The sequence below is a fragment of the Camelus ferus genome, chromosome 35, assembly GCF_009834535.1.
Source record: "Camelus ferus isolate YT-003-E chromosome 35, BCGSAC_Cfer_1.0, whole genome shotgun sequence".
NCBI lineage: Eukaryota > Metazoa > Chordata > Mammalia > Artiodactyla > Camelidae > Camelus > Camelus ferus.
Window position 1 is genome coordinate 12,594,628 of NC_045730.1, and position 1,014,375 is coordinate 13,609,002.

The 1,014,375-nt window shown below is 38.8% G+C and overlaps 10 protein-coding genes, 4 long non-coding RNA genes, 2 other non-coding genes and 9 pseudogenes across 57 annotated transcripts; 10 read left to right on the top strand and 15 right to left on the bottom strand.

Moving 5' to 3' along the window:
- Window positions 1–226: 226 nt before the first annotated feature.
- SLC39A12 (solute carrier family 39 member 12) lies at window positions 227–63,736 on the top strand. Its single transcript, XM_032473705.1, is given in 14 exon segments — window positions 227–535; window positions 3,212–3,373; window positions 3,375–3,423; window positions 9,053–9,225; window positions 13,273–13,444; window positions 19,292–19,370; window positions 19,372–19,460; window positions 22,321–22,475; window positions 24,352–24,459; window positions 26,937–27,003; window positions 30,822–30,980; window positions 32,581–32,634; window positions 32,637–32,767; window positions 63,170–63,736. Coding segments are annotated over 14 exon segments (1,668 nt in total). The 5' UTR covers window positions 227–394; the 3' UTR covers window positions 63,299–63,736.
- Window positions 63,737–64,509: 773 nt separating this feature from the next.
- LOC102522679 lies at window positions 64,510–65,853 on the bottom strand (annotated as a pseudogene).
- Window positions 65,854–143,561: 77,708 nt separating this feature from the next.
- On the top strand, window positions 143,562–491,290 carry CACNB2 (calcium voltage-gated channel auxiliary subunit beta 2). Of its 11 annotated transcripts, none has more exons than XM_032473644.1 (14): window positions 143,562–143,832; window positions 153,469–153,561; window positions 376,162–376,281; window positions 447,508–447,630; window positions 449,311–449,447; window positions 452,890–452,966; window positions 458,161–458,294; window positions 462,022–462,102; window positions 462,561–462,619; window positions 474,222–474,331; window positions 483,011–483,162; window positions 484,534–484,629; window positions 485,702–485,887; window positions 487,268–491,290. In XM_032473644.1, exons 1-14 carry the CDS (start codon window positions 143,713–143,715, stop codon window positions 487,760–487,762), a joined length of 1,983 nt encoding a protein of 660 aa, XP_032329535.1. In that variant the 5' UTR covers window positions 143,562–143,712; the 3' UTR covers window positions 487,763–491,290. The 11 variants fall into 11 exon arrangements, with proteins under 11 accessions (XP_032329535.1, XP_032329537.1, XP_032329536.1 ...); XM_032473646.1 differs by lacking the exon at window positions 458,161–458,294 and adding an exon at window positions 458,440–458,459; XM_032473645.1 differs by lacking the exon at window positions 458,161–458,294 and adding an exon at window positions 458,933–458,994.
- LOC102522422 lies at window positions 214,131–215,544 on the bottom strand (annotated as a pseudogene).
- On the bottom strand, window positions 322,035–325,077 carry LOC116661465 (annotated as a pseudogene).
- LOC116661466 lies at window positions 373,280–383,655 on the bottom strand. The gene is made up of 3 exons (XR_004317329.1): window positions 383,382–383,655; window positions 382,982–382,986; window positions 373,280–373,290 (listed from the first exon to the last, which is right to left on the bottom strand). It is a non-coding gene; the product is annotated as an uncharacterized LOC116661466 (long non-coding RNA).
- Window positions 391,833–392,686, bottom strand: LOC116661464 (annotated as a pseudogene).
- Window positions 476,614–476,720, top strand: LOC116661626. Its single transcript, XR_004317579.1, has one exon. It is a non-coding gene; the product is annotated as a U6 spliceosomal RNA (small nuclear RNA).
- A 2,699-nt stretch (window positions 491,291–493,989) lies between the features above and the next one.
- NSUN6 (NOP2/Sun RNA methyltransferase 6) lies at window positions 493,990–533,100 on the bottom strand. 5 transcript variants are annotated; one of them, XM_032473650.1, is made up of 11 exons: window positions 532,603–533,100; window positions 530,331–530,486; window positions 519,389–519,465; window positions 514,459–514,568; window positions 513,572–513,725; window positions 509,779–509,860; window positions 506,407–506,526; window positions 501,300–501,444; window positions 499,216–499,364; window positions 496,160–496,285; window positions 493,990–494,594 (listed from the first exon to the last, which is right to left on the bottom strand). In XM_032473650.1, the coding sequence occupies exons 1-11, from the start codon at window positions 532,675–532,677 to the stop codon at window positions 494,367–494,369; spliced, it is 1,422 nt and encodes a 473-aa protein (XP_032329541.1). In that variant the 5' UTR covers window positions 532,678–533,100; the 3' UTR covers window positions 493,990–494,366. The 5 variants fall into 5 exon arrangements, with proteins under 5 accessions (XP_032329541.1, XP_032329540.1, XP_032329544.1 ...); XM_032473649.1 differs by having other exon boundaries at window positions 519,389–519,468; window positions 532,603–533,099; XM_032473653.1 differs by lacking the exon at window positions 519,389–519,465 and adding an exon at window positions 531,767–531,857 and having other exon boundaries at window positions 532,603–533,096.
- Window positions 530,965–531,036, bottom strand: TRNAD-AUC. The gene has a single exon. It is a non-coding gene; the product is annotated as a tRNA-Asp (tRNA).
- Window positions 533,101–533,558: 458 nt separating the features above from the next.
- Window positions 533,559–538,378, top strand: LOC102508412 (annotated as a pseudogene).
- Window positions 538,379–538,406: 28 nt separating this feature from the next.
- On the bottom strand, window positions 538,407–539,594 carry LOC102508655 (annotated as a pseudogene).
- A 311-nt stretch (window positions 539,595–539,905) lies between these two features.
- ANKRD26 (ankyrin repeat domain 26) lies at window positions 539,906–613,789 on the bottom strand. Of its 8 annotated transcripts, none has more exons than XM_032473632.1 (34): window positions 613,368–613,788; window positions 610,295–610,409; window positions 609,959–610,132; window positions 606,838–606,944; window positions 603,877–603,947; window positions 600,913–600,955; window positions 600,465–600,537; window positions 597,771–597,831; window positions 597,483–597,682; window positions 595,854–595,983; window positions 595,334–595,395; window positions 594,356–594,449; window positions 592,510–592,608; window positions 591,877–591,905; window positions 591,618–591,690; window positions 586,840–586,913; window positions 585,674–585,828; window positions 577,568–577,738; window positions 575,740–575,773; window positions 575,310–575,451; window positions 571,445–571,658; window positions 570,106–570,289; window positions 569,346–569,513; window positions 567,021–567,977; window positions 565,425–565,577; window positions 562,510–562,580; window positions 562,090–562,183; window positions 558,390–558,502; window positions 556,612–556,741; window positions 550,190–550,480; window positions 549,401–549,615; window positions 547,636–547,864; window positions 541,329–541,374; window positions 539,906–540,176 (listed from the first exon to the last, which is right to left on the bottom strand). In XM_032473632.1, the coding sequence occupies exons 1-34, from the start codon at window positions 613,598–613,600 to the stop codon at window positions 540,043–540,045; spliced, it is 5,139 nt and encodes a 1,712-aa protein (XP_032329523.1). In that variant the 5' UTR covers window positions 613,601–613,788; the 3' UTR covers window positions 539,906–540,042. The 8 variants fall into 8 exon arrangements, with proteins under 8 accessions (XP_032329523.1, XP_032329524.1, XP_032329527.1 ...); XM_032473633.1 differs by having other exon boundaries at window positions 540,043–540,176; window positions 586,840–586,910; XM_032473636.1 differs by having other exon boundaries at window positions 540,043–540,176; window positions 569,346–569,483; window positions 577,568–577,735.
- Window positions 582,038–583,252, top strand: LOC102508361 (annotated as a pseudogene).
- A 5,921-nt stretch (window positions 613,790–619,710) lies between the features above and the next one.
- YME1L1 (YME1 like 1 ATPase) lies at window positions 619,711–647,912 on the bottom strand. The gene is made up of 19 exons (XM_006191899.3): window positions 647,700–647,912; window positions 642,952–643,083; window positions 639,530–639,692; window positions 637,379–637,477; window positions 634,843–634,952; window positions 633,238–633,388; window positions 632,789–632,872; window positions 631,506–631,588; window positions 629,717–629,807; window positions 628,839–628,991; window positions 628,099–628,231; window positions 627,130–627,192; window positions 626,150–626,262; window positions 625,119–625,274; window positions 624,373–624,524; window positions 623,629–623,755; window positions 623,461–623,534; window positions 622,586–622,672; window positions 619,711–620,085 (listed from the first exon to the last, which is right to left on the bottom strand). Exons 1-19 carry the CDS (start codon window positions 647,730–647,732, stop codon window positions 619,942–619,944), a joined length of 2,148 nt encoding a protein of 715 aa, XP_006191961.1. The 5' UTR covers window positions 647,733–647,912; the 3' UTR covers window positions 619,711–619,941.
- An 803-nt stretch (window positions 647,913–648,715) lies between these two features.
- On the top strand, window positions 648,716–680,543 carry MASTL (microtubule associated serine/threonine kinase like). 4 transcript variants are annotated; one of them, XM_032474066.1, is made up of 13 exons: window positions 648,716–649,016; window positions 653,258–653,395; window positions 658,242–658,381; window positions 659,041–659,129; window positions 663,067–663,173; window positions 663,367–663,517; window positions 666,756–666,928; window positions 668,547–669,683; window positions 670,712–670,853; window positions 674,707–674,721; window positions 676,560–676,673; window positions 676,772–676,873; window positions 679,576–680,543. In XM_032474066.1, exons 1-13 carry the CDS (start codon window positions 648,834–648,836, stop codon window positions 679,731–679,733), a joined length of 2,649 nt encoding a protein of 882 aa, XP_032329957.1. In that variant the 5' UTR covers window positions 648,716–648,833; the 3' UTR covers window positions 679,734–680,543. The 4 variants fall into 4 exon arrangements, with proteins under 4 accessions (XP_032329957.1, XP_032329958.1, XP_006191964.1 ...); XM_032474067.1 differs by having other exon boundaries at window positions 670,715–670,853; XM_006191902.3 differs by lacking the exon at window positions 674,707–674,721 and having other exon boundaries at window positions 670,715–670,853.
- LOC102508166 lies at window positions 650,963–651,691 on the bottom strand (annotated as a pseudogene).
- A 2,781-nt stretch (window positions 680,544–683,324) lies between the features above and the next one.
- Window positions 683,325–709,617, bottom strand: ACBD5 (acyl-CoA binding domain containing 5). 5 transcript variants are annotated; one of them, XM_014565354.2, is made up of 15 exons: window positions 709,518–709,617; window positions 708,050–708,218; window positions 704,418–704,538; window positions 702,731–702,803; window positions 701,383–701,497; window positions 701,249–701,281; window positions 697,690–697,824; window positions 696,543–696,746; window positions 694,664–694,770; window positions 693,425–693,692; window positions 691,851–692,050; window positions 690,876–690,920; window positions 690,444–690,553; window positions 689,665–689,728; window positions 683,325–685,152 (listed from the first exon to the last, which is right to left on the bottom strand). In XM_014565354.2, the coding sequence occupies exons 2-14, from the start codon at window positions 708,123–708,125 to the stop codon at window positions 689,701–689,703; spliced, it is 1,515 nt and encodes a 504-aa protein (XP_014420840.1). In that variant the 5' UTR covers window positions 708,126–708,218; window positions 709,518–709,617; the 3' UTR covers window positions 683,325–685,152; window positions 689,665–689,700. The 5 variants fall into 5 exon arrangements, with proteins under 5 accessions (XP_014420840.1, XP_032330037.1, XP_032330034.1 ...); XM_032474146.1 differs by lacking the exon at window positions 709,518–709,617 and adding an exon at window positions 708,407–708,588 and having other exon boundaries at window positions 708,050–708,208; XM_032474143.1 differs by lacking the exon at window positions 709,518–709,617 and adding an exon at window positions 708,407–708,588.
- Window positions 687,301–715,016, top strand: LOC116661611. Its single transcript, XR_004317562.1, has 4 exons — window positions 687,301–687,374; window positions 699,977–699,983; window positions 703,218–703,222; window positions 715,005–715,016. It is a non-coding gene; the product is annotated as an uncharacterized LOC116661611 (long non-coding RNA).
- A 14,471-nt stretch (window positions 715,017–729,487) lies between these two features.
- Window positions 729,488–830,631, top strand: ABI1 (abl interactor 1). 12 transcript variants are annotated; one of them, XM_032473718.1, is made up of 12 exons: window positions 729,520–729,770; window positions 769,249–769,416; window positions 803,214–803,390; window positions 807,980–807,994; window positions 808,721–808,821; window positions 810,096–810,236; window positions 812,879–812,979; window positions 813,882–813,962; window positions 817,730–817,906; window positions 821,047–821,133; window positions 824,898–825,083; window positions 828,663–830,631. In XM_032473718.1, the coding sequence occupies exons 1-12, from the start codon at window positions 729,654–729,656 to the stop codon at window positions 828,836–828,838; spliced, it is 1,527 nt and encodes a 508-aa protein (XP_032329609.1). In that variant the 5' UTR covers window positions 729,520–729,653; the 3' UTR covers window positions 828,839–830,631. The 12 variants fall into 12 exon arrangements, with proteins under 12 accessions (XP_032329606.1, XP_032329608.1, XP_032329609.1 ...); XM_032473715.1 differs by lacking the exon at window positions 813,882–813,962 and having other exon boundaries at window positions 729,488–729,770; window positions 828,663–830,341; XM_032473719.1 differs by lacking the exon at window positions 821,047–821,133 and having other exon boundaries at window positions 828,663–830,341.
- On the bottom strand, window positions 830,620–868,567 carry PDSS1 (decaprenyl diphosphate synthase subunit 1). 3 transcript variants are annotated; one of them, XM_032473720.1, is made up of 11 exons: window positions 867,822–867,976; window positions 863,997–864,061; window positions 863,044–863,164; window positions 860,570–860,700; window positions 852,091–852,232; window positions 849,420–849,531; window positions 849,207–849,316; window positions 841,383–841,463; window positions 841,165–841,278; window positions 834,023–834,103; window positions 830,620–831,077 (listed from the first exon to the last, which is right to left on the bottom strand). In XM_032473720.1, exons 1-11 carry the CDS (start codon window positions 867,969–867,971, stop codon window positions 830,937–830,939), a joined length of 1,248 nt encoding a protein of 415 aa, XP_032329611.1. In that variant the 5' UTR covers window positions 867,972–867,976; the 3' UTR covers window positions 830,620–830,936. The 3 variants fall into 3 exon arrangements, 2 of the variants coding, with proteins under 2 accessions (XP_032329611.1, XP_032329612.1); XM_032473721.1 differs by lacking the exon at window positions 867,822–867,976 and adding an exon at window positions 867,683–867,739 and having other exon boundaries at window positions 830,937–831,077; XR_004317382.1 differs by lacking the exons at window positions 830,620–831,077; window positions 834,023–834,103 and having other exon boundaries at window positions 849,203–849,316; window positions 867,822–868,567.
- A 2,563-nt stretch (window positions 868,568–871,130) lies between these two features.
- APBB1IP (amyloid beta precursor protein binding family B member 1 interacting protein) lies at window positions 871,131–965,367 on the bottom strand. The gene is made up of 15 exons (XM_032473706.1): window positions 965,058–965,367; window positions 964,662–964,880; window positions 927,598–927,669; window positions 923,758–923,845; window positions 920,220–920,512; window positions 917,510–917,587; window positions 910,499–910,658; window positions 909,197–909,318; window positions 898,208–898,294; window positions 895,260–895,403; window positions 891,395–891,505; window positions 880,998–881,096; window positions 880,279–880,393; window positions 874,487–874,578; window positions 871,131–871,951 (listed from the first exon to the last, which is right to left on the bottom strand). Exons 3-15 carry the CDS (start codon window positions 927,667–927,669, stop codon window positions 871,460–871,462), a joined length of 1,953 nt encoding a protein of 650 aa, XP_032329597.1. The 5' UTR covers window positions 964,662–964,880; window positions 965,058–965,367; the 3' UTR covers window positions 871,131–871,459.
- LOC116661501 lies at window positions 909,482–931,093 on the top strand. Its single transcript, XR_004317384.1, has 4 exons — window positions 909,482–910,382; window positions 913,834–913,840; window positions 930,167–930,178; window positions 931,083–931,093. It is a non-coding gene; the product is annotated as an uncharacterized LOC116661501 (long non-coding RNA).
- LOC116661500 lies at window positions 961,407–979,808 on the top strand. The gene is made up of 3 exons (XR_004317383.1): window positions 961,407–961,418; window positions 974,324–974,327; window positions 979,745–979,808. It is a non-coding gene; the product is annotated as an uncharacterized LOC116661500 (long non-coding RNA).
- A 19,574-nt stretch (window positions 979,809–999,382) lies between these two features.
- LOC102507657 lies at window positions 999,383–1,003,060 on the bottom strand (annotated as a pseudogene).
- Window positions 1,003,061–1,014,375: the final 11,315 nt, after the last annotated feature.

The window sequence follows — 1,014,375 nt, forward strand, 5'->3', positions numbered from 1 at the left end:
CTTGTGGTATTACAGTTGGAGCTCGAGGGACTGCTTTTAGGGAGTGAGGACTTCCTGTGAGGGCATCATTGTTATATAAAAGTCCAACCATGGCTGTCTTATTTGAATCAGGCTATTGAGACTGCCCACTTTCCCCTCCTATTCATAAAATAATGAACAGTGGAAACTGTGGTCGTCAGTGTTCTAAGGCTATTTGTCAAGCTTTGTTTCTGTGTTTTACTTTTTAAATTATTTTTTTCGTTTTTATTTTGCACAGTGCTTCAAACCAGATGCCCTGTTACTAATAGCTGGGGGAGATTTTGAGGATCAGCTCAGAGAGGAAGTGGTCCAGAGAGTTTTTCTTCTCCTCTATTACATCATTCATCAGGAAGAGATCTGCTCTTCAAAGCTCAACATGAGTAATAAGGAGTATAAATTTTACCTACACAGCCTTCTGAGCCTCAGGCAGGATGAAGACTCCTATTTCCTTTCACAGAATGAGATGGAAGACATCCTGGCTTTTACCAGGCAGTACTTTGACACTTCCAGAAGCCAGGTAAGAAAGTCAAAATAGCTAACTGGCTCTGCTGCTAAGATACAGTCTCAGAGCATGAGTTTTTAGTCCCTTGTTTTTTACTAAGATACTCAGAAACTTCTAAGAGAGGTAACTATTTGTGATTTTTACTTATGGGATGTTAGGTGATGTAATTTAAAATTCTGAGTCTAAAGGGGGAAATGTAATGACTAACCAGTTGTCAGATGAGTTTTAGCCAGAAGCTGGGAGGGTGGGGGGGGGGGTGGATGGGCAGGCAGGCCGGGTGACAGGATAGCTCTGTTCTGAGTCCCCTGGGCACTAAGGTGAGTGTGACTCATGGCTTTTCATCAGTCTCCAAGGACTGAACTGGCGTGGTGAGAGCAGCGTGCCTATTCGCCTTGCCTTTTGACCAGGGAGGGAGAAGGCAGTAAGAGTTTGAGAGAGATTAATTTATAATTAGTTACTTCCCTGAAGGTGCAGCTTGCAAATAGCATTATTCATGACATTCAGCACAGACGGTTTCCCTTTTGTGGCTTTTGATTGGTGCTGCATATGTATGTTCAGGGGTCTCAGGTGTGTTTCTTCTCTCACAGCTCCCACTATTAGGAACTGGGCACCTTGCTACCGTCATTACTATTCCAGCAAAAGCTGCCTTTCAATTACCTTTTTGCTTTCTGCTCTGTGGTGGGAAGTTTGAGCTGATAAAATTCTCTGAACAGAAGGAGTTTTTTTGAGCCCTATTTTCTTAAAGAATTAATTGAGGCACCACCAGCACATTTTGAAGTGTGTGAGGAAATGTGGTTTTTTTGTTTTCTCTCTCTCTGTCTCTCAAAGTATTCATTGACATGTGTCTTAGTCTGTTTGGGCTGCTGTAACATAAATGCCATAAACTGGGTGGCTTTTCAACAACAAGTTTATTTCTGACTGTTCTGGAGGCTGGGAAGTCCAAGATCAAGGCACTGGGCAGATTTGGTGTCTGGTGAGAGGTGAATTTTGGGTTCATGGAAGATCACCTTTTCATTGTGTCCTCATTTGGTAGAAGGGGCCAGAGAGCTCTTATTGAGGGTCTTTTATTGAAGGGCATTAATCGCTTTCAGGAGGGCTCCACCCTCATGACCTAATTACCTCCCAAAGTCCCCATCTCCCAATAGCATCACTTTGGGGGTTAGAATTTCAAAATGTGAATTTTAGATTGGGCACAAAAATTCATTCTATAGCAACATGTATTGATGAATTTGATTCTTGCCCTCAGTTCTGGCTTCTAGGAGTTCAGAGGTGTCTGTGCAGTCATGCTGCAGCTTAACGCCAGAAAACATATCCTCCAGTTTGCTGTACATAGGTTTAATTTCTCTTGTTATTGGCAGAACAAATGGAGTGACTACAAGGATGTTGTGGATGTCACCTTAGTAACTCTAATTTCATGAATCTCAAAATTTGGCCATATTTCTTTGTTTCTATTTCCAAATGAGAAAATGGAGTTCCTTTATAGAATTCAGTTTTCTATGTAGATAAGGAGGTGTGCCTACACAGAATTCCCTCAGTGCAACGTCTGTATGGTATGAGATCAGTTCAAATTAGCCACTAGGTTTTTAGTCATCCTTTGTGTTACTGTCTTTTGATAAAGATTAAATGCAAATGGAAAGCCAGTACTCCAAAGCAGATGGAGTGTATATATTCAATACAGATTTCTGGTTATCTAACGCATACTGCACATACCTAGGCTTCCCAGTGTGTGTGTGAGATTAAACATTCCTGGAACAGAAAAAAGTAATTCAGTATTGTATGCAGACCCTTTATTCATCAATTCAGTCAAGTTGAACTGAGCTACTGATAAGTCATAACCCTAAACTAGGCCTTAGGACAACTATCTCCTGGAGGACACTACTGTCCTCTCTAGTTCCTGGGAAGGGGCCTGTGGCCCATTCACTTGGGCTAGGATTTCTCTACCAAGACAGTCAGTCCAGACTTTGGCAGGAGGCCCGTTGGCACCTCACTGCAGGCTGCTGCTGTCTTTGACTAGAGAGTGTGAGGTCACACGAGGTGCTGGCAGACCAGCCCCGCATGACTCTTTCCAGGTCTTGGTTTGCATAGGACTCAACCTCCGTTGGTCAAGCCACTACCAGTAGCTCCAAGTGGGCTTTAACCAGATCCCCAAGAGAAACAACTTTATACCGTCATTCCCTAATCTAGCCACCCTCCCAAATAGTCGAGAATGCAAGCATCCCTCTCTTTCTTTATTCCCTTTTGTCCAAACTACTCTGTTTTGTCTTCTTGACTCCAGCTCTTAATGCACCCACATCCTCCATTCTGTCCACGCCTTTGCTATCTCCATGGTAAATGAATAGTGATCTGCACATGGTTCTCCACTAGTCCTGCCTCTTATACAGAGGATGTGTACTCATGACAAGGGCAAGAGTCTCCTTGAAGAAGAGACATCTTTAAGGGGATAATGGAAACAGTTAGAAATTGAAGACCAATGGGGAGTTTGAAAATTCAGTGTCATGTCAGATAAATGAATTTTTACCAAATAGAGTTCCATCTGAGACTGGGGAATGATGGTTGTTGTATTCCCACAGACAAGTCAATCCTCTTTTAGATGAAGAACTATTTCTTGTCTTTGGGGGAAATCCTAGAGATGTTTTAATCAGAGTAACTTCAGAGGTTAAAATTTTCTTTTTACTTTGTCTGTGATTTCAGTGTATGGAAACCAAAATGCTGCAGAAAAAATCTGGAATCCTAAGCAGCGATGGTGCTGATGAAAATACACTTCCTCAGTTGGCAGCGACAGTCATTGCTTTGTCTCTCCAAGGTGTTTGTCTAGGGCAAAGAAGCTTGCCTTCCTCAGGCTATTTATTTATTTTAATATATTTTCAGTTCCTTGAATAGCACAAATACTCTCCACTTATCAGGTAAGAATGCTTTTGGTGAATTCAACTTCCAAGTTACACCTACTAAATATAAACTGCACAAAAAAAAAACAAGGGCTGAAGTATGGCAATGACTGAATTTGTTCAGGCATGTTTTAAATAGCATTTTTTTCTCAGCATATAGTAAGACAGCCCAGGGGGCCTTTTCAAGGCAAACATGCTATGATATCTATGTGGTGATAAGGCAAAAATATTGCATTCAATTCATTTTAGCAGGGATGATGAAATTATAGATGGAGAGTCAAAGGGAGAGATTTTTACAATCTACCACTAGGACTAAATGAACATTTTCCTCTTTGGGACAAAGTGCTGGGCCAGGGGTGACAAAGTATTGCGTAGAAGGGAAAAATAGAGTATTCCAATTGGTGTAAGAGGCTTGATAGCAGTTTGTTTGTCGTCATAAAAGTAAGTCATCTCATTTTAAATAAAAGTACTGTGTAAAGTATGCATTGTGGCTACATTCGTGACTGCCGCCTTTCAGGGATCTGAGATAAAATGAGACGTCAGGAATGGAATCAGAACGTCCATTTTCCACATTTCTTTGTACTCAACAAGCCTTGAAGAGTGAAATGACTTATTTTTTTTTAATCTGTATCAGCATGCCCTGCTTTGCACACCAAGGGGACCGGGTGTGTCACAATAGCTGGTACTGCCAAAACACTTCCTCCTGGGAAGTCACAGCATAGAGCAGAGATATAAAGTTTCAAAAGGACCAGCAGCAGACTCATGATCTAGTTACATCTTCCAGTTCTAAAAGGGATCAAGAGCTAGGCGTCACACAGTTCCATGCAGAACTTCCTCTGATTGGTTTGTCCAACACATGAAATGACAGATGTGTCTTCCTGCAATTCGTTTGTATTTTCTTTAAGAAATGAAAGAAAGAAACCTTCATTAAGATAAAAGTTGAAGTACAATTAAATCATGTTACCTAGGTGTCATAATTAGGAAATAGGCCAGGGAAAAGGATGCTATGCCGAGAATGATTTTGACGTGGGAAACGGGAATTGTGAAATTCAGATTTCGAGTGATTGAGTGTGAGCAGTCCAGTTTTTGTTTCAACTTCAGGAATGCAATGATTCCACTTTTCCAAGAATGTAAAAATGTGCGCCACTGGAAGGCTCAGTCACTCTAGAAATAGGACGAGTCATCAGACTGGAATACAGAACATAGTTAGAGGCCAGCTGTCCTGTAAGATCCAAGCAGATTGTCTAGATATTGATCATTGTGGACCCTGGTTTAAAAAAAATCACATAATTGTTCATCAGAGGTATTCAGTATCACCCATTTGGGCAAAACTCAGCCACTTTGCATTTGAGAACTCAGAATTCCATATCAGAGCACCATTCCATCTCAGTACAATTAGATCCTCATTCCAGATAAAATTTACTGCCACTGATTGTGTTTTTGGATAGGAGAGGGGAAAGTATGCTAGTTTTAAGTGTGTTGTAAAATACGTTTTTATTATAGATATTCTCAAACGTAAACAAAAGGAGAAACACTAATATAGTGAAACCCCAGCTACACAGTCTCCTGCCTCAACAATTATCAGCAAGTGGATAATCTTGTTTTACATTTGCCTCCCTTCTCTCTCATTACTTATTTTGAAACAAATAATACATCTGTATATACTTCTGTGTGAATCTCTGAAAAGGATTTTTTTAAAAAAGCATCTATTACCAATATCACAGCTAAAAAATTAATGGTTCTTTAATATCATTTTTAAAAAACCCTTTCATGTTCACATTTTTCTGATTTAAAAATGTTTTAAAACATTTTTATTGAACCAGGATCCAATAAAGTCCATAAAATTGTCAGTATGACTCTGAAGTCTTTTTTATAGGTGTTAACGCCCTTCCCCTCCACCCTTATCTTCTTTATTTTGTTGCAAATTTTTTGTCAGAAGAAAAAAGGGATTGTTTTATCCCATCTGGCTTTTGTTGACTGCATTCCTATTCATTTAACATGTGTTTCTATGCACTATGTTTCATATATGTTGATTTTTTAATTTCATTTTTTTATTGAAGTGTAGTTGATTTACAATGTTAGTTTTAGGTTGCATATTGATTTTTATATGTAGAGGCTTGGATACTTTTAGGTTATTTATTTATTTGGGGGTACCATCTTAGAGTTGGTATCTCCCATCAATGGCACAAAACATCTGCTTGTCTCTTTCCGAGAAGTTATAAGCTATGGATGTTCCTCACCTAGATGATGAATTGTTTGGGGCTTACCCAATGGTCATCTTCCAAATCTCTGTTTTTCATTAATCAGTATGATAAGTCTATGGTGGAAAACCTTCCCCTCACCACAATTTCATTTTACTGAGGTTCTTAAAGGAACGTGAGGATGCATTCTTGATTCTTTAGTTTACTACTTTTCAAAATAATAACATCTTTTCCTTGCATCCTTCAAAGAAGAATGATGAGCTTGTCTTTTTATATCACTATGATTTCTTATCTCTCAATCTATTGCCTTTACTGTCTTCCTGGTGTTCAGATTGTTCTGTCTTTGACCAATGGAATCTCATTCAAGGTGGCTCTAAGTCCTCTTCACAAAACCTTAAAACTTTTCGTATCCTAACCCTTGATCTCCAGTTTAAGATATTCCAGGTTCATCTTGTACATTTTCTGCCTACATCTGGGATAAGTTATTTCTCCAAATACTTTTGATTTTTATATAAATCAGTTAATCAAACTTTTCTCTAACTGCTTTTGGATTTTGAGTTACAGTTAAGAAATTTCCCATTTTCCTAGGTTGTAGAGGAAGTTAACTGAGTTTTCTTCTAGTGCTTCTATGTTTGCATTTCTGACCCCCTTAGGATTAATTCTGGTGCATGTTGTGAGGATTAGATCCAGTTAATTTTTTCTATATGACTATGCAGTTTTCTTTATACCTTTGATGTAAAATGCAATGGAAATTATTTCCTCCATTGATTTGAGATGCTGCTTTTGCATACTAAAAGGATAAATGTAATCAGGTCTATTTCTGTTTTCTATTGTGTTCTTTTGGCCCACTTGTCTATCCATGTACCAGTACTGTGCTGTTTTACTTTAAGGGCTTTATGGTATATTTTACTTTCTGAATAGAGCTAACCTTCTTCACTGCTCTTCTTTCCAGGGTTTTCTTGGTTTGTTCATTCTTCCTAACAAATATCATGTAACTATTAAGCTCTGAGGGGAAGACCCTATGATAATTTTATTATAATTACAAAAAAAGTTGTAAATAACTTATGAGAAATGACATTTATAAGATGTTGAATTTTTATATGCCCTAATATGTCTTTCCATTTGTTCATGTCAACATGTGTGTTTTTGTAGAGTGTCCCTCACATAAGTTTTAGAAAATTTTGGCTACATTTATGCCTAAGCATTTCACTTTCTTTTTGTCTCTCTTAACTGAGGTCCTCTGTTTCATTATAGCTTCTAACTGGTCTTTGCCTATATAAAGTTTAGTGGTTTTTTAGATTAATTTCATAAATTGAATAAAATATAATTATTTTATTCTTTCCATAATTTTTGTTTATTTGTTTGTTTTTAACTTTAGGGGGGAGGTAGTTAGGTTTATTTATTTATTTATTTATTTTTAATGGAGGTACTGGGGAGTGAACCCAGGACCTCATGCGTGCTAAGCATGCACTCTACCATGGAGCCATACCATCCACCCTTCTTGCCATAAGGGTTTTCAGATATATAATTATACCATCAACAAATAGGTATAGTTTTGCATCTTCTTTTTTAATTCATGTGTTCCTGTTTTCTCTGTCATCTAATTACATTGGTTAATAACCCCAATAAAATGGTAAATATTTTGAGGATGGTCTGCACCCTTACATGTTTTTGACTTTGAAAGAAAAGCTTGTAGTGTTTCTTCACTGAGTTTAGAGAACAAATGATAAATAAATTTGCGTTTTTTATATTAACTCACCTATTTACATTCCTAGTGCTCTTCATTTCTTCCTATGTAGTCAACTTACCATTCAGGTCATTTCATTTGATGTTTCTTGTCAGGCAGGTCCACTACTGGTAAATTTTCTCATTCATTGCTCATCTGAGGATAATTTTATTTCACCTTCATTTTTGAAACAGTGTTTTGTTGGATATTAAATTCTTCATTGACAGGTTTTGTTTTGTTTTGTTTTTTCTTTCAGGATTCTTATTCCATTACTTTCTGGCCTCCATTGTTTAGATGGGAGGTCACAATATTAATTGTATTAATATGTGATGAGTTATTCTTCTGTGACTACCTTCAAGATATACCAACAGTTTGACTATGTCTGGGTGTGGATCTTTTATATCTATCTTACTTGATGTCTGATGGACTTCTTCAACATGTAGATTAAGGTTTTTACATCAAATTTGGAAAGTTTTTAGCCATTATTTTCTCCATTTTTTAATTTTCTGCTTCTTCCTCTTTGTCCTCTCTCAGTGACTGCCATTAAATACAGGTCAGTATACTTGCTGCTTTCCGCAGGTCTCTGAGACTTGTTCTCTTTCCTCCTTCTGTTCTTCATATTGGATTACTTCTATTAATTTATCTTCATGTTTGATAATTCTTTCTTCTACCATCTCAATAAGCTGTTGTACTCTAGTAAATTTTTCATTTCACTTATTCTGTTCTTTAACTCTACAATTTCCATTTGGACTTTTATATAACTTTTATCTGATTGAAAATTCCTATTTGTTAATTTATTATTGTCATCCTTTAGTTTCTCAAGTGTTATTTTCTCTAGTTCCTTGAACATACTTGAACATAATGGCCGTTTTGAAGTCTGCTGAATCCAACATCTGGGAATACTCAGAGATATATTTCTTGACTGCTTTTTTTTATCCTGACTCTGGGGCACACTTTCCCATTTCTTTGTAGGTCTCATAACTTTTTGTTGAAACTGGTCATTTAAAATAAAATATTGTAGTAACTCTAGTTTGTAATTTTTCTATTACTGTGGTAACATTTAGGAAAATACCAGAGATACTTTTTTCACAAGTAAGAAGATAAATAAATCCAAAGAAATTCACCATTATATTCAGTTATTCTCTGTATCAATTAATTTTTAAAAGCCTACAGCTGTACCAAGGGAAACAAAACTGCGATCTATAAATTGACAACCATACCACAATAGCATTAGAAAACGAGGTTTAGTTTGTCCCCACAATCTCATTCCTTTTCAATTCCTTTCTCTTTTCTGTGTTAAACATTTAAGGGGAAAATAATTTGATTGGCTTTACATTAAAGTTATAGTTAACCTACTAAGGATGTATAGTGCCAAGGAAATAAATTTTCTAAGAATTAATTCAGTTTCATCTCTTGTTTACATTTTTATACACCTAGACAAAGAATTAGTTGACTTACCAGAAAGCACTCCTTTTATGGAATTACTCATTTCATCATGGTTCAGCCCTAAAGCTTAGCCAAGATCTTGTGAAGGAATCAATATTCATGTGAAGTATAAATGGTCTTTATTCTTGTTCAGAATAAAATCTTGACTTTTCATTAGAACTTAGAAAAATTTGCTTAGTAAAATGTCTATTCTGTGGCCATCTGAAATAGTGGCTATTCTGAAACTGGCCTGTCTTTATTCTGTGTGACACCAGATTTTGTATGAAATTTCTAGAACTAGACCAACTCCTCAACATTCTCTGGACTAAAAGTACCTGTATCAGAAAAGATAAAATCCATCAACTTCAAACGGAACAAAACAACCCAACAGTCCATGATTGGGACTACCCTCATCTATCTGTATCCATGGACCAAGAGTCAGAAGATGCTCCAGCTTCCTGGGATCAGGTATTGTCATTATTCCTCTTGTACCATCATTTGCCACTGAGAAAAGAAGTAGCTGTGACAATTCTGTAAGAGTTGTAGAAAACTTAAGGGGTAATGTGTATTTCCTTAAATGTAAAAAATATTCTAGTTCCACAGTGTGGTCAGGTTTTTTTTTTTTTTTCTTTTACAAGTGAAGCTTTGCAGACATAAACTTGAGGCCAAGCTATTTAGGAGAATGATATATATATACTGCTCTTTTGTCAATTGGGTCCATATTGAAGGCATGAATAATTAATTCAGCAAATATATTTGAGCATCTACTATGTGAATCACCATTGTGGGCACAAAGGGTAAAGTATTGAACAAAAACAGGAGCAATGGAGCCAACAGGGCAGTAGGAGGCTATGGACATAATATAAAAACTTCCAATGATGCATGAACACTTTGAAGTTAGGTTGGATTATGAAGAGATTACTTTGGGTTGTGAACAACAGAAGAATATTTGTATCTACTGAGAAGGTTTTGGAGGAAAGATAATATATGAGCCTATTTATCTCCTTATTTCCTGAAGTTGTGTTCCAAAGTACATTCACTGGTCTACCTATGTAATTCTTGGAAAGGGGTGTTCTGGTCCATTCTGTTTGGGAAAACTGGAGATGTATATTGCACTGTAGCATATTAAAGTGTCTGGGGAGGTCCTTTCATAAATACAATTTTTTAGTCTTATTGAATCAAGTATTTTTCAAACGCTGACTATAGAAACTTTCCCTGCCTGGATAATTTAAGATCTTGAAAAATTGATATTCCATGATAATGGCTTACATTGATTGAGTCCTTTCTATCTGTTGGACACTGCATAATTTCATCTGCAGTTCTTCATTTAATTATCACCAACAACTATATGAGATTAGGTTATATGCATCCTACAGATGAGAAAATTGAGGCATGGAGCTAAAAAGTGGTTCCTTAAGGTCACAGAAACTAAGGGTCTATACATAGGTTATCTGATAGCATATTCTGTGCTCTTAACAACTATGCTATTGTTTGAGAAGTGTTGATTTAAAGAAATTAAAACTATTTTTGTCATTTGTATTTTGGATGAGGTAATACTCTTATTAAGCATAATCTGTATTTTAAAAGAGCAAAATTTCTTACATATTCCTAACAATATTGAAGGTTGTTCCTGCAAGTTTTGAATACATGATTGGACAGTATCACATATTTTTCTTACTATATATTTTAAAAGAGTGAACTTCTGTTAATTATGCTGTATATAAAAGGCATCAATTAAAATTGATTCTTTCAAACTCACACTTAGTGTATTCAACTGAAGGTAACAAGAGTTGATGCCTATATGAATCCTTGTTTGTAAAGTCTCCTTTAATGTTCCTTCAGGGCCAGCTCTTAGGAAGGGAAGACATTTGTCTGATGGAGACCCTATTTGCATAAAGAGTATAAGGTTATTTCTTAAAATGTAGGGGTATTTAAGGCATACACCTTCTACTTAAGGCATACATCTTCTAAGAACAGTAATAATCATTTCCTGTGCTGACTATGAAAAAGAAACAGAGCAACCCCTTTCTCAGTCCTTCTCTGTTTCAACATGTCACTTTCTTTGTGGATCTTGAGGGGACCCTTAAGGTAGGATATTAAATCTGAAGATTCTGCATATATTATTTAGATCAGTGATTCTCAAAGTGTTGTCCGTGGACCAGCAGCTCAGCAGCACCCGGGATCTTGTTGCAAATGAAAATTCTTAGGGCCCCCTCCCAGAATCTACTGAATCATAAACTCTGATTGTGGAGTGAGGCACTCTGACTTTTAACAAGTCCTCTGAGTGATTATCAAAACTCAAGTTCAGGAAGCAACACTTCAGAATATGTGTGGAAAGTTTCCCCGGAAGTCTGATGACATCAACACAAGTGTGCAAGTATACTGAAGTTTTATGGAGATGAATAAAGATAATTTTAAAGATTATTGGCTGGAGATTCTAAATTTACATTCTGTTTCCTTTATTAAAAATATTTTGTGTACCAAAGTGTTATAGAATATGATTAATCACCTTTCAGGACATTTGTGTGAGTGATTTCAGAAGAAATTTAATACAATGACCTAAATGGCACAGGAGCAGCATGTAAGTATCAAGGACATAGACGCTTATGATAGAATAACCTTACTCTACGAGAAGGTATTCTCAGACTAGAAACTATTCAAATTCTTGACAATGAACAGGGAAAAGATGCATGGCATTACGTTCATGTTTATTTCTCCACTCTTTTATTTCCCGGGCATTTTTCAACATGAATATTTATTATGAAGGATTCTTCATCAAAATTTTGTTGTTAGTTTACCCTTATTGTTGTATTTTTAATGATGAGGTAATTATAGTCCACGAGTAATAAGTGGTGCAAAAGAGGATATTGTCTTGGGTGCAAATTTATTGATAAAAGGAAAAAAAAATCACAAATTTAGCTTTCTGTTATTGCTTCTTTTAGTGGAGAACTTTTGGAGTTCTTGCCCAATCCTTTACTGAGAAATGCCTTCCTGAGTCACAGGGCTGAGTCCAGCAGCCATATTTGAAGGGCATAATCCCCCCTCTTATCCTGGGGGCAAAACTGATGCGGCCCAATGAACATCTCATCCAAGAAAGCCCATCCATGGCTTGGCCAAACCAGGAATATTTATCAGGACTTGCAGACTCAATCCAATCTTAGGTTCTTGGACTGAAAGGTCACTTTAGAATTGGGGCTTATATGGCCATGTGTTTATTAAAAGAGAGAAGGCCAGACTGAAAGAAAATAGATTCCTGCAGTGGGAAACATAAAGGAGACAAGACTGAGCCCTGAAGAGATAAAGAAAAATATCTAATTCTAATTTTCCAGCTTCTGCTTGTGTTCCTCTTGAGATGTGCAATCCTTTTAATCTCAGACATCCCCTACAACCTTAATACATTCTCCTCTTGGTGTCTGCTGGTTTGAGTGGGTTGTGTTTTATGCAGCCAAACATTTCCTGACCAAGATTAAACCTTTTTACTCTTGGAGTCATCCCAAAGGAGTTCTTGATGGAAAAACCAGCACATGTGTCATCATTATTTTCTGATTAGTCATGTGCCTTTGTTAAAAGTTCCTACATTCTATAGCATGGCAACTCACAATCCTCATACGTCACTTTAAAAAAAATATTTTGTTGTAACTAAAAATCACAATGATTTGCACTGGGGCCGTCTTTCAGTAGAAGACAGCCATTCTGCTAGTAAAACTATACACCATTCTCATCCACATATTAAAACTATTCAGTGTAATTTTTGATACACAAAATGTCAGCGCATAACATGTCTAAGATGGACAAAGGCTTTGAGGTAGCTTTTAGGGACCTGTTTCATGTGTTGTTTGCTTATACTTATTCTCTCTCATAAATACACCTATTCAGTATGAAAAAATTGCAAAGATCTGAATCAAAATTAGTGAAATCAGTAGGCACTAATGATGATTCCAATTGCTCTTGTGGAGAAGGGATGTCAAGGGACAGAGGGAGCCATATCATTTAGTGTTTACACACTGGCTAACGACACAGCATTCACTTTTTAAAATATTACCTTTACTTTTATTGTTTTTGAAAATACATGTTGCCTACCCAGGCTTATTAAATCAGAGAGTATTAAAGACAATGATCTCCTTACCTTTAGAGTTCCTGTTTATCATATGAAATTTTAGCTTTGTTAACACAAAGACCCCCAACAAGAGCATCAGGGCTTCCTTAGGCTGCTGGTTAGAACATCATCCAACACATCATAAAACATAGTGCATCTTTTCAGAAAAGAAAAAAGTGTGCAAAACTTGTACTACATAGTACTCAAAATGACAGTGAGGTGCAGCTGACTTTGACCAGAGATTAAAAATAATCCTTGGGAATTATTCATGGACAAAAGGTTGCAGGGAAACACACATGGTAATGGCTCCATGTGTTGATGAGCCATTCCATTTAGTTCTGGCTCCTGCAGGACGGCAGTTGATGGGGAATTTGATTCACTGCTGAGGTTGGTAACCATGCATGTTCTTCCCTGGACAGACTTGCTTCTCTGCTGGGCAGTTGGTGGAGATATTTCTACAGAACAGGCTTTCCCCCATTTCTAAGGAGGACTTCAAGCAAATGAGTCCGGGAGTCATCCAGCAGTTGCTCAGCTGTTCTTGCCAGCGGCCCCAAGACCAACAAGCACAGCTGTCACCCACCACTGTGCAGAGTAAGTTCTGATTCTTCACTCAGAAAACGAATGCACAATATGTGTAATAATAATGGTAAAGGAAGGACACTTACCACACACCTGCTACTGTTCTAAGCATTTTACCTTTATCAACATATTTAGTCCTCACAACAATGCTACCAACTAGATATTATTACCCCCACTTTTGAGATGTGGAAACTGAGGCTTATAGTGTTTAAGTGACTAGTCCAGAGACACACAGCTGGTTAGTGATAGAGCGGGATTCAAACCCAGGCAAGCTGGCCCTGTGGTCTTTATTTTTAACCACCTATGCTATGCTACCTTTCAATTAATATTTTATATTTTGTGTATAACTTACATAAATTGATTTTGTCTCCTATATTTGACTCTGTCGTGGAAGTTGACATTGACCCCTATATTTGACTCAATTGTGGATCAGCTTAGCAGTCCATAGTTGAGAAGTGGCATGGTATAAAAGAAAGAACATCATTGTGGGGATCAGAAATGATGAGTCGAGTCATGCCTTCCATCTTCAGCCAACCCTGAGATCTTAAGCGTTCTCTATTTCCCAAGCCTGTTTCTTTCTCTGCACCATGGGGAAGCAGTGATCCTACAGGGCTTCCCATCCTTTCACACGGCAAGGCACATAGGAAAAAAATGCAGGCACATTGCGGTAAACCACAGAGGCTGCTCCAGGATGGAGGTGACCAGTGCATGGAGGTGCCAACCTCCCAAATGTGACTAAAAGCCCCAAGAAGTAAATGGATCAATATTCACACTCACCTGTAACCCACAGTATCATTGCAGTAGGTGAGCTGTACCATAAGACTTCACAGGGTACCAGTGAAGTTCCAATGGGATGATACGTACAGAAACATGTTCTGTGAATGTAAAGCACCTTTTATTTAAAAGACAAAAACAAAATGGTGGCCTAAGAACATCTATGATGGATAGTAAAAATATGACAGTTAACCATATTCTTTTTTTTCTTTTTTAACATTTTTTATTGATTTATAATCATTTTACAATGTTGTGTCAAATTCCAGTGTAGAGCACAATTTTCAGCTATACATGAACATATATATATTCATTGTCATATTTTTTCCTCTGTGAGCTACCATAAGATCTTGTATATATTTCCCTGTGCTATGCAGTATAATCTTGTTTATCTATTCTACAATTTTGAAATCCCATCTATCCCTTCCCACCCTCTGCCCCCTTGGCAACCACAAGTTTGTTTTCTATGTCTATGAGTCTATTTCTGTTTTGTATTTATGCTTTGTTTTGTTGTTGTTGTTGTTGTTTTTGTTTTAGATTCCACATATGAGCGATCTCATATGGTATTTTTCTTTCTCTTTCTGGCTTACTTCACTTAGAATGACATTCTCCAGGAGCATCCATGTTGCTGCAAATGGCGTTATGTTGTCAGTTTTGATGGCTGAGTAGTATTCCATTGTATAAATATACCACATCTTCTTTATCCAGTCATCCTTTGATGGACATTTAGGCTGTTTACATGTCTTGGCTATTGTAAATAGTGCTGCTATGAACATTGGGGTGCAGGCATCATCCTGAAGTAGGGTTCCTTCTGGATATAAGCCCAGGAGCGGGATTCCTAGGTCATATGGTAAGTCTATTCCTAGTCTTTTGAGGAATCTCCATACTGTTTTCCACAATTCCTGCACCGTACTATAGAGCTGCAGTCATCAAGACAGCATGGTATTGGTACAAAAACAGACATACAGACCAATGGAACAGAATAGAAAGCCCAGAAATGAACCCACAAACTTTTGGTCAGCTAATCTTCAACAAAGTAGGCAAGAATATACAATGGAATAAACAGTCTCTTCAGCAAATGGTGCTGGGAAAACTGGACAGCAGCATGTAAAACAATGAAGCTAGAACACTCCCTTACACCACACACAAAAATCAACTCAAAATGGATCAAAGACTTAAACATAAGACAAGATACAATAAACCTCCTGGAGGAAAATATAGGCAAAACATTATCTGACATACATCTCAAAAATTTTCTCCTAGAAGAAATAAAAGCAAGAATAAACAAATGGGACCTAATGAAACTTACAAGCTTCTGCACAGCAAAGTAAACCATAAGTAAAACAAAAAGACAACCGACTGAATGGGAAAAAATTTTTGCTAATGAAACCGACAAAGGCTTGATCTCCAGAATATATAAGCAGCTCATATGACTGAATAAGAAAAAAATAAACAACCCAATCTGAAAATGGGCAGAAAACCTAAACAAGCAATTCTCCAAGGAAGACATACATATTCTTTTATTTTTTATCCTTTTAATGTTTTTAATATATTTTTATTGAAGTATAGTCAGTTTATAATGTTGTGTCAATTTCTGGTGTACAGCACAATGCTTCAGTCTGTAGGAACATACATATATTTGTTTTCATATTCTTTTTCACCCTAAGTTACTAACGAGACATTGAATATAGTTCCCTGTGCTATACAATATACACTTGTTGATTAACCATATTTAAAATATTATACAAAGAGTTTAAAAAGGGAGAAATAAAAATTTTTGACAAATGTGAAAGATATCCACACCAAGAATCAAATAAATGAAAAAAATGTAAAACATCATAGAGAAGCTATCTTTCTTACACTGAACTACTAAAGATTAAAAGTAATAAAAACACACAAAATTGAAAACCAGGAGAGAGATGAGAAATAGGCTGTTGCTTATGCTGATGGAACTTGACTTTGTATAACTTTTTTGGAAAGTAATTTAACAGTCTATCCTGAAAGCCTAAAAGTGCTCCTAGTTTTTGAGCCAGCAGTTTTACCTACACTAATGAACTCATCTACAGAACAGAAATACACTTGAAGACATAGTAAACAATCTTACAGTTACCGAGGGAAAGGGGATGGGAAGGGATAACTTTGGGAGTTTGATATTTGTAAATGATAACCACTATATATAAAAATAGATTAAAAACAAGTTTGTTCTGTATAGCACATGGAACTATATTCAATATCTTGTAATAACCTTTAATGAAAAGGACTATGAAAATGAATATATGTGTGTATGCGTGTGCGCACACACTCACACACACAGACTGGAACATTATGCTGTACACCAGAAACTGACACATTGTAACTGACTATACTTCAGTTAAAAAAAATTTCTACCTCTAAAAAAAATAATAAAATATTACCATTGATCTGAGGGCCTTACATTTTTTTTTCAGAACTACTTTTCTTTCTCCTTGATGTATTCTGTGATGCCCATCACAGCAGAATTGTTCAGTTACTTATTTCTAACTTATAATGGATTCTGCAGCATCAGGTGTCTCATTAGAAGACTGTGAACTAAAACATGCCAGGTCTATGAGAGGGGAAAAGCTTCATTAAGAGTGAGCAGCTAAATAATTCAACAGCTTGTGGTCAGGGAGAGTGACTCAAAAATAGATGAGGGGGGCAGAACCGTGGCACCTGGGAGATTTTGTTTTTATGTTCCCTCTATCTGGCATGGTGTCTAGTAAGAGAGGCCATTCCAAAACAGGGTTTTGGACTGAAGATCCTTGAAAAAAGTTTTATTCCCCTTTTATCCTGTTTTTTTGTTTGTTTTTTTTTTGTTTGGAGTGGGGAGGTAATTAGGTTTGTTTATTTATTTTTAATGGAGGTACTGGGGATTGAACACAGGACCCCATGTATGCTAAGCATGCACTCCACCACTGAACTATACCCTCCCCCCAGTTTTCTGCTAACTTTTTGGGAGGTGGGGAGGTAATTAGGTTTGTTTATTTATTTAATGGAGGCACTCAGGATTGAACCCAGGACCTCATGCATGCTAAGCATGTGCTCTACCACTGAGCTATACCCTCCCCCCTTATTCCCCCTTTAATTAACTTCTAGGCCCTTCTAGGAAATAATCTTCTTGAGAAAAATCCAAACCAGCCATATTCAACTAAAGAACCTAGAAAAACATCACTGTCCTCAATAAAACATGTTGCATTCTCTAACTAAAGAGAAAGGCTTGCATTGGCCTTTTGAAATTGTAGGAATGTAAGATGTCATAATTAAAAGAGAAAGCCACAAGAAGACATCATTAAAAAAAACACTGTTCAGTCTGCTGAAACTCAACCCCTAAGTGTGACCTTCAGCTGAATCTCCAGGAAAGAATGTGATGGTTTCAGACCTATGCCAAGAAGCTGCTCAGAACTGCCTAAGATCTTAATTACAGGTCAAGTTCTGTTGTCATGTTGGGAAACATTTATATGGAACCTGACTCCAGTCAAGATGGCATGACGCTGTGTAGGGAACTGGGGTAAGTGAGCAGAGTCTGATGGCCACAAAAGTCAGTTTTCAGACTGTTCTTGCCACATAAGAGCAGGTAAAATCTGACTCACACATCAAAACCTAGAAAGATTTATAAGCTCTAAAGAAATGAACCATCCATTCTCTCTTTCAAAACCCCAGGACAAAGAGGAAAGTGAAAGAAATGAAGAACTTGAAACTTTGCCTTTTGTTTGGAAAATGTCAGCCGCTAATTTGTCCTTGTGAGTTCTCGACGCTTTATGATCTTTTGTAGCCACCATAAGAATGTGGCGACTTCGAACTTTATTAGACACCCAGGTGCTCATGTTTAAACCTCAAATGTCTTTAATTTATGTGTTAGTTGAGAAGAATGACATTCCTACTCAGAGTCTATTTGTGGAAGAGTGGGATATAAAACTTGGTTAAATATCTCCAGGGGTGTTTTTATAGCATAGGTATTTTTACTAAATTAGAGCACAATAAAACTTCAAGGCAGGTGTAGGATTATTCCAAAGTATTTTTTTATTTTTTTTAACATGGGTAAAAATTAAAACCTTAAAACCTTCTATCCAATGTAGCACTCACACGCAGCAGCATGGATGGACCTAGAGATGATCATAAGTGAAGTAAGTCAGGCAGAGAAAGACAAATATCATATAATACCACTTATATGTGGAATCTAAAGAAATGATACAAATTTTATTTATAAACCAAAATAGACTTACAAACTAGAGAAAACAGACTATGATTACCGAAGGGAAAAAGGCTGGGAAGTTTAAAATAGGAGTTTGGGATTAATAGATACACAGTACTATATATAAAATAGACAGTAACAAAGTCCTACTGTACAGCACAGGGAACTATATTCAATACTTTGTAATAGCCTATAATGGAAATGAATATGAAAAGGAATTCATATATATGTATAAATGAATCATTATGCTGAATGCCAGTAATTGACACAAACTTGTAAATCGACTATACTTCAATTAAAAAAAAAGTTCTGTGTCTGCTAATCCCCAACCCCTAATTTATCCCTCCCCACCCTTTCCCCTTTGGTAACCGTAGTTTGTTTCCTTTGTCTGTGAGTTTGTTTTTGGTTTATAAATAAAATTTGTGCCTTTTTTTAGATTCCACATATAAGTGATATCATATGATATTTGACTTTGTCTGACTGACTTCACCCAATATGATCCTTTTAGCAGACACACATTGCTATGTGTGGAATGGATAAACAACAGGGGCCTGCTGTCTAGCACAGGGAACTATATTCAATGTCTTGTAATAACATAAAATGGAAAAGATGTATAATATTTTATTAATACACCATTTATTAATCATTAATAACATGTAATCTGAAAAAAAATGTATGAATGTATATGTATAACTGAATCACTTTGCTGAGCACCTGAAACTAACATAGAGAATCAGTGACCCTTTAATAACACAGCAGTCACAAACAATTTCACATGCCTCCCCATCGTATTACAAGACGGAGTCTTCTTGGCATGTTCGCTAGCAGAGGCGCCCACAGAGGGCTCTGGCCGTCTTTGCAATCTCCTTCTGACCTAGAATATGGCTACAGCACAGTGGCCGTGATGCTGCTGATGCTGGGCTCCAAGCTAGGGACAAGTCTGATCCTTTTCCACAGCTGAGGAGAGCTATGGGCTCATTTTACAGCTGTTTGTGGGCCTGGCTGTGGGGACACTTTCTGGGGATGTTCTGTTCCACCTCATCCCTCAGATAAGCTGCTCTTGTTCGCTTCGATGACATGTTTCTAATTTCTCATTACCTTTAGCCACTGGAGGTGTGTATGCACCATTTCACAGTGACTTGGATGCCTAGAGACAATGGCCTGTGTTCTCCTCAGAAATCAGTGTTATTTCCCCAAAGTCCTTGCAGGAGCAAAGAGATGATCAATCATAAAATTCACCATATTGCTCTTATTTTTGAAATTAAAAAAATAGGTGGTCAGATATAGATTCCTATTAAGAAAGCTTCAGGAAGTATACAGTCCGTATCTACAAGTAAAAATGAATCAACTGTAAGATGCACTTGTCTTTCTCCTGTTGCCTCAAGCCTCAAAAATTCCACTCTCTGCCCTTCTTTGCTGTCTTTTCTGCCCCAGAAGTTTGTATCTCCTCCTGTATCAGCTCCCTTGCAGGCTGGATTGTTGTTTGAGGTCCCTTATTAGGGACACAACAGAAAAGCCAGGGTGGGAGGAGAGAGTGGCAGGGTTATTTCTTCCCCACTCCCCTCCCTCTGGTACTTATTCTCGAAGCAGCTGATTACCTGCAATATTGCTGCTCCCCAGCTCCACTTCTCACTGAGCTTCAGTAACATTGTTTCCAACCTCTGCCCTTTGCCCTTTCAGACCCAAGAGAGGTAATGATTTCCTGGGATTGCTCATTTCTGAGTGTCTCATTATTCCTCGTTTATACCCTTGACCCTGCCCACACCTCTGGTCATAGCACCAGCACTAACCTCTCTTCATCTGAACCATCAAAATGAATTTCTCTTTCTTGCCCAGCTATTAGCAGCTAGATTTCCTTTAAGAAACATGCAAACTCCAGGAAGCTGGCTCTCTGCTGGAGTCTTCTGAGGCTCTCTATTGATCAGAAATAAAAGGACTAGGACCTGAGATGCAAAAGAGTTCAGGGAGAAGGGTCTTCAGATGAGGTTACCTATTCCTTCTCAGATCCCTTATGATGGATAATGATGAGCAAATGATTTCCCCTCTCCTGCAAAGCCTGAGATGTTAAAATTTTCCACAAGCCCCTGGCAATTTCCTCCAGGGTCACTCTTGTTGCTTAGAGGCTCCATAGTTATTAGATTTTCTGAAAATTGCAAAGTGAGCATTGGAGAAATGAAACAAACCACTATTAGTCTTAATTTCCCTTGTAATCTAATTTTCTGGAAATATTTCAGGGCTTATTGGCTGGAGGCAGTGGCCCAAGCCTGTTTCTAGGTCACTGCAGTGGGTGCAGAGCTGATCACTGCCCAGGAACCTGGGATACAGCAACTGGATGGATCTTAAAGCTGCCTGGGTCTCCCCCCAGCAGGGGGAGCACACAGCTCAAGGCAGCAGGGGAAGACGTGGGTGAGTGGGACTGTCAGCTGGCCGTATAGAGACATATTACAGAAGGGAACTGAGCTGGGTTTCATTTAGAAGGCAGTCACTTTGAGGAAAGAAACGAGGACAAAAGTTTTTGGGAAGAGGAAGAAAAATGCAATACAATGTGGTGGACAGCTAGAAAAATCAGTGGTTCCTGAATATGGTCCAAGGCAAGTTTAAAGGACTACCCAGAAATGAGAAAATACTGCTGTCATGATTTCCTCTTTTAACTAGCTAAATTTACTCAGTTTTAAGATCGAGATTTTATCCTGTGGGGTTTTCTTCTGTTTTGTGACATTCCAGTGCCCTCTGTTTTGTGAAATGATGGTAATTACAAATATTAGGTGGGTGTCCTTCCATTTCTTTACCAAAAGAAAACGTTGACTAACATGGACTTGTTTTCAGTTATGTCCATAAACTCAATGTGTGTATGTAGATATGGATACTCACACATGTACACGTATGTACGTATATGTATACATACTTGTGAATCTACATACATATTCATATGAACATATACGCATAGAAGTTCTTTTCCTTTTTAAAATGTAGTGCTCAGTAACATCCTAAATGTGGAAACCACTGTGCTATTCCCCAAAGTGTCTTCTCCTGGGGAGGCAATGTGATACACAGTGATTTCCTAGCTCACAAGAAATCATGAGGTCAACCAATGGAATGAGTCAACCAAGGGGATGAGTCAACTAGAGGAAAAGTCCTGAAGCTTTTCTAGTATCCTTTTGTGTCCCAGAGAGCTGACACTATAGCTAGGTATACAGGATGGAAAAGTCTTTCAGGCAGATTTCTTACTGATCTGAACGTTTATTTATTAATGTATTTATGTATTTATTTAATTGGAGTATTTTCCTTTTTTAAAATATATTTTTGTTTTTATTTATTTGTTTTGTTTTGGGGGCAGGTAATTAGGTTTATTTATTTATTTATTTATTTATTTTTGATGGAGGTGCTGGGAATTGAGCCCAGGACCTTGTGCATGCTAAACACACACTCTACCACTGAGTTATACCCTCCCTTCCTGAACATTTATTAAACCTTGTATTTAACTGCCAGGGGGGCTGGGGAGAGAGAATAAACCCCAGATGAAATGTATCTTTATATTGTTCTGAATGTAAAAGGCACTGGTTTGTTACAAAGCATTGCTGTGCAAATAGACACGGATTGAATTCCTGAGAAAAAAATTCAGCTAAAGGGCAAAGAATGTGTGAAAATTTAGGCTACTTGCTGAAAAAAGCTTAGGCTATATTCTCCTTGTTAGTAGAAGCTATTCAAAGCTCTCCTCTCTTTTCTCACATCTTATTTGACCCCAGTTACATCACATACTAGATGTACTCATGGATGGGCTTTGAATGATTTCAGGTGTCATCATGGGGTTTCCTAGAATGGAAGTTGAATGTATTCCATGGTAGACCTACTAATTAATATTTAGGTCGTCAAAAGTTATGTCTTTCTGTCTCTCTCTTTTCTTTTTAGATTCTTGGTTTACGTAAGCAGGAAGCCTCAGAGCTGGGACAGTTCTATGAAAGCAAGGACCATATTTGGAAACTCTTGGGATTAATTGGAGGCATCCATGGATTTTTCTTGATAGAAAAATGTTTTATCTTTCTGGTATCACCAAGTGCTGAGGTATATTTAAAATCTTACTTATCTTTTGCTTGAGGGCATCATGATGTTGATCTTTTATTTCAGAACTACTTGTTCAAAAGGAATTGACATTGTGAGGTTGTCTATAAGGGATGGGGCTCTGATTTCTAGAACACACAGATGATTCTGACAGCTATAAGCCTGAGTGTTAATTTTTTAAACATCTGTTGCTGGCCCATTCATACACTTGTTACAACCTCCCTGGCTAGTTTAGACACAGGAGACCATTTCATGTCTGGGAATGAAGGGGTTTCAAGAGCTAGCTACCAATCTGTGTTTTGGATGTCTTTCCTAACCCAAAACACAGAAACAAGCAAGCAAAAACGTTGGGAAAAAATCCACAAAATTATGCATCGTTTTCTATCTTCAGGACATTTAAAATTATGAACACAAGAGGCTCAGGAATGGGAATTATGGCCCATCTTTTTATCAGTTTAAATAATTGCTTTCATTGTGCCTGTATTTGATCAATTTCTGCATATAAAATGAAACGTAAAATGCAATGTGGCTTATTTATAGATTTTTTGTTTCTTTTTGCTCTTATGCATTATCCTATCAGAAAATAGATTAACTGGTTGGGAGAGTGAAAAAGGTAAGCACTTGTGAAAAACTCTAGGAGACTAAAATAAACTTCTCTTACAAATCCTGGGGCTCAGCAGTCCTCATGGTTTTCCACGTATTCCCTGACTTTCTACTTGTTCACATACTATAAAATGTTTGGGCACAGGGCACACACATCAGTAGTCTTTTAAAATATCTGCATTTGTTGTTTACTATCTGCCCTAGGTTTTTCCAAAATTCTATTTTACGTGTCAAAAATGAGGTGGTTTTCTGGATGGATGGAGGGATGGTAGATGGATTGATGGGTGATAAAATACGAAATGTCCATGGTAGGAAATGGGGAGAGGATACCTGAGTGTTGACATCACAATTCTTTCAGCTCTTCTGTATAGTTGAAACTTTTCATTAAAAATAGATTTTAAACAAAATCCTGTAACTTTTTTCTGTTTTAATGAATCAGAGTTGTTCTTTGGCCTGGGACCCATGCTAGAATTCTGTAGTCATTCAGAAATTCGGAATGCCAGCTTCAATCCCAGTACATAGTCTAAAAGTTTAGGAACTTAACCTCCACAAAAGGAGTTCTAACCTAAATAAGTATAAAAAAATAAGATTCCCCATATACACAATAGACTAGTATACCCAGACTGGGAAAACTAAATTACACAGCCAACATATCAACCTGTGCATAATAATTAGAAATGTAACCAGATGGAAATGAGTGAAATAAATTCTGAGCATCTCCAAGTTAGAATTTTTTTCAGATTGTCCTTAGACTTGTCAGAAAACCTAAAATTAGTTTTAAGAACCTAATTTTAAGATGTATGATACTGGGTAAAATAAAAGGAATGGGAATATTTTAGAAGTTACAAGTACTTTAGTGGGTGGTTATCTTTCTCGAGATATAAATTTAGTAATTATGAGGTAAAATACAGTTTCAGTTATCATCCTTTTGGTATCTCCACCAGAAAGAATTCACAATTTAATTTTACAGTAAGTAAAAAAGACAGTAGAATAAAAAAAGACTGACTACCACTGTTTGAGCCTTTGTGAATCATGACTAGAATTTCTGAAGTTGTGTTCTTAAAGTATTCAGAATATGCGTGATTTTGGGGGCAGTCCTGTGCTTCTCCATTTTAGCAAGTGTTTATCCTGATGAAATTCTTCCCAGTCCTCATTTTGTGTCACCCATCACTTTGGCCAATAAGCAAAATGTTAAATAGAACCATGGAATTGATAAAGGCTGCACCTGTGTTCTTCTGGCTTCAGCAACTAATTTTAAACCATCCACATTCAGCAGGGTGTGTCATTGGTTATTGGGCATGTGGGACATTCCCACCACCTTGCATCCAAGCCTGAATTAAGTGACCAGTCAGGCAGAGGCAAATCTGCTTCCACTATCCAGTTGGTAGGTTATCGATCTGAAGTGTTCTACTGATTTGATTACCTTCTTTCCTTTATTCCTTGATAAATAGATGAAAATCAGTAGGCTAGGTGAATAGAATCCACTCCTGATTTGCCTATTCTTGACCGTGATAAATCCTGTTTGGAAAACTTTGCCAGGCACCTGCAAGCTGTTTCAAAGAGTGAAATGCATTTTCCACAGATTCAAGTTGCTGCTCTCTGCACCACTTTGAAACGTGTATAGATCAGATAGACATAATACACATATCCTTAATCACTGTGTTTGCACGCTTTCATAAACCAGCCAACCTTGAGCTCTTCCATTCTAAATAATCCTCAGTCATGACTAGGTGAGGCCAAATAAATGCTGAGCAAGGAATTAGTGCATCCAGGAGTGGGGTGTTCATTTCATAACATGGGAGAGAACTTATTCTGCCCAATGAGATGTCTCATTGTAAGTGCCTCCTATTACATTGAATTTTCCATGACAAAATCTTCTATATGAATTCTCAAAACACAACTGCCAATCAGATTCTAAAGAATATTCCCATTCTAATTCTTAAAGTAACAAGTAAGGGGACAGGAAAATGATGAAAGTACTATATTATAGTTAAAAAACTTGCCTCCTGTACCCATGGCCTTGGGGTAGGGGGTTACAGTTCAAGAACAGATTCCTGAGTAGGGATTAGTAAACTGTTCTTGAGACATAAACCTGGCTAAATAGAAGTCTGGCAGTAGGTTGCAGATCTAGAGCTGACTCAGAGACAGGGACAAAACTTTTTTCTTTAAAGATAATGATTTGAACAAAAGCCCTATTATTGTTGAGATACATCATGTGTGGTTTGAAAGAACATAACTTCAAGCTGAAATTAATTTTTAATTCACTTTAATGCTGACTTCATTCCTTCTGTGGGAATGAAGGGTCCAGAACCCCCAAGATGCAAATAAACAAAACTCTGATGCTAACTTAACAAATTTAGAACAACTTGACTCCTCGAACTCGCTAATAATGTATTCACCATTTCTTTTGTTATTTGAGCTGCCAGATCCACATAAAGAGAAACAAATAATACGAACTTTTAGAATTGTTTGACGGGTTCAATTTCCTGTTTTGTTTTTTAAGGAAGGAGGGAACTCACAAATCTTCCCAATCATCAAAGGAGTCTCGGATGCTTGCCTCTAAATTCCTTTACCTAGTGTGACAATAAATAGCTTTTTGGGAAAAAAAAATCCTAGAATAAATATTTGAACTCCTGTCTTTTTAAAGTAGAACTATAGAGCCTTTTGATTATAATCAGCCTTTTGATATAATGTAATTTTAAAATCTACATTTTGTTTGTTTGTTTGTTTCTAGATCCACAGATCTCAGGCAAGAGGGCTGTCTGCCTCCTCTAACATTGCATCTTTCAGCTCCTACCTTCTCAGCCATCCTGCTCCAAAAATAGCCTATTATTACATCTTTTGAGTAGCTGCTTTATTCTAACATGTGAATGTTAAGTTTACTTTTTCTGTTTTACATTTGAAAAATAAAAAGATGCTTATGTCTCACACTAAATTTGTCTCAATGTTTCCACAATTTTGGGTGATATGAATGTGCTTGTTCTAGGTTATCTTCCATACATGAATAAAAAGTATTCTTTTCACATAATAGAATCAGAATCTGAGGCCTAGGAAAGGAAAGTGACTTTCCTGAAACTGAACCATGAGTCAGTCTCTGAAATAAAATCATATCATCTTGGAGGGGGAGAGTATAACTCCGTGGTAGAGCGCGTGCTTAGCATGTACAAGGTCCTGAGTTCAATCGCTAGTACCTCCATTAAAAAATTATTTAATACATAAATAAACCTTAAAAATCATATCATCTTAACTCATAGAAGTAAATTTCAAAATTTCACTTCTCTGTCATAAGAAAGGATGAAAAATCTTTTAAATGTATTGTGTTCATCTTTCGTAAGGTTATCTACTTTCTCAATCAGCAAGAGTCTTTGACTGACTGGAAAGGCAACAAAAACAGCCTATTCTGCTGTGATGAATGAAATGAGATGTTGGGTTTACATAGGTTTCTCCTCCATGATCTACTTAAAGATTAGAAGGTGAACCCTAGAGCCACAATCTACCATATAGGAGAAGTGCCAACTTAGGTCAAGAATCAAAAATTTTTTCCCTACAGCTTTTGGGTTTCATAAAGGCTTACATGCTGGAAGAGTCTGAATTACAGACTATCTCAGTTGCCCCTAGCTCTCTATGGACAACTCTGAACTACGTAACAGTGCTGGTTTCATCTAAGTGTAGACAGTGGAGAGAACATGCTTGCAGACTTTCAGCTCTACCTTCTCTGTTTGTCTTTGAAACTTAGAAGTTCTAACATACTCCAAGGAATTAAAATGTCTTTTAATAATCAACAGAACGCTTCACATGTTTCATTTCATAAAATGATGACTATTGCTTATCTTTCATCTTTTCTTTTTCAATTTAAAATAGAGAGGCCCAGAAGATTCACAGGCAGCTGAAATTCCTATAGGCAGTATGACTGCCCCCAACAGAAAATGCATCAATTAAAGAAAGTAAAATATTAACTATAGAAAGTGTCATGTAAAAAAGTTATACCTGCTTTAATGTAAATACGTCAAAATCATCTAAATTTCATTTTGAGTATGTATTTCATTATTAAAACCTTGGCAATAATTTTTTTTAAATTGAGGTATAGTCAGTTTACAGTGTTGTGTCATTTTCTGTATACAGCATAGTCCTTCAAAAAAATTTTAATAATGACCCAATCCTATGAGTCTTTTAAACATATTACACATTAATATCAACTTTATTCTTTAAAAATGTTTTCCTCAGTTGCTTAGAACTGATCCTCTGGAAACTTCAATTAGCATGCATACCTATGTGGTTATCAAGGCTCCTTTAAAATCCTGCTTATTTGAGCCTTTCCCTTCCTACGAAGTCTGGAGACATAATTGGGTTTTTTGTTTTATATCACATCTACTGATAATTCATCACAAATGTCTGTCTCATTTGAGATACTGTCATTAAGATGGTAGAGTTCAAAACAGTGATTTCTCATTACTTACATCTTATTCTGTAACTCATTTGTTTGTATAATTTGCATCCAACCATTTTCTTTCTACCATTTCCACTATTTTTGAATTTAATCAACCAAATTGTGGATAGAACTTTATTCCCTTTTACTTATGTTTCTGAATAACTCTTAGAATTTTTTTTAAAGGTCTGTTTTGATTTTTATCAGTTGCTCCTGAATCTTTGCTCCATTTTTCTCACCAGTATTAACCTTTTGTGAACACCCTCTCAATGTTTTGATATTAAGCAGTCATGATTAGTTATCCCCATTCTACCATAAGTTAGTTACCTCATAAGAAAAATAGCTATTTATTGAGTACTTATTATATGCCACGTACAATGCTAAACACATGAAATGGATTATCTCATTTAATCCTCTTGCAACTTAATGAAGTAAGAATAATTAATAACTAAATTATACAAATGAAGAGACTGATCCTTAGGGAGGGTAGGTCACTGCTCTGGATTACATAGCTAGTAAGTTCTAGCATTGAGGATCTGAGGAATGCTACTGTGCCAACCGTTTCCTTGTGATCTCCATTCATGCATGCATCCATATGTTTTTTCACATTGTTTCATTCATTCAAGAAATGTCTGAAGATGTTTCAGGCACTGTGTATGCACTGGGGGATAAAAATAGGAATGATCCTTATGCCTAGTTTGCAATGTGGTTGAGGATGTAAATGCTAGTAAGCACAAACACAATTGTAACAATCACGATTCTGAATGTGTTCGATGTATTAGCTCCTGTAATTTATTTATTTGATTCAAAATATGTAATTACAGAGTCCATCCAACTCTGCTCTCAGAGCGTTGTTAGTGATATCTTTCCTTATAAATCTTTAGTTCCAGGAGACATTTTAGAATGTCTGGCACCTAAAAGGTATATAATAGACACCTCTTTGTTTTGGGAAGAAAGGAAGAGGAGAGAAGGCTATGCCTAGTCAAATTAGGAGCAGACAGCAGTTGCTCCATCAGGGAGTAAGGATGGTCTGACGCAAATATTTTGTGGACCTCATATCTTTCCACTTCACATATCAAGCTCGCCATAGAGAATGAACAGTGAACACATCCAAATTTGATTACTCAACTGCCCTTTTGCTGGGGACATATTGAATTAGCTTCAAATACTTGATTACTCGTTTCATATTACCTCATTGATGGAACTCAGCTTGTGTTTCAAAGACAGGATGTGAAAATTCTATCCACAGTCTGATTTAAATAAACAAAAAGCAACATGATACAGGTCCAGTGTACATATCACCATGGAAAACCTCTAATAGGTCAGAAATGTGGAACTCAATATGACTGCCAGGTACCGAAGGAAAGGTAAAATATAATCAGTAATTCAGTAATGAATACATTTATTTGCCAGTGAATGCTTATCTTATTTTCCACTGAAAAATGTTGAAATTATCTTAAACAATGTGCACAATGTGTTCCCAGTAGCTTATATGCAAATATGTATATTTGCTTTGTGGCTTGGTACATGTCCATGACGTGACATTTAGAAACCCACAATCAGAGATAATAAAATAACAGACAACCAAAGTAGGCCATGCTGGGTTTTGGCAGAGTATAAACTGGGTAAAGATTTTCCCATTTGAATATATGCTATTCATATCAAAGCTGTACGTAAGCATGTGGATAGCACAATTTATTTGTATGCTGAAATGCTGTCAAATGAATTACTTTAAATTATTTTACTTTGTTTTATTTTCACAAAGAAGAATTTTACTTCTGAAAGTCAGCAGGAATAGCCATGTGACCCGTTTGCGTTATTAGGCTCTGAGAGCTTCCAGGCAATGCCAATAAGCACTCCCTGAATTCAATCATTTGATATTTGTTCTGTATTTTTATGACTGTTGCCTAACATCGCATTTTTAATAAAGGACAAAATGGACCAGGAAACCACAAGAAGGATAGAAGTAGGTCTCACAGTGATGGTTGTAAAGAAAGCAAGATTTTTAGAAGTAAAATGCCTGGAGTATCTTTGCAACACCATCAGTAGAGTTATTTCCTGGCTGGTAGTCTGGGTTATATCTGCTGTTTACTGAAGTGACTTATTTCACTGTGGGATATGCAATAAGTCAAATCATATTCCCCCAATAAAATAAGAACCCGATTATAATGCAGTCCCTCTGCAATCAGGCCATGGAACAGAAACCAGAAGGTAACCTCTTCTTATTTTTATTGAAAGTAGAGTTATTAGAATATTGTGTGCCATTCTAACAGTAACAAGAGTGACCCCTCATACCTCTCACACAGTATACATATCAGTATACATCAACTGAGTGATTAATGAAGTTTTTAGACTATGGCAATTGATTTTAATGGCAATTCTTATCAAATAGTATACCTTGGTAGTTCAGTCAGAATGAGTGTTACCCTTGAAATACTTTTTGTATTTGTTAGAGATTCTGCTCCATAATTGGGTTATACTAATATACAACTTTAGTTTTTTGAAAACAGAAATTCTGTCCATTAAAAACTTAAACTCAATTACGATCTAATTATTTTACTAATGAAACCCATTATGGTCCTAATTTCTTTGGCTCTCTACTAATCAGATAATGTATATGATGTAATAGAATCACATGAAAACAGCTTATCTTTATTTTATTCAACTGCTAGTCAGTCTAGTACTGAAAATTATTTTTCAGAAATAATTTAGTCATTGTTCTAAAGCTAACTTCGGAATCAGAAGGGTTGGTAATGATTCTATCCTGGTCACATTTGGGGAGTGAACGAGGCACTGCGGGAAGGTCACTAGCACCAACTAGAAAAGGGAACCATCACAAAATGACAGGAGGTTGACATTTGACTCCAGCAGATTGACACGAGGGATATTCTGACTCCGAGGGGAAAGTTTTGGAAAGCAGACTCCATTTTAATGACATTCTGCAGGGAGGCTCTTAAATTATTTAAAAATTCTTTACCAAAGACGCATATGAAAAGGTCATTGGTGGTATTTTGGAAGGTCATAACAGTGTTATTTTTATTTCCTTCTTTTTGCACAACCGAACAAGTCGATAGAAAAGCAAATGCCCTAACTTATCTCATGATCAGTCAGGCCAGATAGAAAAACAGCAACCAAACATCCAAGTGTTCCATATTGGTTACCATATTTGCCTCTCTAGTCCTGACTTCTTTTGAAAGCTGAAACAAAGTGGTTACTTAATCTGATACAATTTTAGGATGTCGCAGATGGATGTGTTGAAGGATTCCATGAAGTATGTAGCACTCTGTTAATGCTTCTCACACTTTTATTTGGTTCTTTAGGCAAAACCATTAGCTTGTTAGCAGTAATGATCCTAGTTGGGGACAGCCTGCATAATTTTGCAGATGGCCTAGTAATAGGAGCGGCCTTCTCATCTTCATTGGAGTCGGGAGTGACAACAACAATTGCTATCTTGTGTCATGAAATTCCCCATGAAATGGGTAAGTCTGCCAGTAGGATCACTGTTTCCTGCTTGTTGAGAAAACTCATACTCTATTTCTAGCTATGGTTTACTAGGCTCCTTTTTCTACCACACAATTGAAAGATGAATACTTTCCGTTCATAATTTATTTAAACCATAAAAATCTGAGAGCTAGAAAAAAGAATTCCTGTACCTCAAGATAAAATTCAATGAAATTTTTTAAATGTTATTTCCTGGAACCAGAAGTGACTCTTTTTGAATTCTGGAGAATTCTATATGGGACAGAGTCATTTGGGGAAACCTCCTTTTAAAGAACTTCGGCAAAAACTTTAAAATCTGCATATTAAACTTGGGGGAAACATTCAAGAGGGAGTTTTATCCATTATGTCAGCAAACAGGCCAATGAGGTAAAATAACATTTAAATGAAAGCCAAACCATGGTTTCATCAACCTGATTTATACAGAATGTCTAAAGCGAAGCATGACATTGAAATGACAGGCGTGTGGTAGCAGATGGGTGTAAGACTCTTTTTCTGGATAATCTTAATAACCCATGTAATTCAGATCCTGCCTCCCAGGAACCAAGATGAGACAGGGTAGACATTTATGAACCAGGTCCAGAAAGAATAGAGGCTGGTCCCAGGCACATGTATGCCCTAGAAAGAGGGTTCTTGGTGGTCCATCTTTCTGCTCCCACTTTCATTAGCGGCTGGGACCACCCCTGACCTCTCATGTTCTGGGACTATTGTTCAGAGTCCTGTCACTGATCATCACTGACCCATTCCTCTCTGAGGAGTTTTTCCAGGGTTCTTCCTGAATCTGTTAAATATGACTTCCTCCTAGTCTGGGAGTCCTAGCATATGGTCCTATTTTTAGCTAGTATAATAAAAACCAGCTGGGGTGGGTGACACTCCATGGCAGGCCAGCAGAAATGTCTTAAGTCCTGTTCAAAGGATTAATTATGCAGTGGAACTAGGAAACTGAGTCCCCAGGCTGTCCCTTTGTTGAATTCCAGCCTCTTCTCAAATCCCAAAACTAAGAAAGGCTCTCAGATTAAAAGATCATGCTTCTTTGGGAGGAAAACTGTGGCGAGAATAAGGTCATTTTCCTATAACCATCGAGGCAGCAAAACATTTTCTAAAGGATAAATTTGTTTTCCTCACCAGCTTTTGCAGTGATTTAAGAATCTTATATTTAGTTGTTTTCTCTTTCCCTATAGCAGTTCCCACCTAAGTGAAAAAGAAAAGCCCATATAATGTTTACTATCTTGGGATTTTGCCTGGCAAGTTTGCAGGTAAAAAGATTTAGAAACCCCAGGGCAGCAAGGGCTTTATTTTGCATTTGTCTAAGTTAAAGATGTCACAGGACATTAGGAAGGAAAATATGTCACAGTTCTCTCTGTATATACTACCTTCAGGAGCAGTAAAAGGAATAAAACCCTTGAAATATCACTTCCAAAAGTATAATGAGATGGGCTATAAATCCTTGAGAAATATAGGAAAGTGTTTTATTAACTGATCGTTCAATTTTACTGAAATTTGAAACTAATAGCAAATGACTCTAGCAAAGGCATGATTAGTTAAATTAGAATTAAATTTTCCTTTTCCCTTAAATTTCAGGAGACTTTGCTGTGCTGTTAAGCTCTGGACTTCCTATTATTATCTCCATCTTGATAAATTTGTAAGTGCTCTAGCTGCCTTCATAGGACTGTACATTGGGCTCTCAGTCTCAATGGATCCATGTGTTCAAAACTGGATCTTAACAGTCACTGCTGGGATGTTCTTATACTTATCCTTGGTGGAAATGGTAAGCTTTGTGGCTTTTCTATTTTGTTTTTCCAAATGCAAAAAAAAAAAAAAAAAAAGTGAAACAATGAAAAAGCCACAAAATGGAAGGATTGATGGGGAGAAGTAAAGAATATAGATAAGAACATAGGAAAGATTGAGTTAATATTCTGTGCAATCCAAGAAAGTAAGTGGTAGGCAGAAGGAACATAATTTGAGATACAGAAAATATTGACATTCTTTAAGTGAATTTAAGGGGAATGAACAAAACCTCTTATCAAAAAGTGACCATTAGTTCATTCTGCTCCAGCTTCGTATCTATATAAGATGACTATACTTCCCGCTGAAAAATGAAAAGTTCTGTTAAACAGCTAGCTATTTTGTTTATACTTTGGGAAACAGTTCAACTTGATGTGTCATTAAATAACTGGCTTAATTTATCAACCCTACTTTTTAAAATAATGATTTCATCTTTATTTAAGTTTTAATTGCCAAAGTGCTATTATACTGGCAAAATGAGAAAGATGATTATAGTACTGAGTCTCTAAAATTACAACATATCTTTCCTAAATAGGTCCTTGCTGATACCAATGGTTAACTCAATCATCATTTTTCATCCTTTATAATCTTATGAAGGAACTGAACCTGGGAAATTTCACTTTTTTATTCCCCCTCTTAAATTCTGGTCTCTGCAGGATAAACTAGTTTTTTAAAATCACTTTTTAGTAGACTTGTTGACAACTTACATGCTTTAAGGTGAATGTCATAATGATCTTCTTGTCTCATAGGCAGGAATAAGGCAAATAAAAATGGCAGAAGTTTACAGAAGAAATATTTAAGGCTTAAAATTGATAGAAAGTCAATCTGAACAGAAATAAAACATGTGATTATGTGTATCCTGGGGCAGAAAAGTCAAATAAATAATCTTGGAGGTCATATGTGGAGCTGGACCCTTGGGATGGACTAGTGATGTCACAGAATCCAGCTATTGTCCTAGAAAGAAGTAAAGAGAATATTTCATAAGGAAAAAAAAAATCTGGAAGCCAAGAACCCATGTGAATACAACCAGAACAGCACATCCCATAGGTAGAATTCAAGAAGGGGGCTCTTCAAGTAAACACCATCATTTTAAACCCTACTGTAAATGCTTCAGACTTTTCAGTTGTTTTTCTTAATTCTCATGAGATTCAAATATATGAGGTAAACACCAAAAGGGACTTCCATGTTTGGAAATGTTCTTATCTATTATTTATGATATTTGGGAAATTTCCTTACTTTGATAGTAAAGATAGTTTAAAAGTGAGGCAGATTCTGCCCATCTTTTCTGAACCCCAGTCCCCAATCTGTGATCAGTGTTACAGAATCTGGCTAGCCTTCTAGTTTGAGAAACGTGGATTTCTAGCCTTGGGTGACTTAAAAGTCACACTGTGACTCATCACTGAATGTTATAAGCTACCCTTTGTTTGAAAAGTCTGTATATCAGTCCTCAGGTTCACTCTTGAGCCTCCTGATTTTCAGCTTTCTATTTCTAATTTCTTTTCTCTTATGAGTCCATTGGGGGACAGTTGCTATATTCTTTTGAAGTTTAGTTTGTTTGTTTTTTTAACACAGTCTAGATTTTTCTTTAACTATGATGGGTGTGTATGAATATAGTCAATCCTTTCTCTTTGTTACAATGTCTACTCTCCTGAAATTGACCTGAGAAGATGATCAAGAACCATTTGTCTGGTAGAACCCTAAGCTAAACACATCGTTTTCCCCTCAGTGATCCTCCTCCTGATCTTGTAAGTAGAAAGAATTGCAAGAAAACAATGTGGCTGATATCCTATGAGTTTCCAACTAGAATAAATCCTGACCCTATTGCAAATTACTACTGGCCAGAGAAAAACCAGCATCCTGGCAAAAAGACAGGAAAGAAAGTACTCTGAGTTTCCTGGGGTGACTTCCTATAATCCAGGTCGCCTGCTCTCACGGCCTTTTGAGTAACTTCTAAACAAACACAGCTCTTACACACAGCAGCAAGTTTACCTGTTGTTGTGCTCTGGGGCTGTGCCAAAGAAAATACTTTTTTGTCATTTCAAGGGAGGAAAACAAGGTTTCAAGGCTCTGTACAACAGCAAAGAAAATAAATGACAGCAACTCAAGGGTAAGCAGGAACACTTCCATACACGAGCTGTTTACCCAACCCTGGAAATTTGCCAGGCACCTTCTGAGTAAGGTTAATGTGAAAAGATTAGCTAGATTTTTGCCTTGCTTATTTGTTTCAAAGAAATTGGGTGTCTTGTTTGAACTTCTTAAAAGGAAAAGAACTAGGGACAAAAATGGGGCTATTAGCAATGATGCCAATGAAGCAGAAAGTCTTCACTAGGGAAGTTTTTCAGCCTAAATTCTCCAAAGCAGTATTGCCTTATCCAAGCACACCAACTCTCAAGTCTCACTGAATGGTTTCTAAAGAAGGTTAAGAGTGAATGCAGCTCTGGGTGGCCAGAGGAAATTCATTCTCTATTATAAACAGCGTATCCTAGACTGGGTTTCCCCCAAGCAGAGGCTAAGACAAAGGCGTGTGTGAAGTCAGTTCACTTGGGAGGTGAGCCCAGAGAGCAGGAGGGACGGGCAGGTGGATTCAAATAGAGAAGAATAAAAAGTCAATAAAACAATGGGTTTTTATTAAGATGAACACTACTATGGGGCATCCACCATGTAGGTCCTTCTGAGGGGGCTTCTGTCCCCATTGTTCAAAGTTGGTCCCATAAGCATCACCTCCACACTTCAGGTTATGCATGCTTCAGGGCCAAGGGAGTGGCATGGCAGTCCCTTGCAATCACATGGAAAACTGCCCAGGACAAGAGAAAGAGGAATGTCATATGGGCCTGAAGCAAGGCTCTGTGCAAAACTAGTTAATACTCTCTTGAAACTGGTCTCTGCAGCAGTAGCTTGTGTGAGACATGGGCTGAAAGAATATGAAATAGTACCCAGGTACTGTGCATTCACAGTTGACCCCACCCACCACTCAGATATGCTCATGGTCTCCTTTACATGTATGTTCCATCTATACCAAATTCCCTTCATGGTAGTAGCCAGCCAAACACGCCACAAAGACTTAATACAAAATACAAAGACTCTAAACCCTACTGGCCTTGAGGCAATATTTATTCATTATCTCTATCCTCCAACTCAATCTTGATTCACCTTACCTACCTTCGGCTGACCTAGATTTCTTTCCTAGTAGGGAGACTCAGGTCTTCACTGAGGTGTCTTCTTTGTCCTTGTCAGGCCATGTTTCCTGTGGTTGCCTGGTCACCATGGAAGCACCAAGACAGTCTCCAAGGAATTCTCAGGTTTCTAGATATGGTTCTTGCTTACTCTGTTGGCTACCAATCACCCTAACTCCTCTTGGTAACCAGTGACAATTACTCCCACCAGTATTTTGATTTTATTCTCTATTGGTTGATCCATTGGCATGGGGCACGCAAACGACCAGGTGGTAGTCATAACTTCAAGTTCAGTGGAAATACTCCCTGGTGTGTTCTCCTTAAGAACAGGAGATCTGTGATCTGATAGTGCTGAAGTTTGCAGGAATAGGAAGCACAAATTCCATAAATAGAAAAACTGGCCATGGTTGTACACTTCTTTTTTAAACAATTTTTTATTGATTTATGATCATTTTACAATGTTGTGTCAAATTCCAGTTTTCAGCACAATTTTTCAGTCATACATGGACATATACATACTCATTGTCACATTTTTTTCCTCTGTGAGCTACCATAAGATTTTGTGTATATTTTGCTTCATGATTTCCTCTATTGTTTCTGCTCTTATTTCAATTATTTCCTTCCTTCTATTCACTTTGTTTTTAATTTTCCATTCATTTTCTGGTTTTATGAGGTAGAATGATGAATCGCTGGTTTTAAATCTTTTCTTCTTTTCTAATATAAGCACTTAAAGCTGTAAATGTCACTCTAAGCACTGCTTTGCTGGATTTCATGTATTTTAATCTGTTCTGTTTTCCATATTCATCATTTTGAGATGTTTTGAAATTTCTCATGTAATGTTTTCTTATTTAACCCATGTCTTATATGGAAGTATGTTGTCTAACTTCTCAATATTGGTAACTTTAAAAAATATCTTTTAATGATTGATTTTAACTTAATTTTTGCATAGTCAAAGAATGTACTTTGTATTATTTTAGCCCTCTGAGCTATTTTGAGACTTGTTTTATGGCCTAGAATATGGTCTATCCTGGCAAATGGCCCCAGGTCTACTTGAAAAGTACATGAGTGCAGCAACTGTTGAGTGTGGGGTTCTGTGAAAGTCAATTAAGTCAGGTTGGTTGATAGTGTTATTTGTATTTTCAAATTCTGTACTGATTTTTTTCTCCACTAGTTCTGTTAATTATTGAGGGAGTGATTGAGGGAGTTAAAATACAGACCTATATTTACAGGTGTGCCTGTTTCTTTCTTAGTCCTATCAATTTTGCTTTCATGCATTTGAAGCTCTGTTGTTAGATGCATGCATACTTAGGGTTGTTATGTCTGCTTAATTGAGTTGATGCTTTTATTATGCTGAACAAGTCCTCTTTATCTCTGGTAAAACTCCTTGTCTTGAAGTCTCCTTTGCCTGATGTTAGTATGGTCACATCTTCTTTCCTGCTTACTGTTTGCACAGAGTATGGAAAGTAAGTCGTAGGGCTTTGTTAGAGTATTTGAAGTGTCACGTAACAGGAGAAGTGTCTGATATAATCAGCAATGTCTGTGATTAATATGTCAGTATCATTTATCTTTTTATCTATTTTCAGTAAATCTTATTTATAACAAAATCCTTTGGTTTACCATCTTTTTCATATTCCCATGAACAAAGATTTCATACTCCCTACAAAGATTTCATGGGATTTTTTTTCCCTATAGATATAATGGCCCTGCAAAAATATACATGTTCTAATATTGGGAACTAGTGAATATGTTATCTTACATGTCAAAAGAGACTATGCAGATGTGATTAAGGTTTAGGATCTGGAGATGGGCAGAATATCCTGGATTATCTCTGTAGCCCCAATCTAATCATCAGTTCTTAAAAATGGAAAGCCTTCCCCAGCTGTGGTCAGACAAAGATACGTGATGACAAGGGCAAGAGAGATTTGACATTGTTGAATTAGAAGTCAGAGGAAGGGGGCCAGGAGCCAAGGAATGCAAGCAGCCTCTAGAGGCTGGAAAAGACAAGGAAACAGATTCTCTCCTAAAGAATCCACAATGGAAAAACAACACATTGATTTTAGCCCAGTGAGACCCAGTTCCCACAGAACTGTAAGACAACAAATTTGTGTTGTTTTAAACCACCAGGTTAGTGGTGATTTTCTGAAAGTGGCCATGGAAAGCTGACCTAGCTCTGTGCTGCTAATGTTGGTTTAGGCAAGCTTGGGAGTGGAAGCAGCTGTGTAGAAGCATCTCACTCTGAGAATGGAAAATTTCCAGAACTGAGAAATCTAAAGGATATCTCATATCCACCATCTCTCAAGTTCACAGAATCTCTCAAATAGGAAAAGACAAACCCTGGAAGTATTGTTTTTTTTCAGCAGCTTGGATAAGAGAGACTTTATTTTTAATGATATGACTTACTATTTAAAGAATAAATTAATTCATTTTGAAGAGCATTAAGTAGGTTGCTCCAAGGAAAGGTTTATTTTAGATCTGAAACAAGTTTCAAACCTTTAGGCATTTTTCCTAAGGTTTTAAATCCTGCAAAACTGTTTCCATAGCAACAAGCCCATAGAAATCTCAAGGGGCCATTACTATGGCTATAACTGGAGATGTCCCTAGAATTGGAATAACTGGACCACTGCCCAGGATCCAATATGTTAATTGCACCCAATCTGATAGTGGAGGAGTTGTAACTCAGAGAGGTAGTTGCAGGAGAAGGAACTGCCTACCAGTTCATTCCAAAACAAAATAAAACAAATTTCCAGGGCCCCCTCCATGTACATCAAGGCAAATTAGTTGAGAATATACCTTAATTTCCAGCCTCATTTCTCCACCAATCTTTTTTACTACATAGATCTCTGGGTTGCTTCCTCTTCACTCTGCACTTGTTTTATTTTGGGGGGAAGATGATCTTATAAAACTTCTTTTCACTTGTGTAATAATGGGAGTGGAGACAGCAAGATTGAAGAGCAGTCACTCAGAGGAATTTGCTTATCTACCCGCTTCTGGGAAGCATCTTCTCCAGGCAGTACCACAGCCAGCCTTTCACCTGGAGCATTTTCCAATTTCCAACTAATCTTCTGTGTGTGAAAGGCAGGGTAAAGAGTTTTTTGAATTTGAACTTAAGATCCGCTGCTTTGAAAATATACTCAAACACATAAAAATGAGGTCCACCTATTAAACCCACTCAATAAGTAGGATCATTATTATCCAGATGAAGGGCATCCATTGACTTCCCTAGAATTATTTTAGTTCAGTAAATAAGACAGCTTCAGGAAAGTGAATTGGGTAAAAAGAATATAAATTGTCAAGGGCCACCTTCCTAGCTAGTTTTCTCATCTTTTGAAAAATCTATAATATTAAGCTAAAATTGAATCCTACACATTTAAGATATTGATTCTACCCTCTGCTCCCCATAATTGTTTCTTTATCTTCCAACTTAGAGCATTGGATTGAGTCTTTCTTTCTTAGAGAAATCTAGATAAATCCAATGCAGTTCAGTCAATAATCTGTAATCACCAAGTTAACTCTGGTAAGTGAGTTCTTTATCCAAAACACTAGTGAGCTCTCCTTTCTTTGAAGTTTGGCAATAGCTAGGAGTAATGCCCTTTAAACCATATCCATCCATAGAAAGGGGATAGTTTGTTTGAAAAGACATATAAAATAATCTTGATATGCATACTTGCTTTCAACAAATACTGTACTTGAAATCAATGAGTGTAACTGACATCATTTAAACAGTCTTTTGCTGTGAACAAAATGACAAGCATTTAAAAACTATTTCAGGCAGAAAAATGAATATAATTTAATATTCACAATTATTTCTTCACAAAAGCAAGAAGGGTGAATCATTCTTACCAACAATTTTGAAAGATTTCTATTCTCTTTCTGTGAAAATCAGTCAAACCCCACACTTTGATATTTTCTACTAAGAAAAATGATTAATAGGCCCAACTTTTTTTCATTTTTTATTGAAATATAATTAATTTTCAATGTTTCAGGCGTACAGTAAAGTGATTCAGTTATATATACATATATAATCTATTCTTTTTCAGATTTTTTCCATTATAAGTTATTACAAGATATTGAACATAGTTCCCTGTGCTATATAGTAGGACCTTGTTGGTTATCTATTTTATATATGTTAATCCCAAGCTCCCAATTTATCCCTCCCCTCACTTTCCCCTTTGGTAACCATAAATTTGTTTCCTATGTCTGTGAATATCTTTCTGTTTTGTAAAAAAGTTCATTGGTATCATCTTTCCAGATTCCATGTATAAGTGATATCATATGATATTTATCTTTTTCTATCTGACTTCACTTAGTATGAGAATCTCTAGGTCCATCCATGTTACTGCAAATGGCATTATTTCATTCCTTTTTATAACTGAGTAATACTCCATTGTATACATATACCACATCTTCTTTAACTATTCATCTGTCAATGGGCATTTAGGGTGTTTCCATGTCTTGGCTATTGTAAATAGTGCTGCTATGAACATTGGGGTGCACATATCTTTCCCAATTAGGATTTCTCAATGTCTGCCCAGGAGTGGGATTGCTTGATCATATGGTAACTCTATTTTTAGTTTTTTGAGAATCTCCATACTGTTTTTTATCACGGCTGCTCCAATTTACATTCCCACCAGTGAAGAAGGGTTCCCTTTTCTCTTCATTGTCTCCAGCATTTATTATATGTAGACTTTGATGATGGCTTTTCTGATTGGTGTGAGGTGATGTCTTATTGTAGTTTTGATTTGCATTTCTCTAAAAATAAGTGATTTTGAGCATCTTTTTCTGTGCCTGTTGGCCATCTGTATGTCTTCTTTGGAAATAGGCTAATATGCCCAACTTTGATGAATGCTGAGCCCTGTAATTTTAAAAAATTGACCACCAGAAATGTTTGTATCTTCTGCTGCTCATGTTTCTTTACTTCTAGCTAGTCTCTCAAACAATGTATGCACATGCATGCACACATACACGTGCACAAACACACATCTTCCAAAGTAATCCATTTCTTAGGAAATTACTATTGCTGGCTGATTATTCTCTTTGCTGAGCTATACAATTAAAAATTTGTCTAACTGAATCACTTCCCCTAAGGAAAATGGAGAAGTGAACTTTTAAAAAAAGTTAAAAGCAGGTTAACATCTTTGTCTCTCTGAATTGTGTGCAACAGTGATGTGGTCTTTGTCTTATAACTCAGTTTTCAAAAGAGAAATTTTCATCTATCTTCTGTTGCAAACTGTTTAGTGAATTCCCTTGGGATATCCTTGAGAAGGTAGAATCCTATAATATCCTGTATTGGAATATTTAACAAATGAAAATGGCTAATGCCATTTTTTTTTTAATAACCTTGAGATAAGCCTCCTGTTTTGTGATCTCAGATCCACTGAGAGCTTTGGTTCTTGCTTTCTTGCTTGATAAGGAAAGTTAAAACTGCTGTATTAAGTTATTTTATCAACATAGCCACTAATTTAAAAAGACCCAAATTCAAAACAGGGCTTATGTCAATGGGAACAAATCTCCGAGTTTCAGGATATTGTTGGGTCAACATAGTAATTTGTGTTGAGGGCACTGATTTACTTCATGAGGGCTCTGGCCTCATGAACTCATCTAATCCTAATTACATCCCAAAAGCCCTACCTCCTAATACCATCACATGTAGGGGTAGGGTTTCAACATATGGATTTTCAGGGCACAAAATCATTCACATTTATGCTCTGATACTTTGAGTCTTAAACATAACCCAGAACTTCGTGTTTCTCAGTACAAAGTGAGTGTAATGAATCCTTATTAAATGACATCTCTTCCTACTCTCTATTTTCTTAGATGTAATCTGAATGCTAAATATTGTAATACAATAAGCCAAACAGCTAAAGAATTAAGCAAAGCAAAGCTTTTGAAACCTTAGAGAGAGTGAGTGTGTGTGTGTGTGTGTTTATTGTGGTAAAGTATTCATAACATAAAATTTGCCATTTTAACTATTTTTAGGTGTACAGTTCAATGGCACAAATTACATTCACACTGTTGTGCACTCAACATCACCATCCATCTCCAGAACTTTTTTTTATCTTTTCAAACTGAAACTCCATGCTTATTAAATAATCACACCCCATTTTCCTCCTCCTCCAGCCCCTCTAACTACCGTTCTGCTTTCTGTCTCCACGACTCTGACTTCTGTAGGTACTCCACATTAGTGGGATCATGCAATATTTGTCTTTTTGTGACTGGCTTATTTCACTTCACACAATATCTTCAAGGCTCATCCATGTCATAGCATGTGTCAGGACTTCGTTTTTAGTGCTGAATAATATTCCATTGTGTATCACATTCTGTTTATCTACCAGTGGACACTTGGATTGCTTTCACCTTTTTGTCTATTGTGAATAATGCTGCTATGAACACGGGTGTATAAATATCTGCTGGAGTCTTTGCTTCAATTCTTCTGTGTATATATCCAGAAATGGAGTTGCTAATCATATAATAATTCTATTTTCAATTATTTGAGAAACTACTGTACCATTTTCCATAGTATCTGCACCATTTTACATCTCCACCAACAGTGCTGCAGAGTTTGTTTCTCCACATCCTCACTGACACTTGCTATTTTCTGTTATTTTGATAGTAGCAATCCTAACGGATGTGAAGTGATATCTCATCATGGTTTTCATTTGCATTATGAGGATTAGTGATGTTAAGCATCTTTTCCTGCACTTATTGGCCATTTGTATATCTTCTTTAGAAAAATAAACATGTCTGTTTAAGCCCTTTGCTCATTTTTTTTTTTATTGTGAGTTGTAGGAGTTCTTTATATGTTCTGGATATTAAGCCCTTGTCAGATATATGACTTGCAAATATTTTCTCCCATTCCATGGGTTGACTTTTCACTCTGTTCATAAAGTCCTTTGTTGCAGAAAAGTTTTAAAGTTTGATCAAGTCAAGTTTATGTATGTTTTCCCTTTGTCACCTGAGCTTTTTGTGACATACCCAAGAGATCACTACCAAATTCAATGTCATGAAGATTTCCCCTATGTTTCCTTCTAATTGTTTTATACTTTTAGTTCTTACATTTGTGTGATTCATTTAGAGTTAATTTTTGTATATGGTGTAACGTAACAGTCCAACTTAATTCTTTTGCTTGTGGATATCCAGTTTTCTCCATTTACTGAAAGGACTATTCTTGCCCTATTGAATTGTCTTGGCACTCTTGTTAAAAGTCAATTGCATGTGTATGTAAGAATTTATTTCTGGCCTCTATTGTATGCCACTGGTCTAAATGTCTGTCATTATAACAAGACCATATTCTTTTGATTATCATAGCTTTGTAGTAAATTTTGAAATCAGGGAGTGTGAGCCCTCCAGATTTGTTCTTTTTCAAGACTGTTTTTACTGTTTGGAGTCCCTTGAGATTTATATGAATTTTAGGATAGATTTTTCTATTTCTGCAAAAAAAAAAAAAAGTCATTAGGATTTTGATGAGGATTGCATCAAATCTGTAGATTACTTTACCTAGTAGTGATACTTTAATAATATTGTCTTCCTATCCATGAACATGGGATATCGGTCCCTTTATTTGTGCCTTTTTGGTTAAGATTATTCCTAAGTATTTTTTTTTTGATACTATTGCAGATGGAGATATTTTCTTTTTTTATTTTTATTTTTCAATGGAAATATTTTCTTAACACTTCCTTTTCAGAGTGTTCATTGTTCGGATATAGAAACACAATTTTTTTTTTGTATCTTGATTTTGTATTTCATAACTTTGCTGAATTTTTCAATTGTATTTTAACATCCTCAGAGTTAAAAAAAAAATTAGTACTGGGTAACAAATTTTTGTCCATAAGGACATGTATTATAAGCAGTAATTTTTTTTAACATTTTTTATTGATTTATAATCATTTTACAATGTTGTGTCAAATTCCAGTGTTCAGCACAATTTTTCAGTTATTCATGGACATATACACACTCATTGTCACATTTTTTTCTCTGTGAGTTATCATAACATTTTGTGTATATTTCCCTGTGCTATACAGTGTAGTCTATTCTACAATTTTGAAATCCCAGTCTATCCCTTCCCACCCTCCACCCCCCTGGTAACCACAAGTCTGTATTCTCTGTCTGTGAGTCTATTTCTGTCCTTTATTTATGTTTTGTTTTTATTTGTTTGTTTGTTTCTTTTTGTTTTTGTTTTTTAGATTCCACATATGAGCGATCTCATATGGTATTTTTCTTTCTCTTTCTGGCTTACTTCACTTAGAATGACATTCTCCAGGAGCATCCATGTTGCTGCAAATGGCATTATGTTATCGGTTTTTATGGCTGAGTAGTATTCCATTGTATAAATATACTACATCTTCTTTATCCAGTCATCTGTTGATGGACATTTAGGCTGTTTCCATGTCTTGGCTATTGTAAATAGTGCTGCTATGAACACTGGGGTGCAGGTGTCTTTTTGCAGTAGGGTTCCTTCTGGATATATGCCCAGGAGCAGGATTCCTGGGTCATATGGTAAGTCTATTCCTAGTCTTTTGAGGAATCTCCACACTGTTTTCCATAGTGGCTGCACCAAACTGCATTCCCACCAGCAGTGTAGGAGGGTTCCCCTTTCTCCACAGCCTCTCCAGCATTTGTCATTTGTGGATTTTTGAATGACGGCCATTCTGACTGGTGTGAGGTGATACCTCACTGTAGTTTTGATTTGCATTTCTCTGATAGTTGGTGATATTGAGCATTTTTTCATGTGCCTATTGATCATTTCTTCCTTGGAGAATTGCTTGTTTAGGTCTTTTGCCCATTTTTGGATTGGGTTGTTTGTTTTTTTCTTATTAAGTCATATGGGCTGCTTATATATTCTGGAGATCAAGCCTTTGTCGGTTTCACTTGCAAAAATTTTCTCCCATTCCGTAGGTTGTCATTTTGTTTTGCTTATGGTTTCCTTTGCTGTGCAGAAGCTTGTAAGTTTAATAGGTCCCATTTGTCTATTCTTGCTTTTATTTCTATTGCTTGGGTAGACTGTTCTAGGAGAACATTTTTGAGATGTATGTCAGATAATGTTTTGCCTATATTTTCTTCTAGGGAGGTTTACTTGTATCTTGTCTTATGTTTAAGTCTTTGATCCATTTTGAGTTGATTTTTGTGTATGGTGTAAGGGAGTGTTCTAGCTTCATTGATAGACATGCTGCTGTCCAGTTTTCCCAACACCATTTGCTGAAGAGACTGTCTTTATTCCAATGTATATTCTTGCCTCCTTTGTCAAAGATGAGTTGACCAAAAGTTTGTGGGTTCATTTCTGGGCTCTCTATTCTGTTCCATTGGTCTATATGTCTGTTTTGGTACCAATACCATGCTGTCTTGATGACTGTAGCTCTATAGTATTGTTTGAAGTCTGGGAGAGTTATTCCTCCAGCCTCTTTCTTTCTCTTCAGTAATGCTTTGGCAATTCTAGGTCTTTGAAGGTTCCATATGAATTTTATTATGATTTTTTCTAGTTCTGTGAAATATGTCCTGGGTAATTGGATAGGGATTGCATTAAATCTGTAGATTGCCTTGGGCAGTGTGACCATTTTGACAATATTGATTCTTCCAATCCAAAAGCATGGAATATCTTTCCATTTTTTAAAGTCTTCTTTAATTTCCTTCATCAATGGTTTATAGTTTTCTGTGTATAATTCTTTCACCTCCTTGGTTAGATTTATTCCCAGATATTTTATTACTTTGGGTGCTATTTTAAAGGGGATTGTTTCTTTACTTTCTTCTTCTGTTGATTTATCGTTAGTGTAAAGAAATGCAACTGATTTTTGAACGTTAATTTTGTAACCTGCTACCTTGCTGAATTCTTCAATCAGCTCTAGTAGCTTTTGTGTGGACCTTTTAGGGTTTTCTATATATAGTAACATGTCATCAGCATATAATGACACTTTTACCTCTACTTTTCCAATTTGGATCCCTTTTATTTCTTTCTCTTGCCTGATTGCTGTGGCTAGGACTTCCAGGACTATGTTGAATAGGAGTGGTGATAGTGGGCATCCTTGTCTTGTCCCAGATTTTAGTGGGAAGCTTTTGAGTTTTTCACCGTTGAGTACTATGCTGGCTGTAGGTTTGTCGTATATAGCTTTTATTATGTTGAGATATGTTCCCTCTATGCCCACTTTGGCGAGAGTTTTTATCATAAATGGGTGTTGAATTTTATCAAATGCTTTTTCTGCATTGATTGAGGTGATCATGTGGTTTTTGTCCTTTCTCTTGTTGATGTGATGTATTACACTGATTGATTTGTGTATGTTGAACCAGCCTTGTGTCCCTGGGATGAACCCCACTTGGTCATGATGTATAATCTTTTTTATGTGTTGTTGGATTCTATTTGCTAAAATTTTGGTGAGGATTTTGGCGTCTATGTTCATCAGTGATATTGGCCTATAATTCTCTTTTTTTGTAGTGTCTTTGCCTGGTTTTGTTATCAGGGTGATGGTGGCTTCATAGAATGAGTTTGGGAGTAATCCCTCCTTTTCAATCGTCTGGAAGAGTTTGAGAAGGACTGGTATGAGTTCTTCTTTGTATGTTTGGTCGAATTCCCCGGTGAAGCCGTCCGGTCCTGGACTTTTATTTGTAGGGAGGTTTTTAATTGCTATTTCTATTTCCTTTCTAGTGATCGGATTGTTCAAGTGTTCAGATTCTTCTTGATTCAGTTTTGGTGGACAGTATGTTTCCAGAAACTTGTCCATCTCCTCTAGGTTATCCAGTTTGGTTCCATATAGTTTTTCATAATATTCTTGTATGATATTCTGTATTTCTATTTTGTTTGTTGTAATTTCTTCATTTTCCTTTCTTATTTTGCTAATTTGTACTCTCTCTTTTTTCTTCTTTGTGAGTTTGGCCAGAGGTTTGTCGATTTTATTTACTTTTTCAAAAAACCAGCTTTTGGTTTGGTTGATTTTTTCTATGGTCTTGTTAATCTCTATTGTATTTAATTCCTCTCTGATCTTTATTATTTCCTTCCTTCTGCTGCTTTTTGGGGCTTTTTGTTCTTCTTTTTCTAATTCACTCAGGTGGTGGGTTAAATTGTTTATTTGAGATTGTTCTTCTTTTTTGAGGAAGGCCTCTATCGCTATAAACTTCCCTCTTAGCACTGCCTTTGCTGTGTCCCATAGGTTTTGAGTGGTTGTGCTTTCATTATCACTTGTCTCAAGGTATTTTTTAATTTCAGCTTTGATTTCCTCATTGATCCATTGTTTTTTCAATAACATATTGTTTAATCTCCTATGCTTTCCTTTTTTTCTCCTTTGTTTCTCTGTTGTTGATTTCCAGTTTCATGGCATTGTGGTCAGTAAAGATGCTTGAGATAATTTCTATCTTCTTAAAATTGTTGAGGTTTCTTTTGTGCCCAAGTACATGATCGATCCTGGAAAATGTTCCATGTGCACTTGAAAAGAATGTATATCCTATTTTTGGGGGGTGTAATGCTCTGAAAATATCCACCAAATCTAGTTTTTCTATTGTAGTATTTAATTTCTCTGTTGCCTTGTTTATTTTCTGTCTGGAAGATCTGTCTAGTGATGTTAATGCAGTGTTAAAATCTCCAACTATGATTGTATTCCCATCAATATCCCCCTTTATCTCTGTTAGTAATTCTTGTATGTACTTAGGTGCTCCTATATTGGGTGCATATATATTAACGAGTGTAATATCCTCATCATGTATCACTCCTTTAATCATTATAAAATGTCCTTCTTTATCTTTCTTTATGGCCTTTGTTTTAAAGTCTACTTTGTCTGAAATCAGTACTGCAACACCTGCTTTTTTGGCTTTTCCATTTGCATGGAATATCCTTTTCCATCCTTTCACTCTCAATCTATATGTGTCCTTCTCCCTAAAGTGGGTCTCTTGTATGCAGCATATTGAAGGTTCTTGCTTTATTATCCAGTCTGCCACTCTGTGTCTTTTGACTGGAGCATTTAGTCCATTAACATTTACAGTAATTAATGATAGATGTGTGTTTATTGCCATTTTGAACTTATTTTTGCAGTTGAATTGGTATATCCTCTTTGTTCCTTTCTTCTTCCTTTTGTGGTTTGGTAATTTTCCTTTGTATTATCATGGATTTTATTTAATTTTTGTGACTCCTTTGTAAATTTTTGGCTTGTGGTTACCCTTTTTTGTAAATCTATCAACCCATTACTATAACTGTTTTTATTAAACTGATAGTAACATGATCTCAAGCCCATCCTACTGTTAAAAAAAATTAAAAAAGAAAGAAAAAATATTCTATATTTCCCTGCCTCCCTCTCCCACTCTCAGTGATTTGTATGTCTTCTTTTATAATTTCATGTTTACTTTATTTGTAATTCATGAGTTATCACCTTTCCAGTTGTGTGTTTCTCATTTCTGTAGCATCCTGCTGCTTTTCTATTTAGAATAGCCCTTTCAATATTTCTTTTAGCATGGGTTTAGTGTTGCTAAACTCCTGCAGCTTTTTTTTTGTCTGTGAAACTCTTTATTTCTCCTTCTATCCTCAAGGATAGCCTTGCTGGATAAAGGATCCTAGGCTGCATCTTTTTTTCATTCAGGGCTTTGAATATATCTTGCCACTTCCCTTCTGGCCTGTAGTGTTTGTGTAGAGAAATCAGCTGAGAGCCTTATGGGGGTTCCCTTGTAACTTGCTCTTTGCTTTTCTCTTGCTGCCTTTAGAATCATTTCTTTATCCTTGACTCTGGCCATCTTGATTATGATATGTCTTGGTGTGGGTCTATTTGGGTTCTTCCTGTTTGGGACCCTCTGAGCTTCCTGTACTTGGATATCTGATTCCTTCTTTAAGTTTGGGAAGTTTTCAGTCATGATTTCTTCAAAAACCTTTTCAATCCCCTTTGATCTTTCTTCTCCTTCTGGGACCCCTATTATGCGAAGATTGGGACGCTTTATATTATCCCTATAGGTCCCTTATGCTATTTTCATTATTTTTTATTTGCTTCTCTTGTAGTTCTTCTGAATGGGTGCTTTCTATTGCCCTGTCTTCTAGATCACTAATTCGTTCCTCTGCATTATCTAGTCGGCTTTGCACAGCTATTAGATCATTCCTCATCTCTGTCAATGAGTTTACCCATTCTACTTGGCTCTTCTTTATAGCTTCAATTTCATTTTTGACATATTTTATATCTCTAAGCACTATCTCTTTTAATTCCTTCAGCAATTCGATCACTCCTTTTTTGAGATCTTGATCTAGTAGGCTATCGATGTCTATTTCGTTGATCTTTCTTTCAGGGGATTTCTCTTGTTCTTTTAATTGGGAAAGGTTTTTCTGCTTCTTCATCTTGCTCATACCTCTTTGGCACTGTGGTTTATGGAGTATCAGTTGTTTATTTTGGTCCTTAAGGATTTTATCTATCTGATGCCTATTTAGGAATAGAACTTAGGAAAAAAAGAAAAAAATAAGAGAGAGAGAGAAAGAATTTTAAAAGAAGGGACAAGAGGGTTTGAAAACAGTGTATAATGAATAATAGAAGAGTGAGTTGAAGCAGAGTATTAATCGGGTTGAGATGTCCTTTTGAAACCTTTACCAAAAAAGGGGGGGGAGATGAATAGATGTATTTGAAACCTGTGTCTAATCAATAGCAGGACATCAAAACCCAAGAGGAATAGAAATGAATTAAGAAGTAAAGATTAAGAGAGTAATAGAAAATAGAACAGGTAAAAACAGATTTAAAAAAAAAGGGGGGGGGGTTGTCAGTGTTCTCCTGGAGTCTGTGTGCTTTTAATGTGAAGTCTTTCTGTCTTCGTCCTGTTTTGGAAGCTCAGCTTGCCGTTTTCAGAGGCCCTCCGTTGGCGCCCTCTTCTGTGCTGCTCCCAGCACCTGTCAGCAAGCAGATCGCGCCTCCTCCTAACACTGGGTCAGGTACAGCTCTCTGCTGTGGGTGGGCGGGTCGCTGCCCCTCCGGATGCCGCAGTCAGATGTTGCAGACTGGCCGGGTAGGAGGGCGGGTCGTGCCCCCTCCCAGCACCTCGGTCAGGGGCTGTGTTCCTGCCCGAAAGGCGGGGGGGGGGGGGGGGGGGGGGGCGCTCTCCCTCTACCTGCTCCGCCGGTAGTTCCGCTCTCTGTGCGGCTGCGTGCTCCGCCCTGGTCGGCGCTCCGCGGGTGGGCTCGGGAAGACCGAGGGACAGCCCTGTCCCTGCTCCGAGCCAGAACCCAGCTCCTTGTTTGTCTTTGTGGAGCAAGTTCTCTGAGGGACCAGGATGGAAGGATCCTATCTGCCCCGGGCTGCAGGTCAGTCTCAGTCTGGCCTTTGAGGCTGCTAAGCCCTTCGGTGCGGATGCAGGTTTCGCCCCCGCCCCCGCCTGAGTGCTCAGCGCGGAGGATATGGCGGCTGTGCCTGAGCACCGCCTCTCTTCCCCCAAAAACTTTCCGCGGGTTTTCAGAGATGGGGGTGTGCACCCTTCCCCCGAGAGCACATCAACCTTGCTGTTTTATGGAGGGCCCAGGTTGTTCTGCCCTGTGCACCCACAGCCACGGCGCGCAGCCCCTTGCGTTCCCCCGGGGCTGCCTCTGTGCAGCCGCTTCCGTCCTCCGCCCGGCTTGTGCAGCCTGGCCCTGCCACTCGCTGCCGGCCCGTGTCTCAGGCTGGGTGTCGGGGGGGATGCTCTGTGCCCGTTTAACTTAGTTCTGTTAGTCAAGGGCTGCTCTGTACAGATCCGAGCCTCGGAGGCTCCCCCTCCGTCCCGCTGGCCTCTCAGTTGGAGAGGGGAGACCCAGCGAGCGAGCGCCAGTCCTCCTTTGCCGCTCCCTCCCCATGGGACCCGTCCTGCGCTGCTTTGCCTTTTGTTCTTTCTTTTTTCCTTTTCTCCTACCAGATTTTTGGCGTCTTTATCTTTTGAAGAGGGCGATGTTCTGTCGGAGTTCCACAGGTACTCTGGTTGGCTGAGTGGGTCTGTAGATGTGGGTCTTGGTGTATTTGTGGGAGAGGGTGACCTGCGAGCGTCCTTCTACTCCGCCATCTTCTCCTGGAACTATAAGCAGTAATTTTTAATGTAATACTATAGTGAATAAAATTGTGTAAGTTAAAAACATTTACAAGACAAAAGGATTCCATCATTAATCACATAAACCCATTTCTCTTCTTTTGTTTTTAAATGCATTGGAAACAGAAATGTGTTGCAGTTCTATCCACTATTTTTTCTTCTTCCTCAATTTTAAATTGTATGAATAGATAAACCTATTGATGAAAATAAGTAAATAAATCTCTATTATTTTTCAAAGTCGGAAGGGATGATATTTTCTTAAATTCTTAATGAAGACTGAATGACAAATTTGATTCTCGTGTGATTTTTCATTCACTATAGCAACTTCCAAGGTGTTTTCGTAAAGTCTGTGACAGTGAATGCCAAATACAACCTTGTTTGCCCATCAGGACTAACATAGGTTGTTTACAATGTATCTAAAGTTTATTGAATGCATGAGATGATCCCTGCTATGAAAAGCCTGCCCACTTATGTTAACAATCTGGAAGAAAAGCAAAAAGGCATTGCGACTGGATCTGTGGTGGAATATTCACTAAAATGAGTAAGTTGGTCAGACAACACATGGCAGAAGAAAGACAAACAAAATCAGCCCATCTATTTCTTGGATTCATAAAGGCCAAATAGTCTTTCTACTCTACCAGTTTTTCAGCAAGTTGTGATCTCATGGATGACATCTTTTGAAAATTTTCTTGGAGACAGTGCATAGATAAAAAGTTGTACAGACCGAGCGTTAAGTTTTGCAAGCACTGGATAGACTTTTGGGTCATTCACAACTGTAATAAATCTACCTACCTATCTATTTAACAGAAGAACTCCTACATGTCTCTTTGTAGTAATTTCTTAGATAACACGTTATAATTGAATAATCATCAAATGACCCTTCAAAAGTCGAAAAAACTGAAAAATTAACATTGTTGTAAATATGTGGATGAGTGAATATTCAAAAGTTAAATTTTTTTCATATGTTTAACAATATTGAGATGTTCCAGTGGCTCTTCATAGCTGTGATAACCATTTTTAAAAACTCCAGTTGTATTAGATAATAAGACTATGGAAAATACTTGGAAAAAGTCTTCCCGTCCTGAGTATAAATAAAAGGCTTTGAAACGGCTGTGTCTACTTTGGCTGTAGCCACCAAACAGTCCAGTAACTCAAAATATCCTTTAGCTTTCCTTACTTCTCCTTTTTTCCCACCTATTTTCACATTTAGAGTTATAGGAATGTGTAGGTGGAACAGAAGACATATCATTAGATTTGTAATCAATACCAGAAGATCCATAACCATTAAATTTTTTCTTTCTTTCAGTAAGCCTGTGGTTTGTGCTGAGTACTTCTTTAATTTTCATTGGCCTTACATAATAAAAAATTTTTTTGTCTGCACCATCTACAATGGTGGCCACATCCATATGACTGTCCTGTCAAATGCCTGAAATGGGCTTAGTGTAACTGGGAAATGGGTTTTTTTAAATTAGTAATCTTTATTTTTTAGCGCAGTTTTAGGTTCATGGTAAAATTGAGTGCAAAGTACAGAGAATTCCCATATAACATCTGACCCACACATGTACATCTTCCCCCACTATGTAATCCTGCACCACAATAATATGTTTGTTACAACTGATGAAACTACACTGACACATCATTATCACCCAAAGTCCATGGTTTATGTTAGTGTTCATGCTCGGTGGTGTACATTCTGTGGGTTCTGACAAAAGACATGTGTTCCACCATTGCAGTATCATACAGAATAGTTTTCCTGCCCTAAAAATCCTCTGTGATCTGCCTTTTTGTCACTCCCTTTCAATTAACTCCTGGCAACCACTAAGCTTTTTATTGTTTCCATAGTTTTGCCTTTTCCAGAATGTCATAGAGTTGGAATCATAAAGTATGGTACCTTTTCAGATTGGTTTCTTTCACTTAGTATTATGCACATCCTGATAGTTCATTTCTTTTTAATATTGAATAATATTCCATTTTCTGGAAGTGCTACCTGTCTATCCACTTATTGAAGGATATCTTGGTTATTTCCAAGTTTTGGAAATTATGAATAAAGCAGCTATAAACATCTGTGTGCAAGCTTTTCTGTTAACGTAAGTTTCCAATATATTTGGGTAAATAACAAGGGGTGTGATTTCTGGCTCTTATGATAAGAGTATGTTTAGTTTTGCAAAACAAACAAACAAAAACTGCCAAATGTCTTCCAAAGTCGCTGAACCATTTTGCATTCCCATCAGCAATGAATGAGAGTTCCTATTGCTCCAGATTCTTGCCAGTTTTTGGTATTGTCAGTGTTTTGGATTTTGGCCATTCTAATAGGTGTGTAGAGGTATCTCATTGCTGTTTTAATCTGAAATTCTCTACAGACATATGATGTTGAACATCCTTTTATATGCTTATTTGCCATCTTTATACCTTCTACCTTTTTAGGGGGAAGTGTCTGTTTAAATCTTTTGCCAATTTTAAAAATTGGGTTGTTTGTTTTCTTATTGTTGAGTTTTAATTTGAACAGTCTTTAATCAAATATGTCTTTTGCAAATATTTTCTCCCAGTCTCTGGCTTATCTTTTCATTCTCTCGATATTATACTTTGCAGCGCAGGAAATTTTAATTTTAATGAAGTTCTGCTTATCAGTGATTTCTTTCATGGATCATGTCTCTGATGTTTTACCTAAAAAGGCATCACCATATTCAAGGTCATCTAGGTTTTAACCTGTGTTACCTTCTTGTAGTTTTATAATTTTGTGTTTTCCATTTAAATCTGTAATCCATCTTGACTTCATTTTTGTGAAAGTTATATGCTCTGTGTATAGATTTTTTTTTTGTGAGTCATGTCCAATGGTTCCAACACCATTTGTTGAAAAGACTGTCTTTGTTCTATTTTATTACTCTTGTTCCTCTGTCAAAGATCAATTGATTGTATTTATTTGGATCTATTTCTGGATACTCCACACTGCCCCACTGATCTATTTGACTGTTCTTTTGCCAATACCACACTGTCTTAATTATTGTAGCTTTATAGTAAGTCTTGAAGTTGGGTAGTATCAAATTCTCCAACTTTATTCTTCTCCTTCAATATTGTGTTGGCTATTCTGTGTCTTTTGCCTCTCCATATAAACTTTAAAATCAATTTAGCAATATCCAAAAAATAACTTGCTGGGGTTTTTTAAATTGGGATTGTGCATTGAATTTATAGATCAAGTTGTGAAGAACAGACATCTTGACAGTATCAAGTCTTTCTATCCATAAAGATGGAATATCTGTCCATTTATTCAGTTTTTCCTTGGCACCTTTTATTTGAGTTTCATAGTTTTCCTCATATAGATCTTGCACATATTTTGTTAGATTTTTACCTAAGTATTTCATTTTTAGGTGCTAATATAAGTGGTAATGTGTTTTTAATTCAAATTCCACTTGTTCATTCCTGGTAAATAGAAAAACAATTGAATTTTATATATTGACCTTGTATCCTGCAACCTTGATGTAAGTATTTATTGGTTCCAGGAGATTTGTTGTTGATTCTTCTGGATCTTCTACCTAGATCATCACGTCAACCACAAATAAAAACAGTTTTATTTCTTCTTTCCCCATCTGTATACCTTTTATTTCCTTTTCTTCTCTTATTGCATCCACTAGGACTTCCAATACAATGTTGAAAAGCAGTTGTGGGAGGAAACACTATTGCTTTGTGCCTGATCTTAGCAGGAAAGCTTTAAGTTTCTCACCTTTGAGCAGGATGTTAGCTGTTGACTTTTTATAGATACTCATTATGAATTTGAAGACGTTTTCCTCTATTCCTAGTTTACTGGGAGTTTTTTTTTTTTTTTTTTTTTATGACTGAGTGTTGAATTTGGTCAATGTTTTTATGCATCTGTAGATGTGATCATGTGATTTTTCTTTAGCCAGTTGATGTTGTAATGTAGATTACATTCATTGATTTTTGAATGTTGAACCAGCCTTGTATGCCTCAAATAAATCCTACTTTGTCGTGGTATATAATTCTTACACAGTGTTGGATTTGATTTGCTAATATTTTGTTGAGGATTTTTCACCTCTATTCATGAGAAATATTGGTCCGTAGTTTTCTTTTCTTGTAATGTCTCTGTCTTGTTTGGTATTAAGAATGCTGGCCCCTTAGAATGAATTAGAAAATACTTCCTCTGCTTCTTTCTTCTGGAAGAGATTATAGAGAACTGACTTAATTTCTTCATTAAATATTTGATAGAATTCACCACTGAACACATCTGGACCTGGTGCTTTGTAAGGTTATTAGTTACTGATTCAATTTCTTTAATAGAAATAGGCCTATTCAGATGGTCTGTTTCATATGTTAGTTTTGGCAGATTGTGTCTTTCAAGGAATTTGTATATTTTGTCTAGGTTATCAAATTTGTGGGCATAGAATTATTCATAATATTCCTTTATTACCCTTTTATTGTCCATGGATTTTTCGTGATGTCCCCTCTTTAATTTCTGATATTAATAATGTGTGTCTTCTGTCTATATATCTTAGTTAGCCTTATAGAGATTTATCTGTTTTATTGCTTTTTTCATGGAATCAACCTTTATTTTTCTCTATTGATTTCCTATTTTCAATTTCATTGATTTCTGTTCTAATTTTTATTATTTCTTTTCTCCTTACTTTGGATTTAATTTTCTGTTCTTCTAGTTTCCTAAGTTGGAAGCTTATATTATTGATTTTAGATCTTTCTTTTTGTTTTCCTAATATATGCATTCAATTCTCTAAGTTTCCCTGTACTCACAGAATCCCACTAATTTTGATAGATTGTATTTTCATTTTCATCTAGTTCAAAATATTAATTTCTCTTGATATTTCTTCTTTGACTCACGTTATTTAGAACTGTGCTGTTTAGTCTTCAGTATTTTGGGATCTTCCAGCTATTTTTTCTGTTATTAATTTCTAGTTTAATTCCATTGTGATCTGAGATCAGACATTGTATGATTCCTATTAAGCTTTATGTTCCAGAACTTGGTCTATCTTGGTGAATGTAACATGTGAGCTTAAGAACAATGTGTGTTCTGCTGTTTTTGGATGAAGTCGTCTATAGATGTTAATTTTATCCAGTTGATGGATGGTGCTGTTCAGTGCCACTGTGATCTTATTACTGTTCTGCCTCCTGGATCTGTCCATTTCTGATAGACGGGTGTTAAAGTCTCCAAATGTAATAGTGGCTCCATCTAGTTCTTCTTTTGGTTTTATCAGTTTTTGCCTCACACATTTTGATATCCTGTTGTTAGGCATATACACATTAAAGATTGTTATGTCTTCTTGGAATATTGACTTTTTTTTTCTTTATTTATGTAATGCCCATCTTTATCCTTGATAACTTTCCTTGCTCTGAAGTCTCTCTGTTTGAAATTAATATAGCTACTCTTGCTTTCTTTTGATTAGTAGTAACATGATGTATCTCCCCCCATCCCTTTACTTTTAATCTGTATGTGTCTTTGTATTTAGAGTGAGTTTCTTGTAGACAGTATGCAGTTGAGCCTTGGTTTTTGATCCAGTCTGAAAATCTCTGTCTTTTAATGGGTAAATTTTACCATTGACATTTAGAATGATTGTTGATAAGGCTGCATTAATATCTCTATATTTGTTACTGTTTTCTAATTGTTACCCTTGTTCTTTGTTGTCATTTTTGTTTTCTATACTTTTCTGCCTTTTGTGGGTTTAATTCAGCATTTTATATGATTCCACTTTCACTCATGTCTTAGTACATTAATTATACTTCTTTTTTTCAGTTTTTTAAGTAGTTGCCCTAAAATTTTCAGTATACATTTACAACTAATCCAAATCCACTTTTAGATAACATTGTACTGCTTCATGGGTAACATTAAGTACCTTATAATAAGAAAATATTTCTAAACCATCTGTCCCACCCCTTGTGTCACTACTGTTATTCCTTTCACTATTATATGAGCATACATATGTGCACACACATGCACACAAACATGCATTTTATATATATATAAAATATATATATTTTAGTTCCTGGTCTATTAATTCCAAATTTCCTGCTGTACTGACTCTAGGTCTGATGCTTGTTTGGCCTCTTGAAACTATGTTTTGCCTTTTAGCATTCCTTGATATTTTTGTTGAAAAGATGACATGGTATACTGGGGAAAAGGAACTGTGGTAAATAGGCCTTTAGTAATGTAGTATGAGGCATGGAGGGGAGGAAAAGTGCTCTCTAGCCCTGTGATTAGGTCTCTGTCTTTTTTTTTTTTTTAAGTATAATCAGTTTACAATGTTGTGTCAATTTCTGGTGTACAGCATAATGTTTCAGTCATACATACACACACATAGATTCCTTTCATATTCTTTTTCATTATAAGTTACTGTAAGATATTGAATCTAGTTCCCTGTGCTATACAGTATAAACTTGGTGTTTATCTATTTTATATATAGCAGTTAGTATCATTAAATCTCTAGGTCTTTTGGCGAGCCTGTGCACCTGGGCCATGGATTTCTTGTCCCCTCCCTGCTTAGGTAGGATGGAATGGCGAGAAGGGGGCTAAGGTTGGGTATTTTCCTTCCTCAGGTAGATCAGGCTCTCCCCAAACCCCAGCGGGTTAGGCTCTGATAAGAGAGTTTCTCCTGAGGCCAGGCTTTTTTAAGGACAACAAAATGCTCTGGCATATTTCAAAATGGCTCCTTTTATCCTCCTCCTGCTGGAAGCATGAGGGGGAGGTGGTTTTTCTGATATTCTCTATGAGAATCTGGTGGGGCTCCAGGCAGAAAACTTCACAAAAGCATCGGGAAACCCCCAAGACTGGGTCTCCCTGAAGTTTTATCGCTTAGGCTAGTCTGCACTGAGCCTCTAATGATTCATCAGTTATAGTTCAGGTGTCCCCACCCTGGCATTTATTCCCACAAACATTTCTGCTTGTGGTTTCTCCTCCAGTAAATTGTGGTTCTCTGTATCTTCTTGTCTTTCTCTCCAGTGTTTACACCAGCACTTTCTTGCCCTGTGACCTCACTTCTTTGACATTTCTAAGAAGAGTGGTTGATTTTTGAGCTTTTCACTTGTAGTTGGGACAAATTGGTGACTTCCAATTATCTTATGTGCCATACCAGAAACCAGAGGTCTTTGATATTCAACCTTTTAAGTATATAGTTGCACATGCAAACAGATCATTGCAGATTTGCAAGCCAAATGGTGACTTCCATTTACAAGTTTCCATTTTGTTTTTAGATGTGAGTCTTCTGCAAGGATAAAATTAAACCATTTGCAAATGTGACAGGTAGACCAGTCCATGGAATATGTAAATCCCCTAAAGGGATTAAGCATCATTAGGACATCCTGCAAAAGAAGTTTCGGAGGTTTCTTTTCCTCATCATTTTTCTTGAGAACAAGCATGGGTCTTCTTGTCAAATGCAGATATTTAATATACCTGACTCATTGTGTGTAATGGGTTTTAGAGTCCCTCTGAAACCAGTTGTTAATTGTGCTTTGTGAATGGATAAACAAATCACTTCTCTTGAAAGTTGATGATGGCAAAAGATATGCATTCCTGAGAGGAAAAATACTTGAATTGCAATTTGCCTTCATAAGAGACATCACCAAGTGTCTTCAATAAATGAACATTTAATTTCTGTATTTGAATTGTGGATTGTTAACAATGAAAGGACTTTGAAATTTTTAGCATTTTGTAGAAACATTGGATCTTCAGCTTTTTCAGGATGTACATTTATGAACCATATTGCAGGTAAACATTGAAATATCCAGTAGTATATCTTTAATGTCATCAAGAAACCATTTTCAGAATACAGATGGAAATGGGCAGAGAAGTCTTTGTATGGAACAAGAGTGTGAAGTATAGGAGAGAAAAAAATCTTAGTCTCCAAGGATGGTTTATAGACCCTTTGTGATAAGTCCTTATCGTATATAATTACTATATGGTACATGATGTTAGTATTTATCCACTTTCCTCCCTGATGTGTTCTAACATTCTCTGTGAACATCCATTTTAAAGCTTCACCTTGACTAGGAATACAATTATGGGGATGGACTCAAGTTTAAAATATTTATTTACTATCACTTTCTAAAATGTTCAGAAATCCTAATTAGCAATTGACCGTCATAACTACCTCTCAGTTCATTAATAGAACTTGCAGGGATCATTATCTGTAGACAAGTCACAATCAATATGTAGACTTCATGCATCTCAGGGAATTTCTTTCTTGTACCTTATTGAATTTTTTTTTTTAAATTAATAATAGTATGTTATAGAGTTGCCTCTTAGTTAAAGATTATTTTCCAGAAAATTACAGCTCCTTGACTGTCATGTCTAGGCAGTCTCTGATCTGAGTTGAGGGACTTGCTAAGCATGGAGGTAAAAAAGGAAATTACTTTCTACTTCAAGGTTTCCAAATATCTGGGAAGACTCTTAGCAACATTTCTCCTAATACTACCTCTGGGCAAGGCTGTTTTGCTAACATTTCTTCTCTTGTTTTTTCCTATCTTTTACTTCAATGTTAACACACTTAATCTATCATTTCACCCGCTCTACTCTCAGGGTATAAATCAAGATCTGTAAAATTGTTCAGTAACAGAATTTAATTGCCCTGGAGGAAAAGGGGACTTTTCTCTCTTGAAAGCCAGAGGGAAATGGTGGCATTTAAACTCTTGTTGGGAATTTTAAAAAGAGAAAAAGCAAAATATATGCTCTTAAACATTAATTCATATGGACCTTTATTTTCCTTCAAAACTTGCTGACTGAAAAGATTTTTTTAAAACGTGGATGGATTCAGAGCAAGTGAAATGCTGTAATCAGATGTAGTTTGAGCTTTGGCATTTTATATTTGTACCTTTTGGAAAGACTTTCTGTAGAACTCTCTGGTATTTTAGTATGTATCCAAGAGAGATTATGGTTCGCATGTCATCCATAGTCATCCAAAAGAGTGCCAAGTAGTCTCAAAAGCAAGCTTAGCTGGGTATTCTTACCAAATGAGGCAGACAAGGAAAGTTCAGACAGTTCAGCCAAATTAAGATCAAAGCTTCCAGACCAGATGAGAATCTCCTTAAACTTTTTTGAAATATTGATTTTCATTGTTTGTCTCCATAGGTATAAAAAATTAGTCTGTTGTTATAGCTTTTGTCAAGTACATATTTTCTGCCTTAAAAACAGATTGGGGGGTGGAGATGAAAATAGATCAGTGGTGGAGCACATGCTTAGCGCGCAGGAGATCCTGGGTTCAATCCCCAGCACCTTCATTAAAAAAAACCAAACATAGAATCAGTCACGTGATATCTTCTATGACAAAGGGAGCATGATATCCACATATTCTATTGTATGTTTTCATCACATGCAGTGACTAGTTTATGCCTAATTGGACATTTTTAGTGTTGGCATTTTCCATTTTTTTCTAATTCATTAGAAATGTACTGGCCATAATAGACAGAAGTGAATTTTAGAAAATTAGATTAGATATAAAGGTGGTCTTTGTGGATGTTTGTATATCCTCTACAATAATGAGATGACCTTGCTTCTTGTCCCAGTTCTGACATCACATCTATGTGGCTTTGGATAAGTTATCATCCTCCCTGGGCCAACGTTCCCTCATAACTAAAAGGAGTTAATGATTTTATCTCTTGCAGTGTTAGGAGGAGTAAATAGGAGAGGGGGAAGACATGAGAAAGGGTAGGATACAATGGATGTCAATGAAAGTAAACGCTGCATTGGACTTTCAGCCGGAGCATCCTGAGAGACACAGGATCAGGGACTGACTTCTAGCAGCACATCTTTCCCTCAAGGGAAAGTTATCACAGAGCCAGTTATTTTGATCTTAAAAAAAAAAAAAAAAAAAAAAAAAAAAAAGCAAGGAAGCTATTACAAAACTCCAAAGAAAACATTGTATTTCATGTGAATGGTGGCTCCTGGAGCTGTGTAATACTCATGATGTTTTCCTGGGGGTGATGCTCTCTACTTAATCAAAATAAAGGATGCTTGGTTTCCTCACTGGGAGTGGGGCCATTGCCAGAGGCTAGAAGCTCTTATAAACATACATATTCAATTCTAACATGTGTTAGACACGATAAGCAGATGGAGGGTCTATAAGCTTAGGCTAGTGAGAAAAATAATTGATCAAACAATTGTTTTTAAAAATTGTGGCATTTTTGGATTTAGTCAGGGCAGGAATTCTCAAGACACAAATTCTATCTCAGTGTTTTTTGTATATAAAATTTTTTTTGCTATTAAATCTACTCTAATCAAACCTACTTCTTCCCATCCAAAGATTCTGAGTGGAAGTTTGAGGCAAAGATGGGAATTAGAAAACAAGCCAACTCAAATGTAGGTTCGTTAAGACACTGATGGTGTGAAAGTGTATCCCAAGATCTATCCGTTGAAGTGGAACTGTTTTCACCACTGTGTTTGTATCTTATCTGAAATATTTTGCCTCCACAACAATTAGCTCCAAGTAAGCATGATGGTTCAGTAGATGACCCGTAGTTTATGAGCATTTGTCAAGAGAATCATTCCAGAAACTACTTCTACTGCTTTATCAAAGATGAACAACAGCCAGGTGGCCCTAGAGACAGTAGAGGTGAGTAGAGGTGTGGCTTTTAATTCAGCCACATCTTGTAAATGATTATTAATGATCTCATGTGAAGAACAAAGAGGAGAGGGAAAAACACCGTGTCTTATTTCAGTATTTGAAAATAAGGTTAATCAACGTTTGAGTCTTTACAATGATGACCAGAGATGGCTTAACTGTGTCTCAGAAATACAGTCTGAGATACAGATTACTAAGAAGAAAGGAAACCCATTGTCCCTGTTGCCCAGTCTTGGAGTAAACTATTGAAAATTGCTTATAAACTATTGAGAAGTAAAGGTAATGGGGAACTCCAGTGCACAGAGCTTGTTAATCCCTCAAAAATACTCTCAATTGCAAGCTCTTCGAGAACACATACTGCATTCTATGGATGTTCAAAATATCATTTTAAATTTATAATGAACCATGAAGGATTTCTTTAAAGTAGCACGGTTAATTAACCTTATGTTTAAACACAGCAGAAAAATACCCAAATGGCACATAACTTACAGCTATCCATCTGGGAGGGCATTTTTGGGTCCTACTTTGGTTTCTTTTTTCCCCACTGCTCCATGCTAAGGTGTGAGGTGGTAGGTTGCAATAATCTTAATCCTTCTCCCATCTATTTTGCTAATTAAAATGGAGGACTATCCATCTCAAGCACACCCACACAGAACATTCAGGATGCTTCCATACAGGCATTAAAAATACATAAGGTTGTTTTCCATTGCCAAATTTCTAAAAGCCCTTGCATGTTTTATGTTTGACCTTTTTCCTCAGTAGGTAAAAGAATCCAGTAGTTCTCAACCAGAGGTGAATTTTACCCCCCAGGGTGTATTTGACAACGTCAGGAGACGTTCTTGGTTGTGGCAGAGGCACAACTAACATCTAATGGATAGAAACCAGCAGTGCTGCCCAACCCTCTATGATACACAGCAGAACCCTCACGGCCAAGAACGATCCAGCCCAATATGTCAATAATGCCAACATTCGGTCTCCAATCCATGTTGACCTGAGCCTGTGCTCCAATGGAAATGACTGTCCTGAAAGAGAGTCACTCTGACCTTCACAGGTTGAGGGATTCAAAAAAAAAAAAAAATGTGAGACAGAAACACGCTGAGGCACTTCACACAGATGCTTGAGTGCGCATTTCCCTCTAAATGGCGTTACGGCATTTGACAAACATAAAACAGCTGCCATTTCTCTCTCTGGGAATAAAACATAGTCTTAGGAGATGATGTCTTTATTCTTCTAAAGGTCAGGAAGACCTCGGTCATCATTTTGAAAAGAAGCAAACGCTATGTAACACTCAGTGCATTTGGCAGCTTCATTTACTGCACAGTCAAAAAACACTACCTTTCATCCATTATCTGTTTCCCACTTAAGCATTTTCTGAAAATAAAGGTAAGAAGAGTTGGGTTTGCTTTCAGCTGATAACTACGTCATTATAAGACTCCTGGCATCACTAGCATCCTTCTAATCACATTCAAATGGCATGATTTATCTTACGTTTTAAAATTTTGGTAAGAGTACATATTAAACATTTTGTAACTGTTTGGGGAATTTGAAAGGTTATTGAGTTCTGAATAACAGAGTCTCTCATGTTTTCCCACCAAACTTTTCCCAGCAGTGAATATATCTGGATCTTATTCTGGTTTTTTGTTCTTTTTTTAGCTTCCTGAAATGACTCATGTTCAAACACGGCGACCCTGGTTGATGTTTCTCCTGCAGAACTTTGGACTGACCCTAGGTTGGCTTTCCCTCTTACTCTTGGCTATATATGAACAAAATATTAAGATTTAAGAGTCTCAAAATCCTTCAGAAATCAATTTCTATGGCTTCATTTTATTTCTTTTGTTCTACTCTATAGTGACATGTAAATTAAATATTTTTATCTTAGGTGAAGTCTGTGTCTTTTAGTTTGTTAACTTATTACTTGTATAATGCAATTTTACTCCTGTAGTGTATAAATGTCAGGTTGTCCTTAATTGAAATTGTGTTTTTAGTTTCCAACACCGTGATAGAACTCACACCTTTTTAGTAATTAGTAAACTCTAAATTAATTCTAGTAAAACTTTCAAAAAATACTGTTTCCCTAATAAAAGATGTTTGTTGTATTTGAAGTGGACAGATGTCTATTGGAATAAAATCTGCTGCAAATTCTTTGATGTCAAAAATATATTGTGTGTGTGTGATTATAAACCATAAGCGAACTAAATTACAAACAAATATAATAAAATCTAGTTTCAATGTGATGGTTTGTATTACCTTCTATTACTGAATGTCAGATTCTGAATCAACTCTAACAAAACCAGTATAATATAGATCACCTGGAAGCAAGACCCACTAGCTCAGAAATGCTCATAAATAAGCAAACTTGGGAAGTTTAAAGGCCAATATGTCAGCACTTTTCTCTATAATCACCAAAGGAAATCTTCTCTAGGCAAAGAAAATGTGAAACAGAAGATGACATTTAAAAATTTTTTTAACATAACAAAGCTTGAGTCGGGGGCAGTAGATTAACATGTAAACTCGCTTAGATTTAACAGGGTATGTTTATGAGAATAATCTTACTGGCAAGTGAAATATATTTTATATTCTTTCTAAGGCAACATAGAACCCTAAGCATTATTTCAGTAGGTAAGCTCATGAAATGTACAAGGAACATTACTGATAACCTAGCAAAATTGTTAAAATAGAAAGTAACTCTGGCTTTAGTCATTTTTCTTGGAAAACAGATGCCTAATACTTTTCTTATTTTTTAATGACATATCTTGACAAGGGGGAAAAAAAGTCCATTTTACTGCCAAAATGACTCATAGCACTCAATCAAATATATCTCTCCTCTCACCAGTACATAATCTTTCTCACGTCTACCCAAACAAAATCTTTTTCTGCTACTTTTCTTTGATTTCAAAACGAGGTTTCTTCTAGTTTCCTTTAGAGCTTCATTCAAGGGGGCATTTTGATACAGTGCATTAATTCTCAGACACAGGCTTTTGTTTTTGTTTTTGTTTTTTAAAGGGACGACATTTATTCCTTTTCCAAATGTTACAGTAAAACCAGGTGGAAGAGAATGGTTTTAGCAGTTAGGAAAAAAAAAGTACAAATCTGGGGTTTGGCCATTAAAAGTTATTTACAACAATGGGAGGGGGGAAAAAAAAGACAAGAAGTTTTTTCACATTACAGACCTCCCCCCAACCCCAAAGCTTAGTACTTGCTTACCAAGTCAAAAAAGAGACACAGTTGATTCACAAGCTAGAGGTTTGAACTTGAGTAAGACATTTATAAAAACCTAGACAGGGGCAGTGTCCACCCCAGCCCAGGTGCCACTAGGCACAGCCCAAAGAGACTAAAATCTCAACAGGGAAAGGCTGGACACTCAGGGTTTGGGAGTGTAGGCACCCCAACATGTGGCTCAGGGATTTGGAGAGTAAACAAAGCCTACTTGGAAAAGAATTGGGGAAGAAAACCAACAATTGCCTCTTGAGAGGTAGGGCCAGGGCAGGAGCATGTCACATCACTAACCTAACTTGGGAAGCTGCAAGGGACCATCTTCAACTGGCCTTAAGAGGAAGACCAGATGGATGATGGGAGAACCCACAGGAGGGAGAGGAGGAGAAGGAACGTGGCTAGGGGCCAACAGCCCCTTCCTTTCTGGGCACAGGAAGGCAGCCAGGGCACCAGGTCCAGGCAGTGACCTCACAAGGACAGCACAGTTTTTGCAGCTTAGAGATCACCCACCTGCCCCCACCCAGCTACTCATTCTGCTCGCTTGTTTGTGTAGGGCCACTCTCCAGCCCCGAGGGAGTGGACGGCTCTGCGGCCTGGGGCCCTGCCTCTTCTTCTGTGTCTCCTCCCTTGGAGGCAGCGCTTGCCTCTGTCCCTTTAGCCTGGGGCTCCTGGCTCTCAGGGGTGGCAACAGCTTTCCCTTCCTGGGTAGTGCCTTCCTCGCTGCAGGCACCGACTTCCCCCTGCTCCTGCTCTTCCTCTGTGGGTGAGGAGGCAGACCAATCGCCCCCACCCTGCTTCCGATTTCTCTTGAAGGACAGGCCACTCAATTTGAAAGGCTTCTTGAGAGAGAATTTCTTCTTCTTGGGGGTCTCCTTGTTGGGGGGATCCCCCTTGGCTTCAGCGCCCTGGCTAGGGGGTGCTGGCTAGATGGCATCGCCAGCGGCCCCGGCTGCCTCCGCTGTTCCGTTCACTGGGGGCGGCTCCCGTTCACCTTTGGGGGACAAGTCTCCATTGCTTTTCACGTGCCTGTTCTCCTGTCCGTTGGCCTTGGGGGGGGGGGGAGCGCCTGCTGCCACCTCGGCGGGCACGTCGCCCCGGGGAGCCTTGGCGCTCTGGCTGCCCATGGTGGGGGGGGGGGGGTCTGCTGGGGGCGCCCGGAGCCGCCCTGGGCTCGCGCCGCAGGGGACAGTTCGGTCGGGTGGGCCTGGCCGGCGGAGGGGTGTCGGGGGGAAACCGAGCTGCGCGCCCCCCACCGCTCCGCGCCAGAATCAGACATAGGCTTATGTTAGGGCCAGCGGACGATTTGCTACTTGTAGGACGGCTGGGCTGCATCTGTCGAGTTTCTAATGCTGTAAGCCCGCGGTGGGGCTTGATTCTGAACAACTTGCAGGTGATACTGCTGGTTGCCCACCCCTCCCCCCGCCTTTGAGCGCCACAGGCTTGTTGGAGAGCAGACGCACCTGTCGCGAGAAAGAGCAGGCGCGTGACCCTGTTGCCCAAGAGCTGTGTGCTTTTGATTACATTGATTAATTCCCTCCAAACCTCACACCACGCCTGAGTTCCTGCTCTTCCGCCCTGGCTTGTGAGCATCGGATCGGTTGCAGGAGTCACCTGGATAAGGAGTCCACAGAAAGCACATTTATTCGTACTTGCCTTGAAACGTAAGCAGACCCATCTTGTGGAGTTTTGCCATTCTTTGGTTGGAGAGTAATATGCAGCTGAACAAAACCCCTTTGTGCTGGTCACCATGATGTGGAGATTGCCCACAAGAAGCGCCTGGTACCAGCTGTGTTTGGGTTTCTATGAGCAGGTTCTGATGTGGGCATGAAGCCTTAATTTAAGCCAATTTCATTAGAAAGGCACTGATGGATGACTTTGTTCCAAGTTCAAGTTTTGAGTAGTTTGGGGCTGGCTAAATTAAAAATCTTGGTGTGAGCTACTCACTCCATAACCTTCAAGATGGAGTGGGTTTAACTTGACCATTGGGTGAGGGGGTGCCTCGGGCGTGGAGAAGCTAACAGGAGTCAGCTGTTGGAAGAATTTGGAGGGACGTCCTCAGTGAGCATTTTGCAACCCTGTCACCAGTGTGCACTATTGTAAGCAGAGACCTGGTGTCAGAGGTCATCTTCAGGGGTCATCCGAAGAATAGGATGCCGTAGCTCTCAAGGGCATCTTTCTAGGCTCATCACCCTCCCACCCATCGTGCTACCTTATAGCTGGCTCTTTGGTAATCCACATCAGCAGCCCAGTAGCTTGAGAGGAACCTCCAGCCTCCAGCAATCAAAATTTCTAGAAATTCTCTTTTCCTTAAAACTGAGTGGTAATGATAAAAAGATTATGACAACCATTTACCTTCTAAATATGGACAGAGTCTAAATTTGGGGTGGCTGAACACGGTCATCCCTTGAAGTCATCTCAGTTCTGTGTTACTCACTGAGCTTTGGGGTAAATGATGTTTTCCTTGAAATCAGATTTCTCAATTATGTTAAGAGTATTTCTGTTTACGAGACCTAAATTTAGGATTCTACTTGGTGATTGATTTGTTTTTTAGTCACTGAACTAGAAAGGCGCCTGGAGGCAAAAAAACAAAACAAAACAGAGCAAGTCACACAGAATTCTTATTTGCCCATCCATCACCCACTGACTGAGCCCTCTTTAGGGAAAGGGGAATTGGCACCATGTCACTGTGAGGCTGAATTCAGGGCCTGGGAATGTGGTTCCACTGATGTGTGCTGACAGGAACCAGAGTGTTCAATAAACATATCCATAATGTACAGCCAACTACCGCCCCTCCATCACTCCTTCCAGAACCCAGACTTTGGAGGTGAGACTGCCTCTCTCTGTATGACCCACCTCTCAGAATACTGCCCTTTTACAAGTTCCTTTCCTCTTCCAAGCTGGAGGGGAGGATGCTGATCACTAGGGAGGGTAGGACTGGACTAATCAGCTTGGGACTCTTGTGTGATCATTGAGAATTCAGGCTGTAAACTGGAAACTGGTTCAAATCCCAGCAATGCCACTTAATAACCTTATATATTCTTTGGACAATTTTATTTTTGTAAAATAGGGATAAGAATAGACCCTATCTCATTAGGTTGTGGTGAGATCAATATGGGGTACTTACTGTTCAGGAAGCACTGTGCCTGGGGAATACCAATGGCTCAGTAAATATTAAGTCATCCTCATCATCATGTCCCCTTCCTTCATCACATTTTCACAGTTTACCTCTCAGGGCTGCACACTGGGCTATGAAATGTCTTTTCTTGGTAGAGAATGGAGATCAAACCTTTTTATGTCGTTATAATCTTTTACTGAAGCCTCCAAACTAGCCTCACCAGTCACTCAAATCTGTCCTTAATGTTTTGTTTTTTTTTTCACCTTGACTCACTTCCAGAGATAGAGAGATGGGGAAGGGGGAGCTCTGGTTGACCCCACTCTGCCCATCTCCCCCGGGACACCTTCCTCCATGTGACATAATGCTTACACCCAGCATGAGCCCCTCTCTTATTGTTTATCCCTTTAATAAGTGAAACCTATCGTGTTCAACTCTGATCACACATGTAAGGATATGGAATACAGAGTGAATAATGGAACCTGATAGAGAAGAACCTTTCTGAGGTCATGGTTGTCATCACAACTTGATTTCAATTCAGAATCCAAAGGACTTCAACTGGTTAACCCTGTTGCCAGTGCACCTGCTGAGGGAGTGCCACCAGCTCTGAGAAGAGTCCACAGTCAATGAGACATTTCCCTCTGGAGTCCTGGCTGGTTCAGACAGGGCAGATGCCCCTCAGATGGAGGCACACACAGGTCACCCTGGACAGGGAGGGCACCATGGACAGCAGTGCCACCTCATCCAGTGGATGTTCATAGGGCACTAGCACCCCTTTGTGTGGGAGGAATGAACCCCACATGGTCAAGCTTTTAACTTTCATAGGCACCTCAACAGGTGACTGGGTAAAGAAGTTGTGATATACTGAAAAGAATGGAATACTATTCAGTCATTAAAAAATGAATAAAAGAATGCCATTTGCAACAACATGGATGGACCTAGAAATCGTCATTTTAAGTGAAGTAAACCAGAAAGAGGAAGAAAAATACCATATGATATCACTTCTTTGTGGAATCTAAAAAGAAAGAAGAAAAAGGACACTATGACACTCATCTACAAAACAGAAACAGCCTCGCAGACATAGTAAACAATCTTACAGTTACTGGGGAAAGACGATGGGAAGGGATAAATTTGACAGTTTGAGATTTATGAATGTTAGCCACTATATATAAAAATAAGTTTTAAAAAAGTTTCTGCTGTATAGCACAGGGAACTATATTCAATAGCCTGTAATAACCTGTAATGAAAAAGAATATGAAAACAAATATATGTATGTATATGCATGACTGGGACACTGTGCTGTACACCAGAAACTGACACATTGTAACTGATGGTGCTTCAATTAAAAAAAAAAGGAAAATTGTAGAAAGTTTGTGAGGCCAAAGAGACCTTCCCAAATCCAAAGTGATTGAGCCCATATGTCATTGCTTCTTTGAAGGGCCCACGAAATGTGTTTGCACATCTGCCCTCTCTCCTACCACAATGTTCACGTCTCAGAGATAGATTCTGTCATAAGGACTTGGCCCTCAATCACCCAGCCCACCCTCCATGACACCGCGTAACCCACTTTGCAAAGCCTCCTGTTCCTCAGAAGCTTTCTCTCCTTGTAAGATAAGTCATATTGAACAATATAAAAAAATCTTCCTCTTCTCCTGCCCACAGAGACAGGTGTTGCCAGCTGTGACCCACATGGGTTCTCACCAATTCCCATCTGTACCCTTGACTTCACACAGAATTTTGGATAGTATCCAGGATTTCTGATTTATGGATTAGTTTTGTTTCATGATCTCAGCATTTCCCTTAAATAGCTATGCAGAGTGCCCAAAGACTCAGCCCATAGCATCCTATAATGCTGGTGCTAAAACCAGCTGCAGAGATTCAATTCAATTCTTTGATTTCATAATGGTGATGCAATAGCAAATATTTGTTATAGCACTTGCTGAGTGCCAGACACTATTAGAAGTGCTTTATAAGACTTGTTTTATTTTCTTTAGAACCCTGAAAGTATAGGTGAAAACATTCTTTCCATCCCACTTTTACAGATGAAGAAACTGAGGCCCGGAGGAGTCAGTTAATTGGCCAAGTCTACAAAGCTAAGGCAGGCTGGCTCCAGAAGGTGTGATCTTAATCCCTACATCACACAGCCTCTACAGAGAAGAAACTGAGGTTTGGAGAGTCGACTCATAGTCCAAGGTCTTCTATTTGTAAAGGAGTTGACTCAGGGCTCAACTCCAGATCTGTGACTTCTGGTCCAGCAGTCTTAATAATCTCTATTACCCTATCTGGTCCCAGTCAACCCTCCTCATCTATATGGCTTCAGTCCTTTAAGGTTGCTTTCATTATTCTTGTTCATGTTCATTTCTTCCCATGATGATCTACAGTATATGCAGCAATTTTTTGATTTTAATGCAAATATGATTTTAATACAACTTAATACTTAATATCATTTAACAAATACATCTTTTTAAAGTTCTAAAATTCCAAAAGGTTTCTAGACTTAAGGATTTTTTTTAAAATTAAGATATAATTGGCATATAGCATTATTAGTTTCAGGTATACAATATAATGATTCAATGTCTGTACATATTGCTAAATAATCACCCCAGAAGTCTAGGTAACATCCACCACCATACATAGTTAAAACTTTTTTTTTTTTGTCTTGTGATGAGAATATTGAAGATCTACTCTCTTAGCAACTTTCAATCATGCGATACAATATTATTAACTATAGTCACCATGCTGTATTACATTCCATGACTTATTTTATAACTAAAAGTTTATACCTTTTACCCCCTTTTGCTCACCACCTACCCCCTACCTCTGATCACCACTGACCTGTTCTAGGTACCTATGAGCTCATTTTTTTGTTTTGTTTTTTAGTCCACATATAAATGAAATCATATAGTACTTATATTTCTCTGTCTGACCAATTTCACTTAGTGTAATGCCCTCAAGGTCCATCCATGTTATTGCAAATGGCAATATTTTATTCTTTTTATGGCTATATTCAATGGACACTCAGTTTGCCTCCACATCTTGGTTATTGTAAATAATACAGCAGTGAACGTGGGTGTATAGATATGTTTTCAAGTTAGTGTTTTTGTTGTCTTCTGTTCACGCAGATGTGAAATTGCTAGATAATATGGTAGTTATATTTTTAATTATTTGAGGAATCTCCATACCATTTTCCACAGTGGCTCTACCAATTTACCTTCCTACTAGCAGTGCACAAAGGTTCCCTTTTCTCCCTATCCTCACCAGTACTTGTCATTTTTAAAAAAATTATAGTCATTCTAACAGATGTAAAGTGATATCTCATTATGGTTTTGATTTGCATTTCCCTGATAAGTAGTGATGTTGAGCACCTTTTTGTGTACTTATTGGGCATCTGTATGTCTTCCTTTATTAGATACATGACTTGCAAATATCTTCTCCTACTTGGTAGGTTCACTCTCCTTTTGTTGATGGTTTCCTTTGCCGTGTAGGTTTTTAGTTTGATGTAGTTCCACCTGTTTATTTTTGCTTTTGTTGCCTTTGCTTTGGTGTCAAATCCAAAAAAATCATCATCAAGATTGATGTCTAAAAGCTTATTGCTTATATTTTTTTCTAGGTGTTATATGATTTCAGGTCTTATATCCAAGTCTTTAATCCATTCTGGGTTAATTTTTGTGTATGCTGTAAGACAGTGGTCCAGTTTCATTCTTTTGCGTGTGGTGGTCCAGTTTTCCCAGCATCATTTATTAAAGATACTGTCTTTTCCCCATTTGTATATTTTAGCTTCTTTGTCATAAATTAATTGACCCTATGTGTGTGGGTTTATTTCTGGGCTCTCTAGTTTGTTCCTTTGATCTATGTGTCTGTTTTTATGCCAATACCATACTGTTTTGATTACTATAGCTTTGTAAAGTCATTTGAAGCCATCAAGTAGGATGCTGCCGGCTTTGTTCCTACTCATGATGGCTTTAGATTTTCAGGGTCTTTTATGGATCCATACAAATTTTAGGACTGTTTGTTCTATTTCTGGGGGAAAATGTCATTGGAATTTTGATAGAGATTGCATTGAATCTGTAGATTGCTTTGGATAGTATAGACATTGTAACAATATTAATTCTTCCAGTCCATGACCATGGAGTATCTTTCCATTACTTATGTCTTCAATTTCTTTCATCAATGTTTTATAGTTTTCAGGGCACAAATTTTTCACCTCCTTGGGTTAAATTTATTCCTACACCAGATGAATGTAGAAGCTCCTTTATGGGAAATACTAGCAGGCTGCAGTGAGGCAGAGAGAGAGCACAAAGCTGGTGTCCCCCAGCCTCTGTCCCTGGAAAGCACCTCCATAGGCTCCTATAAGTGTGCCAAACCCGAGGTCTGCCCCCTAGACCAAAGCTCCAAGACAAGCAAATAGGCCACCTTCACAGAAAGACTGGGTGTGTTTCAGGCAGCTGTCTGCACTGGGGTGGGATCTGGCCAAGAGCTGTCTTTCCATCTGTTCTAGTACCATGAATGCGTGCCCTGCTGATCACCAGAGCCAGGTAATCTAAGGGTGTTCCCTGGGCAGCAGCCACAAAAACGGGCACAGATGTGTGTACAGGCTCCCCTCTGGAGCAGGGCAGAGGGAAATTACAAAGATAGAATCCACCCTCCAAGGTCTCTGGAGAGGGGCCTGAAGTCCACCCTTGGACCTGTGTTTATTAGAAGCCTGCCCTTCAGGCTGCAGCTCTGAAGATAAGCTAATAAGCCCCTTTCACACAGAGACTGGGTGCCTTAGTCGGTTGCCTTTCTGCTGTGCCCCAGGAGTGTCAGCTGGTTAAGAAGTCTTTCTCTGCTTGTTGTAATCCTGTAGGACCCACCAGCACAGTACCACTGGCCACAGGAGCCAGGAGATGTAGAAGAGTCTCCTGGGTGACAGCTGCAAAACTCAGGGTGCCAGATAAGTTAGGAGCTCCTTTCTGGGAGACACCAGCCACTTGGAATGAGGAAGAGGAGGAGCACAAAGATGGCAGCCCTTGGCCTCCATCTTTGCAGAGTATTTCAGTCGGAGTCTGGATGTGTGTTCAATTGAATGCCTGCCCCTCGGTACAATGTTTTAAGATAAGCAAATAAGCCACTTTCACAGACAGTCTGGGCACCTCTGAGTTGCCTGCCTCTGCCTGGTCCCTGGGGTGAGTGGGTCCAAGCACCTGAGCCCTTTAAGAGTTGTGTCCCAGTTTGAAGTAGTTTTAAGGGTCTCATGGAACAAGCCCTCTTGGCTTCCTAAGCTAGACGTTTGGGGGGCTTATCTCTCGGGTGCAGGTCTTAAGAGTTGGGGTGCTGATGGGTGGTTTAAACCTTTGCTCCTCAGGGAGAAGCTCAAGGTGTTGAGTTCCCTCCTGACTGTGGGTCACCACTGTGTGGGTGGTGGGGTTTATGGTGAGACTATGTCTCAACCCCTCCTACCCGCTTCAGTGTGGGTTTTTTCTCATTTGCCTGATGTATAGGAATCACTCAGTTAGTTTGGTGGAGTTTTTCAGGGGAAACTGTTCCTTTCCTGTATATGTGGTATGTCTGTGGGACGAGGTGAGTTCAGGATCTTCCTAAATCACCATCTTGATCCAGAACCATTTATTCATCTTGAGCTTTGGACCAGTACAGGAAGCAATTGTGAAATGCTAGGTATGCAAGGGTACCTAATGTGATTATTGTGGGTAAGAAACTGGTCTCATCTGGAGTTTTAAGTGCATTATTCTTATAAGAAAAAAAAAGTGCACAGGGAACTACCTGGCTATCAGGTCAACCTGGAAGAGACGGAGTTCTTGTAACTACAAAGTCACCCAGCCCAGCTCTCCACAATAAGAGAATAGCTGGAAACAGAGGTCAGAAATTGCCTAAATATGTTTTCTGCTCAAGAGAGATAGTATTCTGTGACAGTGTTACCTGTGATGAACCCAGGTAATGAGTTCAATACTGGGACCAACACTTGGAGAAAGTTCATAAAAGGAAGTTTCACTTTTTTTTTTAAGAAGCAAGGGCAGAGGTATATCCAGAAATTATGGGTTAATAGTCATAGTAACTGCTATTATTTATTGAATTCCATGATGCCAGGTACTCGCTTATTGCTTTCTCTGTATTTCTCTTCTCATGTTAAGTCCCATATTAAACCAATTGAGAGATGAGCACATTGAGTCAAAGTTTAAGTGCCTCACCCAAGACCACACAGCTAGTAAACGGCAGAGCCACAGTGATTCTCTCATCCTGGTTCTATCCCATTATGCACACTGCCATGGATGAGGGTTAAAGGAACTGGAGAGCCATTACCAGAAGAGGCCACTCTGAAGTACTATGCAGGAATCACCTTCCCAGTATATCTACTTCCAACAGTGGAACAAGCTGACTTGGAAAGAGGTGATCCTCCCAGTGGGAAAGACTGTTATTAAAGAAATACGGAACTAGATGAAGTCTAAGGCCCCCACCAAGCCTGGGAGCTGATGCCGACACAGAGGCATTTTGTTGGAAGGAATAAAGAATGACGATGCGCTTGTGTTGCAAAGACTCAAATCAGTACATACAAGTCAGGAAAGAGAAGCATTTTCCCATCTATTTTTGGAGCTGCCTGGGGTTTGCCATCTATATCTGGGTATTCTTTTTGCAAATATCTAGGTCCTCGTCATAGTACACAGCAAAAGTTTTGAAGTCTTTCCTTGTCTATGTCTTCCTCTAGACTCTAGTTCTTTCAGGGTGAAATGCCAGCTCTTACTCATTTTTGTACTCTTCTAACTTAGCATACTACCCAGAAGGTGCTAAATAAAAGTTTGTTAAAATGAACTGTCTTAAAAACAAATCCGATCATGTCTTTCCCTGATTCAAAATATTTTGTTTCTCTCTAATGCCTCTAGGAAAATGTCCAAGTTACTCAACATGGAGTAAAGACTCTCCGTGATGTGTCCTCTTTCTGCTTGTCCTGTTGCATGTTCATCTCTAGGTCCATCCATGTTGCTGCAAATGGCATTATTTCAGTCTTTTTTATGGCTGAGTTATACTCCATTGTATTTCTATACCGCATCTTCTTTATCCATTCATCTGCCGATGGACATTTAGGTTGCTTCCATGTCTTGGCTGTTGTAAATAGTGCTGCTGTGAACATTGGGGTGCCTGTGTCTTTTCATGAGTGGGATTAGTGTTCTAATAAAAGAGACCCCAGATAGCTCCCTTGTCCCTTCCACCATATGAGGACACAGTAAGAGGGCAATCGTTTGTAAACCAGGAAGTGGTCCCTCACCAGACGCCAAATTTTCTGGCACCTTGATCTTGGACTTCCCAACCTCCAGAACTGTAAGAAATAAATTTCTGTTGTTTGTAAGCCACCCAGTTTGTGGTATTTGGCTATAACAGTGCAAAGAGACTAAGATACCTTCCTTTTCAGGAAAAGCTGTGATAATGAGCCAATGACTGATTCTTTAGTCCAACTCACAGACCACTGCTAGCTCCAGAACTCAGCTGTTGACTTATCACTGTTATGGAGTTTCCTTTATGACTAACATCAAAAAAATAGGTAAAAAAATGACAAGATCTCTCTGTTCAGTTATTTTTGTTAGAAGATAGTTATTTTACATTAGAAGTGAAGTTTGGAGTAGCATTCCACACCTACATCATATGACATAATGAGACTATAACTACACCCCGTACCACTGCTGGCACCATGACTACATCTTCATTTATTAAGCACCAGTTGTGTACTGGGCACTATTCCTGGTGCTAAAAGTATCTCTTCTTTAACCCTCAATGCAACTTTAAGGTAGTTATTCTTACATAAGTACACTGATGTTTGTAAGATATTGATTGGTGAAGGGTTGATAGCATCCATCTTTTAGATTTAGTGTAAGGAGTATGAGAAAATACATTTGAGAGTGTTTTCAAACAGTAAACCTCTACACAAATAGATGATTTTATTCCCAACAACTTATTTAAAGAGGAGACACACTAAAATTTGAGTATATGTAATATTTGTCTGATTGTCCAGTTATGTCCTATATCAAGACTATTGTTGATCTGGTAATTCATAACTCAGAGCCTTAAATGTCAAACGGAATTCTTCTCAGACATAGACATTAGATGTGAGTGAGATATCTTCACGTACAGAATCACAGAATGCAAGGTCTGATAGGAACCTTTGATAGCTCCCAGTTCAATGTCTTTATTTTTACAAAGATGGGACTTGAAATACCAGGAGGCTGGCTTAATGTAGTGTCATCAGAAGTCTGTTCTGGCAAGTCCTGGATGACAAAGGGTTGGCAACAACCCAAACATGGAAATGGGTTTGGAGAAACTGAGTTTGCTTTGGGGAAAAGGAGTCAGGGGAAGGGGAACAAATCATCCAGACACAATATCAGAAATGGTGCCACAGCCTCAATCCTCATTCCAGAAGCCTTCCCTCTGTGTGGCATCAAAGAATCCAGACAGCAGAGTCAGGTGGGCTGGGGTTCCAGACTCTGACTGGGAGGATGGCTGGGTCACTGCATCTCAGGCTTAGGCCAGTGTGTCTGAATTTCAACACTACACCCAAGTCAGACTCTACTGCTAACTTCACCAAAGGATTTGGGAGCTGGGGAATTGGAAGTTGGGGAGGCAGGATGGTCCTGGCCAAAGAGCTGTAGTTAGTGAATGGCAGAGCTGAGCCCAGAATCCAGCTCTCCTGATCCCTCCTCCATCCTCCACTCTGCCTGTCGGTTTTGAGTCTACCTTTTGCTATGGTCTTCTTTCTGGAACCTCAACTGTCTCTTTAGCAAAAGCTTTTCTTGCAGAAGAATTAACAATATTATTTATGCAACTCTGTAATTGGGAGAAGGAGAGGTTTGAGGAGTGTTACATCAGATCACATAATGGGAATGGGGATCCCTCCACCCCCCTGTCAGCACTGTGAACACCACCTACACGTGTCAAGCACCGACTGTATGTCAGGCACTACATCAGGCACTATGAGGGGATCTATTACGTGGTGGTGGTTATTCTTACATAGTGCGCTGGTGTGTACAGACCATACGTAACCACATACAGGGACCAAATGAATCTACTTCTTTCTGCAGTCTGTTCACTGATAATGAAATGTGTTTATTCTGCCTTTTATAGCCTGGAGCATTGAAAGAACTCAGGCTTTGAAGCCTGCTTCTGACACCTACTTGCTGTGTTAACTTGAAAAATTCCTTAACTTCTCCGAACCTCGGTTCTCATCACAGATGTAACACTTTCTGCTTTTCAAGGTCATTATGGTATGTGTAATTAACCTAACCTAACTCCTGGCATGTAGTGAGCAGTCTGTAAGTGATAGCTATTATTGTATTGTTACTTCTGTTAATTATACTTTTTTATCAGACCAGTCAAAAGAAAATGAATAAAGCTTAAATTGAGTCCACTCAAAAGCAATAATGATAATAATAATTATAACATTAGCAACTATTGCCAATCACTTTCTACATTTTGGGTGCTGTTTAATAAATAATTATCTGTATTATCTCATTTAATACTCACAACACCTTTGCTATCTGCTTAAAGTTCACTGTAAGAATCAGTGAGTAAATACTTGTGAGTACTGGGAATTGTTTGTGGCATATAGTATGTGCTAGATGTGTTTATTAAAATTAAAAAACATAATACTGTAATTTGCCCCATTTATCAGATAGGGAAACGTTGTTCCTAGGCCTTAATGGTGGCAAAGGCAAGTACCCCTGGAAAGGAATCCTTTGAGGCATGAGACTTTAAAAATTCAACAGCTTTCACATCCTTTCTTTAGACAATGATTTCTTCCAACCCCCTCACGTCTAGTTCTCTCTCTGTGCATCTGCTTGGGTGGTCCTTTGGCTCCACAGAGAGCACCTGGACTCCACAAGTCTCTTGCTGATCCCATAGGGACCTTTAAAAGTCAGCATTTTCTCTTAAGAGCCTTATAGTTTAAAACAGCCCCATGTCCGTCCACACAGTATGTAGCAGGTCAATGCAGATCAGCAATCTACCTGCCTGTTTTCCCCTCTCTGTGCGTTTTCCTGGACTGTAGAGACTGTTCCTAATCCCTGCTCTGCACACATCTGTAGAGTATTCACCCAGAGTCTCAAGAAACACATTCCTGGAACTGTGCATTCGTGTTACACGATTATACAGAAGCAGTGTGGGGACAGACGAGCCCTTATAGCTGCTTGCGTCCGGACAGCCAGGGATGTGACCGGACGCACAGTTCTCAGCACCATCAGTCAGGTCACCTTTTCCTCTGAGTGACCTCTACTGTGTGTGTCTGCACCGAAAGCCTCGCTTGTCTTCGGAGGCAGTGATTCTGATCTATTCGATAAGAAAACCACCATCGTTTGCATCCATGGTTCGCGAATCCTGCTTTGCCTTTCAAGTCTGCTAAGTTCTCAAACACAGGCGAGATGAAAAACATATTGTGCATCCCCCGGGGACTATTTAAAATGTACAAGATAAATATTTCTCCTTTGAATGTACTTAACTTAGCAAGCCCGTGTCTGGTTTGTGTCCATTCAGTCACCACGCCGACATGGTGTTTGCCAGCCCTTCATTTAGCGGAGTTGAAATGAGCTGGGAAAGCACACGTCAGCACCCGGGTCCTTTCTGCACAGCAGGGCTCACAAGGGCTGCCAAGTCTCCCTCCATCACACGATGCCTTTCAGATAAGGTTAACTCCGCAGCTAGCCCAGCCTCGTGTTAGTGTTTTATGGTGACAGATCTGCTGGCTCCGGGTCTCCCGTGGCAATAAATCCCTTGGGAGGAAAATCTACCCAGAAAGTCCACCAGCAAGCGGGTAGGGGTGGGATGCTGGGCCTGGGCCTGACAGCTTTTGTCTTGTCAGGGCCAGCTCCAAACCACCTCCTTCCTTTCCACCCTTCCCCCCTACCCGGGGATCCTGAAGAATTTCTGAATGTAGAGGGAAAAACCAAGAGAGCAGCAACACCTTCCTTCTGGCATCCTCTGACTTCACCCAGCTTAACTGCTGTAATTTTAAGTAAGACTGAGAATGACCTTGTCTCACACCGTTTCCAGAAAGCTAGCCTGTCCCTTCCTCCTGCCCTAATTTGGGACCCAGGGTGTGTAGCGGACCAGGGAACAGGCAGGGTGGGGCTCTCAGATTCCCTTCTGTGGTCGGAGTGTTTGATCACCATGCTTGTGGGGCTCAGTGTCTGATATTATCTTTGTGTTCTATTTGAAGGTCTTCTTTGGTTATGAGAAAAATTCAACAATAAAAGAAACCTCATTGGGTGCAGGAAAAATATGCCTTTGTTAAGACAGGGGATACTTAGCACTCCAGGGACAGTGCTCAGTAGGAGAATGGCTTCTGGGTCTCCCTGCCTTGGATCCCTATCTTCAAGGGAAATCTCATGAGGAAGCCCCACCTTTGAAGGAATTTTTCCTGTGAAAGGAGGGTGTTGAATGGAACATCAACCAATGACATCTCTGGAAGGCACCCAAGGCTTTAAGGAGCAGAGCTAGGGAAATATCTGGATGTAAAGGGATCACGCAGCCTGGGTTCTGGCTTTAGGTCTGCTGTGGCCTCCTTGGATGGGATCCAGCAAGCGATTCCATACTTTAGGGCTTGTTTTCATCTCTGTAAATGAGTGAGTGTTCAGATGAGAACAGTGGGTGGTATTCAGTTCACTAGGCACAGTGCCTCCTGCTTGACCAGGTTTGCAGAGGAGTGTTGAGGGTTGGTGCAGAGGACTCGAAGCCAGAATTCCCTCTGTTGTCTTTTTTCCTCCCCTTCCAGCTCCCACATCACTTTGGATCAGCGAGAGATGACATTCTACCTGGAGTCTCCTGGCATCCCCAGTATCTTGGTGCAAAGTTCCATGGACTGGATAGCTTACAACCAACGGAAATTTATTCCTTATGGTTTGGGAGGCTGGAGGTCCAAGCTCAGGACACCAGTATGGTTAGGTTCTGGTGAGGACCCTCTTCCTGGCTGCAGACAACACACAGCCTTCTGGCTGTGTCCTCACACAGCAGGAGGGGTGATGGATCTCTCCAGGGTCCCTTTAGTAAGGGCACTAATGTCATTCATGGGGGCTCCACCCTCATGACCCACTTACCTCCCCAAAAGCTCCATATCCTAATTCCATCACTTTAGAGGTTAGGGTTTCAACTTACAAATTTGGGGGGTACTCAAACATTCAGTCCATAACACCCAACCACCCCATATATTGTAGATCAGGCAACCTTAGGCATGTCCTGTCTTCTTCCCACTTTGGGGTTTCCTGTGGCTTATTTTGGGATGTATCTGTGGCTATACATCCTTCATTTTCCTTTTTACCTTTTCATTAAAAAAACCATGCAGTTTTGTGTTCTAGGGAACATGAGGTCTCAGTGATTTGCAAGAGCTGGGAGAGGGAGCTGGAGTCTAAGGCTGTGGACACAGATAAGGTGGGGGTGTCACAAGTCCCCAGCTTTTGCACAAGGCTAAAAGATGTTGATGTTTCTGGAATATCAAAAGCCATTATCCTTGACCTCAGGCCATCATTTCCGCTAGGCTCCTGCCTCACTGGGGGTCTCTGGTTCTCAGAATCTGCATTGATAAGATAAGTAAGCTGAGTTTGCTGATTGCCAAGACGCCTTCTAATTCTAACCTCCTTTTGTGATGCTGTTCCATATACCTCTTTAAAAAAATTATTAAAATGTAGTTGATTTCTAATGTTAGCTTCAGGTGTACAGCAAAGTGATTCAGTTTTACATACACATACATATTTTTTTTTCTTTTCAGATTCTTTTCCATTGTATGTTATTACAAGAAGTTGAATATAGTTCCCTGTGCTATACTGTAGGTCCTGGTTATCTATTTTATATACAGTAACATGTGTCTGTTAATCCCTAGCCCCTAATTTATCCCTCCCCTCTTCCTGTCCTTTCTCCTTTGGTAACCATAGTTTATTATCTATGCCGTGAGTCTGTTTTTGGTTTATAAATCGAATTTGCATCATACCTCTTTAAATGGGCATGAACTGGAGCTGATCAGAGCACCAGAAAAACAAAGCAGAACTTTGAGGAATGACGTTCAAAGGTCCTGCACTCTGATGTCCTTGGTGCTGCTTGGTTCATAAAAGAAAACATCACAGCATGAGTAAGATATTTTACTATCAATGAGGAAGATTACCCTTGGACTCTTTTGCATTAAATTGTACCAGAAATTCAACACAACTACAGATTTCTTGAAAATTTTATTTTACAAAAGCCACCTACAATCACATGACCCTGACATTACAGCCATTATTTTTAGTTTTTCTGTTTCAGAGTTATCTCAGCTACCAGATTATCACAAAGATGGAAGACTTTTTTTTTTATGCCTTTTTTCATTACATTGTATCATGAACATGTTTCTGAGTTTCCATTCTCTATCACCATCATTTTAATGGTGGCTAACGAATCAGGGTGTGGCTATATTTTAATATTTGCAAAATATTCCATTAACTATCGTAAGGGCATCAGATTTCCTTTAAGTTTTTGCTGCTGTAAATAGTGCTACAGAAAACATCTTCATATGAATAAATATGGCTGTTGAAATTCCTAACTCTTGAGGTACTGCTGATCTTTGCTCCTAAGTGTAGCACACGGCTGGCTGGCAAATCCCCAGTGTTTATTTTCCAGGTAAATTTGGCTCTAACAAGATTAGAGGCTTTGGGATCAGATAGCCACTTCCTACCTGTAGAAGTCTGGTAGTGTCTAGACCATAAGTTTCCCCATCTGTAAAATAGTGAAACCAATAGGAGTAAATAAAATAATATATGTAAACACAGGTAATGCAAAATTTGATAGAACTTAAAATATCACTGATGCTTAAAATATTAGCTCTGCCCTGCCTGCCTCCTGAATACCCCAGACAGCTGTTTTTGATGGCATTTCCTATGTCACTAATTGAAATTTGGGAAGAGATAATAAATCTAAATTCTGTGTTTTGTTTTGCCAAAATTACGGTGGTGTGTAATGTTAATCCAATCCAACATATATCTATTGAACTCCCATTTTGAAAGAAACTGTACCTTTTCCTGTGTAATGTAGAAAAAGCATGATCCTAGTTCTCAAGGAACTTAGCATCTCTGAGGGGAGATAAAACAAATGGGCAAATAGCTATCACCATGACGCCAGCAAGGTGTGTTGAGAGACAGAGGAGGGGCGTGGATTGCAATGGGCTCCAAAGTAGGAAGAGGGAACTTCTGACCAGAGACTCAGTTCTATCTCCTCCCCTTTAAATGAACCTGCTCACCGGCAGGAGCCCCCATTCTTTCGGCTCCTGTTCCTTGCTTACAAGAGCCTCTGGTTTCTTCACCTTGTTTAATGCTGTGCTTTCCCGTCTCTCCATTTAAACTTCTTGGCCATGTTTCTTTAAATCATTTTTCTCACGTCTGTGCCTGTGACATCGTGCCCCCTGACCACGTACACTGTGTATTCAGTAGGGTTCATCCTACATTACTCTGTCCGGAGCTCTACGAAACCCACCTGATCCGTTAGCCATGCCCCCAATTCATTAACCACTTTCGGATTCATCCCTGTCCTCATGCTCAGGAAGGATGTTTTGGAAATGTAGAGATTTGATCTATTCATTTAAGAATGGATGGTTTTTCAAACTGTAGAAGGGATTTCTAAGTGGTGGGAATGGAGCAAGCAAAGGTGCAAAGGCAGAAAAATTTCCCACGTTTGGGGAATACTGAGTAGCAGGGCTGGAACACGGGAGTACATAGAGGTGAGGCATCCGAAGAATTGTGGACAGATAAATTGAGGTGAAACTAAGGAGGCTTCAGAAATCTCAGTTAATAGTTTGAAACTTCATTTGACAGAGAGTGTGAAGCTACTGGAGATTTATAAATGAAATATGTTCCAACTTTCCTGACAAGGCTTTGTGGCATGGGAAGGATTATAATCTCACGTCTGTGGGCCCCATGCCTCTCTTGGGCCCTTCCATGGCCCACTGCTACCCCAGACATCATCACCTGAGGGCACCTGCTTCAGCCTCTGCTCTCATTTTCCCCTTCTGGCCAGGATGGGGTGGAAGACCCCTAGCAGATACTCCATTCTGCCAGCCCAGAGTTACAACCTGTCCCCTGTGGGGAAAGCGGTGGGTGATAAATGCTGTTCTCTGGGACACAAGCCTAGGTGTCCAGCACAAGACTGAGCCCAGGATGTACTATGGAAGTACTGCCCTTACTTTCTGTTTTGATTTCTGCATTATCCCCCTTCCTGCTTCCTGGGATCCCTTCCCCAAATAAACACCTTTGAGAAATGCCTTGTCTCAATGTCTGTTTTTCCTCGGAAAGCTGGGCAAAGACCCATGGGACTTATGTCTCTACCCTAGAGCCAGGATGCAAAAAAGATTTCCAAGTACATTTCGAACTCAATAGCCTGTTAAACGATGTAGGGTATTTGGTTTTATGTTTTTGTTTTTGTTTTCCCAAATTCTTTTGTTGTTGTTGTTGTTGTAAAATGTGTTTGACGTAATTCTAAGTGTCATTTTAACTATTTCTAAGTGTCCAATTCAGTGGCATTAGTTACACTCACAGTATGGTGCTAGCATCATCACTCACACTTCAAACTTCTTTTATCACCCTGGTGGGAACTCTGTAATCATCAAGCAGTAACTCCCTATGCTCCCCAGCCTGGGTAACTTCTGATTTCCTTTCTGTCTCTGAATTCATCTATTCTAGAGATTTCGCATAAGTATAATTATATGATATGTATCCTTTTATGTCTGGCTTATTTCACTCAGCGTAACATTTTCAATATTCATCAGAACTTCACCCCTTTTATGACTGAATAATATTCCATTGTTTGGATAGACCATATTTTACTTTTCCATTCCTCCATTGATGGACACTTAGTTTACTTCCACATTTTTGCTACTGTGAATAATCCTGCAATAAATATTGTACAAATCCCTACATTCAGATGTTTTGGGTATATATCCAAAAGGAATTGCTAAGTCATGTGGTGACACTATGGTTAACTTTCTGAGGAATCAGTAAACTGTTTCCCATAATAGTTGCACCATGTTAGATTCCCATCAGCAATGTAGGAGTGTTCCAATTTCTCTATATCCTTTCCAACATATTATTCTCCATTTATCATCATCATCATCATCATTATTATTTTCATCCTAGTGGGTGTAAAATGATACCTCATTGTGGTTTTGATTTGCATCATCTAATGATTAAGGACGCCAAGCATCCTTTCATGTGCTTTTTGGTCATTTGTTTATCTTCTTTGTAGAAATATCTAGTCAAGTCCTTTGCTTTTTAAAAATTGCATTGTTTGTGTTTTTGTTGTTGAGATTTAGGATGTCTTTGTACATTCTGTAAATACAATCAGGTATACATCAGATACACAATTTGCAAATATTTTCTCCCATTCTGTCAGTGGTTTTTTCACTTTCTTGAGAATGTCCTTTGATGCACAAAAGGTTTTAAGTTTGCTGAAGTTCAGTTTATCTATTTTATCTTTAGTTGCTTGTATTTTTGGTGTTATATCTAAGAATCCATTGCCAAATCCAAGATTATGACAATTTACCCCTATGTGTTCTTGAACTTGTGTTTTGAAGACTTATGTCTCAGATTCTTCCCATACATATACAGTCTTATTTAATCCTTGCAGGCAGCAAACCCATGTGGTATTATTGTCCCCTTTTGACTGATGAAGACATTTAAGCTCAAAATAGTAATTTGCCCAAGATTCTGCAATTCGTAAAATGATAGAGCAGGGATTTGAACCAGTGCTTCCAAGTTCCTGATAGATGCAAATTTGGTGAGAAGGGTTCAGGAATGAGAGATCATAATTTACAAGATTTTTCAAGAATTTCCCCAAATTGTAAGTTATTTTAAACTACTTCCAACATTTTTTATATACTTTACTCATTAGTATGACTACCTAAACCTTTTTGTTTAACAAATATGAAATTAAATTTAGTGGTATTTATAAAGTATAGTGAATGTTCAAACATTGGGAAATGCCAGCAAACAGTATTGTCCTGTGTTCAAATAAAGTAATATTTGGATTTCCTAGCAAGACTAACAGAAGGGCAAAGAATCTTGTGTAGAAACTGCCAATTTAAGGATTTATTTGCCTCTAAAACTTGTTATTTCTTAAATCATTATTCATAGGATTTAAGTAAAACATGCAATGTGTATAAACTTATTAATATTTATTTTATGTGCCAGAATGACTCATTGTTAGGAGTGGAGAGGGCCAGTAGCGCACACTCATAACATGCCAACAACTATAAACAACACTGATTAGATGATAAATTCTCCTCTCTAATGTTGATGGTTAAGCTTTAATTCTCACTAGAGAATTATAGTACTTTCCCCTTTTCCCCAATTTCTCAACTGATTTTTCTCAGGATGTAAAAAAACATAAATTTTCTGAGGAATGCTAAGAATTCTTGCATGGAAACACTCATTAGAATAAGATCTGGGTTTTTCCCCTTAAAACCCACATTCTTCCCACTGCTATATCTGACACCCTTCCAAGAGAGGTTAAGAAGGAAGAGGAAAAGGAAAAGGCCATTGGGCTTTATCATTAGGAGTTCTTTGGTATAACATTTTGAGAATGATTTTTGGTGAATTAGTTACCTATTGCTGCTATAACAAATTACCACAAATGCTTTGGCTTACATTAACACAAATTTATTATCTTACTGTTCTGGAGGTCAGAACTCCAAAATCAGTGCCACTGGGCCAAAATCAAGGCACCGGCAGGGCTGGTTCCTTCTGGAGACCCTGATTTTTTTGTGTGTTTTTCAGTGATTGCCTGTTACTCCTTGGCTTGTGGCCCCTTCCTGATCTTCAAAGAGCGTCACTTCAATCTCTGCTTCCATCATCACATCCCTTTCTCCTCTGACTCCAACTTCTCCTACATCCCTCTGTTAAGGACCTTTGTGATTACATTGGGCCCAGTGGATAATCTTCATCTAAAAATCTTTAGGTTGCTCACATTTGCAAAGTTCCTTTTGGCCCATAAGGTAACATTCATAGGTCCCAAAGATTAGGATGAGGACCTAATTCAGGAATCATTAGTTCATTTTCTGCTTTGGGCATTGTGGTCTGCTCTTCAAGTAAGAGTAAAAGGCAGATAGAGGTGGCCAGGACCTGACAATAGGTGAGCCATCTGAAACAGGGTCCTAAAGAATGTGCCCAGTTACCAGTTAGCTTCATCTCAGTAGGCAAAAGTCAAGGTCAAGGAACTCAGCAGGCTCCTACCCAGATCAAAGTCAGGAGCTGGTGAGAGGGAGAGGCAATTACAAGGAGCTCAACTTGGAAGAAAAGGAAGTGCGGATCCAGATGGCTGATGCTCTGAAGTTTACAGAGACAGCCATCATGGGGAGTTTGCAACAGCACAAGAGCTCCTGCCTAGGCTCTGATTTTAAAGGAGGTCTGATGTCTTAGAAGGAAAACAAGTGAGAATCAAGTGAGGCTTCATGGCTCTCAGGATAATCAGAGGAACCAGCCTGTTCTGCCATTAGAACTTCAGAATGTGGAAAAATGCAGAAACATAGCTTTCATGATTTGTGTGCTTTAGGAGACTAAGTTTTAGAAACCATGTTACCTGAACCTGGCGTGATCAGTGCCATGCAGGGTTCAGGTGAGCTGTGACTCAGAAAGAATATGAGGTTCTCTATGATTAGAATTAGGAATGAGCTCAGGCAAGTCAGAATTACAGAAGTTTTAGTTATTCTTAAAGCTACTGAGCACGTACACCTTGTATGTATCACATGTGTGCACATGGGTGCACGTACATTTTAGAAAGAGTCCATTTTACTTATCCACTGTCCCAGTCAGATACAGCAAGATTGCCTATCGCTTCCTGATACTAAAACCAACATTGCAATAATTATGCTCCAAATACTTTTCCTTATGGACCCATGTGAGGATTTCTTTGAATATCTATCGGAATGGAATTCCTAGGTCAGGGTGTATAAGTGCCCAGCCACTCACCCGAGTGATGACATCAGTCTGTTTTTTTTTTTTTTCCAGCAGTCCATGAGGATTCAGGCATCCCTGTTAACACTGGTCATTTTCTAACTTTCTAACTTTAGCCAATCAATTTATTAGGCAATGTCTATTTGTCATTTTAATTTGTACTTTTCTGACTGCTGTTGAGTTTCAACATTGTTTCACCTGCTTATAGTCACGTGACTTTCCTCTGAAATAAATTGCCTCTTTGTATCCTTTGTTGACTTTTAGAGCTGTTATCTTTTCCTTGGTTCATATGAAAGTGCCTCTTGTATTCTCGAATATTAATCCTTTGTTGGTGTGAGGCATTATAGATAACTTTTCCATTCTGTCAGCTATGAATTTTGTCTGTGACATTCTTTGCCAAACAGAAATCCTTACTTCTGATGTAATCAGACTGGTCATGTTCTAGCTTTATTGTTCTGAGGTTTTGTTTAAGAATTTTTCTCCCTTGCAAGTCACAAAAATATTCCTCTACATTTTCTAATAATTTTAGGTCTTTAATCCATGTGGAGTCCACCTATCTAGAGCTAGACAGTCATTCAGGTTTATTTTTCTTCCTAATAGTAGCTACAAGATAATGTATTCATTCCCTGTTGATTAGTGATGCCCTTTCACTTTATGCTGAGTTCCCCTCTGTGCATGAATCCACCTCCAACCTCTTCTTTCTGTTCTGTTGGTCTACTTTGTTGCCATACTGTTTTTATTACTGTGACTAATAGTAAGTCTTAATAATCGATACCTGTCCCCCTTACAGATTTTCTTTAAAAAAGAACTTAGCTCTTGAGAAGCATTCTTATTTCTTTTTAAAATTAAGATATAGTTCACATACCATTAAACAAACTCTTTTAAAGTGTATAATTCAGTAATTTTTAGTATATTTGAAATCATCACCACTCTCTCATCAGAAACTTTTCATCACCCCAAAAGAGACTTTGCACCAATTAGCAGTGACTCCCCATTCCCCGCCCTCCCCCAAACCCCTGGTAACTGCCAATCTACATTCTGCCTCTGTGGGTTTACCTATTCTGAACATTTCACTTGAATAGAACCGCACAATGTGTGATCTTTTGTGGCTGGTGTCTCTCACTTAGCATAACGTTCTCAGGGCTCATCCACGTTGTAGTAGGTATTGTAGTACAAAATATTTTTATTGCCAAATAATATTCCACTTGTGTGGATGTACTACAGTTTGTTTATCATTCATCAGTTGATGGATATTTGAGTTGTTTTCACTTTTTACTGGCTTTGAGTGATGCTGCTATGAACATTCTTGTACATGTTTTTATGTGAACATAGTTTTCAAAGCTCTTGGGTATATACCTGAGTCAGATTGCTGGGTGATACGGTAACTCTGTCCTTAACTGTTTGAGAAACTCCCGAGTTGTTTTCCAAAATAGCTGCACAATTTTATATTCCCACCAGCAATGTATGATGGTTCCAATTTCTCCTCCTCCTTGCTTATTATCAGTCTTTCTGATTATGGCCATTCTAGTGATAAGAGAGCTTACCTCACTGTGGTTTTGAATTCTATTTCCCTAATGACTAATAATGCGGAGCATCTCTCCAGGTGCTTCTTGGTCATTTGTCTATCTTCTCTGCAAACAGGTGGTCCACTTTTCAATTTTGTTACTTGTTTCTTTTTTGCTGCTGTTGTTGGTTTTAAGTGTTCTTTACATATTCTGAGTACTAGATCCTTACCAGATATATGGTTTGTGAATATTTTCTCCCATTCTAACCCATTTTTGATGGGTATTTTGAAGTGTTTCTTATGTCAATTAGTGGCTACTCTATTCTTCCATCATTCAGTCCAAAAAGGTTGGAGTCATTCTTGCCTTCTCTTTCTTAATCTACATCTCTTTGTCTCTTACATACATTTTTTTTTAACTTGGACTGGTTTTGCATCTTTATTGGCACTGTTTGTATTTGTACTTAATTTGTACACTTGAGGAGTCCAGCAAGCGACATAAACAATCTCTTTGTGTGTCTCCTTGATGCCGGGGCAAAGGTTCGGGAAAGCAATGGTGAACCAAATATGGTTCAGCCCGAACTGTAAAGTCTAGGTTTCTGTGTGGTGGCTCCTGCCGCTTCCGCACTTCAGTGTTTAAAGCTTTCTCTCGCACACAGTGTAAATAAACTCCTCCTGGCTTCGCCTTCAGAGTGTAGACAAGCTCTGACTCCTTTGCACCTCATCTGCTGTTTCCTCTGTTACCACCGTCACTGTGTGGATGTATCATGGTTTGTTTCTAATTCATCAGTTGATGGATGTTTGAGTTACTTTTTACTGTCCTGAATGATGCTGCTGTGAACATTCATGTAGGTGTTTTTATGTGAACATATTTTGCAGTTGTTTGGGGTATATACCTAAGAGTCAAATTGTTGGGTCATACAGTAACTCTCTACTTAACTTTTGAAGAAACTCCCAAGCTGTGTTCCAAAGTGGCTGCACAAGTTTGCATTCCCACCAAGAGCACTATGATCTTGTACCTGGATTATTGCAGGCTCCTAGCTCTTTTCCCTGCTTCTACACCTGTCCTCAAATTGTCTCTTCTCAATACAATACCAGAAAGAGTCATCGGTTTTTGATTTCTGTTTCCCTGATGGCTAACGATGTTGAGCATCTTTCTATGTGTTCGTGGACCATCAGTATATCTTCTTAAGAGAAATGTCTATTCAAATCCTTTGTCCATTTTTTCTTTATTACGTTGCTGTTACTGAGTTACAGCAGATTATATCACTCCTCTGATGAATTCCTCTCCTAATCACTCAGAGTAAAGCCAAACTCCTCACAGTGGCTTAGAAAACAAGACTGCTCACTCTGTGAACACTTTCCTTCCACTCACCCCTCACTCAACCCTGCTCTAGCTACTGGATCCTTCTGGACTCCTACCTCTGGGCCTTTGCACCTGCTGTTCCCCCTGCCTTGATGCATTTCCACAGATGATCATGAGACTCTTAATTTTTCAGGTGTTTGTTTAGATATTATCTTTCCACAAAGACTTGCCTGTTCACCTTATTTAAAAAGTCACACCTCACTTCTATTACCACCACCACAGCCCTCCCTTTCCTGGTTCCTTGGTTTATTTTTCTCCATGACCCTTGTCACCGTCTAAGTGCTATATGTCATGATCAATTTTGTTTTTGTCAGTCTCTCTCCACTGTCACTTTAGAAAGTAAGTTCCATGGGGGTAGGGATTTCAAAAGACATTAAAATGCCCAAGAACTTCCAGGACCCTTGGCACTTTTCTGTATGGAAATCAGTACGGCAGCAAGTCATAGATTTGTCTTTACTGCTTCACACAAATTTCAGTGCAGTCTTTCCTCCTCCTTCATGCAGGGCCCCTTCTCTCCCAGTCTATGGTTTCCACAAGGGCAAGTGGTGAGTTCATTGTTTTTGTTTTGTTGGCTTTTTAAACTCACAAAGAGAATATGTATTTAAATAAGAAAAGGCATCACTGGATTTTTAAAGATCAATTCCTTATCTCTTTCTTTAAAGAAATTTCTGGCTGCAATCTGGCTTCCTCTTCCCACCTAGAACATTCAGCTGTTCCTAGCAACTGCTGACACTCATTGGAACCCAGAGGGGTGAGGGACCCAGGAGCACTGGCTTCATTAATTTTGGGTTAAATAGGACTCTGCTGCTCAGCCATCCTGCTCCCTTTACTGAGAACACTCCCATGTTCTCATTCTTGGTCATTAGTGCATTTTTTATTTATTAGCATAACACACACAGGAAGCACACAAATCCTAAGTGTACAGCTCAATGAATGTTCACAAGGTCAACATACCTGCCCAGCCAGCTTTTGCATCAAAAATCCAAATGCTACCCAGAAGATCCCAGCTGGATTGGTTGCCCTTTTAGTTCACAGAGGAGGTCAAGGCAAAAGAACAAACAAATGGGCCATAGCATGATACATTTTCACCTTAATAACAGGACTGGACCTTTTCAAAAAAGGAGCATCCGCTGAAAAATGTGCCTGATATTCTTTAATTTTCATAATGAACACATCTCATCTGATCTCTGTGCATATATCTGATGTGAAGTTCATAGTAGCATTTTAGCTTTTCTCTCTTCCTTAAATATAAACTTAACTTTTTTTTTTTTTTTTGAGTGGGAGCTAATTTTGAATATGTGTAGCCAGTTTGTCTTTTGATACTGTAAGTGGATGGCTCCCAGGAGGAGAAGGGCAGCAAGGCGCCATCTGAACTTACTCTAAGATAACGATGCTCTCAAAATCTTGTCACCCTTTCTTCTCAAACAGCCTTTGTCTGGAATCCAGGCTCTCCCTTCAGGAAACAAAGCAGACAATAATCTATGCCCCAGAAGTGCTGAGAAAGCCCCACGCTCAAAATATCCCTTCTGAGTTTGCTAGTTGCTCTGCCAGTTTCTCAAGCTGACCTTTGTTCTTGGTGGCAAAGGCAAGTACCTCTAGAAAAGGTATCATTCGAGGCATGAGACTTTAAAAGTTCAACAACCTTCACATCCCTTCCTGGTGTAATGCTTTTGGGGGGTGAGGTAGAGAGAATAAAACTCAGAGGGAGAAAAGGAGTAATCAGGGAAAGTGACCTTTGTGAGCAAGGGTACGATTTCATGGTGAAGAGATCAGGCATGGGTGGCAGACAAGGGTTCAAACCCTAGCCCTTCCCCTTTATAACTCATGTGAGCTACGCGTTACTGCATTCAACTTCCCTAAGCATTGGGTTCATCATCTACACCATAGAAGAATGACGGTACTAGTGTAAGGAGACTCTGTCAAATGGGAATAATCCTAGTCATAGTGTGGTGAGGATCAAATGAAATAATACATTTGTGTTAGGCAGAAAAATATCCCCCCAAAGATCCCCACATCCTAATCCCAGAAATGTGTGAATGCGTCACTTTATGTGTCGAAAGGGACCTTGCGGTTTATTAGGGTTAAGGACCTTGAGATGGAGAGAGGCAAAGGGGAATCAAGGTGGCAGATGGCATTGAGGTTGCCAATCAGATGACCTCAAATAAAGATTATCCTGGATTATCTGTGTAGGTTCAATATAACCAGAAGGGTCCTTAAAAGTTGAAGAGGGAGGCAGAAGAAAAGGTCAGAGTGATGTGAGGTGTTGGGGAAATCTTGACCTACCACTCCTCTCTTTTAAATGAAGGAAGGGGCAATGAGCCAAGGAAAACTGGCCACCTGGAGAAGCTGGAAAAGGCAAGGAAATGGGTTCACCCCTAGAACTTCCAGAAAGGGGACACAGCCCTGCTGGCAGGGACATAGAACATTTCCATCATCACAGAAAGTTCTATTGGTCATTGCTGACCTAGAACACAGTAAATGGTCTATAAATAATGAAGGGAGAGAGGAAGGGAAGGAAGATAAATAAAATTCCAAAGGATGCCAGGAGAAATTGTCCAAGACTTGGAAATGGGGCAAAATGATTACTGAGTGTCCTTTCAACAAAGGGCTGGAACCCCCTTTGGAGATTACCTAAACCCATAGAGCTGTGCACCCCTGATTGTCATTTTATCAACTAGGTAATTTTACATCTCTATAAGGGAAGAAGTTAACTTCAGAAAACTGATCGCAAATGCAAATGATTCTTGCCCACAACAATGCAAATAAATTTTGTTCCACTAGGGAAGCAATTCATTTCTGTAATAAAGATATCAAAGATAACCTCAAACATTACATTTAATTGCCCTGTAGGATATTAAGCCATTTTTGCATCTGTTAACAAATTTTAGCATGGTTAACTGACATCTATCTATCTATCTATCTATCTATCTATCTATCCATTCTTCAAACTGACTTTTGAACTAGCCAATGTCTTACTGGTTCCTTCGCTAATCACTGAGTTGGTTAAAATCTTGGACACGTGCTGATTTTTGATTTATGCATGAGCTGTATGTTACATGTTTAACATTTTAAAAACTATGCTTTAAACATTATGATGTACACCAGAAACTGATACCTTATAACTGATCATACTTCAATTTAAAAAATAAAAAAGTAAAAAAACTATCCTGGAGGAATTTTGGAGGCTGCAGTACCCATCACGTGGACTGCCCTGAAGCCTGGTAAAATTTACTGCTTGACAAGTGAACCTCAGAGGCTACAGAAGGCCAGGTTTGTCTTCTCTTGGCTCACAGAGTGAATAACAAAAAGCAGTAGAACTTTAAGTTTGCTGACTCTCTGTTGCCACAAGTTCTTTTATCCTCCCCACTGTTCTTATTTTTTTGAGTGTGTATATGTTTAGGTTTGGGTCCTAGTTCATGCAAGGCCACGAAGTCATTTCCACTCGGCTGCAGTGGTGATTAGAGGATATGGTTTTATGGTCTTTCTGGTGATTCTAACCAGATGGATGATGTAGAGGAATGGGAGTCATGGTTTTAGCTTTTTGAAAATTACACTCAGGCAGAGCAAGGAGAGCGATGAATAGGAGGCTCCTTTGCAAGAGGTCCTTGTTGAGATGCTGGTACCTGTACACCTTGATAAAGAAAATCAGAATTTGACAATAAAGTGGTAAAAACAGATTTTATTCGGCGGCTATTGCAGTGAAGTGAGAGACCTCCACATAGAAATGGGCCAGTTCTGAAGACACCAAGGATGAGTGGTGGCTTATAGCCAAGGAGCAGGGTTGGGTGCTGTGGATGGAACATGACTAAGAGGAAATATCAGGAACAAAGGGATTCTGGCTAAACTGACCTGACTTTCTTGCTGAAGGCAGGCCAGGGTCAGACCTTACCTGGGGAATGGTGGGGGCTGAGGAATTTGATCAGGTATAAAGTGATCAGATATTGATGGTGGGAGAATTCTCTTATCTGGCCTAACAGGATTTTTGGTCAAACTGGCCAATACTGAGATAGACACAGAAGTCCAAAGGTTGAGGTCTGGTTCAGAGCAGCCTGACCAAAGTTTGGTCAAGGAGGAGAGTCTTGTTAACCTGAGCGAAGATGAGAGTTTGGGATAGCCTTTGGAAAGAAGAAATTTGCTTTGTCATATCTGTAATCAAAGATTCTCTAAAACAGTGAAAATTGGCAGAATGAGAGATAAAAGTAACATAAGGATGAAAATGTGCTTACAGTTCCTAAGTGGAAAAAAAAGGAGTCATTAATAATGGTAAGGGCTTAAAAGTGAAAGCCTTTTGAACTTATTTTTGAGTTTGAGACATTAACAGGAAGGAAAAGTCTTTTAAAAATATCCCAATGTGGTCAAGGTAGAAGTTCATTGCTTTTATATTGTACTTTGAAACATTAACAGAGGAGAGAAAGGATAAGAAATAAAGTGAATACAGCCAGGACAAAGACTTCTTTGATAGATACAAAGAGAAATATGAATAAATATAATAATGTCAGGAAAAGCTTTACCACTACCCTCTTACAGTGAGTACCTGGGGGCCTGCAAATTAAACTCACAAAAGACAGATTAGCAGGACAGAAGGCACAGAATTGTTATTAATATTTATATGTACAAGAGTTTATAGAAAAGAAGTGAAATTCAAAGTGGTTAGACTCTGGGGCTTACATACCCTTTTACCAAAAGGGGAACTGGGGTTGAACGGATGATAAATCATGGGGAAGTAATTGGAAATATCTGGGAGAACGAATGGAAGACAAGGTGATTTTAGGGGGATGTTGACTCCTCCATCTCCAGTGATATGAGTGACTCTTCTCTTCCTGTTACAGACTAAGGTAGGGAGAGAGAGGGGGACACCTTCACAAGGGGAAATTAATGCCCTCCTTTTAGGCAGAGATGGGAGGGTCAAGGAATTCTTGCAACCAGTAATTCTGAATTGTCTTCAGCTCAAAATAATCTTTATGCCAAAGTGGCATATTTGGGGAGGGCATGTTCTGATTCCCTGCAATAGCTTTCTAAAAGTGCATTAGGATTTGTTTTGTTTTTAATAATATTTGTCTATTTATTTAATATTATATCTATTTTATTTTATAATTTTATTTTATTTTGGTGGGGGGAGGTAATTAGGTTTATTTCTTTTTAGAGGAGATATTGGGGATGGAACCCAGGACCGCAAACATGCTAAACATGCACTTTACCACTTGAGTGGTATCTTCCCCCTAAAAGTGTATTAGGTTTTGATATGTTAAGATAAGCAAAAATTGAAAAAAGTTCTTATTCACTCATTTATTCATTCATTTGATGAATTTTTATTGAGGGCTCCTGGCATGCTGGGCACGTGTCCAGAAGCTAAAAATAGAGGGATGAGGCATGTTTTTTGTCCCTGAAGCCTTTCAAGCAAGTGGAAGACAGATATGGAAGAAAATTCACTGAAATACAAGGCCACAGGGGCTACAATTTAAGTACATGGTACAAAAGGAACCCAATAGGATAAATTATCTATCTTGTGTGAGCAAAACATATACTGAAAACTATGAATGTCACAATTATTTTCCATGGTTTCTGACAAGCTCTGAGCACAATCTGAAATCGGAGTCACTCTATGACTCAGTAATGACTACCTTCAAACAGCAGGCTTAGCTGGCCAACGAGAATTCAGTATGTTCAATAAACAATTCATTTGGGGATGTTACTTTGGTTGAGAATGCCTGTCTTTGGAAGTTTTACCAGTTGCTTATTTTCTTCCAAAGGGAAGAAAACCAACAAAATAAAAGTGATGATACACATATCTGGTAATATCCCACTGTAAAAAAAAAAAAGGGGGGGGATTTGGGAGATTGAGTGGAATTTCCAAAGTCTCCTTCAACTGTCTTTTACACTGATGGTTATGTATTCCAGACACCTGTGTCTGACTGACTTCTTAATCCAAGGAGCCTTTTGATGGAATATTTTGGATTGAATTTTATGTAGTGACATCTGCTCCGTGTGTGAAAACACGTTAGCCAGATTTGTTTAGTTATTTCTATGCCTCTGGTTAATATTTTTCTTAGAAGTTATCCAATAGCTTGCAGGCAAATTCTCGCAAGAACTCAGACTTATGTAATAGATTTTTCACAACTCACTAAACATATCTAAAATCTGCTCTTGTTTTCCTAACAGCTTGATAGCTTTCTACATACATCTTATAAACCAATCTCAAATCTATTACAAATAACCTTTGCTTTTCTTAAGCTATCAATCACAGGCAGGCTCCCTTTGAATTAAATTGGTTGCCCTGAGCAACAATGAAGGACTCTATATTTCGAGGAAATCAACACGGCTCGTTGAAGTAAACAGGGGTAATTTTCCATTCTTTTTTAGAATACTTCGTGCCAGTAGAAAACTCAAAGCTCAGTGTGACAATAAGATAAATGAGTTAATCTTCAGTAACAGTTTAGTTCAACTGCCACTAATGCAGGAGAAAGATTCTTTGGTATGAAAATTCTTTCTGCGTCTTTGCACAGACTGGAGTGTGTGTGGGCAACCAGGCTGGCTGTGCAGGTGGTCCTGTTAGGTGGTGACAGCTGGAAATGGCCATGTCTTCCAAAAGCCAAGCTGCTTGCTCCTGTGTGCAGAGAACATAGCAATTATTTGAAATTACTTTCCAGAACCTAATCTCTGGCTTCATCTTTTTTTTCTCTCTGAAAGGCTAAGTTCACTTTCACTCAGACCAATTTACAAAAGGTAAATTTCCAGAATTAATTTTTGTCTTCTACCATTTTTTTTTTCTGGGTCTTTCTATCAGGTTGCTCTGTGAGTTTCTTTTGAGCATGTTGTCCACTCTCCCAACCCTCTGCCATTTTACAGACCAGGCTACAGATGCCTGAGTGGTAACAGCCCCCAATTTCCACAGTTAGCAGAGTTGAGAAGAGGGCCTGATTACAGATCCCACTTGACATGGTAAGAAATATTTCTTCTAGAGAGTTTTGTTGAATCAGTCATGCACAGAAGCTTGTCACCACATGACATGGTCCTGATTAGGATCCTTGAAGCCTAAATGTGTGTGTGTTATGTGGCTGACACTGAAAAACACTGTTTACTTCTCTCTCCATTTTCTACCTCTAATGAGCCAAGAGGAGCCATTAAGCCTTCCTTCCCTCTTTCCCTCAAGAGTTCTCCCTTTCTTTCCTTCTCTTTCCTTCCCTTCAGGTCTTTTTTTGTTTGTTTTATTCTAATGGAGGTACTGGGGATTGAACCCAGGACCTTGTGCATGCTAGACATGCTTTCTACCACTGAGCTATCCCCTCCCCACCTTCTGGTCTTTTAGCCCTTTCCTCTTCTGCCTCAACCACTTCAATGGCTACTGAAAAGTAGCTCTCTCCAGTCTCCCTCTCACCCAGCCAGTTCATCCTATGTAGAACCAGTAAGAAATGGTCAAGTCACATTGACTCTCAGCCTCAAAAATGATAAATAACTCCCCGTCCCTAAAACTGGGGCCCACAGATCTGAAGGGGTTTTGTGACACCTTCTCAACGTTCTATTAACCTCTCTATAAACATTTCAACAAAATTTGTGTCTTCATTTTGATGATAGGATGCACAATTAAAATCAGAATTGAATCATCCAAGTGCTTATAACCTCATGTTGACTGCTGTTTTCAGCGTCCACATTGGTTTCTGTGTTTACTTGGCCCCTGCAGAACCACTTTAAAAAATTAATGTAGTTTTTCTTAAACTTGTGGTTAGAGTTATAAGGGACCTTAGACTGAGTGAAACAGTGGAGCAAAATTTTTTAACGAGGCCAGGTAGGCACAAAGTGGTGATTTTTCAAACTGGAGTCACATTTTACAGATTATTTGAGGATTGAATATAATCACGCCCAGGGAAGATGACTCCTTTTGAATTGTCTCCATTGTGAAAAGCCTCAGTCTGATGGGTGTTAATTGTATTTGCACTGAGAAATACTCTATGGGTCTATTGGCTTTATCCCATTCCTTGATTTGTTTGTTTTCTGAAGGTTCCAGAAGGCTGTGCATTTGTCCAGAGCTTTGGGATGGATGCTTGGGGCTGCAGAGCTTTATTCAGTATTCTCCCACCACCCTCAGTCCTTCCTCCCACTCTTGTTAACTGTTCTCAGTCTGGTGACTAAGTTTTTTGAATTAGAAGGTACACTTTTCAGCGGAACACTCACCCTCCCCCGTTTTCTGGCTCCTCGTGGCTGTGCTTTCGCTCCAGATCACTGTGTTTCTTCCCTCATTTCCTTCTGGTTTTAAGATAATCTGATGTTTTCATCATCTCTTCCCAGGAGTATTTCCAATTTCAGCTCAAAGTAGAGGCTGGAGACAGGAAGCACGTCCTGGCTTTTTAGAAGCATTATTGACAAAAGGATAAGTTTATCCTTTATCTGGAATATCCTTCTCAAACATTATTTCTCATAGTCTTCTCTCTCTACTTTGCCTGCCTCCCAATTCCTCCTCATCTGTCTCCCTTTCTGTCTCTCTCTCTCTCTCACGCATACACACTCTCCAGAGAAGTGGACTCCTGATTTCCACCCTACAAAACAACTCAAGAAAACACAAGCAATGATGAAACCTGCAAACGGTGTCAAGGACTCTGCTGTTGAATTTCACGCCCTGTGTGTGTGGCCCTCAGAGGAGACCCAACCCCACCATTCAGGCCAAAGAGGGCACTCCTTGGCACCTCTCTGTGAATCAGCTTCATTTCTCTCAAAAAACTAACACCTTTTGTGTTTTTCACCCCAGGATTTCAGCCTTGGGAGGAAGACTAACCACACACATTCTGGGTCACATGCAAAATGCGGGAGGGTGCATGTTGGCTTCACCTGGGCCACATGCCCACCCTGGAACTAATCAACCAGGGAAAGAGGCATGTTGTCTCAACATGGTAGCTCCCATGCGGACCCAGGAGCGGACAGGCAGTGGGCAGGAAGGAACAAGGGGCTACCAAGTAAGTAGTCTTAGGTCTCCATTTCATATATGTCCCTGTACGTGAAAATCTCAACGATCTTAAGTGGTCAATACCACTATTCCTACTTTATACAAATAAGGAAAGATTCTTGGAGAAGTTAAGTCACACAGATGATAAGTGGTTGTTCAGATCGACTTCTGAATCAAAATTTACCCCATTTCCACTATGACAGGACACACAACAATGTTTGATTGGAGATGAACATTGAGTCTCTTTAGTAAAATAAAGAAATTCTTAAGCAATTGTTATCCAGTATTATTCACTGAACATCACTAAAAGTCACCATTGACTTAATTGTTGGTTATTTTTATACTAAGTCCAAATAATCTTAGAGCTACAAAGACCCGATCCTGCCAGAATCTCAGCTGCGTTTGATACCCACACAAGCAAACTTACACCATACGGCCTGAGCTCCCAGGTCTTGTACCACCCAAATTCCAGTAGCCATCTCCTTCTCTCCACGTTCCACTCTCGTCACCACAGCAGATAACATGTCACTCCATCCACCTCCTTTATAAATCCTTACATCCCAACCCTGTGTTCTCTGACTGCAACTGGCCCTCATCCCACTCCACCTGCTGTGGCCTCACTGAGGTATCTAATGCCCAAACCTCCCCCACACCAACTTCCACTTCTGCCTTCATCCCCTCGGGTCCTCCCTTACCTCCCTCTACAGATAGAAAGAGATCCTTCTTCATGTCAAACATTCTTTACCAATTTCCTCCGGCCCCTGCTTCCATGGTCTTCAGATCATGCTTGGCAGCAATTTACCCAACTTTGAACCACCTGAATTGTGTGTTTTCCACTCATTCCTACCATCGGGAAAAGTCGCAGGAAGTACAGGTTGGCACAACTAAGCATTAATCCCTGGACTCTCATTGCCCCATTCTCCCCAGTGCCTATTTCAAGACTTCACTGTTTTTCTCACTCTTTCTACCCCATCACACCCTCCTCCTACTCAGCAAGTGACCTTATCTTGTTCTGGGGGAAAACTGAAGTTTTTTTTTATGACAATGACCCCACTTTCCAACCTGAAAACCTATGACCTTCATGTATTTTTATTAAATCTTTTATCACAAGGGAATGTCCATTTCTCCCTGGTGTACGGTAATATTTCAGTTATACATATATATATTTCTTTTCATATTCTTTTTCATTTTATTTCATTTCATTTCAGTATTACAAGATATTGAATATAGTTCCCTGTGCTGTACAGTTGGAGCTTGTTGTTTAACCACTCTTCATTTCGTAGTTAGCATCTGCAAATACTGAACTTCTCATTTTTCTCCCAATGCTCCCCCTTCCCATACTGGTAACCGTAAGTTTGTTTTCTATGTCTGTGAGCCTGTTTCTGTTTTGTAAATAAGTTCATTTGTGTCTTTTTTCTTAAAGATGTCACACATAAGTGATATCATATAGTATTTTTCTTCCTCTTTCTGGCTTTACTTAGAATGACAATCTCCAGGTCCATCTATATTGCTGCAACTGACATTATTTTATTCTTTTCATGGCTGAATAGTATTCCATTGTATAAATAAACATCAACTTCTTTATCCAGTCATCTGTCAATGGACATTTAGGTTGTTTCCATGTCTTGGCTATTGTAAATAGTCCTGCTATGAATGGGGTGCATGTGTATTTTCAAATTAGAGTTCCCTCTGGATATAAGCCCAGGAGTGGGATTGCTGGATCATAGGGTAAGTCTCTTTTTAGTTTTTTGAGGAATCTCCATACTGTTTTCCCTAATGGCTGCACCAAACTACATTCCCACCAACAGTATAGGAGGGCTCCCTTTTCTCCACACCCTCTCCAGCATTTATCATTTGTGAACTTTTTTAACGATAGCCATTCTTGACTGGTGTGACGTGATACCTCATTGTAATTTTTGATTTGTATTTCTGGGCAGATCAACTTCTGAATCAAAATTTACCCTATGAGAGGATAAAAAGCCATGTTGGGTTGGAGGGGAACATTCAGTTGCCTTAGTAAAAACCAACTTGCCTGGAAAGCTCATTCCCCAGGGAGCCACATGGCACACGTCCCTCATTCCTCTTTGCTCAAAAGTTACTTTCTCAGTGAACTTTAGGAAGCTCTGTATCAGTCACTGAAACTTAAAGAATTTCTCAGCTTGTAGAAAACAGTCAGGAGGACGTCTTCCTGGGGCATTAAGGTGGAAAATGGCGGCTACCAGGGACCTAGGAAGATGTCAAGGCAGGTGGATTTGCCCTGAAATGGCTCCACCTCCCCCTTCAGTCTCCTGAGCCTTCTCTCTCCATTGGAAATGTGATTCTTTCACACTAGTCAAAGCCTCAGGTGTCAGCACCCATCCAGATGTTCTATATCAAACCTGTCTGCCATCTTATTCTCTTGCATAAAACCACCCTGAAGTCATAACCTCCTTTTCCTCAGAGCCACTGAATCCACTGAGCATCTGTGGACATCTGTGGACACTAGATGTAATAAGTCTGCTGTGTTTCTTGTCCCCATAGATCATTTGCAGCTTAAAAGATGAGCTGATTTATCCAAACAAACCTTGAAGTGGTGGAGGATACAGGGACACTGTTTCTGACTAGGGAGAACCTGGTGAGGAGCTTGGCATCCTTGGGACACAAGATGACACAATGACAAACCAGCAGCAGGAAGAAGCAGCCTTACTTTTTGGAGCTGGTCAAACACCGATGTACAAGGAAGGGTCTTTTTAAAGGGCCATAAAAGGCAAGTCATGGATATACTAAGATTTTAAGAGCAATATGTCTCAAATAATATGATTCAGTTTTGCGTCTCATTTTTATATTTTTTTCAAGTGTCAGTTCCTGCAAAGCAAGTACGGTGAGTAGGGGCCCTCACCCTGCATTGTTTTTGGCTGAGGCTGTTTATTAGTTTCAAAGTGTAGCATTTGATGATCCTGGCCTGAAGGCTGTGTGCTGTTCTGAAAGGAAATGTTTAACCACAGAGCGGGATAACTTGTCACAGGCACTGAAGTTCATGTGGAAAGCCAGCTGTGACTTTCTCTGGAACTTTTTGTAACTCTGAAGGGAGGTAGAGTGGCACACCTGGAACCTGAGCTCTGATTCGTGGGCCAAAGGTGTTTTTAGAAAAAAAAAAAAAAAAAAAAAAAAAGACATCCAGTTGGCTTGGAAAGAGGGCTTGGAGTGTGGTGGGCAAGCCCTGAACATGGAGCTAGGGTTCCCAGAGCACTTCAAACTCACACACAGCCCAGCCTCATCCTCGAGCTGTCATGGCTTAGCCAGGGGCCGGGAGAGATATGTGGAACTCCTGGGAAGTGTGCCCAGCACAAGAGTTCAAAGCTCCCTTTTGGAGCAGATTGTGAGGACCAATAGATAAAAGGCCCTCATCATGGCGTAAAAGACAGGCTGCTTTGTTTAGTGTCCTGATCTCCAAATATTTCAGAATGTGCTGGTCTCCTATACCTCTGACCCATGTCTCGTGCCTTCCTTTAATCATCAGCTTTACCATGGGCTGTATTTTGGGGGTGGGCTTAACAAAATAGAATAGCTTTAGAAATTACAGAGTCATTAAAACAAGGGGCTAATGTAGAAAGGACCAGTTGTAAATAAACTTCCATAATGTAATTTTCCCCAGATGATTACGATTCTGACTTAGTGCATATGCAGATTTCAGGTTAGATGACTGGTTTTGATATGTGTGAAGTTGGGCAGACTAAAAGTTCTTCATTCAAATTTAACTTAATATCTTAAGAGAGTCCCCTGACTTGTCCTTTAACCTTCCTTTGAAGGTGAGCAAAATACAGTCATGATCTATTATCACTCAGTGTTTGGTTTTAAAATTTTATGAGCAACATTGAGGTGATAGGTGAGGGCATCAGAGCTACTCTTTGTGTCTCATTGAGGAGTAAGAAATATAACAAGACCATTAAAAGCTTTGTCCTGTTTACACAATAGGTATTGTGTAAACTCCTTGAAGGAAATGACTGTATTTTAGTAAATGATTTCCCTAGAGCCTGGTAAGTGCTCAGTGTTTGTTGAATGAATGAATGAAAAAACATTGGGGATTCATTTTTTTAAGAAGGTATAGTCCTTTGGGGTGTATAAGAGGAAATCTTTATGGTATTTTAAAACAATATTGGAAAGGCTCTCTATTTGGAAAGTTCAGCTAAATCATAGAGAAACTGGCAATTGTGTGAGCAGGCAGAACTTGTGGTGGAGGAGAGACAGAGAATGGGGAACACAATATAGTCTGGGTCAAAGCCCATTTAGGCCACAAATGGGATGCTGGATAGCTTGAGGGTGGTCATATGGTACCTTCTACAAGATGGGGAAATATTAAGAGCTCCTAAGCAAAGACAAGAGAGTTAAGACAAGTTGCCCCTGGGAAATATGCAGGTGAAAGCTCATTAGGGGTTAGGTCAACTTTTCTCTGAGTGTCAAGGCTCAGCTAAGGGCTTCCCCAGAATCCCTAGAAAATCACCCTGCCCTCTGAGCCTGGGCAGTATGGCACCATGCATTTCATATGCTCTTTTCTTACCATGACTAATTGAACTGGCAACATCAACTGTTTGAGTTGTTCCAAGAAGACCTTAATCTAGGCAGCCTCCATCCAACTGGTGTTCATTGTAGATGTTGCCTCAGTGTCCCATCTACCATTTTGGACATGTATCCTCATGGAGCCAGTGGCAAGCAAGATCAGTGTTCCCCAGATCATTTTCATATATTGTTGCATTCAACCAATATTAGAGACATCTTTTAAATTTCTATTTCTGTTTATTCCCATTTATGCTAAACACAATACAATTATTCACTTTTCAAAAACATTTTGTACTTTGTTAATATTCTGACTTTCATCAGTGAGTCCATTAGCACATACTGATCTTCTGCTCTGAGCTCAGCATGGGGCTGGATACTGCATAGACCTGAACAGTTCTTATATTCAGTCAGTGTAACAGGTTTCCTATTGAGTTTCCTTTCACATATTTCAATGACCTGACCTAATCTCCACTCCCAGTGTCATTATCCTAGCCCAAGCCCTAATCACTCTATGCCTGAATTGTTCTAGCAACTTCTTCCTGGGCTCTGTGACTCCACCCAGGTCAACCCTTCATGCCCCACCAACAATCGCACACCTCCTGCCTGAGATTGCTGGGCTCTACTCCCCACGGCACCTTTTAATTCTTATTCCAACTCCTTCTCATGGGACCATACCCAAGTTCCAGTTCCCCATGAAGCCTTCCCAGACAGGCCCATCAGTCACAGATACTCCTCTTCTCTGAATTCCTTTGAGTACGTTGGGTTCTCTTTCCCTAATTAAGTGATAATCTGTTTGAAGGGACTGAGTCTCAAGATGTGCCCTGTGGTATGGTCTGTCAGTGCAGTAGACATCTGGAAAAAAAAGAGAGAGAGAGAGAAACATGCACACTCCTGTATCCTGGAAGCAAATACAATTCCCAGGCCTAAACCTGGCCTTTCTATCAGGGATGTCTCTGGATTTGCTACAGTTGTGTTGTAAACAAATTCATCTTTTCCTAAGAAGTTTCATTTTTTCCTTTACAAAAATAGGAACCTTAACTTCTGCAGTAACAAGGTTGATTGTTTAGCATGTTATATTCTGGAAATACATCAAATAGCAATTATTTAAAAAAAAAAAAAAGATACACTGTGTTTGAATTATTCATTAGCTTTCTGATTATCATGATTTCAAATTATCAGCCAGGTTTCCTGCCTAACCCTTACCCACTACAAGGCTAGGTAAGGAAGGCAGACTCTTGAAAGGGTACTTGAGATGGAAGAAGAGGATTTTTTCACATCCATCAAGTGTAAGTTCTTCTTGGTAAGAACACTGTATCCACAGACTTAGAAAGTCAGAGCCAGCTCAGCCCCTGATGTGGAAAGCTCAGGGCCTAGCTTATAAGGAAAGACGTCTTCTGAGTTCAAACTGAACTCCTCTGGTTTTGTTTACCTAACTTATGATTTTATGGAAGGCTCACTGAGTGCTAAGTGTTGGAAATCTCAAGAATATTCTCAAAGAGCCTAAATGTTTGCGTGAGCAGAAGAAAAATGCTCTTATTGTCAAAGCTGATGGAGTTTTTGGACAGACTGCCCTAGAGGGATAGAATATTGTTTAAGCTGAAAAGTTGTCTTTATATGGAAAAACACCTAACAGGCCTGTAGATGCTATGAATAAGTTTCAGAGCTAATCTGGATGAGGGCGGGAGAGAGGTTGGCTTCCTGGTAGATAAAGGAAGGAAAATGTATGGGTGGGGAGAAGAGGTTAATGAGGACGGCCTTTCTCTGAGGACAGAGATGGCCAATGAGAAAATCTCTTTGCTACAGATGACTGGGCAGGGTGGAGGTTTCAAAGTGAAGAGACATCCAGCATTCAATTCTGAGTTATCACCTGCTTTTCTATGATGTCCTATTGCCCATTTCTCTCCCAATTTTTAATAACCCTAAACTTCAATAAAATATGTTAAAAAGAACAATTTTCTTTGGCGACTGAAGGAGGAAAATATACCCAGAAAAATTATGAAAGATTTTGTAGTGGAAAAAAAATTACTGAGTATTTAGAGCATCCGCTGTGTACTGGCCAGCTTCCATTATTTTTGAGCTATTTTGCAACAACCCTCCTAAGTAGAATGGCAGTGGCAACGCACGGTACTTGTTCACGAAAGTGAAAATTGTGGGGAGATGCAGTTGATTATTGCCATGTGGCATTGACCACTTTTGCTTTGATCTGTAAAAATTTTTTTCAGTGTATATGCATGTATTTTTTTTACTTCTTATTTGAAGCATTGGTAACATCCTACTGATTCCCTCAGCAGTTTAATAAGTTAAGTGAAATCTTTGGCATGTGTTCATTTTATACTTGCGTGAACATCACGATTTAATTTTTTAAAATTATTCTTTAACAAAGGAGAAGGAGGAGGAGAAGCAGAAACATAGGAGGGAAAATAGGGGCCATACTTTGAGAAAATCTGTGTAGACTGTGAACAAAGAAAGATAAATATTGAGAATATATCAGGAGTTAGGATTTGTAAGAAGGGATGACCATGAAAACAATCACCCTTCACCTAGAGATGCCACAGAATTCTTGGGAGTATGTGCTAGAGTTTTCACAAGGAAATTGCCTTAAGGTACTTTATTTGAAAACTAAAAGAAAGAGTAATCTCAGAAAGGGGAAGATCTGGATACTAACACATGTAAATAGATCATTATAACACAGTGTGATAATTGTCAGCTTGGAGACAATTGCAAGTTTCATGAAGTCATAGCAGGGACCCTTAATCTGCTGATTATATCAGCCACACTTTAATTTAGATTTACGTTAGCATTTGAAAGTTAAATCAATTTCTCAGAAATAGAGTTATAAATATTTACACCTATCTACTTCTAATTATCTATCTGATATATTCATCCATCTATCGTTCTGTCTGATGTATTCATCTATCATCTATGTATTGACCTATCTACCTACCTACCTACCTGCCTGCCTGTCTGTCTGTCTAGTCTATCCATCTATCCAGCCAGCCACCTACCTATCAATTGATCAATCAATCTATCATCTCTCTATTTTCTCTCTCTCTCTTTCCCTTTTTCTTTCTATTTACCTATCTATCAGAACTTTTCCCCTCAGATGAAGTCCTTCCATAGATTGGTGGACAGATCACTAAATGCTTTGCAGGCATAATCCAACATTGTCAGAGTAACTGAGAATCCTTTACTTGCTAATATATAATAAAGATATTCTTTTTGAAATAAAATAACAATGTCATTTCTATGTCAAGGGAGGAAAGATAGTCCTCTTAACCATGTTGACTGAAGTGATGCTTATGGAAATTGAGACGACAGAGATGGTTTGGTTCTTCAAGGAATCTCAGCCCTTCAAGGAGTCTCAGTCAGGGGAGGGGTAGAGGAGCAGGGTCAGTGTTGTTCTGTGTGGGAAAAGCTCAGGTCTTTTCTCAGACTCGGTGGTACTCTCTCCTTTTATCTGTGCAAGCTTCATTCAATTCTCACTGGGAATTACCACCCCAAATTGGCTTTACTCTAGGGGCACATTTATGGAACCCTACTAGAGGGCTCTCAGCCACAAATACCGAGATCAGAGATCAGAGATGCCCTTGTGACCAGGTAAAAATAACAAGAAATGTAAGGTCAAACAGACCAGTCTTTCCATCCCAGCTCCATGCCTTACCAACTGTCCAAATACAGTCAGCTCTTAACTTTCCTAGCAATTTCTTATATATGAGATGTTGAGATAAAATGCTAACCTTGGAAATAGATAGATAGATAGATAGATAGATAGATAGATAGATAGATAGATAGATAGATAGATCTTTAGAGAAGATAATTGACAAAAGTTGAATATGGTGAGTGTTCAGTGTGATTTCCATTGTCCCCTATAATGGCCAACTCAGGAAAATGAACTAGATCTGAGATCCTACAGATGGATTTTAGAAAAAAAAGGAAATATGAGATTTCCAAACAATATTTTTTGGGGGGCCATAACAAAAAGGAGACAGAATTTGGGGCTTGGGTTCACCCGTCTTTCTGTAATTAGGTTTGTATCTGTCCTGGGAAAGATACGTGATTCTCAGTGGCAATGAACACAGTTCCTTGTTTTCTAACCTCCTTCAGCACTGTTAAAATCATAATGTTATAATAATAAATGCAGTAATAAAAGCATCCTGGCTAATCAATAGTCTGCACCCCTGGGTGACTGACTGACTCTCTAGCAAGGGGGTTCTAGCCTTTGAGCTTCTGTGTAAAAGAATCATGAATGAAGGGGGAGTGAGAGCTGCTGTTTGTACTCACTTTTCAACACCAGCACATTCTGAATTTGTTTGTGGCAGGCAGACTCAGCCTCTAGATTCCATCACCCCCACGGCTAGTCATCGACTTGACTCCTACCCACAAAATTGCCTTTAGCTGGGAATGAGAGCCTCCTAATCAGCAAGGATGACTCAGTGTGACTTTTCTGTCTCTGATTATTTTCCTGGGATGTTGACACCCGCAGCATAATGCCATGGCCCTGCTAACGTGCCTGTTTCTCTTCCTAGGACTGTCTGTAAACATCGCTATTTCAGGGAGTGCCATCAAAGCCAGGGCTAGGAAAAGAATTCCCAGAATGTCCATGAGAAGGTCACAGTTTAAAGGGATTTTCAGGCACAACCAAGAGCGCTCACAATGTCGATACCATTCATCCTTCACGTCAACACTTTCTGCAGGGCTGTTAAGCCTCCCTGCTTCTGAAGGGGAAGATGACTTAGCTGCCTGTGCTGTGGGCACCCCTGTTTGTGTGGTATTTTAAACACCCTGAAAAAGAGATATGATTTGACTTGGTGTACTGTTCATTCATCTGTTTGAAAAATAAGTGATTTGTGGTCTTGGGACTAGGCTGAATGGGGTGGTTTTAAAAAGAAAGAAAAAGAAAGAAAAAGGAAGATAAAGTAAGATTTCTGTGAGAATAGGTTTTTCACAAACAAGGTGAGGCAAAGCCTTAGATTGTGTGCTTTCTTACATGGGAAGAAAAACCATAAAAGTTGCAGTAATTTTCTTTAAAGAGGTGACAGTCCCTTGCCCATGCTGGTGAATATTTTGAATCACTGAGATTTAAGCAGTTGCTATAGGCAACATTTTTTCTCAAACTATTCAACTCTGAAGGGAGGTAAAAATTGTAGAAAATCACATAATTGCTCTCCTTTGCAAAATAAGAGTATAGTCTTCATTTCTGTCTTTCAGGAATCTTAAAAGCTTTTTTTTTTTTTCCCTACAAAATATTTTGAATTCTTCAGAGAAGGAAGCTCTGGAAATACTAAGAGATTTTTCTTTTTTAATGTATTAGTAAAATACTCTTCTCGCATTAAACCATATTTGTACCTGTAGGTTTTCTCAGACTTTGTGTTACTTTCTTGCTTCTGACAATTCCCTTTATGTGAATTTTCAGATTTATGGCAGTCTGTGAAAATCAAGAACAGCAAAACCAAGTTATGAATAGGGCTTCTTTTTAACTTCAGCTGGTGGATGGGGACAGGAATGGTGTGTCCCCTAGAAATGGTCCACTGAACTCCCATGGGTCATCCATATTTCTTGCAGGTTTATCAACTTCTTAGAGGTTCTGGAGGACCAAACCTTGCTTCATCCATGACTGAAAAGAGTTTCTGTTATAAAATCTCAGTGAATCCTCAAGGTACACAGCAAATATGAACACATTCAATTGCATAATATATTACTTTGGGAGCAGGATTTCCATTTAAAAGTACCCAGGGTCCTCTAGAAAAGAGTGTGACATGAACTCAGATTTCATTGATTCATCAGAAGTGTGCAGATTAATCTTTGTACTCTCTCAGAGGCAACTAAGTACTTACGTCCAGTCAATAGGAATATTTCCTTTGCCAGATGTGGATCCACTGTTGTATTTTCCTTTGTACTTAATTGTTGAAACTTGTAGTTACAAGTGTGATAAGTCATTATAATAATTGTAATTATAATAATACTCACCATTTGTTGTGAACTCGACAGAGCAATGAGAAATGTCTTACATGTTATTTCATTTAACCTTCCTACTAACCCATGAAGTAAGCATTACCCCCACCACTTTACAGATGAGGGAACAAAGGCTTAGAGAAAGTAACTTGCCTAGGACATACATCTAGAAAGTGGCAGAACTGGAGAGTATTTATACAAATGATTAGGTGTTGTGTTTGGGGTTTTTTTCTTTAATTTTCAGCAATCCCACCTAGAAGGACAGAGTAAGATGTCTGTAAGTTTTCTGCATATGCTTGTCTGTTTCTGATCAGCTATGAGACCACAAATAAAGTCAAGAACATTAACAAGGACTAGTGTGTATTCTATTACTTTGCTTCATTGGTACTCGAAGATTTAGTTCACCTGGTGATAAATTAGCTAGTTCATTCCTTTACAATTGTTTCTTGTCTGAGTCTTCTGATTTTATTTATCCTCAAGCCCCTGCTCAAATCTACCTCCTCCACTAAACCTACCTTGGTATATGTTTATCTGCTTGTCTTTATAGTTACGTATTTGTTATTTCTTTATTCCCAAGATGTGATATGTGGACTGTTGGGGAGACATAAGATGGTACTAAATGATACCCAAACATTTTTAATAGTTGAATTTTATGTCGTTTATTAGAGAAAACCTACCACATTAAATCTGTAGTTCACAAATATTACTGTGTATGACAAAAATAAATTTATTTGTGAATTATAAATACTAAATAAATGACAGTAGAGTTGAGAAAATGGAATGTGACTTCTTAAATTAAGGAGAAGTTGCAGAATACCATATCCAGTGATACATTATTATGTTTCATATTGTTATTTAATGGTTACTAGTGTTTTATTTTGCAGACAACACCTGTTACCATCATTAACACTTACTGAACACTTACCACATGTCCACGCCTATACTAAACATATAGATGCATGATGGTAATTTGTATAATAACTCTTTGAGGTAGGTACATTATAAACACATTTTCTAAAAGAGGAAACTGAGAATTAGAGAGGTTAAGAATCCTGCTTGAGTGCACACAGTTAGACAATAGAGTCAGGGTGAAAATCCAGGTCTGTCTAATGCCAGAACACACCTTTTCACTCCATATACCTCCTCCTTCATGTACAGATATTTCCCAGATTAGAGATTCCTGGCAGGTGTTATGGCATCTGAAATTACTGCTGGAATATCTTGGCCTTTCAGTAAACATTTAGAAAGCTTGAATTTCTCAAAAAGAAGGAAGACTTTTTAAAAAGGAAAAGATTTTTCTTTTAGAAGAATATAAAATAAATATTTAGTACTGGGATAATATTGTGGCCTTTTCAGTAACAAGCTGAGTATATGTCAATTCTAAGATAATTCTTTGTGTCTTCAGTTTTTCTTTACACACTTCTTATTGGGTGAAGAACAACCTTCTAACACTTCCTTTGCTCCAACACACAGAGAGATAGAGAGAGAGAGAGATGAGAGATACATACGCAGTCTTTTCTTTAGCTATCAAGCCAAAATTCTGTTTCAGGCAAGCTGATCTAGGAAACATAACTGACTTTGGGGGCATATTCAATTTGGGGGGACATTAGCTGATTTTGTGGACTGCCAACTTTTCCATTTCATTGCCTGAACTGTCAGTTCTCTGTACACTAAACAAAAAGATAGGAACATCAATCTCTTAAAATCTGTGTTGGTTCAAAAAACAAAAGGAAACAAAACCCCCCAAAGCCAGATTGACTTCATTTCAAATCCTTTTCATTTTTAACAGAGAAAAATCTCCTTTATCTTTTATTGATGAACTCTGGAGACCGATTCAGATTTTTGGTACATGGCATTCTCAATTATTAAAGTAGGTTCATTATGGTGATTATGGGAAGAAAAAAGCCACCCTAGTTTCCCCAAGTCATCACCTTTCTCAATTTCAGCCTGAAATAAGAATGCTGAGTTCCTCTTAGGTAGACAGTGAATGACCCAATTCCTCTAGTCTTGGCCTGGGTATGTGTATTAGTCAGAACTCTCCAGAGAAACAGAATCAGTAAGATGTACATTTACAATTCACCCTTGAATAACGTGGGGGTTATTGGTGCTACCCTCTGGACAGTTGAAAATGCACGTGTAATTTATAGTCAGCCTTCTGTATCTGTGGTTGTGCATCTGTGGATTCAACCAGCTGTGGATGTGTAGTATTGTAATACGTATTTATTGAAAAAAATCTGCATATTAAGTGAACTCACACAGTTCAAGTCATGCTGTTCAAAGGTCAACTATACATATATATTTGATATAGGTAGGTAGATAGATAGATAGATAGATCAATCTGGAGTCCCCAGAGAGTCCAAAGGCAACAAGCTTAAGACCCAAAAAGAGCCAATATTTCAGTCCAAGTCTGAAGGCAGAAAAAAAAAAAAAATGTCCCTGCTCAGAGGCAATCAGGCAGGAGAAGTTTCCTCTTATTTATGGGAGAGTCAGAATTTTGTTCTATTCATGCCTTCAACTGATTAGATGAGGCCCACCCACATTCAGGAGAGCAGTCTGCTCTACTCAGTCCACTGATTCAATCTCATCAAAAAGCAATCTTACAGACACACCCAGAATGATGTCTGGCAAAATATCTGGACACCCTGTGGCCAAGTCAAATTGCATCACAGGATACTCTCAATATTGTAGTGAAACAACTTTAGACTCCAGTCTCTGCTAATTCTCAGTTCCCAAGTTTGCAGAATTTCCCTAAGGCCAAACAAGTTCTAAGCTCCTTTTATGCACTTCTGAACGCTAGGTCCTTAGTAAGAAATCAGTAAACGTTGCTGACATTAATTTGCTTACAGTGCCAAGGACAGTAAACGTTTGAGGCAGCACAAATGTAACAGTGGGCTCCATCAGCTAAACTTCCATTTCCTATACACTCATTTCAGGTGTTAAGAGACTAGACTGAGTCCCTGGAAGATAGGAACAGATGAGACTAGCAGAGTGTATAACACAGTGTAGATAAGAAATAAATGTTTATTGTATTGAGGATTCTAAGGGGAGCTCTAAAAGGTACATTAACTCCAACACATCAGATTTTTTTAACATTTCCATAATTATTCAAGTGAGATGGTAAAAGGTTTTTAAAGTGTGATTAGTAGAAGTTACTATAAATTAATAATACCTTCAGGTGTATGTTTGCTCTCAGAACAACCTTTGGTACTTTGTCCCAAAAAGGATGCTCAAAATACTTCTGCACGTTCTAGAAAATGAATGGGCATACAGGGTTTTGAGGATGAACTACAGCAATGATTTGCATTTTCTTCCCTGTTGCCAAAAATAATGTTAATGCCGCCTGGTGATCATGGCAGGGAAAACAAATGCCCTTTGTCTTTCCCCTTGTCAGAAACACACTCAATCATTCAGGGTTGTTTGAAGTAACTTCTTCTATTTTTGGTCCTGCTTTTATGAGCATGGAATCTCTCTTTGGAACCCGGGGAATGCTTCCCGGGAAAGAGTCATATTGCAATAGGTTAATCTGTGATGGCCATTTGTATGTGCCTCTCATGGTCTGGAGGGACCTGTGTCACACTTGGGAAAGTGATGAGTTTTCCCTTCTCCTGAGCATCCTACTGGATATATGAAAGCACACTGGTGCCATGTGTCAAACCTATTTTTAAGAAAAAAAAAATGATTGAAAAGCACCTATCCTGCCATAGGCAAATGACAATAACCTGGTGTCTCATACTCCAACAAACTCTTGCTATCCCAGTGTCATTTATCAAAGTTAATCAAAAGTCATCCAAGAAACTAATTCTGTGATCTGTCACACTGCCCTCTGCCGGCCTGGCCTGAACTTGCTGGTATGGAAAATGAAAAATTCTTCAAGACATTGGGGAGGGAAATTTGAGACTCTTCCTCTGGACTTGACCATTGGTTATATCTCTCCCACTGGAATCCACAAATATATCCCCCAAATGCCATTTATTCAACACTTACGGAGCATGTACTTTGCTAGGCAATATAGACACTGAGAATATAACAATCACCCAATTGCCCCTCTAAAGAAGCTTCCAGTCTGGCAGGAGAGATGGTCTGGTAAACTAGTAATGATAGAAGAGGTGAAAATACCCACATTTGGGTAATGAGGGTGTTGGTGGTTTTGCTGATCATGACTATGGACCGTACTCATTCTGTTGCTATAAGAAAAAGACCATATCCTGGTCCCGATGCACTTACCACAAATATTTAGCATTGTAGATTTGTGACACTCCACATTTCCTTTGAGTAGGGGCCTATCCCATTGTTTGTCTGGAAGATTAATGTTTAAGGATGCCTGGTCATAATTTGGAGGAATAGAGAAAATGTGGTGAATGGTTAGGCCCAATGTTTTAATATACAGTTATAGAGACATCCTCAATCACTGAGACGTGCCTGGAACAGCAACCCAATTTCTAACACACTTGGTGCTCTGTGCCTTCTGACCAAGATTCCTGCTTGAACAAACCATGTCAGCAATATAATTTGGTTGGTTAAAATGTAAAGAATAACAAATGAATCATTTGCAATTATATCAAAAGTATGGCCAAAATTTAACCCGAGGGTCTTCCAGGTAAATCTCGGGATGCAGGTGATATGAGGTCAGAGTAAAGGAGAGGTGAGCCGAGGTCTGAGATGGTGACTGAGGGAGGAGTCTTTATCTTTAACTGTACTTTGCAATATCAGAATCTCAAGGGGTCATTTTTTCTTCCTGCTTATTTCACTTTTCTGATGTTAGAATAATTGCCATTCAGTGGAATCTTGGTGCAAAGGTATTGGTTAATTGAATCAAGGAATTTCATTGCTTTCCAACTAATCGTGCTTGTTCTATGATAACAGAATTCAATTTTCATAAACTTCAATTAAGAAACCATAGGGGGAAGGGTATAGATCAAGTGGTAGAGCGCATACTGACCAAGCACAAGGCCCTGGGTTCAATCCCCAGTACCTCCTCTGAACATAAATAAATAAATAAATAAATAAATAAATAAATAAATAAATAAATAATCTAATTACCTCCCCCCAAAAATAAATAAAAATAAATTTTAAAAAATTTTTAAAAAGAAACCATTATATATCTATAAAAGCATTTAAAGCACGACTAAATGAACACAGTTGAATACATATCTATTCTCTCTCATAATTTGCATTAATAATTGCTTAGTTCAACCTGTTTTTCTCTTATGCTTGAGTAGAATGTACCTTTCTGATGCATTCTGATTTTTTTTGGTTTTCTTTTTGTTTTTGCATCTTTTTTTTTTAAACATGTCCGTGATTCCACATTCTCTATAGCTATTTTTTGATAAAAATTTCACACTAGAATTTTCTCCTTGGTTCTTGATTTTTCTTTTTTTCCCGATATTTGCTTGTTTCATTTTATTATTTATTTATTTATTTATTTATTTATTTATTTATTTATTTATTTATTAATTATTGAAGTGTAGTTGATTTATAATATTATATTAGTTTCAGGTGTTCATCAGCGATTCAATATTTTTCCAGATCATACTCCACTTAAGGTTATTACAAAATAATGGCACTATTTCCCTGGGCTGTACAGTAGATCCTTGTTTCCTACTTATTTTATACGTAGTCATTTGCATCTCTTAGTCTTTTACCCCTGTCTTGCCCCTCTCCCTTTCTCTCTTCCCCCTGGTAACCACTGTTCTCTGCCTCTGTGTGTCTGCTTCTTTTTTGTTATATTCACTAGTTTGTTTTATTTTTTTAGATTCTGTATGTAAGTGATAACACAGAGTACTTGTCTTTCTCTGCCTGACATAGATCGCTAGCATAACACCCTCTAGGTCCATCCACATTGTTGCAAATGGCCAAATTTCTTTTTTTGTGTATGGCTGACTAATATTCCATTGTATATACATACTACATATTCTTTATTTCTCTGTTGAGTTGATGGATACTTATGTTGTCTCCATATCTTGGCAGTTGTAAATAGTGCTGCTATGAAAATTGGGGTGCATATATCTTTTTGAATTAGTGTTCTTGTTTTCTTCAGATAGATATCCAGAAATAGAATTTCTGGATCCTGTGGTAATTATATTTTTAGCTTTTTGAGAAACCTCCATACTGTTTTCTACAGTGACTGCACCAATTTACATTCCCACTAACAGTGTAAAAGTTCCCTTTTCACCACACCCTCACCAACAATTGTTATTTTTAGACTTTTTGATAATAGCTATTCTGACAGGTGTGAGGTGACGCTTCATTGTGGTTTCAATTCACGTTCCTCTGATGATTAGTGATGTTGAGCATCTTTTCGTGTGCCTGTTGACCACCTGTATGTCTTCTTTGGAAAAATGTCTATTCAGGTCTTCTCTACCATAAAATGTAGAGCTATTTTTAGACATCTTGTGATCCAGAAAATAGAGGATTTTCTAATAACTGGCCTTCCCACCAGTTTGTTTCACCCCATTAAGATGGCAATATTCAGTAACAAAGTATTTTTAAGAATGTCCATAAATTGACAACTCAATTTCATCTTGAGAGGTAAAATGTTATAAAGAGTGCAGTTTGGGTCCTGAACAAAAAAAATCTCAGAATCTTTAATAACAGATGAAGCTAAATGGCTCTTAATTTATTTAAACTGAAAAATGCCCTTCTAAAAACAGACTTAGATCATGAGACCAGTAAAGAACGTATCTGAAGATTCCACGATCAGAAATAGCCAGCATAACACAGGAAATGTGATCCTTCTTTGGAAATGTGGAGAGGGCTTAAGTGCAGGTACTTAGACGTTCTCTGATAAAGTGAAAATGACTGAACATTTATCTGGATTAGGAGTTTAACAAGGGGAAGAGAAAAAGCCTTTAGTCAGAAATGATCTACAGGATAGGAATGAAGACCAGCTTTACCTTTTGTGTGCTTTGCAGATGTATATATCTGTGTCTCTAATACAATAAATAAATACTCTCCAGCACTTGGGATTATTTATATTACTGTGGCCCCTCTGTCATGTACTCATATTTCAAATCTCTTTTGTTACCCTCAGGTTTGCTGATTACCAACCTCCCTTCTCCTACACTGTGAATTTTTCAATTTTGCTTTAGATCGTCCAACTGTCTTACTAAGAAAATATATGACGTGAGATTCTTAATCTTTCTCATCCAGTGCAATGCTAGAAATGTAGCAACAGATGGTGGGGGCATACAAAGCAGGGACCAATGAACTGTTTAGATTTAAATCCCAGCTTGGCCCCTGGCTCAGATCTTTGACTCTTGGCCATTCGTTAAGAGTTTGAGCCTAATTTTTTGCATATTTCATAGAGATTTCAAAACACACACAGAGTTGTTATGAGGATTAGATGAGATAATCTATGTAAACCCTTAGCTCAGTAATTGGCCCTTAACAAAGGTTAGTTTTCATTGTTATTACTATTTCTTCATCTCTACAAAGAATCTGGCCCCCTGGAGATTGCTAAAATGTTAAGAAGTTATTGGGTGAATAGGCGAAAGTGGGGAGTGTTTGTTTTTGTTTTTGTTTTTGTTTTTACAATCTTTAGTGCTTGGACTCTGGACTTCACTTGATCATAAAAGGAGTAGAGTGTGTGTGTGTGTGTGTGTGTGTGTGTGTGTGTGTGTGACAGAGATACAGAGACAAAGTCAGTGACACTGATAATTTTGAGATTTGACACAACATCTGGAAATCGCTTAGTCTTTACACTACTCTACCTCTTTGCTGGCTTCATTTTCCCTGCCCACCCTCCTTGCTTCAACTGTCCTTGAGTCTCCTGTTCCCTTCCTCACACTGTCCCAAGATCACATCCATTCACACCCCTGGTTCCAACACTCACACATCTGCTGATGTGGCACCAAAATCTCTATTTCAAGCTCCCCTGAGTTTTAGATTTGCATTCTACTGGCTCCTAGGGCATCTCCCTTAGCACTTCCCTTAGTCTTTTTCAAACTCAGCATTATAAAATCTGTAGACGTTATTTTTAAGCCCCTCTCTCAGCTGCTAACATGCTTGCCCTGAGTTCCTTCCATGGCCAGGAGTGTCATCATCTACCCGAAACCTCTAGCTTAATGACCTCAGAGTCATTCTGAACCCCATCTTCTAAGTCAGCCCTACTTCTAAATCAACTCGCATTTCTTTGTAGTGCTTAGAGGGTGCTTAGTGAAAATCATCACAAATTGATGCCTCAAAGCATTGACTGCAATGTTATGCTTTACTCAAGTTTTCCAGTGGAGACAAAAAAAAAAAAAATCACTTTGCATAACTCAGAGAAATATTTTCTTCTGAAAGTTTCAGTCCTTGTGGCAGCTGCTCCCAGTCTCTCCAGCCTCCCCATCTTCCTCTTTTTGGCTCTAACCCCTACTCTCACCCCGCAGCTTCATTCACCTTCCTCAATCTTTCCCTCTGGATGTCTTTCTGTTCTTATATCATGCAGTAAATTTGGCCTCTCTGTACTTCTTCAGTTCAGGAATTAGGGTTCTAACGAGTCAACCTGACAGAGTCCACTATCTAACCAGAAGAATAAACAAAGAAACAAAAGATGAAAAGTGAAATCTCTACTCTGAACACTCTGCCCTTTCCCTGGGCTTCTGGTCCAGCTTTTCCACTTTTCCTATTCACCCTTGAGGTCTAACTCCAAGATTCCCCCCCTTCTTTTCTGAAGCGCTCAGCAACCCCCACACCCAACACAGTAAATAACTCCTTTTTCTGGATTCTCAAAGGACTCTGAACACACGAATTGTGCCCTTATATTCTCTCCCACAAGAGGTCAGCTCCTCAGAGATGACTCCACTAATGTAGTAGTTAATGATTGAATTGTCCTGTGTGCCAGGCTCCACTCAAACTACTTAGAAGTCATCAATGAAGAAAACAGGTGAAAATTCCTTCCATTCAGCGAGCTTCCGTTCTGGTCCAGGGATGCAGACAGTAAGCAATAGCATTTTGAGTAAGTCAATCACAGACTATGTGAATAGTACAGAAAAAAAAGTGGAAGACAGTAGAGAGATCTGAGGTCCTGAAGGTGCAACTTTAGATCCAGTAGACCAGGTAGGCTCAATGAGAAGAAGAGATTCAAGCAGAACCAGAAAGAGACAGAGGAGAGAGCCTTGGTGATACCTCAGAGAGAAGCGTCCTGAAGAATTTGAGGGTCACATCACAGTCAAGGCTCCACGTGGGAGCTCCCAGGCATCTCGGAAGAACACCAGCCTGGTGTGGCTGGAGTACGGTGAGGGAGGGTAGCCAGAGAGGAAGTTGGAGAGGGTGTGGGAACAGTATCACGTAGTGCCTTCAAGTCAAAACAGCTTTGGCTTTTACTCAACATAACATGAGAAGCCACTTCAAGGTATGAAGCACAGATGGACATGATCTGACCTACATTTCAGAAGGATCACTCAGGCTGCTGTGTTGTGAACTGGCTGTAAGAGCAGAAGGAAATCTGTTAGGAGGCTATGATAATAATGCAGGGGAGACGGTGGTGGTGGCTAGGACCGATGTAACAGAATCTCAGATGATGAAAAGTGGCCGGATTCTGGATATGTACTGAGGGTAGAGTCAGCATGAATTTGAGAAAGTGGAGCCAAGGAAGACTTTTAGGATTCAGGTCTGAGCAACTGGAAAGTCAGGCTGTTAACTGATGGAAGAAAGATTTTGGATGACGTACGTTTCAGAGGTTCCATGTCTCAGTTTTGAACATGATGAATTAGAGATGTCTCTCCAACATGTGGAATAAAAATTGGGGCGTCATGAGTAAAGAGATGATATTTAAAGCCATGTGTCTGGATGAGAGGGCCATGGGCATGGATGTCGATGGAGAAGAGGAGGACCTGACAGCTTCCCATGGATGGTTAAGACACAAGGGTGAATCAGCAAAGAAGACCAATGAGCCGCCAGCAAGGAAACACAAGAGGCTGTCCTGCAAGTCAAGTGAGGTGATTGACTACATCAAAAACTGAGGACTGGGACACAGGAGCAGCTTCTGTAGAATGGTAGGGGGGGTAGATCAACTTGAAATGGGCTTAAGATAGAATGGGAGGCGAGGAATAGACAAGGAGGGGTAACAGATCTTTGAGGGAAGTTTGCTAAAAGGAGTGGAGAAATTGGTTGGAAACTGGAGTCGGAGGAAGTGGGTTGAGAAGAATTTGTTGGTCAGTTTGTCTCCTTGTTTAAGATAAGAGTATGTTTGTGTGCTGGCAGGGAGGATCCAAAAGGAGGCAGAGAGATGGATGAAACAGTAGAGAAATGGAGAAATTCCTAGATCAGCATCTTTGAGATGACGAGAGGATAAAAACACTAACACCCAAGCACTGGCTGAATGAGTTCATCTTCATGAACCGGGTCTAGATCTATCTTTGTTTTCCTGAAGGAGCACAAAGCTTTGTTCATGGTCGCTGTTCCACAAGTGTGATTGTAATTGCTTGCTCTTTCGTTAATGTAGAAAAGAAAAAAATGCATACACTTCAAATTTTCCTCTTTCCTCTCTCTTCTATTATATTATTATAATCTAGTTCATTCCATTAGTTCACCCAACATTATTTTCATAAGGAGAGAAGAAGGTGGGCAGTCAGGGAGAGAACGGAAAAAAAGAGAGAGAGGGAAAGAGGAGAGAACCTATCAAACTTCATGAAACTTTATTGTTCAATCTGGGGACAAATAAAAGCCCAGCAGTGAGGGAAATGCTGTATTTCCTGCCCCTGTGTCACACATCACAGCTGGACAGTTGTCAGGGTCACCTAGCTGTCACCAACCAACGTGCTTCGTCCCTGGTGGCTTTCTTGCTGACGGAGGGGACTGTTCTCCCACCTACTTTCCCTCCTTCTGATGCTGCAGCGTTTTCCTCTCTTTGGCTCTGTCCCTGGGCTCCCAACTGTCTCTCCACCCACACACACACAGGGATTGATTTCCTCTGGGGGACAAACTTTTTTATTTTCCTTATAAAACATGAGTGCACTTTCTGTTGCTAAATTAGTTCTCTGTTGCATGTCTGGAGCGCCTGTTCGAAACACTGGTGAGAACTGACCTAGTACAGAAGACTTTTCAACTTCTCTTCTTAACATTTTCTAGTAATTATGTATCTTCATTAGCAAAACAAAACAAAACTTTGGCCTAAATCTTTAGTAATGAAGCAAATCAGACCACCACTAAACCTCCTTAAGAATAATTTAGTAGGGATTGTTCTCCAATTCAGGGAGGCTGAGACCAGCAGTTGGCTCAGAGAATACAAGTTGGTGCCAGACTTCTATGAATCTGGGACTTTGTCTTACACATTCAAAAGTTACAGATTCTTGCCACATCCTTATCTAATTTGTGCAATGAGTCTTGCATGTCCCATATTTCAGTCTCAGCCTTCACCCCGGAGCTGCGGTTCTCTGTTGCGTTAACTTTTGACTCCCCATGGGTGTGTTAGAGATGCCGATCAGAGCCCCCATTGAAGGAGTTGGCAGTGGGCCTTCCTGTGTCTGGACAAAGGCTGATCATGTCTTAGTCTGATCAGCCGTTTGTGATGGGATCTGGCACAGAAGGAGAAGCTGGACCAAGCCTGATCCTCCTCTTGTATTTTGACTGGGAAATATTGAAAGAATGAGGCACTTACTAATGCAAGAGAATCTGAAATCATGATGAAAACCAGAGTGGTCAGGGAAGCCATTTTGGGCATGCATGCTGAGTTCACGAGGAAGCAGAAATTATAGGCAATCATAGGTCACCTGGTGGCAGAAAGAAGACCATGAACCCACATAAGAGAAGCTTCATCGCCCAGGAAATGGAAGGGTTAGCTGGCTACTGGAGGCAACCCCAGGTATTCAAAGCCTGAAATTCACACAGTTCTGAGGGTCTTATATAAGAAAAAGGATATAAAATTACAAATATCAAATCACTGGATATTCTCACAGGTTCTTGGTAAAGATCCAACCCAGGCATAGATCTTGAAGTTTAAGCTTTATTGAGTTCACAGGAAACCTTTCCCTGCTAATCACTAAAAAGGCTTGATTTCTGCCAGTATTGAGATCTCTTCTCAAGTTGGTAAGCATCCTGAAAATAAACCCCATTTAACTTATGCTAGATGTTTTATCGCAACAAAAGCCTGATTAAAACTTGTGATGTGTACCTCAAGTACACTGACAGCAGGTCAGCGAATTATGAGATGTATTTATTTATCTGATCACCTTGGCAACAGGAAACACAATTAAAGTCCACTAATTAAAAAAAAAAAAGCTATCTGGGCTTCTAGATTTTTTTTCTCATTAGCAAGGTATTTAAAAGTCTCCACTATTGAAATACACTATCTTCATGCTATTGGAGTTCCATTCTGAGGTTATAAGCTGCTTCTTATACCTTCTCTGTACTCTTAGAACCTAAATCTGCTGTAGTACTGAGAAGGAGCCCAGAAAGAAAAAAAAAAGTAGAAAAAAGTATCTCAGTAGGTATGTGTTTTCTTTAAATTTTATGCCTCTGTAAGACTTGGTTTAATAATTCCAACTTTTAACTTTAATGTGGTCAAATTTATCCATTTTTCCTTAATGATTAATGTATAGAGATCCTTTTCAACAAATCTTTGGCTGTCTCAAAGTCACAAAGATCTTCTCCTGTGTTTCTTCTAAAAGCTTTACTATTTAACCTTTCATATTTATATCTATGATCCATTTAAAATTGATTTTATGTTTTGGTGTGAAGTAGGGCTGAAGATTCATTCCCCTCCCCCATATTATCAGTGAAATACAAATTAAAATCATAATGTACTTACCCTGCCACTGAGGGAGAAATCATTTATAAGTTTTCTGTATTTCTGCGCATCTTGCAAGCAGAGGTCATACTCTGCTTTGAGAGCCTGATTTTCTTCCTAATTACATTTTCAAAGATGTCTGTATAGTGCACAGCTTTGGAAGGTAAAGATAGTGCCTTCTTCTGGAGCAAAGCAGGAGAGCATACTTCCCGCTATAAAAGATTTGGGTGTCCTAAGCACAGGATTCCTCTCCTGTAATGCACTTCACTACTCACGTGGGTGCCAAATGGCTTTATCTGCATCGCTCTGTCAGATCTGAGGCTCAGTGTACATGGGCAGACATGTTGATATTCTGGTTCTATAACTGATATGGAGTAACAAAATGTCCTTCATCCTCTGACCCAGGAATTTTGAGTTTTATTCCAAGGTTCATGAAATTGGAGTAAGCTAACTAGTTTGAGTATAGAATAAAAACCCCAGCCCTTTATAGTTCTGTACATCCTCTAGAATTGCTAAAAATAATAAGATGAACGTTATCAACTATTGAAAATGATGAGAAGCCATTGGAACTCACCCTCTTGTTGGGGATGTAAATTGCCATATCTACTTTGGAAAACTGTTTGACAGTATCTGCTAAAGCTGAACATCATACCCTGTGACTCATTACATTTCCTCCCCGGGCATCTACTGGATAGAAATGTATCCATATGTTTACCAAAAGACAGGTACAAGAATGATCATGGGCACAGTCTCCATAATTGCCCGCAACACAAAACAAGCCAAATGCCCATCAACTATAGAGTAGACAGAGAAATTGTATATTCATATAATGAAATACTACATAGAAATGAGCATAAACTAACTACAGTTACACAGAGCAGCTTGGAGGAACTTTGCAAACATAACACTGAGTGGAGGGAGCAACATACAAACCAGTACATATTATGGTATATTCCAAACTAGGAAAGCTAGTATATAGTGTTAAAAATCATGACAGTGGTTTTCTTTGTTGGTGGTTAGTGCAAGACATGGGGCTCTGAGGGGTTCTTCTAAGGTGCTAATAATATTCTCTTTCTTAACCTGAGTACTGATGATGTAACTGTGTGTTCACTATGTAAAAATGCATTAAGTTATAGATTCACGACTTGTGCACTTTTCTGCCTATATGCTCTATTTCAGTAAAAAGACAGATATCACAACTCTGAGAACTTTCACTTAGTGTGTTAAGTTACCTCAAGATAATTCTATCTAATAATTATCTCATTCAAGATTAAACAGTGTAATTTAGAGTGCCATTGGTTTTGGAGGGCATGGTTTGAAAACTCCATCAAGAAAACAGCAATCATAGTACTAAAATTGCTTTAAAATGAAATGACTTAAGGCTTACATGTCTTCATGCATACTGTATAATTTTTACCAATTTTTTGATATGTTAAAATATTTTATAGGGTGAATAATAACTGATTCAGATTGTATTTATTAAGATAAAAAATAAGAAACTTAATTCAAGATTGTCTAAAACTAAAAAAACCCAGACATACATTTAGTAATAATAACTAAAATAATAATAATAGTAAATAACTTTTACTGAGGGCTTCCTATGTTCAAAGTAATCTTAGTCATAGATGGGTATGTTTCCATTTAATCTTCTCAACCAACCCATGAAGTTTTAGAGTCCTTGAACTCTACACACAATCCTGACCACAACACCACACTTGGATTAGTTCATTACTTTGCAGAGCATTAGGGATTACGTTATCAACCATCAAAATATCAAAATAAATATAGCAAATGTAATTTGTGAAATAACAGCACATTTTGGGAAGAATTTAAAAAATAATCTTTAAGTGAAAAGTGAGTAGAAATAACCACCATCCCCTCAAAACCTGCTGTGCAAAGCTTAAGAAATGATGGATTACTCATAATCCTTGCTCATTTGTGCTCTGACTCATTTGCCACTTAGCATTATGTTCACTGAAGGTAACAGCACAGGGAGTTAACCCCACTTATCAAAGTGTGCGGTGTAGAAGTATCTGTAACGCATTTTAAAGACGCTTGGGTTAATTGGCTGTGTTAAAATCCTCAATTGTTGAGTCTAGAATTTATTACTACACCAGAATACCAAAGAAACAGGAAAAATTACACCTCCTTTAACACTGTTTTTGATGTGGTGCTTGAAAGCTCTCTGCTGTGGGTTTTTAGTGAGGGCGGGGTAGGGGAGACTCTGTATGGTTCTAATTCTTATTTTTTCAGAAAAGCTTCAGAATCATTTCTGAGAAAATATTAAAATACAAGTGAAATAATTAATTTTGTCCATTTAAATGTGCCAATTATCATGTAAAAAGAGTGGGCTGGGAGAATCATTTACTGGATTCCATGCTAAGTCAAGAGATGTCTCATCGACCTGAGGTGATGAAATCAATTTTTCTTTTTTAACTGTGCTTGGGAATTGGTATGAAACACCCAAAACAGGCCTAGTCAGGGTGAAGTAATCTTTAAAAATTGAAAATCCTGTGCTCCGTATGCTATCCTAATGCAAGCATTTTGTGTTACGGACTTCAGTCATTAACCGAACATGCCGTGGTATTCACAGGACAGGTCTCTGAATTCTTGAAGACCCCACCAAATATCCTTCATCAGGTGCTTCACTGATTTATTTTGGTTCTCCTGTCACAGAAATTAAGGAATAATAACAAAGGCTTCTAGAGTACTCCATTCATTCTCTACATCTGCCTTTACAAGCTCTCCTCTTAGAAAATGTTCTTTAAAATAGAACACAGTGTATGAAGACAATAAAATAATTCACCCTCCTCAGACATTTCTAAGTTGTGCTATGATTGACCCCCAAATTCACATTTGTTGAGTTCAAGCAAGGGTGCATGGTCATGTGAGGTGACTGTGTATAAGACCCGCTTTTGAATACTGAGAAAAAGTTCAAAGGCTTTTTCTCTTCCTGTTTGGATGGTCTAGAGGCCCCGCTGATTCATTCATTCAGAGACTAAGGAAGGTATTTGTGTGATGACCATCTGGTAGGCATGATGCTAGAAATAAATACAGGGGATGGGGTGGTGGGAGTAACGATTTCCAGGCTAGAGGGCATAAGAGTTTGGGGAGAAAATGTGAGGTTGGCCAAGCCCTCCATGGATCCAGCAGGGGTTGACACTGCAGTGCTGGTCCCAGCAGGGAGAACCCAATAGAAAGTTCTCTACATGCCAGAGGGACCTGCTGCAAGCAAGTTTGTTCTTTAAATGAATCTGTTGGCAGTGTTCAGATGTGAATGGAGCCTGAGAAGGCTCCGGACCACCGCACAGCAGAGGTTTCCATATGTAAAGTGAGAAATCCACATTTGGGAATGTTGACTGGGTTGATGACAGGGAGAAGAGGAACACAGAATTTCTTTGAAAGATATTTGTAAAGGAAGAAGAATTCATGTAATTTCCTGTCTGATTGGATGGAGAGACCACGGAGGAGCAGATAATGTGGCGGGTTCCAGCTGAGGCAGTTAGAAGACCAGCATTTCTGCTGCTGAAAAGGGAATCAAGAGATTCTATATCCAGCTCTTAGTCAGATTTCTTGGTTTTGTTTTGTTTTGTTTTGTTTTGTTTTGTTTTGTTTTGTTTTGTTTTTATTGAAGTATTGATCTACAATATTATATGTTACAGGTATACAAATATAGTGATTCACAATTTTTCAGTTATACTCCATTTGTAGTTATTATAAAATATTGGCTGTATTCCTCATGTTGTACAATATATCCTTGTAGCTTGTTTTATACCAAATAGGTTGTACTGCTTAGTTTCTTATCCCAGCATTAGTTACCCCTTCCCCTTCCCCCTCCCCACTGATAACTACTAGCTTGTTCTCTGTATCTGTGAGTCTGTTTTTGTTGTTGTTGTTGTTGTTGTTGTTATATCTACTAATTTGTTGTATTCTTTAGATTCCACATATAAATGATACCATATAGTATTTGTCTTTCTCTATCTGACTTATTTCACTTAGCATAATGCCCTCCAAGCCCATGCATGTTGCTGCATTTGCAGAATTCCCTTTTTCATGGCTGAGTAATATTCCTGTGTGTGTATGTGAGTGTGTGTGGACACATGTACATGTATACACCACATTTCTGTATTCATTCATCTGTTGGTGGGCACTTGGGTTGCTTCCATATCTTGGCAATTATAAATAGGGCTGCTATGAACATTGGGGTGATTGGGGTGCATTTATCTTTTTGAATTACTATTTTAGGTTTGTTTTTTTTTTTTATATGTATCCAGGAGTGGAACTGCTGGGTCATATTGTAGCTCTATTTTTAGTTTTTTGAAAAACCTCCATACTGTTTTCCACAGTGGCTGCACCAATTTACATTCACATTAGAGCTGAATTCACTTATCAGCAAGAAGATATATATGTGATATTTTATGTTCTGAATCTAGAGCTCCTGTTGTAATTTAATTAAAATGAATGTTACCTATTCACAATTTGTTGGTGTCTGGCTTAGTGTAATAGCTTTGGGGTGGGAAAAATGTTAGCATTATCAGCTCTCTACTTTTTATGTATATCTTTTTTTCTCTCTTCTCATTCTTTAGGATTGTGTAAGAGTGTGTGTATGTGTGTATGTGTAAGAGATATTTGGGCAGCCACATCCATCACTGGGCACAAAGCAAGAGGCAGCGCCCTTATTTGCCAAACAACTGGCAAATTGGAGGCAGAATCATTGTATAAAGAACTCAGCATCTGAAGGGCACACAACCACCAGCTGATGCTTTCAGAAAAGACATTGAAGGAAATAATTATAAGGGAATTATTAATAAGAGTTTTTTTGACTGTGAATTTCTTTCACACTTATGCCCCTTTCCTGTTGCTACATGTAAGTGAAAGTGAACCGACCCTTGGGGAAAACCACCCAGTCCCTGTCTGCCAGTAGGAAGGCACAAGAGAAGCACGATTAATATTCATGGACTGGTTACCATGTGCTAAACGCTCCGTGCTTCTTAGTACTTTTAGTGCCCCACAACCTCGGGAAGTAGACGTTATTTTTCCTAATTTGCTGACAAGAAGCCTAATCTTCCAAGACGACAAGGATTTCTCCAAGGCTGCTCAGAGCAGGATGTATTTGAGGGTATTCAGACCAAGGCCAGGGCAATACGTTAGCCACGTGCCCTGAAGCATTAAGCCATTTTGGAACTTGTACAGCTTTATTTAGAATAGAGGACTCAGACTGTGTGGTCTGGTCAGAGCCAGGCTTATTTCATAACAAAGTTCATCAAATAACTGCCTTGATCCAGCAAGATTTCAGCAAATCATTCTCTCTACTTCCTTCTTTCCTTCTTTCCTTCCTTCCTATCTCCCTCCCTTCCTTTTTGAAAAAACATTACCTTTGTTTCAGAAGTGAAAAATACACACACGCTGCAGGATGGTGGCAAAATTTCACCATGTTGAATTACTATTTGTTAATCCATTTTATAATTAGATGATTCCAAGACAAAATCTCTAACACTAATAGTAGAAATGACTATAACCCAATAAATATATATACATACATACATGCATATAGCTATATACATATACATCTACATATACACACAATATATACATACACCTATATCTAAAATCAGTATTTGCCTCTGATTATCTGCTTGGCCTCAGGTGTGATTTTTCATCTTGCTAAAAGTCTCTTCCCCTTTACATAGTGGGGATAATAATGGAGCCCATCTCGTAGAATTGTTGTGAGGATGAAATTAAATAATGTGTGAAGCTCTCACACAGTGCCTGGTACATAGTAAGCACATAGTACAATGTTGTAAAAAGTTCAAATTGTACCTGCATTTCATTGAAACGTTGCATTTCTGTTGCTTAGGGTTTAACTTGCCTACTAACTTTTGTACACGATTATCTCTTAGGAATCCACATCCATCCTGATCTCCCTGTTGCAGAGGTAACTACTACTGTCGTCAAGTAGACAACCCTTCCCAAACAGTTATCTGGCGTTAATGTGTGTAATCAAAGGTGCCCCTCTGTTCTCTCCAGATGGGACTGTGCTTAAACCTACCCATTTCAGTTTACAAAACCCTTTGAGTGAGATCTTTCAGGATGAAAGAAGGGCATTTTCTATATTATTATTGCTATATGGTGTTTTGTGTCTGTTTTATGGCTATGGTTTTTGTGACAAGAGTATTTCCTCCCAAAGTCCTCAAGGTGCAGAATGAAACCTATTGGCCAAAATATTGTTAGGTTTCAATTATTTGTCAAGATCTTTGGAACACTTGGATTTAGCATACTATCTTGGTAAAAAAAAAAAAAGTATTATGAGTACTCTAATGATAAAGCCCCTTTAGGTGCCACTGCAAGTATGAGTGAGGCAACTTCCTTAAATACATGATTCAGAGAGCTGGTAATTCTGGCATCGGGATTTCTTCTCAGAAGAGCACAAAATACTTCTAAAGGTGCTGAGGAGTCCACTCATTACAACCTGTAGTATGAGGCAATTTGGCTCAAGGACATGTTCTTTTATTATCCCAAATCCATTAGAACAAACTTTCTCACTGAATGTGATAATGCAGGCTTTAGATTCTCTCTGATACTTTATTTGGAATACGGTGTCCAGATATTGAATGATCTGGGATTTTTTTTTTTTTATGAGAAAGTCCATGTTTCCTTTGAAGAAGGCATCTCCAAACAAGACAAGAATGGAAGCAATAACTCTGAAACAGTAATTCGCTTGCTTCAAATTATTTTTATGAAATCAGAGGACTTTAGAGCTGAGAGGAATCTTCAGAAGTCGTAAAAAAACTTACTCAGGCTTCCTTTTTTTAACAATGAAGGAAATTAAAGTTAAGTAGAATAGGTCATTAGAGTTTAAGTTTAGAACGTGTTCTCGAATCTTCTAGACCATAGTTATCAAAACTATTGTCTCAAAAACACTATGTAGGTTACCATAGGAAACTCCTATAATATTTTTAAATTTGGATACGTCACTTTTAAACTCCCCATACCTAGAAGTCTCAACTATCTGGAAACTGTTTTCTACATGGTTTTAAGAAAAGATGGAAAACAGTGGGAAGTAGAATAATTGATTCAGTACATTTATTTGAAATAACAATACATAATATTACCTAGAGTCATCCTGGCTTTACCATGATAATTGTTCATAGTCATGTTCCCTAGAACTTCAAGGTCATAAAATATTTGACTAAATTAAAATATTTTTAAAGATTTTCATTAAGTCTCCTCAGGATTCCTTTGAATTCAGTGAATGAAAATATATCCCCTGAAAACTCTGGCTAATAGAATATTTAGATAATGGCTTTTTTTAGTTTCAAAATTTTCACACTCTAACTTTTTAAAAGATGTGAAAAATAAGTATCTTTCCAGTGTTACCCACTGAAGTCTGATCAATGATCCTAACTTAACTACTTTTCTTTTTGTTAAGTGATCATAAGTAACTTCTTTAGTTAAGTTACAAACATAGGCCATAAAAACAAAGGCCACACAAACAAAGGCCACATACAGTTGGTAATGGATTCTTAGGTAAGATACCAGAAGTACAAGCAACTAAATATAAAATAGATAAATTGGACTTGACCAAAATTAAAAATGTTTGTTTATCAATGGACACTATTAAAAAAAATGAAAAAAGAACCTATTGAATGAGAGAAAATATTTAGCATCCAGAATATATAGAAGTCTTACAAATCACAACAAAAAGACAACTCAATTATAAATGAGCAAAGAAGTTGAATAGACTTTTCTCCAAAGAAGATACAGAAATGATCAAAACACACCTGAAAAATGTTAAACATCACTAGTCATGAGAGAAATTCAAATCAAAACCACAATGAGCCACCACTTGAATACATATTAGGAGAGCTATAATCAAAATGATGGAAAACAGCAAATGTTGGTGAGGATGTGAAGAAATGTGAACTTTGTACATTGCTGTTGGGAAGGTAAAATGGTGCAGCCATTGTGGAAAACACTTCACGGTGCCTCAAAAAGTTAAATACAGAATTCCAATTTGATCCAACAATCCACTCCAAAGAACGTACCCAAAGAAATTGCAAAGAGAACTTGAACATGAATGTTCATGGCAGTACTATTCACAACAGCCAACAAGTGAAAACAACCCAAATGTCCATAATGGATAAATGGATAAATGGATAAACAAAATGTGACTTATACATGCAATGGACTATGATTCAGCTATAGAAAGGAATGAAGTTCTGATAGATGCAACAACATGGATGAACCTTGAAAATACGATGCTAAGTGAAATAAGTCTGAGAGAAAGGGACAAATATTGCATGATTCCAGTTATGTGAAATATCTATAATAGGAAAATTCATGGTGATAGAAGAAAAAGTAGAGGCTACTAGGGGCTGGGAAGAGGGAGAAAGGGCAAATTATTATTTAATGGTACACAGTTTCCATCTGGAGACATGACAATGTTTTAGAAGAAGACAGAGGCGATGGTTACACAATACTGTGAACGTACTAAACGCCACTGAATTGTATACTTGAGAATGATTCATTTTAAGTTATATGAATTTTATCTTAATTAAAAAAGAGGTTATTAAAGTATCAAATTATATGTGGGCTGAAAATTTAAAAAAGGAGATTCACAAGTATGTCACCAAATATTGTAGGAATTGCTGGAATATTTTTGTTTTAAATATATGCTAGAGATTCAGAAAACAGTAAGCATTTGTTTCTGTATCATTTTATAAAGATAAAAACCTTAAGCTGAGTGAAGACTAATCATCTTAAAGCACTAGAATTGCAGTGACTGAAAGTACAAACAGAAGAGAAAATTAAGAATATTACTCTGACAGCTTGAGTGGCATTTTACTGCATTATCTGCTTGCCAGTAGAAATGTGGGAATGCTTAAAAATAGACATGATGAAGGAATCATAACAAATGGTAGGGACATGTCTGTAACTCAACTGAGGATGAATTATAAAGATAAGTTCTTTTCATTGTTTACACTAGTATTTATTCTAGTCCTATCAAAATAGGGATTAATATTTCTTAATGTTACAAGAATTTTACTGGTTATTAACTAAATATTTGGAGACAGATATTAACTAAATACCTGAGCACAGAATTTGTATCTAGCTGGGCTCCTGCATCACTAAATTTTCTGAGCCTCAGTTTCTCATCTGTAAGATGGAGATAACAAAACCTCTTCTTCTTGAGTGGGGAGAGTAACAAGAGATGATGTATGTAAATCAAATGACCTGGCACAGCATAAACAACTATTAAGCATTTAAAGAAAGACCATCTATATCCTAAGGCTGTCTCAGTGAGGTTTCTGTTTAACATTTGCTCCCTATCTCAGGTCTGGTGGAAGACTTACTTCAGTATTTAAAATGGGAGTTCTTTAAGGAACAGTGCTATGGAGCTTTGAAACTAAACATGAGCCTCTTCTATGTTTTAAGGAGTGGGCTACTCCATAGAAAACCCTTTGTACAGTGAAATCATCATAAGGGGTCATCTCTGAATAAGCACATTCCTATTGCTGGTTCTCAAGAATAGGAGTTTCTAATTGTTTAATCATCTAAGAAAATTGGGAATATTTGGACTCTTATCTTAAGCCATTTGCAAAATTAAAGTGAATCAAGGACCTCAAGGAATGAGCTAAAACTGTAAAACTCTTAGAAGAAAACATAAGGGGAAAGCTTTATGCCATTAGATTTGGCAACAGGCAATAAAAGAAAAAAACAGATAAATTAGACTTCATCAAAATTAAAAACTTTTGTGCATCAGAGGATAATACTAGCAGAGTGAAAAGTCAACCCATGGGATGGGAAAAATAATTGGAAGTCATATATTTGGTAAGGGCTTAATATCTAGAATATATAAGGAACTCACAACTCACAGCAAAACAAAAACAAAAACCCAATTAAAATGGGCAAAAGATTTGAATAACTATTTCTCCAAAGAAAATAAGACAAATGGCCAGTAAGTACATGAAAAGATGCTCAACATCACTAATAACAAGTGAAAACCACAATGAGATACAACTTCACACCCAATAGGATGGAAAGAAAGAAAGAAAGAAAGACAGGGAAGGAGGGAGGAAGGGAGGGAAGAAGGGAGGGAGGGAAAGAAAATAATTGTGAGGATGTGGAAAAATTGGAACACTTGTGCACTGTTGGTGAGGCTGTAAAATGGTGCAGACACTATGGAAAACAGTATGGTAATCCCTCAAGTAATTAAAAATACGATTACTATATGATCCAGCAACTCCCCACTTCTGGATTTATACACAAAATAATTAAAAGCAAGGATTCAAACAGGTATTTATACACCCACGTTCATTGCAGCATTATTCACAGTAGTAAAGGTAAAGGTAAACGCAAGCGAAGTGTTCAGTGATGGATAAATGGATGAACAAAATGTAGTAGATACATACAATGGAATATTATTCAGCATTAAAAAGGAAGGAAATTCTGGCATGTGTAATGACATGGATGAGCCTTGAAGGCATCATGCTAAGTGATAAAGGACCAACACTTTGTAATTCTACTAATGTGAGGTGTACCCGGAGCAGTCAATTCATAGGGACCCAAAGTAGAGTGGTGGCCACCAAGGAGCAGTGGGTGAGGAGAATATGGATTTATTGTTTAATGAATATGGAGTTTCAGTCTGTAGAAGATGAAAAAAGTTCTGGAGATGGATAATGTTGATGGTTGCACAACACTGTGAATGTACTTAATGCCACTTAAAAATACTTAAAAACAGTTAAAATGATAAATTGTATACTGTATATTTTATCACAATAAAAAAAAACTATGAGATGTGTATACTAATAGGTTCATCCTAATGAAAAAAAAGTAATAAACTATAACTTATAGTTCAAGAATATTTGTTTTCCTTAGGGAATCCAAGCAGGCAATGCTGAATCTTCCCAAACAGCCCTGTCCAGCAGAAATAGAATGCAAGCCACATATGTAATTACATAAGCAATTAATTTTTTTGGTAATTATATTTAAAAAAGAAAAAGAAGCCAGTGAAGTGGATTTTAATAATTCATTTGAATTATTTTAGTACCATAACATCTATTTTATTTGACACAATGTACTCAAAATATATAATTTCAATGTAGAATCAATATATAATTATTTATGAGATATTTTAGTCTCTTTTGGGTACATTGCTTTAGTTTAAGAACGTTGAAAGATGGCACCAGTTACATTTCATGTGCTCACTAGACTCCTGGCTATGGAATTGGCTAGCACAGAGCAATTATTCTGCTGAGCTAATTGAGAATTAACCCTCCATGTGAGGTCTGCACACCTTAAACTGTTCTAATGAACCACTGTGGAGGGAACTTACTCAAAAGACCTTCCTCAATTTGATGATATGACCAACTAGGAGTGTTAAAAAGAGCTAAAAAAATGCAGAGATCCAGAGAGTACCTGTTTATGAACCCAAAAGAGAGCCAGAGGGAGGAGAGCTCAGTGTGATCTCTGAGATGTGTTATTCATTTCTGGCTGGTCCAGGAGACAGTGAGGGGAGGAGAGAAATTGCGAAGCAGTGATGGTGGGAGGGGGTGGTGAAAGAACGATGAACAAAGAAGCATCTGTGTTTGGGAGAAAATTTTGATTTTATCTCAGAACTGTTTCATCTTTACATCACTGTATCCTAAGGCCAAATAAAATTTTTCTCCTCAGCAAGGATGGTAGAGGTTGAAGGAGGTATTTACCAAGTGCAAAGAGGCCACCAACAGTCCTTTTTCCTATTCCCCTGATAATAGCACAATACCTTAAAGATTAAATGATCCATATTATACATTAAAAAGCAAAGAATAGAAGTCAAATATTGAATTAATTGATAGCATGGTAACATATTAACAAGAGGGGTGATCAGTCTGCAATGATATCTGTTTAGCTGCTTCTGAACAGCTATGTCCTGATAAGTTTGCTTTAATGAGTCTTCAGGGAGGGTGGTACTAGGAACCTAGGAATGTGAAGATGTGTAAAAGGGGCTGATCTAGTGCAGAAGACAGACAATCTGTCATTTCATTCCAGCTGGTAAGTGCAAATAGTAGTAGTAGTAGTAGTAATTAATAATAATAATAATTAATAATAATACTTTGTAAAGCAAGGAAAGGAATTTCATCTCACATCTGAGTAGTGAGGATAAACTTCCTCCCACAGTATTCTAAAAGAAATCGGAGTTAGCCAAGTGAAGTAGGAGGAACGTCCTTCCAAGCAGAGGACAGAATGATCAAGCATGAAGCAGTGAGAAGTAAGTGTCCAGTGATGAGAAAGAACTCCAAAGGTTCAACCTTGTAAATTTAGAAGCATTAGTCACCTGATTTTCAGGAGGTTGGTTTACTTCCCTGAACCTTAATTTACTTTTCCATCAGATGCAAACAACAATACTAATATTTCAGAATTGCTATGTGCAGTGAATGAAATGCTCTATGTAAATTGTGTAGTATGGGGCTTGGTACAAATTAAGCATTTGATAAAAGGTGGCTTCTATTAGAAAACCTGGATAAATGCATGTTTTAAATGCAGAACCAATGCTGTCACTGTTGATATGGGATTTCAAACGTAGAAATATGTTATATCCTCCTGGGAGCAGTGATCTGAAAGGGCAACAAATACATCAACCTATATATGAACTTCTGTTTCTCAACCCAGTTTGCCAGATGGACCATACAAAACTTGGTGAAAATTACACAGAGATACCATCACAAAGAGAACTACGAGGGCGTTAGCTGGGGAAGGACAATTTTTTTTTTTTTTTGGTCCTATAATTCAATCTCCATAATGAGTTATACAGAGAATATTAGGCTGCTCCAGAATATGAGGGAAAAAACCTGCTTTTGCAATAGTCTCCCTAATGTCTTATCTGATTGGAGAGTTCTTTGTATTACTACTTCCTTAAGATCACCATAAAGATAAACACTGGAGGAAGGGATTAGGCCCATCCAGATGCTTCTTTGTCCACAAAATACATATACAAGGGGGTAGATGATGAAACCGTACCATTTTAAAAAATAAAAATTCACTTCAGATAGAATTCTTTATTTTTTACCAAATGATACTTCTCCCACTTCATAAAATTCTTGAGAGTCTATTTCTACTTTCTGTTGCTCTACTGACTTTCTCTTATGATGGCTTATTTTCTTGTGTGTTTTAATTTTGGTATTGGAGTTCATGCTCATCAAAGCTTTATAAGAGCAATCCTGTGATGGTTGAGTTTAGGGCACATCCCTGTAGACAGGCGTTTCATATGCTTCTGCCAGCAGCCATGGGACTTTAGCCATAAGACTACTAAAGCCACCCTGATACTCAAACAAGAAAACACTCTGCCCATAGGATTCTGTACCCAGTGCTGGCACAGCCCAAACTGAAACATCTGCTCTCATGACTAACACTCTTCACAGTCTAAGATAAGACATCCCCCATCTCTTATTCTATATCTTTGAAATAAGAATCATTAAGTCCCCATGCCACTGCTAATGCTGGTGATGGAAACACTGCTTCAGGGAGTGTGGGGGATTCGAGTAGTGAAAGCAACTTCACAAAGAAATACAAATAGAGAAACTGAATAGGCCTAGAACCAGTAAGGAGGTTGAATCAGTAATCAGAAATCTGCCAAGGAAAAGTTCTGGACCTGATGCGTTCACTGGTGAATTCTATCATCATTTAAAGAAAGATTAACATCAGTCTTTCTAAAACTTTTCCCAAGAAAACCAAAGAAGAGGGAATAATTCCTAACTTATTCTAGGAAGCCAGAATTACCCTGGTACCAAAGACACTACAAGAAGAGATGGGTACAGAATAACATCTCTTCTGAACACTGATGCAAAAATCTTCAACAAAATATTAGAAAACTGAATTCAACAGCATATTAAAAGGATTATTTATTCCTAAAATACAAGGAATATAAAAATAAGAAAATCAATGTAATATACCCTATTAACATAAAGAATGAGGAAAAAACCTATTTGACCAGCTCAGTTGATGCAGAGAAAGCACTTGACAAAATTCAACACTTATTTATCATAAACACACTCAAGAACCTACCTTAACATAATAAAAGCCATATATGAAAAACCCACAGCAAACATCATATTCAATGATGAATGACCGAAAGCTCTCCCTCTAAGACTAGAAACAAAGAAAGGATGCCTGCTTCCACCACTTCTGTTCAACAGAGTACCGCAAGTCCTAGTCAGAGCAATTAGGCAAGAAAGAAGAAATAAAAGTCATACAAATTGGAAAAGAAGAAGTAGAATTATGTCTGTTCACAGAGGATATAATCATAAATGTACAAAACCCTAAAGATTCCACAGAAAGACTGTTAGACCTAACAAACAAATTCAGTAAATTATCAGAATAAAAAGCCAACACACACAAAACTCAGTTGCATTTCTATACACTAACAATGAACAGTCTGGAAAGGAAATTAAGAAAACAGCTCTATTTACAGTAGCATCAAGGAAATAAAATGAAATACTTAAGAATTAACCATGTACTCATGTATATATACATATATACATGTATACTCACTTTGAGTTAATAATGGCCTAAGAGGATATTTGTTGGTTTTTAGTAACACCCACAGAACTGAAAACTCATCCCACATGTTGGTGGTCATTTACCCATTCAAAGCTCCTGAGGACTATAAAAAATATTCATTCCTCTCCTAAACTGCTGTAAAATATATCCTCTGAGACCCAGGGGTAAATCCTTATGAAGTTGGGCATTCCATATTTCAATATTCCATATTTCAAAATGTAGTCAGAAGTGGAAATGGATTTACTTCTCAGAATTTCTTTGTTCATAATTAGGAATACAAAAAAATTGAGTTCAGAAAGTGACTGAAATGCAGTTGAAAAGAAAAGCCATAGGGGGAAAAAGAATTAACTCAGGAAATGAAAGACTTACACAATGAAGACTATAAAACATTGTTGAAAGGAATTTAAAAATACATAAATAAGTGGGAGGATATCTCATGTCCAGATATTGGAAGAGTTAGTACTGATAAGATTCAGTATTATCCAAAGTGATTTACAGATTCAATGCAACCCCTATCAAAATCCCAATGATGTTTTTCAGAAATAGATCCATCCTAAAGTTCATATGGCATCTCAAGGGACCCCAAATTGCCAAAGCAATCTTGAAAAAGAAGAACAAAGCTGGAGGGCTCACACTTCCTGACTTCAAAACTTACTATCAAGCTATAGTAATCAAAACAGTATGGTACAGGAATAAGGAAAGACATATAGACCAATGGAATAGAATAGAAAACTCAAATAAACCATCCCATAATATATTCAAATGATTTTCAAAAAGGGTGCCAAAATGATCTAATGGGGAAAGGGCAATCTTTTCAACAAATGGTACCAGGAAAACTGGATATCCACATGGGAAAGAATGAAGTGGGATTCCTACCTAATACCATATTCAAAAATTAACTCAAAATAGATCAGAGACCTAAACATAACATTGATTTTGGCAATGATTTCTTGGATATGACACAATTATGCTTATTTTTGCCTCACTTAAAAGAAGTCTGAAAGTAGGCAGTCCAGTGCTGGTACCATGGTTTTTGGGACCATTAATGACCCTGGTGTACTTTTTATGATCATTCAACTTTAGCAAGGAGTTTTCATGTGGCTTCATTGTCTAAAATGTCCACTTGTGGTTCAGCCAACATTTCCACAGTCAGATCAGCAGGAAAAGGAGGAGAGTAAAAGCACTTCTCTCCCTTTTATGGGTACTTCCAGGAAGTTCTTCATCCACTTTGCTTACAGTCTACAGAATGCAGCCCAGGAACTGCATCTAGCTGCAGGGAAGACTGGCAAACACCATAGACAGTCTTTTATTTTGGATGCAAGTGTCCAGCTAAAAACAGGAAGTATGGCCAACTAGGAATCTCAGCTACAAATAAGCTGACTTCAGTGAATGTGCAAATTCAGATGTTTTCTTGATAAATCAGGTCTCATTTTCTATAATCCCATGACACATGAACATCTGTGTGTGTCTCCCATAAAGAAGTTAAGATCATTTGAAAAGAAAAGGCAGGAGAGGTCAGAGGCTTTGTTTGTAAATGGGGCATTCTTAGCCAAAGATGGGGGCCATGGGGGAGTGACAGGTAGAGTAAAGTGGATATTTTTCATCGTCAGTTGTCTGCCGTCCTTCTCACCTCCCAACCCTATTTTCAAGTTGTACTGAATTTCTTCACCTTCCATCGTTCTATTCTCCATTCTTTGTGCCTGGAACACTTTTCCTTGATCTTTTAAATTTCTGCCCATAGACTTTTCCACTCATGTTCATCATACTTTGTCTCCGTGTTACCTAATCTACTGTGTGTTTAGTACGAGCCATGGCTGTTCAATGATCCCTATTATCCTGAATAGTGCACACATTCATACAAACACACACACACACAAAGGTGTGGATTAATAACATTTGTGCTGTTCACAGCTATTTGTAAGAGCAGGCAAGTACATTATAGTCATCACAGCATGCGAGCAATAGAAATATGTAAATCTGTTTCTACAGCCAGAAACGCAGTCTTCACCTGGGTGGCAAAGCCCTTTGGAGACCACCAGACAGGCAAATGTACTGAACTGAAAACAAGGCTTAGAGCTGGAGTTCAAAAAAACACGTGTTTAATCCCTGTGACTTGTCAGCTCTTTGGGCTTGGTTAAGTCAGTCTGTGCTAACTCTTCATCAAAATTCACTCTCCTTTTCTTCCAAAGGCACAAGAATGGACTATTGTCCTCAGCTTGGCTTGGAGGTTTTTCATGTGATAGAGTTTCAGCCAAGAAAACATCAGTGAAGGGATCTATACCACTTCCAAGTTTGGCCAATAAAAATTTGCAAGCTCCACTGAGGTATGGATGTGATTTTATGTTGGCGAGATCATAGGCAAGTGTGGCATCGTTGGCTGTCATGTTTGAGGACCAGTCTTCAACATGTGATTGTATTTGGTTTATTCTTGGACCAGGTGTGATGGGACTGGTATTTGAATGAAATAAGGTGATATGCCAAAAAAAGAAAAACTATACGTGTTCCATCACCGTTTCCCTTTCTTCCAACTATTGAGGAACAACCATAGCTACATTTTCAAAATGGTAGTCACTCAACACTTGGTTCCTAAATGTCAGCCTGAAGCAAAGCTCCTTCTGATGGTGATCTTCTACCCAAGACCAAAGGGATGCATTTCTTGTCCTCTAATCCCCCAAATATTTAGGGTTTTTTTGTTATAGCAATTTGATCTATCATAACTTAGGGAACAGTGATACCTAGTTCACAGATGAGATGACATATATAAATCCTTAGCACAGGGCCTGGCACCTTGTATGTAAACCGAAGTACCAGTTGTTATGGTTTGGGTGAGAAATGAGTCAAATAACAAATGGATGTGTTTTATAAACTAAAAAGTGCTCTACAAGATTAGGGATTTCAGACCTCTGTCTCCTGGGGAGTTTTAAGAACTCATAGTTCTTATAACCATCTATGAAGGCTTTACTTTGGAAGTAAAGGTAACCTTTTTCCTGACCACTTCCACACATCAGCTGTAACCTCCCACCACATACAGTGCATACAACCCGCTTATACGGGATGTGCTTCCATCTTTATATGGTTTTAACTAACAATCGATAATGCAAGGCATTCACTTTATAGCAGGAGTTTACAAGAAGCAAATGTGTAACTCAGTGGAATGCATCCTACCAAGTTAGGCTAGCGGCTGGATGATACAGGTATATCCTTATGGAAATACTATGAATAATGGCAGAGATCTGGAACTGTAAATTGGGTGAAAAATGATTTACAAGTAAAATTGAAACAGAAAAGAACAAATCTGACTCCATATTAGACCTGTTCCTTTGGCTCTAACCCTGAGCCCTGTTTCCTAGGCTCAGTCTTGCTGGCTCTGCACCTGTTGTAAAAGAATGTTGCCTAGAGCCTGAAATATACAGGAGAGGCTATTCTCAAGGCTCTGACATTTAAGGATATTAACACTTTTGTACTTATATAAAGATAACAAGTTGCAGAATAGAAAATAACATTTGTTTTGATAGAGGTTTTACAAGGGCACCATGACCTGTCCCAGGTGGACAGCTACAAGAACAAAGAATTCCTGCACCAAGAAGTTTGCAACAACCAACCACACCCCACCCCCCCTTTTTAGTATAAAAGGAGCCTGAATTCTGACTTGGAGAAGTTAGTTCTCCAAGACGTTAGTCTGTTATTTGCTCAGTCTGCTGGCTTTTGAAATAAAGTCTATTCCTTGCCCCAACACCTCGTCTCCCAATTTATTGGCCTGTTGTGCAATGAGCAGAACGAGCTTAGACTCAGTAACAAAATGAGAAATCACACTGGTGCATATCTGTCCTAAAGAACTCCTACCCCCAGGTCTTAAACATAGTTATAAATTTGCCAGCAAAAGAGGAGTAAGTCATTATAATCATTGTTTCTTCCACTTATAGGAGGGGAAAAAAAAACCAACAAAAAACCCGAACTCTTTTAAACTTTTGGCTTCCTTGGTGAATGTTTCTTTCCAGCCTGTGTTCTCACTTCAGAGCATTAATAATGTGCAGAATATGCCTGTCCATTACGACTAATGAGCATACTGGGGTTCACGTTACAGCTTGAAGAAATTAGGCATCTGCATTTAAATGCCTCTACTGATGATTGTGCATCTATTATTACTGGGGTGCATCTGAATAATTTTCAACATTGAAAAGAACTAGGCTTTACACATTAAATTTTAGCTTTCATCTGTGGCTTTTAAGTACAAGCCAAAGTATGTTAAAAACAAACCTGACCATAATAGAAAGCTTTCATGATGTTTCTCAAACCTTTGTCCCTCTATAATTTATTCTGACGTTCCATTTTTTTTTTTTTTTTTTTGGTAGGGGTAACATTGTGTTAGTTTTTACTTGAGATCTTTTATAAGCCAGCCTAGTGTCTGAGTGGGTACATTGTATTGTGTTTACTGTTCAATATAGGCTAAATTAGCACTGGTTCTAAAGAAAGAATTAATATAATCCTTTCATGGGAGTCATAATTAGGTAAATGTCTTTGTGTGTTAAAACTTGCAAAGGTCTATGCAATGTTTAAGACACATGACAACAGATCACTCATTCATTCATTTAAGCAACAAGAGTTTTCAGGCTCCAACAAAAATGCCAGACACCATGCCGGATGTAGGGGATGCTAAAATGAATAAAACACAATCAGCTGCCCTCAAGAAACTCTGTCTAGGGGCAGAGAGAAACATAAAAACAATGAGTTCAGCATCATAAATTAATGAAATGAATAAAATATACTCTATCACATTTGAACATTTAATTCAAACTTGACTTGCCCTTTATAAGCAGAAGGGTTATTTAAAATGATTTTCAAGGTTGTTTTGCTATCTTTTGGTCTCTTAAAAAATCTGATGAAAGATAAAACTTTACTTCCCAAATGGTCATAATTGGAAGCGAACGCATGGATAGTTAAGGATATTGTAAGAAATCAAACAGATGTCATGGGAAAACACTAAGCTTCATCCAACCTGGCATTTTAAAAAACTGTTAGAATTCATCCATCACTCATTCAATCAAGCATGTATTTACTGGCTTCTAAGTGCTTACTAACTAGATTGTGAGCGCCAAGATGTCTGGTTTTTGTTGTCTGTGCTCGTCCAGTGGCACACAATAGAAGCTTGATGTATGCTTTATTGACTGGATATTGAAAGAATGCAGGGGAAATGAGTGAATAAGCATGGCTCCTACCCACACAGAGCTTACAACCTAATTGAGAACTAGATTTAATGTTATTCCTGAGATTTAAAGATGCTCTCAAGAAAACTGAACAGTTTCATTAAATGAATAGAAGAGTGATGTCATCAGCAGATCATGGAGCTAAAATAACTATAACTCCACAACTTTACAATGTCTTTCCCACTTTCATAGTTACATACATATAACATATGCACACACCAAAAGCACTGCTGATTGTTAAAAATACATTTTTTAAAAGACAAATCTTAGACAGGGCTTTGGAAAGGCTACCAGCCATAGCTACAAAGCAGAGGGTGCTCTCTCTCTTGCTGGCTGGCCAGCCAACCCATAGCCTAACCAACAGCCTCCCAGCTTCCCTGTCTGTTGCTTTTCAAAATGTGACTTTATTATTATTGTTGTTGCTGCCTTTGTTAACCAATTTGTCACTACCTCTGTTTAACATTCAGTAAGGTAAATATTTATTTACTTTTCTTCCAGTTTTATTGAGATTTAGTTGAAATACAGTACTGTGTAAGTGTAAGGTGTACAGCATAATGACTTGACTTATATACATCAGGAAATGATTATCATAATATATTTAGTGCACATCCATCACCTCATATAGATACAAAATTAAAGAAATAGAAAAAATTTTTTTTCTTTGTGATGAAACTCTTAGGATATACCCTGTTAACTATTTTCATATATAACAGAAAGCAGTGTTTTTTTTTTATATTTATCATGTTGTACATTACATCCCTAGTACTTAGATATCTTATAACAGGGAGTTTGCTCTTTTTGATTGCCTTCAGTTAGCCGCCCCTCTGGTACCCATTAATCTCTTATTCTATGCGTTTGTTTTTGAAAATTCAGGAAAATTTACATTAAAGTGTCCATTTTAACACCAAAGATTAGGCAAATCAATGACAGTTTGAATAGGCCTAAGTCTTTAATCACACCAACACCTGTTCTTTAAGCCCGACTCAAACCACTGTATGATGGAAATGGGTTTAAATTATCTACATTTGTCTTTGGGAAGAACAAGGACTGTATCCCACAGTGATTTTACACACCATTGGGAAACTATACAAAGCAGCTGAAGGCTATTGTAAATTTCCATATGTATATTTCAGTATCCAAAACTGTATATATTCTATTGTTATGAAACAATGCTGATACCAGGAAAACTTGTTCTCCAAGAGAGTTCCACTGTAGTAAAAGTTGTTGAAGAGCTACCCCATATGATTTTTTTTTAATGTGTCTTTAGGAATAGCTGAACGTTATGCTGTAAACAAAACATTATTGGTCAGGCCGCCATTCTCATATCAAGAGTTCAGGATCCTAAGGAAGCGCTTATTTTGTCCAAAATGTGATATTAAGACTTCTTAACTCTACAGAAAAGTGAATAAGCAGTTTCCAAAGATGAAGACAAACAGGAGTCATAGAGGAAAAACTTCAGATTTGGAAGTGGTCGATTTGGACCTGGTGGCCCAGGCCAGCTGCAGATTCGGGTGGGACCCGAATCCTCAGGTCCTCGGCCCCATTTCTTTTCTGGCGCCTCATTACTGCCACCATCCAGCGCCTTCACCTCCCAATGGGGATGGGAAGTCCTTTGTAGACACTTGCTCCTGGGTGCCGCCCGTGGCCTTGACAGATTGCAGGAGTGCAGTTGAGGAACCCAGCCTCCCCAGACTCCGGAGTGAGCGCCCTGCTCCCGCCCGCAGGATCGTAGAGAGCGGAGGGAGTGGAGCGCGACAGCGGGAGAAAGGAAGCCCCCGGGCGCGAGGCCTGGCTTTCGTGGCTTTGAAAACTTTCCAGCGCGCGTGCCACGGCGACGCGCAGCGGCTGCGCCGGGGCTCCAGCGGCCCGCGCCTCCCGCGGGGAACTTTTCAGCGTTTCGGTGGCTGTCACTCTCGCTTTCCGACGCACCTCCCCCTGGGCTCCGGCGGCCAGAGCGCCCTCCCTCTCCGCGAGGACCTGCCCCGGCGCCGGCGGCTCCCGTGCCCGCTCGGCGCTCGCTCTGTCCGCGCCCCCGCCGCCCGGCTCCCCTGCATCTCGCTTTGCAACCTGGCCCGGCCGCGCCCCGCGCCCTGAGAGCCGCGAGCCCCGGGCGGCCCCCGGAGCTGGGGGCGGGGAGCAGAGGAGGGGACCCGCCGCCGGGGGCTGGCTGCTGGCTCCCGGCCGACTTTTCGCCAATGGTCCAAAGCGACATGTCCAAGTCGCCTCCCACAGCGGCGGCGGCGGTGGCGCAGGAGATCCAGATGGAAGTGCTGGAGAACGCGGCTCCCGCGGGGGCGCTCGGAGCGGCCGCACAGGTAGCGAGAGCGCCGCGCCTTCCTCTTTCTTTGTGAGCCGCCCGGGCAGGCGCCGACCTCCATCTCTCCCGGCGCCTCCTCTCCTAGGATCCCTCGCCCAGCCGCTCGCTCCGGCCTGGGTCTCCGCCGCCGCCTCCTCCTTCCCCCGCGCTTTGCCACCCACTTCTCTCCAGGCGCCGGCGCCCGGGCCCCTCTTCGCTTTTCCCGGCTCTTCTCTGGCTTCCATTTTTCTCTGCTTCCCCAAAGCTAGTGGGAAGGGGCGGGGGAGACCTCCCGGTCTTCGGAGGCTGCCCCCAAGCCACCGCGGCCAGCCCTCCTCGCCCCTTCCCGGGAGAGGCACATGGAGAGACATGAACCAGGCGAGTGGACTGGACCTGCTCAAGATTGTGAGTCCGGGGGGCGGGAGGGGCCCCGCTTCCCACAGCTCTGCTCGGTCGCCGACCCTTCTGGACGAGCTCTGAGCCGGGGTGGGAACGGGGAGGCGTGCGACGGGGTGGGGGGTGGGCCTGGGGCTTGGAGGGGGGCGCTCTGCCCCTGCCTCCCAGGAGCGGCCGTGGCCACCCTCTGCACCTGGGCGTTACACCGTTCTGACCGCTCAGCTCCCCTCCTGGCACTGGCCAGGGTTTGCCCGGACCCCTCGCTCCCTGAAGAAGACAACCAGTTGGGAACGCGAAAGTTTTTATTTTTTTCCCTTGTCCCCGAAATGGCTAACATTTCAGGAGCTCCCGGACCGCCTCCTACTCTGATGAGTGTTAGTGGTTTCTGGGGAAATTCCGGTTTGCTGCTCTAGTGAAATAGGAGATGTCAGTTGTAGACACTGGGCAATGATAAGGTGGCTTTTACGTAAGGCTTTGGCAGGTACAGTTTGGATTACAGACACCTCCAGGTCTCAGTGGTGAAGAGTCTCTCAACTTTTATCCTAGCAGGGCAATGACTTAAGACTTCTGTGTTCTGCGTGGCGAGCCATGGTGAAGCGGTTAGGGTTACATTTCAAGTATCACTTTGGAGAAAGTCTCTTCTTTGCTTAGCAATATTGGTTTGTTGATTTCAAACGTATATTTACCAGATTTTAAATTGTGAGAAGATTATATCATTTTATATGTATGTAAAACATACAATTTATATGTTTTATATTTGTATGTGCTCAAGAGAGAGCATGTTGGTCTTATTCATTGTAGCAATGGGGGCCGGAGTGGAACACAGTAATAAATTGTTTTGCTGCTTTGTTGTTTTGATAGCTGGTGGAAATTGACTGCTTTAGATATCTTGATACTGTTAATGGTGGTGGTTCCAGTGGTATATTCGTGGAGCTTTATTGGACTTTCTTTTTCCACTGGGAAGTAAATGTGCTAACTTTAAACACATAATTCACTTTGATTTGAAATGGAGGAAAAATGTCGAAACCAATCACTTGTGTAATCAGAAAGCCATTTCTTTCATAGGGGAATTCATTTCTTTCCTAGAGGTAAGACAGCTAGATTTTAGTCAGCCTTGGGCTGTTTGGTGGAACAAGCAGAGTGGGGACATGTAACCAACCACCTACATTTCCATCTAGTCTCTGCCAGAGGATCTGAATCCTTACCAACACCTGTCACATTTGTTCTAGACTCCTGATTTTATCTGCATACTCACCAAGTAAGATGAGAGAGGGAAATACACTTGGGGACCACGGTTATTCTAGGATGAAGGTCTTGAATATTGATGGGACTTTTAGATGCTCTTTTCTCTTTGATCTTCAGGGATGTGTGTGTGTGTGTGTGTGTGTGTGTGTGTGTGTGTGTGTGTGTGTTTATTCTTATGATAAAAATAGAGTTCCTGAATTCCTAAGATCAAAGTTAGGGCAGACAGAAAGCATGACTGCATTCAGATAAGAGGTACGAATTTACTTAGTGATTTATGCAGTTCAGTGTAAGTCAACAAATACTTGTGATGCATCTACCACGTGGAAATGATTCAGACACGAGGAGAACATTTCTGCCTTTAAAGAACTTACACTCCAGTGGCTACAGGTGTGATGAATGGAAGACAATTGTGTGGCGTGGGACTCTGAGGAAAGTGCTGAATCTTTTATGGTGTCAAAGGAATAAAGGTCACAAATTTCTATTTGGAGTAATCTGTAAGGACTTAATGGAAGAGGGGGCATTTGAGAAGGGATTTGAAGAATGGGTCAGACTTCAACAGAGATTTTCAGAGAGATGGTGGGAGGCTATACAGGAAGCAAAGTCATAGCAATTACAAGTCTGAAGTGATACATTTTTAATCCTGAGTTCAAAAAGAGTGTGGAAAGTTAGAGATTGGGCAGAATCAAGCAGAAGTCTGACAAGGCAACTTGAGGCCACATCTTCGAGGCTTTGGAACCTGCAATGTATTGAACACCAGAGAACCTTGGAAGGGGTTCAAGGAAGAAGCCGCATGATCGCTCATTGAGAAGATTCACCTGGGAATGTTTGGTAGGGTAGTCTGGAGTTGTGGGGGTCCCCAGGTGGAGCTGCCAGGAGGGTGACTGATATAACAATTTGGGCAAGAGGTAATAAGGTATAAACTGAAAAAATAGATAAAAGAAATGACAGGACTGTGGATGGACACATTCCGGAGACCCAGTCCCCAGAAATCGCAAGTGATTGTATAGATCTAGGAGAGGGAGAGGGAGAAATGGGTATTATAAGCAGATAAGAGGTATAAATATTCAGCTGCATCAGCATCCAACTCCTTGTTTTCTCTGCCTTCCAAAAATGAAAGCAATTTTCCTTGAACTGTGTTCATATCATATTCATTATCTGAGGGAAACATTGCCTTGTTTGTTTCATATCTAATAAATAATGGCATCACAGAACTCTGAAAATTTGGCAAAGCATCTCTTCTGTGTCTCTGGGCAGGACAGGCCAGCAGTACTACCGCCTGAGAAAAAAGGCTGTCTCTGGAGCATCCCTCTGTTTGGTGATCCTGAGTAACTGTAATTCTACTTAGTAGTGGAATTTTTATTTGCAAATAGTACCTCTAAGCTATCATTGGTTTGAAGAACCCTGTCTGTTTCACCTCTGGATTATATTGCAAGTTCTGTATGAGTGAAGCAGAAGACGTACAACCACAGACTGCCCATTTTTCTTTTTTCTGTCAATAATCCTGCCTAGGGATGGGGCACCCTCATCCACTCCAACCCCTTCCCTCCAGCAGTGTCCTGAACAAAACAGATCTATTTCTTACGTGAGAAGCAGGTGCAGTCTAACTGCAAATTCTTGAAAGTTCAGATTTAAGCAGATCACATCACTTAAATTTTTTTTTTTTTTTTTTTTTTTGCAGGGGGAGGTAGTTAGGTTTAGTTTATTTTTGATGGAGGTACTGGGGATTGAACCCAGGACCTCATGCATGCTAAGCAGGTACTCTGCCACTGAGCTATACCCTCACTGATAGATGTCATTACTTTTTAGGTAACCTGTTGAACAGTTTGAAAGCAAAGTTGGATGCAGTCCACCCCTAAAGTCAAGGTGCTCATTGAGCACTCTCCCTCCAAAGCTCCAAATCTGTGCTGTCCAATCTGGGAGCCACTAGGCACATGTGGCTTCTGAGCACTTGAAACGTGGCCATTCTGAACTGAGATGTGCTGTACATGTAAAATACATGATAAATTTCAGAGGCTTCATATGAAATAAAGAATATTCAAAAAAGAATATACATATATATAAAACCTAATCATTATGCTGGACACCAGGATCTAACACAACACTGTAAATCAAGTATCCTTCACTAAAAAATAGTAAAATAAAGTACATAGAAAACTAAACTAAACATCATTAATATTTTTATATTGATTGCATGTCACAATGATAATATTTTCGTTATATTAGGTTAAGCAAAATACAGTATTACAATGAATTTTACTTATTGCCTTTCCCCTTTTTAATATAGCTACTAGAAAATTCCAATTACTTATGTGACTTGTATTATATTTCTGCTGGACAGCATTAGCCCAAAGTACCGCACTGGTGATTCTCCGGGGAGTTGAATAGATCTCAGTGGAGCCCTGATGGATGCAGAATTGGTGAAAGGAACTGAGAATAGGATGACAACGGAGGAGGAAATGGATGAGAAACAAGAGCAGTATCTCAGCACAGAAGGTCTCAAAGAGGTTGTAACCGGTGCCTCCAGTCACACCTGGAGGTGAAGGATCACTAACGAGAGGGCGTGTTTGTTTTGCTCCTAGCAACAGAGCCTGGCTGGTTCCACACCAGCTGAGTTTGCTAGCTGCTTTTCAAGCACATTGTAGTAATCTGGCCTGGTAATGGCAACATCCAAAGTCTTAGCGAGGAGCTTCATCTAAAGAGAGAAATTTGGGAGTCTGAAATTTGCAAATGTTAGCCACTATATATAAAAATAGATTATAAAAAACCAAGTATCTTTTGTACAGCACAGGGAATTATAGTCAATATTTAGTAATAACCTTTAATGAAAAAGACTATGGAAACAAATAAATGTATGTATATGCATGACTGGGACATTGTGCCATACACCAGAAATTGACACATTGTAACAGACTATACTTCAGTGAAAAGAAATTTTAAGTAAATAAATAAAAAGAGGGGCAGCGCTTCTCCCCAGGTCAATACCATTTTCCAGAAACTTTCTTGGGTCTGAGGTCCAAGTCAGTCTTTTGCAGTCTCCAAACACAATGGTCCCGGGTACTGGGTTTTATGTTTTGCTGCAACCTTCACTGCTGACCCCCATTAATTTCCTCTTTGGTGGTATTTTGTTCTGGTGTTGCACGGCAGAAATTTTAAAACATGTCAATCGGGATTTCTGAGTGTTTTGAAATGTGAAATATAAAATCTGACTGTTGGAGTGGTTTGAGGTTTCATTGGTCTTATAGTTTAATGTTCCTTTTGCTTTTTGTCTTGCCTTTTATGTCAAGAGTGAGAGTTTACCTGGTTCTCTACTTAATTTCATTGAAATATACACTATGCAGCCTGAGTCCTTTCAAGAAAAGCTGCGCAAAGTATGTTAACCCTGTAGTGGGGTGGTGGCCCTCTTTGATTTTGTGACTGTGGGTCATGGCTCTATCTTGCTAATACTACAGGGCACACGCTGACTTTCACAATTACAAATTGGGAATTCAAATTAAATACGATGCCACGTAAGTCAGTGGGTCTGTCTTAGATTTCTTTCCAAACCTGGCTGGAGGTAGATTGTGAAGAGGGCAAGCTGGGGCCCTGGTCATCGCCTGCCCTCCTTGTCTCTGCACATACCCACTGGCCACGTATCTGCTTCCTGGTCTCATCCCTTCTCCCTTCTCTACCTACCAGACCCCCACCAAGAGCTCTATTAAGCTGCTTCTTGACTCCTTTCTGCTTTCGTGTGAACTGATCCATAGAGAGGACTTGCTGTATTCCCCCTTTTCTAGGGAGGAACCTCAATGTCTTCTGTTCTAGTAAAAGGTCTGACAAGGTCATTCACTTGATGCTACAGGTTAATAAGGACATTTAATGTCTGATTCCTCTCTGGTTAGTTTTGGCTTGCTTTGCTTCAGACCCTAAGATGAGGAAAGTCTGCAGCTTGAAGGGATACATATCAGTGAATGCTGATCGAGAGGGATGGAAACTAATTTCAAGCATCAGCATTATGCTCATGGAGAACAATCTGTAAGGAGGAGAACTGCCTCCTTATTCATCAACCACAGAAGCAACAACATTTTTAATGCTGCCCCCAGGGGCCGCCAAGCCAACTTTGTGCCCAAGGCTGGGCTGCAGTCTCCAGTCAACTGGCAACTTCTGTAATTAACTATGACCATCTACTTCAGTCAGACAGAAATGAGATGTCAATTACTTGTGCAAACGTGCTGATTTTAAGATTACACTCCAATTTTTAGAAGTTATTTAGTATCAAGGGAGACATTCCCAGGAAGCTGATATTAACATCGAGATGAATGTTGGATATCTTTTTAATAAGTCATGTAGACATTTGTGACAATTTCTTAATTTTTTTCTAGTTTCTGAAGTCTTACTAGGTTGGTTGATGTTTTAAAAGAATTAAAGGAATTTAAATGTATGGTTTTCCTTTTACCTATTTGTTGTGGTGACATCATTTGTTTTTATTAAGCTGCATGTAAATAATAAGCAATGAGTTGAAATTAGTGACTGTTCAGACCGTGCTCTATAAGGCCGTAGAGGTCTGCATGAATCACGGAGAGCGTTATGGGTTACACCTAGCACTCTGGACAAACCCCCTGTCTTCTCTTTACTTCCTGAAACCCTGGCTCTGATTATTAATTGTTCCATATATCAGATGTTTATATATTTAGTGTTGCTAAAAAAAAATTTAGAAATCCCATTGGTTATAAAAGTAGCTGCATTTGAAGTAGCAAAGAAGACTATACTTCTTTTCCAAATTTAGGCAACTAAATATTTGAATGCTTAATCTTTTCTCTCTTTTACCATTTGAGTGAAGATTGGCCTTCATTTTTTTTTAAATTCCTCCATATGAAACACTCTACTCCTTATTTTCAAGAACTTTGAACAACTAATAAATAATTTTAGCAAGATGGACTTAATTTCAAATATGCATTGAACTGAAGGAAACATCATTTGCTCATGGTAGTATAAACTTTCACTAACATTTTTCAAAGTGCATTAAAGTGGACTACTAGCTTTAGAAAAGTCCTTTAGTTTTTTTCTTGATCCTGGATATTGTTAGAAAAAAATAACTAGCCATTGAGTCATGACCCTACAGTTAATTTTTTTTTAAAGGAGATTGTAAAAGAGAAATCACTGTTGAAATTAGTAAAATAGAACAGAGGTGTAATTCAGCATATCTGTTTATTTTGGATTTTAATAAATATGATATATAGTGAATAAGAATTTGCTATAGGAGTATTAAGCATAAACACTTTGAATAAATCATCCCTCATACATTTAAGTGATTGAAGAACAATATATTTTTCTCAAAACTATCACCAGTTTGCTGCATTTCAATATACCATAGTTTTTTAAGTGTATAAACTGTGACTTAATACATTTGAGACATGGAATCCAACATATACACATGGCATTGGCAGCTAAGCACACCTGAAATAATGTTTATGAACAGTTTTCCCCGGGGCCTGGAACAATTAGTGTGACTTTTTAAATGTGTCTAATTTCTTGCAGAGAACTGCAGTCCCCCTGGGACCAGATGTCTCATATATTGTGAGATTCTTACAGTGCCTGCTGGGTAGTGTGAACAGCCATGAAAAAGTTTCTCCTGCAAAACAGCTGAATAGTAAAAGCATAATCATCATTAAAAATCCAGAATAAATGATCATGCTAGAATTTCAAAAAAAGCTCTTTCCACCCATGGCAAAATGGTACTGGAGACATGGGGTCATGGGTTGAGAGGATAGTTTGTCTTTGTTCTCAAAGGTAACTTATGCTTGGAATGAAAAGGAATAGTGTATTTATGGGGGGGGGGGACAGTATAGCACAAGTGGTAGAGCACATGCTTAGCACGCATGAGGTCCTGGGTTCAATCCCCAGTACCTCCTCCAAGAGTAAATAAATAAATAAACCTGATTACCTCCCTCCCAACAACAACAAAGTAAAAATAATTTTTTTTTAATTTAAGAAAAGGAATAGTATATTTACCATAAATATGCCCCCACCTTCCTTCTAAGAAACAGGTTAGGCCTTAAAAATGCTTTCAAGGTGATAAGTATTTTTTTTCCTTTTGGAATAATGTAATTTTTTTCTTTTTAATTTTAAGGAAACTTTCAGACTTTAACGTTCCTACGCCCTGGAAGACACTTCTGTCCAAACCTTTACATAATAATTGGAAAAGGAAGAACGCTGTTGAAAGAATGTTATTTTTCAACAGTTTACGGAATAATGTTTACTTAAGTAAGAAAGATATGCTGTTAGTGAGGAGACCTGGTATTATGAAAGTCCAGCCTAGATTGTCTTTCCTTTTATGAAGTTGAGAGTTAATTAAATGCCATGGAAACACATTTGTATTATATAAATCCCTTAGATACTTGGTAGAGAACAAACATATTTAAGACAAAATTTTGCTTTAAAATTATACCACCCCTCTCAGTGATTGCAGATGCATCTAAGTTACTCATAACACAAATGTTTGTAATAGATTTCAGCTTGCCTAAGTGCTGCATATATTGTGGCTTATAAGATATTTCCATTTTAATGAAAACCAGATGAATGTATAAAATACAAAGTAGCATTTTCAAAACCCTGAACATGGTGATTTTCAAAAAAGCAAACTGTGTACGTTCAGATCATCTAATGAAGTCTCTGTGAGCCTAATCCTTTGAAATACACTACACATTTTAGCCCAGTTTTTTCTCCACCCTTCTCACTCTAATGTGGATATCGCTTTTTACAATATCATTATGAGTTCTTACCATGTGCTAGATCTTATACTAAATGCTATAACTACACTGTTTAATACCTACAACAATTCTGGGAGATAAATCTTAATATCCCCATTTTAAGGATGAGAAGACTAATGCTTGGAAAGGTTAAGAAATTTGCTCCAGGTCTGCTATAAGCCTATCTATATTTAACTGTAAACCTCAGGGTTGAGCTATTTTTCCCTTACATTTTAGTGTTTAATTTTCTCAATAACTTTATGAGTGCCTAGACTTAAACATAGATTAATGCATAATTTATTCTTAGTGCTCTGAATGTAAGCTGTAGATTCAGCTGTAGAAAAAGCAAGTTCATTTGTAGACATCTGTGCTTGGCCCAATCCTATTACTGAAACAAATTGTCTTACTTTTAACATCCTGTTCTTAAATGCTTACTTCTTTTTCTCCTTCTTGTTCTTCCATAAAATTTATTTTTCTTGCCTTCTCAGCAAAATAAGCAAGCGCTTAAAGAGCAAGCTTTTCATATCCTATTCAAACATGACAACAATGGGCCAGAAAATTTTTAAAGTATTTTAATTTCATCTCATTCACTACCATTTCTATAGCTTTTTCACTATCTCTCAAAGCAATCTGTGGATTCATACCATAATATGAAGGACTGACACCAGGCTCATTCATGCCCCACCTCGATCTATGTCTATATGAATGGAAGAGTAATCAGAATTCATACACCAAAATGTTGCTCAGCCACCATATGCAAGTAGCACCCTAAACTGGGAATGTAAATTATATATTATATTACCTGTGGAATTACAAATTAAGACATGAAAAGAAGCCAGAAATGGGTATTCAGCACCACTGGAAAACAGTATTTTGTGATGCTCGATCCACTGCATTCATGTTCTTGGAGGGACTTTGACAAGTTACTTTCCGCTCACCCTACTTCTGCCCCAGTTGCTCCTACACATAAATACTTAATTTTTAATGCTTTATCATTAATAATCTTTTACCTCTTGACCGCAGATAATGCCAACAGATAGCATAAATTATTTTCATTCACTAGTTATTAAATGCTTTTTCTAGAAATCTCTCTTCCATATAAACTCCCTGATTGGAAATAAATATTTGTGATTCCACCAATAACTTTTTAGTAATGCTCGTATCATGGGCAATTCATTCTTTGTCTTGATCTTGAACATTTTCTAGAACTAGGTTTAGATTCCTGCGAGAGAGTCTAATAATCATCTTATTTGTCTTGTCTTTTTTTTTTTTTTTTTTTTTTTTTGTAGTCTTATGGAAAAGGAGCGAGGAGGAAAAACAGATTTAAAGGATCTGATGGGAGCACTTCTTCTGACACTACCTCAAATAGTTTCGTTCGTCAGGTAAGAGTTCTTAAATTCACGGTTTGGAGAAGTATATTAAAGTGAATTTAGTTTTGTCTTTTTTAGAGGTGGCTTTACAGTGGCATTCTTGCGATCCATATAGTATTATTGCACTTATTTTTAGTTGAAGTGAAAATTGCACCGTTTGATGTCATAATGAATATATTACAATTTTAAGTGAGACTGTATGAGTAATAATTACCCTGTTTCCTGGCAAGTTGGGGAAAGACAAATGCAGAATTCATTACAAAGGATTTCTTCATAACAGAATGCGTGAACTCTGGCAGAAATGATTACAGGTTTGGGAGTTTTGGGGCGGAGGTAGGGAGGCAGGCGATGGGCATCTGTATCGCCAACTGTGAAGTCGACATACTGGTGTTCCTCCACTTTGAGTTTTCTTCTGCCCACTTTGGGCTGGGCTTCTGAAAGAGAAGATTGTCCCTGGTCCTGAACCGGCTGAGGCTACTCTGGTTAAATAGTGCACATGGTGTCTTGGAGACAGAAGCTGCCTTTGGAGAAACAGCCTTCATTTCTGTTAAGGGCTGGAGTGTCCCTGCCCAGGAATTTGGAGCTGCCCCCTAAGCAGTGTCAGGATCCCCAGCATAGAAACACTCCTACACACAGCAAGAGAAAGGACTTTAATTCCCAGAGGAAGAGGATAGGCAGCCAGACCTCTAAGGATGATGGGGCACAGGTGGAGACTAATGTCTCATCCTATCCGCTGTAGGTGAGCAAGTGTCTTCATCTAATGCATCTCAGTGGGGAGGAAACTGGTGGGGAGCATGCTCAGGAGAGCCTGTTTTCCTGCCTGAAGGACCACTACCTTCTGATCAGCTCCTGTCAGTGGCAGCTCACTCCCGAAAACAATGGTTGTCAACTGGAAGAGCAGCTCCATTTCTGTTGAAAAGGATGCTATTTTCCCCACTGTTTTGGGGGTCCTTTCCCCACGTCTCTCTCCCACCGCTGGTTAGCGGCAGTTCAGCTTAACCTTGTTTACCTGTTGCATCCGTGGGGATTTTGTTCTTGGCTGGTGGCTGCTTCCTTCCACTTTGCTGACACAGACAAAGGATGGTCTGTCTCCAACCTTCAGTCCCTTCCTTGCGGTGTCAAGGGTGCCAGTGACATGTCTGAGTTACTTACAGGCAACTGGAGAAACTTCGGTTCTGGTCTCGGCCGGTTGGGAATTGTTCTGGTTGCAGGAAGTTAGAAACAGGTAGTTGGTTGAGAAGGAGCGGAGGTTTTTTGTTTTTTGGTGTTGTTGTTTTTTTTTTTTTTTTTTTTTTTTTTTTTTTTTTGGCTAAGAAACATTTCAAAAGAGAAGGGAAGATGAAGCCAAGTGCATCGCTGCTGTGGAGCCATGTTCTGACTGTGTCAGAGAAGCTGGGATGGGAGTGGGGGCGATCCGTGTATGTGTTGGCCTGATGTTGTCGTGGGCAAAACTCAGATGTCACAGTCCTGAGTCTGAGCGAAGAGCCTTAAGAGAGAGTGACTTAGCTTAGGGGAGTCTCTTAGAGGAAAGTCACCCAAGGCCTTTTCCCATTTTAAGCATCCTTGTTTATTCTACCTCTGGGACCAGGAGACAGAGACCGGGAAGCCAGGATCCACAACTCAGAGTTATCATCGCAGGGCTGAGCCCTGGGGGACCTGAAGCAGAAACAAATAAGCTTCTCAGGATGCCTGGTAGCTGCAGTAAAGCCACATGAAACGACACGCAGCTTGTCAGAATCGCATGGAAAGAAAAATTGCAATGTTTCGAGTGAGCAAGATATTGTGAATAGAAATAAATAGTATAGAGCCCATTGTTGCTCACTTTGGCTCTGTGAAAATGTTTCTGAAAAGCAATCACCAGACCCCATTTTCCAGGTGTCTCTTTGACTGTGAATTCCCCATCGTGGAGTTTTGATAACTTACTTCATAAGGTTAGGCGGGGTTGCTAGACTGTATGTAAACTAAGTGGGATTTTTTTTTCCTCGTGGTAACTTCCTTCGGACATTGCATTCTTGGTGATGTATGAGATTATGTGCTTGAAACACAGTTATAAAGAAAGCTATGAGATGACTTACTGGAAATGTTGATCTATATTGCCAAAACATATGTGAGCATGTAAGAAGACAAAAAAGAGCAATCTCTCCTCAAAGTCTGTCTTCTTGAAAGAACCCCCCAACTCCTTGACTCTCGGGATGAGGTGTTCACTATGGCATGGATTTGGGGTTACGATTACATCGCAGACCCACAAGTGTCAGCTTGCTTCTATCACAGAAGGAAAACCAGTGTCTTTGGCAAGAATGCTGAGTTAAACACTCTATTTTTCCTTTCATAATTTTATCTTGAGTCTGTTAGAACCACTTTCATATTTTGGTATCATTTGAAAATAAGCAAAAGCCACCATGGCATAGCTCAATATTTGACAGATTATGCATAGTTTCATCGGAGGATTTGCAGAAATGCATATGGGATAGTAACAATAAGTATATGTTAGATTAAATAGTTTGAAAGCATTCCTTTTGAATGTTTTCTTTTTTATCATAAGTAGATATTTTGTTAAACAAGTGATGTGTATCAGTATATATTACTTGTTTGTGATTAGGGCATATATATAATTGATATGGAAAACGTGTTTGGTCAATATAACTGGACTCTATTAAAAATATCTTATAATTAGATTTTATTCCTGCCCTTGAATTAAAAATAATTTCCATATAATTTTGAAAACCCTTCAACTTATACTTTCACAAACTGTATATTATTTATAAAGACTTTTTAAACTATTTGGGAAACACTTGGTACTTTCAGGTAGTCTTAATAATGATGAGATTTAAATATTTTAGAGGTTGAAAGTGTGAAATTTTTACATAAAGAAAAAGGAATAGAAGCTTTGTTTATTTTCATTTATTTATTTTTATAACATTTTTTATTGATTTATAATCATTTTACAATGTTGTGTCAAATTGCAGTGTAGAGCACAATTTTTCAGTTATACATGAACATACATATATTCATTGTCACATTTTTTTTCACTGTGAGCTACCATAAGATCTTGTATATATTTCCCTGTGCTATACAGTATCATCTTGTTTATCTATTCTACAATTTTGAAATCCCATCTATCCCTTCCCACCCTCCACCCCCTTGGCAACCACAAGTTTGTATTCCATGTCTATGAGTCTTTCTGTTTTGTATTTATGCTTTGTTTGTTTTTTAGATTCCACATATGAGTGATCTCATATGGTATTTTTCTTTCTCTTTCTGGCTCACTTCACTTAGAATGACATTCTCCAGGAGCATCCATGTTGCTGTAAATGGTGTTATGTTGTTGGTTTTTATGGCTGAGTAGTATTCCATTGTATAAATATACCACATCTTCTTTATCCAGTCATCCATTGATGGACATTTAGGCTGTCTCCATGTCTTGTCTATTGTAAATAGTGTTGCTATGAACTTACAAGCTTTTGCACAGCAGAGGAAACCATAGTAAAACAAAAAGACAACCTACAGAATGGGAGAAAATCTTTGCAAATGAAACTGACAAAGGCTTGATCTCCAGAATATATAAGGAGCTCATACGACTTAATAAGAAACAACCAAACAACCCAATCCAAAAATGGGCAAAAGACCTAAGCAAGCAATTCTCCAAGGAAGACATACAAATGATCAATAGGCACATGAAAAAATGCTCAGTATCACTAATTATCAGAGAAATGCAAATCAAAACTACAATGAGGTATCACCTCCCACCAGTCAGAATGGCCATCATTCAAAAATCCACAATAAACTTTTATTTTTTTAATAACCAAGAGAGTGTCAAAGATTTTGGATTGAATTGTGAACCCTCCCCCAAATTCATATGTTGAAGCCCTAACCCTCAATGTAAATGTATTTGGAGATGAGATCTATAAAGAGGTAGTTAAGGTTAAATGAGGTCATAAGAGTGGGGCCCTAATCTGATAGGACCAGTGTCCCTATAAAAGAAAGACACCAACAATGTGTATGCACAGAAAAAAAGGCCACTGAGAGGACAGAGGGAGACAACAGATGTCTGCAAGCCGAGGAGAGAGGTCTCACCAGGCAGCAGCCCTACCAGCACCATGGCCTTGGACTGCAGCCTCCTGACCCTGAGAAAATAAATTTCCATTATTCTGTTATGGCAGCCCTCATAGACTAATACAGATGCAGAGATATGTTTACCACTGGGCTTGAAAGTAGGCCTGTTTTTTTTTTAACTTTTAAAGTAAACATTCTTACTGATACGTGTCAAATATGCTGAAAAACGTGCAGATCATCAGTACTCAGTCTGAGGAGATTTCACAAAGTAAACACACCTGCATAACCACCACCAGGGAAAGATATATTACCAGCACCAGAGATGTTCCCTTTGACCCTTGCCCATCGCTACTCCCTCTTTCTTCACTAAAGGTAATCAACCACTCTCCTTACCACTGATACCATAAATTTACTTGGCCTTTTTTGGGGGGTAGTGGGTGGTATATAAATGGAATCGTTTTGTGTCTGAATTCTTTCACTCAGCCTTGCCATTGTCATATTCATCTGTGCTGTATGTTTCAGTAACTGGTAAATTTTCTTTGCTGGATGGCATTCCACTATGTGAATACACCACAGTTGACTGAGTCACTCTACTGTTGCTAGGCATTGAGTTGTTTCCAGTTGGGGTTATTGACAGTATCACGGCAACATGTGTCCTTGTGTCTACTTTGTTGGACACACGAATGCATTCTTGTTAAATAAACAGAGTAGAATGCTGGGTCATAGGTTCAAGGTAAGTAAATACTGTGAAACACTTTTTCAAAGTGGTGAACCAGTCTGTACTCCCTTAGGAAGTGGAGAATGGTGTTAGTTGCTTTATATCCTTGTCAACACTTGGTATTGTCTATGGTTTTTTCATTTCAGTCCTTCTTATGATCACATAGTGGTAGTTCTTTGTAGTACTAGTATTAATTTATCTGATAACTAAGTCACAGTTAACCTGTGGCTGGATCTAGGGAGCATTGTGTAATATATATTTGATATATATATATACACACACACACACATACACACACACACACACACACACACAAAATATATAAAATACATAAATATATAAAATATATAAATTTAGAATCAGAAAGATCTTATGATAGAAGAGCATTTTATTACTCTCTGTGGTAAAGAGCCCATTAGCCTTTGTAATTAAGCCAGTGGGCATTTGATGAAAATTATAATGATTGGTTGGAATATGTTGAAACATACTGGAATACATTAGAGAGGAAGCATGAAGGCTGCAGTGAAATGTAAAAGACATGGTTTTCTTTCTTTCCAAACTTTCAGTTGTGTATTTCTAGCCATCATTTGTTTGTAGGGCTCTGCCTAATTCTTTCAGAATATTCATTAGTCTTAAGGAAAACTTGCTTTTAGATACATTTCTGCTTTAGGTCCTAAAGCAGGATAACAGCTGCTGTAAAAGAACTTCTGTATTCTAGATGAAGGTTCCATTTTGTTAGTTGACCAGTTCCCAGTAAGCTAACCAACGAACCCATCTTCTGGTCCTTCACACCATCAACCTATTTGAAGTCAGCGATGTTTCAGAGATGGGAATTAGAGGATGATTTCCCTCGTGATCTTGGTTAATTTCCCCCAGGACATGGTTTCCTTGCTGGAGCTTGGGGGAGGGGCTGAGTCCCAATGAGTGAGTGTCGCATCGTGGCCACCGTCCGCCAGGGTTGTTGATGCATGTGGCAGATATTAGAGGAGCTGCCCACAGCCATGGAATACAAGGATTCAACTCTGTATAATCTTGTTGCAAAGTCACAGCCTGGCTCACCTTGTATGTCAAATATTTCAAAGACAGAACTTGTTCCCCCTTGCAGTTTCTGAAAACATTAGTTGGAAGGAAAGTTAATTATGGTTTATCTGTTTGCTTTGTAAGTCTCATTCCTTTATGTTGTGGTTAAAATGTTACCTCTGTGCAACACAGGCTTACTATATTCTGAAATTTCCATAGCTCTCTTTTATGTAAATGATGACATTAGGAGATTTATTTCAAATGTTTTTCTTCGAGAAGCAGGGTAGTGATAAGGGCCTGGACTCAGAAGCCAGTCTGGGTCTGAATTCTGCTTCTGCCACTTATTAGGTGGCTTTTGGACAAGTGGCTGAATCTTTCTGCACCTTCACCTCCGCACCATCATCTGGGAAGTCATGGCTGCCTCAAAGGTTGGTTGTAAGGATTTGCTTGAGTTAAAACTTGTAAATGGCTTCAAACTGTATCTGCTATCCAGTAAATACTATTTAAGAGTTTATTATTACTTATAAAATATTATTGCCTATTCAGAAAATTAGTTAAAACCTGAATAATAATAATGTTTATTGACTGTTTACTGTGTATCCCGTCTGTATCTCCATTTTACAGACAGGGAAATTGAGGCACAGAGAGATCAAGTAACTTGTCCACAGTCACATGACAAGGAATGGAGTCAGAATTCGAATCCAGGGGGCTGACTCCAGATCCTTGCTTTTGTTGGTTATGCTGCACTTGGATATAAATGAAAATCATTTTCAAGTATATAATTCTTTCAGCTTAGGAAGATTTGTAGAAAGATCCACCTACCTGTGTTGAACGCATGCAAAGTTACTTTAACTTTCTTCCTTATACGAAGGTGAGGATGTCTTTAGCATTGTAAATTTTCCCTAGAATCATGATTTAAGGAAAAAGAAACAACAACAAGCATCATTCCTTTACTTCTTTCATCAAAAATTGCCCAGATTCCTAGCTGGTGTCACCATTTTGGTGTATCCCATCACTTTTACTGCTCATGAGAAATAGAGAACTTTTAATTGGAGGGGGGTTGATTTTTTCCTTCCTCCCAAGAAATTCAAAGAAACACACTCTTTGGAATTGTGAAAGTCCTTTCTGTTCTGTTCATTCTTTCTTTCTTTCTTTCTCTCCCCCCTCCCTCTCTCCCTCTCTCTCTTTCTTTCTCTTCCTTCCTTCCTTCCTTCCTTCAATAAACTCGGATGTGAACTCAAGTCTGAGTCACCTGCACCACCATGCTGGTTGGTTCCGAGGTTTGACTGAGGCTGATACAGAAATCATCCTTATTGTGAATCTGGGGAAAGCTAGGCACAAAAACAGTACCTAGTTTTAACATCAAGCCCCCTTTTGAAATGGTTTTTCAGTTGATTAGGGCTTACACTTTGTAAATAGGTGCTTTAATTTTAATTTATTAAGGGGTGGAAAGTGTTAAACATGGCTTATACACAGCATCATTAGAATTAATGAAGATTCTTGTTCAAATTATTCATGTACTAAAAGGTATTTAATACATAAAGCTGTGGTTATCTGGGGATTTATTATTGAGATAGTTGAGGTATCCAGGCTGCCTTTGATTGTGGTATAAACTCTTTGTACCCTTTGGCTATGTGCTGTGAACAGACCCAGGAATAAGAGAACTTCATTTATCATCATGATAAACCTGGAAAGGCTATAGTTCTTAAAATCCTTTGCATTTAGTGCCTTGCAGAAATTTACAGTTGATTAAGATAATTAAGTTTTCATGTAATTTTAGCTCTTTTCTCCCAACTTCATCAAAAGAAAGGGGGAAAAAAATCTGTGAGGTCTGTTGTCAAAGATGGAGAGGAAGGGAGAAGAGGAGAGAACTGGCCATTTATATTACAGCCAGGACCTCAGCAAGTAAATTAATTTACTGGAAGAAAAATAGGAGGCCAGGAGTAGCGAGGCCCGCCTGGCATTGAAAGATAGAACATTTGTACTGTTCTTTTCAGGGGATTGTGCAAGAACTGCTAACTGTATAAATTCTTTGGTGCTGCCAAGGTCAGGGGAAACTATGTACATGTGCAAGTAAGCACTGGTCATCACAGTTAAAGCAGCTCATGGGGGGCAGAGAGGGCAGGATTAGTAACTGCTTATTCAGCCCCGCAACTTTCCCCTTTTCCTCTCCTCCCCTCGTCTCTCTTTCTTTTTTTTTTTTTTAAATTCCGTCCTTTTCTTAAAGACGTGTTCTCCCTGACTATGCTTATGTACCTGGCAGTATTCCTAAGATGAACACCAAATGCTTAAGGGGATGCCTGCCAGTTGGCTTTATTTTGATGATACCAAAATGTGGCAATGTCCATCTAGGGTACCTGTCAGTTGAGCTCTACTATATGCTGTGCCATGTATGGCCGGGACTCACCAATAAAAAAGTTATTTTACTGATAATTTTGATAGGTCACCCCGTGGTACCAACTGGAGTCCTTTGTGCAGAGAGTTGAGCCTAAATAACTCATTTTGGACTTTGTAAGCGCCTTTTTGGTGGGTGGGGGAAGGGGGCTTGGGGAGGGGGTTGTTGATGGGGAAGAACTTTGCAACTGACTGGGATTTTGCTCACCAATGTATATTGTGTTGTAAGGAAACAATCCTGTGGTGTCTAAGGGCTTACAGGATACAAATCAGGATGACAAAATGGAATGAACCAAACTTTTGACAGAAGGTTGTATGACACGTTCAGAACATGGTATTCTAAACAAATTCCATCGCCTTCCAGAACCCTGTTCTTGGGGCTGCTTTTTTGGACCTTTTCTTCGTTCAGATTGGCTTTAAGTACAGATGATTAATCACAGAGGCACACAGTCTATTTTTTTTTTAGTTTTGTTTTGCAAAAGGCAGATTAAACTGTGATAATGATTACAGACTCCAGGCCTGCGTAGATATGTTTAAGGTTGGATAAATCTTTCAGCCTTTAAATGCTGGCTTGTTGCCGTGTTATGCTGTATTCGTCACAAACACAACTATAAATAATAAAGCGGGAGATTTATTGCCACTATGACTCCCTGTAAATGTCTTTCTATCTTATTCGGCACTCATTTAGATTTTGTGAATGGCAGAATGTGTTCTGAGTCCTCTTGAGAACTCTTCTTAAATATATCAGTATAAAAATACTGAGCTCTTCAATGAAGTCCATTGTTCTTTTTAGGGTATATACCTATATATTACTGAGAATGTTTCATTTTTTTCTTTCAGTAGACATAAATACTTTAGAAAGCATTTTTTTAAAGTTAGATTTTGTACTTCAACATATACTTAGCTTTAACCTGTCTTTTTTTGAACATAATTTTTGTGGGAGAACATGAGCATGGTTTTATACAAAATCTTTCTCATTTTCAGATTGTTTTTCATGTACTTGGAACACCTATCCTATAAACGAGATTCGATTAAGGTCCCTCGTTATTAAGATGATCTTGTGGATTTAACGCATTTTTTTTAATCTTTGCATATCTTTTTTCCCCTGAGATAAAAATATCACTTTACAACCCAGCATCATTTCTGCAGGTGTTTTTAGTTTCTTGGACTCTCAAATATGTTTCAAATTGTAATATACTTTCCACTGATGTCCCCATTTTCTTCCATTTTTATTCAAATCTTCTGCTTGGCCAATCCACACAAGGTCCTAGAAGTCACAGACTGAATTAGCTGCCCTAAATTAATTGAACCCTGACAAGTGATCTAATATAGACTTATTAGTCTGGCTGAGAAAATGGAGCTCAGTGAGTTTACAATAAGTGTATGTTTCAGTTGAACCCTAAACTTTTATGAGTAATGCTGAAATGAAGATCAGTTGCTTCACTCCAGGTTAATTATTCATGTGTCTCAGGTCTTCATAGACATTGTACCCAAGATAGTAGTCTGATCCAACCAAGGCATAGTTCGCTCTGTCTTTCATAGATGTAAATATTTATCATCTTCTTTTTGCTCTTTATTGCTTCTGGAAATCATCTTGCCTGATGATTATCAGATGCTAAAGTAATCCTTTTGGAGATTTTGGCTGATGTCTCAAAAATATTTGCGATGGTTCAGTTCAACAAGGAAGTATTCCAGTTGTATCTCATCATTATTTCACATTCGTGACCAAGTGTGTGTATTTATTGCAGAGCCCTGAGATAGAGAAAAGGAACTGATCCCTCCCTCACCCTAGATCTTACTATGATATTTCCTTTCACCCCCTGCTTACTTTAGAGTTTGAAGGTAAAGGAGGGGAACAAAACCCAGGAAGATTATCACAGGAGGAGTGGGGAGCCTTGGCAGAGTCTTTCATTGACTCATAATTGGGAGAAAATGGAGTTAAAGTTCTTCAAGAAGTCTCTGTCCCCTTCCACACCACCTCACCATCTGTGTCATCCCTAGAAGACAGTCATCAAGTTTTAGAGACATATCTTGGCTTAGGGCTTTACATCTCCCTCCATATTTCCTTACGTCCTTGGCACAGGTAGAAAAGGTCCAGGTAGAAAAGGTTCCATTCCTTCTTGGACTTGACTCCTGATGGCTGGAGAGCCCAGGAGACAGCTTGACTGTTTGGACTTTTGACAAGGACACTGCCTAGACTGTGCTCTCCTCTCCTCTGTCCCCTGTCTGAGTGTCTGGGCATTGTGACCTCATCAGTTTTTCTTTCCTGGAAAGTGCTATGTCCTCTGAGCCAAGGGGTCTTCTTTTTCATGTAGGCGTAACCTTGAACTTTACTCCCACTAACATGTCTTACTCCCATAGAAAGATTTGTTGATTTCTCTTTGGCTCAGGTGCTGTATCTGAAAATTGGAAAATGGCCAATGACTTAAATAAAAACAAAAACAAAACAAAACAAAACAAAACAAAACAACCCTCCTAACCAAAACAAGCAAGCAGTCTTTTCGTTTGAAAGAAAAGTAACACAGATGGTATATTCATTTGCTAGAGCTGTGGTAACAAAGGATCGCAAACTGGGTGGCTTAAAAAAACAGAAATTTATTGTCTCACAGTTCTTGAGGCTGAAAGTCTGGAATCAAGGTGTTGGCAGTGAAGGCAGGATCTGTTCCAGGCCTCTTTCCTTGGCTTGTGGGTGCCTAACTTCATGTTCACATGGTGTTCTCTCTTTTGTGTGTCTGTCTTGTGTGTCTGATGGATTAGGGCCCATCCCAATGACCTATCTCATTTTAATTTAATTACCTCTGTAAAGACCCTATCTTCAGGTAAAGTCATATTCTGAGGTACTGAGCGTTAAGACGTCAACATATGAAATTGGCAGGGGCATAACCCAACCCATAGCAGATGGCAACTCTGTTATAATGAGCTTAGTATATAATTTGTTTCCTTATAACTTGAGTGCTTGATGTGTTGATGGATTTATGCTAAAAAGCATTGACTCCAAAAGGCAGTATATATTAGAAAGACAGAAAAATATCTTTTACTAGAGTATTAAAGGAGTAAAGAGGTGTATTTCCCTCATATGTGTCAATATGATTTATACAGAAATGAAACAACCATGTATTTTTTTGTAATCAACCTTATAAACTAATATCTCATTTATGAACGCCCTTTATATTTTCTTTATTACATGAATGTCTATTTAGATTATTCAGTCTCTTCAGAGTATAGAATCTCTTCCTAATACCTTGGTAACTTACACCTAAGTGACATGTCAGAGATTTATAAAATGTTGAAAAGGCATGGGGCTTTTAAATATGAAACTCATCAGTATAACAGAATCTGGCTCACACTTTAGCATATGGGTAAAATACATATTGAATTGTTGCACATCTACAGTAGAAACTTTCTTTGAACTTGGCTTCGTGACAGCCATGGATACACACATATACAAACATGTATGTAGATGTGTGTATGTATTCTGTGACTTTGAAGTTTTCCTTTTACCCCTTCCCCTCTGATATTTAAAAACAGTGCTATATGTTAAAGTGCAATTATATGTGTAAATCAAATGTGTCAAGATCTGAGCTACGATTTTCAAATAATTTTTATATTTGGCATTTCTCACAGTGAATTATTGTCCATTGAGTTCTGGTGGTTGTTACCTCAAGTTTATAGACATTTAACAGCAAGAAGAGTGAAGAATTAACATCCTCAATTAATCTTTCTTTCTGACAATTACAAGGAGAGCTGGAGAAAGGAGAAAAGCCACATGATGGGTCAGAATGCCCCGCTATGGATTAGTTACTTATAAAAACAAAAACAAAAGCCAACAAAGAACATAGGTCTTCTCTTGTTGATTTATCTGATGATGTTGACTGGTTCACAAAGGTGAGAATCACACAAAAGAACATTATTTACTTTTCTCAAGGTCTTATGTCAAGTAATGTTCCGTTACTAAGCAGCATGTGTTTAAGGAGTCCAGATGAGATATCTCCATTAAAGGTTTCACAGTCAACTGTGTTGTTAGGCTCAAAGGCTGGACGTGTGCATTTTGGGAACAGTTCACAAGGTTTCAAATGCTCACTGGTGATTAAACACTGTTACCTGAAAGGGATCATGTGATCAGAATGGATCATAAGGGAAAAACTTAGGTAGAAAGCGGCTGCTAGGGAAGTAGTAAAGCAAAGCCTGACTTACTGACATCTGAATGACCATTTCTGAGCTGGAAGTATGTGTTTTAGTAGGTGAACAAAAGAAAGTTCTGTGGGAGCCCTGAGGATGTGACTTTTTTTCTGAATAGTAACGGGAGAGAGCATTTGAGCATTTATCCCCCAAAGAGTTTTTAATTGAAAAGTCCAATTTTTACAAACTAATGGGTGTAAGGTAGGCTCGAGGATGTATTGTACAACACAGTGAATGGAGCCAATATTTTGTCATAACTGTTAAATGGGAAGTAACCTTTAAAAATCATATAAACTAAAAAAGTTTTTAATAAAATAAAATTTAATTTTAACAACTTAATTTTAACTTCAAATTTTAAAATAAATTAATAATCACTTAAAATCTAAACTCCTAAGTGTACAGTGTCCTTCTGGGATGGTAATCACCCACATGTGTAGAACCCAGGCGTGTGGAGAGATGGATGGGGGAATACAGTGGAGGCGGAGGGGGGGGTCCCAGATCCCAGAGGCCTCTGTGCAACCGTGGGTTATGCTGCAGCATCACTGGGTGGGGAAGGGTTTGGAAGAACGCACTGATGGGCTGGCTAACTGGAAAATCGATCAGCGTCAAAGAGAATATTTGAATAAAAATGATGGTCATTGCTGACATTTACTGAATGCTGGTAATATGCCAGCCACTCTGCTGAGCACTTCATTCCATCATTAGCACGGCTCACTGAGGTGGGAGCCATTCATATCCCCATTTAACAGATGATGAGTTGAGGCCTGGATAGATGAATAATGTACTCCAATTAATAGACCTTCAAAGTGCATAGTATTTATTATGTCAAATTAGTGTCCTTCTGGGAATGTTTAGGTGTTTGTTGGGCAATGGAAAACTGGAGATGACAGTGGTGATGCTCAAGATCTGGGAGAACATGGCATGGTGGTCCTGGGTCCTTAGAACAAAGCCAGCAACTGTGACTGGGGGTGTGAGGCATGGGGTCCAGCCAGGACTCTGCCAAGAGCTGGACAAAGTGTTGGGTCCCAAAGGCTGCAGTGGTCTCTGGGTCAGTGCCATCAGAGACTCAGGAGGGTCACCTGTTTGGTGCTGAGTAGATATGAAGGTAGATGTTCACAGTTAGGAAATCTGAGTGGAGGTTATACAGGTGTTAATTGTACCTGTCTTCTCATTTTTCTACAGGTTTGAGAAATTTCAAAATAGCTCCCAGCAAGGAGAGGCAGTAGGTTGGGTGGGAGGGCGCCTGTCCCACAGGGCACGCAGGGAAAGTCATTTCACACTCAGAGGTTCTTGAGCCCTGTCCTGCCTGCCTGCCCCTGCAGAAATGCTTCTGGGCTGCACAGAGCAGAGTTGGGAAGCAGAGGCTGATTTTTCTACTGGCCACATTTTTAGAGTTTTGCCTTTTTAAAAAAATCTTTTAAGACTTCAATAAAACCTTGTACAAACACAATATAAATAGATTTTCCTCACCATTGTCGAGTTGAAGAAGGTTAGAGGGTTTATAGCCCCAAACAGCTGCTTATCTTAATGTCATATTGTGGGTTTGTCAGTGATTTTGGGCAAACCCCTTTAAACTAGGGCTGAGAATAACAGCCATTTCCCCTCAAGCAGAAGTAGTCATTAGTGGTCGTATAAGTCGAAAATCAACCATTCTTTCTCTGCCTTGGGCCATTTGTTTGTGAGAGAGCAGTTGTTTGAGCAAATTAGGTGATTCAGTTACCAAGAGACACTGCCCTTTGCCCCATTGCCCCATCTAATTACCCTCCTTTGGAAGAAGAATTGCTTAGTGTTTGTCAGACCAGTCTGCTTGCTAATAGTCTTTTGGGAGCTGTTAACAATATTCCCATAAAACAGGTCAAAATAGTTTTACTAGCATTTTCCACAGTTGTTCTCGGTTTCAGTTAATAGTTGAAGCGTCAATAAAAAAAAAAAAATAGTGGAAGCATCAACATCCTGAAATGTGATATAGAATATGAACATAATAAACTGTGTTTTACTGATTAAAAAAAAAATTTGCAGGTAGCCTGATTTTCCAACTCATTTGTTTCAAGACCACACATCAGTGTTTCATCTTTTTTATTCAAAGCAAAAAAAGTAACTCTGGATTCAGGATTTGAAGGTATCTATGATTTCTTATGAAATGATTTCTCTGACCATTTTTTTGTTGTTTATAAAAACTACATTGCACACAGGCCAGGCAGGCCCATACTTCTTGACTCTCCTAGATTTTATTTGCTAAGTTCTCTTTCCTGGACCTCATTTACTCAAATCTGCTTATTCATTCATGTATTCATTTATTCACCAACATGTGGCATGTCTGCCAGGCGCTGGGCCAGATAGAGAACAAAATCACAAGGTTCTTTCCAGTAATAAGATAAATACTAATAAGCCCTAGGGATGTAATGTACAGCATGGTGACTGTAGTTAACAATCCTATAGCGTGTATTTGAAAGTTGCCAAGAGAGTAGGTCTTAAATGTTCTCATCAGGAGGAAAACAATATTGTAACTTTTATGTGGTGGTGGATGTTAACTAGAATTTTTATGGTGATCACTTCACAATATATACATGTATCAACTCACCATGCTGTACACCTGAAACTGAGACAATGTTACGTGCCAATTATATCTCAATAAAACACCAAAGTTCCTAGATTAAAATATTCACATATTAAATGTCTTAGTGCTTCAGAGTCCATTGTTAGGAGTTCTGTAACAGAGGTGAGTGGACAGTGTGTTGGGTACACAGGGAAGGGACTGATGAATTCTACCACGGGAAATGGAGAAAATCTTACAAAGTAGATCATATGTGAGCTGGGTATTGAAAGGTGGGAAGAAATGTTCTAGGAGGAGGAATTGGGAAGGGATGTACCAGGCCAGGAATGCTCATTCTGTCTCAAGGCAGAAAGGAAGGTAGAAAATGATATGCTCTGTCTGCTGTGGCTGGTGGCCAGTGGGTGGGAGCTGAGGCCAAGCAAGGGGTCTGGAAGGTGGAGGAACAGCATCCCTGCACGTGTGCCCCCTGTGGGCACACCTGTGGCGTCATCTGGCTTTTCTCGCCAGGACTACTTCTGTATCAGAGGAAGTGTTTACACATCTTTCCAACACCTTACTCACAACACGTTGGTTCTGAATCAACTGTTCAATACCTACTGTCGACAAACACCAAGTAAGGGTTTTCTTTCATAGCTCTCTAAGTGTGGGGCATTTTAAAGGGCAGGATGTATATTAACAAAAGGCCATATATATGCCTATATATATGCCTCCTTACTTCCCATCAAACTGATGTTAGATTGACTGTGGATGTTTCTATTTCTGTGGTTCTAAGAGTTGTAGGTTTCTGGGTCAAAAATGTGTTTTATTTTAGGCTTCACATCAAAAGTGATCCATTGAGAAAGTTATGTAACTTAAAAAGCAGGCTCTAAATAGGAATTGATCCTATATCCATAATATTCATGACTATATGTGTACATATATATGTATAAATGTGTGTACACATTTCCCTCGAGGTATGACTTTAAGGATAATCTTTGTAATCTAACATTGTTATTAAGGTCATAACTAGTTCTGTTATGAGTTAGCAGTCATAAATCTTAAAAATCAAGGCAGTTCAAATCTGAATTAATTAATAATTACAAATATTTATGAGTTCCTTTATTTTAATCTCAAACCATAAATCTTCCTGGATATATGTCTAAGAGATTATATACACTTTATTATTTTGAGGACAGTTACTGGGGCACCAGTTCTTTTGCCTTATGAGGTCTAGTCCAGGGTGGGAAAGAGGAGGGGTAAAGTGTTAAGGGTCCCTGGACCTCTCCAGAGTCGGGGAGAGAAGAAAAGAAATGAACAGGTCTGGGAAGTGCTTTTAGGTCTCTAAAACTTCTGGATCCCAATTTCTTCCTATTTTTCCTTCCCAATTATTGAGACTAAAACTGGTAACTTTCTAGAGCCCTGAAGCCATCCATCCCCTATCCCCTGCTACCCCACCCCCACCCTGTTCTTAAAGGGAATGTTGCCTAGATTACTTCTTAGCTTCTTAGGATAAAGGAACAATGGTGTAGATTGGGGATGGGGCTGGTGCCAGGGGCTGGGAGGGCACACCCAATGGTTTCTCTCTCATTGGGTTGCTCAACCCTGCAACTCATCTCAGAAATGCTTGGATTGACTGTGGGAAGTTGTATTTATTCTCTTTGACACTCTGCTACTGAGTGCCTGTGTGACAGGGTAAAGTTATAGGTGCTCTCAGGTCCTCTGGAAAGAAGAGTAATAACACAGAATGGAGACACGAACTGGTGGGGGAAGCGGTTATCTTGCTCACAGTCTCCACCTTCACTAATACATCGATCGTCTAAGGGAAGACAAACATTCCCTAGATGAACACAACTTTAAGCCAAGTGTCATATCAAAACACTTGAGTGAAAACTGCTTGCTTGCCAAGCAAATGAAGCTTTTCAACAAGTCCTGCCAGCACTGCACCACCCAGCCCAGCTCCAACCTGATCCAAGCAGTTTTTGCCTCCAAGCCTCTTTGCTGTGGAAATTCTGGGGGAATCATTTGTGATACCTGCATGTCTAAGAAACACTCACGGAGACATTCCATATTCCCCATAGCTGGATTTTTTTTTTTTTTTTTAATTGTTACTGTTAGTTGTTACAGGAGGCCAGGGACTAGGCTGGAGGCACTGCTGGCGAATAAATCAGCTACTAGGAGAATCTTTAGTCCATAGATAATGTGATTTTTTTCCCCTGAAATTGATTTTGAGCAGAGTGTTTTACATAAAAGGGCCTTTCTTCAGCCAAAATGTGATTTCTTGATGATATCTTCATCTAGATTTGAATCCCTCCCCTCCAACCATTTTTTCCCCCTGGAGCTATATTTAGGAAGACATCAATCACTTTGCTATTTTTCTTTTTTCATTCTCTGACCTCAGGAGCTAAAAGATCCATTTTGTCCATTCAGTCTTCCACGTTTCACTCAAACACTGAACACCAGCTCCGGGTTCCTTTTATTCACATGCTTTCCTCTTTGGGTGCTGTGTTATCACGGAAGACTGGCCTAGGTGACTTAGTGGAGAAGTTAGTTGGACTAGAGAAATCCACTTTGAAAAACCACTGAATTATTTTCCCCAAATACAAGCACCTGGAGAATGACTTTTACATAGGCCCCTGGTGATACTTTGTGTATCAGGACTTGTGTTTTCCCGCAAAGACCCTATAAAGTCTGCTTAACCTGGAGACTGGTTTCTTTTCTACAGTCTACTCACAGCCAAGAGAGTTTTAAAAGTCACTGTTCTGTTTGGTTCTTTCATGATCCCCATCCTAACTGTAATAATAGACAGGGAACAGGCACCCAGATGAGCCACAGTAACCTTGTTATACCAAATGTGGTAGCATGGAATTTTGAAGAGATTCAAGAGTGATCACACGGTGTCATTGGTGGTAATTTAAAAAAAAACTGGTTGCTTTTGTTTGATAAATCTGACATGTCTGAGAAAAAGTAGGTTCTCTTGTACAAGGAGACATCGACTTACTTAGCAGATGGTTCCACTTAAAATATCTGGGGTTATCATTCTTGTTTTCTATTTCAAATAAATAATAAAATGTAAATATAGTATTCATAAACTTATAGATAATTATGTTATGCTTATAATTATATTACATTAACAAGTAATACTATAAGTTATATTATAACATAATTTATAAATTATATTTATGTATATTATATTATAAAATATTTATAAATTATGATATATATTACATAAAATATAAGTGATAAAATATAAAATATTTTTAAAATCTTAAAATATGTAGTATTCTTGTTTTATGTTTTAAATAAATAATAAACTATAAATATAATATGGATCAACTTATAACACTGTAACTTATAAATGCAATTTAAATATTTATAAATTATAATGATATATATTACATAAATAATACATAAGTATGATGAAATAGAAACTATTTTAAAAATCTTAAAATATCTAGTATCATTCTTGTTTTATGTTTCAAATAAATAATAAAATATAAATATAGTATTTATCAATTTATAATACTACAATTTATAAATATAACTTATAAAATTTATTAATATCTTATAAATTATATTTCTTTAGTATATATTTATATATTATATTTATAACTTATATTAATATATTAAATAAATAATGTCTGATAAAATATTTTTAAAATTTGCTTAAAATATCTAGTATTATTTTTGTTTTATATTTAAAAAAGGTGTTTTTTAATTATAAAATTAATCTATGTTCACTTAAAAATAATTCAGAAAAGAAAGATTGCCTATGATTCCATTACCCAGATCTATTTACATTTTAAAATAACATGTGGAGAATTGGTGATAAAAGGCATCATTATATGGTGAAAATATTGCCCTCTGAATAAAGTCCTCTGATTGCGTTCAACTTCAATTTGGAGTACTTTGCTCAATCAATTTTAGACTTTTGATCAAATGTTTATATTTTATATGGTGGATGTTTCATACAAGGTCATGTAGAGTAACTTCTTTATTGGAAAATATTACTACTTGGGTCACAGTGTTTCTTTCCTTTCTCATCATTTATATTTATGGACCCATTCTTCCCACTTGTTCACATCTTCCCTCCAATTTCCCCATGGTGATCTTCTGAAAGAAAGAAAGGTTCATCAGTTCAAATCCTCTGTTGCAGGAGACCGCAAACATGATTCAGGCCGGCTTAAGCCAGAAGGAGATTTGGGGGCTGTTGTAACTTTCAAGCCCAGGTGTCATTGACTGGAATGGCTCACCTGACCTTGGGCACCTGGTTTCTTTTCACCTCTTGCCTCTAATCTCTCCTGTGTTTGCTTCATTCTCAGCTCTAGGTGGTGGCAAGATGATTCCCAACAGCGTTAGTCCCTAGTGCTTCCACGTTCACGTTTCCTTGCACCTCATTGACTCTGATGGGGTCACCATGCAGCTATGGACTAATAGCTCAAGCTGTGGTCTCTGATCCACTGATGGACCAGACACAAGCCATGGAGAAAAGTCAGCTCCATGTAAAGCGCATGGACTATGAGTGAGAAAAGTGGTGACTTCCCAGGGGAAACATCCCAGGGCTGTTACCAGGGGAAGGGTGAATGGATGGAGGATGGTGGCAAAAAGAGCTGAGGTCCATGTTAGAAGATAAATGAGGCCTTTTCATCTGTGAACTCTCAGATTCCTAGGAGGCACTTGAGGGGGAAAAAAAAAAAAAAAACCACACCCCAGGTACAGGGGAAAGAATAAATCATTGGAAACCCTTAAATCTTCTTCAGACTTTACTATGTTTTTTTTTTTTTTCTACCTAGAAGCAAGTGGATTCCTAGTGGGAATGAGTGAATCTGTGAAAGTGTATCTTCCTGGGAAGATATCTGTAAATATATCTGTATGGGAATATGTGTTCATGGCCATGTTTGCGGCCCCTATCATTTTTAAAGTATCCAATCTTAGTCTTTGTTATAAAACCACTCCAAGTTACCAGTATAAAATTAGAACATTTCAGTATTGTATGTGTGTCTTATAAGTGTTTTGAGCAATTCCTTGTTGGGACAAGAGTAGCTAAATCTAATTATTATGATCTTAGTAACACTTGGGTAGCACTAATGTGCTACAGACCAACCAGAGAGTTACACTGGTTTTAGAAATCACTAAGTTGTGCTCTCGACAGTGGTTTCTTTTTAGCTTGAACGTAGTATTGTCAGGTTTTATCACGATGCTAGACATCTTAGGGGAATTTGAATGAGATGCTTGAGAATCTTACTCATCGGGGAAATTAACATATTAAGATGGAGATTGTATTTTTTAAAGGAGTGATGATAACTTTTGGTTGGAATCTTAATTCACTAGAGAGGAAGATTAATTTGCCAATGTGTAAGGTGTTCAACACTGTGTGTGTTGTATTCAGTACCATTGGAAGCACACTTAGCACACAGCTGGAGAAAATTGTCATCCTTGTTTTCAGGCCTTTGTAGTAAGGATTTTTCGGGTAGTGAGTGTCAGAGCCCCATCTCAGACTCACACAAGCAAAAGGGGATTTGTTGCCACTCATAACTGTCAAAGGCATGGATATTATTAGAGATAGTCAAGTTCTGGTAGGATGGTGTCTCCCTGCATCCGTATTGGAATCTCTCTTAACCACAGACAAGACTTCACTGTGTAGGCAGCGACATAACAGTTGGAAGCTCCATCCTCCCTTCTTGCAGCTTCGATACCAGAGAATAAAAGGCTATTTCTTCCTGTTCACTCTTTCCAATTCCCGTTCAGACAACCACTGAGAGGGACTCTTAATTGATCTGCTTAGTTCATGCACCACCTTTTGGACCAATCTCTGTGGACAAGGATGAGGTTGTCTGGTCTATGAGTTGGATCAAAATTGGGTGCATGCAAAGGTGAGCAGATGATGTGATGGATCAACCAAGGAAGGAGGGTGGAGGTTGTTATCAGAAGTCAAAAAGAAATACAGGACAGGCCATTTATCAGTGGGGAGAGATGACTTCCATTACACATGATGTTTCTATGAGTGTCTCTTTGCCCCTGCCCACTGTGCATGTAGAGGAAAGCAGACATTGCAGAGACGTGTGTCCTTTATCATACCCTCCATCTTCCCATGAAATAATGGATCCTGACGTTAGGCATAGATCCAGTGAAGATGAGAGCAAGGGGGAAGGATAAAAGATCTAGTATCTTGGGGAATTACATGACCAACATCTTTCAAGCCAGCACTTCCATCTGAGTAGCTGATGGAAAATGCTTTTCATCTACATTAATGAATCTTCACTATTCTCCAGAGATTCTGTTCACATTAAGCTTTTTTTTTTCCCATGCGTGTTTTCATGCATCATTTCTTTCCAACTATATGGTATCTTCTGAGGATATGGACATAGAAGTTCAAAGAAATGAGGTCTGAGTTCAAGGAGCTGGGAGATATAGCAGCAGGATTTAACCTCAGTGTCCATGCGCACTGCAACCCCACCAGGCTGGCTTTGTTGTCAAGGTTCGGTTTTAATGTTAGTGTCACCAGCATCCACTGCTAAGAGCCTACCCCAATTTTGCTTTACTGTCAACGTGTGTCTTAATTGACAAGTGTTAAGACTGGCGTGTCCAGGTGAGTCGTTGAGCAGCAAGATCCCCTGGTCATGATGAGCACAGACTTGGAATCAGACAGCCTGTATTCCAGTCCAGACTCTCTAGGTGTCTGACTCGGGGCAAGTTACTTAACCCTTGTGAGCTGCAGCTGAGCATCAAATCAGAATCTTAATAATAAGAAAACAAAAAAAGGACAGTATGAAGTCATCGACAAAACAGAAACAGATTCGCAGACTTAATAAACAATCTTATGGTTACCGGGGAAAGGGGGGGTGGAAGGGGTTAAATTTGGGAGTTTGAGATTTCCAAATGTTAGCCACTATATATAAAAATAGATTTTAAATAGTTTCTTTTGTATAGCACAGGGAACTATGTTCAGAATCTTGTAATAACCTTTAATGGAAAAATATGAAAACGCATATATGTATGTATGTGCATGACTGGGACCTTGTGCTGTACACCAGAGGTAGACACGTTGTAATTGACTGTTTTTCAATTAAAAAAAGAAAAGAAAAGAAGATGGAGAAGAAGAAGAAGAAACCTATCTTAGAAAGCTGTTGTGAGAAATGAACAAGCTGATGTAGATGAAGGAAAGATACCTCATCAAATACTGTGGTTTACACGAGCAGCTGGCCTGGCACAGAGTAAACTCTATAACTATTGGCTTGAAAGGTGCTAATAACAGGGTCAGATCAGCAGCTTATTTTAGGACAGTGTGTGTATCCTTACAGGATACTCAACAGGTGAGAGATGGATTTGGAATTGAAAGATTCAGAAACATGTTAAGAAAGAGGTTCCTAAGAGCTGTTGGCCCTCCTAATGTGAGATTTGATTATTGACTTCGCCGGGGGTGGAGGGGATGAGTTTAGGATTCCTTATAAAATCATGCTTGTGGTTTAATATCTTCTGCCTGTGCAGTTAGAGGTGGAGGATGAATCACTGAGGTTTCTGACTATGGGAACACGAGCTCCCAACTGTTGAATATAAATAACATGTTTTTTGAACATAAGAGCAGGAACCTTGTATGTTTTGTTGATATTAGGAAGTGTGTATCCAGTGGTTGGGCTGTGTCTCACTACATTTTTGTAGGATTTTAAAATGCTTGGCAATTCACTGAGACTTCCAAATGTTTAGATTTTACATTTCCAGAAAGTACCACAAACATCCATGCAAATTAGTGAGCTCAGAGGGAGCTGTGGTAGCAGAGGAGTTTGCCAGCAGAAAACTGAAGCTGGCGAGTCTGGAACAGCCTTTATTAATTGAGTACTTTATTGGTGCAAATGTAGTGATAGACACTTATGTAAAGTGAGAAGGAGACTCTTTATAATAGCTAGTGAAGAGAGACTCGGTTCTATAATAACTGCCTTCTAAATACTTTGAAAAATCGCCTTGCCTTTGTTTAACTTGGCCATTATTTAAGAGAATGAAGATTTAGCACCTTTTATTTCTGACTTCAGATTGGCTTTCCTATTCTCCTTGATTCAGGCCCTCCAGTGGGGTAGGCAAGCCAGAGAGCTGTTCTTTCTCACATTCATCCACATTTAAGTACAATTAAGATATGTTGAGCACGGCCTTTAGAGTTTTCCTTTGCGTAATACAAATGTTTCCCAAAAAATTCATTTTAAAGAATTAAAACTGAACCTTTCACTTTGGTTTCAAGACTTAAAAAACAACTTTAGGAACACAAAATCAAAATGAAACAAATTTAGGAACACAAATCAAGAGTGTCATAGCATCTGTGACATAGAATTATTTATAAATACAATATTAATATGTGATATATAAATAAGTAACTTCTAACCTTGTTCTGTTAACCACCTTCAGCCAGAGATTGATAAAACCATTTCCTCTGGCTGATGAGGATTTACCTTCCAATGGGGTTTTGTTTTTAAGTCCTTTTAAATAAATCTATAGGATCTTTGGGTTTTCCACCATTCTTAATATTGAACACAATGTAATTATGTTGATACCAGTGTCAGCATTTGAGCTGTGCCACTGGGAACACATATTTGAGGACACAGTTGCTGCTGTCATTTTCTGCGTTGGTGCTCATTTGGTGCTGTGGGGTCTCCTTTGACTGAAGGTTTCAGAGAGGTAGCAGAAACTTGAAAAATCTGTCCCCACAAACACATACTTGGTCACCTTACCCTCCACTGGTTTACTTTGTTACTTATTAACTGAACAAGAGGATACAAGTCAAAGGATTGGGTCAGATTAAAGCTATTATATATGAAGACAAGGTGAGAATGAGTGAAATATTAAATCAACATTAAATACAAAATGTTTTATGAGAAGCATTCTTTTCCTTAAAATTAAGGTTCTCATTTGCTAAGCATTCAGAGATTTCTCTGTCCACACACACACACACACACACACACACACGTACACATGCAGAGCCACTGCCAGGGGGGCTGGGGGCTCCAGTCTTCTTGCTTTTTAACATCAAAGCATCTCCCCAGATTATTGTGGTGTCCAGGAGCAAGCAAGTACATCGCATGCTTTTGCCCGGTAGAAACCTAGGGCGGGGAGCAAGTTCCTGCTGTTGGATTCACTGCAGATCCTTTTGGAGTGTTAAGACTGGATTGAATTCTGAAATCAGCATATTATAGATAAGGACACCCTTTACATCTTCATCAGAGTCCTTTCTGGTTTGCCATGGAAAATTATGCCCTTCAATTCATGACCACGTAGTGTTAACTTGTATTATTATGTGAGTGTATGTGTATTTGGCTTTGGACGAGCAGGGTAAGGAAAGGGTAAATCATCAGTGTTCATGGTGGGAGGATTTGACAGTAACCCAGCAGCCCGTACACAAGAGAAGACACTGCCTGATTTGGTCTCTGATCCCAGGGAGCTTACAGTTTTTCAGAGCAGCTAACATAAGCATGCATATTTTAATGGAAGAGTGGATGTGTCTTAAGTAGGGCAGTAGACAAAGTGCTTTAGGAGTTTAGTGTTGGAAGATTCTGTTCTTACCAGGGAATCACAAAAGGATTGCAGGAGAAATTAAACGTGATCCTCCAACTGTGGGGGAAGGGCATTGTAGGAGAGTGACGAGGTCACACAGGTGTGGCAGGAAGAGTGTGATTTCTATAAGGTAAGAGTGAGTAATATTTTGCCTGGCATTCAGGGAATACTAAGAATTAGTGGCAGGCAGATGTAGAAAGGTGGGTTGAAGGAATTGGTGGAGAGATAGAACATCCAATGAAGGCACTAGAATTCAGAGGGGGGAGGGTATATAGCTCAGTGGTAGAGTGTGTGCTTAGCATGCATGAGGTCCAGGTTTCAAACCCCAGTACATCCATTAAAAATAAGCAAGTAGGGGAAGGTATAGCTCAGTGGTAGAACACATGCTTAGCATGCACGAGGTCTGGGGTTCAATCCCCAGTACCTCTGTTAAATAAATAAATAAATAGATAAACCTAATTACCTCCCCCCTAAAAAAATAAAAAATAATTTTTTAAATAGGGAAATAAATAAATTTAATTACCTTGCCCCTCCCCCAAAAGAATAAAAATAAGTGGAAAGATTAAAAAAAAAAACAAAGCAAATAAAAAGAGTGAAAAAAAAAGTGAACGAGGGGCCTGGTGCCAGGTTTAAAAAAAAAAGTGTTTTCTTGGGAAGAGGGTAGAGCTCAGTAGTAGAGTGTGTGGTTAGCATGCATGAGGTCCTGGGTTCAGTCCCCAGTACGTTCATTTTTAAAAAAAAGAACTCATGGTGGAGACAGATGCTCTGGAAGTACAGTCCCTGTTGGGGAGGGCTGCAGTCCAGGGGTCCCCTCTGAGCAGCCATAACACAGAGAAGACAGGGCATATTTCAGCTTAACAGGTGGAGAATGCGGGGAAATTTGTTCACTGCAGCTCAGAGTTTCAGAGTACATAAAGTCAGGGGGAAATAAGAGAGACAAGGGAGGGGATGAGTGGGAATTTTGGTGAGGAGTAAAGAATTCCAGAACTTGACAGTGATGACAGTGAGAAAGGGGATAGAGGTGGGGGAGGGAGATAACCTCCGTTTTAGGCAGTGAATAGGGAAAACTGCTTCATTCACATTGCAGCCTCCTTCTCCCTGGGATTCAGGTTGTAAAACAGTGAGGGCAAAATACAGCAGCAGGAGTACCCTTTGGAGTCCTACAGATCACCTGTGAAAGATGGAATATATACACACTATTGAATTCATCTGGTTTACAGAAAGTAGCTGGCTTGTATTCCAGTGGCATACTGTGTGTGTTTTGAAGCTAAACTCCCATCTAACAGGGCAGGATGACTATCCTGTGAGGACCAAAGCCATGAGAGTGATGACAGGATGTAGTGCCTCAGCCCCCATCTCAGATTCCCTTCCCAGTGGGACACATACTCACCTGCATTCTCCCTCTCCTTCATTTAGTGGTTGCTGTTGAGTATGGAGAGTTGACTTTGGATAGCATAGAGATGATGTGACTTGGCTATATTTGTTACCTCTTTCAGGAGTAAAGCTGTAGGGACGGAGGGCTTGGTCTCTGTAATATTGCTACCACACCTGATCCTTGTGTGTATGTGCGATATGTGCTGTCAGTGATCTTCAGAGTGAATTTTAAATCATTTTAAATGGTCCTCTAAGCATTAAGCATATCTTATTAGTCTTTGTTAGAGCTTAAGTAGTAAAGCAACTTCTCAGATTCATTCTCAATCAGGAAACATTTCTTAGATATCTTTTGAGGACCTGCCTGTCATCATTTAAATGCATGCCTGAAAGACACTGAAAGTCATAGAGATTAATCAGAAGGGGTCACATCCTCAAGGATCTGACTGATCAACAGAAGCTCTTCTTTTTTGATTCATTGTATTCTCATTTATTTCATAAGGTCACACACACACAAAAAATAGTGATGGGGTGGAGCTGTGCTCTTTCCCTCTTTTTCTTTCTTTTTTTTTTTTTCTGTATGGGTGATAGAAACATCTTTGGCTGAAGATGAGAGTATTGGGTGTGAGGGTGCATAGATCTTTTAGATGTAAGGGCTAGCAGAAATTCCCATCAGAAATCTGAATCAGTGTTTCTGCATTTACAGTGTTCTGTTCTTAACTTGGTAAGCCCTGGCCTTGGTGTTGCCATGGGGATGGACACTTCAAAGGAGGCACCATTAGCAAGTCTATTTGAAACTCTGAGGACCTTTGGGCCACAGGCTAGTGGTGCTGGACAGGGCTGGTAATAGATCCCTGGGGGACTCCTTGGGCTTTTCAACTCCCAAACCTTGCAGGGAAGTGGGTGAGGAAATCACCAAAATATAGGGCAGCATCAAGTTCTTCACTCTGCCTTTTTAAAGAGAGAGAAACAGAGACCTTCTGGCGTCTATGTGTTCCAATAGTCATGCATCTAAACAAATTGTCGTTTTCTAGGCTTTGCTTTAGAATGAGCTTCTACCAGTTGAGCAACTGTGAACATTTCCATTGCAACATAAAGGAAGTACCGTGACATAAATGTCAGTGACTTTAATGTTCCCAGTCCCTTTTAAGCAGAATATCAGAAAACACGATAATCCTATTGTGAGGTCTGGCGTGAGAAAGAGCTTGTAAATAGCCAGGACAGTAGCCCCTTGCTATCTTGTAAATTGTTGTAGGAAAGTGATATTTACCCGACGACCATTGAGAAGGGTCATCTGTGCCTCCGGGTAAAAGGGAAGGTGATTGAATTAGGTCACCCACAGTGAACTGGTTGTCACCCATCCTTCCCATGGCCCTTTCTCCCTGCCCACCCCCACCCTTCAATACCACCTCCTTTCTCTTTGGTCTATAATACACCTCCTCACTCTTGTTGAGTAAAACTTTGATGTTTGGTGTCAGGTATGATTTTTTGAAATCTAGTCATTCTGAATGTGCTGTAACAAGCCATGAATACTTACTTCTTTTCCTTCAAGTTTTTGAGATCTTGGGGTAAAGATAAGCTCTAATCAGTAGGTGTTTCAAGATAGAACTCAAGAATTTCTTTTTTAAAATATATTTTTATTGAAATATCATTTACAACAATTTTTTAAAAATTTTAGTTTTTTTAAATGGGAGGAGGTAATTTAGGTTTATTTATTATTCATTTTTTAAAGCAGAGGTGCTGAGAATTGAACACAGGTCCTTGTGCATGCTAAACATGCACTCTAACCACTGAGCTGTACCCTCCCCCCTGAGAATCTCTTCCAAGGACCTGAGTTTAGCAGTTGATGCTTTACTGTGGGGTTTACATTTTCGTATGATGCCTTCTTGGATACTGGTTATTTTCTTTTGCTTATTAATCAACATATGCACACATATATTTAAAATGTACTTTAACAGGAATGAGTGACTTTAAAACTTGTTTAGTTCAGACAAGTCATCCTCAGTCCCTTTTTCCTCCAAGAGTCTCACTTGTAAATTTTACCTTTCTCTGACTTGCATTAATATCATTAAAAAAAAAATTTTTAGCTTATCATTGGCAAAGGTGGTTCTCTTCATGATCTATTCCTTAGGTAAAGATGAGGCTTTAAGAAGAGATGTGCTCTGAAGATTCCATTCTTATGCTTATATGTACAAGTTGGCATGACTACGGGGTCCGCTTCCTCTGCTGGCTGGAACCAGGGCTATTTATAGTTTCTTTTCTTGGCTTCTGAGTTAGCGTATCAGCGTGTATTTATACAAGGGAGAGCTCCGAGGCCATATAAGACTGTAGTTTAGAAACCTAGTAGCCTCATTTGCCTTCTGCATTCTGGAGGGAAAAGAGTGATATTATACTTTGCCAACACAGAAATGTAACGGGATGGAGTGACAAGAAACATTACTCCAGCTTCTCTGAAACCGTAGGTGGCGTGAGCAAGGCTGGAGGCAGCGTCTACACAGGAAGAAGTGTCATCCAAGGATGAGTGACAGGAGCATCTTCCCAGATAACAGGGCTGCTATCAGTGGCACTGGATTGTGTTTAATTCCTTTTGCAGGTGGACGATACCTCAAATTTCCTCTGATTACCAGAGGCATTGATGTTTTCATTGAGTGATTTCCCATAATGATGCCAGGCCAGGCACGGTGATGTCATGGAAAGAACATGGGCCAGATAAGACTGGCCTTTCCTCTTGGGTCCTGCAGTCATGAGTCTGGTGATTCTGTAAAGGTCATCCTCCCCAATCTCCCATTTCCTCATCTGCAAAATGGGGAAATGACATCCTCCCTCCACAGGGCAGTTATGAGGAACAGGGATCACGGAAACCATCAGTAAAGTCTGGCACAGAGCAGATGCAAATCATATCCTGAAGACTCAGCAAGAGAAATTATAGTAAATGGAGCAGAGATGGTCTTTTTCCTCAAGGATCCACATTAAGATTTTCAGCTAAGCTGGAAGAAAGAAGAGATCCAACATATATTTGGGGTCCCTTTCCCTTTTCTCCTATCTCTGACCATGGCATCCGTTGACCAACAGTCATCTTCTCTTCTGAATTTTCCATCCAAGGAAACACCTGGATTGAAATGACCTCACCAAAATCTCCTCTCTTCGCCCCTAGAGTTTCCCTCCTGGTAAAAGCAAACCCAAGACTTTACGGATTCTCATCATCTCATTAATAGTGAGCAGATGTAAGCCCACAGCTTTGGCTACACCTCTTTCCCTTTGTGGCACTTGGTACCTTTGCAGCTCAGCTTTAGCATTTCGAGAAAGAAACCTATTTGGAGGCTCTTTTGCCCTTCTCTTATATGGCCCCTAGTCAGAGTTTTAAAATTTGGGGTTAACTTAACCAGCAGCTAAATGAATTCTAAGAACACCCAGTGATCCCTGTAAGCATTCTTATAGCACACGGCTTGCCTTTGTTGGGCAGACTGACTTTATTTTATTTTTTTAAATTGAAATATAGTTGATTTGCAGTGTTGTGTTAGTTTCAGGTATATAGCAAAGTGATTCAGGTATATTCTTTTTTAGATTCTTTTCCATTATAGTTTATTACAAGATATTGAATACAGTTCCCTGTGCTATACAGTAAGTCCTTGCTGTTTATCTATTTTATATATAGTAGTGTGTATCTGTTAATCCCAAATTCCCAATTTATCCCTTCCCATCCCTTTCCCCTTTGGTAACTTTAAGTTTTCTATGTCTGTGAGTCTGTTGCAGTCTCATAAATAAGTTCATTTGTGTCATTTTTTTAGATTCCACATATAAGTGATACCATATATTTGCCTTTCTCTCTCTGACTTACTTCACTTAGTATTATAATATCTAAGTCTAAACATGTTGCTACAAATGGCATTATTTCATTCTTTTTATGGCTAATATTTTTATATATATATATACACCACGTCTTCTTTATCTAATTATCTGTTGATGGACATTTAGGTTGTTTCCAAGTCTTGGCTGTTGTAAATAGTGCTGCTATGCACATTGGGGTGCATGTATATTTTTGAATTAGAGTTTTCTCTGGATATGTGCCCAGGAGTGGGATTGGTGGATCACATGGTAACTCTATTTTTAGTTTTTTAAGGAACCTCCATACTGTTCTCCATAGTGGCTGCACCAATTCACAGGCTGATTTTAGTATCAAAGAGAGGGTCTGTTGGGGAATGACAGATGGCAGAAAGCTGATAGAGGTCCACTAGGTGTCTGGAGGGGCAGCCTCCCCTGTGTAGACCATTGGCTGCTGCCTTCCCTTTGATTCACTTGTGTCTGGAGGGCTTGTTCACCATTTTTGTAAGTTAGATAGAAAAGGTAAAAATGTTAAGAAGGGAAGAATCAGAAAACATTTTATAGCAATGTAATGTAAACTTTCAAAGAGTTGAGTCATAATTTGCTGCATTGCTTTTATTCTTATGCATAAATGTAACACAGACTCATAATAGAACATGTGAGAAGAGTAGAAAAAAAGCTTCAAGAGGGAAATAAAAGGCACTCATAATTTCCTCCACCATTACTAAAATCTTGGAATCTTCTTGCCGAAATCCTTTTATCTTAGTTTCTCACTCATATATGTTCACGGATGTGTAATTGTTACATAGCAGTTGAGGAAACAAATAGAATTGCAGCATCCTTTTTATTTTTTTCATTAATAAGAGACAGAGGAGGAATATGGTTGAGCATCTGTGCATCTGGACAGCCCTGTGTTGGAATCCAACAAAGTATTGTTTGATGGTGGGTGTACCTTTTGACATTCTCTTTTCTCCTCTGTGAATTGCAGAAGCCAGAATCTACCCACACACCATGGAGTTGGGAGGATTTGGTGAGAGGTTCTCTGGAAAGTGCTCAGATGTTATCTGTGTTCTCTAAACTGTAGCCCAGCCAGCCGCAGCAGCTGGCTTTCCTGCCCTGGTGGCATTGTCTACTCTGTCCCTTCTCTCTACCCTGTCCTTCTAACCATTAAAAAAAAATCTTAACGACCACTTAAAGTCCACCTGACACGTTGCTCTATCAGTGGAAACTTTCCAAGTGTGGGGGTTCTCCTAGACGTGACCATCTAGGTGCTTCCAGAAGGCTGTGTGGTCCACTGGTTGAGTCCAGGAGCCTCCCTAAACTCCCCAGGTTCAATGTCCACTCTGTCATTCACCGGGTTGCATCCTTGGAAGAGTTACATAATCTCTCTAGGGTACCAATTTCTCCTCTATGGAGATGGTAGAATTATAGGACCCACTTCATATGCCTGGTGAGGAGCTAAAAGAGTTAATACACAAAAAAATGCTTAAAATCATCCTCAGCCCACGTTAGCTATTATTACTCAGAACCCACTGTATTGGGGTTAGTTATTTGGATGTTCCACTCATCTTTTAGGAAAGCATGGATTTTATCTCCATCATCTTAGTCATCACTGTCAACCTATTCCCAGTGCCCACCCTGGGCTAGGTGTTCCAGTTACCCTTGTTGAGCTGAATTGCATGGCGTTGAAAACCGCACAAGAATATGTGTGTGTGTGTGTGTGTGTGTGTGTGTGTGTGTATATATATATATACACACACATGCATGACTGGGACATTATACTGTACACCAGAAATTGACACATTGTAACTGACTGTGCTTCAACTTAAAATTTTTTTTAATAAAAAAAAGAAATTTGCACGAGAAAGATGCTTCTTGAGATGATGGCAAACCTGAGATTTCATTGCTGAAGCCTCAGGGCTGTTGAAAGTATTAAGCACCTAAGTTTACAAAACTAAAGGAAACTAAAACCTTTGTGTTATCTTTTTGTTTTAAGATAGTTTTAGATTTACAGCATGACTATGAATACAGTACAGAGAATTCCCATGTGACCAACACCATGTTACCTGTTTGTGAACATCTTAAGTCAGAGTGGTGTATTTGTTACAATGAATGAACTGGAACTGATACATCATTACCAACTAGAGTTCATACTTTATTCAGATTTTCTCAGTTTTTCCTTAGTGGTCTTCTCTTTCAGAATCTCATCTAGAATATCACATTGTAGTCAGTCGTTATATTGCCTTAGGCTCATCTTGCTGGTGACAGTTTCTCTAACGTACCTTGACTTTGATGCCTTTGACAGTTTTGAGGAATACTGCTCATGTATTTTGTAGAATGTGACTCGAGTGGGATTTTTTTTTTTTTTAAATTGGGATTTCATTCACACGCTGTAAGATTCTCCCTTTTAAAGTGTACAACCAACTAAATTTAAGATAGTCCTTTGGCAGCTTGATTTTTGTTCAACTTAAAATTTGTTAACCAAATCAGATTACTCAAATTGTATGCAAAGTAATTCCAGATTTGAAATGTGTGATTTAAATTCCATTTATATGGTGAGCACCACTGCTGCTGGTGAGCATTTATTTGAGCAGGGTTATAATGCATTTTGGCAAAAGGGAACCAAGAAGGTCATCTTGGGTTTGCTGTTGCCCTGGAAATGTTGAAAGGAATGAATTTGTTCTGGCACCTTGGACTGTTTTGGACACAGTTTCTAGCAGGGTACTTGTTTTTATATACTAACTGAAATAGTACTGATGTCAGGGTAGCTTGCATTTGGAAAACAGAAAGCAAAATGGAAATACATCTTTTACCTTGATGAAAGGCTGGCCACAGATGGGCAGAGATGATCAGAAAGTAGAAATCAAGGGGTGTGTGTGGGTGTGTGTGTGTGTGTGTGGTGGGGGCTTCCCCTTTGTGCATCTTTCGCTGCATCCCCACAATGTTCCTCCCCTCATTCAGCAAATCTTTATTCAGCACCTAACATGTGCCAGACACTGTTCTTGGTGCTTGTGATACAGCAAAGAACAAAGCAGACCAGACCAGGTTCTCATGGACCTTACATACTGGTGGTGCAGACAGACTGTCCACAGATCAATGTGTGTCAGGGATGATAAATGGTTTGAAAAAGATAAGATGGGGTCAGGTGATATGGAATGGTACATGTGAGATGTTCCAGAAAGACCTCTCTGAGTTGACATCTCAACAGAGACACCGATTTATATTTGACTGAAAGTGTGTCTACAACATGGAGGCTCTCTTTGGAATGAAGTTCATTCAATTGAAGTCGGTCAAAAATAAAAATAATGGAGTAGCTTTAATACAACTGTCCCTGTGCTCTGTTCTGGGGACTTAATGGTCAGTAAATTACACAGTCCCTGTTTCCAAGGAACTTCCTGCCTTGAGTGGGAATAGGATGTTAATCAATTAAACTTAAGTCCTTTGGTGACAGACTGTGAGGGGTGCTGGGAAAAAAAGTTGCTATGAGGTTGCATAAGAGAGAACGAGAGGAAGCCAATCTAATGGGGTGGTCAGGGGAGGCTTCCTTAAAGAAGGGACACTTAAACTGAGAGGCGACAGATGAGGTAGAATGAACAGAATTGAATAGGGCTTGGGAGGGAAGACCCGTGATCCTGGGTACCAGATGCCAGGGAATTGTGAGAAAAACCTGCAGTGTCAACAGTAGCTACAACATCAGTTACTTAAGGGTGAGAAGGTCTAAATCACTTGATGCCATCACATTCTGGGAGCTAGGTGTTCTTTTCTATTTTCTTTTCTTTTATTATTTTATTTTATTTTATTTTATTTTATTTTTTATTTTAATTCAATGAAAGATTGTTTAAATTCCATAGTACTTTACAATGGATACTCTTATTATCATTATAAATATCCAGTAAATGGTAGTCAATGAAAATAAGCTAATCTGAAAAAGGCCAGCTAATTGATTTTCTCAGACATTTTTGGAATTTAGAGTGTATGTTGGATTTTGCAAACTTTACTAGAATGTGTTATTATGTATCAAAGTTCTGATTCTTTATTTGAATAGCCAAACATTAGAAGAACTAGATCGCATGATAACATAGTTTAAAATGATTGTTAATAAGAAAAAATAGATTGTTTTTAGGAAGACAGTTTTTAACTCAAGGCAGAAATGTTTCTTTTTTTTTTCTTCTTTTTAAAAAAATATTGTTAAGGAAAATTTCAGAAGAGATAATTACATTATATAATATGGTTCTTAGAGGCAAAATCGCCCTCAGGGAATGTTTTTAATCTAATAAAATGAATTATCTTTGTTTAAAGCATTTCCTCTAGTACATTCAGTTACTCAATGTTGTGCATCATCTTTTAAGACTGTTTTGAGATGACACGCTCAAAGTCTGATGACTTTATAAAGGCTGAACAATGCTTCTGCTAAGGATGCAAAAATGCCTAATCTCTGGCTTTTAAAATGTTTCTGCCTTTTTAGGAAAATCAAGATGTGATTGTGGAGTAGTATTCAATGAAGGGTTTACCATGGTGGTGGTGGTTAAAGATTCTGGGGGGTGGGGGTGATGAGTTTCTTGGACTGTTCAAATTATGTTTGGATTGTGACCCTTCCATGCAGGTAGACAGGGGACCCTGTTGATTGATATCTGCATACTGGGTTTCATATTTCCAATAGTTGAAACAGCAACAAAAGAAACACACCACCCAAAATTCTAATTATCATTTACATTTGTCTTTCCAAAGTGTCACAATATTTTGATCAACTTTGAAGCATAGGGCCATTTTGTTTGTATATTTCTAATCAATTTTTTTATTATGAAAATAATATATGCTTATTTTGGAACTTTTGGGAAATAGAGGAAAGTAGATAGAGACAAATATTTGATTACATCCCTAATATTTCCTTGTAACTTATGAAAAGGATATTTTAAATGAAAACAGTTTTACTACTTTTTCTGATTTTAAAAATAATATATACTTAGTATAAAAAAGAAAGATAATCTGTAATTAGATAACCACTTTTAATATTTGGGGTTATTTTTGCTATATGTGTGGCTTTCATTTTATAAAACTTGAACTCAGATTGTATCAGGATAGACTCTGGAAAGGGTTAAGGAATACACTTAAGAGGATTATCCAGTAAAAAAAAAAAAAAAAAAAAATTCTTCAAAGTAGCTGCATATTGAAAAATCTTGGGATTTCCCATTTTTATAATATCCTGATATTTCCCCAGCTGTCTAATTTCATAGCCTTAGGGGTGGCATTAAGGGCCTTATTTTGAAAGAGAACTTAATGCTTACAAATAGTCCATTAAAGATAGTTACTAAATTATTTAAACAATAATTATTATTAACTGAAGAGGAATTTGAAAATAAATAGAATAAAAAGGAGGTAAACACACATTACACAACTCCTTGGGTATTTTATTTTTATATCTTTCCTTCCTTTTTGGATGCACATATTTGAGTGTGTTTTTACACAAAATTATTTCATATTATTTGCATAATCTTGTAGCTTACTTTCCTCATTAAATTGAATATTGTGTCCCTTTTTCCATTTCACTCAACAAAAATTCCTGTTAGGATTATAGTATTTGACTTTGTAATAGTATTGTAGTTTAAGCAATTTTTATTGTAAAGGCATTTGGTTGTCTTTTATTTTTTTTTCTGTTATTACAAAGATGGTGAGCACTGGAATCAGATTATTGCCTGGATTAAATGCAATTTCTAGAAGCTGAATTGTTCAACATTAAGAGTATGAATATTTTGAAAGCTTTTGTTACATATTATCCTCCTGGAACAGTGGATACACCACCCCCACATTTTCCTTCACATCTTCCTCAACACTGGATATCACCATTCTTTAAAATTGTTGCCTACCTACTAGGCAAAGAAAATGTCTATTGGCTTTAGTTTCCCTGTACCCTGATCACCTTGCTACCATATTTTTTATGCAATTCATTTCATAAGTGTTCATGGGAAACCTGTTGCAATATTCTGTTAAACCTCAGCCTTTAGATGTTGACCCAAGTTCATGTAGCCAACAAGATGGCAGTGACTTCAGATTCTAATCATAGAGAATGGGAAAGGCAGATTTGGAAATTCAGAGTTTGTTCATTTTCCCTCCTACATCATGATTGGTGTACATGCCACTCAACTGGAAACTTATTCTTTGTGAGGGTGTGTTCCCATCATCAGACTCTCCAATTTCTGGATCTATATCCCATACACATCTGGTAGTCATTATTTGAATTTGGGAAGATGATGTGATTTGCCATAAAAATATTTAAGTTAATGTTTACTAATATTTAAGGAATATAGAATTGTATAATTTGGGGAGCTTTAGAACATATTTACCAGTATTCACATACTTGGAATCAAAGACACGGAAAAGTAAACTGGCTTGCTTTGAATTCAGAGGTGACCACAGAGCTCCAAGAAGGGCATGTCTGTTGCTCTTGTGCCCGTCCTTGCCTCTTATAGCTGAACATGTCAGCCTGCAAGAAGCAGTATCAGTGTCTCCCCTTCTGCCATACAACTGCTTCCAAGACGTGGACAGTCTTTTGATCAAAACAATTGAACAAGCTAAAAACTCCCCTTCGATGAAGTTGGTGTTGAGGCTGGGGAATGGGGTATGAAGGAGACCCTTGTGGAAATATTTTTTAATTGATACCATCACCCTTTAAATATTTTTCTCATCCTAGGGTTTTTTTTCCCTCCCATTTAGTTTTTCTAAGAATTACATTTTTATGTGTGTATACTTCTTAGGAGTCATAAATTACATTTATTGGCCCTATATTTCCTGACACTTTATGTGGCCCTCCCTGCCTCTATGCTTTTCTGTTCCTGTGAAGGTGACAGTTCTGACTCACTGCCTACAAAAGATATGGGTCTCCCTGCAGAAGGAGATGGTTTGAGGGGAGCCATTCTTCTGAGGAAGGGGTTTTGACTTGTGTTCCTTGAATAGGGTTTTCTTTTAATGTGAAATTAATCATCCACATAAATTTTGAACCTATGACCTTATTCTACTGAACAGTGCTCTTCTCCCAAACAAGCTGATGAGCTGATGCAATGGGCCATAGTCAGTGTCACAGGTTGGCAGATTCTGAGGGAATTTAGTAGGCTTTATTAGGTTTAGTATATTTTTTATGGAGTGCATTTGGGTTCAACACTGTTGGAAGGGTGTGATGGTGGGAAAGGAAGCAGGCTATGTGGAGATGCAGTCAGCATCAGTGATCTTGGGACAAGTTTTCTTGTGATGTATACAGACAGAGAAAGGACAGTTGGCCCAGAGCATGGAGATAGTGATTTTAACTCATTGTTTAACTCCAAGAATTGACATTTGTTCAACAGAGATAGAACACATCCCTAATGTGTATAAATACAAAACAAAAAGAGGTAGAGTGAATTGTGGCTTTAATACAGAGCCCAAGTCACCATCATTAATAAGTCTACAAGGAGAGGTCATTTCTTGTAGGAGTTTATAACAGTTGAGGGGAAGACTGACTCCAGGTCCCTCTCTCCTTCCAACCGTGGGTTGAAAACCTTGAGCACCAGGCATATCCCTCTTCCTGTGGGATCGTGGGTCAGTGGTCACAGATGAAAAAGGATGAGGATCAGCCAGGTCCAGAGAGGCATGTCCAGTTCACTGCACATGGTTGCGCTGGTCATGCCAGGAGGCTTCTACACAAGGACATGCTAGTATGACTTGATTTTATGTGTCCCTCTGGCTGGAGTCTAGAGGCAGGGTCTCCATGGAGGGGGTCAATTTTGCTAATTGAAACAAAGACACTGTACATCATGGTCATAGTCCTGTTCAGAGACCCTTGCTGAAGACCATTTTAAGTGTGTGTGTGTACCAAGGGTGCTTATATTTCTCTGTGTGTGTGTGTGTGTGTGTGTGTGTGTGTGTGTTTAAGGCTCCTTGAAAGCTCAGGTGAGCAGTGGGGATGTGGTAACTTACACAGAAGCACTGGGCTGACTTTGTTGCCCCTGATTCTCTTCATTGTTGAAGTTCCATGAGGCCCCAGCCTGTTTCACTCACGTCCGTATCCTCTGCACTTTTGAGAATAGCAGACTGTCAACAAATACTAATCAGAAAGGGACTGTCACACTAGCCTTGTACCCATGACCCAAGGGCAAGAAGATCCATGTAATAATATAGATATATTTGCATGGGTTTTCCCAAATACATAGGGCCTAAGAATATAACGGTATAAGGGTATCTTCCAATCCCTCAAGATTATTCCCTCCAGCTGTGCTTTCAATGGGAGAAGACCTAGTCGCCCACCCACTATCTTTTCTCCATCTGCTCCTGAGATCTGAGTGACCTCCCTGGACTAAGTGAGGGAGAGAGGTCAGGGATGTTTAAGAGTTTGGGCTGGAGTCACTGGAAGGATGGAGTTGCTGTCAATTGAGATGGAGAAGACTGTGGATGGAACAGATTTGGGGTGAATACATGGTGCTCATATTTGATTATGTTGAGTTTAAGTTGATTATTAACCCTCTAGGAGATGATGTCTGGTAGGGAAAAAATGCATACTTTGTTCAGACAATGACACAGAGCTGGTAAAGGAACCAGAATTTGAGACCATCTGCCTTTTGTGTTGCTTCTTTCACTATCCTGTGCTTCCTGTTTCCATGATTGAAGTTGGAAAATTAAACACCTCCAAGTCTAGTTTTCTTGATCTTCACTTGTTAAAAGGATTAAAATGTTCTCTAATATAAATATAAGATGCACTTGAGATAAGGAGACTTGAGGCAGGGATCTGGGATGTTCAAAACTGAGTCTTATGCAACAACTTTATCCATCCACAGATGGCTTCCACTGATGCCCGGAAGGGACAGAGGCACAGAGAATGAGGCCAAAGGCATAGTGTGCTCTCAGCTAGGTTTTGAACCCAAATCTGGTAGATCTGATGACTGGAACTTAAAGGATTCTTTGTCAATACCAAATGGCTTCATCTTAAAATTTTTGTTTGAAAATTCATTGAGGTATAATTCATATAACCTAGAATTAACCATTTTAAAGTGAACAGTTCAGTAGTGTTTTATACGTTCAGAGTGTTGTGCAACTACTATCTTTGCCTGTTTCAACACATTTTCATCCCTCTAAAATAAAACTCATTCCCCACTAAGCAGTTTTTGCCCACCCTCCTTTTCCACCTAATTGCTTTCAACTGCCAGTCTGCCTTCTATCTCCATGGATTTATCTATTCTAGAGTCTTCTGAGAAATGGAATCATACATATGTAACCTTTTGTGTCTGGCTTCTTTCACTTAGCATACTGCTTTGGAGAGTCATCCACACTATAGTGTGAATGAATATTCCTTTTTATGGTTGAATGATATTACATTGTATGGATATACCACAGTTTGTTTTATCCATTCATCTGTTGATAGACATTTGGGCTGCTTCCACCTTTTGGCCATTGTGATCAGTGCTTCTATGAATGTGCATGTATGTATACTTGTTTAAGTACCTACTTGCAGTTCTTTTGGGTCCATACCTAGGAATAGAATTTTGAGATCATATGGTAACTCTATGTGTAACTTTTGAGGAACCACCATATTGTTTTTATAGCAGACGCACATTGTACAGCAGTGTACAAGTGTTCCATTTTTTTCCCCATGCTTGCCAACGTTTGTTATTTTCTGGGTTTTTTTTTTTTTAATGTCATTTTAAATGTCATTTTTTTTTTAAAGTCATTATAGTGGGTGTGATGTATAAGTAGCTTCTTTTTATTAGGCCTTTCCTGGTTTCTGCTTGAGGAAAGAGCCCCCTTAAAGTAGAAGGGAAGCAAGGCCCACTTTATTTTGCCAGCTGTTATGTGAGGAAAGAAATCTTAAAGGAGATAAATTCTAGAAAGACCCTAAAAAGAGAGCATCCTTCTGGAACTCAGGACTTCAATCCCTTGGTCTGACCTCGTGATCTCCCCACTCTAGCATGGATGATAGATGTTTTATCTCTGATGGACTCACTCCTGCCCTCTCTTCTTGAACGTGGGATGAGCTGGCAGACTAGCGAGGAGGGTTTGTAGGAAGGAAGCCAAAGCCTTCTGGACATGGAACAGATCAAGTCTTAGATTTATTTATGTATCCAATAAATATTTGTGAAGCATCTATTATGTGCCAGGCATTCCTCTAGGTGCTCTTGCTACATCAGTGACTTAGCTAGATACATTTCCTTGCTTGCATGAGCTTTCATTCTGGTAGGGGGAGATAGACACTGAACAATTAAATGTAGTAAGTAAATAACAAAACATGATAAGTACTATGGAAAAAAAGAAAAAGTGGGGCGTGGGAAGAAGGCTCTGGAGAGCTGAGATGGGGGCACTTTGAAGTAATCAATAGTATAATGGGTAGATCTTTGAGGGAAACTGGTAATTGAGCATAGACTGGAAAGAGCTGGGCACAGAGGGAATCTCTGAATCAAAAGAAGATCCTCCGTGCCACTCGAGTGTCACAGCTATGGTTCCCTTGGGAAATGCCATCTTAGTCCCCACTTGCTCAGCTTTTGCATTTTCTTGGTCCTCTTTTGATGTTCATCTGTCTGCTCCGCTTTGCTCTATACACACGCAGGTCTCTCTAGTTATGACTCAACTGCTGATAAACCATGGGGAAGTCCAGGCAGCTCAGGACCTTGAGCATCTCTGGGCTCCTGGGACTTGGGAAGCCAGGTGTGAGGGAATGAAATCCTCCCAATTTAACTGAGATGGAGACTCAACCTTGTAAAGACCTGAGGGCCATCGCTGGATGGGCTAGGGTTTTGTTTTTTTTTTTAACTCTGTCCTCTGGAAGGGATATCTAGAAGATGTTGGACGTATTTACAGCTTAGAGTTCAGATCACGTGTAATTTTCAGACACCCCCTGTGCTTCTGGTATGGTGCCGAGGCCCACGACACAGGCTAGAAGCCCTCCAGGCTCCTCTGTGCTATTTCCTCTTTAGAGGGAACTGTTCATTTTGAGACAGGAGACAACAGGCATGTGGGGATACGGTGAGATGTGTTTGTCTCACATCATCAAGAGATTTGCACTTGCAAGAGGAGACTCAGAATTATTTTGACTCTGAGACCATATCCAGATTGGACCTTACCTCTTCAGGCCTTTGACTATTCTATACTGAAGTCTGTGTTTTATGAGATGAACGTACCTATAATTAGGCTTGTAGCAGCCCCAGCCATGCAAGGTCGGGAAATACAGCGTCAATATCTTGATGTCTGTTCTTTACAGCAATGGCTGACCTCGAGTTTGTCAGAGGATGGTTTGTTTCTGAAACAAAATCTGCTTCGCATTTTAAACTTGTAGCTTCACATTCAGCATTTAGAGAACGGCATGTGGGCCGATGATCAGTATGTGTATCGTCTCTAAATTTTATTTTTTCCCCCTAAACTAAAAAATATATAGCCAAGTATAATTAAAACAAGATGTTGCTTTAAATATTGTTTCTTTAAATATCCCACGATTGCAAAGAACAGCGCAAGATCGTCTGCGGAATACTTTTCCAAAATGTAATGGGGTTTGCTCTTTCTCATTTCAGTTATTTTAGGCAGTCATTAAACAATTGTTAGCCAGTTTAGTCAGTTTATATAAAACCGCATATTTTGCAGCTTTAAATGCCACAGGAGAAGTTCCAGTGTAAACAGAGGAGAACAGAATCAGTGCTTCAAACGGAAGCGCCAGGCACTGGACCTCACTCCGGCTGGAGAAATGCTTACAGGCCCACGAGCACAAAGTTGACTCACCCCAGCAGTTAAAGAGGGTCTGGGACTTGCGTCAGTTCAGGTTAGTGGGAGGGGCTGAGAGGCCAGGTCCCAGGTCAAGGTCCCTGTGGGTCAGATTCCCTTTGTTCTGCGGTCACAGATTGTGTCCCAGACCCTGGCAAACTTCTCACAAATGCATTCCATTCATCAAGGGAGTGTGGGTTAGGAGCTGCTGGCTCACAGCCAGAGAGATGCTCAACCACCCTCAGGCAGGAGTGCCAAGACTGTTCTTGGTTCAGACTGTCATTGCCTGAGGTGGCGGGGATGGCTCTAGCTCTGAGTGACACCTACCTTGGGTGATGAGCTCTGGAGCTCATGCTTGGATATGATGACTGGCTCTACCCACGGTCAGTTTCTTCCAGAGCTGCTGCCAAAAAAAGGAACAGAGGAGTAAAAGCTGCTGATGCTTCCTGTGTAACATCCATGACTTTGAATTTACCTGGATAGTCTCTCCTTTGGGACAGAGCATCCTGTTCCTTGTTCATTAATTAAAAGGCATTGAAAACAAGCTTTCACCTGTGATGTCTGCGATGCCTTTTTAACATTGCTGGTTTCTCACACCTCCTCTTCACAGTACAGAGAGTAGCAGTAGTAACACTAGGAACAGCTGACACTTACTGAGCACTTCTTATGTTCCAGGCTTCGTTTTGCAGGTTTTATATATATTAACTCACTTAATCCTCAAAGTAACCCTATCCAAAGGGATCTTCATTAGTATGACCATCTTTATGTTACAGATGTGGCACAGAGAGATTACATTGCTTAAAATCCCACAATTCGTTGGCAGGTTTCATCCACTGTATGAAGCTGTTTAGCTGCACAGCCCGGTGGCAGCAGCAGCAGCACATCTTTGCATCCTTTGTGTCGGTCTCTTATTAAAGCAGGACTTGACTTTTCTGGTGTCATCTACTCTCAGGGATGCCTAAAACAAACTCATCTTCCTAACAGAGGGGTACCCTTGTCTTCTCTTCCAGCCCCACCACTGTGAATGAAATAACTTTGTCTGCATGGCCACTTTGTTCTAAAAATAATTTGGGAAGGCTTGAGAACAATTGTCTTCCAGACAACAAAGATTAAAAGGTCAATTTCCCTATATTGCTGATTTTTCCAGGACAGAGGCTTTGATTCCATCCTATCATGAGTGTTTCTGGCTATTCGTGAATGTAGGAGGTTCTCTTATCATTCCACCACCCTCTCCCCTTTTCTCTTTTTCATTCCTTATGGGGCACTGCATTCTGCCTCTGAGCTGCCCAGGCATTACTCTCTTATAATGATCAAGACACGGGTCAGTAATTTTCAGTACTCTTAGGTGACAGGAACCATGTCTCATTCATCTTCTCTGCTCATCCAGCACTCAGGAATTCAGGCTGGTACATTGGGAACACTCAGTAAATGCTTACTGAATGAGCAAAATCCCTTCCTCTATCTTGTATTCCTCTGCCAATAACCTCCTCCAGACACTCATTATTTCCTGCCTAAGGTGTATCGGTTAGAATGGCCTGCAAGTAACAGCAAAGACAACTCAATCTGGCTTCGGCAATAAGGAATTTTATTGGCAGACAGAACTGGAAGTCCAGAGACAATGCAAGCCCAAAGATGGACTTAATCCAAGCACTCTAATGTTTCTCTCTGATTCCCTGGACCCTGTCCTCCTTCAGCCAACAGTGCTGTGGTTATAAGAGTTCAGATCCTCAGATCCAGCCCCAGTGACATCCAGCCAGCATCTTGGCATCTTGAATAGCTTTTTTTTTTTTTTTTTTCAGATTTTGTTCTGGAGGATGGGAGGGAGATAATTAGGTTTACTTATTTATTTGCTTACTTTTTTTTTAAGAGGAGGTACTGGGGATTGAACCCAGAACCTCGTGGCATGCTAAGCATGCGCTCTACCACTTTGAGCTATATGCTCCCACCCAGCCAGCATCTTGAAGAGTGTGCTTTTCCTGGAAGCATCTAGGAGGTATCACTTTGTGTTTCATTGGTTTGGATGGGGTCCCGTATCTGTCCCTGAACCAGTTCTTGTGGCCAGAGTATTGCCAATTTCTCATTGGTTTACAGCTGGATTGGTGAACCAGGCAATGGCATGGGAGAAGGGATGCCTTTGAATAAAAATACACTTGGGTCAACTTCTCCTGAAGCTGGCCTCTTAATGGAGGATAGACAGGAAGCTGAGTAACACTGGGGGTACGGTTGGGAAGAGAGGTTGGCTCTGGGGAGTCACAGCCATCAGTGTCCAGTACAGGAGGCTCTGTAAAACTTCCCAGTTGGTGTCCCTCCCTTTGGATCCTCCCTCCTTCAGTCCTTTCCATATAAAGCCACAAGGTTAATCTCTGAACCATGACATTTGTGACACAACACTGATGAAGACATGTTAAATAACTCACCAGGGCCTCCTGGAAAATATGCCAACATTTAAGCCTCCATTTAAGACAATCTCATTTTATTCTTGCAGATTCATCTTCCAGTTCCCTTGCAGCTTTAGTAAAAGCTGGTGTTATGAACTGAATGTTTGCGTCCCCCTCGAATTCATAGGCTGAAATCCTAACTCCCAAAATGATGGTCTTTGGAGATGGGTGTTTGGGTGGGAATTAGGTTGTGAGGGTGGTGCTGTCATGAAAGGGATTAGTGCCCTTTTAAAAGAGGCCCCAGAGACCAATCTGGTCTTTTCTGCCATGTGAGGGGCACCAGGAGAAAAAGGCCTCCTGCAGTGTGGAACGGGGTCCTCACCGGAACTCAACCCTGCTGGCACCCAGTCTTAGGCTTTGAGAGGCCAGAACCCTGAGAAATACATCCCTGTTATTAATAGCTCACCTGGTCTATGACAGTGTGTAATAGCAGGCTGAGTGGATAAGACAGCTGGGCTCTGGCCAAAAGGGCTTACTCGTCATTCGCCAGTAGAACAGCTTCATGCCTTTGCTTCTGCTCTTTCCATTTTCTCCACCAGGAATAATTGCTGTCCTCCCCTGTGCACATCGAAATCCTGACCTTGCTTCCAGGATCCACCATAAATTGTTCCCTCTGAAACATCTGAGGGCCACTCTATTTTGAATCAATTCACCTTTATTCTAAAATCTGTAACATTTATGAAGATAGTGTGGCATGAGACGTAAGCTGAGTTGTAATGTAAATTTTGTTGTGATGAAAATCTTCATTGCAGGAGTCAGGAATAAATTGAGAGTATTTTGATTTATGCAACCCATACTCTGTACCGACTTTTAAAATGTATCCTGTTTGGTATAATCTTTGTTTTATCACATGGCTTACCTGATATTTGAAAATACCTTTTTCCACTGATAAAAGGAAGAGGAAATTTGCTTGAATTTGTGTATAAGAATGAGCATAAATACTTTAAAATAATAAAATCTAAAACTCATAAAAATGATCCTTTGTTTTTATAACTATTAGGCAAGTTTTCTATAGTATTTGATTGTTCATCATTTTACCTATTTAAATGAATTTGTCCATTTTTCCCACTAATGAAGTACTGCTTATCAATTGAGACTTTTAGTAGTCTTATACTAGATTTTTCTAAGAAACTCAGAACTTTATCTAATTCATTAATTTTTTCAATAATTTTTTAATTGTCAAGCAGCAATCATTTGTTATCCCTATTTTTTTAAGAAGGGGCAGTTTAAGAGATGAGATAATGAGTTATCACCATTCAGAAATTGTTTTCTAATGCCTCCATGCCCAAGGTAACCTCCATCTAGAACATCTTGCTTCTAGAAACAGCAAATTTTTGCACTACATATACTTTTTGCACTGAAATTCACCTCTGTGACATTCATACCGACTCTTAAGATGGGGTAAGACTTTGGTTTCAATAGGACAATAGGGTTCACTTCATAAGCTTCAGTTTTATGGCCAAAACTAAATCTATTGGAGTTATTATTTGTTTGCTTATTCCTTACTAACTTACTACTTGGAGCCATTTATCTACGTGTTACTATTGAATTCATCCAATATTGAGGACTATCTTTTTTCTAGTGACTGTGGTTGCTTGTTCACTACAACTTCCAAAACAGCAGGCCTGCTAGATTTCTCACCTACTGCCTTCTAACAGGCTCCGGTATCATTTGTACACCTCTTGTACAATCAGAGGGCCAAGGAGAACAGATCGGGTGGAATTTCAAGCCTCCCTGCTCTGTGTCTGTTCATCTGCTTTGATTCTCAGATTTTCTTTAACAAAGTGACAAAAATCTTCCATTGCATAGCTAGAGAGAAAATGATGAAACTACTAATTTGGGGTTAAAGGGCTCTTTCATGAAAATTGCATTAGATCAGTATTCATAGGTGGTTCCCTAGTGTGGTGGTAGTTGGGTTAGAGAAGGGAGAGTCCATGCTTGGGTCTCCTGACATAGAAGGTAGAAATAATTTTGCTGTGTGAAGGAAGTCAATGAAAAAGTTACTGGGCAAGACAAAAAAAAAGAAGCTGATTGTGGATGGCTTGATGATATTGTCAGGATAAACTAAGTGATTCCTCTCTGTGGGATTCAACAGAACTGTGAAGAAGGTCCTCTTGCATGGTTTGATGGTTGGAAGACAGGTGTTCTCAGGGGAAACATGTAGTTTCCTAGTTTCTTCTCCAGTGAAGATTAAGTGCATACAACTATCTTCTCTGTGCCTCCGTTTCTCCAACTCTCAAATGGGGCATCAGCTGTGGTGTGAATGTGCCCCCTCAAAATTCACATGTTGAAATCCTAACTCCCAAAAGCAACAGTATTAGTAGATGGTGATTTGGGATGTGATTAGGTCATGAGGGTGGAGCCCTCATGAGTGGGATTTGTGCCCTTATAAAGGAGATCCCACAGAGCACCCTGGCCCTTTCCACATGTTAGGACACAGTGAAAAGACTGTGAGCCAGGAAGAGAGCTTTCACAGGTCTGTACTGGCACTCTGATCCTGGACGTCCCAACCTGCAGAATTGGGAGAAGTAAGCTACCCAGTCTCTGTTTTGTTATAGCATCCCAAACAGTTGGTTTGGGTTTACCTAAAAGCAGTCCACAATCTGATTGTCTCTTGGAAGAGAGAGGTGCCTTGAAAAAAAAAACAAAAACAAAAACAAAAAAACTTTCATACTAAGGATGTGCCTGAGGCTGCTTTACTCTGGAGTAAGTCTCAGATCTAAAATTTCCTCTACATAAAATGGCATATGTAAGTTTGCTTCACTGCAACATTAGAATGCTATGTATAATGTTGCCATTCTGTCAGACTGCTGATTATGCACGCAACTCTGATTTGACTTGTCCTGAAGTGATAGGATCAGTTGTTCCAAAGGTGATAAACTTGAAAGTACCAGAATTCATGTTTTATTTGAATACCCAGATGGAGTGAAAGATAATAGAAAGGTTTTGTGCAATGACTAAAAGGTAAAATGCTGTTAAGTTTCAAGAATACTTTCAACTCAAAAAAAAAAAAAAAAAAAGCACCAAATGTTATAAATGTTGACAGTCTCTGTAGAGGCAGAGGAACAGGGTCTAAAAATCATCCATTTACTGCAAGTTATTTCTTAACTCCTCCAAACCTTTGTTTCCTCACCTGTAAAGTGAAGATAATACTACACAATCTCTAAAGATTTATTTTTAAAAAAGGTAATATGGATTGTGGATTTAGCATAATGCCTAGGACGGAGAAGAGAACTGCTCCATAAATGGCAGCCAGATAGAATGAATTGAGAAGGTTGTACCAGAATCCACAGCTCCTGAATCACGTTCAGGTGCTATTTTGGGATGTTTATACATTCTGCGTTATGTCTGCACAGTGTAACCTCCATCTGCAATAGTGTAGCTCCTAGAAACAGCCGATTCTTTGCCCTGGCTCTTTGTCTCAAGGGGCATTCCTTCTGTAATCCGTGATGTTTTTCCATTGAAACTCACTTTCTCAACATATATACTGACATTGTGTGATTAGGTCAGGTTACTTTCATATTATCTCTGTTATTAAGTGAGAGTAGATTTCTCTTGATGAGAAAACTCTGTTAACAAGGTCCTCATTAACTGAGCCATCCCTGAGGGTTGCCCCCGTGGATGCTTTAAAAGCTTCTGTCACTCACCCTCTGAAAACATCAGATCATACAGCCCTGGAGCAGGTTTTGGTAATATTGTGCAGGCTCTCATGGGTACACAAGGAGGAAATAAACGTGTGCTTCCTAGCCACAGCATCCGGATCCAATTCTTAGTGAAAACTTGGCTCCTTCTCCTGTATTCCACTCAACTGTGGGGAAGTAGACATCTTCAGGCTGACCCTAGGGAGGGAGAATTGTAATAGAGTGGGATCACAGAGAAGTTGAACAGTGGGCAAGCATCTTTACAAACCAGGCAGACTAGGTTGGGTGATCCCAAGCCTGAACCCCTGACCAAAAAAAGGGTTTGTACCATGGCTGGGAATTAGCCTTCTTTTTCTTTTTTTTTTTTTTTATTGTGATGTAATTGACATGGAACTTACAATAAGTTTAAGGCATACAACATGTTGATTTGATACATTCACATTGCAGTATGATTGCCATTGTGGTGTTATCTGACACCTCTATCGAGTTACATAATTATAATTTCTTCTAGAGGTGGGAACAATTAAGATTTAGTTGCTTAGCAAGTTTAATGTTTATAATACAGTTTTGTTGTCCATAAACCCTGCACTGTGTATTAGATCTCCAGGACTTATTTATCTACTGGTTGCACATCTGTGCCCTTAAAAAAAAGTCTCTCCCATCCCCCTGCCCCTCAGTCCCTGGTAGTTACCATTCCATTCTGTTTTTTCAAGTTTGTTTTTTGAGATGCAATGTATAAAAAATATCATACAGTATGTTTGTCTTTGTCTGGCTTATCTCACTTAGCATAATATCCTCAAGGTCCATCCATGGTGTCCAAATAGTCATTTTTCTTTGTTTGATGGCTTTCTCCTTTCCTGCATGTATCCTTGGAAACACACCATGAATGAGTGCAGGAAAGCTTTCATTACAAAGGTAGTCATTTTATTCAAGATTGAAATGTTTTGTTATTTTCCATATTACTTTAACTAGCTCCTTCCCCCCCAAAAAATATGACTTAATGAGAAAGTATAAATAAGAAAACAAACATCCTCTCTCTATATATATATAGTACATGTACAGCATTCAGATATATATGTGTGTGTGTATCTATGGGGGAGAAATTTAAAAGTTGCACGTGAATGATCATTGATTTATTTTAGCAGAGGATGGAGAGTGAGCAGCACAATTGCATATATGGAAATGAAGAAGGAACAGTAATTGTGTTATAATTTCCCTACTCTGCCTTTTTTTTTTTCCGCTAGTGACAGCGATCATGAAAAGCAGGTTGATGGAATACAAAACATTGAATAAACAAAGAACTGTCATTTGATAATAGCATTTTATAGAATCTGTCTTTTGAAATATAATAAAAAAAAATTTCACAACCCATGTTTCTCTACTTCTGCCAATTGTCCAGGGTGTTTGTGCTTATTCATTTGTGCATGGAAGTTTCAGGAAGAAAATACAGTCATTTCTGTAAGGGTTAGGTTTATAAGTCTCAATAAAAACAGGCTCATTCAAACAAAAAAGCAGTCAGAGTGCAAAATGGCAAATAAAGGGGGATCTGATCCTTATAGGAGAAAAAATATTAAATTTTAACCTTGTGTTGAAATAGACAAAGGGACCTGCAGACTTTACAAGTACCGTTTTGCCTCCACCACTCTGTTTCGGCTTACAGATGGTCCAGGCGATAGTTGCTATAGAAACCAAACCTTCTTCATCAATCTCTCTCTGTTGCTATGGTGTGTTTGGGGTTGCTGCATGTAAACTTTTGTATTAAGTGTCGTTTATGTTTTTCATGACTGACCTTCTAGCGAAACCTACCAATTACGCATGCAACAACAAAATGAAGCTTGAAAATGATGCTTTACCACTAATCATCTGTTTCTAAGTAGAATAGGTAGACCTAAAATCATTGGTAGATACCACTGTGCTTTTTCTTCACCAGGCTGTTCAAAACGTTAATGTGACAAAGAAAACGTGATGAATTCACAGAGGTGGACTCTCTCTTTTTTTTTTTTTTTTTCTTAAATGTGATAGATTTTCTTGTAAGATTCAAGATCTCCTGAAAGTTAAATCTGTAATCGCATTCGGAATTCCCGCATTGTAATTTTTGCTCTGACATTTGATGCGTGGCCTTAAGCAAATCATTAGCCTCTGGATTTAATGAGATAATGGAACTGTGGCATAACAGATGGATATACGGTTAGCTCCATAAGGGCAGATGTACTGCCTGTCTTGATTATCCTTGTACATTCAGAGCCCAGTACAATATGTTGAAAAAGAGGCTGGAACAAGGGAAACATTCAAAAGTACCTGTTGAGTGAATGAATACACATGTAGTGGCTTCTGATCACATAGGCATCTCATACTCTAGGTTCTGTTAATTTCAAGAGGCAGTTTCAAGACTAGGCTTCATTTCATTTTGATTCAATAAATATTTATTGAATTCCTACAGTGGCAAAATGCTTCCCTTCTTGCTGGATTCCATACACCTTACAAAGATTCTGTATTCCAAATTTTCTGATTTTTACTAATCTGTAGCTCTCAAGTGATTTTTGTTTTGTTTCATTTTTGGTTCACACATTGAGGTTTTCATATTTGAATATAAACTTCCTGATCTTTCCTTTGAAGGTGCATTATTAACAAGACACTTGTCTATCAGGGCTTAGAACTACGAGCCTTTGAATCAGACAGACTCAGGTGTATACATGGTACCTCTGCACCATTGAGAAGGCTGCTTCCCATCGCTAACCTCAGTTTTCTCATCTGTGTAGTGGGGATAACAATTACCTGCCTCATGTAGTTACTGTGAGAATTAAATGAGAGTCATAAAGTACTATGCATAGCAGTTAGCCAAGTGAGAGCTCCAAATGTGGTAGCTGTCATTCTCTACATATGCAGAGATGATGTGCTTGCATCTCATTTGTTGAAGTCAAAAATCTGTGGATTTTATCATTTCGTATTTCTATTCAGTGCCTCTAACTGTGCTGTGCCAGCTCTTAACTTTTCCACTAGGTGAGGATCTCTTATTAACATTTGACATGTTCTGTAACTTACCAGTCATTTGGGGCTATTATTATTATTATTACTATTAATAATAATAATAATAATAAAAGTCCTGTGCACTTTAAAATCCCAGTCACAGATGTGGTTTATTTAATCTGGTCTCCATGACCTCCAGATCAGACTCCTGAATCTTGGAACTGGATAAGGTTTCATCTGTTTGTCAGTTCTTCCACTCTGGCTCCTTGGAGCTGAGGGGAGGGGGTGGCATTGAACTCTTCCCTGTTTCTCATCAAAGCCTGTCTCCTGTGGTTTAGATGAGAACTCAGGGCAGTGAAGATTTTACATAATCTTTGCAACACAGGATGACGTCCTTGGTCTTGCTCTGGTCTGGTCCGTTTCCATCTGCGGAGGCTGAGGTCTGTGGGTGGGTCCCAGGGAGAGGATATCATGGTTTCCAGTTTCCCCAGGTCCCTTCCATCGATGAAGAGTCTGAGAGGACAGCTCTCTCCTTTTAACTCCTTAAGCAGTCCTCTCCCCCAGCCTTCTCTCCGAGTGGAACATCCACTTCCTTAGGCTACGGCCAGGGCATCCCTCCAGCAGCTGCCCAATATGGAACCATGGAAATGGCCCCACCCTGCCGCCCTGTTCTTCCTCTCCCCAGGCCCCCATTCTGTGCTGTGTTGCTTTTTCCTCCTCTTGGCAACAGCTGCTCCAGCACGCCTTCCTCCTCCTTGCAGACATTTTCAAGGCAATACACAAGCAAGACACAGGACTGTGTCCATGCACTTCCCCCAAACTCCAGGGGCACATCCAGACTCTCCCATGAACTCCCCAACATGCCCCACCCCCTCCAAAGGTGGGGCTTGATGGGGTGATGGTGCTTCCCACTGGCACTGCAACTGGGCAGGCAGAAACTGAGGAGGGAGATGCCAGTTTCCTTTTCTTGTTGGCAGGTGGGGTAAGACTTGCTCCTGTATACATCTAAGTAAAATTTTAAAATCCATTTTGCACAGGGACTGGGACATGTCAGTTAATAAACATTATATCCTAGAGCGTTACAACACATAAAGTTATCATTTACCAAAAATTAACGTTTGTAACATATGGAAGCCATATGGCACTTAAGTCTCTAATGCAAGGACTTGCAGCACCATAAGGCTTAGAACATCATTTGTATACATTCATTTTTCTTTTATTATTAAATTTTTAAAATTTTTATACAATTTTTAAAGGTTATTTTCTGTTTATAGTTACCACAAAATATTGGCTATATTCCCCATGTTATATAATACATCTTTGAGTCTATTTTACACCCAATAATGTGTACCTCCTCACTCTCCCTATATATATATATATATATATATATATCTTTTCAAATGTATTTAATATGTACATTCTAATCAACATGATATATTATGCTGCATGTCCTCTAGAAGGAATTTTGGCTTCATTTGTTACTTAAGAATAATTACTGTGAAACAAAGTTGTCATTGTACCAGAAGGGATGGAAAAAAAGCAAATCATTCATTGTTTTGATGTCAGATTCTGTGCAGCGAGTTGATGTATGCCTGTTTTGTGTGTGCTGCTTTAAAAAAAAAAATCTCAAGGTTCTTTTTAAAGCACTGAATTTTAAAAAGATGCAAATATTAGGTGCATCTTTCTAATCAGAAGGACAGTAAAAGAACAGTTTAACACAAAGACCCAGACATATAAAGGCGTAAATAAGCCTTTTTCTTAGCCATATGGCAGGAGTTCCAAAAAAGCTATTTTATGGGTAATTCTTTTAAATGGATCTGTTGCTAACACTCATTCCTTATTTTTTTGATCACCTCATTCATTAAATTTTAGCATGTGGACTGGAGCCCAGCCTGAAGGAGTTCTGAAGTCCTTTCCCACAGTCATCTCAGCTATTGGAAAGGCAGATCTAAAGCTTAATTTAACTATTTTAGAGAAGGTCTAAGCTACAGAAGGTACCATGTTTAGACAAAGGCACTGAATCAGGCAAGTTCTCAAGAATTGTACAGCCTTGGTAAGTGGACATTTGCATACTAACCTAGGGTGCTTCTCCTCTGTGGGTTTCCATGGTGCGTGCCATTGTTTTATTTGCTGATGAGGAAGTCAAGTGATCTCTGCTGGAGAATGCCCATATTTAAATAAGAGCTAAGATATGCAATGCAAAACTGATCCAGGAAAAAATAGGGTGAGAGGGGAGGCCAGGTCCCAGGTCTTGCATGCATTTCTGGGGTGCACCCCACCAAGTGAGGGTCCTTGGCTTCATGCAGGAAAGAATTTAAGAGTGAGCCATAGTTGAGTAAAAGTAGATTTATTAAGAGATGCACACTCCATAGACAGAGGGCGGGCCATCTCAGAAGGCCAGAGAAAGGCTGTGAGGTGTAGAGCTTGTTAGTTTCTTATAGGCTTGGAAACTTCATTTGCTAACAAGTGGGAGGATTAGTCCAACTACTTTGGGGAAGGGGTGGGGATTCCCAGGAATTGGGCCACCACTTACTGTTTGACCTTTCATGGCAGCCTCAGAGCTGTCACAGTGCATGTGGGTGTGTCATTTACCAGGCTCATATATTACAGTGACTGTATAATGAAGCTCAGGGTCTACTGGGAGTTGACTCTTCTGCCATCTTGGTGCTAATTGTCCTGTCATTGTTTTAATGGCTTTGCCCTGTTCCCTCCCCTCCCATCTCAAAGCCAATATAATCTTTTCCAGCTTAACTGCCATCCCACATTGCCTGCACAACCACTTTTTTTTCCTTTGTAGGTCATGGGCTTGACTATATGTCAAAAACAATGTAAATGTTATGCCTTATTCATGGTTCCAGGAAGATCTGCCTTAGCAATTACTTTTCATCACATGCACAAAAACATGGCTTAATATATATTTTTTTTAATTATATGCCTTAGGCAAGAAATGATTTACTGGTAAGATCAGCTTCATGGAGCCCTAATAAACATTTTCTTTGGTTGATGGATGTGTTTCTCGAGGGACTTTCTGCTTTAACTGACAAGTGGTTATTAAATTTTCAACGCAGTTCTTTTCACTCTCAAGTTTACCCATTTTTGACTCTTACAGCAGGAGACTGAAGTAAGGATGTGCTTTTCCAGATGTTTCCATCTTGCTTTTCATTAACTGAGTGATTTTATAAGTGTGTACCTAATTTTGAGCTGTAGTGCACTAGCAATGAGAGGATCTATCCACAAACTTGTAGAAATATTGTGGTCTTTTCACTTATTTATGTTTTATCCAGTTGGGGAAAATTGATATATATCAGCTATTGATCATAGTCATATATAGTGTATTCAAACTTGATTTTTTTTGAACTTTATATTGTTTTCATTAGTCCCAACAAATTTGTCTTCAGGGCAACATGATAAGGGCTTGTTTTTTTTTAATCTTAGGAATCATTATATCCAAAATTATTCATTTTCTTGAGCAGTTTATGTGCTGAATATTACTCTGGACACATTTAACAGGAAAAATCAAACATAGTCTGAAAGAAGCTTTTTCAAGATCTATTTTTTGTGAAGATAAAAATATTTAATTAGTTTGGATATGCGGAAGAGAAGATAGTATTTTGTCATTGACAAACTATCCAAAGCTATTTATAAGTGTCTGGGTTTTGAAATAGATAGAGGAGAAAAAAAGAAGATGTCTTTTTTTAATACTAGCAGGCACTTCAGCTCTGCTAAAGTGGATTTAAAAAAAACCCTTCTAGGTTAACAGGAGAAGAGGATGTTCTATGCCTCAGTTTGAAAGTGAACTGTTCTTCCTAGTGGGGACACATTTCTGGGGATTCCATTTGGGAGCATGGCAGGCCAGTATGCAGACTTTTAGACCATATTGAAATACAGGTTGGTGATTGTAGTCAGTTTTAAGCCCACGTAAGCATGTTGAGGGCATAACACAGCTCTCTATATTTCTATAGAAAGAAATATACTTATGTGTACTTATGACAATTTTATAATAGTTATCAATAGCATGCTAATTGGTTAAGAATAGTCACTACTCTTGATCTTCTTTGAACGACAGGAAAGAGTTTGTTTTTTTTTCCCATAGGCCTTGAAAGTTAATGGCAGTCAGGGCGGAATGTGAATCTGTAGAGGCAGTAAGTGGAGTGTCATTTTGTAGTTAAGATCCTGGGCTTTTGGAGAAAGAAAAATACCATATGATATCTCTCATATGTGGAATCTAAAAAAACAAAGACAAATGAGCTCATAGATAAAACAGAAACAGACTCACAGACATAGAATATAGACTTGTGGTTGCTGGGGGGAGGGGAGTGGGAAGGGATTAACTAGGAGTTCGAGATTTGCAGATACTGACTGGCATATATAAAATAGATAAACAAGTTTATGCTGTATAACACAGGGAAATATATTCAATATTTTGTAGTAGCTCACGGTGAAAAAGAATATGAAAATGAATATATGTATATTCATGTATGACTGAAGAATTGTGCTGTACACCAGAAGTTGACACAACATTATAAACTGACTATACCTCAATTAAAAAAAAAAAAAAAAAAAAAGGTCCTGGTCTTTTGGATCACAGAAATCTGGATTTGAGCATTTTCTCTGCTACTCATCAGCTGTCTAACTCTAGGTTATATTGACTTATCTTTTCTAACCCTTGGTTTCCTTGTCTAAAAATCACTTATAATAAAAGACTCTATCTCCTAGATTTATTGTTGCAATACGAATATATTATTGTTAGGAAACCAAAATTTATACTAACTACTATATATAAAATAGATTAACAGCAAGGTCCCACTGTATAGCCCAGGGAACTAGATTCAATACCTTGTCATAGCCTATAATGAAAAAGAATAGGAAAAGGAATATATATATACACACATACACACACACACATATATGTATAACTGAATCACTGTGCTGTACACCAGAAATGAACATAACATTATAAACCGCCATACTTCAAACTTGTGGTTGCCAAGGGGGTGGAGGGTGGGAAAGGATAGACAGGATTTCAAAATTGTAGAATAGATAAACAAGATTATACTGTATAGCACAGGGAAATATACACAAGATCTTATGGTAGCTCACAGAGAAAAAAATGTGACAATGAATATATATATGTTCATGTAAAACTAAAAAATTGTGCTCTACACTGGAATTTGTAAAAAACATTGTAAAATGATTACAAATCAATAAAAAATGTTAATAAATAAATAAATAAATAAAAGTAACAATTTAGTTTTCTCCTCAACCTATCTCATGTTCATTGAGATCAAGGAACTTAAATGTTTTTAAGTAAATATAAAATATTTATAACATTTTGCATGTAGATTATGGGAAATGAAATAACAGGTGATAATGAGGATGGCTTTAAGACTCAGTGCTTGGGTTGGGATCAGGGGTCCTCCCTTTCCTATCTGTGTGCCTTTGTAAGTTCCTCTTCCTTCATCTCTCAATGGGCTTCGTTGTAACGACCTTGTAGAATTGATGTGAAGAGTAAATGAGACAGGACCTGAAGCACCGAGCATGGGGCCTGGCTCAAGGTTAAGACCTCCATCAATATCAGCCATTGTAATTGTTGTTGGTGTTATAAGGATACTGGGAGAAGATTCCACTAATTGGTTTTTGGATGAGAGAAACAGAGGAGTGGAGGAAGAGGGAGATGTAGCAGAAGGTTGCAGACAAAATAGTAAACAGAAGGCAGGGGGCTCAGCTGGTTTTGGGTATGGTTAATAGATGAACATGTAACTTTCTGCTTAGGCATTGGAATCATCTCTAGAACACTCCCTTACACCATACACAAAAATAAACTCAAAATGGATCAAAAACTTAAAACATAAGACAAGATACAATAAACCTTCCAGAAGAAAATACAGGCAAAACATTATCTGACATACATCTCAAAAATGTTCTCCTAGGGCAGTCTACCCAAGTAATAGAAATAAAAGCAAGAATAAACAAATGGGACCTAATTAAACTTACAAGCTTCTGCACAGCAAAAGAAACCATAAATAAAACAAAAAGACAACCTATGGAATGGGAGAAAATTTTTGCAAATGCAACCAACAAAGGCTTGATCTCCAGAATATATAAGCAGCTCATAAGACTTAATAAGAAAAAAACAAACAACCCAATCCAAAAATGGGCAGAAGACCTAAACAAGCAATTCTCCAAGGAAGAAATACAAATGATCGACATGCACATGAAAAAATGCTCAATATCACTAATTATCAGAGAAATGGAACTTTCTCTTTGAAATGTATAATTCTCCATTTCTTATATAAACATTTATTGGGAAATAACTTGACTGATGCTATTTTTAAAATTTTATCATGCAATATTATTTTTTTAAACATTTTTTATTGATTTATAATCATTTTACAATGTCGTGTCAATCATGCAATTTTAAAGACACAATTAAAAGGTATAAAGAATAATAAAGTATTCCATACACATCACCCAGCTTCATAAACTAGGTTCACTTTTTCTTGCCAACACACTTGATTCTTTTTATGTAGTGCTCCCACCGGCATAAATTGCAACCTTAAAATTTTTAAATCAGTTCCATAAATTTTTCATATTTTATTATGTGTGTCTCTATCTTTAAGCAATGTATGCCTCTGAGTATTCTTACATGATTTCCTGTAGCATATATTTACATGTTTCAGTTTTATATAAAGTGTAGAATACTAAAGTGTGCTTCTAACACTTTTTTTTCTGCTAAACATTATGGCTGTGATTCACCCATAATGTTACACATAGGGATGCTTCACTCATTTTCATGCAGTAGAGTATTCTGTTGTGTAAATTTAGCATGATTCATTTACTCCTTCTTCTGCAGATGAGCATTTAGGTGGTTTCCCTTTTTTTTTTTTTTTTTTCTTTTGGCTATGACCACTGATGATGCTGTGAATACTCAGGTGCATGAGTCCTGGTACAAATATACAGGAGTTTTTCTAGGGCAATGCTTTCCCAACCTTCTCTGAGTTATGGCATATGTAGAAATAATATTTTGCATACTGTCCACCGCTACAGGAACTGGCCCAAGCTTCCAGACCTCAGCTGCCCCTAAGGCTGAGTGTATTGATGTCTTAGTCACTCTTGGAACTCGTTTGCCTCAGTACACTGAGAATCTCTACTCAAGGTATACGTTGGAATGGAATGGCTCAGCTGGAATGGTGTGCATATTTTTAACTTTATGAGATGTTGTCAAATTGTCCTCCAAAATAGCTGTGCTAGTTTTATGTCCCAACCAGCAGTATATAAGGGATCTCATTTCCCCACATCCTTATCAATACTTGGAAATGTTGGACTTTGCACATTTTTGTCTATCCACCCACTTTTGCTTTTATACCTTGACTTTATATCTTTTGTTATATATCTGCTATGTTGTTTGCATTTTGTATTGAGTTGTATTGAGTTTTTTAAATTAAAATATAGTTGATTTACAATATTGTGTTGGTTTCAGGTGTACAGCATGGTGATTCAGTCTTTTCTCAGGCTATATTCCATTATAGGTTATCACAAGGTATTGGATATAATTCCTTGCGCTATACAGTAAATCCTTGTTGCTTATCTCTTTTATGACAGCAGTTTTTATCTGTTAATGCCACATTCCTAATTTGTCCCTCCCTCCCTTTCCCCTTTGGTAACCATAAGTTTGTTTTCTATGTCTGAGCCTGCTTCTGTTTTATATGTAGATTGAGTTTTGTCAGCTGTTAAGTGTTGCAATATCTGCTGTCAGTCTATAGGTTTTTGTTTTTTCGTTTTCGTTTTTGATTTTTTCTGATACATATACATTTTAAAGTGTGACGTTATCAACTTTAACAACTTTTCCTTTACATTTCCCATTTCTCATCTTGCAAGAAATCCTTCCCTAGTAATGGAAGGGCATAAAAATATTCCTCTATATTTACTTATAAATTTTAAAATTTTGCTTATTTGTATTTATGATATGAGGTAGAAATCAAATTTTATGTTTTCTGTTTGAATAATGAATTGTTCCAGGGCCACTTACTAAATGGTCATCTCTCCCTGCAGATCAGCAAAGGACAGCTCTGTCAAAGTAGCAAGCACTGACTCTGATTTTATTTTTCAGTTTGCTAAGTTTTGATTTTGAAAATAGGACTTCAAGGGGGGAAAAATGTAATTCTCTCTTTTGAAATGAAAATCACTGGGTTGGAAGTAAGAAGACTTGAGTTCTGAACCAGATTGAGAGTGAGAGCTCCAGTCCTGGCCAGTAGTATAATACGATATATATGATCTGAGTCAAAAGTGTTAGACTTTTTGGCTTTGAGCCCAAGTTCAGATTCCTCTACGTTGGGTGTTTGTGATAAAACACATGAGGAAGAAAAGGAATAGAAGACCCTGCCTCTATAAATGCTCACCTCATGCAACTAGAGGGTCACTTGTAGAAGCAATGTAATCAGAACTCATTTCTGGTTTGTTCACCTGTGGCTCTTGGTAGCAGGTCACATGACTCAAAGCCTGGACCCACAGGGAACCCCTAGAGCTGATTTCCTTACAAAGGAAGGCGTGGTAGACCCCCTTGGGGTGGCATGGACTCAGGTCAGTAAAATGAGTCCTTAACCTTGGTTTCCCCATCTATTGAACAACACTGAACTGGCAATTACCATGCCTTTCATCTTTGAGAGTGTGTTGTGTGCAGTTGTGTACACCTGTACATCAGTCACTGTAGAACCAAAGAGCCAGCCCATGGCTTTCAGAACCTGTCAGATTGCCTTGTTTTCGCTCTTTCAAAAATTGGTGCTATTTCATTTCATAGTGCCTGAAAGTCATGCTTGGAATACACGTTCATTTTAGAAGCCTCAAAAGTACTACTTTTTGAATAATTTCCTCACTTCATTCCATAATGGAAATTATCCTACAAACAAAAGGATTTGGGTAAAATGCTCTGCTGGTAGAAATGTGTTCAGCTTCATTGATGCATTTGTCAGTGATGCACATCCAATTTTCTGAGTTTGTGAGTGAAATTGCTATAGAGAATGGAGTGGGAAATTATTCTCTGGTCTATAGCACTGTGGTCATACACACCCCAAAACGTCTTTTTTAGGCTACTTGTGAAGAAATATAATCTAACGGCCAAGAGAACCATCCAGACTCAGATCAGAGTTTTGATGGTCGAAAACCAGGAGGATGACTCTCTGGATTTAAATTAGTTTCTCCTTTAAGCCTTAGTTTATTCTTTTTTTTTATGAACTGGAAATAATAAGAGTAATTCATCCACATGGCCCCAAGTTTTTTAATATGATAACACATGTAAAGATACTATGTTTGGTCACAGGCTAGCTACTTACATTATTCTTGATGTATTTCCATGATTCTTGACTGATTTTTATTTATTAAATTAAAAATCACTGTGCAGATCCAACTCATACTGAACTCTTGACCTCTTGACTATAGACTTTTCCCATTTGATTTCCCAGTATTCTAATTTTCTGTATACAGTGTTAATATTATTGGCTTATAGTGCTTGATCTGGTTGAGATTTTATCTTTAAAAAGAGAGTCCTCTTATCATCATTTATACTGATAACTGACTGTAAAAATGGAAAAATTTATTAAAACATTTTAATAATATTCACCTACATTTTGGGGGGGAGGTAATTAGGATTATCTTATTTATATATATATGTGTGTGTGTATATATATATATATATATATATATATATATATATATATATATATATATTTTTTTTTTTTTTTTTTTTTTTTTAAATGCAGGTACTGGGGATTGAACCTAGGGCCTCGTCCATGCTAAGCATGTGCTCTGCCATGAGCTATACCCTCCCCTGCCAATATTTACCTAGTTTTATATGTAATATAATCCCCTAATTTTTTGGACATTCAATGCCCAAAAGATGAATTTTAATGTTTTTATGATGAAGAAGGTTCCATCTCTGATAGATAAAAAGTGTCACAAAATTCTTTATTATTGTTTTTCACAGCCCTAACTCCTCTTTCCCAGGTAACAGGGTAAACAGGTAAGAATCTCCACAGGTGCATGTAGATGAGGATGCTGAATCAAGTCAGGGCACATCCCTGTGACTACGTAGGGGAAAAAAAAAAAAAAGAGTTGTTACTCAGTTTATTCAGCCTCAAATAAAACAAAACAAAAAGCCAAAAGTTCTGAAAGGAAAAAATATTTCATGAGCCTTTTTTATTTTTTCAGAAAAGGTTTTATTATGCACAGATGGGAGGGAGGGACTCAGTCCTTCTTAGCGGCCGCTTTCCTCATGGCGGCCAGGACGTTGCGCAGCTCCTCTCTCTTCCTCTTGGCGCGGGGCGTGTGTCCCCACCCATTTCTTGATGAATTTGAGGGCCCGCTTGTCCTTGGAGACCTTGAGCAGCTCCACGACCCGCCGCTCGTAAGGGGCGAAGCCACACACCTCCCGGATCACGTCCCGCAAGAACTCGGTGTGCTTGGTGAGGCGCCCGCGGCGGCGGCTGCGCCTCGGCTTGCTCACGTTCTTGGTCACCTTGTGGCCTTTGTTGAGGCCCGTGGCCTTTGTTGAGGCCCATGGCCACGGGACACTGCAGAGCCATGGCTGCCGCAGCGGAAGGCTTCATGAGACTTCTTGATTTTCATCCTACAATAGTGGATGTCTGCATGTGCAGTCTTGGCTATTAAAATGGCATATTTTATTAAGCATGTAAATTTTGTGGGTTTTGTTTTTTGAAATGTAAACACAGTAAACTTTGCCTTAGATTTATCTAGCAAGTGAAAATAGATTCATGAATTGCATGATATTTTCCGTGCGATCATTCTGGTCCTAAGGTCTTTTTTTAATATTACATTTTTATAAGGATTTTTTTCCTAGTAGTATTTACTAAAATACTTAAAAGACTGCCCTATGAAATATGTTTAAATGAAAGGTTAACTCCTGATAATTTCCTCAGATTATCCTAAATGTTCCTTTTTGAACAAGAAATATTCTTTTAAATTTCTATTAATAAAACTTTACCTCCTACAAATGCAGTAGAAACCCATGCTCATCCATTATTCACATCCTGTCATTCTCTGATTAGAGGTTGGCAACCTAGGAACAGAGAAAAATTAGTTAATGATAAGGTGGGTTATTTTCCAAACTCCACCTTGAACATTAAAATGTACATCTTTCATGAAATATTCCTAGTACTTTGTATTTTTCCTGTTGCGTATTTGCACTTATACTGAAATTCAATATAGTATGTAGTTTCTTCCCCAAGTACATAGGGATAGACTTAAACAAATTATTCATTTTGTTTTCTGATAAACAAAGTAAAATTGTGTGTATCTATAAATGTCCTTAAAACTACTTGGCAGCCTAGGTTTCTTAATTTAAAGAACTTTAAAATGGGTGAATGAAAGAAATAAATTACAGCAAGATTGAGGAACTATTTATCTGTCTGTCATTTTTACACACAAACACACAGGAAATCATGTAAGTGTATTTCCAAAATTTCTGCTTCTGTAGTTTGTATCTGGCATCATTGCTCTCATTTATACTGTTATTTCTATACTTACATTTTCTTTTTTCACACTTACCTTTCGACTGGTTATTTCAGTGGAAGCACTCAACCTTCTCCTGAAAGGTACCCACATTTCATTTTCTGTGACTTTATTTCCAGTTCACTTTTTAAAAAAAAAACTTGCGGAGGATCCTGGAAGTGACTTGGAAACAAGTGTTTCTGCCTGGATTGGATTACAAGCAGAGAAACTGAACTTTTGCATCCATTTTTGTTTTATACAGAGATGCTATCAAAAACAGTTCACAACTGACCTGGGAGGGTTCCCGACTATAGCCTTGCTGAGACAGCTTGTCACCCAGTTGTTGGGTCCTGGGGAAATATCCAGGCAATAGATATTGTGGAAAACTTGGGGAATGGGGACTTGGAGTGGTAATGGTTTATAAACCAAGGAATTGTTTCGGTATCACAAAAGCTAGTATGGCTAGGTCTGTGGATCTTGGCTCAGTGGACCCATGACACATCTGCTCCAGGATAATTTGTCCAGATTGTGCCAGGAGGAAGGTGGTATTTAATACTAATGATCACAGGAAAAGTAATCCTTATTACTTGCATGGCTTGAGTTTTTAAGAAAAAAAAAAATTGGTGAAAAATCCTTAGGCCTTCTCAGCCATGTGCAGGGCTAACCCTGCAGTGCCCACATCATGACAATTGGAGGAAAAGGCACAGTGAACTTCTCTCTTGTTACTTTCAGGTCCCCAATGTGGCATTTCATGGGAGCAGTGACATCTAGTGTTCCCTCCTAAGAGAGCAGTGACGCTCAACTTAAGCGTGTCTGTTTCAGAAGTGGCCTCACACTTGGCTACTTCTTCCAGGGTCTGACTTTCACCATTTTTGAAGGCCATCACATTAATCTAAGTCAGGGGCCTGGTCTCTTCCAGATTTTCATAACCATTGGGGCAGATTTGACTGGGAGGCCAGACATTTTCTGCTATTCTGGCCCCATTCCACACAGTCTTCAGCTCAGAGGCCCCCTGGGAATAAGGCCTTTCTGGGACCAATCTGAGGATTTGCAAAGAATTTTAAGTGAGCTCAAAACTGCTTTTGATAAAAACAGGGTAGAGGCTGAAGCCCAGCCTTTTTCTCCTAATGCATTTTGACAAAATTGGTTGTTTTGAATTAGATGTGATGGGATTGGAAAGCTCTTAAGAAATAAAAATGAAAATGCACCAGAATTTTTTATGGTTCTACGTGGGCTGAAGTTTGCTGTTCGTTACCAGATTTTTTTTTTATGCTTGGGATTTCATGAATATGTGTTTTATTTGTATTTCTTGGTGAGCACAGCTTGGATGAACTGAATTGGAGAGAGATGGATCTTTAAAAAGGTGCCACAAATTGTTGCCACCCCTCATTCCTGAACACCCCCACATCACTGACCTCTAAGGGCATGCTGGTATTTAAGAATAGCCTGTAAACCACTGTTTCTGTTTTTGTTTTTAGTCCAATGCTGGTGGCAGGGAGGTGTTTTTGTTGTTTCTTATTTACAGAGATCAAGTCTTGCTGGGCTGGACATAGTCAGGCTTGGGGTGATATGTACCTTTGAAATTCCTAGTTGCTCTTTTTCCCTCATTCTCTTTTTATTTCAGTGTAAACTAAGTCTTGAGGATGACACTCTCTCTTGCAAAGTCTGTCAGAAAGACATTTTCATAGATCCCTTCAGTCCCTTGAGTTATAAGCAAAAATGAAAAATACCTGGTTATTTCATCACTAGTGGGGAGGTCTTAGGGTTGCTACTCTTGGCGCCATTACTGGCACCTGGCTTGGCTAGTGATGTCAGAAATTGAGTGCTAAAACACCTCTTGTTCAGTGATTCTAAAACATTTCATTGTTGTAGACACACACACACACACTTTATTTTTATTTTTTAGTTTTTGAAAGTTTGTACAGAATGGCATGAATGGTATTCTGAGTTGGGGTTGGGGGAAGGAACCTGAAGCGCCATCTGCTGGTTCCTTCCCTTTTCTTGCAAAACCCTTCTTGTGGTTAAAAAAATACATATCCATTATTTGAAATTCAGCCGTTCTCCAGATTCCAAAACAAAAGTCTCATGAAAAGCTTCTTAAAAGCTGGCATCAACGCATTTATTGGTGTGTAGATTTCCACCGGGGTGAGGGGGCCAGTGACAAGGTAACCCAGTCAGGATGGAAGTGCATTTCATTAACCAGTCTACTCATTTGGATCAAGTTAGCCAATTCCTAGAGCAGTAACCCAGAGATCCTTCCTGAGCCATAAATAGATCCTTTCTGTTCATTCATTTCTTCATCCATTTACTAAACAAATGTTTACTTAGCATGTGCTGTGAGCCAGGCACGTGGGACAATGCATCAGTGAACAAACATTTCTTGTTAACCTGTATCCACCCTGGGAAATTCCTTGCTCTCTTGGGTTTACATTTTATTGGGAGATACACTAAACAGTAAACCTAATGAGTCTATTGTTTCATAAGGCAGAAGCTCAGAACTGTTGCAGAAAACAGTGGAGATCAGGATAAGGGAGCCTGGGAGTGTGCATTTCAGTCTTCTGTGGGAAGGTCCTGTAGTCCGTGTTGAGAGAGTGTCTTTTGAGCAAAGCTAGAGGTGAGAAAGAAGTTGGGCAGATACGCAAAAGGAAGATGCTCCAAGCAGAAGGAAGAGCCATGACAGGGGTCTAAGGAGGAAGTTTGCCTAGTGTGTTCTGAAACACCTAGAAGACCGCGTGGCTAGGGTGGAGAGGGAGGGAGGCAGCAGGCATGTGGGAGATGAGGTGAGAAGTGAACCAGGCCAGCACATATGCTAAAACATTTCTTGTTGCCCTGCCTCCACCCCAGGAGATGCTCTGCCCCTTAATCACCTTTAATGGTCTTTCCTTGCTTGAGATGATTGTTCATATTCCAGCTTTCAGTTGGAATTTCCCACAAGCACAAAGAGCGTCTTGTATCTTGGGCATCATTCTGTGTCAGGATTGATGCGCTTTTTAACCCCCGGATTACATTTTGTGGGACGTTCTAAAGGTTTTGGGGAACACTGAATTCTAACTGTTTGCTTGGGGGCTGGGATGGCCACAGCCTCAGCAGATGACTTTGGTTGAACCTGTCATCAGCAATTTCAGAGAAATATTTCTTGTTGGACTAATTGGTAACAAATGTAAATTCCTTGCTAGAATGTGACTTAACTCCGAAGCTGTTTTTGCCATTAGTGGGATGGCAATGTATCATTTTGACTAATCAATTCAGTGAAATTACCTATCGATTAAGTCAAATTGACAAGTGATTTGTTTTCCTGCTGTATTGATCCTCATTGATTTTAATTCAGTTCAGTACCGTTGAAATGGTAAAAGTATAGATTCTTCCAATTTTAGCTCCCAAGGGGCATGAAATATTCTCTGTCGTAAATTTTTTATTCCATAGATGAGAAAATGGAGTCTCTGAGAGTTTTTCTTTTCTGATGTACAGCACAACCATTCAATCAGCTGTGTGTGTGTGAAATTTATCTCTTATGGTAAATACTTCTACCTGCAGAATTCAGAATGGTATTTTTCCACTCTTGTTCTTACAGGAAGACAGGCGAATTTCAGAGGTTTGTTGTTTATAACTTGTTCCTTTTTTGCCTCAAATATAAAGTGACTCAGCAGTCACTGTTCTCTGAGGGTGGGGAAAGAAGTGATTTGAGCTGGTGGTGAAAAACAGAGAGAATCAGATGACCTGATGATTCAGTTTCCAGGTGCAGTTGGCAAAGACATTTGACCTTCTCAGAAAGGTCAGGCTCTGAGGACAAGATGTTGTCAACTTTTATTTTTATTTTTTTAAAGTTTATTTATTTAATTAATTTATTTTTTGGTGGGGGGAGATAATTAGGATTATTTCGTATTTATTTATTCTTAGGAGAGGTAGTAGGGATTGAAGCCAGGACCTCATGCATCCTAAGCATTTGCTCTGCCACTTGAGCTGTACCCTCTCCCCCTCAACTTGTAAATATCTCATCGGAAAATGTGCCTCCTGATCCTTCTCCCATGTCCCCTCTTGATGCACACAGCCCTGGGTCACGCTGTCAAAGGCAGAAGTGAGCCAGCACAGAAGACATGTTAGAAATTCTATAAGGCTCTGCATTTCACCTATAGATGAAGTAGCCCTGTTGGGGCATCCTTTGGAGTATAAAAACTTGGGGAAGTCCGAGTATTCTATTCTGATCAGTTTTAATGTTTGCATTTCCCGCAAGTTCAGGAGCTTCCATGAGTCACCTAATCACTGACACATTTTACTTTCCATCTTAGCTTCTCTTCCTAACTACTTACGGGATATTATTATCTATGTTTTATTCTATACTCTAGAGGATCCTAAAGGATGAAGTTAGAATTCTTCCCTTTTAGGAACCCCCTCCCCCACTGCACTGCTGATGGAAATGTAATTTGGTGCAGCCATTATGGAAAACAGTATGGAGATTACTCCGAAGACTGAAAATAGACTTACCATACGATCCAGCAATCCCATTTCTGGGCATATATCCAGAGGGAACTCTAATTCAAAAAGATACATGCACCCCAATGTTCATAGCAGCACTAATTACAGTAGCCAAGACATGGAAGCAACCTAAATGTCCATCGGCAGATGCCTAGAAGCTGTGGTATGTTTTTACCATGTAATACTGCTCAGCCATAAAAAAGAATAAAGTAATGCCATTTGCAGCAACATGGATGGACCTAGAGATCGTCATTCTAAGTGAAGTAAGCCAGAAAGAGAAAGGAAAATACCATATGATATCACTCATATGTGGAATCTAAACAAAGAAAGAGAGAAAGGACACCATGAACTCATCTACAAAACAGAAACAGACTCACAGGCATAGTAAACAATCTTATAGTTACTGGAGAAAGGGGTGGGAAGGGATAAATTTGGGAGTTCAAGATTTGCAAATGTTAGCCCCTATATGTAAAAATAAATTTTAAGAAAGTTTCTTCTGTAAACTGAACAGGGAACTATGTTCAACATATTGTAATAACCTTCAATGAAAATGAATATGAAAAGGAATACATGTATGTACATGCATGACTGGGACATTATACTGTACACCAGAAATTTACACATTGTAACTGACTGTACTTCAATTTAAAAAAAAGAATTCTTCCCTTTTTTAGGAAAATACAGTCTTGTTTGTGATATAGAGAAATTAGCCTGGATGGGGCATGGGGCAGTTCTGCCTGGCTGGCTGCTCTGCTCGGGTTAGAGAGGTGCTCAGCTGAGACAGAGAAGAAAGACTAAATGCCAGGCAACTTGATGATCCCTTGTAGAGGCTCCCAAAGTTCTCCATCCTTTTCCTTAATTTGTTAGGATTTTCAGAACTCAATACCTCTTCCTATTCCAGTGCAAGTATAAAACTCATTCCAAGGACAAGGAGCAATAATATTGATTGTGTCCCAGAGCAACATGGAAATGAAGGATTTACTGGTAATCCTGCCATACTCCCATCTGCCAATTCCCACAACTGTTGTTTGCTTCTATTAGAATTCATTAGTTATTTCACAAGGTTCTATTGAAGAAACTTGTTGCCCGCGAGCACTTAAAAGCACTTTAAAAGACCTTGGTAAATCTGTTAAAAAGAAGTAAAATGTTTGAAAAAGATATCTCTTTCTCCCTTAATATAGTTTTTGTCTTCTTCATTGAAGCCAATCCAGAATCTTGGACTGCATTTTGGGTCGTATCTTTATCAAAAATGGCACTGTTTACTTTCCAAAAGTAGCATCGACTAAATCATCATTGAGGTGGAGTTGCTTTTCATAGATGTCTTCCAGCTAATAAATGAAGACAGAATCTAAGACTTTTGATTTCACCATTCTTCAGTCCTGATGACTGATTGGCTGTAGGCAGTGATATCAGTAGTTGCTATACATTCTTTACAAAGAAAGGGAGAAGCTGGCATCACGTTCCTCCTGGTGGGAGTACACAGTATGACTAACTGTAGAGTTCTTGCCAAAGTCAAATAGGAATCTGGTCAAGTCTCTAGATCTAACTAGCCATCTACACTGCAGATTTCATGTAAAATGAAAATACAGGGATGCAAAACCCAGGAACGCAGAAAATTCTGCAGGGCAAATGGCTACTTTTCTTCCGTAACCAAATTGCAAGGGAAACATGGGAAGAGATGGTGGGGAACCTGCAAATGAAAGAAATTTAAGGCCCAGCAACCAGTTGCACTGTATAAACCTTATTTAGATCCTGACTTAAACAAAAGATTGAAAAGCAAATGCTCTGAAACAATAGGGAAAATGTGAACACAGACTGGATATTTGCTTATATTAAAAAAATCACTGTTAACTTTTTCCCCAATTTTTTAATGTATATATATTTTCAGATTCTTCTCCATTATAGGTTATTGTAAGATATTGAATATAGTTCCCTGTGCTATATAGTAGGAGCCTGTTGTTTATCTTATACATAGTAGTGTGTATCTGTTAATCCCAAATTCCTAATTTATCCTCCACTCTTCCCTTTGGTAACCATAAGATTATTTCCTATGTCTGAATTTGTTTCTGGTTTGTAAATAAGTTCATTTTTATCATTTTTTTATATTCTACCCATAAGTGATATATTTGTCTTTGTCTGACTTAGTGTGATAATCTTTAGGTCCATCCATTTTGCTACAAATGTCATTATATCATTCTTTTTATGGCTAAGTAATAGTCCATTGTATAAATATACCACAACTTCTTTATCCCATCATATGTCCATAGACATTTAGGTTGCTTCCAGGTCTTGCCTATTGTAAATCGTGCTGCTATGAACATTTGGGTACAGTATCTTTTCAAATTAGAGTTTTTATCTTTTCTGGATATACACCCAGGAATGGGATTGCTGGATCATGTGGTAGTTCTGTGTTTAGTTTTTTAAGGAGCCTCCATACTGTTCTCCCTAGTGGCTGCACCAGTTTACATTCCCACCACCAGAAGAATCACTGGTAACTTTTTAGTGTGTGATAATGGCTCTTGTTATTAGATTCTTTTTTAAATAGTTCCAGTCTTTCAGAGATCTAGGTTAAAAGATTCATGAATGAATTGGAAAAAAGTAGTGTGAAGGTCAAAAAGTACATGGAATACAAATAATGTGAAACTTGTCTCAAAAATCATGCTTTCCACTGTTAACTATTTATATGACTGATGAATCCCATCTGACCCAACTTGAGAAGGCTCCATGTTTCGCTGTCAATCACCTGCATATGTTACAGGCATCACACCCAGCCAGGGGAAACCATTCAAACAGGATTCTAAGAATTACTAATTTTGCTTCAAAAAAAATTCTATTGTTTTGATACATTTTACTTAATCTTCACATATCTGGCCTTCATATATGAATGATGATTTAATCATATTTTCAGCACTTCTACTTACGTTATACTGATTTTTGATAATTGAGGTAAATAATCTCAACTTCACAGCTCTGTAGATATATATCCTTAAAGAGGCTAGTCAGCAATGAATATGCAGCCAATATTTGTTAAATGAATAAATGAAATTTTAGCACTATTTTAAATTTTGTGTGAAAGCAAAAGATTGTACTCTTAATACATTCTTCTTGTTCAGTAATTACTGATTTAAGTATTTTACAAGATTTTTAAGAGTAATTGTAATTAAAAAGTAGTTTTAATACTTATGCAGAAAAAGACAGAGAACGTTCCACATTTTTTACATTAAGAAACTTTCTTTAATAAAAATATTACATACTCACTACTGAGAAATTCAAAAGTACCAAAGAAATCTTTACTCTATCACCAGACACAACCACTATTAACATTTTTATTTCCTTTTAGTCTTTTTAAAAATAGAGTTGCACTTGTATTAAGAAACATTCCTGTCTTCAATTTTAGAGACAGAATCCCATTGCATGAATGCTTTTCTTTTAAATTTCCTCGTGGTATTGTTTTTTTCTTTAATGAAACAGAAATTTTTAAGCCTTTTAGAAAATGGGAACTCTTGTATCCAGTGAAATGTGTACCAAAAAAACAGACAGTATTCACTATCAACACTTTCTGGTAGCATATAACTACACTGTAAGTGAAGAGGGCTGTTTTGAAATTTTTTAATTTATTTATATTCATTTTTTTGCCCTGAGAAAATTCGGCATATTATAATTTTTCATAATAGGTTTAGCTCGTTAAGTAATGCTTTTAGATAAACCTAGAGATTAGTAATAGGAACAAATTATACTAAGGTATAAAATAAAGAAATAAAATATTACTCCTTTGCGATGCTCTGATTTCCTAAACCAAGCTCAGTTAATACTACTGTTGCATTTTGTCCCCTTTGCATGCAGCGGCTACCAAAATCTGGAGCAAGTAATCCTACATCTTTTATTTGAACTCAACCCTATTGAACTTGAATCACTGTGAAGACCCACCCTCTCTTTCTTCCTCTGTCTCCCAATTTCAAATTGCTTTCTAGCCTGCAAGCTCAGCATGCATATAGGAAACAGGCTTACATAATTAGAGAAGTGAATTTTGAGAAGTGAGTTTTGCACAAATCTAAAGGAATTCCATTCCATTGAATAAGATTGCTTGACTCCTAGCCCTTCACTTGGTAGCTGCTTTACGCTTCCCCAAGGATTTCTTTGTCTAACCCCTGAGGGGTTGGAACAGATGTTCATTTTCTCATTTAGGGAGACTTAGGCAGCAGTGCAGTTTGGATCAGGTTAAAGTGTGTCGATGGAGCCTGGGTGAGAACAGGACCCCATGACCCTCAGTCTCTTGCATTATGGAGTCAGAGTTTATGCTTGGGGACAGGAGACCTGGGTTCCAGAACCATGACCAATCCAGTGTTGGAGTTCAGTCTCCCCAGGTCATGACTTTATTAAGGCTTCCATGGTCTGCAGAGAAGCCAAGTTCTGGAGTCTTAGGGGCAGAAAGGGGTTAAATGTTTTAACCCTCCCAGTCCACCTTGTCCCACCTACATCCTGACTCCAGCACATCTCACCCCAGCCCATCACCTTTCCTGACCTCTCTCCAGATTAGCTTAGCATGGGTACCAAAGATGTCTGTGTGTTTTGCTCATCTCCTCTCAAATCTTGGTCCTTTTCTGGCATCAGCAGAGCTTCTCTGCCCTCCAGACCAAGGCATGCATATGCCATTTCCTTCATTATGCGTGAACCGCTAGTGCTCAGGTCTGGCTTTGGAGAATAAATTATTTTTTCTTAGATGTGATCCACTGTATTCTCGTATACTGGGAGGAGTCCCAACACAATCCCTGGCAGGGTGAGAAGAGGGGGAAGAAAGCAGAAATATGGCTATAGCTTCAAAGCCACTTCCGTTTTATTAAATCCATATGCAGTATAAGGATTTTATATGTCATCTCAACCATACTACAATAGTCTTTCACAATAAATAGTCTGTGCCCCATTTTACAGGACAGGAAATCATGGTTCTGGGAAGTGTGACCTGGGTAGGGACTGACCCAGGATTTGTGACACCACACGCAGGCTCTACCTTGATCCATCTTCAAATAATATTCAAATATTTAACACATGTTTCTAGTGGGGAGCAGGCTGGCAATGATGAGGGATGCTTTTCTATCTCCTTTCATTGGTGTGGACCATTTCAGCAGGAGTTGAACTCATTTTGTCAGCTTTCTAAGAGGGACTGAGAGATCTGAGATCTTTCCCCAAATTATTTTAGCCCTGTTTTAATGCCCCTTATAGACCGTCCTCTGCTTCCCATTCCTTCATTTGCTCTGACCCTTAATAGCTAGTAAGGGACATAGATGGGGTTTAAAATGTCATCTTCTTCTATTCTTTGCTTGTATCACCTCCAGCACTTAAGATTCTTAAGTGTGTGGTGAGTTGAATGATCATTAAAGAATTAAAACCCTGATTGGCTACTCTCTTATATTTGTATATCATTTTATGGTTTACAAAGAGCTTTCATGGCTCTAATGTCATTTAAATTTCACCCAGAAACTCAGGGGACATCACAACCAACCCTCCTTCACATGCAGAACAGGCTCCTCAGTAAGGTCAGGACATTCGGTCTTCTGCTTCCAAGTTTTACGATACTATGCAGCTCCTGTGTTCCTGGGTTTCTTTCAGACGATGCTACTGTCCAGCCTGGAAATAAGGAAAAAAAGGGAGACTGGAGGGAGGGTTACTTAGTAGCTGCAATTTCAAAACCAAGAGAATGGCCACTTTAAAATGGTTTCCTCACCCAGAGCCCTAAGACTGGTATTAATCGCCACGTTAGAGGCAGAAAAAGGAAGCCTTCCTTTGGAAAAGACTATAATGATAACACATTTCTTGAACTTTTAGTAACAGTTTTATGTTTCATTATATAATGGGCTTAGTAAAGCTTCACTTAAGATGGGATGCCCTTGGCTCTGGGTCTTAGCAAGTGAGTCAGGGTTTATCCAAAGCAAAAGGGGGGATAAGAGGCAAGACTTCCCTGCCTGAGAGAGGGGTAGGAGACACTCTCAGAGGGGTGATGGAGACTGGAAGGTTCAGGAGGGCTGGCCAGGAGGGAAGGCATAGATGGGAGCAGCTGACACCCCTGGAAGCTTCTGTACCAGAGGTCATATGATCAAAGAGATGGATGAAAATAATGGCCCAGTTGGGAGGGTGAACTCAGAGGAGAAAAGCCCAGAAATAGGATCCTCCATGTTTTCTCAATTCCATCCTTACTTAATTCCATCTTAATAAACCTGTTTATCCAAAGAGTGAGGGAGTGGTATCTTCAAAGTACCTTCTGAAAAGAGGAAAAGCTGGCAGACAACAGTTTTACATTCTATCAGAAGAGAAGACGAGCTTCCCACCAAGTCATGTTCCGGATACAGATGGAAGCCTTCCAGTCAAAAAGGGTGGGTTATCTGATGACTTGTTGAGATGGAAAGTCTCTTGTGCACTGTTCAAGGCAGTGTAGATTACAGTGAAGGATGTGGCCTCGAGGGACAAACTTTCTTTATTGGAATCCCAGCTCTGCTCTGTCCTCGCAGTGTGACCTTGTACGTTACACAGAGTGGTCACAATACTTAGAAGTGCACATGGGGACAAAGATTAGTCTATGACTTGCCGTTAAATCTCACACCATTTATGCTTTAAGTACAGTGCCTAATTTTCACTTGTTTTCTTTTTTATTTAATAGATTTCCTGGCAGTTTTAAAAAGCATGTTTACAGTGGGAAATAGGTATATATACGTAGGAAGAAAGATCCCAATTGTGTTTCTTATAGAGCCATGTGGATCATCTTGGCATAATTAGTATGAAAAATTAGTTATTACTCATTAGTATGGGTAATATTGACATACTAATGAAGAAAAGAAGATCAGAATGTTGCCAATCTGAAGCCTGAATCCAGAATTTCAGTTACACGATTTTATTTATTTATTCTTAGAAAACAAGAATGATTATTCCCATATTCAGGGGTTGAGGCAGAAGTTCAAAACTTTAGTTGTATTTCTGCTTGGGAAAATAGCAGAGATCTAAAATTAGTCTTATAAGACCACAGATATGTACCCGGCCAAATTTAATGTGGGATTTTAAAGTTCATGGAGTTAAATAGTTTAAAGCAGCACTGTACAAAGCAAATAGAAAGTGCACTTTTCAACATTTTTTTTTTTGGTTTTATTTGGTAAGGTATCAAAATTGAGGAATGTATTTACATTTTTATGATAATGATACTTAAAATATTTGGCATCGCAAAAATATTAACAAAATGAGAGACTTTTTTTTTTCATTAAAGGGAGTTCTTTAGTGGGTATCATATTGGCTACATCAAAAGAAAACGCTTCTCTTTGTGGTAAAAGTTCCTCATTCTTAGCTACAGATTTCTACACTTGGAATTTAGTTTGTAGTTCCGTGTGGCACTGACCAGTGCTGAGCCATCATGTCAGAGCATTTTTGAAAGGATGTTTATGATTGAGTTATTTCTTTTTCTGCAGTTGCATAAATTTGAGTTAAGGTTTAATAAAATAAAATTAGGTATAACTTTAGTCCTACCATTTGGAAACACTGGATGATGACTGTAGCTCCTTCAATGTTTCCAAGTAAGCACGCACTTTCAAATCAAAAAACAAAAGAAAAAGAAAATCAACACAAAGAAGACTTGTGATTTAGCCCTCCATTAGTCAGCCTCAAATCTTCCTAGAGTATGTGAAGTCAAGTGACAGCAATTACTTTAACCTGAATCACTCAGTAACCAATTCTTAGTTTATTGGTCATGTTCCAAGATCAGCCACTATAATACCTGATAGAGGAAATTACTGACATCATATGTTACCACAATAGGTTCAAAAGGACTAACATTATTGGGCGGAAGTTAGGAGGGGGACCTGGCATCCTGGACTTGCTCATTCCCCACCACAGGCAGTGCCATCCAAAATGGAACAGTGAGGGGGAAAAGAGGTAGAACTTCCAAGAACATCTGAAATCAACAGCGTACATTACTGCAATAGTGTACAATTTCCTTGAAGCTGGAAAATAAAAGCAAAAAGAATGAGCTCCACCCTGGGGAGAGACCATCCTGTCACTCTCATCTGCCACCTCCATCTTTTTTATGTGATTATTGATTAGACAAATGAGTATAACATGGGGCCATTTTATCAGCTGTGGTACAATTAGAACTATTGCCAGTAAATAAAGACATCCCATAGCATTAGTGTATGTGCTTGTCTCTTGAGATTTAAAAACGTTTTTCAAAATATATGGTACTAACTATTAATAAGAGACAAAGAATAAAATCAGGAGAAAAATTTAGTTTTTCCTTGGGGAAAAAAAATCTATAAACACTGACTGAAGCAAAACATGGGATTCTTAAAGAATCATAGACATTTAAATCTAGAAGGAATCTTGAACATCATTTAGTCAAACCTCTTCATAGATGTCCTTTATTTCCTTAATTTAAATGATAAATGAACATTTCAAGTCCCATGGGAACCAGAAATCAACCAAGGGAGGAGATCCAGTGTGAGGGCATGTTGCATTACATTTTTGAAGCTTCTAGTCAACATTTCTGTACATGAAGGGATTAAAATGACCTGGGAGTTCCTCAAGAAAAACAAAATAGGAAAGTGCCCAATATCCATCATAGGCAGCCCAGGTCAGTTAAGGAAAAAGGTTAGTTGGCTGGAGTGAAAGGATACTGCTGAGAACTTCAGTTTTTGTTGTTGTTTTAATTCTAACAGCATATATGGAAGTGGCTCTGGCTAGGAATAGTCTAAATGCAAACTGAAAAATACTGCCCCAAATCCTAGGTGTTTGGTGGCCATAATGCATGGTTCACGGTGTTGCAATCAGGTATTTTATCTTGTGTATCCCTTGTGTGTATTTGAATCCTCTCTTAACTAGACTGCCATCTCTTCAAAGGCCCCTGCTGTTTCTTATCCATTGCACCTTCACTGGCACCTTAAGTAGCACTTCATAAAAACTAAATGATGTGTTAGTTGATGATTGATAGCTGTATCTTTAAAATAGAAACTTTATGTGCTTTAGCTGTGTGATTCAAAGGTAAAGAATGAGGAAGGTAGAGGGTGGGAGTGGGTATAGCTCAAGTGGTAAAGTATGTACTTAGCATGCATAAGGTCCTGGGTTCAGTACCCAGTACTGCCATTTAAAAAAAAAAAAAAAAACTTAAAAAAAAAAAAGAATGATGAAGATATACCTTTCTGTTTTTCCCTGATTCTCTCCAGGAGCTCTGATTGCTTTCTGTGTCATTTATTCAAGACTTAAACTAGGAGTTATAGCTCTCAACACTTCTAGCATAAAACTCTTTATAAGCAACAAGAAACATTTCTTTTATAAAAGTCTTAGCCACAATGGTGATAATATCTGCAAAACTACCTACAAACCCCCATGTGAAACATACTAATGCCTTATTTTGGAAGTTCTCCTCTACTGGCTTTATTTTACTTCCCTTCCCTAAGCACATAAAAACAATCACAAAGGTATTTATACAAAACATTTCAAGCTCTCTTTTGAAGATAACGATGATACATATTTTATGAATTTTTTTCTTTGGGGGGGGTGGTTAATAACTGAAAGACCTTTTTAGAAGCTTAGTAAGAAGAATTAGCCTACAGGGAAGATAATAGACTGCTATCACTAATACACTAACACTGCCCAGGGACCTTTATATGTAGTCACCTACTTAATTCTTATGACTGACCTATGCAGATTTTTTTTTTTTTTTTTTTTTTTTGGTTTTTACCATTCTCATTTTACAGGAGAGAGAATTTAGAAACAGAAGGCGTTAAGTAACTTGTCCAACAGTTACACAGCCAAGATCTGGAGTACAACCCTGGCTCTATAGCCACATGCTTAACCAGTGGTACACCCTCTTGAATGTACACAAAGTATGGAGAAATGAATCATTTCATTCATTTCATCATTTCAATCAATTCATGGTTTGCAATGTTTGCTTTAGTGAGCTTAAGAAGTTTATTGACTTATCTTTGAATCTGTAAAAATATTCTTCTACAGGGTCAGCATTCTGCTAATCTCATACTTTAATGTTTGGCCTCAGAGTGAGTTTGTGTCATCCAGTGGCATCAGTGAGCTGTGTAATGTCATCTTTGCCTCCTGCAATTTTTTTGGAAAGTTAAAAGAAAACAATATTTTTGTGTATTCATTAAAAGCATAAAAGCATAATACATTTCCTAGTGTCTTTTAAATAGTTTGTAGAGCTTGGGAAAACACAAAGATATGTTCCACACACGTGTTTTTCACATGAAATTGGTGAGGGTCTGGCGTCACAGCCCCGCCCACTGATCATAGAGCCTCTACACTGTGTTCCCGGGGTGGCCGTCCTTCCAGGGACCACTGAGGTCGCACAAGGCAGTTTCCTGCACCGCAGTTTACACTAGAGGTTGGAGCACTTGAGTCTGCCTCTCAAGTTATTAGAAATGTTGCCACTTTGATGTGTTTAGTGACCTTCCACTGTGATTTTTGTGTGTTGCTTTAAAAACTTGTAAGCACTTGAGATTTGGGAGCTAGTCTCTAGTGGAAACATCTGTTTATTTCTATTCCTCTGTCTAGCTAGGTTTCTTTTTCTTAGGTTAAAAAAAGGGATAATGTCCTAAAAAGGGTTGGGGGGGGGGAAGAAGGGGGAAGAGGGCACTGGGCTGGGAGTTGAGGATTGGAGTTTGCTCTCAGGCTCCGTCAAAACTGTGACTCTAAGTAAAGAAGTTGGGTCACTCTTTGAGGGTCACTGTTAAAAGATCCAAGCGTTTACTAAGCACTAACTGGTAGGCATCGTGCTAAGTCTTTGCAACTAGCCTTTGATCAGCAGGCGTCTTTTGAGCTCCCACTATGTGTGAAAGAAGTAATACCCTAGATTCTGTGGGGTATGAAAGAGTATAAAAGAAGGTCCCTTCTCCCAGAGCTTATCCACTGACTCATGGGCCGGATATTACAGCAAATCTTCTTCGAAAATTCATTTCAGTAGTAACTTGGGTTTAAAAAAATCTTTTTTGTGTCCCTTCCTCTGTCTCCACTCCTGTTTTAAACATGGCCAGCAGGTGCCCTGAGCTCAGGAGGATTAGTCAGTGTCCCTGTCCCACGCAGTCAGCTGCTGTCACTGAGTGCCCATCAGACCAGCTGAAACCCCCCCCCCCCAAGTCTCCAGCGTGTTCCTGCTCAGAGCTCAGGAGGCTCCTGCTGGTGTGAGGGTAAGACTGCAAACCTAAAGCAGAGACTCACCATCCCTGTTTGCTGGCACTAAGGTACGTCAAAGACCTGAGGCAGGCAGGGCTTGGCGGTGGAGCGTAGGCTGTGAAATTAGAACTTGGAGGCCAGTTCAAAACTGGTACCAGTTATCCAGGAGAGACACGTGTCCTCCTGCCTTGGGGTCCTGGGACACTGCAGTGTGGTGGTGTGCCCTAGTGCGCCGAGGGCAGAGTGGAGCTTGATGGGGAATCATAGTAGAAAGATAGGCAGGAATCGGCCCAGACAGAGGGCGTTCTTGCTGTGCTGAGAAGTCTAGGCTTTGTTCACTGAGGATTTCATGGCTGAGTGCTCGTGAAAAGACACTTGCAGCCTCACGCGCTCTCCTGGCCCCCCGTTCTGCAGCGCAGCGCGTACCCTGGTTTGCTCCTGATGTTTCCTTGCCCAGATGTAGGCTGACTTTAGGGCTGGAAACATGGAGACTGTTTCCTGAAACACTCCTCCTCACTGCATCTGGCAACTGGTTTTGTACAGCTCCTCATCTCCATCCCAGACACAACTTTATGATTGGCATCCAGTGTGCTCGGATCCAAACCCTGATTAAAATCTGTTTTGTCTTTCAGATTCTTGACACTGTGTCATTAAATTCTTCCAACTCTAATCCAGTCCTCACTTAACAGAACCGAAACATTTCATAGCTGGTATTCCAAGACTGCCCTCCCACCTGTGCCCTGATACTGCCCTGTTGAAAGCCAGAGTTCTGAGTTCTACCAGGGTTATTTTCTTATCACAGATCCACATGAGTTTTTTCATTTTTGTCATTCTTTGATTAATGACATTTCCAAATCTTTTCTGACTAATGTGAACCTAAAAAACAAAACAAAACAAAAACAAAAAAACCTAAATCTTATCTGAGGAACTATTTGCTAAAATTTCTTAAAAGACCCTCTTTAAGTTGTTTTAAATAGTGTAGCCTGAGTGAGTTGACTGCCCGGGGGTCTGGGAGTAGAGTAATTAGAAACCCCTTTGTGATCTGCTCTAAGAATGACCTCATATTTGCCCAGAAAAGCTTCCTTCAGATAATAGTAACTGTTAACAGTGCTGTAATTTTTAAAACAGTGTGGAAGAGTACTCAAGGGAGCTGTCAGATGCCTGAGTTTAAGCCCCATCTCTGCCATCAACTAACTCAATAGAAATCCATTCAACTATTTTTGGCCTCAGTTTTCCAGAAAATGAAAGGGAGACTGATTAGATTATTTCCAAAGACTAGAATTTTGCAATCGTGAGTTTCTTTTTTCATTACAGGAGCAGTATGAACTCCGAGGAAATATTGTAACATTTGATGGTAGCTATACCCTAAATACTTTTAGTAAGGTTTGAACCTTGTTAAAAAAAAAAAAAAATCTTTTCAATGGTAGCCATATTCTTTAGCAAAGTTTGCCACCTAGTGGCCACAAAGACTGAAACAGGGCTTTGATTTATACAGTTGAACCCCTTACTGGGTTTAATTGACCATTGAACACAATGATTAGACTCAGTTTTAAAACCTTGTGTCTGCTTTGAAAGTAGGAAACTACTCTCAATACCAGCTAATCTTGGATCTTTACATTTTCCAGATTCTATTTTTAGTTTCTAGACAACCCCCTCTCCACCCCCAACCCCCCTACCCCCACCCCAAATCTTTTAAAGCCCTAAATGCTTTTGTTTGTCTCAGAGAAACAATTTGGGTTCTAGGACCTGAGTACCACGTGAGGACATGTGCACATTATTTTAGATTTGTGGATTCTTTTCCTTTAAATTGAAATGTAGTTGATTTACATACAATGTTGTGTTAGTTTCAAGTGTACCGCAGAGTGATTCAGTTTTACATATATATGTGTGTGTATGTATTTTGTTTAGATTCTTTTCCATTATAGGCTATTACAAGATATTGAATATAGATCCCTGTGCTCTACAGTAGGTCCTTGTTGTTATCTGTTTTATATATAGTAATGTGTATCTGTTAATCCCAGACTCCTAGTTTATCCCTCCCCTCTCCCCCTTATAACCATAAGTTTGTTTTCTATGTCTGTGAGTCTATTTCTGTTTTGTAAATAAGTTCACTTGTATCATTTTTTCAGGCTGTGGGTTACTTTTGAGTCTTATGTAGACAGCTGCCTTACCAGTTTGGCAACTTACATGACCTTTGAGTAGCCTCATATTCTAAAAAGTATTTGAAAATCTTCAGCATGAAGGGTCAAGTATTATCTTCATAAAAATATCAAATGACTGGAATCATAAGAATAGGTCATGCTCTGCATACTCATAACAGAAAGTATGAGTATTCTATTGACATTTGACAGATGCCTGAAAACATATTCTACTTGACATTTTGCTTGATTCCACTTGGACCCTCTCTTGGACAACATTAGTCGGCAGTCCAAAAAAACATGTTGCAAAAGATTTGCAGTGACTCAAATAGCTAACTATCTCTTCCTGCATGTATAAAACTTAACTGAAAAGATGATTCAAATGTGTAAGCACATTTGACTGACCTTTATGATTGGATTACCGCATTCTGTTGACTCTTATTTTGTGGTTGGCTTTATTCCTTTGATAACTATGTAAGTTTAAAAAGCTAAAGATCTAATCTGTTCTTAGAAACAATGATCAGTACATCTATGTAAACTAAAAAAATAGGTGCAGTGTATTGTATATACGTATTTACATAAAGTATAATGTGTATGTGCAGTCAAACTGCAATAATTCTACCTAATAAAACTGAAAAAGGGGGAAAAAAAGATGATTCAAGTCTTTGCAGAGAGTTGATTCCTATTCTAAAGGATGACTTCTGCTCTGCATTTTGGTAATTTGCCTGCAGTGAAATGATGAGAAAGTGGAAGGTGTTAACAAGTAGCTCACTATTCATTGTTTTTTTGGTTTTTTCTGGGGAACAAATCCAACTGCTTTCTGGACATCTCCTCTTGATTTTCTCAAAGATGCCTTACACTCAATCATGTCCAAAACAGAAATTGTGGTCTTGCCTCTCTCAGACCTGGATTATTTCCAGTCTTCTTTCCCTCAGAAAATGGCATTTGTCTCTGACTGTTACACAATTACACACATCAAGAACCTAAGGGTCATTTCTTGATAACCTTGATTTCTCTTGAAATCATTTATGTGTTCGCAGTCAAAAGAAAAAAGAAAAAAAAAGAGCCAAACTGTCATAGCAAACACGTAAGGTAGGTGTTGTTTGACCCCCATTTTAGAGATGAGACTACTGAGGCACAGAGTGGTTAAGAAACGTGTACAAGGTCACCGAGCTTGTAAGTTGTAGGCCTAGGATGTGAACCTAGTAACTGGGGTGTGGAATTTGTACACTCACACAAGAGACACTCCCTTTAAATGTAGGAAAAACAACGCTACCCCCAAATTATCATTATTTTTAATACTGATTTTGAAATTGAGGACAAAGCAACAAGACATGAATTACAAATAAAATGAATATTGGAAAGAAATGGATGATCCTATCATATGTAAAACTAAAAAAATAAAAATCATCGGGTGGAAGGCATTTTAGAATAAAAAATGTTTCACCAGGGGTAGATGTAAGGAAAAATACAGAAGATATTCTAATATTGTATAATGAGTTTTTATAATTCATTGAAGAGACTACATTTAGAGTAACAATAAAATGTTTACTTTTTTATGTTTGCTCTACTTCGTTACATTAAATATACAGTTGACCTATAAAAAGTTACTTGGAAAACAGAAATTAAACATTAATTAACAATAGGCATTAAAATCAGGCAAGGGAAAATAAGTGTAAAAACTGATGTATTTGAAACTCCCACGGATGAACTTAGAGGTGTGTATGACATATTTACACTGGAAAATAAGCATCTCCCATCAAGGCGTCCCTCTCAGGTGGATGAATATAAGGCTTGGAAGTGGACAGGAACATCTGCATTGCAGGCAAGATTGGCTGAGTGGACCTCATTGGACAATGAAGGGTCAGCTGTCACGAGTGGCTTGCCCTAGAATACACAAAGCTATCTTTTCAGCTACTGTGTGTGTCAAGAAAATGGGTAGATTCCATTGAAGACTAAGATGGTGCATTAAAACTACACCACAGAGGATCCCTTTCCCAATGCCTAGAGAAAAAAAGCAAAAGTTCATTAAAAAGGCAAAAAAAATTTTATCAACAGCAACCAAATAAGAAAAGAGGCATAATCTAAAGCAATAATCTTCAAAACACTGGCATCTAAGGAAACAGATTTTAGAGCAGAGACATATCATACGTCTCAATTCTAATAAGTTAGAAGTTCTGAGAATGTCTACACATATCTTTATATTTTTCTTCTAAAAGTAAGGAGTCATGGAAACTATTGAGAAATGGGTGAAACAAATTATTAAACAGTAGGACCAACACTTTCTGAAGAAATGTGAACTTCAAACCTACATGATGAACTGAAGAAGTTTTCCAAAGCAAGGGAAAGGGGTCACTCCATCACTTGACAAGTAGCAAAATCTCAGAAGAAAGACAAGAGCCCAGGTATTTATAACAGGGAATTCCTGCTATTTAGTTGAGCCCCTTATCCCTGCACCTCTATCCCAGCCACACACACACACACTCACTGATGTCATTTCATAAATAATAGGTAAAATGTGATATATTTACCCATTGAACTGTAACTCAGAGGCGAAAACAAATGGATCTGAAGTATCTGAGAAAAAGTGTCAATTTTCTTACCCTCTAACAAATAAAATGGTTGGGCAGATCTGCTGCCTAAACATGAACCAAAAAACAAACAAACAAACAAAGAGCAAGCAAAATGCCACCTCCAAAACCATGTCAAGACAGGGGCATACAGTGCAAAAGAAAAAGAACCCACAGCCAAATAAACACCAAGGTGCGGAAAGAAATTTCTCACAATTGCTTCATCTGTGGTGTGATTGAGAGGAGCATGTATTTAATAAAATAGCCACTCATGGAAAACATGAAAAAGCAATAGAATTTTAAAAAGGGAATGGCAGATCTAAGGAAATAAAGGACTGACACACTATCATTGCCAAACAAATGTATCAGATGAGCAAAGAAAAGATTAAACCCCCTTGAAAACTGAATTACTGACACAGAGGAAAGTCTTGGGATAATCAGAGTGGCTGCAGATTTTTCATCTAATATTAAAAACAATTACATAGCAGCACTATTTACAATGGCGAAGACAAGGAAGCAACCTAAATATCCATTGACAGATGACTGGATAAAGAAGTTGTGGTATATTTTATGTGGTGTGTGTGTATATGTATATGTGTGTGTGTGTGTGTGTGTAATATGTGGTATATATATAATATGTGGTGTATGTATATTATATAATTATTATATATATATGATATGTGATCTATATAATGGAATACTACTCAGCCATAAAAAGACTAAAATCATGCTATTTGAAGCAACATGAATGGACCTGGAGATCATCATTCTAAGTGAAGTAAGCCAGAAAGAGAAAGGAAAAAATACTGCATGATATCACTTATATGTGGAATCTTAAAAAACAGGAGACAAATGAACTTATTTACAAAACAGAGACAGACTCACAGACATAGAAAACAAACTTATGGTTACCAGTGGGGAAAAAGGATGGGGAGGGATAAATTGGGAGTTCAGGATTAGCAGATACTAGCTCTATATATAAAATAAACAATAAGGACCTACTATCTAGCACAGGGAGTTATATTCAATACCTTGTAATAGCCTATAATGGAAAAGAATATGAAAAGGAATATATATATATATATATATATATATATATATATATATAAATATATATAAATGAATCACTATGCTGTACACTGGAAATTAACATAACATTGTAAATACTTTAGAAAAGCAATTAGAGAAAAACAGATAGTTAAAGAAGGCAGACAGAGATGAGCCAACTCAAGGATGATTGCTAATAGAACACGAGATACATTCTTTGAAATGAAGAAAAATATGGAGACTGCCAGAGTCCATCATAGTCCATAAAAATACTATACAGAATACCTGTTAAACTTCAAGAATTGAAAAAATATACACCTCTTAATGCCAGAGAACAATGAAACAGTCTCTACGAAATTCTGAGGGAAAAAGCATGTGATGGAAGTACATTGTTCCCACTTCAAATGTCCATCCAGCATAACGGCAAATATGAGAAGCCTCAGAGAATATATTATCCGTGAGCCTTTTTTGAGCCACTTATTTGACAATGAAATGCAGTCACTTAATACTTGCATCAAAAAAGAGAACTCAAGAGAAGAAGACCCTGTGGGAAAAGGTCCCTAAAAAGCACTGAATTCATTTAAATGTTGAACTGATACCAAACAGAAGTATGTTGCCTAACAACAGAAAGTATGTTATTAAACATTAGGATATAAAAATAATAATATAAAGAAATAAGAAGTGAGGAATGGGGACGTGAAAGGAAGTATGTGAGGTCTAAAAGCCTCAGATTATATAAAAATTCAATCATGTCTGTTCTCCAGAATCAAAAGCTGTAGTTACAAAAGAAACGTCATTACCCACGTCTTCCCTTCTTAACTACTGACAGGCTTTTTTAGGAAATACTGATCTATTGTGTGAAGCAAACTTTATTTGAAGTTCAACAGTTAATTTATTTTTCCTTGTTTCTTTTCTTTCTGAATTTACCAAACTAAGTGAAATTAAACTTAAAACTTTCTACTAAAAATAGCATTTTAGTTGACTCTATTTTTATAGAAGCATTGCTTTCTATCAATCTAATGGCAAGGAAAGTTGTCTGAAATGATTACACTAGTTCTTTGTGGGTACTGATATTTAGAGTGATTTCTTTTAACCTGTCATCTTTGTACATTTCTACATTTTGAAATTCTTTTTAATGAGTTAATATCATTTTTTACAAAAACTAGAGGGAGAAATGTGCTTTAAAAAAAAACAACAGCTAGAAGTAGATATGCCAAGATGTTATCAGATGGTTAGCCGGGTGGTTTATAAATAATTATTATTTTATTCTCTTTTTTTTAATTGTAGAGATAAAATATTTTAGAATATTGAAATACAGGTAGACTTGGATAAGTTGAGAAGTATTATAAGAACGTAGGTGAGAATACTAATAGAGATATTATATTGCATCCAAGTGGATTCATAGATTTAGTTCACCACTATCAAAATCACAAAGATATTCTTCATAAACACACACACACACACACACACACACACACACACACACACACACAAAACCCTAAAAATAAAAATATTTTAACAATATGAGACCATAAAAGTAGTGGAACAGGAAATTACTCATTTATGCTATTTAATTCGTTTAGTTAATTAGTGGGCAAAGTTTCTCTTGCTCTACCCTCTAGGTGTATAACCACTGTGATCTGAACCATGCAGCTTCTTATGGTCCATCCACAGCACAGAAATTGCAGGAATGTTACAAGTAATTGGCAACCCAGATCCTTTTCTCCAGCTAAAACATAAAGAGGGATTGTGTCCTACTGACTACCTGGTACATTTCTGTGATTTGCTAACAAGAATTTGTGGTCAACCTGAGCAATTTGCGTGATGTTTTTATTACTCTTACTTATATCTACTTTTACTGAATTTTTAGTTTTATGTGTATATTTTACTGAAAAGCCAGAGAATTGACTTTTGAAATGTTTATACAAATAGTAACTATTGGCTAAAATGAGTTTCCCCGTCATGTGATATTTTGAGAGAGAAGAATGATAAGCAAGCAGATTCATCTTTTTGGTTCTTATAATATATTCAAGTAACAGTACACAAAAGAGAAGGCTGCATTTAACAAATAATATACCAATAGGATATTCAAGAAAAATGCCCCACTGGCCTTCAGTTTATGGGGCATATTAAAAATACACAGTAAAACAAGAGAGTAAGAATATTTAACAATATTCTCAATGTATTCTCAAATATATAAAAATTGTCTTGAAATAAGTTTGCTGTTTTAAATAATGAAATCTACACTTTCTGTCAAAACCAATTCAAGAGTTGAATAGAACCATCCTTGGGGAAAGAGTTTAATAGAAAACAAATCATGATTAGAATTAGAGTCTCGCCTACTTCAAAAAGACACCTGCACCCCACTGTTCATAGCAGCACTATTTACAATAGCCAAGACATGGAAACAGCCTAAATGTCCATCAACAGAAGACTGGATAAAGAAGATGTGGTATATTTATACAATGGAATACTATTCAGCCATAAAAAGCAACAATATAATGCCATTTGCAGCAACATGGATATTCCTGGAGAATATTATTCTAAGTGAAGTAAGCCAGAAAAAGAAAGGAAAATACTATATGAGATCGCTCATATATGGAATCTAAAAAACAACAAAACAAAACAAATACAAAACAGAAACTGACTCATAGACATAGAATACAAACTTGTGGTTGCCAAGGGGGCAGGGGGTGGGGAGGGACAGACTGGGATTTCAAAATGTAGAATAGATAAACAAAATTATACTGTATAGCACAGGGAAATATATACAAGATCTTGTGGTAGCTCACAGTGGAAAAAAATGTAACAGTGAATATATGTATGCTCATGTATAACTGAAAAATTGTGCTGTACACTGGAATTTGACACAATGTTGTAAAATGACTATAACTCAATAAAAAAATGTTAAAAAGAACAAGAATGTCAATTTATCAGGACAATGGAAAGTCTGTCTCAGTTTTGATGTGATAGAAAAAAATTACAAAGAATCTCATACTGTTATTTTAAAATATTAATCCGCATAACAAGGCAACAAATAAAATGAAAAGACAGGCCAGGAAAACATTTGAAGCAAGTATATAAATAAATAAAAATATTGCATTAGTGGTTTCTATAAATTGGTAAATTTGTAGCAACAAGGAAATAGAATTCAAAAGTGTCTGTGTTCTCAATGCAAGTAAGTAAAAATAACATTTTTAAAGAAAATATGCAAAAACAAATCTTTGACTTCATATATTGAGATACAGACTAATATTTTTCACTTTATAAATTATCAACATTGTCACATTTTCAGTAAAATGGAAACATTTATTAAACATCCTAGTAGATATAAAAAGGAACTGTTATAAAACTTGCAGGACTACTTAGATAAATTTCCTCAGTTTCATGAGGAAGCTGAACTCAACTGTTGTATTAAACATGACAAAGGGTAAACACAAAATTCCTCTTAAGACATTTATTTGAGTCTTTAAAAAATGGTGATTCATAAGACTCCTGGATAGTTAGTGAGATGGTAATTTTGTATTTAGCAGTAGGACCAGCCTGAATCCCTTGCTGGGATCACACTGGAGAGTGTGGAAACAGGAAGGATAAAAGAGGTCCCAACCCAAGTCAACCTGGCAGAATTTGAAGAGCAAGGGTTTTGGTGTCCAAGGGCTTTGAGCTGGAATCCTAGCTCGTGCACCTACCAGCAGTGTGCCTGTGGACCTGTCACTTTGCCCTGGAAATCACATTTCCTCTACTGTGAAACTGAGTACTAACAGCAGTGCTGCATTGCTGGGGAGAGTTAAATGACATATGGTAGAAGACACTGGCTTTTATCATTGATTATTTTAAAATGCCAATTAGGAAGAGCCAACTGGCTTCTCCACCATATAATGTCCTTGCTGTCTGCTGCAACGACCTTGGCCACCAGTCTGTTACATCATCAAAAGGGATGTTAAGACTTTTAAAAACCCCATCACAAAAGAGTTCCTTTAGAACCACAGATGTCTGATTTCTTTGCTAAGATCTATATCAAATAAGAACACTGAATTCAGCAATGAATTTCAGACATCAAAATTTTACCTTTGGACAAAAGTCATTTAAAAACTCAAATTAGAATCATTAAATCATTTTCCAACTTCAATGTGTCGGTGATGATGGGGGTCCCTGAAAGATATGTATGACTTTTTCTAATGTGCAACATAATCTCTCTTCTGAAAAAAAAAAAATGCTGTGCATATGCAGGTGAAACACAATACTTGGACTTGCCCAGAGCAGAGACATCTGTTAAGTGCCTCTGAGAAGTTTTATCTGGGAGTTTTGATTTCATTAGTTAAGTTCACATTTCTGAACAGCCTAACTGATCCTTTTGTCAGCCTTAGACAGGATGACTTGAGTGTTGTTAGGGCTTGATAGAGAAGCATCCTTAAAGAAAGACTCCCTACCCAGCACACACAAGCATGTCCCCCTCAACAAGGTCCACACTCAAAGCCCTCACCCTGTGAGTATGTTGCATTACCTTACATGGCCAAAGGGACTTTGCAGATGTGATCTTGTTAAGGATCTTGAGCTGGGAAGATTATCCTGGATTATCCCAGTAGGTCTAATGTAATCACAAGGGTGACAGGAGAAACAGAATTAGAGGAGATGGCGACAACAGAGGCAGAGGTCAGAGGGGTGCGTTTTCTGGCTTTGAAGTTGGAAAGGAGCTGTTGCCAAAGAATGCAGCAGCCCCTAAAAGCTGAAAAAGGCAAGGAAACAGGTTCTCCCCTGGTGTCTCCAGAAGGAACGCAGCCCTGCCAACTGATATTTTACCCCATTAAGACTCATTCTAGACTTTCAAACTCTACAACTGTTAGATAATAAATGTGTGATGGTTTAAGCTGGTGAGTTTATGGTAATTTGTTGCAGCAGCAACAGGAAACTGATACAGGCGCACAGTATGTCAAATTGCCCCCTGTGCATCTGTTGTATGTTTCTAGGTGAACCAGGAGGGAATGGCCAGAAGTAAGCCTGCAATGTTGTTGTCTGTGTTCTTTTTTTTTTTTTACCGAAACAGTACGGAATGTGTTTAGTCTTTGGAGTTAGTCCTGTGATTATGTCTCCTCCACCAAGAATGAGAAGGTCAGCCAGACATCATCCTCTCCAGCAAGGTGTATTCTAGGGCAGAGCATAGAATTTTTGTTTAAGAGAGATTCAAAGTCCTGGGTGGGTGAGTGAAGGTCTGAGGTTGGAAGTGTCCCTAGTTTCCTTTACACAAGAACTTTCTTTTATTTTTATTTTGACTTTGGTTTTAAGTGTGCATTTTTCTTTTGTTGATATTTCAATTGCAAACCTGGTATTTTTTAATTTTTCAAATTAATTAATTTGTTATTGACATATAGTTGATTTACAATGTTACATTAATTTCTGGTGTACAGCATAGTGATTCAGTTATACATTTATACACACACACACACACACACACATATTCTTTTTCGTATTCTTTTTCATTACAGGTTAGTTCACACCATTGAATGTAGTTCCCTGTGCTATACAGTAAGACTTTGTTGATTATCTCTTCTGTACATAGTAGTTTGTATCTGCCAGTCCCAAACTCTCAACTGTTCTTACATTAACCAGGAATTGGAAAGCAATCTGTGGGCATCCCTGAGTGGGTGCTGGTGGAGCAAACGTGGAGAGCAATCATTCACTGTGACACTGGGAGAGATGTTCAGAAAGGATTCCCTGTTGGCTTTTCCACTCCAAGAATCCAGAGAACAGCTCTAGGTCAAAAACTGCTGTGTCCCCTGGGTCCTTGAGGGAAAAATCTTAGATAAAAGGCTGATGCTCTAGTGGTTAAACACACAGGCTCCCCATTCAGACCTCCTAGAATTGACTCCCCGCTCCACCTCCCTAAGATCTGTGAGCTTAAGCCATTTAGGTAATCTTATCTATGCTCAGTTTTCCCGTGTAGTAAATGGGTACAAAAATATCAGCTTCAACGATGGGTGTGAAAATTACAAGAAAAAAATATAAAGTGCTCAACACATAGTAAGGCCTCTATAAAGGTGAAACTATTACTATAATTATGAAAACCTTAGGAACATCAGAATTTGGAAAGGGGGAACCAATAAGCTCCTAGTTCCCTATTTCTTCAAAAAATTTTTTACAATATTGTCCCTACTTCCTCTGTTATATAAGTGAGCCAAAGGTGGCCTCTGTTTTGACCCCTATGTTGTTGATTTCCTCACTGAGGTCTGAAATCTGTTAGCTCAAAAGCTGGCTGGTGCCAAATTCAATTTTTTACGCATCCAGCTGTTTTAAACGTAGCCCAAATGAGCAGAATTTTTAGCCCTTTCAAGCGGCCTGGTTTGCATAACCCATGCAATCTCACCTTACATCAGCTGGCTGTAGATAAGAGAGAACCTTGTGGTCAGAAGGCTCTGGCTGCTACAGCCATTTGAGGTCTCTGACCAGAGACTCCTCACCCCAGACACTGTTACCCCTCTGCCATTCCCCCTTTCCTGGGAGACCCCTTGTCCTCCCCTCCTTCTGAGCCATCACCTCTGGACAGACACCTGCTGTCAGATCAGAGTCACCTAACAGAGTTTGTGTGACCTCAGGGTAGTATCTTTTTCTTTGATCCACTGCCAAATCAGCCCCTCAGACCCCAACATCCTCTTTTCCAATGAACACCAACTCTCATTAAAAGAACACTCACACATATTTTTGCTTCTCCCCCTCATAACTAGCCAGAGGAAACCAAAGAACAGAAAAGTAAATGTCTTCTTGGCTTTAGAGTTGCCCAATTTGGGATATGAAGTGTTGGATATAGGAAGATCATCAGAGATGCTAAATATCCCAAGTGAATACATTCTTTCCATCACACCTTTTTAAAAAAAATCGTACGCTAAGATTTTAGGCATGTTTGTGGGTACTTTCCAAAATAAATCTACCAAAGAGAAACATGAAATTCCAACATATAAACTGAAGCTTAGAAAGTCAGTAGAAAGCCTCACTTCTCCAAGAGGGAATTAAGTTGACATTAGGACCCAAATGAGCTATTCCTTATGAAAGAGGAAAAATATTTATATCAAATGTAATGAGTTGGTTCTTTCAAAAAAAGGAAAATTCATAGTTCAGTTATTTCACCTTTGGAAATGTCTGGGTCATAAATGAGAATAATAAAATACTCTTGTGGTCTAATAGTAAAAATAAATAAATAAATTGGGCAAATACATTATTTTTTTTTTGAAGTATTTTATCCCTAAACAAATGACTCTCCCCAAGTTCCATTCTTTCTGATCTTAAACTTGAAAGGCCATTTTTCTGTTCCATCTAGCATTCTTGTAGAGATCTCGGCTAATTAAGTCAGGCAGGGAAAAGGGAAAAAATGAGATGGTCCCATCCTATGCTTTGCCTCCATTGTTAATACAGTATTATGAAAAGCTGTACTTCTTTTGAAGAGATCTTTGAAAAGAATGTCTGTGATCTCATTCAACATGTCTGAAATTCTTCCTGTTGTTCTGTTTTATAATTTTATATCTTTATAGCCAACATCTTTTCACAGTCCATCACCACCCTTCCCCACTGTCCTCACTTTCCTCCTGACTCTGTTTAGGTTCCAGGATCCATGCACACAGGCATTCTCTCTCCTTCTCCCTCTCCCTCTTTGTCTGTCTCTCTCTCTCCACCCCCTGCTCTGTCCAGAACTCCTGAGAAATTCCAAGCCAGGCTAAATCTGATTCTCGTGGACTCTGCGCTTGGACTTGAGCAGATAAACATGGTGGAGGGAAGAACTGGGAACTGATTTTCTCTAAGTTCGTGACCACAGATGTCACCTTGCCCAGAGTACTGCCTCTTAACCCTCTTTCCCTGGTCATTCCACTTGACCACTCCTGAGCGGCCACATACGTCCTCCCTTGTCCTCAGCCTCCAACACTTTCTCCTACCTTCTCACTCTAGTGATGACCTTTCTTCTAATTTCATCTGAGAAAATAAGAACTCTCCAAAAAGTCCTTCCTTACTACTACTTCCATTAAATCTAGTGGTACCCAAATCCTCTGCCGTCCTTCCTGTTACAGTGGGTGAACTGACTGAGTCCATCTCAGCCCACCACATTGCTGGTGTAGGGGGGTCCCATCCCCTTTGGCCCAACCAAGGACATTGCTCCTACAGTTAACTCTGGTCTCTCTTGAAGCATCCTTTCACCCACCTCTTTCCTATGATGCCTCTCATTCAAGGGAAAAAATGCCTTATTCCCATATTTTATGGCAGCTGTGCTTCCATTTTTCTTTGCTAAAGCAAATCTCCTTCAAGTTCTCTATTCACTGTATCAAGTTGTTTCCCTCCCTCTCATTTATTAAAATGTTTTTTGAAGAGTGATTTATTTATTTAGGTTTTTGGGGGGGTAATTAGATTTGCTTATTTGTTTTTATTTACATTTTTTGAAGAATAATTTATTTAGTTAGTTTTTTGTGGGGGGAGAGGAGGTAATTAGATTTGCTTATTTATTTATTTTTAGAGGAGGTCCTGGGGATTGAACCCAGGGTCTCATGTATGTTAAGCATGCACTCTACTACTTGAGCTATACCCTCCACCTCCCTCTGTCTCTGAACTGAACTTAACTTTGATCAGACTTTTGACCTAGCCCCTCCATGGGCTCCAATCTCTCATCGTCATCGGGAGCCTCCACCTGACCAGCTCTAATGATGGGTTCTCAGTCTGCATCTCACTCGACCTCGCCTTGGCATTGGACAAAGCCAGTCACTTCCTCTTCTTACAGAACACCACACTCTCCCAGGTTTCTCCCTCCCTCACCGCTTACTCTTTTACTGGATCCTCCTTTTCTTCTGTCTCTAACTGGTGAAATGCCCCCAGAATCAGTTTCTAGACCTCTTCTCTGTCCATATTTCTCCAGGGAATTTCGCTAAAGGTCATGGTTGTAAAGGCCATCTATATGCTGACTTTCAAGTTTATGTTTCAACCCAAATCTCTTTTCTGGACTCTGGAATGAATACTAGATTGTCTACTTGACATCTTCACATTGGTATATTATAGGTCTCTCAAAATTAATCCCCCCTGCTCCGGAAAACTATTTTTTGTTTCCTCCAAGTCGGCTCCAACCTAAGTGTTCCTCTTTTCAGTCAATGGAACTATGATCCACAGAGTTGTTCAGCCCTCAGTTGCCCCTTTCCCAAATTGGGCTCATTATTGGCCCTTTTGTTTCTTTCCAACACAACATCCATCTATAGGTCCATTCTGTCACTTTACCTTTAAGATGTATCCAGAATCCGACCACTTCTCAATATTTTCTCCCACTAAGGCTTTAGACCCAGCCCCTGTCTCTCACCTGAACTATTGGCAATGGTCTCACAAATGATCTGTTTCTGTCTCTACCTTAGCCTCTTGCTTCTTCATTCAGCAGGCAGAATGCCACTTGTCAGATGTAAATCAAATCATGTGTTCTTTGCAAAGCCCTCCAATGGCTTCTCTTCACAATTAGAATAAAATCCAATCCTTACATTGACTTGAAGTTGCTAAATGATCAAGCCCCTAGTCACTCACAACTTCAGCCCCAGACACCTTCTTGCTTCCCCTCCCAGGGCTCTTGCCTGGATTTTTGTTCCCTGAGATGGTCACTTGGTACCCTCCCTCCCTCTATCTTGCTCAAAGCTCATCTTTCTAAAAGGCTTTCCCTGACCAACTTACGTAAAATAGAAATTTACCCCCTCCCTCTCTGTCATTCTTTAACCCACACCTCACACAATGCAGGAAAAAATGCATGGTGACACTTTTTAATATATGTTTCCATTCCCATTGTCTCCCTGGTTCCATGAAAGTAGAGATTTTGAGTTGTTCACTGGTGGATCTTCACTGTCTGGAATGTGGCCTGAAGGTACTCAAGAGATATTTGTTGAGTGAATGGAAACTCTAACAAATTATTATTTGCCCAGCAAATAATTGGAGACAGCAGTTAAGTCTTAACTGAGGCTGGTAACCCCAATTAATTTTGCCTTTCCCCAAGGCCTTATTCTTCAACATCACCATTGCATTTCTTCCCTAATCTCACACCAAGTTTTTAATATGTTTTTTTGCTTAAGTTAGGAAGCTCAGCATTAGACAAGTGTCTGACTGGTTGTCTTAATGGATTTAATTTTTTCTGTGTTTTTTATGGAACTGTCAAACTTTTAATTTTTTTTTAATTCTCATTACTAATTCATTTCTGCCTACTCTCTTTATTTTAATATAAACACTATCTTTCCTCTCTTTTTTGCATTTATTTTCTCTAAAGGGATTTTTTTTTCTCACTAAATTTGTTTTGTATATTATTCTTGGTGCTTAGACTTTGGCCTGGTGTTTTCATTCATTCATTCATTTATTTAACCAAAAAACCAGTATTGAATGGCTGTTATGTACGAACAGTATAAGTTGAAAAGGACCCAACAATAGTGAAAATGTAACTTGGTTTTTAGACTTGGGCCCAGCAGAAAACAGAAAGTTTGGCAATCTGAGAGACTATTTCCATGAAATTCTCAAAAATGTCTTAACAGAGTCTACCCAAAATTTGGCTCTAAATGATTTTTTTTAACTTTGGTTCTAAATGGAAAAAGTTGGATATTTGTGAAACTATCTAAAGTCTTACTTAAGTGAATATATAGAAATATTGGCTACCCTCTTGGCCAATTATCACCTCATCTTGGCTAACATACACAGGAGGTACCCAGTAAACTTCTTGAATTGAATGGGGCCCACCAACGCAACCCTTTCATTGTCTAACATAATTAAATTAATCTGGACACACCCAGTTTCATATAGGATAGAAAGTATACTACATGGTTTCCTTTGAGAATAAGATGAACTAAAAAAAGCACATTAAAACTATATAAAACATGAAATGAACCCAAGGTGATACTAATGCCTAATATAGTAGTCCATTTTTTAGAGCAATTATGAAATGATTTTGGACATTTATTCTAATATAGACTATTCAGTAATTTTTTCATTGAGTTATAGTCAATTTACAATGTTGTGTCAACTTCTGGTGTACAGCACAATGCTTCAGTCATACATGAATATACATATATTCATTTTCATATTCTTTTTCACCATGAGCTACTACAAGATATTGAATATATTTCCCTGTGCTGTACAGTATAAACTTGTTTATCTGTTTCATATACACCACTCAGTATCTGCAAATCTCGGACTCCCAGTTTATCCCTTCCCACCCTTCTCCCCCCTGGGAACCACAAGCCTGTATTCTATGTCTGTGAGTCTGTTTCTGTTTTGTATATAACTTCATTTTGTTCAGTAATTTTTGATCTGACTCCATTTCTCCTAAAATGCGTACAGACAGTTTGCTGTCCCCTTTTCAGCTTCTGCTTATGTCTAATCCTCCAAAAACAGTCTTAAAGAAATGTGAAAATTGGCCAATTTACTGATAAAGCCACAAGGCAATTACTGTTTGACTGTCTTAACACCCCTTTTTTGAATTAATCCTTCAGACCAGCCTGCCCACCCTTGGTTTTATCTGACTATTTTTGAAGTTGTCCATTCAAATGTGGAGAGCACTTCAACAAGCAATGACTATGGGAGAAAGTTTTTTACTTTTGGACAGACTAAAGATTTAAGATTAAAGATGTCCAGATGGTTGTGACCATTGAAGAACTATACCACTGTTGAGTGCAGAACTAAAACCAAGACAGGTTGATTTTAAACCAGACAGCATCCGTCTTTGGCTTCCTTTGTCTGCATTTCCCCATCTCTACTGCCTTAAGCCCTCATCCTTAGACCCAACATCATGCAGGCTTCAGCTTCAATGCCCTCCCAGGTCTGTTCTTATTCCCCAAATGTCCATTCAACTGAAGCTACCTACCTCCTCCTCTTCCCATTTCTGTAATGTCTTCATGATTATTAGGTGTTTGGAAGAAAAGCCATTTGTTTTAACTACAACTGTCACCCTAGGTGGTGTGGCCTTTCCTTCAGTTTTCTTATCTTTCATTGTATTTCCAGATTGATTATTGGATCTGTGTTGAACTAGCCACTTAAAATCAGTCTTAAGTCATGGTCATCTAATTTTTATCAAAAGCTCGTCAATGAGAAGCAATATTCACTGGTATTGTTTGAAGGACACAGAGTCCATTACTGTCTGGAAGCCCAATGTTTGGGAGCTTGACAGATTTCAGTTCAAATTTCTGCACAAATGGAAAAGCCAAAAAAGCAGGTGTAGTAGTACTGATTTCAGACAAAATAGACTTTAAAACAAAGGCCATAAAGAAAGATAAAAAAGGGCATTTTATAATAATTAAAGGAGCAATACAAGATGAGGATATTATACTCGTTAATATATCTGCACCCAATATAGGAGGACCTACGTACATAAAACAATTACTAACAGAGGTAAAGGGGGATACTGATGGGAATACAATCATTGTCAGAGATTTTAACACTGCATTAACATCACTAGACAGATCTACCAGACAGAAAATAAGTAAGGCAATAGAGAAATTAAATAATACAGAAAAATTAGATTTGATGTATATTTTCAGAGCATTACACCTGCCAAAAAATAGGGTATACATTCTTTTCAAGTGCACATGGAACATTTTCTAGGGTTGATCATGTACTTGGGCACAAAAGAAGCCTCAACAATTTTAAGAAGATAGAAATTATCTCAAGCAGCTTTACTGACCACAATGCCATGAAACAAGAAATCAACTACAGGGAAACAAAGGAGAAAAAAAGGAAAGCATGGAGATTGAACAACATGCTATTAAAAAACCAATGTGTCAATGATGAAATCAAAGTTGAAATTAAAAAATACCTTGAGACAAATGAAAATGAAAACACAACCACATAAAATTTATGGGATGCAGCAAAGGCAGTTCTAAGAGGGAAGTTTATAGTGATACAGGCCTCCCTCAAAAAAGAAGAACAATCTCAAATAAACAATCTAACCCACCATCTAAAAGAATTAGAAAGGAAGAGAAAGAAAAAAAGAGAAACAAGGATGGTTCAACATACGCAAATTAATCAATGTAATACATCACATCAACAAGAGAAAGAACAAAAACCACATGATCATCTCAATAGATTTAGAAAAAGCATTTGATGAAATTCAACACCATTTATGATAAAAACGCTCACCAAAGTGGGTATAGAGGGAACATATTTCAACATAATAAAAGCTATAAATGAAAAACCTACAGCCAGCATAGTACTTAACAGTGAAAAACTCAAAAGCTTCCCACTAAAATCTGGAACAAGACAAGGCTGCCCACTATCACCACTCCTATTCAACATAGTCTTGGAAGTCCTATCCACAGCAATCAGGCAAGAGAGAGACATAAAAGGGATCCAAATTGGAAAAGAAGAGGTAAAAGTGTCACTATATGCCGATGACATGTTACTATACATAGAAAACCCTAAAAGGTCCACACAAAAACTACTAGAGTTGATCAAAGAATTCAGCAAGGTAGCAGGTTACAAGATTAATGTTCAAAAATCAGTTGAATTTCTTTACACTAACGATGAATCAACAGAAAAAGAGAGTAAAGAAACAATCCCCTTTAAAATAGCACCCAAAGTAATAAAATACCTAGGAATAAATCTAACCAAGGAGGTGAAAGAACTATACACAGAAAACTATAAACCATTGATGAAGAAAATTAAAGAAGACTTTAAAAAATGGAAAGATATCCCATGGTCCTGGATTGGAAGAATATTGTTAAAATGGTCACACTATCCAAGGCAATCTACAGATTTAATGCAATCCCTATCAAATTACCCAGGACATATTTCACAGAACTAGAAAAACTCAAAATAAAATTTATATGAAACCACAAAAGACCTAGAATTGCCAAAGCATTACTGAAGAAAAAGAAAGAGGCTGGAGGAATAACTCTCCCAGACTTCAGACAATACTATAGAGCTACAGTCATCAAGACAGCATGGTATTGGTACCAAAACAGACATATAGACCAATGGAACAGAATAGAGAGCCCAGAAATGAATCCACAAATTTTTGGTCAACTAATCTTCGACAAAGAAGGCAAGAATATACAAGGGAATAAAGATAGTCTCTTCAGCAAATGGTGTTGGGAAACTGGACAGCAGCATGTCTATCAATGAAGCTAGAACACTCCCTTACACCATACACAAAAATCAACTCAAAATGGATCAAAGACTTAAACATAAGACAAGATACAATAAACCTCCCTGAAGAAAATATAGGCAAAACATTATCTGACATACATCTCAAAAATGTTCTCCTAGAACAGTCTACCCAAGCAATAGAAATAAAAGCAAGAATAGACAAATGGGACCTAATTAAACTTACAAGCTTCTGCACAGCAAAGGAAACCATAAGCAAAACAAAATGACAACCTACGGAATGGGAGAAAATTTTTGCAAGTGAAACCGACAAAGGCTTGATCTCCAGAATATATAAGCAGCCCATATGACTTAATAAGAAAAAAACAAACAACCCAATCCAAAAATGGGCAAAAGACCTAAACAAGCAATTCTCCAAGGAAGAAATGATCAATAGGCACATGAAAAAATGCTCAATATCACCAACTATCAGAGAAATGCAAATCAAAACTACAATGAGGTATCACCTCACACCAGTCAGAATGGCCGTCATTCAAAAATCCACAAATGACAAATGCTGGAGAGGCTGTGGAGAAAGGGGAACCCTCCTACACTGCTGGTGGGAATGCAGTTTGGTGCAGCCACTATGGAAAACAGTGTGGAGATTCCTCAAAAGACTAGGAATAGACTTACCATATGACCCAGGAATCCTGCTCCTGGGCATATATCCAGAAGGAACCCTACTGCAAAAAGACACCTGCACCCCAATGTTCATAGCAGCACTATTTACAATAGCCAAGACATGGAAACAGCCTGAATGTCCATCAACAGAAGACTGGATAAAGAAGATGTAGTATATTTATTCAATGGAATACTATTCAGCCATAAAAACTGACAACATAACGCCATTTGCAGCAACATGGATATTCCTGGAGAATGTCATTCTAAGTGAAGTAAGCCAGAAAGAGAAAGAAAAATACCATATGAGATGGCTCATATGTGGAATCTAAAACACAAAACAAAACATAATTACAAAACAGAAACAGACTCATAGACATAGAATACAAACTTTTGGTTGCCAAGTGGGCAGAGAGTGGGAAGGGACAGACTGGGATTTCAAAATGCAGAACAGGTAAACAAGATTATACTGTATAGCATGGGGAAAGATATACAAGATCTTATGGTAGCTCACAGAGAAAAAAATGTGACAATGAATATATGTATGTTCATGTATAACTGAAAAATTGTGCTCTACACTGGAACTTGATACAACATTGTAAAATGACTGTAACTCAAAAGAAAAAGTTAAAAAAAAAAATTCTGCTGCTTACGAGTTGTTTGGCTGGGTCCAAGCAGGTAAACTCTTAAGTCTGTCTCCTCATTAGTAACCCAGGGTTGACTAATAACAAGATCTTCTTCAGAGCTGATGTGAGGATTAAAGGAATAGTGCTTGCTCACTGTCTGCATCAGCAGACGTTAACTCTTTTGATTGTTGTTGTTATTTCTCATGGATCAAGCCACCTCTATACGGAGTTAGGTACCTTGTCTGGGTACCACTCTCCCCTAACTCCCCCTGGATTATTTTATTGAATGTTGCCGTGGTGTGAGCCTTGTAGTTTCCAGTGAAGATTAGCCTAAGAAGCAGTTCTTTAAAACTCACTGTGGCATTTACCGTAATGATGCCGTCAGGAGTGCTGTTCACGTTACACAATGTTCTTTTTTATGGGGCCCTCCAGGAGGATTCAGTGTCTGGTGTTAGTGCCAAGCAGAGTCGTTCTTCTGAGCATTTGGTTTATTTTAAGCTTACGGACAGTAAATTATATAACTGACCGAGTTTCCCTTTTTGAGTTGGCTGCTAGAAAGCTTACAGCCAAATGTACGGCTCATGTAGGAAGTATGTTGACTATTAGGGGCTGCATTTCCAGTCTCCATTTTGTGTCCCCAGCTTTATTGTACTGTTTTTTTCTTTTAATTCCTCCTTTTTCTTTCATGCAACTTAGATGTTATTTTTAAATTTATTCTTACAAATTGCCTTAAATTATTTCTGAACTAAGATGAGGAATAGATAGAAAAATAGACTATGAAAGAAAGCTTGAAATAATTTAACCTGTGTAAATAGCTTAGAGTTTGTATATCTAAAAGATGTTTCATTTTTACAAGAAGATATCTGTTACAGAAATGGAATTTTCCAATGGGTCAGATTTCAGATTTTGCATGAAAGAGAAAGGAAGTGCAGGATGGGAATGCTCTGCAGAAAGATCAGCATGATTGGGGAAACCAGTAGGAGAATCACTGAGCTCAGGGTAGATGAGCTGTTGTATGATTGGACTAGTTAATTAATGAATCTTTATTGTGTACTTCCCCAGAATCAGGTTATATAAAGAATTTTTACATTTCATGGAGAGTATAGGAAGACTGTGGACTCAGAAGCCAAACTCCTGGATAGAAATTCTAGTTCTGTGATTTCCTTGGTCAATTTACTTCTTTGTGCCTCAATTTTGTTGTTGTTGTTTATAAAATGGAGATAAAAGTAGTGCTTACCTTGTAGAGTTCTCAGGGGAATCAAAGGTTACTCTGTACCAAGTGTTTAGAACAGTGACTGGCACTTGGTAGGAGTCAATGCATATTAACTTCTCTTTGCCTTTGCCAGTGGAGCCCACGGATTTTCAAAAAGATGCCACTTGTCAATTTTGTAAATGAACTGCAGAGTCGGGTTAGTCAGAGAGTGGCAGGGCTGATACTGATGGCAATCTTTATGCCAAGAAAGGATTTTAGTAAAAATATATATTTGGTTTATACATATGTTACCAAATTCCCAAATCTATCCTGAGGTTGCATGGCGACTTCAGAGAAAATGTGTGTTTTTCTTTCTTGGTCTTTCCAAACAAACAGGAAAGCAATAGAGCTTCTGTGAAATATTTTATCAGGTTATCATCATAGATTTGTTCATGAAATGTTGCACCATGAATAATGTGTCTTGTCTTTTTTCACCGAAGGGTTAGTGTTTTCTTTCTTACATACGTGTTGTATTTCCTTAGAGCTAGGAATGAGTGAAAGGAACTGATCAAATGTATTTCCTGAAAAAAAGTGTCATTTGGAAAAATTGTACACACAAATGTTCTTGGCTGTCCTCTTCTCTTTATTCAATTCCTCTACCTCCCATAATAAAGAAGCTTTGTCTCGCCTATTCAGTGTTGAAAGAAAATAAAGTTCTACAGAAATTAAGCAGATCTACCAAGTAGAAGACTGGGGGCTGTAGGTTCAGGGAGAGAGAATCAGGAAGCTGAGGGCCTGGGAAGGGAGTTTTTGATGTTTCTGTTTGTGTTGGAAATTGAAGGCAGGCTTTAGGGTAGAAGAGAATCATGGAGGGAAGGAAAAGGATTTTTGAGAAATGTGGGTTGTAGGATTCTCTGTTGTGCTCTTTGAGGTACTCAGTGAAAGACTGGTGTTTGATACTCAATTACTTTTTGCTGTTGGATTGTACTTCTTTCAATATGACTGGGCTATAAGAGACCTGGGATTTATTAGGGTTACATAGTCTTCTCACAGTCTTGAATGGTACCATGTGTATTCTAACTCTGTAACACAAAATACATTTTAAACTTACTATTTAATTTCAGTACACATTTCATAATTATTATTCATTTTAAAAGTATGACTTCATCTCCCCCAATTACATTACATGTAGTTATTTTACTTACTTCTGCTCCTATCTATGTAATGGGTGGAATAAACAAATGAAGATGGTGGTTTTTGTAGATACTGACAGGCATATGCAGAATAGATAAACAAGGTTATACTGTAGAGCACAGGGAAATATATACAAGATCTTGTGGTAGCTCACAGCAAAAAACAAAATGTTAAAAAATAAAAAGAAGAAGATGGTGTTTTACGGGGAAGAAATGCTTCATTGTTGGTCTGAAAAACAACAAAAACAAGCAAAAAGAATAGTACATAAAAAGAGAACCTGGATACCTTGGTGAGAAATAAAAAGAGAGAAGGTTTTCAATCGGTAGAAGCTGGAATAAAAGACAGTGGTGCATTTTGTTGGCTAAAGGAGTAAAGTTCAGTGGAGATGCAGGACCCTACAGGAGACTGAACTTCACAATTGATGGCAGTATCCAGAATTGAAAGAATTTTGGAGCTTGTGTCTTTTCCTTTGGGTTTCTTTTCCTGTTTTCTGTACTTATCTATTTTTATTTCCTGAATATCTCATAGATTTCTCCACTCGCCTTACCTTCCACCTCCACCACCTTAAACAAGATACCATCATCTTTTACTTGGATAATCATAGAAGCTTCCTAGCTGGTTTCCCTGCTTCCTCTCTGGCCATCTCCCAATCTAGTTTCAGCTCTGCTCCCAGGGTGTGTTTCAAAGGATGTCATTTGGCTCATCCCTCTTGACTGTGCCAGTGGAATCCCATTGCTCTTGCTATATAGATAAAAATCCTCAGTGTGGTGGTCCTCCTGACAATCATCTGCCTTTCCATCCTCATTTTGTCCCCTCTTCCCCTCTTCCTTTGTCCTCCAGCTGTTTAAACACAGCATTCTCCCTTCTGTCACAAAGACCCTTGTAAATAATGTTCCTTCCATCGGGGATGGCTACTGTATTCCCTCTCCCTGCCTTATCCCCCTACATTAGGTTAACTCCTTCCCAGTGTTCAGACCTCAACTCAATAGCACTTCCTCAGGGATGCCTTTCCTACCTCCTGTGATTCTAAAAGATGTCTACTCACAACACATTTTCATAGTATTCTGTACTTTCAAAGACGTTACTGGTTTGTAATTATATGTTATTTGATTGTTGATTCAACTTGCCTTTTTCCCTCCCTGTAGTCAAGGACCATGGTTATTTCATTTGTCCATTTGTCACTGATCCCTAGCAGACCTGTACATGGTGAACAGGAGTCTAATGATACCATTGACTGAATGGATGAATATAGACACTTGGTCCTTTTTTGTTTTTGTTTTACTTTTTTTTTTTTTTTTTTTTGATGGAGGTGCTGGGGATTGAACCCAGGACCTTGTGCATGCTAAGCATGTGCTCTACCACTGAGCTATACCCACTGCCCTGTTTTTGTTTTCTTTTTTACTGAAATTGGTGAAGTTTTTGGTACCCTTAAGACCATTAGGCTCTGAATGGTTGCAGTTATAACAACGTATATCGAGGAAGATTCCAGCGAGTCCACAGACAGACTGGCATGTCTTTGAGAGGACAGGCACTTGTTTCCTGAAACCACAGCCACCAAAAGAGCCAGAAGCACTCAAGCAGCGTCCACTCTGACAAGAAAGCTTCAGTCCCTCTACAGGAAGCTTCTCTGGACATAGTTTCATACCTGATTATCAAAGGGTTTTCTTCTTACAAGAAGTACTTTATCCCTTGTAACTACCGAGTACCATAGAAAGTGAATAGTAAATAAACACGAATTCTCAGACTTTCTAAAGACTGCCCAGAAATAAATCTCTTGGGACTTTTAAAGTCCCTGGCAGTGACATCATTGGCATTGATCGACAATTATATTCACTGTGTTGTTTTTGTCATTCATTCTACCTCTCACTGTCACTTTTTAATATTTTACTTTTAATATATCTCGCCTTTTAACAATGTAGCAGATGTAACAGTCCATTAGGTTTGTGATTTGGCTACATGAACCAAACAGCTAGTTTTATTGACTTGATTTGATTTGATTATTTAGTAGATAGACGTTTGTTGTGGATAGCTACGGGAGTTCAATAACTTCAAATTTCTCACTAATACAGAGCAATTGACTACTTTTTACAGCTGAACAGCATGGAGGTTTTTTTCCCCCCTATTTCTTAATAAAACCACTGATATTTTTCACACTTAAAGGCTTTGAGAATTCTGTGTGTCCCACAAGATCAAGTCTAAGATATTCAAGGAACTTTCCAGTCCAGTCCCAGCCTGCTGCCTTGTGCCTCCACTTATTCCTCAGCCCCTTTTCCTGCTCCTGTTCCCCCACCTCCTCCACAATTTGATATTCTGTGAATGAAGCATTCATTCCAGAAACTCTTTGAGGTACTTTTAAAATACAGGTTTAGCTTCTATAACTGGGATCAAAGTCGAAGTGACTTAACACGATACAGGCAGGCTTCATTTCATGGTGCTTCTCAGATACCGCATCAGTTTTTACAAGTTGAAGGTTTGCGGCGACCCTGGGTTGGGCACATCTCTTGGTGCCATTTTCCTAAGAGCATTTGCTCCATGTCTCTGTATCACACTTTGGTAATTCTCACATTTTCTTCACTTTTTCATTATTATCATATTCATTATGGTGACCTGTGATCAGTGATTTTTGATGTTAATACTATGACTTGCTGAAGGCTCTGACGATGGTTAGAATTTTTAGAAATAAAGTATTTTTTAAATTAAGGTACATACATTGGGTGTTTTTTTAGACATAATGCTGTTACACACTTAATAGACTACAGTAGAGTATAAACATAACTTTTATTACACTGGAAAACCCCAAAACTCCTGTGACTCATTTTTCTGCAATATTGACTTTATTGCCATGATCTGGAAGTGAACCCTAAATATCTCTGAGGTTTGCATAGAAGTTGGGTTTTCTTTCATGTTAGAGTCTTGATGTAAGCAATGTAGGGCTGGTTTGGCAGCTCCACAGTCCTAGGGACATTGGTTTTTTCTGTCTTGTTGCTCTTTTCTCCTGAATGTGCAGCGTCCTTCCGTCTAGATGGCTGTCCCAGCTCCCAGCACTATGAACACCTCCATTCAAGCCAGCAAGAAAGGGAAAATGAGAAAGGGGCAGACACGTGACTAAGATGTTGGCACGTGTCAGTTCCACTCCTCTCCTGTGGAACAGAAGCTGGTCACATGGCTGTACCAAGTTGTGAGCGAGGCCGGGGTATTTCTCTGAGAAACCCTTAGCCCAACAGCCGCATGTCCATCTCTGTTACCCTATCTGAACTAAAGACTGGATAGTGAAGGGACTTTGAATCTTTGTCACTCCTACTGTGTATGTACTATGTATGTATGTAAGTCCTAGGTTTACAGAGATGAATGTGGACTGGATTTGGGGCAGAACCCAGTATAGCTTGAGTGATTTGGGGTTAATCCTTATTGTCTGAATGTATCATAAACATTGAATCTATATACATTCTTTACATTCTATAGAAACAGAATTTATTCTGCATTTATTCTGGGTTCTTTTTTGTGTGTGTATGTATAGTTTTATTGAAATATAGTCAGTTTACAATGTTATATCAATTTCTGGTGTACAGCACAAAGCTTCAGTCATACAGGAAAATACATATATTCATTTACATGTTCTTTTTCACCGTAAGTTACTACAAGATATTGAATATAGTTCCTTGTGCTATACAGTATAAACTTCTTGTTTATCTATTTTATATACATTAGTATCTGCAAATCTCAAACTCCCAATTTATCCTTTCCCACCATCTTTCCACCCTGGTAACCACAAGTTTGTTTTCTATGTCTGTGAGTCTGTCTCTGTTTTGTAAATAAGTCCGTCTTTTTTTTTTTCAGATTCCACATATAAGTTATATCATATGGTGTTTTTCTTTCCCTTTCTGGCATACTTCACTTAGAATGACAATCTCCAGGTCCATCCATGTTGCTGCAAATGGCGTTATTCTTTTTTATGGCTTAGTAGTGTTCCATTGTGTTCCAACTTCTTTATCTAGTCATCTATTGATGGACATTTAGGTTGTTTCCATGTCTTGGCTATTGTAAATAGTGCTGCTGTGAACATTGGGGTGCATGTATCTTTTTGAATTAAGGTTCCCTCTGGATATATGCCCAGAAGTGGAATTGTTGAATCATATGGTAAGTCTGTTTTTAGTCTTTTGAGACTCTTCATACTGTTTTCCATAATGGCTGCACCAAACTACATTCCCACCAGCAGTGTAGAAGGGTTCCCTTTTCTCCACACCCTCTCCAGCATTTATTGTTTGTGGACTTTTGAATGATGGCCATTCTGTATATAATCATCTGTGCTTTGTGTCTTCTGCCCCATTGCTTGGATTCTTTCTGCCCCCATTTTCCACTGAATACAATCTACCCACTCTGCAAAGAGTAGCCAAAGGGTTCCCACCTTGGCTGAGTCTTTAGGGTTCCTTCCAGGGACAGGTAGGTCTTGTGCCATGGTGTTCCCAGAGCACTCAAATGCCGTGTTCTCTTTCCTCTGTTTCATTATCAGTGCCTTGAGGCAGGCATGGATTGTGTTTTATTCATTTCCTACCTCCAGCACCTAGGACGATGCCACACAAATGGAAGGTGCTCAGTAAATGTTTGCCAAATCAGATTAGGGCCTGGCCTCCCTTCGTTGATTCTGGAAAGGCCACGTGAGTGGAATTTCTACTGAACTGGGGAGCTCTCACAATATGAGAGAGCTCATATTGTGTCTAATAATATCATAGTTGATAAAAAGTGAATCCCAAATCAAATTCAGAAGCATAGAAGAGATCATGTTCCCAATGCTTTCATCTTATTCTAACTTTGAGTTGATGTTTATTTTTTATTTTTATTCACTTACTCTAGTAAATATGTCCTGACTGAGGCTGATGAAACATCCTTAGGAAAAAGCTTGAATTTGAATGATATGGTCTCTTATATTACTTGCCATCTTTCTCACTAAAGTTGATTTCAAAAACCAAAGTGATAGCCTACCTACTAGAAGTCTATCTTGTATGGTCCAGAAAATGTTAAGGTTTTTTTCCAGGGCTTCCTTCAAAAGGCAATTTGCAATGTGACTCAGATGTTCTTCTACTTTATATGGAGGATTAATCTGTAGGATAAGGCCCTAGAATTTCCACAGATTATTTCAATGATATAAATTAGTGGATACTAGTAATACTATTGCTTATGGTTACTTATAGACAAAACACTTGACCACTTGGGGCCTCAGTTATTTTCTTAGTCAAATAAGAACAGCATGGAACTAAGGCAGGAGTTTTTTTCAGCTCTAATAGCCTCTTAGACTATGAATAATAGTAATAAGAATAATAATATAAAGTTGTTACTTTAAATTATAGGTTTTTCAGGAAGCATTGGTAAAGGGTTGAGAATTAATAGGTTTGCACTTTCCATGGACCTAGAGAGCATAATGGTGGGAGATCTTAATCTGTGACATGAAATCATTAAAATGTCTTCTGAAGCAGCAACAGTATATGGCGTGGTGGGGGTGTGGGGACAATCATAGCTGTGTCCTGCTGAAAGGCTGTATGAATCATGGCTTATTAGAATGGTTGATACTGTGTAAATGAATGGTTTTATCTCCAAATGCCTTAAACGTTCATCTCTTCAGGTGTGACATGCACAAGTCCTTTTAGAAACATTGTTGTGATCTGCTCAGTGTCTGCAAACTGTGTTGTTAGAAAAAGATGTAAATTGCAGCTTACAAGGAGTATTCATTTGTGAGATCTCATGCTTGGAAGGCAGACTTATTTAGGATCAAAATCATAGGTGATATATTCTCTAATTAATGAATTAGATCTGACTCAGCTCAGATTGGCTTGCCAGAGTTATGTTTATTTAATGTGCTTTACGTAGCAAATGATTATGTGGCAGTGAGAAAAAAAAAACACTCTGTGTAGCTGTAGTGGTTGAGTGAGTCAGGTCCTGAGGCCACTCCAGCCATCCTTTCTACAATTCATGTGAAACATGTACTGCAAGACAAAGCGTCTGACAATTGGGAGGGTGGTTCTGGAGTCCTCAGAATCCAGAGTGAATTAAAGTCTAGACTCTGTGATTTTTCAGGGTAAAGGGAGGCGGGAGAAAGCACAGATCAGATATGCCCGAAGTGGTCCAGAGGCAATACGGAAGCAAGGATGCTGTGGCTGGTCTGCGTGTGGTGAGGAAGCCAGTGAAGACAGAGCAGCAGCAGGAGCAGCTGCATTCTCAGGAGTAGTAAGAGAAACAGCATCAGAAGTCAGCCTCCTCTTGTAAAAAGCAGGAGACTGCAGGCTTGCAAAATGCCAGATTCTCTGATGTTTGAAAATCTCCCCAGTTGAGAATGGCTACCATCGAAACGTTGCCAAGACACTCTCATGATCCAGACAGTCACAACTGTGTGTTAGCCACAGTCATTTCAGGCAACTAAATGATACTCTGGGTAGATTTCAGGTCAATAGACAACTCCCCGAAGAAGAAGATCTCAAATTACCCAAAAAAGAAAAACAGGGGAAAAATAAAGTTTGGGCATGCCTGCAGGAACGGTGGTGTTTTTAGAGACTACATAGGAGGCAGAAGCTAAGTGTTGATTTGCCCATGCCTCTTACCTGGGAGTAGAAGGTGGGAAGAAATGGACAGTGGCTCTGATGAGAAGAGGAGGCACAGTGCAGCTCGGTGAAGCCACACGCTGACTGCGTTCTGCACGGCTCTTCATGCAGTGCTGTGGGCTGGTGCATCGGAGGCGAGCACGGGTGTCCTATGTAAGTTTCTCTTGCTGTAGAATTGCAGCGAGGGGCTGGAAATACGATTCGTGTCTGTCTGGTGCATATTGCCTCTTTCAGATGTTTTTAATTCCTGTGCTGAGGATCAGCTAGAGAAGCAATCATTTGGACAACGAGTTTTCGAGGCACCTGAGGTATATGAGATGCTGAGATTTTCCGGAGGTGGCTTTTTTCTTTCTTTCCTGCTGTATCTTTAGTGCCGTGTGACTTTGATAAGGTCGGAAATAACTTGCACTGGGATTGTTGGGGAAGTGCATTGTCTCAGAGGTCTGTATCAGTTCAAACCAGTTGATACTCTTTTTTGTGTAGTCCTCTTTAAATATTTGGTGGCATGAAAGAAAACATCTTTTTTTTTTTTTAGGGAGAAACTCCACCGAGTTTGTCAAATTAAAGATAGCCACAGAGGCTATCATTAAATCCTATTTTGAACAGCTTCAGAAAAATAGTAGGTGATCGTCATTTGATGGATGACACAGCTGTTGCAATAATAACAGCATTTATAGCAGCTTTATCATTCTGTGACGGTTTCACTGAAATAGCCCTTATTTCATGGACCTGCTGTGTTTTGCAAAATGGCTGTCTGAGTATTAAATTCTACAAGGCAGGCTTACACAAACACTGAAGTATCACTACTTAAGATGATTGGATGCTAATTGAAATCTGCTGTGCAGTATGCTAGCCGACAAGCGCAGAGGAAGCTGCCTTTATTTCATACTCCTTTTGCATGTGGCTACTTTATTTTGAGGGAGTGATGTGAAAGGGAACAAGAGGTTTATGCGGGCTAGACAAACTGCAGGGCTGAATTGCTTGACACTGATTTGCAATTCCTGGCTGCAAAGCAAATAGAAAATCTACAAAGAGCACTAATCAATACTTCAGGGTAGAGTGCAAAGAAATCTGTGACCTTGGGAAATTGGCCACTACAAGAGATATATGTGATGCTTCCAGGACAAACAAGGTCAAAATCTGATCGGATCTACATAATAAAGTTGGAGAGTCGGGGGTGGAGGAGGTGGAAAAGGGCTAACTATATTCCTAGCCAATCTTAAAGATAAAATTCAATTTTATTAAATAGATAAAAGCATCAAAAGCCCCTTTAACTGAAGGATTTTTGTAATGATTATCTATTCAGTGCCATTTGTCTTTTGAATGCAACAGTTGATAATTAAGGAACAAATGTAGTACTGAGGTAACCAGCAAAGATTTTTAAAGATGACATATACAGGAATTGGGTTTTTTTTCCCAGCAGGAAAATTAAGTGCTTCTTAATAGGATTTGGGAATAAGTATTAGCAAGTTTTTAAAGTATAAAATTATCCACATAAATAAAATCTTAAATTAAAAAATAGAAATAATTTGAAAATTTAAAATCCATGTTTTTAATAGATGCTGAAGATTGACAATTCCTTGGTTTTACATATTTCTGTTTATTCTTACATAATGAATTGGAAGAAATCTATTGTAACGTAGCCTACTGAATAGAGGAATTCTGAAATAAAGCCTCAGACAAAGCAGTCATTTTTACGCAACTTATTTTTGTCCTTTTTCCTGACATTGAACATGTAAACAAGTAGAAGAGACCCCCCCCCCAAACTGTATTTTCTGTAGTCTTGACAGAAAAGTTAGAAGATTTGGTTCACCTGCTAATTCTCAAACTTTTTTACCCTGTGTTTTGGTTAAGGAACCACAAAGCATATGGCACAAATATAGCTTGAAGATAAAAGAAATTCATATACCTTGGTCACTAGAAATAAATTTCCCTTTATTTTTAAAACACTGACCTCTTGGGATCTCTCACCTGTCACCCTCCCACCTGCAGCATTTTTCAGTCCCTTTTCCCTGGCAGTTTCATATATGGATTGTGGTTGTCTTTATAGGTAGTCAACCCAGTGCCGTAGCATGTTCAGTCTGAAACTGATTTATTTCCTCGGAGGAAAAGAACCCTCTATGTATGTATCTGGCAGTGGGAGCACTAATTTGCCTGCAAAGCAGACAACACATGGAGTCTGGAAGCTGCTTGTTGAATAAACAGGTGGACCACAGGGCAAAGGGCACCCAGGCCCCTGTGGAACACTAGTGATGGGGACCTTGTCCACGAACTGGACTGTCCTGGTGTCCTTTCCCCAATTTATTATCAATTTTATGCGAGGATGACTTAGATCATGCCAGTACTAAATTCCAACAAAAGCTTAGGAATTTAAATTGTGTACATCTATTTTGTGTAGCCAAATCAAATAAGAGTAGGCATTTTAAAATTAAACATTAAAAAAGTGTATACACATAAAAATACATATATTAAGTGCATAATTCCTAATTCAGTTGGTACAGTGTGTGTGTGTATGGGTGTCAATCCTCCACTAGTTCTTACACCTTTTTTTTTAGTATGACAGCTTTCTCAAGGATTCCTCCTCCTCTCACATCATCTCTCAGAAAGAACATGAAAGTTACGTGGGTTTTGAATAAAGTTATGTACATATGCCATAGTCCCTCATTTCTAGGTTTTTAACCTTCCACAGCCATCACCATTATCAGGCGCCTTCCCCTAACTTGTTTAGCGTTGCCTGCATATTCAAAAATCATCCCCTGAGCACCCTGTTGGCTGCAGCCCCTCTCATTGCCCATAAGACTTGATGCATAAGCCTCTCTTTTTGGCATTGTTGAGTTTGAAACTCAAGATCTAGTCTTCATTATTTCATTTGTGCCAAACAATCATTCCATTAAAACCCAGCATCATATCTCAGACATAATTCCTACTTGTATCTAAACTGTCATGCTATTTTTATTTTAGTAAATAACATGAAAATCTGTTAGCTGAATAAATACCATTTAAACTTAAGAGGGTATATAAGCCTGTTAAGTTTCTGTGTGCATCTCTGTGCAACACTCCTAAAATACGGACATTTGCATGCTTTGGAGAGCAGAGATTGATACTAATTCTTTTTGGGTAAATTCTTTATTGAAGTATAGCATGCATGCAAAAAAGTGCAGACATCCTCAATGTTGAGATGGATGAAAGCTTGCAGATTGGACAAGTTTGTGTAACCAACACTGAACTCAAGAAACCAAGCCATGTCTGAAGCCTTATCTTCCCTTCCACTCATCAGTCGGCTCCCCCCTCCTCCATGGTACCCCCTAATCTGGCTTCCAACATTAGTTTTTCCTGTTTTGGAATTTTATACAAATGGACTCATTCTGTATCTTTCCTTTTTTCTTCAGCTTATGTTGATCATCGTTATAGTTTGAGATTAATCCCTGGTTGCATGTAGTTGTGGCTGTATCCTGCTAATTCTCATGGCTGTATAGTATTCTATTATATGACTAGATCATCATTTAATTGTCCATACTGCCATTGCTGGGCATTTGAGTAGTTTCCAGTTTAGGGCTGTTGTAAGTATAGCTATTATAAATATTTGTGACATGTTATTTTCTGGATGTTTAGGTATGCATTTCTCTTAGATATAAATCTAGGAATGAAATTGCCAAGTCATGGGGCATATACATATATTCAGATTCAAAGTCAATACTGGTAAACAGCTTTCCAAAGTGATTCATTAGTTTACACCCTCCCCCGTGGTGGCTCACCAAAACTTGATGTTATTTTTTATATTTCACCCAGTCTGGTAATTATATACAGGTATTCCATGTATGGTTTTACTTGGCATTTCTCTGGTGACTAATGAAATCAAGCACCTTCTCTTGTATTTACTGGCTAGTTGGATGGCGTCTTTTGTGAAATGCTGGTCCAAGTCTCTTGCCTCTTTTACTCTTAGGTTCTCTGTCCTTTGAGGCCTTTTTTGTTCAAAAAAGAACTGACAAGGAAAAAAGGAATTGATGATGAGCACAATAAAATAATTAGAGACAAAACGGTCTATATAGATGTAATTAGAATGTGGAAGCAAGCTGACCTGGGTTTGATTCTTGATGTTTTTGTTTATTTACTGTATGACAGTGGAGAGTTCTTTTTTGTTTCTGAGTCTCAGCTTTCTTTTCTGTATACTCGGGAAAAGAGAGAAAGCTTGTTTTTTTTTTTGTTTTTGTTGTTTTTTTTTTTTTAGAGTTAAAATGAAATGTTGTTTGTCAGCCCCTAGCATACTGCCTGATCCACAGTTGTTTTACACACACTGATAGCCACAGTGAAATGAGATCATGAGATGGAGGGACTACACTAAGAGAGCAGGAGGAGTGGTAGGGAGGAAAATAGTAGATAATTGCTCTTTTTTTAATTGAAGTGACAGTTGATTTATAATATGATGTTAGTTTCAGGTGTACAACATAATGGCTCAATATTTTTGTAGATTATACTTCATTTAAAGTTATTATAAAATGTGGGCTATATTCCCTGTGCTGTACAGTGTATCCTTGTAGATTATTTATTTTATACATAATGGTTTGTACCCTTTCCCCTACTCCTTTACTTTACTCTTCATCCTCCCCTCCCTGGTAACCACTAGTTTGTTCTCTATATCTGTGAATCTGTTCCTGTATTGTTATATTCATTCATTTGTTTCATTTTTTTTAGAGTCCACAGGTAAATGATAATAATATACAGATTTGTCTTTCTCTGACTTATTTCACAAAGCACAATACCCTCCATTCATCCATGTTGTTGCAAATGGCAAAATTTCATTTCTGAGTAATAGTCCATTGAGTATATATCTGTATTTATATATAGATATATACCACATCTTCTTTTTCCATTCAGGCAGATAATTGCTCTTGACTGGCTTGGTTTCTGCCTCTTAGTTACTTAATACTCATAGTCTTGGAAAGTGAAGAATGATCTATTCTATATCAAAGCACAGTTTCCTTAGCATATGAATGCCTCTGAACTTTTAGAGCATCAAAGTATAGTGAGATCACCAAATGATGTTACTTTTTCATATATAGCCTAACTTCTCAGCAATTCAGCACTCTTGTTAAATTCTGGTTGTTCTGGTTACCTGATGCACATTCACATAGTCTTTCAGAGTTTACAGAATACTTTTAGGCCCATTGTTTCATTTGATGTTAAAGCAATCTTTAAGAGCACAAAAAACAAGGCAAGTGATGATAACACCATTTTATAGATGAGAAAACTTCAAATGAGAAAGTAGCTGTATCACCACAGGCCGCAGAATCTGATAGGTGCAAAGCTGAGATTCAAACAGAAATTTATTTTTATTCCATGTACCATGTTTTTTTGATCTTGTTTAGAATGAGTTTTAAGTTAAAATAATGGGATTATAATTAAATTTAATTAACACTAAATTTTTGTAGTGCTTTTGAGCATAAAACTCAATTATCATTGAACATGAGAAGTATTAAAGTACCAGTAATAGAGATTTCTGGTTAGAAGAATTGTAGGTAATATATTTTTTGAACTGTAGTTTTTTTCCCCTCACAATTCGTACTTTTTCCAAGCTACCATAATTGTCTTACTAGTGAAAATAAGTTTAAGCTACACGCTTATTGTTTATGTCCTGGAAAATATGTGTTTATAAATGTCTTTCTAAGAACATTTATCATAAATGTTTTTAAGGGATCAATTTTGTTCTTCAGCAGATAAGGGACTAAGATTCATAGTTATAGTAGTTTTAATACAGATATGCTTATATGCAGATGTATATTATACACATATTTATATATCATATACCTTAAATTACTTGGTGCTTTTCCAGCTATGTCTTAAATTGTCCTTAAATGGTGATGTTTGACTTTTAAGACTTGTGTCCTTTTTTTTAAGCATAGTTGATTTATAATGTTGTGTTAGTTTCAGGTGTACAGCTAAGTATATATATATATATACACACACTCTTTTTCAGATTCTTTTCCATTACTGGTTATTGCAGGATATTGAGTACAGTTCCCTATGCTATACAGTAGGTCCTTATTGTTTATCTATTTTATATATAGCAGTGTGTATCTGTTAATCCCAAACTCCTAATTTATCCCTCCCCCTGACCTTTCCCCTTTGGTAACCATAAGTTCATTTTCTGTGTCTGAGTCTGTTTCTGTTTTGTAAATAAATTAATTTTAATCATTTTTTTAGACTCCATATATGTCATATGAAATTTGATATTTATGGAATATAGGTTTTGATATCATATGAAATTTGTCTTTGTCTGACTTACTTCACTTAGTATGAAAATCTCTAGATCCATCCATGTTGGGGTAAATGGCATTATTTCATTCTCTTTTATGGCTGAGTAATATTCCCCCCCCCCAGACACACATATGTATATGTGTGTGTGTGTGTATATATATCTCTCTCACATCTTCTTTACCCATTCATCTGATGGACACTTAGGTTGCTTCCAAGTCTTGGTTATTGTAAATAGTGCTGCTATGAACATTGGTGTGCATGCATCTTTTTGAATTAGAGTGTTTGTCTTTTCTAGATACATGTCCAGGGGTGGGATTGCTGGATCACATGGTAACTCTATTTTTAGTTTCTTAAGGACTATTCTCCGTAGCAGCTGTACCAATTTGCATTCCCACCAACAATGTAGGAGGGTTGCTTTTTCTTCACACCCTCTCCAGTGTTTATAATTTGTAGACTTTTTGATGATGGTCATTCTGACCAGTGTGAGGTGATACCTCACTGTAGTTTTGATTTGCATTTCTAAGACCTGTGTCTTTAAAAATCAAATATATACATATTTTGCCAGGCCTACTCTTAAAGGCATTTTCTCAAGAGATTGTTGGCTTTTCAGATTTGGGGCTACATGTGTTTTTAATAGCTTTTAATTTTGGTCATATCAAAATCCTTAATTTGATCCTTCAAATTTGTCAAGTGCTATTGATCCTTAAAAAAACTTTTTAACGTGTGCTCATTTTTCCGTGAAGTGAAAACATCCTTAAGAAGATACATGCTTACATCAGAGCAGTAGGTCTCAACTTCAGAAATGATAACTATGAGTATTTAAAATAATTCATAATAAAAATGCTATTTGATGATTTAATTTTTTCAGAGCTTTAAATTTTGCTTTAATTATAAGCTTTAGTACATGAGGACATTTTATTAATAGAAAATGAGAAAAATGAGCAGGCCTATAAATGTTAAGGCGCACAGAGGGGGAAGATGAAATTAAGCTAGCAATTTGCAACCTTTGGGTGTGCATTGAAAATTAGCCAGTTGATGAATTTTCAGAGATGGAGGAGCCTCCAGTTGCTTTAAAGTCTTTTCAGCTCACCTCCACGTATCACTCACTGCTTTTCTTCCCACTGGAGAGGAAGATTTGTTTATTTGCTTATTTTTAGGAAAATAACATTTTAAAGTTTTTTTCAATTTTTTTGAGATATAATTAACACATAAAATTGTGAGATATTTAAAGTGTACATCATGATAATTTGATACATGTGTACATCATGAAAGGATTCCTCCTGTCTAGTTAATTAACACATCATCCATCTCCTCACATAGTTTTTTCTTCTTCTTTTTTTTTTTTTTTTTTTGGTGAGAACATTCAAGACCTTCTCTTTTGGGCAAATTTCAATTATACAATACAGTATTATCCACTCAGAGTCACCAGGTTATTCACTAGATCCTCAGACCTTATTCATCTTAGAGCTGAAAATTTGTACCCTTTTAACAATCTCTCCTTATTTCTTCCGATGCCCCCACCCTTGGCAACCACTTTACTATTCTCTGTCCCTATGAGTTTGACTTTTTTTTTTTAAGATTGCGTATGTAAGTCATACTATGCGGTATTTGTCTTTCTCTTTCTGACTTTTTTCACTTAGTGTAATCCCCTCAAGATCCAGCTATGCTGTCACAAATGGCAGGATTGCTTTCTTTCTCATGGCTGAATAATATTCCTGTATGTACCTGTATGTACCACATCTTATTTATGCAGTTATGTGTGCACATACACACACATATATACCCTGCATCTTTATCCGTTCATCGACTGATGGTCACTTAGGTTGTTTCCTGTCTTGCCTATTGTGAATAATGCTGCAATGAACATGGGGGTATGGAGGTGTAGTTTAATATGTGTATGGCAGATTGGAGCAGGGGCACAGGGTCTGCACATTGCAGACCTTTGGGCAAGTCCCTCCATCACTCTGTGCCTCAATTTCCCTTTCTGTTAAATGAAGAACAACAGTAGAATCATGGGTTGGCCGTAAACATCACACAGGTCAAACGATGAAAACACTGGGCATGTAGTGAGTACTCAATTAAGTGTGAACTATTTTGGTGACTGTTATCCCCACCTCCCTCTGCAGCTGAGCACCACTTCTCCTAGGTAAGAAAACTGCTGAGAAAGAGCCATAGCTTGGAAGGATGAGTTCACTGTTTTAAAGAAAGCTTCTGTAGAGTTTATTTAATTATGGAGAGCTGCGGAAGTCATCATCCACGAATTCATTTGCAAAGCAATTACTCAGCACCTGCTGTTTGTCCTGGGCTGTCCTGAGAGGTCAAAATACAGAGAGGAACTGAGCCCCTAACTTCCCCTGCAGGAAGGTCCAGCCTAATGCTGAAGACATGTAAGTTTATGGGAACATTAAAAATACCTGACCTAACTAGAATAGCCAATAATAGGGAAAAAAATAAATGACATATCCCCTATCCCAGGGAATAATACCAAAATGTCATTAAAGAGAAAAAGCTGGATCTGTATAGGCCAACGTAGAAGGATGTCTACATTCTGAAAATATGTTACATAAAAATTAAGTTGCAGGGCATTGTGTATAGTATAATCACTCACACTCTACATGTGTTTATGTCTGTATGGGCATTTGCATAAGAAGAGGCCTAGAAGGTTATCTCACTGTGTGGGCAGCTCACAGAAGTGGGCTCATCAACACAGGTGACATTTTACCTTTTACATCACTAGACTTTTTACAATAAGCATGGTTTATTTTTGTAATAAATATTGAATGTGACCAGTGCCTTTAAATTAATGTATCCCTTAACTTCTTCCAGAAAGGCTTATAAAACAAATTAATATATACAATGCCCATCCTTGCTCATTGGAAAACACTCAACTTGAAATGCATGGAGTAAAAATAATCCAGAAATTGAGCAATTTGTTAATTGAGAAACTGTCTTATGTACTCAAAGTACTTTGGAACAAGAAGAGAAGATTTTGGCTGGTTCTTTAGACCTGCCCTTCAAGGAGTATTTTGTGTGGAGGTGCTCAGATATGGAATAGGGTCGAGTCCTTCGCTCTGCATGCTAAGAACCTGTTTCACGAAGGGTGGTCAAATCGTTTTGAGTTCATTTGCATGCTGGTGTGCCTTCATTGTTAGTGTGTTTCCTAAGTAGATGAAGATCAGAAGGGATATATAGGATCTAAGCAGAAGAACAGAAATCATGTTAGGAGATATTTCCATTAATTTATGCTGTTCTAGTGAGTAATCTCTCACCAGCCAAAATGGTCAAGATAGTCAGATTTATTAGTCATAGCCTATTCTGATTGTCTTGAAACCTCTTTTTCTTCACTTCTCTGATGCCTCCTTTGCCTGTTTCCACATATCTCTTCCTATTCCTTCTCACAGACATATGATACCTTCATTTTGTTATTTATCTTGGTGTTCCTTCAGGTGGTCATCCCTCTGTATTGAATTCTTAGAGAAGATGATGAATAATACCAACATAGATCTGAGGAATGGTTAAAAGAAGGAAAATCTTTAAAAAAAAAAAAAAAGTAGAATTAGAAGAAATGGCCAAAATAATTGAAAAATGTTCTATATATATGCTGATGGCTACTAAATCTGTATGCCCAGCTGAGATCCTTCTTCCAAGTTTCAGACCCATACAACTATCCAAAATCCTCCCGATGTCTCTGTTTGGAAATTCCACAGGCACTGTGAACACAGCCAATGCAAGACTGAATTCAGTCTTCCTCATGCTGGTCCTTCTCATCTCTGCTTCTTCCTTCCACTCTCCCACCAAAGCCTGTGTCTGCTTCCACCTTATCAGTCCAATTAAAAGGCATGATTATACTCCCAGTTGTCCAAGCCAGAGATGGTTCAGTGTCCTTTCTCTTTACTACCAGATCCAGTCAATCATCACTTTCAATCACTTTTATGTCTGGAGCTCTGGAGTCTCTTCTCTTCTCTACCCAACCTATCTCAACCCAAGTCTAGATTCCAGTTATTTTCCTCCCAAATCACTGCAGCAACCAACTGACTGGTCTCCCCATCTTAATCTTAATTCTTCAGTGATCCCTTCTCTGCACCATAGCTGCCATTGTGATTTTTTCTCCCATGCAATCATGTTATCTCCTTGCTTAAAATCCTTAGTGGATTCCCATTCTCTGAGAATATAAGTACCATCCAATCATGTTACAAGTCCCTTCCTGATCAAGACTCCCGAGCCTAAACTCTTAGCACCTTCATACTCTCAGGTCCCGATGGCATTGACCATCACTCACTTCCCCAACACCTTTTGCCTCGGCTCCTTATAGAGTCTGTTCCCAAGTCTAAGGTAGGCATCCTTGCTCTTTCCTGACAGCAGTACTTACCCACCTGATCATAATTACTCCTTTACTTGTCTGCCACACCCCCTTTGAACTCTGTGTCTCCTCATTTCCCTTTGCATTGTTGTGACCCTGTTGTCCAGCAAGACTGGACTCAAGACATATTTGTTAAATAGATAAAGAAACAGTGCTGGATAAATATTATCAAATTCTTACTTTTCCATTACTACCCTTCTCTTCCCACTGGTCATTATAATATGCAATTTTTATTTTATATTTACATAAAATTCATTACATACATGTGTATCTGTGTGTGTAAACACACATACACACACAGTTTTGTGATGATATAAAGTTAGGTTCCTTGGTCTCTTCCATATTTATAAAACAGAAGATACATTCTGTTGTAAGAGTTTGAAACTATGTTAATCCTTTATTCTCTAGAGCTTTTTTATCATTATATTCCCATTATAATCTGTTTAGATTATATTCTGGTTATTTCTTTTAAGGATCTAAAGCAAGAACCAGCTTCTTTACCCACAGCAAGGACCAACTCCAGTACAGAAGAGATCTGAACTTGATTTCAATGATAAAATTAACCAAAAGCCAGACTAAGTTCATTTAAAAACAGTGGTTACAAAATAGGTAAATATGTTTTAAAAGATATTGGGAAGTATCTTTAAGTGCCAACATTTAAAAATAAAAACAGCACCTTATTATTTTTTTAAAAGCCTTGAATTAAAGGCTTTAACAGCTCCATGTATTAAAAGCTGCCCTAACATCTTTCCCATATATAACCTAGTGACGCCTATTTTAGGGGATGTCTCATTCCTCCTACTTCCTCTGTTGAAGCTCAGGCAGGTAGCTGTCCTCTGATGCAGCCTTTTGTGCTGTTGTTTAGAGGCTTTCTATTGCTGGCTGACCTTTCTGCTGAATAGATCTGCTTCCCACTGAGCTGGACTTCTCTGTTTGTTCTCTTTCTTGGTATTACACTGAGACAACAGCAAATTCTCTTTGGTTTGAATCATCAGAAGTAGCTTCATTTTTTTTGTTGTTTACTTGATTTTTCCCCCTGCACTTTTGTAATGATCATATCCCCACTCGCCTCTCCATCACCAAAGGAATAAATAATTGATATAATTCAACAGCAATGCAGAATAAAGGCATACAAAGAGGTCTTTGTCAGGCACTGGGTCTGTTGGAGTTTCTGTCTTCATTTTTTTTTTTTTTTTTTTTTTGGTGATGGTCTCAGTGAGTCTTTAAAGCTTCCCCTAATGAGTCATTGACTCCTCTCTGGTCATTTCATTACTGGGAAAATCAGGTTGTTCTTTTGGGCAGATATCAGACTATGAAACTAAGTGATAGTCACTCAAAGGGGGTGGATCGCAACCTTTGTTTTCTACAAAGATTAATGAGATGCAGTCTCACTGGGAACAGACACGTCTTCATGATTATCAAGGCTTCCAGTTGAAGGGGGACAGGGCAGCGTGGTAGGGAAGGGAGAGCTTAAGAAAGAAATCCACTTGAAATATCTGGAATCTCTCTTCTCCCTTCTCTCACATGGTTACACACCTCTCTATTAATCATCCCTTCCCAAAGCTTTACAAAGAGTGGTTAAGATAATTTGGTAATAGAGGATGGAAATTTCTTCTCTTTAAACATAGAATTCACTAGCACAGCAGTGTTCCTTAGTGTGTCTTCTGAGTCACTAGCATGAGAATTCTTGTGGTGGTTTGTCAAAAAAGATGCAGATCCCTGGAAACATCCCAGACCCATAGAACCTGCACCTCAGGGATAGATCTTTCTCTTTTAATTTTTAATCATCCCTCGGGGTGATTTTTGTGCACACAATTGTTTGAGGGGGGCTCAGAGAATCAAAGAAAATTTGAAAGTCAGGGTTGCGGTGACAGGAATCATGGCGAGGCTGTTCAGAGTCCTTCCTCAGAGGTGAGTCCACTCACAGCAAGCCAGCTTGAGTCAGGGTCCTCGAGTTTCACATTCCTGGGAGAGAGGATCCAAGAGGATCTTCTCAGGCCAGAAGAGGGGGAAGCTACCTGACAGACTCCCATCAAGCCGGCATACAGTGGAAGAGCATTTCCAAAGAAAATCCATGTGTTGTTTCTAGAAAAAAGGGAAAGAGATCCCAGATGGCAGAAACTGCAGATGATCTTTACACATACCAAGAACACAATAATACAGTTGTTTTTTTGGTTTTTGGGTTTTTTTTTTCCTAAATGAACAATGCTCTCCTGTGGTTAAAGCCTAGGAAGTAAAACATTAACATCTTCAAGCTTAACAGTGCAGATATTTCCCAGTTACATGAATGAAGATTAGTTACTTTGTCCATAAAGGAGTTTGGGAGTTTGTGGGGAAAATCCAGAATCGCCTTTCCAGTAGAATGAGTGCCTGGTAGTAACTTGTCAAGAGTAAAGACCTAATATTTGAATTGATTTAAGTAACCAATAATGACAGGAAAGGTTTTATTCAGACATTCTGTAAATATTGGCAACTTATTGAATTATAATATTCAATTACAATTTAAGTTTATAGAATCAGTTAAGCAACTCTGTGAAGAGTCTTCTGAATAAGACAGCTAAAACAAAATAACATTAATTAACTCTTTGTAAGGTACAACTTTTATTGCTTGATCCATTTCACACTATTAATTTCTCCTTGTGCATCATGGACCTTGTGGGAACCATGGGTCTGAGCAGACACAGTTCTGGTAAATGTCTACCATGAAAGTTGTTAGGTAGATTTTGTATTTCTAGAAAGTTCCACCCTTTGGAGGTCTGACTATTGTCTAATTGTGAAATCATTATGAATGCTTAGAAAGAAATAGGATATCCTATGCGTGATGAGCTACACTGGTAAAACCTGTGGGCAGCTTTCCTGAAGTAAATTGACCTGTCCACTTATTTTGGTGAAAATCAATTTCAGTTCCAGAAAAATGGAGAAGAGAGAGAAAGCATCTGAAGTGGAAAGGGATGAGAAAGATTTTTCAAAATTGTTTCAAAATGCAAATAACTATCAGGATCTCAGCGCTTTTTTTTTTTCTGAAAGAGGGCTGAAAATGCTTTTAAGTGTAATTTGATTACATGCAGAAAGTTTCCAGAACCAGCTCCCAAATGTCTACTCCCCAAATTTGAGTAAAGCAACAATACAGACAGACACTAGAATATGTAACATATATTTGAGGGCTCTGAGCAAAGTTTGCCTCTTAATTTTTATCTGATTGAAGACAGGTGCAGAGAAGGTCAGAGCTTTCCCCTGTCATGACTTTTCTTCCTTTGGGGTCATAAACATGTTAAAAGAGGTATCTTCTGTCCTTTTTTTTTTTTTTTTTAATCTTACAGGGCAGACCTCCACTTCAGCTAAATTCTTCTGGTTTTAAAAATGTATTCTTTTAAAGAACTCTTGGTCAATCTCTCTTGATGCAACCGATTTCATAGATTTTTCATTGCTGAACTATAATTAGAATGTGCTTATTACCATTTAAAAATAATAGAATTCTTATTTCCACAGCCCAAAAAGCACTTAAAATTTTGAAAGTCATTTTCACTTCAAAGGGAAAATCCATCACCCCTGGAGGGTACTTCTCTGATTTTTCTTGTATGATTTTTTCTGCTGCACTATGTTTTCCGTTGAACTTGACTCTGAAGCCATGATCGGTAGTATACTCAGATTAAAAGAACACTCTTAAAAGATACTGATTTGGGTTCTGTTCACCCTACAGCTTCATGAAAAGTGAGATGACAATCTGACTTTTTTTCTGAGTTGATTGGTTAGTCCATATTGACTCCATCTTTTTAAGCCTTTGATGAGACTGGCACTTCTCCATGGTGTTTTATAAAGTCATTAAATCACTGAGGATTTCTCTCTGACAGCTCTGCTCCATTACTATCTGGAGAAAATGCAGTCACTTGGAATTGGTACAGCTTCATCTGTGGTTAGATTTAAGGCTCCAGGCTTTAGTTAACTGCTAGACCTCTGAAGGGTCAGGTGTAAGGACTGATATGCCATCTAAATACTAGCTTTCAGAATTTGTTTTCCAGTGTTCTCCAATTAATGCTGGTACTTCTGCATCAAGGGGAAAGTTTAGCCTTAGAATAAAGGAATAGATACAAGAGACTGAAGACAGGTGTATTTTTTTTTCTTTCTTTTTTTTAATTGAAGTATAGTCAGTTACAATGTGTCAGTTTCTGATGTGACATGTGTATTTTTGAAGATTGGCCTCGAGGAGCTGTTGTTAGGGGATACCCAGAGAATTATTCTTATAGTGGATGAATTGCTCCATGAAGAAAATAAAGTCTGTTCATTTTCTCCCCTGCAAGAGTGGTTTTTAAACTTTATTTAAACTTTATTTTAAATAATGGCTCTGCTTTTTGTAAAACGTCTAAATATAAATGTTTTTATTAATGGCCTCTAAATTACCATGAAGTCCAACTAAGCTCAACATTTTAAATTTCAGAGGAAAGCTCCACCATCAGCTTTTAGTATTAGTAATATGAACTGATTTCTCTGGTTTCAAAGTATGTGGCTTAATTGCAACCAGAGTGGTGAGACTTTGTTCAGATGGAATAAGGAACTTATGATTCAACTTTTCTTTGTTCCTTGCCAGTCTTTTGTAAATTTCAATAAGCCAAAGTATTAAAACTGTATTTTATAGTCATTCCAAATAATAGCTAGTCAATAAATACAGGACATCAATGTTCCATACATTGTTTTCAGGTTCACATAATGTAAAAGATTAGAACTGTTGCCAACTTAGGGCAAAAAAAATAATGATCTCAGACAATTTCATAATAGATTAATCTTAGAAGCAAAGCATGAAACCGATATAAGTAATATAAAGAAGTGAATGATTATGTCAACCTTATTGGAAATGTCAATCACATGCTTGCCAGCCTGTAGTGTTCTACTATGTGAAATTGATGAACCCTTGGTTCCTGCCAAAGAGCAGCCCTCTGGGAACTACATGGACTGCACTCCCCCCTCAACCCCCTGACCTCAACAGGCAGCCAAAATGTGTTGCATTAGCATAAGAATTTTGGCTTAGAAATTTGAGTGTGGAATACACAGATTCAGTTAGCACTGGGAGTGAGAGCTGAAAAATTGTCATGGATGAGAGAGTCATTGGGACTCATGGCCATGCCCAAATTCTGAGTAAAAGTTTTATAAGGGAGCAGAAGCTATGTGGTATAAACAGGAAAAGGAGCAAATCATTGTAGTTGCTCAGGGTACAACAAACAGAGCTCTCTGGAAGCGCAGCTGTGAAGATGGCCCTCAAGACATCAGGTTGTGTGAATGACACCATGAGATTGGAGATCTGAAATGGTGCCTGGCCTTTTTGAAGTCTGACTGTTCAGCTTTTCTGAGTCCCTACCATTGTATCTCTTTTAGCTAAGGCCCTGCCACTTGGTGGGGGCAGGGTGCAGGCTTAATGATCTCTGTCCTTTTCAACCAAATAAAACAAGGACAACACATGACCAACTGAGGAGATGAGAGTGAGTGCCAAGTGTTAGCATTAACTTAAATGATATGACGTATAAGGTAGACATGAAATATATAAGCAGGGGTTCATCAAACAAGGATGATAATTAAAGCATGATACCTCATGCACTGTAGAGTGAAATGCATTTAATTTTTAGCTTAATGATGTTTAGGTTTATTCATTTATTCAGTATTTATTTTGTGCCTGGCACATATCAGATAGATACTCTGTTATTCTTGGAGGATGTAAAGATGAATGAAATAGTCCCTTTCCTCAAGAAAATTATAGTATATAGCATAGAATAAAACAACATCTCTTTCATTTAAAAAAAATTACTGCTTCTGAATCCTCAAACTTTAATCCTCACTTAGACAGATCTTCTATGGGACTTCATCTGGGAACCAGTTTCCTGTAACCAGTTATAATACCATGTGACTATTTATGCATAAGTTTGGGCTCAACTGTTAGATGTAAGTGTATAGCCTGACATCTACCCAGAAATGGGTATTTTCTGGCTAATGTCAAGATTTGTGTACCAATAGATCTAATTAGAAGGAAATGATTGTTCTTAATATTACTGTTATAATTACAAGAAAATTATTGTTCTTAATGTTACTGTTACTACATAGATTAATATCAAGCCTAATTGCATAACTGCTGCCTACACGGATCACAACCAAAGAGATGCAGGACCTGGATTAAGACTTGATGAGGGGAGAAGTAAGAAGCTGCCTTATTCATGATCGTAAATTTGTTTGATGTGAACAGAGCCACTCAAGGAAGGCTTTTGGCAGCTTAGGCAGTTGGATTCGAACAGGGAACGTCAGGGAGACCACGCGTATGTGATAAAAGGATCAGCGTCTCAGTGATGGGAGCTGTTGAGAGAAGGAGAATGAAATATATTCAAATATATTCACCAAATAAATATGGCGATTCTCATTTTTTTCTTGTTTTTACTCATAAAACATGATCTACTTAAATTAATAATTTATTTAGATTAATAAATAATTTACTAATAAATAATATTTATTTATAATTAATAAATAATCATGATTTCTTTGATTTATAATAAAGGAGATGGTGATAGAAGATGTCTTACGTAACCAGGTAATCACTCTGATTTCACAACATAGTTTGAGTTAATTGCCTCTGAAAGTAGGGTTTGGTTTTGTTTTTTTTACTCTCTAGTAAGTTTTGGTTGAAATAGAGAATAATGGAAAAGCTCATGAGTCCTCACTATAGCAATTCCTTCACTTTTTTCTTATCAAGGATGTTTTAATTTGATTGATTGGCCAAATTAATAAAATCTGAATGGCTTTGGCTGTCCTTCTGAAAGCTGTCCCAGAACTGGTTAAAAACAAGTGGTTCTATTCTTCCTAGAAGAATTTCAGACAGCCCCTCCCTCCCTGACCCTCTCTCATTTCCCTTTCTCCCCTCCTCTCCCAACGTGCAGTCAGAAAGAGCCAGAAAATGGCTTTGCAACCATTATTTAATGAAAAGTCATTATTGATGAGTCCCTCCAAGGGGGCAGGATGCTGTGGTTAGACCCTTGCTTAAGAAGTCATTGTTTTATGACAGTTACCATGTCCTCGCCCTCTCGGGGTTAGGTTACTGCAGTGTGCTCTGCTGGGCTGTGTCTTTGAAATTTACTTGGCAGACACTTGTATTATCATTTCAGCCAACTTTTTTTTTGTATATAATGTGTCACAGTAGTATATATTAAAATGATGAATATGGTTCTTGCCCTTGAAGAAGTTGTAACCCACAAAGGGTCAGCATTTAGTTGATAAGTCATCACAGGATGACAAATTCTCCTAAGAAGTCTCGTGACCTATTGACAATTTTAGGCAACTTATTACAAATATTCAGATTAGAAATATGCTTAATATATGCTGGATGAATAAATACTTGAGCGAATTTACCATAATCCTGGGTGGATTTTATTTCCTTCCCAAAGGATTTTTTTTTCCCCCAGATATCCAAAATATGAACACAACTGAGATTCTTGTGCAATAGTTGGGTATCTATTCATAAGTGATAAAACTCTAATTTAAATTAAAAAGTAAACATTGAAAAAAAATACTCCGAGTGATCTAAACTAAATGCATAGCTCCTCAAAGTCATGGGTACTGATAGACCTGACTTGAGCTAAGCAAAACAGTTTCCTGTCCAAGAGAAAAAATCCTGACGGCTGCTTCAGATTTTCAGAGCCCGGTTTTTATAACCTGTATGTGTCAGTAGTTCATCAATTTATCAAAAATTAAGATAAACAAATTTACACATTGCTAACTGGCCTCATTCAGAAACAAGTGTACACATGGATTGGTTTTGAATAGACCAAAATTCTATGTTGAATGATTAATTCAAAGTAATTCATTTTGGGGGGCCTCTGTGCAGTGCACAGAACATACAGCTGTGCATGGCAGCCTCGCTTTCACTTCCTCCACTACCTATCACTACTTTTGCAAATCTCAAGTAACTTTCACATGTGTGATTTTATTTGACATTGGCTTCGACCGTGTTAGGTAAACATGAAAGTGAATTACCCTTCCCTTACAAAAGAGATACCTAAGACTCAAATAGGTTTCTATATTGATCATACAATAAGCACACCATGAATACCAAGCAAGCAGCCAAGAGCAGGGAGATCCCAGCTACTGAGCCATTATGTGCTTTACTATCCACATGCTTTGCGTGTGATTTCATAAAATGCTCACAAAAGCTCTGCAGGGTGGGTGTCACTGGAGTCTTTATGTAGATAAGTACACAGGTCCAACAGAGTTAATTACCTTGCCCCAGTTTCCATATTTTGTAAATGGAGTAGTCAGAAATCAACCCTGGTCTGTCTAACTCCAAATCTGTGCTTGTTCTATCATGCTTACTTCATCCCTATTGAGTGTATCTGATTGTTGGGTGTAGACATGTCCGTACAAAATAACGTTCGTTATTCTTGTATTGGATGGAGTTTAGGAAAAAGCACTGCTTAGTCAGAGAAAATCCCCTATGGAGGATACTCTAGGGAAGATACTGCTTGCATTTTTAATAGATTAGAACATAAAGAGGTGATACTTTCAAGAGGGAGAACCACTTAACTTAGTTAATCAGCGTGTACTAATTGAGCACCTGTTAAATGCCAGGCAGCCAGTTAGGTGACATGTGAGAAATTACTCTGAAAGTCAAGGCACTTATCCTCAAAGGGATCACAGTCTAATTAGTGAGATCACTAAAGGATTTGAAAACTACAGATACTCAGTGATCTCCAAGGACCTCTTTCAGTAGGGTCTCATTTAGTGAATTCACAGAAAAAAAACAGATTGGAAACGTCCATTCCAGCCTCTACTGTATAGAGTAGATGCGTCTAACAACAGACCTTCTTTCCCCAAAGTAGAGACCGAGATAAGGACTTAGTGTCGGCAGTTTATTGGGCTGGTGGTCTCTAGGAAACAGGGAAGGAGGAAAAACCAATAGAAAATATGACAATTAAGATTGTGGATAAAGGGGGCTGGATTCTGACTGCCTCCCTGAGAACTGTACCAAAACCTCCCTGAACTGTCCACTCTAACAATGATGGCAGTCAGGGGCATGTGTTCACCAGCTCCTGTCCCATATTCATTGAATTGGCTCTAGGGGCAGTGAGTCCCCCAGACTTTGGGGCTTGCTGGTAGATCGAGTGGATGTTTGTAGGATCTAAAAGTCAAGCAGAGAGTGAGAAGTTTCATGGCTTGGGCTTGGAGTGGGACACAGTAAATGGAAGGCGTGGCTGAAATCAGAGGTGGGCTCAGAGGATAGGATGCTGCAAACCTGTTTCAGGTCCCACAGAAGCATTGGGCAACTGTTTTTATTATAACTGAGAGATAGACCAACCAAGTGGGCAGATGTTGGCATCAGACTGTACAGGGTCAAATCTAGGTGTTGCCAGTGGTCACTTGAAATTGTCTATAAAATGGAAAAAGTAACAGTACCTGCCACATAGATTCTCAAGTCTTATTAACTCAATGAGATAATGTTTTATAGGATTCCTAGTAAGAGCTCAATGTTTTGGGAAATACAGAACCTGAAAGACCTATATTGACTGCACCAGGAATGATTTTTTTTAAGTACTTTTTTCCTTTATAGTCTTAACTTGCTGTCAATTTGCTTGTCTGTTTCTAATTTTTAAAATTCCACTGAAAGGTCAATTAAGAAATAAAGAATCCTTGATTAGATCAATAGGGTATACCTGGTTGGACACAATAAAATTCAAATCCTTTATTGCAGACATGTGCCCCAAAAGGAAAATGCTAAACCACATCAAGGAATAAAACTCCGTCCCATTCTCAGCCCAGAAACTAAACACAGGAGAGCTGGCATGTGACTTCATATGGATTCTGAGTTCATATTGATGATACTTCCTGTTTTATTCCTCCAACCCACTTCCAAAGGCCTTGAGAGATTTGCAGATCTTAATTTTATGGTGATGAAGATTGCTTGATTATTTAGGGGGGACTACTGTGTACTAGGTAGTATTCTTGGTCTTTGAAATGGAAGGGGTATGAAGACAAAAAAAAGAACATCAATAATGAGTCTCTTGTTTTCAAGAAAGATTGCTCTTATTGAAGGAATTCAATGAGAAACATTGAACTTTTAGAGAGAATGGGGAATCAGGGAGGACTAACTCACACTTTTGGCCCCATTTTCACCTATCCAAGGCCCAAATGAGAAATTCAATGGGAATGGAATTCATTTGGGGCTCTGGGAGGAATAATTAGCTAAATTATTAGCTAAGTTGGAGACACAGGTAAGCATGACTAGCAGCCAGCAGTCCCATGCTAATCAAATACAGAGTTAGACTCAGATCTTCACCCAGCTGTGTATGGTTGTTTATGGATGTGGTGTAGCTGGTCTCTACAGCTGCCTCTCCCCTTCACCATGAGCCACATGGCTGGTATTCATGCCCTTGTATAGTCCCCTCCCTCTGAATCCAGGCTGGTCCATTTAACTCACTTTTGACATGTAAACTATAGTGGAAGTAATGGTGTGTGATTTTTCAAGGTTAGATACAGATTTTTGCAGCTTCCCTCAGGGTTTCTTGGAAAACTTGCTCTTGGGATACTGTCTCTTGGCACCTAGATGGCATGCTCTGAGATACTCCAGCCACCTGGAGAGGTCACATGTTTTGCTGTGGTCACCAGACCCAGCTGAGATCCCAGCTAACAGCCAGCATCAACTGCTAGGCATAGGAGTGAGCCATCTGGGATGTCCAACCCAGTCAAGCCTTCAGATGACTCAGCCCCAGCTTCTATCTGACTGTAACCACATGAGCATCCCCAAATGGAAACTGCCCAACTGAGCCCTGTGACCCCACAGAACCATGAGAGGTAATAAACTGTTGTTTAAGCCATTAAGTTTGGGGATATTTGTTACACACCAGTAGTTAACTGGCACAAAATATAAATCAGTTGTCTCTTGGATATCAACAGGTTTTAATTTTGTACACGATTATTACATGATAATTGAAAGACCCAATTTTCTTACTTTTTTGACTTACCATAATGTCAGTCCTTTGAAATAGCTTTGTGGAACAGTATTGCTGCTTATCAGGTTTTTCTCATGATAACTTTATAGATGAAATTTTTACATTTGTTGTGCCTTGGACCCTTTGGTAGTCTGATAAATCCCAAGGGAATATTTCTTGTAACACTATTTTAAAGTGCATAATATGAAATTTGTAGAATTACAAAGGAAACTAATCCTATGATAATATAATTTTCAAAATATTTTTAAAAACCAAACCTTTGATATGGTAATATATGTACTTATTATTATGTATTAAATCATAATACTAATGATCTTACAGAAAATACCCATGTACTCACTCTCTAGATCCTCCCATTAACATTTAATATACTTGCTTTATCACATATCTATCCATCTAATCAGCCAGATAGCCAGCCAGATGTCATCAAAACACCTAATGTTTTTATGTATGTCAGTATGAATTGCAAAGCAAATTGAAGGTTTCCTCTAAACAATGCTGCATGTATATCATAAGCCAGAAGATATTTCAAGATACTCTGAAACAATTATAATCTGATATGAAAACATCTGTGATTCCTATTGCTGACCTCACAGGGTCTGCCAACACTCCTATGGTTTCTTGCTAGCATTCATAATGGAAAGAAATGCCAAATTTTGTTTTAAAGCTTGTTACTGAAAATAAGATGTAATTTTTTTCCATTCAAGTTTATGAACTTCCCAACTTCTACCCATAGACTTTGTATTCCAAGGGCCCAAGGTTAAGGAGACCTACTATGTGAAATGTGCAGAGAGTTTACGAATTAAGTTAAAATTTAAGTCAGATATGTCAAACAACATAGGTATACTTTAAAACTCAAGTTTTAACATAAATTCTGACATTTTTACCTTTAGGATCTTGTAGTAAAATTAATGAAAGAAGCTTGGAATACTCAAAAAAGAGTCACTGAAAAGAGAGAGGAAGGAGGAATTATTGAATTGATATCTGTATTAGTTTGCTTGGTCTTCTGTTAAGTACCCAGCACTAGGTGATTTTAAATGATAAGAAATATGTCATCTCATAGTTTCAGAGGCTAGAAGTCTGAAATTGATGGATCTTCAGGCCCATGCTCTCTCTGATGCTCTGGAGAAGACTCCTTTGCCTCTTCCAGTTCCTAGTGTTTGCCAGCAACCCTAGGCACTTTTTGATTTGGCAATGCATAACTCCAGTCACGTAACTGTCTTTTCCCTTCATATCTTCCCTCCATGCATGTCAGTCTCTGTGTTCAAATTTCCCCTTTTTGTAAGGACACCAGTCATATTGGATCAGGGCCCACCCCCATAACCTCATTTTAACTTTACTACCTCTATAAAGACCTTATTGTGGTCTTTATAGGTCATATTGTGAAGTATGGGTTAGAACTTAAACATACCTTTTTAGGGGAACATAATTCAACCCCTAAAAACATCAGACCATTATGCTTCAGAGGAACAAAGGTTTAGTTGTAGTTTGAAACCAAATAGTTCTAGAAGGATGTGATTAAATATGTCTGGAGTTACATCGTCTGGTCTTACTTTTTTACAGCTCCCCTCTGCAACACTCAACTTGTGCTGAATAGCCATTCATGATTTTTAGGAATGTAAAATACAAAAATACAAGTCTAAATAAGGAATCCCTCACGTTCATGTTTTAGTCAAAACATCAGGTTTCACGCTGCTTTATCTATTTTTCAGCAGTTTTGTATTGCAAAAAATGTTCACAGAAATATATTCCAAGAAGCATTTTAAAATTCATAATGGAACAGCAACTAACTAGTCAACAACAGCTACTGGGCAACCACAAGTGCTTTATTCCCTGAAGTAATGTTAACTACATTCTTAATGAGCTTCTGGCATGAAGCAGAAGAGATTCACACACACACAGACTCACACATAGGATACTCACAATAAAGGAAATCTTCTATTCAAAAAAATCCTTTTTTGTCTCCACCTCTGGGTCTATTTAATTTTTACTGATTTTTTTTAATTAAAAAAAATTTTTATTTTTTTTATGGAGGTGCTGGGGATTGAACCCACAATTTCATGCATGCTAAGCGTGCACTCTACCACTGAGCTATACCCTCCCCTACTATTCTGCTTTTCAAATGGTTGAAATTTTAGTTCATATCTGTAATTTTAATTATATCAGGATTTTTTAAATTCAATATTGATTAATACTAACTCTACCAAATCATCCCAGATCATTTGAAATCTACCTCATGAGTTTGTTGTTGTTTTAAGTGAGAGGATAAAAAGGTAACATATTTACCACATAGGACACTTCCAGTGAATGTCAATTACTATTATACCTGTGGGATATACAGCGTGAAATCAGCAGCCAGGACCTTTGCTGCCAAAACTGATATTTATGTGGTAAAGTGTGTAGTTCCACTTTAGCTGTTTTAAACTTTACAATAATTTAATCCAAAATATTTTTTAATATTTTATTTATTTTTGTATTATTTTATTATTTTATTTTAGTGGAGGCAGGTAATTAGATTTCTTTACTTTTAGAGGAGGTACTGGGTATTGAACCCACAACTTCGTGCATGCTAAGCATGTGCTCTACCACTTGAGCTGTACCCTCGCACCAAAATATTTTTATGAGGGCTCCTACAACATTATTATATTCAAAATAAGTAGGAACCATAAATCCAGAGAATTCTTAGACACTTAAGGGCAACATATGGGCATATATATATATATATATATATATATATATATATATATATATATATATGCCATTTGTTTACTTTTGCTTTTGTTTCCCTTGAATTCTCATCACAATGAAAAAAAATTTTTTTTCTGTTTCTTTAATTTTGTGCCTATATGAGATGATGGATATTCACTAAACTTATTGGGGTCATCATTTCATGATGTCTGTAAATCAGATCATTATGCTGTACATCTTAAACTTACTCAGTGCTGTATGTCAATTATATCTCAATAAACCTGGAAGAAAAATAAAATTTTTAAAGTTTCAAATTAAAAATTATTTATATACACACACATACTCTTTCAGAGTAGATTGGAAAAGATCCAAAGGAAAAAAATACAGACTGTCACTCAGTGAGAGAGGAATATAAACAGCCTTGCTTTGGTCCAATAGATCTTCACTGAGAGGTAGTTAACATCTCTAAATCCTAATTTCCTCCTCTTTAAAGCCATGATATTAATACCTACTTCCAGGATGGTTTCACCTGAGCATATATAAATTCTCTCATGCAGTTCCTGGCATACAATAGATGCTCAAGAAAAGTGACTTCCAGTGAAGCCCCTTCCAAAATCACCTAGGACCTCAATCTCTTGGTCACAGGAATCACCCTGCCAGGAAAAAAAAAAAAAGTTTTGATGAAATGGAAAAAAATGCATAGCATTTTGTAATTGAATTTTCAACCCGAGAGAACATTAGCACTTGGAAGAAAACCAAAGTAAAAAGTGAAATAGATGGTTCCATTCCCCTCTGTTTGTATCTGAGCAGCTTCAGGTGGCCAGGTTTTCCCTTGTTAGCCTCTTCCCTCCAGCAGAACCAGTCAGGTGACGAGAAGGACGGCAGGCTTTCCAACTGCATGGTGTTGCTTGCCCAGGGAGAAGGCAGAGGCCTGCCTGTATAATCCGATTTCATCAACTCAAACTAATCACTACTGATAGTAGCAAAATTTAGCCTAGATCTGCTTGGTTAATCTAGATTGACAGGAGGTAAAAGACACGGGACACAAGGACACAGAAACAAGGGGAGAAGAACCAGCACTGATTTCCAGCCTTACTCTTCCATCTGGGGCGTCTAAATTTGCTCCCCTCTGGGGCTTCTATTTTTCTTTCCCTGATAAACAAATGCTCCTTGTTGTTAGGAGACCAGCCTTTCACGGAGCAGCCTCTCCAACAACAGGTGCACGGTGAGCCTCGGGGCTGCAGAGGGAGCGAGCCCTCCGGCTGCTGCGGCTGCGCAGAAGGTACTTCCAGGTACACCCTGTACCTGAGACCATCTATTATTTACTGAAACTGAGCTCTGCATTCTCTCGATCCTCCGGGCAGCCCTGGAGTCAAGCTCCTCTTAAAATGGATGCCACCAGCCGCTAACCTGCAAAGTCTCCTAAACGCTCCTGGCTTTCATTCTTTGCTAAGTAATTCTAATTTCTCGCTACCCAACTTTTTATTCCACCTTGGGGAGTCACTGGGGATTGCAATTGAGCAGCGGAGGGAAGAATTCCTCTGTGACTTTTGGACGTTTCCATACGGAGTCAAGTTTTGTTTTTTAAGGAAATACCGCACTCTGGATTTTGTGGACACGGAGAAGAGATACATGAGGCAGCTTCTGCCTCCGTAGCCTGAGTGATTATAGCCGTCCTCTGTTATGTGTGTGTTTACATGCTTAGTCCTGACAAGAAAAATGGGTTCTCTGAAAGTGATCTTTATTTTTACTTACGATATCTGCGTCTGGCAAACCAGGGAACTTTTTGCATTTGGGTAACAAAAACATTTGGAATATACTTCATTGGATTGTCCATGTTGGTGAAGTTGCTGTTGGCCACTTCAGTATTGCATGTTGCCATGCTAAAGACACCTAAGGGTAAAAATGTCTCCTGGGTAAGTAGACGATGATTTCATGTCTCTCAGAATTGGAGAACTTAAAGACCTAGTGGTTTCATGTTTGGAAAAACTTCAGAAACTATTTGCCTTAGAAATGCATCTAAATATTTTTATACGTGTTAGAAATCCTTTGGCAAAACATGGTGGTGTGCTGGCTAAAATATGGACTGTAGGGCGTAAACTCTTCACTTGTTTTGTAATTTTTACGCTGCTTTATATTCGCATCTACACACAGAACTTAGAATGTATTAATGCCGAGTCAATGCTATGATGTTTTTAACTCCAGAATTCTTTATATTCAATAAAGATAGTGTAGATTTCTATTGGGAGCATGAAGTCAAACTTTAAGGGTAGGATTGAAGAGTTTACATTATTTGGGGATACCCTCATTATGTTCCTTTTACCTTAGAAAAAAGATATCAAGAGATATTTTTGGTTTTACACATCTAATTAATTTCTATCAATAAAGACATATATAGGGAAAGCTTAATATTCTAGGAATAACAATGATGTATTAATCCTAATCAAATTTGACTCTTTAATGTTGTTTCAGGTTAGTTTCCTACCAAAAATATAAAATGGATTGAGCTCAAAATAACGAGGACAGTCTGTAAAGTCCTAATAATTAAAAAAAAAAAGTGGCTTTAGCTCCCTGCTATGGCATTTACTGAGTCTGATACTTTAAAATTCACAGACAAACGGATTCTGTTCTAATTTCCACATAAACATGTGTATCTAACATGGATGTTTTACTGGTACTTGCACGTCCAACTCACCCAGACTTGTCCCAGAATTTGACACGTGTGATTACAATTATGGTTTTCTTCAGATAACTCAGGGGAAAAAAAAGAAATACTTCTATCTTTTTGGTCAAGAAATCATTTTGGCTACCTTAATTTGAAATTCACTTACTAGGTTATTCTAACTTTATATGATACATCACAATTTGTCTGAAAATGGTGATTGTGATTGTTTTCTGTTATGGATAGATAATCTTTATAGGACTTAACTAAAAGACATGTATCTTAGTTTAAAACACAACTCCCCAAATTAGTTCCAAAAATTGACATAATTTTTCAAGGTATTCATTATTAAAAATGAATACTTCTTGTCTTGATTTTATTGCCACTGTTGCTTTATTATTCCCCACCCTCTTCCCAGTATAATAACAAGATATGATTCAGGGACCTTTGGTCTAACCAGTGGGTTTTCTTTCCCTCCCTATTCAGATGGCTCCAGCAGCTAATTCTGATGCCCATGTGGGTATCTGTAACTTTCTCCTGGTACATAAACATTGAAGAAAGGAGGAGTTTCAAAGGTATATTCCCTCCTTCATCTGTTTAATCCTCCTAAAAGATTAATTCTCCCAAAGCAGTGCCTGCTTAATGGAGTATTTCTGCCACATGGCCAAAACTTGAAATATTTTATAAGCTTGAACCACCATCAGGTTTGGTTTACTTTGGACTCAGTTATGCGACTATTTTTTGATAGAGTCAGAACACTTGCATTTTCTTGGGTTAAAGTATTCCTGGTATATTCCATTGGGTTACACGTGTCTCTGTACCAAAGTTCCTCAAAAGCAAAATTTACGGATTTAATGACTGTTGCATTACAGGGAATACAGTAATTCGGGTGGGGTGTGTTGATTGTGCAATGAATGAATAATGGATGTTCACTAATCTTATAAAATGCCTTATTTGGAAAATAGGGTGTAGGGAGACACTTTTCAAACATTGATCATTGCTTTGGTTTCAATCAGTTGTGGTTGTTTTAGGCATTGAGTGCCATTTCTCTGAGTTCTTTGGCTATGTGGAGTGAAATTGGCCATTGGCCAATTTCCATTTGAACATTAGTTTAGAGTTGAGTTCAAGGGGAGAGTAAAATGATCCATCTTGTCTCAGATACACAATGAACCTCACGATGATGAGAGGAGGTCATATATCTCTCTATCCCTTGTTCCTCTAGAGTCTTCCTTTGACTTATTTTACCCCCAGTGATAAGCACAGATACATATGCTGAACATCACAAGATTAGGGTGAAACATCACTTTGCTTTTCCTGGTGCACGCTCTCTGGCAGTGTGGTATCTGATGTGGGCATGTGCTTCAATGTGCCTGAGGGTTTTCCTGGTTGTAAAATAACAAGAGGTTAGAAACTACCTGTATCTCTGAGATGCAGTGAGGATTATCAAGTCATCTTGGCATAAGGGTTCCAACAGTCATTCAACAGATGTTCATCAAGTCCCTCTTTTACAATATTCTTGGCACTGAGCAAACAGCAGTGAATAAGATACTCAAAAATTCCTCTCCTCAAGGAGCTTACATTCTAGCAAAAGGACAGGCAAAAGCAAATTTATGAATAGTATGTAAGATAGAGAATAAAGGAAAGCGGGAGATGGGTTAGAAAATGCTGGGAGTTGGGAGGGGATGTTGCACATTGGTTGCTCCAGCTGTTTGAGCAAAGAAGGGAACAGATTCAGCCATAGGGGAAACGTTGCCATCAGGCATTTCCAGCAAAGGAGATTTCAGGTGCTGAGGCTGGAGTTGCCTTTAGTGTGTGAGGACTGGTGAGAAGGCCATTGTGGCTGAATTGTGGGGACATCCCTGGAGTTTCCTATGTCTCTTGTATGCACTTATCTCTTTTTGTAATTATGTCAGTGGGGACTCCAAAGCAGATCTATATCCCTTACTTCAAATCTCCAGAGAGTAGGTGTGTGTAGAGGCTTCCAGGGACAGCCCACATAGGCACTTGGACAACCAGCAAGGTCACAGACAGCAGGAGGGAAGAAGACAGAACAGATCAACATGACACCATCATCCTTGACACTTGTCCATCAAGAGTCAAGAAGTGGGAGAGGGTATAGCTCAAGCGGTAGAGTGTGTGCTCAGCATACACAAGGTCCTGGGTTCAATCTCCAGTACCTCCTCCAAAAATAAATAAATAAGTAAACCTGATTACCTCCCCCAACCAGGAAAAAAAAAAAAAAGAGTTGAGGAGGCTTTTGTTGTGTTTATTTAATGTTGTTGAGACTGTTTTATGGGTAAGTTTGATGTTGTTTTTGGACTAACAGAAATTAGAATAAATTGTAAGGTAATGTTAAGGATAGTATTGAGAAAGAGTGTTTGGGAGTAAGGATCCAGATTTATGGAACACAGCTTTTCCAAGAGCAATTTTTACTTTTTGTGAGGACCATTAAGTACATAATACAGATCCTTATTGTGGAATCTCCATGTATTTTTGGATCATAAAAAAACTCTTCCAAAAGTTTGGTTCTGGGGACATGGCCATGTGACCATTTGTTCATGAAAGCTGTGTGGACCCCTTAAGGCTGTCAATCTGACTTTATGCCAGACTGACTGACTTTGTTGGAAAATCACTTTGCCTGGGAAATATAAAAATGACAGGTCCCACTTAGGATCCCATCGCTATGCAAACTCCCTGTTCTTTTATTCCTCATATCTGAAATCAATCATACTGAACTTTCTGGACTTCCAAATTGGTGGTCCTGTATAGACTAATTACTATTTGTGGATAGTACATTTTATTAGCTGCTTTTCCATTTTTTATTATGTGCCATAAGAAACAAATAAAATTTATTTAAGAAAATAAAGGGAGGCTATAAAAAAAAAGGAATTACAGTCATATAACCAAGTGCTTGAGATTAAATAAGAACTCAGAACTTTGAGGCCTGCTTTCTGTTTATTTTTAATAGAGGTACTGGGGATGGAACCCAGGACCCCGTGCATGCTAAGCATGTGTTCTACCGCTGAGCTGTACCCCCCCACCCCCTGCTTTCTATTTCTTGATACAGATGCTTCTAGCAAATGCATTATGTGCATGTTATTCGATTATAAAATGGATGTTACTAGAATTTTGGCTAAAGGACTAACATGAAAATTGAGCACACTACACATAGGATGGAACCCTGACTCCTTTCTGAAGTGAGAGACGTGTCCTCCAGGGAAGGACTCTGTCACAAGCCCTTGGTCACTTGACTCCGGAGACCTTTCATCTTATTTCCATGTCAGTGTCTGTCTCAAATTGTCAAGAATCACTATTCTTCTCATTTTTTTTAAACTCTCCTATCACTGTAGATATATGCATCTGTTGTGATGAGTTTAAAGCCGATGGCATAAAGTTATGACTCTGTTAGGGATTCGCCTCTTGTTGGTTGCACTTCATTTGATATGTATGTTTCATGGCAGCCTCTTGATTGCTGGTCTTTCAGACAATAACAGTTTCTGAAAATACCCAGTTTTATATTTTCTTTTCTATGCTCTGAACATATACCAGTGTCATCAGGAATACTATTTCCCTCCTGTTTTCTCCCCTTCTCTCTCCTTGTGAGGCTACATCAGGGAACTTATTTCCAACACATGTGCAAGTTTTAATTTTTTCACTGTCACTCACAATCGACAGGCAATCAATCAAGGTGTCTGGCGGTTCAGATAAATTACCTACTTTTGCTCACAGCTCCTAAGATTCTTTCAGAAATTCACACCTGAGGACCATTTTTTTCTTCTTCTAATAAATATTTTTTCCACTCAAGTGGACTTCTATAGCTAGGCTTGGAAACCTGAGAGATTCCACCAGATGGTTCTAGTAAATATGGATGGTGTGATGCTTTATATAGTGAGCCATAAAGCATTAAAAATATGTACTTGTTTGAAGCCTACCATTAATAATTGTTTTTTAACATTAAAATGTGGACTCTTTAAAAATAACTGTAGTTCTAACTTAGAGGGTACTCATACATTTTAGCAGTTTACTTTTTTTTATTTTTTAGGGGGGGAGGTAATTAGGTTTGTTTATTTTATTTATTTTTGGAGGAGGTACTGGTGATCAAACCCAGGACCTTGTGTATGCTAAGCTTGTGCTCTACCACCTGAGCTAGTCCCTCCTACTGAGGGTCCTCATACATTTAAAAGGAAGTAAATCATGATTCCTGGTCTCGAAACTTTTCCCTCCTTTCCTGCTTTGCATTTCTGTTCCAGATGACTTTATTCTCTCATGCACCAAAATTTGAAGCAATGTTGACAGTGTTTTTATAACAAGGAAAATACGGACTTTAGAGGCAGATTCTGAGTTTAAATTCTGGTTCTTCTACTAGCTATGAGAACTTGGACAAGTTACTAACCTCTGAGGCTTAGTTTATTCATCTGTAAAATAAGGATAATATAACTTTTCCTATAGGAGTATTTTTTTTAATGTGTATGAAGTGCTAATCATAGTGCTAGTACTCACAAATAATGTGTGTTTTTTTAATTCTTTATTGAAGTGTAGTTGATTTACAATGTTAGTTTCAGGTGTACAGCAAAGTGATTCTGTTATACATATACATATATATGTTTTCTTTTCAGATTCTTTTCCATTATATGTTATTACAAGAAATTGAATATAGTGCCCTGTGCTCTACAGTAGGTCCTTGTTGTTTATCTATTTTATGTATAGTAACATTTGTCTGTTAATCCCCAACCCCTAATTTATCCCTGCCCGCCCTTTCCCCTTTGGTAACTGTAGTTTGTTTTCTATGTCCATGAATCTGCTTTTGGCTTATAAATAGAATTTATATCTTTTTTTTTAGATTACACCTAAAAGTGATATCATATGATATTTGTATTTCTCTGTCTGACTTCACTTACTATGATAATCTCAAGTAATCTGTTAAATTCCAATCCACTTCCTTTGTCCTTTCCTCTCCAATCCCACTGCTGTTTCACTTACTCAGACATTTCTTGTCTTGTATCTACCAGACTCGGTAGCAGCCTCCAGATTGAGTGCTAACTTCCAAACTTGCCTGCTCCAGTCCTTCCAAACACTTCCCCTATTCAGTAAGCTTCCTTTAAGCCCAGATTTTCATCAGTTCTCTGGCAGAGCAAATCCTTTACAGATTCCTCCCCGTCCATAGATTAAGGTAAGTTAAGCATTTCAGGACCTCATGCATGCTAAGCATACCTGAGCTACCACTGAGCTATACCTGCCCCCCCATATTTGGTTCTTCCTGAGCTAATGTCTGAGAGTGAGGGAGAGGCTCTTCTCCGTTTGGGATGCACTATCATTGCAGGCAGGGGTGCACCCTGGGCTACAAACATCTTTCCCCTTGGGGCTAGAATCTCTTCTTGCATATTCCTAAGTCTAAAGATTGTGACTGAAGGCCAATATATATGGATAAGGAAGGGTAAGGAAAATCAAATAATTATCCGCAAGTCAGTAACTAGTTTGCTGAAATCTTACCTTTTTCTATTTGAGTGAAGGTCAAAAAAGAGAGTGTGTGTGCTCAAGCAGGTGCATGAAGAATATTACTGAAAAATTGAAACTTGAGAGCACTATATCCAGACTAAACAAGAAATGTGATGTTTCAGGGAGAAGGTATTAATCTATAGCATAGTTCACCTTAGATGCCACATCTGAGGTTTTTTAGGGCCCAGGAATGAGAGGGCCAGTTGTGAATTGTTTCCTAAAATCAAGAGGTGATATAATTTGTGATGGGTTACAAAATCCCAATCTGTTTAAAGAGATAAGAGTCTGTGCCCAGTTGGGAGATTTTGTTCTGACAACCCTGGCCTTCTTGCCGGCGGGCTGTGGGTGACAGTCTTTGTGAGTAGTAGCTGCCTTGGTCAGCAAGCCTTTCAGGGAAAACATGCCAAACTCCTGCAATCCCACTGCTCTGTGCGAATGGCAAGTGTGGCAGCCCTCCTTATATAAGGGTGGAAGGTAAGCAGAGGTGTTAAGGATGGGGTGGTTGCTTCTGCACCAAGAAAACTACAGTGTGGGATGGGGATGGAGGACCTTTGAGCAATTAGATGGAGTCAAGTTCAGGGATGCTACCTTTGGAGAAAAGGTGGTGAGACGGTTTTGTGAGCCATTTCAAATTAAGTTACTAAATAAATATTAACTCTGTTTCAATGATTCATTCAAACTGGGGTTACCAGTAGTCCCATCTTTGGCCCATTGCCTCACAATTATTAACAGTGTCTTCTTTCATCCTCAAAAAGTGTTGTGGTTTGGACAACGAATGACATGGCCACTCTCATTGTTAAAACAGAGAATGAATGAATGAGTCAAGTGAGGGAGTGAGGAAAAGGAGGACCAGGGAGACACAAGCTGTCCCCAGAAAAGGCTCAGCTGCTTATACTCTGAAGTTCAGTGGCAGAGGGAAGTGTGGACATGCCAGTGGACTCTTCTGGTGTTAGACAGGAAGACATCAGCACTGTGTCTTTGGGCACGTGAATTCGTCTCTTCAAGGATCATTTTCTTTACCTGCAAAATGAGGTTTGTTATTCTTACCTCATGTGGTTGTGAGGATTCATCATAATGCAAGGAATGTATATGGTGGGGACAAGCAATGTGCTAGGAAAGAACAGTTAGGCAGCAGTCTTGCCTGCCATGCTACATGAAATTACCTCTGGTGCCAATCTGGACTTCTTAGCCTGACCTTGAAGAATGTCAAGGCTAGTCCAGTCTCGACGTAAGTTTCTAGCCCAGTTCCCTGCCATTTACATAGATAGAACCTCTAATTTTTTGAGTACATGTGATGAGTTCACACCCCTGTGCCTCTGTCCTGCTGCGTTGACTCTCACACTCCTGAAACTTTATTGCTGCTACTTCTGAGCCAAGTTCAAAACTAAGTCTTGTCGCACATGCAGCCTAGTGTTCATAACAGTACTGTTTACAACAGCCAAGACATGGAAAAAGCCCAAATGTCCATCAACAGTTGAATGGATAAAGAAGATGTGATATATACACACACGCACTGGACTATTACTCAGCCATTAAAAAAGAATGAAATAATGCCATTTGCAGCAATATACATGGACCTAGAGATTATCATACTAAGTGAAGTAAATCAGACAGAGAAAGACAAGTATCATATGACATCACTTATATGTGGAATCTAAAAAAAAAAAAAAATACAAATTTTACTTACAAGCCAGCAATAGACTCACAGACATGGAAAATAAACCATGGTTACCAAAGGGGAAAGAGGAGGAGGGGTAAATTAGGAGTTTGGGATTAACAGATAAACAGTACTATATATAAAATAGGTAAACAGCAAGGACCTACTATATTCAATTTCTTGTTATAAACTATAATGGAGAATCACTTTGCTGCTAAACACCTGAAACTAACAATGTAAATCAACTACACTTCAATAAAAAAAAATTTTTTTTTAACTGTTGTCAGCAAAGATCATGTGATGTAAAAGAGATCATTAGAATTACCCTTACTGCATGTACGTGTAACCCTTTTGTAAAGTAGGATTGCATTTATATCATTGAAACTGACAAAACATACTGTCATAAATTTCAAAATTCTAGGTGTTTATTAGGTCTTTGATCATTAACACATTTTAAATGTAATCAAAGTCTGTATTAGTTTTTATCATAAGCAGCAATGCGATGACTTCTGGAAAAAAAAAATGAACAGGCTGTTCAGAATACTCTGAGGAGGAAGGAAAGATGGGATTTCTCCTAAGTATTAAGGCTAATCCAAGAAAATGAGACAATCAGTGAGGAAAGGCACTGTTTCACTTTGTACTCTACCAAAAAAATGAAGTGAGGTCAAGACTCTCAAAATGCAAGGAAGTCCCCACTCTTCCCTGAAAGGAGGCTTACATACTCAGGAGTGCGAACATCAGTATTCGCCTCACCAGGGAAGTTTGGTATTTTTATCTTGGCCCAGTTTGCTAGTTTCTAGCTCTTAAATTTATGATTTAAATTAAAGTAATGTCTTAAATTTATTAACATCCCAAGTCTAATCAGGAGAGTGCAATGAGCTGAGTTAGCTCTGCTTATGTGAAGGAAGGCACCCAAAGGTGGGTGACAGGGTTTGTCCATCTACCCCACTGGTTAAACAAGGCCCCATGGTGGATTTACCATAGCCTTCCCCTAGCACCTAGGGAGGACACGAATATCTCATCTTTCCTGGGGCCGAGAAAAATCACCCAAGTGACGCATTCTCTTTAAATGAGCCTAGTCTCAAGAAAGGCTGGGAGTAAAAATGGTACCAACCTCTCAAAGCAGAAGGAAGAAATAGCATGGCTGTAGATTTCGCAGAATTCCCAACATCACGCATCCCAGCTGGACACAGGAGAAATCAAGATGGAATCACTTATCTGAGAAGTAAAGTGTTGAACAGACTCTGAGATATTGTCACAGTGCTCCCCGGAACCATCATAACAGTGGTCTGAGTCATTTGCTAGGACTTCTGTTAACTGCGCTGATCTTCTTAGCTTCTTGAGGATGTGAACAGCAGCCACTGTGATGAAAGCACATTTCTTTTTTAAATTGAAGTATAGTTGATTACAATGTTGTGTTAATTTCTGGTATACAGAATAGCAATTCAGTTATACATATATATATTCCTTTTCATATTCTTTTTCATTATGGGTTATTACAGGATATTGAATGTAGTTCCCTGTGTTATACAGTAGATCCTTGGTATTTATCTATTTTATATATGGTAGTTTGTATCTGCCAATCCCAAGCACGTATTTTTAAATGTGAGTGACAGTCAGGTGTGGGGTAGACTTATCTAGACTCGCAGGTGGATTGAATGCTTGTACAAACTGACACAGTCTGCTCTCTTCATAAGCTGTCTTATAGGTCCATACCTGTAAACAGGTGTCCTTTCAACTCTGACACTTTCTGGGGTCTCCCTGGGGTCCTGAGAGCCAAGGCAGAACTCACAGTGGTGGAAGTCGAGTTACCACCTTGGTGGCCACGCATGTCACCTCCAGAGATAAAGGAATAGGGAGAGTTTATTTTTGTTTTTGTTTTCTCCTAATGGCTGTGCAGGGTGGGACAGATGGAAAATGCAGGGGTGTGAGAAATGTTTGAGAGAAGGAAGAAAAAAATAAAGAAGTCACCCATCTCAGTGCCACGTGTCTCATGACACACTTGCTTGTCTCTGTCAGCTTTAGAAGCTGTTGACAGTTCACATGAGTGTCTTCATTTTCTGCTACTTTCTCAATAATCTTAGAAAAATACTCTGTCAGAGTATTGCCTCTTGAGACAGGCTGTCCACTTGGGTCTGCATCCCAACTTTGCCCTTAACCATTTGGGGCACCAGTTACTCATCTCCAGTTAAGGGAAGTGAACTGAAGACAGTTTTTTAGTCCAGTCAGTTGGGGAGTGGCATCTGTCCTATTCACCTCGAATGGTGAAAAGCCAAATGATCTCTGTGAGAGAGTCTTAACTCTTTAAAACACTCTAAGTGCATTCTTATTTTATTAAAATGAATTTGAAATGTATTCTCTTTGGAGAAAAACCACCAGTGTTTTTAAACGCGGAACTGCAAGTCACGGTGACTGTGGAAAGCATATTTCTGAATAGACAATAGGCAAGTGTATTCCCTCCAATGAGGACATGAACTCCGCTCACCATCCAGAAAGTGGATGTCACAAAAGCTAATACATGTGTGTGTTTCAAGTCCTGAGTTGAAGATTGCTTGTTTCCCCAGATTTCCAGGTGAAGGATAAGCCTGTGCTCGTTTTCACTCCATTTTTTTTTTTCAGTGTGACCTAAACCTGTTAATATCTATATTCAGCCAAGCTGCCATGGTTGCCTGGCAACCAGGCTTAGTGGGCTAACAAGGCACCAGAGGAAGAAATCAAATGCGGCTAACGAGACCTTGATTTATGCTTTGGTTGGATGGAAAAATTCATTCTCCATTTGTTCTGCATGGATTTTTGTTTTCAAAACATGAGTAAATCTTTCAAGATGTAAGCCCAATGCTATTAGGAGTTTTGAAATTACGGTATGTTAGGTAACGTTTCAATGTAGTTGAAAAAGTACAAAGGAAAAAATATCTCTCTGCTCTTCCTTAATGCAAACAGGGGTAGTTCTCTTCCTTGTAGGTCATGTTGTACTTTTCACTCTCACTTTTTATTTCCCCTGCAGCAAAATATATATGTTATTCTTGGAATAAGATGTAATGGAAATTGAAGCGTCAACATCAGGAAATAGATGTTTAGGATTAATTACTGCCAAACGTTTATTTCTGAAGCTTATACAAGGGAGTAAATTGGAGAATGAACTAAAATGACTTTTCTTGTGCAGATTTTTCTACTTTCCACCTTTATCTACTTTCTTTTCTTATATTCTTCCCCATGGCAACTTTATTGTCTCTAAAACTAAGACTAAGGAAAACCTTTGGATTATATATCATCTACTTCATGGACTATATAGACTATGTGATTGGAAAAGAATTTTGAATTTAAAGCTTATATGATCTATTGTTTTATTATCTGACTTGTTTCATAGTGCAGATGTTATTAAGTAAACTTGATATTCAGAGGAAAAGTAAACTAAAGGACTCTGAACCAAATCCTTCTTGAAATAAGATTGGAGAATAAGATAACGCAAATAACTGTGACTATTGAAGTGAAGATGTGAAAATGTCTGACAAAGATGAGAACAGAACACTGATAGAATGAACTTATAATATCAGTGGGAATCAGCATAAATCCTCAAAATCTACAGTGAACATCTTTCGGTTCCCACATGATGGAGGAAGCCAGTCTTTCATTATTACTTAGCTGTTCAACAGTCCTCACATCTACTTGACATTCTTCTTTCTTTGATCCTTATTTCATAATTGGTATGAATTATGGTTCATCAAGATCAAACTGAAACTCCAGATTTTATGTAAAATCTCCTAATTTGGTGGCATTGACATCAGTAAAAACTAACAACCCCAACACGTGAAGCCAGAATATGCTCTTATTTGCCATTCACAACCCCTGATAAGAGTCAGGGAGAGAAGAGGGTTGATGGGGGAATCCTGAGGAACTCTCACATGTAAAGAGGCTGGAGCTATTAAGGGGATAGGACAAAAAACAGCATCCTGCTTGACACCATGGTAACTAGGGATGGAGAGTTTTCAGAAGAAAGAGAAGGGGCACCCACGGGGACAGAAATGGCTTTTGTGAAAGGGCCTTTGTGATCATTGGTGATCTTAGAAGAGGAATTTCAAGGGCTTGGTGACAGTCCAGCACAAATGCAATGAGTTACAAAGAAGGTGTGGAGGATGAAGGGTGGACATAAGCCAAATGTAGGCTACATTTTCCAGAAGGAGGAAGTAAATTGAAGGAAGATGTGGGCATATTTGTAGACAGAGAATAAATTTCTGAAGCAAATAGGAGAAGTTAAGACCAAATACAGTGGCCTAGGGTTAACCTTTGAAAGAAGTAAGAGTTCGAAGGGCAGCTGAACACACAGATGAGTGTGTGAAGTTTGTGTGTGTGTGTGGTTAATGCCATGAATTTTTTTTTAAATTGAAGTATAGTCAGTTCCAATGTGTCAATTTCTGGTAGACAATATGTTTCAGTCATGCATATATACGTACTTACATTCATTTTCATATTCTTTTTCATTATAGGTTACCACAAGATATTGAATTTAGTTCCCTGTGTTATACAGAAGAAATTTGTTATTGCAATCTATTTTATATATAGTATTTAATATTTGCAAATCTCAAACTTCCAATTTATCCCTTCCCACCCCCTTTCCCTCCAGTAACCGTAAGTTTGTTTACTGTGTCTGTGAATCTGTTTTGTAGATGAGTTCATTAGTGTCTTCTTTTTTATTTTCTTTTTTGGATTCCAAATATGAGTGCTATCAAATTGTATTTTTCTTTCTCTTGCTAATACCATGAATTTTGAGTTGACATTTTAATTGATGTGTCTTATTTGGAGTAGAGGTGAGGTCCTTGGATAACAAGGAGAGGAGGGTGAGATGGGAAGAAAAATGTGAAACAAACATCTGTTATGAAGTAATTGCATGCATTATGGAGCATCATGGCAAAACTGGATGAGGTGATATGTTTGAAAATATCCAGCAATTCATAGTGACCCTGGAGAAAATGACTGAAACTTTCTTTAACACTAATAGGTAGAAGCTGAAAGATAGTTAAGGAGTTAGGGCTTCTGGGTGACTAAAGACTGTATTGCTGAGATGTTGGACCTTGGAAAGTCGGGGGGAGAAACAAGTGATTCCAGGAGGAGGCTAGTAGACCAAAGACTGCAGAGATATTAAAGGACTCAACGTCATGGGGAAACTAAGGGTAAGTTTATGGTAAGAGAAGAGCAGACAAGGTAAAAATAAAAATGGTCATCATCAGACAAAGTTTCAGGCTTTGAGGTCCCTTAGTTAAAACAATTTGGGGTAAGATCAAGAAGAAGTATTTACTCAGTCTTCAAAAAAGAATGAAATTCTGCAAATTCCTTTGCAGCTCTGTGGATGGACCTAGAGAATACTATGCTTTGTGAAATTAGTCAGAGAGTGATAGACAAGGACTGTATCATTGCACTGGTGTGTGGAGTCTAAAGAATAAAACAAATGCATGTACTTAGCTAAACAGAAAGATTCACCGATACACGAAACAAACTTGTGGTTACCAGTGGAGGGAAGAGAGGGTGGGGGCAAGATTGGGGTACAGGATTAAGAGGTGCAAACTACTATGTGTAAAGTAGATAAGCAACAAGGATATATTGTGTTACACAGGGAAATAGAGCCATTATCCTGTGATAACTTTTAATGCAGTAAAATCTATAAAAATACTGAATCACTATGCTGTACACCTGAGGCTAATATATTGTAAATCAACTCGACTTCTGTGTTTAAAAGAAAAGGAAGAGGTAAGAGTTATGCAAGTGGGTTCCAGGTGAGAAAGTGAGTCTTTTTAACGGAGGAGAGCCAGGGACCTAAGGGTAAGGACAGAGTTTTGCACATGACCTCCTGGATGATGGCTGACAACATAGTGGAGAGAAGAAACTGAGCCAGGTTAAAAAAAAAAGCGTTTGAAAAACTGGAGGAATGCGTCAAAATTCAGTAAACGGACACTGGGCTTTTACTTCATGGCGCTTGTCATAATTTGCAGTGATGTACCAATTGTTTGTTTTTGATAATCCTTCTTCTCTACTAAATTGAAGATTTAGATGATATTTTATCTATTTTGTTCACCACTGAATAGAATACCTGGTTCTCCGCACAGTGACGGCTCACAGCAGACATGGCCAATGAGTACACGTTTACACGAATTAAAAGGCAGCAATAGGGGTGGGAAGAGGGGGTCACATAATTTGTTGGACTTAAAAAGATGTAAGGTCACTGACTATAAAGAATGGGAAATGTAGAAGTGGCAACCGAGAGTTTTCCCCTTTATAAAATCATAAAAGAGAAAAAAAATCCAAATCAGTTCTAATAAAAGAAATGTGATGAATTTACATGATACACAAAAATTTGAGATTTTCACCTTTCTTGGAAGATCATTATAAAATGGGAACTGTATGTTTAAATTGTTCTTTTGTAAAAGCAGTCACAGGGATTCCTTGGGTGACCGAACAGTTTTGCCACAAGGTCACTTTCGACAGTTCATGGGATCTGGCTGTTGGGGTCATAATGAAGAGTGAGTTAGAAATACATCAGCCTGCCAAAAACTACCCTCCGTGTGCCAAGTGTAGGATCCAGCAAAGCTACGGAAGGCATGCGGTATGCTTGACGCTTTTGGCTCCTGGCAAAATGAGTCAAGGGTATGACTTGACAACTTTTTGGGGTGAACAAGTTGTCCCTTTTGTGTGAAATGTCACCAGCTCACTGATGTGTTTTTGCTGATGTCAGCCACAAAATGAAGTGCTTTCAAAAATGTCATTTTAAAACAAGAGGAATATTTAAACATGAACTTAGTCTGATTCTCATTTTGGTTTGGAAGCATCACAGAATTGCCTTTCTTTCTTCTTCCTTTTTTTTTTTTTTTTAAGTTTATGCCCTGTGAGCAATACAACTGTATCTCTCTCCCTTCATCGTTGCCACTTTTTTCACTAAAACTAGCACTTTTCATGACTGAAGTCAAGTAAAACTTGTCTGCTATGGTCCTCAAATTTTACAGTTTTGAATGATAACTTGCTGGACTAAGCAGACTGTCTTATGCTTTGTATGTGTAAAAGGGATAAATGAGAGACAGTCCTGGTTTTTCTAAAAAGAGGGAAAAGTAGGAGCATCTTCAGAAATAGAGAGCAAGGTAGATTCAAAACATCTCTAGCAGTTACATTAATACCAGGCTGCCAAGAGTTTTTAATATTGAAAAAGGAACTTGACGAGCAAGGAAGAGTTGCCCTAGAATGGGAAGAAAGAGCCTCTGTGTCAGAGCCACATGGGGATGTCATCACCCATCCCAAGCCTTGAACATGTAGACCCTTAGAAGGCCACTGATTATATTTGACCCAGGAATTTCTATTTGTTTCAGAATGGATGTCCTGATAAACAGCCCACTGAGAATGAGACAGGCATCCGTTTTTAAACATGCCTGTACTAGGTGACTTATTGATTAGACTATTAGAATTGAGATAGAAAAGTAATCTAGAATGAACATGCAGTTTTGCCAGTTTGAAATACATAAAACAGAAAGTATCTCTGAGACCAATCATTATATGAGGAAATGTTATAAGAATATTTATTTTGTCCATCTAACTAATAAGTATTGAGTCCCTGCCATGGGTTCTGGGGAATCAGTGACAACGTCTTGTCTCTCAAGGAGCTTACATTCTTTTGGGGATGGTGGCAGGGTCTGGGGAAGCACACACACACACACAAAAAAACACGCTTGTTCCAGGAGGCTAGAATTTGTAGTGTGATTCTGATAACATTCCAAGTTGATGGCAGTGTGACTAATTCCAAGCCTGTTTGAAGGATACTCTGATAAGTTTCTAACATTTGTTTTAATTTCAAGTAATTTACTCTGAACTTTGAGTAGTACCGCTTTTTCTTTCTTTTTTTTTTTTTTTTTCTGTTGTAGTTTCAGAAATGTGTTTTAAAGCTCAGTCTTGGAAATTCTAGAATTTTCCAATTGTGGTTGGATTTTGTAGTTCCTAAATGACATTTTTTATTCTCTCTAAGATGAAGATCAACTTTGATGGTAATGATTAGGTTTACTCTGTTTGTAAGCCAAGAAAAACATACAATAGAAAAAAATTTTTTCAACTTTTTAAGTTAGATATATAAACTATGTCAGTTGTTTATTCAGGAATCCCTTTCTGAAAGTTTTTGTCTCTCAACTTTTTCTGTTCTTGCTCTGTATATTTTTTTCTTGTCTGTTTTTTAATTTTGGCCACAATGCACACAAAGGGGGGAAAAACATCCAAATAGAACAAAGCATATGAAATGAAAAGTAAATGCCTCCCTTCAGCCCACAATCACTCCCTCGATTTCACTCCTTAGGGAAAACCACTGTTAAGAGTGCTTATAAATTTTAATTCATATGGTAATGACCAATATGCAATTAAATATTATAGTTTATCCCTCATTTAGTAATTTACTAACTTCAGACACTTTGAAAGGTGAGGAATTTGAAACATACTTCCTCCTACATCTCATAACTCCTAGTCTTTGTTAGTAATTTTATTCTTATCAGTTTATAATATCAGGTATATTCTGTTTTGAAACTGGAATTAAGCTTTTAGCTTCATTCTATCATATGATTTTTTACACTGAAAACTAATATACAACATTTACAATATCATGATTACGAAAATACCATTTACATATGGGATCCATGGAGAAGGAAATGTAATCTAATGTCATTAAAAGCTGTCTATCTTCCAGCCAGATTCTCTTTTATTTTCTTTTGAGTTTCCTCTACTTCCTCTTTGTCCCATTCAGCTGATAATGTGGTTGAGATCCCATTAAATCCCTGTTCTTGTATTCTTTTTTATTTTACTGGGAAATCTTTAATAATTAAATGTGTTTATATTTATACATAAATATATATAAACTATATATATTAATTAAATATATAGAGTGTATGTATGTGTACTTTCAAAATTTTCTTCTTTTTGATCTTACACTTGATAATTTACCTTGGTATGGAATTCTAATTTCAAAATATATTTTTCCTGCAGAATTTTTTTCATTATCTTTCTTCAGTCATGCAAAGGTTGCTGATAAGAAACCTGTTATCAACCTGATTCTTTTTTTGTAGATAATTTGTTTGATTCTTTGTTTTGTTTTTTTTTTTTTTTTTTGTCCTCAGGAGCTTTTCGTATTTTCTCTTTATCCTTGATTTGCACACTTTCATCAGGACAAGTCTAGACATGAGCCTTTTTCTCAGGCATCCTGTTTAGCATTGGGTAGAAATTTCAATCTAAATGCATCTATGTTTCTTACATTTTCCTGATTCTCTTGTAAGATAAATGTTGAAACATCAGGAGTTATCCGTATTTCTTAACCTCTTTCATATTTTCTATCATTTTTTATTATGGCTTTACATGCTTCCACTCTGATCTTTAAATACATCCATTTCATTAATTTTCCTGGCCACTAAATTTTTGTATGCTAGCCTGCATAATTTAATTTCCAAGGACACTCTTATTGCTTCATTGGTACTTTTTCATAGCTTCTTGTTCTTGTCTTATTAATGTAGTAATCTCTTGGCTCTGCAGATACTAATTTGGATTTTTTGCTTGGTTTAAATTTGCTTATTTTTTTGCTTTATTTCTGTTTCCTCGAGGGTCAGGTTTTCTGTTCATTTACTTTGGATCTTCTCTTTTAGACTGTTTTTTTCTCTTTATCTTTCAAACATCTGGTTTTCTTATACATTCATTTGTATTTTGTGTGATTGCCTACATTGGTTCCTATAGGCAGGTGGCATGGGGTCCTCTGTACAGGCATACCTTGTTTTATTGGACTTCAGTTTATTGGACTTCATGGATAATACATTTTTTATAAGTTGAAGATTTGTGATAACCTGGGGTCAATTCTCTCAGTGCCATTTTCCCAACAACATTTGCTCTCTTTGTGTCCTGGTGTGACATTTTGGTGATTCTTGCAGTACTTCAAACTTTATTATTATTATTATTACTATTACTATTATTATTATATTTGTTAGGGTGATCTGTGATCAGTGATATTTGATATTACTATTGTAACTGGTTTTTTGTTTGGGTTTTTTTTTTTTTTTCATTTCATGCCATGCCTTTTTTTTTTTTTTTAGACATAATGCTGTTGCACAGTTGACAGACTACAGTATAGGATACACATAACTTTTCTATGTCCTGAGAAACAAAAAAAATGTTTGGGACTTACTTTATTGCAGTGGTCTGGAAGTAATCTGCAGTATCTCAGAGGCATTCCTGTAATATTTAAGTTTCATTCTCCCAGGAGGCTCACCATCTCTGAATGGTAGGGCGAGCAGGGGTTCTGCCTGGTTGGATAGGAGTGTGTGGCAGTCATACTTCCCTCTAGGTGTGTAATCAGGGAACCATCAGGCAGGAACCCCACAGTCACCCAAGTTAGTAAGGCTTTAACTCTTGGGGATGGAACAATTTGGTTTACTTCACTACTGGAAAGACCTGTGTTTACTTCCCCCACAGTAGAGCCCTTCCACACTTCAGTTTTTACCTTGAACTCTGTCAGTCCCAGTGCCTTTTAAAATATATTTATATATTTAATACCCTTGTCTTTCTTAATCATGTAAGTTGTCCACCACAAACTTTCCAAGAAAATCATATGAAATCAATCAAAATTATGTAAATTGGGAACTTGGGATTAACATATATACACTCTACTGTATATAAAATAGATAAACAAGGACCTACTTAGTCTTTAGCACAGGGAACTATATTCAATCTCTTGTAATAACTTACAATGGAAAAGAATCTGAAAAAGAATATATATATATGTATAACTGAATCATTTGCTGTACACTTGAAACACTGTAAATTAACTGTACTTCAAATTTTTTTTAAATTTAATCAAAATTATGAATATGGTGAAATTTAAAATCCTAAGTATTCCATATATAAACAACAAGTTTTCCACTCAAAATCCCAGATCTAAACCATTTATTCAGTTGTATATTTTAAACTGGAATTAAAGGACTCATCTCTTTGCACTGGGCCAAATTCTCTTTAACTTTAAAAAGATATAAAATATGAAATATGCACAGCCTCCTTTGCATAAAAATATTAATTGTATTTATTTAGTCAGTGAAAAAGTTCTCATTTTAATTCTAAATTCTTCTAGGCTTACCCACCAATAAGATAATTTTTATCATCCTGTCTCGACCAGCTAAGATTATATAATGACCAGAAATACTGGCCCAGACTCTAAATGAATCCTTGCCAACAATTACAATAAGATATCCTTAGCCTTCTTAAGGTCATTTTATTAATATCCCTTAAATGTATGTGCTTGGAGGGATAAGGGTGTGGGATGGGCGGGAATGTGTTCTCAGAACCTGTGTTACCCAAATCCTTTATCTGCTCCTTGGTCTGCCTCCTGTAGGCACTGGACTGGATTTTTGCCTTTCCGTAGCTTTTAAGATTTGTGTATGCCTCTCCATCTGACTCTAAATACCTTTGATAAAACCTACCTCTTTTTCATGCACTTTCCAATACTTAGGACTACACAGCTCTTGGAGGGTGTTCAAGTGATATCCAACTGAGTTCTATAGAACTCTTATAACATTGACTTTCCTGTCTCCATGGTCAAGGTCACACTACTGACAATCACTGACAGAGACAGATCAAGTGACTGCTGACCTCTAGAGGATACTTAATGCAATGCGTGATATTTTTTTCTGTACTAATAACAACGTGGACATCATATGGTTTTAATGAATTTGAGTCAAGATAAGTAAAGTGCTCAGTGCAGTGTGTATCACGTACTTACTAAGGACTTGGTGACTGTTCTCATTTATGGCTGCATTAAATGGTAAAGTTCCATCAATAAAATTATTCATATTTAGATTTGAGAGAAGCTTTTAAGCATATATTTAGATGACTGGTGTTTTATATCTCTCATATCTTCCCCTTTGTTTTGAGCAATATTTTATTAATGTATCATTACAACAACTATTGAGATTTAGAGCAGAGTTTCTCAACTTTAGCACTGTTGACATTTGGGGCTAGATAATTCTTTGTCAGGAGGGGCTGTCCCGGGCATCATAGAAGGTTTAGCAGCATCGCTGGTTCCTACCCACTAGACCTCAGTAACAACCTCTCTCCAGTTGTGACAACCCAAAATGTCTCCAGACCTTGCCAAATGTCTATTAGGAAGGGCAGAACCACCCCTGCATGGGAACCACTGTTTCATAGTGATACCAATTTGTGTACTTAAAAAAAAAAAGTATTTTCCTTTTTGCTTCCCTGAACTCAGTTTCTATTTTTGGAGCTCTCTATCTTTTACCCTAAAAGCCACATAGAATTTGTCATCACTTCCTTTTTCTCCCAAGCTCATGATCTAAAGATGAGAGTGTGATTGAGATTAAATTCAAAGCTTTCTTTAAATTAATAATCAACCTATGGTGGGGGAGGGGAATGTTTTCCCATAACCCATCAGAGAGCACTCCTTCTTGTCAGTCTGACTGCTTCTTCAGCCGGTTGCTGGTGAAGAGGATTTCAGAATGTATTCCACTGAGGAAAGTGGTATGTTCCCACACTAATGCAAAACATCATATCCTTCTAGTTAAGCATTTCAAAGAGCTGTTTCTATTTATGGTTACTACAAAAATAATGGCTTGCCGGCCATCTATTTATGATACAGTTAATTCCTTTTCATTGAAATATTGTAGGTTTTTGGTGAAAGGAATCAATTTACTAGAGGCTTCCGGACAACCATTAAATATTTTAATTTGAAGTGTAAAACATCATATGATTATGTGGTAACCTTAGAGTGCTATTAGCATTTTATGATCAGTAAATATTGAATAATGAGTGAATGGATGAATGAACATAAGTATATGTTGGATTTTATCACATGGAAACTCTATATTTATTGTTACCAAAAAGTCATCCCAATAGTGTAATTACTTTCTAGAAAAGGGAGTTGTTATAAGGGCATTATGTATCACTGTTAAAAGTTGGGATTTGGGGAAAGAAAGAATGATTTAATTGATCAACCTGACATGAAATAATCCTAAGGAATATTTCTCTTGTTAGTGAATTTGAATGTCAGTTCAGTTGTTCATTTTAGATAAGAAGACTGCAAAATTGGAGTATGTTATTCAGTGAACTGTTACATCAGTTAAATCAGGTTTGTGGGGGAGATTTTTTGTCTGTCCTCTGTGTTCAAGTCTAGAAAATTGCTCGCCAAGAGGGGAGAACATATTTAGACAATTGAAATTCCGCAGTTCATCTTCCCACATTCATGGGGGAAAAATGTGAGTGCTAAACATTCATCCAAAATAACCAAACCAATCTATTACCTTTGGTCCTAGTTACCTCTCAAGGACTTTTTACCACAGAGTAACACATTTATCAATACCCATAAACCCTACAGTACCTTCTACAATGAATACTATCAAAAAATTACTATATGATAAAAAGCTTTTTCTATATTGGAAATGTGGTACGCCAGGAAATGTTTAACATGAAGCAATCAAAAAAACCAAATTCTGATTTGTAGCATTTGCCGGTTTCCCTGATGTAAATACTCCTGCTGTGGCCACTGTCAAGCTACACTTGTGACTTCCCTGCATTAGATCCACAGTTACTCACTAACACAAATTGTATCTAATAATATGAAGAAGGTAGTATTTCCATCCTACAGCTAGAAGAGACATAAATAACCTTAAGAGTATAGACAGTAGCAAAATGTAGTAAAATAATTATGAAAATTATGAGTTTTGAGTGTTCATTACTTTTGTTTTTATTTATTTTACTTGGTTATAAGTTTTATCATTGAATGTTCACTCATGGCTGTATTTGACATTTGGCTCTCAAAATTCCTGAAATTTTAGCAATCAGCCAGACCAGCTCCAGGAACACACACCGCTGAGATTTTTTCAATTGTATGTAAGTTTTCAAAAGATCGGTAGGTATTTGAAACATGTGTTTCTTGAGTATTTTATAGCAGTTTCCTTGCAGTATTAGTGTATGCTGGTTTGCTTCTGTAGGTCTAGTGCCTAAAACAAGAGCTGGCATATACCAAGTTCTCAATAAACATTGAGTAACTGACTGATCTTAAAAATGTGAAAAATGCAGGAGGAGGGCATAGCTCAGTGGTAGAGCACATGCTTAGCATTTGTGAGGTTCTGGGTTCAATCCCCAGTACCTCCATTAAAGAAAAAAATGTGAGAAATAGACCTGGTAAACCAAAGGAAAGTTGTTGATATTACCTCAAACTATCTCTGAATTAAAAATCTGTATCATTGAATAGAGGTGGTCTTAACCTGCATATGGATCCCATGATAATAAGTAAAAGGTTCTTTCCTAGACAGTCTGCACGTTTTCTTCCTAGCATCATGAAGAGTCTAAAGGGACCCTTGGCCCCAGCAAACCCTCCCAACTTATTTCATTGTTAGGTGTTATTTTTTTGTACAATTACCTCCACCAGGGAGGCCACGTTTCTTAAGAGTGTGAAGAAAAGAAAAGGTGAACTCCTTGTACAGGGACAAATGCTCCTCTTCACTTCTGCCACCTCCTCAATACAGTAAGAGTGGGAGGAAACATCCTTACCTTCCAAGCTCTCTTCAACCCATAGCAATGTGCTTTTTGTTCTCCATCTACACCATAGCCCACTTTACCAAAACTGTCCTCTCAAAGGTCTCCAAGCCCCTTCTCCTTGCTGCATCTAATGACTTCTTTCAGCCTACATCCTATCAAATTTCCCCCTAGCACTTGACCCTAATGAACACCCATTCTTTCTTGAACATTTCCTACTTGTAATCATTCACTCATTCCACAAATACTTACTGCGTTCTCCAGAGTCAGACGTCACTCTGGACGTTGAAGAATCAGCCACGAATAAGGCAGACAAGGTCTTTGTCTCTCAGAGGGTCTGGTTTAATGGAGAAAGACAACAAATAAGTGAAGCAAATAAATCAACAAGTTTTGTAATGAAGTGAAAGCTTCTCTAAGGAGGTGACTTGGAGCTAAGACTTAGACAAGGTAAAGCCACTCAGTGATCTCGGGTGTAAAGTGGTGCAGGTAGAGGCACGTGCAAAGGCCCTAAGGAGGACTGAGCTTGGTCAAATTCAGGAACAGAAAGGCCAGAGTAGCTAGTGTAGAAGGCCAGTGGCAGACCACATGCCCCATGAGGTCAGGCAGGCAGGCAGGTTAGATTCGTGGTTCTGCTCCTATAGCTCTGCCCTTCAGTCTCCTCCAGGGGCACTTTCTACTAAGTGTCATCCCCTTCCATCAGCCCCTGGTCCTTCTCTTTTTGCTATCCCCCCAGGACCCTGCCAGTAGCTCACAGATTGATTACTCAGCAGTTAGAATCAATTTCTTCCTTTTTGGTTCTCTCTGTTGACCTTTTTATACCCAGACCTCATATACTCTTCAATTTTTCAATCATCCTGGAAGCTTCTTAAGTATGGAGAGTTCATCTTACTTATTTTCAGCAAAGGCCAAGACTTTCCTGTTGTTTTTCTTTGGGTTTTGGTTCTTTGCTATGTAAGTACAAAATAAATGTCATTTTGTTTGTTTAATTGAATAAGTGGACATTCAAAGAATGTTACCCTTACAAAATATGAAAAAAAAATATGCTTCAAACATAGCTTACAAATTTAAGCCCTAGCACAAAAAAGGACATGTTGATGAGAAACAGTCAAATATAATGTTTGAGAGCAAAAGTCTGAATCTAGACTTCTGGGGAAAAAATCCCAGCCCTGCTGCTTACTAACTGTGACCTTGCACAAGTTGCTTAACTTCTCATGTGTTTGCTTTCTCATCTGTAAAATGGGGATATATGCATCCCATAGGGTTATTTTTTTAGGTTGAATGAATGAAGGCATATGAAGTCCTAGAAAAGAACACAGAACTCCATAACTATTGGCTATTTATTTATTGATGGGCTGAAAAACTTTGCAGTACACTTTGGTCGATTATGAATGGAGTGGACTTGATTTTCAGTTATGTGTCCAGCAACCCTTGTTTCATTTTTAGCAAGTTTTGGAGTGCCCCCAAAAGTCATCTTATTATGAGTAAAATCACCATAGCCAAGAAACTAAGGGTTTGACTAAAAGAATCATCGCCTGACTTAATTTACTTGATTTGTGGTTAGAACTCCTGTTGACGGCACTGCAGGGCAACAGAAAGGAGACTGTTAGTAAACTTCACTCGACGTACCGCAAACTGCAGTAATTCCTAAAGAGCAAGCCAGGAGGAAAATGTGTCGCTTAGAAACAGAGGGAATTGGGAAGGCAAGACTGGCCCTTGTTTGAAAGCTGAGGAGTTCTGATGCATCCAGGCAGGTCTTGAGACATTTTCTCAGGGAAGTGAGAAGTTGATACAGAGCCTCTACATACTTTCAGCAACCAGCCCCTTTCCCATCCCCCCCACTCCCCCACCTCCCATCACATTCATCATTAGATCAACTTGTGATTTAAATACAATGATGTGAGGGAGGGTATAGCTCAGTGGTAGGGTGCTTGCCTAGCATGCAGGAAGTCCTGGGTTCAATCCCCAGTACCTCCATTTAAAAATAAATAAATAAAATAAATTAGGTTATAGCATGATGTCCTTAAAAAAATAAAATAAAAAATACATATACAATGATGTAACCAGATTTGAGGAGATTGTCTTAGCATGTGTTTGGGCTCTCTTCATGCATTTAGGAATATCACAGTACCTTGAGAAGTTAATTAATTTCTTCCACTAGCTGCTAGGGAGATAGCAAATTAGTGGCTGAGAAGGCAGTTGTTTTTCCATGTTTTAGTCACCTCAGTTGTCCAGATATGTGACAACCACCAGCACCATGACTGCATATGAGTGTTGGTCTGATTAACAAAGCACTTTTGTCTCTCTGCCCCCGCCTTTTAAACTTTTTAGGGAGTTAGGGTTGTCAATAGTGAGAGAGAATTAAGCTTTGATTTTGAAGAGAGCAGAGCTAATGGCAGGAATTGTTAAAATGAGCTGAATAACACCCGGGAAAAAATGTGACTCATCTTTCGTGGATGAAACCTCATGATTTATAATGAGCAGACAGTGGGCTGACATTTTGTGGATAGAATTTGTTGATTATTAAGGTTCTTTGCTGTTCACTGGCCCAATCCATTTTCCGTTTGTTTATTTGTAACTTTTGTTTGTTTGTTTTACAAAACATCCTGTGTTTCTGTAATTTTACAAAATGACCTTGGGTGAGATGGAGTAATCAGATTAGAAACAGTGATTTGAGGACTGTGAAAAATCTCTAGCTACTACTACTGATTTTATTTCTTCTAAAGAAAATGGACTAGTATATTATGTTAATTATATTAATCTCTGATTTCGAAAATGAATCAAGAAAGAAATAATGACTCTATTTGTGAGCCTTAAGCCTAAGCAGATGCTGCATTGTTGAAACATGACATTAAAGGAATACATTCTTTAAATTTCTTATTTTTGCTTTAAAGACCACAGCTGGCTAAGTTATTGAGATTAACACACTTTTAATGTTTTTATATGCACAGCAGTCATAAATTTATTAAATATAACTTCCACCTAACCCCTCCCCTTTAAAAAGGCTACAAAATAGACCATTTCCCAGCAGCCCTTAGGAACACTCCTTCACCTCCTTATCTTTCTTAATCACTACAAGATCCCCACTGTCAAGAGGTCATCCCTATCCTGACTTTTATGGATAAAAGTCTTCACTTGTTTGTCCTTTTATCCCTCCTGTACACAGACAGCCCTACGCATGATAGAGTTACCGTGCCCATTTTTGCGATTTTTAAGTGAATGAAATCACACTCTGAGTTTATATGCTTTGGAGACTCGCTCTTTTTCCCACTAAGTATTGCATTTCCAAGGTTGGTCTATGATGTTTGTTTACAAGATATTCCGTTGTAGAACCTGTATGACAATTTGTGTATCCACTACTGTTAATGGACATTTGTGCCATTTCTAGTTTCTGAGCACTAATAGAATCACAGTGCAACAATGAATGCTTATAATTATGAATCTGAGCCATCAAGAAAAGGTACACTTGGTGTCCATATCTTTGATATAAGAATATATGGAATTGGGGGTTATTTACATTAGAATGCATCTAAACATGATCTCCTTGAGCACATGGAGTGCCTTTTAATATCAGAAAATTCACTTACTTAGAATGTCCTAATAAAAAGATGTAATTACATTCAGTTAACTACACTGAACTGGGAAGCAGACCACTAGGAAGCTCCAAGTGGTGAACAGATTTTCCCATCCTTCTATTTTTCTCTCCAGAAGATAACAGTGAGTTTCCTCCAGGCACGTTTTAAGGAGTCGCAATGCTTCCATAGTTCTTTGAACACATCAAAATGAGACAACATAAATCCAGTATCACAATCATAAAGTCATGTAGAAAATGACACATTAGTCTGCCGATACACAACAGATAAGAATTTTATGTGCAATGGTACGAAGTTGGGAAATATACAATATACTATATACAAGGGTAGGAAAAATAATATTTTAAACATCTGAGCATGTGAGTGAATGTAATGGCCAGGGAGGTGAATGAATCTTGGATAATGCTCTAGCCTACAAGGAACAGACCATTTATTTATTCATTCATCATGGATTTCTTAGGCACCAGCTAGGTGTTAGACCACAGTGATACTAATGCCAGTGGACAGAGTTTCTCCTCATGACATGCTGCGGACTTCTGGGGAAGGGAGGTATATTAGATAACTACTTGCAAATACAGAGTGATTGGTGCTACCACAGAGGAATATGCAATGGATAACAAAAAGACATTCTCTCTCTGAGAAGATCAGAGATCTTATGAAAGGAAGAAAAGTTTGAATTGGGTCCTAAAATGTAGGTTGGCATCAGCCCTGGGTGCCCAAAGGGGAGGTCCTTCCCACTGTGCAGAAGTTTGGCTGTCATTACCATCACAAATACTCACTGAATGAACAGATGGTCATGAAAAAGGAATCTTCTAGGAAAAATAAGTAAGCCAGTTGGAGAGAAGAATACAGAGCAACAGGAATAACATTCTTTAAATAGTTAATGTTTATCAGGAACTTATGTGCCAGACACTGTGTTTAGCATTTTACATATGATAGCTCCCGTATTCCTCACACTGGCCCCGTGAAGGATGTCTGTTAGTGCCTCCAGACATATGATCTGTGTCTGTTTAGAAAGGTCCTACCTTTGGGTTGATACTCTGTTAGTGCTTTCTTGAAATTCTTTATACTATTGAACAAAAGGTACTACATTTTCATTTGACACTGTGCCCAACAAGTTATGTGGCCAACCCAGAGTGTCCCCATGTTTAGCTGCAGAAACGGGACCCCTAGAGGAAAGTGACCGGTCCTAGGTCACTCGATTGTTAAGAGAAGAACTAAGACTCCAGCCTAGTTCCAGCATCCATCCTGTGATGCTGACTCCTGCTGTCTTAACTCCTGTGCTAGTTTTTTTTTTTTCTGCTTTCCATTTTCAAGATAAATTAACAACAGAAGATAGGAGAGACTATCATTAATCTGAGCTAGGACACTGAAATGGAAAGAAAAAAAAAACAGTGGAGAAAAGAAAAAATGAATTGAATGGTTCATTTAGGAATGAATGAAACATGATTATCATCAATGCTACCTTGAGTTAAATGTGGAAATCCGAAATAAATAGTAAATGCCAAGCTTTCCCTCAAAGTAAGCAGAGCTCTGAAATCAAAATCTTCTTCCAGAGTGGCTTTGCTCAGCCTTGGTTATCCAAAGTGCAATTTGATGTTGACCCATCTCTGCTCCTTCTCAGTAATTTATACAAGAAAAGGCAAGAGCAGAAGGTCTGCGGTGTTATCGTCCAGGGGGAAGAGCAGATGGGACTCCCATCAGGATGGGTGTGCCCTCTGACTGCATTAGATTACATACTGCAAGTAAACCAGATCTATTCTGATGCTGAATAAGCTGAGCTCACTTGGAGGGAGTTCTACCTTAAGATAGCCCCATCTTCCTTTGGACTGTGGTAGCTTACTCCTCTAACCACTGCATACAGTTCAGTGTTTTATTTATAGTTCTTCACATTAACTCAGTGAGTACAAAATACCGATTTTTAAAAAGCATTTCCCTAAGCCACCCTTCCTTGAAGACTAATGAGTCAAATTTCCATGATATGAAAAAGTGATATTCTAGAACATTCCTGATTTGTTCATTCCATTTGGGATCAGGCCTTAAAATGTGTTTTTATGTTATTCCAAATCACCTGTGGATTTCAGAGTCCCCATCAAGTGACCACAAAAGAGCATGCCTGTTCTAGAAAGAACATGTATTTTTCATAAGGATATCCATTGCATGTTCATAATGAAAACAAGCCAGTTCTCTTTAGACTCATTTCTTCAGTCTCCAAAATATCAGATGGACTTCAAGGCTATCTTGGGGAAGTATGCGCATCTGGAAATACTAAATTGCCCCAGCAGTGTTTTTAATGACCACATTCATGCCTGGACTCTACGGAGGGCAGAAGGTTAAAAGACTCCCTGAACGACTTCCTCTCTGAATCAGCAGCATTCAGCCTGCTGGGTCCTCTGGAATCAGGACTGAGTGGGGACTGGCAGGGCTGGTCGGAGACTTTGGGGCACAGGAAACTTGTGGCAAAGATGCAAGTGAAGGCAGAATGGGAATTGAAGACAGATCCGAAGTGCCATAGGTTGGAGGCAGAGAGGTAAGACGCAACAGGAAAAAGAAGAGCTTCTGGTAGGGAGCTGGTGAGATTCTGCAGCCAGTTCTGAAAAGAGAGCCTAAAAAGATCCAAGACACCTGGAGACAGGGTATGTCATGGCAGCCTCCAGCCAACAGTCTCAGGGTGTTAAAAGACATCAAATGCTAGATTTCATGGTATAAGTTCAAGGACTACAAGAATTCAAGGTTCAAAGGCTGAATGATGAACCAGCAAAGTGGTAGAGAAAACAGGAGATTCATGTGGCCCTAAAGCAGTAGTTTCCTATCTTGGCTGCACATGAGAATCACCAGGGGAGCTCTTCAAACTCCACATGCCCAAGCTGCATCCCAGACCAAATAAGCCAGAACCTCAGGGGGTGGAATTCAGGCACCTAAAGGTCCCCAGTGATTCCACTTTGGGGCAGAGCTGAGAACCTCTGGTTTCAGGCAAGTGGGAGTGTTTACCTGGGTGTTTTTGGACTGGTTTACCCACTTCTGTACCCTGTGCATCCTAAGTCACAGGTCCATCACAATTTTACTTCAGAATACTTAGATTTAAGTTATGCAGTTTGTCCGTACATACAGTTAGGCAGTTCTGCTAACCAGGTCTCAACACATATCATCAAAGACTGGGGCTCCTATAACCAACAGCTCCTTCTGTCACCCCAATTTAAAAGGGATATATATCTTGCAAAAACCAAAACTCCAATTCAAAAAGATGCATGCACCCCAGTGTTCATAGCAGCACTGCAGCACTATTTATAATAGCCAAGACATGGAAACAACCCAAGTGCCCATCAACAGATGATTGCTCTAAGAAGATGTGGGGTGTATATATATATATATATATACACACACTGTGGAATATTACTTATCCATAAAAAAGAATGAAATATTGCCATTTGCAGCAATATGGGTGGACCTAGAGAATATTTAGTGAAGTAAGACAAAGACAAACACTGCATGACATCATTTATATGTGGAATCTGAAAAGTAATACAAATAGATCTATATATAAAACAGAAACAAACTCAGACATAGAAAACCAATTTATGTTACCAAAGGAGAGGGGCAGGGAGGACAGATTAGGGGAACAGGATTAACAGATACAAACTACTATACATAAAATAGGTAAGCAACAAGGATTTACCATATAGCACAGGGAATTATATTCAATATTTTATAATAATATATAATTATAATAGAATATAATTGGAAAAAATAACTGATTCATTATGCAGTATATCTGAAGTTAACATAATATTGTAAATCAACTATACTTCAATTAAAAAAAAAGCCCAGTGTGAAATACAAAGACATTTATCCTTAAGAGACAGACTCCTTACACTGAAGTAGACATAGATCTGGGATCAGTAAAACACGTCACTCTTTTATCTGGGGTTAGACAGACTGCAGGGCTCCTGACCTATTTGTGTGGACCAAACCCTAGGTTGGAGATTTGTAGTATATGATCTCATTTGATATTCAGAGGATAAGGAAACAAATCCTTCACATCTCCCAAATACTTATTTTTACAGTATCCCCAGTTTTTCATCTGGTACTCGGAGAAGAATTTTGACTTCACAGACCTTCTGAGATGGTCTCAGGGTCCTCATGCCCCACTTTGAGAACCACTGACCTGGGAAATGTGCATCCTGAAGGAAGTCACAGATAGAAATCTTTTCCAGTTCTCACTTGTGGTCGAGCTATATGCTCTACCTTTTGCTTGCGCTTACAAGGACTTTGTTTTTGCTTTTAATTGCCTCCCTAATCCTTTCTTCACTCAGCTGTGATACAGGATAGATTCAGATTAAATGTGTGTATCCCGGGCCTTGGAGGGTTAAATACTACTGATGTGGATACACAGCCATATTACAAAAAAGAATGAGAAACAGGAAGAAAAAAAAAAAAACTTCATCCAAATCAAGTGCTAAGCAGTGTGTTTCATCACATTTTAAAACATGAAGGGTTCTGCTTGTAATATATCCCAAAGTTCCACAAACAAAACAAATAGTCTCAAGTTATTCTTCTCAAAAAAGCAAATCATGACTCATGGCTATAGTGTTTTTAAAATGTGGTTGGAATATTTTTTTTTCTTAGAGTTAGTACTCCTAAGTCACCTCTTACTATAAAAATCGTGGAGTGGGGAGATACCTGCTTAAAACATGTTTGTGTTTGTTGTCAAAGTCAGGGGGTAAACAATTACATTTTTGTGATTTACATAAATTTACATCTAGGAAGTAGGATTCATTTTACTGCTTCATTGGAGAATTAGTAAAGTGAAATTATGGTAAGAACCATTACATTTTAGCACCTGATCTTATTTTTAACAATCCTATATATTCTCTTTCGTAATACCTTTATCCCCAATTCATTTCTTCCCCCAGATCTATATTCTTTATCTCTTTATTTTCTTCTACTGTATTGAATTTATAAATTCATGCTTTTAAAACTTAAGAGGTTCATCAGAGAATAGTATTGGTTGCCAGGGGCAGTGGACAGGGGGTGGGGGGGTAGAATAGGGAGAGGTCGATAAAAGGGTACAAACTTTGAGCTGTGACATGAATAAGTCTAGGATCTAATGTAAAACATGGTGACTACAGTTGATAACACTGTATTGTATAACTGAAATTTCCTGAGAGTAGAATTCAAATGTCCTCACTACCCCCACTTCACCCCCCAAAAAAGAGGTAAATATGAGAGATAATAGATATATTAATTATATACTTGGTGGAGAGAACCCTTTCACAATGTGTGTGTGTGTGTGTACCATATATATGTATATATATATCACAATATGTGTGTGTGTGTGTATATATATATATATATATATATATATATATATATATATATATATATATATCAGCTACTGTAAATAATGCTGCAGTGAACATTGGTGTGCAGCCTAAGTGTCCATCAATAGACAAATGGATAAAGAAGATGTGGTATACATACAACCAAATATTACTCAGCCACAAAAAGCAAAAAATGAAATCTTGCTATTTGTGACATGATAGGTGGATCTAGAAGGTATTATACTAAGTGAAATAAGTCAGGCAGAGAAAGACAAATGCTGTAGAATCTCATTTATATGTGGATTCTAAAAAACAGAACAAACAAAACAAAACAAAACAAACACAGACTCATAGATACAGAGAACAAGCTGGTTGTTGCCAGAAGGGTGGGAGTGGGCAGAGAGGAAATAGGTGAAGGGGATTAAGAGGTATAAACCTCCAGTTCTAAAATAAATAAGCCACTAGGATATAAAATACAGCATAAGGAATATGGCCAATAATAGTGTCATAACTTTGTATGGGGACAGATAGTTACTAGACTTATTGTAGTGATCATTTCACAATGAACGCAAATGTCAGATCACTGTGTAGTATACCGGACACTAACATAATATTGTATGTCAGTTATGTTTCAATTAAATAATGTATATGTATATCAAATCACCAAGATGTACACTGTAAATACCTTACAATTTTATATGTCAGTCATATGTCAGTAAAACTGGAATTTTAAGAAAAAGAATCAGAGATTCTTTTTAATGATAATGCAAGTAAATCATTAAAATAACCTTCATTACTTAATACTTGAAATGTTTGGCAGATTCCGTTATGTGTAGATATTGCATAATCAAATGCAAAGGCAGTTAGATATCAAGTCATTCCTTCCAGGACTCATTATGTCAACGGCTTTAGGTTTAAATAAAAATTAGGTGAAAGTTCAGGTAACTAAGAAAGTATCAGTTATTCTGACTGATTTTTTTAACCTAAATTAACTGTGAATGTCCTAGAGATAATAGTTGGTAGTTCTGAGAGTATTGCATAAAATCTTTTCCATTGAACATGTTTAGTAGAATAACATTGTAGAGCAATGAGTGGTGGGACCAAGTACTTAACCTCTCTCGAGTGATGAGTTGAACAATCTCTATTGACATTGGAGGACTTTGAGGCTTTAGGCATATGAAGTAACTTAACCAGCTAGTTAATGGAAGCAGAGCTGAGACTAACTCAATTCTCCTGACTGTGCATCTAGTGTAGTCTCTCCACTTTGCCGAGTGGACTTCCTGATTTTACTGGACTGTGGGCCGATCATGACTCTAACAGCAATGGAGGTGATGTTAAAGCTGAAATTGATAAGGTCGACAAGCTGTACATTCTCCCCTCACTCTAATGCAAAGGCAAGCATGGTGGAAAAAATCAGTTGATAAGGTGCCTTCAACTATTGCTCTGGGCTCTAAGGAAAATCAAATAGGGTAACGTGATGGAGAGTGGCTCCCTCTTGGTCCTGGAGGTCAGGGCTTCTTCAAGGAGATGAATTTTGAATTGAGACCTGAATGTGTGAAAGGGAGGTAGCCAGGCTTGTGTCAACAGGGAGAGCATTCCAGGTGGATGGCAGAGCAAGTGCAGAGCCCCAGCACAGGCACGTGCTTGGCATGGTCTGCAGACAGAAGGGAGGCCAGTGTGAGAGTGCCAGGGCAGAGGGACGGCAGCTGAGGTCAGGGATGTGGCCAGGAGCCAGTTCTCCCTGGGTTCTGCACACGAGGGTTTTATCAGGTGCAGTGAGACGCTCTTAAGAGATATTAAGCAGCAGAGTGATGGGAGTGAATTCATGCTTTAAAAAAAAAAAAAAAAAAAAAAAAAAGACCACTACAGCTGCTGTATGGAGATCGGATAGCAGCCCTGTAGTGAGTTCAGGGCTCTTGCAAAGGAGATGAGAGAGGTGACACAAGCTGGCTGTTCATGGATGGGACTTGCTGATGAGTTTTTGGGCTGGAGTAGGAAATAATTGTTCCTTCAACACAAGTGAGAAGTGGAAAATTCAGGAGGAAAATCATTAAGATAGCAGAATAAAGAAGGGCTGGAAGAAGAGGATTGAAAAATGGGACCAGAGTGGATATCTCAAAAACAGTGAACAACAGCAACACAGTGTGAACCTTCCTAATCTCCCCTACACACCTAACAGTGAATAACTCAATGGCAGTTGTCTTAAGGGGAGACACTGAAACTTTAAGCATGGTGTCTTGACTTCCATAAATCCACTCAACTACTACAGAAAGTAACAGTTTTTTTTTTAAACCTAATGCTAGAAATACATTTAATGATATGGAAAGAGTTTTACTATGTTAAATGTAGGTTGCAAGTACCAAAAAAATTACAAACTACACCTTTCAGGATCAAATTTACAATGGGACAGATCCATGGTGGGGATAACGAAGTCAAAGGGCCTCCTCTCCCCAAAAAACCACTCCTCCTACCATTATTCCTAGAATTGTTCAAGGTGGCAGCTTGGATGTAGATAACATTACTGTGGCTCTTCATTAATAACAATACTCAAGTCTGTTTTCAATTATATTTTACCCAATAATGGAGGAAGGAGAGGGCGGTGCAGGAGAGGGTCCATTTCGGTTCTTGTAGTTGGTTGGTTGTGATATGTTTGAAATTAACAGGTCTCAAAAAGGAAGTTGTTTAGCCAATGTAAATTCTGAGCTAATGATAAAGCACGTAATATGTAAAAAAGACAGCTATTTTATCAAGGAGAGAAGAGGGGCAAAAAGCCAACTGAGTTCTCCTTGCTGCTAAATTTTTTATGAAACAAAAAGAGAGGACCTTTATTTGAGTGGCTCTGATTTAAATGAAGATTCTCTCCTCATCTTCATCTAAATGAACTCAGGGCAGGTTTGATAATGGGTAATTTAGGAAAATAAAATCTGAAGAAGGAAATTCAGTTGTACAGCTCTTTGGGTTAAATGGCATAGCTTTGGGACAAAATTGCTTTGCTTTTGTTTATATTCTCAGTCCATAAGCAATCGCTCTGTTGGAATTGTCACATGAAGTAAAAAAAAAAAAAAATTAAATTTATTAGTGCTTACATCTTGGAAAGAAAACTCAGTTGTGGATGTGACTGTTTTCATTTCATTTTTTGTTTGGGGTTTTTGTTTTGTTTTGTTTTGTTTTTTTACTGTGACATTTGAAATTGTTTCCTATTTTTACTGCTTGAGCAAACAATGTGTTTGGCTGTTATTTACCAAAAACACATGTGAGACTTAAGAGTGTACACACACACTAGAGATTTGTTTTGCTGTTGTGATTCACTGTCTGGTTAATGCATGCCATAATTATCCATATTTGTACCCACATCATGGCCTTTTGTAATCAAAGACAACTATTGATGGCATCAGCTCTAAACTGGGGTGTGATCAAGGGAATTTTTTTCAAAATCCTTGCTGGTTAGGTAAACAGTCTGGACTTTGAAGTCTGGAGTGGCCATTTGAAATATGTGACCTCCAAAATTCTGCTTTTTTTTTTGTCTCCTGGCAACAAAACATATTTAAACTTTGGCCACCACCTCCTCATCCAGAAAGGTCTGCTGCTGTTTTAAAGTTTAAAACAACACATGGGAAAGTTGTCTCAGATTGAGGATTTGGGATCCCCGAAGCTGTCTTCCCTGCCTTTTTTGTTTACATAGACAGACAATAACAATTCTGACTACAAATACAATAATAAAAAGAACTCCTCTCTTGGCAGATTAGCAAGCATGCATCTTTGGTTATAAAGATAGCACTCGAAGGGTCGTCTCATTATAATGTCACTTTCATTAAACCTTTTTCACAATTTAGCAAACACTTGGCAGTCAAGTTGGAGGCGAGGTAGAAGGCGATTGGAAACAAGTTTAAGGAAAAGTATTAGGGATATGCGTGCCAGTAAGGACTGCAGAAACCTCAGGTCCTTCCATCTGAAATCTGACACTGAGCTACTCCAATGGTCTCTGTGGGCTCCTCCTGTAGAAAATCACAGAATAACCAGGCACGTGGCCAGATTCCAGGGGCTGCTTCAGAGATGCTGCAAAGTCATAGTGGGTCTGCTTCTCCTGTCCCCCCCACTTTGCCTCTCCAGCCCCCTCTCCCACTTCAACCTGAAGTGGATCCTGGTAGGATTGGAATTTCATGCTGTGTCATCTTGGGTTAAAATGTACAGTACTTCACATGGATGGCATTGGCACAAAGGGCACCTTCAAGTTATGCAGATTCAGCATTATTGCACTTGAGCTGGATGGTTCTTTGCTGTGGGGGGAGGGGGGTGACCCGTGCGTTGTAGGGTGCTGAGCAGCATTCTGGGCTTCTGCCCACCAGATGCCAGTAATCAGCCACCCCTCTGCGTGCCCCAGTCAAAAATATGTCCCTCGACATTGCTAAAGTTCCCTGGGGGTGCAGTCCCCTCCAGCTGAGAACTATTTGAGTTATAGCAAGGAAAATTAGTATTTATTTGGCATCTCAGATGTGCCAGATATAGACTAGGTGTTTTATGTTATCCTGATAATATCTTTTGAAGTCTTATCTCCTTTCTATAGATTGGGAACCCAAGGGAAGACAAGGATATAGTGTTGTTGTTATTTTTTGTTTTTTGGGGTTTGGGTTTTTTTTTTTTTGGTTCCTTCTTTATTTTCCAGTACTTGACAATGAAAATGCATTATAACCAGAGAACTTATTCTCAGTTAGTTCCATTAATTTATACCTCAGTTATCTCCATGGCTGTTTTTCTTTCTCAATAGTCTGTCACTGATGCCTGCACCTCATTCTCAATCTCTCTTCTTCATCTTTTCTCTTCATGCTCTCCCCAGAGTCCTCAAGAAAATATCCCTCAGTCCCATTTGAAGGCAAGAAAATATGCTAGTTAATGTGTGAAAAGAATGATACCTGTAACAAGGAAATACCATTGTTTAGTATTAGAGAGTTTATAGGTGCTTGGGAAGGCACTGAGATCTGTGTATGTTCCATTCAGAATTTCCATCCTTATCCTCTTCTTGTTCAAACCCCAGGTGTTTTTTTGTCTTTTGTTTTTGGGGGTTTTTTGTTGTTGTTGGGTTGTGTGTGTGTGTGTGTGTGTGCCTGAAATCAGTATTAGTTAAACATTTTTCCACTGTAGTGGCATTTTAGTGACATTATAAGTTCACATGGGGCTAGACTTGGCTTACTTACTTACTTATTTTTTTGAGGGGGAGAACATCTGTCTATTTGAGGCACCAAAGCAGCAGGGGGTTCCAGTGGGGTGGGGGCTGCAGTTGGATTTGGGGGTGGGAGCAGATTCCTGAGTCAGCAGCCTAGACGTGGGACCAGTGGAAGCTCTGTGCCCTAAAAGGCTGCCCTTGGAGTAATGAAATAAGGGGTACAGAGATGCCAGGGGAAAGGGGCTTGGGGATTCCAATGCCTACCCCAACCCCCCTCTCCCAAACCTGGGGCCCATAGGGCCCCACACACACATGCTGGGCAGGGCGCACTGACCACACACCTGTCCACACAGCACATCTTCCATACCTGGGTGTGGACAGGGCCTGGACAGGGCAGGCCTGGGGCTTAGGTGCCCCTCCCAGTGTGTCCCCGGGACCCTCAGGCTCCGTTACCAGATTCCCCCAGGAAGGCTGACCTGGAAGTAAGGGCAGCTGACTGACCTGCCTGTGAGGACCCAGAGCCAGGCAGAGGGGGTGATAGGGAGGGTGAGAAGTCAGAGGAGGAGGCTTCGAGATCCCCGAGAGTCCAGGAGGGGCTGCGCTTTCCTTCCTTCCTGAGCTTCAGGGGTCTGGGCTGGGCACAGGGTCCCGACGATCAGGGGCCAAGCCGCAGCAGGGCGGACAGCAGGCTGAGCAGGAGCCCAAGGCCCAGCACGCGGGTGCTGGCCCGCAACCCGCCATCGGCCGCACTGACCCTGCACGGGAAGCTCTGGCAGCAGTGGGTACCCACGGACGCTACTCCAAGATTGACGCTCGGGCCGGGGCAGGTCGGGCAGCAGCCCTTGTTCGGGGTGCAGCCAAAGTCCGCCGTGTTCCCGATGCCAGCGGATGCAGATACGGTCACGCAGCAGTTGTCGGAGTCGGAGCAGACGGTGGGCTTCAGGCAGTACCAACTGCTTATTCTTGCAAGAGAAGCACACCAGGGAGCGGGCTCGCTCCACACCCAGGAGGGCAGCCAGCAGCACCGACAGGAAGACCTTCATTCTGGAGCGGACAGGCGTCTGGGGCCTCACGAACCCGAAGAAGTGAGCCCTGCTCGCAGGCGGACGCAGGTGTCCGGCCTGGCCGCGCTGCTCAGCCCGTGCCCGAGCCCGAGCCCGAGCCCGAGGAAGCCCACATCCAGCTACTTACTTATTTTTAGAGGAAGCACTGGGGAGCCCAGGACCTTGTGCATGCTAAACATGTACTCTACCACTTGAGCTATACCCTCCCGCTATGTGGGGCTAGACTTGGAATGCTAGCCACCATATATGCCATTGTCAGAAAAGAAACTATGTTTCAAATTGAAAACTGGTGTCCAAGTATAAATTTTTCAATCATTTCAGAATGTTTCTCTCAAATAGAAAATGAATATGTGCTAAAAAAAATTTTTTTTTAATTCATGGAAGGAACCAGCATGATGGTAAAGCCTGTTTAAAAGATTATGGGGAGAGACAGAAGTATTTATAGCCATTGAAAGAAAGAATACTGGGCTAAGATTTTTAAATTCGATACAGAACTGGTTAATCCTCTATGGGCAATAAAAAGGTAATTTGTGCGCTTATCTTTTATACAAGGCAGAAATCATTAGCACTTCTGTTAGACAAATTTGTTTTTGCTGGACAAATTCATTTGCATTTCTATCAGTTTTCTACAAGTTAATATCTACCCTCACAGAGTTGTAAAATATCCTAATCCATAGGAATTACTGAGTTAAACAAAGGTTTCTTTTTTCTTTCTTTCTTTTTTTTTTTTTTTTTGAAAGGAAAGATTTCTTTATTCAGGAGGCCAGCAACCCATGGAGAAGATGGTCTCATGTCCAAAACCAGCTCCCCAACAAAGGTTTCTAATTTCCCTAGAAAGTTAGGTAATCCTTGGCTGCCTGTTAGATACTTAAGAAAAAAATTTTTTTGAGGTTGAAAACGTAATATAAACCTATTGTAGAAAGTTTTAAAAATACTAAATTTTTAAAAGGACAGAATATAACCATGCTCAAAACCACTATCCAGTTGCAAGCAGTATAAATAGAATTCATATGTTTCCTTACAACATTTTTTCTAAATATTTTTAACAGTGGAGTGAGTATTGTGGGAAAAAAGCTGGCAGGCTACTTTTTTTCTTTTCGTTACTCTCAAAGGTTGTATCATATATCTATCATTTTAATGTCTATATTATTGATTTGGCATATTTTGTATCATGATTCTTTTTCACTATTTTTCCTAATTCACTTATGATGAGCTTTTTTCAAAATATAAAATAGCATAGACAACAATATAATGACCCATGGTATAGATACAACCTAGTTTAAGAAATAAAATATCATTCATAGAGTTACCCCTTCTTCCCACTAACCTTCCACATGGTCTCAAATCTGGATGGAACCACTTTTCTATATTTGGTACTTGTTTTCATATTTATCTTTATACTTGTACTGCCTGCATAAAGTATATGGTATTTTTGCTTATTTTCAAACTTTACTCAAATCATATCATAAGTTCTTTTTTTAATTAAAGTATAGTCAGTTACAATGTATCAATTTCTGGTATATAGCGTAATGTTTCAGTCATACATATACATACATATTTTCATACTCTTTTTCATTATAGGTTACTGCAAGATACTGAATATAGTTCCCTGTGCTATACAGCAGAAACTTGTTTATCTATTTTATATATAGCAGTTAATGTTTGTGAATCTTGATTCTTAATGTATTAAGTTTCTGCAACTTGCTTTTTTTCTATCAGCCTGTTTGTGAAGATTTATCCATGTTGTTACTTGAAATTCATTCACTTTTTGTGCCGAATAGTGTCTCCAGCTTTGTCTATCCACTTTTCCTGTTGATATACATTGAGGTTGGTTTCCACTTTTTACTGTAACTCCCATGTTGCTAGGGACATTCTGTACATATATCTCCCTGTGTACTCATGTGAGGGCTTCTCTGGGTACCTAGTGAGTGATGGGATACCAACCAATGGAGCATTCACATCTTCAACCTCATTGCATTCTGCCAAGCCTCTACATGACTATACCAATTTATACTCCCACCAACAGTGCATGGAAGTCTGGTTGTTCTTCGTGAGAAGTCAGCAAACCTTCTCTGTGAAGGACCAAACAGGAAAGATTTAAGCCTTGGTGAGCTACGTGGTCTCTGTCACAACTGCTCAACCCTGCCATTGTAGCGCAAAACCCCTCCATGGACAATTCATAAATGAATGAGTATGACCATGTTCTAATAAACCTTTATTTAAGGCCACTGAAATCTGAACTCCATGTAATTTTCATGTCACACAATACAATTCTTCTTTTGTTCTTTTTTTTCAACCATTTAAAAATATAAAACACATTCTTAGCTTGCGGGTTATACAAAACAGATGGCTGGATAGATTTGGCACCTGAGCATAGAGTTTGCCAACCCCCGCTTAACATCCTCTCCAAGATGTGGGGTTTTCAGATATCCTAAATGTTTCCACTGCACTGGGTGTGAAATGGTAAATTGTGAATTTAATTTGTACTCCTGATTAGTAGTGAAGTGTCAAGCATTTTATCATGTTTATTGGCCACCAGGATTCTCTCTTCAGTGATTTATCTCTTTGTGGATTTTTTTCCCCTTTGGTCTGTCTTTTTCTGTTTTGTTTTGTTTTGTTTTTTCTCTTTTTTTAGATTGTGGGTCTTTTATTTATTGACTTACAGGAGTTCTTGCTGTTTTCTGGCTAGTAATCCTTTGTTGTGTGCTTTGCAAATGTCCTCAGAGTACTGTGGTTACCATTTCACTTTTGCAAGGTATCTTTTGATGAATAAAGTTTTTGAATTAAAACTAGATGTGTCCAAGTGATGCTTATTTGACTGTGTGAATGAAAGTTTATAGTTTTATATGTACACATTGTTTTTTATATACACATTGAAACCAGGAAAGGAAACCACGAAAGGAAGATATCACTTTCTTGGGTGAGGAGAGGAAATATTTCTTCACTGGTTGGAAGTCGAAGAAGGTTCTTGCTCTAATTCCAGACTCTTTTTCAGGCCAGTCATTTCCTTGCAGGCCAACATTTGTGCACCCTGTCATTCTGCAGTGAAGACAGTGTCTTTAAGCACAGCCTTGGCTGGGGCTGCCGGAAGGCGGGCATCTGATATTAATGAAATGTTACTTTCTTTGCTTTCACAAGTTTGCAGGCTTCTTTCTTCCAAGCCAGCTGACGTAATTCAGAGTAGAAAAAAGACCCTCCCACTTTGTGTTTGCTCATTGACTTTGATGGGCTCCTCTGCCTGCCTGAGAGGTTCTGGAACAGAGTGAACCGGTTGTAATCTGCAGAACTTTGGAAAGTCACACTGGCTAAGGCAGCACACCCCCAAGCCAGCAAGGAAAAGGACAGGAGTGGAAATGCTGGTCAGCACAGGACTTGGCTGCCTTAAGTTCTGTTTCTGAGTTCTGGCTCCCCCTGCGAAGGCTGATCCCTCTGGAAAGCTGGACCCACTTGGAACCGGGCTGTTATGTTTGACAGACGCCTCATGTCTCCTCAGACTAAGTGCCTTCTTCCTGGGGTAAGCATGTGGGCAGGGAGGTAGGCCAGATGCACGGTGTGGTTTAGGGAAAACAGGCATGGGCTGAATTGTTGATGAACTCGAGTTAAAATCGCATTAGTTGCTTCGCTTTTGTAACGCTTTTCTTATCTTGCCGGCAATGTTGTCTACACAGTGTTAATTCATAACTGCAGGTAGTCTAAGCAAAGAAAACCGTAGCTTTGGTTTTAAACTGTGTCTTACTGAGATCAATGTAAAGTAGCTGCGGGGAGAGACAGGGAGGCAGAGAAACTTGGTGGAAAATGAAAATGCTCTTTTCCAGCTGCAGGCCGTCACTTGTCACATCGTGGACAGCCTGGTCACGGAGCTTTTTTGTTTCTGAGGCCTTTTCTGTGTAACCCAGAATGAAGTGACTTCCTGTGTTGCCACAATTAAGATGTAATTGCTGTTTGTCATGTTAAAGGTTTATTTTTTTTTAAAGACAGAAGAACTTATTTACAAAACAGAAATAGACTCACAGACATAGAAAACAAACTTATGGTTACCAGTGGGGAAGTGGGGGAAGGGATAAATTGGGAGTTTGAGATTTGCAGCTACTAACAACTATATATAAAATAGATAAACAACAAGTTTCTACTGTATAGCACAAGGAACTAAATTCAATATCTTATAGTAACTTATCATGAAAGAGAATATGAAAAGAAATATATGTATGTGTATGTATGACTGAAACATGCTGTACATGAGAAACTGACACATTGTAACTGACTGCACTTCAATTATAAAAAAAATTTTTTTTAATTTAATGAAATACAGAAATGAGAGTCCAAGGTTTAAAATACTTAAGCAGAGAGTTTTACCACACAAAGATTGGATGTTTGGATGTTTGGATTTGGTTTAGAACCTTTAAAGAAAAGATCGTATCATTATTGGTGACCTTCTAGGGAAGGATTTAGGAAGAAAGTAAATAATTCTAGAACCAAATGTCAGTCATAGCCTATAAAAATCATAAGGTTACAGGTATCTGAGCTAACAGGACATGAAAATATCATTTTAGAATCAAGAAAGTACAACTTGTCTAAAAATCCTTTCTAGGTTACCGCTTTTATTTCCATTTGTGGCAACCTACACTAAATTTAGTTGAACAGAGAAAAAAAATGCTTGCAAAGAAATATACGCAGTGTGGCAATCATTTGTTCTGTGTTGTATCATCAAAAGTAGAGCACAGTCAGTAAGCAGTGAGCTCTACTTTGTTTAATTTATGTGATTTCAAAGCTCTTTTATTCTATTTCATTTAAAATTTTCCAAAGATACAGCTTTTCTTGCTTGTGGTGTTCCCCACTAGATTTTAACTACTTCAATTATATTTCTTTAGGCTCCAACGTGTCTGCTAATGTCTACACTAATTATAAAGGATTTCTGGGTGTTAGACACTTCACAGGTTTCGGAGCTTTTCCAATGCCACTCACATTTAATTCGTAAATTGGTCAATACATGTTTGTTTTGAAGGGCATCTGGAATAATCACTTCCCATACACTTGCCTGCTTTCCAAGAATATTATCAGACATTAAATATCTGCTTTAGTAGTTTCTACAGAGGAATTCTGTTATGAATTAGAAAAATGTTTAATCTACAACCCAAACTGCCAAGTATCCAAATTGCCAGATACTTTCCACTGATCATTTTGACTATTTTCAGCCATGAATTGGGGCACAAAAATGTCACAGTTTTTTCATTGGAATGCCAATTAAAAAAAAAAAACTGGCATTCTGGACTAGTGATTCTGGTCTATATGTTTTGATGTGATTCTAGACTAGTTACTTGAATAGTTTATCCTATAGTTAATTTCAGTTCTGTCTTGTATGATGAAGAATCTGCACAAGAATGTTTACCCTTTTAAACATCCTCTGTCCCATCCTAGCTTTTTATTTCCTAAAGCTTAGTCACTCCTCTTCTTAACTAATGCTTGTGTTTGGATAGGGCTGATAAACACATGGACTTTTGTTTTAATGATTAAGTTTTAAAATAAATCTTTATGAAGCCTTGTTCTAGAGGATTAAGAGGTATTAACTACCAGTTACAAAATAAATAAGCCACAGGGATGTAATATACAGCATAGGGAATACAGTCAATATTTTATAATAACTTTGTATAGTATGTAACCTGTAAAAATATTGACTCAGTATGTTGTACTCCTGAAACTAATGTCATATTGTAAGTCAGCTATACTCCAATAACAAAGACTATTGCATCCCCACTTAACACTTTTATCTAGTCATTCTCAAAGTTCCCCAGTGGCAGAAGCTTTCCTTTCAATTTGGACAGTAATGTAAATGGGGAGAATTTTTAAGAATAGGTGTATCTATATTTAGGTGTGTGCGTATACGTGTTGTGGAATAACTTTCTGAGGACGCCGAGTAAACTATGCGGTCTTTATTTTTGTTCTAATCGAGTATGTTTTTATTAGCACTTGTGCTTTCTGAAGACACTCCAAACCCCAAATGCATAACAGCACGTTTGGAAATTGTACATTTAATTCTCATCTTGCAATAAAATCAAGTGAATACACCAGTGGAATCTGGTATAGGTGATTACTTTGTCCTTGCCAAGGGCAAAAAAAAAAAAAAAAAAGCCTCTGGCTGGTATGCAGGATACTTGCTATCTCTTTATGGATTCTGGTATAGTTGTGGTAAGTTTCTCCAGCATAACATCCTTAATGTCTGCAGCTCGTGCCACTATTCTCAGACCCAGATGGCCTCTCCCTTCATCACCTTTCTTTCCTTCATCCCAGCAAAAATGATCTCTCAGATTTGTATAGGTTTTTCCACTTATTTAGTCACGTTACCTATAATTTCAGCTTATTCTGACTGTGGTTAAGAGCAAGTGTAGTGGCACAGTGAGACTTGACTTTGAATACACCACCGTTCCCTAATAACTCTGTGACTTGCTCAGTTTTATCTTCTCTGAGCCTCTGTGTTATCATCTGTAAAATTAGGAATAGTAGTATCTATGTCTCCAGGTGTTTGTGAGCACTAAAAAAAAAAATCCCAGGGCATATAGACTTCTTAGCATCAGACCTACAGTTATTAAGGGAATGCACGTACCTACCTACATATTTTGTAATGGCTAATGATGAAAGAATTCAGATCTGAGATCCCAAACTCTGATATCTAGAAGAGGCAGCAGAGGAAAGTTGTGAGGTGTCTCTTGTTTGCATATTGGAAGAAAGATACAAAGATTAAAAGTAAGTAACAACCCTGTGAAGTGGGACTCGTAACTGGCTAAGTGTGGATCCAGTATCAGAGAGCTGGGAGGGGAGGGCAAGTATAAACCCTCGGAAGCTATATGCAAATATTTGCATCTATGTATATATGAACATCTTCTAACACCGGCAGGTTCTCAAGGTGGCCCTCAACTCCCAAATGGTAAAGACCCACAGCTCCTAAAATGGGAGTAAGCCCGAGAGAACAAAAGATATGATAGAGGTTAAATATTCTAAGAAGTGTCGTAATTTAAAAATTTTTACTTTCTTTCTCTTTTCCTTTATATTGTTATGCAGTTTAGGGGAGGAAAAAAAAAAAGATATTGACTGGAGCTTCTGTATTCTTGTATATTATAAAACAAAATGGTCATGTAAGGCTACAGATTTCTGCACCATTTTTCAGGTATAGTTTGTATTTAAATGGATGTATAACATTAGAAAGGCTTGAAGGCTTGAAGGATTCTCTGAAGGATGAACACAGGATGAATGCTTTGTCACCTGGGGATGCCGGACTGTTTGATTTCACCTTGTCCCCATAAAACAATCATTTTATGGTAATAAAAATTTTCTGCCATCCCCAAGAGATTTGCCAACTTATTTGTATCATTAAAATTGAATAAAAAACTTAAAAGAGAGCTTTACTCATCAAAGAAATTAATTGAAAGTTATTAGTATTAAAAATAGAAACAATATTTAAGGAAATGTGTGTCAGAACGCTCCAGAATCTCACAGCTTTTGGTCAAATATTTTTATTCTGGCAAAATTACATCCCATTTCTTTTCCACAAGCATACATATTTTATAGTTGTAACTATAGAGCACAGACTATTCAGGTTTCTGCCTTTTCCCTTCAACTTTTTTTTTTTTAAATCACTTTTTAATCCCAGAGTGATAGAGCATTGTGTGGATTTAACATAGTTTTTTCCAAATAAAGTGGTATTTATTGTTGAACTTTTAGTTACTTCCATAACTTTGTTTTTATAGAGAAATAAATCTGTCATAACAATTTTGAGCATATGGCTTTATGCTCTGTTAAATAACTTCTTTGAGATAAATTCTCAGATGTGGAATTGTCTGCAATTGCCTTAACACCTAAATAATTACACAGCATCACTTTAATTTCTATTTAGCAGATTACTGGCAAAATTTATCTGAAATTTGTATACTCTTTGTATCTCTGTGTAAATTACTTTATTAGATTTCTTGTGTTTAGAGTCCAACAAATTAATTTCATTTGTTAGATAGTAAGCGTGGCTGTTTATGGAATAAACTCTTAGTTTTCTCTATCAAAATAGTTCCAGTCTCACCTATCAAAATATTCTCTTTTCTAAAAACGAATCTGGTATTTATATCACAACACCCTACTGACATCACTGGAGGGTACATGAGTGTGAGACAACAGAGTCTTCGTTTGATTAGAAATTGACACTAGTGAAAAGATTAAGCCTTCACTTTGGGAAGCAGGACACAAGAACTTTTGGCTTTATTCAGATATCTGACTTACTTTCTGCAGAGAGCTAATAACTATTACACAAAGAAGACCACGTGTGACTCAAGCTGTCGTTAATGTGAAAAGTGTATTCTGTCTCACCTTTAGTTTCATAGATTTTGCGTCGTTAAGAACAGCAGGATCAAATAGCTCGCCAAGTGGTTGCTGATTCTGTTGGCTTACTGAGAAACATACAACGTGGGCAACAGTTGTAGGTTTAAGTTTCGTTCAGGGACTTACTGAGGATTATGGCCTGGGAGACAGCCTCTCAGTAGTGCTGAGGAAACTGCTGGCAGAGGTAGAGGAGAAGTCAGTTTACATATGATTTTTGGCTAAGGGATGCATGCAGTTAAGCTCACACCTTGGTAAAAGATTACTGCCAGCCACTCAGAAGAGATAAATCCTAAGTAAGTGATTTCAATGCTTTTCTAGGTGTGGGGAGATGCAAGAACCTGGGTTCATTAAAACTTTCTGAAATATACATCTGACTAGCTAAGGGGCCTGTTTTCCCAAAGCACATGTTGTCTCATCCTGTTTTTCATTCTGAATTCTTTGTGGTACACTGTCGATCAGTGACTGCAGTGGCTAACTACTGAGTCCTCCTGAGCTGGGTGGTCAGCCACGCTCTTTGGTTCCTTTGTTTACACATCAGGGGTGGTGGGACACAGCACCCTTATAGCTTCTGGTGGGAATCCCCCTCCCAGTGGTCCTTCATAGTCTGTCCTTCCTTCTCCCCTGTGGTTAAAGAACTGGGATTTTCTCCACTCTTTCTAGGTCAGGGACCTGCCATCATTCTGACCTTAATATAACATGTCCTTTGTGAACCTAACAAGCTTTACTTACCTGCCTTTAAATCTTGGTCCAACCATATAGCAATTGGGTTACCTGTTAGTGGCATTTTTGGCATCAGAAAAGAGAAAAAGCTGACCCCCGTCATCATATCTAAGATCCTTATCACACAACCAGCATGTAAAATAGATCTGCCACCGTCCAGAAGTTTCCCCATCCTCTGATACCAGTAGGCCCTTTACTAGGTTGATTTTTGTACCATCCTGGACCTCCTAATCTTAGTTACTCACAGACAGAAAATGCCTTTGATTTGAGAACATAACAGGAGGGACGGAGCTCATGGCACTGAAGGGAGAACAAGATTTTATTCTTGATTGTAGCTCTGGTTTCTTTGTTTGGGAGCAGTTGATTAACATCTCGAGGCTTGCTTTATCACCTGCAAAATGAAAGTAATCATTCTTATCTCTCCTTTGCTCCATCTGGGAGCTTCTGAAAGCCCAAGAGGAGTGATACAAAATTCTTAAAGTTTCTCCGAACAGCTATTTATAGTTTGGTCTTGCGTTTGAAGCCCGAGCAATCGCTTGAAGAATATATTTTCAATATCAGTATGTGTTCAATGAAGTATTTTAACCTCGAGTCTTTTTTTTTCTTTGCACTTTTCTTTTCTTTCTTTTTCTTTTTGGGCCTCTCCTGTCTTGGCATCAACAAAGGTGTTTCTGCAGCATGAAACCTGATGAGCTCAAGATCCTTCCTTTTGGGTCCAGACTTATGACCATTTTCATGACTTCATTTAATAGAGTTTAATGGTCACTAAAAACGCAGACATGCTTGCAGTCTTTCAAGGCCCAGTTCCACATGAGCGGGCTCTGTGTAGCTTTCACTGTTCAGCTTCCAGAGCTTTTACAATGGGCTTTCACAGGAGGTGGTGTATAATGAATGCTCATTCAATATTTGGGTATTTTTTAAAAGAAGTTTGCATGTGCACTCAAATATAGCGGCATGAAAAAGAAGAAACTTCATGATATTGACAAAGATACTAATCACCTACACACGATATGCACTGAGTACTAACCAGGTGAACTTAAATGTGGGCTCTCTTGTGGGGGAAATGATTATGTATTCAGACAACACCACAAGATAAAACACATATATGCCACTGCAAATATGGAGGAATAAAGAAACAGGCCTCTTTATATTACAGGCAGCATGAATGTTTAGAGAATTCTCAGGGTTAAGGATTGGTTGAAAATTCAGAAGTTATGGAATTTAGTTCATCTTAACAACAAAGAATAAGTTTGCCAACTGACTCTTTAGTATGGATTTAGGTATTTTACGTACGTTTTTTCCACTGTAGCTAGAATGTGGAGATCCAAGATGATTGCGTGGCTGAATTTGAGCTCAGTAGAAGTTTGTATTTCAAAGAGCTCTCCAACCTGTCCCCTCTTTGTGTTTCATATGAAGGGTGGGAATTCCTGGCCATTGTACAAAGTGCGATAGGATTTAGAATTCCCGTGGGAGCCATCACTTGAGTGCTTCTACGTAACTTTCAAGAGATGTGATACTTTAGCTGGAACAACTAATTGGTGGAGATGTTGAAAGTTATTTGTCTAAAGAGACCCCAAAAGAATGGTTGTCACTGAGCTCCATGTACATCAGAAATAATAAGAGATAGTTTGTGTGAATAAAAAAAGGTCCCCATTGGTGATGCAGTATCTGCTTTGGGATTGAGAAAATGTGTATTTGCTTAATTTCTACAGCTGAGTAAGAGGACCTGCCTTCTCTGGGACTATTTTTCAACCTAGCAGCATACATTTATCACTCATGATGCCATTTAGGTTGAAGACATTATGCTATGTAAAATCAACCAGTCACAAAAGGGCAAATACTGTTTGCTTTCATTTATATGAGGTACCTGGAAGGGTCAAATTCCTAGAGACAGAAAGTATAACTTTGACTGGGGAGGGGGAAGTGAGGAGTTAAGTGTTTAGTGGGGGCAGAGTTTCCATTTGGGATAATGAAGAAGTTCTGGAGATGGCTGGTGGTGACAGTTGCAGAACAGTGTGAATGTACTTCATGCCACTGAGCTCTATACTTGAAAATAGCTCCAATGGCAGATTTTATGTTGTGTCTGTTGTATGACAGTTTAAAAAAAATGCAATGGAAAGAAATTCTTTAGTGCGCATGTAGGTTGCACGAGGCCACCAGAAAAAGATAGGTATTATCTTCTGTAATCCTAGCAGCAACCCAGTGATGTAGACACATCATTAACTCTATTTCACAGTTGAAGAATCTGAGCACAGCCAAGAACATCACAAGTCTAGGTCCATGTGGGGGACAGTGGCATAAACAGGGATTGCAGCCCAGTGATGAGCCCTTTAGGCACATGGATGCCTGTCTGTGCATAGCTTCATTCCCCCCCCCCCCCCACCTTTGATAACTGTGTTCTTATTGCTTAGGCTGATACCACCATTGCTGCCTTCCTTTAGGAAAGAGACTGGGATTCATGGGGCTCCTTGATGTTTGAGCCCTGAGTGTCATAGAGAGGGGTGGGTGAGGCTGCCCCTCAACTCTCCAGCAGTCACCCGGGTCCTGTAGGGCTTTCCAGCAGCAGACCCCAAAGCCAGCTATGTCCTAGCTTCTTAGGCAGAATCCATGAAAGTCACCCACCAGGCTTGCAACCAAGATCATCTCAACATTAACTTGTGCTTTAAAAATCATTGTAACCCTTTTCAAACAAGCCATTTTTAATGAAATTTTTTTTCATCTTCTAGAATGTTCCATGAGAAATTTAAAAAATGAAGGAATGGTAATAGCTCAGTGGTAGGGTGTGTGTTTAACAAGCACAAGGTCCTGGGTTCAATCCCTAATCCCTCCTTTAAAAGAAAAATCACAAAATTTTTAAATGAGCTTTTTTTTTTTTTTTAATCATTATTTTCCAGCTACTTTTCTGGAAAAAAACAAGAGAGCAGACTCAGTCCCCTAAGGAAATATATGTAAAAGCCAAGCGAGCATATTTTTGTAAAGGATACATATATACCATTTCTTTCCCTTTATTTTTTCATTGCTGAAATCTGTGTTTCTAGCCAGATTTTCACATAAGGGTGTTTTGGTTGGGTTTTTTGGTTTTTTTTTTTTTTTTTGGTTCCTTTTTGTTTTTATTTTGTTTTCATATGTTTGTTTTGCAATGACTGGCTTTGGACCACGTATATTCTATATCCCATCATCCTGATGAGTTTCAGATTAGGGGACAATTTGGTGATAAAACCAGTTTTATAAAACGGCTTGAGGGAATTGGACTGAGTCAGTTTGATTCTGCTGATTCTGATTCTGCTACCTATGGGATGTTGCCTCTTTCCATTTCTCTACTTGTATTTTTTAATTGGGCAAAATGATGAACTTGGAGGCTACATCCAAAAATTTCAGCATCTTTCAAAATCTTGCAGTGAACACATGCTATTTCATTGTTCCCATTTTCTACCTTTTTCATTCTACCATGGAAAACCAGATGGTCTGCACCAGCTGAGAGAAATCATCTCCAGGCCGGCATATTTGCATAATTTTCCTCTCTGCCCTTCATCTGGAGCAAAGGAAGTAAAATAAGGGGCCAGGATAATGAATTAAATCAAGTTCTTAATTACAGAATTAGGAAACTTTTTAACATAATTGAAGATTCCGTGCTCATGTTACTTTCAAAGTCAGAGATTCTCTTGTAAAATGGGATTTCTAGTCCAGGCTTTTTCCTGATGAGTTCGTCAGTCCAGCAAGTCAGAATGCTGACAGTTTCTACAAACCTGAGAAAAATAATTCTGACATTAAAAATGCAAAGATAGACACACAGAATTGCAAATCCTCTGCCCTCCCAATGCTTTCTCGAGGCCAGTTCAGTTTCTCCTAATAAGGCATTTGACATGCTTGCCAGGCCCTGATGTTTTTACAGATCTGTTCTTCCACTGAATTCAGTGCAGCACCCAAGCTGACCAGGCTAGATCGGCCTTATTCACCAAAGGGGAACTCAGCCTAAAAGGACATTTTAGCACCCAAGTCGGTCTCATTATACTTCATTCTCACCCTTGGGAAAGATAATGCCTCTTTATTTGGTATTCATGTTTTCTTTCCGATTGTGTGAATTGAGATGACTTTAATACATCATGTCCTATTACAAGGCTTCTCTGTGAAGCAGGGAAAGACATGGCATCTGGTGCAGTTAATTCTTACAACACTGGGAGGACGTAATTGCTTTATCACACAGGGCTGTGTTGATAGGACATGTCACCACTGCAAGAATGCTCTCACGTTATGGAATGTGGTCAGTGGCTAACGTTATCATGGACGTGCCCTGAAATAGAGGATTGATAAATTGTGTAAGAGGAGCCAGTAACAGTCAGCAAATGATAAGCAAGGACATGGCTTAAAAGCATTCCAGGAGTTTCATTTACAGGAACTCTTATTTGTTTTGCTCCCTGTTTATTGCTTTGGAAGGGTTTCTCTTAATTATACTTGTCATTTCTTTTTAAGTATATACTTGTTTTGAGAGATGAGAATACATAGGTTTCATTGCAGGCCTGTGTTTATAAGTCATACTGAAAGGAATTGTTTCTTCACAGCGTTTCATAGCTGCTTTTAAGGGAGCATGTTTTACATGTAATATTTAACACAATTTGAAGTGATAGGCTGGTCTGTTGGATTCTCTCCTCCTCTGAGCAAATGAAGGAACATATACATTTGTATCAATAAAATCCGTGAATGGAACATGGGGGCATATTTTGAATTTATCAAACATATGACATTATCTAAAGTTGTAAATTATAGTAATATTTTAATAAGATTATTTTTCTTATTCATGAAATGTTATAAGATATTGGGTAGCAGGAAAAGGTAATCTGTTCAGTAAAAAAAAAAAAAGAAAAGAAAAAGAAAAAGAAAATAATGAAAGAGAAAACTCTCCTTGTAATTTTTTAAGAGAAATACAGTTTCTAAACAATAATAGGGCTTAAATTTTAATTCTGAACGATCTTATGTTTTCCAATTAGAATTGGACTTTAAACATTTTATGATTCTGTAGGGAAACTCTGTATTTATGTCCTTAGAAAAAATCTTCTTTAAGGGCAGAACTCTTCTCAACTGCTTTTAGCTCAGTAATTTTATGATGTGAAATGTGTAAGCATTTCTTTTCTTTACAGTTGACCAACCTGTGTTGATTCAGTATAAGGTACACATCAAAGGGAAATGAACCACAAAGAGATCCAAAAGTAATTGAAGGGGAAGAGGAAAGCAAATTCTTGGTGTCAGAGAATGTCATACTCCAGGGATTATAAACTATTGACATATCTTATTCATTGGAATTTAGATTGAGAGTATGAATTTAGATTTCCACTCTAGTTCTTTAAAAAAAGAAATCCCCTTTTTCCATTCTGTGGGAATTGAGTGCTTTGTATTAATCATATTTATCCTAGAATGTCTGTTTAGTCTGTTAACTCTGACAACAGCCTTTATCTCTTTCTTCACCCAAAGGCATTATAATGAAATATTACAAGCATATCTTTATTTCTGGTAAACAATAAATCTTTCTGGGCATTGCTCAAACTCTAGGCATACTGGTCAATATTTTGCAAACTCCTGATATTTATTAATACCAGCAAGTGACAGGTAGCTTGAAGAGGACTTTTATTAGGACTACAATGGCATGTATGTTTATTTAAAAAAAAAAACAAACAGAATAAGCCTTAATTAGATGAGTGATGTAGGACACACTACCCAGATCTCTGAGAGTCAGTTGTCTTATCTTTGCAATTGAAGGAATAATGAATAATATGAGCCCTCTTGACCTCAAGGATCAAATATAATATACATGAAAAATTTGAAAACTAAGAAAGTACCAACTTCCTGCCCGGAAATCTGACCTCTTTTGGAAATAGTTCCCACATTAAAGTCCCATGAGAACTTCCATCATGCCTGGACCCAATCCCCAGTTAACCCTCCACCCCTTCTCTCCCTCCACCACTTGGCTCTGCCCTTGAAAAGGCCCAAAGGTCATTAAAAGAATCCTAAAGAGAGAAAAATGGTGGCCACGCCAAGACGGTTGTAATGGGACCTGAAGGGTCATCAATTGCATTGGGTGCAGTTGAGGCCATGGAGGATAAAGGCTGAAAAGGAAGCCAGAGTCATTGTGTTTATTTGTGTTTTGTTGATCTTGTTAATGTTTACTCATTTGTTTTGCAATTAGGGCCATGGGCAGGAGGGTGCCATCTTTAGAACTGTCTCAAGACACAGTGGGGCCAAAGGTCCAAGAGCAGAGGAGTGGGGTACTTCTGTGAAGTAAGAGCAAACAGTAGGAGCCTCTTTGAATCTGAAAATAGGTTGATTATCTACATAGTCTACACATGGATTGGCAGGGTTCAGAGAATTAAAATATAACACAACCGTTAGAATCACGTGTAGTTTCTTCTGAAGTCACTTCTGAAGGGAAGATATTACAGTGTTTCATGGAGCTTAACATAATGCTTCTGAAACCTCATGTCTTTGAGCTTTCTCAATTTTTGGATCCTGGATACAGAGCTTACCTTTTGTGAATCTTATTTGTAGCTGTTCATTTCTAGTTATGAATCTACTTTAAAAAGTCATTCTCTCAAAAAAAAAAAAAAAAAAAGAACGAGAGAAAAGGCTTTAAAAACTGGAGTTTCCATATGTAACTCACCATATGGTGTTCATTTTACATATGATTTGTCCACGGGATAGTAAGTCATATCACACAGATGATTAGAACACTTGAATAAATGTAGCCTTTATTTTATTTCTTTTTTTGCTACGGCAGAGCCATCCACACCAGTGGTGTTGCTCGTATAACTCCCTAACTTTGTGCGTTGGCACCCCAGGAACCATGGGTGTCATCGCAGTCTGGACCTGGGCCCAGCTTGTTTCTGCCACATTGATGCCTGATTCATCCACATATCCTCAGCCAGTCCAAATACCACCCTGTTGGATCCTGCTCATTCTGGATACCACCAGGAAGCCCATCACCTGCAGCATCATGTCCCCTCTGACTCGCTGAACTTCATCATCATTGATTTTTGTTTCCCAGTTCTTCCAACAAGCCAAGAGCTAACCAGCCTCCCTGCTTTTGCACTTGCTGTATTTTTCCCCCCTTGGGATGTTATTCCTGCCCTTTCCTCTTGTCCTTTGGGTCTCAGTTAAACTACAATTTCTTAGAAAGGTTTTTCCCCTGCCGTCTCTGGGGAAAGTGGCTTCCCTTCAGTAGTCTCTATCACAGAACCCAGTTTATTTGCTTCTTGCAAATGGAATTATTTGGTTTACGTGTGGTCTTGATTAGTGGCTCACAATTCTCGCAGACTCAAGTTTCCTTGACAAGGATTTAAGCATCCTTCTTTCCCCATCCTCAAGTGAAAGTCCTCGTTAGTGCAAATAATGGACAAAAAATTGGTAAAACCTTGAAAAGGAATTATTGCTTTTATTTTGAAGTAGCCTGGTTTTCAATTGGTGATTGTGCAGACAGGACCCTGCTGGACCACGTGAGAAAGCAGCCACATGCCTGCCCCTGGACCTCAGCAGCGTGGGTGGGGCAGCAATAAATACGCATTAACAGAGGTGGCTGTGAAGCACAGCCGTGCGGTTCCAGGAGACCATGGTTAACAGTTCTTGGTAAAAGTTCCCAACAAAGGCCAGTCTTCCATTGATTTACTCAGTGCTTTCATTTGTTTAAAAAAAATTCAGTATATTTGGCAACTATACAAAAAAAAAAGCTTTGTGCCTGTATGCACAATAGAGTCTAGGTTCGGGTCCTTTTATAAACAGATTTCTCACCTCCATGAACTCCAGCAGGGCAGTCAAGGTCATGAGGGGTGTATACCATTGCATTGTTACCTGGGATTGTTGGGCCCAATGTAGGACTTTATATCCCTGGCCACTGCCCACAAATGGACTCTAATGTCCCTCAGTTGTTGAGACAGCCAAAAATGCTGCAACAGATTTCCGGAACAGACTTTTTGGAATGACCCATCTGGAGGATAAACTCCACAGAGTGCAGGCACCATGTTTGCCAGATCTACTATAGAAGCCTAGACAGCCAGCAAATTACCTGTAGGGGGTGCTGTGTGGCAGATGTTTAAGGAATGACCTGCTGAGTAAAAGGGAATACAAGGAAACAGGGAGATGCATTCATCCATTCAACTCATAAATGTTGACTAAGCAGCTCTTGTATGTGCCAGTGCTGTTTCAGAACCTAGGAATACAGCAGTTTATGAGACAAATTTCCAGCTCTAAAGGGCGTCCTCTTTCTTCCTGTATGGAACTACTTTGTGATGTAAGTGCCATGGAGAGTTCCTATGTAAGATGACTGTAATTTTGGTGCGTCACATTTTCTTTAATTCAGAGTACTTAGTCTATGTAGTTAAATCAATTGATTCCAAGGAAAGAAAGCTGGGTAGGGAGTAAAAAGCAGTGGAAGGAAGTCAGGTTGGTGACAAAGATGTGTGAATTGTGCTTGAGAAACAAACAACAGAATGAAATGAGAGCCTGAAAATAACTTAGTTTTTTATAGTTTCCTTGTCTACATGGTATCAAGGACCAAAACATTTACATCCAAATCATTTTGTTGTTTCACTTATGTGACAATAATAGAAATGCATTCGGTGGCTATTTTCCCCTTTTACGTAGTAGGTGTGTTAGACACAGTGTACATGCCTCCTTGAAATGAGGGTAAGTTGTAAACCTGAGTGTTAAGATGCATCCATTTGAGCATATATTTATTTTCATATTTATATAGTATTTGCTTTGACTCACCCCATCCTCAGTTGAAGCAGTCAGTCAACAGGTGGCCATTAGTCAGGGAGGCAAAAAGGACTGAGGGAACTTGGCAATAGCTGAATGTGACCATTGGAAGTTGAATGTTCTTGCTTGCAGTTCTGGAAATTTCAGTGGGAGATGTTAGGTCAGCTTTAATGTATGTCCTAATGGAACTGGGGTAAAAATGGTCGACTGAAAAGAAACATTTTGGGGTCTTAAAAACCTGTTGAAACTCTGGCTGCCATTTCCTCTTTTTCACTTCCAAATTACTTGGGTACCTATTTTGCTGGCACAACCTAAGACTAAAATTGCCAGTACCCTTTCAGAAGCCTGCCTCCCCTACTGAAAAGTAGGTGTTGCTTCAAATGATGTGTGGAATTTACAAGTGATGTCCTTCTGAAATGGGCATGTTTATTGGCTACAACTCTTGAATTAGAAATATTATTCTCAGAATTGTTCTGATGTTAAGACTGACTTTTAGGCTCACTACTCTTGTGAGTAGTACTGAAGAGCCCATGGTTGTAAATTTGAGTGTCCAGCACAAACAGCAAACTAAATTCTTCTGTATTCAAAGTAAGCCATATCAATAAGCACATGAAAAAAAAATGCTCAATATCACTAATTATCAGAGAAATGCAAATCAAAACTACAATGAGGTCTCACCTCACACCAGTCAGAATGGCCATCATTCAAAAGTCCACAAATGACAAATGCTGGAGAGGCTGTGGAGAAAGGGGAACCCTCCTACACTGCTAGTGGGAATGCAGTTTGTTGCAGCCACTGTGGAAAACAGTATGGAGATTCCTCAAAAGACTAGGAATAGATTTACCACATGACTCAGTAATCCTGCTCCTGGGCATATATCCAGAAGGAACCCTACTGCAAAAAGACACCTGCACCCCAATGTTCATAGCAACACTATTTACAATAGCCAAGACATGGAAACAGCCTAAATGTCCATCAACAGATAACTGGATAAAGAAGATGTGGTATATTTATTCAATGGAATACTATTCAGCCATAAAAACTGACAACATAATGCCATTTGCAGCAACATGGATGTTCCTGGAGAATGTCGTTCTAAGTGAAGTAAGTCAGAAAGAGAAAGAAAAATATCATAGGAGATCGCTCATATGTGGAATCTAAAAAAAAAAAAAAAGAACATAAATACAAATCAGAAACAGACTCATAGACATAGAATACAAACTTTTGGCTCCCAAGGGGGCAGGGGGTGGGAAGGGATAGACTGGGAGTTCAAAATTTGTAGATACTGACAGGCATATGTAGATTAGATAAACAAGATTATACTGTATGGCACAGGGAAATATATACAAGATCTTGTGGTAGCTCACAGCCAAAAAAAAAAAAGTGTGACAATGAATATATGTATGTTTATGTATAACTGAAAAATTGTGCTCTACACTGGAATTTGACACAACATTGTAAAATGACTGTAACTCAATAAAAAAAATTTTTTTAAAGAGCAATCATTATTATTAAAAAAAAAAAAAAGCAAGCCATAAATTCTGGAACATGATCTTGTCCTGGGGGTTAACAACATTGCAGGAGCATGGACTGGTGCTATGTATTGCAGAATGGACACTCAGGAAAGACGTACTATGTTAATACATTGATGATGAGTCAACATTGTAAGAATAAAGGAGTGAAAATCAAAATTTCTTTGACATTAGTTCTCCAAACAACCTCAGAAATGGGTGGTATTTTTTTTCTGTTGTACGGAGAAGGAAACTGAGGCTCAAAGAGTTTGGTTTTGTAAACTAACATTTACCGTGTGCTTATAATAACTCATTTAGCCCTTATGAGAGTCATGGGAAATAGGGCTGTATTTCCATTTTACAGATAAGGAAACTGATGTGCAGAACTTGTAAGTGATGGCTTTGGTACAGAGCTAGGGTATTGTGGGGCAGGGCGTGGCTGAAGGAAGCACACTTCAGAGCTTGTCCCCTTAAACTGCTAGGCTACACTGCATCTCAGGTGTCAGGTCAGTGACCTACTGGATACACAGCTGGCAAGAAACAGAACAAAGTTGTCTGGTTTCAAAATCCATGCCCTTTCCACCATCCTTTACTGCAAACCCAGTGAATTCTCTATTCATTGTAGGAAGGGGATGTGAATGTCTTCTGATTATCAAAGCCCAGGGTTGTTGTCCACGTCTCGTACTCTTTCTTTTCAGTCTGTAACTCATTCTCCTTCATCACATTCTGTTTTTCCTTGCCTCCAACTTCTCTGAGCACGACTTCCCATTCTTGGCTGGCTTCCCCTCCCACCCCTACTAAATGTGAGTGTTCCCAAGTTTTATCTTAAACTCTTATTATTTTATCTATTGTGAGAACCTGTCTCTTGGAGTTCTCATCTACTCACTGAATTCAACCATCACCTTTATGTAGCCATCCTTAAATAGAACTTTAAAAAAATCCAGTCGTATAAGTGCAATTGCGTGTTATACATTTCTCCGTGGATGTTTCACCAATGTTATCATGTTTGGGGTCAAATTCTTAATCGTTCTTTGCCAATAAGCTCCACCGAGTGCAGGAAACATACACTCAGGAACCATCCAAAACCAACTCCATTTCTAACTTCCATAGAATTGTTTTTTGTTTTTGTTTTTGTTTTTAATGGAGGTACTGGGGATTGAACCCAGGATCTCATGCATGCTAGGCATGAGCTCTACCACTGAGCTCTACCCTCCACCCGTTAGCCTCTGTATTATTACTACTACATATTTACCCAAATCTAGGTCAGTTTCTTTAACAATTAATGATCAGTTTATCTGATGGTGTTTCACCTAATGATTTAATCTTTGAAGTGTTGTTTCTGTATACATCCAGGCATCATGTTCTTTTTAGGCATCTTTTTGACTTTTAAGGACTTACACGTGTTTGTTTAAAAATGTTTTTTTTCAACTTAATTTGTATTTCAGAAAAGTAATGATCAAATTAGCACTGTGGATATTTTTATTTTGAGTAACTACTTAAAAGTTGTTTACCTGAAGACTTTTGCTTCCAAATGTTTTGTTAGTAGCAATAAATACTTGCAAAATTCACAGAAATTTGACTAGTTTTATCTAATTATTCCTTTATATTGTGTGATTTCTAGTTCCTCTTTTTTTCCCCTGATTATATGAAAATTGTATTTTAGTCATTTTAGAGACTTAACACAGAAGTAGCCTTAAGTGACTTAAAACTCTTTTTTTTTGAGATATAATTGATGTATAACATTATATGAGTTTTGGCTGTGCAACATAACAGTTATGATGTATATATTGTGAAATGCCTACCACAGTAAGTCATCACACATAGTTAACAATTTTTTTTCTTATGATGAGAATTTTTAAGACCTCCTCTCTCAGTAAATGGGTGAAGACATGGGTGAAGGTGGTCAAAAGGTACAAACTTCCAGTTATAAAATATCTAAGTCCTGGGAATGCCATGTACAGCATGGTGACTGTAGTTAATAGTACTGTCTTATCTGTTTGAAAATTGCTAAGAGAATAGATCTTAAAATTCTTTACATAAAAAACATAGCAAAAATATAATAACCTGTGAAGTAACAGACTTTAAAGTCTGTAAGAAATAAAGCCTGTTAAAAATTTTGCTGTAGAGTAGCATTGCTAAATGTTGTTAAAAATATTGCCAATGAGAGTAGAGTCTTAAGCAAACTCTTCATTGAGTGAGTTCACAAACTATGTGCTGATTGGTTTTGCCAGTGAGTAAAGGCTGCTTGTCTGGGTTGATGATCTTCAGTCCAGCCATCCCTTTCTTGTCCACATTCATGCATTATTCTCTTCCTGATCTGGTCTTTTCACACATCTCAGAGTCTCCTCCCAGACCTTTCTGCATCATAGGCCATTCTTCCTGGAAACAGCACAATAGATTTCCTAAGTCAGACTCTTAATATCTCAGTCCCTCTGTTTCAAAATCTTGAGTGGCTCATTATTTACAGGATGAATTTCAAGCTTAGCCTGGCATTCCAGGCTCTCACCAGGATGGGTGGCTCATGCTTGGCCTTTTCAGATGTAATACCTGTGGTGCCCATACAAACTTTGATGACTGATTGATTCATTGATTGATTACTACGTGGCAAGTCTACTCACTGAAGAATATCTTGGATTGAGGACTCCAGCTTTCTTCCGAGGCCTGGCTCAAATCCTGTTCCTTCTTGGGTCTTTTCTGTTCCCCAGGGAAACCCATCCTCTGATGCTAGGTCCTGTTTCCTGTCTGTCTTACCAGTTATTTGTGGACACGTTTCCATCTCAGGTTGTCAAAGACTGTATCTTCTTTGAAGGCTCGGTATGAGCCCATGAATATTACTAGTTCTAGTAAGTACTAGTCATGCAGTGTTTAATAGCATCCTTTTTTGAAAAAAAAAAAGATATAACTAGACAGGCAGCATGCTATGGTTGCAAAAAGCAATTATTTGAGCTCAAAAGTCTGAATGCACATCCTTGCTTTAGGTCCTCCTGGTACCTGAGCAACTTTGGCTATGGTACCTCAAGTCTCTGACTATCTATTCCTTCTTTTTTTACATATAAAATAACAAGAATAGTAATACCAATTGAATACCTTTGGTTTAAGAACAAGTAAATAATTATGGGGATGGGGGGGAGTGCATTCTCCACCATAAACTGCTCTAAAATTTAATCCTGGGAGTATTTTTGTGAATGCTGTTTTCAGTAAAGTGGCCTTCAGTGCAATTTATTCTTCTGGTCTCCTCTTTCTTTCAAAATCCTCAGCCTAATCTTTCCTCTCCTGCCTGTTCTGTATTCTCTTTACTATGACCTGCATCTTTCTCCCAGGTGTGTCAACCTCCTTTCCTCTCCTTCCTTTCTCTCTCTTCTCAAGTTTTCTCTTTCTGTCCAATCCCATCTCCCATGCAGTGTTTCTTTCTCCTTCTTCTTCTTTAATTTTCTTTCTGGTTATGTATTTAAAACCGACAGAAGATGAAAGGATTTCTGTAAAATCCAGAAGTCTATACAATTTGTACTTTTTTTATGGTAGCATTTCAGGCAAGGGCTGTTTTATTTGTACGCACAGAATTTTGGAAGGTTACAGGGAGCTGGAGGGGTATAAATTCAAATCCAATCTATTTGGTTTAAAGATGAAAGCAAATGTCCAGACAGTTAAGGGACTGGCCCTGGATCTCAAAGTTAAGGACTAATTGAGTTGATAGTTAGAAGACCTGTTTCTGGAGTTTGTCCACTCTTGTTTCTTGTCACTTTTGCTAGCCACTGTATTGTGTTTCCTAGAGTTTAGTTAAGGACATTGACTGGGGGTTAGTTTATTCCCAGCAAACAATCTAGCTGATTGGCTTTGGGTAAGCTATTTAACCTCTCTGGCCTTGAAAGTCTCATCCACAAATGAAAGGACCAGCTGCTTTTCAAGGCATCTTTATCATTCTCAAACTTTATCATATTTAACAACTTTCTGATGGCCAAGTACAAGGTGAGTTGGATTCTCGCTCTTGTTTCTTTCCAAAATGCCACCCAGGGTTGAACTTTTCTTGCAACATTCCTATATTTCAACCTGTACCACCAATTAAGCTTGTCTAGTAGTTGGCTAAATTATTTCTGATTAAAACATGACAGCTTCCTTGGCGGAAATCCTGTCTTTGGGCTACAAGAATGTTTGGCAAGTTTTTTGTTATCATTTTTTTTAAAGGCTGTAGGGAAATGAAATATTTTGTTGAAATATTTTCTTTGGATCATAAATGTTAAGTGTGAACAATGTGACATTTGTATTATACCTGAAAGCTGATAAAGGAACCCCATCATCCTTCACTGAAGGACGAGGGTAGGGTTAATTATTCATGGATTTGTTTGTCTACCTTCCCACACATGTTATTCACAATTTGAAGCAAGTGCAGATGAAGAAAGAAAAGAAATGTGTAGAAGTATCTTTGCTGAGATAAGAATGCTAAGACCACATTAGATAATTTGGCTTGTGCGGGATACAAAATCTAGTAAGTTACTGAGTCCTTTAATTTTGCATAAACTAACACTCAAATTTCCTTTAAATTCCTAGAAAGTCTTTCTACTTCTTTAAATAAATGGAAAATTAATCTTGTTTAGTACATTCTTCCCCTAATATTTTATAATTATTATAATGTTTGCTAGCCCTCCACTGAAAGCCGGGAGCCTTTTAAGTGTCTGTGACTGGGTCATGTGATTAAGCCACTAACAGAAATATGAATGAGTGTCCCCTGGCCCAGCCCTTTTTTTTTTTTTTTTTTTTTTGGTCTGTTTGCTTTTAGGAATCAATGGATATATTACATCAAAAACTGGGTTTTGTTTGTGGAATTTGCACTCAGTTTGCCAGACCATCATTTCCTGAAATACTTGCAAACAGTCATTTTCTGTCTTTTGGTGTCCAAGAGCCTATTTGAAGAGCATTGCCAAGCATGGGAAACTAATAGCCCTCTATTCCGTCTGTGGATACAGTACCACTGTGGCCATAGCTTGCTATAAAAGGGCTTCTTTGTGGCTACACTGAGTCTAGTTCAAGGTGTGAGTGAAACAGTTACCACAATGACAGTGAGCATTTTGAAGTGTAAGAAACTTTTTCAGCTCATCAACATCTAGCGTTTTTCATTGTTTTTTTTTCAATTGTTTCAAAATTTCTTGTTAAACGTTCCTCCCAAGTGCTTGGCGTCACTAACAGTAAGACCAAACAAATAACTTATTTCTGGGGGCTAGCACAAATGTTGAAATACTTCAGAACAAAGTTTGAAATGAACAAACATTTTTTAATTTTACTATTTGTTGTATTTGAGCTAATTTTTTGTACTTGAACTTGGATTTGAAATACTTATCAGTATCTTACCACATCTTTTGAAAAGGTTTTTCTCAAAAGTTCTTGTAAGGCAACTTAGATTCTTTAAGAAAAAAATCATGATTCCCTGGTGAAATTATATCTGTTAAACATATTGCAAATAATTGAACTGAGAATTTTTGTAGGTGATAAAGCTTTCTTTGGATCATTTGTAAAGAATAAACTGTTAGTAAAATTCACTCTAAGAAATGCTTTTCTTAAACACTGAAATATGTATTTAAGAATAGATATGCACATATCTATAAAAATTAGGGTATCACATTGTTCTCAATCCATGAAATATGTAAAAACTCACATTGATCCATACACAGTGGACATAAGGAACAGTAAATGTTTCTTAGATGCAAATGAAAGGTGAAGCTAACTTTAAGAGTTATAGACACCTTTTTATTTTTACAATATAAAAAGGTATTTTAAACCACATATGTCTTGGAAATATTTTATCATTTGACTCCAATTCAGTCATTACAGTTCTGATTCTTTACTGTCTTGATGGAATTGACATGATAATTTGATCTAATTTTAGAAAGATGTATAAGCTGAAAGTTAATAATACCACAGTTTAACTGTCAAGAAATAACCCTGTATGAAAGAATGAATTTTGGTTTCTGATCATATTGCACTGAAAACCAAATTCCCTTTTTAGGTGTGTATAGGGGCATAAAGGAGTGAGATGATTTCATTTCTTACCATATAGCCAGGAGGAAAGAAACGTCCCAAAAAGTACCTGAACTCTACTTTAAACACAACAAGTTGGGGGAGAGGGCATAGCTCAAGTGGCAGAGTGCATGTTTAGCATGCGTAAGATCCTGGGTTCAATCCCCAGTACCTCCTCAATAAGTAAACTTCATTACCTTCCCCCCCAAAGTAAAATATTTTTTTAAAATTAAAAGAAAAATAAACACTACAAGTTGAAATCACATAGTTTCCTATTTAATGTGATTTCTCCATTGCATCCATAGGAATAAGATTCTTACAATAGATACCATTCCAGAATGAGGGTTGAAGACTTTTGTTAAAAATTTCAAAATGATCTGATATGGCCATTATTTTTTTAATAATAAATAATTATACCAAATAATAAATTACAAATTGTTCTTTGCTCTCAGGTCCCTGTCACAATAAGCAAAAATATTTTACAGAGTAGGCTATGACCTCATTTGAACGTTCCCAGGAATTTAAAGTGGTTGCAAGATTGTAAGTTTTCAGAATGATACACAGGAAACTCCCACTAAATAAATAAGGCAGAGCTGCACCCAGTGTTGAAGTCTTAACTTTCTATTGTTACTGTACCCATTGCATGGGGCTCAGGAAGAATTTTCAAACTAAGAGCTGTCCTCAAGCAAATGCTGCAAACAGGGAAAAAAAAACTATTTTTGAGGAATGATGTTAACATTTTAAAGAAAGCATTCCTGAAACTGAGTTCCAGGTTTTTGTCATTTTTTTAAAAAGAGTATAAATGAATGCAGAAAGTTTTTCCTAGAATACACCCCAAAGAGCATTTTAGGAGTACAAACATTAATAACCCCCCATGTGTTTAAAATACACACCTGTTGTATATGATTATGCACAAAAGCCAGATTTTTCATGAATAATTTATATCATTTCTTACATAATTTAAGAATCCATATGCTCTATAATGAAGTTAAAATATGCATTATTTAAAGTATGCAGTCATGTTAAACAGTTACAGCATGAGTCACTATATATATATTTTTTTTAAATGCGGCTCTAAGTGTGACAACAGGAATTTAAAGGATGTGATGTTCATTTGAAGTGTGCTATTAATTTAAAGTCACTGTAAATTCATTAATTTAGGTCATTTTGGTTATTGAGACCAAATGTGGAACATTTCTCATGTTATGTATTGAAATGTTTTTTAAAAATCTGAAAACTACATCAGAATATTCATTGAGTACTTCAATTTGAGTGTGTTGGTTCTGTAAAATAAGAAAGATCTGTTGATTTTAAGGAATTGACCCTAGTAATTTGTCTAGGTTTTATAATTTGCCGGAACTGGTTACTTTTACTGAAGTCACAAAAAAACAGTTACATGCATTAAAAAAAAATAAATTGTTTTCCTTTTTAATTCCAAAGTCCTTCTGTTTTTCTCCCTGTGAATCAAATACTCTTTGCCACTAATTTTTTTTTTTTTGCACATGAGCCACTATTATTAAATATTTGAAATGTCCTGTACTTTGCTATTGTACAGGTAGCAGAAGTCTAAACTTAGGTATTTTTAATGCATCCCCATCAGAATTTTTATTTTTGTGAGAAAGTAAAACTGTCATTTCCCTTTAAGAGCATTGATGTGGTTTTATTTTTAAGAAGAACCCTATGTTAATAAGAAAAATATAAAAACCATGCTATGTTTGAGAGGACTACCTTATTTAAGAAGGTATATTTCCTTGTGTCTTGTTAGATGTTGGAACTGGGGACAGTGGTGGAAGTTGTAAGAAGGGAGAAGGTTTGTCGCTTTTCAGTTTAGAAAAAAAGTGAACCCACTAAGAAATGAGCCACCAACTGCCTGTTTCTGGAAGTACTGGTTCCTGCTTTTGTCATGCTCTAGCCAGTAACTGTTCAACAGAACTTTTTCTGACGATGGAAAATGTCCATTCTGATGCTGTCCAGCATGGTAGCCACAAGCCGTGTGTGGTTGTTGAACACTTGAAAGGTGGCAACTGAAGAACTGAATCTGTAATTACATCTAAATGGCTTCTACTAGACTCCTTTCTATTCAGAGTGTGCTCTGTGGACCAGTGGTTCTAGCATCTCTAGGAGCTTGATAGAAATGCAGACTCTCGGGCCCCACCCTAGACCTGCTCAACCAGAATCCACGTGGCAGCCAGACCCACAGGTGATCCATAAGCTCATTATCACTCAGCAGAGCTGATTGAAAAATTGTTCTTACACAGGCTAGACGGTTAGATGAGCTGAGACTTCCAGCTCCTTCTAGTCTATAATTCCTTCACTTTAGAGACGTTGATTATTGAGATTCAAAGAGAGATTAAGAACACAGACTTTGAGGTTAGACAAGGAGTTGAAACCTGGCTGTGCCACTTGTTGGCTTTGAATGACTGGGTAAGTCAACCTACCTAAGGCTCGGCTCCCCTTCTGTAGTTAATGAAGCAGTACCTGTCTTGCTGGCTCCAAGGTGAATTCGCAGAATGCGGGTGCAGGGTTTACACTCAGGCTAAACCCTCAATCAAGGATTGTTTTAACTCATACTGTTGTGAATCCGTGTTACATAACGTTGTGAGGCCGGCAGACTAAATTTAGCATCTGGCTTAAGTGATTAGATATGGCTTTCTTCTAAATCTAAATGAGCTTTGCAGAGTCTCAAACGGTGGCTGCGTGTCTTCAAGAAAAGGAGGTCTGAAGCCCTCTGGTGTGACTTTTATCGCATATTATATATTTAGGATTAAAGTCGGAAGTACTCATCCAGCCTCTTTGAACCATCAAAGAGTCCTTAAGCTGGACTTCCAGGAGCGTAGCAGCAGCTTCTTGGTTTCCTTAAAATTCTTCTTTGCCTTCCTCTCCTAAAATGTATGGAGTCCCCCAAATGGCCATAAAATGTCTTAAGAATTTTGTCCCTCTGGAAGTCACGGGTGGGGCCAGAGCAAAATGAAGTTTTGCCCTCCAGATTGCAAGGAGGGATGTGTTTGGCAGGCCTTCTTTGGAGCGCAGCCAGAATTTCCTTTTTGGCAAATTCTATGTTCGAAAAAGAGTGAACCCAGGGTGAGCTCAAGCTATTAGTCACAAGTTTTCATCTTTATTAACAGAGCTTCATCAGAGAGCTGGTCCGAGATGGGGTGGGAGCAGTTTGCTAGTTAAAAATAAAAGTGCATCCTTATTTAAAATTCCCATCATTCTTTTGGCATGAAAAAAGTAATAATGCAAGTTATAGAATATAATTTTCAAAGTACTTTCCATAATTGAACCATTCTCTCAATGTTGGACATTTAGATTGTTTCATACACACATATGTGTATGTGTGCATATCACACCCTGAACATTCTCATTTTTCTGCACCTTTATTTCCTTCGCATAGATTCTGAGAAAAAGAATTACTGAATACATGTTTTTACATGCTTTTCAGAAATGTTGCACTAATTTAGCTATCCACCAGCAATGTTTGTGTTCATTTCACTGTAATATTGACTATCAGTTTTAAAAAGGTTAATTTGATGCAAGGGAATACTACTCATACATTAAAAAGAAGGAAATCCTACCATTTGTGGCAACAGGGATGGACCTTGAGGGCATTATGCTAAGAAAAATAAGTCAGGCAGAGAAAGATAATTACTGTATGATCTCATATGTGGAATCTAAAAAATGAAGTAAAATAATTGAAACAGAGAACAGATTGGTAGTTGCCAGAGGTGAGGGGTGGGGTGTGAAATGGGTGAAGGGGGTCAAAAGGTACAAACTGCCAGTTATAAAATAAGTCCAGTGGATCTAATGTACAGCATGGAGACTACAGTTAGCAGTGTATTTGAATTATCAGTATATTCTGTTGTATATTTGAAATTTACTAAGAGAGTAGATCTTAAAAGTTCTCATCACAAGAAAAATATATAACAATGTGTGGTGATGGGTGCTAATTAAATGTATTGTGATGATCATTACACAATATATACATTGATCAAATCATCATGTTGTACATTTACAATGAGAGCAATGTTATATGTCAATTACATGTCAATTTTTTAAAAAAGATAAACATAAGCATGGCGGTTGAAGTACACTCTGGGGCCACCTGGCCTGAGCTCAGACCCTGGCTCTGTCACTAGCTGTTGTGACGCTGCACACTCCCTTGACCTGTAACACAGAGCCAGCAGTAGCACCCACCTCATGGATGGTGTGAGGATGCAGGCAGTTCATCTTTATGTGAATCACCGAGGACAGTAACCTCGCACAGGGCAAGTGTTTGATGCCGGCTGCTGTGGTCATAATCCCCATCATTAGGGGGCCTGTGTGGCCAAAAGTCCTACCTGCCATTTCAGGAGTGTGCCCACTCTGATGACTGCACACACCCCTGGGGCAGGGGTGTCTCTGGACAGACTGAGAACTTCTGCTGTTGGTCACCCTGTGCCAAGTAAACCAAAATGGAATTTTGTTATATGAAAAGTACACCAGTTCTGATTTGATTCTGTGCAACCAGCATCAGAAATTCAGAGTCCCTTAGTGCTCCCCAGAGACCATACTTGATTGTTCTAATTCCCAGTGAAGGGACACCCCCCAGGGAGTCCCCCACCATCACTTTCTCAAAAACTCTCGGGGGTCCTCTTTCAACAGGGCTGAGGTCCACTGGGTATCAGCTTGATAGCGTGACTTCTGTCCAAAATGTGTGCAGCACCTCCCCTGGAGATTTGCACCGTCGATGGTGCAGGGACACCCTAGATCCGCTGGTTTGGGGCAAAAACAAAAACAAAAAAGAACAAAACTTGGCTATGAAATTCAAAATCGCTGGCAAAATGAAGGTCACATTGTCCTGCAGACCAGGTGACTTAAAGCTCAGCTGCGCTGTGGGGAGATGAGAAAGAAGAAACTTTTTTGCCAAGTTTCTCTTGCTGGGTGATGGAGGCAGAGGTCAGCCCTCTCTGTTTCACATGCCTTGACTCATGTGGCATTGACAGAACCCTGACGGGGACCCAGCTCTGTGCGCTCTCCTGCCCGGCACCCGGGTTGATTTGGATCCGATTCTCCTGCTCTTGTTGTGATTCCTATTTCTCTTTCTCCCCAGCCAGGCTGGACAGCCTTCCTTCAGGGTCCACAGCCTGCTGTGCAAAGCTGAGGAGGAGGGGTGGTGGGGAGAAGGAGGAAGACAGAAGCTATGATTTATGCAATATTTATGTGTTAGGCACTAATTTAAGTGATTTACCTATTGTAATTATTAAAAAGTTTTTTTTTTTTTTTTTTTTTTACGATCCACAATTTACAGATGAGGAAGCTGAATTTGGGGAGGTTTAGAAAGGTGCCCAAGGTCACATTGCTAACAAGAAGTAGAACCAGAGTTCAAGCTGGAGCCAAATCTGAAGGCAAAATCCAATCCCTTCTTTGTTCTTTGCTGTTCCTTTCATGGTTTCCCCCATTTATTTGCTTAAGCCTTTGGGGTTAGCCTAGGTGTTCCTTCAGATATTTCACTAGAGTTTTTGGTTTTGTTTTTCATTCCTGGCTGAGGTGTTAGCATTGTTAATGCAATCAGTCTGTGATTTCCTTTGGGGAAAGTATTTACCCACTAAGTCTCTACCGAAGTCCACGGGTCATTGGTGCACATTTGTGTTGGTCCTCTCTCCAAAATGCTGCTGCTGTTCAATCCTGAAAAGATGCACGTTTCCAGAGCAAAGTTAAGACCTAGGGGCCAAGAGCCACATGTGAGAGGAAGTCTTAAAGACTTTTGTAGAGGAATAGAAGTGACTGTAAAAAAAAAAAAGAAAGAAAGAAATTATTCTCCCTCCTTCCCCACTCCCATTTGGATCTTAATGCCTGCATCGATTTAGAGAAAAAATATATAATTACGGGTATATCATGGTGAGATACTGACTAAGGATGACAGAATAACAGAGGAAAAAGACATTTTAGAGATACAACGTATAAAGTCATGTTTTGATGGACCAGCACTGTCCTTTTCAAGTATCATTTAGCACCACAACTCAGTTTCTGGCAGAGATCACCCAGAGAGCCATACTAAGCAGGACATCCATGAATGAGAAAAGGCTTGAACGTGAGATGTTATCTCAGGTTTCCAGAAAGTGGACAGGGCTTAGGGGAAGGTCAGTGGCTGGCTGAGAGGTGCCAGGTAGAATAGGGGGGTAGGAGTACAGATAGAATCACAAGATCACCTTGAGGGGTTAATGCTGAATTAATAAGGAAGGGGGTGTCTCCTTGGTTTAGAGAAACCAAGGTGGCTTGAGAGACGAGACCAAGACAATATAAAATTAGTCCAAACTCATGGATTGCTGAGTAATCTTTCAAAGGACATCCTTTGTCACCCAAGTAGGTTTTCTTTCTTCTATAAAGTGTTCAGCACTCTCAGAGACTTCCTTAGCTTTTCCTGTCCTGTACAACAGAAGAACTGAGCAGCCCTGCATGGTGCTACACTCCTGAGCCCTCCTGGACCAGAACTGTCCTTTTCAAGCATTGTTTAGCATCACAGCAACTCTCTGCACAGGCTGCTGTCTCCTTCCCATCTTCCAGAGAAAGACACTCCGTCTTAAAGATGTTCCCTAACTTGTCATGAAACAAAAGTGTCAGATTTCACATTTGTAACACTGCCCCCCTAATGATAAACTGTTGGTAAAAACAGAAAGGCTGTGTCTCAGCTGTAGCAAAAGGAGCAATGCCAACTTGCTCTGGAAACCATGGGGAGGCGAGTGTTTTGACGCATCCTGTTCTTTCTCATTTTTGTCCTGTGATTTCACCCTCCCTACTGTGTATCAGTGCCGGAAGGAGAAAGGTACATGTATCTTTATTAAGATAAAGGTAATCTCAATGTGCTAATGGGGATGAAGTCCATTGTTAAATTAATCATTGTCTAAATCCTCTGAGAGGTATTTACTCTTTGGATTGAGCTTTCTGAGCTGTGCATTGGGAAAATGTCAGGCAATTGGAATTAGAAAAAGCAGTTTTATGTATTTTTTAATTGAAGTATAGTCAATTTACAATGTTGTGTTAGTTTCTAGTGTACAGCATAGTGACTCAGTTATTTATATATATATTATATATTCCATTTATTATATATATATATATTCCATTTTATTTTTTTTTCAACATAGGTTATTACTAGATATTGAGTAAAGTTCCCTGTGCTATACAGTAGGACTTTATTGTTTATCTATTTTATATATAGTAGTCAGTATCTGCAAATCCTGAACTCTCAGTTTATCCCTTCTCACCCCCTTTCCCCTTGGTAACCAGAAGTTTGTTTTCGGTGTCTGTGAATCTGTTTCTGTTTTGTAAATAAGTTCATTTGTGTCATTTTCTTTTTAGATTCCACATGTAAGTGATATTATATGGTAATTTTCTTTCTCTTTCTGGCTTACTTCACTCAATATGATAATCTCTAGATCCATCCACGTAGCTGGAAATGGCATTATTTCCACCCTTTTTTATGGCTGAGTAGTATTCCACTGTGTGTGTGTGTGTGTGTGTGTGTGTGTGTGTGTGTGTGTGTGTACCACATCTTTTTTATCCAGTCATCTGGCAATGGACATTTAGGTTGCTTCCATGTCGTGGCTATTATAAATAGTGCTGCTATAAACATTGGGTTGCCTGTATCTAGCAAAAGTAGCTTTTAATTGATGAAGGCCTAAAACAAAAACTTTTTCCTAAGTAATCTAGTTCCTTGAAACTGGGCAATGGAAGGCACTATTTGTCACAAAATACTGCTAGTGAGCAAGTAAGAATTCAGTTTCCTTGACTCTTATTGGGGATGCACAGGGGCTCATATTCTGAGAGATAACCTTGATATTCACAGGCCTGAACACAATTATCAACAAATGTGAAGGCTGAACAATGAATGACTGAATTAATGGTGTTGTCTATGTCTACATTTGGAGGATGGCTTAATTATCCTGGTTTGTTGATGTGCTGAAAACTACCATGAAGCTGCCTCCAAATATCTAGGACATGGATTTGGAGAGAAAAAATATTTTCTCATCCGTTGAAGTAGTCATTGGTTTGAAAACCAACTGTACTAAGACACTAGTTTAAGTGTAAATAATTTTGATTAGAGAATATATGTAAAGGGGAGGAAATTTCTTGTGCCACAGAGATGACCTCTAAAAATAAACTCTTCAATTGCTCTTGTGAATAAAGGAATTGGAGTAAGAAATATGTGATTAATTAGATGTCAATATCATGCAAGCTATATAATTTTCAGCCGGCATATCACATAATTATAGAAGTTGATGCAGTTTTTCTGTAAAGACCAGAGAGGAAATGTTTTTGGCTTTCAGGACATACATTCTCTATCTTCACCAATCAGCTCTGATATTGGAGCACAAAAGCAGCCAGGGGAAATGTGGGGTAGACTGAATGTGACTGTGCACAATAAAGTTTTATTTATGGACACTGAAATGTGAATTTCATATAATTTTCACATCATGAAATATTATTGTTCTGTTGATTGTTTTGAATGTCTCAAACACATGAACACCATTCTTAGGAGGCTAAAAGACAGCATAAGCAGGTGGGTTCCTGTATAACCTGTGTGGTTAGAGTCCTAAGGTATTTTTATACCAGCAAACGTGCTGAAAATGTACTATAGATACCCTTCTGTAGAAAGCTATTTTATTTGAAGTTTCTGAAAGTTGAATTTGCTAACTCAAACATAACATTTGCTTCTTAATTCAGATTTAAATTTGATTTCTGTTTCAATTTAATTCTGTTTAAATTTCTACCCAGATCTGGGAACTGACTGATAATGATGATTATGAAATATGCAAGGTCCTTGAACTCTTCCTTTTGGCTGTTTGGATGGATCATTGTCTTTATGTTAATTAGGGCCCAGGGGACATTCAGGTGCTTGTGGAAGGCATTATCATTAGAGAAATGGTCTAGTTAAGAGCTTGTGTTGGGGTGGGGGCGTGCAGAAACCTGGGATGGTTTAAATTACAGGGACCAGTGACAAAGAAAACCCAGTCAGTAATTATAATAAACTTCTTTCTAGGCCTGAATACAAATCCTGAGATGTGTCAGTTTTTACATTTGAATGATTCGACTCCACTCACAACAGCATACATGGTGATATGTCAACATTTTAATTCTGAATGAGTGTTAATTGGGTATTTTCATGCTGAAAGTATTTGTTACCTAAAACACTGACGTGACCTGAAGGTCTCTGATTTTTATAATTATAGAGCACACACAGGATTTCTTTCTCTAGATGTGATTGCTCTATACAGAATGGATTTGAAGTGCACACTTTAGATCAATTAATAATTCAGAACTGTAATTATTAGACTCAGAGATGACTTGGTATTAAGAATCTTACTGAATCAGCCTGTGAACAGTTGGGGGCTGGTTGGAATCTTGAACTTAAACTTAAGAAACAAAAATATCTCTCTCCTTCCTCCCTTCACTCCTTCCCCTGCCAACCCCCTGGAACAAATGTGTTGAGCGGCTGCCCAGTTGAGCACAGTGGAGCTGGGTCGCAGTGGAGAATGAGGCAGAGAGCAGTGCTTGCTTTCCCAGATCTGGAGCTGACTTCCTGGGATATCTGTTAGCTTAATAGAGTTTCCTGCTCTTGCTCACTTTTTTTGTCTTAAAGTTTGGAAGCCTCTACTGATTTCTCTATCAGAAACTATTTTGGTTGTTTTGTTTTGTTTTGTTTTAGTTTTGGTAAGATGTACATAACAAAATTTACCATTTTAACCATTTTTAAGCCTACGGTTCTGGGCCTCAGGTACATTCATTACTCTGATTCTCTGCCCCTCTCCCCCCAAGCCCTTGGCAACCACCATTCTACTTTCTGTCCCTGTGGATGTGATGGCTGTAGGTACCTCGTGTGGCTAGAACTATACAGTGTTTGTCCTTTTGTGATTGGCTTCTTTCACTCAGCACATTGTCTTCAAGATTTATAAGAAATGTGTGTTTAAAAGTTGTTGGGGTTTTTTTTTTACTTTTCCACCTTTTAATTTTTTTTTATTTTTTAATTGAAATATACTTGATTTACAATGTTGTGTTAGTTTCTGGTGTACAGCATAATGATTCAGTCATACATATATATTCTTTTTCATGTTTTCATTACAGGTGATTACAAGCTATTGAATATAGTTCCCTGTGTTATACAGTAGGCCCTTGTTCTGGGAGGGATGGTTGTTTTTGTCTTTTTATTTTATTTTTTAATAATTTTTGTTGAAATACAGTTTACAATGCTGTGTCAATTTCTGGTGTACAACACAATGCTTCAGTCATATAGGAGCATACATATATTTGTTTTCATATCCTTTTTAAGCATAAGTTACTATAAGATATTGAATATAATTCTCTGTACTATACAGTGTTTTTAAATTTTTTTTAATTTTTAAATTAAAAATTTTAGTTTGACAAATTCACAGACATAGAAAACAAATTTATGGTTACCAGGAGGGAAGGGAGTGGGAAGGGATAAATTGGGAGTGTGAGATTCACAGCTACTATTACATATAAAATAGATAAACAACAAGTTTCTTCTGTACAGCACGGGGATCTATATTCAATATCTTGTAGTCCCCTATATAATGAAAAAGAATATGAAAAAGAATATATGTGTATATGTATATGACTGAAACATTATGTGTACACCAGAAATTGACACATTGTAAACCAACTATACTTCAATTTAAAAAATAATAAAAAATAAAATAACATGAAAAAAATTTTCGTTTTAATTCTGTCAGGGTAAAGCTCTTATCTCAAGAACAACAGTGTTCCTAATTCCTTTAAAATTGTATACATTTTAATGTTGACTGAATCACCAAGCGACGTTTTCATTTTAGCCTTCCTCTAGCCAAACAATGGAAGGCTTTATTGTTTGAAAACCCTTGAGTATTACCGTCTAACTATGAAAATCAAAGCACCCTCTTTGCATGGGAGTAAAGAACTATTTTGAGGGTGGTCCTGCTTTTAAATAATTTTTCCAAATAAATAAGAACTTATTCATTAGAAAAACTAACTTTTGTAGGTTATTTTTAGAGAAAGATGTATCTGACTAGTCAATTTTTTAAATCACTAAGGAAAGTTTTGTGAATAGGAAAATAAATAATACTCCAGCTGGGGGAAGTCCCACTTTTAGAAAATTTGAAGACTTTTCTCCACACAGCCCCCATGCAATCCAAATTTTCTATTAATTAGCACATTTCCGCGCTACAGTTTCCCTCCCTCTCATGGTGGGCGGCCTTCCTCCTAAGCATCCCCAGGAGCCAGTCTTTTCTGAAAGTAAAAAGAAGTAAGACCAACAGAGTTGTTAATCTTCACTGCTGAGACCTCACACACAGCGCCCGCTGGGGAAATTACATTCTTGGCTTCTGTCCTTTGGTTGTGTCATCAGGAGTAACAGGTAGGAGCCCCCACCTCTCCTACCTAATAAAAGGTTCATTTTTACTGGGATTTAATTGCCTACAGAGGCTGTAATGTGGAGGGCCAGAGTCGTGCTGGTGAGCCTTGCCTTCATGAAATATGTGCTTCACATGAACACGAGTAAGTCCTGAAGAATGTTGTTCCCGAATGATGTGCCTTTGTGATGGGTTCACCCAGAGCACTGAAATCCTGCTGGCCACAGGCAGATAGGATCTGCCTGATCCAAGAATCTCTCTGGACAGTCTTTGGAAACATTCTTAGTTCTCCCTGGGAATCACAAAAGGATAACTTGAAAAGGATTGAACTGTCTTTACGGAGTGAGACTTTCAGGCATTTTTAGCCTATCATCCTCAAAAAATTATGTATGATTATAAATAATATGTAATGGGGTTCTGATGTTAATTTGTGCTTTTCAACTTATTGAAGAAGGCTAAAACTCTTAGGGAAAGAAAGAAAGAAAAAAGATCATGTCCAGCCTCAATGTGGATCTCTTGTGTTCTAGCATTGTCCAGAGTTTGCCAGATTTTTTGGAAGGACCATCTCCCTGGGTAGGCTCTGCAAGTATACATCACCCCAGGAACACTTTTCCTCTCTGCTTAATCGCAGTTCTCTCTTCCTCTGTAGGGAAGATTCCTTGTTGAATTTGTTTGGTGTCTTTCTTCTGTATTTTCTCAGGCCATGGGATGGCGCAGGGACTGTTTGACTCGTGATTGGATGCCCCATTGGCAGGAAATAGAGATGCTATCTTATTTGCTAAACAATCCATGGAACACTCACTGAGGCCACAGAAGTTATCTTTGAACCCATTTAACACCCCGTATCACCCAGAGTTTGATATGACAGACATGCACTTTGTTCATTTATCTAAGAATACTTACTGAGCACCTGCCATGTGCCTGGGTGGTTGCTGGGTAATCAGCTAGGAGCAGAAGCTCCAGATCAAAATAATAACTAATGACAAAATGAAGTCTCTGGCACTGTGTTGGATGCACTCCTGCTGGGTCTGGGGCAAAAGGACCAAGGGAGGGCCCCACAGTGCATACCTTTCTGATGACTGAGGCATCTGAATTAGAATTATCCTTGAAGATTTACGTGGAAACGTGGAAGTGGGGAGAGAGCCCCCACGTCTCATTAGGCTCTGTCAAGGTCCATGATGTGAGTGGACAGCCAAGCCTATGCATTCAAGCTCCTGTTCATCACAGTCCTCTCAGCAGGGGTGCTCTTGGCCACCCCTGGGTCCAGGAGTGTGCACACAGGGGTTGGGGAGGTGGGTAGTGTATCCTGAGAAGGATGAATGTGAGAAGAGGTCCAAGGAGTCCTAAGAAACAGGCTCATTGGCCATTAGACCAGGGAATTCCAGGGTCTCTGGTACCCAGACCATAGAGAGCTACCTTGTATAATATGGTAGCCATTAAAGAACTTTTGTGTTATTTACCTCTGTAGCATCTCTCCCTCACTAGTATGTAAAGGCCCCCAGTCTTATCTTCTTCCCAGATGTATACACTGGTGCTGGCGATGCAGAAGTGAAAAAATAATCCCTGCCCTCACCATGGATGTTACATTCTAATGTATGTTTATGTCAGGGAGGAGGCGATAATAGCATTTCATTGTACAGCATATTAGATGATGGTCATGTAAATGACATGGAAGGCATAGCAGGTGTATCTTTGGTTTGGAATGCCTGAGTCTGGGGTCTGTTTTAAGAGGAGAAGCATCTGTCATGGAGCACACACGTGCTGTAGCAGGCTTGGAAACAGTGTCACCAGGCCATAGTGCAGGGGTCACCCGGCCAGCAGTCACCAGGTCTTTTCTAATCTTTACCAAACTCTCTTCTTACCAAACTGTCATTTTGCCCCATTTGATGGAAATTTTAGCATTGTTGAAGTTCATTATGCTTTTAAACTTAAAGTATATATTTTCACGTGTCTTGTCCCTTCGGACTGCTGTTCCAAAATACTACAAACTGAGTGGCTTACAAACAACAGAAATTCCTCACAGTCCTGGAGGCTGTTAGTCTGAGATGAAGATGCAGAGTCTACTTTCTGGTTCACAGACAGCATCTTCTCACTGTGTCCTTGTTTGGTAGATGGGGGGTAAGGGAGCTCCCTGGGGTCTCATTTACAAGGACACTAATCTCACTCATGAGGGCTCCATCCTCAGGCTCTCTTTAACTTCCCAAAGCCCTCCCTCCTAATACCATCACCTTGGGGATCCAGTTTCAACATATGAATTTGTGGGACACAGGCATTCAGTCTGTGGTACCATGTATTGAATATTTGCAATTAAAATATGCTTTCGTATTTGTGAGACAGGAAATATACAAATTGCTTTTTGCCAACCGTATATGCCCAGTGTTTCACTAAACATTCTTAACACAGTCTAGATTTTCTAACATTAGCAATACATTAATACAACCAACAGCACATCTCCAGCTAATCAATCTGAAATTTTCAGCATACTTCTAAACATAACTTTGTATGAACCAGATTGTCTCTAGTTCTTAAATCACTTCCTGAAGGTAGACTGGCTGTATAAAGGATGTGTGCTATTTTAGGTCAGTAGGGTACTTTGTGGTGCTTTATTACCGAGTTCTCCATACCATTGTCCCTTTTCCAGCCAACTCCCCGATCCTGTAGCCTATTTTTAATATTAAATCTCTCTGAACCAAAGTCATATCTTCCTGGAAGGTTAGACTTTTAGAGCAGTTTATTAATAATTTATTACCAAGTTACTGAGTCATTTGGCCTCCTTAAATAGCTAACCTAGTACCAAAAAGATTATTTAAGCAGTCATATGAGAAAAGCCCAATGTTTCTGTGGAAACTTGATCATTTTAATACACTGTCTACAGACAATTACAGAGAAATGTAATTCTTTAAAATGTTAACGTTTCATGCCGAAGTCTTTTTCTTTTAATTCTTGTTTCTTACCTGATATAATTTCTGCATCAACATGTACTCTATTTCTTCTTCTTCTTTTTTTAAATGTGCGTAAAGAGTTTTTCAGAAGATTCAGAGTTTGCTTTCCTTCCCCACATGTAAAATATCATCAGGGTGAAATCAATGAATCAGGGAAAATATGTATCTGCAGACCCTCTTTTCTGCAACACCAAAAATATTTTCAGAGTATTTTGTTAGACATTTCAACTGCAACAAGAAAGAACTTTTTACTTCTACTCACAAAATTGACCCCAATTCAAAAAAAAAAAAAAAATTCAACTTAGCAACTCCACAATTAAAAAAATAGTAATAATGAATCCAATTCTATATATTTTGTTATTTTTGTGTGCTCCCAGTATTTTTACATAATGAATGTATGTTTTTATAGAAATGATTCAGGATTTTTAATTTATTTTTACCAAATATGATCATCATTAAAATTTGCCAATACCCTTTAGTCTCTGTAACTATTATTAAGGTTGTGTAATAATTTAAGTGTAATAATCTAACAATAATTTAAGAATTTCTTAAAGATAGGTCCCAGAAGTGAAGTCATTTAAGATACCTATTAGTCTAGATACAAACAAAAAGAACTTTGTTTTCCCAAAGGGTTGTACAAAAGTAAAGAAAAAAAATTCAAGGGAATTTTAGGGCAATGAAATTATTCTGTGTGATATTATAGTGGTGGCTACATGTCATTACGCATTTGTCAAAACCCATAGAATATACATCAAGAGTGAACCCTAATGTAAACTATGGACTTTGGTGGATGATAATGTGTCCCTGTTGGTTCATCAATTGTACCAAATATGCCACACTGATGAGGGATGTTGAGGGAAGGGGAGTATATATGTGTGAGTGGGGAGGGCCATATGCAAACTCTTTGTATTTTCTGCTCAATTCTGCTGTGAACCTGAAACTGCTCTAAAAAAAATAGTCTATTAATAAAAAAAGAAAAGTAAAGTAAAACAAACAAGCAATCAAGATGTGAAAGCATTAAATTTAATGTATCCTTTGTGAATTGATACTTTGCAAATCTATCCATGGTGAACTGGTACTTTGCAAAGCGTACTAATCTCATGAGGTAGTGTTGTTGTATTTAGTGAGGCTGAACACTTTTTCCAGATGCTAGTGACCAGTTGATTTTTCGGTGAATCTTGTGTCCATAACTTTTCTCTGTTTGTATTTATTGATCTCTTACTATGTTTTGCATCAATTAGTACAACCTTTGCATGTGCAAAGTAAAGTTTACAGGGTAAAATATTTAAGGACTGAAGCCATAGCATTTTGCACTGCTCTGTGGTTCCCCAGAGGACACATGCGATAACTATCCTTTAATGTCTGTGGACTGAGTGTTCATTGCTATCCGGGAGAATTTTCCCTGGAAGGCAGGAGCTAGCATTCATTGTTTGATGGTTCTGCCACTCAAGAAAAGGCTCACAGCTGGACATGTAGTCTTTGGGTGTGACCTTTATTTAGCAGTAGAGAGCCTGTTAAGATGTTCCAGAGTTGTATATCTGTCATCATATTTTTTAAATATATTATCCAAAATTACTTGAAGAAATGTCTTTCTCCTGTTCTGGCTTGATTTTTTTAAACATTCCATCTTACTAGAAGTCATATGTATAGTCACTTTTTTTTTCTGCTGTGAATTTAAATTCTAACCTCATAGGGCTGGCAGGGGTAGTGTATGAGATGTGTCAGTAAACAGTCGCAGAATATGTCAGATTTACAATGTATTTTCAACCACCGATAAGAGCAATTTTCGAGAATTTTCAAGAATATTCTTTCTAGTAGCTTTGATTTAGTGTACTCATTTTGCAGAGGGGAAATTCGCCTGGGGAATATTTACATGTCTTGCCTGTGGCTACACAATGAGTCATTGGCAGTTTTAGGACTGGAAATTTAAGTCCCTGGAATGAGGAAGGGCAATTAATGGGGAAAGAAGCTTCATCAAAAATCAGCTTTGATCATGTTTTCAAAATATGAAATCTCTCTGACACTTGTTGGAAAAAAAGGATACCATGTGAATTTTAAGTAAAATGACTTTTTTTTAGTAGCTTGCATCTTATAGAATATGTTTGTTTAATCAACACGTGTTTATAGAGCATGTATTCTGTGCCAGACACTATTCTAGGCACTTGGGATAAATGAGTGAACGGAATGTTAAAAAAAAAAAAATCTCTGCTCTCATGGATGTTAAACTCCAGTAAAGATAATAAGTAAATTGTATTTTAGGTTAGAAGGTAAAAGCACTGATTAAAAAAAAAAAAAGTAGAACAGAGTAAGTGAGATTGGAGACACCGGAGGGCAGTAGGGGTTGCAGTTTTAAATAGGATGATCAAATAAATCATTGAGAAGGTGGCGCCAATTGAGGAAAGACTTGAAGGAAGTGGCCATGGTGCGGAAATCTAGGGAGACAATCTTTCCGGTGTCTTTGAGGAGCATCAGTGCAGCTGGAGCAGAAAGAAGGAGGTTGTGTTGGGCGGGTGGTTGAGGGAGGGTGTAGGAGATGAATGAAGAGGGGATATGAGCCAAGGAGACTCCAAAGGAGCAGCCAGTGGGTAAGAGAACGACCAAATGAGAGTTATTTCTTGGAGGCAACCTTGAGAAAGTGAGTAGAAGGACAGGGAGTGATATTAACCAGGCTAAATGCTCCCGATAGGTTAAGTAAGGTGAGCACTGAGAATTGGCCATGGGATTTAACCATGTATCACTGATGACCTTGAGCAGTCCAGGGAGACTGGTGGGAGAGGGTAGGCTTCAGAGACACCCAGAAGAGGAGAATTGAAGTGAGTATGGGCAACTTCATTTAGATTTTTTTTTTTGTTTTTTTGTGGGGTTTTTTGCTTGTTTTTTTCTTTTCTTTTCTTTTCTTTTCTTTTCTTTTCTTTTCTTTTCTTTTCTTTTCTTTTCTTTTCTTTTCTTTTCTTTTCTTCTCTTTTTCTGCAAAGGAGAGCAAAGAAATAGGGTGGAAGCTGGCAGAGAGAATGATGTCCAGGGGAGGTTCTTCAGTGGAGGGAAATCACAGCATGTGTGTGTGCTGAGGAGAATAATTCAGTAGAAAGAGTAAAGGTAGTAACGTCCACTCAGAGCTTCTGGCAATATCCATACCCTTCCTGAATTCCTACACCAGAAATTTCCTACGTGTGATTCATTCAGTCTTTTTCCGTCATTTAATTTAATATTATTCATCAATATTTTGAGAACATTCAACTCTCTTGGGCCACTCTTTTTCTACTTCTTTTTTTTTTTTTTTAATTTCATCTCAGATTTTCATTTATTTATTTATTATTATTTATTTATTTATATTATTGGGAGGGGAGGTAATTGGGTTTGTTTGGAGGAGGTACTGGGGATTGAACTCTAAGCATGCACTCTACCACTTGATCTATACCCTCCCCACATTGTTCTACTTCTTGTGTATTCATTTCCATTCTCATGAATAAAAAATAAATGTTTTTAAGAAATTATATTACCAGGAAAAATACTTGTCAGCTGTCACCATCAGTAAATATATATTGTAAGCCTGAAAACCTCCCCCAGCACACACACACACACAGTTATAATTATGAAGGGAAATTATTCATCTTATGCCTGAAATCCCAAACTTGAAACAATATTAGATTTCTCATCTAATTTTAACTTTGTCAGAATTGTTGACATTGTCACATTTTGCAAATACTGGACAGACACTCTTCCATAAAACATAAACAGCTATCATACCCTCACCTTGAGGAATAATTTAATGATAATAGTGTTTTAATATATTACTCTTTTTTAATTTTTTTCCTTCCAGTTTTATTGAGATATAACTGATACACACTGTGTATTTTTGGCGGGGAGGAGTGGTGGCAGAGGTAATTAGGTGGTTTTTTGTTTGTTTGTTTTTAATGGCGGTACTGGGGATTGAAACCAGGACTTCGTGCATGCTAGGCAAGCACTCTACCTCTGAGCTACACCCTCCCCCTCTTAATATATTATTCTTAAAAATATATAAATTGGTCACATCTCTGAGCCTTGGACCAATGATTTATACTTTTTAATAACTTTAGTTTCAGTGCTGAAAACTAGCAACTGTTTCTATTGAGCTGAAAGAAGATGCTTGGATTCCAGCCAGCCTCAGGCAAGATTAGTTGCCAAAGAGGCTACCGAAGGCCACCTTGCCAAAGTCATGTTCATTTTCCGGGAAGAGAGGAAGACTTAAATAGCTGATTTCTTGACTTCATTGTTTTCCTATTCTACTTATCTGCTTTCCATTGTAGATAAGTAGTGAAAAGAATGCTTTACAAAAAGAAAAAAGAAAAGAAAAGAAAAGAATGCTTTACAATTTTGAGATACGGGGAAGGGAGGAAAATTCCAGGGTAACAGGCAACTCTTTGAATCCTTCCTTTCACAAAACTGCATTACACTGATGAATGAGAAATTATCTGTTTCATTGTACCTTCATTGTGCCTCTGGGGGAGATAAAATTTGAGAATCTGTGAAGATGTGTGTGTGTGTGTAACAGAGAGAAAGGGGGTAGAGAGAGGGAGAAGGGTGAGGGACTCACTTCAGCAAAGATGGAGCTAAAAACTTGGAAATCATCACAACACTTTACAACCTTTAGAAATGGCTATATGTGTGCCTGACAGACAGAAAAAGATATGTTTTCTGTTAATAGACACATCAGTTGCATGCAGGGATTTGTTCTGACTTTTATTTTTATGAGCTGATGCAGGCATGGAACTTAAATTCAGACTGCTTAAAGCTGACTCTGCCCTCCATCAATTTTTAGTTTTGTGACCTCACTCAGGTAACTTTACTTCCCGATAGCCTCAGTTCTTTTCATCAGTGAAAATGGAGTGATGAAATTATATATCGCTGGTGAACCAGCCTAGCACAGCGCAAGCATTCACTACAAATTAGCAATTATTATTATCACTCATCTTTATAGTCTAACCTTAATAAATTGATGGCTCAGATTATTAACGTAATATGGAGCAAACCCAAAAATATACTGACTTTAGCCTTTATGAGATTGTCCTGGATTTAGAAGGTAGAAAAATCGGAGAACTCTGTTTAAACCTCAAGAAGACACAATTTCCCTGAGTGCAGAATTTACGGACAACTTAAATGTCACTTTTTTTTTATTATGATAACATTTATTGAACTAACATTTAGTGAGCATGTCTACATACACTTTGTATATAATAACTCATTTAATTCTCACAACAACTATATGAGGTGGGGACTATTACTGTCCCATTTTTAACTAATGAAAAACACGGGAGACAGAGAGGTTAAGTAACTTGGATAAGTCACACAGCTGCTAAGCATCAGAGCTAAGCTCCTAACCACTTACAGCAGTGGTTCTCCTTGGACAGCAACATCAGCGTCATCTGGGAACTTGTTAGAAATGTTACAGGCCACTTCTGATTAAGAAAATCAAACATCCATAAGGAGTTTTTCTGTGGTGTGATGAAAAGGATCCCCAGAATCCATATTCTGGGTGTGCCTGAGTGTGTATTTACCTGCACAGTGAAAGAGAGGGGAAAAGGGAGAAGGTTTAAATAAATACTCCTGCAAAAGTAGCCCATGAGTGACACTGATCTCTGAGCATTGCTTATCCTCAGGACCTTAGCATATGCTGTTCCCTCTTCCTGTACATCTCTCTTCTCAACACACACCAAGGCTAATTTGTTTTTTTCTTTACCTTTTGAGATATTTCAACTTAAATATCATCTCAGATTGTCATTGTATCTTCCTGACCCCAGCATTTAACTTAGAATTATGGCACTAATGGTTCCAAAGTAGTTAGTACTCAGTACATGCATGTGGTTGGTGTTTTGGTTTTGTTTTATTTTGATTTGTTTTGTTTTTGGCAAAATTTAATCTCTTCATCAGTGCATAGGAGAGTTACACAAAGTTTATAACTTTTCCTGTGCTCTTGAGAAAATTAAAGCTAATATTTTAGCTTTTACTTAATTATAACAGGGATGAACTTGCATAGATTTATCACTATCAAGTCTGTTAATATTTTCAAGTTAAGCCACATGGCAGGCCAGTCACATCTGAGATTTTCATGATCGGATGGATTTGAGTAGTAATTTTGTGACATTTGCAAAGCAAGGTATACAATATTAATAAAAATGGGCTTCATCTCAATGGTCCGTGTCATTTTTGAATTTTTTGAGTCAGGAATGCTCATTATCAGTAGACAGGTGATGATTTTGTTTCTGAAGAAACCAACAAAGCAGGGGTTAGCAATTTTCTCAGAGAGATCCAGATGTCTTCCCAGGAACAAAAGTTAATTCTTCTAAACTGTGAGAAGAGATGACAGTGTGTGAAATGAGAGAATCACCTTCTCAGCCAATATGAGCAGATGGTACAAGACAGAACCCTTTCCTCTTGGTCCTTGGCCTCAGAAGTCTCCCATTTTACTTGTTTTCTAAATATGTGGGTCTGACCAGCATGGCAATGAAGTGTCTCTCTATCCCTGGAAGGTGAAGGTGAGGAGGAAACAACTGAAGTCCAGTGTGCCGTTGACTTAACATAGTTATATACATGGGGATTCCCATTCATCAGTCCTATACATTTGAAGCCTTGAGTATTCTGGATGGGGCACAGATTTGCCTAGCATCAAGGTAGCCTTGGGTTACTATGAGAAATTGATTTTGCACAAGAACATTGCTTTAGGCTTCATGTGAAGATTTCATACAGAAACTGATGACCCATTTGGGGTCCAAGATGCCAGTCCTCAATAGCTTATGACTCTTATCCTTTTGGCTTTTAAGAGAAAAAAAATACAAGAATAGTCAAGAGAAAGGATCCTGGAAATATAAATGATGGATAACAGTAGTATACAGCATCAAACAGGCAAATTTTATAAATACAAAGGAAAAAGCGTTAAAGAAAAAAGGTGATGCTTTGTGTGTAAATCTTTGACATAAGTTGGAAAAAGACAGAAATTAAAGAGTAGATAGAGGCGTAAATTGATCCAATTAAGTAAAGTGTCCTATAAGCAAAGAACGCATGTTTGGAATGAGAGTCCTGAGGGTAAAAGTGAGTGATCCCAGGTGAGTTATTGGGAGACATTAGGTGCAAATCGCATTTGGAAGAAGGCCTGTGCGGCTACGAACTTCCCTCTTGGGACAGCTTTTACTGCATCCTAGAGGTTTTGTACGGTTGTGTTTTCATTGTCATTTGTCTCAAGGTATTGTTTAACTTCCTCTTTTTTATTTTTATTTTTTAATAGAGTTGGTTTACAATGTATTCATTTCAGGTGTACAGCATAGTGATTCAGTTATACATATGTATTCCTTTTTATTTTCTTTTTCATGAGAGACTATTGCAAGATATTGAATTTAATTCCCTGTGCTGTACAGTGGGACTTTGTTGTTTGTCTGTTTTATTTACAGTAATTTGTATCTGCAAATCCCAAACTCCCAGTTTATCCCTCCACCCCTCCTTTCCCCCCTGGTAACCATAAGCTTGTCTTCTATGTCTGTGAGTCTGTTTCTGTTTTGTAAATAAGTTTGTGTCTAATTTCCTCTTTGACATCATCATTGACCCACTGGCCTTTTAGTAGCATGTTGTTTGGTCTTCATGTAAAAGTCCCCCACCCCTCATTTCTCTTTCTGTGGTTGATTTCTAGTTTCATGCTGCTGTGGTCAGAAAAGATACTTGAAATAACTTTTATCCTCTTAAGTTGGTCGAGGCTCGGTAAATTGCATTTTGGAACTGGTTGGTGAAGAAGGTGTAGGAAAGGAATTATGTGATGTACCTGCCAGGACAAATACTACAGAAGTTCAGCTAATCACACTGAAGGAACCCGAGAGATCAAGAGTACGTCTTGTGATGAAACTTCTCCTGGACTTATGGAAATGCCTGCCAGCTGTTCTGACTGAAGACTACTTGAGGCAGAACGACGCAGAAAGTCCATATGGTACCAAAGGCAAAAGCTTAATTAGATACATCACTTCTAACTGCATAAATCCACACTCCTGGGAGGAAGGAGATTAATTGTAAAGCACATGTTGGGAGGGTGACTTTCAAAAATGCAAGAACTCTGGAGGCTAAACCATGCTGCTATTTAATAGTGACTATCTTTGGGTGAGGGAGTTTAAAGTGAAGGCTGTTTGTCCCTCTTTCTACAGTGGGTACACGTAACATCTATAATGAAAAATATTTTGAAAGTGTGTACAGTCACAGATCCAAGGAATAAAGTCATGTGGCTCCTTCTGTATGCTACACTAAACTTTAGTTTGTAGTCACTGATGTATTGTAAAATTGTTGAAGGTCAGTGTATTGTTGCAAATATTTAAAAGACCATTGACAAAACTCAATGTAGAGAGTTTTTAAAAACTGTTTAATGATTTAAACCTGGAAAGAGGTTTCAAAATGACTGTGTAATTAAAAGCTACACCTGATGATTAGCAAAAGACTTTTAAAATCTTATTTTGTTCAAAAGGGAATGAGATCCTGTGTTTGGCTCTTGCTCTTGTTATGAGGTTCTTAAAGACAGAAACTTTGTATCCTCACTGAGGTGTGCCCTGAACTTGTGGCAGGGTGATTTTCCTTTTTGTTTTTTGTTGTTGTTGTTTGGTGTGGGGGGTAAACTAGGTTTATGTATTTATTTTTTAACAGAGGTACTGGGGGTTGAACCCAGGACCTCGTGCATGCTAATAAGCAAGTGCTCTTCCACTGAGCTATACCCTCCCCACTTGATTGGGTTTTAAATGCCAACACTTGTGATGATGGGGCCTGAAGTCCTTTGTGGGATATAATTGTGCTTCCTGGTAATTTTCTACTGTGCTGGTCCCACTACAGGTAATCCTCTGGGAAGATCAGGTATCCCCTAGCATGTGTGTTGGCGTAGAAAAACTCATCTCTTCCTTGTGAATTTTGCTGAAATTTGGAATGTGTTTTCTATCCCCCATGCATTTTACATTCACTTCATAACAATATAAGCAATCTCCTTATTAATTTGTGTTATGATACCACAGTGGGGGTGCATTCTATCTTTTTTGTGAGGGGGAGATAATTAGGTTTATTTATTTGTTTATTTTTTAGTGGAGATCCTAGGGATTGAGCCCAGGACCTGGAGCATGCTAAGCATGCACTTTACCACTGAGCTATACCCTCCCCTCTTCATCTACAACTTTTATTCTCAAGCCTCTGTTCTACTATATTTTCTAGCATTTATGTCATGAAGACTGGTCTTAGCCCAGAAATGAGAGGAAGAGGAGAAGGGAGGAAGGAAGACAGGAAAGGAGGGAGAGAGGGAGGGATGGAGGCAAAGGAAGGAAGATTTTCTTAAGAATGCCTTTCTTTCATTTGCGTGTGACTTTTACAAAATAATCCCCACCACCACCACACTCAGACAAAAATGTAGTTTGGAATGCAGTGATAGAATTTTATTTTCCTCTGAGAAACCTGGAAGTGTGTATTTCTTCCTAAATAAAATAAGTAATCCCATTAGAACAGAAATGAATAAGTATCTTTCCATCTCAAGCCTCAGTCACTTTATTTATAAGACGTTTGGGCTAAATTGTTCTGTGAATCTTAACTCGAGCTAATAAATCAGCCAAGCTTTGAAATTTCTTTATAATTACGGTGATAAGAATTCCCACTGTTGTTTATTTCAGGGACTTTCTCTGGAAGGGTAGTTTCTCAGTTGGAGAAGCAGTTCAAAGTCATTTTGAGCTCTGTGAAACTCATTGCTTAGCACTCTGATTACTTTCACACCCTAATTAAATGGTCGAATCTCTCTCTTGCATCTTGTTTAGGAAGTCACAAGCAATCACGAACAGTCTGATATTAGGATTGATGAGCATTATTTAATTTCTGTTGCCCAATAATGTATATAATATTTACTAGCTATGAATTGTCCTATGACATAAGATATACTTCCTGCCACAAAGTAATGGAAAGAGATCAGTAAATGAAAAAGAAAAAGGGGGGGGGGAAAGAGAGAGATTACATGTTTCATCTTGGAGAGAATGTTTCATCTGAAACAGAAACATGCTACACACCCCATGTGCCTGTTTCTATAGAACCAAAAAGCCCTTTCCAGCTGTTTACATTTTAGATGCAAAATGGCAATTTGACATAGACTAACAGTGTGATGTGAGCATCTGCGTAAAAAGGCTACATATGGAGCATGCCCAGTGCGGGGAGAGCGTCCTCCGCCCTTCCCCTCCAGATCTCTGTAGATAAGGCTTGAACTTTGCACTTGCAAATATCAGTGCATACATTTTGCACTAGGTGGGGTTGTTTTTTGTTGTTTTGTTGTTTTTTTTTTTAAGGTTCTCTGACAACTAATTTCTTTTCCCAATCCAAGAGCAGGGCAGAAAAGAGGGTAATAAGATGCATTAAGTTTAGGGCGAGTTTGATGCCTGTGTTTGAATGCAGTTGAAGTGTTCTTTATTTTTAAAGCAATAGAAAGCATTCGAGTGTTTGTTTCCTCTCCCCACTGGAATGGGAGAGTAAGAATCTCCTTGGATTGGAGTCCTCCGGGATAGGAAGTGAAAGCCCCGGAGGCAGAGACGGAGGAGAGGGGTTTGCCCAGAGCATGGATAGGAAACGAGAAGGGCTTCTGCAGGGCTCAGCGCGCACTGAGGATCTGCGCCCGGGGCTGCAGCTGCGGACGAGAAAGGCGCTGTCTGGCTAATGAAGGCCACCTGGATCAGGCTTCTGAAACGCGCCAAGGGAGGAAGGCTGAAGAATTCGGACATCTGTGTAAGCTCACGGGCTCTCCTTTGCGAGAGACGTTGTTTGGTCGTTGTTTCAGCTGCTGTTGCAGTGAGGGCTGTCTGGGGCTGGTGCGATTAGTAATACGATCCCGATTGCCAGAGAAGGGAGCGGGAGAGAGTCCTGAAATCTCCTGGGCTCCCTTTCCTTTGCTGTGATTTATTGCCATCGGCGGGATCCCCGGGCAGGTGTTTTTCTGTAGACAGCTTTTGTGAAATATCTATTTAAAGGGATTGAAAAACGTGTTGCTTAAAGACTGAGCGGAGCTGGCGGCCGTGGTCTTCCAGTTTCGTCAGAGGAGGTAGCAGGTGACTACAGAGGTACAAAAGGATGCTTGAGATGAAAGTGGGAGCCCTCTAGGCTCGTGACATTGCAGAGAGTTCACGTTTATAACGCGTTAGACTTGCCTTTTATTATTTTTTTATTAGACTGTCTTCTTTCGAATTATAAATTCCTGCCTTAGCGTGTAGGCTGTTCTCCAAGCTCTCCTTGAAACCCAGCAGTGTCCTTCCTACACTGCACCACGGGGCTCGCTTAATTATACAAGAACTTGTTCTGGCTTCCAGAAAGGCCGGTCGTGGGAGCCTCAGATTGGGGAAGGAGTGGTAACTTGTAAGGACTCGTAACCAGGAAAGCGCACTCTCCCAGGGAGTGGTCTGCAAACCAGAGTGTGGTTGGTGTGGCTGGTTTGCCCCCCGGAGCGGGCTGTTTTCTCCTCTTTTCAGGAATGCAGAGCTCAGTCTAGGAAGCTGATTGCCGTCTCTTCCAATGCCGCGCGTCTTGGGTGGGATCGCTTTTTAAAATGTCCGTTTTCCTCTCCAGGGTTCGGCAGACTCCTACACCAGCCGTCCATCCGATTCAGATGTTTCTCTGGAGGAAGATCGGGAGGCAGTGCGCAGAGAGGCAGAGCGACAGGCCCAGGCCCAGTTGGAAAAAGCAAAGGTAGAACCGTTCCTTCCCCTGCCCGGCTCTGGGCAGATGGTGTCCGGGGTCCTCGATGGGTCACCTGCCCAAGTTCCTGCCCACCTGTGTGTTGCCTCTCTTACCGTTTCTCACTGTCTGGCTGGAAAGAAGTGCAAGAAATGAAATATATTTTCTTCCCTCAGTAGAAAAAGGCAGTGTGATAAGAGTGGTCTTGCCTTTTATGTTGTTTTCTAACCCGAGTAACTTGTTTCTGTGGGTGGATGGTTTATTTAGACAGGCAAAAATGATCCCTGAATATACAAAGAAGAAAAATTGCTTCTAATCTCAAAATGACTTTAATTCAGCTTTTTCAGGAAACCATTGCTCTGCTTAGGAAAACAAAGTTTCTTCAAGCTAATGTTTATTTTCTTAGACTTGAACCATCTTTTCCCCCAAATTTTACACCCTAGGTGTTTTATATAATAGTATTTCTCTTACAGTTTTAAAAAAAAATAGGTTGCATTATGCTTTTCAAGAATAAAGCCAGAAAAGATTTTATTAATTAAAAACGTTCCTTCTCATGGAACACTTTTCTTCTCCATCCCATAATAATGAAGTGCATATATATGGAAGGGGGACTGGAAATCAGACATGAAATATGTAACTAGAGAATTGAGCTGAGACTTTCATTTCACTTGTAATGATTTGGATTCTTTTGCCCATGTACTCATCCAAATAGCAGCTGTTTCTAAAACATAGATTGTGGTTCAAGTTGAAGGTGCCTTCATTTGTGTGATGTTCAGGTAACTTCTAAATGAACATATTTTAACACAATCATCAGTTTTCTTTTGCGAAAAATGACTGCTTTGAAAAAAGAGTGCTGTGTTGATTTTGCTAAAAAAAAAAATTGAGGGTAACATTAGAATACTTCTGCTGGCTGCTTCATCTCTGAGATGAGTAAAATCTCTGTGTGTTGCTATGGGAATCGTGGCTTGGAGATTCTGGTTTGAATGCATGGACAGCCCTTATGTAATATTCATGACCTCTAGCACAGCTGCCATAGTGGTTTGCAGAGGAGCTGCCAAGGGACCTTGACTTTAAAAAAAAAAAAAAAAAAAAAAGCGGCACTTCCATGCATCAAAACAATGTTCTCATCTCAGCGGGCAGGGAAGTCAGCTCCAGGTGAGACACCGTCTTGACTGCAAGACAGCTCACAAATGGCAGAAGCAGGGAACTGATAAAGCAAGGTGTGGTCCGGTTGCCATCCATTAATCTACTCTACGGAAGTTAACCACAGAAAGATGATGTGACCATATGGATGAAACTGGGGGACATGTGCCAAGTGAAATAAGCCAGTCACAGGAGGACAAACACTTTATGATTCCACTGATATGAGGTATCTAGAGTAGTCACACTCATAGAAGCAGAGAGTAGAATGGGGGTTGCCAGGGGCTGGAAAAGGAGAAAATGGGGGCGATGCTATTCAACAGCTAGAAGGTTTCAGTTATGCAAGATAAACAAATCCTAGAGATCTGCTGTGCAACATTGGGCCTGTAGTTAATAATCCTGTTACTGTACACTTAAAAAAATTATTAAAAGGATAAATTTCTTGTTAAATGTTCTTACTACAATAGGAAAATTTTGAAGTTGAAATTAAATAATGCATGACTAGTGAAGTTAATTGCCCCAAATTTGCAGCATGGCTACTATATATTGCAATTTAAAATCTGACTTCTATATTCTGTGTTTTGCACAAGGGTGCAAAGAAAAGTCAAGAAAAAAAAAAATAACAGTTTGTATTCCAGAAGTAAGAGTGTTTTATTTGCACTCATTTATTCATGTGATTTTTCACATACCAAAATTAAACAGTTTCGCAGGTTGCTGTCACATGATTGTACAAGCCAATGTCTTGTAGGTTTGCTTTTCATAAACCCCAATTTAGTTATCTGATGGGTGCATTTTTGTCCTGGACTACTGTAAGTCCTGAATTCAGTGACACAGTGGCATAGAACTTTTAAATATCTTTCAACTCAGTATAGATCATAACGTTCCTAAATCAAACCAGATTCGTGTTCTTTGTCATACAGACTAGAAAGTTTATAATTACAAGGGAAGTAGAAGATGAAAGAAAATGAAGAGAATTTAAAACAAAGGCAGACTAATTGAAGGGCTATACCTTATGCTTAAGGAAAATAGTTTATTTATATCTATTTTTCTTTAAAATTAGGTCAGTATCTTAAACCTTGTGGATATATTCAAATGAGTAACAACAGGGCGAAGGAGAATTTGACTATGTTCTGAGAGAAGATAAAAAGAGTAGAATTTCGGTTTATTTTGTGTTAAAATCATTGTTTGGTAAGTCTAGTTTATTCTGATGTTCTTGAAGAAAGAATACAAAAGAAGGATGGTAGCTGGGTCATTCATGAGGCTATTTAATCTATTTTCCTCCACCAGTCTATCATCATGCCTTTGTGGGACCTATTTCAAAAGGAACCCCTAAAATTCAAAAATAAGTAAAATCATTATTTACTTTTAAGATAGTTTAAAACACATTTTCCATCCATTTTGGAAGACTCAAAACTTTTCTACATTTATTTTGCAACTATTCTAACATCCTAACAGAAAGCCATGATAAATGAGTGCTTTAACTCACTGACCCTACAGATCACGTGCCATTAAATCTGTTCAAATACCTATAATAAACCTCAGTGGTGGTTTCACATCCTGGTCCTCTGTCAATATGAAATATATTATCCATCAGTTGCCTTAAGAATACTCCTATGAAATAAGGTGATTGGCAAGTAGGGAAACTAGAGAAAATACCTTTGGAAATTAAATGACCTACAAAAGGTTATATAACCAGGCCCTCCGTGCTTCCCATAGAATCCAGTCTATTTTTCATGACCACTCTGTTATGGCTTCTCTTCAAGTAGTAAACTCTACAGTGAACAGATTATACGTGTATTTTGAGGCGAATAACTGCCATGACCTTCATTTTAACTTGGTGTTTGCTGGTCCCAGCTGCCGATTTTGACCTTGTTCAGTTTTGCCATACTTTGCCAACCCTGCCCTCTTTAAGCTGGTGCTCTTTGATATTGCCTTAAAGACAATATAGGAATTGAATTTATTCCTACATTGATCTTTTTCACATAACAACTTTATTGAGCTAGAATTCATTCATTTAAAGTGTACCCTATTCAACTTTCTATCTCTATAGATTTGTCTATTCTGATGATTATTGTATACAAATGAATAGGAGGTCTGTTGTGACTGGCCACTTTCACTGACAATGTGTTCACTGTTCATCCATGTTCTAACATGTATCAGGACTTCATTCCTTTTCCTTGTCAAGTAATACTCCACTGTATGTAGATATCATATTTGATTTATCAGTTGGTAGACATTTGGGTTTCCATTTTTTCACTATTGTTAAAAATGCTGTTATTGAACATTCACATACAAGATTTTTCATGGATGTTGCTGATCATAAGATCATCTTGTTTTAATTGAAAGAATATTTTCTTTTCCCCTTCATGCCCTAGAAATGATCCTTTCTGCCCTACATCCAGAGACTCTGGGTTGAGAAATCTGCATGTAGAAGGAATTGGAGCAGAGATGAAACAGTGTGGGTGCGGTATTATTACTAGAATAATGTTATATTTTACATTGATTGTTCTCTTATCAGTAAATGTCTACTATATTAAAGAAAGTGTATTCATCACAGTTGGCCTGGAGGGAAGGCACTGCAGGGCCAGAACCACCACATTAAACAGGAGATATGTTGCTGCAGAAAGCTTCTATTAATTTGTTTAGAGAGAAAAGGCATGGTCTTCAATTACGCTAATCAGAGGTAGACTAGAAGTACGTGAGGGGAGGCAAGGTCTGTGGGTCTCCAGACCAACAGACTGCACCCAGCTGGCAGGAACAGAAAGTCCTTCTTGGAGGTGGTGATGACTTAAACCTATACCTTCCAGGATGAACAGATCGAGTTTAGCTTATCAAGTAGAAAGTTGGGGGTGGAGCAGGAAGATCTAATAAGTAATGTGAGTAATGGCCAACATCAGGAAAGACTTGGCAGCCAGAAAACCTGGAACCTTCCAGAGGAAGGTTCCTTTTTTGCCATCTTGCCAACTGGAAGATATCTTTATTCTAGGCTCACATTTAATTAATAGTTTGGCAGAGTATAATATTCATGTACAAAAATTATCTGCCTTCAGAATTTTGAAGACATTATGTTGTTTTTTTTCTAAGTGTCCAGCCCTGCTGGGGTGAACGTCAATGTCATTCTGTCTCTGAGCACAATTCCTGCATAATTTTCTCTAATATTCTGAGAACTGTTCTTCCTTTGGTATTCTAAAGTTTGTCCTTGGTGTGAGTCTTATTATTTATCGTCTCTGGCTTTTCATATAAATGCTCCTTGTGAAGGGCCAGTCATTTCAGCTCTGGAAAGTGTGTTATTTGTTTATCTATTTATTAATTTTTTATAATTTCTTCCCCTGTTTTCCCTCTTTTTCTGGTCCTCTAGTTTGTCAGATGTCTAATGAGCATTTTCTTCTCTTCGCATTTTTTTCCTATTCTCTCTGTCTGTTTGTTCTACTGTCCGAGTTTTTCTCCACTTATCTTTTAACCTACCTATAGACATTTTTTATTTTTGAAAATTTCAAATTCCCAAGAGCCTTCATCTCTTCTCCCCTTTCATACCTTCTTATTTTTCTTCCATGGCTGTAGTATTTTCTCTTCTCTCTCTCAAGATTTTTTTTTTAAGTTTTCTGTACTGTCTCTGTTTTTGAAACTTTTCAATTTGATTTGTACATCTGGAGACTTTCTTCCAAGGTTTGATTTTTCAGTTATCCATTCATAATTAAGAGCAAGATGCTGTAAAGTTGACTAGAAGCTGTAAATGTGATGACAAACTTCTTGACTGCTGCTCTTTTATAGGGTGGGGGGTGGCTTTTTTTTACTCTGATCAGTGTCCCCAAAGGAGTCCCCAGTCTTTTGATACTTGAGATCTCACTCTTTCTACTCTAAATCCACTGCCTACTTTTTTCTATATTCTACATTTTTATCTGCCCCCATCTTACTTTTTGTTCTTTTATCTGTAGGTTTATACTTTTTCAAAAAAGAAAAAAACTTTCAGGAGGAAGCATTTGTTCTGTTGACCATATTTTATCCCCCATATTTATCAATAAATATACTATAAAAAAAGAAAAAGTGTTACTCATATTGCCTTAGTCCATAAATGCATTAGACATTGAGAGAATTCTATCTAATTAGAAATATCTCCCTACTGGGCCTTTTCAGAAGAAAGAATAAACAAGAATGTGTTTCTTCATCTTCAACCCAAAGATGAATTTTATGTGAAAAAAAACGTTAAATTTGTTTAAAGGTATCTTATTGAGAAAATTATGTGGGAGGTAGGAGAGAAGAATGTGTACCTGTCTATATCACAGACTTCCTTAAACCCTCGAGATAAACTATTGGATAAAATCCAAAGAACATGTGGTAGGTATTAAACTAGATGGCTGTGCACAGGAAAAAAAAACACATTTAATTGATAAAAAATGACAATATCCAGCAGAGAGCTCTCATCGTCAAAAACATAAACTATGGGAGATGTTCTTCAGAAAATATTTTAGGCGAAAATTATTTTCCCATTGTTGATTTTAATGCTGGGCTCTTCATCTTTGCGTTGAAAAACTGTCAGCTCTGTTTTGCTCATAGCAATTACCTTCCAAACAGAGCTAGAAAATTGGCAAAATATGTCTAGTTTCCGACATCAGGAGTTGGTTGATTGTTCAAGTGCATATTAGCTTAGGTTGCATTTTTTTCCCTACCTGTAAGAAATAAAAAGCGTGTGAAAGACCCGTGGACCTGGTTTAGGCTTCTGTGTGGGTCATAAACATGACTGGGTAGGTAGAGTCCGGATGCTGGTAAGTGTAATTCCACTCCTTTCAAATGTTAGTTGACAATAGCAGTAATAACACAATCATGACAACACTTTGTGAGTGATTACTCTTCATTATAGACAGTTGGAAAGATCGAAAAGGAGAAAGCAAAGCTTTATGTCCCTAAAGCATTTTGAGGTCCTCTCAAGCAGTTAGGGTCATGCAGTGCATAGAGCATCATTTCCGACACTATCTTTTACATCAGAACAGACCTCTCTCAGTTTAGTGACTTAAGGTCACAGTGCTCTTCCATGCATCACTGGCTGGCTGGCAGGTGAGCTGGTGACCAGCTGATCTGGGATGACCTCTTGTATGTGTCTGGAGGTTGGCAGCTGTCAGCCTGGGCATCTCCCTTCTCCTCCGGGGGTCTCCCATCCCCCAGCAAGCTGGTTGGCTCCTCCTCATGCTGGTCTCAGAGTTAGTTACAGGGACATCAAGAGGGTCCCAAAGGGCAATATTCAAGTCTCTTCTTGTGTCCTGTGTGCTGATGCCCTGTGGCCCAAGCAAGCCACGTGGCTAAACCCAGAGTCAGTGTGGGAAGGAATGACCACCACGGGCATGGATTTCGGGGTGGAGATTATTGCAGCTGTTTTCTGCAGACGATCTGCCACATCTGTCTTTGTTCTCCCTTCCCTCTTTGGAAGAAGAAATGTCTCCATACTTTTGAAATACACAACCCTGTCTTCTCTCCCTTCCCGTCTTTCCATTTCCATCCTGTCTTCTCCCCTTCCTCGAAACTGACTTCTGTCTGTATCTTTACTGATGGTCTCTAGTGACTTTCAGAGTTCATTGACATCTTCTTAAGCATCCCCTAGACGTCTCTGTCAGCCTTGCCTTGTTTTTCTTTTCTACTAAGTCAATTTAGTCTCGCAGGTACTGGCTACAACACAAGCCTATTTCTACTACCTTTCTGGTCCTTCCCTGCCAGTCTCATCCACTGCTTCCCTCTACTGAAGTGTGGAAGTTCGTCCACCCAAATGCACCAACCTTGACCTTCTGGTTTTTATCTCTGTAGGCATGCCTTTGGTTTTCAAACCAGTGGATTCCTCAGGAGCTGCTGTAGAGGCAGAGGGCTGCCTAGAGGTTGTGTTCTGGTGCATTATTCCCAGATTCAGCCAAAGCAGCTCTCTCCATTTTCTTTTCTTTTCTGTCTTTCTTTCTTTTTTTGGGGGGGGGGAAGGGGAATATTGAGACTTTCTTGTAAGTTCTCCTTTGACTGTAGAGTTCACCTTCATAATGAGTTTTATACCATTGCCATATTTCCCTCTACCATCTCACCCTTCTCACCACTCTCAGCATCACTTTAAGTCTGCCCCTCTGCCCTTGACCTCTCTCCCTAGTGTCGGTATCTCAAATCTTCCCTTTTGGGGCATCTCTATCAGCTCTAACATTTAAAATGGAGCTCCCCAATTTTTCCTTCAAACCCTTTCTTCTCTGCATTTTCATATTTCTGTCAATGTTAATTTCACCCTCCCAATATCAAAGCCTTCATCCAGGGGTCAGCATATTTTTTTTTTTCTGTATAAATTCAGGTGGGAGATATTTTAGGTGCTGTGGGTCATGTGGTGTCTGTCACAACTGCTCAACTCAGGGAAGCCTGGATTTGGAGTCTATCTCTGCAGTAGACTGGCTGCGTGACCTTTTGATAAGTTGCATGTGACCCTCTTGGTTCCAGTGATAACTGCACGAGCTGGTACGTGTCAAGCCCAGGGTTCCCGGGCAGGGGACTGGGATGGGCACAGGCAGCTGGAACACGGTGCTCCTGTCTTCAAGTTCAGTGTCTAATGGGGAGTCTGTATTAGAAGCAATGAAACCACTGTTCTCACTCCCTCCCTGGTTGTGCAAGGTCGCCGGACACCATTATATGTGGTCATGACCATGTTTGAGTTACTTGTTTCTAACCAGGTGGTGAGTGCTGTGTGACAGATCTGTACTGTCCAGTGGCTGCCGACTTGAGTGGCATTTGCACTGTCATGTGATCATCACCGCAGCTCACAGGTCATCGGATTGCATCCCCCATCCCTCCCCGGGACTAGGCGGCATCCTGTCCCCTGCACTAGAGTTGGAGCCCCTTGAGAGAAAGGGCGGCTCTGCGCTGCTTAATCTCACTGCTGCAGGTTCCCGTTTCTCTCCTCTGGAGTTAACTCTCTCTCTTGCTCTTCTCACAGGCTCTTTTCTGAGTAACTCCTGAGTATTTTAGGAATAAAATTACATATCGTTCCCTGTTTCTTGACGGTTATATTTATCTTGGCGCTCAACCCAGGAGTGAGCTTTAAGTTTCTTAGGGGGAAGAGTTACATGTTTTAAAGAGAACCCAATACTCTATCTAACTCAGCCCTCTCTTACTGTGGATTTATGGTTTTTATTAATGGAAGTTCTAGGGGTCTGAGATTTGCCCACATTAGAACTGCACTCTTGCGTGAGAACCCTTATAAGGACTGCTAACATAATACAGACTGCTGGCTGTTTCAAAGCCATAAATGGATTGGGGAAGGATTATTATAAATGTTGCTGCTCAAGCCTTCTTTTTCATGGAGAGCTGTAACTGAACATCTTTGTTGTCTCGTTATAAACACAGCTATAAATACATGATTCTTACCCTCATTTTTCTCTCCAATAGACATGAATGAGGCACCACACAAAGACCTTCAAGAGCTTAAAACAGTCAACTGCTCTCTGCCTTTGAGTCTTGGCCCCCGCCAACAGCTAAAGGAAAGATGTTGAAAGCTTTGAGAGTAGAATTTATTCAATTAGCAAATGTCTGATGGGTGGTATTGTGCTAGGGAACTAGGAGACAGCAAAGGAGTGTTAGATGTGGTTTCTCACCTCAAGAAGCTCACGGCCTAATGACTGATGATGCCAGCTGTGTGCAACACTGATGGAGAGCAATGTGCTAGGTGATAGATTAACAGCAGTGGGAGCCACATGCTGGAGGGCTGGTGAGCAGAAGGGTGGAGTTACTGCTGGGGTCCAGGAGGGCTGAGCACCAGGAGGAGGGCAACTGGGATGGTAGATGTCCCCACCAGGAAGTGGCTGTCTCTTTGGGGACAAAACCTTGGCTAACCAGTGATGTAATTCTTCTAAGTTTATTTAGATCAATTGCTAACCGAGGGTCCAACAAAGGCTATTATTTTGGTTTAATTTTGCTTAAATCCCATTGAATTCCAATGTACCTTCAACTAACCACACTGAAGCGTTGTTTTTTTTTTTTTTCATCCTGTTAATCATTTTGAAGTGTGCAGTTCAGTGGTGTTAACTGTGTTCACATTGTTATGTAACATCTCTAGGACTTTTTCATCTTGCAACACTGAAATTGTACACCTGTTGAACAACATCTCTCCATTTCCTGCTCCCTCCACCCCCAGCCCCTGGCAGCCACCATTCTAGTTTCCATTTGCATGATTGTGACCATTCAAGGAACCTTGTGTAATGGAATCATACAGTATTTGTTATTTGGGGACTAGTTTGTTTTACTCTGCCTGAAGTCCTCAGGGTTCATCCATGTTGTAGCACATGGCAGGACTGCCTTCTTTTTAAGGCCAAGTAATATTCCCTTATGTAGATAAGCCACATTTTCTTTATCCAGTTTGGTGGACATTTGGGCTGCTTCCACATCTTTGCTCCTGTGAATAACGATGTAAAGAATTTTTTTATCTTTTTTTTTTTTTTTGATGATCCCATTAAGCTGTACCATAGCAAGTAGTAGCTTATGGTCATGCAATATCTCAGTGTTGAAATTCTCAGTGTACTCCTTTGCTTGGTCCTCGCAAGTACTTAGTGGGGAAAGGAAGACAGCTACGGTTACCCTATTCTATGAATGAGGAAATCGATGGTGGATATTTAACAGTCTTGTCCAAGCTCATAGAGCTCTTAAGTAGCAGAATTAGGACAAGAACCCATGATTCTGTTTGGTAGGATTCTGTTTTTACATTCTTTCACCTAATCAGTGAGCCCCTCTTAGAAAGATATAAACTAAGAATGCACGAATGATGCCTCTGTTTCATGCTGTGGAGGAATTAAAGGAATAAATTTTTTTTTCTTAAATAACAAAAGCAAAAAAAAAAAAAAGGCATAGCAACTATTAAAACAATTTAATAAATCAAAATACCACCACTGGCTTTTTCTTCTTTTTTTTTTTTTTTTTTTTTTTTTTTGCTGTTGAGTCTAGATAATATAAATAGAGTTTACAATCAAAGTGCTTCCACCCCCCCCCCCCACTTTAAGTTTAGTTTATGGTACTTGTGCCACTGATTTAGAATGAGTACTTTTTTAAAAAACATTTTTAACACCCTTTAAACAAAAATTCTGAGCTAAAATATCGTGAATCCAATGAGTTATTAAAGAGGGAGCTTTCAGGATGTATTGTGTACTATATTCTTGGTTAAAAAGAGATACAAATGGAATGTACCTAAAAATATTTGAATAGGATCTTCCTATAGAGAAATGGAAAAATAATCAGATATCCTAGAAATAGGTCATATGAAGAAGGCTAAAAAAATCGAGTTGAAGTTGGGTGCAGGAGAGAAGATGGAAATTACAGTGAAACTATTTGAAAAGAGATTTCTTAAGTGTTGCCTCCTCCAAAGGGGGGGAAATGGTGAAATGAATGGTCTGAAAATTATAGTAGCCAAAATGTAAAGTTAGATGTTATAACTGACTTGAGAGGGATGAGAACATTGTAAACAAAAACTAGAAAACTATCTTACAATGGTTTTAAAGAAACTTCCTTTGCTTAAGAAAGCGTTGTTTTATTTTATCTAAATCCTGTCTTGAGGAAGAAAGATATGACCCAGCTAGCTGTGAAGGTTATTTTTCTTCTAGTGATTCCCTACCAATAGTTCTTTCTATTGACATTTGCAGGATTAACATTCATTGCTTAAAAAAAAAAAAAAAAAGTCAGATCTTGAAGATTGAGGCTAATACTGTTCTCACCTTACCCTCCCAAGACTGGGTCATGAAGTGTGTTTGGCAGGAGGGAAGTGAAAATGGAGGCAAGCATCACTCCAGTTGTCCAGTCTTTTTGCTTTCTAGATCCAGTCCCTGGATTTTAAACAACTTAACTCTTCCTTTTGTCTTCTTCAAGGAACTATGGTCACCCTTGAGTGAAATATTTATTGGACCAATTGTAACCTATGAGTCAACCCACATTCCTTGCAGATAAAAGTCAAGTGAGAAGTCTGTTTGCAAGGCAACCCAGTGTCACACAGTGCATTCACACAGAATTAGAGCAGACCTTTGGCATACACACCACTTAAAGCTGTGAGTTTAAGTTGTCTGAAGCATATAATAATCATATAATGGATATACGCCATTCAGAAGTGCTTTGAATTAAGACAAAAATCTCCATGTGCTAAATGAATTCATTATTCATTCAACACACTTGTATTCCATCACCACCCTGGTGGTCTGGGTGATGCTAGGGGATATAAAATGATTAAGCCTTGGTCCCTAATTATCGAGTTCACTCTAAGAGGACATTTACATAGTAATCATACAGTAACATACAATAGTATCTTACTCACCTCCTCACTTTAAAGGGAAGGAGATAAGTCGATCACACCAAATCCCATATTTCATAGTCACTATGCACTGTGCACTAAGGTTTATGAACTGCCTTATGTTTTGAATCCATTTTACCACATGGTCTGCCCCCGAGTTGGCTTTTTGAAGATGGCAGTGAGTTAGCATCCTCTTATTTAGGTGATGAAAACTCACCTAAAGGGATGAATCCCAACCTTAAATATTTTATTTAAGTTAATACATTAAGAAATGCACACTTCAGCACTGATCTTTTGGTACAAAACTGAGGCCTGTTCTTTGAGCATGAGTCTACTAATTGGAGTTACATTGATGACCCCTACAAGCATCTTCAGTATAGAATTGAGTTTGACATTGGAGTTTGACCCTATCCAATGGGATTTGGAGCTGAAAAGGATTTTTTAATTTTAAAACACAGTCATGTTTATGCCTCAAAATGATAAGTTAAATTTCTCCTAAATTTCTTAGTTTTATAAAACATGAACATCTGTTTCCATTCTTCTACTTTCGCTAAATGTCTTGGTAAAATGAAAAAAAACCGGCATTCGATAAAATGTAGTATCTTCATAAAAAAGGGAGTTTGATTTTATTCCTAAAAATTCATACGTATGTAAAATGTTTTGATATTAATAAAGGTTGGTCCAAGAAAAGCTATCAATTTGAATCAGACAAGTAGGGTACCTTACCATCTTAGCTCTTGAAGTAATTTTTTTATATTTTCCTGAAATATATATGATATTTCCTTGGCTGGAAAAAAAAAGTTAACTGTAACATCATCAGTATAGAACCTTTTTTTAAGGATTTTTAAAAACTATTTCTTCATCTTTCCTGGATCATGAATGCCTTTAAATATAGGGTGAAATCTTTGAGCCTTCTCCAGAGAAATAGCTTATATCCATGTATCCTGGCTTGTATGTCCAGGGTCTTCACAGACCCCTGAAATAAATCCATGTACCCTAAGAGTTTACAGAGTACAAGGACCTGTGTTAAGGCTCCCAGTCTTGGTCCAGTTAGAATCGCTGATGCCTGAAAATCTATGGGACATTGCTGTAAGTCTGTGAAGTGTTTTCCTTTGCTCTCAGATACTTGAGGAGATTACCACATACATTCTTCTTGGAATTCTCATTTTAGCTGTAGTGTTTAGTCTAGGGTGCAAGTGGAGGTCGGGCAGATATAGGCTATTCTAAATACTTCCCTGTGCTCTATAACCATAAAGGATATTCTAGTTTAAACAGTTGTCAGTGATTAGCCATTTCAACATTGTGTTTCATTTTCAGATTTCCCAATGACCCGTATGAAGGGGCACAAAACTGAAAGGTCCTTTCAAGTTTAGCAGAGATTGGGAGAGACTCTTTCTGTGGTTGGGGCTGGGCCTGGCCACGTGCCTGGGTTGGTTGATGGGTCTGTGAATTTCTGGCTTGCCTTATCTTATGTTAACTCTCATAAAGTATCTTCTACATCTTTGCTCCTGTTTATCCTTACTGGGATTATCTGTTGGATTTGGATAACCAGAACGTTGACTAGCTATGTGGAGGGGACCCTGCCTGCAGGTTATGCAGCATTAAGGCTCTCTGTTGCCTGATTTTTCTTTTTGCCTGGATTGGACAGGTATCTCCTGCCACCTTTCTGGCTTCTTGGAAAAAAATAAGTGAAATATTCAGTGTTTCCAGGAGCAGGACTTTTTACTGCCCAAAGATTTGAGGTTCCATTGAGAGGCTCCCTTTCATTCAGCAGCCCGTGCTCTCTGGTCTGAAATGGTCCTCATCTCTGTCCCACCAGCCCTCCCTGTCTCCTCACTCATCACCCAAACAACTTGTCCTGGCTTCTTACAGCCTTTATCAGACCATATTGGGTTATGTGTTTCTCTTCCCCGACATGTAACTAGGGAGCAACTTGGACTAAGACTTAATAATTTGGCTCCTTGGTAAAGGTGTAGTATTTGTGGACTGAATGAATCACATGATCTGCTGAGCGATAAGAAATGTGTGAACGGAACCCTAAGCCTTTGGATGTAATCACATTTTGCCACCTGCATCTTAAAACTTAACTATTGTCTTGGTAAAGTTCCCCCACCTCTAATGCTGCTGCACAAGGTATGGGATGGAACCAGGACTCACATCTGAGCAGAAGAGGTCTTTGCACGAGAAAGAGATCCCTCTTCATAATAATAATAGATGTGATGAATATTAGTTGACATGGTTGAAATAAAGAAATCTTCACAGATATCCAGGAAAAGGCTAGGTAATCCTTCAGTAATGACAAAATTAAAGTCTGTCCAATTTACTAAATGGTTAACCTCAGTTTTGTAAACCATAAAAGTCACAATTCTCTGATTATTATATCAGAAGAGCAAGAATGTTTCTGAATGGTTGTAATCTGTATGTTGACTAAGGACCCTACAGTGGATTTCAAAGGACTTTATTTAGACTATATGTGAACTTAATATATGTTAGTTAATAAAACTGAGTGATTTTTAATGTGTTAAAAAATTGGGGTTTTTTTGGGAATTATTGGGCTATAAAGTATATATGTTTTTACCTTTCCTAGATAAATGGTAGTCAGTGTTTAAAGTGATTGTCTTAACTTACACTCATACCATCACTGGTAAGAGAGTTCCTTTTGTCCCACATTCTCTACAACATTTAAAAGCATCAGATTTAATTTTATTGGCCAATCTAGCAGGTGCAAAATTAAAAATCTCATGGTGACGTTACTTGTATTTCCATGATTACTTAGAAAATGGAACACTTGAGATATAATTATTGAGCTCTGTTTTCTAGTTCTGTGAAATGGCTGTGCATAGCTTTGGATTAACTTTCCATCAAGTTGTCTTTTTCTATTAATTTACTGGAGTACTTTTTATAGTTGGTATCTGATTATTTTATTGGTTATTCATGTTGCTGAAAGGTTTTGGCATAAAGCCGTGCTTCCTGCATTTCTGCAGCATTCATAATTTTAATCAACAAAGATTTATCCATCCTTTCTGCCATTGTGCTTCTGGATCTTGTTTAAGAAATTCTTCCCTACCTTGAGCTCCTGAAGAATTCTTCTAACTTTATTTCTAACAGCTTTTAAATTTTGTCTTTTCATATTTAATTCCTTAGTCTCTCTGAAAGTAATTTTTGTATATGGAGGCAGACAGGGATCTAATTTTGTTGAAGATACCTATTTGTTCCAGAACTATTTATTGAATAGCTTCTCCTCTCCCTGCTTGTCTGAAATGCCTGCTCAGTCACAAATCAGCTTTCAATATATGAGTTGGTCTGTTTCTGGGCTCCTTTTTCTGTGTCAGTGCCATACTACTTAATTACTATAGTGTTAAAATAAATATTGGACATGTCAACCCACTGTATTCTCCAGGACAGAACTGGCTGTTCTGGGATCTTTCTCCTCTATATTAATTTTAGATAATATGTATGAAGTTCAACATAAAAAAACAAAAGAAAAAAATACAAATATACCCAGCTGAGATTTGAGATTGCATTTAAGTTTGTAGATTAATTGGGGGGGGGGCGCCTCTGTTGTAATACTGAGTCATCTTATTCATGCATAGGAAATATCTCTCCATTAATTCAGTTCTTGAGTATTTCATAATTTTGTCCATAAAGGTCATGCTTACTTTTTATATTTGTTCCTATGAATCTTATTTTTTTAGTTACTAGTACAGTTTCTCTGTCTTACTTTTTCCCTTACTCTTTCTCTCAAGTTATAGTTTCTGTTTGCAAATGTATGGAAATGTTTTGGCTTTGAATGAAAAGTCTTTATATTCATCAGTCTTTCTAAGCAATTAATAAATGCTAATAAATTTTCTGAGAATCTTGGGTTTTTCTATCAGACATAGATAGGACATTCTTACCATAAGAATGATGAAAATTCTGTTTCTTCCTCTCCAATCCTTTTACCTTTTTAATTTGTTCTCACCTTACTATACTGACTGGAATCTCCACTGCAGTATTGGTTATACTTGGTAATAGTAGGCATCCTGGTTTTTAAGGAGAACGCTTTTGCTTCTACTTCGGTATAATATTTGATGTGGGTTTTCTATACACAGATTTTATCATGTTAAGGAAGTTTTTTCTTTTTTTCTTTTTTTTTTTTTTTTTGCCTGGCAGGAACTTTGAACTTTATATGGGAAAAACAGAAGGTAAACATCAAAAGAGCGTAGAGGCTTGGAGAGTGGGGATGGTGAGGGACGGCTACTGTGGGGTAGGCAGCTGGACTAAGGCCTTTACTTGACTCCAGGCTGTTCGGCCTTGCCAGTTTCTGGGCCCCCAAGCTGGACACGGGCTTCGAAGGTGACAGGGATGGTGATCTCCGCCGACTGGGTGGCTGGCTTGGGCAACGGGGCCTCCACGGTGAGCGTGCCCTCAGGGGACAGGGAGGAGTCGTCCAGGGGTCCAGGGGTCCACACCGGAGGGCAGCGTGTATTCCGAGTGAAAAGCACCTGGAAATGAAGCCGTGCTCGTCCTGTCGCTATTCGTGCTGGCCAGTGAGCTCCACCACGCCGTCCTTGGTCTTGACCGTCAGCTCCTCGGGGGCGAAGTGGTTGACGTCCAGGGACACGAGCCAGCGGTCTGCCGGCCGTCTGCTGGATCTGCGAGACGCCGCTGCTGAGCTGCCGGCTGAGCGCGCGGCTGTAGGCGGGGCCCTCGATGGCCGCGGGGTGCAGCGCGCGCACGGAGCCCGGCCAGCCGCTGCGGCTCAGCCCCTGCGACCACTCCTCCGGCCGCCGGAGCAGCCCGAAGGCCTGCTCGAAGAGGCGGCTGTGGGCCGGGTACCAGTCCCGGAAGGGGTCCCAGCTGGGGCTCCGCAGGAGCGAGAAGGGTACGCGGCGCTCGGCCATGCTGGCTCGGCGGGATGCGTCTGGCTGAGACTCCGGGAAGTAGAGAAGTGTAGGAAGTTCTATTTCTAGTTTGTTGGCTTTTTTAAAAAATCATGAATTGATAGTGAATTTTATCAAATGCCCCTTTTTGCATCTTTTCAGGTAATCATATGATCTTTTTTCTTCAAATTTTTCATTGTAGTAAATTATATTAATAGGTTTTCTACATGAAACTGACTGCATACTTGGATAAATATTTTCACAATATTCTGCCCATTTTAATATTTTGCTGGATTTATCTTTTCGAGGGGTGTGTGTATATTTTTTGTATGTGTGGTTGCAAGGGAAACTAGCCTCTGATTTTCCCTGTTTTGTACTGTTATCATGTGACTTGAGATTGAAGTTTGTTACTCTTAATGAAATTGGTTTTTTTAAAAATTTCTCTCCCCCTGGAAGCATTTATGTTATATTTTGATTATTTCTTCCCTGAATATTTTCAAGAATTCAGTGGGAAAATTCCTAAACATGCTGTGGTTTTTGTTTTTTGATGGGAAGATTTTTTTAACTCTAAATTCAAATTTTTTGATTATTATAGAATATCTTTCTAATGAAAATTAATCTGTCTTTTCTTTAAAAAAAACTTATTCGTTTTTCTCATTATATTTTCAGATTTTTTAGTCATCAACATCTTCATAATATTCTCATCTCATTTATCTCTGTAGTATCTGTAGTAACATTTTCTTTTTTTCTTCCAATTTTTTACTTGATTAATTTTACTAGTATTTATCTATCTGATTAACATTTTCCAAGAATAAAATTTACTTTCTGATTTCATTAACTTCTTCCTTTTAAAAAACAGTTTCCTTGTAATTTCTTTTTCTTTTTTTTTTTTTTTTTTAAGGTAAAGTGAGGATTTATTAAAGGATAGATAGTACACTCTCAGGGGAGAGCGGGCAGGCTCAGGTGAGCGGCTGCCTCCTTGTAATTTCTTTTTCTGTTTTTCATTCAAGTGAGGCACTTATTTCATTATTTCTCATACTCTGTTAATCATCTATGCTTTTTACATTTCTTTTTAAGGATTATGTTTTCTGCATTACACAAATGGTGATATGTAGCATTTCATTATTGTTCAGTCCTAAGTATTTTTATTTTTATTTCCTATTTGGAGATGTGAGTTATTTAGAAATATCCTAATTCCCAAGTGTATGCACATTATCCTACTGTTGTCCTTTCTCTGTCCTTTGATTTTAGGTTTGTCTTTTTCAAATGGGACATGGCTCAATGTTTTTTGTCTCGTTCAACATGACATTTTTTGTCCTTTCAAAACATAGCAATTAGAAACATTATGCTGTACACCAGAAATTGACACAACATTGTAAACAACTATACTTCAATTTTTTTAAAAGACATGGAAAAATTTTTTTAATAAAATGTAGCAATTAATCTTCTTACATTGATTGAGATTATACATATTGGTACTTATTTTGCACCACAACCTTACTTTGTACTTTTAATATGTTCCAGTTTCTTTCTTTCTTTCTTTTTTTAATATCTCCCATCTCAGTATTTTTTCTTTCTTTTGGAATGATTGAATTTCTTTTTTAAGTCTGTTTTTACTCCTTACTAATTTGGAAGTTATACATTATAGTTCTGTGTTGTAGTGACTACCTTGGAAATTTCAGCATGAATTCTTAATCTGAAGTTAATCAGTAATTTAACCCTCCTTTTGGTCAGTATAAGGACTGTAGAACATTTAAGCCTGATAACTCCTTCCTGACGTATTTTTGCTGGTCATTTTTCTTTTCTTTTAAAAACAAATCTATATCTGTTTTCACTTACTCATTTCATTACTCCTGCCTTTGCTCATCATTTCTTTCAGACATCAAGAGTTCTTTCTGGTACCATTGTTATTCCTGAAGTTTATCATTTCTAAGTTTCTTTCATGGGAGCATTCTTGACGGGGAAGTCTCTTTGTTTGTCTGAAAAAAAAAAAAAACTCATTTATGAAAGACAGTTTTGCTTGAAAACAATTTTAGGTTGATATATTTCCTAGCACTTAGATGATGATATTTTATCATCTTTTGACTTCTGGCTATTGAGTTTATTCTCAGCGTGACCAAAAATTCTTTGTACGCACTCTTTCTCTGCTAGCTCTCAGATCTTCTCTCTATCTTTGGTGTTCTGCGGTTTCACTACTCTCTGTCAAGATGCCGAGTTTTTTTTTTTTTTGTAATTACGATTGGGTTTCATTGCATCTCTAAATCTGAGGACTTGAGTATTCTACCAACACTGGAAAATTCTCAACCATTATCTCAGAAAAGTTAAATAATAATAATAATAATAATAATGAGCCCAGCTTTGTTAGCAGTTCTTTGGTGGAAAAGTTGTCCAAAATATTCAGTGTGCCTCATTGCCAGACTTGGGAGAAATGCTACCTTATTGTATCTGAATTTTGATAAAATTTCCTATTTATTTTATAATTTGCCTACCTAGTTAAACAGAAAATCAAGAAGATATTTTAAAAGGATTATATTGCCCAAAATAATAGGGAAAAAGAAACTGTTTCTTAAGTTGGTTGGATCTAATATGAACAGATATCAAGCCTGCTTGATAATAAGACAGAGGGAGACTAAGTGCATACACCTGTCTCAGTGCTTCATGGTCACACAGGACATTTGCATTTTGTTTTTCAGTGATGTGTGGACGGAAGGGAAGTGAGAGAGGCTTTTTTTTTTCCAATCCTCTTTGACTAAAATTACACAGAAGGATTTGTGTTTTGTGTGTGCATGTGTGCGTGTGTGTGTGTGTGGTTTTGGGGTTTTTTGTTTTGTTTTTAGTGGTTGCTGGTCAGCTTCCAAAAAGTATTTAGAGTTCAGTGTCTCAACAGGGACTGGGTATTAGGAAATGTGATTTGTGATTTGCGTTGTTGAGACATGTTTCCAAAGAGAAATGACTGAGAAGAGATGTAATTCTGATCTGTCAGTGAGCTGGGGAAAGTGTGATTAGTACATATGGATTCAGTTCCTCCTTATCCCCATGTGTTTATAAACACTTTTGTGTTTATACATTTGTATTTCAGGTCAACCCAATGGAGAATTTAAGTCAATAATCTCTTAATCATTTATATTTAGGTTTGGTCAGATGCTCGTACATTTATGTTTATACATAGATGTGTCCTTTTCTGAGATTCTGTATATTTTTCACAACACACAGTAACTGTCTGGTTTGCCTTCCCATCCATTTACATTTATTTGTGGGGAATAGAAGGAATCTCTTTTTCTCCTGAAGCCTACAGCAGGCCCTGAGCTCTTCTGATAAACTCAACACTGCCTAAAAACCTGTGTTGCCTTTTCCTACGGTTACTGCTTCTAAGACCAAATATATTCTATTTAAATTGAGAATGTACTTCAGTGGAGTTAGTGAAAATGTCAACTTAAACACGGGCTTTTCTTCTGATAAGCCATGATATACCAAATAAAGAGCTAACCATGTTTTCTCCCTTTGCATAAAAGCCTTACATACAAATAGCAATATTTTGCTCCTTGAAAAAGCCAAAGAATCAAGGAAATTAACTGAGATGCAATGACTATTCATGCATCTAATAAAAGTCAAGAAATAAAATGGATTAAGCCCCAAGGATATTTTTGCTAACCCCATAGCATTTCCTTCCTACAAACATGTATCTGTCATAAGGCCATTATTTATCTTTTTAAGGGAGAATAGATTCATTTTAGAAATAGTGATGTGATGCTAAGCCTTGTGAAAAAAGAGAAAACTCATTTTAATCATCTAAAATGTCAAGCTACTCACTAAGACTTTTCCTTAACTCCGAAACTAGCCAGTTGGAACAAAAATACCATATACATTCTATTTGAAGTAAGATTTAAAATTTTAAGTAAGGCAGTGAGCATATTTGTCACTCCAGGAAGTCTCCTCTGGCTCCTTTGTCTTCCTTTTGTCTTTTGCCCCTCCTGATAACCTGACATGTTCATTATCTTGATTGTGGTTGTTGCATAAAGTTAAAACTTAGCAAATTGCACTGTGTATGTGTAATCATACACTATTCAGGCCTCAGGACAACTGTTAAAAGCAAAACTATAAAACTAAGTTTTCAAAAGCAACATTTCAGAAGTCTCTCAGAAGAAGAAATTCATTGGTGGTGTATTTCAAAAGCGACAGGGAATGCAGCCAAAATAGATGCTTTAACCCCATTGAGAAAAAAGACAGATGACCTGTGTCAGTTCCTTATTACTGTCCAAACACTTCTTCCCTTTGGGCTACATGGTGCTGTGCTTGTTATTTTTGACCCAACTAGAATGTTAACTGTTTTAGGTAATACTATTTATTCATTAAAATATAAATATATATGCAAACACACACATATGTGTGTATGTGCCTGCATATGTGTGTATGTACCTGTGTATGTGTATATGTGTTTATTTGATAGCCTATTTGTTACTAGGCAATGTGCAGTGCTGCAGATAAATACAAAGATGATCAAGATAGGATATTTCATGCAAGGGGACCAGCATGATTCCAAGAGCAGAAGGGAGGAAGATTTGTTTTAGTAACAGTAAGCAGTTTAATATAACTGGATTAGAGACCCCAGTGACCAATATCTATTTTGAAAAGTTACCCAACATTTCTCATAACTCAGTTTTAGTAGAAACCAGGTGATGAATTAAGCATCAAAGCCTTCACTGTGCAGATTTCTCTTGGTAGTATCCTCGTGCTGACCAAGACCAAGCTTGTTAAAAAAAAAAAAAAGCTATTGTTTCTGCAACTCAGCAGCTTTGTTTGAATTCAGTTGGTTTATCAGAAAATGGGTCAAGAGTGGTAAGAATCTCTAAAAATCTGTGTATGGTGTTGCTGGCTGGTATTCGGAAGCAAAGAAAAACCCTTTCTTGTGCAAATGACAGGTGTAAACAGATGATGGGCTGTGAGTGATAATTGGGATTAAACTTTTAGACATATATAAACATGACCCACTAGGAAGAATAAATTTGTTAAGGCAAATTTGAAACGTTCTAGCCTTTTTTTTCTGCCCCCATAATCAACACTGTTGTCTTTAATCAGATGTTTGTTTTTTTAGTTGCATGGAACAAGTGGGAAAATAAATAAATATTGTGTTATAACAAACTATGTTACCGTATTCATATCCATTTCACCAAGAACTATGGTAGAGTTGCCTGTAAAGCTTCTCGGTTAATTTTGAGCTTTTTCTGAAAGGCCTATTGCATGTTTAATATAGAATAACCATTTGGAAACAGAGAACACTGAGAGCGTTGGCCGTCAGCTTGAATGGGAAATGGTTTCAGGGAGGTTCTTCTAATCCAAGATTTCCTACATGGTATGATTTTTTAAGATTTATTAAAAGTGAATTCATGGTATCTTGTATTGAGCACCGTCAGTTCAATCCTGTCATGGTTTGATCAAGCAAACAAAAACCACTTTGAATATTTCATCGAGGGAAAAAATGAATGCAGGGAATCAGAAGTTGACAAAATGTAAAGGGACTGAAGAAATGAGGTCAGAGAAAGCTACAAGGTCTCAGGTGTGCCTATAGCTTTGGAGGGGATTAAGAAGTTGCTGAAGTTACAGAAAATCACTGCTGATCATCGCAGCTGCTCGAGGCACCAAGAGGGTGGTCTCAGGAGTTAGCCCCAGAACAGCATTCCTCAGACTCCTTGGTCTCCTGACTCCCTTATGCTCTTAAAATATAATTGTGCACCTCAGAGAACTTTTGTTTACATAGGTGACATCTACTGATATCCATTGCATTAGAAACTAAAAGAAACATTTAAACCACAGGAATACACAGGTACATTCCATTCCTTGAGCCATCAGAGCCATGAAGTCATCCCTGCTTATGTAACCTCTGGAAAATTCCACTGTCCAGTCAGGAGAGAATGAAAGTGTGAAAAGGCAAACACTGTCTTAGTGTGATTAGAAAATAGTTTTGACCTGTGGACTCCCCAGGAGGGTCTCAGGGACTTCTGGGGTTCCTGAACCACACTTTGTGAACTTCTGGCCTGTTTTACTGGAAGCTGTCTTGACTGCTGGTGGTTGAGCAGTAATACGGTTTCTCTCTTGCCTTCTACATCTCACACAAGTGCCTTTCGTTGGGGAGATCCAACCAGGTTCCTTGCTGGCACGAGTTCTGTAAATAAAATTACCAGGTGTCCATGTCCTTTGATCTATAGAAGAGTATGGGGAAAGTCACAGAACTGACTTGGCAATAGAGATGCCAACACAACATTTTGTTTAAAAATCATGAAAATCCACCTGATTTGACACTAAAGCATCTGCGTGGAGGAGTAGGGTCCTTGTTTTTTTCTTCCTAAAGCCCTTCTCAGTTAGCACCCCTTTGCCTCAGTCTTTGAGGGAAACAAAGCTAGGAAAAACCACCAAATAGATTTTTGACTACTTCCCCCCAAATTTTTCAATAGATTTACCTATCCTGAAATTTGGGGTTTTAGTGGGTACATATACGTACATGTGCTGCCAACACATGTCAAAATTATCAAGATTCTACTTGGAGCCCAACAAATTCTGGTCCTATTCTGGAGAACCCATAGCATCAGTGAGCCCAGAACACTAGCCGTGTCATGTGGATCAGGCCTTGAGAGTAGGATAACTTTTTTAAGCACTATAAAAATCTAGAGTGTTTTTAGATAATTTTTAGAGAATCAATAAGGTTAATAAAAAAAAGTATTTCAGAATAAAAATGAATATTGTACCGACTATGAAGTGTTTTAAAAAGAATTCAGTTAGATATTTATTACCTTGAAAATTCTTAAGCCAGGTTCACTAAGAGTAAGACAAAGATAGTGAGTTAATTTAAATTTTATGTGCATTAATGGTTAGTCGACCAATAAAAAGAGTTTTGCCCTCTTTGATAGAGACGCTCAGAATGTCTGTTTAATTTCAAATTTGAACAAATTTAGAAGCCATTTCAAGCACACTTTGCTAAGCCAGCAATTGTGGCAGTTAAGTATAAATTTGAAACTTCCTGGAATAATTTATTCACAGTGAACAAAGCAGAGACTAATTAATAAATGAATAAAAACTAATCAGCGAATCAGAAAAGTACTATTTCCTCTCTGTTAATCATTACCACATTCCTCTTGCCTGGCCTCTACCAGTAAATAAAAGTTAGAACGTGTTTTGTGGGTAAAAATTGGTCCTTGAGAGGGTGACTTACACCTTATTCATGTGTGAATTAATTCTCTCTGACATATATGGCTTTATAATCAGAAGTACTATTGCTTGTGAAGCATATTTGGTATTTTTTTAAACACAAAGGCACCTAACAAAACAATCAGAGATTCTTCTATATACAAAACATAGCTAGGTTCCCACTCCCATGTAAATGCCAAAACCAAATGAGCTTATACAACAGAGCAAAAATAACTCGTGTTTATTTTTTCCGTGTGCACTTAGAAAGAGAATATGCAAAAATGAATGTTCAGGAATATAAATTTCCCAAAGATTATCCCATGTGGCTGGATGGAAGATGAAACTTTTTCCCAGAAAATTATTCCTCAGCAAAGAGAGAGTCACCATATATTTGAACCGTTCTCTCTCCTGGTGCAGGAAACACATTCTCAATTACTTTATTTTCTGCAACAATGTATTGTTTACTGAGGTTACATTGGCCTGAATCCATCTTATTTGGGGGTGTCACCAAAGTCACTTGATAAATTTGACTTAAAAATTGAAATGGAAATTTAACATGTGTTTCTGGGAATATGACCTCACAATGGTAATTATGGGTGATGGTTGAACTCAGGGATTCCAAAAAGTATTGTTTCCCACAACTTGAATGGAAGTTTCCTCTGGAGAGAGGTTAGATGAGTCTGTGTCTCCACTGATGGCCGTGAAACAGGTGAAAAGTTTACAGAAAATTGTTTTATGAAATCTGAGTAAGGGTTTAGAAAGAGGACTATTTCTATGTTAGTATAATTATATATATATAATGTGATATTTAAATAGTGTTATGTATAACTAAATTTCAAGTAGACATTTCTATTGGGACAAGTAATGCTATCTGCTGTAGCAAACAAGCCTAGATATCTTATTGGTCTAACCCAGTAAGGATTAATTTCTCATGTATGTCTCAATCCAACACCCAGTGAGTGGCTCTCCTCCAAGCACTGGCTTGGGCATAAAGACTATTTCACAGTACTGCCATCTTTACCACGCTGGCCCCGAGACCTGCTATAAAGAAAGGGAAACAACACGGAAGACTACATGAGTCGTTTTGCTGCTGGGGTGGAAAATGGCAGGCATCAATGCCACCCATAATACCCTGGCTAAAACTCAATCACCTGGGCTCAACCCAACTGCAAGGAAGGCTTCAAATGTAGCTGTTCATATTTGGAGGAAGAAAGCAGGGGCTTAGGGACCATCTAGTCTCTGTTGCAGCATTTGGCTGTCTTTTGTGACCCTAAGAGTTGGCCAGAAAAGTTTCAATTTGTCACTAGTAAGATGTGAGATCATCTTACATGTGGAATCTCATTCTATTGGGGCATTCCAGTATATGTGTGTGTGTGTGTGTGTGCGCGCATTTCAACACCACCAAGCAGTTAAATCAGTTGTGACACTATTTGCCTGGAGACAGTATCAGATCCGCCAGGTTAAGGGCTCAGTCCTACAAGACTCCACAACCCTCTTTACATCAGATGCTAGTTGATAAAGTCCAGGTTGTCATCTGTGCTTCTAACCAACCGGCTGTGGGGCAGATTTTCCCATGACCCTCTCCTCAGGTTTGGTTCATTTAAAATAGTTGACTTGCTAGACTACCAGTTTATTATAATAGGATATAACTCAGGAGCAGCTAGATAGAAAAGATGCAGAGAGCAAAGGATGGGGGAGGATGGGAAAATTTACCATGCTCTCTCGAAGTTCCCCTCTCTCCCAGAACCCCCCTGTGTTCACCAACCCAAAAATGCTCCCAACCTCATTCTTTTGGGGTTTTATTGAGGCTTTATTACAGAGGCATGATCAATGAACTCATTGGCCATCGGTTTTTTAATTTGATCTCCAGCTCCCCCTCCTCTACCTGGTGGTCAGGGGGAGAGGGACTAAAAATTCCAACCCTCCGATCACCTGGTTGGTTTCCCTTGACAGCTAGCCCCTATCCTTAGATTACCTGGGCTTTCTGTAAGTCATTTTATTAACATAAAAAAGATACCATTGTTCCTCTTCACTTAGAAAATTCTGTGGGTTTCAGGAGCTCTGTGTTTGGAACTGGAATGAAGACCAAACAAATATTTCTTCCTAGAAATCAGTATCAGACATATTCAGTAGTTGCCTCAAAACTCCAAAATCATAGGAAATTACTTAGTACTAGATTTTAAAAAGGGTTTGTATAATCAAGAGAAAGTGACATGGAAGTAACATGAAAATTTATTAAAACTGACTTTTCAGTAGAGCAGCACTAAACTATAATGAGTGAATGTCTAATTATTTTAAATTCTATTTTCAAAATGTGATGATATAAGTTCCGTGTTCTTTCAAAACTCTTCATTCGTTCATGCTAGCAAAGAACAGAATTTCAGAAAGACATAGATCAACACTGGTGGTTCTTAAACTCTTCTTGTTAGTAGAATATGTTTTCTTCCCCCTTCCAAATGAAACCTTCTATCAAACCTCAGGTGGTGAGCCAGGTAAGACAGCTGTACTAGTAGACTCAGAAGGGGAACTGGAGTCACATCGAGTTAAAGTTCCATCTCCAAACACCACTAAAGCATCCTGAGCCTTTGCCTCTGAACCTTGAGTCTCCTAACCGTTCATTAAATCCACCTTGTTTTTCATGTTAAGGGACCTGATTCCCAGATTTGTGGTGTTAGCTGAGACCCCACCGTCCCATACCACCTGTGCACTGCTTGTGTTTACACTGTGTACCTTCCATCATGATCCAGGCCAGTCACCCATCTGCAGTCCTGCACCACATCTCTCCAAAAGGCCATCTCTTCCTCTCTTGGCCAGAAGCCAATGTCCTCTGCCAACAGCTGTTGGGGAGTTGTGATTCATATATGATGAATTCTATCTTGTTTTTACCATCACCTCTTTGATCCCAGTTCTGTCCCCTGTGGGCCTGAGGAGTATAGATCACCTCCTTCTTTAGACCTTTTCTTTCCCAGGCTAAAAGTCCCCAAGTCCTCATTTGACGTATTTTTGTGCCCTTATGCTGATTCCTCCTGTTAAGTGTGCTACAAACATGGCTCCTATAAAGTAGAGCACACACTGAATGAAATACTTTAGTTGTGATCTGGCCAAGCACTAAATAGCTTGGACATGGAAAGCACGTGGATTGGTGGTGAAGTGAATGTTGTCAGAGAGGAAAAACTTGTCCTCTACCCTCTTAGGGCCATTCTCTGGGGACCTGCAAATTAAACTAGTAAAAGAGAGATTAAAGGAGAAAAGGCATAAAATTTTATTAATTTCACGTGCAGGAGAGCTCACAGAAAAGTCTCAAAGAAGTGGTTAGACTCCAGGGTTTGTGTACCATTTTCAACCAAGGAAAGGGAGTTTGGGCTCCACGTGAAATACGAGGAGGTGACTAGGAAATATATAGGGGACAGGAACAGAATGTGAGGGCGATTTTAGTAAGGTTTGCTTGCGCAGACTCATCTTGGTGCCAAGTCTCTACCTTTGGGGATGAGTTTCTCTCCTGTTCCTGGTTTGGGAGAGGAAGACACCTTCACCAGGAAAATTATGCCCTGGGTTTGGGCAGAGAAGGAGCAAGTAGAGAACTCTTCCTGCATCTGCTGATGCTGAATTGTCTTCATGAAAATAATCCTTAGGCCAGAGAGGCATATTTTGGAGTAGAAGGTTTTGATCCCAGGTATAATTTGATACCTGCTCCCCCAGCCCATTCCAGTTACTCTGTATTGCTTTCTTCTGGGAACCTGGGTCCCTAACCTCTCATAACCACCTTCAAAATCATGCTCTAAGTGATCTCTTCAGATTATCACACCATGAATTAGGATCCTTGAGATTCTGTTGTTTTTACAGTTATAAATCAGCTTAATTATTATTCAGTTATTCAAATTCTATTTGCTTCTCCACGATAAGAGGTCTCATCTGATGCTTGACTGAAATCTATACTCATTCATTCATTCATTTATTCATTCATGCAGCTCCATGGGTGCCAATCCCTGTCCCAGTCACCAGGAATAGCAGTTAATGAAACAAAGTCCCTACCCTCAGGGGGACTATGGTCTAGTTGGGGCAAGCAGGCCACACACACACACACACACACACACACACACACACACACACACACACACACACACACACACACACACACACACACACAGACATATAGAATGTGATGTGGTGGGAAATGCTGAAAACCAAGTTAAGAAGGGCAAGAGGGTGAGCAGTTTGGGGAATGATCACAAAGAGCTTCTATGAGGAGGTGGTGTTTTGGCAGAAACCTGGCCAGCATGAGGGTGTGTGGAGTATTTGGAGGATAGAGAGTTCTGGGCAGAGGGAACAACAAAGGCAAAGATTCTGAAGCCCATCCTGGGATCAGCCAGAGACCAAGTGCCTCTGAACCCAGGGAAAGGCAGGCGGGTCACAGATCCCACAAGGACTTGCAGGCTACGAGGAAGCCTCCAGACTCTCCAGGGAGTGTTGGGGGATCCCGTGGGAGGTGTTGAGCAAGAGAGGGACATGATTTTATTTAAATCCTGAATCTGAACAGAGAAAGAAAGAGAGGGAGAGGAAGGGAGGGAAGAAAGAAAGAAAAGCACTGACTGTTTCGTGGGAAAGCCCGTGGGGTTGGAAGCAAGTGCGGAAGCAGGAAAGGGCTCAGACAGCTAACTAGTTGTCCAAACTCTGTTTACTTTGTTCCTTGATCTACCAATTGAGTAATTGTTCAAAAAGAGAGTAAGTCATGCTTAAGGAGACTTGTTCATCAGCATTTGTTGGCTCCTAGCAATTGTTGTTTTCTGAGTACTTTTAGGCTAGTCACCCATTTCTTCTAGAACATTCCATGGCTGGAAAACTAGTTCCCTGAATGACATGGACAGACAAAACCAATGTGAGGTAGCAGAAGGGGCCTGCCCTTGGTGGTAGACACTCCTGTTTCGAATCTGGCTCTTTCTTTTATCTCAGGTAGGGTCATCTGAGACTCCATCTTCTTGTGCATAAAATGAAAATGATGATACTTCTTTGAGAACTAAATGTCATGAGGAATATTGAAAAGCTTAACTATATATATACAGTTCCTGCAACTTCAGGGCTCAGCAAATCTTAACTTCTATTTTTAACCATTTTTTATTTTACTTTCGCCTGCATTTAACCTGATGGTGGAGTCTGTAAGGGTATGAAGTAGGTCTTGTTTATGTTTGTGTCTCCAGTGGAGTGGCTGAGTCATAAAAGGTGCTAAATTCAGAGTGAAATCAATGAGTCTGTGCAGTCAGTGTCAAGCTAGCCAGCATCCCAGTGGAACTGTAGGAAGAAGGCATTTCCAGGTGAGAGGCACAGTGATGGTGGCTGTCAGTGCTGACCCGGAGTCCCCAAGGTTCATTGTCAGGCTGACTAGGTGACCCCCGAGGCCTCTGAGAAGCAGAGATGTCACACACAGGGGCCAGTGGGAGCAACAAGGAGCCTTTGAGGCACATTGTGGGTCTCTGCTGAGCTCCTGCTATGGTTTGTTGTTGTTTTGCTGTGTTCCCTGAACAGCTAAAGGGGAAGGTGTAGACCCAACTCCCCAGGGGGTCTTGAAGAGCATCAACTAATTTGAATAAATATTGTTCTGGTGAGAATGAACCGGCTCTTTATCCTTCAAAGACAATTCAGTATAACATCAGAAGAGAGGGATGGGTGCAGGGATGCTTCCCCTCATGTATGCAGTTTGCTAGCCCAGCCTCTGGAAAGTTGTTGCAGGAAAATGGGGCTAGAGGATGGTCATGTCCCAGGTCTTGAGCAAATCCCTGGGACGTATCCCGCCAGGTGAGGGTCCTTGGCTTCACATAGAAAAGAATTCAAGAGTGAGTAAAAGTAGATTTATTCAGGGAGATACACACTCCATAGACAAACTGCAGGCCATCTCAGAAGTCAGGAGAGGCCCCAGGAGATGGGGTTGTCTTGGAGAGTGACAGAGACCTTGAGATGTGGGAGTGGTTAGTTTTAATGGGCTGGATAATTTCATAGGCTAACAAGTAGGGGGATTATTCTGACTATTTTGGAGGAGAGGCAGAGATTTCCAGGAACAGGGCCAGCATCCACTTTTTGACCTTTTATGGCCAGCCTTGGAACTGTCATGGTGCCTTAGGTGTGTCATTTGGTATGCTAATACATTATGATGAGTATGTAATGAGGCTCAAAGTAGGAAGTCAAATCCTCTGCCATTTTGGGTTGAGTTTGTTCTAACCAGTTTATGTCCTATCCTCAATTGCTGTTTCATTCTTTTAATGGTTGTGCCCTGTCCCTTTCTCTCCTGTCTCAAAGTAGCCCCTCTTCATTACCTTGAGAGCCCTTGATGATCCTAGCCCCTTACTCTGTGACTCAGACCTGTCCATCTGATATACATACATGAGCAGAGGAGCAGCGAGGACTTGGACACACAGAGTGGGCCAAGTCCACTTGTGAAATGTTTTATTTTAAAACAGTTCTTGTGAAATGTTTTATTTTAAAACCCCATGTAAACTGTACCTTTAATCCAAAATATAATTTGAAAGAAAAATATTTCGGATACTTAGTAGTTAAATTGCTTAACATTTTTCTCACAAATCTTTCAGTAAAGTGAATAAAGGTGGGGAGTGACTTATTTTATCTCTTAGAGTCTTCATATACCCACAGCCTGTGTTATGGGCTGAATTGTATTCCCTCTACCCCAAAATTCACATGTAGAAGTCCTAACCTCAAAATATATCTCTGAATGTGACAGTATTTGGAGATGGGACCTTTAAAGAAATAAAGTTAAAGTCAGGTCCTTAGGGTGGGCCCTAATCTAATAAGACTGATGTCCTTGTGAAGAGATTAGGACACAGATGCTCACAGACTGAGGGGCGACCACTTGAGGTGAAGAACAGCAAGAAGGCAGCCGTCTGCAAGCCAAGGAAAGAGGCCTTAGAAGAAAGCCGGCTGCTGCCACCTTGATCTTGTACTTCCAGCTTCCAGAAATGTGAGAAAATAAATCTCTGTTGTTTAAGCCCCCGAGTCTATGGGATTTTGTTACAGCAGCTGGAGCAGGCTGATACAGCCTGTGACCACAAACGTTGAGAAGCTCAGCCTAAAACAATCACCTCTAAGAAGTGGCTCAGAGGTCAGGTGAGGGGCATGGTGTTTGTCTGCTGGGGCTGGCCAACCAGGTGCAGAATCTGGGGGCTCCTTCTGAGGGCTGTGAGGGAAGGGTCTGTGCCAGGCCTCTCTCTCTGTCTTGTAGACAGCCGTCTTCTCTCTGTGTGTGCCTGTGTGCTTAAATTTCCCCTTCTTATAAGGACACCAGTCACATTGGATCAGGGCCCACACTAATGACCTCATTTAACTCGATTCCCTCTGTAAAGACTTTCCAAGTTAGGTCACATTCTGAGGTGCTGTGGGTTAGGACTTCACCATATGAATTTTGAGGGACACAATTGAACTTGTAACAGGGATGTCCTCAGAGGACAGGGGCTAGAGTCAGTCTCCTCTGTTTTCCTGCCATTAATTTATAAGCAGTACTTTCCACCGAAGGACTGGATTGAAATCCAGACTTTACCCCTTCATTTAGCTGTGTGTTCTCAACCAAGTCACTGCATTGATTGTATTTTCTGTTTAATGAATATTTATATAAAGAACTTACAATTGCCAAACATTGTTCTAAAGACTTTAGAGAGTTTATCTCATTTAATATTTGTAATAACTCCAAGAAATTGGTACTGTTAGTATTCCAGTTTTATACAGGGGACTATTAAGTAACTTGCTCAAGGTCACACAGCTAGTAAATAAGGAAGCAGGATGGGGGCCCACGTGTTTAGTCCCAGAATTATCGCACTTATCCACTCTGCTGTCTGGACTTTGTAAAATAATAACTACTATGCTGGTTATTGTGAGAATTCAGAAAATGTTAGCTTCCTTTTCTCCTTACGTCTCATCACTTTGTATTTACATTTATTGACATATGTAAAATATAGATACATATAATCACATATATCTGTAAGTACATATATATTTAGAGGATGTATGTAATATGTAAATAATGTGTGAATAAATATACATTTAGAGGATGCGTGTAATATATAAATATGTAAATACATATATATTTGGAGGGTAAAGTAACAACTATACTGGGTGAAATATTGGTGAAAGATTACAGCACTGGGAATCATCAATGGAGGGAGCAAAGAGTAAACAATATGAGAAACAGACCAAAAGGAGCATACCTTTTTGGTCATTCATCTGACCATTTTACTAAGTTTCACCAGTTTTTACCCTTTGTTTCTTTGGAAAGACTCAAAACAGTTGTGGAACTAATTCCAAGTTTTTGATTGTATTTGTGGCTTTTTAGGATATAACATTGAATTTGTCACAATTTTTTCCTTTGTCAGAAGTGTCTCATGTAATGAGGTTGGAAAAAAGAATCACTTGTATGTTTTACCTCTGCCCAGGGTAGTTTTGGCAATAACTAATATGCTAACATTATTCCATTATTTTTCAGTTCAGTGTTAAGTTTTATTGGGAAACTGGACCCATCTGATTCTTCTCAGGGACTGGAGAGGACATGGTCTACAGCTGGCATGCCGGGCAAATAACTACATCTGATAGTTGATCTTGAACCATGGTGTTTACAGCGAGCAACAGAGCCTCGATTTAACAAAATTGCAGCACTTAGACTTTGAAAGAGACTTGCACTTTAAGGAAGCACGAGGAAAATTTTCTTTTCCATCACACATGTTCTGGCCACATTTCTATAAAGGAGTTTCCAGTCTCATTGGTTCTGAATTTAAAAGCATTACATTCCTCTTTCTAGGTACAGATCGATGTAATTTGATCCCTGTTCATTATCCAGGTTGATGTAGAGCAGGGCACTACATTAGGTACAGGGGGAGATAAATGTGTATGAGAGAGAGTTTATGTCCTTAACTGCTGTATTCTGAAGACAGTAGACCAAGTGCAGTGAACACAGTGCTATGGGATTTCAAAAGAAGCAGTGACATTTCATGACTGGGGCGTCAGGAAGCTGCCTAGAAGGGGTGGTATTGTAGCTGAGCTGCGAAGGGTCAACCTTTGAAAAGCTGAGATGTTACTGGGGAGCTTCTCATGCTGCCGAAAGACAATAGTGTGATCCAGAGCATGGATGTGATGAAGGGGGAGGGTCAGGGTCCATGCTCTGCTGATGCTCTTCATCTGGGGACCACAATCTGAGAACCTCTGCTCTACAGAAGGGAGAAGGTGGAGTCCAAGTTGCAGGAGGAAGGAGAGCCTTAGAAAAGAGAAAAGACATGTCTTTGTCAGAAAATAACCAGAAGTGAAAGCAAAAACAGTGGATAAAGACACATAAAAATCTGAAGTAGGGGTAAACCAGTGATGGCAGCTTCTGGAATTGAAGAATATGTATTAGAATCCAGAAAGCTATCACTGTGGATATTGAAGTTATGCCAGTGAAGATGGACAGGATGGAAGAAAACGCTCTGTGCCCAGTGCCGAACCCATCAAGGAAGAGGGTGTCGGGGAGGAAAATTCTCTTTCCTTCTGGTCTCCTAGGTTCTCTAGCTGGGGTCCTGTAAAACAAAATTGACAAAAACAGACTCATAAGAGAAAAACTGTTTATTAACATGTGCAGTGCACGTTACAGGGGGGAAACCTTGAGGAAGAGTGACTCCAAGGGGTGGTTAGAACTTGGGCTTATGTAGCATCTTAACAAAAGGACAGTATGTTGTCCGAGAAGTGACAAGACAGAGGAAGAGGAGTTTGAGTTTCTAGGATGACAGATTGTGAGAAGGTCGATATCTGGGGGAAACTAATGAAGTAAGGTTTGTTTGTGAAGGTCCATGTTGGCCCCAACTTTTCCATCATCTTCATGGCCATAAAGCATCCTTGAAATAGGGGACTTACGGTAGCTCCTATTTTTCCACAGTTTCTACTTTTAGTCACTTAAGGGAAGCTCCAGGAAGGTGTTTTTCTGTATCTGTTGATTCTCATTTGCTCCCATCTCAAAAGAACTCTTCTGCCAGTGTGGCATATTTGGGGAGGCATATTTTGGTCCCTACAGAGGACATAAGTGGAAAAAGGGGTCTTAGGTGAGATGGGCCATGACTGTGGGGTCCTGTGGTCTGGGGATGGTGTCAGGGCAGCAAAAACCATCCAAACTCCTTTAGTGAAACTGAGTAAGAGAACCCACAGCCTCCACTGCAGAAAGTCATGAGGAAATTGATGAGATGAGACTAAATTACTGTTTCAGCCCAGGCAGAGTCACAGGGGACAGGGGAGGTGGTCTGAGGTGAAGGGCAAGCACTTCCAGAGCTCTTTGCATGTACTGACTCCTGTCATCCTCACAGGGACCCTATGAGATTGGTATTATCATCCCCACCTTACAGTTCAAGAAATGAGGTAATGAGAAATTAAGTACTTTCCCAAGCTCACACGATTAGTAAAGGATGAAGCCAGGGATGGAATCCAAGCAGCCTTGACAGCATTGCACCAAGCTTACTTGGCACTTTGGCTTTCCCTTATCCTTTTGCCAGATCCGTTACCCGGGAGCCAGTGCCTGATGAGGAGAATGCCAGCCCCAGGGACTTGCTTTGCACTGCATCTGAGGGGCTGCACTCCATCTTACTGTCTCATTCCAGGGCTCCTGTTACCTGGACGTGGTGGGAGGACACGGGCCAATGAGAATAGAGAAGGGGCCCCTCAGAAGTGTCACCCTCCAGTGCCAGGGTTTGGAACAGGAAACAAAATGGTACCAAATGGCCCAGAGTGCAGACGCAGAGCCTGAGGAAGAGCCCCTTCTCAGCAGAATGGAAGGGCGGGGCAGGGGCATCAGAGTGCATTTCATCCGCTCAATGACACCAGTTCTCTTCTGTGTAAAAATAAAATGTTTGCTTTTTTTTTTTTTTTGTCTGTTTCTTGGGTGTTGGTACTGCTCAAATTAAGAAGCCTGTAATCCCCAGAACTGTGCTATGAATGCACAACTCCAACAATCTTGAGGGATGAATGGTTTATAACATACCCATGTGCTGCATTTCTCTTTATGTCTGTCCTTTTTTAAAAAGGTACAGTGATACTGAATTATGGGTCTGAGTGGAAGAAACGCTTCCTCCTACCCCATGCCCACAGACAGCCAGGGCTGAAAGCATCCTTTCCCCAAATCCATTCACTCGTTTTCTTGCTAGATATTTTGGATGTGTTTTACCTGGTCACCTAAAAACCAGTGCTTTGAGTGACTATTGAGAAAGAATACATAAGGAATCTGGTGACGAGGCAGCTCACCCAGGGTTGCAGCTGAAATAGAGTGTGGGTGGCAAGGGAACCCCAAAAGCAGGTGCTCCTCACTTCCTGTGAAGAAAGCACTTCAGCCAAAGCAGGAGGGAGCAAAACAGTGCAAGAGGGACCCTCCCATGCTCCCATTTTCTTTCTTATAAAGGGAAAAAGAATCACAACGGATATATCAACATATTATGTAGGATATATTCCAGCAGCTATTGTAACACATAATCAGGCAATCAATGGCAAATTTTGTCATCTTAATCATAAAAGTGATAAAAATCTGTTCAAGTGACGAGATCACTTGTGTCCTGGATTAAGTTTGGGTGCGGTGGGGGTGGGGGGCGGGATTTGTGTAGGGCAGGGATTTGAGGGAGGAGTAGAATTTGGAACCTTTGAGCATTTCCTCCATTTCTCCTTGCCTCTCAGCCCACTCAATGTGTCAAAAAGCCATAAAGAAACAGCCATTTGGATAGTTTAATCTTACAAATTTCCACTTGCAATTCTAAGAAAAGCTTTACAGTCATTCTGGTGGGTCTAGCATTATTGAACTGCTTAAACCCAAAAGTTCCCACTTGCCCCCGGCTTTCAGATTTTTTTCATAGTCTTTCTGTTATCAAGATACATCCAGTCTGTCATGTTGATGGAGCGCTATTTTAAACTAGGCTGAATAGAATTTGTTTAATGTGAAGTTCTCTTGATTAGGTATTTATCAAGAAACCAAGTGGCTTTCAAACTATGTTCATCCACTAAAACACCTCTTCCCCTACAGGAAACGTTTGGCCATCTTTTTCATTGCTTTTCCCCCATAGAAGAGGGAGGCTTCTCACAAGTAAGAGCTCTTCCCACCATGGTCCCCTCCACCCAAGTATATGAGGTATGCCAGCCCTCTGTCATAGCTCCATCTGTCCAGGAAATACTTTTGCTCCTCATCACCACCAGTGGCCACCTAGTCCACTATCAGCACTACACATACAGACACACTAGAGAAACCTCCATTTTCATTGCCTTGACCTTTGAAGGCCTGTATATATCAAATAGAATACCAGGTCACAATGTCCCAGTCAACATCAAGGTTGGGCCCCATTTGTTACACCATTACATGTTCTTCATAATCTATTGTGGTTTTCATTTCAACTTTTTAACAGCTGTATAAATTCAGATCTCCAAGGGTAGAAGAGGTGGTCCAGACTCACATCTGATCTTTTCACCTCCCCCACCCTCCACACCCCCAGTGCTCCATTTCCAACTCTTGTGCCTTAGTCTGTTTGGGGTCCTGTAATGAAATACCATAGACTAGTTGGCTTATACACAACAGATTTATTTCTCACAGTTCTGGAGGCTGGAAGTCTGAGGTCGTGGTGTCAGCATGGTTGGGTTCTGGGGAGCACCCTCTTCCGGGTTGCATATGGCTGTTTCCTTAATGTCTGGGACAGAGGGTGAGATGGCTCTCTGGGGTCTCTTCAATAAAGGCACTAATCCCATTCATGAGAGCTCCACCCTCATGACCTAATCACCTCCCAAAGGCCCCGCCTCCAAATACCATCACATTGGAGGTTAGGATTTCAACATGTAAAATTCAGGGAGACACAAACATTAAGGCCATAACATCCTGTAAAAATTTCCATCTTGCTAGATTGTTCCTATGTCAGTAAATTAAGTTCTTCTGGAACAAGCCCAGGCATCCATAAATAACACTAAGCAGAAACGTAGCAGCACATTTTCAAGGAGAAGAATCTAGTCAATGATTATGTCAAGAAACTGTCTTAACACTGATGTTTGCAATGATAGAGGTTATCAAGACTGGTCTTAGGAACAGAGATACTCTCTACCTAGTAAGATTTCTATATCTCTGTTCACCAAAAGGGTTCCCTGTAACCCCACCAATACCCTGACTGCTTCTGTGGAGTCTAGTCATTCCTTAGTGAGCCTACCTTGTGGAGACGTACCAGTGTGTCAATAATTGGTGCAGATGAACTTTGCTGTATCCCTCCCTGACATCAGGCTCGGTGAGGGGACTGAGACGGTGTAGTCAGAGACTGCCAAGTTTACTTCCTCCACACCTTGGATGACATTCAGGCCTTGATGTTACAGAAGTTCATGCTTTGGGGAGAAGCTCATTAGAGCCTGTGTTGTGAACCAAAGGCAACTTTCAGAGAAAGAAAAAAATCATCCTTTCCTTTTCCATTCCTTCATCATAAACCACACTTTTAAAAAATTGCTTTCTTTTGAGAATTAGAAATTGTGTGGCTTTTGCATGTGCACATGGGCTTTTTGGTCAAATGACTCAATAATACTTGAATTTTACTTTCCTTGTAATATTCCCTTTTAGGTCAAATCAAAACAGTGGTTCAGCTGATGTTTATCGTCTACCTAATATTTTCTCCAGTCCAGTGGTCCTCAAAGCGTGGCCCCCAGTGCAGTAGCATCAGCATCACTTGGGAACTTGTTACAAATGTCAATCTTTGGGCCCCACCCCAGGTCTGTTGAATCTGGAGTTCTGGGGGTGAGGCCCAGCCCTTGTGTTTTAACAAACCCTCCAGCAGATTTTAATCTGCACTGATGTTCGAGAGCCACTGCTGTAGTAGAACTTATCTGTGTGTCTTCCGGTCCTAGTCAGCTTTATTGTACAGCTTTCCTAATTCACCACCTTCAACTAATCGAATTTTCAAATTTCAAAGTATTTTTTTAATTGCTTCTTGCCTTTGAAATAGACTCTCACAAGTTTTGCAGATGACTTATTTCCCTAATAAGTTGGTAAAGAATTTAACATATTAATAGTTGAAAGAGAAGTTGAGATTTTTTCTATCAAATATTTAATCACTGCATTACAAATAGTCCCAACTATTTAATATACACATTTCCACTGTGATCATTTAACAACACCATGGTTAACAGAATTTCCTTGTCAGAAAGTGCCTAGTGTAAGGACAACAGAAGTTTCCCTAGAATAAGAATTATTATTTATGTGGTCAGGTTGCTATAACAATAATACTTGGGAGGGGGGCGGGTATAGCTCAAGTGGTAGAGCGCATGCTTAGCATGCATGAGGTCCTGGGTTCAATCCCCAGTACCTCCTCTAAGAGTAAATAAATAAACCTAATTGCCTCCCCCCACCAAAGAAGAGTAATAGTTGGAAGAATCATGGCATTGAGCAAGGAAGTTAAATTTACATTTAGAAATCTACTTTTAAGTAATTATAAAATTAAACACTGTTCTGTTTTAGAATTAAGAATTATGAAGAAGGTGATTCTAGTAGCATACTGAGTAAAAAATGTAACTTAAACCTGGCGAGAAATTAAGAATTCATCTAGTAAACTCTCTCACTTATGTTTGAAGAGAGTTTCATCACACTCATTCCACCAACTTTTATTAATGGTCCAAATATACATAAGTCTGTGCTTTGGAGACTCTCAGAATCTGGTAGAGAATTCTAGAACACTTAGAGGACATGCCCAAACCTAGACAGCCTTTGTTGGAGCCTCAACTCTACCATAAGTAAGTCAACTCATTGCTTGGCTTTTGGGGGGAGGAAAGATTGGCCATGGCTTAGAAGGGTTTTACTGTCCTAGGGTGAAATTCTGGCTGTGGCTCTGACTAGCTAGTTGTATGATTTTAGACATGTGACTTAGTTTTAGATCCTCAGTTTCCTCATTTTTAAGACAGGAGAATAATAACTATCTCTAGATATTGTGAAGATGCCGTGCCATGATGCTTCCTTCATCAAGAAATTTGCATTGATGATGAGTGGCTGACAATACCCAGTTTTGATGAGGATGTGGTATAATGGGGTGTGATGTCATGTTCATGGCTGGTGAGAATACAGTGGTAGGATGGTGTCTGAATGCACTTTAGCATCTTTTACTAGAGTTGAAAATAAACATTGCCTATGACCCAGCAACTCTACTTCTGGAACATAAACAAAAGAAATGTACTCACATACACACAAGAGACATGTACAATAATTTCCTAATAATGTTGTTGGTAATAACTAAACTGGAACAATGCAAATATCCTTAACAATAAGCCTAAACATGCAACCGGAAATAATATCAACATCCAACAATTTCACAAACATGAAAAAGATTTGCATTGAATGCTAGCTGCATGTCTGGCAATGTGCCAGGGATAAAACCAAGATAAAAACTCACCTCCATGAATGTCACCACCACCACCCAGGTGCTCAAGCCCAAAGCATCCTCTGTTCCTCCCTGTCCCTCTCCTGGGTTTAGACAATTTGTGTCCATCCACTTGTCTCCATCCTGCTGTTCCCATGCCAGTTCGTCCCACTGGGACTGGAATTCTAGAATAGCCTTCCAACCTGCCTCTTACTTACACGGTTGCTTCCCTAGTCTTCTCTCCCTGCAACAGCCACAGTGATTTTCTTAACACTTCAACTGGGTCTTGTCTCCATCCCGCCTAAAACCTGTCGTGACTTTCCACCACTCTAAGGTAAATCAAAACTTACTGTGGTAGGCAAGGCTTCCCTTGGCCTGACTGTCCAGTGTCATTTCCTGCCCATGGTCTCCCTTCATTGCCTCCATTGTTCTATACCCCAAACTTTTTCTGTGTGTCCCCCAGGCTCGGAGTCCCTTCTTCTGTCCATTGCAGAGCTGAATCCCCCCTTATCTTCCACATCCCAACTAGTCATCAACTCCTCAGAGATTTCTTCACCACTGTCTTTCCTCCCACTCTGCTTATTTCTTCCACAGAACATTAAATAATTCATAGAATGTGTCATGTGTGTGTTTACCTGTTCCTTGTCTATCTTAGTCACAAGCAGGAGGCGAGTGCTGGGAGGTGAGGGTCCAGATTCGACTTGTTTTTCACTGTTCTTCCAGAGCTGAGCCCAGTGCCTTCCTCACAGTAGGCACCCTACAAATGTTGAATGAAGGAAGATGGCCTCCCTTCTCTTAAAGTAAACAGAGGAGTGAGGGGATAAAGTCCAATGGGCGATGCTAACATAATGTGATGGGTGCTGAGATGGGGGAAGACTTCAATCCCCTAGGAGCATCCAGGAGAGGTTTTGCCAAATATTTAGGAATAAGAGAAAGCTTCCAAGAGGAAATGATGTCTAGAGATTTCAAAGATCCCTAGGAAATAACTGTATCTGAGGTTACAGTATTACCATTTAATTTCTCATAATCTTTATATCAAAATAGTATGTTTCAACCTTTTTCATTATTGCCTCCTTAAGGAAGAGCCTTTTTTTAGACTATTTTTGCCTAATCACTATGCCCTCCTCCCATTGAAATTTTATACCACAAATATATATATATATATATATATATATAGTTTATGTACTCTTTATAGATACATGCTTTATACATAAAAGGAGTAACTTTTTTTCTTCTCCTAAGAGCAAAGTTTTGCCCCTGGGGGGGTGAAATTTCCCCCATTGAAAATGCAGGTATTGGGGGGGGTATAGCTCAAGTAATAAAGCACATGCTTAGTATGCACGAGGTCCTGGGTTCAATCCCCAGTACCTCCTCTAAGAATAAATAAACCTAATTCACTCTCCCCCCACTGAAATAATTAAATAATACAATAATAAATAAATAAAATATTTTTAAAAAGAAAACACAAGTATTAAACCACTTAATATAGACCGTTGGGCCAAGTTTTGAAGAAAATGCAGTTGATACCATCACTGTAGTACTTGCTTTTTAAATGTCAAATAGACTGTATACTATTTTATAACAATGGTTTTTTTTTTCTATTGGGAGAAAAAGAGATGAAGGGTTTTTTTTTTAATGTGCTCATTGAAGCAAAAAGTCACCATTAAAATCATAACGAGAGTTCACATAATAATATCCACCAATATGTAACGGGGCACCGACCTCCATCAAAAGCATTAAAGGATGTATCAGAGGAACTTGTATTTTTAGGGAAAAATGTGACAGACAAATGCACAATACTCATTGCACAGTTTGGAAAGGAACATGTGGGGGCTGGTTGATGCTGAGAGTGGTTGGTGATATATTGGGACGATGACTTACTAAGAAGGTGTTACCTAAGAGATGATTTAGAAATGGTAATTAAATTATTAGGTAAATGAGTGCTGATCAAGTTGCCTAGAAGAATTAGGGGTTGGAGAGCTCAGTGCTGAAGGTTCATGGAGCTAAGAGAACATTTTCAGAGAAAGGGAGTAATCTGGCTTACATCTGACTGTAACTGTCTCAGGAGATGACTTCTGTTTGGAAGGCATTCATTAAAGCAGGTAGATACCAAGTGGCTATTCCTTGGAGGATAGAGAGTGTATGGAATTAGAGTGGAGAATACTGGGAAAGGAGTTTTCTCATGGAAGTTAGCCCAAGGGCAAACTGTATCTCACTCGGCACTTTCCACCAGCTTATCTTTCAGGAATTTTAAGAAAGTTAAAGCATTAAGGTTGGCTAAATGGTTTAACTCCACAGGCTCTATGTATATTCTGGCTCTTATTTTTGCACCTGCAGATGGATTCTGATTCAGTATTATAATGAGGGCATCACACACACACACACACACACACACACACACACACACACACCCCAAAAGTGGTGGGCTTCTAAGTCTGCCTTTTTAGCAGAGTTTCTTTTCATTAGCTAAGTGGCATTGAGCCTTACTGATGTTCAGTGAAATGAGGCATGACCTAGCTTGATGGTCCATGAAGGATGCTCAGTCAGGGTGACATTTCGTCCCTTTAAAGTGGATGTTCCTGTTTATACCAAGGATAGGTTTTGCAGTTATCCAGGAGACAAGGTATTTGCTGGTTTTACAGATAATACAGATATACATCGTTTGCTTTTATTCCACTTCCCACTTAACCAGACTCCTTATTGCCAATTATTCTTCCTCATCTATTTAGTGTAATCTTCTCTTTCTTGACAGGTTAATGTAAATCATCACTTCGATAATGCATCCCCCTTAAGAAACTTCCTGCCAATCCATATTGCCTGCAGACTGCTAAACTCCTTCATTAACTAGCTGACCCATGTTACTCTCTAATGAAGGTTTTCTTCTTCATTATTCTTCCCAAACACAAACTCTGCGGTCTAATCTGTTTCTTTTCCTTAATGCCTGTTCCCTTCAACCATCCCTTAACATCTCCGCTTCACGTGTTTGCACCCTTCCTACTGTTCTTTCTCTCCTCCAGAGCCAGACCTCTGCCTTCTATTACTGAGCATATTATGCATACTGACCTTGGATTAAATATAGAATGCACCCTTTCATACTAACTTCAAAACAAGGTGAACAGCCCTTACTCTGAGTTCCAGCAGTGTTTGGATATGTGCTTATCACCCTATTTCAGTCTTCCTTCGATATTGTAGAAACTAACCTCCTGAGTTCATTTAAGACTCAGCCTGTGCTTTTGTGAAGCCAGTGTTCCAGCCCTGGAAGTGGTTTGCCCCTGTATATGTTGACACGCTAGATACATATAGCGATGGCTGCTACATGAATGTTAATGGATGTTACGTGAATTTCATTTGTTAATTGAGCATTTAACTAACCAATGAGAAATGATATTGGATGACAGTTGTTTGGATGAGCGTATAGACACAGAGTTTGTCCCTTAGGAAAAATTTCTCGTTGCTTACAAGTTCACAGATTATTAATGTGATGATTCACCTCTAAGATTCTTTTTTTCTTTTTCATTTTTGTGTCATGTTGGAGGGGGTTGCAATTTTTTTACTGTGGTAAAATGTGCATAGTAAAATTTATGTTTTTAACCATTTTAAAATTTACTATTCCACGAAGGGTATTCACGTTGCTGTGAAACCATCACCACCAGCCATCTCCAGAACTTTCTCAAATTCTCCAACTGAAACTCTGTCCCATTAAACACGGACTCTCCATTCCCCTATCCCCTGACAGTCACCATTTTCTGTGTCTAAAAATCTGACTTTTCTACGTACCTCATATAAGTAGAATCACACAGTATTTTTTCTTTTGTGACTGGCTTATTTCACTTAGCATAATGTCTTCAAGGTTCATCCATGTTGTAGCGTGTGTCAGAATTCCCTTCCTTTTTAAAGCTGAATGATATTCCATTGCGTGCGTCTCCTACATTTTGTTTATCCATTCATCCATCAATGGACACTTGGGTTACTTCTACTTTGGGGACCATTGTAAATAATGCTGCTATGAACATGGGTGTACAGATACACTGCCAAGAACTTTTAAAAGAACTTTTAATTATATTCAGAAAAACTTATGCTATTACCTTAGACTGTATGGCATAAATTGAATTCCTCCTACACAATGTAATGCCGCATTTTAAAATGCTGCTAGGTAGCAGTGCCTTTCAATTTAAAGATGTTCCGATTCCCCTTGGCAAAATAGTGATATTTTTCAGCAACTTCTTTAGAGAGTGAAGGAAAATTAGGGGCAAATGTTTGGAGAACTAAATATGAAAGTCAACTTATCTTTGGTTGAACATATTGTTCTCAACATGGCTAATTAATTTTAGATAGTCACCAGTCTTGGACTACACATCCATTTCACTAAGTCAGCAAACTAGTTTTGAAATATTTTAATGATGCAGAGGGGAACCATTTTACCAATTCTGTAACTTTATCGGCTTTTATCCCTTTAAATGTATACAAGCATATTCACTGTGCAAACATTTAAGTTTAAAAATCAGAAAAGTCCATTAAGGTGTTCAGTTGTTGGCAAATTCATATCCTCTTATGCAGTAGCAATTTGAGATAAAAATATTGAGCTCTTATTTAGAAACATATTTGGCAAAATAAATATTATTGAAGTCTAGAAAACATGTGAAAACTGTATCCTAATTCACTTTAATGTTCCACCATCAATTTGCATGTAGTGAATTTCTTCTTGTATTGATTCTAAGAGGTTGTGTAAATTCCACAAAGATGGAGGTTTTCTCTGTTTTGCTTATTGCACACAGTAGGTACTCATTAGACACTGGATACAAACAAATGAATAATGGTATCACTTGGAAACTCTTCTGTAGACTTCCTTTATGTCTTAAAGTGAAATTAATAAACAGAATTTTAAGAAATATCCTATAAGGCCAAAAAATTGCAAAGGACTTTAAATAATAATACCAATAAAATTGAGATTTTTTTCCCACTTTTTTATTATCAATCTCACTCTAATGACCAGCTAATTCAAGGCCTTCTTATGCTAGGATGAAAAAAGAAAGTTTTACTAAGCTCTTTCAAAAATTTTGCTCCTGATGGTAACTCAGCATTGAAGATTGATTCTCTTTATGAACTTTTATGGGACTTTTTAAATAACCTGTAGTTTTGGCTTTTGTGAAAAGAGGGCTATTTGCTACCTCGGATTCACACCTGCAGCTGTGAATACTAAAATATCCTGCACTGATGGCATCAGCAACTTTAGACCGGTTATCACTTGCCCCTCCCAGCTAACTTTGCTGTATTTCTTCTGCAGAAATGTCTCTGTCCTCTGGAACAGTTCTGCAGGAAGGAAGTGGCCAAGATCATGCAACTGGCCATGTACTTTCCTGGCCAGTTGGATGATCTTTTGTTAGAGTTCCATGGGGGCAACCCCAAACGACAGACCCCCTCTGTACTGTGGTGTGCCAAATCCTTCAGTTTTTAGAAAGCCATAAAATGGTGCTGCCTGTCAGGAGCTCAGAATTCCTTACCTGGGCAGTGTTCCATGGCATGGCCGATGCTAGAATGAAATTCACCAAACATGACAAATAACCCTTTTTCCCTTTTGTCTTGGTATCTGTGTTATTCCTAATTTAAAATATCCATAATATTCTAGACACTGTGTATAGTAATTTGGGCAGTTCTTACTCCCCAGCATTTTGTAAAAATAGAGTACTGACATAATCAGGGTTTCTTTTAAGAAAATCATATTTCATTGTGTGTGTATTTGTATGCAATAAAGTATATACACACATATATGTGCACATATGTACATACAAGCATACATATGGACACATATACACACACATACACACATACATTATATATATATATATGTCTTCTCTAATGACCAATGAAATCATCAAAATCCATAATAAGACATAAAAGAAGAGTGTGGGTGAAATAAGGCATGTTGTGTTAATTCAGGTTTTTTCTCCCTGTTTAGGGCTCTCGAAATACTAGCATACAAGCAGGTTGGGAAGAACCAGAGATAGTCTTGTAGCCTGAGATTCTACACCCTGCTCCCACATTTATAGTCTTTGTCTCAGCAATGAGTCCCCAGAGGTTGGGTAGAGATTTGTTCTAATGGAACTTTCTCGACTCTTAGTTTACAGGGTTTATGCCATCACAGCTCTGATGTTTAAGTAAGACTGATTTTTTTTTTATATAACTGTAGGAATATTTCCAATTATTCATCTTTCTTGCCCGTGGGAGTTCTGATGTACACAAGTGTGGAGGTTGAGTTCAGTCATTGTTCCAGGTAGAATTCTTTTTGGCAGATTACTATGTGTTTGAATCTCTCTCCTGAGAACAGATCCCTGTGGTTGTTCTAATTCTCAGCACCAGTGTCTCTTCATTTCTAGAGACCGTGATCCTCGGGGCAGGTTGTCCAGCCACATCTTCTGACCTTGGTCCAGAATAATTTTGTGGCCATGGACATATTTCTCTCTGGACTGACCCCTTTCTAATTTGCTTGTCTGATAGCACTCTCCCTTTCTAGTTCCCTGCAAATCCAACATCCATGTTTATCCCCTGGATTCTGTTTAGATAAATGTATGTCTTCAGACTGTACATCTTTTGTTTTAAGCATATTGATAAAACCTCTAATTTGCTACCATTATACTTCTACCCAAGTCTGGAACTCCTCAGACAGTATGATTGGGAAACGCCAGTGGTCTCAATCTAGCCTATGTCACCCCAGGAAGGAGTTCAGACATAGCTGTCTCAGGATACTGAAATCTCCCTGGTGCTCTGGAGAGAGGGCTAAGTTTGCATTTTTTTTTTTCCGCCTGGGATCCAGGAAGGGATACCTCTCCACCCTCACAGTCAAGAACTCATCCAGTTCTGGGGAACTGGTCCACCCTCTTGGCCATTTTCCCCTGCAGAAACCACTAGCAGGAGATTTCCAGCAGCCTTGATCACACAGTCTTTTTCCAGAACCCTGCAAGATATCCAAGGATCCCAGGAGAGAAGATTCACAATAAAAATTCATGAGAATGCATAAAAATAGAAATAGTTCTCACATTGCCCATTAGACAGCAAATAAGAGCTATTTATTCATTTAAACAAGATAGTTCGCTTTCATATAATCTAAGATGATTTTCCCACCTTCTCCTCTTTCCTCAAGCTTCTTATACTCCTTCAGTTTTAGTTGCTTTTTTTTTTTTTAAACACTTTTTGCTTATTTAGTTGCTCAGCGCTCACTGCGCACTTCACTGAGAAAACACAGGCTCACAGACGGTCACAGGATCATCTTGCCACCAGCCACCTTCATCTGTGCTCTGTGTTTTCCACCTTCCTTTCTGTTAGAATGGAAGAGGCATCTCTCCTTTTGTCAGAATCCTTTTGTCCTGTTTCTCACCTTCCAGGAATTTCCTGCCTTCAGTCATCTCTTTTCCTGCAGCATCCAGTCTCTCCCTCTCTATGGGACCATTTCATTGGTATGACACAGTATGGAGGTGCCCATCCTAAAAGCCAAAAAACCCTGTATCCCAGATCCTCCAGCCACAGCTTTGTATCTCCACCCTGCTTCCCAGCCACACTTCCTCAACCAATCTGCCTGCACTTAACCTCTGCCTTCCTCATCCCTCACCAGTCCAGACTCTACCCCTAGAACTCCAGCAACTCCAACAAATTGCTCCATTCAAGGTCAACCCTCTCTGTGCTGTCGGATAAGTCATAAGTTTTGTCTTATCTTACTCAGGCCATCAGCAGCATTCAGAATGGTTGATCACTCTCTCTAACTTGAGATGTCCCCTCTTGGCTTCTGTGACATAATGATTTTTGGCCATCCCTTGCCAGTTTTGGGGGGGGTAGGGAGGGGGGCAGGCTCCTCCCTCTCTTCTGAACCTCTCAGTGTTGGAATTCTTCGGCACTCAGAACTTGGCTCTTGTTTCTTTTCTCTCCACCCTTGCAGCTTCCTCTGTAGCCTCTCCATGTGTATGGTCACACAGACCTCAAATTCATCTTGTCCAAATCCGGAGTACTTGGTTGCCCACCTCTACATCCCAACATGCTCCTCTCTCAAGTTCCCCATCTCAGCAGTGGCCTCAGCCACCCATAAGTCCTATCGTTTCCATCTCCAAAATACACCCAGCTGTTCCACTGCAACACTCGTCCAAGCCACCGTCACCTCTCATCTGGGTCCTTCATCTACTCTTGTTCCTTTCCAACTTGTTAAAGAAGTAAAATTATAGAAAATGGCAGCATCTCTAATGAGCAGCATCTGTACTTAAACAGGGGCAGTAGGAGTGAGAGAGAAGGGGAGACATTAAAAATACATATATTTGGCAAGCAGGACAGACAGACTATATAGTAAGCCAGTGGGAGGTGGAGAAGGACTAAGAGGAAGAAGTCCAGGTGAAGGTGCTGTTTTTTTCAATGGGGAAAATATGAAGGTTTGGACTAGATGCCTTGGTCCTTGGACATGCTGAGCTGTGGATAGGCTGATGGATATTCCTGGAGGCATTTGGATGCCGACCACTAGAACCAAGCTTTCAGGGCTAGATGTATAGACATAGGAATCATCCATTATAGGTTATACCTGAAGTCATGGAAGAGTATGAAATTGCCTTGGAAAAGTACAGAGATGAGAAAGTGACAGTGTCAGTCCTTCTTCTGAGCCACCGGTTGACTTCTTGTATCTCCCCTCTGTTTCTTTCAAGACCCAAGTCCTCATTTCTCCCATATTCCCAGCTGCACAACACTTTCCATTGTCCCCTGGCTCTTCCCTCCCCAGGATGCCTGCAGCATGAAACACAGTGTCCCGTGTACCTTTTCAGCCCTGTTATTCACAAAAATAAGCACATACATCCACTTTCTTGATAAGGGATTTGTTGCTGAACATTTTGGCACTTAATAATCTCCGGTTATCTAGACCTAGCAGGAGGGTGACAGCCCTTGACAAACAAATACGGTTACACCTCCCCACCCTGGGCATGACTTATCTGACATTCCAGTTATGGTGCACGAAGCCAAGAACCTCAAACCAGCAGAAAGAACCTTTCAGCCATCAAAGTAATGGTAGCATCTAGGCACTAAAACTGGGGTCTGTTTCCCTCTATTTTTCCTCTACTCCTAATGAGCTTGGTTTTGTGAGTGTGGCTGCTAATTTTTGCATTGTAGGGAAGTCCCACATGGAAGGTTCCATCCTGGAGTTTTGGCAGAAGGAAGAAAATCAGATTCCTCTGTAGCCACTTAATTTAATTTGGTCTTCCATCCTGGGTATTAGCATGGTGGTAAGACAAGGTCTAGATCGACAACTGTTAGAAACATGTTAATAAACTGGACCCCAGGTTTAAATAAGTCTAAACAAAATGTGAAATTTAATGCCAAAAAATGCTGACATAATGTTTTAAGTGGGATAAAATGAAGTTGAAAGGCATTCTTTTTGAGAGTCTGAAATAATCCGTTCTAAAGTCATTCCATTGAAATGATAAATTCACATGGCACTTTCCTTTAGTAACATTTACTGAGTGTGGTCAGCACTAGTATTTAAACTTCAGTGTTAGACACTTCACACTTGAAGACCATCTGTATTCTCAGGGATGGATAAGTCTAACTTGGAGGTCAAGGTAAATTTACTGAGTGCCCAGCCCATGGCAGGCACTGGGAACACAATGATGTCCCTACCTCTACAGGCTTAGAGTGTGATGTGTTTACAGTCTAGTAAGACAAGACCTGCATAAAAGATACAGAGCATTGCAAAGAGGTCAAGGTCAGGTGCCTTGGAGTGGAGTTGCATATACGTTAAATGCTACAGGATTTCACAGCAGGGAGAATCTGGTGGGTTACAGTAAGAGTGGTTGGGGAATAATTTTTTCCTTCCAACAGCAGCTGCCAGGAACCTGGGAGCCCTCCTTGTCGGACTTCTTGCCCCACTCAAATGGCTTCACCCTCAGGAGCTTTTCCATCAACCTGCTCCTTCCTCTTCTCAACCCCTCACCAGGCAGTTCTCAGTCCCTTCTCTGGAACACAGACACTTCTGTTCTTTCTTCTTCACTCTGCTCAAGTACCTGGGGTATATTGCAGCTGTTGTTGGCATGTCTGCTCCCCCTCGAGATTCTGATCTTGTTGAGACTGTAAGTTTTGTCTGGTTCATCTTGAAATCCATCCTGCCCCGATGTAGTACCTAGAATATTGATAGGGTCCCCCCAGAAAGTGTTTCTTGCCTGAGTGAACAGAGATACGAATGAATTCACAAGGCATGCGTTGAGCCCTGCAGAAAGTTTGCAACCTTACATTTTTAAATCAATAAAATAAAGACCTGTATCATGCAGGTGGTAATCAAAAAATAAAGAAAATTAAGTAGCCCAGAGAAAAGGAGTTCTCACACCTCACTCAGTGTGTCTCAGAGTTACTTAACTGTTAAATACATGGATAATATAAACTCACCCCAGATTTAATAAGTCTGCATCTCAGAGCATGAGACCTGGGCAGCTGATATATATGATTTAACATTCCCTACCTGGGTGATGTACCAGCAAGTTTGAGAATCATCATGAGACATGAATATCTTATTAACTTGATGTCTTTGGGAATGAGGTGCTGCATACTGGTTTTATAGATAACTGGTCCTGGCTCTTGTGAACAGATATTTTAAATTTTGAAGGAAGTGTATGTAAAATGCTCTCTTGCCTTCTTAAACCAAAGTGCCAAGCATAGTTTGGTATTGCCCTTGGGAGTTCAGGGTCAGCTCTATGGACATCACCATTGGATGTCTTGGGTTTTCTCATTCCTTCTTTCATGCCAGTCTGTCAGTTATCCCAGCTCCTGACATCACTGTTATGTTACTAATATTTCCGCCTCTCTTGTGCCATCTTACATATTGCTTTTCTTAAAAGTTGAGGTATAATTGACATACTAGTCTCAAGTGTACAACATAATGATTCGATATTTGTATACATTTCAAAATGATCACCACCACAAATCTAATTCACCTCCATCACCATCATCATATTACTTTTAATATGCTATTGGCTAGGACAACAGATAACCCAACTTGTCAGCAATTATATTTTGAATGAAAATCAGTGTCATGGATTTGAGTGACTTTATAAAAAAAAAACAAAAAATGATTTTGGGTGCTCTATGGCTCTTTTGCTCACTTCTGGCTAATTTTTGAAACCAACCCAAACCTAGAAGTCTGACCCTAAGTAGGGAGTTCATGCAATTACTTTAGAAGAGAGTACAAGTAGTTTGTTTCTAACCTCCTTATTTTATATTCGAGGAAACTGAGGCTTAGAGAGATTTCATGACTTTCCTAAGATGGAGAGTTATTGTTAATAAACCAGGTTCAATAGAATTTGCATGATTTGAGCCAGGAGTCACTATAAAATCTTAACTATATCCATGGAAGGAGTATCTAGTTACCAGTAAGAATCAGTTTAATGGTTAGTACAGTTTCTCTGAATTCCCCCAAGCACTTTATTAAAACCTATTTGATCACATCTGTGCTTATTTTTGAATTTTTTTCCCACCCTGACAAGGCATAAGTATCTTGAAGTTCTTTTGATTTTGAGACCTGGTTCTTTGGATCTTTGTTTGTAGCCCAAAAATTTAAACATGCTTAATATTTTTTTTTTGCTTTGTCATACTATAAATCCATTTTGCAATCAAGAATTTATATGAAGGGAGAGGGTACAGCACAAGTGGTAGAGTGCATGTTTAGCATACACAAGGTCCTGTGTTCGATCCCCAGTACCTCCTCTAAAAATAATAATAATTAAATAAATAAACCTAATTATCCGCCACCAAAAAAAAATACCTAACCTGATTTTCACAAGCACTTAAGCTTGTCTTTGGTTTGGCACACAATAAAATAATAGCCTTTCCAGTGTTGGTTGAAATCTTTGCTGAATGCTGGGTGTGGAGGGCGGTGGTGGTGGCAGAATAAAAAAGATAAAGGAAAAACCATCTTCCCTGAAAGGAACTTAGTCCAGAAACAGACATGCCAATTTCCATTCTCCTGGTTCCAACTCTGGGCGTTAATGCTAGGACGGACACCACTTCAAGTCCCGCCCATGTAATGTGGCCAACAGTAAGATGTGAGGTGTCAGGCTTGGAAGTTGGTACAATGAGTATTTCTATTAGACCTAAAAATTAAGGAATTACTTGCAGAGGATAAAAAAAGAACAACTGTTCCCCTCACCAAATGTTACTAAAAAAATTATTGTAACATCTTAACCATTTACTCGTGTTAGTATTGTTTTCTCCAGGCTAGGAAGCCATTATCTTGCTACCGCTGGTCTTTATTAAACCGCCCTTAGTTGAAGCCTTTGGATTTTCCACTTCCTCTGGAGCACTAGTTAGCAGAAATTATGGTGCAGTGGAGGTGGAATTACAGGTTAGAGTCTGACCTCTGCCACATACAGCCGTATGACTTGAAGTTTGCTCTCTGGTTTTCCTCATATGCAAAGTGGAAGTCATAGTACTTAATTTACCCACTGAAAGCATTTGACATGCTGACTCAGAAGGAATCTTGAAATTTGCAGTTTACAATCAAAGCACAGAAGAAATGGCTAGGTGGAGAGATGTGTGTAGCAAAGGATGAAGTGTCAATAAAGATGTCTTATGAATTGCAAGTCTTTATGCAAACACCATGCACCCACCGCCTGACATTATAGCATCACCACACATTTGTTTTCTGCTTAACTGTCTTTAGCGTATGTATTGATAAAGCCAAAATATGCTCCACCCCAGAAATGCTAAATTCCAGTATCTACCTGTGTGACTACAGTCATGTCTCTGTTTGGCTCCTTCATGACCATCTTTCCTGCTACATCAGCTCTGTGATCGCACGTGCACTTTACAAGGATAGGTTCTTCCATTTTCTTTTGTGGACCATGCCCTCCTGGCTTCACTTCCTTTTCTACCTTCTAAAACCCCATGTTGACCAGCTGAACCATTTTTGAATAGCGTTTCCATTTCTTGGACATTCAACCCATCCTTCCACGCTACCTGCCTCCCTTGGTTCCGTGATGTAAGCCACCTCCTTGCCCTTATGTTAACGCAAATAGTAAGGGGTTAGGGGGTTAACAGAAGAGCTTTAATGACTCTGCTATCAATTAGGTCTGGTTTAAAATTGTGTCTGACACAGTTCCATCTCATAATAACCTTCCTGGTTTACTATTTTCAGTTTGGTTTTTAGAAACCAAGAGGCCTTTTAGGAAATCTTCCAGAAAGTTTTAGTCCTTCAGTTCTGTGTGTTTCTGAGTCTTCAGCAGAGCTTTGTTAAAAATGCAGCTTTTTAGGTTTGGGGAAAATTTGCCATTTGTATTTTTAACAAGCCCCACACCCAGCAGCTGAATCTGAAGCAAAAGCAAAGTTTCAGCATTACTGCCATAGAATACGGTCTCTCTTCAAATGGTGAGTCCCATTCCTGAACATGGGGAGATTGGGGAGATGTTAAAGTGGGAAAGCAAAATTTGCATCGTGTTCTCTGGATCAGTGATTTTTCCTCGAAGACAGGTGTCAACCATGGTGCTTTTAAAGGCCAAAGATGAAAACGATCCGTGGTTTGGTTCCACCTGCTGGCAGTTTCCTGCAGTCGTTTTCAGTAGGGGCCCACCACCTCTTGTTTTTTTTTAATGCATCACGATAATTCTATTTCATATACTAAGGTGTGATACATCTGCAGTGGAAATAAATGCATGCTTTGGAGAGCAGTATTCCAATTTGTTTTAAGTTAATAGGTTAATAAATATAAAGGCAATATTGAAGTTGTTCTTCAAAGAACTTATAGAAATAGTATCTTATAAAAGTCTCTTGATTTACTACCATTCCTTTTTTTTTTTTAAATATTGCTACCACCAAGCCCTGAAAATAATGTTGTGCTTACTTCTTCCCTCAATGAAATTACATTTAAATTCAGAGCCACCAGCACTAGTTTACATTCAGTTCAAGACAGCAAGCCCTAAAATAGCTTTAATGACGCATGCAAAGCATTTTCCTAGGAACAGACTCTGGACTTATTAGTGTCTGAAGCCATCAGTCAATACTCATCTGGTGCACTGGTGTGTTAGGAAGTGATGCCAGAAATGTGTGCTCTTTCCTGTCAGTTACACCGCCGCTCGGAGAAAGGACGCAGCTTGCTTTAAATAGACGAAGTGGAGAAAGAAATTGACTTTTCAGTTGTTTTCACTTCTTCAAAATGCTTATCTTTTTCTGGCTGTAAAACAGCAATTGAAAACTACCATATAAAGTTAAAAATAATCTCCTGAGGTTTCCAGTTTATTTTCCCTGTGTTTTAACCAGAGGGACAAGGAGCTGGGAGCCCCAGAAGCTGCTCCTGCCACACGACAATCTGTGACCTTGAACGAGACCCCAAATGGCCAGGCTTCATCTTTTCATTTTGAAAATGAGGGAGCTGGACTCACTGGCTAAAGGCTGTCTTAGCTCTAAACAGCAAGATGATGAAATATTATTCCAAGATATTTCACTGAAATGTCTCACGTAGAAAATGGGCCTTTTAAAAATATATAATGTTATTTTAAAAAAGCATTTCTTCTGTATAGTACAGGGAACTACATTCAATATCTTGTAATAACCTTTAGTGAAAAAGAATATGAAAATGAATATATGTGTTATATATGCATGACTGGGACGTTACGTTGTACACCAGAAATTGACACATTGTAACTGACTATACTAAATTTTTAAAAAAGAAAAAATATAAAAAAATAAATAAAAATATATAATGAGACTTTGAGGTAGGAAAAGGTGGGGGCAGGGGGGCAGGGAATACTGCGAATCCAGACCTCACCACAGCTCGCAGGATTATCTCATGTTAGAACTGAGGAACATCCGCAGACCTGTCACATCCAAGGACGTGGGGGACAGAGAGGCAGAGTGCTTTTCAGGGACTGTGGACCCTGCTCCTGTGGTCGGTATCTGGCAGCAGGCTCGTGAACTAAGTTACCACGAGTCAATCAGTGTGAACCATCAGGCTGTGTGAAGGTAGAAAAGGAAGACATTCTCTGGTTTCTGAGTAATTGGCAGCAAGTTTGGGGTTTGTTTTTTTAAGAGAGAATACTGGAAGGAAACGCCTTTTTTGTATACATTTGCTAAAGTATATATTTAGGCAATTGCAAACAGACTGCTGTTGTATTAAGGGACCTTATAGAAGGACAAACACTGCCATCCTGGGCAGGAACGTGTCAGCTGAGCCTAGATGTGTGAGAAAGGGCAGCATTTTATGGCATTGGGATAGAGGATTTCTGAGCCCCCCACCCAGAGAAGGAATAAGTGGCAATTAATATGAAACCCTGCAATATACCATTTGTAATATATTTATACATAATCATGCTTATGTTGCAACAAGATATGTTGGACATATTTTTCATTCTGTAATGGAGGTTCCTTTTTTCTTAATACTTCTGTTGTCTATAGAAAGTCCTCCAGGATTATCAGTAGCTATTCTGGGGCATTAAAAAGAGTCGTTAGTGGGGGAAGGGGTGGAGAAAATAAGGAGATGTTGATAAAAGAGTACAGACTTTCAGTCATAAGATGAATAAGGTCTGAGGGCCTGATGTACAACATGGTGACTCTAGTGGACAACACTGTATTGTGGGATTAAAATTTGCTAAGAGAGTAGAACTCATTCTAAAAAAAAAAAAAATAGGTAAAAATATGAGAATGGTTAGATATCTTCATTAACTTGATGGAATTCTTTCCCAATGTATGTGTGTCTCAAATCATCATAGTGCACATTTTAAGTAGCTTACAATTTTATTTGTCAATTAGACCACAATAAAGTTGGAATTTTTTTTTTTTTAAATAGAGGTGCTTAGGGGGAAAAAAAACCCTCTCTTCAAGGCTGTTTCCTCCATGGATGCTCTACAAATTACTTATCAGCCTAAACAATTATGGGATACCTAGCACTGCTGGATTTAAATAAAATGAGTAAGAAACACAAAAGAAAAGATGTTAATTGTAGTTCATTTCTCCATTACTACTTCTCTCAAATTCTTCTACTGCATCTGAGAGGGGAAAAAAAATCCTATAAATCTGTGACTACTTGAATGCTTAAAACTGTGGTTAATATTTAGCATTTCTTCTTTTTATTCTTATTAAAGAATAATCAGTTTACTATGTTGTGTCAATTTCTGGTGTACGGCATGGTGTTTCAGTCAGACAGGAACATACGTGTGTTCATTTTCATATTCTTTTTCACCATAAGTTACTAATATTCAATAGCATTTCTTTTTAAAAGTAGGAAGGTTTAATTTTGTTGGATGAATAAAGATATAGATATGTATACGTCTGTAGATTCCTGAAATGTTTTCCCTGATTTTTTTCTGCCAGAGGTAAACACAAATAACCACAGAGCCCGTGATCACATCTCCTGACAGTCTTGTGCTGAGAAATTTCAGCAGGCATACCTGGAGTTCTTGGTAAAAATTCCAAGAAGACAGCCTATGGGAACCATAAAAAGAAAATTAAGAAAACTTCTGGGATCCATGGCAGGGACTGGTGTTCTCTCAAAAGGTGTGGGCACATTGTTATGACTGTCCTCTAAGGCACTGCATAAAGTACACAAAATAACTCATTACTTTTAGAATCAAGCACTGTTTTTAATTTTAAAAGTTTATCTCTCAGATTGTTATCTGTTAAACTTGGCCTTGAATGACTCTGGGCTATTTCAGATAAACAAACTTGTCCTCAAAGGAAAAATGAGTTATCAATATTTAGGGCATTCAAAATGTTATACTTTTGATTTTGTTGACATTTTCAAAAATTTAGTTTTACATAATTTTAAAATAGTGGAAGAACTCGAATAAATGTACATTTTTTCCCCCAAGAATGCCTTCTGGAAGGGGTCACAACTAACTTGGATAAGTTTATATGTGCTTAATTAGAAAAAAAAATTCCTCAAATTATTTGAGGATAACAATCCATTTTTAAATTTGTGTTTTAAATATTTTTCAAAATTTGGATTTTTTTTCTTTTTGGGTTACCAATCTGGTTACTTAAAGGCTGATTCTCCTTGACCCTCTGGAACAAGGCAAGCCCTTCTGTTTAAACCCTAACTACAGTGCATAGCCATTACATACAATGCATCTCCTCTGTAATTCTTATCACAAGTGCGGTGAATAATGTTGTTATAATGTCATTGTTTCTCTCCTGCTGGGATATCAGCCTCACAGAGCAAAAAAACGGTATCTCTCATGCTGACCTCCCAAGAAGAGGGCATATTACACATGGAAGAACTCAATAAATACAGGATAAATTAAAGAGGAAATTATTTGGTTACTGAGCTAGTTCTTACTGGTATAAGTGGTTCAGCTGCAGATAACAGAATTCATAATTTTTATATCTCTAGCCTGTCATCTTAATGGCCACAGCTTAGGCTCCACAGTCAGAGCTAAGAGGAGATGGAAAATCTTACCCCCTGTTTGTGGGCGAGAGAATTGGCACATCTTTCTTGGGGGAAGTTTGGTAATACGTATCAGATCGTTTCAGGGATAAACACTTTTTGATCTAAAAATGTATGTAAGGAAATAACTAAGGATAGAATGTTTCAGGTGTATGCAGTGGACTAAATGTTTGTGTCCCCCGCCTCCAGAAAAAAAAATTTTTTTATATGTTGGAATTCTAGACCTGCAGTGTGATGTTATTAAGAGGTAGGGCCTTTGAGAGGTAATTAGGTCATAAGAGTGAAGCCTTCATGAATGGGATTAATGCCCTTATAAAAGGGACCGCAGAGAGATCGTTTGCCCTCTTTTGTGCCCATGAAGAAACAGGATGGCAGTCTGCCACTGGAAGAGGGTTCTAATCAGAACCCACCCATGCTGGCACCCTGACCTCAGACTTCCAGCTTCCCGTAGAGTGACAAATACATTATTATTGTTTATAAATCACCCAGTTTATGGTACTTTGTTATAGCAGCCTGAACTCAGAGAATACACATTTTAAGTAGTGCAAAATTAAAAAATCTCACAATCGTGCAGGGGGCTCTTATGCACCCTGGGGATGCTCTGACCTCACCTGCCTCTTGTTCCATCCATCTCTTGTGGCAGTCCCTCTGCTCGGGCTCTCCCTGCACCTTGCCTCATGTTCGCTTGGGTCCCCACTCCAGGTCATCCCTGTTGACAGTGGTGAGGTGTCCAAGGGTCACGTCATCGTGCTCATCATGCTGGGTTCACAAAAGCAGGGGGAGTCATACCCAAGGGGGCACACCTTTGACCAGTGGGTGATTGAAGCAGTGAAATAACACCCTCCTTCTGACCAACTGTCCCAAGATACAAAGTGGCATCTCAGAGGATGGTCCTGGAGGATTAAGCGATCAGTCGTAGCTGGTGGTGGCCTAGTCAACCATGGCTCTCTTGTGGTTTCCTTCTCTCTCCTTCTTCGCTTTCCTCTCATCCCTCCCCTCCACTCTCCAGAATTGCACTCCAATGTGAACACTTTGCCTCAGCTTCTGCTTCCTGGGGGCCTGAGAGGTTTTCTAATCCATTAAATAAGATGTATGATTTATTCAGTGGGTAGGCACAGCCATTAAAAGTAACGTGGAAAGACAACAGCTTTTAAATGAAATAAACTGGTTAAATTGTGTGTTTAATATGATACCTTCTTGTTTTTTAAAGAGCATATATTTAGTCTCTAAAATGTTAGCTACACGGTTAAAGTCTAAATGACATTTCCTCTCTTTCGTTGACTGTTCGTAGTTAAGTTTTTAAAGGGGAAGCTCAGTGTGGTATATATTTTATAAGAATTTCAACTAGGAAATATGAAAGAAACAAATGTAAATGCTGTAATCAAGAAACTCTGAATTTAAATTATTTGAAGAGCAGTCACAAATATGAACTAGTGAAACATTATGAGAAGTTGTGAAATAAGTAAACTTTACAGTGTTCCTTGGAATATCATGATGTGTCACAGGAATTTCGGGGGAACTTAGAGAATGAGTAGAAATAAATAAAAACGAGAGTGCTACAGAAGAGGCTGTGGTCTGTCTCGATGACAGTTCAGCGACTACAAGAGAACACATGCTTTTGTAGCCAAAAAAGACCAGGACTTGGATCCTGAATCCTCACTTCCTAGACGCATGACCATGGGCTTTTATGGAGACTAAAAGAGAGATGGTTAAGCCCAGTTGCTTTTATGCAGTAAGTACTCAATGAATTAAGGCAGTTATTAATTGCCTAATATTTGAGAAAATCAGTCTGTTTACCAAGCTAAGTCGTATCTTTCTACTGCTGCAGATATGCCCAAGGAAGTCAAGTAGATACTTCATTCACACCCAATAGCCAGCTGCTTCCTCTGATGCCTTGACTCACAGGAAGCCATAGGGGAGTTGGCTGTATCCCCTAACTTGACTGAAGATGTCTTGAATAGATATTTGAGATGCCTTTGAAGCCTTTAGAGTAACTACAGGTGTTAAAGTAATTAAACCAGGAGGCCATTGGACTGAGGTAGTGCTAATGACTTAGGAACCTTCGGAAGCACAGCAACACCTAAACCAAAGGGACTTCCTATCCCGTGGATGTTCTCCCAGAGAATAAAATTTAAGAACAATCAGTCACCAACAGCCAATGAGGTTTTCCCACACAAGGGAGCCACTACAGCTGTAACCAGTCAAATCCTTTCCTTGCTTTGCTTCCATGTCTTCTCTGTAAAAGCCGTTCCCCCCAGCTCCTACTGGTGGAGTGTCCCTAACCACTTGTAGGGTGGTGCTGCCTGATTTGAATCAATGTTTGCTCAGATAAAACCATGAAAGTGTCTATATGCCTCGGTTTATCTTTGAATCCAGGTTATTGTCAGAGTTCAGTTGTAGATGTTCAAATGATAACATTGCATCTAAAAATACAACCCTGGCAATATTCAGCATTTGTCATGATCAGAAAATTTTTCATCCATTAGGCTGATTTCTGCCTTCCTTCCATGTGGACCCGTGGGTCCTCTGTTCTGCCTTCTTATCATGCTGCCAGTCAGTCACAAAGCTTGGCTTTGGAAAGTCTTACAACAGTGGAGTGCACATAGCAACAAAGGTTTTACTAGTTTCTAGAGAAAAGTCAGACAGGATCTCCTGTTCAGAACTTGCCACCCACAGCCCTCTGCACTGATTTATTCCCTGCCAAAACATTTGGTTTTGGTCCTGGAGATACTCTACTCTGGTTTTCTTTTCTGTTTAAGAAAAGCAAAACACTTCGTGTGAAATAAACAATAACAAAATCAACACATGCAGACTTGCATGACTTTCGATCCCTAGGACTGGGTGGATGTGGCTCAAACCACAGCTGTTGGATTGAAAAAGAAAGTGAAGATTACAGAATTAAAACAAAATATAACATGTCTCCCTATGTGTGTCAGCCTGTACTTTGTAAAGGCTTTCCTCGCGTTTGTTTGGAATGCTTCTTTGGAAATTCTCTGTAGTGTATAATTTTCTAAGTAAGTACAGAAGAGACATTTTTATAGCACTTTAAATGCAAAGCAGTAGTTTGGAAGGGATACCACCATTAGTGCCTGTTATGTCTTTCATTCCCGTCCTTGTCGTGGGATAAAGTTATGAGCAAAAGCGTAGTGGTGACGTGTAAAACCACTCAGAGTTAGACTTCTGGAAGTTTCTGAGCTGTCCACCGTGGACTGAGGCATTTCATAGAATGTGCCTGGCCGCTGTTGAGATGGTCCTACACCATCCCAATTTTTGGTTTTTAAACTTTTGCACTTTCAGAAAATTAGAAATAGTATAAATTAAGGAAAAGCAGCTAAGAAATGGGACAGCGGTGTGGGCGAAGTCTAACAGATAAGCAAAGAGAAAGGATGGAAATGTGAAGTTGTTATTCAGGACTTGGAAGCAGCAGGTCCATTTAAAAGATGTAGCCAGCCAGTAGCCAAAGAGAGTGAACAGGAACATTTGAACCCAGCCACACAGGAATCCAAACTTCTCAACTGCCTTATTATATATATATTATATATATTATATAACTAAAGTATTTTAGTCTGGTGTAAACACAAGCTCCCTGACTAACGTCTCAGTGGGCTTAACCCTACAGCATCATGTCCTGTGAAGTATGCAGTGATGGATTTTAAACAAAATAGATGCTAAGTAAACACGTGTTAGAAAAAAAAAGGAGTGAATTTTTATTGGCTTGGTCTTTTCCTAATTTTCTCTGAAAAGTATGTAGGAGTTTTGGGTAAAGAGTCTTTCATTGTGGACAACTTTGATATCCAAATAATACAGGTGGAACTTGTGTTTTTCTTTGGAAGCATAGACCCTTCATATTGGTTTGGTTAGGGCAACTGTTTTAGTCTACGTGGGCCACCATAACAGAAGGCCATGGACTGCATGGTTTCAACGATGGAAACTCAACGATCCTCTCATAGTTCTGGTCATAGTCTGTTTCAGGTGAGGGTCAGTTTCTGGTGAGGCCTCTTCCCTTGGTTTGTAGATGGCCGCCTTCTCCCTGTCTTCACATAATCTTTCCTCTGTGAGTGCCTAGACAGAGACTCAGGTGTCTCCTCTTCCTCTTAAAAGGATACCAATCCCATCGGATTAGGGCTGCACCCTTATGACCTCATTTAATCAAATATTCAGACCATAACAACAACTGAAGGAAAAACAAATTTGGGCTTTTGGGTGTTGTTTTTGTTTGTTTGTTTGTTTGTTTTTTACAACAAGCCTAAAGTAAAAATCGCTTGCTCCCTTTAGCTCCTAAATAACTTAAGAACTACTGTTACCCTGCTTGGTAAGACCAAGCCATAGTAAAGTTAAATATAAACAATTCATTTCTTCTTAAGAAGCTGACTTAATTGAAAATTACTTCCCCTTTCTGCTAAGGCAGGGAGACAGCTATTTCATTATCCAGAATAAATAAAATCAAGTACTTTCTCGCCATATTGGTGGTTTCTTTCCCAGTGGCCTGGAGGAGTTGCAACGCCCTTTGAAGATGCTGCTCTTGGGAGAGACAGCTCCACTGGGGAGATGAAGCCGGTGCACTTTTATTGAAGGAGAATGCTGTACTAATACTAAACGATGTAAGGGACAGCAGACTGCACCAAAATTACAGATATCATCTCTCTTCTTCGTATAAGATTTCTCCTTGGATAAATTTATCCATGGATGCTTGCTTTTCCTGGTGACTGGTAATTAATCCCTTATATACCTTAGTTGAAGACCTCAGGTCCAAAGTGATAAATTCTCTGATAAGCAAATTGAAAGGGTGCTACATTCTCTCTCTGTGTAGACAGATGGATAAGTCTGTGTGTCATTATTATTCTCATCTTTACCCTGCATATTGATTCTGCAACTTTGAGTGCTACCTCAACCTCAGCATTCACATAAATGTTGCCTTTGTTTTTGTATTTCAATTCAGCTTTTTAAGGAGAGTCTGATATTTTAAGGATTACCATTATTTATTCCCCAAAACATTTCTGTAAGAGCTTGCCTACTTTAATTATCTGTTGAAAAGAAAAAAAAAAAAAAAAACAACAGATATTCCTTATCTTTTTGCTTCATATGTAATTTGAACTTATTTTATATTGCGATTGTGAGTCATTTCAGTGACTTTTAGGGTGATAGTAGTTCAAATTTTGTTTTAAACATTTGCTCCTTTGTTTAATTCTAATTAATATAGCTATTTTCAATCTAATAAATGTATATATACACTGTACTTACATATATGCATATTAATCATATAAAACAAAGTCCTCATCAGACCAACCTTACCTCTGTAATGATTTTGCCATTCAACTTTTGTGGGCTCTGGAGCCATGGTAACAGAACTTTGCATAGAGTTAGGTGCACCTGTAATTGATTCCTCTAACAGAAAGGAATCAATCCTTTACTTGAGTCCTTCAACAGTTATTAATGTATACCTAGCACTCTGGTAAATGCTTGGAGGCTGGCATAAAAAAATATATAGGAGTATAATAGCACAGAGAACTATATTCAATATCTTGTAAAAACCTTTAATGAAAAAGAATATGAAAACAAATATATGTATGATATATTACTGGGACATTATACTGTACACCAGAAATTGACACATTGTAACTGACTATACTGCAATAAAAAAAATAGGGATATAAATCATTTACCTGAAAAGGGTTATAAATTCATGGAGAGATCAATTCAGGAAAGTAGATGAAAATGCTTCCAAATACATAGAATGAATTTGTATCTATACTGTAATACACACTTCTACGAAATTGCTGTAGAAAATTCAAAGCCAGATGGGAAAAGGTAATTTCAAGACCATGATATTTTAAAGGTGAGGAATGATGGGTTTAACTCTGTTATCTCTGCAATGATGCTCATTCCATTTCCGCATGGTGTGGCCGGCTTACTATAAACCCATGACCCTGACTCTCAAGTGTGCTTTTAATACAGCCAGGCAGCCCCACCACACTTCCCTTGTCTGATTGATCTCCCACGCTCTTGCATGACTGTATTGCGTTCTTTCCTCCCTTCTCAAACCTCTAATACCTTCTTCCCTGTCTTCACTCCCACCGCCCTATTCCCCTGGGAAACTGAAACAGGAGATGACGTTACATCACCTCAGTACCACTTTCTGCACTTGTACATGTTGCCTCCCTGCCCGTTTTCAGAAATACACTCCCTGCCTCTGTCTAAGGCTGTGTCTCCTCCTTAAATACTGGACCCCTTGCCTCCTCTGCCAAAGCAGAAACACTGCCCCAGAAGTTCTGTCTTGAGTTCATATAGCATCACTTTTTATTCCCTCTTTACTGCCTCAGTCCCATCAGCATCAATTCTTGTTAATGCTCCTAATTTTTTTCTTTTTTTTTTTTTTGAGGAGGCAGGTAATTAGGTTTATTTATTAGTTGTTTTTTTTTTTTAATGGAGGAACTGGGGACTGAACCCAGGACCTCATGCATGGTAACTACGCGCTCAATCACTGAGCTACACCCTCCCTGTTAATTTTCTTACTTTCAATAAAAGAATCTTGACCCATTTCTCCAACCACCAGTCACACCATTTCTTTCTTCCCTTTGTAGCCAAATCCGTTAAAAGAATTGTCTATATTCACCGTATCCAATTCCTCTCTGTCTTTCCTCTTTTAATTCCAATATGGCTTTCATCCCCCGCAAGCTGTTCCCGGGCTCTTGTCCGTGCTGACCTGCAGGTTGTAAAATCCATGCGGCAGTTGTCAGCCCTCATCTTACTTGACCCATCAGCAGGTTTGACACAGTTGATCACCTCCTGCTCTTTGAGACACTTACTTTCTGGAAAGCACAGGGTTAGCAGTCATTCTCCACTATTGCTTCTTCTGAGGCTCCTTTGTAGTTGGCATGGCCCCAGGTATGTTGATTTCCTTGGCAGTGTCACCCAGTCTCATGCCTTTAAATGTCATCAGTGTGCCTAAGACTTACCACCTTATATCTTTAGCCCAGATCTTTTCTGCCAAACTTTCAGACCTTAAGCACTCTTCCAGATTCTACTTGGATGTTTGGTACGTCCTCAAATTTACATGTTCAGAACATGTAAAATTTCCGTATAATCTATAAAAATAATTGAGTCACTATGTTGTATGCTTGAAACTAACATAATATTATAGGTCAACTATATTTCAACTTAAATGCAGTGTAAAATATTTTTATTTTTGCCTCCTAACCTCTGTAGCCTGCCCCACATCATTTGATCAGTGCCCAACCCTTCTCATCACTCAGACCCAAAATATTTGGTATCATCATTCACTCTTTTTCACATCCCTCATCAAATCTGTCAGCAAATATGGTTGACTCTACTTTGTTGTAACCAGAATTGGACCACTTTTTTAACCACCTCTTTCACTGCCGCCCTGCCTTAACCACCATCTCTCCCCCTGGGTTGCTGTGAGCATCTCCAATTGATTTCCCTGTTTCCACTTCAAAGTCCCCAAAGCCTCTTTTCAGTTCAACAGCCATCAGAGTCCTTTTAACATGTCAGACCACATCACTCCTCTGCTGAAAACCCTCCAGTGATTTCTCATCTCACTTAGAATAAAAGCCACAAGTCTTGACTAGGACCTGTGAAGCCAGGCATAACCTGAGAGCTCTGACCTCATCTTTTGTTCTTTCCTCTGGTTCTCTCCACTCAGCCATTCTGACCCCCTTGTCTTCTTCCAGTACATCCAGCCTGCTCCCACTTTAGGGCCTTGGCACTGGCTCTTCTGCCTGGAGTTCAGGTACCTGCATTTCTCAGCTCCTTCATGCTTCCATCCAAATCTTAACCTCTTCAAGGCAGACTCCCTGCGCTCCCATTTAAAATTGTCCCTGCTCTGTCACCTTGCACCTGGCTTTCCTTACCTTGTTTTTTTTTTTTAAAGCTAAAAATTATTTACTTTTTTTCTGAAATTCAGATTTAACTCTGTGCCCTGTATTTTTATTTTATTATTATTTTTAATTGTAGTATAGTCAGTTACAACGTGTCAGTTTCTGGTATACAGCACAATGTCTCAGTCATGCATATACATACATATATTTGTTTTCATATTCTCTTTCAGTAAAGATTATTACAAGATATTGAATATAGTTCCCTGTGCTATACAGAAGAAATGTTTTAATCTATTTTTATATACAGTGGTTAACATTTGTAAATCTCAAACTCCCAAATTTATCCCTTCCCACCCCCCGTAACCATAAGATTGTTTACTATGTCTGTGAGTCTGTTTCTGTTTTGTAGATGAATTCATTAGTGTCTTCTTTTTCTCTCTTTTATTTTTTAAGATTCCACATATGAGTGATAGCATATGGTATTTTTCTTTCTCTTCCTGGCTTACTTCACTTAGAATGATGATCTCTAGGTCCATCCATGTTGCTGCAAATGGCATTATTTTATTCTTTTTTATGGCTGAGTAGTATTCTGTTGTATAAATATACCACAACTTCCTTATCTTATTTTTATTTTTATTTTTCCATGGAACTTATCACCTTCTAACATATTGTATACTTTATTTTCTTATTGTATCTTTTACTTATGACCTGTCTCTCTCCCCTCTAGAATGTAAGCTCTTAGAGGACAGGAAATCTTAGTTTCTGTTGGTCACTGATACAGCCCATCTGTCCAGAACAGTGCCTGACACAGAAATAATGGATGGATGAATGAGCAGATCATTGAGAAGTCAAAAGTAGCTTTCCCTAACCACCTTATTTCCAGTTGCCTGTCCATCCTACCCCTGAGGTTACTCTGTACTCACGTAACTTTGTTTTATTTTATTCATTATTTGAAATTATCAATTATCTTATTAATGATAGATCCTCTAGTAAAATACAAGTTAAGCTGTGTGAGGGTAAAAACTAGAGATAGTAAGCATGTACTTAATCAATTCTAGACAAGAAACTTGACTTTCTCAAATCAGTTAACTGCATATGTAAATCTTATCTTATGACAAATATGTGATTATTTGTTTATTCAGTCTGATTCTGTATTCAGTTATCAGGACACATAATTGGTTGTTACGTTCTTTTTATCACCGTGGTTTGCTTTGGCTTGCTCTTAAAGAATTCTCAGACTACCCTTGATAGCTGATAATAAATTAAGCAAAGATTTTCAAAAAGTTCAATGATTGGCAAGTATTAATATGTAACAAATAAAGCAGATAGCTCTGATCTTATTCCTGAAAGTATTTCACCGTCTCTTTGACTTCCATTCTAAAACTCGATGGCTATATTCCCAGTTGAGTCATTTAAAATTATAGAAGAGTATGGCAAGTTTTATAGGAAATTATTATGTACAAGAAAATGGATCAAAAACTCATTAGAGTTTTAAGCTCTCTTCTCTGTAGTCTCTTAAAATAGGAATCTGGGTCATTTTTTAAAATTTCTTTTAAAAAATACTACAAGTTGGGAGTAGTTAATCTTTAAGACAAATCCATTATAGACATTAAAACAAACTATGGATTTTTTGTATGTTATTAGACATTAATGATTTCCCAGTGAAAACAAAAAAAATAATTTTCCATTTAGCATAATAAAATGCAACTATATTTAAAAATGAAGAAATTGATGCCTGAAAGTTCTAATAACTATTAATCATGATCAGACTTCTATTTTTATTCTTTTTTGACTGAATTTCAACTTGTTTTTTAACAGTAGGTAGTCTGTCATTAGCATGTTTTTAATAAACTGGAGGTAAACATTCGTTGTATCCATTAAAATGACTAGTTTCACTATTAGCTCATTAAATCGTCGTTTAGGAAGAAAACTCAAAAGAGTGCTGTGAATTTGTGATCATTTATTTCATCCAACTTTATGACCAGAGTTTTTTTGGGGTTTGGTTTTGTTTTGATTTGTTTTTGAGATTCCACATACAGGTGAGATCACACAGTGTTTGTCTTTCTCTGCCAGACTTATTTCACTTAGCATAATACTCTCAAAGTCCATCCACATTGTTGCAAATGGCAGGACTTCCTTCTTTCTCTTGGCTGAATAATATTCCTGTGTGTGTGTATACATACACACATTCTATATGTGTAATGTATACATTACATATTCTTTATCTATTCATCTGTTGGTGAACACTTAGGGTTCTTAGGAAACACTTACGGTGTTTCCATGTCTTGACTATTATAAATAATGCTGCTGTGATCATGAGGGTCTAGATAATCTTTGACATCATTTTTTTGTTTGTTTGTTTCCTTTGGATTTATGTCCAGAAGTGGAGTTGCTGGATCCAAAGAGTTTTTTTAAGTTAATTATCTCCTCCTTACAATAATTGTTTTCTGACAGCCTTAGGTCTAATGATTCTAGAAGACTGTGAGAGAATAATAATTGCTCCTGATAGAAACTTCAAACATATCTCTGGCAGGAGCCTGTGAGCGTCCAGAGGCCTGGCCTCCGTGGTGCTGATGGAGCTGCTTCTGGTTGTGAGAAAAGGCAAAGCTAGTCATGAAACCCCAGAGCTGTCTACAAACTGCCCCCAGACCTGCCAGATGGGCTCCCATACATGCTCCCTGTTAAGGACCAGGCCCAGGCAGAGAAAAGCATGTAGCATCATGGTGAGGGATGAAAGGTAGGGGTTAGCGGGCATCAGTTAGAGCAGAAACATCCAGGACGGAAGTTTGGGAAGGTTCAGTGGACTTCGCTGGGCCATCCTTCTGGGTCTTTAGGCTGCTGGTGGTCCTGGAGTTGGAGTGAGGAGAGGGTGGTGAAAACAGGGAGTTTGGATGTTGGGCAGCCTTCTGCTGTACTTTCAACTAAGTGCAGTCATCCATAAAAAGAAGTCTGTCCTAAGATCCATAAGCCGAGTAAAAACTCCCCAAGCAACCACCGTTGAAGCCAAAGAATCTTCAGTGATACCGCAAAGAGCTGACGCCATGGCAGCTGCTCCCGGACAGGTGCACGGAAAAGGAATCTTTCCAAGAGCAGTAAACTTCCAAAGCGAACTTGAAATGTTTCCCAAATAACTTTAAGGCTAGTTAAAATCTGTAAAGGGAGCCCATGAAACATTTCACCATAAGGAACTTTCCAAGACCTTTTCTTACCTTAGTAGGTCTGTAATAGCCGGGAGCTCTCGGTTCTCCCAGTGCAGCGACCCTGGTGGCACTTTTGGAAATGATGAAACTACGTGTGTTTTAATATCTCAAGCCTCTTTGCATGAAATAGAGCTTTCTGTGTTGTGAAAAAGAGATGTGAAGAAAGAAAAGTCTTATCCAAATAAACCAAAACCATGCTTTGACATTGTTTTTGATTTAATGGACCACAAATTGATGGAAGGGCCAAGATGCAGAAACACATGACCTTTGTAAAGAATGCCTGTAGTTCTAATGTGTAAAACTGCTCATTTAGTATTTTATGTTTTTTTTTTAATGGACTAAATTAGGCAACAAGGCAGGCATAGACCTAAATTTTTACTTTTTTTTGGTACCAACCTATTTCTGAGCATCTCGTAAAATATTAATTTCCAGTATTTAAATTTTCACCCAGACATCTAAATTCTCTAAAAAGGCCCATTTGAATGAAAAATGTACCTCCATTTGAGTGAATGGCCAACTAGTACTGCAGAAGGGAACTCGGGATTGAGTCAAACAATTGGATTTGAAGATCACCTCCATGGCGTGTGGCCCTGGAGAACTTTTTCTGAGCCTCAGTTTCCTCATCCAGGAAGAATGGTTGTTGCTGGGATGAATGAAAGGCAAAAATCTATGCATAATACACAGCACACTGCACCCTACTTCAGCAGACATCCAAAGCTGTAGCTTGTATCATTTCATCCTAAGTTGTGCCAGGTACAAGACAAAGTAGGGCCTGGAAGAGGAGAGTAAAAATATCTTTCCATCTGTGTCACTTAACTCATTCCCTCCTTCTGAAATGTTATTTGAAACCAGACTGCAGATCGTGGGGTGACACGACACACAGCCTTAGTGTATGTATTGCGTCGTATTCCATTGTGTGTACAGGTACCACAACTTCATTATCCAGCCATCTGTTGATGGACATTCAGGTTGTATCCACGTCTTGGCTGTTGTAAATGGTGCTGCTATGGACATTGGGTGCATGTACCTTTTTGAATTAGAGATAGCTCATTTTTTTAAATCATTGAATAATATTCTGTTGTCTGGATGTACCACAGTTTACTTATCCATTCACCTACTTAAAAACAGCTTGTTGGCTTCCAAGTTTTGGTAATTATGAATAGAGCTGCTATACACATTCATCTGCATGATTTTGTGTGGACATGTTTTCAGCTTACTTGGGTAAATACGTAGGCCCATGATTGCTGGATTGTATGATGAGTATGGTAAGAGTGTTGTAAGAAACCAACAAACTGTCCTCCAAAGTGGTTGTACCATTTTACATTCCCACCGGCCATGAGTGGGATTTCCTGTTGCTCCACATCCTCATCAGCTTTTGATGTTTTCTGGGTTTTGGCCATTCTAATAGGTGTGTACTGGTATCTCGTTGTTTTATTTATTTTTATTAAAGTATAGTTGATGTATAATATTATATAAATTACAGGTGTACCATATAGTGATTCACAATTTTTAAAAGTTATACTCCATTTATAGTTATTATGAAATATTGGCTATATTCCCCGTGTTGTACAATATGTTCTTGTGGCAGCCTTAGTGTCTTTAAAAGCACTTTTGTATTACTGTCTGGACAATGAGATGCCATTCTTCTACAAATTGGTACTTAATTGATCTGTTTTGAGAATCCATTCAGTTTTCAAGCTGAAATGCAGCACACATTTAGTTCTATGTCAAAAAGGCTGCTACCACATACATACACGTGGTTTACCAGCCACCTTTAGGCTCTGTATCATATGCTAGATAGGGGGTACCAGAAAGGGCATAGAACCAATCAGAACTTTTCTGTTGGCACAGGAGAGTGAGAAGCAGAGACTGGCAGAGTAGTGGGCTTCTCCATCACATATCCAGAGACCCACCACCACAACACAAGTTACCAGGTAGAAAGAGACAGCAAAACTACATGCAGGCTAAGGCACTGGCCTGGGAATAAAGTTCTTAGGATATTAAAGGGGTTGATTTAAAAGAAAGACAGCGGACTTAAGGATCATAATGTCAACTCAGTATCCTAATGATTCTGTAGAACCTGTTATTTCAGGCTAACCTTCACCACCCTTTTATTTTTGTTTTCTCAGCATTCCCCCTTCCTGCTACTCTAGTGTTTGAAAAGTTGATCATTGTGTAAAAGACATTGTATTTTCTGTGGGGTCCTCTGCAGAGTTGCACATTTGAAATGTGTGTCTTCCATAAGTGATGAAACAAATATATATGCTGCATTTAAACTGTGTCCTCCAAGAAAGAAAATAAAGTCCCTGGGAGAAATGAGAGATAATGTAGCTTTTAAAGAAAAATCTTGGATTTATATATTTGTGGTCAGAAACTCTCCTGAATAATCCTATTTCTAGTAGTAAAACTGAGCCTGATTAAGACTACATCTTATTGCAAAGGGCATCAATAAGCTATTGCTGGTTGCAGTTTAAAATGGTGCAGCCCATTTGGACAGTGGTTTGGAATAGAATTTCAAAAGGTCTTGATAACTCATGGCTTACTCATGCTACCTCTGGGAATCTATCCCAAGGAAAGAATTCTAAATAGACAGAGGCTTTGGGTACAAATATTTTTTTCAAAGCAGAGCATTTATCATAGTGGGAAAAAAATGGCAAACCTAAATGTCAAAAAAAAGAAAAGGGTTGAATGATTGAGGTAAGTTTTTTAAATAATAGATTTAAAAAATGCATTGTGTGAAAAATACCATGTTACACTTAAGATTGGACAAAAAATATGATTATAGCTATGAGAATAAAATTTATATTTTTCTATAATTTCAGGAAAAAATGGAAATACCATTATATGATCAAGTATTGTGTTTCAGTGATAGAACTGTGGGAAACTTGTATTTCTGTTTTTTTAAGTCCGTATTTCCATACAAGGAGCGTCCCCTCTTAGATTATTAAATCTTGCAATGGATACCAAGGATTGGATTTCATATATTTAAGTCTGCTTCTTGTCTACCATGCCTGTATCCAGGGGCTGGTCCTCCTTTCCCGTTCTGCACATTGTGGAGGGATCTGAGTAACTGCACGGTCCTCACCTCAGTCCTCAACCCAGACAACAGTCAGATTAACCATGGAAGATTTGGAAATGAAGACTGGTTCTTTCTACTCCAGTTCCTCCTTGTCCTTCATGACCAGTCCCAAGGATGAGCTCTTTGAACAGGGAGAAGCCACTCAGAAGAATCCACGTGCCCATAATGTGAAAGAAACCCAATGCCAGATAGAACAGTACCTCTTCCCCACATTTCTGAGTTTACCTGTTTTTTTTCACCTTGTGGATTAACAGGTGTTATCTAGATAGAGGACAGACATGTATCTGTAAATTCACAGCACACCAAATAATGGAGGATAGCTTAATGAATGTTATCATCTTTACTGGCTGAGCGAACTCAAGGAGGAGAAATAATAGAAGAAAAAATCTTTGCTTTCATAATGCCCAGGGGCCACGACTATAGTTGCTGTAGGCATAAGCTATCTTCCATGGTTCTTTCTTCATCACAAACATTGTACCTTTTGGACTTCTGTCATTGATTATTAATTAAAGTAGATGTTCGGGGTGGAGGTGGCAGCTGCTAAGTGGTTTTCACTGAAATTGAAGAACTGGGCATTTCAATCCTGTGTTTCCTAACTTCCATTTGCTACAAGCTATTATGTTATAAACACATATTTCAGTAGTTCGTCTTCACCTTCATTATTTGTGCTTTCAAAGAGCACAGTGGCCTTTTTCTAGCTCAGACATGGATGGTATGTAGCTGAGTGCTTGCGGGTTTTCCGTGGTGTGAGTACTAATAAGCTGTTTTGCAATAAAGGACCAACTGAAGTGGGGAAGACAACAATTACAGCAATTATTCAGCGTATGGTTGCATTTTGAGGGGAAAAAAGAAAGAACACTATTGTTTCTTTTTTATTATTATTAGTATTATTTCTCTCGTCTTTTTCCCAATTTAGACAAAGCCCGTTGCATTTGCCGTTCGGACAAATGTCAGCTATAGTGCAGCCCATGAAGACGATGTTCCGGTGCCAGGCATGGCCATCTCATTCGAAGCAAAAGATTTTCTGCATGTTAAGGAAGTAAGGAGAATAATTAGAGTTTCTATCTGTGCGATTGTTCTTTTAACCTTGAAACATCCTTTCTCATTTCTCACTGCTGTGAAATAGCATTGCGTGTAACTGCAGTTGTGTAACATACACATGAAATCAGTGTCTCTCAAGCTTTTCTAATATAAATATAACATTTTTAATGAAGAAAAAAGCCACAGGCCTCTTGGAATAACCTCAGGGCTCCCCTGGGCTCTATGACCCAGAAATTGGGAACTGCTGGAGGAGATGATCCTTTTTTTAATGCTTAACTTATACTTTGTCTTTTAATGTTTAACCTTGACTATGTGTTCTTTTCCCCTGGTATCCCAGGCTTAACCATCTGGGGAGGGTTTAATAATAATATCTAGAATTCATGATCTCTCCTCCCTGTTAACAAGGTCTAAACTCAGGCCACTGGTGCCCTTTGACCTTCTTAGGTGGCAGATTGCTACAAGGGAAGGGGAAATGGATGGAATTGGAGCCAACGAGGCAAGAAACAGAGATCAGAAAAACCCCTTCTCCACCGTGTCAAATGCCTCCACCTTTCATTAACAGTGACTCAGTGTGTTAATCAGAAAAATTCCCTCTTATCAAGGTCTATTTTGAGTCAATATTTACCAAATGCCTGCTGTGCAGAACACTGTACTGAATAGCCAGAAATTCCCCCTACATACTGTTCTCAGTGTGTGACCGTGACGTTGTCTTGAACCTGCAGGAGCTGCATACTGAAGCACTCTCATCTGGGGGATGTTATGTCCCAGGGAGCATGTGTAAATTTCACTGCTCAGGCACTAAAGACAGTGAGCAAGAGGTGATGACTGCCAGTTAGAAGCAGCTAGAGACAGAGCCGCCATTTAGTTCTTTAACTTTTAAAAAGTGACTTAATGTCTATTTGACTAGAAAGGAAAGACAGAAAAAGTTTTCAGGAGTATGGTGTGCCTAGAATCTCACTTTACAATGGGAAGTAAGATTAATCCAGGCCCTTCTCCCAATGGCTGATGCTTAAAGAAGTCAAAAAAGAAAAACAGAGTGGGTATCCTTCTTTGAAGTGTCCAAAAACAGACTCATAAAATACTCTTCAGTGGAGAGACATAAAACCAGATCATAAAGATTTAGGATACCTATTCCATGCAGAAGAGAGAAGTTGCCAGCATCAACATAAGCAGAGAAATCATTTGTGAACACCATGTCATGGTTATTGTGAAGCTGTTTGCCCAAAGGTAAATTTTGCTCTGACACCAAATAGTTCAGGTAGATTTCAGTATTAATCACTCACTCTTAATGCTTCTAAGTAATCTGATTACGTAAGAGGAAGATCTCTGTAAAACTGCTACGTTCCTAATGGTCTCTTGCTGGGAAGACCTGTTACTCTTTGAACAAGGAGAATTTATCCCGCTCACGGTGACACCAACAGCTGTGATGGAATTCAGGCCAGTCTCAAGGCCAGGAAAGTGAAGGCTGAGTCAAGCCTGAGAGGCCTTGTTGAGAACATCAAAATTCCTTCGCTCATAATGTGCTAGGGTCTCTTGACTCGTGGGATTTGAAGCATGGTTCACTGTAATTGACATAGTATTTCTCTCCACTGAAAATCATTAATGGGGAAGAAAAAGGATTTGAAGATTTAAACTTCTATGCACTGGTTTTAACAATTTTGGCTTTTTTTTTTTTTAGAAATTTAACAATGACTGGTGGATAGGGCGATTGGTTAAAGAAGGCTATGAAATCGGATTCATTCCAAGCCCAGTCAAGCTAGAAAATATGAGGCTACAGCATGAACAGAGAGCCAAGCAAGGAAAATTCTACTCCAGGTAGGAGAAAACTATCAAGTGTTTGTGTCAAAGTTCAGATGCTTCTGTCATTCATGAGCTGTTGGTTGCCGTAGTCGACAATCTTTATTATGTATTAAAAAGCAGGCTGATGGTAGGGTTTATTGCAGGTATCACAAATCCTGCATTTTAAAAACTTCATCCAGCATTTCATTTTCATCCTCTTCAGGAGAGAATCAAATTAAGTATTATCATGAATGAAAATAGCTAAGTTCATAGAGTATTAAATTTGGGCTTCAGGGCAGAGGAAATTCCCAAGTCCTAATATTTTGCTTAAAATACTCAGGTATCGCACAATTGTGGTGACTAATCCCAGTGTCTGTAGCTGCCTAGCAAGGCAGGAAGATGTTTTAGAAATGACCATCTCACACATCAGCAAACAGGAGCTGTTGTGGTCTCAGTTTCATTTTCACTTAAAAAACTCAATTTTCAGTTCTACCTACTGCTAAAAACTTAAGGGAAACTCAATCTGAAACCAGTTAAAATTGACATTGCAGATAGCAGTTAGATGGGTTATGTGGTAGGCTGGGGCCAAATGATTTTTCTTAGGACTCTTATGGTTGTTCACCCCTCACCAAAAGAATCATTAGAAGGGCTACTCAGATGTGGAGTGATTTTTTTTTAATTGAATCCTATGCAGACAACTCCAAGAATATGGCTTGCTTCTCCCTCTGTAACGGGATGTGATATGGGCAAGTCTTCTCTTTAATATGAATAGTGAGGCTTCTGTTTTCTTAAGCTTATATTTTATTTGTTTCTATAATGATGCAAAATCCTTTGTCAATGACCATATGCTAATGTTAGCAAGAGTTTTTTCCAAGGGTCCACCAACAAGTAAAACTGAAGATGCTTTGGGGGTTGCAACATCCATCTGCATTAACTAGTATCTTATAACTCTGAGGCTCTTTTAGTTCATATGGATTCCTCCCTTTTTTGAGACCTCTAGCCCACATTTGACTTTTATTAATCCCTGAGTTATTGGGGACCCTCAGATTTTGAGTTGTATTTAGTCATATAAAATTAGACACATGTGGATCAACAAAGCTTGTGCTTTTTTCTTGCAGGATGTTGAAGATCTGATACTATTCATTCGATTTCTAGTGTTGCATTGGCTTTATTGTATATTTTTCTATTCTAAGTATTGATAATGGTACCTTAATAGTAGTTAACAAAATCTTTCTCCGCTTCTTCATAAACAAACTGGGAAAGGAAAACTGCTCATCAAAAAGTAGGAAGGGAGAAGTTTTCCCCAAAATTGTTAAGAAAGCATGAATTCCTTTGCCTCCCAACTGGGCATCCCTGGTCTAGTGTTAGTGATCAGCTCAGCTTTATGAGAACCTGAAGGAATGGTAGATATTTGAGCCTTCACTTTACACATGAGGAAACAGGGTAAGAGAAGATAGGGAACTTGGCCGAGGTTGCACAACTCATAAGATAGAATCAGGATGAAGACATAATCAGTCTGTCTGTAGCCTGACCTCAGATGGACTCACTGTGAGCTACACTGCAAATTGTGCAGCCAGGGCCTGACAGAGCAAGCATAGAATAAACCATTATTATTATTGCCATCTGTTGTTATTTACTGTATTCAATATATTATTTTGCTACTGCATTTTTTCCTTAAAGAACTATAAATCATCTGTATTTGAGGAGTGTAACATCTCATACCTTATTCTGAGGAACTGGGTTACCTTTCCTGTGTATAACCATATACATTTCCCTTTGATTTTTCTTGATTTGATTTTGCCCTGTCCCTTGACCTACACATTTGCCTAAGTATGTGGAAATGCTTTTACTGGGTTTCAGAGTTTTTACATTTGTTCCATCACGTTTTAAATACACTTTTGTTTGGAGGACATAAGTTGAATTCAGACGTATTTTAAAACTCTGAAATATAAGTTATTTTAAAAAATCAGCAGCAATCAAAGGCAGTACAATTGGAGCACAGCTCAAGAACATGGCATTTTTATAGAATTAAACCTGAAGGGCAAATTTGCATTCTGAATGTTTTGATTCTTTGCAAGGTTTGGCATAACTTTACACAATTCAAACAATACTTTGACTGTTATTAAAATTCAAAGAGAATGTAGAACAAACCCAAGCTGGAACTGGAATTAGACTTAGTAGTTTAGAAAAAGAGAAAAAACAAAAAAGAAAAAACTTCTAGAAGAAAAAGTTTTAGTCTTGGTAATGGATATTCTTGTATAACTGCCAGAAAGTGCTTCTCTAAATACTGCTTTTATTACTTTAACATACTGTCTGGTGTCCTTGTTAAATGTGCTGGGGTATCTTTCAAGAAACTTAAAGAGATACAGAGGCCTTCTGGTAGTTACTTGGAGCTTTTGATGTTTGTCTGTTTTCTACATTAATACTGCCAGAATAATAGCAAATTCAGCCTGTTATTGGTATTTTAGTGAAACTCATATTTTCACATTCATATTTATGAAATAGTCAATATGTATAAATGTTTACAAGGTATTAAATATTACCCTTTGATGCATAGACTCTGTAACAGATTCTTTCCACTAGACCCTGGCTTGGCTGTGATCATATATGTTTGGTAATAAGATTGTCTTGCTGAAATTCCCTGTCACTCTTTTAAGATGTTTCTTCCCAGCCTCATCTCTGAAGGGGCCATTTAATGTATTCTTTAGCGTGCTGGTAGTACGCTAGTAAAAACAGAAATGCCACTGTTCCAGTTTAACTCCAAAGTTTCTGAGACACTGAAGCATGTCTTGGATAAACTTTAGGATTTGGTAAATCTGAAGTGTATGTTCTTCAGAACATTCCTAAATTAACCAAGTTGAGTTCCTCCATGCTAGCCATGCTTGAGAAGTGTTCCAGATTCTCTTTGAGGTTTAAATCGTGTAACACCCTGTTGAGTTCCTTTCACGTGTCTTTTAAAGGTTGGCAAGTTTTCGTATTGCTGTGTTGTTGGTTTTTATTTTTTTTTAATAGGTTGCTCATGAAAACTTGAATACTTTGTATCTTGGTTCACTAAAAATAACCAAGATAAGAGAAACTGTGCAGGAGCCAAACAAGAAGGAAACAATAAGTGTTGGTGTCAGCATTAAGGTTCCATGTGTTGCTTCCAAGAGGCTCTAAGAAGCAAAGGAAATCTTTGCTCTTAACCTATCTGTGATCCTGGCAGAGAATTTGAGGGCTGTAGAAATTACCCTAGTTTTCTTCCATTCTCTCAGGGCCTTTTAAAATTAAACCTTGAATTTGAAACAGAGACCATTACATGGCTGTTTCAAGTCCTCCAGATATCTCCACTGGGAAATGACTGTTTGCCGCCTGGTAAGCAAGACAGACTTAAAGTTCAATAAAAACACAATGAATGAGCATGTTTATTGAGCAATTGCAAATCTTTCAATATCTGAAATAAGTGTCAGATGTAATATAAATTTTTGCTTTACTCCAGTAAATCAGGAGGAAATTCATCATCCAGTTTGGGTGACATAGTACCTAGTTCCAGAAAATCTACGCCTCCATCATCTGGTAAGTCGGTAGTAAGTGCTGAATGGACCTACTGCATCTCATGCTTTCCCCAGTCTTTCCTAGTTGTGTGAGTTTACATAGACTGCGTTACTAGGTTAACCCTCAAGGTGTTAAAAAAAATCAGAAATAAGAATGGCCATGTGGAGTGAGGAAAAACATAGGGGAACTTTTGTTCTGGCTTTGGAAAAAAAAAAAGGAAACTAGGTCAGTGTGTTCACTGTAAGTTACTTTGATGATCAAAGTGATGCTCAGTTTTAATTTTCTATGCCACCATCCACCATGGTGCCCAGAGCATGTCATGGGCAATAAATGGATGAACGTTCACCATCAACCACAGTGCATTGTGAGGTGTTGGCCTCAATATTCAATTAAAAGGGTTAAAACCTTTAGAAAGGTGAGGAAAGGAGAATGAAGTGATGATGGATTGATTGGCCTGACATGAGCTACACCCAGGAGGCTCTGTGGAACACGTAGAATGTGGGCAGAAGTTCTGAACAGAAGAGGGAAACACTTGCAGAAAGAGTAACTGTTTTCTTTCCAAAGCCACGGAGAAGGACACCAGGTGGAATTTAAATTTCTGACAAACAATGACTTCTTAGTCTAAGGAAATATTGTATGAGATCTACTTTAAAAAATTACTTATTGTTTACCTGAAATTCATGAACTGATTTTTTGTTTGCTAAAGCTGGCAACTCTGCCATTCTGTGTAGAACTCGGAGTTCTGTATGAATAGAAGACGAATTGGTTGAATTGGATAAAAGCCCATGATCAGAGTCTCAGTTTGCTAAGAGATGCAGTTGGGAGTCAGTAAGATTTTAAGGATTGGCCAGTGGAGCATTTGAGCAAAATAATTCCATCTGATGTCTAGGAAGCTGGAGGCGGGCAGAGGGCAAAGACAGAAAATCATGCACCTGTGGAGAAGTTGAGGAGCTACGTAGTTGCACTGTGACTGCTGTCTTACGAACAGGTTCCCTGTTACTGATGAAGGTGCCTCCTTCCTGGACGCTGGCAGCTTTTAGAGACCACTCACGGCTTCTTAGTAAAAACTAGAGAGCCTTTTCTCCTTGCTGGGTTTTTTGTTTTGTTATGTTTGAGTTGGGGGGAATAATTAGGTTTCATTTATTAGTTTATTTTTTTAATGGAGGTACTAGGGCTTGAACCCAGGACCTCATGCATGCTAAGCATGTGCTCTACCACCGAGCTATACCTCCCCCCAAGAGGGCTTTTTAAGTGAGCAAAATCTGTGCCCAATAAGAAATAGTTTGGGAATGCATATTGATTTCCAAAACCATGTACTTACAATTAGCAGTAATTCTAAGCTGCCCAAAATTAAGTAAAGTAGTATGTCTGAAATGAAAAGCGAAGCCCTTTAGATATTACATGAGGAGGCTTCTGACTTCCCTTGATTGGTGGTGAGTAGACACTCCCTGAATGCACGGGCAGAAGGAGGCTTCTCTCTGCTCCTTCTCAGATGTGTGCAGTTGTAGGGATTATGATACAAACCCTATACTGTTTCTGTGTGTCTTACACACTGTCTCAGGCATTCCTGAGGACTGTCACTAGGCTCCTGAAATGGGAACAGGCTAGTTCACACTGTGATAATACCACATTTTGATAATTGTCCAAAGCCCTGCCCAGAGATGTCAGCCCCACTTCTGTAAATCAGGAAGAGCCTTCCGTCCCCTGTAGTGGAAATGTAGCCTTCTCAGCCTTTCAGCAATGAGAGCCCACATGTACATTTTGAAGAATACGTGAGTGTGTTTGGAAAATAACATTTTATGTATGTAGCCAGATGTTAGTCATTACTAAAAATCAAGTTCAATTAAGAGTTTTATGTAATCAAGATTATTTTAAACTTCCTCCAAATTTTTTACAGAGACAGGGTTTTGGAATAACTTTTCTGAATACCAAGAGCAGAAAACACTGTGACTAAGGGGACTGGAAATACTAACCAACTACAAAACGTGTAACTGGCCCATCAGTCTCCACTATGATTTCCATATCAATGCTACGACTTACCTAATGGAAAACATCAGAAAATTCTACAGAGAGGTTCCCCCCACCCTACCTCCAGGGAAAAAACCCACTAATCTATCAAATGTGGATTGGCCTCCAATTATAACTGTCATCTTGGTTTCCTGAGGCCCTAGCTATAATTCCCCTCACCCATTGCTAGACCGAAGAAAAGAAACATTTGCCTAAACTAAATATACGTGGAGGTTCTCAAGGATTTGGAAAAGGAAACATTTCCACTTCACCCCTGGGTGATGAGGTAGTGGCTGGTTGGGCACCACACACCCCATATCTGTATGTGTGGTATCCATACACTTGTTGCTCCAGCACACCACTCAACTTGACCCAACTGTCTGAGATTAAATTAAATTTAGAGTTCAAAAAATGTTCCCAAGGCTCTCTAACAAGAAAAACAAACAAAGAAACAAACTTACTAGTGATGAAGAAAAGAAACTATTTTTAAATTTATGGAAGCAGTTTTTCCCAAGTAAATACTAATGTTTGCCAAGGTATGCAAATACAAGTATGAAATTAACATCTCTCAGTATAAGGAGAACCATCTGATCCCAATAAAATATATAGAACTAGAAAAAGAGTTAACAGGCTTCTTAACTCTTCATAGATTTCCTTAATGTGTTTTGAAAGTAGACAAATGTCTTAGAATCCTGTGTTTCAGAACAAACCCAGATGCTTTTAGGTTTGAGTTAACCAAAGGCAGGAGTAGTAAGCTAGAAAGTTCTCAGTTTGGGATTTTGAGCCCTTGGGTCCAAATGCAGGTAAATTTCAAACCTGACTCAGGCTATGTGGCAGGGGAGAGCCAAACATCTGGGCAGTGTCCCAGCTAAAGTTTTTATGCATTTCCACTCTTCCTTTAAATAAATAAAAACCATCTGCTGATCACAGCAGACGGGATTCAATGGGCAAATCATAAAATTCAATTCATGAACTTTGCCATCCTTATCCCGAGGTCCTGTCAACTCTGACAGGCAATTAGGTATCCTCAGTTTCAGAGAGGCTTTCAATGGGTGCGGTCCCTTGAATGTGGCCTTTATAAGCCCAATAAAAGATGAGAAAGGTAAAAATTTATGGGAGTTTGCCACCAGAAGGGAAACTTACTTGACATTGCTTAAGATGTACTATAGAAATAATGAAAAACTGGCCGAGGTCCTCTCCATCTCATCCAGGAAGACACTAATGACATACATCCTCCCTAAATTGGAATTCAAGGAAAAGCACCATCAGGTGGTATGACAGTCAGCATCAGTACAGACCACTAGGCACGGGGTATAATGTTTCATTGTACAACACATGCTGAGCCTTGTAGCTTAGCAAAATGCAGAGATGGGGAAAGAGAAAGGGAAGAGATGTTTACTAGGTATGTGTAACTGCATACCTGGAATTAACTCAGTCCATTGTTAACTTTCACTGGAGGAAGAGACTCCTCCATCATCTTCATGCAAGCAGTAGCTGATATTTGCAATACTGGGCAAACAGTGCCAGCTATTCACTCCATCGCAGCTTTTCAACCTACTCAAATGAAGAGGAACAATTAAACCAGAGAGCCTAGTTTTCGCAAGTCTGAGTGAGTCATCTAATGTCCATAATGAATTCAAAATTGAAAAATCGCGTGATGCCCATCAGATGATCTCCTGTCATTTGGAAAGGTTAGCAGCAGCTGTCATGAGCACCAGGGCAGCTTAGGGGGGCTCACAGGGAGTGGAAGCTAAGATTGTGCAACACTGGGCTGTCTGTTATTTCACAAGAGCAGTGTGGTCCTTAAATCTGATTGTAATTCTAAATTGTAGTTTTCATTAAGAGAACTGTATGTGTCATATGATGCTTTCCTGGGATGAGTCGATTTCCTCTCTTCTGCTTGACCTCAGCTACAGTGCAGCATCATTTGCTAGTGAGCTCCTCTCCATAGCATCTTCCTGAATCCTCACACTGAGGATGTGACCTGACTCGGGAAGCTGAGGAAGTGAATGAGGGCACCAAGGCTTGCTAAGGGACCTCAACCGGAGTCTCAGCCTCAGGGAGGGATGGGTTACAGAGTCCTGGAGGCAGAACTGGATTCCCAGTCCTGGCTCTGCTGAGTTGCTACCAAAAACAAGTCCCTTCATCTGTGAGAGTTTATCTTTTTAATCTTGAAAAATAAGAGAGTTGCCGTTGGTCATTAAAACGCTCTGATTCTCCTGATGATAAAACTCTCCAGGGATGGCATGTGGAAGCATGGTATAAACTTCACAATGAGATTGTGGACTTTTTTCATGGAACACTTAATTTTTAAGTGCCCTATTTTCAAGGCAGAAGAGTTGACAGCGTGTCACACCACAAACCTAAACCTCTCATTCTCCAGATGGGGGATCAGTGGCATATTCTCTTGGGTCTTTCTGCCCTTCTGTGCTGCCTCTCATGTAAATCCAGTGGCTTTATATAATATCATCGCAAGGCTCCTTATGTCACTATGTAAGGTTCATTTCATTTGGAGATCGTCAGATCCAGCATTTTCTAATTAGTCTTCGGTCAGAACTGCCTCTGGTGGGGGAGGGTGCCCAGAACATGAAATCATTTTAATCCTGTCCATCTTGGACTCCCCTGGAATCTGCCTTGTGTGTAACTTTTTGTGTTGCTGGATTTAGGATTTTCAATTCTCTCTGTCCCTCAGATGCCTCTTGCAATTTCAGAGAACCTTTTCACATTGCCTTTATTTTCACCCAGAAGCAAACACAATAAGGAATCAGAGTTGCAATGTGATACAGGTTTCCAATGGAGTTGCTGATTATCTGAACGCTGGTTTAAGATATGGGAAGATGTGAAGCCAGGTGTCCTGCCCTGTCCTCATATCCAGTTGATTCAGAAAAATACTGATATTATATTTGAAACAAAACTACAAATTGAAAACTTGTTTCCTTAAGAAATATCATTCGAGAGATTTAGCATGAAGCGGATTTGTCCAAGCAAACGTATTATGAGAGGGTCTTTCCGTTTTGTTAAGATTTGATGACATTGCATTCTTCACGGGCTTTAACCTTTAAATTTTACTTTGTTGACTGTGCTGAGCACTGATGATAGATCTTTTACTGTGGTTAGTTTTGTTTGCTTTTCATTTTATTTTTTTTTTATAACCTATTTTTCCTCTCCTGTCTACCTGATGATTTTTGAATTGTTTGTCTGTATATAGCTGTAGACATAGATGCTACTGGCTTAGATGCAGAAGAAAATGATATTCCAGCAAACCACCGCTCCCCTAAACCCAGTGCAAACAGTGTAACGTCACCCCACTCCAAAGAGAAAAGAATGCCCTTCTTTAAGAAGGTAACATGACCTTTCAAGCTCCCATCTGTCCACGCGCTCAACTGCACTGCGTCACATTTCTGGTCCTGTGGACTGTCTGCGTCCTTGATAAAGCCAATAACATGCATGCTTTGTTGTTCTTTGTTTCTCTTCCACGCTGCTGTAGCTAAGCAGAAGCAGAAATCGGTAAGTGGACATTGACATCAGCTCTGTGTATCCTGCCCCTGGCATCATTAGCATTCAAACCCACAGTTCTATTCGATACAGTCATGTCTGTCCTCAGAAACGAACCTATCAAGCAGCTCATTGAGTCCATGCATTTCAAACCAGCTCAGTTCAGTGAGTGACCTGTGAAAGCACCATTACAGTATTTATCCTTTTTGATGGAATAATATCGACCACCCAGGGAATTCGTTCCAACATTTCCAGGAACGGCAAACACTGACAAAACTCCATATAATGCACCTCTACTGTGCATGCGTCCTGTCTGTCTCTGTCTCTCTTTTTTTTTCCGGAAATTTAACTGATAATCAAGCATATGAAAACCATGATTAGATTCTGATTTATGATATCCAGATACATAGCTTGTACTAAAAAAATTTTTTTTACGAATTATTCAATTTTTAATTTAGTCAGTATTTAAACTTCTAATCCACTAGGTGCAAAATCTGCAGATGAACAAGACCATTGGAAAACTGCAGGCTTGTTTTGGCGGTTTACTGTGAGTTTTTCCTATTGTCCTATCTAAATACTCTCCCAATGTTCTTGCCTCCTTCATCACTCAGATGTCAGCATCTCACCTGTCGGATGATGGGGGTGGCTGTGCGTAGAGCCTTTGCCACTGGCCAACCAAGATGCTACCCAGTGATGCTCCTTGTCCCCCCGACTAGAAACGAGGGTATTCATGAGCTCTCTTTTACTCCAAAGTCTGTTTTCTCCCAGCACATTTTGTAACTCTGAAACATTATTTTTTAAAGATGCCTCCCCTCCAATTCCCATTCTTTCCCTTCTTTTACACACCACTTTCCACCGCCTACCGCGCTTTTAAAGTCATTCTCCCTGATGTCAGCAAAGTCCGGCACAACCATGAGTCTATCGCAACATGTAGGTGTGCAGTAAAATCCACTCTGCCTTAAACTCTCAATGCCCTGAACTCTTTTCCTCTGCGCACAAGTGTTCTGCTCCCTGGAGGAACTCTCAGGTCATCAGCGAGGTGTCAGATGCTGAACTGTGTTTTGTTTTGGTTTTTTAAAAATAAATTATGGTTGATTTAATCATGGAAAGCCTAGCCACTCCAGGCAAAAATTAAAACATGTGGATTTTTGTATTAACACCGTAAGCCCCAGCTTGATGTACATACGTGCACAACAGCAGGTCCATTTCTCTGGTCCTGTCTTCTTGTCCCACCTAAAACTTGCAGCCAAGTTTTGACTAACAGCATTTATAGCCGCAAAAGGCTGGAAATTCAGCATCGCTCAGCTGCTCTGGGCTTTACAGAACAGTAACGCGAACTAAAACCACATTCATCAAGATAGAGTGTTTTGAAGTTTGCTGACTCTCAAATTCCAAAACTTTAAAAATCTTTCTTATAATTTTTCCACTCAATAATCCAAACTAATTAAATTTAGCAGGGAAGGATAGCTAACAATGATGGAGTCATTATCAATAGGGCACAGAGTACCACTATTCCATCAAATAAGGTAATTTCTGTAGTACCCTATTGATTAAGAAGCTGATTGATTACCAGCATGGGTAACCCTTTGCTAGTTGGCAGTCACCAATCAAAGGAATTGAAGATCTATCAAATAATGGGCCACTTAATATTTAAAGACATGAAATAAAATTTCTTGGGAGCTGGGACTAAAATACAGGCAACTTACATTCCTCGTTGTTGTAACGGTGGGAAAGGTCTTCTCAGACGGCAGAGTTACAAGGACTTGGCTTCTAAACATTTTCAGCATAATCCCAGGTGGTAGCAATGTCGTAATTTAATGAACATGCTTATGATGCCTTCGGCACTGGTATTCATTCTTCTCATGTTATCGATTATGTGGTCAACTTCACTGTAGAGTTCAAAAGCCAAAAAAAACCTGAGATTCAATGAGAAGACTGTTTTCCATGTTTTTGGTTGCTTTTCGAGTGGTGCTTGTTGGCATTTGTGCTGTCACTGTATTATGTTTGTCTTGGGTTTTTTTTTTTTTTTCTGTTTAAAAATGTACTCTACCTTGATTGTGTCTATTAAAATTAATTTTGAAAGAAAGTCTTCTTTAGAAAACTAGAGAAGGTTTTAAGCAGTGAAATACGACAGCACTGTCACAGTAGCATTTTCTCCCCTCTGATTACATCGTCCGTGTGACTGTTGGCAAAATCTCAGATGGAAGCTTTTGAATTTGAAATGCTTTTGAATACCCCCTCCCCTTTAGGCAAGTTGAATTCTGTCAAAGTCAGAAAGTTTGAAAAGGGCAATTTCAAGCAACAGGAAAATACTCTTGAGTGACAGCCTGATGTAAAAATTACATTCACATTTGCAGTAAGATTATCAAATTTTTGAAATAGTTTAAAGACTTTTTTCTCTTGGGCTGTGTGATTCTTAAAATATATTTTTTCAGATACTCCTCAGTGCAGGAAGAGTCATATCACAATGATTTGTTTATCCCAATGTCTACCCATCTCTCTCTCTTCTACATGAAAAAAAAAGGCACTTTTGGGGTCAGTTTAACATTCTCAGCTGTTAAAATAGCCAGTTTTAATGTAATCAAACGAATTAGTTATCTAATTTTTTGAAAAAATGTTATTTTAGTCATTTTATTTGAAGCAGTTAAGCTGAAAATTTTTGCCAGTCTTAGAAATGGCTACAAAATTAGGTCCTCCTCCTGCTCTTCTAAAAAAGAAAGAAATTGTGGGAAGACGTGAGTTAGTTACTTAACAGAAGCACCGCCTGAGCCGTGCTTGAGAAGCGTGTTAGATACACAAGGTGACCGTGAGCCTTTCAAGGCCATGGACACAAGCTTGAAATGTACTATCACACGGGGAGCACTTTCCCTCCAAGACACATATTCTGACGTGTTAAGTTTTTAAGATCCAACGTACAGAAACCCAAAATCTAAAAATATGAATCACTGAGTTGTGAATCATGATCATGATTACCATTTACTAGAACAAGCACTCAGGCGAATTTAAACTCTCGCAGTAAAAGAGACAGGGTCAAGCATTTGACAATAAGTTAACAATGTTTTGAAGTTAGGTTTTATGCAGGTAAGGCAAACATCCAAGACACCAAGGTGATAAGACCTTTCTTTTCCTTGTAATTAACCACCTTAGGCCTGATCATTCGACTTTTCAGGAAACTCAGATGCATCTGAAAAGCCATATTAACCATCAGCCAAGCCTAAAAGCACCTCTTCTGCATGAGGCATGTTTCTGTCTGTTCTGCTGAGTAGTTTTTTTTTTTTTTTTTTTGCTCAAAAGCAGCACGTCCTACTTGAGGAACTAATATCTCAGTAGAATTCCTTGAGGAGAGCGAGAAAACTGTAGACAACTCAGGAATTTCAACATATTAGGGAAATCAACCCACCCATCTTGGATTGGGTTTATTTAGAAAAAGAGGCAAGTGATTTAAAAAAAAAAAAAAGGAAATTTCTGGAAAGTTAGTGCCTCATATTACTGAGTTCAGAAGAGCAGTTGAAACATAAAATATTTCAGTTCCCTCCGCTTTTTAACCATCTGAAGGCCTCTCCTCTCTCCACAGACAGAGCACACGCCTCCGTATGATGTGGTCCCTTCTATGCGACCAGTGGTCCTGGTGGGCCCCTCTCTGAAGGGATACGAGGTAGGTAGCGACCCCCCTGGATCAGCCTTGACCTTTGCAGGTTGAACTGCTTTGTGACATCACCTCCCTCTCCAGACTCTTGAGCTTAGAATTTAAAGAGCTGGGAGCAACAGAGCCGATTTTTCTCAAGCTGCAGGACATACGTGGCTTCCTGTTTTGTTCTCTTCTGTTTTCTTGGCTGTTGCTCTGGAGAGTTCCGCTAGCCACAGTGAACTCCCATCTGGGGAAGGGGTATCACCTGGAGAGGGACCGAAAAACCACTTGAAATGTCATCTCTTGTCCCTACAAGAGTGAGTTCACGGAACCTTGTTAATTGTCATCAGATCAGAACGAAACGGGTGGCAACCTCACCTAATGGGAAGTCCCGGTTTTCAGACACTCTCTAGAGGAATAAAACTCTTTTAGCCTAATTAGCAATATTTGTATCATCCCTTCATCGATTGCTTTCTCCCTTGCAGGTCACAGATATGATGCAGAAAGCGTTGTTTGATTTTTTAAAACACAGATTTGAAGGGCGGTGAGTATTTCAGAATACTGGGGTTTGTGGATTTGGTCTTGAAGATGATGAAACCTGAGTGAGACAGGCATGTGACCTCGAGGGAAAAGTAGCTTCTGATGTCTGGGAGGGTTAACAGGAGATAAGTTCCATTCTGTTCAATCTGATTTAATAAATATTTGTCATACCTGCTCAGCCCATCCTGAACGCTGGCTATTCCAGCCCTCTGACTGCACCTGTGTCCATAAACTGAACTTGGTCAAATCCCTGCTGACTTGTCTCCCCCAAATTCATAATCAACTGGTCCCCGGTGCTGTCTAGGAATCATTCTCTTCCACCCAACTTTCTCCTCTTCTGAAAGACTTTCACACCATTTCCTCTCTCATCAAACCCTTCTCATCTCACGCCCCACCATGAACTTACTTCCTATTTCATTAAGAAAACATCGGCAGAGAAGAGCTTCCACCACCTCACCCATGCCACTGTGTATTTGCCAGGATGCTCTGCTTTTTCTCCTGTGACTATTAGCAGTGGTCAACTCCGGCTTCGGCAGTGGATCCCAGGCCCCATCCCCACCCCAACACAACTCTTAACAGTCCTTCCCTCCCTCGTCACCAGTGTTTCTCTTTCTAATGGAAATACCATCAGCATGTAAAGATGGAGTTGTTGCTCCCTTTGGCAGAATTTGACCTCATGCTCCCCCCGGCTGTCCCGTTTCTCCCCTTTTCTTTACAGAGCTCTCCTTGAACAAGTTGTGTCTACATGCTCTCCCCGTAGTCTCCTGAGCCTACTCACCCCGAACTAGTCACATCTGATCACCAGCGACCTTCACGTTGATAAATTCAGGAAGAAATCCTCAGTCCTCCTCTTCATTGACATGGTGGATGACTCCATCCTCTTTTAAATTCTTCATTTGCTTGGTTGCTAGAACCCCACTTCCCTGGCTTTCTTCTCTCTGACTAGTCACTCTGTGTCTCCTTTGTGGTTCTTCCCCACCAGCTAGACATCCCAGAGAGCCCAGGGCTGTCCTTTGTCTTCTGTCTCCACTCACTCTTTTGGTTGATTCCATTCAATGTCAGACTTTTATTTTTTTTAAATAAAGTACTGGGGATTGAATCCAGGACCTCGTGCATGCTAAGCAAGTGCTCTACCACTGAGCTATACCCTCCCCCAATGTCAGACTTTTAAATAGCATTTCTTTGCTGGTCTCGCCTCTGAATCCCAGATCCCTATGTCCAACTATCTATGCTGCATCCCCACTAAGATGTCTAATGGACTCCTCAGACTTAACCTCCCGATTCCACCCCCCTAACCTGCTCCTCTCCGTCTTCCTTATCTCAATCAATAGCTTCTTCATCTTTCAGTCCCAAGACTCTTCAGCGCCGGGCAGCTCAGCACAGGCACATCTAAGATACAGGTAGCATAAAGGGAGGAGGGATTAACACTGACTTAGGGATGTCAGTAGCCAGGAAGGGTTTTGAAATGTTACCTAAGGTTTCACCAAGTGAATTAGGAGGAGAAGGACATGTCCCGCAGAGGGTGTGAGGTGTGTGAAGGCATCAAGGTGTGACACAGCATCACGCAGAAGGCATGCCACCTAGAGGTCTTCAGGTGAAACTGCTGGGGAGGGAGGAACTGGTAACCAAGCCGAGGCCATGTCCAGTGTGTCATGTCAATCAGCTGGGACTTAATCCCTTCCCTCCCCGCCTTAAATGCTTTAATCAATATTTATGGAGCCTAATCTATGTGCCAGCCATCACGAAGAGCAAAGTCACACAAGGGCCTCGGCTTCATGAAGCTTAGTCTCTGGAAAGGCAGCCTGGAATCAAATAGCCAGCGGGCGCCACAGTAAAGGTTTGGCCAACTTCTGAAGCCTTGGAGACATGATCAGTGTCTCAAATGGAAACTTCAAAATTTAAACTAAGAGTAGGTGATGGGAGACCTGGGAACATACAGGGCTAGGGTATATTTCTCTATTTTTAACAAGAAAAATACGGTGCCTCTCTTTCCCACATTTCTTTCCTTTTCCTGTCCTAATAATACAAGCACAATAGATGGTTATCTATAGGTTTCCATGTTCTTGTAGATTTCTCAGTGTGGTACTTTCTTCCTTGACCATATCTGCTCCTACAACTGTTTCTTATTTACATTGACTTCTCGTAGGGGAGGCAGGGCAGGCAGGGAAACTGTGATGGCAGAAGAGATATTGTCAGCTGGTGATCAAGCAAAGGACTGAAAGAGACAGAAAAAGGAAGAATCTGTGTTTCAAGGCATTAAAAAAAAAAAGACTTTCGAATCAAAGCCTGCCTAACCAAATGCTCCTAATCAGGGATTTTTGTTTTTCATAACTTTATGTAATGGGTTTTATTTCGTGCCAGGAAACACAGCTTGGTACTTGGGGCCTCTGGCTCGGTCCATGGCTCTGGCCAAGCATAAAAGGCATCCCTGTGGTCAGGCCCGTTCAGCTTTCACTTCTGTGTTCCTGACTTTTCATTTATCACAATTTGAAATTGTCCACCCGAGCCTGCTTACCCAGAAAATTCCTCTAGACCAGGGACTTTGCTTTCTGTGACTGAGTTAACCCACTGCCCTTTTCTAAATGCTAAAGATGGGGAAATGAAATGGGGCTTCCTGACTTAACTCTATTTAAACGAGTTAAGTTTTGAATTTAGAAGATAGATTTCAGCTATAGGGTGTATCTTGGACCCATGTTTTCAAATATCAGCCGTCCAGTTTGATTTCACTTAAGAAACAGACAAAATACCTGAATGTTTCTGGCCAGAAGTAATTTCCATATGGCTTTATTATTAGACCTGCCTTGTTTCATCTGGATGCAGAGAGCTGGAGTTCAACATTCTAGACCTGGGATCGCCAGTTAAAAATGTTCAAAGGAAGTCATAGGGCCCAGAAGGCAGAATTTCAAAAAGGCATGCAAAACTGTAGCTTTTTTTACTCAAGGCAAGACATGCAGAATTACTGAATCATTCAGTGTCTGCTTCTGGTAAGCCAGACTGCACGAGAGGGTGGAAGCGCCTCACAAGTATCAATCAGGTGTGTCTGATTTGAAATAGACACAGGAAAAATACATTACTCCTTAATTATCTCTTAAATAAGCAAAATGTATTTTTTAAAAAATTTCAAAAAGAGGGAGAAAATATGAAAAGAAGTGTTGTTGATGGAAAGATTTTAGACAGGAATTCTTTTCTGTTTCTTTTCATTTTTTTTTTTTTAACTTTGGGGGGAAGGTAATTAGGTTTTTATTTTGTTAATGGAGGTACTGGGGATTGAGCCCAGGACCCTGTGTGTTCTAAGCAAGTGCTCTACCACTGTGCTATTTCCATAGCACCCCTTCCTTTCTCTTCTTAAACCCAGCTAGGTTCATTTGTTGAAGCCCCAGGGAGTTGTCAGAATCGCGATCCCAGTTAAAACAGTGTTAAGTGTGTCAGGTCAGAGGAGAGATGCTGAATCATTATCCTCTCTGTGATGGGCGGCACCAGAGTAGCCCATTTAAATCGGACACACCCTAAACGACTGTGTCACCCTGTACACAAAGCAGTCTTCCTACTCACTTTGTAGGACAAGGACAGGTAGATAAACCAGGAAATCGGGGACAAGAGGGAAAGCCACCATCAGCGATGAAATCCGTTGTCCTCTTCAGTGATTTTGAAGATGTCAGCTCTGGGCACAGAAGCGTTTGGAATGGGTACTGAATTCTGCCGGGGTATGAACATGCTGAGCCTTGGGTTCAGCACAGGACTCTTACTGGAAATCAACCATCCTGGGAACCATGACATCACTTTATTTTGTCGTGTGGCAAGTTTACTTACGTATGAGACAACTTCTAAACTGGTGGTTCTCTACCCTGGCTACATAGTAGAATCAGCAGCAGAGCTTTAAAAATTAAAATAAAATTTTTTAATAAAGAAAAGAAAAACTAAAGGCGTGTATCCCACCCATGACTAAGGGAAACCAGATCTCTAACTGTAAAATCTTCTGTGGCAATTTTGTTATACTGTGAGGGTTGAAAACCCCTCCTCTACACTGACTTGTCCCCAGAATTTTGCCCTTAGGAGTTTCAAGGTAGATTTTTTTGGTGGAACCTCAAGTAGGAACAACTCAGGAGTTGAAATAAGCTAGCAGCTGTCTTCACACAGCCTACGAAGCTAACCATGCAGGCAGGTCAGTGGAAGCCTGGCTGAGTGATACCACGTGTAGAAAAAAACAAAGCACATGAGACAAAGAGGAAGTTGTCTTGTTGACAGAAAATCTGGTCCTTCTGCTGAATCCATCCCCTGAGGCTGACGATGAGAGGCTCCTGACCGGGTCTTTTCTGTCTTGTCACTGCTGCATCCTCATGATGGTTGCAACTCAGGGCAGCCTGTCTCCCAGTGAGTATCCAGGGCTTGTAGATTCTGGTCCTCAGCAAGGCTTGGGCCCCATCAGCTGTAGTGATACAGTGCCCATCACTTCAGGTACCAACTCCTCCGCCTCGAACACCCTGCCCACAACATCCATGTGGCTCATCCCTCATTTCCCTCCGGTCTCTGACAAAAGGTCGCCTTTTCTGAAAAGTCTTCCCTGAGCACCCAAAAGATACCGTCCCCAGCCCCCCATCTGTATCCCCATCAGCCTGCATTATTTTTTAATGGCATTTAATACCACCTGACATCAGACATGTTTGCCTCCATCCCTCTGCTCTCCCTCCATCCAACAAGAATTTCAGTTCCATCACAGCACCCTGGATGGTGATTCACACATAGTAGGCACTCAGTAAACCTGTGTTGAGTGACTGATTCCCTCCAAGGCATGCAGGTGCTCAGCATGGGGGCACTATACCATCACTCTCCTCAGCCACACTCACCTCCAGATAAGTAAAAGTATTTTAAAACAACTACTAAACATGGGATGGTCCCCACCTGTAGTCTGCTTTAACCTGTGAATGCACCATGAAGTAACAGTGAAATTGGTGGGCTTAGTATCTCTTTTCTGGTTATTGCTTTTTTTTGGAGAGGGGAGGTAATTAGGTATTTTTTAATGATATGTGCTAAATATTTATTCTTTTTTTAGTTTTCATATATGTGCTAATTATTGTTTCTAAGAACAGATCTTTAGCTTTTTAAACTTGCATAGTTATCAAAGGAATAAAGCCAACTACAAAATAAGAATCAACAGAATGCAATAATCCAATCATAAAGGACAGTCAAATGTGCTTACACATATTCAAAGTGTATTTTTTTTTTAATGGAGGTACTGGGAATTGAACCCAAGACCTCGTACACGCTAGGCACATGCTCTGCCACTGAGCTAGACCCTCCCCCACCCCCACCCTGGTTATTGCTTTTTGCATGTTAAGTAAAATTTTTATCCAACTACAAAAAGCTTAATCAAATAGACTTACTTTTTTAAACGTAGGAATCCCACTCAGCAATAAAAAGGAATGAAGTGTTAGTAAACGCAACATCGTGGATGAATTGCAGATCCATTGTGCAAAGTGAAAGGAGCTTGGCTCAAAAGGCTACAGTGATACATTCTGGAAAAGGCTAAACCATAGGGATGGAAAACAGCTCCGTGGTTGACAGGGGTGGGGTGGGGGCAGGACTGACTACAAAGGGGGCAGCACAAGGGAATCGGGGAGGCAATGGAACTGTTGTGCATCAGGAATGTGACGGTGGAGACAGAATTTTATGAATCAGTCCAAATTCATGGAACTGTACACAGTAAAGGATGGATTTTATGGTCTACAGATAAACATCATTTTTTTTTGTTTTTGCAAAAGTAATTCCCTTTCCATGCTTTACCTAGTGCCCTGCTCTCCAGATGAGAACCCCTTTTAGCAGTTTCAGTTGTATCTTTTGGTATTTACTCCTTGCCTCTAAATAATGTGCTTAATTTGCTGCTTGAGTTTTCGGTGTCAGGCATTATGTATCGACTTCCGACCTCAGTGAGTATTTAGCTTGTCTCCTGTATCTTTCTCCTCTCTCTCATCCCCGTGACCCTGCAGACATCTCGTCCTCCAGTCTCCCACGAGTTAAATCATAATTTTGAGTGGTTCCATATTTCATATGTGTTATGACCATGTAAATAACATTTAAATGAGCCATGTCCTACACTGTCATTACTTTCTCTTACATGTTTTCTTTGTGGTTTCTGCGAGATTAATAATTGTGCTTTTTACTCCTGCTTAATTTTTTATATCATTGGCACCAGTTTAGCCCCCAATTCTCCCCTGGTTGTCTAAAGCTCCTCACAGTATATTCATATACCTCCAGCAATCTCACAACTCTTTTTTTTTTCTTTTCCTGCCTCAGGTTTATTTGTACAAATAGCACAGGTAGACATGAGCGCCATGCAGACAGCAGCCCAGGGGTCAAACTAGTCCTTATATCCTCACATCAACAGACAAAAGCCTCTACTCTGGAGCCTTTGTGGGGGCCTGGGGGCCTTTCGGAGCCTGAGCCTGAGCTGCAGCTGCAGCTGCAGCTACAGCTATGGCCTTGGTCTGAGCCTTGTCCTTGGCCTTTGGCCGACAGAGCCTGAGACCCTTGGCGATGCAGGCACAAGCACGTTTCCCGAGCTTGGGGTGAGCAGTGTAGGCAAGTCAGCTGAGCTTGTGGCTGCTGCCCTTTGGGACCTTGGGCTTGACCTCCTTGGGCTTTCTGAGAGCCTTGACAGCCTCAGCACGTGCGCTCGTGGCCTTGGCGTTGTTCGCCTGCATCTTCTTCAGGCCCTTCTTGTTGTGCTTCTTGGCAAAGCGCGTGTTCCTCAGGAATTTGGGATCCACCCCCTTAAGAGATTTGTATCACTGCGATCAGGGCTTTCTGATGCTGTTTCTGTGCCTTTTGTGGGACTGGTTGTGTGAGGTGTGGTTCTTTGACTTGGCCACGCCTGCACCGGAGCCGGGAGATCCCGAATTGCCTGGGACCGGAAGAGAAAGAGCTCTTTTTTTTTTTCATTATAAGTTATCACAAGATACTGAATGTAGTTCCCTCTCCTATACAGTGGAACTTTGTTGTTTATCCATTTTGTATATAGTAATGCATATCTGCTAATCCCAAACTCCTAATTTATCCTTCCCCCCTCCCTTTTCCCTTCGATAACCGTAAGTTTGTTTTCTGTCTGTGAGTCTCTTTCCATTTTGTAAATAAGTTCACTTGTATCTTTTTTTTTTTTTAGATTCCACGTGTAAGTGCTATCATATGATACTTATCTTTCTGTCTGACTTTGCTTAGTATGATAACCTCTAGGTCCATCCATGTTTCTGCAAAAGGCATTATTTTAGTCATTTTATGGCCAAGTAGTATTCCATTGTATATAAATATACCACATGTTCTTTATCCAGTCATCTGTCAGTGGACATTTAGGTTGCTTCCATGCCTTGGCTATTATAAATAGAGCTGCTGTGAACATTGGGGTGCATGTATCTTTTTGAATTAGAGTTTCCTCCAGATATATGCCCAGGAGTGGGACTGCTGCATCATAGGGTAACTCTAAGATTTTTAAGGAGTCTCTATACTGTTTTCCATAGTGGCTGCACCAGATTACATTCCCACCAACACAACTCTGCCTTCCTGATCTTCCTTCTAGGAATGGCTGGTCTGTCCTGCTCCAGTCTGGCTGGTTTGTTCTCTGTGCTGAGTGCACGTCTGTCGTTCTGGGACAGCCCTTCCATTATCCTTGGGACGCCTTTTATCTTCTTTTTGGGTGGGAACCCCTTTTTCCTAGATCACTTGAACTCTTTCAAGGTTTACCCTGTCATTTCTGTCAACCACATACTCTAATAGTTCCTTAGAAAGAGTACATAAAAACTTTTTGAGACCCCGAATGTCTTAAAATCTCTTTAATCAACCCTCCCACTTAATTGATAGTTAAAGTGAGTATGGAATTCTGATGGGAGTCATTTCTTCCCAGATTTTTTTTTAAATAAACATTCCATTTATTCACTTTTAAGCTTGCTCAAAGTGACAAGTAAAAAGAAGATATTATCCATCTTGAAAAAAAGTCACTATTATGACACAGAACAAAGAAAACTTTGAAGAAAATAAGACTTAAAATATCTATTTTCAGACAAATAGGGAAAGGGGTTTTAGGATTTAGGATTATATGCAGTACAATTTTACATAATCATATATAATGTAGGGATCAATTTCTATCAAATATTCCTATGCCCTGGAACTTTGTTACTCAGAAAGTGGCCTGACACCAGCAGCATCAGAGTCATCCAGAGCTTATTAGAAATGGTGCACCTCAGTCCCCACCTCCTACCTACTGAAATCAGAATCTGCATTTTAATTCATTCCTGTGAGATTCACATACCTATGAAAGTGCGAGAAGCGCTGACTGCACCAGAAAACCACCTCAGTAACCGTACTATCCTGGTGTCCTAGAACCCTATTTGGTTTTTGCCTACTACATTTGACACATAAATTTTACATATCCATACACTGAAATCACAATTGTATATAAATGATATAAAGGTATATATATTTACCAACATAGATTATCATGTAATTAATTTTTTAAAAAGCATTGAAATATTTTATATGGTTCCATTAAGAAGAAAATATACAAATGTAAGTTTACACAGAAAGACATCTAGAAGTCTCTACTCCAAATATTAAGGGGGGATCACAAGTTTTTTTTCTTACTTTTCATTGTTTTCTAACTTTTCAAAAATTAGCACAAATTACTAGTATAGTTTTTAAAATAATAAAAGTTTAAAAAAAACATGGAAAATTGAAAATGGGATAGAGTTGCATCAGGACACAGACGGCTCAGCAAGCATCAAAGGCAATGCATTCTCTTGTATCTTGGATGGACGGTTGAAGCCCATGGCATAGATTCCCTGGAGAAGCTGTGGCTTCAGGCGTAGCTCCTCGAAGGACTTCACTGAGTAGAGAGGGGAGTTTGGATCCCGCTGCAGGACTTCCACTTGGTTGGTGTTATCAAAAAGGTTGCTTCTGATCAGCTTGTTGAGTAAGGATTGGGCGGCTCCGTCCTCTTTCTCTTCTTCATCTGTCTTCTCTGCATTAGCATTGGTCTTGACAACAGCACCACTGGCATCTGGCTTGATTTTCTCTTCCTTAAGATTCAAGTTGCTCAGGGACTCGGCCGCCGCTTCCTGCTCGCCCACCGCCAGGACGCACGAGTCGGTGGCCACGGTGCCGGGCGCAGCTGAGGCGCTGGTGCTGGCGACCTCGCCGGCCAGCGCGGCGCGATGAGCGATCCGCGATCCCGGGCAACTCCGGCCCCGCCAAGAGGGAAGTCATTCGCTCCTCCCAGAATTTTTAAGGCTCTTTTTTGCTCCGTTATCACCTGGCTTCCAGTGCTGCTGTTGAAAAGTACAAACATTTCAATTCCTGACACTTTTTATATGGGACCTGCCTTCTCCTCTGGAAGCTTTTAGGTTTCTCTCTGTTTCCAGTGTCATGAAATTTTTAAGAATATGTCTTGATATGAAAATTGCAACCTTTGTACTGAACTCCCACCCCCGTTCGTTCAGTTTGGAAAATCGGACTCTTCTAGAATTTTTTTTTTTTTTTCACTTTGCTCTCTTGTGTTTTCTTTATTCTCTTTTTTTTTTTTTTCTCTGAAACTCCTGTTATTTGGAAGTTGAAGCCTCTGGGTAATTCTCTAGTTATTATGCCTTTCTTCTCCTATTTTCCATCTCTTTGTCCTTTCTGTTTTACTCTTTAGATGCTTTCTTTAACTTTGTCTTCCAGACCGTCTTTTGAATTTTCATTTCTGTTTTTATATTTTTAATTTCCAAAAACTCTTTCTTATTCTGAGTTTTTAAATAGAAGTTTGTTCTAGTTTCGTAGATATAATCATCTCTTAGCTTTCAACTTTGGGTGTTAGTCATAGTTGATTTTTCTGTTTGTTTTGGTCTCTTATGTTAGAAGTTCTCCTAAGTTGCCCACGGAACACTGCTGTGCTCACATTGAAGAACAGGGCATCAGTGGGGAGGGCAGAGCTCAGTGGTAGAGTGCATGCTTCGCATGCACGAGGTCCTGGGTTCAATCCCCAGTACCTCCTCTAAAAAGAAATAAATCTAATTACCTGCCCCTGCCAAAATAAAATAATTAAAAATAAAGAACAGGCCATCAAATAATCAACTGGCAGCTCTGTGTTCATAGGTAGAGCTTGTCACCCTTATGCTTCCCTGAAGGACAACCTCACTGGACCATCTACATAGGAAACCAGCAAAGTCATTATCTTTGGGTCTTTTCTATGTGGTGGTCAGATGCCCCAGAGAAGAATATTCCATTTGAGTGCCTGGAGGATATAAACTTGGCTACCAAAATTCCAAGATGAGGAAGAAGGCTAGGGGCTCAACACTTAGAATTCTTTTTTTCCTCTGTCCCTGCTCTGCCTAGCATCTCCTGGTCAGATGCCTCCCATTTTATTGGTTTTACATCACATAGGAAAGGGATGGCCACCTCATGGCTTGATGGCTCAGAGGGCAGGTAGAGGAATCTAACTATGAAACAGACTCTTCACCAAATCTCATTTGTTTTTAGTCCCCCCTTCACCTCCTTCTTCAGAGGTTTTGTGAGCCTTCTGGGTTGTTTGTTTGTTTGTTTTTATTATAGTATAGTCAGTTACAATGTGTCAGTTTCTGGTGTACAGCACAATGTCCCAGTCATGCATATACATACATATATTCATTTTCATATATTTTGCATTAAAGGTTATTCAAGGTACTGAATATAGTTCCCTGTGCTATACAGGAGAAATTTGGTTTTTTTAATCTATTTTTATATATAGTGGCTAAGATTTGCAAATCTCAAACTCCCAAATTTATCCCTTCCCACCCCCTTTCCCCCATAAGATTGTTTACTATGTCTGCGAGTCCCTTTCTATTTTGTAGATGAGTTGAGCCTTCTGTTTTGATCCACACCTCTTCCTCCTGCTGGCTTGTTTATTAGCTGTTTCCAGTCTAAGTCATCTACTCTTTCCAGCTGCCAAATTTTGTTGTTCTCATTTCTACCTTCTCTGACATGACCCCCTCACCCAACTCATTATTATGTCGCAACACGCTGTGGCTTCTCCGGAACAGTCATCTTAATCAGTAATCGTTGCATTAATTTATTTTCTTGTTTCTGATTACCCGTCTCTGCCACTAGACTCATAGCTTCCGAGGGAAGACCTTGTGTGCTCATCCTTATTTATTCCTCATGCGTCTCACACACCATGCTCATGGGAGAGATTACAGCCCAGGGGCTAAGAATATAGGCTCTTGGAGTTCCAGGTTCAAATCCCAGCTTCACTACTTATAGTAAATGTATAGCCTTGGAGAAACAGTCTACCTATGGGTCATTTTTTTTTTCATCAGCAAAAGTGGGATAATAATCATCTTCTCTGCTAAAGTTTTGGGGATGATTTACTGAGAGAAGCCAGGTAGTGAGACAATGCTGAGTGCATGCCTGGCACTTGCTGGGCAACCAATAAATGCTAAGGTAGGCACAGGATTTTAAAAAATGAATGATTAAGTGCCCTAACATTTTTTAGTTTGAAAATATGGTCACTATATATATATACTTCACACACAGTTTGGGGCATGTGCTTCTGTCCCCTTTTGTTCAGTTAATAAGGTCAGGGTCTTCTGTTGTTTTCTCCCCAACAGGATCTCCATCACAAGGGTCACTGCTGACATCTCGCTGGCCAAACGCTCAGTGTTGAACAATCCCAGTAAGCATGCAATAATAGAGCGATCCAACACAAGGTCAAGTTTAGGTAAGTGTGACCAGAAACTGACACATTGAAACTGATGGTACTTCAATTTAAAAAAAAAAAAGTTTACGTAAGTGTGCGCCCCGCGGAGGAGCCGAAGCGCTTTAAAGCCTTCTCTCCAGAGGCTGCCAGCAAGCAGATCTAACTCGATAATTTCATGCGTCACAGAGCAGAGAAGAGACGGACACATGCTGCCAGTTGCTGCTGCTATAGTCTTAGCGATTTCATGGTATGGAAGGGTTTGTTTTGAAAGTTTGAGTTAAAAATTCCACAGGCTGTCAGCATGAATGTTGTGGTTGTGGTTTGTTTTCACGGATGTAACCTTTGGTGTCTACAGATTCTCAAAACACCTGGCTTTGCCTCAGTGTTGGCACAAACAAGGTCATTAACCTCTGTAAGGCCCAGTTTCCTTGTCGAAACAAAAAGAGATAATAGTACCTACCTTGTAGAATTATTGTAAGGATTAAACAGCGTATCCTCTGTAAATAATGGCTGTTATCCCAGCTCTCCCTTAATGCTTGAATTATATCAATAATTATATTCAGGATATTTGTGTGTGAGTGTGTATGAGCTTGATAAAGGATAAGTCAGTTCCTGATCATGTTCTACTGATTGAGAGCAATATTTTTGTTTCATCAGTAAGAAACAGTTTGGAGATTTTAGTTAACGTGTCTACAGGGTTGTGTTTGAATACTGTCGATTAACTTGTGCTAGTTTGATCAAATGAAACATCTGTGGCAACTATGTCATCTCTCTGGCACCTGCTCGGAGTCTTGGGTTAATCGCTGTTACACGTGTAACTTATTGGGTTGTTAGGCTTCTGTTTTTAGAAACGAAATTCTCTCCAGGTTCTATGAGATCTTTGGTTTTAGTTAATTTTTTCTATTTATATGTAAATGTATAAACCCTTTGAGAGGCTGGCTTTTAACATAGAAGTTTTGAGTGTAGTCTGAAGTATATTCTGTAACCAATAGAGAAACTGTTAAGAATAAGGAACTTTCTGTTAGTACTCATTACACTACTGATAATACTTTAGTACTTTGTAAAGTATACACTTACTGCTGTAGTACTATTGCTGTAATACTGCATAGAACTCAGTTCTGTTCTTCACCAACCTATCCCTCATTGACTAAAACTTCAGTAATCAGAGCTTTAGAAATACACTGAGGAGAAAATGTGATCATACATTCTGTTGATAGTGATTTTGTACCCTTATCATCTGTGACCCTTAAAACTACATTTTCAGTGCTCACAGGAGTTGTTACAAAATGCTCATTTCTTTGATTCAGCTGATGAACAAGATCAGGTGATTTACTTAGACTCACCAGCTGAATCTGTGGTGTAACAGATTTGTTTGGCTTGCCAAGGCTTCCAGAACTTTCTAACTATATAGTATAGTTAAATGGGCCTGTCTGCAGCATATTGTTTATTGGGCATCCATCAGACATTGAATGTCATGCTAAAGTCTGGGAACAAAAAGGTGAATGAGATGAAGCCCCTGCCCCACTGGTGCAGCCATAAGGCAAATACATTAATAGCTCCCCGGAGTGGAGGGGGTGAGGAGGGTGGTCGTGCACTGAACTGGTTACCAAAGAGCTTACGCTGCGGCAGGTGGAGCCACCGGGAAAGGCCTCCCCTAGCTGCTCAGCCTGAGCTTGGACTTGAAGCCTGATAGGCTTTAGCCAAGAAAAAATGGCAAAAGAGTGAAGAGGGTGATAGAGATTTACAACAGGAGCAACAAGAGGCTTCTGGAAAACATAAGTGCTTTATTTTGGCTGAGTGTATGGTCTTTAAAAGAGGGATGTGGAAGAGGTTTCACCCAAGAAAAAGCAAAAGCATAATTGGACATGAAGATGTGAACAGAAATGTTCATCAAAACCTGGGAACTACCCCGATGTCCATCAAAACCTGGGAACTACCCCGATGTCCATCAGCAGGTGGACGGATAAACAAATCATGGTATATCTAGACAATGGAAAACCGCCGCACCCTTGACAGACATATTGATGAATCTCATAATAATCATGTGTGAAAGAAGCCAAAGTAAAAAGAGTACAGACTGTACGATTCCATTTAAATAAAACTCTAAGGAATGCAAACAAACCAATAGCCTCAGAAAGCAGATCCTCCGGGATTGCCTGGGCTTGGGGAGGTGCGCCAGGAAAGGGTAGGAAGGCGGGACTGTAAAGGAACGCAAGGAAATTTGGGGAGTGATGTATATTTCACGGCTTTAATTTGGGTTGATGGTTTTGTGGGTGTATGCAGGTGTCAAAATTTACAAAACTGTGCTCACTTCAGCAGTACCTATACCAAAATTGGGATGATACAGAGGAGGTTAGCATGACCCTTGCACAAGGATGACACACAAATTTGTGAAGCCGTCCACATTTTATTTTTTTTAATTTTTTTACCAAATTGTACATTTTAAATATGCACAGTCTAATGTTTAATAAAGCTGTTTTTAAAAATACAATTACCATAGGATCCAGAGAAATGAAACATTAGGTTCACATAAATACTTACACACAAATGATCATGGAAGCTTATTCCTAATAGCTAAAGGCTGGAAACAATCCAGATGTCTTTCTGTGGGTGAATATATGTGGTACATCCATTCAATAAAATACTACTACTCAGCCGTGAAATGGAACAACCATTGAATCAAGCAATGGCTTGGATGAATCTCAGAGGTCTTATGCTGAGTTAAAGATGCCGGTCTGGAAGGGTTAAATACCGTATGATTCCCTTTATATGACGTTCTTGAGGAGCCAAAACTCTAGTGACAAACACCTGTGGTGACATGGGGAGGTGTGAGCACAAAGGGACAGCCCGCCGTTGCTTTGGGAGCAGTGGGACTGTTGCGTGTAGACTGTGGTGGCAGCTACGTTAGTGTGTACTTGTTTCCTGTGGTCAGTGTCTCCACTTCACTCACCTTTATTCACTCTCCAGCTGACTCCCAACCGGTTTCTACTTTATTACTTTAAAAAAAATCTATTACTAAAGAAGTTACTGGTAACCTGCCTGTCATTAGTCCAGGGGACACATTTCAGTCTCTTACTCAACACTGCGGTGATGTTGGGGGGACATTTGTCTTCTCTCTCCTCCAAGCACCCCCTTCCCTTGTGTCCCTCAGCACCACTGACTCTGGGCTCCAGCCTCTCCTCTTTGCAGACATGTCCTGTGTGGCTTTGGAATATTAGGAATTCTCCATTGTTCATCTAGGATCTCCACTCTGTTCCCCTCTCTCTTGTATTCACACCCGTTGCTTTAATTATCTCCTAGATTCAGATAGCTCACGATCACATCCCAGGCTAGAGAGCTCCTTTAAACTCCAGAGTTATACCTCCTACTTGACAGTATTGCCTTATATTCCTCAAGCTTAGTACATGCTAAAGAGAATCTCTAATCTTTCCCATATTCTTCTAATTCCCCAGGGTTATTTCCCTGAATAATGCAGGTCAGGTTGCTCATCCCCATTTTGAGAACCAGGAAACCCTGGGGCCATCGTGATGCTTGAGCTCTCCTTGTCACTTCTTCTCCCCCGCATACCTCCAGGTCTGTTGGTTCTGCCCCCTAATTATCTGTTAGATCTGTCTAATCGCATGCAGGGTGGAAATCACCGCTCCAGTCCAGGTCCCCTGAGCTTAGTTCTTCACACCAAAGCCAGTGAAATCTTTCCAAAGAACAGATCTCTTCCTGACACATCCCTGCTTAGAACCTCCAATGTCTGCATTATTCTTAGACATGAACAAAAGCCCTTGACCTGGCCCTGGACACCACAGGTCCAACCCTCCTCACCTCACCTCACCTCACCCCGGGTCCTGCCCTGTCCCTCCGCTTCAGCCATGCCGTCTCTAGGAGCTGACCAGGGCTGCCATAACCAAATGCTGCAGGCCAGGAGGCTGTTGCAAAGTTACTGCTCACTCTTCTGGAGGCTGGAAGTTCCTGGGGAAAGGAAAAGGTGCTTAGAGCGGGCCTTAGATTCCCTTAAAAGAAGTAAGGAACTTGTCAAAACTAGAACTCTGTGCTTAGTGATTATGAAAATGGCATTGGAATTACCATTAAATCACTGATACCAGAGCCATCTCAAGGTCTTATTAATTTCTTTCTTTTTTAATTGAAGTATAGTTGACTTACAGTGTTGTGTTAGTTTCAGGTGTACAGCAAAGTGATTCCGTTACATACATATGTGTGCGTATATATTTCAGATTCTTTTCAATATAGGTTATTACAAGATACTGAATATAGTTCCCTGTGCTATACAGTAGGTCCTTGCTGTTTATGTTTTACATACAGTAGTGTATCTATGTTAATCCCAAGCTCCTAACTTATCTCTCCTCCCTCCTTTCCTTTGGTAACTGGAGTTTTTCTGTTTGTGAGTCTATTTCTAGTTTGTAAATAAGTTCATTTATCTCTTTTTTTTTAGATTCCACATATAAGTGATATATATTTGTCTTTCCCTGACTTATTTCACTTAGTATAATAATCTCTAGGTCCATCCATATTGTTGCAAATGGCAGTATTTCATTATTTTTTATAGCTGAGTAGTATTCCACTGTATGTATGTGTACATACAGCGTACACAACAGTCTCTTTACCCATTCATCTATCAGCAGACATTATGGCTGTTTCCATGTCTTGGCTATTGTAAACAGTGCTGCTATGAACATTGGGGTGTATGTATCTTTTTGGAGTTTTGGTCCTTTCTGAATATATGCCTAGGAGTGGGATTGCTGGGTCGTATGGTAAGTCTGTTTTTAGTTTTTTAAGGAACCTCCATACTGTTCTCCATAGTGGATACACCAGTTTACATTCCCACCAACAGTGTAGGAAGGCTCCATTTTCTCCACACCCTCTCCAGCATTTATTATTTGCAGACTTTTTAATGATAGCCATTCTGATGGTGTGAGGTGATACCTCAGTGTGGTTTTGATTTGCTTTTCTCTAATAATGAGCGATGTTGAGCATCTTTACATGTGCCTATTGGCCATCTGTACTGTCTTCTTTGGAGAAAGGTCTTACTAATTCTTAACTGACCACTTGGATGTCCCCCAACACCAGCTGCTATCAAAGTAACAACCCCCTCTGTTTTTACAGTATTGGTCAATTATAGAAACTGGTCTCCAAACAAGCAAAGCGTCCCTTCTTTTTGTTTTACAGAAAACATTATGATTGTCCCTGAGCACTGCTGTTAGATATCAGAGATGTAAAGTGTAGGCAGAAATGCTCTTCATTTTCTCAGCACCAGTTTTAATTCAGCACGTGTTAGAGATTGGGACATGGAATGATGAATAAGGCTTTCAGATTCAGAAATGAACATCAGCAGTCTTGAACATTTCTTTTTTGACATAAATTCTAAGTATGATGTACTGTGTTAAAGGAAAACCACTAGTATAGATTCATTTCTTTTTGAAGCATCATTTTTACTTGGAAGTTAAAAGTATTTTCTTCAGGATTTATTGGTCATCTTTCTTTAAGGTTTATTTACTAATATGTTGCATTGGGATTCTGAAAATCCCCTTTAAATTTTTTAAAAATACATCATTTCTCCCCTTAATGTAAAAAGTGTAAGATATTTGTGTATGTAAGAATATTAAAAAGATATGTGTGTGTATACACACACATATGTATACACAATACATAAGATCATGATATATTGACACTGACTGTTAACAGGAGTAATTTGAGGATATGTAATAAGATAATGGACTATTTTCTTTTGTTAATCTGTTACCCAGATTTTATACAATGAACAAGCGTTACATTTATAATCAGTTTAATAGTGCTCAAACCTCTAAAAACATGTATTTTTTAAGTTGTAGGATTCTGTGACTCAATAGCTGTTATTAACAGTACACAGATGAAAATCTTTGGGACCAAATTTCTTTTTACTGATATAATTACATTTACCATTATATTAGTTGCAGACATACAACATGATTTATACATGTATGTATTGTACGATGATCACAATAAGTCCAGTTATAAGTTTATGTACATACACAGTAATGAATTTTTTTCTTGTGCTGAGAAATTCTAAGATCTACTCTTTTCGCAGCTTTCAAACATACAGTACAGTGTTATTCACTGTGTCACCAAGCTGTGTGTTACATCGCCAGGACTTACTTATATCATCCGAGCACCTTCACCCACTCCCCACTTCCCATCTCTGGCTACAACCAATCTGTTCTCTGTATCTATGATTTTGATTTTTTTTTTTCAATTTCACATTTAAGAGAGATAGTATGGTATTTGTTTTTCTCTTATTTCACTCAGCATAAGACCAGTAAGGCCCCGTCTATTCATGTTGTTGCAAATGGCAGGGTTTTCTTTTTTATGGCTAAGTAATATTCCTGTGTGTTTGTATATCATGTTTTCTTTATCCATTCATCCAGTGATGGACTTAGGTTGTGTCATCTTGGCTATTGTAAATAATGCTGCAGTGAATATGGGAGTGCAGGTTTTTCAAGTTAGTGTTTTCATTTCCTTCAGCTAAATACCCACAAGTGGAACTGCTGGATCATACAGTAGTTCTGCTTTTAATTTGGCAGTGGGCAGGGGTGGGTGGGGGGCTCCATACTGTTTTCCACAGTGGCTGTACCAGTCTACATTCCCACCAACAGTGCACGAGAGGCCCCTTTTCTCCACATCCTTGACAACACTTGTTATTGTTTTTTTGATAATAGCCATTCTAACAAGTGTGGGTGATATCTCATTGTGGTTTTGATTTGCATTTCCCTGCTGATTAGTGATGTTGAGCACCTTTTCATGTCCCTGTTGGCCATCTGTATGTCCTCTTTGGAAAAATGTCTATTGAGATGCTCTGCCCATTTGTTAATTGGACTGTCTGGCTTTTTTGCTATTAAGTTATATGAGTTCTTTACATATTTCAGATAATAATTCTGTATCACGTACAGGTATACCTCATTTTATTGTGCTTTGCTTCATTGAACTTTGAAGATAGTGTTTTTCACAAATTAAAGGTTCTGGCAACCTGGAATCAAGCAAGTCTATTGGCACCATTTTTCCAACATCTGCTCACTTTGTGTCTTTGTGTTACATTTTGGTTATTCTCTTGATATTTCAAACTTTTCAGTATTATTTTCTATGATGATCTGTGGTCAGTGATCTTTGATGTTACTACTATGACTCTCTGAAGACTCAGATGATGGTTAGTATTTCTTAGCAATAAAGTATTTTAAAATTAAGGTATGTACATTGTTTTTTTTAGAAACAACTTATTGAACACTTAGACTACAGTTTAGTGTAAACTTACTTTTATATGCACTGGGAAACCAAAAAATTCATTGTGACTTGCTTTATTGTGATATTTGCTTTATCGTGGTAGTCTAGAACCAAACCCACAATATCTCCAAGGTACGCCGTACACAGGATTTGCAAATATTTTCTCCCATTTCCTTCGCTGTGCAGAAGCTTTTTAGTTTGATGTAGTCTCAGTTGTTTACTTTGGGTTTTGTGTCTGCTTTTGGTGTCAAATCCAAAAAAGGCTTCGCCAGAACCAACATTAAGGAGTTTACTACCTATGTTTTTCTCTGGTTTTATGGTTTCAGGTTATACATTTGAGTCTTTAATCCACTTTGAGTTGACTTGTGTGTACGTGGCCATCGTTTTCACATCAGTATTTACTGAAGAGACTGTCCTCTCCCCCAGTGTATATTCTGGGGTCCTTTGTCATAAACGGACCATTTATGACAGCCCTCCATCATTGTAGTGGGTACTGCAAGCTGCTTCTTTTGCTTTATAGACCTGTCATATCTAGTAGTCTCTGGTTATTTAACTGTTATTTAAATTTCAATAACTGAGTTGTTCAATCACTCTAGCTCCCTTTCAAGTGCTCAAGGGCCATATGTCGCTGGCAGCTACCAGACAGCAGTGATACAAAATACTTCCCTCATCACAGAATATTCTCTTGGACGGCCCTTTTTAGACTCTCAAGAGATCATGGAAGATGTGAATGAACTGAATGAAATTCTTTTGGCGTTCAAGTAGATTTTAGGAGGCTGAAGTTTTCTGTCAGTTGTCAAGTCTGGATTTCTGTAGCGCTGCCTCTGATGACTGCCCTTTTAAAACATGAATGTTACAGGACCATTCTTTTGTTGGTGGAAAATATGAGAAGTGCGGTTCTGGACAAGTCTGTTGTAAACACTCTTAAAGTCTTTCCTGTTTTATGTTGTCCTTCAGCTTGGTAATACATACACCTAGACTCTGTCATATCCAGAAAGCATTCCAGTGGGTGACATATAAACACAGATAAGCCCCTGCAGTGAAAGCTGGTGATGGTTGCTGGGGTAAAGTGGTCAGAAACAAACACAGGAAAGAGAGCTCTTAAGGTTTCTGACATTTTGAGAAAATGACTTCATTGAGTGAAGTTTTACACCACAAACAAGTCAGCAGAGAGAGCCAAAAATTGTGATTCTCATAGACACCATGTTATATGGGGAATCAATTTTATAGCTGGTTTAGAGAGTGAATTACTTAAATTCTAGAGGTGGTGTGAAGAAACAGCTCTTTTCAAAGGATAGCTTTCATCAGCTTGCTGACTTGTAGACCTTAACCTAAGGGCTCACCTACCTGCCTTGCTACTGAAGAAACAGTGTAGCATTCTACTTTATCTGGTCTAGAAATACTCTAAGTAATCAAACTCTGCTTAACCTTTCACAGCGGAAGTTCAGAGTGAAATTGAAAGGATTTTTGAACTTGCAAGAACACTGCAGCTGGTAGTCCTTGACGCAGACACTATTAACCATCCAGCCCAACTGAGTAAAACCTCTCTGGCCCCTATTATAGTGTATGTGAAGATTTCTTCTCCTAAGGTAAGGAGGGTTGTGACTGCTCTGTAATTAAACTTTCCTAAAAATGGTGGTTTATATTCTACTTCCCAGTTATAAATAGGTTATGTCCATATCCAGCACAAAGGGTTTGGAGAGAGACACGGTAGTCAAGAATTGTTCAGATTCATATAAGCAGAGCACGATGATTAGTTTCCTGGCTTAGAAAAGTGATTCCCAAAGTGTGGGCCATGGATTGCTGGTGGTGGGAGGTTTCCGAGGCCCTTCCAGTGTCCACGGGGTCAGAACCATTTCCATGATCACACTAAGACACTGTCCTCCTTTTTCACTGTTGTGATATTTGCACTGATGTTAGAAGCAGTGGTGGGTAATGTCTGGGAAGGAATCAAGACCATGCCAGTGCTAAAGGCATTGCGGTCTTCCTCACCATGTCCACCCAGTTAAAAAAGTTTCACTTAAGAATAGCCTGATGAAGCAGTAAAATTTATTAATTTTATGAAATTTTGACTTATGAATACAAGGCTTTTAAATATTCTGTGTAATGAAACATGAAGTACACTTTAAGCTCTTCAGCTACGTACTAAGTTATCTGGAGAACAAGTTACTGGTGTGATGATTTGAGTCGTAAACTGAACGAGCCACTTGGATCATGGAACACCATTTTTATTTGACATGCCTGCTGAGACCCATTCAAATGTCAAGATAGATCAATGGAATTTAATTAAGAAAAGTTCATTGATGGGTTTCAGACTTCACATGGCAGCTAGTCTTTTTTAAAAAAACTACCATTTGTTAACTGTGGTATCAAAGAAAAATAAGGCTATATTTTCTTTGTATATTTCAACCAAAACAATATACCAAAGCAGATTCAATGCAGAGGCAGGAAACTTCAGCTGTTTTCTGTGAAGCCGGACATTGGAGAAATTTGCAAATAATTTAGCTGTTTTTATCAGGAGTGAGTAGTGCATTTAACATGTAAACAGGTTTATTGGTCATTTTAAAAGGAATCAGTATTTTTTTAATTTCTCACTTTTTAACTTCTAATATGTAAATATTAGGTATAGTTCACATAAAATAAAAAAGCTCTTTGGAGTTTGCAACAATTTTTTAAAACAGAAGTCATGAGACAGAAAGTTTGGTAACTGCCGGCCCTGAAAAAAAGACAAGACTCCTCAGGATAAGCTCCATGCTGGTGATCCTGTTTTTGAAGCTTGCAACTGAGATTAACATGTTCATTTTGCAGTTAATATATTTAATATATTTTCACTTCAATAATTCAACCTAATACAAAGCATTTGTGCTGTATGGAAAAGGCCCTGGATAAAAGAGTGAATGTTGAACCTTGTCGTTTACCTGAGTACAGATATTCTCATTTAAAAATCTTGTCTTTTACAGGTTTTGCAAAGGTTAATAAAATCTCGGGGGAAATCTCAAGCTAAACACCTCAATGTCCAGATGGTAGCAGCAGATAAGCTGGCTCAGTGTCCTCCGGTAAGTCTTCTCTATTCAGTATAATCCACTCGGAGGCATCAGACCTGGCATTCTGTTAACAAAAACCAGACGGACAGGTAAATGCCGGTCTGAGGGGAGAACGCTCTCCGTTAGCAGAACGGAGAAGAAGTTAGAAGAAGAGAACTGTCCACCTCTTGCCGTGAGCACCTGTCTAGGTCACCATCGTGACTTACGAATGGCTACGGTTTGTTCGGTGGTGACTTCACTTTGTTAATATCTAACAAACACCTACTTAGTATCTTAAATGAAACAAGATTGTGGTTTCAAAAAATACTTGGTTTGAAAGATGGATCTTTTGGGGATCCGTCTGTTATTCACTTCTAATCAGGGAATGAGTTGCTGGCTCTTAATAACCGTCTAAGAAATTGATCAGAGATATTATAAAAACAAATTTTGAAACCAGTCAGTTACCCAGATTTGGACACCTGAACACACTGCTTTATATAGCATGCTTTGGGTTTTTGTTTTGGCTATTCTAAAATGAAGGTTGAGCAGAAGCTTTAAGAATTATGCTTATATCCACTTATGATTATTTGGAGTATGTTAACATTTATAAGAACTTTGTTTTGAAGTTTGGACCAGGTCAAATCATCAGTGGTTTCAGCTTTCTCTGCCAAATTTCATGTCCTAACCCTGCCTCAGTCATCTCCCAAGATTAAGGTTTCCACAGGCTCTATGGCAAAAACAGGCTTCTTCCTGTACTGTTTGGCTTGCACTCCTATTTTTCTACATCTTTTTTTTAACGTAGTATCTATTCCTTTCTTCATGATTGGCAACTTTTCTGTCATGCCGTGAACAACTATTATTACATCGGTTAAGCATGTGTGTTCTAAACAAGGATCTGAGGACACACACTTGTAATCTGACTAAATAGGACGGTCAGCCAATCTGAAAAGTAGGGGCACATAAGCAAGAGCAGAGACAAAGCGGTGAGGTTCTTGGGCCCCTTCCTTCCTCCACCCTGTGTTGGGGGAGGTTTGGTGCACATGTGTGACATTCAGTCTGTAATGGGCCAGTGTAAACGTGCCCTTTGAAATGTCTGCCTCCACAGGAGTTGTTTGATGTGATCTTGGATGAGAACCAGCTCGAGGATGCCTGTGAGCACCTGGCCGACTACCTGGAGGCCTACTGGAAGGCCACCCATCCCCCCAGCAGCAGTCTCCCCAACCCTCTCCTCAGCCGGACTTTAGCCACTTCAACTCTGCCTATTAGCCCTACGCTAGCCTCCAATTCACAGGTAAGGGAGCTCTTTTCTACCGTCTAGCAACGCGGCTGTCTGGGGTCACATGGCTGGGAGGCAGGCCCAGAAGTCCAGCACAGTGCTTGTTCCAAGCGGGCAGCTCTATCCAGAATGAGAAGAACCCGAGTTGCTTACGTCCATCCCCAGCATGCGTTGTGTGCCTGCAGAAAAGCAGAGTAAATAGAGTCCCATGAACATGTAGAAACCGTAAAATTCCCTATCCCCATATTCTGTTAAGACAGAGATAGAAAAACCGTCTCCGTGGTCAGCAATACAGACCATGGACTCAGACTGCCTGGGTTCAAATCCCTCGTCATCTCTTCTCAGGTGTGTGCCCTTGGGAAAACCCTTACCTGCTCTTTGCCTTCGTGAGGCTGTTGTAATTAACTATCTCATGTCATTCTTTTCTCATGAGACTCTCTTGTTGTATTTTACAGGGTTGTTATATTAATGAGTTGCCATATGTGACTGTCTTGGGACAGTGCTGGTCTCATATTAAGTGCCATTTAAGCATTTGACATGATTTTTTTTCCCCTTAAAACCAACATCCTAAGAACTGAATCTTCCCACGTGTATTCAAGCAAAGGTAGTTAAGCGTACACCCACGTATAGATAGATCTCAGGGACCTGTGTGTCTTTGAACCACAAGAGAACATATAAAAAAATTCTTCCTCCTTAGTCTTTTTTTTTTTTTTTAAGAAAACTTACTCTGTACGCTGTTCTGTGCACTTACAAGTTAACAAAGTCTTATTATAAGCAACATGGATGTCCCTGGAGAACATCATTCTAAGTGAAGCAAGCCAGAAAGAGAAAGAAAAATACCATATGAGATTGCTCATATGTGGTATCTAAAAAAAAAAAAAAAAAAAAAAAAAGAACATAAATACAAAACAGAAACAGATTCATAGACATAGAATAAAAAGTTGTGGTTGCCAGCAGGGCAGCAGGGAGGGGCGGGGGGATGGACAGACTGGAGTTCGAAATTTGTAGGTACTGATAGGTATATATATAGAATAGAAAAACAAGATTATACTGTATAGCACAGGGAAATATATACAGGATCTTGCGGTAGCTCACAGTGAAAAAGTATGCGACAATAAATATATATATGTTCATGTGTAACTGAAAAATTGGGTGCTACACTGGAAACTGACACAACATTGTAAACTGACTATAACTCAATTAAAAAAATAATAAAGTCCAATATAGTACAAACTTATAAATGCCACTGCATGTTATCAAGAGAATGAAGCGACCGAGCTAGGTCAGGTTTCATTTTAGGTGCTTTAAAAAGGGACTAGACTTGAATGGGCTTGCCTGTGTGAAAGGGCCTTAGACTCAGACCTTGGCTGAGGTGTCTGCTCCCCTCTCCTCCAGGGTTCTCAAGGTGATCAGAGGACTGATCGCTTGGCTCCCACCCGTTCTGCTTCCCAAGCTGAAGAAGAGCCCTGCCTGGAACCAGTGAAGAAACCACAGCACCGCTCCTCCTCCTCTGCACAGCACCACAACCACCGCAGCGGCACCAGCCGAGGCCTCTCCAGGCAGGAGACGTTGGACTCGGAAACGCAGGAGAGCCGAGACTCGGCGTATGTGGAGCCAAGGGAGGAGTACCCCCACGAGCACGCAGACCACTATGCCCCTCACCGCGACCACAGCCACCGAGATGAGAGCCACGGGAGCGGGGAGCACAGACACAGGGAGCCCCGGCACCGGGCCCGGGACCCCGATCGCGAGCAGGACCACAACGAGTGCAACAAACAGCGAAGCCGCCATAAATCCAAGGATCGCTACTGTGACAAGGATGGAGAAGGGATATCCAAGAGACGGAATGAGGCTGGGGACTGGAACAGGGATGTTTACATCCGCCAATGACTTCTGGCCCTTTTGCATTTTGTCTTTTTTTTTTTCTTTAAGTCTTGTATCCCACCACCCTCAAACTCATCTTTGGGGTCTACACTGCAATCATATGTGATCTGTCTTGTATATTTTGTATTGCTGTTGCTTGAATAGCAATAGCATGACATAGAGTATTAATATACTTTTTTTTTCCTTTTGTAAGTGCTATAGAAATTCGCCTGGAACGGCTGCAGTTCTCCGGTTGTATACTGGACTTTTCAAAAACTGTCTGGGATAGCTGCCACTTGAACAAAAGCTGTTGCCATCCAGGTGGCCGTTAGTATTTTAAGAAGCATAGCTGACATTTTCAAAAATGTAGCTGACGTATCCAGCAGGCCAGAATTGGCCCAGCTAAAAAGTGGAATTTCTTGATTCTCCAGATTTTTAACATGTAGGCACCTGATTTGCATAGTCATCCATGGACCACTGTTTCTTGCTTGTACCTCTGGCTGACTAAATTTGGGGACAGATTCAGTCTTGCCTTACACAAAGGGGATCATAAAGTTAGAATCTATTTTCTATGTACTAGTACTGTGTACTGTATAGACAGTTTGTAAATGTTATTTCTGCAAACACCTTCTTATAATTATATATATATAATATATATATATTATATATATATATATATCAGTTTGATCTCACTATTTTAGAGTCTTAATGCCAAGTCAGCAGATTTGCTTTATGAATTACAGGGACTAGAAATGCCCACATTCAGGAAATTTGTAATAACATCGTCTAGACGCCCCTCCCCATTCTCGTAGAAAGCCTGTACATACTGTAAATACATGTGACTGCCTGACTTGAAAAGGTTTGATTTCTGAATGTTTTACCGTCCTTGTAAGTTTATCATTTTGACCATAAATTAAGGTAAATGTAACCAAACTCCAAAGGTTGTTCTACTCCATGCAGTTCACTGACTGTGACAAACACCTCCTTCGTAGCTAGTGTCTGAGGTCACAGCACTGGAGTCTATGAGCCGGAGCTCTGTATGTGCCTGCGTGTGTCTGGGTGTGTACATGTGCGCGTGTGCGAGGCAGACATGGACCTGAATGAATGCCGAGGACTAACGAAGAAACCAGCGACCGCCCCCGAGGAGCCCCCCCACCTGGCTCTGCGCCACCGGGATCCAGGACTGCGAGGAAGCTCGCTGCCAAAGGGGACTCGGGGCGCAGCTGCCCGCAGGCTCCTTGTTTCTGCTCCGAGAGCGTAAGACCTACCGGCAACTTTTAACTGTGAGTGTTTCACTGGAAATGTACAATCTTCTGTGTGTTCAAGTATTTGTTTTAGGAAGAAACGTTTACACAGCTTGTAGAGTTATTTTGTGGGGAAATAAATTTTTCTAACTTCTCCCACTTCCTCTCCCACCTCGCCAGACGTTCCTGTTGTCCCCCAAGCCCCACTCCCACCCCCCCAGTTTACCTCTCGGTACGTCCCCCACCACCGACTCCGTGAGTTTCACTGTCCCACAAAACCCCGAAGTGCTTCTTAGAACCAAAGCTTCTGCTCTTCAGAAGAAATCAGGGCAAAACGAGGTGACCTGAAGGAAACGAAATGTTGAGAATATTTTCCTCCATCAGACATCTCCTCTGAAGGGGAAACCAGCAGATATGTTCTCCATGGACCACGAGGTGGCCGTCACACTGAGGTTAAAACTTCCTGCGTCCCTTACATGTCCATCTGTCCAGCTATGACTGGACAGGTCAGACAGTATTAGGTGTGCAAGGACCTAGCACTTGAAGTTTGTCCCTGGAAAATGCCTATCTACGATTGCCTACCTTCAGATCTGTATATTCTGTAATTATTTTGTTAAGTAAGTTACTCTATTTTTTTGTTTTGCTTCTTTGCTTATCTCAGATTCTTGCCAAATATTCTCGGACCTTTATAAGTAAAACTGTTTCACATTTAACTCCTTACTCCCCTCCCCCAAAGAAAACTCAGAGTTTTAAAAATGAGTTACATATATGTAGTGTTTTAGCAGCTAATGCAGGAACCATTTCCGCCAATTTGTTACTTAGCTCTGTACTGTTGACATATCTTTATTTATTGAATATGAAAACAGCAGTCATAATATATAAATTTTGATGTAAAATATTCACATCATTGGGAAACCATATTCCCATGAAAGTTACTTTTATAAAACATTTCCAATTAACTTTCCATCACAGTAAGAGGTTGCTGATCACCAGCCCCATCCTTTCCTATGTGAAATTTCATCCCAGTTAATGACTTTGAAATACTTAAATCCTTGAAGTATAACTGGTATGAATTTTTTTGCTGCTACCATTAATCCCTTTCAAAGAGTCACGCTAACAGATTCCTTTTTTAAATATTCTGGATTCTTCACTTGTCACTTTACTGTGAAACACATTAGTCCAAATCAGAGTATTCCTCAAAAAATTATATTGCAGGATTTGACATAAGAGCCTCTACATGTGAAAAATGTATATTGGATGTGTGTGTAAACAGTGTGTACTAAATATGTAAATGAAGAAACCATCCCAAGGATGACGGGATATTTACTGACTTGTGGAATGTAAAATTCTAGTCTTTTCACACAGCAAAGGCTTAAATCTTAACCCACTCAGTTGCAGAACCATGATTCTTGTAGTTAACCTAGAAAATGCTGGAAATGTTAAGAGTTCTATGTTTTGTTGTCAACCCCATTTCAGCTTCTCCTATGCGCTTCTCTACTGCTCACTGAAGTTACTGTTACAAAAAGGTGCTGCTAAGTGTAGGGTGTCTTAGTTATACTGTACTTTGGGACAATGCCACATCTTAACATGGTCTGCTCTGCATTCATGTTAAACATTCACTGTCAGCTACACTGAACTGTTCAACTAACCTGGTTTAAAGTCGTTCGTGTAAAACAAATAAAGAGCTGGCTTCTGCACTGTTTATAATTAGTAGTATTAATTGCCATTTTAGGAATGATTCTTAGAGCTGAAGATATGCTAAATGTTCAACACTTGGCACTTGTGGTGCATCTTCCTGGGGGGGGGGGGAGGTGGACAGTGCCGATCACAGCTGAACTGTCCTCACTTCCTGTCACATCTGCTAACACGACAGCTTACAGTAGGTACAAGCTCTTCTAAAGTATGAGGCACAGCACAGGAAACTTCCTCCCCCCTGCATCCTACATGTTCAGCAATTCTGGACTCAGATTTTGAATTGTATTTTTCATTTTTAAAATGAAGAGCCATCGTGATGACAAATCGAATTCCTCACCCCTGGCCCTTTGCTCAGTGATGTAATGCTGCTAGTCTCGGGTACTCCGATCTCATTAATGCATCCAAAGTTACACTGTTGGAGAAAACAGCTAATTAGATGATTCGGGGGCAGTTGTTTAATTTTGGCCAAGCTCTATTTTTTTACTATTTGTACTTTACAATTTAGACTAAAATGTGACACACAGTTTTGAAGTAAAGTGTACTCACTGTCAAATTAAAATGTTTCTGTTTCACAGACATATCTATGGTAATTAAATGTTAAAATATATTAACTTTCCTCCACATTTCCCTGATTTTTTCCTTTTATATTTTTTCTTAAACGTCTGTGTTCCTTAAGATTGAATGTGTCTATTTTCCTATTTGTTTTATTTTTTGAAAGAAACCCACTGAAAAATGTCTGTTAAAGGAAAACATTTTAACAATAATCTGTCCTTTTGTCCTGTCTTCAATATGCAAATATTTTTCTTCTGTTTTGCCTGCATTGATTGCATTTTGATATATGTTGGTACTGATCAAATATTTACACACTTGCTATAAGGCTCACTCTCTACCATTTCCATCCCAGCTTAGCACCTAAGGCTTTGCAGAGAGAGTAAGAAATGGATTTTGTGTATTTTTTTTTTTAAACGCACTGAAAGTTCAGGGAAGTATGCTGAGCCTTAGAAACAGAAGTACCGCAGGTAAACAGTGTTTCCCTTTAGACAAATGACATCTACTGGAGAGAGGCAGAAGGACGGATGGAAAGAAGTCTGGCACATATTTGAATCTTATGGAGCCTGAAATGATTTTTCCCTCGTTCAGTAAGGATGTAATGATGATTCTGAAGATGTCACAGACAGCACAGGGGTCCTGCCTCCAGGGTACTGCCTAGCCTGGGGGTGGGGGTCTGGGGTGTGCCTAGTAAATCAGTGATGTGTGTGTTAAGTGCCATGGTAGCAGGAGATACGGGCACCAGGGGTGCAGAGAGATGCCTAACTCAGCTTCAGAGAAGGGTGTTCAAGAAAAATTCCCTCAAGCAGAGGCCTTCTGAAAATCTCACCTGCTCCAGGGGACCTTGCATTCTTGATGGAGACAACAGTGAGTTATGAGACATTCCTAATGGAAACCTATAAGGAAAAAAGACAATTGTTAGGCAATTATTTCCAATTATCCACTTTATATGCCCAAAGGGCAGGAATTTGGGGATGATTTAAATTAACAAGTGTATTTAACACTACACGAGAAGAGACAGCTTTTAAACTATGGCTGGGTGTTGGGTATTTTAACATACCTTATCTAAAAAGCAGGAAGAATGAAGCAAGCAGACAGTTACAATTAATTTTTTAAAAAGCAGTCACTATACTGGCCACTATGGGAGACATCTGGTCACTTATGCAGTTTCAGTGATGTTCTTGTTTTTGTCTGATTTCAGACATGATAATCAAGTGGTCTTTTTTTTTTTTTGGTCTTAATCTTTCATAATCACAGTTGCTCTGTCTGAGTTGATGTTCTGTGAAGTCGTTATGTTCAGTGGTTCAGTGGGAGAACACCGAGGCTTACCTGTAAGTGCCCGGCCCGTTCCAGCATCAGAAGATGGCTTTCTCTTAATTGTCAATCACATCTCTAATAACTTGTATGTGTTCCAACAGAGGATAAAACGTACCCAAATTGTGCAATACTCTCATATTTTTAATCTACAGAGTGAAAAAAATATTTGTTAATTTCCAGTTTAAAATATGGAAAAAAGGAAAGTAAACAGAGTGAAGGGAGACTCCCATTTAGGAGCGGTACAGAATTCGTTTCAAAGAGGGTTGACTTACCAAATAGCAGAAAAAGTCAGGTAAAATACCCAGCTCAGTTCTTCCATAAAGTCAACTTCTACAAGACTGAACAAGTCTGAAAGGCCATAAGACACCCACCAATAAGGTGATGACAGGCAGACATGCCACTGTATGCCCTTCTGAGTTCTGGAAGGTGACCCATGAGCTCAGGCCTTTGGGCAGCAACACCATGACGTCACTCAGCTTCCCAAAGAAGAGCCCTAAGCCAAGCTCCACAGAGGACGGCAGCCCCTCCATGGCACTGATCCACCACAGGGCTCTGCCCAGTTACCACGGATCCACTAGCTACAACAAGACCTGGGAAACACACCAACATTCCACCTGGAACCCAAGAAGCAACTAACATCCTGGATTGGTCAGCTCCTGCCCTCACCCTGCTGCGTGAACTCTGCTGGTTGGTTCCAGAGGCATTCTGGTCACGCCCCTGGTCTGCTCTGCTCCCAGTGCTGGTAGGCGGCTGGGTTGCGCCCCCTCCTGAAGCCATGGTCCAGAGCCATACTCATGCACAAGCTCTTGAAAATCTCTTGGGATTTGAACCGTTCATCTACAGACTAAGACCGCTGTTTTGGCGAGCAGTAACCCAACAACTCCAAGGTGATCAGCACAAATTGTCTGCAACTGAAACCAAATCTCACAGGATTTGCCATTCTCTTGAGGGATACAGACCACTCCACTTCTGAAAGTATTTTTCCTTATTGGAAACCCAATCGACTCTCACTGGAAAGGGATGAATGTCTCCATCGCCAGTTTGTGTCATGTACTTCTCAGAATAACTCCTTCATTCTGTAAGGATGGAAATTCCTCCCAGAGATCATGAATCCAGACACTCTCAGCTAAAGAAACACATGTCCTCTGACAAGAGCCTTCTCAATCTTGCAAGACTTGTCCCTTTTCTCAGGAGACCCAGTCCCATCTTCAGGCATGATGAACTCAAACTGTTGGTAGGCAACGTTATTCCTTATCCCTTGAAGAATTTCATGTCGTTGGATTTTTCACCTCACCCTGAAAAATATATTCTGACTTTTCAAAAAGAAAAGTACAAAATACCCAGCTTAGTTACTGGCACACGATAAGTGTGTTATAGCTCCCATACCCTGAATTCTTAGGGAACTCCTACTTCAGAACTTAGTAACGGAAAACATGCTTTATAACCAAATTAAATATTGTTCATTTTATTCCTTTTGTTAAATCCACTGATTTTAATATTAAAAATGACCTGCATTCTTTACAAATTAAAACAAAGACCCCAAGTGGAAATATGTTCCAGACATCTACAAGCATATCCTTTTCTTTATACTCTGCTAAATCCATAAGAAAAATTATTTTAAAAACAAAATATAATCTCAAACCACCTCCCATTACTTCCTCTATGAAGCAGAGTCTCGTAAGTCTCTCGATTCCTGGAGAAACAGCTGGCAGTCTTTTCTGTTTCCTCAGCAACCATGGCATCAATCACTTGGCCTGACAACAGTCTGATGTTTTTTAAAAAAAAAAAAAAGCACCACACACAGAAAACATTTGGAATTTTCATTTCTAAGGATCCTTCTCCTGTGTGCTTTTGCATTTTATGAATTTCGCAATAAAAAAACCTATACAATCCTTATTTGCCAGCCAAACCATGTCTTCTATTCTGGCGTCTCTGAGAGAATCCATGTCAGTGTTCTGTGATCGCACAACAGATGGATCGAAGCGCTGCAGCTGTTTCAACTGTTCCAGCGACAGGCCAGCTCCCATCATTCCTTCTCCTCCAACGTGGGGTTCCTGCTCAGAGAAGACAAAGGAACATGGACAAACATCCTCACACTACTAGTAAGTGTGCCTGCATACAATTTAAGTTAAAAGCAAACAGCTATAAGTGTTAATTACAATTACCAACTGCAGAAAACAGGAAAATGAGTAGATACCGTTTATCTCTGTGAAACATACATACTGTTTTTCTGGGAGAGCAGCTGCACACGGTCACCTGATGAAGGGGAACCTAGTATGGCCCAGACGCTCATCAAGTACCTTGATGTGCAAAAGGCCTGGGCTTCACACTTGGAAAAGCAGATTCAAATCACGGCTCGGCCACACTGAAGCTGTGTGACCTTCTACAAGTAACTTTACCTAACTCTGTTTCCTCATCTATAAAACAGATAACACATTCAGTTCTGAGGCTTAAATAAATAAGGGGGCATACAGTGGGCACTCAGGAAGTGGAACATTATTATTAAGAACAGCAGCAAATGAAAATTCAGCCTTATTTGTCAGACTCCCCAGAATTGACAGGAGTTTCGATCAGAGGACTACAGAATCAGAGTCATAAGGAATTGAGTGATACTTGCAAACCACTACTGCAAAAGATGCATAATCCTAACTTAAGTCCCCATTTCACAGACAAATGTTTGTGTTACTGAGGGTGCATTTTCCCAGGTTTATGTCTAAAAATCTATCATTTATTAACCCATGGGGGGAAGTTCCATCTCTTTTAGATGCAGATTGAGTATGTATGTGTATGAATACACATACACATAAAACTCAAGTGAATTCTCAAAAGCCTTCCTTTCACCCACAATGTAACCATCTTATTTCTGAGTTGAGAACCCATCACTTGATTGCTTTTTGTTTATGTACTCCAGTTACTTACTAGAATTCTGTACAGAAAAAACTGACTTTACATGTTCAATCTACCTGAATGAACATAAGCATTACTACAGATTTAAACCTAATCTCAAACATCATGGGACTAAAAATCTTGTCATAAATATGGTTTTAATAAAAACCGTAACAGAAAGACAGTGCTAGGTAAAATAAAGTACAGTCAAGAAAGCTTTTTAAATGTTCCATATTTTATATAAGAAATCATAAGGAAGCAATAATCTTGAACCATTTTCCCACCTTGGCTAGACTTCTGACATCCCAGTTACTAAACTAAAGCCTGTCTGGGCTTTGATGTGACATGAGAAAAAATGTTCAACATTTTTCCCATCAGAAAAATATGAGATGGGGGTAGCGGGGGGGGGGGGGCAGAATTTTTTGGAAACAAAACTCTGACTAACGTGAACAAGAGCCACAAGTAAAATAAAGGAGTAACACACATACACCTGAGCCCTGTGGCACTTAAACACTGTGGCAAAGAGTGAAGACACGGGGAAACTTTACCAGGATGTTGAAAATCCTGTGGGCAGTCTAGAAGGGATCTCATTAGGGAAACATTCTTGTGAACTGCAGTATCTGTTTCAGAAGTTTTACTTGGCATACTTCTTCATATAACACTGTTGACTATCACTGCACTGAAGTTTCTGTGATTTAGCAGATTACACGGAGGCAGCTGCAATGGCTCTTACCTGGTGCTGAAGCTGAAGGCAAGGGAACGTCCTGAGGGCCCAGGCCACTTGTTCTTCATTTTCCGCCAGTGTGATGGTGCACGTGCTGTAAACCAGCACGCCCCCTGGCTTCAGCAGCTGAACTGCCTAGAGAAAAATGTGACCAGATTGTGTATCACAAGAGCAAGTCCACACTTCAGGGGATTTTTAAAAATATATTTATGATACCTTTTTTCAAGCATTTGGGATAAATAAATGATGTCCTGTAGGACCAGGATTCTTTCTCTAATTAGAATGCTCCAGACTAGATGCATTTCATTATCTTGGAGCTGTTTTAGTCCACGTGGACCAGGACTTTCCCAAATACGCTCATTCAGCTGCACGGCTTCAGATATCATTTTTATTCGGAAAACTCACAAATTGACATTTCTAGGCCAGACTCCTTTCTGAATTCCGTGCGAATATATTCAGCTGCCTTAGTAGTCTTACCATCGGATGCGATGTGTCCCACCCTGAAGTGCTGTCTTCCTCTGAAACCTACTGGAGGGTTCCCGTCCTCCCAGGGGCTCCGCCCGCAACCTCAGAGTATCCTTTATGCCTCTTGCTCGCATGTTCTCCATCCATCAAGCAAATTCTACTCGCTCTACCTTCAAAATGCATCCAGAATTCGGCCACTTCTCACCACTTCCACTGCTATCATCCTGCTCTAAGCTTCATTATCTTTCACCTGGATTATTCCAAGAGTTTCCCTCTTCATTTACCTTGTCTGTTCCCTGCCCTCCTGCCATTCATTCAGTAGCAAGAGCAGTGCTTTTAGAACTGTCGTTTCTCAGCTCAAAACCCTTCAAACATTCTCCATCATCGCTGGAAGGCAAAGTCCATGTCCTCAGAGGGGCCTTCAAGGTCCTGCATAAAGCAAGCCTCTAGCTACCTTTTCTTCCTGTGTACCCAGCTCTCTCTGCTTGGGCACCGCCCGCCCTGCCTCAAGGTGTCTGCCCCGCTTGGAGAGCTAGCTCATTCCCTGCGCTGCCTGCTCCCTCACAATCCTCTTATCTTTGCTTGTATTTCGGCTTCTTAGTGGGGACCTCCCTGACCACTGGATGTAAATTTTCAACTAATCTGATCAGGCATGCCCTTTCTTCAGTATGCTCCACAGACTGACTGCCATGTAATATGCTAAGTAACTTACTCACCTATTTGTTCACTCCCCTACCCCTGCAATGAGAATCGAAACCCCATGTATTAGGGCAGGGACTGACCACTGTATTGTCAGCACCTAGAATCACGTATTACATGCAGGAAGTGCCCCGTGAGTATTTGTTCAGGAAATAGATGTAATGTGAAAATGAACTTGTTCCAAAATAACTAAAGTTTCTCTTTTCAAATTCACAAATTTCTTTAAGTTTTAAGAAAAAAAATTTTTTCAGTGTACATTATGCTTTCTTCACCAGAATACACTGATCAAAATTAAATTTTGCTACCGTGTGCCAGCCACTGTTTCAAGCACCTTACATAATAAATCCTTGTAACTATGAGTGAGGTATGGTAACTGTCTCCAATGAGGTAATTCTATCAGGTGGGGTCATTATCCCCACTTCTCAAATAAGGAAACCAATGTACCTAAAGTAATTTATGTGGAGGAGCCATGGCTCAAATCAAGATGTGTCCACATTCTCAGTTAATTTCTATCCTTGCCCAACGACAAAATGCTCTGTTCTAAATTCTCTCTTGCACACGGTCAGCTGTTCCTTTCCCTTGAGATCAACGCATCTCCTTTGTAGCCTTTTAAAATTTCTTTTTGCAATGAGCCAAAAAGAACAAAAAACCAAGTCTCTTAAAGCAGTGTCCTAATTTTACCCTTGGGTCAAAGTGGGTTTCAGCTACTTGTTTGCTGCTTGCTGTTTAAATTTCCAGGATGTAGTCTTTGAAGACTGTACAGAAGAAGAAGTTAAACAATCCACCACCAGTGCCATGTTTGTGCAGGAAAGGAGACACCAGGAGGCCTGAATAGAAATGTCCTCAAAGACAGCTTTAGAGATGGGACAATCATACTGTATCCATTACTGATGTACCTTCACATTTATAATTAGAGCTAAGAGGAAATGATGAGGTCTCCTTTGATCAAACAGTGTCTACATCCTGTGAAATCCACAAAATCATTTTTGCAAAAATAGAGAGAAATTCTCAAATGTTCTATCTGGGCTTCTGAAACACCCTGGAGACCAGTTAGATTTGCTACGTTTTTACAGTTCTTCTACATCCTGCACCAGATGCTGTCATGTCCCAGTTTTATGAAATGTGTCTGCCTCTACTGGATTCCCGATTTCTAATTCACTAAGATGATCCAGGAACCCTATACAAATTTTATTTCACATCCAATTTTTTACATCAATTGGTAACTATATGTTAATAATCCTCTATTTTTAACATCAAGCAGAATGTTTGAAATTCATTAAATGTCTCAGAGAAGAAATTCTACTATTGCCTCTGATGAATGAGTGAGTCAACAAAAAGGAAAATGGGGTCTCTAGATTTTTGTGTGTGTGGTAAAGTACACACAAAATTTACCATTTTAACCATTTTTAAGTATACAGTTTGGTGCCATTAAGTACACCCACACAACCAGTTGTACAGCCATCACCATTATCCATCTCCTGAGTTTTTTCATCAACCCAAACTGAAACTCTGTACCAATTAAACACAAACTCCCTGTTCTTTGGTCCCTCCAGCCTCTGGCAACCTCTATTGTACTTTGTCTCTATGAATTTGCCTGTTCTAGTTACCTTCTATAAACAGAATCATACAATATTTGGTCCTTTTCTGTCTGGCTTATATCACTTAGCATGATGTTTTCAAAGTTCATCCATGTAGCATGTATCAGAATTTCATTCCTTTTTAAGGCTGTGTAATATTCCATGGTATGTATACACATTTTGCTTATCCATTCGATGGATACCTGGGTTTTTCCCCACATTTTGGTGATGGTGAATAATGCTGCTAAGAACACCGCTCTCAATCTTTAAGACATTAAACTACTGAAGGTCTACTTTCTTGCAGAGAAAAGTATCCTCACATACCACAGTAAAGAGTTTTCGCTGCAATGGCAGATATGATGTCACTTCCTTCAAAGTCCAAGTACAAGCCATGTTTGGTCGTTGTCCCATTCCACTGCAGGGAGCGTCAAGGAGAATTCGGTCAAAAGATTCTGGTAAGAATGGAGGTTCTCCTATAAAGAGAATTATAAACTTACTTGCTATCTGCCCTATTAGAACAGAAAACTCCCAAGATAGATGCAATTAGCAAGAATTTAAAATCATAACCTAGAATGGAAAGTAATGAAAAACTGTTCCTTCCTTCAATCAAGTAGCTGGTTGAGCTAACAGACTTATGTGTAAAAAGGTTACAGATATGATTATTCTGGGATTACTGACATAGCAGTGCAAGCCAAGGCCTAATCAAAGGAAACCTGGTCCTCTGACTGTCAGAAGCCACAATGCATCAGAGCTGGGACCTGGAATTAAGTCTAGTCATTCTGAGAGCTGATACTTTTCTTAGTAATTCCTACTGCCGACAGCGCCAGAAAAAGAAAGTATGCATTTTAGGTTCTAGTCAAACATACTGATTCTACGGTACCTCAGTCTCCTTGCTTCTAGAAGGAGTCTGTATCCCCCCGAATCCAATCTTCCACAGATTTCCCTATGTATCCACTTAAATAGCTTTCTCCACTCCAACCTCTGATCTATTTAGCGTTACTGGAGAGAGTCATGAAAGCACACGGGTCTGCTTATATATTTATGCTATTTCCAACTCAAGGCAGGGTATTATTGTGGACCGCTTTATACAAAGCTAGCTGACTGCCTAAGTAGCCACTGCAACAGTCCAAGTCTCACCCCACGATAACCTTCTGCTTGTGTCTCACTGCACAAGCTCTTATCAGTTTAGCTCATCTCCATCTATCACCATCCTTGCTTTCTTATCTACTGTCTCCAAAGACGTATCTTTTCAAATAAGCAAGTATTTTTAAGGTTTTTAATACATACTGATAAAATCCTCTAGAAAGACTATGCCAATTCACAATTCCATTATCATGAGTGGATTTTTCCCAAAATCCTCATCAAAGTTGTTAATTATGTTATTGACCATTTGGATTTTTTTTCTTTATATGGTCACATTCTTTGTCTTTGCGGTTTTTCTACTGAGACTTATCTTTTTCCTTGTTGAGGTCTATCCTTGCTTTCACGCTTTAAAATCATCCTCATTGTTAAACCAAATAAATGTTCAGCTAATATCTGCTTCTAGTCATTTTCCCAGTTTAATTCTTTTTTTCAACATTTGCTGAACCTTGCTTTTTTTTTGAACCCTGCTCCATTTTTTTTTTGAAGGGAGAGGTAATTAGGTTTGTTTATTTAGTTATTATTTATTTAATGAAGGTACTGGGGATTGAAGCTAGGACCTCGTGCATGTTAAGCACATGCTCTGCCACTTGAGCTGTACCCTCCCCTTCCCAGTCTAATTCTTGACAGTAAACTTTAATCCATTCTGAAGCTAATTTTGTGTACAATCCTTTCCCCTACCCTCCAAAATAAAAAATCATCTTAGAGCTACTTGCTGACTGATTTACTCTTTCCTCTAGATTTGAGATACTAATTTCTCATATACTAAACTCTTGCACACGTCTGAAGTTATTTTAGGGATCATCCATTCTGCTCCAACTATGCTAGTTATTAAGCTCTATTTTCCTGAGCTCCAAACCTACCTTTCTCTACTCTGCTGTGTGATGCTGAGGTGAGAACTCTGTGAACTACAATTCTCCTTTGCCTGCTGGCTTCAAGATTCACCAACAGGAAGCAGAGAAGTGATGGGACCAGGGAGAGGAGGATAAACAAGAGAGGGAGAGAACAGGACCTGATCCTTCCCACTGGCTTGTTGTCTCTGTCAAAACAATCCCAGGGACAGCCCTTTGCCTTCATGGCTACAGTTTCCAGCTTTTTCCCTTAAGTATCAGTGTGAAGCGGGCATGGTCTATCCCTCAATTCAATTAAAGTGTTAATCCCAGCTACACTTCAATAAAAAATTAAATTAAAAAAAAAAGACTTAAGGTAGCAAAATCTGACTGTTTATAAATCCCAATTATAGAAGCCTAAGATAAAATTTAACTCACCTTCTGTGTCCTTGACCACATCAAGTTTAAGGGCCTTTGTTCCATCAAAGCAAAATGCCCTGATGGAATTCAGCCCCAACAGTAACGCATTCTGCTTTATTTTTTCTACTTTGTTGGATATTTTATCCAGCGCAATCACTTCTCCCTAAAAAAAAATAAAACAAAATAAAACAAGAACATAAAGAAGTGTAAATCCAAAGCAATCATGAAAATTATTAATAAGGAGAAAAACTGATGAACAATTAGTCTTCCCCACTTTCCTCCTACCACCAGTTTTACAGCTAAATTCATCTTCAAAATGTGTATCAAATTTATATCCAATACTTATTATTCTTTCCTTTTAAAGAACACAATCTTGTCAGGTAATTAATTTTCTTATAATGCTCATCTACTTTTTAATCAATAAAACCCAAAACCAAGAGTAGCATTTGCAATCTTCTACAGAAACTTAAAAATGTCCATTTGTGGTAAATACCACAAATCACCAACTTGGTGTGCCTTGCTCACCTCTGAAAGAGCAGGAACTAATGTTCTAAGACATTTGCCTTCTAGTCCTTTGCGCTACAGATGAATGTCACCTGCAAAATCAATCTTCAACCCAATATCTTGAGCTATAATCATGTAACAAAATTCATGTGAAATCTGACAACCAAAGACAGAAAAGCGTAAGCCTGTATTATCACAGCAAAATGTTCTGGACTGGGATAAAAAGTAGTTCAAAAACATTTCTATATGGTAACACTTTGGTTAAGTCAAAATCAATAGATAAGAGGCTTCCCTTTCATGAATGAGTTGTGACATTCATACGATATTTCAAAGCGTACTGTGAAACAGTACCACGGAAATGGTGACATACGAAGCCTTGGATTTTTTTTTTTTTTTTGCTTTTGTTCCTCCTTGTACGATACATGCATGGATTGCATAGACTATGATACTGAAAATGTGCGGATTACGGTCCTATATGTGGCACTAGCCGTCGTCATAGAGCCAATGTATACCTTGACAAACAGGAAAACTGTTTCAAGTGAGTTGAACTGGAAAAGCAGGCAAAAAACCACCAGAATAAGGTTCAAACGTACCACAGTGAAGGAGAAACTGCCCTGGCTGAAGGCTGCTTTTACAAAAGTACAAGACTGGAGGCTACACTGATACAAAATTTGCTTAATATAAAAAAACAAACCAAAGCAGTAACAAAATCTGGGATTCAGTTCTGGCTCAGGGTCTGTGTCGCTGGCCCACAGGGAGACTGCCTAAATGGCTCCAATTCTGCACCCAGCCATGTGTGCCACTCACCCCACGACATCTGGTTGTCCCGAGTCGGGCTCGGCCATGTGATTTGCATCGGCCAAGAGGATGACAGCGAGCAGTGCCTCAACAGCCGGGCTGCCTCTGCTTTGTCCCCTGCCACTGGCAACCCTCAGCTATTGCCTGCTGCTGGGCGCATGCTCCGGCCCTCGCAGGAGGATAGGGGACACACAGACCAGAGGCAGGGCCCACCAGTGGCCTCCACTGAAGCCATTTAGTAAGCCAGCATCAGCCAAACCCAAGCGAATGAGCCACCCAAGATCATCAGAACCTCCAGCTAACCCACAGCTGACCGGGTCCTAGAGCAAGACCAGCGGGGAACCGCTGAACCCACAGACCCCGGAGCTGGCCAGGCGGTTAGCTGTACGCCACCAAGGCTTTGTGGCGGTTTTAACACAGCACCGTAAAACCAGCAGAAAATGCACACACCTACAACATCCAGCCTCCCTTTGGAAAGACTTCTTACTAGAGAGAATAAAATGCCTATGAGCAAACACAATCAATACCACACCATAAATTAAGGCAGATAATTATCCCTTCCTCAAAGCATATAATCTTCACATTTAAACTTCCAGGAAAACTGAAAAATGGTTTGCATTAAACACCACAACTTCATAAAATGAACCCTTTTATTTTGTGTTTTTCACTTTACACACTGGTGGTGTTCAATGCATTTTTCCTTAAAGAGTTTCTACTATTATCACCTTAGACTCTTTTTGGACAAACAAGAGTCATATAAGTTAACAGGCAAGTGTGTCTCCTCTAATGAACCCTGAGTATCAATTCCACAAAATTTAAACAAAAAATATCTTTTTCTTTCTTAAATCTAAGGCCACCTATTAGGTCATACAAGTGCTGCTGCAAGTGTATGTGTGTGTGAGTGTGTGTGTTTATATGCAGCATACAGTGTGTACACACACACACAGGGTACACATATATAGTACTTCATATAGATGGTGTGTGTATTCTATACACGTATTTACACACACATTGTGCAGAGATGGTAGGCTTAGATCTTCAATGTATTTACTGAAAATATAAATTTTTAGACTTACGCATTCTTATCCTCGTTTGAGACATTGTGAATGTTTCAGAAATTCTAATAGTTAAACACTAATGTGTAAGTAATGACAATTTTCATCAGAAGTCTTTGGATAATTAAAATGATCTGCACTCATGAAAGGGAAAAGCTATAATCCCATCCTTGACACAGTAAGAGTTCCTACTGCCTTCTGTACAAGACTGCTTGTAAACCCCTGGATGGTAAATACCTAAGAATCATCAAACAGATCAAAAATGTATCCTCTGATCAAGTTCCAAATCTGGCACTTTTGAGAGTAGGAAATAGTGTATCTTCTATCAAGTAAATTAGCTAGAGAAGGGCTTTTGCTAAATTAGCCTCATGGAAGTGTATTTCCAAGCCAGAAAGTCCTACCTCAAGTATGTAAATTTTTCCTTACTTAGAAATTAGTGCTTGAAGACAACTGCTGAGTTTCCTCGGCCCACAGGAATTTTCACTGCCATATAAACCTGAGCTAATTTAAAGAAGTGACAGTAGATCCACGGCCCGCAATGTTCTCACGTCCTTGCTGGTCTCCTCACCCGGCTTAGAGGCCATAGCACGTTATACGCACTCCCTTAATGCACATCCTCAACGTGCACGCTTGTTTCCCACACCCGCACACAGAAACGCAGCTGTGGTTAAACCTCATTCTTCGCCAACTCCATGTCTATCCCATGCAGCCAAAAGGCGCGTCACTATGCCAACTAACCTGACTTTAAATCCATGACCACTGTGCCTGGGACACTGTGCTGTACACCAGAAACTGACACATTGTAACTGACGGTACTTCAATTAAAAACATACAAAAAATAAAAATAAATTCATGACCACTGTGTTCATGGGGCCCTCCTTGCAAAACAGAATTAAGATGTACCCATAGCCCATTCTCACTCCCATGATCCTAGATGAATACTTCATACCTTCTCCAAACTCTTACCGCTTCCTCCTCATCCCTGTTCTCACCTGATGACCTTGCTTCCTGTTTCAGAGGAAGAGAGGACAACCAGAGGACTCCCAGTCTCTTACACGGCTACCAGCCCAACACTTGTACCCAGGTCCTCGGCCTCCCCGCCTGTTTCCACGGATAAACTCTTGCTACCACCTGAGCCACCTGAGCATCAACTCATGTCCCACTTCACCTACTCAAAGATACTGTTCCAGCAATTTCCCTGTTCCATCTGGTGTTACCAATTTCCCCTTTTAATCTGTCTTTTCTATTAGCATACACTGTTATTTCCCTCATCTTAACAAAAGCTGAATTCACCCTCCAACTGCAGCCCCATTTCTCTGCTCTCTGGTACAAACGTCTCCTGACCCTGCAAAGGAGTTGTTCCGATTCGCTTCCTCTGATTCCTCTCATGTTCCATCCAAGCAAGCATGTCCACTCACTGCAACTGCTCATGCGAGGGCCACCCACCACCCACTAGGTGCTGACTCCACGGGGAGCTCTCAGTCCTCACCTCGCATGGCCCGGCAGCCACACTTCCCGCTGCTGCTCTCCCCGACTTCCTCAAGCCCTTTCTTCATGGGGCTTCCAGGGTCTCAGGCTGCTCTGGTTTCCTCCAACGCCCCTGGCCGGTCCTTCTCAGTTCCAGCCCCTGAATGCTGGCACACAGCACCCCTGAGGCTCAGTCTTCTGGCCCCTACTACTTTCTGCTGCCACCCCCATCAGCTTTAGGGCTTTACATATTATCTACAAGTTGGTAACTTCCAAAATGCTATTTCAAATCCAGACCTCCCTCCTGTATTCCAGACTCAAATACCCAATTGCCTGTCAACGTCATCTCTTGGAAATCTAACAGGACTTCACGTTAATGTATCTACAACTCAATTTCTGATTATTCCCTGTAAAACTTGCTCTTCCCAATAGTCATCCCTATCCAGCAAGTCCATCTTTCCAGTTCCTCTGGCCGAAAACCCAATAATTCTCTCATTTTCACAACCCACATCCAATCTATCAACAAGTCCTAACAGCTCCAACTTAAGAACACATCCAGAATCTGACCAACTTCTTACCACCTCCACGACTCTCCCCTGAATTACCGTCTCCTAAGCGTCTCTGCTCCTGCCCTTGCCCTCTGACAGCCTGTTTTCAAAGCTGCAGCCAAGGCAAGTAGGGAGGCGGCTTACATCACTCTTCTGCCCAAAACACCCAGTGACTTCCCATCACTGGAGTAAAGGTGAAGTCCTATCGGGCCCTGCAAAACAGCTCCACGTGAACATCCTGCCCCCATCCCCACTGCTCTGGTCTCTTTCCCTCCTACTTTCCTCCTCACTTAGTCTAGTCCCACAGAATGATGGAGCTTCTCAAACATCTCATTCAGTGTTCACTCTGAAATGTGAGTATATTTTACACTCGACTCTAACAAGAAGGGTATTATAAATTAAGCCACTGACACTGCAAATCTGATCACTTGATTAGGCTGAGGTGAAATGGAGTAATTTCTAATAGAACGTAGAGAAACAAGCATTCAGAGCACATAATTCTGGTCTGAAAAAATGGATCTATCCTCAACTGGTCAATAACAGCACCCAAAGGAAGCAATTCTGGCACCTCCACTGAAAGCACATCCCTCTTCCCAGCACATCCCTGTTCCCAGCACACTGCAGGCCACTCAGACAAGCACTTCTTCCAGGAGTGCTTGTTTAAACAGACGCCTTTGTACAAAAACAAAATGAAACACAACAAATCCTTGCACCCAGCACAAGCAGAGAGATTGAAGGTAAGGGCGGTCTCACCTGATCCTGCATCAGTGCCGCAATGTGTGTGGTTTTGCCTCCAGGGGCCGCACACAAATCCAGAATCCGCTCTCCAGGCTGAGGATTCAGAACATGAGCTACCACAGCAGACGGCAAATTCTACAGCGGGGGGAAAATAGCAACCAATTATCACAATCAATTATCAACAACTCCACATCATTTTAAATTTCAGAATCAGAGAACATAAAGAAACCTTTGTAGGTAATCCAGTACAGCACCCTCTGCCAAGAGTGTTTTTTCTAAATATACTAGAGTCAGGAAATTCACAATTTCTTAGGGCAACCTGTGATCCCACAGGACATTCACACACACAGACGCACACATGCATGACACATCTCCCCAATCAATTTGGCAGGAAAAAAAAAGCATATTGTCCTGTCTTATTTCAATGGTTCTCAATATTTAGGAGGTCAGAGACTTCAGAAATATGAGAAAACTTTCAATCTTCCTCCCAGAAAATCTAAAAAATTTTGTAATTTCAGGTGCTTCACCATCTAATTCCCCTTTAAAAATCCTCATTTGGGGCTGTTAATGCCACTAAAAGCGCATTTAGGTTCCTAGCTCCTACCACTTCCACACTCTAGTAGGAGAAAAGTAGAATGTGGAAAAAAATTTAGCTATTTCTGATTGGCACCTAGAAATATATTCTAAGATTATACAATCCATCTATAGCAGTAAGTTTTATTAACTCATTAATTCATTATTAGTATTAATTGTATAAGAACTGCTACTATAGGATGGCAGTCAGCCTTAAGTAAGACAGAATAATACCACAAAGTAATTCATTTTTTTAATTACTTGGCAAGAAAAAAAAAGGCTCACAAGCATAGGATTATTTATTTTTTAAGTTTAAAAGTTTCAATGCATTCTCACACCAGAACACTTAGGTCCATTATTAGCATGGACTCAAGAACTGGGAGGAGGTTACAAGGATCTCAAGTGAACCCAAGCTCACCACCTCAGAAAAGAAAATCAACGGTGAGAAGGGAGACACCAGTGAGCAAGCTCTCCCCTCCCTGTGCATCAATGAAGCATTAAAGTCAGAGCAAGTGATTCCAGCACCTGAGGAGCAGTCCCTCCACACTGTGCATGAAAAAAAGCCCAGCCTGTTACAGGTACTTTTTCTCAACAGTCTAATTTATTTCAAAGATATTTAAAAATTGAACTCCAATATAAAAACACTAAAACACACATGTGGCTACTGGAGATTCAGTGATTCTTTACCTAGAGTCAATGGCCATCCCACACTCCTAATAGAGATAACATTAACGCAGTGGCCAAAGAGGACAAATTTCCAATCAAATGTAAGACAATGAGAACCTGGTGGTTATGCAATAAGTTGAAATCATGTAATAGCCCAAGTGGAAAGGCTTCCTTAAATATTTAAATGATGACAAAGTTCTCCTAGAACAGTTTAGTCTACTACCTTTCTCTACAGTATTTCTCAATCCTGGCTACATGACAGAATTGCTTGGTGAGTTTTTGTTTGTTTTGCTTTTCTAACGTGCGGTTTCTCATCTAGAACAGTTTAAGCAGAATTTCTGGCAACAGGGCCTAGGCAACAGTGCTTTTCAGACCCCCCCAGATGCTTCTGACAGTCCAGCCAGATGTGCACCACTGCAATGCTACAGTAATTCACAACCTTGGCTGCAAATTCAAATCACCTGGGAAAGCTTTTCACTATCCTGACCCAGGGCCCACCCTAGCCCATTCAGGTGGTAGGGGTCCAGGCAGCAGGACTTACTTAAAGCTCTCAGATCATCCATCCTCATCTGGCTCTAAAATCAATTATTTACAGAAACCAGGCAATAAGAAGATTAAGTTTCAAGCACCATTTTTGACTTCAGGTAATCTACAATACAACTGAAAGCATCACTTAAGTGTTAAACCTTTAAATGTCAATTATTTCAAGTGAAGGGCATCTAAGGATATTTTTGTAATTCTGTGGATTGTGTTTCAGCAATTCAAAAGTTTCCTTTCTGATTTTGAAAAACCAAATAATATTGCACAGTTACAATTTTCATGATTGTGTGCAACATTCCCATTAACTTTATAGCGTGTATCCTTGTGTAACTTCAAGTGCCAAAGAGAGAGAAAGAATTAGCACTAGTCCTTTACACCCCCACTCCCACACAAAGTGAAGCTTTTTCATTAGCTGCTGGAAACAACAAACAGTACAGATTTAGGGATAATGGTTTCCAGAGAAAGGCAAGGTAAGAGGCATCAGGAAAAAAAAAAAAACAGAAATTTCAGGGATTTTCCCCATACAAGGTGTATAATTGTATGTATCTGTAAAGTACCTGCAGTGACCACACAGAATGGTCAAAGGCTAACAGCTGCCTAACTCAGCTCACAGGGTTATAGCCAGTCACCCTATGAACGACCTCATCTTCACAAGTTCATTGGCTACTGAACATCACTCAAGAAATGGTATCAGTGTTCTTAAGTTCTAAGCCAGTGGAGGCTTGTGATAACATACTCAAAGAGTCCAGCACACCAAACTTTGAAAAAAAATGGGGGGATGGCACAGACCACTGAAGAAGAATCTATATAATCATGTATAATTATAATACATTAGGTTATGTATCCTAATGTTTTACATCATCACTAATGTGGAATTAGATGATAAAAGTAATCTGTTTTTCTATCTGTTCACACCAGAACTCATCTCTGGATTTATAAAGTGACTTCTGGTTACACACGAAGCAGATCAGAGAGCAAATGTCACCCACACTTAGGTTGGAGTTCAGATGCCATTAATTACCAACTGCATGACTTTGTTCAAGAAAGATCTACCAGATCTGGTCTTCAGTATCTTCATCTTACGTGGGAATAATAATAAGACTAGTAACAGTAATAATGCCACCTAACCAGCAGACTGTAGTGAATCATACGAGCCAGTGTCCCTGAGAATACACACGGGCTGGACAAGGCAGAACAAAGGACCCGTCACATCACAGTCTGGTCCTAACTATCTGACCAAAACCTGTCAGCAGCACACCACTTGTATCTCAACTCAAAATTAGACATGGAACACTCACATGTACAGCAAACACATGCATTATTTAGGAATTAATATTCTGAGGTGGAAAAAGCAGTAATTATAATAAGTGATTAAAGCACCGCTGGGCAAAGGAAGGGAGAAAAGGTAGTTAAAAATCGTTTGAGAAAAAGAAAGAGAGTGATTACTAAGCTTTTTGTTACTATTTAAGCAAGCATAGCTCAGAAAATATATAATACATGAGAGAAAACTATGTTAATAGAAATGGAAAAAACCAACCCTTAGATTTCAAATAGTTCACACAAGTATGTTTCGGTGTCACTAAATATTTCACTTTGACAAATACTTACCTGTAAAAATAAGTAGCTGGGCAGTACATTGTCGAATGAAGGGCTGAGATACACTGGTTCCGTCATTCTCACGCCTATCCCCCTGAAAAACAGGAAATCTAACGTTACTCCATGTCAGTTACACAGTCTGTACAAACTCCATTTCTAGGAACACACTCAAGCAGTTTGTCAAATATAAGGTGTTCCACCTTTTAAAAACCTTTTTAACTCAACACCAAAATAGAGTATTCCTGTGAACTCTTTCTGAATTTTTACCCACGGTAAAGTAGGCCACTGAGAACACTAGGATTAAGTTACATAAATTTTTCACTTAGGCACCTCTGCATTTCTTTAGAGATTTGAACAGACTAAAAAGCAAAGGACATCTGAGTCTTTATTTATAGATGCATTCTAATCTTTCTGGTAATAGATTTATGATCATTGTCATTAGCCTTTCAATTCAGTTAACATTTTGTGAAGGCTTCAGTTTGTAAGGCACTAGGCTAGGTATTTGTATGAAAAATTAAAATATCTGTAATAATCATGCCAATATCAGGCCATGACAAACACTGCTTTCCTCTCATCTCTCTAGACAGTAACTGCTCAGTGCTGACACAGTCCTTGAGATGATGTCTGCCACCTCTGTCCCATTTATTGAGTGGCAGTGAAACTGATCAGAGCAGGAAAGGCCAGGACCCAGAACAGCCTGGCAGACAATGATCCACTAGGACAAACACTGCAATCTGGAGAGGCTGTCAGAGGCTCTCCCCAGGGAGAGAGAGAGTACACAGGTGTACTGTTAGAGAAAGCCACGGTAGCCAGGTGCACAAGGCCACACAGAGGCAGCAAAAACAAAGAAAAATTAACGTGGGGTTCTGGGAAGTCGAGAGGCACAGAAAAATGCGCAGTCTGATCATAAAGATGAGGATACATAATCAGGATTTAAATGAGCTACAGGAGTACAAGCAAAGAAGAGAGCCCAAGTAGGGAGAGCAAGAACAGAGTCCACAGACACAGCATGGTAGGCAAGGTCACGGCTGACGAACAGATCTCGGCAGAGAAGCCCCTACACGGGGGGTCTGTACCCTACTTGATGTAGGCAGCTGGGCGAATTTTTACTCACACTTCTGATACCAAACGTGTGGGGCTCTCTCTCATACCAACCAATTCTCCAACCCTCTGGACACCAACTGGGTGTCCTACAATTCAATTCAATTCAATTCTGACATGAATGGCCCGGGGTCACTGTCAGACAGCAAAGATGCAGCCCAGTAAGACCGGCCCCATCCCAGACACCAGCTGCACATCCCAGGTCGCCACCTGTCCTTGGAGTGACTGGCTATAAACCTGGAGGTTCCCACAACTCCTTCCTCAGATTTGATAACTCACTAGAATGAGTCACAGAACTCAGGAACACACTTTACTTATGGTTACCAGTTTATATGAAAACAGTTCAACTGGGGGACAGCCAAACAGAAGAGATGTACAGGGCGAGGCAGGGGAGGGGCATGGAGCTTCTGTGTCCCATCCTGAGGCACCACCACTCTCCCAGCTCCCAGATGTACTCACCAACCTGCAAGCTCTCCAAGCCCTGAAGTTTAGTGTTTTTTTTAAAGAGGTTTCATGACTTAGTGGATGATTAAATCATCAGCGAGTAGTGATTGGCTCAATCTCCAGCCTCCCTCTTCCCCAGAGGGCTGGGGGGTGGGGCTGAAAGTTCCAACCTTCTCATCACATGGTTGGTTGCTCTAGCAAACAGCCCCCATCCTGAAGCAATCTGGGGGATATAAAAGCACTCTTATTGCTCCTAAGATTCTAAGAGTTTTAGGGGTTGTGTGCCAGAAATCCAGGACAAAGATCATATCACTTATGTAGTTCTTATTATGCCACAATAAATTTATGCTGCCCTTAAAAGTGAAATAATTTCTGTAGCCTTTGTGGGCTGTCTCTGAGGGAGTCTGACTGTATGTGCTAACTCCTTTTCTTCTTCTTCCCGTCCCTTTCATCCTCACTCATTCATTTATCACTTGGTATTTCCAAATCTGCACTTTTAATCAGTTAAGACTCTTGTCCTTGCTTCAATCAGGATTAAATCAAACCAATTTAATAGCTCCTGCCTCTGAGCAGAAAATACACAAAAGAAGCTTCTGAAATGTCACTGCCTCACATTCAAAAGTCAGTACTTTGTTGAGACACCTGGGGCACTGACCTTGATCAACACCTTGCCCCCGCACCCAGAGTCTAGACCCATTACTAAGTGCCTTGAATTCCATGACCCGATCACTCCCTGGTAATTTAAATGACCTTCTGACTTACAGGACCCAGTCCTCTGAGAAATACTGAAACTCACATTCATGCACCTGCCTTCCTCACCTGCTTCCCACACAGCGCTTCAAGTTCTGGTGCCCCTTTGACCCTCTCCTTCTGATCACCCCTACCAGCACAAGAGTGTCCATCTATACAGACAAAGAATAATTTAAGCCAGTTATTTTCTTTTAAGATTATTTCTGTATAGCATGCATCTCCATATAATAATGCAAAATACAAGACCTCAATCTTAGTAAATTCATCTATCTGAGTCTACGAATGATTCAACTGTCTAGAATCCAAGAAACCAAAGGGCACAAATGTACTTTTAGTAGAGTTGGTCCTAAAATTTTAAAAGAACATAATTAAGAAACAGTGCATACATGTAGCATTATTTATTGTGGAAGCAAGCTATTTCTCAGAGAGGCAGAGAAAGAAACCGTAACAGCCTAACTCAATGCTGAGTTTAAAAATCAGCAGTTTCTTGAAAGGCTACCTCCTACTCCCACCAACAGAGGAAACATTACTCAGAAGTCGGCCGACACAGCTACCGGAACTACATCAAATGGGAGGATGAAGCGTGTACCACTAACACCAACCAGAGGAAGCAGTCAGAACGTCAGCCCCCCACTACAGACCCAGAGATCGACACAGCAGATGTATGCACCATCTTCAATTTCACAAAGCCTTCTAAGGAGAGGATTTTTGTTCCTGGACACTTGGAAAGTCTGTGATCTCTAGAGGTAGGCAAAAGCCTGTTTCTCCAGAAGAATTCATTTCAACCATACATCCAAAGTGCTGAAATACGAAATACTGTCCCAGGACTCGGGGAAGTGGCCAGTCCTAGCTGCATCAATTCACAGCTTTCAGCACGTCTCCGTCAGCTGTCAACTTTGGAATAATGGAACTGTCCACAGAATTCCTGAAACAGGCAGAAAAGACTAAGCAAAATAAGAAACGGGACTGCCCACAGGTTTAATTTATTCAGAGCCCGTAGCAACCAGAGATGGTTTTAAACTGACTTGTATCTTAATTTGGTTTGAGTAAATCCAAATGTTAATTTTTGACCACAAGGATTCATGTGAGTGCAGGCTTTCTGGTAAAATTTTTAGTTAAATTTTTTTTTAAGTTCTTAAATTAAAATCATAAGCTTTCCCTGTTACACAGACTGTTAAAAAAAGATCTTGAAAGGTCATCTAATTCATCCTTTATCAAGAGAAGTAATGTTTCCAAAGTTAACTGCAAATGGAGAAGTAAAATTATTTGACAATTACAGTGCACCTAGTTTCTTACTTAGGCTCTTTAATCTGAGCATTTACTTATACCCAAAAGCATTTCTTTCCAAAAAAAAAAAATGGCCAGATAGGTTAAACAATTATTTTTCAGTTGAATCTACACCAAAAAAAAAATTCATATAATGCAAACATGTATTTTTTACATTGTTTTTAATGTTCTTTGACCCACAAAAAGGATGCTTATTTGCCCCAAACAACATTTGATGACATACTTCAGTTCAGGTAGCCCACTGAAGATTTCTCTGCGGCTTAGTTCAGAAATCCCATTTCCAAGAAATATTTTTGTTCCATCAAATTCTTTGGCTCCTTTCTTACATTTGCCTTTAATATCAGAGTATATGGAAACAACATCTCCAGCTTTCATAACTAGAGGAAGAAGAAAATCAAATCATGCTGATCTATCTATACAGTGAAAATTCTTTAAGTTTTAAGACCAGGGACGTCTAGAGGCGTAAAGCAGTCTGAACAGGCTCATTGTCTCAATATAACCCCTAAGAGAGAATGTAGCTCTTTACTTTTAAATGTTCCCTAACAACAAATCTAATTGAAGATTTTTTTTCCTAAGAAAACAAAGATATAGAATAGTCTTCAAAACATCCTACCTCGATTGGAAGTCTTAAGCTGAGCAAAGAGGAAGAATATCTTCTATTTATTTTCCCCAAACCTAACACTCCCTAAAAGAGTAAGTTAAGAATATTGAGTTTCACCACAAAATTAAGATTCCAGGTGCTGAATGTTCCCCTCACAAATGATAGGGTAGCAGCCTGGGGTTTTAGAGCACCAGAGGAAAGAATACAAAACAAAATTTCCCTGACATCTTACACCCTATTAAGCAGTCATGATCCTTTAAACAAACATCATTACACACGTCCTTATCTAGAATGGAAAAACTGGCAGAAAACCTCACACGGATGCCTAATGTGTCAGTCCATACCAGACACATCCTTTAACTGGCTATACTAAAATGCAAAGCTTGGAATATAACTTTATTAAAGCAAATTTGAAAAGTATCTGAGTGATAATTTAATACATTTCTCATTTGAAGATACATACACACTTTAGCGAATGTTTTACAGAGAAGTCTAAAGACTGTGCTCACATTTGGAGGCGGACACGATTCCTGGAACATAGACGTGGGCTCCTCGTAACACTGCGCTGCCACACTGGGCTCCGACGACAACCTCGCAGTGTTGCTGTTTTATGTTCTTCCTGGGGACACAAGACGAGAGAAATTGACCACAGTGATACACGTCCAGTGCCCACCAGCCTGTGCAGTGTTTCAGTCTGAAGCCTACATAAATAACCTCTCTAGTTCTGACTGCCACTTATCCATAAAGGAGACAAAGCTGAAAAAAGGAAGATAAACATAGAGGAAATACTTTTCAAAAAAATGAGAAGATGATGAAGATGATGGGCATTTGAGGAAGAAACAATAGCAAGAGGACGCTGGTGCAAGGTGGTATGTGGCACCAGAAACTGCTTCATCAAATACAACAAACTAGTGAATATAACAAGGCAGCAGCGACTCTCAGATACACAGGACAAACTGGCGGTTACCAGTGGGGAGAGGGGAGGGGGAGGGGAGTCAGGCGGTACAAACTGTTATGTATACAGTAAGCCACAAGGATACGCTGCACAACACAGGGAACGGGGCCAGTGTTTTATAGTAACTATAAATGGAGAATAACCTTTAAAACTGTGAATCACTATATTGTACACCTGTAACTTATATAACATGGTGGTAGCAATTATACTGCAATAAAAAAAAAAAAAAGAGGCAGGATGGAGATGACAGGAAATGACACACAGGGCAGAACAGGTGGCTGAAGGTGCCCTGTGGGGCCCAGCCTGTCTGCTGTCATCAGCTCCGACGCCTTTTGTGTCAGAAAGGACACAATCAGGTGTTTCTACTCCAATCACCCAATGAAGCTTTATGCGGGCTGAAGTCACAACCCACCCCTGCCCCAGCCAAAAAACCGCTGCTTCATCATTTAACAAGCACTGTGCTTCCTAACGGCATTGGGAGAGAAGAGAAATGAAGTCCCTGTCTTCACACACTAAAACACACAGCACACAGGGAACTCACAAACGTTTCTAAAGTGGCAGGTTGTTGCATGGGAAGTTATTAATATTTTAAACTAGACAGGGACAAAGATAAGTCTTGTTTTCTTCCTTTGCTGTCCAACATTTTTGTTTTTTCAGGATGGGGTTAGATAGTTAGGTTTCTTTAAGCATTTTTAATTAATTATTTATTTTATTTTATTTTTTAGTGGAAGTACTGGGGATTGAACCCAGGACCCTGCGCATGCTAAGCACACACTCTACCGCTGGGCTATACCCTCCCCGCCTTTTTTTTTTTTTTCGGTCTAACATTTTTCAGTGTTCTCCAGCTTCTCCCCTCCCCTCCACTCCTTAGATCACCAAAACCCACGCATCACTTCTAACACTCAGGACAGACATTTTCAATGGACAGGGGGTGCCCGTGTGATCAACCCCAAATACAGATCTTGAGAACACTTCATACGTGCTGTCACAGCTCCTTGCTGGGAGAATTAAGTGTCCTTTCTCTCCATGATCTCCAAACGATCACATCTCACTAAACTTCTCAGTTTTACACCACTCCTTCCTGGTCCCACACATTCTCACTGCTCATTCTCTGGCTATTTCTTAAAGACGTTCACTTCCCCCCACCCCCAACCAAGTTCAAAACCATGCCAACCATCTCTTCTCACTCTGTATCCTAAACCTTGGCAATCTCACAATTTCAATAATCAGTTACAAAAACAATCCACATTTTCTAACAATTAGCCTTTCTAGACTCTGATTACCTGCAGGTAGCTGTATATAGATGTCTCACAGTTATTTCAAACTCAACAAGTCCTAAATAATGTCATTTTTCTCTGACCCACTCCTTAAATCCTTGGTTAACACCCCAGAGCTCTTCGTCCTCTTGTGTTTCCAGTCTTGACAAACTACAAAGTGTCATTATCTACCTGAATAACCAAACTGGAGAGTTTGGCATCATCTTAAATCTCTTCTTCCTGAAACTCCTAACTTAACACTCACTGAGTTACCAGTCATGCCAGCTCTAATCCTGACAGATCTGCTGGGCCCGTCCCCTCACACCAGACATGAATCACCTCTCAACCTGACAACTGAAATCCCTTCCTGCCTTTCACCTCCAATCGCTTTCAGAGCCTCCTGATGCCTTTGGTGTGCTTCAGTTTCATTTTTAAGTATCCAGACGTGAATTTATTTTTACTTTTGGCCTCAGGCTTACTGTACTTCTTAAAACTTTCACCAATCCTGGAAAATTACTAGTCATTATATTTTTTAATGTTGTCTCTCACCCATTCTTTCTAATCTCTCCATCTGAGACTCATCAGAAACATGTAGTACCTTTTCATTCTTTTTCGATGATATGGTTTCATACTTTGAATGGCTTTACCTGTCTCTACCGCATTCTGGGTAATTCCTGAGTCATCTCCTACTTCATTAATTCTCTCATCTGCTGGGTCTAATCTACAGTTTAACTCATTAAGTGCGTTTTAAATTTTAATATTTTAATTTCTAGAAACTCTTTCAGTTTTTATTTTCTTCTTGGGGTCTTTTTATATTTTAGATTCTCACCCTTGTTTTTAATCATTTCAAAGAAACTGATCTTACAGTCAATACCAGTTAGCTCTATTTGCTGCAGTTCTGGCGGGGACTCTGATCCCTTGGTTTGTCGTACATGCTGGTTCTCATTCATGGTGGTTTGATTCCTAGTGCAGGGTTTAACTACTGAGAAGGGTGCATGGCCTGGACTGACAGGTGCCACTTCTGAGTCATTTAGCCAAGCACCTAAGGAACTGGCTTGGGATCCAGTTTTTATGTTAATTTCCCAAACTGCAGCTTTCAAGACCACTTGGCTAGTATGAATCTGAATTCCAAACCCTTACAGGTATAGAACTGTAGTTCTCAGAGATTTTTTTTCCTCCAATCCAGACTCTAAGGCAAGAGAGATCCAGTTCCTAATTACTGCCTTGCACTGACTGCTGGGCATTTCTCACCTCCTAGTGTTAATATCCTGTTGTTAAAACCAAAGCCCCTATTGTAAAATGACTATAACTCAATAAAAAAATGTTTAAAACAAAAACAAAAACCAAAGCCCCTAAGTTTAGGGGACCAACCACCTCCTATTCCAAATGCCCCAACTCTCAAATCTTACTTCACAAGCTTATTGCTATTTTCAGTTACTGTACACTCTAACCCCTGAATATGTCACTTAGGTTCTTTATCACTCAGTGTGCATTTTATGACCTGTATTTTATTCTGTATTCCTAGGCATATGTACAGAGACATCCCCACATTGTCTAGTTCACCACAGTCAAACTTTTTTGACTGTAACGCAATGTAGGAAATGTGCTTAAATCACATCCCAGGACCCGTGTGTGTATATATACACACACTTACATTTACAGCAAACATTTCATGAAATACCTGTGTACAATCCAATGTATTATAAAATACCTCTTTTCTTTTAAAATAATGCCTATTAAAAATAAACAATTAAATTGATTTTACTACCTACTCATGGGTCATGATCTGCACACAGTCTGGAAAACACAGCTTTATGCTACTACCAATAGTGTATTTCTAAAGTCATGACTCTAAGAAGAACTATTTGTCTCCTATAATCTATACAAAAAACAAAACAGTCCTTAGTTTAAAAAACAAAAATCTCTATACAGTTCACAGCCTGTCTCTCCTAACTTCTTCAAAGTCTCCTTTCTTCAATCTCTCTGAAAACAAATGGAGCAGCCAAACCTGATCACTTCCGTCAAGAACCACCACGTGTGTCTCTGTGTCTCTGCATGTGCTTCCTCTCCGCCCAGCTTCCTCGTGCCTACTTCATCTCCGCATGCACCTAATGCTTACTCTTCTTCAAGGCTCAAGTGAAGTAACGTCTATTTGGAGGAAATCTTTACCCATCTCTTTGCACTCAGTCCTCTGCTCTGCTCTGATGGTCCTTCACTCACACCTCTGCTGAGGCATTTACTGCATCAGACTTGTACCCACATTCCCTGCTTTTGGACTAGACAACTATATTTCATCCATCTTTGTAACATCTTTGGGTCTCACACATAGCACCAATTCAAAAAACATTTTGTGAAAGGGAACTTTATAGTGCTAATCAAGAGAGTTTTTGTGAGAATAACCATTTCATGGGAAGGAGAGAATGGAAGACTACGGAGAAGAGATGAACACAGTGGGCTGGAACTGCTGTCCTTTCTTTGGAAGGCCTGGCTACAAGGCCGGTCCTCGGCTGGTGTTCGGGAACTCGGAACCAGGAGCAGTGCCACTATTAACTGATGAAGGTAGCTCGCCACTCTGAAAAAGTACTGAACCACTGCTCGACTGCTGACCACTAAACTATTTTAAAGCTTTAGCAAAATGAGCATTTTTATATTTATTACGACTCTTGGGGTATTAAAAAATTACATCATAATTAGGGACTTTAAAATGCTCTTTGGGAACAGAACTCTCATCATAATATGAAAGTCTTTTGTTTTTTTCCAATTTTAAAACATATGCCTTCCAAATACAGCATCTGAGTAGGACAGTTCCCGTTCTACTCAGAGAACACGCACCATAATTTAACATAATCGTGAATTAACAAAATTTTACAAATATATCTGCTTTAAAAGTAGGAAATATGTTGCTTTGTATTTTTGTTGTAGCTAAAAAATATACAAGTAAAAAAAGTAAAAGTTTCTTAGAAAGTAGAAAAAAATCAGTAACTGTATTAAATTAAACTAAAATTACTCTCAAGGTATCTGAGCTCATTTCTAGTCTTCTTTTGTAATATTTTCATGACACAGTATAAAGTCAGCATTTATGAAATCTGTGAATGCCTATCTAAACAAAGTTGCTATTAATGGACACACTTAGCACTGTCACCAAACAGTAAAAAAAAAAAAAAAAGAACCTGTGACAAATTTTTATTTCAAAGAATACAATTTGCACACAAAACAGTTGTTACAAACCTAGGTCCAATGACAGGAATAAGTAAGACATCCTGCAGCTCTGGATGCTGAAGAACAGGAAAACTTAATCCATTAAACTGCTGTTAAAAAACAAACACACAGGATTACAAAGGGATCAGCGTATTTGCTAAATTTCAAATTATGGAGCTTCTCAATCTCGTTACCTAGCAGAGCATAAAGCTTGGTTTAGAATATTTTCACTTTATTCCATGTGATATTATAAGCATCAAAGACTTCAAAACAAGTGTTTTCTCTATAATATAATTCTGAAGTAACTTCTTTGTAAGGCTCAATTTTGCTCAGTTTGACTTTGTAAATAGAAACCCTGTTTACCATAAGTGACTTGCTTTGAAAACATATGCAATATAAAATTGCATGTAGTACACTCTTTTAAGAAAAGCTTCTGAATAAGACATTAAAGACTGAGATTATTAAATACTATTTATTACATACTAACCACACTGGATGCCCTGTCAGTTTTGGTGAGGTTCTTTTTGGCAAAGGTTTAGGAGTTTCAGGAGCCTTGACCACACTTGGCCTGCAGACTGGGGACAGGTGCTGGGGCCAATGAGAGCCAACTGACTCCACAGCTACACTGGTAGCTTCAAACTGGTCACAGTAGGAGAATTTACACCATGAAGATCAACAAACACCACAAATCAGGGTTATTTTACCCAGAAAGTGGGTTGCTCAACATGCAGCAGCACACCACGGTTGCAGGCAGAAGACCACCGGGCACCCCATGCAGCAGAATCAAGAGCAGAGGAGTGGACTGGACAGCAAGGACTGGACACGCTAGCAGAGAGCAACGTGCAAACATCTGAGAACAAGTCTCCGCCACCCAGGATAACCGAGGGATTATCAACCCAGTCATTTTCACGTACCGCTCAAAAGAGCAGTAATGATAACGTGTACCTGCACTGGCTTGAAGTATCCATGTGCTGCTAGAGAAGACTTCCAAAATCAACTTATTGCCAAGTTGATAAGGAAAGAGGAAAAAAACCTTATTATTTTAGAAACCTAACTACATTTCTACCAAGTCAACAGCTCTCCTGACTTCTGCTTCTTCCAGGCCAAGGATCTTTCAGACTAACCATATCCAAGAGACAGCTAGTAAGAAATCTGGAGGGTAAAGTCCGCATTCAATCAGACCACTCTCCCTTTCTCTTCCCCTCTCTCCCTCACGCACTCTCATCACTGGAAGCCTTATAGTATCCAGGCTATGGTAAAGTGATCCTTCCAAGGAGAAGGTAATCAATTTTGTTATTTGTTTTTCTTTTGTTTTAAAAGCACTTTTTCTTTAGACAATAGAAATATTTTACAAAGAGATCAATCCTTCTCAGGCCAAGGTTTTCTTTCTCTCTTTTTCTATCAAATATTAAAACGATAGAGAAATAACTTTCATAAAACCACACATGCTTAACTTTCATAAAACATCACAAATAAACTTTCTTTTTTAAACCAAGCATATCACCTGCCTCCTTTTCTGTTTCTGCCCTGTGACCTTTTAAAAACAGCCTTAATGACATTTAAGTTACATACCAGAAAATGTACCCATTTTAAAGGCACAACTCAATTTTTTGTAAATTTACAGAATTGTGCAACCATCACTACAAGCCAGTTTTAGATCACTTCCATCACTGCAAAGTCTCCCCATCCCCAAGTGCAGTCAATCTCTATTCCTAGCTCCAACCCCAGGCAACCACTAACTTACTTTCTCTATCTCTAAATATGCCTTTTCTAGACACTTCATATAAACAGAATCACATAATACACCATGTCTCGTGTCTGGCTTCTTTCACTTAGTGTAACAATGTTTTTGAGGTTCATCCACGGTGTAACATGTGTCAGCTCATCACTTTACTGCTGGGTCGTGTTCCTCTGTGTGAAGAGTTGTCCACTGATGGACATTTGGGTAGCTTCTCGCTTTTGGTTATTATAAACAATGCTGCTATTAATGTTCACGTTCAAGCATTTGCATAGAAATATGTTTTCATTTCTCTTGGGTGGATATCTAGGGAGTAGAACTGCTAGGTTGTACAGGAAGTTTAACTTTTTAAGCGACTGTTTTCCAAAGAGACCAAACAATTTGACATTCCCATCTGCAATGCATAAAGTTCCAGTTTCTCCACATCCTCACCAGCCAAATGGAATTTTTAATTATTAAATTTCAGTATTTGACCCAGAGAAATTTGGAGACAAAGTGCCCACTCATATACTATTCAGGACATGCCTTTAGGACACATGTGACCTTTGGAACGTAGAAAAAGAAGGAAAATTTATCATCTAAAACCTCCTCCAATTCCCCTTTCCTGCTAGAAATAGGCACCACTCTACCACCGGTTTCTTATCTAGAGCTGACGACCTAACCTTCTCTGTCTCATCTTAACCTTTAAGGAAAGGGACTCAAAGCCCAGAGGGAGTCTGTCTGCCTCATCTTAAATACTAGCCCATGAGATCTTATATTCCCATCACACTGGGGTACTAGATTATCTAAACTCTAGGAATAACTTGCTAGAAAACAATCTGGATCTGCCTGAGTTAGGGACACCTCTGATGGGCCTCAGAACAGGTTTCTTTCAGCTCGCTGAAAACTTACACGCATGGCTATATAAAAGTCATCATCTTAGTTGCTTAGAGGAACTGCCTAATTTTATGCCTAATGCCATTACTCTCAATAAAATGATCACCCTTATTAAAAATCAGATTAACCTTTCTCTGAGTCTTATTTACACTAAGTTCTGGTCTGATGCAGCCAGAAACCACTGCTGGTTCTTCTTATAACACGGTCATCTACTCACTACTTGAAGTTATAGAACTGTCCCTAAAGAGAGTATGATAAACATTCCATAAATGGACTGAGATTAAAGATAAAATAAATGAATCAGTATCAGTAATAATTTTCTGAAAAATTCTCAAAGTTATATGTAAACTGATAACACTGCCTGTGAGGTACAAAGGGTACTCTTTAAATCATGCTTACCTCTTGCTTTTCACTTAGGTGGCAATTAGGTAGAAATAAGTCTGCAGACAGCTACCCATGGTTACTTGTTATAAGAGATTTAATAACTACAAAATGAGGTGTGAAATAATCTCTGTAGGAATCTGTTTTCCTCCATCTTACATTTCTTTGGGGGCAAATTTCAGTGCCCAGTGTATGAAACACAAAATGCACAGCTTTTGAAAGCAAAGAATGAAGATAATATAAACAAGAAAATTCAAATTTTTTCTGCTTGGAATGTAAAAAGTGCCATTTTATAATACTGTGTTCACAGAAATGATTATCATGCCAAATCTATCTTATTGGTTGAACAACAACAACAAAAAACTTGTGCTGATTTATTTAAAATACATTTTTTACGGAGACGGAGAAGATGGCGGAGTAGAAGGACACTCGCAGGTCACCCTCTCCCACAAATACACCAAGACCCACATCTACAGACCCACTCAGCGAACCAGAGCACCTGTGGAATTCCGAAAGAACATCGCCCTCTTCAAAAGATAAAGACCAAAAACCTGGTAGGAGAAAAGGAAAAAAGAAAGAACAAAAGGCAAAGCAGCGCGGGACAGGTCCAACGGGGAGGGAGCGGCAAAGGAGGACTGGCGCTCGCTCGCTGGGTCTCCCCTCTCCAACTGAGAGGCCAGCGGGACGGAGGGGGAGCCTCCGAGGCTCGGATCTGTACAGAGCAGCCCTTGACTGACAGAACTAAGTTAAACGGGCACAGAGCGTCCCCCCCCGACACCCAGCCTGAGACGCGGGCCGGCAGCGGCGGGCAGGGCCAGGCTGCACAAGCCGGGCGGAGGACGGAAGCAGCTGCACGGAGGCAGCCCCGGGGGAACGCAAGGGGCTGCGCGCCGTGGCTGTGGGTGCACAGGGCAGAACAACCTGGGCCCTCCATAAAACAGCAAGGTTGATGTGCTCTAGGGGGAAGGGTGCACACCCCCATCTCTGAAAACCCGCGGAAAGTTTTTGGGGGAAGAGAGGCGGGGCTCAGGCACAGCCGCCATATCCTCCGCGCTGAGCACTCGGGCGGCGGCGGGGGCGAAACCTGCATCCGCACCAAAGGGCTTAGCAGCCTCAAAGGCCAGACTGAGACTGGCCTGCAGCCCGGGGCAGATAGGATCCTTCCATCCTGGTCCCTCAGAGAACTTGCTCCACAAAGACAAACAAGGAGCTGGGTTTTGGCTCAGAGCAGGGACAGGGCTGTCCCTCGGTCTTCCTGGAGCCCACCCGCGGAGCGCCGACCAGGGCGGAGCGCGCAGCCTCACAGAGAGCGGAACTACCGGCGGTGCAGGTGGAGGGAGAGCGGCCCCCCCCCCCCCGCAACCGCCCCCCCCCCGGCCTTTCGGGCAGGAACACAGCCCCTGACCGAGGTGCTGGGAGGGGGTACGACCCGCCCTCCTACCCGGCCAGTCTGCAACATCTGACTGCGGCATCCGGAGAGGCAGCGACGCGCCCGCCCACAGCAGAGAGCTGCACCTGACCCAGTGTTAGGAGGAGGCGCGATCGGCTTGCCGACAGGTGCTGGGAGCGGCACAGAAGAGGGCGCCAACGGAGGGCCTCTGAAAACAGCAAGCTGAGCTTCCAAAACAGGACGAAGACAGAAAGACTTCACATTAAAAGCACACAAACTCCAGGAGAACACCGACAACCCCCCCCTTTTTTTTTTTAAATCTGTTTTTACCTGTTCTATTTTCTATTACTCTCTTAATCTTTACTTCTTAATTCATTTCTATTTCTCTTGGGTTTTGATGTCCTGCTATTGATTAGACACAGGTTTCAAGTACATCTATTCATCCCCCCACTTTTTTTGTAAAGGTTTTAAAAGGACGTCTCAGCCCAATTAATACTCTGCTTCAACTCACTCTTCTATTATTCATTATACACTGTTTTCAAACCCTCCTTCTCCCTTCTTTTAAAATTCTTTCTCTCTCTTATTTTTTTTTCTTTTTTTCCAAAGTTCTACTCCTAAATAGGCATCAGATAGATAAAATCCTTAAGGACCAAAATAAACAACTGATACTCCATAAACCACAGTGCCAAAGAGGTATGAGCAAGATGAAGAAGCAGAAAAAGCTTTCCCAATTAAAAGGACAAGAGAAATCCCCTGAAAGAAAGATCAATAAAACAGACATCGATAGCCTACCAGATCAAGATTTCAAAAAAGGAGTGATCGAATTGCTGAAGGAATTAAAAGAGATAGTGTTTAGAGATATAAAATATGTCAAAAATGAAATTGAAGCTATAAAGAAGAGCCAAGTAGAATGGGTAAACTCATTGACAGAGATGAGGAATGATCTAATAGCTGTGCAAAGCCGACTAGATAATGCAGAGGAACGAATTAGTGATCTAGAAGACAGGGCAATAGAAAGCACCCATTCAGAAGAACTACAAGAGAAGCAAATAAAAAATAATGAAAATAGCATAAGGGACCTATGGGATAATATAAAGCGTCCCAATCTTCGCCTAATAGGGGTCCCAGAAGGAGAAGAAAGATCAAAGGGGATTGAAAAGGTTTTTGAAGAAATCATGACTGAAAACTTCCCAAACTTAAAGAAGGAATCAGATATCCAAGTACAGGAAGCTCAGAGGGTCCCAAACAGGAAGAACCCAAATAGACCCACACCAAGACATATCATAATCAAGATGGCCAGAGTCAAGGATAAAGAAATGATTCTAAAGGCAGCAAGAGAAAAGCAAAGAGCAAGTTACAAGGGAACCCCCATAAGGCTCTCAGCTGATTTCTCTACACAAACACTACAGGCCAGAAGGGAGTGGCAAGATATATTCAAAGCCCTGAATGAAAAAAAGATGCAGCCTAGGATCCTTTATCCAGCAAGGCTATCCTTGAGGATAGAAGGAGAAATAAAGAGTTTCACAGACAAAAAAAAAGCTGCAGGAGTTTAGCAACACTAAACCCATGCTAAAAGAAATATTGAAAGGGCTATTCTAAATAGAAAAGCAGCAGGATGCTACAGAAATGAGAAACACACAACTGGAAAGGTGATAACTCATGAATTACAAATAAAGTAAACATGAAATTATAAAATAAGACATACAAATCACTGAGAGTGGGAGAGGGAGGCAGGGAAATATAGAATATTTTTTTCTTTCTTTTTAAAATTTTTTTAACAGTAGGATGGGTTTGAGATCATGTTACTATCAGTTTAATAAAAACAGTTATAGTAATGGGTTGATAGATTTACAAAAAAGGGTAACCACAAGCCAAAAATTTACAAAGGAGTCACAAAAATTAAATAAAATCCATGATAATACAAAGGAAAATTATCAAACCACAAAAGGAAGAAGAAAGGAACAAAGAGGATATACCAATTCAACTGCAAAGATAAGTTCAAAATGGCAATAAACACACATCTATCATTAATTACTGTAAATGTTAATGGACTAAATGCTCCAGTCAAAAGACACAGAGTGGCAGACTGGATAATAAAGCAAGAACCTTCAATATGCTGCATACAAGAGACCCACTTTAGGGAGAAGGACACATATAGATTGAGAGTGAAAGGATGGAAAAGGATATTCCATGCAAATGGAAAAGCCAAAAAAGCAGGTATTGCAGTACTGATTTCAGACAAAGTAGACTTTAAAACAAAGGCCATAAAGAAAGATAAAGAAGGACATTTTATAATGATTAAAGGAGTGATACATGATGAGGATATTACACTCGTTAATATATATGCACCCAATATAGGAGCACCTAAGTACATACAAGAATTACTAACAGAGATAAAGGGGGATATTGATGGGAATACAATCATAGTTGGAGATTTTAACACTGCACTGACATCACTAGACAGATCTTCCAGACAGAAAATAAACAAGGCAACAGAGAAATTAAATACTACAATAGAAAAACTAGATTTGGTGGATATTTTCAGAGCATTACACCCCCCAAAAATAGGATATACATTCTTTTCAAGTGCACATGGAACATTTTCCAGGATCGATCATGTACTTGGGCACAAAAGAAACCTCAACAATTTTAAGAAGATAGAAATTATCTCAAGCATCTTTACTGACCACAATGCCATGAAACTGGAAATCAACAACAGAGAAACAAAGGAGAAAAAAAGGAAAGCATAGAGATTAAACAATATGTTATTGAAAAAACAATGGATCAATGAGGAAATCAAAGCTGAAATTAAAAAATACCTTGAGACAAGTGATAATGAAAGCACAACCACTCAAAACCTATGGGACACAGCAAAGGCAGTGCTAAGAGGGAAGTTTATAGCGATACAGGCCTTCCTCAAAAAAGAAGAACAATCTCAAATAAACAATTTAACCCACCACCTGAATGAATTAGAAAAAGAAGAACAAAAAGCCCCAAAAAGCAGCAGAAGGAAGGAAATAATAAAGATCAGAGAGGAATTAAATACAATAGAGATTAACAAGACAATAGAAAAAATCAACCAAACCAAAAGCTGGTTTTTTGAAAAAGTAAATAAAATCGACAAACCTCTGGCCAAACTCACAAAGAAGAAAAAAGAGAGAGTACAAATTAGCAAAATAAGAAAGGAAAATGGAGAAATTACAACAAACAAAATAGAAATACAGAATATCATACGAGAATATTATGAAAAACTGAATAACCTAGAGGAGATGGACAAGTTTCTGGAAACATACTGTCCACCAAAACTGAATCAAGAAGAAGCTGAACACTTGAACAATCCGATCACTAGAAAGGAAATAGAAATAGCAATTAAAAACCTCCCTACAAATAAAAGTACAGGACCGGACGGCTTCACCGGGGAATTCGACCAAACATACAAAGAAGAACTCATACCAGTCCTTCTCAAACTCTTCCAGATGATTGAAAAGGAGGGATTACTCCCAAACTCATTCTATGAAGCCACCATCACCCTGATACCAAAACCAGGCAAAGACACTACCAAAAAAGAGAATTATAGGCCAGTATCACTGATGAACATAGACGCCAAAATCCTCACCAAAATTTTAGCAAATAGAATCCAACAACACATAAAAAAGATTATACATCATGACCAAGTGGGGTTCATCCCAGGGACACAAGGCTGGTTCAACATACGCAAATCAATCAGTGTAATACATCACATCAACAAGAGAAAGGACAAAAACCACATGATCACCTCAATCGATGCAGAAAAAGCATTTGATAAAATTCAACACCCAGTTATGATAAAAACTCTCGCCAAAGTGGGTATAGAGGGAACATATCTCAACATAATAAAAGCTATATATGACAAACCTACAGCCAGCACAGTACTCAACGGTGAAAAACTCAAAAGCTTCCCACTAAAATCTGGGACAAGACAAGGATGCCCACTATCACCACTCCTATTCAACATAGTCCTGGCAGTCCTAGCCACAGCAGTCAGGCAAGAGAAAGAAATAAAAGGGATCCAAATTGGAAAAGAAGAGGTAAAAGTGTCATTATACGCTGATGACATGTTACTATATATAGAAAACCCTAAAAGGTCCACACAAAAGCTACTAGAGCTGATTGAAGAATTCAGCAAGGTAGCAGGTTATAAAATTAACGTTCAAAAATCAGTTGCATTTCTTTACACTAACGATGAATCAACAGAAAAAGAAAGTAAAGAAACAATCCCCTTTAAAATAGCACCCAAAGTAATAAAATATCTGGGAATAAATCTAACCAAGGAGGTGAAAGAATTATACACAGAAAACTATAAACCATTGATGAAGGAAATTAAAGAAGACTTTAAAAAATGGAAAGATATTCCATGCTCTTGGATTGGAAGAATCAATATTGTTAAAATGGTCACACTGCCCAAGGCAATCTACAGATTTAATGCAATCCCTATCCAATTACCCAGGACATATTTCACAGAACTAGAAAAAATCATAATAAAATTCATATGGAACCATCAAAGACCTAGAATTGCCAAAGCATTACTGAAGAGAAGAAAGAGGCTGGAGGAATAACTCTCGCAGACTTCAGACAATACTATAGAGCTACAGTCATCAAGACAGCATGGTATTGGTACCAAAACAGACATATAGACCAATGGAACAGAATAGAGAGCCCAGAAATGAACCCACAAACTTTTGGTCAACTCATCTTTGACAAAGGAGGCAAGAATATACATTGGAATAAAGACAGTCTCTTCAGCAAATGGTGTTGGGAAAACTGGACAGCAGCATGTAAAACAATGAAGCTAGAACACTCCCTTACACCATATACAAAAATCAACTCAAAATGGATTAAAGACTTAAACGTAAGACAAGATACAATAAACCTCCTAGAGGAAAATATAGGCAAAACATTATCTGACATACAACTCAAAAATTTTCTCCTAGAAGAAATAAAAGCAAGAATAAACAAATGGGACCTAATGAAACTTACAAGCTTCTGCACAGCAAAGGAAACCAGAAGTAAAACAAGAAGAAAACCTACGGAATGGGAGAAAATTTTTGCAAGTGAAACCGACAAAGGCTTGATCTCCAGAATATATAAGCAGCTCATACGACTCAAGAAGAAAAAAATAAACAACCCAATCCAAAAATGGGCAGAAGACCTAAACAAGCAATTCTCCAAGGAAGACATACAAATGATCAAAAAGCACATGAAAAAATGCTCCATATCACTAATTATCAGAGAAATGCAAATCAAAACTACAATGAGGTATCACCTCACACCAGTCAGAATGGCCGTCATTCAAAAATCCACAAATGACAAATGCTGGAGAGGCTGTGGAGAAAGGGGAACCCTCCTACACTGCTGGTGGGAATGCAGTTTGGTGCAGCCACTATGGAAAACAGTGTGGAGATTCCTCAAAAGACTAGGAATAGATTTAACATATGACCCAGGAATCCCACTCCTGGGCTTGTATCCAGAAGGAAATCTACTTCAGGATGACACCTGCACCCCAATGTTCATAGCAGCACTATTTACAATAGCCAAAACATGGAAACAGCCTAAATGTCCATCAACAGGTGACTGGATAAAGAAGAGGTGGTATATTTATACAATGGAATACTACTCAGCCATAAAAACCGACAACATAATGCCATTTGCAGCAACATGGATGCTCCTGGAGAATGTCATTCTAAGTGAAGTAAGCCAGAAAGAGAAAGAAAAATACCATATGAGATCGCTCATATGTGGAATCTAAAAAACAAAAACAAACAAACAAACAAACAAAAACAAAGCATAAATAAAGGACAGAAATAGACTCACAGACAGAGAATACAGACTTGTGGTTACCAGGGGGGTGGAGGGTGGGAAGGGATAGACTGGGATTTCAAAATTGTAGAATAGACTACACTGTATAGCACAGGGAAATATACACAAAATGTTATGATAACTCACAGAGAAAAAATGTGACAATGAGTGTGTATTTGTCCATGAATAACTGAAAAATTGTGCTGAACACTGGAATTTGACACAACATTGTAAAATGATTATAAATCAATAAAAAATGTTAAAAATATATATTTTTTACACTGTTTAATTTCCTTTTATTAAAACTATATTTAATTAAATCATCATATTCAAATTAAATTAATTAAAAATATAATCCTGCAGGTAATCAGTAGGTACTTCCCTACCTCTGGGCTCACCTCAGCTATACAATCTGCCCTCCTGATCATTATCTGCTGCTTAGCACAAGATCACAGAGTTTTAGAGTTAGAACGGACCTCTTAACATGTATTTTAATGATGAAGCAACTGAGGCCCAGAGGGATTAAGCAACCTACTCAGTCACTAAATAAATTCAGAGTCACAAGTACTAAATTCAAGTTCTAGCATTAGCACCCACTCTGTAACCTTGAACAACTTAACACTCATGATCCTCAATTTCCTTATTTGTAAAATTGTAATAGATTATGGTTCACATGATTTTAGGGAGAAGCAAGATGACACAGGCTATAGAAATGTTGATAATGTACATAATGACAAAAAATTTGCATGAACCTTTTGAAGCTCATCAAACAACAGATTTTTCACATGCTGCACTGAGGCTAGATGGGTATTTACTCTGACAGTTGTGAACGATGGAGGGTGTGACAAGCGACGTAACAGAGCTTCAAACTTCCTTTCTGCTTCTTGTTTACCTAAAGCAGACACAACCTGAAAAGTAGAACAAGTTAATGTTTCAATTTCATTATACAAATTAAAGATATTAAGCAGAATATACACATATACATTTAAGTACTGAAACATCACTCAGCAATAGTTCATTTCCATTTCATTTTTCTGTATTGTTTATGTGTTAATAACACTAAGGGAATGATAATACTTCACAGGATTATGCTAATAAACACCTAATAAAATGCCTGACATGAAGGGCTTAGAAAAACACTGCTTCAACTTCAAAGCACTATTAACATTGTTAACATTATCTGCTATGTTTACTCAAATTCAGGATTTCATTCTACTTATTAAGAAAGTAACTGTTACATTATTTCTGTAGAACTAGTTGCTTTCTAATCTCAGATCCTAGAGCAAATTGGTTAGTAACCTTTTAAAACACCAATATTTGAAGAATAAGTAACATTGATAACATCATCCAAAGATTCCTCATGACATCATCATCTTTTTTTTTTAATGGAGGTACTGGGAATTGAACCCAGGACCTCGTGCATGATGGGCATGCACTCTACCACTGAGCTATACCCTCCCCCTGAAATCAGCTTTTTAATATGGTATTATTAAATGTAACAGATACTGTCTAAAAAAGCAGGTAGCAAGGTATCTGTCAGAAATGAAGTGAGAAAGACTCAAAATGACCAAGTTTCCCTGTCATTAACTGAAACTTTTCAAGATACATTTCCCACCATCTTTTGTCATCTTTGACTATACCCTGCCTCACATAAGCTTCATAAACCACTTGCCAGCCTAATAATCTACTAGCCTAAAATATTAGTATTTTCTCAAAGTTTAAACTAAATATTCTGTTACCTTTGATACTTTTTACAAAGGGATGTTTTTTCTTTTTGTAAAATCATATAGTTAGTGGGTTTGAGGCAGAGGTGATGTCAAAGAAAGACATTTGAATCTTCTTTTATAAAACAATGTTAACCATTTTAAAAATCGCTGGGAGAAAAACTGCCAAATGCCTTTTTCTCTTAATACACTCCTTACATAGTAAGTTCTTTGAAATTAGGAAGATAGTTTCTCTTTCCATACTCTCTCGTCCCTTAACATAATCTTTGGAAATAAAATGTAGAAATCGAATCTAAGTCATGACTTCACCAACATCTTTAAAAATTAGCTAACGTTTAAGGGGCTTTACTTTGAACAGAAGACAAAAGATTTGGAAAATACAGAGTTGCTCGCAGGCAGGACAGTAAAGTGGAAAGAGCACAGGCTTGGCAATCAAAGACAATCAACATTCACCGAAGACTTACGTGCTAGGCACTGCCCGCAGCACACAGGATGAGTATTTGTTGAGGGTTTATCATGAGCCAAAACGATGCCAGGTGCTCGCACTTACAATACCTTAAAACAACCTTGTAAGTTAAATATAGCTAACAGTCCTCCAATTTCACAGAAAAGGAAATCAAGGTTAAGGGATGTGAAGTAATTGACTCAAAGGACTGGACTGCAAACCAGGGGCTTGGGATTCCAAATGTGTTTCTTTTCTCATTGACCCTGAGCTCTTCACCTTCAGATCAATACTGTCTCATGATAGGGGTGTCAATTGCAGTCAGTGACATGGCTCTTTAGACCTCAGTCCTCTCACCTGCAAAAAGGGGGAGGAAATCCCCACGAGAAAATGACTTTTAAGATTAGAAAATAAAGGTCTGCACATCACCTAGCACAACTGGTAGCATTTACGCAGCACTCGATAAAGTCTATCATCTCTTTCACCTTAGTGTCAGGTGAAGTGCTCTAAGACTACAAGTGTTTGTTCTCTCCAGGGCTTAAATTCTCAAAGACAGGGATCTTTTCTTGTGCATCCTTGTAACCTCTTCAGGGCCATGCCTACTGCCAGGCACACAACTGCTTTTCCCCCTCCCTTCTTTCCCATTCCTAAGTGTTACAGCAGATACCTCATTCACCTCTTACCTCGGAAGGCATTAATTAAATACCGGCAGAAAGACATTACTATTCATTTTACATTCGGAAAGTAAGAAACAAAGATTGCAAACATTAGACTTCCTTTTAGACTTTTTCTATTTCTCTAGATTGTATAAATATTAGAATTTTTGCTAATCTCATATAACGTGTATATCTGACCTACCTCCTTATTCATGAAGCCCGCTTTGAGATAGTTTTCAACCTCAAGCCTCAAAGATATTTTAGGGAAAACAGACATCTTCCTGTTGCTTATTTCTCCTCCTTCAGAAGTGCTGGAAAACGGAGGTTTTTCTTTCCGAATTAAAGTGAGCGTCTGGACAAGGAATAACCACCCACAACGTGCCGGGACCACCCGACGCCCAGGAAACACGCGCCGCTCACGCCGAGCGAGGAACTTGCACTCAGCCGGTTGAGAGCGGCTTCCCCGCCTCCACCACCCCTGTCCTAGGTCCTTCCTTAGCGACGCTCACGGAAACCACCGCGAGACAATGCCACTCACGTCGCAGAGAAAGAAAAAAGAAAAAAAAAAAACCCGTGAGGAGTGAAACCGTTGCGAACTGGAAACCAGACTGGAATCAACTCAGTCACACTCAACCTTAAGTCTGCGTTTCCAAACCCTCAGCCCCGTTTCTCAGCTGAAAGACGCTTCCGGATCACGCCATTTCCGGCGACGGGTCCCACCCCTCCCTCCCCGCCCACCAATCTGCAACCGTGAACTGCCTCTCCGTCACGTCCTCGGGGTTTCTGAGCTCCGCCCCTAGCGCCTCCACTGGCAGCTGCCCGGGAGGCGAGGCCGGCGGGGTGCTCTTAGGGAGGGAGGGGTAGCTGCCCGGGGCGTGCTAAGACGAGCGTCTGGGCGGATCTGGGCGGGAGGGCCGAGTGCCCGGGGCGCTGGGGAGGGTTGAATGTTTCTGGTCTGAATAAGGTGAGGGCTCAATCGGTTTACCTGCCAGTTGACCTCCAAAGAAAGGGTGAAACCAGAGTTTATTTGTGCCTATTGGCCACTCTTGATTTCATGAAATCACCTCAGCGCTCTTAGCCTCGTAGGTCTGACTTTAGTTGTGAATAAACAGCATTACTGACATTTTCAAAAGCTGGTTTCGTGGTGTGTTAATAACCATGAGTGCTCGGGTAAAACTAGAACGCCCTGGTAGTTCTTACAATTAGCTGAGTAAGGCTAACAGTTAACCTGTGTAAGAGTTGATTTATACGCTCGGGACCCTTGGCTAATCTTTTCGCAGTTACAAATGAGGAAAGATTCACAGGGGGAAGGTACCTAATGAAAGTCATGTAATTTTGTGATAGAATAGGAAACTAAAAATTGTCTCGTGACTTAGTGTTTTTTGTAGCACACTGTGGTCCTTAACACACAACTGTAGGAGAAGTTTTTTCTTAAGTCTTTTTCTCTTTAAATCTCACATGGAGATGTTTTTAAAAGTATATCTATTTTCTATGATCACCAACCAGGTTCTGTAGAAAGTGTTTTATCTTGCAGGCATTATGCCACACAACCACCCTGCAGGACGGTTATCATTATCTCTTTCACAGACGAGTAAAACAAAGCTCCCAGAGCCAAAATAATTCTCCATGGCCTCACAAGAAAGTCAGGATAAAGACTATAGCCACCTAGATTCCAAAGCCAATACTCTGTCTTTCTACCGTGGCAAGTTTCCTCAATAAGTAAACTCATGGGATTCTTCTTGGCTCAGTCACCTAAAAGTGATCAGGAAAATGTGTAGACCCAGCGTTTCCAACGGAATTTTTGCAGCCTTAAGATTGTGACTCTAGCACCAATAATGTTTGGAATCTGTATTGAGGAGGTAAGGAAGAGGAAAGAAGTCGAACTAGATTGTAAACTCTGAGAATATAGAGATTTTACCTCACCAGGGCATACTCAGTGCCTAACACATAAGAGGCACTCAGATACTGAATGGCTAGATGAACAGGTTGATGGACAGCTCTGTAAATTAGACGAAGTGCTGGTAAAGCATATGTTTGCTGGAAATTGGTTCACTAGTTCAGCACACATGAGCAGTGCCAGGACATTTAGACTGTCCTTGGCTAAATATTGTAGTGACAGTTTTGTTGATGAAGAGGCCTCCTGGTGTTCTAAATTGGTCCAAGTTACAAATCTGAAGTTGGCATAGTGAATATATACTGTCTAAGCAAAGGAAGAGCCCTACAGAAATACACCCATACAAGGGTCATTTAGGCTCTGTGTTCTCTGGGGTGATGTGGCCCTCAACATGGCAGAAGCAAAAATAACCTTAGATATAATCATATCATCTTAATCTCAGTTTGTGATGCTCCAAAGCTTACCTTTAACCCCACCCCAAACAAAACAAAACAAAACAACCCTATTCCTCAGTACTTTCGTGAAGTAAACCTGACAGAATTAGGAAAAATTCTAGAACAGCTAGAAATCTACCAGTCACAACTCATCTGGGGAGTAACCAACTAGACTAAAATCACAGTGAACATAATTTTAAAGATTCAGGAGAGTTGTTTTTGTTTAGTTTTGTTCCTATTGGGAAGAACATGCTGTCCCTGTACTCTTGGTTCAAGCCGTGCAGGCAGTTTATCATAGTTAACTAAGTAATAAATTGAATTCAATTCCAGCTGTATCCAAAATTTCCAAGTATTATCCAAAGTTAGCTTATAATAGTTCCTTCTAAGGAATATTAGATAAATGTAGTTTTTAAAAATTTTTTAATTCCCTAGTTGACTTTTTTTTTATCCTCCTGAAACTAGGACTTGAAATATCCCTTTAAGCCTCTATTTACAGAAACACAGACTCATTTATATTTATGGGCCAATTCATAGTCAGGAAAGTTAAGCTAATTTGCATAGGCTCAGTACATACCTTTTCCTCTCTACAGGAGGTTAAAACTTGCCTTTAATAATGGGTAGTTGAAGCACGCTGTCTCACATGTAAGTCTTTTTTTTTTCCTTTGCCACTTTTTGTGGCTTAAATTATATTTATTTAATAGGCAACAATACATTGATATTGTCCAAAATTCCAAAGGTACAAAGGATCTACAGTAAAAACCTCCTGACTGTGCCCCCGGCCCTTGGGAGATAGAGCATAAAAAGGCCCTCGGTGCTCTGGAGACCTTCACATAGGCAGGGGGTGCCTGAGGCCTGCGCCCACCCCCACCCCCCCACTCCCACCCACCCGGATTAGACTGAGGGAGGAGATCATCTAGTGTGTGAACTTGGTGGCTTCCGAGTTCCACAAGCTGGCCACGAACCAGATGTGGGACACGACGAAGCGGGCCATCGTGGAGAACAACACGGTGACCCTACAGCTGGCCAGGGTATCACAGCAAGGCATGCAGCTGCTGCAGGAGGATGAGCGGCTCAGGGGCACCCAGGACAACTTGTGCAAACAGCTGGGGCTGCTTGAGAACTCCCGGAAGGTCATGGCCAGGCACAGCAAAGGCCACCAGAAGGTGTGCCCTCTAGGCCCTCATCACGGGGTGTTTGGCACCGAAGGCAGGAGGGAACCCTAGCGGCCCTGCCCTTGAGGCAAATACAGTCCAGCAGGGGTGGATCAGAATCACGAGGGAGGCTGGCAAGATGGACTCCAGGGGTGAGCACAGACAGGATCGCAGGGAGAGGCCTCACTAGCCTGGCTCCTGACGTTCTGGAGCAGCTCTTCTTCCTGTACCCAGTGTTACCCTCATTATTTTGTAACCTTCCAACTCCTGATCACCCACGGGTTTTTTGTGTCAGACTATGTAATTGTAACCATACCTCTGGTTCCCATTAAAAACCATCATGTTAGTTAAAAAAAAAAAAAAGAATCACGAGGGAGGCAGCAGCAAGGGGATGGGGCCCTCCCTGTGGGGGCTCTGGCCACATCTCTGGTTTATATTTGGTCTAAAGCCCCCATAACTGGTTGACGTGGGACCCAACTCTGGGGACCCAGCTGCTGCTAGAGAGACGCTGGGTTCCCAGGGCCTTGGCTGGCCTCTCTGTCCAGCGGGGCGAGCCCTCACTGAGTCCAGAGCTGGCAGAATGGGGCTGGCTGAGGGTCGATGGCAAGCCCAGGCCACGGCCAACCTGCCACACTGCAGATCATCCTCATGCTGACGGAGAACTGCCACGAGCAGCAGCAGGGCACGGCGGAGGCCGAGCGGCTGCAGAGGCCGAGCGGCTGCGCCTCCTGCTGAGCCAACAGGAGCAGGGCCTCCTGCAGCTGCAGAAGGACAACCAGGCACTGAGGCGCGGCCTGCGGAAGGGAGAGCGGTGGGAGCAGGTGGGAACCCATCCCTTCACGGCCGCACAACACGGGCCAGCGACTTCCCCTCTCTGGAGGGGCCTTGAGGCTTCATCTGTCAAACAGGCTGAGGTCTGGGGCTAGTGAGGGCCCCTGTGGGCTGGAGAGAAAAGGCAGGGCCCATCACCCTAGAACAGGGAGGTGGCTGACTTGTCCTGGTCCCGGGCCCAGGAGCCAGAAAGACCAGCTGAACCTACAGCTGGAGCAGCAGCAGGCCGAGGTGCGGCGGCTACAGCAGCAGCTGGCAGAAGAGCAGAAGGTTCGGGCAAGCCTGGAGAAGGCCCTGGCCCAGGCCACCTCCTTCCTCCGGGACGTTATGCAGGTGAACTGGAAGGGGGTGCAAGCGGAGGGCAGGTGGGGGTGAGCCAAGGACAGAAACTGCTCAGAGGTAACTGGGCCACTCAGAGACGGCCAGGCCCGAGGCCCCAGCTTCCCCTGAGAGACTCCTGGCAAGTCTGTCTTTTTCTGATTCTGTACTTCAGGGGTCCCTTCGAAGTCTCAAAGGAGCTGGATGGAGTCCTCTGAGGCCCTCAGTTTTCTCATTAGGAGAATGGGTATCCCACCATAGCCAGCAAACACTTTGAGAAAACAGGCACTGGGGTTAGGGTCTCCCAGAGGTGGGTGCTGGGGCCTGACTTAAGGACCTGGCCCCATGCGCCCACCCCTACCAGCAGATGCAGCCAGACAAAGAGGATGGTGACTTTGATGTAGTGTTCCAGCTGCAGTGCAAGGAGATGTTGCAGCAGCTGCTGGTGATGCTCAGCTCAGCCACGGTCCTGAGCCCCAGATGGCTGGGTGTTCCCATCGGGGGAGCCAGCCCTGTGGCCCGCACAAGGAGAGGTGAGTGAGTGACCCTGTGTGACTTCAGAGGAAGCAGCTGTGGGACTCGTCCAAGGGCTGTCCTCAGCTGAGCCTGGGCTGGAAATCCGGATCCCCAGAGCCTCTCTGAATCTCAGCTCCTTCATCTGTGAAATGGAGGTGATGACACCACCCTCCCTCCGCAGACAGTCCAGGACCCAGCCACTCAAGACCGGGTCTCTGCTGCAGCAGCTGTCCAGCATCACACCCTACCAGCTTGGGGACCTGGGCCTGGTGCCTCGATGGATCCACATCCCACCCAACCCTGAGGACCTCAGGCTGCTCTCACACACCACCCATGTGGGAAACTTATAGGCACATGGCAGCCTTGAGATGAGGGTGCCAGGGGCCCCAGGGACAGCAAGATGGCAACCCTGGGTGCAGATCATGGCTCTACCATGCTGTGGCTGTGTGGCCTTGGGGATGTGGCTGGACCTCTCTAAGCCTCCATTTTCCCATTCATAAAATGGGCTGAAGAAAGGTGTGCCAAGACCTCAGTGGGCTAAGACATGCCCACACATCCCCTGGGAGAGGGGCTTGCTAGACCCTGTGGGCCCTTCCTCCAGAGGCAGGGGGAGGTGGGAACGCCCTGAGGAGGCCTCTGCTTCCAAGTGGGTACCTTTAATTTTACAGATTCACACCTCTGGTTCTCCAAAAAGGTTCAAAAAGTTTAGTCTTCCTGAAGTTTCCCTACTTTCTAAGTAGGACACAGAGAGACCAACCTCCTCTCCTAGAAATGGACCGCTCCCGCTATAGTTGCTCCCTTCAGTCCACAGGTGGCCTGGGGGCAGCCCAGAGAAGAGTTATATAAAAACAGATATGACAGGTCAGCGCGGCACGTCTGTGGATGTGGCTGGGCATGTGGGCACAACAGGCAGGCAGGCAGCTGGGTCCACTGGCATCAGGGGGCCCAATGAAGGCCCCTGGCTCCTCTAGCAGATGTGGTCCAGGAGCAGGTCAGCGGTGCGCTCCAGCAGTGGAGGCAGCAGCTCCTGCTCAGCTGGGGAGAAGCGGCCCAGCACATGGGCCTGCACTGCATCTGGGTGTGTCGGGCGCCCGATGCCCACCCGCAGCCATGCCATTGCCTGTTGGGGAGCCAGAGGGGCCCAAGGGAGCTTTGATGAGGATTGTTGGGGGCCCTGTACCGGCCCACTCAACTCAGTGCCGGACAGAGGGGCAGACTCACATTGGAGTTGAGACAGCTAATACAGGAACGGGCTCCATTGTGGCCCCTGGCACTTCCTCCCAACTTCAGAGCCTGTTTCCCCAGCGGCTTGTCCAGCTCATCATGGACCAGGTAGACCTCCTCAGCAGTCAGCCTGAACAGCTCCGCGGCCCTGTGCCCGTTGATGTTCATGAGCTGCCGTGGCCAGAGGAGGACCAGCTAGGCATCACTGAGTGAGGCCAGGGGGAGGTCGGTGGCACAGTGCCGGTCACGCGCCCGACTCTCCACCACACCCAGCCGCCGCACCAGCTGCCCCAGCACTGCCATGCCCATGCTGTGCCGCATGCCAGGCATTCCAGTGTTCCCCAGCCCGACCACCTGCGGGTGGCACTGGGGAAACTGAAGCCCAGTAACTCTACCCATCCTCTATCTCACAGCGGCCTCTGGGGCCCAAAGCCGAGGAAAGTAAATGGAAAGCTGGGCCGGAGTGTGTTAGGGGCTCCAAGAGCAGGCCAGGAAACCTCGGAAACTCCAGAGGGCCAAATGGAAATTGGGGCCCAGCAGGGTGGAATGGGAGGGTGCCCCAGTGTAGGAACGGAGTTCCTGGATGTTTGGAAACCCACTGAAGCACTAGACCCATTTCTAGATAAGAAAACTGAGACAAGAAACTGGGGGGATTTTGCCAAGGAAACAATGGCAAAACTGGAGCTAGGACCTGGGAGCCCCTACGCCGTCCCCAATTCCACTCACCAGCCACCGCTTCCCCAGGGGCCGGGGCTCCAAAATGCATCGGTTCATGGCCCTCCCTACTCAGCCACAGTCCCGTGCGCGAGAAGCCTGGCTGCCCCATGCTGCCCCTCTCACATGTAAGTCTTAAAGTGTCTTTGAACCATACACAAACCTGGGAGGACAGCATACACTCCTCCTTGTAAAGGTAACAAAATAGTTTGGCGTCTTAAAAGGCCACATTGCCAGGGTTAAAATCTACCACTTGACTGAAGTCATAGTCTTTTCAAATATTAATGACAAGTTTGGTGGTTGGGTGTTGCCTAAACAGCTGAGATCTGGGCTCAGTTTGAGTATGTAATCTCAATAGTGCTGGGTTTTATTCCCAAAATCCACTTAAAAGTTAATGAGATGCAGAGAAATGTAGTTTAAAATACTAAATAAATTTAATCATGCACATATAATACAAAAATATTTTCCTTTAATAAACATTGTCAATGTCTTACTTAATGGGAAATAACTTAAATGTTACAGACAAACAGCCCAGCAGATAAATTTTTAGTATTTACTTTTTAGACCATATACTTTTTCTTCAAAATCTGCACATACTCTTGACGTGCTTTCAAAACCAGATCTTGATTTAGATTTGAGTCATCCGTAGATCCTAGAAGAGCTCCATAGGATCCAGATTCAAATTCAGCAGCAGCTGGAAAGAAAATGAAATAATTAGATTCTTTATCTAAAATATTTCATAGGTAACAAAATATAAGTTAGTTTAAAACAAAAGGTGAGACCTTTCTAAGTATTAAGGAGAATGAAAAGTATCTACATACAACTACAACACAAAACACAAGATTACTACTCTAGACTTTGCCCATGGTTGCACGTTGAATTAACTGCTTTTGTGGCTAAGGATCAGAGCTCCTGGTTTTCTCATTCTTCATTCATTTACTCAGCAACCATGTGCTAAGGCACTGTGACAAGCACTGGAATCACAAGATGAAGATGACACAGTCCACCCTGGAAAATCATGTACCATAAATTGGAAAAATAGATGAACAGGCAATTTCCGTACAGAGTCATAAATGCCATGACAGGTATAAAAGAGGGCACAGGTGGAACACTCAGAAGGGACGTCCAGCTTTGTGTCAATACTGTCCGCTCTTTGGTGGCCATGATATGTAAGCAGAAACCTGAAGGAGGGGGAGAAAGTGCGGGAGGGAAAGGCAAGAAGCAAACACACAGAGCAGAGGCAGGAAGGGCACCCGCGGAGCTGGACGCAGTCTGACCAGACGCTGGAGCAAAGGGCGGAGCAGGGGAGGAAAGAGACGCGGCTGAACACTTTGGCAGGAGCCAAACTGATGTGGGTGTTTTTCTCCCAAGCTAAGGAATTTGGATTTTTTCCTGAGGGCAAAATGTTAACCAGTGACAAAGTCAATGACAGGAAATTTAATTGTCATCCACCAGGTGACAGCCACATGAACTGTGATTGCTTGAGTCTGGGGTCTTTGGCCTCAGTCACTACCAGTAGCTTGAGAAGCTGATGACCTCCATGCTTTTGAGAACAGGTCTGTGTGCAGGTGACAGGCTCACGGGGACAGCAGGAGAGGAAGGGTACAGCCAGAAGTAGAGAACACAGACTTCTTTTTTAAAGCTATGGATCATGATGAAGAAATGAGGAATTAAGTATATATTTCATTATGAGTGGATAAGCTTTCACATTTTTCATTAGATACATATAAGAAAAAAATTTAACATAGATCTGTTATTCAAACAATGGAAATAGATACCACTTACTATTTACAGTTTATTTCAGAAATCAATGTCTAAATTTGACTCATAAATTTTCACAACATACCTTCTTCTAGTTCTCTAGTTATATTCTTTTCCAACTCCTCCCGCATCTGAAATAAGTCAAATATTATTTATAATGTTTAAGTTAAACAAGAGACATTATCACAGGAATGAGAGCTAGCTTATGAAATATGGCCTTTAAATAATACTTTTAGAGACTAGACCTAACTTGGGGATTGCTTAAATAGAAAAATAATCACATGAATAAAATAAAATAAATTCCTACTTATTTTGATTTTAGATCATTGAGAACATATATATGTAATGCTATGTAGATTCATCTGATGAAAAGTACAATAAATATTGGCTTATTGAATACACATAATTTCAGAGGGTGATATTTGATCTTAATGGTAAAAAAAAGTTTAAGCAATTCAAATCATATTTACACTGAATGCATTACTTTGCAATTCTTAGAAAAAGTGCCCTTTATAAAAGTTTTTTTACTTTAATGGATTTTTCCCTAAAATGAGCTGTCCATTCTTGTGCTTTTATAAAACTAAAATTTTAAGGTCTGTTCTATGCTAATAATTTTTTCAGCACAGAATCTTAAATACATAAAATGAAGAAAGTGGATCTCTTGTAATGTCATGTGAAAATTCTACTGGCAAAAAATTAAACAATGTATTTTTCTCTCTTTACATGACTAAAACATTTACTTCAGAAAATCTGCTTGAAGAAAGGGAAAAGAGAGGCTAGCACCAGTTTTCAAACTTGGTTTTTGATTCCCGACTTTCTAGAGTTAGAAACAAGGAAAACAATACATAATCCTTTACCTATAACTTCGTTTCCATTCTAGAAGTTAGGGCCAACTTTTTGAAACTTGACCAATTACAGTTACCTACTTCATTATGAAATGTGTGGGGGACATTTCAAACTACAAGTGTCCCCATCTAGAGTGTTCTTTTAAAAATTTTCTTATAAAAGGTATCTTCTTACCAAACAGAGTCTAAAATAGTATACTTAACAGAACAAACACTGTGGTGATAACAATAACATGATAGTCAAGGCCTCTGTAAATTTGGGATGCAAAGACAAAATTTTTGGCTAACATTTCCCAGTATTTTGGACTGTTTTCCATTAACACTTTTCTGACAAGAGCATTCTAGAGAGGCCTTATACAATGAATAATATGACAACAGTACCAGACAGGTCTTGTGAAGTGAATAACTCCTAACAGATGAAGGGAGAAGCCTTTACTGAAGTAATTTCATATAACCATTAATAAACACTATGCAAAATGTAGATCACATTTTTATATGAGTTGAATGTAAGATTACTATCTTTTCCCCCACAAAGCTCTTTTCCTAAATAGGTACTTCTTGGACCTTTATGTTTATTTCTAGGTGAGGACTATGTCCCAATGGTGGAAGTAGTCTGAAGTCCAACATTAATAAGGAGAATGCATCTGCAGTTTTACTTAAACTTTTCCATTTAACAAAAACATAGAAAGGTGAGAAAATTATACACAGGAAGACAATGTATCAGCAAGTTTTAATTCTAATGATTTTTAATTAGGAGGATTCTCTCATAACTGGCAGTTTGCAGACTATGTCCCATAGAAATGGAAGGTCCCACTGGGGACACTGCAGGATTGAGGGACAGAGAAGTCACAGCTTCAGAGTCTCCATTGTTCCTTTACCTCAACAGCTCTACTTGTCTCTGTTTTATATAATACAGTTTCATGGGGGGAAAAATGTTTTCTGAAAAGGTTCTTTTCTTTGAATAAAACTGTTTCAATTGTCTTTCTTTGAAAAAAAAATTTTAAGGTATGAAAATCATTGATTTAGTCAAAGTCTCTAATTTTACACAAAAGGCAACAGGTTCAGAGAGACTAGCTTTCCTGAGGTCACAGAGCCAATGGTCTTCTTAGTCTAGAGTTCGATGCCAGCTACTTTCCTCATATTAAGGGAAAACACATAAAAGTTTAACTATAACTGAGAGAAAATGAATATATAAAACTTTGTCATGTAGCTCAATAATGTTTGAGGCATGAGACATGAAATAGTAGCTTTATAACCAAAATACACATTTTAAAGGCATGGACAAGAATAAAGGGACCAAAGTTCAGTATCATGACTCCTATTAGTAGCAGTCACTATACTCAGTTTATAAAGCACAAAATTTTTCAACCACAGGAGAGGGAACTTGAATGAGAAAAATGTTAAGTTGAATCAAGAAAGCTGAAATTGAGGAGATTCTTCCTTAAAAGAATATTCGTTTCCTCCAAATAAAACTCAGTTTACCAGAATCAGTCAACAAACAAATTTAAGTTATTTTGTGGGTTATTTCTAGCAAAATTTAAAACACAAAACAGATTTCTCTTTATCCTCTAGCATACCTCTATCCAATCTCTCATCATTAGTTGGTGTGTACAAAAGACAAGAGCTTAATCTCAATTATAATTTAAATCTGGTCAGAATTTACAGGCGAACTTCATTTCTTTGGGCTCAAGCTTCCACGTGAGGACTATCACTCCCTTTGCCCTCCCCTAACTGCTGAATCTGGGAGAAGGAACTAAGAAGTGCCTCCTTGGTTCTGAATCTCCTCCTTGGAAACCTGTGTCTGCCCACAGCCTGGTGAACTGGGGTCTGCAGTTGGCAGAGCCCTGGGTGGGGGTCAGGCACCTGCTTCTTACCCTCAGCCTGCCTGAAGCACCTTGTTGGGATGAAGGATTCAGACCCCACTGTGGCTGCACATCTAAAGCACATCCTCCAATTCTTTCGGATGCTTTAGGACCTCACTGACTCAGGACTGCCTGACTCCTAGGTTCTGAACTCTGGAGGGGAAAAGAAGTGTCATTTGCCACCTTCCCCACCACAGTTCCAACAAGGAAGATGGCCAGACCACACCTGGAGAAACGTGTCTTTCTTCCCTGACTTTGTGATTAGTGCACATTGTTCAAAACAACCCCACTTTAAAGCAGGGAAAAGTTGAAAGGAACATTTTAGAGAAACATAATGAAGCCAATGACAATACAAAACACAACAAATACAGATAAATGTTCATTCATTCAACCATAATGTATTACCATTCAATTATATTTGAGATCACAGTGGGGGAGGGTGTAGCTTAGTGGTAGAATGCATGCTGAGCATGCACGAGGCCTGGGGTCAATCCCCAGTACCTCCATTAAAAAAAAAAATGAGCTCACAGGCTGGCAAATAATGTTGTCCTCTCTTTCTGAGGTCAGTTTGATAAAAATACATTCACCACACATGTACACACACATGTTCATTTCCAAAGTTAATATATTTTCAGATTATTGATACTTTTAAGTTAAAATTTGGTATCATTCTTATTTTAAGTGTTATAAAAATAAGTACAACTATGGAAATGTAATACAATCAAGCCATTTAAACCACTTTGATTCATTACCCAATTGTAAATAGGTTAATGTATGAAGGAAATGACACTTGTCAGTTTGTAAATAGTAAACACATGTACTTGGCTGGAGAGAAAAGAAATGAGAAAGAATTTGTTGATCGAGGAGCTGAAAAATTAAGTACATTCAAAAAAGCGAATGAAAGAAAAAGAACTGGAAAAAGTTGAGCGATTATCTTTCAAAAGATAAAATGCCTCCTCATTTGTCCATTCAGACAAAATGAAATGAGGGCAGGAGGGAGTCCACAGAGCAGAGAACTGATACCAGAAACAAGGTTACTGAACTCTGCCTCTGCCTTTTGAGAAATGTTCTTAACTACTGTGATAGTTTGATTAGAATTAAAATTCAGAGTGGATGTGCCCTGTCTTGGAAGGCTACTTTTAAAAGAAACATGACCAGATTCTGCTGAGACATGTGCTGTGTCATGTAAAAAGTTAAAAAGTCTTAGGAATATTAATCGTTTTAGCTCTGGTGCACTGGTATAATCCCATTTTGAAAAAGAGTTGCTAAACTGAATGGACATTTGAGAAATTTAAAAATTACTTAAATAAATTAGAAAATGTTCAAAAGTGTCAGTAACACACCAAAAGTCCAAAATCAATCAGTGTAAAATTTAATCTTCATATTTAAAATAGATTTGAATGACATTTGTTAACTGTTTGTAGCCATGCATTGTGTTAGCACACAGATACTTAAAAGCTCTTGAGCATAAATCTTGAAAATAGAGAAATTTTATCTGTATAAAGTTGTCTGGAATCAATTTTTAAGTTTTCAGTTTTTAGAAAAAAATTCTATATGCAAGAAAATCTAACAGTGATGTAACTGCTCAGGCTAATTGTAACTTTTTGTATTTTATACTAATATAACTAAATAATATGACTGAGTAAAACTGTAAAATTACTTCTGACATATAGGACAAAACATCCCAGAAATAAATTAGAATGTGAAATGAGGGTAAACATTAGCAAAACAGATATGGGGTCATCTGCTACCACTACAATGGTGTCAAGCAACAAGGCTGTACTTCACATAGTGGTGAGAGAGGTGATAAATCCAGGTGTTATGAACATGGAAAAAACTTGCTTCGACAACCAGCACGACTGAAATCACAGACTTAGAGCAATAATTTATTATAAGTATTTTCCATCAAATTAGAAAAAAAGGCTGAGTAAGCTAGAACTTCACAGTAGGGACAGTCCAAAATGTTAAAATCTTGCAAATAAAGGAGAATGATAAATTCAATCCCAAAGCCATTTTTAACATTTTACTTTCTAGAATCACAGCTGAAAAGCTTTATAAGTCTGTTGTTTCGTAAAGCCCCATCCCAAAACCCATCCCTTCCTGTCATTTTAAACAGTATGTTCACAGCTCTCATAGCACTATTTTATGTTTTCCTAGCAGAAATAATTGCATCCCTAACAATTCTAGAAGGCATTTTCTTTCTGTAAGCCTAAGAATTCTGTAAACAGTAACTGTATAATAACTCTTGTGAGGTGCTCTGTAGTGATGATGAAGACGTGTCTTTGCATGTGGATAGAGAAGTGCTTTTTAATCTCCCTTGCTAAATCTAGCATGATTTGGCCCCAAGGCCCCACAGAAGAACTATGTGTACCTTGGAACTACAGCACTGAATTTAAAATAAACTATTTTTCAATTTATCTAGAAGTACTAAAAAATAAACAGCTCTTTCCTCCAAAAAAGTTAAAGGAAAAAATGTTCTCAGGAATTTTCTCTTGCATTTGCTTTTGTATTCACACACTTTCACTGTCATCTTGTAAAATGATACACTGACTGATATTTTTGGTGACAACTAGTGAGAACATTTCAAGTTTGCATCACTCTTAGCAACTGACAGAAGGGTTGGCCATGCATTTTCTTTCTGCACCATGAAGTCCAGTCTCACAACTCTGAAGCACTTAGGCCCAACTTAGCTGCAACACTCAGAAACCTGAGCTTTTTTCTTCTATTTATTTTTTATTTTATTATGACATGAAGCCAAGTGAGAAAAAACAGGTTGAGCCCTCACTTAACAAGGGCCCATGCTACCTTTCTCTGCATAAGCAGATCAAGAAAACACCATCAAACCATAAACCAACATGCACTGATTTAAATGGCTGTTTTAACAACAATGATACACAATGAAAACTAGTTGTAATTTAAAGGCTCCCTATCATTGCCACATCGGTATTTCTACAGGTGAGGGCAAGACAGAGACATAAGTGAACTTCATCTTAAAAATTTAAATATTTGCTTTACTTGACTACGTATTTAGAAATGTTCTACAATTGCTCAGTAAGACATTTTATAACAATTAAAATAAAAATGCTGTAAGTAAAATAGCAATTAAGGATGTATTCTTACAGAAGAAAATCATAAAAATTTTAAACTTAAAAACAGAACTTAATGTTTTTAGTGTTACAAGTTTATTGAATTCATAAAAAGAATTTATCTTGGATTCCTTTAAATAAAAAACATCTGTATGTGATTAAGTATCTGGATTTCAATCATACACATATGCTTAGGGGTAGAAAAACCAGGGTACAGCAAAACTTGAAAATTACTATGAACCAATGCCAAACTGGAATCAATCAGAAACTAAGCTAAACATCGGAGAGTATATCTCTGGTTATTAGGTAATAATATTTAATTTCTAAAATAGAATTTAAATGCAACTTTTAAAGAAATTTAAAATTTGTCAGTTTAGTTGCGTTTATTGAATAAACTTAATGACAGGTATCTCTTGAAAATGAGAAATCCAGGGACTTAAAAAATTTATAAAATTTCCGTCTCCTTTGTTTATTCGCAAAATTATGGCTTTCACTTAGTGTGCATGAGTCAAATAAACAACTCAGAATTTCACCAAATTAAAAATAAGAATTATATCAGAAATCTGAAACCCAAGGGAAAAAAAGATAATATAACTAACCTTGGCCAAGTAAGTCTCCATGCTGTTATCTGAAGGGCGTAGACTTGAGGTAGAAATCATTAAGTTTTCTCTTGGAGTAAGACTTCTATTGAGCACTAAACTATTACTAAAGTTTCCAACACAAGGCGGCTCGAGGACTGGCCTCATATGAAGAGTGCTGAGTAAAGATTTGTTCTGCTGTTTCTCCACCAGAAGTTTAGTACTAATCTCAGCCAGCCTCTCATTAGCCCTGTGAGGATTGCAAAACAAGAACTGCATTCATTTCATTTTTTCCTAAGTGATGTACATTTTTAAGTTTCCATAATAGTAAATGGATTGTCCCATTTAACTGTTTGACACTGAAAATACATCAGAGCAGAGCTACTATAAACAATTACAGTTTAAAACTGTCCTACAGAAGGACGTATGTGCCTGGGGGGGGGTCCTAAGCTAACAAGTACTTCAAAGTGGGGAGACTCAGAGATGGAGACACCTCAACAGGGGACCCCCCCTGCCTTCTGCACCAGCTGCATCTTGACATATTTACCCTCAGTAAACCAGTTTAGAGATAAAAAATAAACCATCCGTCAAAGCCATTTTCAAACATTTGCTTTCACCACCTTTATATACACTTTTCACTCATTACCTTGGAGAAATTAAGCATGTGGCACTGAGGAACAGGTTAGAGCCATCACCTCTGGGGGGAACCAGAGGCAGAGTTGGTGATGGAAAAAAGGACAGTGCCAGGGGCAATTTCAAGTGTCCCCCACTTTCCCAAAGTTCACTTTGTGTTACTTTGCTTTTACCAGAGGCCTACATCAGCACCTTTTTTCCATAACAAAAAAAAATCTGAAATGGATTTTCACCTTTATGAAAAAAAGGCAAAAAGTCAGAATGGTGCTGTGTGTTTGTTTTAGCCAGAGCCATTAGAGGCATCATGCACCCCGAGCAGGGAGACGGGCCCCACCGAGCTCCCTCCCCAGAACCACACTCAGCATCTCAGCATCACACCGCCGTGACTTTGGACTGTGTCTGTGAGCATCTGTGCTTTATTTGTTTTATGCATCCACCAGCAAGATGTGTCCTAAGGGTAACTGCCTCTTTGCTTTATGCTGCTTGGGCTTCTGAAAGGTTTCATAGGAACACTCTACTTTTGGATAGCGGGGAAACCTGTAGCTTCTAACACTGTTACTCAGGCACCAAAGGTGGGACCTGCCCTTTCTGCCTTCCACATACCCCCTCAGGCAGGCCGCCATATTCTTTTTAGCCACTTTGTGAACTATTATACTGCCCTTCACCCCTAGGTTAATTTCCCCCTATTTCCCAAGCATGCCTTTACATAGAGGAGACAAACTTAGACGGATACAATAGTTTGTCTCAGGGCGCCTTCTTGTGGTGATACCAAAGATCACAATCAAGAAAGTACATTCACCAAACACCAGGATGGGACCCCTTGGGTTTAAGTTGTACTCTTCAAAAAAATAGTTAATTTTAAACCCATTAATATTTTTACTTATGGAAATTCCAACAAGAAATTTTTATAATAATATTGCTGTCTAAATTACAAAGTTTGCAAAACCCCTAGCTTAAAGACTAGATCAGGTGAAATATATGAAAATACAAAAAATAAAGTCATGTGAAACCAACAAAAGGCAGGGAGATGCAAACTGCCCTGGACTAACATTTTAAAGGAGAGTTCATTTACTAACATCATTTCCCAAAATTATGCTTTAGAGGCAAATGAATGAGCTAAATTTATTTTCTATGATTCTATGTTTTGACTTACTTGTTTAGTTTATTTGCCAATGACTTTCTAACTTTTAGTTCTTCTAGGTAGAGTTGCTTGTATTTTCCCAATTCTGCTTTATTTTCTTCTTGAAAAGTTTTCATTTTGGAGAGTTCAGCTTCCAGATCTTTAATTCTGAGTTCCATTTGACTTCTTATTGAAGCATTATTAGTCTCTCTTAACTGCTCTAAGTTTTCTTGAGATGCTGCTTGCATCTAAAGCAAATTAAAAGAATACATTTTAAAAGTAATTATAACCTGAGTAATTACAGTAAATTAGTTCCCTTTAGTTTTGAGTCAATGATTCAGAGAGCAATTTTAAATGTTTAAAAAAAAAAAAAAAAAAGCTGAACTTTAAAATCCTTATCAATGTCAACTGAATTAAATCTGAATTATAAAATTAAAGTTGATTCATTCTTATCATGTGATAATTCAAAGAATAACAGGACCAATTTAAAATTTCAAAAATTGAACAATACAACATAAGAGTAATCCAAGAGTGTGGTACAATATTTAAATCACAATATTTTCTTTTCCTCCTAGTAGTCTTGATTTATACCAATTGGTCTTAAAATGATTCTCTAGTGAGAACTGTTCTGAAAGATCAATTTAGTGATAGTAATGATGGAAACTGAAATATTTAAAGGGAGTAACAAATGCAGACTTCCTTCCAGAAATCTACAAAAACAAACTGCTATATGGGAACTAGAGGAAGCACATAGAATGTATACATCCGAACTGTAATTCGCAGCGAAGTCAGTTAGAGCACAATACAGATCAATTTGTTCACCTGTAAAAACAGGTTGACTTCTTTTAATTTTTCTACTACATCCTGTCTTGCTCGCTCTTCAATCTCCCGTTTGTACTGCTCTACTTGACTGTGTTCCACTATATTCATTTCTAGGTGACTTTTGAGGTTCACTACTTCTTCTTCCAACTTCTTTTTATTCTTCTCTAGTTTTTCACATTTCTTTTGCATCGATTTCATAGATAATAACTCCTGTTGAAGAAGTTGATTTTCTACCTCCAGATGGAGGTATTTTGAAGATGCAGATTCCAGTTTTGCTGTAAGATCAACAATCTGCAGGAAGAAGATAAAATGGTTTGGTAATGAGGTTAGTAGACTGAGAACAGCCTAACTCAAAACCAGTACCAAATGTTGAAATAAATTCAGTTCCAATAGAATGGTATTGACATTATGGAATGGAGAAACTTGAATTACTCAGAAAATCAAGAAAAAAGTTCAAACCACCAAGAGTCACAAAAATATATTCTTCACTGTCACCATCTTTGTTATACATTTGTACTTGATTTTATACTCTTATTTTTCTGTAATTGTTTCATGTCTTTCCTATATAAAATGACCATAAGGCACCTCTTAGTAGAAAGTCTCTTACCCCTTCCTCCCCCAAGTCTTAACACTCCATGATTTTTGAAGAAGTTTTAGGGAGATCATATTGAGTCACTTAGGGGTGAGTTAATAAATGCCTCCTAAAATAAGACTTTGAAAATAAGACTTAATTAACATATCTTATAAATAAGGATTCTAATGCTATAAACCTTTCTCTGAACTACAAATATTTTATACTAGTTTGAATTGCATTCCAAGGAGCCATAATTTGCAGGGTTAAGGAGAAATCCATCTCCTAGTGTAGTGGTTTAGAAAGATGATCCATACATTTTTCTAAACAAACAAAAAAAGCCTTAATTCTTGGAATCCTTTGTTACTCTCCACAAAATAACAGAACATACTCAACAAAAACAAACAAACAAAAAACTTGCTGGAATTTCAGTGACACTGACTTGGGAAGCACTACTTTCCTTAAGATATAATGATTATTTGGTAAGACAAGGCAAGTGGATGTGGTGGTTTTAAAACATGTCTACAAATTTTTTGACACTTCTCCTGTGAAATTCCCTCCCCCAGAAATATGTACTGGCCTTGGCACATGGTTTCTAAGGGACAGAATGTGGAGGCACTGCTGTGTGATTTCTAAGGCTAAATGGCTTCTGACTTTCACTCTGTAGGGACGCTCACCCTTAGAACCCAGCCACCACGCTGTGAAGAAGCCCAGGCCACCTAGTGAGTCTTTGTACACGCAGCTGTCCCAGCTGATGGCCCCAGCTGATGGCCCCAGCGAACGTCCTTAACCAAAGCCAGCTCCAACTTCCAGACATGTGCATGAACAAGCCTTTAGATGATTCTAGTGCCCACCTGCAAGTCATCCTGTTTCATGCCAAATGGAGAAGAAATGAGCTGGCTCCACTGAGCCTTGCCTAAATGCAGATTTGTGAAGCAAGCAAATGCTGTTTTGAGCCAACGGGTTTTGAGGCGGTTTGTTATGTAACTTATTAGTAATAAATAACTGGCACAGATATTGATATTAAAAATGGGGTGCAGCCATTAAAAAGGGACCCAAAATGTGGGAATGCCTTTGAACCTGGAGGTAGGAGGAACCTGAACAGATGTAGAGAACAGTAAGAATAAAAACCTAAAGGGCTCCATAAGACTGACTGTTAGTGGAAGCCTGAGGGCCCTTGAAGGGCTGAGAGTGAAGGCTTCTAGGCCAGGGAAGAAAATGACACTGAAACTGGAGGAAATGGGACTCTCGCTACCAAACAGTAAGACTGATGAGAGAGATAAGCTAAAACAAACAAGCAAGAAGACTATTAAACATAAAGGAACCAGGACTCACTGGGTTCAAATATCTGTATCCCATTTACAGCATCTCCACGTGCCCAACTGTCACATAATCGTTAAACAGAGAAATGGCTTCTAGGCTAAGATCAAATCTAGGGTGCTGCCAGGAAAACATGGTCTAAAGATGAAGCCAAGACTTTGCTAAGACCTTGTAAAAATTTAAGGTGCTGCCTCAAATTCCTTTCAGAATCTTAAAAGCATGAGTTTTAAAGGTATCATCCCACAACAGATTCACAGGAAGCCTAAGGTGAAGCGCTTACCTCAAAAAGACTTGTGACGGTAGCTTTTCCAATGGCATGAACCCCAGTAAAATTCACAGGAAACTCAAAGTTTTAAAAGAGAACTGTGGTAGCAAAAACACTGCCTGCTAGCTTGGACTGAAAGAGACCAAGACAGTGCAAAATGAGAAGAGGCCTTTGGGTTTTTCTTAGAAGGTCTACAAGGAGGAAGCTGGCTTGAGAGAACTACTCAGCTGTAAACACACAGGTCATTGCTCATGAAAGGGACAGAACCAAGAGCTCAGAGAGGGCAGCAAAGGAGAATCCCTCCCAGGGTTAGGACTAAGTCCTAATCAAAGAGCCAGCAGCGTCAGGCTGCATTTCAGAACTGCTACGGACCAGTGTGCCTCCCATCTTCCATCTGTGAGTGAGGGAGTCCTTAGCAGTTTAGCAGAATGTTGGGTGTGTGGCGGTAAATAACCAGTCTCCTTATCCTCAAGCCTCAGCACTGAGAGGAGTGTACCCAAGGGGCTGTACTCTAGAAACCACTCCCAGGAACCTCAGCCCCACCTGGACCTGATGAAGAAGGTAAAGTAAGACCTTAGACTGGAGCCTAAGCCTAACACCACAGCGACCGAGACCTGCTCGGGGACTGAGTAGGGATAAGGGTATTTCTTATACGGAAGCAATAAAAAAAAACATTGTGGCTAGTGAGTAGATTATGCTGGTTTTTAAATGTATCCATAAGTTTTTAAAATTAATACCACAAAAAAGGTAGAATATGGCCAACCTTAAGTGACTTGCTCCTAAAGAACAGAATACAGTGAAAGTGGCACTGGGTGAACTGCAGGGCTAGGTTAGAAATGACAATTCAGCTTCTGCCTGGCTCTTAACCCTGGAACCCAGCCTAATGTGGGTAAGCTCAGGCCACAAAGACAGCTTAGGTGTTCCAGGGGAGGTGGTCCACCTGCCTGCCCCATCAGAGCTGCAGCCAACCACCAACGTCAACCATCAGACATCAGTGGATGAACCTTCAAGTGATTCCAGCCCCCCACCTTCGAGCTGCCCCAGCTGAAGTTGAGAGGAAGAGAGGCCAGCTGTCTTGGCCACACTTTTCCTAAGTGTAGATTGTGAACAAAATTAATGTTTGTGTAAGCCACTGAACTTTGGGGAGTTTGTTAGGGGAAAAACAGACAAACAGAAAAGTGGATGATAATAAGATAATAAAAAATGTAACTTAAATACAGTAGAAATTGGTTAAATGTTGAGATTGACTTATTAATGACAAACAATGCTGATGAAAAGAAGCAGATAACTAAAAGAAAGACCTAAGAACTATTGATGAAGAAGTTTTTTTAAAGTACCCTTCAATTACAATTTCTTACAAATAGGCATATATGCCTCTTTACAATTTCCCTTCAAGTTTGAGGATAAGGAAGGCTGGTAAGCAAGGAGACACAGGATTTGAAGTCTAATAGTTGAAAAACAACTAGAAATAGTTTAATTACCAAAATCAGACTTTTTATCTCATTTTAATTAACTGAAATTCTAAAAGAGACAGGCAGCTTTGAGAATTTATTAATCTAGCACTCAATCTTCATTTTCTTTTCCTCAGAGAGAAAGTAAAATACTATGGAATCATTTTTAACCTTCTCAGTAGTAAAACAAATGTAGTGTCCTTTGGCAGTATTTAAATTAAATACAATTTTCCTTTACCTTACTTAAAGCTTGTTTGTAAGGGAAGGTAAGACTGTCTCACCTTTATGTTGTATCACAAAGCTTCCCATATCATATAGATTGGATTTGAAATATTGAAATTCAAATTACTAACCTGTTATCTGTTCCTGATAAATTGATTAAACAGTATGTGATTTTTTAATAGTTGTACTCTTGAAAATTTCTCCTTGGATGGGATGAAATATTTATCCCATTAATTATGTATTAAGCTATAGAGTACAGCTAGGCATCTCTCTTTTTAAGTAAAAGAAGGCAGACACAGGGAGCTGTGTTTCCTAAGAATGCAGGATCTATGCCAAGAATAAGATTGGCACCAGTGTTATACACAAGACCCAAGTCAAAAGAGGATTTCATTGGCCTCCTCCCTCATTCCTTCCTCTTTGGAAGCGGCCCTCACTCTACCTATGGAGTGTGTATCTACTTTTACTTTAACCTGAGCACCCACCCCCACAACTTGTGGCCTTTCTCTTGCCTTTTGAAACAGCCTACACTTTATGCAGTATGTACCTCTCTAAATAAATCTACCTTTACTCAAAAAAAAAAAAGATTTAATTGTGAACTGCAAGATGATGGATTAGAGACTTCCAAAGAGGAAAACTGACAGCGCAGACTTAATCTTTTGCTTCTAGCTGAAATCTATGGATGAGTCTATGAATTATAATAAGTTCAACATAATGAAGTATATTGCAGATTAAGTCAGCAGATCCCGTGACCATGATTTGATGGAAACTGGAGTGAAGGGGAGGCACTGGGTGAGAAAATAAAGGTCTGAACGGAGAGGGAAAAAAGAAATGGACTTTATCTTTGTAAGCCTACTTTCTGTCATGTCATAGAGTCAGCAAGGCATAAGCTGGCCATAGGCTCCTTCGACAAGCAGAAAATCTCCACAGAAGTAGAGTTAAAGACATTCCTCTACACTGACTTTCTATTATTATGTAAAACAACTGGTAATATGCAAGATGACTGGGAAAGAATTCTCATAAAATCTGACTTGGTACTAGACATATAGATCAATGCATTATCACTGAGAATCTAAAAGAAACCCTCACACTTATGGTCAACTGATTTTCAGCAAGAATGCCAAATAACTGAATCAGACAATAATAGTCTTTTTAACAAATGGTACTGGGACAAGTGAATATCCACATGCAAAAGAACAAAATTCGACCTTCACCCCATACCATATATAAAAATTAACTCAAAATGAAAGAGCTAAAACTACAAAATCCTTAGAAGAAAACATAGGTGTGTATCTTTGTGACCGGATTTGGCACTTGTTTCTTAGATAAGACAGTAAAAGACAAAAATAGATTAACTGAACTTCATCAATATTAAAAACTGCCGTGCTTCAAAGGACACCATCAAGAAGGTGAAAAGGCAAGCTCCTGAAAAGGAGAAAACACTTGGAAATCATACATCTGATAAAAGATTTGCACCCAGGATACAAAAAGAACTCTTATGATTCAATCATAAAAGACAATCCAATTTAAAAATGGGTGAAAACCTGAAATAGACAGTTCTTCAAAAAAGATACACAGAAGGATAAAAACATGAAAAGACCCCCAACATTATTAGTTCTTAGAAAAATGCAACTCAAAACCACAGTGAGATGCCACTCCACACCTACCAGGATGGCTATGATTAAAAAGACAGCTAATGACAAGTGTTGACCAGAATGTATAGAAATTGGAACACTTACACACTTTGGATAAAAATGTAAAATGGTGTAGCCACTCTGGAAAATAGTATGACAGTTCCTCAAAAGGTTAAAGAGTGTTACCATATGACACAGCATTTCCATTCATAAGTATATTACCAAAAGAAACAAAAACATGTCCACACCAAAACTTGGACAGAAATATTCACAGCAGCATGATTAACAATAGCCAAAAAGAAAAAAAAAAAAAAAAGAAAAAAGCCAAAAAGGTCCATCAACTGATGAATAGATAAATAAAATGTGGTATGTCCAAACGATGGACTATTATTCAGCAATGCTACAAAAGAGGTGTAACTTGAAAATATTACACTAAATGGAAGAAGACAGTTACAAAGGACCCCATATTGTCTGAATCCATTGATACGAAATGTCCAGAGACAGGGAGTTCCCTAGGACTGAGAAGAGTGGGGAAGGGGAAATTGGCACAAAGTGGTGGCTAAAAGGTACAGGCTTTCTTTTTAGGGTGATGACAATGTTCTAAAATTGGTAACTGTATAACTCTTTGAATAACTAAAAGTACTGAATTGTACACTTTACATGAGTCAACTAGAAGGTATGTTCATTATATTTCAATAAAGCTGTCACCAAAAAAACAACAGATGGTTTGGGGTCAGTAATGGTGTGCTGCTCAACTGCAGATCATTAGCCAGGGTTCAAGACAAGGGAGTCAACAGTATGCCCTTTTTATAGAAAAATGATATATGGAAAAGCTGTATTTTTTACTGGTATCAAATCTAGCAAATTAATAGAAAAATCTATGTTTCACTGCTCAAAGCACTGAGTGACATATTTCCCCCCAGTTAAGTGATTTTGGGGTCCCAAAACTGATTAAAAATTACCTCATGTTTTAGCATATTAATCTGAATATCTGTTTGAATTTGATCGGTTTTGAAGTCTCCATGGAAACTAATCTCTCCACTTTCATATTCATTTAACTTCCTTCTTGTCATTTTTAAGAGTTTCTTAAATCTGTAGAAATGTATAGAACAAGTAAGTCAAGTTCTTTAAGAGTAAATATTTAATTATTATTTAAACAGATATATGTTCTATCATATAAAATAAACAAACCAATAAATTATGATCCTTTCTCATTTGTTCTAATCTAATGTTTTTTGAAAGTATAATAACTAAATTATAATCTTAGGTAAATAATATGAAGGAAAAAACCTTATGACATATATGGTAGGTAAAGGGTTAATATAATATACATATATTACATATAGAGTTCTTATAAGTAAGTTATAATATCCATTTTTAGTATATTAATATGAAACATTCTCTTATTATTAAATATTAGCTATAAACCAGAGATCAGTATCCAAAGTGAAGAAGAAGACAATAGTAACATATGAATGTTTTGAAAAGACACAAAAATACATTTTGGTACCTAGTGGATCACAGCCTACAAGAAGAAAAGAAAGCACACACAAAAAAACATCAAGGCACTTATTTAAAACAGAAAATAAAGCAAGAAAGAAAAATCTTTGGCATCTGAGTTGAGGGGGGAAAAATCCAGGCAGAGCTTTAGAAGAAAGGAAATCAGCAGAGAGAGAATGTGTAAGTCTCCTCAAGACTGTTTTAAGGGACCTAGAAATCTGGGTGAACACAATGTTAACAAGATGCAAAACAATGTAGAGAAAATTAAATGAGAGAAAAATATTGATGAGACTCAGGGAACATTTCTAAGTATAATCATCCCTTGGTATTCAAAGAGGATTGGTTCCTTCCAAGACCCCTTCACACCCTGTGAATACCAAAATCCATGAATGCTCAAGTTTCTTATATAAAATGGTGTAGTATTTGCATGCAATCTGCACAACATCCTCCTGTGTACTTTAAGTCATCTCTAGATCACTTATAGTAGCTGATATAATGTAAATAGTTGGCAATACAATGTAACTGCCATGTGAATCCTTGCCAGCCTGAGGTCAACCCAAGTTTTGCTTTCTGGAAGTCTGGGGAATTTTTTTTTTTTCCTGAGTACTTTCCATCTGAGGTTGGTGGAATCTGTGGATGCTGAGAGCTAACTGTACTCAGCAACTAAATGGAAAGGAAGCCATGGGGGTGCTTCACAGACACTGGGGAACACTTATTTTTTCTTCAATCTGGTCAAAATATGATCACTAATTTTATTATTCTTTAAGCCATACATATATTTTTGTACGTACATTTTATGACTAAAAAAAGAGGAAAGAAAATCTAAGCCCAATCAAGATAATTTTTGATATTGTTAAACAATGACACGGGTAGGTTTTTAGATGCTAAAATACTTGAGTGTTGAAGAAGAACACTACTAAAGGAAGAAAAGATTACCAAAAAGAGCAAAGATATCCTGTAGAAATAAAAATTCAAGGAAGACAATGAATAGCAGAGTGACATTACTATATGCACTGTTCTGACTGTTTCAGAAATCATTAGGGAGCAAGTGTAATATTGTGGCATTCAAAAAAGTTTCAGACTATGCTGTGAATTTCCAAAATAAACTTTTAAATAGGCTAATTTATTTAGTTATGAAAATACATACATAAAATGAATTTGCATCTAAGTTTTAATAAAATAAATCATAGTTAAATCAAACAATTAATAATTAAAATGATCTGAAATATTAAAATCTTACCCAGTAATCTCTTTTTCTAATTCACTATTTTTCTTCATTTCTTGATCCAAACTATATTCCAGAGATTGCTTTAACTCAGTTAATTTCTTTAATTGTTCCTTTTCATCCTCGGACTTTGAAAAAAATAATTTAAGAAAATTATTTTTAAAAACCTAGAGACTTCTTCTTTCTTAAAAATACTATTTCTCCCCAGGAGTGGAATTGCTGGGCCATATGGTGGTTCTACTTTTAGGTTTTTGAGAAAACTCCATAGTGTTTTCCATACTGGCTGCACCAATTCATATTCCCACCAACAGTGGACAAGGGTTCCCCTTCCTCCACATCCTTGCCAACGCTTGTTATTTGTGTTCTTTTTGCTGATGGCCATTTTTCTTACAGGTGTGATATGATATCTCACTGTGATTTTGATTTTCATTTCCCTGATATTAGTGATGTTGAGCAACTTTTCCTGTTCCTGCTGGCCATCTACATTTCCTCTTTTGGAAAAATGTCTGTTGAGTTTTTCTGCCCATATTTTAAGTGGGTTGTTTGTTTGTTTTTTAATTGAAGTACAGTTGATTTTAAATGTTGTACTAGTTTCTGGTGCACAGCATGGATGGACTTGGAGGGCATTATGCTAAGTGAAATAAGTCAGACAGAGAAAGACAAATAGTGTAAGATATGACTTACTTGTGGAGTCTAAAAAAAAATACAACAAACTAGTGACTATAACAGAAAAGAAACAGACTCATAGATGCAGAGAAGGAACTAGTGGTGACCAGTGGGGAGAAGGTAAGGGGAGGGGCAAGATGAGGTGGAGGATTAAAAGGTACAAACTATCAGGCATAAAATAAGCTACAAGGATGTATTGTACAACATGAGGAATAAAGCCAATATTTTACAAGAACTATAAATGGAGTATAACCTTTAAAAATGTGAATTATTACATATTTCTCATGAGTTCATAAGTAATATGTGTTTATAGTGAAACATAGTTTATAAACCTAATGCCAATGAGGACAGATTTTAAAAATAATGGTTTTCTTAAAACAGCTTAAGCTGATTTTTCATTTTCATCATTTCATCATTTTTCTGGAATTTAAATTGCGAAAATTTCTGTTAAAAGCAGAGGTTTTTAACACATAAAATATGAAGTGTTAATGAAATTTTTTAAGAGCAGATATATCTACATTTTAGTTTCCAAAGATGCCCTAGAAATATTTTCATCAGTAGTTCAAGATATTCCAGGTTTTGTTAAATCACTACTAAAATAATCTTTGAAAAAATTCCCATGCAATCCCCATTACATTTATGATCACGTGACTATAGGATGAGAGAAAGCCTCTCATTCTCCCAAAGCATTCTTTCATTGGTTTCAATTTCTCCATTTCTATTAACCATTTTTCTCTTTAAATACAGTTTTAGTCTTCTCTCCACTATATAAAAATGTAACTTTTTCTTGATTCTTATAGCTTTTTCTATCATCCTTTTTCTCCCCTTCCATTGGACTCTAACACTCTTCAATGCAAGGTCTCAACCACAGATTCAACTTTCTTTTTCATTAAAATCTCATTCTTCTTTTACACTAAAATCTGACTTTCAGTCTTAGAATTCCCCTTAAGAAATGCTGAGGGCCACCATGGACCTTTTTCTTTAGTCCTTATCCTGCTTTACTTCTCAGCAGCAACTGGTAACACGGCCACACCCTCCCTTTGCTCCTCTAAGCCCACCTCATGTCTAAATGACAGTAACCCTTGGTGTTCAGTCCTTGATCCTTCCTATTCCTCTCTGTAAATTCTCTGAGTTCTTTAAATACCAAGACTTCAAACCGGATTCCCTAACCTACATTTCCAGCCTTGATCCCTTTACTGAGGTCATCCGTCCTTTTTTCTCCCTTCTAATTCCTCCAAGATAATTCCTCATCTTCAGCCACACTCATGAACCATTACTTGGTGTGGATTGCCTTTGTAGCAAGCTAATCTTGGTCACTTCAGGTTTATTGTTATTGGTGTTATTTTGAGTATAGTGTGATTTTATAATCTTGGCAGGGGGCACTCTCTCCCTTAGGATGCTGACCAGCAGGCTGTGTCTTGTTTTTCTTTTATAATGCAAAAAAGTTTTTCACAAGGGTCAGGTTATCCATCTTTTGCCTTTGTTTTCTCTTGAATAATTTCCTATCCCATAGAGACCCAACCTTATGGAAGTCTTCTGACACTCTGAAAGGATGAATACTCAACCACACACTGTTTTGGAGCTTTGAGTCAACTAGAGATCTCTCTTCTTCCCAATTCAGATTCTTCTACTCAAAACTGTGTTGATCAGATATCTTAACCGAGGTCAGTCTCTGGCCTGGTGATTCATGACTTGAGAACCTTGCAGAGAAGCCAGGGCTATTGACTGAGTTGGTTAAAACCTGTCTCTCAGTAAATTTTTGATTCAGGTAGACCTTAGAGTAGCTAATAATTCTCTGTCACAATCCTAACTCATTTCTATAAAAATTACAGAAAATCCCTCACTATTTTTTTAAGTGCTTAAGCAGTTTTGGGTATTCCTACAATTTTTTTTCCACTTCTGATACCTTAATTGATATCCATTTCATGATGTAAGGGGACATCTGGCATATTCCCAGAAGAGTCCTTTTATCAACAAATTGTGTTGTCACTTGTATGAAAATTATGCTAATATAATGTGAATACTTTGTATCAAGTCTAAAGAAATAATTTTCAGTGTTTCTTCAAACACAAGAAGAACCAGTCAACAGAATGTTCTGGTTCCCCTGATAAGTATATATCTGCATGACACGGCATGAATCTAGCTACTGTAATTGAAAGAAATGAGTTGGAGGTGCGTACCTCACTGCTCCAACTCAGGGTTCACAATGCAATCTTTTGATTTTTTAACTGTAGGTAGCTTCTCCTACAAAGGAGAGTATAAATGGCAGAAGAATCCTGTTCTGCTTGGTAAACTGTTACATAGTTTTCACTCTACATCGATAAACTGGAATCTTGGATTACATATCAATCTTTTCTGAGGCTGCCTGTTAAATCTTTGAAAGGCTGATTAACTCAAGCAAATGGGAAAAAGAAATTTCTGAACTCACAATTCTAGGAGCACCTTTTCCTGTGTAAGGCCCTACTGAGCAGCCATTTCTACTTTTTAACTGGCATCTTTCTTTTTAATTTAACTCCAACAAAGGAAAAAATACATTCCTTTTAGAAAAATGCTTGGATACTGACCCAGTATTCATTCTTGATGAAGAGAACAAAATAGATTAAAAGTAATTCATTCTCAAAATCCCTCTGATGGGTTTAGATTGCAAGAGAAATTCAGAATTCTACATCAAATCATTATTCAAATTTCTGGACTCAAAGAGATACTTGTCTACCAATGTTTATAGCAGCATTATAAATAGCCAAAAAGATGGAAAAATCCAAACGTTCACTAACAGATGAATGAATAAACAAAATGCAGTATAAACTGCCTTTGGACTATCACAATCTTTTCAACTAAAATCTTACTACAAAAAGAAAATCATTAATTTTGTGAATTCAGTCAACTTCCTCTAGAAAGAGGAATTAGTAGTAGCAAGTAGTATCAATATAAATTTGATAAATACTTTTATCAGTGAGACTTTTCATATTATCTAAAATATTCTTAGCTACTACTAGTAAAGCAATTAAAATTCCTCTTCAGTATGACAGAAATTAAGAGATTGACTTACCGAATTTATACTTAACAGGTTTTTCTGAAGCTGTTCAATTTTGCCCGCTTGCTTTTTGATGGTAACTTTTAACTTGGAATTTTCCATTTCAAGCCTATAATGTATATTTTAAAATAATTATTCTAATTTTTTAAATACCACACAATTTCTGAACAAACACCTCCAGGTTCAATTACATTAAGTTCTTAAAAGTTTGAAAAGTTGATGATTTGGCAATGGTGCTCTTTTTCTAGCTGTGCTTTGTGGATAATGTGCAAAATTTAGAAATAATGGGGAGGGAGATATGCATTTCAAAACAGCTCAGAGCTGAAATTTGTACCCGGCTTCACAACTGCTTATTTACTATCATTACTGATCTAATTCTCATACTAATCTACTGCTTCCTGCTCAAGTTATTTTCTGTGCTGCTTTAAATTGTACTTTTGCAGGAGATCCTGTTTCTTCTCAGCACATCTCATGGCCTCTGCATGTTGATCTTGTGCTTCTTGCAACTGAAACAAAAGAAAAACAAAAGTTTTTAATGACTGATAATCTAGTACAAATCCACCATAATCTGTTTCATCTCTTTCATCTGCATAGTGTTTATGATTCCTTTCAGAACGTCTGTTGTTACAACAGAGAACTCGCGGCCCACAAAGCCTAAAATATTGACTATCCAGCCCTTTACAAGTCACCAATCTCTCGTCTAGCACTAAAACACAACTTTACTCATGCTTTAACTTATATTTTATCAAATACACACACAAATTTGTATATTTTGCCAAGTGGGGAAAGACACTTACCTTATGGTAAACATTTTTATTTTTGTACTGCAAGCTCCACATCAGCTCTAATTTTAAATGTTCACATATGTGAATGACCAGGGTTATTCCAGTGATTATAAAAGCTAACACTGCTTTTGGTGACAACCAGAAGTTTCATGGACTAGTTGGAGAGGCAGTGTCTATGCAGGAGCAAGAAAGCATGGGTCTGAGTCCCAATTTCCACCAGTTATTAGCTGTGTGTCCTTGAGCAAAGCACTTACATTTTCTGTCTGAGTTTCTCCATCTGTCAAATGGAGATGATCATAGCATCTATCTTACTGGGGTGCTGGGAAGATTAAATTGAGGAAAATACATAATGCACTTAGAAGAGGATGTGGCACATAGTAAGTGTTAATTTAAGTGTTTGCAACTAGCATTATTACTGTTGCTGTATTTTACTTTCTAAACAACTTGATATTTTAGGCAGGTGGCATGTCAGTGGAAGTGGTCTCCTATACAAGTCACACTGAAATCATTCTTCAGACCGTTGAAAATGGCAGTCAGTGGGGAACAGGAGGCCCAGAATATATGCCCAGCACTTCAAAAATTTTCACCAGTTCCACCAACTAGTACTTTGTTCCACTTATAGTAATTTATAACTTACTTCCTCTCTGTTCTACTCAGTGGGCAATGATCATGGGCTACAATGCAAATGGCACCTCCTGGACTGAGTAGCACATAACTTATACTACCATCAGAGGAAGGGTGAAGCCACTGGCCCGGAAATATTCCCCTATGGCTAATTCAAAGTTCTGAATCAATTCATTCCCAGCAACTGCTTATGTTGGGCTGCTCTGGCAAGTACTCTGATGAGAAGATTAAGGTTATAAACCATAGATATCAGAAAAGCAGTCCCCAGTTGGTAAAATGCTATAAATCTATTAATCCCACTTCTGGCTGCATAATAAATAAATTTAGATTTTTTTTTCATAGTGAGAGAGAAAAAAATGAGCATTTAATTGAACAAGTGCTTTCCATTTTATATTTAATTGCTTAAAATACATTTTAATAAAAGTTTTATCATATCAATATCTCCAAGAAGAATTACTGACATGGTATATAGGGTACTTAATTTTATCCCGGCAACTGTTAAGCTAAAATATTTTTAATTTATGCAAAGACAGGTGCCATGCATATCAATTAATATTCCCCTGTAGACAAATTATACTTAGAAAAGCAAGATTATCTTTCATGAAAAAAATTAGAAAAATTTTAAAAATTTTGTAAGGTTAAGGGCTAAACTGTTCTGCACAGAGTAGATGACAAGGCTGAAGAGAACAGGGTCAGTGAGAATTAGGCCAGTCAGAGAAAACTTCATGGAGGAGAGCCTGGGAGCCAGCTCTGAATGTAACAGGCTGACAGAGAAGAAATTGCAAAGGCAGAAAGGACAACACCAGCAAAGGCCAAGAAAAGGTGAAACCACGCCAGTAACTCAGAGGATAAAATCCAGCAGCAGGGAAATAAAAACATGTCCACACAGTAACTTGTAAATCAATGTTCCAAGCAGCATTATTCATAGTCAAAAAGTGGAAAGAACCCAAAGGCCCATCAACTGATGGATGGATAAATGGTTTAGCTACACAACCGAGTACTGTTTGGCAATACACAGAAATGGAAGTACTGACATGTACTATCACATGGATGAACCCTGAAGATGTTATGGCAAATGAAAAAAGCTAATCAGCAAGGATCACATACCACGTGATTCCATTTATGTGCAATACCCAGAACAGGCACATTTATAGAGGCAGAAATTAGACTGGTGGTCGCCGGGGGCTGAGGGAGACGGGGGGGCTGGGAGTGATGGCTAAGGGATGCAGGCTTTCTTTTGGGGTGATGGGAATGTTCTAAAATTGACTGTGGTGACAGTTGCACCCCTCTCTGAATATACCAGGAGATACTAAGTATACATTCTAAATGGGTGAATTATATGATATGTGAATTATATCTCAATAAAGTTTTTTTTTTTTAATCCAAAGGCAGGATCTAGATAATTTTCCAAATTCTCTACTTTGGGTGGACATACACGATCTGAACTTCTCCATGATTTTACAACATATCTGAAATGAAAAGAAAATGAAGGCAATGCCTAACTTCAACTGGTTTATATAATGACCTCTCTGCACAAGTTATTCTGAAATCTATGAAATAAATATACACAGATTCTATATCCATTCATGGAAGTGAAGATGAGACATGACAATTTTCTGGAACATTCCATGAAACATTATCCTCTGATTTTATCTGGCTTGCCTCATCGTGGTAAACTAGAGATATCACCAAAAAATACTATTTCGTAGGAAAAAAGTCAACTTCTGTGAGGAATCATGCATAATTCTCAACTTCTGTAAGGGTATGTATTATAAGAAAAAATACATAATACAAATGGCAGAATGAAAGTCAGAGTTTAAGAAATAAATGCATCATAAAGATAACAAAATTATAATGAAAATACAAAAGAAATCTGTCCATGAAAATTAGTATCCTAAGACACTTTACATTAACGGTTGACATGTTAAGTTTCATACATACTTGACTTGTGATTTGACGTAATTTCTTCTTTAAATCTTGTGCCTCGTCTTCTAAATGAGTCCGATAACGTGATGTGACCTCCAGGGAAGCCTCCGACATGGACTGCTTCTTTAGGGTGTCAGCCAGTTCTTGTTGAAGCTGTCTCACAAAGGCCTAATAAGATATTCTGTTACTGATTTTTAAGTCACCTTATTATTAAGTTATGTTAATAATAAATAATTTCAGCATATGGACATTGATTCACCTTCTTTTGGTTAAAGACACAGAAGGCATGACCCTCCTGCCTTATCAACAGTGAGTGACTTAGACAATGGATGCAGCCCCACCAGCCATTCCCTGCCCCTCCCAGGAAACGGCCAAGTTTTACCCCCACTGAAGTCTCAAAAAGAAATGCGTATGTAGGTGGGACAAGTGGTGGTAAATTCCACATTGTGGAACATTCTCCCTCTTTCTCATTAGAGGCTTAAATTTACTTCAGAGTTCTTCACATATTCAACCTGGTGCTTAAATCTTTCCAATAGATTCCTATCTCAGAATAAAAACACAGTTATTCCAGTGGCCTTTGGGGACTCTAGACAACCTGGCCTCACTCCCCCTGCCTCCCAGTCCACAGCTCCTACAGCTCCCCACCATCTCTCCCACTCACTCCATTCCTGCCACTCACCACTCCGGCCACCCCCCATCAGTCTGAAAATGAGACCCCAATGCCAAACTAATACATCACAGAGAGTGTTAGTTCCCTGTGTACTGGACAAAACTTGGATCCAAATGACAGGAAATGAGCCTTGGAATGAGAATTATGAGGAAATTATTTGTAAAAATGTTCAAAGTAAGTTATAAATAGCAGGGGGAAGATTAAGTCAAATACAGTTTTGCTAAAACTCACCACATTTGTCCCAAATTATGATTGAATGAAAAGCAGATGACTTTAACAAGTGGAAAGGTCATAATACACGATTTGAGATGGAAATATTTCCAAATTTAATTTAAAGTGACATGAATAAAAATAAAATTATACCAACTAAAAATGTATGAAAAACTACTGAAGGAAAAGTACTACAAGATGCAGCATTTACACATCGGTTCATCTGGGAAATCTTGATTTGACTGTCAAGGTGACCCACACAACTGAATCTTTCTTTTCTTTTCTTTTTTTTTGGTTTTGTTTGTTTGTTTTCTTTTACTTTTTTTGTTCACACAACTGAATCTTAATTTCAAAATACTTATTTTAGGTATGAATTTTTCATTTATCGGCTTCATCGTGATACTAAAATGTGGTGACAGAAAGATTAAAATTATTATCTTGGCAGTATAAGAGTAAATTACTAATACCTGCCTATATCTATTAACCACTTATAGCTTAATCTCTTAAAATTTCATAGGTGACATGGCATCTTTACTCAAAGTAAAGCACCTCTCAGGCCTAATTTTTGTTTGCTAGATACAAGATATGCTTTTAGGCTGATTTACACTCTATATATTTATAGGCTATATATTTTTTATATTCAACTAGTTTCAACATTTAGCTATCATCAGACATTATTTTGAATTTTCTTTGAGGGAGTCTGAAAATTAGTTCTCTTTCTGGATACTTACTTCTCTTTCTGCTCTCTCATTTTCACACTGATACATTCTCTCTTTTAAATGGTTGCATTCATTGATTAACTCCTTGTTTCTTTCCTCCAGCATCAGAACTTGTTTTTCACTTTCACCTTGAAGTTTTTTCACGATATCCTGAAATTGGTCTTTGATATTAATGACTGTCTTGTCTTTGCTATCGGCTTTGTTTTGAGCATCATCCAGTTGCTGTCGAAGCAACATGTTTTCACTCTGTAGCTGAGATAACCTCTCCTCTAAGGATTCCTGCTTTCCAATGTATTTACTCACTTTCCCTTGTTCGTTTTGATACAAGTGTTCAATTTCCTTCTTTTGACACTGGGCTTGGCTTAGGTCTCTCTGCACACATTCTAACACCAACGTCTTTTCTCTGAGAGCATCTCTCGTGTGATGGAGCTCAATTTCTAGGCTATTCAATCTACTTTCAGCTTTAGAAAGTTGCTGGGAAAGTACCTCATTGTTATCTTTCAGGTTAGATATATCAAAATTCATTTTGTCCTGTAAGCGAAACCACTCATCTCTTGCTCTCTGGAAGGCAAGCTCCAGGTCTCTCTTTGCTGCCTGACTTTGCTCATGATCGTGGATGGCAGCAGCCAGTCTGGAACGGTATGATTCAACTTCTGTTTCCAGTCTTTCTTTGCATTGTTTTTCATTCTCCAGTTTAGAGCTTAGCATTGTATTCTCAGCTGTCAGAACATTAAGCTGCCCATTATATTGGGATATTGTTTTTGTTAATGTTTCCTCATCCTGTTTTATTATCTTTTGAAGATCATCATTCTTTTCCTTTACGATTTCAATGTCCTCAAAATATTTATTTTCCTTTTCTTGGTTCTGATGTTTTATTGTTTCTCTTTCTAGATTCAGCATGGTAATTTCTTCCCATAACATGTAGTTTTTACACAACAGATCTTTTTCTTTTTCATGACTATGAGAAACCTAAGTAAAATAAAGGAGACTTTAGCTGGTACTCAATAAACTGACATATCACAATTTCCTCTGAAATGAAAGACTAATCTACGTTTACACAACAAAAACTTTGCAATCAGTGGATGTCCAACTAGAAAAACTAAAGGTGGATACAAATATAAAAATTTTATACAAGCAGAAATCCCCAAAAGTTCAAAAGTATAATTGAAGACAGTGAATCCTTAAAAGTAAAAAAAATAAAAAAAAATAAAAAAAATAAACCACAAGAGAATTTTAAAGAAGCTCAGAATTGGAAAGGCCTTTCTCTGAATTACAACCAACCTAGAAAACTTAAAATAAAAGATCAATAATTCTGATTACACTTAAAAATTACATCTGATATTAAACTATACAGCTCCCCACACAGTAAGAGCCTTAGCTCTGTATATATTTGGACAGATGAAATTTTCTAAAAATATTTTTTCCTGAGACTAGTCCATAAATATTCTTTCTCACATTTTTATGGTGAGTTATAAGAATTATATCTACTGATAAGTGATAAATCTAGGCATTCTACTAAGCACATCTACAAACGTTAGTTAACTCATCTAGTTATGACAATTCTGTAATAAAGAGGTTAAAGACATAAGCAAGCTGCAGGGTTTTCCCAGGTCTTCTGACTCTGCTACTCATCCTTTTACACCAAACCAAAGCTACTTGTCCAGGATAAATAAGTAACTACAAGATAAGCCCTGTATTTCACTAACGGTGAATATACTAATGTAAATAAGGTAAAATTTACAGAGCTCTTCTTAGAGAACCATGAGACTATCTGCTGCTGCAATAATATTTATTTCTTCTTCATAATGTTTATAACAGTAATAGATGTGAAACAGTGGGGAAATACAGTGAACAGTTTTATTAAAAATAAAATACAGGTCAATAAATTATCACTAAGTATAGATTATGGCATATCTATCACTGTTTTCAAAAGCTCCTTGTACTGAAATTGGATACCACATGGAGCAGAGCATTACTTTTATCACATGTAGGAGAATGACACCCAAAATACGGTCTCTGAAGTGGCCACATCTTTCCTCCTTACCATCAGTGGAAGTGATAAAGTAACCTCTCTATTCATCTACCAAGGGAGTGACATCACTGCCCAAAACTAGAATGAATGAGACCATTGTGAATGTCCCTGGTGCAGGCAAATGGATTTGAATTAAACATATTACTTTATCTGATGGACCAGAAATGCAACCCCCTGAAAAAAATATATACATCTATAGGCTTTTAAAATCCTTATACATTCTATGATGTATACTATTGGTTTTTAAAATATGTAAATATACAAATTCATATACACATATGTTTGAAAATGACTAAACAATATACCTCAGCATTCATTTCCTTATTAGCCATTTCTATCTCCTTTTGTCTGGAAAGGTGATTGGTCAGGATTTCATCTTGTAATATTCTGGCATTCTGCTCTCGAGATAGTTGCCTCTGAGTATTATTTAGCTCTTCCACAACCTGGAGACACATTTCATTAGGTTTTTGATTCTATACCATGAAAAAAAAAGTCAAAAAAAGCTTAAGAGTGGAACGTTAAAAACAAAACAAACAAAAAAAAAAACTGTTAAAAGGATGTAGTCTCTTTAAGCACAAGGATGTTTATCACACATGAATAACTCAAATTTTAACTTAAATGACAGCTAAATTTATCACAAAGCAAAAACACAGGCAGATGTAGTATTGTGAAAGAAAATTTCTTCACAAAGCATTAACCAGTTCCATCACAGTCTTAAGGCAATTTAGCCTGTATTTTAACATAAAAAAGCCACAATTAACACATGGATTGGAATTAAGACTATTACTTTGTTGAGTGGACCAAAAACACCAATCATTATGTTAATGATTAAGGTCAATTTACCTTCCATTCCTTCATTCAGAAAACAGACATAGAGCATCTATCAGATGTCAAGGATTGCAAAAAATTAGTAAATTAAGCTATAAATGTCATAGTTCATATTTAGGATGAGGTAACATTTTTCATTTGTTTTAACCCCCCAAAATGTATATTAGATCAAAGGAATATGATGAGTAATACTGATGAAACAGTGTTAGATGAAGTTTTCACCTAAGATTAACGTACCTGATTCAGATTATTCCTTGCAGTCCGCAATTCCACTTCCAGGGCTCGGAGCGTGAATTCAAGCTGCTGTTTCATTTCAACTTCTTCACTGTACTGCTCTTCTTTTCTTCTTAACTGCTCCCTAGTTTTTTCATATAATATATCAGCATTTTTCCTCTTCTCTTCCTCTTGTTTTAAAGTGAATCTGCAGGGAAATATGCTTACCTTAAAATCTGTTTTGTTAAAAAATTAAAAGTTCATTTTATCATCTCGTTCTTCACATGCTGACTTATTATCCTAATGAAATTTCTATTTTCTTGATTTTTTTTCCTTCCTAGGTCTCACATTTTTAATTCCTTACTTCAACTTCTTCATAAAGATATATATATATATACTTGAAAGATAGCAATGAAAAAACATTGTGCTACTGAGTTTCAGTCAAGAGTAACTCTAGTGAATAGTGTAGGAAAGAAATATGGAAGTTATTCAGTAAGGTTTGAGTTGAAAATTATCCTTTTCCCACAGTCATAATTACTCCTCTGTTAGGACAAGATAATTTAGTTACTAATTAAAAAGACAAGTTATTGTTTAGAAATAAGTTTTTAAGTTCATGAGAAATAAAATTTCAACTTCATGAACTATTACAGGTACTCCTAAATGATCTACAGGTTAAGGTAACATCCACAGACATCTTTTACAGAACACAGATCCACAAAGTACTATAATGCAAAACTAGGCTGGGGAGTCTAATACCTGTTCCCCTACACTTTATATGTTTCTTCTTTTGCAACACTTTGAACTTATTTTGTTGATTATTGTCTATTTAATAAATCATTTTTAAATCTCTTTTCGAACAAGGCAGGATCCATATTCAGTAATTAAACAATAAATAATAATATGTGCTTTCAGCATAGACTTCTGAACTAATCTTACCTATGTATGAGAGAGATGCTGAATAAACTAACCAGTGATCACCTTCCATCTTACTTTTTTTCCATCCATTCATATATTAAGAAGAAAACTGCACAAATTTTAAGTTTCTGCCTTGAGAAAAATGGCCATTTCATAATTCTGTAAGTGGGAATGTAAAGGAATATAAACCTTCTGGAGAACAATTGAGAAATATGGATCAAAGACTTGAGAATATATGTACGTGTGTGTGTGTGTGTGTGTGTGTGTGTGTGTGTGTGTGTATCTTGTATTATTTCCAAGAGTTTCATATTCCATAATACTAATGAAATTTTCTCTCCTGTAAATCCCAAAAGATAAGTTAGCAATTATAAAACCTCTCCTACATATCCACAGTATTAAAGTAAATATAAAGAGTTCAAATATTTCTTTAAAACCAAGAAATTCATACCTCAGACTGCAGAGCTCTTGTTCCCACTCCACTTTTTCATGTTCTAACTGTGATTTCAGCTCTTTGGTTTCTGACAGCTCCTTTTGTAGCCCACTAACCTTATTTTCCATTTTTTTAATTTTTCCTGTAAGTAGTTCACAGTGGTTTTTTTTAAGTTCTATTAATCTTCTGTATGAAAGAACTGCATCCTGAATTTTCAAAAAGCTAATAGAATCTGCATTAGGGAGAAAACAAAAATAGAAATAACATATATCAGTAATTTTTGTGTATAAAGGACTGTGCATTTTCACATTCACTCATCCATACATTGTACAAATGGATACTGAGCATCTCTAACATGGAAGACATTCTACTAAGCTCTTAAGATAAAACAGACATGACTCTTGGCTCCTGCATAGAAAAGAAAGTCTTATGATCACATAACAGAACTTGATCTAGATTGAGCCCAGGGAAGATTTCCCCAAGGAAGAGATGGTTACACTGAGAAATGAAGGATGAGCAGGGAGCAATTAAGCCAAGGGGGAAGAAGAGCATTGCAGACCATCTACAACACGTGCCCGAGTCCCACTGCACTCTGCTTCCAGCCGAGATGGATTAACAGGCACTGAGTGACTTGCCTCCTTGAAACTAGCAAAAACAAAACAAAGTACATTAAAAAATGATTTTCAAGACAAAGGACCTCAGGCAATGAAGGACAATGATCCCTGAAAACTCATGAAGTGAGTCTAATGCCCCCAGCTCACTGCCTTGGGAGATGACCCAGGCCACAGCACAGGGAGAGGGACCTGAGGTAGGGTCCACCAGACTCCCTGAGCAGAGCTGATGAAGCTGAGAGTCTGGTGAAACCAACATAGATTGAGATCAGAGGGGAGAAGGCTGGAGAGGAGAGAGTGGAACAGAGAAAGGACCCTGGAGATGTGCAGAGGGGCCCCCTTGGGTATTCAGCCAAGTAATAAACAGTGCATAGAGAAGTGAGAAACCATTCGAGATAGGGAGGTAACCTTCTGAAAAGAGGAAACAGTGCTTAGTGCTCATGCAGTGCCAGGAAGAGTGTCCATTTCCCGTTACCAGGTGAGAAAAACTCATAACCCAGAGGGCAATGGATAGATGGTTAAGAAAGGTCTTGCCTCAGTAGTGGGGGATAATCAGCCCCAGATGGAGTGCTACCTTGGATTCATCTAACTTGAGCACCACCATTCTTTTCAAGTAGCCATGGAACACTTACCAAAAAAGACTATATTCTGGGTCATAAAATGAATCATAATAAAAGGAGAAAGTCAAAAGAATTTAACTCAAAAAAAGTATATTCCCTGACCAGAAAGCAATCAAATTGAAAATCAAACAAAAATATCTCTGGAAAATAGTTGGAAACTAAATTACACACATCTAAATAACTTTTGGGTCAAAGAGGTAACAAAGAGATGAATTACAAAGTATTCTGAACTGAATGAAAATGAAAACATAATACATTACAATTTGTGGAATGCTGCTTACTTACAGGGAAATTTATACTACTGAATGTTTATATTGGAAAAGAAAGGTTTCAAATCAATGACCCTGGCTTCTACTATAAGAAACTAGAAAAAGAGAAAATTAAACCCAAAGCAAGCAGAAAAAAAGGAAATAATAAACATAAAAGATAAAATTAATGAGAAAGAAAAAAAGAAACAGCATGGAAAAAATGAATGAAAACAAATGTTTTCAGGAGATGAATAAAAATGATAAACCTCTAACCAGGCTGATAAAGAAAAATAGAGAAGGCACAATTTCAAGAATGAATTATGTGACATTGCTTCAAGATTCTACATATTAAAAGAATAACAAAGTAATATTATGAACATTATGTAAATAAATATGACAACTTAGATGAAGTGAGTAAATTCCTTGAAAGAGAGAAATTACCAAAGTTCAATCAAGAAAGAACAAATAAGCCAAACAGCCCTATAGCTTAAAAAAAAAAACAACAAAGAAAAAAAAACTGAAGTCTTATTTAAAGACCTTACCACAAAAAAAAATTCCAGGCCCAAATGGTTACACTGGTGAATTCTACCAAATATTTTAGGAAAATTTAATACCAATTCTACACAAACTCTCTTCAAAAAATGAAAAGGAGAAATAAATCCTCATTCTGTGAAACTAGTATTCCCCTGAAAACAAAACTAGACAAAGGTATTAGAAGAAAGAAAACTAATGTCATGAAAATTGAGGTAAAAATTCTAAATAAAACATTAGCAAATTAAATCCAACAGTACATTAAAAGGATAATTCGTTATGATCAAATGGATGTATTCCAAGAATGCAGGGCTGTTTTAACATTTAAAAAGCAATTAATGTTATTCACCATATTAACAAATTAAAAAAGAAACACCATATGATCAGTAGATAAAAAGAGGCACTTGCCAAACCTCAACATCTATTCTTGATAAAAAAAAAAATTCCAGCAAACTAGGAATACAAGGGAACTTCTTCACTATGATAAAGATCTGTGACAACCCTACAGCTGACACCATATGCAATGGTAAAAAATTGAATGCTTTTCCCAGAAGGTAAGGAACCAGACAGGAATGCCTTCTCTTACTCCTTCTATTCAGCACTATAGTAGAGCCAGTACAATTAGGCAAAATAAAGAAACAAAAAGCATCTGGATGGGAAATGAAGAGGTAAAACTGTCTGCTAATCAGCAGGGAATATGATTACATAGTGTGAGTCAGCCAATTCCAACCTTTGGGCTGGGTTGCTTGCTTTGGTAAATAAAGTTTTACTGAAACACAGCCATGTCCATTAACTTGTGTATTGTCTATGGCTGCTCTCATGGTACAGAGGCAGAGCTGATTAGCTGTGACAGAGAATATATCGGCTGCAAGTCTTAAATGTGAACTATCTTTCGTGAGATAGTAGTTTAAACAAGAAAAAGCTTCCACCTTTGGTTACATAGAAAATCTAAGAGAATCCACAAGAAGTCTACTAGAACTAATAAATGAGTTTAGTAAGATCAGAGGGCACAGAGTCAGGATACAAAAATCAACTGTATTTCTATAATCAGAATGAACAATCAGAAATTAAAAATCAAAATATATTATTTGAAAATAAATAAGTAAATAAATAAATAAACTATATTACTTACAACTGCACTGAAAAATAAGAAATACAGGTAAACTCATAAAAGATGGAAAGATACATACATTAAAAACTCTAAAATATTACTGAGAAAATTAAGGAAGACCTATATAAGTGGAGAAATAAACCTTGTTCAGGGGTTAAAAATTCAATATTGTTAAGAAGTCAGTTTTCCTCAAATTAATCTACAGAGTCAACATAATCCGCATCTAATTTCCAGAAGACCATCAGACTTTTTTAAAAAAAAAAAGAAATTGACAAGCTGATTCTAAAATTCATGTGGAAAGAAGGGTAACAAAATGAAACAAAATGAAGCCAGAGGACTGTGGCCTTTAACCACGGAGCTATGAGAAGCAGTAGCTGGATTTTAAGCAAGGGGGTAACATGTTGAGGTCTGAATTTTAAAAACTATCTAGTAATCATGGCCGCAGTGTAGACCAATGTTCCAGGAGGTGGAACGGCGGAGAAGAAAGTCCTGAAGTGATTTCAGTGTTCTAGGAGGGAAGTAGTGATACCCTGACCTTGGGTGAAGGCGTAGGAGCAGCAGAGTCAACAGAAAGCACAGTGAGTGGGAACAGTCACAGCCCCCGGCTGGCAGCGCACAACACGTCTGATTCTGCTTTAACACAAAGCATGTTTCTGAGATGCAGCGGACTGTAACATATCCGTGCTCTCTGGGGCAGTACTAGGTGTGCACACGTTACCACGAGATACTTAAAAAGGCTTTGTAGTCATACGGGGGTCCTACCTTTACACTCCAGGCCAAGTTGTTCCATTAACAACAGGGTATTCTTATAATTAGGGAAAAGCAATTCGCAGTCCTCGGAAGCCGTTTCTGATGACAGAGTTAAGTCATCGAGGTCATCCACAGAACTAATTTGCTCTTTGACCTACAGATAAATAATAGTATTTCACAGTGTCTCCAACATAGTTATAAAATATGCCCAGTGTACAGAGGTGATAAATAGCCATCTTTTTATGAAAGCAAAAACACGGACACTTCTTGAAAGAACTGATTTTTATCAAAAGGATAACTTTATGAACAGTGTTTCTAAATAATTTTTTTCAAAGTAAATGTCTCTACAACAAAGGAGGAGTTTCTGTTTTTCCACTCTACCTTTCATAAATTATTTTTTTTACTACAGGATAATATTGTTATAATTAATTTTTTACTATACCTTGTCCTTTTCAGTAGATGTTTCCTTTGCAGACCTAAAAAATAAAAACAAGCATTTCTTTTCAGCCAAATATTAATTACTTAAAATACAAGGAATATCTAAACCTATTATTTTTTATATAAACTCTTTGCATTGCTAATTAATTTTCTTTGAAAGGGATCAAACAATAAATAGAAAGAGTAACATTAAAGGACAAAGAAAGTATACCAACAATAATAATATTAACAAAGTTTTAAATTTGGATCAAGCTGACAGTCAAAGGAAAAGGAAAAACAAAAGGTTACTTGCATTATTTGATAGGAAGAAATATACCAGGGTCTTCTTGATGTTGTCATTTTCAATAAAAACTAGATTTTATGGCACTAAAGCCTATTTGGAAAGTATTATTTAAGTCCTTATAGGAAAGAAACTCTTTCCTAATAATCATGATATTAGCTTTGGAGGACTTAATATAAAACTGCTATGCATGATTATCAGCACTTTACATGTCTTACAGGCATTTAATCCTCACAACAATCCTGGGAGGCAGGTAATACATTAGCTACTTTACCCAGAAAGAAGATGAGGCACAGAAAGGCTAAGTCACTTGCCTAAGCCCCTTTGTCTGCCCAGAATTTCAACCCAGGCAATCTGGCTTCAATACTTGTGGTTCACAATATGCCAAGAAAATAATATTTATTTTTAAGTGTTTTTAAGTAATATCATAGCAAATTAATCTACATTATCATTCCATGTCTAGCTGTAATTATAAATAACAATTTCTGAATCTTACACCTATTTTTTAAAAATAAAAAGACTTTAGACCTAGGCAATATTGGAAATCTACTTTCAATAAAGATTTTCTTTTGCTAAAGAAATTTATCAGCAGGCATTCATTATCCATTCAGCTGTTTATTTATGCATTTGACATGTCCTTATGGAGCAAACAAAACATGTTAATGACACGTTTGGTACAAGAATGATGGCTTTTGTAATTTAGAACTTAGTACTCCAAAAGTAAACATTGTGATAAATTATTAATAGTTTATTATTCTATTGTATATAAACAAAATCTTCCCCTTTTCCCTAGAATCTAAACAAATATTAAGTTAATCTGGTATCTTAGAATACCATACAAAACCATAGACACTCATAATGATACTGTCAAAGACACTATAACATCTAGATTCATCAAGGAATGATTAAATCCTATTCAGTATGGCCTAAGTGTTTGTATAGTTATTATGAATATATAATTTTTAAAAATCTATGTATGATAGTGTAACTTTTAAGTCATTATCTGCATATTCAATTGTGTAAGAATATTACACTTCAGAACCAATGAACAAGCCCTAACCATAAAACTATACATGAATAGAAGTGTTATGGATAATTAGTTTACTGTAATATTTTAAAGATAATGTAAGACAATAAATACACTTTCTAATACTGGAAATGCAAACAAGATTAACTTGAAAAATGATTCTATGGAATCATTTCCAACAGCATACAGACATGCTCTAAAAACTATCATCTAAACATTAAACTCCCTTGAGCCCCACATTCCTCTTCAGCTACCATCCAGTCCTCTCCTGCCTTTCCAGTGAATGTTCTCTAAGGAGCTGTTTACACGGATTCACTACAGCCCGGCTTCCATGGGGACTATTTATTGAAACTACTTCCGGTCAAAGGCATTTGTCTTCATCTTAACCTCTCGGCAGTGTTTGTCTGAGATAGTTGAGAATTCTGTTGCCTTGGCCTGTCCACTATATTCTGCTGTTCTATATCCAGAGAAGGTAATCACTGCTCATATTTCTTCACCTAGAAATAAAGAATTTGTAGATTTTACCTGCCATCATCTTGATGTACTTCACTTAAACTGCTGTCATCATTCTCTTGTAGGAGACCACCAGCCAGTGAGTCAGCCTTCTCAAACACTGGTGAAATCACAGATGCTTTGGATGTCCATTTTTCATTTTCATTTTTCTTTAATTCCTTCATATCCAAGCCAGGACTGCTACTTTAAAAAAAAATCCATTAAAAACCCAATTTTTTGAAAAATAATTCTACTAATAAATAAAAAAAATTTTTCGTAAAATTCCAGCTCTTACCCATCTTAGGTCATTTATTAATTCACAAAACAGTTATGAAGTAGCAACCATATGCAAGGAAATATAAATTCTTGCTTCAAAGACAGATATACAATTATGATACAATGTGATATGTAAGAGCTGACACATGGAAAGCAACAACTGAGCATAAAGAAGCCTTTACAGAAGAGGGGAAATAAATAGGAGGTCATGAGGAAAAGAAATGGGAGAAAATTATTCTACTTAGAGATTATAATGTGAGCACAAAGATTAGACACATGGCATCTAGGTGTGTCCTAGGAAATTGGAAGGAAGAATACAAAATACATGGAAGCCAAGTAGAGAGATGAGCCTGGGAAGAAACTCTGAACAAAATCAAATGCTACACTAAAAAAAAGCTGGAGTTCACTGCCTAAAAGCAATGACTCTTACACAAGGGAGTAATAATTAGGTTTGTACTATAATTTTCTATTCTGTTTTAAAATATAATAATGATTACTTTAAATGATTTTTTAAAAAATAATATGAAGTACATACAACATGAAAGAATAAATCAAGGAAATACCTTGAGGGGAAACATTTACTTTTAAAACACATGTTGGGGTAACATCAGCATCATGGCTGAAAAAGGTACCTTATCATGTCCCCTCAACACTTTGGCATCCATCCACAAACAAGGTGGCTTTGCAGGAGTTGTGGGATCTGGCACCATACACTAAGGGACCTGGGAAGAGTCCTGCCCACCCATGTGTCAGGAAACAGACATACAGACCACATCCCAGCTGCAGACCCTGCATGGCTCATGAACTAGCTCCAGCCACTCTTACCATGTCCAGGGAACCCCTGGAAAACACTGTCTTAGATAATCACACACAGACAAGAGAGCCTTTGTGGAAATCCATGTTTCCAGGAGAGAAGTTCCAGCACACCACTGGAGCAAAAAAATACAAGTCTAGACACCTTGGAGAGGGCGGTTATTAAAGACTGGAAGAGGTGACTGCTACTTCCAGTGCAAAGACAGCAATACAAAACTTCAAGGAATGTGAAGAATCAAGAAAAAATGACCCACCAAAGGATCATAATAATCTTCCAGGAACCAATCCCAAAGACATGGAGATCTGCAATCTACCCATGAAGGATTCAAAACGGTAGTTTTAAGGACACTCAGTGAGCTACAAGAAAACACAGAAAGACTGCAACAGAATCAGTAAGATACATAAATAAAATGAGAAGTTTAACAAAGAGATCGAAACCAAAAAAAAAAAAAAAAAAAAGAACCAAATGAAAATTCTGGAGCTAAAGAATACATTGAATGATAGGGAAAATGCAAGAAAGAGCACTGACAGTAGAGTGGATCAAGCAGAAGCAAGAATGGGTGGTTAAGAGATAGGAACTCTGCCCCCTCAGCCTCACCCAACTCCCTGCCCGCATCCCAGGGTTTCTTTCTACCCTGGGGTTCTCCGTGCCTCTCACTCTCCTCTCTACTCGCCTCCTCCCTCATCCCAGGTTTAGCAGGCATCCATCATTTTCTGCCCAGGCATCCCCGCCCCCCAACGCTACCATCGCCACTGTCTCTTCTTTCTAGTCTCCTCCGCTCCCCACCCTCTCCTCTCTTCTGGAGAGGAGGGGGAGGATGAAGAACCCTTGCCTCAGCTGAGGACCCCAGGAGGCTCAGGACCAGAGCCCATGACCTCCCCAGTCCTGAGCGGCCTGTCTTCGAGGAGTCCGGAAGCAGGGTGCCTGGTGGAAGAGGCTGAGGAGACTGCCGCAACCTAAAGGCCCGCCCAGCCGGGAGCTGCCAACCTGCTGGTGGTGGGAGCCGTGGCCCTCCTGGACCTCAGCCTGGCGTTCCTGTTCTCCCAGCTCCTCATCTGAGGCTCCTTCCTGGCCTAGTTCTGGCTTCGGTCGCTGCCTGTTCATTCCTCTGACCTGCCTTTTTCTCTTCCTACTCCTGGTTGTTTTTTCTCCTATCTTTCTTTCTCTTCTCCCTTTGCTTTATTTTCTGTCCCTCTCGGTTTCTATCTCTTGCTTTTTCTTTCCCTTCCTTCTTTCAGATTCTCTCATTTCCTCTGGCTCCTTCTCTGTCGTCCCCATTTCCTTCCCCATCCACCCCTTCTCTCTCTAGATTGTTTACATATGAAGGGCTTTTCTCCCTCAGAGTCTCTCTCTTCTCTAAGACATACAATTCTAAGTCAGACCATTGCCCCCTCCCCACCTTTTCTTTAGACCTGAACTTCAATGAGGGTGGGGGTTTGGTGTCCTGAGGAGTCTCCTGGAAGCTGAGTGAAAAGGAAGAAGAAAATTGAGAGGGGTATACTATATACTGGGGAAGACTATACTGGGCAAGGCACTGGCTGAGCTGCTGTGACTCCCTGACCCAAGGGGCCTGGCATCCCTCTTGAGGCCTCGTGAAAAAGCTGGAGGGGTTGCAGCCTCCATCTCTGACCCTGGAGGATCCTACCTCACCTCCAGGCACTGAGCTAGGGTCTTGCCTAACTCCATCCTTCCCTGAAGGAAATAAGGGGAATGAAAAATCCAAGTGCTCCCCAGCATCTTCTCCCTCTTTCTTTCCTCAATAGCCAGCCCCTCGTCCCACCCCCTAGGGTGGCACGGCACGTCAAGAGCAATGTGTAAAGGAAGGAAAATGTCCAATGTGGCCAAGTCCACACCCTGACCTCTCCCACCCTTCTCTCTCCCCCTAAAACTTTATTTGGTTGGTCTGGACTCACTTGTGGCCTTTGATTAAATTTCTGAGGGGCCTGAAGAAGACATTTCTACTGCAGAGGGTTAGAGGCAGCTGAGCAAGGACCCCACTCCCCAACTCTGGCAGTGGGGGTGGGGGAAGGGGGGAGGCAATTCTGGAGACTGAACAAAGTAATAGGAGCTTACAGGGCAGAAGAAGCTGTTTAGTAGTCTCTAAATGGATTACATCCCTTCCCCTAACATATCAGAATCTTGTGAAATGGGAAAACAACAGAAGGAGGCTGATCAAAGGAAGCCAATCTCTCCAGGCAGGGCAGAGGTGGGAGTCAACCCTGGGTGCGAGGTGGGTGGAGAGCCCTGTTTGAGGTGGTGGCTGATCCCAGGTACTAGCTTTTCCCCTGGGGGCAGGAAGCCCTAGGAAGGAGGGGACTGTCTGGTCCCTGGAGGATCTTTCCTCCCTCCCCTGCATGAGGCAAATGCAAGCTGCCTGCCAACCCCCTCCCTCAAGAAATGGCCTTGCCTGGGAATGCCCACCACATACAACCTCTTCTTTTTTCTAGTCAAACTGTTTGCTCCTTGGCCTGCCTCCCTCCTTCCTCCCCTCTCAACCTTTACTTCTGATTTCTATTTCATGGAATTTGGGATTGAAGATAAACTACAACAGTGCCACCAACACCAAGTCTTGCAGGAAAAAAATACAAAGAAATTAAACAAAAAAAAATTAATAAAAAAGTTAAAAAAAAAAAAAAGAGAGATAGGAGCTCTGAAATTATCCAGTCAGAGAAGGAAAGAAAAAAAAATGAAAAAGTGTGAAGAAAACCTACGTGAATTACCAGATACCATCAAAAGAAATAATTCATAAATTATTGCAGTTCCAGAACGAGAAGATATGGAGAAGGTGGCAGAAAGCTTATTTAAAGAAAAAATGGCTGCGAACTTCCTAAACCCAGGGGGAGATCTGGATATCCCAGGTCCTAAAGCGCATAGGTCACCAAACTCAACTGAAAGGCATCCTCGCGCACCTCGAGCGCCTCGAGCGCACGGGGCAGCGCCTCGGCCCGGCGTTTTCCTATTTCCCCTTCTTTGTTTTCCATTTTCCCCTTACCCCTCCCTTTCCCCAGGTCCCCTGGGAGGCACTTCCCCACAGGGTGGTGGGGGAAGAGCTGGTCTCACCCTCACCTCTCCCAGCCTCGCTGTCCTCCGGCGACAGGGAACCCCATCCCCACCCCTGGCACCAGCCGTTGCCACTGGAGGAGCGGGGCCGCCGGCCTCTGGACTGGGATTCGCTGTCTGCCCCACGGTCCCCGGCCATGTGGCCGAAGCCAGCGCCCTCCGGCCGGGTCCCCCTTTCCTCCAACTCGGTCTGCTCATCCTCGTCCAGCACGCCCCACTGAGGAAAATGAGGCGGTAACTGCCAGTAACCGCCACTGGAAGAACCCGCTTTAGCTCTGCGGGGTGGGGGGGGGAGTGGGGAGAAGGGGCCCTGGGACGGGGAGGAAGAGGTGTGGGAGGGGAGGGGACTGGGGGGTGGAGGGGGAGAGGAGGGAAGGGGAGGGGAAGGAGGAGAAGGTCCCTACATCGAGCTGGGTGGCAGGCAGAGCCAAAGGACATCATGAAGCTTCCAGGGCCTTTGGAAAACCAGAGATTGTCTTTCATGTTGGAAAGGCAATCTCTAGGGAAGCCCAGATGTAGAAGGTGAATGTGCAGAAAATGCCTCCAAATCAGAATGTTTCTCTAGCCCAGAGAGAGGAAGTGATTCAGTGGTTGGCCAAACTCAAGTACTGATTCGATCTTTGCCCAGAAACATCTGCGCTGGCTGGTAGTCTTTGGACAGATTCTTAGCTACTGTAAAGGCCCACCCAAAATACATGAGTTGTATTGCAATCAGCTGTGATTTCCTAGCTACCAGGGCTGCTGAGGAGGACGAGAACCCCAGCACTGAAGGTGTCGGCAGGAGAGAGTTTCTGTGGGTGTTCTTCCTCCGGGATTCTGAGGAGGGAGAGAGTCGTTCTGGACAAGTTGAATTGGGACCTTTGCACAGGCACACCCCGGATTTTCTTCACATTTTCCACGCCACTGCAGTGTCAACTGGGCCGCAGTTACTTTTTAGTTTGCCCAGACTGAGCCCATCTCAACATCTGGCTGTCCTCACCAAGCAACTACTTCACTGTAGGGCCTGCAGCCAACTTCTGCAATTCAAAGGATCCATGCTTACTCTGGCCATGGTCAGTCTGGAAATAGAAAAAATCATTTCTGATGGGCTTCCTCTTACAACTGAAAGGCTTCAGGAAGCACAGATGGATAGCTCCCAGCTGACCCACTGTCGGGAGTCTGATGCACGTCACCTTTCTACTCTGCAGTCTTCCCTGCCTCGAAATTCCTTATGTCTACCATCCCCTCCAATACACCCTGGTGACCTGTGACAAAGGACTGTTCCGATTACATCCCTCCTCTGCCCTAGGCCCAGATTTCTCCAAGGACAACAACAAACCAGAAGTGCCAGTCAGAGGTCCAGCAGCCTTCTGCCATCATCTCCCAGCTGCCAATGGGTGCAAGCACACCCCTGCTACGTGCACCACAGAAGAAACGGAAGTGGACAACTTCCACGATGCGATCAAATGGCTCCATAATGAAAATAATGCTTCAGAAAAATGGGGGGTTCTGTGTGTGACACTGATCTATCAAGGCAAGAGGGACATACTTCCCCTGGTCCACCTTTGCAGCCTGTTTCTGTCATGTAGCTTCAAGTGTCACCTTCAAGTGCAAACTAAGGAAGATGACTCTGGGGATGGGAACGTGGAAAACCAGGAGAGGCTATATAAAGGCTATATAAAACTTATGAGGCTGATTCGAAATGAGCCAGAAAAAAATCCCTGTTTATTTGAATGGCTAATTATAATTCAACATTATTTAAGCACTTAAAGACCAAAAACAGTGTAAAATTCAAGATCAAAAAAAATTTTTTTAACTAAATTTTAACTAAAATTTTAACTAAAAAAATTTTTGTAGTATTTGTTAGTTCCACTTTTCTCTGTAAAATGTAATGTAGATTACCCTGTGTCAGAAATTCAGTCTTTTCTTTTTTAAGTTCTAAAATTCCTAGCTAGCAAATCTTGTCGCAGAATCCTGATTTAATATTTGTCTTGTTTTGTTCTCCTTCTTTGAACACTTAATAATTTTATGTATGTTGATCTATCACCTGACTTCCACTGATGACGAAACCCTCAAAATTATTTTTTAACAATTTAGTGAACAAGCCAAAACATGGAAACAGCCTAAATGTCCATCAACAGGTGACTGGATAAAGAAGAGGTGGTATATTTATACAATGGAATACTACTCAGCCATAAAAACCGACAACATAATGCCATTTGCAGCAACATGGATGCTCCTGGAGAATGTCATTCTAAGTGAAGTAAGCCAGAAAGAGAAAGAAAAATACCATATGAGATCGCTCATATGTGGAATCTAAAAAACAAAAACAAACAAAAACAAAGCGTAAATACAGACAGAAATAGACTCACAGACAGAGAATACAGACTTGTGGTTACCAGGGGGGTGGAGGGTGGGAAGGGATAGACTGGGATTTCAAAATTGTAGAATAGATAAACAAGATTACACTGTATAGCACAGGGAAATATACACAAAATGTTATGATAACTCACAGAGAAAAAAATGTGACAATGAGTGTGTATATGTCCATGAATAACTGAAAAATTATGCTGAACACTGGAATTTGACACATTGTAAAATGATTATAAATCAATAAAAAATATTTTAAAAAAACAATTTAGTGAACAAATTATTCATATAACAGCCATGTTTAGTCCATGATTCAAAGTAATTCAAAGAAAAAGCTACTTCAGAATTGCCTCATATGAATCAGAGGTAGTAATAGAAAAAGGATTCCCATGACCATGTTGATTTTTGTTTGTCTCATTTTAATTTCTAGAGTTTGGAAACAAAATTATTTTCATTTTTGTTTATTTTAAATTGAAGCTTGAAAGTGGCATGTGATTAGGACACTCAGATTTATTGAAAGCATTTTTGACGTTTGTATAAAAGAATTTGATAAAGTTAATATATCCAGATGCTCATCAAAGAAACATGTTCTGTAACAACTAAAATTGATTTTTTTTTTTTTGACAACTGATCAGTTCACTCATTTATAATCAGTAGGAGAGGCTGTCTAGATGTTGGGGCAGCTCTCTGATTTGGGTGACATGTAATAACTGAATTAAGTGCCCTAGTTTTATGTTAAGCTATTAGGATTTTCTTGATAAAAGTTAATCCCCCTGCATCCCCAGCCTACTTATATTTCTCTTAACAACTTTTGGATCCTGAGTTCCCTGCATGGTCTGAAGAAGGTATTGCAGTCAGAACCATGTACTGATGGCAAAAGCCTCTGATAGCAATAAAAGCTGTCCAGGAAGGAAGGAAGGAAGGAAGGAAGGAAGGAAGGAAGGAAGGAAGAAAAGAAAAGAAAGAAAGAAAAGAAAGAAAAGAAAGAAAGAAAGAAAGAAAGAAAGAAAGAAAGAAAGAAAGAAAGAAAGAAAGAAAGAGAGAAATCCTCACCAAGAGACATTACAATAAAACCATCAAAAATCAAAGACAAAGAGAATCTTTAAAATAGCAAGAGAAAGGCCTGTAAATTAAAAGGGAACCCCCATAAGTCTATCAACGGATTTCAAGAGAGTAGATTGACATATTCACAGTGCTTTAAAAAAAAAAAAAAAAAAAAACCTGCCAACCAAGAATATTCTATCCAGAAAAGTTATCTTCCAGAAATGGATAAAGAAAGTTTCCCAGACAAACCAAAGCTGAGGGAGTTCATCACCATTAGACCTGCCTCACAAGAAATGCTGCTGAAAAGAGTCTTCAAGCTGAAAGGAAAGGATGCTAACTAGTAACATAAAATATATGAAAATATATCATGCACTGGTAAGAGTAAATAAACAGTCAAATCCAGAATACTCTAAAACTGTAATATGGAGGCATGTTAAGCAATTAACTCTAGGATTAAGGCAAAAGGGCAAGAGTATTAAAAATAACTATATCCCTAGTGAAATACAAAATCTATTAATCATGAACATTAGCTCAAATAGAAGTCATTTTATAGGAAAATAACAACTATCTATTGTTAAATGTTGATATAGGCTTACCTATCAGAATCTCCATTCTCCACAGTAGGAAACTGCTGGTTGTTAGTTTTTCCATTCTTGCTCTGCTGAATTAATCCACTGTCCTCACTGGCATCACACATGTTTCCTGATCCTTCCATTTCACTACTTCTGTGCTTCTCCTTTTCTTCTTCAACCTTTAATGAAAGTTTGATATGAAGGATAATTATTATTACTTTATTCATTATACAGACTTTTGTTTTTTGTTTTCATTCATTTTATCATTTTACTCAAAGTTTGCCCTGATTTAAGTTACTCTTAAACTAAGAAGTGAAAATTAACTTGCCTTAGCCTGAAATAGGGGAGAAACATGAACTCACAAACCTACTTTTGTCACTGTTTGTTTGAACTAAACAATTCATACATGTTAAATTTACCAAGAATTAATTGGGAGATTAGATTTTTTATGTTACAAAGGCTTCCTCACTAAAAAATATTTCACCTCACATACCTTAAATAGTTAGCCCCTCCAGTACATGTGAAGATTTTTTTTTAAGGACTAATAACTGGAGAATAGGAAACTTTAAATTACTAGGAGCCAAAATCAAATAACATCAGTCAGAAAGAGGAACAAATTCCTAAATTTTAATGCAAATTATATATTATGATAGTGTTATATATCAATACATATTCTCCGCTTCCATCCAGTTATGTTATATTCTAATATCCACTAATAAGAGTGAATAAAAGAATTTTTAATAATATTTACTGATTTCCTACCCTGAAATGAAATAAATTAGAAAGTTACTATTTGTTCCCTGATAACAAAAGTCTAATTCTGGGGGGTTTGATTCTCTTAGTAGGCAGTTGGGTTGACTCTATGACCCCCATGCTCTCCCTGATTATAGATTCTGAAGTTAACTACATAGAGATCACAGGACAGAATAAATCTTTCATCTTGGCATTAATGACTGGCAATTTGAAACTGCAAATTTTGGACCACTGGGAGTTTATCTATAAATTATTATAGATCCTAACAATATTTTAAGTTTGTAACTAAATAAAATGCTATAAAAACTAAATATTAAATTACTATCTATTGACTCTAAAAGGCTAGTTTGAAAGGCGATTTCTTTTGACCTGTGTTATGTTACTGCAGCACTGAAAACAGTATTAAGCCAGAAATTTAAATTTACATTTTTACATACCTGTGAGTGGTTATTTTCACTTCCATCAACTCTTTCTTTCTCTTCCTCGGATGTCATTTCTAAGTCTAGTTCTGCTGACAAATGTATACATTTAGTTAAAATTAACTACTTAAAACAGTTAGATAAAAGGCATAATCTTTATAAAAGTAGGTTAAAAAAAATTTCATCAATTGACAGTTCAAGCTCAATCTTTAGCTGAATAGTTACTTCTTTAAGAAATACTTATAATTATCTAAAACTTCAACAAACTATTTGGGAAATACTAGATGTCTCCAGATTAAAGGCATACAAACATCTCAAAGTTTCATTCACAAATTCATCCACCAGACACGAACAAAACAAAGAGAAACAAAGCAAAACTTTAAAATATAGAACAATCATACAAAGTCACAATAGACTCTATTCTCTACCTCATAATAGTACCTTTTTAACAACACACCAAGCTTCAACAGCAACATTATTCATGGTTTCCAAAATTACTATTTTTTTAATTTAATTTATTTAGTTTATTTGGGGGGAGGGGGAGTTAGGTTTACTTATTTATTTTTAGAGGAGATACTGGGGATTTAACCCAGGACCTTGTGTATGCTAAGCATGCTCTTTCTGACTTGAGTTACACCCTCCCCCCATTATTTTTTAGGCTTCTATCAATTCCTTAATCTGAAATGTTTTCCTCTACTCTCCTGGCAAATTCCTTTTCATCTTTTAAGTCTCAGCCTGTTTCGTGAAGTCCTCCTTGATTATAGCTATGTTTCCCCAGAGAAATTGGGATCTCTTCCTTAGAGTTACCTTAGTACATCACAAATTATTCTATTATATCTTCATCAGCTGAACTGTAAACTATTTCTTTAAATGTCTATCCTCTTTGCTCCTACACTGTAGAGGACAAGCTCTTAAAATTATCTTTGTATAAATAGTTTTTATTTATTTTACTCAATAATTACTTATTAAGTTCCTGTTTTAGTAGTAGGCACTGGGGTTTAAAGAAGAATGTCAGGGATGGCTTTTCTATAGATAATGCCTGAGCTGAGGCTTAAACAGTGAGGTCAGCCAGCTTCCAAGGAACAGAGGGCAGGAAAGGAAGAGAGCACGCAAGGCTGGAGCAGGAAGGGAGAGACACACATGAGAGGGTCAACATTTGTGTAAAATACAGGGCAGGTGAGGAGGGAATCACAAGCAGCTCAGAACACCAGAGCAAAGGACAGACAGAGGGCACTAGGGATGGAGAGCCAGGCAGAAGTCAGACCATGAAAGCCTTACCTGTCCCTGTAAGATGCCTGGAGATTAATATGCTTTAAAGAGTGGTTCATGGTCATACATGCACTTGAGATAGATCACTCTAAGTGTTGTGGGAGGGATTAACTTAAAGGGCATACAAATAAATGGAGGGAGAAAAATTTGAAGCCAATTAATATGAAAAAAAAAAAAAAGATGATGCAGGCCTGAACTGAGAGAATGTTTCCAGAAATATTTAGCCTATAAAATTATCAGGGCTAAATAAGTTAAAATTTTATTTTAATAAATTTATAATAATAAAATAATATGATTTTATTAAATAAATAAATGCATGACTACTAGGTCCCTGGAGAACTAGAGTCTGCTTATTACTTTATAAAAGGTATCAACTGAGAAGAGACATGATGTACATGAACTATTTGCAGTTGCTTCCATTTCTCTTGTAGTTTTTCTGTTTCACATCTTCCTGTGTTGAGGGAGCTCATGTAGGTGTTTAAAGTCCTGCTTTCTGGATCTCCCGAGCTCATGAAGAAATAAGAGCCAACAAGTCACTTGTTTGGTTAAAAAAAAACTGTGAGTTTATAGCTTGTAGTCACTACTGTAGGAGATAATTGAGAATCTTTTGTAAATATGACATTAATTCTACAGGTAAGGGAAGAAAAGAAGATGAAATTATAGGAGTAAAAATAATATTGTACGATTTTTTACTACAGCTCTGATCATATCACTGATTAAGGGCACTAAACTAATTGGTCTATAAAGTAGAACACATATCAGATGTGGTTAATCAATAGACTGGCTATCTTAGCAGAATTAGAATTGATATTCCATATATTATTTTTAAGTGATAAAGGACTCCTTAAAAACCAATATCCTTTGTGACCTATTAATCCATTAAAGTTGATATACCATGTGGACACAGTTAAGAAGGAGGTCCTGTGTAGCAAATTCCACTACCACTGGGAAAGCCACTTCTAAAATACAGACAGTCATAAAAAATACTAGAAATATTTTGATATTTAATCGTAGAGGTTTTTTTTGTTACAGTGAATACAGTTGTAACTAAGATTTTTAAATTCAGAGCTAGGTAAAAATAAAGCTAAGACACCATATCTTGAATCTTTGGATGTCCACCTAGATTTCCCTACTAGTCCCAAAGTTCTAAACATAACCCTGCTGCCCAATCTCATGTATACTAAATACTAGCCTAAATGAAATGAATTTACTTTCTCCTGATTTTCTTTGCTATTTATCACATTGCTTTGGTCAGAAGAAGGATGCAAATGTCATGCTAAAAGGTATTGTCTGGTTGTAGATTACATAAAGAGAGAAAACACAAAGGAGATTTTGCTGCAAAATGATTTCTGCAAAGTCAGAATATGGTGAAGCCATGCAGAGGTAGCCTACTACTAGTTCTCTGTGCTGTTTCATTACCTTCTTTGCTTTCTCTGCTTTCTGGCAGCTGTGATTCACACAGGTCAGGGAGCACTGAATGCCCTAGCAGAAACACAGCTCCAATACTAATCTTGTCTTTATCTATTAAGGTCATCTGTCTCAATTCTGTGGATGCTGACTGATTTGTGATCATTGATCGTGATACCAATGGACACTTATCATCAACTTTCAAATGCCCGGCTGTTTGACAAGTCTCATTACTGAGGCTCAAACTAGTAGCATCCCAGTCTGGAAAGTCTGAAAACAAAGTTTCCATTTATCAGAACATGAGTAATAACACAGTTCTCTCTCCAGAGCAGCAGCCTCACGTCCTCCTCTCCTCCAAACACACTACTCCTTCACAGCTTATTGTATTTTACATGTCATTGCTGTTAATATAGGTAACTACTGTCTCTCATTTTTTTCTACTTTTAATTTTCTGGTATTACTTACTTGGATTCACTCATCAATCTCTATACTCCATAAGCGCTTTATGAATAATTATGATTCTTCAACATATGAAGTTTTTTATTAACAAAATTTATGTCTAACCATTTACTGGATGTTTAAATATGCATGACAGTATTGTGTTCTAGACACATGGGTTTTAAAAAATCTTTTAATGTATGGTACTACTTTAATTACAATGAGACGGTCTTTCCTCAGTGTACCAGTATATTCAGAACTTGTTTCTTAAGCCTTGGATAAACTTTATAAATTTACATAAGGATAGCCTTGACTGACTAATTTTTTTCATATAAAAATAGCATAAGTCTAGGTACAAACTAGATCCAAAGAGCACAGAGTACCATGAGACAGGAAATAAATATATAAAAAAAATATTTTCCTTTTTAAAAAAAATTAAATTGTCAGATTTAAACTTTTTAAGACAAGTCAAAGAAAAAAAAAGGCAAGAAATGTAGAAGTGAAACTTTAAAGCTCGTTTCATCACAAGGGCCCTTTTATCATTTCACACCCATGAACCCTGTATATAGTTTAAAACAGCAGTTCTCAAGTGTCATCTGAGAAGCCCTGAAGTCCCAAGTTCCCTCCATCCAGGGAGTCCAGGAGGTCAAAACAATTTTCACACTAATACTCAATGCTATTTTCATTCTCATTCTCTGTTAAGTGTGCAGTGGAGGTTTCCAGAGACATGACATGTGATAACATCATAGCTCTGATGGCTAAAAGGAATGTGTGATTGTGTGTGCTTGTATTTTAAATCTTTCAGTTTTATTTTCTAATATAGTAAGCATCAATGGATACAACCTACTTAAACAAAAGTTCTTCAGAACTCTCAATTTTTTAATAGTATAAAAAAATCCAGGCAGCCGCTCACCTGAGCCTGCCTGCTCTCCCCTTGAGAGTGTACTATCCATGCCTTAATGAATCCTCACTTTACTTTAAAAAAAAAAATCCTAAAGCCAAAAATTTTCAAAATTACTGTTCTAAAAGATTATGTCTACCTAATATTAAGGTATGATTAATTACTTCCATCATTCTTAATAATCAAAGACACCACACACATACACACACACTCTGCTAATCAAAACATCTGGTTGGCTTAAGATCTTTGGGGGTAGGGAAACAGCTCAGTGGTAGAGCACATGCTTAGCATATACAAGGTCCTGGGTTAAATCCCCAGGACCTCCCTGAGTGAATGAATAAATAAATAAACATCATCAATGTAACAATACTAAAATGAAATTATTAAATTTGAAATACGACTGACATGTTAGCAAGTGAAGCTCTATGTAGAGGTCAGAATTCATTTAAGCATTTTAAAACACTGGAAAAATCTTAGTGTCTAATAATTAATCTTTCAGAGTCCCTAAGTATAGGGATTCCAAACTGAGAACTTTAGTGTATCCCAACATAAATAGAAACATCTGAGTTAAAGCTTACATCTTAAAAGTCTATTTTTCTCATGCTTGTAAATATCTTTTTTCAAACAAGGATACCAATAATAACATCTGCCTTATTTAATGTCACATCTTTCAATTACATTTGCAAGAAAAACAAAAAGGATTAGGAATGAGAAGACTGTGAGCACTTCAAATATTTTAATTTACTTCTTTTCAGAGTTAAATTTGTACTGCAAAATTTACCTGATCTGGATGCTTGTAAATCCTTCATTCCTCCAGTTTTACTAGGAACAGAATCCTTCACTCCAACTGCACACTGAATGGGTTTTGAAACAAACTGATTAATAAATAATATACATTTGATACAATCTGTAGTAATAATTCAAGGGGGGGAGGGTCTAGCTCAGTGGTAGAGTGCCTGCTTAGCATGCACAAGGTCCTGGGTTTAATTCCCAGTACCCCATTAAAAAACAATTCAAGATAAAAGTATAAAAGTTCTTACCTTCAAGTGGGGATATTTTTCAGTAGAATCTAAAAGCCAAAAGGGACACATATCAATTACATGTAAATATGAAAGCCAACTATATATTCATGCAGAGTTAGTACTGAGCGCAATCCTCATGCTTGCTTTGGAAATTAATACATTAGGTTTTGGTGTTTTGTTTTTGAGGGGCAGTTAGGACAGCAACAAGACCGAAATATGAATCCATTATAGATACTGAATAAAGAACAAGAATATAGGTTTAACAAAACATGCACTTAAAATTTCAAAAGTACGATTATGTTTCAAATGACTTTATAAAATAGAAAAGTGCACATATACTAATGTGAACATGCTGATTGATGAGGAGAAAAGTGAGCTTTAATCAGAGGAACAAATCATGGCTCCAAGAAGACAAATGTGAAAGCTGATGGTAAAATGCAACAGCGTATCTTTAATGCGATTGACACCATTAGACTACAAGTATTTCTCATGCTCTTCAATTTGTCTTGTAATTTAGGAAGTCCACAGTTGTGATGGCAGTTCATTTGAATGTGCAATTCACTTCTCGTCAGACAAAGTGTGATGAATTGATCAGCTTGGATACACACTTGTAGAATAATAGCTCATAAAAATATTCATTTTTTTCCATACCCATGTGGGCTACTGGTATGCCTACATTCCTTGGGTCCTCTAGTTTAGCCATCATAAGGTTTCTTGATCCACTCATGCAAGAAGGTATATAAGACACATCTAAGAAATAATGTACATTAAGTTTTCAATATTGAAATACAATGATCAAAAAGGAAAAAATAAATTTAACTGCCACAGAATTATTAGATATTAAGTCTTCTATATTTCAAAATCAGCATAGTATTTACTGAAAGTAACAATATTAGCATTTAGGGAATTAATTCTATTAATTTCTTTTGTTTCCAAAATTAGTTTGGTTTGCTGTATCATGCTAATACTTAGAAGGATTTTTGTGAAACAACTATCTTATCAAAAAATTAGCTATCCTTAAAAAAAAAAAAGCCAATATTTCTATATTCAAATTAATCTCATTTAAAAAACAAATACCAATGCAACATATATTTTTGATGCCTGATAGGAGTTGTGGCTGTGATTTACCCCAATTCTAGCCCCCCTCCTGCTTCCAGCATTCTCTGGAGTGGCAATGATCTAATCTTGCTTCAGTGCAAATATACTGATGCCATCAAAAAGGAGTTCTCTCAAGTTTCCTCCTCAATTCCAAAATCACCTACCTGCGGCCTTTTTTTCCTCCTTCCTGCCTTTCACTGTATCCTTTCCCCTCCAAAGGTACCTCTAGATCTGTGGTCTTAATTGTTCCCCTTTTCTATTCTTTTGATAGATGATCTCCACCACTTCTTTTTCCTCTCTGCTTAGCAGCAGTATCTTACATCTCTAATTTGTACTTCAAGTCTTTGCCTCCCTCTGGCTATAAACGTGCTCAGGAAGAAAAGCAAAATCATGCTTTTCCTTGATGCTGTTATGTCTTGAACTCCCCAGTTGCTCTTCTTCCAGATTCCTCTAAACATAAGTCTACCCTCTGAGCGTGGTCTGAAGACCAGCAACAAGGGCATCACCTGAGAGCTTGTTAGAAATGCAGACCCACTGCTCAGAATGTGCACTTTTCATCAGGTCCCCAGGTGACTTATTAAAATTTGAGAAACTCTGGCCTATACCGAGTCTGCTTCTACAGCACTTGGACTTAACTGATCCTTCTGAAATCCAGCCTCAAATGCCTCACTGTAACACTTCCCAAAAGCTGCATCAGAAGTTGCAGACTTTCCAACGAACTCTCTACCAGGCTCCAGCTCCCCTGACCTCCCCGGAACGCACCCTGCTCTCTTCCTCTTTCCCACTCTCTTCTGCTGACCTATGAGACACCATCCTATAAGGCAGCAACACGCTGCATGACACAAAGGTCCAGACATTTACAGCTGACCACACACGCCTGTGCTCAACCATGGCAGGTACACCCAGCTCTGCCTGATCAGGTACCACAGTCCTCACTGCCTTCCTAATGATGAGGGGGACGGGGGAGTGGAACATTCTGCTGTGCTTCTCGGACAAGCTTTAGTGCTGGAAGAAACTCACTTCACATCCATCTCACATTTCAAATACTCTTCTCTTCCTTCTTCCAAAGAACTATTCTGCCACAGACCCCCACCTCCTTTTCCTTCATTTACTCCCCTCCTCTCTGCCTCTCATACTTCACTCACTCGTTCCCTCCTCCTCATTTCCTGACTGTCCTCAGGTCACAGAGCATCTTAAAAGGAAACTAACAATTGAGCTTCTTGAACAGCACTCTAATCTGTTGCTGACACTTGATAAAGTATACAATTTACCTCCTTTTCTCATCTTTTTCCTCACTGTACATTACAACAGGTGATTTTCTTTGGCCGATAGAATGTATCAGAATTCATGTTTTAAATCAACATTCTGTTAAATGACTTTTTTATAAAATAGTTCTTACCTTCTATTTGTCCTTTTAATATATTGTCTCCTCCTTGACCTGCAGCTCCAGATAAATGATCAACATACTTCAGTGGTTGACTCTCGGAGATACTCTGTTAAAATTAATATTAACAATGAGTTGCATAAAGATTTCCTAATCTCTTTCTAAGAAAATACCCACATTTCCTACCTTATTTTCTTTTTAAATTCCTACTTTAAAAGCAATTAGACTTAAAAATAAGAGAAGCAGGGGAAGGGTATAGCTTGTGCTTAGCATGCACAAGGTCCTGGGTTCAATCCCCAGTACTTCCTCTAAAAATAAATAAACCTAATTACCTCACTCTGCCAAAATAAAATAATTAAATAATAATAATAAAAAAAAAGAAGCACATCTTGGAAACCCAAACATTTAAATAGAAAACTTCACATGCACTCTCTAGATCAAGGCCATCTTTTATATTCATTTGGCTCTTGACTCTAAACTTGAGCGTGGAAAGCCACAGTAGGTATTTTCACAGACAAAATATTGACTCACATGCACATATCAACAAAGAATTAACTTCAAAATGCCTAACTCCATTTTGCATTCCCCGACAAAAGAAGAGGACATTTTCAAAAATACATATTTTTGTATAACGGAATCACTTTGCTGTACACTTGAAACTAACATTATAAATCCGCTACACTTCAAAACCCAAACCAATTTCCTATGACTTCTAAGCCTCAGGGGTTTTTTTTTGCCATATACACTAGTTTCATTAGATGAGTCTTGAAAATTAACAGAAGTGTTCTATGCAATAGTATGACATTTAGCACAGAATGATTTTATTAATTGTAGGTTAAAAAAAATTAGAAAAAAATTTTGATGGCCAAATGCAAAGGTGAGAAAGTAAAGTCAAAGTATCTCTCCATTTATGTTTTAACAGCACTCAATGCTTATATTTTAAAATAATTAATAATAATAATAATAATAATAATAATAATAATAAGACAATACCTCAGAATCCCAAGGTGATTCTATATCTTCGTCTTCTCCTAATCCTAATGCTGACATCATATCTATGAAATGTAGTCACAGATACATTAATGAGGACATTTACCACTGTAGGGGGGAGGGTAGAGCTGAAGTGGCACAGCGCATGCTTAGTGTGCACAAGGTCCTGCTTTAATCTACAGTACCTCCTCCAAATATAAATAAATGAATAAACCTAATTACTTTCCCCTCGAATTTCAGAAGGTTGAACCATTTTCTGGAAGAAAAACTTGGTTGCAGTTGGGCTCCTTATGAAAAAAGGTGGCAAAAGAAAAACACTTAAAAAGAAATGGATATCATATTTGGATCTACACACTTCAGATTTTTTATACTAGTTTTTTTTTTTTTTTTTTTAATGAAAGTACTGGGGATTGAACCCAGGACCTCATGCATGCTAAGAATGTGCTTTACCACTGAGTTATACCCTCTCCTTTATATTAGCTTTTAATCATAGAAAAAAATCCATAGATGTTCACTGACTTACCACTTCTGTTATTTTTGTGTGCTCCATCAACAGAGGTCAATTTGTTCTGGTCTGTTTGCCCCTGTGGAGCACTTTCAATAGTCTCAGTACCATTTTCTTTTTTTCCAATTTCTGGCTTTGTTGCTCCTTCCTATAAAAACAAAACAAAACAAAATAAAACAAAAACCCAACTTCAGAAAACATCATATTCCTACACTTGGTCATTCAGTCAATCAGGAAGACGACAAATATTTACTATATCTATAAAATCATAGGCACTATCCTGGGAGAAGCTGGCAATATGCATAAAAGACAGATTCTGCTCTATATTCTAGGACAGGTGGAGATACATGAAAACAAATTAGCACAGACAAATATAATTCAACATCTCTAAAACTGAAGTGAATGGATACAGTAAGGGCACAAAGGAGAGAAGAGTCTGTTGCATCTGGAGAGCTCAGGGAATGCTGGGAAGACCGGACTGTGTCTTAAAAGACAGACTCAGTACAGAGGAGGGATGTGAAGTGGATTCTAGAAAGGGCAGCCTAAGCCAAAGATAGAGGTGTGAAACAGCATAATAAGACACTTGGAAAACTAGAACACAGGTATTGGAAATGGAATTCAGAGACAAAATTTGCTAGATTAAATATAAGACATTGCTTTGTTAATTTAAAAGTGAGGATTTCTAAAAAAAAAAAAAACAACTTCAAAATAAAACTAACTTTCACAGGGAACTATATTCAATATCTTATAATAAACTACAATGGAAAAGAATTTAAAAACAAAGAATTTAGAGATAGATAGATAGATAGATAGATAGATAGATAAATAGATAGATAGATAGATGTATAGCCAAATCATTTTACTGTACACCTGTAACTAACAAAATATTGTAAATCAACTATATTTCAATTTGAAAAAACCCAACTAACTTTGATAACCAAAAAAAAAGGGGGGGGGAGTGAGGATCAAATTTTCTTTTTGTTGTTCATAAAAATCAACTATATGTCACTCAGAAGAGTCTGAACACTTTTTTCCATGACCTGACTTTTTCTTATATTGAATTTGAAATAATCTTGATCCTATTTTATAATGTGGAGTTCCTGTTGTCACTTAACCCCACTATTTCTGCTGTGTTTGTATAATAATCTCTCTCAGTGTTGGGGGGAGGGTATAGCTCAAGTAGTAGACTGCATGCTTAGTATGCACAAGGTCCTGGGTTTAGTCCCCAGTACCTCCTCTAAAAATAAATAAATAAACCTAATTACCACCCCCCACCAAAAAAATTATAAATAAATTTTTAAAAAATCTCTCTCATCTTGACCCTCATTCATCTTTATATTCATTTTGTCCTTCTTAAATGAATCCTTCCCCTTTGTACTCCTCCCCATCTTCATATTCACCTAGCTGTTCTTTCTAGTTGCTTTCTAATTCTTTCCTTTCTCAGTGGCATATTTGAGAACTGTTTGCTGCCACCGACCTTTACAAATCTCAGTCCTGCACATGTATCTCTCTTGTTATCACACTGTTTTCTATCGTGATCTTGAGGACTTCCATTTCTGTATGGGGTCATTTTCATCATCATAAGAATCAGGGGGATGGTATGTGAAAAAAGCACAGGAAGAAAAAGTTAAAAACAAAACAACTGACCTTTGTAAGACCAAGGCCTGCCAAAGACTTGAGAGGTTTTTGAAGAGGTTCTGGTGATGGGCAGGCAGGATGAGAACAGCCTGGGACTTTGACTGATGGTTTGGGAAAGGTTCCAACCACATCCTCATTTTTACTATCAGAATTATTGTCCTCAAAGAAGGTGCTAGTTCCTGGTCTCAAAACATCATATGTTGCCTCTACTATAGTGAAAACAAGGTAGGGTACATGAAAATATCTGTAATTTCAAATCAGTGAAAACATGAGGAGCAAAATCTTCAAATAACTTACTATTTTTCCTGGATTGCTGACAGGCATAAATTAGCTTTGTTAAACTTGGTTTCTGGACATTCTAGAGAAGAAAATAACAGCTTTAAGAATAACAAGTATGAACTTGAATAAAATAATTATAACATTCCGCATTTCTATATGATCTAACACAAAGAGCACAGGCTTTGGAGTCATTCGGATGCGGATTCAAATCCTGGTTCTGACATTTACCAACCTACATCTTCTCATGGGTTGAGGATTATGAGAGATGACCTCAGGAGTCCCAAAATGTTACTTTCCTTACCCCTCATTGATTATTATACAAACAATATGGTATCCATTAGATGACTTTCTTGACCAAAATGATCTAGAACAAAAACTTATCCCTGATAGTTTAGAGTCCTATTGAAAAAACTAACATTAAGAAATTTAAAGTAATTGTTATATTTTGAAATGTGCTTGCATGACTTATATATGTGTGAATTATCTCTCATGGGGGAAATATGAGAGTTTACTTTTTAGCAGTATCTTACTTGGATGAGTTAGCACAGCAAACAGTGTAAGCTACTTCTATTCCATTCGTCAAAAAGCTAAAGGCAAATGATTGTTCAAATTCAGCTCCTTCTAAGAAAGAGGAATAAAAACAAGAGTAAATCTGAGGAGCAATGACTCATGAATGAAAGTCACACACATAGTAAACAGAAAGCCATAACCAAATAAGCTCACAACAGAGGCAGAGCGAGATGGACTGAAGGAACAAACACTGAAGTAGTGTTTTCTGCAAAGAAAAATTATGTTAAGGATAAATCATTAAAAAGAAAAAAAGTAGGGGAGGAGGAAGAAAAGAAAAAATGAGACATGACTCATCAAGGACAAACTTAAGGCAAGAAAAAAAGGAAAATACAAATATAACAAGGTATGTGGAGAAATATATATATTTCAGCATTTATATATAATAGATCAGTGATATATCAGTATTGTTAGGGACATACTATGAACAAAAGCTTCTATTTTATGTTTTTTTATATAGAAAAAATATATAAATTATATATGTAAGTATATATATATTGTTCTTCAGCAAATTTTATAAATAAGTCAATATATATTATATATAAGACAGAGACGTTTGTTCATAGTATATCCCTAAGAATACTGGTTTGTATCACTCTACAACTATTGGTTTATAAATGCTGCCATAATAAAGAGTTTAATTTTGTCATAATAAAATGTCATTCAATTGAACATGGTCATCTCTCACTACCTGAATGCTGTGAATAGTTACTAGACAGAGAGAAAAAAAGATTTTAAAGAAAGATTTTTAAAAACTTTCCACCTGGAGAAAGAACTGGTAATCAGAATTCTAAGGAGAATACATGGCTTGAAAAGATATATTTAAGGGAACATGAGAAGGGGCTAAAAAGAAGCTTAAGAAGTTTTAATATAAAATTCTAAGCTCACAATTGGTGGATACTGAAAAAAAAAAAACTGTAACCTTTTTCCTATATATCATATACTTCTTATTTATTTCCTTGTTATTTATGACAAACTTCCTCATCATAACAACTGAACTTTCACAACCTAAACAAAGGAAATATAAATTTATTTTATTATTTATTTTAGAATTCAAATAGATTTAATTATGATATAGTATGCATATTATACTACCTGTAACTTTATACAGAATTCCATTTGTCTCTTCATTCACATTCAAAAAATACTAAATGCTTCTTACATTTAAGACCTTATTCTAGGTGCTCAATTATGCACAATTATGTTCCCTAAACTCCAGCAGTTTATACTGATTCAGGGGCTATAAACTGAATGTTTAAATAACTGTGCTACAAAGGGCCTGAAATTTGAAATTTTAGAATGTGACACAAGGACTTTGAGCACATTTTTTTTAAACTATAATACAAAATAAATTCTGAAACTGTAGGTTTTATATATGGTTATTAAGTGTCTCTGCTTTGAGAGCTGGTTATTATTTTAGGGGAAACATGTATTGTTCAATTAGATGAAGAGTTTTGACTATAGTCATTGGAATGATTTAGAAAACACAGAGGAATCCCTTTAAAATATGGATTTTGAGAAACAATTTGAGTTTCTAAATTTCTACAATTTCAACTATTATTTTAGTCTTAATGCAGAACCAAAGATAGAAATAGAGAGAGGGGGAAAAAAAAAAAACTCTCTCCTAACAACTTTATGATGCCAAAATATAAAATATCCAAGAAAAAAAAAAAAAAAACTAGATGCTATAGGCTATATAGTTTTGGAACTGAAAGGCCCCAGAAAAATTCCATGATTATTACAGTAAGTAACTGTATGCACTGAAGATTTCATTCAGGAATGAGTATTATAAAATTCACGTCACTATGGTTTTAAAGTCAGAGTAAGATTCCTTATCCTTGACCAAATTTCATACTTCCTCCATTGTGGGAAAACTTTTCCCAATACAATTTTCCTGTCACTATATATTTTCTAGTTCATTTGTTCTTCAGCCCCATCTTCAGTATTTACCAAAGTAAAAAAAAAAAACAACAACAACAACAAAAAAAAAAACTAGTCATATTTTTACAGAACAGTTTACTCTGACCAACTTTCCAATATAAACATAAAACAATGATAGGCAGACTGCTGCTAAATTTTAAGAGTAAATGCTACACAAAACTAAATTCAGAGCAGAAAAAATAATTTCACAAGAAAGCACTTTACCTTGGGAGCAAAATCTAAGTCTTCGTCATCTGATGAAGGCCACGAATCATCAATATCAGGTTTGTTGGAAAGCCTTTTGAGCAAAAATACACAATAAAAATGAGTGATTTCATTTCTTTGAACAAACAAACAAAATCTATGCTGAGGTACAAGAAAGCAGATTTGGGAGCCAGGCTGTCTGAAGGTGAAGTCACAGGTCAACTACTTGTTAACCATGGAATCATGGGTCAACTAGCAACCTCCCTGAACTACAGTTGTCTAAATAATTAAAAGTAAGCTACAACAGCACAGCTACTCTGCAAAGCTGTTGTGATGACTGTGGGAGGTAACAAATGTGAAGTGCACAACATGGTGTCTAACCCAGAGTAGGACACTCAACAAACATTTAAGTTTCTTTTTTCTGTGTTCCTTTAGTCAACATAATTTTTAAAAACCCATAAAATCCTACCTGCTTAAAGAGTCATCTTCAGAAATCTCATCCACTAAATCTTCTATTAAAGGAAAAAGTAAAATACATTTAAAATCAGCAATAGAAAAATACAGAATATGAAAAATATTAAGACTGATGCTTTGTTAAAAACCATTCCTTTGGGACCACACCTGCAGACTACACTAGAGTGAGTACTGAGTATACTCCTGGTAGGCAATTAATGCATAAGAACCACTTCCCCTCCTTTATATTTATCAAATACAAAAAAAAAAAAAAGGTAGTTATCAAAATTTGACACCTAAAAGTGAACTGCTGTTTACAAGGACCATAATCCTAACCAAACTCTATGAGACTGACAAAAAAATGGTATCATTAGTAGAATCAATATCATAAATTGAAAATGTCCAACTTTAATAGCATGATATTGCTAGACTTCCATCCTTTATATGAGGGGTCAGCAAACCACAGCCCACAGGACAAACCCACCCTGCCATTCAGCTTTGTCAGTCTAGTGTTATCGGAGCACAGCCATCCCTATTTGCTCACATACTGGCTTCAGCTGCTTTCACACCAAAGTGGTAGAGTTGAGTAGACAGATACTACATGGCCTCAAATATGGACTCTCTGGCCCTTTACAGAAAAAGCTTGTAGATCTCTGCTTTATGAAATAACCAGAGAGCCCTAAGACTCAAATCTAATCTTACTCCTCTGCTCAAAGTTCCCCAGTGAATCCTTGCAGCAAATACTGCTGGCTCCCAACCCACCAACCATTCCTTCTCCTTCATTCTTGCTAGACAATTGCAACTTTACTTGGATGTTTTTTGTCCCAATATACAATAAGGTGACCTCTCTCCAGCTCCAAAAAGAGAAATGATTATCCTAAGGTCATCACAGTAACTACATTTCCTTTCCCAGTGACTGGCTTAGGAATGAGCATGTGATGTAACCCAGCCAATAAAATGCTGGGGGAAGTCTACTGTCAGCTTCTTGATTTTCTTCCTATTAAAAGAAGACATGTAGAGAAAAGCAGCCCTCCCAGTCTTTGGATACTGTCATGTGAGAATATGATGCTTGGAGCCGCTGCCAATCAGGAGACCAGGAAAGGAGACATTAAACACCAGCAACCTCACAGCTGAAGGCAGGACATCATCTGGGATCCTGATGACATCACTGAACCTTCTAAACAACCCTGGCTCCTGTTGTAGCCACTGTAACTTAGGTCTCCTATTATTATTTGCAGCTGAAAGCATTCTGATAAATTTCCCAAGGTCTACAGCAGACCTCCTCCTCCTTCCTATAGTACTAGAAAGGCCTTCAGAAGCGTGCCTGAGCTAGGTAGTCACCTCATTCTCAACCATCCCCAGCATCTTTTTGCACCAACAAAATGAAACTCATAGATCCTGCAAAGTTCACCGACACATCTTAGCCTTTGCACTGCTGTTCTTTCTGTTAAATGTAATCTTGAAAGATGTTCCTCCTACCAATCACTGCCCTTCTGCCTCCTTCCCTGGCAAACTTCTACTCGCTCTGCATGGCTTACCTGACATCCTACCCACTTCTAAAAAACTCCCTTCCTCACCATGGACTTAAAGTATCTGGCACACATTAAATACCAATAAAAAATACATAAAGACAGTTACAAAGTCCTAGTGGGCTCTGGGACACAGTAAGCACAGAATATAGTACAGCAAATCATAAAAACTGATGATGGTAATAAGCTCCTAGAGGCCAGGAACTGTGTTTTTGACCTGCTTGCAGTCTGTAATATCAGAGTGGTGCTTAGTACCTAAAAGACACTTGATAGTCACCTGTTAAGTGGATGAATTAACAAATAAATAAGAATGTTTTCTTTGAAGATTCTGTTTAAAAAAATACAGACATTAACCAGGGACAACTCTATTCTATTATGAGCACCTTGAAAACCAAAACTCTGTCTATTCCATCTTTGTATCGCCTACAACTTGTAAACCCAACCACCAGAAGTTCTTTGCTTGATCGAGGTCTACTAAGTTAAAGGTGTCCTCATACAGTTCAGACTGAACAATGCATTAGGGGTCACATCTAGGCAACACAGTCGTGTTTTTGTTCATGTGAAGCATTTCTGTGATTTTATTAGAATTTGTTGAGTCCTGAGTTGGGCTATTTGAATATTTACTATGATAATCCTTTAACTAATGGCAACAGAGAATCTTGTTCTAAGAAAATTATAGTATCATGACAAGCATCCAAAAAATAAAAAAAATAAAAAAGAAGAAGACATCTGGCTCTCATGAAGTCAACATACCTCATTCTGTTTGGACTTAAAAGGAATTAAGTTGGTTAGAGTGGGACCTTGTTGGTATAATAATGTGAAAAGTAACCAGTGCTTCTCAACAAGGCATTGCTTTTTTTGACTTCTGTACTGTCACTAGGTATCTTTAAAAAACAATCTCTTATTGGTATGCTGCACACTGGCTCAGTTTTGCATTTCTTATTGTTTGCCATTTGTTTATAGCACCAGGAAGGCATTTCTGAGCTCCCAGTTTTAAAGACAGTAACTTTTTTAGTGAGACTAATCACTGTAACTAACATTCATTTACTAAATGTAATCCACTTGTTATAAAAATTAAAGATCCAGTTCTACAACAAGGCCAACTTGTTGTAATGTGATTATAGAGGAAATGTACAAACTTAAAATCTTTTTATATACAAAGATATAATATGGGATTTCAGGGGCATGACTAAATAAATGAATTTCTTTTCAGACAATACTGTCTCAGATTTTAAACTGCCTACAATTAACTTCTTAAATAATTCTGAATACTAGACCATTGAGAAAGAAATTACTTTAAAAAATAAAAACATACATGAAATTTACACACTGGTTTTTTTCACCACTCTTTCATTATCAAAACTTCCTCTCTCTTACTTTCTTTATCTATGGTAGGCTAGGACCCCTAACTTGGATTACCACCAAGAGTAATTTACTATCAGAAGCCTTACCTGGGTTGCTATTTTGAGAAGGAGTTTTAGGTCTCTTTTCTTCTTTGTATTTGGAAATCAGTTGGTGATTGCTATGTATTAAAAAGTGTGATAAATATTACTACTCAAATACTAATATGAAAAGCAATTACCAAATATATTAAATCTTAGATTATTTCAGACAATATTAGAGCTAATAGCAAGACTTCAACTGTCCTAAATTCTTCAAATTTGTAAGCTTCTACAAACTTTTTATTTAGCATGTAATTAAAGGAGAAAAAAAAGTAAGGTGAAGTAGTCATGAACTGAGGACAGTATAGCTCAGGAAATTACCTAGAGTTAGCCTGACATATGGAAAGTATCTGGAACTCAGAAATCCAAGCTCTATAACCAACAGCTATTTGTTCCTGGAAATGTTGCTTCTCTTCAGCTCAGAGTCTTCCTCTATAAAACTGGAATCTTACTGCTTTGTTTCACAAGAGTATTAGGAGGATTTAATGAGATAATATACCCCAAAATGCTCAGAGAAATAGTGAAAGAGTGGAATAATTTGTTCTTGAACTTTAATGCTGGAACTATTGGAGAATCCCAAAGAAAACCAATGTGTGTTTTCACATGGGTGTAACATTTAAATGCTGCAGTTTTTATAAAAATGCTACTAATTATGGTGATTAGCTGTTCTTTCTTCATGGTTTATAATTCACGCACCTCAGCTATTATATAATTTGTAGCTAAATGTATTTATTTATATATATATATATATGTGTGTGTGTGTGTATATATATATATATATATATAAAACCTCATACAAGCTTATGTATCAGAACTAATCAAGCTGTCACCCTGAAGTCTACATGTGGATCACCATGAAGACTGCAGAATTTGGATCAGCAAGGGCATCCCAGGGGCAGAGCTCAATCATGATCTGACTTCAGGACCAGTTCCTTTTTTCTTTTCTTCTTTTAAAATGATTTTATTAAAGGTCTTTAGAGAGCAACGTCCAGAGCCCACACCCACCTGCCAAGGAGACCCTGTTAAGACCAGTTTTAGTACCAACACTGCAGCAACACAATGATTAGAATGGCCTCCCCCCGCCCCAATGACTTGCGGAAGAGGATTGTCACTTTGATCTTAGGGAATCCCTTAGGTTCTTGGAAAATTCAAGATGGAGAGTTAGAAGAAAGTCCCCAAGGGAAAAATACAGGATTTTCTGCTCAACTAAACATTTCAAGATCCAAATAACTAGTTAGAAAAATCAGAGATGTGACGTTACTTGTACCCCATGCACAGGGGTTACACTGGAATGAAATGGAGAACAGTAGGATCCCTAAGGATAAAGGTCTTACAAAGCCTGAGATAAAGAACCCTGTGCCCACTGCTCCATCTCACTAGTCTGGCCTTTTGCTGGTTTCCAGCTGATGATGTGGAGAGTCTTACTGCCATCCCCAAAGTGCCTGCACCCAACTAGGAACTCTCACCTGTCACGTATCAAGTAACAGGTCATCTTCAACCTCAGTTTAGAAATAATAATTAGTATAAACATTTACATATTAAAACTACTAATAAGAGCATATTCTTCTGCAGCCATTCATAGATATCCTGAGAAGAGACACTAATACCTTTCTGAAGAGGAAGCCTGACTACATTTGGTGATTCATAATTTACAGCAAGCATGAGCGCTGATCAAAAATAACACAGAGATAACCTCACCCTTAGGAACTTAGTTAACTTACTGAAACAGTTACTTTGATCTATTTTACCAAGTTAATATCCTGCCCATCCCTGTAGAACTGACCATTTACATGCTTAAGTGTGAATTACCTCCAAGACCAAAAAGAAGGGACAAAAAAGAAGCCTCCTGTCCCACTTGGGTAGCACGAAGTAGAAGTTGCTAATTTAAAGCCCTCTGATGGACAAGAAAGGATGCTGAGGTCACTTATCTCAAGTAGGTAAAGATTTAAACAAAGGATTCCCCGTTTCTTCCCTAGTCTGAAATATTATACTTTAAAATCAGCTAGAGGTCAGGTAAGGAGAAGCTGTTTGCAGGCTGAAAACAGTAATATGAATAAAAATGGCAGCAAAAATAGTCACGGCTGTAGTTAATCACACTGAGAAGCACGTGCCCAGCACTAACCTGAATAGTTTACATATGGTCTTTCTTAGGCACAGCCACCCTCGAAGGATGTACTACGACCCTCCTTTACGTGTCAGGAAACATACTGGTTGGTAATAAGTCATGTCCCCCAGGCAACACACCTGGCCAGCAGGAGAGCTGGGAATTCAACCTCGTCTGACTCTAAAGCCCAGCTCTTTCCTCTTTATCACCCACCAATGACTTGTCTTCTTTAAAGGGAATGTTTATTCAATAATTAGAGCTATTTTTCTTCCTTCTAACATTATCAATTAAAAATAAAAACATCAAAATGTACTAGAAATGAAAAAGGATAAAAACTGATGAGCCCACAGTATCTGGTAATAATTAATCACTTAGTGATACTCACTTAGTGATAACCTAATAACATCAGTATCCTTCAAAGAAAGTAATTTAAAGCAGAGTCATCCAAAAAGACAAAACAAATTCCTCTCTGTTTAATATGCATCTTTTAAGACAAAAATATATACAAGGTAGAGGTTAAAAATTTATTATAAAAGAATTAAGAAATCTAATACTGTGTCATAAGGTAAATTAAAATTAGAGTCTATACTTTATAAAACTAAAATGAGATCCCTGAACTATTATTAAGATCATATGACCAAAAAAATCAGGTTGCAAACAACATCAGTCAGTATTATAAAGGAAGATGAATCCTGCTACATACTGTTCTTTGTGACACCCAGGCAGAATAATTGCTTTTCTACCTAACTGAGGATGTGTTGATTCTAAGTCAATCTTCTTCTTATTAAGTTAATATTTCTGACTGTTATTACTCTAGAACAACACTAAGGTTTAAAAAAAAAAAAAAAAAGAACAAACTACTGTACCTTTTCACCTTATTGGCTGCATGTATATTTGCCTCTTTCTTTACAAGAAATTCTGCCATTTGCTGTTTGTTTTCACTTACAGCTAGTAAAAGTGGTGTGAGGTCATCCTGTAAAACAGCAAAAACAGTTGATAATGTACAAAATTACGTATTTCAAAGCTGAATTTAAAAACTCATAACAGTCTTTGAACTTAAACATATAATATAAAGTAAATAAAAAGTAGCACTTCTTCCTCAGCCCTCTGTGCTCCTCTTTAAAATGTTCCTCCTTGACCTCTTCAAAAGATTAATCATGAAGTCATTCTCTAAAACTCACTTCAAATGTTTACTGGTTCCAAGAATCTTTGCTTCTATCGCAGTGTCTATCAGGCCTTCTGTAGTTACCTTACTGCTCACCTACTACTCCCAACACTCTAAACAGTGCTCCAGAGAGAACCATTTAGCTATTGAATCTATTGCATTTTTAAGGAACCACGCTGAGGAGGAAGATATAATATTGTCTGCAATATACATAACCTATCCAACTATAACCATGACTAACCTCATAAGGTTTGCTGACATTCCAATGGGAATATGATGATTTACATGTACGTGTAAAGAAAAATGAGTTTTTTAAAAACCAACTTATAAATTCTGATTTGAAAAATTCCATCCCATTCTTAAGAGATTATTATAAAATAAGAAATAGGTTATTAATTAACATACTGTCTTTAAAATCTTGAAATATTTATCAAAATACACTGTAAAACAGAAATCATAAACTCAAATGCTTACAGAGGCAACGCAGGTGACCCGAGTAAGCGAAGGTCCCAGGTGAGGACAGCAAACCAGAGAACACACGCCCCACTAAGAAGGGGCCACCTCTGCAAGGCAGACCACACAGGAGCCTGGGCTCAAGGGGGATCAGATTTGATTCTTTATGAGAAGTTTGAAATGCAGATTTCTGCATGAGTCTCCTAAATTCTAAATCTTGACTCAATTTCTTGACACAAATTGAACATATCCAGGGCCCATGTGTATTTTCAGGTTTGCCGTGTCTCCAAAGAGTTGGGAATAAGGAAAAGGAGTTACTCTTCAAGCCAACAGATATTGTTAATAATACTCCTTTTAATTTCTCAATCACAGAGGAAGATATGGATCAAAGTCAGGCTAATATGGTTGGAAAGGAGAGCATTGAAGGAAGTAACATCTATCCAAGTCCCACTCTTCTAGAGATGCCTTATTTTTGAGATCTGTGAATTTACATGTATTACACGTATCCATTCAATAGTTCTCAACCAAAGGTTGTATCAGAATCTCAAAGAAATATTTCTAAATATTCATGTCCAGAACTTTACTAGATTTATTCAGTTAAAATCTTCAAGGGAGAGCCTAGGCTTGTAAATTTTTTATAAATTCTCCCAGGGATCATGGTTCACCGGCACAATTCAAGCTGAGAACCAGTACAGGGGACAACCAACCACTTTAGTCTCATCTCTTACCCACGTGGCCAGTTCCTTCTCTCATTTGAGGATTTGAACAAAAAAAGAAAAGTGTTAGAGATAAAAAGTCACTTAACAAAACTGCATTTAATTGTCCTGGGCAAACAGAACAAGTACTAGTAAATTCAGAATGCAACTTGATTTCATTATTTATGCATTCCTTACTTCTCACCAAGACATTCTAGATTTGAGAGCCAAGTCTAGACTCTTATCTAAGTGGATGTTTGTCACTTAATTATTTGTTTGTCACTTAATTATTTGTTGACTTAATTACTTGTTCTTTTCTCTTACTTCCCACTTAATCATCACCTGTTTACCACCATTCTGATTTCCTCAGAGTCCTCCTAAAACTGATCTCTCAGCAAGTTTACAATTCACTTACTCTCTTCCCCAAAATAAGAATGATTATCCCCAAAAACTGAAGAGAAGCTTCCCTCACTACAAAAACAGAAGGAAAACAAAAACAAAAACAAAAATGTCTTCTTGGAATTTCCCAATTGCCCAATTTGCAAACTGGCCTGAATATTTCAACTGCTCTCTCCTTTTCCTCCTCTGAAGACTTGGACAATGAGAGAGAAATCATTTTTATATAAAATCATTTTTTAATAAAGTAGAAACTTGTCCACAGCAGCAAGATTTTGATTATATTATAAAATGCTTTTGTTTTGTTTGAGTGTTAAGACAAATTTTATTTCCAGGGCAAGTTTTGCTTTCTTGTATTCGTATGCCAATGAGAAAAAAATTTTGAGTGGGGAAAAAATATCTGAAAAAAAAATTTTTTTACCTGCAAAAAACGCAATGTTTTCATAAATATCTGCCATAAACAAATAAAAGAAAGCTGTACCTTCTAATGCTTCTTTGGAAATAACATTCTTTAAAAGTAAAATCTTAGACAACTAAGTCCTTTCCAAATATTTTCACTCAGGGAATTCCTGAGCCTCCAAATACATAAAATTGCTCCTACTATGTGAGTGGAGGGAGTTCCTGGCAGGGCTTCAGCATCTGGAGGTAATGAATATCCAGGAGAAAAAGCAGGACCAGCTTCACCATCACCTGCTCCCCACCTACAGCCACAGCCCTGCTGAGGAGCTACATGAGGCTGAGCATTGAAAACCCCAAGGGGTACATGGCAGGCCAAGTGGCCACCAGCACAAGTGAATGCCCTTGCTGGCTGGCAAACATGACCTGACCTCACTTGCCCCAATCCCAGAACCTGGTGTCCTGGGGTGCTCAGGGCCTGTGGCCTGCTGTCTCCCCTGTCCACATGCACTCACCCAGCTCCCCCTGCTGGATACTGGGTCTCCTTCCTCCTCTCACCCATCCCCAGTAGCACCCCAGCAGCCCCCATCACTTCACTCCCCCCAGGCCTTTGTCTCCTGTAGGCTCTGAGCCTACTACCAACTCCCAGGGACTTCCTAATGGGAAGTTGTTCCTTCTGGGGTAGAAGTGGGGCTGGGAGACAGAGCTCTGCCCTTTCTGTGGGCACCACCTTTCTCAAGCCCTTGGCCTTGGTTTTGGAGATGTTTCCATGGTAACAGGGCCTGATATATACGGTATACATAGTATTATAAATAAAACACCTGTAGCTAAAAAAGACCCTGTATTTCAAATATTTTATAAATAAAGTTAGTTGAGATATACCTTGTTTCTTGCTTCAATATTGGCATTGTAGGAAAGCAGCTTTGCTGCAATCGACGTATTCTCAGCCAAGACAGCATAGTGGAGAGCAGTGTTTTCACTACCGTCTGTGAGGTTTGGGTCGGCACCATGTTCCAGCAGAATAGTCACACACGCCTCTTCTTGGCACTGTATGGCCTGTTGGTATCACGCCAAGAAACAGACTGTAAGTGTTAGGCATTCCAAGTCAACATTCCCCAAGTTCCACCAGTTCATTATATTTAAAACTGATAAATTCAATTTTATTCTAAGTAGTTACATCGAATCCATCTCACGTGGACACAGTTGGCCGCTACGAACCTTCATCAGCGCTGTCCTGTTTTCATTGTCAAAGAGGTTCAGCTGGCATCTTCTCTCTACCAGGAGAGTCACCACTGCTGAATGGCCATTGGCACAGGCCAAATGGAGAGCAGTCCTACGAACATGAGAGGACTTTTTAGGAAATTAGAGTGTACTAGTTCAAACATACAATTACTCACATAACTGTAAATATTCAACAGCATGCTATTACTACCCCTTTAAAACAAATATTTTTCTTATGGAGAAAGAACAATATTGTTACTCAGCACATTAACGGAAAAACAACCTGTTTGAACAGGAAGAGCATGACCTTGAGATTCGGCTCAACTTGGGTCTGACTTCTACTTTAACTCTGTCACTTATTAGCTGTCACATAGCCTGTCTGTGCCTCAATTTCCTCATCAACAAAATGGGGATGAAGTAGTAGTTATCTCACAGGACACCACTGTGATGCTTAAATGAGAAGCCATGCAAAGTGTTTAGCAGTTCCTTGCACAAATAACAACTCAATAATCATTAGATAATATTAGAATTGTTACTGTTACTACTATTTTACAAAGACAATATTTCAATTAAGTAAAATGATAGTATACCTACTTTGCTGCTGCAAGGATGAGAGAGAACACTATACTTCAATGATTCTAACATGCTCATTTTCTCACTCCTCAACATCTCTGACACGGGAAGGCAATTTAAAACTCATGTCTTACAACCACAGTTGGCAGCATTTTTTTTTTTTACTGTTTCTCATTTTTCCTGTTTGTCTAATTATCATAATGTCTTTTTGTCTCATGTTGTTTTTTTATTGTTGTTGATGTATAACATTACTACATAAATTACAGATGTACAATATAGTGATTCTCCATTTTTAAGTTATACTCCGTTTGTAGTTATTATAAAATATTAGCTACACTCCCCATGTTGTACAATATATCTTTGTAGCTTATTTTAAACCTAATAGTTTATACCCTTTAGCCCTCTACCCCTATATTGTGCCTCCCCGCTTCCCTCCTTCACTGTTAATCACTAGTTTGTCCTCTATATCTGTGAGTTGGCAGCATTTAAAAAAATGTCTATTGGCACATAAAATAGCACGGCATCATACAACCCACGGTGCCTTCCAGTAAGTGAAGTAAGGATCCACACAACCGGTCTACTGCAGTTCCAGTTACATGAGTGGCTTTTAAATAAATTTTAGTTCTTAAAGCATTATAGGCAATATTGTAAATCAAGTATACTTCAGTTTTAAAAATTATAAACTTAAAGTATTATGGGGAAAGAGAACTAAAATAATAAAACAAAACAAGAATTTTTGAAAAAGTCACTCTTACTCTGATTTCCAAGAGACTTTAAACCAAAGGAAATTCAGGATTCAAATGAATAGGGATGGCTCATTTTATTCAACATTTAGATTTATACATTGTTATGAAATCAAACATTTCCAACGATCAATAATATTTCATACTATTATAAATGTTCAAAAGGGCAGGTAAAGGTTATCTTTTACAATTTCCTACCTTCAGACAAGCTTTTGTTTGAAAGAAGGGAGGAAAAGCTTCAACTGGAAATGAAATGTTAATACTTCAGTTTTTAAGGTCTCATCTTGCTCATAGGGCGCAACATGAAGTTTTTAAGGACGAAAGGGCTCTGAGAGAGAGAGACGAAGGGTCCTGAGTAGAGTCTGTATACTACATAATAGGTATTCAAGTTATATTTGATGAATAAATGGATTGAAAGAATGAAGAAATATAGTTGGAGGGTTGTTTTTATAATAATACTTTTGCAATAATAACAATCACTTGCATTTGCTATTTTTGACTTTATTTTCATAAGGACACAACAAAAACTTTACAAACTTTTGCAATAGTAATAATAATTTATATTTACTATTTTTATTTCCATAAGAATGCAACTAAAGTAAAATGATTAATCTATAATCATTTACATATTACATGTAATAAAGCTACGTATAATCCAAAACATGTGTATGTAATTAAATACATACCTAGTAAAATCTACAAGCACAGATAAAAGGAATTCCCTTTACTTCTAAAGAGGCTAAAAGTTATCTGAAGATACCACTACTCAAAAACAAAAAAATTTTTAAAAAATAGTGAGAACTTTTAAATCTAAGAATCATATTCCTGCTCTTTCTCAGGATTATTTCATGAATAATAAACATTCACTAGAATTTTTGTACATATTCATCGTACAAATCACAGCCTTTTTAAAAAGGAAGAACTTCACACACAATACAAATGCTCAGAAATAAATTTCATCACATTTGTGTACATACTTTTGGCTAAGTAACAAGTTCTAAAGTCTTACATATATTTGGATGTTTGGGCATTTTCTGTTCCATTCATCAATCTGTCTTTCCAGTTGTTAGTAAATGAATAATTTGTGGAAATTTACAGCACATTTTCATATCTAGAAGGGCAAAGCTTTGTCTACCACACAAAAATATGAATTTCATCACAACAATTAAAAACAGCATGTGTAACTCAAAATTTTTAAGATCATGTTTACTTGGTGTACGTAAAGTTGATAAATATGGGAAGACTATACATTTTAAGAAAATGAGTCCACCGATTCAATAACACAGCCATCTTCCCACTTTCAAGTTGTCTTCTAAGGTCCTTCAGTAAAGAACATATGTACAAATGTGTATGTACACTGACATAAAACAGATATCAAATTGTATTCGAAGAATTTTTATCCCAGAAGCTGATCTATCATAATGGGAATTATTTTTCTCATTACACACTTTTCTGTAATATATAACATGATGGTATAAAAATGTGTACATTAAAAATAAGATGCCATTTTATGTTTATGCTTAATTTCATTTTTATTATCACTGTTTTGCAGTTAAATCATATAAAAACTGTCAGTAAAGTGCTCTATAAAGAGAATTATGAGTCCAAAACCAGCTAAAGCTTTTCCCGCCTAGAAAGTCTGCTGGGCGCTGGACCCTGCAGGGGTTTCCAGGAGCCTCCGAGGAAAACCTGACAGGTGGGGCTGCCCCGGGCTCCTCCCCACCCGGCCGGCCCCAGCCCGCCACCTCAGTTACCTGTTCATCTTGTCTCTGTCGTTCAAGCCATTTTTCCTGAGCAGCAGAATCTGCTGCACTCTGGCCACGTCGCCTACGCTGGCAGCTTTATGGATCTTTTTGAGATCCTTGTCTCGGATATGGTACCTAGGCGGGGAGTTACCGCTGCTCCTGCTGTCTCTCCCGGGGCTTGTGGAGGAGCCCAAGGGCGACTCGCCCTTCCTACTCCCGAAGTGAAAAATCTTCTTCATCATAGGGCCTACCGGCTTCAGACACCGCTCACCTCCCCCTCAGCTTTTCACCGCCTCCTGAGTCTAACACTGGCGCTACAGGTAAGCCACCGCGGTTTTGCACATCTTGGCAGTTGAAGCTCCCCCGGCTTGCAATCTTTCGGTTTGGAATAACGATAGCCTGGCAACACAGTGCGCCTGCGCGCCTCGAAGCCGGCGTCACTGCGCATGCGCCTGGAGGTCCGGAGGCCCTCCCCCACCCCACCCGCCTGCCAGTATGCCCAGTGCGCATGTGTAAGCCCCAGGCTTCACAAAACTGTGATTGATTGTGGGCAGCATTGGATTCCTTTAAAATGTTAGTGCTATTCATTCCTGAGTTTCGGCACCAAAAAAATAAAAAATAAAAAAATAAAATAATTAAAATAAAATAAAATAATAAAATGATAAAATAAAATATAAAATAATAAAATAAAATAAAATAATAAAATTATATTAAAATAAAATAAGTAAAATAAAATGTTAGTGCTAGTTGGCTGAGCAGTTCAGGTCATTTGCAGAAGTTAGACTTGCTTCTGAGAAAATCATGTTTGCATGCAACTGGGGTTAGAGTGGCGTGGAACCTCAGGATGCTGAAGGCCTCATCCCCAGAGGGCTCTCTCTAAAAACTCTGAATCTCCTTATCCCTCAGTTTATTCCTTTCTGCATCCCTCTGGGCCCCAGCCAGTCTCCATGGAATTTAGCAGGTGCAAACAGCAGAAAGCTGCTTTCGTGGTTTCAGAGACTGTGGCAATATGAGTCATTAAGTGCAAACTTAGGAGAAACCAATGCATGGTCTCCAGATGAAATGAAAAAGTGTTTCCGCATGCCTGCTGACACTCCCCTGTGGCTCAGCCTTATGTTTATGTTTACTATTATTTTGCTTTTTGCATTTATTCTCCACCAATTAAATCTTTAACCAACCCAAGATTTATTTTGGAGCATGGTGTAACATTTGAGAACTTTTTAACCATGTAACTATGAAAAAGGCACTTCAGTTACTCAGTGAGGCCGCGCTGCTGGCTGACCACTTGCAGGAGGGGTGGAAGGCAGGATGGTCTTCTTCTTCCTCTCCACCTAACTCCATCCTTCCTCCCTTGGCTGGCTAATTATGGTTTCTGGCCCTGCCAGAGTTCCTAAGCGGCTGATACTCCTGGGAGGTGGTCTTGAGGAGCCTGGACCTGGCAACTGGTTTAAAGTTCTTTCTCTCAGAGGCATTCCTGTGCCCACAGCTGTTCTCACCTGCAACTCCCCTGACCTAAATGAACATGGTCCATTCTGTTGACCTTTCTTTCTTCTTGGCTCTTAAGGAATCCAGATCCACTTCGGATTAGCGTCTTCCGAGGCCTGTTCACACCTCTAAGTGGCCCTTTTGTATTGTATCCACAATGCATCCTCAGAAAGGCTCACTTTCTTCCACGTTTGACCAACATCTGGTCCCACATAAGCACTCAGTCTTTCTCAAAGCAGATGCTGAGCGAGCAAAGCAGTCTCAACACACCGGCAGTTCTTCTCCCTTTCTGAGCCAAAGTAACTTACCAGCTCTCTCACGTTCCGGGTTTCTTGGGTGTGAGTGAGACACCTGCTCCCAGAACTGCAGAAGATCCATATCAAGCTCTCCAAACTGGGTTTTATGACCTATCCCTCTCACCATCCCTCTTTGGCAGCTCTGTAATTTCTTTTATTCATAAAATGCATTCTCAAATTCATAACAGATTAGCCACCCATTCTATTCCCATACGAAGCACTGATATATAACTAAATTAAGTCTCTGTGTTAAAAGCGGGGGGGTGGGAGGCAGGTGATATCACATTCTCACCTAAAAGAAAGGGGATTCATGTGATAGAATGGAGACAGGTGAGAATTTGCATAGAAATAAAACACTCAGTTCAATGTATCAACTCCAAATTTTATGCCCATGACTAGATGTTATTTTTTCAATCCAAAGATCAAGTCTAAATTCCAATATATTTTATTAAAATATTACATTCTTACATTAAGAAATATGCTTGTAACTAGCCAGATTGTAATAACTCAGTATTCACTTTAAAATGAGTATGAACAAATACAAAGAATATCTGAAAATAAAACATGTATCAATTACCCAAAGTAATCAATTTAATAGATATAGGCTCCTTGTAAAACTCTGGCATTTTGGTAGCTTTGAATGGATAGCTTTGAAAAGTTTATAAGTCCTCTCTAAGCCCATCGTTATTAGACTGATTTGGTTGGAATGTGATTCAAAATAAGTTGGAGAAATTCACTTTCTGCATGGTATGGTGAGGAGGTTGATAAACCACCTTGATTTTGAAAAAAACAGCTATAAATCTAGAAAAATTATTTAATAAAACAACCATTTCAGCACTCTGGAAATTAACTGAAGATCTGCAACAAACTAAGAGGGTGCTTATTCATGAAAACCCCTGACATTCAGGCGAGAACGGGGTGAGCCTGAGGGATTCTTTTCTGCCACAGCCCCTGCCAGGTCTACAGGTGCAGCAACTCAACCAGGGCGACGGCAGACCCTGGGAACAAGGCTTGCTGCCCCTGCCAGAAGGGGCTCATCTGACTTGATGCATTGTAAGTTACACTGGTGAGCTCTGGGGTAAGCAAACAGGGTTCTCTAAGGTTGTAGTCCTGTTTGGGGCAAGCAACAGGGCAGCCAGGTATTTCCCTGGAAGTTCTGGGAGGTCAGACAGCATCTGGGTTTGATAAGCACTCAGTATCCTCCAGACATTCAGGCATGCCAAGAAACTGAAACTGGTTCAAGCCATCCACATCCCTACGGTTGCCAAAGCCTGCATGTGTGCACAAAGGAGAAGCAAAAAAACCCACTAGAAAGCAAAGACCATTGCAGACTTGAAAATGACCTGAACAGTGAATGTACTTGCCGCCCACACAGATGCATCAGCAGAGTGGAGGCCTGACTGACGGGGTCTGAACACAACCTCTGTCCAACCTTTGGCTAAATGCTAAGCTATGCAGTCACAGCAGCAACCCTTAGGAAGCAAGATTCAACGTTTTAAAAATGAGCAGTGACATCAGTGGCTGCACACTGTAGTGGGCAGACTTCACAGATTTACTGCTGGCAAGTTACTAAACAAAACAAGAACCACCCTCTGGGGAAAAATTCAGAATTAGCATTGCTACATTATCTGAAATTCAACAAGACTACAAAGCAAAGAAAGAAAAAAGTACACCCTGACCAAGGAAGAAGAGCATTCAAGAGAAGCTGAGTTACCTCCAGGTGCTGGAGTCAGCAAAGACTTAAAAGCAGCTATTATGAACATGTTGAAAGAACGAATGGAAGTTTAAAGAATTAATGAAAGCTGTGATGAAAACGATGCAAAGCACAAAGAATATAAATAGAGATACAAATTATATGAAAGAACCAAATGGAAACTCGGAGCTGAAAAATACATAACTGAAATGAAAAATCCAGTTGAAAGAAGAATCAGTGAACTTGAAGAAAAAAATCAACAGAAAAGTAATCAATCTGGAGAGGGAGAAAAGCAATGAAGAAAACCAACAAAGCCTCAGAGACCAGATTAACATCAAGTATACCAACACATGTAAAAAGAGGACCCCAGAAGAAGAGAGACAGGGGGCAAAAAATGTATGTCTGAAGATGTAATTGCAAAGAACTTCTCAAGTCTGGTAAAAAAAACATTAGTCTACAGACCCAAGAAGCTCAACAAACCCCAAGTAAGAAAAACTCAAGGAGACCCACACTTATTCACATCATAGTCAAACTGTTAAACACAAGGCTAAAGAAAAAAAAATCTTGAAAGCAGCAAGTGAAAAACAACTTGTCAGAAAATGAGACCAAAATTATCATTAACAGCTGACTTCTCACCAAAAATAATGGAAGTCAGGGGTCTGTGGGATGACATATTCAAAGTGATTAAACTGTTAACCATGTATTCTATATCCAGCAAAAATATTCTTTAAAAAAAGGCAAAATATATTCCCATATAAAGACTAAGGACTTTAAGATTATAGAGTATAGTTAAGTCACTGTATTGTTGAGTGTTGTAACACATACAGATGCAACACAACAATAGCACAAAGAAGAGAAGAAAAGGAGATATACTGGGACAAAGTTACTTTTGCCAGAGATGTATGTGTATTACTTTGAAGCAGACTGTGATTAGGAGTGATAAGATGGATACTGTCATCCCTGGAGCAACTGCTAAGACATAACTCAAAAGAGGAGGAACAGAAGGATCTCTTTAGATATGAGAAAAGCAGAAAATAAACAGCAAAATGGCAGACAGAAAAGCAACAATATCAATATTACCTATGAATGAACTAAATACCCTACTCAAATTACACAGACTGCTTTGAGTTCTGCAGGAACTAAGGCCCCCAACCAAGTGGAGGATGGTAACTCCTCGCTGAGACCCAAGGCTGGCTGGAAGCTAAGGAACGATGATGCTGACCTTTTCTGACCCTCATGACTTCAATCAACTAAAGCCTGGACTCTGTCAACCTCTGCCCCGATTCTATGCTGAACTCTCCTCTGCTCAAGCCCCTTTATGAAGACACATGTACCCTCAGCTTAAACCTTCCCCAATCTTGCTGTTCAGGGAGACACTGCTTTGTTTTCCTTACTTGCTGCTCAAGTAGTAAATTATTTCTTCTCTTGCTAAAAAAAAAAAAAAAAAGTAAAAAAAAAATTACAGATTGTCAGACTAGATAAAAAACAAAGAAAAAAACCAAGATCCATGTGATAAAGGACTTGTCTTCACATAAAAGTGGGATCTGAATGGACGTTTCTCTAAAGACATACAAATGACCAACAGCCTAGCAGAGGATGCTGAAAATCACTAGTCTAGGGAAATGTAAAATTAAATCCACAATGAGATTCTACTTCATACCCACTAACAGAATGGCTCTGTCAAAAAGACAAGACTATAAGCAGCACTGTGCAAGATATGGAGAAACTGGAACCCTTCATACATCGGTAGTTGGAACATAAAATTAGTTACTTTCAAAACAGTTCATCAGGTTCTTAAAAAGTTAAAACAAACTCACTACATCATGCAGCAATTTCTAGAAGTCTACCCAAGAGAAATGAAAACGTGTCTACACAAAGACATGTACACACATACACAATATATACACAGAGAGGAGGGAGGGAGAAGTTGCAATAAAAAACTGGAACAAATGAAAACAAACGGTAAATCTGAATCAATGGAATATGGGAGTGCCTTGTATTATTCTTGTAATGTTTCTCTAAGTTTGAAAGTACATCAAAATTTTAAACAAACAAACAAACAAACAAAAAAAAACCCAGGAATATCATGTAGCAAGCTCCCTCTGTCAACCTCAGTGAAGACCATATACAGCTTCAAAGTTACTAGAAAACTGTAAGTAATGTTAATAAAATCACTTCAAGAATATCACTTGGGTATAAAAACCAATACAATGTCCTCTAAAAGAATTTTTCTATTGAGTTAAATAAAGTCATCTGTAAATCTTGTAAGAACACATCCATATTCACAAAATCTGAATGAAAAATAAACACAACTTTCCATTTCTACACAGAGTAATTCAAAAGTTCACTCTGAAGGGGACTGAGTTTTTGGTTTTATTTTGGTTTCAATGCCAAGCATAATTACATAGTTATTCAGAATTTGGGTTGTGTCACTTGTTTTTTAACAAAATACTGCTGCTCTGAAATAAACTTCATTTTGAGAGTGATAGTCATTTAAAAAAAAACATGAAAATGCAAGCTGCATTTTTAAAAGGTTATAATCATTTAAATTCTGATTGCATCTGTAGGTTCACAATTCTCTACTCTCAGATTTAAAAAAATTTTACATATGGTCAATCCAGAGTGTAATTAAATGCATCTTAATGAAGTTTTCACTGATGTATGTAGATATATGATTTACCAACAGCCAAACAGCATCATTTCTTTATCAAAGATAAATAGTACTATCTAGAAATAGACTCCTTCAAGAACTTTACTTCGCTAAGGAAACATACTTCCCAAGAGCCAAAGGCACAATTTCTATTCACATCTAGCACTGTAACCAACCATAAAATCATTACTTATTTTCAACTCAATAACTGATTGACATTTCTCAAACTGTTTTCAATCCTGATAGTTCTTTATTTTCTTTAATAAATTTGCTGTCTGAAGTAGGTGTCCATCATGAGAGTAATAAAATTCGGTAAATGTGACAGAAGATTGACAAAATGTTTCACACCCTTGAGTGATACCAAGTCAAGAATGGGAGAAAAGCATTGCAAAACAAGACTACTGCAATGCTACTTATCTTCTTGCAATAGTAACAGCAATGCATCCATTCCAAGAGCTATCATCTCACTTCCAACTTCTTCCCCTCAAGAACAATCTGAATCTCTTTGGCATCCAAAGTCTCATAGGTCAATAAAGCTTCTGCGAGATTCTTGTGCTCTTTTGCGTGAGTCTTTAAGATGTGCTTTGCTCGTTCATATGACTCCTGAAATACAAAGCAGGTATGTAAGAGGCACAAATCTTAGAAGGAAAAATCATAAAAGAGGAAAAAAAAACCTTTGTGTACCCTAAAAAAAATAAGAGAAAAGGAAAGAAATCTATTGATTTCGATTTATAAAAGATAAAAGCATTTAAAAGCTTGGTTCCCTAAAGATAACTCTTTCATACTTTGAAATGTTGTATTTTTAACCTCAAAATCTATCGTATGGATAACTGAGGACCACTCAGACAAAAAACTACTTAAGAAATAAAGAAATTATACATTGTATTTATCTGCTTTCTAAATAGGGTCTGTGAACATAGAAACCTATCTCTCTATTCAAGATACAACCTAAAACAGAAGGGAGTTTGTTCCTTTTGCCTCCTGAGATTTTATCAATTTATTCAATCTAGAACGGCCAGAAAAGATATACCTTTCCATTCTTATATTTGGTAACACACTCACTTATCTATTTATGACAACTGTAACACAGTATCATTACAGATGATCCTTGATTTTCACCCATTGAATTTTTTTAATAACCTACTCTGAATTTGTCACTTAAATTCTTCAACCTTCTTTCCAAGGTGAGTCTGAATTAAGTTTATCAGCTTATGAACAACGGCAGGAATAACAGTTCATTTTTGGCAGTGTCACAACATTTGCCTGTACAATGTCCCAATATCTCAATATCTAATCATATTTTGGGTAGAAAATGTAAAAATGAATTTACCAACACCAAGAAGCCAACAGTTCATATAAACATGATACAATCATTAGACATTATGAACATAGCCATTATGTTCAAGTAAATAATCAAATTAAAGAAAATATACAAAATATAAGAAATACATGATGGAATATTACAGCTAAAAAGCAAGGATAAATTACTAATTATAGTTTAATACTTTAAAAACTTTCTTGGAATGAAGCCCTTACTTTATAACATATGAGACTCCTATTAGGTTCCATGCTTTTTTTTACATGAAGGTACCGGAGATTGAACCTAGGACCTTGTGTATGCTTAGCATGTGCTCTACCACTGAGCTAGACCCTCCCCCTGCCCTAGGTTTCATGCCTTTCATGTCTCACACATTTGAACCTAACATGATAGTTCGTAACAACGTAAGCTCGCTATCTACTGGAAACAGTACCTACTGCATTTCCAATCGGCCACTCCAGGAGGAAATGACTCAATTGTTGCTATTCTGTTCTCTGAATTTTTAGAAAGTATTATAACAAAGAAAGAGTATTTGCACAGTAGAGACAATTTACTCAGAGTAACACAGGGAGTAGGGAGAGAATGAAGATTCCGGACCGGCGGACTCTTTCTCTTCTGAAACAACTAAACCTTCCTGTTACATAAACTTTCCATCTCAAACTACTCTAAAGCATTTTTTTTTGCTCCTTGAGTTAATCAAAACTTGGTCCTCTCAGGGAGACTGCTTTCTCTAAGCCCTCCAGTGGCATTTACTTACTCACTCTTACCTAGATACTTCTGGGTAAAAAGGTGAGCTATTTGTTCCCTTCACCACTTCCAGCCCATTCCAGTATCTAATTCTCTTCTATCAGCACTACTCCTCCGAAGTTCCTACCACTTGACTACAGCCCTACCCAACCCTTCAAGCGCCATCAACTACCTGAATCACAGTCCTCGCTCACTAAAGGCTTCGGGTACTCAGCTCGGTCTCCCTCTCCATTGAAGACCTGCCTTCATGCACATCCAAATGGAAAACCTTCAACCTCTGCACTAAGCTCCAGACCCATGTATCTCTCCCAACGTGAAGTCTTCACTAAGATGCCTCAAATTCAACTCATGATCTACCCACTTCGCAGCCGTGGCCCATCTCCAGTGTCTTCTCAGTGGATGGCACAAACAACACACTGCTGCATGAGGCAGAAATCTAAAAAACAGCTTTATGTTCGCTGCTCTCCCAGCCAAAACATCACATAGGTATGCTGATTCTACTACATGAGTATCTTCTGAATGCATCCACATTTCTCAAGGTTGACTTTCACCACCCTAATCCAAGCAACAATTATACCATGACCAGACTCACAGTACCGATTAACTGTGATCTCACTGATTTTACTCTTACACATTCCTTTGTTGTGCCTACTCTGTATTCTCAGCATTTGGACACTGCCAGGCATAAAGCAAATAATAGTATTAGTATGTCAGAGTGGGAAAGCAAGATAATCAAGTAATCAATGTCTTTCATCCTAATACCTCTTAGGGTTTTATAGCTGAAGTAGAACTGAATATTTAAATCACAGATATAAACCGTTCTTAGCCTGTGGCCAGAATAAAATAAAGATCCAATCTATGACCAGAGGTTCCAGTCTCCATCAAAGATCCAGCTATGACACTTTTTAATCATGGTGGCAATGGTCCACCTATTAACTTTATTAGATATAGTGACATCTCTAAAGAACATAGGAACTTATATATTTACGCACATTTTGAATAAACAGATAAATAAACATAAAAAAAAAAGATCATTACCCTCAGAAGGATTCTGATTTCCTGTTCAATAGCAGATTGAGTTTCTGGACTCAGTTTCCCCGTATCACTGTAGGTCATAACTCCAAGCTAAAATCAATGAAAAGAAAGAAACTGAACAGGAAAACCTCCAACACTAATGTACATAACAGAGGAAGTACTATAAGTAAGGAAGTAAGTATCATGGGAGCAAGGAAAAATTACAATGTAAATATGCCCTTGAGGGCAAAAAATTTCATTATTTTCCTGAAAGTCTAATACTAAAAAGTACAAGCAAGGGAAAATTTTAAATCTTCAGTTTGGTTCTGAGTACCTTCTTAGAAAAGCTTAGCAGCTATTCTAAGTCCAGAAATCCACAATTCAGAGGACTGGAATTGCTTCATGGAGCCACGGTGATAATGTAGGAATGCAAAATACGTGGAAAGGGCAAGCTCAACAGGCAGGCCTTTGATGTCGCGTGAACAGAAAAGGCTAAAGAATTTGTATTATCATTTGATTAATCCATGAAATAATAACTGTTACTGAGCAGCTAAGACTGGAAAGAGTGTTACATTTTATTTATCAGAAAATAATGTTTAGAGGGGAGGGTATAGCTCAAGCAGTAGTGCATGCTTAGCATGCACGAAGTCCTGGGTTCAATCCCCAGTACCTCCTCTAAACATAAATAAATAAATCTAATTACCTCCTCCAGCCAAAAAAATTAATTTAATTTAACTTTTTTAAATAAAGGAAAAAACGTTTAGTTTAGAGTAAGCTTCGTCAAATCCATTTGGAATGAGACGGGGAAAATCTACCAGTTTTTAACGAGAATGCTTTCTCATGACGAGACCTGGCACATCATCATTTGATACGTGAGAAGGATTAAAATTAGCTATTACCTTTTCACTCATTCCAAATTTGGTGACCATCCGCTTGGCTATTTTGGTTGCATTATCAAAATCACTAGAAGCACCTGGAATTTAAAAATATACACAGAACTCAAGTTTAAAAAAAAAACTTTAAACCAATAAACACAATCTGAACAAATGTCATTCTTTGCAGCCAACCTGTTGTAATGTGATCAGCTCCAAATATAAGCTCCTCAGCCACTCTTCCTCCCATACTGACATCCATCTGGGCGAGCAGCTGAGCTCTGGTCTCGTTCCATCGATCATTCTCAGGCAACAGGGACACCTAGACAAGTAAAAAACAAAGAAAAAATTCAGACACGGTTTTGAAACACTTATATTAATAACCTGAATTATCATTTGTCTCTCATGACCTTACTCAATACATGATGCTGAAAGCTCAGAGATGTTTCTGACACCATCTAAACAAGGAACACTCTTTATCAAGCAGAAGTACATTTTATAAATAAGTAGCTAATGCTGCAATACAACTGTTTTGTTCCTTGTTGCACAAAAATGTTTAAAACCTCTATAATTAGAAAGATATGAAAACAAAAGTTGTACTCAATGAGAAAAATCTTAGAAAAACGATTAAACCAGCCACTATGATACATAATTTCTTCTGAGGGGAAAAAAGCAACTATGTATTTAATAACTTTTTGCTCTCATTCCCGAATTAAATTTCATAATGTAAATATATTATCTGAAATATTAAGGATATGCTTTATTAGCAGATACATTTCACACTATGTCTGATTTCAAGACAGTTGAGAAAGTTAAAGAAGAAAGTATCAATAAACTTAGGAAGTAGTAAATTTTCTTTTTAAATGTTTTCATCAGAAACTCCTACATAAGCTCCTAAAGAGTACTATTTGAGAGAAAAGAAAAACTAAAGATACTTACATGTCCAAGTGTTGGCCCTCGTGGCATGATTGTAGCTTTGTTGATGGGCATTGCATCTTTAGTGTAATATGCAATAATAGCATGACCAGATTCATGATACGCTGTGATCGTTTTATTTTTGTTATCAATTTCCACGCTTCTACGTTCAGGCCCTAAGAATAAAAGTTGAAACACTCCATTAGGAAGGTATATTTAAATGAATGAAACCCATCTGTCTCAGAGTCATTCCTAGAGTAATGTAATTTAGTATCATTAATAAATATTTTTAAACAGTGTAAAAGTTTAAAAAGTGAGTAGACTCCACTCTACACGTGTAAACCACCATTTGTCAACTGAAAACCAAAACTGTCAGAGCTTTCATTTTTATCCTTACATCAAAAGGGAAAGCTTAATTCTATTTCTAGAAAATAAACTTCTAATTTAACAGGAATATCATAACTAACCTGTTTTGAAGCCAACTTAAGATTTAAAATAAAAATTAAATACTGAAAAACAGTAAAGTTGACTACTCTTTTACCAGCAGTATCAGATACAAGGAAAAATACGGGCACTCATGCCTCCCACAGAGTGTAAGTTATAATACATTCTTCTGTAAGAAGCCAAACTATGTTGCTATGTTTGAATATGTATTTGCATGTTTCTGTACCTTTCTTTTTAATAAACTTTCTCTCAAAATTAGTAATTTTTTCTCTGACATAATAAACAGTATTAAGACAGGAGGGAAAAAAAAAAGAAAGAAAACCTACCCATTAGGATTTTATCTTTGGAAAACTCTAGCTCCTTCATAGTAACCATTTCTTTTCCATCAACAGCTGCCTTCAGTGCAGCTTGGTTCACAAGATTCTCCAACTCTGCTCCAGAAAAGCCAACAGTACCTCGAGCTATGATTTCTGGATCAACAGCTATATGAAGACAGAACACAACACAAAAGTTCAAAAAGAGTTAATAAAAAGCTCTTCACAAAAACTCACATTCCAAAAGAAAACAGAAAACAGCCAATTTGTGAACTATAATTTAAAAATTTATCTTAATAAAACTAAAAAGTAAGCTTACTTTACCACATTCTAAGGGGAAAAAGCCAAAATTCCTATTAAATGTACCACTAAAATTGTCATTGGGACAAATCACGAAAGTTCTTAAATTTAAATAACTTTACGAAAAACAAAGGAAGGTAGAGCCTCCAGATAATGATTGATAAATCTTACGTAGTTACTGGCCTAACTACAAATTGAAAAAGCACATTCCTAGACAACATTTTGTTTTCAGAATTTCATCCTGAAATAACTTTGGACATAAAAATCCCCCTTATTATAGGAAACATACTTGGTTTTATGAATTGATTCAGGTTATCTTTGAAAATACTGCAGATTTAACAGCTGCTTTTACTACTCAGGTGGGTCCATAATATTTCCATGCATTTTGTTTTATACTTTGCTTCCTCTCTTTTGCCCCAAAGTGACTGACTATATCATGAGGTTCTGTACTCATAATACACCGGTGTTTCTATTGTTTTATATTTTATATTCATCTAAAAAACATTTATATAGAGATTCATCAAGTATTATCTGTCTCAATACTCAAAAGAAAAAGTCCTTTCGAATCAGGCTTCAAAATGACAGAATCTCTGGTTATACACTAACAACAAATAAAAGGAGAGAAAAAAAGACATTTAAATGAACTTGTTTTTTAAGATGTCCTGAGTAAGGACCACAAACAGGGTGGATTGATATATTACCATTTTATAAAGATAATGTCTGCATCACAGAATTAGACTTACACTGATCAAACTTTATTTTATTGAGATACCACTTCAAGATTTCTGTTCGACCTCTTACATCTGGCCTTGGAACTGTAACCTGCATGTCAAAACGACCAGGACGTATTAAGGCACTAAAGGGAGAACACAGAAAGGAAATGTAAGTTAATAAGCTGACTGTGCTGAAGGTCAAGTTAAATACGACTGGTATACTGAAGAGAAGATGGAAAGACAATGGGAACCCATATTTACTCTAAACATAAGTATTCAGATTAGTGCCTTGTAAAACATGGCTCAAGTAACAGTTTCAATAACCAGAAGGCAGAACAAAGGTTCATAAAAATAAGTGTGTGACACAAGCCTGCAGAGACAAAACACGTGAGTCAGCCAGTCAAGGAACGTGTAATTCCACAGCAGTCTATTATGACAGCCACACATCTATCTTACTGCACTAAGTATAAAATGTTAAACTAGAGCCTTAGGCAAGAACTATTAGATCAAATGAAAATATGAATAACTTCTATATAATAAAACCAACAAAAACTTTAAACTATAGTAAATTTTATTCTAAAAATGCTTTCCATCCACCGCCCCCCCCAAAATCTGAGATAATTAAGTTGTGAGAAGATTCTTTCAGCAGCTTTACTGATATACAATTCATGTGTCACAGGATTTGCAGTGGATAATCCAGTCGTTTTTATTACATTCAAAGTTGTCCAATCATCATCACAATCTAATTTTAGAGTATTTTTATTCCCTCCCCAGTTCCCCCAGCCAAAAGAAACCCATTTCCATTGGCAGTCATTCCCATTTTCCCCAACCTCTGGCAAGCACTAAATTAGTATCTGTTGCTATGAATTTGCTTATTCTGAACATTTCATATAAAAAGAATCACACAATCTATTATGTTTTGTGACAAGCTTCCTTTACTTAGCACAATGTTTTCAAAGTCATCATTGTTCTAGAATACATCAGTAATTCACAAAAATTTTAATACTTACTTATCTAATGCCTCTGGGAAGTTTGTGGCTCCTATGATAATAACTCCTTCATTGGGTTTAAACCTATTAAAAAAAAAAGTACCTTTTCACTGGAAATTAAAATAACACACACAGAAAAGCTCTATACACAACTGTTTATCATTAACCTTATTAACGGTGAAGAAAAGGGATTGATCTTTTTAATGCCCAAAATGATAAGACATCTCTAATTGTTTTTTGTTTTTTAAAAGGCCAGTGCACTTCAATAAAACTGTTAATCATAAATCGCCAAATCATCTGTGGTTACATACCTTCATGATAATTTTTCTACTTAGGAAGAAATGACCTGACACAAAAAGCTTGAGTCCCTGACTAATTTTTGAAAAATTATTCAAGTTTACTAATTCAAATTATTTGTTCCTAGACTTTCTTCCTTTTTTTTTAAGTGTTTGGGGGGGGTAATTAGGTTTATTTACTTATTTTTAGAGGAGGTACTGGGGGATTGAACCTAGGACCTCCTGCACGCTAAGCATGCACTCTACCACTTTGAGCTATACCCTCCCCCCTGTTCCTAGACTTTCAGAACGTCTTACATGATGTTAATATTTTTGCTTCTTTCAAAGCAACCCCACCACTTCTTTTGAATTATGAACACTGATGCAAGCTTTTAATATGCAGCAACACATAAAGCTAGTCACAAACAAGTGTACTCTCCCTTTACATCTCCAAAAAGACTACTAGTTTCAGCCGGAATCATTGCCTTCCTGTCATACTACAGTAAATGAAAAATATATTTTTTAATTTAAGAGGAGTTGATACATCAATTATCAATTACTGCATTAGCAATGAAAGTAATACAATATTTAAAATAGCTTGTCATCACTTCTTGCATGAGGGACTACTCTGCTGCCTATAAACAAAATTTTTCCTCTCTTGCGAGTGCTACCGAATATATCACCATATTCCAAAGACAGAGGAAGATTCAATTACCCATCCATTTCAGCGAGAAGTTGATTTATAGTCTGCCGTGAATACGGATGCATTGGAGATTCAATTCGCTTCCCACCAACAGAATCTAATTCATCAATAAATATAACACAAGGGGCATTTGCTTTTGCTTCCCCTAAAAAGACAGAAAAGATTCAAATAAGTTTAATAAGATTCAAATAAGTTTAATAAAATCAATACTTAAAATAAAATCATATAAATATTTAAAAACCAGTAAGACTGTTAAAAAGCCATCAAGATATTCAATGGGGAAAAAAATATACAAAAGGGGGTCTTTTTTAACTGATTTAAGAACAGAAGCCTCAGAAGGAAAAAAAACTGTACCACTGAGTATTCATTCTTCCTAGCTATACAAACCCTATACATAAGGTTTGAGGCTAATACTCTTTAAATACATACTACAGAAATGGTACGTAAGGTGAAAACAAAACAAAACACACGCAAAAAATCCAAAAGTCAAAACAAAAACCCAGGTTTTCAGCAGTCTCCAGCTTCACCTAGCAATCCAACACTTTGACGAGCTCTTCTGACTAACTGGGGGGAACAAAAGCACAGTTCTGTTTTAGCTCACACACTAAGTTACCTGAACCAGAACCCCAACCCCATGACGGCCGTTTCAGCCGACTAGCAGTCATAATCAAGCAGCAAAGAAAGGGTAAGAAGTCCTCTTCCGCTAAAATTCAGAGAAATTAGTACTATAGGAAAGATACACTAAAACGTACTAAAAAGATTTCTTATACGGCTGGCTCCCACACCCACAAACATCTCATCAAATTCCGATCCGGAAGCATAATAAAAAGGAACATCGGCTTCTCCGGCCACAGCTCGGGCAAGGAGTGTCTTTCCTGTCCCTGGTGGCCCAACTAAAAGAATTCCTAAAAGAAAAAATAAACGAGAATGGTTCAAATTAAAACACAAAAATAAAGCCTGATATGAACTTGTAACAAATAATTATCAATTAATTTACGCAGCTTTGAAGTTCAAGGCACATGAATGACCAATATTCTGAAATAGCCAAAATGTGTTTGTCTCTACTAATGACTCACTTCAGGATCTGCTCCACAGCTAATTTTCCTGTATCATTTAAATACTGTTTACATATTGGGGCAAATGCTGAAATTTGAACATGACTGAGAACTTGATAATATTTTTGGATCCATGTTAAATTTCCTGATTTTAATAACTGCACTGAAGTTTGTGTAAAGAGAATGTCTTTATTCTGAGGAAATATACAATGAGGTATTTAGGGGTAAAGGAGCCTGACATCTACTATTTACTTGTAAATGGTTAAAAAAATACATGCTTTATAAAGAAAGTGAATGAGCAAATGGAACAAAATGTTAAAAAATTTTTGAGTCTGGGTTAAAAGTATGGAGGGAGCTCTCTGTACTATTTATTCTTGCAATTTATTTAAAGTTTGAAATTATAGCAAAACTTTAAATTACCAAAAAAAAAAATTACAGAACAGTATGTTCAGAAAGAGGATTTATTTGTAAAATAGCAATTAAGAATTAACGTTAATCAGTTATATCTGATAAAAATTAAACTGGTGCTATATTACTGTATTCTGTCAAGCCATGGGAAAGGAAAGATGTCTTACCTTTGGGAAGTTTACCTCCAAGAACAGTAAATTTTTGCGGATTTTTCAAGAATTCAACAACTTCCTGTAATTCTTGTTTAGCTTCCTCCACCTAAAGTGATACAATTTACCAAATAATTTCAAACAATGATTAGATTACCAAGACATCCTCTTTGAATACTGCAAATTTAATTGTAGATTAACTTGGCTTTTTCTTTGTTTCAACGGAAGTATAGAAAAAGGTCCCTTTATAAACACACACACACAGCGTTTCTCCTGATCCTTACTGCCAGTCATTTTCATGATAAAGGATTACTACTAGATTGTAAACGATTTAGTTCCTAACAGATGCCTAAAGACAGTGACTAAAATTAAGCTATAGTGTACTGATATTGTTTTATAAATGGTCACAGCAAAAAAAAATTTAGAAGACTTAATCTGCAAAACATAAAACCTTGCAGAGTTGTGATCCCTTGCAAGAATAAAGCACACTCTGGCCAACAAAAATGGCAATCAGAACATCAGCTCAACTTTAAAACTTTGATGTAAATTTACAAAAGCTGCCTATCAGAAATGGTAAGCATATTTTCCCAGTCAGCATATAACCAGAAGTCACAAAGGCAAATTCCAAGGGGCAAAATGGTATCAATAAATGAGTGCAGCAGGCCAGATAGAAAACAACAGAGGAGGCAACACGCTGAGCTGGAAAGCAATAGTCCCTTTAAAGATACCACGTGGCTCTGCCAAGGAATGTAGATGTAAACACTCCAGATTTCAACCTTCAGAAAACAAACGAATGAAAAACCCAGAGTTTTTCTGTGGGTGAAACTTCAATTTAAAAATGTTGCTATCAATGTAAATTAAAAATACCTCTGCTTGTATACTTTCATATATTTATTCATTTAAAATTACACTGGCCTAATAATATACTTGCAGTCAATCTGCAACCTCACATTACACAACTTAAACAGCTCTTGGTGAGAAAACTCAAGTACGCTGGGCAGGGGCAAACATGAAAGACACATTTGGGCCAAAGTCCCACAAGACTTACCACCACACACACACTCATAGACCACAGATGCCAATCGCAAGTCTAGGTTGTTATGTGTGCATCCACCCAACTGGCTACCAACTGGAGGGTCATACCACCCTCCTTGTGTTTGATTCATTTGCTAGAGCAGCTCACTGAACTCAGGAAAACAGTTTAGGTAACCAGACTACTGCTTTATTATGAAACGGTGTAACTCAGGAATAGCCAAATGGAAGAGAGACACAGGGCAAGGAACACAGGGCTTCCATGTCCTCTGTGAAAACACTACTCTCCTCACCTCTCCATGTGTTCACCAACTGCAAGTTCCCTGAACCCTGAACTGCCGGGATTTTTATGGGAGTTTCCTCACACAGGCATGATCAATTATTAACTCCATTTCCAGCCCCTCTCCCGTCTCTGGAGAATAGAGAGTGGAGGTTAAAGTTCCAAGCTTTTCATCATGGCTTGACCTTTCTGGTGACCAGCACTCATCCAGGAGCCCACCCAGAGCCCCCCCATTAGAACAAAAGACACTGCTATCCCCCAGGAAACTACAAGGGACTGAGAAGCACCGTGTCACGAACCAGGCTCAAAGACCAAACAGCAGAACAAAAGATGCTCATAGGGCTCTTATCACTTTGGAGATTAACAAGGGTTTTAGGAGCCCTGCACCAGGAACTGGGGGCAGAGACCAAAATATATTTTCTATTATTTCAACCTTTAGAATAAAAAAATACAATGAAGATGTTTGTAGCGGTCAAGGTAAACTTTTTAACTTACTCCTTTAACATGCTCAAAGGTAACATTTTTCATCTGCACAGGATCGACAGCAGAATCAAGCCCCGTCGTTGTCCGGAAGCGGACTAAAGGGAAGAGAAAAAAAGTATTTACATAGTTAATAGATTCCTAAAATTTTAACCACCTTATTATTTAGATGTAAGAAAGCCCTCTAAGTTCACATGTATTTAAATAGCATGAGGAGAGAAATTAGGTCTCCTGGATTTTGAGACCATGTTCAAGGAATAAATGATTCACATTAAAATGACATCTTTGCCTTTCCAATTAAAACTAAGAATTTTCCTCTTCTCCTTATATCTAGTAATAGAAATTTAAACCAATGGTTCTCAAACTCCATTATGCATAATTAAGAAACATAAAAGAAAAATTAGAGCTCATCCCACCCCTCCACTACCCTGCTGGTATCTCCTATCATCCCTTTACTGGTTCTTTTTTTGAGGGAAAAAAAAAAAAAAGGAGACAAGACAAGGCAGATCTAGATATAAAAAGGCTATTCCTGGATGTTAAAACCTTATCTCAGGTTTGATGCCACTAATTACTTTTAAAATAACTGGGGCTATATGCAAGTTCCTGATCTGGGTCACCCAATGTTCTTAATTGTGTATCATTTTTTTCTTAAGGTAATCCATCATAAAGAAAGTAGAAAACACAGGGTGAAAACTGAATGGCAGTTGAAAAACCAACTGGAATCGCTTAAACCTGACACTATTCATTTTAGACTGGTAAACTGAGAAAATATGGGACTCCATTTAAAGTATATTTCTATGTAAGTTCACTTTTAATAAATTCAATTTATTATTGTGTCTTTGAAATAGTTGACTATTTTACTCTGTACTGCTATTATAAAATTCTTCACATGTTTTTAGAATCTAAATGTCTGGGGAACTAACCATTACTAGAAGTAGATCTAACATTTTCACTCGTACATAATACTCAGAACTTTAAAAAAAAAATTAGTTATTTTCTCAAAACAAGTGCAATCTGAATTTATAAGTGACTTAAAGGAATTTTTCTTATAATCTACAAAAGAATGCAAATATAATAAGCCCTCTGACAATACAGATGGTACACAATATAAGAGATTAAAACTTTTCTATTTCACTGCAAAAAACAATCTCAAAGTAACCCAATCCAAATGAAAGAGCTAGACCTGAGAACTATAAACATGAATATTTTCTTATCTCTGAGTCTTAGACAGACTAATTATTAAAAGGAAACAAGCATATAGAAGATAAAAAAATCAGGTAAGTAAAAAGAGCCTTTACCAGATAAAAATGGGTTTTTTAAGAGCCCATAAATGCCAACTACCAGCAAAATAAAGACAATCAGGCGAGTTCTTCTTAGAGAATCTAGAGAAAAAAGAAAAAGACAAATCAAGTGACATCAGTGAGAAATGACTGCTCAATGCAGTGCAAATATTAAGTTGCTGATGGTAATCACATTTCACCACCTGTAATTCTGGAATTTTCAGCACCTGTTACCAAAAATGTCATGAAGCCCTTCCTGGGTCTATCACTGACTTTGATCTCACTTGAAAAAGTGCAACTGCCAGCAGGTATTTCCACTCCCACACAGCTTAAGACATAAATACAATGGAATATAACCTATAAGAGTTGGATAATTGTTAGAAAAGTGATTGTAACACTTAAAGGTAGGACTATGACTTCCTTTCAGATGTTCCTCCCCAAATACGGATGCTGTCAAATCAACTTACCGTTGGTTTTCTGTGTTAGTGCTTGAGCTTTCAGAAAACCCTCTGCAAAACCAGTTTTAAATGCATCTTGGTGAGCTTCAGGTATGTTTTTGGTTTTCATGAGTTTGTCCAAACTCTCAACATCTGATCCTCTGTCCCGCAAAAGAAATCCCTAAATACAAAATAACACGTTATCGGTTGACTATATAGATAACACTCCCCCAAAATACAACAACCAGTCACAAAAAAAATTCATTAAGATTCCAGAATTTAAAATTTTCATTGTCAATGTGAAAAATAAGGCTAAGACTCAACAATAAATAATCAATGGCTAGTGGGGAGGGAACAGCCCAAGTGGTAGAGCGCATGCTTAGCATGCATGAGGTCCTGGGTTCAATCCCCAGTACTTCCATCGAAAAACTAACTAAATAAACCTAATTACCTACCCGCTGCAAAACAAACAAACAAAATAATCAATGGCTAGGAAACTAACAATGGACCCTATACTTGCATCAGTCAGTATAAAGAAACTCCCTTAAATAAGACCATTAACTACTGAAAACAGTCAACAGGTCACATGTTAACTTAGGGTGCTAATGGCTTGAGGTTCACATTCCTTTATCTCTGCTTCAGGAAAAATCTCATCCATTTATTAAATGTTTACTGAGCACCCTTCACAGACCTGGCCCCGTATAAGTTCTAAAGATGTAAAGGTAAATAATCTGAATGTTTTTAGTCTGTTGGGGAGAGACACACAAAGAACTAAGCTTCTGAAATCATTCTGATATGATGTTAGAGGTACGAGGTATGGTGGTAAAACAAACGCTACCTAAGAAGCCAGGAAAGGTCTTCCAGAAAATGGGAGCGCAAACACACAGCATGAACAACCTGACAGTCTTGAAACAACAGCCTTCACAGAGCTCAAGAACTATAAGCAATCTTGTTTGACAGGACTTTAAAACACCAAGAGAGGAGGTGGGTAGGGGGACAGAGGAGGCGGCACACTGAAAGATGAGAACAGAAAAACGATAGGCAGCATGCCACATGATGAGATGCCCTACACACCACGGCAGAAGTCTGACAACAAAGCAGAAGAACACAGCCATTACACTAATACATTTTAGACAGTCCAGTGGGTGGCAGTCTAGAGGCTGGACTGAAGGCAGCAAGACTAAAGGCAAGGAGACTAAATGAGCGTTTAGTAGAGTAATCTAGGCAAGAAATAATTATGGTCTAGGTATGCAGTGGATGAAGACAGATTTAAGAAATATTTAAGAGGCTGGATCACAGGATTAATGGATGTGAGAGGTGGGAGAGGATGGACAAACCATAGTGGACCACCAGGCTTCCAGCTAGGGTGGATGCTATTTATTAACACAAGAAGACATCAGCAGGTGTAGATTGATAAGGGAAAAAAAGAGCAAGATATCTAACAGGCTAGTGGAAAGACAAGCTTGGCACTCAGGGGAGTTGTAAGTATTATGATTACATAGAATATGAATCCTTTATCATAAATGGAAAGATGGAAGAAAATTAGCCAAAAACAGAAAACAGATATTGAAGGTTCTTTTTAGTAACTTGAAAATTACTGCTTTTTCCAACAACAACCAAAAAAGATCTAATTACCTTCACAAATGATGGTGCTGTGTGCTGTGTTTCTGCTAATCTTTCAGAGGTGGACTGGAGACGTCTTGTCCTTGACTTCAAAGTTTTAAAACCTCGAGACTGTACGAAAACTGAATGAAACAATATCACATTCACTTCTGATTTTAAATTTTTACAAGGGAAGTGCCTAAGAACCAAAACTCTGACACTATCCCCGTATATCCTAGTTATAGTCTTATTTTATAACAGTTCTTTGCCTGTCACTTCAACACACTTGTAATTAAAGTCATTAAAATGCCCCCCCAAAAAATGAAAAATAAAGTCATTAAAATGGATTGAATCTATAAAGTAACTTTACATTTTTTGGGTAATTTTATTTATTTTATTTGGGGGGAGGTAATTGGTTTATTTATTAATTATTATTATTATTTTTTTATAGAGGTACTAAGGATTGAACCTAGGACCTTTAGCACACTAAGCACACACTCTACTGCCAAGCTACACCCTCCCCTCTTCTTGGTTAATTTTAAAATGTAAAAACAACAACAAATAACCACCGATAAAATGTTTTTTAAAAAGGTCAATATCTCTTCCTCAAACCTCAAACCCACTTCCCAGAAGTAACCATTGTTAAAATTCCATGACTACACTTCTATGTATTTAAATTCATGCTTTTTCTATAAAAATGGTACGTAACTTTTTGCAACTGTCTTCTTTCCCTTAATATATTGTGGATCTTTCTTTCTCAGAACAGGTCAATGTATTCAGGTTAATGGCTGTTTACAGTTTTCTAATTTATCAGAGTATGGCAATTTATTCAGCTACCTCCCTACTATTGGCATTAGCTGTTTCCTGGCCTCTATTGCTAAAAATAACGCTGCCGTTAAAATTCTTGTACATGTTATCTTTTACCACATGAAGACTAAATTCTTAAAAGTGACACTGTGAGACCTGAATTGTTTAACACTAAGGAATTTTCTTCTAAATGGTTGTTATCAAGAATATATACATCCACCAATGAATAAGAGTATCCTTTTCTCCACACCCTTTGCACCATTTAATATAAATAAAAATCTTTTTAACTTGTACAAAATCTGATGGGCAGAACATAGCATTGTGTTTCAATTTGCATTTCAGATTAGAAGGGAGGAAAATTTTTGAAAATGTTTTTTATTTTTATTGACTATTTTTATTTCTTTAGTGAACTGACCACTCATGACTTTTCATATTTTTCCATTTTCATCTGTAGAATATGGATGTTATATACACTTTTAGCCATGTATATTTCAAACATTTATTTTAATATCTTTGTCTCTTAAGTGATACAGTAATTTGTAAGTTTAATGAAAAATCATGCCTTTTTTTTAAACTAATGCCTTTACTATTTGATTTGAAACAGAAGAAATCACATCTTTTTAATCTTTAGTGTTTTTTGCACTGTGCTTTGATTCATACATTTAATTTAATGTCTTATATTAATTTCTCACATTCTTTTAAAGAAATTCTAAATATGGATATTTAACCCATTTATTTCCTATCCTCGTTTCCCAAAATTAATACAATCATGCTAGAAATTTTCCTCAAATATGTAGAGATTCTTGCTAATCCATTTGTATTTGTAAAGAAGAAAAGACTGATGAGTACTGACTGGAAATAGGGCCCTCAAAATTACCAAGGCGTTAAGCATATTTAGACTACAGAACATGGACTTACAGTAAATGAGTAGGTATCTTTAGTGTTTGATTCAAGTTCAAAGTAACCTGGGTTACTATCTTGTTTCATTCTTTGGCATCAACCCTCAAACCAAGAGTCTCCTCTCAACACACACACCTTACTGCAAATGTGTTTTTCGCCTAAAAGATGGAGGCCAGATCTGTTCTGTTACGGACCACTCTGCACAATCTTTCAACCTTCTAGTATCTGCCACCTTAGAGCCCACTATTACTGACTCAGAACTTGGGGTTTTTTCTAAGTTCTACTGGAAACAGCATTATACACCTCTTTCATGTCACTCTACTGTAAGTTTCATAAAGGTGACAACGTGTATCTTTCCCAGATATGTAACTATCTCTTATCACCTAACACACCACTAATGCCTGGTACTAGATAAATATGAATATATATTTGATCTTGATATCAATGTGACTTTAACTTTACAACTTACAGAGTCATCAAATTTCTGGACCATTTATGAAACTCTTCTGCTGCTGCCCTTTTTCCCCATTTTTATTTATTTATTTATTCACTGCAATGGGATTTTGAAAATGAGGAAAGTAAACAAGTGTGCTTCATTGTTTTGGAGCAGGTATTCATGAGTTCCCTAGACGCTGATTTACTCTGGTACTTATCTGTCACGTTCAGAATCTAGTTATTTTATATTTCCAAGATTAAAAACTACACAGGAACACCCACACTAGTTGATTCCAAATATTCTGTAAGTTCTACTGTGAGCCACAAATAAATGTTTATAATCATTAATATCATTAAGAAAGACAAATCAGATTATGTCAAATAAATCTATTATGTTTTCAAAATAAATACAGTTGTTGCTTCATACCTGGCCAGTACTGAAGATCCGAACAAATTCTTTTAAGAGTTCTTGAATGTTGTCTGTATAAGCAAGAGGAACGTAAAGTACCAAATATATCTAAGCAACCTGCAGAGAAATTACAAAAAGTAAATTGTTTAATTGCCAAACAAAAGAAAGTCATGAAATGCAACAAATAATTTTACCACATATTAGAAAAACTAAAATGAGTTTTGCGTTTTATTTGACCATACATGACTCTGCTTTTAGATATTTCTAAAAGCACTATAAATCTAATCACATTGCTTCATCACTTTACTATCACTTGTCCATTAGATTATCTTTTTTAATATGATATATGAATATAGTTGCCAATGAAATTACATTCAAACCAAGAGGTAAAAGATAAATATGCTTACCTAAAGCTTTCACTTAAAGAGCACAAAGAGACAAAGAAATGCTATCTCCCAGATATAATTTCAAGTCTAGTGAACAATGTAATAAAACATTGGAATCCAGAGGTATCATCTTTCCCTCTTAAAGCTCCATCACTGGATAAGAAGAAAGTTCCTTCCACAGCCGTGAATACTGTCGTCATTCTTCCCGACTCCCGTTCTTGACCAATGGGCCCCATCCTACTTAACCTCCATGATCCCAGGGAATTGGAGGCAACAACAATAGAAATTTGTTCTCATCCATCCCTGTATCTCAGAATTCAGGGATTTTTTTAAGAACTCTTACAATCAAGTCAAGAAACCGTTTCCTAATACCTCTGCCTGCCTAAGCCAAGAAAACACAGCTGGTAGTTAGTGGAACATCTTAAAAGGAAACAAAATACATAGACTAGACAAGCGATAGTAATAATAACAATATTACAAAACAGGGGGAGGGTATAGCTCAAGTGGCAGAGCACATGCTTATTAGCATGTGTGAGGTCCTGGGTTCAATCCCCGGTACCTCCTCTAAAAATGAATAGACCTAATTACCTCTCCCCAGCAAAAGAAAAAAAAAAATACTATAAAATGGTGATAATGACAAAAAATTTATTCTGCTGATCACTTACTGTGGGCCAAGTACTTTGCGTAGATTACTACATTTGATCCTCTAAAGAGAGATAAGGAGGTATACCTCACACTTCGTATGAGAAAACTGATTTAATATAAATAACCCAGTCACTCAGCGCCAGGACTGAGTGTGGTCCTAGTCTGCTCCTCACTCTTAACCACTAAAGCCTTAGGGCTTCTCTCAGGAAGTAGGCAGTAGAGCACAAAAAAACAATAAAACAGAAGCAGATTTTTAGTCCAACCCTCTAAACTCAAAAACTTCACTTTTTCTTACTTTTGAATTCTTTATTCATCCTATAGCTCTTATATAAAATAAAGGTAAGAGAAGAACAAAGGATTAGTAAATGATTTAAGTTGATGTGAAGTACAGCTTCAAATCAAACCTTCCTTACAAAACTGTTCAAACCTGTTCTTTTGTTTCAGGGCTTTTATCGCTTGTATTGATTTTTTTAAGTCTGTTCTGCCATCAACAAGTATTTTGATAAGCTCTAACATTCATTGTTTAAGTATCATGAAGTCGACATTCCTTTCAATAAAATGCCCACTTATTATAAGACACATATAAGAAAATACATAAACATTCTATAAAAGAAGGGACCACAGCTGTTTCTTTAATGTATTCTCAGAGGTCAGTATGTTACTTGGAATCTAAAAAATATTTGTCACATACAGTTAAAACAACAACATTCCACTATTCCAAACAATACATAGTATGCTGTGTTGGGTTCTGGAACAGAAAAAGAACCCTAGTGGAAAAAACTAGTGATTTGGAGAAATTAAGTTTTATTTGGTAAAACCTAAATAAAGTCTATAATTTAGTTAAAAGCATTTTACCAATGTTAATTTCCTAGTTTGGACAAATGTACCATGGTTATGTAGCAAGTTAACATCAGAGGAAGAGAGGTGAAGGGTATATAGGAACTCTTTGTACTATCCTTGTAACTTTTCTGTAAAACTAAAAACATCCCAGTGAAAAGTTACTCTTTAAAAAAAAGAGAGAAAAAACAATTCAGGAAAGAATTTGGCACATAGAAAATGTTAGTAAGTGGTACCTATTTAATTATTAATAGTACTAAAATGGCTTAGTTTTGTTGGAACACAAAATATATTAACTTACCATATTTATTTTCAAAGAAGGACTGTGCAGAAATATGAGATGTATGCCAATTGGAAGAAAAGTTTTTGCCTTTATGAAATCCGGGAAGTAGACTGTCAACCAGTTGATCAATCTGTCCAATTTTTAATTCAGATAATCCAAGGTCCCTTAAATTAAGTATAGGCTGTAAAAGATTAAAACAACTAAGTTAGCATTATTATCAAGATATTTAACTTAAAGAATACTTATGAATTGAAACAATGTGAATTTTTAAAATCTAAAAAATGTACTGAATCTCCCTTTCTTTCAAATATTTAAAAAGTAAACTGGTGCAAATATTCTTCTAGATCTAGTTTTACTGAGGTCAGTCATGTAAGGTTTGATAAAGGTTAAAAAAATCATATTCCCAATATTATCACCAGTCCATGGAGCTTTAAAAGTCCTCTTTCAGTCCCAAAAGACCAGAAACAAAAGCCCCTTCAATAAAGAATTGCTGAGATTCTCATTTGAACTGAGAGGTTCTATACGTTACCCATTTCTAACGTCTAATCAGGAGGGAAATTGGACAAAGTAAAAGATGTGTGAAAACTAGTCAAGAAAATACACTCACCTTAAAAAAAAGTTCTACAGTAACTAGAAATAGGAGAGGGGTGAGCTATCGTCTTGTCCAAACGAACCGACAGGGAGACACTAAGGACAAGTAACAACTTCAAGCCCTGAAAAGCTAAATCTTCAAGTAGGGAGAACAAAGATAAACAGAACAAGTAAAACATCAATTTCTTAGGACTGATGTAGTTAGATCCATGGATTACACAGCTCTGGGTGAGCTCCAGGAGTTTGTCAGTTATTAGCTTTGTGACAGGTCATTCATATTCTTAGAATCCCTTTCCTCATTAGTAAAATGACGATAAAATATACCCTGCCTATTTCACAACAAGATAGTATGGCTCAATGGGAGAGATCATGCTTTGCTCAACTACATATCCTAACGTGTAAAGTAAGAAAGTTAAAGACAGGATGAAATACTTAAAAGTGCTTAAGGTACTAAAACTATACCATATAAAGCACATTATTATAATGAAAACAGGACTATAATACTCAAGAGCTACAAAGATAAAAGGTATCTTTTTAAAATGGGGAAACCAAAACGTCTATTTACAATACAAGGACTTGAAAAGGGAAACGTAGATTTTAACTAAGACAGAAAATTATTCCCCTTACTTAGTGAGCATTGGGTTGTAGGAACATAAAGAGAAATAAGGTTCATATGAACGTGGTAATTATCATACAACATGGTAAACTGCTATTACAGAGATATTAAAAAAATGTAAGAGAATACAGAACAACTAACTTTCTAAGTCAGATAAGGCTTCACTGAAGTGACACCTAATTCACAAAATGATGGGGGGCAGAAACCTTGGGGAAGAGGGCAACCAAAAAGTAATCCAAGGGCCTGGGATGCAGTAAAAAGTTTAGTGATGGAAGAAAGGACTAGAAAGATGGGCTATGGCCAGATTGTGAAGAGCCTTATTTGAACTTAATTTTATAGCTAACATCATCAGTTTTGTTTTATAGGAAGAAAATAGATGATAAAGATGACAAGCTGGAGGAGAGAAGGCTGATGAAACAAGAAAATAACAGTATGAATCTCAATTGAGCCCTGATTAAGAAGGATGCAAATACCAAGCCACAGACAACAGACATCAGAAGAAACTGGTAAAGTATATGGATTGTGAGGGAAAAGGGTTCTGGATGATGTGCTGGTTATCGATTCAGCTCTTAGCTCCTCCTTATCTTTTTTGTTGGCTCCATGAATGTGGATCCGGGCCCTTTAAATATTTTTCCTTTGTTGATCAGAATGACATTAAGCGGTCAGTAGAGGGCACTGGAGAGACACTGTAGGAGGAGTCTTTGCTCCCGGTTCAGGCTGGTAAATCCCCAGTTTTTTCAGCATCTGGCTATGGCCACTGGTGCAGCTTCTCTAAAGCCTGGCTCCTACAGTGCACAGTGGCCAGCAGTGCCCAGCAGCTTTTCCAATAAGACTCCGCCCCAGGAACAGCTTTCCCTCGTACTCCAGGGGGCAGATTTCCATCAGGTTCAGCAGGCGTGACACCAGTGACTTCTCTGCCATTCAGCAAGCCAAGGCCACGGCCTCTCCAACAACCTCAGAACCTCAGCCCAGAATTGGAGAACTCTTCCTGGGATGCTCTCAGTCCTGGGAGGATTAGCTGCTCCTTAAATCTGTGAGTCCTATATATTTGAGTTTTCTTGACTTATTACTAGCCAGTCCCTACTTACTCCAATCCCCTGTGAGAACAGGGTTTTTTAAGTATTAGACTAAAAAATTATACTAATTTTTTATATTAAACTTTCACTGTTCAAATGACATGTATTATCATTAGGAAAGCTCTCTTAGACTATAATTTGGGAGAGTGGTGTCACAACAGAAGACAAGAATGGGGGGGAGGGTACAGCTCAGTGGTAGAGCATATGGTTAGCATGAACGAGGTCCTGGGTTCAATCTCCAGTACCTCTGTTTAAAAATTAAAAAAACAGTAAATAAACCTAATTAGCTCTCCCCAAAATTTAAAACAAGAAATTTTTTTTTTAAAAGACAAGAATGGATTGCCTGTAGAAAGAGGCAACAGGAACTGGCAGATAGTATAAAAGGAAAGCATAAGATGATAAACACAAACTTTTCATCTAATTAAAATTGTATCCCAAGACTTAACCTCACAACCCGGCCCTCCACGACTCGTCCACCTCCACACCTCTACTGTCCTTTGCCATAGCCCCTGATACCAGGACTAAGTATGTCAGCTATCTTGGGTTAAAGAGGCTTTGGAGAAACTTAGCTAGAGATGATAATGTTTTCTATGAAAAATGTTTTCTGAGCTACAAGCAACTACCTTATTAGTAAATCTTGTAAACACAAAGTTCCTAGGTTGGGAATCCCCTATGTCCTTGGCCACAATGATTTCATAATTCTCTGAAAACTCAAAGTACAGTTTCATAGCATATACATTTCACTGTCAGGTCCCGCTGTTCTAATTGCTTAATTACACTGAAAGCTCCTTTAAGGCAGTAGATGGTAACTTCTTGCTATTTTATCTTCCCTGAGACTTGCGGGGCAGTCGTGGGTTCCCTGCTAGTGTTGGAGCAACACAAAAGAACACATAAATGGTATTACACAAGCAGTAATGTAGGAAGTGAACAGCAATACACTGCCACATGAAATTTTTTATAAATTAAATGTTAAAAAAAAAAGTTTCCACATGTACAACAAAGCCAGAATTAGATGTCTTTAATCATAAAGGAGAGGTTAAGCTGAAGACAGAAATCACCCTGTTAAAAATGTCTAAACACAGAAAGATATCTCAAGCATGTTTACAACATACTGAATCCAACAAGCTTTCTCACACATCCAGGGTAAAAGCTGTTACCTCACTGCTGGGAGCCTCATGCTCAGGAACCGCATCTCGATGCTGGTTTTGAGAAACTGATGCGCTGACAGAAATAGATGTACTTTTTGGTGAATGGAAGGCATTGATGAGATGACTCAGAGGAACTGTAACCTAAAAAAAGATGAAAGTTGAACATTAAGTATTGCTTTTCAAAATAAAAATACAAAAAAAGTCTTTTTATTGTCAGGATTTGGGATTGTAAAAAGTTTAACATACAGTGTATATCAAAACTATCCAGATTTATTGCTGGTAGAAAGAAAATTGACATATGCTTTCAGGACAGTACTGCTGTTATGTACAGCGAAAGTATTAAAACTACATACATTTCATTGTTCCAGCAATCAAACTTCTAGGGATTTTTCCAAGGAAATTATCTGGCAAGTAATAATCTATGCTTGCATATGCAGAGATGACAATTTTCATCAAAATCTTTTAAAACACTGTGGAAAGCTAGAAATGTCCAACAATAGGGGAGTGGCTAAACAAATGATACCACCACAAAAATGAAACATTTCACAGACATAAAAACCATAAGCACAGATTCAGAATTTTATACTTTTTAACTTCCCCACTGCGCCACCCTATTCTAAATCACAGGGATCCCTATGGATTTTTACAAAAGGTCCTAACTTCTCTCCCTAAATCTACTCCTTTAAAATCAGTCAGATCTCATCATTTCTCTGCTCAAAACCCTCCAAGGGCTTTCCTCACAATAAAAGCCAAAGTCCAAACAACTAGGACACAGAAACCCCTCCTTGGCTCCTTATCACCTCTCTGAATTGAACCACTACTATGTTCCCCTTCATTTTCTCTGCTCCTGCCAGCCTGGAACACACCTGGCAGGCCCTTCCTCACCTCAAGGACTTGGCCTTGCAGTTTACCCCCTCTTTTGTCCCATTAGTTACAAATTCTCGTACTCCCTTTAGTTCTTAACTCACAAGTCATCTTTTCATGAGTCTCTTCCTTACTCAGCCTATTTAAGATTTCAAAAACCCTCCCCTCAAAAATATCCTTTATTTCCTTTCTCTGCTTTATTTTCCCTTTTTGACATTTTCACTAAAACACTTTAAATATTTACTTATTTATCTTAGAGGTCTTATTTATCTAAATTTAGATTTATCTCAATTATCTATAAGTAATTTACATATTACTTATTTACTATCTGTCTCTCTCTCAACCAATTTTCTGATACCAACCAGTAATTGTTGGACACTAACTGGGTGTCCAACAATTCAATTCTGATAGTAATTACCAGACGTTAGCGCAGACGCCACAGGTATACAGCTCAGTCCCATTTCAGATGACAGTCACAAGTACCAAGACACTGACACTTCTGATCTACCAGCTATAAATCAGGGCTTCCCACAACCCCCAACCCCCATCAGGTTGGATAATTTGCTAGAACAGCTCACAGAACTAAGGAAGATATTTTATTTACATTTATTGGTCTATTAAAAAAGATGGAAATGAACAGCCAGATGAAGAAATATATAGGGCGAGGTCTAAAAGGATCCCAAGCACAGGCGCTCCCGTCCCCCCCAGATTCAGAGTGTACCACTCTCCTGCACTGCCAGCATCTGCACTGGATCCCCCAGTTCAAGAGTTTTCATGGAGCTCCATCTCCAGTCCAACTCTCCCTTCCCAGAGGCAGAGGTTTGGGGCTGAGAGCGCCCACCTTCTAATCACTAGGTCTTCCTGGTGACCAGTCCAGTTCTGAACTTTACTAGAACCTCCCCACCCTAAGTCACCTCATTAGCATACACCCAGGTGTGATCCAAAGAGGGACATTAAGAATAAAGACACACCTATCACACAGGAAATTTCAAGGGTTTCAGGAGCTCTGTGCCAAGAATTGGGAACAAAGACCAAATATTTTTAATTTATTATATACCACACTCTCTCACTGGAGCATAAGTTCCATGTGGCAAGGGAATTTTTTCCCCTCTATTTTATTATTTCTATTTTATTTATAAATTATTTAATATAAAACACTTCTACATAATACTTAACATAACTTACATATTTTATTGTTCTCAATCTTATCTTCTCTATTTCATTCAATAGTATAGCCCAGTGCAACAATAATGCACACAGCAGATGTGCATTAAAATTAAAAATAAACATTTGTTGAGTAAATGAATACATTAAAGATGTTCTTACTAAATGCCAGGTTTTGTACTATGTGCTTTACTTACATTATCTCATTTAATCCTCGTAACAGCTATAAACGTTAGTTACTATTATACTTCTATTCAACTGATGAAGACAAGAATTTAGATAGATTTAGTGCCATGTTCAAAGTCATTCAGCAAGAAAGTACTACAGGAGGAAGGATTCTAACCCAGATAATCTGAGTCCAGATTCCAGTTATAAATTCACAATATTGTTAAATGAAAGAAGTAGGCTGTAAAACTTTATGTAACATCTTTTTTTTTTTAAGTACACATAAACATACTCGTGTAGAGATCAAAACTATGAAAGAACTTACTCTAAAATGGGATCTCTTTGGGTAATGAAATTATGGGTGATTTTTATTTTCTTATTTATGTTTTTCTTTTCAGCATTTTGGGCAATGAATGTGTATTATTTTTAGAGTCAGAAAGAAACAAACTCAAAACTACAGGAATCAGTCCTACTGTATAGCACAGGGAACTATATTCAGTAGCTTGTAACAACCTATAATGAAAAATAATATGAAAAAAATATATATATATAACTGAATCTCTATGCTGTACACCAGAAACTAACACAACATTGTAAATCAACTCTATTTCAATTAAAAAAAAAAAACCACAGGAATCAAATTATTTTAAGATACATACATATTTTCTGCCTATACCTTTGAGAAGTTTTATTTTAATTAGTTATTTCTCTTCTCATTCCATAAAGAATTTAAATTGCCAAAAGATGGTAGATCTCTTTTCAATGAAAAGGTTGACCTTCTGTGTCACACAATTTAAATTCGAGTGTATTCAACCAATTAAGCAACCAGGAATTACAAATGTGTTTATCATCTTCCACAGCATAAAATGCATAAGGGACCAACAAGAGCCCAGTTAGGACTGCCTATAGTACACAAATTCCTTCACTGCCTCTACCAACATCACATATAACATATATTCAGCTAATGATATACACTTCTAAAACCGGGTCTTCTTGATAAAAACTTGATGATGTTCAGTTTTAAAAGATTTAATATTACGTTCAGCAGGCCAAGTAAGATTCTTTTTCAAACAATTGATAGGACTTCTCTAGACATTGTCATTTTGGTAAATAACACCTTCTTGTTAGCCAGCTGATTAAACCTGAAACACCTCTGTCCATCATCCCTCATGAAATTCTATTCTTTTTGTAAAATAAGTATCGTCCCCTTCTTTCCATAACCACCATCACCACTTAGCAGTGCATTATCCCTCTCTGGAATTAGCACAATAACATCCTTAACACCTGAAGACACTTCCACTCTTGTCCTCCCACACTCCACACAGCAAGAAGACAGAGTAATCTATTAAAAATATAAATCTTATCATGTTACTCCTTAACATGCTTAAAACCTTTTAATGGTTCCCAACAAATTTAAAACAAAATCCAAAGTCCCTTATTATAAATCCCTGTATGATCAAACTCAAGTCTTCTCCCCAACCTCCTTTCTGTCATTGGCCCTTTAATCACCAGGCTCTAGCCACACTGGCCTTATTCTTGTTCCTCCAATCAGCTAGGCTGGTCTCTATCTCAGAACCTTCAGACACTATCTCCCTGGGATACCTGTTCACTTTTATTCACACTTCACTTGGCTAACTCCTATTCATGTTTTACTTCTTATCGTAAGATTCCACGTTTGCTTTGTTCACCTAGAACATTACTGACCACTTCATTTTCTATTAACCAACCCAGTACTAGCAAAAAAATCAAAACAAAAGGGAATGGAGCTTACACAAAGAGACATACCATATGCTTAAAGCAAGAAACTAGAGTGTCAAAAAATATTTTTAAAACTGAGTGTTTTCAAAAACTTTATTTGCAAAACTGTGAGGAACTCAAAACAAACCAAATTCAAAATATCATCAAAAAAGACCTTTAAATGAACTAAGACCAAAACACTGCCACAACTGATTACTCCTGAAACAAGAGAATTAAAAATAAAAACCCTTGGGATCTTTTTTCTTTGCCCTTTTGCTTTATCGAGTAAAAAATGGGGAGGAGGCTGAATCAAAATTTTAACTGCAAGCAGTCAATAATCTAAAAATACATATTAGTCACTTTTGGGCAAAAGAAAAAACGGTATAAGTTTATTCCAATTTTTTTTATCATGTTTGGATTAAATTCCATGTCAAAGAAAGAGTAGAGAATCGGGGCTGAATTACTAAAGTCTTTGAAAACGTGGAAGGATGGAAACGGAACATCATTTGCTCCCTTTATGTCTACGGCAAAGACGCTTCCCCTACCCGATCCCCACCCCCCACCCCAGAAAGTCCAGCGCTGAACAATGCTTGATGGATTCTCTAGCAAAAATTTCACGCAACCAAGTCGATAAGCCAAGGTCTCCTCTGCTTCATAGTCAGCACTTTACTCTCAGCGTTGCCCCCGATACCTTCTCAACCCCAGGACTCCAGCTGGGTTAATCGCTTCCCTCCTACGATCCCTTAAGAGAAACCGCCTCCAAGAAACGCAAATGGCAAACAGCCGCGAGCAAGAGGGGAGAAAAATGGACTGGATGCCGGACCGACCTGGGGCTGCACGGTGCTCGACAGGGAAAACATCTTCTCCGGGCCCTCAGCGACCTCACCCGCCTGCCGAAACTGTCCCTCTCGTTCACGGCCCGGCGGGGAGGCGCTAAGCCCTTTCTTCTCCTTCTTTTCTCTCTCCCGTCGCCCTCACTTTTCCTAGAAACGGAAAATGGCCTCCCCTTCCTACAGCTGCCGCAACGACAGCCAATCTGCCCCGGAAGGCAAGGCGCTAACGCAACAGTACTTCCGGGGCAGGTGAGGCCGCCACCCCGGCGGTGTGCGTCAGCCTGCCGTTTTTAACCCGGGCCTGCGTTTCTACAGCTGCCGCTGAGGCTCCCAAAGTCGTTCATGTTCACGTTGAGTAATGCACACCTGCCGGATCCCCAAAGCTCTTTGACTGTAGTTTTCTTTCTAAGGGGGAACGGCATCAACCCCGTTAAATCTTTCTCCAGCTTCATTATCACTCCTGTTTCGACTGGGCCTTGAGCTACGATAAGCTCTTTCGCTACAAATTCAGTGCTCTTTATCTTACCCTCAGTAAATCAAAAAATCCTCCTGTTTCAGATAGGCAAGTTACATTTTGTTAGAATGTCACATTGCAGGGCCAGTCGTGCGCTTCCTGCTCATCCAGTTTCTCCACATTCTACGATTTCACTGGCCATGGCTTTACCGGGCGGACCCGAACTGGTTTACATTTCTCCTGCGGATGGGAGGTCGCAAAGGAGTTTAAAATTTTTCTTTAAAGTGGGATGAGGGCAGGGTCTCATCAGCCTTGTTTGGAAGTCGGAAGAAAACTCTTCAAAGATTGGGATTCAAGCCCCGGTAGCCCCGTTTCCCGTCCGCCAAGAACTGTTTGTACCGCCCCGTGCCATTACAAACTCACCCTGGGAGAGTCTGTGGTTGGTTCAAGAGTTTCCCAGCGGCCCCGCCCACACGCCCATTAGCTTCTGCTAGACCACGGGAAGTGAGAGGGGCGGGGCCGCGCTGGGTTGGGCGCGGCGCGCGCGGCGACGGGGTGACGTCACGGCCGGCGTGCGGCGTGGGTGGAGCCTCACTTTGAACAGAGTTGCGGGAGTCGCGGCTCCGGAACGGGCGTTGGCGGCGGCTGCAACGTTGCCTCGCGACTGGCCCGCGATGAAGCCCTCCGCGGGCAGCGAGGAGAGTGGAGGAGGCGCGGCAACAGGGGAGTGTGTGAATAACATCCCGGTGCCACGACCTCCCTCCATTGAGGAGTTCACCATAGTGAAGCCCATTAGCCGTGGCGCCTTCGGGAAGGTGTATCTGGGGCAGAAAGGCAGCAGGTTGTACGCGGTGAAGGTAAGAGAGTAAAGAAAGCGAAGGAGGCCGGCACTTCGGCCCTCTTTCCTGTCCGCTGAATTGGGCAGGCCCCAGGGACTAGACCAGGTGCCTGTCTTGCTGAAGTCTCCGGAGCCCTGCGAGCTGAGTTCTCACCTGGGGTCACATCAGCCGGGGCAAGTCCCTGTCCCCCCTGCTCCGCCCTTCTGTTCTCACCGCGAAAGCTTAGAGACGACAGAACTTCTGAATCCTTTTTACTGATTTGGCCTTTACCAGGATTAAGGTTGAAACTTTAAATTTGAAGCAGTTATTTCCAAAAAGTGTCTTAATTCTATCAGTTTGATATAGATTCATTTCTTATATAATCAAGATGTAATTGACATATACTAGTTACAGGTGTACAACATAATCATTCAATATTTGTAAGGCGAAATGGTCGCCACCATAAGTCTAGTTAAGAACCATCACGTCACAGCTACGAATTTTTTAAATTTTATTTTTTTGGAGGGGGAAAGTAATTAGGTTTTTTATTTATGCTTTTAGAGGGAGTACTGGGGATTGAACCCAGGAGTTTGTGCATGCTAAGCATGCGCTCTACTACTTGAGCTATATACCCTTCCCCCCAATTTTTTTTCTTATGCTGAGAACTTTTAAGATCTCTCAGCGTCTTTCAATTGTACAATGCAGTATTGTTAAGTACAGCCTCCATGCTGTGATATCTTAACTTCTGACCTCTATAGCCAAAAGAACTCATTAAAGAAACCCCACTTTTCTCTTCAGACTTTTCATTATAAATCTAGAATGTCCTTTTATTTAAAGACTAAGCTGAAATATGTCCTTTAAAAAAATCACTCCTTTATCCTTGCAGGAGTATGTTCAGTGTATTCAAAGTCATTTCTCGCTACTCTTGATCCTCATCCACTCCCCAGGTTTCAGGCTACTCACGTTTCACCGCTGAGTGAACGTGATATATCTGAGTGCCGATGAAATTTCGACTTCATTTTGGACATTGCTATGTGAATATCTAGCAGTCACCTGAAAATTGTGCTTGCCTAACTCTGAACAATCCTCTCCACCTAACCACCTCCTTTATTCCCTCTCTCCACGTAATAACATCATCCTCATCCCTGCCATTCAGACTAGAAACTTGAGTCATTTAAACTTTCCTCTGATTCATCTGTATAGCCTGTCTCTCAGCCAGTCCTGCCAATTGTCTCATATTCACCCCTTCCATTCCATTCCCAGGTCTGCCCAAGTACAGGACTTCATTTTTTTCTCCCCTTCTTTCTTTCTTTCAAAAAGTACAATTCATTTCAATGGAAATGAACTATGAAAAATGTCATCAAGAGATGAATTGTCACAGCCCAGGAACAAGAAATCCTGTCTGAATATGCCTAGAAATTATTTACCCAAAGAAATAATCCATTGAATGAAGAGGTTAATCAGAAAATCTTCAATGTAGAGTGGAAGAAGTATGTCTACACATCTCTCAAGTCATTCTTCCTATAAGAACTGAGGCTGTGGGTTGAGACAACCTGGAGTCTCAGATGGGCGACATGATGCTGCCAGTAGTGTTCAGCAGCATCATTCCCAGTATCCATAATACTGCCATCTTCATTTTGTAGCTCTAGAAGTAAGGGGAAGATCCAGGTGCCAGAGTACACCTGGAGTTTCCAAGTCATCTTCTGAGGAAGAAGGGCAAGAATTATTACAGGGGCTTTCTTCTGGTTTGTTCACCCCTCTACCTGGGCACTTAGACCAGGGCTTTACACAATAAGCCCTCAATAAATGTTTGTTTCATTAAAAAAAGTATAATTCAGTGGGGTGGTTTTTTTTGTTGAAGGATAGTTGATTTATAATGCTGTGTTACTTTCTGGTGTACAGCATAGTGATTCAGTTATACATATATATTCTTTTTTTTTTTTTGTAAATATATTCCTTTTCTTTTTTGTTTTTGTTTTTGTTTTGTTTCCACAAAGAGTTTATTTGGGTAGAAGGGGGACAGGAAGGCCCTGCATCTAAAAGAAGGTGTTGAGCCTTCTGGTGATGAAGCGTGGCTTTTGCTGGCGACGCAGGACCGGGTAGGGCAGCAGGAACTTGAGCTTGGAGTGGTGGAATTGCTTGACCGCTGGTCGGCAGCACTTGCTGGCTGCAATCTCCTCTACCTTATCTGGATGGAGTGGCAGGCGCGGTGCCGGGCGCCCACGTGTCTGTAGCACTGAGTGACGGCGCCTGCTGTGGTCAGGTCCCGGTACTCCCGGTACATGTTGTGGGTGCCGCTGCCGGAGTCATAGCGCAGCCAGGTGCCGAAGTTCTTCACCCCCAGGGGAGATTTCTCGAACACCTGTCCACAGTAGACAGTCTCCCCGGAAGACTTCATTTTTTTCAGCTGAGACACAAAGTACCAGAAGCGGGACTTGGCAACAACATGATTAGACGCAAAGATTCACATGCGATAGAGAGGCGGTGTGCGGCCTGTGGGGGTGGGCAGTCAGCACCCCACCACCTTGTACTCTCGCAGTGTGCCGGGAGCCTTCGTGGCGCTCTGACTGCACTCGCCGCCACCCACGAAAAGCTATTCCTTTTCACTATAGGTTATTATAATTCAGTTTTTAGTAAATTAAGGATTGGGTAGCTATGATCACATTCCACATTTAGAACATTTCCATTACCCTGAAACGACCTCTCTTGCCCATCTGCAGTGTCCCCCTTAACACCCCCAGCCCAAGATAACTATCAATCTACTTTCTATCGCTGTAGGTTTGCCTTTTCTGGACGTGGCATATACATGGAATCATGCAATATATGGTCTTTTGCATCTGGCTGTTTTCACTTGAGGTGATGCTTTTGAGGTTCATCAGGACTTTATTTCCATACCTAGTCTATTAGAATAGGCCCCTAATTGGAATAACTGTTACATTCCTTAGACTGTGACATGCAAGCTAAAGTCCAAACTCCTTAGAAAAGCAGTCATGCTCCAAGTTCTGGCCCTAAACTTCTATTGTATCTTCCACATTTGCTATGTTCTAGCCATTCCAGACAGTTGGCTAGTCCCTGAATGCTGTGTATTGTCTTGCCTCTGAGCTTACGTTTATGCTGGTTCCCTCCTAAGTGCTTTTCTCCCACCAGTCTCTGCTCTTCTCCATCTGTGTTAATTATGTATTAAGGTTCATCCTAGTCCCCTTTCATTCCTATCCTGACCTTTCAGACCCATGCTATTGAGATGAACTCTTCCTTGTTTCTTATGTTACCAAGTTTTTTTGCTTTTCCTTCAACTGTACTAATCAGTCATTGTCAGTTATTGAAATGAGAACACCGATTCAGTTTCTTTCTTTTTTTTTTTTTTTGAATCAGTATTTGTGAGAAGCCTCTTTTTGTGTAGAATCTGGAATACAGTGGTAAACAAAACAAACTTGCCCTCACAGAGCTTCCAGTCTAGTGGAATGATAGGTGAAATCACATTATCAACTGGTTTTGTCAGTTTCCCCCATTTTTCTTATGGAAAGGCCATGAGGCTGGAATTTACAGTGTATTAATGATTTTATTAAATTCTCTAATGAATCTTTGGAAGAAGCATGCCTTTCTTTCCTTTGTAACCTTCCTGAGAATCGATCTTAATATTAGTAGCTCTTCAGTTTAATGCTCCAACTTTAATGTAGATTATAATTTTGCTTCCATACCAATTACCTTGAGACCTAAAAGGAGTAATTAGTTATTTTCTGTAACACACCATCTGAGACTATTAAGTTTCAGTAGTTCTAACCATTTTTAAGAATTTTTTTCCCAAGCACACAGACTTAAATTCTTCCTCTTTCTGATTCTACCTCCATCCATCAAAGAATCAGAAATTTTAAGAAAAGTATTAGCTACTATTTCTCTATGCCAACTTCCTGATTATCTGGGGGTTTATTAGGAACATTACTATCTTTTGACTTAGTAGTAAGAACAGCAGAACAGAATTTTTTTTCCCTACTAATAGGAAGGGTAGTCAGGGAGCATTTATTTACATCTTTTTTCCTTCTCAAAAGGGATGTGATAGTTTTGCCATTGGATACCAAGATAAGCAGTTCTATGTTAAAGTTTTGTTTTGTTTTGCCATATTACTGTTTTTCTGGCAGTTCCCTGCTGGCAATGTGAGGTCCAAACAACATCTATATGTTGTCTCTCTCTGGTTGTTTTCATGATGGCAGCTTTGAAAACCTGAGAACACTTTGTGATGAAAAAAATAAAATAGATGTCTGTTGTTATGTTATGTATTACAGGTTGTCAAAAAAGCAGACATGATCAACAAAAATATGACTCATCAAGTCCAAGCAGAGAGGGACGCTCTGGCCCTAAGCAAAAGTCCTTTCATTGTCCATTTGTACTATTCACTGCAGTCAGCAAACAATGTCTACTTGGTGAGTAAATAACTTGACATTTTTTGTTTTTCATTCAGGAATCACTGAACCTGGTGGCTTAAGAATTACAGTCTTTGGGTTCAGAATACCTGGCTTTGAATTCCAGCTCTTACTTGCTTTATGACCATAGCCAAGTTACCTTCCATGTTATATTAGTTAGGGTGCTCCAGAGAAAAAGAACAATGGGTGTGTGTAGATGGAGGGGGATTTATTTTAGACGTGATGGAGGGTAGCTTTTACTGGACGTCTAACGATTTAGATGTTAATCTCACCTAAAAAAATACATTCACAACAACATTTAGATTGGTGTTTGACCAAATATCTGCCTACCATGGTTTACCCAAGTTGACACATAACATGAAACGATCACACCTCAGTTTCCTCATCTGCAAAAAGGAGATAATAATAGTACTTACCTCAGAGTTTGTTAGGAGATTTCAATAGTCTGATATAAAGTGGAACAGTGTGTGGTGCATAGTGCTAAAAATATTTGCTAAGTAAAGGACACATAAATAGAAATACTATATAAAGTTTGGTGTATAGTAAGGAAAGATATTAGGAAGTGGTAGATTTTGGGTATATGGATTTAGAGAGTTGCTTGCTTTTCATTTAAAGCATCACCTTACACTATTCTAATGAGACATTTGGGGGGAGCAGGAAGGGGTGAGGATGGCAGGTGTTTTGACTTCAAGTTCCAGAAGCTCTTCCGACTTCAGAGATGGTCTATGGATTAAATGTCTGGTAACTCCAAAAGCTTCTGTTCAGTATAAACAAACAGAACAGTTGACTTTACATCTTTTAAGCCAGTAGTTGGCAAACTGGCCCACAGGCCAAATCTGGCCCACTGTTTTCTGTACAGCCTGTGAACTAAGAATAGTTGTTTTTTGTTTTTAGTTTTTTGTTTTGCGTTGTTAAAATGTTGGAAAAATCGAAAGGAGAATGACATTTTGTGATAGGTGAAAATTACATGAAATTTGAATTTCAGTGAGTAAATAAAGTTTTATTGGAACACAGCCACCTCCCTTTGTTGACATATTATCTATGGCTGGTCTTGTGCTGCAACAGAAGGGTGAAGTAGTTACACAGACCAAATGGCTCTCAAAGCCTAAATACTTACTACCTGGCTCTTTACAGAAAAAGAAGATAACATTCTTATATGTCATTTCCAAAGAAGGTATAGACTGTTTAATCCTTTAATTTTACCTGGGCTTCTCTAATGCCTTTACTGTATAGCGTTTCATATGCAACGTGTGCCTTCCCCAGTGCCATGACTGGCTGTGCCATCAATCCTGTCTTAGCCCTATGGCAGCCAGGAATTTTCCCAACCTTAGTCTAAAAGTGGTGGTTGAAGGGCTGGGTCAAATTGCTCAGCCTAGTAGATTTGTTTTCAATGATTTTGTCCTAAAATTAGAATAAGTTAAAAAAAAAACCTATAATATTTTTGATTTCCTATTCCTGAAATCAGATAGGGGACCATATCTTGTCTGCTAACTTCATCACTGGTTTAGATCCTTGATACTCAAAGTGTGTCCACAGAGAAGCAGGATCAGCATCACTTGGGAACTTACTAGAAGTGCAGAATCTCAAGCCACACTCCAAATCTGCTGACACAGGCACAGGAAAGTTTGAGAACCACTGGTTTAGACGAAAGATTCCCTAGAAGTGAGAAGCTACTTTGAGACGAAAAGATAAGATATGACAAAAAGATAAGCTATGGTAAGCCAGAATAACAACAAATTAGCCACAGTAACAACAAATCATTGACTGATACATGCCAGGTACTGTGCTAAGTACAAGGAACACACAGATGGAAACGTTTTTTATGGAAGCATTCAAACATACACAAAAATTGAAAGGTTAATATGCTAAACTCCCATATATCATCACCCAAGTTCAACAGTTACCAACATTTTACCAAATTTGTTTCATCTATTTCCCATTCCTCCATTAACCTTCCAGGTAGTGGTTTTAGCATCCTTTGATTCAATGCCTGGATTCTTTATGAAGGTTTGCAAAATGCTGATTTTTTTTTTTAATTCTTTTGTTCTTTCAGCTTTTGTTACCTGGAATTCTTCTATAAAGAACTTTCCCTTATTATCTAGTTCATTATTCTGAACAACAACCCTGTCTAAGGAAGGCAAAATAAATGCTTGATTCTTTCCCTTTCATCACCAGTTTTCAAAAAAGCAACCTCCAAATAAGTGTGGGGTTTTTTTTTAGTATCTTTATGAATCCATGGAATGTTGTAGATTTGATGTATTTTAATCCATTGCAGTCATTATTTTCTGTGTTCAGACTATCCCATCTTTAGTGAGTGGGAGCCCCTTACGCTAATTTCTTTGTCTTTTTGTTAGTATGCTAGTATTCTGATGGCTTCCTGCTTTCTGGCATGACAAGGTAATTAAGGCTTATTTCGCACCTCTCCTGTACTAGACCTAGGCAAGAGGTTGAGCTCCTTATTGGGAAAACATGTCTAGAGACCACAATCTAGGAGGCAGTAATTAGTAAAGTTCATTGCCAGTAGGTTGTCTTTCCTTTTAGACATTCTCAGTGAACAGACTAGGAAACACACATTTTTATAGAGAAAGAAAAATATTTCATGAGTTTATGCTGATATTTCCAATTCAATGGAAAATTATAGAATTTTTACTTAACATCTTTAAAAAATACATAAAATATAAACATATTTTGAAAAAAATTATATTCTTTTACTCTGGGAATCTGGGTTCCTAACAACATAAACAAATTACTTACTTGCTTTAACTTACAGCATATGTATATATCTAGTATTTTCAAAATAGCAACACCAGTATTGTTTTACTAACACTGAAAGAACTGTATTCAGGTTAGGATTTCTCTGCAGTTCTTTTTGTCCTTGTGATATACTGTCAAGATTCTGTTCTTTGAAGTCACTTGAAATAATTTGCTGTGTGGTTATGAAACTTGCTAAGTTCATTTATTCCGCTTTTGTACCAGAGATTTATACTCAAAAAGGGAATCCATTAAAGTACTAGAAGAAAACTGATGTGACTATTCTTAGAATCATAGAATGGTGCAGGTCTTACTAAATGAAAAATAAAGCCTTCTTTGACACAGAATACCGTGTACATGGTCAATAAGAAAGGATAAATACCCCAGCAGAAAAATGGGCAAAGAATACAAGGGATTCACTGGAGAAATATGAAAGACCAAAAACGGGGTAAAGGTGCTAAATCTCCCTAAAAAATAAACATCTAAATAAGTTCACTTTTTTCTTTTCTTAGACTGGCAAAGATAAAAAGATTGATAATCTTTGTTGATGAGAATATAAGGAAATAAGAATTCTCTTGAGCTCAAATAGTTATCAGTTTACTTATTTATTTCCCTACTACTGAAGTGTAATTTGTAAGTGCAAAGACTATATTTTATTCATACCTATATTTCCAGAGCTAGCACAGTATGTAGCCCAGATTTTGTGCTTAGAAAATGTTTTAATGATTGATCTCATCAACAAATACTGAGTAACCTCTATGTACCAGGGAAGCTATTGGCCAAAAGAGGAAAGAAATGACTGTGTATTATCAAGTTCTTAGTAGGCAATATTTTATAGCTTGAAACTATGGGAAATTTTGAGAATAATGACTAGTATATGAAGGAGGAATAATAGAACTTTGGGACCACATGGCAATAATGAATTCAGGCAAATATCATCCCTAGTCACAGGATGCTAAAATCATTGCTTGAAAGTTTGTTAACGAAACAGGTTACTTACATAGTTTCAAAATATCTTCCCCAGATTACTTACTAATTACAAAGGTTGGAGGGAGTACCTCTTCCATGGAAAAATCTGGAAGTTACCACCTTAACTAAGTGGTCAAAGAAGTTACCATCACCAGGAATGGAATACGCTGTTTAGAGGTCTCATCTGGTAGGAGACGCTAGGAAGTACTCAACACTGGTTATGGCGTATTCCTGTCCCAAATGCATGACCTGACTTGAATCATGAGGAAATAATCAGATGTCACGAAATGCACTACCACCATCCCCCCTCTAAAAAAAAGTGAAAAATTATTCCAGATTAAAGGAGACCAAAGAGATGTGACAACTAAATCTCATGTATGGTCCTGACCTGGGCGTAAGGGATGAGGAGAGAGGCCATCAGGGACAATATTGAGATAATCAGAGAAATTTGAATACAAACTATACAACAGGTAATAGCATTATTTTAGCGTTTAATTCCTTGAATTTTATTACGCTATAGTTGTATAAGAATGTCCTTGTTAGGAGATCCATGATGAAGAATTTTAGTGGTGACATATCATGACCTCTTCAACTTTATAATTGACTTATTCAACAAAAATTTTAAATTTACAGATTAATACGAGTTGCTCATGTCACCATATTTTTTAAGCTGTTTAATCTAAACAAAAATACATGCATATATGATATTTCTGTTAATGATGTTGATTATTGGTATTATGTTTATAATGTAACATCACGTTAATAATTAATGTAAATATTTATTTCATATTCACATATGTGGAGAGGAAGAAAGTAAATGTGGCAAAGTGCTAACTAACAATGAGTGACTATAGATGAAGAGTATATGAGAAATCATTCTCCTCTTTCTACACCTTTTCTGTAAATCTGAATTTTTTTATGCAGACTGAACAGCTTAACTTAAATTTTAAGAAGTTTATAACAGCAAGAGCAAACCTGGCATTGATGTGTACAGCGTGATACCAAGAAAATGTGTCTGTTACAGAACCATGTGAAACATGCATAACCATAAAGCTCAAATAATACATTTTTTAAGTAGTCATTAGTTTTACTTTTCAATATTTAGCAGTATATTCCTTTTTGACAGATAATGGAATATCTCATTGGTGGAGATGTCAAGTCTCTCCTACACATATATGGTTATTTTGATGAAGAAATGGCTGTGAAATATATTTCTGAAGTAGCCTTGGCGCTAGACTATCTTCATAGACATGGAATCATCCACAGGTGAAGACTTGACTTTTTCTCCAAACTCTTCCTGAAAGCACAAGGAATCAAATTATGTGTTAAATATTTGAGTCTTAAATATTTGCGTAACCCCACGTATCTGGGTTATACTAAAAATTAGTAGTAACTTGTGTGAGTTTAGAGATTCCATTGTTGCTTTGTCCATGGGTATCCCATTTTTTGTGAAGAGTAGTGTGTCTTTTTTTCCACTTGTTTACCTGTATATCATGCAAAAGTTCTGTATTTTATAATCCCAGCTGATTTACAATGTTCTGTTCTATGCAAAGAAAGTCAGGTTAAGTGGCTCTTTTCTATGAAGGCTTAATTTTAACCCTCCTTAAAAGAGGTAAATATGATTTTGACCTGGCTTGAGTTTTATTTTACCTAATGAAGTTTATTTATTTTAAGGGACTATCTAATGAATAATGCCAAAGATAATTTAGCATCAAATAGTTAACTTTCTTGTAGATTCAGATATACAAAAAATACTTTGCTTTTGAGACTTTTTTCCTGCACTTTCTAAGCCACTAATGAGTACCTTATCTCAGAGAAATTAAACAGGCTTTGATTCTTCTGTAACTTTGTTTTTTTCACTGGTAATTCTAAAATCAACATTATCTCTTTTTTAGTTATCTGCTATTTGTCTTTTTTATGTACAGGGATTTGAAACCAGACAATATGCTTATTTCTAACGAAGGTCATATTAAACTAACAGATTTTGGCCTTTCCAAAGTTACTTTGAATAGAGGTAAGAAAAATAACAAGTAAGTGCCTTTTTAAAGATCCAACACACTTTAGATACTACATTTCATTAACTTACACACTTCCCTTTGTTTATAATGAATAAACTGTTTTTCCCAAAGTAGACTAGAAATGTATGATTTTTTTCAATTAAAGATGAAAAAAGTCTTAAGTCCTCAAAGGTCCTCAAAGATCTTTGGATCATCAAAGAGGAGCTCACAGTTTCTGTTTCTTCTGAATTTTTATCCCTACTGAAACTATTGCTGATCTACTAAACATCAGTAAAATGACTAAAATAGCTACAACATGATAAACAGTTAATAGTTAATACCTAAAGAACTTAATGAAATGTATATGATCATCACCTTGATAAACAAGGGGCAGAGAAAATGAACACAGAAATCACACATACGTATATATAGGAGTCTTAATTTCACTGGTAGTAATGATAGAAATACTAATTTAAAAAGTAATAAATGAATCATTTTACACTACTAAGCTAGCCAAAAGAAAAAGAAAAAAAGGAGAACTGACGATCTAGTGTTAATGAGACTGCAAAAAGTACAGTAAGTTTTTCTAGAGACATTGTAAATAAATAAGCATAGTTCTTTCCAAAGGAAATCTACCAGTATGTTTTAAGAAACAAAAGGTTTTAATTCTTTTTGACCCAGTGACCTGTGTGTTGGAATTTATCCTATAGAAATGGTTCAAAAGAACAATATAAATGAATAAAAGTGTTTGCAGCCTCATTGTTTCCAGCAGGGAGAAACTAGAAATTACTTATGTTTATTATAGACACATGGATAAATGATAGTTTGTTGTCTTGATAGCATATTATTGTATCATCTACTAAAATGGCAGAGGATGGAAATAAATGAACAGTAGAACCAAAAATTGGGCTTATAAGTTATGAACCATGGGATTATAATTATTCAAAAATAAAATAGAGATCTACAGTTCTTTATTTGCAAGTACAAATGTTTTGAATACCTTAAAGTTTTTCATATGTTCAGTAAAATACAACCCGAATCGATGTGGGCTGTTTATAGTTTTCATTAATCCAACCTCACATGACTACCCGTACTTTTCACAGCAGTAATAATAAGTACGATTTGCTAGATGAGATGCCACTAGGTATACAATGCAGTATATTTATCACTTAGTTTTCCAAAATCTAAAAACACTTTTTAATTGTGAGGCAAATCTAGCTCCCCAGGTTTCAGATAAAATGCGGGGAAGAAATACAAAAGAGAAAAATTTTGTATTAGGATAATATTGTTAATGAATTTAAATTATGTTTATAATAGTAATAATTTTTATTTGTATTTTTTCATATCTCATGATTTACTTTAAAGATGGCTCCCAAACACTGTACATTTAGGTTAATATAAATATTACTGTGAAAAACATCTTTGAACATGCAGATTTTTCTGAATTCGTTTCTTTTTTTTTTGATTATGGTTGAAATACCTCATAAGGTAAAATTTACCATCGTAACCATTTCTAAGTGTGCTGTGTAGTAATATTAATCGTATTCACATTGTTGTGCAATAGATCTCGACATTTTTTCATCTTGTAAAACTGAAACCAGGTACCTCATTTTCCCCTCCCCAAAGAACTGACAATCACAGTTCTACTTTTTCTTTTTCAATTTGTTTTATTTTTTTGTTTGTTTTGGGGGGGGTAATTAGGTTTATTTATTTTTATTTATTTATGTTTTAGAGGAGGTACTGGGAATTGAACCCAGGACCTTGTGTGAGCTAATCATGTGCTCTACCACTTGAGCTATACTCTCCCCCCACAATTCTACTTTCTGTCTGTGTGTTTGATTACTTTAGATACCTTATATAAGTACAATCCTACGGTATTTGTCTTTTTGTGACTAACTTATTTCACTTAGCATAGTGTCCTCAAGTTCATCCAGAGTGTAGCGTGCAACAGGATTTCTTTCCTTTTTACAGCCAAAATTTGTATTTATGGGGCATATATATTTATGCCATGTTTTCTGTATCCATCCACCTGTTAATAGACATTTGGGTCGCCTCTAACTCTTGGCTTTTGCGAATGATGCTGAAATGCATATGAGTATGTAAATATGTCTTAAAGACCCTGCTTTCAATTCTTTTGGGTGTATACCCAGTGGTGGAATCACTGGATCGTATAAATCAAATTCTATTTTTAACATTTTAAGGAGCCTCCACTGTGTTTTTCATAGTGGCTGTGCAGTTTTACATTTTATAATTTACCAACAATATACAGGGTTCCAGTTTCTCCACATTCTTTCCAACACTTCTCATTTTCTGTTTTTTGATAGTGGCCATCCTAATGGGTAGGAGATAATGTTCCATTGTAGTTTTGATTTGCATTTTTCTATTGATTTCTAATGTTGAACATCTTTTCATAAACAGGTTGGCCATTTGTATATCTTCTTTAGAGAAATGCCTATCTAAGACCTTTGTCCACTATTTAATTAGATTATCTGGGATTTTTTTTGTTGTTGAGTTGTAGTTTTTTCTACGTTCTGTATATTAACCCTTTATCAAGTAAATGATTTACAAATATTTTCTCCCATTTTGTAGGTTGCCTTTTCATTTCTGTTGATTGTTTCTTTTGATATGCAGAAGTTTTGAGGTTTGATGTAGTCCCATTTGTCTATTTTAGCTTTTTGCCTATGCTTTTAAGGTCATAACCAAGAAATCATTGCCATTAAATATATATTATATATATATATTTTTTTTCTTTAATGGCAATACTGGAGACAGAACCCAGGACCTTGTGCATGCTAAGCATGTGCTCTACCACTGAGCTATATTACCCTCTCCCTGCCATAATATTTTTTAACTTGTTTAATTTGTAAAATATTTTTCAAGTGTGTATTATAGTCTTTATTGTTTCAACAGTGTGAGGTATAAATGAAATTTAAGTTCAAACCTTCAGCCTACCTTTTAAAGTCTTATACCACATACAAAGCATTATACTTTTCTTATGATATGTGATATCTAACGAAAATAGTACAGTATTATGTGTGTATCGAATTATTTTAGTGTTATACATTGAAACCTGATAGAAATCTGCATCATTTTCTCCCTTGGCCTATACTTGTGCATGTTAGTTAACATGAGGGGCCCATAATTTGTATTAATTCCTTAAATAGATTCTGATACTGAAATTTATTTTGTATTCCTAATATTTCAATTCCTTTTTAGCTTTTCTTACTGCTTCCTTTTCTAATATTTTATTTACCAAGATTTATTTTGTCACCAGTTAAATAACACTCTTGTCTTTATCTTTTTTTTTTTTAATTCTTTTTAAAGATTTTTTACCTTTCGATCCCCATCATCTATTTCTCCCACCTCCTACCCCCACCTCTGGCAACCACCAATCTCTTCTCTATATTTGTGAGATTGGTTTTTTGTTTTATTTTTTTTAGATTCCATAGAGAGAGAGAGAGCATATGGTGTTTGTCTTTCTCTGTCTGCTTAATTGTATGTGTTTACTGTGTGGCATGATGGCTTTCCTGGCTGTATTTATTTGTCTTGCATAAGCCAACTTTGTTGATAATGTTAATAATGTGGAAAGCAGGGCAAAATTCAGAACAAGTGATTGTTGACTTAGTCAGTGACAGTTGAAGTTTTTTTTCTAAGTTTTTTTTTTAACACCTTTATTGTGGTATAATTCCTGTACAATAAACTAAACGTATGTCAGTTGTACAATATGATGAATTTTGATAGATGTATGCACCAATGAAACCACCACCACAATCAAGAGAGCTAACATAGTAACAAGACAATTGAAGTTTTTAAAGACTATCACTCTTTTTTTTTCTTCTTTTTTTAATGGAGATAATGGGGATTGAACCCAGGACCTTGTGCATGCTAAGTATGTACTCTCCCACTGAGCTTTACTTCCACCCCCACCTCATATAGTTTTCTTTCCATACATAGATATCAATATGATGGATATCCTTACAACACCATCAATGGCTAAACCTAGACAAGATTATTCAAGAACTCCAGGACAAGTATTATCTCTCATCAGCTCTTTGGGATTTGTAAGTACTTGACAAGAAAAAAACTCACATAACATACCTTTTCATGATTGCCATTTGAATGAATTCAGATATCAAGCATGTTGAGTTACTCCAACAGTTTAACTACTTAGGTGTTATAACAGTCTGTACATTCAGGTGATGTTTTTCTGAAGGTAAATCTTAGCATTGGTTTCTGTCTTTCTCTTGTTAATAGTACACACCAGTTGCAGAAGAAAATCAAGATTCTGCAAATATTCTTGCAGCCCATGAATCTGAAACATCCCAGCTTTCTCAAGGATTCACTTGTCCTATGTCTATAGATCAAAAGGACATCACTCCTTATTCTAGCAAACTACTAAACTCATGTGAGTATAAAAGAAAAGGTAGTCTATTCCATTAAGTGTATCTTTTAAGGAACAAAATTGTTTTTGATTTTTTAAATTTCTGATATCAGTTTAATAATTTTGAGATGCAAATATTTGAACAGTCTGTGGCATTCCTCTATTTCATCATGTAAATGTCATTTCTGTCAGGGGCTGTTGCAGATCTTTAAATCTACAGAATCAAGTGTCAAGTTAATTCTTCAGTTAGCTATAACATTGTAATGATCATTGGGTAAATTTCACTATACTGAGTCTCTGAAAGTCTTATATGGGGAAGATGTGGTACCTGGAATATTGTGTGACTTTATAAAATTATTTCCAAATAAATAAAGTAGTTGAAGTCAAGATATAGTCTTTAATTATTATGCAATAAAAGACAAAAGTCTAGTAAAGGAGACAAGTGGGACATTTGTGTGGCTCTTAATCCCTACTTTTCTAACTTATCAACAGTGGACAGTGTAGTTCTCTGCACGCAAGTTCTTCATCTCAGGGACATGAATAATGATGCTTTGAAGAGTAATTAGTGTTAGTTGTTTTCATAGCTATTAACTCATTTTAAATTTGGTCCTCAAGTCTATACATATATTGGATGGAAGAATAGATAGTTGGGAAGAATTGCCTCCTTTTTACAAATGAGAAAACTAATATGTGAAAACTTTTAATTACATGCTAGTAAGTGGGTCAGTTAAGTCCTGATTACAAATGCAGTTTTCTATCCACTGTTTCTTGTGTCACAATCACTTCTGTGAAAATCAAAATAGCTGAAATATACATATATATTTACAGCCTTGATGCAGAAAACTATTAAAATATAAGATATGCAGATGTGATTTATAGCCCTTTTTTAATTTTTTTTTAATTAAAGTATAGTCAGTTACAGTGTGTCAATTTCTGGTGTACAGCATAATGTTTCAATCATACATACACAAACATATATTCCTTTTCATATTCTTTTTCACTATAGGTCACTATACTATGTTGAACATAGTTCCCTGCATATAGCCATATTCTTAAGGGAAAATGATTGCATCTCCCTCAGTCATTTTTTAATCTGACCAGAAGGTAGTAGGCATTGTGCTGGTCACTTGAGCGAATGTGAATGTGAATACTTGGCTCAGGAGAACCTGTGGTTTGGTGCTGATTACAGGTACAGAGGGATAACAATCCAATAAATAAATGCCATGGGGGAGGATACTGTGACCCAACACAAAAAGTGATAAATGCCAAGTGGGAAAATCAAGAAAAGTTCTAAATAAAGATAGAGCAACAGCCAAATCAGCCCTAAAAAAGGAAATAGGAACTGAATAGCTACAAGTGTATTGGGAAAGGGCATTTCAGAGGCTTGAGCAGAAGCCTCTAACACATGCATCTTCCATCTTCAGACAGCAGGGACAGAATGTAGTATGTGAGAATGGGACGCACGTGCAAAGAAAAAGGAAGTCAAGCAGGTAGACGGGGAAGGATGAAGTGTCCTTACAGGGAGCCTAGAATGTAAGCTTTAGAAAAGGGGGAGCCACCAGAAGTTCCTAAGTAGGGAACATTCGAATCCTACCCATAATCTAGAAAGAGCTCAGTAGCAAATATACAGCACACACATGGCATCAGATGAGGCACAAGTTCCCATGCTGCTGGGGAAAGGCAGCTGAGCAGTTTACCCAGATATTAAGATCAGTGTCCAGTGAGTCTCAGGAATTCCATTGAGAGGCTTTATGTGCCCAAAAGAAAGTTGTTTTAGGTGGACTTTCAAATTCTCCTTCAAGTCTTAAAATTCTAAGATTTATTAGATCAAAAAAAACTCTAATAAACTAAGAATTTACTTGGGATTAAAGTCATGTCCACCCTTTTTGGGAAAGAGAAAACAAGATACACATATCCTTTTATATATGTATAAAGTCTTTATATGCACATATTGCAATCTTTAGTAAAAGCATGATTATTGTGTCTAATTATAAGCTCAGAAGCAACAATTTTTAGCATCATTATTTGTCTGTAAGGTACAGGAACCTATACAATGTAGATGGTGGTGCTTTCTTGCACTGGCTTGCTCTTGGCCAAGTCACTATTACTTATCTGTTTTACCCAGTAGTATAAAAAAAAAAATCCCTATGGATGTATATAATTCCACACTTGTAAGCACATAAACCTCAACGTTAAAATACAGGTATACTTAAAAAAAATTTTTTTTATATTGAAGTATAGTCAGTTTACAATGTGTTAACTTCTCATGTACAGCATGTTTCAGTTGTACATATACAAACATATATTCATTTTCACAATCTTTTTCATTATAGGTTACTACAAGATATTGACTATAGTTCTCTATGCTATGCAGTATAAACTTACTGTTTACCTACTTTATATATAGTAGTCAGTATCTGCAAATCTTGAACTCCCAATTTATCCCTTCCTACCCCTTCCCCTACTGGTAACCATAAGTTTGTTTTCTACGTCTGTGAGTCTGTTTCTGTTTTGTAAATAAGTTCATTTGTGTCCTTTTGTTTAGATTCTACATATAAGTGGTATCATACGGTATTTTTATTTCTCTTTCTGGCTTACTTCACTTAGAATGATGATCTCCAGGTCCATCCATGTTGCTGCAAATGGCATTATTTTATTCTTTTTTATGGCTGAGTAGTATTCCATTGTATAAATATACCACAAATTCTTTATCCTGTCATCTGTCAATGGACATTTAGGTCACTTCCATGTCTTGGCTATTGTAAATAGTGCTGCTATGAACATTGGGGTGCATGTATCTTTTTGAAATATAGTCTTCAGATATGTGCCCGGGAGTGGCATATATAAAGCTATACTTTTAATTAAATACAAATTGAACTGAATAAATTTAGTCACATTCCAGCCTTACAGCACATCAGTAATGATCCTTTATCAAGAAAAATTTTAAATTGGATAATGAATATTCAAAATGGATTTCCTCCTACTTATAAATTTGTTTCTTTGTCCTGATTTTTATTTTACAGACATTAAGAGTTTTGGGTGTTTGGTTTTTTGTTTTTGTTTTTTTTTTTTTTAACTTTCAGAGCAGCACTTGTATGCCAAAACCACCCAGTGTCATCCTTTTGGATGAGACAGTGTTTACATAAAAATAGTTCTGATAATGAAGTACTCAATACTTTACCTAATTATCTGTAAAGATTCAGGATCAGCGAGGAGCTAAGAAAGATGTGATATAAGCCTCAATCTTTTCTCTTCCCCACAGGTCTTGAAACAGTTGCCTCCTACCCCGGGATGCCAGTGAAGTGTCTAACTTCCCATCTACTGCAGTCTAGGAAAAGGCTGCCAACATCCAGTGCCAGTAGTCAGTCCCACACCTTCATATCCAGCGTGGAATCCGAGTGCCACAGCAGTCCCAGATGGGAAAAGGATTGCCAGGTTCGTGTGAAATTCACCTTAAGCCAAACCAGTTACGTGTGTCAAATTAATGATTAGAAATGCTTTATTCTTTTTCCATACAAATTTTATAAAGAAATGAAATTGTTACACGAATGGCAGGCAAGGTACGCTTCATTTTCCTATATATTCTGTCAAATTCTCTTAAAATATTTCATTTCTCATTCAAATGTGAAATTATTCTTGAATGATAGAATCCAAATTTTTAAATTTTTGTAGTAAATCGATAGTAAATGTTGGCCTTAAGGCATCTAGATGGGGAAATGGGACTTTTTTTGGAGGGGTGGGTGTGGGGGAGGTCATTAGGTCTATTTATTTGTTTATTACTGGTTTTATTTTGTTGTTTTTTTTAATGGAGGTACTGAGGATTGAACCCAGGACCTTACCCACACTAAGCGTGCGCTCTACCACTGAGCTGTACCCTCCCCCTTCTAGGCATCTAGATGGACTTCTTTTTTTTGTTTTTTTTTTCAATTCTCTTCCCTGACACAGACATTAGATTGTTGAGGTTTTTTTTAACCTGTGTCTTACTTTATTTTTTTTTACTTCTCCTGCCTATATCTTATTTTAAAACTTCTATCTCCTATGCTGATTTCCGCCCATTTCTCATTTAGTGTAATGGTAACTCTTCTGGGTTACAAATAACTTTTAGACCACAAAGGTAATGTAGGTGTGTCTTTGAAAGTATCTGTTCTAAGGAGATTGCTTGCTAGGTTAATAGAGTTACTGAAAGTTATTTTATTTAATTTATATATTCTGTTTGTGGCTTTTTAAAGCTAATAAATATTAAAGCCAATGATTAATCACTGCTTATTATTACTAAGTAAGTTAAAGTTTGACCTTTCACATATCAAAACTGTGCACTATTAGGGTTTACTAACAATTTACTCTAATTGAGTATTCTTGTAGAAATCCTGGTTACCATGTGCCGATTTGCAGTATTTTGTACAAAACTCTGGTCACACAAGAGCACTTTCAGAGAGCTAGAATTCAAATAGTATTTAAGAAAAGCACTTTGTTATCAATGCATCATCAGTTTATCTTGTTGACAATGGACTTTAACTCTTCTTACTTTTGGTTTTTAATTATAAATCGCCGCTAGTTCGGTTACATGCTTGTCAGCTTGGTTTTATCATACTTGTATGAGGTGATGCATGTTGACATTAGCCATATTTCTGGTCTGTAATTTTCCATTACCTGTATTTCAAGCTCTGTGCTTTTGAAATTCAAAACAAGCATCCATACCGCTGTTGCAGGGCAGATACATGCATAATGTAGCCTTACCCTCAATTTTGCCTGAGTATATTCCTATTAATTTTTCCTATTGAAATAATACAAATTATACTATCAAATACAAATGGAATTGTGTTAAATTTTATACCAGTGTTTCACTCAAAATAATGTATGTAAATGTATACTATAATTGTTTAATTTCTTTCTAATTCTCCGTTACCATTGTTCTTTCTTTCCATTGGAAAGTGGAAACAGGTAACATAGTAGTTTGTGGGGTCATTTATCCCACTTGAGGGGGCACAGGCTTAAGAGTTTAAAGAATCTCAGCTTTATATAATTTTTTTAAGTGTTTTTACCTCCCTCTTAGGAAAGTGATGATGCAGCGGGCTCTACAGTGATGAGCTGGAATGTAATTGAAAAGCCTTTATGTACAAAATCTACAAATGCCATCGAGACCAAAAGTTTCCATACAAAGGATCTTGAGTTAGCCCTTTCTCCCATTCAGAATAGCGGTGGCATTCCTGCCACTGGAAGCTCTTGTGTAAACCCTGCTGAAAAATGCTCCTCTGGGGAAGTTTCTTGGGAAGCAAGAGAACTGGATAGAAACGATATTAATGTGGCCGCTGACACAAGCCAGTCTGGTTTTCATCAGTCACCCCAGTGGGCTGTGGATTCTGGTGGGGTGACGGAAGAGCACCTTGGGACAAGAAGTTGTAAAAGAAGTTTCGAGTTAGTTGACTCCAGCCCTTGTCAGGAGATCATACAAAATAAAAAAAATTGTATAGAGCATAAGCATAGTAATGAAATGAGAGATTGTTACGCGAATCAGCAGACAGGCTTAACAACTGAAGTCCAGGACCTTAAGCTGTTGGTGTGCGGGGCTCAGCACTGTGCTAATAAGGATAACGTGGGCAATTCTTTTATTGACAAACAACAAACACCAGAAAAGTCACCTGTCCCAGTGATAGCAAAAAACCTAATGTGTGAGCTGGACGACGACTGTGACAAGAGTAGTAAGGATTACTTGAGTTCTAGTTTTCTATGTTCTGATGGTGACAGAACCCCTAAAAGTATTCAGATGGACTCTGATTCGTCCTTTCCTGGAATTTCTATAATGGAAAGCCCATTAGGAAGGCAGTCCTTAGACCCAGATAAAAGCATCAAAGAATCCTCTTTGGAAGAATCAAATATCGAAGACGCACTCACTGCATCACCCAGCGGCCAAGAAAGTACCTTGCCGAGAGGTGAGGAGAGTCCTGCCCTCCAAGACAATGACCAGAAAATGTTAGCTCCCTCCTCGGAGGTGCTGAAGACATTAACTGCTAAAAGAAATGCTGTAGCTTTTCGGAGTTTTAACAGCCATATTAACGCATCCCATGTCTCAGAACCCTCCAAGATGAGCATCTCTTCGTTGGATGCAATGGATGTTTCATGTGCTTACAGTGATTCATGTCCCATGGCGATAACCCCTACTCAGAAAGAAAGAGCCTGTAGGCCACATCAGGTGTGTTATCACTTTATCTAATGTTTCGTCCTTTAGATTTTAGAAAAATAAACTATTATGTCCAGACACTTGCCTGTCAGCTAGAGCATAGACTATTAATCATGTAGTTTTTGTTCTGCTTGTTGGGAGTCTGGGGCTCATGAGAGGTTTTCATACAGAAAGATAAAGCTGGTAGTGATGTTTATTCGTCTTAACTACAACACCGTCTTCATTTGTATTGTTCTGTTTACTTTCGCATACTTACATATCGCATGTCTGCATATTTACAGACATCTTTTCACTTGCTCACAGCAACTGGGATACAAAATTAAAGTCCATCTACTTTACCGCCTTCTAAGGACATATTTAGGTGATCTCTTTTCTTTATGGAAGAAAGTTGAAAAATATATATTTCAAAATCTTTTTTTCCCTAAGGCTTTATCTTTATACATCCAAAGTTTCGGGGTTTTTTTTTTCTTCCTTTGGAGAGGTATCATAATACAGAAACTGTGAACCCCAAATTTAGCGTTCCAAGACTTGTTTTCTATTTGAAACTTACTGAGTGACTTAAAAGTCCCTTTCCTTCAGAGCCTCTGTCTGCCATCTGTTTGTGAAATATAATGATACCCGTCCTGCTGGTCCCAGAGTCCTTGTGAGACAACAAAATATCTTAAAAACATCTCTGGTTAGCACAAGAGATTATTTATATGTAGTTCTGTCTTATGCATTGTCCAGATAATCAATCGTCAGCTGCAGCCTCCCTCTGTGACTATTCTTAAGCTTGTATTGATCCATGTTATCAAGAAATTTTTCTTGTGGATTTTTTCATTGTTTCTTGTATATCCAGATCTTACTGAAATAACTGGTGTGTTACCTATTGAATTGCATTAGCTGTCAGAACTCTCCATAATTATAATTAATGAGACCATTTTCAAACTTGATCAAGGATTTGAGTGTGTCTTCTATGCCCAGCAGCCTAGCTCTTCTTTGGTTTTTGCATTTCTAGAAGTTCACGATATTTATTGTCTCTTAAACTGTTTTGAAATTAGCAGACCCCAAATCAGGTCAAGTCAGGAACTCCATACCGAACTCCAAAGAGCGTGAGAAGAGGGGCAGCCCCAGTGGACGATGGGCGAATCCTGGGAACCCCCGACTACCTCGCGCCTGAGCTGCTGTTAGGCAGGGCCCATGGTAAGGCATGCACGTCTTGAGTTTTTGAAGTATCTATCACTGTATTTTCTTTTGAGATAAATTGTCTTAAATTTCTTTGGTGCTTAGATTGCCTACGGATGAACTCATACAGTATTCTTTTCTCACATATATGGCCTTTATTATAGGAAAAGAAGACATGCAACCATTAATTCTTTGCCCGCTGGTTTAGTCTCAGTGATCCAGAGAAGGCCCACCTCCCCCCAACTCTTACCATCTTTGTTCTAAATGTCTCCCCAGGTCTATTCTAGTTTGGGCTCAGGGATACAGAGTTGGGCTACACTTCTGTTCAGTCTGCAGAAGCCTCTTCCTGTTTAGAGCTCACCCTCACTCTACCCGCACCAGAAGGGTCCAACCAGAAATGAGCCAGCCCTCAAAATGCAACACAGAAATAAAGGGGTGACATTTTCACTGTTTCTTTTTTTTCCCTTTTCGCTCTCTGAAGAATTTTCCCTTCCTCCATTCTGAAGTGACCTGTATTGCTTTCCCAGCAAAACACCACAAACTGGGTGGCTCAGAACGACAGAATTGTTTATTGTCTGATGGTTCCGGAAGCTAGAAGTCTGAAGTGAAGTGTCTACGGGACCTCCTCCCTCCGAAACCTGGATCCTTCCTTGCCTCTTCCCAGCTTCCTGTGGTTTGCCAGCAGTCTTTGGCTTGCCAGGACTTGGAGATGCATTGCTCCTGCCCTCCCTCTTCCATGGTGTTCTCCCTGTGGCTCTGTGGTCACAGGGCTGCATTCTTAAAAGGACGCCAGTCATGCTGGATTAGGGGCCCACTCCACTCCCATCTGACCTCTTCTTAATCTAACTAATTACATCTGCAAGGACCCTATTTCCAGATGTCACATTCAGGGGACCTCAGGGTTAGGACTTCATCCTATCTTTTTGTTGGGGCATAATTCACCTCACAACAGGAACCCCTTCTTCTACATCTGGATGTTAATTACTTCCCTTGTCTTTGGGCTCATCTTCCCCACCCCCACCCCCACCCCACACCTTCTATTGTTATTTCTTTGCTGCCTTTTCTCTGTAGTCTGAAAACAAGCTTCCACCTTTGTCTTTCCCTCACCACCTAACTCAAAAGTAGTTTCTTGCCTTTGCCTGATCATTTCTGCTCTGGCAATCCGATTGTTATCCCTGCCATTGAACTGAAACGGTTTCATGGACAGTCACCAGTGATGTCATCACTGTCAGATCTGCCAGTCTCTCCTCTGTCCCACTCCTGTCACCACTGTTGCTGATCCTCAGTTCTTCCTTATCTCTTCTAAATTAGAAGCTCTGCAAGATTCTGCCCTGTACCCTTTTTTCCCCACACCTGCTCCCCGTTAATCTCATCACTCCCATGCCTTCAGTTGTCACATCTCTGTTGATGTTTTCTAAATATCTGTTCCTAATCCTGACTTTCTCCAGGCAGCGTTCTACTGTCATTCAGAACTACGTGTCTTGCCCTTCCTCTGTTCCCTCTCTCTGTTTCATCATCTTCGTGGTGACACAAATGTTGTCCCTACATTCAGACATTTAAATCCGGTTAATGATATCTCTGCTCTGTTTTTTCTTTTTCATGTCTGCCGCTCTTCCACGTAAGAACCTCATCTCTCCCTCTCGTTAATTTAATAACTCTCTTTGTGATCTCCTCAACTCCATTCTGTTGTCTGTGATCATGGCCACCAGATTCTCCCTCCTGAAGCAGGATGGAGTCCATGCTACTTCCCTCCTTGAAGAACCATGGTGGCTCCTTCCTACCTGCAAAGTGGCATCCAGGTTACTGACGGGTGGCCCTCAGCTCTCATGCTAGTCTCATCTCTCAAAGAGTCTCTTTATGGGCCTCACCTTCCCATTCTGCTTAGACACATTTATTTTCGTGTTTTCCTTATTTTGCACAACTGTTTTGCCTTAGTCTAGAAAAGCCAGTCCCCAATAAGCTTGCTGTCAGATTTCTTCTCATCATGAACAGTCAATGTCAAATGTCACCTCTTCCATAAAGCATCCCTTGATCAACTACGGAGACCTAGCTCTTCGATATTACTTTATTAGATGCTTTTTAAAACTTACATCATTCTTCTTATGTCATAATTATTATATTTGTCTCCACTACAAAAGCTTAAGAAAGTTCCTTAAGGCTGGAGTCTGAGTTCTCCTTCCACAAATCACTAACCATTGTCAATAATCTCTGCAGTGTTGAAGTTAGATACACTTAATATTCCCCTTTCTTTATCAGCCAAAGCAACTACGTTCCTCTGGGCACTTAACTAATTTTTGTACACTATCCCTTTTGCTAAGTCACAGGTTTGCCAGCTCATTTCCTGTATTACAGTTCACATTTTCTGCAACTTTGGATACAGTATGAAAGTGAACTTCAAATGTAAAGATTTACTTTATAAGATCTTGTCATTCTTTTCATGGGACCTCTAGTTATCTTTGCTGACTAGTGATAGATTATAAAATTTCTGTTTTCTTATTAAAGGGATTTGATACATAGTTTTTAAAATAACAAATAATACAGAGCAATTTATAATGAAAAGAAAACAGTAATTCCCTGTTCTCTACCCCTCCCCCCAAAATCCCAGGCCCCAGAAACACCCACTTCAGCTCCTCAATTTCCCCTTGTACTAACCTCTCTAATTGTAAACCTAATGGGGAGGGACAGCTAAAACATCTCTGATGTTCCACCGTTGTCTTCCCCTCAGCCAAGGGGACTTAAGGACTCTGGACTGAGTTTCCATAGCTTCTCATGCATATGTTTGTTTCAACTCTATTTTTTTTCTATTTTTTAGTTTTTTATTGAAATACAGTCAACTACAATGTGTCGATTTCTGGTGTACAGCACAATGTCCCAGTCATGCATACACATACATATATTCGTTTTCATAAAGATTATTACAAGGTATTGAACATAGTTCCCTGTGCTATACAGAAGAAACTTTTTTAAAAATCTATCTTTATATATAGTGGCTAACATTTGTGTATCTCAAACTCCCATGTTTAACCATTCCCACCCCATTTTCCCTGCTAACCATAAGATTGTTTACTATGTCTGCAAGTCTGTTTCTGTTTTGTAGATAAATTCATAGTGTCCTTTTTTTTTTAGATTCCTCATATGAGTGATACCATGATATTTTTCTTTCTTTCTGCCTTACTTCACTTAGAAAGATGATCTCTAGGTCTATCCATGTTGCTACAAATGGCATTATTTTATTTTTATGGCTAAATAGTATTCCATTGTGTAAATATACCACAACTTCTATATCTAGTCATCTGTTGATGGACATTTAGGTTACTTCCAAGTCTTGGCTATTGTAAATAGTGCTGCTATGAACACTGGGGTGCAGGTGTCTTTTCAAATTAGAGTTCCCTCTGGATATATATACCCAGAAGTAGGATTGCTAGATCATATAGTAGGTCTGTTTTTAGTTTTTTGAGGAATCTCCATACTGTTTTCCATAACGGCTGCACCAAACTGCATTCCCATCAGCAGTGTAGGAGGGCTCCCTTTTCTCCACAGCCTCTCCAGCATTTATCACTTGTGGACTTTTGAACGATGGCCATTCTGACTGGTGTGAGGTGATACCTCATTGTAGTTTTGATTTGCATTTCTCTGATAATCAGCGATATTGAGCATTTTTTCATGTGCCTGTAGCTCTCTTTGAATTGGGTTAAAATGGTCAGTATTCTCTCTCCCAGAGTAGGCTGTTTTCTCCTTGAGGAAACCTCTCTTTTTCATCTTTGTATCCCTTATATCTGGCACAATACCTGGTTTCTAGTTCAGTGAATGATGTGAGAATGAACTCATAACTTTATAACAATGGACCTAACTCCTGTTTTCTTACATGCAGGATTTCTGACTTCGGGTGAGTGAATTTCTGCACAAAGTAATGCGGCCAAGCATATTTAACTGAACAGTCAAAGTATAACTAGATCACATTGCATTAAAAAAAAAACTTTTTTTTTCATTTCAGCTCACTTGTGAAATACAAACATGAACTGTCTTCTGTCTTCTGAGCAGGAAGACAGCCAGGGCGAGTGCTCTTCTCCGTGAAAACAAATGTAGACATGTGGCATTTTTATAACTATTAAAGGTAGCAAAGAGTGTAGATACAGCCATTTTTTACTGCAGTTGAAGAAATAGGCTTGATAAAAATATTAAAATTAGCAGCCATGGCTTGAATTTTCTAGCCATTTAATTCCATTATTATTAGAAAATAGAAAGATGTAACAGTATCAATATACAAATTACAGAAGTGGGTTTTGAACTAGGAAGCCAGTAGTATAAAAGCAAGTCTGCTCTATATCTCTGGCTAATGATATATATTATAATTGATTTGTTTTATAATCGATAATATGATTTATCACAATATGTGATCTTATTAGACTTTGACTCATATATGGGTATGTATGACATATCCATGGAGAAATCATGTATGTTTTTTGACATGAGTACATTTTGGCTGAGCTGGGAAAAGGGTCCTAATTTCTAACCTGAGTAAAATAAATTAAAATGCACATTTTTTCCTGATTGCCCCTTACTTTTCTGTTATTTGGTTATGTTATCTAATCTGTTGGAATAATTCTTTCTCGGTGCTGCTTAAAAGGCCTACTAACTGAGGTGGTTTATATGTTTTTCATCAGTGATTTCTGTAGAAACGGAAGCCTAGAGACTGTTGGCACCTGTGTTCCTTAGGGAAGTTGGGATTATGTGGCTTGCAGATGAAAAGGCACTAAATGCATGCGATTATTTTTTCTGATGGCAGATTCCAAGATACTTTCCAGCTTGTTTTAAAATGAAATGGTGGCAGTTGCTTAACCACAATAAGGAATTTTGTGAAATTGATTTTTAAAGTAATTTTCAGGCAAATTTAGTTTAGGCTAGAATCTCAATTCTGAATTTATACTGAAGTTAATCATTTTGGGACTGAAATTAACCTTTGCTTAGGAAACATTCTTATTCATTGACGTAACTAAACAAAAGTATGAACCAGATTATAAGGGCATGTTTAAAACAGTCATTTAAAATATCCTTGTATACAAATGATGTGTCCAATGAAGATTTTATTTAAAAATCAGCTTTACTTATTTATTAAGACTTACCTTCTGATTACCTCCTCGAGCTGTAGTTTAAATGAATTTTTTTGTTAAATTAATTTGTTCTGTATATTCTTAAAAGAAATAAAGCTACATTAAAACACTGCAAGTAAGGCTTTCCCTAGCTACCACGTTACTCTCCAATTAGCATTAATGTTGCTACTTCATCTCATTCCTTTGTGAAAAGAGTGGGACATAGAATCATCTAAATGTTGTTTCTTGATTTGAAATTGAGAAGCACTCTTTTAGAGAATAATTTTCAGATTAGATGCGTTCCTCAGTTGTGTTTTAGGATTTAGAACAAACAAATGTCCGGAATATCAGGGGTTATTAAGAAGTGACAAAAGATAGCTTTGACTTTAATTTCTAGCTAGCCAGGTTGATTGCTAATCTAAAGCTCTGTTTTCCAAGAAAGTAATTACCACTTTGCCTAAATTAAGGTAATTTGGGTTCTTGTACCTTCCGAAGCCAGAAGAAAGCCTTAGGAAATGAGCGTTTGGGGCCTTCAGTGTGGCCAGACATCCACGTGTTATTAATTACTGTTTTAGTTGATCGGACATTTGTAGAAAAATGCTTTTAAGTTCAGCTACTTCCTCTTAAATTCCAGGTCCTGCAGTAGACTGGTGGGCACTTGGAGTTTGCTTGTTTGAGTTTCTGACAGGAATTCCCCCTTTCAGTGATGAAACACCACAACAAGTATTCCAGAATATTCTGAAAAGAGGTGATTCTTTTTCTCCTATTAAAATAGATTCATTTGTCTCATTTACCTCTGTGTATTGTTATTTTGAGCAATAATTAGCAGGTTATTTGTATTTGTAGATATCCCTTGGCCTGAAGGCGAAGAAAAGTTGTCTGGTAATGCTCAAAGTGCAGTAGAAATACTCTTAACCATTGATGATACAAAGAGAGCCGGAATGAAAGGTAAGGTTTTGTGTTAGTAAACTTTTACCTTTGATGTGTTTCAGGGATGAATGTTAATGATACCAAGTTCTAGTACAGTACTACAGATAATGTGACAGATAAGTGAAATCGGTTTTTAAAAATTCGTTTTTATTTTTGCCCTCTAGGTATGCATTGACATATTTGTCCTTATTCTACATTAAAATTCAGTGCAATCAGGTTGTAATCTTCACTCCATGAATTTTATTGATCCCAAACTGGTACCTGAAACAAGCTGATCTTGTCCATGTCTTTAGGTTTTTCAGAGCCTAATAAAAGTTATACATCAGCACATACGGGAAATTTTTTAAATCAAAGCTTCCTGATCTATGATTTCTTACTGCTTCATTTCTGATATCATTATTGGTTGACAAATATTTTTATGGACTGGCTCCTTGTTGCATTATCTTCACAGCCAGGTTGCCTCAAAAGAAGACAAAATTGGTACATTGTAACCCATTCAAGGGTTTTGTTTTGTTCTTTTTAAATCAATGCAGGAAACTCCCGTTCATTTTAAACTCGTTTTCAAACTCTGGTAACATTAGCAGCTGCCTTAAAATCCTTTTAAACAAGATTTCTATAGAGACAGCTAAGTATTCTGTCTTGAAATGCATTTCCATCTGAAGTGAGGTATATTTAGGAAAATGAACTTTAGCAATATGTATATCATTTGTATCAGCTTCTAGATTCTCCCTCCAGGAAGATCAGCAGTTTATTTATTTATCAAATCCTATAGAGTGACTTCTGGGTGCCGGACAGTGTTACCGTTTTGGGCACTGGAGGTCCCCTACAGATGAACCAGACTGAAATCCTGTGCTTACTATTCTAGAACTTACATTCTAGTGGAAAGACAGAAAGTAAACAAATACAATCATAACATAATGCCATGTGGTGGTAAGTACACGCGGAGAGATGAAGGAGAGTGAGAAGGATACAAAACGAAGCCAAGAGTTTTTTTTTTTTAAAGATGGGGTGGTCAGGAAGACCTCTGAAGGGTGGAATTGGAGCAAAAACCTATGTAAAGATGCAGACATTTGAAAACCGAGCTCTAAACATTGCTTTAGAACAGCAGTTCTCCATGGGATGATTTTGCTCCCCAGAAGACATCCGGCACTGTCTGGAGACATTTTGTTGTTGTTGTGACAACAGCTGGGGCCTCTAGTAGGTAGAGGCCAAGACTTCTGCTCAGTTTCCTACAATGCACAGGGCAGTCCCTCCCACAAAGGATTATCTGGTCCCAAATGTCAGTTGTAACAAAGTTGAGAAACCGTTGCTTAGCAAATGGCTATAATGTACGGTAATGTACTCCGTCCATTCTTACCAATGACGTAAGATTTGTGTTCATTTGTTAAATGAACAGTTTACCTCGTGGAGCAGATAGGGGTATTCTTCAGTTAAGAAACAATTAGTTGTTTTAACTCCTGTTTGTTTCGTTTTTTTTTTTTTCCACACCTGTTTGTTTAGTTTATCTTAACTTAGATTGGAATTCCTTTGTGGATTCTGTTCAAATAAAGAGTTGTGACGAGAGGCTCACAAAGCAGCACATCACATCCACGTATCCCAGTTTGAGTTACCACCACAAATAACTCTGAAGTCATCTATGCTCAGTTATGTATTTTGAACCTTTGAGACAAATAAATACTCTAAGTGTGAATCATTTTTGCTATCTTATCCCTTTTCCTGTCAGTCTTTTAGTTTAAGGAAAAACCAACTTACTGGATTCTGACATACTGATTTCCCAACACATTACCCCCAGTACAGACACCCAGTTCTTTCCTGTCTGTGTAGTCATCATCTGATATTTTCCTTAAATCTGATTGTTTGCTGTGTTTGTTTACTGCCTTAACTGTCACTTCATTTTTTTGGCCAACGTCTTTATTATTGCCTGATGAAGTGAATAGTGGAGGAGAGGGGAAGCCGTGTCTACCAACTAAATACCAAACTGTGATCAAAAAAGCAAATTTTCATTTTGGTAGCTAGAAGAAAATGGCAGGAAAATGCAGTTTAAGAGGTGAGCAAAGCTGAGATTTTGCAAGTGGAAGCAGTAAGACTCTGATGTGGCCACGCCGCTGGGTAGCTGGTGTATCGTAGAGACGCAAGTCAGTGAAGTCAAAGAACCAGGAGGAGAAAGTATCAAGTGTCATCCGTGTGTACGTTGAAAGCACCATGAAGCACAAGGATGGCGCACAAGGGAGAAGGCAGGGGAGTGGAGGCTGAGCTTCTTTCCGAAGTTATCTAGTGGGGGTGATGCTGAGTGCGCAGAGCTCCAAGCAGGTGACCAGCACTGGGAATGAGAAACAGGGCGTTAATCATGGAAGATCCGTAGGATGGAAGCTGTACCGGGGAGCAGGAAGTTTCTCATTGAGTCAGGGATTCTGTGAGAAGAGGCAGGCAGTGAGAAAGATAGGTGTCTGTTCGGGCAAATCATCATTCGCTCATTTGACGAACGCAGACGAAGCCCCCCCCCCCCCCGTCACATGCCAAGTCATACACACAGTGACACGGTGTGTGCGGCTGTGAAGTATGTGGTTGAAGAGAAAGACGACAAGTGTTTTTAAAATGTCTGTGAAAAGGACATAGTAAAGTAGGGCACGGTACATGGGAGACAGTCTCTTCTTAATTCCTGAAAAATAGTACTTTGGTAATGGTGTCATAAGACTGTTTTGTTTTATGTTTTTCTCAAGAGCTGAAACTTCACCCTCTATTCAGCGATGTGGACTGGGAAAACCTACAGCATCAAAGTATGCCTTTCATACCCCAACCAGATGATGAAACAGATACATCGTATTTTGAAGCCAGAAATAATGCCCAGCACCTGACCATATCTGGATTTAGCCTATAGCGCACACATTTTCCCTTTAGTCAGTCTTGCCGTAGAGAGTAAGTAGCATAATTGCATATGCCTTAATACCAGATTGATCTAAGGGGGGAAAAAAGGCATTATTTTACCTGGATCAATGAGCTTCCTGTGCATGTTACAGCTGCCACAGCGTCAAAAGGCTATTATAATCAGTAATTTATGTTAATCTCAGCATTGTATATAGATCTTCAAAGCTTTTTTCCCTCTTATTTATTTTGTCACTGCACTTTATTTACATTCAGTAAACTAGAATGCCATTACCACTTGAAGAGTGAGCCTCAGGCCTGGTGTTCTTTCTCATCTGTTGATTTCAGTCCACCATTCAGCTTGGTGTTAATATAACAAAAACATTGTACAGCTTTATTTTAGTGTAATTTATCCACACTTGGTTGCCTGCAAAAGCCGTATTCTCTTGGGCAATCCTTTAAAGCTGTACTTGTGACCTCAAAAATGCTGCTGGAAAATTCCTTCACTTAGTACTGTAACTCCTTTCAGGAATGAGGGCTAAACAAAAGGACTAAGGTTTGGGTTTACTTTGCTCTGAATACAGTTCTGCTGCCTTGACTGCTTCTGGTGCTTTTTCTACAATACATGTTTGTTTAAAATAGTACTTCAAAGCTTAGGTGTGATACACTGTAGGAATTTTAACAGCCTATTCAATTTTAACAAAAAAACACGGATCATTTACTTTTAAATAATTTGTTTAAAACATATGCGGCATTACCAGAGTAGCCTAATTCTTAAAAATAAATAAATAACTTACTTTTGCTTAATAAATGTAATTGTAACATACTTCAGTGTATTATCTGTCCACTATCATTTTTTAATTTATTTTTTTACTACTTTTTTTTTGCGGGGGGAGGTAGTTAATTTTTAGAGGAGTTACTGGGGATTGAACCCAGGACCTCACGCATGCTAAGCATGCGCTCTACCACTTGAGCTATACCTTACCCCCTCTTTTAAATATGGATACACGAAGATTCAGCTTCACAGGTCATATCTTAAATTCATCGAGGTTTTCTGCATGCTTACCCCCACAGAGAGAAAAGTTCAAATTTAAATGTACCAGGTGTAGATTTTCTGCTAATCTGTTAAATACTATTGTTCCTTTTGCAGAATGGCTTTAGTGTTTCTACTTTTCATTACCATCCCAGTAAGAGCCCTGTTATTAGATAGTTGACAAAGATAATACAAGTTTAAAACGGTTACAGTGAAAGACACCTTTATAATCAGTGCTATGCCACTGAACCCATGATTTAAAGGTTTTACTGGGCTTATTTTAGTGATGACTACTTAGATTTAATGCTCCTAATAGTCACCTCTTCCAACAATATGTTCAAAATACAGTTGTTAAAACTTTGTTTAATATAAATTACATCCTTCCCTTAAATTAGGTAAAAGCTGGGATTATTTATCACCCTCTTACTGACCTTTCAAGTAGGAGAAAGCAGTGGTGGCTTTGGAATCAAGCACAAATGGTTTAAACCATTGGTCTGCCACAGTAAAAAAAACCTTGGGCAGGTTAAACTCTGTGCATTGTCTCCCTGTATTGAGCAGATTAATAATACGAAGCAAGCTGGTCCTTAAAGGAACTGCCCAGGACACCAGTCTCATCAGGGATTTGAAACATGACTAAATAATCAGGGGAAATGTACAGTGAGCCTATTCCTAGCACAGGAGACAGTGCCCTTAAGTGGAAAAGGTAAGAATAGTTTGTTGTTACAGACCTGGCAGGTGCAGCGACAGTCACTTGGAGTTCTGCATGCTGTCTTGATGTTTACTGGGAACAAGTGACTTACTATCTAAATTAAGCCTGTAAGACACCTGTCAAGTTGTGGCTTCAGACACTCATTAAGGAAATACCTGAGACAGAACAAGAAAAATGGGAGTGTTTTGGCAGTTGTGTGGATTGTGTGTACATACATGTCTTTAAAGACAGATTACTCTGCCAGTAAAAATCTGTGTATCCATTGCTAACTATAATGTTTATTAATTGGAAATAGTTTTCACCCCACTTCCAGTGACTGTTAAACAAATACAGAAAATATTTTAAGTGGTACCCTGGTGTACCTTTGTCAGAATTTAAATAAGACAAAGTATGTAGCAAACATAAGAGATGTTTAATAAATGATCATTATTTGAGCCCTAAGTACCCTACTACTTCTTAAATATCTGTCTTAATGTTGGCTTTGGGTAATGGTTGCTGTATAAAACCCCACCATTGTTCTCTAAAACATCTCGAAGGACAGTTTCAGATCTAATCACGCTGCCAGAAAGAACCATCTTGTTTTTAGCCACTTACAAACAAGCTCAGAGTCCAAAAGAGTGTGCAAATATTTACCGTTTCCACCAGGCCTCCTTTCAATTAATACCAAGCCAACCATGGATGGGTCATTCTTATCTCTGTGGAAGGTGGCTTGGTCAGAGCAGCATTTGAAGGAGGGAGACAGAATAAAAGCTACTGAATCAGCCCACCTGGATTCAAGATATATTTTAGAGGTAGAATCAGTAGGACTTACTGACACATGAGATGAGGAGGGTGAAAGAATGGGAATTTTGAGCTTGTTTGTTACACAACATTATTGTAGCAGCTATTTTTCCTATACGTAGCAAGTGATAACACAGTGAAACTGCAGACCCTGGAACAAAGAGAAGATACTATAAGCATCCGAAGAGCAAGAAAAAAGACTGGTATGAGATAATGGAAAAAATACACATAATGGTCTCTGTCTCCCGTTCCCGGTACAGAGCTCCCCAAACTCTTGTGATTTCCTAAGTGATTAAGAGCATTAGGAGCATTCTGTTGTTGTTCTAATATTTGGTCTTTGACCCTTGGTTCCTGTCCCAGGGCTCCTAGACCCCTTGGGGTTTCCTGAGTGACAGCCGTGTTTTGGTCTAATGAGGTGACGATGGGTCACCAAAAGGACCAAGCTATGATTAGAAGCTTGGGACTTTCAGCCCCACCCTCCATTCTCCAGAGAAGGTAGAGGGGCCGGAAATGGAGTTTACGTCTGCGCATGCCTGCGTGAGACTAAGCCTCCATAAAAACCCCCAAAGTGCAGGGCTCGGAGAGATCCTAGTTGGTGAACACATGGAGGGGCTGGGAGGGTGGCGACCCAGAGAGGGCATGGAGGTGCCACACCCCTTCCCACACAGCCTGTCCTGTGCCTCTCTCCTGCCTGGGTGTTCACCTGTATCCTTTACCATTTTCCACCTAAGACGAACTGTACATATTAAAGATGGCTGACTTAAGGCTGCACTGAGAAGCTAGAGGAGGCCACCGATTTGGAGTAAGAACTGAAACTAAGATTTTGACAAGATCAGTAACATTCTCAACCAAACGACTAAATGAGTTAAACTTCACCCAGGTGCTGATTTTTATAAAATGATATGTAATAGCATGGCTTAATGCAATGCCAACAGTAACAACTAATAAAAACCATAACATTTCTCATTAACCTTTTATTTTTAACTTGGTTTTACAATAAAGAAACAGAAAAGAAGTAGATCGTTAAAAAAATACCGTAGCTGTCAATTTAAAATTTTAAATGAGGTTCTTGTTAAACAAAACGGTACCACTATATCCTATAATTTCATCATCTTTACTTGTATATACAAGAACTGTGTGCAAAGTGCTTTTCAAACTATAAAATAAGACTTCGGAATAGGATACAAATAGTTATACCTAGGAGTTAGTAGCCCCCAACTGCTTCAATGAATCACAACTACTTTCATTCTTAATTTGCATCTTATTTATTTACATACTAAGAGAAAAAGCCACCATTTTCTGATACCAGATTGATAGCTAATTTTTGAAAATAATCCCTGATCCACAGGTCTAAGTTTTATTTTTACTTATAATGCAGGGTTACTTGCTTCATTTTTTTTTCCTGAAATAGAGGACAGTTTTTAAAAGGCAAATAGTAGTAGATCCCTTGAGACAGACACATTTTAATCAAGATGGGGTTAAAAAATAAAAAACATCAAGTTACCTGTAAGGAAAAAAGAGTCTTAGGAAAAGCAAATCATATTCTTCTGCTTTTTTCTTCAGGTAAACAGAGAACCACCCTCTATACTAGGGATGGGTTACTTTCTTATTGAAAACACTCTGAACACATGATGTTAAACTCAACATCATACATACCAAGAATATTTTTTAATTATTTGATACTAAGACTTTGAATCAGACAAATCTTTAAAGTACAAGGTATATCTACATGAGAAGGTAGTTTTAAAAGGTATACAGGAAGAATCATTCCAAACAAAGCCTTCAAGGATCTAAATGTGGTAGGTTGGTGGGGGAGGGGAGACACTTAAATTTACACCAGTTGGCTGTGTCTTGTTCACATGGAAGCACATGGCCTGCTAGCTTGCAAATCCCTCCAATACCCTGGTGAAGTAGGTTTATCGCAAATATTACCCCCGAAGGAAAACCTGAGGCACGAAGAGGTTGAGAGTCCGGTCTGTGTAGTTTACCAGTTGCAGAAAAGTGATATTCATGTGTCTCCTTTTTGACCTTTGTAAAAACAGTATAAATAAGTTTTCATTTTATATTTCAAAGCACCCTATGAAGCAGAAACAAGATATCCTCAGTTAAAGAAAAATGATTACAAAGGAATCGATGTATGTGATTGAATACAAATCTTATGCATGATCTGCAGGTTGAGAATACACTGTCAAACCTACTGTAGGCCCCTCTTCATCACTTTCATTAGCAGGTTATGGCCATTCTGTGAATCATTTGTTAAAACTAAGCCAAGTACCTAGGACTCTACTTTGTCATAATGATGCCTGAACACTAATGTTAGAGCTGTGAGCCCAAGAAAGATTACGGGTGGGCAGCCCATGAAGTGGATGGACGTAGAGAAGATTCTTCCAGCCATTTTCTACTCCTTGGCATGGCGCTTCAGTGACTAAGAAAGAAAGCCGATTTAATCTCACTTGAAACTCACTCCTGGTTTGCATTCTTGCTCATATTTAATTTGGAAAATTAAAAATACCCAGTTATAAATCTGTTTTCATGATCACAACTGTACCTTTGGAAAAGCAGCTTATATTTCTCTATGGGAGATAATCAGGTAAACATGTTACCAAACAATAATTAATAATTTAATGTCCTTCAAGTTCAAGGGTGGGGTAAATACATCTATGTATACCATTTATAACCTAGTTGAGATTGATTATTCAAGTATCAGCAATATTAGTCCTTAAAATGTTATCATTTGTGTAGTGCAAAATATATATATGTATATATGTACACAAACCAAACTACTGGACAACAAAAAGAAATGTAATCATCACAAACTAGGGTTTTCGTGTGAGCTCCACAATCCATCGTATTCCGAGCTCATCCAGGCCAACAGTCCTCTTCGGTAAGTGTCATGCTCTTCAGTTCAGTTTTCTTTAAAAAGAAAGGGAGAAAGAAAACCAATTTCCTATGAGTATAAATGTAACCTGAAAATGAAACACATCCATACCAAAGAATTTGCTGAACGGTAACACAACAATCATATTCAAATTCAAAATAAGACCATAAAGTTACAAGTGATTCTTATGAAATTACTTCACATCACTTGGGGCTCAATAGGAAAGATCCAGTTGCAAGGGATGACATTACCAAACAGCTTTGGTTTCTTTTTTAACTGAAGTATAGCTGATTTACAATGTTGTGTCAGTTTCAGGTGAATAGCAAAGTGATTCAATTATACATACATTTTTTTTTCTTTTTCAGATTCTTTTCCATTATAGGTTATTATAAGAAGTTGAATAGAGTCCCTGGTGTTATACAGTAGGCCCTTGTTGCTTATCTGTTTTATATACAGTAGTTTGTATCTGCCAATCCCAAACTCCTAATTCATCCCTCCTCCTCCAACCAAATAGTTTGTAATAAACAATTTAAATGTACATGCCTCCTCTCATAGTTTCTAGATTCTCATCTTTTTCCAGTTGGCTGTTCCACAGTTCAGATATTTGCCAGTTATTCCATAATATCATCAAAAGGAAAAAGTTGTGAAACAAAAAAGCGTAATAAAACAACAGACGGTTGATAGATATACAACCTGGACTGTTCATTTAATCAACACACATTATGTATCTGTTATTTTTCAGGCACTCTGCCAGGTACTGGGGATTCAGACGTCCACGAGGCAGGCTCTCAGCCCTCAAGAGAGCTCTCAGCTAACTGATGGGGTGCCGGGGGTACATAATAACCAACAACTCAGATATGAATAATGTGGCGGTATTAATGACAGCAGAGTAAGCTACCAGAAGAGGATGGGCTTGTTAGCACAACACACAGCAATCACGGATGCTCTGAATTCTGCAAAAGGTCTCACTGCCGTAAAATCTCTATACCCTCCTCAGCATTCCAGATGCCACAGTGTCTGAAACTTTCATTATTTATTCTTTTCCTCTGTAGAAATACTCCTATGCAATCTTCTTGGCAGGAGTGGTATTTTAAATAATCGGACCATTCCTTATCCTCTGCAGAAATTTTCTAATGTACACCTTGGCAGGAGGGACATTTGAAATAATCAGATGGATTTTCACATAACCGGAGGAGGAGATTACTCGTGGCGTGAAGAAAAAAGGCCCCTGGAGGAACAGAGTCATGGGTGGTTCCAAAGACTGGCTGCCTGAGTGAGGCTTTAGCAGAAATGCTAGCTGGGAGGTACCTGAACAGTTATCAACACTTCCTAAGTGGGGGAGAGTATAGGTCAGTGGCAGAACATGTTATTAGCATGCATGAGGTTCTGGGTTCAATCCCCACCAGTACCTCCATTAAAAATAAATAGATAAACCTAATTACCCCACCCCCTCAAAAATAAAAAAAATAAAAAAATAAAAAAACACTTCCTAAGAACCCACATGATGCAAATTGCTATATAAAGTCCTTCGCAGCTTTACCAGAAAGCACACAATCTGGTCTATGAACTCTCCAATCTTCAATGTAATAGGGAAACAGACATAAATCATTATTGCTATCTTCAGAATCTGGGGATCTTTTTCAGGCTTTCAATGAGATTTTTCTCTCCTTTTTAAAAAAATTAACTTGCAAAACGTAGGGTACAGCCTGACAAAAGAAGAAAAGTTACGCAAAACAACAGATGAGAAAATTGGAGTAACATCCTGCCTTTCCCCAGCCCGCTGAACTCTCAGCCCTGCTGAGAGTCTCCCCTGCCTCACTGGAAGCCTGGGCCTGACTTTTTGGTCCAGGACCACCTTCTCCAGGCTCCATCTGAAGAATGTTTCTCCTGAGATCTGCCCCCACCTTATCCAGTTTTTACTGGATAAAAACTGAAAACTCATTGTCTCCAAGGAAACAACATGCCGGCAAGGTCATGAATCTGGGCACACTGATAAAGAATGGTTAGAAATATCCTTTCCTTCAAAGTACAGGCATCCTTTGACGATATTGCAGGTTTGGTTCTGGACCACCGCAATACAGCTAATACCGCAATAAAGCGAGTCACACAAATGTTCTGGTTTCCTGGTGCCCACACTATAGTGTAGTCTATTAAGTGTGCCATAGCATTATGTCTGAAAAAAACAATGGACAGACCTTAATTAAAAATTGCTTAATTGCTAAAAAATGCTAACTATCATGTGAGCCTTCAGCAAGCCGTAGTAGACACATCAAAGATCACTGGTCACAGGTTACCATAACAGATATAATAATAATGAAGTCTGAACTATGCCAAGAATTACCAAAATATAACCCAGAAACATGAAGTGAGCAAATGCTGTTGGGGAAATGGTGCTGATAAATTGTGACAGAGTTGCCACAAACCTTCAATTTGTAAAAAATGTAGTATCTGCAAAGTGCAACAGTATGAAATGAAGTCTGCCTGGAACAGATTAAGAATAGCCTTGTGGACTGAACGGGTCAGCTTTCAGTTTGTCCCTCGGGGATAATTTTAACAGCAGAATGACCAGGTGAGGTCATCAGGGCCATGTGGTACCACAGACTCAAGCCTAACAGGAGACAGGGCCGCAGGTGTTAGCTACTCTGCACATCACGTACGGAAGGAATGTTTTTCAGATCCCCTGCAGAGTGATATGAGATCTCTTTTACTTTTAAATTTATATCCTTCCATACTGGTGGGGAAAAAAAATCAAGCAGTGGACCTTAAGTATTACTTTTCATGTAAAAAAATCTTTTAAAGCTTACCACAAATAGACAGCCACTTATTTTACATGCGTATAAGGTGATCTCAGTGTGTGTTTGCATCCAGATGCACATACATGAAATAAAATCAAGCTTGTCTGGGGAAGGGGGGTTAGTGGGGTAGAGCTCAGTGGTAGAGCTCATGCTTAGCATGCACAAGGTCCTGAGTTCAATCCCCAGTACCTCCATTAAAAAATAAACCCAATTACTTCCCCCAACCAAAAAAAATCAAATCTTGTTCACAACCTACAGTACCTCAGGTGCCATCCTGCCAAGAGTGGGCATTTAGCACATATTTTTTGAAAGTCTCCTACGTGCCAGATACTGTACCAGGGGATGAGGTACAGGATGGCCTTACTATGAGTAGGGCACACCCTCTCCTGGTCACACGTCTCCCATCCTAAGAGGATTTCTAGATCTTTCTCTTCATCTCTAACCGAGACCTGTCTTTTCCAAACTAAGCACAATGTCATCTAATCTTCTTTCCTATAACTGTCCGATTAAAAACTGTTAAGCATTGCCAGATTAAAAAATGCCATAAATCCCCTCCAGGCCAAAACTTATTTCCAAATCTAATATGGCTCCATCTCCAACCCCAGCTGATCTGTTACACATATAATCCAACAGTACATAAAAACAATATATCCCATCAAAGTGCAGTTGTGCAGCACTAAATAATTTACAGCGTGGAAGAACTATACACCTAACATACATTGGAAAACTTGATAAAGATTCAATGATAAAAAAGTAGGTAATTAAAAATAGAGACAAGCTTCTCCACTCAGAGACATCTGTCAACAACTGAAAGGAACACTTAGGAGAAATGGTATATACTTCTGCTAGTAAGGAACGTTAAAAAAAAAATAATTTTAGAAAAACTGCAATTTTCAGTGACTGCTGAAGCAAAGTATAGTTTGTTTTTTGTCTTTAGTAAAGTGACAAGCTTCTTCAACCTTAGGCATGAAATAAGTTATTAACCAAAGCAAACTTCAGGGCTTTTTTTGTCCTGTGCTGAATTTCTCTATTTTTCAATCCCTAACTTTCTGCAAAGAAAACATGAAAAGGAACTTTGAAATGCATTGCAAAATATGTAAACACCTCCCTTTAGTGTCCCTGCCGCTTAAATCTAGCAAAACCACATACTGAAAAAAGGTTTGGTCCTTTTTTCCTCCTCTTTTCAGGGAAATTAAGACTTAAAAACCTGTATAAGCACCCAACCATCATAGGAAAAACATAAAATGTGCGAATAAAGAAAAGAAAGGATTTAAATTAAGGCCTATATCTTAATAGCTGAAATGACACAAACAAAGATGAAATAGAAAGAGGGTAAACAATACTGAGAAAGTAACTTAAACTTCTGAAATCCCACTGAAGTTTTTGCAAGTGGGCAAAGCATATGCCCAGAACACGATGTACCAGAAAACGTATTTAGTTCATTTATGAACATAAATCAAACCATCTTAACATAAGCAGAGAACAGGGAAGACTAAACTGATTAAGCCAATGTCACATGCATGTCAGTTTCTCCACTGTAAAGTATTATCACTGGAGAACTTACACTAGTGGGCTGCTTACCCCTTTTACATAAGACAAGGGTAAATGTTTGGCTTTTGCTTTTGTTATCACTTGTAATAGTTAGAAACCTGGGTCCTCTGGTTGAGGAACAGACCTATAATTATTTAAACTTGTAGATTTTTTAAAATTTATTTCTACTGCACATATTTAAGACAGCAATTAAAATCTTACCATCAGATATTCTATATCTCTTTTCTCCATCTGTTGTTACTTAATGGGAAATGGTGATGAAACACTGTAAACATAATCAGTGAGGCCATGAATGACATAAACATTTGTCCATCTGCCAATCCAGGGAAAGTAATTCAGTTTACATAATGTCCAAAAAAAAAAAGCTTTAAAGATTTTCTTGAACCCAAGAGTTTTGGCCTCAGGTTATTCCTAGTCTAGACCATCTCAGGGCACTTTCAAGGATTCCAACCTATTATTGTCAAACTTATCTGAGTTATTTCCTGGCATCCAAACTGGAATTCTGGCCCTCAAGTTAGAATAAGCCCTATTTTTAGAGACAGTCAACCACCAGGATGAAAATTTTCTGAAACGCCAATGTCTGTATTTCTAAGGTACAGAGAACACACCGACATTATTTGTTTACTTATCCGTTGCCCTTTAATATTAGCAAAGGGACCAAAATAAACATCAGACTTGAAGAACATTGTTTCCTCATAAGACATAAAACTTAAGCCTAGAATCACTTTCTTTTGTTGCCTAAATCAAAGATGTACAAACGCCATCGGATGTTCTCAAGGGAAAAATATTTAAATCTAACAAGTATCTAGAAACCCACCACATATCATTTCCAAGGTAGTTTCAGTGTCAGGATGGGTACAGAATGCTCAGTATGACAATCCATAAAATGGACCAATCTCCCCAACGGCTGCTGAAAGCTCTGTCTTCTGTAGATTGTAAGAGTTTACATACCACTTTGAACTATAAAACCATAGTGTTACCTTCTCCTTCTTTGATAATATAAATACACCAACCACTGGGCAATAAAAGGCCATATGATAGCAAAAGTTAATGCACCAGGAGACATCTCAAAGGGCCACCAAGACGGTCTCTGAGAAAATAAAATAAGCCAGTCACCAATCTATTACATATTGCACGTACAAACTTAAAAACAGACCTAATTCATAATTTTGAAAATATATAGCTAATAATAGATCTCACTCCTGCTAAAGGGAGGGAGATCATTTTAGAACATAATTCAGTAAGTAGACTTTCAGAAGTACTTCAGACTTACTACAAAACAAACAGACTTTAAACTTCAAAGTTCTAAAAGGTAGATTTCATTTGGAACACTTTAAGGATGTCATAGAATCTAAATTTATTGTAATTTATTTGAAACCGTGGCAGTTAGATTTAAGACAAGAATTCCTTACCGGTGAAGGGGGCTGATTACTGGTCTGTAATGCTGATGATTTTGCCTATAAATACAAATGAAAGTGATTTAGCTTTGAAAAAAAAAATTTTTTTTGTTATTTTTCTAAATAACTTTTTCAATTTTCTTATTTTTGTTGTGGTTAAAAGAAAGCTGAAATAATATTTATTTTTGGTTTTTCTGTTAACTATGCTTTGATTATCATGAAACTCATACTGGCCAAATTAAAAGTTCCTAAAGTTGCTAGCCAAAGAATTATCTTTGACATTTTATGTTTTATAGTTCAAACAATATCAAATTATCAAACTAAAACTTCAAATTAATCTAAAACATTACTTCTTTTACATTCTTATTAAATTGCCTACTCAACATTTCTTATTCCTAAATTTCCACACAACTACCAACTGACAAGCACATTTGAGAACTACAGCCTGGATTATTAAAACTGTAAAAATGTAAAGATTATGTAAACAATAATCCAAATATCTGTTTTGGAAATTCATGATAAGTTACAGCAAACCGTAGTGGAGGTCAGATTAAAACTCTACATTTCTCTCTGGCTGGAAAGTTTTGATCCTAAAACTAATTTACAATAAAGAATTGGTAAGTTAGTGTATTACCTCCACAGCATTTTAAAAAGAAGTCAAGATAGAGGACAAAAGGATGACACTTCAGTGATGAACTCTAGGGCATTAGTTAAGGTCTCTTTACTCCTGCCTCACACTGTACACTATTCAACAGCTCTTAATCCTCTTCCCACCTTCCTGCTAATTTTATATACTGAAAATTTTCTGTAATTTTAAGTGGTATTTGGCTTTTGGGTCAATCTTTTCTGAAATAGTACTTTCAAAAGTAGATCCTTTAAAAACTCATTGAACTGCACTGATGTACGTAAATCAGATTAACACGGATTCCAATGACACGCTGTCTGACCGGATTATCAGGAGAACGAGGTGAGACAAATGTGAAAGCCCACCTGTGAAGCCGTCAGGGTCTCCAGCTTGTGCAGTCTCTGGAGGACGCTCTGCATGTCCTCCTGCAGGCGCATGAGCACAAGAGCAATCTGCTCGTTGAGGCTGCCCCTCGACCCTCTGTCCGAGCCCCAGCGCTCCCCATCACCTCCACTGCCCACTTGCCGACCCTTGTTTCCTTCACTCAAATGCTGCATCCTGTGCCCTGTTTGAAAAGCGAAAGAAGTTAGTTTTAAACAATTCTTATAAAAGCAGAAACGGTGTGTTTTCTTCATTTTCCTCTGCTATTTCTTTGAGATCTAAATCTCCAAAGTGGAGTGGAAGCAATCAGGATGTAAACAAAATAAACTACTGAATTCAAAGAAGTAGACATAAACATAAATTTCCATTTACATTCTTACGTTTTTTTGCTAAGGTTTTATTTATAATGTACTTAATACACTCATACAGGACTAAATGTACATAAACAATTTGCCTATTTGGGGTACATTCGTAAAAACTCTCTACTAATACAGTAACAAAATTGAAAAAATATGAGGACTATTTCTTTAAAGTATTAAAAGCTACACTAAATGGCCATGTTTTCCTATTTGGTCACTGTAAGCCTTCCAAAATGTTTCTAAATGGTTTTTCTTATAAACACCATTATAGAGATGGTGAAATCTCACCACTACTAAGATTTTGTTGTATATCCAACCACTCTTTTTTCTACACATATATTTGCAGAATTGGCATTATCCCTTACATATCTTTGTGTCCTACTTTAAAAAATATATCATGAACGTTTATGTGCATCATTAAATTTTTTTCTAAAAACACTGAAACGGCTACATAAATTCATTTGTAAGACCATGAAGTAATTTACTTAATCATTCTCCACTTTTAGACAGAGTGACTCCACATTTTTACGATTACAAATAGCATTGCAATGAATGTCTTTAGATATAAACTCTCATCCAAAATTCTGTTTATTTAAAACAAAGTCAAAGAAGGATTACTGGGTCAAAGGATAACAACTCTGTTGTGGTTCTTATTGAGTGTTGCCAAGTTATTTTTCAGAAAGGCTGAAACTGTGTATAAATATTGCAGTGTGTAAAAGGTACCACCATATTACCTTACCCCTGCAGAAATGGAGTATCACAAGTTTTTAAATGTTTTCTAATATAATACATAGTTTTGTTTCAAATAATAGAAAGAAAGTTGTCTACCTCGTTGCCCTTTGGGATCCTAGAACCCTACAGAAGCAAGATTCCCAAAGCTGAACTTGCATCAAACAGTGTTTGGGGTTGTAGGAGAAATGGAATTGGGAGCAATTTGCCAAGTTAAACCCCGAAGAGTACAATGAAATGCTTGATGCATTTCTCAAGAAAACCTCTGCTCTTGTATCAAAAGGAAGTAAATTTTGAAGTGATCCTTCCTGAACTCAGCTATTGGTCAGACATGGTCAGATGTTATGTCAGGGTAACTTTCAACATTCTCCCTGCAGACTGGTAGTCCCTATGCCTCTCCTATCTAGAACCTCCCATTTCACTGACTGCTTTATAAAGATAGTGAGAACAATACACAAGTTAATACCCACCTCTCCCTCTTCTGACATTAGAGAATTCCTCATTTTCCCCAGCCCGTTTCTCACGGTGTGGCGCTCCACTGTTACTCCTGCCGTCTTCTCCTCCATGCTTTACTTCACCTTTTCCTTCGACTGCTTCTGCCTGCACATCCCCAGTGCTGCCATTTCCGGAAGATACTTGAACGTCTTCAGGAAAACCAGAGCTTTCCAAGGGCTGACTGGGATCACCACCCAAGTAATATCGAAATGGCCCACTGTTTGACGTAAAGCTATCTAAAGACTACAAATTTAAAAACACTTAGTTATACAGCACAAAGCTTTCATCACTATAGAAGAATGACTGCTTTTGGGGGGGGGTAATTAGGTTTATTTACTTAGTTTTTTAAGGGAGGTACTGGGGATTGAATCCAGGACCTCATGCATGCTAGGCAGGTACTGTACCACTGAGCTATATCCTCCCCCTTGAAGAATGACTGCTTTTATAGAGTTTTTTAAAATGTTATCAGAGAAAATATTGTTTTTCTAAAAAACTTCAATTTATATTCTGCCTCCCATATGCAGGGAAGAAATGGGGGAGGGATGATTCATCCATGAGCAAAGAACTGAGATGTTTGGCAGTGAATTGTCCTAATGAGTCAGTCATTCATCCAAGAAACATTTAAATAGCCACAGTTACTGTATTCAAAAAGCACTGTTAGAACAGGGTTTGGGGAAAGAGTGGGGGAAGGATATAAAACCACCAAACATAAATACAGCTGTCAAAATCAGCCTAGTTCTCATCAGAAAGAGCTGTCAAAGAGATTAAAAAAAAAAAATTCATGCACTTTTAATGGTTTTCCAAATGTTAGCTTCCAATACCGAATCTTAATTAATGGAATTTGAAAAGTATTTCCACTCAAAATTTCAGCCCAACGTATTAAAGTCAATGTGAAGAACAGATTTATTTGTTTCAAATTATTCAATTTTCTTGAATTTTAATGTCTCAAACATAGACTAGCATAAGGAGTTCACCTTCTGCCTCCCATCCCACCTCTCCTGGAATATTTATAAATGTAAATACATTAAAAAGTTATAGTATTTAAGTATTTTTGAATATTCAGGAATTTTATGTTTTTTAATTCACAAAAAAATGAAAGACATTTTAGAGGTATGCTTTCAAAGTGGTATACATCTGCTATTAACAGAAGTTATGCACTGAAATCTGATATACCACTTTGAAAACTTACCAATTAAAAAAATGTCATTTTTTACCTCTTCTTGTCCAAATTGCTCCATGGAATCACAGTAGACTTCACTGTCTGAATCACTCGTCAAATGTTGAATTCCTGAAACATCTTCAACATGATCATCGTTTATATCTAAATATAAAAAAATGCCCACGTAGAATAATTAATTTCTCTAATTGAAGAAAATGCATTTATTCATCTTCAAAACTTATCAGTTCTCTATTATTTTCATACTGGGAGACAAATTTGATTTACCAAGCCATATTTTATTCTTTTAACTTACAAAAAGCTTAAATTCAGACATTTTTATTAAAAAGGTTACAAAGTATTTTATCATGAATTATACAAAGACTCTGTGCAGACCAAACTTGTAAAAACCTAGAAATTTTATAAGAAAAACCTGACTACCAGCTAGGACGCAAAATTTGGGACACAACTTTACAAGTTTGGTTGTTATATTAGTCCTTTTTTTCTTTTTTCTTTTTTAACTTGACACCTCTCGGTTTTATTAGAAAATGTTTGCTGGGCTCTACTGGGTGCTGGGCATTGAATGGGTGTGGGCGCCAGGCTGGGGTCCTCCAGCCCTCGCCTCTTTGAGATGACTCCATCCTCCACCCCCACCCCAGACTGAAATATAAGATTTCAAGGTAAGATTCCAGGCCCGGCCAACAAGGCCTTTTCGCCTTTCGGGTGGTAATTAGGAAAAGGGCAACAACAGAAAGGGGGCTCTGGAGGTCTGCAGTCAGATGCAGTAGAGGCCGCATCCGCGGCCCTGCTCAGCCTTTGGCAAGGCACCGCCCTAACGGAAGGAAAAGAACCATCCAAGCTATACTTAAATCAGCTTTCCCGCACGACCGCCGCACCTCTTCCAGCCAGCACTACTGCTGGTCCAGAGGCCACAAGCAGCCTCGAACCGCACAGCGAGTTGCTGCGACTTGACGTGCGCGCGGCGACCCACCGGGAGGCAGGTGCGGCGGCGGGAAGGAAGGGCTGGGCCGAGGACGCCTGGCCGGCCGCGGGGCTCGGCTCCGCCTGGTGGAAGGAGCGGCCGGGCAGGTGCGCACAGGAGTGCTCGGTAACGTTTACCGCTGACACGGGCTCAGTACACGTTCGGCAGCGGCCGGAGCTCCCCGCTGCCTACGGACCCGTCGGGGTCCACTCGGACGGCGTCCCTAGTTCCTCAGCCCAGGGGCGGTGCTGTACCCTTCTCCCCACCCTGGGACTCGAGGACCGGGCATCCTGGGGGAGGGGAGAGGCGAGGAGGGGTGGGGCCGTTCCGGGAAGGCGGGGGCATCCCAGCAGGGGTGGGGTGGGGGTGTCCCGGGAGGGGCGGCGTAGGTGGGGGGAGGGGAGGCGTAGGAGTGGCGGGGGGAGGTACGCAGTGGGAGGTCCTCCGCCTCGCCCGCTGCAGGCCTCTCACCTCCAGAAACGGTGTTTCTAGGTTTCTCCTGTGCCTCGCAGCAATGTTAACAACCCACTGTATCCATCCTCTAGGCTCACCTCTAAGAGCTCTAACTTACGAAAAGCCTGTAACTTACCTCGCTGACCGGAGAATAAATGTACTGTAACATTAGAAGTTTGAGTTAAAAGACACATCAGTAATAAAAGTAAAAATTTGAGAGATTTCATTTTAAAATGCCATCCAAAAATACAATAAATTGTCTCAAGAAAAATACAAAAGGCCTGGCCCTAATTCAGTCTTTCAAATCTATAAACTCTTACAATATTAGTAAACCCTAAGATCTTACTGAATAAGAGGCTTTTTAAAAATTCTAAACTGTTCTGAAATATCCTAAAATTATTAAAAGAATATTATATTTAGGATATAAAAAATCCTAAAAATATTAAAAGAATATTTAATTCATAGGAAAGAAGCCGGGGAAACAATTTTGATGGGACAATACCTTGTTGAATGCAGACAGCAGTCTGCCCAGTTTGCTCCAAGTTTTGATCTACATGTTTTACTTCCTCAGCGTCTTTGCCGTCCTGGGAGGAGCTGGCAGGAATGTCCTTCTGTACCCCCTGAACAATGCTGTCTTTATCGTAGCCATTAGTGACAACGATTTCCAAATTCTTATGGTCTGCAGATTTCTTCATCATTTTCTTTTCTTGTATGTGAAAATGGAGAGATTCATAAAAGTTCACTGTAGGAAAACTTCTGTACACAATGTTCTAATTTCAAATAGTCACTTCCCCAATCTAACATAATCCTTTTGAAGGGTTTCTTACTTGGATCAGAGAGATGGGGTACTCTTTGAAAAGAAGTTAATTATATGCTGAGAGCTCAACCAAACTGTGTGCTTTAGAAAAAAAAAACCCCAAAACAACAACAACAAAAAAAAACAAACAAAAAACTGCTTTAGTTCCCTGTGAATCTTCTAGAACCCCTTTTAAAGGATAATCTCTCAAGGTGTTTTCACTGTCAGGCATAGGCCAATGGCTCTATGAGACCCTGCCACACAGAGAGGTCTACATGGCCAATACCAAGAGCCTTCGAAGAAGGTATTATTTGTGAGACTTTACTGGAAAGTGAAGGCAAAACTAAGTTGTATGGTTTGTTTTAGTGTCTCTCTGCCTCCTCTTTCTAAAATAATCACCCCAAGAATCACTGGTACTCTTACTCACAAGGCCACCCTAATTCCAATGTTCCCTCTTTATCAGAATTTCTGCCTATATCCTATTCTCTGGAATCCATTCTGTTCTTGACAAGATACTGAGAGTTTAACTTTGTCTTTTCTCCTTGGTAGCATATGCATAGTCATACTGGAAACCATACCTTAAATGAATACATGTCTAATGCACCATTTCCGGCATTACGATCAGAGGAGTGGCCTCTTTCTGTTAGCCTTCAATGAACATCTATCCATCTATGCACAAGGCTGGCTATCCCTGAACTCTGTAGTCAGAGCCTCTTACAACACAACAAACCTAGTGAACAGCCCAAATCCCACTGTGTGGACTAATCACATACGGTGCCAAATCAGTGCAAACCTCTCCATGGCCTCTCATCTTAGTTAACGTAAAATTATTAGCCAGTCATCCAAAGGTTACCATTATCACATTGTTCTGCTCCTTTTACTTCTTCTTGGGCCTCTTCTTCCTCAGACTCAGCTCCACTATCGCTGCTTTCAGCTTTACCATTAACAGTTTTGGCATTTGGAGTAGAAGTCAGAGCATTACCAAGATCTAAAATACGAAATGACCACTTAATCTTTAATGCTGTAATATACAATGATGTTGATATTTACAAACAATTCTGTAATCACACATAACTAATAAAATAATCTTGAAGGAAAAAGTTAGAATTTTGATATATAATTAATAATATTATTTTCTTTGACTGTAAATATAGATACACTACATAAATGCCTCCAGTTAGCTACAACAAAATGATAAAGCTATCTTAAATCCTTTCCAAACAAGGCAGAGGATAAATTATTTTTTAAGGTAACATCGACCAAAATGTAAAGTTAGAGATGATCTTCTTTATATGCAGTAAATGAAGAGACAGGTGCTATATGCTAGCATGCTGAAAACAAATATCTTTGACCCTAAAAACAATCTTATCAATATTATAGTTGGATTACACTTAAAAGTTTTTTACCCTTTTATTGCCTTTAGGGCTTCAGGTGCATAACTTCCATTATTATGTCTTTACATTTAAGTTTTGGTTTTTTTTTTACTTTTAAAAAGCATCATTAATGTGGTCAATCACATAAAAAGGCAAATCGTCCTATTACCTAAACTCATATCTTGAGAGTAAATACATTGGAACTCCTCAAACATTAATATGGATAGGAATCACCAGGGATCTAGCTAAAATGCAGACTGTGATTCAGCAAGCCTGGGGCAATCTAAGATTGTGGTTTCCCATTAAGGCTCCCTCCCATGTGATGCCAATGCTGTTGATTACTGGACCACATTTTGAGATATAGGGAATTATATTTCCATTAACTCTTTGAGATACTGAAAGCATCCATAAGTAGCTTTTGGCCAAAAACAGTTGTCTTCCCCCACAAGCTTCTGGGCCTTAATTTTCAATTATATAAGTCCATTTTGGGAATCTCCATTCATCTTAAACAGTCAGGCCTATATTCTTAAGTCTCCCTAATTAACGGAACTAATGAGTAAAAATTCAACTCTCTCATAGGCATTGTGCTCTATCTGAGAACCATGATGGCAGCACACCTTCTGAATCTCCCTTACTCTCCCTCAACAACCAGAAAAGGCAAGAATAACAACTGATGAAAAAAAAAAAAAAAAAAAAAAAACAGAAACACTCACCACCTAGACACCTTCAACAAAACAAAGCGACAGGGAAACCCCTCAAATGCCCATCAAATGGATGGTTGCAGCAAGACTACATGACAGCAACAAAAGCAGCATCATAGCAGCTCTGTGATGAGAGTTGCAGAAAGCACTCAGAATCACTAATAAGCCCTACTCAGCATCCAAACATCCATGTGGTTCACCACGTTAACAGACAAAAGGACAAAAGCCACATGACTATCATAACAGACGCAGAAAAAGCACTTGACATACATAACCCAACACTTTCACGAATATGATGCTGAAGGAACTGAGAATACAAGAGAATTTCCACAATCTGATAGAGCGCATCTTTAAAAACTCACAACTACAATCATGCTTAATGTTAAGAGACTGAATGTTTTGTTCCTAAAACAGGGAACAAGACAGATGTCTGCTTTTGCCAACTCTACTTAATATTATACTGGAAGTTCTAACTAGGGCGATCACGCAAGAAAAATAAATAAAAGGTAACCAGTCTAGAAAGGAAGTAAAATGATCTCTGCAGATGGCATGCTATTGTACATAGAAAATCCTCAGTAATCTACAAAAAAAAATTTATTAGAACTAATAAATGGTTCAGCAAGGTTGTAACCTACAAGATCAATATATAAAAATCAATTGTATTTCTATAAGCTACCAATAAACAACCCAAAAATGAAATCAGGAAACAATTCAATTACAATAGCAGCAAAAAGAATAAAATACCTAGCAATACATTTGACAAAAGAAGGTATAAAACCTAAACACTGCAAATAAAAATACATTGCTGAAAGAAATGAAAGAAGATCTAAATAAATGAAGTGGAAGACAATATCGTTGAGATGACAACACTCCCCCAAATTATCTACAATTCATTGCAACCCCTAACAAAATCCCAGCTGGCCATCTTTGCAAAAATTGACAAGCTGATTCTGAAATTCATACGATACGCAAGGGATCTTGAAAAAGAACAAAATGGGACAGCTCATACTTCCTGACTTCAAAACTTATTATGTATAAATATTCTGAAAACACTCATGTGACATAGATAATCTGTTCTACTGGGCCTAAAGGGCTACTTTTAACAAAATTCTTTGTTTAAAAAAAACCCCAAGATTGCAAACTGTCTTGCAATTTGGTAATATCTTACAGAATTGGAAACACCCATCAAATGCCCGGATCCTTTAATCCAGAAATTACATTTCTAATATAATTTCTTACAGCTATACTTCCACATATATAAAATGACATTTGTACATGGTTACTTTCAGCAGCATTGTTTGAAGACCAGAAGGAGAAACAATCTAAATTTCATTAGAATGGTACAGGCTAAATAAATTATAGTATAAGCCCCACATTCTCTCAACCCTTAATCTAGGTACAATTTGAAATCCAGAGTTTTCTAATTTTGCAAAAGTCATATACTATATATATTGTATATTATGTAACACCTTCAACAAAGTCTAAGGCAGCTCTCACTAAAAAACGTAAATAAGGATTTTTGTAGCAAAACATGTAATAGTCAAACAAAATAGGATAAAGACTTAAAATAGCCTCATGTTATTTCAGGTCAAGGTTTGCTTCTCAAGTTCACGTTAGGATGGGTTCTGGTGCCAAATGAGTTATCAAAAGCACTTTATCAAGCTTTGTGAATTTTTAAATTATAGCTAAGGGATTATAGATCTGAGCCTTTATCATTTCTCCCTCTTCCTTGTTTTTATAATTAACTGTTTAAACACTTAAACACTTTTAAAATGACTCCTATAGACTCATTTCACTCTGCTTTCTAAAACAATTTAAAGAGCAAATTTTTAGAGTTAATACCAGAAAATCTGCAGATTATTCAGCTCCACTAATATGTAAAAGATAAGCCTTTCAATTCTTCACTGAGAACATGAGAACATGAAAACAGAATTCTAAAAAAAAAAAGACCCAGCTAGGTGAATTCACTGATGTCTTGTTTTAGCTAGCTACACTAGTGTTAAACCACACTATAAACATATTTACTTAAAATTAGCTAGGAAGTCATTTCAGCCATAGCATTGCTAATATAATTCATAAAGCAAATTAGAAAATATGAAATCATAAAAATAAAACCATGAGTTCTGTTACAGTTTTGCATATAAGTGAACCACTTGTCATGTTTTAATAACCTAAAGGTTAAAAATTAGGGTTTATAATATTTTGGAACTTTATGCAATGTATTTGCTTGGAAAGAAAACTCTTGAGTGACAAGCTCATAAGTTATATAAGTTTGTGCAGCAGTCTTTTGGCACATAGACTTTAAACAAAAGTTTTACATGGATTTCATTATTCCTACCTTCTAAGTATTTAGAGATTTTCTCCAGTCGGACTGGCATGTGAAAGTAAAAAAAAAATTAGACATATAAATAAATATTAATGCATGCATAATGTATCAGTTGCTGAATTAAAAACTAGGTACAAGAGCCCAACCTGAGGTTAAATCAGAACTTCTGCCACTCTTTTTGTCCTCCACAATTTCATAAAATGGACCAATGACATGAAGCAGTTCTTCAACTTTTTCAGTCATGGGCATAGTTTCAAGAATCTGTAATCAAAAGAAACAGAGCTTGTGAAAAGGAACTATGAACGTGATCCACACTAGCACCTAATATAATATCTATAATTTATCGGTAACTTTGAGATCTGACGTTCTTTTATAGACTCCTCAAAGTATCCATGTTAATTACTTACTTAACATATATACTCTCCTAGAAAAATCTCAACTATATTAAAGATTTAAAAGTGTTCTCATTTTGAAAACTATTTCACATACGCTTTGTGTAAAATTTTACACAACAATCCAAAGATTGTGCATTAAACACTAAAGGTACTAATGTTAAATAAAATAGAAAATTTGGGGGTTAGAGTAAAATTATTATGTCTGTTCTTTAATACCAAGGAGTGTTTTTAAAAGGGTATTCGCATAAAGTAGGAAGTGGTAACCACTTTTAGACACCTTCATGACTATGGGCCAATTTCGAATCATCACATTTAAAGAGCAAAGCAGATTAACTGAAAAAGCATTCAAAGAAATGGCCATCAGCTGGTGACTGTCAAAAAAAAAACAGTATTTCTAGATATGGAGTATTTTGTAGATATTAAAAAGACAAAAATTAGGTGTATATGTGCTGACTGGAAAAATATAAAATCTGTTTACAGGCAAAAAGCGAACTGCTGCATAGTGTGTTTAATATGATACCATTATTGGTTTTCTTCCTTTTTTTAAATAATAGGATGTATATGTCTTTTCTAAGTCTACAAAACACAATTAAAATTACTATTAAAGAGTTAAAATGGAGGGAATGAAGAAAGATTATAAGAATATTCAAGGTAAAGAAAACAGAATGTTATCAAGCCAAAGCTTTAGATTATCTTTCTCCCTCTGCTTTTGAAAGGCTCCTTTGTTGTGCTTTTATGTTGTGTATGTTGTGTTAACATCTAGCTAACAGCCAAAGAACTAAGCTCTGACTTCTGCTATAAAGTCCACTAGATAAAAAAAGTGTGAAAAATGTAAAAAAGGGCACAACTTTGAGTAGTGTAGAAGAGAATAAAACAAAACTAAATTAGTCTGAATCTATCAAAAAAAATTACTGCAGAGATTAATACTGTCAAAGCATCTGGCAAAAAACTATTTTTTTTTACAGTAATCTAGATTCTATATTCTAACATGTTACAATCTCCTTGTTCCTTAAAAAAAGCAGCTAGTTTGCCTGATAACAAAACTAAATCAAAGTCGCTCTGAATATTTTTATTTTCTATTATGAATTATTTTCCGTACCTTTTTCATTTCTTCAACATATGCAATCATGGCTTCCTCTTTGGTCATATCACCCAATGAACTCCAAGCATCCCTGGAAATGAAAATATCCAAATAATAACAAAAAGACGCCTGATTTCAGTTGCTCAGAATATAATTTAGAGTTAATGCTATAGGGTCACTATTTTAAAACTGGCTTTACTTAAAGCTATATCAATATTTCCGGAAGATTTCTTGAAATGCACCACCTTGAAGAATAATATCATTGTGAATAAAATGGCAAATTAAACAGTATCTAAAACTAGTCAGTATAAAAACCTACCTAAAGACCATAGATTATTGAGACCAGATTACATACACTCTAGACCATGCAGGCTATAGAGTGTTGATAATTATCTGCTAAGAACTCTTTAGAAGTCTTTCTACCATTATAAGCTACAGTGACAAAAACGACCATTTTAGAAAACTCTACATGAACGGTCACAGTCACATTTCAAAGGAACAGAAGTTTTGGTTAATTTAAATAAGAGTCTAACAGACACTTGAACAATGGAGGGGGGAGGGTATAGCTCAAGAGGTAGAGCGCATGCTTAGCATGCACAAAGTCCTGGGTTCAATACCCAGTCCCTCCTCCAAATATAAATGAGTAACTAAAACCAATTAAAAAAGAAAGAAAGGAAAAGAAAAATGGAAAAGCTTTCTTGCTTCTAAAAAAACAAAAATGTAAGTGACAGGAGAATTTCAAAGCCTTAGATAATGAGAAGAGTTCTTTGAAATTTTTGCCTAAAAGGAAAACCTCTCTTTTTATAGGTATTTTCCAGAAGCAGTTTAACTCCAGCAAAAGTCAATTCTAAGGAAAATCATTAAGTAAATAAATAAATTTTCTTCAAACAGATTGAATAACATATTGCTATTCCATTTAACCTATTACTTTGTGACTAGTCATGAAGATCTTAGAGGAAAGCACAGGATTAAGAAATCCTCAAAGGAGTTTAAGGACTTTCAATATTGGGTAAGGAAACTTAGCCATCAAGACACACAGCTTAATTAATTGGTTTCCTTGGCCAATTAGCATACTCTGTTCATGAGGTACATGACCTACATTAGACAACATCAGATGTCTTGTTAGACATCTGTCAAGTCTTCAGTAGTGTGCAGAACATCAAAAGTTAGTCAACTGGAAAAATGGCAGAGGTACTGTGTGATTCTTTTAAGTATGTTAAAAATCAAATTTCTACTCGAGTACAGGGGGACAGGAGTGACAGCTTAGATAAAAAGTTAGTCTGGCAGACTTTGAGTCAGGCTCCTAGTTATTTATTATCTCAAAGTCTCAAAGCAAACAATGTCACCTAACAAGCAAGCCATTATTTTGCTTGGCAGGTAAAAGATGCAGGAGAGTTTGTTTCTTTAACTTAGCAGGAGTTATTCTTGGCATAAAGAAAAGGAAACACTCCATAAAAGGAAAAAGACTACCTGAAAATGCTTTTTGATCTTTGATACAAATACCCCTTTTGGTTTTATTGTTTCCCTCTTTTCCCTAATACCTTCCTTTTTGTATGAAATTGTGTCAAGAGCACAGAGAGGATAAAAATGTACCCAGTACCCAGAATACTTTATGCACAAAATAATACATAACCACATAAATAAGTCATATGGTAATTATGTCATCAAACTCAAAATTCTTTCATAGCTCTCTATATAAAGTTACCATTTATATCTTCCAATAGGATCCCAGAATGCAGGCCTTGATAGTTTACAGGGTCCTTCAGTTGCCTGCTTATAGAAGCTATAGAACTTGAGCATCATTTCATTTGTTGGCTGGAATGAACCTATTGGAAACATACATTAAGTAAGATCACTTGGAGAATACAATTGATGATCTAATGCTATAAATTAGCTTAGCTATACGAATAGAGATTTTTAATATTTCATTAACAGTTCAGGTTATTTTCCTATTTTACAGAAACAAAAGTTATGGCTCAGTTAGTTTCTTTATTCCTTTGATTTAAAAAAAAAACTTTGAGATTTTACACTTTAATAACAATGTCTAACACAGTTCAACAAATAAAAGAATAAATAAATAAACATTTGGTAGGTGTAATCAGAATAATGGTGAATGTCAGTAAAAAAAACAAATAAAAAGTTAAATGTATATTCTGCCTAATAAAATTGCAACAGTAAGAAATTCAACTTCTCATGGCCAAATTTCCAGTTTCTGAATGGATTAGGAACTTTGGCTAAAGCCAACCAGTGTGTACTGTGGTAGAAAAAGAATTAATCTAAGATAAAATGGATTTCTCATTTTCTACCTCCATGGTTTTTGCACACATCAATTTTTTGAGGATTAGTCTTCATATATGTTTCTAGCATATCAATAAACTTTTTTATGTTTAAAAATTTCAGATTGCAGGGAGGGTATAGCTCAGTGGTAGAGTACGTGCTTAGCACGCACAAGGTCCTGGGTTCAATCCCCAGTACCTCCATTAGAAAAATAAATAAACAGACAAACCTAATTACCTCCCCACTACTTCAAGAAAAAAATTTTTTTAAATTAAAAAAAAATTTTACCTTTAAACAATTTTTTAAATATTTGTTTAAAAAAAATTCAGATTGTATGAATGAGTGCTATAAGTTACAAAACTTAACAACAGAAAATTTGAAATATGTTTTATGATAAATAACTGGCTAAATAATTATGATGCACAGATACAATGGGATTACTGATAGATACCCTTAAATATTTTATTGTAGAAAAATATAAAAAAATGGCATGAGAAAAGCTTCATAATAATCTACTATAAAGTAAGAATAAAACAACAGTTGAAAACAGCACATCCGGGGGAGGGTATAGCTCTGTGGTAGAGTGCATGCCTAGTATGCAAGACGTTCTGGGCTCAATCCCCAGTACTTCCACTAAAAAATTAAATAAATAAACCTAATTACCTCCCCCACTAAAAAAAAAAAAAAAAAAAAAAATTAAAACAGCATATCCAGCACAATCCATTTTTGCAAAATAAGTACTTACATACATAAAAAGCAGAGTAGAAGAAAACACATCAAAATGTTAAAAGATGATGTTCGCTAAATCATAGGCATACAGATTACTTCTATTTTCTTTTCTGTTTCTTTGTATTTTTAAAACATTTACATTGGTGTGTATTACTTTTACTCCAAAATGTATTACAAAGATAAAAATTAAAACTGTAAAAAGATATTTTTAAAACTTCATAGATTGCATAATAAACTGATAACATGTAGTAATCAAAAGCAGTAGTTTATAAACATTGTGAAAATTACCACACAGACAAGCTAAAAGCTGGTGTTTCAGGTTTGGCCCAGGGTGAATAATTAAATCCAAAATTACAATGAGAATTATCTATACAATATATGATCATTTAGGAGTATCCATTAGATACAGTGTTTCAATGATATAGTCCTTCTTTATATAGCAGTAGGGGAAAAATATGAAGAAACTATAGTTAAAAATAGTTACCTACTTAAATAACACAAATCTAAATTTAAAACATCAAAAGCACCATAATGACTTCAGTAAGTCAATCAACTAAGATTGAAGTTTATTGGTTAAGGTGAATAATATATGCATTAGGTTATAGCAAAACCTAGTAATATACCTTGAATGTAGGCCACTGGATAAAGAAAAATCTCTGTCCTCAAGTTGCTCACACATAATATATTTTATCTATATGTGTTAAAAATATTATATAGAAAATCAGATTTTTAAAGGCCAAGGGCATACCAAACACCAATGCTATAGGATTCTATAACCCTATGCCATAAATAAAGATTAAGCAATAAGCAAAAAAATCAAAAATCAAAAAAACTATCAGATCTTACTCTTTGCAAAATAACCCAGGACAGATGACACAACCTAAAAAGTTTTACTATAAAAATATTTAATAATTCATTATAATAGTAGTTCTGCTTCAATTAGTATCAATTTAGTTTCAGGGGTAACAGTACAGTACTGAATACTGACCAACACAGGTGTCATTTGGCCATGTTACCTTAATTTTACAATACCTTCTTAAATGTTATATAAATACAAACTGTATTTATACTTACAGGAGTTTCCTAAAAAGTGATACATGATGTCAACAAAGATAGCACAGTAGAGACATCAAGTCTCCTGTTACCAATTTTCAAAAAAAATAGAAAAATGTGTGGTTTAGAAGTAAGAATGAAAGTACATCTTAAACAAAACTCTTTTAGAAGTATGCCTTCCTATAAACTCTCTTAATCAGGCATTTAAAAAATCTATACCTAAGTAAGTTCCTATACTAATTCTTTACATTTTGTTCATTCACTCTTCTTTTTCAATCCCTCTGAACTTAATGAATTTTTGTTAATGGTAGTGAACATTCATTACTTGGCTAAATGATAAATTAATGAAAATAGAGAACACAATATTAAATACTACAGTAATGTATTAGTGTTGTATTCAGTTAGTTTTACACTCTGGTACAATGGTAGTACTTAAAAGCATCATTAAAACTACACGTTTATACGAAAAATAATTCATATAATGCAGAAAGATATGACATGAAAAGCAAAAGTCTCCCTCTCCAAATCTCTCCACAGAAAACAATATTTGAATAATGGCCTTAAACTTCTCAACACCGGTCAAAGACATAAAATTACAAATTCAGAAAGCTCTGTAAAATCCCAAACGGGATAAATATGAAGAAAACCATACCAAGACAGATCATAATCAAACTGCTGAAAACCAACGATAAAGAGGAAAAATCTTGAAAGAAACCAGAGAATAGGTTAAATATAAAAGAACTCCAGTGACTTTTCACCCAAGTTGCAAAGGTCCAATACGAGCATAAAAAAGAGAACACCTAGTGAACACTAGTACAGTAGAATGGGGGTTTTTTTTCAAGTAGTAAATATGTATGCTTTTTTAAATAAGAAATTGTTTTACAAACGAATATAGTTGTTCTTTCCTTTCTCTCCTTTCATATCAAAAGTTTTTAAAAGACTTAAAAGTAGACTTTATGAGTATGCAACACCAGGCATCTCCATCCCAGATTTCTTTTAATGTATCCAAATCCGCAGTCATTAAGTGACAAGACTTTTCTTTCCAACAATATACACTACTTAAAATCTGGATAATATATTTGTCTCTGGTTTGAAAGATCAGCAGGCAACTAATTCACAACCGATACCTCCCCTCCAATTCCATTCCTTTTCAACCCATAAAAGAAGTATGTTAAATAAGCAAGAGTAGAAGCAGAAAGGTTAAAGGAGGTGGATTAAGAAAACTGGGGCCTCAGGCCTCTGTAGTAGGCTTCTTCAGCGGGGACCCAGTGCTCGTACCATTTTTCGGCAAACTCTGGATCACCTTCACCGCTGCCTCAAATCTGGTTTCATGCACGGATCTCGTGTCCGCCATCTCCAGCCGCCAGCGCCGGCCCCGGTCCCAAGGTCTGTCGGGTGGAATCAGGCAGCAACAGCAGCACCAGCTTTCCCAGGAGCCTGCATGAAACTGGAACATGGAGCGCAGCCGCGGATCAACATGACCAAAGGGGAGGAGGACCTGGAGCGCAGCTGGTCAGTTCCCCGTTGCCCTGCCCTATCAAGGCCACACAGACCGAGATGGCCTGGTTCCTTCCTCCTCCCCGGGGCGTGACCAAGGCCGGGGAGCCGGGCCGCCAAGACAGAAAAACAACTCACCGAGAAGAAAAGCATCTCTAGAAGGCAGAAGGGCCCCGGCCACCGGTGGTCGCGGAGCCGCTCTCCCACCCGCCGGACCCTGGCGGAGCAGCCACACCCCCCATCCCGACGAGGTCGGTCTGTCTGTCCGCGCCCTCCCCGCAGCCCCGCCCCAGAGCCTCCCGGGGACCCACTCGCCGCCGCCACCGCCGCACAGCAAACTCCACCCACCCGCCCCGCGGCAGCGGCGATGACGCGCGCTGGCTGTCTGTCCCCTGAGGAGGGCCGGAGAAGAGGAAAAAGAAGAGCAAGAAGGATCGGCGGAGAGCCCCGGACTCGCTGTCGGAACAGGCCGGACCGATGTGTCCGCACCCGCGTAGCCGACGCAGGGTGGCAGCGCGCGTGGGAACAGTAGGAAAAAAAAAAAAAAAGACTGTGGTCCCCAGCGCCTGCCATTTCTTAGGTTAAGGTTTGAGAAACGTGACAGGACTTAAGCAAAGAGCTTTAAATCCGGAGAGGCTTGGTGCGAACCTTAAGTTCTGCCATTTAAATTCTGTTGCTATCCTTTCCAGTGGCAATCTTTATATCACCCTAGAGGGTAGATGAAAGGATTAGGGATACTGGATGGAGGTGCTTAGCAGTGCTTGGCTCGCAGGTCTTCGACAGCGTTAGTCGCCCCGAGACAAGGACGTCCGGGCAACAACCCAAGGAGAGGGGAGGTCGCCCGCTACTTACACTGGGCTGGAAGAGGGAAAGTACCTTCCTCGGCACCACCCTCGACATCGAGCCCCAGGGAGCCGTGCACAGTATAGAGCCAGCCCGACCTAATGGGACACAGGGCGTGGGGGAGGGGCGGACGAGGGACCAGTACGGATGGTCAACCATAGGAAGGGGTACCCTAGGCCTTCACCTTTCTAGCACCTCGCCCCGCGTCCTCGGGCATCTAGGAAGTGCCCCAGGCCCACCGCGGGGGCACAGCTATGGGTTCTGGGGGTGGAGTCCTGCGGCCCGGAGATCCCAGAGTCGCCAGGTCGCTTTTGTCACTTCGGGATGGATTAGGAGGGTGACTAATCCAAATCTAGGCGCAGACGCTAAATTACTCTTCCCCTGGAGCCGCAGTGCCGGCATTTACCTTGATATTGCCGGGCAAGGCCTGTCCGGTAAGGTCCCCGACGCCCACCCCTCGCCCTGCCCCGCGGACTTGTGGGAAATGTAGTCCCCGCACCGCGGCGCTTCCGGGCTCTGCCCTCGGGCGGCCCACGTTCCTCCCACCTGTTCCGGTTCGGTTTCTCAGTCCAGCAAACGCTGGAGGCGTAGCGACGGAAATCCCGCCTTCCCTCTGGCTTGCACTTTGTGGTCCCTGAAAATACAGCGTCGGCTTCCAGCCAAGAGGGGTAGATCCTCAGTGGTGTCTTTCAGAGGTATCCTCGTGTGACTGGACTTGGATCGGAGAACTTGGGGTTTAATTTATTGCTCCTGATTCTGACTCTGAGGTCCTGTGCTGTTGTATTACCTCAGGTAGTAAAGGCTACGGCTTACTGCGTGCCTGATACTTGCCAACGGTATAATATGTATTCCAAAAACGCTGTAGGCTGTTTACGAAAGTGGAAATTAAGGCATGCTAACTGATTTGCCCAAAGTCCAGTAGCACTAAGTATGGGAGTAAGTAGCAGAGCCTGGAGTCAGTTTGTACAAAACACTCTTGCTTAAAATCTTGAACTTTCTACAGGACACCGAAGTGTAAGAGACTAACAATTTTTTCTAATTTATTCAAACGAGGGAGATTTTATGTGTTTAATATCTACTGCTTCCTCTTTTTGTTTTTATTTATTTTTATTTTTAATATTTTTATTTATTATTTTATTTTGGTGGGAGTGTGGGAGGTAATTAGGTTTATTTATTTTTAGAGAGGGTACTGGAGATTGAACCCAAGACCTCGTGCATGCTAAACATGCACTACCACTTGAGCTATACCCTCCCCCCTCCTCTACTCTTGTTTTGCCCTTTTATTATAGACCCTTTTCAGTTCCAGTCAGTCTTGAATACTTACAAAATGACACGGGTATTCGTCTCATATCCAGGACTTCCTTTTGACAACTCTTCGTGAAGCTTATGCAGTAAGCCGATTTACAGTATACAAGTCTTTAGGAAATGATGAATGAGAATTTTTCTGCCAGTGATTTCTGTTGTATTTCCGTTTGCTGGTAGTTTGGATTTCCAATCAAGGAGAATAGCATAAGGAGAGAGGACATTGAGGTTATTCAGGTAGAGGTATTTAAAAAATAGTTTCTTCATGTAGCTGTGCTGGTGTAGGTGTGGTAACTCCTACTGAAATGTAATGATGAATATAATGGAATGAATCAGTTCCTAAGGTGCCTTCCCATTATGTAACCCTGTAGTTCTACCTAAAATATATCTCATGGAACACTAATGTCTTTTAGTACTTTCAGTACAGTGCCTACTATGAAGCCTTTTTTGAAATTGAGATATATTGACATAAAACAATATATTATTAATTTCATGTGTATAACATAATGATTTGGTATTTGTGTGGATTATAAAATGATCCCACAATAAGTAAAGCATTCTTGATCATGTATTTCTAGAGATGTTTTAATTTAGAATGGGCTCGCTTCTTACACATGACCATAGGAAAGGTAAAGTAGTATATTTAAGGGTTTTAAGAGATATAAAAGGAAAGAATATAAAAATTACTAAAAAAGGATTCCTTTAGATGCTCCTTCCTTTACAAACATTGTAAAAGGCCTATTATGTCTCATGTATTGTAACTGAAGTTTCAGGGACCTCAGTCTAGTGTGATAAACAGACATGTAATATAATAATTACAACACAATGCAGAAATGTTAAAATGGAAAGACATAAAAAAGGCTACATTATGTGTAGCAAAAGACCACTACAAAAGCGTTCATAACAGCACAATTTGCTAACAGCCCAGACCTGGAAGCAACTCAGTGAGCACTGACAGTGGAACAGTTATATATGGAGTACTGAAGAGCAATGAGAACAAAGGAACTACTGTTCAGCATCTTCTGTGAATTTCAAAGTCATAAGGAAAAAGAAACTAGACTCAGAACATATTGTATCCAGAAGGAAACTTAATTTAAAAAGACGCATGCACCCCAATGTTCATAGCAACGCTATTTACAATACAATAGCCAAGACATGGAAACAGCTGAAATGTCCATTGACAGATGACTGGATAAAGAAGTTGTGGTATATTTATACAAAGGAATACTCTTCAGTTATAAAAAATGATAACATGGATGTCCCTGGAGAATGTCATTCTAAGGGAAGTAAGCCAGAAAGAGAAAGAAAAATACCATATGATATCACTTATATGCGGAATTTAGGGAGGAAAAAAAAAGGCAAACGAACTTATTTACAAAACAGAGACTCACAGGCATAGAAAACAAACATGGTTACCAGCGGGGGGAGGGGGTGGGAAGGGATAAATAGGGAGTTCGAGATTTGCAGATACTAACTAATACATATAAAATAGATGTACAACAAGTTTATACTGTATAGTACAAGGAACCATATTCAATATCTTGTAGTAACTTATGGTGAAAAAAGAATATGAAAACGAATATATGTATGTTCTGATATGACTGAAGTATTGTGCTGTACACCAGAAACTGACACATTGTGAACTGACTATACATCAATAAAAATATATTTTTAAAAAAAGAACGTATTGTATGATTCCATTTATGTAAAGTTCAAAAACAGGCAAAACCAGTGTATGTTCAAATTCAGGCTGGAAGTATAGTTTTTGGAAATGGGAAGAGGGAACTTTGGGGTTCTAGTATTGTTCAGTTTCTTGAATTAGGTGCTTGTTACAGGAGTATGTTCACTTTGTGTAACTATTGAAATGCATCACTAAGATTTGTTTATTTTTCTTTGTGTATGTTATACCTTGTTAAAACTGACATTAAATAAACAAGTGCCAAGGGAACAAGAGAGTGATGAAATCTATGTGACAGATGAGGAGGATGTCACAGAGGAAGCAACTTTTTAGCTAAGATGGTATTTACAAGCAGAGAAAATGGGAGAGAGCCATTCTAGGTAGAGGTATTAAAGCTAAAACAGGTGGTGATCATTTTGTAATGTATTGAAACATTGGATCACTATGTTGTACATCAGGAACTAACATAGTGTTGCAGGTCAATTGTACTTAAAAAATAACCAAACTCATAGAAAAAGAGATCAGATTTGTGGTTTCCAGAGGTGGGGTGTAGGAGGAAGGGGAATTGGATGAAGGTGGTCAAAAGATACAAACTTCCAGTTATAAATACTAGGGATGTAATGTGCAATACAATTAATATAACTAATACTGCTGTATGATATGTATGAAAGTTGTTAGGAGAATAAGTCCTAGCAGTTGTTATCACAGGGAAAAAATACTTTTTTTCCTTTTTCTTTTGTGTTCACTAAACTTACTAAGTTTCATGGTGTATATAAATCATTATGCTGTACACCTTAAATTTACTACAGTGCTGTATGTCAATTATATCTCAATAAAACTGGAGGAAAAAAGCCAAAACAGCACACCATATGAGATAAGCAGCAAGTTTGTTCATGTAATGGGACCATAGATACGAGGGGAGGTGGGTCAAAGCACTGGATGAAAGGTCAAAGCTCTGGTTGAGGCTGACTTAAATGTCATATATGCCATGCAAAGGAGTTTGTACTTTGTTATACATCCACAAAGATTATTTTTGTATCAGCTACAGTTTGATGAGGAAAGCAGAACCACAATATTGATATGGTATAAGACATTAATTACAGAGATTAGAGTTTACATAATTGTGGGAGCTGATAAGGAGGCCTTAGAAGGCTATTGCCTGTTTCTGGACACTAAAATGGCAATAGGTCAGCATATCTTGTAGTCAGGAACTGGTGTGAAGAATGGAAGAGCCAGGGGGAGGGTATAGCTCAAGTGGTAGAGCATGAGGTTAGCATGCATGAGGTCCTGGGTTCAATCCCCAGTACCTCCTCTAAGAATCAAAATAAATAAATAAACCTAATTACCTCCCCCTCACCAAAAGAAAAAAAAAAAAAAAGAATGAAAGAGCAAACTGAAACCCCTAACCACAAACTGAATCCTACATTATCCCTCAATGCTTCTCAACTCAATGATGAGCATAACCTTCAGAACAAAACGGTACCAATCTCCGTGAAGCTGAACTCATGCGTGCCCTAAGACTCAGATAAGCTGTGTGTCAAGCTGCTACTTTTTTGCCTGGTATCCTTCAGGGCTGCTTCACTTCTACCTGCCAAAGTTCACATAAACTCATATGGCCAACCGTAAGTTAGAACAGAGAAGAGAATTCTGGGAGAAACAGTTCTAGCTTCTCTAAGATGATGACCCAATACAAATTCACCACAATCATTCTCATTATTACATTTAGAGTGGCCAAAGTTTATTCCAAAAATATATAGGAAGATAAATATTTTAAAAATCTAGCATAAAAAAGAAAGAAAAAAGCTGGGAAGGAAAAAAAAGAGAGAAAGAAAATGAGAAAACAAAAAAACAACAAACCCAGTCAACCAGCATCTTGATGTTGGGCTTCCCAGCCTCCAGAAATGTAACAAATAAATTTCTGTTGCCTAAGCCACCCAGTCTATGGTATTTTGTTGTGGCAGACTGAGTGGCAAGGATACCAGCCACACTTCTGAAAGACAGCCAATATAATAAAAGAGGAAAAAGAAATGAGGCATAAAGATAAGAAAAGGAGAGACAGAATTATCACTTTTAGAAAATAGAATTGTCTATCTAGAAAAATAGCATTGAATAAACTAAAATGCTACTAAAATGAATGTGAGTTCAAGAAGATGAATAATGTAAGATAAATATACAAAATTTGTGCTTTTCTGTTAGAATATTGGAATGCAAATATCAAGCCCAGATAGATTAAAGACAAATATAAAAAGCAAAACTACAAATTCTTAGAGGATGACAGTCTTTGTTAATGCAACAAGACAAAAAATATGAATGAGATGCAAAAATCAGGAAAGAAAAAGTAAATATTTCATCATTTGTAGATGATACGAGGTCCACATGGAAGATTCAGGGGAAGCTACAATTATTACAGTGAAGAAAGGGTTCAGCAAGGTTGTTGAACATAACGTCAACCAATAGTGAACCCTTAAACCAACTGTAATTAGAAAATGTAATAGAAAAATCATTCACTATAGCAATAAATTCCAAAGTATTAGGAACAAAAAAAATGTAATATCTTTACAGAGAAAAATTATGAAATTTATCATTGGGCATGAAAGACCTCAATAAATGGTTATATGATAGTTATATCCAAAACTGTAAAGATGAATTTTCTTGTCAAATTAATCCATAAATACATTATAACTCCAAATATAATCCCTACAGGACTCTGTGGAACTTTATAAACTGACTCTAAAAACTCCACAGGAAGGCCCAGAACAGGCAAGATGATTCCAAAAGGAACATGATAGAAGGTTGTATTAATCAGGGTGGGCTACCTGCTGCAATCAACATCTGCAGTATCTCAGGGGCTTAACACAGTAAAGTTTCTCTCTCACACATACCATAGTCCATTATTCGTCAGTGGAAGAAGAGCTGGAGGAGGGTGGACTCTGCTCCATTTCGTCATCCAAGAATGCATGATCCATCTGTCTAGTAACCCCATCATCCCCTAGGACCTCAGAGTCTCAGATCTACTGCATCTAGTCAGAAGAGGTTAGAGAGAAGACAGACAGAATCTCAGTAGGTTTTTAGGAGCCAGCTCTGGAAGTGGCATATACTGATCCCATTAACTTCTAGCAAGACTGGAAATTTTTAGTCCATCTGAAGTTCTAGAAAAAAAAGAAAACTGGGCTTGGTGAACAGGTAGCAGCCCCTACCACAAAGGATTGGCACTGCCAAACAGCAGACTTAAAAATCATTAGTAATTAATAAGAGTTTGATGTTGACTGAGGAAAAGCTATATAGTTTAATGGAACAGAATCAAGAAACCAGAGATAGACAGGAATTAAAATTTAATGGAGAAAGTATGGTTGGTAGGAATGTCAATTGGTACAGCCACTATGGAGGTCAGTATGGAGGTTCCTTAAAAAACTTACCATATGAGCCAGCAATCCCACTCTTGGGCATATATCTGGAGAAAAATATAATTTGAAAAGACACGTGCACCCCTAGTGTTTACAGCAGCACTATTTATAATAGCCAAGATATGGAAGCAACCTAAATGTCCATCAATAGATGACTGGATAAAGAAGTTGTGATATATATATACAATGGAATACTACTCAGCCATAAAAAGGAGAAAATAATGCCATTTTCAGCAACATGGAAGGACCTGGAGATTGTCATTCTAAGTGAAGTAAGCCAGAAAGAGAAAGAAAAATGCCACATGATATCACTTATTTGTGGAATCTTAAAAAAAAAAGGACACAGATTAACTTATTTACAAAAGAGAAACAGACTCACAGACACAGAGAACAAACTTACCAGAGAATAAAAGGGATGGGAAAGGATAAACTGGGAGTTCAAAATTTGCAGACACTAACTACTATATACAAAATAGATAAAGCAAAAGTTTCTACTGTATAGCACAGGGAACTAGATTCAATATCTTATAACTTATAATGAAAATGAAAATGAATGTATGCATGTATATGTCTAACTGAAACATTAGGTTCGGCATCAGAAATTGACACAACATTGTAAACTAACTATACTTCAATTAAAAAAGAGTACAAAAATTTTTTTTTCCTAGCTATAGTGGACATCTGACTCTATTGTTTTCTTTGATTATTTACTCTCTCTGGAAACTTCCCACACCAATCTCAGGGTGATTCAAGTAACCATGATACTACTATTGAATATGTCCCCATTGCCAAAGTCAATGACTGGAAAGAAGAGCCAATTCAAATTGGACTTATCATATTTTCTTTTTTAGGAATGTGGATGTGGAACTGAGGAATTTCAAACCTGGGATGGGCTTCTTGAATGGTCAAACTTGGGAGCCAAATTTGCCATGCTCTCCACTATTTGGACAGGGTAGCAAAAGAAAGTTTATTGGGGTTCTTCTTGTTGGGGACCCTTTGTGCTTCCTGTATTTGGATATCTGTTTCCCTCTTTAGGTTTAGGAAGTTTTCAGTCACAATTTCTTCAAATACTTTTTCAATCCCCTTTTCTCTTTCTTCTCCTTCTGGGACCCCTATTATGCATACATTGGCATTCTTTATATTATCCCATAGGTCCCTTATATTGCTTTCACTGGCTTTTTTTTTTTTTTTTTTTAATGGAGGTACTGGGGATTGGACCCAGGACCTCGTGCATGCTAAGCACATGCTCTACCACTGAGCTATACCCTCCCCTTGCTTAGTTTTTACTTGCTTTACTGTCTGTTGATCTGATTGGGTGACTTCTGTCACCCTGTCTTCTAAGTCAATTATTTGTTCCTCTGCATTATCTAGTAGGCTTTTGACTGCCTTTAGCTCAGCTCTCATTTCAGCCATTGACTTTTCTGTTTTTAATTGGCTCCTCTTTATAGTTTCTACTTTCTTTTTTTTTTCTTCTTTTTTTTAATTATTCTTTTTTTTTAGGGAGATAATTAGGTTTATTTACTTATTTTAATGAAAATACTGGGGATTGAACCCAGGGCCTTGTGCATGCTAAGAATGTACTTTACTACTGAGCTATACCCACCTCGCATTCCCTTTTTACAGTATTCTGCCTCTCTATTGATAGTCTCTCTTATGGTTACCAGGGAGGAAGGGGGAGGGAAGGTATAAATTGGGAGTTCAAGATCTGCAGATGCTAACTACTATGTATAAAATAGATAAACAGCAAGGTTATACTGCATAGCACAGGAAACCATATTCAATATCTTATAGTAAATTATGGTAAAAAGAATATGAAAACAAATACATGTTGTTCCTATATGACTGAAGTATTGTGCCATACACCAGAAATTGACACAACATTGTAAACTGACTATATTTCAATTTTTCAAAAAAAATTTAAAAAGGATAGCAAAAGAAAACAACAAACAACAACAACAACAAAACTTTTGGCAAAGAATCAAGACACTAAATAGACAAACCAAGATCTTGGTGACCTTCCAAATGATTATTACTAGTACTTGCTTAGGACTGATTGCATTTGTATTTTTGAGTTCTATGAGTAAGCCTCAATTTTCATAATATAATTCTCTTTTTTTCTTTTTTCCTCCCCCACTTTTTTTTCTTTCTTATGCTATCTGGAATTGTTTTCTGTAACTTCCACTAAAGAAACACTAACTTTATATGGATTATCTTTTGTCTTTAGACTTTTAAATGTCATTTTGTTCAACTGCACTAGTCAGGAAAAGATAAATTGCTCTAGATATTTCCAACAGCAAGGGCTTTATAAAACCACTGGAAGGGTTGAAGGGACAAAGTTCAGGGAAGGGCCATTACTAGCACCCAGTCCACCACTAGGTTCAAAGAATGAGACCTTTGTTATTGCCGGCAAGGTCAATTGCTGCCTGCAACATCCTACTGAAGTCCGGAGAGGGAGGTGGAGGAGGATGTGTTGATTCAGCAGCTTCCGAAATTAACAAGTGATTAATTCATTCAAATCGTGCTGGAAATATTTCAGCTTCTGGATAAAGAAGAAAACCCAACATGAATTTCACTTAAAGGGTATATTTTTTCCCCAAGCTCCCCAGGCACATTTTATTTTTTGCCATTGCTAATTTTCAATTATTTCATGATAACAGCTTGCTCCGCACTAAAATAACACTGACATTCTGTAGTGGCTTGGCTTAATGAGTCCAAGAAAGATCTTTCTGTGTTAAAAGAAACAGGCTTGCCTGAAAACTAGCCTGGGGGTTTGGCCTGCTACAAGTATCATGACTCTGCATAAAAGGACACTCACCATCAACTATAGTAAAATTTGAAGGAAGGTTCACAATTCATTTTATCCTCTGAAATCTTCTTATCTTGTGTGGGTCTTCCTAACTTTTTGGAATGTCCTCTCAACCTTCCTTTCCTTTCTGGGGATTCTGGGCATTCCGGGTGGTATTGTTAATTTGAAAGGAAAGAAGGAGAGGTAATAATTGAAGTCTGTCGAACCCTAGAATGTCACTTAACTCCCTGTAATAGGCTAAACTGTGTCCTTTCCAACATTCATTATGTTGAAGTCCTAACCTAAAGTACCTTAGAATGTGAAAGTATTTGGAGATAGGGCATTTAAAGGGGTAGTTAGGGTTAAGTGAGGTCACAGGGTCCGTCCCTAATCCAATATTACCAGTGTCCTTATCAAAAGATGAGCTTAGGATACACAGAGAGACACTGGGGAAAGGCCAGGTGAGGACAAAATGAGAAGATGGCCACTTCTGAGTCCAGGAGAGAGGCCTCAGGAGAAAACAGACCTACTGACTCCTTGAACTTGGACTTCCAGCTTCTGGAACTGAGAAAATACATTTCTGTTGTTTAAGCCACACAATCTTGGTATTTTGTTATGGAGACCTGAGCAGAGTAGTAGACTCCCCTTACTTTGCTTTTTTCAAATTTAGAGAACCTGATCATGTCACATAGTGTAGTGGAGGGGGGCGTGGGGGTCGGGGGCAAAGCTCTGGTTGCCTGGCTCCTGGTTTCTGGCCAGTATACAACATCACTCCTTTGCATTGTGGTTTGCTGACCACTCCCTATTTCATATCCTGGGATGCAATGCTGTGAATTAGTTTTGCAGAAGCCTGAGGTTCACTAAGTATATGCAGTGTCCCTCCTTGTATGCCAGATAACAAGTCATTATGTACCAGATTTGTCCAAACTACGATTTTGCCTGGCACATCTCTTCATCCCTCTGAAATAGATCTTTGTGATTGTCAGCAATCTGCTATTTCAAAGTGGAATACACGAAATTTCAATTTCTCCCCATGCCCAGGTGCAGAATTTGTAGTTGCAAACCTGTTTTTCAGGACCTGATTGATTGGCTTGACTAGACATTCATGAAATGAAATGTACAAGTTCTGGTTTTCAACTTGAGCTGAAGGAATCCACCAAGTTTAATACTGCTATTCTTTATTCTGTTGAGATTTATTTAAAAAAAATGACAGAAAAATACTAAATCAATAAATAGCATGAAAGTACACGTCATGGTAGAGAAGCTGGACTCTCAAAAGTTAGTCCAATGCTCGTAATTTAGTGTCACAATGTGTACCTGTAATTCTTAATGTTAACTCTTAACCATTTAGCCACCTTTACTACTGGGAGAGGCAAGCTAGCTCCTATCATTTTGGGTTGTATGACTTTTCATCATATATCAAAGGCAACAAAAATACATAGATTTTTTTTCCTGTTCTTTATATTTGAAACAAAGGATTTTTCTCCTTCATGTACTTTCTGGGGTCAGCTTCAGTTGGATGTAATTTAGTTACAATAAAACTCACCAACTGTAAGTGTGCAATTCAATGAGATTTGACAAATACAGTCATGTAACCCCTACTGCTGTTATGATGTATTACACTTGCATCACCAATAAAAGTTTATTTGGCGTCACTTCCCCACTTTTCTGGCCTCTGACAAAGTCTGATCTGATTTCTGTCACTGTAGTTTTGCCTTTTCTAAAATTTCATGTAAGTGGAATCATACAGCATGTAGGCTTTTGTGTGTCTCGTTTCACTGAGCATAATGCTTTTGTGGTTCATCCATGTTGTTGCATGTATCAGTTTGTTCCTTTTTAGTGTTCAATAATATTCCGTTATATGGATATATTAGATTTAGTTTATTCACATGGACATATGGTTCTTTTCAGGTTTTGGCTGTTTTGGACATTTGCTCATGTTTTCCTGTGGACATGTGTTTTCATTTTTCTTGGGTAGATACCTGGGAGTCGAATTGTAGGATCATAAGATAAGTGTGTTTTACATTTATAAGAAGCTACGTAACTGTTTTACAAAGTGGCCTTACAATTTTGTGTTCTCACTACTGGTTTATGAGAGTTATATTTGGCCCACATCCTCTATAGCTCTGGTAATATTAATCATTTAAATTTTAGTCATCCTATTGGTTGTGTAGTGGTATCTTATTGTGGTTTAAGTTTTCATTAACTTAATGAGTAATGGCGTTGTGCATTTTTTGTGTGTATTTTTTTGCCATCGTATGTCTTCTTTGGTGAAGTGTCTCTTCAAATCTTGCAGACTTTTAGGTTTTTTTTGGTTGTTCTTTGTTGTTTTTATTTTTTTGGAGGGGGAGGGTAATTAGGTTTCTTTATTTATTTATTTTTACAGGAGGAACTGTGGATTGAATCCAGGACCTCACGCATGCTAAGCACACACTCTACCGCTGAGTGATACCCTCCCCTTAAATGTTTTTATTATTTTCTTAATTTTATTTTTAGGGAGGGAGGTAATTAGGTTCATTTATTTATTATTTTTTAATGGAGGTACCGGGGATTGAACCCAGGACCTCCTGCATGCTAAGCATGAGCTCTACCACTGAGCTATACCTTCCTCCTCAGACTTTTTAAAAAATTGATTTATTTGTCACTCTATTATTGAATTGTAGGAATTCTTTATATATTATGGATATAATTCCTTTATTAAATATTTGTTTTGCAAGTATTTTCTTCCAATCCATGGTTTGTGTTTTCATTTGGTTTTATTATTTATTATTGAGGTATAATTGACACATAACATTATATTAGTTTCAGATGTACAACATAATGATATTTCTATAGATTGCAAAATGATCACAAGTCCAGTTAACATCTGTTACCATATATAGTTACAAAACTTTTGTGTGTGTATAATGAGGACTTTTAAGATCTTCTACCTTAGCAATTTTCCAATATGCAATATAATAATATTAACTATAGTCACCATGCTGTACTTCCTTTTGCTAATGATGTCTTTTTAGGAGCAAATGTTTTTAATTTATGTGAAATCCAATTTATCATTTTTTATTTCATATTTCATGTTTTTGTATCCTTTTTGGTTTTTGCTTAACCCAAGGCATACTAAGATTTTCTCCCAAATTTTTTCCCCAAATTTTATTGTAGAAATTTTATAGTTTGATCTCTTTCACTTAGGTCTTTGACTCATTTCAATGAGGCACAAGTTTTTGAATCTCAAATTAAAATATCTTTTAGAAGAGAGTTTGCATCCCTCATCCCTGCACAAATAAAGAACATTAACTTGTTCACACAATTTGTCTCTACCTCCTTCCTCCCAATCAATTAAACTGAAGGAGATACAGATAGAATTGATATTTATTATTCAACCTGGTCACTCTGGGAAGTGTGGAAATTTCTTCCTTTTTGTCATTGCAATTTGTGTTATGTCCTCTCTTTCATAGCTAATGTTGAACATTTGTAGTTTTTTTCTTAATTTGATTGTTCAAATATTTTATATCTACTTTTTGCTTGCTTCTTTGGTCTCTGATAGGAATGTGTTAAAATCTATCATTTATGAAGAAAATTAAATAAAAATTTAAAAATAAAGTAAAAAGAAACCTTCCATTTATGGTTGTTGATAATTGCAAGTTTTCGTTATAAAGATTTTGCTTTATATTTCTAAAGGCTGTGCTGTTGGCTGCTACAAAGTCATAATTATTTATCTTCTTGATGCATTATTCCTTTTACTATTATCATCCATGTCTTCTTTTATCCTGTGTGATGTTTTTTGGGCTTGGTTGTAATTACTTTGACATATTTCCATAATGGTTTTCTTTAGGTTAATATTTGCCTGATAAATATTTTTCTATCCCTTTATTTCAATATGGCTTTTATAGGTGTCTCTTCAAAGCTATGTGTAGGTCGACTTTTTTTCTCTTAAAATACCATAGGAAAAATCCCAGATATTTAATTTTTTTAACTTGAAAAAATTTGTTGTTTTGTTAAGCCTTAGGAATCAAATTCCCCCATGCAGTTGATTTTCATTGTTTCTTTTATTTGTTATTTTCCATCCACATTTAAAAATTTTTTTTAATTGAAAGTTAAAGGGTTAAATTGAAGGTTTTTTAGGGGTGGTAAACTCCTCTATGTCTGAACCATATCATCCTTGGACTGACAGTTGGATTTAAATTCGAGATTGAGAGTTATTTTCCCTCAACATTCTCAGGATGTAACTCCTTTATCTCCTGCATCCATTAGTGTTGATAAGAGCTCTACTAATTGTCATTCTTTTGTAGAAAAATCTGTCTGTTCTCTCTGGTTAGTCTTTAAGCTTTTTCATTTTATCTTTGATATTCTAATAACCAATTATTTATATTAATCCAATTCAGACTTCTACAGTGAACTATATTTAACTTTACATTTAGATGTTTTCATCTTCCACACTAGGTAAAGAATCACTGAATCATTTCATTTCAGGATTTGATAGACTTTTTTATATTGTTTTTTGACTTCTATCACAGAGGAGAAGGTTGGCTTGCTATTTTTTCTGTTGATAGTAGCCTGCTTTTTCTATAGAAGATTCCTTTATTTTTTATCTTTAAAATTCAATCAGTTTGCCAAGATGTATATGTTTTGTTCTTGATATTCTGTGTTGATTCTTCCTTTTTATAGGTGAGATTTTATAAAAAATTTTTTATTTATTCATTTTTAAATTGAGGTATAATATACACACAGTAAATTGTGTAAAGCACACTACTTATTTTACTTTATTGTGTTTTTTTATTTGTTTGTTTTGGGGGCAGATAATTAGGTTTGTTTATTTATTTATGTATTTATTTAATGGAGGTACTGGGGATTGATCCCAGATCCTCATGCGTGCTAAACCTGTACTTCTACCACTAAGCTATACCCTCCCCACAAAGCACACTACTTTTAAGATTACAGTTTGATGATTTTTATTAACATATGCACCCTTGTAACTACCGACCAGTTAAAGATACAGGCTATTCCTGGTGCCCCAGATTTCCTCATGTTCCTTTTCATTCTATCCCTTATGACCATTAACTAATTCTGAATTTTGTCATTACGGATTACTTTAGCCTGTTTTTGAATTTCGTAGAAATGAAACCATATAGGATGTACTATGTTATGTCTGGTTAATTTCACTCGATAAAACATCTTTCCTCCCTGAGAGTGCATCTAGCAATGCATTCATCCATGTTGTTGCATTTATCGGTAGTTTGTTTCTTTTATTGAAGTGTAGTTTTCCATTGTGTGAATATACCACTATTTATTTATCCTTTCTCTTGATAGTAGGCTTATGGTTTGTTTCCATTTTGGGGCTACTATGAATAAAGATGCTATGAGCATTCTTGTATATATCCTTTTGTGGACATATATATTTATTTTTCTTGAATAAACACCTAGGAGTGAATTGCTGGATCTTAAGGAGGTGTATATTTAGCTTTAACAGGTGCTGCCAAACAGTTTTCCAACGTGATTGTTCCCTTTTACACTTGTGTATTCAGATATATACCCTTGTGTGTGTGTGTGCATGCTAAATTAATAATATATTGTGCCAACGCTGGGTACTGTTGGAGGGGTGTCTGGCTTCTTTCACTTACAAAGTGCATTTGAGATTCACCCATGACTCTGTGTGTGTATACTTTGTTCATTAAATGTTACTGATGAGTAGCAGTCTGTTACTTGGATGTACCAGTTTGTTTATCTGGTAACTGCTTGAAGGACATCTGAGTTGTTCCCAGCTTTTAGTGATTATGAATAAAGCTACTATAAACATTCACATGGTGGTTTTAGTGTGAACATAAGTTTTTGTTTCTTTGGGGTAAATATCTGGGAGTAGGATTGCTAGGCTGTTTATTAGGTATATGTTTGGCTTTATAAGAAACTGCTAAACTGTTTTCCAAAGTGGCTGTGTGCATTTTGCAGCCAGTGACATATGAGAGTCCAGTCACTCTTGCTTGCGTGCTTGCTTGCTTTGTTTCTTTCTTTCTTCGTTTCTTTCTTTCTTTCTTTCATTTTTATTGAAGTATCATCAGTTTATAGTGACTCTACATTCTTAATATTGCTATGTCAGGATTTTTTATTTCAGCCATTCTATTGGATGTATAGCATAGTCTTTAAATTTCATACTACATCCTGGTAGAGCATAGTTATCTTACTATGGTTTTAAGTTGCATTCCCTTGGTGAATAATGAGTTGAGTAACTTTTCATATATTTATTGGCTTTTCTGGAGGGCAATTGTTTTCTTTTGTCATTTTAAAAAATTGGATCGTCTTTTGTTTGTTGACTTGAAGGAGTTTTTTTTTGTTTTTTTGTTTTTTAATATATTTCAGATACAAGTCCTCTGTCTAATGCATGTGTTGTGGCTTATCTTTTCAGTTTCTTAATAGTGTCTTTTCATGAACAAAGCATTTTAATTTTAATGATGCCTACAGTAGGCTGACTAATGGCCCCTCAAAGATGACAACATCCTAATCCCTGCAAACTGTGCGTTTATTACCTTACATGGCCAAAGGGAATTTTCAGATGTAATCAAGTTAAGAATCTTTAGATGGGAAGGTTATTTTGGATTATCTAGGTGGGACATATGTAGTCACACGGTCCTTACAAGAGGGAGGGATGATGGTCAGAGTCAAAGAGAAGGAGCTGTGATAACAGAAGCAGAGTCAGAGAGAGATCTGAAGATGCTCTGCTGCTGACTTGAAGATGGAAAAAGTGGTCACAGCCAGGGAATGCAGGTAGGTTCCAGGAGCTGGAGAAGGCAAGGTCATGTGTTCTCCTTTAGACTCTCCCAAAGGAACAAAGCCCTTCTGATGCCTTAATTTTAGACAACTGAGACCCCTGATCTCCAGAGCTTTAAGATAATAAATTCGTGTTAAGTCACTACATTTGTTGTAATTTGCTGCAGCTGCAACAGGAAATGAATACGATGGCTTAACTTTTCATTTTATTAAAAAGCAGTTTATCATCTTTTTTCTTCTTTTGTTAGTGCTTATTGTATTCTGGTTAAGAAACCTTTGCCTATGTTTTCTTGAAGAGGCTTTATTGCTTTACCTTTTACATTTGGAACCGTGATACATCCTGAATAAATCTTGGAAGGTGGTGTGATGTAGTTCCAATGTTCATTTGAATAAACAAAACAAATGTCTACTGGCTCCAGCACGTTGATTGGGAAAAAAAGAATCCTTTCCTCCATTGAATTCCATTGGCACTTCTGTCATAAATTAAGTTTCTGCATATATTTGTGCCTGTTCCAAAGAACTATTTGTATGTTCTTCACCAAGTCCACATTGTCTTAATTTCTGCAGCTGTTTAGTAAATCTTGAAATTTGGTAGTATATGTCCTCTAATTTCATTCTTCTGTTGTATTGGTTATACTAAAGCCTTTACATTTCCAGATAAGTCTAGAATCACCTTGTCAATTTTAACAAAAAATCTGTTAGGATTTTGGTTAGGATTATACAAGGTAAGCTGTTTTGATATGGAAATTCAGGTCCTTTAGTTCAGTTAAATTTTATTCTATTAAATCTTTGAATACATTTTTTTCTGGTCTGTTAATAACTAATTTAAAAAAAATTTATGACAATATGAACTTATGATAATAACAACAAATTTATGATACTTTGACATAAATTTATGATAATAACAAATATGACTTAATACAGAGTCATATGTGTTTAATTTAGTGGAAAGGAAAAATGACTTTCAAAGTATGGGTCATGATTCAGTAGTGGATCATGAAATCAATTGAATAGTCATTACCAGCATTAAATAAGTTGAAATAGAATAAGAGGTATCAGAGTACCATATTTAGTTTTGTGAAACTTTTATACCAGCAGGTATATACATATTTGTGTCCTAGGTCATGTTGTTATTATTTCTTATTTTGAGTTGAGTTAAAAAATATTGAAAGCCAATGGCTACAGTATGGTGCTATGTTTTATGGTTTTATGCCCACAAATCCTATTTAATTTTAAGTAAGGAAATATTGCCTTATGGACTATAATTATAAGGGAAACTAATTTTTTTTTTAGTAAAAATACAAAGGATAGCATGTTCAACTCAATCACCTTACAGGTATAAGGGATAACTTCATTGAATGGACTTTATATGAACCATAAATATTTTAACAGATAGTTTTAACTAGATAATAGAAAGACCTCTGATTTAGAAGTTGGAGAACTTGACTACTATTTTCAGTGCTGTTAGCTAAATCTCTTAACCTGCCTAAGGTTAAATTTCCTTATTTGGTAAAGATAGGATAGAATCTGTGGAAAACAGTATGGAGATTCATCCAAAGACTAGGAATAGACTTACCATATGACCCAGTAATCCCACTCCTGGGCATATATTCAGAAGGAACCCTAATTAAAAAAGACACCAGCACCCCAGTGTTCATAGCAGCACTATTTACAATAGCCAAGTCATGGAAACATCCTAAGTGTTCATCAACAGATGGCTGGATAAAGAAATTGTAGTATATTTATACAATGGAATACTATGCAGCCATAAAATGACAACATAATGCCATTTGCAGCAACGTGGATGTCCCTGGAGAATATCATTCTAGGTGAAGTAAGCCAGAAAGAGAAAGAAAAATACCATATGATATCACTCATATGTGGAATCTAAAAAAAAAAAAAGAACATAAATATAAAACAGAAACAGACTCATAGACATAGACTACAAACTTGTGGTTGCCAAGGGGGAGGGGGAGGGATAGACTGGGAGTTCAAAATTTGTAGATACTGACAGGCATATGTAGAATAGATAAACAAGTTTATACTGTATAGCACAGGGAGATATATACAAGATCTTGTGGTAGCTCATGGTGAAAAAGAATGTGAAAATGAATATATGTATATTCATGTATGACTGAAAAATTCTGCTGTACACCAGAAATTGACACAACATTGTAAACTGACTATAACTCAATAAAATTAAAAAAGAAAAGAAAAAAATAGGAAATAATCTTTAGGTCATTTATCTCTCAGAGTGTAAGCATTAAAGAAATCTGATAGGATTTGGAAAACAGTAAAGCAGCATCACCTGCCGAATCCCCCCTCAATGTTGTTGAAATGTATCAGTATATGGATATTAACAAGTTTAGTGATTTCCGTAGTTAAATCTGTCTCATGTAGAGACCAAATTCAAGAATACATCAGTACCTCCTCCAAAAATGAATAAATAAGTAAACCTAACTACCTTCCTCCCCCCCAGAAAAATTTAAAAATAGAATACGTCAAATACATCAAATTCAAAAGCTTGGATTAAATGATAATTTGGATTAATGATAAGTATTAAAGGCTATTATGTCTGTTTCAGATTGTTACAGCGAGTGTGTCATTTATTGATTTACAGACCTTAGAATCCTTGATTGGGAATCTGGTGTCTGAAGGTAGTTATCTCTTTCAGGTAGGAGTGATAAATTGTTCCTTGTAGAGGCTGAACATTTTATGCCCCTATTGAAGGCAATATCCAATAAATATTACTGATGGGTCAATTTTTAAACACTTGATTGAGTCATGTTATTATTCTTCTAGTTATTGTGAGTCTAAATGACTTTATGGAGAGATGAAAATATGGACTTTTAAATGATCTTTAAATTAGTTTCCTTTTCAGTCTTTGGGCAACATTTTTCATAGTCATTATATCAAAAGCATTTAATGTTCCTCTTGGAACTAAAAATTTGAAATATAGGGTCTTTTAGACTATTCCAAAGCAGTTGATTTAAAAAATTTTTTTGAAGGGGAGGTATTTGGGTTCATTTTTTAAATGGAAGTATTGGGGATTAAACCCAGGACCTCATGCATGCTAAGCATGTGCTCTACCACTGAGCTACACCCTCCCCACCAAAGCAGTTGACTTTACACTAGGTAGAGAAACAACTTGTACATAACTTCAAAAGTGTAGGGAGACATGCAAAGAAGAGTCAACGAATAAGAGATTAGGACACAAAAGCACTAAAGATTGTGTGTTAATTTTTATTTTTTATTTTTAAAAATTAAAACAATTTTAACTGAAGTATAGTTGATTTACAATCTTAGTTTTTGTCACTAAGCAAAGGGCTCATGGCTCAGAGAGCCAAACTCTATCAGCGGGAGTTTGCAGCAAAATATGGATTCATTGTAGGGCGCCAAACAAGGGAGTGGGAGACAAGCCTTAGATCCACCCCAGCTTGGTCTTTGAGTTACAGGTGTTTTAAAGGGGAGGAACAAATAAACTGGGATTAAGCATCACATTGTGACATGGTTTAGGGAATCAGAATGTCTCCTGTTTTTGATTCCCTGGCCAGGTGGTCCATGGCTTGCGGGCCTGTGAGCTCACCTTGCCCTGGAGAGTTTGTACCTTAATGATGATATCCGTAACAGCAATTTCGTATGTTAACATGGTATTAACAGCAGTAACTTTAGTCACCTGAGGGTGATTGATTAGTGTTCATTTAGCACAGGATTGAGAAGGGGGTGGGGGAGAAAGAAATGGAATGAAGTTTTGGATAAGAGATTAATCATAAACTCAATAAAGGACCTGGGTTTTAAAAGGACTCCATTTCAGTTTCAGGTGTACAACATAGTGATTCAATATTTTTTATAGATTATAGATGTGTTTTAAAATTGTAGGTTTTTAAGGGTACAGAGCATCCTTACTCAACTTGTACATTGCTTGGTATAGAGCTCTCAGTAACAAGTGTTAGCTCACTTTTAAGTGAACCGAGGGCGGTAGAAGTTTAAGAGTAAAGCCTGAGTTGCTTATCTCTAAGAAGACAGAGGAAGTTAAGAGTTGGAGGTTTCTATGTTGTAGTCCTTTTTAATCCTTATCAAACTATCTCTGATTCACGGGCGTTTCCTAGTTAACCAAGTTCTACCAAGCTTCACAGCCTTCTCGGGAATAGGATTTATTCTCTAGACTCACCCTGTGGCGCCATCTCTCGGAGCTGTCAAGGAACTCGGGACTTAAACCACCACCCTCCTTCCGACTCCTTTAATTACACCCGTTCCCATTCTTTTGCGAAGGCTCCCTGGACGCATGCGCCTTTCATGGGGCCGCTAAGCCTGTGAGAAACTACAATTCACAGAAGGCCACGCCAAAGGGAAAAAAAAAAAAAATCCCATGATCGCGGGAAGGGGGGAGGGAAAGTCGGCAAGGCTCGCGAGAGAAGGAGGGTAAGGCGGCTGCGCGAAGTGGGTGGAGGCGAGTGGAGAGAGCGAGGAGGAAGAAGAGGAGGTGCCGTCCCACAATACCAGGCGGGAGGGCGGGCAGGCGGTTTGTATCCGGGCTGTGAGGTGCTCAGGAGCCTCCGCGGACCTTGCTGCCTCCGTCTCTTTAACGCGAGAGGAAGCGATGCGGAGGGGTGGAAAATGGCAGAGCTGCAGATGTTACTAGAGGAGGAGATCCCGTCTGGCAAGAGGGCGCTGATAGAGAGTTACCAGAACCTGACCCGGGTGGCGGACTACTGTGAAAACAACTACATACAGGTGAGGGGCGCGCGCGCGCCGGCCGGCCGGCCGGCCGGGCCGAGGACCCGCCGCCGGCCGCCCGAGTACCAGCCCGCCGGGCGGGGTGGGGACCTGCTCGAACCTCAGCGGCAGCCCCAACCCCAACCCCAACCCAGCCCAGCCCCAACCCCAATCACAGCCCCAACCCCAGCCGGGGAGAGAGCAAGTGGCTGGGCTCCGGGAGTAGGGCTGCGATACAGGAAGTGGCTGTGGTGGTTCAAACCCTAGAAACCGAGAGAGAAAATAGGCGAGGGGGCCCGGAGCCCGCGGCCGCCGCAGCCCGGCGCCCCCCTGCCGTCCGCCTCCCCGCGGGCTCGGCCCCGGCCCTCCGACTGCCCTCCACTCACCGGGCTTCCGTCCTGGAGCCCCCGCGGCCGCCGCGCCGCCACCCGGCCGGCCGAGGGGTCTCGGACCCGGAGAGCCAGGGGGAGAGCCAGGTCGAGGCTCAGGGAGGAGCGGCAGGAGGGAGAGGAAAAGCGGGGTGTGTGTCGGGGGAGGGTGGGGTGGGGGTGATTATGTCAGTTCAGCCCAGAGGGTGTGTCTTTTATTTATTTATTTTTTAAAAAATTGGTCATGAGTCACATTACACAGACCTCCCCGAGGAGAGGAGGAAGCGGGTGGGGAGCGAGGGATGCCGTCGAAGAGAAGTTAATCTCAAAATGCCTTTAATTGAAGGTTTGTAAATCTGCCTGCCTGTCCGTTTTCAAGTCGGGTTTTTCCCCCTTCTCATCATTTTCAGTTCCGCCCCACCGTGATATATTCTAGAGGCTGTTAGGGCGATCGTTAGTATAAAACACAGATTATTCTTAACTACTTGGAAAAATGGCTTAAATACTCTCTCTTCCCCAAAAGTTCTTGAACTGCTGGCTTCCTAAGTAACTTAAAATAGAATGGTGTAATCGCCGGTTGCTTGCCTTTTTTTTTTTTTTTTTGAGGTTTCTCTCCAACCTAAGTACATGGATAGAATGAATCCCAGTAAATTACGGAACAGATTTAGCTTAGCTAAGAACCGTAACGTAAAATGTTACTGTAGATTTATTAGAAACTTCTTGGGACCTTATCTTGACAGATTGTTGGTTGTTTGCTTTTATATTAATGATTAAAAGTGAATTATGTTGTGATAGTTTGGTTTGTAGATCTGTAACAGCGTAAACGAACAGTTTGCAGTAGAAGCAAATAAAAGTAGCAGAGTCCTTTGTATCAGTGTAATGGCACCAGAAATTCGCTTGTTAATGGTAAGACATGACCAAAATGTGCTTTGAAAGGTTAGGGTTATTGCAACTCAAAACTCAAATATTTATAGAAATGCATCCCATGTGATTATCATTTTTAAGAACCAATCGTTTCTGTTTTGGCAAATACTTTTCCTCTATTTTTAGAAGGAGATAACTGCAGAATATTTTGAATATTTCTCAATTTCCATATTAGTAACATTGTATCTTCAGTAGCACTACTAGGAATTTATCTCAAATTTTTTCAAGCTTTTAGTTTAGGAATTCCACTGATAAACTTGTTGAATGCCTGCCGTGTCTACTGTATTACTTGATTTTTTGCAAACTTTATATTTAGCTCTTTAAAAATGCTCTAAAATCTAGTAGAATTGTGGATATAGTTTTCAGATAGAAAAGTTACCTTGTAGTTTATCGATATTAAAAAGTATACAAATTTTATTCAACTTCATTTGAAAAGCCTTAAAATTGAGGTGAATCTCAATTTGCTGAAGGTTTTTAAAGATTTTGAAAATCAGAGGGAGAGCACAGGAAGGTCATTTTTTAGTAGAAGTCAGCGGATGAGTACTTCAAAACGGGTGGCTTCTTTTTGTTTTGCGTGTTGGGAAATCTGACAAGTATATGGTGTGGTAACTGCTACGCGTTGGCAAATGCAAACGTGTTTTAACCTGTCTGTTGACTATTTCTTTTTCAGATAGTTGTGGGCTGTAAAGTTTTGTTTTTTTTTTCCTTCCTCTGACCTCTTTTATTTTCCCCTCTTGGCACCATCATGTAACTTTGAAGCACTTTTTAAGTTCATTATATCCCTAATTAAATAAATCATGCTATTTCTCATGTAGTCCTGTAACCATGGTGCCCCAAGTTTTTTTTTTTTTTTGATGGTCCTAAACTTGACACCAGTGAGATATTCAGGTCTTACTGGGGGTGGAGGGGAAAGATGAAATTCACACACGGCAGTGTATATCTTAGTAGCTTTTAAACTGTGGGCTGCATGAAGCCGGCCGCTAGCTGCCTTCCCAAGAGACTTGGACAGAGTCAGGCTCATATAGGCTCAGAAGATGATGAGGACTTTGTAGAAGTTGATGTAGTGTTAGCTGACTTCGTGATGTGCTGTGGTGCTGTGAAGAGGGAACAAACAGTATCAGAAATACCCATTTTGAGATCTCTCTCTCTCCCTTCTGTGATCAGATGGGTAATAGCCAACACCCTGTGTAAACATACCTTCTGTTGGGGAAAGCATATATGGTTGTGTTTTGAGAATTTTTTATACCCAAGGTGAGTTAAATTATTGCCTGAGTGTTTTAATCTTGAGAATTCTTTTCATTTTGTTCCTTTCCTACAATTCGGAGCGACAGTTCAGGTAAGGAGTTTAGCCGGCAGGTTCTTTTGGCTGTGGTGCCATTGAGTTCTTGAGCACTTTATTAGCTCTTTTGGTCCTGTTGACTTTCATTATTAAATTGTATTATTAATAGCAAGAGAGACTTCTCAAAAGAGTCCACTATCTTAAAAAGGATAGGGTTTTTGAAATTCTGGGAAAATAATACTCAAAATTAAAAGTTTTTTATATAGACATTTATATAGACATAAAGAAAAATCTGCCTTTTTCCATCTTTAGTTTGAATTTTTCTGGTGGATGTCATGGATGATCAGTCTTCAACTTGAACACATTTATTTATCTGGCCAGTTCTCTTGGCTCTACCTTAGGGTCCATATTGCCTTTATCATGGAAACTATTTTGGGGAATAGGAAGGAGATCTAAGTGAAATGGAGTAGAAACTGCTTAAGAAACGTCTCTCAGCATGCACATTGCTACATTGGGTAAGGACAGAAAAATCTTTCTTATAGCTTAACTTTTTTTTTTTTTTAATTGAGGTGTAGTCAGTTTACAGTGTTGTGTCAATACAGCTTAACTTCTTAATTTAATTTTTCTGCCTGGAATTCCCCCAACAAGAGCTTTATTTGGGTTAACAAGCGAAGTCTGGGAGGATGAAGGCCCATCATCAGTGAGCTGCTTAGTTTAGCTGCGTCCCTCCACCCACGCAGTCTATTTATGGTCATTTGCTCATTATACCCACGTGATCTTGGAAGGCAGGTAATTTTTGAGGGGAAAGTACTTTGGAGTAGGTAAAAGCTAACGTTTTTGGTACTGTACAGTTTATAAACTTTAATGTTATTATAATTCTATGATTTTCTTTCTTTTCTTTCTTCCTTCCTTCCTCTTTCTTTTCTTTCTTTCCTTTTTCTTTCTTTCCTCTCTTCCTCTCTCTCTTTTTTCTTTCCAGATAAGCAGTCTGAGGCTCAGAGACATTGACTATCTAGCCTAAAGTCCCATGTCTTGTGTGAGAGAGTGCTTGGAATCAAATCCAGATTTTCTGATTCTATATCCTGACTTCCTTTTAATGACTACTGAATGGGGTGCTTATTGCAGCACAGAGGATAAAAAGAATGTATGAAGAGGGTAATAGGGAAGGGAAGAGGAATATAATTGCTTCTGTTTTTTGAGTACCTACTCTGTGCTGAGAACAGTCTGTGCTGGTTGATTTGTATTATCTTTAATCCTTGCAGACACTCTCTGTGATAGGCTGACTTCTCTTACAGACGAGGAAATTAGGAGTCGAAAAAGTTAAGTGAATTTTGTTTGATGATACTGTTAGGAGTTGGCAGTCAGGATTTCTCCTGAACACTTGTCTCCAGACACGAATGAGTCTAGAACGCAGACTAGTTCAGAAATGTTACGAAATAAACAGACTCTTGTGGGTCATGTCTGGGAACCTACCAACTCTTTTACTATTGTTTCTTCTAAGTTCCAAGTTGTAATGCCAGAACAGGTGTGTTTGTTATTTGGGGACTTGCCTGGATCACTGAAAGATTGGTAGCTTTGGCATTTGAAGTATTGAATTACAGGAATCATAGGCTAGTTTTTCACTGAGTTCCAGTGGATCCTTTTCCTTTCCTGTGCATCCTTCCCTCTTTTTTCCTGTTCTTCATTAGCTTTGCAATTGTGATAAGAAAATTTGTAGAAGACTTAGTATAAGTTAACAAAATGAAAAGTGTCTTGAAATATTTTGGGTAGGTAGTTCTGATTTCCATACAAACTATGTTCTGGTGGAGACAGTCAAAATGATTGTGGAGATTAGGACGGATTGGAAGTGGAAAAAATCTTAGAGTTGCACTTGGAAGTTTGAAAACAGTGGCTAGCAAAATTAGATATAGGTTGGAAATCTAAATGAATTAAAGAGTTTTAGTAATGTACAACATGGTGACTATAGTTAATAATACTGTATTGTGTAAGTGTAAAGAGAGTAGATCTTAAAATTCTCACCACAGAAAAAAAAAAAATTGCAAATTTGTGTGGTGATGGATGTTAACTAGACTTAATGTGGTGAATCATATTGTACACCTGAAACTAATGTAGTGTTCTATGTCAATTATATCTCAATAAGCAAAGCAAAACAAAATAGGGTTTTAGATAATTTTATGAAAGATCCTCAGTTAATTGTTTAATTGACCTAGACCATGCCATAACATTAATTAAACATTAATGCTGCTGTCAGGCAGGCAGGATCTGACCTTGCATATTAAGTCTTAATGAAAGTCCATTCATAAGGATGGAAATTTTTTATCAGTTCTTAACTAATGCACTCAGGACTACTGAATATTCTTTAGGACTGTATACCATTTGAAGGTTTGCATTAAAAAGGCATCTCTCTTTTTTTCCTTTTGTAGCTTTAATACTAGTAAGAACTTTACGTGTGGTACTGTGATCTAGTCCTGATCTGTTTAGATCCTCAGTTTTAACATATTTGTGTCTCTCGGAGAGGTTTGTTTTTTTTTTTTTTTTTTTGTAAATTGTGGAAATAATCCCTTAGGATAAGAATGCTTTCCTGATTCCTCTTGTGTGCTTCTGTTTTCTCCAGCTACTTTTAGTAGCTGAAGAATACTAATACTCTTTGTAGTAGAAAAGAGGTATTTGGGCAATTTGGGTCGGGTCTGTGGCCATTTAGGATAACCCTATTTATCTTAGGTTAAATTATGCCTTAGGAATCAGACATTTGTGAGTTAGCAGACAATAAGGGCCAGAGAAGAGTGCTAATATTGCGGCAAGAGGTTGAGTCAAACTAGAGGAGATTATGTAGATATAATTTGATGAAAATAGTGTTGGTCCTTTTAGGGAAAGTAAGGGAAAAGTGATAGTTAAAAGCTAATTTTGGAGTATTTAAAAAGCTTAAATTTGGGAGAAGCTATATAGTTTTTCTGTTGTCTTTCTGTGTTGATTGTAATTTTTATTGAAGTTGCGGTTTGATTTTAGAAGAAACAGTCAAACCCTGGGACTACAAATTTTTTAAACCTTAATATTTGTATAATAAGACACCATGCTAAAAAATAAGGTTTTTTTTTTTTTTTAAAGAACAGTATTGTAAAGATAAGACACTTGGAAGATGGCAATTACTGGATTTTGTTTTTAAAGGAAATCGCTGACCTGATCATTTTAACAGCAAACATGAATTCCTTAGAAAGGAATCTTGAAGTTTTTTAGTATTACTAAGTAGGTACAATTAACTAATTTACTAATTTTCTTCACTTACAAAATGAATTTTTTTGAGAAATATTTGGTAGTGAACTAGTATTTGTGGAAAAAAAATCTGAAAGCAAAACAAAGCATTCTAAGGAAAGAAAGGTAATGTGTATTTGTTATCAAATAGATTCTGATTTTGATAGGCATGTGTGCTTAGCAAGTTCAGCAAATGTTTGTGAAGTTGTGATTTATGTCAACTAAAGAATATTGTCAGTGCCATCTCAACTATAGCTTAAAGTAAAAGGAAACTGAAAGTCTTATTTTCTTGATTTTTACCATGGTAATTAAAAATTCATTATGGAAACTTTTAAACATACTCAGAAATAGAAAGAATAGTATAATGAACCCTCATGTGCTCATCACCCAGCTTTCACATTCATCAGCTCATGGCCAGTCTCCTTTCATCTGTATTCCTCTCATATCTCTTTGCCATTATTGTAAAGTCCATCTTTGACATACCATTTCATCCATAAATATTTTAGTACGTATCGCTAAAAGATAAAAGGCTTATTAAATCCATTGCACAACTTTGTTCTGGGGAAAAAAGATAATGAATGTTAGTATAATTTATTTATGACAAAATGAGTAGAAAGCTTTAAAATAGTTAATATATTTTAAATTTACAGCTAATTTTGTTAGTAATTCCTGCCAGAGGCTGATTGTAATATAGCTATATTGTTGCTTTATAATGGAGTTTTTAAAATGGAGCTGTAATTCATATAATATAAAACCAACCATTAAAAAATGTACAGTTCAGTGGTATTTTATATGTTCATGGTGTCATGCAACCACCAACCACTCTGAAGTCTTCTAAAACATTTTCATCATTCCTCAGGAAAGCCCATACCTGTTAAAGTAGTTCATCCCCATCCCAACCTCCCAGTATCTGGCATCTACTAGTTTGCTTTCTGTCTCTACAAATTTATCTATTCTGTATGTTTCATATGAATGGGATTGTTGCAGCAAAGTGTGTTACAGCTCAATGTTACAGCTCCGTTGTGATAGCAACCTGGAACAGGGTGAGAGACCAAGCAGCACTCAGAGGGTTGGAGAACTCAGGGTTATTACGCCAGTGGGCCCAGAGAAGTTAACACTCCAAGCTCTGGACCCCGTCTGTAGTTTACACAGCCTTTTGTAGTCTACCAGTCTAGACTTTGCAACATTTTGTAACATCGTATGCAAATAAGGTATAAACAAAAATGACTAATTAGGAACAAGCGTTGTAGAAATAGGCCAGTCAGGAGTGAGGGAAATGAACCAATCAGGGAGTGAGGGAAATGGACCAATTAGGAGTGAGCTCCATGCCAATGAAGCATTACAAATGGGCCAATCAGGAGTTAGCTCAGGGAACCAATAGAATCTTAGGGATAAGTTTCGCTTTCCTGAAAGTGAGCCATTTCAGAGTTTAAAAAGCGAGATAATGCCACCGGGCCAGGGAATCAGATGGTGCCGGCAAGAGAGTAGTGGCTCTGCCTGGGGGTCCTGCTGGTCTTTTTCATGGGGCTTCCCACCTCAGGATTATACAATATGTGGTCTTTTGTGTCTCTTTTACTTACGTTAAGCATAATATTTTCAAGGTTCATTCACTTTGTTATATGTATCAGGACTGCATTCCTTTTTATGGCTGAATAATGCTCTATATTATACCACATTCTGTTTTTTCATTCATCTACTGATGGACATTTGGATTGTTTCTACCTTTTGTCTGTTGTGACTAGTACTGCTACAAATATTCATATACAATATTGCCTATTTTCAGTTCTTTTACATATGTACATCTAGGAGTGGTTTGTAATGGTATTTTGTTGTGAAATATGTAATTACCTAAGTTTGCATGGAGATAATTTTGAATTCCTACCATTGTACTGCAGTGTGAAAAGGGAACTCCGGGCATGAACATGTACTCAGAATTTTGGTGTGAATTGAGAGAACTTACAACTTGGAGCCTAATTTTCCACTTTATATGTGAGCTTAATTTTCCCCTTGATTACCAAAGTAATACCAAATGTGGTAATTGCACAAATTTTAAACTTTTTAGAAATACAGTGTACACCGGACAAGTCCCTTGTAATGTCACTCACATATACAGCCTTTAAAAAATATATGTAAACTTTCTACTATACAACTGGTAAACTCATATTGTTGACACTCAGAAAGTATTTCAGTCATTGTATATTTAAAAATTAGAAAAATTCTAACACTTCTATGAGATTTTCCAATTAGTAAATCAGATGTGAATTATATTATTCAGAGCTTAAATATAGCATGGTATGCAAGATGTGCAGTTGGGTATTCTCAACTGCTTTTGATTGGAGCAACATTTTATTTTTTATTCACTTGAAACTTTAAGGGAATAAAAAATACTATGTTAATGAAAAAGTATGTTATTGAAAAACTTTAGTTTACCTTTAAGTTAATTATTTCCTCACTTTATATTTAATTCCTATTAGCAATTTCTACACACTGTGATTAAATTGGATTTGGTAAATTTTATTTTCCATTTTCTTGAAAGGCAAGTGTGACACTTTGTGAGAACCCTTTTTATTAGGGCCATGGGGAATTAATGTCCTCTACTTAAACACCAGAGATGTGTGTAATGCATCACATGGGAAAAGATACTTCTTAGTTCAGGTATCGGCAACCTAAGACTTATAGTAACAAACTGCTTATTTTAAGAAGGTGGTGTAGTGGTAAGGGTTGATTAGTGCCATTTAAACATCATGGTTACCAATCAAAAGTGAGCCCTCTGTATAACCCAGCAATCCCACTATGTTTTCCATGTCAGTTTACATTATAAACTGTTTAAAATTTTCTCTTTTAAAATCTCTTTCCTTTCTCATCTTTTGTTTCATAGAGAAAATAGACCTCGTTCTATGAGACATACACTTTCTTACCACTACATTTCCGAGCCTGCTGGTGTCCTTGTCCATCCTGTTCTGCTTCTTCCTTGTCGTGGAGGAGAGGTGTCCTCCCTCCTAGCTGAGGTTAGTCCTTATCTTTGCTCTGGGTCGCATCCTCTCGTGCATTTTCAGAAGCCTTATACTTTTTATATCTTTATGCCTTCTCTCTTTACTGAATTTCTGCAGTCAGCATCGAAACATCTCAAGCCTCTCTAGCACTGTTTAGTTCTCGTCTTGCTTATTTTCTCAGCATCACTTCACACAATTGACTGGTCCCTCTTTTTTTTGAAAAGCTAATTCTTTGGCTTCTGTGAGGACATTCTTTCCTACTTTTCCTGTTACTTTACCTTATTAAGGTGGCTTTGTATGAGCTCCTTTCTACACCTTCTACACCTACCACCTCGGACTGTTCTTAATTATTTCCATTGGAATGATCTCTCTTCTACTGAAGTTTAGATCCATGTATCTGCTTGTTTGAGTCACAGGTACCTCAGACTTGAGAGGCTAGAAACTGAACATATCACCTTTCCCCAGCCTCTTCTACTGCTTCGCTGGAAACCTGGGCATCATTCTTGGCTTCTCTCTTCTTCTTCCCTGGTACCTCCCTCCTCAGCCACTGCTACTGCTTCATTGGTAGCAGGCCCTGCTGATTCTTCTTAAATAGCTCTTCAGTCTGTCTAGTCCTTCGCCACTCTACTACCCCAGCGTAAAGCTTAGACATCTCCTATAGAGTCTGACTGTCTTCCTGCTGTCAGCACGTATGCCCCTCTGATCGCATCCCCATCATCCACACTGTGGCTTGAGTGGCACTCTCAAAACAGAAATCTGGTCACGTCACTCCCCTGCATGAAAGTTCTTCAGTGAGTCCTCATACACATGCAGCCCCACGGTGGGCCTGGGGGGTCCGTGTGTGGGACAGCTCCTGTCTTTCTAGTCCTGCTGCATTCATCCCACTGCCCTCGTCTTACCATCATACTGGCATTTCAGTTTTTGAAATTTCAGTTATTTTCTTCTTTGGCAGATGTTGTTCTCTGACTAGAAAACTTGTTCCTCTTGGTCTGAATATTACCCATGTATCAGGTCTTGTAGTTCAGGTGTAAAAATTCCTGTATTCGTTGATTTTTTATTTGATCAAAATCCTGAGTACCTCTTAGGTGTCAGGTACTACCCTGGTACCACAGATACAGCAGTGAGTAGGGCAAAGTCTGTACCTTTAGGAGGTTTTCATTATTGAGAGGAGGTGACAGATAATAAACACCAAAAAAAAAAAAAAAAAGACTTTCACATAGGGAGAAGTGCTGCTTAGAAAATTAAATAGGGTGACAGGACACAGAAAACTGGGGTTGGGAAGGAGGACTTCTTTAGCTGGGGAAGTTAGGAAGTGCAGCTCTGTGGAGGTGACATTTGACTCGAGACCGGGAGGGTAGATAGGGCATATTCCATGTGAAGATCTAAGGAAAAGGCAAGAGCAGAGGCTCTGACGTGGGGAAAATCTTCCTAAGGGCAGTTAGTGAGAGGGAGACTGGTAGGGGAGAGGTCAGAGAGGTTGTCAGGGGTCAGAGCATGTAGGGCCTCGTAGGCCTTGAAAAGTGGTTGGATTTTATTCCCAGTGTAATGGGGTGATCATTAGAGTACTTGATTGATATTAAAAAAAATATCATTCAGGCTACTGAGTGGCAAACATGTTGAAGGGAAGACGAGCAGAATTAGCAGCAGGAGGTATTGTAGTGGTCCAGGCAGGGAATGAGAACTGCTTGTACAATGTGAGGAATTGAGGGGAGAGGTCAGATATTTATTTTTTAAGGCAAAGCTGAGCAAGACTTAACTCGTGGATTGGATATGGGATGTGAGGCAAAGGGGAATCTAAGGATGGCTCCTAGCTTAGCTTGTTTTCCTCACTGTGTTAGTGGATGGTAGCACCTGGGTGAGGAAATGGAGAGGACCATTGTGGATGTCAAGTCCATGTCAGATTAGACAACGAAATAGATGGGCCAGACAGTCATTCTGGAATTTAGGGAAGAGTCAGAATTCAGAGATCAATGTTGAGGAGTCATCACACAATAGATTAGCACTGTCTAATAGAAATATAGTGTGGGGGGGAGGGTATAGCTCAAGTCGTAGAGTGCATGCTTAGCATGTATGAGGTCCTGGGTTCAATCCCCAGTACTTCCTCTAAGAATAAATAATTAAGTAAACCTAATTACCTCCCCCCACCACAAAAAAAAGTGAGCCGTGTATCTAATGTAAAATGTTTGTAATAGCCACATTAAAAAAAGTATGAGGAAACAGGTTGAAATTAACTCTAGTAACGTTTTATTTAACCGAGTGTATCCAACATATAATTATTTCGATAGGTAATCAACATAGTTTGTTAGTGAGATATTTTACATTCTTTTTTACATACTAAGTCTTTGGAATCTGAAGTGTATTTTATACTTGCAGCACATCTTAGTTGCGACACGGATAGTGAAAAACTGGGAGGATTAATGAGTGGGAAGTCCTGTGAAATCTAAGGATGGTTGGAATCGAGTTACTAGAGTAAGTAAACTGCAGAGATGGAAGTTGGGTGTTTAGAATGTGGTATTTTTGAAATCTAAATTTTTGGAAATGGTGTAATTACTAGTGATGACCATGGGAGTTCTTGATGGTGATGAAGAAAAAAAATGGGAGAAAAAATTGTTTGGTTCAGGAGGTCAAGTGACTGAGAGGCAAGAGTTCTGGGTGGATTATCTGAGTGAATGTTGCCATCACTGAGAATAATGATCGGAATAGTGATGTGTTAGCGAATGAGCTAAGATGTCAGAGTCCTCAGTGAAGAAGGGGAGTGATGAGGATGTTGGTAGATGGTAGTAATAAGGTTACTTCCTTAGAGACCTCACCCCTTGCCCACCAGGTCAATTTATACCCTGTTAAATGCTCTCATAGAATCCTGTATGTTTCCTCTGTGGCACTCAGTAGATCTGTTTGACACTTGATGCTCATCTCCAAGAAAGCAGGACGATGTTTGTGTTATTTATTCCTATATCAGCAGTGCCTGCCCGATGCCTGGCACATAAGCTCTCAGAAGTTTACATGAACCTTACAGGGAGTCTGGAAGCTTAGTTGTGGTCCTCATTCTATTATGAATTAGTTGTATTTTAACCAGTTTTTAACTCTCTTGTCTTCTATAAAACGATGAGTTTGAGCTAGATTATGTCCAAGGTTACAGTTCTGATGGCTTTTAGTAGAGTTTGTTTTTGACTTATAGCCATCCAATTCTGACGCTTTCCATTAGTTTGTTTCTGAGTTCTTCAGTTTCCTCTTTAAAAAAAATCTCTGCTTTACTTATTCTCTATTTTGTTAGCAACTATGTTGAAATGTTTACTTTGTCGTAATTAAGGTATCAAGACACTGAATAAATAGGTTGTTCAGGAAATGGTTTTTCATTCAAATTGTTATGAACATGATTCCTCTTAAATATTCTTAAAATCTTTCTAATAAAGTCAATTTTTCAAAGTCTTGCCAAACAGAAAAAGTAAAAGTGAGATTGTGTTACATTGGAACATCTTTGTCTTTATCCCTTTATAGTATAGATCAGCAGTACTGAAACTTATGGTCTCAGGACTCCTTTAAACTCTTAAATGTATGAAGGACCCCAGAGAACCTTTCATTAGGTAGGTTATATCTTTCAACACTTACTGTATCAAAAATTAAAATAGAGAAGTTTAAAACATTTATGAATTCATTAAAAATAACATGTAATGGGTTTTAACATTAATAATGTAAATACTAATTTTCTGAAAAATATCCAAGGTTTTCCAAAACAAAAAAAGTTTAATGAGAAGAATGTATTGTTTTATATCACTGCATCTCTCTTCAGTGACCAGCTAGAACATAGCTAAATTCTCATATCTACATCTGCATTCAACCTGTTGTGATATTTTATTTTGAAGTATATGAGGAAATCTGACTTCATATGGTTATGTAGTTGGAGACGGAGGAATATTTTAATAGCCTGTGCATGGAACTATGAATAATTTTCTTTGATACTGTATCAAAACTTGGCAGATAGTAGTTCTTAAAGATTGATCGCAGTGTAGACTCTGAAACCTTATCAGTGAGCATTTTATGCTCCAGTACATTAAAAATCTATGCCTGGGTCTTTTGGAAAATATTTGTTCATTTAATTAAATGGATTTTCTGAATGTTGACACATTTCATTATATGATATAAAAAAACACATTCATTCATATCACTTCAGATTTTATCAGATGAGTCTGTAAGTATTGTAAAGCTCCCAAGCTCATGTAAATGGATGAAAGGTTTCCAATATTCTGATTTTTACTTAAAAGCTCAAATTTTACTATTGGCACCAAGTATCTCCAGTTACTTTCCTTGAAATGGTAGGCTTACTCTGTTTATTTTAAGAAAGATATCTGCCAGATATCCAGTCTGATTAACCATAGTTTGTCAGTTGTTTTTTGAAGTACCAAGTTGTTTTTAAGTCGTTTATTTTGAAATTCCATGGAAAAGTGGCTTATTCAGCTTGCAAATAAATTATACGGGTGCTTTTTCCTATCGTACTTAGGATGCAGCAGAATTACTTTACAGATTGTTTTCATTTTCTCACACAGAATGTTTAATGGCATCTTAGGGTTAAGGAGACCCAGAAGAGAAGGCAAAAGACATTATTTGTATTATGAAAGTAGTTTTGACCTTGTGAACCTCCTGAAATGGTGTTAGGGACCCTCAGCGGTCTGCAGACCACACTTTGAGAACCTTTGGTGTGGATGATGGGTTTAGTAGACTTGATGCCTTCCTTTTGTGGTAATAATGGGAGTCTGAATTTTAAATATTGTATAGCACTATGTGTAGTGGGTGAAGTAGGCATGTCTGACTGAAAACTTGTGTAATACCTCATGAAATTTAAAGTTGCTTGTGTAGGAATTCTCTTAGCACAGCACATATTGTGTTAATTATTTTGGATAATTTCTTATATTCTAGTCTTATTATTGCTCTGTATATTTCACGTTTTAGCACTAATTTTGAAATAGTTCAAGGTTTCATATATGTGTTTTCTTCAGATTTCACCCATGCCAAAAGTTAAGTAATTTGTTTAAATACATTTATTTGATTAATAGGAAATTGTTCAAATTATATCATTTTTATGAAGCAGTATGAAGGACTAGTTTAAAAATGATTATAGTAATCATTTTTTTTCATGGGGGGAGGTAATTAGGTTTGTTTATTTATTTAAAGAAGGTTCTGGGGATTGAACCCAGGACCTCGTGCATGCTAAGCATGTGCTCTACCAGTGAGCTATACCCTCCCCCCTAGTAATCATTTATTTCTAATTCAAGTATGTTCCAAATTAGATTTGAAGAAATCTATTGATACGGTCTATGGTACATACCTTCCTTTTCTGTACTAACGTATTTATGTCTTAAAAAAAATAAAAATAACCCAACTAAAGTAGGAAAAAAAAGACAAGGAAATGGAGGATATGCCTTTTGTTTTAGCTGCTACTCTGGCATTTTACCTCTTCTGTTATATATTTTATGCGTCCCATGAAAAAAGCTTTGAATTAATCTATTTCTCTTTCAAACCATTTCTCTTTCAAAAAGGTTAAGAAACCTTTTTTCTTTTTCAGCTCCATGTTTTATGAAAATTAATATTCCATTAATAATGTTCAGACTTTACTTTGACTAGAGGGGAGACAAACTGTGATACGCCCATTCTTCCAGAATAATCAGAGACCCTAAAGACCCTAAAGAGAACTGCCAAATGTTTATGTATTCTCAGGTTGGGACTGTAGCAATGCCCAGTAAAATGAAATACGTGTAGTTATATGTAACGCACTTCATTGTATGACAGAACGTACGAATTTGTCACCTATTCGGTTATTCAGCAATCTTTTACTGCCTGTTAGGTGCCTAAGTGTATTTTGCGAATCCAGGTACAATCTCTGCCCTTAGGACAAGACATGATCTCTGCCTCCCTCACTAATCAAATGCATTTTATGTGGGGAACATGTTGACATGAGAGTGCATGTGAGGTGCTCCCGCCTAGCCTGGTGCATCAAAGAGGTAATGTTAGGACGGAGATCTGAAGAAGTGAATGTATATTATCCAGGAAACTTGGAGGGAAGGAAAAGCAATATCCCTACCAGAGGAACAGGAACGTCATGTGTACAGGCCCAGAGGTGAGTGAAAGCAGAATGATTCTGAACAACTTCTAGACCCGAGTGCTTTAGAGTGTAGTGAGCCACCAGGGGAAAGAGAGTGTGAGGTTGGTTAGGTGGGGAGCTGGGTAGGCAAGGTTTTGTGGGCTGTGTTAAAGATGTTGGTCTTATTACTGAAGCTGATGAGAAGACACTGAAAGTTTTAAGCAGTGGGATGACATTATCATTTTTACTTTTTGAAGATTACTCTTCAAAAAGTGGTTAGAGTGGAGAACAGATTGGGAAGAGGCTGGAGTATGTATGGACTGGAAGACACTCGAGGTTGGGGGAAAGTTGGTCTTGAGGTGATGGTAGCAAGTGGTGGTGAATTATCTAAATTCTCTAGTGCCTGGAATCTTTGTGGTAGGCTGTGACCACTTACTTTTCTTTTCTAGAAAGAGGAGTGTTTGAGGCTGTAGAGATGTGTTAAAAGTAATTCAACAAATAGTTATTTGATAGTCAACAAGTAGTTGTTAATTGCCTACTCAATGAAAGACTCTGCTGGGTGTTGTGATGTCTATATTATATGTAGTATAGTTATGTAAAAATCACTGAGTGATAGAAAATTATAAAGCCTTAAATTTAGGGAAGAGAAAATTGATCTTTAGTACTTATATTTAAATGAGGAAAAGAAGAAAAGAATTATTACCGTATAGAAGAAAAGAATTATTACTTTTGGAAGATTTTTATTTGTGTTTTGACAGTATAATTTTGCTTATGGAAAAAAATGTCAAGCAGCAGTTTTTTAAAGGAGCTTCTAGGTAATTCGTAGATTCCTGTAAAAGATTCAAATAATACAGTTGTATTAAAAGCAGAACTTAAAATTCCCCTTCCTCCTTCTCCCCATATGCCTACTCGTCCCCCACCCCCTGCCCCAGCTGTTGTCAAGTTTGTTTCGTATCCTCCACTTTTTGCACAGGGGATGAGGAAGATTCGTTTGGCACTGGTGAAGGATGGATTCGTGAATGGACAGACTGGATGCAGAGTGACCAGTTACAGGACTGTTACGTCTGTCCGGGTGTAGAGTATTTCTTGAGTTGAGATGGCTGCAGTTGAGATTGGAAAGGATGAAACAGGTGCAAGAAGAGTCAGGAAGGAGGCGGGGCTAGGGAAGGGAGAACTCACAGATGGCTTGCTTTACCTGGAGCCACTCTCCTCCAGCATAAAGCCAGTGTGCCCGCAGAAGGTAATTTGCAGTCATAGAAGTGAATCTATAGACCTTCCCTTTTTCAGCTGTGAGTACACAGTTGGTTCCAACACTATACAGCTTCTACTCCTCCACAATTGAATTGATTGGCAAAGCAGTGGGCTGGAAAATAGGAATAAGGCTTTGACTGTTAGCTGGCTGTGTGGGCAGGAGTGGGGAGAGGGAGGAAAGAGAGGAAAGGGACCCTAAGGTCTCTCTGGCTATATACTGTTGTGTCCTGAGGCCAACGTGTGAGTTTCTCCTTCTGATGTTCTGTTATAATCTTCTGTATTAAATAGATTGTTGGATTTTTAGACACTTCAGAGTGTTTTCATAAATACCTTCAAACTATGTGTGACTTATATGTAGATTGAAGATTGTCCCTTTTATAAAGGAAGTTTTAGAGGGAATTTTAAGGAACAATGCAATGTTTGGGGGTTTCAGAGAAATTAAAACTTCTCATAGAGTGATTTTAGATGACTCATGAGTTCAGAGAATTAAGGGAAGGGGGAGATGGGAAGGCAAGGAATATAGGTAGTAGGAACAGCATGTATACCAGGGCATGTTGGAAAGAGCTACAAGTAGTTTGTTTTTGATAGTGTCAGATGCAAGGGTGGGTAGTGAAGGAGATGAGGTCTCTGTCAAAAACAGACCTGAACTGCTGTCATTAAACTGTAGACAGCCAGTTCATTGTTTCCCAGATTTGGAAAACAGAGAACCATATTTTAAATTTAACACTGGTAAGAGGAAATTGTGTTTTTGCTATGTCCTGGTATATATTCTGTTCTTTTGTTGTCTGGACACATTTGGCAAATCAACAGAAGCCATTCAACAAGAGGGTAAATGCAAGAGAGTTGAATTATAGGTCTGAGGAAATCACTTTTGTATCGACTAAGTGTGGTAACTTGGGGACTGCTTGCACTAGTGGATTTTTTATTAGTGCTTAATAATATCTTGTAGAATGTAGAGCCACTTACCTTTAGCTCAGTTGTGCATTTCTTACACTCATCTGCCCCCAGCCCCACCAAAAGAGAGAAAGAAAGAAAGAAAAAAGAAAGAAATGCAGCATGGTACTGTCTATATGAAAATCCTGCCACTCTCAGGGTTTTTATTTTGTTTTTTGTGTGTGTGTGAAGTGGTTAAGGTGGTGTAAGGTGAGAGGAATAAGTGATATATTTACATCACTGGGAAAGAACTGTACTAAAACATGCCTTTTACATTCAGGCAGAAGTCTTAGGGAAAAAGTTTACTTCCACCAAGATGTTTTAGCCTCATGGATACTATAAATCATGTAACGATCTTGTTTCTTAATCTTTGTGAATTCATGGAGATCGGAGCCAAACTTATGGCTCCAATTTGTTATGTAGTACTCTGTGGTCTTTGTGGTCTGTGTATTAATGTCCTGTCTTTATCTTTTATATTATTGGATATCCTGATTTTTATCTTGCATATTTTCCTGTTTTATTGTACACATTTTTGTACTGATACAGTAACAGCTAATGGCCCTACCCTAGACCAATGAAATTGTAATCTTTTTAGGGGGAGATGATTAGATTGGGGTCCAAGGCACTGGAATTTTTTTCTTTTTAAAGCTCACGGGTGGTGTTGATGTCCAGCTACGGTTGGAAATCACTAATCTAGAACAGGACTGGGCAGATGTCTCACAGAGGGCTAGTTAATAATTATTTTAGGCATTGCAGGCCATGTGATCTGTCACAACTATTCAACTTTGCCATTGTAGTAAGTCAGCCATAGATATGTAAATGAGTAGGTGTGAAGGTATTCTCATAAAACTTTGTCTGCAAAAACGGGGGTTGGGGGGTGGGGCTAGGTATTTGGCCTGAGGATCTTAGTTTGTTGGGGCCTGTTCTGCAGCCTGAGCTTAATTACTGTGGTATATTGCTGATGGACCAAAACTGAGCCAACATACTGAGGTGAATGGATTTTTTTTCTTTTTCTTTCTCTCTCTCTCTTTTCTTCTTCTTCTCCTCCCCCCCCCATAGAATTTTTTTTTTTTTAGAGCAATTTTAGGTTCAGAGCAAAACTGAATGGAGGGATACAGAGATTTCCCATGTGCCCTCTGCCCCTACATATGCACAGCCTCCCACATTATCAGCATCCCCCACCAGGAGGGTACATTTGTTACAACTGGTGAACCTGCATTGACACATCACCCAGAGTCAATAGTTTATTGGTTTACATAGTTTAGGGTTCACTCTTGGTGTTGTACATTCTTTGGGTTTTGACAAACATAGAATGGCACGGATCCACCATTATAGTACGGTGCACAGTAGTTTCACTGCCCTAAAAATCCTTGATGCTTCACTTATTCATCCCTCCCTCCTTCCTGACTCTTGGCAACCAGTGATCTTTGTACTGTCTCCAAAGGTTTTGCTTTTTCAAAAATATCATATAGTTGGAATCATACAACATACAGCCTTTTCACATTGGCTTCTTTCTTGAAGTAATAGTCATCTAAGGTTTCTCAGTGTCCTTGCATAGCTTATTAGCTCTTTTATTCTTAGCTTTGAATAATGTTCCACTGTGTGGATGTACCACAGTTTATTTGCCTATTCACCCAATGAAGGACATCTTGGTTGCTTCCAGGTTTTGGCAATTATGAGTAAAAGCTACCATAATCATTCGTGTGCAGGTTTTTGTATATATGTAAGTTTTCACCTTTAAAGTGGCAGTACCATTTTGCATTTCTACCATCAGTGAATGAAAGTTCTAGTTGCTCTATATCCTCACCAGCATTTGGTGTTGTCAGTGTTCTGGATTTTGGCCATTCTAATAGGTGTGTAGTGATACCTGGTTTTAATTTGCATTTTCCTGATGACCTGATGTGGAACATCTTTTCATATGCTTAGTGGCTGTCTGTCTCTTCTTTGATGAGATGTCTGTAAGGTCTTTGGCCCATTTTAAAACTGAACTCTTTGTTTTCTTTATGGTCTTTGGCCCATTTTTAAACTGGACTGTTTGTTTTCTTTTTGTTCTGTATAAGAGCTCTTTGTATGTTTTGAATAACAGTTCTTTATCAGGCATGTTTTGAAAATATTCTCTTCCAGTCTATGTCTTGTCTTTTCATTCTCTTGACAGTGTCTTTTGCAGTGCAGAAAATGTAATTTTAATGAAGTCCAGCTTATCAATTCTTTCTTTCATGGATTATGCCTTTGGTTGTATCTAAAAGGTCATCACCCGACCCAAAGTCATCTAGATTTTCTCCTGTTCTCTACTGAGAGTCTTACAGTTTTGCATGTTAGGTAGGTCTGTAGTCTGTTTTAAGATAATTGTTGTGATGGATATAACATCTGTGTTTAGATTCTTTTTTTTTTTTGCACATGTATGTCTAGTTGTTCCAGCACCATTTGTTGAAAATACTTCCCTTGCTCCATTTTGTTGCCTTTATTCCCTTGTCCAAGATCAATCGACTGTATTTCTGTGGGCCTGTTTCTGGCCTTTCTGTTCTGTGTCATTGTTCTATTTGTCTGTTCTTTTGCCAATACCATACTCTCTTGATTACTGTAGCTTTGTAGTAAGTCTCGAAGTTGTATAATGTCAGTACTCCAGCTATGGTCTCAAAGTTGTATTCAGCATTGTGTTGGCTCCTCTTGGTCTTTTGCCTCTCCATATAAACTTTATTTATTAAAAATTTCCATCTTTATTGATAACACAGTTGACATGCAACATTGTGTAAATTTAAGGTATACAACGTGATGATTTGATACAGGTGTAATCGCTGTTACCAAGTGTTTACCACAATAGATTTAGTTAATACCGCCATCACCTCTCATAGTTACCATTTTGTTTTGTGTTGAAAGTGACTTTCAAGTATGTAATACAAAATTGTTAATTATGATCAACCAAACTGTACATTAGATCCCCAGAACTTATTCATCTTATAACTGGAAGTTTGTACCTTTCACCAACATCTTCCCATTCTGCATCACCCTTGGCAACTACCATTCTAGTCTTTATCTCTGTGAGTTCAACTTTTTAAGATTCCACATATAAGTGATATCATGCAGTGTTTATCTTTCTCTGACTTATTTCACTTATCATAATGCCCTCAAGGTCCATCCATGTTGTTGCATGTAGCAGGATTTGCTCTTTCTGGTGGCTGAGAAATATTCCTCTGTGTATGTGTGTGTTTGTACATTTTTATCCATTCATTCGTAGATGAACACTTAAGTTTGTTTCCGTGTCTTAGCTATTATGAATAATGCAGTGAATGAACATGAGAATGCAGTTATGTCTTTGAGATTCTGATTTCATTTCCTTTGGACATATACCCACAAATGGGATTTCTGGGTCATATGGTCTTATAAACTTTTGAGAAGCCTCCATACTGTTTTCCATGGTGGGTATATCAATTTATATGCCACCAATAGGACACAGGAGTTCTCTTTTCTCCACCTCCTTGCCAGTGGTTGCTATTTCTTGTCCTTTTTATTATAGCCATTCTGATATGTGTGAGGTGTGGTTTTGATTTGCATTTTCTTGGTAATTAGTGATATTGAGTCTCTTCATGTACCATTTGTATGTCTTCTTTGGAAAAATGTTCAGGTTCTCTGCCCGTTTTTAAATTAAAAAGACTTTTTTTTTAAATATTAAGTTGTGTGAGTTCCTTAAATATTTTGAATATTAAGTCCCTTACCCAATAGATGGTTTGCAAATATTTTCTCCCATTTTGTAGGTTTCCTTTTCATTTTGTTGTTGGTTTCTTTTGCTGTGCTGTAGCTTTTTAGTTTGATGTGATCCCACCTGTTTAGTTTTGCTTTTGTTGCATGTGCTTTTGGTGTTGTATCCAAAAAGTCATTGTCAAATTGATGTTAGCCTTTTTTCTGTGTTGTTCTAGGAGTTTTATCATTTCATGTCTTATATTTAATCCTTTTCTGAGTTAATTTTTGTGAGTGATGTAAGATAGGGGTTCACTTTCATTCTTTTGCATGTGAATATTCAGTTTTTTAAACACCATTTTTCGAAAAGATGATCTTTTCCCTATTAGGTATTCTTGGCTGTATATGTGAGAGTTTATTTCTGGGCTCTTAGTACTGTTCCATTGGTCTGTGTATCTGTTTTTACATTGGTACCATACATTTTTGATTAGTATAGTTTTGTAATATAGTTTAAAATCAGCAGATGTGGTGCCTCCACCTTTGTTCTTCTTTCTCAGGATTGCTTTTGTTATTTTGAATATATTGTATTTCCAGTACAAAACTTTGGATTTTTTTTTTCTGTCTTTGAAGTATGCTGTTGGAATTCTGATGGGGATTGCAGTTGAATCTATAGATGACTTTGGGTAGTGTGGACATTTTAACAATACTCATTTTTTGGATCCATGAACATGGTGCATCTTTTCATCGTGTCTTCATTTTCTTTTCTCAAAGCCTTATAGTTTTCACAGTACAGATCTTTTACCTCTTGGGTTAAGTTTGTTCCTACGCATTTTTATTATTTTTGATGTTATTGTTTGTATTGCAACAATTCCAACCAATACAAAAAATTGTATTTTATTGTTTTTGATGTTTTGTAGGCTATTATTGGGATTTTTAAAAAACTTCTTTTTCAGTATATTATTGTTAGTATATAGAAAGGCAGCTGAGTTCTTTGGGCTGATTTTATATCCTGCAGATTTACTGAGTTCTTGTATTCTAGCATTTTTTTTTTTTGGTGGAATCATTAGAATTTTGTATGTAGGTCATATCATTTACAGAGACTATTTTAGTGTTTCCTTTCTGATTTGGATGCCTTTTATTTCTTTTCTTTGCCTAATTGCTCTTGCTAGGACTTCCAATACTGTATAGAATAGGGACAGTGGGAATGAGCACCCTTGTCTTCCTTCTATACCCAATCTGTTGAGAGTTTTTATCACGGAAGGATGTTGATTTCTGTCAAATGCTTTTTCTGCACCTAATGAGATGATCGTATGATTTTTATCTTTGTCTGTTGATGTGCATCACACTTACTACATATGTTATTTGCTTATGTTGAACTATTCTTGCATCCTAGGGGTAAATCTTGCTTGATCATGGTGAATTAATGTGCTGGTGAATTCAGTTTTCTAATATTTGTTGAGGAATTTTGCATATATGTTAGTCAGGGATGTGGGTGTAATTTTCTTGTAGTGTTCTTATCTGGTTTTGGTATCAGGATAATACTGGCCTTTGGAAATGTTTCCTCTTTAGTTTTTTTGAAAGAGTATGAAAAGATTGGTGTTAATTCCTTTTTGAATGTTTAGTAGAATTTACTGGAGAAACCATCTGGTAATGGGTTTTTCTGTTGGGAAATTTTTAATTACTGATTCAGTCTCCTTGTTATTGGTCTGTTCAGATTTTCTAGTTTGTCTTGGTAGATTGCATGTTTCTAGGAATTTATCCAGTCTAGGTTATCCAATTTGTTGATGTATGGTTGTTTATTGGAGTCTCTTAAGATTTTTTTTTTAAAATGTTTCTGTGATAGGAGTTGTATGTCTCTGCTTTGATTTCTGACTTTATTTATTCATGCCTTGTTTCCTTTGTCTCACTAAAGATTTGTCCATTTAATTTATCTCTTTGAAAAGCCAGATCTTTGTGTCATTGATCTTTCCTGTTTTTCTGGTCTCTATTTCATTTATTTCTACTCTGATTTTTACTTCCTTCCTGCTAACTTTGGGCTTAGTTTTTTCTTGTTTTTCTTGTTTCTTGAGGTGTAAAATTAGATTGCTTATCTGAGTTTTTTTTTTTAGACTTTTAATGCTATAAACTTCCTTCTTAACTGTTTTTGCTGCATCCAATAAGTTTTGGTAAGTTTTGTTCCCCTTTTCTTCTGTTTCAAGGTATTTTTTTATTTCCTTTTTGATTTCTTCTCTGACCCATTGGTTGTTCAGGTGTATGTTGCTTAATTTCTACATATTTATGGATTTTCCAGTTTTTTGTCTGTTATTGGTATCTAGTTTCATACCATTGTTGTCAGAAAAGATACTTGATATGATTTCAGTTTTCTTAATTTTGCTACAACTTGTTTTGTGACGTAACATAGAATCATTTCTGGAGAATGATCTGTATGTGCTTGAGAGGAATGTGTATTCTGCTGCTGTTGGATAGAATATACTTACCTTCACCAGTGTGTTGTATATTTTCATGTTACTAATTAGCATCATTTTATGTTGAAGAACTCCTTTCAGCATTTCTTGTAAGACATATGTAGTGGTGATGAACTCCCTCAGCTTTTGTTTGTCTGGAAAAGTCTTTATATTTCATTCATTTCTGAGGGACAGCTTTGCTGGATAAAGTAATCATGGTTGGCAGTTTTTCTTTTAGCGCTTGGAATGTATTATCCTGTTCTCTCCTGGCCTGTAAGGTTTCTGCTGAGAAATCTGAGAGATGGGGATTCCCTCATAGGTGATAAGCTTCTTTCCTCTTGCTAATTTTAAGATCCTGTCTTCCTCTTTGATTGTTAACAGTTTCATTATAATGTGACTTGGAGAAGGTACGATTTTAATTTGTTTGGAGTCGTGTGAGCTTCATGAACTTGGGTGTCCAAATCTCTTCCCAGATTTGGGATGTTCTCTGCTATTACTTCTTTAAACTTTTTGCCACCCTTTCCCTTACTTCTCCTTGTGGGACTCCAGTAATTCACAGATTTTTTTTTTATCATACCCAAAAATCACAGAGGCTTTTTCATTGTTTTTTTTATTCTTTTTTTCACCTGTGATTGGATAATTTCAAAGTTCCTGTCTCCTGCTTCATGGGTGGTTTCTTTTGGTTGGTCCATGCTGTTGATGGTCTCTGTTGCATTTTAAAATTTCACTTATGGTATTCTTTAGCTCCAGAATTTGTTTGTTTCTTTATTATGATTTCTATCTCTTAGTTAAACTTCTCATTTTGTTCATGTATTAGTTTTACTTACTTCATTAAATTATCTTTCTGTTTTTGTGTGGCTCATTGAGTTTCCTTGAAACGTCTATTTTGAATTGTTTATTGGATATATCACAGAACTCATTGTCTTTGGGATTGATTACTGGAAAATTATTGTGAGCTTTTGATGGTGTCATTTTCCCTTGAATTTTTATATTCTTTGAATTCTTGTGTTGCTGTCTTCACATTTGAAGTAGCAGTCACCTCCAGTCTTTACTAGTTAACTTCAGGAGAGAGAGATCTTCTTTCAGATCTGCTAGGGGTTTTGAGGCTTTGACAGGTCTTCTGTGGATATGCCTGCTTCACATTTCTTGTGACAGAATTCTTAAGCTTGTTTGCCTTCTCTTGATCCTGCAAAGCACCAGGCTGGGTGCTGACAGCCTCCTTTTTTTCCTCCCCCCAGGGGTGGTGCTTATGGCTCCAGTTTGTGGCCTCTCCCAGGCCTGCAGGTCCAGGCTGGCTTTCTGTGCGTGCTCACTAGCCTTCTGCAAAAGCTTGCTCCTGCGACTGTCAGGAGCACTCACAGAAGCCAGTCCCGAGGTGAGGGTGTGTGGGACCAGACATGCGACGCACTGTTGGTACCTGTGGGCCAGTTCGGGGGCATCTGCAGGCAAAGCATCCCCAGGAGCTTGTGGCTGACCCTCCTAATGCAGTCCTCGCTTGGTTAGTAGGATCCACATCGCTTTTAGTATGTTCCGTACCAAGGTCTGGCTGCTGGTCTCCCAGCTGCTCACCACCCACCCCTAGTTGTTCAGCTCACGAGTCACACCGGATGGGGCGAGACAGAAGTGGGTTTCTTTGTTTCTGGGTCACACAGCTGGGGAAGCCAGGTGCTCCCTCACCCACTCTCAGTCTACCGCCAGGGAGAAGTCATCGGCTGAGAAGGCCTGTCTTCACACTGAGCTGTGCTGCCTTGGGGGAGGGGTAAAGTGGGTAAAAAAATCAAACTGTTTCTCTTACCCTTTCCAGTACATCTTATCTCAGATTTCTTTTGCTCCAGTGCTGTGCTGGAACTTCTCCACTGGACTCCTGGACTTCCCCAGAGGTCCTCTCATCTGTGGGTGATTGTCAAAATTAGTGTTCTCTGGGGGCTCCTGGACTCTAGCTGCGAGGGGCTGGAGCTGGGTCACAGGCCAGTTCAGGGTCCACGTTTGACACGGATGTTTGTATGCGTATTACCTGTTGTTCAGGGGGGTAAGGGTCCTCCCAGGTCCCTTGGCAAAAGGCACTGGTGTTGGAACCAAAGCTAAATGGGGCTATAGCCGAGGCCTCTGGGTTAGAGCTGGTTCCCAGTTTATAGCTGAGATGTGGTCGAGTCAGCTGCCTGGGTGCAGGTCTGTTTTAAAGCAGCTCTCCTTGGTCTTGGATTGCCCCTGGGTTTTATAGTCTCTTCTCTGTATCCATAGTTCCCCATGAAGGCCTTTTGTCCAAGGATGGATGCAAAATTGTTGTTGAAGGTTTATATGATAAGGGACTTCTTACTTGACGATCTCGTCGACATCATCTTTCCACATAAACTTGAGAGTCACTTTGTCAATATTCACAAAATAACTTCCTGGGGTTTTGACTGGGTTTCCATTGAATCTACAGATCAAGAGGGAAGAAGTGGTGTCCTGACAGTGTCGGATCTTCTTATGCATGACCATGGATTATCTCTCCACTTACTAGTTCTTTAAATTTCTTTCATCAGCATTTTGTAGTTTTCCTCGTATAGATCTTGTACATGTTTTGTTAGCTGGCTTTCTTTCTAATGCTGTTGTATCTCTTTAATTAGTATTTAGATTTCTAATTAGTTAAATTGTTTGGTTTGGGTTCAATATGGGGTAATTTATTAATAAAATATTTTCTCCTCTTTGTTTCTCTCTAGTTGGTAACTGATGGGCGTGAACAGAATGTCCTTCTGGTCACATCTCAGATTTTTGGAAATAGTTGTAAGAATGACTCTGTCTCACATTTTTTGGGAGTAGCTGTAATTTAGAAAATTTAGTTGATTTCAGTAAAGACTTGTTAACTGACTCTTGATACTGTTGGAATTCTTATACTTTTATACAACAGATTACGAAATTAGGGTGAATGTAGTTTGTCAGTTTGTCATAGTAGTTCTAATTTTTTGGTTTGGAAAATGTGGTTTAATGAATCACGAGAATGGAGACAGCCAAGACTGATTCTGTGACACTGTATTGTAGGCTGGTGTAGTGAGGAAATAGGCAGAGTCAGTGGTAGCACAAGGTACTTTTGTTGATATTTATAGAATCTTGATTTTTTTTTAAAGCAGAAGTACTTTGTTTTTCTCAAGTCAGTTAATTAAGGGTGGTGCTGATTGTGAAGTGTTAACTACCACCTTACCTTGTAATCTGTGAAACGATGCATTATATTCCTTAAGTAATTTCCTAGCAAAATCACATTTATTTGGGTATGAATTAAAGATGTGAATTTGTTACTTTAGTGAGGAATAACTTAGAAAGTGTTAAAATATTTAAGATTCCCCCCCCCCCCCCCATTTTTAGAACCCCTGTGCAGAGCATTAATTGTTTCATAGATCAGAAGCATTCTCAGCTATCTGGAGAGAGTCAGCTTTCTCACTCTTACTCTTTTTTCCCTTCCAGTTAGTTAAAATTCACGTGGTACACAGATTAGTTAATGATGACTTGGAGTGGTTGGTCTTAGAGGAAATACTTCGGTAGTTTCACTCTGACACATTAGAACTGTGCTTGTGGACTCTCAGAGTTACAGGTGGGGAGGCGGGGTGGCGCAGGGGAGGACCTCGGCCCTTGGGGACAGAGTGGCTCTGTTCCTTGGAGTGGTGCTAGTTTGGGCAAGTTACTCAACCTCACCATATTTCTTTCTCTTCTTTGTGAGTTGTCTACGTGAGGTATTTAATGTAAGAGGACTTGTTTTTAGGGGGAGGTAATTATAGGTTTATTTATTTTTCAGTGGAGGTACTGGGGATTGAACTCAGGACCTCCTGCATGCTAAGCACGTGCTCTACCGGTGAGCTATACCCTCCCCCCAGGATGACTTTCTTGTGTGTGGTGCAGAGTACAGCTTACAATTCCTGTCTCCATTCTTCTCTGCATTTTCCCAGTTTACTTTGTAAAACCTGCAGCTGAGGTGATCTTTCTAAAGCCAAAAACTAGTCACCTTTTCTTTCTGAAAATCCTTCAGTGGCTCCCCTTTAGCCTCCGGATGGAGTGCAGATTCCTCAAGGGTCTACAGGATTTCTCTAGCCTGCTGGACCTGCTGACTGCTTAAGCTCCCTCACCTCCAAACTAATGTTCTTTGTTCATTTCATTTTGCTTCAAATCCTATCTTTTCCTCTTTGCCCTCCCCTTTCCTGACCCCCAAGCCGCCTCCGTTGTTCAGAACATTAGGCGAAATAAAACTCCTATCCATTAAGTGCACACGACAAGATTAAAGCTGCGTAGCACACAGCCCTACTTCCTCCATTTACTGCTTAGGGAGTCTTTGTGGACACATTTGTATATGTGCCCTCATCTGTGAAACCAGGATGTCTGCTTAGTTTACTATGTGAAATGCTTTGAAAACCAAATAGTAATCATACTGTTAAAAGTATTACTGTCAAGAGTGTATTTTGGGTATTTGTAAGAAGGATATATTTCCTAATATTTGAGAAGAAAGTTGATGGTATGGATTGAATTGTGCCCCTGCCCTCAAATTTATATGTTGAAGCCCTAACAACCTCCCCCCCCAACTCTGTTGGAGATAGGACCTTGTAAGGAGGTGATTAAGGTTAAATAAGTTCATAAGCTGGAGCTCTGATCCAATGGAACTGGTGTCCTTATAAAAGAGGAAGCGACACCAGTGGATGAGTCACTTTCTACCACGTGAGGACAGTGAGAAGGTGACCGTCTGCGAGCCAGGAAGAGAGCTCACCCCAGAAACAGAATTCTGATCTGGATTTTCCAGTCTCCGGAACTGTGAGAAAATAAATTTCTTTTGTTTAAGCTACTCATTCTGGTATTTTGTTATGGCAGCCTGAGCTAATACACATTAAAATATAATTACCTTGTGGGAAGGGCAAACCAGACTGATTGCTCAGATAAATTTTAATGAGTAACAACCATAAATTAGTGGAGTAGTTTAGAAAATAGTCTTTGTAATTTGGGAATTATCCTAATAGATTTTTTTTTTTTGTCGGTTTGACTAGGAGTATTACTATAAATTGTTAATTTCAAATTTAAACAAGACCCTATTTTGGGAAACTTACTGTCGCCCTTCCCCATATAAAAGTTAAATCATTTAGGATGCGCTTGTCTTGCAGGTAATAGAACTCATCTCAATTAGAATTAAACAGTAAGGAACATTTATTATTATTTTGTATCATGAGAAATTCCAAGGTAAGATTATCTGGTTAATAATTTTAGCTCAGTGTCAGGAAGGATTCAAATTCTTTCTCTTTCTCCCTTGTACCTGGTGGAAGTATAGCCTTGTTCTTAGTCTCCTGGTGTCTGCAAGATGGTTGCAGTAAAAATGTTACATGGTTATCGGAGAACATTTGGAAATGTCACAGAAGGATAGGGATGAAAACACAAATTTTATATACTCTAACTGTTAACATGCTGACATATCTCCTGAGTTAGTCTGTATAGGTATTGAATTATACCAAAGAAAATTAGTTCACGCTGTATACACAGATATATGTTGTTTTATTCCCATTAAGATTATATCAAGAGAATTCTCTTAGTAAAAAAAAATCTTTTTTTTCTGATTATTGGAGTAATGATTATTGAAAAAAATTGGATACAGAGAAATATAGAGAATATTAAACAAAAGTCACCCAGAGATGACCACTCCATGCATGCCAACATATATATTTTTTTTTTTGGGTTTTGTTTTTTTTTTTTGGCAGGGGGAGGTAATTAGGTTTACTTATTTGTTTTTAGAGGAGTTGCTGGGAATTGAACCCAGGACCTTGTGCATGCTAAGCATGCACGCTACCGCTTGAGCTACACCCTCACCCCTAACATATATTTCCTTTTAAACCCTTTCTTGTTTATATGCACACAATACATGCATACACATTTCTTTAAAAAAAGATAGAAAATCATTTTATAGCCTACTTTCATTACTGAATATTTTATACACCTTTTCTTGTGGGTCTTACTCCTGTTTCTTTGCTTCTTCACTCTCAACCCATACCTATTGCCTCATGAGTAGTCCCAGTTGACTGAGAAAGAAATATCTTAGGTCTAGTTTACAGGCGGTTCCACATTAATATTGCTGGTACCACCTGAAGATGGACATCTATAGTGCTGTAGCCACACTCAGCAGTGACCCAGAAGGGCAGTGGTGAAGGGGACTTCTCCCAGTGGTAGCTCTTTTTAAATTTCTTGGCGTATAGTTGATTTATAGTATTGTATCAGTTTCAGGTGTACAGCAAGATGATTCAGTTATATATAAGTGTGTTTTCCGATTATTTTCCATTATAGTTTATTATAAGATACTGAATAAAGTTTCCTGTGCTATACAGTAAATCCTGGTTGCAACCTACTGGTAGATCTTTGATCAGTGCACCTAATTGATCATTTGTCTTGAAAGAGAGATAGTTAAAGATGTGGATTCAGTGTAATTCACAGCAGTAGCTAATCGTTTGGCTAATTGATTATGGGCTTGGAAAGAACCCATAATTGGAAGTATGGGGAATAGATATGTAGATAGGCCTCTGAATGGACACAGAGTAATACTTCTGTTCATTGTGAATGCCCATCAAAGAACAACCTCAGCAGAGAAGGATCTTAGTAATCGGGTGGACAAGAAGTCACCTCTGAATTTCAGTCTCTTTCCCCGCCCATCCAACTCTCCCCTTGCCCGGCAGGCTTATGAAAAAGACACATGGCGGCAGACATGGAGGTTGTGCGTATGCTCAGAAATAGGGGTTTCCACTCACCACAACCAGCCTAGCTATTGCTACTGCTCAGTGACCACCTTGCCAATAGCAGGGAGCCACCACTGACCCCATGGCACCATTCCTCTGGAGGGCCCAGCCAGGTGTCTGGTAGCAGATGGTTTGCATTGGACTACTTCCATAAGGGAGAGGACAACACTTTGTTCTCCCTGAAATAACTGCTTCCTCTGGGTATGGATTTGCTTTCCCTCCCTGCATTGTTTCTGCCAAAACTATTTGTGACTTGCAGAATGCCTTAATTATGTCTTGGTATTTCATATCACTTCTGACCAGGCAGTTCATTTCACAGCAAGTGAATTATGGCCTTGGGCTCATGTTCATGGGATTCCTGGCCTCACCATGTTCCCCATTACCCTGAGGCAGCTGAATTGATATAACAGTAGAATATCCTTTTGAAGACTGACTGCACCAGTTGGTGGCAATTCTTTGCAGTGCTGGGGTAATGTTCTCAAAGATGTAGTCCATTCTCTGAATCAGCCGCCGGTGTGTGGTGGTGTTTCTCTTGGTAGCCAGTATTCACCCATTAGGGAATCAAGAGATGGAAATGGAATGACGTCTTCTCACTTATCCCTAATGATCCACTAGCAAAAGTTTTTCTTTTTTATCCTCAACTCCGAGGTTTGCTGGTTTAGAGTTCTTAGTTCTAAAGAGAGGAATGCTTTTACTGGGGAATGCAGTATTGGTTCTGTTAGACTGGAAGTTGAGCACCTGGCCACTGGCTTCCTCATGCTGGTGAAGTAACAGGCAAGCAGGTGATTACTGTATTGATTGGTGTGATTGATCTCGACACTCAAGTGGAAATTGGGTTGCTACTACACATTGCGGGTAAAGAAGAGTATGTCTGGAGTGCAGGATATCCTCTGGAGTGCCTCTTACCATACCTGTGTCCTATGATGAAAAAGTTAATTGAAAACTAAAACAACCCAATACAGGTAGGGCTGCTAATGGCAGAGAAAGTCTGAGTCAACCCACCAGGCAAGGAACAACAACCAGATGAGATGAGGCAAATGGAATATGTACTGGATAATAGGAGAAGGAAGTGGTAAATACCAGCTATGAACTTATGACCAGTGATAAAATGAAAATCCTATTAGTTATGAATATTTGTTCTGTATCTTAATATTTGTGTATATTCTCCATGGCCCCTCCCCCATTCTTCTGTATTCAACTCAAGATGTGTTAATAGTGGTTAACCTTGTATTTCAGTACTTAAGTTAACAGGATCTCAAATTGGAAGTTCAACTCAACTAGGAAAGGAATGAACATTACTCAAAGAGAAAGTAGACTTTGTATTCTCTTTTAGGGCAGTGGCATCTTTTTGGTTTTACGAGGGTTAGTTGGCATCATGTTAGACGAAGCAAGATTTTGCTGTTGTTTTTTTTCAGAAGTTGAACATGATTAATGAGGTGTGTACCATATTGTCAGAGGGTGCTGTGGTGGTTTGTATTATATCAGTTTACTTAAGCCTGGACCTGTGTATCTCATAGTTATATTACGGTTCCTTCCCTGTGTGTTAGTGGGTTAAAATTGGCCAAAAGAGGATTTGGGTAAGCAACAATCACTAACTTCTGAAGGATTCTGTGGTTAGATGCAGTGGGAGATGCAGAGGTGTTGGTGAGTTCCACCTTCACCATGGTCTCCCTTGCTCTGCATCTAGGTCTTTTTCTTGGTTGCTGATAATTTGGTCAACAGCGGCATCAGGCCCACTCAGCTGGTGGGAGACCTACAGCTTCCCCCAGCACAGCTCCCACATCTCCCCATGAGCCTTTCCTTTGCAGTCCCGTTTCTGCAGGGGAATGTGTTAAGCTTCTCAAATAGACTGACTGATGACTCTGATCCTCTCACTTCCCTCCAAGACCTTCACAACTTTCCCAGCTACTCCTGTAATTGTGTAAGGTAAAATTCTGTGCTTTCTTATTCTGTAACTCATAGTGGCTCTGCTTCCCAGTTTGAATTACGACTTCATGCATTTTCCTTGTATACCTAGATCACATTTATTCACTGCATGGTATTCTAATATATGAATATTTTAACCATCAGTTAAAAGGGCCATTTAGATGGTTTCTAGGTGGTGTTTGTTTGTTTGTTTGTTTGTTTTGCTGTATAAACAAAGATGTGGACATCCTTGAACACAGAGTTTCTTTGCATTGACCTTTTATTTCTTTTGGGTAAATTCCTGGAAGTGAAGAATGTATACATTTGAGAGAACTGGGATACACATGGTCTGATTGCACTCTTCAGCTGAATGTGAAAGTGCTTGCCCAGGCTACACTCTTGATCATCATGGCTCTTTTGGTTTTATTCCTTTTAAGAAGAAATAAAATTATATGAGAAAATAATTAGTTAATATGGAAAGAGCTGATGGAAGGAAGCCAGTGTCTTGGACTTATGGAATATATTCTGTCAATAATAATACATTTAACTAATTCTGTGTTTAAATGTAGTTGTTCTTCCTAAAATTGGGTTTTTGCAGGTTTTGCATGAAGACTTTTTTAAAAATATAAGGCTTGCAATATGGTACAGGATGGTAAAGGGATTAGTCAGGGATAAGTGTCATTGACTTCGGCTATAAGTAGGGTAAAACCTAAAATTTCAGAACTTAATTATCTAGGAAATGCCTGGAGATATAAATTGACCTGTGAAGGTTTAAAAACATACTCTGAGTGAGAGTTGAATTTGGAGTGTTATTTAATACGTATACTACCCGTTGATTGTTTCATGTTAGCTCTTCAATTACAGAAGGTAGCTCCCATCCCTGTCCATCAAAGCTATGTGACACAGGAGGCAGCAGAGATTTCCCCTGGATTTGCTGGGGATGAAAGGGCTCATAGGCCTGTTAGCAGTTGCTTAAGTGGGAGGTGGTGGGGAGGAGCTGTGCTAAAGCTTACAGTGACCAGGTTTCAGTCTGAATTGTTGTGCAAAAAATTTATTCTTTTTGCTGGGTATTTGCCATAACCTGGTAGGGTTTCTTTTTTATTTATTTATTTTTGCTTTTATTGGAATGGGAATTTTGTTGGAGATAAATAGATCCTTTCCGTGTTAGTTAGTTAGCATTGAGTGTTTGCATACCCAAGACTCCAGCCTGGAACTGGCCTGTGTACTGTTTTTTCCTAGTCTTCCCATCCCTCTCCATGGAGTGATGATGGATTCCTCCTGGAAAGTTTCTCAATTCTCAGACCAACCAAACCCATAGGTGGCCTTCAGCAAAGTAGCTTTTTTAAAAAATTGAAGTACAGTAATTACAATGTGTCAGTTTCTGTTGTACAGCACAGTGTGCCAGTCATGCATATACATTCATATTTTTTTCCATTAGAGGTTATTACAAGATACTGAACATAGTTCCCTGTGCTTTACAAAACAAACTTAAAAATCTGTTTTTTTAATATAGTGGCTAACATTTGTAAATCTCAAACTCCTAAATTTATCCCTTCCCAAAGTAGATGTTTTGTCTGTAAAACTCTTCCGTTACATTAAAAGTTGACATTTTAAATCCTTCCCATTAACACACTTCTTTTAAAAAAAAGTCCTTAAACCAAGAAGTGTTCCTTACATAGTGTATTTTATCAATTTCTAAGAAACCTTCTCCTCGCCCCCATGTTTAAACATGTCTGTAACTGGGTGCATTTTACAATTAATGTTGTCCTTAAAAAGCTACCAGCCAGGCAGCAGTTGTCATTGTTCCCACTTGAGTGAATTTGGATGATTTTGCTGTTAGTATAACTGGATTATTGTACCTTGTCAACAGACCACTTAAGGACCTTTTGAGGAAAGAAGAGAGTCTTGGGTTTTGTCTTGAAAAAAAATTTTTTTTGATAAAAAAATTAAGATAACATTAAAATTATCTTAAAAAATTAAGATAACTCCAGCATCAAAGTTTGCAGAATTGGTATCGAGAGCATAGGGAGAACAGCCTGGAAATAATGATGGAACCTTATTTTAAAAGATGGATCACTTGCAGTGGGCGGTTCACAACATCACTTATGTAGTATTCCAGCCTGTATTTAATCTGCATCACATCTTGAGGAAACAGTTGGACAGATTTAAGGTTGAAGGACTTCCTATAAGACAATTAGCCTGGAGTTTTAAAAAAAAAAATGTTGTATGTTTTGAAAGAAAAAAAAGGTCAGGGGTTGGGAGGGGATGCTCTGATTTAAGGAAACTGAATAGACATAACTGTCAAGAACATACACAATAAAAGGTGTAAGGGGTTTGTTTTGTAAGTCGGATAATTTGAAAATGAACTCTATAGCAGGTATTACTCTATGATTAAGAGTGGCATATGAAGTTCACCATTTAAATAAATCCCAAAGAGCATTTTCTGGAAGTATAAAATAAAAGTTCTTCAGAAGAAACCATCCTGACATAATTGAGTTGGCAGATTTTTTTCCTGAGTGATACATAAAAACAGTGTATCTGACAGTTGGTTTGTTGGAGTCATTGAAATATGGTATTTTTTGGTAGGCGTAGGTTATTTTTTAGTGGATTATCATGAAATTTCTTCCACTATATATATAATTGGAAAAACCTTATTTAAACATTTGAAATATTCTGTGGGAAAAATAGTGACTTTGGAAAAGTTTCTGGGAAGTTGGGATTAGAGTTAAGTTAAAGGTTGTTAAAAAAGAATATGATGTGTTAATGTTTCTAGAAAGAGTGGGAGGAAAGGCAAAGACATAGAAGCAAGATGGCAGAAAACTTTTTTAATGCACAAGAGACTCCTATTTTGTTACTTAAGCAGAATCATTAAACCACTTGCAGTGAGGACACAGAGAAATTATTGTTCCTCAAAGAAAGCAAATTATTTTCAGTCCTCTTGTCAGACTTAAGCAAGGGTTCAAGATGAGTAAGAAAGAGAACATTTTAAGTCATGCTGTTTTTCTGAAATGTTACTAAACAGGCCAATACTACAGGATATGTGCTAGGTATAGGCTGTGTTTTCTATGTAGGACATCTTTTGATAAAGTAGGGTCCTGACTTAGAAATGGTGCTCTTAAAGTTAGCTTGTAGCTTAGTATTCGGAACTCATGCAGCTAAAATGTCACAGAGAAGAGTTGGGAGAAAGCGATTAGTTTTATTAGCCTTGTAAAATAAACAAACTTAGTGCTTTTAATAAATCAATAGTACTAGTGTTTGAGGAAAACAGATTTAAGGTGGAGCTAGAGCAGAGTGACTATTGGTGTTTTGGTATTTATTTCATATAAGAATATCTGTTAAAATAGATGCTTTATTTTTAAGATATTTTCTAAGAAAAGGGTTCTGATTTCACTTAAAATTAATGACACTTAATTTTTAATATATGTCAGATATAAAACTTTGCAAACATAAAACCAAATAAAATGTGACTTTAGAAAACTAAATGTGACGTTTATTGAAGTTGAGGGACAGATACATTGGGTTATATTATTCTTTCTACTTTTATATATACTAGACTCTACTACTCAGAGGCACAGAAGGAGATATTTATAATTCTCTGTACATGTTTTCCGTGGAATTCCTACAACTACTAAATGCTACCTCTTGTTTGGTTATTTAGAAGGAGTTGGATTTGAACTTGTTTTTTAACAGGGCCCAATACATTGATGTGCTGATGAAAATCAAGGTTTTAATATTAGAGGAATTAAAATGAGAGTAGGCAACTAATAATTACTGCCATAATCATGAAGTTACTGAGAACTATGTTTTGAAAAAGATGCTAGGGAAGAATAGCACATGGGGAGATGCCCATGAAACATTATGAAAAAAGCAGGATACATAACTACAGACTATGTGTTCATTTTTACATTCTTGTATGCATGTATACAGAAGAGACTTGAAGAAAATACACTAAAATGTTAATATGGTCTATTTGAATGATAGGACTGTGATACATTAAATACTTTAAAATTTATATTCTCTCTGTCTCTTTTTTTTTTTTTTGGTTAAAAAACAGGCAAAAATTAAACCATAAAGTATTTCTTTTCGTTTAGAATGCATTACTTAAAAGTTTTGTTTTGTCTTTTTGAGCAGGGTAATTAGGTTTTATTTATTTTTAAATAGAGTTACTGGGTATTACTTTTTAAGCATAGTCATGACAAGGTTGTTCTGTCTCTTTTGGGGTTCAAGTAATTACATGTAATAGAGGAAGAAATATTCTTCTTGTGGTAATAGGTAAAGGTTGAGAATGAGGGAGAGGAGAGAGAGGGTATAGCTCAAGTGGTAGAGTGCATGCTTAGTGTGCACAGGTCCTCAGTGCAATCCCCAGTACCTCTTCTAAAAATAAAGAAATAAATAAACCTAATTACCCCCCCTCAAAAAAAACAAAAGAGAAAGAGGTAGTGTGGCTAAAGATAAATGTATAGGTATGAGAGAGAGTGCTTGTAGCTAGTAATTTCCACCTTAGGCAGTGAAAAATGAGATTAATTTGCCTGTGTAGTCACCTTGAGGGGCAAGAAAAGGACTTAATAGGCGTAGGTATTCCTTGAAAAGGTTCTTTACTCCAGCCAGCAGATCCTAACTCAGTAACGCCTGGTTTCCACAGGTGGAAACGGGAGGAAGAAGAGAGCTAGCTTTATATATGGGACTGTTCAGAAAATTCAGTTATCTAAGGAATTTCCTGTTTAGTTCTTGGCTACATTGTTTATTTTGAGTTTAGCTCTTTTAAACAAGTTTTTCTTTTAAAGCTGAATATGTTTATTTCCATTTTAAGCAAACTTCATCGGTGGCATATAAGACAGGGATGGCAAATGGGTTACGTATCACATGTCAGTACCTATAATGATTAGTTAAGAGTATTGAAGACTTTTTCAAGAAGACTGCTGTCATTGATTCACAAGGTCTGTTGTAGCTCCTTGGAGAAATGCTGGCTATTTGACTTCTAGTTTATAATCCAAAGTGATCCTTTGGAACATACTAAGGCTGTTTGGTAGTTTTACAATAAAAGCATCAAAGAATGAAGGAGACCAACTATTGGATACTAAGCTTACAAACCTGAAATAAGTGACACCAGTGATTCTTATGTGGATTTAACTTTTAAATTCATGACCTACGAGGAAATTAACTGTGACTAGAACTGCACTCTCCAGGAAGGTAGCCACAATGTGCATGTGACTCTTGAACACTTTATGGCTAGTTTGAGAAAGTGAATTTTAAAATTTTAATTATTTTAAATTTAATTTTAAAATGGAAGCAGTGTAAAATATTTTCTGTTAAATACAACTTTATTTTTTTGGTAGGGCTATATTTTGCTTTAACCATTGCATCGGAACATGCACGGGAGCTTTTTGTGTCTAGGCCTGGAAATGGCACCTATTTCTGCTATCATTCCATTGGCAATACTGAGCTATATGACCATGCTCTTAGGGAAGCTGGGAAATAAAGTTTAAATCTATACCCTAGACTAGTTAGTTAATACATTCATCACTTCACATAGATCTTTTTTTTTAAAGTTCTCCCTTTTAGCAGATTTCAATTATGCAGTACAGTGTTAGCAACTACAGTCACCATATTTTACATTTAGGCCTCTTTGTTGGATGGAGCTAAGATACTGATATATAATATCATATGATAAAATTCAAATTAGGTTCAAACTAATGCTTTCAGTTTAAATCCAGAAGTACAGGTTTTTCTTAATGTCGTTCTTCTTACATCAGAATCTTTATTGAACCATGCCAGAAATCTGTTCTCAATGACATTATTAATGACTTGCTTTATGCCACACTATACAAACAACAGTCTTGGGATAATAATTCTGAAGCTACCATCAGCAATAAAATGACTGAAAACAGTTTCAGTATTTTTTTTCCTCTTTCAATTGTTTTTGTCCTAAGGATTAAACCTCATTAAGAATATACAATCAAATGACTGTGCTTTGAAGCCACTTCTAGGTTATTTCCTCTCTGGTTAAGCCACTAATTGGATGCACAATTAGGCTCATTTGATTAACTTTATATTTAATTTTGCAGAGTTCCTTTTTAAAATTTCATTTTATTTCATAATTGTGTAAGTTATTTATATAATTCCAAAAACAAGTCTTAAAAACAAGGTATGTTTAAAGAATCCTATCCGTGTTCTCGCCAACCTATTTACCCTCAACCTCATATGTAATTATTTTTTAAAGATGTTGTGGTTTATCCTTTTTTAAAAAAAAGCATATATTTTTGTATCTTTCCCCAGTCCTTAAATATTAGTAGCATTCTGTAAATACTTTTTTCTATCTTATTTATTTCCACCTTTTCAGTATTCTGGAGATGGAGTGTAGTATTAATAACAATACCCCTCAGGAGGGAGGGTGGGTAGCTCAGTGGTAGAGTGTGTACTCAGCATATGAGAGGTCCTGGGTTCAATTCCCAGTACCCCATTAAAAAATAAATACAGTATAAATAAATAAAACTAATTCCTCCCCCAATAAAAATAACAATATCCCTTTTATGATATTCCTTCTTACAGCAGTATAGTACTCAACTGTTTGGAGATCAGTTTACTCAGCCAGAACCCTACTGATGGTTATGTCAGTTGTTTTTAGTCGTTTACTATTGCCAATAGTGCTGTAATGCATAATTACATACATATTTTGTCAGTGATTCTTTGCGATAGATTCCTGAAAGTGAGGCTACTGGGACAGAAATAAGTCCATGTGTAATTTTGCTGGATATCACCAGCAGTGTATCAGAGAGTCTTTCCCCACAACTTTGCAGAATACCTTGTCCTACTTTTGGATTTTTGCCAGATGGATAGGTGAGAAATAGTATCTCATCTTAGTTTGCATCTGCATTTCTTTTCTATAATGAGCGAGGTTGAATATTTTAAAAAATAGTTAAGAGTGGTTGCATTGCTTTTTTGTGAACTGTTAGATTTCTGTTCCGTTATTTCTATCTCTTCTTGGCCTTTTTTCTTTATTTTTAGATTATATATTAATTGTGATGCAAGTTGCTGGCCACTCTGCATCCTGCCCCCTCCATCCACCATACCACTTGTCTTTGAATTTTATTTTGAACTTTGTGTCTGAGCATTTCTTACTATCTCATTCTGAGTTGTGTACTGGAGTTTGGGAGAATGGGTGAGTAAAGGATGGGATCGTAAGATTCACAGTAGTTTTTGTGGAGATGAGAAGCTTGGTCATAGTGGTTAACAGAGGGGTTGGATTTCTGATGGTGATTAATGTAAACAGGAATATAAGGTAGAATGAATATAATCCATATCATTGGACTAGTGGATATTGTGATTTTTTTGTTAAATTAACAGTTGTTAAGTAGAGCCCTGGGGTGTCATGGATGGTGTGCACAAGTTGCAACAAAAGACTGCAAGAGAAAATGAAATAGAGAAGTTTATTATTCACAGGTCCTGGAGGAGGTACACAGAATGCCTTGAGGGGGCACATGGGGAAGTCGGTGCAGGCAGAGTGAGCAGTAGGACCTGGGACACATGCCTTTGTGGTTCATCAGATTAGTTTGATAAATTTTTTGATTCAGTTGGGTTTTTCTATTAAAAAATGTAGCCCTGCCTTTCTATAGAATGTTAATGAATGTTAACCTAAATAAATATTGGTTGTTTTTGTTCTTATTTCAGGCTACAGACAAGAGAAAAGCTTTAGAAGAGACCAAAGCCTACACAACCCAGTCCTTAGCTAGTGTTGCTTATCAAATAAATGCATTGGCCAACAATGTACTCCAGTTGCTGGACATCCAAGCCTCTCAGCTTCGGAGAATGGAGTCTTCCATCAATCATATCTCACAGGTAACAGCTTGTAAAAAGCTTTAAATTCACATTTAATTAACTGACAGCATAGTAGATAGCCTGGAAATATGGATTCCTTACCCATCGTCTTTCTGACTGACTAGTCATTATCACTTTTAGCTTCAGCTTTGAGTTGAGTAAACCTACTCTTCCTTTTTTTTTTTTTTGATTTTTTTTTTTGTGGTAAAATATACATAACATGAAATTGACCATTTAAGCCATTTTTAAGTGTATAGTTCATTGGCATTAAGAATAGTCACATGGTTGTGCAACCATAAGCACTTATCCTGCTCTTCTTTTAAGACCTTATTTTGAAGTAAAATAAATTGCACATAATTAAAGCATACAATTTTATAAATTTTGGTACACATGTTTACCCACAAGACTATCAATGCATTCAAGACGAGGAACACCCCCCAAAATTTCTTTGTACTCCTTTGTTATCCCATCTTTCCGCTTTCTGTCACTATGCGTTAGTTTACGTTTTCTAGAATTTTGTAGAAATGGAGTCATATGGTATGTACTATTTTTTTGTCTGGCTTCTTTCACTCAGCATAATTATTTTGGGATTCAACACAAACGTGTGTAAAAATAGTTCACTCCTTTTTGTTGCTGAGTATTCTTCCAGTTTTCCACATTTTGTCGATCCATTCACATGTTGATGGACATCTGTCTTGTTTTCAGGTTTTGCCTATTACAAATAAAACTTCTGTGAACATTTGCATACATATTTTTATATAGTCATATGTTTTTATTTCTCTTGGGTAAATTAAATACCTCTGAGTGAAATGGATATGCCACATGCTAGATGTCTGTTTAACTTTATAGCCGAGTTTCGAGCCAAATTGTTTTCCAAAATAATTATACCATTTTACATTCCCACCAGGGCTGTATGAATCTACAGAAGTATACTTGATATTTATGTAGTGATTTTGTATCCTTATTAAAGTCACTTAATGTTACAGTAGCTGTTGTATAGATTCCATTGGATTTTCTACTTAGAAGATCATGTTGTCTGTAAAATAAAGATAATTTTACTTTTAATTCTTTTCTTTCTTTTTCTTTTTTTTGTCTTTTTTTGGCCATACTGCACTAGTTAGAAGCTTTTAGACAATGTGGAACAGGAGGAGTAAAATTGGACATTGTTGTGTTCCTATGTTAGTGGAAAACATTCTGTCTTTTACTATTAAGCATGATTATAGTCTGTAGTTTTTTCAGAAATAACTCTTCTATGAGGTTGAGGAAGTTGCCTTCTATTGCTAGTTTGCTGACTTCTTATGAGGAATGGACGATGGATTTTGTCACTTTTTTGTGCATCTGTTAAAATGATTTTATATATAGATAAATAAATTTTTTTTGTCTGTTAATATGGTGAATTGCATGTTGTTTTGGAATGTTAAAATTGGCCTTGCTTTCCTGGGATAAACTCTACTTGACTGTGATGTATTATCCATCTCATAGATTATTAGACTTAATTTGCTAAGATTTTGTTAAGAACTTTTGCTTCTTTCCTCCTGAGAGTTAGGGGTTTGTAGTTTTTCTTTCTCATAATGTCTTTGTCTGGTTTTGGTGTAATGCTGGTCTTATAAAATATGTTAGACAGTATTTCCTGCTCTTCAGTTTTATGGAAAAGTGTGTATGGAATTGATTTTTGTTCTGTTGCATTATTTTCATTCTGATCTCAATTATTTCTTTTTTTTCCCCCCTTACCCGGGATTAATTTATTCTTATTTTATACTTTATTAAGGTAAAAGCTGAGGTCACTGAGAGCCTTTGTCTTTTCTAATATAAATGTTTTAGGTCTATAAATTTGCCTTGAAATAGTGTGTTATCTGTATCTTACAAATTTAGATATGTTGTGCTTTTGTTTCATTTAGCTCAAAATAATTTCTGATTCTGCTTTTCAATTTCTTCTCTGGTCCAAGGGTTTTTTGGAAATGTGTCATTTACTTTACAAATATTTCAAGATTTTTTTTCCAAAGGCCTTTTCTGCTTTTGATTTCTAATTTAATTCCCTGGTAGTCAGAAAATATTCTTTATATGATTTCAGTCCTTTAAAATTTATTAAGAATTGTGTTATAACCCAGTATATAGTCTGTCTTGGTAAATGTTTGGTATGCACTTGAGAAGAATGTGTTTTTTCCATGTTTTTTGTTACACTTGGGTGGAATGTTCTATAAATCTCGTTAGTTAAAAGTTGATTGATAATATTGTTTAATTTTTCTATATCCTTACTGATTTCCTGGCTACTTGTTTTATTAGTTATTGAGGAAAGTAATCTCCAACTGTAATTTTGAGTTAGTCTATTTCTTGCGTTTTTATCCTTTTTTGTTTCGTGTATTTTGACGCTGAGTTATTAGGTGCAGAAGTGCTTAGGCTTGCAATGTCCTGTTGATGAATTGACTCTTATCACTATGAAAAGACTGTTTTTTAAATCCTGGGTAAACCTAAGTTTGGGTAAGTAGGCAGATTTAGTTGGTGCTGGGGTGATAGAATGGGTTCCCGCAATGGAAGTGCTCACTGAATTAAATGCTCTGAATTCTCAAACGTTTTGCTCTTAGACTTCATTAACATCTTAAATTATTGAGGCTCCAGAAGGGCTTTGGTTTATGTTGTTGGCAGTTCTTTTAGTGTTTATCATATCAGAAAATAATAAAGTGTTAAATTAAAAATAGTTTAATATTTTTACTGGTAAGTTAAAAATATTTAACTCACTTAACAATAAGCCCTTACTTGTTAACACAAATAACATTTTAATGAAAAATAACTCATTCAAAGAAAATTGTGCATGGTGTTGTTTTAAGATTTCCATAAATCTTTTTTATTTTTTTAATCTATCTTTGTTTTAATTTTTTATTGAAGTATTGCTGATTTATAATATTTCAGGTATACAGCAAAGCAGTTCAGTTTTATATGTGTGTGTATATATATATATTCTTTTCAGATTTTTTTCCCATTATAGGTTATTACAAGATACTGAATACAGTTCCCTGTGCTACACAGTAGATCCCTGTTGTCTGTCCATCCTATACATAGCAGTGTATATCTGTTAATCCCAAATTCCGAACTGTCCTGCCTCCCCCCTTGGCAGCAACAAGTTTGCCCTCCACATCTGTGAGTCTGTTTCTACTCTGTAAACAAGTTCATTTGCATCACTTTTTAAGACTCCATATGTAATTGATATACGATACTTGGTTTCTCTGACTTACTTCATTTAGTATGATAATCTCTAGATCATTCATGTTGCTGCAAATGGCATTATTGGTTTTTTTTTATTGCTGAGTACTGTTCCGTTGGGCATATATATACCACATCTTTATCCATTCATCTGTCAATGGACATTTAAGTTACTTCCACGTCTTGGCTATTGCAAGTAGTGCTGCTATGAACATGTATGTTTTCAAAGTAGAATTTTCTCCGGATATATGCCCATGAGTGGGATTGCTGGATCATATGGTTGTTCTATTTTTAGTTTTTTAAGGAACCTCCATACTGTTCTCCACAGTGACTGCACTGATTTACATTCCTACCAACAGTGTAGGAAGGTTCCCTGGTATAGGTTGCCTTGGGTAGTATGGTCATGTTAACAATATTGATTCTTCTAATCCAAGAACATAGTGTATCTTTCTATCTGTTTGTGTCATCTCCACAAATCTTTTTAATGTCTTGTTAATAAAATAAAAATAAATAAGAAAAAGCTGGATTCTCATCTATTTTTGCATTCAGTATTTTGTGGTTTGTTGTTTTGGTTGAAGTATGTGAAGGAAGTTTGGCTTCACACAGATACACAGTTAGAAAAGGCAGAATCTTGGGGACCCCAAGAGTCTTTAGATCACAGTTGGAGAAACTGTTGCATTATGGAGTTACCATAATTTAATCTCTATAGTATGTAGTCCCAATGTAATATACCAGCCATCATACTTCCATTTAAAAAAAAATTCCAGATTTGTATTACATCTCCATCTATAGTTTCTTCTGACTTTTTGTTACATAATTCTTGGTCCATTCTTACTGACTTTTGTGATATTTTTGGTACTCTTACCTGTAATATCAAGGGATTTCTAATGGCTAATTCCTAATGGCCTTTTGATATTTATTTTAGTTTCTTAAAGATATTTCAAGATGAGGCATGTTACTCTTCTTTGGCGCTTGTTGTGGTCTGAGTTGCTTTACCCTAGAATTCATACATTGAAATCCTAACCTCCATTACCTTAGAATGTAACTATCTGGAGGTTGGGTCTTTAAAGAGGTAAGTAAGTTAGGACAAGGTCATTAGGTGGGCCCTAATCCAATATGACTGGTGTCTTTGTAAGAGGAGATTAGGACAGAGACACACAGAAGGAAGACCTAGAGAAGAAGACCTTTACAACCAGAGAGAAAGTGCCTACGAAGAAACCAGCCCTGTCGACGTGTTGATCTTGGAGTTAATCTTGGGCTCCTAGGCTCCAGAATTACGAGAAAAGAAATTTCTGATGTTTCAAACTCCTAGTCTGTACTACTTTGTTACGGCAGCCTGTTGTGCTTTCTTGGCTAGGAATGCCTGATGCACTTGCCCTTCCCGTGTTTACTCATAGCAAGTCCCACAGACATTCCATCCCCTTCCTCATTCCTCCTCGCCCCCCCCCCCCCCCAATAGGCCGTTTTATGGCTGGATCTATCCTCATGGTTCTTATTATGATTCAGGACCACCTCTGCAAAGCCATCAGGGAGCTTAGAAGAGCAAGACTTGTTACTCACAGAAGTTCCTGTTATACCTGGCATGGCCAAGGGCCACACAGCAAGGCCACTGGTAGGGAGAAAGGGGGCGAGCATGGACCTGGGGCTCTGCCTTTATAAGTATACGCTGGTGTGGTGTCTAGGATTTTGTGGGTTTACTCTTTATTGGGGAATTGAAAGCATAAGAGTGGAAACTGGGGCGCAGGAAGGGAAGAGCAGGTTCATTCAAGCAGTCAGTTATCTGGGTTACTCAGGGCTTTCTAAAGGGGAAACTTCATGAGTGGGTGTGACCTGGTTCCATATTTAGTTGTTTTGTTTTGCTAGTAGCTCAGCTGGCAATATGTTTATTTGAGATGGATGTCTTTGAAATAGATACCTCAGGAATCAAAAGCTTAGTGTCACACTATACAGCCCTAGCAAACTAATTAAGCACCATTATGTCCACCTTTAGCGCTATCACTTTTATACTTTTTGTTGGCTCTTACGGATATAAACTATTCATCAGAATCTGGGAAGAAATGGTAGAAGGATATAATACAGATTGTTGGGTGTTACTTAAAATGAGAAAGCACGGTATGTTTAGTACCCCATGGCTAGGAACATTCAGTAGCTCTCACTTGATTGGCTGATTTACCGTGAGAAAAATCTATTAACTGCCCTATTCAGTATTCCAATGGAAGAAGCTTGGAGAAGCAAGGGAAACACTCTCCCCTGAAACCTTCTAAAGGAGCATGGTCCTTTCAACACCTTGATTTAGTCCTGTAAAACTCAGTTTGGACTTCTGGCCTCCAGAACTGTAGTAGAAAAACTTTCTATTGTTTTAAGTCACTAAGCTTCTAGTAATTTGTTGCAGCGGATTAGGAAACTGACATGCTATAAGAAAGTAGTTCTAAATGCGGTATGACTGGGAATCTGTAGAAGCTGGTTCTTGTCATTTTCATGATTTAAAAATATTTTTAAAGGGTATTATGAAATTGTATAATATCCTTAAAATCATGAGGAAAACATGAAAAATTTCTCAACTTTCCTAACAAAATAGTATTTTTCATCTTCAACTTTATTAAGACTGATATCTGACGGGGGGTAGGGTATAGCTCAGTGGTAGGGTACTATGCTCAGCCCGCACAAGATCCTGGGTTCAATCCCCAGTACCTCCATGAAGAAATAAACTAATTACCCCCCCACCCCCCAAAAAACTGATATCCAACCTAAACAGTTGCTAACTTTCCATTGTTTTTCTTGTAAAGATTAAGGCCCAACAATCAAATGATTTAGGGCAAATTTCCTCACCTCCTTTTTGGAGGGAGGACACCTTTATTAACTCAGATTAATGAAGCATTCTTGCTTTAATTATAGTTATTAACAAGGTGAATTTAGAGAGGAGCAAGCTATAGTAAAGGTGTAGTAAGATGGGGTACAGATTATTCTCTGTAAGTGCATGCTACAGAGCACATACATGTTTATTTGAGGGAGTTAAGGGGCTAAACCTTGTTTTGGCAGTAGACTTTATCTTACTATTATCTAAAATAAAATTCTCTCAATTCCTATGTGGATAAACATTTTGTATTCTGCCATGGACTCTTAGAGCACCTAGCATAGTACCTGGTACTTAATGTGAGCTTTTATGTTGGTTGAGGCAATTTTTGAATTTTGATATGTATTATGCATTATCTGAAAATTTTGAGGTTAAATAAAAATACTCTAAAATGTAACAAAGATTTGTGATAAAGCTTTGGTCCTCTCTCCTTCCACCCTTTTATGTATGTATGTGTGCGTGTGTGTTAGCTATATTTATGTTAATATGATTTGTATCATTAAAATATATGTATATTAACTTTTTTTAAAGAAAATGTACTTACCTTGTTTCTAAGAGACAGTTATTAGTTTTTGGTGTGGTACTAGAGATGCATGCCATCAGATGACTAAATGATTTATGTTTATTTAAATAATCTAGTGCAGGGATCAGTAAACTGATCCATGTAGGCTGAATACAGCCCTTCCCCCATTCTTGTAAATAAAGTTTTATTGGAACATAGCAGTGTTCCTTTGTTTACATATTGCTATGGCTACTTTCACCACTACAGTGACATAGTTGAGTAGTTAACGACAGAGATCATTTGGCCTACAAAGCCTAAAATTGTTACTCTCTGACTCTGTCCAGAAGAAGTTTGCTGAGCCCTCAGATAGTGTTAGACAGTTATTTCAAAGAATTTGAAAAATGTTCTTGGGGTTTGATACTGGTTTCTCCAACTACTTAACGGTAGGTAGCTTTTTTTTTTAAGGTAATTTTTCTGCAGGTTGATTTGCTGATGTTTTCTGAATGAGCTAGGAATTGTGAGGAATAGGACTTGTGCAGACTGCATGATGATGCAGATTCTGCAAATTTATGGCTTCGTTCCTTCTGTATCCTCAGCATATAGAAGTTAGCTATTATAAGAAATGATGAAAAAGTTCCACGAAGGGCTGGTGTTCTGATGCCAACTGGTATACCGCAGTACTGTTCTGACACTAAGCCCCTGGAGTCAACACTGCCTTGACCTCAGATGCCAGTGGCAAGTCAGATCCCCATTCTACTCCCACTGCCAACCCTGATGGGTTTGCTGTTTTATAGCCAGTTGACATCATGTTAGGAAAGTAAAACTCAGATTGAAAACTGCACCCTGCTTGATGAACCAGGGGGCAGAGCTCATGGTGACAACAACTAGAAATCAGAGGAAAGAGACCTGAGAGAGGGAGCCCCCCAGTTTTGTAGTAAGAGTTTGCCCATATCACAGTCTGGCCCTGAACTACGCACGTGTGGAGCAAACTGCAAAAATGCCAGCCAAGGCTCAGAGAAGTGAACAGAGATTTCAGCTGCTACCCTCTTAGAGGAGACAGTTTGGAGTTTAAGTTCAGCTAAGTTTACACAACACTTTTCTGAGGACTACAGCAGGATTTAGAGTTTCTATCAGATATCGTTTACCACGTACAGGGTGTATGTAATTATTAGACCTATGAAGAAATGGGCAAAAGTGACCAAAACTGAAGATCAAATTTACTTGGGTATTTGCCAGATCAACCCTTAGGTGATGTACATGTTGGACAAATGACTATTTCTTTGTTTGACCAAGCCTGAATTCAGGGATTTGAAACTTTTTATGGCTAAAGGGAATTTCAAAAGACTGATTCTAGTTTCATTCTTCAGTATTTTTTCTTCTGTATCCTAAGCTACACTTGGCAGTTTGCTGGTCTCTTGTACTTCCCCTCCTTGTTGGTGTGCTTCCTCCCTGCAAGTCATTACTTGTTTAGCATGAACGAATCAAGGTCCAGGAAACAGAAACCACTCTAGGTGTTTTAAGCGGAAATTAGGTCTCCATGAATAACCCCCAGCACTGTAAGAACTGACACACTAGGGAAGCTGTAACCTCTGATGGTGCCATCAATGGAATCACTGAGTTGAAGAACTTGATTTGGGGATTTCAAACCAAACTTGGAAATCTGCTTCCGTGCTGCCTCCTGACCCTCACGCAGCTGCTGACTGGGCTTTGAGATGTGGAGTCCAGCTGTTGCTTGCACGGCAGTTGCTCCTCAACATCCGAACCGTTAGAGAGTGGATAGAAGCTCCACTTCAAAAAAAAAAAATCTCATTTCTTGACTTGTTTGCCAACAGAAAGTAATAAAAAAAAAAGGGGTAGGAAGAGATCTCTATCTCACTCTCAATTTCCATATCCCAGGAAAGTGTGTTTCTTTGACAGATGAGAAACTGTATCTGGAAGCCTAGCTCTGAGAAGAAAAGGGTGTTTTTAGCTTTTTAGTTGCTTCAGGAAGGTGCTCCTGGGGTGAGGGTGGGGAGGATGAAATGAAGATCAGGTGAGCTAGTCTCACAGCATGCATGGATGTCACCCACAGTCCCTTAGCACTTGAAGCACATGACAGGCTACATTTACTAGGTTGCATTGGTTTTTATTGTAGTTGGGGAGTTTTTGAAAGGCAGAAGATTATATTCTTATTCAGTTTCTAAACTTCTAGAACCTAGCACGAAACCCACCAGATACTAAGCATTTAGTGAGTGTTACAGTTTTCATTTAAGAGGGGTTGATGTGTATGCTATTAAGTACAATACATGGAAGTATTTACTAAACATTTGAAGGGGGCATATAGTTTGGGCGGTGTTGAAGGAGTGACATTTAAGTTGGGGTTTGAAGGGAGCCTGTGCATGTATCATCTTGACTTGGGGTGCAGGTGCACTCAAGCTGGAGGAAATGGCATTAGACAGAGACGCGATGGCTTGTTCAGGGTGATGAGGATGTAGGAATAAGGAATGTACCTGGAAGTTAATTCTGAAAAGTAAATGTGAAGTTCTGAATTACAGTTCATTTCCCTTTGATTTGGTTTCCTTGACGAGGCTAAAAGGATGGCTTGTGATGCGTTAGTGGGGTAGACAGGTCCTTTTGCTTTTTCTGTGCTGCTCACATCTGCTTGGTGGGAAATACACATACAGCTCCTGAATCAGAGCACCGTGCTTAACAGAACAAGAGAGAATCAGTCTTCTTTCAGCATCATCAGATGGCAGACTGATGTGATTAAGCTCTGAAGCAAAGGAAAGAGTATCCTTTGGATATTGGAGACTCTGTTCTTTACTTTCAAGGCAAACAACAGGCCATCTTGCCTCTGTTCAATATGTTTCTGGAGAAATGAATCACCCAAGCCCACGTTCTGCCTCAAATAGTCTGCAGTATTGAGGGAGCAAGCCTCCAAACCCCTCCCTGTTGATCACAAAGTTTAGGTTAAACCATTTTTTAGTTCTGTCCTCATTAACAAATAGTATGACAAGGGATTGCTCTCATCTCACTTAGAATAAGGGCTCTTTTCTAAGAAAGGAGCTTTGGAACCTCCTTTCTTCTAGTCTGATTGTAAGTAGCTGGTTTGGATGTCTCTCTCCAGATCTTCTGATCTTTGGGTTGTCTGTAAGCCATTCACCCGGTGCAGCTGGAACCCCCTAATCAGTTTCTGAGTCTTTACAGTTGCCTAATCTTGTTACAGAGCCTGGAAATGGTATTTCACTTCCTGTGATTTAAACTTCAGACATCTTAGCATGGCCTAAAAGGCCCCTTGGTCTGGTTTCTTCCAGCTCTCATCACATTCCTGCTACGCTTAACTTCTTGAAGTGTTCCAAACACGGCATGCAATTTTGTTCCTCTTTGCTTTTCCGTAATCTGTTTGTCTTACTTGGAATTAACTTGTTCCGTCTCTGTTCTGCTTAACACAAGCACCATCTGAAGTCCTCACTGATTAGCCCAGGGTAGAGTTACTGAGTCTTTGCACTGTGCCGTCCTACTTGTTCCTGCTTTTATTAGTGACGTGAGGTACATGTCTGTCTCCCCCTTGCTCTCTCTGTAAAGGTAAAGGCCATGTTTTATTCATCTCCATAAGGACCATGTGCTGACCGATTGCGCAACCCGAGCTCCTCCTCATCTCTGTGTCCTCAGTATGTAGTAACTGGTGCTTAAGAGTTGGTTTGAAAAGTATTTTTGTGGGGAAGAGCATTATAGCTCAGTGGCAGAGTGTGCAAGCTTAACATGCACAAGGTACTGGGTTCAATCCCAGTACTTCCTCTAAGCAACAACAACAAACCCAGTTACGTCCCCCTCAAGAAAAAAATGAGATCAGCGCTGTATGGTCTGCTTTGAAGTCACAGAGACCTGGGTTTGAGTCCCAGTTCTGCCAGCATGTGATTTGTTCAGGTTACCTAACTTGTTTGAGTTTAGTTTTCTCATGTACACAGTTGGGACAATTGTGCTGACCCTAGAGATGAAATAAAGAATTGCATGTAAAGCATTTAGCCTAACCCAGGGATGTAAGATGTTGGCATTATTAGTCATCATAGCTGACCATCCATTCTTTCTCTTATATTCACCCCCTCTTGCATTCCCCCTTCTAGTCAGCATAAAGCATATTTTGTTTTTTTCCCATCTTAAAAAAAAAACCTTCCTTTAACATACATACCCTTTGAGATATTACTTCTTTTCTCTTGACAGTTCACAGTGTAAGTTCTTGAATCTGTGAACTTGTAGCAACTTCTTCCTCGAAACATACGTATGCCTCAATCCATTGTGCTTTGGTTTTATCTCCTCCTACTCCACGGATGTTGCTTTTGCAAAAAGCAGAAATGATGTCTTTGTTCTAAATCTACAAGTATTTTTTTCTTTATCTTGGTCTTGTTTTTGTTTGTCACACGTGAGAAATTTGTGATTGTGTTTATTTGTATGTTTACTTATATAATGCTTCCTCCTTCTGTTAGAGGTAAGTTTAAGGATGACAGGAACCTCACTGGTATGAGGTTGGTTCATCACCATGTCCCTAGTGTCTCCCATAGAGTATGGCAAGGAGTAGATCCTCAAGTCTTTAAATTATCAGTGTGGCACTTTAGAAAGTCTGTAGTCCTTTGGGAATATGGCAGAGGTATCAGTGTTGTTTTTAGAAAGTTCTCCATTTCCAAGAAAAATGAATGTACCCTAGTGTAAATTTTGAATTATCAATGATTTGGTTCAGAATCTTAAACAGAGTACTTAATGTGGTCACTGAAAATATTTTTGCCTATCTGTTCTCTGAAAAAGTCCAAGCGTGAGAATTAAATTTAAAAAAAATGCTGAAGTGGATTAGAAGCTGTAATTATCAGGGTTTGATTCTTCTCACTCTTACTCTGCCTTGCAGTGCTGGTGAGAACCAGGCAGGAGCTGGTCAGCAAATAGGAGCGAGAATTGACTTTTACCATTAAAAAGAAAGTCTCTGTGCCTTTTACCTTTATTAAAAATGCACACCCACCTCTATCAGAGGACAGTATGTCAGTCCTTAAACCTTGCCTTCGTGTTACTGACACCAGCATGATCTTGTCTCCCCTTCGCTCTCTAGCGTCATTCCTTTCCCTCCCTCCACACCCTGCTTCAAACCTCCTCACTCGTTTAGTGTGCCAGCCTCTGTAATGTCATTGCTCGCAGTGTCTGTCTTCCCGAGTTCCTCTGCCTGGGTAACTCCTGCTCGTTTTTTAGGCCTCGTCTTGCCTCATGGAAACCTTGTCCTTGGTTCCAGAAGGCTAGGTTTGATCTTTCCTAGTACTTCTGTGCCTGCTCCTACTCCTACATGAGATAACTTGTTTGATCCTCCTGATCTGCTGTCTCCGCCCTGGTCTTTGCCTGGGAGGCTTACTGTGCAGATTATGTCAGTGGGCATCTGTGACTTCTGGCTTGAGACAGAGTGCAGCCAGTGTGGCCATGGGCAGGTCGTAGGCAGTGAGGAAGACGAGCTCAGAATACTTATTTCCGTGGTTTTCTACATGATTTCTTCCGTGTGGGCTGGCTGTATCCCAAGGCAAGTCGTTATTCCCCTCCAGGTGGCCTTTTCTATGTGACTGTCTCTTCCCAGTTCTGACAATCCCTCCTGTCCTTGTCCTTTTAGATTTAGGGGTGCTGTTCCTACCACTGCCACTAGTTCTTACCTTCCTTTCTGTTCCCCTTTCCCTCACCATTCCTTTGTGTTTAGTTCCTCTGTGTTATAAGTGCTCTTGGAACTTCTTAAATTGGACTGTTTCATCGGTTTCTGAGTGGAAGTCTGGCTAATAGAGCCCTCCGTGTGTTGGTTCTGATACTGCCCCCACCCCCACCCCCCCGCCTTCGCCCTGACTTAGGGAAGCAGGAGGCTCGGTTGGTGAGGTTCTAAAGCGCCCTCTTTCCACTTCAGACAGCGCTGCTTTTGTTCACTGAGATTCTGTGTAAGAGTTGACTTGAAATTAGGATTGAACAGCAAAAAAGTTTGAAAATCAGTGCCGGCAAGGAAAAATATCTTAAAATCTTTTCAACAGCACTTAAGGCTCTTTAATGGCCTGGCACCTGCTTTTATTTTTAGCCTTACCTCTTACTTCTAACCCATCCTGGACTTCTAAGTTCCGGGGAGGATATATCTCTCTGCATGTCAGTGTCCTGGCTCACATTGTTATAGGCATGTTTCACCTGGCTAACTCCCACCCTAAATTTTATAAAATTCTATTAAAAGGTGGGTTTTCCCTAATGCTCCTTTCTGTCCTGCCTCCCACCTGCGCACATATTATTCGAATTCTCTTTTTTATAGCATCCTATACTTTGCTTTCATAGCATTTGTTATCAGAATGACATAATTTGTCCTATACAGTGTCTGCCCTCCGTAGGGTTCTGCTGTGATCATTGCTGTAGTCCTGGTACCTGGCGTGTGTGCACCCATTTATTCAGCAAGTAAAAGGGAAGGGAGTTACAGTGGAAGGTCACAGAATCTCTTCAAAGAAGCTCATTGCAGAGACTTCAGAGCCATTAGAATTGGTCAGTTTTGAATGGGGCCGTCCTCTTTTAATTTCAGTTGATAAAAAAAAATCACTGTACGTTTTTTTTTTTAGAGAAATCTTATTTGGTTGTGTTCCTCTAGATTAATGGAACATTGATCACTAAATTACTAGCTCATTGATTACTGAATCAGTGAGCTTAAAAAAAGTCTGATTCTCATTTTTATGACTAAGTAGTAAAGATGACTTAAAGTATTTTTTGGGGGGTAGTTTTTTTTTTAAACTCATGGAAAAATTGCAAGTACAGGACAGAGAACTTTTTTGTTTTGAACCGTTTGAGAATAACTTGCTGTTACGGTGCCGTTTCACCCCCAAATACTTTGGTGTGTATTTTCTAGACACAAGTACATGCTACTGTGTAACTATGATGTGATCAAAATCAGGTGCTTAACACTGAGACATTGCTGCTGGTTAATTGTCAAGTTCTATTTAAATCTGCCCATTGTTCAGCAGCTTTATAGGAAAAGGATACAGTTCAGAGCATTTAGTTATCCTGTCTCCTTAGTCTTCTTCCGTCTGGGACAGTTCCTCAGTCTTTGCTTGGTTTTACCTAACCTCGATACTTTTGAAAATTATAGGCCAGTTAATTTGTCGAATGTCTGTCAGTATGAGTATGTTTAATGTTTCTTCATGATTGGATTCATGTGTTAAATTAAAGATGACTTTGGAGGCAATAGCTTCTTGTTTAAAAACTACTATCATTGTCTTAATTTTTTAAAGAAACTTTTTTATTGTTTACTTTAAGTCTTTTCCTAAGTGTTTCTAATGTTAGGGCTTGTAAATCCATAATAACCTTTAAAGATAGGGGAAACCTGTAAAGCGCCTGGCATGTACATCAAGGCATAACATCCCTAAAAATATTTTTGTTAGAGATCCAACAAAATTGACTGTGATAGGAATTTTTTATTTTGGCTAATCAGGAATAATTTATTTTGCTACATTTTGTCATTAAGATCATTGCAGATTTAAAAATTCTTTGGCTTCTGAATTGCATTGGTGCTTGAGAACTTCTGAGATGTAAATACGCATATTTAATTATGGCAAAACTTATTTCTAAAATTAAGGCAATTTCTAAAATAACCCTCTTATTAATAACCCTCTAGCTCTCAGTTTTAGCTCTGAAATAATTTGAAAATCCAAATGAAGCAGTCAGAATCGCTGTTCTAAGCCTATTTTTAGTTATTTTTCCTTTTAGCTGGTTTCCTTTCTAGCCACCTGCAGTTTTATGCACAGTTGCATGTGTTCATTTTTTCTAAAACTGTCCCCCCACCAAGCTTGGCATGAAAGTGGCTTCTCTAATGTTTTTGATTTGTTCTTTTCGAAGAGCAAAGTATAAATTATAAAACCTTCATTGAGTAAATTCATGTAAATATACTTTGATAAAACAGCATTATTACAGAATACAATGCTCTTCTGGCTTTAGGGTTTTTAAAAAAATAAGTTTATTTTGTCTTGATATTATTAATACACTACCTATTAATATATAGAATATATCTTTTCCATTCTTTTACTTCCAGCTTCTTCCTTTTTTTTTTTTTTAAAGATTTGTCTCTTCTAAGAATAACTGGATTTAAAAAAATTCAGTGTGATATTTCTTTTAATTGGGGCATTTATTGCGTTTCACTTAATGTAGTTATTGATTTATTTGGATTCAGATGACCCACCATTATTTTGTACTTGGTACTCATGTCATCTATTCTGTTTTTTCTCTCTCCCTCCCTCCCTCCCTCCCAGTCTTTGGAAGCCTTACTGTCTATGTGTGCACGCGTATGTGTGTGTATGTGGCCTCTTGCTTATGGTGAATTATTTCCTTATGTGTTTTATAAATCTCGATTGTGAGCTCATGTTAAGAGCTCATCTTTTCTCTCTGCAGTTTAAGGGTAATCCCATTGATGAGATAAATTGAAGATATATTTCTAGACAGTTTCATTCTGCCGAGTGTTCTAGGGATACTGTCAATCCAGGACTGTTTAGAGTTGTACCTGAAAACTTCATAAGAACATGTTATACTTTCTTGGACAGTAATTGCCTGCCCTCCCACCCTGGTGTGTGTGTGTGTGTGCACGTGTGTGTATGTGTGTTATGTGTTTCCTAGAGCTGCTGTGACAAATTACTTCACACTTAATGGCTTAAAATAACACAACTTTATTATATTATAGTTTTGAAGCTTAGAAATATGAAGTGAGTTCACTGGGGCCAAAACTGAGATGTGGGCAGAATTGTGTTCCTTCTGGACGTTCTATGGGAGAATCTGATTTCTTACCTTACTTTAGCTTCTAGAGGCCTCCTGCATTTCTTAGCTGGTGGCCTCTTCCTCCATCTTCGAGCCAGAAATGGCCAATTGTGTCTTTTCCACATTGCATCACCTGATCTGCACCAACTGTCTTGCCTCCCTCTTTCCCTTTTAAAAGACTCTTGTGATCACATGAGTCAGTAATCCTGGATAATATTCCTTTGTCAGATCCTTTGTTTAATCACATCTGCAAAGTTCCTTTTGCCATTTCAGTTCTGCCTTCTCACCCTTCAGCAAGCCCAGGCCTTAACACTTTGTTTCCATTTGGCATAAAAGTCTGAGCCGGTGTGTTAGTGGCAGCCAGCCCCTATAGAGTTGCTTCTAACGTGTTTTCTGCTCTGAGTTTTAATTCTCTCGTCTCCTTACTATTACTGGATTATCTTTGCTCTATTTGATACTGGACTATGAATTTTAAAAATGCAGTGTCACAATCTGTCAAGCATGTTTAGGCAGTTTATAGTGGGAGAGTTTTCAGATTATCTAATCTGCCATATTGCCTCAATTGGTATTCTTTATATTAGTAAGATATTACTGAGTTTTGATAAGATATAAAGTCTTATTTCTTATCTTTTAGTTTAGGATGCTTTTAATTTAGCCTCAAAAAACCCTCAAAACCTCAGTGAATTTCATCTTTGCACGAGCTTGTCATTTAACTGTGATTAAAGTTAGTTTCTCTATTTGAGCGCTCTGTTTTACTCTTATCAACAAACTGTATCTTTTTTCTTTAATCGGACCCAGCCTGTCGTGGGTTACTCTTGATTCTGCTACTTAACCAGACCAAGAATCTCTCTTACCACATCCTGTCACCTTTCTTGACTGTCTGGCAGGCGCTTCTCTTTCATTAAAAAATTTTATTTTGTATTTTTCTGTCTCATTTGAGCTTAAAGGCATATAGGTATTATTCTCTGCCCAGCTGTTACCATTGGGCTTTATTTCACAATTTCCTCCCTGCCCCCAATAATACGTGAATGTGGTTACAAGCCAGTCAGGTACGACCTAAGGGATTATAGTGAAAAGCTTAAGTACCGCGTCACCCCTTTCTGTACCCAGGCTTGCTCTCTAGAGCACTTATGTAGGAAGGACTGTATATCAGGCTCTTTACCCTTGTGAACATGTATAAATTAATTCATCCTCATAACAACCCCATCTCCCAGATGAAGAGACTGATACACAAAGAGACTATGTGACTTAAGGTTAGGATCATAGAGCTGTTAAATGGCATTATTTGAACCAGGAAGTATGGTTTTAGAATTTGCTTGTTATCACTGTGCCGTACTGCCCTTAGTTTTAGACTGAAAATTATTTTCCATCAGTCTTGTGAAGGTAATAGCCCATTCTTTCTAGCTTCCAGTGTTGTCACTGAGATGTCTGATAGGCCTCTGATTCTAGAGCCTTTGTATGTAACTTGTCTTTTCTTTCTGGAAACCTTTGGAATATTTACTCTCTTTAGCTGCGGTGTTTTGAAATTTCATAGGGTTATAAGCTTGTACTGGTCTTTTAAAAGTACTTTATGCTGGCACTTGGTGAGCCCTCTCAATCTGGGGATATGCTGCTATATTTTTGGGATCTAGTGTTATTTCTTTGATGATTTCTTTCTCCTTGTATTCTCTGTTCTTTTTTGTTTTTTTCATTTTATTAAGATATTAGACCTTTTGAATCAATATTTTAGTACTGTTTTCCTTTCCTGTTTCTATATCTTTGGGAGACTTCCTCAACTATAAATTCCAGTATATCAGTTGTTTATATTGTTAACTTTTACCATTTTTTTCATTTTCAAGAATTTTCATGTCCTTTTTCACAAGTTGAATTCTTACTTAATAATGAATTATCTTTTACTCTTAAGATAATATAAATCCTTTATTTTAAAAAAGTATTCCTCTAGTCTGCAAAATTTTTTTTCAGGCTCTTTTTTTCTATTTTATTTGTTTTAGTGCCCTCCCCCTCCAGCATACTGTTGTCTCAAAAGTCTGATGATCCTTGACTGTTTGCTTCTATTTAAGAATGAGGAACTAAAATGCTTAAGTAGAAAGCTTGGTGGGGTGATTGGGCTTTGACCAGAGGACCCCCAAATGTTCAATATTTAGAAGTCTTGTGCCATTTTGTTTCTGCAGTGAAGAATTTTTCTAAGTTATTTCATCAGAGTTGCATTCATGAGGGAAGTTTTGAGAACATGGTGAGTGGGGAACTCAACTGTTCAGTACATAGACACTTAATTCTTCAGCTTTTACCTTTATTCCTCACTTTTTAAAAAAGAAAACAATTTTAAGGGGGAGGATATAGCTCAGGTGGTAAAGCACATGCTTATCATGCATGAGGTCCTGGATTCAACCCCCAGTACCTCTATTAAAAAAAAAAAAAGAATAAAAATAAATAAATAAAGTTAATTACCTCTCCCCCCAAAAAAACCAAAAAAAAAAAATTAGAAGTTATAAATAAATACAATTTTTTTAAAAAAAGCAGTTTTATTGAGACATAATTCACATACCATACAATTTACCAGCTTAAAGTGTACAATTCGGTGGCCTTTGATATAGTCAGAGTTGTAGATCCATCACCACAGCAATTTTAGAATATTGTCATTACCCCAAAAAGGAACCTCTTACATTCCTTACTTATCATAGGCTCCCCAATCCCTGCATCCTCTCTCTACCCAGCCCTCAGCAGCTAGTAATTTACTTTTTAGCCCTGTAGATTTGTCTATTCTGGATATTGCATATAAACAGAATCACGTCCTTTGTGATGGCTTCTTTCACTTAGCATGATGTTTTAAAAGCTCATGCATGTGTAGCATGTATTCAGTGCTCATTCATTTTTCTTGCCAAATAATACTCTATTTTATGGAAATACCACATTTATCCATTTATTAGTTAATGGACATTTGGATTGTTCCCGCTTTTTGACTATTAGGGATAATGCTGTGAACACTTGTGTACAAGTTTCTGTGTGGACATATGTTTTCAGTTATTTATGATTATATACCTAGGAGTGGAATCCTGGATCCTGTGGTAAATCTGCGTTTAACCATAATAGGACCTGCCACCTGTTCTCCAAAGTGGCCGCACCATGTTACATTCCCACCAGCAGTATATCAGGGTTTCAGTTTCTCTACATCCTCACAAATGCTGTTCTACCCCCACCTTTGTTTTTAGTAGCCATTCTAGTGGATCTCAAGGTAGCTCATTGTGGCTTTGATTCTGTTCCTCACTTTTGTAGTCTAAAGAACCCGTTGCTTCCAAATTCTGAGCCTCTCAAGGGTTATTTTCTTCTTCTTGAATAAATTGCCTTGCTGTCTGCAGGTGTTTTGGATTCTAGCTTCTTCTCTTGTTCTGTTCACTTAATTCCTTTGCCTCTGATTCCTTTCTAGTATCCAGCGGTTTATTGAAAGTTTTTGTCCACCTATTTTCTCCTGTTATTTCTCTTAATCATTCAGGGGAGGAAAAAAAAATACATATATATATAAAAATTGATTCTTTGGCAGTCATTTTGGTGAAGTGTCAGAAGGGAGAGACAGTGTGTAATCCATCCTCTAAATTTAATCTCTTCATTTAATTTATCAACTTGTGCCTTTAAATATCCTTTCTGTATAAATATGCCGAAATGTGGTCACTACATTCACAGGACCAGAAATACTCCTGTGATGAATGTGTAAGGAATGAGGCTCCAAAAGGGTTAATAATAAGTACAGTCCAAATCCTTTTAAAGTGTTGGATTTGACCCTTTTCTGATAATACTGATCTTCACTCCTTGTTATATGTTTAATATAGCTACAACATCTTAAGTGAAATAAGTAACAGTTCTTAATGTCTAAGATTGCTTCTAAGATTTGTGTTTATTAGTAGCTATAGCTTTAACTGGTTTAATATCATCTAGTAAGTTTAACACTTGAATGTGGGTTGGAGAACAGAGAATAACAATTATAATAATAGAAGCTGACATTTATTTAGTTCTTTCCACATGCCAGACACTGTTGAAAAATCCTTTGTAGATATAAGCTCATTTAATCCTCATGTTAGCTCTGTGAGATTGATTAAATTGTTTGTTTTTCATCCTCATCTGTCTGGTAAGAAAACAGGGCGTAGAGTAGTTAAGTAACTTACCCAAGGGTACACAGTTAGTAAATGGTAGAGTCTACTTTTAAATCTATGCAGTGTGGTTCCTGAGTATGCTTTTGAAGTCATTAGACTCTAATGCCTGACATTTCTACAGAATTTTAAATATATTAATCTCTTTTAAGAAGGGAGGACACTCATGAAATACTAAAACAAATGTTAATTCTTAGGTAAGGAATAGTAGGCTGGGGAATAAGTACAAATTCATGACCTGATATGTAGATGATAAAAGTGTGATCTAATGTTGTCTTTCAAGTTCATATCTACTTTAGATCCTAGTTTGGGTCAAAAATGATTGTCACTAAATTAAGCACATAAAAAATTGTTCTTTGAGGTGGATACATAATTACCATGTGAAGTGTTCTACAGTGTGCAATTATATTCCTAAGCAGGAGGTGAGAAGACAGAAAAATGTCATTGGGTTGTACAAAAAAATTGAGTGTGGGCCTAAGTGTTAGTGACAGTTTTTCCCAGGATAAAGTATTTCGGAATAATCCTGATCCAAGTGTTTTATATTATGTTTTCCCACCAGAGTCTTATTTTGCAGCTCATCTTTTCTAAATAGATCATTTTATAGTGTGTATATATAGGTCATTCTGAATCAAGTTCACTTCCAGTTGATTGGGACCTTGTTTCAAGCTTATTGAACAAAGCTCTGTAACACAGAATTTTGGGCATAGGGCCAATTCCAGAGTCTGGTCCAAATAAGCAGTGACAGACAAAGATTGTCTCTCTCTTGGCTGAAGGCTCTCTGTGTGTGGCTTGTCTCAGGACTCCTTAACACTTTTTCTACCCCTTTTATACTCCTGTCCTTTTTGTATTCAGGGCAAAAGTGTTTTGGTTTTTATTCTGTAGTTACTCTTCAGCAAGCATTTATTGTGCCTTTACTTACATTACAAAGTTCTTTTCTTGAAACCTATAATGGCTTCCCTGTATTGGCACTGGCAGTTGTGAGGGTGATAGGCCTTCCGATATGATATTGTAGAAAATATGAGAAATATTAAGTAGTTCTGCTGCGTCATACTTCTTTCCCACCTGTCCTTCTGTCTTTTGATAATTAGAAAGGATTTTTTTCCTGGAGGATATGTATGTATGTATGTATTTATTTATTTTTTGGAGGGTATTTAAAAGAAGCATATTTTTTAAACCCCCACAACCCACCCACAACTTCCAAAAGTGGTAAGAGAAAGACTATAATTAAATAACATATTTCTATTCAATAATTTTAAGTAATCATATTTGAAAGGGTAATTTAAAAATCTTGTCTAGTTGTGAAATTTATCTTTTTATTTCAACATTCATTTTGGAAAATAATGTTTTTCTAAATCAAATCACTTTGGCTGTGTTTTAATTGTTCTTTCTTTCGAACCTTTGCTTTCCACACAATTTATTTTACCTGTTCAATTCCCAGTCTGCTCATATTATAAAGGGCCCACTTGACCCTTTAGAAAGAAATTGTCAAGTTTGGTTTCCCAATTTATTTAGTCTTTCTTTAATAACTCTTAAGAGTAGAGTTCAACTTACTTTTATTCATGCTATTTAAAGTTTTCTCTGATCTCTAGATGGGTATTGTATTTTCATGCCTCTTTGCCTTTGCTTACAGTATTGTTTTTGCGTGGATTTTCCTCTGTGCACCCCCTCCCTGTGTACTGTCTTCTCTTTGGCTGCCACGTACAGCTGGCTAACGTGGTAGGTTTCTTTTATGGAGTCTTCTGATGGTGCTCCAGGAATATTAGTCATTTTTTTTCTCTTGTGCTCTATTTGTGCTTTGTGTTCAATTAAAGACTTTTAAATAATTATAGTTAATAACATTCAAAAGAATAAATGCAATGTACATTATAAAATTTATAATAAAATAAACATCTAGGACTCTGCCACCAAAGTTAACTAGAAAATGGTCAGTTCTGTTTCTTCTGCCTATGTGTTTCAATCCATACTCCCAAGGGTATGTTTCTTATTTCCTTGCCCCTTTGAAAAGTTTATCACATATATTTGAATCCTTAAATAATTATTAATTTTGTGTTTAATAAAAATAGATTGAGGCTGTATGTAGTCTAGCATGGCCTGCTTTTTTAAATTCAGTTATTATGTTTCTACTATTTATCTGTATTTCATATGTAGTTCATTTGTACTAGTTCATTCTCGTTAATGCAATATTTTAAGAATAAATGTGCCACTTATTTGTGTTTACACTTAATGTGTCTGGAATTGTTCTTTTCCTTACAGTGTGAGATAGAGATTCATTCTCAGTATTTCTTTCTGTATGGCAAGTTATTTGCCCTGTTTAAATAATGCATTCTTTCCCCCTGTGCAATCACTGTAAGGTAACAAGTTTCCTTGTTATGAGTATGAATTTATTTCTGAGTTTTATCTTCATTTGAATTGGTCCATTTATTTAACCCTATTTAAGAACCCTGCTGTCTTAATAATAATAAACTAAGCAGGCAAGTTCCCCTTTCCACCCCCCCATCTATTAAGAACCATGCCTTGGTCATTCTTTCCCCTTTGCCCTTCCATTCCATGAAAAACTCAGTTAGTTTTTATTGAGAGGCACTGAAGCTTTAGATCAGTTTGGGGAGATTTGGCATCAGTGCAGCATTGGCTGGGAGTAGGGGAATGAGAGGTGTATCTGGCTGTGAGTAGATAGGGTGTGTTATACCTGGCTTTGTAGACCACACAGTTTTTTTTTTTTTCAGGTTAATCTGGTAAACCCTCATTTCACAAACCCTCATTTCACAATTTCTGCATTTCTTCCCTTATAACTACACGCGGAGAAAGTTTCTTTGGGTTTTATTCAGGGTGTTTTGATTATTTGGGGGGTAGAATATTTCTATTAATCATTTTATGTTCCCCGTTGTTGTTATTCTCTGTCACAACTCTTTATATTATTCATACTTGTCATAGTAAGTCAGGAGAGCTTCCTAGTCATGTTATATTAGCTCTAGGTTGTGCCTTTCAAATTCCAGGGTCTCGTTTACTTTGTGTTAGGCTTCTGCAGCTATGTCCTTGTTACCAGCTCATCGCAGTGCAGTTTCACTTCATGTGCAGAAAGTGCAATATAAAATATTAATAAAATTCAAAAAATTATTTTTGTAGAAGTTTGCCTTTTTTTCCTTTTTCAGTTTTACTAGGTAACATTAGTTTAACTCTACATAGATAATATATTACATGTAAATACATATATACAATATACTGCACATATTTTTTTTTAGTTTACATATGTGTACTGATAATTGTTTCTAAGAACAGATTAGAGGTTTAGCTTTTTAAACTTGGGGTTGATAGTTACCAAAGAAATAGATAACCGCAAAATAAGAATCAATAGAATGCAGTAATCCAATCATAAAGGACAGTCAAATGTGCTTACACATATTCAAGAAATCAGTCATTTAAGTTATAAGTAATAAGCAGTTTATTTGTGTCCTTATTTTTTTTAATTTTATTTTTGTTAGATTTCATATATAAGTGATATCATATGGCATTTTTCTTTCTCTTTCTGGCTCACTTCACTTAGAATGATGATCTTCAGGTCCATCCATGTTGCTGCAAATGGCATTATTTTATTTTTTATGGCTGAGAAGTGTTCCATTGTATATATGTGCCACATCTTTATCCAGTCATCTGTTGATGGACATTTGGGTTGTTTGCATGTCTTGGCTATTGTCAGTAATGCTACTGTGAACATTGGGCTGCATTCAAAAAATTAGATTTCCTTCAAATTAAAAATTGAGGAACCATTGCATAATTTCAAAACTGAACAGGGAAGTTGTTAAACTATTTTATTGTCATTCAGTGTTTAAGCAGGAAAGCAAAATACTGTCCTGTGTTAAACGCTGTTCTTGAATTTTTATGAGTTTTGGATTATAGACAGTGCCTTCACGAGTAGACTAATGCCTTACAAGGTGATTGCCCTGTACCTGTTTGTCCCATCCATTACTTCCAGATTTGTCTCATAGACATTCTTTCTGTTTATCACTTCTCCTTCAGGTGCTGAATCATCGAGCATGGTCATTTATTAGAACTTGTCTTTGAGTTTCTATCTTTACTCTAGTTTGTTCTACTGATTCCCAGATCTGTAAGATCTGCTTTCCTCTTTCAAATGAATTTAGCCTTTAGGACTTAGTTACCTTGGAATCAATGAGTTTCTAGCTTCTAGAATCTTAGTGTTTATTAGACTGGGCTCTGAGGAGTTTTCTAAAATTTTTTTTGTTGCTATTGGCAAAACGGAGATGTGAACATAATTCATATTCATCCTCTTTTTATTTTTTAAGATAAAAATCGTATGTACTTAACATGTACAACATGATGATTTGATACACGTATACCTAATGAAATATGACAAACATCCAGCTAATTAGCATATCATCCTCACAGAGTTACCATTTGTGTGTGTGTGATGGGAGCACCTGAAATCTACTTTTTGAGCACGTTTCCAGGATTCAGTACAGTGTTATTACCTGTAGTCACTATGCTATACATCGGATCTCTAGACTTACTCGTCCTGCACACCTGCGACTTTGTACCCTTTGACTAACATTTCCCCATTTCTCCCACTTCCCCACGGCTGTTAAGCAACATTCTAGTCTCTGCTTCTAGTGTTTGACGTTTTTAGATTCCACATATAAGTGAGATGATGAAGTGTTCCCCCTCCGCTCCACCCCCGTATCTGGCGTGTATTTTGCTTAGCATAATGTCCTCTCGGTTCAACATTTATCGTGTTTCTGATTCATGGTGTGCTCTGTCCATGCTTTTATGTTTATATTTTAGAAAATAATGTGCCTTAATTGCAGGGTTTTAGGTTGGATCATTTGATAAACATGTTTCAGATGTGGTTAACTTTTTTTAGTACTTTTTGTATCAAGCAATATTATAGGTTCTAGTATTAGCCCAGCCCCCATTTTATATAAACAAAATAGAATCTTAGTGAGTTAAAGCTTGTGTAAAATTTCATGACTAGTAAGTGAAAGAGTCAGTGTTTAAATCCAGGCTTTCTGGTTTCACGTTTGTGTGCCTTTTTAAACCAGTGGTTTTTACCTTGCTTCATTCATGGGTCTGAGGATTGCGGTAGGCTGCTCCCCTGGGCCTGCTAGTCCCTCTCAATTCGGGCTACTCTTGAATTTTTTATCTTTATTCTATTAGAATTGAAAACTAATTTTCTTTATATCAGACTGTTTCTTTGTCCATCTAAAGATAAAGTGTGAAAAGTAGGGAAATTCAAGTATGAGAAAGAACTGGTCTCCCTTGAAAAGCTAACTTTGGCTTGGTGAGCATATGCGTGCTCTTGTTCTCCAAATGTTCCAGGCCTGTTCCTTTCCTCCCACCTGCTTCATTCACTCACCCTGCCGTATGGATGGTTGTACGTTGCTGGACGGGTTGTGATTTGGACTTTCATGATTCCGAATTGGGAGCCTGGGGAGGGAGTAAACTCAGAGAAAAATCTTTTCAAGTAATTTGAAGTAGTGTCCTGAATAGTCCTACAGTGTGTGAGGAAAGTAGGAAGGATGAAAAAAAGATGATTTTAAGGAGTGTTGTGGATGCCACGATGTTTCAGAAAAATACGGAAAGAACTTGAGCCATTTTGAATTCGTTTTTCCCATGAAGACTGGGAGCTATGTGGGATATTCTTTTCAACAGGGTTTAAGCAGGTGCAATTTAGCTAACTACAATTGGTAACATCAGTGACCCTCAAGATCCTTAATTTTTTCATTTTGTCTTCTCAAGTTTAGTTTTTTGGTAAGATCACCATGGTTATACCGTGGAGAACAGATTAGAAAGAGGCTAGGTTGGATGCAGGTGGACCAGTTAGAAGGCTGTTGCAGTAGCCAGGGTGAGCAAGGGAGGGTATAGCTCAGAGGTGGAGTGTGTGCTTAGCATGCACTGGGTCCTAGGTTCAATCCCCAGCACCTCCATTAAAAATAAATGAATAGCCAAGGTGAGAGATGATCCTAGATTGACTAGGATTAAACTGTCAGAAAGAGAAGGAAACAAATTTCAGTTGGTTAAGGGTAAATGTGTCAAGATTTAGTGATACTGAATATGAAATACGTGCTAGATGTCTGAACTGGGTAACGCGATAGAGAACTGAAGTAGGAAGTAGAGTTGAGTTGACTATTTGCATGAATTTGGGCACATTCATTTTGAGGTACCATTGAAATAGCCGGGAGGAACATCACAGGTGTTTGTATGATTCTGTAGCACAGAGGAGAGGTCTAGAATATGTATAAAGAAGTTTATGTGTGTGTATAGTAACTTAAACCTGAATGCGGATGAGTTTGCCAAGGAGAGGTTATAAAGAGGAAGAGCCTACAACTAAACCTGGAGGCACCATGTCTGCCAGGTGACCTTGTCAAAGAGACAGAGATTGGGTGTTCAGGGAGTTAGGAGCCAACCAGGGTGAGTGGTGATCCATCTTTTTTACCTTCCAATGAAATCTCAGTATTTTCCCTTCTATGGGGTAATGAGTACCTAAACTTAATTCCATGACAAGCAGAATTTAGCTAAACTTTGTGCTAGTTAATCTTGTGTGGACTTGTTAGAAAAGGAGAGCGTTTATAAGAGATACGTAGAAGCACCCCCCAAAAAATTTAGCTAACTACAATTGGTAACATCAGTGACTCTCAAAATCCTTAATCAGGGGGGGAGGTGACATCATTGTTGTACTAGATAGTGAACAGACCTGCCCTTTGTTCCTCAGGGGGACATTTCTATCCTTCATGGCTGTTTGCTATACAAACATACCTGAGGTAGTGTGAAACAAAGAGAGGCAGTACCTTTGCCTACAGGATGCACAGAAATGTGATGGCCCAAGGATAACTGCCTTCCAACAAGACCTAACCCCCATTTCTCTGCCTTCATGGCTCCTGGTAAAATTTTCCATGATTACTGTGAGTCATTGGTCACCTTGAGTAATCTGTCTGACAGAGGCTGGGACCAGAGCCATTCAGTTTGTGTCATAAAACATCTGATTTAGGTTATATACTATCAATATGGTAGCAGAATGAAGCCAAACTGCAATTTGACCTCAACCCTGCTCCCCAGGGTCCTCGACCAGCTGGCTGAACAAATGCCATAAACTTTTACGATCTGCCTTACCGAGAGCCAAGTGGCTTTTTCCGGAAGTTTCCGTACTGACTTTCTACTTGACCCCATACTGCAGGAGGAATAGGGAGTGCCCAGATTTGGCCTGGCCTGCAGGAAGGAAGTCTAGGGCAATTTTGTCATCCATAACAATCCTGGCTGGTGAATTGAGACTGACCTGAATGGCTCCAGAGCTGGTATGATGTCATTGTTCACCTCAGCTAAAGTCACGGACCAATTTCAAACCACCTTTTTCTAATTGGATGACTCCCATTTTAGGGATAAATACCTCAGAGCAGAGTACACATAATTAACAAGTCAGCTGTCCTTGTGGGAACCCCCCTACCTCCCAATCAAGAATAGCCCTACTTTGGAGAGAGCACAGCTGTCTGCAGACTACAGAATCTGCTGGTGGTGCTTGCTTAAACACTTGAAGGTCTCTTATGATCATCCCTACAGTGCAAGTCACTGCATTTTTTGGAGGGAGGTCAGTTAATGCCTGGCTTCTGCACAAGTACTCTTGTGAAGAATGTGGTGTTGCCAGTGGTTGCCCCACCCTTACCTCCAAGGTGGGACCTACTTACGGAGCACAGGCTGACAGTTTCTTCTGTGTTGCCTCCTGGACAGCTGGTTGGCCTTAGGGCTCCCAGTCATTACAAATAACTAACTCTAGTACTTGTTTTTCTTTTTGGAGGAAGTACCTAAGCTAGTCAGTCCAGTCTTCCCTAGTTGTCTGTGCCACCACCTAGGTGGCAGTCGTCTGCCCTTTGGGATGACCAAGTGATAATTTCATTGGCGGAGTGGGTAGGCCCCTGGAGTTACTGGTCTGTGTTTTGTGTGGGAGGCTCAGGAACTTGGACCATCCTCTGCTGCTTCCTAAAGATTTTTCAGTGACACCAGGGAGAACGGCGGTCGTGTTGTGCAGGGTAGGGAAGACCCAGCAGTCAGTTCCATTTAAGACAGTTGCATAATCTGGGAGAGCTGCACCAGGGAATTTTCCTTTGTGAGAAAGGTTTCAGGGGTGATTGAGAAAGACAGAAATCACAGAAGCCCGTCCTTCTCATTTCCTGAGGTTTAAAATGTTTCTTCCACAGGTGCCAGTGTTCTCCTTCCACTGCGGCACAGCCAGTGTGTCCCATTCCAGTAGCTAACCTTTTCCTTTTTTCCAGCTATCCCTGACCCTCATCCTGACCTTTTGTCTGGAAGGGTCAGGTGCAAAAAGGACAAGGCATTTTTATTAAATTTAGAGATTGTTACGTCCCTCATTTTGGTCCACATGGTCCAGTGTAAGAAGATTTGGTGAGAGTGTTACCAAGTCCAAACTCATTACTGCTGGCCGCATGACAGACCAGTAAATCGGGAGATAAGGTGTTGGGGCAAGGAGTAGCAACTTTATTCCGAAAGCCGACAGGCCGAGAAGATGGCAGACTAATGTCCTGGAAAACCATCTTCCCCAAGTCAGAATTCAGGCTCCTTTTACACTAAAAAGGGGAGAAGGTATGCTTGGTTGTTGCAGACTTCTTGGTGTAGGAATTCTTTGTTCTTGGAATCCTTTGTTCTTGCAGCTGTCCACCTTGGTCAGATCATGGTGTCCCTCCAACAAAACAAACGTTGTTTTCTAATCTGCAACTTGTTATCTTTATATGAATGGAAAAGTGTTAATATCCTTAAAGGTAAGAGCCTTGAGAATGGGCTGTCCTGTGTATTTCAGGCTACAGGCAACATTCTTTTACAAAAGGTGCAGAACCAGCAAGACTGAGCCTAGGACAGGAAGCAGTGCAGTGAAATCAAAGGAACAGATCTAATATGGAATCAAATTTGTTCTTTTCTATTACAAGAGTATACTTACTTAATCATTGGTCATTATCTTTATTATGTAAGACCACAGAAATACAACAAGGTAATTCAGGTGGCTAAACTGGAAGTAAGTTAAAATTCCCAAGGCCCCCTTTTGGCTGGGCTGCCACCCTGAGGCTGTACCAATCAGGCCACCATGGGGTTCCCACTGAAGGGAAAGAAAGAAGCATCGTGTTCAGGGCAGGTCCTAAGTGGCCAAGAGGAAATGATCTCTTTCTGGGCTCAGCCACATTCAGTGACCATACTGCTTTGCTCATGTATGTAAACCAGGAAGAGGTAAGGGAGGTGTAGTCAGAAATCCTTCTGAGTTGATTCAAAATGTTTTTAAAATTGTGGTAAAATACACATGACATAAAATTTCCCATCTTAACCATTTTTAAATGTACAGCTCAGTGGTGTTAAGTACATTCACAGTGTTGTGCAACTCATCTCTAAAACTGTTTTCTTCTTTCAAGACTGGAACTCTGTTCCCATTAAACAACAGCTCCCGTCCCTCCCTGCCTGCAGCCCCTGGCAACCACTGTCTCACTTTCTGTCTATGAATTTGACTACTCTAGGTACCGCATGTAAGTGGAACATATAATATCCGTTCTTTTGTGATTGGTTTATTTCACTCAGCATAATGTCTTCACGGTTCATCCATGTTATAGTATGTGTCAGAATTTCCTTTTTAAGGCTCAGTAGTATTCTGCTGAATGTATATTTTGTATATAAAACCACATTTTCTCTATCTACTCTTCCATCGATGGACACTTGGGTTACTTCCACGTTTGGCTCTTGTGAATAATGCCACTATAAACATAAGTGTACAAATAGCTCTTGGAAACCTTGCTTTCAATTCTTTGGAGTATCTACCCAACAGTGGAATTGCTGGATCACATGGTAATTCTATATTTATACTTAAGTATTTAGGAACCACCAGACTGTTCTCCCCCGTTTTACATTCCCCCCAGCAGTTCACAAGGGTTCCAGTTTCTCCACATCCCTGCCAACAATTGTTATTTTCTTTGTGTGTGTGTGTGTGTGTGTGTGTGTGTGTTTGCAGGGTGGTAGCCATCCTGATGGTTATGATGTCTCATTGTGGTTTTGATTTGCGTTTCCCTAATGATTAGTGATCGTTTCAAATACTTATTGACCATTTGTGTATCTTGTTTGGAGAAATGTCTACTAAAGTCCTTTGTCCATTTTTGAATCCAGTTTTTTGTTTTTGAGTTTTTTGAAGAGGGTTTTTCAGCACTCACCAGCACAAGATGCCTGTGGATGGCAGGGAGTGTAGAAGGCCGTCACATACCTTGATGAACAGCCCATTTTTAGTGACTTCTGCAGTAAAAAGCATCGCACTGTCAGATAGCAAATGGTTTGGAAAGTGAAAAACATGACACAGATGAGGGCCACAGTGGTATGGCTGGAGTCAGCTGATTGGATTGAAATTGTAATACTGTAACCTGAAAAAGTACCATCAGCGGTGAGGCACCACCAGCAGCCTGGAGAGGGGGGCAAGGGTCTGATGTAGGCAGTCTGCCAGTGATGTGGCCTCTCTCACCATGAGCCAAATGGGTCTCTTTCCAGGAGTCACAAGTGTGGGATGCAGTGGTCACCTCTGCATCAGGAACATAGAGTCCTTCCCTCTGGGGCTGTTCTCTGATGGTACACCTGCGGACACATCTGTGCTGATGGACTGGGCAGCAGTGACGGCAGGCGGGGCGGTGCAGGCTGATCAGCAGCTTGACTCCAGTTGGCCTCATTAGACGACGGGCCCTTACGGGGGCGGCTATATTAGTGACCCAGGTGGTCTGATCAGCAACTCTCATTTGTCTCCAGTTTTTGGCAAGTCTTTAATATGTCAGTCTGTAGTCTTCCAAGTAGCAGACCCAAACAAGTAGGCCACTGGTAATAGCCCCAGGTCAGTGAAAACACAACAAGGTTTATCAAGGGGAATATCGGCCAGATCTGTGGGAACATCCGTCAGTTCCTCCCACAGAGCACAACATCCACACCCACTTGGAGCTCTGTGCTCTGAGGTCGAACAGCACTGCAGCCCACTGGACACCACGGGGGGGTTCAGCTTAGTTGAACCATTAGTGTACCAGGCCCAGGCTTTTAGGGGACCCTCTGTGAATCAAGGACCTCATTGAACCGACTGCTTTGCTTTAGGTGACAGAACGGAAGATAAATTTTCGCTAAAGGGATAGCTGCCACTTTTTCATGTAAAGCTGGGATGTCATAGGGTGGCTGCTGTCTTGAACGTACCAGTCCCGGGGGGCACCTCCAGTGGATGCTGCTCCTCTGGCCAGAGGCTCCAGTCAGTAAAATCGTCTGTGCACAGAAACTTACACTCAGAGGGGCCATAAGGACTGTGGGGCACTAAGGCTGCTAGCGCTCTTCCACATGTGGCTCTTCCCCGTTGGCATGATCCCTTCTGGCACTTGAAAGTGTTCACTGTGCAGGCATGTAAAGTATCAATCCCAGTGACACATTCACTGGTGGAATCCCCAGCAGTAATACACTGACTTGGTCCTAAGAGCCCCACCCAAAAGGACACGTTAGCTTCTCTTCCCCACTGTGAGCCACACCCAAACCTCATGAAGGCACGTACCCTCTCCCTCCTTTGATGTGGTATGAAGGTGACAAGGGCTCCTGTATATCAAACAGCTATGAAATGTTGAGTCCCTCCCCTCTCCAGTGATCTAGCAAACCCAGGTATGCTTGATTTTCAGCTCCCGTTGGGGACTTGGAGAACTTGGCCCCATCCCTAATCTTTTTCTTTAAAGAGTATAGGGGGAGATTGGGTGAGAGCAGCTCTGCACCAGTAAACTAGGTGAATTTATTTGAGTTTTGAGCAGTGCTGTAGCTGCAAGCTGATCAACCAAATAAATGTGCAGTGTTTTGGGCCCACCCAAAGCCCTGTATTCTGTGGCAAGGTCATGTTGCTGACATCATCCATTTCTTTTGAGACCACCTTGAGTCAACAGCTACTGCCGCATGACTTTGTGGCGGGGGCCATGGGTTTATACCCTTTGGCTGACTTGGGCTTGATCTGCGCAGTGGTATCGTTGTTTCTAGGAGTCCACCTAACGTGGGCAATTTGCTGCTCCATCGTCAAGATCATAGCTCTTTACTCCTTGCTTGATTTCAACAGAACGGCTAGGGGAGTTTTCCAAAGATGGCAGGTCTGATAGGGAAAATTTATCTAGATTTCTTTGGGTGAGTTTCTCCTCTCTGGTGAATCACCTTCATCATCATTGAAAACCCAGTTTACTCTGGAAGAGCCTGGAGATTAGTCAGTGCCCTTGGGAAATTATTTTGGGGAAAGTTTCCCAAAAGAGCCAAAGCTGTCTTACAGCGGGCAGGGCCCACTGCCAAAAATGCCGAGGTCTTTTGCTCACTGCAGTGGGTTGAATGTTGGGAAGACAGATTGCAGGAGGAGCTGAGCAGTAAGATAGCCAGCTGTTGCCATTCTTCTTTAAGGAGCATTATGCCCCCCGCCACACTCTCCCAAGCAAACCAGCCGCACTTGTGAAGATTCTCCTGGTTCTGCCCACACTGGTTACAATTCCCCTTCTTTCACACTCAGTGTAGATACGTTTCTCCGTAACACTGTCTGAAAGAACTTTATGTGCTCCCGCCTCCCTCTGCCAGACAAACCTTATTACTGGTTGTTTACCAGGCAGACCTGGTGAGCTTGGTGGATAGCTGACAGTAACCAGGACATCATTCAGCCCTGTGTTTGAAACTACGTCCTGGTACTCAGCCTGAAACTACCACCTTAATTCAGCCTCTTTAACAGGCAATAAAGGATAGGACCAGACATTGCCTGGTTGACTGTACAATTTGGTCAATATGTTCATTCACCTTTCCTGTGGACTTCTCTCAATTCCTCTTAACTGTCGTTTCATTCTATTTCCAGAAAGCTTTTCCTTTGTCAGTATTCCACCATTACCAAAACTCAAAAATTGTGAAGGGTTTGAGATTTTACTCTTCTTGGAAATGAACAAGTTAGCCCTCCACAATTCCATGGATGGTTGTAGGGGACATGAGACTCCTGGGTCAGAGACAAAGGATGTCGTTACTCATGGTAGTAGCCAGAGTGTCAGCATTTGTGTCAGTTAATCAGCCCCAATTTCTACAGGATGCTGCAAAGAGCCAGATGATGCCTGCACACACAACTGGGTGTGTTATAGGAAAGGAGCTCCCAGCCTTGGGGACCAGATCCTTTATAATGGGCAGGAAGGCTTCCTGACCTTTGCCCTGGGGAGTGACATTATCTTTATTATACTGGACAGTAAACAAACCTGCCTTTTCCTCTGCATGGAGACACTATATCTTCTAAGGCTGTTTACTATATAAATATGCAGAATTGAGGGAGTCAGTACCTTTTTTTTTTTTCACAAGATGTGCAAAAATGCATACACTGTTAAACTTTTTTTTTTTTCTGACAGTAGCTTCCCTGCACCCCACCTCACCACACCCCTCCCCTGCTTTCAGTTCAGTCCGTATCCTTGCATTTTCTCATGTAGGCTATTATAATTGCTTTCTAACTGTTCTCACTGCCAGTAGGCTTCTGTCTGTCCCCAAACCTGTGCTGGAGGGATCTTTTAAAATGCAGATCTGATGATGTCACTCAATTTAAATTTGTTACTGGTGTCTCATTACTGTTAGGACAAAGTTTAAATTGTTGAGAGGTTGTATAATTATTTCTCTTGTACTGACTGCTATCCAGTTTTTAAATTTTGACAAATTAAATAAGGGGGGAAAACTTTAAAGTTGTGAAGGCAGGTACTGGATTGGCTATAGATGTGTGCTACCAGATTGTAACTTCCGCTCTTCTTCTTCTTTTTTTTTTTTTTCCTCTTACACCTTTGCTGCAACATACTGTTCTTTTTGCTTTGAATGATGTTTGTGTTTGCCTTTTATATTCCTATTGATGCCTTAAAACCTTCTTACTCTGTAAAGCCTTCTCAACCTAGTTGGATAGCTTGCTCTGAATACCTTTAGAGTAATTTCAAATAAACTGTCCATGTGTCATTCTGGCACTTACTTCATCAAGCTGTAATTATTGATTTTTTTTCTGGTCTGTATCCCTATAAAATAAAGTAAGCTACACAGAGCAGGTCCCCTTCCCTTTCCATGCACACCAGGTCTTTAGGAAAGAAAATTGCTTTCCTGAGAATCATTTTGGAATCAAAACCAGTAAATTAGTTTGTACTTTTAATCAGTTTTCTATAGTACATGTCTTGAGCCTCAAAGATACTATTTTGCTTAATTTTTAAGGGGAAGATACAGTGTTCACAGGAAAATAGACATGATACAGTCTTATGGTCTATTACTTATGAATATCATGTATATTATTTACTATGCAAAATAAAATTTTCCTGCTTTGTTCAAATGTAAAATACAGACTGTGGACATTCATAAAGAGAAAGTGGCTCGAAGAGAAATTGGTATTTTGACAACAAATAAGAATACATCAAGAACTCACAAAATAATAGCACCTGCAAATATGGAGCGTCCTGTAAGGTATATTCGGAAACCTATTGACTACACAGTTCTGGATGACGTGGGCCATGGAGTCAAGGTGAGCGTTTTTATATTGTATCAACTGGAAATAATTTGCATATTCAGTAAATATTTTGGATAAGAAACATGGTGATAAAGATGATTTTCTTAAAGAATTAATAGATTTTCTTTGTAACTAGCATTACAGTTTTCATAGAACATTTATTTAATATCAATTGTGTATTATATAAGCTTGGGGTAGAATTTTACCTGTGGAATAGGCAGTATTCAAGAAGATAATATGACTTGAAATAGCTATTCATTAATTAAGCCGTTTGAATCCTAGACTAATGTTACAAATTTGCGTTGTGGATGCCAAGTCTTGCTTTCGCTACTGAATAAATATTTAAAAATAAGAAATGTATATCCTTTTCAGAATTGGTTTAGAAAATAATTTATAAATACTTTCATTCTTTTATTTCTAAATATGTGTGTATATTAGTGCATCGATGTAGATAGGGATGTAATTTCAGCAATTTATGGAAAATGAAACAATTATATGTATTTTTGTTCTGTGCATCACTCCCCACTCTCCTGGAATCCCCTGCCCCAGCAGCCTTTTAGGAAAGAGGTAATATGTTGCCCATGTCCTTTTTTGAGCTTTGCAGAAATAAGCTGTTCTTGAAGGATACCTGCAGCCTGTCATCATTTTAGGTATTCGTGTGTTATTTTGCAAGCATCTGGAATTACCTGAATTCTTCAGCCATCTCTGCTCAGGATAAATTATTCTGCTGAAATTTGGTAGTCCCTTTCCTAGGGGATCATTATTTGATTTTGTTTCTGGTGTCCAGAATAATTTGTTAGGAATCAGCTAGAATCTTGAAGTTTTTCCTAGCTGGTTATCTGACTGATGCTATTGCTGGGTTTGTTCCATATGAATTGTCTGGGGTTCCTGATCAAGAGGGGAGTGTAGCTGATAACACTGCTCTTTATTCTGCTCTTCTCTGAGACTGTTGGAATCTGCCCTTCACTGTCACGCTTGGAAGTTGGAGCACTTTGCAAATGTAGAGGAAGCTACTTGTTTCTTATATTTTTACCCAAGGATATGGCTAGGGTTGTATAAGAATGTAAGTCAATTTTAATTTAAGGTATTTTAGACTAGATTGATCTATAGAATTTGAATTTCGGAAGAACTTCTTTTGTATTATTACCTGTCTTGAGAGTGAAAATTATGTATAGATACGTATACATGTACAGAGATATGAGCGCACCCATTCTCACTTGCTCACTTCCCCTTTTGTTTAATCTTGATTTTTCTTGCTGCCAAAGCAGTACACACTCATAAAAAAAAAATCTATCACCATCTTCGAAGTGAATATCCTCTGTTATCTCTCCACTGATAATTGTGTTTCACAGTTTAATACATAGTACTTAGCAGAGTATAAGATGAAACCAGATTTTATAAGGAAACTTTGAGTGAGATAATTTAACTGTGTCATTATGTATGTATAAAATGGGAAATACAAACACAGCATAATGTATACTGAAAGCGCATAATACACACTGAAAGTGACAATCTACATTTTGTAATTTGGATACTTTAGACACAGATTTTTTTTTTAAGTTTTTTATTGTGGTAAAATATACATAACAAAATTTACCATTTAACTATTTTTAAGTGTACAGTTAGTTCTGTGGCATTAAGTACATTTACATTATTATATGGACTATTTTGAAATGTATTTCTGTGGGTAGGAGAGTGGGTGGTTTGTGAGAACAGTGTATCTTAAAAGCTGATATATGGCTTATTTGTCCATATTGATTTCTTTGTTATACAAACACACAATTATTTTTCCCCCAGGAGTCTCATTGCTGCTTTATTTCTCCTGTTTTATTTCCCTTAAAAATCATTGGCTTCAATATTTCTTAAAGATTGTAGAGATATGTGAAAATTGGAAATTTGGGTAGTAATTAATGAACAAATGCCAGAGTCAAAATTACAAAAGGGAAAAGTTTGAAGTTATTTTAAACTCAGTGTTTTAAGTATTGGAAGACACTCTACTTACAGTTCTAGAATAACTTTCTTATCTTTTGCCTACTTTTCTGTTTAGAAGTTTGTTTTCTTACTGAGTTAAGGGTTCTTTCTATCGAGGAAATTAGCTCCTTATATTTTGGCAAATATTTTCTCATGCTGCTGTTTGGCTTTTGACTTTGATGTTTTGGTATTTAAAAAAAATATACACAGACTGTTAAAAAATTGTATCCAAACTTCTTACAGCTACCAAATTTTATGTAAAGGTTTCTGTACTCCATGATTAATATTCCATCATATTTTTTCCTTTGTGATGTAAATTTTAGTGTTTTGGTATTTATATTAGTCATTTAAATGTTATTTTCTATGTCAGTGCATTTTATGCTATGAAATAGATGGTACACGTAAGTTTAGTAAGAACTTAAAATATGGAAAAATATCTTAAGTTTGGTTTGACTTTTGGAAACAATGTAAGATATGAATAAGAGAATCCTTGCATAGAGAAAACATTAGAACATTTGCCAAAAGGAGAATGAAAAGAGAATGAACAAAAAGTTCATCCTAATTAAGTAAAATAAAAATAAAAATACTGAAGGTCATCCTAATAAAAAGGAGCACAAGGTTTCAGAGTGAGCTAGAGAAGGCTTGAGTATTAGTAGAAACATCTAACTTTATTTCTGATAAACAATTAAGAGCTTTATAGTCTGGTTCATAGCTTATGAAGGACTTTGTTTTCAAGCCTTTGAAAGACCAGGTGATCCAGGAGTTGTTACATTTTATTAGTCGAGACACTAAAGCTTTATAATTCATAGGAATGTTTTTTTTTAAAAAGGTTTTGATTTTATTAAATAGAGTAGTGAGCTAATGAATCATTCCAAAAAAAGAATAGGCCTCATACTTTCTGTACCTGTGGTGTGCAGGTCTGTTCATCTACTGAGGGCCTGCAGGTGGGGAGGAATCAGAGAGAGTTCTGTTGTTTTCCACCTACGAGTCTAGGGAAATGGTAAGATGATTCATCCAGATATGTAAATACTAAGGAAGTGAAGTGATACCTTAAGGAAATAAAAAGCCTTGTTTTGAATGTGTTTGGGAGACATTTAAGTGGAAAATTTTTTAGGTTGTGAATAACAATTACAGTGTTTTGAGCTGTAAGATACAGAGGTCATTTTCCTTCCAGTACTCCCGAACCCCCTCTCATCTGTATCATAAACACACACTTAGCAGAGGAGGCTGAGCTCCACGGGAGAGGTTAAAGGTTACACTATTGCAAAGTAGCAGAGTTCAACTAGAATTTTTATTCCCAATCTAATTTTCCTTTCATTATTTCATTTCATAGTTTATACTTAAATGCTATTTTGTTTGTTTTTTTTTGTTTGCTTGAAATAGCAAATGAGGGAAGATGTGTGGTCATATTTAGAATATTTCTAAGTTACCAAAGAATAGTATTTATTTAGTGTATTGTAATGCTATCTTATTAATATATCTTATTTCAAGGATAATAAGGTTATTCACGTTTAATTTCTAAATCCAGGTGTGAAATGTAGCGTCTAGGTAGAATTCCAGACGTTGTTTAATCTAGATAAAAATGAGCCACATCATTCTAAACAAACATTAAAGAATACCAAAATTCTAGCACAGTTTCTTTCTAGAAATGAGAATATATCAAAGGCAAAGTGTATTCCTTTTTTGGATGATTTTCTTAATGTTGCTTTTATGGTCTCTTGAAAAATGATAGATACGTGTTTAGAATGGCAAATGTTATGGAAAGAACTTGAGACTCTCAAATATCTAGAAGAAGTTAGACTCTGCAACCTGAAAATAGTTTCTCTTAAGTGGTACGGTATAAGCAGTGGTGCTTTCGACCCATCGTTTCGTACATACAGGCTAGCCGGCTTTCATAGAAGTAACCTTTAGATTCAGAGCAGCTTTTCTTCTGTTTTGTATTATGGCCAGATTTGTTCAGAAGAAAATTTAGAGCTAAAGCAACTTAAAAGTTCCTAGTAGTATTGGCCTGCCTGAGATTTAGATTCATAAGCTTCACATGAGAGGGTTTTCCGACTCTGTTTCTTAATTAATCTGGCTAAGCTATTATTGTGATTTGTAATTTTGTTTTTAAAAACTGAGGTGCTAGGTCCTTTTCTGAATTTTGAATTTTAATATTTGCAATTTATCACTTTAAAATATCATACTACTATTCAAATAATGAGTAGTCATACATGGGCAGTCATTTTCCAGAAGTCTGAGTCTTGGTCACTGATGTATTAAAGTAGCCATACGTTTAATGAGGTATAGTGTTTGTGTTTAAATCAGTTTTGTTTTTTTTAATCATCTATGATTTTGTTGGGTTAGTATCATAGAATAAAATACTGACCTTAGAAATTATTGGATCTACGTGAGATTGGCATAATTACGTGGTGATTTCCTTGTAAGTGTATTACTTTGAAAAAGTATGTGATACCCGTGATACTTCCCTACTGCCTATGAATATCTTTCCTTTACAAACTTTGCGAAATCTGGCTGGGTAAAAAGCTTGTTAACATGAATTGAGTGACTGTAAATGTAAACCTGTCCTATCAGATATAACGTATCCAGAATTAATTTCTACTTTTTCCCCCCCTTTTTTTGCCAACGTAAAGTGGCTAAAAGCCAAGGTAAGAGATACTACTTATTTGATCCACAGTATTCCCTCTGTCAATAGAGGCTTGCAGAGCCACTAAAATTTGAAAACTTTTCCTGTGTCTGTCTGCTTTTTCCCCATAGGATTTATGTAGATTAAATATACTCAAACTCAGTTCAAATCAGCAACATTTAGCTTGGATGTGTTAATATATCAAAGATATATTGACATCTGCATTTATATAGGAACATTAATTTTGCTAACATTTATTGCTTTGCTCATTTTTTGATAGTTGCCTTGCTTTTATTGACTTACAGTTAGGAGGTTTCCCAGACATTATATGTGACTTTGTTACTGAGTTGTTGGGAAAGATGATTTTTCAGATGGATAGTTAAGCAGTTGACACTGAGATCTGTGGTTTATATTCATGCACACATTTCAAAAATTTCAGAATACCCAGTATTTGAATTGCAGATATATTAGATCTCAGTAAACGTGTTTTAACAATAAAATAATGTATAAAATTTAATAATGTTACCTGTATTTTGTAATAAATTGGTATGAATGGCACAAAATAATAAGAAAAGCCAAGTGTAAGTGATAACTTGACTTTTTAAAATGTAGTACCAAAGTCTCTTATTAAAACTGTCTGGGAATCCTTACTTCACATTCTGATATTAAAAAAATAATAATACATGGTGTCAAAACACCCAGAGAACAATTTGATATAAAAATAAACTCTTTTCTTTCCACATTTTAGCATGGAAATAACCAGCCCGCAAGAACTGGCACACTGTCGAGAACAAATCCTCCTACTCAGAAACCACCGAGTCCTCCCATGTCAGGCCGGGGAACGCTGGGGTAAGAATTCAGCTACATCTTACAAGAGAGTTTGCATACTAAAGGAAAGGATGTTTCGTAATTTAAGTTAATGCATGGATCCTTGTGACTGACCCTCTCTATGTGACACTACCTTCCACAAATTCATTTTGGTTCTTATTTCCTTGAACAGAATCCAAAATGAATCTGCCTGTTCTGTAATATTCTCTAAAGAACTCTGTACTAAAAATCTTCTTTTGTATGTGTGTAAATGAACATTTTTAAATTTTTTATCTTCTAATTCATTAAAAAATATATATGTAAATCTGACATGTTTATTTAAAATGAAATGACCAGAGCGTTCTATATATGGTTGGTGTCTTTACATGTATTTGCAATATTTATATTGCGGGACTTTGAATAAGTGGTCTATTTTGTGTATTTTGGCTTGGTAGCCTGCAGTTTTTCTGTTTCCCCTATTTCTGTTTCACTTGAGACTTAGAAGTGCTCAAGGCAAAGAGTCCCTAACTGCTTCTGCTGGAGTCTTAGGGGCATTCTTACCAGAGTAGCTTCCAGAAGGCCAGTGAAGAAGTAGAAAAGACAACAGTTTGTTGCTTCTTCCTTCTCAGTTTTCTGTGCAATTCAAATATTGAATACTTGGTAAGACATTTCTGAAAGATTATTCACCTTATTATGGAAAATTACACTCCTTGTGTTTGGTGGAGGGGTGGGGAATTGTTATTCTATAGTAACAGGGATCAGCAGTCAACTTTTTTAGAGGACCTTAGTTTCTGCTTTCATTCTGTAAACCTCTTGCCCCTGAAAAAAACATATGAAGTTATTAAACAGAAAAGTTAAAATCGTTTATTGAGAAATTAATGACATCACATCCAGGATCAGATTGTGTTTGTCCATACGTTTCCGTATTGAGGGAGGAATAAGTTGCAGGGGAGCTATGTAGCTTCCATAATATACAAGGACAGCAGCTGGTGGGTTACTGAGCTGGGAATAATGTATATTTCAGAGTTTGATATTACTGAGCATTTAAAAATTATAACCATTATTTTTAGAAATAAGGTTGAACTTTTAAATTACCCTTTCCAAGGTTTTCCTAAGAAAAGGTAACAAATTTTAGTTTTTGTGTTAAAGTAACAAAATTCTTATACCCCATTTAAAACATCTTTTAAATCAAACTTTATTATTTTAAAAAAAAAGCTTGTATTATACTTGGTTATAAAGACCTAGTCACAAATTTGGGGAAAAATACCGTTTTATTTTTCTTATTCATTATTCCTTTCTCTGTTATGTTTCTTCAGACGAAATACTCCTTACAAAACCCTGGAACCTGTTAAACCTCCAACAGTTCCTAATGACTACATGACAAGTCCTGCTAGGCTTGGAAGTCAGCACAGTCCGGGCAGGACGGCTTCTTTAAATCAGAGACCAAGGACACACAGGTAAATTTTCAGGTTGAGATTTTGAACATCTGAGAATGTGCATTCTTGGCTGGTGAAAAACTCCTATAAAGTTGCTGGTAAAGGTAAAGTGCTGTTTGAAAGCTGATATTGAATGTAAAAGTTGAGGGTAATAGTATTGTGTATGTTTCTGTAAATTTGTGTCGTAACTTCTGTTTTTCAGATTTTTTTTAGTATCTACTTATACCACTAGCAGATTGCTTGTATTTCCTTCTTTTTGACAGAAGTACAACTATTTATTTGGATCAAGGCTAAAGAATGTTTTTTAAAACAATCTTTTAGAAAAGATCAAGGTAACCACTCTTAAATTCTCTGGATAAAAGGTTAGAGATCAGAAATACACAATGTGATTTAAACTTCAAGAGGCTGGAGGAAAGAAGACTTAGTTTAGATCTGGGGAAGAATTTCTTCAGAGAGTTGACTACTAGAATGTTCTTACATAAATTGTTACCAAAAAAAGTTCTAGAAATCAGCTACCCAGTAGATTTTTTAAAAAACTTGATTATGGAGCATACCATATATTGAGAACAGTGTATACTTTGTTAAGAATAACAACTTGATGTATTAATACAAATTGAACACGCTTATGTAACCATCACCCAGATCAGAAAATGGAACATTAGCATCCCTTTTCCAATTATTGCCTCTATTCTCCTCCCCCCAAAAGTAGCTACTTTATTTTGGGGTACTTCTATAAAGCCAGACAAATTTACTGTATAGCTTAATCTGTCTTGTTCTTTGATTTTACCTCTCACTTAATAACTTGGGCAAGGAACCTCTCTTCATCTTGACTTTTACATTGGTTTTATTAGAGGTACAACCTGGCAAAGTCATTTTTGGGGATTCAGTTCCATAGCTCTTCGGTGCTAAGTAAATGATGTTTGTTACTGGTACTGTTAGCAATTAGATTGTCATATCGATATCTCCAGTTACTATGAGATCAAAGAGGAAAAAATTGTTTTTTAAAAAAATAATGTCTGTTATTGAATTATTATATCAAACTATGTTTTTCCTCTGTAATGGATGCTGTAATAGTTTAATCATATTCAACAACCAGTTGTTAAGAGTTACTTCGTTAACTACCAGGGATATACCAGTGAAACAGTTCTTTTTTTCAGGAGCTTCATTCTGTTAGAACAGGGATCAACAAACTTCTTTATAAAGGGCCAGATTGTCAATATTTTAGGATTTGTGGTCCATATGGTCTTTGCTGCAGTTACTCAGCTCTGTCATTGTAGCATGAGAGCAGCCACCGGGAGCATGTAAGTGAACGAGTGTGGCTGTGTTCCAGTTAGACTTTATATATAGCACTGAAATTTGAATTTCATATAATTTTAATGTATTGTAAAGTATTATTCCTCTTTCGATTTTTTTTTCAACTATTTAAAATGTAAAAAAAAAAAATGTTCGTAGCTCACAGGTTATAAAAATCAGACCGTGGGCCGCATTTGGTCCACAGGCTCTTACTCGCCAACCTTCATTAGAAAAAGGCGCATAAGCCAGTAATTGTAGAAGAGCATTAAGTGCAGAAATACTCATCTGTTTACGATGCAGTGATGGCACAAAGCAGAGTGTTGGCCAGCTTGAGAGAGTAGAGAGGCCTTCACATCAAAGCTATTTTTGTTATATAAATCACTTTTCTCCCTTGTATTAGTGTGTGATTATGTAATTATAGAATTATCATATTGGAGAAAAAAATTTATCTGTGCAGTGCATATCTTTGCCCTGTTGGGTTTCTGGGCCTGTTGAGCCAGTGATGTGATTTAAAACATATAATATGGAGCTTAAGGCTGCACGTGTGCACATATGTACATCTGTGTACGTATTCACATGCATGTTCACTTCACTAAAGCTGGTCAGTGCAAAATCATACACCTGCAGGGACAGGAAATCCGTAGGGATTAGAATAGTAGGGAATTGGTTAGAGTTTAACAGTATTGACTGTTCTAGGATGTTCCTTGCCAGAAACTTCATTATTGTCTTTTTTTTTTTTTTTTGGTCATTTGCTCATTTTTTCCAAAAATTTGTTTTATCACCATTGTTTCAGGTGAGTGGAGGTTTACATACTGATTTCAGACTAAAACTGGTTACCATTTTCATTAACTTCCATTGCATCTTTTGTGGCTTCCCTCACACTATCTTTTAATGTCTACTTCCCCCATTCTCAACTAAGAGTTCTATGACAATGTAGTTCATACCTGCTTTGTTCACTGCTGTTTCTACTAGGTTTTAAATAAATCTTTGTTGACTCATTGTATTATATTATGATATTGGTCATTCATTTCTCAGTGATCTCTTTTGATAGTTCTGAGTACTGTATGATTATATTGGTTTCCAGTAGATGGAGAAATAGAATGAAACAGAGAGCCACTTCAAGTATTAGGGTTAAACTTTGTATTGAACAGTTTATATATATATGTGTATATGTGTATATATATGTATATGTGTATATCTATCTATCTATCTATCTATCTATATCTATATATATATATAAAAACACATGCACACACACATATAAAAAGAGTGTTGAGTGGCTTTGAGTTGATTTTGTTGTTTGTTTTTTTTTTTTTGGATAAATCTCTGGAATTGCAGTCTGTTTCACAGTTTTTCTCTTTCCTTTGCAGTGGAAGCAGTGGAGGAAGTGGGAGCCGGGAAAACAGTGGAAGCAGCAGTATTGGCATCCCCATTGCCGTGCCTACACCTTCACCGCCCACTGTTGGGCCAGGTATGTTACCTGTAATTCACTTTAATATGTGGTAGTATTTATGAGCTTTATTATGGAAGTCTGAATTAATTTAGTTCTGTTAGATAAAATGATTAGATTTATGTGATTGTTGCTGGAATGAAAATGAATAAATTCAAAAACAGTTTTTGATTAGTTTTCAGTCTATAATTTTATAGCTGTTTCTCCTTACATATAAAATAGCATATTAAATAGCTTTATTGAATAACTTTTTGACAATTTTGCTTTAGAAATACTTGCCTCTGGCACAAGTCAAGAATGATATTTATTATTTCAACAGCAACCAGTATTGTTGATAATTCAACCAAAAGATCAGTGTCTTTAATGTGAGTTAGGTATCATTGAGCTTTGATGTGGCCTTGTAGGCTAGTTTATCACTCTGGTATTAGCTGGTTCTGTGACTTTACTGTATTTATGTATGATATTCAATACATACTTCAATAAAATGCCATGAATATAAAATGGGATTAAATTAGGAAAAGCTCTTTTATTTTTTAGATTATTTAAAATTTTGAGAAATCATTGCAGAGCATAAAATTGATCTCTTGATTTTTTTAGTAAATGAAAGGAAAACTCTATGGTGTTAAAAATATACATTTAAAAACTAAGTTCGATAATCAAAACATTAGGGAAAAATTCTTAGCTTCTCAAGGATGTTGTTGAGAAAGGAGAAAAAGCTTATAAAAACAGGCATATTTTATAGTTAATGCAAGTGTGAACTCAGTGGCCTTTTTATCTAGTAAAATTCTTACTCGCTTGAATGTGCTTTACATATGGGTGTGTTTCTTTTTTTCTGCTTTCCAAAACAGTGTACTTTCTTACTGTTTCAGAATGGTTAGTTCTCTTTCTTGCACTCTGAGCAGAATTATAAACTATCTTACTAGAAAACGTGTCTGTCCCTCCTCCTCCTGGAGCTGCACCAGCGCCCCCTCTTGCGCCCCTGCTCCCAGTGAGCACAGGGATAGGTGAGACTGCATAACCAGCAGTGACCTAACTTACTTTGCATAATTCACAATAAACCCCTCTGGTAGATGGCTAGCTTTTAATAGATACTAGGTTGTAGGTGGTAATACAAAGTTTGAAATATTAAATCTAATTTACCACTAATTTCTTCTGGTGAAAGGCCTCTGAAGTTACACAGAAACTTCTCTGCGATGCCAAATGCTTCTGTGCCTAGTTTATAACCAATTTAACATGGTTTGCATTGAAGAAAATTATAGCAGTGATTGTTCAGAAATTTTTTTTTATTAGTAACGCAGTATTTTTTTTTTTTTAAGTGAAACTTGATTTGGAACTCCCTGGTATATACAACAAAGAAATGGGGGTGAAGTCAGGGGACAGGAGGAAGAAAAATGAAAAGGAAAAGGATGTGTGGTGTGAGGTGCTCTGATCGCAGTTGAAAAATGCTGAAATAGCCCAGTATTTACAGTGTCTGAGAATGCCTTGAAACTCTTTTCAATAAAACACATTTAAATTATTCCCAAGTTGGAGGGACTGGATTGAGCATATAAGGAATTCCAAATATAGACGCAGTATAAAACCGTCAGCCTAGAAAAGTACAATTGCGTTTGGGTAGAAATGGATAGGGTTGTTTTGAGTAATGAGAGCTGAGTGTCAGTTTCTGTGAAATACAGCCATCTAGCAACTTCTTTTCAAAACCTGGGCACTGGTACTCAAAGGAGAAGGAGCAAAAGGAGGTAATAAAAAAAAAGACCCTAGTAATAATAGAAATTGTTGGTAGAAAGTCCATGTGAAAAAAAAATGCCCTCAATCTAATAATAATCAGGAAAATGAAAATAAAAACTTTGAGATACTATTTTAAATCTACCAGATAGGTAAAAATGTAGGAGTCTCCTAACACCAAATATTGTTGAAGATGTCCACTAACGGAAAAGTGCATCGCTGCGGGGAATTCATTAGTTGACGTATTCACTTTAGAAAATAATATGTTTTACCTAGTCAAGTTGAAACAGGTTTCTAGCTTAGATTTATCAGTTTCATTTCTAGATACTTACTTTAGAGTACCGGTTCTCAAAATATGGTAATGGGTCTCCTGGGGATTGCCAAGATCCTTCCATGGGGTTCTTGAGGTCAGAACTATACCCATAATAATACTAAGACTTATTTGCCCTTTTCATTCTCATTCTAGTAAAAGTACACAGTGGATTTTTCCAGAGGCTACATAACGTATGATAACATCATTTTTGACAGCCAGTGGAATGTGTATTTGTGTATTCATGTGCTTTAAAGATAAATCAGTTTTAATTTTTAGTATGGTAGTTACCTCACTATAACCCACCTCAAAGAGCTTTTTGAGGTTCTCTAACTTTAGAGTGGACCCTAAGACCATGGATTTTAAAAACCACTGTTCTAGAGTAGTGGTTTTTGGAGAATGATTTTCTAGACTGATAGCATCATCATGGGGAAACTAGTTGGGAATGTAAATTCTCAGGTCCCATTCCAGACCTCCTCATTCATAACTCTTGAGACTGGAGCCCTGCAATCTGTTATAACAAGCCCTCAGGATGAAATCCTCATCAGTGCTGACGTTTGAGAATCACTGTTCTAAAGAAACTTAGGCACTATATTTAGGGATGTTCATAGTAGTGGTAATAATACTAGCAAAAGTCTGCATGCAACCCAGGATGCAACAGTAGAATGGATAAATAATTATAGCATGGTCACATGCAAAGAAAGCAATAAAAATGATACATTGATATACTTACCAACATGGATGAATCTTAAAAAATATCAAAGGAAAACAGCAATCCAACAGAATACATAATCATTCTATTATGAAAATTTATAAATTTACAAAATCTCTATGTATTGTTTGAGGTTATAAGTATCTGTGATTTAAAAAAAAACTATATGTAGTGAAGAAAGGGAACATTTAACACATATCTTTTAGAGTTTAGGATCCAGAAGGGGCAAATAGGACGCTTCAGTGATACTGGTAATATTCTGTTTCTTGGAGCTGGATATTTATCTAATTTTTCCTTTAACTTATACTTTATACTTTATATTTATATTTATATTTATATTTATATTTATATATCTTTATATATATATCTATATATATAGTATTTATGAAAAAATACATATAACCATTATAAATATAGACTATATTAGTATGTATAACTGTATATATTATATGTATTATTTATATATCATATATAATTATGTATCAATCACATACCCTTTGGTATTATGATTTATTTCATAATAAGATATTAAGTTCTAAAACAGGCATAGTTTAGAACTACTGTAAATAGTTTGGTTTTGGTTTTAAATCACCAATAAAAGTAACTTGGATTTTATAGACTTTTTATACAAGTCAAAGAAATACAAAAAACATTTTACTGAGATTTCTGTTAAAAATGGTTAAAGGGTCACTTCTTAGCTCTTTGGAAAGTCTTAGTTGTTCAAAATTACTCATTCATGAAGGAATTTAAATAGAGTATTTAAAAGTATGTTTCTGTTTAGAAAATGAGCATGTAGATGATTTAAATAGTGACTGCCTATGCTTGGGAGCTCCAAAATGTTAAATATTGGCACTTCTTTTCATGAACAACCTCTGCTGTATTTTTTCTAATAACTTGCATGACTTCCAGGAGAAGTTAAATTAGACAGTTGAATGAAAAGAAACTAGGATGCTGTTTTTTTATGTACTGTCATGGTTAGATGTTAAGGATGATAATGTGAATCTTGAGTTACCTTTGGAAGGTATAGTTAACTTGAGAGGCTTTGAACTTTTTATTAACCTTTTAAATTTTAAACTTCTGAAATGTTGGTAAAGATGACATTGAATAAAATTTTAAGTATTATTAATACTTTAGATAGTTTAGATATGCATGATAATTTTTAAAAAGATTGCTTTGGGTGTGGTATGAAAAAAAAGCCCTCCAAGTATGGATAAGGACAATGGATTTTCTGCACAAAGCTGCCTAAAATGTCCATGTTTTTCAGAGTCTAAATTTTTTTTCTGTTTTATCAGTTACAGAAAGTTAAGTGATATGGAAAAATGTGTTATTTTGAAAAATTTTGAGATAAATAGCAAATCTGACATTATATAATATGTAAGTGCTTTGAAACTCGAAATTATACTTCTCTTGAAAATGATTTTAATATGTATTGATACTAACTGCTATCACATTAAATGTTCAAATAAATACAGTAGTACATGTGAAAAATATACTTAACTATTTAAATCTTATAATTTAAGCCAGGTTTGGCTGGATAGATTCTTATACTGTGCTTCTGAAGATTTGGCAATAGAAAGGAAGAAGTTTATAAGCCAGATTAATACATTCATATCTGATAACTAAATGCTTTCCACCTCAGACTTATCTTTTGGTACTTACTTTGCTGGGGCTGGGGAGACACAGTTAACATATAAAAGCTGTGTGTTCTAAAATGGTACAGAAAAAAATTTATACACAGTATTAGCAAAATACCACTTGGGATTATGGTAAATTAAAAGGCTTAAAAATGTTACTTACTTTTGCAGCTTTCCACACAGTATCTGTTTTTCCTTCTTTTTTGTAACTTCAGAAATAGAGCTATCTATGTTTTATCTTTATCTTTATTTTTCTCTTTATTATGTGCTGTGGGTTTTAAAAAAAGTCATAAATATTTCTTACCGAGAGCCCCCCTTCTCTTTGTCCTGCCATCGGAGGTGATGTGCAATGCTCAAGTTCTCTGTCGGTTGCCTTTGACTAATGCTTTTCAGCAGCCCCGGGCTCAGCTCCTGGCTCCCAGTATGGCACAATGACCAGGCAGATTTCTCGACACAACTCTACCACTTCCTCGACATCTTCTGGTGGATACAGACGGACTCCCTCTGTGACTGCTCAGTTTTCTGCTCAGCCTCATGTTAATGGAGGTCCACTTTATTCTCAGAATTCAAGTAAGCTTGTGCTTTGCAGGCGCACCGCAGCGGTGGAGCTCCCTTTGAAGGAAATTATTTGAAATTGTTATTTTTACCAGTGATAGACAACAATTGAAACCATGCTATTTCATACTCATTTTTGTTTTATAAGAAGTTAGACCTTGAATGGTACCATTTTAAGAATAATTGCTTTTATCACTTTCAAAAGACTTACTGAGTATACTTGTATACGAAAATTTAACTGATGAAATTTTTATTACTGTAAATAGAGCTCGAGAAGAAAAACACTGAAATTAATTAAGCTGAATTTATTTTTATTGCATGTTTAATACAATTCAATAACAGTAAAGTTAAAAAACATTGGGACAGTTTTTCTTTACAATAATAGAACAAAATTGCTGGCTATCACTTTTAAGCTTGTTAACCTATACTGAAATGAGTTCAAAACCATCAAGAAACATTTGTGATGCTTGCTTATTCTGTCTCTAATAATTATAACAGTGGGGAGGACTTTCTTTTGATTTCTTTCTGTTCACCTCAAATTGCACATCTCAACACTAACTGCAATCAATGTTTAAAGGCTGATAAGATTAGAATATAGCTTTGGCATGTAATGTCAGAAAGTTCAAATTGCTCAGGGTAGTCACTAATTTCACTTTCCATATCCAGATGCTCACGCCAACAAGGAGAAATCTGAAATGAGCCGATTGTTCAGTATCTTTTACTGGCTTGAAGTGGTGATCACGGGGCATAGTCTGAAACTCACTTTCCCACGTGGCTTTTTGTAGCTGGCTGCTTTCTAGAGCTGTGTGCTGTGTTGTATTATTTTACCTAAAAAACACTGAATACCCCACATTTACATAGAAAGTTGGTTTTAAGTTCCTTTTATTTATGATGTGTGTTCTGAACAAGTATTTTAAAGTAGAGCTGGGAGCAAGTTCTCTTATTTATTTTTTGGTTAAATTTTACAGTGAAAGATTAATTGTGTCATAAGCGAAAAACTGCTAAGAATTGAAAACCATTTTAGCAGAAATGTCACAATCACAGATAATCCCCAAATTTATACAATCCTTTTCCAGACTAAAATTTTCATCTAAGCTACTAAGAAACTTCTCCAGTTAGAATTTTACCTCACATTTCCCCTGGTCTCCTTTTGGGAATGAAAAGTAGCTGGCGGCTGAATATTCCACAGATAATCTGATTATTAGGCTCACTAGTTTCATGAACTATATATTATTTTCATTTTATACTGCGTTTTTAGGTCCCATCTTTACTTCATGTTCATTATTTTTCTTTTCATCACTTAGACATTTAGTTTACTCCACAACAAGGCTTTTTGGTGACTCTGCACCTAACACATGTCTGTGTAGTAGTGTTTAAACAGTACTTGGTGGGTCACTTATCCTCAAACGACATTTTCATCACTGAATGTCTGTATTTTTTTGGATATTGTGAAGCAAATTTGGCCTCAACTTTTAAATAAATTATTATGTGTTGTCAAATTAATTATCCTTCAACCTGAGTTACTGTCGGTGTTGTAGTAGTAGTATGTAAGTGTTCTTAGTGTTGTGATGTGCATATATCCCTCTGTCTGAATGTGGTGATAACGATTAGTATTGTCACAGCATTGCCTTTCTTTTTGTTTATGTACTAACCAGCATGGCTAGTTACTAAGGGTTGTTTCTAAAATAAATTTTTTAAGTTTGTGGGTTTTTTTTTTTCTTTTTAAGTTACAAAGCTGTAATGTTTTATTTATTAAAAGTGTCATATATATGTGTATATATATGTGCATATATATATATACACACACATACTTGTTTGAGTATATACATCCTTGTATATACTTCTGTATATAGAGTATCAGAATGAACCAGGACCAGTTTCATAGTGAACTGAATGTTATTTTTAGTCATACAATGAATATTAATGCACATATATTGCTTTAAGTTGTTGCTTATTTGAATACTGAACCTCTTTCAAATTTTTATGCTTAAGCAAACAAATTTGTAGATTGGATTAATTGGAACAATCTTTCAATTAAATGATTCTTGGGAATCAGTAAATTGTTTTTCCCTGGTAACTTAATATCACTTCTTGGTGACTACCAGTAAACTGAATTTTGTGGCTCAGTCGTGTTGACTTTTTCTGAGCAATCTTTGGCCATTACTGTCTTGTTAAAATAAGACAGGGTGGTAAACGTATGAATTGACTTCTAGATAGTTAGAATTTTTAATACATTTTCTGCCCACATGAGCAGTTGGTGTCAATTTCCTATAAATTATGTGTTCTCCAGAAAGAAGTTGGAGTGTTTCCAGCTACCCAGTGATCTTTAGAAGTTACTTTAATGCAAATAATTGCATATTTTAACTTATTGTTAGATCAGGGTTTTTATTTTTCAGAATAGTGATGAAAAGGAAGAAGTCACTTTTGAAATATCCCATGAAATTCAGTGAATAATTAACTTGGTAAATGGGGCACTCTTATTCCCTAGTAGATTTAAGAGTGATGCCTTTAAAAATAAAACTGTCAACTTAAAAAATAAAAATAACTTTGTTTTACAAACAAGAATTTTTCCTAGAGAGCTGTGTGTAGATTTAGATATATAATAAGAACTGTTTTTAAAGGAACCCTGTAATTAATGCATTTATTTATACATGGAATAAACAGCTATTCCATAACATTTGTTTATTTGAGTTCTAGTTTACAACATTACTCTAAAGCTAGGCATACCTGTTAAGTTAGAGAGATGAGGTGAAGACACAATATTCTGGAAACCTTTATTGGTATTTCATTGTTACCCGTTTTTAAAAAATCTTTCCTTAGAATTCAAAAATTTCATTGTATGAAAGTGAAGGTGATGGTACATTTAAATCTTCCCCCAAACAATATGGCATTAGGATTAAAAGAAATGTATTTGTTTTTTAAAAAAATTAGTCTATTGGCTAAGAACAACTCAGCTTTAGGTTTGCTCGTGGGAAATGAACTTGGAGAAGGTTCTGCAGGTTTTTGTTTTGTTTTTTGTTTTGTTTTGTTTCATTTGCAAACTGTTCTTTGCATACTTATGTTTGTGGTCCTTTGTAACTGACTTCTGCTTTTTGTTTGTTCCTTTTCTTTCCTTTATCTGTTTTACTTCCCCCACACTGTGTTGTTGCTACCAGTTTCTATTGCTCCACCCCCTCCCCCTATGCCTCAGTTGACTCCACAGATACCTCTCACAGGCTTCGTGGCCAGGGTGCAGGAAAACAGTAAGTTTGGAAAAACCAAGCTATCAAAGAGTAGAGGCTGTCTCCTTATAGCATGCATGGCTGATGAGTCATCATTTTCCTTTTATTGAGAAGCTAATCTTACCTTGAAAATTGGTGCAGATATGTTATTGAAACTGAAGAGCACGATCTTCAGTTTTTCCCCTTGTGTGCATGATTACTGACCCATATAAATTTCAAAACTGCAACTTTCTTATGTATTTACATGCTCTAAAACATGAACTCTGATCTTTGGATTCTTAAGGAAAGCCCAATCAAACCCCATAATTCAAATTGTGTGGAAACTACTAGCTTTCAATAGTTATTAGGGAAACTCATTTTCTTTTGCTAGCAAATTCATCCAGGTGTATAGTTACACTGTAAGATTAAATTTATTATGTGGTTGGGATGGGTTGTTTTGTTTTGTTTTTTGTTTTTTAGTTTTTCTCCTTTAGTTAAAAAAACTTTTGAAGAAAGCTTTGTAGCCTCAGATTTTTATCCATAAGTAATTTTGAACCTGTAGAAAGATTTGTTGTTAGGATAAAAATGAATCTGCAGGAATAAGCAGATTCAATCCAGGCTGTCCGCATGAGAGTGATAATCAGTGTAGAGCCTTCTTTGTGTTTTGGCTACGTGCGGACCCACGAGGATTATTTCTGAACTCGCAAATCTGGCAACTTTTTAGGTCTTCTCTGAAGGAAGGTCAGGTTTCATGATTTTTGGAAATTCTTTTGAATACAAGGACTTAATTAGGCTAGAGTAGTTTTTATATTACTACCTGATTACTTTGAAGTTCTGGAAGATATATAGTCCTAAGTACATAATCATAGTGAATGTTACTTGGCAAAATGAAAACCGCCCCTATTACTGAATTGTATTATGCTGAAATAGCTGTTGAGGTTGAAAAGGGAAGGTGGTCTGGTACTAATTTACCTCATTTGGGATCATCACCATGCAGACACACCTCAGAATGGTTTGAACAGATGGGTAACTCACTTGACCAGCCCATCTCCCGGGAGAAAACATTGTGGCACATCCCATCGTGCAGCTCTTGCTGTCTTTGTTTGGTTCCTCCCCACGTGTCCTCCCTTCCTCTAGTCAAGTATCTGTTCATTCAGTACTGCGTCCTGGGCTCTGGGAGGAATATACACATTGGCTAAGACAGAATTCCTACCTCTCAGAAATGTGTGATTTAATGGGCTTTTTATAAAACATTTAGTTTCAGAGTGTTGAAATTTCTCAGCGTAAACCAACTTCATTGCTGACATTTGTTTTAGAAACACTAACATGTTTAAACATGTGAATTAAGGTAAATTGCTGGTCCCTAATGGTCTAAGAGCTTAAAAATTTAGTCTGCAAAAATTTAAAAACTAAGCCAGTTCAGCCTTCGATCTGCCTTACAGCCAAGATTTTTTTTAAAATTTTTTCTTTTATAGCCAAGAATTTTTAGGAAATATTTTTAAATAGCCGTAATAAACATCCATTTGGTGTGCCCAAAGCTCATTGATTAGCTTTTTGGTAACTCCTTTTTAAATAGAAATTCAGTGTTAGTGTACATTATTCTAGGCATGTGTGGTCTTTGCTAAAGAGACCCATAGTACTGTTTTAGTACATATTTCATATGTTCTTTCCCCCAGACATGAACTTGAGTCAGTTTTCCTCCGTGTGCTCCAGAATGCCCAGCTTTGGCATCTGTTTTCTTTGAAAGCATGTTAGGAAGATTTTTGACAAACTGCGTTATCGATTTCTTAAATATTTTATGAATTACAAATTTTCTGTGTTCTCTTAAACATTCACTGTCTTCTGGCACTCAAATTGGTGATAATGCATGTAGCAATTAACCCTATTAATAAATGTGTTTCAGTTTAAGACATGCGCCTCTAAAAAAGCAGTATGTTTACATCTGTTTACGATTAACATCAGAAGAGCGTTTTTGAACTAATTATGCATGGTGCTAGACAGAGTATTATGCACGGAGAATTACATTGACCAGACTTGCCCCTGTGTATATAATTTGAAGACAAGCCAATGTAGATTACCAGTAGCTAGACATAAAGACAATTGAGTGAAAACACTATAAACTAGTACGTTATGTATAAATCAAGAGTAAACGTGTACTTTAGGAATTCAGGTAAACGTGTATAATCTATATATTAAGCCATGAGGGATATGAGCTGTGGCTCTTTGATGTCAGAGTGGATTCATACCCATTTTCTTCTCTCAGTAACACTAGGAAGCTTCATGGAGGAAGAGATGGGCAAAAATAAAATGGGTCCAAGCATTTGATGGAAGAAGAAATTGTACACCAGTTTGAGAGCTATGAGAATGAGCATCAGCACAAAGGATTTTTTTCTCCTACTAGGCTTTTTCATCCCTCAACAGGATAAAATAGAAATTACAGAATTAAAGTGGTTCTCAAGCAGAGCTGTTAATCTGCATATGTTTTAAACCTAGATTGCTTGATTATATTCTCAGTACATTATTCGAAATAGGGTGTAGAAAACATTAAAACTTATATTACAAATAGATTATGACCATTTTCTTTATTCACGTAAATAGCCCCAGGAATTGGCATGAGTTAGTATGTTGGTGTTCTGATTTCTCCCCTACAGATACTATATAATTTCTATATCAATTTGTATCAAAGCATTTTCATATGTCTAACTTTTAAAGAAATTTGTGAATCAAAAATGTAAGTTAAGAGTTAGTTGTGTTCCATTTTGAATTCCTTAACACTGGGAGCTTTTGTGACCTGGTGTCATAATAGTTCACTGAGCACAGTTCTAGCCTGGCATTTTCCCATTTCACTGTTTACACCTTGGATTATTTAAATCACACACATGCACATACCACAACCATCTAGAATTTGAGGTATGAGTTGTTTTTATTGTTTTGCATGATATAAGTTCCTTTCGGGTTGTTTTTCTTTTTTTTATTACATCTTCCTGCAGTACTTTATTTTTAAAATCTTTGTTGTGGATGTATTCTTAGAAGATTGGATCTTTAAGGATCTACTTTCTCCCTCAGCCATTCTTAGTTTCACCAGCAATAATGTAAAAATCTTAGCTTGCTTTCTATGTTTAACAAGTTGATTATGAATACAAACATTTTAAAAAATAACGAAATTTTCTACTAGCTTGGAATTACTTAATTTTTAATTTCATTTTCTCTTGTTAAAATTTAAATAAAAGAATAGAAAATGTACACATAGAAGCAGACCTAATACCACCAGCTCTTTTTTTTCCTCCAATAAAGCAAACAGAAATAAATACACATCCACCCACTGGAGACGTATTTCTGTGGAACTAAAGATAACTAAAAGCCAAAATCAGTAACATGATTGTGCACAGTAAATGGATATCAGACCATTAAAGTAGCATTATTCATAGTGTTTACTGTAGTCCAAGTGACGAAGGTGCCAAAAGGCAGGCTAACTAGAGTGACATTTGTTCTGACCTGACCCTTGGAGTGAGGGAACTTCCTTACTCCTATAATTCTTATAAAAAGAGACATTGTTTCCTAACCTCTTGCATTCATTAATTTGTAGCACTTCCTAATACCCTTATTTTTTAGCTCATTTTATTATTGCAAAAGTATTCTTAAGAATAGTAGAAGCTTTAACACACCGAGCTTTTATTTCTAATCACTGCATGTTTTATTATAGTGCATGCCGTATATGATGAATTAGAGCTTTCTTAAACTCTGTTAACTGGTGAATTTCCACGGAGTGTAATTTCTGATTTAAATTAATTCTCTGAACTCTTTAGTTGCTGATAGTCCAACTCCACCACCACCACCTCCACCAGATGACATCCCCATGTTTGATGACTCTCCCCCTCCGCCGCCGCCGCCTCCAGTGGATTATGAAGATGAGGAGGCTGCCGTGGTCCAGTATAATGACCCATATGCAGACGGGGATCCTGCTTGGGCCCCTAAGAATTATATTGAGAAAGGTAAGGCACTGTCATCCCTGAATTGCTGTAAAGGGAAGGAACTAAGTATAGTGTGTAAGAGCCATAAAGAACAGCTAGCCCGGTGCTTCTCCTCCTTTTGAATAAGCTTATCAGCCACAGTGATTTTAGCTAAACTTTATTTCCTGTACATTCCCAATATAAAGGGAGAATTCTTTCTTAATATTTTTTTTTCCAATTAAAAAAATAATGTTAGATGTCCTTTTTCAAATGACATACGCTTCCAGCTGGAGATGAATTTGCCTGTCCTGCATTTTATAGATGAAACAACTAAGGCACAAAGATGGAGTTCAATGATTTTCTTCGTTCATCTACTTAGATTTATATGAACTTTATATATATGTATATATATATATGATATTTAAAAGAGTTTGTAAGCTTTTATAATAAAAATAGAACACTTTCACATCTAGATACTGGAAAAGATGTTGGTACTCTCCATAGAAAAAGCCTCAATTAAGGTTTGCAATTAGTTAATCTTGTAAAAAGAGAAGACAGTTGCTAGAATTTCGTCTCATGAAATTACGTGTAACTCATGTCCAGATTTACCTACATTACTTGAAATTCACCGTAATAATTAAGAAATAGTGGGTAGAAAAGAAACAAATCCTATTTTTAAGAGGGTTTGTTTTTCATCAACTCTGTGCTATTTTAAAATCTGTATTTGTAGAGTTTTGAAAAATGCTTGTAATTTAGTTGATCACATTTGATTGCCTTTAAATGTATTCCCTTCCATTGGCTTCACTGGATTAACTGACTTGAAGCAAGTAACTGTAGCCTTGAAACCTGAGGCGCTCCTACCTGCTCAAGGTTTGAATATGTGGTTGAAAGTCAATGTGCTGTTTGTTTAATATTTTTAAACAGTCAATATTCTATGTATTGTTTAGGAAGTCTTGAGTATTCTAAACATACTCCACATATTTAGATTCTCATGTACCTTGGGATAGAGATATGTTGTGGTTATTTTGAGGGTGATACACTTGAGTAGTCTTGAATTGTGTTTTTACCCTTACTTTCTGGCTTGGAAAAACAAATTTAAGTAACTATGAAAATGGGACAGTTATATTTATATAACTTAACAAATCTGGAATGATACAAAGGTTAATATACTTGGTAACAGAGCAGGATTTAAAAATCTCTTCACAAATTGAAATAATGAGTCTTAAACGAGGAATCATCACATATTTTTTGTAAAAGACCAGATAATATTTTAAATATTTTTTTAAAGTTAGAAATTGAGGTATAATGACATAACATATTAGTTTCAGGTGTACAACATAATAATTTGATTTTGTGTATACTGCAAAAGGAAATGCTTTAAACTTTGCCGACCATACATTCTTGTCACAGCTACTCAGCTCCACTGCTGTAGCACAAACGCAAGCATAGACAATACACAAGGGAATGGATGTGGCTGTGAACCCATAAAATTTTTATCGACAAAAAGGCATTGGCTTGGTTTTGGCCTTGGATCATTGTTTGCCGACTCCTAGTCTAAATCAGAAAGTTGATATTTGGTAGGATTATATTTGAAGCCTTCAATGGTCACCTTTATAAATTACAAGATGATTAAAACCTGGTTTAATACTTGGATTTCAGTTGAATATATTAAACAGTATGACATGACTGCTCCAAAAGCCAGATTCTTAGGGTCTGTCAGCTGAACTTTAACCTGATGTGTACAAATCTGATCATATTCATTTCTGTTAGAGTACCACATTTTAAGATCTTGCAAACAAAAATGTCTTCAGAGGAGAATATTTAGAAAGCTGAAATATCTAGAAAGTGCATCTATAAAGAGAAACAGTTGAAAGCGTTGTTTCTAAGCTGAGGAAAAGAAGATTTCAGAGGGGCTAGATAGTTGTTTTCAAATTTGTATCATGTAGATACACAGAGATTAGAATATTAGGTTTTGGTTCCAAAGAGCCCTCCAGCACATACAGAAAGGAGTGTTTAGATCTTTACGTGGATTAAGATTCTGGAGAGTAGAATGGACACTGAATTTTTAATGGTTACTCAGTAGTGAGAGTTGTTGAGAATATAGACATTGGGGGAGGGGAGGTTAGGTGTGACTAGATTTCATCACACAGGGGACTTGGAAAACAGAAACACAATTCATTGGGCTCAGTTTTTTTTAATCAGCTCTTTGTGTAAGTGGAACTAAGAACATGAGGAAATAAAATTTTCATTCTGCTGAATGATTTAAGGATATCAGGCGTTGTCATGACCAGTTTAAGTCATCTATACCACTCAAGATGTGATTCCTAATACACAGACAACAATTACCAAAGTTAAAGAATGATTATTAATATTTGGCAAATCAATAGTTAATTGAACTTTTTATTATTACACAATTTTTTCTTTTAACTAAGGGTTTATCTCTAGCAATCACTCAGTTTTCTTGGGTGGTTATTTGGCCAAAAATACCAGGATAATAATTTAATGTTATTTATCCTTTATGTTTTGGGGTTTTTGAAACTGGATATATTAATTAGCTTGTAATCACAATACTATGATTCTGCTTCAGGATTAAAATGGAGGGGAATGGACTTGTTGAGTTTACTTAATGTACTATTTTGTGAGGGGGAAAAGATTGCCTATTTTAATTTAGCAAATGATGCTGTGCAGAAGTACCTCAGGTCTCTTCCTTATTATAATTCACTGATTCAGAATAATTCTAGGGAGAAGCCGTCTTTCTTAAGGGAAAGATAAGTTCCAGAATATCTTAAATGTCTTAAAAACTCTATTTTAAGAAAAAGACTATATGAGGTAAAGTAATGAAAAAAATATATTTTATACCACTTCACATATACCGGAAAATTACATGTAATTTCAGAATTATTGTTATAAAGGCAGAGGGAAGGAATAATTAAATTCATAAACCAATAGTTTGGAAGGCTAGTAATTTTTTGATGCCTTTCCACGACTGTTGGCAAAGGAAGTGGATATTTTGAACTCAAAATAATCACAGATACCATGGAATTGCAAAACCGTTCTCTAAATCTTAGTGAGTCTTCACTCACCTACTTCCCCTTTTAAAAAAAATTTCTGTTGACCTTTACGGTGTATTTTTAAAAAAAAGTCTGGGTAAAGCCCATAAATTACATGAGTATTTTCCTGGGATGAGTACGATGAGATTGGCCTCTCAGTGTAGGGTGTATTTTCAAATTAGGGAACTTGAGTTGTTACCTGATTGGCTGTACAGCTTCGCTCACTAGTTATTTTGAAAAATGGTGCTTTTGCAAGTGGTTGGCACTTAGTAGATATCTGAACAAATGAACGGAAACATCTAATAAATCCTAAAACTCAGAGATGTTTCCTAAATAGATTGGGAGAGACCATTGATTTCTGTAGTCTAGCTGAATTGTCACTTTGGCCTGAAGATCAAGCCAGTGATGTAAGCATGTGGTGGCCACTTGACCTACCTGAATGTATAGACATAAGAAAATAAAGAATATTCATAGACAGTTGGCTTTGCTGTACTGTTAATTGGCATATTTTAGAATTCAGTGGAATGTTGGCTGTAGCGCACCCACGTGATATTTTGACTCTTCTCCATAGTTGTGGCAATATATGATTATACAAAAGACAAGGACGATGAGCTGTCATTCATGGAGGGCGCGATCATTTACGTGATTAAGAAGAATGACGACGGCTGGTATGAAGGGGTCTGCAACCGAGTGACTGGCCTGTTCCCGGGCAACTACGTGGAGTCAATCATGCACTATGCTGATTAAGTGCTTGCTTTTAAAGTAGGTTCTTCTCATCACTCAGTCATACTGTGGGACCATTATGGTTAACAGAATCGTCTTAAAATGTTTTAAAATGTGCCCATATTTTCAGGACATGCTGTTTTATTGGTATAATTGAATGTCTACCTGTAAGCATAAATCTTGGAGGCAGTTTGGGTATTGCTAATCAGCAATTCACACAGGAGGCTGTCTTTAACTGATTATGCTTATATACTTACTTACACATTGTTAACTTTATGACCAGCCTAAATATTCTGGGGGTGTGGGGTATACTATTTAACAAATCATGATTCAGATCGTGCCATTACATGTCTCAGTGCAGCATGGTTACTAACGCTCTGTCAGACTAATAGTAAAATCAGAAACCTTAAATGCTGGTGCTGGTCATACTTTTTGTTTAGACTCTCATTCTTGAAATATACTGTTTGTTTATAGCATGCATACAAATTTATGTATTGAAATATACTTAAAAAAAATCCAAGATGCTTCCAGTTTGTGTAATATTTACTTGGAGTACTCGTACTTAGGTCTCTTGAAACGAATTGAGTCTCTAAGGTCTCCATGTGAAACAAAACAAAAAAAGATCTATCTGTAATGTTGTAATTTGTACCTAAGTTTTTTAATGAGTGAATTTGCATTATAAATTTTTTCATTCATAAATACATAAGTGAACCAAAGGTTTTTGTCCTTTCCTTCACTGGTTTGCTTTAAAAAATACTAATAAATAAAAGATACTGATTTATTGCAGAATTATGGTTCTATTTTCTCAATATATTAACTTGGAAAAAAGTTTTAGCCTTACCTCAACCTGTCCCAAAAGCAGTGGCTGATTTTTACAGATTTAAAATCTGAAATGGTTATTTACAAGTCAATCTACTGAATTCCTTTTCTTAAGTAACTTTTTCAAAGCTAAGAAAATGTGTCCAAGTGCACATTTCTGTAGGTAGAATTCTTAAGGATTGCTCTATCAGTCCTTCAGTTTTCCAGGGGACTGCTGTATACTGGTTCAATGAAAGGAAATTACACTTCTCTTTTACCTATTTCTTTTTTCTAAAAGTGGATGCAACTGATTTTTGACTAGGCACTATTTAAACTCGTTACCTGATACTAGTGACATAAAAATATTCTAAAAATAAAATAATTGGGGCAAAAAGGTGGGCCATGTATTAATCATTGAACAGGGAGGGAGATATACCTGACCAACAGATTTGTATTGTCTTGGTATAATTGAAATGCAACACATGCACTTTGTGTGTCTCCTTTAATTTAAGGGTTAGAGGGATGTCTTCTCATCGTGTGTATAATTCTCCATTGCCTGGGATATTAAAGTAGAACACTCACGTGTGGGTTTCTGTGTATTGAGATTTGTTTGGATTTTAGATTACAGTTATGTACTGGGCGTTACAGACTTAACAACAGCATAGTGAATGGTAAGACTAGTGCAAAACGTTTATTTCTGAAAATTAAAAGACCATTATGGCTACCAAATCAGTGTGACTGTTGCTTATGCATTTTGCCTTTGTTAATTCTAAACATGATTTCAGTACCACTAGTGATCAGCTAGCTACCTGCTTCATTTCATTTTTTTTGAGTGGATTGTTCTCTTAATTTTGTATATAACCTGTTGGCTAAATTTTATGTACAGTCTTTTATAATAAACCATTCTCCTATGAAATTTTGGATACTGTTAAAAAATCTAATGTGGATTGAAATGTAGACGTCACAATTTTATGATCTTTACCTCTATGGTGAAACAAGATAAACCATTTGAATTTTAACATTGATTATTTATTTGTGTAATGGCTTTCCATGTGGATATTAACCATGTAAACAATACCACATATAACCGTCAACATACCTCGATTAGAGTTTACAGGACTAGAATGACCTTCAGATGATTGAAAGTAAGTACATTTAAAAAGGTTTCTGAAAAACTTTGCCAATAAAAAAAAATCCCATTAATAAGGTGGAAATGATTTTTTAAAATGATTTTTGGTTCTCTGCACATGAAGCAAAATATATTCCACAAAATTCTGTAGGCACAGTCTGGTAAAATAGCTGCCAGAAATAACAGAAAGAGTTGTCATTTATCTCTTGTGAGCACAATTTCCGAAAGCTGGATGAGGGCCTCTCTCTCTGGGGATGGTCGAAGCTTGCTGATCTCACGTACTGCTTCATGGCTGTACCGCTGGGCGAGGTAGGTTGTCTGCTGCACACCATCACTCTGCAGGACAGCACAAAACACAACAGAGGTGCACACGTCACCCGCCTGGGATCAGCTCTCAAATTCCTGCTCTAATGAATTAAAACCTACTTTTGAGACCTGGTTAGTAAAAAGCCAAACTCTCATGTTCCCCTCCAACTCATGGCTTCCTCTCCCTACATTTTTAGGCCTCTTCTCAGACTGAAGCACATTTTTATTCTATTACCATGCAAAGGAACAAACTCATTAATAAAATAACTATCTATTTCCTCTTAGTTTTTTTGGGGGGGTAATTAGATTTATTTTTATTTAATTTTTAGCAGAGGTACTGGGGAGTGAACCCAGGACCTTGTGCATGCTAAGCACACGCTCTACCACTGAGCTATACCATCCCCTACTTCCCCCTATTTTTAAGTATTCAAGTTTTTTTTTTTAAAGTTTCTATGTATATTAAAATTTTTAAGTGAAACAACCTAAAGTGAAAGTTGAGGACATAGATACATAATATGTAAAAGTATAAAAGAGCTTACAATGAAAATCAACAGTTCCCTTCTTCCAAAGGCACCAAATTTATCTGTTGGTTTCAGTATTTCAATTAATAATCTGAGTTCTTAATCTATTGCCTTTCTGCTAAGACAGACAAGGATTCAGCCCATGACCCCTCTCCTAACCTGCCCAGATTGTTGCCTTTAGTTCTTCCAGTGATGACGTTTGTCAAATTCTGTAGCATCACGTCCGGCTTCATCCTGCGTGAGGACAGCAGCCCCCCTGTTCTTCCCTCTAAGGTAACTGTACACTAGAGAGACTCACATTCCATTCTGTTCCATTCTGTACCCTTGTTACCCTTGTTTTCATGTTGGCTCCTTCTGAAAGCTAAACTAATAAAAAATTACTACTCCCATTATGTAAAAACGTTTACTGCAGAATCAAGACTTGTACTGTGATTTTATTTCCTTCTCTGTGGTTCCATCATTCAGAACAGAATGTAAGATCATGGTTGAAAGGCCTCTGATGTTCTATACCAAGTGACACAAAATATGACTTAAAATACGACGCATTTTAGTTTGCTCTGCTTTCCTGTACGAAAGGCCACTGCCGCATGTAACTGCCTCCTTTTCTTTGTTACCTTGACTGCTTTCCAGCTCTGCTGTGCAGCTGCCATCTCAGGAGGACTTTTCATTCAACTTGTTGGTTCATTCCACTCGTTTTAGTACCTACATCTTTCTCTTTTGGTGTTTCCATATTTTTGTTGCAGTTTATCCACAGATAACTTACCCAGGATATGTGCATCGGAAGTCAGCTTTTTAGTTCTTAAGTGTGGTAATGACTCCTGCTTCATACCTACTGGGCGGTTGGACTGGATACAGAAGTCTAGTCGCTGCCTTCCAGGGCCCGGGGCTTTGCTCTACACTGAGCAAGTTGTCGTCTCTTTCCCTTTTGTTGGTGACTTTTTTTCTTTAACTTTTGTGTTTTGAGTCTCTTCCTTAAAATAGTTGTTACACGATTGTACTGATCGTCTTAGCTTTTTTCATTTTCTTCCACTGCTGTTTTCATTTTGGAAGACTTCCTCAGTGTCACATCCCAGCAATTCTTTGGCGTTAGTTTTTCACATTCATTTAACATTTCTAAGGGCTTATTCTTTGTTTTTTTTAAAAATACTCTCCTGTTCTTGCTTTATGAATGCAGTATTTTTGAGTCCTGTTTTTTTCCCTGATTCTTTCTTTGACTTGGTCTCTTTCATGCAGTGAGCTTCAGTCAACTGCTTAGCAGTCCTCCTAAATAAATCCCAGTTGTCTATTCATACTTAGTGACAGAATAGGGCCTAGGAGCCCTGTCGGGGGAACGGAGCTAGAATTTACAAGTCTTTGGAAAATTTGCTTAGAGAACATTCCTGTGGATTTTCTTCCTAAGTGCATTTCTGCGCAGACTTGCTGGAACTTCACTGTTTGGCACAAGAGCTACAATTAATTTCCCTCTTTTCGGTCCCACTTCTTACTTCGGCCTCAGTAACACCTTTATTTCTGAAGCCGGAACCGCTCCCAGGTATGTCAACTCCATCAGCTCCGGCCCCCTCATGCCGAGTTTCCTATAGTACTGCCAAACTGCCCTCTAAGGGAGGGGGTGTGTATAGCAATTATGATGCTCAACAGTATAGTTAAAAAAAGAAATACATCCTTTGGAGAGGTTTTGCTCTGTGGAAATTTAAAAAATCTGAGAGGTAATTATTTGGATTCTTTCAAGAATTAGACTAACAACAGATCTCGGATCACAGCTGCTTACTAACAATTGCTCACTCCATCTCACTTGAGATCTTTTGTCTCCAAATGACTTTGGATTTGTTTTGGAAACGGCTCATTCTCAAGATAGTCATCAAAACTGAAAATATGCAAAGAGATCTGGCTTCCACAGAAGTTCTGAGGATACGTGGCCGTGTATCAGAAATAAACTTTAACCTTCAGTGGCTAAAGCTTAATTTGCATATGTTGGTTTAAAAAAAACTGCTTTTCAGTTACCATTTCTTAAGTCACATTCATAGCGGTTCAGTAGGACGGACTAGGAAAGAGCAGTTTTGAGAGGTCTCCTGGCGTGTGGCTGTGGCAAGGATGAGGGCTCGGACAAGGAGGGGTATCTGGGTGCCTGGGAGCAGTGTGGCTGCTGGGATGGGCGTGGGGAAGACTGCTCCATACCAGCGGGTCTTGGCCCAGACTGCATGCTGCAGTCACTTGATAGCTTCCAGAAAATGTTAGTGCCCAAGCCCTACCCAAGACCAATTAATAAATCAGAATCTTTGGGAAGAATTCTAGAAGAAATATGAATTATATAAGTTTTTCCCTCTCAGTTTCTGTCAAATCAAGAATTGACCAAACTTGATCTTGTATCTAATATTTGTTACCTTGTTTGTTTGGTTCAAGAGCTCTGCCACACCATACCTGCTCTTGTCTTTCTTCTTTTAGAAATAATCTCACCTGTAACACATACTGTCGCGCTCTGTCCACGTCTCCTGGTAAACTGAACCGTCTCATTATCATGGCGTTCATTTCTGGGAACTAACGAGAAAGAAAAAATCTGTTTAATGCTCTTGGGAAAATCAAATGTTCAAACACTAGTTTGTAACAACAGAAAAAAACCCCACAAAGGTGATTAAATGTTTAGATGATGGGGCCGGGGCTGGTGTGGAGATGGAGGGAGTAAACTGTAGCAATGAAAGCAGCAGAGGGGCGGAGCCACGATGGTGGAGTGGAGACTCACAGCCCACCCTCTCCCACAAATACACGAAGAATTACATCTACAAGCCCAGTGAATCGCACAGAACACCTGCTGAACTCTGGCAGAGTGTCTCTCGTTTTCAAAATACAGTATTCTCACAAAATCCGATAAACAAGTTTATACAGTAGACCACAGGGAACCATAGTCAATATCTTGTAGTAACATGATGAAAAAGAATATGAAAATGAATATATGTATGTTCCTATGTGACTGAAGTATTGTGCTGTACACCAGAAATTGACAACATTGTGAACAGACTATACTTCAATAAAAATATATTAAAAAAAAAAAGGCAGAGCTAAGAGGACATCTGTTTCCACGCCCGGGACGAGCTGGTGTGGCATCGATCCGTGTTTATTCTGCCCTTCTGTTCTATCCTTGGTCCAACGCCGAGTTAAGAAAGACAAGGAACAAAAGCACATCCCTAAAATCTCCTTATTGGGCTTCTGTGGATCTCAAACTTAAGGTTGCACCAGAATCACTGGGGGCCTAGGGGCCCCCCCACCCCTGCCAGTTTCTAATCAGCAGGGGTGGGGCCTGGGTGCACTTCTGCTGTGTCCTGGATGAGGCTGATTGTGCTCCTCTCTGACAGCAAATCTGAGAACCACTGGCCTAAGATGCAGGTGGGTCTTCTGCTTTTCCTACTAAATGGAGTGACACGTGCCAGCTACCACACAGAGCCCAGAAATAAACCCACAGACCTATGGTTAATTAACCTGCAACGAAGGAGGCAAGAATATACAATAGAGAAGAAGTCTCTTCAGTACATGGTGTTGGGAAAGCCGGACAGCAGCATGTAAATCAATGAAGACCGATCACGCCCTCACACCATAACACAAAAATAAACTCAAAATGGCTTAAAGACTTAAATATAAGACACAATAAACCTCCTAGAAGAAAACATAGGCAAAACATTCTCTGTCTTAGATCTTAGCAATGTTCTCCTAGGGCACTCTACCCAGGGAACAGAAATAAAAGCAAAAATTAACAAATGGGACCTAATTAAACTTACAAGCTTTTGCACAGTAAAGGAAACCATAAGCAAAACAGAACAAACTATGGGAGAAAATACTTGCAAATGATGTGACTGACAAAGTTTTAGTTTCCAAAATAAATAAGTAGCTCATACAACTTAATAACAAAACAAACAATCCAATCAAAAATGGGCAGAAGACCTAAGCAAGCAATTCTCCAGTAAAGACATACAAATGGACAATAGGCACATGAGAAAATGCTCAATGTTACTAATTATCAGAGAAATGTAAATCAAAACTACAATGAGGTATCACCTCACACCAGTCAGAATGGCCATCATTCAAAAGTCCACAAATGACAAATGCTGGAGAGGCTGTGGAGAAAAGGGAACCCTCCTACACTGCTGGTGGGAATATAGTTTGGTGCAGCCACTATGGAAAACAGTATAGAGATTCTTCAAGAAACTAAAAATAGACTTACCATATGACCCAGCCATCCCACTTCTGGGCATATATCTGGAGGGAACTCTAATTTGAAAAGATACATGTACCCCAGTGTTCACAGCAGCACTACATACAATAGCCAAGACATGGAAACACTGTAAATGTCCATCGACAGATGATAAAGAAGTTGTGGTATATTTATACAATGGAATACTACTCAGCCATAAAAGAAAATAAAATAATGCCACTTGCAGCAACATGGATGGGCCCAGAGATCATCATTCTAAGTGAACTAAGCGAGAAAGAGAGAGAAAAATACCATATATCACTTACAAGTGGAATCTAAAAACAAAAAAGAAAAGAGGACACTAATGAACACATCTACAAAACAGAAAAAGACTTGCAGACATAGTAATCAGTCTTACAGTTACCAGGGAAAGGGGGTGAGAAAGGATAAATTTGGGAGTCTGAGATTTGCAAATGTTGGCCATTACATATAAAAATAGATAAAAACCAGATTTCTTCTGTATAGCACAAGGAACAATGTTCAATATTGTGTAATAACCTTTAATGAAAGAATATGAAAATGAATATATGTATATATATGCGTGACTGGGACATTGTGCTGCACACTAGAAACTGACACACTATAAATGACTGTACTTCAATAAAAAAAAAATCTGTATTCTACAATATTTAGCAACAATTTAGGAGAACTATTTGCATTAACAGAATCAGGAAGCCAGGACCGCAAGCCCTTCGCTTTCTAGAATCGAGCTCCAGTCCTGGCACTGCCACAGCTGGTTACTTAACCGCTTGGGCCCCCGCTTCCCCATCTGTATCATGAAGGAGCTGAGCTATGTGAGCAGAAATCCGTTACTTCTAATCGCTTTTGGGTCCCTGAAATAAAAGGTAAGACGTCTGGTCCTGGCCACGTCAGTGTTTACAGCAGTTGCCAGTTCTTCCCTGGCCATGAGCCTGAAGGATGAAATAAGTTGCTGTCCTGTAACCAGCAGCATGGTATTAGTAATCCTAGAGGAAAAAATAGGTCACACATAGACAGATCTCAACTCGATGATGGCAATGAGGAATTAAGAATGTTCCTTCCAGGGCAAAGTACGCATCAGAACAAAGTTCTAAACACGTAGAGGCTGCTAATAATATGTTTATAAAATTTAAAAAGGCAGCAATTGATGAGTTCTTAAATGAAAACCAGTAGTTAGTTTTAGTTACTGGTCTTTTAAGAAGAAAATTTACGAGGTGTGGGGGAAATAAAAAGAATAAAACTTACGTTTCATTACCAGTCGGGAAAGCTAAACTGATTAATTTTAGTGGTAAAAAGTCGAATCCGTAAGACGTGTCTTAGTTTTTTAAGAACATATTTCAAAACTGGATTTCTAGAAGGCTATACATCCTTAAAGCTAATGTGCTACTGTCCTGGGCATCTGGTAAAATTATGTTGTTTACGGTAGATGAGCTTTTTCTGCAGTGCCAACAACTGTGTAAAATGTGCTGATTGGGGTGGTTTCTGATTCCTTTTACTATAAAAAGCATTGAGAAAGCAAAGTTTGAAAAAAAATTTTTTGCATTAAGTGTGACTATATCCTTCCTTTGAAACATGTTGTGTGTGCAATTTTAATATGCAAATATCAAACTTCCCCCTGGGCACTCCCTGTCCCCGAAATGTGCACAAGGAAATGAAAAGCGTGACAGGCCGGAAAGACACCAGCCTGCCTGCAGATTTACTGAGGAAGAAGAAGATCCTTGTTTGCCTGGGCTCTGTTGTTAAGAGTCGGAAAATCACCTGTGGACAGATCAGATTCTAACTGTGAACTCTGTCCATTAACTAACCACAGAGGGGATCAGTGAACTGTAGTGAGCTTATCACTCAGCCAAGACTTGGGTGATGATGGCACCAGCTAGTCACACAGTAGCAGAAGCCTGGGCAGCTGGTGCAGGGGCTGGTGGTGGCGGCTGGAAGCCGGACGACAGGCTGACATTTAGGTCTGGTGACTGATCACAGAGAGAAGAAAAGCACAAGAAAGGAAAGATCTTTAAAGGGTATTTGAGAACTAACGTAATCACCCCTCAAAGAGAAAACACTTCTATTTGGTTTCTGAAGATCTTGAAATCCAACCTATATTCTTTAAAGGTCTATTTTAACACGCAGGTTTTGTTTCTGCAGACAGTATGTGTACATGGGCGGACACGGTCGCCCCTGCGACCTCCCCAGAAATCCGGCAGCTTTTCTTAAATCCTCTGTATCACCTGTTATCAGGAAACTCCCTCAGAGAAACATCAGAAATAGTGAATTCCAAAGAGGGGGTTTCTGTCAAATCGCTGAGTCCAACAAACTCCAATATCAAGACAACCCAGCAAGCTAAACGAGAGAGGAAAGGTGGTTTCCCAAGGTTGCTGGTCTTGGTCCAGTGAGACTCAATGTTTGTAAACGGAAAAGTTCAAAGACTAACTAGCTTGCAAACAAAACTCACCTACCTCTGGAAAGAAATTACTGACATCTTACTAGTCCACTAAAGGGGCAGGTTACCGACAACAGTGAGAGCCGACCCAGAGCCTCTTCTCTGCGTGTCGCCAGTGCCTTTCTGGGTCCCTGCTCTGCGGGGACTCCTGGAGCTCAGACAAGCCCATCAGGCACCAGCACTGGCCACCATGGGCGGTGGCAGGAATTCCGCATCATGTAGCAAAGTGAGTGCTGGTCCTAGAAGACATGGGGCATTTATTGCCCAAGGTGCCATTTACCAGATGTTTAATTTTGGCCAAGTCTGAGCATCTCTTGCTTATTTGTAGAAGGGACAGAACACCTACCGCAGAGCAGAGCTGTGAGGTCAGAGAGAACATCCAAACTTTGCAAACCGTAAAATCATTCAATGGAGAGACTGCACATTCTCATGTTAGTTTTGGAACTTGTTTTACCCCAGGTCAACTTGAGCCTCATAAATCTTTTGACAAACAAATTTCTGACTAAGAATCTAACTTTTGATCATGTAATCTGTAGCAGAGCCTAAACTTGGTGTTTTATTTGAAAACAACACACGCATTTGACTCACTCCTGGCCCACACGCTACAGGACAGAACAATCAGTCTGCTTGGGAAACAAGCACTGTCCCGGGCTGCTTCCCGCTCGGCCTCGTTCCGTGTCCCTTCTCTAAGGCTGCGGTGTGCCTTTAGCTCCTTTTAACTCCTTTCCCTACCGCCTTCTGGGCAGACGGGAGAAGCGGTGAGGGTGAGTGTGTGCCCTGGGATGCTGGCCTTTCCCAATGACACACACAGAGCTGTGGTTTAGGACACTGAAAACTTCTGTTTGTTCCTTTTCCTTGGTTTTTTTTTTTTTTTTTCCCAAACCATCATTTTTAATCTCTGTAGATAACCAACAAGTTAATCTGGAGGAATGGTCCACCTGCCCGCTGAGTTTGCCCCTGCACATCTGAAAGCAGAGTTAGTCACTCTCCTTTGTGTAAAGGAGGGCAAAGGGGCTCCTTCTGAAGTATGCTCGAAGTGAAGCACAGTCAGCAGAGGCAAACGTTCTCAGTCACCGTAAGGTCAAAGCAGGACTCAGCAGTTAACCTGGCGTCAAGGGGCCTGTGACAATTATTTACAGTTGTTGAGATGTTTAAGGGCACAGCACCCAGTGCTTCTCAGTAGACTGTGGCTTCTTTAGGGGACAGCGTGTTCCTCAGTTGCCCTGATGACCGGGGCCGGGCTGAGGGGGGCTTCCTGGGCGGCGGGAGCTCCGTGCGCTCCCCCAGCTCCTGGCTCCTCGTTCCCGTCTCCCGACCAGGCCTGGGGAGCTCACTCTGCGGCCACTGCCTCATCTTTCTCATCTCAGACGTGCCTTACTTTCCCCTGGCTCGTGAATCTTCTGTTTTTTTGTGGGTTAATGGTAACACAGAAAATGTCCCTCCCTCGTGCGTTTAATGCACACGATTTTGCAGACTCTTGTCAGAATCTGGTACTCGTATTAATACTTTTCTTGAGGTCCGCGCTGGCGAGTTAGTCTCTGTAGGAGGAAGAAGCTGTTCACGGCACCTCTCACCTCTGCCTCCACGCTGAGAGGCTGGCGGGAGCCCAGTAACCAGGACAGATGTCTCCTTGTGGGGTCGCTGCTCCAGCACCTCCGCTCACAGCCCTCATCCCTCAGTTGACGGCTGTCCACTGACGTGTTGCCCGAGCTAAGCCGGCCCGACCCCGGCCCCCGGCCCCCCAGCTCCCCAGCCTTCTGAGAATGACCCTGTTTGCGGCTCTGCGAGGTAGTGGATGAAATACCCCCCCCCCCTTTTTTTTAGTTTTTTTAATGAAGTGGGGTAATTAGCTTTATTTAGTTAGTAGAGGTACTGGGAATTGAACCCAGGACCTAATGCATGCTAGGCATGCTCTCTACCGCTGAGCTATACCCTCCCCCTCTCCCCTTTTGTGTCAGAAACTGATCAAATGTAAGGTCGCTGGTTTCTAGAATATCAAAATGGAATCATGGAGGTCTTTGGAAGACGCGATTTATCTGCGTAAATTCTAAGAGGAGGCAAACTCTCTAAGACTAAAAGTGACTAAAATTTGAGGCCAAAGAGCTAATTTTTAATTTCACGGCATGGTGACGAACATCTCACTGCTTTGCTAAATGACAAATTAAATGTTACTCAGATAAAAATCTATTAAAATGATGTCCAAATACCAGCTAATGTCCCACTTCTTTCAAACAGCACTTGGCATGGCCAGAGGCGGTGTGGCCTGGGGCCAGGGCAGGCTCTGGAAACGCCTGCCTTGTGAGTCACGGCAGCGTCTTTGAAGCTCCCTGCAGCTTTTCGTCCATAGGAAGGAGACTGAAGGCAGCTGTACTTACTTCCTGCACTGACAGCCCCCCGGTCTTGCAGGAAGGAGGGACTGTGTGGTTCCAGGGGTGCCTTCCACTGACGTCTTGACACTTTGCGGCCAGGGCCAAGGCACTGGGAGCTGCAAACAGTCCCGTTAGACTTCTGGAACTGGAGGATTTCTCAGGCTTGGAAGCCCTTCCTGGGCCTTTTTAACGGGCTTCTGAGGCACACTCAAAGTCCTGTCCTACAATCAAGATGTGGAAACCTGCCACCCTGTCAGTGCCCCAAATACATGGAAGCACTCTTGACGCCTCCTTAAATTTAGCACACCGCTCTTAGTTTACATAGTCTCTCCATGAATATTATCTCAGTTAATCCTCACAACGACCCCAGGAGGCAGCTGTCATCTCCTCAATGTTACAGAGGAGGACACAGGTGGATCGCAGAGGCACAATGACTGGCCTGGACACCCCGGTCCCTGTGCCCTCTTACAGACGCTTCTCCATCTCCTGCGAGACCTGCCCGCCCGCTGAGCCCGGAAGGAACTGGTTCTGCAGGGCTACCTGGCAGCGCATCCAGTGAGTTCATAAAACCTACCTGCTGACAAGCAAATAAGACAGGGCCGGTGGCTAAGCCGAGCTTCAGGTCGGCCGATGTTGGTTTGCCCATCTGGTCAGAACACGAGGTGAAGTCCAGGACGTCATCTATCAGCTGGCAGGAGGGAGAAAGGGTTGTCGCGGGCACCACCCCGCAGCGTCCCTGCCGCCCGTCCCACCGCACCAGCAGGCTGCCCGCTGACCAAGCCGAGGACCAACCTGGAAAGCGATGCCCACGTTCTTTCCGTATTGATAGGCAATGTCATGTACCACTGGGTCAGGGCATCCCAGGACAGAGACCTGAAAGAAAGAATCTGGAGATAAGACGCTGGGTGGCAGAAGCAGGGCAGCCAACCCCCGCGTGGACGGAGCCACACATCCTTTCTCTTAGGAAAAAGGCAGTGAGGCTGGATGATGCTACCAGGAGACCAAACACGTGCAGAGTACCTGTGCTTTTAATGAAAGGATTTCTGCCTCAGATTGTTTTCTTAAACTTTAAGAAAACCATCCTTTTCCCCCTGTCACAGGGTAAGCCGTGTTTCCCACCATGCAGAAAAACCCAAGAGATGACTGGACCAGTTCTGCTGTGAGCCTTTTAGACATGCAAAAGAAAGAGACTCCAATAATGTGAAATGCTGGCTTCCAGGACCCGGCAACCTCGACAAACTGTTGGCACTATTTTTATTTTTCCATTGACTTACCCTTATTTTAGAGATAGACATCTAATCTGATGTAATCACACACAGGAAATTGCTATCCATATTTCCCCATTTGCAGTCCTTTCTTACAGTCATCTTTGGTGATTTCACTTAATTTGAAATGCAGTTTTTTTCCTGATGCATCTGTAAGAGCCTCAGGCCTCGAGCTTCAGACACATACTATTCCTTCATTCTCAAATGACTTTCCTTGGTCCTAAGGTTTCCAGATTTCTCTCACAAGAAGTTAACTGCATAAAAACATTTTTCCTCTTTTCAGTAGGGGAGAAATAGGACTTCTAAATCTTTGGTAAAACTCCAAAAAGTCAGCTGGCACCAGCCACTCAGCACATTTCCTGCTGCTCTGCTAAGCATGCTAAGCAGGCCAGGCCACCCTGCAAAGGACAAAGATGATAAAAACCAAAATGGGGGCAGGAGGGACACTCCTCTACCGGAGGGGGCAGGTAGGTACTGACCCACAAGAAAGTCAGATGGGGCTCCTCCGGCCCTTCTGTCACTGGTCCCTGACCTCAGCCCCCACCCCTGGCTGGGACCCTGCTTGGCTCAGGCATCAGTGTGCCAGGGGGTGAGGGCTGGGCTCTGCAGCTGGCCGGCGAGGGCGGCCCCTTAAAATCACCACTGTGACCTTCGTGTGTTAGTGAGTCTGTGCTTCAGTCTCCTCATCTGGGAGATGTGGGACCAAAAGCACTTACAGGCCCACACGTGGTGCTGCCGGGAAACCCTCCCTGGTATGTTTGCTGTTACCGCTAACGGCCCTCCTCCTCCTGGCGCATTTGATGCAGGAACAGGACAGGGCGGGTGGCCCACGCACCTCTGTGAACAGAAGCCGGGGCCCATTCCCTGCTCAACCCGGAGGATGTCTTTGACGACGTAATGACTGAGTGCATAATGTCTGGCCAAACGTTCTCCATAAAAACGCACACGTCATAAAAGGTCAGGCTGCCACTTAACTTGAGTGAATAATAAACTCAACTGCTTTCAACAGCAAAGACCTCACCCTCGTGGGCACCGCCCCGCGGGCTGTAAGGAGGGATCCCCCTTCCACGAGCGACCCTAGGAGACCACACGCAAGACAGCCTAGACGTTTGAGAGAAGTCAAGAAAGGCATCAACTCGGCTGAAAGGATGAGAGGGGCGAGATCTGGGCTGCCTGGGAAATGCCGAGCTCCGACCGCAACGAGACCCCTTTCTAGACAAAAAAACCTCACACGGCGGTTCCGCAGCGCGGGTGACACCGTTTCCTCCACACAAAGCAGCACAAAAATACAACCTTCCTTCCTGAGAAGTAGAAGGTTTTTAAAACCCCATTCTATTTCTAAACTCAATGAATTAAAATTTATGGAGTACGTAGGACGGGCACTTTACATTCTCTCAGTTAAGTCTCACGACATCCCATAAATATTTCTTCTGCGGGTGACGATGGTAAAAGCTAACAATTCCTGAGCTTTCTCACGTGTCCCTCACTTAGGAGGAAGGAGCGGAGGCACAGAAGGTGCCAGGCGTTGCAGGACCAGGAAATGGTGGGATCAGAGTTGAACTCCAGTGGATCTCCCTCCAGTGACTGCTCGCAATCACCAAATTCATAACCTGGATCCAGTCACACAAACCCAAATAGAAACAACGTAACTTGTACAACTTGGCTTGTAGTCTTCAAAATACCAAGGTGATATAAGAAAAAAGAAATACCCAGGAATTACCATTAAGAGACTAAAGACTCAGGACAGAGAGGATCAAGACGGTGGAGTAGGAGGCCGAGGAGCTCGCCTCCCAGCACCAAGCCTATCAAAAATACACTGACATGTGGAACAATTCCCACAGAAAACCAACTGGAAACTGGCAGAAGACCTCTTATACAACCAAAGCTGCAAAAAAGATCTCTACATAACTGTGTAGGATGGGTAAAAAAAAAAAGAAAAAGGCATCAGGATGGGACAGCGTCCCTAGGAGGGATGGTGAAGGAAGGCGGGAAGGTCCACAAAGGCAGGCCCCTCACCCAGGGGAGCCCCCTGTCTCCCCGGAGGTCCACTGGGACGGGCAGAGGGGCTGGAGGGGCCTGACTCCGCTGGGAGGCGTGCGCATGTGCCGACTTGCTAGCTGCAGAGATCCGCACATGCGCACTTGGCTGCCGCAGGGCCTTGTGCCTGCGCTTCCCGGTCCAAAAGTCAGGGGGCGCTGCTAGTATCAACGGCGGCTAGGGGCTGAATCTCAGGGGTCTGCCCAGGAGAGGACTTTGTCTAGTTGCGCAGACAGCCCAGAGGGCCTGGGGTATGGTCCACGAGGCCTATTTTTCCCTCACATATGGTGGGGGTGGGTCCAGCAGTGGTGGGCCTGGCATCCACAATGGGTGATGCTACAGAAACGCACGTCTTGAGTGGACAGCCCCTGCGAGGGGTAGGGCATCCATTCACTTCCCAGCAGGAGTGCTCTGGTTTGCCCACCCCACACCGCAGCTTGGAGCTGCATCTGAGGCTGTCACTATCTGCAGATGACATGATACTCTACACAGAGAACCATAATGACTCTATGCAAAAACTATTAGAATGTATAAATGAATTCAGCAAGGCAGCAGGATACAAGATTAACTGTAACAAAATCTGTTGCATTTCTTTATGCTAACAATGAAATATCAGAAGGTTAAAAAAAAATTCCATTTAAAACCTCATCCAAAAAAACCCCTACAAATAAACTTAACCAAGGAGGTGAAAAACCAATACATTGGAAACTATAACATTGATAAAGGAAACTCAGGATGATTCCAAGAAATGGAAAGATATCCCATGCTCTTGGACTGGAAGAATTAATACTGTTAAAATGGCCATCCTACCCAAAGCAAGCTACAGATTTAATGCAATCCCTATCAAATTACCCAGGACATTTTTCACAGAACTAGAATAGTCCTAAAATTTATACGGAATCACTAAAGACCCAGAATTGCCAAAGCAATCCTGAGGAAAAAGAACAAAGCTGGAGGCATAACCCTTCCAGACTTCAGATACTACAAAGATACAGTAATCAAAACTGTATGCTATTGGCACAAAAACAGACATATCGATCAGTGGAACAGAACAGAGAGCCCAGAAATAAACCTACACACCCACGGTCAATCGATCTGCAACAAAGGAAGCAAGAATATACAATGGAAAAAAGACAATCTTTCAACAAGTGGTAGTTCGGAAAGCTGGACAGTTGCATGTAAATCAATGAAATTAAAACATTCCCTCACACCATATACAAGAATAAACTCCAAACGGTTTAAATACCTAAATGTAAGACATGACACTATAAAACTCCTAGAAGGGAACATAGGCAAAACATTCTCAGACATAAGTCAGCAATATTTTCTTAGGTCAGTCTCCCAAGGCAAAAGAAATAAAAGTAAAAGTGAACAAATGAGACCTAATCAAACTTAAAATCTTTTGCACAGTAAAGGAAACCAACAACAAAATAAGACAACCTACAGACTGGGAGAAAATATTTGCACATGACGCCACTGACAAGGGGTTAATATCCAAAATATACAAATAACTCATACAACTCAATATCAAAAAAAACAAACAACCCAAACAAAAAATGAACAGAAGACCTAAGTAGACATTTCTCCAAAGAAGACACGCTGATGGCCAATGAGCACATGAAGAGATGTTCAACATCGCTAATTAGAGGAATGCAAATCAAAACTACAATGAGGTATCACCTCACATCGGTCAGAATGGCCATCATTAAAAAGTCAACAAATAACAAATGCTGGAGAGGGTGTGAAGAGAGAATCCTTTCACACCGTTAGTGGGTATGTAAATTGGTGCAGCCACTATAGAAAACAGTACAGAAGTTGCTTAAAAAACTAAAGACAGAGCTACATATGATCCAGCAATCCCATTCCTGGGTCTGTATCTGGAAAAGATAAAAACTCTAATTCGAAAAGATACATGTACCCCCAATATTCATAGCAGCACTATTTACAATAAGCAAGACATGGAAACAACCCAAGTGTCCATCAACAGACGACTGGCTTAAGAAGATGTGTTTGGGGTGTGTGTGTGTGTGTGTGTGTGTACACACACACACACACACACACACACACACACACACACACACACATATATATATATACACATCCAATATAATGGAATATTATTTCACAGCCATGAAAAAAGAATTAAAATACTGCCATTTGTAGCAACATGGATGGACCTAGAGAATATTATACTAAGCAAAGTAAGTCAGAGAGACAAATATATCACCTATATGTGGAATCTTAAAAAATAATATAAATGAATCTATATACAAAATAGAAACAGACTCATAGACATAGAAAATAAACTTACAGTTACCACAGGGAAAAGAGAGGTGCAGGGATAAATTAGGAGTACAGGATTAACCGATACAAACTACTGTAAGTAAAACAGATAAGCAACAAGGATTTACTGAACAGCACAGGGAACTACATTCAGTATCTTGTGATAACCTAGAGGGGAAACAATTTGAAATATATATTATTTATATATATAATAATCTGAAATATCTAATACCACGTTGCTGTACACTTGAAACTAGCACAATATTGTAAGTCAACTACACTTCAATTAAAAAGATTCTTGACAACTAAATGCAACATGAGTTCCTGGACTGGATTCTGGACCAGAAAAAAAAAATTTCCCGTTTGTTAGAACAACACGAAAATTGTTAAAACTGGAGTGAGATCTATCTACAGATTATCAAAATCCAAAAAATAGGTGTTCTGCAGATTTGACCCACATATCAAAATTCTGCAGTGGCCCAATGTGGCTTTGAAAATGAGGCAACAGGAAGACAGTCCATTGATTCCAGGCCACATGCAGCACTGGAGAGAATACAAATTCAGGAAAAAAAAGTGCGAAAAATAAATGAATCTGCAGGATTATCATACCCAGTTCTAGGTTCAAATGCCGGCTCAGCTACTGTCTGACAGCAGAGAGGAGACACCAGGGCCCTCTGGTGTCAGTCCTGTCAGATTTTCTGGGGACCAGGTCACAGCATTCATTGGTAAGCTACACAATGGATCTGGCATGACTACATATAGAAGCCAACAGCCAATCATCTTTTAAGATTACTTCTACTTTGACATCAATCAGTGCTGGTGTTGCAGATCACTCCTAAACAGTCCTCTCTCAGACTCAATACTATTTTCCATTAAATAATCCTTAGGACAATGAATTATATGCTGCTAAATTTCCTTCAAATTCCTATAACATCTTGGAATTCCATTAGTTCTTCTGTAACAATTCTGATGTTTAAATTTTCCTTACCCTTTTTTTGGGTAACTCTAATGTGCTTTTTAAAAACATTATTTGTGGGGGATAATTAGGTCTATTTATTTTTAGAGGAGGTACTGGGGATTGAACCCAGGAACTTGTGCATGCTAAGCATGAGCTATACCCTCCCCCCTCTAATTTGCTTTGCACGCATTCTTTTAAAGCCACAGTCTTTGCGTTTTAAATACCAGGAGCACATAAAAATAGTAATTTTGAATATATAACACCTCTGGAACATCTCTATCCATAGGCACTTAAATTTAGAAACTTTTATTCAGAGAGCTCACACTATGATTTTGCTTTATTATTCTAACAGCTCTGGAGCTTAGGAATAAATCACATGAAAAGCGGGTAGTTCTGGGATGAAGCCAGCATGCCTCCTAGTGGACGGCGTAAAACATCTCTTTTGTGATGAGGGTCGAGCCATGTTAATTATGTAAGTCCCTTTTTACTTGCTAATCTGTGAAGAATGAGGTCTTCTTCATAATCAAATATGCGTGCTATCCTGTCTTTGGCTTCCTAAGCAGAGGACAGTGAATTAAGTTCTTCCTTGAGGCCATGGGTTCATTTCTGTGGGCTCTTCGCAGGATTCGATCACTGAGCGCCCCGGTCTGGTTCTGGCTCCAATGGGGGCTGCTGGCTGTGGCTGTGGGAGGTCCACATTGTGTGGACAGTGACCCTCAGCGTTTCCAGTTCCAACTGCCTCACCAGCTGCTCGCACTTCTAACTGCAGTGTCAAGCTTGTGAGGTCGTCACTTAACACACTAGTGGTGGCTTATGAGGACGGGTCTCCCATCTCCTTGGAGATTTTCATCATCAAGTAGAAGATGATCAATGAAGGACTCATGTCACAGCTTTATGGGGCCCATTTAAATCAGTCATTCTTTTATTTAGCATTCTAGTGTCTATTATATTTTTGTCTCTCTCTCTTTTTTTTTTTTTTTTGAAAACCACACTTGAAATTTCTTGGAAATTTAAAAAAAAGCTTTCAATAAAAAGACAAAAATGGCTAAGATTGCAGCCAGCATGTTCTACATAATTCACATTCCTCAGGGTTTCAATTAGGTCTTTTTAGGAAGATATGTTGGCCTCATTCTATTCTGGCTCACAATCACACATTTCTTGACACTTTTCCAAACAGAGACACTATTGGCAAGGGACTTTTTCACCTGGGAGGCCTGAGAAAAAGCTCTCTTCAGCTGTAATTATGTTGAGCGTATCATGACACTAATTGACATTTGCTTCTTAGAAGCCTTTTTTTCTTGTTGCTTTAATTACAAGGGCCTCTTAATCACCCAGTTTTCATCTCATGTTTATCTGTTAGGCTGAGAGATGGTCAGATGGACAATTCTCTGGAGAGAACTGTCTCTCATTCACGAGCTAGCACTGAACACCACATTTTAGTCTACAGGTTAAGGATAATATGAACTGATTTTTGAAAAGGAAAATTATGTGAAGAGTGGTGAGAAGGCCAAGGAGAAAGCAAAGGGTGAAAAAAGTTATGGTTCACATTCAGTTTACACTTGGAGGAAAAATGGTTTGTTTGTATTTCATAAAATTGGGAGGATCTACTGCTTATAAAGAAGTACACAGAACACTAGTACACTCTAGTGTGCATTTTCTTCTGGGTCAATGTTATATTTAAGAACACAGTACTTCATAACTTTGTATGTGTAAAATGTCAGGCATAGTGTGTGATAATCACAAGAGAAACTATGATAAGTTGCTCAAAATGTTGCAGTTTGGAAGTTAGATTGGGGAATATATTATAAAGCTTATTTTCATTCAATCCTTGGGAGGAAAGATGAAAACTTAATGTCTGCATAGCAGAAGAAGTCAGCAAAGGTGAAAACCACAGAAGTTCTCTGCTGTTTGCGGGAGGTAATTCATTTCTTAATGACCTCTTGGGATTCTGATTACTACTTAAGTTTCTCCAGTGAAATTTTTTCTAGGAGAATTAGCTCCCAAGGAAAAGCTAGGAGGTTTTTTGTTTTTGTTTTTGTTTTTTTAACTTGAAAAAAGACAGGACGTACATACTGCTTTACAACTGTTGGCAATCAGACTTGCAGTCTTCTTGAATGTCTTTTCAAGGTAGTGTGCAAATCTTTCATTCTCATTTTCTTTTGACCCAAGCTGAAGAAATTCACCTATAAAGAAAGAAAGGGGTCATTTGAGATATGGATTTTTTTTTTTGCCTGCCAAAATCCTAGGAGATTAAATAAAAAAGAAGAAAAGTCAGAATTAACCTACCACGCACCAAATCTTCAATCACCTGGGTTAAAATAGATATAACAGTTGTATTTCCAATTCGTGCCAGAGCCATCGATGCCGCAGAAAGAATTAAATCCCCAGCAAGGACAGCCTAGAAAAGAAGAAAAACTTAAAGTATCCGAGCATTGGAGCCAATGAAGTTGACTTCTCAGAAGAGAAACACTGAACGGGAGGGCGGGGTCCCCTTGGGTCTAAGATTTTCCCCCTCCTCTTCCTCAGCATGATGTTATCAATCACAGATGTGGGAGGTGTTTGAACTGGATTGGCTCTCAGAGATTACGGGGTCTGTCTTTCCAGTTCAGAGCTGAAGGAGGCGGGAAGTAGCTGACCCTCTGGCTTCATTCCTGGCCCTGGAAAAAGGGCAAAATGGCAAAACACAGCTGCCTTTAGTTTAGTTACGCTGGACCATTCGCTCTCCCCTCAAACCAGGCGGTTTAGCCTCTGCACTTATTGTTTTTTTCTGCTCAGTAAGTCCCTCCCCTTCTTCACCTGGCAGACTCATTTGCATACTCAGGTGGCACCTACAGGAAGTTCACTCAGACCCTCTGTCTCATCTTCTGTGAACACGGCATCCCCTGGACACTGTTGTCTTCCCACATTTTTTTCCTATTTACAAACTCCTAAGGGCACGGACTGGGAATTGTCCAGCTAGTATGCAGCATGCACCAGTGCCTGGCACGACCCACGCTTTTCTCAATGAAAACTAACCAAGGAATCTTGGCTCCAAGCTCAATGCTCTTTGCATACCATGACACTGCCCCTCATTCCAGGATAAAAAATCTTTTTCACTAAACCCTAGATAACATTTTTCCAATCTTCTTTAGATTGTGAGTACATGTCTATACTGTATTTAAAACTAATTATAAATTATGCATGATTGAATTACACGCTGTAATCAAATACACTAATCTGCACAAAGACATGTGTAAGTGTTACAGAGTAGCTATAAATGACAGAGTTCATGGAGCTCTTAATTCATGGAATTTGCAACATTACCACATTTTAAATTTTTAATGTCTGTTCTCTAGTTTCTAAAATCAGTGACATTCAGTATGTTTACCAATTGATCATTTTGTGTAACGTATATTGTATAAGCTATACAATTGATATAAACGTGACTATACACTTATAAAATCACTGTACACATTACGATATACAAGCACACACACATCCACCCCTACATCACTAGCCACTGAGAGCTCAGGACCTCTAGGCTTTGACTTCTTTCCTCTCCTGGCCCCGGGGATCCCAGAGGCCAAAAGGTTCCAGCATTTGGAACTGAAGCTGCCACCTTGGGGATGGCTAGGGCAAGGGGCTAAGGGAAAGATGTGCCAGGGTCCCAGGAAGGGGAACGAGGCTCATGGAGAAGCTATTCTGTGAATGGATTTTTACTGGTAACACAGTAGTTTTGTTTGAGGGACAGAATAGTGGAGGAGACTGGCAGGCGGCCCTGTGCAGGGCAGACCAGTCTCACAGCTCAGAGGCAGGTGACAGTGGAAACACAGTCTTTCACGTGTGCTCAGAAAAGTAGAGGCAGTTGGCAGAGGGGACCAGCCAAGGAGAAAACCTTAACTTGTTCACTCATTCCTCCTCCTCCACCCATACACTCGGGTACTAAGGCTTTAGGACAGGCCCTGAAAACGGCCACAGCCGACTGCAGGACATGTCACGGGGTCACCCGTGACCTCTCCACAATGCAACTCCACCCTTCCCACCAACAGTCTGATGCATGGAGTTCTGTCCACAGGACACAAAACCTCGTCATCTAAAATCTGAAATCAAAGGCTTACCATTGAAACTGCAGGGCTTGACACAGCAAAACCAGCATGTCAAGATAATAATTAAGATGCATTTCTTCTTTGAATCCAATTAGAAAACAGGTGGGAACCAGGTCCAACAGACAGGGGAGGGAGGAGGAGGGAGGGGGAGGGAAACTTCCATCCCGTGAATGTTGTGTTTGTGCTTCGGGAGGGCAGGGGAGGGGGTGCCCGTGTGCTGGGAGACGCTGCTCCCAGGAGGCCTGTGGGTCTTCCCTCTTGTCTGCCCAACTTCACCCCTTCCTCAACCCATGACTTAAACATCCTCAAGCAAGACTCCACATTCTACACGTCCCCTTCAAGAAATGTTAATGAAATATGTAACACATACACATGAACCAACTCAATTATAGTGCCTCTATTTAAAAATGTAAAAATTTCATGGGTGAACAGTACCCCTCTGAGATAGATACAGATGGGTATTCAGACATATATACACATAGTTTTAGTTGTATTTACTTGCCCTGACACTCCGGCATGTGGCAATTAATACATAAAGTAATTAAAATGAATCTGAGTGATCTCAGCCCCAAAGCAAAAGGTGTGATTCCTCATGAAATATGCTTTCTGGATAACTACAAAACTCTCTTTCCTTAACCAAATTCTATATAAAACTGTGAATAAACTGGAATGCTAAATTTTTTTTTTTCCCTATGGTATTATCTATGATCAAACAGCCATATACAGACCAGACATGGAAACTATTTTGAAAGCTGGCAGACCACATTTGAGGAAGCATATTTCATTTTTCAATGAGACAACTCTGAAAAATAAATGCAATCCAATGAACGTGGGATTTGCTAAGAAAGAGTTAAAAAACCCAAAAGCCATACCTTCTTTTCCCCCCAGATCTTATTAACTGTGTGTTTTCCTCTCCGGGAACTGGCGTCGTCGATGATGTCGTCGTGCACCAGGCTGGCAGTGTGGATCATTTCTGCTATTAAGGCTATGGCACGCTGGCTGGCTTGCATGTCTCTAGTTAACAGAAAGCAATGCTTTTTTAACACAGACGCCGCCTATAACCTTCTTAGCAATCATCTTGTGAAAACTGGACATCAGATCTAGGATAAAGAATTTTATTTCTCTAAGAGAAACTGCATAAAAACTTCGGCTTCCCTACATAGTCAATTCTATCTTCTGGAGAACATTTTAAAAACGCAGAAGATACCCTGCACCAGGATTATATTTTAGGGACACATTAAGAAGTAGAATTTATATAATTAATGACAAAAAAAGGATAAACATCTTAGAAGTCTGGGTATCAGGCTGAAGAACTGTCTTTATGTCTTGTAACGGTGGTCTGAGTCAGTTGATCAAGTTTACAATTAGGTTATAATTAAATCCCAGGGATGGATGGGGAAGACGGGTGAATTTAATATTAGCTTAAATATTTAGTAAGAAGACCTGCTGGAATCCCTAATTCCAATTCATATTTAACCTGCAAATTAGAAATTTAAATGTTCACTTCCCAGACTTAACACAAAACACAGGAGAAGCACTCCCAAGAAGACAGACTGATGTGAGTTTTACAGTTAAAAGGGAACCCCATTTCTTTTTAATCATCATCATCTATGCGAATTTTTAAAAACTGAATTTCCAAAAAATCAAACTGAGGAAAATAACCAGCTGAATTTTCTGAACCTAAAACAGAAGGCTGGCTTAAACACATGCTAACCAAACGTTTCACTTATTCCAATACCTTACTTTGCAAACATCACCACGTTCTCTCTCAGAGAGAAGCGTTAGAGGTATACTGAAATGTGGCTTTTTCTTTAAAAAAAAAAAAAAAAAAATCTAATCTGAATATCTGCAAAAGCCAGTGCTCATCCGAATTCCTCAGATCTAGCAGAAGCCGTGAAAAATGAAGTGGAACTGCATTACAGATGCTGGGATTTAACTGCAAACACCGAATCAGCCCGAACGGTATCTTCCTGACTTGCTTTAAATGTAATTTTAAAATGTGGTGCTTTGCCGACAACTCTTAAGATTTTTAGAACTAAACCTCAGAAACTTCCAACTGCTGTGAGCCCGGAAATCAACTGTAAAGTGCTGCTCATTATTTATTAATATGTCACAACTTCAACAGTTCTGGATGCTTCAGATCACAACACATTTTTCCGAGGGGCAGGAGTAAAGCAACCGAGAAGGGGGTACAAATCATTCTACAAAACCACTTTGGTTGAGGAGAAAACGGAGCTCTAGGCAGCTTCTAAGCTTTTTCTAAATCCCTCAGCAAGCCATTCACAAAGCCTAGAGAAGGAAGCTTGGACCTTAAATATTTTTCAGGTAAATTTACTGGATCCTGTCTTATCTGAGTTGCTTGTGCAAGAACAGATGTAGCCTTATACAGTTTTTTTTAAATAAATATAAAAGGCTATGTTTTTAGAATATTTTCTCAACTGAATTTCACTCACTAAAATATACACCTGCTACTGGTTAATAGCAGATCTGACATTAAAACAGCTGGTAAGACTCGAGCCTTCTTCACGCATCTACAGATTGGGTACCACGTCCATCAGCACAAATCACGTCGGCAGGCAGGGCCCCTGCTGCCGAGCTGCACTCGGACAGGAGTGCTCACTGAGATGCTGGGGCTTTTGTCTTTGTTTTAGTATCTTCCAAGTACAAAGATTTCTTACAGTAGTTTGAAATTTCATAGACTCTACATGTATGTAAAAAATGCCATTTTGTATGGCTAAATTCCCGACGGGTGAAACAGGATTCCTGCTTAGAATGTTCTTCCTTGGCATTGTGACACAGCCCCTACCTAGGAGAAACATATTTTAGACACTTTATCATTTTTCCTGATGTACTTTTTCCTCTACAATGAGGCTTTGGTGTGTGTCAGCTTCTATCTGGAAAACACCGCCACAGTGTGTCCACGGCACAGCACTTGGTCTGGAACCCAAATCTCCAGATTACAAGGAACAACTAGCACTGTCTTCAAGATGAAATCTTGGAAGTACCAAACTGAGTCATGCCATCAGAAGCTGGGCACCATTTCTACTTCCTGCTGCCACACTTTCCCAACTTCAGGAGATGAGCTAAGAAAAGCCAGCCAGGTGAGAGAGCGGGAGAAAAGGGGGCCCCTCGTCCTGAAAGGCGGCTCTGTCCACCATGCGATGACTCAGCCAGCCCCCTGGAAAGTCAAGTTCCCCCTCTTCATTCAGTTTAAAACAAGATTTTCATAATGAAGAATTTCCAGCACAGACAGAAATAGGTAGAGTGACAGAATGATGACCTCCCCACGTACACTTCACCAAGCTCACATGTGAGTTAAAGAAAATACTTTGTTCCCCTAGTCACACTAATACATACAAATTACAAGTAATCCCCCGGTGTGGGAAAAGTGTCTCTAAAAAGAAAATCAAACCCTGTCAGTGGATCATCTTGGCTCAGAACAAATGAGGGAAGCAGATAAATTTAAGTGGTAAATGTGGTTTCACTTTAACAGAGACACTTAAATTCCCAAATCTACACAGGGTGGATGGAAAACAGAGTTCTCCAGTGGCATACAGGGGGCTCTATTTCTATTTCAAAATCTTTTTCTGTTTTTTTATCTCTTCTGACTTCTAAAGATAAGTCTTTCACTTTGCTTCTTAGAACTCTGACAACCTTAGTGTTTCTTAAATATCCATCTCTGGTCCATCATGTCAAAATTAACACTCTTGAAAAGACAAGACTGAAAATCCCTCAGACATAGGAACTGCGATCTCTAACGGTGGGGCTCGGAACTGGCATCTTTAAGCAGCGTGCCAGGTGATCTGATCGCGAAGTCAGGGAGCTGCTGCTCTGTACGTGGGGGTGCTCACTGGACTTGGGGTAAGCCCACGTGGAAGCTTTTCCTCAGAGGGGTCTTGACCCAAGCTCAGCCTCAGCAGACCCCCTGCTGCACCGCCTCTAAACCACAGGCATGAGGGGCCACTCTGCTACCTGAGAAGTGACCTGAAACCTGGGGGCTCAGTTCAGAGGTCGTGTGATAGATTCCCCGAGTCTCTTCACAGCCCATGTGCAGAGTCTCCCCTGCTCTGAACAGCACAGCCATGGGAGGGTGGCCGTCCTTTCCTCTGACACGCCGCAACATCTCGAGTTTTAAAGGACACGCGTGGGCATGCATCAGTTCGGTACGGAAGAAACTTCAAATGCAAACGAAGCCTCTGTCTCAAATTCCTCAGGATGTAAATAAACTGCATCTCCCAGGTGTTACCTGAGGGAAGTCCATATATTCAAGTGTTCTGTGTGCTGAGCAATATCTACACAGACTCACATAAAATTTTAGCTTTATCTGCCACTGAGCTGACTTGCTGCAAGTTTGAGTCCCTCAACTTCCGACACCTGTGGAAGTGTTCCGCTTTACCCCAGGTCTGCGCTGTAAGTCTGGGGGGTCCAGGAGAGGCACCTGCAGAGGGAGGGAGGAGCCCTGCCAGGCACACTCCTTGCACTGATGTGACAGGGTGTAAACCACCGGGTTTGTATCTGTTCTCTGTGGCTCTGTGACAAATTACCACAAACTGTATGGTTATACTGGCAGAAATTCTCTCTCAGTTCTGGGGACCACAAGCCCAAAAACAGTTTCCCTGGACTGAAATCGAGGTATCTGGAAGGCTCCCCACAAAGGCTGGAGGGGAGACGCCTCGGCTCGTGGCCACATCACTCCCATCTGGCAGGAGCAGCCGTCTTCACGTCTCTCCTCTTCTGTGCGTGTCGGTCTCCCTCTGTCTCCCTCTTTCAGGAGACAAGCATTTGGGACCCATCAGCATTAGCACATGGATACCTTTTGTGGGGCTGTTTTTCAGCCTAACGGTTTACCTTCTCCAGCCTCTTCTGCTGATGCTCAATGTTTCCTTTTCAGTGATCAGATTCTTAAAATGACCTGACTTTATTATATCTGTCTAAAGTCTTTTTTCTCCTCATTGTTGACACGACCTTGAAGGGTCTGCCCTTCCCAGCAGTGTTCCAGCTGCATGTGGGGGACTGAAGGAGTCCCTGGACGCCGCCTGCTCTCCGCTTCGCACCCTCGGCCCTGACTTCTGTTTCCTGGCTTTGTCTCTGTGCACAGCAACCTTGTTCCCTCCTCACCTGCACACTAAGGATGATGCTCCTGGCAGGTGCATCCAACGTGCCTCCCATCTGAGGAAGGGCAGAGTGGGATGCCTGCGAGCCCACACCTGCCGAAGCAGGTCAGTCACCTTCATAAACCCAAATAAACACACCGGGCTAGAGTGAAGACTTTCTTTGCTGGGAAAGGCAGTTTTAAGTTTGATCCTAACAGTCATGAATCCATTAGGAGTTTTAATATCAAGAGAAAAGAACTGACATCCAAGAGCAGCAGCTCCTGAATATTCAGATTTATCTCCAGGTGAAAACAGATGTCGGCAATGCGGCATCATAAATGATACAGGCTTCCTGCTACTGTTTGTTTTCTTGCTACTGAAGAAGCACCGCATCCTGGAATCCTTGGACACTGGAGAGCGACCCCCATGAAGTTCTATGAGGCCTGTGACCTATCCAGGCTGGCTTTCCTTGCGGGATCCAGGGTGTGACAGAATAATGCAACATTTGGGTTTTTCAAATTGGGCACAGCTGATGGAAATGGAGAGGTTGACTCCTTCAGCGACGAATCAGCCTTAGCGGGGCGGTGGGTGCTGGAAGCAGAGGCTGTGCGCCCGGCATGGTCACAGCTCCACAGCTGTCTTGCTCTCAGTGATGTCGCCTTACACTTGAGCTTGACCTCGCCCACGAAATGGACACCATCTGGCCATGAGAGCCTCCTCTGCCTCAGCAGGTGTCGCTTCTTACACACTCCCAGACCCATTCTAGCAATGAGTAGACCCATCAAAAGTGCCACACCCTAGGTTAAAGACAAAAACATTGCTTTTGGCACCAACCCTCCTGACTACCCCATAAACAGCCACTGCAGTAGCTGGTTCAATGACTCGGAACACACAGAAACCAGGAGCAGTTCCAGCATCAGTCAGTGGCCTGATGTGGGGAGTCATGCATGTGAGCCGGGGCTGTGATGACTGCTCTGTCACAGCTTCCCTAGGGCAGGCTTTTGTCATTTCCTTTGTCTTCATGAGAATCACAAAAGTTACTTCCTCTGAGTTTAAGATTTTTACCACGTTTGGAAACTTGACCTATTAACTACTGTGAACACTGCCTCTTACAGTGTTTTAGCTAGTCAGCGTCTGGCTTTGTAACCTGGGCTAGTGGGAGTCGATGCCACTCGACTGTCTGTACAGTCAAGATCAATCAGTCTGCGCCCAGTGCAACTTGAGCAGGCCCGTTATCCCAGTCACTGGCAGTGACATCCACCTTCCAGTGCCGGAAGATTCCACCAGGAACAGATGGCATCAACAACGATGATAAGAACAGGTGCCCTCAACGAGGCCGCTGAGCAGGAGAGGTGGGGCTTACTAGGGACAAGATGCTTTGTTGTATTCAGTAAGTAGAGCAATTTCATAGAAATCAATTTCTTACAAAGCTCACTTTTGATCTGGATTCTTGATAAAGTCAGTCCTGACCTACAGGTAGTTTGGGTTTGGCTGAACTCTGCTGTGGGCTGAGTTCTCCCGGAAGCAGATTATCCAGTTGAAAGTACAGGATGTCTGCTCAGGAGTGCCCGTCGGGGTGGGGCGGGGTGGGGAGAAACAGCGCTGGGTGGAGGGAAAAGCTTCTGCAACACAGGCCCCTCCATTGCGTGCTCTGAGCTAGAACAGCCCTTCATCTATGGGTCCCCGGATGTGTACTGGCTTGTTTGAGAGGATTCTCTGCAACCCTTTATGACGCAACCCTTGAAGAGGCTGAGAACCGAAGGCTCTTCACCAACAGCACCTGGCCCAGCAAAGGTCCTTCCCTGAAGCGGGGCGCGGCCCGCATGGCTCAGAATCTGGCATAACTGCTTCCTGGGCCTCTCAAGTCTGATCATCTGCTGTGTGCATTCCTACTAGACCTGCCCAGGTACTGGTGCTTTTCAGGACACAGAGGAAAAATAGTCTTGAACTTTTTGGGCCATATTACCCTGAGAATATATTATAATCTATGTATACTTTTCCTCAGAACAATGCAAACACACAAAAGATGTTGCATATGATTCTAAGGGGCTCACAGACCCCCCATAACTCCCACAGGCCTCAGGTGAAGAATTCCCAGTAAAGTAATTGAGGGTGGAACATAAAATGGACAACTGAAAAGCTTACTAAAGGAAAAAGAGAAAAATCAATAGAAGGTATAGCACCCTCCTCCATCACTTCTTAAGGTATCTGTTTATCCTGTTTTCTAAAATCTCCTCCAGGATTACTGCTAACGTACGGAACACAAGTCTCAGAAGCAAGATGACGACGTCTGAGAAGCCTGAGGGGAGCCATTACACCTCAACTGCAAGGTGATAAAGCAGGCCTCTCTCAATTCTGCCAAGGCCAGCAGGCGGCAGGTGAAGCCCTGGAAGGGGTTCTGGGGGCCCTGGCTGGAACCCAAGGCCCGTGTGCTCCTGCCCTGAATCTCCAGCCACTGCCGCCCCACATTGTTCTAAACCACTCAGCAGCAAGATCACAAACGGCCAGAAGCTCTCCCACACCCCCTCCCTGCTTTAAGTGGCATGGGAGTGACAGCTAGATATTTAGCCCATTAAGAGCCTGATCCAAAAGGGTCCTTAGGAAGTAAGAATTCTCAAGAAGTTGGGGTTCGGAGGGTAATACTGTTAGCCTACTGTACCACCCAAATCATGCCACATCCCAGTGCTGGACACGGCCTCCGTCCGGTGCCTCCAGTAAGCCCCACTCCCACCACCTACGGGGACGATGAAGCTGTAGCTAGAACATCCCTGGGAAGGCCGAGTTGAACTTACTTTTTAAACTAGCAATGCCTTTTCTGTGCTACAGTCTCCCATTTTTTCCTGCAACCGACATTTATGCAGTTTCAATGATGAAAAGTGGAAAGACTCTGACTATGAGGATAACAGTGGACAGGATTGGAAGCAGTGCAGAATATCTTCCTTCCCATGTTATCTCTGAGGGTGACGAACGATATTATGCATTAATCTGAGACATTAAAAACATAAACACACACTCTCTCTAGACTAGTCAACCAGGGATGATTTGCTCATCGGGACATCTAGCGAGGTCTGGAGACACTTTTCGTTTGTCATCAACTTGGGGAGGAATACGACTGGCATCTAACAGAGACAAGCCAGGTGTGCTGGCAACCAACCTACAATGCACACAACTATCCCCACAGTAAAGAACGATCTGGCCCCAAATGTCAGTAGCATCAAGGCTGAGAAGCCTGGTTCCAGACCACGTGAGAGGTATTTCCAGTCTTCTTCAGAGGGAGCGTTTCTGCTGCTCTGCCTTTCAGGTGACGTAAAATTGGTCCTGATGTTGGGTGAATGGTCATTGCCAGAGATTTCACTGCTCGTTCAGATAACACTGTGAGCCCCTGGAGAGTTCTCCGGGTGAGCAGGAGACACCCCAGAGCATGCTGTGATGCGCTGGGGTGGCACAGTAGTGGGGCGCAGATGGCTGTGGGCAGAGGTGAGCCTGTGCTCACGAACAACTTCGTTCCCACAGCATCTCAAACTCAGTGCCGGCAAACCTTGAATGTTACCCGCCAAGGAAAAGGAATGTGACACAGATGTTCAACACTAGGGAAATCTATCAGTACACTCTGGTCTTCTGGAGTTTCCAGCAACAGATGATCTGACATAAAAATAAAAACTGAAGACACTCCAGTAATGTGGCAAAGAGTTTTAAAAAATAATGGTTCTGGGTAAATCTTTTGTCTTAAGATTTCCTTTAATATTAAAAAATTGCAGTTGTTTTAACATTTTAAAAATGTATATATATTCGAAACACAGAAGTTCAAAATATTATCTTTTAAGATTTCTCTGTTTGTGAAGGCTGCAGGAAGTTAGGCACTGCAGAGGGTGTGGGGCCCAGAATCTGGGTCTGACTCATGACTTTATAAAGATCAACCTTTGCACTAACAGCTCGGTGTGCACAATGATCACAAGTATGCATACATCCTGGTATTCACTTCTCAGTGAGAAAATGGATTTTGGCTTTGAAAATGCTTTCCAAAATGTTTATTCACAGCTGAAGTTGTTGTTCCCCTACAGGCATTTAAAAGTGTGGGAAAGGAACATGCCCAGACCAGACTCCAGGGTGACCTGAGAAATGCAAAGCCAGAAACTACTCATCACAAAGTGAATTCTCAGCTACAAGATGCTTCCTACACAGGAAACTAAGTGGTAACCTTGGGAAGGAAGGTTGGCCAAGTATAAAACCAACAGAGGAGAGAAAATGAGTAACTCACCGGGAGTTATTATGATGAATGTTACAGGCCCGGGCCATTAGCACCACAATAATTGGTCGAAAGGCTTTTCCTTTCCCATCAAAGTAGTATTCTGACATCTCCTTCAGTTCTGTTGTAGATATGAATAGTTCCTGAAATAAAGTTTCTCTATGTCAGTATGGCATCATACCTGCACCAAAAAAGCAACGGGCTTTCTTTCGTAAAACTTTGATTTTAGTGTATTCATGTCAGGTGAGAAACTCAGCACTCAGGTCCAACATTGTATGACCACAAACCTGGCTGCCCTGCGGCCGGGCCATGAGCGGGGCCTGGCTGGCCCCCGCCTGCCCCAGTGACCCCAAGAGACAGCAGGCGTGGCAGGGAAGCACCAGGTGGCCCAGTGACAGCTGGACAGAGAGAGAAACAGAGCTGGCTGCAGCTTGGAAGACAGAGGGGGAGGACAAAGACGGGAGTGTGGGAGCCAGTGAAGCAGGAGGCTGGGGGGTATCGGGGTACCAGGGGCCAGAAGTCAAGATGGCGGCCGGGCAGGAGCACAGGCTGAGTCTGGCTCAGCCATTTAACCACAGACAAGCCAAAGGTTCACAGAGAAAGTGTGAGACACGGTTTACCTGATGGGAAGGAGCTTACAATTGAGTTGGGGAAGCAAACTTTTAATATGAACTATTCAGTAGTTATACAGTGGTATAACTTGAACAATTAAATGAATTAAAAGTTCAGAGAATGGGGAGATCAGTGTGGATGAGAAAAACCGAACATTTCATGGAGGAGATAAGCTTTGACCGGGGGTTAAAGGATAAGGAGGATTTTGATTTGTGAAGAGAAGGGGGCATGTGTTTCTTGTCTCTGCCACCAGGGACTTACTGGGGTAAACAGAGCTGTTGTCCCAGGAGCGGTGGGAGCTACCTATGGACCCAGAGCCCCTGAGGCTCTGAGGAGAACCCTAAGGCAGGGGGACTGACGGCAGGGGAGGAGGACAAGGAGGGGAAGGGAAAAGCTGGGTCGAGGGTGCTTCCGAGGTTCCTGGGTGGCAACCTTCAATCAACAAGAAAAACAAGAGAAAGAACAACTCGTAGGGGAAAGTAAAGCTTCAGATCTGCCAGTTTGCGACCATCACGGACACTCCATGGAGCTGCCCAGTGAGCAGTCAGATGTATGTGTTTAGGAGAGAGAATTCAATCCGGACCAGAGATATTATCTGGGACTCATAAGCATGGAAAGGGGTAAACTGAAGACACAGAGAGAGAAGGGGCCAAAAGAACCCCAGGGAATGGGAAAACAAAGGGGGTGGTGAGGAGGGGTCGAGAGGGACCTAGGACGCCAACTGAAGGATGGCCAGGGTCAGAGCCAGGAAAGAGCAGAAGACAAGGGATGGGTGTTGCGGAGGCGAGTGGTCACCAGCGTCCAGTGTTGAAGGAGCCCAGGAAAATACAAACTGGATGTGCCGCTGGATTTAGAGCCACTGATGACCTGAGCAAAGGCGCTTCAGAGGCGAGAGAGGCTGGAAAGGAAGGCCCACTGAGATGGTGGAGTAATGGGGAAGGGCAACAGAGAGAGGGAGTGGGGCACATGGGATGGGGATGGGCGGGACTCGGGGCCAAGGCTGAGTCCTTTAAAAGATGGACAGGAAGAAGCTGGAGCATCTGAAATGGATCTGAGACAGAATGAAGAGGGCGAGTCTGCAGATAATGAAGAGGACAGGGAAATACAGATGGGGTTCCTAGAATGCCAAGGAGGAGGCAAAGGGGATGGGACTGTCACCAGAGGTCCAGGGACTACAGTGGAAAGAAGGGAACACTGACTTCCCTGGGTGGGAGGAGGAGGCAGGCCCGCAGCCGGCCCAGACTGTCGGTGACACAGAGCAGCCGTGCAGGGAGTTCCTCCTTCATGGCCTCTGCCTGGCCCACCAGAGAGGAAGTGGCGGTGCTGAGAAATCAGGACAGTGGGGTGGGGGCTGTGGGGGGAAAGCACAGAACCCTGAAAGGGAAGGAAGTCGACGGGGGACATGTGACTACTTCAGGGCAGCATCTGAGAACCCACGTGAGGTTGGGGACCACTGAAAATTGGGGGGATAGGATGATTAACGAAGAAAGGCCTCTTTGGGGGCAGCCTGGCACTGATACCCAGAACTGGAAGGAAGACAGGAGCAGGAGTCACCGGTGGCTTCAGGGCCTCACCAGGCCTGGAGCAGGTGATGATTTGGAGAGGAAGGGTTAGAGAGGACTCTATGTGCTGCCTGTACCTGCACCTGTGCCTCCCCCTCCACCTAGTTTCCCAACTCTGGCGTCACCCCTCACTGGATGGTAACACATATTGCATCCTCCACGTTGCCCCATCCTTGTTGCTCAAGACACATTTGAAACTTGACATTCGTGAGTCAAGTCTGCAATGGCACAGCCCATGTCTGGAAGTCTGCCCTGTTGTCTCGTAGTTCTAAGAGATCAACATTACTTCACAGCATCGCAGAAATACCTTACCTTCCTGATGTCCTCATACAGACCTTTCAAGTCTCTCCAACCAAGTTTAAAAGGATCGGTGTACCTCTCACCGCTCCGTGTCTTACTACAGCAGCACGCTGCTGGCGTCGTGTGATGGAACCTGGAAGCAGCAGAAATGCACACAATGGAAGACAGCGCTATTTTATTACGTGAGACAACTTCATTTTTAAGTAAGAATTATATACACCCATGCATATACATGTAACAGAGTCAGATGATGGAAAACTGAAGCCCAGATACTTACTGGAAATTAAGCATTGATACAAAAAGGTCATTATAACTTAGAAAAACATACAGAATTTCATTCTTGCTCAACGATACACTGATAGTATATTTTTTATAACCAGGACCTTGGAACCCACAAAATCAAAGAAAGACTAAACTATGTTCATTGTGCTCTGAGTTTATTTTAAATTTTATTGTACAGTCAGGCTTCTGTATCTGCGAGTCTCGCATCCATGGATTCAACCAACCTCAGACTGAAAATTTAAAAAGTTCCAGAAAGTTCCAAAAAGCAACACTTGAATTTGCTACGCTCCAGCAACTATTTACATAGCATTTACACTGTATTTACAACCATTTGCATAGCATTTACATTGTATTAGGTATTATAAGTCAAATAGGGATGATTTAAAGCATACGGGAGGATGTGCATGGTTTATATGCAAATATGACACCATTTTATACAACAGACTTGAGCATCTGTAAATTTTGGTATCTGAGGGGAAGGGTCCTGGAACCAATCTCCCATGGATACTAAGGGATGACTGTATTCTCATTTTTTGAAAACGCAGAGATCACATAGAGCAAGTACTGTGGGGCTTAGTTAAACAACGTTCAGTGTGGTAGACCAGCCCACCACAATTCAGAACAGAAATATACTGGCAATGTGACTAATAATTTTAGCAGGTGCAGTATGGATATAAACTTACCGTGATATACTATACATAATTGGAAAGGCAGATGTTAAACTCTTCACAAGATTAAAATAGGACACCTATAAAATAAAAGTATTAAGAATATGTGTGAAAAACTTTAAGACTAGATTTTTGCAAGAATATCCATGAAAAATTTGTTTATAACACTAAATAAAAACTCCCATAATTTATAATAAGTGTAATCTTTATCTTTTAGTTGTCCATTTAGAGACTGCAGACTTGACAAAAATGTTCTCTCTCCTTATTATAAAAGTAATATTTGTCATAACAGAAAATAAGAAAAAAGCAGAAAAACCATTTATAATCTACCCCTTCCCCTAAAGAACACTCCATAATCATATCTATCACTTCCTTTAACTAAGGCTGGGCACTAAGTAGTAAGGATTAGTGTGATTTACACTCTCTTAAAGTCTTAAATTGGTTTAAAGCAAAGAATAATCAAGACCCCCAAAGCATCAGCCCAGGTGGTGGGAAAGAAAGGATTTCAATGTTTAGGAAGAAATTCACAGGTCCACAAACACTTCCTATTTTAAGTTATTGCTCCTAAAGATACTTGGAAATGATACTTTTTGAAAAGTCATGTTAACAAACAAGCAAGCTCAGTATCACATTTTGGTAACATTAGAACAACAAAAGACTGCGTTTTAAAAGATTGAAAGGTGGTGACCGCAAAGAGTAGTCCCAGCAATTATTGTGCACTATTAAGAACCAGGAATTGTGACAGGCACTGGGGACCCAAAGATTACAGACAGCCAATCTCGAAGAATTCAGGGACACAGGCATTTCAGAAGTTACTAACTTACTAATTAATGCGGGAAGGGCTCTTACAGAATACTGGAAACCACTTTGACAAAGGATGGATTTAGCACAAGAAAAATAAAACGAATCCACTCTATTAGTGATCCTGTCTCACAACATGCTTTTACGCTGACACTTACAACCACTTGTTCTTATAAAGCCAGGGAACTTGAAATTCTTGAAAAACTGCTAATACAGATGTTTACATTATATCAAAAGGAAAAAAGCACCTACAGAAACTGTGTGCATTATGTGCTTCCACTGAAAATGTATACACCGACACAAATAAAATCCACAGAGAACAGAGTTTGAAAGTGTATAAGCCAGGATATTAAACAAAAGTTATTCTGGAACAAATAGAATTGTGGGAGTTGTTTGTTTTATTCCATTTTCTGGTTCACATTTGATTTTTCTCTAGATTGCTTTAGACATATTAAAATGACAATAGAGGCTCACTTTATCAGGCAGGTGGTGGCCAAAGAAGATGGTCTGAGTTCTGTTCTCACCATTGCTTTTCATATTCATTAGACCAGTAAGAATATTTATTACATCCCAGGTATTACAATGTCCCAAGAAAACAAAGTGATAAGCCTCCTGGTTGATTGATTTTTTTTTTTTTTTTACTGTTTTATGACAATTAACCTTCTTCTTTCAGCTTTCATGGGTAAATGAGTCACATGAATTCAGTATTTTACTAGAATACTTATTCAGTGTGAGACCTGACCTCTGACCTGGGGTGAAGGGTTAAAACCCCACAGCTAACAGAGTGCCCTGAAGCACAGGCGGTAGAGCCGTGTAACCTGTTAGAAAGCCTGCTCTCTGGAAGGTGGATCTTGGCTCAAATCCCAGGATTTCCTGGCGGTTACCATGCAACATCTTTCTGTGGATCGTATCTACTCAAAGAAACGCTGAGGTTAATGGAAAGCTCCTGGCTGTATACATTTAATATGGTATCTACTCAATCAAGCTGTTTTGTATGGGAAGAGTACCTTCAGGCAATGTTTTCCAAAGTGAGGTTAGAGAATGCACTGAAGAGCAGGAAACTATTTATTAGAAGGGAGCCAGGGAACTGGAGTCACTCAGTGCGCCACTACCAGCACGAGGAACAAGCTTTTCCAATTCAGGTTTTGTGCCTTCCCATCACATACTCTGCTTGAAAGCCAACCTTGCCTCCCTCCCACGAATTTACTTGTTGAAAAGTGCAAAAACGCTGAGTAAGAATCAAGACATGCTGGCAAGGGATTTGGCACAATCAAACGCTGGTTTCCGTCCTATTACAAGACGTGTGAACACTACCAATGGAGAAATCTGGGGAACACACCAACATCAGGAAGGGTGGAGCTGCGTTGGTGGAGCCGGGCACGGCTTTACTGTTGTTGCTCTTTGTCCCTAAGGACCAACTAGCCAAAGCACACGTGGCTGAGGCAGACCAGAAAGCTCATGTATCAATTTATAGTGAAAAATGCCATGGATACATAAATCAGAAATACATGGTATTGGCATCATCAGCACAGTCCCTCCTTGTGGTCATTAAGGCAGACGCAGAAGACCTGGAGCATACTGTCTGCGGTAAAGCACCCTTTACGGGGCTGAGATAATTGCTTGCTGGGCATGGAAGCAAAGGATTATAAAAGAAAGGAAGTACCAGTGACATCAACGGTGGGAGCGCCTACCTCTCCAAATAACGTCCCCATGTACGCTACTAGAAATCTTTGAAGCCTGGCTAGGACAGTACTGAAATGGATCCCAGCAGACTCTTTATCCCATCTTCTCTCTTTACTGTCTAGTCTATAGATTAGCCCAGCTGCCATTCTCTCTCCAAATATCTATTTTGGATAAGTTGTGACATGTACACCCATATGTATCCAAAAGCAGACATTCCGAAATGCAACAAATTTCATATTGGAGAAAATGGTGTTTGATGGGTACAGGGAACTGTACCAAATCTGACTGAAACAGAAGAGTCCTAAATGAAATACACTTTTTAAAAAAATGAGCCTTTCAGGAGAGGATATATAGCTCAAGTGGTAGAGTGCAGGCTTAGCATGCATGAGTTCCTGGGTTCAATCCCCAGGACCTCATCTAAGAATAAATAAGTAAATAAACCTAATTGCTGCCCCCTCCTCCCCAAGAGCCTTGTGGATGAGAGTTGAATCCATACAAGTACTCTATGACCGGAAAAGTCTTTAGAAAGGACAGTGAGTTCTTAGAATTTGCGTGGTTACGCTAAACAGTAGGAGCTTAGGGTACGGGCACATTGAGAATTAATCACTACAAGGTGCGGAAAGGACTCAGAGCCATAAATACTTGTCAACATTCAGGAGCTAAACTGATCAGAAGAGGGAGAAAAAGGAGATGGAGCCCAAAGGTAGGAGGTAGCAGGGGAGAGCGTCAAGGAATCATGGTTAGTGCTTGGACTCTGATTCTGTTTCAAGAAGGCACAGGTGGGCTTAAAGCTCAAGGTTTCTCCAGTTGCGACATCCTCAGGCCTCTTCTCCTTCCAGTACCCTTCTACTCCGTCCAGGTTTGCCCTCCCTCCGAAGCAACTACCGCACGACCGAAATACGGTCCACTCTAAGCACCAGCCCTGCTTTCTCCACGAGGCCTTTTCCGCCTAATCCGAGGCTCCCCAGATCCGAGGGGCCTCAGATCACTTTTTGCTCTAAAATCCCAGTTAAGTTCCTTCGCCCCCGAAGCCCTGGCTGTAACTCGAGAGGAAAGCGCTGCCCCCGGTCTCCATGCTTTACTCCTCCGTATCCCAGGGGGCAAGTGGACCACTCCTGCGTTTCCCAGAGACCTGGATCCTCACCGCCCCGTCCCCAAACCCCAAGTGCTCCCCTGTCCCCAGGACACCGCTCTGCAGCCCGGCGCAGAGCGCCTACCCCTCAACTCCCGTTCCCGGGGCCCCGCCAGCCCCGGGTCGCGTCCCGCAAGCCGCTCGCGCCCATTCATTCAGCCGCGCCGCTGTCATTGGCGCCGTGACCTCTGTGCCCGGCCGCGGCGCGCGCTTCCCGGCCTCACCTGCGCGCGGGTGACATCGGCGGCGGCGGCGGCGGCGGCGGCGGCGCGCGGCCCGGACGGTCCCGCGCGGCCGGGGCACCCGGGCCCCAGGCTCCGCGCCTCCGGCCTCCAGGAGCAGCCGTGCCGCCACCGCCACCAGCGAGAGGCCATGGTCCGAGTCTGAAAGTCGCGGCAGAGCGGCAGCTCCGCCTCTGGCCCGGCGTCCCCTCCTCCCGGGACCCGGAGCAGGAAGTTCGGCCCCGGAAGGGCTTCGGTCCCGTCGCCCCCGCCCTCCTCGCTAGCTGCCCGGGCGTCCTCTGCGCGGACTCTCGGCTGCCGCTGGCCCGGGACTGACCGCGGAGCCGCCGAGGGCTGCGCTGCGGCGGGCGGCTGGACCCCTCGCCCCACCACGGGCCGCCGGCCGGGGAGAAGCCAGCGTGACCTTCCTGCTGGGGAGCGGCCTCTCCCGACCCCGCCCTGCCCGAGCCTCCAACAGTCAGGGCGAAAATGCACCCTTGGCCGACCGCCTGCCGCCAGAAGTGCCACACAGGGCGCCCAGCGAGCCGTCACGAACTTTCCTTCTGCGAATCAAGGGAGAAACGGGACGCAAAGAATCGGGTTCCTGTTTTGCTGTCTAATCGGAAGGCTCCGGCTTCCCCAGCTGCTTCTCTTGGGTGTCACTTGCCACGACTTCGTCGTCTGCTCCTTATGGCCACCTGGCCTTGAAAGAAGTGCCTGCCTTTTACTTCTTTCCAGCAACAAGTCAAACCCCGAGCAGGGCTGTTGAGAAGCAGCTAGATTAGCCGACTCCCTGCTCTGAAAAGCTGATGGGTGTGTCATGGCCCACTTTGGCAGTCTGGCTCACGTGTGGATTTGTGAGTCCCGCTTAGTGTATGAAGTTGTTTATTTTGGTAATGTTACCTTTCACATGTCCAAGCACAGAAAAACCAAAAACTGCGGAAACGGAAGTTTGGAGCAAAGAAAGCTTAATTAATTGGGCAGAGCAAGGAGAATGAGTGGCTCATGCCCCTGAAACTCCCAAACTCCCCCAAGGGTTTCTGCTGATCCTTTTTAAAGGCCAGCTGAATGAGGGGCAGCCCAGTGTATGTGATCAGGTGCACATAATTCTCTGGTTGGTTGACGGTGCTCAACCCTTAGGCGTCAGAAGGTCTGGCTCATGATCAAGTAGTTAATTTCTGCCATTTGGTGATAGTTTTAGCATCTGAAAAACTCGGAAAATATGCCTGAAGTACTATTACCTGGGTCCTTCAGAGATGAGCTACAGCAGAGGATATGGGGAAGGGGTCTGTCCCTGGAAGGCCTCAGGGGTGCCTGCCTAATTATAGTTGAACCTACTTGTAACTGGCCCAGGGGTTACTGGAGAATGTCTGGAATAATACCCGATATGTGTTAGAAAGACCTTTGCTTAATTCTACAGCCAGATCTACTCTTATGGTACCGAAAGATTGTATTTATAACAGAAGTCATGATACAATTAATAAATGCGCACACACAAAACCAATCAAAGAAAGTGTAAGCATTAGGGATATCCTCAAAAAGTTCACTTACAAGAAAATAGACCAGCAAACAGGCAACTGAAGTTCTATGACACTTTTTCTTTTCTTCAGACCCATGTGTTTTTTTATTAAAGAGTGCAAGTACCCATACAGCTGAGCACATTATATTTAACATTTTGTGGGGTTTTTTTCACTGAATGAAAGCCTATAATAAACTATTAAAATAAGTCAATTTTATTGAGTTTTTCCCCCCAATATTGAAGAATATTATGTAAAAGATGTGTCAGGTACTTAACAGACAAAAGTTGTTAATGTGCACCTGTGGCTTATCTTGATCTAGATTTACATGTTAAGAAATATCCGACAGGTGGAGTTTGCCAAAATAGAGATTTAACACGTGTACTTGCAACAATCCTGTGACTTACACTTTACCCTCTGCCCTAATTACAGGTGGGGAAACAGACATGGAGGGAGTAAGTGTCTTGCCCAAGCTCACGTTGTTGGCAGATAGAGCGTTACACAATTTTGTTAGGCTGTTTTCATCTAGAAATTGTTTACCCAGATTGAAACAAAATAACCCGTCTCTTAAAAGATGTAATATGGCAAGGCTAAGTAGGGAAAGCAGGTGCAATTCATGAAGGATTCCAACATTAAGTAGTAGTAATCATATTATTGAACAGCTTTAGAGTCTTCTTTTTTCGCTAAAATTAAACATTTTCCCCTGCTACTTCATTCTTTATAATGTGACACTTTTGATGATTGGATGATTGCATAGTATTTCTTTGAAAGGGTATGTAATGTTTACTGGGTCACAGGGAACTGATACTTTTACATTATCTGTCATGTCTTGGCAGATCTTTAAAATCAAGCTGAAATGGAATTTGAATATTCTCTTCATTCAAGTAACTCAGAAAAATGCTGTTGAGAATCACAAAATGGTGATTTCTAGAGTCCTCTTGGAATTTGTCTTATGCCAGCGGGGATAAACATCCTTCCTCTCTACCCAGTTGATAATTATTTTGGAAAAGGCTCATCTCAAATAAAATCAAACAGATCCAGCTTTCTGGGATGTAGGTTAAGCACACCTTCAGGCCTCAATTCTTGTCCATTAAGTTAGGAATATGTTTGAATTGATGTTTGGAGTCTGGGAGGTCCATAACAACCACATCCCTCACTTTCCCTTCGTGAGTCCCCTGGGTCTTACTCTCTGAGCCCTCTTGATCCACAGTGGTGGGTTCCAATGCTTCAGAAAACTTTAGTGCACCTTACCAGTTTTAATCACTAAATATTTTGGTTTTAAAATCTGAGTTTGCTTTTTTGTTTGCTTTAAATGTCAGTTTAGAGCTTACTTTTACCCAAATATTACAACATAAGATTAATCATTTTTTAAGTAGAAAATAACACATTAGCTATTATTTAGTTTCTACCCACTTTAAGAAGATTTTGAGGCCTTTTACATTTAAAAAGAGAATAAAACACTTTCATCCCAGATTGACCATTCCCCAGATGCCTTCTCAGGAGCCAGGGGGATCAACATACAGCCTCTATCTGATTCTCTCAAAACTATGGAAACTTGGCTAGGCATACTTTTGATCAAGCAGTGAATCTCAAATTGAATTCACTCTACCTGTTTTTTCCTTTTCTTTCTTTCGATTTTTGTGAAAGTCGTGGAGGTCACTGAGGTGGTGATGAGAAGTATGTCAAAGATCAACACGACTTTAGAAGGACTAGGATTTTTAAAAGGTCAAGTATGTTATAAAATAGAATTGATATTGCATTAGATTTACAGACTCATAGTTCTAAAAATACCATCTTCAGGAAAAAACATTTAAATTTTTATTAATTTGACACTGGAACGTAACATAAAACTTCTTTAGTTAACTTGAAATGGAAGGGAAAATCCATCGAAGTGGAAATACATAGGAAAGGTAGGTCCATTTAGGTAGATATTCTAAATTCCATGTTAGATTAAGGATTACAGGTGTACTTGAGCAACAGGGAGATGTTTTGCAGTACTTCTAGTCAGAATACTTCAATATTGTATCTAAGAATGGACAAAATGTCATGAAAACAAAGTAACAAACATGCAGTTGAGGTTAGCAATGATTATATCCATCATCCAAAAATATTTATAAGTTCTGCTTACGACATGTTGCCTCTCTTTTTCTGCAAAGCTTTCATGAGATCCGACATGAAATCTTGCTCCCCGCCTCCCCCGCTGGGTGGTCCTGGGTTCTCCTGCCTCTTTGGGGGAACTGGAGGCCTTTTGACGACCATCGGGGGCTTCTCGGCAGACTCCGGGGTGAAGGCGGGTGGGGGAGGCGGCGGCGGCGGTAACGGGTACCCCGCATCGCCCACAAAAGAGGGCGGTGGGGGAGGCACGAAGTCCGGGGGCGCGTCAAAATCGGGGGGCGGTGGAGGGAGCTCGTCGTCCTCCAAGGGTGGCGGTGGCGGCGGCGGTGGCAGGAGGTCGTTGGGCAGGGCGGAGAAGCCGGCGGCGGCCGTGCCCTTGGCCTTGGGGGGCATCCCCGGGCTGCCGCTGACATCTGAAGATCTTCGCACAGGAGCGGGTGGAGGCAGGCTGGACTTCGGGAGGGGCTGGGCCCTGGGCGCTCCCAGGGCTGGCTTCTGGTCCTTCAACAAAGAGAACAGCATTATTCTTGACCACACGGCCACGTGGAGGTGACATTTCCTTGGACAGGGGAGCTCTCAGGATTTAAGAAGCATCTGCCCCCAGGGGGAGTCTCAATCCCTCAGTCCTGGAGATGCCAGGTTGTTCTTAAGATAGCTCATCTTTGCTTTGGGATAGAAGGACTCCAAATGGCCTTTAACATTATTTTTTAATATTACTACCTGCTGCTAATCTACCCTGTCTTATTCTGTCAATGGAAGCCCTTGCCCTATTCAGCAAGGTGTTTATTTAGATTATACAGGTGTCTCCTCAGAGCTGCCTTCTACAGGAGTTACCAGTGTCTTTAAAAGGGCTCTTGTGGTGCAGGGTTTATCTGGTTGTGGGTTACCTCAGTCTTTACCCTACAGTCAGCCTAGAGCAACTCCAAACGGAAGCATATTGGCTCTTTTGGAACTCCCACTCAAGCCTTGGTTCCCGAGACAAGCCACCAGGGTCCTAGGCAAACACAGATGTCACATTTTTCTTGGTCTGAGTTGAGCTGGTTGTGAAGGGCAGTTGTCAGGACCAGGTGTCTGAAATTATTTTGCTCCTGTACCATCTCCTCAGGGGCAGACAGATGGTTAAGGAGCTTCCCCAAATCTCTCACAAATCTCCTGGCTTAATCGTCCTACTTTGATCAGCACAAAGATGGAAGGGAAAAAGAAAACAGAAAGCGTTCTCTCTGGACTACAGGTCATCTTCGTGCAAACCTGAGCACAGAGGCTCTCTCTCCTGGTGGGGATGGTTCTGGCTCTTGCATCACTGCTTCTGTACTTGCACGCTGACAACCCTTCCCCAGGGCTGTGGGCAAGGAAGGAGCCAGTTCTATGTTTCACTCCTTCAGAAGTAACAGCTTCCAGGGAGGAGGTGGGTAGACCAGGAATCTGCACACTTGATCCATAGTCTTAGATTTACTTTCTCTTAACTGTGTGAATGTCAGCTGGCTAATCTGGTATAAAATGAGCACCATAATCCCTATTATTATCTGTATCTTAAATGCATAATGTGGTCAGGTGAGATAAATATATGAGTGGGTTCTGAAAACTAAAATTATGTTGCATGTGCTATTGGCAGAGGCTAACAGAGGGCTCAGCCCTTCATCTGCCAACAGTGGAATAGATATTAATAAATTATATTTATATAATGTAACGCACCTGAGAATTTCAGGCAGCTGAATTGAATCCCTGTTTTAGTGATAATTATCATTGTGATTTACATTTTATCAGGCTTTCATTGTATTTCTTTCTTTGCTTAATAACCTCTTACCACTGAAGATTAAATTTAGAAGTTTTTTTCTCCCCTAACAAAGTGCCTTCTGATTGAGTTTATTTTATTTAGTTCAACTGCTTAGCATGATAAGAAATTAACTGGTGATATATTTAAAAAAATTTTTTGATCTGGCCCTTTGGGAATTGGTGTTCACACATAGTTAAGTGATTTCTATTCTGATTTTTTTTTTTTTTTTTTTTTTGCTTTCAGCATTTAAAGATGTTTCTCTTCAGCTGGCATTACAGAAACCATGAAAATAACAATTGCTCAAAGTACACTGTGTGATGAGATTGTCAGACTTGAGGAGCTAACAAGAATATTAGAGAAACACAGCTTTTCATGGTCTACCATGGTTCTCAAAAATTACAAGAAGTTCAATAAATGCAGGATTTGATTGTTTCCACCACTGGCTGATGAAAGGGGAGAATGAGGTGGAAAACTACTGCAGGGACAGCTAGGATTATGCTGAATTACACATGAGAATCTTCAGTGGAAGCTGTGTAGTCAATTCAGATGTTACCAATGATCACTCTTAGCTATAATTTTTAGATTAAAATGAATCTACATTAATCTCCTCTACTGAAAAAAAGTTATGGAGAATGTTATACCAATTTGGCTATTATTTAAAAATGTTCTCTCTTCTCCATCACTCTGAGGATGTATGTAGAATATTAACAGAAAAATACAAAATGCACATTTTATAGTGGAACCCTGTTAGTACTCTTGTAATCTGGCTTGGGGTCCAGTTAGCATTTAACAAAGGACTTCTGACTAATGAGTTGATTTAATTTATTCAGAAAAAATAAGTAAAAATCCCAAGCACTTAAAATGCAGATGCCAGTTTTGAAGAGTGCTAAAACCACTCGACTAAACAAACAGTCACTTCAGTCAAAATAAGTGTAGCTAAACTAAAAATAGTTATCAATCCTCAGAATTAAAAAAAAAATTCTTACATTTTCCCGAAGCTGTGTAATAATAGTTGGTTTTAATTTTCCATTCTAGCCTATGTAACTTAAAGATTAAAAAAAAATATATATATATATATATATATATAAATATATATATACAGAGAGAGAGAGCAAGAGCACAATTATCTAAATGAAATGATGGTGACTTTTGAATTGCTGGGACTGTATTTCCTCTTTTCAAAGGAGCAATCATTAGAACACAGCTCCTGGGCTTACAGAGCACAGTCTGTTAGAAGTGGGTCAGGTACTTCCTGGTCTTACCTTGGGTGGTTCAATGTGTCTCTGTGCTTCTCCGAGAACTGTACTCATAGAATGTGCCGCCTGGGGAATCTGACCATTGGCCTGAGTGGTGCCTGTTTTAATTAAAAGGGAGGAAGTGAGCCAAGAAAAGTGGGCAAGGTGGAAGGATACATTAGGGGTATGGGATTAACAGATACACACTTCTATACATAAAACAGATAAGCAACAAGGATTTACTGTAGAGCACAGGCAACTATATTCAATATCTTGTAATAACCTAAAATGGAAAATAATCTGAAAACAGTATATAACTGAATCGCTTTCCTGTGCACCTGAAACTAACATAATATTTTAAATCAATTATACTTCAATTAAAAAAAAAAAGAATAATGGCAAGTTATTTTCAACGTTCTTGAAAGTTAAATTTGAAAATACAAAGCAATTCATGTCTCCAAAGCAAAAGGATTCGTAGGTACACAGGGCTCACCCCAAGTCTGAGGTTCTCTGACAACACTTCATGAGATTCAGCAAAAGTTTCAGGGAAGTGAGTGCTTTATGGCAAGCCACAAAATCTGGATTAACTAGGGTCTTAGAGAATAGTATGTTCTGCTTTTCAGGACTTTTTGGGTAATTGGAGAATAAACCTGGAAAACTTCCTTTTTAGAAGGATTCTCATTGTTGAAGATTTTTCTGAAATGGATGGACCCGGTTGCACACTCTGCTGCACACAGGAACAACTTTGAATGTTACCCTCAACAAAAAGTACTTTGGGCACAAAAACAGGAGGCAGAGGTGACTGAGCAAAAGGTGCAGACCCCTAATATATCCTGGAATTAGATTTTTTTTCCCCCCTGAAAGTCCTGATAGGCACTTATTTTTCTGCCTTTTTATTTGCTCTTTTGCACAAAAGTGTGCCTCACCGTTTTGAGAGTCAGACAGAAGAAGCTGTATGTTGATCTCCATGGCTCCTGAGAGGGCATCTGGGGGAGGTCAGCCCGCCCTCCACACACCGAGGCCGTTTCTCCCACGACTGAACTGCCTCTCAGCCCCTGACATCAGGTCTCCTCACTGAGTGAATCTGAGGTTACTTTAGCTCTGCTCAGGACCAGCTATCCTGCCAAATATTTATGAAATGACTGTTTACTTGCTTCTTCAAATATTTCCCCAATATCTGGAGAAACCCACGAATCTACAAAATAGTTCAAGGAAGGTTTTAAGGACTTCAGGAGACTGGGAAGAAGGGAAAGTCTGAGAAGGAATCAGATACTTCCACAAGTCTCAAAAGTCTCTCTGGACAAATTATTAAACACAAAAAGGAAATTGCATAGGAGAGAAAATTGGAAAGCACCTTAACCAAGCAGCTAAGGGGCATGGAGACACCATATGCCTCCAACTGGGATACCCGGGGAAGGACCCAGAAGCCTGGCCCTGCCCCCAGTGCAGTACCTGGGCTGAGTTATGAGTAAATGCCAGACACATCCAAACTGAGGGAAATTCTGTAACATAAATGGTCCTTGTTCCTTAAAAAAATTGTTACTGTCTTGATGGACAAAGAAAGGCCAAGGAAATGTTTCAGATAACAGCAGACGAGAGAGACCTGAAGAAGCACAGCAGCCATGAGTGCTTCACACGTAAACCGACCCACCGGCCTAAAAACTGGACTCTGAGCATTCTTTGTACCAACCTAGGAGTTCTTCCCCTGTCCTGGCTCCCTACCTGTCCTCTGCAGGTACCTATTAGCCTGAATTTCTTTTTTTTTTTTAATCATTCCCTTATCTTTTAAAAAAATAATATCATCACATAGGTCTGCAGAACACAATCCTGGATGGAAATTGTGCCAGGAAAGAGCATCACTGTAAAGCATCTTTGAGACAACTGGCAAAACTGGAAGACGTGGACTGTGGTTTACGTAAAAAGTCTACCAACATGAAACTAAATTTCCTGAATTTGAGAACTGTACTGTGGGTTGTAAGAGAACAGCTTTATCTTGTTTTAGGAAATACAAAGGGAAGATTTAAGGGGCAAAGTTACATGACGTAGTCAATCTTCTCTCAAGTGGCTCCAAAAAAAAAAAAAAATAGTAAATGCTGGAGAGGGTGAGCAGAAAACGGAACCCTCCACTGCTGGTGGGAGTGTAAATGGGTGCTGCCACTATGGAAAACAGTATGGAGATGCCTTAAAAACTAAAAACAGAGTTACCATGTGATCCAGCAATTCTACTCCTGGGCACATATCCAGATAGGACAAAAACTCTAATTCAGAAAGACACCTGCACTCCAGTGTTCACAGCAGCACAATTTACAACAGCCACGACATGGAAGCAACCTAAATGTCCATTGACAGATGACTGGATAAAGAAGATGTGGTATATTTATACAATGGAATACTACTCAGCTATAAAAAAGAATGAAATAACGCCACTAGCTGCAACATGGATGGACCTAGAAACTATCATACTAAGTGAAGTAAGTCAGACAGAGAAAGACAAGTATCGTATGACATCACTTATATGTGGAATCTAAAAAAAAAGATACAAATGAACCTATTTACAAAACAGAAATAGACTCTGAGACATAGAAAGCAAACTTATGGTTACTGAAGGAGAAAGCCGAGGAGGGATAAATTAGGAGTGTGGGATTAACAGACATACACTACTATACATAAAACAGATAAAATGACAAGGTCCTACTGTATAGCACAGGGAACTATATTCAATTCCTTATAACCTATAATGGAAAATAACTTGAAAAAATAACATATAGATATACATATATATATCTGAATCACTTTGCTGTACACCTGAAACTAACACAACATTGTAAACCAACTCTACTTCAATTAAAAAAAAGAAATAATGTCTATGGACAACACATGGAGAAAGGTGGATGGAGAGAGAAAATGACACAGCAAATGTGACAAACATTCAGCATCGTTGCTCTGGGTCAAGAGTATATGGAAATCCTTTGCATTATGCTAGCAACTTTTCCATAAGTTTGAAATTATTTCAGAACAAAAAGATATTCATGTCCATTTATGCAGTTAAAAAACTGGAACAGGCTGTAACAACTTGCACTGTCAGCTTTTTCACTGTGACACGTGTGCTCCCCAGTCAGCAAGAACCAAGCTGCCCCCCTCGGCACGTCTGCTTGGTGCTGTCAGGACATACACCGTGTGCCACGTAAACACCACATGTCTCTAAGGCTTATCAATGTCTCTCTCGAATTAGCCAAATCTTTGCTCTGGAGGGTGGGAAGTAAGAGTAAGGCTTTAAGATGTTTAAATTCAAGATTTTTCTTAAGACCTTGAGTGAGATTTCAACCCCTTAGATTCCAAAGTGCTCAACCTTCTCATCTCCTTTGGTCTAGTCTCCTTCCCCTCTTCTCTCTTCTTTTACATATTCAAAATCTTTTCTTTATAGATAGTGTATGATCCTGATTTGTATTTTTAGTAATAACCTCGTGACAATAAGAACAGTACTTTCTTGAGTGAGTTGAACTGTGAACCTAAAGGGGGTTATGGGAACCCCCAGGTTTGTAGCCAGTACGTCAGAAGTGTGGGTGGCCTGGGGACCCCTGAAGTGTGGCTGGCCTCGGAAGAAGGGGCGGCCTTACTGGGACTGTGCCCTTAGCCTTGGGGTCTGAGCTGACACCGGTGGTCAGCATCAGAGATGTACTGCAGGACTCCAGCTGAGGCAAGAACAGGGGACCAGAGCACACAGGGGAGAATTCACCCTTGTTAGGAAGTAACATGATGGACACAGGCTAGGACAGATGCCGATGCACGTAAGCCATGGCGTTTGATGGTGGGCAGTTGATGGTTCCACTTGCTCTGCTGAGAGTAAAGGGGCTGGATGTTGGAAATCTGAGGGGAGTGAAGAAAGTCTGAAACTGTTAGAGAAAATAGGACATTACATTGACTGGGACAAGTTTTCGCAACATGACTGACACGTGGGACTGGAAAATTCTTTGCTGTTCGGGGCTGTCCTGTGCATTGTAGGAGAGGCAGCGTCCCTGGGCTCTGCAGGTTAGATGATGAAGCGCCACCCTAAGCATGAAACCAACAATGTTTTCAGACACTGCCAATCCCCCCGGGGCTCCAAGGCTCCCTTGGTTGGTCCAGAGAAACACAAGAAGATCCAAAGGCAGTGTTAAGGGCCCAGGTGGGGTTGATGACCACAGGCTGTGATCGAATCAATACATCTGTTACATGTAGAGCCTCTAGGAGGAAAGGATGTCCCCTGTCTCACTCCTCGTCCCCTCGCCACCAATTAACCTGGTTCACGGTGGGCGGAGCCACTGTGGGCTGAGGGCCGGGCCCAGCCATTCTGTTCACTTCCTGCCTTCCTTCTCCCCTCCCCCTTCTCTTGCTCCCTTCTTATCTTCTTTTTCTTTAAGTCCCTGGTGTTACAGTTGCCTCTGTCTGGGACTGGTGCTAAGACTCTGATGGAGGGAAGAAAGATGCCCATTTCAGGCTCTGAGCTTAAACCACATGCCCTTGCTTGCTCTACCAGGGAGCCTTGAATTGGGAGTTACAAACCCGGCCCAGCTGATCAAACGTATACAGGCTCAGTGGGGGCCCTATCATAATAGCATCTCACAGCAGCCCTAAGCCCCCGGTGACCCTGACATGCACACATACCTGGTGGAGCTAAGGCCCTGGCGAGATGTGTGCTCTGCTTCCACTACTGAGTGGGTGGGCTGTGATTCAGTTCTGACACCTCCTGGAGCTGGCATCACACGCCACAGGTTTAAGGCATAACCTTCACAAGGCTGCCTGCGCTCCAATGCCAGCCACCTGCCACTTCTGACCAGCCCTCTATAAACTGACAGGTTCCCACGGCCCCCTTAGGCTCAGTAATTCACCAGAATGACTCACAGAACTCAAGAAAGTCCTATCCTTAATGATCAGTTTTATTATAAAGGATTCACACGAGGCAAGGTCTGGGAGGGTCCTGGACATGGCGCCTCCATGCCTTTTCCCTGTGGCGTCCGGGCATGTCACCCACCTGCTACGCTGACTTGTTCACAACCAGGAAGCTCCCCAAGCCTTAGTGTTTAGAGTTTTTATTGGGGTTTCATTAAGAGGCACGATTGATTAAATCACCGACCATCAATCATTCCAGTTCTTTCAACGATTATTTATCATAAAGATAATGTGTTTGGATTACAGCTCAGCCACTGAGAAGACAGTAGGTACTAGCTCCTCCCAGCTTCAGTTTTCTCAGCTGTGGAGTGGGGATAATAATTTATACTCTGCAGGATCACTGTAAGGACCAGAACTAATATACACACAAAGCAGTGCAGAGTACCCACTCCATTCTCAGTGTCTTGTCCTCCCTCTGAAAAATACAAACAAGTAGCTGCTATGTTACCACTAAGATGTGCTGCCCAGAGTTGGGTACAAGGCTCTAGCCATGACATCACTGAGGCAAAACGCCAAGGAATGATGCCACCCTTGGTGTGGCCAGTCTGCTGGGCGCTCACGAAGCCTGGGACAAACAGCGCTTTTATGCTCTGATGAGACAGTTCCCTACATGCTCACCCTAAACTGGCCATCACCATCTTGTCCACAAGCATATCATGCAGAAAGGGCCCAAGCTCTGCTACAAGTCACTTATAAAGAAGTAGATTCAGGTGTGTGCTGTGGGGGAGTGGAGGGATCTCAACCTTGACCATCAGGAGGGTAAGGTATTCTGTACAGCATTCACAAAGTTCTGTTTTTACCGAATATGTTAGATAAATTTGAACATGAGCTCTGAGCTTTGAACAGGTGTCAGGATTCCTCCCTACCACCACCCCCACCCCGGGCAGTACCTGTAGAAGGCGGGGCCGGCGGGGCTGCGTTGGCAGTACCCAGGTTTGTCCACCGACTGGCGAGCCCCGCCCTTGCCATGGCGCGCTGGTAGTTATCATACAGCGTCTTTCCATACTGGAGGAGAACACAGAAGAAGCAACAGAGTGAGGCCTTTAACCCAAATTCTGCATTCAACTGCCATCCACAAATTGAGAGGGGAAAGGACTTCACAACCACTCTTTTTACTCCTTTCCTGAGATTTTTTTTTACAGGAAACATATTTTAATTTTAAAAAGTCCACAAGTCACGTTTCCTTATGTTAAATGCTTTCCCAGATGAGCAGAGTTAGCTAATACTCTCAGCCACCCGTTAAAGGAGCGCTGTAGCCATGCCACTTGATGACACGTCTTTATGTAATTCTATCACAGGCTACATCTCGTGTTTCTTAATTACACACTATGCTTGCAAAGCTCTCCATAAATAAATATCTGAGATCTGTCCTGGGAAAATAAATCCCTAATTCTCAGGTCACTGGAGCGGTTCCATGTGTCTACCACTCTCATTCTACTTAAAAAAAACCAGTGGGCAAATAAATGAGGTCATATCCTGTGCACTGACCCGTCGATAGTATTGACTCAGTAAGACTGGGGCAGGTGTTTCCCAGTAGCACAAAGACCGAAACCCAGGTTAGGAAGCTGGTTAGCAAATTCGAGATGGGGTGAGCCCCACACTCTCTCACCTTGGCGATCCGTATCCCCGTGACCCACTGACTCAGTGTTCTCGCATCATCACAGCACAGATACTTGATATACTGGGACTCCTTCTGAATCTGGGGATGCTAGAAAAAAGCCATTTCGAAGACCGTTTAGGAACTTTTCCCTCATTTGCACCTTTCAACACTTAAAAAACTCTTAGTGTATGAAATTTCCTGAGACGGTGGCCAAAATTACAGGTAGCAATTTTAGGATTAGGAAGAGGGGTACTTTTTCATATGGGCTAAATTTGGAAAGAATTTAAAGAAATCTGTGACATGATTTATCATAAGCACTTTTAGTCATATTATCAATAATCATTTTCAAATCTGAAAATATTTACATATATATGTATGCATATGTGTAACAGAATCACTTGGCTGTACACCTGAAACTAACATTGTAAGTCAACTACACTTCAATAAAAGATAAGATTTAAAAAATAAAATAAAACAAAACTCTTCAAATATGAATCCAATTGATGGCAAGTAAATCGACAAGGTGGAAAATTAAAGATCAATTACGGACAAGATACAACACTTACTATTATGAAAGATCAGGTTATATTCTCAGTACCCTTTCAGTATAAAATAGGAATACTGTTGGAAATATATTTAAATAATGAAACGTTTAATAAAAATGTTTATTCTTACCATTTTTCCTAATTAAAAAAAATCATTTTCATCCCTGCTTCTTGAACGTTTGAAAGCCGTCACATCTAACATGTCTCTAGCCCCAGAAGAAATCCAAATCGTTTCTCCATTGATCAGATAAGGAAACTTACCTGATGTAATTCTCATGTCAAGGAATGAATGCTTTTGTGATTCCCAGTCAGTCCTAGGGTTATTTCTGCTACCAGGGACTGTCACTTCCTACCCGATTTTTTGGCCTCCAGATGGATGGCCCAGAGGAGGGTTATTTTGTGTCTAATCTTATGTGGCAGTGAGCTGGGGTGCTGCCCAGGGGGGTCACCCAGGCCTTGCAGGAGCTCCAGCCAAAGACAACAGTGATGGGCAGAAACGAGGGGGAAAGAAAGACATGGGTTGGTCCCCAGTCATGCAGAACACCCTGTCCTCCTTCTGAGTCCTCCTTGCCCTGTCAGTTCTGTTTTATGTCTCTGTCTCTGACAGATTCTTCTCTCCACGAAGCCAGGAACCATGTCTGTTCACTGCCGAAGACCCCCAGGGCTTAGCCCATGGCTTGGCGTGTGGTCGGTCCTCCAGTCCAGAGGTGGAAACCATTGTTGAGGGAAATAAGCAAGCATAAGATTTCCCATTCAGCCAGAAGGCTCGTGGCCATATGGTGAGGGGCAGGCAACCCAACCAAGGTTCTAAGCTTCTAAGCTGTGTGTCATGTGAATTTTCACGGGTCATTATAATTTGTAAGAAGCTTCACTATATAGAACAATGACTACCACCGTGTGTGTGTGTGTGTGTGTGTGTGTGTGTGTGTGTGTGTGTGTGTGTGTGTGTGTCAGGGTGGCGGGGTGCTGTGAGACCACCTGTTTCTTCATCCTCCATTTCTCAGAGCCGTTCATTAATCCTGCTGGGATAAGCATCGTCGGTGGGGGTGTTGCAAGGCTGCTGGGAGGGCAGGGAGCCAGAAGTCATCTTCAGTGGGCAGGGAAGGAACGAGGCTGTCCAGTTCCTCTCGGAGGGTCCTGCGTGGACCTTCCCACCTCACTTTGCTTTCAGTTCAATTACTGACCTTCAGGGAAATGGCTCTTTTCAAAGCTGATCTCAACCATGGGCCTTGTACCCTTGAACTTCAGTTTGAATCTGAGAAGCAGCATCTGGACTAGTCACCCTAACGGCCAGGCCAGCAAGAGCTGGGGGTTGTGCTGTCTTTGCCCTGAAAGGGTCACAAGACCCACAGAGACTCTGAGCTTGATGAGAGGTTAGTAATTTTTGGTTTTACAAAAAGAAAACAGGCTTAGAGAGGTTATTGTATATTTTACTCCATAGTCCAGTATACCCTTGGAGTCTCTTCTCCCGCCGCCTAGAATTTCCATGTTCATATTAATTTATTATGCCGAAATTCCAGACTTAAAAAAAACACAGAAAAATTCAGAAATTATAAAGAATTATTATTCCTTTTGGCTCCAGGTTCCTGAATGTTGTCTGTAGTTTTCCATTCTGGCCAGCAGGTGGCAACATGTATCACACATTTCCTCATTTGGGTTCAATGCTTCCTTGTCAATTCTGAATGTTAGATTTCATTTTTGCAAATGTTACTCCAATAATCATCCTCTTTGGGTGATTGGCGAATGTTTCTCCAATAATCATCTGTTAAAACTGAAACTCTCCGTCAACTCAGATCATTAGCGGCAGCAGCAAAAAAAGGATTTGTTACATGAATTAACTGGCAGGTCATAAGGATGAGTACACTGGGGGAGGACATACTTATTTCCTGGATGGGCTGTGACATTCCACACATGCCTGTAGCACATCTATCAATACGAAAAGTCACAAAGCCAAACCAGAAGTCTTTGTCCTTCAGCCCCAGAAACCCAGCTCCCTGCCTTACAGCTGCATTCCTGTTCTGACTGTTGTGTAAGAGGGACAAAAACATGGGTCTCTCCAGCAATTTGATGCCTGTGATTGTGAGGCAGGAAGGAAGGGGGCAGGGCACAGCTATTCAAGGAATAACACAACAATTAGCACCAGGATGGTGAAAGATTCAACCACCAGCAGGCCTTGGGGCTCAAGATGGCTGGAGATTTGACTTCTAGCAGAACTTGAGCTTCACTATATGCTCACTGTAACCTCAGCATGGTGAATAACATGCCCGCAGGCGCCAGAACAGTCCCAAGGCTAACGCAAAAGACCGAAGAGTGGGAGGTGGCCCAATTCCTGGGAATCCCAGCCCCTTCCCCAGAGTAGTTGGGATGGTCCCACCTGTAGGCGTGTGAAGCTACCAAGCCCATAAAAAACTGGCACCTCATGGCCACCTCTTTCTCTCCCTCCTCTTCGGAGACGGCCCGCACCCTGTCTACGGAGTGTGTACCTACTTTTACTCTAATCTGAACACCCAACCCCCACACCTCGCGGCCTTTCTCTTGCCTTTTGCTATATCTCTCCAAATAAATCTACCTTTACTCAACTGTGGCTTGCTCTTTAAAGGACCCACACTTGGCGGGGCACGTCCCAGGAGCTCAACCGAGGCCTGGGAAAGGGCCCTCCTCACGCCCCACCCCTGTTTTTCCTGCATCAATTGTTCTTAGAAAGCAGCTGTTATTTATTTTTTTCCCTGAGGAATTTAAAACGTTGGTGCTGTTACCTTGGGCTTGTATATTAAAATTTTTTTGGTTTGTTTCTTGGTGCGTGTCCCGTCATGTTCCCAGGAGCAGACTGTGAATCGTACTGTGCTTGCAATGAAATGCAGAAAGCAACTGTGTGTGTAGATGGATCCACTTCAACAGCACAATAAACAATTTCTTAAGTGTATTCTCCATCCAAATACAGTAAAATGTGGTCATTCCCTTAAACGTAACGGCTGTTGAGCACAAAGCAGAGGCCAGAACTCTTGCCCCTGAGTTCTAACAGCTCCTCCTACGATGAGGAGGTGGGTGTAGAGACTTTGGTTCATTCTCTCCTATGTTAGTGGGGTGTGTCTCCCCGACTTCCTTACATCACCTGTGTGCCCTGACTGTGTAAAGGGGAATTCGGATCAGATGACCCCGAAGGTCTCTTGTGATCCTCAGATTTTCTGATTCTCAGATGAGCTGCCAATGGCCAGGAGACCCCTTTCTGGCTCCCGAGTTAGCGCGGGAACCCTCCAGGCTCCCAGGACATCCTACGGCAAGTCCTTGTGCTTTTTCTCCTGTCATGTCCTGGGACCTTGCCAAGGGGTTTACTTCCCTTGAGCCTTTTGCTGAAAAAAATATTTGCAAAGAGGTTTAAGGAAAAATACTGGCTCTGTGCCACTGGCCAGACTCTCCTGCTATTGGTTTGGTTGCTCCTGACCACAGAGAGAAGCTCCCGTAGGATGTGCCGCACAGCACACAGAGGTGAGGGCGACCGCAGATCATTACTGCAACAAGGGACCTTATAGATCTTCTAAACTTACAAATGGGAAACCAGAGAGGTTAAGCCATTGATCCAAGGCCAAAAGGAGAGGGAGAATCATAATTGAGAACCGAGGGCCCGTGCATCCAACAGGGACCTCTGGGTGCCGAGAAATACACCAATTCTTGGGTAAACAGAGATGAGTGAGGGGCTCTCATACTTAGAAGTGGTGGCTGGGGTGTTGCTGGGGGAGACACAGGTACATAAACAAATGTGGTCACTCTATGAAACAGTCAGGTTCTTAGTAAAAGCTAAGGAGGAAAACAAAGGAAGGCTCTTTGGAAGAGGTGACAGCATGTTATAATACATTTGAGGAACGTGCAGAAATTCTGTGTGGCCAAAACCTGGGAGCCATGGAAGGAAGAGGCAGAAAAGAAGCTGGACAGGAGCCAGAGTCAAGGGCTTTGTGTCCAAACAGCATCTGGAATTTGTCCTCTAGGCAGTGGGCCCATCAGACATTCAGAGCAGCAGAGAATCCAGGCAGCAATGGCGGCTGCGCGGGAGGTGGACGTGGAGTCAGGAGGACCAGATGGAGAGAGGGCTGGATGAGACATTGATGATAAAAACCAGAAGAACATGAGGATGGATTGGATGAGACAGGGAAGAGGAGGGACTTCAAGGATGATTTCTTTATTTCTAGCTTCAAAAAGTCAGTGGGTATGGGGTAGAAGGCTGAGTTGAGTGGAAATCAGAGGAAAAGTGGCCAAAATCTTCAGCGAGTTCAGGAGTTGGACCTGGTGGGTAAAAAGCAGACTCAGGAACCAGAAAGGAATGACTTAGCTCAACTGGATGAGACCCAGATGTGACCTGTGATTGGTTCCAGGACACCAGCAAATACCAAAATCCAGTGATGTTCAAGTCCCTTATAAACAATGGCACAGTATTTGCATATAACCTACACACATCCTATTGTCCACTTTAAATCATCTCTAGATTCCTTAGAATACCTAACACAGTGTAAATGCTACATAAATAGTTGCCAGCCAGTTCAAGTTTTGCTTTTTGGAATTTTCTGGAATTTTTTCCTTGAATATTTTCTATCTAAGGTTGGTTGAATCCACAGATGTGGAGCCCTCAGATATGCAGGGCAGATTGTAATATATAAAAAGGACCCAGCATGGAGCCTGTAGCATGATGGGACTTGTTATTATCATGATCAATATTAATGATAGAACCAGGTTTCTGGGAGCACGTAGGGCTTGACGTGAATTTCTTTTCCTTCCTTCATTCAACAGGTGTGTGCTGAGAATTTACACTGTGTCAAGTTACTGATCCAGCTCTGAAACATACTAGTGAATACAAGAGAAAAAGCCCCTGCCTACAGATGTTTATATTCTACTAGGGGAGAAAGTCAATAAAAATACAGAACACTAAGTGATGTAATTTCAGATTGTGAAGAAAACGTAGCAGAGTAAGGGTAGGGAGTAGGTGAGTGATGGAGTGGAATTCCAAAACTCTCTCTATGACCTTCCTGACGCTCTGCCTCTCAACAGAGCTCAGTAAAGACAAACTTCTTCCCCGGGGCTATTTACTTCCATCTCCCCATCACAGCCACCCTCAGAATGGAGTGAGAAAGAGTTCACAAAGTAGCAACTTTGCAGGGAAGGGGAGCATGTGTCCCAGAGAGAGCACAAACACAGACATGACTCTGGAGTACCAAAGTCCTTTCTTTGGATTCTGGTATCTTTCTTGTGAGTACGCACAGCCTCTTAAAATTTTTTAAAAATTTACTTACTAATTTAAAAAAAATTGAAATATAGTTGATGTACAATATTACTTTAGTTTCAGGTGTACTATCTAGTGATGTGGCACTTGCCTACATTAGGAAGTGATCACCACGACAAGTCTAGTATCCATCTGTCCCCATACAAAGTCACTGCCGTATTATTGACCATATTGCTCGACCTCTTAAGGGGCAGGTCATGTCCCTTCTCAGAGTGTGGTCCCTGGGCTGTTAATGTGATGTTAACTTGGTGAACTGGGAACTTGGTGGAAAAGCAAATTCTTAGGCCTGATCCCAGACCCACAGAACAAGGAACTCTATGGGCCCAAAAATCTGTATATATTTTTTTTTTAACTTTTTTTTCCCTTAAACGGAGGTACTGGGGATTGAACCCAGGACCATGTGCAGGCTAAGCATGCACTCCACTGCTGAGCTCTACCCTCCCCTCCAGCAATCAGTGTTTTAACAGCTCTCCTGGTGAGTCTCATGCACACTCAAGTTTGAGAACCACTGGTCAGTAGGAATATTTACTTAGTACGGGAGTGCAGTAGTAACGCCTGCCAATTCTTGCACGCGGGCTGTGTTTCTCAGCATTGCACTGGTGGTTTCTGGGCACATACTGTTTAATCTGCATGGGAAGTGTTCTTATTCCCATTTTGGAGCAGAGGGCAGTGACGGTTAGGGAGTCTTGCAAAGTGTGCCAGGTGACAAGGCCAGGACTCAAATTCCAACCTTCCCAACAGTGCCCTCCATGAACTGTCAGAATCCGTGAATTCCTACTGAGTAAGGAGCTTCCAGGGTGAAGTTCTCAGTCCGGCTCGGCTCACAGGCTCTCTTAACATGCTTCTCCGTAATCCTGAATTCCTTTGCAATGTCTGTACGAAGGAATTCTTTGACTTCTGTAAATCTGCCACTCTCATGAAGTATTTGCATATCAAGGGCTTTTTTTTTCTTTCCCACAGTGGACAGGACAAACAAGTGACCAAAATGTTCAGAAACAAATCAGGTTCTCCAAGCAGTAACAGACCCTTTTACTCAGCAAATGATAAAAATTCTTCATGTTCTGGGAAGGAACCAAGACGGGCACTTCAGAGTGAAGTGGGCAGGGGGACTGCTGGTAAAGAATTTGGCTTCAGATCAGAACTCATCATCATTCTGTGAAAAAGGGAAATGCATGTTCCGCCTGGGTTGCTCTTGATTCTTGTTCTCAGATCATCAGAACTGCTTTTTTTCCCCCCACCTCTGAGCCCTCTCCCCCACTGGGGAGGCCCCCACCGGTTCCAGAAGACTCAGGCCTTGAATAGAGGATTCTAGAAGCTCTAGTCCAGGAGGACCTGCGTCCTGTGTCAGACTGAGTTCCTCCCTTGCTCCCTGTGTCTGCTTCCTCATCCTGGGAACCTCTGAGTCTGAGATCTCTTCTTTCTCTTGCTGGAAATCTGTGCTACGGCCTCTGGACCCTGGCCATGTGTTGGGGCCCTCGCTCCCTCTGACAACTTTCATTTTATTTGTCCACTCTGAAGGGTATCATAGCAAACAAGCCCTGGTGATTGATGCTTAAAGTTAGAGCCCATTTTAATCCTAAGTGAATCGTGATGATGCTTAGGAAAAAATAAGATTCTTGGGCCCCAACCTTCAATGTTTTGACTCAGTGGGTCAGGGCCCTGGAATTTGTATTTCTAACCAGCCTCCTCTGACTCTGATTCAGCCAGTTTATTAACCAGCAAGCATTTCAGAACCTCCCTCCAAAACCTTCTCCCTGCCCAAGAGATGTGGGCAGCGCTTTGATGCAGGGCATTGGAACGTCCATGTGGAAATGAGGGTCCCTGTTCTGGTAAGTTCTCACAGTCTCAGGATTGCAAACAAGGGCCATGGGGGCAGACAGAAACATAATGAAGACACAGTTCAAGGGTGGTTAGTGGAGGGGCTGAGGGACGCAGAGATTTTGTGTCTGAGCAGACAGTGTCTGAGAGAATGGCCTCTGGGCCACCCTCTGGCTTCTCATCCTGACTCAGCCACTCCCTGGCCAGGAATCTCTGTGCAGTGGTTCCACGCTTAAAAACTAGGGAGAATTGTGGCTCTCATGTCATAAGGTTGATAAAAGGATTAAATGAGTTAAGTGTTTAAATCACTGCATTATAGATGCAAGGTATGTATTTGCCATTGTTCTCAGGACACTTTCTATACCAGGAACAGGCCAGAAATGCAGGAACCTGAAGCAGGCAGCACATTCTCCCCACCCTCTCTTCCTTCTGACCCAAGCAGGCCTCAACCCCAGGGCCTTTGCATTTACTGTTCTGCTCAATTGGGCTTTGGGAATGGTTGGGTCTAGGAGATACTCAACTTCTGGAGGAGCAGCTGTGTGACAGCAGCACACTAGTGTGGGCACCTCTGAAATGACAGTGTGTGTTCACGATCATCTCCAAGGATGCGGACTTTGACAAAGAAAACTTTTGCTACAGAGGTAAATTTAAGTGTTGTCCTTCATTTGTGAAAATGATATAACCCCCCCAAGTGTAGACTGACCTACTTCCTCGGGAAGGGTGACAGCTTTGCCAGGAGTACATGCGGACACACAGGGTCCAGCTGCAGACCTTTCCAGAAACATGGTGATGGAGTCTTCCTGTGTGCAGTGCAGGTGACTGAGCTAAAATGGAGCCTTGCCAGGAACCAGGTCTCCTGAACAGCTGCCCCACAGACAGCCGTTCCAGAAGGAAACTGGGGAGCCCTGACTCCAAGAAAGGAGAAATTCTGGGGAATTTCTGGGAGGGGTCATATCGGGGGAGGGGGCTAAGAGGTATAAACTATTAGATAAAATAAGCTACAAAGATACACTGTACAATGCAGGGAATACAGCCAATATTTTATAACTACAAATGGAGTATAACCTTTAAAAATTGTGAATCATTATACTGTACACCTGTAACCTATATATAGCATTGTGAGCAACAACATTTCAATTAAAAAAGAATTTAAAAAAACAAAGTATATTTGTAGGAAAAAAAGATAAATTCTGCACACAGCCTTGGACCCAGGCCAAATGGAATGAGATAACCCCTGCTCTCTGGTGTGAGGCTGTGAAGGGAAAGGAATTTACGGTCTTCCAGGCAATGGTGTGGCCAGAACAGCTGCATCAATTCCTTGAATCCATTTCCAGGAGTCAGTTGTTACATGTGGCAGATAAGTTACTTTTGCCCAACCTTCCAAAATAATGTACTAATGTAAACAAACCTTCCCAGACAACTGATAATACATACTGCTTTTTGATAACACACACCTTAAAAAGTTTCAAGACCCAGTAATGCTATTTTTAGAAAAAGATTTTTTTAAATTAACTTTTTATTGAAGTCAGTTTACAAAGTGTCAGTTTCTGTTGCACAGCATGTTTCAGTCATACATATACACACATATATTCCTTTTCATATTTTTTCATTATTGGTTACACAAGATATTGAATATAGTTCCCTGTGCTACACAGTATAAACTTGTTGTTTATCTATTCATATATAGTAGTTAGTCTGCAAATCTCAAACTCTCAATTTATCCCTTCCCACCCCTTTCCCCTCTCAGTAATCATGTTTGTTTTCTATGTCTGTGAGTCTGTTAAGAAATGATATTTTCCCCTACTTTTGTATTTTCTGTATTTTTCTAGGAAATCTTGTCAACTTCCTAATTTCTAAAAATGTCTGACAATAGAATAAGAGTCTGATATAGAACTGAAAAATTTATCACTTTGTCAATAAAATTGTAAATAAAATTTGTTCAAAATGTAGAGCTTTCATTTTCATAAAGTAATGAAGAAATCCAGACAGATTGGTTTGTGAGTTTTAGACTCTGTAGCAGGCTTTGGGAGAAATGATCTGAATGGGTAGGAATGTTTTCCTCTTTCCTATTTTGGTGTACAATAAAAAGCTTATTATGTTATATTTGTAGTTAACTATATAACATTTAATATTTTTTTCTTAAAAGGAAATATTTGCACCCTAATGTTCATAACAGCACAATTTACAATAGTCAAAACATGGAAGCAACCTAAATGTACATTGACAGATGACTGGATAGAGAAGTTGTGGTATATTTATACAATGGAATACTACTCATCCATGAAAAAGAATAAAACAATGCCATTTGCAGCAACATGGATGGACTTGGAGATCGTCATTCTAAGTGAAGTAAGCCAGAAAGAGAAAAATACCATATGATAGCACTCATATGTGAAATTTGAAGGAAAAGACACAAATTAACATATTTATAAAACAGAAACAGACTCACAGACATGGAAAACAAATTTATGATTACCAGCGATGGGAAGGGATAAATTAGGAGTTCGAGATTTGCAGATACTAACTGCAATATATAAAATAGATAAACAGCAAGTCTTTTCTGTATAGCACAGGGAACTGTCTTCAATATCTTGTAGTGACCTATAATGAAAGAGTATGAAAACAAATATATGTATGTATATGTATAACTGAAACATTATGCTGTACACCAGAAATTGACACAACACTGTAAACTGACTATACTTCAATTAAAAAAAAGGAAATATTCACTCAAATTGCTTATAAATCTAAAGTAAGGACTTCATATAACATACCTTTAAAACAAAGCAGTAGTCAGTGGGTGCTTTATATTTCATTTTACACTGAATCCCATAGTAAATGTTGACATTTTCAAACTGTATGAAACATGCCAGATCTCGAGATGTCTGAAAGAGAAGGAAAAAAATAACCTCAGCCTAGTTGACAGGTAATATATTTCCAAGGTTGTTCGTGATGGCACAACGGAGGGTTATATTTTCGCAGGAAAGTTCAGAATTTCGGGTAATTTAAGCCTCTACCACGTGTAGTTTTCTAAAAGCTAAGCCTACATGTTAAGAAGTAAAAGAGTACATCCAAGGCAAACCTGTGTGCCACAGGCCAGAACCGGAGCAAAAGATTACACATCTGTTCTGGCAGCTGCACGTGGACTCCCAGAGCCTACTGGCTGACCTTAAGACATCATTATTGACATGGTGTAGACAAGGTGACCCGGCACCTCGTCAGAAATTGCATTTTGGCCTTTGCCATTCTAAGTCAGTGATGGATTTCACGATCGAGCATTTAGAAAAAAGGCCCCTTCACGGTGAACAATGAGAGGTAAATTTGATGCTCAGAAAATTAGCACACACTTCATGCACTTCCTCCCGAGGAGAAAAGATTCCCTTCAGGCTGTCTTTAGAGTCGGGTGGTGTTGCTATGGAAACAGAACCCTCTCCTCCACTTACAATATGCATTGTGAAGACTGCAACCTCTAATCTACATATTTGGTTACACTTCAGTTACAAGTCTGTTCTATTCCTCTTTTTTCTCCCCTTCCAGCCTGTAATTCTTTTACAGAGTTAATGAATTAAAAATAAAGGGCAGAATTGCTACACCTCATTGCACAATTATTCCTTTATATATGGTTGTACACTTTTTTCTTGTAAGATACTTTTCAAAGTTGTAATTTTTTTAATTAGAAAAATAAAACATATTCATCATAATTTAAAAAACAATTTATTTTATACATAATGAAATGAAAATCTTCCTTTGTCACTCTTTTTTCTGATTTCATTCATTTCTCCAAAGACATTCTTCCAAATATTTTTGGGTAAACATTTATATACCTATGCGTGTGTAAATATAAACACAGGCATACATACATATGCATATACAATTTTTAAAATATAAATGAGGCTTTACTATAAATACTTTTTCATGAATTTGTTCTTTTTCTTAACATTCTATCTTGGGTTCTTGCTACGTCAGAACGTTAAAAAGGATATATCACATTCATTGTATAGTTGCATAACATTCCACTGTATAGATGTAACAATTTATTCCACCATTCTACTATAGATAATTAGAAGTTATTTCAATATTTTTCTATTACAAAAAATATTGTGCATATAAGCAAATACTTCCGTGGGACAGACTGCCAAACACAGAGCCAGCCTTTGAAGGATTATTCCCTTTTATATTTGCCTATGCAAATCTTGCTAAACTGTGTCCTCCCCATCCGTTTGGCTGTTATCAGCTTACATTCCAGCCTTCTGTGCATGGCTGTCCCTTTTTCTTTCCCACTCGATGAAATTTGCGTATTATCAACATTGTTAATTTTATCAGTCCCACAGGAGGGAATATTTCACTATTTAATTTATATTTTCCTGATTACTAGTAAGATAGAGCAACTTTTTAATTATTCCCTGGCTTCTGAGATTTGTTTCTGTGAATTCTCACTTAATAAGCACTGCCATTTTTTTATGAGTGTGTTTATCTTTTTCTCAATGAGCTGTTGAAGTTTTTATGTTTTATGGATATTTGTACTTGGTTATACACACTGCAAATGTACTCTCTGACTCTAGAGCTAGCCTTTAACTTCTTGTTTGGTATCTCTGGCCATAAGGAATTAAACACAACTTTATATAGTCAATTCCGTCAGCTTTCTCTGTTAAATTTTGAGTTTTTAGTCTTGCCTAAGAAGGCTTCCCCACTGCCAAATTATGAAAATATTGACCTACATTTTCTTCTAATAGTTTATAATTTTTCCAAATATATTTTAATCAATGTAAGATTTAATTTGGAACATGGTATGAGGTAGGCAACTATTTTTTCCCTATGGATATACAATTATTTCAATGCTAATTTGTTGAGTATCAAATTCTTTCCCCACTGCTATAAAGTGCTCACTTCAATTTCTCTTATATTACATGGCTCTCTGTTGATGTGTTTTCTCTTCTTGCCCTGTTTTTGTCTAATGTTTTGACACCTGGGACGAGGTCTCCCTAGTCTTCTTCATAATTTTTGTGTGTGTCTATTTCAGAACAGTATCTCTTTCTGATGAATTTCAGAATCAGTTTTTGAACTTCAAGTAGAAAGAAACCTATTGAAATTTTTCTTGGAATTGAATATATAGAAAAATTGGGAGGAGAATTAATATCTTTTCATCTAGCAGCATGGTACATTTCTATTTATTCGGCTCTAACTCATTTCCTTTATTACATTTTATATTTTATGCCATATAGATCTCAAACATTTCTTGTCAAGTTTATTGTTAGATATTTTGCATTTTTCAATTCCTGTAATGTATGGAATATTTTGCATTATATTTAATTTGCATATTGTTTATATAAAGGAAAAGTTTCTTATTTGGTAAATTTATTTGGTTCATTAGGACCAAACTATTAAGTTTCTCAATTGAGTGTTTTATATTTTCTGGTAGACAATCATGTCAACTGTGAATAAAGAGCTTTGCCTCTTCTTTTCCAATAATTACACTTGTTATTCTTTTTCTTGACTTCCTGCTAGTTCCTCCGTGCCAGCATTAATGGGAGCAGAGACAAAAAGGACTCTGTCCAGCTCTAATGTGAATGCTTCCAATTTTTGTCACTAAGTGTGTTATTTGTGATAGCCTTATTCATATGTAAATGCCAAAGACGTAACATTTCTAAAATAAAACCAATGATTTGTGGGTCAACTGTTGTGTCCCCAGTGTCTGGGACTGAACTAAAGATAGCACAGATGGTAAAGTATCCATTCTGAGGCTGAGACCGGGCAGGAGTAATAGCTGCTCTGGACCAAGAGTTTCCCACAATGCTCTCCTGCATTCCATTTCTAACTAGTGGGAGCAGCCCTGGATGGGCACCATGACTCCACCTGCAAGGGATTGTGGGTCAAGCCTTAATTAGAGGAAAGCTGCAATTTGAAAATATGCCATTTGGTGGTGCCCTGGATTCATCAGTGAAGGCAAAAACTTCGGCTTACTCCAGATATAGGAGGAGAGATAGCCTACAGCTGCTAAAAGATGAGCAAAAGGTGAAAACGGCCGTCTGTTAAGAAAAGTCTTAGAAAAAGCTAAGATTTAGAATGAGGGTTACAATTACATTTCAAAGGAAACAAATTTACTATGTGCGTTATAGATTTGAGGCAATAATCTTAAATTACCAAACAGAAGTGAAATATCTAACAAACTTTGCTACATTAGTCAGGGAAATGTGTATAGTACACTTCAGAGAACAATTCAAACACTCAAGTTATAAGGGCTAACTGCAAATCTATCGGTGCCTAATACCTCTATGATTCCAGATAAAAGAAGTTTTACCGTAATGACTTCACAATAATAGAGTAAAAAAAGGAGGGAAAAAGTCCTCAAAAAATCAGTATGTAAAGAAACAAATTAATCTCAAGAAAAGTGCTTTGGTCATCATTTCTGAAACCTGACCTTAAAATAGATTAAATTCTTCACTTTCAAGAGACAGCAATGGAGAGATTCAGAAGGATTTCTGTAATTCTGTCTAATAGGATATATGTCTGTATATACATCGTAGTAACATAAATCTCACAGCAGAAGAGAGTGGATTTAAATGAACATCTAAGGATTTCTTTAGTTTCCTGTTCATGATAATGCTTTTTTCCTACAGCATAATTTTTTCCCTTTCTGACCTTAGTCTTTCCTTTGGGGACATAATAAATTCCAGAAGCTCGTAAAAGGAAATAGCGCCTCTTCCAGGATTTCTTCCCATCTTCTTTCAGATAAAGGGCTCCCTCGAGTTCTGGCACAATGATGGATGTTCCACAGAAACTTTCCTGAAATTGAGATTCCGATGATAAACAAATCCAAGAAAGTGAAAACATACTTTGTTCACATTTAAACAAACTGTGACAAACTTGCCTTCAAGCCAAACATCATTTTGTCTACAGCTCTGATCGAATGCATACACTGACATAGGATACCATTTGCCAAAAAAGGTGGTTCAGCTCCTGAGATAGACTAGAAGTTTCTTGACAAATTAGCTCTGTTCCTAAACCTCAGTTCATTTACTTGCAAAATTAGAGTAATGATAGCCCCAATTTCATAAGGAAGGTTGTGAGAATAATCTTGGTATATTGTAAAAGCAAGCATTACATAGTCTGTTTCTGTTATTCTAAGTCGGTGAATAGAAAACCTATTCCTTACCTGTAAGTGAAAAAAAATGACTACCTTACTGCTAGTAAATAGAAAAATTATAATATATGATTAATTCTATACATAAAGTATGGATACATTAATATTTTATTTTTGACCTAATTTTCTTTTTTTTCTAAATCCAGATAACAATCGATATATAATATTGTATTAGGTTTAGGTGTACAACCTAATGATTTGATGTATGTATACGTTGTGAAATGATCATCACAGTAAGGTTAGTTAACATCCATCACCCTGCACAGATACAATTTTTTTTTCTTGTGATGAGAACTTTTAAGATCTACTCTCTTAGCAACTTTCAAACGTACCATATGGTACAGTAAACTACAGTCACCATGCTGTATATGACAGTCCCAGGACTTACTTATTTTATAACTGGAAGTTTGTACTTTTTGACCCCCTTTACCATTTCATTCACCCCCACCCCTGTCTCTGGCAACCACAAATCTCTTCTCTGCATCCATGTTTCAGGTTTCTTGTTGTTGTTGTTGTAGCTTCCACAGATGCATGAGATGATACAGTGTTTATCTTTGTCTGATTTATTTCACTTCACCCTCAAGGTCCATCCATGTTGTCAACAATGGTTAAGATTTCCTTTTGGGGGAATAGTTTCTTACCAAAAAATGAAGAAGGCAATTATTAATACCAGAAAAGTACCAGATTGATGCCAATTAGTACCAGAAAAGATAGTAACAAAGTACATTTCCTAAGAGCAGATTTTCAACAGTCAAAACCTGCATAGAATTATGTAATTCTTAAGAAATGTCTTTTAAAAAGCAACGTAATAAAATTACATATTGTTCTAATTTTCAGTTCAAATATTCGAACTTATTTTTGCCTTCTTTAAAAAAAATAATTCTCAACCTCTTTTCATGCAGTCTCATAGAAGCAGAATAACTTAATTTCACATCCTTCAAGTCAATTCATATGTAGTGGGGCGGGGAGACACCTTTGCTCACATTTTCCCCAATTTCCTCTCAACTTAGCTGGTATTAGTCGTCTTGTCAATAATCTCTTAAATTCAAGCAGATTTGGGGTCCAAATTCGCAAGCAGGATAAGGCTTATTTTTCATAGTATAACATGCTTTTATTTTCTTTCACATGCAGCCTTAAAAATACTGCTGAAGTCTTGTAATGAGAACTATTCGGGCAATTGTGTAGGTCAAGGCAGACCCAGGCCCTGATTTACAGGCAGCTGCTGCAGAGCACTGATTAACGGCCAATGGCTGTGTCGCCTTCCAGGTCCCAGTCCCCATCACTGCTGGGCATGCTTGGACACTGAATCTCCATGCTGCTGGGGATGCCTGGTGCTTTACTTTCCTCAACTCAACCTGGAGTCAGTTTGATAAACGTAGAAAGAATGTCCCCATTCCCACCGTTTGGGCCTCCCTGGGAACCACCCACTGGGCTCTTGGTCCCAGGACCAGAACTTGTAGCATGTTTCCAGGACCTTGGGACTGAGTGGCAGCAAGGCTGTATTACCTGCTCCACTGGGAACAGGGCTGGGAGAGCCTGGAGTGGCTAGACCCCTGTGCAGGGGCCTGGACACACCTGGTGCATGAAAAGAGTGTCCTTCAGCATCAGTGAATTGGCTTCAGGTGGGAATGTGGGTCCAGGTATCAGCAGGTATTCTGAATTTTCAAGAGAAGCCCTGATTCTACTAACTCAAGAAAATATTGTCAGGGGCAACAAAAATCTGGGTCTCCCATGCCCACCTGTGACCTATGATCTGGCATATATCTGCATTACGTGCGGGGAACAGAGCCTTGACTTTTAGCAGAGCTGCTATGTGAAAACTCATTAGACTTAAAAAAAACAAAACAAAAAACCACATCAAATGAACTTCTGGAACACATCCCTGCAGGGACAATCACAGACATCTGTATGGTAATTTACACACTCTCCTTCCCCTAACTCCCTAAGTCTTTGTAATAATTCAAAACAATACCGGAAACCAAGGTTCCTGGACTTGCCTAATAACACATGAACTCAGCAGGTAGAGCCAACCATGATCAGATCTCTAACTCCAACCTCACGCTTTCCACCACATGTGGCTGCTGGAAGGGCATCTTAGAACTCACTGCAAACAAAATTTGGAGATCCTTGAGCCTGAATTCTGTGGAGCACTTAAGTATCGAAATATACGGAATGTTAGAGGCAAGTTTTATGTGAATCCATGTCTTAGTCAAGAATTACTCACTGAACTTCAGGAAGAATGAAATATATTGTCTAAAGTCATACTTTTTAACAACTCAAGAACCAGTTTAGTTCTCTAAATAGCTATAATTTAGCAATAATTTGATTTTAAAACCCCAAGTTAAAATTTCAGTGTCTCAGAATCGCCCATTGTTCTGAGAAGCAAATCATTTAAAAATAGATACAGTTAACATCCTCTTCTTTTAGTCTGCAAAGTTAAACTTACCTCAAGTAAGGATTCCTTGTTCTTTGCATTCATTTTCTCATTTGTTTCCTTGTTTTCTTTTTTTCCTTTGTTACCCAAGTAAAAATTCTAAATAAAATATTAAAATATTAGATCATTAAGTGTTCCCACCACGGTAGCCACAGCACGGAACTCTTGGTCTTGCGTAAGAGAGGAGGACCTGTGGGAAATAAACTGGGAACCACGCTGTGTGTTCTGTGTCAACCATGTGCTTTTGGAGGGGCTTACCAAGAGCCTTACCCAGCGCTGACCACTGCACCACTGGCCAGAAGTAACAGTTCCCTTCCCCTCATGGTGCACAATCAACGAGGAAACAAATAAAAGAGAGAAAACACTAGTGAAGGATACAATGTCACTCAATTGTTAAATTCCATGGCTAGAACACCTGTCAAATCCTGGAAGCTGGGAGACCCTAATGCCCTTGGAAGAGCCTGGAACTGGAGGATGGTGGAGTCTGTGTCTCATTCCAGCATTTGATCACTATGTAGGGCCCCGAGGCCCTGAGGACTGGAGATTCTGACTTTATCAGGAGAAGCTTGAAATCTGGATTTTTTTTTATTAGTGTTGGCAACTACTTTTAATTTTTAAAAACTGCATGTGTCAATCACAACAACGAGTCTGCTACTTGGCAACATCTAAGGACAGAGAGCAGCAGAAAGGGCGTTTCTGGAAAAAGAACCAGCTTAGCAAAGGCAAAGACCACTGTTTAAAAGCACCCACGATTTGAAGGGAGTACTTATTACATGCCAGACACTCAGCCAGGTGCTTTGTAAACATCACTTCCAATCCTAACAGCAAGGCTGTGAGGTAAGTTACAGTGGTCCCATTTTACAGGTTAGGAAACTGAGGTTTGGAAAGGTTAAATAGCTAGGGCACTGCAGCCTGACTGAATGCCAGGGCTGAGCGTGTCTGACGTTTGGGTCTCACCACCATACCACACTACCTCTGAAATGAAAAATCAGCAGTTAAAGGGCAGCTCCTGACTCAGGGAGGTAGGGCACCCACCCTCTCTCATGGTTATCTCTTTGGAATCTGTTTCTGAATTGTGTCAGGTTGCCATCCTTTTTTCTTTTTTTAATAGAAAAATTTCTTACTAAAGGGGAGGAGGGTATAGCTCAGTGGTACAGCATGTGCTTAGCATGCATGAGGTCCTGGGTTCAATCCCCAGTACCTCCATTAAAATAAATAAATTAAAAATCTCTAATTACCTCCCCCTAAAATACACAAAAGAAATTTAGAAAAATAAAATAAATATGAAGAAATTCTTACTATAAAGTTACAAGAGCCATCATCAAAAAGTCTACAAATAAATGCTGGAGAGGGTGTGGGAAAAAGGGAACCCTCCTACACTGTTGGTGGGGATGTAATTGGTGCAGCTACTATGCAGAACAGTGTGGAGGTTTCTTAAAAAACTAAAAATAGAGCTACCATATGGTCCAGTAGTCCCACTCCTGGGCATATATCCAGAGAAAACTCTAGTTTGAAAAGATACATGCACCCCAATGTTCATAGCAGCACTATTTACAATAGCCAAGACATGGAAGCTAACTAAATGTCCATTAACAGATGACTGGATAAAGAAGATACGGGTGTGTGTGTGTAATGGAATATTACTCAGCCATAAAAAAGAATGAAATTAATGCCATTTGCAACAACATGGATGAACCTACAGACTATCACACTAAATGAAGTAAGACAGAAAGACAAATATATTACATCACTTATATGTGGAATCTAAAAAAAATGATAGGAATGAACTTATTTACAAAGCAGAAATAGAGACACAGAAAACAAATTTATGGTTACCAAAGAGGAAAGTGGGAGAGGGATAAATTTGGAATTTGGGATTAACAGATACACACTACTGTACTCAGTATCTTATAATAAAATGAAAAAGAATACAAATAGGTATGTATAACTGAATCACTTAGCTGCACATCTGAAACATAATTGTACACCTCAATAAAAAAATAAAAATTAGAAAAAGTTACGAGAATAATACAATGAACCTCTATACTGTTTACCTAGATTCACCAGTAGTTAACTTTTGCCACATTTCTATGCACATGTGTGACAGAATACGATGTATTTTTTTCCTGAACCATTTGAAACCATAACAACTTTACCTTTAAAAACTAGGAACAGTCTTATCCACCGTAGAGCTACGATGAGGAATTTTAACAATGACACAACTGCTGTCTAATAAAATGACACATTCCAATTTCAAAAAATAAGTAAAAGTTCTCACAAATGGGCACCTGGCTTCCAAGAGGGGTTTGTATGAACCTACGCCTCATACCTTGTAAATACTGAGTACCAGTGAGGAGCCTACAACTACATGTTAAGTGCGTATGTTGCCAGAAAATCATGCGTATCCAGGGACTGATTCTTACATAACCAGTACAGCGGAAGTGTCAGTATACACAGTGATTGTGAGTGGCCACCACCATAGTTAAGGCATTTGGACTTTTACGTGGGAACACAGTTTGTAAAATAATGCCTGAAAAAATGCATTAACACTAGAACATCTACCTCTGGAGTGTAGTGACTAAATTAAGGGCCCTCCTGAGTCTAGACACTAATGTCTATGTATATCAAGGGATGTTTCTCCAAGGGTGGTCCCCAGACCACCGTGGTGCTCTATAAAATGCATGTTCCTGGCCTCCCAGCCGACTGAATTGGCATCTCAGGGCGGGGCCTGGAAATCTGCATTCCAACACACTTGCTTTTCACTTACACTGAAATTTGAGAACAGAGTGTACTGGACAAAGAGGAAGCAAACTGCAGGCAAATACAATTTGCAGAATTAGGAGCTCTCCTACAAATAGAATGCATAAACATGGTGATGTGCTAACTTAAATAGGGGAAAAAAGTCAATTACAGTTCCTCCCACAGTTCTTACTGCATTATCATTTAGTAGGTTTTTAAAGACTTAAACTTCTCCGTGTTATCCTTTCCGGGAAAGGACAGTGTGTTGTGAATTACTGTGATTACTCTATAGGGCTTGGGAACAATTCTAATTTTACACATTTGGCTTGAGGACTAACCGTAACCTATAACATACACCACCTGTCAGGACCTACGTTAAGGCCTCACCACCTGTCAGGACTCCACATTAAGGCCTCAATGGTCTGATTTTCATTTCATCCTTACAAGAATCCCACAACGTAGGTGTGATTGCTGTTTCATAGGTAAGGAAACAGAAGGAGAAAGTGATTTGCCCAAGGCCATTGAGTGTCAGAGCTTTGAGTTTTTAGTAATTTTTCTCAGCATTAAGATGCTCTGAACACTACAGGAGAGAGCCCAGTATGATAGTGTGGATGGACTTACCACTGAACTACAAACTTAAAAATGACTAAAATGGTAAAGTCTATGTTATGTGCATTTTACAATAAATAAAAAAAATGAGATGACCTTGCTTTAGGGTCCTGGAAATTTTTGATTATGTATGAGTGGACAGAATGGACAGAGAACTGCGGAAGACTCTGTAGCATGTGCGTTTCATCATCTTCTGTAAAAGGAAGGGTACGTGTCACCCTCTGAAGGACAGATAAACGAAGGGTGTCATTTTATGAGTGTACTCTGAAGGGTCAGGACATAGCCCACGTCTTCTCTGAGACCCCTCTCCTTTCTTCAGTGTCTTATTATCTTTCCTCCCACCTCCTTCCAAGTGATGGTGCGACACTGTGTTTTCATTTTTGTTTTAATGAAATACGAAAACCAGGCTGGAAATCACACAGGGCAGTCTTTAGAAAGGACTGATTGCTCTTGGGTAAGAATTTGAGTGGCTCTGTAGCAAGCAGCTGATTTCAAAAGTCAATTCATTATCTGTTGCAAGTGGAGACTGGGGACAATCTGAGCTGAACAATAGGGAACTTTAAAATGGGAAATAAGACTTTCAGTTACAGCTTCTGCCCTCTTTTCTCACATCTTCTGAAAATGCAAGATTTGGGGGCAGCTGGACAGGAGAAAAAAAAATCCAGCAAATACAGTTTTTAATATCACCTTTTGGGAATAAAGTGTAAATCAAGCAATACTTTTCAGTCCATGAGTAAATATTCGTGAGTACCCTTTACATGTAAGATAGCCCTGTTCTTAAGGATCTTCTTATCACACTGAGAAGATAAATACATAAGTCGATGGCTACATATCTACAGCTGGAGGAGCTGGAGAAGATGCTGCAGAAGTTAAAAATGAGCCACGTTCTATACGTTTTTAGAGAGGAAGAAACCACTGTGGGCCGAGATGATCAAGGGAGACTGTACAGAGAAGGTCAAAGTTTGAACTATGCCTTGGAAGATGTCCCTATTCAGACAGGGAAAAAGGAACACAGAGAGCATTTGGGGCAGGAGGAAAAACATGTACAAAGGTCAGAGGGGGTTCAGTACTGGGTGAATTTGGACCATCCATGCTCAACTACCTGGACTAGAGCTGGGGCACCCCTGATGAAGACCGGACCATCACTCCCAATTCTTCCCTTCTGCCCTGAGTCAGAACACACCAGTGCTGGCCATCTAGTGACAGTGCGGTGCCTCCCCCTAGAATGGCTGGAAGCGCATGTCCTTGTCCCCTTATGTTGATTTTGGCTGCGTGACTTGCTTTGGCCAACAGAAGGTGGGTGGAAGAGACAGTGCATCCTCGTGAGGAGAGGACACAAGGGGCAGTGACGCATGTTTCTGCTCGTTCTGTGTCACAGGCGGCTGCGGGTCCAGTAGGAGACAGGTGGGACTATCTGGATGGGACTCACATACTGGAGCCACGGACGGGTGACCTGTAGACCCAGGAGAGAGAACTATCTGCTGTGATAAGCCACTGGGGATTCTGAGGTTGCGTTCACACCTCGAACCCTGACTAATACACACGCCCACACTGGCTGGAAAGACAAGACTGGGCACTGAAGTCAAGAGCAGACCTTTAAGAACAGCAGCCCATCCCGGAGGACAGAAATGTGATTCCTGCTACTCCTTTCCTTCCAGCTGGGCCTGGTCCTCGATGGTCAAAGATAAATCTTGGCGGGAGAGGGAGGTTGGAAAGGAAAGGAGGAGGGATGCTGTGAGGTAACTGTCTCCCACAGTGCCCCTGAGGGGAAGAAGGACACTGTGGTTTTCTTTCCAAATTCTCCACCACCTAGTTTCATTTAAGAAACAGAACATGGGAATGAAAATTGCCTAAAATATCAATAGTGATTACCACTGGAGTGTGGGAACAGGGATGATTCAAATTTCTTTTCTTCTATTTTTCAAGTTTTTTCCTCAGGAAATTGATATATGAATTGTGAAGTCAGAAATATAAAAGATGTTACTAAAAGAAATAAAAAGCAAGACAGCAAGCAGGGGACTTTAATTTGTTTTATCGATACCTTCACTGCAAAAGAGATTCTTCAGGCCCCCAGCAAGAGGAATGGCTAATGAAAACACCAGAGTGCACGTCCCTCTCCAGACACAGACCTCAGCCCTCCTGCCTCTCTTCTGGTGCAGGGTGAGGTCGCTGGCCTTTGCATGGTGGGGGCTGTATGTCAGCACAGCTGGGAAAACAAAACTCTCTGGCTTACCACTGACTTTCATCTGGCACTTTTTTTAGGATGAGCAGACCACTCTGGACTACAGTCATCTGGGAAGAGGGGACTTCCCCAATGCCAACGAGACTGAGAAACGAAGAGAAACCCAGCTGCTTCGTAAATAAAGTTGCTCTAATTAGAACAGTAAGATTCACTTTACCCCAAGGAGGCCGTCCCCCCTGCGTAGGAGGACCCCTGTCCTGACCCCATGCTTTAGAGGGTCCCTGCCTCTACCCCTCAGCCTGCCACTTTCAAACACTGTGAACCCATGCAAGCAAACCAAAATCTGAGCCTCAAGTTTACAAGATCGAAACTTAAGGACATCCAGTTACAAAGAGTCAACTAGGCTTTAAGCAAGAGCTAATCAAATAATCTCCCTTCTTGGTTTCTGCACCTTCTCTCCGTAAATCTTTCCCCTGGTTCTTAGCCAAGGGGTGCTCCTCACTACTGATTTGGCACTTCCTGATTCGAATTGATGTTTGTTCAAATAAACTCTTAATATTTTTAATATGTTTCAGTTCATCTTTTTTTTTAAATTGAAGTATAGCTGATTTGCATCAGTGTTAATTTCTGATTCAGTTACACATATATATTCTTTTTCATTATAGGTCATTACAAGATATAGTAGGACCTTGTTGTTTATCTATATTAGTTTTTTAAAAGAGTTGTTTCTCTTTCTTAATATTTTATTTATTATTGTATTATTTAATTATTTTATTTTGGGGGGGAGGTAATTAGGTTTATTTATTTTTAGAGGAGGTACTGGGGATTGAACCCAGGACCTCGTGCATGCTAAGCATGCGCTCTACTATTTGAGCTATACCCTCCCCCCTTTATATATAGTAGTTTGTATCTGGTAATTCTAAACACCTAATTTATCCCTCTCCTCCTATTTCCCCTTTGGTAATAATCGTTTGTTTTCTATGTCTATGAGTCTCTTTCTGTTTTGTAAATAAGTTCAATTGTATCACTTTTTTTTTTTTTTAGATTCCACATGTAAATGATACCATATGGTATCTCTCTTTCTCTATCTGACTTCAATTAATATAACTCTAGGTCCATCCATGTTGCTGCAAATGGCATTATTTCATTCTTTTTTAGTTCATCTTTTCTTACAGGTGACTGCTGAATTTCTGATGGGATCAAACCAGTTGACTTTTATACATAACTTGCCCACGTGGCAAGCGGTCTTCCTGCTGGATTTGATCTTGTGAGGTGGGAAGCGTGGCAGTATCGCATCATACACAGGAAATGCTGAACTGAGGTGTCATCAGAAAGCCTGCCAAGGCCACACAGTCAGCAGGTGACACTTGAGACACAGGTGAGAGACATGACTTTTCCAGTCACGAGTGGAGGCAGTGCCTTGGACTTGTGCCCGCAGAAGCACACCGCTGACGTCCCCAAATCTTTACTGACAGTTGTTTCTCGTATTTGAGCTCAGAAACTCCCTTTGTCTCCATTTTACGTCTCTTCCCTGATCCACCCCCAGAGGTAAGGAGCTTGTAAGAGAGTCCTTTTAAGTAGTAAAGATTTCAGTGTTGGGATTTGAAGCCTGAAGTTTTGCACAACTTTGTATAGTTTAGTAATTTTCCAGAAGAACTGATACTCTGGGCCACATAAGCTCTTCCTCCGTCAAACTGCAGCTGCTCATCTGTATTCGACACAGCAGATGGGCTACAGGTGGGCCAAGAGCAGACTGGCCCTGGAGGCACGAATGCAGATTCCAAGGAGAAAGAGCAAACCGGACCTCTGAGGCACTGCAGGGATCTACACCTGCAGCCCCGTGGGAATCTGCGCCGTTGTCTCCTAAGGGCACAGAGGATGTCATTTACCATGTAAAACTCTGTGGCTGTTAGCACGTGGTTCTCCAGGAATGGGGGGCTGGGCCAGGGCTTTGCATCCACTTTTCTACAGAGAAGCAGCAGAATACATTTGGGCTTATGCGGATCTGGGCCTCCTGGGACCAGTTTCTTCTCCTTGTGAGAAACTGAGCCAGTGTAGTAACTTCTGAGTCCACTGATTCCACCATGGGATCGCCCTGCTAGCTGTATCCAATTTATCTTGTCTGAGGACATCCACAGTCACTAAGTCCCCCAGTTTCATTCTAGGTTTTCTATAGTCTAGAGAGCTCTGAACAGAAGAATCAACCTATGGAAACTGTTCATCGATGTTTCCACTAAGAGTCCTAAGACCAAACAAAGGCCTCCTTTCTATCTTTGACCTCAGTTTTCTCACCTGTAAAGAGGAATAGCAATAAAGTCTTCTTAACCGTCATAGCTGTAACAATTAAAGATAATACACGCAAAGCTTCTAGCCTCGCAACTTCCCTCTTTCCTTGGATCATCAGTTTATCCCTCAGCATTTGACAACAAGTAGCTTTTGTCACAAACCACCATGAAAACAAGTTCTAAGGTTTGATATCTTAAGAATTGAAACCCATTACTATTAAGTATAAGTCAGTTCCTGTCACTATCTTTATCTCTAGAAGTTTCCCTTCACAATCACAGAGGAAAGTCCCTTAAGACAAGGAATGTTCTGGGGGATATTGGGAAAGAGACAAAAATCCAGTCAATTCTCTTTCTCCTTGTAATTGCCTGGGAGTCTGAGAAGAAGTTAGATGGGGGTCTCAAAGGTGAAAAGATTTCTACTAATCTTGCGAGAAAAGGAAAACAGCCCAAGGAAAAATTTAGGAGCATGTCTCTAATGACATTTATAGATAAAATATTGCCCATCTGGTGGAAAAATACTAAAGTGGAAATGTGTAAATTTCATGTTAAATTTATGAGGGTGAAATGAGATTTTTTTTTTTGAAGGAGAGGGAGAAACTGAGCATGTTTAAAATCTAGTTCATCACATTTATATCCCGACCTAGAACTCTTCCTGTGCTTCCTACCAGAGAGAAGGGCATTAGGATCCATCTAATTCCCCAGCCTGGAACCACAGTGTCATCCCTGTCTCCTTCCTGTTACAGCAGCATCCAAGTGTCTCCATATTCTGCACAATTCTGCCTCCTGAGTGTCTCCCAACGCCCTCCAGTCCACCATCACCTGCGCTTTCTGGGCTTCTGTAACCACCTCTCCAGCACATGGCAGCTGTCACTTCCACTGTCTCCAAACCCATTCTCTGTTGTGCCATCACAGGGATCTTCCCCCAACTCAGAACCCTTCAGCGGCTCCCTGCAAGCCCAGGATCAAGTCCAATGTCTTTTTTTTTGTTTAAATAGAAGTATAGTTGATTTATAATGTTGTGTGTTTCTGGTGTACAGAATAGTGATTCAGTTACACATAAAAATGTTCGTTTTCATTATAGGTTATTATAAGATATTGAATATAGTTCCCTGTGCTATGCAGCAGGTCCTTGTTGTTTATCTATTTTATATATCGTAGTATGTATCTGCTAGTTCCAAACTCCTAATTTATCCCTCCTCTCCCTTCCCCTTTGGTAACCATAAGTTTATCTTCTATGTCTATGAGTCTACTTTTGTTTTATAAATGAATTCATTTGTATCATTTTTTAGATTCCACATATAACTGACATCATGACATTTGTTTTTCTCTGTCTCACTTACTTCAGTTAGTATGATAATCTCTAGGTCCACTCATGTTGCTGCAAATGGCATTATATCATTCTTTTTTATGGCTGAGTAATATTCCACTGTCTATAAATACCACAACTTATTTATCCAGTCATCTGTTGAAAGTCCAGTGGCTTTAACATGATCTGTAAAGTCCTTGATCATCTTGTTCCTGCTGCCCATCAGTCTAAAGGAGATCTTGCTAGGATCATAAGATTTTGTTTAAAACAATTTGGTGAAGAATAAAATCACAGCAGAAACAACAAATTGGTTCAAAAATCCCTCCTGCTTCTCCCACTTATTTTTCAGATCTTAGTGATTCAGATGCACTAAGTATTTAGTAGTGCTTAGTTTTTATACATCATTAATCTTTTAGGCCATTTGTGAGGATTTTTCAAGTTTTTTTCATTTTATCTCTATTGCATTCTTACCCAATTATGCTTATTTGGCATCTATTTCTAAAGTTTTGGGGCTTGTGGTGAAGCATTGGAGAGTGAAGTGAGTGAAGTGAGTATAAGTCTATAGCCTCATGCCATGACTGCCAGCCAGGAAGACAGGGACCGATTCCAGGAACCGTGTGTCTGAAGTGAGGACCAGCTTTGACAGGTCCAGGGATGGTGGGAATAAACACAATACACTGTGGGCTGAATCCAGTGAACAGTGCCCTTGATTACTATCAGCTTCTGCATCTTCCGTCCTATCATAATCTGCCAATGGCGTGTTACTCACTGTCTCTACTTCCATAGAACAAACCCTAGACTTCAGCTTTTCCACCCACAAAGAGTAGGGCATGCTCCAGGCAACAACCTCAACCATGAGAGCAAAGCTGAGTCCCACAGTGGCAAGAAAACACGGCTTCATATAAAACAAACACGGAGTGTGGCTACATAGGCAAAGTAGGCTGGTAGTTGAGACTGGATTTTTAAAAACAAACAAAAAATGCTGGAAACTGAGTAAACAGCCTGAAAATACATTTTAAACAAACCCCATACAATCATGACTGTAAGAACTGATGACTGGAAACGTCATTTCTGACCTGTTTTTATTTTAACCAATATGCTATTTGAATCAATTTCTTTTCCACCAATTGATCTGAACATGCTGTCGCTCTGTGTCCTCACCCCCACCTCTCCATGGTCCAGCCATACAATTTCCCAGGACCTAAATGAACTTCCTTCCCTCCTTCTCCTTGGACTTAGCACACACACCCTGTCTAGAATGTTCTCTTCCTCTTTACCCTTCACCTGGCTAATTCCAGTCAATTTCCCAGGTGAGCACTTGTGCATAACTTTCTCTGAGTAAACCTCCCTGCCCTGCCACGCACATTGACAGTTGGCTGGAGACCACTGTGGGACAGGTCTGTGACATTCTTGTATGTATGACTTGGGGATGCTTTCTCCAATATGAAGAACAAGGCTTTTTATCTCATAGGATGTACATTGTACATTTTCCAGGCACTCCCTTCACTTATTTCAACATCAAGAAGCACCAAATATGAACAATAAAGAAAAGAATATCTTTAAAATACAAAGCATTGATGGCTCAGAGTTCATTAACATATATTGGATTCATGTAGCCAAGCCGACACAAGGACAGAAGAGGACTAGTCAGCAGGTAGGTATATTTTGGATGCTGAATCAAAAGAAACAAAATGAATTCTTTACTTTCTAAATCCTTCAAGGGGCTCTTTGTTTACGTATGGCCTAAGAGTTGAGTTTGTGTTTCTTTGAAAGGGATAAATTTGTGATGTTCTGTGAGCTAATGAATGACATGGTGAGAACACAGGTGACGTTAAAAAATGGACATTTCATATGGTTTAACAAAAGGCAAGTCATCTTACCTGGGGGTTTTTAAATACAGCGTATTTTTCCTCTTTCTCCAAAAACAGCACTTTATTTTCTGTGTCTCTTGTCCAGTCTGATAAGACTTCGATGACATTTTCATGATCTTCAAAAAACCTTTCTGATGAAAGAAGAAAAAGCATTCTTTCAGACCCAAGACATCCGGGTTTCCAACAAAGAAATGAGCTGGTGTTGAGTTAACAATGCTTCATGCTTCTCATCAGTTTTTAGAAATTCCTAATTACATGATGTCACATTGTAACACCTGTCATGGCTATTCTTCAGTCTCGGGTCTTCAACTTATTTTCCATAAAAAGCATGGCTGATGAACACTATAGAGACAGTGGTCCTCCACTGCTCTTTTTTCATATTCGAATTTTTGACTTTAAATAGTCCCAGGTGGAGGTAACATCCTATTTGGAAGGAAGACGATCAGGCCATAATTGGTTAAACAACCCTGAATGCAATCGTGAGGAAAGTGATGAGTACTGGAAAACATTGCTCCCTCAAACTCTAAAAACAACGAATGGACGTTGGAATCAACCCTAAGCCTGCCTTTGGAGACTTTCATTTCTCTATTTGGCCCAGAGAGTGGAAGAAAACTTCAAGAGGTTATTTCAGTGTAGACCATTTCCTCCAGAAAGAGGTGAACCCAAAGCTTCTAACACAGGCAATTCTGGATTCCAACAGGCCCTCCTGGGAGATGACTGTTCTGTGAGTGGTATTAAGAATGAGAAGTAACAGAGTATTTCTTTAATTGCTTATTAACTAAAAAAACAAAACAAAAACAAAAACAAAAACAAAAAACTCATCAATTTCAATCAACTCTCCTTTGCTCTTTGGGGCTGAGCCTCTTCCACTAGACAAAGTGTCAGGTGTTGAGTGAGTGGGGAGGAACGTAGGGGAAACGGACAGTGATGTGAGGCCTGTGGCATAGTTACCCTATAGTTTAAGGAAGCAAACTCTAAGGAGACATCGGGTGACAGATACCCTGGCCCTCCTGCAATCTGTTCAGTTCGCAGTAAGAAGTATCATCCTGTCACTTGCTCTTCCTTTTGGGTCCCCTAGAGAAGCAGCAGTAATCACGCTAACTTTCCCCAAAGTCTGGCCACCTGTTCCAATCCCAGTCCCTTCACCATAAATAAATGAAGATGCGAGCACTGAAGCTGAGGCAAGGGAATTGATGTCTCAGGAGTCTTGACAGCCTTGACTCAAACTCTTCTTAATAATAGACCAAAACCCATGATAAAGCAAACTCACAAGTTTTTGGAGCACAGCCTACTGCTGGGAATGAGACTTACCAATCTGCAGTTCTGGATATATTTCATAAAGACACCAGTCCACGTTGCAGTCACAGTGGGTTTTCTCAAAAAGGTTGTCTAGAACATCTCGGGCCAACTGCCGCTCATCCACCATCAGTGACTTCGTGCTGTTATCATCCATGTGCACCTTGACAACGAGCTGAAGATAAAGCCACCCGAGCAACCAGTCAGTTCTGGCAATTTAACCACAGAGGTTAAGGTTTCAAGGTCGTTATTGCTTCTGTGAATTTAAGTCAGAAGGTGTCCTGCAAACTCACTCAATATGAATTCACTCCTATGCCAAGCACTTGTTTAAGGGGCTAGCAATACAGACATGGAGAAACCAATTCACGAAAACAGAAATAAGCACACAATATGCAAAGCGCTTGTCCAGCCTCCAGGGGCTGCATTCTGGGGAGGGAGACAGAAAACCAAGAGAACCAAAGAAGTGCTGAGTGCCTGCCTTCCCGACATCCTTCTGTTACTTGTTCAGGAGCATCACAGAGCCCAGAAGTGTTTCTTAATTGAAAGCCCCTCCAGTATCTTTATAATAAATTCTTCTCTCTTGCTGAGCTGGGGTTGGGTCCCATTTCATGCAACCCAAGAGTTCTGGGACACAGGTAAGACCAACTTGGCTAATCTACAGTTCTCTGGAGGCCGGGAGTTGCACAGTGACAGCACCACCAAGGGGTCTTGCTAAGAGGCAGGTGGTGTCACAGCACAACACACTGGAGATTAGAAGGGGATTAAGCCAATCAATATAGACTAAGAAAAAGCTACTATAGAGGCATGCAGGGCAAATTAGTGATCAAGTTTACCTTTCATTCCATTAAAAAAAAATTCTGCTGCTTTGGGTTCATAGTCAAATTGGTAGCTATCTCATTCTAAATCTGGAGGGTTTGGTAGGAGCACAATGTACTCATCTTCAGTAAGGACACAGAATTTCATTGACAATTTGCCAAGGTTATTAAAACTTGTGATCCCTAAGAGAGGCCATGATGCAATATAACAATTCAAGAAGGAAGTAGCTAGGGTTTGGATTTTCTTTGTCACCTGTGTATTTATAACATTTTTAATGACAGTAGTTGCTGTTTATGTGTGCTACAGGTAATAACGGTGCTATATATCCAGTCTTCAAAAGGAAGAGTGGAAATGTGCCCACTAAGCTCAAATTTATTAGACACTTATGTTTAAGGGACGATTTCCCATGACTCCTTCTGGGAAGATCTACATTATTATTTTATTCTCGGCCAAGACCACAGATCCTACCTAATTAAGCGGGAGTCAGCTCTGTTTAGAGTCTATCTTTGAGTGCCACCCAGGAAGGAGGTGCTGTCTTTTCCTTTCCAGACAATCCCTGCCCAACCTCTGCGGTGCCTGCAGCCACTCCACACACAGCCAGTGGAGAATTCCCAGAAACAGTGTCGTCAACCAGAACCACCTAATATGCTTGCTTAAATTTCTATTCTAACTTGAAAGACATAGTCAGAAACAAGATGTGCCTGTTCTGTTGGTCTAAGGCCAGTCCTGGTTATTCACAAACGAGACTTATCATTTCTTTTAATTTTACTTTTTTAATTGACATATAGTTGATTTACAATGTTGCGTTAAGTTTCTGGTGTACAGCATAGTGATTCAGTTATATATAGATTCTTTTCCATTATAGGTTATTACAAAATATTGAATATAATTCTCTGTGCTAGCAAGCTCTTGTTGTTGATCTGTTTTTTATATAGTGGTGTGTAAATGTTAATCCTAAACTCCTCATTTATCCCTCCCTGCCCTTTCCCTTTGATAATTATGTTTGTTTTCTATGTCTGTGTCGTTTTCTATGTCTGTTTCTGTTTTGTAAGTAGGTTCATTTGTATCATTTATTTGATTCCACATATAAGCAATGTCATATGATATTTGTCTTTCTCTGTCTGACTGACTTTGCTTAGTATGATAATCTCCAAGTCCATCTATGTTGCTGCAAATGGCATTATTTCATTCTTCTTTATGGCTGAGTAGTATTCCATTGTGTGTATGTATGTGTGTGTGTATATATATATATCACAATGTCTTTATCCAGTTATCTGTTGATGGACATTTAGGTTGCTTCCATGTCTTCTTGGCTATTGTATACAGTGCTGCTATGAACATTGGGGTGTATGTATCTATTTGAATTAAAGTTTTCATCTTTTTTGGATATATGCCCAGGAATGGGATTGCTGGATCATACAGCAACTCTAGTTTTAGTTTTTTAAGGAAACTTCATGCTGTTCTCCATTGTGGCTGTACAAAGAGACTTATCATTATTAAAAAAAAGTCTTTAGTTGGAATGGAGAGAGAGGCCATACAATTGGTAACATTTCTTCCTCCTCCAAAGTTTGGGTTAGATTCTGAGCCGCAGGGATATTGCCCCTCCAGTCCCACTTCTACCCAATTGGATCTTGAAAACATTGTGTGGTTAGCAGTGAAGACGGCAGTTCCTGTGGATTGTTGTGCATAGTCACCAACAGCAACCAATGGTGTGGGTGGTGATAAGAATCTGGGTGAGGTGCAGGCAAGGACCACACACATCGAACCACTCCTAGTGCCTTCCCTTCCCACACGTGCACACCTGAGAGGCAGATGCAGACACCAGGGCAACAGAAGTGCATTTCCTCCTCCTGGGACCATTCAAGTTAGACCTTTATTCCAGGCTTGTTTGAAGAACACATTTTTTCCCCCTTGAAAATCTGTAGCACCGAAACCTCTAGTTGGACAGTTGTTTCTGTTGTATGTTCATCTTCTGATGTATTTAAAACAACAGGCCCAAGTACCACAGTGTCAAAGACACACTAATCTGACCTGAGAAATCAGGCATGGAGGGTTGCCTGAAAAAACAGAAATTCCTCAAATAGTGGAATTACCATGCCTTATTTTCTATGGAAGGCATACCCCCTGCTCTTTGCTGAGGATTCCTGCTATAAAGTAGCTACATGTCCTAAGAAACACTCTCAGTGTTAGGATTTAGAAGGCAATCTTCCTGATGGAAAAATTAACGATGTTTGACCACATTTCATTTTTGCTTAGGAATTCTTGAGAAAATAAAACATATCTTGGTGTTTTTTTTTGTTTTAAAGAGAGAGAGAGAGAGAGAAAAAAAAAGTAAACTGCATAATTTGACAATGATGCAATGATGAAAGGGTTTTTTTTTTTTTGGCATAAATTGCAAACTAAATTTAATCCACATGTAGTTATGAAGGTCCACAATTATAAAACTTAGGAAAAAAATAAGAGAAGGCTGGTGACTTTTAGCAAGAAGAAATCATATTTACTATTCTTCACACCTTTTTTTTCACATTTGTAAGCTGAAGAGTAGCTCTATGCCAACACATGACACCCTAAATCACAGTTACGTGATTTAGCAAGCCAAGGACTCTTCATATCAACACTGTATGTATGATCCAGGGCACAATGAGTCAAGAATGAAAAAACTTCCCCTTTCTAATCCAGTTTAGTAAAGATTTAATTTTTTAAAATAATTTCTTCTTTTTCTTTTGCAAACTAATGAATACAAGAATATTCCAGTCTGGGAGAGGGGTGGGAAGGGACAGACTGGGAGTTCAAAATTTGTAGATACTGACAGGCATATGCAGAATAGATAAACAAGATTATACTGTATAGCACAGGGAAATATATACAAGATCTTGTGGTGGCTCACAGTGAAAAAAAATGTGACAATGAATATATGTATGTTCATGTATAACTGAAAAACTGTGCTCTACACTGGAATTTGACACAACGTTGTAAAATGACTCTAACTCAATAAAAAAACTAAAAAAAAACCCCCAAAAACTAAAAAAAAAATCCCAGTCCTAAATCATTTACTATATATTTGTTTCTATAATAAAATTTACAAATGGATTTGTTCTCCTGAGTCACAGAGCTTTAAAGAAAAGAAAGAAAATCAATGAGTGAGTTGATTCTGTTTCCAGTTCCAAAGCTTTGCACATCAAGACTCGTGGTCCAAAATGATGTCAACCCCCCACAGAATACTTGAGGGCAAAGTCCTTCGAAAACACTTGATTTCCATTCTTTAAAAAGCACGTTGTAGATTATGTGTCAGTATGTCTTAGTTCCTTTCTTAATGGACACAGTTATCTTTTTAAATGTTCTGTGCAACAGTCTTTGGTTTTAAGAAACATATCTGGAGTGTCTGAAGGCAGAACAAATCTACCACTTGGCTTCTTAATTTTCTTTCCTCTCCCATTGATCAGAGTGGTTCTGTTTTACATCTTCTTTGTTGACTAAAGGCAGGTGGTACTTTTTGCTTTCGATCCTGCTCTCTCCTCCCTGTTCTCTTAATATTCAATTAAGCAAATGGACCAGATATGTTAATCATTCTACCTTTTTATCTAAGCATCAGCTTCTCTTTTCATGCCTCCTCTGAGGGTATCTCCCATGTCCCTATTTTATAAACAATCCAGCGGTTTAAAATAGTTTAACAAATTACAAATTTTATTTTTATTCATTCCTTTTGTATTTTTATCTCCGAAGGTAAAGTCAGTGACCCAGGACAGCCCATCTCTCTTGCCATCCCTCTGTGACTCAGTTCCACCCATGACTGTCTACAGGGAAGGCTTGTGCTAGAAAAGGCTACAGAACGGGTCACCCTGCCCTTGCCCATCCCCTTTCAATCCATTTCCCACAAAACAGCCAATATGATCTTTTAAAGCTGTATATTATCCCTTGTTAAAACCCTCAAATGGTTTCCCACTGCACTTACAGTATGTTCCAGACTCTTCCTCATGCCTGTGAGGCCTGGTGGCCCCACTTGCCTCTCTGACCACAACTTCTCCAGTTTTCCCTCTTACTCAGGGGGTCAAGGGGACTGACTGGATGGTGACAGATGGAAGCTAGATTTTGGTGGTGAGCACACTGTTGCATACACAGAAGTAGAAATACAGGGCTGTACACATGAAACTTACATAATGTTGTAAGCTAATGTTACCTCAATTAAAAAAAAAAAAGCGTTTCTTGGGTAGTCTCATTCCTTCCTGCTTTATGTTCTTCACAGCACTTGTCTGCCCCACTAGAATTTAACTCCACACAAGCAGGGACCTCACCTGCCTGTTCCCCTCTCTGTACCCCAGCCCTGGTTCTATGAGATGAGGATGTGTCAATGAAGAAAACATAAAAAGTTCCCAGAGGAGCTTCCCTGGGGGTGGGGAGGGGAGGCAGGCATTAAATGGGATAAACAAGATGAAAAGGTCAAGCGGAGAGTACGCTGGATGGTGACAGCGCAGCGGAGGAAAGGAAAGCAGGGGATGCTAAGGGATACTGTATGTGGCACTGAGCAGGTGACCAGATCTAGTTAGGGATGGAGAGAAGCCACCAGAGTCTGGGGAGAGCTTTTGAGGCAGGGGGACCACAAAGCACCAAGGTCCTGAGGCAAGGGTGTGCCCAGAACATCAAGGAGCAGCGGTGAAACCAGGTGGCTGGAACGGAGACTGAGGGAGACAGTGATGGGGAGAGGGCAGGCAGCCAGGTCACCCAGGGGGTTTACATCGTTGTGAGGATCTGGGCTTGGCTGTGTGAGTAGGGCATCCTTGGATGGCTTCTGAGCAGAGGAGGGACAAGATGAAAGGATGGGAAGTGGAGCACATGAGGGGAGGCTGCTCTTAGAAACATGAGAGTTCACCCACAAGAACAGTTAAGACTGTGGACCACATGCCACAGGTGCGGGCAGGCGGGGAGCTACATGTGCGGGGAGCTACATGTGCCGGGAGCTGGTGGGACCTTCCTCTTGATGGCTTTTCTCAGTGCAACAGGCGGCAGCATCATCGGCTGAGAGAATGTGAGTGAGGAAGGAGGTTTCCAGAGAAAGGACAGGGGAGAAAGTTTTCTAGATTAGTGGGAGATGACTGAACTGGGGAAGCTCAGGCGGCATGGAGGACCCCCACTGAGTAGACGGGGAGCTGGACTGAACCAGGGTTTCCCGAGCGGGTACAAGCAGCGGCAAGAAGGCCACTGAGGATGGACGAGTTCAATGATAGGACCACAGAGCATAATCACATGTAGAAGATGAGGAAAAAGAGCAGCAAAAAAAAAAAAAAAAAATGCAAGTTTGAAATGAATGGAACCAGACTGATGTGGAAAAATTCTCATAGATGAAACTTGAAGGTCTGGATCCTGGGAGATTCAAGGAATGTTTATTAAATATCAGTCAACACGTATTGAATGCCTTCATTCAAGGAACCATGAGAGGTGCTGCAGAAACATACACTCTAATGCCCAGTATGAAAAAGAGTAACTCGCCCAACTGTAAGTAAAAAGTTTTTATTGCATCTCAGACATGGTGTATGAGTCAGGAGTTGGACTGAAGCTGTTTGTTTTATTCATAATTTACCAAATTAACTATTATTATTAGATAGATGCTTCTACTGAGGTTAAACGCATGTGCTTCTGTTATAACACGATACCTGTGTCTCTGGAAAAACCAATGCTCTACAGAAAAGGCACCATCAGTTACAGGCTTATTGGGACAATAGGGTTGGAGCAGGTCACTCAAAACCTTTGCAGCTTTGAACACACAGCACTAGCCAAAAGAACACTTGGTACTTTGGGAGCGACCTTGGATATCTAGGGCAGGTATTAAAAATGCATAGAAACAATCATGGAAATAAGTGATGCCAATGGATGTCGAACTCTGACCCAGCTGAGGGTGGGCAGTTATCCACGAGGAAGCAGAACCCAGGGGGCATCCTTAGGGGAGGGAGCCCTGGAGGTAGAGACTTGGAAACTTCCACATGTCCACTGTCTTAGTGTCCCAGATTTATCAATCACAAATGAGCCAACTGATGTCACAGAAAAGAATAACTTGTCTTTGTCCTTGAATTAAAACAACAACAACAACAACAACAACAACAACAACAACACAACTATCTGGGAAGCATCGCTCAAAATTTAAAACTTTTTTATCCTCAGGCATAATAAAATGTCATTAATTTGACTGCCCCCACGCAAAAATGACTCATAGTTTACCTTCTTGACCTTGGCCTCCTTCAGTTTTTCCAATGCCAGCTTAATTTTATCAGCCTTGGCTTGAGCTTCTGCTTCTTCCTGTGAAACAGCAAGACATTCAACACAGTCCATTAAATAATACCAGTAGGTACCCACGCCATCACTGGTGTCTTCTGGCGAAAGGCTGTATTATAGGGCACCAAATTTCACGTGCATGATTTTCAGAATTTAAGTGACAGTAACAGAATCTTAAACCCAGAGATACAGAAGACAGTCACCTTTTATATCTTAGAAATAGTAACTTCAAAGATTGAATGATGATTCAGGGCTTCACATAGTCTGCAAAAGTCTCTGGCTCAAAACTGGGTCTAACCTGAGAAATCTCTAGGTTAATCTCAAGGGAACTGAGCACTTCCTGAAATTATATACATTCTTTTGGATCAGTATGCGTTTGCTGGGATTCCTGGTTTTTATTAGATTCCTAAAGGGGTCTTTAACTTACCCAGAGTTAAGACTTACACTCAAACTGAAATTTATAATTCACCAAAAAACAAAAAAACAAAAAAAAACCAAACCAAAACCCAAAACCCCAATATTGACAAACATACATGAGCAGGCAGAAAAGAGAATGAAATATTTTATGAGCCCAAAACCCTTAGATTTTTTATGTTAATATCCTTAGAATAGGATTATTAAGGCTCTCCTACCTATTTATAATGATAAGGAAATGAGCCGTTCTGGTTGCATTTTAATTACTTGAAAGTGGACATATATATTCTTATACCAGTAGTTCTCATGTTGTTTTTGAGCCACATATCCCCTCAAGGAATATATTGAAAGCCCTGAAACCCATGAAGCTTCACGTATGTATTCAACGTTGCATACAGCTGAGTGTCATGGCCTCTCTGAAATCTTCATGGACCCTGTATTAAGAGCCTCTGTTTTTAGAAAGGCCATTATCAAAGACAAGAGATAACAAGTGTTGGTGGGGAAGTGTGCACCGTTGGTGGGAATGTAAACTGGTGCAGCCACTGTGGAAAACAATATGGAGATTCCTCAAAAAATTACAGGTGGAACTACCCTATGATCCAGCAATTCCACTCCTGGGCACTTATCCAAAGGAAACGAAGCCACCATCTTGAAGAGACCTGCACTCCCTTGTTCACGGCAGCATTATTCACATCAGCCAAGACATGGAAACAACCTGTGTCTGAGGCTGATGAACGGATAAAGAAAATGTATACATATACAATGAAATACTATTTATCCACCAGAAAAAAGGAAATCCTGCCATTGGTGACAATATGGATGAACCCTGAGGGCATCACTGAAAAAGCTGAACTCAGAGATAGAGAGTAGAATGGTGGTTGCCGGGGACTAGGGGAGAGAGGAAATAGAGTGAGGTGGGTCAAAGCATACAAACTTCCAGCGGGGAGCTGAGTGAGTTCTGGGGAGCTGACACCCAGCCTGGTGACTATGGTTAACAACACTGTGTCCTAAATCTGAAAGTTGTTAAGAGAGTAGATCTTGTATGTTCCCACCACACGTACAACAAAAAGGTAATTTTATGAGGTGATGAAAGTGTTAACTAACCTTATTGTGGTAATCATTTTACAACGTATGTGTATCCGATCATCACGTCGTATACCTTAAACTTGCACAGTATTATACGTCAATTACATTTTAATAAAACTGGGGAAAAAAGAGCCTCTGTTCTCTATGGATTGCCAATTTTCAAATAATTTTTATACAATAATTACACAACAGAGCAATAAGTAGGATTTAATATTTGATTTATATTTCATATTTGTTCATCCAAAAGGCTTTGTAGGAAATGTCCAGGTTACTACAATTGTATTTATGAATACTAATCTTAATGACACAGCACAGCAAATGCAGAAGCCACAGGAAATACAGCTAGGTTCTACTCTAACATACTTTTTTTTTAAACCACTTTTTTTTGAGGAGGGTACTGAGGTTTATTTATTTAGTTATTTACTTTTAATGGAGGTCCTGGGGATTGAACCCAGAACCTTGGGCATGCTAAGCAGGTGCTCTACTGCTGAGCTATACCCTCCCCCACTAACATATTTTTAAAATGGCTTTACGCTAAGAAAAATCCTTAAAAGTGCCCTTCTTGCTTTGATGAGAGACATAAGTCAACACCCCAAATAAAGATGATACTAACTTCCCACCTGTTTATTTTCCTGGTATTCAGAAAGTGACTAACATCAAGTCCTCTTCACCTACCTGCCCCATAACGCCCCTCCCAACTTTGACCTAACAAGTGATACAGAGATCTCTTCGCCCTTCTGAACACAGCTGCCAGATTCAGCGATATTCAGAAATACGTAAGGAAGGCCTCCAATTCTATATGCACTGAGCTAGGACCAGGGTCACAGAAATGAATACATCATTTCCACAGTTCATACCAAGTTAATAGAACATTACCTCCAAAGATTGAGTATTATCAAGGAGTGTGGCATACAAATACAGATTTTTGCCAAACTGTAATAATTTGTGAATATGGTCCTAATATATCCTTTATATGCACCAGTGTGTCCTTTTATGAGGACTCTGACTTTGCAATGAGCACATCCGGGATCCTCATTTTTTTTTTATCTCAAGAGCTCTGGGCAGATAAACTCATGAATGTAACTGTCACATTGAAGAAAGAGATTGTGAGTGGCAGAAGTCAAGAGTCCTGCCATCACTGGCCCCACGGACATACCTGGGAGAGAGGTTCAGGAGGAGGTGGTGGCAGAGGAAGGTCTAGCATGGGGTCAGCCGGTGGAGGTGGTAAGTCATCCTCACATTGGCCAATACTTGTTGCAGCAACATTTGCTCCGTAACCAAGAGAAGCTGCACCACTGAAACCTGGAACTTCCAGAGATGCCGAAGGAGGCCGGTTCAAAGAGGCCTCTTTCTGGGCCTGGACTGTCCTCTGCTCAGCCTCACTTATGTCTGCTACCAGATCCGCCATGAGAGCGTCTAAATCCTGGTCTTCAAGTGCGTTTAAGGACTCTGATAGGAGAAATCACATTAACCATCAGAACAACGATTTGCACCTGGAAAATCGGAACGATGGTAATTTTATTTCATTTTTATCATTTATTTTTATTGGATACATTTGACATGTAACTTACAAATTTAAGGTGTATGTGTGTTACTTTGATACATTTATGTGTTGTAATATGGTTGCCATTGTAAGGAGAGTTATCACATTACACGCTTACAATATTATTGTCTGTGTTTAATAAACTGTACATTAAATCTCTATGGCTAGTTTATTACTTCTCACAAGTTTGTACCCTTAAACGCCATGAAAGATGGTTATTTTAGAAAGTAAATTTGAGCACTGGTTGCAGGGGGCTGGAGGTGGGGGAAATAGGAAAAGGATGATAAAAGGGTCTGAACTTTCAGTTACAAGGTGAATGAGGTTTGAGGATCCAAGTATAACTTGATGACTGGAGTTGGTAACACTGTATTGTATAACTGAAATTTGGTGAGAGAGTAGAACTCAAATGTTCTCACACACACACAAAAGTTAAGTATGTGGGGTGATTAATGTGTTAACTTGATTAGGGGGCTCCCTCTCACAATATATATGTATATCAAATCATGGAGTTGTACACTTCAGATATCTTAAATTTTACTTGTCAGTTAAATATCAATAAAGTTAAAAAAATTCTTTACCTTCAAAAAAGAAAAAAAGAGGGGGGAGGGAAGGGAAATATCTTCCCTATTTTGGGGGACCTCACAGGTCACTTATAAGTAAAGTCAAATCCAAGCCTGTGATTAGAATACCGAAGTAGGGAATTCTTGTACATTCTAGTACAAGATCTTAGAATTTTAGAAAGTAGGGGAGGGGAGAGGTTGGAAATGGTTGGAAAGTCCTCCTCAGGTCTTTGGAGGGCAGACAGAGCACCACTGGTCAATATATTTGGAAAAAAGTAGATCTCACCCACTAGGATTTATTTACTGTTCCTTGAGACTTGGAGTTCCTGTGGGCAGCCTTCCCAAGGTAGGAACTCTCACACCACACAAAGAGCAATGAACGACACACAGCAGGAAATAAAGCACTAAGGGAGTTTAGGAGTTAAAAAAAATTTTTTTTAAATTGGAATTGACTGGTAAAGACTTCGTAAGACAGATTGCTGGGAGCTCACTGTCAGAGGAAAGGGCAGCCCCGGATTTCCAGAGTGGGGGTGAGGGGGACGGTTCTCACTGGGATTCCTGCCATGTGTGACTCCGGTGGGGGTCAGACATGTGATCCTGAAAGCTGTCAGACCACAGGGCACACAGGGAGTGGTGTCGGGGAGTCGTGTTGGCAGGGCGCTTTGAGATCAGGCAGTCGCCGGATAGCGTGTGTCATGGACAAAGGATGACCATGAGGCGGAGAATTCTAGCTGCATTGTGCAGCATAAACTAGGAGGAAATGGGGGTGGTGGAAATGAAGCTTACTCAGTAACAAATCAGCAGAAAGCATGGTGAAATAATGTATTGCCAAACATCATTATCGTAAACAGCCTGGAGCATTTTACATTCACGCTGCTAGTTATATGTACAGCACATGGACTGAAGTCCGGATCTCCCAACTGTGTAAAAAGGGTTTGTTTCCTTCTAAGCCATCACTTTCTGGGCATATAACTTTTTCTTAAAATTAAGTGAAATTCATTTTAAAAAACCCCAGAGAAAAGATATGTTCAACTAATGAAGCATAGTCAGAATTTTCTAGCGTTACCAATTACATTGTGACTCTTGGCACATAAGCAAATGATTTTAATCCTTTAGAAAGATTTTGGGGACAAAATTCCCATAATCACACTTAATATATATTAACAATTTCCAAAGTAAATTATAATCCTAACATATCAGTATGGAACTGAGTGGTAAGGAACTAGGGATTCTGTTTGGAAGTCTGTCACTAATTCTCTAAATGACTTTGGGTGAAATAGTTTTTTGACTCATTTTAAGCAATGCTTTCAGTGAAGACGGTAAAAAAATCTATCTCTATTTTAATTCCCAACAAATTTAATTTTCAGGATACATCAGTACTTTCTTTATCGTCTTGTCTCCTTACTAACATGAGTTTCTTGTTACTGCACTTTCATGTTATTATGTTTATATATTGCTGGGTTTCTTGGTTTCCGTCATTTTCAGTAATTTTTTGATACTGGGTACTAAGTGTTTCAAAAGCATTAGTTGAGTTGACTACAACTACATTATTGATTATATTTGAATTTTAACTGAACTGATAAAGTATCCAGTTGTTATGAGAGTGTCAGGCAAACCTGCATAGTTCACATGTCCAAGTATATGTTCACTATTAATGTCATAATTTTACAAAAGTGTGTTGGTTTTTTGAAACTTCATGAATGTTACCATCATTCCATGCTGCAATGAAAATGACCGACAGAAATAATTTTACATGGGAAATAGGAAAAGAGGGAAAGTAGAAGAGATGTATTATAATTTATCAAGATACAGGTATTGGCACCTTGGGTTTATCAAAAAATTATTGAAAACGACAGAAACACAGAACTCGGTGAGTGATAGAAATAAAATTTGGAACTCTGGATTTCTGTAACTGGGCTTCTCTATTATCCTGTTTCCCATTCTTTTGATAGGCACTGCAAGTCTTTGAAAAACCTTTTTCAAGAGTTGCAGTGAATTCTCACTTATTTGGGAGCAATTATTTTAGGATTCATTGTAATCTGAATAGCACATGGGCTAAAGATTGTCAAGCACTAAATAGGAAGAGAGAGTTTTGTTAGTAAAAGAACATGATGATCTCTGGGAGAATAAAAAAAATGTCAAATAGAGCAAATATATTATATGTTAATTATATATTAAATAAAAATATTCTTGATGCATCTATTCATATATTATCAATCAAGATGAAATGGGCAGTTCATTAATCTCCTTGAATTAATTTCCTTATTAATATTTTCATATACTACTGTAACTTATTACTCCAATGACTTAATAATAATAAGAAACTTTCTTTACTTTAAAAAAATAGTTTTTAGACTTTCTGCAAATGCAGGATAGTGTTCCTTTTCACTATAGGCAAAAATATCTTCTTGGCCTTTCAATTCAATCCAAGCACAATAAAACACCATCTGAATAAAATTCAGGACTTTAAAAATGATCCTTGTCATGATGTCCAGGTTCCTTAAATTTTGTTTTTAAAATTAGACTTCTGTACACATTTTAGTCACCATTATGATTTCAAATTACTTAAGAAAAGAAATGATTATGCTTACCATTTAAATCCTTAAAACCCACACTATAGTTAAATTCAGTTCTGGGCGGCTTAGGTTCCGGAGGAGGGAGAGTGTCGACTCCTAAACTCTGTGAAAAGAGATCATCATCCCCCAAAGTTATTCATGATACTAACATTTTTGCAGTGCAATTGAATCAGTAAGTAAAATGACATTTTTTTTGTTTATGTCTTTTTTCTCTACATATGTTCTTAAAAAACTATTCTTACTTGAACATGTTTTAGGTGATTTTTTCCCCCTACAGAAAATTGCAAGTTAAAAATTATGCTAGAAGGTACATCTTGAAACAAAATAGGTCAACTGAGACTGATGAGAATGAGATTGTTCATTTTTATAAAACAACAGAAAAAATTTCTTGTACTGATGCATTTATGACACACCCACTACACCCAATTCTGTAAGGACTTAAGTTATGACACCAAAGAAAGGAATATTTAATCACTCAAAGATAAAAGCTATTTCAGGAGGCAGTCTGCTATTATAGAGTAAGATTTTAATCCTGTTATTTTTAATAAAACTCTTGTTAAAAAGAAATTAAGTCAGAATAAATTACTATTTTGTAAATAACATTTTTAAATTGAAAAAGTGACTTCTTTGATGATTTAAAGGCTATATTACACATATAATTTAAATTTCTAAAAATACTTTTACATAGTTTGAGAAGTGGTTTCACTGGTTCTTAATACATGAATGTTTTCATGAAAGTGAGTGTTTCCTTTGACATTAATTTGATTTGGTAAAAAATATCCTTGTTCGTGTCTTAAATTTCTGAAGGAAATCAATCATTATATGTTTGTGGGTAATTAATGAGGTATAACCAGTTACAAGTAGGAAAAAAAAAGACCATTAATCAAAACGTTAAGAAAAAAAAACTGAACCCAAGCAAGTTAGAATCAAGGATAAAATGCAGGGAAAAGTGATTGAAACCCCAGAATTCATTTAAAAAAACAGGATGACCATGCAAAAGTTGCCGAGAAAAGGGAAGACTGATGGAGAAACAATGGGGGTGAATAAGAGGACAAAACATTTAGTGAAAGAAAGTAAAAAAAAAAAAAAATTCATTAACCAGTTGATATTTAAATGCTATAACTTGAAGCCTGACATCACAATGAGGGTAGCCAACTCATTGTTTTTTTCCCCCTCAGGAATATAATTTACTATGCTACCCAAAGAAATGAGAAGTAGTTCTCTAACAAAATACGAATACATGAATGTGTGATATACCAGACTTTGAGTAAAATGCAGAGAGGGAAAGAAGAGAGAGGAAACGGTTTTAGGAGGGAACTCCTTTAATCACAGGAAAGTCACTCAAAGCCCAACAAGAAGGGAACATTTCTCTCTGTATGTCTGGTGTGGCCTCGCAAACGATTTTAGGTCATATACAAAGTCACAAGTCAAATTTTAAATTATTGTGTATCAACTTTGGATGTTTATTAAGAAAAATTAAGTTAGAATATTTAACCTAATTGAGATGCAGTTTAATTTAAAAAATCAATTAAAGACAAATATTAAGAAAATAATAAAGACAGGCAAAAGATCACAAAGATGATATGTGAATGACTGAAGTTTGAGAAGACTGTTCCACAGTAACCTCCTTAAAAGTCACATGCTTGATAAACAACAAGGACCTACTGCATAGCACAGGGAACTATATTTAATGTCTTGTAATAAGCCATAATGGAAAAGAATCTGAAAAGACATATGTATGTATATGTATAACTGAGTTCCCCTGCCATACACTTGAAACTAACACTGTAAATCAACTACACTTCAATACAAAATAAAATTTTAAAAAGCACCCCCCCAAATCATATGCTTGAAAACGTATTTCATTAAAAGCTGCGTGATGGTGATTTTCTAACTCTTCATTCTTTTTCAATGTTTAATTGGAATTCTTCCATAAAGAAGAACTTTCTCTCATCAATTATTTGTTCACTCTGAAATATGGTTTGACTAGGATTATAGAAATACTGACATAAATGCTTGATTCTTTCCTTTATTTATCAGTTTTCAGAGTAATATGTTAATGTCTGGCAATTTCCAATGGCAACCAATAAAGTAGTGTTGTTTTTGCTTTTTACTAGTATCATTATGAACTCATAGTTTATTTTTTACATGTAGAAATTTAGAAGTTTATGTATTTAAATATTTCATTCTTTTATGGCTTGTAGATATCCATTTCTTGCTTAGGAAAGCTACCCACATCTTCAAAATGCATAAACAGTTCTCTCATGTTATCTTCTCTATGTATCTCATATATTTAGGATCTGTGATTCATGGAACTCATCTAGTGTAAAGTCTGAGGGGGAAATTCAGCTTTTGATTTTTTTAGATGTGTTACCTAACACAATTTATTAAATAATTCTTTTTCCTACTTATTTAGAATGCCACTTTGATCAGATTTTAAATTCTTGTTTCTATTTATATCTAATTCTGTTTCATGAATCTGTATTAATGTATCATTACTCCTTTTTCATATTTTTCTGGCAATCTGTGTATTTGAAATTTTTTTGTATATAAATAGTAGAAATGACTTCATCCCCCTTCCCCACAAAATGTCCAGTTAATATATGTACTGGTTTCTAGACTTTATGTGTATAGATATCTATGTAGACACATATATCTCATACACACACACACACACACACACACACACACACACACACACACACACACATTCAAAGACAAAGAGAAAGAAACAGAAACAGACCGGTGGTGGTGATGGCGTAGCATGCTAATTAATGAGAAATCTGGGAGAAAAGTAAATGACAGTTCTTTGTATTTTTCTTCCAGCTTTTCTCTAAGCTTGAAATTATTTCAAGATAAAAAAAGTAATTATCACATTAATATATTTTAGTTCCTTGATTTTTGCTTATTTTGAAAAATTAGGAAGCCTACAGCTAATCCATCCATTTCAACCCCACTCTTGTTTTCAAGAATAGAACAGGCACAGAATTCACAAGTGGGGATCAAAACACAAGCTTTTCAAATGGCTGGGAAGACACTCGATCACCCCAAAGGGCAGCTGAAAACGGCTGAATCAAAGAACAGATTTTAGACCCAGGGACAAAGCGGGGCTTTACTTTACTCCAAAACTTACTTTTACCCTGACCTACCTGTTCGGAGACCAGTTTTAGCCACACCAACCCTGTGACTACATGCACTCGAGCACAATAAAGAAAAGATCAAAACCCAGAAAGGCCTTATGTGAAAGCAAATCCAGGACACCTGTCATTAGTCAGAACCCCTTTTCTCTAAGCCTGTTCTCCCATCTTTTGTCTCTTCTTTCATAGAATTTAAATTTTCTCAAATTTTATACAAGCAGACACCAACTAATATTGATTTATTGTTCCTAAAATAATATTTTAAACAATATAGATTATTCTTCATTTATTTTGTAGAGATCTTTAAGACCCCTGACTTATTTAGGAATACTGGATGATTCTTATTTTAGTGTTTTATGTAGAAGGTGATGAACTGACTAGTTTTTATAGAAAGGTGGCTGCAGGGGAAATTGTTCAGCGGTGGTGGTGGTTGTGGAAAGTTTGCTTGAGGAAAATTCCTCCACTGGCTAAATGTTTGAACATGGTGAGCATGAGAACGTATGTGTGACCCATGTATTCCATTAGCTGAACTCAGCAGGGTATGATCAGAGAAAAAAGCTTTATTTTTCTGCCTACCGCTGTCACAGTTACAGGAGGAACATATAATATTGTCAATTTCCAGTCTTTTCTTTTTTTGAAATAGCTCTCTTGTCATATGAAACTCAAATTCTGTGACTCTATTTTTTTTCTAATTTGAAAGTTAAGAAGGGGAATTTACCTGGGTCAGAAGATCCATCTCTCCCAGCAAATTGCTGAACATTTGGTCTATATCTTCGTTTGACTCACCCATCTGAAAAAGAAGAAATCCAGATGAAGATGCTCTCTAATAAAAGCCTGATCCTTGGGTAATTGTTCCATCTCTTTCTATTCCCCCAAAGCCCCATCCACGGGCAAGTAAGTCAGGAAGAAAAAGTTATGGAGAGGAAAATTCATTTCAGCCTGAAATTTCATGCCTGACCTCCCTGCAATTTGCTTGGTCCAAGATTGAACCGAACCCTAAGAACTGTCTCAGAGTGACAACTGGACTCTGTTTTTCCAGATGCCCAAGTGCAACAGAGTGAACATCACTCTGGAATTCACATCACCATAGGACACCCTGATTGGGAAAGGAGAAAGCCTCAGGCCACAGGGGATTGCATCAGAGAGATGGAGAACTTCATTTTCACTTAAAAATCTACATAAAAATGTCAGGAGTGAGTAGGATTATTTACCAAACCATTCCTTGCTTTACAAAGTAATCTCTGAAACAGCAGTGTTCAGCACATTTGTTTGGAAGCATTAGGGTGACAAAACAGAAGTAAAATGGCCACAGCTTCAAGTGACAACAGATGGAAATAAAGCGTATTTTATATTATAACTTTTCTCTGCCTGAACCAGTAGAAAGAATTGTCCAAGAGAGGAAAAGCGTTTCCATACAATGACGTCGGGACGCCTTGGGAGATGTAACTAGTTGCTCTCTTCCTGACGTTTTTGGCATGGCTGAATTGGGGCATTGGGAGAGAGATTACAAGGCCTCCTTCAGCCACTGATTAGTAATGTATTGTAGACGGTCAGCACATCTCATTTAAGCCAAATAATATTTATGTGTGTGTATATGTGTGTTTGTTTCCATCATTTTATATGAAAACATTTAAATATATCAAAGTAGGGAGAATAATATAATGATTTTTGTGTACTCATTGTCCATCTTGAACACTGATCAACTCATGACTGATCTTTTTGATGTAGATAACCCATATGTACCCCTAAAAGACCAAGGCTTTTTCTTCTTTTTACTATAACCATAATACTATTATCTCTGCATACACACTTGTGTGTGTTTGCATTTAAAATAAGTTATTTGAATTGCCAAGATACGGAAGCAACCTAAGTGTCCATCAAAGGACGACTGGATAAAGAAGATGTACACTGGAATATTACTCAGCCATTAAAAAGAATGAAATTTTGCCATCTGCAGCAACATGGAGAGCATTATGCTAAGTGAAATAAGTCAGACAGAGAAAGACAAATACTGTATGATATCATTTATATGTAGAATATAAAAAATATAACAGACAAGTGAATAAAACAAAAAAAAAGAAGCAGACTCATAGTGATAGACAACAAACTAATGGTTGCCAGTGGGGAGAGGGAAGGAGGAAGAGGCAATATAGGGGTAAGGGAGTAAGAAGTACAAACTATTAGGTATAAAAGAAGCTACAGGGATATACTGTACAACATGGGGAATACAGCCAATATTTTCTAATAACAATAAATTGAGTATAACTTTTAAAAATTGTGAATCACTGTATTGTATACCTGTCAGTTACATAATATTGTACAGAAACTATACTTCAATTAAAAAAATTATTTGGCTAAAAGAGGCAAAGTCAAGGCAGATCTTTCCTCGAATACATGATCTTGCAGACTTATAGTTCTCCCTTTACCATAACTTCAAACTAATACTTGAGCAATAATACCTTTTCATACTTAATAGCTTCAGCTAATTAGGGTTTCTCTGTCTGATATGCGTATAAAATGCCTTTGTCGTACTGACTCTGCTTACTTAAAACTGACCTGAATGATTAAAAAAAAATTCTTCAAAGGACAGAGATATAATGATGATGAGGAGGAGGATGACATTTATCTAGCACCATGTTCCAAGAACTGATCTAGAAGCCAGGTTGATTGATGGTAACAGTAACCACTCAGAATGGCATCGACACTGAGAAATCAGAAGGAATGCGAGTGTACAGGTCATCTAGAGCGAATCTGTGCATATCCTCCAAATCTCCACCTTACAAAGCTAGTGCCCAATCTTCCCAGATTGTCTTCAACAGTTACCCTGAGTTTACATCACTTAGGATATCTCCGGCTTAATTTTCCCATCATATATTTTCTCCTCCCAATTTTAAGAAGGAAAAATGATTCCCCCTGCTACACAACTTTACCAACCTCACTGAAGATGAGATGAGGATTGAGAGTATTTTTTCAATTGAATTTCCCTTCTCCCCACAATAATTCTTTCTTTGCTCTCCTCAGCTCTCTCTCCAGTGAAACACAAAAGACAATCTGAGCTATAGTTATTGAGTACCTTCAGTAGTCATTTCAAGTTTTAATTTGTGCATGTTTTATATGGGAGGGAGGACAATTTGTATTGCTATGATTGTTAATTTTCCAGAATCCCCCCATCTGGCTTCCAGTGGAGAAGGTATCTTGCAGGAGCATCAGGTATCTATGGGTTGACCAGGAAGGGCCAGGTGGGAGACAGCATTAAAACAAAAGAAGTTTAAGATATGATGCAACAGGCACACTTCTAAGTAGTAGACACACCTGAAAGAATCCGGGGAACATACGCATGGGACAGGGAAGCACGTGTTTGAATCTGATGAAGCCATTCAGCGAATGCACAGGGTCAGACCGGTAGGCAGATGAGCCCTCAGGTACAGAAATGACAGGTGAGGCAGACACTGCAGGTGTGAGTCTATGTGTGCAAGTCTAAGAGATTGGAGGGCCTCAAACAGCATCAGTCATGAAAGATGGATGATGTTCATCCTGTTCATGTGGATTGTTGGGTTTAGCTCATCACAGAGAAGGAAAAAGAGCTGTCGGTGGGTCCTGCTTCTGGTTAGGGAGGGGAGTCAATGCTGGGGTCCACTCACATGTGGTTTTAATCCCCTCAAAGATGCTTATAAAGTACCTGAATCATACCCCCCTTCTTCAAATTAACTACAAAATGGAGGAAGGAAAATATTTAAGTCAACAAAGTACCCATGATTTCAAAAGGTATCCCTTCAAACAATTAACCTGGTGTTCAAAATCTTGTAATGGAGGATTCGTTCATTACTTTAGTAAGAGAATTAGTAGGGAAAAAAAAGCAATAAAATTCCAGAACTGCCCACTGTGAATTTATTTTCATCAGAGTATTACGCAGTACAATACTGTGACAAAATAAAGGAATCCTTCAAATGAATTATTACAAACAGGGAAAGTTAAGAGTAAGTACTAGTGTTAACATATTTCAAAATTTTGCATGAGAGAAGAGTAATCCATTCAGAGTGGACAAAACCAGATTTCTTTGCTGACCTCAAAACTGCCAGTCATGGGGGAGGGAAATTGCTCAGTGGTAGAGCTCATGCCCAATATGTACGAGGTCCTGGGTTCAATCCCCAGTACCTCCATTAAAGAAAAAACTAACAAACAAACAAACAAAAACCCCAACAGACTGCCAGTCAGTGTTCCAATAAACCCAAAGGAACCAAAGATGAAGCTGAGAATAGTAGTCTTCTCACTGATGCTTTGTCTTAAACCGTTAAATTTGGAAACGTGATGAAAAGATAAAGAATAAAGTCTTGAAAGGAAACGTGACCTTGATGAGTCAGAAATCTCCACTGAACCCAAAGACCTTACTTGCTCAGCCTGTGCACAGCACCCGTGCAGAATGGGCTGAGGACTTGCCAGAGTGAATCACACACCTAAGATGGAAATAAAACAGCAGCATGTTCCCGTGACCCCTGCTGACTCCCCTAGTGTTCATCTGGTCAAAATCTTTCCCTCTGCCCTTGCAGTCCTTTCCCCCAGAGTCTGTTGGTATTGAATTATTTAAAGGCATCAATATTAAGATTATTCTGTAAATCTTATCGTAAGTAAATACGCTACTGCATGGATCACAGTTTCAAAGAGTTACAAATTAGGAGTTCGGGATTTGCACTACTGTCTATAAAATAAATAAACAAAAAGGTCCTACTATTTAGCACAGGGAACTACATCCAATATCTTGTAATAACCTATAATGAAAAAGTATATATATATATATATATATATATATATATATATATATATATATATATATATAATATATATATTCTGAATCACTATGCTGTACATCAGAAACTAATACAACATTGTAAATCAACTATACTTCAATTGAAAAAAAAGAACTTCATCTCTGGTGAAAATAATGAAAGATCTAAGTTAAGGGCTATTATTAACATCAGTTTGTATCAGTGTGTAAATTCAATCATCTTACATATTTATCCTCCCTGCAGAAAGCCCTGTTTTTGGAATGGAGAAAACCAGAGCCACACAGAGATCCACACTGCACACACATGCGTCCGTGCACGAGAACACAGGGCTGCATCCATTTCTACAGTGTTTCCCAAAGGTCAAAATCAAGATTAAAAAAAGAGAAAGAGAGAAAGAAAACCCCACCCTGACAGCTCAAAGTTAGGTTAACTGCCCAAAAAAGCAGGGGTGGAGCAGCCTTGGTGAAGCAATGGATTGGAAAATGAGCAATGTGCACATCACGATTGGGTGGAATTAACATCTTTTTATGAGTACGTCATTTCTGAACTCCTGTCTTGGGAAGAACAACAAACTGTTGATAAAAAAAATTTGGAATAGTACTTTATCAGAAAGATTTTGCTGTTTTTTATTTTATTTTTTTGAGACTTTGGGGAGTGGCTAGGAGAGGGGAGGGGTGGTTGAGGCTGCACACCCAGACTGAAATACTGCCTTAGATTCCTTGAGTGAGTGGGGCATTTTCCCTAATGCTCAGTAGTTCCCAAAGGGTCAAACTTCTAAGGCTCAGTGTTTTGAAGGCTTCAAATAGTTTTTCTTCCCCACATACATGAATTTCATATATAAACTTTAAATACAGATATTTTTAAAAATATAAGAAAAAATTGTGACTGTGAGCTGATGGATATGTTAAATTACACTTATCATGGTGATCGTTTCACAATACGTACATATATCACATCATCATGCTGCAAGTCTTAAACTTACACAGTGTTATATGTCAGTTATATCCCCATAAACCTAAAAAAACCAGTCTATCCTAAGCACGCTGATAAATATGTGCTTAATAGGACATCTGTTTATGGCAATGGCAACGTTAACCTCATGTATTTAACTCATTTGGGATGCAGATTTTGTTGCCACTTGGTTGAGCAATTCCAGCCATGGTTTTGGACCTAGATCAGGGCAGACCTCATTTTATCTCAGTGGTTCACCTAAAACAACCTGTTCAATATGCACAGGCTTTTCCACCACTATTTCCCCCTCTGGTGCCTTCTCCTCCTACACGCCCTAACTTGGCTCTTGGTCAGTATTCCCTTATTAGTCTAATTTAGAAACCTTGGCATAGTCCCTGACTCCTCCCATTTTTCCATCCAATCAGTCAAAAAATCCTGTTGGTTTTTCCTGCAGAGAGCTTTCCTTTCCTTCATCCTCACTGTTGAGACCCTTGGCAGCTCATATGAATTTGGTCTCTTGTTTAAAAAACTTCTGTGGCTGAAGATGAAGCGGGCAGAGTTCAAATCTCAGCACGTCTCTCAAAGTTCTTCATAGTTTGCCCCAACCTACTTTTCATGGTTCAACTCTTACATTCAGGGTCCTTGACATTGTCTAAATAGACTTTTAAACGTTGTCTTAGTATATGCTGTTCCCTTTAAATAACATCTTTCTCTGTCCATTTATTTTTCATAAAGTCCCGTTTATCATTTGGAATCCAGCTTTCATGTCAACACTTCAATGATGTCTTTTATTTTTTCTTGTTTCTTAAAAAAATTTTTTTTTTGTTTTTGTTTTTTTGAGGGGAGGTAATTAGGTTTCTTATTTTTAAACTAATTTTTTATTTTATTTTATGTTTTAGTGGAGAGACTGGGGATTGAACCCAGGACCTTGCCCATGCTAAGCATGAGATCTAACACTGAGCTCTACTCACGCACCTCCCCCGTTGTGACATTTAAACAAAACAGCACACAGCACTCAGTAATAGCATTTCCCATATTGAGTCACACTCTGTTCATATTAGAACTTCCTTCTAGACTGGGAGCTGCTATTAAGTAAGGATTAGTAAATCTTGTTCATCCTTAGGTTTAAAAGTGCTCTGTTGCAAACACTGAGCATTTAGGGAACACCCCAGACCAACGGGAAGAAGTCATCAGTCCCTGTCATTCCACCTCCTGTGCCCTGGGTGTGGATCCTGTCACACTGCAGACAGAAACGTGACCTTCCTGGGTTGGATGGTCCTTGGAGGTCACTGAATCCCACATTTCCTTTAACTACCAGGGCAAATAAACAGAATGTCTGTTTCTAAGATATTGTCGCAGTTGTGGGTTTAAGGAACCTCATCCACTATAGCAATAGTTCCCCCCTCCCTTTTTTTTTTGGTGCTTTCCAAGTGAGTAAAAACCAATATTTATATAGATAAATTTTGTTGGTAAATACAGAGGTTTCATTGGGGCTCACATCTCTTTAGGCCTAAATTTGATTTCAACCGGCCAATTTCTGACACTTTGAGAAAAATCTAATCACAACCATGCAGTTCGAGTGACGTTTTCTATGGTTTTCCTATCTAGTTCACCCTAAAGTCAGTTAACATTTCAAGGAGTAGATTAATTCACCATTATTTACTAATTAAAAACAAGTTATATCTTCTATCTTAATTATTCCTTTATTCACATGATATATCTAATTAATTTTAACCCCATCAATATAGACTTCTATCTCACTTTAGCACAAAAATGTAACAGCTTAATTATACAGTAATATATCAGGTTATCTGCATCACTTTAAGATAATAATTTATAATATATTATATGTGGTTTACTGTTTACATAGAAGTAGCTGTATGCCTATGGCTTGCACTGGGCTTCAAAACTGAGAATAAATTATATGTGCCTATTTGTATTTGCCAGTGTTATATTTTGTTCCTTTATGTGTTTATAAGGTACATTTGCTAATCTGTGAGAACAAAATTAATATGTTCAAATACTCCTCTCATAACATATGTTATAATTTCTTGTTAGGAACTGAATTTTGAGCATAATAGTATTAGATTGTGGGGTTATTTTACTCATTTAAAGAGAAAAGTTCTATTCATAAAAACATACAATTTTGTATACTAAATAAAAGAGGAAATAATAAACTTGTAAGAATCTTTATAAAACAGAAAACAAAAAGACAGGTTTTTAAAAAGTGATCCTAATAACTTCTGTATAAAATCAAAGGTTAAGATTTTTCCCTTTTGATTATTAATTCTTGACTCTACCGTAAGATGGATTCAGTGGCAGCCGGCATCAATATAATGGAGAACCCTATGTTATTTAGATTTTTATTAGAAGCTTATTTGTCAAAAGCCTGCTTTCCCATAGAGCCAGATTAAGATACTATGAATTTGTGGATGATCTAATTTGAGGTTGCAAAGATCATCTTTTCAGCTGTGCTCTCCCTCATGCATAAACTTTACTTGCATTGAGGTATTGGTACCAATGAAAATTTTAAAGCAACAAGAATTAGAAGAGAAGACAGAATATGTTGTGAAAAACTTTTAACCAAACAACAAAGGATATGTAAAATTAACTTTCTGATCAGTAAAATGAGTCAGTCAATTAAGGGCAGACAGGTCAGAACTGGTCTTCAAAATTCCACCAGAACAGCCACTACGCACCTACCTGGTACAAAGTCCCCCTCTCTGTTGCTCCTGTGCGTGGCTGCAGGTTGAGAGAGAGAATCTCATCTCTCTGCCTGCCTGATAATAATAAAAACAATACCTAATAACTATTAGCTGCTCTCACTCTGTGCCAGGCACTGTTCCTGTGCTTTCTGTGTACTGACTGATTAAATCTATCCTCACAACCAACCTGGACAGGACACGTATTTTCCCCATTTTACAGATGAGGAAACTAAGGTACCCAGAGACTAAGTAACTTGCCTAAGATTACACAATTTAAGTCAGTCAATAGAGACTTACTGATCCCAAAACTGTTCTAGGCTCAAATGAATCTCTGGAAGACTTTTCCCTCACTGAGTGTCTCTTCACCAGTGTGTCAAGGATTAAATATCTGAGTTCATCTACCTACTATACATCTTTCCATTCTGAAGACAAAAATGTTTGCATCCTTGCATTAAGACTATTATTTGTTTACTCTATATCCCATTTTTTTTGATAAATTTTTTAAAAATGGAAGTAAAATATATATACATGTATCACAAAATTTACCATTTTAATCATTTTCAAGTGTACAGTTCAGTCGCAGTAAGTAATTCATATTGTTGTGCAACCATGACCAGCATTCCCAGCATTCACTTTCAGAACATTTTCATCTTCCCCAACTGAAACTTCATACCCATTAAATAATAATTCCCCATTCCCCTCAAGTCCCAGATCCTGGGATCCATCATCTTCCTCCCCGTCTTTATGAATCTGGCTACTCTAGGCATCTCATGTAAGTAGAATGAAATAATTATCCTCAAGATTCATCCATGTTGTCGCACGATCATGTATGAGCGCAAGTGAGTGGTGCTTTGAGTCTACAGCTAGATGGCCAGAGTTAACATACAACTGGAATTCATGAGAAAGAAGGTTGAAAACTCTGAGGCATTCTCAGTATCAATTTGCTTTGGTATTTTTTATTGCTTTTAAATTTAAAGAAATAGCTGGCTATGTTTATTTTTTCAAGGAAAAAATTAGCCCACACGTTACAGCTATAGATACAAAACAGAAGGTTGATACAAAAAGAGATCTGTTGATGATGAGGGTCACCCTTCATATGGAATCTGTACTGCGGATTCCAGATGATCACAAATGCTGGTGGGAACTATGAAGGAGCTACTACTGTACAGCAGGATGGGAAAATAACTAACAATACTGAATTTTGCCTGATTCCTTCAATACAGCATTGTTTTTTTTTTTTTCTTCAAAATGCAATGAAAGCACTCCTCAAGAGGAAGTGGTTCACGGAACAACACAGCACATGGTTAAGGGTTCTTGCAGTGTTTGGGGGAGGTGGGGAGCTAAAACTTCTGCGTAACATAAAACAGGAAACAGAAGGATCTCTAAAACTACACACAGTATCAAAGAGTCCTTAACAAACAACTAGAAGCAATCTCTTGGGCCAATTTAACTGGCTTTCTAACAGTGTACTCCAGGTCAGTGAAAACTTTAAGAACTAGGCTGACAAATAGTTACTAAGTTAATAGGATAATCACTATACAGACCAACACAAAGATTGATCACAAAGGAAATTCATGTGGACATTGCAGATGTGCATCAGTATGGTCATGCGAAAGGAACAGCCCAGACGATAGGATTCTTTGGTAAGCAATACCGAGATGGCAAAAGTTTGATGGAAAAAAAATGTTCAAATGAAAGAGTAATCACGAAATGACATTTTATTTCAATAATTTAAAAAATGCCAAGGGGGTAGTTTGAAAGGCCTGAGAATTTGTCACAGTGTAGACACACGCACACACACACACACATTGCATGAGATGGGCTACCATATTTTTCAAAAGTAGATTTTTAAATGTACTTATTTCCAAATTGCTTTGCTTTTGAGTGAATGCAAGGTGGAGTGGGGGCTGAGTACTAATGCATTCTGCTAAGTCAAGCTCAAGGGTAAGTCAAAAGTGAAGATGGTGGAAAAAGACCCAAAAATATGCAACAGGATTCAAAAGTAAACTACATGTGACACAGGGGAAGGTCAGCTCATATGAACACAAATTCTTGCTTGCACCTGTCAAGATGGTTTTTCTGCATCTCTAGGAGACAAGATGTAGACTAGTTTCACTTGGATATCCATGGGATGAAAACAGAATTTTAAACTCTTGAGATTTTCTTAAGTTCCCTTTTTATTCTATTTTGAGCATCTACAGAAAGCATGGGCACCTGCTTTCGTGTTTAGGATCTACTGTGACATCAAACAGAAGTGACAACATAATTAGGGTTTTCTGAAGGGACAAAAATAGAAAATGTATTATTCACTCACTTGTAAGTAAGAACAATGGACATTAATTTTCATACACAAAACTCCTATGAATAGTTATCTGTATTCACTGTTTTCATACTTGTCTCTTTTCTCTTGAATTTACCCGGTTGTGGCTGAATGTTTGTGTCTTCCCTAAAATTGAGACCCTAATCTCCAATGTGATGGTATTTGTAGATGGAGATTTTAGGAGGTAATCAGATCATGAGGCTGGAGCCTTCATGTGGGGATTAGTGCCCTTATGTGAAGAGAAACCAGAGAGCTTGCTTCCTCTCTCTCTCTCTTTGCCACGTGAGGACACAGCAAGGGGATGGCAAACCAGGAAGAGGGCCCTCACCAGACGCCAGATCTGCTGGTGCCTTGGTCTTGGACTTCCCAGTTTCCAGAACTATGAGAAATAAATGTTTGTTGTTTAAGCTGCTCAGTCTATGGATGGTGTTTTTGTTATAGCAGCTCAAACTGACTGAGACATACCCCAACTGGACTTTTGTTCCCATGTCACCAAACTGTGTCAAGATTACCAATGACCTTCATGTTGCTGAAGCCAGTGGTTAATTCTTAGCATCTTAAACAGCATTCAACACATTCATTGATCACCCTCTCTTGGAAACACTTTCTTCACTGGGCTTCCACAAAAGCTATCTTTCTGGCTTTTCTTCCTAACAGAGGCCAATTGACCTTGATGCTAATTAAGTTTAAGTTTCAGGGATTCTAACTTGCAAGTTCCTTCTCAGACAGCAGTTCTCTACCAGTAACCCAGCCACAGCACGGAACACTGTTTATCTTGCTGGGAGATCACCCTGGTAGTGACCCCGGGGCTTGGGGTGGGGCTAGTGGGCTGCCAACACTACCTCAGCTTCACCTGGACTCCAGCAACAGCTGGATCGAAGGTCAATCTCATGAACAGTGGACTCCATCTTCTCTTCAAAGGAGATGCTGTTCTGCTCATGGGGTCACCCTGACCCAGGTTCCATGGCCACCTTACAACACCCCCAGGGCCAGCCTAGCAGTTGGGAGGGAGGGAGTAGAACTGATGGCTGTGTGGTCCCAACTGGGCTGGACCAGCTGCTTCTTCAGCCTTTGGGAGCCATGGGAGCCAAACCATGTCAAATGAGGGCAAATGACTCAGTTCTCCGAGGTCCTGCTCCGGGCAAGAAGCACCCCCAGGGGTAAGAAACCACAAAGGAAGTTACTGATTAGGACTTACCACAGAGAGATGTGAGACTGAAGTAAAATTTTTTCTAAACTATCAATAATGAGCAACCATGCTGGAGGCCAAACTAAATTGACTCTCTATTTCCTCTCCAGAAAATTGTATTTCAACTTCATCCATTCATGCATTTGCACATGCTTTTCCCTCTGGCTGGAACGCCTGTTCCCCACTGAACGAAATAGCTTGCTTCCCATTGCCTTTAGGTCTCTGCTTAATTGTACCCTCACTATGGAGCTGTTCCCTGACCTATTTCAAAATCAGCTCTTTCCCACGAGTCCACTTCCCCTGTTCATATTCTCTCTCCATTTGCCAACTAGAATGAAAACCCTAAGAGAGCAGGGATTTGACTGTTTCTGTTTCCTGCTGGGTTCCCAGGAAGCAAAGTAATGTAGGTACATGACAAGACACGGAGTGAATAGCTGTTAAGTGAATGTATCAATAAAAAAAGCAACATATTTATTTAAGTTTCATGAGGGCAGGGGTTACTTCTGCGTTCTGAGTGCCAAGTCTCATGCCTGTGTTGGTCATGAAAGACCTTCAAAGGTATTTGCTGAATGAATGAATGGATGACTTTTGGAAGAGCAGTGGAGGAGCAATAGAAGAGTGGAAGATCAATTTAAAAAGGGAAATGATTCTACAATCACCATAATGGGCGGCAAGAATGGACAGTGGATGTGGACACCAGTGGGTGGAAGATGGTTGCGGATGATACTCTGCTAAGTCAACCTCCAGGGTAGGTGAGAGGTGAGATAGTTAAGACCCCAAAATGCTCAACAGAACTCAGAAGAAAAACTATAAGTGATACAGAGGATTATTTAACACTTTCAAAAATGGGAAAATCTGGTGGGCACATCTTTAATCAAATGGTCAAACTTAGCCTCATCATTGATGAGACACTCTGTCATCATTGCCCCTGATGTGATGCACTGAGAACGTGGCATCATCTCTATTAATACTGCTGCCAAAGTGTTCAGCCTGGGTCCAGTCAGGAGGAGTCAATCAGACAAATGTAAATTGAGAGACATGCCACAAAAACAAACAAAATGACCAGCCAGGATTCTTCAAATAATAAATGACATTATCGGTATAATTTGAAAAATTTGAGTATGAACTAAGTATCAGAAAATATATTCAATCAATTAAATTTCCTGAGTGTGATTATTGTATTGTGGTTGGGTAAGAGAATGTCTTTGTTTTTAAGGGATAAATGGTGGAAAAAATAGAGCACATGCAGTAAAATGTAAACAACTAGTTAGTGAATGTGGGTGAAGGGACGATGGGTGTCCATTGCACCAGTCTTACTTTTTTTGTTGTTGCTCAAGTTTTGAAACTTTTCAAAAGAAAAAGTTAGAGGAAAAAGAACCAATATTTTAAGTCAGAGAGACCTGAGTTTCAAAAAGCAAAGCAAAGCAAATCAAAACAAAAACAGACAGACAGACAGAAAGAAAGAAAGAAAGGAAGAAAGAAAGAAAGAAAGAAAGAAAGAAAGAAAGAAAGAAAGAAAGAAAGAAAGAAAGAAAGAAAAAGAAAGAGAAAGAAAGAAAGAAAAAGAAAAGGAAAGGAAAAGGAGGAACGGGGAGAATGAAAAGTTAGATGACAATGTAAAAGAAAAAAAAAACTACCCTGTGCACTGCTGATACGTGATCTCATCTAATTCTCATAAAAACTATGTGGACGTAGAAAATATCACTCCCATTTTCACAGACGAGCTGGTGGTCAGGAGTCTGAGTGGTGGGCCCAAGGTCATACAGGACAGGACTCAGACTGAAGTTCAGTCTCTTTCATTGCACTGCTTGCTCTTGTCTTACCCAGAAAATAAGCCATGCAGACGAAGAGTCACAGCAGGAGATGTGTGTGAAAGGAAAACGTATGTAGAAAATACACTTAGACACTCAGCACATCTCCAGAAGAGACCACACACATTCAAACACGCAAAAAAAAAAAAAAAAACCCCACAAAAAAAAAACAAGAGAGAAAAGGCACAGATGAGCACAGAAAGTCAGAGAAACGGACCTTCCTGCAGTTACGTCCCACGTCAAAGTGAGGCTCCTCCACATCACCCCCTCTCAAGACTTCAGAAAAGGGTTGTGTCTCCACAGACGTGACCATGGATGCTATGTCATAGTCATTCCCACTCTAGAACAGCCAGCACTAAGCTAGGGTCCATACCTGGCCATGACCTTGGGATCTGCCCCTAGGCTGCGTGGGACAGGAGAGACAAGTACATGCCAGGGTCCAAGTGTCTTGCTTAACAAACAGCTCAAAGCAGCAATGATCTGATAATCACAAGATGCTGACTGATGATTTTTAAAAACTTCATTTTCTCTTTTCTTCCAACTCCCCATTGAAAGTGGAAAAGGATAAATGGGAAGAGGTCAAAATACTTTTTGGTTTCGATTTTTCATTTTGCTTTGGCAGCAAAGACCAATGTTTTCTAGGACAAGGAAGACTTCCCTGAGCGATTGCTAAAATTCTTAAATATCCAAGCACGAGAATATTAGTATCAGATGGCTTTTGAACTTCCAGGAGTGCAGAGGGAATATTTGCTAAAGATTCCTAAGAGTTCATTTTCACGGTCTTGGCCATCGCTGGAGTAATGAGAACATGTCTGCTGAGGTCTGGGGAACAGCACGAGGCAGATCACATACTTCAGGCTTTGCTTAGAAAGCGGGGGCTATAGCGACCCCCGAGCTGAATCTACCATGATATACAGCCATGAGGGACTGAACCTACCACAACACGACTCTAGGACTGAGGGCCAGTTTTGTAAGTTGTTTCCTATTGCAAAATAAATCCATAGGTTGCCTCAGAACATCAAAAAACAAAACCAAAATCAAACAGAAACAAAAAACAAAACCTACTGAAACCAAAAGGAAAAATAAAGGCAACATATTTCCTCAATTCAAAAACATATTTTTACATTCTAAACTTCTGAAGTCATGTTTCACGTGGTCAATTATGAAATGTGGCCACCACCAACAGGAATCGGCTATGATGTAGTATTCCTTAATTGTCTATGTGTGAACTGAGTGAAACAAAAAAGGTGTCCTTTTATCTAATTGTCATTTCAGTCGAGTTATCTGCACGGGGAGTAAGACACACAGTTCAACTGTTAAATCTGGATCCCAAATCTGTTTAAAAGCTTTCAAAAGACTCACGATGATGCAGCCCTGAAAGGCAAAGTTAACGTCCGGGGAAGGCTGACATTCATAGACAAGGACATGAAATTCATGGCAGCAGAAATTGCCAGAGTGCTCAGATTGTAATTTCCAAACTCAAAAGAGATTGATGTGGCAGATTTCATCATGAAGGATTATCGTTTAGGTACCACAGGCCTACCTATCAAATGCTTCTAATTGGAATTCAAAGGGAGTTGTTGAACTTCCAATAATATGTTAAGACAACAAAGAAAAATAAATCGTTGTATTTAACCCAACAAAGTATTTTAAAATTCATAGCTTTCTGTGATAAACCTAAACATTATATTGTGAACTCTAAAGGTGGAAAGGAACAGGATTATCTGCAGGACTGGGTTATGAACAGCACACTTGGCTAAGAGTCCTGGCATACTCTGCATGTCTTAGAATCTTTAGATGCTCAGTGTAAAGAAGTGAAGACCCACATTTCGTCTGTAATACTAAGAAGAAATGATGCATAACCCTATGAACAATGGGATGCTGTTATGTCCTAAAACGTTCCTGAACATTCAGTGCAGCATCTCCCACCTCCAAATAGAAAATGTTCATGAGTTGATCAATGAAATCTGATAACGATGTTGGATGTTCTCAGGATAAGAACTGAAAAATCACCTTTGGCTTTAACTGCACAGAAGTCACTAGTTATCTCTGGAGGAGCACTGAGAGTGGAAACTGAATGGAGCCCCCTTCAGAAGCAAGTAGGAGAGAGAACTACACAGACAGCTTACTGAGAAGGCGAGTCCATATGGTCTACAGCAATTGTGACATGCGTTCCTTTGTGTCACTCAGAATTCTTTCAAAGCCATTTTCATGGCCGTAAGCATCTCTGGTGTCGCTGTACTGCAACCATCATTTAATCGGCTCTCTGTTGCTGGAAATTTACAGTTTGCTCTTCTTTTCAAGAAATATTGTTATGAGCCAGATGCTTTCATTTGCTGAAAAATCATATGCAGCATGGCTTAAGGATAAAACTGGAAATATCAACCAATTCTTGTTGCCTTTCTGTGGGGTGAGGAAATTTCTATTTTTGTGTCTTGATCAATATTCTGCACCTGGCCTCAAAAAACTCCAAAGGATTGGGGCTGTTGGTAAAAATAACCATCAAGGCTGGTAAGTTCTGCATTAATGAGCTCAAGCAGGGTGTGAGCACTGTGCCCTTTCTTTCTCTCTATTTGGAAGTATTTATGGCTATTTCTGGGACTGCCTGTGTCCAAAATATGATACATACCATGAAAAAAATCTGTATCAGAAAATCTGAGAGATATTTAAGAGTTTTCAGCGGCAACTCCGTTTTAATTCTTTTCCTGAGTCTCTTAGGACATTCTCTCTCTTCTTCCTCAAAGATGCACTGACAATACTTTCTACTGTCTGATTTTGAAGCAAGAAAGGAACTGAGTTTTTACTCCTCCACATTCAAGATGATTCATCCCTTAAAATAAAACAAGAACGTCTAATATTTTTCTCCAAAATCATCTTAAGTAGCTGGCGTGCATTGTTGGAGGGAGGGGCCTTCTATTTTGTTTACATGTGGGCCCCCCCAGGGCTGAGGCTGGGGGACTACTGAGCAGCCTGGGGCAGACAAGACCCTTCCCCCAGGGTCTTGGACAGACAAGGACAGAGCCTAGAACCAGGAGGCCCAGGGTTAAAAACCCAGCATTGCTACTTATTGGCTGTGTGGCCTTGGACAAGTTACTTAACTTCTCACAGCCTCTTAGTTTTCTCATCTTTGAAAGGTGTGATGATAAGCCACCTCGGAGGGTCAAAGTGAGAATTCTACGAATGAATGTATGTGAAGTATGTAGAACAGGCCTGGCTTGGCTCTCAGCGCTCAGTAAGTGTAGGTCCTAATACCACTGAGCACTTGGAACTGAAGCTGTCTTTCAGCCTCCAGAAGGCCTGGAAAGCTGACTGCATCCTCATAATAATAATCCTTTGAAGATGGCATTATTTCTCCTATTTGACAAAGTTTAAGTAACTTAGTCCAGATCACAAAATTAGTAAGTTGCAACAGTATGTAACCACAAGTTTTATTTAAAAACTTTATTTACGTATTTTATTTAAAATAAGTGCCACTTTGAATCCTTGCCTATCACATGATTTAGGGTTTCAGCATCTTGGGGCTTGAGGAGAAAGATTTTATGTGAAAGGAGTGGCTTAAAAATGGTAGGTGCTTAAGATCTCAGCATAAGTGTCACCTCTTCAAAGAAAACTAGGCCCCTTTGAGACCTCCGCCGCATGATACAGGATGCTTCCATGCTCAAGGATACAGGCTGATGGGATATTCCTGTTACTGTTACAATAACCATATTTCTCAATTAGGTTGTATAACCTGGAGAAATGGGAGCCACACAAACAAATACACCTAATGACCACTTGCTTATTTTCACATAAACTCATTTACCTACACAGTGACAAGCTGCAGTTTTATACCATGATTTCTTCACTTCTGAATTCATTCACTCATCAGCTCAAGAAGAATTTACGGGAGGCAAGCTCTCTGCCAGACCCTGCGGTAACTGCAAGAATCCCTACCTTGAATACGTGTTAAAAGGATGGATGAAGTGAGAAGTCTAAATGAGATGACAAGACATGAAAATAATTGAACACGATATAACAATAATATAAGAGACATAAAACAAGAAGAGATGGGAGAAGAGAGACGGCTAATTCCCTAGGGGTGAGGCGTTATTCTCAGCAGCCTGAGAAGACGGAGGAATGCAGAGCAGCTAAGAGTGTGGGCACGCACTTGGATTCTGAAAGACTTGGGTTCAGCTCTGCCCTCGTGGTGGTGTGATGTCAGGAAACAGCCTTCATAGTGTCAGTTTCTAAATCTATAAAATAGGCTATTTCACTGGGTTTTTGTAAGGATTAAGGGGGACAATGTATGCAGAGTGTTTACCAAATGCCTCATAGCCGTGAAATGCTCAGAAAGTGGCAAGAATGGTCCTATCACCCTCGCCCTGGTTTAGTAAGTTCCTATTTCTTACGGGAAGATGGCCAGATGCTGAAAGCACATGGCGGGTTGACATAGTTGAGTAAACTAGTGAGGCTCAAGCTAATCTTTTTTTTTCTAATTGTCTTTATCTTTTGTTTTTAAATACACTTTTATTGAAGTTGTGTCCATTTCTGGTGTACAACACAATACTTCAGTCATTTAGGAACATACATAATCCGTTTTCATATTCTTTTTCACCCTAAGTTACAAGATACTGAATATGGTTCCCCATGCTATCCAAGCTAATCTTTGGATTTGGTTTTGGGTTTGCTCTGCAACAGTGGTTCTTAAAGTGTGGATCCCCCGACCAGCAGCTACAGAACCCCCCCAGACACTTGGAAATGCCAATTATTGGGCTCTACTCCCAAATGAGGCCACACACATCACAGAGCTGAGACCAGTGAGCCCTGCAGTGCCTGTCCAAATTCCTGACCCACAGAATTGAGGACCATAGTAAAACTTCGGTTCTACAGCCCTAAGTTTGGAGTGGTTTGTTACACAGCTGTTGATAGTGGAGCAAACAATTAGAGCAGCTACGGTTCCAAGGGACCATCTGTGTGTCAAGCACAATACTAGGCTTCCATGCTATACCCTTCATCCTTGCGACTGCTCTGCAAAATATATTATTCCCACGTGCATGTGAAGAAGTGGAGGCTCTGAAAAGATAGTATCAGGCAAAGGCACATGTCGTAAATGACTGTTTATGTCAAAATTCAGCACATCAAAAAAAAAAAATCACCCAAATGTCAGTCTTTAGCTAAACATGATAATGAGAAAATGGCAAACATTGTGGTGATCATCTTGTAATGAATACAAACACTGAATCACTATGCTGTGCACCAGGAACTAACATAGTGTTATATAGGTCACCTAGACTTCAAAAACAAAGAAACTCACAGAAAAAGAGATCAGATTTGTGGTTACTGTGGAGTGGGGATCAGATGCAGGTGATCAAAAGGTCCAAACTTCCGGTTATAAGATAAGTAAGTTCTAGGGATGTAATGTACACCATGATAAATGTAAGTAACATTGCTCTGTGTTATATATGACAGTTGTTAAGGGAGTAAATCCTAAGAGTGCTCATCACAAGGAAATTTTTTTTCCATTTCTTTAATTTTTATATCGATAAGAGATGATGGATGTTCACTACACTTATTGTGGTCATCACTTCATGATATGTATAATTCAAATCATTATGCTGTATGCTTTAAACTTACATGGTGCTGTATGTCAATTACATTTCAATAAACAAAGTATAGCTTCATATGGCAAAGTAAAAAAATATATATAAGTAATACAGTAACACTAATGGAGTAAATGTAATAATTAAAATATGTCACTGGTTCAGGATTCACTGGCCAATGGAACAGAACAGAAGTCTAGAATGGAATACAAAGTTAACGTCTGGAGAAGGCTGATATTCATAGACCAGGACATGTAATTCATGGCAGCAAAAATTGCCATGTTCATTATGTTTTTTTATGTTCATTATTTTTAAAATGGGAAAAAAGTGTTTTTAAGGATAAGAGAAAGGTGACACAAGTTATCCTGAAATGGACTCATATTACTCAGAAAAAAGAAACATAAGCTTCAGTTTCCTCATCTGCAAAATAGGAGATGTTATGTATCTCATAAGATTAAATGGAAAAATGTCCATGTAAACCACTTAGCATGGTTCCTAGTACACAGTAAGTACTCGATAAATTTTGTGTTTGTTGCTATTAAAAAAAAAAAAGAAAATGGCAAACATTAAAAATTAATAATTACACAATTAAACTGTTTTTTTAAAAAAATTTAAAAGGTTGATGCTTTTCCTATGGAGAATTTAAGCTTTGTTAACTACTCACTAAGAGGTGCAAAATCATTATTAATTACAATTAGTAGTTATAGCATTACAATATATAACATATAGTATTATCAGCATTCATAATTTGATTTTATTTATTTTACAATTATTTATAATTTATTTTATAATTATGAGACATTTGTTATGAAAAATATAGACATTTGTGTCCCTGAAAAAGCCAACTAGGTAGAAATCAACCTGTCTACAGAGCATCACTAACAGCTAACTAATTAAGACCTGAGCACATTTACGATGCAAAGAAGGGATCCTATCAGTTCAGTGGACAGATGACTCTAGATGAGCTTCCTCCCTTTCTTTGTGAAGGATATTTACACACAATTTCCTATGGGTATTATTTTTATATATGGCAAATGAGAGCCCTTTAACTGAATTATATTTTCCCTCCACACAGTCCACATGGGATCACACCCAGTCTACAGCTACTGCATTTTCAATTTCTCTCTTATAGCTGTGAGAAAGAACAAGGATAGAATGGAAATAATGCACTTGAAAATACAGACGGCTCCAGAGTTTCTGCCAGTTTTATTTAGACCACTAAGCCGATTCGCTATTTAATTCACATGTAAAGGAAATAAAAACAGCCAGTAAGGAACTTGGAATCACCCTTGATCATCATTCAAATGGTCCACATTGGAGCCCTGCTTGATCATCAGAAAACTCACTACATGCAAATGTGATAACCGGATGTGTCCCATCGGGGTTCAGTGCTAAATGCATGACCTTGTGCAACTTACTTTCCCTTGCTGAGCTTTAGTTTTCTCATCTGTAAAACGAGGACAAAAAATGTAATTTATAAAATTGTGTGAGGACTAAATTAGCATAGTCACTGCCCGGCAGAGTAACTGCCCTATAGTGCTGTTTGCATATAGGAAGAATATTTAAAATGCACTGATAACTTCTGACTAATGGGCAGTGAATACACATCCTCTCCTAAAATTCCAGTGAAATGACTCTACATCAGTCTTGAATGCAAGGAAAGAGGGCATTATCAGACCAAAAACTGTGAGGAATTTCTGGAAGATGTTAAGGAGAAGGCATTGTCTAGAGAAACAACAGAGCCAGGGAAACAGTGGTCCAGTATGGGTCTGCAGGAGGGCCGTGAAAAACAGAGTCAAGGAGAACACCCAAACTCAGGGTCAGCAAGAATGGGAATCCAGGGACAACCAACTGGAAAAGTAATTATTTAAAGGACCGATGCTATGGGCCATTTGATTTCTCCGCCACAAGGAAAAATGAGAAACCACTACTGCCCTGGGTCTAAACTCAGCAAGAACCCTTGCCTTATATAATGTGGGAGAACTGTCTCACTGGTTCCTAAAGTGGGACTTGAGCCAAAAAACCCTCCAAGTAGAGTAGTGCTCAGAAAGTTTGGGACCCTATAACAGACAGGCAGCTCCCAGTCCAACCAGCCAACCAACATTTATCCTTCCATCCATCCATCCATCCATCCATCCACCCATCCCTCAGAAGAGGTGGAAAGAGAAACGTCCACATTCAGTGAAATGCACTAAGGACTCTCAGGTGCTCCACCTCCAGCACAAAGCATTGCTGGCCTCAGCAAACAGCACTCAAGGAGAGCTGAAACTTTCATGTCTGATCATATCCAAACCCAAGGGGGAAACTGCCTGAAAATCCCCACATCCATCTACAGAACCCTACAGTCAGCCTCCTAGTCAAGAAAGAGACTTGTTCAGCTGCCAAGTAAATCATACCATCTTCTTATGTTATTTCAGCCGTTCATTAAAATTATGAAGCAATAATCAAAGCCCATGAAACATTTTAGGAAAAACATGAGCATGGGAGCATCAAGACTAAAAACCAGAATACTGACCCCTGAGGAAATAGAGTTGATAAAAGAAATAGAGGAGAGATTTTTTTAAAATTCCAATTGATGTATTCAGAGAGATTTTTGATGATACAGCAATAAGAACAGTAGCTATTAAAAAAGGAATAAGAAAATAAGAAAATAACAAACCAATTTTACTTACAAATATAGTTATAAAAATCACAAATAAAATTTTAGAAAATTGATTCCAGAAGTCTATTAAAAGAATAATTTTGTAATAACAGGAATGCAAGAACAGCTCAACAGTAGGAAATACATTAGAGTAATTCACTAAATTAAAATATTAAATGATAGGCCAGATAATCATCCCAATGCACAGTGAACAGGCAGTTGGTAAAATTCAATACCCTATTCCTGTTATAAACCTCATAGTGAGGTTGAAATGGTTGGTGCTTTCTTTAACTCAATAAAGGGTATTTACCAGAAACCAAGGGCAATCATCATTCTAATAGTAAAACACAGGAAGTCTTCCTATTAAATTCGGACGCAAGTCAGAGTCTCATCATCAGTGCTACTACTTAAGTTTGTTCAGATGGTCTCAGACAATAAAAATCCAGAAAAAAAAATCTCAAATTCCAATCAAACCTCCAAATGGATTAAAAAAACAAAACAAAACAAAAGCTCACAAGCTGATTCTAAACTTCATCTGAGAAAAAAGATTATTCTTAAATAATAACCCCCCAAAAAAAGGATTTCAAAGAAAAAATTCTTGGTACTTCAAGATTAACACAAACCAGTGGAAAAGAACAAAGATTGCAGAATTTAAATTTAATATATAAAAAAGTTGGCAGTTATTAATCAGTATAAAATAATAGATTATTTAATAAGTGGTATAGAAACAACTGGCTATCCACTTGGAAAAAATAAAGTCCGATCCCTACCCCACCACCATACAAAAATAAATTCAAGTTGGATTAAGAATCCAAGTGTGAGAGTAAAACTATAAGAGCCATAGAAGATTAAAGGGTTTTTTCTTTTCTCCTTTCCTCTCTCTCCCTCCCTCCCACCCTTCTTTATAATTTTGTGGCAAATATTACTGAATGGCTCTTTGAACACCTTCACCAAGTGCCTTGCATGATGTGCTTCCATAATATTGAAGCTGGAAATTGCTAAGTGACATTTCCCATGTTCCCTTGCAGTTAGGGTTCTACCTATGATGCAGTCAAGCGGACATGGTGCTATTTCTCCTAGATGGAACTGAACCACGTGAAGTGAAAGAGACAGATGGTGAAACAGAATCTCCTGGGGGTAATTGTTCTGTCCCTATCGCCACAGATGGAGCAGTGGGTCATGGCTGCAGTAAGGTTTTGCCAGAACAGTCCTGAAGTTATAGTTGGGCATTTCTCCTCACTCTGTTATTTTTGACTGTTAACATCAAACCTACCTCCTTGACCCTCTCAGTTTTGTATGCAGCCATATACCTTGTAATAAGCTCCTTTCTGGTTAATCTAAAGTGGATTCTGTTTCCTGATCATTTTAAGTAGAGAGGTATTTTCCAAGTATGACCTGAAATTCAGGAGCTTTGAAGAAGCTCCTTCTTTATATTCAATCATTCATCAACAAATACCTATTAAATATCTAGATATCATGGAAATGTTCATTTTCTTTGGTCTGTTAATTCAACCTCTAGGAATTTAACTCAAGGAAATCTTACCAACTATGAAAGAACTCTATATGCCTGGAGATGAAATGGCAGCATTATTGAAAATTAAAAACAATCTAAATATTAGACAAATAGGAGAAGAATTCATTACTGTACTATACTCAGTGGTTTTTGTTACCATTAAAAATGGCTATGAAAGACAGAGAATACAGACTTGTGGTTGCCAGAGGGGTGGAGGGTGGGAAGGGATAGAGCGGGATTTCAAAATTGTAGAATAGATAAACAAGATTATACTGTATAGCACAGGGAAATATACACAAAATGTTATGATAACTCACAGAGAAAAAAATGTGACAATGAGTGTGTATATGTCCATGAATGACTGAAAAATTGTGCTGAACACTGGAATTTGACACAACATTGTAAAATGATTATAAATCAATAAAAAATGTTAAAAAAAAAAGAATCTAAAACTCTAAAATTAAATATGGTCTTAATATTCTGGGTGGGTATATTACAGAGTCTTTGTTTTGTACCTATTTTACCCCACTAATAACTTATTTCATATCAGTGCAACTGCCTGGTGATGCCCTGGTATGAAAGATTAAGATACAATGTAGGTTCGCTTTGATATGGATACAGAGAAAAATGGGATACTGTGCCTGGTTAATTTCTTTGGCAGGCATCCATGGACCCTTCCAGATAAGGTCTCAGTAAAACTTCCAAGAAACTATCCATTACATTCTTGCATCTTCCACCCCATTCACCCTCCTGTTGTCCAATGAGGCTGTCTTGGCAAAGGTATTCATCAGTCAAAATACCCAGATTTCATAGATATGAATAAAGATGCAGCTTCACTCTCTGAAGTAAGGGTGGCAAGTTGCCATTTCAGAAAAATGATTTAGTCATTTTAGATGTGATTCAGATAATCTTTGGGGGGGATCCTCCCTGATCTTTGTTTTCTATTATCCTTATTTCTATTACCTAATCTCTGTAGATGCTGTGGCAGAATGCTGCAGAAGCATCTTACTTATCTGAGTCTCCATCTCTCTTCTCACTTTAAACCCTGCATTTACACTCCCATTGTCCACTGGGCATGTCCACAGGGCAGTCCGCGAGGGGTTTAAGGAAACATGGCCCCCTCCCGGCTTCCTCTTCTCCACCCAACCCCAATCCCCCTGGCTTGCCTCCCTAGCATCCTCACCTAGTGTCCCCCTGCCTTGACCAGTTTGTGGGGAGTGGTTTTGTGGCTGATGAGCCTGGCAGCTGAGAAGATCTGCATTTAGCTGGGGGGGGGGGTGTTGGAATTCTGTTTGGGACTGTTCTTCTGGCTGTAAAAACAGGACTGTCACAGATCAGCCGGGGTTGGGGGCAACCACAGGGAGAAGCCTCCTTTGTGGGTGTCTCCTGTAGCCTGCAGTGGGGAGAGGTCACTGGGTCCCAGGTGATGAGGCAGGGAAGGGTGGGGGTGCCTCAAAGGATGAGAAGGAGTGTCCCTAAAGTGTGTGTGGAGGGTGCCCATTCCAACGGTGTTCTCCATCACACCTGCCTGTGTGAACACCTTTTCCAATGTTGTTTGAGAACGTTTCTATGATAAACACTTTTGCTTTGAAAGAAAGAAAAGGGAGGAAGGAGGAAGGAGGAAGGAAAGAGAAAGAGAGAGAGAAAAGAGAAAAGAAAAAAGAATAAAGTAGCATAGAATAGAAAGGGAAAGCAGGGTTTGTGGTGCAGCAAGATCCAAGACAGAGATTATCTTGGGAACTGGGGGCCTGAGAAATCAGAGAGAGACTGTGGATGAAAATCAGATCCCTGGAAGGAGTGGGAAGTGTGGTGAGGTGAGGTTGACATGATGTGCTGGCAAAAGACGCTGAAGTCCAGGGAGAGAGCTACCCGAATGTGGAAGTGCAACAGGAGTCCACGAGGAAGTGGAAAAGCAGACGAGACCAAGGCAAGGACAGGCTGGGTGAAGGAACAGACTGCGCTAGCTTAGTCGCTGTCGATGCTTGAGATCACTAGGTCAGCCGTGCTGCTAAAAGGAGCCACCGGGACATGATGATTCCTCTCCCCAGACATCTCCTCCCCTTCCCTGCAAACAACCTACATTTATCTGGACCCATAGCCCTACTCTCCCCCCTCAGCCATCTTCTCAGGAACTTCAGGGGCACCTCATTGGCCTCCTGTTCCTGAGGTCCCCAATCTGAGCAGTCAGCGTGTCTTGTCCATTCAGCCTTCCTAACGCCCTTGAACTTGTCCCCTTCTCCCCACAACCACCACCCTGGTTCAGCTCCTCCAAGGGTCTTATCAGGACTCTGCCATCTGCTTACTATTTATCCCCTACCTCTCATCTCTCCCTCTTAAATCTGGTGTCTAAATGCTACCAGAATTTTCTTCATAAAACCCAGTTCTGTTCACATCCTTTCAATTATCAAAACTCTCCAGTGGCTCTCTTCTGCCCAGAGGATACAATTAAACTCTTTAATGTGGCTTTTACGTTCTCCCGTCCAACCCCCAGCAATCTCTCCAGCTCCATCTTTCAGACCTCATCCTGTTCTTCCCATAAAACCTACTCTGCTGCTACAACTACTGTTTTCTTTATAATCCCTGGGCACACTGAAAGCTTTCACTTAATGCAGAGATTGCTTCTAAAGCATCCTTTCATCTTCCCAGTGGTTAGAGCGGCACCTTGAACACAGGCTTCGTCCTGGGCTGCATAGTACAAAAAATAGCTTTTTAAAGATATAATTCACATACTACACAACTCACCCATTCAAAGCACATAACTCAGTGGTTTTTGGTATATTCACAGGGTTGTGCAACCATCACCACAATCTAATTTTAGAACATTCTCTTCTCCCCTGAAAGAAACCCCATACCCATTAACCGTCACTCCCCATTCACCCTTCGCCTCCTCAGCCCTAAGTAATCACCAGTCTACTTTCTTTCTATACAAATTTGCCTATTCTGGACATTTCCTAGAAATGGGACCATCAGTATGTGTTTTTTTGTGTCTGGCTTCTTTCACTTAGCATAGTTTTCCAAGTTCATCTACACTGTAATAGTTATCAGCCTTTCATTTCTTTCTACTGCTGAATATTTCATTGTGTTGAAACACTACATTTTGATTATCCATTCATCGCTTGATGGACACTTGGGATGTTTCAACTTTTCAGCTTTTGTGAATTATGCTGCTATGAACATTGGGTACAAGATTTTATGTGGGCGTACATTTTCATTTTCTCTAGGGATTCCTAGGGGTGGAACTGTCGGGTTACGTGATGACGTTATATTTTATTTTTTTGAGGAACTGCTGAACTGTTTTTTCCAGAGCTGTGGTGTGATTTTGCACTCCAGCAGCAGTATATGAAGCTCTGAATTTCTTCACATCCTCATTAATGCTGTGTCTGTCATTTTGATTAGAGCCATCCTAGTGCATGTGAAGCTCTCATTGCGGGTTGGATTTGCATTTCCCTCAAGTCTAATGATGTTGAGCACGTTTTCATGTGCTTATCGGTCATTTTTATATCTTCTTTGGAGAAAAATCTACTCAGATCTTTTTCCTAGTTTCAAAATGGATTATATATCTTTTTTAAAATACATTATTATTATTATTACTACATTCTTTAAATATTTTGGATACAAGTCCCTTTTCAGATTTTCAAATCAAGTATTTCCTCACATTCTGTGATTGTCCTTAAGCTCTCTTAATGGCATTGTTTGCAGCAGAAAAGTTTTAAATTTGGACGTAGTCCAATTTACCCATTTTTAAAAATTGTGCTTTTTGTATAATATCTAAGAAAACATTACTTCATCCAAGGTCATAAAAATCTACTCCTAAGTTTTCTTCTAAGAATTTTTAAATTTTAGCTCTTTCATTTAGGTCTGTGGTCCATTATGAGTTAGACTTTGTGACTAGTGTGTGTCATTATTTTTTAATAGATGGTATTAAGAGGGGAGTGTTTTTTATACCTGAAGAACCAGAAAATTTTAAAAAAAGCTCTTTTTCTTTCTGTGATGTGATAACCTACAGTTCCTCTGCACGTTCAATCAAAACATACTCATGGAGTCACTTATGCAAATATATGTAGCTGTGAACCAGGCCCTATGATAAAAAGCTAAAAAGAAACTGGCAGCAAGTACCTTACTGCTATAATCCAGGACCGATCCAAATGAATTTAGGGTAAATTTACGATTGCTCCTGCAAAGAACTGGACTCCAGCAAAACTGGTTTAGATCAAGTCCATCTGTAGAAAGATCACCGATTAACCTGGCATGGAAATTAATTCTTGACTTAAAACACACAGACACCAACATAACAAAACAAAACCCCCTCCAAACCTCAAGGACCCCAAACAGCTGAGTCAGCAGATATAAAGGGAAATTCAACTTCTAGAAGTCTGTGTATTTTATATGCATTTCATGTAAGTTACCATGAAACTCCACTAAGTTAAGCTGAAAATCCCCCAAGACCGTTTTTAATGATGGCACATTCACAGTACTTAATACGTGGCCTGCACTTATATTCCAATTAGCTAAGCAATGGATTTTTTTTTTCAGCATCTTTATCATTTATTTGCCTCTTGGTGAAGACTCTGGACCTCTCCCCAACTTGGCTCATCATCCCAGCAGCTCGGCTGCAGAGACAACCAGTCAAAAATGGAATTATTCTTACCACCCTCCATCCAGGCCTTTTCCAGGAGTGATCAGGGTCTGTCTTGTTGCCCAGAGGAAAGTTAGAGTCTTCAGGGCCAGGTCAGCAGGCTTTCCAAAGGATACAAATATCACATGCAGAAAGCCCATGTCAATCAAGAAAGGAGTGGGTGGCAGGGAGGCCAGTGTTGCTTCCAGTCAAGGAGCAGAGGCCAGATGACTGGTCCATGGCCCTCATGGTCCCGGGGAGACAGGCCGTCCTGGCCTCTCACCAGCTTGCTGGAAGAGCTGTTCAGGGCAAACAGCTCCTGGGGTGATTTACCCACAATCCACACCACATACCTTTCCAAGTTCATCAGCATCTTTCATTAAACCTTACAGTGAAGGCAGCTGATTTCTCTCCTCCCATGCACATCATCTATCATACCTTTGTGCTGTTTCTCCTATTTTTCTCCACTTACATTCAACCTGCTCACTACCCAAGGCCAGCACAAAGCTCCCTGCTGGATCCTGGCCATCCACCCTCCTCTCAAATCCTGTGGCAGCAGAGTCGGGACCACTAGTTTGACAGCTCACAAGCTGCCTTATGGCTTATCTGACTCTTTATGTGTATTTTAAAAATATCTTCTCAACTATTTTGAGGCGTGAAATTTACACCTCAGCGCTCTTACTACCCGGCACACTGTCATGGCTGGTACTTACAACTCAATGTATAATAATAGCTCATGTTAGTATGCATTAGCACCTATTTTAAAATAAGAATAGTAGGCGTTATAAATATGGAACAATTACTATATAGGTCAGACACCTCATTTAACTCTCAAAACTCTATCCTGTGATGTGGTGACTTTATTCTAACTTTATAGGTTATAAAACTCAGGCCGAGAGAATTAATACCTGGTGCAAGCTCGTGTGAGCAGAGGGCTGGACTGTGCCCCGTCTAACTCGAGAGCTCCTGTTCACAAACACGCCACGCAGTCTTCTGAAGACACACACTGCTTATTCAGGGGTGGAATTCGGTAGCTACTTTGCTAATGCTGCTGTTACAGTGTCTGTGTGTCCAGCTCGAACACAACTGATTTGGTGTCTGTCTGCCACACCACACTAAGTTTAGGTGTGGAATCTTGTATTTTCATCCACGCATGTGACATCGCCATGTACCCAGCAAATACACTCAGCTGCTGGGTGATCCTGGGCAAGTTATTTAAACTCCCTCTGTTGGTTTACTTTCCTCGTGTGTCAAACAGCAATGAAAACTACCTCAGAGGGATGAGATGGTGCCTGAAAGGTACTGAGCACAGTGTCTGGCACATATAAAGTGATATTAGTGATGTCACTATCAGCTAGTATTTTTTTTTAAATTATTTCCTTTTTTTTTTCCTAGGGGGGAGGTAATTAGGTTTATTTTTTATTATTATTATTATTTTTTTTTTTAGAGGAGGTATTGGGAATTGAACCCAAGACCTCATGCATGCTAAGCAAGTGCTCTGCCACTTGAGCTGTACCCTCCCCCCTCAGCTACTATTATTATTACCATCATCACCATCATGTTTATTACTATATTCTCCCTCTGACACCACCAGTGGAAACACAAGTCGGTCACCTACACACCACACACAGTCCACCACTGATAGTCACCTCTGTCTGTTGTGTTTCTGTGTACCTGGAGACTGAGCCAGACTGCCAGGCACACTTTTAAGACTCAGCCACTGGGAAGGACTTTTGTAAGTAGCATTTCTAGGACAGAGATTCTCAACCATTCTGAACACAAGAGGAACTGCATCAGAATCTTCCTGAGGCTTCTTCAAACCGTACCCATGGCACCCCCAACTCCACAGTTCACATCTCATCACTGCCTCCCTCCCAGGAAATGGAGGTGTACTTCTGGAGTTGAGAACCACTGCAAAGAGGGTTGCAGGTGATGACGGGTATGCTATGCTTGTGAACTAGTAGGTGGAAGCTTAAAAAAAAACAAAGAGTTGACACTCACCGTTGCCTAGGGCAACCGATCACTTTTGGCAGGATGTGGGTTTAGGGCCCACTGCTCCACCAGTTACTCCCACTCTTTTTCAGTACCGGTTACTTTTAGGAAGAATTCAAAAAGTAAGGGCAGGGGGTGGGGGATGTGAGGAGGGGAAGAGAAAGAATAAAAAGAAAAGTAAACAATGGCAATTTGAGGGGTTTTGTTGTTGTTGTTAGAGGGCTAATAACGCATTCTGGGTGTAGGCTGAATTATGCATTAAAATCTGATTCCAAGGACACAGTAATAGAAAATGCTTTTCCCCATTCCTTTTTCCTTTGGCTTACTTCATAATGCATCTAATATCCTCTGTGCAGCTCAACAGTCAACGCACAGTTAGGATGCGATATTTGTGAAGTTATTTAGAGCTGCACCATCCAATTCAGCAGCCACCAGCCACAGGTGGCCCCTGAGCACCTGAACTGTGGCTCGTCCAAATGGAGCTGTGCTGCAAGTGTAAACCATGCTGGGCTTGGAAGACTGTGTATGAAGAAAGAAAGAAGAAAAGAGTTCATCAATACTTTTAATATTACTTAAATTGAATGCAACTTAGTATAATTAATATTAAGTCATTAAATGATCATTTTGGATATATATTTATATTAAATAAAATGTTACTAAAATTAACACCATTTGTTTCTTTTTTACTGCATTTTTAGTGTGGCTTCTTGAAAATATAAAGTGATCCACATGGCTGGTGTTATAATTCTGTTGGACAGGGCCGGACCAGAGTGCTACAGTTCTGTTATTACAAGCCTTAGCGTTTGACTCAAAGATGACAGATTGTGGTGACCGTGTCATTTTAATGTAGTCCACCTATTACTCACCAAGGGTTAAGTCAGAATCTCCCCATTTCCTTTCCCACTGCCAAACTGTTTCACACACATGGTGCCTGGGGTAGTGCTGGTCCACTGGACATCCTGGAAATACCTTTATCCTTCCAAGGGTCCCTTGGTCACCCCCACACAACGTCTTCCCCATAATCCCTCTCTTCACTATATTATGCACATCACACACCAGAATGTGTTTATTTGCAGGCCTCCCACTAGACCAGACTTTTGAGGTTTGGCTCCGTATCTTATTCTGTTTTATACCTTCCACCCTGGGACAGGGTTGGCCCTCAACAGATGGATATGTGATGCAACTGACAAAAAAAAAGTTCCAGTGACAGCATGTTGAGCAGAGCTTCATTGAACCCAAGTGTCCGTGTAAGTGCCAAAGCCCGCTCTGCGAGTCTCGAACTGAGGGATGCTTCTCTGCTCTGATGGGCGGTGTAGTGAGATGCTATCTGGTGGACTCAGCTTTTCTATTTGACAGTGGTCTTAGGAGCCATCTGCTGTCAGCGTCACACTGCGTTTACCCACATCCCTGGCCCAAGCCACTTCATTTCTGTTTGTTGCGTAAGATGGAGGAAATTTAATGCACCGCAATAGTCAACAAATAGTCTTGACTTGCTAAGAAATAGTCTTGATTTGCTAAGCCATATCATTTACGGAATTTAATCAGAAGGAAGTCATTCCCCTAAAAAAAAAAAATCCCAGAACAAACTAAGGCTACATCCCAAACCTAATCAGTTAATTGACCTAACAGCTGTGAACTTTATGTTATTAGCAGAGATGCAAGAGTTCTTCAATACTATAAATACAGGAGCCTCAGGCAAATTGACTTAATCAGTCACTGTACTGAGATAATTCTATAAGTCACCTGAAAAAGATCCTGTGTTGTTTTATTCTGCCATATAACTAATTCATTTGCTCTTTTCTTTTTGAGATGAAATCCTAATAATGCCCTTAACTGAAAACTGGACTTCTGCCTGTGAAAAAAAATAGTCTACTAAATGGTAATTAATGATGCAAGCAGCATTCCACAAAGTGCTATTTCATAATGACTCTGCCTCGATCTATTATTAAAACTTAAACAAATGAAATGCCAGTTATCTCCATCTCAGAAGCTGCTTCCTAACTACCACTTTCAACTTTCCAGATACCCCAACTTCGTCACCTACCACTGCAACAGCTCCTAGTGACCCTGAGCCCTGCTCCAACACGCACATCCATCCGAAATCCAGCTGTGCAATGAGGAAGTGTCCTATTAAGAAGAAGTTTCACTGTCCTGAATCTCATGGATGTGAAATGTTACTGATTAGCTGACTATCTCCTTATTTTATCTGTATAATAAGGATTGCTGGCCAGTCCTTTCAGCAAGTTTTCAAAGAGTAGCTAAAGCATCAGGACCCCAAAGATCTGGTTTCACATCCCATTTCCTAAGCTGTGTAATCTTGGGCAAATTTCTTAAACTCTCTAAACTGTCATTTCTAATTTGTAAACTGAGAATTAGGAACAGTATCTTCCCAAATAGTTACTTAGCCTGGATGACCTTAGCCTTATAGACAATAAGCACACACTTAGAAGTTGGTACTTTTCATCAACGTCCAAAACTCAACTTCTGATGGTCTCCCCTCCGGCCTCTCCATGTTGGTTGATGATAATTCCATCCTTCCCACTGTTTAGGTCAAAACTCTGGAGTCATCTTTGAGTCCTCCTTCTCACACAACCACGTCCACTTTGTCCAGAAATCCTGTTGGCTCTACCTTTAAAATATATGCCAATTCCCAAAGCTTCCTAATGGCCTCCTAAACTCTGTCCAGGTTTTTCTCCAGCAGTCAAGAGTGAGCCTTTTAAGTGTAAGACAGCCATGTTACTTCTCTTCTCAGAACCTTTCAATGGCCCCTCAATTTCACTCAGATTAAAAGCCAGAGTTCTGTCATCTACAGGTTCTGTCATCTCTTCACCCTCCTCTTACCTCTCCAACCACAGCTTCTATGACTCTCTCCCTGCTCACTTTCCTCTGACCACACAGGCCTTCTTGTTCCTCGAACAGACTAGGCTTACTCCTGCCTTACAGCCTTGGCACTGGCTGTTCCCTCTGCTCAGAACACTGTTCCTTCAGATAGTGAACTCCTTCAAACCTTTGCTCAAATCTTAACCTTCTCAGTGAGGCCAAGCCTGACCCACTGCAGTTAATACTGTAATTTTACTTCATTCAACTTTGCCTTTTTTAATAGGATTTTTCACTCACTAATACCTATTATTTACTTATTTACTATGCTTTCTGATTATTGTCTGTATCTTCTCACTGGAACACAAGCTCCACAAATGCAGAGAGAGATCTCTGTCTCTTCTGTTCACCTAGAATAGTGCTTGGCAAATATTTTTTGAATGACTGAACTGTATTTAAATGGAAATCTAAGTAACATGGAAATGAGCAGTTCCTAAGTCACATGTGCTTCACTACCGTTACAAGGCATAGTTATCTGCTGATGAATTTTGGTCACTTCATTAATGACTAAGATACCACTCTTCCCATTACTTAATCTTAACCATTTGTAATCCATTTTGTTTCTATGTTATTTCAATTAAATAAGTTATCTTTACTTAACAGGATACTCTATTTATGACCACACTTAAAGTCAGCGGGAGATTCTAATTTCAGTTTCCCAAGTGCCAACGTACTCTGATTCCCAGTTTGACATCTTTGCAAGTGCATATACGTGGTTTCTAAATGCTTTTTAAAAAAATCAGCCCATTTAGAATAATGATTACCTCTCTCAGGAAAAAAGGATAATGCTATTGGGAGGAAACCAGAAGATGCAGTGGGAGCATTTTACTTCTTAAGTTGGGTGACAGGTATCCAGATGTTGGCTTTATTATTATTTGCAATTATTTATGTATATATCTTACACCATCTCTTGTATGTATGAAATATTTCACAGTAAAAAAGGAAGGAAAAAATAAATCTAGTCTAGCATTTGCTTGTTCTACTGCCACTCTTTATATTTTCTCTCCAGTTTGATGTGATAAAGACCTAGGGACATAAATCTTCCAGCCAGTTTGTGGAAACATAATTGCTGTGTGATTTAGCATTTCTCCTCCCCTCCAGCCCAGGGCCATCGGACTGATGAGCCTGTGATACGAGATCAAATCAGAAGGATCCCCAGTAGAATTAGAAAAAAGTCTACTCCCTGCTTCATTGATTTAATCAACCCAGCCAGCCATCGAGAGGGATTAGAATATAATAAAGATAAAAATGAAATCACATGATTGCTGCCAAGGCAGACTTATTTTTTCAAGACATATAAAGACGATCACTTTCCAAGTGATTATATCTTGCCTTCCCATGGTAACAAGGCAAGTTCTTTGCTTACCTACCGTCATTTCATCTCCCCAGACCCCAGTGTGATACAGGGATGTCTGCTCCCACAGCACATGACCTTGGTCACATGTGGAATTGTAACTGACCATTTATGTCTCTCCATTCAACTAGAAGTTCACCGAGGAAAGGCCTTGTATTTTTTTTTCACCAGTTGAGCTCTTGTCCTTGGTACTGCACCTCCAGTGCTGGTATCATACGGGCTCAGCTCAAACGTCAGCTCTGCTTCTTACTCCCAAACCTCTCTGTGCTTTCATTTTCTCAATGATAAAAGGGGACGATAATAGTATAAACCCAGGATGTGAGGATTAATGAAACAACACAACTAAATTAGCACAGGGTCTGGTAAAAATGTAAGCTAAATACATGTAATTATTATTTACAATTAATATTGGGTGAGAAAGAGGAAACTGAGTTGACAGAGAAGAAAGATAATAGCTCTCACGTCTCCTAATGATTCAAGTGCAGAGATGATGCTCAAGAAATGTTTGGAGATGGAGTGGTGAATTCAAGCCCTAGACTACGTGCTGGGAAAGTGTGGTACCTTGGAGTGGTGCTACATCTCTGCCTGCTTAAGCCCCAGGGTTGGTAATGATGGAGCCAGCTGGGGCTCTGGGGCTTGAGGCATTTCGATGGTACAACCAGAAGTGGAACTGATATATCAGTACATTTAGTAAATGCTATGAGTCCCAACAATGGTGCCAGGAATTTGGCTAAGCAGTAGGGATGCGGTGGTGCTGGGTCACATCCTCTCCTCCCTAGAAGCTGTTCTCAGGCACTGCCTTGTTATGCTGCATGTACAGGCCAGCCCCTCACTGATCACAGACGGTTAAATGCCATTCCTCAGTGTTGCTACTCTCTCACCTCATAAGAAATTTAATTGTTGCCTTTCCAGATATAGAGCAACTTCCTCTAGAAGTCATGTTTCTCATGACAATTATAACTGTGATACATGGAAACATCTCTGTACAACCAGTATCCCAATCTAATACCATTAAGTCTTCACATTTATTATGTACTTGAATTTATAATAAATGCCTAAACTTTAAGTTACTTGCCCACTTTAAGATGACAAAACCGTCATAACACATATATATTTTCATACTGAAAATCTTGTGTTAATAATAAGAACTGGAGGGGAGGATACAGCTCAGTGGTAGAGCACATGCCTAGCATGCGCAAGGTCCTGGGTTCAATCCCTAGTACCTCCATCAAATAAAAAAAGTAATAATAATAAATAAGTAAATAAACCTAATTACCTCCCCCCCAAAACAAACAAAAAATTATTAAAAAAATAAGAAGAAGAACTGTTCTTTTGGGAGGCCAGAATTCCTAAAATCATTCTGTTGCTTATAAAATAAACTCACAAGGCCCTATACAATTATAAATATTTTGGTGTAATTGACTATGAAACACAAACTTAATTTATTACAAGATTCATGGACTCACTAAAGGGTATTAGATATAAACATAACTGAAATAAAATTGAAGAGATTACAACTAAATGAAAATAATAATGCTTTTTGAAAGTGGGAGGGTTTAAAGAAATTCAAAGTGGTATATCAAATGCAGACACTTATGACTACAAATATCATAAGCAGCTCATTCTAGTAACATGAAGATACCTGGAATTTTTTATTTATAAGTGAAAAAAGGCAAAAAATAGTGAGTGATTGTTATATAGTCTTAGGATATGAAAATACAAAAAAATTAATGGACACTACATAACTTAGTAAGTATTGTGTTTAAGATTTGAAGTAACTAAATCACAAAGTAATCCACAGAACAAAGTTATATTTCTTGAGAAGTAACAATGGAAGAATTCTGAAATCTAGTATTTACCAGCCTAAGCCTGGGCACAGCAACCCCCTATATGGAAATTTGCCATCTTACATGTAGGTCAGAAATTGTTTTTAGAGGAACTTCTCAGAAACACAAGGCCTCAAAGTATTTCAGAATCTAATAAAATCTGTTATCATTATCATTTTCTTCATTCTTTTTTTGTTAGTGATAGGCAATTCTAACTTTGTCAGCATTCCAGACAGGATGAATTCAAAGACATGGCAATTCCTCAATTGCTAGTTTAATGACAGACATAATGGAAGCCAATAAACTTTACTGATAAATTATCTCAGGTCCAGAGAGATTAAAGCAACTTAATCAAAGTTATCCTTGTGTAGAGGCAGATATGGAACAGAACCCAAGTCTCCCAAATACCCAGAAAAAACACAAACACAGTGTAAAAATTGCTAAGTATTAATAGTCTGAAGATGGTGTTAAATTTCATAGACCTTTCACAACACGTTGAGCAGACAGGAAATACCATCCGGAAGACATTACAGAAGTTTCATAGCAGATCTTCTGTTAATTTTGCCAGCCAGCGTTACTGTAAGACTGCCCATGTGCCATCCCAGTATTTCAGGGAGGGAAGCCAGATGGAAAATTGCCACTGGAGGATTATTCAAAGGCTCTTTTTCTGAAAACTTCCGTTCAGAGACCTAGACTTTAAAATTAGGTAGCAGCTAGTACCCTTGCCTTTATTTGAACCATTTTATACCACCAGAAATCATATTCCAAGGAGTCATAAACTCATGAGTTTTTTCATGTTACTTTTCTCTGTTGCTCCATTCCCCTTTCTCTAACGATCACGTTAAAAGTTATTTCTGGACTGCTCTAGGAAAAAACACGTTTAGCGGTCCATGGTATGAAAGATAAGAAATACCTTCCCAGGAGGAAAATAAGAGTTGCACTGGGCAAAGTCTTCAGGGGAACTCCTGCCTCGAGATCCTCCTGGATCTAATAACATCCTGGTTAGTTTGCTTCATGCTTAAAAGGGCGCTCGGGATATTCATTTCAAGCCAAATTACAAAACTTATGCCTGGTGTCCAGATCTTTCCTCTATGTTATTTTAAAATGAAAATGACAGTAATTTGGAGGAAAAGTTATTTTTAAAAAGAAGAAACAACTGTCTGAAAGTTTTCAAGGAAGGAAATACTCCAAGACGCATCAGACTGTGGTGGATCGTCACTCTCAAATTCTCACACCACTTGGATTTAAACTACGGTGTCCTAAACGCCCCGGGAATTCCTGCAGAGCTGGGACACCTGGACCCGCTAAACAGGCGAGGGGGAGTCACGGTCCCTCGTTTGAACCTGTAGCAATTTTCTGGGCAGGAAATCAAATATGATGAAACTTAAGGTGGGGAAGGCGAACCGAGCTGCCAATCCCGGGGAAGCTGGGTCAAGTGCAGAGATCCGCGGAGAGGACCCTGCGGACCCCTCGCTCTGTAGAGCCAAGCGGGGGACGCGCGTTCACCCAGCCAGTGCTGCGAGCTGGCGTGGCCTCGGAACCGATGGGCTAGACACCTGGTCGGATGACAGCCCCGCGGGCCCGGGTGCAGCTCCCAGGGCCCCGGCATGGCGGGCGCCACTTACCTCGACGGTTGTTCGGAGACGCGCGGGGCCTCGGCGGGGACTTGTGGGCGCGGGTCAGTGTTGGGGCGGCGGCCGGGAAGGCGCGGGGTGCACTCGGCTGCGCCCGGGCTCGAATCGGCAGCTTAGGGGAGGAAGTGGTGTCAGCTGGGCCCTCCCCACGCGGTACACAGAGGTGTGGCGCTCGGCGGGCCGCTCCGCATCGGGGTGCCAGAAGGGTGCCTGGTTGGAGACACAACGGACATGAATAAAGACACCAAAAGCTCGGGGGCTGCTTTTTCCAACTCATCGGGTCTGTGCATTTCGTCTTAGCACCCCCTGCTCCTCCCACCGCCACCCAGAAGACTTTGGTTTTAATTCTGGGAAAAATTGCGCCTTCCTCTCTCATCCCTCCCCTACCTGCGCCGTGCGCACTCTTCCCTCGGGAGCGTCCCCTTTGTTGTCTCCTGGAAATACCAGTGGCTAAAGGATCGGGAGCCGGATGATGGTTCCACAAAAGCCTCAGAAGCCGGTTTACTTTGCAACGGCCTTCTGAAGTGTTGACTACAGCCCTTTCTGGGCTTCCTCTTTCGGGCTGGTTGTGCAAGGCCCGGCTTCCCCGCGCGCGCAGCCCGCCTGCAGGGGACGGGGGCCAGAGGGGAGGTCCCCGCCCGCCCGCGCCGCCGCAGGGGAGGCGCCGCGGCCGAGTTAGGCGGGCTGTGCCGGAACCGGGTGGGGTAGGGCGCCTCCGCCGTAGGGGTTTCTCAGCTATCAGACCGCCCCCCCTCCCCCGAAGCCTAACGACACTCAGTTGGCGGGCGAGGCTGTGGCTTCTTGCGTATCTCCAAAATGGTCTGAACCCTGTAGGGGGGAATTTGGCAACAGCTACTTAACTGACATCTGCCCTGACCCTTTGACCGGGCGACCCCGCTTCTACGAATGTATTACAGAGATACAGTGATGAAAAAGAAGTCCTGCATACGCCCAAGACCATTCTTGGCCGCCGGATTTGTAATCGTAAGAAACGACTGACTGGATATGACCCCATGACTTTCGGGAGTGGAGTCTCCAGAGAGAAAATGGGGAGATCTGAAAGCAGAGACGTTAAAATCAGATTTGTAAACGTGGTTAAGTTCACCTTTTTCGCCTCTAAAGCTGTCTTCAAGGGCATGTATGTGGGGAAGGCGGTGGAGACATAAAGGCATAAATTAGACCCATAAATTAATTAGGTAACTTCAGATAGTTTGGTCATTAAATAATAACAAACTATTGAGCACCTACTCTTCTCTAAGAACAATGAAAACAGTAGTGAAGAAAGCAGTTCCTGCTCTCATGGAAAGTAGATTCTAGTTGGGGGAAAAACAGACAATATATGAAGTAATATTTAACATGTCAAGTAATGTAAGAATTTTGAGGGAAACTAGAAGGGGAGGAGAGACTGATGGGGGTGGGGATGGAGTTGCTATATTAACTATGGTCATCAAGGAAGATCTAGTTAAGTGATGTTTGAGCCAGACCTAAATGCATGAGAGATTAATCCATGTGGATTTTTGGATGAGAAAATTTCAGGCAAGAGGGAGGGCACATTCAAAGGCCCTGAGTTAGGAGGGCACTTGAGATGTTGGAAAAACAGCAAGGAAGGGACTATTCTGTTCTGGTAGGGACCTTGCTCTGAGTGATGGAAAGTTATTGGGAGGTTCTGAACAGAGTCCCAGTACTATATGGAAAGTCAAGTCAAGCAACAAAGTGACTTTTATGGGGAAAGGGAAAGAGATCAGGAAACAGCTCTTTGCAAAATAATGAAAAAGGGGCGGCCAAAAAAGCACTGCACAGAAAGAGCAAGAAAAGACCTTGAGATGGGAATGCAGAAGGTTAGAAAGGACAGTGCATCTGGAATATGGCGAAAGAGTAGGGGACAGTAGGAGAGGATGGAGACTGAGAGGCAGTCAGGCGCCAGACCAAGCAGGGCCCGAGGGTCAGCCTGAGGACTCCGGGTTTTATCATAATTGCAATGAGGAGCAATTTGAAGGTTTTCAGCAAGTGAGTACATGATTTGACTTCTGCTATATGCCATCATGCTGGTTTGTGATTGGAAAATCAATTGAATGGGGCAAGAAGAAAAGCAGTGAGAACACTCAGGAGGCTATGGCTGCAGCCCAGATTAAAAAATGATGATAGCTTTGATTAGGATTCTAAGAGTTGGCATGGTGAGAAGAGTTTGGATCCAAGATGCATTATGAAATGAGAACAAACAGCATTTGCTGATGGGCGGGGGTGGGGGCAGGAGAGTGGCAGAAGGGATTAGGAACTGAGTGTAAACCAGTGTGACTGGTGTCCTGGGAGCTCTGGTATGAGGCAAGGCCAGCTAGAGAAAGATCAGTAGGGACAAACTGCATAGGACCAACGACATGGACAGTGGTCAAGATTGTTTTCTCATCCTAAAAGCAATGAGATTGTGTGAAATAATACTTCAAGCTTCTATTTTCTCTAAAGGAAGAAAAGGAGTAGAGTCATCTACCAGGGGGTGAGAGAACAGCAGGTCATAGATTTGGGGAGCTAGAGAAAGTTTAACAAAGTCATTGCAAAGAATGGGAGAGTGAGTTGCTCAGAAAAATATAATGGGACTTCCAGGCAGCCTGAGAGTCTGAAATTGGTGATCGTATTAAAAGCAATCTGCTCAGTCATGTGGCTCTCCCTGCAGGGCTAGGTTACTAGGTTTGGAGAAAGTTTAGATATAATGGGAGTGGCCAAACAAGCCCGCCGGAAGGATGGGTCATTGTGGTCAGAAGCTAGGTAGACTAAACTTTGCTTCTCGAGGCAGTGAGATTATGAGTGCTGACAATGCCCAGGGTGTGTCCAAGGGCCTGGCTGTCTGAGATGATCAAGGAAATAAGAGGCCAAAGGATAGCTATCTGTTAAGTCATTCAGGATTAGGGTGGCCACATAAAATTGCTGAGACTGGGATGCTCTTGAGGGTGCCAAAACACTAACTCGGTAAGAAATCAGGAAACAGGTATAATTCGTGACTCTTTCAGACAAACAGAAAGATGGCAAGATTTAAGGTCATCTTAAAGGAGGATTGGGAGTCAGGTGTTTTGAAATGAGAGAGCAGGACTGACTGTAATTTTGGGAGAAGACAATTCTGAAGAGGTAGACAGAATAGTTACCCAAGTGGCAGGAGCCTCGAGAGAAGAATTTGTCTACTTTTTTGTTTTGTTTTGAATAAAACGCTTAGCCACTAAAAAGTCTGCAGGAAGCAATGGGGAGCACAGAGAAGAGGAAATTCACCTTCTGAACTTGAGAGAATAAACTACTTCACCTTGAGAAAGTGGCAATGGAAAGTTACAAGGGCAGAGTTAAAGCTCCAAGTAGAGGAACACTCTAGAAATAGCTTCAAGACACAGGAGTACCTGGGCATATATCCAAGGAACTTTCATTTGAAAAGATACATGCTCCCCAATGTTCATAGCAGCACTATTTAAAACAGCCAAGACATGGAACAACCTGAAATGTCCATTGACAGATGACTGGATAAAGATGTGGTATATTTATACAGTGGAATACTACTCAGCCATTAAAAATAATAAAATAATGCCATTTGCAGCAAATCATGGGTAGACCTGGAGATTGTCACTCTAAGTAGGTAAGCCAGAAAGATAAAGGAAAATACCATATGATATCACTTATATGTGGAATCTGATAAAAGGCAAACTTATTTATAAAATAGAAACAGACTTACAGACATAGAAAACAAACTTATGGTCATCAGGAGGGGTAGGGGGTAGAAAGGGATAAATTGGGAGTTCAAGATTTGCAGATACAAATTACTATATATAAAATAAATAAGTTTATGCTGTATAACACAGGGAACCATATTCAATATCTTGTAGTAACCTATAATGCAGGAGAATGTGAAAACAAATATATGTATGTATATATATGACTGAACTATTTTGCTGTATACCAGAGACTGACACAACATTGCAAACTGACTATAGTTTCATTAAAAAAAAAAAAAAAAAGATAGGAGTGGCACTGACTGAGTTTGGGAGGTGAAGAAGAGGATGGCCGATTGAATTACAGGCAAGGAAGAACAGAATGTCCTGGAATGAAGGTGTGGGAGAAAATTCTCCACGTGGCTTCCTCTTTAGGTAGGGACCTCCTGGAACATCTCTGCAGAGGGTGGCTAGTGGCTGGAGGATGGGGGCTATAGGAATGTAGGGGAGTTCATTTAATTGAGTTGGATTTTAGCTGTGCTTCTTACAACCTCACTTTTTTGGCATGCCCCCCAAGTCCAGCATGTATTTTGGCCCATCTCCTCCTGGCTAAAGTGCACTTTAACCTTCTGGCAAGGGATCTGGGTTGACTTGAAGTAAGATTTCTGCCTTTTTTTTTTTTTTTTTTTTTTTTGGAGTGGGAAGGGATTTTTTTTTTCCTTTTGATTTAGCATTTTGTAATTTTGCCCACTTATTTTATTGGGCTCACCCTGAATGGTAAGGAATATTTGTTTCTGGTGTAAATATCTAACTTTTATGCCACCTGCAGCAGACTATAGGTTTTCCAGCGATGGCTATGACTATCTCTCCCTTCCCCATCAAGAGGTGGGATCCATTTCTTTCCCTCCCTCTTGAGTCCCGGCAGGCTCTGTGACCGCTTTGACCAATAGAAAACAGAAGAGGTGGTGGTGGACTTGGCACTTAACTGGCTGTTTCAGCCCTGAGGAGAGAGAGGCCACGTGGAGGAACACTGAGGCAACAGATGGGAGGTGAAGACGCCATCATGGGCGCCCAGCCCCTGTCAGGCCTTCAGAGGACTCTGGCCCCCGCTCTTATCTAAACGCGGCTGCACGAGGGACCAGGGGGAAAGAACCACCCTACGGAGTCGAGTCAACCCACAGATCCCTGAGAGAGAATGATTAACAGCTGTGGGAGCCTCTCAGTTTGGGTTTTTTTCACAGCAAGAGCTACTCAAAATACCATCTTGCACACCTCGGCTTCTCCTTTTTTGGTCCTGGTAAAGCGTCTGTGCTTTACCATATAAAATATAAATCAGTAATATAAAATTAACTCTGCTCAGGAGTTCTACTTTAATCATAACGTGTGTGTATAATTAGTAGGCTGTTACTAATGATAGGTTTTATATAAAGCACATGTATTTCCTCTTGCCTGTTAACAAGAATCTCCCTCTGCCTGACCTCTCACCCTTTGCTAACCTCCCTCAGCCAACCCCTTCCTGCACATCCCAGGGATAGTCAGCGGGAGGAGAACTGAAATGAAGGGATGGGAGAACAGCACCAGGAGGAGAAGGCTGGGGAAGAAGAAAGAGCCCAAAAAGGCTTGTGAGAGAAGTTTTGGTGGGGAGCTGAGGGCAAAGCACGGAGAGAGATGTTTGGAGTCACTGCAGGGTATGAGAGAGGCAGAGAGTGAGAAGAAGGGAGTTTTAAGAATTGTGGACTTGGTTTAAAATTAAACTTGGCTGTTGGTTTCTTTGAATTGACCCTGCACAGAGGCTATGCCCATGGGAGCCCAGTGTTAGGTTACTTAATAAGCATTAACATCTGTGAAATACTGCGCTATATATGCATACACTGTCTCTCCCTAGAACATGTGTCTGTGAAGCAATTACCATTGCTACCTAGCACCACTGACAACATATGAAGCAAACGGGGATTGATCTGCAGGGAACAAAATCCACTGAAACTGGCTCAGGCAGAAAGCAGTTCTTGGAGTAAAGCTCCCTGGACTCCGGAAGTACAGCTGGGTCTCTTAAGGGACTACACTAAGAACCAGAGGACCACCAGGAAGTCTCTCCATTGCTTGTTTCCTTTTTATTTTTCAATTTAAAAAATTGTGGTAAAATATACATAATGTGAAATTCATCATCTTAACCATTTTAAGTGTATATTAAATGCATTCATAATATTGTGCAGCCATCACCACCATCCCTCTCCAGAGCTTTTTTTCATCTTGTAAAACCCAAACTCTATACTAACTGAACACGAACTCCCTCTTCTCCCCTCCTCCAGCCCCTGGCAACCACCATTGTGCTTTCTGACTCAATGATTTTGATTGTGTCTCATATAAGTAGAATCGTATAGTATTTGTCTTTTTGAAACTGGCTAACTTCACTTATATGCTGTCCTTAAAGCTTCATCCACGTCGTAGCATAAGCCAGAGTTTTCTTCCTTCCTAAAGCTGACTAATATTCCATTGCATGTGTGTACACATTTTGTTTATCCATTCTTTCTTTCATCCGTGGACGCTTGGATTACTTCCCCGTTTTAGCTTTTGTGAATAATGCTGCCATGAGTATGGGTGTACAAATACCTCTTTGAATCTCTGCTTTTAATCTTTTGGGTATATACCCAGAAGTGGAATTGCTGGATCATATGGTAATCCTATTTTTAATTTCCAAGGAATGCTGTTATCCACAGAAACTATACAATTTTACATTCCCAACAATGGTGCACAGTGTTCCCATTTCTCCACATTCTCTTTCTTTTTAGTAGCTATGTTAATGGGTATAAGGTGGTATCTCATTGTAGTTTTGATTTGCATTTCTCTAATGATTAATGATGTTGAGCATTTCTTGTGCTTACTGACCATTCGTGTTATCTTCTTTGGAGAGATGTCTAATCAAGTCTTTTGTCCATTTTTGAATTGGTTTGTTTTTGTTGAATTTTAAGAGCTCTCTATATATTCTGAATATTAATGCTCTCTCTCGCTCTCTCTCTCTCTCTCTCTCTCTCTCTATATATATATATATATATATATATGATTTGCAATTTTTTTCCCATTCCGTGAGTTGCATTTTCACTTTGTGGATATTGTTTTTTGAGGCACAAAAGTTTTAAATTTTCATAAAGTCCAATATGTCTATTTTTCCTTTGGAAGCCAGTGCCTTTGGTGTCATAGCTAAGGAATCACTGCCAAATCCAATGTCATGAAGCTTTTGCCCTGTGTTTTCTTCTAAAGTTTCATAGTTTCAGGTTTTATGTTTAAGTCTTTGATCCATTTTAAGGTAACTTTTGTATAGGTTGTAGGTGAGTGTCAGGCTTCTTTCTCTTGTATGTGGATATAGTTTTCCCAGTACCATTTGTTGAAAAGAATGCCTTTTACCCATTGTATGGTCTTGGTATCCTTGTCCAAAATCATTTCAGCATTTATGTAAGGGGTTATTTCTGGGCTTTCTATCATCTGCTTCTTCTGTTCCATCCAGTTTGATTATTAAGCCTGGGTATGAATGAGAACCATTGGTGGAGCCATAAAAAATACTGACACCTTAGCCAAATTCTTAAAATACTTGTTGATATCAAAACTTCTACACTGACTAAAACCATATGAGGCACTTCTACATACTCATACTAGAATGGTGAAAATTAAAAAGATTGATCATGTTAAGTGTTGACAAGGGTATGGAGGAACTGGAACTCTCAGACATTGCAGTGGCTGGGGATGTTACAACTTTAGAAAATGGTTTAGCAGTTCATTAAAAAGTTAAACATATGCTTACCATGTAACCTGGCTATTCTACTCCTAGGTAACTGTCCAAGAGAAATAAAAGCATATGTCCACATAAAGACTTGCACATAAATGTTCATAGAAGCTTTATTTGTAATAGTCCCAAATTGGAAACAACCCAAATGTCCAGCACAGGTGAATGGATAAACAAATGGTGTAAAAATCATACCACAGAATACTACTCCATAAAAAAGAACAAACGTGTGGTACACACAACAATGTGATGAATCTCAAGATAATTATGCTGAGTGAAAAATATCAGATTAAAAAAAGCATACATGTCAGATGATCTCACCTATTTAAATTCTGGACCATTCAAACTAACCTATAGACAGAATAAGCACTGGAAGGGGTGTGGGGAAGGAAAGAGGGAGGATTACAGAGGGGTATAAGGAAACTTTTAAGAAACTTTCAAGGGTGATGAACATGTCTGGTGATGGTTTCCATGAGTGTGTACATGTATCAAAAACTGATCAAATAGTACACTTTAAATATGTGTTGTTTACTACATGTCAACTGTACATCAACAGAACTGTAAAAAAAAAATTGTACCTTGGATTGTTTTTCAATTCATGATTTAAAAAAATAATTTTAAAAAATTTAGAAAACAATTAACCCCCCAATGTAATTTTAACAATCTACATACTAAGTTTTAAAATCTTACTTATCAACAATAAAGGAAAAAAATTGAAATCTGTAATATCAATGTTTTGAACAAATATCAAGAAGTAGGGAAGAATCTCTGCTTTAGATTTTTCATAGCTGCACATTTTGTTGTTGGAAACCTTGATCTGAATGTAAGAGAGAGAAAATTCAAAATTGTACAGGAAGAAATATGATATCAAATACTACAAATCTTCCAGAAGCTCTGTTGAATGCCACAGGCTACAGCAAGCTATTTGACATTGTAGGGACTGACACCTTGAATGTTTCTAGAGCAAAATGGGTTTTGTATCATGACTGAAAAAAGCTTTAGGATTTAAGAAATGCTAGAGTTACATATTTTTAAAGTGTAGAACACAAACTTTATTAAAGGTCTTTTTTATCCAAATTAAAATTTTTTATCTGCTTTTTTGTTAGTTCCACGTGAGTCGTGGTAATAGAGGCCTGCACACTCCTCAGAAACTCCATTAAGAGGAAGGGAAAAATTTCAAGTGCTTCCAATTTAAATAGTTAATTTTTTCTGTGTGTATGTCTATATGGCAAGATTATAATAGATTAAGACAAGAAAAAAGTGCATGAGAATTTATTGCAATTGACCCTGTGCGGTATTTTAGAACATCAAATTAAGATCTGGCAGCTTTTGATGGGCACAGAGTGACATTGGAATGCTGGCCATAAACACTGAGCTAGACATAAGATCAGTACAAATTATTTCCTTAAGGCATTTGAATTACCAATGAGGTCTTGTTCAATAGAACCATTTAAATTACCTTTTGCATTACATTAAGTAATTTTATATATCCTTCTTAGAGATTAAAGAAAATTATTTTGACAGAATTGCTGCACTTAAAAATAAATCTCCATTTCAATGAGAGGCTTGTAAAAGACGTTATTAGCAGACATGTATTATAAATTTATGATGTGATAGTTTGCATATAATAGTAACTATTGTTTATTATTTATTTTCCTTCTGTGAACATTTGCTCTGATGCACTATGAATTTTTTTCACTTTTACAACAAACCTTTTTCTTAATTGAGGTATAATTTCCATACAGAGACATGCACAGATTTTAAGTGTACAACTTAATGAGGATTTTCCCCTGTTGTTAATTCTGATGTTAATTTTGGTGAAGTCTAATAAATCACTTTTTTCTTTTATGATAAGTGTTTTTGGTGTCCTATCTATGAAACCTTTGCCTACCTCATGATCACAGATATTTTCTCCTCTGTTTTCTTCTAGAAGTTTTATAGTTTAACTGCAGTTTTAGTTATGCTTATGATTAGTCTGGAACTAATTTTTATGAGTGGTGTGAGGTAGGGGTTGAGATTTATTCTATTTCCAGGCACTTACCCAGTTGTCCAAACATCATTTGTTGAAAAAATTTTCCTGCTTCAGCTGCGCCATAACTTGGGTGACTGGCTTAGTTCTCAGGTTCAGTGACAGAAAGTCCATTTGGCTCTCATAGTAAACTTTATCTTCCCAGTCTAGCCTTCGTTATTAGGAAGGTGCTGTTTAGTCTCCAATAACTGTTCGTCTGGTCTCCTTGCAGGCTCCCAATAAGGGATCTAGGTTTCAAGCCAGCGACTGGCTTTTCGCAGGTCCACACCGCATGAACATTTCTATTTCCTTTTTTCTCCCAAGATATTAAGTTACACGTAGATGATGTTTGGTTGAGGCTTTTTTTTTTTTTTTTAATCTTTTTTTTACTGGAAAGTATCTTGGCTCCTGTTACAGGGTATTTTTTTTTTTTAAGATAAAAATCATGATTCTCATACTAATATAAAACCAACGCTGGTCAAGGATTTTATTTAATTCATTAAACAATGGAGGACCCTGTAAGAGTTGCAAAGGAGAACTTAAAGGCGCACAGGTTTACAAGTTTACATGCAATAGAGAAATGTTGGAAATGAACTTACAAATAAAGAGACTAATCCATCCCCAAGGCAACTGTCAATTACATCTCACCTGACACAAGAAATTTGCATTTCTGTGGTCAAGAATCATTTGTATTATTACCGTATTCTACAATGTACAGGGTTGCAGAACAGCTCACAGACAATGAAAGATGTAGATGATCAGGATGGGTGAGTTACAGGACACCCACTGATTTTTTTTGCCCATGTCGAAGTCCTTCACAGACTTTCCTGACACATCCTACCTTTGCCCTGTTTCACAGGGTGAGCCTGGTCCTGTTCTTTGCCACAAGACTCTAATCAGATTCAGCTGCATTCACCTGGTTTTACCTAACTGCTTTTTTTTTTTTTTTTGACCTTTCCACTTGAATATATAACAGATAGCTCAAGCTTGATATGGATAAAACAATTTTATTTTCCCTTAAACTAATCCTCCTTCCAGTCTTTCTCATGTCAGTAAAAGGACCTCTCCTCTCCAGACCTCAGTCCCGAGCCCTGGAGCCACCATGGATTCTATCTTTCATTTCTTACCTTCATCTAATGCATTAGCTGTCCTTTGGGCTCTACTCCCCCAAAATACATCCATCTCTTTATCTCTGTCCTCACCTACTTAAGTCTAAGCCCCATGAACTATCCCTTGCGCCATTTCAATAACTTCCCAACTGTCTTGTTCCTTATCCCCTGCTCCCAATCCATTCTCCACACAGCAGCAAGAATAATTAAAAATAAAATAAAGTAAAGTAAAATAAAATAAAAGCAAATAATATTTACCAGTGCTTTCCATACACCAGGCACCATTTCTGATTTACAATTAATCATTTCAATACAGTCCTGTGCTATGCTATTGTTATCTTTATTTTATAAATGAAGAAACTAACCTATGTAGTTGTTAAATAACCTGCCTTCATTCATACATTTAGTAGATGGTAGAAATGGTACTTGAATCTACACTGTCTGATTCTAGAGCTTGGACTATTAACCATTATATGTCCTGCTTCCCTGAACATGTCAAATTTGTCATTCCTTGTTACAGAAAATGTAACCTTGCCTTTGTACTTAGGATATAATTTAAACTTCTTGACATGACCTCCAAGGCTTTACAAGATCTGATGCCAACTCTACCTCTCCAACCTCATCTCGTAATTGTCTCTCCCCATTGCAAGCTGAGTTCAAGCTATCCTGGTGTATTCCTCTTTTCCTGAGTATTGAGAAACTCTGAACTGCTTGGAATTCTCACGTCCTGACTCTGCTTGAATGACATCTTCACATCCTTTTGGTCTCAGCTCAAAGATAACCTCTTGCCCTTGTTAGGTAAAGTCCAGGGAGACATGGAAGTGTAGCTGCAGTGGGAGGTAAGGGGTGGTTTGAAGGTAGGGGCTGAGGAAACTTCAGGGGGCCTTCATTTCTCCAAGAACTTTGTCCTAAATTGGTGCATTTTCCAAGAGAAGTAGTATGATATATTCAATTTAAAGACGTGATCAGGCTGTGAAACATTAGTAGGTCAGAAGTTTTTATGTTATCACCACACCCCTAGCTGTAAGATGAGGCTAATAATAATGTCTTCCTGCCTGAATCACAGGGTGGGTGTGCCGGTAACACAGGCAAAGTTGCTTAGAAAATTGTAAACAGGAACAGTTGTTAATAACTCCAGGCTGATGTGGTCTTCACAGCATAGTGATGCCTTCCCTTGTGAGTTCTACCAAGGATGAAGCAGTGACATCAATGGGCTTAAAGGAGAAGCCCTTGGGAGGTGTTTCATTGCCTGCCCTGGGGACCTCAAGGGTCCCCACTGCTGATCATGCAGCAATCTTCAGGCACTAAGTTAGTAACAATATGTACATTTTATTCTTTCAGTGAACACAGCAAAGAAATACATTTCAAATGGGAAATTTTTCTCTAGTTTACTTAGTCCAGAATTCCCTCCATCCTTCATTCTCTTTCTCCCTTATTTCCTTCCTTTCCATCTTTGTCCAGATTGAAGAAGGAATCTGATCAAGGTGGAAAACTTCCTATGAACGAATGAATGTCAAGCACAGTAAAATATGTGGCAGTAGTTCTTTTCAGAACTAATCATTAATGATTTGAGAGGATGCTGCTGTAATCAAATGACCCAGTGGATTTCCTAAGGCCAAACAAAAGCTAGCTCAACTACTTCTGTTTGCTTTGCTTCCTTCACTTTTATATCCTATGATCTCAGGTGAAAGTATAAAACAATTCATTACTGGAAATGTAAATTTCTAATTGGAACTGTGTTGAAAAAATCTCCATTTTTTAATCGTAATTTATTCAAAATAGGGGACAAAGTCAGATTGTTTGTCTCAGTTTTCTTTTATTTCAGTTTCCACCCGTACCTTGAGTGATTCTAAGTTATCTTTATTATTATTTTTAAGGAATCTTACTCAACTTTTCCCCCATAATATCTTTCATAATGACATGATTCTTTTTCATTTGAATCTTGCGAAGCTAATCCCAGTAAACTCCCATGGGCAGGGTCACACAGTCTGTGTCCCCTGTTTCTCCCCTCCTTGAGTAAATGGGGTTTTCTTGATTGAAAGCTCTCAGTGCCCTGTCTTCACCCTTCCAGGCACATCGGAGAAACATCTGGTTACTCCTCATGGGGACTGTGAGTTGCATTTCCCAGCCCCTCTTCTTCAGCTTCTTACCATGTAGCTGTCTTTCCTCTCCCAGCTGTGGACGTGTGGGGGACACTGGCTCCTCCAAAGGCAACCATATTGGAGTCAGGGCCTGGGTCCACCTGATTCAGAACTCTCAAACCAACTCCCCTCTCTGCTCCTCTTCTCTTGCACTCTCTCCTCCCACTCCAAGCATTGTCTCATTGGAGGCTGGCAGTGGAAGTGGGAAAAATGAATCCTGCTCAATTACAGGTTATTTCAAATCTTTTCTTTCTTATATTTTGTATTAGAGATTATCACTAGCCTCCAATATTCATTCTATTCTGTGATGCAGAATCTTGGATAATGTGTCTAGCTAAAGGATATGTATTTCAGCCTCCTTTGCAGCTAGCTCTGGCCAGGTGAATAAATATTTTGCCCATGACAGATAAGTGAAAGTATGATTTGGGACTTTTAGAAAGCCCTTAAAATATGCTTTCTTCATATCCTCCTTCCTGCTGCTTGGAATGCAAACCTTGGAATCGGTGTCTTTGGACCACAGAGTGACCTTGAGTATAGGAGCCACATACTAAGGATGGCAGAGCAGCAGAGTGGGAGGTGCTGGGGTGCACAAGGGTCCTGTAGTCCCACTTCTTGGTTGTTTTGATATGAGGGAATAAAGCCTAGTGTGATGAAGCCCCTGACTTTAAGATCTCGGTTACAAACTGTTTAAGTCTGCCAGGGCTGCCCTAACACAATGACCACAGGCTGGATGGCCTACACACCAATAATTTATTTTCTCAGTTCTGGAGGCTGGAAGTCCAAGATTGAGGTACCAGAAAATTTAGTTTATAATGAGGCCTCTCTTCCGGGCTTATAGGCTGCCATCTTCTCTCTGTGTCCTCATATGGCTTCTTCTCTGTACCCATGTGGAACAGGGAAAGAGAGAGACAGGGAGACAGGGAGACAGATGGTGTGTCTTCTTTTTCTTACGGACACCAGTTCTATTGGATCAGGGCCCATGCTCACAACCTCATTTAACCTTTAGTACCTCCTCTTAGGCTCTATTTCCAAATGTAGTCACAGAAGAGGGATTAGGACTTCAAAGTATGCATTTTGAGGGACACAAACACAGTTCCTGTCTCATAAGCCCAGGGGCCTTTGTTTTTGAAGCTCAAGAGCCATAAATTTGACTTCTCTGTTTTCTGGTCTTTCCTGATTATCTATACTCACAGATAATTTCTATTTGACAGCTGGAGCTCAACTTCTGAAATTTCCAAGCCAAGAATGGGACCCTCTGTCCTCCAGATTGGCTGAGACACCGCTGTTGTTCATGTCTGGCTGCCTGGGCTGAGGAACAGGTGAGGTCAGAAGAGTCTCTAAATACAAGGAAATGCATGTGGAGGTGGACAGAGATGTGGGCTGACTCTGGTGAATGTTGTCTTGACGTCTTGCCATGCACCTTCATCTCTTCTGAGGGGACCCCCATACTGTAGCCAGAGCCGCCTCTTTGACCATCTGATCTGACCACACCACTCTACCTTCAAAATGACGATACATTTTACTTCATCTGTATTGACACAGACATTTAGATGAAGGGATATTTTGACCTGGCTTGAAGCAAACTGTTAAAGTTTCATCTTTTAAAAAAATTACTAAGTGATGGGTAAAACAGAAATCCTCACCCCATCCCTGAACTTTACAACTTTAAGATTCCCCTCTGTGGAGGTGGGGTTGAGGATAGTGGGGAGAGGGGGAGTTGGGAATGAGGTAGGATCATGAATTTTAAAAAAAAGGCTGGCTCGGTGTTAGAATTGGTGAAGATGGGGCAGTGGCAATGTCCCCTCAGAAACACTGAGCTGTGATACTTCCTCACTCACATCACTCACCTCCATCTAGCAGAGCTTCTGCTTGTTCTTGAGAATTAGATGCTGAGAGGCTTTCTTTACTCCAGTGGATGTAGGCAATCACTTTTGATTAAGATCCTACTGTGTGTTTAACAATGGACCCATACTGAATTGAGCAGTGTCTCCCCCCACATTTGTGTCTCCTGGAAACTCAGAACGTGACCTTCTTTGGAAATAGGGTCTTTGCAGATGTAATCAAGTTAAAACAAGGTCATGCTGGGTTAGGTTGAGTCCTAAATCCAATGACTGGTGTTCTAATGAGAGAAGGGAGTTGGAGATGCACAGAGACACAGAGGACACACAGGGGAGATGGCCATGTAATGACAGAGGCAGAAATCAGAGCGATGCAGCTCTAAGCCAAGGTATGCCAAGGATCGCTGAGAATCATCAGAAATAAAGAGGCAAGGAAGGATCCTTCCCTAGAGCCTTCAGAGGGGGCTTGGTGCCACCAACACCCTGTTTGCAGACTTCTAGTTTCCAAAACTGTGAGAGAATAAATTTATATTGTTTTAAGCCACCCAGATGGTGTCATTTGCTACAGCAGTCCTAGGAAAAGAATACAGGCAATTTTCTTTTTCTTTTTCTTTTTTCCATTTGAAACAGTAGAGAATAAATAATTTGCCTTTAAAAATTTTTCCAATTTTGCTTATCTTATTTGATTGGGAATATATTACACACCAGTTTCTCCATTTGAACCCATCTAATGATAGTTTTGGGAAACCTTGGGGACTAACTTAAGTTTAATTATATCTTTGTTTTGTTTATTGTTTGTAAAAGTAATACAGGCTCATAAAAATGCAAGGAATACAAAAACGAATGGACTATAAAGTGCAAGCCATAATAGAGGAACTAAGGATGAAATAAAGGCTTGGGATGACTTAATATTTTCAAAAGGCAACCAAAGGAATGGGAGATTCCTTAGGTTGCCTTTTCATTTTACTGGTAGGCTTTTCTTCCTGTGCAGAAGCTTTCATACTTTGATGTAGTTTCACTTGTTGAATTTTGCTTTTGTTGCTTGTGCTTTTGGTGTCCAAATCAAAAAATTTATCACCAAGACAAATGTCAAGATTTTTCTCCATATTTTCTTCTAGGAGCTTTATGATTTCAGTTTTTACACTCAAGAGTTAATTTTTCTGAGTGATATAGAACTCTAATTTCCATTCTTTTGTGTGTGAATATCCAGTTTTTCCAACACCATTTATTGAAGGGACTATTCTTACCCAATGAATATTCTTTACTATCTTGTCAATATTAGTTGACCATATATACCAGTTTATTTCTGGGCTCTCTATTCTGTTCCACTGATCTATGTGTCTGTTTTTATTCTAATATCATGCTGTTTTGGATACCATGGCTTTGTAATATAGTTTAAAATCAGGAAGTGTGATGTTCTTTCTCAAAATTGCTTTGGTTATTTGGGATCTTTTGTGGTTCCATAAGAATTTTAGGATTTTTTTTCTCTGTATCTGGAAAAATGGCCTTGGAATTTTGAACAACATTTCATTGAACCTGTAGATGGCTTTGTATAGTAGGGACATTTTTACAACATTAATTCTTCCAATCCATGAGCATAGAATATCTTTCTATTTATTTGTGACTTTTTCAATTTCTTTCCTTAATGTCTTATAGTTTTTGGTGTATGGATCTTTATTTCTTGGTTAAGTTTTTTCCTAAGTATTTTATTTTTAATACTATTGTAAATGAGACTGTTTTCTTTCTTTCTTTTTCAGGTAGGTCATTGTTAATGTATAGAAATGCAGCTGATTTTCGTATGTTGATTTTGTATTCTGAAACTTTACTGAATTATTTGTTTGTATTTAACAGGTTTTCATGGTATTGTCAGGATTTTCTATATACAAGATCATATCATCAGCAAACAGAGACAATTTTACCTCTACGTCTTTGAGTTGGATGCCTTTTATTTCTTTTCTTGCCTAATTGCTCTAGTTAGGAATTCCAGTACTATGTTGAATAGAAGTGGTGAGAGGGAAAACATCTGTCTTGTTCTTGATATTAGAGGGAAAGCTTTCAACTTTTCACCATTGAGTATGGTGTTAGTTGAGGGCTTGTTACATATATATATATATATACTTTTATTATGTTGAGTTATGTACCTTCTTGTCCAATTTGTTGTTTATCATGAAAGAATGTTGAATTTTGTTAAATGCTTTTTCTGCATCTATTGAGATGATCATATGTTTTTTGTCTTTCATTGTATTAATGTGGCATACCACATTGATTTGCGTATGTTAAACCATCCTTGCATCCCAGGAATAAACCCCAGTTGTCATGGTGTATGATCCTTTTAATGTGTTGTTGGATTCAGTTTGCTACTATTTTCTTGAGGATTTTTCCATCTATGTTCATCAGGAATACAAACCTGTACATTTCTTTTCTTTTAGTGTCTTTATCTGGCTTTGATATGAGGGTAATATTGGACTCATAAAATGAGTTTGGAAGTGTTGCCTCATTTTCAGTATTTTTTTTTTTTATCAGTTTGAGAAGAATTAGCATTGATCCTTCTTTAAATGTTGGTAGAATTCATCTATGACTCCATCTGTTCTTGGGCTTTCTTTTTTTTGGGAGATTTTTGATTACTGATCCATTCTCCTCACTTGTTACTCGTCTGTATAAAATTTTTATTTTTTTTTTAAAATTATTTAGTCTTGATAGATTGTATATTTCCAGGAATTTACCCATTTCTTTTAGGTTGTCCAATTATTTGGCATATAGTTGTTCACTGTAATCTCTTATGATATCCTGTATTTCTGTAGTATTAGTTGCATGTCTCCTTTTTCTTTTATAATTTTAATTATTTGAGTCTTCTCTCTTGGTAAGTGTAGCTGAAAATTTGTCAATTTTATTTATCTTTTCAAAAAACCAACCTTCAGTTTCTTTTTATTTTATTTTTTATTCTCTAACTTATTTCTGCTATGATCTTTGTTATCCCTTTCTTCTGATGCTAACTTTGAACTTTGTCTTTTTTTCCTAGTTACTTCAGGTATAAAGATAGGTTTTTTTTTTTTTTTGAGGTCTTTCTTTTTTTCTTAATTTAGACATTTATTTCTTTAAAATTCCCTCTTAGAACTGCTTTTGCTGCATCCCATAAGTTTTGGTAAGTTATGTTCCCTTTTGATTTGTTTTACCCATCGGTTGTCCAGGAACATGTTGTTTAACTTCCACATATTTGTGAATTTTCTAGTTTTCCTCTTGTTATTGATTTCTGGTTTCATACCACTGTGGTCAGAAAAGCTGCTTGGTATAATTACAACCTCTTTGGTAAGGGCAGACTTTCACCTGTGGCTGAGGGGACACTGGTGCATGCTGTGACTCCAGGTCTAGTGGTGCAAGTCACCAAATGCAGGCACACGTGGTGGCACCAAGTCTGGGGGGTGTGATGGCTTGTTGGCTCAGGCTGTTGGGTTCCATAGCATCGACAACTGTGTGGTCCTTGGTGAGCACTGAGGAGGAGGGGGAGAAGGTGCACAGGGGCTGCAAGGGCTACTGGGGTCCTCAGCAGTGCTTCCAGATCCAGGGGATAGGCAGTGGCTGTTGCAGGAAAGTGTGCGACAGTTCAGTGTTATATAGCTCAGTGTTACTGCTCAGTGTTACACCTCAGTTGTGACAGCAACTTGGATCTGGGCGAGAGACCAAGCAGCACTCAGAGAGTTGGAGAACTCAGGTTTATTAGCCAGCAGGCCCAGAGAAGTTAATACTCCAAGCTCTGGACCCCTTTTTTAAGTTTACACAGGCTTTTATAGGCTGCCAGTTTACACTTTGCAGCATCATACGTAAATAAGGTATAACAAAAGTTGACTAGTTAGGAACAAGCTTTGTAGAAATGGATCAATCAGGAAGGAGAGAAATGGACCAATCAGTAGTGAGCTCCATGCAAATGAAATACTACAAATGGACCAATCAGGAGTTAGCTCAAGGAACCAACAGAATTTTAGGCCTAAGTTCCACTTTCCTAGAAGTAAGCCGTTTCAGAGGCAAAAAGTGAGATAGAGCCTCTGGGCCAGGGGACCAGATAGTGCTGTCCCTGCCTGGGGGTCCTGCCCATCTTTTTTTATGGGGCTTCCCACCTCATGGCACTGGCTGGCACTGGTGGTGTGCACGTGCTCAGCCGTGGGGGCCAGCTACAGGTGCCTGTGATATGGAAACCAGTGAAATCTACAAGGGGTCTCTGGTTTCTTCAGTAATGAAGGCTGCTGGGTTTGTCACTAAAGCAGGTCCCTGAGAAGACATAAGCATTCCGGCAATATGGCTGCTGTAGGCAGCCTCTAATCTTCTTTGTTGTTCCTAGCCATCTGTATCTATCTCAGCTTTGCCTGTCTCTGATTGCGGTGAAACTGAAGTGGGGCCTTTTTGTGGTGCCCAGAAAGACTGGGGAAGCTGGTTGCTCACCCTGCTCTTCCTCTTCTTGTGAGAGGAACTGTTTCTAACCAGGGAGTTCTCTCTTGATGCTCAGCAATGCTGGCTTGGGGGATGGGATGATGCAGGCAAAATGAAGCTGCCTTCCTTCCCTTTTTGTGCGGTTATTCTCGTTTTTTGTTCCACTGTGTTACTAAATTTTCTTAAGTGAACTCTAGAGCTCTCCCAGGGCTATTTTTGTGACCTAACTGTTGATCTCTGTTGGGCAATAAAGACTAGGGTTCCCATACTCTGCCATCTTGGTTACATCATTCTCTCTGATAGACATTAAATTATATGTAACATATACACACATGTACATACATGAAAACAAAGCTAGCCCTCTTTCTCATACTATGTACAGAAATAAAGATTTAATATTAGAAAGCCATAAACAAGTAGAATAAATTTTTGGAGAGCAAATTTGGAATAGGAAAACCCTTCAAACAGACCAATGAGCATAGTAATCAGAAAGACAAATGTCTTTCAACATACATCCTTTTAAAAGTTCATGGCAAAAAAAAATATAGACTAAATTAAAGGCAGACTGGAAAATATATTTTCAATAGGTATGACAGATGGAACTACTAACATCCATAATAATAATTTCTCTGAATGAGTAAGAAATAGAAAGCATGTAAGGGAAAAAAGGGCAAAGGTGATTCACTGAAGATAAAATTTATATGACCAATAAATGTATAAAAAGATACTCAAACTGGCTAGAAGTCAAGTTGATGAAAGTTAAACAAGGAGTTTATATTTTTAAATCATGTAATTGGCAGACTTAAAAAAAAAAAAAGAAGGAAAGGGATCGCATTGTGTGGTACCAGGGTTGCAGGAAAGCAAGTGTTCTCTTACTTTGCTTCTGGAAGGAGTGAACTGCAGTGCTTTTTCTGAATGTAATCTGACCACATCCACTAAAATAAAAACAATCCTTTCTCTTTGGCACAGGAATTCCAGTTTGCAAATCTGTCTTGTGGAGACAGTCGTATGTGAAGCCATATGTTCCTGGTTATTTGTTACAGCTTTGCTTGTAGTGGCAAGAAAACTGAAAATGATTATGTTGTCAGTTACTAAATGACTAAGTTAGAAGGATGTTAAAAAGCCAAAGATTCATTTATGAGAAGATACTAACATGGAACCATGTCATGTACCCTTGTTCCAGCAGCAAGAACTGTGTTGTTGGGGAAGAAGTACCTTAATCTTGATATCAGTATTTTACAAGAACTACTTTTACCTTTGAGACCTCTCTCCGTGAAAATGTGTAGGGCTTTGAGCTCATCGTTATCTGTTCGGCTTTGCTTAGTTACGGAGTTTGGAAATTATTTCTGATTGAGGGAATGTTGCCTGGATGTACAGTTAAATAATCTTGGGGCCTTGTACATGCTAAACAGAGTGTGGTTTATCTTTATAGCATATTTACAAGTACTGATATATAATTTTTTTATCTTGGCATATCAATATATATGATATTGGATACATATGTGATATAGATGTGATATGTACTGACAAAGGTGGGGAATGTCTATGATTACTGTTATTCAATGAGAAAGGCAAAGTGCTGAGAAATAGACATAATACGATCTCATTGTTGTAAGACCACATACACTCCCTAGATAGTAGCATTTATTCATATTAATTTGGAGAACTTGTTGAGGAAATACCATCTATGGTGCATATTTCATTTTACATATTTCAGTTCCTCCTATTACAACAAACACATATTACTTTAATTTTTATAAATAAAAATACATAAAATAGAAAAATACATATATACAGTAAAAAAACCTCAAAGGCCAGTTTGCTCAGGATAGAAGGAAGGGGCTTGAGGTTTTGAGAAGAGTGTTGAGGCTATGAAAGCTGGGCAGCAATCTGACAAGCAACCATGAGGGACTGCAAGGCAGCACTGATGGCCCATTTGAGGCTGGGGATCATGAACTTATGGGGGTACCAACATGTGGCGTGTGACTTTCTCTAGTAGGGCTTGCCTGAGTCATGCAGAAAGCAGCATTTTGTAAACTCTAAGTGGGGTTGTGAAAAGATTCAGGAACCAGATGGTTGAAGCTTTTTTTGTTTTTGTTTTTTGTTTTGTTTTGTTTTTTCCAGTATCTTGCTGAAATGAAGGTTCATTAATTCTAAGTTGATTGAATATGGAAATAAAGGAAGGAGAGGCCAATGATTTGGAGAAACCAGAGGGGTCAGCAGATTGGTTCCAGTGAGGCTAAAGAACAGTGGGAAAAGTTGAACATGGTGCAGGATGTGCTCATGGTTAGAGACAATATTAAAAATATTTAACAACTATAAAATATGGGTACTGACCAATCAGACTGATGCCTGGTCAATTGGCACAGGACACCCAGTTCACTATACACATGGGTGCAGCCTGAATATCACCCTGATATAGGAGTTGGTAGTAGAGGAACTGAGATAAAAGTCATCAGGGTTAAGGAGATCAATGAACTGGGGGATAAGCATTTTGCCTGGATTGTTCTTATGGACACTAACGTCGCATCAAATGACGACGGGAAAGGGACTGAGAGCCAGTTGCTCAAATCTTCGATGAGTGACTGGGATTAATGGGAGGGTTGGCTGGTGATGACAATGACAAAGAAGGGGAGAGGGTGTATAGCCCAATGGCTCAGACTCTACCTCCAAGCAACACAACATACAGCAGGTGGTGCCAGGAAAGGTCTAAGAAAGTAGAGACTAAAATGAGAATGTAGAGATGAATCACACGCAACTAGATTGAAATGGAGACCCCATCACTGGTGATAGAGAACAGGTAACTCCTGACACAAGGTAGCACCACGATTGTCAAACATCCACTCTTGGGGAACTGGGGTAGCATACAGTTCGAAGAATATGTACTTGTTGGAGGAATGTTTCACACACTTGAGAAACAGGGAGAGGCTAGTTGTAAGGGCATTGGAATTGAATGGCTGCTGCTAAGTTCAGCTAATGCTTCGGAAGGTTTTCATTACTGACTGGGGTTATAGATGAACAAAGGACACCATCCTTGATAGTGCTTTTCATTGAGATAGAGTGAGGACTTGATCTGGAGGGAGATGAAGATGCTGATGTTTGCTTTGGGATATTCAAGGTGAGAAGGGGGCTGTATATATGGGTTTGGAGGTCAACAGGGATATTAGTTTTGAGAGTTGTCAACATATACACAATAATTGAAACCACTGCCAGGGATGAAATCTATGGGGGAGCAGTAAGATTGTCATGGACAGTTGTGCAACTTGTGCACTGCTGTGCTGGGGGCCAAGGACTGGACTCTGAGGAATACAGAATAGATAAGTGGAGGATGATGAACTCAGGAAAGAGACTTTTTCTCTTACTAGAGAAGTTGGGGGGGGGTGGAAATCAGGAGAATGTGATGTCATTCAAGGTTAAAGAAGAAAATGAATAGAGTAGTGAATGGTATTGAATGCTGCAGAAGGACCCAGAAAGAAGAGGACTTAAAAGTATCCATTTCAGGTACAAAAAAAGTCACAGATGACTTGGGTAAGAGAAGTTTTAGCAGAGTGATGGGGCAGATTGAGGGGCTTTAGCTGGAAGTTAAGGGAGACCCCTTTTATTGGTTGTCATTTAGGATAAGAGAGACTGGAGAATCTTTCTGTATTGAGATGACAAAGGGCTGAGGGGTATAAAAGTGCTGGTAGGAGAGATGCTGAAGGGGTGACTAGTGGGGTCTCCAGAGAGGAATGAAGAGAGGAAGGGGGCTGGCGGATTGAAAGTTACGGTAGAAACACCGTAGATACCATGGGAATATTGGTACATCTAATCAGTAATGATTTTTCCATCAGCCTACTAAATTGGAAACTCCTGGAAGGTTAATGACTTATTTTGTGAGTTTATTAAATGAATAATGCTTATCTTCAATGGTTACCATGATGTTAGAAGAATCCATGAAGGATATTTGGCCTAGGGTCCTCATGTAAGATGTGTTATGTAAATGTCATTTGTATCAGAATCTGAAAGAACAGTTTTCACTATAGTTCAGCTTGGTAATTTTTTAATGTAGACAAAAATCACCACAAATGAAAGGAAATCATAGGAATTGATGTCAATCAGCAGGGAATTCAAATAAGACCCAGCTTTTTAAGTTTGAAGTCCCGTTTGGGGACAGCTCTGCCAATTGTCAGCTCAGTCAAATCCCTTGATCTTGCTGAGGTTCTCAGCATCCTCAAGGGGGTAATTCACACTTTCACTACAAGGTTGTGTCAAAAATCAAACAGCAGTGGTCTACAAACTGGGAAGTCCTGTAACAGACTACATGGAAACACTGACGATAATTAAAACTGAATTCTATATTGAACAGCAAGCACTTTGTGTTCACTGTGCTCCCAGTGTGTAGAATGACACGCTTAGCCTCTATTACATTTCTTCCTTCTGTCCTCAGGGGACAGAACACTCTGTTTATCACATCAAGGTTCTCAGAAATATGTCCTGAGGGGATAGAACAAATGTAGCGTAAAATTTATACCTCTCCTCAACAACTGAAGATTAGACAACATTAAGAGGTAGAAGGATGCTCTAGAAAAAGCCCAGACTTTGGATCTTAACAGTCTTCACAAAAGGATCTCTAAACTCTAACTGACTGGACTGTCACTGCCAGTGGGTGCCCACTGGCTGCGTAGAGCCTGGCCTTCCAGCAGGTGGAGCCCTGTCACTCTTGCTCTCCACCCCTGCTGACAATGTGCGATCTCCAGTCTGGAGCCCAGCCGCCCTGGGCCCCAGTGCTACTGTGAGGCCGCAGGGGCTGGGATCCAGGGAAGGACCCTCAAGCAGGGAGCCATGGTCCTCAGTGTGAAGCTCCCCTGAGACATTATGCTAGAAGGTTGGCATGGAATTCCACTGGGTTGTTCCCAAACCCACTATGCAGCACACTCAACTACGCAACATGTTTAAAGTATAATTGTCTGTTTGATATCCATTCACCATAAAAACTCTCATCAAAGTGGGTATAGAGGGAACACATCTCAACATTATAAAGGCCATTTATAACAAACTTACAGCCAAAATCACACTCATTGGTGAAAACTTGAAAGCCCTTCCTTTAAATTCAGGAAGAAGACAAGATGCCACTTGTATTTAACATAGTATTGGAAGTCCTAACCACCACAATCAGACAAGGGAAAAAAAAAGAAAGGCATCCAAATTGGAAGGGAAGAGGTAAAACTATCACTATTTGCAGATGACATGATACTTTATATGGAAAACCCTAAAGTCTCCACCCAAAATTATTACAACTAATAAATGAATTCAGCCAAGTTGCAGGATACAAGATTAATATAGAGAAGTCTGTTGTGTTTTTACACACTAATAATGAACTATCTAAAAGAGAAAGTAGAAAAGCAATCCTGTTTAAAATCACATCAAGAAGAATAAAATACTTAGGAGTAAACCTAACCAAGGAGGTAAAAGACCTATACTCCAGTAGCTAAAAACATTGCTGAAGGAAACTGAATATGATACAAAGAAATGGAGAGATATCCTGTGCTCCTGGATTGGAGAAAGTAATATTGTTCAATGGCCATCCTACCCAAAGCAATCTACAGATTTAAAGTATCCATGACATTTTTCACAGAACCAGAACAAATGATCCTAAAATTCACATAGAACCACAAAAGAACGTGAATTCCCAAAGCAATATTAAGAAAATAGAACAAGCTGGAGGTATCACCCTCCCAGACTCCAGACTATACTACAAAGATACAGTAATCAAAACAGCATGGTACTAGCACAAAAACAGACACATAGATCAATGGAATGGAATAGAGAGCCCAGAAATAAACCTATGTAGCTGTGATCAATTAATCTATGACAAAGGAGTCAAGAATATACAACAGAGAAAAGACAGTCTCTTCAACCAGTGGAGCTAGGAAAACAGGATAGCTACATGTAAAACAATGACACTAGAACATTACTTCACATCATCTACAAACAGAAACTCGAAATGGGTCTAAAACCTAAATATAAGACCTGAAACTAGAGAACTACTAGAAGAGAAATCACATGGAACACTGACTTAAATCACAGCAATATTTTTTGGGATCTGCCTTCTAAGGTAAAAGAAATAATAAAAGCAAAAATAAACAAATGGGACCTAATTAAACTTAAACGCTTTTGCACAGTAAAAGAAACCATTAACAAAACAAAAAGACAACCTATAGAATGGGAGAAAAAATTTGCAAATGATGCAACCAACAAAGGGTTAATATCCAAACTATAGAAACAGCTCATACAACTCAATATGAAAAAAAACATAAAAAAAATGGGCGAAACACCTGAATAGACATTTTCCCAAAGAACACATACAAATGACTAAAAGGCACATGAAAAGATACTCAACATTGCTAATTATTAGAAAAATCCAAATCAAAACCACAATATCATCTCACACCTATCATAACAACTATCATCGAAGAGTCTACAAATAACAAATATTGGAGAGCGATGTGGAGAAAAGGAAACCCTCATGCACTACTGGTGGGAATGTAAATTGGTGAAGCCACTATGGAAAACTGTATGGAGGTTCCTTAAAAAATGAAAAATAGAACTACCATATGATCCAGCAATTCCATTCCTGAGTATATAACAAAAACACTAATTTGAAATGATACAAATACTCCAATGTTCATAGCAGCATTATTTACAATAGGACAACAACCAAGATATGGAAGCAATTCATGTATGTATATGAATATTACTCAGCCATAAGAAAGAATGAAATTGTTATTTGCAGCAATGTGGTTGGACCTAGAGAATATTATGCTTAGTGAAATAAGTCAGACAAAGGAACACAAATATTGTGTGATACCATTTATATATGGAATCTAAAAAACAATGGAAATGAATGTATATGCAAAACAGAGACAGACTCACAGATGTAGAAAACAAATGTGGTTATTGATGGGGGAGGTAAAATTAGGGGTATGGGATTAAAAGATACTAACTACTATGTATAAAATAAATAAGCAACAGGATATATTGTACAGTGCTGGGTACGATAGCCATTATCTTGTAACAACTTTAAGTGGAGTATAATCTGTAAAAATACTGAATCACTGTGCTGTACATCTGGAGCTAATGTAACACTGTGCACCAACTATAGTTCAATTTAAAAGTACAATTGTCTTCCAGTTATGATGTCTTCAGGTGGCCTTGGTACAGCTTGTGACGCTGCATCTTACCATGAGCTCTAGGTCATTTGAGACTTCTACGGAGTCAGCTGCTTTTTGGTGGGAATATTAGGTATCTCCTCTGTGCAAAGGGAAATTTTCTGTCATGCCTAAGAACAAAGAAAAAGCTACAAGGATGACATGGTGCTACTTGACTGAGACAAGGTGGCTTACATCAACCACATGCCCAGGACAGACAAAAGTGGTCTAAGTTATTAATTTATGGAGACAGTTGACTAATGGACAGTTTTTCATGTAGGTGTTTTCAGTCTAAAGAGTTACACAATTCAGTTCTTAGATATTCATTATATGTTTTGCTGCTTTAAAAATATTATTCAATTATTCTTTATTCCTTTAAAATACAATTTTCAATTGTTACTGCTTTTTTTTTATCACCTCCGTGCCCTTAGAAAATGCCCTCTACATTCATTTGTTTATGGTCCTCCTGCTCAGCATTTACGTGTTTATACAATATTAACTTCTATAGATCAAAATCTCAAGTCTTAGAATATCCATATTCACTAAGAAGGTCCCTAGTAGGTCAATATAAGCAAAGTATAACCTCTAAAACCAAAATTGTGGTTTCATTCCGCTGGGTCAAAATAAATTGTGATGATCTGGGAACCAGATAACAGAACTCAGACCCTAGTTAATAATATTCTTTTTATTATGTGATGTGAGCTTGTCAGGAAAAGATACACCTCTTTGTCAGGGGTTAAATCTATTACACATTCTAAGCCTTGTTCCCCTATTCAGGCTGAACACAACTTAGATGTTTCAATTCCCTCTGGAGTCATCTCAGTGACAAAAGTTATTGGGAGTATTTAGGAATATTGATCAGGAGTTAAATCAAAATGATCACATAGAGAGCACAGTTCAAGGTGTCAAGACATTTAGCTTTGCTCATAATCCACGGGGCTAGTAGTCACTTCCCTCCCGGGCCCTCGTTTTCTCACCCGTGAAATGAGAATTGAATTGGGGGTCCATGAAGATTCTGGTTACTCCTCGGTTCCATGAGCATATGGTAGAGAGCGTGGGCAAATTCCAGCCCATTTAACACTGAACCCAAGAAAGGAATGGATCAGATTCTTTAGTACATCAGACACCAGTCACCAAAAATAATTCAAGCAGCCTATGGGAATTTTGTTGTTTTTGTAACTGAAACATGAGAACAGGGCTAGCTCCCTTCTAAGTAGTCATTGCAAACATCTAAACCTATTCACCTTCAGGACCCAGGAAGCCTTATTAAGGAAGGCAGGTTAGGCATTGTAGGCAATCATTTTGATTGACTATTTGGCATTATGTAAAGTTAAGATAACTGTGAAATGTTCCTGGAAAGAAAATAATACACATACACATGTAGAGAGAGAACTATACTGAGAGCCTATAATTAGGATTATGTTTAAAAGGTATTTTCTGCTCTAAACTTGTATTTCTACTTAGTTTGGATGAGTTTTGGTAAATAATAGTTCTCTTGAGTGGAAGTGACTAGGAGTCTAGGTTGGTGGGTTCATTGGGTCAGAAGATAATTACTTAGTAGAGCCTTGAATGAAAAGTGGAGGTGTGGGCATAAGGCGAGTGTGATGGTGTGAGGAACCCTCCTTAAAGGAGGCTATATTTTTGTCATATTCCTAATCTGTTGGCTCTGATACTATAAAAAGTACCACCAAGATAAGGATCTAACTCCCTAGGATGGCTGTTTTTGTCTGGTTTCCATTAGATTTTCATTTAAAAAAATATTGTGAGCACTCACTGAGTTTCAGCATAAAATAACCATTTCCTTAGTGTAAAAAGAAAATCTTTAAAGGGGTTGCCCCATGAAAACCTCAAAGAAGGGGCTTTGTTACTTTTGACTGTCATGTTTTTTGTGTGCTATCAACACAGAAGCTTTGAGGATGAAGATTTGTTAATCTAAATGTTATATTATTTGAACATCCCAGGGCTGGCTAAGTGCTTTTGTAAAGGGATTTGTAGAAAACTTACTGTACAGACTAGGAGTAAAGCTACCCCTATTTGCAGATGACATGGTATTACATATAACAAACCTTAAAGATACCACCAAAAACTGTTAAAACTAACAAACAAATTCAGTAAAGTTGTAGGATACAAAATTAACACACAAAAATCAGGTGGGTAGAAGATGGAGGGTTGGGAAGTGACGGCTAAAATGTATGGTATTACTTTTTGTAAAATGAAATGTTCTGAAATTGATTGTAGTGATGCACAACTGTGTGAATATTCTAAAAACCATGGAATTGTACACTTTAAGTGGGTGACTTGTGTGGTATATGAATAAATGTTACAAAATTTTTTTAAGTTGAGAAAGGGTGGATTTGGAACTGAGAGACAAGGAATTGATGACTGGCACAAATTGCAAAATATTTGGACAAAAATGTAGCCATTTTTACTGTGTTAAATTGCAAAGCTTTTTTTTTTTTTTTTTAATAAAAACAGGAAGCTGATAAAAATATCCGAAGTCTGGAAAGGTTAGGTGGGTTGCTCAGGACATGGTTTTTCTGACTCCTATTGTTTGCCATACAAGCCAATATTACTTCAAAGAACTCTTTAGGAAAGGATTCTAACAACTCCTGGCCTTCCCAAGGAGAGGCGCTCTCTGAGAAATGTGTAGTGGAACTAATTTATCTTTGACTTAGAGGTGTTAAAGGAGCAAAAAATCAAATAAGGTGAGAAATGCAGGTCTGGGTGTGCATGTGGCTTCAAGTCTAGCTATGAAAAGCAGCTGGTTGGAAAATACGTTACCAGGCTGAAGATGGAAGGACTGTTGATGGAATGTAGGTAGCATTTGAATTAAATTACTAAGAAGCTTTTGAGTTTTGATGAAAATAGACTCCTTTCTTAATACAAGAGAAACTCTATTTCTTAGATGCAATACTCTTGTAATCCCTTATATTTTAAACTTCCAAGACATAAATCAATACACAGTCCTGAATCATGCTTTAAATAGCTTTTCTCTGTGTGATACTTCGCACTCAAGATTGTTTACTTATAAAGTTTATGTTCATCGGCAGATGATCTGTAATGGTTTTCTCATTTTCACTGTATCTTTAGCACTGTCTTTTCTATTTTGACAAATTGGGAAATGGGAGCCATGTGGCACATATTGTAATAATATTACTCGATATACATTGATTCCAGTTGCATTTAAAGACAGCATCTCTTTCCTTGAACAACAAGAGTTTTTGTTATATTTTGGAGATAATTTTTTTCTGAAAAGGTCAGGAATGTGGAAAGCGTATTTTTACTTTTAAAGGAAGAAAACATACATTTCATATTAACTGATGGAGATATACATTTTAAACAACCTGTTTTTCTAAATGTTTTCAATACACTGAAGTTTCCAGTGTTTCATCTAATTGATGTTTTAAAACTGATTATAATTTTTAGAGTTTGAATAGTTTCCTGCAGTGCAACAACTTTCATGCAATATTAGTAAGGGATTCAGAAATATTAAAGTACAAGTTTTGGAAAACATCATAGCTAATAAATCAGCTATCAGAAATTTTAAAATTCAATAAAAATATGAGGCTTCCTTGTAGTCTTGTCATGTGGCTTGTTTGTTGATTAGGAGAATTATGCTATAAAAGGCAGGGAGCTCCTAGATTTGGCAGAAGAGTGATGAAGAGGATGGTCAGAGTCTTCATTCAGTTAACTTAAGGCCAACCCCATTATCCTTTAACCAGAGCATAAGCTCTCTGAGGACAGGACTGGGTCACATGCTATAATGATAGATAGATGTAGTGAGAGATCCAGGAATGACTTTTCTGAATCGAATTGAATGGCAAGGTCCACTTAATAAATTCTTCTAGTCTTTGGAAAATCTGGCAGCAAGCCCTCTACATGAGTGTTTAAAATGCAAATAGCCTGTTTTCTAGACAAAAGAAGAAAATTAAATGGCCTTAATGGAAAAAAAATATGCTTGGCAGCTTAAATTACTTATGAATTTATGAGCTTTCAAGTGTTAGTGAAACATGCTTCACCTCATATTTTGATGAGAAAATTTTGCAGCTAGTTCTACAAAGATCACTAGAAAGGTGAAGATCACAAAAAGAAAGGAAATCAAAAGCTTGAAACAGGTTGTCTCTCACACCCACTGTGCTGTTGTTGGCATTTCTTTGCTTCCCTATTTGAAGCAGAGTGGACTTATCCTGTGCTACTGGCACTTCCTGGGAAATGAGATGGTTCTGAGGACTGTTTACTTGTAGATTGCAGATGGGAGGGGAAGGATCTGAAAGAATAACTGTCTGCACTCTTACACCATAAATGAGAGACCAGTAGATGTCAGCATAAAGACACAATCCTCTTGATTTCTGTTTCACCTAGTTGAAATGACTGGGTCCTGTTGCTCATAGAAACACAAGCAGCTGGAGCTTTCTCCCTCTTCCAGATGCCTGATTCTCCCTCTAGGGATAGCAGCACTCACTGCTATCTGTGGAAGAATTGTTTCATGCCCTTGGAAATCACCTGTGCCCCATTCCTATACACATGGTAACTCTCCACCCTTCACCCTTAGGATTCTAATCCTAAATTTCTGGAGTAGCATCTTGGATTTCACGTTTTTAATAATCTCTACAGTCCATTCTGATGCACAGTCAGGGTTGAGGACTTATGTCCAAAGGAGGAAATAAAAACATGACTTTGTTTCCAAGCATACTTGGTTTATCTAAATGTGTTATTGGACTTAACTCAGTTTTATGAAATCTATTTGTTGGCTTATTGTCATTGATTCATTCATTAATTCATGTATAACTTATTGAGTCCACTTTGCCCCAGGAGTTGTGCTAAGGAGGGTACCCGTAAGTGTGGCAGGGGAGATAATAAGAATCAAGTAATTTCAATATAAGGTGACAACTATGGTAGAGATAAACTCAGCAACGAGGACGAGCTCTTAACCTAAGGAACATGGCACAACTCAAACACTGATGGGGAGGAGAGGGCAGGGAAGGAAGCCTGGACAGGCACGGGTGCCCCTGTCCTTGGTGCTGAACTTTCTCCTCACGGGCTAGGGTAGTTTTTCCTACCACCTGGCTTCTGATGATGTCTCTACTACCTCTCTCAATAATTCTGAACCAGATGAGGAAAGGGGTAGAAAAAAAATGAAGCCATCAACATATAAGCAGATTAAAGAGGTTACTGAAGAGACAGCCACTGAGTTACTGACTCAGTGATGTGGGAGTGTGGGGAAGAAGGGAGCAGAGATTTCAAAGCATTAATTCCCAAGAAGTTTCTCCTCTGGAAAGATAAGTGCTTTAGTACTTTCTACAATCCTATACATATGAAAGCAGAGAATTCCTAGAAGCATTAATGATCTGAAACGAGCCCTGAAATTCACCTCTAGGTAAAGGGGGCTTGAGACACACTCAGGGAGAGAAAGTATTATTAACAAAAAAAGAAAAAATGTGTTTAATGACCCACACGTAAGTTAAAATAGCAAGAACATATAGATATCACAATATAATGGTGACAATGTAGCTAGGAGTTAAGTCGTGGATGATCTTGCATGCATATATTGGTTCATTTGGTAGTGTCTCAGAAGTCTCTTAAACTGTTTTCACTCTTTTCCGTTTTTGCTCCTCTGATTACATGAATTCCACTGCCATGTCTCCAAGTTCACAGATCCTTTCTCCTGCTTCATCTAGTCTGTTGTCCAACCCCTCTATTAAATTTTTCTTTTCAGGTATTGCAGTGTTCAGTTCTGTGATTTGTTTGGTACTTTTAAATATTTTGTATCCTTGTTAAGCGCTGTTGGGTATTAGAACCAGGTGATTTGGAGGAAGACTTTGTTCCTAGGATGACTTTGTTGATGCAGTGCTCTCCTGACCTCAGTGAGCATCTTTATGTCTGTTATTTTAAACTCTCTATAGTGTAAATAACTTATTTCCATTTCATTAAGATTGGTTTCTGGAGATTTATCTTGTTCTTTTTTTCGGAGCATATTCCCTTGTTTTCTCATTTTCTTGACTCTTTGTGTTGGTTTCCACACATTAAATAAAACATCCACCTGCCAGTCCTGACAGAGTAGTCTGTATAGGAGATGAGTCTCATTAATCAACCTGGCCCTAGCTCCTGTTTGCCTCTCAAATTTTTGTGATTTTCTAAGCCTCCTTCTTAGTGGCTCCTGCTAACTGAGGGTGTGTCAAGACCCTCAGTGATCACAAAGGGGAGTACTGTATCCCAAGGGGGAGGACTGTAGTCATCACCTAAGATGCAGGCTGATTAGAAGCCAGACCCTTAGGTAGCGGCCAGGAAAGTATGTAGTTAAGTTCCTGTGGGTGAGAAACCTGGGAGATGGGCATTTTTGTTTTTTCCCTCTGTGTCTGGGAGTTATAGCTGCAAGGAGATGCTCCTGCACTCATTAAGAAGTATTTCTTCGTTTGCTAGTCCCATGGGACTCATGAATGCAAGCTCTGGTATCAGAACCAATCTCTGGTATTAGCACTAGGTGGTTTGGAGGCTTATCCTTAAGATGACTTCTGCAAAAACTGGGGCTCCACATGTGTGTATAAGGTCCTTCCAGAGAGATACTGGTGATTTGGAGTGGGTTGGAGGAAGAAGGCAAGAGGGTATCCTCTGGCTTCCCTGGTCTCTGGGATGGATTGCAGCCAGCACCTAGTGCTTGCTGAATTAGAAGCTTGAACCTCAGGTAGCACCTTTGAAAGTATGCAGTTAAACCTCTTTCAGGAGAAGACAGGGATAGAGGTGATTTTGCCTGTTTGTGCAGCACTGAGACCAGGGGCAGAGGTGGGGTGGGTGGAGATAGCTGCAGGGAGCGATCATGCATTGTCGTGAATCGCTCCTTTGTTTGCTGTAGACACAAGCTCTGCTGGCTTTCAGAACAAGGTTTTTTGGGAACCTGTATCTCTGGTGGGAGTTTTAAAAGTTGGAGTGCTAGATCCAAATGGGGTCCAAATCCTTCGCTCCTCAAAATACAGCTGGGACTTAGGGGTTTCCTCCCAATCATTTTGGCTGTGCTAATGGGGAATTTATGGTGAGAGAGCATCTCAGCTTTTCCTGTTTCAATGTGGGTATTTTCTCATTTGTCTGACGTCTAGGAAGTCACTCAGCTGATTTCTGAATCTCTTTCAGAGGCAACTGCTCTGTGAGCAGATGTACATTTGGTGCACACATGGGAGGTGGAGCACTCAGAAGCCTCCTATGTTGCCATCCTGGTTGACTCTTCAGTCCTCAATTCTCTCTTAAATGTTCTGTAATGTCTGTAATTATTTTAAAATAATGTCTCTTGTTTTGCCACTTTATTATTTATCATCTGATGTTAATTGAAGACTGTAGGCTCCTGGGACTAGCTAAATCCAAGGACTGGAGTACGGGTGTGAATGGTGGAGGAGCCTCAAGTTCCACACGCTTCTGGGGCCTTCTGAGGCTCTTGGAGGTCCGGTTTGCATGGCTTTTTAAAGGGCTACTTTTATCCTGGACAATATGAGAAGACACTGAAAGGTTGTCTGAGCACTGCTCTAAATCATCTAGGACACTGTAGTTCTGTTTTGTGCTGCCAGACTATTGGCTGCGTTCACATCCTAGTGTTGTGGATTTTGACAAGATCTATTTTAGGCTACTTAATTTTCTTATCTTGTCTTTTTCACTTCCCTTTTATTTCGGCTTTCCTAAGTTTACTTCCTTTCATTTGTTTCCTATCTACTGGTATCTTCTACTTTATGGATGCATCAACTTCCTCTTCCTTACTATCATTTTCTGTGTGGACTCAACTGACTTCTTTACATTGTCAGATATGGTTGTGAAGCCTCTAAATTACCTAAACAGGTCCTCAGAGTGGTTACAAATTTTCCATAAAATTTGACAAATATTTGGTGACAATATAGTACTTTTCTTTTCAGTAACAGATTTTTTTTTTAATATTTAAAAACAAAATCAACTCCTCCCAGATAGCCCCCCAAACAAAAAATCAGATTAAATAAAATTTACAGTGAATATACCCAGCAAACAACTGTATGTGCAATTAAATACTGTGTCTGTTTCTGTGGCACAAACCTCAAACAAACAATATACAAGTGTTCTGGGGGGTGGAGGGAGGCCCAAGTTTTAACTCTGTGGGGCTTGGGGAAACAAAACGGGGTGAGAAAAAGGGGAAATCAATTTCATTTTTCTTAATTCTGTCCATATAAATATATTCATAAAGACCAAAAAAGAAAGGGGAATTTGGGATGGCAAGGGAACAGGAGAACAGGGAAGTTTGGCTCCCAATTCTACCCGACCAAAAATTATGAAAGAAATTAATTTCATGGTGAGAGAAGAAATAAAAAAACAATAGAAGAGGATAGGAAGGAGAAGGAAGCAACGTGGGGCCAACCAGGGAAAAAGGGGACCCTTGACAGGGGAGTGAGAGTCCAGTGAGAGAGTCAGTGTCTGTCTGTTTCCATATTCATCCCTACTGTCTTAGGCTTCAGTTTAGTGTCTGTCACCTTTCTGCCTCTGTGGCCTGGCAGGACCCTGCTCCCCCCAGGCCATGCCGGTCCCTTCTCCTCCTCCGTTCATTGGGAGCTGGCTCACTCCAAGATCCTCAGGTCATAGTTCTTTTTGGCTACTCGAAGTTTGAAGTGACTCATGGAGTTGTTGAGGAGAAGGGAGGCATTCTGGGCAGCCAGGGGGCTGGGGAACACAGCCACAACGTTGTACAAGGCAGCGAGATCCGCATGACAGCCGTTCTCGGGAGTCCCATTGTTGTCTCCCCCACCCCCACCAGGCAGCCCCTGAGCGTCCTTGAGCCACTGGATCTTGGCGCCGGACAAGGCAAGCTGAGAAGAGTTTGTTCACCTCGGCATGGGTGATATCCTCAGGGAGCTGTTACCTCCAACACCCACCCCAGGACAACATCTGTCATCCCCAAGTCAGTGGAGGCAGATTTGAGTGCTGGTCTCTTTCTCCGGTTTCCATGCTTCAATCCACTCTGTCCCTGGTGCACCGTGTAAGTTGACTGGCCATGGAGCAAGAGAGGGCAGATGGACAGATTGTACTGTAATGGCTGGCCCAAAAGGGAGTAGCGCCCATCACCCTATGCTGGACCCCCAGGCCGGGGGAACTGTGTGAGGACAGGAAGGGGACTGAGTCCTGTGCAGACACTGCTGAGGCTGGTGATAGGAGAAGGTGCTGGAGAGTGGGTGGGAGATGTGACAGGGCTACTGCTCATCTGTGTGTTGGCCTGGGGGCTGCTGTCAGGACTGTACAGGTCTCCAGGCTTCTGCCCACACTGGTCCATGCTGTAATATTTACAGTGACTCCACTGGGCCATGGATGGGTTCGGGGGGGGGGGGGGCTGGGGTCCATTAGGGACATTCAGCTGCATGACCACCAAGCCTGGTCTAGAAGGTGACACTCCTGAGTACTGCTGTGGCATCTGTGGTGGACTGCAGGGAGAGGGAGACTGAGGCATCTGGTACTGCTCAGAACCAGAAGGCTGCAGAAACCCCACAGAAGGGCCTGTACCACTCTTCTGAGCTGGTGGGATCATGCTGCAGTGCACAGGTACACCCCCTGCTGGGAGGCCCCCTTGTGCAGATTGACTTGCAGGGACCAGCCTGGGTTGCTGGAAAGGCAGCTGGACCACATCTTGTGAATCATTACCCACTGGGATTTGGTAAAAAGGCAGTGGAGTGTACTGAACCACCAGGCCTTGCATCTGGCCCCCGATGCTGCTCCTCCAGCTGCTGAGCAGGCCCTGGTTCTGTGGCTGCCGGACCCCAGTCGTGCCTTGGTAAGCCACCTGCTGCTTGTTAGGCATCACGGGCTGTAAGCCAGGCTGCTGGACGGCTGAGGTGGCTGCTGACTACGCTGGGGGCTGCAGGCCACCAGGTGAGAGGCAGATATTGCTGCTTGGAGTTAGGATGCTGTCCAGGGCGATAGTGAGAAACCTGGATCTGCTGAGGGGGCTGCACGTAGCCTTGGGGTGGCAGGACTTGCGGAGTAGGTGGTGCATGGCTACAAGTGGAATAGCCGAAAGTGGGGAGGGGCTGCCCTGTGGAAGCCATGATGAAGCCAGTCTGCTGAGGGTGCTGGGAGATAAGTGGGGGCTGGAACAGAGCTGAGGATGGGTCAGCTGCTTCAGCAGACCCTTGGTGGCTAAGGCTCATTTGTCCAAAGGGGTTGCTGAGGTCATCTGCCTGTGACATCATGTGATTATTCAAGGGTGGCTGCTGCAGAGGCATGGGTGGGAGAGCAGGGAGCTGCCGCTGTGGTTGCTGGGCAGTACAAGGGACAAGGCCCCAGACAGACCTGGCTACCCACTTCTGGGGCACCAAGTGCCACACCTAGCCTGGAGATCCTTTCTGCACTGCCACCTTTACTGCTCCCAATGCTGCCACCCCGGGTGAGGATAGAGGTTCCACTGAAGCTGCTGGCTTTGGGGACACGGGGCCGCATGGTCTGGACAGAGCTGTCAGAGTCCATGCCGCTCCAACACCGAGGCTCCAGGGATTTGAGCTCGCTGTCTGTGCTGCGCTGGCAGCTGCTCGAGGTGCGGCTCAGCCCCTCGTGGTTCCCCCCGATGTCATCTAGATACCTGTTCTGGCCAGTCTCTCAGGCAAATACTCTCTCTCGGACCCTTTCATATTCCTTCTCTCTCTCTTTTACTGACTTGCTCCTCTGTCCACCCTGCAAAGGAACTCACATCTGGTTATCATCTCAATCCAGACTGGCATCATCTCTCTTGAGAATGAATCTCTGCTGGAATTCTGTATTCTTCTCATCCTTTGTATGTTCTGAGACTCTCTCTTCAGGGATTCTCGTGTTACTGGTTTTGTTGATGATGACAACTTTTCCAGTTTGATCAAAATTGTGGTCCATCCTGAAATAGGCAGCCACCCGGTATAACAGCATCCGGTGACATGAGCTTGTCGGTGGTGCGATATCATGTATGTACGAACACCATATGGAGAGAAGCAAAGCAGTTCTCTATAGATTCTTAGAAAAGGATTTACATCGAACGTGCATGGTGCCTCACATATCATCTAAGTTATAACAATGTTAATTTTAAGCTATTTAGGTTTCCAGGCTCCAGGGTCCCAGGCTCCTGCAGTAAGCACAGAACGTTACATGATCAAGGACAGATTGTTTTTAAGTTCGTCACAAAACTTCATTAAGTAGCCCATTTGTATTCAGCCGGCTGTGCCTGTCTTAGGTTGTCCTCCTCTGAGGATTTTACCCGTTGTTGGCTAGCCAGCCAACCACATGGATGCACTGCCTAGGCCACCTCCTATCCAGCTAGCTACGGGACATTTCTCACAGCTTGTTTATCAATTCATCCGATGGCTTGTTCTCTAGATACTTCAGGCAGAGGCCTATAGAGTTCACCTGAGGGAACTTCTTGAACTGGTGGTGGTTGTCAGTAATTCCAGAATCTCCTGTTCTAAGTTTAGCAGCAGCATTCTGTCCCTTGGATTCTTTTTTCAGTGTATATACAAGAAATTCATGTAGGTCTATTGCAGTGGAGTCTGCATATTCCTGGCTGGAGTCTCTAGACAGCATCTTCCTTGGGACCTTTTCTTTGTTTTTATTCGTCTTCCTTTTCAGAGACATCCTTTGTGGACTTTTGTTCCTCCTTGTCAGAAGAGCAGCTGATGTGCAGTTGAATTACATCCTGGGTTTCTAGTGGTCCATCAGGAAACGGTGCAGAGGACTCCTCACATACTGCACGCCGCCCACCACCTTCAGCTCAGAATCAGACGTGGCTCTTTTCCTGGCATGAGCACAGTTGTATGTCCGCCGCTGTGCCACCTGACGCAAACTGGTGTCTTCACTCTCTTTCTCAGTTTCTTCCTTGCTTGAAGTCTTAGATATAAACTTGTTTTTGTTTATAGATTCTTCCACCAGCTTTTTGTTTGTTTGTTTGTTTCATTATTTCCAGGGTCTCCTGAGTAGTGTTACTGTTAGACGTCTTCTTCATAGGACACAGTAGCCTCTACGGACTCCTGAATAAATGTTCAGCCCTACTGGCCCGGCACTGGAACTGCGTCACATGCTAGTAACAAGTCTAACCTCACACGGGCCGTTGCGGGCCTTGCCCGCGTCTCCGCCCGCCGTCTGCCCTGTCCTCCGCAGGCCGCGGCGAGCCTTGCCTGCATCTCCTGTCGTTGTGGGCCTTGCCCGCATCTCTGCCCGCCGCCTGCCTGGCTCTCGGACGACCGTGGCGGGCCTTACCTGCGTCTCCGCCCGCCGTCTGCCCTGTCCTCCGCAGGCCGCGGCGAGCCTTGCCTGCATCTCCAGTCGTTGCGGGCCTTGCCCGCAACTCCGCTCGCCGCCTGCCCGGCTCTCCGCCTCTCCGCTGCGGTTCGGCCCGGGGGCGGGGGCGGGGGGTGGGGCGGGGGGGTGAGAGGGGCTTGGGAAGGAGGGGCGAGAGGGGAAGAAAAGGCGGGAAACCAAGCCCGGAAAGGGAGAAAAGCGGGGAGAGGAAGGATATAGTACTAATACCACTATTTTAACTACCCACTATGCCCACGCTATTCAGTTAGTGCACTAGGCACCCTCTACTAAGTAGGAAATTTTTGCTTGGTAATTCAATTTACAATTTTAAATTGTATAGTTATACAACTTTAATATTCAAGTTTACTTTAAGAAGTGAGGCTCTTACCCAAACCATTTTTTAAATATGACCAAAAGGCATATGAAAAGTACACACAATCCAACGTATTGACATAGCTAATCCCTTGGATTTATTTTTCTATGGGTTTCTTTCTTTTTTTTAAACTGATTTTATCTCAAATTCTTTTTTTTTTTTTTTTCTTATTCAGTGAGTTTCTAAGATCAGAGCTGATGCTAGCACATACATACCAATACAGTATCTGTTCTGATAGGCTGGGCTTCCATTCTGAGTGATCAGCACCCACGCCCTATCCGAGACATTAAATATTTTGATTACCACTTCTGCCTAAGCTGTTGTAAACTTGTTCCACACTGGATCCGATGTAGAAATGAAACAGAATATGGCACAGTTTCAGCCAGATTTCAGTGGCAGGTGATTTTCAGGATGAAACACTCCTCCTTCTAAAGACCTGGTGCCACCTTAGCAGAAGTGCTGGTCATGGCCACTCACTGCTTCCTGAATTTCTTCATCAGGTCATTTCTCATGCCTGGCCAAGTTTAAAACCCTCCGAATGTGGTGCATCAAGTACAGAATCATTTCTCTATATATTTAAGGCTACTCATGTATACATTAAATATTGGGGAATAGCCCTGCTACAATGCAAATGTAACTTTCACACAGAAAAACTACCGTGAATTTTTTCTCTCAGGGATTTTCCAAACAACTATATACTTTAAAATGTTCCCATTTTAGAATGCTATCTTTTTTTTTATGATTGAGTTTGACTTTCCATTAAAAATTTTCTGCAGTATTTGGAAAAACAGACTTTCCAAGGGTAGTATTATTTCAAATAGTGAATGTGTAAAAGGAAAATATTCTACGTAACTAAGAAAGTGCAATTCCTCTGGCTGGTAGGTGTCACTAATATGTCTATGAGGCCGGGGTCTCTGTGTCCGCACTGAACGTTAGTGAGGTTCTCGTGGAAAACTGGAGCAGAGGTGTGTAGAGGCCCTGAGTGACCTTGGACACTAGTGCAAGGCCATTTCATAATATGCTGTAGCAAATCTTACTTCATTTGAAACCATTGTGAGTAGCTCGCATTTTCTCATCTATTGTATTCAAAACCATATACATGACAATGCTTGCTGCTTGGAAAGCACTGGAGTAAAAACTTTGGTCTTGACAGAAAAGGAAGAGAGGAGAAAAGAGGAAAACGAAACTGGAATATTTGCTTAGGAACCACTCTGCTTCTTTCTAAATATTGGCTCCTGTTAACGTTGAGAGGAACCATAGAATCACTCCCTATAAGAATGTTCCAAATAGATTTTTCTCTGACAACATATCAGATCTTAAGTCAGCTAAACATCCTTTCATCAAATGAGAACAGTAAGGAAGCTGTATCCATACAAGACGCGCATTTACAGGCCAGATTTACGTTTTCTTCTTCTGCATTCAATCCACTGTGATATGTTGTTTTGATTGAAATATGTGAAGAGAGCCTGACCTTACACATATATGCAGTTGGCAAAGGAGCCTTTTAGTAGCTTTTTCACATAAAAGTCAATTGCAAATGGTGAATCAAAAACCCTATCAATGAAATTTTAGTTCTTTGCTACGTTAACATCCATTGATCTCTCTTATACTTTGCAAAGGTCCTTTAGCTGTGTATTATTTTTTAAATCTGTGTAAAAAGCTGTGTAACATGTACTGGTCATGTGGAAAATACCAACTTATCGAATTAGGCAGATATTCCCAAATACTGATACATTTAATTACATAATCTAAAAAAAATCGTATTCATTAACAATCACCATTGGTCTCATCCAAAAAGTCTTTAAAAGTTGTCAAGTTCATGGTGGTGGATTCAACTTTTCTAAAATTTGAGGTTTTTGCTTTAAAGCTTCAATTTTATCTTTGGTAAAAAATACTGTCAATTGCTTTTCTGGAAGTGACAGTCTCCTTTCATTCTTTTGGGGAAAAAATCTGCTACATACTAAAATCTGAATAAGCGTAGTTTTTCTGTCAGTCATTCTTTGAAGCCAAATGATGTCCCATGAAAAAAGTGGCTAGTTTAGCTTGCAACTAAAGTGCACAAGTATTTTTTCTTGAGGCAACTATCTTAACAGTGTATGAAGCAGGAGTACTTTATGTGTGCCTCTCATTTCATCACCTTGTACTCAGAGGTGGAGATTTAATCACATTTACTGCAGCATCAAGGACAGGCTTCAGTGCAACTGGATTTTTTCAACTATAACTTCATGGTGGTGCAGGCTATAATAACTCCCAGTATAGTGTACAGTTTGGAACTACCACCTGGATTCATGCTAAAGCTCACGGAATTTTATTCATTGTTATTTTTGCACTAAAATGTCAACACAGTTTTAAAAAATGATAAATAGCATTTTAAAATTATTAAGAAAATAATTTTGACCCCATGGACCCCATGAAAGTGGACTGGGATCCCTAAGATTCAAAGGACCACATTTTGAGAACTGCTGCCTTAGTTACTACATAACATTGCTTTTTGTGTCTTAAAACATGCATTTTTCCATCCATGATTCTACTTACTATCTTCTTAGCCATAAATCAAGGCTTGCTCCCTGACTTCATTCAAGTTTTTACTCAAAATTCACTAGAGCTTAATGAAATTTTATTTTGAGAATATGGCAAGAGCCTAAGGCACTGCAAATATTTAAATTCATATAGGACTGCAGTAAATATGACCTTGTATAAAGGAATCCATAAATACATAGAGAATTACACTATGTTCTTTAAAGGCAAATGAATAACCAATTCCTCTAACATAATTCTACTCTTATCATTAGATACAGAGCTGTGCAGTTATTTAAAAAAAAATACGGTAATGCTACATGTAGTTCTTCCTGTCTTTAATTACTACGGAATAAAAAAGTTCAAAATACTGTGCCAGTTTTATATATATACCTCTTACATAAAAAGTCATATAATACATCCACCTACATAAAGTCAATTGAAAAAATTTCCTTTTATGTAAGTTTTATACTTTTTGAGAATTTCATCTTTTAATTTTAAAACCAGAAACCTATTAGCCCAGGCTCTATCTGCAGCTGATCAAAGTCATCTCAGAATTCCAATGAACCTAATTTCTGCATTCAACGTTATTATCAGAATTTTGGCAGAGGGACCATGCTGATGTTTAAAAATGATATTTTGGCTTATATCTAATCTGATCCACTGTGTGTTGATTTTATGTTTCATGTCTTCAGAGGCCAATCCTATTTGTCTTGTTTTCATGTCCTTGGTATATCAATGATAGACTTAAACCCTGAAAGGAATGGCCAACTGCTTAGTTTTCCAGGTGGCATGCATGTAATTCTTCCAAAATAGACATAGACCCTTAATTAGCACAAGCCATCCCCTTTTGGAAGCCTTATCAGAAATTCTCCCTGACATCTTAAGTGTAGCCTGTGGTGTATCTGCCAAACCATCCTAAGAACTGTATTAGTTTCAACTCTGTTTGCAAGCAACCATATTCAATGCAGGCTGACTGAAAGCAAAAATAGAAAGGTAGTTGTGGGAAATTTGTTATTTGGATGTAGGGGTGTCTCACGGACCCCAGCTGGACTCAGTATGGGACTGGAGCTGGGAATTGCAAAGCTGCCAGGACCCCCACTGCATACCCACTGTATCGTGCTCTTTAACAGTCTAACTTTTTCTCACTTCTTGAGTTCAAAGGGCAGAATGCAGCCACCCCACACTCTCCAATGACGTGTCCCAGTCCCAGTCATAAGGGGTCTCTCTTCTTCCCTCATTACAAATTCTTGGGAGAAAGAAATATAATGGTATATGGATATATTATATGACATTTTATGTAAAAGGTATCTAAATAAAATTCTGTCTGATAGCCAGTCCTAATCCCAAAAGCACAGTGCTGTGCTAAGTATCTATATACATTTTCATGTCAGCTCTAGGTTGATTTGGAAACTGAGAACAAGATAGTGACTGACTTGCAAATTAACTCATACTGGCTATTTGGGTTCTCCATGTGTAGTGAAGGTGGTGGCCATCACTTCATTTAATGTGGCAGAAGAGCCTTTTGGTACAAATATAATCCAAGTCACATGGGCTGTCTGATCAGGATACTTTATTGCTTTCAATAAGTCTAACAAAAGAAAAACCAAACTTGAAGCAATTTTGTTAGTTATAGAAGTATTTCACTGAGAAAAGCACCAACTCAATCACTGAACCCGAGCTGAACTTACAAACAGCATCCTCTGTGTCCCCACGTGCCCTTTTCTGCTCCTTCCTCCCCTCCTGTTATCCCACTTTCTCCACAGCTATTTGATAAACCCTCTCAGGGGAAGACGTCACTGATATTCTGTATTACCTCTCAGAAGGAACATTTTTTAAAGAGGACACTTGGAAGGGGCAATGCTTCATCCAAAGGGATAGACCTCTGACAGTATATTTACCTGCTCTCTGAAAGGACAAGGCAAAGAATGAAATACTTAGAGTGAGGTGGGCTGAAAAGTCCATCTTAGAACCCCTTGAAGTCCATCCTGGCACCCCTATGTATTAAAATCCCATATATACACGAAAGGAGCCCGTGAACCAGAGGGCAGGTTCTGAGTCCTCTGGAATTGTGAGAAATGCAAAACTTTTCATCATGGTGACTTGCAAATGAAAATCTGATATTCAAGTCTCTGAATATTACCGGAAGCAGAATGCTGATGGTATGAAAAGGAACAGAAATAGCACCCCATTCACATGCAAATATCCAACTTAATTTCAAATGAGTTTTTCTAAGTTGTGATATTTTTTGATAATTTCTGAAAATGTTTCTCCTTAAAGAAGGGCCACATCCTTTCAAAAAAAAAAGATACATTATATTAAGAGAATCAAACATATTAAGAGAGTCACATAATTTGCAAAGCTCAGGTGGTGACTGTAGAAATGGGATATTAATAATCCATGCAAGTCTACTTTTATATTTCACCCTTGAGAAAATTAAAACAATATGCAACTCCTGAACAACAATTAGTATTACCATCTGTTACTACAGACAGATGCAGTCTATAACCTTTTGCTTTGGGCTTCCTGGTTTTTAGAACATTTTTCTTCTAAACCCACTTTTTTTTTTTTTTTTTGGAAGAAACCTGAGCCTTCTGTGATGCTACACTAGGAAGCCAAATTTCTATCTAAAATGTTTTCACAAGTGATCAGGATAAGGGAAAACAAGAAGATGCACATCAGATTCACACATAATACTGAATCAGTTGAGACTGAAAAACTGTTAGTTATACTGGTATTTTGTAGTAATAGAACATAATTTAATTAGAAATTGAGAAATTAGAAGAACAGTCACACATAAAAAGGACAGAATTGGGGACAAAGAAGTTAATCAATTCCCTAATGCCCACACCTCCTTCTCTGAGAGCCTGACTGTCCCTGTAGCCCAGAGGAAACTTTCCTTCCTTCTATGTGACATTGACTCTTGTCCACAGAATGAGTGAAAGTGGAGTGACAGTGGCCCCCTGACCCTCATAATGAGTCACCCCAGTTCTCTCTCATGGGAATCTGGAATTGCAACATGGACACTAAGGGATTTTTGCTTCATGCTATTAAAAATATTTCTAGATACATGATACCGAGAGTCCTGGTGAGTTCCGTGACGAGACAGCCACATGCCAGCCCCGTCCTCCACAGTCCGGCCCTAACTTATCACACAGCCTTACACCCCACCATTCTCCAAATCAAACTTTGCAAAGGCATCAACTTCTTATTAAAGTTGCTTTCTGCTTTCCTGTCTCCTTTCCTTTATTCATTTTATCTCCTGTATTATGAAGTACATTTCCTACCACACTTTGCTATCCAATTTCTATGCTCCCTTCAAGTTCAGGAAGAAAGCTTTACTAACATCAGAGCACCAAGCAGGGGTGGGTATAGATGAAATCTGAAATATTTTTCTTATGGATAAGTACATCATTGTTGAGGATTTGATGTGAGATTTGAAAAGGCAGACAAAAGCCTAAAAAATTTAGAAAATTATTTTTGGATTATCAGGAACTTTATAGAGCTGTTAGAATTGTAGGAGACTTTGGGGGAGAGTATAGCTCAGTGGTAAAGTGCATGCTTAGCTAGCATGCGGTCCTGGGTTCAATCCCCAGTACTTAACATTAAATAAACAAACAAACAAACAAACAAACAAACAAACAAACCTAATTACATACCCCAGTCCCCAAATAAGGGTAAGGCTTTAAAAAAGAAAGGAAGAAAGAAAGAAAAAAAGCTATTTAAAAAATTGGAAAAAAAAAAAAAAAAGAATTTTACGAGACTTGGAGCCAACCTTAAGAAGATTATGATCTGGCAAGCAAATAATTTTTCAGTATAGTAGACTTTCTTGGAACTACTATGTTGATCTTTAAGAGGTAGGTAGGTGCACACCCACTACCTCCCTAAGCCCTCTCCAGGCTGTTCTAAAGTCTGGTGGCATGGTACCTGAAATCTTCTGGAAAACTGGCCTTTGTTCTGGTTCTCAGCACTAAGTTCAGAAGTGAGCTAGAACATGAACTCAGCTGGGAGAGTCTGGGGAAGTGGGCAGGTTTATTTATATATTTATTTCTGGTCTATTCAGGTTTTCTAAAAGCTATACCTTTAAGAAGTACTGGCATCCAATTTTTCCTCAGTGAATTCTTTCAAATGTTCAAGAAACAGAAAATTCTGATGACTTTATAACTGTACTAGAGCACAGAGAAAGAAAAGTTTTGTTTTGTTTTGTTTTGTTTTGTTTAATAAAATCAGCATATAAATTTTGATGGAAATAGCACAAAAAAGAAAATTATAGGCTAGGCTCACATGTGAATATCTATGCAAAAATCCTGACTAAGGAGGAAAATAAAATCCAATAATAAACTGAAAAAAGTCCACAAAACCAAGTGGAGTTTATCCTAGGACTTTATAAGAGGCTTAGTATTAGGATGTTTATTAACATAATTATTTACCATATAAATAGGTCAAAAGAAAAGATATTATCATGTTGATAGGTGTAGAAGTGGCATTTGGTAAAAAGTCAGTGTTGCAGAGGAGGGTGTAGCTCAAGTGGTAAAGCACATGCGTAGCATGCAGCAGGTCAGTCCTGGTTTCAATCCCCACTACCTCCTCCAAAACTAACTAAATAAACAAACCTAATTATCTCCCCACCCGAGCCCACTCAAAAAAGTGCCTATTCTTGACTTCAAACAAATTACAGTAAAATACAATCAAATGAATATTTCTTTAATATGATAAGATAAATCTGTCAAACTAAGATGTAGGCTCATACTTATGGCAAAACACAAGCATTTGTATTAAAGTCACAAATAAAATGAGGATGCTACTATCCCTCATGCTAATTGACAAAAAAACAAACAAACAAAACCACACACACACAAACAACTTGTGTCTGAAAGTCTCTGTTCTTGTTTAGGAGAAAACCCAGCACCATCACATTTACTCAAGTTTTCAGATGCTAGTAAACCAGAAACTATTTGTAAAATGGTTTTTATTTCAATCACAGATCAACATCTCTTCTTTGGCTTTTCCATTTCCTTCATTTCCTCTCTCGGAGAAATCCCTTGATGGAGCACAGGGAAGGGGAGGCAATTATGGTTTCAGTGTCAGACAGAACTAGAAAGGACATGGTCCCTCCTGGGGTCTCTCTTACCTGATGGGGACCACTGTGTGTGCTCTGGTTAACGGTCTTGGGAGAGGCCAGGAGGCCTGCTTCCCATAGCCTGGGCCTGACGCAAATGCTTCCTAAGTGCCAGTCTTGCGGTTGGATGTGGGATGTAGGCTGGTGCAGCCTAGTTGGTTCCATTCCTTGTGCTGTGGCCTTCAAGGCTCACATGAATCATCTCTTTGCAGCAAAGGCAGCTGTGGTAGCATCTGTCAACCTGGGGTCCTCTGTCTCAGGTGGCTGCCACTCACCAGCTAATAGGTGATTATCAGCTCTGTCCCTTGTGGGCCCCTCTCTAAATTGAATCCAATAAAGTCCTTATAAATGAGTTTAGTGGAATAAAATCAAACCAACCCCTGGCTCTTTTTTTGCAGAAGTGCCTGGTCTCAGTTGATGTTTTGTTTAAACAAAGAAAACAAAAACCGAAACCCCCTTAGTTTCTATAAGAGCTACCTGGGGTAGCAAATAATCATATTTATAATGAATATGTTGATCTGGTTGACTGCCTGCAGCTGGCCCTTCAGGAGGTGATTCTAATCCCACAGGGAGGAAGGGCAGTCCCAGGACAGAGTTGGGGCAAGAAAAGTACAGTTACTGGCAGCCTACTGTTGCCAAGGGTCTTAACAGATATTTTCTCATCGAATCCTTTCAATCTCCTGCAATAAGTATCCCCAACCCGGTTTTACAGGTGAGGAAGAGACATTCAGAATTTATAAAGAGAAGGGACAATATATTATTGAGGAGTAGGGAATTTGGTCATTAGTCAGGAAGAATCGAAAGAGCTTCTGGAATTTGGGAATATCTGCCTCAGGCTCAGGGTGAGTCTCAGACAAAGAATTAAGCCAGGCCTTGGCCCGTTCCTCCATCTCTGGATTTCCTCGTGGAATATTGCTATAATTATTAGATTAATGGTGTCAGTGGGTTGCAGTCCTTCATGCATTGAATTTTCTCCTAGACTAGATCATCTCTCATAATAAATTATTACCGCTTGTTATGACAGGAGCAGAGAGAATCACTCAATGCCAGAATTTAATTTCCCACCCATGCCTAACTATAGACGGTTCATCCAGGGAACATCGTTTACCTGAAACTCCATCCATCCTTTTAAAAAAGTGAAGTGAACGGATGCTTTGTTTTTGCAACTTGAACAAGCACATTACACAGCAAGGAGGAAACTTTTTCTTTCCTTCTTGGCCACGAAGGATTAACTGGAACCACTTGCTCTTTTGCGAAGGTAAACCAGCCCGAGCCCAGCCGGTCATGGAGACTCGCACCGAGGAATGCGTCCTCCCTCTAGCCCAGGTCTCAACAGCACAGAGGGAATGGAAACCTTGTGCAACAACTTAAATAAAAAGAAATACTAAAGAAAATCCCTCCTCTTTACTCTCTTGAGCGCCCCAATCCTAACACAGACATATAAGGATGTAAGGAAGAAAGCAACAGTCTTAGCAGCAAGATTTCCTCTTGACTAAAATCTGAATTGAAAGACACTCTTTGAATCTCTCCTTTGCTCAAGTTTGTGCAATTGAATTTTCTTGGAATTCACAAAGTTACTGCGTTTAAATAAATTAAAATTCCTCTTGAAAGTCATTTCCTTGGCAACTGTAACAAGCTTTTAATTGCTTTCCCACAGCCAGAAACCTCAGTTCTGACACTGTAATCAAGACCACAAACCTTTTTTCCAAAAGAGGGAAAGGGGTTGCTAAGTAGAGAATCCCACTACAGCTTGTAGCCTGTGTTTTTTGGTGCACATTCTCCAAGGCCAGGACTGGTGGCAGCAGGTACCTGGGCAGGGGGGACCTTCAGTGTGGATCTTTCGATGCTTCTTCACTACTTGCTTTTTGAGGCGTTGGGAAGTCTTTAACGGCTTGGGGAGACCAAGTCGCTCCTCCTCCTCGTGTGCTGCCAGTGACCCATTCCCCTTGTGTCAATGGAAGCTGGGAGGGCTTGGGGACGGGACCATATTAGTCATTCCAGTGAAGCCAGAGCTAATGGCCCATGTCATTCGCTCTGACTCTGATGGGTGCCTGTCTGAGGCAAGGATGCTCCCTGAGGAAGAGGGTGCAAACTGGTCTGGATGTTTCATCCCAGCTGAGGTAGCTTACTTCCTCTTGTTCCTCCTTTCTCCTCAGTGACCCTGCCCAGCCCTTCTGGGTCTTTTTTCTCTGCAAAAGCAAAGGCTGAGTCTGCGGCTGTGTCATTTTCTACGGGGAGATGCTGCTGCCATGTCCTCTGTGTGTTTAAGATGATCTTGTCTATGTGACTAAAGTAGGATGAAGGGCTTTGGCCGGGAAGCCTGGTCCTTACAGGCAGCAGCACAGAATCAAAAGATAATTAGCATATCCTGAACATTCCCTGTGTTCCAGGCACTGGGTTCTCCTCTCATCTGAATCTTCACTCCCACCCTAGGAGGAAGCCCTATTTTTGTCCTCGCTTTACAGATGAGAGAACGGAGGTTCAGAGAGGTCAAGTGATCAGCTCAGGGTCTCAGAGCTAATCAAGAGCAGAGCTGGCGTTCAAGGCCAGGCAGTCTCTCCAGCAGCTGCCTTGTTGAAGGAATGAAAAGGTGAGCAAACAGCGCCGATCTCTCCTGGCAGGAGCCCAGGTGTCCAGGCCACCTCCAGCCCCGCCCTTTAGGATATCTCCTCCCTGAAATTACAGCACTCGTAACACCTACTAAATTAGATTATATTTATGTGGCCATGGTAGTCCCTGGGAAGGAAATTAATAGGACTCAGTGCCTCAGTGGATGTCAAGGACAAGAAGCAGAACCCTTGGGCCCCCTTTGGTTTCATAATTAACTGCTCTGGTTTGTTGTTTTATCATAAACACTGGGCTGGTAATTTCAATGCTGGTTGGGTTAGCATAAGAATTGGAATCTCTTTACTACTAACAGATGAAAAAATATCAAGTGAGGTATGGGAATAGGGACACTATTAAAAATCTCGTATACATCGGGGTAATGTTTTTACAGTCAAAACAAATCTCTTTAGTCATTTTGTCTTTAAGTACTTACATATACCCATTGCATAGATATTTGGGAATTGCAGCTCATTGAAGGCCAGAAGAAAAACAAACTTCTCTGATGTCCTTTTGGGATGAAGAAGTTAAAATAGAATAGAGTCAGCTCTCTCTCCTTAAATTCATCTCCCTCCCTACCCACTACTGGAAACTTCCACTAAGAATTAACTGGGATGGCAAGAATAAAGAAAAGAATTGAGTTTATTAAGTCATTTCTAATCAGAGCTTCCTTCACA

Excerpts from the sequence above, each read along its gene's own strand:
- CACNB2 (XM_032473644.1), top strand. The coding sequence starts at position 143,713 with ATGGTCCAAAGCGACATGTCCAAGTCGCCTCCCACAGCGGCGGCGGCG. Across the intron at positions 447,631-449,310 it reads ATTTTCTGCATGTTAAGGAA|AAATTTAACAATGACTGGTG; the intron begins GTAAGGAGAATA and ends TTTTTTTTTTAG. Across the intron at positions 462,620-474,221 it reads AAACACAGATTTGAAGGGCG|GATCTCCATCACAAGGGTCA; the intron begins GTGAGTATTTCA and ends TCTCCCCAACAG.
- ABI1 (XM_032473718.1), top strand. The coding sequence starts at position 729,654 with ATGGCAGAGCTGCAGATGTTACTAGAGGAGGAGATCCCGTCTGGCAAG. Across the intron at positions 812,980-813,881 it reads ACCGCCCACTGTTGGGCCAG|AAAACGTGTCTGTCCCTCCT; the intron begins GTATGTTACCTG and ends CTATCTTACTAG. Across the intron at positions 825,084-828,662 it reads TAAGAATTATATTGAGAAAG|TTGTGGCAATATATGATTAT; the intron begins GTAAGGCACTGT and ends TCTTCTCCATAG.
- MASTL (XM_032474066.1), top strand. The coding sequence starts at position 648,834 with ATGAAGCCCTCCGCGGGCAGCGAGGAGAGTGGAGGAGGCGCGGCAACA. Across the intron at positions 666,929-668,546 it reads GATGGGAAAAGGATTGCCAG|GAAAGTGATGATGCAGCGGG; the intron begins GTTCGTGTGAAA and ends CCTCCCTCTTAG. Across the intron at positions 676,874-679,575 it reads AAAGAGAGCCGGAATGAAAG|AGCTGAAACTTCACCCTCTA; the intron begins GTAAGGTTTTGT and ends GTTTTTCTCAAG.
- ACBD5 (XM_032474143.1), bottom strand. Across the intron at positions 704,539-708,049 it reads CCAGAGTTTGCCGAAAAATG|GTTCATTCCAGCCAACAAAT; the intron begins GTACGAGCACTG and ends TGTTTCCAATAG. Across the intron at positions 690,921-691,850 it reads AGACCCTGACGGCTTCACAG|GCAAAATCATCAGCATTACA; the intron begins GTGGGCTTTCAC and ends TTGTATTTATAG.
- PDSS1 (XM_032473720.1), bottom strand. The coding sequence starts at position 867,971 with ATGGCCTCTCGCTGGTGGCGGTGGCGGCACGGCTGCTCCTGGAGGCCG. Across the intron at positions 849,532-852,090 it reads AGATCTGGGGGGAAAAGAAG|GCTGTCCTTGCTGGGGATTT; the intron begins GTATGGCTTTTG and ends CTTCTTTTCTAG. Across the intron at positions 834,104-841,164 it reads TCTTATTTGCTTGTCAGCAG|TTCCCAGAAATGAACGCCAT; the intron begins GTAGGTTTTATG and ends CTTTCTCGTTAG.
- YME1L1 (XM_006191899.3), bottom strand. The coding sequence starts at position 647,732 with ATGTTTTCCCTGTCGAGCACCGTGCAGCCCCAG. Across the intron at positions 637,478-639,529 it reads CTTCTTTGAAAATAAATATG|GTTGCTTAGATATATTTGGT; the intron begins GTAAGTTAATAT and ends ATTTCTCTGCAG. Across the intron at positions 624,525-625,118 it reads CAAAGATAAAATCCTAATGG|GGCCTGAACGTAGAAGCGTG; the intron begins GTAGGTTTTCTT and ends TTTTATTCTTAG.
- ANKRD26 (XM_032473632.1), bottom strand. The coding sequence starts at position 613,600 with ATGATGAAGAAGATTTTTCACTTCGGGAGTAGGAAGGGCGAGTCGCCC. Across the intron at positions 600,956-603,876 it reads TTCTCAAAATAGCAACCCAG|AAGATTTAGTGGATGAGATT; the intron begins GTAAGGCTTCTG and ends TTCCTTTAATAG. Across the intron at positions 540,177-541,328 it reads AACTAGAGAACTAGAAGAAG|CTGCTGCTGAATTTGAATCT; the intron begins GTATGTTGTGAA and ends TTTTCTTTCCAG.
- NSUN6 (XM_032473649.1), bottom strand. The coding sequence starts at position 532,677 with ATGTCTGTTTTCCCTAAAATATCTTTGAGGCTTGAGGTTGAAAACTAT. Across the intron at positions 499,365-501,299 it reads TGTGGTCAAGGACACAGAAG|GAGAACCTCCATTCTTACCA; the intron begins GTGAGTTAAATT and ends TTCTCTTTATAG. Across the intron at positions 494,595-496,159 it reads GCCTTCAGCTTCAGCACCAG|GAACCCCACGTTGGAGGAGA; the intron begins GTAAGAGCCATT and ends TTCTCTGAGCAG.
- APBB1IP (XM_032473706.1), bottom strand. The coding sequence starts at position 927,669 with ATGGGTGAGTCAAACGAAGATATAGACCAAATGTTCAGCAATTTGCTG. Across the intron at positions 920,513-923,757 it reads GGGTTTTAAGGATTTAAATG|AGTCCTTAAACGCACTTGAA; the intron begins GTAAGCATAATC and ends TTCTCCTATCAG. Across the intron at positions 871,952-874,486 it reads GACACATTGAACCACCCAAG|GACCAGAAGCCAGCCCTGGG; the intron begins GTAAGACCAGGA and ends TCTTTGTTGAAG.